Raw genomic sequence first — 1,109,744 nt, 5'->3', positions numbered from 1 at the left:
CTCCTGCAAGGGTTCTCCCATCAAATGGTCCCTGGGAAGATTCCCCAAAGTCCATCCTTTGGCTTACTTTGTGTCCTTGCCTTTGCTCTCTTTCATATTCTATTCCTATGGATTGGGCCTCTCACAGAGATGTTCTAGAATGATCACATATGGGAACTCTTCTTTAAACTTCTTCTCCCCATACATCAGGAAAGATGGCGGCCCACAAACCGTGCAGTGGGAAGCTCCCTTGGTATTCAGCTGGCCATATTTGGCTCACAAGACCAAGAGCTTTCAGGAACAGGAGCCAAACTCCATGTGCATGGGACGTGGACAGGCCTGTCTTATGCCCCATCTCTGCTACTTCCTAGCTATGTGATTTTGACCACATTACTTATCCTCTCTGTATCTCATTTTCCTCAAATATAAAATGTGAAGTATGATAATTATTGTCTTCATACAGGTATCACAAGCTACAAATCAGATGACCAAATTTATCTAAATTGGGTTAGTATGTAGCATGTAGTAAATGCACAATACCTAGCATATAATAAATACTTAGTAAAGAACTCTGGGTTCTACATTACAGGTTTAGAGAAAATCTAAGTAATCCAACTGATAATTCAGCAAATATTTCTTGAGCACCTATTATTTCTGGATACTTCTCCAGGCATTTGGGATAGAGAGATGAAGTTTCTGCTCTGGCAGTTACTTTGTGTGTGTGGTGGGGGGCGGTGGGGGGGGGGGAGTAGGGGGATTGAGGAGGGAGACAAAATAAACAAGTAGACAAAAATATATACGCTGTTTCAAGTTGTGACAAAAATAAGGAAATGCGAAAGAGCTGAGTGATGAGGGTTAAGTGAGGGCTATTCAAAGAAATGACATTTAAATTAAGGCCTGAATGAAGATTCAGGGGCACATACCATGGTGTCTGAGACACTGCAGGAAGTCATCAAACACGCAGTGGAGATTTACCAGTGGTCCTGTCTGGGGCCAGATTTGTTCCTTTGAGCATACACTTAGGAGGACCTGCTGTGTGATAGGTACTAGGGGAGACAGAGAAATTGCTTCTGGGTTAAAATCAGCTTGAGGTCATGATGGTGATGCTGATTAAAAGTTGGCATAGCGGCCTTTCCTTTTTTTTTTTTTTTAATTTTATAGATGTATAGTGGATTTGCAATGTTCTGTTAATTTCTGCTGTATGCCAAAGTGATTCAGTTTTACACACACACACATATATATATATATATTCTTTTCCATTATGGTTTATCACATGATATTGAATATAATTCCCTGTGCTATACAGTAGGGCCTGTTGTTTATCCATTCTATATATAATAGTTTGCATCTACTAATCCCAAACTCCCAACCCATCCCTCCCCCATCCCTCTCCCCCCTGGCAACCACAAGTCTGTTCTCTGTATCTGTGAGTTTGTATCTCTTCCATAGGTAGGTTCATTTGTGTTGTATTTTAGATTCCACATACAAGTGATATCCCATGATATTTGTCTTTCTCTTTCTGACTTGCTTCACTTAGTATGATAATCTCTAGTTGCAGCCATGTGGCTGTAAATGGCATTATTTTATTCTTTTTTATGGCTGAGTAATATTCCATTGTGTATATGTACCTCATCTTCTTTATGCATCCATCTGTCGATGGACATTTGGCTTGTTTCAATGCCTTGGCTATTGCGAATAGTGCTGCCGTGAACATAGGGGTGCACGTATCTTTTTGAATTGTAGTTTTGTCTGGGCAGATGGCCAGGAGTAGGATTGCTGGATCATATGGCAACTCTATTTCTGGTTTTGTGAGGAACATCCATACTATTTTCCATAATGGCTGCACCGATTTACATTTGGTGGTCTTTTCTAAATTCCAGAACATTCCAGGACCCATATTTCTCTTCTGAGAAGATGAGTGTGGAGTATGAGAGGGGAAAGGAAGTCAGGCTTGGAGCCAGGTGGCAGATGTGGCAAAAGGACCACTGGCCGGGGTAGAATCTGTGTTTGCTTCTTCATCAAGAGGCAGTGTTGCATATGGAGAGTGCACAGTCAGGAGTTGAAGAAACCTGGGTTCAAGTCCCCCTTATGCAACTTATAGTGACGTGAACTTTTTTTTTTTTGGCTGAGTCTCTGTTTCCCCACATGTAAAATGGGAATAATAGTCTCTAACACAGAACGGATTACTGCTATGATTAAAAATGACGTGTATAACACACACAAGGTTAAACACCACCACTCTTACCAGTTATTTATCTTAGGCAGTGAGTATATGTTAATCACTATACTGTGTTTTCAACATTCCCACACATCTGAAAATTTCCCTAAATAAAATATTAGAAATAATATTACAAAAAATGATATATGCAAAATACCTAGGATGGAGGAGGCTTTTGACAGATGGTAGTTATTTTAATTTTTTCACTTAGAAATAAATTCTCGATTTCCACAGGACACCAGGCTCTGCCTAGGAATTAAGTTGAAAGGATCTCTTTCTTGTCCTTGATGAGTTCAGTCTCCTATACACTTAACCATCATCGTTTGTCTCTTCAGATTGTTCCTGGACCTGATTCCCTATTTTTGCTTTTATTTTATAATTACTTCCTTATATGTGTTTATGTTTTAAGCTACAAATAATTTAAAGGATCAACCAGGATATAATTGGATGGATGGGTGGACAGATGGAAGGATAGACTAGTCATCCAAGAGAAATCTAAAACTCTGCTCAGAAATCTAAGTCACTGATCCATTAAAAGCAAAGTGGGATAGCTCAGCATTTCAGTGCCTGGGCTAGGCTTCTCTTTCTTGAAAGCTCCACCAGTGGCTATCACTTCAGTCTGCCCAGTGCCTCTTCCTTTGGGACCAGAACCTACCTCCTTGGCCACAGAGATGGGGGTCATGACCCAGGCTGAGCCAATCATATTACACCATCATTCCAAGTGCAATGTTTGGCTTTTCAGTTGTCGTATGACCCAAGTCAGGCTAGAGGTATTTCCCAGGATTTTCTCCCGGTTCATAGAGCTGTTAGGATGTTAACACAGGAAAACAAGGACCGTATCTTTCCATCCCTCCTTCCTCCAAATTGCCTGAAGGAGGAAGTCAACATGCAGAGTGAAGAAAAAAAGATCAGACAGTTCTAAGTCATCTGAGTCCTTGGCACCAATAGTCTCTGAGGCCAGCCTGCTGCATTCCTGTTCCTGGCACAGTATAGACACCTAAACTAATACCTTGTTTGTTTAAAAAGTTGTATGCAAGTCCCATCACCTACAGCTGACAGAGTCTGGGTTAATATACTCTAGTTTCACTCTGTTTATAGATATGTCTCTCTCTCTCTCTCTCTCTCTCATATTCTCTCAGTATAATTCTTTCCAATCATTAGCCATGGGGGCCTCCAGAGGGCCTAGACTTGTGTTAGAATCCGTAGAGTTTGAGAAAAGTATCTTTCATTCTGGTTGTGATGACTATGGAAGGCAGCAAGACAGAAAACTATGAAAGATTAAATTGTTAGAGTAGACAAAGATTTCTTAAACTGGTCACAAAAAGTAATAATCATAACGTAAAGACATTGATACACTGGATTTCACTGAAATGAAGAATGTTCATCAAAAATACTGTCAATAAAGTGAAAAAACTGGGAAATAAATATGAAATATAGGAGTCTAATAGAGGACTTATATTTAGCGTGTAGACTAACTTCTACAAATCAATAAGAAAAAGTCAGAGAACACAGTAAGGAAAAATGAGCAAGAATTGAACATGGACTTCACAGAAAATGACATCCAATGGCCAATAAAGCATCTGAAAAGAAGCCCAACATCATTTCTCTTCAAGAAAATGCAAAATAAAACTCCTGTGAGATATTACCAACCTACCAGAATGGCTAAAAATAAAAGCCTGACAATAACAAGTGTTGCTGATGATATGGAACAAGTAAAGCCATACAATACTGATGAAAGCATAAATTGATAAACTATTTTAGAAAAAAATATTTAGCAATTGCTGCTAAATCTAAATCTAACCTATGACGCAACAATTCTATTCCTAAGTATATTATCCAAGAGAAATAAAAATATATGTCCACTAAAAACATGTACAAGAATATTCAGAGCTGCTTTATTCAGAATTGCCCCAAACTGGAAACAGCTTAAATGATCACCAGCAGGAGGATAGATATATCTTATCATATGTTCACACAATATAATACTACACAGCAATAAAAAAAAGAACAAATTACTATGACAACATGGGTTATGTTGAGCAAAAGCCAGACACAAGAGAGTACGTATTGTATTACTCCATTTGTAAGAAGTTCAAGTTCAAGCAAAATTGATCAATGGTGATAAAAACTAGAAGAGTGGTTACAAGGAAGAGTGCTGATTGGGAAATGGGCCCAATGAAACCATCCAGGGTGCTGGAAATATTCTGTATCTATTACACATCTTTTGAGTCTTGATGAGAGGTGCAGATGCTGAAAAAATAACAAGGTTAGTATCACTGATCTTTGTACTGTTATGAACGATATCAATAGTTGGTTGCTCAATATATGCCCATCACTTTCATAAGTACTTTACAAGCACTCTCTCACTTGTTCTTCAAAGCCACTCCAGCAGTGGTACCATCGTTACATTCAATTTACAAATGAAGAAAATGGGGATCAGAGGTAAAGAGAGCTTTCCCAAGAAAGAAAATGTGAGAAAATGTAAGTCAGGATTCAAAGCCAGGTCCTCTGGCCATAGAGCCTGTGGGGCCCATGCTGTTAATCACTGAACCATAGGAGTAGCAGTTGGTGACTGTCTCAACGTCCTGGAAAGCCAAATACCACAGCAATGTGGATCCCTGGGAAGCTTCATCAGTGTTTTCTTAACAATCCTAACTGCACCTGAAAACAAGTAAACATTGAAAACAGAGTTCTTTACACACCAGGAAGTGTAGACACCTGCTTTTGTATATTTTCTGGATGAGGGGGAAGTAGACTCATTGTATGAAATTTATTTCAACCATTTGGAGAGGTTTTAGTAAAGATGGGTAACGTTTGTGATTCAGTGGTGAGACATAAATGTTTAACACAAGGTCTTCCTCCTCCCCCGCCCTTCCCCTACGGATGCTTTGAATAATGCGAAGTCTGTTTTAAGCTCTGCTGATTTACTCAAGAAAAGGATCAGCATATTTTGAAATATTGGTCATATGGTCTGGCGGACGGGAGCATTAAAACGCAACAAAACTCAACAAGCTACTTCCTGTCAGCTGCTTCTCAAGACTTCACAGGCTCAAAACACTTAATAAAAAAACATGAGCTGTAAATAATAACCTGATTGCACCTGCATTTTTCATCGAATGAACTAGACATTGGGAAAACTGTTTTGCTCTCACTGAGGAGTACATAACCCCTGTGGGCATGAGATGCCCATTTCCTGCCCCTTCACTGAGGACCCACTATGTGCCAGGCACTTCGCTGTTGGCTTTACTCCTAGAAAATGGTTGCTACTCAAACAGCTTTGACCTACAAAAAAGGCAATTTCATATGGCTCAGCCTAACAGATATTTTACACTTACTATCTGTGAGGTAGGTTCTCTTATACTGTAAGTTCATTAGGATGTTAGTTCCATGAAGACAGAAACTCATCAGTTTAACCCTCTTCAAGTCCTCAGTGCCTAAAACCAGACCCATCGTAGGTGCTTATTAATTATTGGATGGATGAGTGGATGGATGGATGGATGAGTGGTTGGATGGATGGGAACCTAAGGCTTAGGGAGGCCATCCAGTAAGGAAGCGAAGCTAGGCTTTGAGCCTGAGTCTGCTGCAGAGCCTCCCATTCACCAAGCTACAGCTGGTTAAAGGGAGAATGTGCCGATTGCAATCTTTATTTCTACTCCCTGGAGTCATCACCAATGGCCTTTCTCTAAAAGTCACACTCTGTATCTGTGGGCAGACGGGGAACCTGGAACACCCTGTGGCCACAGCCAGCTACCTTCTCAGGCCCTCCCAGGCCCTATGTGTCTGGGACAAAGGGACAAAGCAAGGGGCAACCTTGCTTAAAAGCATCTCAAATGCCCTTGAAGAACAGGAGGCAAGGGATGAGCCAGAGGTTGCGCGGAAGGACAGAAGTCACATGGGAGGAGACGAGAGAGAGGGCGGAGGTGGAGAGCAGGCCCGAGCGCCGACGTGAAGGCGTGTGGAGCTGTGTCCACACTACGCACGTCAGGCCACACGGCATCATTGATTAACCAGGAAGGTGGAGGGGTGCAACAGGCGGGGGGAAAATAAACCTCGAAGAGGAGGAAGACGGGGCAGCAACTCGGGCTGGAGTCGTTTTTGTTTTATGAATAGTTTATGAGGCGTATCAGGAGCCACACTACCGGGCAAGGGCTGGAATGTTTTCTAACTTTAAAGTGAAAGTCGCCCGCCAGGCTGCAGCGAGTGTGGGAGAGGCGAGATAGGAAAACCCCGAGGCCCCTCTCCGCGCTGCTCGATCTTGTAAAACGTGCGTCTCAGGCCGTGTGCACCAGCAAAGGCGGCTCCCTTCGCAGGCTGACACCACCTTGGAATCTTCACAACCACCCTGTTCAGCGCCGTGTGTTCAGGCCGCTTATCTCAGCATCCGGGAAAGTGTCTCGGGTGGACCTGGGGCCGAGGACGAACGTGGGGAGAGGGAGCATGGAGCCTGCGGGGTGCCTAGCTCCACACCAAGCGCTTTCTGTGCTCAAACCTCTGCATTGGTCGCAGCGGGGCGAAGAGGAGGCTCACCCAGGGGAGGTGGTCCTGCTGGGGGTGAAACACACACAAGGAGCCTCAGAAAGAAATCTTTCTCTGTCCAAATCAGCTCGTGCTTTTAATGGCTCCCTCTCCACGCACAAGTGAAGCCACAGGCGCCCCATAAACTGACCCCTGCATCCCAGGCCCTGGGGAAGCCTCCTCCCTGCTCCCCCCACCCCTGGGCGCAATCTCTTAGAACGGAGCCCACGCCTCCATGGTTGGCCCTTCTGTGTCCAGGTAGTCCCTAGCTTGCACCCACCCCTGGAAGGTATCCCAGCACCATCCCTCGGGTTCTCCAGGCCAGTGTCCAAGATTCCCCTTTGCCCCATTTCCCACAGTCACAGCCTGTGCCCAAATGGCTTTCTGGATCCAAGCCAGGGGCTGATTCTGGGCCTCCTGCTTGCCTGGAATGGAAATTCAGACTTCCGTCAGCAAGCTCACGTAAGGGACGTTTCTGTCACACAGGCTACACGTGAAGTGCGGGGAGACCTCCCCGCACTGGGGGCACTTTTCCAGCCTCTGCCTTGTAGCAGGCTGTCCTCTCCTTTTCCATTTGTGAGCTCTGAAAATCTGGCTCTCCGGGATATCCCAGGGTCAAACCTGCTCTCCGTCTCCTGTCTCTCGGTGGAAACTCAAGCCTGTAAAGTTTCTTCCTGATAAGGTTTCCTCCCAGTCTGAATTGAAAGGATCTCCCCTTTCTAGAAAGGTTGGGAAGTTATTCTGAGGATCAGATATATTTTTTGGTGTTCCTCCCATTACACCCGCTCCACTCCTGGACACACAGTTCTTTCTGCTAGGGGGAAGTTGGTGTATCTACCTGGGAGGACTCTGGTATCCTTGCAGCTCATTCTGGGATGTTGTTTGCATAAAATCCCTGCAGGAAAGGGATATGAGGATATTAGTGAAGATATTAAACATGGCATCTGGCCAGGGGATTCATAGATGTCTAATCCTGCTCTCTTGCTTCATCCATTTACTTATTCAAAATTAAGTAAATGAACAAATAAGTGCCTGTCATGAGTCCTGTCCAGTTCTGTGTAGTAAAACAGCAGCAAAAAAAAAAGACGAGGTAAAAGTTCTCATGGAGCTCACAGCTTCGTGAGGAGAGAGAAGCATTAAACAAGTATACAAATAAAAGGGCACGATGTTTCAGATAGTAACAGGCTAGGATGGAAAGTGGAGGTTTACTTATAACCACAGAGAGCGAGGCAAGGAGAATCAGCCCTACTTTTTGGAATCTTTGGTCCCCAAATTCAATATAGAGTCCCAGAGGGTTAGTCTGAGCTCTGATAAAAACACCTTTCCATAAAGTGGATCGGTCTGAATGGGCAAACAACATTCTACGGGAAAGGCTAAACCCTGGGACTGGTGTTGGCTTCTCAGTGAAAGAAAGAGCGTGAGTGCCAGTAGCAAAGGACAGAGGAACTCAGTGAGGGAGGGTATGTGGGCGTGAATGTCCCCATCAACTGGGCACCCACATGTGGAAGCTGAGGAGGGTGACAGAGTGCCCTTCACAATCAGCTGTAGGTCTGGATAGTGGGACCACCGACAGCAGCTGTCAGGCACCTCCCTTAGATGGAGAAACCAGTAACTCCCCCCAGAAGCCAATAGACAGATTGAGGCAGGAGGTGCTGTCATATACGCAGCTTTGGAATCTTGGGGGATGTCATCAAGTCTCTTAAGCTATGCCCGTTTGCATCCTAATTTAGGTAGCCATGGACACAGTCATACATTGCAGGCAGTGGGTATTTGAGCAAAGCAGTAGGTGCCTGGGAAACGTGAAAATCAGTCTTTGGCTTGAGTCAAGGGCATAGCCCTGGCCTCAGCTGAGGGAGGCTGAGAAGCTGTTTGGCTCATAGTTCTGTGTGTGTTACACAAGCCCGTGCCCCTAATGAAAATTTCACTGGAGAGCCAACCAATGTTCTCAAAAGCGCCCAGTGAAGGTACAGCTGTGATAAACGTTTTGGAGATGGAGCAGAGAACCCAGGGAACCCAGTCAAAAATAACAGGTAGCAAGACTATTTTAGGAAGCGGGCGATACTAAGGGAGCCTCCAGAAGCAGAAGAAGATAAAGGAATGCTATGAACAAGAGGGAGTGGGTTTTCAAATTAGGGTGATCTAGGACTGAGAGGAAGTCATCAAAGGATCTCCTCATCGATAGAATTATAGTAATGTTACTGATGCCGCCTCTGACATGGCTTTAGCATTTACTAGCTACTAGGTGCTAGTTACCATGCTAAGGGTTTAATACCATTACATCATTTAATGCTCATGCCAGTCCTTGAAGGGAGGTATTATGATTTTCATGATGTCATGGTTTTCATGACCCACCCAGCGGGATCTGGTGACCACTTACACAGGAATCCCTGCAGGACCTAAGGGATTCAAGATTCCCAGACCCTGCCAGACATGCAGAATCAAAATCTGTGTGTGGAGCCTGGAGATCTGCATTTCAAACACTCCTTGGCTGGCTGATTTGTAAATGCACGCTGGGTTGTTTTGGGTTTGTTGGAATAGAAGTTTAGTGACTCATAAGAATCCAAGAGTATAGAGACATAGATGGACCTAGAGACTGTCACACACAGAGTGAAGTAAATCAGAAAGAGGAAAACAAATATCGTATATTAGCACATATATGCAGACTATAGAAGGATGGTGCGGATCAACCAGTGTGCATGGCAGAAATAGAGACACAGATGTAGAGAACAAACATATGGGCACCAATGGGGGAAAGCTGGCGGGGGGCGAGGGAGGGTTGGGGTGGGATGAATAGGGAGATTGGGATTGACATATATACATTACTAATAAGAAAAAAAAATCAACCTGTACTTTTTAAATATATGCAGTTTATTGTATGTCAATTATATCTCAATAAAAGTCCTTAAAAAAACAGAATCCAGGAGATTGGGTCCAGCAGTATCTTGCTTTTTTCCTTTGTTTTGGTGGAACATTTTATTTATTTTTTAAATTTTTAATTGAAATATTGTTGATTTATAGTGTGTTAGTTTTAGGTGTACAGCAAAGTGACTCAGTTATACATGTATATAAAAATATATTCTTTTTTTTACATTCTCTATTATAGGTTATATAAAATATTGAGTATAGTTCCCTGTGCTATACAGTAGGTCCTTGTTGGTTATCTATTTTATATATGGCAGTGTGTACATGTTAATCCCAAACTCCTAATTTATCCCTCCCGCACCTTCAGTAACCGTAAGTTTGCTGGTTTGTTTGTTTTTAATGTTTATTTATTTATTTGGCTGGGCTGGGTCTTAGTTGCGGCATGCGGGATCTTCATTACCCCATGTGGGATCTTTCAGTCATGGCATGCAGGACCTTTAGTTGTGGCATATGAACTCTTAGTTGTGGCATGTGGGATCTAGTTCCCTGACCAGGGATCAAACCTAGGCCCCCTGCTTTGGGAGCTTGGAGTCCCAGCCACTGGACCACCAGGAAACTCCTGATAAGTTTGTTTTCTATGTCTGTGAGTCTACTTCTGTTTTGTAAATAAGTTCATTTGTATCCTTTTTTTAGATTCCAAATATAAGTGATATCCCATGATATTTGTCTTTCTCTGTCTGGCTTATTTCACTTAGTATGATAATCTCTAGGTCTATCCATGTAACTGCAAGTATTGTTTCATTCTTTTTTATGGCTGAGTAATATTCCATTGTGTATATGTGCCACATCTTCTTTATCCATTCATCTGTCGATGGACATTTAGGTTGCTTCCATGTCTTGGCTATTGTGAATAGTGCTGTTATGAATATTGGGGTTCATGTATCTTTTTGAAGTATATTTTCTCCAGATATATGCACAAGGGTGGGATTGCAGGATCATGTGGTAGTTCTATTTTTAGTTTTTGAAGTAATCTCCATACTGTTCTCCATAATGGCTGCACCAATTTACATTCCCACCAACTGTTTAGAAGGGTTCCTTTCTTTCCACATTCTCTTCAGCATTTATTATTTGTAGACTTTTTATGATAGGCATTCTGACTGGTGTGAGGCGATACCTCAGTGTAGTTTTGATTTGCATTTCTCTAATAATTAGCAATGTTGAGCATCTTTTCACGTGCCTGTTGGCCATCTGTATGTCTTCTTTGGAGAAATGTCTTTTTAGATCTTCTGCCCATTTTTTGGTTTAGTTGTTTGTTTTTTAGATATTGAGCTGTATGAGCTGTTTGTATATTCTGAAAAAAGCCTTTGATAAAATTCAACATACATTTATGGTTTAAAAAAAGAACTCTGCAGAAAGTGGGCACAGGGGAAACTACCTCAGCAGTATCATTTAAAAAAAAAAATAGCACTTTCAGCAGAGATGAGGCATGAGACCTGCCTTTGGAGATGCTGAAAGGACCCCCTTTACAAAAGGATGCTAGTAGTGTTTATCTGGACAGGATTAAGGTAGACAAAGGCTGTCTCCTCCCACCTTCCCCAGAGACCTGGCTTTGTACTCTGGACTCAGGGTGGGGGGGTGGGGTGGGGGTGGGTGGGAAGGAAGTATGTCCAGATGAAAGCAGAAGACACAGACTTCTCAGAACTAAGGTCCTGAACTCAACAGAGTTTAGCCTCAGGGAACAGAAGACAGAGGGATGGAGACGGGACTGGGGCCCCAAGGAGGCCAACTCTGAAGGTTAGTCCTCCTCCTCTTGTATCCCCTACGAGGACTGAGGGCTAAATCCATTATTGTGTGGATAAAGCAAGACAGCTTTCTTTCTCAGGAAGAGATGCCCAAGTGTTTTCTGTGGTCCTGAGGACTTTCTCTGAGAAAGCAAGCTACCGAAAAGGCCTTCCCAGTTTTCGGCATTTTCCTCTTCCCAGGCTGTCATGTTAGCGGGGTCTCGGCCCTCCGTCTGCCTCTGTGAGTGCTACACAATGTCCTTTGTGCCACTGGCTTCATCAAAGAACCGAGCCCCCCGGTGTGACTTTCGTGTGAAGGCAGGAGGTGCAGTCGGGGTGACAGGGGAGGGGCTTTCATCTTCCCACAGAGGGGCTCCCTCTGCTCTGCCCTCACTCGCCTTCCTCGGGGCTTTGGAGGGAATAGTGGGCTATTGTGGGGGGAGGTCCCCCATCACGCAGCCCCCAGAGGCTAAGGCTGTTAGGCTCTGGCACGTGGACACTTTGGGACAAGGGGAACGACTCTTTGAAGGCCCCGGTACCCCCACAAGAGGTTGGAGGACTGAAGGCGGCGGGGCAAGTCCCTTTCTGGAGGAGGAGGAAGCAGGACCCATAGATCCTCACCCCTGCCCCAGGCACGCTGGGGCTCTTTCCCAGTCTCGCCAAGTTCGGAGGGCATATCCCAGTTTAAAGCAGAGACAGTTTGGCCAAGGGCAGATCTTTACGCCTGGCTAGGGTGAGACCTGCCACGTTGCAGAGCTGTTTAGGCCGGCGCACTTCTGTTACACACGGGCGCACAGACACGCACACACCCAGGCATACTCGCTTATGCTCCAAGCTCTCCGGGCGCAGAGCACGTGCCCCAGACAGCTGCTCGCAGGGCACGCAGACACAAGGAGCACAGACTCAGAAATGAGACTGGATCCTCAGTGTTGGAATGAGCACATGCAGGGTCGCTTGGCAGGGACCGAGCCTTGGCGTGGACGTTTGGGGGAACAGCCTATGTGAGGAGTGAGCAGGTTTGCCCAGAGGTGGCCCCGGCTCCCGGATGACCACACTGCAGCCGTCACGCGCCAGCAGAGGAGCATCTCGTGCACTCCACAAGCGACTCTGCCAAAATGCCTTTTGAGTCACTTGCCCATAATCGAGCTCAAATATTTGTCTACTTGCACTCAATTAATTCTCTAGTGCAGCACAGAGTGCCCAGCAGGCTCTTTTCAAATGTGACTTCCTTGTTGTATAGCGTGCTTTGTGTCTACCCTAAGAGGCTGAAACTGTCCTTAAAAATAAGTGTGTGAGAGAGAGAGAGAGAGAGAGAGACAGAGTGAGATGGGGCAGGGTGGGGGCATCAGGAAGGGGAGAGAGACGGGGTGGGGGGGAGAGAAGCAGAGAGAGAAACGGAGGCCAAAGACAGACAAAGGGATGGACACTGACCACACTGGCCTTTCCAGAAGAGGCTCGCACTCTGACAAACCCAGCACAGCAAGTCAGACCAAACCCAGGCATTTCCAAGGAGAGCAGCACATGTGGTCGCCACAGAAACAAGGCTGCACACAGCAGAGTGCATCCTCTTCCCGCAGCACACCTGCCACTTTTCCACAGCGTGTGCTGTTTGGTTTTGCACCCCCACCCCCAGCAAGCATTTGAATTAATGTAAACATTTCTTAGCTGGTCCTTATGGCAACAGCAGCAATATGGTGGAGGGACGTACGCAGACAAAGATTGGCTCAGTGCCTTCTTTGTGTCACCCTACCCGAGGGAATAGGGATGGCGGCAAGACCGCGCAAGAGGCTTCTGCGGTGGTCCCTCAGGCCATCAGTGGCCTGGACTTGTGAAAGACTGGGCCAGGGGACAGGGGTGTGTTTGAGGACTCTGTGTGTCTGTAACATACACAAGGCGAGCTTCGGAGGGATGGAAATCTGAGGACGGCCAGAAGGAGCATTGCTTTTGGCAAAAAACGATGACAGCAGGAGTTCAAATGACAACAGGAAAGGCAGCCACGAGGGAGGCTGTTGGGGATGTGGGAGCTGAGTAGACTGGGTGTAGGAGCAGAGAGAAAACCCAGGAGAAAAGCACAAGTTTCCATCAGCAGGAGCGGGGAGGAAAACTCAGCACTGGAAAATACAAGCCTAGTGATAACCAACTTAGGAGTGTTTGCCGTGGCTGGTAGGGGCAGAAGCATTCCCTGCAGAGGAGGGAATTATCATAGATAAGCCCACAGAACTGAAACATTCGCCCGAGGTGCTGAAGATGGCTGAGCTCCCCATACAGCTGAACTCATCCTGCTGCACATGCTGTCACTGTTGGTCACTGAAGGTGCTGTGGACACACAGTGAATAGCAGAGGCGTGGAATCTGTAATCTCTCTCTGTCGCTCTTGGTTTTGTTTTGTTTTGACAAGTGAGAAAGCTTTTTCGAAATACGCGTACAGTTCAGGGGGTGGGAAACAAACAAACAAAAAGCGAGTTATATCCCAGGAACCCAAGTTATGCCCTGCCCTTTATTTGAAAATATTCTTCTATTCAGTTTGCACATACAATAGAAACCACTGCAGTTTGCCCTCAATTGCGGGGCCTTATAGGAAAGGCCAGATAGTCAACTCATCAGCAGTGTTATAGGAAAGACTTCCTCGCAAGTAGAGGCTCTTTTCACAAACAAATCTTTATAGATACAGTTGTAAGAATAAAAAGGTCAGGGAGCATCAGAAAAGGATCAAATAGTCAAACAGTGTGGTAAGCCCTACAGTTTTAATAAAAAGTGCAGAGGAATTGGGATGATGAGATGGGACTGCATTTACTCCAGGCAAGGGCATTTGAGAAGGTGGTAGCCAGTCCAGGGTTCTTGAAGGAAGTGCGCTATACCTCAGTTCTAAAGGATGACTTCCTTTTACCCAGTAAAGGAGTGAGGTGGCGGTACAGTTTTGACATGGGAAGAAACCGGTCCAGTGGGGAAATGATACAGTCAGAGGCTGGGGAGAATATAGTGTGTTAATGGAACTGAAAGAAATCCTAGAGAGAGAATAGTTACAATGTGGTCACAATGGTGAGAGCTGTGCACAGCCCAGGTTATATAAAGGGCCCTGTCAGCCATGCGAAGCTCTCTGGGCCTGGTTCTAAGAGAAGGAAACTACTTCTCCGACTTCACTGGTAAGATGGAGACTAGGGTGCTCCGTTTGGGCTGCAGGAGTGGCCTCATAGTGAAGATTGCAAAGCTAGAAAGAAGATGGAATTATCTAAAATCATGGTCTCCTCTGCTCTTTCCACACAGGCTCTTGAGAGAGAGAAACTTCAGGCCAAAGAGAAACAGACCAATTGTGTGCAGGGCTGTTACCTTACTGGCATTTTCCCCTCTTTCTCTCTTTTTTTTTTTTTTTTAAAGAAAACATCTTTAATCTTACAGTACAGAACCTTGAAAAGTACAGTAGTCCAGTACAACAGCTGGGATATAGGGGCTGGCATGGACTGAAAAGGCAAGAAGAGCTACTGACTGGAGGCGGGAGAGGAGGTGAGAGGGGGCAGAGCTGAAGGATTGTCAGCAATAGGAGATGGAGGGCAAGTTGCAAATTCACTCACGCCTGAAGTTGATGGAACGCATGTTCACATCTTTGAAAGTTCACAGCTTGAAGGTTCATATGTAGGGGACTCGCTGTATAGTTTCCTGTGCTATAGAGTAGGACCTTGTTGTTTATCTCTTTTATATATAGTAGTTTGTATCTGCTAATCTCAAATTCTTTGTTTATCTCTCCCCACTCCCTTTTCCTTTGGTAACCATAAGTTTGTTTTCCATGTCTGTGAGTCTGTTTCTGTTCCATAAATAAGTTCGTTTGTGTCATAGCTTAGATTCCACATATAAATGGTATCATATGGTATTTGTCTTTCTCTTTCTGATTTACTTCACTTAGTATGAGAATCTCTAGGTCCATCCATGTTGCTGCAAATGGCATTATTTCATTCTTTTCTATGGCTGAGTAGTAGTCTGTTGTGTATATATACTATATCTTCTTTATCTATTCTTCTGTCAGTGGACATTCAAGTTGCTTCAGTGTCTTGGCTATTGTAAATAGTGCTGCTATGAGCATTGGGGTGCATGTATATTTTTGAATTATAGTTTTGTTTGGATATATACCCAGGAGTGGGATTGCTGGATCATATGGCAGTGACAGGGCAAGAATAAGGATGCAGATGCAGAGAATGGACTGGAGGACATGGTGTCTGGGGGCGGAGGGGGGGTGGGGTGGTGCGAAGGGGAAGCTGGAACGAAGTGAGAGAGTAGTATAGACATATTTACACTACCAACTGTAAAATAGATAGCTAGTGGGAAGTTGCTGTATAACGAAGGGAGATCAACTTGATGATGGGTGATGCCTTAGAGGGCCAGGACAGGGAGGGTGGGAGGGAGTTGTGGGAGGGAGGGGATATGGGGATATATGTATAAGTATAGCTGATTCACTTTGGTGCACCCCAAAAACTGGTACAAGAGTGAAAAGCAATTATATTCCAATAAAGAGCTTTAAAAAAAATATTTTCTTAGGTCAGTCTCCCAAGGCAATAGAAATAAAAGCAAAAATAAACAAATGGGACCTAGTGAAACATAAAAGCTTTTGCACAGCAAAGGAAACCCTCTTTCATTTTTGATAGCACTGTGGTAGAAGGAAAGGACTAATGCTGGAGGGGAAGCATTAGTCCTTTGCATTCCATTTGGAAACCACCTCGTGTAATAACGTGGAATACCAGGTAGGTGTGGGAGCAAGATGTGTTTGATCAACTGATTGATTGGAGAGGCAGCTCATGGACAGCCAGGCAGTAGCGACTTTGGGAGGTTCTGAGGGGGAGCCATGCTGAGGTTGGATGCCTTGATGTTTGATTTCTTAATTCCATCTCTCCCATTCCCTCTATTGACTCAGATCCAGTGGGAGCTCATGGTGGGGGTGAGGGCTGCCTCAAAGCCTGTGCCTCACCATTAATGAGCCATGGACCAAGAGTGATAAGTTATAGGTCAAAATCTGGAGTCCAAGATACCTGGATCGCACTCTCGGCATTATCCCTTCCAAACTAAGTGCCCTTGGCTCACTTACTTCACCTCCTAACATTCAGCACCCTCCCCTGCAAAGTGAAGGTTATCATCATGTTCCTTCAGAGAGACACAGTGAGGGCTGAATTAGATGATGACAAGAAGTGTGTAGCATGGGTCCCAGTGCAGTCAACATTCAATAGAAATAGCTCAATGATTACTGTGATTAGTAGTAGCAGTTTTAGTATTAAATTAATATTATTCTAAGTCTTTCTAAGGCCAAGGAGAACATGTGTATTAATAAATAGATGCTTGGCTGCACAAGGAAACGCTGAGATGAACCATCACACATTTTGCCTATAAGACGCTAAGAGAGCTGGGAAAGTCAGTGCAAAACCACACGCCAGTCACATCACAATCAATACCATTGGGAAGGGGTGAGAGGGCCAAAGATTGAGGTAAGGTTTCACTTTCTAAGTGGCAGTAGTGGTATTCAGGGACAACATAAGATAGGAAGGGTTGTGTGAAGGGGTAAAACACGCGATACGTCGTCTCACAAATCCTGGGCAACCACGTGCTGTGGGGAGTGGCAGAATAAAAGAAGCCATGCAGGGAGTTGGGGAGCTGTCTTCCCAAATACATGAAGCACTTTCCACACCTCTCAGCGCCCAGTGAGATGGTGATGGTGCTGGGAGCTCCACACGTGATGTATGTCTTGAGGTAAAGAGTAAAGGTAGGACGTTTAGAGGCTTTGGCTTCCTGAGTGTTTATGGTGTTGTGTGGATGATAGCTGCTGAGAAACTAAAATTATGAAGCAGTCCACTTAAGAATCAGGTCCTGAGAACAGCACTGAGACAAGATGCCAAGGGAGGGGAGGGGAGTTGTGCGGTCCGTGTTTAAATGCAGGAGGCACCTACAGTCCACTCGTCTAGATTTACCAAAGGAGGGCCATACCCTGCATGCTATTTGGTGTCGTGGATTTTTCTACTTGAAAATATATTTTGGAGAAACTTACACACCAATAAATATGCAACTATCTCCTAATTTTAGAGTCACATAGGGTTCTTTTGTAGGGTGCAAATACCTTCTGCCTAAATGTCAATCATTATCTACTGTTTCAGTCAGGATGGGGCTAAATGACACTGCAATAACAAACGACTCCAAAACCCTAGTGGTTTATGAGAGTCAACAGTAGAACAGTAGATACTCATCAAAGATTGTGACATTTTACCCATCTGCCCTCCAGAGAGATTATACCAGTTTATAATCCCAGGGGTGATGCAGGAAAACTGCCCATCTCTGCACCCATCCCCCCCCCCCCGCCCCCGCCATGCTTTAGGAAAGAACAGAACCAGAGCAAGTCAATAAAAAGCAGGGCCTTGGCAAAATCGTTTGGTTGATGCCTCTTCCTCTTTACCCTCAGCCTGCTGTCCTGTTTTCTTCCCACCCAAAGAATCTCAGACGTTCTGTAAAGAAAGCCTGAATGCAGACACTGATCTGCTTGTTAATTATCCTGTGTCTTCTTGTTTCCAAACCCTTGGACTTGAGAAGGATGATTCCCAGGAGGGCTGTCTTCCTGGCAGAAGGCAGATTCTCCAACTCAATCCTCCCCACCGTGCAAATATGTGCCTCTTCTAGCCAAGGAGACTTTTATTTTCATCCGTTTGTCATTAGCTCTGTGCAAAACTATGAGTTGGGAAGATGAAGAAGAGTGAGGAGGAAAAAATGACACAGAGAACATTCTTCAGAAGGCACTTCCTTTTTATTTTTGAAGTCTTAATCACTACTGATGACTTTTATCTCTGAGGAAACTGCCTTAGTTCCAAGAAGAGATGCTCCAAGCTTCCTTTGACTTGTACGTGGCCATGAAATAAGACAAAATGCAGGACCTAAGCTCCTGAAGAGCCATAAGAAAATCATTTCACCAGCAGTTGGCACCTGTCCACACAAGTGCTGGGGATGCCCCAGCCTCAGTGACATTTTCCTGGAACCAGACAGACACAGGCTCACGTTTTCCAGTGCTAGTGGCACCTGGTATCCTCCACTGTGTTTCTCCCAGTCATCGCTGAAGGTCCCCTCACTGGGATTGGCAGGAAGCCCACTCCCTGCGATGTGCCTCCACCCTCCCTCAGGGTGGCTTTGACCTTCCCCTTTAGTCACGTTGCATAGGTTTGAATCCCAATTTGTCAGAAGCCAGGGAGCGCAGAATCAGGGAAACTAGAGTTCCAGCTTCTGCTGTTGTACTTCCTAATGGTGAACTCAATGAGTTATTCTCTCTGAATCACACACTATAAAGCATGGGTGACAACATTTCTCCTGTTGAGTTGTTACACAGATTAAATGAAGTGATGATGCAAAGCTCACACAGTACTTGATACATAGCTAAGCAATGAATCATTACCACAGCGTCTCACTTTCTGTTTTCACCATCTTTACTCCAAGCCTCATCACCTCACCCCCAAATTAGTATAATTAACCCCTAATGGATTCCCCTGCATTGACTCTCACGTTTTGAATCCCACAGTGAACACCCAGGGGGAGATCTGTCATTCACTCATTCATTCATTCATTCATTCATCCAGTTATTCAGTCTTGCTATATGGGAGCCCATCGAGCCTACTGGTTCGTTTTGACATCCAGCAGACCTTGCTTGGTGTCTTGGACCAGTTATCTAATGTACAACCTTGGGGAAGTTACTGAAACTCACCAACCTCAGTTGCCTCATCTATAAAATAGGAGTAATAAGATCTGCCCCTCCAGAAAGTGGTTCTAAAATTTGAGTTTATATAAAATCCATCTGGGAAGCCTGTTTCAATGAAGACCTGGGGTACAGCCTAGGTATATGTACCTTATATGTAATCAGCTTTCCATGTGATGTACCTATCATAATTTGAGAAGCCTGCTATGAACATGGATAAATACTTCCTGTCAAGGACTTAGTCCAGGGCCTTGCACATAGTGGGTACTCTTACTGTTAATTATAGCGTTCATCAGACCCTTGAATGAATCAAGGTACTCTTACTATTAATTATAGCATTCATCAGACCTTTGGATGAATCAAAAAATGTTTTGAGCCCCTCTCATGTGCTAGGCATAGAATATATCAATAACCCAGAGAGATGCAGTCCAGCCATTGAGTCTAAAAGAGCAGGCAGACATTGCACAAACATTCTAAGTATTATAAAAAAAAGAAACATGGGCACACTAAATCACTGGGGAAATGGTTCAGACATTAGCCTTCCCCTTTGCCTCCCACCCCAACCTTTTGAGATCCACTTCCTGCACGACACGCACGCACACGTTGCTATGCTGGAGCCAGCTCATACCAACTAGGGAGAGCTGATTGTTACATTTTCAAGAATTTTGTAAGCCAAGTGACTTCCCATTGATAACTTGAAATTGCTCTTGCTGGATGTACTTACTCCATGGAAATCCAGAAACGTCATAAATCAGGGCTCTCCCCCCCACCCCAAGAGCCGGTTGTTAAACATTTACTAGCACACCACACCACACGGGTCATCTTACCAGCTCTCCCCCACCCCCACACCTCTGTTCTTTGCCTTCTTCCCACAGTCCTTGCACTGGTTTGACCCCTACCCCCACCTCCAGATCCAACTGACTGTCTCAGAACCACCCAGATGAAATCTCATGCCATGTTTAGATGTTTTCCCTGGGAGAGTGGTTGAATGCCAGGTCACCAATCCCGCTGGCAAGGACGCTAGTCTTCATAATGAATTCCACCTGCTGGGCACACCCTATGCTTCTTGGTGGATAAAAGAAGGAAATTTCCCTCGAGTAACAATGACATCTGGTGGAATTTTTCTTGTCATCCCTACCCACCTCCACCACCACGTTCCTCTCTGCAGCCACGTTGGCAGAACACGATGTTTGGGAGAGTCCCTTCCATGGGGTGGGGGCATTCAGGTGCTATCACCAGCCAGGTATCTCCCGGTGCCCTGTGACGGAGGAGAGCCAACCCTGGCAAGCCCCTGCTGGAGGTCCCCTCATCAGATCATTGGTTGGCCCCACAACAGGAAATTCTTTTCTCTCGTACAGAACATTCTCTCCACCCCAGATTCCCTCAGATAGAAACTCAAAGGGAGACATGCCAGGCCATAGAATTTAAACAGAAGGGCCTTAGACAATTTATCTCACACTTCAGCAACTTTGCAGTTTATATTTGTAAACCTCACTTATTTACTTGTCCTGTTTCTGTTAAAGTAAACTCATTTGGAGCCACCACATAAAAGGGTTTTGTTTACATGGCCTCTGCTTTCAGTTTAGATTCCTGGTTTAGTCTATTAACATGAGCCCCATTTTTTTCCCTCCCAAAGAATAAAAGAAAACTTTAAAGTTCTGAGCCTCCCCGACAGGAATAACAGGCCCATGATTTTGTACAAAAGGCTCAAAGCATGGCAAGAAAAAGGGGGGAACAGGCAGAAAAGGAATTTGAGTCTCCTCAAATCAGGCTTCCCGGGTACCGGAGTTTGGGGCTTGGGGCTCGCCAAAGCTTTCTGGCCTGGAAACCACGATCAGGTTCCGTCAGGATGGAGCTGAGAGCTTGTAACTCGTGTGGGCTCAGTTGGGCTCACAGGAGGATTCCCAGAGTCTCCCTGCCACCCTGTTACACCTGAGGCCTTTCAGCAGGTGCCTGTGGGACACCTTTCCACCCACTCCCCAGACAGAGAAATGGTCTTCCTACCTGAAAAGAAGGCAGAGGAAGGCCGTTTGGCATTCTGTCACCTGCTCCTATATCTCTTGGAGGGGGGGGGGTGGTGTGTGTGTATGTGTGTTTAGGGGATCTTTCTGGAGCACTGGGGGCAGAAACCACCGCCACGGAATTTACCCACCAACAACAGTGGGCAACTGGAAAAAACATTTGTTTTTCTCCTCCCACACCCCAGCTTCATTCATGTTTCTAGGTGGTGGGAAGACAGGTTACCTCCTAGCAAGGGAGTTACGCAGAAGAGACTCAAGGACCATAAGAACTTGTGCATGGGACATGCTTAACAATTTGAGACTCCCCTGTAGACTCTTTGGGGTGTCCTCTCCCCAGTATCTACTTTCCGAGCTCTGAGTACAACTCACAGATTTGGGCCACTGTGCAGAGGAGCCTGGAAAGCTGTCGCCCTCTAAGCAGCCTCTTGAAGGGAGAGAAAAGAACTCATAGGCAACACTTAAGAGGGGAATTAGGCAAGTATGATGAAACTGCTCTATGGAATATCATATGACAGTTAGAATGGATTAGCTATATTGGAAGATCCTGAAAGGGAAAGGTCTGGGACACATCGTCCAGTTAAAAAGCATATGCGCAACACAATGTCATTTATGTGTAAAAAAAAGAAAGAAAGCTTTGATTTCAAAGGCACTGTGTTGAGTGAAAAAACAATCTCAGAGGGTCAAATACTGTATGGTTCCATTTATATAATCTATGACTCCATTTGTATATTTCTGTCTCAAAATGACAGAATCATAGACATGGAGAAAAGATGAGTAGTTGGCAGGGGTCAAGAGGGGAGAGGAGGTATGACTATAAAGGAGTAGCTGATGGAATAATTAGAATAATTTATTGAAGAAGTAATTCTGTATCTTGATGGTGGTTGTGGACACACAAACCTACATGTGAAAAAATGGCATAGGACTATACCCCTGCCTTGTAGCAATGTCATTTCCTGGTTTTGATATTGCAGTATCACTATATGAGATGTAACTGCTGCAGGAAACTGGGTGGAACTGGTACAAGTCTCAGAACAGTACCATGCATTTCCATAAATCTATGTGTAAGTAAGCCTCACTTACAAACAGGAACCTAAAAGGATGTATGCCATTGTGGTTGTTGTTGTCACTTTGCCAGAGGGGGAGGATTTGAGATTAGGGATTGATCAGAGGATGCTTAGCCTTTTCTGTAATGTTAGAATATTTTTCCAACTGTTACACATTTGTGTATTATTTGTGTAGTTTAAAAAAGCACTGTTAACTTTGTAGAGTCAGCCAAAAGCAACAAGTATTGATTGAACACTTACTGTGTTCCAGATATGATGGTTGTAACAGTGAAAAGCCAGATACAATCTCTGTCCTTGGTGGGGGGCGGCGTGGTCCAGCCCTACAAAGCGCCATTAAACAGATGGTCACACACATGGTGGTTGCCAGAACCAAGAGGTACCATGAGTGGTGCACACGTGGAACAGAGAACCTCAGATTCACCTCTGTAGCCTCCACAACCACCCTGTACCCAGTATATTCACTCACTCGCTCACACACTTACTTATTCACTCATCACACATTCACTCTACCTTTCTGGACTACTCGGAGGAGATGGAGAAGAACAACTGGGCTTCCTGCTTCAGTTACAGAAAGCACAGCCCAGAGACTGACCAATAACACATCTAGGTAATGGATGTGATCAGGACAGATTTTCTCTAGTTGAAATGGGGCTTGGACAAGTGGGCTGTTCACACAGACTCTACACATGAAGAGTGCCCCCCACGGGAAGTTGTATGAGCCAGTGGTCCTTCACTTGGGGGTCTGGGTCCCACTGAGTCTTCTCCATCCTGCTCCAACACCCCCAGCCCCACCTCTCAGAGCCCTCCAGGGAATGCCTCAGAACCCCGTATGGGCGCATCTTTCTGTTCCGACCACTCAGCAGCCCTTTCCCCATCTCCTTGGCGCAGCAGTTTGAATGTTCTTGGGGAAACCATCTCGCTTTCTCTTTCAATTTCACGTGATTTCCTGTAGACAGACTTCCGACCAAGGCTCTGGGAGTGGGATCATCAGAGGCAGTGAGAGATTCAACTCCAAAATCTTTGTGAGAATTATTGAAAAGAGGCCTTGTTTCCACAGGAGCTGATGTAAGCCTGAAGCCACCGGCAGCCATCTTGCCTGAAAATGGAATCAACCGGGAGCGGAACAGAGGTGAGAGAAAGTCTGAGTCCTGGAGATATCATTTGAGCACTTGGATCCAGCTGTGCCTGAGGCTTGAAGCTAGAAATGCCTGTACTTTTCAGGTATATGAGCCAGTGAATCCTCCTTTTTGGCCCAGAGCAGTTTGAGTTGGGTTTCGACACAGTTTGAATACTGCTAGGGAGTGGAAGGACCTTGAATTGCAAAATGTTATGCTAAAGACATTCTATGTGTGCATCACCTCTTCAAGGAACCACTTCACTTTTTACTACCAGTGGATCCTTTTTATTAATCCTTCTCTACTGCTACCTTGTTTTGATAGATTATGTGAACCAAAAAAAAAAAAGGAAAAATACCGTACGTTGTTAATCAGTAAGGGCATTGTCTCTCAATTTTATTGGACACAATGATAACAGCCATCATCTGCATGGCTCTGTTGTGAATACTGCAGACTTGGGTGTGACTCTTGCCTGCCTTCCCCACTGTATACTGGGTCACTTTGGGCAAATGACCTCACCTCTCTAAATCTCCTTTCCTCAGCGGTAAGATGAGACATGAACATCGCCCTCTTCATAGGGCCATTGTGTGGAATGCTTAAGAGAATGCACGTGAAGTACATAGCAAGGTGTGAGAACTAGGAGCTGTTGATTAGTGTTAAAATTGCCATCCTCATAGTGTCTAATCTTCGCAGTAATTCTGCATGTGGTGTTATTATTCTGACCTTATGGAGGAGAAAGGTGAGCCTCAGGGAGGTCGCAGGACTTGCTTAGCTTATGGTAGAGTCAAGAATGGAACCCAGGTATCCTTATATTGTAAGTCCACACTTTCTCACTGTACTCACTGCCTCTGTCTGTCTGTCTGTCTCTCTCTCTCTCTCTCTCACGCACACACACACACACACATATTATTAGAGCGATTAAAGAGCAGCATCAAGTTTCTATAATATGTATTCTCCAAGTGTTAATGGAGTACTTGTTAGGTTCCAGGCATTATTCTAGACACTGGATGATGCTAATTAGCCTATTATTTCCAGGTAGCCTATTTGGTATCAGGTTGGACAGGCAACAATTTTTTTTTCATTCTTTGTAAGATTCTTTTCCCATGTAGGTTATTATAGCATGTTGAGTAGGGTCCCCTGTGCTGTGAAGTGAGTCCTTGTTGCTTATCTATTTTATATATACTGGTGCATATATGTTAATCCCAAACTCCTAATTTATCCCTCCCCACCGCATTTCCTTTTTGGTAACTGTAAGTTTGTTTTCGATTTCTATGTGTCTGTTTCTGTTTTGTAAGTAAGTTAATTTGCATCATTTTCTAGATGCCACATATGAGTGATATCATATGATATTTGTCTTTTTCTGTCTGACTTACTTCATTTAGTATGATAATCTCTATATCTGTCCACGTTGCTGCAAATGGCATTATTTCATTCTTTTTTACGGCTGAGTAATATTCCATCGTATATATGTACCACATCTTCTTAACCCTTTCCTCTGTCAGTGGACATTTAGGTTGCTTCCATGTCCTGGCTATTGTAAATAGTGCCGCAGTGAACATCGGGGTGCATGTTTCTTTTTGAATTATGGTTTTCTCTGGGTATATGCCCAGGAGTGGGATTGCTGGGTCATATGGCAACTCTATTTTTAGTTTTTTAAGGAACCTCTACACTGTTGCCCATAGTGGCTGCACCAATTTACATTCCCAACAACTGTGTAGGAGGGTTCCCTTTTCTCCACACCCTCCCCAGCATTTGTTGTTTGTGGACTTTTTGATGATGGCCATTCTGACTGGTGTGACGTGATGCCTCATTGCAGTTTTGATTTGCATTTCTCTAATAATTAGTGATGTTGAGCATTAATTTCTGATGGAGTTTTATAAAAATACTTACAGCAGCTCAAAATACTTAAATACTTAACCTAGCTCTTGTTAAACAGGAGGACGTAAGCACACACTCATTTATTTCCATGCCCTCCTTCCCAACCAAACCCTTTCAAAATGGCAGTCAAAGATACAAAGTCATAAACCTGCAGGACCATGAGAACAACATAGCTGATGCAGGCAAACAAGCGATGTGATCAGAATAGAATGATGTGAGTTTCCAGCTGAAAGGATCCACCAGGTATCCAAATCAGTGAATGAAAAGGGACTCACACTAAGACAAAGAGAAGGTCCTAATAGCTGTCAGAGAGAGAAGAATGGCTCACATTGCAAAGAGACACAAACTGAATGGCAAGTACTAATAGGTTAGAATACAAATGGATTTATTTTTATCTGAATTTGGAAGTAAAACAAAATAAAAGCAGTTTCAGAAACTTTGATAAGCCTGTTTCATCCTCAGCAAGCTGGTGATAAAATGTTAGAGTGTGGATGAAAGGAATTTATGTTTATCAAGCGGCAAGCAAGGAAAGAAGTATTCAGCAATGCAGTGAATGAGGAACTTCTCTAATAACTGATCAAAACCCACCTTGGGCAGGACATAGCCCTCAAAGCAGTCTGTTCCCCTTTGCGCGGGGCCCACGACTCCAAGTATGAATCAGAACAGCTCAGAAATCTCCTCCTTGATGCAGTTAGAAACTAGATCTCCAAAGTTTTCAGTGCCACCCTCCCACAGAAGGTACCAGACCTCGGGTTGGGCCCAGGTAAAAAATCCAATTGTGCAATCTTGCCTCATTCCTCAGATGTCTCAGCCGCCCACAACCTCCAGGGGGAGGTTACCGGGAAGGCCCTCAGGAACCGTTCCTCACAAATCATGGCTTGAGGTGGACAAATTGAGGCTCTCGACCATGGCATGGACGTCAGCAACTTATTCCTCACCTCAACCATAACCTCCTGCCCCACAATGACCCCACATCAGCTTGTGCAATCCCTTCGTGCCCCCAGTGCAGTCAAGATAATTTTGCCTAGAGTAATACAGGCTCTCCAAATGGCTGGCCCATTGCCTGCCTCTCTTTCTCTCAGGTCACATTCCATACTTTGGTTTTCATTCCCAAAACACAGGTCTGACCTTATCATTCACAGGCTCAGGGACCTTCTAAGGCTCCCCATTGCAGAGTCAATAAAATGCCAACTTCCCAACCTGCCATGTTTGCCCCATTGCACGCCTCCTGACATCCTTCAGCCCAACCACCCTGGTCTCCCCTGCCCTCACCAAGCACCTCCTGCCCATGCCCACCTCCACACCTGTGCTTGAGCTGTTACTTCTGCCTCCAGGGCCTTTTCCTCCTATCCGGTAGTCCAAGTCCTACCATCTTCCTGCACTTCATGTGTGCATCCCCCATGCTTCCTCAGAGTCCAGACTTTATGCGAGTTAATTGTGAATGTCTCTCTGCAAGGAGACCAACAAAAGAGAGTGACCACAGTGTACTGAAGTCAGAATTCCTTGGAACAGTAAGCTCAGAGGTGAGCATTTAATACCAGTCCAGGGATGAGGGATAAATCCAGTAAAGTCTAAGTTGTGATGATACAATCTTGAGCCCCTCCTGTGGCCTGCAGGGCTTGGCGTGTTCTTCATTAGTAAAGGTCACTGTGGGAAAAATGCTCTATTAATCAAATATGCATTAATCTGCTCCTGGTCACATTGTCCCACTTGTCATTAAAACGTTGTCCTATTTCTTATTAGCAGTAAATGAACACAGTCATCCCTCATTCCGTGTGTCAGGAGCACCGGTCCGTAAGCGAGAAGGAGATCTAGGAAATCAAAAGGTCCTTGAATGCAGTTCAGGGACCCTTATTCCTTTTGGACCAGCAGTGACTCTGTTAACGAACTGCGTTTGGAGCACATTTCTCCACCACCATTGCCGTCACCACCGCCTTGCTCACCCCATAGAGCAGGTGGCTGGCACTGAGCACCCTCACGGAAGAAGCGTGGGGCTCACATTACTTGGATTCAATGTTTTAAAACTGCACACGCTTCTGTCTCCTGAATCGCCAAGGTGAAATGGACACTGCTTGAGCCGAGACACAAGCAAACCAATACTTGCTTTGTGAGCTTTCTTTTAAGGGTAACCATCATTATTTATTCCTCCCACAACAAAATTAGCAACAGTAATACACAGGAAACAAGTAAAATGGAATCCCAATACAGAGAGACGGCTGGAAGACCCATCAGAGAGCCCTGGGTGACCAAAGCTTAAAAAACAATACAAAGAGAAACGAGCAAGGACCTGGGTCTTATCGGCAAGTACCATGTGCCTGTGTGTTTCTATCTGCCACCTCCCTCAGCAGGTTAGCGCTTCTAACAGGAAAACGGTTCAAATGTCAGTGTCCAAACAGCCCTTTTTCTTTCCTTTGCTCTTTGGATCTTGATAGGGTCAGGGGAAGTTTCTCAGAGGGTGTGCATTTTCTTTTTCGGAACGTGACGTGTTTGGATGAGGCCGAAGATGACTCCAGTGGAAGGGCTCCGCCTCTCTCGACTAGTTTTTGATCTGATCCCTAGATCTGGAGCAGAGACGTGGGGTTTCCTGCAGGCAGGTCGGGAAGCTGCCTCTAATCACAGCCTGGGCTGGACTCGCAGAGGATCTGGAAGGCTGACATTCTGCCTTGTCTCCATCACCTGATGTATTCATACCTCTGAGCTCTCACAGTTTACCTGGCAGACCGCGGATTCCGCGGCCGCCTGGGAGGCCCTGGTCCAGCTCCTTCAAGGCAGAGCTCCATTCATTTCAGCAGACGTTTCCAGGCTCCCCTGCGCTCCCGGGGACATGCTCTGCAAAGAAGCCAAATGCCTGTGCTCGGGGTGACTGGAGGGGTCACCCTGCTGTCAGAGAGGGCTGTGGTCATGCAGAAACTATGTGCGCGGGGCCGGAGTGGTCCTGCACGGCAGAGGAGGAAACGCTTGACACCCCTGGAGAGTCGGGCCAACTGGAGAATTCTCCCCATACCCTTCTCCTAATGAGAAGACCCTGCCAATACCACCACCAAACCAAGTTCAGAGAGATTTGAGAACAAAGAAAGCAAGATAGTTCCCCCAGATGTCAGCAAGATGAGCAGCATGTGAGGGGCCGGAAGCCTTCAGCCTACTGCATACGACGTCACGGTTATTTTAAGACCTGAATGGGACTTGCAGGTTTGCTGCGGTGCCTGCCCGTGTCCCTCAGGCTCCGCCTCACCAAGCACCTTCCGCGCTCACTGAGCACCCTTGCACTGGCTGCCTTTCCCCATCAGAGCTGCCGCAGGACCAGAGAGACTATTTCCAGCCACTTATACAGGTGTCAGTGCAGCAACGATACAAAGATGTGGATAAGCCACCCTTCCCTTTCATGTGCTCACCCACTGACACACGTTGCTAACATCTTCTGTGCACTGGGGCAGAGGTGTCGGCGCAGAGCACTGACAAGCACAGCTTGTCCCCTCGTTAAGTCATAAACTCCAACCAAATCAAGGCAAGACCATCACTCCACTCTGCAGAGCAGGGGGGAGGTCTTGAACTTTGGCCGAATTTGACTCACCCAGAGGGGTTGTTCCGGCACGCTGGCCCCACCTCCGGAGTTTTTGATTCAGTTGAGCTGGGGGTAGGGTGCTGAAAAAGGGCATTTCTAACAGATTCTCCAGTGAGGTCAGAGCTGCTGCTCCAGGCCTCACCCTGAGAGCCACTGTGTAGGTAAAACGCTGAAGCCCATCAGCAGCCAGTCATTAATCATCCTGGCCAAGGTCCTACTTACAGAAAGTAGTTAATCCAAAATTCAGACTCGGGTCTGATGTCAAAGCTTTGTTCATAATGACAGCAGTTTTCTGAGAGTCCTATGACACCCCACTCACCAATCCATCAATTAAATAACATGGCTAATCAGTGAAGGGGAAGTCAAGTTTAGAGTTTTAAAAAATAAACTGGGCGTATGGATGAGGTGAATGAATTGAGCCAAAGGGTGACCTGGGTGGGTCACTAGAGCTAGGGTGACCCCTGTTCTCATTTTCTCCCAGAGAGTCCCGGGTGATACGTTGATTTTATGATGACCCTAACTTTGGACACTACATTTCCTCTACTGATTAGAATCTTAACTTGAATTTTAAAAGGCAAGAAAAGAAGCTAACAATCAACAAATTTCCCCTGAATCCTCCCAGTGTGCGTTTTACAGCCTCCCTCTTGTAAAGAACCATGTGGCGTTAGTTGTTTAATGAGGAATTTCCCACTCTGAGCTACAAAGTGATGATTCCAAATCCTGCGAGAAGCCCAGGGGTGGCTTCCAGCTTTAAATGCCAAATGAAATGACACCAGAGGGCCTCATGTGAATCTGTGGGACTCCCGAGCTGCCCAAGAGGTATTCATTGTACCTTATAAAGGAATGCCATGGACCTATCCCAAAGGCATCAGGCACCAATGCCAAAAGGCAGTGAACTTGAACTAAGTAAGCCTCCTCATTGGCTGTCGCTGTTGATGTTGTGAAAGACTCTGCCCAATGGCATTGGGCCTGAGTAAACGCTGGCTTGGCTGACCCAGTCCACTAAAATGAATAGGGCATGACTAAGGTGTAGGGATGCCAGGCCTTCCATTAACAGGGAAGGCACGCAGGGGCAGCAGCGAGGGGCAGCATACCAAGGATGCAAACCAAGATTCCTTTCCAAAGGGTGAGTTACAGGGAGGAAGGGAGGAAAGAAGAGAAGACAAACCTTGATGTCCTTGGGGAACAGGCTGCTTAATAATTCCATCCTTATGACTTCAGAGCAGCCTGAGGCAAGAGCCCTGGATGCCACAAGCAGATGTGAGCATGTGGACACATCTGTAACATCCATGTTACAAGCCTTCCCCTTGGTAAGATGGAGTTCACACTCCTCTCTGCTCCTAGCAACTGCAAGGAGTTGCCATAAGGATCAAATGACAGGAGATAGGAGAAAAGAAAGAAGACGACTTTACATCATTAAATGTTTTATAGGAAGATAAGGTATCCTCTCAGTGTACGGGTGGGGGTGGTGAAGGTGGAGGTGAAAGTCAAAGAGGGCTGTGGCTTTAAGAACAATGTTTAATGTTGTTTGGGGGCGGCACATTCACATATAATTTCTGTAATTTTTAAAGGCAGGTAGATATGTACTATATCTACATGTCAGAATATTCACAGACTCGCAGCTCAGTCAGGTGGCCACATACAACTCCATTTTTTTCATCATTTGCCCATTCAAACCCACATTGTGGGGCCAGTTTTTTCCCACCTATTGGTAAACGTCTAGAGATGGTCCCATAAAATTTCCGGTCTGAGACTGCAAAATGTCCTCTTGTTAAAGTCTCAGAAACTGTGTCATTTTGATCAATAATGTACAGTTTCGTACAACAACCAAAATTCCACTTCAAGTTAAAGCTTCGCCTCTCCCCAGCTCAGGCTACCCCAGGTTGAGACCTCTAATGCGGGAAGAGGCAGGCGGATCTTTCTTTGTTTTCCTGTCTTTCTCATACCTTCCTGGCCCCAGTCGCTCGATTTCTGATTCCTCCAGGCACGGGGGAGTTAAAAGGCAGGAAAGGTCCTTCTGGATCAACACTAGTGTAACCTGACGTTGGTTTTCTCTGGCCATGACTCATGTTTAAGGCCAGACATTTTGCTGGGGGGTCTGGTTCGTTTGACGTTTCCTCCATCACTGGAGATCTCTCCTGTCCAGCTCCTTTATACAGACCGAGGTCTCCCCGCGGACAGTGCCACACTTTCCCCTTAGCCCCTGGTGAGGTTCCCCACGCAGAGTCTCCCCGACATCCCTCAGATAGGGATGCTCCCTGTGTGGTCTGCATCTGGTCCAAAGGAAACATTCTGGGAGTGTGGGCTGTGCTCAGAGTCGTCACCCTTCCCCACGCCTACCGGGCAGTGGCCCACCACGGGCCACATGGCCGCAGGGTCTCCAGGAAGTCTAAGCAACTTCCTGAAACCTCACTCGTGTGCCTTGGGGCTTCGAGAAGGCAACCCGCACACGCAGTGGGTGGGGGCTGGGGGTAAGGTGAGACTCACAGCATGCTCACAACTCTTTCCAAAGGATTTTCCTCCTGATTTCCACCTCTCAGCTTCTTCAGTTTTCAATGCAGCTTTTTGACGTTCTAACCCTTTTATCCCCTCCAGTGAGGGGTTAAAAGGTTGCCAAACATCCTCAGTTACCTAGTGGGCATGTGCTGCAAAGATGATCTAGTACATTTTTTCTAAGTATTCTAGGATATTAAAATGCAACTCTTTCTGCTCATTGTCCACAGTGGCCCCCAGACAACAGGCGTTAAGTACTGCTGGGCTCTTTGCTAAAGGAAGAAGGATTCTCTCCTAACATCCCATTGTAGAAAAAAGACTGGAAGCAGATATGCTACATGTTAATAGTAGTTAATTCCAAGGGCTGAAACTATGGTTACGTTTTTTCATTGTACTTCTTCTCTATATCAAAAAAATTTTAGAAGGAAAATATCATTCTTAGTAAAAGATGGAAAATTCTAGAAAAGAGGAGAATATGTTTAAAAGAAAGGAGGGAGGAGAGAGGCAAGAAGAAAGGGCAAGAAAGGAGGGTAAAAAGAATTGAAAGAACAAAGCCATGGCACGAACCAGACGACAGAAACAGAGATCATTGTTTTCTTTAAAAGTGTGTGTTTCAAGTGATGTCTGCTTTTGCATAGTAAATGCACTCATTAATTTAGAGCTAGTATTGCGAACATCTACCTTTTTGTGAAGGCTAAGAAACTATGCTAAACCAAACTACTACCCATGTTTGCTTTGTGTGAACAGACTTGATTCATCTTTGCATGAATCCCACAGACAGGCCAGCTCTGTTGATTGAAAGGAACTCAGAATTGGGAATATTCCGATGGGACTGGTGTGACATTTGCATTTTGCACAGAGCTTAATGGAAGAAATGTGGGGAAGTTACGAGAAAGTAGCTACATAAACAAGACTGAAGAGACCACCTACAAGCTCTTTAAATAACATTAATTTAACAGCATCCATTTGAACAATGTGCTAATCTCAGAAAATCTTCTCATAAAACAGGTCTTGGCATCAGCTTCTTACTATAGCTAGGAAATGTAAGAAAACTACAATTCTTCTTGCTTTAATTCTAACACTTCAACTTCTCACTGTTTGAGATAGGATAGCAGGCACGGAGCCTGAGCACAGTGGGGTGCCATTGGAAGGATTTTAAGCCAAGGAGCTGTGTGTGGGATAATTTCTGTGTGCCTCTATCCAGATTCACTCTCTGCCCTTCTCCATCCTTCTCTATACCCCAGGACGGTTGACCTCTACAAAGTTCATCCCTTGGGCCTTCCTACTGTCTACATTTGAGCTGGGTTCAATCAATGGAAGGTGCCAGAGGATATGGAAACAGGAGAGGAAAGAGAGACTGGGATATTTATTCATTATTCATTCATTCTTCTGAAGGCTGCAGTTCCTGGCAGGTAGCCCTTTTCTCCAGCTATATGTCTTACTGAGGTCTGATTATAGAAGAAAAGGTTCAAACCAAGGAGGGCAAGAATGGATTTCAGGAGATTAGTTGATTATTCTGTGTCCAGTGGTGATGGTTTGCTCTATGGTGTGTAGTGTAGAGAAGTAAATAGATTCTGAAAGGAGATAAACTCAGTGCAGCTCATGGTCATGGATTGGACATAAGGGTGAAGGAGAAGACTTCTAGGTTGCAGGTCTGAGAAATCTGACGGATGATGGCGCGTTTGCAGTGGTAAGGAACACTAGAATTCAATAATCTTTCTCGTGGAGACTTACTGTGTGAGTTACTCTGTTGGAGATGGAGGTTGGGAAAGGTCCTTTCTTTCTGCCATTCACTGAGAGTCTGCAGAGGAAGCAGCACGCAGTCCCTTAGCAGGGGAGAGTGTTTTAGGGGATGTGGCTCTGTGTGGTTGAAAGGCCATTTCCATATCATGCATTTGGAGAGTGAGTTCTTTTCTCAAATTCTAATTTGCATCTGCAGAAACTCATACTGTTTCTCTTACAACACCTAATGAAGACAGATTAGGCAAAGCAACTTTAAAACTTTACTTCTTCTCACTCTCTAGGTACCAGAAAAATTGCATGTTAGATTTATAATTACTGTGCGTTTTGTTGGAGAAAGAAAAAAACTCATACGCAAAGAACATTTTCATAAATCATGTCTATGATTAAAAAAATATGGTTCAAACAGACACAACTGTGCTTTACCCTGCATCTGTTTCACATACACAAATGTGTCAGGTTTACATAAACCACACTGATACAGATGAAAAATAAGGGAAGAACAAGATAAAAATAGCTCTTACGGTATCAGGGTATCAGTAACACATCTTTTATTATTATTATATATGATACCATTGCAATCAATCACGCTCTTATATTACATTGGCTAGTGACCTCAAGTCCCATGAAGGAAGAGCTAGCCAACATCCAGGAATCGATTCTTGCAGCTTTTTAAAAAAAGAAATCTTCAATATCATATGTTTGGATTTCTGGTGATAATGTCATAGACAGTAAAATGAAGCAATTTCATCCCCCAAGTGGTGTCCAGGTCCTGATTTCGGATGTGTTCTTTTACATAACACTCTCTCAAGGCAGGAGTGGCTAAGGGGCAATGCCCCATTTCAGATGCTACTATAGGTGGATCAGCTATGAATGGAACCACCCAACCAGCCACTAGTAGCTTCCCAGTCCTGAGAGATAACATTGTTGATGTGAGCTTTTATCAACCCTCTCCTACTGTCCCTGACTAGCTGAGCAGACATGCAGCTGGAAAACTCAACTCGTTTTTCTCCCCTCAACTAAAACATTTAGCTTTTATACTACAGTTATAAAAATTGCTGAAGTTTTAAGGGAGGATTTTTTTTTAATGCATGTAAATTTGACCCTAGTAAGTAAAACTCTCTCATTCATTGACTAAAGCACAATTTTTTTCTCACAAACTTGCATAATTTCAACATCTCTTAATGCCTTAGCTGTTCTTTTTGCACCCTCATCAGCCCTAACCTTGAAGTCTACAGATCTATAAGCAGACTCTATTGTTCTGCGGAGGCAGTTCTATTTAAGAGTAAGGAATTATTCTGTCATGCCAACATTTACCCCAGATATAATATTTTACCAATTTTAATCTTCAGATCTTGAAGTTGCTTAAAATTCTGTCACACTGGTATCCCATTTTAAAGCATTTGTGAATATGTATAAAAAGATTTTTTTCCTTCCCCTTTTTTTCTGGATACAACACCCAAATTTCCATTTATGAAATTGCACTTCCCCTCCTCTCTCAGGCCATGTGGATTAAATAAGGCTGACTCCATCCCTCACTTCCATGAGTGGAAAGAAGACCCAAGTCAAGTTAATGAGAGTGCACCTTGAGATGTTTGCTGGGATTATTGGGAAAGGGGATGTATCTTTCTGTTAGGGTTGCTGAGTTGGTAGAATGAGGCCCAGAGTGGTTGATATCCATCTTGCTTCCACGTGGGAAAAGCCTACCAGAAACTACAGACAACACAAACGAAGGCAGAGCCAAGAGTTGGAGAGATATAGATTCATCACAACTCCGTATGAGCATGTTGATTTGGGTTTATCTAAAGCAATTCTACCCTTGATCGTGAACTTTTCAGTTTCTTTCATAACTTTCGGTTATAAAACCCTGTTTAGTGTGGTTTGACTTGGATTTTTATCACTTAGAATAGCCTCTCATGTCTCTTTATTCCATTTTATGCAGTACGTGTTGGGGGGTGGAGGAGTCAAGGACAGGACGTCAGTCAAGGGATCCTAACTAGACTACCCTCCAGCTGTTGCTACTTCCTTATAAAGGCAAATGGGAATTGACCATGTGGCATCTAGACCTATGATGGCCCACTCCCTAGGAAATTTCACCATCACATGGCCTCTCCCTTCATGACACCAAGACCTCAGAAGTATGGAAAATATGGGCTCACCCAGAAGAAAGGGGTTATCCTCTCTCAGAACTCATGACTGTGTATCAGGATAATGATCTTCAACTCTTGCTATGAAGAAACGTTCACAGGCAGCCCCTTCAAAATCTTCTTTGCCAGACATTCCTGGTCAGGGAGGGAACCAGAGAATCTCTTTGCTACAGGGCTTTTACATTCTTTCACTTCTGAAATTTTATGCTTACAAAATTTTAATTTCATCCCTAAATTCCTAATTCTCTGTGATGCAGACCCCCTGGGCTGACTCCTCGTGACTGATGCTGGCCCATCCGTAATAGCTTAGGCACCTCTAGGTAAGGTTGCTGCCTCCATGAAAAGCATGGATGTTGTACTTGGATGGGAAGCTCTGGGAAGAGATTATAAAACTCAGTAAGGAAATAACCACACCCCTAATTCCATAGACCCACAACAATCCATTTGGCAGAAAGATACCTACGTGAGGAATTAGAAAAGGAAAAATTTCCAATAGTTCCAGTAAACCTATGAAAACCTAATTCAATCCAAAAGGGTCCCATAAATATAGTGACATACTTTTACACACACACACACACACACACACACACAGAATCTGTCAAGCGAGGAGCAGAAAATGGCAAAATGAAGTTTTCTGGTCCGGTTCTTTTTACAGAAGTTCTTACAAAGATATAAATTTAAATCCCATTCACTTAAAATCAGGAGTTACCTTTACTAAAAAGAAGGAAATTATATGAAATTAGGACTGTGTCAGAAGTCCATGGGATACACAATGATTATTATTTCTGGGCATCCAACATGAGAAGACAGAAAGGCATAAAAATCGACCCAGGGCTTGGGCCCTATCCACTTAAATACAAACATCATTAGATTATTAACTACTGTAATTCATTAATGGCTAATTTATGCTGTAAAATGCTTTGATGTTCTTTAAGGTTATTAGCAAAGTTAATGCCCCACACTGGAGACACCCAGTATACATAATTATCTTCTCTTAATAACCAATAAGACACCTTTGGAATGTCACGGACTGAATATTTATGTCCCCCCAAATTCATATGTTGAAGCCTTAACCCCTAAGTGCCCATATTTTGTGATGGGACCTCTAAGAAAATGATTACGGTTAAATGGGGTCATAAGGGTAGGACCTTTATCTGATAGGATGTGTTCTTATAAGAAGAGACACCAGGGCATTCTCTCTCTCCCTCCCCACCACCCCATCTCTCTGCATGCATGGATGCATAAAGGAAAGGCCATGTGACAACTCAACAAGAAGACAGCACTCTACAAACCAGGAAGAGTGCTTTCACCATAAACCAACTTTCCTAGCGCCTTGATCCTGGACTTCCCGTCTCTAGAACTGTGAGAAAACAAATTTTTGTTGTTTAAGCCATCCAATCTGGTATTTTGTTATAGCAGCCCAAGGTGACTAATACAAGGAGAAGACACATAAATGCAGTCATTAATTACTCCACACCTAAGTTCCTCCTCCTCCTCCTTCCCTGGGGCTACTGGGGTTATATGTGTAATCAAACCATATTACCTCTACTCCCAGGAGCTCATGGCCTGGCAGTTCTGCCTAGTGGTTAGGAGCCTAGTCCTTGGAATGAGCAAACATAGATTTGAATCCAGCTCCATCATTTTGCTACTTGTGTGGTGTTTAGAACGTCACTTAACTTCCCTGAGCCTCAGCTTTCTTATTGGCAAGACAGTGGTGTTAATAAGAGCGCCTGCCCATTGGGATTGATGGCAGTGTTGAGTGAGATCATATCTACGACATTATTGCTCAGCTTCCACGTGGTGGCTTTGCTGAGAAGCATCTTCTTGGAACTGATGGCCCTGCGGACACTGGGGGAACAGGTGTGCCTTAGCCACCTGATGTTCTCTGCCAAGTGTAGGGGTGGTGACATTTCTAGGCAGAAGTTCTGGTGATAGGTTCATTGGGCTGGAATGGAATATATCTGAACATGATTTTTTTTTTTTTTTGAAGATGACAAATCAGGAGTAAAAAGAGACATTGTAAGGAGCTGTAAGCCATCAGGGCCGCTGTCAATGAAGCCTAAACTCAGTGAGGACAAGGGCTCTCTTTCATCACCACTGTTTATGTGGTACCTAGCGTCATGCCTATCACAGATAGGGGCTTGATCAAGATTTGTTGCGCAAGGGGCGGGGGAAAGAACAAGCAAATGCTTGCTGACCAAATGCCACTTGGCAAGTCCTGATCAGGGTCACATCATGGATAGTCTTGGTGATGCCACCAGTGAAAAAGGTAAGGGTAAATGTTACCTTCTTTCAGCATCACAGGTTGACTTCAGTGCTGGTGAGTGGCCTTGTTCATTGGAGTCCCACTCATTGTCCTGCGTATGTGAAAAATAAAGCAACAAGGACTTTAATAAACTCATCACAAGTCTCAAAACTGACATGACCTACCATAATTTTCATTCTCTGCATGTTTTAACTTGTAATTGGTTTCATTGGGTAATGCTTAAATAAATGAGAACACATATCTGGCACCCAACTGTTTTCTGAGCACGTAGCAGACATTTGTAATCAGTCATGACACTCTTTTGTTTCCTTGGCTCAGTCTCAGACTGTCTCTTAACATGGCATTCCAGAGAACCACTGATAGTCCATTGGAGCTGGCTTTTGAGGTGGAACCATTCTGCCCGTCTGCTCTGCATGGGTTTCATTTTACACTATTGGAATAGCCGTCTGTTGTTTTTCCTCCCAGGCATCCACTCAGCCTTCCTATGATAACATTCTTGTTTTGATTTGAGGATCCACGTCTCTTTTCCTCCTAATTTATTGGCATCCAGGGACACTGACTACATCCCTGGATCTTGGATAGAGCACATGACCAGTTGTCTCCCTCCATTCCCCTGGCCACAGAGATTGGTTCAGGGATGGTATAAGTCAAGCCACTCAGATCCAATGATCTTAGGCTTTCGTTGAGCTGGGGGGGAAGCCAACTCTCATGCTGCACTTGTTATAATCATGGGAGCTTATAGTAGCCAGGCAAACATTAAGGGGACTGAGAATTAAACCAAAATGGCAGTAGCAGAGCAGAGAGACGGGAAGAAGCTAATTCCAAGTAATATCATTTAAACCCCTGGATTCAATCAGATACTCCTAGAGTATCTGTTACAAGTAACTTCTCACTCTGTGCATCCATTCTTTTCCTGAGTTCTTGGATCATCTTTACAATCATTACTCTGAACTCTTTCTCGTAGACTGCTTATATCCATGTCACTTAGTTGTTGTTCTGGGGTTTTATCTTGTTCCTTCATCTGAAACATATTCCTCTGCCATCTCATTTTGCCTAAACGTCTTTTTGTATTTTTATGTATATAGAAATTTAGCTATGTTTCTCGACCTTGGAGAAGTGGCCCTCTGTAGGAGATGTCCTTTGTGTCCCATCAGGACACGTCCCTCTCATCACTCAAGAGTCAGGGACCAGCTGGTCCCAGGGGAGGTTCTGATCTGCATCTGCAGACTCAATTCTGCAGGCTGCTGGATGGTGGTTTTCTTCTGGTGTCTGCCCTTTGGTGGGTAGAGCTGGGTCCCAGCCCTCTGGTGGGCAGGGCCATGTCAAGGGCATGTCTAGAGGTGGCTGTGGGCCCAGGAAGTCTTTAGGCAGCCTGTCTGCTGATGAGTGAGGCTGTGTTCCCACCATATGGGTTATTTGGCCTGAGGTATCCCAGCGCTGGAGCCTGCAGGCTACTCGATGGGGCCAGGTCTTGGTGCCAAAATGGTGGCCTTCAGGAGAGCTCACAGCGATGATTACTTCCTGGTTCCTCTGCCACCAGTGTCCTTTTCCCCACAGTGAGCCACAGCTGCCCCCCACCCCACCTCCCCAGAGACCCTCCAAGACCAGCAGGTAGGTGTGGCCCAGGCTCCTATGGAGTCACTGCTGTTTTCCTGGGTCCCACAGCACATGAGACCTTGTGTGCACCCTCCTGGAGTGGAGTCTGTCTTCCCCAGTCCTGTGGAGCTGCTGTAATCAAGCCCCACTGGCCTTCAAAGCCAAATGCTCTGGGGGCTCCTCCTCCAGATGCCAGACCCCCAGGCTGGGGAGCTGGTGTGGGGCTCAGAGCTCTCACTCCTGTGGGAGAACTTCTGCAGTGTAATTGTCCTCCAGTTTGTGGGTGGCCCACCCAGGTGGCATGGGATTTGATTATATCACAAGCGCACCTTTCTTACTGTCTCATCGTGGTTTCTTTTTTATGTCTTTGGGTGTAGAATATCTTTTTTAGAAGGCTCCAGTCTCTTTTATTGATGGTTATTCAGAGGGAGTTGTGATTTTGGTGTGCTCGTGAGAGGAGGTGAGCTCAAGGTCCTGCTGCTCCACTGTCCCACTCTGTTACAAGTGAAAATTCCTTTTTTGCTTATACTGGTCTGAATTGGATGTTCTGCTACTTGCAACCAAGAAAATAAGACTTAAAGCAACACCTGTTCTGGTGCATTCCTCCAAGTCTTCAAGGTCATGGGCCTCAGGAAAAGACCTTCCAGCCCCACCATTTTCCAACCTTGTCTTGGCTTTGTTTTGGAAACTTACAGAGCTGCCATCTCTGGCACTGGAGAAAGCACCAGCTAATGCAACAAAAGTCCTGCCACCCCGAGTTGGATGGGATTTTAAAGGGCTTAGAAACCAACTGGGCACCTGGAGCTTGGACTTTTTCTCCTTCTTGCTCACCATGTGAATGTCCCCTGTGCTGGGATGCTTGCCACCTTCCAGGAATATCATTTCCAAATCTGCCAGCTCTGATTATTCAAAAATTCTTCAGTAACTCTACCTTTTGAGGAGAAAGGGGCGAGCTAAGCCTGAACCCTACATTCTAAACTACTCCCTTCAGCAAGCATCATTTGCCTACTTATCTGTTCATGCATTCATTTCTTCACACATTCAGTAAATATTTGTTAGTGGTTTCCATGTGTCAGGCAGTGGTCCAGGTATTTGGGAGACATGAGTGAACAAAATAGATTAAACCCCTGACTCATGGAGCTTACATTCTAGAGACAGAAGACAGGCCATCCACAATCAGCATGATGATAGTAAGTTATGTGGACCATTAGAAGGTGAGAAGTGCTGTGGGAAAAAACAGAGCAGTCTAAGAGCTACTGAGGGCTCCGTTTTACGATTATAAACAGGTGGTCCACGTGGCTCTACCTGGCGATGGGAGAGCGGACTCTAACTTGAAGAAGGGGAGGAGTGATCCATGCAGAAAGCTGGGGTCATGGGACCAGTTTATTAAAATTGTTTCCCAAGTTCTCAAACTTCTGAGATCCTTACTCTGTTTCCAACCACTGGTAATTGTTGGTAGTTCAGGGGTGTATCTCTACACAGACCACTTGAAATGAATTTCTTTCTTTTTCGTGTAAGTGTTTAGGTTGGTAAAGGGTGGAGAGCTGTCAGATTTTGGCAGCAAAAAGTTGAGGAGCAATGCTGGTGGGAGGCGTGCCGACCTCACAGTTTGCCTGAACACCGCCCTGCTGAGGCATCAATTCCAGAAATATCTAGGAAACTGAGTCAGTACCGGAGGACTCGGACAGATGAGCCGCAGCAACACCTGACAGGGCTTCTTCTGGTTTTTGAGCAGCAGCTGGAGGTGCTGCCTCTGTCAGGGCCAGTGACCTACTGACCCTGGAGACCAGGGCCTGGGGAGTGGCCAAGGGGAGGCGACCCCCTTGGCCTTGGGCTGCCCCAAGAGGGGGTTACGTGTACCGGCCACCCTTCCCATGTGTGTTTGGGCTTTCTCGCTCCTGACCTGTCCTCCCACGGGCCCTCCTGCTTGAGTGAGATTTATGTGCTGGCGTCACGCTCATCCTGGATCCTTTGAGGAAAACATAAAACAAATCCCTAGGATTTGGGAGGGAGGGGCCAGTCATCGGTTACTTTGAGGAAAGTCAGAGGCAGCTGCACACGGCCTCCACCAGTTCAAGGTGCATCTTGAGGCTGGAGCCCAGATCCCTTCCCCGCCAGTGCTGGCCGGGCGCCTGCCTGAGCCCGGTCCCAGGGGCGGCTGTTCTGTGCTTCCTGATGAGACGCTAACTAAAGCCCTACATACATCCCTCCCTCCCAAGTCTTTTATTTCTCGTCTTCAGATATCACCAAGGATTGCCTTGTTACTGTAACAAACATTTTCTAATGCGTTAATCTTACCTCCCTAATGAGATTATAAATGATGAGGGATAAAAAGCATGTTTAATACTCTTCTGTATTTCTGCACCTTTCCCACCCTCTCCAACACACTAAACCCCCCTGACCACTCCCACACCTTCTCCCAGACACTGGGCACAGTGAGCAGATTAACATACCTACCACTTACTGGGTGCTTACTATGAGCCACCTCGGATACCTACGGCATTTTAAGTGCTTAACAACTAACAAATCTAAATACTTGACATCTGAACACGTAACAACTCTCACCTCAATCCAAACCACCATTTTGATGAGGGAATTATTCCCGTTTTACAGATGAGGAAACTGTAACTCAGTAAAATTAAATAAACATACAACGTGCCCCAGCTGGGAATACCTTAGGATTTGAACTCACCTCTGCCCATTTCTCAAGCCCACGTTCTTTCTGATGCATAACACAGTCGCTCTATAAATGTTTAGCACAGATTGTGCCTGGCTCCCTATTGGGAGCCACTAGTCATTTCCAGTACAGGCCTGGTTTCTGTCTCACTTCAGATGGAGGGCAAAGGCAGGAGAATGTTGGGTGCAACAGTGGTTCTCAGTGGGGGTGATTTTGCCCTCCGGGGGACACTTGATCTCTGGAGACATTTTTGCTTGTCATAACTAAGGCAGGGGATGCTACTGGCATCTTGTGAGTAGAAGCCAGGGAAGGTGTTAAACATCCTTAGATGCACAGGGCAGAGAATTATTCCAGCTCAGTGTCATTAATGCTGAGGTTGAGAACCAGAGAATTAGAGAGAGATCCCGTCTTATCTCCAAGTTAGGTCCAGAGTTCTCCTTGCAAAAGCATAGCTGGAATCAGCTTTCAGTCATCCTCCTGTCGGCAATTAAATCTTTACTTTGTTCCCAGAACTCTGGCATTCTCCACCAATAATGAGACCCATATAGTTTCCATAGTATTTGTTAAGAACAGTCTTCCAAGTGATTACTTTCTCTTTCTCTTACTTAGGGTAAGATTAGTCTTTGCTGGGATTGAGTGGATCCATAGGGCTATCACAGTTTATATTCACCCCAAAGCCTTCTGACTTTCTGCCAGAAAGAGTATTTTAATACCGACCAAGAATAATAGCACTTAGGGAATGTAAACCACCTCTTGCTACTCAAAATGTACCGTTCATTTTTTATTTGTTGGAATCATTTTCTCCAATTAATTTACAAGCATATGATACAACTCAAAATAGGCCTGGGGATCATCTTCCAACCAGGACAATGTTTGAGTAGCCCTACCAAGTCTGTAGATCATCTAAGGCTAATACTATTATTAGATAAAAATTAAGCAATTGTGTTTTCAGAGCTCTCCAGAGAAACAGAACCAATAGGATATATAGATATAGTTATAGGTATAGATGTAGATGTAGAGATAGAGGTAGATAAGAGGAGATTTATGTGAGGAATTGGCTCACATGATTAGGAGGCTGAGAAAGCCCAGGATCTGCTGTCTGCCAGCTGGAGAACCAGGAAAGCTGGTAGAATAATTCAGTTCAAATCAAAAGGCTTGAGAATCAGGGGGCTGATAATACAAGTCCTAGTCTGAGTTCAAAGGCTTGAGAATCAGGAACACAGATGTCCAAGGGCAGGAGAAAACAGATATTTCAGTGCAAGCAAAGAGAACACGTTTGCTTTTCTTCTGCCTTTTTATTCCAGTCAGGCCTTTAACAGATTGAATGATGCCTACCTGCATTGGTGAGGCTCATCTTCTTTATTCAGTCCACTGATTCAAATGCTAATCTCTCCCAGAAACAATGTTTACCAGCTATCTGAGCATCCCCAAGTCCAGTCAAGTTGATATATAAAGGGAACCATTACAGCAATTAATCCCTGACAAAGTTCCTAAGAACTGGGGTCATGTGGTCCCTGGATTAGAATCTAGAGTTGACTTGATCAAAACATATCAGGACTTTCTAAGGCATGGTTTGATTGAGTTATGAAACTGAAAAGACCAGAGGAGAGATGGCTTCAGACATGGCTGAATACAGGTACGCAGAAAGCATCACCAGGATCTGTTGTCACTATTTATCTGCCCTACTCCCTGTGTGTTGGCTCAATTCTCACAAGGATTTTACCCTGATGGTAGCAAGATGGCCACTTCAGCTTCTGCCTTTATCCTTGTAGGTTCTAGTCCAATGGAAAAGAGGATGTGTCTTTTCTCTGCCATTCCCCAGAAAAGTCACAGTGTGAATCTGATTGGATCATATGTCATTCCTTGGCCAATCACTGAGGCCACAGGAACATGACACTCCACTTGGCTGGGCCTGCATGATTGCTGTTAGGGGAGTGATGGGGAAAGGAAAGGGGATCATGCCAGCCAAAGCCAGAGTGACCATTTGAGAACAAAATCAGTCCTGTCCAGAATCAGTACTGCTCAAGAAAGCTTGAGCCTGAAGAATTAAGCACATTACAGGAGTCCTCACTGGGAGTGATAAGCCGAGTGGCCCTGAGCAGAGCACCTGTCCTCACTAAAGGCCTCCAAAGTCCCAACCACTTCAGAATGTTTTCCTCTATGACACCTTCACCAGTTGCTTCAGAATGTCTACCCCAAGTCATCCGTTCTGTGAGAAACCGAATGCTCCACCAAACATAGCAAAAGAAGAAAAGTAGGACAGTGGTCAGCAAAACTTTACTGCTGCTTTGCGTCTTTTCTGGCAGTTGCAAAACAAACCAGCAAATCACTTAGGATAATCTACTTGGTTTAGAAATTTCATGGTAGCATAAACCACTCAGTAGGTTCTGATTAATACCCTTTAGCACCAAAAGGGTACTGTGCCAAGGACAGCAGTTTGAAGAAGACCTCCATCGTCTGACAAGGATGGACAGGAAGAAGGAACAGAGACCAACATGCCTTCTGGGCCAGACAGCTTGCCCCTTCCCCTGGGGTGAAAATCATTTTCTAGTGGTCAAATCGGGTGGAGTGTGGAACTGTTATCAATATTATGATAAAATTACATTCTTTGCTGCAAGCATGAAGCCTGTAATTGTTGATTTCATCCTCTGATATGGCCAGTTACGGATATAGATATTGGTAGTGACTCAGCTGGGATCTTGGCATCACCTACCAAAGAGTTGGCTAGAAATACTCGGGTGTCTATTAGGAAAGCAGCATAAGCACGAAGTGGTGTGGCAACTGATCCGTTGAGGCTGTCACTGTATTACCAAGCAGAGTCTATATTTCTCTTAGTAAATCTATTGTCTCTAGGTCTAAAATGGAAAGATCTGCTCTTTCTCTAGAGAATGGTTAAAAGGCCTATGATTTCTCCTAATGGAGGCACATTACTCAACAATTAAAGGTAGCAACATGTGTTCACATTGGAGCCAGAGCCTCGGAGCTGTAGAGGGAATTAATAAAATGGAAGGCAGAGTGTATTCCAAATGTACTGAGAAGATAAAAAGATGGATGATAAGCCCAAGAGGTTAAGACATATAGAAGATGGAAGGAGAAGGTTTAACACAAGTCTAATCTAAGCTCTGGAAGGTGATAAAGGACAAAATAAGGGAGAAGTACTATCAAAGAGATAATGTTACCAATTTTCAGATTTAGGATTTAACATAGAGGCATCATAGTGAAACTGACGAAAAGCAAAGAAAATGAAATGCTCTTTAAAGCAGGCAGTGATAAAACACAGATTGCCTACCAAGAAACAGCCTTTAGAACGGCTGCTGGCTTCTTAACTACAAGGGCGCCCTGAGGAGTGGAATCTGAGAGAAGTGGACTGAGAAAAGTTACTGTCAACCTAGAGATCAATACCCAGTGAGACTCTTGCGATAATAATGATCAAATAAAAACATGAACAGAAGCTGAGTATTTATCCACAAATTAGTAACCTATAAAATATCCTTAAAACTTAAATTCTAAAGGGTATATATTAGTTAGAAGAAAAATTAGTCCAAACGAAAATCTGATGTAAGAAGAAAGAGTAAGCAAATACATTGGTAAGTAAGTGGACTGATCAAATGATTGTATAAAGTAATAATAAAAATAAAACCTAATGGGATGTGACAAAGCAAAATTAATAGCTGAAATAAAAATGCTGGCCTATAACAGTAAAAGAACTCCAGCTGAGACAATAATAATGGGCAATAAGTAGGAAGGAGGGTGATCTGGGAGTGAAATTATCGTAAGCTTTGTGGATTGTTCAGGAGGTTGGGAAATATGTGAATACCATTTGGACTTTGCTTAACTAAGTATGCTTCTTAAAACTGCCAGTGTAACTACTAAAAGAGTGTGCATGGAACATACGTCCACCAAAGAAGAAAACAGGGAAAAATGAAATAGGAAAACAAAATCCAAAAGAAGGAAAAACGGATAAGAATCAGAAGTAGGATAATCTCAAAGTACATAACAAGATAGAAGAAATAAATTTAAATATATCAGCATTCACAATGAATATAAATGGATTAATGTCTACAGATAAAAGAGGAAAACTGCCAGGCAGAGCTGGAATTTTAAAAGTTCAATTATATACGGCATATAAAAGCAAAAAGTAACAGACCTGTAAGAACTACGTAAATCTATCAATATAACAGAAATTGCTTTAACACACCTCTCTCAATAATTGACAGATCAAGCAGACAAAAAAAAGTTAAAAATTGTAAAAGACAATTAACAATCCCGATTTAATGTGTTACATAGAACACTGAGCCCAGAAATTGGAAAATACACACTCTTTTCAGGCACAAAATGGGGCCATGGGTTATGCCACAAAGCTAGCCTGAGGAAGTTCAGAAACTTGATGTCCTCTGTGCTACATTCTCTGACCTATGTGCACTGAGGTGAGAAAATGTGGGGCAGAAAAGATAAATAGAAAAACTGTACATATTTGGAAATTTTTTTTAACAGAAACTAACGTGTCAAAGAAAAATAATAATGAAAATCAGAAAATACTTATGTGGGAAAGTCTAAAACAGTATTACAAGGGAATTATACTGTCATTACTCCATTAGAAAATAAAGTCTCCAAATTAATGAACTAAGCGTTCAACAGACAGATTTAGGGAGGAAAATACAAGAACAAAGAAAACAGAAGGAAAGCAATAAAAAGGTTAAAAGCAAAAATTAATAAAACAGAAAATGAATACAGGAGAGTGAAGATCAACAAACCCAGACATTGATTCTTTGAAAAGACTGGTAAATATCAATAGAAAATTATCATCTCCATTAACAGAGATTAAAACAATCAAATCAGAGATAATATGCACAAAAACAATATTAGGAGTGAAAGAAAAGACATAAATGCATATACTACAGAGATTAATAGCTAATAACAGGTTATTATGGACAACCTTATGCTAATAAATTTATAAATCTTGATCGAATGGATAAATTCCTAGAAAAACAAACTATTAAGATTGACTCTCAAGAAAAAAGAGAATGTAAGGAATCATCCTGTAACTTTGAAAAATAATATCAAAAGCTTAAAATGTTACAAAAACACTGGTCTCAGATGGCTTTGTAGGCATGTTCCACCAAACAGATAGGAACAGAGAATTCCAAATTTACACAAACTCTTCTAGAGAATTATTTTATTAGGCCAACCTAACCTCGATTCCAAACAAGACAGGGACAGTATAACAGTCCAATTTCACTCATGAGCATAAATGAAAAAAATGTAAACAAAATATTGGCAAGTCAAATTCAGAAACACATAAAAACAATAAAACACCATTACCAATTTGGGTTTGGTCCAGAAATATAATCTTGATTTCATATAGAAAATAGATAAATGCAATTCTTCATATTAACAGATTAGAAAAAATCCCACATGATTCTCCTAGTAAATGCAAAAGAGGCTTTCCATAAAATTCAATCCACTCAAGTGAACCTGTCACAAAACTACCACAAATAAGATTTTTAGTGACAAAAGTTGAAAGTCTTCCACCTCTAAATATTTTTAGAAATCAATATAGAAGAATAACCTTATTACTTCTGTAAAGAAAGCATTTTTACGTAAGACATAATAATCAAATACAATAAAGGAAATGATTGGAAGTTTTGACAATTTTAAAATAGATAGCTTTTTCATAAAAAACAGCAAACTGGGAGAAGACTTTTGCAACCCATAAGCAACAGAGGATTAATATCAAGGATAAGGTTTTCCTATAAAAAGTCATAACACCAGAGAAAAAAATTTCACAAATAGGCATTTAATAGGGAGGAAATAAACAGACCATATGCCTCTTCAAAGCTGATCTCAATTGGTAATTAGATAAATGTGAATTAAAACTACAAGGAGATATAATTTTGATCTGGAAATAATAAAAAAATCTGACAGTACTAGATGTAGGCAAGGGTGTGGAGCTATGCAGATTCTCAGTACATTGTTAATGGAATATGGATTAGAGCAGAAACTTCGAAAAATATTTTGGCATTACTCCAGTAAAGTGACAATGCACCAGCACCTAGACCCAAGCAATTCCAATCTCGGGTTGGAAAATCCTTTCAAGAAACTCTCTTACAGAAAAATGTTACAAATGTGTGCCAGGGATCATATACAAAATGATATGGCAAGATCATTCATTACAGTGAAAAACTGGAAACAGTTCAAATGTCCATCCACACTAGAATGGACAGTGAAGTTGTGGTACACTTTTACAATGAGTAGTATATAACAGTCCAAACGAATAAACTAGAGGAAGCTACAAAAGCATGCAAACAATACAGTCCATTTACATCAAGTTCAAATTCAGGCAGATGAATGGATTCATTTTTTAAGGATTTGTAAATAGTGACACAAAGGAAAGCAAAGAAATGAGAAAATGTTTGAATATTGATTATCCTAGGTAGAGGGAGGGAGTGAGATGAAATTAGGGAAGTATCAAAAGAGAGGTTGGAAGATAGTGGAAGAGTGTGTGTGTGTGTGTGTGTGTGTGTGTGTGTGTGTGTGTTTAATGTGGGTAGTCAGTACTTGGGGCTTATGTGATTATTTTTCCTTAAACTGTAAATACATTTTTACAAACTTTTGTGTGTATGACATATTTTACAATTAAAAGATCATTTAATAAGATTATGGAGGCTTTTTCTCAACTCTAGACTCTAAAAAGAAGCCAGATACTTTTTAATGTATGTGTTTTAAATTTCTTAAAGCAACCAGCAGTTCTGTGCTCTTTGACAAAATACTGTAATTCCCAATGAAATTTAAAAAAGGGTAGTAATATCATTACTACTATTTAACATTTTTTTACAATATAGCCATGAAATTGGATATTACATAAAAAGTAAAAGTATTAGAAAGGAAGAACATAGCTATTATTTCTTGTGGGTTATTTTTTTAACCCAGAAAATCCAAGAGAATCAGTTAAAAATAAAAAAACTAATAGAATCAGAAAGAGAATTAAATATATGGATTTATATATGGATCAAAATACATATACAAGAATAAATAAAATTTTATATAATATCCTATTTTAAGAACATCAGATTTGAAAAATAACTTAAAAACTTAAGATACCTAGAAATAAACAAGACATATTCAGGACCTACCCAAATAAAACAACAAAATTATGCTGGGGTACAAATTAAAGGCAAATAAATTGAGATATATCATAGATGCCCTTAGATAGGAAGACATAATATCATATCAATTTTCTTGAAAACTAGTCTATAAGATAAATACCATCTCATTACTTTGGGATTTGACAAAATTGTTCTATAATTAGTTTGAAGAATAATCAGTTAAAATTGAAAGAAAAATATTTTTAAAAGGAGAGCAATGCTATAGCAGAGATTTATCAAACTCCTGGATATTAAAATGCATCGTAAAGCTTTGGTGACTAAAACAATATGACATTTACTCAAGTACAAGGACACCATACCAGAACGTTTCCTGGAGCACTGATATAATAAAAGGAGAGAAGCATCTAAATGTCTATTGACGTGAACCCCTTTAATAAATTATGAGACAGTAGACATTGAAAAACCTAAATAAAAGTTAATCCGCATTGAGATACTTCACATGAAATCTACAGGAGATCAAAGACAATGTGAAAAATCTTAGAAGCAGGTAGGCAGAAGGCTATATTATGAACCAAAAGATGGCACTTACAGGGCAGGAAACTTCTCAAAAACAACAGTCTAGATCAGAAGAAAATTGAAGAATATACCAAAAATAGCAAGAATAAACAGTAAGCCTAGAATTTTCTGCTCAGCTAAATTACCATTCCAGAGTGAGAGCATAGAATGAAATAAATATAGTTTCACACAAAGTCTGCAGGAATTTACCACTTGAAGTCCCTTCTGAAAGAACCATCAAAGAATGGATGACAAGAGAGAAGGAATCTGAACCTCTCTAGGAGAGGATGGGATGAGAGAAGCAATGTGAACAAATTGGGAAAATCTAAAGCAAGGACTGGGTGTATGAATAATAATTACTAATTTTGCAGGGTGAGACAAAAACATATCACAATAATCTATCCATAAAGAGGGGATGATGAGAATTAAAACATTACATATACTATGATTTTAAGTTAAGCAACCATGTTAAAAATATTGTGTTGACTCTTAAAAATATATGTGCAAAAGAAACACATAACTTGCAAACCAGTGAAGAAATAAAAGAAGAGTTGGAAAGAAAAGAAATCATGCAGTTCAACAAAAGAAGGAAAGGAGGGGGAAGAAATGTAAGGAATAAACAAGGTAAAGAAAATACCCAAACATAGATAACTTTTGTTTCTTAGGATGTAGAAGAATCTGATGGACAATTTCTCTTGTGTTAACAAGACACCAGACAAAATAAAAATCATAAGGAGCTAGTAAAGAGCAGTTAGAGCCTTGAATAACTGAATTACAGAGAGAAAAGAAACCGTTATAAAGTGAGTAGAACTTCAGCTTCAGTTTGAATACAGATGGACAGGAGTGGGCTTCAACCATAAACAGAGATAATTTGTACAGATAAGAATAGGCAAACCTCAGATGAAAGCCTGGACTAGCAGGACTAAATCCAAATGCAAAAACAAATGACTCATCCCAACAACACTCACCCCTCTTCCATACCCTCAAGTTCTGCCAAGAAAGCATCAATACAGGAGGGGAAAAAAATAGGGTTCAAGGGTCCTGCTGGAGTTGAATTCAAAGATAAAACAAAACGACAGCGCAACCTCCTCCCAGTTCAGAAACTAACAAAATCCAAAGGGGAGTGGTTGATGGAATGAGGACACGTTACCTCTGTGCTTTTCTCCCCCAATTCAAATCCAGTCGTGAGCATAGCATCAAAGAAATCCTGAATGAAGGACGAAGGACGTGCTACAAAATACCTGACCAAACCCCTCCAAGCTGTCAGGGTCACAAAAACAAGGGAAGTCTGAGAAACTGCCATAGACCAGAGGATTGTAAGGAGACATGATGACTAAATGTAATGTGGTCTCTTAGATGGGATCCTGGAACTGAAAAAGGACATTAGTGGGAAAACTGGTGACATCTGAAAAAAAGTTGGAGTTTAGTTAATAGTAGTGTACCAATGATGGTTTCCGAGTTGTGACAAACACGTAGCAGTCACGTAAGATGTTAATAAATGGGAAAACTAGGTGAGGGAGGTACACGGCATCTTTGTACTATCCTTCCAACTTTCCTATAAATCCAAAACTATTCTAAAAAAAAAAAAAGTTTACTTTTTAAAGGAGAAAAACCCCACACATTTACAAAGTGCAAAACATTGGTGAATAAATTTAATAAAAGATGAGGAAAACTGGCATGCTGAAAACTAAAAAAATACAGCTCACAACAATGTTAAAAGCACCTAAGTGTAGCAGTGTCATGTTCATGGACTGAAAGCCTTAATACTTTTAAGATGTCATTTCTCTCCCAAATACACTGATTGATTCAACATAATCCCAATCTAAATTCCAGTATGCTTTTTTTTGTGGAAGTTGACAGGCTGATTCTAAAATTTAAATGAGTAGTCAAAACAACTTTGATAAAGAGAAAAAAAGTTGGAGAGTTGATACTGCCTGATTTTAAGACTTACTAGTAAGTGGAAGGACAGTGCAATGCAATGAGGACACAGCTAGCGACGTGGAACTAGTACAGAAATAGACACGTGTATGGTTGATTGATTTACAACAGAGGAGTCAGCGTGAATGACTGGGTAAAGGATGGTCTTTTCAACAAATAGTGCTGACATAACTGGATATCTTTATTTTCAAACAATGAACATCTACTTCTACATCATACCATAAACAGAGATTAATTCAAAATGGCTCACAGACCTACATGTAAGAGCTAAAACTATAAAACTTAATTTAGGAAACAATTTTCGTAAGTTTGGGCTAGGTAAAGGTTTTTTGATTGGATAAAAGGAGTATGAATTATGGGAAAAACTGATAAAATGGAGTTCATAAAAATTAAAAACATGTGTTCTTTAAAAGTTATCAGTAAGAAAAATAAAAAATAGACTACATACTGGGGGAAATATTCTATATATATATAAAATATATATTTGCTTCCAAAATATATAGGGAACACATATAATTCAATAATAAAAATATTAATAATCCAATAAAAATGAGTAAAAATTATGAATACATAATTCACAAAAGTAGATATACAAATGGCCAGTTAGGATATAAATCTATACTTTCATCATTAAAGAAATTCAAATTAAAACCACAGTGAGCTAGCAGAGCCTACTCCAGAATGGCTGTTTTAAATTGACAATATCACTCTTGGCAACAGTGTGGAGCAGCTGGCACTGCTGATGGCAACGTAAGAGGGTGAGACAACTTTGGAAAACAGTTTGGGAGTTGCCTGTAAAGATAAACACCCATTCATCATCTGACCCAGAAATTCTACTCCGGAATAGTTACCTGAGAGAAATGAAAACATGTCCACAAAAGGTTGTGCACATAAATTCACAAAGAGGCTTCATTCAAAGAAGTCAAAACCTAGAAGCAACTCTACCCTGCATCAGTCAACAGAATGAAGAAACTGTTGCATAGTCATGCAATGAAACACTGTTCATCAAGAAAAGCTATAACTCTGATTCACGTAACAATAGTACAGATTTCAAAAATAGGATTTTTTGCAAAAGAAGGAGGCACACAAGAGTACATATTGTAGGATTCTGTTTACGCAAATCTTGAGAACAGGTCAAACTTACCTATGGCATAGAAATCGGAACAGTGGACACCTCTAGATGGAGGACTGACTACACAGAAGGACGAGGAAACTTTCTGGAGTTATAGAATTGTTCATATCTTGATTGGAGTGTAAATTACATGGGTGTATATATTTGTTAAAGTTCATCTGTCTCCACACGTAGTACGCTGTCATTTGTGGTCCATGGGCATTTATTAAGCCCCTGCAGAGTGCAGACATTAACTTATGCACTATGGGGAGGTAGAAGCTCTACAGACTACCCTTAGGTGTCCTCTCATCTTGCTGAAAAGCTGGACTATCCACTTAAACAGGAAAACAAGCACTTAAGGCACGGTGAGCCCCAAATGGGAAGAGGCAGGCAGAGAGAAAGAACAGAAACAGGAATACCAGAGCTTTCCCCTGGGTGCCTGCGTGCAGCCTTATTTTCAGAGACCCTCCCAATCGCCATGTGTAGCAGGGGCCTCTCCCAAGCTGCTTCCCAGCCGTCCCTGTACATCTTAATGTCCCTGCACATCTTAATGTCCCTGCAGCATACTCACAGGCTCACAGCTGATCAACACACCTTCCTTTCATCTCTAAGTGCAGCGTTCAAGTGCAAAGAATTCATACGCCAAAGCCCTCTATTAGCAGCAAGATGCCGCAAAGGGGAGGCTGAGTGAGCACCAAATGCTTGAGATATAATTCATCTTTCAGGGCCTCAGTTCCCTAAATCTTGTAGCTGCCAAATGGTTTGTTAGATTTATTTCTTCCTACCCCTATTCCTACACCTTCCTGGTGAGAGTTTGTGAGGGCAAAGCTTGGTCTTAGGGTACTAAGCATGTACAATGGGTTATAGGCATAAAAATTAAGTGCTGGTCCAGAGGAGCAATCAGTCTGGTTCAGAAATCAACAACAAAGACCTCAAATGATGCTCAGCCACCCCCAGCTGACCCTCTAGTTCGCCATCTGTAGAACTGGAACTTAGAGAGTGTCTTAGTCCATTCTGGCTGCTGTAACAAAATACTACAGACCAAGTGGCTTATAAACAATAGAAAATTATTTCTCACAGTTCTGGAGGCTGGAAGTCTGAGGTCTGCATTCCCTTATCCCACAGCTATTTATGGAGGGCCGGGCACTCAGGTACGATGGATACAACGGTGAACAAACTAGTTCAAAACCCCTGCTCTCGTGGAGCGCATACGCCGGTGAGGGGACAAATGAACACAGCATCTTCAGACTGTGAGAAAGGCAGAGGTGGAAACATGGTAAGGGAAGGACTTTAGTGGGAATTGGCAGAGACACTTCCTTCGCTAGGGAAGCCGGGGGATTGGAAGATCCTCTTGGTTCAAGCATATTAAGACCCTTCACTTCTCCTCCTCTTTTGTCACCTAGTTTCTTAAATGCACAGCCAGTACCACAGCCTCACAAGCTTTATATTCTTGTTATCTCAGTTCTTTACTTACAAAGAGCAGCCATTTAGCATGTTTAGAAATGTGAAACTTCTATCTCTCTCTTTTTAAAAATTTTTTAAATTATTATTATTGACTGCATTGGGTCTTCGTTGCTGCATGTGGGCTTTCTCTAGTTGGGGCGAACAGAGGCTACTCTTTGTTGAGTGTGTGGGCTTCTCTTGTTGCGGAGCACAGGCTCTAGGTGTGCAGGCTTCAGTAGTTGCAGCACGTTGGCTCAGTAGTTATGGCTCATGGGTTCTAGAGCACAGGCTCAGTCGTTGTGGTGCACGGGCTTAGTTGCTCCGAGGCATGTGGGATCTTCCCGGACCAGGGATCGAACCCATGTCCCCTGCATTGGCAGGTGGATTCTTAATCACTGTGCCACCAGGGAACATCCCCTTCTATCTCTCTTAAATGCTTATTCACTCACCAAATTATAGAGTTCCCATTTGGTGCCAGGCATGAGGGAGTATGAGAGCCCTCCTGCTGTTTCACCTGAGGGAAACATTAAACGAAACACTAAGAGATCAACCCACTAGTACTCCACTCGTGAATATTAGAAGAAGGCAACCCCTCCCTCAAAACTCTTTACTTCCGCTTGTCTAAAAGTTGTCATACTCACACAATCACTACATTTTTTGGAACACAGCATTCTATTGCTATTGTGTTTCAGAAAATGCATGTAATAAATATTCTAATACCCAATATTTGTGACATAAAGGGTATTCCTTGGAGATAGAACCCTTGTGCAGTTCATCACCTGTAGAAACATGCATGGTTGCCCTGTGAGAAAAAAAAAGCATACAATTCTAGGGAGAGAGCACTGACACGAGTGGTTGTTCCAGACTTGACCTAATTTTCTCTGTAACTTTGGAGCTCTGAACAGACCTAAACTAATCATGCTAAAATATTCGTTGTTGTTTTTTTTTAACATAACTGTTATTGATTAAATGTGAGTGAGGGTTAGCTCTACCCCACAACCTTCCTACTGGAAACAAGTTTCAGCCTAAATCTGCCCCACTGGAAGGCCTTTTATAAACAGGCATTAATTGGCAGGGATGTACCAAACAGTTCACACAGCGTGCACTGGAAAATTGGTGAGACCCCAGCTCTATGACTTCTCAGGAACACTGACCATAGCCTGCATGAAGGGTTAACTCAAAGCAGATGTTCCAATAGTCTGGAGTCCAAGTTTGTAACACCTGTATGGTCTGCCTCAGACAAACAGAAACATGTGCCCAGTGGCTGAGCACAGGCTTATTTAAGGTGGTACCTCAGGGTCCAGCCCCCAAAGAACAGGCCACAGGTGAGTTTTTAATGTGAGGATGCAAAGTTGTCCATCGTACATTTTGATCAATCGAGCTTCACCGGTGAGAGCCCATTTCTAACACTCACCATGCTAATAGACAAGCCACTCATTTCACCAAAGAAAACCCATTTCTAGCATTCTTTCTGCAAATCCCCAGAGCCCATGGTATGGAGAGGAGAGCTAAAGAGAGCCAAACAGGCTTTCTGATCAGAGTATTGGCTCACTGACCCTAGATCTGACTTCCTTATTAGGGAATTGGCTGCCTGAGGGTGTTACAGCTAACAGTGCATTCTTTTTTTTTTTTAATTGAAGTATAGTTGATGTATAATGTTACATAAATTATAAGTGTACAACATAGTGATTCTCAATTTTTAAAAGTAATATTCCGTTTATAATTACTACAAAATACTGGCTATATCCCCTGTGTTATACAGTACACCCTTGTAGCTTTCGTATTTTATACATAATAGTTTGCACCTCTTAAACCCTACCCCTATCTAGCCCCTCCCCACTTCCCTCTCCCCACTGGTAACCACTAGTTTGTTCTCCATGTCTGAGGCTGTTTCTTTTTTAACAGCACATTCTTAATATCCCATTGCCTAACATGCATTGTACAATATAGGCAGCCCCACACGAGAACATCACCTAACCTGCCTTGCCTGTTTCTTTAGTCACTCAGCCCACTCCATTAAACATTTGTTCATGCACACTGTGATGGAGATTAGACATACATTCTGCCCTAAGGAGCTCAAAAGTCTAGACCTTAGAAGGCAAAAAAATATCATTTCCTATTGCCAACCCATTGGTAGGAGCTCTGTGGAGTACTGGTTCAAGAAGAATTCAAGCTCAGCAAGAAAAGAACTTTAGGATTGACTAATAATATCCACCATGGCATGAAATGGAAGATGACCATACATATTTATGTGCTATTCCCACACTTTCCATAATGAAAGTCTTACCAACCTCCCCAGATATTTAAAATTGCAAAAGAGACCAATTAATGGTAAAAGTACATTTTAAAAAAATCCTAAAGCACTATGCCAATGTGAGGCATTGTTACTACCAGAAGTAGCTGCCAATTCAGGCAGAAAGATGGTATCACATGCCCATCTTCAGGGATTCAAGCACACAAGAGATGAAAAGATGAAAAGAGAGAAGTGAAAGTGCTGGCAAGTTTTACTTCTGCAATTTCCTGTGAAGAAAGGTCAGTACATTCCAGGCTATGCCAACCATGGCTTTCATTTAGCTTCTCTAAGAAACCAAGGAAGGACCCAGTGGGCAAGGGTCTGGCCGTGCTCCCACAGCACACCTGTAATGAAGCTAAGCCATGAGCATTTGGGGCTTGGACGCCAATGATCTGAATCAAACCTTAATGGCACAAGACCCCCTACTTAACGGCAACCCCCCTTTGAGAAGCAGGGCCAGCGTTCTACGGATGAATGGCCAGTACCATCAGCTCTGCTGTAACACAGCACATTCATTCCTCAAAATCACCTTGCTATGTAAAATCATGCAATAAAACCACAGGACTTATGTGGGGAGGGGAAGGTGTGGAAGCCCAACTCTCAAAATCTTCATCAGGGATGCATTTTTTAAAAAGATATGAGCCTCATAAAAATGGCTGCACATTTGTACACGTGTTAAATGTTGAGAAGTGCATGGTACTGTAATCAATATGGCAGTGTACCTGGAAAAAGGCCTGGCGTTTCCTCGTGGAAGCGGGCAAGGTGTGGGCCAGGTTGCAGCCTGTGAGGTCTTCTTGTGCAGTGGCGGAAGGAGATTATCTGAAATCTGACGGAAAGTTGAAGCACCAGCTGTGGGTGGTGTGGCTCGTAACATCCGTGGCAACCTGAGGTGGATGGTGGGTGTTCGAGGCGTGTGCGTTTTGTGTATTCCTATATGTCTCTGTTCAGCTGGATGCAGTCTCTGGAGTTCACCAAGTGTTTCTTCTGGATGAAATTCAGCATACCTAAATGTAACATTCGTGTTATACTCAGATTGTTCCCTAATACATCCATCTCATTGAAGTAAATGTGAGTGTGTAAAACAAGCATCATAGCAGAGCTCACTGTATAAAAGTCTAGTCTGGAGCACAAAGGGACTAAATAATACTTACCATTTATTGAGAACTTGGTAAATCCTTATGCAAACTTTCTTAGTCAAGCATCACAACCAACTTCTAATAAAGCTAATATTTACAACTGAGGAAACTTGGGAATCAGAATTGAAATTTTTGCCCCCATTTACTCATGCTATAAATGGTAAAGACAAGTTTTGGACCAAGTTGGCAGGAATGCAACACACATGCTCTTCACCACCATGTCTGCTGCCTCCCCAAGAGATTATTACGTGTGAGGAATAATTTATCCCTGCATTGACTCATTACCTGAGATACCAGGGTGAACCTAACAGGGTTATTGTGATGATTAAATTAAATAATAAATATAAAACTCTTAACATAGCAAGTGCAGAAGAGATAATAGTTCTTGCCTCAACCATATTCATCACTGTTCTCATTATCACATCTTCGGCCAAAAAAAGGGCCGGATACAGTGAAAGAGGACTCCCAAAGCCATCTTGTATGGAGTGACTGTAAGAACTTCCCATGAAATAACAAACTAGATAAACCCTTTAGAAGGAGAAGGCAGAAGAAACCGGATAAGCTTTCCAAGGAGGAGGCAATAAGGAGAATTTTCATTGGTATAAAAACACTGGTTTTAAAATGCAGTTCAATCCTTCTCACTAATGCTTGCCTTCTGAAACCCTGACTCGACTTCCTCAACTTTGAGGAAGCCAAGTGCTACCAAAACACAGAGAGCCAATTCCAAAATGACTCAAAGAACCAAGGAAATCAGAGAAAATAATCTATCTGCAGTCCTGAAAAAACTTTAAAGCAGCAATTATGGCCTGTTCAGTCATATCCTGTCCCTCGTATTATAAAAAACAAAGTACTCTTAGGGGACAAAGGGGGCCATGGTTTGCCATGAAGTAAATCCAGTATTACTCATTTTGACCAAGACAAATGTTCCCAATTGTACATTTTTTAACGTGAAAGGGTACAAAGAAACTCAGTATCTCCAAGATATGTCATTGATTTCCCGATTTTCAGGTTGTTGTAAATCAGGTATCAAATTCAAGAGAACAGACCTAGACATAATAAAACATCCTCTGGTGAAAAACATTGCTCTCCCCAGGAACCCTGTGCTGTTTTGCTACCGTCAGCAGCGGGTCCATTTTGCATTAGGGGATCCAACCTTCCCCAAATTAGGTCAACCAGCTGTTACCTGAGACAATCATATCTCATCCCCTGGCCAGAGTGGTGGCTCAGAGATAGATAGGCACGAGATCCAATCAAACTCAGTGAGACCCGGTCAGGCCTTGGTCTGCATTGTTGGGATAAAGACCGACGTCTTCCCCCCACTCCACTGGAACCAGAAAGAATGAAGGCAATGCTTCTGCGGCTATTGATATTTTGCCACCAGGAAAGGCAATTCCTTGTGAGAAGTAACCTCTAACAGAGAGCCAGGGATACAATGAAAAGGGGGCAGAAACTGGAGCCTGGTGGCCTCTTTAGCACATGTAGATCTATCCATGCCTGAAGCTGTACATTCTCGTGGAACACATTTACATATGCCACTAAATTTACTTCTTACTTACACCCAAACCTTGCCCATGCCCACCTGTATCTCGTAATTTCCTATCTGGAATGCCTTCGTTATTCCTTTCCGCCTGTCTGAAGCCTAAAAATCTTTCAAGATCAAGATTCTTGTATCAGCAAACTCTCCCCTGACCACACCAGCCCTGGCCACTGCTCCCTCCTCTGGGCTGCCAAACACTGGCTATTGGAGCCATTGCCCTACAACGTGACATATGAGAAAGCATGCTGGGTGCTCACCATCTGTCCCCAGTTACTCTGGAAGCATGTTAGAGTCCCATGAAGCTCCTCACAGAGCCTAGCTCAGTTCCTGATGGTGGTTTCAGGAAGTGTTTAATTGACTGATGAAGTTGATAAAAATGAATTTCTGAAATCCAGAGAATGATAGTTAGTAAAAGAAATATTTTCTTATCAAACAAATTAAAGAGACCAGAGCAATTTTGTTTCTATTACAGATTCCACATCCTTTATATTTTTTAACATGTACCACCACCACCACAGCGATGCCAACTGTAATAAACAGGTACTAATTTTTGAGTGTTTATAGTAGCTAAGTCCTTTGCATAATATTTTATTTCATTTTCACCACAAACTCATGAGCTTATGCCATTATTAACCCCACTTTATTTTTTTTAATTTTTTTATATATTTAAAAAATTTTATACATCTTTATTGGAGTATAATTGCTTTACAATGTTGTGTTAGTTTTTGCTGTACAACAATGTGAATCATCTGTATTTATACATATATCCCCATATCCCCTCCCTCTTGAGCCTCCCTCCCACCCTCCCTATCCCACCCCTCTAGGTCATCACAAAAGACTGAGCTGATCTCCCTATGCTATGCAGCAGCTTCTAGAAAAATGGTACTGATGAACCTAGTGGAAGGGCAGGAATAAAGATGCAGCCGTAGAGAATGGACTTGAGGACGTGGCGGGGGAGGGAAAGCTGGGACATAGTGAGAGAGTAGCATTGACATATATACTACCAAATGTAAAACAGATAGCTAGTGGGAAGCCCGCTTTATAAATGAGAAAAATGAGGCTCAGAGACACACAGTGACTTGTGTGAGGCCACAAGGTTAGCAAAGAGCAGAGCCAGGATCTGAACTCTGGCATTCCAGCTCCAAGGTCCTTCAATCACTGCATGGCACCAGCTTTCAGAATCACAGCCTCTCCGCTAACACGTGCTGTGATTGCACCCCTAGAAGTCACGGTCGATGTATCTTGCTAAATGCTTTTCATGTAAATAGTTTACAATTGCTAAGAACGATACCCCAATAATTTTTATCAGTTTGATGAAATTCTCTTTTAAAACACTTCAAAATGATAGAGATTTAGGCTAATTTAAAAATAATTTCCATTAAAGGGCTGCTTCAGTAGTGCAATGATGACTCTAATGTAAATGGTCACTTGACTAATGTATATCCATCACTGTCACAAGCGCTGCAAGGACGTCTATTAAATCCATGGTCCAAGTGATAAAGGTGAGAAGCCTCCTTTACGACACTATTTTCTTTTTAAATATAACTAAATAGATGTCTGATTAAACAGGGTTTGATGCTCTCTGGAAAGGAGTGCCCTAAGATTTATACAAGAACTGAAAAACCCCCTACATGGAGGGATGGGATGCAATCAGTACCGGTTGAAGCCAGTTCTGCAAGCCGACGCACCCCTACTGGTGGGGACCACTTAACACACTTGTCTTATTATGGTGACAGCCTCTGAGGCTGGCGGCTCTGAGTCTGCAGTTTAGATCTAAAATTCCACGTCTCCAAGTATAGCCCAGGGGAGTTGCTCATATAAACACTCAGCTTCAGAGACTTCAAGTACGATTGCTCAGCAGAACATGGGTGTTTTTTTCTTTTTTGCTTTATTTTTACCATTCCTTTTAAAACTGAAAAAAAAAAAAAAAAAAAACTCATCATTTCTGCTGGCATGCCAGTGTGTATACGCCCTGGAGTAAGTACAAGATGAAAGGCGTGATGTTGCTGGATGCATGTCTGGTCTCGGCTTTATACAAGAGCAGGAGAGGGGAGGAAGAAGGGAGGCAGGGAATCATCGAAGTGAGGATGATTCTAGCATTGGACCTATAGTTCATAAAGACCAGTCTCTAAAGGCAAGCTAATACTTCATTCAGTGTTCTACCGAAGAAACAGATGACTATCTGTCCAGCATGGAGGGTAACAACTACTTTTGATTTTTCCTTACTCACTTCTTTTAGGACATAACTCCTGTGTCCAATATGACCCGCTTGTGTAGAAAACGCGTCCAGTATTCAGCAAAGAGGAGGTGGCTCTTGGGACAGCCCACTACCTTCTGGCCCTCAGTGTGTTCAGCTCCTCACCCTTTGACCCTCCATCCCCTAAGCTATCACTTATCCATCTGGTAGGCAGAGTTCCCCAAAACCAGAGATGGCCAACCAGATAACCACTTAGACTGAAGAAGTGGAACTCTTGGGCATGAACCTGGGTGACCATCAGAGCCATACTCAACAGTCTAAGATTCAGTTCCTACATAAATGTCTACTCTGAGAATTCTGTCACTGGGTCACCCAAAAGTTCCACAGATAACTCCTTACCTTGACCCTAAACACTTCCCCACACATTGTTCTCTCTGACATCATCTTCAAAGGTTTATGGGTGTTCATAAAAAACAATAATCTCAAGGAAATATACAAAAACATACAGACTTCACATATGTGAAGACAAGTACATTTATAAACATGTTAAGAGAGGGCATCTCCAGGTTAAAGGCTTATGGATAATTTTGGTTTCCTTTTATGGTGTTCTCTCTTTTTTTTCCCTTAAACTATGTTTCAGATTTGTAACTTTATTTTTTGTGTGTGTTACCTGCTATGAATCTTTTTTTTTATTGAAGTATAGTTGATTTACAATGTTGTGCTAGTTTCAGGTGTACAGCAAAGATACATATTTTTTTTTCAGATTCTTCTCCCTTATAGGTTATTACAAAATATAGAGTACAGTTCCCTGTGCTATACAGTAGGTCCTTGTTGGTTATCTATTTTATATACACTAGTGTGTATATGTTAATCTCAAACTCCTAATTTATCCCTTATCCCTCGCCCTTTTCCCCTTGGTAACCACAGGTTTGTTTTCGATGTTTGTGGGTCTATTTCTGTTTTGTATATAAGTTCATTTGTATCATTTTTTTTTTTTAGAGTTCACATATAAGCAGTATCACATGATATTGGGCTGGCCAAAAAGTTCATTTGGGTTTTTCCATAACATCTTATGGAACATTTTGGCCAGCCCAATATTTGTCTTTCTCTGTCTGACTTACTTCACTTAGTATGAGAATCTCTAGATCCACCCATGTTACTGCAAATGGCATTATTTCATTCTCTTTTATGGCTGAGTAATATTCCATTGTATGTATGTACCACATCTTCTTTATCCATTCATCTGTCGATGGACGTTTAGGTTGCTTCCATGTCTTGGCTATCGTGAATAGTGCTGCTATGAACATAGAGATGCATGTATCTTTTTGAATTATGGTTTTCTCCAGGTATATGCCCAGGAGTAGGAATGTTGGATCATGTGGTAACTCTATTTTTAGTTTTTTAAGGAAGCTCCATACTGCTACAGGTAGCAGGAACCATTTAAAACTTCAGCCACTTTCAGTCCTTGAGTCTCTTGGCTCCAGCATCAAATCCCAGGAAAGACAACTTATTGGTCTATTTTAGGCCATCTGTCCACTCCCGTTTCTGTTGAGGAAAGGTCACCTGCACTGACAATCCCAGCGTGACTCCATGTGTAAGGGAAGAGAAGCTCCCCAAAGGAAAATCAGGTGCTATTGGTAAAGAAAGGGCTATGGGGGCAAAGGAGTAAAGAAGTAATGAAGACACTGAGTATCAGGTCCCTACTCTGTGCTATGCACCTAGCTAAATACACACTTGACATAGATCACCCCACTTAATAATCACAGATAGGCTCTATGATTACTTCCATTTTGCAGCTGAGGAAACTATGATTGAAAAAGATTACCTAGCTTACTTATTATGTAACAGGGTGAGTGGGAGGGTTGGGATTAACACCAGTGCATTTGACTCTCAATCCCACACTCTTAGCCCCTGTATTACAACCCACCAAAACCTCCCCATCACTGCCCTGTTATTGATGTTACATGTGCATCCCTTAGGTTGGAATAGCAAAGGTATTGGACACAGCCAAGTCACACACCATCACCCCCACCCACCCGTGCCTGATTAAAGGGCTACCCAATGAAGGCAGGGATAACACCATTCAATACAGTAAGGGTTAAACCTAGCCCCATTCAGAGATGCATACTGGAAAGGCACAAAGAAATAGACTCAAGAACAAGACCAGATTCCATCTCTTTTCCTTGATCAGAAAGAGAAGTGAGGCCAAGAAGTGTGCTTGCCAGAGTCCACGGAAACCCTAAACACATTTCTCTGAGTGCTTCTCCTTCTGGGTCCACCCTGGGTGTCTTTCATGAAAAGACAATCTGTCTGTTTCTAATCCACTTACATTTAATTTATGAAAACGTTTTGGGCGAGAGTTATTTGAATCCCAAAAAGCATCATGGGTCTATTTTACAAGACTTTAAAAAATCTGTTTCCTTTGAACAAAGAAGTTCTATTTTGCCTCAAGTGGTTTGACCAAAACCTCAAAAAAAGTACAATTGTTTCTAAATTCAGGACCAAAATGCTTAAGTCTGTTCTAAACTCCATAAACACTCTATTCTCAGGCACCTTAAATACACTCAGGCTATCTAATGATAATGGGGGGTCATTGGGTCCCCTCAGATGTTGACCATCAAACCAAAAGAGGAGATGCCATGATCCAGAATGGGGGGGGGGGGGGTTTAAAGCTAGAAGGCAGAGGAACTGGCCACTTCAGCTGCGTGGCCTCTACTGATCCGTTTTCCCTCTCTGGGTCTTGGCATTCCCTTCTTTTAAATAGAAGGGGTATTTACGTTCTTAGTCTACAGGGCATCCAGGGATCCAAAGAGCATATATGTAAGGGCTTGACCACATGTAAAGGAGAACCTTCATTATTACCATCGCTGCTAGCTCTACAATAAGTAAGTAGAAATAATCAAATTGGTATGGCCAGCAGCTTAACCAAAGCTACGAGATGAATTTTCACAGCTCATAGCAAAGACTGGCCATACCAAAAAGATTTGCTCAACGATCTCAGCTTACAAACCAACTCTCAGAGGGTAGTCGATGTGCCCATCACTATGGCAATGGTTGACATGAGTGTGTGCTTGTGTGTTCAAGAGTCTAAAATAGTCGCAGCATAAGTTGTGAACAAATTATCCAAATCAATCTGACTCCTGAGCCTCTAGCCCAGTAATAAATATCTATGTTAGGCCTGGCTTACATAAAACCTTTCCTTGAATTTGACCGTGATGTAATTTTTCCTGCAGGCTCAGAAAAGAGAAGTTAATGATAGAGCAAATGTAAAGGGAAAGAAGCTCATTTGGGTGAAAAATTAACTTGCTCGACTTTCAGACCGCAGCAGAAAATATGATGGTTAATTTCATGTCTTTGTAGGGAGTAATACACAGAACTGTAATGATTTCAAAATTAACTAACAAATGAAGAATTAAGTCTTCCAAATACTCAGAAACAATTTGTTCATTTTATTAAAAATATATATAGCAACATATATTATTCTTTGACTCAAGTGACATATGTTCCTGTTGGGAGAACCAAGCTATAGGAATTACATTTGTTTCCCAGTGTATTCCATGGGACAATGCCAAAATACAAGCTTACGGGCAGGAAACTTCATATCCACAGTAGATTTTCCACATGTCACTGCTAGTCAAAAAGAGCTCCCCAAAGAGGCAACGTCTGCTCCTGGGAATCGCTAAGGGCAAGGGTCATGCTGAAGGGGGTTTTCATTTGGAAGATTCTCCCTCATCGACTTTTCTGAACTTTTTTCCTTTTCAGCCAACCCAGAACTGGGATCAGCTGGTGAGGGCAGAGCAGTTGATGTTTTATTTTAAAGGGTTGGAATGTGGATAAGCAAAAGTAACCCAGGAATCCCTTCCCCCTGTAGCCTCAGAGAACTGACAGAAGACATCCCCCCTTCCACCCAGGGCTCTAAACCAGGGTCCGTAAGCTTTTCTTAAAAAGTTGGGTAATTACTATTTTATAAATTTATTTATTTACTTCTTGGCTACGTTAGGTCTTTTTTGCTGCACGCGGGCTTTTTCTAGTTGCGGCAAGCAGGGGTTACTCTTTGTTGTGGTGTGCGCGCTTCTCATTGCCTTGGCTTCTCTTGTTGCGGAGCATGGGCTCTAGGCACATGGGCTTCAGTGGTTGCAGCACATGGGCTCAATAGTTGTGGCTCACGGGCTTAGTTGCTCCACAGCATGTGGTATCTTCCTGGGGCAAGGATCAAACCTGTGTCCCCTGCACTGGCAGGAGGATTCTCAACCACTGCGCCACCGAGGAAGCCCAAGTAATTACTATTTTAGAATTTATGGGCCAAGAAGCAAACGGGATATTCTATAGTTACCTCATGACAATTTTCAGTGTAACTTTAAAATATAAAAGCCATTCTTAGTTTGCAGGCTATCCAAAAATAGACAGCAGCCCAGACTTGGCCCACTGGCTGTAGTTTACTAACCTGAAAGTAAAAGTCAGTAGGCAAGTTTTGAAATCTAGACTTGTGAGGCAACTCAGTGTGATAAGATAATGCTTTGAAATAGTGCAATGTTCCTTTTCTTTCCTTCCCGCTGTCCCCTTCGACTTTTCTCCATTCAGGTAAGGCCTCCTGAGTTCATTGCCTCAGGACAAGAGAAGGCAACAGAGAAGAAGTAAGAATCTCTTCCGGGCTTTGGAAGTCTGAAAACCTATGTCTGTAGTTCTTCCCAGTTTGGGGAAATGAGCTCAGAGAGGACTCCTGGATAACAATAGATGTGGGAGAAGAGAGATGAGTCTGGTTAGCAGGACAAAAGGCCTCAGGAGGTGGCTGGCAAGCCTGAACGCGGACACGTGGTTACTTGGCTATCTGTGCACTGTTAGAAAGGGGACCCAAGGCCATCCTAGGCTGTGTGCCAGCAGTGGGAGAAAAGACCTCAGGTCCCCCGGGATGATGTATAGGGTCTGAGCATAGGTGAATCTTGGGCCACAAATGCTGAGTGGAAGCCCTCCCAAAACAACTGTATGCCAGAGAAAACATGTCTTCATGATGGACTGGGCAAATCAAGCCTAAGACAACCTCACAGAATACCCTCCATCCCAGAAGGACACACAAACAGAAATACCCCACATCCTTGGAGAGTAACAAGGACACAGGGCCAGTGGCTGAAGGAGAGAGAGCCGGAAGTGAAGGGACCTTGCCTAAGGCAATCCTGAATGACCTAGCAGCAGCTCTGAGATCCAGGCTAATGATCAGACGAGATGAGGGACACGTAGGTGGGCACCAGCGTGCCGGCAGAAGTGTGATGACTGAAGACCAGAGGATGGGGCAGCACCAGTAGATGCCAGCACAGAGAGCTGGGACCAAAGTGGGACCATACAGAGGCCTTGGGCCTCTGCTATCTCCCAGAATTCGATACAGTTCCAAAGGGAGAATCGGATGCTATGGTCCTGCCACCAGGCAGAAATGGCTTGATTCAGAAGCTGAGCATGGATGATGGTTGTTTATAGCTATATATCTTACATACCTGAGTTTAAAGGATGAGATTCCCAAACCACTGAAGTGGCTAGTTAAAAAAAAAAAAAAGCAATGGTCTGGTATGAGATCCAGCTCTGCTACTGGCTTACTGTGTGTCTTTGATAAACTGAGCCCTGGTTTTCTGATGTATTAAGAAGGAATGGTGCATAATAGATGGCAAATAGATTTCTTCTCTGGGCCACACTAGATGAATCAGGAGCTATTAACTAGCTCATTGAGTTAAGAGGGCTCTGAGGTTTCATCTAGGTTTTTTAAGAAAGGATGCTGCCATCCATTGCTGATGGTTTGCGTGGGTACAGAGGGAAGGGGGGAAGGATGGTGGCAGACACAGCACATTTTTCCTGCTCCTATGCAGCTACATGATATCTGAGATCCCTTTTAATTCAGGAAGTCAGCAGTTGTTCAAATGCCTAACACCCAGGAATTGTTCCAGAAACTTTGCTTGGGAAAATTTTTCACCAAGAATCTAACTAGCCTTGACAAAGACTGGGTTCAGAGAGGTGAAGGTGCTAGCCCTGGTGTAGGAGGGAGATGGAGCAGATGCGCCCACTTTCTTTTCCACACCCAAAACTCTGAGTCAAGTGGGCTGAGCATTAAACGTGGAGTCGACGCCTTTGAAGCAGTGAGCTGCGGCCTCTCTGCTTACTTGACACTTAGCCTCAGACAATGTCAGGAAGATCAGATAAGATGGTAAATGGGGAATGTGCCCAGCACACAGCAGGCGCTCAGTAATTGCCTGTTTCCCTCTTTCTTGCATTGGGGATTGCATTTGCCAACAAGATGGCAGTCTACAGGAAAATCCTTTCTGGAATGTGAAAACCACTTGTCCTCAGAATAATTCCTTTTTAGTCTTTCAAACTACAGCAAGTTCAAAGTAAAATATATTTTAAAAAATTCATTTACATAAAAATTGCATCTGAATTGCATAGGGGCTTTCTGGAAAGCAGATTGCCAGGCCCTGCCTTAGACCTAATGAGTCAGAATCTTGGGGGTTGAAGCCTGGGAGACTTTTACCACAATTCTGACACTCACTAGCATTCAAGACCATCAGTTTAGCAGCCACTCCTAACCTCTCCCTACAGCCCAAACCACAAGGGTCATCCCCTTCACCTCTTCTGGGAGGTCTTCCCTGACCACCCTATTTAACACAGCAGCCCTACCCCCACCCAGCCCTCCTTATTTCAATTTCATTTTTTTCCATAACACTTCCCATTCATAATGCCATCCATATATTTCATTTGTTTTTTCTTATCCCACCTGACCCTGAGTGTCTACTCTACAATAGCAGGCCTCATTCTTTCGTTCATTGCCACTGCCCCAGAGCCTACACCAGTGCCTGGCACACCATGCACACTCAGTAAATATTAGTAGAGTGGTCTTTGCTGCATCTCTTGCTCTCATTTGACCTCAGAGGGCCCCAAGAGGGAAGGTCAAAAAGATGAGAAAGGTAGTCTGTGAAGGGCTGTATCATGACATGACTGAAAAAACACTAATATAGGAACATTAAGTACTGAGTCCCAGTGACCTTTTAAGATAAAAAGGAAGCAGAGATCGCCTCAAACCTTGTCTGACCTTGACAATTTTCTCAGCTAAATGGCTAACCAATGGCTTTGGTTTTCAGCTGCTTGGCTGGGCAGGGGTGAGACCTGGCCTAAATCCAGGAGCAGAGGGAAGGCTGATGATCCCACATCTCTAGTCACTCGGTGTCCTTGGTGTCCACTTGCTCCCCAGCTCTGAGCTCCACTTCCCGTGGCACTGGTCTGCCCACTCCCTGGCCAATGCCCTTGACAGCCAAGACCAAGCCTGGCACCACCCTCTCTTGCCTCCAAAAAATGAGGGTGTGGTTCCAAGCATCTGGAGATGAGGGGGGAGACTGTTATTTAGTGAAAAAGACACATCATTATTTTCTTGCTCCAGGATCATGTTTCATTTAGCTGACTTGGCTCGGCATTTAAACAGCATCCCCCAGGCAAATAATACAATTAAGCAAATGGAGAGGAGATTTAGTAACAATAAATTCCACAGAACTGGTCATTCTTTTGCATGCAGTTTTAAAAGGAGCAGAACATTTAGAAGGATCAATCACCCTGAATCTCATGGGCTCAAACATTATATAGAAACTGCTAGTAAAAACGATGGGGATTTGAAACATACCTACACACACACACACACACACACACACACACACACACACACCCTCCACAGAAACACACTCATGGGTTAGGCCTAGACATACTTTCTTTTTTTTTTATAATCCAATAACTAAAAGACAATTATAAAAATAGCCTTAGGATACACATGGAAGAATTCAGGCCAAAATGGAAAATAAACTACAGAAATAAAATCTCTGAGAGCAAGTCAGGGAGGGAGAAGTGCCCCCTAGGAACTGTGTTAGAGCAGATAAAGGATTACATTGGGCTCCAAGAGACATGAATCATCACATCAGCTCTACCATGCGTATTCTGTGTAATATTAGGCAAGACAATGACTTTTGTGAGTTTCCATTTCTCTCGATATGACTCAGTTTTTTGAACCCCATCACCACCATTTTTACCATCCCCAAGCACCATCAGTACTGCTATTTATGTACTACTTTCATTGACGTCAACTCTTCTTTATTTGAATATGGTTACACACTGGGGAGGTACGTAAGTATTTATTATACTATTTGTTGCATTTTGCTACAACTTGTATATTTCTCATAATAAATACATTTACTTAGAAAGGAAATTATTTCACTAATATAAAAGGAAAGCCAGAATCACTGGTCTTAAAATAGAAGGTAATGACAAAAATAAGTACAATGAACTCCTGCTTTTAGTCATGACAGACTAGTTTGCTTCAGACCAATCCCTCTGCCAAGAACAACTTTAAAATCTGGATAAAATATATAAAATGTAAAAATAAAAACAAAGAACTTCTGTTTGAAGACATTGGGGAGATACTAAGGCAGCTAGGACCTGAAGAGCCAAGAGCCAAGAGCCAAGGAAAGAACACTGAAATAAGTCCAATATTTAAAGCATTATTTTCCTCCAGGCATTTGCTGAATTGTAAACTTCATAGGACCCAGAGGCTCAAAAGTCTATAGTCAGTCTCATGATAAAAATTGATATTTGGGATCCACCAAAGAGAAAGGCCCTGATAAACACTTTAAACTTCCAGCTGGAACCATGAAAGGGCTACACATTAGAAGAGAGAGTAAAGTAGAAATAGCTCAACCCTCACAAAGACGAAAACCCAATTTCAAGTCCTTTTGAACCCAGATGAAAAAAAGATGATCTACCAGTACTCAAAAGGCCTGACAGAAGCAAAAGAAGATGTAGTTTCCTCTGGAAGAAGACAACATAATCCAGAATTTCAAATTGTCTCTTCAGTTTGTCATAGAGTATGCCTAGCATTTACCAAAAGTTATCAGGCATGCCAGGAGATATAAACAGATTACTGAAAATAAATTAAAAAAATCAGATCCATATGTGAGTCAGATATTGGAGTTATCAGGTACAGACTTCAAAATATCCACAATTGGTAAGTTCAAGAAAGCAGATGACAAGGTGGAGAATTTCAAGAGAACTAAAATCTTTGTAAAATGAAAAATGCAACTCTGGAATTGAAATATACAATAACCAAAAATAAGAATTCACCAGATGGGGTTTATTGGCAGATTACACAATGCAGAAAGGAGAATCTGTAAACTGGAATATATGACAGCAGAAAATACTCAGATTGAGAATGGATAGCAAATATATATATATAGTTAATGTACAAAAGATATGGGACTTAGTGAAAACTCCTAACATGTATATATTTGGAGATACTGAAGGAGAAATAAGACAATATTGAGCAGATGTGACACTTGAATAGATAATAGTTGAAAATTTCCCCAAATTTATCAAAGACATCAAGCTAAAGATTTTTGAATCTTTACAATTTCAGATAGGATAAAGAAAACCACAACTAGTCATATCATAGTAAAAATACTTAAAGACAAACACAAAAAATCTTGAAATCAGCCATAGAAAAGAAACACATTACCTCCAAAAGAAAAACAGTAATGATGGAAGCTGACTTTTAAACAAAAATGATGGAAGCCAAGGAACAATGAAATGACATAATCAATGTGCTAAAAGCAAAGAATTGTCAACTTGGAACTCATTGCTTACTGAAAACATTCTTCAAAATGTACATGAAATAAAGACATTTCCAAACAAACAAAACCTGAGAGAATTCATGTTCAACAGATATGCATTAAAAGAAATACTGCATAAAATTCTTTGAGGCAAAAGAAAATGATATCAAATGGAAGTATGGAAACGTAGAAAAGGATGAAGACAATAGAAAGTACAAATATGTAGGTAAAACCAAATAAATATTAACTGCACAAAATAATAATATTAATTTATTGTGCCATGTAAAATATATGTAGAACTAAAATAAGTACAATAATGACACAAGAATGTGGAGAGTAATAGGCAAGGTATGGAAACAACCTGAGTGTCTAACACTTATATGATTGCATATATATATACATACATATATATACAGTTGACCCTTGAACAACATGGAGGTTGAGGCACAGACCCCCCCTCCCCAGCACAGTTGAAAATCCACATATAACTTTAAAATAAACCCTCTGAATTGAAGTTTCTGCATCTGCAGATTCAACTAACTGTGGATGTGTAGTACTGTAGTCCATATTTACTGAAAAAATCCATACATAAGTGGACCCACGCAGTCCCAACTCATGTTGATCAAGTCTCAACAATTATAGAATACATTTTTTTTTCAAATACACATGGAACATTTACTAAAATTGACCTTTTGTTGCACCATAAACCACATCAAAACAAGTATCAAAGAATTGGAGTAATACAGAGTGTGTTAGTTTTCTCCTGTTGCTATAACAAATTGCCACAAACTTCATGGCTTAAAACAACACAAATTTATGACCTTACAATTCTGTCAGTTAACAGTCAGACATGGAGAAAACAAAATTAAGAAAACAATTCCATTTATAATAACATCAACAAGAATTAAATGCTTAGGAGTAAATTTTACCAAGGAATAGAAAACCTGTACACTGAACACTGCAAAATAGTTTTGAAAGAAATTAAAGATCTAAATAAAGGGAAAGACACCTGTGTTCATGGATTACAATATTTAATATGTTAATATTTCAGTACTCTCCAAATTGATCTACAGATTCAATGCAATTCTTATCAAAATTTTGTCTCTTTTGCAGAAATGGATAAGTTGATCTTAAAATCCATATGAAAGTTCAAGGGACCCCAAATAGCCAAAACAAGCTTGGAAAAGTTGAAGGCTTCACACTTCCCAAATTCACAACTTATTACAAAGCTACACTAATCAAAACAGTGTGCTACTGGCATGAGGATAGACATATGGGCCAATAGAATGGAATTGAAAGTCCATAAATAAACCCATACATCTCTAATCAATTGATTTGCTGCAGGGGTGTCAAGACCATTCAGTGGGGAAAAAATAGTCTTTCGGCTATGGGCTCTGGGACAACTGAATATCCACAAGCAAAAGAATGAATTTGGACCCATACCTCATACAACATACAGAAATTAACTCAAAATGGATCAAAGATCAAAATGTAAAAGCTAAACTATAACATTCTTAGAAGGAAACATGTAAATCTTCATGACCACATGTCAGGCAAATTTCTTAAATATGACACTAAAAGGATAAGCAATAAAAGAAAAAATAGATATATTGGATTTCATCAAAAACAAAATGTTTTTAGGCATCAAAGGATATTATTAGAAAAGTGAAAAGACAAACTACAGAATGGAAGAAAATACTTGAAATCAAACGTCATGTAAGAACCTGGCATCCAGAATATTATAAAGGATTCTTACAACTAAACAATAAAAAGAAATATAACCTAATTAAAAATGGGCAAAGGATTTGAATAGAAATTTCTCCAAAGAAGATATACAAATGGCAAATGATGTACATGAAAAGATATTCAACATCAGTACTTACTGAAATAATGCAATATTGGCTCAAGGTTAGTAGATCAAAGGGACAAAAATAGCCCAGAAACAAACCTGGAAACATACAGGCATTTGATTCACAACAATGATGATTGAAAAATAGTAGGGAAAAATGATGGTTTTTTTTTTAAGTATTATGCTGAGTCAATTATGCATCCAGTGGGGAAACACAAATTCTGACCCCCTACTTTACACCATATGATAAAATACATTCCACAGATTATAGACATGAACTTGAAAGGTAAAACAATAAAGCTTCTTCTACAAGATAACATAAGAGAATATCTTTATAACCTTAGGTCAGGCAAAGATTTCTTAAATAAGACCCAAAACAAAATACCAACCAAAAAGAAAAATATTGATTAATTGGACCACAGCATCAAAAAGAAAGCTGCAGACTGAAAGAAAGCATTTACAATGCCATTACCTAAAAATACCTTGTATACAGAATATATAAAGAACTCTTACAAGCCAATTTTTAAAAAGACTGGCACCTCAACAGAAAAAATGGGCAAAAGTCTTGACTAGAGAATATCCAAATGACCAATGAACAGAAAAAATGAATATTCCATTAACTACACACCTACAAGAATGACTGAAAACTGTGTACCTAATAGAAATGCATAGATATGCAAAAGAACGTTCATAGCCACGTAGAACTACTAACCAAAAACTGGAAACAGAGGCCATTCGTAATAGAATGGCCAAATAAACTGTGATATGTTAATACATGGAATAACACACAGCAATGAAAAAAGAGTAAATTAGTGTTATGTAAACAACACAGATGAAACTCTGATATGCAATAGACACAAAAGAAGCCAAACACGAAAGAATTTCTACTGAATGATTTCAGTTACATAAATTTCAAAACTGGCAAAGCTTATCTAAGGTATTAGAAGTCAAGATAGCGGTCTCCTTGTTGAGGTTGTGTTGGGGAGACAGTTACAGAGAAGGGGACCACTGATATTCTTCTACTACTGTGTATCTTAATCTGAGCAATGGTTACATGTGTGTGCTCACTTTTCAAAAAATCATCAAGCTATATGCTTATGAGTGCTTTGCTGTATGAATATACATTTCAATAAATATGGCTTTTTAAAAATTAAACACACAAGAGAATACCTGCAATCACCGTAACGCTTTTAGAATTATTTGAATCAAGTGTTAGAGCCATTTGCTGTCCTATACTAATATGAGTCCAAAAAAGAAAGAAATGTGAGTCCACAAGTAAATATACTTCTGGAAAAAAAATAAATACACTGAGTGTATTCAAAACCATGTTATTAAATTCCAGTGAGATTCTACTGCCTGCTATAGCTCTGAGCCCAAGGTCTGGTCTCCCTTAGCTAAAAAGAGGTGTTCAAGAAGCACTTAAGATTTACCACCAAGCTGAGATTGCTTCTTGATATATGATGGAAATAGGACTGAAAAGGAAATTGCTTTCTCCAAACGTGTTGCAGTAACATCCATTACAGTGTATCATCTGAAATCTCTTGGCTAAACATCAGGGAACTCCAGATACCATAAGTCACACTGGCTTTTTTGCCTCCCAGCTGACCATCTGTGACTTTCTGATTGAAGGCTGCACCCCAATGAGAGCTACAAATAGTACTAAACTTGAAAATGGTTTCAGAAAGGAAGATTGAGTCAAGTCCATTGGTCACAGGATTTGTGAAAATGCTTAGGCATCTATCTCTTACTCCCAGGATATCATGCCACCCCCGCCACATATCACAGGCCTAACCTTGAGAGGATGGAGCTCCATTCCAAGGGGCTTCCCTATCCTGCCCCACATCTGAGCTACCAGCAAAGCCATCAGCTCTACTTTCAAAGCTCATCTGGAACCCTACCACTTCTCACCATCTTCCAAGTCACCATTATCCCTCACCTGGTGGCCTCTCTATAGGTCTCTTCACTTTCACTTTTGTCCTCCCTTAATTTGTTGTCAACAGAGCAGCCAAAGTGATTCTGTGAAACCCCAAGTGAGACTGTATTAATCTCCTCCGCTCAAAATCCTCCCATCTCATGCAGAGCAAATGCCAATAGACTTGCCATGGCCCGCCAGGTCCCCCATGACCTGACAGCCCATCACCTCCCCGCAATCATCATCTCCTATCGGGCTTGCCTGGCTCACTCTGACCCAGCCTCAGAGGTCTCATTCCTGGTTTTCAGCTGCACTAAACATGCTCCCACCTCAGGGCCTTGGCCCCAACTGTTCCCTGTGCCTGGGTCGCTCTGCACTAGATGTCCCCTGGCTCACCGCCTCACCTGTTCCTTTATTAATGAATTGGCCTCTTCTACAAAGTCCCACTCCCCTCACTGCCAAGCCCTGTTCCCTGCTTTCATTTTGCTTAATATTCACCACCATCTAATATTCTATGTATTTATCTACTTACCTTATTTAGAGCTTGTTGCTCTCCTCTTTAACCAGGAGATTTTTCAATAAGGAAAGCAGACTCCAGGACTTCACATTCAAGAGAAAGTTAGACAGGAACTTGAAAAGACGCTAACTCCCCTTTTAGCTTTAGAATGGGAACTTCGCCTTTGGTAGTTGTCCATTTGGGTAACAAAGCTCCTTTCTTTCACTCTTACTGGGCTGATAAAGCCAAAGAGATAGTCAAGCTGCTGACAGGAAGCTGCTGTTTATCCTTTAAGTCATGACATTCTGTCCAATTCCTCCCTTCTAATTGTGGAGGGCTCACTGATTTACTGGGGGATGGGGTGGGGGGGAAGCTTTGCTCCATCACTCCCTTGGGGTGGGAGAGTACAGTTGTTCACTCAGCAAATACTTATCAATGACTACTTATGCGCCAGACAGTGAGCTGTGTGCCAAGAACACATAGGAGCCTGCATTGCCTTTGCCCGAGTGATGCGCAGAGTCTAGAGAGTGTGGGGCGGGGCGGGGCGGGGCGGGTATCTGAGCGCTCCGATTAAAGCTGCAGATGCATGAGACACAACTTCTGCTTGGTCCTGACAAATGTCAGGTTATTGCCAGTAATTTGTAGGTAATAAGCTGTTCAAATTTGCAATCATTCACTCAATTTATAGTTGAGAGTGATTTAAAGGTTATGTCTATGATGTCACTTTCACTCTCTGATATATTCCTTAACGGAGAGAAAAATGAAGTACAAGAAATTAAATATAATCCGGGGAGTGCCCATGGAGTGAGTGCGTCATGCCCCAGGTCATGAGGGTGCAGACTGAAACAGGGTGAGAACCTCCGCTATAAAATATTCTTTCCTTTTTCAAATGCACAGGTGGCAATGGTAAGGCAGCTGTCACTGCTGGGCACCAATACATGCAGGCGCTGTGACCGGCACCTGGATTAAGAACTCATTTAATCCTCATGCAGTAAGAGGGGTAAGTATTAATTTTTTTTCTTTCCATGTTATTGAGATATAATTACCATGCAGCACTGTGTAAATTTAAGGTGTACAGCACATATTGACTTGACTGACGTATGTTGTGAAAATGATTACTACAGTAAGGTTAGTTAACATTCATCTCATACAAATACCAAAAAAAAAAGGTTTTTTGCTTGTGTTGAGAACTTTCAGGGTCTACTCTCTTAGCATTTTTAAAATATGCCATACCGCACTGTTAACTGTAGTCCTCATGGTGTACCTTATATTCTCAGTTGTATATATTCCAGTTAGCTTAAAACTGGAATTTTGTACCTTTTGACCACTTTTATCCAATTCCTCCACCCTCCCTCATTTCTTTTTTGTGCCTGAATAGTATTCCAATGTATCAGTATGAGTTAATCCCACTTTTAGATGTAGAAATTGACACTGGAGTTTGTGTTAAATACATTACCTAAGGTTATACAGAGGGCAAGAGGTGAACTTGGAATTCAAACCCAGATTTGTCTGATTGCAAAACCTTTGAAAAAAATCTTCCCAGCATGCAGCTTGGCAAATCAAGATGGCAGTCTTTGGAATCAGACTTTCCTTTGAAGAAAGATTTGATGCATTTATGAACAAATGTGATAGAACCAAGAACTAATTAAGTGAAATAAGGTATGTAAGCCAGGACCTACCCCATAGTAAGAGCTAGATGTTAGGCAACTCATCATCACCCTTTTCTGTCACAATTTGCTCCCCCTTCCTCCCTCCCTCCTTCTCCCTCTCTTCCTTCCCCCTCCCTCCTGTCCTCTCTCCCTTCCTTCCTTCCTTCCTTCCTTCCTTTTTACCTTAAAACAACTACCATCCATTTCCACTCCTGAGTCTTCTGGCTGCCTGGACAGTTCTGCTGAATGAGGCTGGACTCCACTAAGCTTGTTTACGTGCAGCTGGTGAGCTGGCTGGGGGCTGGCTGGGCTAGGATGGCCTCAGCCGTGTGTCTAGAGCTGGGCTGGGTTTCAGTTTGGGGTGACAACCACCAAGCTGGCCCAGCTTGTTCACATGGTGGCAGCAGTGTGACAAGAGAGTGAATGGAAACAAGCAAGGTCTCTGGAGGCCTGGGCTGCCTCCTGTTTCAATACAATTTATAAAGTCAGCCCAGATTCAAGGAATGGAGAAATAGACTCCTACCTAAAAAAAAAAAAATCACATTTCCGAGGATGCCTTACGTTTACTTGTACTCTCAGTTCTAGTAGACTCACAGACCTTCACAGGCAAAGAATTTCCTGCATCCAAACAGGTTCCTATACTCAGGTTCAATCTGACTACCTGTTGTTTAATGTCAATAATCCTTATTGATCCTCTGATTGAGCTCGTTAATATCTTTTTTCCCCTGAAAATGGGAGCCCATCCACAATATCTTTTCCTAGTGGAGTTTTCACTGTTACCCTTCATTTGTTAAGCAGTCACATTACATTATTTTGGGTCCAATAACTGTGAACAAGTAAGGCATCCAGAGCTGCGGGTTCTCCCCATTGAAAGAACACTGCGGAGTCACACTTCACCCAAACTCCATGCCTTTGGACCCACCATGAACCTGGACAAAATTTACCTTTTATAACCTTGTTTTCTGCTGCTACCCCACATGCACCCTCCTTCTGGGGCCAAGCTTCCAAGGCCTTCCTCAACCCACCGTAAATTGTATGGGCTCCTTACTTTTGTACACCCTGTTCCTGCTGCCTGAAATACGTGTCCTTCCCCCTCCTCTCCATCTGGTGAACCTTCTTGAATCTTTTACAACCCAGATTGTCTCATTTTCATTCATGCCATCATTCAACAAATACATACTAATCTGGCTGACTCAGACTCAGCCCCTTCTCCTCATGTGTTCACCCTTGTGTGAAACACTCGATCTCTAAGTCCCTTTCTCCAGTCTCCATTCTGTTCCCACAGGCGTGCGTGCATGTGTGTGTGCACGCGTGTACGTCTGTGTGCACATTTGTGTGTGCACGTGTGCATGCGTGTGTGTGCATGTGTGTGGGTGTGTGGGGTTGTGTGTGCATATGTAAATGTATGGTTATGTGTGTTTATGTATGTATGTGCACACACACGTGCACACATACCTTTTACAGCACAAACTACATTGGATTCTGATGATTTGTTGGTGAATTTTTCTCTTTCATTAAACTGAGTTCTTTACACTTAGGGATCACACCTCATTGTTCCATTACTATGATTAGATCACCCAGTCTTTCCTTATGGTAGAAATCCAATAAACATTAGCAGAACAGACAAATGACTGAATGTCAGAAGGAAAAGTTGCTTTTGGAGAGTGTTTAGCTCAATTTCTTAATTTTGCCAATGAAAAAACTAAAATCCAGGCGATTAAACTAGTTATTGTGACTACAATACATTTACCTAGGGAGCAATGTTGCCCCCCAACATTAGGTCAAAAGGGGTGATGATTTTATATTTTAAACATAGTTTCTGGTTTTAAGAAATTTTATTTTGCATTTTATAAAAATTTCAAGTAGGCAAAATACAGTACATCAAAAGTGATTAAGAAATTGGACTTTTGAGCCAGACAGATTTGGAATAAAATTCTGGCACTGTTTGACCTCAGGCAAGTTAATTTTACTTCTAAGTCTCACTTTCCTCACCTATAAAATGGAGCTGCCCATCAGTACCTGCCCCAGACATGTTGGGAAGATTTAAAAAGCACAGGGCTTAATCCATAAAAAATTCATGATATAATAAGCTATTATTTTATCATTATTATTTTGCTATTAATTTAAATACCTGGAAAATAGCATTAGCTAAGTGTGTAAAAGTTCAAGTCTAACCACAATCATATTCAAGAGGTCTGCACAATGGTTGCTATCTTAAATCAGCTACAACAAATCTAAGTTATTTAAAAAAAAAAAAACTTGCATGTATTTTTGTCAGAAATTTCAGACACAGTATTACTTTTTCCCACAGGATTTACCTACAGGAATTAAAGCATTAGCAGGGTCCTGAGCACAAGGAAATGAACGCATTCCAGTGTATGATGGCAAGCCTAGGATCGCAAAGAGAGTGATTCAGATGCCATTACCGAACTAGTAGAACCTGCTTTTAATGGCCAGAAGATGTTCATTTCCTCAGGCTCGGTTAGTACAAATACTGAACAGTCCTTTTTTCCATGCATAAAAATGGAAATGTAAAGGTTAGAACGCTATGGTTAAGAATGGTTTTAAACAATATTTTATGGCATCTGAAAGCAACCCTTTTATCTTTTACATCTTCACTTTTTATTGTCTGGACTTTTATGAGCTGTGTACTTGAACTAGACCCAAATCCTTGGTGCCACACTCAAAATCATATGGTACATCTGTTTCTCTGACTGAGGACATGGTGGGATTCCGCATATCAAAATCTTCCTCCCACCACACACTCACATTTGGTGGAAAAAATGGAAAATGTTGCATCCATGCCCTCTCTCAGCAAGGGCAGTTCTGTTCACATCCCGTGGGGGCACGGGGCACGGCAAAGCCAGAGTTACCAGGAGGACATCAAATTTACTGTCTAGAGCCTCCTATATGGGCATTCATTTCCCCTGGGAATCTTCAGAACTGGCAAAGTTCTGCACCTTGTGTGGACCTTGAACTTGGCTGGTACTCTCTGGGCAAAGGGAAATGCCCCATCATTATTTCAGAAATCAAGCAAATGCCTTTTAGCCTTTTTCCAAATATGGGATGGATTTTTAAAATAAAAACATTATTTAATTATTTTAAATTAGTCGAAAGTCAAAGGGCACTTGTGCATTATAACAAGAACTACAGCTATAGGAGTCCTACTGTTGTTTGTAAAACTAAGTAAACTTTGTCCAGCAGAAACAGTATTCTCTTCCAAAAAGAATTTGTATTTATAAAAATTTTGTGCCAGAAGTTAACTGAGAGCCACCAAGTGTGTCCTCAGCCTGCACATTTCAGTGATGTTATCCAGAATTCACCAGAGCCATACCACGATGGCTGAGTGAAATGCGAGACACAAGGAGCTGGAGAAGGCAAATGGAACCCCTGAGAACAGAGCAGTTGGCATAGAGAGCAAATTGAAAGATGTGGTTGGAAATTATGCTGGAAAGGCATGTTAGGGTGAAAGTATGAAGGAGTTTGAATATCAAGCAAAAAAAAAAAAAAGTCTAGGATTAACACTCTAAACACTAAGGGGCCATTGATGCTTTTGAGTGGATCCGTTTCTGGAGTTCACAGGGGCTAGGCTGCTCCTGCCCCTCTTGACCTTACTGAGGGCCCCCACCCTCACCTGTGGTTAGTGAGCACAAGACCCTCCCCCAGGCTCAACTGCCATTCCTGAATTGGCCAGGTGTGTCGCCAGTGGGCTGTTTTCAGGTTCTCCTACTCTCAGGCCCATGAGATGCCCTGTGGCTCCCTCTGCTTCTGCTACATAGACACAGACCCATGGAGTCTCGTGGTGCGTGGTAGTTTATCCTCACTCCTTCCATTTGGGAGTTTATAGGGATACCTTGGCTTGAGGGAGGCGGTTGAGATGTTTGGTAAACATTGACCATTGGTTTATAGCTTTGCTATCCAGCTGTCCTTTTTGTATGTATGAATTTGGAAAGATTGAAAAAGATGCATCCACGGCCACTTTCCCAGAACCTAGAATTGGGTTCGTCTTTTGTTGGAAATCAAGGAAACCGATGAACTCCACACCTAGTCTGACCTAGAACAGAATGGGGTAAGGAAAAAATGCAGGATAGTGAGACAATACATTTTACAAAATAACTTCAAAGAACAAGGAGCTCAGATCTAGAGGTGACCTGGAGGAGGGTAGCCCTGGAGAAAGAACAGACGTGTCTGTGAGGGCTTGGAGTTTCTCAAAAGGTACACGGGGAGCTGCTGTCTGGTTTAGTGCAGTCAGGAGCTCTTGGGTCATAATGACTGTCTCTTTGGTGATGAGTGGCAGGGTGGTCTTTTCTTGCCATTATATCTCCTTGGGACATCCCCAAATCTCCAGGTGAGAGTTCAGGCTCAGCTCTGATGACCACTTCATAGGGAGGAGGCCAAGACGTGAAGACCAATGATATGTGAATAGACATGAAAAAATGGGAGTTGAGAAGCGTCAGCCTTACTACTTGTGGAATGAATTCTACCAGGTGAACATAGTTCTATTGGTCACACTTACTTGGGATGGGGCCCTAGCATGGAAATGTAAGGAGGTGGGTACTTACATGTCATGGGAGGAAGTGTGTTCCCTTCTCAGGGAAATGCCTTTCCTAATGTATAAGGTAAATGCTAAGCACTCTTATTCCTCCCCTGGAATCCCAGGCTGTGGAATGAAGCATGGGTGCCTCAAACCCTCTTTGGCTGTCTGTGACAAGAGCCTTTCCAGGACATGAAATAAGGTCCTCTCTTTCCCTCGTTCATAAGGCAAAGTCCAGGGAAATTTTCAAAACCTGACAATGTGAGGGAAACCCTCAACTCTTATGCAAGCTGCGTGAGAGACCCTCCCACTTGTACCCTTGACCTGAGAGACAGAAAAGCAATGACATGGAGGGAAAATAACACAAAGAGCAGAGCTCTGGCCTCCTGGCAGGCCACACACACAACGCAAGAGTGGGGTACACAGTTTCTGGAGAGGTGGCCTGACACCTGGTGTTGAGGCACCTTTGAGGCAGAACAGCAAAGGGTCAGGGGACTTTTTCAGCCATGAATCTTACCAGACACCTTCCAGACTGCATCCAGAGCTGGTCGTGGCAAAATCACAAAGTTAACAAAGTACCAGTGGATTGTTCCTCGCTTTACCCTGTTCAAGCCCTCTCCCACTCTTCTGTAGTGATGTCACATCCCTTTCCTATTGACTTCAGGAGCTTTGAGCCTTAAGGAGATAAAAGAGCACAGACTTTGAAACCAGGGACATTGGACATGTTTCTTGACTTCTCTGAGCCTTAGTTCCCTCTTCTAAATGGGCTGGATACTTTATCATTGCTATAAACATAACAAGATATAACCATACATGAGAAGACCATGCAAACCTATTAATGCAAGACCCTCCCAATTTTTGCCTGTTGCCTAGCACCCCATCCATCCAATTAGCACCTCATTTCACTCTCAGAATCATCCCAGTTTGGAGGATAAATTCTACAGTTACTCTATAAAGCTCCTAACACAAAACCTGATAAAGGAGAGGTAATAGGACATCCCCGATCCTTTCCTACCCAATGTGCTTTCAGAACCGTCAGTCACATTGAAGTGTAAATGTTTGCCAATATTTAAATATTAGCCCTGCCAGAAACCTTAAACTAAAAAAATGTATATCTTATGGCAGAATCTCAGTGACCAATTTGTGCGCTGGGAAGATACTGGGGGAGGAGGGGTGCTGGGGACCATCGCACCTCCCATCAAAAGACTGACCCCCAGTGGCCATTCTCAGCTTTGTGACTATTCTTACGCCTTAACTGTCACCCCCAACCCCACCACCAAAAAATTCCAGCAGAGATGGCTTAACGCCATCGGACAGTAGGGGTCTGAGCCTAACAGTGAGTGTCCCAGGCAAGTGCTTCATCCTCCAAGTGGTTCAAAGGCTCCTCTCTCTGAACAGGGACTGCTGATGCACCCAACCCCCTTGGTGCATGAAGAGGACATAATGCACAACAACCTGAAATCCACCAAGAAGTAGATATCCCACCCTGGAGACAAGGGATTATTAGAGGTGAGTGACACAGTAAGAAAACCGCACCTTACAAAGCAAACAGAACACGTTTTTAAATATTAAATTAACAGTTTACTCCACAGCTATTTAGTTTAGTCATTAAACAAGCGTGTGAACATCTACTAGGTACGAGGACCCTGGAGGCATGGTGGTACCCAACTGGTCAGCAAGATGGCCAGGATCATGTGGACTGGACGGGAGTGTGGGCAGGAAAGGCAAATGTCATATGTGGAGACCAGAATGAAACTTCCTAACTAGTGGCAGATGCTGCAGCCAACTTTAAAACTACCCCCCCCCCCAGACTCTACTTTTTCCATTAGAAAAATAAATGTTATATTGTTTAAATAATATATGTTCATTATTATATAGTTGGAAACATATATCAATTAGAAGAAGTGAAATGCTAATCTTAATCCCACCAGCTAAATACAACCACTATTAACGTTTTGGCATTTTTCCTATTAACACTTTTTTCCTAACTTTAGTTATCTTTGTTCCTTCCTTTTGATCCCCTGGAAGGAAAAATTTTAAACATATATTTCTTCTGATTACAAAAGTACACGTATTTATTGTAGACAAGGTGAGACACATTCCAAATCCAAAGGATGGAATAAAAGCCATTCACAACTTGCCAAGCAGATAATTACTAGTGATGTTTTGAAATGAAATGAACAGATTAAAACTATAAATACACATTAAAAAAATAAAATGTAAAATGTGACTAAATTTAAACATACCTCTTACAGTGAGTAAATGATTCATTAATTGTGAAAAATCTATAAATACACCATTTTGCTGCTAAGACTGGTTGTGGTACCGTAGGAACCCAAGAAAATAACGTCTCTAATCTTTGGTGCTTGATTTATTCACTTAATAGATTGTGTAAAAGCTACTATTAATGAAATTCCTTCTACAAACATGATTTCTAATGTCCGTATAGAATACCATCATAGATATAAAATTATTTCATCCTCTGGGTGGAGGTTTTGTTTGTATCTTTGTTTTTCAGTTCCTGTAATTTGCAGTTTGTTCACTGAATAATTCTTTGCCAAATGCCCACTATGTGCCAAAAACTGTTCTAGGTTCTAATGATACTAGAAACAAGTGTCTGTTCACTTTGAATAGATTTCTCTCTATACATCTTAGATTATTTCCTTAGATCCATTTCTAGAAGTAGAAACACTGGGCTAAAGCGTCAAATAGATTAATTTAAACTCCCTCAAGTGCGTATAAAAGTGCCTTTTCCTCTCGCAAATAATGACTTTCTAAAAGCTTTTAAGTTTGGGACAAAGACAATAATTTGTAGGAAGCCAGCAAGTGAGGTTCTAGGAGGCATGCACTACTTAAAATCTACCAGGAATAAAGAAAGAAACTCCTTATTAATCATAAAGTAATAAAATGGAAGACATGGATCTGTGCCCAACTCCAGAGCCAGACTGACTATGTTGGAATCCTGGATCTCCCACCAGGGAGTGGCTTTGGGAAAGTTATTTATCCTTTCTGCATCTCAGTTTCCTCATCTATAAAATGGGAATAATAATACTACCACCTCAAAGGGCTGTCGTGGTGACTAGGTGAGTGGAAAACACATAAAGCACTGAGAATAGTGCCTGTCATTTATTAAGAACTGCTGTGTTTTTTTAAAAAATGAGGCTAATCTATATAACTTCATAGATTGCATAATTATTAGGTAAAGCAAAGTAAATAAAGTTCTCCAATTTCTAAAAAACTTGTTGATCCAGAAAAATTATAAAGGAATACCAAAAATTAGATTTGAACCCTAATGGAGCTCGAGTTATCTCCCTTCCATCACTTTCTATATAGCTCAGTTCTTCACATAAATCCCGAGGCAGCATCAAGCCCTTCTTGGTCCCAGGACCACCGAACATTCTCTACTCCTCAGTCCAAACATGACCATGTCTCCACGGATGCCAAGAACCACAGAGCTCCCTGGGAGAAATATCCTGCCTGGGGCTCTTATTCTGAAGAAAAGCTCAAAATTCAATTGTCTAAAGCTCTCAGTGCCATTGGCTTGCAGGAAAGTGCCAAAATCTGGAGACACATGGCATTTTGAGTTATGGGACCAACTACCCAAAGAAGGCAGATTTCGACGGGAGCTATAGCTGTGAATTCTGACATCCGCTCACTGGTGATTAATGACATCAGGGGAAACAAGCCAGCAGGCACCGATGTTCAGAGAGAAAGCTATTTTAAACATCCCCCATTCTAATTAAATATTTCTCCTTATAACACTTGGAACCTAAAAATAGGTTTGATCTGTCCATTGGGGGCCACTTCAAGTTGACAGGAGAGGTTTAATTAGATTGCCTCAAGCAGGAATGTTATTCTCCAAGGTTTTTGATACTGGCGTTAACTCCAGGACTGAAGTCTAGCTTACGTGTTTGCGCGGTGGGTAACTCCAGGACTGAAGTCTAGCTTACGTGTTTGCGCGGTGGGTTCCTGCTAAAGTAGAAGATAGTGTTTTCTACAAAGTCCTGACACCAGAGGAGGCTGGAAGAAAGGCACATTTACACTTGTTGTATGAGGGCTTTAACAATCCAACAGGGGTGATTATAAATGTATTTAACCCTTTAAGATAGGAAGTGTTTCATATGCTTTGGCTCCAATTCAACACAGAAACAACGTGGTGTCCGTGGCACGGATGCCTGATGGAGTAGAAACAAGGCATACGTCCCTCCCCCAAGGCATCAGTTTGACTGAATTCACGTCAGTGTAGTCAACTGGCTAGTAGGTAGTGTGTTAAACTCCCGGGCATTTGGCATCCGAGTCTGTTGATAGGTTTAACAACACCACTGAGGAACACAGAGGTCTCCAATGTTTTGCTACTCTAAACACTCTCTCATCCTTGATACGTCTCTTTGTGTTTACTCAGTTATCCATTTTTCAACCAGTTCTTACTAAGCGCCTATTAGGAGCTCACAAAGGGTGACTAAGTCAGACAGGGTCCCCCTCCTAATGGTAATGAAAATGGAGGAAACTCTCCAAATACTGTGTGAATCTTAATTTCTAGAAGTAGAACTGTTGAGTTTGGAACTTTGGATAAACGTAGTCATGCTGCCTCACCAATGTTGACCACACACTTACCATCATTCTTTTTTATCTTTGCCAATTTGACAGGCAGAACTTGGTATCTCAGGGTTGTTATGTGGGGTTTTTTTCATTACCAATAAGATGGAACATTTTTTCAAATATTTGCTGACTAGTTGAATTTATTTTGTGAGTTATCTGCTTAGTCCTTTATTCATTTTTGTACTAACATCCTTCTATATACAACTCAATATGGGTTCTACACATTTTTCAATTGTGTTATTTTTTCCCTCAATGATTAGATCATTTTACATATTAAAGAAATTAAACCTGCTTAACATCACTAATCATCTAGGAAATGCAAATTGAAACCACAATGAGCTATCACCTTACACCTGTTAGAATGGCTGTTTACAAAAGGACAGGATAACCAATGCTGAGGATGTGGAGAAAAGGGAACCCCTGTGCACTGCCGGTCGGAAAGCAAACTGGTGCAGCCACTATGGAGAATAGCATAGAGATTCCTAATGACATTAAGATAGAACTACCATATGATCCAGCAATCCCACTTCTGAGTATATATCCCAAAGAAACAAAATCAGTATCTTGAAAATATAGCTGTATACCCCCACCCATGTTCACTGTGGCATTGTTCACAATTGCTAAGGTATGGAAACAACCAAAGTGTCCATCAACAGATGAATGGATCAAGAAAATGTTTTATTTATTTATTTATATGTATATAAATAAATCTATATTTATATATAAATAAATTATTTATATTTATAATATATTATATATATAACATTTTATATATATATATAACTTAGCCTTAAAAAAATAAAGAAATCTTGTCATTTGCAGCAGTGAGGATGAAACTGGAGGGCATTATGCTAGGTGATATAAACGAGACAGACAGAGAAAGACTAATTTTGCATGTTATCACTTACATGTGAGATCTTAGAAAAAAAAAAAAAGTCAAACTCATGGAAACAGAGAGTAGAAAAGTGGTTGCCAGGGGCTGGGGCTGGGAGAAATAAGGAGAGATTGGTAAAAGGGTACAAAATTTCAGTTATAAGATGAATAAGTTCCAAGGATCTAATGTCTAATGGTGACTATAGTTGATAACACTGTATTGTGAAATTGAAATGTGCTAAGAAAGTAGAATTTAAATGTTCTCTCCCCTAAACAGGTAAACAAAAATTTTTTTTTAATGAATTAACCCTTTGTCAGCAAATAACTGTGAGGTTGTGGTTTTGAAGATTTTCTTTAAGAGTTTAGGGGAGGGGGGTCTGTGCTGAAGATTTTTTAACTCATATAATTGTCTTTATATTTACGTTTCTGCCTTCAGTAACATGTTTAGAGATGTTCGTATCCCCAAACTTATGTTCTAAATGTTTATTCATATTTTCTCCTTGTTTAAATCTTTAATTCATCTGGGATTTTGATATGAGGTGAGAGGTAGAATCTAGTTGCATTCTTCCCCAAATGCAACCAATTGTCTGAGTTTTCTTTAAACTTTCCAAATGTTTCTACTGGTGTCCAGAGACACAGCCCAAATGGGGCCTCGTTCGTCAGTCCAAAGCATCAAATGACCGCCAATGGAATGACCACAAGGCAATAAACAGGTTCCGTCAAAAATTATGGAGGAGAGAGCCAAATATTTTCCCTCTTAGAGTATTATTAAGAAAAGTATTTTGTCTCAAAGCAACAAATGCTATTGGAAAAAAAATCAGAGAAATATTTATTCTGAGCCAGTGGGCAAGGTGAAAACTAAAAGAGATACAAAGATACAAAGGCCAGGTAGGATTGAAAGGTTGATTCTCCTTTTTAAAGATCAAGAATAGCTTTCCTCATAAAAGCATGTGCATATTAATTTATTCAGATAGTAACTCCCAGTGCCAGGACAACATGTCCATGGCCTTTCCGTGGGTTAGAATTCTGACAGCCTGGCCGAGTTGCCAGTTCAGAGGATTGTTGGCTTCTTGCTTGACTTGGAAGAATCTCTGGGCCTAGAAAATGCAGCTCCTGGGTGGTCGATGGTTGTCCTGGCTAGAAGGATGGATGTGATGTCCAGAGAGTCGTGTTGACAGGTCCTCAGATGCCTATTCCATGATTGTTCTTCCTTCTTATCCTTGTTCCTTTATACCTTGTTTTCAGAAACACGATGGCCACATGTTTGAGATATGCCCAGTGAGCTCCAGATATAGCCTCCTGTGCCTTCTTTTATTCACCAAATATTTAGTGAACATCTTTTACATGCCAAGAACTGTTGTATAGTTGGCACACTGTGATGGGCAAGACAGACAGGACCCTGGCCTCATGGAGCTTACTTTCTAAATCTGGGGTTGGCAAACTACAGCCTGTAGGCCAAATCTGTCCCACTGAATATTTCTGTAAGGCCCGGGAGCTAAGAATGGTTTTTACAAGTTTTGAAGATTCTTTTTAACCAAAAGGAGAGTATTTTGTGACACGTGAAAATTATATGAATTTCAAATTTGTGTCCATAAATAAAGTGTTGGAACACAGCCACATCCATTCACTTACATATTGTCTAATTGTGCTCTTTCACACTAAAAATGGCAGAGTTGAATCTTTGTGACAGAAGCTGTAGGGCCACAGAGCTTAAAATATTTTTTATCTGGCCTTTACTGAAAAGGTTTGCTGTTCCAGAGACAGACTAAACAGGAAAATAAGATGATTACAGACTAAGCAAGACACTCAGGAGCACATCACGGGGGTGAGATGTGGAGGCACTGATGGCTGGGGTCAGGGAGAGCATTGCTGGAGAAATGTGATTTGCATTGAGACCCCAAGGAGGACAAAAACATAGCTTGTAAAGGGCCATGAGGGAAAAAATTCCAGGCAGTAGAAATAGCAAATACAAAGTGCCGGGTGCATGAATATTCAGAAAACCAGCCTGTGCTGAGGCAAGTGGGATTGGGAGGCGGGAAGCTGAGGAGATGAGACTTGGGCAGGACCTGATCACTGGGACCACACAGGAGCAGGGCTGGAGGCAGAAGGTAGCTGATTCTTCCAGGAGCTCAGGAGAGAGACGGAGGTGGCTGAGACCAAGGTGGTGGTGGAGAACTGCCGCTCCTGCGTGGAGTCAATGTGTATTTTGCAGGTGGAGCCCACAAAACTTAGTGCGGGATTGGATGTGGGGAAAGGAAAGACTTAAGGGTGAGGACTGGATGTCCAGCTTAAACTAGACAGTTGGTGACACCATTGCTGAGATGCAGAGGACCAGGAGTTACAGTTTGTGTAGGAGCCGGGGGTGGGGGTGAGGGGAGGTAAATAGAGACCTTGTCTTTAAGATGCTCAAGGAAAAATGTCCAACAGGAGGTTGGAGCTAAGAGTCTGGAATTCAGGAGAGAGGTTGAGGATGGAGCTAGGAAACCTGACAAGCCCACTCCCTGAGCCTGTGTGCTTAAAAACACACCCTGAAAATCCTACTGGTGAATCTGTGGCTTCTCTGCCCACAGGCCACGGGGCTTCCATGACTTCCGGCAACCAGATGCTCTAAGTCTGTCCCACCTCTCCCGACCAGAGGGGTGCTCCCTGCACATCCATTTGGTCATCTGACAAACACTTTGAGCATCTTTTTACTCCCAGTATCTCCCGAAGTCACACACATCCATCACTGCCTACTGTCCGTAGGCACAAAGCAGGGTTCCTAGAGGGAGGATGAGTTTTCATTACAAGAGGTCGCCACGCCTCATTACATGGGGCTCATGAAAAATGTTTCCTTGCTCAACATGAAGCAGCTCTGGACCTGTGAAAACCCACCTCCTGCTTTCAGCAAGAAAGCTCAGCTTGGAAATGCTGGGGCGGTTAGGTAGACAGGAGGGCTCTACAGACTTCTACAAGACTTTAGACTTGCTTGGGTCACTGAAAGACTATTAGCAAGGTCACCTCTCAGGCAACACTGGCACTAGCCCCTCATCTCCTTGGCAAGCCCCAACCTATAACTATGCAAGCAGAAAATTACCCAATTTGTACCCCAGAGATCCCTTCTGCATTCTTTCAGGCTATGATGACCTCCCAAAATCAGTTTGTTTTTTTATTTTTGGTTTATTTTATTGAAGTATAGTTGATTTGCAATATTGTGCTAGTTTCTGCTGTACAGCAAAGTGATTCAGTTATGCATATATATACATTCTTTTTCATATTCTTTTCCATTATGGTTTATCCCAGGATATTGAATAGAGTTCCCTGTGCTATACAGTAGGACCTTGTTTATCCATCCTATGTATAACAGTTTGTATCTGCTAATCCCAAACTCTCAATCCATCCCTCCCGCACCTTCCCACCCTTGGCAACCAGAAGTCTGTTCTCTATATCTATGAGTCTGTTTCTGTTTCATAGATAAGTTCATTTGTGCCATATTTTAGATTCTACATATAAGTGATCAAAATCAGTTTTATAGAAGTGTTTACCAGCTCCCAAGGTCCAGTACAGACCCAAAGGCATTAAATCCCCACCCCCTACTCCGTGGCACTAAGTGAAGACATTTCAAGTCACCTTCAGGTGTTGTCTTGACAAAATTTAAGGTTTCATGCACTGCCATGATGCACCATTGGCTCAAATCTAGAAACCGGGGTTCCTGTACTGCTTTTTCCACCAGCTGGCTGTTTGGGCACAGATTGTTCCCTCTCTGGGTCTCAGACTCCTCATCTGTAACAGGAAGGAGTTTATTTCCCTATTTCACAGGCATTTGATGAGCAAGGGCAAGGGGCTCTGCTAGGCACTGAGGATACAGATCTTGGTAGACAGGTGTCTGCCCTCAAGGAGACTACATTGTAAGTTGCATCAGGCACAAGGCTCGTGGCCACAGTCATCACTTTACACGCTAGACTCGGTGTGGTCAGTGCTGAGCACATTACGCACATGACCTCATCTCCCTTAGCAATCCTACGAAGGCGGCATTGCTACCCCATTTTACCGATGGGGAAACTGACGTTTTAGAAGAATAAGCGGCTCATCCAACAAGGTCACTTACACAGCAAGTAAGAGGCAAAGCCAGGACTCAATGCCAGGCAGGCTGAATTCCAGTGCCCCTGGTCTCCAACACTTGAAGCGCGTCTCAGTCAGATACTGCTTCCTAGAGAGAGTCATCCTGTGAGTCCTGTGCCGCCTTTCAGCAAGCCCGAGAGTGGAGCCCCCTGGCTGCTGTGTAAGGTCTGATACTTAGGTGCTCTGCCCTTTTCTTAGCCTCTCTGGCCCTCAGGTTCCCCAGAAGCAGCTCAGAATGTCCAGTATAGGAGGAGTCTCGGAAGCCATTAAGACAAATTACTTCATTCTTACAGATGGGGCAAACCGAGGCAGGGAACAGTGGCCTGACTTGGTCAAATTCTCCCCCAGAATGAGCAGGGGAGTCATGCCTGGATCTCAGTGGGGGTCCAACCTTATGGTCATTCTTCTCCACTACACATCTCAGGCTTCATATTATCTTTTTTTTAAAATAAATTTATTTTATTTATTTATTGGCTGCATTGGGTCTTCGTTGCTGCACACGGGCTTTCCCTAGTTGCTGCGAGTGGGAGCTACTCTTCATTGTGGTGCGCGGGCTCCTCATTGTTGTGGCTTCTCTTGTTGCAGAGCACAGGCCCTAGGTGTGTGGGCTTCAATAGTTGCGGCACGTGGGCTCAATAGTTGTGGCTCATGGGCTCTAGAGCACAGGCTCAATAGTTGTGGCGCACGGGCTTAGTTGCTCCATGGCATGTGGAATCTTCCCAGAGCACGGCTCGAACCCGTGTCCCCAGCACTGGCAGGCAGATTCTTAACCACTGCACCACCCAGGAAGTCCCCATATTATCTTTTAATGCTGGAGGAAACTGGGGCTCAGATGAAGGAACCAGCTTAACCGAAGTCTCCCAACCAGAAAGTAGCAAAGGGAAGACTGAAAACCATTTATTGTTGGCAGCAACATGAACACCAGGTGAGACCGTGGCCTTTGGAATCAGTTGAAGTTGGGGTGTGGACCTTCCTAGCTCTGGGACCTTAGGCAATTGACCTTACACCGGTGAATGGGAACAATTACAGTGGCGCCCTCATCAGGCCAAGTGGCACATGCGATGGGTTGAGTACACTGCCTGACAAACAGCACCCCTGGCAAATATCTATTGAACATCTTCTATTCCAAGTGCTTTTATCCTTCTTAACAACCTACTGGGTAGGTCTTATTATCCTACTTTTCAGATGAGCGTGTTGTTGTCAGTTACTTGCCCCAGTTGCTCAGCTGTTAACTGGTGAAGGCAGGATTCAGACCTGTGCAGTCCAGTTCCAGACGTCCAACACTCTTCTTTGCTAAGCTATTGTGTCTGCAACCCCTTTGAGTGTTGTAGTCAAAACAAGCCTCAGGAAGGCACACTAGGCATTCTTTCCATCATATAGCAAGTTTGTTCTTCAAAACGAAGCCATGGGGGTGAGCCGGGAAAGAAGCCACGGTGGGTGGGTCATGCTGTGCACAGAGAGCAGAAGCAGCATCCCGGGGCTGGCAGAGGACTGAATGTAACTGAGCAGCATGCTGTGGGGCCTTCCTGGCCCAGAACCCTCCCCCACAGCCTCTGCTTTAGCTCCTCTCTGCAGCACCTAGATAATAATATCTGATGCACATTTCCTGAGTTGTTTTACAGATGCTAAAACCCCCACCAAATGGAAGGAATTAGCTCCTTGATGACCACAAGCATGTAGCCCCCAGACCTACTGGAGCCTGAGTCCTTAGGTTAACCTGATAATGTTAACCCGTTACCTCACCATCAACCAATCAGAGAAGTGTGTACACACAGACCCTGGGATGCCCCTCCCTCACCTGGCCTTTAAAAAGGCCTTGCTGAAACCCTTTGGGGAGTTTGGGGCTTTTGACCACGGGCCACCAGTTCTTCTTGTATTGGTGCCTTACTGTAAAGCTGTACTTTATTGAAAGACCAGTTGGGTGTGAGGGAAGTTTTAACCCAGGCACAAGGTTAGTCTCAAAGACTAGTTAATCTATTTTTCTTTATTTTCGCTCTTTTGGGCAGAAGGTGATAATCTAGGACCTACATGTGAACAACTTTATAGATGAATGTTTTTGGTACTTGATTTACTTGGGCTGGCATGTTACATTATATTTAAGTTCCTTGAACACTGTGGATTCCCCTAATGTGTATGAATGACTGAGGCTTTGTAAATTAATGGACATTTGTGTGAATAAAGTTGTTTGATAGGGTCAAAGAAGCCGTATGTGATTTGAACAAATAATTCTTTTTGGGGCTTTATTGGCGTTACTGCACGTGGGCGAGCGGACCTGAGTTTGATTCAATAACATGAGTGCATCCCTGCCCAGGGGCCTCAGCAGCCCAGAAGGCCAGTGAGATAAGGCCTGGATCCTCATTCCACAATCCACCGTTGGCTGAACCTGCTCAGAAAAGAGCATGTTGGGTGACCAACGTGGCCAGCGCCTGGGGAAGGCCCCGCTTTTACAGATGCCATGGAAGCAAGGGTTACTGGGTTAGAAGGGCTGTGTCGAGCAGGCAGGGTTAGGAGGGGTGTGTGCCCTTCCCTGTAAGTGACAGCTGTGTGCTCTGAAGCTGCAGGACCAGCGTCAACTTAGGGCAACAGAGCTTGTCCATCACATCTGCATCATTTGTCTTCATTCCAGTGGCTTTTCCCTTCTTCGGAGCTGGGTTATGTTATATGAGCTGAACTTCCAGTTCATTCCATTCTCGTTACTGATTTGCTTGGCTCTCGCTCCCCAGTGCGCTGTAGAAAACTAATCGAGTCATGATCCAGAGGAAGGTTTTGTCTTTTTTGGTCAAAACCCACTTGTATCACTTTCCTTAAGGTGGAAGAAAGGGGTATAGATGTTAGGTTTGCACTTCTCTGACTTCATTTCTCCCTCTGGTTTCCTTCCCAGGAGTGAAGGGCATCTACTTGGGTATCTTTCTCCCAACTCCATCACAGGGCATGCATGAGCACAGCCCAAACAGCCACTTGTCCAGGATGGACAGGGGGACAGGGACACTGGAGATCTTCTAAGTCACATGGGACTTTGAACCAGATAAATCCCCAGGGCTGCTGCCAATGCTGAGATGCTATGCTTCCCACAGCATCACCTGAAGTGGGTAAGGTGGGATGAGCATCCCCCTTGGGGGTGAGGTCTTTGTCAAGAATGATACTTAAGTCCTATAACTGTACATGTATCTCATTGATTCCCTACAGTAATGGTATGTGGTAGGTACTAGCATTATTCCTATTATAGGGAGGAGGAGCTAAGTCACAGAGAGTTTGAGTGACTGATTCAAGGTCATACGTAGTTTATAGCAGACCCGGGATCTGAGCCCAGGCAGACAGATTCCAGAATCTGTGTTCCTAAACTCTAGCCAGTATACCCTCTATAAGGTGGTCCAAAGAGATGAAGTGACCTGCCCACAAATACGGAGTCAGGGCTTAGAATTCAGCCTGTGATCTTAACAACAAGCCACAATGTGTTTAGAGCTCAGAGTCAACTAGTGTGGTCTGCACACTGCACTGAATGACCATCACCCTTCCCAGTCTCCCCACTCCTCCATGGTGCATCCGTCCCACTCCCACCAAAGCCCATGCTGTCTCTTCCTTCCAGATCTTTGAGCCCTGCTGTCCTTCAGCTTGGTACAGACACACCATCCCCTGTGCCTGGATCACCCCTACTCACCCTTCAAGACTGAACTTAAACCTCTCTGCCACCCTGACTTTCCAGATCTGACATTTGTGCCTCTCCTGCACACACACCTAACAAACCTGGCTCGCCCGTCTCTGCACATATCACAGTAATGCTGGAGGGGAATGAGCATATCCTGTCCCTCTCCCAGACTCTCAGCTCCAAGAGGGAAGAGATGAGCACTGTACTTGCCATGTCACAGCATCTTGATAAAAGTTTAGCGACACAAATTTAAGGGGTGGAGGGACTTGCCACTGCCCCAGTTTACCCCAGGCAGAGGATTCATAAGTATTTCTTTCAGTCCCTCTAGGGCACCATGCTCTTCCTCACCACTGGGCCTTTGCACATGCTTTACCCTTGTCCTTTTTCATCTAGTCTCTTGTTTCTTAGCTTGGGTCAGGTTGCTTTGTTTTAAAATCTCATCAACCCATGTACTTTTATTTTAAAGACATCGTCCCCAAGGTGTGACCCCTGGAACCCCAGGAGTTCCTTCAGATCCTTTCGTGAGTTTGTGAGATCAAAACTCTTTTTATAAATCATTAATCATTAAGAAAATAGAGTACATCTCAAACTAATACAATGTTATATGTCAATTTTATTTCAGTTTTTTAAAGTGTACAAAGCAAATCATAGTAGGGGCTCAGTAAATATTCAGAAAATGAGTGACCCCAAGCCCTGCGGATGGGTCTGAGGGTCAACGTGCAGGCCCGAGACAAACCCCACCTCACGGAGGGCAGCTCTAAATGCAGCCACTGGGAAGGGGCTGTGGAAGACTCCTCCTGGGGAGACGCAGGTGGAGGAGGAACAGAGGCAATTCATCCCCTGAGGCTGGGCACCCACTGGGCAACATCTTCGGGCCCAGTGTGGTGCTGTAAACGTGCAACGTCCCACTTGGCTCTGCATTTTTCCAGTGTCTTGCAAGTGCATCTGGAATACATTAGAAAGGGGTCAGACTGGCTTGGAAAATGTTTGGGTAACTCTGGATGTGGAAGGTGGAGCTGGAAACCTGTGGGGAAGCACATGACCCCCAGACAGAGTTCACAGTTATGGCTGGAGAGCTGCTCTCCTGCCAGCCCAGGATAAGCCCCTGGGCCTTCCCCACTCGTGCCCTACCCATCCGGAGGCTTCCGGCTCCACCTTCATCTCTCAGAGACCCCCTTTCAGGCTGGCTTTGGTAAGGAGACGTCCTCCTGGCGCCCCTCCTCATCCCCCCTTGTCCCTCTCCTATAGCTTCTTCAGACTCAAACCGCAAACTCAGCCCAGGCCCTGGTGCATGAACAGCAGTGGTCATGAAGCAATGGGGACCTTAAATCACTTCCCATCTGTGGAACCCTCTTGTTGCATGTGAAGAGCTCACACCACGTTCTCCCATTTTATCCTTTGAATAAACCCTCCAATCATAGGTACTCCGGTTCCCACGTTACAGATAAGGAGAGTGAGGGGCAGGAAGATGACCCAGCTCTCTCGGGGTCATAAAGCTGAAGCTCTAACCCAGAGTTCCCCAGCACCGAAGTTTGTTTCATGCCCTCCACAGCACATCCATATCCCAGGAATGTAAAAGAATCGTCTAGAAGCCAATTCCTTTTCTCCCAAGTCAACGAGATGAAAAAGCAGCTAAGAGAAGGAGCTTGCAAGCAGAGGAAGACATCTTATCTGTGGCACCTGGTTACCTGGAACAACCAGCTCCTGTTTTAAATGAGCCTCCCCTGCCCTCAGCTGTAGCTCCTAAGTCAAATCTCCAAGGCCGTCTCCACGCGTTAACCTGGCGTGAGCAGCTACCACGGACTCAAAACCCACTTCCTCAGCCCACCCCAGCCCTCAGAAGATGGAAGCACTTCAGGATAGAGTGAAGTGAATTTTCTAAAAACAACTCCTTTCTCTTGGACTATCCCTGAGAAGTCCAGGGCTAATGTTTAACTCGGGGCGTGCAGTGGAGACCAGCCCGGCCCAGGGCTCCACAGAGCAGGGAGGAGGCTGACCAGGGGTGCTGCCCTGCTCACGGCTCACGGTCAAAAGACAGCAGAGCCCTCCAGCTTGTGGCAGTGCTGTAAAGGGGACAGGATGGAAACCTGGGAAGGACCACATCTGCAGCCCACATCACCCCAGCTTCTCCTCGGTCTAGATCTGCGCTGTCCGATGCTGCAGTCACAAATCACCTGTGACTCCAGGAACACAGCTAGTCTGAATCTGGTGTCCTGAGATACACTCCTGACCTCGAAGACTTAGCACCAGAGAAATGTGAGTTATCTCAGTAACGATGTTTGCATTGATTTCATGTTGAAATGATAAATATTTCAGATATATTGGGTTAAATATCTTATCAGAATTAATTTCACCTCTTTTGCTGTTTCTAATGGGCCATCAGGCAATTTAAATTACACGGGGGGTTGGCATTATATTTCTACTTGACAGCACCGCCCTGGATAGAGTACACAGCCACCCCGGGGGTTTCCTTCCTTCCCGCTCAAGCCCCGCCGGTTCCATCACCAGCAGTACCTTCCTCCCTTTGAAGCCTACCCCTCTCTTGCTCCAGAGCTTGCCAGGGCTCCCCATTACAGGTAATACCAAGCCTAAGACACTCTCCCCAGCCTTCCAAGCCACCTGGTTGATTGACCCTGTCCTGACCTAAAAGCCAGTGACCCCGGAAGCTGCCTCCATCTTCCTTTCAACCCCTCTGCTTTCTGGCACACTGCCGGGGCCCCAGGTGGAGAACCACCCTCCACCTGCCTCCACTCCTTCTGGTCTTTTACCTTCTGAAGTTTGCAGGTAATTGCTCGTTCCCTCCTCTTTAATGAGCTCCTGGCTCCCGGGGTACAGGGAACACGGGCCCCGGCTTGCCCTCTGTCTAGAGCCAGTTGCTACCCGACTTCACCCACATCACCCTAGGGCAGATGCCCAACAGGTGTGGGCCCACTGAGCCCAAGCTCTCCCCCTAGCTGCAGCCCAGTGCGGCACTGACACGGGGCAGAGCCACAGCGACTGCATGCTCCCCTCCCCAGGAGCTCTGCTGCTAGAGTATCTCCCTGACTTCCTTTCCTGCAAGAATTCAGGCTCTGCCTCCTGCAGAAGCCAGCTCCCACCACCTCGGGCTTCCCTTCCATCAGCTCAACCAAGCATGTACTTCTGCTGTTAGAACTCCCAAAGCACTTTCCTCTGGGGCAGGAAGAAGCCCCCGTGGTCTGCAGTCCTTTGATACTCACCAAGCACATTCACCTGTGGCGTTTAATCCCTGCAACGATTCCATGTGGTAGCGATCATGCCCATTTAACGACGAAGAAGCCGAGGCTCAGAGTGACAGAGGAACGTGCTCAGCATCCCACGGAGCCAGGCTCTGAAACCAATAAGTCGATCTCTAAACTTCCACGCTCTTCAGTGTTGTAACAAGAGCGCAGATAGACCAAGGTTTGAATCCCAGCTTTATCATTTTCAAAGTCTGTGACTGTGCGAGCTTTTTTTTTTTTTTTAAGTTAATCCTAGACTCCTAATTTATCCCTTCCCGTGCCCTTTCCCTGTTGGTAACCATAAGTTTGTTCTCTATGTCTCTGAGTCCTTCTGTTTTGTAAATGGGTTCATTTGCATCATATTTTAGATTCCATATGTAAGTGATATCATATGCTATTTGTCTTTCTCTGACTTATTTTCATTTAGTATGATAATCTTTAGGTCCATCCATGTTGCTGCAAATGGCATGATTTCATTCTTTTTTATGGCTGAGTAGTATTCCATTGTATTTATGTACCACATCTTTTGAGGTACACCAAAGTGAATCAGCTGTATTTATACATATATCCTCTCCCTCCCACAACTCCCTGCCACCCTCCCTGTCCCGGCCCTCTAAGGCATCCCCCATCATGGAGCGGATCTCCCTTTGTTAAACAGCAATTTTGCACTAGCTATCTACTTAACATTTGGCAGTGTATCTATGTCCATGCTGCTCTCTCACTTCCTCCCAGCTTCCCCTTCGCCCCCTGCCCCTCAGCCCCATGTCCTCAAGTCCATTCTCTACATCTACATCTTTATTCTTGCCCTGTCACCAGGTTTATCAGTACCATTTTTTTAGATTCCATATATATGAGTTAGCATATGGTATCTGTTTTTCTCTTTCTGGCTTACTTCACTCTGTATGACAGTCTCTAGGTCTATCCACCTCATTACATATAGTTCCATTTCATTCCTTTTTATGGCTGAGTAATATTCCATTGTATATATGTACCACATCTTCTTTATCCATTCATCTGTTGATGGGCATTTAGGTTGCTTCCATGTCCTGGCTATTGTAAATAGTGCGGCAATGAACATTATGTGTACCACATCTTTATTTACTCCTCTGTCAATTGACAGGTTGCTTTCCTGTCTTGGCAAATGTAAATTGTGCTGCTATGAACATTGGGCTGTATGTATCTTTTTGAATTAGAGTTTTCTCCAGATATACACCCGAGAGTGGGATTACTGGTTCATATGGTAGCTCTATTTTTAGTTTTTAAGGAACCTCCACACTGTTGTCTATACTGGCTGTACCAACTTACATTCCCACCAGCAGTGTAGGAGGGTTCCCTTTTCTCCAGACCCTCTCCAGCATTTATTATTTGTAGAATTTTTGATGATGGCCATTCTGACTGGTGTGAGGTGATACCTCATTGTAGATTTCGTTTACATTTCTCTAATAATTAGCAATGAGGAGCATCTTTCCATATGCTTATTGGCCATTTGTATATCTTTGGAGAAATGTCTGTTTAGGTTTTCTGCCCATTTTTTGATTGGGACTTTTTGTGTGTAATTGAGTTTTATGAGCTGTTTATATATTTTGGAAATTAAGCCCTTGTCAGTTGGATTGTTTACAAATATTTTCTCCTAGCCCTTAGGTTGTCTTTTCGTTTTACCTATGGTTTCCTTTGCTGTGCAAAAGCTTAGAAGTTTGATTAGGTCTGAGCAAGCTTCTTAATCCCTCGGTGCCTCAGTTTCCTCATTTATAAAATGTCAGTGGTCATCTCAGAGTTGTCGTGGGATTAAGTGAGTTGGTACAGGGTTTGCATTTAAAGCAGTGCCTACAGGTGCCATTTAGTTAGTGCTCAATGAATGGTAGCTGTTGATATGAATAAGTATTTAATAAGCACCCAATCTTCTCTCCACTAGGCTACGAGCTCCTGGAGTATGAGAGATCTGCCTTGGGTCCTTCCTGGCTTCCTGATCCTAGTCTCCAGTGAGGATCTTGAAGGTGCTGTGTTGATGACAGCAAGACAGAGCGATCCAGGTAAGTACAGATTTTGTGAACTAAAGGTTTGTGGCCCCCTCAAAATTCATACTGAAGTCCCCACCCCCAGTGTGTTGGTATTTGGGAGCTACAGGTAGGGGCAGAGGAGGCTGAATTTGAAACAGGAGCTAGTTGTTAGCGGTAACCAGGTGCCATGGATAAGATGTTTTCCTCTGCTTTCAAGCTCCTTCTCAGCTGCTTTTGCACCTTCTTGGTTTGGGAGAAAAGGAATTGGCTTCTAGATTGATTTGTTTACGTTCCTGGGATATCAGTGTGCTGTGGAGGGTATGAAACAAACTTTGGTGCTGGGGAAAAGGTAGGAGAAATGTTCTACTGAATTTGACACCGGCTGGACTTAGACATTTGTTTTTAAGCAATGCAATAGTAGTATGTTTAACTGCAGTTTGTGATTCTAACTTGTGGCTAGAAGAATAAATAATGTGGAGGTCTGAACAGCCCAGATTCATGGAACAGATAAGCAAAAGGGGAAGCAAATGCTAGTATTTATTGAGTGGTTCCAAGTAACCTGTTGCTCACGTGCAATACCATATTAAATCTTAAATCCGACAAAATGATGTTATCCTTGGTTCTATAGACAAAGAGACTTAAGACTCCAAGGCTTTGCAAGTGACGCGGATCACTCAGGAGGAGTCAGGATTCAAACCCAAGTCTGTAGACCCTGGCATCTATGTTCCTTCCCCTGTCCCAGGGTGCAGTGTGACTAATGGGGGACTTAGTCTGAAGGTCAGCTCTTTTATATGGGATAAAGTAGCCCATACAATCTGCTCATGTTACTAGGTTCTTCAGCAAACTTTTCCCCATAGAATAGGAGGAAAAAACCTCATCTAGCATCACCTCAATCACCATCTACTGGGAACAGCAGTAAATCACAATTAATCTTATATATTTGCACGTCCTGTACTCCTAAAAATGTACACGGAAGTTAAATGTGTAAAAAAAAAAAGTCCAAAAGGATGACTATGTTAATAAGGAATTCCATTCATAGAAAGCTAAAAACAAAACAAACAGAAAAAAACCCTGCATATTTTAAGGTTGTAAGTGGTTTATGAAATCTCTGGTTGCTTAGGACCTGAACATGATTATTTACATGAACATGATGATATACTAAAACATGTACAACACTGGTTTTCAGAAAAGGAAAATTAATTTCTCTAAAATGATTTGGTGGTGTCGCAAGTCTGAGTTGTTGTGTTGTTTGAAGTTGAGTTGGAAAACACTGACTCTAGTGTTGGGAAGAGGCACTTGTTGGTAGTTATTTGGTTTCTGCTTTTTGATTTTAATTGAAGTATAGTTTGATTTACAATGTTGTGTTAGTGTCTGGTGTATAGCAAAGTGATTCAGTTATGCATATATATCTATTTTCTTTTTCATATTCTTTTCCATTATGGATTATTACAATATATTGAATATGGTTCCCTGTGCTATCCAGTAGGACTTTGTTATTCCTTTTATATATAGTAGTTTGTGTCTGCTAATCCCAAACTCCTAATTTATCCCTCCCCCACCCCTTTCCCCTTTGGTAACCATAAATTAGTTTCCTATGTCTATGGTTCTTTCTATTTTATGAATAAGCTCATTTGTATCATGTTTTAGACTCCACATGTAAGTGATATCATATGGTGTTTGCTTTCTCTGTCTGACATACTTCATTTAGTATGATAACAATAGGTCCATCCATGTTGCCGTAAATGGCATTATTTCATTCTTTGCTATGGCTGAGTAATATTCCATTGTATATGTGTACCACATCTTATTCATTCCTCTGTCATAGACATTTGGGTTGCTTCCATGTCTTGGCTATTGCAAATAGTGTTGCTATGAACATTGGGGTGCATGTATCTTTTTGAATGTGTTTTCTCCAGATATATTCAAGGACTAGAACGCTGGATCATATGGCAACTGTATTTTTAATTTTCTAAGGAATCTTCACACTGTCGTCCATAGTGGCTGCACCAATTTACATTCCCACCAACAGTGTAGGAGGCTTCCCTTTTCTCCACAACCCCTCCAGCATTTATTATTTGTAGACTTGTTGGTGATAGCCATTCTGACTGGTCTGAAGTGATACCTCATTGTTGTTTTGATTTGCATTTCTCTGATAATTAGCAATGCTGAGCATCTTTTCATGTGGCTATTGGAAATCTCTGTCTTCTTCAATGAAATGTCTATTTAGTTCTTCTGCCCATGTTTTGGTTGGGTTGTTTGTTTTTGTTTTTGCTTTTTGTTATTGAACTGTGGGAGTTGTTTGTATGTTTGGGAAATTAAGCCCTTATAGGTTGCATTGTTTATAAGTATTTTCTATGTGTTCGTAGGTTGTCTCTCTTTTGTTTACAGTTTTCTTTGCTATGCAAAAGCTCATAAGTTGGACTAGGTCCTATTTATTTATTTTTGCTTTTATTTCTATTGCCTTGGGAGACTGACCTAAAAAAAGTCAGAGAAGGTTTTGCCTCTGTTCTCTTCTAGGAGTTTCATGGTGTCATGTCTTATGTTTAAGTCTTTAAGCCATTTTAAGTTTATTTTTGTGTATGGTGTGAGAGTGTGTTCTACCTTCATTAATTTATATGCGGCTATCCAGCTTTCCCAACATCACTGAAGAGACTGTCTTTTTCCCCATTGTGTATTCTTGCCTCCTTTGTAAAGATTAATTGACTGTAGGTGTGTGGGTTTACTTCCGGGCTCTCTATTCTGTTCCATTGATTCATATGTCTGTTTCTGTGCCAATATCATGCTGTTTTGATTACTGTAGCTTTGTAGTATTGTCTGAAGTCTGGCAGAGTTATGTCTCCAGTGTTGTTCTTTTTTCTCAGGGTTGCTATGACAATTCTGGGTCTTGTATGGTTCCATATAAATATAGGATTATTTTTCTAGTTCTTTAAAAAATGTCATGGATAATTTGATAGGGATCACATTAAATCTGTAGATTGCTTTGGGTAGTATGGCCATTTTAACAATAATAATTCTTCGAATCCAAGATCATGGGATATTTTTCCATTTCTTTAAACCATCTTCTATTGTCTTTATCAATGTTTTATAGTTCTTAGTATATAAATCCTTCACCTCTTTGGTCAAGTTTTTACCTAAGTATTTTATTCTCTTTGAAGATGTGATTTTTAAATGATTGTTTTTCACTTTCCCTTCCCTTTTATTGTTAGTGTAATAAAATACAACCAGTTTCTGTATGTTAATCTTGTATCCTGTTATGTTGCTGAATTTTTCAGTTCTAGTAGTTTTTGTGTGGAGTCTTTAGGGTTTTCTACATATAGAATCATGTCATCTACATATAATGACAGTTTTACCTCTTCTCTTCCAATTTGGATACATTTTATTTCTTTTTCTTCTCTGATTGCTGTGGCTGGGACTTCCAATACTATGTTGAATAGAAGTGCTGAGAGTGGGCTTCCTTGTTCCAGATTATATCGGAAGGCTTTAAACATTTCACTGTTGAGTATTATTTTGGCTGTAAGGTTGTCATAAATAGCTTTTATTATGTTGAGATGTGTTCCCCAAAACCCACTTTGGTAAGAGTTTTTAATAATAAATGGATGTTGAATTTTATCAAATGCTTTTTCTGCATCTATTGCAAACCATGTGGTTTTTGTCATTTCTTTTGTTGATGTGGTGTATCACATTGATTTGCATGTGTTGAAGAATCCTTTTGACCCTGGGATGAATCTAACTTGATTGTAGTGTTTGATTTTTTTTAAATCTGTTGTTGGATTCAGTTTGGTAATGTTTTATTGATAATTTTTTCATCTATATTCATCAAAGATAGAGTCTGTGATTTTCTTTTTTGGTAGTGTCTTTGTCTGGTTTTGGTATCAGGGTGATGGTGGCTTCATAGAATGACTTTGGGAGTGTTCCCTCCTCTTCATTCTTTCTGAAGAGTTTGGGAAGGATTGGTACAAGTTCTTCTTTGTATGTTTTGTAGAATTTCCTAGTGAAGCCATCCAGTTCTGGATTTTGTTTGCAGGGAGTTTTTTAAATTATAGATTATATTTAACTTCTAGTGATCAATCTGTTCAGATTACCTATTTCTTCTTAATTCAGTTTTGTTGGGCTTCATGTTTCCATAAACTTGTCCATTTCTTATAGGTTGTCCAATTTGGCGTATAGTTGTTAATAGTATTATCTTATGTTTGTTTTGTATTGGTTGTTATTTCTCCTATTTCATTTCTTATTTTATTTGGGTCCTCTGTCTTTTCTTGTAAGTGAGTCTGGCCAGAGGTTTGTTGATATTGTTGACCCTTTAGAAAAAAACAGCTATTGGTTTCATTTTTTCTATTTTTAATCTCTATTTATTTCCTCTGATTTTTATTATTTCCTTCCTCCTGCTGACTTTAGGTTGTGTATGATCGTTTTCTAATTCTTTTAGGTGGTTGATTAGGTTGTTTATTCAAGGTTTGTCTTGTTTTTTGAGGAAGGTATATATCAATCACTCTGAACTTCCATTTTAGGACTGTTTTTGCTGTATCCCATAGATTTTGTATGGTTGTGTTTTCATTGTCATTGTCAAAAGGTATTTTTTAATTTCCTCTTTGATTTCATGGTTGACCAATTTTTTTTAGTAGCATGTTGTTTAGTCTCCATGTAATTTTTTTCCTCATTTCTCTTTCTCTGGTTAATTTCTAGTTTCATGCCATGGTGGTAGAAAAAGTCTTGAAATAATTTCTATCCTCTTAAATTTGTTGGGACTTCTATTCTGTCCTACTATGTAGTCTATCCTAGAGAATGTTCCATGTGCACTTGTAAAGACTATATATTCTGATTTTTTGGGATGTAATGTTCTGAAAATATCAATTAAGTCTAACTGTTCTGTTTGTCATTCAGGATCTCTGTTGCCTTATTGATTTTCTGTCCTGAAAATAATTCCATCAAGGTCAGTGGGGTGTTAAAATCTCCTACCATTATGGAATTCCTATCAATTTATCCCTTTGTGTCTGTGAGTTTTATGTATTTAGGTGCTCTTATATTGGGTGCATATGTATTAATGAGTGTAATATCCTCTTCCTGTATTGATGCTTTTATCATTATACAGTGTCCTTCTTTATCTTCCCTTATGGCCTTTGTTTTAAAGTCTATTTTGTTGGATATGAGTAGTGTTACCAACATTTTCTTGTCATTTCTGTTCACATGAAATATCTTTTCCATCCCCACACTTTAAATCTATTTCTGTGCTTCACCTTCAAGTGGGTCTCTTGTAGGCAGCATATTGTAGGCTCTTGTTTTATTATTCAGTCTGTTTCTCTGTGTCTTTTGATTGGAGCATTTAGTCCCTTGAGTCCATTGACATTTAAAGTAATTATTGGCATGTATTTATTGCCATTTTGAATCTTGTTTTCCAGTTAATTTTGTATTCTTCCTTTCTATTTCTTTTTGTTTTGCCTTTTGTGGTTTGATTTTCTTCTGTATTATGCTTGTGTACTCTTCTTTTTGTTTTTTGTGAATCTATTGCATGTTTTTGATTTGTGCTTACCCTGTTTCTCAAGTATGTTAACATATTGCTGTATCTACTTGCTTTAGACTGGTAGTCATATTGGCTCAAACATACTCTTAAAAAAGAAAATCTATGTTTTCTTACTCCCCTCCCTCACATTTATGATTCTGATGTCTTCTTTTACATCTTAATATTTATCCTTTTGGTGTTCATTTAGTTATCACTTTCATAAAATTTGTTGTTGTATTTTTAATCTACATACTGGATTATTTAAGGGATTTACTTCCCAATTGTGATTTTCTCTTTCCTATAGATTTTTGTGCTTTTCTATTTAGAGAAGACCCTTTGATATTTATTTTAGGATAGGTTTAGTATTACTGTATTCATTTAGTTTTTGCTTGTCTGGGAAATTCTTTTTCTCTCCTATTCTAAATGATGATTTTGCTGGGTAAAGTATCCAAGGGTGTAAGGTTTTTCCCTTTCAGGACTTTGAATACATCTTGCCACTCCCTACTGCCCTGTGATGTTTCTTTAGAGAAATCAGCTGATAGCCTTATGGGGTTTTTCTTGTAACTATTTGTTTTTCTATTGCAGCCATTAGATTCTCTTTAACTTTTGCCATTTTAATTATATGTCTTTGTGTTGGTCTGTCTGGGTTTATCTTTTTGGGGACCATCTTTGCTTTCTATACCTGGATATCTGTTTCCTTCTTTAGGTTTGGGAAGTTTTCAGCCATAATTTCTTTATTTTTTCCATAGGTTCAAATGATTTTTTAAACATTCATTTTTATTTTTCATTGAAATTAGTTATTTTACAATGTTGTGATTGTGTATGTGTGTTTATAATATATGTATATATTCTTTTCAGGTTCTATTCCCTTATAGGTTATTACAAAATATCGAGCATAGTTCCCTGTGCTATACAGATCCTTGCTGGTTATCTGTTATACATTTTACATATGTGTGTATATGTATATTTATATATGTATGTACATATATATATATGTATATATAGTAGTGTGTACATGTTAATTCCAAACTCCTAATTTATCCCTCCCCCTCCCTTTTCTACTTCAGTAACTATAGCTTTGTTTTCTATGTCTATGGGTCTATTTCTGTTTTGTATATAAGCTCATTTGTATCATTTTTTTAGGTTCCACATATAAGTGATATCACATGATATTTTTCTTTTTCTATCTGACTTGCTTTGATTTAGTATGATAATCTCTAGGTCCATCCATGTGGCTGCAAATGACATTATTTCATTGTATTTTTCTGGCTTAGAAATATTCCAGTGTGTGTGTGTGTGTGTGTGTGTGTGTGTGTGTGTGTGTGTGTATCTCTCACAACTTCTTTATCCATTCATCTCTCAATGGACATTTACATTGCTTTCATGTCTTGGCTATTGTAAATAGTGCTACTATGAACATTGGGGTGTATGTCTCTTTTTGAATTAGTTTTCTCTGGATGTATGCCCAGGAGGGGGATCCCTAACTCATATGGTAACTCTATGTTAATTTTTTTAAGGAACCTCCATATTGTTCTCAGTGGCTGCAACAATTTAAGTTCCCATTAAGAGTGTAGGAGGGTTCCGTTTTCTCCACACCCTCTCCAGCATTTATTATTTGTAGACTTTTCAATGATAACCATTCTGACTGGTGTGGGATAATATCTCATTGTAGTTTTGATTTGCATTCCTCTAATTATTAGTGATGTTGAGCATCTTTTCATGTGCCTCTTGGCCATTTGTATGTCTTCTTTGCAGAAATTTCTGTTTAGGTCTTCAACCTATTTTTTGATTGGGTTGTTTGCTTGTTTTTATAATGACCTGTATGTGCTGTTTGTATATTTTGGAAATTAATCCCCTGTAGGTCACATGGTTTGCAAATATTTTTCTCCCATTTTGTGGGTTTTCGTTTTGTTTATGGTTTGCTTTGCTGTGCAAAAGCTTAAAGTTTCATTACATCCCATTTGTTTATTTTTGTTTTTATTTTTGTCACTCTTGGAGACTGATCCAAAAAGATATTGCTGTGATTCATGTCATAGAGTGTTCTGCCTATGTTTTCTTCTAGGAGTTTCATAGTATCCAGTCTAACATTTAGTTCTTTAATCCATTTTGAGTTTATTTTTGTATATGGTGTTGGAGAATGTTCTGATTTCTTTACTTTACATGTAGCTGTGCAGTTTTCCCACTGTGTATATATATTGAAGACACTCTTTAGTTCCACTGTGTATTCTTCCCTCCCTCATCATAGATTGACCATAGGGATTATTTCTGGGCTTTACATCCTGTTCCTTGATCTATATTTCTGTTTTTGTGCCAGTATCATACTGTTTTGATGACTCTAGCTTTGTAGTATAGTCTGTAGTTAGGAAGTCTGATTCTTCAGGCTCCGTTTTTCCATTTCAAGATAGCTTTGATTATTGGGGGTCTTTTATGTTACCACACAAATTTTTAAAAGTTTTGGTTCTGGTTCTGTGGAAAATGCCATTGGTAATTTGATAGGGATTACACTGAATCTGTAGATTGCCTCAGGTAGTATTTGAATCAATATCATTTAAACAACATTGAGTCTTCCAATCCAAGAAAACAGCGTGTCCTTCCAAATGTTTGTGTAGAATCTGTAGATTCCCTTGGGTAGTAGTTGACCAAGTATCACTGGAACGTGTTGAATCTGCCAATCCAAGAACACAGTATGGCTTCCCAAATGTTTTTGTCATCTTCATTTTCTTTCTTGGGTGTCTTAGAGTTTTCTGAATACAGGTCTTTTGCCATCTTAGGTAGGTTTATTTCTAGGTATTTAATTCTTTTTGCAATGATGGTAAATGGGATTGTTTCCTTAATTTCCCTTCTGATCTTTTGTTGTTAGTGTATAGAAATGCAACAAATGTCTATGTATTAATTTTGTACCCTGCAACTTTAATGAAATCATTGATGCATTCTAGTAGTTTCCTGTAGTTTAGAATTTTCTTTGTGTAGTATCATGTCATCTGCAAATAGTGACAGTTTTACTTCTTTTCCAATTTGGATTCCTTTTATTTCTTTTTCTTCTCTGATTGCTGTGGCTAGGACTTCGAAAATTATATTGAATAAAAGTGGTAACAGTTGGCATCCTTGACTTGTTCCTGATCTTAGAGGAAATGCTTTCAGCTTTTCACTGTTGAGTATGATGTTACCTGTGTATTTGTCATGTAAGGCCTTTATTATGTTCAGGTATGTTCCCTCTATGCATACATGCTGGCATAGTGATATGTGATGGTAATTTTATTTTATGTGGTATCTTTGTCTGGTTTTGGTATCAGCGTGATGGTGATCTCATAATATGAGTTGTAACATGTTCCTTTCCAATTTTTTGGAATAGTTTCAGAAGGATAGGTGTTAACTTTTCTCTAAATCTTCAGTAGAATTTGCCTGTGAGGCCATCTGGTCTTGGACTTTGTGTATTTGAAGTTTTTAAATCACAGATTCAGTTTTAGTACTTGTGATTTGTCTGTTCATATTTTCTATTTCTTCATGGTTCAGACTTGGGAGATTGTGCCATTCTAAGAATTTGTCCATTTCTTCTAGTCTGTCCATTTTATTGGCATATAATTGCTTGTCCTTGTCTCTTGTGGTCCTTTGTATTTCTGTGGTGTTGGTTGTAACTTCTTTTTCATTTCTGATTTTATTGATTTGGTCCCTCTTTTTTTTTTTTTTCCTTGATAAGTCTGGCTAAAGGATTATCAATTTGTTTATCTTTACAAAGAACCAGGTTTTAGTTTCATTGATTTTTTTCTATTGTTTTTTTTAGTCTCCATTTTCACTTATTTCTGCTCTGATCTTTATGATTTCTTCACTTCTACTAAGTTTGGGTTTTGTTTGTTCTTTCTCTTGTTGATTTAGGTGTAAGGTTAGATTGTTTATTTGAGGTATTTCTGGTTTCCTTAGGTATGATTATATTGCTGTAAACTGCCCTCTTAGAACTGCTTTTACTGTGTGCCATAGATTTTGGATTGTCATGCTTTTGTTTTTAATTGTCTCTAGGTATTTTTTGATTTCCTCTGATTTCTTTAGTGATCCATTGGTTGTTAGTAGCATATTGTTTACTTCCACATGTTTGTGTTGTTGTTTTGATATTTTCTTGTGTTTGATTTCTGATCTCATAGTGTTGTGGTTGGAAAAGATGCTTAATATGATTTCAGTTTTCTTAAATTTGCTAAGGCTTCCTTTATGGTGTGGCACATGATCTATCCTGGAGAATGTTTCATATATATTTGAAAAGAATGTGCATTCTGCTGTTTTCAGATGGAATGCTCTATAAATATTAAGTCCATCTGGTCTAATGTGTCATTTAAGGCCTGTGTTTCCTTATTGATTTTCTCTCTGGATGATCTGTCTATTGGTGTAAGTGGGGTGACATAATCCCCCACTATTCTGTTACTGTCAGTTTCTCCTTTTATATCTGTTAACATCTTATATATTGAGGTGCTTCTATGTTGGGTACATATATTTACAACTGTTATCTTTTTCTTGGATTGATTCCTTGATTATTATGCAGTGTTGTTCTTTGTTTCCTGTAACAGTCTTTATATTAAATCTATTTTTTTTCTGATATAAGTATTACTATATCTTTTGCTTGGAGCATTTAATCTGCTTACATTTAAGGTAGTTATCAATATATATGTTCTTATCGCCATTTTGTTAATTGTTTTGGATTTGTTTTTGTAGGTCTTTTTTTCCTTTTCTCCTTTGTTATTATCTCTTATGATTTAATGATGGTCTTTAGTGTTGTGTTTGGATTCATTTGTGTGTGTGTGTGTGTGTGTGTGTGTGTATCTATTATAAATTATTGTTTTGCAATTACCATGAGGTTTTGATACAGTACTCTATATATGATTGTTTTAAGTTACTGATCTCTTAATTTCAAATACACTTTAAATATCCTGCATTTGTACTCTCTTCCTCTCACAATAATCATATTTGATATCATATCTTACATCTGAATGTTTTGTGTATCCCTTAACTTGTTATTGATTATACAGATGATTTTATTACTTGTGTCTTTTAACCTCCCTACTAGTTTAAGTGTAGATGATTTCCTACCTTTACTGTTTGCCTTTACCAGTGAGCCTTCCCATTTTGTAATTTCCTTGTTACTAGTAGTGGGCTTTTCTTTTCCACTTAGAGAAGTTCCTTTAAACTTTGTTGTAAAGTTGGTTTGCTTGTGCTGAACTCTTTTAGCTTTTGCTTGTCTGTAAAGCTTTTGATTTCTCTGTCAAATCTGAATAAGAGCCTTTCTGCATAGTCTTCTTTGTTGTAGGTTTTTCCCTTTCATCACTTTAAATATATCATGCCACTCCCTTCTGGCCTGCAGAGTTTGTGCTGAAAAATCACCTGATAGCCTTAAGGGAGTTCACTTTTATCTTATTTGTTGCTTTTCCCTCATTGCTTCTGATATTTTCTCTTTATCTTGAATTTTTGTCAATTTGATTACTATGTGTCTCGGCATGTTTCTCCTTGGATTAATCCTATATGGGACTCTGCACGTCCTGGACTTGGGTGACTGTTTCCCATGTTAAGGAAGTTTTCAGCTATCCTCACTTCACATATTTTCATGGGTCCTTTCTTTTTCTCTTCTCCTTTTGGGACCCCTATAATGTCAATGTTAGTGTGTTTGATATTGTTTCACAGGACTCTTAGCCTATCCTCATTTCTTTTAATTCTTTTTTCTTTATTCTGTTCCATGACAGTGATTTCCACTGCTGTCTTCCAGCTCACTAATGCATTCTTCTACCTCATTTATTCTGCTATTGATACTTCTAGAGTGTTTTTCATTTCATTTACTGAACTCTTAAGCTGTGCTTGGTTCTTTATATTTTCTAACTCTTTGTTAAAAATTTCTTGTATCTTCTTGCTCTATGCATTTATTCTTTTCCTGAGCTCTTGGATCATCTTTATGATCATTACTCTGAACTTTTTCTCATGTAGATTGCTTTTCCCAGGTAGATTGCCTATCTTCATGTCATTTAATTGTTCTGGGATTTTATCCTGCTTCTTCATCCAGAACATATTCCTCTGCCATCTAATTTTGTCTAAATGTCTGTTTGTATTTTGGGGTATATGATGTTAGTTGCATTTCTCGACCTTGAAGAAATGGCCCTCTTTAGGGAATGTCCTGTGTGTCCCAGAAGTACACTCCCCTCTCATCACCCAAGGACCAGGGACCAGGTGGCCCCAGGGTAGGATCTGACTCAGTTTCACAGGCTACAGGATTGTAGTTTCCTTGCCTCTGGTGTCTGCCCCCTGCTGGCTGAGGCTGGTCTAGAGGCTTGTGGAGGCTTCCTGGTGGGAGGGGCTCAAGCTGCCCACTGGTGGGTAGAGCTGGATCTGGGCCCTCTGGTGGGCAAGGCTGTGTCAAGGGGCATGCCTAGAGGTGGCTGTGGGCTCAGGAAGTCTTTAGACAGCCTGTCTGCTGATGAGTGTGGCCATGTTCCCATCCTGTTGGTTGTTTGGCCTGAGGCATCCTTACACTGGAGCCTGTAGTTGGTGGGGGCCAGGTCTCAGTGCTAATGACGCAAGTAAGATGTTAGCCTATAGCAAAAATTTACTCAGATGGATACTCCTTGATATCTCCATCACCAGTGTCTATGCACTGAGGGTGAGCCACAGCCCACCAACCCCCATGTGACTCCCCAGAGGATCCTCCAAGAAGAGCAGGTAGATCTAGCCCAGACTCCTATGAAGTCACTGCTTTTGCTCTGGTTCCTGGTATGCACAAGACCTTGTGTGCACACCAAGAGTGGAGTCTCTGTCTCCCCCAGTCCTGTGGAGTGCCTACAATCAAGCCCTGCTGGACTTCAAAATCAAATGCTCTGGGAGCTCCTCCTTCTGATGCCAGACCCCCAGGCTGGGGAGCCTAATGTGGGGCACAGAACTCTCACTCCTGTGGGAGAACTTCTGTGATATCATTGTTCTCCAGTTTGTGGGTGGCCCACCCATGGGGTATGGGATTTGCTTATTTTGTGACTATGCCCCTCCTACCACCTCATTGTGGTTTCTTCTTTATGTCTTTGAATGTAGAATATTGTTTTTGATAGGTTCTAGTCCTTCTTTATTGATGGTTGTTCAGCAATTAGTTGTGATTTTGGTGTGCTTGCGAGAGGAAGCGAGCTCAAGGTCCTTCTCCTTCGCCATCTTGTCTCCCATCCCTCAAAGGAAGCCATACTTTCTTCACATATATTTTCGATCCCCTTTTTTCTTCCTTTTCCTTCTCAGATCCCCATTTTGTGTAGATTGGCTGGCTTTGTATTATCCCATAGTTCTCATATATTACTTTAATTTTTTTTTTTTCATTTATCTGTCTGCTGTTCTCATTGGGTAATTTCCATTATTCTACGTTCCAGATCACTTATTCATTCTTCTGCATTTTAGTTTGTTGTTTATTGCCTTTAGCTCAGTGTTCATCTCGGCAAATGAGTTTTCTGATTTTAATTGGCTCCTCTTTATAGTTTCTAGTGCCTTATTAGAGTGATCTGCATTTCTATCAATAGGCTTTCTTAATTCCTTCAGTATTTTCATTACCTCCTTTTTGAACTTGGGATCTGGTATACTGGAGAGGTCTGTTTCATTGTTTGTTCTTTCAGGGGATTTCTCTTGTTCTTTTAATTGGGAGTGATTCCTTTGCTTCTTCATTTTACTTATATTTCTCTGACTCTATGAATTTAGGAAAAACAGTTATCTCTGTGGTTTTGGAAGGCTGTTTTTATGTGGGAGTGCCCCTGTGTAGCCTGCATGAGCCTAATATTTTTGCTGAGAGGGCTGTTTTGGGTATGGATTCCTACTACCATGTCCTTCCTCAGTGTGTTCTGGCCATTATCCCCTTGATAGGGGGGTGTGATTGGTGTTGTGACCAGAGCCTGCACTAGATGTTGAGTGGGTTCTCTTCTTTACTCTGTGGCTGAAACATCCCTGTCCAGGGCAGGGTCTGCTCCTGAGTTGTTGTATTAAAAGTCCCCAGATCTCTTTCTGATCTGTAGTGTGAAGTAGGTGGGATTGGAGCTCTTTTGCTGGGAGAGGAGCCACTGTGGATTAATCCACAGGAGGTGTCCACCGGGAAGTGCCTTCTGTAGTGTCACTGATCACCCATTGTGCACACTCACAAAGTACACTGTTGTTGGCACTGCCCTTGGCCCTGCCTCAACCGTGGGAATACAGGCAGCCCACCCATATGTCCCTCAGGCACTGTGCTCACAAAGCCACCAGTGCAGATCCATTGAAGTCAGGCACTGGGGCCAGCTATAGTCACATACCTGGACCTGCTGTGGAAGCTATAGGATCAGCCAAGACCCTATCCCCACATCTACATGCTTGCACCTTCAAAGCCTGGTTCAGAAGTCACAGGGAACCTGGGGATTGACTCAAATTTGAGCCCCCCATACATGTGTGGGCAATCTATTGGCTTGCATGACCCCAAACCTTATAGAGGTGGAGCCCCCTCCCCGCCCCCGCACTGTGAGCAGATGAGAATGAGGCTGTGATGACAGCCCTGCCCATCCGTTTGAACATGCATTAACAATGGGGCTTCAGTGGTGGACCAGGGCTTCTGTCCTGCGTACACCCCCAGCTGCAGCCTGAGCCACAGTGCAGCCCACTGGGGCTGTCTCCATACAGCCACAGTCCTCTCCCAGGTCTTTCTGCTGAAGCCCAAGTTTCAGCACGCAGCCACGGCACACACCAGCAGGTGGGCATCTCAGGCTGTGGATTACAGTGAGATGGCCAAGAGTCTGTGCTGACTTACCTCTGTTCTGCCTGCCACAGGCTGGTTGTTGCACTCTCCTCTGAGCCTCTGAAGCTCCCTTTCTGTCTTGGCTGATTTCCCAGCCACTGAAGGGGATTGGTGGGGTGAGGGAACCTTTCCTCTTTCATAACTGCCTCCCAGGGGTGCAGGTCCCATCCTGAATCCTTTTATCTTTTTTTTTCTTTCATTCTACTTACTCAGTTACATGGTGACCTTTCTTGCAGTTTCGGTTGTATGAGATCTTCTGCCAGCATTAAGTAGGTATTCTGAGAGAACTTTTTCACATGCAGATTTTTTATTGATGTATTTGTGGGAGGAGGTGAACCCATGTCCTTCTATTCTGCCATCTTGATCTCTCCCTACAAGATATTGAATATACTTCCCTGTGCTATGCAGTAACGCCTTGTTGATTATCTGTTTTAAACATAGTAGTTTGTATCTGCTAACCCCAAACTTCTAATGCATCCTTCCCTCACCCCATTTCCCTTAGGATAACCATAAGTTTGATTTCTATGTCTGTGAGTTTATTCTGTTTTGTAAATAAGTTCATTTGTATCATATTTTAGGTTCCACATGTAAGTGATATCATATGGTATTTGTCTTTCTATGTCTGACTTATCTCACTTAGTATGATCATCTCTAGGTCCACCCATGTTGCTGCAAATGACATGACTTCACTCTTTTATGGCTGAATAGTAGTCCATTGTGTGTAGATATCACATCTTCTTTATCCATTCATCTGTTGATGGACATTTAGGTTGCATCCATGTCTTGGCTATTGTAAATAGTGCTGCTATGAACATCTGGGTGCACGTATCTTTTCGAATTAGTTTTCTATGGATATACACCCAGGAAGAGGATCTGTAAGTCATAGTTAATTCTATTTTCAGTTTTTAAAGGAACTTCCATGCTGCTGTCCATAGTGGCTACACCAAATTACATTCTCACCAACCCATAGGAGGATTCCTTTTTCACCACACCCTCTCCAGCATTTGTTATTTGCGGACTTTTTGATGATGGCCATTCTGACTGGTGTGAGGTGACACCTCATTGTAGATTTCATTTACAGTTCTCTAATTAGCAATGTTGAACATCTTTTCATGTGCTTATTGGCCATCTGTATGTCTTCTTTAGAGAAATATCTATTGAGGTTTTCTGCCCATTTTTTGATTGGGTTGTTTTCTTGTGTGGTTGAGTTGTACGAATTGTTTGTATATCTTGGAAATTAAGCCCTTGTCAGTTGGATTGTTTACAAATATTTTCTCCTAGCCCTTAGGTTGTCTTTTCGTTTTACCTATGGTTTCCTTTGCTGTGCAAAAGCTTAGAAGTTTGATTAGGTCTGAGCAAGCTTCTTAATCCCTCGGTGCCTCAGTTTCCTCATTTATAAAATGTCAGTGGTCATCTCAGAGTTGTCATGGGATTAAGTGAGTTGGTACAGGGTTTGCATTTAAAGCAGTGCCTACAGGTGCCATTTAGTTAGTGCTCAATGAATGGTAGCTGTTGATATGAATAAGTATTTAATAAGCACCCAATCTACTCTCCACTAGGCTACGAGCTCCTGGAGTATGAGAGATCTGCCTTGGGTCCTTCCTGGCTTCCTGATCCTAGTCTCCAGTGAGGATCTTGAAGGTGCTGTGTTGATGACAGCAAGACAGAGCGATCCAGGTAAGTACAGATTTTGTGAACTAAAGGTTTGCGGCCCCCTCAAAATTCATACTGAAGTCCCCACCCCCAGTGTGTTGGTATTTGGGAGCTACAGGTAGGGGCAGAGGAGGCTGAATTTGAAACAGGAGCTGGTTGTTAGCGGTAACCAGGTGCCATGGATAAGATGTTTTCCTCTGCTTTCAAGCTCCTTCTCAGCTGCTTTTGCACCTTCTTGGTTTGGGAGAAAAGGAATTGGCTTCTAGATTGATTTGTTTACGTTCCTGGGATATCAGTGTGCTGTGGAGGGTATGAAACAAACTTTGGTGCTGGGGAAAAGGTAGGAGAAATGTTCTACTGAATTTGACACCGGCTGGACTTAGACATTTGTTTTTAAGCAATGCAATAGTAGTATGTTTAACTGCAGTTTGTGATTCTAACTTGTGGCTAGAAGAATAAATAATGTGGAGGTCTGAACAGCCCAGATTCATGGAACAGATAAGCAAAAGGGGAAGCAAATGCTAGTATTTATTGAGTGGTTCCAAGTAACCTGTTGCTCACGTGCAATACCATATTAAATCTTAAATCCGACAAAATGATGTTATCCTTGGTTCTATAGACAAAGAGACTTAAGACTCCAAGGCTTTGCAAGTGACGCGGATCACTCAGGAGGAGTCAGGATTCAAACCCAAGTCTGTAGACCCTGGCATCTATGTTCCTTCCCCTGTCCCAGGGTGCAGTGTGACTAATGGGGGACTTAGTCTGAAGGTCAGCTCTTTTATATGGGATAAAGTAGCCCATACAATCTGCTCATGTTACTAGGTTCTTCAGCAAACTTTTCCCCATAGAATAGGAGGAAAAAACCTCATCTAGCATCACCTCAATTACCATCTACTGAGAACAACAGTAAGTCACAATTAATCTCATGTATTTGCATGTACTGTATTCCTAAAAAGGTATATGAAAGTTAAATGTAAAAAAATTTCCAAAAAGGATGATTATGTTAATAAGGAATTCCATTCATAGAAAGCTAAAAACAAAACAAACAGAAAAAAACCCTGCATATTTTAAGGTTGTAAGTGGTTTATGAAATCTCTGGTTGCTTAGGACCTGAACATGATTATTTACATGAACATGATGATATACTAAAACATGTACAACACTGGTTTTCAGAAAAGGAAAATTAATTTCTCTAAAATGATTTGGTGGTGTCGCAAGTCTGAGTTGTCGTGTAGTTTGAAGTTGAGTTGGAAAACACTGACTCTAGTGTTGGGAAGAGGCACTTGTTGGTAGTTATTTGGTTTCTGCTTTTTGATTTTAATTGAAGTATAGTTTGATTTACAATGTTGTGTTAGTGTCTGGTGTATAGCAAAGTGATTCAGTTATGCATATATATCTATTTTCTTTTTCATATTCTTTTCCATTATAGATTATTACAATATATTGAATATGGTTCCCTGTGCTATCCAGTAGGACTTTGTTATTCCTTTTATATATAGTAGTTTGTGTCTGCTAATCCCAAACTCCTAATTTATCACTCCCCCTCCACCTCCCCCTTTCCTTTTTGGTAACCATAAATTAGTTTTCTACGTGCATGAGTCTGTTTCTGTTTTGTAAATAAGTTCACTTGTATTATATTTGGGATTCCACATATAAGTGGTATCATATGGTATTTGTCTTTGTCTGACTTACTTCACTTAGTATGATAATCTCTAGGTCCATCCACGTTGCTGCAGATGGCATCATTTCATTCTTTGTTATGGCTGAGTATTATTCCATTGTATATATGTACTGCATCTTATTTATCCATTCATCTGTCAGTGGACATTTAGGTTGCTACCATGTCTTTGGCTATTATAAGTAGTGCTGCTATGAATGTTGGCCTGCATGTATCTTTTCGAATTACAGTTTTCTCTGGATATACGCCAGGAGTGGCATTGCTGGATCATATGGCAACTCTATTTTTAGTATTTTAAGGAACCTGTACACTGTTGTCCATAATGGGTGCACCAATTTACATTCCTACCAACATTGTAGGAGGGATCCCTTTTCTCCACACCCCCTCCAGCATTTATTTGTAGACTTGTTGATGATAGCCATTCTGATCATTGTGAGGTGATACCTCACTGTAGTTTTGATTTACATTTTTCTGGTAATTAGCAATGTTGAGCATCTTTTCATGTGGCTATTGGAAATCTTTGGAGAAAGGTCTTCTGCCCATTTTTTGATTGGGTGCTTTTTTGTTTTTGAACTTTATGAGCTGTTTTTGTATTTTGGAAATTAACTCTTATCTTTTGCTTTGTTTGCACAGATTTTCTTCCATTTCATAGATTATCTTTTCATTTGTTAATGGTTTCCTTTGCTGTGTAAAAGCTTTAAGTTTGATTAGGTCCTATTTGTTTATTATTGCTTTTATTTCTATTTCTATTTTGCTTTTATTTATTGCCTTGGAAGACTGATCTAAGAAAACATTGTTATGATTCATGTCAGAAAATGTTTTGCCTATGTTCTCTTCTAGGTGTTTCAGGGTGACATGTCTTATGGTTAAGTGTTTAAGCCATTTTGAGTTTATTTTTGTGTATGGTGTGAGAGTGTGTTCTATCTTCACTGATTTACAGGTGGCTGTCCAGCTTTCCCAACACCACTCTCTGAAGAGACCTCCCCCCCTGCATTGTATACTCTTGCCTCCTTTGTGAAGATTAATTGACCATGTGGGTTTATTTCTGGGCTCTCTACTCTGTTCCATTGATCCATACATCTGTTTCTGTGCCAGCATCATGCTGTTTTGATTACTGTAGCTTTGTAGTAATGTCTGAAGTCTGGGAGGATTATGCCTCCAGCATTGTTCTTTTTCCTCAGATTTGCTTTGGCAATTCTGGGTCTTTCATGATTCCATATAAATGTTAGGATTATTTGTTCTAGTTCAGTAGAAAATGTCATGGGTAATTTGATAGGGATCACATTTACTCTGTAGATTGCCTTGTATAGTGTGGCCATTGAAAAAATATTAATTCTTCAAATCCAAGAGCATTGGATATTTTTCTTTTTCTTTAAATCATCTTCTATTGTCTTTATGAACATTTTATAGTTCTCAGCATATAAGTCTTTCACCTCCTTGGTCAGGCTTATTCCTAAGTATTTTATTCCTTTTTGATGTGATTTTAAAAGTGATTGTTTTTTTCCTTTCCCTTCCCATACATATTTAGTGTAATGAAATGCAACCAATTTCTGTATGTTAATCTTGTATCCTGCTATGTTGCTGGATTTTTCAGTTCTAGTAGTCTTTGTGTGGAGTCTTTAGGGTTTTCTATATATAGAACCATGTCATCTACGTATAATGACAATTTTACCTCTTCCCTTCCAATTTGAATACCTTTTATTTATTTTTCTTCTCTGATTATTGTGTCTAGGACTTCCAATACTATGTTGAATAGAAGTGGTGAGAGTGGGCTTCCTTGCCTTGTTCCATATTTTATCAGGAAGGCTTTAAACATCTCACTGTTGAGTATTATTTTGGCTGTAAGGTTGTCATAACTAGTTTTTATTTTGTTGAGATATGTTCTCTCTAAACCCACTTTGGTAAGAGTTTTTAATCATAAATGGATATTGAATTTTATCAAATGCTTTTTCTGCATCCATTGCACTGACCATGTGGTTTTTGTCATTTCTGTTGTTGATGTGGTGTATCACATTGATTTATTAGGGTATGTTGAATATTTCTTTTGACCCTGGGATGAATCCAGCTTGATTGTAGTGTATAATTTTTTTTATCTGTTGTTGGATTCAGTTTGGTAATGTTTTACTGAGAATTTTTGCATCTATATTCATCAAAGATAGAGTCTGTGATTTTCTTTTTTGGTAGTGTCTTTGTCTGGTTTTGGTATCAGGGTGATGGTGGCTTCATAGAATGACTTTGGGAGTGTTCCCTCCTCTTCAATCTTTTGTAAGAGTTTGAGAAGGATTGGTACAAGTTCTTTTTTATGTTTCATAGAATTCCCCAGTGAAGCCATCCAGTCCTGGATTTTGTTTTCAGGAAGTTTTTTTAAATTATAGATTATATTTAACTTCTAGTGATCAATCTGTTCAAATAATCTATTTCTTTTTGATTCAGTTTTTGTGGGCTGTATGTTTCTGTAAACTTGTCCATTTCTTATAGGTTGTCTGATTTGTCATGTAATTGGTTTTTTATTCCTTGTTTTAATTTTTTTAATTTTTATTTTATATTGGAGTGTATTTGATTAACAATGTGTTAGTTTCAGATGTACAGCAAAGTGATTCCGTTATACATATACAGGTATCTTTTTCAAATTCTTTTCCCATTTAGGTTATTACAGAGTATTGAGTAAAGTTTTCTGTGCTATACTTTAGGTCCTTGTTGGTTATCTATTTTAAATATAGCAGTGTGTACATGTCAATTCCAAACTCCCAATCTATCCCTCCCCACCCCACCCTTTCCCCCAGTAACAATAAGTTCATCTTTAAGTCTATGAGTCTGTTTCTGTTTGGTAAATAAGTTCATTTGTATCATATTTCAGATTCCACATGTAAGAGACATCATATGGTATTTGTCTTTTTTTATCTGATTTACTTCACTCAGTATGACAATCTGTAGGTCCATCCATGTTGCTGCAAATGGCATTATTTCATTCTTTTTAGTGGCTGAATAATAGTCCATTGTAAATATGTACCACAACTTCTTTATCCATTCCTCTGTCAATAGACCTTTAGGTTCCTTCTATGTCTTGGCTATTGTAAACAGTGCTGCAATGAACATTGGCATGCATGTTTTTTCTCTGGACATGTGTCCAGGAGTTGGATTGCTGGCTAACATGGTAGTTTCTTAAGGAAACTCCATGCTGTTCTCAACCATAGCTGTATCAATTTACATTCCCACCAACAGTGTAGGAGGGTTCCCATTTTTCCACACCATCTCCAGCATTTATCATTTGTAGACTTTTTGCTCATGGCCATTCTGACTGGTGTGAGGTGATATCTCACTGTAGTTTTGGTTCGCATTTTTCTAATTATTAGCGATGTTGAGCATCTTTTCATGTGCCTCTTGGCCATCAGTGTGTCCTCTTTGGAGAAATGCCTGTTTAGGTCTTCTGCCCATTTAATGAGTGGGTGGCTGGGTTTTTTGTTTTTTGTTTGTTTGTTTGTTTGTTTGTTTTTGATATTCAGTCTCGTAAGCTGTTTGTGAATTTTGGAGATTAATCCCTTGTTAGACACATTGTTTGCAAATATTTTCTCACATTCTGAGGTTGGCATTTTGTTGTGTTTATAGTTTCCTTTGCTGCACAAAAGCTTTTTGATTTTAGTTAGGTCCTGTTTGTTTATTTTTGTTTTTATTTCCATTATTCTAGGAGACAAATCCAAAAACATATTCCTGTGATTTATGTCAAAGTGTGTTCTGCCTATGTTTTCCTCTAAGAGTTTTATAGTATCCAGTCTTACATTTAGGTTTTTAATCCATTTTGAGTTTACTTTTGTGTATGCTGTTAAAGAATGTTCTAATATCATTTTTTTTAACCTGCAGCTGTCCAGTTTTCCCAGCACCATTTATTGAGCAGACTGTCTTTTTTCCATTGTTTAATCTTGCCTCCTCTGTCATAGATTAATTATCCATAGGTGCATGGTATTATTTCTTGGCTTTCTATCCTGTTCCATTGATCTATATTTCTGTTTTTTTTTTTTAACAGTAACATACTGTTTTGATGATGGTAGCTTTGTAGTAGAGTCAGAAGTCAGGGAGCCTGATTCCTCTAGCTCCATTTTTCTTTCTGAAGATTTCTTTGACTATTTGGGGTCTTTTGTATCTCCAAACAAATTTAAAAATTTTTTGTTCTAGGTCTGTGAAAGATTTTATTGATAATTTGATAGGGATTGCATTAAATCTGTAGATTGCCTTGAGTAGTATAGTCATTTGAACAATACTGGTTTTTGCAGTCAGAGAACACAAAAATCTTTCCATCTGTTTGTGTCATCTTCAATTTCTTTCATCAATGTCTGAGAGTTTTCAGAGGTTTTTTTGCTTCCTTGGGTAGGTTTATTCCTAGGTTTTTTATTCTTCTTGATATGAATGTAAATGAGACTGTTTCTTTAATTTCTCTTTCTGTTTTTTCATTGTTAGTGTATATAAATGCAACAGATTTCTGTGTATTTATTTTGTGTCCTGCAACTTTACCAAATTCATTGATGAGTCTAATAGTTTTCTGGTAGCATCTTTACAATTTTCTTTGTGTAGTATCATGTCATCTGTGAACAGTGACAGTTTTACTTCTTCTTTTCCAATTTGGGTTTCTTTTGTTTCTTTTTCTGATTGCTGTGGCTAGGACCTCCAAAATTATGTTGAATCAAAATTGTGAGCATGGTCTTCCTTGACTTTTTCCTGATCTTAGGGAAATGCTTTCAGGTTTTCACTGTTGAGTATGATGTTAGCTATGGGTTTGTCATATATGACCTTTATTATGTTATGTTCCCTCTGTGCCCACTTTCTGGAGAGTTTTTATCATAAATGTCTGCTGAATTTTGTCAAGATTTTTCTCATCTATCGAGATGATCATTTGGTTTTTATTCTTCAATTTGTTGATGTGGTTTATCACATTGATTTGTGGATATAGAGAAATCCTTGCATCCCTGGGATAAATCCCACTTGCCCATGGTGTTTGATCCTTTTAATGTATTCTTGGATTTGGTTTGCTAGTATTTCTTTGAGAATGCTTGCATCTATATTCATCAGTGATATTGGGCTGTAATTTTCTTTTTTGTGGTATCATTTTCTGGTTTTGATATCAGCATGAAGAAGGCCTCATAGAATAAGTTTGGGAGTGTTCCTTCCTCTTCAATTTTTTTGGAATAGTTTCAGAAGGATAAGTGTTAACTCTTCTCTAAATCTTTGGTAGAATTTGCCTATGAAGCCATCTGGCCTTAGAGTCTTGTTTGTTGGGAGTTTTTTAATCACATATTCAATTTCAGTACTTGTGATTGGTCTGTTCATATTTTCTATTTCTTCCTGGTTCAGTCTTGGGAGGTTGTACCTTTCTAAGAGTTTATCCATTTCTTCTAGGTTGTCCATTTTATTGTCACATAATTGCTTGAGGTAGTCTCTCATGACCCTTTGTATTTCTGTGCTGTCTGTTGTTACTAATCCTTTTTCATTTCTAATTTTATTGATTCGATCCCTCATCCCCCTTTTTCTTTGAGTCTGGCAAAAGGTTTATGAATTTTGTTTATCTTTTCAAAAACCAGCTTTTAGTTTCATTGATATTTTCTATTGCTTTCTTAGTTTCCATTTCACTTATTTCTACACTGATTTTTATGATTTCTTTAATTCTACTAACTTTGAATTTTGTTTTTTCTTCTTTCTGTAGTTGCTTTAGCTGTAATACATTTAGATTGTTTATTTGAAATTTTTCTTTGTTTCCTGAGGTTAATTGTATGGCCACAAACTTCCCTCTTGGAATTGTTTTGTCTGTGTCCCATAGGTTTTGGATTGTCATGTTTTTGTTTTTATTTATCTCTGGGTATTTTTTTATTTCCTCTGATTTTTTTTTTCAGTGATCCATTGATTGTTTAGTAGCATATTGTTTACTTCCACATGTTTGTGGGTGGTTTTTTGTAGCTTTTTTTTCTTGTATTTGATTTATAATTTCAGTTTTGTGGTTAGAAAAGATGCTTGATATGGTTTCATTTTTCTTAAATTTACTAAATTTTTAAAATTTACTAATTATTTGCTTTGTGGCCCAGCATGTGATATGTCCTGGAGAATGTTCTATGTGCACTTGAAAAGGATGTGCATTCTGCTGCCTTCAGGTGGAATGTACTTTCAGATTGAATGCTCCATAAATATTAATTAAGTCCATCTGGTCTAATGTGTCATTTGAGGCCTGCATTTCCTTATTGATTTTCTGTCTGGATGATCTGTCTGTTGATGTAAGTAGGGTGATGTAATCCCCCACTATTTTGTTACTGTCAATTTCTCCTTTTATATCTGTTAATGTTTGCCTTATATATTGAGGTGCTTTTGTTATTTGTAGACTTTTTAATGGTGGCCGTTCTGACCAGTGTAAGGTCATATGTCATTGTAGTTTTGATTCGTATTTCTCTAATAATTAGTGATGTTGAGCATATTTTCACGTGTCTATTGGTCATCTCAATGTCTTCTTTGGAGAAATGTCTTCTGCCATTTTTTGGTTGGGTTTGGTTTTGTTGTTGTTGTTGTTTGTTTGTTTGTTTTTCAGTTGTATGAGCTGTCTGTTTGTTTCGTAAATTAAGCCCTTGTCAGTTGCATCATTTGCAAATATTTTCTTCCATTCTGTGGGTTCTTTTTGTTATGGTTTCCTTAGCTATGCACAAGCTTGTACGTTTGATTAGGTTCCATTTGTTTATTTTTGCTTTTATTTCTATTGCCTTGGGAGATTGACCTAAGAAAACATTGGTATAATTTATATCAGAGAATATTTTGCCTATGATCTCTTCTAGGATTTTTAGGGTGTCATGTCTTTAAGCTATTTTAAGTTTATTTTTGTGTTTGGTGAGAGGATGTGTTCCACAACTGGCTGTCCAACTTTACCGACAGCATTTACTGAAGAGACTGTCTTTTATCTGTTATATATTCTTGCCTCCTTTGTCAAAGATCTATTACCTGCAGTTGAATGGGTTTATTTCTGGGCCCTCTATTCTGTTTCATTGAGCAATATGTCTGTTTTTGTGCCAATACCACACTGTTTTGATTACTGTAGTTTTGTCATATTGCCTGAAGTCTGTTAGGGTTATTCCTCCTGTTTTATTATTTTTCTTCAGGATTACTTTGGCAATTCTGGGTCTTTTATGGTTCTGTATGAATTTTACGATTACTTGCTGTAGTTCTGTGAAGAATGTCATGGGTAATTTGATAGGCATTGCATTAAATTTGTAGATTACTTTGGGTATTATAACCATGTTAATGATGCTCTTCCAATTGAAGAGCATGGGATAGGGAATTCCCTGTTTGTCCAGTGGTTAGTTAGCATTCGGCTCTCCCACTGCTGTGGCCCTGAGTTCAACCCCTGCTTGGGGAACTAAGTTCCCACAAGCTGTGCACCAAACAAAACAAACAAAACAAAACAAAACAACCCTTGAAATCAGGGGATATCTTTCCATTTCTGTGAGTCACATTTAGTTTCCTATATTAATGTTTTGTAGTTCTCAGCATGTAAGTCTTTCATCTCCTTAGTCAGGCTTATTCCTAAGTATTTTATTTTTGAGGTGCAACTTAAAAGGTATTTTTAAAATACCTTAACATCCACTTTGTGATATTTCATTGTTGATGTAAAGAATGCAACTGATTTCTGTATGTTAACTCCTTACTGACAGGGGATTTTTGCAGAAACTAACGCCTATGGCCAGCAATTTGTTATGTAAGTGATATTGATATGTCGCCAGTCAATAATGTTTGGGTAACAAAAGATGTATTAATACATCTCTGGTCAATAATGTGTTAATCTTCTATCCTGCCACATTGGTGAATTCGTTGATCAGTTCTAGTAGTTTTTGTGTGGAGTCTTCAGGGTTTTCTATATATAGTATCACACCATCTGCATATAATGACAATTTTACCTCTCCCCTTCCTATTTGGATAACTTTTATTTCTTTTTCTCATCTGATTGCTGTGGCTAGGACTTCCAATACAATGTTGAATAGAAGAGCTGAGAGTGGGCATCCTTGTCTTGTTTCAAATCTTAGGGAGTCTTTTAGCCTTTCACTGTTTATCATTATATTGGCTGTGGGTTTGTCATAAATAGCTTTTATTATGTTCAGATATGTTCCCTCTGTACCCCCTTTGGTAAGAGTTTTTATCATGAATGGATGTTTAATTTTTGCAAATGCTTTTTCTGCATCTATTGAGATGATCATGCAGTTTTTGTCTTTCCTTTTGTTTGTGTAATGTATCACAATGACTGATTTGTGTACATTGAACCATGCTTGTGAACTTGGGATGAATCCCACTTGGTCATGGTATATGATCTTTTTAATGTGTTGTTGGATTCAGTTTGCTAATATTTTGTTGAGAATTTTTGTATCTGTATTCATCAAAGATATTGGCCTGCAATTTGTGTGTGTGTGTGTGTGGTGTCTTTGTCTGGTTTTGGTATCAGGGTGATGGTGGCTTTATAGAATGACTTTGGAAGTTTTCCCTCCTCTTCAATCTTTCTGAAGAGTTTGTGAAGAATCAGTACAAGCTCTTCTTTGTATGTTTGGTAGAATTCCGCAGTGAAGCCATCCAGTCTTTGATTTTGATTGCATGAAGTTTTTTTCAATTACAGATTCTATTTCACTTCTAGTGATCAGTCTGTTCAGATTATCTATTTCTTCTTGATTTGGTTTTGGTGGGCTGTAATTTTCTAGAGATTTGTCCATTTCTTCTAGTTTGTTGAATTTTTTGGCATATAATTTTTCATAGTATTCTTTTATGTATTTCTGTGGTATCAGTTATGTTTCCTTTTTCACTTCTTGCTTTATTTGGGTTCTCTCTCTTTCCTTCTTGATGAGCCTAGCCAGAGGTTTGTCAGTCTTGTTTATCCTTTCAAAGAAGAAGCTCTTGTTTTTATTGATTTTTTTCTATTTCTTTTTAATCTCCATTTTATTTGTTTCCTCTCTGATCTTCATTATTTTTCCTTTCTGCTGACTTTAGGTTTTGTTTGTTCTTTTTCTAATTCTTTTAAGTGGTAGGTTAGATTGTTTGTTTGACTTTTTTCTTGTTTTTTGAGGAAGGCCTGTATTGCTATGAATTTCTGAGTACTTCTATTGCTGCATCCCTTAGATTTTGTATGGTTGTGTTTTCTGTCATTTGTCTCAAGATATTTTTTTTCCTCTTTATTTTTCTCATTGACCCATTGGTTTTTTAGTAACATGTATTTTTAGTAACATGTAGTCTCCATGTATTTTTTTTTTCATTCCTTTCTCTGTGGTTAATTTCTAGTTTCATGCCATTGTGGTCAAAAAAGTTGCTTTAGATCATTTCTATACTCTTAAATTTGTTGAGGCTTGTTTTGTGACCTACTATATGGTCAGTCCTAGAGAATGTTCCATGTGCACTTGAAAAGTATGTGTATTCTGGTTTTTTGAATGTAATGTCCTGAAAATATCAATTAAGTCTAACTGTTCTATTGTATCATTTAAGATCTCTGTTGCCCTATTGATTTTCTGTCTAGAAGATCTGTTGATTGATGTAAGTGGGGTGTTAAAGTCTCCTATTTTTATTGTACTCCTGTCAATTTCTCCCTTGATGTCCATTAGTGTTTGTTTTATATATTTCAGTTCTCCTATATTGGCTGCATATTTGTTGATGAGTATAAAATCCTCATATAGATCCTTTTATCATTATATAGGGTCCTTCTTTATCTTTCTTTGTGGCCTTTGTTTTAAAAGTCTGTTTTGTCTGATATGAGTATTATGACCCCCACTTTCTTGTCATTTCCTTTTGCCTAAAATATCTTTTTCCATCCCCCTCACTTTCAACCTGTGTGTCCTTTGCCCTACAGTGGGTCTTCTGTAGACAGCTTATTGTAGGCTCCTGTTTTATTATTCATTCTGCTGCTCTGTGTCTTTTGATTGGAGCATTTAGTCCTTTGACATTTAAGGTGATTATTGATATGTGTGTATTTATTGCCATTTTAAATCTTGTTTTCCCATTGCTTGTATATTTCATCTTTGTCCTTTCCTTTCTCTTTGTTTTTTCTTTCATGGTTTGATGCTTTTCTTTTGTATCATACTTATGTTCTCTTCTTTTGGTTTTTGTGACTCTATTTTATGTTTTTGATTTGTGGTTACCATTTTTCAAGTATGTTACCCCCTTCCTATATCTACTTACCTTAAACTGGTAGTCATATAGGCTGAAACACATTCTAGGGGGAAAAAATCTACATTTTCTTTCTCTCCTCCCCCACATGTTATGATTTTGATGTTCTCTTTTACATCTTCAAGTTCATCTTCCTGCTGTTCCTGGTGGTTATCACTTTCACAGAAATTTTTTGTTTTTTAAATCTATGTACTGGCTTATTTAAGTGACTTACTTTCTAATTGTGATTTTATCTTTCGTATACAATCTTGGTTCTTTTCTATTTAGAGAGAAGCTTTCAATATTTTCTTTAGGGTAGGTTTAGTATTACTGTATTCCTTTAGTTTTTGCTTGTCTGAGAAATTTTCTCTCTCCTATTCTAAATGATAATCTTGCTGGGTAGATTATCCTAGGTTGCAGGTTTTTCCCTTTCGGGACTCTATATCTTGCCATTACCTTCTGGCTTCAAGATTTCTGTAGAGAAATCAGCTGCTATTTTGGGTAGACCCTTGTAATTAACTCTTTGTTTTTCTCTTGCTGCCTTTAGAATCCTCTTGTTATACTTAACTTTTGCCATTTTTATTATATGTCTTGATGTAGGTCTGTCTGGGTTTATTTTGTTTGGGGCACTCTGTGCTTTCTGTACTTGGATATCTGTTTCCTTCTTAGGTTTGGGAAGTTTTTAGCCATAATTTTTTTAAAATACATTTTTGATCCCCTTTCCTCTTTTTTCCACTTCTGGAATCCCCATTATGCATAGATTGGCCTGCTTTTTATTATCCTGATTGTGTGATTTTCATTATTTTATCTTCCAGGCCACTTATTTGTTCTGCATTATTCATTCTGCTATTTATTGCCTTTGGCTCAGCTTTCATCTCTGCAAATGAGTTTTCTAATTTTTCATCATTCCTTTTTATAGTTTCTAGGTCCTTTTTACAGTACTCTGCATTTCTGTGAATAGCATTTCTTAATTCCTTCAGTATTTTCATTATCTCCTTTTTGAAATTGGTGTCTATTAGACTGAAGAGGTCTATTTCCTTGTTTGTTGTGTCAGGGGATTCTCTTGATCTTTTAACTGGGAGTGGTTCCTCTGCTTCATTTTACTTTATTTCTCTTACTCTCTGAGTTTAGGAGAAACAATTATCTACTGTGGTCTTGGAGGGCTCTTTATATGTTGAGGTGCCACTGTATAGCTTGTCTGGGTTTAATGTATTTATTGTGAGGGTTGTTTTTAGCATAGATGCCTGTTGCATCTTTCCTTAGTGTGTGCTGGCCATTATCCCCTTGACAGGGGGTGTGCAGATATGGCACCTGATGCCCAGTCCTGAGGTTCTCAGTGGCAGTGGCAGCTCAGGCACACCCCCAGAGCATGTGATAAAAGGAAAGGTGGCTTGCAACCACTCATGGTGTCTGGGCGGGTGGCTGTGGCTCACAACGCCTTCATTTATTTTTTTTATTCTGTTCTGCGGCAGTGATTTCCACTACTGTGTCTTCCAGCTCACTGATCCATTCTTATTCCTCATTTATTTTGCTATTGATTCCTTCTAGTATATTTCTTATTTCATTTATTGTAATTCTGCTTCATTGTTCTTGATATTTTCTAACTTTGTTAAAAACTTCTTGTAACTTCTCACTTTATGCATCCATTCTTTTCCTGAGACCTTGGATTGTCTTTACTATCATTACTTTGAACCCTTTCTTGTGTAGATTGCCTTTTTCAGGTAGATTGCTTATCTCCATGTCCCTTAGTTGTTCTTCTGGGGTTTTATCTTGTTCCTTCATCTGCAACATATTCCTCTGCTGTCTCATTTTGTCTAAATGTCTATTTGTATTTTCATGTATGTGGTATATTAGTTATGTTTCTTGACCTTGGAGAAATGGCCCTCTATAGGGGATGTCCTATGTGGCCCAGCAGTACACTCCCCTTTCACCTGACCCAAGGGCCATGAGCCAGGTGGACCCAGAGAAGGTTCTGGCCTATATTTGCAGACTCAGTTCAGCAGGCTGCTGGAATGTAGATTTTTGCCTGTGGTGTCTGCACCCTGGTTGGGGAGGCTGGTCTAGAGGCTTGTGCAGGCTTCCTGGTGGGAGGGGCTCATCCCTGCCCACTAGTGGGTAGAGCTGGGTCTGGGCCACCTAATGGGCAGAGCCACATGACGTAGCATGTCTAGAGGTGGCTGTGGCTCAGGAAGTCTTTAGGCAGCCTGTCTGCTGATGGGTGTGGCCATGTTCCCATCCTGTTGGTTGTTTGGCCTGAGGTGTCCCAGCACTGGAGCCTACAGTCAGTGGGGCCAGGTCTTGGTGCTAATGACCCAAGTAAGATGTCTACCTCCAATGGGATTTTACACAGATGAATACTCCCTGATACCTCCACCGCCAGTGTCTATGTACTCAGAGTGAACCACAGCCTCCCCTGCCTCCAGCTCCCCAGAGAATCCTCCAAGAATAACAGGTAGGTCTGAGCCAGACTGCTATGAAGTCACTACTTTTGCCCTGGTTCCTGGTGTGTGTGAGACCTTGTGTGTGCCCTCCAAAAGTAGTTTCTGTTTCCCCAGTTCTATGGAGCATCTACAATGAAGCCCCATTGGCCTTTAAAGCCAAATGCTCTGGCGGCTTCTCCTCCCAATGCTGGACCCCCAGGCTGGGGAGCCTAATGTGGAGCTCAGAACTTTCACTCCTGTGGGAGAACTTCTGTGATATAATTATGCTCCAGTTTGTGGGTTTCCCACCCAGGGGATATGGGATTTGATTATATTATGTCTGTGGCCCTCCTACCATGTCATTGTGGTTTTTTCTTTACATTTTTGGATGTAGAATATTGTTTTTGGTAGGTTTCAGTCTTTTTTTATTGATGGTCATTCAGCAGTTAGTTGTGATTTTGTGTGCTCATGAGAGGAGGTGAGCTCAAATTTCTTCTCCTTCGTCATCTTGTCCCCCATCCCTCAAAGGAAGCCATACTTTACTCAAATATATTTTGATCCCCTTTTCCCTTTCTTCTCCTTCTCTGATCCCTATTATGCATAGATTGGCTCATTTTGTATTATCCCACAGGTCTTGTATATTGCTTTTTTTTTTTCATTTGTCTTTCTGTCTGCTGTTCTCATTGGGTGATTTCCATTATTCTATCTTCCAGATCACTTATTTGTTATTCTGCATTATTTATTTTACTATTTATTGCCTATATGTTGGCTTTCATCTTGGCAAATGAGTTTTCTAATTTTAATTGTCTCCTCTTTGTCATTTGTATTTCCTTGTTACTGTGATCTGTATTTCTATCAATAGCCTTTGTTAATTTCTTCAGTATTTTTATTATCTCCTTTTTGAACTCAGGATCCGGTATACTGGAGAGGTCTGTTTCACTGTTTGTTCTTTCAGGAAATTTTTCTTGTACTTTTCATTGGGAGTGTCTCCTGTGCTACTTCATTTCTCTGACTCTATGAATTTAGGAGAAATATTTACGTATTGTAGTCAGGAAAGGCTATTTTTATGTGGGAGTGTCTCTTTATAGCCTCTACAAGTTGAATAGTTTTGCTGAGAGGGCTGTTTTGAGTACAGATGCCTACTACCACATCCTTCCTCAGTGTGTTCTGGCCATTATCCCCTTGATAGGGGGTGTGATTGGTGTTGTGACCAGAGCCTGCACTAGATGTTGAGTGGGGTCTCTTCTTTGCTCTGTGGCTGTCACAGCCCTGTCTGGGCAGAGTCTGCTCCCCAGCTGTTGGAGAGGCCCCCAGATCTCTTTCTGATCTGCAGTGTGAGGTAGGTGGGACTGGACACTTATGCTGGGAGAGGAGCCACTGAGTATTCCTCCACAGGAGCTATCCACTGGGATTTGCACTTTGTAGTGTCACCCACCACCCATTGTGCACACTCACAAAGTACACTGTTGTTGGTATTGGCCTTGGCCCTGCCTCAGCCATGGGAATACAGGCAATCAACCCAGATGTCCCTCAGGCACTGTGCTCACAAACCCACCAGTGCAGATCCACTGAAGTCAGGCACTGGGGCCAGCTGTAGTTGCATAGCTGGACCCCCTGGGGAAGCTATGGGGTCAGCCCAGACCTGGGCCCACCTCTACATCCTTGCACCCACAAAACCTGCAGCTGCTAATGCTGATGTGCCCAGATACAGGAGTACCCATAATTAGCTCAGGTGTCACGCATGCGCCGAGCTTACAACTCATCAGCAGCATCAGTCCTCCAAAGCTGCTGGCATGTGGCTTAAATTTCAGTCTCTCTCAGAAGTCATGTGGACTGTGGGGAATGGCTCAGATTTCAGCCCCATCTACATGTGTGGGCAGCCTGCTGGCTTGCACAACACCCCCAGACCTCATAGAGGCAGAGCTGCCCCCACTGTGAGCAGGTGTGAATGAGGCTGCAATGGTGAGCTCCGCCCCTCCCTTTGAGCACATTACCAATGGGGCTTCAGCAGTAGACCTGGGCTTCTGGCCTGCGCACACCCCCAGTTGTGGCCTGGGCCACACTCCCATACCTTGGGGCTATTTCCACACAGCCAGCCACAGTTCTCTCCCAGAATTTTTTGCTGAAGCCTGAGTTTCAGCACCCCAAGACTGCACACACCAGCAGGTGTGCATTTGGCCTGGGGACTGTAGCCAACAGAGATACCAATGGTCTGTGCTGGTCTGTCTCTGTTCTGCCTGCCACAGGCCAGTTGTTGCACTCTCCTCTGAGCCTCTGAAGCTCCCTTTCTGTTCCAGCTGCTCTCCCAACTGTTGAAGGGGGTTGGCAGAGTGTGGGAACATTTTCTCTTTCATAACTGCCTCGTAGGGGTGCAGGTCCCATCCTGGATCCATTTTGCTTTTTTTCCCCCATTTATTCTGCCTGGTTATGTGGTGATCTTTCTTGCAGTTTTGGTGGCACGTGATCTTCTGCCAGCATTGAGTAGGTATTCTGTGAGAACTGTTCCACATGTAGGGGTTATTTTTGGTTTTTTTGATGTATTTGTGGGAGAAGGAGAGCTCCATGTCCTTCTATTCTGCCATCTTGAACTCTCCCTACAAGATACTGAATATAGTTCCTTGTGTTATACAGCAAGACTTTGTTGTTTATCTATTTTATACATAGTAGTGTGTATCTGCTAATCCCAAACTCCTAATTTATCCCTCCCCCACCCCTTCCCCCCTTGGGTAACCATAAGTTTGATTTCTATGTCTGGGAGTCTGTTTTGTAAATAACTTCATTTGTATCATATTTTAGATTCTACATATAAGTGATATCACATATTTGTCTCTCTCTGACTGACTTCACTTAGTATGATAATCTCTGGGTCCGTTCATGTTGCTGCAAATGGCATTATTTCACTCTTTTTTATGGTTCAATAATACTCCATTGTGTATATATACCACAGCTTCTTTATCCATTCATCTGCTGATTGACTTTTGGATTGCTTCCTTTTTTTTTTTTTTTTTTTTTTTTGACTACTGAAAATAGTGCTGCTGTGAACATAGGGGTGCATGTCACTTTTCAAATTAGAGTTTTGTCTGGATATATGCCCAGGAGTGGGATCCCTAAATCATATGGTAACTCTGTTTTTAGTTTTTTAAGAACCTCCAAACTGTCCTCCATAGTGGGTGCACCAACTTACATTCCTACCAACAGTGTGGAAGAGTTCCTGTTTCTCCACACCCTCTTCAGCATTTGTTATTTGCAGACTTTTTGATGATGGTCATTCCGACTGATGTAAAGTGATACCTCATTGTAGTTTTGAGATGCATTTCTCTGATAATTAGCAATGTTGAGAATCTTTTTACGTGCCTAATGGCCATCTCTGTGCTGTCTTTGGAGAAATGCCTGTTTAGGTCTTCTGCCCAATTTTTGATTGGGTTGTTTGTTTTTTCGTTATTGAGCTGCATAAGCTGTTTGTATATTTTGGTAATTAAGCCCTTGTCAGTTGCCTCATTTGCAAATATCTTCTCCCAGTCCATTCATAGGTTGTCTTTTCTTTTGTTTGTGGTTTCCTTTGCTATGCAAAAGCTTATATGTTTGATTAGGTCCCATTTGTTTATTTTTACTTTTATTTTTATTGCCTTGGGAGACTGACCTAAGAAAACATTGCTATGATTTATGTTAGAGAATGTTTTGCCTATGTTCTCTCCTAGGAGTTTCATGGTGTCATGTCTTTTACTTAAGTCTTTAAGCCATTTTGAGTTTATTTTCGTGAGTGGTGTGAGAGTGTTCTAATTTCATTGATTTACATGGGGCTGTCCAGTTTTCCCAACAACACTTGTTGAAGAGACTGTCTTCTCTCCATTGTATATTTGGGAAGGGACAGAGCAGGACCTGAGCAGAGAATGGGACAGGAGATTGCTGACATTAACTTTAATACTTTTTACCAAGTATTCTGAAAAATTAGTCAAGAAAAAGTTGATTATCTACCTTTCTTTTTTTGATGAAATGAGCTTTAGCAAGCTATATCCCTTTCAAGATTACCCAAGACAGGGAGCCTAGATATATGTCTGGCACAAACTGTTAGCAGGAGGACTTTGATAGCAAGTACCTGTACTTTAGCCTGGGTCTTATCTTATCCTTGGGAATCAAGCCTGTCTGGCTGACTGCCTTTCCTCTTTCCTTCTGTCCTTCCTTCAACTTCTCTACTATGAATTATAAATAGAAAGATTATTTTAGTAGAATGCCCAAAATCTTCAACATAATTTGCACGTTCTTTACGACCTCCAGCTGAATTTCCCAGCCCAGTTGGCTACTGTTCCCCTCCCCCCCACCGCCTTTCTTGGTCATCTAGTCTCACTGGCTATCTTTCAGCTTCTCAAAGATGTCATTCTACCAACAGGGCCTTTGTATTTGCTGTTTCTTATGCCTGGAATACTCTCCCCTGACTCTACTCTTTCCAGCCCTGACTTTGCCCAAGATACCTCCTACTTATTCATGAAGCTTCAGTTTAATCCTCAGCTCAATTTACATTTCTTTGAAGGAAGCCTTCCCTGGTTCTCCTGATTGTGTCAAGATGCCTAGTGTAAAGGCTCAGAGCACTGTGAGCCCTTCATGTCAGTTTCCAATTGCACTTTCACATGTATTGGTGTAATCATTTGATTATCTGTTTTTCCAGCTATCTGGTTAGTCCCATAAGAACAGAGACAGAGTTTGCATGGGCTCATATTTGATTCCTCAGTGTCTAGCACACAGTTTGGTTTTCATAATATTTTGTGAGTCAAGGGAATGGATGAATAATTGTCATTTCTTACCCTGGAAAACATCCATTTAAGATTGATGGTTAAATAAAAACATTTTCAGTAAAACAAATACTAAGACAATTTCCACCAACTCACTAAAAGAGCTTCTAAAGGCGTCACTTCTGGCACTAAAGTCGATAGAGATCACAGATGGTCTGAGATATGACTTGGCAAATATGTTGGGAAATCTAAATTAACATTGACTGTATAAAATAATAACTGCAGTGTCTATTTTAGGGCATTAGACAACTAACATGCTGGTCACATAAGAGCATATACTTAAGGAGAAGAAAAACTGGAATTGAAATGATCGAACAACCTCACATTGAGAAGAGGATCAAGGTACTGATTAACATTAGACTTTATTCAATATAAATGTTTAAGCATATAGGGTACCCACATTTTAAAAAAATATGAAATGTAGCTTCCAAAACAAAAAGTAAGAAAATGAAATGAGGAAAAGGAAACACAAATCACCCCAAAGAACAAGAAAGGAAGATAAACAAGAGAAAAAGTAGGACAAATAGAAAGCTCAAAACAGTGATCACAGTTAATATAACGAACTAACTTTTCAGTTAGAAGACAAAGAGTAAAGATTGTCAGAGTAAAGAAAATCCAACTCTGGGTGTTTAAAAGAAACACTCAAAACCTAAAAATACAGAGCAGTTGAGTAAATGGAATGAAAGAGGCAAGCACCCACCAAAAAGAGATGATGGTAGCCACATTGATACCAAACCCAATAGACTTTGAGGTGCGAGACATTATTTGGTATTAATAGGGATGCTATATAATAATAAAAGGTACTACGTGCCAGCAAGATAGCAAGTGAAGAAGATGCCATCAATTCATTTGTATCCTCAAGTCATTGAGAAAACATGTCCATGGAAAGGGAGCAGCTCTGTTGAAACCAAGGGGGAAGCTCACCGCTTAGCTGAGGATGTATCACCTGCTAGGAGCTTGCCAACCCCCTTTACCACTGGCCTCAAACAGAAGGACCACCCCAAGCTTCACTTCCCTTGACTGCTGGCTGAGCGGACTGACTGCTGCTGCTATTTGGCACAGTTCCTTAGGTGTGAAAGCCACAACTGCCCACCCACACCTCAGTGGTCCCCTGCTCTTCCAGCCAGGTCAGAAATCTAAAAGAACCCAAATACTCTGTGTCAAGTAAACATCCTGTGATTGTCTCTCCTCCACAAGTGTCACCATGTGAGTCTGACAAATTCTTTCTTCATTCATTCCTTCAGCACTTTTGCGTAACTATCAGCACTGAGCACAGTCCCAGGTACGAAGAAAAAACTCCTTGAGAGTCCTTAGTGTGCCTCTCAGGAGCTAGCGTAGTAGGTCCTGCTCCTGTCACCTCCTGGGGAGGGAGGAGTATGATACCAATTGCCAAACTCCAGAGTGATTCTCCACCCTTGGAAACTGAAACTTCTCTTAGCTTCAAACATGAAGGTAGCCCTCAGCGATCATTTTCTACACTTTTCACAGGGGTAATCACAGATGTCATATATCCATTTTGGTATTTCAAAATGACCTTTAATTATTGCAAAAAATTTCATTTTAATCATAGAACTATTAGAACATAAAGATTAGTAAAATTAAAAACTGACTTCGCTGCCGTGAACACTTTGGTGCACTGCTATTCAGACACTTTTCCCATACACACAAATACACACGTGCACACACACAATAGTTTCACCCATTCATTTCCATTATGAAATAGAGCCTTTGGCCTAAGAGCAAAACGGGGATGAAGACCCTTGGATATCACCAAGTCAGGTGTGTGAAGCACCCCTTAAAATCACATGTTCTCAGGACTAAGTTTTTCACTGAAAAGTTGAAAAATCAACAACACGTTAAATAGTAAGAGAAATGCTTTCCAGTGGTTCCCCACCCACCCAAAAAAAGAAAAGAAAATACAGTTCTTTGAATCGGCTATCTATGACTGAGTGACAAAATGCCTCACTGCCCCAGACGTCACAAAGTAAAGCCCTGAAATGGCATTGCCCCCGCAGGAGCTGTGTCTGCGCTTTATGAACACCTCATCAAAATTCTCTCCTTTTTTTTTTTTTTTTTTTAAATTTTGGTAAGAACACTTAACATGAGATCTACCCCTTAACAAATTTTTAAGTGTACAATACAGTATTGTTAACGGCAGCCGCAATGGTGCACAGCAGGTCTCTAGAACTTATTCCTCTTGCGTGACTGAAACTTTATACCCATTTGAACAGCAACCCCCTTCTCCCCCCTCCCCCCACCATCCCATGGCAACCACCATTCTAGTCTCCGTTTCTAGGAGTTTGACTCTTGGATGCCTTGTGTACGTGGAATCATGCGGTATCTGTCCTTCTGTGACTGGCTTATTTCACTTAGCATAACGTCTGTCCTCCAGTTTCGTTTGTTGTCACCTTTGGCAGGATTTCCCTTTTTTTTTTCAAAGCTGAATAGTATTTCCTTGTATGTACATACCACATTTTCTTTATTCATTCATCCGTCGTTGGATGTTTAGGCTATCTTCAGATCTGGACTGCTATGAATAATGCCGCAGTGAATATGGGAGCGCACATATCTCTTTGAGATCCTGATTCCAATTCTTTTGGACAAAGACCCAGAAGTGGGATCGCTTGGTTATGTGGTAGTTCTAGGAATTTAGACCCAGGAGTCAGGCTTGAGCCAAGAAACTCCACTCTCCGTCCTCCCCACCCGCACCTGTGCTGACTGAACAATGGCAGACAAGTAGGTGAATCAGAGCCTCAACCTGGCAGCGAGATTTCTAGAAACACAGGAGAGCTGGGAGTGCAGATCTGGAGCGTAGGTTTCCGTCTCACCCAAGGAGCCTAGAAAAAACAGATTCCCAGGACTCCCTCCAAGCATAGAGAATCTGCACGTCCAAGGGAGGGCCCTAGCATCTGTATTTTATGAACATCCTAGCTGATCTGGGAGCTCTGTCAAATCTGGAGAGCACAGCAGAGGGCAAATTCGTGCGTCTCTGATTCTTGGTCCCCAGAGCCACCCCAAAGGCTTGAGACCTCCTTGGCTTCCAAGAGACATGGCGACATCTTCCAAGCAGCTGTTGTTTCCTCCAGCCGGAGCTGGATTCTGGAACTGTGGTCAAAAGAACCTTAACTAATATGGTCCAGAACCGGTGGCACTCTGAACATCTGCCTTGTTACAGCCTCCATTTTGCACTTTGCAGTCTTTGCTGTTCTTGTGTTGCATCTGCCTCTCTGTAGAATATTTTCCCGTGTTTGGACATTATGCGTGGAAGAAATGGTCCTCAGAACAAGACAGCTGATTCGTGAGTTTCAAATTCTCAGTTCTAGAGGAAGCTGCTCTCTGTAAAATGTTTTTCTGATTTAATTCAGCCCCCTGTTGACCGCAGGTGCTGATGTGGTTAAAGGTGGGGGAGGCCACAATGTTTCCTACATTTTGAGCATCTAGTGGGTACAGGACCGATTCTAGGCCAGTGCTTCCAAAAGAACTTTCCTCGATGCGGGAGAGTCCTATAGCCACGCTGTCACTTTGGTGTGTGGCTATTCAGCATGTGGAATGTGGCCAGTGCAACTGAGGAACTGGATATCGTACTTTATTTTAATTAAATTTACATAGCCATACGTGGCTAATGGCTTCTGTGTTGGACAGCACAATTCTAGATGCTTCACCTAATTAACTATGCACAGCGGGAACCGCAGCTGAGCGTTCCAGGTGAGGAAATGGCTACTCGGAGAAGCAAAAAGACGTGCCTGAGGTCCCCAGGTGAGATAGGGTGAGGATTCAAACCCAAATTCAATCTATGGTATGATAACTGCCTCTCCCCCGCCCCCGGCCCCCCCCCCCCAAATGTGTGTGAAACACTGATAGGGGATAAAATAAAACTGAGCAGCCCATCTATGAGGCATCAGCTCTGTTTTAGTTACAAAGCCAAAACAAAACGCGAAGCCACAAAGCAGGACACACACTATCAATTCCTCCTAACCACGTAGCCGGTCAGGCCAGCGGGCTTGGCTTCTGCTCCAGCCGTTCTGGCTCAGCACGGGGCCTGTGGTCGAGTGTGTTTTATTGCATGCCGAAAACTCCAAGATAGCTCGGCCTCCAAGAACAAAAGTGATTGTGGGGTGAAGTGGGAACGGGGCCAAGAGGCGGTCCCTCCCATCCCCTAGGAAGGACACCGCGTCTGACAAGCCGCATCCCAGCCTTTAAAACTACCGCCTGGATGCGGAAGGGCCACGCCGCGCTGGGAAAGGTCCCCGGCTGCCTCCCCGGCTGCCTCCCCGGCTCCCCGCGCCCTGGGAGAACTCCATCGCTCACAGTTACGGTCAGACATTTAAATCACATTACACTGTAAGTGGATATACAAATTGTCAGCCCTAATGAAATTTAGGAGGAAGCAGTGGGAGAGGTGAAAACACTTAGAACTGGTTTCTTGGTTTGCGAGATCCGAATTCAAGTGGTTTAAACTTCTCCTTGAGAACGTGCTCAGAGTGTGGTTTTCCTGCCGGCGCGTGGAGGCTCCCTGGGAATCACCGTGCAGTCTCCTTCCTGGTTCAGCCTGGACTTGCACCTCGCAGTCGACCTTGAGGTCGACATGGAGCAGCTCGAGGCACAAGAGGGGTTTGCTCTTTTCTGCACCTTGCGGAAGGCCTGGCGACCAGCGGCATCTGGGGAGAATGGAGTGATAGAGTAAAAGCAGGCAGCCTGCAGGCACAGCTTGAATCCTGGAAGTCTGAAGGGGCCCTAGGAAGGGAAATCCACCTCAACGATGCCAGAAATCCCTCCAGAAAGACTGTCAGGAGGCTGGGAGGGCTGGGGAGGCTGGGAGGGCTGGGAAGGCTGGGGAAAATTGCCCCCTTTAAGTTTCTTCTCCCAGGAAACACACTCAGGAGACAAGACGCCGAGGGAACGTATTGGAGTAACTCATGAATTATCTGCCACTAAATAGATCAGGCTCCTCTCTCCAGGGCAGGAGGGGTCCTGGCAGACAGGAGGGCTTGCAGATTAAGAAAATAATATAAGCGCCTCTGTTCATTGAGTGGTCACCATGTGCCTATCACTGTGCATGGGTAATCCTTGCGGGACCCCTGCCCCATGGATCGGGTTTGCCCCTTTCACAGACCAGGAAACGAGAGCTCAGAAAGGTCACACCTGACCAGGATTGTGCAGCTGTTTGTGATTCCGAGGCTCACGGTTTTCCTGTGCTGCCCCCTCATGCTGGATGGGGCACTGGGCGGGATGCAGTGGGGTGAGGGTGTGTGTGGGGGAGGAGGACGCGCAAATGAGATGTTTTCCTTGCATCTCTGTAGGCAGCCAAGGCTGGTTTTCATTTGCATCTTTTTATTCCTAAGTATTGGAGTTTGAGGGCCTATTCTCCACCTCCACGTGCCATCCGTTTCCTGGGACAGGATATTGCTGTACAGGAAATCAAATTCAGTCATGTGACCCCATCCAAACCACTGTGCATGGGTCAGGAAATAAGGCCCAGAGAAGGGAAGGGATTTGCTCAAAGTAACCCAGCAAAGTGGTGGCCAGAGTGGGACCACTGTCCGGATGGTGAAAGTTCTGCTGGGCTGGTTGTAAAGCAGGGTCTAGGTCTCTCAGGCCTGGTTCAAGTGCAGAGGGAATCCTGCCCGATGCCCACCGGGGCCTCCCATGCACTAGCGTGTGAACGGTGACAAGGGACTCCGAGGTGGTCTGAGCTCGAAAACTAGGACAAGTGACTCTGGGTCAGGAATGATATGTTAGGTTTCTAGTGTTTCTAGCCTTCCATTTTTCTCTTCCCAGTAACCCTGAGGCACTATCATCTCGTGGATAAAAACAAGGGCTCTGTAATCAGGGAGACCTGGCTTTGCTTCTTACTCGTTCCGTAGTTTCAGGAAAGACACTTAATCTTCTGGGACTTCTCTTTCTTCTGTAAAATGGAAAGAGTAACCCCCCCTTTTTTTTTATCGGATGCCATGAGATCAAACAAAATAATGTAATGAAAAATACCTTAAAAAGAACCCACCCAGGACGTGTGCTCAGTAAATGGGAGCAGTTGCAAATAAACATGTGCTGTGAGTTGCACAGGTCTTATTATTTCCATTTTATAGACAGGAACCTGAGGGCCAAAGGAAGCTCAGTAGCTTACCCATGGGGGCACAGCTTGATAACCTGCAAGAAGCAAACTGGGGTACCGTGCAGGGTGTGCCTAGGGTTCAGGGTTGCTCTTCTCAGCCTCAGAATCTTGCTCCGTAAAGAGGAGGTAGGTACCCACCTTGCTCGTGCCATAGGTCTCTCCTGAGACATGGGAAAACATTCCCCGGAGTTTCCCAGGGATGGGGGAGGACTTGGCATGTCTGAGCTGAGGCTGAGCCCATCCTCTGACTCCCCACCCTCTGCTTCCCCAGCCTAAGCCTGATCAAGAACCTCCAGGAGCCCCCTCCCACTGCCTCAAAGGGAGCGCCCTGCAATTTGCTGAATCAGGGAGGCTCAGGAGTCATCAGAAGCTGTTGATGGGAGCGTGGCTGGTTCCTCCCCATGCCGGTGGGTGACCACTGTCACCACCACCATCATCCCTGCCACTGCGTGAGGTCCTACTCGGTGCCAGGCCCTTTACTTCCATGATTAGCAATCCTCACCAACACCCTATAACATTATCATATCCTCATGTTCCACATGAGAATACTGAATGAAGCTCAGAGAGGTGAAGTAACTGGCCAAAGGACACACAGCTAATAAGAGCAAGCTTGGAACCAGGTTTTCTTGACTCCAAATTCTTTGTCCTACCCTCTGCACCATGCTTACAGTGGGTTTCTAGGGATGAGAGAAGGGAATCCTACTGCAGGTGCCATCACAGGAGAGAGGAGAGGTAGAGCCACGCAAACACTGTGGAATCTTGGCCCATGGGAGAGACTGAAGGAGGCTGCAAGCATCCTCTCCCAATCTGTACAGATCTCCTTTGCAATGTGACTTTGCCACTCCTCTCATTGAGAGGTGGTGTCTGCTTCTCTACCTCTTTGAATCTGGGGTGTCTGTGGGCTTGCTTTGGCCAGTAAATGCAGTGGAACTGATTTATAGTCATCCCTCCATGTCTGCGGGAATTGGTTCCAGGACCCGCCTCAGATATCAAAATGTGAGGATGCTCGAGTCTCATCGTTGGTGCTCTGTATCTTCAGATTCAGAGGGCCAACTCCAGTGTAACTTTGGATTTCAGGCTCAAGAGGCCTTGAAGCTTCCAGTCTCACCTTCATGGGATGTGGTGCCACAGTGTGAAAAAGCCCAGGGCACCCCTTATCCCTAAAGATAAGAGACCATATGGAGAGAAAGTCCCAGCCAACAGCCAGAAGCAGCTATTGACGTGTGCGAGAGGCCGTGTAGAATCAGCCAGCCCCTCACCCATCTGCCGGGCTCCGAGTTGAGAGCAGCAGGACACTGCTCCCCGTAGCTAACCCAGCCCATATCATTTACCCACAGGATCCTGAGCAAGTACAATGGTTATTGTTCCAAGCCATAACTTTTTTTTAAGGTATCTTTTTTTTTAAGCTCTTTATTGGAATATAATTGCTTTACACTCTCGTACCAGCTTTTGAGGTACACCAAAGGGAATCAGCTCTATTTATACATATATCCCCATATCCCCTCCCTCCCGCGACTCCCTCCCACCCTCCCTGGCCCTCTAAGGCATCACCCATCATCGAGTTGATCTCCCTTTGTTATATAGCAACTTCCCACTGGCTATTTTACAGTTGGTAGTGTATATATGTCTATGCTACTCTCTCACTTCATGGCAGCTTCGCCTTCGCCCCCTCCCCCCAACCCTGTGTCCTCCAGTCCATTCTCTGCATCTGCATCCTTATTCTCGCCCTGTCACTGGGTTCATCAGTACCTTTTTTTTTTTTTTTTTTTTTAGATTTCATATATATGAGTTAGCATACAGTATTTTTCTCTTTCTGGCTTCCTTCACTCTATATGACAGACTCTAAGTCTATCCACCTCATTACATATAGCTCCATTTCATTCCTTTTTACAGCTGAGTAATATTCCACGTTATATATGTGCCACATCTTCTTTATCCATTCATCTGTTGATGGTAAGCCACTAACTTCTGAGATGAGTGTGGTGTGTTATTCAGCAGTGGACAACTGATCAAGTGAGTGACTTAATTCCCAGCCTCAGTGTCCTCGTCAGGAAGACGGGCATGGTGCTCACATCCGTGTCGGATAAGTGTGTCAGGCAGAGTGAAGGAGATGAAGCCTGTGCAGCTCGAGGCACTGAGTCTAGCACGGGATTGGCAGCATCCGCGTCAAGCGGTCACCACTAGTGTGAGTGGCTCTGGTCAGGGTCTCTGGGGCAAGAGGCACGTGGTGAGCCCTCTGCGGGTACGATGCACGCAACAGCCCCTCACAACACTTATTTGGCCCAAAATGTCAGTGAGTGGGGTTGAGGAACTCTGACTTAGAGGGAAAACACGTGTGAAAACCATGGCACGTTGCAAGAGTCTGCAGGGGCCAGTTAGGGGACATAAATGGCTGGCTAACTGAACACGTCCAACCCTGTCCGGAAGGGGCAGTGGCTGCGTGGGTCCAGCGGAGTGTCGCCACAGGGGGCCTGTGGTACTGTGTCTCCACGGGGCCAGTTCTTCCCGTTTTAAAGCCAGAAATACGAACTTGAATGTGAAAATATTCATCTTTTAAGTGCTGGCAACTAAAGTGAGTATCTTTTTAAAGCTTCGCCAAACAAAACACATCTGGAAATGTGATACAGAGGGCTATGGTTTATAACGTCCCCCAAACACTAAGGGGGCCTTCCTAGCACTGAGCTAGCCACTGGGGGGTATTCTAAAGGACACCAGCCCACCTTCCTGGGTTTAGTCTTCAGACATACTCTATCCTTCCTAGCTAACCTATAGTGAGCTCTTACTGTGTACTCAAACCTGCTCTAAACACTTTAAACATGGTAACTCCGGTTATGTTCACGAGAACCTACAGTATAATACTCTCTCCCACTTTAAAAATGGGTGCTCAGAGAGGTTATACAACTTTCCCAAGGGGACAGAGCTAATAGCAGTATCAGGATTTGAACCCAGGCAGTCTGTCTCCAGAGCCTGCATGCTTAGTCGCTAAGCCAGCCTGCCCTGTGACAGACGCCACAGCCTCATACTCTACATGGGGAAGCTTGCAAGGGCCTCCTCAGGCTCATCAGTCAACCTAGGCAACCAACGGTCCGTGGTCAGCCTGCGTTCCCCAGGTGCTCAGTACCTCAGTCCCTCCATCTAAAGCCATGCTTCTCAACTAGGGTTGCTTCTGCTCCCTGGGGTGCACCGTGCAGTGTCTGGAAACATCTTTGCTTGTCACAATTGGGAGTGCTACTGGCATCCAGGGAGGAGAGGCTAGCAATTCTGCTAAACGGTGCACAGGACAAACCCCCACAATAAAGAATTATCCGCCCTCAGATGCCAAGAGTGCTGAGGTGGAGAAACCTGATCTAAACACCTCGCTGGCAACCATGGCAACGTCCAAAAGGGAACAAGCAGAATATGTATTCCAGGTGATTCGGTCTGTTTACCTAGGGCATTTTTTTGTTCTCTCCTCAAATCATTCTATCTTTCTTCTCTTGCCCTGGAATTTCTTCGTAATCCCATGTCACTGTGCTAAATGTCTACACTGAATAATAATCTCCTGATACAACTCTCTTATACATTAGAAGCAGCAGAACAAATAAATGGGGAAGAAATAGCTATAGGCAAAAAAGAAAGATAAGCATTAAAATACACAAGAGATCCTTGAGATCTGACTATAATACCATCTACATGCCTGAAATGTGAATTTTTTCTGGATTCCCTAAGCCATAATCATGCTCTACGCCCACATCAAACTTCAATCGCCATGAACACCATCTCTGCCAAACATACACGTGACTGCGCTGATTTCATAAAATGATTTTAATAGAAAAGTAGTACAAGATATGAACAAAAATAAATAATCTTTATCTCATTTCTAGCCCAGCAAATTGTACACTGCATGTAAAACTGGTCTAAAATGCAATTTTTCTTATTCCTTTTTTGCTTTTGAAACACAGAGACAGCATGTTAATCAAATCTTCTAGCTTAAAATTGATACATTTTTGTTTTTTTTGTTTTTTTTAAATCATACTGACCTTTAATCATTCCACATCCATTTTTTAAAGTTGGCTAACAAGATGCTGTTTCACTAACATAAAATACTATCCAGTCATCAGAGTTAGATGTAAGGTCTGTGTGAATAGGTAAACTAGATTTCTTTACTGTTTTAATTCCTAGTTGCTGAATATTTCCTGTATTGAGAATGCATTTCATCATCTTACTTTCAAAGTATGGTATCTGGCTTTCACCATTCCACAGACAAGGGAGACTAACAAATACTTTGTTAAAAAAATAAATATTTTAAAAGTATACTTTACAGTGATAATGCAGTATATTAGACCTATGCCTTAGTGCGTATCTGCATCATATATATCCTTCAAGTTATTAGTACCTTTTCTAGCTGTCTCTATTTAAATTATGCATCAGTCAGTCTTTGGGGACTGTTTCTGCTAATGATCTCTAGGAGTCAGCCAGTGACAGTCTCTTATTTGGAGTACTTCTCCTGCTACAGTGTCATCTTTGATAATTCTGGTGGCTTGAATGATGTCTTGCAAAAACAAATTGAAAATTGTATTGGCAAATCGAATGCGCAAAGGGGTTGCGTGGGCTACGGAAACACAGACAGTGCCGGTCTCAGGAGGTCAGCAGCTCGAAAAACGGAACAGATATACTGGACTAAAGCTGAAAACAGTCTTCCTTTTACTTAAGCCCATAATTACCATTTTGAACATAGCTCTGTTCGCTGCTGCCTGTATATAAATTTTTTTGTTAATTTTCCTGTATTGGGAAGATCTTGAATACACTCCAGGATGAGAAGAAAAAAATATGCTGACGCTCCTAAATTGAGTATATGTTTTTGCAATAAAGAACACTGGTCAATATACAACTGAGGAAAAACTGAAACAGATGTGAGTCCTAGAACCACAAGCGTTTGAATTTGCCCAGAAATGCTATTTTAAACACTCTATATGTTGGTCTACTGTTTTTTTGTGGAATAATGCATTCTTGGTATCCTTAAAAGGTTTCAATATGTTACAAGGTTATCCGGAAAGAAAAAAAGCAAGGGGCTAACATATCAATCTGTGCGTCGCGGGCCAGACTTCGCTGTGCATTTTCGAGAAGCACAAGGGCTCATATTAATTGCACTTAACACAACGGACCTTCAGTTTCCTTCATTCTCTACAGATTGAGGCTTGCTTTTCATAAAACTACTTTCCAAGGGGCAAAGAGACACTCCATCCACAGTAACTTCAAATAGAGTGGCGCACTAGCTGCAGTGGTGAACACAAATACACTTTTTTTTGGACTAAAATTCTGGTCATGGATAAAAGCATGTGCCTTTTCAGTTCTTCTCTGAGATGTTACAAGAGTAACACGCTTTAAAACAATTAAGTTACATGCATAATGCTCAAAGAATGTGAGCAATCCTATAACCAGCTTTAAGCCATCTGCTTGATTTCTTTTTTCGAAGAACACATATAGGAAAAGAGAATTCCCCTTTTGTTCCGTTACATATAGAAATCTTTTGAAGCTCCCAAATAGTTTGGTTTTGGTAAAATTCTCCACTCTTCTATTATTCTGACATGTAGTCACCCCTAAACTATCCCTCATGTTTCCTCCAAAAATCTCCACATGAAGTATCTGAAGGACAATTGAAACCACTTACCAATATACAAGTAACGTTTTATTTTATATTCTATCTTCCATTTGGCATAAGCCTTTCCATGTTTGTTTTTTGAACCAGTGAAATATACAAATCACGCGAGGCAGAAATATGTACATTAAAAGTACAGAATAAAGGCCATAGAAGATATACATAATATCTGAATGACAAGTAGACTATTTTACATTAAATAGTTTCTTTTAAAACCTAGGATTGTTAAACTCAACTCTCTTCATAAACATGAATCACTAAAAAGGAACAAAATCTGGTTTAGCAAATAAAAAAATTACTTCATGGTTTTTGAATAATAAAAACCAAAAAAGTGACATTTTAAACTAATTAGTGCTTTTTTTACTTTCAAGATCTTTGCTTGCAATTCACTGTAACTGGGGCGGGGCAGGGGGCAGGGAGTGAATATCATGGCGCAATAAGTTAAGAGCCACAGGTGGCTGAGGGGAGCTGCGGGCCACCACGCCTGTGAGGGCTGCAGGAGATGTATCTTTCCAAACTGTTAAAACAGCACAAGTCTGAGATAGGCACGCATTTGATGGCACTCTTTGGAAAGAGGTGTCCTGGTTTTTAAAAAATGTTTTAACTAGCTATATATGTCGTGAGCTGGATTTTCCTTAGGGACTCAAATAGGTACTATCAGATCGCACAGGCACCAGCTTCCACTCTGCAAAATGAACGCAGGAAAGAGAAATGCTGACATTGCTTCTGAGTGTTGAATATCTCTTCGTTCCCATGTCCGTGATGAATAAGTAATGCCTCTCCAGAAGGGTACAGAGCAGGAGGCTGGACAACAGGGGACGGGGCAGGGAAGATAAAAGAAATCTGCAAACCAACATGCATATGAGTGAGACGTTCCAGATTCCTTAGAAACAAGGCTGCTTCGTGATGCTCAGGGTGTGATGGCATCAGGGCCACAGCCCAAGCTCAACTCAGAAGCCATTTTGAAAAAATCCCAACTGGATTGCAATGGAGGACAACGAGGCTCTAGCCCAAAAAATAACCCCAGAGTAAACTGTAAATCTAAATCACTTGCTGCACTGAGATATAATTATATTTGTATTTATATATATATGTATATATATATATATGTTATGTACAAGAGACTGAGATATTAGGCACCATTAAACCACATTTCCCCCCTTATAAATGCAACTGTTCAAGTCCACTAGGAACAGTTCTAAGGTATGCCTGCAGGGTACCAGGAAAGCGTGAGTGGAGAGTCTAAACACAGGATCATAACAGGGAAATGGCTGCCACACCTCTGTGAAGTCCATTCGCAAAGTAATGTCATTAAAACATAGGAAACTACTGCTCCTCAAAATAAAAGTTTTAGGGGAAAAAAAAATCCCTAAGTAGCTGTTTCCCAAGCGGAGCTCCTCATGTTTCATTTCCTGTCCTACAATGAGAGGGGACCCAGTACGTGGCCGCATCACAGCGCAGCAAGGCATGGAGGAATGGGAGAGGGCTCGGGGTCAAGTAGGGAGGGCGGATGTCACTTTTTCCCCTCAAATAGGTTTTCTGCTCTGGTGCAGTGCTGAACTGTATGCAATTACCTTGTGGTTCAGGCTAAGGGTCTGTGAGTGGAATTCATTTATTATTTTCATTATCATTTATTAACCAAGTATCCGAAAGAAAATTACAGTATATTTTCCTTTATAGTCAAGCCAACCTCCCTTGCCCTTCTCCAAACAAAATGTCTAGTACCCAGAATCACTGGAGGATCCTTTTCCAAGTGGATAACCTAATTCCCACAACAGCTTCAAATCACTGACTTAACATAAGGAGTTTAAGTTGTTTTTTTTTTTTAATCTCTGGGGCTTCCCTCCCTGCTCCCCAAGTTTCAGTAGCTATTAGAATGGACCATCTGCAGATGGCATGTTTGAGAACGGTGCGATACGTGATAAACCTTTTTTCTTTAAGGGATATGAGTATTTTGCTCTTAGACTTTAAATACCATTTTGGAAATGTTTCAGGCTGGCAGCCCTGGGAAAGCAGGCGGGGGTGGGGGTCTCATTGTTTTGTTTGTTTCTCAAGACCTTTCAGCTTTCACCAGAGCGCTGATTTCCTTTTGGCCACAGGAGCTAAGTCGCACATAGATCTGTACCACCCTCTTGCAGCCGTTCACTACCTGTCCCATATGACCCCATAGTTGAGACAAAGAAAACCTAATATTTCCTTGATCTTCCAGATGTGCACACATCTAAGTTAGGGCATGTGTCATTCCCCCTCATCCTATATACCATCAAAAGAAGTCTTGTCTTACCTTTTCAAAGATCCACAAAATAAATACTTTCTTGGTTCCCACCCCCCATTATTGCCAAATAATAATTATAATATTAATAATAAACCACAGAGTTCTCAGATGGGAACAGAAAAAAAAAATGGTTCCGGCTGCAATTCTTGGGGATGAAAAATAAAACAATATTAAAAAAACAACAACAGAATCACTGTACTTTCTATAAATAAGTAGGTCCTGGGAGTGGGGCTGGGTGACAGGCAGGCGGCGGGGCGCCCGCTATTTGCACACGAACTGGTCCACGATCTCCGTGCACTTCTTGCACTTGACGTAGCAGCACCAGTGGAACTTGCAGTGGCAGCGCTCAGTCTGCACGGTCTTGAACTGGTCGTAGCCGCGGCCGCAGCACATGAGCTCACAGCCGTCCATGCCCTCGGACGTCTTGTTGCACAGGCGGCCCTGCGTGCCTAGCGAGCCAGTGCTCTCGTTGCGCACGCAGTAGTCGGGGCTGGGGTCGATGTAGACCAGGTCCTGTGTGGTGGGTGAGTTGAAGCGGCTGTTGACCTGCACCAGCTTGCCCCGGCTGTTGAGCCGCATGGCCGCCGCGCTGTCGTACTTCTCCTTCAGGGCGTCGCCCACCTTGCGGAAGTCAGCCAGCTGCAGCCAGCACGTCTTGAGGCTGCAGGAGCCCGACACCCCGTGGCACTTGCAGGCCACGTCCGCCAGGTTGTACACCGTCTGCGGGGAGAGGGGGCCAGTCAGCAGGCGAACTCACCAGGGAGCCCAGACTCTGGAGGGGGCTCGGGTGATGGGGTTCCCCGGCTGGGTGGAGCCCTGGTCACCAGCTAAACCTGGGCCTGGGCTACTTTCTCCTCATCCTCTACAACCAGAAGCCTTGTGTTGCCTTCTTTTAAAAGTCTGCTCAATAAATAGGCTCTTAGCCCCTCATTATTACACATCATCATAATAAACAACCACAGTTTTTGAATGGGAACAGGAAAAAAAAATTTGTTCCACTTGCTTCTTTTTTTTTTTTTTCCAGGAAAGAACATTAGCAGCAGCTCACATCCTGAACGCTCAGCCTGGAGGCTGCTGTCAGTTCCTCACCTGCATCACTTGGATTCACCCCCACCACCAGCCTATGAGGGAAGAGCTCTATCGTGTGCATTTCACAGAGAAGGAGAGTGAGGCCCAGCAAGGTGAGTTACTGATCCAACCACTGGGAAGGAGGGGAGCCAGGATCTGAACCCAGGAAGGTAGGCTCCAAGCTCACGCTCATGACTTGGCCACAGGCACCCAGCTGGTAAGTGGCAGGGCTGGGTGAGGGTCCAGCCCGGGCAGGATCAGGGTTCAAATCTTGACTTCTGCTTACTATTACTACTGCTGTGTGCCACGCACTGTCATAAGAGCCTTTACACTCTTCATCTCATTTTATCTTCCCTGCAAGGTTGTAACCTAGGCTGGATTAGATGATGGCCCAGGTGACACAGAGAGGGTAAGTGGCCTGCACAGGTCACGTGGCTGGAATGTGGGAGAACTGAGCCTGGATCTCAGGTACTCTCACTCCTGCTTCCTGCACAGTCCCTACCCTCTACCCGCCCTGCCTAGGCTAAGAGCATCCGCCCTGGACCCAGGCAGACACAGGTTCTGTCCTGAATCTGCCCCTGAACTTAGGCAACGAGCTTTACTGTCCTGAGCCTCCGTTTTCCATCTGTGAAGCGCACTGTGATAGTTGCAAACACACGGGACTGTTACAAGGATAAAATCAGGAGATGCATGAAAGTACTTAGCAGGCAGGATGCAATCAGTAAACCTGGTCTGCAGGGTGGTGAGGGCATGGCGTCTGGACGCGGGTCCTGGGCCCTTGCCCAGTCACCCTGGCCTCGCAGTAGCAGCGCCCACAGGTCTGGCCCCACAGCGCTGTGCCCAGCAGTCTGGGAGGTGGCGGCTGCCTATTTATAGTGCTGACCGTCCACAGTTCCTGTGCCAGTGACCCTCCAGAGCCGACGTGCTGCTGGCATGCTGCAGAGGGCCTGTCAGGAACCTGGAGGCTGGAGTGAGTTAGAAGGCTGCTTCCACCCAGAACCTTCTCCCTCCAGGGATTCATAAGGGGCTTTCTTAAAAGGGGAGCTAAAGTGTACTCCCTTGACATGAAGTGTTTCAGGCCCTCAGATGGTCTGGGGAAGGGTTTTGCAAATGTATTTAACCTTCACTCCCCTTTGAGGAAAATCAAAAGCTCATGTCCTGAGAAGATTTTAATATGACTCCCTGGTACAGTGTCCAACTTTCCTCCTCCCACCCCCACTGTCCTGGAGAAAAACTCTTCCCTGTAATCTCATCCACCAGGATCCAAGCACAGTTCATTGCTTCAATTATAAAATTTCAAAAAAAAAAAAAAAAAAAAACCCCAAAAAACAAAACCCCAAAACCCCACAGTCTATTTAAAAGTGCAAATGTTGAATGAAATTATATTGTGGATACTTTTCCCATGCTCCAAAATCCCCTCTCTCCACTTGGAAATCCCTTGACCTGCTCTTGGTTGCTAAGTCCCTAATGATTTCTCTCCATGAGAGAAGTCTAAGAATCCCCAAAGATGGATGAAAGCACCAAACTGGGGGTACAATGGGGCCCACAAGAGTCAGCCACCCCTCTGTTCTGGAAGCATTTCTGGTCTGAGACACTGGGCACCCTGTATGCAGAGTAAGGTGGGTGATGTGCCCCTGATGAGGACAGGACCAAGGTCCTAGGGTCCCAGAGAGAGCAGGGCTGGCATGCCCACTCCATGGCGTGGGTGGACTGAAGTGGGGAGAGAGTCCGCCCACGCTGCAAGCACCACAGCAGCGGGTGGCCTCAGAAAGCAGAAGCCACACTCCCCTGGAGCAATTATCTGACCCCCTCAAGGCACCACAGATAAAATTCTGCAGAGTGTAGTCTTTCCCTGAGACCCTCAAATAGTTAAGATCAAATTTAAGAAGAAATAGGTTAGCTGCAATGATCTAAATAATCTTTGACTTCCCTATGTCCTCTGCTTCTAGTAACGAAGTTATCATTTAGGAAGCACGTACTGGTTGACACTGAACTCAGCCCTTTGATTGAACCTTATGAAACTGGAGGTCAGAAATGATGAAGTACTGGTAATAAGGTTCAATCTACTACATGATCCCAGTGAGTCCTTGCAACGACCCCAAGTGATAGCTAATGCCCACGTAACAGACATGCAAACGTGGAAGCGGAAGCTCAGAAATAAGAAGGAATAGACAGAATGAGATTTTCACCTAGATTTCTTTAATCCCCAAACCTACAGCCCTTTCCCCTGGAGTTGTGATGCATTCGTTTAATAAAAAAGCGCCTGGGCTTACAGCTTAATCCACGAATTCTCCCCCACCACCCTGAAGTGCTTCTCCAGCCTCAGTTTCTCAATTTTTAAAATGAGGATGTGCAGCTGGAGGGCTCGAAGGCTCCTTCCAGCTCTCTAGTTTACTCTGTGATTATCATCCCTTTTCCTCACCCCAAACTACAGAAGAGTGAAATCTCTGACCAGAAAGTTCCTGGCACCTACCTTGGGTTCTGTGAAAAAATAATGGCCCTGGTTTTCAGTGCTGCCAAAGTTAGGAAACGTTTTCACCCCTTCATTTTAAAGCAGCCATAAAGTGCCATGTGTTTAACCGCAGGAAAAAAAGGGTCTTTTTAACTATTGTGGGGGAGCTTTTCACATCCCCACCAGGGGGAGGAAAGAGTGAAACAGGGAGGCTGGGGCTGCCTTGCAAGGACTCTCTCTCTGGACACCTCTGAGTGGCTCTCTTCTCTCCAGAGCCACCCTCGATGGGCCTGATGGTCAGACCTATAAAATTCCACACTGCTAAAAATGCTCCTCATTTTCCTAGAAAAGCTCTTTTTAAAAAAAACCCTCAATCCATCAGCACTGCTATCTAATGACACAAGGAGGAGCACAGAGAAAGAAAGGAGGGGGGAAGGTAAGTAACCCTGGAAGCTGGGGTGAGGGCTTTCTCAGCTGGGCACCTACTGGGATAAATGACCCCCTCTCCCCAATTTAAACACAACCACAAACTCATTCCAGGGAGGAGGGCGACTAACGTTAGGAACATTTTCATTTCTGAGCTGGGCTGGCCAGTTGCACTGGGGACTAATTAAAAAGGCAGAGAAAGCTCTTTCCTCAGGCCACTGCAGGAGCACCTCGGCTGGAGGGGGCCAAGGTGGGATGCGTCCCTTCCAGGAGGCCTTTCTGGGGTGTGCGCCCCTCTCCGGGGAGCCCTGTGTGCAGCTGGTTGTGGGGCGTGGGGGGACGAGGAGTGGAGAGAAAGAGACAGGGAGAGAGGGAAAGAGACCGGAAACGCTAGGAAAGGAGGCGGAGACAGAGGCAGGAAGAGAGGGCGCCCCAGAGGCAGAGACGCGGGCGCGGCAGCACCTCACCGCCCAGCTTCCCTCCCTGCCCAGGAGGGACGGGGCAGCGGCGGGGACAGGGACGCTCACCCTGCGGCCGGCCTCGTTGTTGTGCAGGTTCATGAGGATGCGCGCGCTCTCGTAGGAGCCCTTGGCGTGGATGCGCTCCCGCTCGCGTGCGTCCACGAACTCCTTGGCGAAGCGGTAGCCGTAGTCGATGTTGTCGCCGCAGCCGCCCCACAGCCAGTCCCGCGGCAGGTCCTTGGGGCGGGCGGCGCGGCTGCAGCCGCAGGTGGACAGCTCGCCCTCGCGGCAGGCGCGGCTCATGGCGTTGACCACCCCCGCGGCGCTCACCGCGTACGTGAAGGCCGTCTCGCGGCTGCCTGCGGGCGAGGACGGGTCAGTGGGCGCCCCCTGCCTCGGCTGGGGCAGGAGGTGGTGCAGCGGAGGGCAGGTGGCCTGGGCCCCCCCTGGAGGGGAAGGCGGGAGACATCCCCCCAAACACGTAGAAGCAACACATGACAAAGGAGCAGCATCCCTGGTACCTCTGCTGTGATATTTCAGAGCCCAAGGCAGGATTCTAAGCAGTGCTGGACTGATTTTTCTCTACCCCTCTTCTAAAAATATTCCAAACTTCTTATTTCCCAAAATGCCCATGAAAGAAATCACTGAGGGAAAGCGCAGAATTAGGGTAGAATTCCTTACACTGTTTTAAATGTTTGGTAGTGTTTTCATTCTGAGTTACCTACAGGGCAGGAGCACAGAGTCTGCAAGGCTTAGAGCCTCTGAAAGTCTCAGCCCCCCCCCCCGCCCCCCCCGTGGAAGCCTGACCTGCAGCAGCCCCTCCCCACTCCCTGTGGCCTCGCTGGTTGTAACCTGGTGTCTCCCACCTGCAGAGTCAAGTCGGTCTCAGAACAAGGCTCCTGACTTTCCCAGAGGACATTTCTAAACGGCATCCTAGGGAGTTATAAATGAAACTCGCCTCTTCTCAAATCCCAAGCTGACCGGCCTGATACTTCTCACTCAAGTAGGTGAGTGTCTAAACAGCTGGCAGTCCTTTAATGGCACTTCTGCAACTGTCCAGCCGCCTCTGACTCCAAGTGTTAGGATAATATCAGAAAAATGGGAAAAAAAGCACAATTTAAGGGGAAATAGAAAAAAAAAGGTTCTCCTTGCTTAAAACTTAAAAAGGATATATGAGCCTAAGGGTAAAAAAGTTTTCTCCTTCCCTAAAACCTGTAAAGAATATCTCCCTGTCAAAGGGTTCTATAGGAGCCCTATTTGTAAGGAGGGGGAAAAAAAAAAAAGAGGTGACCATAGACTAATCTCCACTTGTATGTGGAGACATTTCCACATGTAACAAGATGTCACTTAATGAAGGTACTGTACTATGACAGAGAAAGGGTTAACACCTGGCCAGCTGAAGCTGGGCCTGGGGGGGGGGGGCGGCAGGATGAGGGGGGCCTCATTTCCCTCAACTATAAAATAAGGGTATTGAACTAGATGCCTAGGGAAAAACAGGCCCCTTCTGGCACTAGAATCCCCTGTACCAGAATCGGTTTCCCCTATACTTAAAGAGCCTGCTAACAATCCTTTTTTTGGGGGGGGGGGGGGAGGTGGGGGTGGACAGTGAGGGACAGCACAAGAACAGCTGACAAGGGGACTCAGCCCCAACCAGAAGGAGCATCCTGCAGGAGGATGGCTCTGCCAACGCACGTATCCCACAGGGCACGTATCCCACAGGGCACGTATCCCACAGGGCACGTATCCCACAGGCTGCCCTATGCTTGCACTTCTGCTCCACCCTTCAAGCCGTAGCCATTTGTGATTTTCCTTCCAGGAATGGTGATGGTTCTGATTTACCAGACCTTCCCTCCCACATTTTAAAAAATGAATAACTTGAGGAGTGTGCTGGTGGTTGGCAGGAGGATCCAGAAAGTTCCTGTGGGGGTGTTACATCTATCTAGCTTGAATTAGCAAGACAGAGAACATGAAGGGAGTGGAGAGAAATGAGGAGAGCAGACAGATTCTAGGGAGTGATTTGAGGATTAACACTGATAATATGGAAAATGCTGTGTCCCTGGATGGGAGACTTATGGGAGACTTGTAGAATAAAGAGGTAGCTCGAGGAAGAGAATCCTCTGGAGACGGAGGAAAATAAAACACTGTCCTGTATATAAAGAGCATAACAGGGCTTTTATATGAAACACAATAATGCTGTTGTTTTCATAAGTCTATCTTGAACATTTCCTTTTTTGCCCCAGAATAAAAACCTGGTAGAAATCTCTAAGCTAATTGATCATTGCAGGGAAGATGTTAGCTTGAAAAGTGCTCTTTGGCTAAAGCCTGTGGATACAGTCATCCTGGATGGAACACTGCTGGTCTCGTTACAGCTCCCTCTCTGTGAAATCTACATCTACGCCTATCCTCACCCTCCTTAAAAATGGCGCCTTTCTTATACCTCTTTTCACAGCATGGAAACAAAGACGAGACAGAGACAAAAGCTGGAAGGAAAGGCTAGCGTGGTGAAAAATGAGAAAGTTTCCAAAATGAAGAGTGGGCCCTTCATGAGGTGATTGTGTACAGCGCCTGGACTGGCCTTGAGAAAGGAGGTGAGGAGTTGGGGGTGGCAGCCTGAGTCAGACACTGGCCCCATCACAGGGTCAGATTCTCAGGGACAAGAACCGGCCTCCATGTCCTTGGTGTACTAAGTACTCTGAAGTGGGCACCCACACACCTAGCATCAAAGGTGTTTTAAAAATTTTCCCTTAGCTCATTTTCTTCCAACATACCCTTAAATAGAAAAGTGAAAGCAAAGTAACTTTTCCACTATTGGGGTGGGGTCCATGTTCCTCTTCCATAAAAATCTATTCTGATTTTCCTTCTCTCCATCTCTCTCTCTTTTTTTTTTTTTAAAAAGCTCTGTCCGTGTTCGCCTGAGAGCCACCCAACAGCAGCTTTCTGCTCTGAGACCTTGGACACCTGAGGATCCTTTGGCAAGGTCCTCCCAGGGCCTCAGTGACTTGATGATAGGATCTAGGAGGGCTCCCTCCTCTAAGGCTGTCACGAGGTTCCACTCCCGCCCACTTCCCATCAACCCAGACGGTGCCACACAGCTGAGGACCAGAGAGTCTACTTACAGGGGACAATTAAATACAGGCCTTTGTACCAAGGGTTCTGCTTATTCCCTGAGGAAGCAGGGCCTTTGAATCTTGGACCACATTTTAAATAAATCTTCAGCAGAACTCAAATCCACTTAGCAAATGATAGCTTATTCTGAGCATTTTGGCCCAAAACAGGCTACGTATGAAGAGATCTTAAATCAAAGCTGTGTTCCAGTGACTACACAGAAAAACAGTTCCAATTGCTGTTTTCCTTCCTCATTACCATCAGAGGTGTATGATTTTTCACTAACTCATATACATGTGAAAAACTGCTCCCATAGTTTCAGAGGAAGGCAGATGGGGGAACATATAAGGTGAAGGTGACAGGTCACCATTCTGATATAGCTTAAAAAAAAAGGTTTTGGTTCACTCACAATATCAAAATTAAATCTTCGCTACGCCCCCAGTTACCTACATAAGGCAGCCCATATTCAGGGGAAAACTCCTGCGTTCCTGAAGCTTAACTCCCAGATTCAGATCCCAGTATATACATTAGCACATTTTAATCATTAACAGGAAGGACAAAGCCCTATGAAACTCTGCAGGCTGAGGCTGCAGACCATTTTCCCATTCAATTAGAGGAACGGCTTCCAGTCCTGTATTATTTTAGTTTATGAAGCTGCTTGGCTCAAACATCCACTGACAACTCTTTTGTTCTCAATGAATGCACTTTTCAGGGTTTTTAAAAAAGCATTTTATCCATCCATGACGGACATTAAGCCAACTTTTTATCTTCAGTCAGTATAAACAGTTAATTGCTTTGATAAATTGCTTCTTATTTGAGGAGTCACTGCAGTCATATTAAGTATATGGGCTTGTTTGCATAAAAGTAGAGACCGAAAATATTCACTAGAAAACACACACAGGACCACATCTGTCAGACTGTAGCCTATGCTATTCAACCAAACCAGAGGCAAACTGATTTTTCAAGTTCTTTGCCTTTAGCCCAGTTTTAATGCCACTTCCTCCCTCAATGGAATAACAGGTTCAACAACACGTTTAAAAATAAAGAATTGGACTGTGAGTGATACATTAAAATGTCTTAGTTTCTAGGTTGAGATCCGAAGCACATGCTTTGATATCAATGGCCACGATCACAAATGTAAATTGGATCACTCCTAATTAAAATTCTTTCTGGGACTAAAAGCTTTTAGCATGTATATCTCGGTAGCCTTAGGAAATATCTACATTAGGAATATTAAAACCTTATTTACTTCCAATGCATCCAGCATCCTGAAAGATGACATGTAGTTTGATGCTTGGGCCATGTGAATTGTGGCATACGTTAGGAAACTTCTAACAGTTAAAGAGTTTTGAAGTTTTAAAAGGACATAAATGACTCAGCTTTCCTCATCTACTTTGGGAAACCAAGAGTTCTGCTACTATTTTAAACAGAATGGTTTTTAGAAAAATTAAGTGTTCGGAAAAGTCTTTGACGCCCGCCCCCCCCCCCCCCCCCCTCCTGATTTGGGTCAAGAAGCTGAAAACATAATTTGATGTGAGGACAGGCATGAACCCAGCCATAATGACAAAATTCCCAAGCCACCACCCTGCTGGAAGATTCCCTCCATATATCAAGCTTGTAACACCAAAGACTCTTCCTAGGAGAAAAGTTTCCATGTATTTAAAAATACACTAAATTTTTCCTACCTATCTGCATGACCCTGCCGAAGACTGAGGTGTTATCCACGGTGCTGCAGTTCCACCTCCGGTGCCGGAACTGATACTGGCATTCTTTGATGCCCGTCTTCGCGCCCTCTCCGATGTACTGCATGTGGTCCTGATACAAGTGGCATAGTTTCTTCTGTCCTTGAGAAAGTCCTGCCAGTTGGCTGCAGAGAGGCTGCGCTCCTATGATATATACTTCTGACATCTGAACAGGGTTATTCATACCTAGCGACCTGAAAAGGGGGGGAGATGTGCATTCAAGATTTACGTGAACTCTCAAGGTGGGGCCCCTGAAAACATGTCAGCAATACATAGTTTTAAGCACACAGATGCTTTTTCTCTTCTGCTTGTCCTCATGACAAAGTATGAGAAGTGCTTCATAAAACTCCTCTGTTCAAACTCCACTCGGAAAACAGAGGTATTGTGTAGTCCCCATCCCGCCATCTGGCTCCTCGGAGTTTTCACTCCCTTCCTTGCCCCTCACTGCTATATACCTGAACCGAAATTTCTGAAATCCACACCAGAAAAGGGGGATATGGCAGTCTAGGGGACAGGCCTCTGACATTAGAGAAAATGACTCACTTTGCACCACAGATTGGACTGATCTGCCTTGAAAATGTATGAATGCCGAAAGCAGACACAATTAGACACGGATAGGAGATAGCAGTTCCTTTTGACTGATGGAAGAACAGTAGGACAAGTATACAGACTGAAGAAAATTCACCCCGTTCTGGACACTTTAAAAGGGCTCCTTATGTGATTGTGAGGGACCCAAGACAGGGTATCCAGTGAACAGAAGTCATGTCTGACATTCAGAAAAATGCTGTTCATTTACAGTGAAAAAATATCCAGAACGCCGTCAGAAATAATCCTCTGGATATACTGCAGTCTATCCTCAAGGGCCCTACCAGCAAGAAACCCTCATTTAGGGACATTTGACTACTTCAGGTTAACCTCCTTTTGATCAAATTTCAAGCCCCAATACTTAGCCACTTGGAGTTTAGCTGTCTTCCTAGAACTCTGCCTACCTCAGACCCTGAAGGTTAATAACCTCAAATGACAGAAAACAAACGTTGGAACTCACTTTTACTACCTAGAGGTGGCAAAAAGTAAATTTTATAGATAGGCTTACAATTAGAAAAGTGAATTTCGGTTCCCCTTTATTAACATGATGTACTACACGCATACATCTGAACAAGGACCTCATGGAAAAAGGTCTAAATTTATAGGTTCTGATTCTCTATGGAGCTAAAGATAAGCTTTACAGTATTAGCATAGTAAAAGAAAATTTTGATTTAAAGATGCATATATAGGTGTATATATACATATATAAGATACATATCTGTATTAGATAAATGCACCCTAACTCACGACTCAGCTTTAAATATTGCAGCATTATACAAACGAATCTTTAAATAAAAGAGTATGCACATAGAATAAACTTACCACCAAGAATTGGCTTCTATTACAACCTGGGCGAAGGAGATAAATATGGCCAAAGCCATTAGGAAGAACTTGGAAGACATTGCCCTTCCAGCCGTCCCCAAAGCAACTCCTGGGCTTAATATTCCAATCGACTTCTGGAGAGGGAAGAAAGGAGCAAATGTTTATTGCCTCTCAGATAATTTTCAAGCATACGAGTTTAAACAACGGAAGCATCCGGGGTCTCTTAAGTTTACTGTTGATTGACTGCGCTTCTCCTCCGAGAGTTTTTTGATGGCAAGATATAGGCAGTTTCTTTTTCCAAATTAATCCACCCACGCAACCTCACCAGGAAATCTGATTTCGCTGGGATCCTGCGCGCGGGGCACGCCAGCGATTACAAACATGTCTCAATGCTGTTGAGTCAAAGCCCCGGTGCCAGGCGCTGCCTCCTTCCTGCTTGCTCGCGTCCCGCACCCCCTCGCTCCCCTCTAGTTCGCGCTGCGCTGAGTCCCTCCTCGGGAATTCACTCGGGAACCCGCTGCCACCCTCGTCCTCTCCCCGACCTGGGCCGAGCAACAAGTGGAGCCGGAATTAATTCCATGGGCGAGAGGAGCGCGAAGGCGAGTGGAGCGAGTGGCGCGCGTGGAGCGCCGCCGGCTGCTGCGGAGGAGGCGGGGTGGCCGGCGCGGGGGTGGGGGGTGGGGGCAGGACGCGGGAGGGAAGGGCAAGGGGTGGGGGCCGAGGCCCCCGGGAGCGGCGCGCGCGAGCGTGCCCAGCTGGGAAATGCGGCTCTGAATTCACATCGTCTGTTTCATAATCAGTTTACGGCCCGCTTTGGGGCCAGCCACTTCCAGAGGGGGAAGGGCAGCCTGGGCTTCCTTAGAACGCTCCTCAGCCAGATTGGAGTGGGGAGGAGGAGATGGGGGGCGCAGGGGATAAGGGGGAGAGCGAGCTGCTCTCCCAACCAAGGACACCGGAAAACAGTGCCCTCTCCCCTGCCTTCGGCCTCCTCCTTGGACTCCGTGTACTCCAGAGAAGTATATACCCCAGAGGAAAGAAGGAGGTCTGGGTCCCGATGTCCTGAGAGAGGGGATCCCTTCCCGGCCCTCCCCACAAGCCTCCCCCAAATTCTGATTTTCTCACTCCCCCTACCGCCCCCTCCGGCCCCCATTCCTGGCAGCTGCCACGGAGAAAGGGGAAAGGAAGCCAAGGGGGACTCCGGTTTCCTTTGGTCGTGGTCTAGAGTCGACCATCTCGCCACCGCGGCACCTTAAGCCTGGTCTTGGAACATGTTACCCCACCCTCCAGCCCAATTCAGACTTGGTTGGGTCAGTCCCGAAAGGTAAGGGTGCAGAGCGAGGCCCGAGCCAGTGCGAGTGAGCCGCCGGCCCGAGCCAGAGATGCGCTGGCTCCCGCGCCGCGCCTGAGCCCCTGGATTCCAGGGCGCAGAGGGCCTCGGCAACAAAAGTTAACGTCGTGAAGAATTTCGGGGGCAGGGGGCAGCCTTGGAAGCTTCTGCTGCCGTCCTCCCCACTGGTGACTTCTCCACCTGTAGGCCGTGGCGGAGCAAGGCGGTGGCGGGTGCGGGTGGGAGGAGCGGGTTTCCAAAATCCCCCTTTACATCTCTGATAAGAGTAACCCGGTCGCGCTGCGCCACCCGCAGCCCCCGAGGGAGCCCATTCCTCGGAAAAGGAAAGGTAAGCCTCCTCCAAGCGGCTGAAGGGCCTGGCCTGGAACCTGCGCCGGAAAAGAGACTGAGGGGATCTAGGCAGCCGTGGAAATGCGAAGGGGCTCAGGAGCGCGCCACAGCTTTTCCCTGCCAGGCGCCCTTTTGGCCCGGGCTCCTGGGGGCTTCTCGAGAGGAAATGCTTATGGGGTCCCCAGTGCTCACTACGCAGGGCTCCGCGCCCGTGGCCCACTCGTCCCTAAAACGCCGCAAAGTTGGGGGCGCACCCCAGAGAGTAGAAACCTGGGATTTCCCCAGCCCAGGAGAGAGAAGGCTCGGTCTTCCTCCCCACCCCCGCCTGAAGTGTCAAGTTTCCTCCAGGGGAGGGGGTGGGTTGCGAGAACTGCCTTCGTGCGCGGCCCAGGCTGCGAAGTCGACTCTCCCCATCGGCGGCCAAGGCCGCGCGCGCACAAACACTCATACACACTCACACTCACGCACATTCACACACTAAGTCGTGCACGGACACACACGCTTCGACGTGCTTCCGAGACGGCGGCAGAGATCTCTGCGAGGCGCGCGCACTTTCCAAGCTTCCTGACGGGCGGGGCGCGGGCGGGGCGGGGAGCAGGCAGCGGAGAAATTGATAACAGATTCGGCGGATTACTGCGGATCTCTTTGTTAGAGGCGAAGCCACACAAACCGAACCCACTTTCGGCCCGACGACCCCGGGGAGAGTCCACTCGTTCACAAAACGGGGGCCATCTGGGAGCGGGCCATTTGTTTTCGGGTCTCTAAGCTCCCGGCTGGGGGTAGGCCGGAGGTGTCCCAAAGGGGATCCGACAGGAGAGCCCCTCGAGTCGCGTCTCCACTTAACCCCGCGGACTTGCCCGGAAACACCTTGGCCCTCTTCCCGCTCCAATCCCCGCGCAACCCAGAAAAGGCCCCACAAGTTTGAAAGACTGAAGAAACCCACAGCAAACTCACTAACACATCGACTCTGTAGGGTGAACGTCCCTGCCTGTTTACCAAGAGATCTGATCCGAAAAGAGTACGAAATAAGACCTCTCCGGAGACTGTAACACCGAGCATAAAACAAAAGTTCTGGACAGAAGCTGAGTTTACCAAAGAACGGGCTAAAAGTTCTTGAACAATTTCTGGGCCCGAGGAAACCGACTTCGTAAGGATCCTTGGAATCTGTTCCTAGTGTGGGACTGATAGGAGGGTTTCGGGCATATGAGAGGTTCAAGCGCAGGGGAGGGGTGAGGTAGGGGTAGGGCGTTCGCGAGCCCTTGTTTCCAGCCCCAGAAATGATCCACGTAGAGTCTACTTATTCTATCTTTCCTCTTAAAGCCTCCGCACTGGATTAAAAGTGTCCCTAACCCTTCTTTATCAATTGGCGTGCGGGCCGGGAGTGATGAGGGGCGAGAGAGAGGAATCCGTCACGTCAGTTTAGAAGACGTTTGGGGCGGCAGAAATCTTCGGAAAACGCACAAACTCGCGTGGCACCCAAGTCCGAGACCCGAGGCCCCTAAAAAGAAATTCCTCTGAGGCAGGGCGAAGATTCTCAGCCCTCAGCCACTGGCGCTACCTCATTTGGTCTGGGTATTCCCGCTAACACATCCACCCCCAACCCCCACCCCCAATCTCTGGGAGCGGAAATGATGAGGGAGAAACTGGGAGGAAGAAATTAGATTGACCTGGGCTTGCGGTGGCAAAATGCACAGGAAACTCCAAGAATCCCAGCTCTTGGTGGGAGATAAATTTTGTTTTCTCCACTGCGATCTCTCCCGAAAGCAAGAAAAGAGACGGAGAAAACTGCAGGAGAAAAACTCGGGGGCAGCCGCAAAGTTGGGGCGTCCTGCCCCTGGGAACTTCTGAGAAGCAGGAGGGTATGATGGGCTGAAAGGAGGTCCGCTTTGGGGGAGCAATGAGCCAGAGCTCCCCCACGCCTCTGTCCTGGGCGCAAGGGAGCACCCGGTGCGGCCAGAAAGTGCCCAAGGCGCTGAGTGTTGGGGTGGGGGGAGCAAAGAGAGAAGGTGGAGGAGGGAATTCCCTGAGCCCAGATCAGTGCAAGGAAGGTGTGCAGCTTCTGACTGCCCTAACTCAGAACTGATACCAGGTCCAGTAACAGGGAGTCTCCAAGGGAAGAACAGCGGCCAGGTCTAATGCTATTCTCTGCCTCACCTCATCCATCCCCAGACAAGGCTCTCCAGACTGCAAGACATCTCTGTCTCTTTCTGTCTCTTTCTTCCTCTCTCTCTCTCCCATACACACACACAGAAATGCCACTTCCACCTTCCCACACAAGATATCTAGCTCTCTGTAGGCACAGGCTCTCAACTCTGTTCAGAAGAGCTGTTTGTCCGCAGGACAAGAAAGAAAATTAAAGAACACTTCAACACCCACTCTTCAAAGGCAGTCTCAACTCTATTTTTAATAGACAGAAAACTGAGGACAAGAGAAAGAGAAAACACCAGTTGTCCTCGACCACAAGGAAAACTGGTGAGTTCGCCAAGGCCAGACCTGAGACCTCTTAGGGTGATGCTCCTGTTCCTTGCTATGCCCTGGAGAAGGGGTACCAACCCTTCTTCCACTCTCCTGACCCCATTTGCTGGGTCGGATCCATGGCCCCTTCCTAATTAACGCAGTCTCGCAGTGCAGCTTGTCCTCTGGGGGCCTTCGAGGGGCCCTCCTGGGAGAGTGGGACCTGGTGTTCTGAAGGGATGTGCTTGCAGAGCCAGAGGTGGAAAGAAGAGGCGAGCAGCTGCCCGCCCGCCCAAGGAACAGACTCCAAGACGTCCTACCTCAAGGCAGCCAACAGGGGGCAGCCGGCACCGCACATAGAGGAAGAAAAAAGGCAGCAGGACTAGCTGAGCTCTGGCGCACGGTGCTAACCCCTTGTGCACCGGAGCGCTCCGTTGAGCGGAGGGAAAAGAAAAGGACGCTTTGGCTGGGCCTCCTGAGAAGGGTCTTCCTTTGTGGCGACGGGCCTGGCTAAGGCTAGTATATCCAAGACCCAAGAACAACTGACCTTTTACTCCGCCTCCCCCCATCCCCCCAACATGCAGGGCACAGATCAACACACTCGGACACACAAGTTCCACTGCATCCCATCATTTGCGCGCATTCAGCTTTGGCCCCTCGGAACTCCCCTGGCAGAGGCTGTCTAGAAACATCTCCGCATCTGGCTGGAGCAGCCTTGAACATTGGCGGGAGGTGCGATCCCACCGCTGGCTGCAAGTGACTTCCAAACAGTGAGCTGTCCATTTAAAGAAAGACGAGAGAGAAGGGGCCCCGATGCCAGACTGCGACTGGAAAGTAAAACAAGGCCATGGGGTCTCCAAGTTTGGAGTTTTTTAAAACCGTTTTTTTTGGGGGGGAGGGGGGGCGTTTGCTTTAGGAAACATTAGTTCCAATTCCAAGCTTATTGTCTAGAAAACTGAAAAGGAGATCAAGAAAAATGAAAATAAGGATAGAAGCTTGGAGGACAGAGAGGAAAAGCTGCTTGGAAAATAGCAAGTTATACCGCAGGAAGAAATGTTAACTTTTCGTAAAAGTGAACTCTCAGTGACCCTCGGAGTGTGTGACTCGGCTTTAACATACAACTGACAATTAAAACAAACAAGAGTTCACAAACTGCCCCCACCCCGCCCGATCTCCCAACGCGGAGGCCCAAATGTTTCTAAAGGACAAGGCAGATTTCCGCGCAGGGGGCCGGGGCGCGCTCTCCCGGCGGACAGGATTAGAGCCACCACTGCCAGCCCTCCCCACCCCCATCGCAGGCTGCAAAGTGCGGAGCTCACCCAGTGGCGGCTAATAATGCTAATAACGCGACCCCGCTCCCCGAGCCAGGGTGCGCGCTGGCTCCCTGCCAGGCACTCTTAAAGGCACAGGGCCTGCAGCGCTTGGGTTCCCCGGCTGCGATGAGCCTGCAACCTGGCCTCTGGCTGCAGAGGGTGAGGGGTGCGCTGCTCCGGCACAGTCGGCTCCTAGTCCGGCTTCGTGATCTCTCAACCAAGGAGTCCCCTTCCCCTTTCTGAGCCCCGGCCACACACCATCTCGGTGCCGGCGCTTGGTAAATATTTGTTGAATTGAATCATTATCCTGTTACTGAAATATACATAGTAAGTTACACTCGCATTTCTCAGGGCAAAAGGAAACTCCTCCGTGAACCGCTCAGTTTTTGTCCAGTCTCTTCCCTACTTTTTCTCCAAACTCTAAAAATTTTAGTTTGCAGAACGTTTGGTGGGAGAAGAAGAGGTCTCCTGGGAGACCGAGGCAGTGCGCGAGGGGTGGGGGTGGGGGGGAGGGTAGGGGTCCCTGCCAGCTACGCGGGAGTTCTAGCCTCTCAGGCGGTAGGAGAAATGGAGGGAGGGATAGGAAGAGGTGTGTGTTGGGGGTGGGGGGAATATTTAGTTAACTTCCAAAAGAAAAAAAGTAAAGGAAAAAAGTGGTGAGCATCGGTGGCGCACAGAACACCTACCTTCATTTCGAGGGGGAGGGGGCGCGGGGAGGAAGTCGCCACCAGAGCGAGGGCAGCCGAAGAATCCGAGCGGAGCAGCCGGGTTAAGGCTGGGGGTACGATCCGGCACAGAGCTGAGGGCTCCTCCTGGGCGCGTCGGGCAGGCTCAGGAAATTGGAGCCCAAGCGGTCACTGGCGTCCGAGTCTGGGTGCCTGAGCAGGAGCAGCGCTGGGAAGCGCCCGTGAACCGAGGGGGCGCCGAAGTCCGCCTGCCGGCAGCAGGAACAGGGCCGGGCCGGCGCGCAACAAGGGAGCCGCGGGTCCGGCGAGGGCGCGCAGGCGACTGCTCCGCAGCGAGGCGCTCCCTCTCCAACGTCCATCAGCGACGGCGGTAATTAGGGCTTTCCAACCCCAAATGTGGGCGTGATTGTGCAAAAGACTTTACAACAAATAAAAAAAAAAAAATTCTTCACAAGAGGGTGAAAAAAAAAATGCCCCACAACTCAACTCTGGCCCGGAGCGGGGGGTGGGGGAGGAGATCCGTGCGCCCAGGTGCCCCCAGTTCATTCACACCACGGATTCTGCAGACTCTTGGCGGCTCACGCCTCCTGATCTCCAGCTCCTCCTCTCCAAGTCTGTGGGCGAAACGTCTGCTTCCAGACGCTGATCCTGCGGCCGCGAGTGTGTGGACGTCTGGGTACACACACAGACACACACCCAAACACACACACACCCACACGCACTGCAGCTTGGGGGCCACAGAACAATCAGGCGCGCATGGGTTTTTCTCCGGGAGATGCCGCTGAAAACGCACAAGTCGCCATCCGAGCTGAAAGAGTCAGCGCCAACTTTTGTCCTTTCATTTTAGGGTTTGGCAAAAAGGGGGAGCAAACTGGGTAAAAGTTGTCCCCGAAAGTTCTGCCTCCGGTGGGTCTGGGGACGACGCACGACTGCCCAAGGGCAGACACGGGCTCCCCCCTCCGCACCCCCTTCTTTCTCCTTTCTAGTTAATCCCCCTCTTTTCCCCGCCTTTCCAGGGCGAAGGGCGAAGAGGCGCGCGGGCACCGAGGCCGTAGGGCTGGAGAGGGGCGAGGTCGAGGAGCTCCGCGGCGGCTGTTCAGCTCCTGCGGTCCATGGCCGGCGTGGATGCCCACCTCCTCGTTTGGCGCCGGGGCCGGAGGGGCGGGAGAGCGAACAGGCGGTCGGGGCACGGCGGTGGTGGCGGCGGCGGTGGCGGGAGGAGCTCGCTCGGCAGCGGCCGCAGGGAACCGGACTCCGGGCGGCGGAGGTGGCGCCTCGGAACTTGCAGCAGCCTTCCACGCGATCCTGCGCCCCGCAGACAGACTGACCGACCGCAGGGACCGCGTCCCCCCCACCCACCCCCCGGCCCTCCTGGCCAACTGCCTCCCTGTCTCCCTCCCTCTCTCCGGACTCCTCTTTCCCCTCGTGTTCCCAGAGAAGAAAAAAAAAATTTTTTTTTTTAAGTTGCAGAACCAAAGGCGGCTGGAAAGAGCAGGGGCGGGGGTGGGAGGGGGCGGTGGAGGGGAGAAAGAAAAAAACTCAACTTTGCCTTTGCGCATGCGTGGTGAGGCCAACCTATGACAAACTCTGCAGGATTTTAAAGCCGTAGCACGAGCTGGGGTGCCGGAGGGGCGGGATATACTCCCGGCTCGATACCCCTTCTCTTGGCTCCCCATCCCCCAGGCATCTGTTGAAAGAGTTGAGGTCCACTCCGCAGCGGCTGCCTGACCGCCGCCTGCCGCTCAGCTCTCCTTCTAAAGCCGCCTACCCGATGGAAGCTGAACCCCAACTTCAGCCTGGACCCCTTGGCTCGCCTGTGCAAGGCCGCTCGCACTGCGGCTGCACGGAGGCTGCCGCCATGCCACGGAATCTCTAGGAGGACCACCTCCCCATTCTTACCCCTGGGGTAGGGTCCCTAAGCCCGGGGGCTGGAGAAGAGGGTAGGCGCACACATCCTGCACCGCCCCCAGTGTAGTAGATTTGGGTACTGAGGTGCGCGATTGAACATCTGGCTGCGACCCAACACATCCAGAAGCGACCCACGGTCCTGCCAGGTTGAATCTTAGCTGGTCGCCTCAGGTGAGAAGTCTGCGAAGTTCGGCAAAACCTCACTGCAACTTCCAGGCACTTCCACACACTTGTGGTTTTGGGGACCCCGACTGAGCGGGGTTGGTGGATGTGTGTCCCCTACCTCCCGAAGGCCAGGGGCGCCACCCACGAACAGTGCCTCACATTGGAGCGCAGTTCTTGTTCTCAGCCCTCCCCATCCTCAGCCCAAGGTGGAAAACATACACACACACACACACACACACACACACACACACACACACACACACACACACACGATTCAATTTCCGCTATACATCTGGCATGCACTTGAACTTAAGGCACAAATCCGTACCCTGGGCACTTGGGTGGTGGCCGTTTTTTTTTGTTCCTTCCATCTCCCACTCCCATCTCTGGCTGACCACCCCAGGGCCACGCTGCCCCACCCTTCACAAGTCCCTTCCTGATCCCTACTTGCCCCAGCTAACTGTACCCCTCCAAGGTCCTGGCCTCCTTTGCTGGGAGCAGGAAAACGGCAGTGTGGGCTTCCCACAAACTGCAAGAGAAGCCCTTGCTCCCTCCAGGTTCGCTTTCTTCCACCAGGGGTGCACCCAGACTTAAGAAGGGGGAATCCAAGTTTATAACGGATCTCCCATTCGCCTGATTCCCCTTTCCCTTCATGTTCTCTAGGCCTTGACCACTTAGTGGCTATTTCCCAATTTCTAATCTAGTCTTAGATCTGCCCATGGGAGGGAGGGTCTAAACAAAGAGGGGTCTCTGCCTGGCGAACCTCCCCTGGGCAGCATCTCGCCACAGTTCCCTCTCTCCAGCTCTTTCTGCCCAGTGGCTGCAGCCTGGATTCTCTGGGCTGTGGGGAGCACACCCTCCTCCTGGGAGAACACCCCAGTGACTCCCTGTGGTGGGGGTTCCGCAGACCCAGTTCACCCACAGAGGCTCTGACCAGTGGCAGGAAGTAAGTTGACTAAGAATAGAGTTCCCCAAGGGTGCTGAGCTGAACCTGGGGGGGGGGGGGCGCGGGGGGCCCGAGTGCTGGAGGTGGTTGCCCGTAAGCTCCTACTCTGAGAATCTGCTCTACCAGTACAGCCAGTCCAGAAACACCAGCTACCTAACCACAAACCTTTTTTAAAAAAATTGTTATATTCTGAATTATCTGAATAATTGCCTGCTTCTCTCCGATTGCCTTTGTTAGTGTGTGTAGACATAGCCCCAGCAGTTTTATTTCCTGCGTTGTTGTCTTTCCTCTAGTGGAAACTATTGCTCGTTGAGTGTAAACTCTGAAGTCTGAAGTTCCAGTCCTAAATCTGCCACTCTCTAGCTGTGAAAACTTAGACAAGTCATTTAGCCTCTCAGAATCCTCTAAAACACACACATAGGAAAACAATAAGAAAAATATTGATTTTGTTACAATACAAACAAACAAAAACCAGATAAATATAATGACCTTACTACACAAGAAACAAAAACAGAAATATGACGACCTACCTGGTAGGAGAGCAGTGAAAATGAAACAGATGACCTTGAGAATCAGAGATGCAATGAGAATGAACAGTGATGCTCATGGAGAACTTGGCAGCAGTCAGGCACGCACTGGGCACTCAATACCTGCTCCTCTACAACGAGCAGCTCTGAAAACAGGTTTTCAAGCTCCTTTAGTGGCAAAATGTACTTTCCATGACAAGATCAGTTATAGTCTTAATTTATCCCAGTTGGAGTGAATGTTCATACTTTTCACAAAAGAAATATGAATGGTATTGGGTTACTGGGTACTTCCCCAGACCTCACTGGGGCTATTTGCAAACTAAATAATCATATGCCCCACTTTATCTTTCAAAAAAATTCCAAAATTTCCAACAAACCATTCTATCCCCAAGGAGTTCAGATAAAGGATTGTGAATTTTATCGGATGATATTAATAATGGGTGTCCTGAGATTATACCCCACGAGGATGCAGTAAGTTCTGTGACAGTGTTTTTCATGGCTGTAACTCCAGTGCTCAGAACAGTGCCTGGCACTTAGTAAGTGCTCAACAGTATTTGTTGAATGACCAAATGAACGCATGAATGGATGAAGAAATTCTTTCCAGGGAAAAATGTCAAGGGAAACCAACTGTGAAATCCACTGTGAACCTTCAGTCAGGTTCTGCTCTGAAAGTCGGGCTTGGTTGTAAGAACCGGTCCCAACCATGGGTGTTAGTTAATTTGGCTGGGAGAGGAACAGACAGTTGGAAGGAGGGAAATGGATGCCTCTTCACCTCCATCTTCAAATATTCTTGTTTAACCTACCTCCAGTTTGTGGAACTCCATGGTTTCCCTTTGCAACCGTGGGTGCATTTGGGTGTGTGCACACAGATTGAGTCATCTGCAGACACACTGGCAAGGCATCACCATACTCCACTCATTAAAAATGCTTTTGAGTCTGTGGGACAAATAAATCAATATTTTTGGCTGCTCTCCCAACAGGGTTATTTCACAAAACAGAGCGCAAGATAAGGAATTTATGAACGATCGCATCCCTGTGCCGCCTCTCTCAGTGGGAGAAAGCAAGGCCTGGGTTGTCATTCTGGGAAAATCTACCCCTCTTTTATGCCCAGCAAATAATATTTTATGGCCCTGGGTTTATGGTGGTGTTTTAATGATCCGCTGTAGAAAGCGGTTTTCTCTCCAGTCACTAGAATTTGTCAAGAAGGACTGGAGGCCATAAAAGAGGGACGGGCCCCAGGGACAAACAGGCTCCATCTTCTGAAATAAACTAATAAAGATTCCCAAGATGTTTACTCCTCCACCTCAGAGTCAAGACCAGCCGGGCTGCCGGCGAGGGGCCCGCAGATGGAGCACTAAACAGGACAAAGAGGCCGGAAGGGGGTCAGGGCTTCCTCATCACCACATGGCCACAGTCAAAGTAATACCATCACATTGTGTTGCCACCGGCCACCGGCCTGGGGAGGGGTGGGGTGGGGACAGAGGCGCCTTTGAGGTTAGAGGATACTTTTGGACACTGGACAGACTCAAGGAGTCTCTTTGAGAACCTCAGGCTCTCCTAGCACTGGGCCTAATCACAGTGCTCTCCTAACTTAGAGCCCTCTTTATTTTTATAGTCAATGGTGCTTTTTTTGTGTGTGTGTGGAGAGGGGGGTGGGGTTGAATGGATGCTTTGTTGTTTTTTTTTTTTTTTAGTTTTAAGGGACATCAAGGTCAAATGGACCTGAGTCTGAATCTCAGCTCTGCTTCTTGCTGACCGAGTGACCCTACAGGGGTCACTTTCCCTTCTGAGCCCCGATTTCCTCACCTGTAAAATGGAACATGTTAGGGATGTTCTAACAGTTGAGACAATGTACAAAAGGCCTCGGTCCAGCCTCTGCCTGTGGAGAAGAGGGTAATGATTTTAACACGAGAAATTTCTGTTCCTGGGTCTCTGGGTAAAATCCTGAGACAAATGAGTTGCCCAAGGAGGGTAGGGGCGGAGGTGTGGGAAGAGGAGAGAAATATGGGAGGCAATTATACATGATCCGCCGGGTCTGCATGATAGAATTCAGTAAGGATGAAGCTGATAAGTGCTGAGATAATAGTGAGTAATGAATAACAGTAATACTTGCTGGTAACATTTATTGAGCTCTTATTATGTGCCAGATACCAGCCCCTGTCTGAACTCTTTAAATTCATTGCTTTGTCTCATCCTTACTACTTCATGGGGTAGATCCGGTTATTATCCACATGACATGGAGAAAAGGAAAGGTTCAGAGAGGTCACAATTTCTATAAACCCAAGGTGTTCTAGTGTTCAAACCCAAGAGTTTGAACCCTGGTAATCTGACCCTAAATAACAGAGGCTTAACCACCATACTTTACCTATAAATAAATAGAAAAGGTACCTTTTTTTTTTTTTAAAGGTATCTCCCTGGTTCCCCAAATGGGCGCACACTTTTCCCCTTGGCCTCTCTCACACAAGGCTTATTTTGGTAGAAAGAGTCTTTTCCTGAAAGCTTCTGATTCACTCCACTAAGCCCCAAACACGAAAACCACCAGAATAAGCCAAACCAGGAAAGCCTGATTCAAGTCCAGTTCCGTTTGATGAATCTGTCAAAGTTCTTTCCTTTCATTCACTGGCTATGAAGCATGACTCCCCTGCCCTCTTTCCACCAGTACCACCAGCAACTGCAGCATCCGTACGAAGCAACTCACCTTGAATCCTGACCTTGTCTGGACAGTGTCCTTTGCATTCCCTATTCTCTGAAAAGGCCTTGGTCTGGTGCTCCTCCTGTGTTATCCCTGAAGCAAGAGATGAGGACATGAGGGCTCGCTCTCCCCCGTGCAGCTCAGATCATATCACTCCCCAGCTCAAAGTCCTGCACGGACTCCCCCGTTTATCAGATAAGTCTATAAACAAGTTGACCTGCCTGCCAGCCGCATTGTAATGCATCCTTTGTGCTTGCAGTTCCCACTGCCTAGAAAGCTGTTCCTCCCACCTGGGCACCCTCACTGCATTCAGGTCACCACCTTGATGTATATATCCTAACTTTAGGGAGCTCCTGCTTCCCCTGCCAGTGGTTCTCTGTATGATTTTCTTCTCCCATCCTGGTCTGAAATTACCTCATTTCATCGGCATGCATATTTCTTTATTTTCTGTTTCCCCTTACTAGAATGTAAGCTCCAGGAGGGCAGAGGTCTCATCTGTCTTGTTCACAGCTGTAACCTCCAGTGACCGACCCAGAGAAAACACTCAGGATGAATGAATGAATGAATGAATGAATGGTCATGCCCACAGCCACATAACTGCTAAGCAAGAGTTTGAACCTTGGTAATCTGACTCTAAATATCAGGAGCTTAGCCACTATATATATACTTTACCTATAAACAAAGGCAAAACTATTTTTTAATGTCTCCCTGTTCCCCAAATGTGCCCCCACTTTTCCCCCTGGTCTCTCCCACACAAGGCTTACCTTAAGTGGAAAGAGTCTGATAAGAGAAATAGTTTTCTTCTGAAGAAAGACAGTATTCTGTTACTCCCCCTTTACCATACTACTTCTTCAGAAAGGCAATTTTTTCTTTAAGTGGCATTTTCTTATAAAAGGCAGCTGGCATGGTCAGCCTTGTTGCCTCTTCCACGTTCTGTGTGGGCCACTGGGCCTCTAGATGCTGGGTTTAAGGGAACATACGTTAACTATTTGCAGGGGAATCCAAGTCCCTTTATTAGTCTCTCCTGGGAGATGGGAGAAAATGCTGCAATTTCATTTTGTTTTACTTGTTTATTGGTCACAAATTTCAATATCCTGTACCTGAATCTGTGTATTAGGGTTTGTAAATCTGATTTGGTTACACTCGGTGATTACTTTTTTTCGCAAACAACCCATTAGCCAGCCAAACTTCTGGGTATGTAAGAGAAGGTTTTCAAATTCTTCAGCTAAATTCCTTTCTCTGGGAGGAAAATCTAGAAAAATGTAACATTTTTCAAAATTTTCGGACTTAGGCATGCGGTGAAACTGGTTAGCAGGAGAACACAATCTCATTAGAAAGAGGCTGGATACTGTGCGGATTCGGTTCTAAGAAGATTCCAATATAGATCAAATCTATCCTTTCCAGATAAGAAGCAACGAACAATTTTCCTTTCATGACCACCTGGAAAGCCTAAAAGGATGAGTGTTAAAAATGGGCTTTGCCTGAAGAAGAAAAGTGCATCCTGGCATCTCAAGACTACTTAAGAATATGAACAGCTCTTCTTGTTATTTTCACTATGTGACACTTAATTTTTAGCTTCAAACCAATGACGGAGAACATTTTTCAGCAAGAGAGATACATAATAGCAACGCATCTAAATGAAAAAGACAGAATTTCACCATTTAGTCTGTTATTTGGTCTTCCTGATACCAACCTGTGCACAGAATATCTAGGAAGCTGAAGCATTTTTTAAACTTTTTAAGAACGTTGTGACTTATAGCAATTGCCTATCTTATTGAATTTTAACTGGAGTGACTCTAACAAGATTTTTTTCTTCTGTGCAAATATTCTCGACCTCCTTAAAAGGGACCACAGTTAATTCTAAATAGCAGAATTAAATCTCAAGTCCTTTTAATTTTGTATACATTGCCACTATAATCATCAATGCTCAATAAAGTGACACTGTTATGACTTCCCAAATCTGTCTCAATAAATCAGTGAATTTTGGATAAAAGCTTCTTTTCTCCACTTAGTTTAATCCTTAATTCAGTGATCTATAAGTGTCCATTAAGGTCAAGTGACAATTCATTGACTTTGAAAAACATGAGAAACACTCCTAGGGCAAAAGATCCTGATGTCTCTGAATGTATTTAAAGTAAGTGGTTTTGACTTAAGCAAAGATTTCTACTTAACCCAGAAGAAAAGCAGTCACTCCTTGGAAATACCACAGAATTAAGGAAAGTGAAATGAATAATGGCAAAGGATTAAATTTACCTATTCCAGCCCATACATATATCTACCGAGTATATACAGGAACACGATGGCTCCACTCACGTGTCATTCGTGGACAACCCTCCTTCTCTCAGCCCAGAAGCGTGATCCTCTCAGTCATGTAGACATGTCATAACAGAGATTAGTGAGTGCATAAGCACCAGGCCTCCCTCACTCTGCATGCTCAGTTCAAGGATGTTTGAAAACATCTCTTTCTATTTGAAAACGGAATTCAATCCATAGGATGGCATCATCTATTTCAAAATTCAACAACAGAAAATAAAAACAAGGCATAAAGTTAGAGTCAGTTTGCTGGGACTGAATTACAGCTACAGAAAATAAATCAAAGATCAGCCTAACACATATGGAAAGTAGTAGCCGTAGGCATTACGGATAGGCCATTCATTCATTCTTTGCTCATTCAGCCAATACTTCTGGCTCACCTACTGTGGATCATCAGCTGTTCACTTAACAAGCATTACAGCGCACTCATTCATTCATACATTCATCACATGAGTATTGTATGTGCCAGGCCACGTTATCATGTTGGTTTGTTCATTTTAGTCAACGGGTAATTATTGAACACTTATACTAAGCACTAGACCCAAACAGGCTCTAGAAGAAAATCTCAAATGTGTGGGTGGGAGGGAAGCCCCACCAATGTGTTTGTAAACATATCCTGGTTGTTACTGCTGCTTGGGTGAGGGCATTGGGCCTGTGCCCTCTTAAGGACCAAGTTCAACACGGCGGATCCTTCCTCGTGCTGGCTGGCCACCCGACAAGTCCAAAGGGGGTCTAGCAAGAGAGAGGGGTTTGCTCTGGCCCAATGGGTCACCATCAGAAGACAAATCCTCTACAGTCATGTCATTGCCAGGGCTCCCAAGCACTGTGGTCTTATAGGAGGCTCAGAGAACAGACACACACTGGCCTCTGTCAAATGAGACTGGTTTGAGGTTGGGAGAATTTGTAAACAGTCTCTCTTCTACAATCTTGACTACCTATCCCTTAGAAAATAGAACTTCCCCCCACTTCTGTCATAAAACACTCACTCCAGTCTGTGCTAAGCATTTTACGTACATAATATGGAGCCTGACCTGAAGGCTGTTATTATCCTGATGTTACAGAAAGGGAACTTAAGCTTGGAGCAGTGAAGCAACTTGCCCCAGGACACACAGCTGGGATAAAGATGAATCCTGCAGATCAAGAGCCCTGGTTGGCTACAAATGTGGTTTCTGGGTAAGGGGTTGGAAAGCATCCCATGACATAAGCAGTGTTGAAAGTGAAGGCACTACAGAAGGAAGCAGAACCCAGAAATGGAGAACGGCAGGGAGACATGGGCCTTCTGATCTTGTGAACCCCTTGGATGCAGCGGTGCCTGCGGACCACCGTAGCCTCCTCACCTTTCTTTTGTGACATCAGGGTGAGCTGGGTTTTAGCGCTTGCAATTCAAAGAGTTCTGACACTACAACAATGTTTGGTTGTTTTAGGGAAATTAATATTTAAGTTAAAAAGGCACATTCAGGTTTAGGGTTAAATGGCTGCTGGGGTGTGGACCAGCCCCCTTGAAATTAAAGGAGATTTGATCTGAGACCATTCTCAGGTGCTCTTGAGACAGCACATCGCGCCAGACCAGGAAGAAACCATGGCGGGGGTGGGGGGGGGGGGTGACCGCTAACGCATGAACGGTGTGGAGTGGGAGGAGAATTCACATGTGAGTCAGGCGAAGATCCTGGGAACACTCTGAGGGTAAGCAGTGAGGTCTGGGCCAGGAAAAGAGTATGTGAGGGTTTTTTGGGGGGGATGAAACACTCTGAGACTGAGAAACAGATGGTGCAGCCTGTGACCTATGCCAACATCTACAGGAAATCTGCCTTTGACATATTATCAATGAGGAAGTCAACAACTGTCTTTTAAAAGAGGACTCTTGGGACTTCCCTGGTGGTCCAGTGGTTAGGACTCCGTGCTTTCACTGCCGAGGGCAAGGGTTTAACCCCTGGTCGGGGAACGATGATCCCACAAGCCACGAGGTACGGCCAAAACAAAACAAAACAAACAACAACAGAAAAGTAGACTCTTGATTTCTGTGGTCTCTCATGCTATTTCATTTGGAAATATAAATGGTTCAAATAAAGTCCTAATTTGAGCCTTAAAATCCAAACATTCAGAGGAGAGAAAGAAGGCACTTAGATTCCCTATGTCCATTAGGAATAAAATTTGGAATAATAATTTTTCTATGTGGATTCATCGATTTGTTCCACAAAAAATATTTCTTGCAAGCCTCCTGCATGCCTGGCGCTTTCCGACAGGTAGGGCTACAGAGATGCGCAAAAATTAGAAAAGTTCTTGCCCATATGGTGCTTACATATCTTCCCTGCCATCTTAAAAGATCTTCCTTTTCCATGGTAATGAATATATTCATTCATTCATTCATTTAATGATTTTTTATTTATACCAACTTGTATAAATATACATATTATTTATACAAAGTAAAAGCTCAGCTACCATGATGTTCTAGGAAAGAGCTATTCTTTGAGGATAAATTAATTGTTTAGCAAACTGAGAATGTAAGAATTAATGTGTTAAACTCCTGCTACACCACTAAACTTCCTCTTTTTTGTTACCTTTGTTAAAAATGGAAAATTTACTGAGCTTCTTCCTCAGTAAATGCAGTCTGGTAAACCTGGATGACACAGTCTTCAATGACTCAGGCATAATGGTACAGGGGTGAGAGCTACACACACCCAGTGCAGTGGTCATGGACCACATGTGGCTGCTGAGCACTTGAAATGTGGCTGGTCCAAATCAAGATGGGTTGTAAGTGCAAAATATAAACTGAATGTCAAAGCCTCAGTATGAAAAAGAAAAAGATTATAAAATATTTCATTAAGAACTTCTATATTGACTATGTTGAAATGATAATATTTTGGATATACTGGATTAAAGAAAATATATAATTGAAATTAATTTCTCCTGCTTCTTTTTAACTTTAAAAAATATATAGCTGCTAGCAAATTTAAAATTGCATACATGGCTCACTTTATTTTCTATTAAATAGTATTGGGTTAGAACAGAACCCTGGAGTCAGAGTAAGGACTGAAATCTGGCTTCTCTATTTAATAACTGTATGGACAGATAACTTAGCCTCACTAAACCTTGGTTTCTCCCTCTGTAAAACAGGTTACTAACAGTACCTACCTCATTGGGCTGTTGTGACTATTAAATGAGAAATACATTTGCAGTGTTTAGCACATTGCTTGGCACGCAGTTCCTTCTCAGTGAATGTCGGCTGTTCAGAGCTACTCTGCAGTTATTGCCTCTGGAAAGTCAGGAGATTGGGCTAGATCAGCACTGACAAAAAAAAATATGATAGGAATTTGCATAAATCCCTGATATCTTTTAATTTGCCATTTTCCTAAATCTAAAGTGCTCACAAAATGAGGGTATTGTTAACGGACAGCCATGACAAGCCAGGTTCTGGTTAAGCACGAGCTCTGATGAGTTAGGTTTTGCTTAATCGAGGACTAGTACTCATTATAATTCTTCGTGGCATTGGAGAATACATGGAGTTAGGTCACACACACTATTAACATAGGTAATAGTTCCTGGGAGCCTACCATGTGCTGGACATTGTGTTAAGCATTTTACCTAAAGGTCATGCTCCCAACAGCCTTGAAGCACAGGGAAGCTGAGAGATTTGCTTAGGATCACCCAGCCAGGAAGTGGTAGAGGGAAGGACTCAACCTGTCTGACCTCAAAAGTCAATCTAAGTATTACTGAAGCAGAAATAGTCTGGGTAATTCCTTGTGGCCATGAAACCATGGTGCTTTCCTCAGAGCTCCACGGACTGTTTGGCTAGAGGAGAAAGCTTGGTTTACCACAGGAGTTCCAGATTGTTGCACCAGCAAAACAGAATCAGAGATTTCATGACAATGAAAAGTTCTGCTTTCAAAAGGTATCCATTCTTTAGTTATAAGGAAGCAGAGGACATCCGTCTGTAATAATGACCCCATTAAATGCAGCCTTCTCATCTATTGCTCTAAAATATTACCAGGCAGAGATGGAAAAGTGGTAGAACATTCTCTCTTGAGAATTTTCCAGGACCTTACAAACATGACCCCATTAATCCACTCAATACCCGGATGAGATAGGTAGTTGGATGTTATTATTCTTCTCACTTTCAAGATAGAAAACCTGAAGCCAAGAGAGATTAAGCAATTAGTCCAAGGTCAAATGGTGAGCTAGAGACAGACCTGGAAATGAAACAATTATCTTCTGAAATTCCAGTCAAATGCACAAACTAATTGGCTAGTTACCACCATGTGCTAATATCCAATTAGATGCCTTCAGCACAAAATGACCAGCTTTTAAAGGGGATTTCTGCAGCTGTATTTGCCTGAATTTGTATGGATTGGTTTAATACCAGTGTCCAAACTGACATCAGATTTTTCCAAAATATTGGCTGAAGGAAAATACAGCTCCTTGCTCCAAATGTGGTATCCATTTTACCTAGCTCTGTTACATTTAATCATACCTACAAGCACTGTCTTTGGAGGATAAAGGGAGAATTGTTTTACAAAGCTGTCCCACTTGTGTTTTCTTTTCTTCAGAGATAAGTTGTAGCACATAAATGGTTTAGAGGGCATCTTGCAATTTACTCTTAGGTTGAGACTGAGAAAAGATGAACATAAACTATCTTGGAGTTGTACAAAATCTGGAATCCAATTTGCCTTTATTATCACTCTTCAGTCAAATGCCTTTTATGCTTTTCAGCTGGATACTTTTGACAGTAGGTGATACTGTATGAACCAAAGTCATAGGTTAGGAAAAGAGAAGACTTCCAGGTGAGCCAGGAGGAATCCACGCTTTTATGAACAATTGCAAGGACATATGCACAGAAAATTGGTCTCCTGGAGAAAGTGCTGCTAATGACCCCTCTTGTCCAGTTTTGCAAAAGGCCCTGCCCCTCCAAATACCTGGAGCAAATTTTTATTTCTTTCTGCCTACTTGAGTCTTAGGTAATTTAAAATCAACTGCTCTGTTATCAACTTTGACTAGCTTGGGGCAACATGAGATATCAATGAAACCGTTGTTGTCAGAAGGAAAACAGGGCCATTTCATTAGCTTGGTAGAAGAGCACCTACACTTTTAAAAATGGCCATGTGCCATGCTCTGAGCTTGTTCTTTAAGAATTCACTGTGATCACTTCTGGATTGGTTGAATTTCAGTTTCTTCGGCCAGCCAAAAAGACTCTTGGAGAAATTCTTCGTCCATGACTTTATAATTTCTGTAAGTTCAGGAGATTTGGGACTGGTGATCTTAAGAAATTCCATTTCTGTCCCCTATTACTGCTCAACTTGCTCGACTTTTTCTCACCCCCTCCTGCTTGGTCCTGTGCTGATGTGGACAGCTCCTTTCAGAAACACAAACTCGACCTAAGCCTACTGTAGGAATGCCAGCCTGCTAATGCACAGACACTGCAGGCAAATAAATAAATAAATAAAGCTTTTCCAATTTCTTCTTTCTGACAAAAATCAAACACTTTGTGGGAATCCAAGGGCAAGATATTTTTTCCCCCTGAAACCCATTTTAACTTCCTTTCTCATAAACTGAAAACATGATGCTCGGAAACCAAAGAAGCTTCAACTAGAGTTTGGGGTCTAAGTCCAACATCTTGCAAAGGACTATCTTCACCGTTTCTCATTGGAGCTATGGTGTCTCAATACTTCTAAAAGTTGTAGTATGTTGCTGTTTGGGGATATTTCCATGGGACCCATTAAGCTACCTTGTTTTAAGGATGTTGAACAGCCTGGCATTTCCAAATGACCATGCTAAACTAAGAAAGGCAACTACATGACCAAAGGAACACTGAAAACCAAGGCCATGGATTGTGGCCAGAGGTGAAGGTATTGATTCCTAACCAACCCATGGCTAATCCTAAAGCCTTAAATCTTCTTCCAGATATATGCAGCATTTGGGAAGGAAAAAGAAAATGGTTCTGCCAGCACAAAGGTTTCCAATGGTGTTTTGCCACACTGGTATCAGTCCTTTTTCTGTTTTCTAACTAGGCACCCATTTCTTATCATATAGGTTGGGCAGCTCTTTCCTGCAGTTTAAAACCCTGGTGTTTTATTGTCTAAAACCCTTGATTTTGACTTGAGTTCTTGTGTTTTGTGGAAATACAAGTGGTAATTACACAAGTCTTTCCTTCCCGGCCATTGGCAACAGTCACCAGGGAAATTTACAGCCCCAATATCCAGATCTGGTAACTGGTTATTAAACGTGGTTGATGAAAACACTGACATGGCAAATGGGATCTGAGCAAGGACCAGCTCAGCAGCAATTCTTGTGAGACAATGGCTAGGGGTCCATAAGTGACCATCAATTTATTTCATTAAACATTTCTATTATTTATGATAATATTACCTCTAATAACAGTTATTTCCATTTTTTGAGAATCTGTTGCATGGCTGGCATTGTGTTACGTGCCCATTTGATCCTTGTTAAAACAAAACAAAACAAAACAACAAACCCTTCTGGGAATGTATTATAATTTTAGGATTAGAAGACAGACATAGAGAGGCAAAGTAGCCAGCCTGGGGTAACTTTTTGGGCTGTGATGGAGTCGGGATTTTAACCTTTCCAGAACCTGCAAACTCAAATATGTTCAGGGAGTCAGACAGGTAACACTCTGGGGTAAAGTTGGCCAGGTGTAGCTGTATAGAGAGAAAGAGGACACTGGAGAAATGACAAGTACATGTAACATTTCCCCAAGCTCCCAGACTCCAAGCCTATCACTACTACCCTGGGGAAAAAAAATCTAAGACACAATGCTGGCCAGACAGGAAATATCCAAAGCCTAAATGAATTCCACAGACCCTGTTTCCAGTCTCTGTGGATTCATGGTTAATGACATTAAACCTTTTTAGGATCAACTTTTTCAATGAGATATATAGACAGAAAAGTACACAAATTATGTCACTTGATGAATTTTCATAAACTGAACATAACCATGTAACCAACTTCCAGGTCAAGAATCAGAGTATCACCAGCATCCCAGTAACATCTTCTCATGCCCCTACTGGTTACAAACCCTTTGAAGGTTAACTACTGTCCTGAATTCTAACCCCATAGATGAAATCTGTTTCTGAGCTTTATATAAATGGAATCACACAGTGTGTTCTCTTGTGTCCATCTGCTTTCACCTAATGCTATGTGACTTTCATCCATGTTGTGGCAAACAGCAATAATTTCTTCTCAACAGCTTTTATCCTAAAATCTATTGCTTTATATATTTACCTGAATACATTATAGCTGAGCCACTAAGGAGGAAGACTTCCTCCTCTGAAAACAGGTTCTAAAAATTGAAACAAGTCACTCTAGGACTTTGTTAGAATTATGGAGAGAATTCTGTTGTTAAAATATCTTTTTCTAAACATTTTCTCATTTATAGTCTCGTTTTATCCTCTCATATACCATGTCAGGTAGTGAAGAGACATATTATTCCCACTGGTTACATTCAGAAATGAAGGGTACGTATGATTACATGCTACCATACAGCAAATGTGGCAAAATAGTTATAAAATAGAGATTTTAGTTATGTCCTCATTGCCAATCTCATGTTGTTTCCATCTGAACACACATCCTGTTGCTCCTTTCTGGGTCAAGGCTCTATTCACAGGTAAAAAAAACCCATCTCCAATGATGCTCTGCTGTATGTCAAACTGCTGTGTGCCTTTGATGTTTCCCTCCTCAGCAACCATTTCCCTTTCTTATTTGAGAGTCCATTCTTTCCCCTTTCTTGATCCACAAGATTGAGGTGGGCTCCACCCCTAGTGGGGAAGAGCACATGACTCCTCCCTTAGGGAGAGGGATGTGGGGTCTAGGGTCTCACCTGAAACCTTGAGAATGCTCAAGAATGGATCATCATAAAGGAAGCAAAACCAAGAAAAGGACAGAGAGAAGTCATTTGAACCCCTGGGACAAGCCACTCCTGAAACCCACTACCCTGGAACTGTTCACTGCATGAAGCCATATAAGTGTATGGGTATGTGTACGTACATATTTATTTTTGCTCAAGTTGTCTTGTGTTATGTTTTTGTTCTTTCCTTCTTTGGTGGGGAGGGGATTACTTGCAAAAGAAAAAAATTCTAACAGTTATACTTATTCAAATAAATACTCATATTTCACCTCTCAAATTCAAAGAGCCATAACGTCCTTATCCAGTGAGTTGTAGTTATGCAGACATGGAGATTTTGTCTTGAATTTACGCACAGTTTCTCTCCTGAGTCCCCGCTAAGTGAAGTCACAGTTTTGGCACAGACAACATCTGTTTTTAACCCATAGAAATGCTGGCTTTGCCCTGCACTTGGGAAAGGGTCTATTCCACCCACAATGATCACTTCTGCCATAGATGCTGAAGTAATCCAACAGGTGGAGGCAAGGATAGAGGTGGCAAAGCTATTTTCAAATAGAAAAGAAAACTGGCTGGTCCAAACAATGGACCAAATCAATGAACTGTTGATTTAGACAATTTTGATCCAGAAGACTTTGGGATTTTTTTTTCTTCTCTAGCCAGTGTGGTATCCTCTACAGTTCCAGCAGAATGCTCTGAGACAGAGATCTGATCATGTATCTCTGTGCTTTAAAAATCTGTCATAAAGTGGGAGAAACGAGTAACTACAGTGGAGCAACATGACAAACACTACCTCAGCCAGGTGATCAATCCAGGTCAACATCAAACAGCCAAAAACCATGTTGATAGGATGCACCCTTGATATGATGTGGTGAAACTGGCATTTTACCTCTGTGGTCTTCTGCCCAGAACCCATATCGCCAGTCTAATCATGAGAAAAAGACAAGGCTCATCCTCGTGGAGCAGCAACATGCAATACACCTGACCCGCACTCCTCAAAACCATCAAGATCGTCAAAAACAAGGAGAGTACGAGAGACTCACAGTCAAGTGGAGCCGAAGGGGACATGACAACCAAACGTAACGTGGATTCTGGATGAGCTCCTGGAACAGAGAAAAGACATTAGGTTAAAACTAAAGAAATCTAAATGAAGGAGAGGCTTTAGTTAATAACAGTGTATTCATGTTTGTTCCATTAGTGACAATATCCCATATGAATGCACGATCTTAATGACAGAGGAAACTGTATCTGTGTGGGAAGGAAGGTTATATGGGAACTCTCTGTACTATCTGCTCAATTTTTCTGTAAAGCTAAGAATGTTCTAAAAATAAAACCTTTTAAAAATAAAGTTTATTTAAAAATCCATCTCTGGATTTTTGTTGCTGCAGGAGGGTTTCCTAAAATTCAGAGATCAAAGTGGGCCCCTGAAATGATCACAGGGGGTCCAGAGGCACAGTCTGCAATGTCGCTGAGCCACAGAGTTAAATATTCCTTCACTGACCATTTTCAATCCTTCTGATTCAGTAACAAAGAAAAACTCTCTGTTCAGCCCCACAAACACATCTCTAACCTTTGTCAGTTTCCCTTTTCAACAAAGAAAGAGAAAGCTTCAGGCTCAGAACTTTGTTTTCAATACTTATTTTTATTGTTCTTGTTTTCATTATTTCTTTGTTCTTATATTTGGTGATGGTTATGTATGGAAGATTGTCCTACTTTCTCATTTATGATGGTGGCATTTTTTTCTTAAATTTATTTAAATAAAACAGTACACTTACTAAATTTTAAAAAGTACTTAACTCAGACTATACACTATCTTCAGACATAGTAAGAATCAGGCTAGCAGTATGCAAATTACTGGAGTTGAGAACCAATGGCCAACAGGATTAGGTCTATACCCCTTCACATGACACTCAGGGTCCTCTCCCACCTGAGGACACCTGTCCAGTCTCCTGTCACCACATGCTCCACCTTGCAAACCCAAGGATACCTAGAGATCAGATGCTGATGCCCGGACACCAAGGGCTTAGAAGAAACAAGAGAGGCCCACGGCTAGCAGGTTAAAATCCAATGCACTAAGCTTTGTCTCAGCTATCCTTTCACACATCGCTTGACTTCCCTAGGGACCCACTACCATTCACTCATCACACGGGCCAGCAGCGGCTCTGATGAAGCAACCAATTCCTTCAGGCCCCTGTGAGCTGAACAGTCATGCTGGAGACCAAACTTGTGACATGGAAACACTGCTGGGTGGGTACCAGTAGGATCTAAATGCCAGCCCCATACACACCCCTCTCCCAACCTGGGGCCCGAAGCAGAGGGCTTGATGAACACTGGGTGCAAAGCCTGGCTCCTACGTGTACCATCCGGGGGATGCTGGGTGAGGTATGTAAGGTCTCTGGGCCTCCTTCTCCTTGTCTATAGAGTGAGGATAATAATAATACCGTGATACATGAGGATAATACCTACCTTGTGGGATTACCGTCAGAATAAATGAATTCATGGAGGCAGCACAAAGCACAACACTGGCAGCAAGTAAGTGTGCTCCATAAATACGCACTGGTTCTGGTCAATTCTGCCGGCCTCCATTCCCCTCACTGTGACACTGGACCCTGACAGTACCTACCTCACGGGACTGTGGTCAGGAATCAAGGAGTGGGTGCACTTGAGTCCTTGGTGCCACAGTCTGGCTCCCAGCAAACACTCAATAATGTTTGACTATTTTTATCTGCGTTTACTTATTATTAGTGTAATTATTCTTATGAATTAGTGATCCCAAGAATTAGAATGTCTCTCCAATTTTTTGTAACAGCAGTTCACAGACACAAGAAGCAGTCAAGGTAGATTTTTAAGGTCAAACCTTATGCTTGTCTATATGCTTCAATGGAACTAAAGTTATGGGTGGACCTGCAGTTGAGTGTAACAGTGTGTGAGCTGGTACTTTTCCTACTGAAAGGACTGGTTTTGTGCATAAGAGCAGAGGCTCCATCTATCCAGCTGGGCTCATATACTCAGGACTGAATGCAAGCCGGCTGCTTCAGGAAGTTCTATGAGGTAAGAAATTCATACTTTTGTCCAACAAAAGTTCTTTTTCCATAAAAAGGCAACATAATGAAATGGGCAAATGACTTTGCAGGTTGCCCCCAAATGTGCTTGACTGTGAGAGGATTTCACACCCAGCGGCTTTGAGTCTATACAGTATACAAACAAAATATTTCCCCTGTGTTGTCAACGGCCAACTGGGAGGAGATTCTGTCTCATCCTCTCCTCCACAGAGAGTCTTCAGGGACACATATTCCTGTTTCAGAAGCTCTAGGGACAGCTTTGGATTGCAAAGAACTTACCATGTACCTGGATCAGTTATTTCTGAGTGGGCCTCAGTTTCCCCATCTGTAAAATGAAGATATTTGGTTACATGACATATATTATACTTTCTAGCACTAATAATCAATTACTGTTTAATTGCAATAATGGTAAGAATTGATAATTTGTTTCCTGGAATATAATTCAAACTTTTAAAGAAACCAGGAGCTGGTTCTCCACTGTGATCCACAGGTGAGCCTCAAAGGCTGGTGAGCCCTTGCATGGACAATTCCATGTATTTTTCTGGATGATTTTGTGCGTGTATCCAAGTGATGGCAGGGCTATTGTTTCTTGCCTCCCTCTTCTAGACTAGAGCCCAATTTATTTTTTCCCTTTGGAAACCACATCACGCACATCTAGTAAGGCTAGATGTATGATCCAAAAAGGACCAGTAAGAGTCCCTCTAGAGGGCTGATATGGATGCTTGAAGAGAGGGCTGTCTCTCCTCTAAAATCCAAGAATACTCAAAGTTCTTGGGAGTCATCTTTACCATGAAGTGGAGAGAACCCAGCAGGACTGATGTCAACCTCATGGAAAAGTATAGAAGAAACAAGGAGGAAAAGAGGAAGGGAGAGAGAGGGGGAAAAAGGGAAGTGAGAAAAGGTGGGAAGGAGGAAGACAGGGAGGGATAAAGAGAGATTGAGAAAAAGGGAGGAATTGAGAGAGAGAGACAAAAACAGAAGGGAAAGAGGGAGGGAAGGAGGAAGGGAGATGCCACCAATGATTTAATTTCTTAATACAGTATGAGCCCCTAGATCCAGCTATGCATAGAGGGAAATTTACACCTTGTCTCTTCCAGTAAAGTGAGTCCATAACTTCCCTTTTTCTTTCTTTTGTCTTCGAGTCCATAGCTTCTTCAAATGGGGATGCATGACCCAAACAAGATTAGAAACCACCACAGTTGGAGTATTTATTCGAGATGGAATGAACTCGCTTCAGAAAGAAACAAAGTTTATTTGATGAATATAAATAAGGCGATCAGCACAAAGTACTTCTCACACACGTGATAACAAATTTATGAACTGTACATACCTTGTATGTTGTAGGTCTACTAGACACGCGATTACAATGACTGGCTACTACATGCCCACTGGTAGTTTTCTGAGGGTTCCTTAGTTTTATTTATTTATTTTTTCATATCAAAGTCCATAATCACATGGTCAATATCACAACCCACATGCCACTCACTTGGAGAAATATTACAAGAAGCACTATCAAACGAGGGTCTCTGGGAATTAGATACACTGACCCCTGGCAGCATTCAAACGCCACTCGACACGAAAACATCTCAGATAGAGCTTATGTCAACACATTTGAGGTCTCGTCATAAACACTGTTTAAAAAGTAAATGGAAACCCACTTTCAAATGAAAGTTGACACGCTGTTAACGTGCATACTGGATACACAAAAAGCATTAAATACAAAATCGAGACTGTACATTGAAATCAAACGGGGTATAAAGTACAAGCCTGCTTTTGCACAAAGCAATAAGACCAACTTCTAAATGTTAGCCTCAACTTTTTCTTTTTCAAACTTCTTTATGATTAAGGGAGAAACCTGCTAAAGTCTGCGCAAAGGAAATGTCTTACCGACAACACAGTGTTTGTTGTAAACACAAACTATTTTTAATATGTAAAAAGGGAATTTTTTTTTGGTAACCCCCTAGCATCAGAGAATATTACATGATATATAATAAAAAGATGCTATGTTAGACAGAATTCAAATTTTAAGGGACTAAACGATAATGCCCCTGTAAAAGTAAAATTGGTAACACTTTAAACCAACAAGACTGGGGCAAAAATGAGCTTCCCAAACAATAGCTGTAACAAAATTGGCACATACTTGGAAATAGCTAACTATACACGGTTGGTTGCTTTTTCTGTTTCTAGGACCCTAAATTCCCTAGTGGATTTCCTATTTCCTACTTCAAGTATTCAGCAGCAGAGTTCAGATCAGGACCTGGCTTAGGAGGCAGTGAGGCCGCCTATTTGAGGACACCCACAAGGTTCATGGGGAGGAGATGCAGGCCTGGGTTTTCAGAGTGACATTGTGTCAAAATGTGCTAAATACGTTTGCAAAGGACACTGCTCATTTCTCCAGTCAAGACTTAGATCCCTTTGATAGTTAAAGGACAAACTTTTTAAACATGAATGTATTTGGATTGCTTATGCAACACAAAAGCTTTACACAGTTCGCAATACTTATGACAAGAACAAAGCCAGAAGCAAGAAACCTGCTCGAATATACTACTCCTAACGCACCAAGGATGAACAGTGCAACCCAGACACAATTTTGTCTTCTCCGATAGATACATAAGGTGTCTGACTTGTCAATATCTCTATGGCTCACGCTAGAGGTCCAGAGTTAATTGCACCAACATTTTAAAAAGTAATAATGACTAAATTCAATGCAAGACTTCAGGAACATCTGCATAGAATCCTTCCCACAGCAGCAAAGAAAGAGAACTATATTTATTAAGGCCACTCATGCTTAAATTCACTGTTTGTCCTTTAAAAATGCAGATTTCCATCCCCCACTTGCATACACGTGGAAGTGTTTCTTCCAATGACAAGAAAATGGATCAATACAAGGGTTGCACATGTTTGCCAGACTTGGTCATGAGTTTTATGAAGTTGTAACAACTTTAATTTCTTTTTCATCTTCAGAGGAAGCAGGAGGAGTTTAATTCTCCTTAGTACCATGTCACTGTATGTAAAAAGACCTCAAAATTTGGTCTCTTTCCCTGGCATGTGCTTTAAATAATGACTCTGTACCACAAACATGTTGTGTAGAGCTATATATACAGATACACAGCTTTTGTGATTATTCCTCATTCATCAATGTTTTCACGTTTGATGCTGAAAATGTTTTGATATCTATGTTGGAGACATTTTTTAAAAAATGAGAAATGACCCTCTGTTTACAGAAGATCTAAGCTTACACTGTTTGCACAGCATTTGGATCTTGGATGCGAATGAGTCCCAGCTTCTTCATGGAGACCTGCACGTACGGGAATGGTAAGAGTCTGAGGCTCAGCCACATCCCAGCTGTGGGGGGTGTGTGAAACACATGGAATAGAAATACGCAGGTGCCTCAGGCTCTGGCCACTCCCCAGTACAAAAACAGGGTAGATAAAACTATGAATGATCAATTTAGATGTGCCATGCACTGTCAGAGACACACACCATGTTCTCATAAGGCGATTTCTTGGCAAGTATTAGTGGTTTAAAAAGTTGATTTCATTTCCAACCTGGCCCAGAAGTTAACTACTGGTTCCACCATCAAAATGTGGTTCTTCAAACAGCACATTAAAGAAATAGAGGAGGGTAAAGGCTCACCATTTTTGGTGTTTTGGTTTCTTTGTCAAACACTCCATGCATCTTGGTATACAAACACTGCCAACACCACTCACTCACAGAATGTACACTTTTTTGATAACCTAATGCATTAGGGAGGACCACTTAGACTCAACCAGCAGAAAAACGGAGATGAAGCTAGTTGTCCAACAGAAGCTGAATCCACAGTTAAAATCCCATGGAATTCACATTCATCCAGTGATGTTTAAGTAACATAAGTAAAATGTTATCAAATAATGACCTTCAGAAGAGATGAACACATTTTAAATGCCTGAATCCCGACCAAAAAATGGAGGACCTGCCATTTTCCCCTCCTCTGCGTTCTCCTCTCCAACATGTCTGAGTCCATGAGAAAGGACATGAGATGATGAAGAAAACACCAAGTCGAACAGAATCGTGCTCAGTAATGAAAGTGAAAACTCCTCTTCAGTCCTGATGGGCGTTCCCAGGTGGTGATGGACAGTGACGTGAGCTGCACTGCAATAGATTATCAGAATATTGCTGCAGAGCTGCATTTCCCCTTTAGTCAGCCCTTCTGACAGCTGCAACAAGAAAGCACATAGTTTAGCACGGAGAGGAACTGGCAGTGATATCGGAGATAATCCTGGCAGACACTCCCCACCCCCCACCCCTGCACCCACCCTCCACCACTGTCTTTGATCCAGGTTGATTGGGATTGGGGAGGGCGGTGATATGCAGGAAGCGTAGAGCGATGAAGTGAACAGAAAGTTAAATTATGTCCTGCGAACACACCTGAGAAGAGGCCTCTTTCAAAATATTTCACATACAGGTACAGATGTCTCTTGATATGCAAAAAGAAATTGAAAGGAAATAAACCAAAATGTTGCAGTGATTATTTCTATGTGATCAGATTGTGTCAATTTTTCCCTCTCCACAGTTTTCTACAATGAATATGGTTTTTAAATTATTTTTAAGCTTGACTTATTAGAGAGTTAAAGATGGTCAAGACACCAGAAAACTTAACATTCACTTACAAACCATCTAAGAGCAACAATTTAAAAGAATACTGGAAATCTCACTCCTCGATATATACCTGGAAGAGTGGAAAACAGGGATGCAAACAGACTACTTGTACACAAATGCTCACAGCGGCATTACTGACGATAACCAAAAGGTAGAAACAACTCCCAAGTGACCGGCAACAGACAAATGGAGAAACAAAAGGTGGTATATACACACAACAGAATATTATTCAGCCCTAAAAAGAAATGAATTTCTGATGCATGCTATAACATGGATGACCCTTGAAGACATCACGTTAAGTGAAATAAACCAGTCCCCAAAGAACAAACACTGTATGATTCCACTTACATGAAACTTTTAGAATAGACAAATTCAAAGATGCAGAAAACAAATTTGAGGTTACAGGGGCTCAAGGGGAGGGGGGGTGATGAAGAGTTATCTTTTAATAGGTACAGAGTTTCTGTGTGCAGTAATGAATAAGTTCTGGAAATGGATAGCAGTGTTGGTTGTACAATGCCATGTATGTATTTAATACCACTGAATTGTACACTTAAGTTGGTTAAAATGGTAAATTTTTAATGTATATTTTACCACAATAAAAGCATAACTTAAAAAAGAATATTGATATCTCCTTAAGCAGAGCAGAATGAAATAAAGTTGGCTGGCATCCCCACATTCCATGGCGTGTGTGTATGTGTTTAGCCCTAAAGATAAATGCAACAGTCATCCATTTGCATATTTCACGCCCTGGGGAAAAGGTATCCAGAAGCATCACAAGTTTTGTCACTGTCCCCATAAGGGTCCCTGGGTGTGGAATACAATCGCAGCCTGGGAAGAAACAGTAAAATGGGTGAGAAGAGAGGACCATCCCACAGTGAGCCTTCAAGTGATGATTTTCTTCCCTACGGATGGTGGATGTTGTGTGCCTGCGCCATTATCATTCACATGTGGCCTCTGCACACTTTGGGAGTTTCCGGGCACACAGCAATAGTGCAGCTATCTGGGGAATACGGCGGGGAGGGGAAAGATCAAACACACACACTCACACACATGTGAGCCATTTTTTATACATAGCCTGGCTGTCTGATTTGGTGGTTGATACACAGCATTTCTCGAGTCACACTGACTAATGAGCCAACCAAAGATCCCGATGTCTGCACAGGTAGGCAGTTATTTCGAGCCCTCATTAAGCAGTGCAAATGAAATATGTGGCTTGGATGAACTCTGCTAATTCATACTCTGAGGAGTTTGGTGTAACCCTTCTGGTTAAGAAACTTGAATCGAGGCAAAAAAATGACTTTTGCAGAGCCAGAATGCTAGGGAGTTCCTAGAGCAGATCATATTACTCATTCTGGCACATAAAATCTCTGCAAACTTTGTATGAAAATTGTAAGTCAGAGCACGCTTTCTGCTTCATGAGCTGTGCATAGCTCTAATTCTTTTGTGCATTAAGCATTTCTTAATCATCCTTTTAAGGGGCTGACCAATATATTAAAAGGCCACATGATTAAAAGGTAAAGAGAAACCCAAAGTAGTACTAAAATGCACCGGTCGTATTTTACAGATAGGGAAATGAGTGAAAAATAATTACAGTGAATGTCCGATGTCCTTGATGTTTTTCCAAGATAAAGTAGCAAAGAACAATCATTTATTCAGTTGAGAGAAAGATTTCCAGCTGGGTAACAGGTCACAAGGCAGAATATAGTGCCTCACGACCACAACGCACTGCTTTGGGGTAAGGTTTATCCTGTGGAAAAGAGAACTCTCAAAAAGTGTCGCCACTCCTTCCATCAGACAGTCCATTCACCAGGGGGCCTAAATGGATTTGAGGGAATAAAACTCAGATGACACTGCCAGCAGTTGCAAATGCAAATAATCCCTTGTTGAGGGGCAAATAAGCATATACTTAAAAAAAATTTTTTTTTAAAGGAACCCTGGCTTCCATCAAGGAGGCAATCTGGGCAGCCACCCACCGTGAGATAATCTCTGGCAGGTCCTCTCTCCCCTGGATGGTCACAGCAGCCCCAGCCCATCCCCATGCGTCCTCTCTTCCAGCACCCACTCTGCATTCTCACCAGTGCAGCCAACAGTGCTATTTCAACAACAACACCCACTTCATCTTGCACTCCCTGTTTACAGCTTTCATTTACAAGCCCATCGCCATCAGGGTGGAGGACAGACTCCTGGCCATGCTGGCCCCTCTCTCTCTCCAGCTCCCCGCTTCATATTCCCCCTACGCTGAACTTGCTTCTGCAGCCCTGAAGCTTGCTATCCTCCTTATTGCACAGACTTGTTTTTCTGTCTGACATGCATTCACACTATCCCTTAACCTGACCAACTCCTACTTATTCTTCAGTCTCAGTTTAGATCTCACTTTTTCCCTGGAGGTCTTTGCTGACTCTCCTGAATGTGGGATGTGGCACAGGAAGTCTCACACATACTGCACTGTCCCCTTTCATGACTTGCCTAGATGTTTACTGTACAATATGGTAGCCACTGAACACGTGTCTAATCAGCACTTGAAATGTAGCTAGTCCAACTTAGATGTGCTGTAAGTGTAAAATGTGCAATGGATTTTAAAGATTTAGTATGAATTTAGGTTTTTTCCTATTGATTTCATGTTAAAAATGATATTTTAGATAAATTGGATAAAATTAAATATATTATTATAATTAATTTCAGCTGTTTCTTACCATTCTTTTCAATGTGGCTACTAGAAAACTCAAATCTACAGATGTGGCCTGCAATATATTTCTACTGAACAACATCTGTCTAGGCTACAAGCTCTATGAGGGCAGGAGTTAGGCCAATCTTGCTCACCTATCATCCCCAGTGCCATGCACAGTTCATGGAACACGTTGATTCACCCTACTTAGAGTAGGCAGAACCCTCCTCAAAGACTTCCTGCTGTAGTCCCTGGCACAGGGACTGTGGACATCTCACACCATGATTATGTTACTTTATAGATATAATTAAGGTTACTAATCAGTTGGCTTTAAATTAATCAAAAGAGAGAATGAGTGGGCCTAGTTTAATCATGGGAGCCCTTTAATAGCAGACTCTTGTTGGTAGCAGAATAGAAAGTCAGCGAAATTTGAGACACAAGGGGGATTTGCTGTGCTGAGATGGAGGGAACCACAGGGCAAGGACCTGCCAGTATCCTGTAGGATCCAAGAGTAGCCTGCGACTAACAGCCAATAAGGAAATAGGGACCTCAGTCCTACAACCACAAGAATCTAAATCCTGCCACAACCTGAATGAGCCCAGAGATGGGTGCTCCCCCAGAGCCTCTAGGTTAAATCCAGCGTGGCCCACACCTTGACTTTGGCCTTATAAGACTAAGAAGAGAACCCAGTGGAGCCTGACTGGTCTTCTGACCTACAGAACTGTGAGATAATAAATGGATGATGTTTTAAGCCACTAAGTTTGTAGTAATTTGTTATGTAGCAAAGAAAACTAATATAGCTCCTTTCTTTTTTAATTAATTAATTAATTAATTAATTAATTAACTTGGCTGTGTTGGGTCTTAGTTGCAGTGCACAGGCTCAGTAGTTGTGGTGCAGGGGTTTAGTTGCCCCGTGGCATGTGGGATCTTAGTTCTCTGACCAGGGATCGAACTTGCATCCCTGAATTAGAAGGCAGATTCTTAACCACTGGACCACCAAGGAAGTCCCTAACAGGCAGTGTGCTTGGTACTGGGGATATAATAGTAAAATTCACAGACAAAATCTATGCCCTCTTGGAGCCAGTATTTTCAAGAGTAAAACAGACAACAAATAGATAAATAAATAAGAGAATGAGGATTTTAAAAATTTGTGCCTGGAAGGAAATTAATAGGGAACTGTGACAGGCATGCTTAAGACTGATTGAGTACATGACAATTTTGATGTATTTTTTAATATGGAAAGATGTCCATACTTTTTCAGTGAAAAAAGCAGATGACAATTCCATACAAACAGTTCAATCCCATTTTTGCATCAACATGAACACAAACACTTGCCAATGCATATGCCAGAATATTGTTAATAATTATCTCTGGGCGGTGTTTTAAAATTTTCTTCTTTTGAATTTTTTTTTTTTTGGCTGCACTTTTTGGATTTTTTTTTAAACCAGAGAATGTGTAACTAGTATCATAGCAGAATAGAAAGCTATTTTCATTGTGAAAAAATCAGTACTAGATGGGATCAATGCTCTTGACTTGGTTTTTTTGAAGGGAATCTGGCAGTTGGTGTGCAGGGCTTGGGGGATGGGGGTGGTGCAGGCGAGCTGAGTGTAGCAGTAAGATTCTGCCCCAGGACAAGCACCCCCAGGAGAGCAGGCTATAAACGTGTGGTGTCTCACAAATATTCCATCAGACTGTTTTTCTTTGGAATAAAGACACCTGCCGGATTATGGCTTTCTTCTCCTGCCCTTTCAGTAGTGATTTGCAGAAACAGGCTGGGAGAAAGGGGTCTTTGGTAAACACGGAGGGGTTAAAGGGGAAACTGTTTAATAACAGTAGTAAAACGCAGGCTATTTTTGACATCTGGGTTAATATCCATTACGCTCCATGTGCTTTCCAAATGTGTGCAGTGTGCCCCCAGGTACAAAAACAGACACCCATTCACAGCAGATTTGGATGCCTCTGACATTGCACATGGTGCCCACATAAAAGTGAGCCCCTGATAAGCTAATTAACAACAGTCTGAAGAGAAGAGCTCTTCATTCTGGGGGCAGCGGGCATCCTGCAGAACAACTCCACGAAGCGACTCCGCTCACAGGAAAACCCAATAGAGTGGTTTCTTCTCACAAAAAAAAAAAAAATCTATAACTACATCTGCATTATTACTTAACATCTTTTAAAATGGGGTGGAATGGGTTTCTCATTTTCCTCATGAAGATTTATTTATTATTGTTGTGATCAAAGTGGCAACAAATTATGTTAAATCATTTAATTTTCTTGATAGGAGCAACCACCTTGAAGCCGTAATTCAAAAATATGAGTGGAGAGCAGCATGTTACCTTGCAGAGTGGCCTCCTACAGCTCCACAGGGCAATAAAATGTAACACTTCAGAGCCCAAAGGGCTAAGGCTGGGGTTGGGGGTGGGCCCAGCAAGGCCTCAGCTCGGAATTGCAAACTGCTGCTGGGATGGTAGAGCCTACTAGGTGGGAGGCGCCCTGAGAGTCTCCGGATTTCATCTTCACCTTTGGTTTCTGTGCCCTGGGGTGCAACTCACCCACAAGGTTTTAGATGAAGGGATTTTGATGGATTCAGATGTGTACAGCAAAATGGCAACATATACTGCTGTGCTTCCTGAGGATTTATTTTTGCCATTATTATTGTGGTCAGAATTATTCGTAGCTAACATTTTGTGCATGCTGTCTGCCACTCTGTCTGCCACTGTGGGTGCTCTGGGCTTTTGAGTGAATTATCTCCAAGCTTGACAGCCCTACTATACTGACCTGGTTGATAGCGTCTTAGCAGATGAGGCAACTGAAGCTTAAGGGAAATGAATGCTCTAGGTCAAATTCCCACCTTCCTGGGGCTTGATTTGAAACTACATCTTGATTCCAGAGCACATTTTCTTTACATATCATAAGGTCAGGACTTCCTAAATCTTGGCCTTTTGTGTTCTTTTGTCCCAATTTTTGTAACCTATGACACCTGCCACAGTGAATTCATATTTTTCTTTAAAAATCTTTTCTGAAAACAAATTTCCTTTTAAAGAAAGATTTATTGGGACTTCCCTGCTGGTCCAATGGTAAAGGATCTGCCTTCCCATGCAGGGGATGCGGGTTCAATCCCTGGTCCCTGATCAGGGAACTAAGATCCCACACGCGGTGGGGCAACTAAGCCCAAGCACCACGACTACTGAGCTTACGTGCCTCAACTAGAGAGCCTGCATGCCTCAAACTACAGAGCCCATGTGCCCTGGAGCCTGCACACCACAACTAGAGAGAAGGCTGCATGCTGCAACAAAGAGCCTGCGTGCTGCAACAAAAGAGCCCACATGCCTCAACAGAGATCCTGCATACAGCAACTAAGACCTGACACAGCCAAAAAATAAATAAGTAATAAATAAATCTTTTTTTTTTAAAAAGAAAGATTTATTGTAATACCATAGTGGAGTCAGTATTTGTCCAATATACCTCATAATAACTGCATGGCTATTAAAATGAAAGTGCTTGCCCATAAAACACCTAAAACTATCTTCTGCACATGCAACACCCTGCCTGCCCCTAGCCCTGTCTTGGAGACCATTCCCACTGCCCTGGGAGGCTTTCTCCAGAGCAGGTCCTGGCTTGTGTCGGCCAGCTTGAGCATGTGCCACACTCGGGCCACCAGCTACCCCCAACACCGCCTCAGATGACACTTTAGGCTCAGCTACCATGACCCTCTGTTTTCTTCTAAATGGGTTGATGGCAGCAGAAGTAAAAGTCAGAAATCGGCCACTCTACATTAGCGTTATGTACTCTACATAATTTTTAAACAATTGGTTGGGCAGAAATTGCTTTTAGTTGCATTTTTTTCCCCTTAAAATAATGCCTTCTTTAACCCGAGAGACTGCCTACAAGCTAAAGGCCTCTGTCACTCTACAATTCCTAGACCTTGGTTCTATGAACATTTGGGGCTGGATAATTCTTTGTTGTAAGGACTGCCCTGTGCATTGTAGGATGCTTAGCAGCATCCCTGGCTGCTGTTCATTAGAAGCCAGTAGCATCCCTCCCTCTCCCAATCATGACAATAAAAATGTTTCCAAATATTGCCAAATTCCCCTGCAGTGGGGGGCAAAATTGCCTCCATTTACAACCACTGGTCTAATCAACTGTTCTCGTATTTAACTGGTTGACTGTATAAGATAAGCATTGTAAAATATGTAAGATAATTACACATTATATTTTGGTAAGATATATATATGCATACATGCATCTACCAACCCATAAAAGATACGAACAATTTTGCGAAATAAAGATCTATTTCTAAGCTGCCATCACATTATTTCAGACATGGCTGCATAGATTTAAAAGTCTTGTGGAAATAGGTACAAGCTAAGTCATAAAAATAATGAAAATGTACAACTTATCTGACATAAAATAGAAATGCCACAATCCTGAGATAGCAAGGACACTTGCTGAGCTAAGTGAAAAGGTAAAATCTAGTTTAAATTTATAGCATTCCTTCAGTGTCCCTCTAGGAGTTTGGCATTTTGCCAGGGTTCCTTGTTAAAAATTTGTTAAACGTGTTTGGCATTAATGCAAACACAAAGTGGTCATTTGTTACAAATTCTATTGGAATGCATTCATTTAAGGCAATGAAGTAGTTACTAGAAAAGAAAAAAAAAGTTCATTAAGTACATTTTAAAAATACAATGATGTATGCAGTGTGTAGCTGCGGCGCCCTGGTGGCTGTATAAATCGCTGACAGAATAACCACACATTGTGTTTAGTTTGAAATTGGAATCTTTTAAACATAACTGATAGAACAAAAACTGGTTTTGTTTGTTGTCAAAACCCATGTTAGTCTTTCTTTTCTGAACTAGTTAAAATAACCAAAAGTTTGGCATACAATTTCTAACATCTCACATCAGTGAAACATATAGGTTCAAACCACGCTTTGGGAATCTTTTCGGGGTGCTGGCTGTGACATCGGAGACGAAGACTGACTCAACAAACAGAATGCCCGCCTCTGGAGAGGGGAGAAAACGCCCCTGTCATCTTGAGAACCCCACTCGGGGAGGGTCAGTACCTCTGTGTCCTCACAGTTGTCTGAGGTTATTAGGTTACCTGTACAGGGAAAACCATCAGCTTTCATCATGGAGACAATGGAATCCTATGAGCAAATATCCTAAGCCTTGTGTATAGAACGTCTACCTTCCTGTCCCACCCTGCACTGGTCACACAAAGGAATTATTGCTGAGTAATGGTGACTCCTTATCTCCTTCGAGAAACGGTTCTGAAGCTCAGCTTTTGAGGAAAGAGGCTATTTGACATTATATGACATTTGGCCCTGCCGCACAGCTTGCTGTGGATGTGTGCATGGAATATGCCATCTCTTCAGTGAGCCCCTAGATGCTCACCAAAAGCCGATCCTAAAAGTGAATAGAAAACTCATGTTTCACAAGAATATTCAGAAAGTATTCACTGATTTCTTCCTCCCTCCCTCCCTCTCTCACTCTCATGTACTTACTGCCATGAGAATGTCTGGATGGTACAATCCCAGTAGTCCAGGGAGCCTCAATCCCAAATCCCCATGGTCCCCAAACCTCTCTCTAGGTTGGCCTCTTTTGCTGACTAAGTTTGGTAAAAGTTGCCCCTGAAGGGGATAGATCCAGGGTCTTGAAATATTCCGTAAACTTAGCCAAAACCTGGCAGCCCGCGTGTGGGGAAGTTTGTCCTTCGCTTCACAAATACCAAAAAGAACCAAGAAGCAAAACGTCTAAGAACAGGGAGAAAATACTTATCTCAGGAGCGACCAGAATGCATGACACAAAAGGTAAGAAGCACAGCGAGTATTACAGAGCACATCTTGGTTTTATACCATTTGGTGGGCCCTCATTTAGAAAACGATTGGCAGATAGTTGACTGTTTCAAACTTGACAAAACTATATGGCCACGAGAACACATTGTTAAGGCTCTCCTGGAGCCTGGGAAAAGGGCTGTGTACTTGAGGGGCCAGAAGCTTACGCCCCGTTAGCTTCATGATAAATCTCTTCTGCTTGCAATCAAAGTTTCTTTTTGAGATTGCATTTTCAAATTCTAATGAGAATAAAGTAAAACATGTTTTCAAATCCCTTACTGACAAGGATTCAGCTTTAGGATGGTCTTGGGAAAGCTCATCAGAGCAAGAGGGAGGTTCAGGAATGAGACAGCCCTCCCAGAGAAAGGAGCCGACAAGGCATTTTGGAGAATTTGAAACACGAAGGAACCATTTGATATCTCAAGTTTGCCGACCAGAAGTGGCTCGGATGACAAGTGTTTACAACAGGATCTTCATAGAGCCAATAATGGCAATTAGTCCCCAGGATTTGAAGGCGCCCTTCCCGCCTCGCCTGGCTGAGGTGGAATGCCATTTACTCTCGGGGCTGGCGACTAATTAGGGGTCTCTTTTGAAGATCAAGGTTTTGCGATCCCTGTTTCTTAATAACAAGGTTGGCCTGTCGGCCACCTGGGTCCAGGCGAGACCTCCCTTTCCCCCCTCCCCAAACAGCAGGCACCGCCTGAGGCCAGGAGCAAGTGTGGGCAGGAAAACAGAGATCCAGCCGGGGCGAGCAATTTAACCTCTTCACCACCGTGGTTCTGCAACCCAGTGCTCCGTCCAGCTGCCAGGAAACAGAGACAATTGACCTCCTTTCTCAGGAAGGGCTGAAGGCCTGAGTGTGTTGCAAAGTAACCATGATTAAGGTGTAAACACTGTGCAGCCAGCTTTCATATGGGAAGGGGGCAGGAAGACTCCACTTATCCAGAGGAGTGGTGAATCAAGAGGCTCTTGGCATCTGCTTCAGCTTGGGCTAGTTCCAGAAGGAATTTTCGAAGTGACCGCTAAAGAAGGCTGGAGGCAGAGGGAGAGGACAGTCAAGTGCACCTTCTGGAGCCCTAATCTAATGTCATCTGACCTGAGAGAAAGGTGCCTCCATCTGCTGACCTCTTATTGGGGCTCCCATGGCCTTGCTGGATGAGGCTGGGCGAGCTGCTGTGCTCTTTAAGACAAGGCAGTGGGGAGAGAAGCCGAAACATCAGGAAAAGTAAGCTGCAAAGAATTAAGCTTGTAACAAGTTGGGAAAAGCACACATAGCAGAAGAGCTTGGTCCTTTGGCCGTTGCCCCACTCTGGCCTGGGCTGGTTATGGTCACTAAGCCTATGAGCCATCCAACGTGGCAACAGCCAATGCAGCAAGGTCAGTGTGGTTTTGTTTAATTTCTGAATGCCGGTTGCATGCCGGCAATGATGGCCGCTGAAGGCCAGCAACCCCACTGCCATAAACACAGTCAGCACCGTCAGTGATTCTGAAAATCATTTTAAAAGCTATTTATTTTTGGCAGATAGGGCCTGAGTGGAGTTTGCATTTGATTAACTGTACTTTAATTTCAACTTGCCTCAAACTTTTTTGTGTTTTCTAAGCAACACCAAATCAGAATTTCCTGCAACAAAAGGAACTAGCCACCTTGGGGGAGGGGGAGACTTCTTTGGTAGGTGGAGAGGGAAACATGTAAACACAAGCCAGCAACCAGCTTACTGAAGTCAGGCCTCTCAGAGATATTCAGGGTCTCTGAGCCCCTGCAAATCAAAGAATAGGTAAAAAGCTAACTCCTTTTGGTCCGTGGAGTTGAAAGCAAAATGGGTCATTAAATGAGTCACAAAGGCAAATTCAGTTTGGATTTTATATTGTCTTTAAGCTATGTTTATGAAAAGCACGAGAATCCTTCCTTCCTTCCTTTCCTCCTCCCCTCCCTCCCTGCTCTCCTTCCCTCTCTCCCTCACAATTGTGAATGCATCTACGAAGAACCTCGCTAAGTACTGGGGACATATGGCTGAATGAGACAGACACTAGCTCTGATTTCATGGAATGCACATCTACTGAGCCTGTCATACATTACATTCAACAAATAATTAAACTGAACATGTGATTAATTAATTAAAATTGTAGTAAATACCAAGGAGGAAGAATGACCTGTCAACAGTGACTGAGCACAGCACTTTTGATCTAGGGTGTCCAATCCTTACCCTCTGAAGAAGTTGCTATGAGTAACTCATACTGCTCCAGAAAGAGGCACAGAGAGGTAAAGACACACACTCAAAGTCACATAGCTAGGAAGCGGTGGGGCCATGTGGCAATGATACACACTAGAACATCAAATCCCCAATTTATAGGAAAAAACTGGGCCCCTGACTTGATCTGCCAAGAGAATTGCAAAGACTTTCCAAGGAAGTAATGTCTATGTTGGAGCACATATGCCAACTGGAAGAGAATGGCTTCTTCCAAGGCAACTTCTTCCTGTTCCTCTTCTTCCTCTTCCTCTCTCCTGTTCCTCTCTTCCCCCTTCTCCTCCTTCTTCCCCGTCCCTCTTTTGCTCTGTGCTAATTGAAAAGTAAGGCTGTGGATTTCTATGTATTCCTAGGGTTTTTGTCCAGACTCTCGGTCCTTTTAAATGGATTTCTAGTCAGTGCTTTTTGTCTGTCAACACAAGCTCACCTACAGCCTCCTTCAAAAGCCTCCACTTCAGAGTATCAAGGCATGTGCAGCTTCCTTCCCCTCCAAGAGTGTGCATTATGGCCTTCCAGCTTCATGGTATTTGGGATGATTAATCACTTTTAAATATGAAAAAAATTAACATGTCTGAAGCATTCTTCTCCACTGTCAAATGTTTTGCTTTAACATAGATCCAGAATGTCTCCCTTTCCCAGCAATTCCAAAGCAATACATTTTCTGTTGGAAATTCAACTGTAGAAATCCCATGCAGAAGCCCAAGCAATATATCTTAACATCTTAATTTCATTTAGGAGGAATGCAGTGATTGATCATTTATCATTGTGAGATTGAGTGAACTATCTGGAGGATTCCAATCTATTGCTTCTATGCAACTGATGGGATATTCACATGTCTTCTGGCTGCATGAGGGCTTTGGGGTCCAAGTTGTCTCTGAAGAAGTGGGATGCTAAAAAGATTACTGAGGGAGGGTCTGCCTTTACCAGCAAAGTATGACTCCAACGCTTGAATTGTTCCAAATCAGAGCCTCCCCCAGTGATAGCCAGGATGTCTGCTGTCTAGTTACTCCCCCTTCTCTGTCCCCACACATGGAATCTTGCCTTGCTGCCCTTATCCTCTCATAGGTAACCTTAAGAGGCCTGGGGAAACCTTGACATGAAATCCATTGACACTGGTGGACTTGACTTCTCATCCATGAGATTTCTATTTAACCTAAAGTTGCTTTGTCAAAAAGGAATTTTTGCCACAGTATAAACAAAATGGCACCTTCCTAGGCCATCTGGACCAAGCCATTGGCCTCACAGCTACCATTTTGGTTTCCATGCAAGACATCATTAAAATCTCTTCATGTTAGTACTGTTGCTTGGTCAGCAGGAGAGCAGGAGAACTGCCCAGAATGCTAGAGAACAAGATTCTTGGGAGTGTCTACAGTACCACTGATCTTCTGGTAGATGTGTGGGTGAAAGCAGGCAACAAAAATATGGTCCTCAAGTCCAAGTACATGTCTATAATGACAGATCCAAACTGAGTACCTACTATGTGTTTTACACAGCGTAGGTTTTAAGAAATACTCACAGAACAAGATGCCTCCAAAAACATAATCCTTCTCTGCAAACATGCACATGTGTAGTTTGCTCAGGAAACTCATTGCCCAGTGGAGCACCTTACAAAGAAACAATGACACTCCTGGGCTTCCTGGTGGTGCAGTGGTTAAGAATCTGCCTGCCAATGCAGGGGACATGGGTTTGATCCCTGCTCTGGGAAGATCCCACATGCCTTGGAGCAACTAAGCCAGTGTGCTCTACAGCCCATGAGCCATAATTACTGAGACCACGCACTGCAACTACTGAAGCCCGAGTGCCTAGAGCCCATGCTCCACAACAAGAGAAGCCATCATAATGAGAAGCTAGCACACCATAACGAAGATTAGTCCCCGCTCACCACAACTAGAGAAAGCCTGCATGCAGCAATGAAGACCCAACGCAGTCAATAAATAATAAATAAAAGGAAGGAAGGAAGGAAGGAAGGAAGGGAGGGAGGGAGGGAGGGAGGGAGGGAGGGAGGGAGGGAGGGAGGGAGGGAGAGAGGGAGAGAGAGAGAGAGAGAGAGAGAGAGAGAGAGAGAGAGAGAGAGAGAGAGAGAGAGAGAGAGAAAGAGAGAAAGAAAGAAAGAAAGAAAGAAAGAAAGAAAGAAAGAAAGAAAGAAAGAAAGAAAGAAAGAAAGAAAGAAAGAAAGAAAGAAAGAAAAGAAAGGATGACATTCCTTCCAAAGAATGAAAAGCTTGGGACAAGCAGAGGTTACTTCGGAGGCAATCTAAGGCCAGTCACATATGCACAGTGTTAAAAAGCAGACGTGCTCTCTAGTTTGAATTTACATTTAAATTCTATGTCAAAGTCTAGGTCTGCACAGAGCACAAGGACAGCGGCTGCAGCCCTAGGTCTTCCATCTCCAGCTCCTGCTCAGGGATATAAGTGAACTCTGTCATGGGCACTGGGACTGACGGGTTCCCAGTGTAACTGAAAGACAGTTAACAATGAGCCCCTCAAGCGGGCCCATTCTCCCATCTCTTATGAGGCTTCTGGCTATCGCAAATATTTCCAGCTTAGATGTGGAGGTTCCCTGAGAGGGAATTCCTGCACTGCTTTTGTCACTGGTCACTTTGAATATTAAAGAGGGGAAAATGCATTTTCATAATACATGAACTTGCTGGAAGTTTCCCTATTAAATCCCAAGGTTCTGGCAGGTGGGGGCTGGGTTTAACTCTTCCAAGACAAACCAGGCATCCAGGATCGAGGGCCAGGAAATGCCTTAGGGATGAACTGGGTCAGAGATCAAGGAGCTAGGACAGGACAATGTGGACACCTGAGGCATGACACCAGTTAGTTCTGGGTCCCTTGGAGTCACTTCCAAAGCCCAATATGGCGGGACTCCAGGTCTTCCAGCAGTCCCCAGGGGACCCAAGGATACACCAGAGGCCTCGACTTTGCTACAGAAAAACTTCCTTAGGCTCCAACTCCATACAATGTTGCAAAACCCTTGCAAGAGCAGGGGGGAATTCCTGATAGGCAGTGCCTATCTATGAATACAGATTCCAACTGCAGGAGGTGGCCCATTCAGGACTTTTTCAGGGCATTTCCTTCTGCCTGGAGTACTTTCCCCATTGCCGTTTACCTGGCTGCCTTCTGTTTAGGTGTCAGCTTAAATGCCACTTCTTCAGGGGGGCCTTCCCTGACTGTTGTTGGTGGTCAGATCTCCCTGCCCAGCTCTCCCTTAGCTCTCCCTCCTCTCAACATGCCCCTGCTTCAGAACAATTTGGAGTCATGCATTTGTGTCAGCATTTGATTAATGTCTGATTGCAGCCTCAGCTACCTTCAGGAGGACAGACTGCAGATGTCTTTCTCATTGCAGTATTTCATACATGCCTACCACATAGTGGGTGCCCAATAAATATTTCAGTGGATTAAAGGGAGAAGCGAATCCACTGGTGATAACAAACATTTATCAAATGCTTAGTACATGCCAGGAAGTGTCCTAAATGCTTTACAGCCGCGATTTTCTACTTTGGCACTATTGACATTTTGATCGGATAATTCTTTGCTGTGGGGTTGTCCTGTGCTCTGCACGATGTTCAGCAACATCCCTGTCCTGTACCCACTAGATGCTAGTAGCACGCCTCCCCTTCCCAAGTCATGACAATCAAAATGTCTCCAGACACTGCCAAAGCCTCCTGGGAGGGATACCCTACCCTCTATCCGCTGTTGAGAACCACTGATGTACACATATCAACCCACTTAATCTCTACAATCACCCCATGAACTGGGCACTATTAGTCTCCTCCTGTTAGAGTTAAGAAAACAGAGGCCCAGAGAGGTTACGTAACTTTCCTAAAGTCACACCACCAGCAGGAAGCGGAAATAGGACATGGGAAATTCAGTTGCTCAACCTGAAGAGGTGTTGGAATGAGAAAGGGCTGGCCTCAGGTCATACAGTAAGAGGTAGCTACTTGGGGACTGGGACCTGGCCTTTCCTACTTTTGCCCAGTGATCTTCCTGGCTGTGGCCCTGGGCTGCCTTTTCAGACTGTCCCAAAACAGGACCCTTCATTGGGGCTGGGCTTCTTGAAGGACTCCTCATATGTTGGAAGTAGCTGCATATCTTCTGTTCACTGACTGCTTCTCTTTTCCGAGTCAGTGGCCAGTGATGCCCAGACCCTCTGGAGAAAGGGTGTCAGGAACCAGCAAGGTGTGGTCAAGGGCACCTCACTCCTAGGCATGTGGGATGTGATAGGGAAATGCGGACTCAGATCCAGGTCTGCCTGCATTTCAGCATGATGGGGGTGCAAGCCCTAGTCTGTGGTGCAGCCATGCCGAATAGCAGTCCAAGCTCGGGCACTATCTACCTTTCTGCCTGCTCAAGCGACTCCATTCCTGGACCCTCAGCCTCTCATCGAAGGGTGCGTGGGAAGGATGAGACTGTCCACCTCAGAGGGTTACCTTGAGACAGGACCTAATAGAAGCTCTGCACACATGAACTGTCTATCACTTTTCCCTCTTTCTACTTTGACTGATCTCTGGTAAATCACTTAACCTCTCTGAGCCTCAGTTTTTTCATCTACAAAGCAAAGATAATAATTCTATCCTCTCCAGGTAGCTGCGAAGATAAAACAAAATGAGTTTGCTGCTAAAGCCCCTAGATCAGCGCCTGACATGTCATAGGTGTTAATTACCAGCAGCTCTTGTCACCTTCCCCCCGTACAGTACAGAGAGGTGGGTATGAGGACCAGCTTGATCCAGAGTGTGGAAAGTACTAGCCAGGGGTGTTTGTGCCTGGGTTATTCATAGGCTGGACTAGGGCCTGGTCACTTCATGAAAGGAAGTATGCAGAGCAAAGAGGCAGCACATCGGAGGGGCCTGGAAGGAACAGTGGCAGAGGGAACCCAAAGCTTCCCTGGAACTGCAAATTCCATGCCTCCAACCTGGAGCACCTCCGGCAGCCAGCCACACTGGCAGCCTCCCCCTTTCTCCTTGGGCTCTTCCTGTTGGCACAGCCCACCCACTTTATAAAGCTTCAGTAGAGTTTTTTCATGGCTCCAGCTGTTAGATAAACTTTCAGGGATATTTCTGTGGCAGGTACAAACCTGGACAGGAAGCCTCGGGAAGAAATCCTAAATTAATTATATGTCAACATTTAAGCCACAAGAAGGAGCAGTTGTCATAAATTTTGGGGAGGTTAGAATCCAATTTTAGTGGTAAATGTGAGTGAGCTCACTGACTCACTTGTGAACTAGTGCCAACAAAATGATATATTTTACATTCTTTCACAGCTTGTTTTGGCTAAACACAATAAAAAAAGGGGGGGGGGATTATAGTTTTTATTCTTCAGCGGGCTGATATGTTCAATCATGCAAAAGAGCTATGCCACACGTATGCCAAAGCAGAAGAAAGTAGCTCAGTTTAGCCACTTTTTCAGTTGTCTTCCACATCTGTTGAGAAAGGAAATGGGGCTGAAAACTCAAAAGAAGGCCACAGGCGCTACGGTCACCTTCGGCGTGGCCCGACGCTGGACATTCCCAACAAGAGATCAAGACTCCCCCAGGAAATGCCCTCACGGTTTATCATCAGTTCTGACCAAACCCTGGTATAATAATGATCTCCAAAACATCAGTTCCCTGAGTGCTTGGCACAGGTTAAATTTGGTGTCAGGTAGTCACTGGTAGAAGGGTGAAAAAGTCTCCTTTAATTTACACAAAATTAGGAATGTGGCTGGGCTACTATTATTATTTTTGCTTTCTGCTTTCCTTCTTACTCATTCCTTCAATTTGGTTATTCAATTCAGGAAGCATTTATTTTTCCTGGCCATGAGCTAGGACTAGGGGTTCAATGGAGAGTAAGACACAGACCCTGGTATTAAAGTGTGGCAGCTAAGTCGGAGGCATAGCTGGGTATAGAGACAATTGCAATACAGTCTGATGTGTGAACATATGGAGATGGGTGGGGAGGGAGCCCAGGAGGCACATGATACAGGGTCAGGGAAGGTCAGCAAAGACCCCACATAGGAGATGACTTCCAGGTTGAGACATGAGAAGTAAGAAGTGGGAGTTACCAGAGGAAGAGGGCAGACCTTTCTGACTAGCGGCTCAGTGTATGTAAGGGCAGGGCCTGAAATAGAGCCAGACCAAGGCCTGCTCAGAGGACTGCAAGCACCAAGGACAGTCAAACACAGAATGTAAAGGAGGAAGCAGTGGTTACAGACATTGAGGAAAGCCAGGCCAGGCCACACAGGAGATTGGATGCTTCCCTGGGGGCAGTGGGACACCATGGAAAGGGAGTGATCTGGCCAGATGTGTGATTTAGGAGGATCCCTTCAGGCAACATGGAGGCTGGATGGAGGCAGCTGGGGAGGCTGTGGGGAGGTACGTATCCCTTCTTAAGGGAAAAACAACCCCATGACTGGATGTGTGGGTTGAACTGTGTCCCCTAAAAGATGTTTAAGTCCTAATCCCTGGTACCTGTGAATGTGAGTCTATTGGGAAATAGGGTCTTTGCAGGTGTAATCAAATTAAGATGAGGGTATACTGGATGAGGGTGGGCCAATGACTGGTTTCCTTAGAAGAAGAGGGAGCTTTGGACACAGAGACACAGAGAATACACACGAGGAGAACAGCATGTGACATGGAGGCGGAGGCTGGAGTGATGTAGCTGTAAGTCAGGGAGCATGAGGGTTACCAGCAACCACCAGAAACTAGGAAGAGCCTCCAAAGAGAGCGTGGCCCTGCCGACACCATGATTTTGGACTTCTAGACTCTAGAACCTTGAGAGAATAAATTTGTTGTTTTAAACCACCAAGTCGATGGCACTTTGTCAGAGCAGCTCTAGCAAACTAACACAGGAGTCATGGTGGAGTCTTGCTGTTCTGCTCCCGACAACATCAAAACTCCAAGCTGCCTGTGGGCTGAGACAGCAGGGGCCCATATGAGAGAGGGTCATCTGAAATCCAAGAAGCGTCTACCCTTGACTCTGGCTCCCTCTGACCTGCTCGGTGGCCTGCGATGGGCCTCTCCCAAGGGTGGCCATCCGTGAGAGAGTTAGCACCAAAAGTCAATATTTGTCCACAGGCAACAGTTGTGTTTGCGCTACGAAAGCCCCAACAGGTTTTTACAGAGATTTCAATCCGTGTGGTCTTCAGGCCATGAAGTAACGCTGTCCTGAAGAAACCCCTGAAGATGAGCCAGGAGGGGTGAAAGTCCCGAACAGTACGCTCTGGCAGGAAGGAAGCGTGAGGGGACCGGTCCCAGGGCCAGGGTCTTCGGGGGGCTCAGCAGACAACTGCTGTGCTTGTGCTGCTGGCAGGCTGCACTTCCTCATGTGGCTTCTCGGAGCCTCCCGAGCCCTCCCGCTGCGCTGATCAGCTGTTCCCAGCTGGAAGCGCTAATGTCATCCGCTTCCCAGCGTCGCCAGCTGACACAGCTGATGGGACTGCTGGCCATCAGGAGCGCACATGTCCCCACACCTCGTGTGGGAGGAGACGCCTTGCCACCCTGGTTTTGGCTGGGCGGGGGTCGGGGCTCAGGAAGCACCTGCAGGGCCGCTCCGTGCCAAGTGCTGTGCCTGGCACTAGGGGGTTCTTAATAAATGAGTAAGTAAGTAAATGAAGACCATGGGCTTTTTAATCCAATGGACTGTAAATTCAGTCCTGGCCTTGCCTATGGTTAGCTGTGCAACCCTGGGCTTCAACTGCCTCATCTGTGAGATGGAGATCCTGAAAATATAGAAGTGTTGAGAGGATTAAATGAAATTATAAGTGCTTAGCAGAGTAGCTGACAGTAATAAGGGCTCAATAAATATTAACCATCACCATTATCATTATTTTTCTCCATGCAGTCATGGGCCAGTATAGCAGAAGTGTTAATATTGGCCGGTTCCAGACTTGGAGGGGGGAGTGGAGGAAGGGAAGAGAGAGTAGAGAAACCCTCATAAGAACGCAGTTTGCAAACTCCTTCTATTGCCTTGCTCATTACTGGCTGTCATGACAACCCTGTGACATAGGTTAAGGGTTGTCATCTCTACTCCTGATAAGAGAGTCTGAAGTTCACAGCAGTTAACTAACTAGGGCAAATGCTTTCTAGTGATAAGTGGCAGAACAAAACCCAAACCCAGTTTTCCCTTCACATTAGGTCAGAGCCCAGAGGCACTGGATGACACCTCCCTGAATAAATGAATGAATGAGGGATCCAATTGCAAAACAACCTTCAGGAGTAGGAGGGGGAAATAAGAGCTGACAAAGATAACATGGGAACATTAGGAGACCTGCCTGGACACCACTTGCTGTGTGTGTTTGGGCAAGTCACTTCCCCTTCTCTGACCTCTGTCCCTAAATCTCTTGTGGTTCTCAAATCCTAGGAAAGGGGTAGTAAGGAGGAATGAGAAGCCACTGATTAGCAATCATTTAATGTCCTGAGCCTCAGTTTCCCCATCTGTCCAGTGGAGATGATGACACCCCTACAGTCTTGCTCTGAAGCTTAGATGTAACATATATATATATATATATATATATATATATATACACATGAAAGGGCTCTGCAAGCAGCACTGATATTAAAAAGGATGAAGCAAAATATGATGGCAGACTGGAAAAGAGAACAGGAAGGAAATGGCCCAAGATAAAAATGCATTAATATTAACCAACAGGTTCCTTCAGAACAACAAAGCAATGAAACAAGAATTTTAGAGAAACAAAACCCAGCCGAGGAAAAGTCTGCCAGAGGGAACGGAAATGAAGGCACAACCAAGTGGCCCTTGGCTTACCTATCTGGAAAACACAAGATGAAAAAGATTCTTTGTAAACCAATATTTGTAAAAGCCCCACTGGGCTTTCTGCCTTCACAGACTGCCTATTATCTTGGCAAAGGATGAAAACAAGTGAATTCTTACTTTAAATGAGTATGAAGCAAATTCAGGTAAATGTTACCAGCATCACCGTGAACCACCATTTACTGAATACCTACTACGTGCTGGACCGTGTGCCAGGAACACTGCATAGATACCATATTTGGTAAACATTTTTAGCACTTTTGTAAGGCAAGCATAATATTCAATCATTCACATGTTCATATATTTTCATGTGCTCATTTGTTCAGCAGATATTTCTTAAGTGTCCACTACAAACAATAAATGCTGGAGAGGGTGTAGAGAAAAGGGAAGCTTCCTACACTGTTGGGTGGAATGTGAATAGGTACAACTACTATGCAGAACAGTATGGAGGTTCTTTAAAAACTAAAAATAGAACTACCATATGACCCGGTGATCCCTCTCCTGGGCGTATATCTGGAGAAAACCATAATTCGAAAAGATATGCGCACCCCAATGTTCATCGCAGCACTATTTACAATAGCCAAGACATGGAAACAACCTAAATGTCTATTGACCGAGGAATAAAGAAGATGTGGTACATATATACAATGGAATATAACTCAGCCATAAAAAAGAACACAATAATGCCATTTGCAGCAACATGGATGGATGTTGCCTAGAGATGTACACCTAGAGATTATATCATACTAAGTGAAGTCAGTCAGACAGAGAAAGACAAATATCATATGATATCACTCATATGTGGAATCTAATTTTAAAAAATGGTACAAATGAACTTATTCCCAAAACAGAAACAGACTCACAGAAATCAAAAGCACACTAATGGTTACCAAGGGGAAATGAGGTGGGGAAGGATAAATCAGGAGCTTGAGATAAACACACACACACTACCGTAAATGAAATAAATAACCAACAAGGACCTACTGCATAGCACAGGGAACTCTACTCAGTATCCGGAAATAATCTACATGGGAAAACAATCTGAAAAGGAATGAATATATGTATATGTATAACTCAATCGCTTTGCTGTACACCTGAAACTAATTAAACATTGTAAATCAACTATAGTCCAAAACATTTTTAAAAAAGAAAAAGAAGGTAACTAACAACAAAAAGTGTCCATTATATGCTATATATGGTACTATGTGGTACATGTACATGATGGACAAGGTCTAGTCCCTTCCTATAAGTCAAGGTTTCTCAATGTCAGCACTTCTGACTTTTTGGGCCAATCCTTCTTTGTATGATACTTCTTTATTGGGGGCAGGAGGGGACATTATCCTGTGAACTGTAAGGTGTTTAGCAGCATCCCTGGCCTCTACTCACATAGATGTCAGGAGCAACCTAGTTTGACAACCAAAAATGTCTCCAGACCCTGCCAAATCTCCCCTGGAGGGTGGGGGTGAGATTGCTCCCAGGTGAGGACCACTGCCTTAAGTAAAAAGATGAGGAAAGTAAATCTCAGAGTCCAAGGCTGCACAGCTAGCCAGGGCACTGGATGAAGCAGAAGCCAGATCTGATCTTTGATGTTAACGTGACTTTGTTTCTACGTGTTGAGATCCCAGGGGTGGGAAATCCCAGACCTGAGCCACTGTGATCTTGTCTTTGCTATCACGCATGTCTACCCTTCAACTCTACCTTTGAATTCTATGGCTTTTTTCTCTCCCTATCTGCCAAATCACATAAGTCACAAAAAAATTCTTGAAACGTGGAGAAAACTCTAGGTGACCCACATTCTGACCCCAAGACATCCTCACATATTACTATGAATTTAAGTCAATTCTTCAATGAGCCCCTGGATGGCCCTTTGGAATCCAGTTCATATTTCGACCCCTTCAGCAGTAACTCAGTAGGGGGTGTACAGAAAGTCTTAGAGGAAAGAGGATTGGGATTATTTTATTCCCAAAATATCTTGGAATTTTTAAACTTCAAAGTTGTATTTCACTTCCAAGAGTAGCCTAACTTTTGCAAAGGTTACTCTGCAAATATACGCAAGATAAAGAATTCCCTGGGAGCGTGTCTGCCAGGATTCTAAGCCTACATTCATATCTAATTTATAATCACCCTGAAAAAAAAAGTGGGTTCCTCTTACAAGGAGCTCACATTACTCCTTGTCTGGCATTGTGCAGAGGAGTGATAGGTGCAATTTATGTGAATAATCGCCACGATCAGCCTCACTTAAGAAGGGACCAGGGATGCACTCTTCAGAGGGAGAAACTGCTGAGTCACATAGTTAACTTTTGCTCCCCAAAAGGTGCCAAGGGCACTGGTCGCTATTGACCAAATTCAGAGGATGTGAATTCGGCCATCTATCGGGATCTAAGTTCCCTGGCTTGGAAGACTTAGGTTCCGGTTCCAACTGTGCTATTAACGCATCATGTGATCTGGAACAAGAACTTTCTCTTCACTGAGCCTCAGTTTCCTCATCTGTAAAATTAGATCACTGGACTAGATGGGAATAAAGGATTTGTCTTGCTTAAACAGTCAATGATTTTCCAGAAGCATCCTTTTCTGCACAGTAGTTGTGGCCTATAGCCTGGGAGTTCCTCAGGGGAAGGGACTATGAAGATGATGACATTGATGATAATATCTCAGAGCAAGCAGTCCTTGAATGAATGACTCAAGAGATGAGTATGGGCATGGCTGTCTTGCACTTGGAGCATGGAGCTGCTTCAGCCATCTCACTTGATCCCAAACCAAGGATAACTTACAATGGGACATAAGGGATTTACAGGTTTATGAAAACCATCATGTGGATCAAGGATTGGAGAGATAGTAAAGGGTCAGAGAGTAAAAACTTCAGACTTTGCAGATCTTATGGACTCTGTCACAACTACTCAATTCTGCAATTGTGGCACAAAGGCAGCCGTAGACAATAAGAAAATGAATGGATGTGGCTATGATCCAATAAAACAAAAGTAGGTGGGAGGCTGGATTTGGCCCTGAGCTGTAGTCAGCAGTCCTGGGTGTGGCCAAAGTATCTGATATGTGTCCTCTCCATCTTGCTCAGTCCCTGGTGTCTGGGCCTGGAGAACAGCACAGCCACTTCCTGAAATAACTATAATAATAACAGCCCCATCTCTCCCTTGGCTCACCTTTCTGCAGTCACTGGAGTCTAAAAACATCTCCTTCCAAGAACCCAGTTTTTAGCAGAGAGGCAAAGATCTCCAAGATTATTGACATCAAAAGCCACACTGTCTCCCTGCATTAGACTAGGACTGCAAAAGCAGGGAAATCAGATGGAAGGGATGGACAGAAATGGAGCACCCATGCACGGGAACTTGGCTTGTCTTCCCTGGAAAATCAAATCCAAGTGTTAAGAGTTACGATGCCCAATTACTGCAGGCAGCAGTTGGCGGTGGGGGTGGGCTTTGCTTCCACCAGAACACCTTTCCGGCTCACACGTGAGCACAATTTGGATTCTAACAGGACTACGAAGGAATAGTTTGATCGTGAGGTCATCACATGGGGCTCCAGAGCCCAACTGACCTTTTGAAGTCTGCTCAGGGAACCTCATTATGTTGCATTTCTGCGTCGATCCCTCCTCGGATTTTTTTCAAGTCCCTTTGCCCCTGCATTCCTTTGATTAGATTTTTGCCTTGATAGAGAGGCACAGGCTGAGGGGAGGGGGGCCATGGAGGGAACCAGGAGGAAAGATCTGATTATTAAGTGAATAATCCACCCTGGGGGCCTTGGCTTGCTACTCCTTGGGCTGGGCTTGCTGGAGAGGATGTCTTTAAGGAGTAGTAACTCTCCAGAAGGCAAGACTCCCATCACTTACCAACACCATTTGGAATGAATGGATGCAACCCTCGAGTTGCAAGCAGGAACCCCTGCCAAAGCAAGCACAAAATTTCCCATCTTGTAAAGCAGTCACTGGGAGTAGCTCCTCGAAAAAGGAAGCCAGTCCTTCCACATGACAAGCCACTCCTCCCTTGCCCCTTGAACATAAATGTGTTTGCTCAGCCCACTGTCTGCCCCTGATGTGCATTTGCGTCCTTGCTGCCATTTTTCACAGTAATGACTCTCGACTTCCTGCTAGCAGAATGTCAGAGCACAGAGAGGTCCCCAAAGATTCTTGGTTCCCTTTAAAAAGATGATAAAGGGTGGCCTGGCGTATAACTGCATGCACAAATCACCAATATTCATGATCTAGTCAGGAGAGGAGGTAACTCTCCCCCTGATTTCAACCTGCTGACAGGAACTCTCAGTCAGACTCAGGCTTCCAGCTCAGTGATAAAAACTGCTTCCCCTGCCTGGTTGCCATTCTTAGAAAGCTAGGCTTTCCCTGGGCTACCACTGGCAATGACAGGATGCCTCTTCTCTCTTTCCAGATTCAACATACTAGAAGAGCTTTAAGGCACAAAGCAAACCTGGGGGGCTCCTCTCACTTGTTTGAATGAGAGGCTTGTAAATTTCAGAGTCATTAATCATGGTTGTAAAAAGATGCGCAAATAAAGCCCAAGGAGCCTGTCCTCCAGGTTTCAGCCTTTCCGTGCTGATATTCCACATCCAAGGCTGCTTCATACCAAGACTCCAGGGCTAGACAAGACCTCTGCTTGAGCCACAACATCTCCTGCATCGGTGTTCAGATCTCTTTTGTGGTATAAACACAGTGAGGGCCGTTAAAAGTAACTGTGACTTGGAGAATTCCCTACACGAGTGGAAAGACAACAGGGCTAACTTCTAGTCCTGCCTGGATCTGCGTCCTTTTTCCAGATTCGACATTAACACATAGGGTGACCAGGGTCAAATTGCTCAACTTTTCAGTGCTTTGATCAGGGCCCCTCCGGCTGCACAGGTCTCTCCCTCTGACCTAACGACCAACCCAGTACGATTACTTTCTCTTTATCATTACAAACATCACCAGCAATAGGGGCTCCTATTATGTGTTAGGCATGAGCTAGCACTGGGGCACGAAATTCAGCAAGATACATCCCTGCCCTCCAACAAAAAGCAAACAAATCTCTCTAATATCTCAAGTGTGCAATAATGATGACAATACTTAGCACAGACCAGGTGTCAAGTATGGTTCCCAAGGCTGTTTCTGTACATTAACTCATCAAATCCCCCCAAGTCCCTTTTAAGTACATATTCTTTTCATCCTTATTTGAGAGATAAGAACACCAAGGACCTAACAGGTCAGACCATTGCTCGGGCTCACACGAGCATTAAGTGATGAAGCTGGGATCAAACCCAGCCGGACTGCAGGGCCATCTCAAGCTGTACTCCTACCTCAAGGACATAATGGTGGTATGTGCTCCTTCCTCACTTGTGTGGTGCTCTCACTTAATCAATTCACCTTCCCCTTTATTTCAAAACATTTTAATGACCCCCTCATAGGAACATGACCCAATGCTGGGACTATGGCAGTGCCAGGAAAGACAGGGTCCCTGCTCTCACGGGGCTCATATGGAGCAGGAAAGACCCCTACCCCCACCAAAATTGCTTTAAACCGTTCTTCAAGTGGTGAAGACCCTTTGTCCCTAGAAACCTGGGGCATGAGTCAGAAAATGTCTTCGCAGGGGACAGGACAGTCTAAACTGCAAAGACTGAGTCACGGCCGGGAGCAGCTCAGGGTAAGACTGTTTTCCTAAAGTACATTTTCTTACCTAACAGGGGTATTTTCTTAGTCAGCAAAAGATGCATCCATCAGGGGACACAGGGAGGTCTGGTGGGGGCGTCACAGGCAGGAGTGGCCAGGCTGAGGCCTCCTGGGTACAAGGGCTGAGTGCAAGAAGGGCTCTCAGTGCTTCTGTGACTCTGGAGGTGGGGGTGGGGCAGAGGGAAAAGCTCAGGAATGGAGATTCTAACCAGGGATCGTGATTCTTCAAATGTTCCTGCACCTCCAGCTCCCCTCTACGTCCTTATGATGATATTCAAATGAGTCACAGCAGGATCCACCATTCCTTCAGTGCCCTGTGCAGCCATTGGGCTGAGTGCCTGACATGATCCTGGCGTTTAATCCTCACCACACCCTGCGTGGTGGGTGTTAATATTCCCATCCCATCCCAATCCCAATCCTACTCTCTGTATAACTGTTATCTCAGACAACAGGAAGCAAAAGGACCAAAGAGCAGAAGATTGCGAAGAAGGCAGGAGAAAAGGAGAGGTGGTAAGACAAGGAGTTGGGGGCGAGGGGAGCAGACAGGAGACACAGAGGCCATTTCTTTCATTTGGGCTGGTGTGTGGAGGTCAGGATCACAGCTAACAAGAGATGCATGTGCCGCTCACGGAGGCAGGTGACTCACTGAGCATCTCCGGGCCTCTCTCTGCTTACTCCCTGAGCCTCGCATACTCACCCTTCATCCGGGACAACTCTGCATCTTCTCTCTTCTATATTTTGTGGGTTTTATACAGTTTCTTCTGAACTAAAGGCTCCATATCATTTTGATGATGTAGAGAAAGTGAAGCCCAGAGAGGGGAAGGTCACCCAGCGGGTGAGTGATGGCACAATTAGGCGGTTAAGAATGTGGCCTTTACAATCAGAGGTGCAGGGTTTGAACCCCAGCTCTGCGGCTTACCATCCAGGTGTCTTGGGCAAGTTAAATCATCTCTTCAAGCCTAGTTTCTTCAGTTGTAAAAGGACAAAAGGAACTCCTCACTGGCAGAATGGAAGGATTTGCTGAGAACATGGGCTAAAGAACCTATCGCAGAGCCCAGCACAAACTAATAGCTCAATAAACAACAGAAAGTATTATTTTCAGTCTGATTTGAATCCTGACTCTTATTCTTGGAGTCAGGGTAGAATGTGAATTCAGCACCAAGCAATAAGACGAGGTTTCCCAGTCATTTCAAAACCAGGTCCCCAGAGAACAGTGGGGGTTCCTGTGGCTTTGAAGAAAGAGCAGTTAAGCATCACAGTCACTGGAAGACATAAAGGTGGAGAAGTGAGGGGTCCCCAAAGCATCAGTGACTGGAGTCTTGCATCTGAAACAGCCTGGGGCACGTGTGGCCGTAACTCACCCCCGGTGCATCCAACATACGGTATTTCACTATGTGTGGCTTCCCAGGGTTATTTCAGTGGCTCGGAGCTTCATTTCCTACCTGAGTTTCCGAGCGGGGCTGACACGCATTCTCCTTCATGCCTAACTTGTTATTTCATCAGGCCCCTCTTCTAAATGACAGGGGAAATATCCCCTGGAATACTGGAAAGCAGGAAACTACTTTTCAAAAATAAATGGGTACCTTAAGCCAAGCTTCCGGAATTCTACTACATGACTGCCTTCCAAATTCAACGGTGGCCAAAAGCGTGTGTGAGCGTGTGCAGGCCCGGGGATATTATTTTAGAAAGAGAGGCTGGGAGCAGGGGGAGGAGAAAGTGAAAGTCTATCCTAAGCCACAGTTGAGGGGTGACACTGGAGCAAAAGATTTACACCCGGGACACAAGCATTTGGGGAAACTGAGGGTCTGGTGACTAGGTGAGCAGCAGGCAGCAAATGACAGTGAGAGGGAGAGGCTAAAACAGACGTGCGGCTCAGGCACAGGAATGGGGCCGTCTAGGCCCTCTCCCTGCCCCCTGAGCTGGGAAAGAGGGTGGGAACATCTCCACCAGCCCAAAGGGACCTGCTTCCATTTCTTACTATTAAACAAAACAATAGTTTTAAGTCCCAAATTCCAAACCATTGTTGCCAGTGCAGCCAGAGTGAATTTACTAAAGCAGAAAGAGATTAAACCCCTCCCCTGTGTAAGAGCCTTTCGAAGCTCCCCTTATTCTCAGGAGAAAGGCCAATTCACCTCTTCCAGCTTCTTTCATTGTCCAGCTGCCTCCCTCTGATCTAGCTCTCTCCTTTCCTTGTCACCTAATGAACTCAAATTCACTCTTCCATCTCAGGCTAGACAGCAGTTCTCCCTCCAAGTAGTCGTCCCTGAGCCCCTGTCTAAGTCTGATGACCTTCACCCTTGCTCCCAAGGCCCCCCCGACCCACCCACCCACTCCTGGCACTTCTCCCATACGTCTGCCTGGTCTTCCCAGTTACACCCACGTCCACAGGGACAGGGATCCTTTCTATAGTCCATCGCTGTGCCTTAGCACAGTGCCCAAAGCATAGTATGTGCCCAATAAATATTTGTTGATCCACTTGAGCTGACTTGATGTAGGGCCTAGAGTAAAGTCTTACAGAATCCAAATTTATTAGTCTCTGTCTACGGAGTTGAAGTCATAAATTGACAGATTGTGAAATACAAAGATTGCAACTTAAAGATGTTGGTAGCAATGCATCCAAACTTCCCGCTTCCCATGGAACAAAACACAGGGGCGTGGGCCACGGCCGAAGTGGGGGGGATACCCCTACCGTCCGACTCAGTTATCTAGCGACCCTGGGAACAGTGGGGGCGGGCCCCGGATTGCTCTCAGCAGCACGCTGATGGCCCCCCAGCCCCCTCTGCCCAGTGCCTCAACCCTGCCCGACAGGAAGGGACTGGGAAACCTCAAGCTTATGCCTTGAAATTACAGGCATCTAAACCTGTAGCTTAAGAACTTTTGCCACAGGTAATTATTGGCCTGAGACATCAGTCACCTTCAAAAATTCTGCGCTGACAGAGGGCAGAAGAAAAGCGTCTAGAATATCAAAAGGGAAAGGGTCCAGATTAAAAAGGGAGATGCAAGGAGGGCTTTCCCGAAGTTGTAGCCTTTAATTGACTCCAGTCTCTGCTGAGCACCTTGGCCTCCTTTGTCTGCATGCTGGGAGGTGGGCCAGGCTCCACGGACATGGTCAGTCGCTGCAGACCAGGCGGCCAGCAGCCACATCTCCTGAGACATCTCCCCTCACTGCCATGCTGGCTGCCATGAGCCATCAACATCTAGAAATGACCAGTCTGCTGGAAGAACAGTCTTAGAAGCTGGGATGGGTCTGGAGCGTAGAGGCAGAGGATAGTCCCATCCTCCCTCCCACCCCTTGAAGTGACAGACTCCAGAAAAACCACAAGAATATCAAAGGGTGAGATGCCAGGCCTGGCACTTGACAAACTCTGGGCCAGAAGGAGGCTGACTGGCCGGCGTTTCTAATTCAAAGGTCAGTTGAGCAAATTTCATAGTCAGCTCATTCCTTTTCGTCCTAGTTTACCAATCTGTGAAGTGGTTCTAGAAAATTATCCACGTCTCTGCCCTTTACTCCCACTTTAGAACACAGGCATGTTTTTAAATAAAAGAAGGCCCCCTTTCCTCAGAAAGATTGCACGTGTAGCTTCAGTCAGCCTCCAGTTCAGTGCAAATGCAGCTTCTCTTTGCACTATTTCAGATATAAAGAAATCGCAGGCTGCCTTGGAAGGAAATTAAAAAGACAAACCAGAGCAATTCCTCCAGAAAGCCTTAGAAACCAAAGTCCTGCTTATTCTGCATGGAGAACACAGGCAACGAGGACACATATTTCAACATCTTTTTTTTTTTAATGTTAACATTGGCACTGTACTTTCCTGCAAAGAAGTCCAAAAATGAGCCAAAGGGCTTTAGAATCACAAATGAAGGTGCTGCCTATTAGTCTATCAGAACCCTGCAAACCCGCCCCCCATCCCCAAATTGTGGACAAGCCCACCACCTTTGATTTGTCTCTCTGGTCAGCATGTGGGAGGCAGCACAGAGGAGACGCTCTGTATTATCAGCCTGTCAAATCCTTTGAGTTCATTTAGGATAAAAACCGGTATCCAAAGGAATGTCAAGCAAAGAAATCTAAATAATTAAAATCTGTTTAGTGGCCATAGACATCATCTCTTTCTCTTTGCATTTCCGTCCCCAGCTTTCTCTTTTTCTCTGAATTCCCCACCAACCCGTGGGACTTTGCTGGGCAAAACCCAGTTCTCCTCCGGTTGCCGGGTTGTGCTTATTAAATGTGGATGAATGTCAATGTCACCCAGCTCATTAATAATTGATTTCCAGCCCTGTCTCTATTTGCAGAGCAGAAGCCACTTACAGAGTCTATTATTCCAACTCTGTGTGTGGGTCACGGGGCCAAAGAGGTTCCACCAGGGGTAACCTTTGTTGACAGCCATCACCATGGCAACTCCACACATCTCCAGCCTCAACTCAGATGCCCACGAAGGTGTCGAGTCCTGTCCTGCACAGAGGACGGGGCTAGAGTTTGCTGAGCTAAATGGCTAAACGAGCAACACTGCTGGCAAAATGGGATTTTTCCGTTTTAATTTTGGTCTTTGTCGAATAGCACTGCGTTCTTCAACGAACACATTTGGAAACCGTCATGGAAGAGGGCATTTTCAGATTTTAAAAAATAAAACCCTGTTTTTCTTTCTGTCTCCTCAGGCAAAAAATAAAGACAAAGTAAATCTCCCTCTGGCTGCTTTTAGGTCATTTTAAGTCAATGAAACCTATATAATCCCGGAATAACCGATTGTTTCTTTTCCACACGACCAAAGGCTGCAAGCTTAGACGGGAAGAATTACTGTTTTGCTTTTAACCAACCTATTAATATTTTGTCCTACCCGCCACGCTTCCTCTATCCCTCTACCCCTTCTTTGAAGATTCCCCCCCACTAAATTAATGTTTAACAATTAAATGCAGCCAACGGAGAGTTTTGAAAGATCCACACAATTACGGATTGGGTGGGCGTGCAGAGCCTTTAATTTAAGTGGGAAATGTCTCCTAAATTATGGCCTGAGACCTCACAGCTAATTACATAATTTTCAGCATCTGAAAAAACATAAGCTGAGAAAACACAAACAGAATCACACTGATAATGAGAGAGAAAAACCTGGAAGTGGGTCCATTATTTTAGAAAATAAAGCTACTAGATACATCAAGAAAGAATGCGTAGCAGAAGCACAGTGCTAGAACTCCACGTGGTTTGCGAGATCATCTGTGCTTTTTTTGTCAAGTTGAGGCAGGGCGCTTGATTAAATAAGACTATTCATTTGCGAAATAGTGTATATTTCACCCCTGCTCGCCAATTTTCTAAGGCGTGTTTTTCATATTGAAGGCTCTGCTAAGTTGTGCAATGAAACAACATATTTAATTTTATTTAGTCCAAAATGGGCCAAATTTATGTGATTTTATAAAAAGAATACTTATTTAAGTAATGTTTATTGAAACAAATTGAAGATATTTTAAAGTACTTATTTTTAAATAAATAACACTGATTTAATACATCTTGGGGAGAATTTTTTTTTTTTAAGTAGACTTTTTATGCTCCTGTGCAACCTGAATTTCTCTAAATACACTTTAAGAAATGCTGGATGAACTCTACGCCTTATAAACAAAGATACTGTGTCCCAGAAAGAGCATCTTAAGGGGTTCTTGGAGGAGGAGAATGGTGGATCACAATGTTCCAGGCCAATGCTCTTTGGATCAGACCTCACTGATGCCCTACCTGACAGATGAGAATACACCCGAGACACAAACTGGATGGTCTTCAAGGCCATGATTGGGATAAGTCAATGTGCCTTTCTGTGACATCCTCAAAAGAATGTGCTTTTTAAGTGAGAAGACAGAAGGCACTTGGGGAACTGGGGTGATGTGCACTTGGGAGACTGGGCTGCCAGCTCATCAGAAGAGGTGCCTCCTTCTCACATGGGAATTATTTCATACCGTGCTCTTCTACTGTGGCAATGTTAACTTGGAGTGGTAGGAATGTTCCAGACTGAGAGCTAGGAGACTAGGCTGGTGCTATTTCAGGCTGATCTTTGCTACAAAATATGGATGTTGAGGTGGCTGGGGGCAGGGGTAAGAGGTAGCCTATCCTCACTCGGGAGAAGAAAATATAGGATTTAAGGAAAGATTTGCCACTGACTTGTTTTTGCTTAGAACATGCCTTTCAATCTGAGGTCTTAGATTCTCTATCTATAAAATCAGGGAGGTGAACCCCAGTATCTCGAAGGCCCCTCCCAGCTTTAACATTCTTTATCCTACTCTCCTGGGAGTGACACTCAAAGCCACATTCACACAATGACTATACCATGAATAGCTGCTTTTAAAGTCAAAATCCTCTTCTCTGAGAAAGAATCGTCTTTGTTCCTTTAAAAAGCAAGGTCAGTTCAGACCAGCACCCCACAGACCAAATGCTTATGCAAAGCTTATGCCTTTTCTGGGAGGCACCTAGGGCAGTCCTGTAAGGGCTGGCTGTTCTTTACTCTGCAGAGACTTTCAGATAACAGATTCTCTTGTTATAGTCTGGCTCCCACTCCCTGAGAAGAAAGCAAGAGGTGCAGATGTGCAGAAGCCAACAAACACATATATATATATAAAGTTTTCTTTGGAAGAAAATTTCAGAAACTCAGAAAAGTTAGGTCCCAAGTCCGGGTTCAGCTCAGGTCTTCCTCCTGATCAAAAGTCTCCATTCCTGAAATGCTATCTGAGAGAAAACAACTTCATTCAGGACATCAAGCCGTGAAGTCACCAAGTTTTGAAGAATATCAACCTCCCAGACCGCCATCTGTTATGCAAGCTACATGTGATGTATAAGTTTGCTGATTTTTTTTGGCAAGAACTTCAAATTCCATGCTTTTACAAATTAAGATGACAAACAACTTATTTTACAAACACTCTGGGCCAGCCAAAAACAGTCTGCTCCCCCTTAGGTCCCAGAAAAACCACAGCTTTGATGAGAGGTCTGAGCCTGTCAAGTCATGCCATTGGTGCTTGCTGGGGTTTGGACCCTGCATCCAGGCCAAGAGCCCTGGTGGTGGGGATCCTACAGGAAAAGTTATCGACTTTCTATTTTAAACAAAAGCCAGGAATGATCATTCCTACTTTTTGTTCTCATCTAGATTGTGCATCTGATCATCTCTGGTATGGAAAGTTCATGGGACAGTTTAATGATTCACCAAGAGCAACTTTCACAATCTTTATGTTGCCTTCTCCAGCATAAGAATTGGTCATTTCTCAGCACATACCATCACAGAATTCAAAAATTATACAGCTCAGTATCTACAAAAAATGGGTTGTTTAGAAAGCCAGACAAGGACTGTAATTAGATTCCAGATAACAATACAAGCAGGAATGTTTTTGCCCTGGTTAGTTTCATAAACATTGAAAATAGACAAGTCAATGTGCTAGATGACAAGTCAGTTTTGTTTGAATCAATTCAGCCCAAACAAACTAAGTTGAGTGGATGGACTTAAAAGAGTTTTAAGACTTTCCTAAATCTTCCCACACCAAGCTACCCTTTATTGAGCACCTGTTGTTTTCTAGGCACTATGAAAAGCAGTAGCATGCACCATCTTTAATTCCTGAAAAGTCCATATTTTAAAATTCATTTTATAGTTGGGGAAATTGAGACTCAAAAAGCATAAAAATTTATCCAAGAGCACAAGACTTGTTATATGAAGCCAGGATTTGAATCCAAGTCTGCTGGGTTCTTTCTCCTGCATTCTGCAGGAGAAGCCAGTTCTGGTTCCTTTTTGTACAGCTAGACCAGTGCTCATGATTCCCTTTGCATTTTCATGCCAAAATTCTAAGACCATGGAAGGTTGTATCAGAAAGAGAACATTGCCCAAGATGGTCAGTACAGCTCATTAGAGTGCTAATGACTGCCTGGAGAGCTGTATTCACTGCGGCTCAGTGAAAAGACTGCTGGCTGGTTTTGGTGATACCAGCCTTGGGCAAGGAGCGTATTGGCATCTGTATCATTTATTTTCTGATTCTGAACTATAGGATACCGTCAGGACCAAAATTCACCTCCTTCTCTCAATCTCGTTCTTTCTCGCATGCCTTGAAAAAGCAACAGTCAGGAACTCCATGGCATATTCCATCAAACTTTACTTCCCCCAGGGAATTACTCTAGCAGTAAAATAGTGAAGAACAAGGGAAAAAAAGAAAAGAAAAAAAGAAGATGGCACAGATCTCCTTTCATAGAAAAATGAAGAGCGCTGAGTATCCCCCAAATCATTTCCCCTTTTGCCTCTTCTCATTGACAGCTGCTCTAGGTCACCTTTTTCACTCAGATTTTTGTCTATGTCAAGGTCAGTGCTTGCCTACCAGCAGACCAGATCTCTCTTGCCTGATACCAAAAGGAATGTTCAAAGACTTCTCTGAGTCTTCTAATGGATTCCACTGTGGCCCATACTTGCCTTCTTTTTGTATCCTATTTCTGTGCAGAAAGGCATCTGGTCTTCCTACCCAATCATATGTAGTCACTCTTGTCTTCTGCCCCTTAGGGGAGGGCACCTTCTCTAGAGATCTGTCCAGGGCTCTGGCTGCAGGCGTGGTTTCCTAGTTCCCACATCTGTTCGAAGCTTCTGAACTGATGGTATTCCTTCGCAAGCCCGAGACGATCCCTTCTCCTGGCCTGCCTTCTTGACCTCCTGTGCCCTTTGTGTTTAATCTGTCCTTCCATCTGTCCCTGAACTCCATCAGACCTCATCTCTGGGGGAGATGGAGGAGCAAGGCTGGAAAAACAAGAGGGGCTGCTGGGGAGCCGTTTGGGAGGAGAGCAGCAGCAGCAGAGGGCTGTCCACGCGTACGCAGTCACATATCTGAACTTGGAGGGAGAGCTTTAGGGAGACAGGGTTTATATCAGCCAGTAATATCGAGGGCCAGAGCTTAGGCTAATAGGAAGAAATAAAAAATGGGAATGTTTCGGCTGGACATCAAGAAAAACATCCTGATGAAAAGGGAAGGCTCCCATGTGGGGGATGTTCTCATAAAGATGAGTGAGTGGCCAGGTCACTGCTGCACTCCCCGCCGGCTCAGCTCTGATGGGTTATAAACAAGGCCATGCTGCCTCGGGCGAGTTGGAGCCTGGCTTCCCTCCAGTTTCCCTTCCCTTGGAGAAGACCACGGAGGTGGGGCATGCATGTAGATCATGCAGTGTGTGGCCAACCTTGGTTGTAAGAATCAGAAGGAACTTAAGCTAAATCAGGAAAATAGGAGTTTGGGGAAGCATTCTGCCAGTCTTGGTGAGAATGTCATATGTCATATTTGGGACTGAAGGAGGATCTGACAAGTGTTGGGAACTGGGACAGCACAAAACCCCTCTCTCCTGCGTGTGCTGTCCCTGCGTGCCATTTGATCCTCTCTGTGGACCCTCTTTTCCTAGTTCTTCATGCTTTCTGCATCACCACCTCAGCTTGTGCATGGTGGCTGCCCTGGCCTCTCTGGCCTTGCCAGCCTTGCACCCTTACCCTCATGGCTAAGCAACTCTACCTTGCCTCTATTCAGAGTCCTAAGAACAAGAACCTGATGGGCCCATCTCACTGGTTCCTGGAAGGCCAGCTCACAGGTCAGAAACCAGGTGCCCACGCATCTAGTTAGTGATGGCTGGGGTGGGGCTGGGCAGTGGGGTCTACACATGGTTGCCTAGGTGGTAAGAGCCATGGATGGGGAACTGGGGGTGAGGGGGTGGTTTAGAAAGTGATGTGGGTCTTAGAAACCACCAGATCTGTCTGGGACGCCCTCTCCTCTATTTCAAGCACATAGCTCAGTCCTCCAAGCTCCAGGTTTCCGTTTCCCTATTAGAGCTAGACTCCCCCTCCTGAGCGACAAGGCCCTCCTGCTTGGGTTGGGCAGCTGCTCGGCAGATGGGAAAAAGGTGACCTTCCCACTTACACATATGGCGCAGTGACTGGCTACTGGGTTTATTGGGTCTCAACAGCAGCCTTCTATCAGTGAAGGATGTGCCATTTGTTCCCCTCCCCTTCCCCCCGTCCTACCCCATCCACCCTTTGTTTCTGGCTGTGACGAGGCCAATCCTGCCCCACCTATGATGGCCCCCACCTCCCCATATCAATGGAGCGGGTAGTGAGGGGCATCCTTCTGTGAACTGTCTCCTAGGGGTTGGTTTTCTCTCACTTATCAGAGTCACGTAAGACAAATCTGAATTCCAAAATGTTTGCCAAATAGGGGCTCCTTGATTGATACTCCTTGGATTTATGAAAGAATTCAGCCTAAAGTCAAGGAACCGCTTCTGAGAGCCTAACCAGGGCCGAGGGGTGGGGGAGGGGAACGGGGGAGACAAGAATCGCCATCACTCACCACCACAATGTACAGATCACCACAGCGTGCCAGACACCGTGCTGGGGCCACCACCTCGTCAGACCCTGGCACAGCCCCACGAGAAAGGACTCACTGGCCTCACCATTCAGCAGATGCAGAAGCAGGTCTCAGAAAGTATAACTGCTCTGTCCAAGGTCTCATGATGAGTGCCAGATGGGAGATTCGACATCCACTTTAGTCTTTACTAACGGTATATCACTTTTGTAGGTCAAGATGTTTTTTTTAGTATACCATGGTTTATTATTTTATTGTACATTTAATAAAAAGTCAAGGGACTTCCTTGGTGGCTCAGTGGTTAAGAATCTGCCTGCCAATGCAGGGGACACGGGTTCGATTCATGGTCTGGGAAGATCCCACAGGACGTGCCGCAACTAAGCCCGTGCACCACAACGACTGAGCCTGTGCTCTAGAGCCCGCGAGCCACAACTCCTGAAGCCCACGTGCCTAGAGCCCGTGCTCTGCAACAAGAGAAGCCACTGCAATGAGAAGCCCGAGCACTGCAATGAAGAGTAGCCCCCACTAGTGGAAACTAGAGGAAGCCCGTGCGCATCAACAAAGACCCCATGCAGCCAAAAATAAATAAATTAAAAAAAAAAAGTCAAAACACATACATTACCCCCCCCCCAATACCATTAGGGAGGGGGTTCACATCTTTCTTAATGCAGATCTGGCCAGCTCTTGTGGCTGTCATTGTTATGTGACTGTTAGATAGTACAGAATAGCTCCTGCTTTTCTCCACTGTAGTACTGCACCTTCAGTTGTACCATTATCATTTTTATCTCTGTGTGAGTGCTTTCTCCAAAGGACTTCTCCTCTCCCATCTAATCAGTCACCAAGTCCTGCTGCTTTTATCTTCAGAATGTCTCTGGGATGCGGTGCCTATTTCCCATCCTTACCACCACAGCTGCCACATCTCTTTCCTAGACTCCCTCATGGATTCTAACAGGGTTCCCTGCCTCCAGTCTCGGCACCCTCCCCAGCCACGCAGCAAATTCCAAATGGCAACCAGAGGGCTCCCTGTATAAGGCAGATCCGATGATATGACTCCAGAGGGAGGGATGGAAGGATGGAGTGATGAGAAGCAGAGAGCCCTGAGGATGCACAGTGAACACTGACGTCCTACTGAATTTCCACAGAGCTGCAGAAGGACTGGGGCTGCTATGCGTGGGACCAGGTGGATGGCGACAGAGTGTGTCAGGCCTGAGCACCTGAGGAGCAGCTCATCATCCTTTTGGTGGGACTGCCAAGGACAATCTGCTCCCGCTGGCAACTCTCTTCCCCAAGGAGCACTCAGTATCAGTAAATCTCTGCCCTCCAGGGAAGAGCTTCCGTATGTGTCACATGGAGCAAAAACAGTACAAAGCATGGGATGAAGAGAACGTAGTGAAAGGTAGGGGCAAGCAGAGGATGGCAAGCTGTGCTCACACAGGCTGTGCTGCGGTACGGCCCACTGGGCCTGGGTCCTCCCAGCAAGACTGACAGAGGATGGCAAGCTGTGCTCACACAGGCTGTGCCGAGGTACGGCCCACTGGGCCAGGGTCCTCCCACGAAGGCTGACAGAAGCATAGCCCAGAGTTCTGGGGTGTGGTTCAGAGCATGGGGGCACAGCTAGGAGTCCCCCTGTTCCTGGCGGAATCCAAGGGCAGGGGAGTTAATGAAGCCTGTTAGGGGGCCCTGTGTCCCCTCATCCTATCTTCAGGGCCCTCCTGAGGGGACCTGAGCGTGTACTGGCTCAGCACACACAGGGGCCCTCAGTAACTGTTCCAGAAGTAAACTGGCAGAAGGAGGGTAGAGCAGGAAAGGAGGACCTGGTGGCTCGAAGCAAGGCAGCAGCATCAGCTCTGTATGTAAGAGGCAGCCCAGGCAAAGCTTCAGATGGGTGTGGGGGATCCAGACGCCTATTATTAATTTATATGATGAAAACAAGAATAACAAAGGCAGCGGCTACTTAGGAGCCAGGTGCTGTGCAAGGCACTTTACGGCTATCTCATTCCAGACACCCTGGCCTCATGGCTATTCCTTCATAAACCAGGCTTGCTCCCACCTCAGGGCCTTTGCCCTCCCTGTGCCCTCTGCCAGGAGCACTCTTCCCTCACCTCTGTCAAATCTTTAAATCACATTCCAATGAGACCCTTCTTGACCACCTCATTAATCCTATTCCTCACCCCCACCCTCCCACTCCTTCTTCTGGGCTACATTTTTCTCCAAGGCACTTACATCATCCTCTGACACACGACATCATTTCCTTATTTATCATATTTATTGTCTGTCTCGTCTCTTGCACCAGAATCCAGGCCCCATGAAGCCTGGGATTTAAGTTTTTTTGTTCACTGCTGTATTTCTTGGGTCAAACACAGTGCCTGGCACATAGAGTTTGCTCAAACATTTGCTGAATGAGTCTTACTTAACCATCACTATGACACTAATAAAACCAGGTGTTGTAGCTCTTCCCATTTCACAGATAAGAAAACTGAGGCTCAGTGAGGGCAGAGAACTTCTTAAGCAAAAACAGCCAGTAACTCCCTGGCTACCAGGAAGTCGCCCAGCTGCTCTGGCAGTGTCCATTCTCTTTAATAAATTCTATCTTCCCGAGGGGGGGGGGCGTCAAGGAAGGGAGGGAATATGGGGATATGTGTATAAAAACAGTTGATTGAACCTGGTGTACCCCCCAAAAAAATAAAATAATAAAAAAAAAAAAAAAAAAAAAAGCCCTAAAAAAAATAAATAAATAAATAAAAAAAATAAATTCTATCTTCCTTAAAAAAATGAACAAACAAACAAAAAAACCCAGCCAGTAAGTGGTGAGGAAAGATGTGTGTATGTGCCTAGGTCTCTCTGATACTGGAGAGCAGTTTCCTCCCTACCCCCAACTCTGTCACTTCCAGTTTATGTGGAAAAAGAGGAGTTTGGGTTTTGTGATTTTCAAGGCTCTATCTCCTGAAGTCTGAAAGTCAGTTTAAGTCTATAATCATTTCGTCATAGGAGGTGGTGTCTGGAGTCACAGTGGTTTGGGGAATGGGAGTTTGAGTCCTGTTTTTCCTACTCAGCCCTGGGACCTTGGGACCCTTCTCGGCATCTCTGTTCCTCTGCTGCAAAATGGGAATGACAACAGTGCATCTCTCCAGGGGAGTCAGCAAGAAGCCAGGATGCATGGAAAGGGCTCTCGCAGTGCCTTGCACAAAGTGAATGTCATGGTCGGCCCGCTGATGCCTAGAACCCTCTCCACACTCACCCCTGCCCTGTTTCTTTCTGTCCAGCTCCCCATCACTGAATCTCCTGGGGTGGGGAAGTACCCCTGGCTCCTGTTATCCTCTGAAGCAGCCAGGTTCTAACGGTTCAGGCTCCGAGAGGTGGGGTAGGGCCCAGTGGGCCGTGTTTGCAGCCCAGCAAATGTTCCTGGAGCCTTGTTTTTTGTTCTGTTGCTGGGCCATTTGTTTTTATAGCTTATCGTTTCTGCAGGGGGGCTTTGAAAGGCTGCCATTGCTCCAATGGATGTTTCCGGTTCGCCTCCATCAAGCCACATTTAATGAAAACCAGTTTAAGGTCTTCTTTCTCATAAAATGTCTCAGGGTTGCTCCAGCAGCTCCTCTTTGGAAATAATGAAGATGAGTGCTCCCTCCTTGGGGCAGCAAACCCTCAGCTGCAGGAGATGTTCCGTCCCCAGGAAGTTTCAAAGACTGGAGGAGAAAAAAACAAGCCAGTGCAGCCTCTGCTTGGTGGGGGGGGTGGGGGAGAGGCGAAGCCTGGGATCCTGAATGCTGCAGACGCACTCAATGGAGCTGGGTTCCTCGCCCCTCTCAAGGAATTGTCAAACCACAGAATTTTTGCTGTGGAAAGGGGTAGTCTCTAAGCCCCTCAATAAACACTTGCAGTGCAGGGGAGTGAAAGACCTAAGATCACACAGCAGAGTTGGGTTAGTTGGAGCAGTGCTGAGAACAGAAGCCAGTTCTCCTGGGTCCCCATCCAGAACTGTCGCTATGGAGGACTCCATGCGTTAGGGCCAGGGGACCTCCCTCAGGCTGTCAGGCCTAGGCTAGGGTCAGGGATGCCTGATGAGGATCTGACAGGTCTGCAATAGGGTCCGGAAGTAGCTCGAGTCCAGTTTCACAGACAGCAGGAGGCCTCCCCTGAATATAAACCACAAGGATTTCAGATGCACGTGCCTGAACGCACTGGGGCCCAGGCACTGGCGGTTACCAGCTGATGCGAACAGCCACAGGCGAGATCTGGACCTCCCCAAACATGCTACGTGGGAAAGGACCTACACAGCATGGCAGTGCTCTTCCCCTGGAGATACAGCTATCTTCTCCTTTCAGATTACCTTTGTGGTAATAAATCATTTTGGAACTACCCTACCAATTGATTGTTTTGTCAACTGTTGCCGGAGATAAAAGGGTTAAATATAGTTGATTGATTTGGGCTCACTGCAAAAGTGACATGGACTTTTCTCCCCTAAATGTGTCTCCACACTGACTTCTAATTTGCCCATTACTTCATCTGCCACACTTGCTCTCACTTGAGCCCTCTCTTCTGGGCAGGAAAAATAAGAGCAGAAAAGAAATGGCTGTGCTGAAGCCTCTCCTGTGGACGTACCGTCAGCAAAGATACTGACCTGGGGTGGGGCTGAGCTGGGAATGGAGGCAGCCCAATGCTCTCTCTGTTCCAATACTAGCATCCCAAAGCTGTGTGTCCTCTGATAGGTCATTGGGCCTCTCTGGAGCACAGTTTTCCTATTTCTAAAAGAGGAGGCTGGTTCAGATTAGGGGTCACAAATGTACAGTGTTTGCTTGGGTACTAGGTGGGCAACAGTCCCATTGTGGGAATGGAAGGGACCGTGGCAAACTGGGAGCCGTTCCTGCACCAACAGAAGGGGCGGCCAGCTCTCTGTTCCAGCCTATGTTGTTTTTCAGACATGGGGAATCTTAGTGGACAGACTCCCCATTTTTCAAGAGGAACTAAAAATCTAGATTTTTATGGGAACCACCAAATTCTTAAATCTTGGCAATAAAATCAGATGTTTCAGATACCATGCGTGCAGGTAAACAAAAAATCCAACTGTTGATCTGTAAAGTAACCCTGGGTTTAAAACTCTATAGTCCATACACATTTATTACAGAAAAACAGAGAGTGTGTAAAACAGACAGCTGAATTTGGCTGCACAAGACAGAAGCTGGAGTCCTGGATTCACCACTTACTCAAAGCACCTATCACCTCCAGTGTTTGAGCTCTTTGTCTATGAAAAGGAATGAGATTGCCTGTCCTTTGTTCCCACAGTGTGGCGTGAGGATTAAATAGGGTCTCCTGTGCAGAAGGACTTTATGAAGGGTAGGGTGCCATGCCCTGGCTATTCTCATTAAAAATTCTTCTCACCACTGGGGACCCCGAGGCCTAAACCTGGAACTAAGCAGTCATCTCCGAGGCGAGGCTGCTCTCCCGAAGCAAAATGCCTGAGACAATATGGAAACCAGATGCGGAGCAAACACTGCCTTACCTCTTTTTTTTTCCCCCAGTGCTTTTGTAACTTTTCAAAGTCGTTCCACATTCATGAGCTCTGATATCACTAAACTCACAGCTGCTCTGCAAGGCTGTTAGATCAGGTATTATTACTTTCCAGATGGGGAAACTGAGGCTCAGAGATAAGAATGACTGGGCCAAGGTCCCAGAGGAAGTAAGTGGCACCAAATGGAGACCCTGTGGCCTAGACTGCTTCCGGCTGGCAGTCCTTTCTGGGTGGCTGGCTGCTTGCAAAAGACACCTTTCTAAATACAGGCTTAACGCATAGGATCCTGCCCGTGGCGAGTGCTAAGGCAGCTAAAGCATCTTGGTAAATTTCATTTTCAGTGGCAGGAGTGACGACGGTAAAAAACGGCAGCTGCTGCCTCCACTATCATTCTTGCAGCCTGTGGCCTGGAGAACTGCAGGCACCCACTCAGCGCCCTCTGCAGCTTTACCAACCCACTAAACCTCAGTCCAGGGTCATCTTTCCTAAAGGCAAGACACCCCTCTGTCTCTCTCTCTTTTACAAACACACGTTACTAGAAAACTCTTCTGTGGCTTCTTACTGCCCATTATAGTCTGAACCATACTCTCCACCTTCTCCACAACACAGATATGATGCAATTGTGGAGGCTTGGCGAGTTTAAAATCTTTTAGGAGAGACTGGCAGGCTGGAAATTCAGGGGAACATTGAAGACGGGTCCAAAGGTCATCTGTGGGCAAAATTCCTTCTTGCTTAGAGGAAGTCAGTCTTTGTTCTATTAAGGCCTTCAACTGATTGGATGAAACCCACCCACATTATGGAGGGTAATCTGCTTTATTCAAAGACCACTGATTGGGCTTCCTAGGTGGCGTGGTGGTTAAGAATCCATCTGCCAATGCAGAGGTCACGGGTTTGATCCCAGCTCCAGGAAGATCCCACATGCCGCGGAGCAACTAAGCCCGTGTGCCAAAAAAAAAAAAAAAAAAAAAGACCACTGATTTAAATGTTAATCTTATTTAAAAAAAATCTCCATAGAAACATGTAGAATAATGTTTGAAAGTACGTGGGCACTACAGCTCAGACAAGTTGACATGTAAAATTAAGCATCACAACCTCCATTCACCCATCATTCAGATTCAACAATGATCAAGAAGTTGCTACATTTGCTCTAGCTAGCACTCTTTTGCCCTTTCGTTTTTTTTTTTTTTTTTCTTTTCTCTTCTCTTTTTTTCCTGTTGGTGAGTGTTTTGAAACATGTCCCCGACCCTCTATCTTTATACCCCAAACTACTTTGTAACTCAAGCCTACCCAAACGACAATGCCTGCCCGTGGTCCCCTATACTTCCAAGAGCGGGGTCCTGTCCTCAACTCAGAGCAACCTGGCCTCTCAAAATGCAGAGGAGGCTTCCCAGGGCTCAGGGCCCAATCTCCACTGCCTGGAAAGTGAGGTCTGATTTGTGGGACAATTTCCACTGTCTTAGTGAGAACTTTCCTCTATGCTCCAGCAAGTCTGCATATAAATTGACCTTGGCAGGGATGGTGGGGGGGGGGGGGGGGGGTGCAGGTAGCAAAGCTGGCACCTTTTACTCCGGAAAAATCACTCTCCCTTTTTCCACAGCTGTACATTATTTTCATTTTCATGTTGTGCCCACCCACTCCCCATCCATTTATTGCTTGCTCCTTCCTTCTCCTCCCTCTCCTCCTTGCCCTCATACTCCTCCTCTGGCTTTGAGAGGTCTGGACTTCTGCACACTACAGAAAGGGACGCATTTAATCTACTGTATTTACAAGCTTCATAAACAAGGTACAGTGAGCAAATCATGGAAAAAATGTACTTTATGTGAAAAAGTTCATTATGTGGCTTTGTCCCATTAAAATTGCCTGGTGTAACTAACCCTACCCCGCAAATCTGAAAAAAAGCAAAAGAGAAAGAGAGAGAGAGAAAACAATGGGACCCCTGGAAATGCCCCATTGCTATCTATGCCACACAATTCCACACCAACATTCATATCATTGCTGTTGGTTTAAACACACATGAATGGAGTATTTCTCCAGGCAGGAAATACAGGGGCTCATTTTATCTTGCTTTCTAATAATCTCTTTCTTAAAGAAAGTTTTTTAATTGTCCAGATAGATTTAAGAACTAGGGTTAAAAACCCACTAACTGAATAAATTCTTTTCTTGAGTGGCTGAATAATTTGTAATCATTCTTCTACTTTAGCATCATTTTGTTTGGCTTTTGTAACAATAATTTTGTGTTGTTATGATTGTGGGGCTTCCAGATTTTTCTATTTTTCTTATGATGATAACAATGTGTTATTAAAATGCACTGAGCACTGTGCTGAATGCCCTACATTAATAATTTTGTTTCATCCTCATAACAGCCCCACGAGGACATGGAGGCTCTGTGGGGTTAAGTAACCGGCCAGAGGTCACAGCTAGGAAATGACAGCACTGAGACCCAAAACGTACAGCCAAACCTCTGCATCATTTAAAGTCTGATTTTCTAAGTTAAAAAAAAGAGGGTTGGAGATCAAGACATAATAATGGTAATGGAACTGTCTGAAAAAGGGTGGCATATCGGGTGACATTCAGTTTCTTCTTTAAACTTTATCAAAATTTTTAGAGTTTCTAAAATGAATCACGAAATAGTGCTTTTAAAAATGTTTTGTGGGGAAATAATGTAATACTGCCCAGGCATGCAAAGGGAAGACTGAATGTCTTCTATAAAGCGTCTCAATGCATCTTAGAGGAAATAATACAAAATATGCCTGATTCTTTGTATACTGAGATAAAATGCAGTTTCAGGACCCAGAGGACCCAGACTGTGCAGGCTGCCCAACACTTCACTGTGATTGTATGGCTAAGCTTCTCCCCTTCCCTGAGCCTCAGCTGTTTCATGTGTAAAACGGGACTGAGAGGTTGAATGCTTTCAAGGGCCCTTCTGGCTATAAACTTCTGCAACCTCTTTAATCGCTTATGAATAACGTAGATGACTCTTTGTCACCAAATATTTAAAGACAATGCTTTATGGGAGCTTATGATATCCTAAACAGGTAGAAGGAACTTTCAGGCATTTTCCATCCTTTTGTTAAGGTTTTCAAGACAGAGATGCAGCGAGGGCCCCAAGGGATTAACAGCCAGGCTGTAGTTGGCCTCTTAGGGACTGTGACAGGAGACACTAAATAGATGACATCCTCTCCCGGGGTATGAAGGGTCTCAGACTGCTGTGACTGGCTCTTCCTTCTCCTGCAGGGACAGCCTTGGACTCTCCATCAGTGACAAAACAAAGCCACTTCCAAATTTCATGGTTGTGAATTTTCATTGCTACTTCTCAGGAAGCTGGGTTTCCACGCCTGTGCCCCATGCTGCCCCTGTTTTACATCGAGAGTGAGGACGGAGCCCAGGTGCATGGCCAGCCTCATCTTGGAGCGCCTGGGTTCTCAAGGCCGGGAAACCTCTTTCCGCCCAAGCCCCAAGAGAGGCTGCAGCTGCTCTGCCCGCTAAGCCTTCAGCTCACCCACCCCTGGAAAGGAAGGAAGGGAGCCTTGGGCTGCCTGTGAGGTGGGGCCCGAAGCCAGCCCAGAGCCCTGGCTCCCAGACAGAAACTTCACCAGTGATTCTGCGGATCCTATTTCCCACCACCACACCTAGCTGCCTTGGGGAAATCAGCGCTGGATGCGTGGAAAAAAAAAAAATGCAGGCACAAATAATAGTAATAATCCTAATAATCTGAGACCTGCCATCCTTGCTAACAGGCCCATAAAGGGCATTTGTTTCTAATTAAACACCAAAACCCTAAACCTTTCAACTCTGCATCCACAACTACTGTAAATGTTTATGAAAAACGGGAAATTCTCGTTTAATTCAAACCATGCCAGAAATGCGTTTTCATTGTCTTGACTGGTGGAGAAACCCTATCAGCCCCAGCTTGAGCACATCTGGGCTTTAAATTAAGAAGGGCAACCTGCCTGCGAGCAAAGCTGAGTCCTGGGCAAGACCTGTGAGAGGAATCAGCCCTGAGCAAAAGCCAAACTGTCTTCCAGAAAGAGAAATGGGTACCGGAGGTGCTAACATTTTGGGGGAGGATCACACACACCTTGGAAATGGATTAGACTGCCTAGCAAAATGGTTACAAGCACAAGTTCTAAAATCAGATAACTGGGGTCAACTTGTTATCACCTGGGTGATCCTAGGCAAGATTGTTAAACTTTGAGAGTCTTAGGTTCTTCAAAGATCATTATGATAATTAAGTGAGATCAAGCCCTAGCCACTGGCAGTGAGCAAAGCTGGCACGGTCCCTGCCCTCAGGAAGCTGACTGGCCAGGCAGAGAAGTGGCATTAGTCAGATACTCGTCCCCGGCTCTGGGGTATCTCCTGGCAGCCCTTCTGAACCCTCATCCGTAAAGACCCCTAGGGTTGCTGAAATTGCCCCCACTTACTGAGCAAGCAGGTCAGAAAGGTGTCAGCAGGAAGAGCGCCCTTTCAGCAACTCTACCATGACTGTGCCCCAGGACCTGTGCCTTTCCCCCAAACCCCGCTCTAGAATTCATAGCACCCAGAATCCATCAGCACACTGATGACCACATCGGGCTGTGGAAACTCCTAGGACAGGAGGAATCTCTGCCGTCTAAAGCAGAGGATGGAAGTCCTCCCTTGGAGACAAACATTTCATTTTGGCTGAGAAAGAACAAGGAAGAAGCCTCAGGGACTCACGTAACTGCATTTCCTCACTCTTCATCCAACCTTAAAAATTGGGGGATTTCCTTTGCAGGTCTCTGGGGAGAAGCATTAGGACCTAAAATCAGGGGCTGAATCATCCTTCCTTTCACTCTCTGATATTCCCACTCTAACAATGTCAGCATTGACCTTTCAAAAGCAGGAGGTCCACCCTCCTACCTACCCAAATGGAGATGTAGAGGGGGCAAGGGATTTTGCCTTTTGACATCCAGTTACCTTACCTCCAGGAAGGTAGCCCAAATTCCCACCTCCTCCAATTCTGTCCACCTGCTCCACCCTCAGCTCTAGCGGTAGAGCCTATGACTCAGCTTGACCAATCATAGTATAGCACACTCCCCAGCCTGCAATGACTCAATCAGATCCAATGAGGTGAACCCGAGAGTTTTACTGGACTATTGGAAGAGGGGTGCCTTCTCTTTGCCAATAGAACTGAACCTGGTGTCCATCTTGCTATCAGGTAGAGCCTGAGGAGGTAACCAACACACAGGAAAGTACAGGCACAGGGTGGAGAGCAATCAGGTCCCATCCATATCATTTGAGTCCCTGGTTCCCACCATGCCTGAGGGTGGGATCTCAATCTTCTAATTTCACAGGACAATACATTCTCTTATTTGCTTATGAGATTTCAAGTTGGTTTTTCTTTCATTCACAACTGAAAGAGTTGAAAAAGAGAAGAGTTAAGTATGTGATGAACAAGAGGCAAAGCCTATTAACACCCAACAAATATTTACTGAAAGTCTACTATGTGCCTGGGTACTGTGTGAGGTGCACTGTGGAACACCAGGGCCCAAACACACAGACCTAGAGTTTACAATCTTTTAGGAGAGATGAGATATGAGCCTGAGTGACAGAAATATAAGGAAAAATGTGACAAATGCTGCAAGAGAGGGATAAAAAAATTCTGCTGACACACAAGGAATGAGAGCCTTCCTCTGCCTAAGGGCCAGAAGCAGGATTCATGGAGCCCACATTTTAGTACCACTTTGAAGAGAGGTAGAATTTCATGAGCAGAATTTGGAGTGGTAAGTGGCAGATGGCACCCCTGGTGGAAAGGACAGTGTGAGCAAAGGTGAGGGACACATGTTCTGGAATGGCAGATGCCACTGCCCCCACTGACAGGCCAGTACCAGGGAGAACAAGGAGCAGACGATGGGATTCTGTGGGGGCATGGCCAGGGCCCTCCCTCCCTCTCAGCCCACCTCTGGTGTCTTTGTCTCCATCATGCAGCCATTCTGGCTTGAAGTTCTGCCATCTTGGGCTGCTGAGGGCAAAGGTTTCTACAACAGATCTCAGCCTGCAAAGGACTCTAACTTTTGCTATTCTGGCTACCTCTGGAGGGAATCCTTTATGTGTAGACTAGTTGCCTTGTGAGCTCTGCTCTCCCTGAATGTTAAACAGTTCACTTGGCACTCTCCAAAGGCTGCTTTTAACATAAAGCTATGCAATGTGGGCAGAAAATCCACTTGGAAGAAGACTGCAAGGAGCACACCAGTCAATGCCTTGTATGGTTTGGCCCTACTAACCTCTTCTCACTCCATCTGCCACTTGACTTTCTGCATTCTGATACAGCCTCCAGCCACAGGGCCTTTGCACATGCTGTTTCCTCTGCCTAGAACTCCATCTCTTTACCTATTCTACTCCAACTTATCCTGCAGATCATGACTTAATTGCCACTCTATCACAAAAGCCCTCTTAAACCTCCAGAGCTCAACTCCTCCTAGTGTATGAATAAAGGCCAGGATTCCAGAGTCAGAATGCCTGGGTTTGAATTCCAGCTCTAGTGCTTACTAGGTGTGTGACCTTTCTGTGCCTCTGTTTACTCATCTGTAATATATGCATAGTAATGGAAAGGCTCAATAGCAGCAATAGTGTTAGCACATAAAGACATGAAATAAACAAAAGCCATCGTGTGACTGCAAAGCATCACACCCTTCTGCCTCTTTGCCTCTCCACAGGTGTAATTTAATGTATTCATATGATCCTTTGATTGACATCCGTCTTTGCCAACTGACTGACAGCCCTGTGATGCAGGGGTAATGTCTGCTTTTGCTCACCATTATATCCCTACCACTTAGTACACTGCTTGGCATACAGTAGGTGCTCATTAAATATCTCAGGAATCTGGTTATGAATAAAAGAATCCAGGTGGAAAAAAAGAGAGATCCCAAATATTCTTATTATTTGTAGAATCCCTGATCTCAACATGTCCCTCAAGTAACTCAAGAGCAAGATCTTGAAGTTGCAAACATCTGTTGTTTAAAAAGATGAAGAAAGAGACGGTTCAAGATGGCGGAGTAGGAGGACATGCGCTCACTCCCTCTTGCAAGAGCACTGGAATTACAACTAACTGCTGAATAATCATTGACAAAAAGACACTGGAACTCACCAAAAAAAGACACCCCACATCCAGAGACAAAGAAGCTGCAATGAGACAGTAGAAGGGGTGCAATCATGTTAAAATCAAATCCCATAAATGCTGGGTGGGTGACTCACAAACTGGAGAACAGTTATACCACAGAAGTCCACCCACTAAAGTGAGGGTTCTGAGTCCCACATCAGGCTTCCAAACCTGGGGGTCTGGCAACAGGAGGAGGAATCCCCAGAGAATCAGACTTTGAAAGCCAGTGGGATTTGATTGCAGGACCTCCACAGGACTAGGGGAAACAAAGACTCCACTCTTGGAGGGCACTCAAAAATTAGTGTGCTCACCAGGACCCAGGGGGAAGGAGCAGTGACCCCATAGGAGACTGAACCAGACCTACCTGCTTGTGTTGGAGGGCTGCCTGCAGAGGTGGGGGGCAGCTGTGGCTCACCGAGGAGACAGGGGCACTGGTGGCAGGGGTTCTGGGCAGTGCTCATTGGTGTGAGCCTTCCCAGAGTCTGCCATCAGCCCCACCAAAAAGCCTGTAAGCTCCAGTGCTGGGTAGCCTCAGGCCAAACAACCAACAAGGTGGGAACATAGCCCCACCCATTGGCAGACAAGCAGATTAAAGTGTCACTGAGCTCCACCCACCAAATCAGATTAAAGTTTTACTGAGCTCCACCTACCCAGCCCAACCCACCATCAGCTCCTCCCATCAGGAAGCACCCACGAGTCTCCTAGACAGCTTCCTCCACAAGAGGGCAGACAGCAGTATCAAGCAATATCAGCAGCATTTCATTCTGCGGAACTGAAAACCACAGCCACAGAAAGACAGAAGAGAAGGCAGAAGACTTCATACCAGATGAAGGGACAGGATAAAATGCCAGAAAAGCAACTCAATGAAGAGGAGATAGGCACCCTTCCAGAAAAAGAATTCAGAATAATGATAGTGAAGATGATCCAGGACTTTGAAAAAAGACTGGATGCAAAGATCGAAAAGTTGCAAGAAGAGTTTACCAAAGACCTAGAAGAATTAAAGAACAAACAGAGATATACAACATAATAACAGAAATGAAAAATACACTAGAAGGAACCAATAGCAGATTAACTGAGGCAGAAGGGTGAATAAGTGACCTGGAAGACAGAATGGTAAAAATCATTGATGCGGAAAAGAAGAAAAAAGACTGAAAAGAACTGAAGACAGCCTAAGAGACCTCTGGGACAACATTAAACACACCAACATTCGCATTATAGGGCCCCCAGAAGGAGGAGAGAGAGAGAAAGGACCTGAGAAAATACTGGAAGAGATTATAGTTGAAAACCTCCCTAACATGGGAAAGGAAATAGCTACCCAAGTCTAGGAAGCACAGAGAGTCCCAGGCAGGATAAACCCAAGGAGAAATACACCAAGACACATAGTAGTCATATTGACAAAAATTAAAGACAGAGAAAAGTTATTAAAAGCAACAAGGGAAAAATGACAAATAATATACAAGGGTACTCCCATAAGGGTAACAGCTGATTTCTCAGCAGAAACTCTGCAAGCCAGAAGGGAGTGGCATGATATATTTCAAGTGATGAAAGGGAAGAACCTACAACCAAGAATACTCTACCCAGCAAGGATCTCATTCAGATTCAACGGAGAAATCCAAAGCTTTACAGACAAGCAACAGCTAAGAGAATTCAGCACCACCAAACCAGCCCTACAACAAATGCTAAAAGAACTTCTCTAAGCAGGAAACAAGAGAAGAAAAGGACCTACAGAAACAACAAAAAAACAATTAAGAAAATGGTAATAGGAACATCCATATCAATAATTACCTTGAATGTAAATGGACTGAATGCACCAACCAAAAGACACAGACTGACTGAATGGATACAAAAACAAGACCCATATATATGCTGTCTACAAGAGACCCACCTCAGACCTAGGGACACATACAGACTGAAAGTGAGGGGATGAAAAAAGATATTCCATGCAAATGGAAATAAAAAAAGATGAAGAAAACAGGTTCCGGAAGATGCTCCAGCCACCGAATTCCCCTTAGAGCAATTCATTTCCTCCTGAAAAATGGATACAAGGCTCAGAGTAAACGTAGCCAGGAAACCAGATGCAACACTCTGAATTCAGCAGAAATCTGTCCGATGTGCATCAAATGACTATCATTCCTCCTTGAGAATTCCTAACAGTTGCCGAGAAATTTCCGTGTTTGTGTCCTCTGGCCCAGATTTTAAATGATATTATGCTTTGCTCTGTAATGCTACTGTCTGAGAGTTTACATGTCCAGGGTATGTTTTTAATATGCTCCTCATATCATATAATGGGCCAAATTCTCCTCTGAGAACCACATTGGATCTCCAAAGTATGGAATATGTTATACATCCATGGGTAAATAGTAGTTTCCATGCCAAATTTTGATCTATTCTGTTCTGTGGTCTTCCAGAAAGGGTAGCTCAGATGGGAATGACCAAAAGAGAGCATGATTTGCAGTGGAGACATTAACATGTCCCCCTGCAAAACTCATTGATTTAGTCCTACAGCAAGGTCTGGGGAAGCAGATGCCAAGTGAGCACTGGCAGAAATGGAGGCAAGAGAGCCCATTGCTAGAGCTTCACCTTTGGATGGACTTTGGTGTGCAGCTCCATCTGGGCACCGGTTTCCCTGGTGCAGGGCTCCTTATTCTGTTTTCCCTTGTCCTGAGTGCCTGAGCCAAGCCCAGCAATGTTCACTTCATGCATCTCTCTGTAGGTCTGAACCATAGAGATGTTGTTTTCCTTCCTGGATTGTTCAGCCTTCTGAACATTTTTCTGCATCTTTCTTACTTCCCTCCAAAGAAATGGTTCCCCAACTCTGAGGTTCTGATTCACACAGCATCCACGGAGCGCAGTTCTGAGCCACAACCCTCCCCTTACAATGGCTTCTTACAAAGAAGAAAGTGCTAGAGAGACAAAAAGTGCGTGCATACACCCAATGCCCACACACCCCTCCCCTGGGACTGAAGCCATAGCCCCTCAGACCTTACCAACCTGAACTCCCACCTCTCTGGGGATCCCACTTCGTTACCTTGTTTTAGGTTTCCCTATCTACCTGTTTAGCAACTAAATTGTTGGGAAATCAATGCTAGAACTCAGATCAGCTGCATCAGACAACATGTGTGTTCCAGAGAGACTTGGCCGGTGAAATGAGGCTGGAAAGGAGGCCCCAGCGGATGGGGCCCGAGCACTGAGGTGGGTTAGGTTTTCAGGGGTGAACCTAGATCCCTGCAAAACTCCACCCAGAGGGGCCTCAGAGGACAACGCCTTCCATCTATCCATCAACGTCTTCCTTGCCTTTGGCTTCTTGCCATTGGAGATGGGGAACAAAGAGAGAACAAAAGAGATTAATTTCTTTTTAATCCTTCCCTTGGAGCAAGGGCCTGACCTCTTGGTTTGGCCTGTTTCAGTTCTGTCCCAGGCAAGGCCATATTTCACGGCAAATCATCAGTTTCTAGGGGAACAAGGTACCACTCTGTGGGGTAGGGATGGCTGTCCTATCTCACAAGTGCCCACAGGGGCTGCTCAGACATGATGTCATTCATCCTCACCCTCTGGAGGAAGGTGGGGGAAAGGAGCTTTATCTTGGCTGTGCTGGGAAGGAGATTTAGCCCAGAGTGAGGTGCCTCTCTCGAATCATGCAGCACTAGAAGCGATGCCCAGGCCAGCCCTCCTTAGCTTCTCAGTAGCCCAGCTCTTCTTTCTGGCCTAGGCAGCATGGTGGTAACAAACTCATGTGTAAATGAGTGGGCATGGCTGTGTTCCAATAAAACTTTATTTACAAAAGCAGTGTTTGGCTCATGGGACAGTTTGTTAACCCTGTCTTAGTATAAGGCCTGCCAGAGATAGAGTTCCTGCTCAAAAAATTGTCAGATAGAAGCAGGAAATTGAGAAGTTGTCAGTTTCTCAGCCTCGGCACTATTGACATTTGGGGCCCAGTCACTGCGGTGGGGGCTGTCCTGTGCACTGTTCAATAGCATCCCTGGCCTCTGCCCAAGATGCTGGTAGCACTTCCCTTTAAGTCATGACAATCAAAAATGTCTACAAATATTGCCAAATATCCCTCAAGGAGCAGAATCACCAGAAGTTGAGAACGACTAGGTTGGAGGGAACTTAAAGAGACCCTGATGTTTGAGTCCTTTCAATCATTGTCCCTGCCAGGGTAGCTCATGCTCAGCTGGCGTACCTGCAGGCAGAGGGATACTGGACACTCTCACTTAGAACAGTCTACTTGAAATCAGATGACGTAAAGGGTGCCGTAGCTCCTACTTACTGAGTACGTCCTACAAGCCGGGATCGGTGCTGTGTGCTTTCTAGGTAACAGCACAGCAGTCCTGTGAAGTGGGTACTGCTTGATCCCACGTTACAGCAAAGCTAGATGGACCTGAGATGACACAGCCAACAAGAGCAAAGCTGGGATTCAAGGCCCCAGCCCATCTGCTCAGGGACCAAAAGGCCATGTCCTTAGCCCCCAAGTGATTCCGATGCTAATAACAGCCTTCTCCATCTGCCTCCCTCACCCAGACTTTTTCTAACACTGGCTGGGACTGGGGCCAGTTGGTTGTATCTGAAGTCCTGCCCATCTGCTCAGAATGGAGACTTGCCCACTCTCTGCCTGTGCAGGGCAGGGGAGAGACAAGAGCTAGGCTCCTCCAGGTCCACACTCAGCTGTCTGACCCTGAGCCAGTACCCCATCCTCCTACAGCCTCACATGTCAGTGAAGTGGGAATGATAATAATACTGCTCTTGAAAGGCTGCTGGAAGTCCAGAAAGATAATGTAAGTTAAAGGCTTGGCAAACCTTAAAGTTCTATACACATATCAGATTCATTACCGTTACTGGGGCTGACAGTCTCTTTCTACAGGGTGGCTGCTATTTCTGGACTGGCTGTCTCTCTAGCTTCTTTCTATATTTGCATTTTTCATTTTGGGTTCTGGGATCCCTAAGCCCTTCTCAGAGTTTCTTTTGGGACTCTTTGAAGGGTGGCAATTAGCCATGTCCTCTTGTGCCATGCCCTTTACCCAGAGCACCTCTGCTTGAGACTCTACTTGAGATTCCTTTTGCAAAATAGGCTCCCCTGCTAAATAGAGCTAAATACCATCGCGCTAGGGCTTTGATCTCCAAGGGTGGAGAACCAGCACAATGGCATCAAGCAGGCTTGCAGGATGTCAGTCCTTATCTGCATTGTCATGAGACCCGCCCCCAAGAGAAGCATATGCCAGGGAAGTCTGAGCAGCTCTGCTCTAGGGGTCCTCTGATGCAGGAATGCACATTATTGTACCCTCCTAGGAGCTCGTGCACTGCAAATGGGACACTGCTTGCCTAAGTCAATTCAAAGTACCGTTGGGAGATCTTTGGGCTATGCAGAAATTTCTGTAGACTGCAACAGCAGTCTAAGGGGATTGGATCTATAACATATTACTGTGTGGATTAAAGATGGTCATAAAAAGCAGAGTCCCTTTTTCCATCCATTGAATCTGCTCTGGCCTGGGACTGCTTTGCCTCATGGAGTATGGCAGAAGTGATGCTATGTCCCAGCTTCTATAAGAACTAGTAGCTTCTGCAACATTGCTCATTACCAGAGAAATGCAAATCAAAACTACAATGAGGTACCACCTCATACCCCATCAGAATGGCCATCATTAGAAAGCCTACAAATAACAAACCCTGGAGAGGGTATGGAGAAGACGGAGCCCTCCTACACTGTTAGTGGGAATGTAAACTGGTGCAGCCACTATGGAAAACAGTATGGCGTTTCCTTAAAAAACTAAAAATAGAGCTGCCATATGATCCAGCAATGCCACTCCTGGGTATATATCCAAACAAAACTATAATTCGAAAAGATACATGCACTCCTATGTTCATAGCAGCACTATTTACAATAGCCAAGACATGGAAGCAACCTAAATATCCATCAACAGATGATGAAAGGATAAAGAAGATGTGGTACATATACACAGTGGAATACTACTCAGCCATCAACGAGAATGAAATACTGCCATTTGCAACAACATGGATGGACTTAGAGATTATCATACTAAGCAAAGTAAGTCAGACAGAGAAAGGCAAATATCATATGATATCACTTATATGTGGAATCTAAAATAACATATAAATCAGCATATCTAAGAAACAAAAACAGACTCGCAGATATAGAGACTTGTGGTTGCCAAGGGGGAGGGGGTTCTAGGGGAGGGAAGGAATGGGAGTTTGGCATTAGCAGAGGCAAGCTATTATATATAGAATGGATAAACAACAAGGTCATACTGTAGAGCACAGGAAACTATATTCAATATTCTGTGACAAACCACAGTGGAAAAGAATATGGAAAAATTATATCTATATGTATAACTGAGTCACTGCTGTACAGAAGGAATTAACACAAAATTGTAAATCAACTATACTTCAATAAAAGTTAAAAAAAAAAAAAAAAGAACTAGTAGTTTCTGCATGGGTCTCCTGGAGACCTAAACTACCATGTAAGGAACCAGACTACCCGGATGGAAAGTCCACAGGGAAGGCTCTAAGAGTACATAGAGAAGAGGACCCCAGCTGAACCCAGCCTGCAGCCATTGGCACCAAGGGACCAGGCATGTGACTGAAGCCTTCTGGGACTCTCCAGCCCAGACCAGCCACCAACTGAATATCACTGAGTGACCTCAGTCCACACCACATGGAGCTGAACTGCCCAGTGAAGCCCTGATAGGATTCCTGACCCCCAAAGTTGTGAGATACAGGAAAATGGTTATTTAAGACACTAAGTTTTGGGGTAATTTGTTATGCAACAAGAGGTAACTATTAGAATAATTTCAGAGAAGAATGAGGAAAATCTATCCTTTGGTCAAAAGTCTTAGGAACTCAGGTTAGAAATATCAAGGAGGAACCAAATGATCAGAAACCCACTGTTGTGGCAGAGTATTTAGGTCACCATCTTGGCAGGCTGTTGGCCTATTAAGCCCCTCTCATCTCTTTTCTGAGTACATTGAACCTTGTCTCCCAGCAAGACTCAGGGCACCAAGTGGGGGGTGGGGCACTCCAGACCCCCCCCCCCCCCCCCGCCCCAACCATGGCTTGGGATGCAAACTTGAAAGATTGGCTTATCAATGGCTAAAGGCAAATATTATTTCATCAGTTCAGGCAGAAGGTTTAGATGATGATGGCATGTTCCCAGCAAGCTATTGCTTTTTCACTTAAAAAAAATGAGGAGAAAAACTTGGGCTAGAAATCAGACATTCTGGGATTGAGAACCAGCTCTGTCACCTTGGACAGTGACAAGCTTTGTGACCTCGGGAAAGTTTCTTGACATCAATGGTTTTTAAGTTTTCCATGTGTCCACTCTGGGTTTGTACAAGCTCACAGGTTTTCATATACAGTTCTTGGGAGTGCATGGAAGATCCTCAGAGACTGGGTGTGTCTATGTGGGTTAGAAGCAGGTAAGAGCAGGAACTCAGCAAACTGAATTCTGGGTCCTCCAGCTTTATTTCAACTGAAGGAATTTATTGGCATTAGGTGGAATATTTAATTAAAAAATGGAAGCTAAAAACATTCCTGAACATCACTAGTCTTCATGATTTGTAAGGTCCCTTCTAAAATCCTCATCCCTAAATTCTCTGCTTCTTAATTTTGAGGGGAGTGGGTGCGGCAGTCTGTGCACCTATTTTACCCACTGTACCTTTCAGAAAGGTAGGTACTGTGGGCCACTCTTTTTTTTTTTTTCCTACACAGTGTCCACCCTCTTCTGCCCAAATTTCTTTTGGGAAACCACCCCTCCTCCATTCTCAGTCTAAGTAGGATGTGACCACACACAGTCAATCACAATGCAGCATCCTCTTGGCCACAACATATTTTTTCAGTAATGGGTGGGCACAGGTCCCAAACTAGTCCAATGAGAGTCTGCCCTGAATTTTTTTTACTAGAACTGTTAGAAAAATGACCATCTCTTCATGGGGTTGTACCATGCCAGCCTGGAGCTAACAGCAGCTATCTTGCCTCCTCAGTGTGAGAGCCAGCCTAAGAAGGAAACCAGCTCAGAGGAAAGAAGAGCCAAGAGCTAGAGAGAGACAGTATCTTGATGGGATTATGTGAGGTTCTGGACCCAGTTATATGTGAAGTCAACAGATCCTTGGACTGTCTAGTTATTTAAGCTGAAAAATCCTCCCTCTCCCCTTTCTTTTCTTTCTTTTCTTTCTTTTCTTTTTTTAAGGAGTCTGTCTCTTTATTTATTTATATTTATTTATTTTTGGCTGTGTTGGGTCTTCATTGCTGCACGCAAGCTTTCTCTAGTTGCGGTGAGCGGTGGCTACTCTGTTGTGGTGCTCGGGCTTCTCTTCTCTTATTGTGGAGCACGGGCTCTAGGAGCACGGGCTTCAGTAGTTGTGGCACGTGGGCTCAACAGTTGTGGGTCACAGGCTCTAGAGCACAGGCTCAGCAGTTGTGGCACACGGGCTTAGTTGCTCTGTGGCATGTGGGATCTTCCCGGACCAGGGAACGAACCTGTGTCCCCTGCACGGGCAGATGGATTCTTAACCACTGCGCCACCAGGGAAGCCCTCCCCCTTCTTTTTCAATTAAGCCATTTTGAGTTGGGTATTACAGCTTAACTGAATCTGGGGATGTCATGTGAGAAAAGCCCACGTGTTCCGATAGCCTGCCTGCAGAGAAAGCAGCCGCTCAGGTTGGTGGCCTGAGAGTTTGTGCAACACCAAAGAATACCACACTCACCCAGCCCAGTTGCCCTCAAGTCTTTTTTCCCCCATTTCTTTCCAGCTGTAGCTTCTTTTATGGAGCTCATCTTTCTCCAGCCAAGACATCCAAAATGACATGCTATTGGAAGACATTTCTGTCCATGCTAATACCTGCGTTTAAATTTTTTTGTTGTATTTAAAAAAATGATCGTGATGTGATAGCAAGTGAATGTTGGCAAATTACCAACTGACAGGCGTAAAATTTTATGAACATGCACATTCCAAAGGAATGTGGAAATAAGCCATCCACTGTAGTCCAGTTTGGCAGAAATATTACAAAAATATAAGTTTGGCATATATTGTAATTCATTTAAAGATGCTTAAAAACCCATCCATCAACCTTGCATGGAAGGTCAAAGAAACATATGAATCCCAAATAAACAGTAACTGATGTACAAGAAAAAGGCCTGAGTGTCAGCCCCGGATACCAGCAAGAATGCACACATGTGAAGAAGATGGTGGTGAGGTTTGTTTGGAAGGCTGAGCTTCTAAAACCTTCACCAGTGTTTAAAAAGAAATAATAACCACTTCTTAGCAATAAGTAGGGTGGACGCTTGTCTGCTGAATGGCCATTTGATTTCTGCTCCTCAGAGAGAATTTTGCTTATGGGCTGATGAGTATGCATCCTTAGAGTCTATGTTTTTTACTTCAAGGACCATGACTGTAAAAGGAGCAAAAAGAGTCCAACAGATTGCTCTTGCATATCTGGCATCCAGACCCTCTCCACCTCAACATGAATTGGAGGGGCTGACTCACTCCTTCAGTCCCGAAAGGGCTCCTGACTAGGACCTAACCAATCAGATTATTCAAACCTTAGTCACAGTGATTGGTTCAAGGGTAGTGAGTGCTCCATCCAAGTCTTCCATATAATCTGATACGTGAATTGTGAAGGGAGGCAGGGAAGGAGACCAATCCTTTTCCTCTAGGATCCTCAGCAGAAAAGACCATGGGCTGGGGAGAAATTGCTAGCCTTTTGTAGAAAAAGGGAATGAGGTCAGCATGCTGAGAGAAGAGGGATAAATGCAACAGGAGTGGGAGAGATAGAGATGGAGACAGACAGAGAGAGACAGAGGGAGAAAGATCTGAGATCCACTTGTGCCTTCAAACAGAACCACCCCTGCCTGGACTTCTCTGTAACATTAGCCAATAAATACTCTTTTCAGCTTCAGCCAGTTTGAGCTGGGTTTCTGCCATTTGGAACTGAACGAATTTTGACTGATACAGTTACCCACAATATTTGCAGCATGATCAGGACCATAGAAGAAGTTGGACAAAGGAGAAGGATGACACGGTTCTTACTTCAGAGAAACTCACAATCTCATTGTGCTCAGTTCGATAATGGTATGCTAAGCATCATTTCTGTAGCAAGGCCTCTGCGAGGTGCTGGGTGATCCTAAAATGAAGACGACACAGGTCTCATCCTAAAGAATCTCCCTCTCAAGCCAAGAGGTGGCTTTCTTCTTGGTGTTTTGAAGGTGGGGAGATTTGTGACTATTTGGAACCGGGAAAGCACCACTCTGCTCCGGAAGGTCAGCAAAGTCTAGGGGAAGAAGGAAAGCTTGGGGGATGTGGACTTGGAAGCTCAGTTGTAGTGTTTTAGTACAGTGGCAAATTAGTAAAGAAAGATTGGAAAATTATTAAAGAGAGATGCTTCCTTGATGTCTCCTAATCCCCTAATTCTAAGTGGTCTTGCTCTTTTTCACATTTTAATCATTTGTGAAACTGCAGTGTGGCTTCTAAGTTGCTTAAATGCTTGAGATTCAGCTTCCCCAGGTGTAATGTGGGATGATAACGTTCATGTTGCGGGATGCTTGTGACAGCAACACTGCTAGCTGTCCCCCCTGCTTTTTGATTGCCACTCTTCTTCGTTACAGGATCTCTGACTTTTAGATAGACACATGGCTACTAGAATAATGACCATATTTTCCAGCCTTTCCTGCAGCTGTGTGTGACCATTTGCTTAAATTCTGACTGGTGAAATGCAAGACGATTGGTCCTATGCAGTTTCTAGGACATGTCCATAGAGGGAGAAGGAGGCTGTGTTCCTGTTGCTTAGAATACAGCCATGATGGCTGGCGCTTGAGCAGCCATTTTGAATCAGAAGACAGAAACCATGTCCTATCCTAGGACAGGGATCAGCAAATGTATTCCTTTCAGGGTCAGACAGTAAGTACTTTTGGCTTGTGGGACATATGTTCTCTGTAGCAGCTACTCAACTCTGTTGTAGTGCAAAAGCAGGCCTAGACACTATGTAAATGAGCATGGCTGTGTTCCAGTAAAACTATACTCACAAGAGCAGGTAGTGGGCTGCAGGCCACAGTTTGCTAATATGGAAGAGCAGCAAGTTAAAGAGACCAGGGTCCCTAATGACATCATGACAGCCATTACCTGGATGTGGACGGCCTCCTACCAGACTTATTTTATATGAGAAAAAAAAAATAAATTTCACGCTTGTTTTAGAATTTCTGTCATTAAAAGACAAACCTAATTCTAACTGAAATAGTTGTTTAAGGAATGAGCAAATGATACATGTAAAATATCCAGAATAAACTTTAAAGAAACTTTTCTTGAATAAGTTGAATAAAGTGGGTATTTCATAATACTAAGCGGATAGCCATATTTTAAAAAAGCCTTTAACCTCCCTCCAAGTTGAGGGCCTAGTGACCAACAGATATGAAGTCTTCCTAGAAGAGAGAGGAAGAATCTGGGCCACAGACAGAGTGTACAGATTAACCCTTCCGCCCTCCGCATGCACCTCTTAACTCTGCACGGGGTCAGGGAACCCGCTCTCCTCTACTTTATTGGGCTGGTATTCCTTGCCAGCCTGCTGAGATGCTACCATCAGGATGACAATAAACCACTCAGAAAAGAAAAAGTGCTGAACTTTATTAAATGTAATAAAAAAGATGTGACTGCCTAGGCCCACGTAAGCTCACTTGGGTTAGAGCGCCCAGGCTTGGCCATAAGTCACCCTCTGGCAACTGAAACCACATGAAGCACAGTGTTGAAAACTTGCTAAATCATTTGTCACTCAAAGGCTTTTTAAAATAAAATACTTTCAGAAATAATCATTTGATTTCAGACTCTAAACTGTGGGTTGCACTGAGCTGAATGTAAATACCCTGTCTTCACAGGCACATTCAATAGCAACTGAAATCGGGGCCAGTCAAAAGACTTCTGCTGTCAAGTTTCAAATCCCAAAATACACTTCTCTCAAATTCCAAATTTCTTCTCCTTCATGCTTCATACGAAATTGTTGCATCTGGGTGGAGGCGGAGGTCTCTAAACCTGGGGGGAAATGTCCTGGCTACTGAGTTTTCTGGCTCTGGATTTAAGTATACTTGACGTTCATTCTATTTATGTTATTCCTTCATTAAACCTCCTACTGTGTGTCAAGAGCATCTGCTCTATTCTGACTGTGTGGGTTCAAATCCTGGCTTCACCACTTACCAAGTCTGGGACTTTGGGCAAACATGTAACCTCTCATCTGCAAAATGGGTTACATGCAGAATTCATTCATTCATAGATGATGAAAAAAAATTTTTGAGCACCTCCTATGCACCAGGTACTATTCACTGTGCAGGGAATAAAGTAGATGAATACCATGCACATATTATGCCTGGTGCAAAATAATTACTCAATTAAAGCTTGCCGTTATTATGCTGATCACATACATATACACGTTCACATTCTAGGTGCGGGAAATCCAGAGGGAAACAATAATCTTTCTTCCCACAGCACTTGCACATGAGTGGAGAAGGCAGGCACTATATAAATACAAAAACAAGATCCTTTCCTATGGTTATAAATGCCATGAAAGCAACTAGCTGGAGTTACATGATAAAGAGTAATCAGTAATAAGACAATATGGGGCAGAGCGACCAGGGGAAGGCTGCTTGAACTACCATGGGCAGATCTGGGAGAGGGCACTCCAGGCAGTGGGATGGGCCTGTGCAAAGACCCTGAGGCCAGAAAGGCCTTGATGTGCTTGAGGAACAAACAGAAGATCAATGAAGCAAAGGGAAGAGTGGCATAAAGCACAGCTGGAGAGGTGGGCAAGCAAGTCCCTCACTATATGGAACTAGAAGGCTTGATAAGTCTTTTGGATTTTATCCCAATAAAATGAGATCTCATTGGAAGATTTTAAGGAAGAGCTTAATCTGATTTTCAGTTTAAAATCTGATCCTTATGAATGTATAGACACTAGGGTAGAAGCAGGATGACCAGCTAGGAGGTTGCTGTGGTCCAGCTGGGAGATGATGGGCTGGGTGGTAAACGGTAAGATGGTAAGAAATGGACAGTGGTAGAGTGAACGTATTGCGTAGAGGAGGTGAGAGAGAAGGAAGAGGTGATGATGATTGCAAGGTTCTTCGGGAGAAGGACCAGATCTGGAAAGAGAGTGAGAAGACATGAGAAGATGATTTCCCAGCGGGGATAGAAACAGGGGTCTGGAGCCCTGCTCCAGGCTTTAGAGTCATCACCCATGGATGGAAGATGAAGCCAGGGGGATGGATGAGGTCACTCTGGTGATTAGTGGAGCAACAGACAGCAGCCTGGAAAACTTCCTTCCGGCCTTTCCCCTCACAACTGTTTTATCGCTATCTGGTGAGTTTCACTCCTGGTGATGGTTTCCCTCTTTGGGCCCTTCTAGTCTGTTTCCTTTTAGAAGGTGGCTATTTTCAGTGGTTTTTCATTTCTTTCTCTGGACTAATTTTATTGCTCATAGCCTTCTCTTCAGCTGCCTTGGCAGGGAGATGCTATATATTAAAATAGTTATTATTTATTTTATAGCTCAGTTGAATCTATATTCAGCTCATTACAAGTGTATGGGCCCCACTAGCCAAGTACATTTCATAAAAGTGAGCTCTTATTGAGAGAGAAATCTTATGTTCTCTTGGTATCTCCCAGAAGGCTGCCCCTTGAATTGTGATGACTCACGTGTGGGCACAAGAGGCCCACAGTTTGGGTCAGCACTAGTTAAACCATTGTCCTGGTTCAGCTTGGAAGTGCTTATAAAGCTGGTACCCATGAGGTCTAAGCTCAGTGTGGCAAAGAAATGAGAGGAGAATCACCCAGCAACCCATGGTTAGTAGCCATCTCAAAATTAACATCTCCCAAACCAAGCTCCTGATCATCACCAAATCATTCCCTTCTGTAACCTCTATTCCAGATGGTGGCAACTCTGCTTGCTCCTCCAGCTGCTCAGGTCAAAATGTGGAGTCTTCCTTGACTTCTGTCTTTCACACCCCACATCCAATCTTTCAGCAAATACTGTCATTTCTCCCTTCAAAACCCATCAAAAAGCCAGCCACTTTCCTTTGCCTCCACTGTTACCACCTTGGTTCAAATCCCTCAACATCACTTTTCTGTGTTGTTTTAACAGCTGTCCTGCCCTTGTCCACGTTCTGTCTATCCTCAAGTCAGCCAGAGAATTCCCATGAAAATGAAGTCAGATCATGACAAACACCTGACTAAAACTTTCCAAAAACTTTCCTTCTCACTCACAGCAATAGTCAAAGTCCTTTCTGTGGCTTATGAGGCCCTACATGGTCCAGCCTGTTTCCTCTCTGACTTATCTCCTGCTGCTCCTCCAATGCTCACCACACTCATGTTGAATGTCATGAACACATGAGACACATTCCCACCTTAGGGCCTTTGCATGTACTCCTCCCACCACCAGGAATGTTCTTCCCCAAGATATAAGCAAGGCTTACTCTCTCAGCTCCTTCAGGTCTCAAATATGACATATGACATTCTCACTAAGGCCTTCCCAAGCATACGGGTTTAAAACTGCAACTGTCCTACACCTTTCATCACCTCTTCTTTTCTGACTCTGTTCTTCTTAACAATAGGAAGCAGAAGCACTTATCATCAGCAAGTATTTCACATATTTATCTTTTTCAAATCACCTGTATCCCTGAACTGAGAGGAGGAGATACTGTTTTGTTCACTGGTGTATCTCCAGTGCTTCATCCAGTACCTGGCACAGAGTAGGTGCTCAATAAACATTTGTTGAATGAAAGAATGAATAAAAAGACACTCTTTAAAAATTCAAGTTTTTTTTACTGCATTGACCTTACCATTATGAGGGGCTTTGGTCACATGTAAGTGAGGACATGCCAAGTTGTGCTGCAGTAACAAACTGAAATCTCAGTTGTTTTTACACAGCATAGTTTTTTCCTTGCTCATGCTCTGTGACTACAATGGGTCAGCAGGGGATTCTGCTTGTCATAGTTACTTGGAATCAATCCCAGCAAAAGCTCCACAGTCAGAGAGGCAAGGAGGAGAGAGCAAGATGAGCCACACATGGCTCTAAAAGCTTCTGCACAGAAGAGACACACATTACCTCTGTTCATAGTTCATTAGCCAGAGCAAGACACCAGCTCAAGTCTGAGTTCAGGAGGAAGGGAGGTGAAATTCCCTCCTGTGCCCAGAGTGATGTTGGTCAAGTGTCCAAATAAATACCCTAGTCTAGCAGAAGACAGTAAAATTCTCTTCATCTATATCCCTGCAGTATTCCCTGCAGCCTCCCTAGTTCCTCCCACCTCTTGTCTCCTTCATCCCTAAACCTTCTCCAACACAATTCTCCTTCTTTTCTTCAAGGCATGTCCCTCTCCAGCTCTAACTCTTACCCTGGACATACATACATATCATCCCTCAGATTCTGCATCAAAGAAGCCAAGGACTTGGTTCTGTAGGGACGGTCCCCGCAGGGATGAAGTTGGTGGGCTTAACTCAGCTGGAAAAGCCAGAACATTTTCAGCAGGCTGTCTGAAGGGCAAGGCTGGTAAAGCTCACAAGTTATAAAGCTTTGTCCAGTAGCACGGGCACAGGGCATCCTGCCCACTAGCCAGAGCATAGTGTTGGCTGATTTTCACATCCCTGACACAAACATCTTAAAGTCATCAAGGGAAGATGCAGCCCTTTGGCATCCTGTGCCTTCAAAAAAAAAAAATCTATTTAGATTATCCTATTAAATGTATGGAATCTATGATGTCTAACCAGACTATTAGGCTGGCAGAATTATACCTATTTCCCTCACTATTCATTTTAATAGAAGTGTTACTATGTCAATAATTCTATGAATACTTAAATTTTCATTCATCATTTCAAGAAATTTTTACTGAGTATATACTATGTGTCAGGTACATAGTGAACAAGATGAAGATCCTTGCCCTCCAGGAGATTAAGTTCTATCATGGATGACAGACAGTGAACAAGATAAAATGCTATTATGTTGGAAGATGCCAAGCGGCATGGTAAAAATAGACGTGGAACAGAAGAAGGGGGCCTTGGGATGTGGCTGGAGGTGAAGCTGTTGTTCCAGGCCATGGCAAATACAACCACTGTGCAGGAAGGTGATGCAGAAGATTGTGGGAAGCTGTCCTGTCACCTGTGGCCCAGGTAAGCCAAATAGAAAGTTAGTGTCCTAGGGATGCTGTGAGTGGCTCTCATCACCCCCTCAGCCAGGGACCACTGCTCCTTTTTATCCTCTTCCTTTTAGAGTGATGACAATGGAATGGGTTCTCCATTTTCCTCATCTTTCATTTATCTCTCTGGGACCATTCCAGGAACTTCTGGGTAATATGAGGGGCTAAAAGTTGCCTCTGGACCCACTTCAAGGAAATGCCACTGAAACCCCAGAATTCATCACACTTCAGTGAGCAGGTACCCTTGTCTCCAAGGAATCAAGGGGGCAGCAACTTTCCAACCTATCTGATTAAACAAATACATGAGAAGACCACATTTGGCGGCAACAAAGGATTAGAAATCCCTCCATGATTATCTTGGGCCGAATCTGAAGAAAGAAGCTGCACTCATTCCAATAACACATTAAAGTTCAGTGGCTCACAACTCTGCAGAACAAGTTGGGTCCCGGTGTGGAAGGGGCAAGGAAGGAGCATGCACTCACTCTGCCAATGGGGAGGAAAGAAAATTTAACGAGGGCAAGATAAGAGCCAGACGTGTGGAAATATTTCTCTTTGAGGATATTCTTCGTACCAATTACTTTTCAAAGATATCATGTTAGCGTTTTTGGCACAACTTGACAATTAAATTAGATGAATGGTTTTCAGTGTTTTTGTATCTGATGTGCCTGAAACTCTTCTTATGCTAACATTTTCAGCCCATCACACACATTTTTAAAACTTTGGCAAGTCATATAAACACTGATTTCAATTAAGCCAAGAATTTAAAAACATTTCACTCCTCATATTTTTAATGACACGACATATAATTAATTGGGCTCGATTATCATTTTGTGGTGCCTGAAGTCTCAGGATAGAAGGAAACGCAGCCAATAAATTTCCACTTTTAGATGATGCCTTTCAAGATGGCTTCATCTCTTATATTCATTGACTTTCTTCTCCTCCCCCAAATTAATGATGCCTTAAATCACCTCCCTTTCAATTTCATGCTCCAAAATGGTTCTTGTTCTGGTGCGATTGGTCCCAACTCCATCACAGAAAGGAGGAAACTGTGCTGGACAATGGAAAGGAGCATAATAACTGTGTGGTTATCACATGAACCTCGGCCAGGGGAGAAGCAAATCTCAGGTCTTATCTCTAGGGTCAGAGTTTCCCACTTGCGATGTGACAATGTAACAAGATAATGATTTCCAGGTTAGTTCCAAATGGTCTGGGATTGGAAGGTGAGTGTAGATGGAAGGCCAGGAGGAGCTGCAGAAGCCATAGGATACGTGGATTGGAAGAGGTGGCTGTTCTGCAGGACCCCTTTCCCAGGAGTTCAAAGAGTTCTGACAATATTCTCTAATGCACTGCCGACAGTGATAGAACAGATGGTCTATCTTCAGATAAGCCATAAGGACTGGGATGTGATAAGGAAGTTCAAGGAAAATGCTAAACCCTGGAGCTTCCCTTTTCTTTTCTGCCCTTCCCCTTACTTCTTGCCTTTCCCCTGCACCAGTCTTTCTGTTTTCTTCTCACTTTTGACATGTGCCAATTCTTAATCAGGTTGGCCAATTTTGACCAACATCCTTTCTTCATAACCATTCTCTATGTAGAGGGTTCTTTCAGGTCATCAGTGATGTTTAGTTAAGAAGAATCCCACAGAAGCATGCTCTTTCTCTATTTCATCTCTCAATGCATTTTATAATGATCAGTAACTGACATCTCTGTCCTTGCTGGATGGAAAGCACCATGGGGACAGGGATCAGGCCTGTTTTCTTTACTGTGAACTCCCCAGAGCCTAGCTGCATTAAACTTCTTTTTTTTCATTCTGATGTTTTGACATCTGGGGCCTTACTGACCCCAGGAAGACCACTCATCCCAGGATTAGCTGATTTCTAGAGACAGGAAATGACTTACCTTTGAATGTACCTTTCATAAGCAAACCACCTAACAGAAGCCAATACCCACAACCACCTCCTTTATTGGGCCCTCACAGGGCTCATATACTTGCTCTGGGCTAATACTGCCCTGCCCTAATCACCCCAGGGTCAGGTACCAGACAACTCAGGACAGCCTGTACCTGCCAGAGACCAATGAAATTATACAGAATAACAAATCCTGAGCCCGTCTACCCTGCCTTCCCCTTCCTTTCCTGTGGAAACCACAATAAAGACTCTTGACCACTTCTCCCCCTTGCTCCTTCTGCCTCCTGACTGACCCTGGTGCTTCCCGACGTGGTCCTGCATGGCATGCCTCCTCCATGGGAACCGTGGGTAACAAATTAGCCTTTCAATGGCAATCGACTTCTTATTTGTTGGCCTCACCACCCCTAAATAATAATAAAACCTACATTTTAAAACACTTGGATGGTGTCTGGCATACAGTAGGTGCTCAGTGCTCAATAACTGACCAAGTGGATGGTTCTTCCAGCCATTCCTCCAAACTTAAAAATCCCCCCAAATTCCCTGCCTATTGTGTTTTCAGGCTTCTTCCTTCCTTATAAGATAATGTCAATACCAGGCCATCCACCTTGGCCAAAATTCAGGTGGTCCCTCTCAACCCAGGTAGTGCTATTCTTCCACCCCTGGCAGGATTTATGTGGCCCAAGAAGGCAAGCCTGATGGTGTTGCTGAAGGGAGATGGTGTTGGGACACTGAAGGGGCTTTTCCTGGCCACCTGTCACTGTGAGACATTCCAGCTAGCAAGGAGAACAAAGACAACAGCCAGGGAACCTCGCCTTTTACGGTTCTGTCCTGGCAGCACTTCAGGAACAGCCCAGCATGTAGGTGGGAGGCCAGGAAGGCTCTGTCACCCACTTATGTGCTCCTCGGCCACTGGTTCCCCAGCTAGAGAAACACTCATCACCGCAAGGGGTGCAGGGATCTGCAAGTGAGAATGCAGTTGCGAAGGGGGACACCATCCCTGGAAATTAGCTTTCCTCATGCCCATCCCCAGTCATTTCCCACACATGCCTGCCTGGGCATCAGAAAGAAAGGACTGAAGCAATTCCACACGTAAATAATAGCAGTGACATTTCTTTGACCCCTTGGGGATATCTGGAATCTTCTACAATATGATAGGTAAAATTTATTGAGCAGTTCCTACATACCAGCACCATTCTGAGCACTTCGTATGTGTGACAGTGAAGTCTCACAATAACCCTGCCAAGGGGTATCATCATCCCCATTCTCAGATAGGAACATGGAGTTTGGGTAGAGCGACTTGCCCAAGGTCACAAAGTTGGGGGAGGGGGGACAGGTTTAAACTTTCAATATCTAGCTTTAAAGTCTTTCTACTACTCCACACAGCCTCCTTCAAACAGCCAAATTCTAAGTGTTCAAAAGCCTTAGCTGGGTGCCTCTCAGGGCCTCAGTTTCCCCCTCTTTACTTTGAAGCAGCTTCCCCAGATGATGCCACTAAGGGGCTTTTTCTGCTCTATTAATTTGACTCAACACGCAACATTCCAAGCATCACAGATTTCTCTGTTGCTGAGGAAACTGCAGGGTGTTTGAAGCCCCTTTACAGGCTGTGATCGCAAACAAGTTGCTGAACTTCTCTGAGATACACGAAAGGAAACAAAATAGTCCCCAAGCAGGTCTGACCCCCAAATCCCAAGTTCTTTCCAAGTATTCTCCACCTGTAACACCTGCATCCTCACCAGTATTCCTTTGCCAAGGCAAATCTTTCTGTAATGTTGTAGAATTATAGAACATGACACACAGAGGAGTGGGAAAGGGATAGGCTTTAATGGTGCTGAATCTTATCTCTACTACTTACTAGGAAATATTTAGCTTTCTCTGTGCCTCAATTCTCTCATCTGTAAAATGGGCAACGACAGTAGTCATTGTTCCATAGAGTTATGTGAGAATTGCCTGAGATGTTGCATTCTGCATGAAGCTGGCCGACAGCAAGTACTCAATAAATGTCAGCCATTAATATGATCGTTGAACTTTATGATTTACTCTATTCTCTGCATGCCTCCTACATCTGGAATGATGATGTGAAGAGCAACAGATGTGAGGGCAGTCAGGATGGTGGGGACCACGCAGCCATCTGGTTGTGAGTAGAAATGCAGCACCAAGAGTCAATGTCACGGCTAGTTGGAGACAGGCTATAAAACGGAAGCCTGGGGTAGCTGGACGACCCATTGGGCTACCTTCAGGTGGTCCCTCATAATTGTCATTACTTTTTCCTCTACTTGCACAGCCAAGGTCTGGCTGTCCCTCAGTCCTCTGCTTGCCCGAAACAACTACCTGGACCTTCCTGAGCCCACGTATCCTTGCCTTGTCTTCACGCTACGTGCACACAGTTCAGACATCCAGCAGCCTAGGGAGAAACGATTCTGTCTACAAACTGTTTTGGAGTGAGGAGGAACCATGAATTTTCAGTCCTAAAATGCATTTTTCCAAACTTTAAGCTTTTTCGAAATGAGAATAGAGTTTACATTTGATGAGCACACTTGATGTAGTGTTTCTCCTCATCACCAAAGAGCTGTAAATAAATGGGAGGGGCATTTTAGAAGTGAGGGAATATACTCACTTATCCTTGCATTTTATGCAGAAATGAAATACTGTCCTGCTAGGGATGCCAGTAATAATAATACCAACACCAACAGTTATTATTATTATTGCTGCTGCTGTTGTTATTATTAACAGCCATTTTGTGTTGAGTTCTTAAAAAATGTCCAGGATTTTGCATGTAATATTTTTAATCCCTATAAACAGAGTTCTAAAGAGTAGGTTCTGTTAATCTTGTTTGACCAATGAGGAAACTGTGGTTCACAGAGGTGAAGTGACTCACCCAAAGGTGTATAGCCAAAGGGCTTGGATCTGAACTGAGGCCCACTTGGCTCTCAAATTCCTCCTGTTTCATCTACACCATTCGGTAGTTTCTGTTTCTCTCTCAAATCCCTGATGAAATCTTTGATAGGACCTTTCTTTGCCAAAGCCCCTTGAGGAAATGTTGCAATAAAACAAACTTTTATCTCCCAAGTCATCTGGCCGATGCATGAACCTAAATAAAAGAATGCAGAGAACAGACCGCCCCATGAGTGATGAGCTCCCTGACACTAGATATGTCTGAGAGGAGGAAGATGCCAAGGTAGATTCCTGTGGCCTTGGGTTTGTCATCTTCCAGTTGTGTGAGCTGGGGTGCATCACTGTGCCCCCCGAGCCTCCACTGGCTCAGTACTCTGCATGTGGGCAATGAGGGCAAGAGTCTCATAGCATCATTTGAGGATTCAGGATGTTCACAGGGTGACCCTCGTAGGAGACCTCAAATGACGGTGGCTTTATTGCTATGACTGTGAAGGCCTGAGTTGATCACCAAGGCTGTCCCCTTAAGCTCCAAAATCTCTCCAGAGAGTGACAACCCAGATCAGCTATCACCAGTCCCCACCAGACACAGGTCAGAATGGGCCCTCTCTGTCCGCAGGGCCAATACTAAGGTGTTAGCTGGTCCCTATTGCCACATGAGCACCCACCTGTCCATGACAGAGAACCACACACCAAAGGAGTGGTGGCCTTGGGGTCCCTCTTCTGACCTACTGGCTCACAGAAGATCTATTTCCCTACCCCTCTCCTGGTTTGGCCAACCCAGGGTTCTTCTGACTGAGTACAGTGGTGCACTGCGGTTCTGTAGTCAGGCCGCCTGGGTTCAAATCTCCACTGTCTCATTCCTACTAGCCCACGTGACCTCTTGAAAATTATGTAACCTCTCAGTTATCTGCAGAAGTGGGATGATGGAAACAAAACCACCCATCAGGGCTGTTATAAGAATTCTTTGGGGAAGATGGACACAGAAGTCAATTATTATTATTCTGAACTCACCAAATAGGATGCCAGGCCTGATTTCTGGCCCCAGTAGCTTCCCACACCAGCCAGCCATGAGCCCCCCAGGCTGCTTCGGCTCAAGAGTATCTCTAGCCCCACCAGGGGCTCAGTGCAAGGCAAGGAGAAGGAGCGTGGCACTATCAGGATGTTACCAGACCAAATTCTACCCTTCCGATGCCTTCTGGTTGAAAAGAGTCTAGCTTTAGAGGCAAGTCAGAATAGCAAGAGCAGCCAAACACTGCTCGAACTGTGCGCTAAGCCCCAGGCTGTGCGTGAGTCACATCTGATTGCACGGAATCCTCTCCATAAACCATCATGTAGGTACTTTCACTATGCCCATCTGACAGAAGAACAAGTGGAGATTCAGAAAGCCTGCGAAGTGATCTGTGAAGTAGTCACACAGCTAGTTAACAACTAAGCTGGAATTCCAACCCAGGTCTGTGGGAACCTAAAGGCCCATCTCTATAGATCCTACTCCAAAATAAAAACATCTATGGAGTTCCTATCGTGCACCAGGAACTCCTGTTGGTGTATTAGCATATTTAATGTCCCAAATGAGTGCACTTGATGTAGTGTTTCTCCTTATTACCAAAGAGCTGTTACTAAGTGAAAGGGGCATTTTAGATTTGAGGGAATTCACTCACTTATCCCTCAAAAATTAGTATACTTAAAACGTTTCAAGGAATATATATGTCTAATATATATATATAATTTTATAGATGAGTAAACGGAGGCTCAGAGAGATGAAGGGACATGCCCAAGGGCAATGATGTGGCAGGAGCTGAATCCAGGTCTGCTAGGCTCCTAGCCCTTAGGCACGTTCTGTGCCAACACCCTGGGGCTTCTCCCAATCTCCAGAGCAGGAGCAGGTGCTGGGCATGCCTTCTCCAACGCTGAGCCAAAACAAGAGGTAGAGAACCAGACTCCAAGTAAGTCTACCGCCCTGCGGGCCTTTCCACTGGCTAAGAGCCCTCCTGGTCTCTTTACAGCCTTGGCTGATGGCCACCTCCCGGTTCTCGGCCCTCAGCTTCTGACCCACTGCGCCATACTGGAAAACTGCAGCTCCAGAGTGGTGACAAATGGTAGTCACACAGCATCACAAGAGCCTCAGGGGAGACTCTTCTTGGGAGGGGATGATGTCACACCCTCAGGGCCTCGTGGTCTTTCCTGAACTTCATTCGAAGTCCTTGGGCAATGGCTCTGGTCTCTCTGTTCAGGGTGGGGACCTGCCACACTTGGTCAGGTGATAAAAGATCAAAAGACAAGCTGAGGCTTCTGGCTTGCCAATAGGCTATTGTCTGCCCTGTCCCCAGAGCCACTTTCCAGGCCTTGGAAGCCTGCGAGCAGCCCCTCTCCACCCGGCCACCTTCTCTTTCACAACTGATTTAAAAAAAAAAAAAAAAACTCCTCCTGCTCTTAATTGCATGCTGTGTGTTCAGATTTCCTGAAGTTCATGAACTGCTGTGAAATTTAAGACAAGTCTGCATTCCCGCTGCATTGCTACTTTTTAATTCTAAATTCCACCCACCCTTCCTAGGGAAAAAAAGGAGGGGGAAAAAAAAAAAAAAGCCAAGCTGAGTCAAAGAAAATTTATGCCAGTTGAAAGGAGAAGGCCAGCCTCAAATAATTCTACTAATAAAAGGGCAGTGAGGGACAGGGTAAAAATAATAAGGTTATATCCTCATAAAGTTCCTTTATTTGTGATTCCCAAGGCACTTGGGGAACGTTAGCTCATCAGGGCAGGGTCCCAAATGCAGCATCTGCTCCCAGTGGTTGCCTCCATCACTCCGGGTGCTCCATAAACACTGGATCCTAGCAGTCTAAGGCCTTCAACGTGGGCTGGTGGGAAGCGTGAACCAGAGAAATTTTATAGCAGGAGAAAGAGGTGCCAAAAAGCCTAAAAGACTTCCCCACGGTCACCTGATGAGTCAGGCTGAGCCCCAAACAGAGCCCAGGCACGCACTCCAGACTTCGGAGAGGAACCCACTGGGCGGTGGCCACAGGCCATTAAGAGATGCTTTATAATAACAAAGACCACGTCCTGGAGCGGTTCTTGGGGCCTCCACAGTCCCGTGAAAGAGGAAGAGCACCCCTCCCAAGCCAATGGAGTTGGGAAAGGGAAGGGAAGAGATTGGAAAGGACTTCATTGTACCAGTTAGGGATCAAAAATTCAGAGAAGTGCTTTCCTAAGGCAAGTCTTTACTAAGGCCCTACTGTGTGTGTGTGGCACCAGAGGTGGGGAGAGAAAGGAGACAGTTGCCCCCCTCAGGAAGCCCACAATCACCTGGGTAAACAGCAGGCTCTGAACAAGGAAGAATGGGGTACGTGCTATGGCAGGCACAGAGGGAGTCTGCTCACTTAGGGCATGCTTGCCTATGTCACCAGCATCTCTCATCTGACCTCTGCAGTGGTCTATCGACTGCTTTCCTGCAGCCACCACACAAGAGCCAGAGAGTGAAAAAAATACAATGTCACTCCCCTGTGTCAATGTCCTCCATGGCTTCTCCCAGCCCGTGTACCAAAATCCAAACTCCTTACTGCAGCCTACAGGACTCCACAGTCTGGCTCCTGCCTCTCTTCCAGACCTCTGCTCCCACATTCCCTTCCTACTTCATTATTCCCCAAACCCTGTCTTGGGACCTTGACACATGCTTTTCTTTGCTCCAGGAAAACTATTGCCACAACCCTCCCCAAAGTCAGAATCCTCTAATCATTCAGATCTTGGCTTACCTGTCTCCTCCTCAGAAAGGCCTTCCCTTGGCTTCTTATATAAAATAGCCTGTACAGGTTCCTCTCCATCATGTGACCCTGTCTTATTTCCTTCACGGCAGTTGTCCCTATCTGAACTGCTTACTCTCTCTTATGTATTTCTTTACTTACATATTGCCAGTCTTCCTGTATTAGTTAGCTATTGCTGTATAACAAACCACCCCAAAACTCAGTGACTTAAAATAACAATGATTGATTGTTCATGAGTCTGTAAGTCCACTGGATGATTCATCTGGTCTTGGCTGGGCTCACTCATGTGTCTATAGGGATTAGTCAGGTGGCCCTGCTGATCCTAGCTGCATACTCTCACATGTTTAGGGGTTGATTGGTTGTGATCTGGTCAAGGATGGTCTGCTGTACATGGCCCCTTATCTACTAGCAGGCTAGTGTGGGCTTGTTTTAATGTGGTTCACAGAGTTCTGTGTGTGTGTGAGAGAGGGAGAGAACACATTTCCACCACATTTTGCTGGCCAAAGAAAGTCTCAAGACTAGTCCAGATTCAAGGGGAGGTGAGACAGAATCCCACCTTTTTATGGGAAACTCTGCAACACCACATTGCAAAGCGTGAGGATAAATGGATCCTGGAGAACTGGGGGCATTTTTGCTGTTAATCTAGCACATTCTCCATGTAAGTTCCATGAGAGGAAGGACCTCAGTGAGAACCTGCCGTGCACCATACACAGCTTTAACGATTCACATAGTATACATAATTCACGATCTATGTTTGGTGTGTTTGTCAATTTTTTTAAAAATGGCACAAACCCCTTTGTAACACTGGATTCTGGGACAAGGTTGTGATCTGGGTTAGACAAGTTACAACAGGCATCTGCTGTATGGAGCTGTTCTACGCTGGGAGACGTATTTGCCCCCTGAGATATCAAAATCCACGTAATAACAGGTCATGTTATAATGAGGTTTCGCTGCACATGCTTGCTCTCAATTTAGACAGCAGGCCCTGCCAGGTCTTCCTCCAGCTGCTGGCTTCAGACCTCTCTTTCCAGAAGGATAAGAACTACCTGTCAAAATGCAAAGCTCTAACAATGAAATATACAGCGCATGCTGTGGGAAAGCCCTCGGTTTACTTCCACGGGCTGCAGCTGGTGTGCACGGCTGAAATGATTCATTCCTCCACCCAGCAAAACAAGTCCGTTTACAGGGTCTCCTAAACAGAACACATCCTCAACCTTTCACATGCTCTGCATTCGGCTCGTGATTTAACCTCCTTTGCGCTGAGGAGCCGCAGACCCTGTGCTGGAAAAGGCGGCTCCTTCCTGCATTGCTGTCTGCTCCGAGGCAATATACTGTTACATTTCTAGGAAATCAGAACATCTTTGAAATCCTGCTTCAAGTATCTACACATTCCACGCTAAGCTACAATGCTTAATTTAATATCTCCACAGCAGTGGTAAGAGTTTCAAACAATAGGGCCCACAGCCTCAGGGACACAGGAGGAGAATTCGAAAGATGAAATAATCATTTGGGGATGACTGCATATTTGAGACGAGGCAGAAAGACGAAAAAGCAAGCAGAGTTTTGGCCACAGGTGTCAAAAGTGAATATAAATGCCACTTGCTAACAACTTCAGGGACATCTTTCCTCTTGGGAAGCATGAACTTTACAGCGTTCCATTTTGGGAGGTGCTAGAGGCTAAAGACTAAAGGCTAACCCCGTGGCTAAAAACCTGAGGGCAAGGGACCTATTTCAGCCAGCAAAAGAGCCATGGCTTTTCAACGTCAGGAACATCTAAGGATAGAGACCAAGGGAAGCCGAATTCATTTCCTTTGGAAATCACTGCCTGGATCAGGGTCCTCAGATTGTTACCTACTCCCATGAGAACCTTGAAATCATTTCTCCAAATCAAAGGTGCTAATTGCTTTCATGAGGGTGCTGGCTAGAATGGAACCCAAGAGCATGGCAAATGTGATGTGCTCATTTCTCTGGGCCTGAGTGATGCCGGAGTTTGGAAGGTAAATCTCTAGTTTGACAACATATACATTCTGAACCCTGAGATGCTTGTCTTCCTCAGACCCACACAGGAACATTATTGGTCCATTAATTCATTAAATATAGATTGAATACCCCTATTATGTTCCATGGACCGTTCTAGGCACAGTGAGCTTACATGCTTGCCTGCATGGGGCTTATAAACAAAATCAGTAATGAAACACTCTTGTATTTAGATAATGATAAGTGCCAGATAAACCAGGGAAGGAGGTGGGGTTTATTTTTAAATAGAGTGGTTAGATGAGGCCTCACTGAGTAGGTGACATTTGAACAAGGGTTTGAATGAGGTGAGTGAATAAGCCCTGTAGTCATCTGGGGCACGTGAACTACAGGCAGAGAGAACAGGCAGCGCAAAGACCCTGTGGCAGTAGGTGTCTAGCTTACTTGAGGAGCCTCTAGGAGGCCAGTAGTGGAGAAGATGATGGGAGTGGGGTAAAGGGGACACACTGTATTGGGACCTGTGTGACACCAATTTTAAGGGTGTGTTCCTCTAACTAAGGCAGTTATCAGTGACTTCCATCAGCCCTCAAAGAAGTCAACGTTAGGATGAGCAACTCAAGAGGGAAACAAAGGAACTGTCAATCTTTTCCTTTTCAAATACTTAAGCCCTGGTTCTCCTATTGCCACTTCTTTTAAGGAGGAAAGTTAAGTGAGAAAGAAAACAGCATGTCTGAAAATAGACATGCAATCATATTATTCAGTCCTGCCATGGGGAAAAAAGGGGAGATGTCTAGGATCATCCATCAGGGTGAGTTTATAGACTGTAACATCTTTAAGACAGTAATTACACTGATAGCCAATTAAGCCAGGGAACTTACCTGGGGGTAGGGACTTTAGGTGTGTAAGGAGAAGTCTACCTGTGCAGGAAAGTGTGGCCAGCACCATTTCTAAGTGGGAGTCAAGGTGAGAGTGAAAACAACAGGGTTCATGACCAGTGGTGTTTTCAGCCCCACTTCATGCATGGGCTTCAGAAGGTACCTGTGAACCTCCTAAAATGACATATAACATCTCATAGGTGCTGTGTGATTTTTCCTGGGAAAGGGGTCCAGAACCTCCCAGAAATTTTCATGACCTCCTCCAAAACAAAGAACCATTGACTTCCCATAATATAACTGGTCTGAGCACTATCAAGTCCTCCAATTACGCACAGGCTCTCATTCACTTCTTGGACGCCACATATGCTGTTCCCTCTGTTTAGAACATTCCCTGCTTTTCACATAGCTAACTCTCACACATCATTCAGGTCTCAGTAAAATGACGTCTTCTATAGGAGATGATTCCTGGTGGATAGACTAGGCTATGAACACCTGTAGCATCCTACATGTTTCCTATTTCATCCCATTACACCTTATTGTGAGTTCTGGCTTCACAGAAGCTTTGCCTGCTAGAATGTAAGCCCTGGGATGGCAGGAAGTGGGACTCTCTCCCTTGCCATAGGGCCTTGGATCTAGTAAGTACCCAGTAGGTACTTCTAGATGGATAGACAGATAGTGTACTGATCAATTACTCTTAGCAGAGAGGTAAGTTCTTCTAGACACCGACCTGCTCTGCTCCCCAACCAGTGGCCAGGATCCATGAAATGGCCTATTATAACCTACAACTTCCGATTCTCATGGATTGAGTTGTTACACCCAGAAGTTGGCTATCAATCTTTTGAGGGAGAATCTTCTTTTTAAAATTTTTTTTGCTCTACCTCAAGGACTGAATTTTGCACAGTGGATTGCTTCCCACCTTGAGTGAGTTTTTAAGCAAGCCCAAACTACCTTTTGCCTCTGTATCACATTACACTTCAAACTTCTTTAGGGCTTCCCACTGAGCCTTGCCTTGCCTGAAGGAGTAAATGTTGACCCTGACCTTGAGAGCCTTTGTTAAAACAGACAGTATGGCATAAGTAGCCTGAGTTCAAATTTAGACTTTATTACAAACCAGCTGAGGGACCTTGACAAGCCATGTAGTGTCTCTGAGCTTCAGTATCCCTGAACTTGATCAACTCATAGTGGTTAAGAGTATGGGGCTTCAAATGCAAAGCTCTGAGTTTGAATGATGACAACATTTGCCAACTGAGTGGTAATATGAGGGTTACTTAAACTTTGTGGGCTTCAGTTTTCTCATCTGACAAAATGAGACTAAAAAAGGTTTACTGCAAAAATATCGACTGCTTAGCACAGAGACTGAACTTAGTAAGTCCTAATTATTGTGCCAGTATTGTAATTATAGGATCTCATAGTTGTTGATATGCTATGTAGACCAGACACAATGAGACAACTATTCCTACAGCTAAGTCAAAGAGAGAGGACTTGGGTGGTTTACTCAATGCTACCCAGAGTCTCTAGAGTCAAAACAAACTGTCAGATTCTTACCCCTCAAAAGGTGGCCTATAGTCTCTTTGCATCAGCGAATAAGAATCTAGAAAAAAATCACATGTGAAGTCAGGCATCTGTTAGCTATTGTCTAGTTTCCAATGCAAAAGCACTCATTCCATTCATCCAGGAAAGAAGGCAAGGATGCACTGGGCTATATCAGCTTCCCTAATAATTTACTGTGTACAATTCTATGTCAGCAACTATGCTCTGAGCGAGAGCGGTATCAGAAAATATGGGCTAGTGGAAGCTGGGGGATGATGCACAGGTGATGGAACCAGCCAAGCATGTGATGGGAAAGTCCTGGCTCTTCTAGGTATCCAAGGGTTCACTGAGTTGCTCCTGCCATTGTGGATTTCAAAGGGCAGCAGAGGGCCTAGGAGGAGTCCTTGCCAGCAAGTCCAACTACACCCCGACTCTCTTGCTCCCCATCCTAACACAGGCACAGGGGTTAGCAGTCCAACTTCTCAGGACTTCCTGGGCTAGAACCTTGACTCCGCCACATATTAGTCACGTGACTGAGTAAGTCACTGGACCTCCCAAGTCTTAGTTTTCTTATGTATAAGAGTAATAAGCAACATCTGAGAGTGACTGCAAGGATCAAAGGAGATAATGCAGGCAAGGTGCTTCTCTAATAGTGCGTGGCACAGGGAAAGTGCTCAGTAGACAGCTATTATTATTATTATTAGCAGTAATAATACTGTACACTCAGAGACCCTACAGTATAGCCTATTGGTTAAGAGCTCACTCTGGAGCCAGATGAGCTGGGTTTGAAGACTGGGCCTGCCACTTCCTAGTTGTACATCACCTGGGATAAGGCACTTAATCTCTTGTAGACTCAGCTTCCCCATCTGCAAAATGGGATCAAGAACAGCACCCACTTCCTGGATCTTTGATGAGGACTCAATGAATCAATAGGCCTGAAGCCCTCAGAGTCATGCCTGTGTTATATCAATGTGCACTGAAGATGGCCACTATTACTATTTACTATTCGTGCCAGGTGTTCTGGGCTCAATTCCAGGCTCTGCTCCTGTCTTGCTGAGACTCAGAGAAAAGGCAATTCCCCTCAGTTAGATGAGGTTTTAAAACCACACGTTCTCTTACCTTCTCACTCACTCCATACAATGTGGAGACCCTGAGGTGTGGGGTGGACTTTGTAGAGGCCCAAAACTCTCTCACTTGACTTGTCCTTTGAATAGGCTATTTACAACTTTCCTCTTTACAGCTCTGCCATCCTGCCCTGGTGAGTGGAAGCAGCCGTGGCCCACATCTTCCTGCTGAGGCCGTCTTTTTTCACAAGACCCCCAAATGGGGTGGGGATAGAAGGATGCGTGTGGGAAGAATAACGTAAGACAGAGAGCAGCAATTCCTCACTGAGCTGGGAAGATTGACAGGGCAGCCCCACCAGCAAATTAGAATCACACATGTAGCACTCGGGCATTCCTGTCCAAAGAGGGAGGTGTCCAAACGAATGGCTTGTCTCAAGCTGAGCAGAGGCCCTGATTTTATCACAGAGTCAATGGACAACGAGAACCAGACTTGCCTGCAAATGCCCGGGGAGTTACAAATCCAAATACGGTCTTGTCTTTGCTGTTTCGGGAGCCTGATGTATGTCAGTCCATTTGGTGGGGAGGAGCTCAGGCAGAAACTGGGCTCTTTTGAGCTGGCTTCTGCTGCCACTGTGGTCCCTGAGATTTGGTTCTTTGAGTTCCTCTGTTTACCGTAAAACTCAAGTGGCACCATCTATTCAGTTCAGATTCCCCAGCTTGTTCTAAGATAAATAGCACCCAGAATGGTCTCCACAGCTGACTGTGCTGTCAACTGGGCAGCACTTAGCAGGGTGGGGCTAACAGCTATAGGACTAAATTTCTAAAAGGGGCCTCCTTCCAGTTTCTCATTTCTCCTGTGTCAGGGCTCAGTGCTTTTGTACCAGTAATTGTCCTTGGGCATCAAGTGCCCGGCTAAGTGGCTAGGCTTCCCACCACTGACCTGGGTTCCATTCAGCCAGATGTTCCTCCAACAACCAACTCAACAGCTGTGACCTCAGGTGGCTGCTGAGCCCATAATAATCCAACTAAGAGTCCAGTTATTAAGATATGAAGGAAATTCCCTACTTACCCCCTCTCTCTTTCTGTAACTACTATGGTTCCAGGCTTTTAAAAATGCGATCTTTGTCACAGGGTGCTACTGAAAAATACTAAGCAAGATTTCTACCTGAATTTCCTTGTCAGAGAGAGCTCTCTGGGGGACCTCACCCTGGAAGATAATAAAACTCCAAACTGTATCAGTATGTTTAATTATTACTCCCAGTCATCCAGGCCAAGGGTATGGCTACTGAGGGGCGTCTGTGGGTTTGAGGTTTTTTTGACCCCAGTCCTTCCTTTGTGGCCATATGAATCACCTTCTTGATTATTAAGACCACAGAGTGACCTAGAAAAGTCTGCAGGTTTCGTGGAAATGAAAGACCCACAAACAAACACAGCTGGTTTCAACTTTGATGCCGATAAGCTAAGTGAGGCAGAGCAGAACCGCAAAATGAAAATCAAAAACCAGACTGAAAACAAGAAAAGAAAACCTTCTTCCTCTTAGCCTGTAGATGTGGGAGGGAGGCTAAAGGGAGCTTTGGAAAGGGCAGTGTTTGAGAGCAGGGCTTCCAGGAAGGGAGTCTGGGAGCCCTGGGCTGTGTCCTGGGTCACATAGAGGCCCCAGCTGCAGGCCTGTTGTCCAGAGCACTGGCACACCCAAGGGGACCCCAGGCCGGAGGCGGAACAGTAATTATGGGGGGTAGGGGAAGGACCAGGATGAAACCGAGTGGGAGGTTGATATTTCCCCAAAGAGAGGGGGTTGGGTAGATGGGCCCATATCCCAAAAGAGAATATCCTCCTTGTAGAAGGGTAAAACAGATGTCCACAAGCCCTCTTCAGAAGGAAGAGGGGAACCCTGGCACTTAAATGTCCCAAAGAAGCCCTGGGAAGACATGTGGAGCGGCCCTTGGGCTGTGGGTCTTTTTTTGCATTTTCAATGTTAATTTCAAACCTTCCTTGGCTAGCACAAAGGTGGATTCTGGTCATGATGCTTAGAGATATGCTAATCATACATCGCATGTTACTCTGGGAAAAGATTTTATGACGAAAGCGTAACTTTATATTACTGCATTTGACCATCACAGCAAAAAACCCCGCAGCTATTACTAAAAGCATCTCACTGGGAGATTTCCCCATTCTTCATTTACAAACACAGAAACACAGTCTGAGCTGGTGATCAAGCTGATGACTCATTTATCCATCATTAATTTAAAGAAAAGTGCATATAAAACAACTGTAGTTTCTAATTGTCCTTAGAAAAGATTGTATATTTTTTAGCCAAAGTTTTAAACTCTTTTTAAATCTCTTAATGTTCTAACCTTTAGAGGAAACATTTGTGACATAACACGAAATTCCTTAACCCCTCAGCCTTGTACTATAGGAAAAAGAGATACAAACTCTGTGAAAGGAGTATTTTTATTCTTTTATCCTTTTATTCCTCTCTTCTGCAGGAAACAATTTATTAAAAATTCTATTGTGAAATATTTCAAACATGCGGAATAAAACTGAAAAAATTTTAAGCACTTTTATACCCACCATCTGGTGGAATAAATAAATCTTAACATTTTGCCATATTCTCTTTAACTATATTTTTCTAGGAACAAAAAAATACAGACATAATTGAAGTTCCCCATCCTTGATTTTCTTCCCCTCCCTTCTCTAATCTCGAAGTAAACACTAAACTGAAGTTGGTGAGTATTATTTCTATGTATGTTTGTTATACATTTAATACTGTTGTGCTCTATGTATCAATTCATTAACAGATGTAGTATAAATCTGCAAGTTTTAAAATTTTAAACAAATGTTTTCATATTCCATTTATCATTATTAAACTTGCTCCTTTCATTCTATGTGCTGTTTTTGCAATTTACCCATTTTAATGTAGTTGGCTCAATTGCATTTTATCCAACTGCATAAATATACCAGAATTTCTATTGATAAATATTTGTATTGCAACCAATTTTTTGCTATTATAAAGCTTCAATGATGCTAAATTACACATCTTCACATACACAGATTCAAGCATTTCCCTAGGGTATATACCTAGAGGTCGAATAGCTATGTCAAATTGTTAGTGACTGTATAACTTAAACTTGACTTAGATGTTGCTGAGTTGCACTCCAAAGTGGTTATAAAATCCATACTACCAGAGTCAGGCAATCCACTTTTGCTGTAAAGTATTATTTACCTTGTCTGCTGGACTGGTGATAATATTATTCAGTGATTTCTACGTGCCAGGCCTTGGGCTATATTATTCAAACATATTATCCCATTAATTATCCCATGTAATCCTAACAATGACTTTGTAAAACAGGAATCAGATTTGTAAATCAATCCCATTTCACAGACAGGAATCAGAGGACTGGACAGGCCACTTACACATGATCAAGCAAACAGTGAGTAGTGGGTTGGTCATAGCAACCAGCTGTGTCTGGCTCCAGAGCTCTTAAAAAGTAAGTATCACTGCCTTCAAAACTGCAAAAACATCCTTTTTCATTGACCAGACCCATGATTTCAAACCACAGAGACAATAAAGTTACCCAAGTGACTAAAAAATTGCTACGCATCCCTAGGCTGAACCCAGTCTCCTGACTCCTTACTCCCAATTTGAGGCTGGTGCAAATGTCAAGGTTGTTTCTTAATGGTTTTCCCAAAGGGACCACAGAAGGCTCCAAGCTGGGTGGCATCAAGGGCAAACATCTCCGTTTCCTGAGCCTGCCTATAATACTGTTCACAGACCCCAGCCCCTCCTTCCAGGAACAGTCCTCCAGCCTGGGCCTCCCCACCATCAATCAGGGCGCCATGGAGTGCATCAGTCACACGAACCATTTGGAGCATTTTTCCAAGGAAGGGAACAACATCATAAAGTCTCAGCAATTGAATCAGAACAAATGGATCTTAAAGACAACGTTCAAATTAGGCCCCAGTAAGCTGATGGAATGTTAAAAAGACACATGAACCTCAGAAGTGAAAGCAGAGAGCAAGAGGGAAGTCCCTTTGGCCTGATGAATCAATTCCAGAAAAACCTTTTCACCCGGTCCCCATCCATCAACACCAGAGTCAGAAGATGGGAAATGTTGGCTCTTGCTCTTAGCACCTCTGCATTAATGTTACCCACACTCTGAGTGTGGTCAAAGGAAACTGATTCTGGGACAGAGACCAGGAAATCCTGACTTGGGAAGAGTGTACATCAAAAAAGTGGCTCCTTCCCCAGTGAGATCCAGAGATGCTGATCTCCAGATGAGATCTCTGTGGGGCAGGAACTGTGCTCTAATGCTTTAGTTTTTGTTCACAGAAAAGTGCTGTTGGGTAATGAGGGTTGTCTCAAGTTCATCCTGGCTGCAGCAGTACTGCCCACTGGCCACACAGCCCTTTCAGAGTCGTGGACAGGCCAAGTGAACTCAGTGCTTGTGCCCTAACCATGGCTTGGGGTATTGTGGAGGACTCTGGGGGATAACTAGATCTCCATATGGAGGAAGAGCAGGGCAAGAGTTAAGCACAGGCTTTGGGGTCCGCTGGACCTGAGTCTAAATTCACTTATTAGCTGTGTGATTTGAGCAAGCAACTTAACCTCTCTGAGACTCAGTTTCCTCAGCTTTAGAGAGGGAAGTAGTATCACCAACCTCAGCAGGCTATTGGAATGGTTAAAAAATGATGTGTTTAGAGCACAAAGCACAGTGCCTGGTACATGGTTAACTCTGCTGCTCTCAATTACGGTGGTTCTGTCTGAATTAGAAAAAAGGCCCTCTTCTTCAAGACACTTGATGGTCATCTGGCAGAAATAATCCTGCAAATCTACAATGACTATGCAATGAATGGTGCCCCCTGGAGTTGTGCAGTAGACAACTTGTGCAACCATAAGCACTGGACTTGCAAATGGTAAGCGCTCAGTAAATAGTAACTAACACTCTATTAGTAAGAATAAAAATCACCATCACCCACGAGATCTATGGGGAGTCTTTCAGATGGCACTGCATTCCTAAAGAAAGTTGTAAACGAGTTCCCAGGACTCCAGGACGCATGCAGAACTCATGGTTGAGGGATTTGGGAGGGGCGGTGTGGGGAGGGCGATGGAAGGTTGTCAGGCAACAGTCCCAGCAGGAGACAAGCAAGCAGAGGATTCAGAATCCTCAGGTCAAGCTCAGGAGGCGAGCCTCATCAGTCACGGGCAAGTTGAAGGTCTGACAACCAGGAGGTCGTCCAGAGCTCAGCCTACCTCCCAGGACTGCACTGAGGAGCATGTGGGGGCAACAATACATGTGAAAGAAAATGCCATGAACTGCACGACTTGCTGAAGGATTACTACCTTTTGCTCACCCTTCTCCAGTCTGTGAAACCCTTGTCCTTCCAATAGCTTTGGGAGGTCCTGCATTTTCATAGTACCTTCTAAAAAAATCACTTAATTGGGGTTTGTTTGTTAGTAATTATAAAAATAGGACAATTTTTAAAAAAGACAATTTCACTCAAAAAATGGGCCACAGATAAAATGAGCAATTCTTAGGACCAAAAAATGGCTACTGAAAAAATGAAAATAAGCTAAATCTAAGAGAAATAAAAATTAAAACAGTGAGGCAATTTTCCACTCTTCCGACTGGGGAAAGAAATTGACTGATGTTGTCCAAAGCTATTAAGAGTATGGGAAAACGGGCACCCTCCCATCCTATTGGTGGGCGTATAATGTGCTTTGCAAACATCGTGGAAACCGATTTGGAAGTCTTTATTAAATTTTAAAGTGAGCACATCCTCTAACTCAGAAGTTATACTTCTAGGAATTGATTCCACAGAAGTAAAAGCACCAAAATATAGAGCAAAACATAAAGATGTGTTTGCTGCAGGCTTCTTGATACCACACACACACATACAAAAAAGACAGGAAACAACCTATTGCCCATCCAAAGGGTATAACGGGTATAACTGAATAAGTATATTTTTCCTATGGTCTGGAACAATATGTTGCATTAAACTTAGGAGGTAAGTCTATACATGCAGATCTGAAGGAATGAACTTGATATGGTATCAAGTGAACCACAATGACCCCAAAATGCAAATTGCAGGTCACATTCTGTAAAAATTACATATATATGTATGCATACAGCAAATAGGGATAAGTGTTATAAACTCAGGGAAAAAAAATGGGAAGGACAAACACCAAGCTGTCAACTGAGGTAGCATCTGGGGGTGTGATCCAAGTGCCAAAATGAGGGGGTGCAAAACACTGACTTCCTGCTTTATATCTTTATTTAAGGGGTAGAGTTGTAGGTGATTTTCACTTGTGATTTTAGCTTTTTTTTTTTCAAACAAGATTTTAAAAGCACATGATCTATATTATTGAGCAGTGAGGAAACACTGAGAAGTATTTTTTCATTTTTGTTCCTGTCTCTTCTTTTACTTGTGCATTATGCCATGCGTGACCTCACATGTCCACCTCAGTAGGACCCAGCACTGCGACAGGGATGGGAGGTCTCTGGTGCAGACAGTCTAGTGGAGAGTCCTCAAACCTGAACCTCAAAGCTGGCTCATATGAATCAAAATCGAGTTTGCACCCCTGGTTTTCCAGATGCAGACACTGGGCCTGGAACATGTTGTTACTCATGCAGGCCAGGAGCTATTTACAAAGAGAATGAGAATTCAAAACATAAGCATGTGTGGTTCTGATGGAAGAAGCAGCTGACTGAGGCCCAAACCAAACATCTACAACAAGGATAAACAAGCACAAGTCTTGAGTGGGTCATGGGGGTTCTCTCCCTCCAGGTTCACTGCCCATCACTGCCCTCCTTCTCTTTGCCAGACCCTCTGTCAAGCACCTAATCTCCGTTATCCTCATCCTTACCACACCCTCTGAGGCAGGCTGGATGTATCCCATTTACTAGCAAGGAAACTGAGGCTCAGAAAAAATAACCTGGTTGCATGAAGTCAGCATATAAAGGGCTGAGGCAGATTTTAAATCCAGTTATGTCTGTCTAATGCCCTGACACATAGCTTCTAAAGAAAACATGACTGCCCTGTCTCAACTCTTTCTTGGAAGAAGCATTCGTGAAAAAGAGCAGTGCCCGAAAAGATGCCAGCCAAAAGTGGGCTTTGTGAGGGACAGCTCTCCAATCATGCCAGGCTGTCTGCCAAGGAAGGGCTGGTGAGGCTTCCTTGGGCTGTGCCAACGTGTGGGCAAGGCAGGAAGTTGGGATTCTAAGTGACCCAGCAAAATCGGAAGGGCGGCCAGGCCAGACGCAGGCTTCCTGGAGCTCATGGGTAGCTCGCTGATGAGTCCTGCTCACTCGAACGCTGCTGTCAGAGCCAGGAGAACAAAAGCCGCCCCTGCTGACTCAGTAGCTTGGGCCACTGTGGGCATGTTCCTAAGCCCAGGCACAAGCCTTCCTCAATCCATTTTTCTCATCTGTTAAAAAGCACCTGATCGGTAAGCTTTTGTTTTGAAAATAAACACTCTCTTGGATTCCACACTCTCTAGGCCAGTCCTTTCAGCCTTTATTGATGCTCCTATCTCTCCCCTCTGCCCTCTCCTTCTGGAGAGATATTTTTCTTTTATTCTTTTGGGATTTGCCTCACAATCCATTTCTCCATGCTGGTGGAGTCATGGGGAAAGGTAGAGAAAGACCTATTTCAGGAGGGGTGGGGGGTGGGGGAGAGGACAGAATGAGTGAGAAGGGGGCTCTGCTTCTTTATTTGAAACCCATTTTTATCTCTGCCTTGTTGGGACCTCAGCTTCCTGTCTATATTCACAAAATGTGTGTGTGTATGTGTGTGTGTGTATGGCAACAATGAAAAATGAGTAAACCACCTTGGATCAGATCACTGGAGACGGGAGCTAATTTATCAATAAGCCACACAAATAGATGCAGACGTCTAGGTAGTTAAATTTGAGCAATTCTGGAAAGCCCCCACCAAGCTCTGCTGACAGTATTTCCTTTCACCTGCCTACCGGTGGTAGCTGACATTCTACTGTTAGAGACTCATTCTTTGGACTGATATTGTGCTTGTTAAAACTCACATCAGAACAACAGTCCCTCATATTTACAAAGGATGAGGTGCTTGAAGATCTCTCATATTATTGCATTAACCTAGTCAAATAAATTCTCTGAGCACCTACTATATGCTAGGTACTTGATAACATGCTGGTATTGGAATGGCAAGTAAGAAAGACATGATACCTTGTGCTACAGCAGGACACAACAACAGGTTAACCAACTAGACCTGGGACCACACTCCATGCCCTTGACTCCTGATCCTGTGCTCCTTCTATCTGACTACCTGCTACACTAACGTCTACGTGGCATGAGACATCACACCTTTGCAACCTTCCTCACCTTAGTGAAAATCAGTCCATTGGTTCATTTGTGTGTAACAGCCATCTAAGAACAGGGCTGGGCGTGGGGAGATGGAAAGGGAGGGTCCCATGCTGGGGGAGTGACAGGGCCACCCATGGGATTCCACATGGGTGCTTATGGTGCACAGGATACCCCAGGGATAGAAACCAGGGTGAGGGCACTACGGGAAGGTCCAGAAGCACACACCTCCTACCCTTCACAGGGCTCCTTAGCAAGTCTTTCGATCACTGGCTAACTTCCTCTCCCGTTTCAGACAGTAGTTCTTGTCAGACTCTCCTTATGCCTCCAAACATCTCTCATGCTCATCAGAGATCTCACCTTCTTTTAAGAGACAGTCAAAGTTATTCAACATGAGCTTCATAGATCATACTTTTCCTCACCTGGTGATATTCCCTGTCTGCTCACTGGGGATGTGGCAGGTGCTTTCATGAGCTAATGAACTCATCCTCCTACCTCTCCCATTTCCTCCATGACCAAATAATTTGAATACTCCTGCTTTTGTATCTTCCTACTTAGCTTCCTCTGGCTCCCTCCTCTTGGTCTACAAATAGTCCTGATTCTCTCCTTTCTAAAAAAAAAGTCTTCCCGTGCTACAACCTCCTTTGTCTCTCTCTCTCTTCAATGTCTGCGGCCTCCACTTCCTCATCTCCTAGACATTCCTCAGCTCTGCTTCTTTCACCATCCCAGTGATTTCGTGTCAGAGGCCAACACTGAACTTTCAGTGCCCAAAGTAATGGTCTTGCCCGGCCTTCCTTACCCTCATCATTTATCTTGTAATAAGAAACACCATCCTTCCTCCACTACCTGGAATTGACCCCTTCTCCACTTCGGTGACACTACACAGATTCTGTCCCAACCTTGCTGATGGCTCTTTTTTCTCTCCTGCATTGTCTTCCCTGCGTTCCACACTCATGTATCCAAATGACCACAGAAAGAAAAGGTGGCAAAAAGATGACGGAGGAGTGTTTGAGGAGATAGAAGAACTCCAAAATGCCCAAAGTCACAGAAGTCAAGAAATGAGCAAGTTTTAGGAAGGAAATAGACGTCGACAAAATCAAATGACTCAGAGTAACACTTCTAGCTTTTTCTAAGACAAATCCAGGCCTGAAAACACAATTGCATGAATGAACTAGGCTTCTGTGGTTTGTGGTCTATAATAGAATTTTGTTAAGAAAGTTTCCCCTAGTGACTCAAAGTGCCTAACTAGAAACTGGAGGACTCCAGGTCAGGTAGGAGTAGAAAATTCTCCCCTTTTTTCAGTTCTTTGATTATATGATATCCTTTCTCAGACTTTAAAGAATTGCTAGCATCTGGTTATCACCACCACCAGTATCATCACCTTCATCACCACTGTCACCACCACCATCAGTGTTCTCACCCCAGCGCTGCTGCCACCACCATCACCACACTTACTCCCATTCTCTCCATCGCAACCACACTCATTATCATCATCATCACATTTCACTGAATAACCCCCTAGTATGTTCCAGGTTTTGTGCTGAGCACTTCATGTATATTATCTCACTTAATGTTTATATCAGCTCTAAAAAGTCAGTTTATTATTTCAATGTTAGAGATGATAAAATTAAACTCAGAAAGGTACATTAACTCACCTATGACTACAAAGTTAGTATGTCCTAGAAGCAGAGTTCAAGTGCTGGTCTCCCTGAGAGACTTTGCCTCCCTATGGCTGGCTGCCTCTCTTGAAATGTGAAAGGAGACAAACCTGCCAATGACATACTCAACAAGCTAATACAGAAGAGGAAGTTCTTTTAAAAAATAAGCAAGAAATCTAGCCATAAATTGCAAACATGTTGATTCCCGAAAAGTTAACATTCCCAGTTCTGGTCATATTAAGACAAGCCTGTCTTTCAGCACACACATCTCCCAGCTTGTTAAACTGGGATGACTCTACACTTGTTCATGAAGAGTTTGGCATCTTCTGCTAAAAATCTAATGTACTGATCAGAAGATAAAAGTCCCCTCTTTTCTTATTTGCTTAGAAGGACCCAGCAGTTTAAAATGTTTTCTCTACTGATATACACAAAAGAGTTTATTAATCCAAAATCAAGATATCTGTTTAAATGTAGACCAAAGGATTGAGGTCAAAAAGACATAGATATGACTTGCTTATCTTTAACAGGATACACTGAAACTAAATAGTGGTTTAATAGCATCATTCCAACATTTTGTCTCCTAATGGACTTTACAGGATTATTTTACGTTAAAAATTCTCCTGTCCAATACTAAGGTTCTTCAAAGACTTTATTCCCATCCCTTACCCTTTTGGGAGATGGCAGCAGGGAAGACAGGGGGAGGTGAAAAAGCCCTCTTGCAAATCCTTTTCCAAAAATCTTTGGCTGAACAAAGTCTTTCCCATTTAAGAGCAGGTGACAGTAAGATCTCTCCCATAGGCAGCACATTAAGACTCTCTGCAGAAGTAAACAAATCCATTATGATGAAAGCCGGACATTCCTCAGGGCCAGGATCTAATGAAAATGTCAGTGTTTTATGCAGTTTAAAAACTGACAATTCAACAGTTTTACTGGAGCTATTTAACGTTTATCATCACTTACGAGAGCTCAAATGCAGACAAGGAGAAGGGCAACAGAAGAAACCAAGTGACTCCTTGCTTAGAAGCTGCTGTGTTACCCACAACCCATGGGCATTTTAGTTTGTCAATTACCAGAACACTTAGGCAACAGGGCACAGTTCTTGGCAAAGGCAAGTTGGAAGTCTGTACCCCAAGGTATAACCATCACGTGACCATAATCTGCACTTATATTTACACCTCACCCCATTAAAGATCCAACCACTTGGGAGCTAGAATACAAGAGAAAGCTGTTAAACCAACTGAAGGCAATGTATTAAAGGCTTCTGAGTGTTTGCCAAATTCTGCTTTAGAAACTATCCAAACCACTATGAGAAGAGAAATAGAATATATAACTTCCAAATCAGTAGAGAGGAAAATAAAAAGAAATAAAGGAAGCATAGTCAATTCAAACAAAGCAGTAAAGAAGAGAAAATAAAAAGATAAAAATACCCATAGAACATGTAAAATAAGAAGACAAAATTAAGTCTAAATAGATTAGTTACAATAAATATAATTAGCTTAAATTCATCCATCAAAAGACAGAGATAACTAATATAAAAAATAAAAAAGCAAAAAACTCCAGCTTTATGTTGCTTATAAAATGGACCAGTAACATACAAAGGCTGAACATGAAAGGATGGAAAAAAACAAACACACACAGTAACCAAAAGGATGTTGTTACAGCAATGTTATTAGACAAAATAAAATGTATAGATAAAAGCATTAGTAGGGATAAAGGGAGATATTAATTAATAACAAGAATAACCCACCAGGAGCTATAACATTAGATAATGAAATGTAATACAGTTAAGATCATAGGCTGGAAATACATAAAACAAAAATTGATAGAATTATTGAGAAATGAACAAATGCATAATCATCATGAGTATATGAATGCTTATCTCTAAGCAACTGAGAAGTTAACTGAAATATTAAGAGAGATACAGAAGATTTTATTTATATAATTTATAAGCTGCATCTAAAAAACAAAGAATAGGCACTTGAAGAGAGAATACACATGCTCTTCAAGTACACGTGGAATGTTCACAAAAAACTGAACATGAGCTTGACGTTTAAAAAAACTCAGTAAATCCCAAGAAGTGATATCACGTGCTTGACATCTGAACTTCCCTGTTGAAAGAATAATGAAATTGTAGAACCTTATACATCAAGGCTATTCCACCCAATTCTTTGCCTAGAAAGTTGTCCTCATTTTTCAAGCCTTTTCGTACTGCCTCCTCTCAGAGAAGCCTTCTATGATCACCTCAGGTGGAGTAGGTCCTTCCAAGCTCAGTCATTATTTATATCGCTCTACGTATTTTCTTCGTGTATTTAACTGGTTTCTGAAATCACCTTATTTGTTTATTTACTGGTTTATTGTCTCTCCTTGTGGCCCCCAACCCCAACTATAATGGAATGCATTTTTGACCTCTTGCTCCTAGAATGGAACCTGGACATATTAGGCACTCAATGAACATTTGCTGACGTCAGCCTGACTTGGCAGCCTGCAGTGCTCTAGCCCCTCACAGAGGTACAGAGCTGTCCCCTAGAATAGATCCTATCGCATCAGGTTACTTGTGTGACAGTCTCAGTAAGAAGGTGAGCTTGTCATCATATCTGCATATGTAATAGATGCCAAATAAATGGCTGTTAAATAAACTGTGATCACCCCATGTACCAGAAGAAGTCTGAAACCTTGAGGAGTCACATGAGCTGCTTAAAACCACATCTTATTAATGAAAGCACCTGACTTCTCACTGTGAGTATCACTCTGATCCCCTTCAGGCAACCTCTGAAGCACATCCTGTCATGTGTGGAGGCTGCAAATGAAGACAATTTGGACATATCTTTTTCACCAAACTCAGTATTTCTGTTACTGTTATATAGATACCAGCCTTTGCCGAGTCTATTAAAATTGACTCAAATGATCATTTCTTGTAATAACTGCATGTCTATTTGTACAAGGACTGTATTTTACAATTAAAGAAATGAGGAAGGGATAAAACTTAAAATCATAGCTTGTTGACTTAAAATCAGCAATGTGGCCATATTATCAGCCCAATGGTTAAAGTAGGAGGAATCACTATGTGACTTTGGACAAGTCACTCTTGTAGGCAAAAGCCTCAGTTTCCCTGTCTATGAAATGGTCATAATATCAGTGCTTACTTCATAGGTTGCTATGAAGACTAATTAATCTACCAAAGCACTGAATATAGTATGTGTCCCAATGAACTTGATAAATGTCGCTAAGATTTCAGACCCTTGCACAGTCAGCTCAATCACTTTGGTATTAGTTGCTTGCAAGCTTTGCTTAAGAAACTGGTGTTTGATAATCTGGTTTCTGGAGCTCTTCTGGAGAGGTAACACTGTTATAGAATGAGTCTTAAGGTATCCTTGAATCTTATTAAATCCATTCCCTGTTAGAGCTGAGCTAGAAAACTCTTGGCCAATGCTAGATGTATTTGTTGAATGGCCTTTTTACTGAAGATTTCAGGAAGATGAGGCTGCTAGAGGGGCAGCCAAGATGACAGCATTGATTAATAAAGGGGCACATTGTCTGGCACGTTCTTCTCTGACCTAACCCACCCCCTGCCTCAGAAGGAACTATTCTAGAATGGAAAATTTCCACCATAAACATCTGCTTGCCAGACCTATCCCAACACTGCAGCCACTGGTGAGAGCCATCAGCCACTAAGAATTTTTCCTTGGAGTGGGAGCTGCTTGAAGAAGGGCACAACCAAACTTCAAATGTATCATGGCATACAGGAGCAGCAAAATTTTCACAGGGACTCCTTATAAAATCAAAAAAAGTTTGCATACCCCTTCACCTAAGTAATTTTATTTCTCTTATCTTTTGATTCAGAAAAACACCTAGTGACCAAAAGCTACTGGGAATTCAGTAATGGTTGTAAATGAAACCTCGCTGCTCCAAGTGACTATCTTTATTAATTCATTAATTTTTTAAAAAGCCACTCAGACCTCCCTGAAGTTTAACCACTCCCTGTCATTTTGGGTTCACCCAGGCTTTGTGCAGGCAACCAGTGAGCTGTCCTTCGGCACTCTAAAATGTCAGAGCACATGCCATGAGTTTCCTCTTATGGCCGAGTTCTGCCTCTCTGAGGAGAAGCAGATGCCCTCAGAGCCTGGGACCCTGGACTGTCACTCCTAAATGACAGGAGAAGGATGAACAGCTGGGGCTTCCGTAAAACTCAGTGGGAGAAGAGCACAAAGGGATTCAGAAGGCAGAGTTAGTTTTGCATTTCCTCTATAATAACCTGCATCAATTATAAACATACCACGTGTTGGGCATTGTGTTTCACCTGCACAGTTACACAGGAAGTCCTCAATAACTGCTTTTGGATGGGTGGATGGAGAAATAAATTAATCAGATATCAGTTTTACTTCACACTCCTGAAATCGAGCCTCAGCATTGCAAGGGCATTTGGATTTGCACAATTTCTTCTTTCACTTGTCTACTATTTCTGAGTGCCAGATCTGTGCAAAGTTAGCTTGGCAGGGACCAAACAAAACCAGGCAGAGAACCTGCCCTCCGAGTGTGTGCTGGCTTGGACAGACGGGACATGTAGAATGACTCTGGGTCAAAGAAGGCAGTGGGTGAAGACAGTTCCTTACTCCTAGGAGCTGCTGGCCACATCCAGTAAGATTCTCTGGAGATGCTTAAAATGCCTCCCTAAAAGTCACATATGAGGGACTTTCTGGTGGCACAGTGGTTAAGAATCCACCTGCCAAATCAGGGGACATGGGTTCAATCCCTGCTCCAGAAAGATTCCCACATGCCTTGGAGCAACTAAGCCCGTGCGCCACAACTACTGAGCCTAAGCTCTAGAGACAATGAACCACAACTACTGAGCCCACGTGCCACAACTACTGAAGCCTGTGCACCTAAAGCCCATGCTCCACAACAAGAGAAGCCACCGCAATGAGAAGCCCATGCACCACAACTAAGAGTAGCCCCAGCTTGCCACAACTAGAGAAAGTCCATGTGCAGCAACGAATACCCAACACAGCCAATAAATAAATAAATAATAAATAAATGAATAAATTTATATAAAAAAAAAGTTATGTAACAATCTTCAAGGGTATGGTAAATGTCCCCCTACAGGCAGCTTTGCTCTCAAAGAGGAGACCAGCAGAGGCTGTCCCCCAAAGGAATGATCTCAGAGAGAGTCAGTGAAAGAGTTGGAGGAAGCAACAAAAGGAAGAGAAATAAACGCCAAGGTGCCAGCCTTACACTTGGGCACAGTGATACTGGTGCTGTTAGTGGACACTGGGAAATCTCAGTCTCTCCTGGGGGAAGAGACCCTCCCCTGGGTTTCACTCTGCAGTGAGTCTGTGGGTGTTTTCACCCATGTGGTTGCTCAGAAGATTCCCTGCTGTGGCAGCCTCTATAGGCAGAGTCCCAGCTAATACGGGAGGTGGTACCAGCTCCCCAGGGACACTCTTCCTCACCCCCCACCATGCCACCAACCTCATCACACAGCCAAATAAACAACTTCAATTCTCAGCTTCAACCACGTGTCCAAAGGGAATTAGGAGCCTGCTTCTCTGTTCTCTGCTCTCATAGCTCTCTCATCCTTCAGACTACCTTTCAAAGTGCGAAAGTGCATCTTTTTTCATGTAGATATTTGCTGAAGTCTCCCGGCCTCTGGGCTGTGGGCTCCCTGAGGGCAGGGTCAGAGCGATCACCGTGTATCCCCAGGCCCATGAGGACGACTAGCTTCGGCTTCCAATAGGAAGGGCTTCCTGGCCAGTCAGGGAGCTTGCTCACACAGTAAAGAGACTTGTCGCCGTTTTCTGGGAGAATTTTAAACTTTACACGGCAAGCGAAGCTGAGAGGCCGCCAGGATGGAGCACACCTCCACCACCCACTCTCCTTGATGGCTCCTCCAATCCACCTTTCCCTCCTCTGCTGAAGATCTCAAATGAGAGGCTCCCCAAAGAGCAAATAACAGCCCAAACCGGAGATGCTACACTTACAAAATGAGACAGTCTGTTTCTGTGAAAGAGCTGTGGAGGGTGAAAACAAAATCAAGACAAATAAACAAAACCAAAAAACCACTGCCCCATTCTAAAATCTCTAAGAACCCCTTTGCCTCACATTTAAGTTTTGGGTTTTTTTTTAACAAATTATATTTAAAACATGTGTTTCCCCTTTCTTGTTATAGAGAGAATCCTGAGAGACTATTTTTCACATTCAATAAAAATCCAGCTACTTTGTTCCCTAATCACATGGTGCATTTAATATCCCAAAGATCAAAACTGGCATTCACAGATAATTTTTTACAAAGACAAAACCTAACAAACATGGTCACCATCTTTCCTAAAACTAAGTGAAGACAGCACGATGCAGGCACTGGCTCCACCGATGTTCTGGTGCCGCACAGATGATTTCACGCTCCGCATCTGGTGTCTCCAGCCATGTTTATTTAGTTCCCGTGTGCGGTGTGTGGCTGAGCACTGTGCCTGCCGGGCCAACTCTCCGAAAGAGAAATAGATACAAATACATGCTACGACAGTTAAACTAAACCACAGTGAATATTTCCTTAATGATTCAGAGAGTCCTTTCAGACTCTGCTCCACTACAACATGGCGCCACTAATATTATCACATTAATATATTATTCAGTCAATATATATATAAGAATCAACATAATAATATATTAACCAATGGGGATATTGGTTAAAAAATGCTTTAGTGACCAAGCCTATTTTTTAACCTTTTCAATTCCCTCTCTTCCTTCCCCTTCCTCTATATCCTTGCTGACACCACACTCTGGGGGCATGTTTGAGAACCAGAAAGAAGGCCAGTGTGGTGCGGCAGAGCACTGGGAGGGTGGGGTGGGGAATAGCACCAGATGGGTTGGGCAGGTAGGCAGAGGAGGGAGCATGCCAGGCCTTGTAGGCTTCAGCAAGCATTTGCATTTATTTCAAGTACAAAGGGAACTGCCTGGAGGGACTTAGGAAGTGGACGTATGATGTAATTTACATTTTATAAAGATCACGCTGCCTAACTGTCTGATGAACTTATCTTTGTGCCCATGACTGGATTTCAAGCTCCTGGGTGACAGGGCTAAGAGGTAAACTCCTATCAATGCCCTCACCTCATGCACTCACAGGAGTTTTAAACCAATAGTTCTGAAATTTTTGCGTGCAGTAGAATCACCAGGAAGTTCATTCAAACCCAGTGTGCTGCACCCCACCTGCAGAGTTTCTAATTCAGTAGGTCTGGGTGGGGCCTGAGACTCTGGATTTCTAACACGTTCCCAGGTGCTGCTGGAAAGAAGGTTGCTGGTCCAGGCAGGGCACTTAGAAAGCCAGTGTTTAAATCTGTTTGCTGAATAAATCAGTCAATGAAGGGACATATTTAAAAATGTTTTTTAAAGGACACAAATAGAAACAATCAGTGGCTTGAGCTTGACCTAAAATGGTAATCATTTATTCTAATTTTTCTTTTTTCTTTTCTGAAATCATTCCCTTCCCCATATTATGTGATGATAACAAGAGGACTAACCCCTACATGAAGCAGTACTCTGAAAGGAAATAGATCATTGTGATTAGACAAGATGAGACACTTCAGAGATTGCATCGCCAAGTTTAATTATAAATCAAATGTCATTCAAAGATTTTTTTTGTTGCAAAAGTATGTGATTTATTTGTGTAGGCAGTAATTACCTGCCTCAATCCAGAAAGGATATGAGGTGGTGTGGCATCCGTTGGTGATATTCCAAAACTGAAAATTAAACTAAACTTTCCTTGGATTCAGAAATAAAGCTCACCAAGGCCCATTCCTGCTTGGTTCAAAGCACACAGCACTGGTGAATACACATACTATAAGAAGAGGTTGTTTAAACTCTCTTTCTTGAAGGAACCCCCAAAGTTTCCAATTTAGGTGCTTATTATGCCAAAACAGATATGCAACTGAAGAATGCAAAGTAAATAGAGACTCAGAACTAATAGAGGGAGCAAATATTTGCAAACAATGTGACCTACAAGGGATTAATTTCCAAAATATACAAACAGCTCATGCAGCTCAATATCAAAAAAACAAACAACCCAATCAAAAAATGGGTGGAAGATCCAAATAGACATTTCCCCAAAGAAGACATACAGATGGCCAAAAAGCACGTGAAAAGATGCTCAACGTCACTAATTATTAGAGAAATGCAAACCAAAACTACAATGAGGTATCACCTCACACCAGTCAGAGTGGCCATCATCAAAAAGTCTACAAACAATAAATGCTAGAGAGGGTGTGGAGACAAGGAAACCCTCCTACATTGTTGGTGGGAATGTAAATTGGTACAACCATTATGGAGAACAGTATGGAGAGTCCTTAAAATACTAAACATAGAAATACCACATGATCCAGCAATCCCACTCCTGGGTATACACCTGGAGAAAACTGTAACTTGAAAAGATAGATGCACCCCAATGTTCACTGCAGCACTATTTACAATAGCCAAGACATGGAAGTGACCTAAATGTCCATCAACAGAGGAATGGATAAAGAAGATGTGGTACATATATACAATGGAATATTATTCAGCCACAAAAAGAACAAAATAATGCCATTTGCAGCAACATGGATGGACCTAGAGACTGTCATGCTGAGTGAAGTAAGTTGGACAGAGAAAGAAAAATATCATATGATATCGCTTATATGTGGAATCTAAAAAAACGGTACAAATGAACTTATTTAGGAAACATAAACAGAGTCACAGATGTAGAAAATAGACTTATGGTTACCGGGGGGTAAGGTGAGGGGGAGGGATAAATTGGGAGATTGGAATTGACATATACACACTACTATATATAAAATAGACAACTAATAAGGACCTACTGTATAGCACAGGGAACTCTACTCAGTACTCTATAATGACCTATATGGGAAAAAAAATCTAAAACAGAGTAGATATGTGGATATGTATAACTGATTCACTTTGCTCTGCACCTGAAACTAACACAACACTGTAAATCAACTATATTCCAATAAAAATTAAAAAATAAAGAACCCACAGAGGGAGAATATACTTTAGACCTAGGAGAATCGGCACAGACCACGACACAAGAAGCACCCAGGGTCTCTGAGGGTTTGCCCTGCCCCTGAACACGTGAGGCTGCAGTTTCCATGTACACACATCCACCCAGACACGATTATCATCGTCCAACCAACAACAGGCAGTCCAAACTTAGGGATGGCTGGGGGCCTGGGGGGTTCAAGAGGAAGCCCTTTTGCCTGAGGTCTACAAGGTCACAAATTCACGTTCTGCTGAGGAAAAAAGCTGGTTAGCCATACCCCAGGATTGTTTATGGCTAGACTTAAACACAGAGGGGCGATTCCTAAATGAAATCTCATCTGTTCAGTAGTTATTCAGGATCTCATGGTCTCAGAGATTGACCAAGGAGGGAGGGACTCAAAGCATCAAAAGCCAGAGTTTCAGAACAAGAAAGTCTGTTGAAAATCATAGGCCTTGAAAAGCAAATGATAAATATTCATAAAAGAGGAACCAACGAATGAACCGTACTCTCCATCTACACAGCAAGACAAACAACTCAAGGCCAATGGACACTTTACATCATGTGGATGATGAACGTGGATTCCTGTTCTATGCTAGTGGGAATTCATAGGACAGTCTCACTATAATTTAAACACAACAATAACAACACCGACACTCTAGCAAAACATAAACTACATGTGAGCTCCCGAATCCAAGATCAATACGCAGAGTCTCTGAAACCCAACTCCCCATGGCATTTGCAGTTACCCACCTCCAAAAGGGTAAAAGGAAACATTGGACCTGCTCTGGTGTTACACTGCCACCGGCTCCTCCCCGCTGTCTCCCTCCTCCTCTTCTTCTTTACAGACAGGTAAAGTTGGATCTCTTGAAGGAACTGGGGGCTCCCACTCTAGGCAAAGGTTGGACAGGTGATCAATGTACAGCATGAGATTTGACTGTGCCTCCGTGCCTCCGACAGAGCTGGATCATCTGGGGCAATGAAAATTATAAGCAACAAGAAAGTGGTATTAACAGCAAGGGTAGGGAAGCCCAGGCAGCACACACCACGACTCCCTAGGACACCCAGCAACCATTCCTTTCCTCATTCAGTCCCTCCGAACACACTCATCAAGCACTGTGCTGGGCCCTGGGGAGATAGTAGTGCAGATCTAAACACAAGCGCTGCCCTCACGGAGTTTATGGGCTATTCCAGACAGTGAGACAAGCAATGAAAGGGCAGTGGGTAAAGGAGCCTAGAGGGTGCAATGGAGCACAAAGCAGTCAGCCAACCCAGACTGGAGGTTGGGGGTCCGGGAAGGCTTCCCAGAAGAAGTGACATTTAACGCTGAGCCTAGAGGACCCATGGAGTTAGCCAGACCAGACTGAGATGCGTCAGCATATGTCAGATTCTGAGATGAGAAAGCATGACTGGTCTGAGGGGCTGAATGTCCTTTGTTCTCAGCCATTCCCCAGCCCATAATCCTATACCCAACAAAGGCACCAGATCTGGAGTCTGCAGCTCTCATCACAAGGTGCTCCTCCAATCCCCACAATCCAGTTGTGTTTCAAACTCTTCCAGGAGGATCCCAGGAAAGGAAAGAGCATAGAAAATAGTTTGTTCTATAAGAAAAAAGTGAAACAATAATGTGGAGTTGAACTGCTGAAGAATAGACCCATCTGCAGCAATCTGTGTTTAGCTCACCAGCATCACGGCTAGAGTGCGATGCCAAGCTCACTCAGGACAGCAGAAACGACCAGATGCCCAACTGCGACTTGGCATGCCCAGAGTGGGAGCCCCAAGGCTTCTTCCCTTTGGCTCTCTCACTTTACCCTTCCGTTTCCTCCAAGTCCCCAGAAAATCACAGAGGGAGCTCTCTGCTTTGTTGCTCTTATCTTTGGTGCTTCTGATGTCTAAAAGGCGACCACAGACATGATACCTCCCACTTGCCTTATGCAGCTAAGGAAAACCAGATAGTTTAGGAAGCCAATCTCGCATGGGCTTCCATGCACGAAAACAAAACAAAATAAACAGAAAAATCCATGAAAGTCCCAGTAGCTTGAGTATTGCCCAAGGTTCTAGCTGCCTTTGCATTATGAAAGAGACCATTGTAGGGGATGGTGTAAGACGTGGCAATAAGCACATGGTCATTTTACCAAAATGCACAGTCCAAAGTAGCTTTCCTTTACATTTTCATATTATCATACAATTCAAAGCCTGCAAACAACATCACTGATTGAAGACAGAACTAAACAAAACCCTTACTTCTGAAAAGCAGAGCAGGCAGCTATTTTAGAGACAAAGAAAGGATGTCTTTTTTAACCTATGACAACACATATTTGTTTAGGTTTTCCCTCCACTAAGTAAGTAAGCAATTAAGTTTTGTCCAATAAAAATATCCCCGTGCATGTGCAAACACCAGAGGCAATCATATAATTACCCTGCCCAATCAGATTCAATTGCTGACAGTTGAGTTCCCACTGCTCATTAACTTCAGATCACAATGAGGTCTTTACGGAAGCCCTTTCCCGTGTCTTTACAAAGCTTCCTATGATGCCATGAGCAGCCCCAGTGCTACCTCATTCAAGATAATCTTCCAAAATGGCCAGGGCCAAGGCCAGACTACTCTGAAAAAATAAAAAGAGAAATTCGAAGAAATACTGGCTTACACGCCCTTGCTTCATTTGGGGATCTCACTTCTAAATATAATAGTAACCTTTCACCCCCACACTTTAAGTGCCATAATTATATAATTAAAATCAATTATGTCATTTAATAGAGAGACTTTTTCAAGATCCATGGCAAGTCAATTACCTCAATCATTGACCTCAGAAGATTTCAAACTGACCTGCAACAATGATGATTGGGATAAATTTAGACACTGGCTTCTGAAGGCCTCCATGGACCGGCTGGGTAGATTGTAGTGGTCTAGATTCTTCTAGACTCTAGAAGCTGAACTAAATTTACTAACTAAATGCATCTAACACTACCACCACCACTTGTTTGCACAACCCTTCCAATATCCCAAGACACTCGCTTGATTTTTTATAACCATCCTAACAGTACTGTTATTTCCATGTTTCCGAGAAGAAAAAGAAGGCTGGGAGAGTTATGACGTTATCTCAAGTTATGCAGGTAATGGTCAAGCCAGGACAAGAACTTGAGTCTTCCAAAGCTGTTAATAGCAAGTTGTGTGTGTGTGTGTGTGTGTGTGTGTGTGCACGCACACACACACACACACGTCTTTATTCTCCTGGACATCCATTCCTCCTATTCTGATTATCTTACCCAGTTTCCCTTTGGCGTAACACATCCACCCCACTTGCAGCCCATGTGCATGACACCAGGCTCCACTCCAGCTCAGGGGTGTACAGTAACCTAGGCCTCAGCCAATCAGCTCCTAGCATTCCCCTAGCCACAGCACTGGTTCAGGAGTGAGCACATGACCCAACCAAAGCCAATAAGACACACTCAGGATCTTGGGAAAGAGTCTTACTCTTGGGCTTTCACGTGAGAGGAGGTACAACCTGGCAACTGAGCAGCCATCTTGCTACCACCAAAGGAGTGAGGGATAATGGAGCCAAGAGATGTGGAGAGAGAAACTGGTTCCAGGAAACTCCCTGAATCCCTCCGTGTTGACAGTAGGGGCATTTAGAACACGAAGTAATTCACTAGCACACTGGAGAACATATGAAGAGCGCTACCACCCTCAGCTTGGATAGGCTTGATTACAAGGATGGAATTAATTGGCTGTGGATCTGAGCAGCAGTCCTGCCTCTTGCTCACATCACAGTTAAATGTCTCCCATTTTTGAGTTATTTAAAAAACATACCATTTTATGGGCAGAAGGAAACACTTTAATCTGCAAAATGATTTTTATCACAAACTAAACATCCTTATAACTTTCTGGTCCTCTGCTTTGGTCAAAGTTGTCTCTTCTTGGAGTTGAGACAGCTGTTGGAGCTGAGAAGACCTGCCTTGACCTTGCACTTTGTCCTGCTCAGGGGTACCCTTGTGCTCTCCAATTCCTGGATCCGCGTGGGATGTAAGAACTGAGGACACACACACTCATCAAAATGGAGCATTTTCTTTCTTTTTTTCCTCTCATCCCGGGCCTTGAGGAAAAAGAAAAAAGAGCAAGAATTCTTCTCTCACAGGATTTTCAACCTTGGTGCTCTTCAAGTTTGGGGTCACGTGATTGTTGTTGGAACTGCCTATGCACTAAAGGATGTGTAGCAGAGTCCTCTGGCCTCTACCTACTAGATGTCAGCCACACTCCTCTTCCATACTGGACATCTAGAAATGTCTCTAGGGGACGTTGCCAAATGTCCAGGGGTTGGGCTTAATATCAGCTCTGGTTGAGAACCACTGTTTTAATAGAACATCTGAGGTATTTATTGGATTTTCCCTGCAGCATCTTTGAGTATTATGAAGTCTTCTCCTTAAAGTGTGAGGAGTGAAGGAACCACCATGCTCCTTAGAATTGGCTAAATGAAAAGACGCAGGATCTCAATACTGCCATCTATCAGGGCCAGGAAGCCTCATAAGACTAACTGACCCATTAAGGACCAAAATGGGGGAAAGATATATCAAATAGAAATAATTTGACCTGAAGATCAGGGAGAGGAAAAGTATGTGGAGCAGAAAATTACAAGTGAAGAACAAGTATCTATACAGTGAGTTCCAAACTGGGTATGTGGCTTCTCACTTCCACAGGAAAGAAAATGACACCTTAAGGTTGTTGCTGGGTTTCCTGAATTCAGGTTCAGCCAAAAAGGTTGGTTTGTGTGTAAAGCCTGGCCTTTGTTGGGACTTCATTGGGTGAGAATGTTTGGATTCTGGCAGTTTCTCTCACTAGAAGTTCTAACGCCACCGTGCATGGAGTGGTGTGTTAGGGGAGTTCAGATGATCAGAGCCGGGACCCCACTGCTTCCTCAGTTCCCAGGCAGCCTCCCTCTGCAGCTATCACCATGGTCCAGCTGTCCCATCTTATTGCCCCTCACTTCTCTCCTGCAGCCAGTGAGATCTGACTGCTAGGGTGTGACGGTGTCTCAAATGGAGAAAGAGTAAGAATAAAGGCATCTCTGAAGGGCCTGGGCCCTCCTCCCATTGTTCTTTGAGGCTTGTTGTTTTTTGTTTTGGTAGAGGTAACATTTAGAACAAACAATAATAGAAAAATAGAAGTAGTTGTCTGGAGGGCCTAGCAGAGGTCCACAGGGACTTTTGTGAGCTGTATAAAGAACTGTCCTTTGTAGAATTTATCAATTAAATCTGGAGGAGCAGGTCTTTAACTCTTGATACATAAAGAACGGATGTCTCAGGGCACACTCTTCCTATGGAGAAGCATCCCCACCCAACCCTTTCCACTGAAATCATTCACCCTGGCCTATCCACGTTTCTCAGAATACCTGGCTACATCAACAGAGATAAAACAGAAGAGCAGCCCGTTTCCCAGTTCCAGCTGGTGTGAAAATCACACAGTGAATCTTCCGGGTTTTGACGGAGGTGCCCCGTGAATATGAGCATTTTGTTTGCACCAAAGAAGTTAGTCAAGGTGAGGGACATGGGTCTGCTTGAGCGGGCATGTGCCGCTGTTTCCTCAAAGAACAAAATCCAAAATTCTACCTATACCCTAAGACAAGTACTGCCCTCCCCATGTCCTTCTCAGCATGAAGGAGGGGAGATACAGCTTCACTGGGGTGGCGGTGTCACAGGTCACCCTCACAGTCAATGCCTGGAAAAAACTTCTAAAAGTAGCAACTCCTTGCTTTTGCCAGGGAGAAGCCTTACTGCCAAGTTCCAGAAAAGGATATTAACAATGTGCGGAATCCGGGTTAAGGTAGGAGTTGGCATCTAGAGATGAGCTTCAGTAGATCTAGAAGTTTTATGCAAGATGTGGCGTAAGCACTTTCACGCTTTACTGCGAGGAGTGCATCTGTGGTTTTCATCATGTCCTCAAGTTAGTATGAAACTAAGAATAAAAAATTAAGTAACAGTTTTTATAAAGCTATCCTGTAATTTTTTTCAACAGTTTTCTGAGCTATAATTTGCATGCCATCAAGTTCATTCATCCTCAGTGTAAAGTTCAATGATTTTGAGTCAGTTTATTTGTGGTGCAGCCATCACCATAAACCAGTTTTAGAACATTTCCATCGCCTCAAAAAGATCCTGTGCTAGTTTATAATAAATTTCCTTTAATTTTTGCAACAAAAGATCTAGCATCAAAAGAAGGCTCTTTGCATATCGGCAGAGCTGATCCATGTTTCTTCCCCTTCTCAAAAGCTTTGCTAAAAAATTATTTATTGTTTATCTTAAATTCAAATATAGCTAGGTATACTGTATTTTTACTTGTGAAATCTGACAACCCTATCCAGGGTCAAAGCAGAACTGAGCAAGGACTTCCCTGGTGGTGCAGTGGTTAAGAATCTGCCTGGTTCCATCCCTGGTGCAGGAAGATCCCACATGCTGTGGAGCAACGAAGCCCTTGCACCATGACTACTGAGCCTGCGCTCTAGAGCCTGTGAGCCACAACTACTGAAGCCGCATGCCTAGAGCTGGTGCTCTGCAACAATACAAGCCACTGCAATGAGAAGCCCACACATCACAATGAAGAGTAGCCTCCTCTTGCCAACTAGAGAAGGCTCGTGCAGAGCAAGGAAGACCCAATGCAGCCATAAATAAATAAATAAATCTTTTAAAGTAAAGCAGAATTGAGAAAGTAAATCAAAGTTCATGTCTAGAAATAAGTGTATTTTCCTGGAGCACTGAAAAAAGACACACATTATATTAGCAAATTTGAACCATCTAGGTTCAAAGATTGTTAGAATCTAGTTCCATCTAGGATTCAGGCTGATAACTAAGGCTGCAGAAACAACCTCAAGAACTCAGGACCCAACTGCTATTTTATAAGCAAGCCTGGTACTCAAAGGGTTATATGCTACATTTGCTTTGAAAGGTTAAGAAATTGGATATAATTGTTAACCTTGCAACTCACAATCAGAACTAGAATTGTGACTCTTACAGGCACAAATTATAAGGAAATCATTCTTAACCCTTTTGAGATCATAAACCCCTTTGAGAGAATCTGATAAAAACTATGGACCTTCACAGAAAAATGCATGGATACACATTTACAATATTTTGCATAGAATTTCTAGGGGGAAGGGAGGTTTCTGGATTCTATAACAATGATCATGGACCTTTCAAGGGTCCAAGCATGCTGGAAGGGCCTGGACAAGTTGACGAAAGCTATCCTGAAGTCCTATGCCTTGCTTTTCTTTTCCTCCCGCTGATGTGGGAAGGGAAGTCAGGGTAATGGCATAGAAACTGGGGAAGGCAAGAAGGCATAGCCAGGCTGCTCTCAGCCAGCAATGGTGAATTTTGGAGCAACTCGCCTGAACTCCATGGACCCAAGGGTCTTCGTCTGTAAAATGAAAAGATTGGCCCAACACTGTTTTCACAGCTTATGTCCCAGGGATCTAGCTGAAGGGTATCTGGGAAAGGTCATTTTAGATCCTGGAGCACTGCACAAGATCTAGTGTTAAAATAAACAAATCTTTTAAAAGCACTGGACTATGGGTCACCAGAGTCATCAAGGTTCTAAGTCATCTGGTTATGTGATTCTGACTTTATAGAGTAGAGGTCAGGAGACAATGGGGAAGATCTGGGCATTCTGGGAAAATAGGTGTTTGGCAGGGAGAGGGGAGAAAGACACCCTGGCCCTCACCATGCTTCAGTTCTGCAACATGTCTTTCCTCCTTTGTGCTGCTCTCCTTTTCTTCATATGGAAAATTCAAACACTGCTCAGTTTCCCTTTGGTAAAATAAATACTTTTCCCAAGTACATGAACTTAATTTAATCAAATTTCCTTTGGGTAACAAGGATACCCCATGATCTATTATATCATTAGATAATGTTATACTAACTATAACTGTAGCCCAAACAGGTAAAGGACATGTGTGCCCAGCCCTGTGCCTTAGAGACAGTATCACTTTTATGCCCTCAAGGTTCCTAAAGTACTTCTCAGTATTATCAGTCTTATTTTTTAGAAGAGAAAACTGAGGGGGGAAAAAGTTAAGTGACTTATACCAATTCACCCAGCTAGCCAATGACAAAAAAGGGATTTCAAATCCCAGAGCCTACACCCACAGCCACTCTACTATATTGAAAAGATTATACAATTTATGACCAAAAAAAAATACAGGTTTTACTCATTTATCTTCTCTTGAAAACGAAGAATCTATCACTTTAAGGAAGCTTATTATCATGCCCAATGATAAGAACCATAAAACCATTTTTTGAGCGTTATGTAACACATCGACACCTACTAAGCAGATCTACCATGTTCATGTTTATCATCTCAAAGGAAAATAAATGATTTAGTTTGGGGCTTTATCTTATCCATCCTTGGTCCTTGAAACAGCACAAGAGATGCGTACACTCTGTTCGTACTTGTTGTTACAAGATATGAGAGGCAAACTGAAGAAAACGTGCTGGGAAGTAACGTTCCACACTTTGTGTTCAGACTTTTCTTTTTTAAACAGGGCTTGTGTAAATCACAGACAAAGTTGACAAATTTCACGGCTTAGTCATGGCTAACGTATCAGATTTCATGGTTTGACAGAGATTAACAAGAAAATCACATTAGAGTTACAACTATTAGTAGATTCTTAGATATTTGGTAGAGAAACTCCAAGGTCTCCAAACTCCATTTCTCACTGCATACCACTTTCGTTCCCCCCCCCACCCGCCCCCACCACAATGGATTCAGAACGGCCATGAATCCAGGGAGAGCAAAATGGTATCTTCCAGAGTTCCTCAGAGTCAGCCCCCGGCTATCACAGGGGTGAGCTGGTGCCTAATGGGCTCTAGGGAAAGGTCTAGCATCATCGTGGAATAAAGCGAGCTTTAGCATTTATGACCCAAATCATAAAAATTGTAGAGAGGAAAAAACATACTATGTTTGTACATAACACAGGCATTTAGCCCTAACATCACACTGCGCTGAACAGAGCAATGAATTATTATAGGTGTTGAAACTCAGATATTTTAGGTAAAAATTAAGTTTTCACATCTCAGATATTTTAGGTAAAATTTAAGATTTCACATGTTTATGAGGAGGCAATTCAGCAGAGGTCTTGTTAAAAGTAGTGGCATGCAAGTAGAGACTTCAAAAAGCCTGCTGACTGCTGAGCCATTTGGCCCGAGGGCTCTGCATATCCTCTTTCGGTAAGAGCCCAGCTTGCTTGTCAGTTTTGCATAAAAGACAGCCAATTTGTCAGCCATTTGCTTTAATTCTCTTTCTGAGTCTTCCTAAAGATAAATTCCATCTACCTTCTGGTCTTCAATATCATATATCTGACTGGAGGATGGAAATTCACTCGCATCTCAGACCAGTTTCCTTCCCAGGCGACCCTCCTGGGTCTTATAGGATGTCCTTAATCAGAACCACATTACTCAGGGAGAGGAAGTCCTTGCACAGACGCTGGCAAGACACTACGGCAAATTAGTTTCAGAACATGGAAGGTCAGATTGGAAATAAAAGCTACAGTTATCTATTGTGTTTTCTTTAGTTGAGAGAATTAAGGCAGGGTGCCTGACTCTTAAGAAACCAAGATTTGGATAAAGAGCAGCCACTTAGGAAAGGAGTTCCATTGACTGCTGAGCACAATAGTCAGTTGTGGAAACTGAAGTCTTCACATTCCAGGTATCCTGGACAGGAGTGAGGATTTTCTCATTTTATCCAGATAGGTTTTTATATTTCAGCAGCGCCCTAGATTGGTAAAATGAAAGTAGCTAAGGTATTACAGGTTTTGTCCAAAAGTATAATGGTCATTTAACTTAGTGTGTCTGTGTGTATATAATACATATGTCTATATACATATTACACACATGTATGTGTGTGTTAAATAAACAAAGCATATTTTAATAATAATAATAATAATAATAGCTACCATTTATTGCACTCTTATGTGACAGGCACTATACTTAACACTTTTCATGTGTTATTTTATTTACTCTTTTTATTTACTTACTAGCATGGTAGAGATAGCCTTAGTTCCTCTTTTACAGATGAAAAAAAACAAAAAACAAAAAAACCCTGAGATTAAAAGGGATTTGAGCCACAAAATTAGTCATACAGCCATAAGTTGAACTCAGGGGAGCCTGACTCCTGAGCCTGTGTTTTTAACCACTGTGGTATACTGAACCTTGGAAATTCTCATCAGTTCCATTGAGAGGAGTGCCCAAGCTGACTCTCAAAAAAATACAGATTTCCTGAGGGTGGGGATGAGGAGCCATATTACTTCACTAACACATGAGTGTGAAAGAATTTGGGCAGATGAGGGCAGGGTGTGAAAAAAGGGAGAAATTGTTGCACAAACCAAAGACCTACGTCCTTCACAATTTTGCCCAGGATTAGCCTGCCAGGGGAGACGCAGAGAACCAGAAGGGAGGGCTTAGTGGGAACCTGTCGCTGATCCAACTTCAAACTGATAGCTTTCTCTTCTCATGAATGGGCTGGCCTGAGAGATTTGGAGCAAGAAACATTTCCAGTGTGCCTCTACCTTAACTAACACCATGGGGGCAGCTAACAATTACGAAAGGAATGAACTTTTTCATCAAACGCCCTTCCATAAAACCATTTCCCAGGAAATGTAACACAGCATGGAGCTAGCTGACTGCAATTTTCCACCAACAATGAGCATCGTGGGGCACAGGTACTATATTTAAACGATTTTCCTCCAGCTTTTTGGCAAGGCTGTCTCTCAAGGAGACTTAGAGTTTGGGCTGAGGTCTCATTCCCCTCCAGCCAGCAGGATCGGAATGTTTAATACGGCCCTGTCTCTTCAACACCCATGTGTAAAACACCAATAAACAAGCCAGCAAAGACCTGCAGGCCTAATTGCCTTTTAACTCCGCCAAGATGATAAACTCCCTGAGTAAGGAAGGAAAGACTCCCAGGGATTTAACAAGTTTATCTGCCCGCCACTTGAACATTTTCTGTCTGCCTACACTTCAGTGAATTCACCAATAAAAGGATAAAAGGGCCCCGAACCTCAGACCTCTCAATGGCCAAGAAGCCACAGATTCAAAACGGATGCCCAGCAAAAATCAACCCGTTAAATGAACTTTGTTTCACGTGTTTGTAAGGTCCAGAGTCTAGTGCAAGAAAAGTGGGGCCACTTGGCTGTTTCTAGCCTCAGCCATTTCCCTTTTATTGACTAAGGCCTACAAATCTTCACCTACAATAAAGAAAACTGTTCTCACAAGGAAACGGGAAAGGCAGCTCATCCAGAAACCTCTAAAATTCAAGTCAGGGGATTGTCCTGACAGGAGAGAAGCCACATGGGCCCCAGCGATCAGGGAATGGAGGGCGCTCATCCTCATACTGGTCAGTTCTGCAAGGACATTTTTCATCTCTCCCTCCTTGAACTGACTTTGGAGTTTAGCATTTTAGTTTTCTTGTGGGTTTGTACCCTACCACCCAGAAGAAAAATTCTGAGAACTCTCTACAAATTGGAGTTAAATTGGAAAAGCAAAGTAAAACAAAACCAAAAGACTTGGAGGTAGTACAGGGAGGTGGTGCCATCTAAGACACAGGAGTAAAGTGAACGGGCAGAGAAGCAAACCTCTGGGAGTTCACTTCGTCATATTTACCAATATAAATGTGCAACTCTCCTTTCAGGAATTTATTCTAAAGAAATTATTGGACAAGTGCATAAAGGTGAAGCACAAGGAGCTACAGCATTCTAATAGGAAATATTTAAAAGAACTACATTCTCATCAGTAAGGACTGGTTAAATAATGTAAAATTTCTATATTCTGCAGCTATAAAAAGGATGCTGTATATACGTGTGTGTGTGTGTGTGTGTAGGGATATATATGTTAGTATGAAAAAGGTGTCCAACCTATAACGTTAAGTTCAAAAAGCAAGTTATAAAAACATTTATTGTATGATCTCATCCTTTTTTCCCCCAGAAACTAGACATAGAAAAAGAACTAGGAAGACACATACTTCATCAAAATGTTAGTATTTCAGAATGGTGGAATTCTTTTGCAAAGACTTTTGAATTATTTGAAACTTTTAATAATGAAAATGCATCACGTTTAAAATCAGTTAAAGTACTAAAGCTAAAAAATAAAACATTCTGCCACCACCACCACTCTCCTGATCAACAGGAAGAGAATCCTATCTGAAAGAACTTCATGCAAAGATCCCCTTTTTTCCTTTCTCAAGGAGACACAAGTAAAGAACATTAAAGGACTTGGTCTTGATTTACCAGCACATATAGTTGTTGTTCCAGTGTATTTTCCAATGAGATGAGAATGAACAGATGAGAATGAAACAAACTACAAGTAGGCTCAAAATCCCGGGGGTGGGGTGTATTTCCTAGGTGGCCCACGCATCTCTCCTCCTTTAAATCGGGGTAAAATGCTGAGAGCTCCTCTATTAAGCTGACCTGTTCCACTTAATAAAACAGGAGTATCCCTAGAGTAGGGTGCTTGCCAAATGAAAAATCTGAAACACTATTTTTCTATTAAAATCTTGTCCATGTTTTTCCTACTGGAACCTGGAAACTGGGCAAATTCTGAAGGAATCTAAAGGAATCTCTTTCGAAAAGAATTCTGTTAACACTAAAAGCTCCCCAAGCACTACACAAAGTAAATGCTAGAATACACAATGCTGAAATGTAAAAGCAGAAGTGCAAACCCACAATGATGTGTCCTTCGCACCAGGCTTTGTGTTTATCAGGGCTTATTCACTTGTGCACTTATCCCTGTACATTTCTTCATCTCCCTGCTTCACAATCTCATAATCAGTTCCAGATTTCCTATTTCTTTCACATTGTAAGGCATGGAATCCTAGATTTGGGATATGCAAGATTTAAAGGTTTGGAAGAGTGGAAAGTATGATAAAAATAAAATCAAAATTAAAGTTTTGTTTCATACCCACTGAGAAGTAACAAACTGAGTGCATGCCTCAGTACCCATTTGACCCTCAGCAACTGTTAGAACATGGACACGTCTATAAGAATTTTATGTGTAAAAGATCCTTTGGCTGGGAAATCTCTTTACCAATGGACGGAGCTATGGGAAACTAAAAGACTTCCTACATCAATGATGAGTACGTCTGCCAAAGCACTATTGTGCTACTCAGAATTCAGAACACTGTCCGTAGATTATAACACAATAAACTGAAAGGTCAGGTTAATCTAGGATGAACTTCATCTCCAGAGTTAAAGACAACTAACCTCTCAACAGGTTTCAATTGGAGGTTTCTTTGAAGGAATGTCCTCAAATTCATTAAAGAAATTTCACTGACTTCACAGACTTCGGCATTAAATAGATAACCTGAGCTCTTCATTGCCCTGCAAAATGACTGTTCACCTTTGAAGCTCTGCAAATTGGGATTAAGTTGGCTGTTTGCCTTTTACCATGAAGATGACTCCCCTCCACTGATCACTGAGTCCTGGGGCAATCACCTGGTTGATCAATATCAAATTTATCTCTATAATGTGTCCCTTTTAAAAATGCACATTCTTTCACGGGTTGGCCTTGTTAGGGTTTTGCTTTAGATGTAGTAGTACTGCTTGATATTAGTGTTTTCCCTCAATTAAAACAACAACAAGAACTTGAGGACACTTCATACTTTAAAAACCCAAGTTTAACGTTTCAACTGACTTGAAAGATAGGTGGCATTTTCAGATGCATAAAGTCATTTTAAAATTCTGCCTTAAATTTCACCTACTGAAATGCTGAGAGGCTGAGGCATCTCATTAGACTCTGGTGTGCTCTTTGGAGCAACATCTACTTGCTTTTCACAATGACTCTGCACATTCCAAGGAAAGTGCGGCATAAACACATATACCAGCCTTCAGCTTTCACCCTCTAACCCCACCGTCTGCTTCCTGTGCACCCCATAATCTAAAACATCTCCTCTTCACAGGTATATGGTCTTGGATTTGTCATGGTGAACGCGAGACTTTACAAGGCCAATAAAATGACAGCTGCACAGAGGGGATGGGGTGGCTTTTACCGACTGACTCTGAAACACCAGTGCCTTTAACTCCCAGGGATCAGGAACTTGAAAGCACTCCGATTCACTTAGCTTTGTGTTTGTCATAAAGTTAAGGCTAATCAGATTTCCCCCAACTTGCAGCCCTATCTTAAATCCCCAAGCTTCTCCTATGCAAACTTAACTGATGGAAGATGTGATTATGCCTTCTCAGGTCATAAATTCTAGATATTTATAACATAACTGTTGTCATTTAGGTCAATTAAGATGCTTTTACTGGCTCAGATCAACTACCTATGGGGCTTGTCCAATACTCTGGCAGTGGTTTATGACCCTGAGGGTGATTTTATCTTATAGAGGATATGAAAGATGACTGCATGCGAAAATGCTCAGGAGGCTCTTGAAGCATTTTCCCCGCATTATGAATATCCACACCCATTTCCACTCTGTCTCTGGAAGCTCAGACCCCTTCCTAGCCCATTAAAACCACTGTTTGACTCTATAATTTCCCCTAGAGTTGGTTTCTTTAATCACCTTTTCTCCTCCAAAGACCTGAGAGGGGAGATAACACCTGAGACGCTCTGATAAAACTCCCAAGTGGTGGGTTGGCCAAACATCCAGCTGGGAAATGCCAGACTTTTTCACATGTATAACATGGACCTGAAGACACGTGTGTTTTACTTTTCACATGGGGCAAACTGCTCCTTCATGAAAGGCAGAATAGGGTGACAACAAAGAAAGAATGGAATATATTTGGGCATTTCACATAGACAGGTTACAACTTCGCCTTTTCCCTTGTGAAGTATCACTTATCTACCACCGTCTCCCTCCTGCAGCTTCTCCTTTCAACAGAACCCTAGGCACCCACTATATTCCAGGCCCTGTGCTGGGTGGGGGCAGGGGAGGGGGGTAGGGATACAGAGATCCAGAAACTCCTAGGTTGGCTGGAGACACAGGTACATTAGTAATCATAATGCAAAGTGTTAACAGGCAATAAGAGAGTCCTGCACAGCAAGTTCTGGAAGCCCTGAGAAGTGGCATTTCCACTTTTGGAGGGGAGGGAGTTCATTAGGGAAGGTTCCTTGGGAAAAAAGAATTCTAGTCTGAGGCTTAGGAGATGCAGTGGGACAGCTAGACCAAGCTGGGGAGAAGAGCACTACCAGCAGGGAGAGCACGAGCAAGGCTCACGAGGAGGGCAGAGGACCCGTGGGGAACACAAAGCAGGTCGGGGTCCTGGAGCACCGCATACCTGATGGGCAGTGGTCAGAGCTGAGGCTGGAAAAGAAAGTCAGGACAAGATCCTGGAGGGCTTTGTATTTTTTTTTTTTTTTAGAATTTTATTTTATTTTTATGTTTTTTTTTTGGCTGTGTTGGGTCTTCTGCAACTATCTCTAGTTGCAGCAAGCAGGGGCTACTCTTCATTGCAGTGCATGGGCTTCTCATTGCAGTGGCTTCTCTTGTTGCAGAGCATGGGCTCTAGGTGCATGGGCTTCAGTAGTTGTGGCACATGGGCTCAGCAGTTGTGGTGCACGGGTTTAGTTGCTCCGTGGCATGTGGGATCCTCCCAGCAGGGATCGAACCTGTGTCCCCTGCACTGGCAGGCAGATTCTTAGCTACTGTGCCACCAGGGAAGTCCCAGGCTTTGTATTCACGTAACATAAGCTATTACGTTTCTTGTTCAAAGGAGACCTGGTATAATGTCACCCTTTTCACAAAACCAACTAGATGGAGTTGAGTAAGAACTTTCTTTTTTTTCTCTCCCAAATCCATTTTGCTACATGCTTCAATCAACAGCTGGCACTGTAAAATTCCCCAGCCTAACGTGACAAACAGAACTGTTTGAAACCCCAGTCATACCTCCCTTGGCAGAGAATACTTTGCTTTTTGATTCGCAGACCAATAGTATTTGTAGAAGCCAGACAAAACATCCAAAGTTCTACCTGGTAAACATGTAAAAAGTACTGACCCCATGCGAGGCACTGTCCTGGGGATGAGTCAGAAACGTGGTGGAGGAGGTGTGATCCCAGCGTGCAGTGTGATTTTGATGTACACAGTGACACATCTTGGGTTTTAGAATTTAAAGGTCTTTTATCATTTGAATTTTTCTTGCAATTCTGATGATAATTTGCTTGAATTTGGCCAAAAAATGAAACAAAAAAACCAACACAACATCTATTAGGCAAAAGGAGGGCACTCGTGTGGAACACACGCTACAGCAACAGCATTTGAAAGCGTGCAGTGTGGGAAAACGCAAGCTTCTGGCAATTTTCCCCAAATTAGCTGCTTAAATGTACTACAGAGATCCAGGCTCAGAAGGTGACAGTGTTGATCCAGGCAGTCACAGGTTTTTCAAAATGATCAAATTGTAGTTCATTTTCAAGAGTCTTATGGAAATTTTTGCTGCTATTAAAATTTTAAAATACTTGACTTTGTTTGTTTATAGCCTACCTTGTTCCAAAAAGGATTAAAGCACCCAAGACCAAACAGAAGAGGCTCATATTACTGGAGAAGGGAGGAGTGGGGGCTTGAGTTACATCTGCCAAGCAAAGGTCAAGTTGGTTCCAAGGGGGACTTGGACAGTGCTGATGAAACTCAAAGCTTTTCTAAAACAGACTATTTCAATTGAATACACAATTCTCCAGCTGCTGGGTGACAGGCAGGAGCTGCAAGCCCATTTCTAGAGGAAGTCTGGGAACCATGAGCTTCATCAGCTACATGGAAATCCCAGATAAAGAATTCATATTCTCTCATTGGTCTTTATGCCCAAATGTGTATTTATGCATTTACACATATTTGACCCCTAGGACAGTGCACTGCCTGGTTTGCATTTCAGTTTCACCACTTGCAGCAAGTATATCACCTAAGCTTTCAATCCTTCAGTTTCTTCATCTGGAAATGTAGCTAATAGGAGTCTTCATCTCAGAGGATTATTGTGAAGATTACAAGAATTAATACATGTAAACAGTGCCTGACACTTATTAAGTGCTCAATAAATGGTAGCTATAATTATTATTTTCTAGTCCTCTGTTAAGCACAGAGAGAACAGCAGAAATAGACCACTGCTTTGTCATAAGGACCTTGTTGTCTAGCTGGAGATAAGATCACCATAGTGGAAACCATGGCGAACAGGAAGAGGGAATTCTGGGGACAATTGAGATAGAATTCTTAAAAGTCTCAGGAATTCAGAAGAGAGTGAGATAATGACACTTCCAAAATTTTAGAGGAGGCTTCCTAAAGGAACATATCTAGGCTGAATCCAATAGGCAGGGTTTAGACAGAAAATAGGGCATTTCATACAATGGCAAATTATATGAAGACATGGAAAGAAGAATGAACACTATATATTTTTAGAAGAGGAAAAAATATTTCATTATCTTGGAGTGGTGGAAAATTTATAAGAACTGCCCAGGGGACCCATTTGGGAGGAATATGAGGATCAGGCAGAGGTAATTGAACCTACTGTGGTTGGAAACAGGAGGAGCTGGCAACCTGTCATCGGGGAGGAACGCAGAGAAAGTGGTGTTTCAGGAAGGTGAGCCTGGCTGAGGCACGCAGGTTGGATAGGCTGAGAAACTTCTGAGTCAGGGAAACCACCAAGATGCTGCCAGAGGGGTGAGGTGATGTGGCCCACACCAGACTTGTGCTGAGAGGACAGATAGGAAGTGGTGGATGGGAGAGGTGCTCTGTGGGTAGAGCTGACTGGCTTAGGTCAGTGACTAGACATCCAGACATGAGGTTGAAATGCACAGAATCCAGAGTCCCATATTTTGGGTTTAAGGCCCATCTCTGCCACTCAGCAGCCCTGGACCCAGGGCACTGACTCAGTGTAAGCTCAGCTTCTTCCTTAGCACAATGGAAGCAAGCATGACTATTTCACATGGACGAAAAGGACTTAGCACAACATCTGGCTCACCCCAAAGTGGTCAAAAAAGGTTAATCATTTGTTTGGTGCTGATATAAGAAAAAAAAAGAAAGAAAAAATGAGGGACAAGAAAATAGAGGCTCTATACTTGGTCCCTAAGTCACTGAGAGAGAGACAGTCCTGGCCCCTCCCTGGTTCCCTCTTAAAGTTACCTAATTAACATTTAATACGAGCCATTTAATGTCTTGTAGACAAATAAAGGTGTCAGTATGAATGGAGACTCATTTGTTGTATCCCCTTTATTACATACCTAATTCACTTCTGTCTCACCATGGAAACCTAGTCTTTCCAAAAATATTGGATCAAAGGAAAATGGTGATAACTGTGCTTCATTTAAAAGAAATAGCCAAAGATAAAGAGGTAAGAACTTTGCACTTTATTTCATAAGAAGCAGGAGGAAAAAAGATGACACATTGTACCAGTGATTACCTGCCCATCTTAAGCCCTGTCAGCAACACAAAGACTTAAACTGAAGCTAAATCCAGGGCACATTATCCCTTTAAGCCCCTCTGTTAACTCAAGGGGACTGAAAGGCATGTCTGCATTTCTACAGAGGTTTGTGGTAGGTTCAGAAAACTTTTAAAGAAGTGCCTTATTATCTCAGGTAGGTGTGTTCCAAAGAATCTAAACTGAATGTACTTTTAGTTCCTGAAAATGTTTCTCATCTACCTGTTTCCCAAAGTCCATCTTGCACAATGCAAATTACAGCGTTAAGTCATGCTGACCTAGTATGTCTGGAATGAAAAGCTAAGGAAGTGGGCAACATTGGGAAACTTTTCATCAGCATTCCTTTTTGACCCTCGAAGAACTGTCCTTGATGGCCCTGAGTGTGTGAGCCTTTGCTCACTGTTAAGCTGCAAGGTATTTGGAAACAAAGTTTTGAGAAAAGCCACAGAATCAAAGGAGATCAGGCAAAATGACTTGCTGCTACTTAGCGCTGATAATCAGCTCTGGTGGTCACCAAAGGAAGGACTTTCGACCCTTCAAGAAACTAGCAGGAGACAAATGATGGAGTCACTCCCCCACATCTGCTAATGTATATTTGCTGAGGAATGGATGCTCCAGGCCACAGACCATCCTAGACCATGGATGAGCAGCGATCACTTTTTCCAGCCTTTACACATGCAACTGGCTAATATTATGCCATGAATGAGCTTTTACTAGCCACCCCTGCTTCTTTACTGAATAGAGCCCAAGCCAGTGATTACTTTCATTACAGAAGGAAATAAATGCCTTCTCAAGGTCCTTCAGAAAAGGTGGCATTTGAAAAGTGACCTCTAACAGATGCTTGGCACAAAGGAATTGCTACTACCCACCAAAGACATAAAACCTAAATAAAAGCACCTTTAGCTACCATAGAAGCTCCACCACACATTAAACTTGTTATTGGTGCCTAAGAACATAGGTTGCAGGGGTCTCTCAGACGTGGAGTTCTGTTTAACACATAAGAATCACATAACCTTGGCCAAGTAACATCTCTGAGTACCAGTTTCTAGCCTTTAAAATGGAGCCAATATCTACCTACCTCACAGGACTCACACAGGTCAAATGGACTAATGCATATAAAGCATTTAGATTATGCCTGGCATGAGACTCATTCTATAAACATTAGCTATTGCTATTAATGTAAAATCAAGAAAAGCACTACCTCTACCCTACTTCCCAGTGTTGTTATTCAGGGCTATGGGTAAATTCTGTTCAGTGGAGAAATCCTTCCTGAATGAGTTAGAAACACATTGAAATTTGGCTTCAGCTTCATAATACTGTTGGGTCAACTGTTTTCTTTAGAAATTTCTCTTTTCTCTGGGTCCATTTTAACAAGCATCTTCAGCACAATAAATCAGATTAGTGATGTGGGTGATCCAGTATTGTCACTTTAATACTTGGAAGCTATAAATGTATAAACAAGATTAGTGGAAGGACAAGTGCCTTAAAGTCATGGAACCATGGGACTTTGGAATCATGGGACTTTGGAGCTGCCTTTGGAACCATGAAAACCTTTTAGTTTAACTGCTTCATGATATAGACACCTAGAGGGAAAGTATCTTGCCTCAGGGCCACAAGAGACAGAGAAAGAACTAAAATCCTCAGTCCAAGAATTTTTGGCCACTGCCACTTTTAACTCAAGAGATTTAGCTGTTCTTTGGAGTTTCATTAGAACTTGACTGTAAAATCATCTTGACTTGATGCCATTTTTTGATGAGGAGGAAGGGGCTGAGGTTATATTGTAGCTACTGATTCTGTTCTTTCAATGGTTACTGATATATTTAAGCTTGCTTTCTATTTTATTTTGAGTCAGTTTTGGAACTGATTTTTTTTTTTTTTTTCAGAAAATTGTTCATTGTATCTGGTTTTTAAAATATATTGGCACAAAGTTAGTCATAGCACCTTGTATAATAAAAACAAGTCCTTATTGTATCTGTCGTGATGTCCCTATCTTACTTCCTAATGAAGCATGTTGTAGCTTCTCTACTTTCTTTCTCCTGTCTGGCCTGGACAAAGGTTAGACTATAGAAGAGGTGTCCAAGAGAACTTTCTGCCATCATGGAAATCGTCCACTATCTGCTTGTACAATATGGACAGACCTGCAATGTACAGCACTGCAGCAGAAGCCACTGGCTCAATGTGGCTATTGAGCCCTTGAAATATGACTGAGGAACTGAATTAAAATTTTTATTTAATTTTAATTAATTTAAATTTAAATAGTCACATGTGGCTAGTGGTTACCATATTGGACAACACAGGTAGATATAAAATCTTTTCAAAGATTTAGCTTTTCCTGGATCATTTCTTATTACTGTTGATGTTTTGTATTTTATTCATATATGCCTTTGACTTAAAAATAGTTTTCTTTGTTTCACTTCTTTATGTTTACTCTGACTGTTTTGATGAAGACTAGTCATCAGCCGGGACACAGACCTATGCAGCTTTCTATTGAGACCTGAATTCCTTCTTCCTTGGATTCAAGTCCCAAAGGCTTAGTAGGAAAACTCTATGAAAAAGATGACTGAAGAGAGAAGATGAAAAGCGGAAGGCCTCTCACATGAAAGCCAAGCCAGAAAACTGGCTGTTAAGAATATTTTCTCTCCTCTGAAAAATGAATTAGTTGAATCCAATGTGACACTGAAAGGAAAATCAAAATGCTTGAAGAGCAGGTTGTGGACTTGAACTCCCATGTAACTGGATTCTTCCCTGGGACTGAAGGCTCCGACACATGATACTTTGTAGAGAGGGTCCTGCTAGCCTTGCTGAAATCTGGACACCATGGGCCTTTCTTATATGGGGAATTTTTAATATAAATAGAGCTGAGAACCAGGAGCTTAGCTATCCAGGGATTTCTGCCATTTGGGACTAAGTAAGTATGGAAGCAACAGGGAAAAGAAGTAGATGAACCACTGTAAAGGGATGAGAAGAAATCTCCTTCTATCTAGGGAGGGAAGTCAGTCTCCAGGCTTGAAGATGAGCGCCACCCTCCATAAAATAAGAATTCATTACACTTCCATTCCAAGCTCCTCCAGGCCTTGCTGCACTTTGTGTCATCATGTGATATATATTATAAACTTGACATCAGAAGGGATGGCTGGGCAGGGTGATGGGGAGGTCGCAGCTCCCAGAGACAACCAGAAGCTGCTGAGCAATGAATTCTGGAGGCTTAGGCTTTTTTCTGCTTTGATGGTTGGGGTTGGGGGGAAGGGGCAAGGCTTATCCCAAAGGGACTCTAAGACACCAGAAATAAAGAGAATGACCCCAAAACACAATGACACTTCTGGTGATTTGGAGAGCACTTCAGGTAAAGTTAGCCTATGATTTCAAATTTTCCTGGTGATTTTACTAGAGTACTTCAAGGTGTCGTAATATTCCTTGCCTCTTGCTACTTTTGAATTGTACTCTAAATGACCAGAGAATCCTAACCACTTACATTATATAATTATACCCAGAAGGTTACAGACTCGGGCATTAGCTGTTCCCTGATAATTTCTCTCATTAAACAACCAATTCCAGTGCCAGGCACAATGCCAGGCGCTGGGCTCACAACGGTAAATCACACAGACGAAGGTCCTGCTCATGGACGGACATTCCATTGAAGACTGGCGGACGTGCTCTCACGCAGACAACACAGCATGGTGATGAGTGCTGTCACGAGTACAAAATAGGCGAATGTGATGGGGAGGGCCTGGAGGACGGTGGGGCACTTCGCAGCAGCGGGCTAAGCTGATGACTACGCAAAGAGAAGTCTTGCAAAGATGCAGGGGAATGGGTTCCAGGCCCAGGAGACAGCAGGCTCAGAGGCCCTGAGGTGGGAATAAGTTTGAGGTATGTTGAAGGGCAGAAGAAAGCCGGGGTTCCAGGACTGCAGTGAACCAGGGTATGGTGGTAGGAGAGGTGGTGGGCAAGGGATACAGGGGCCAGACCAGAGGGGCTCTTGTGAGTGAGAGTAAGGGCTTTGGATTATAGGTTCATGAAATATTTGAGATCTCTCTCCTAAAGTATAGTGTCAGCTAAGACAGGTTTTATACTTCCTTACTGATTCTCAAAGCATAGTAGACCCTGATCTGAGCAAGTTTTCCTCAAAGAAAGGGCAGATTGCATTGGTGCTTTTTGCTCAATGAGCTGGGCAAGAAACCAGGTTCTTCCAAGAACTCCCCATGTGTCTCTGACCATCAAAGACACTACTGTAGGGGCTTCACAGAGCTCAGGGGCCTCCCTGGTGGGCACACAGTCAACTCGGGTAGGCCCAAACCCCTTGGCAATCATCCCTGCTTCTGCCTCTGGGTTTCGTACAAAGATTTTTTTTCCTCTGTCACTGGGAAAAGTACATAAAAATAGGTGTGCCACTTGAAAATCAAACAGTAAATACCCAGGGCAGCTGGGCTGTGATCTAGATAACACTGGAGAATCTAAGAGTGGGAAGTCATGTAACATAAAAATAAGAAAGGAAGAAAGAATCATGGCAGTAATGATTGGTTTGGAGAAAAAAAAAATAAATGGAAAGAATTTGGAAGGTAACAACTTCCAGATGGTCCTGGTGGTGAAGATAGCTATATATAGAGAAAGAGGGGCTAATTAGTTCCTGGGCCGAGGCCCCAGTTTCTGTTAAGTGAGTGATTGTCTCATGGTGGTTTAGTTCAATACTAAGGGACATACACCACATCGCAAGTAAATTAAGTATTTGGGTTTTTTTCCAAGCAATGGGAATTGTCCAACCTTAATACAATTAATTAAGACTCAATGAATGTTTAATTTAGTTCTGGTGCTTGTACCAGGGACACAATGGGCTCTTTGTTTTGGCCAAGGCTCCTAAATATTGGAAAAAGGGAGCCAGGCTGAAAGAGAGCAAGGGTTAGTCAACAGCCTTCCCCCAAATGCTCAGATGCACAAGCTGGTTTCCAAACGTAGCAGCCAATTCAGTGAAACCCAAGAGATTGCCCTAGGAGGAGGCTGTGGACCTTCCAGGAGGAAAGGAAAATTACTGCCTCACGCCTCTGGGTTGGCACCAAAAGTTACAAGCTAGTCTTTCAAACACCCTCTCCAAAACTCCAGCTCTGCCAACTAAATGGACCATCTTTACAGTGCATGCTCAACTAAACTCTCACTTGATTTCTTCCTAAATTTGAGTTAGAAACTCTCAGAAGGGAAAAGAAAGTTTGAGAAAATTTAGGAGGTAGGAAGAGTGGTTGGAATGCTCCTTCCAGAAATACTGTGACCAAATGGTCTGCTTTTGGCTGGCCACCAACCATCACCTGACAGGCGCTGGACAAACACATGGGGATTTTTATCACTACAGAATCCACACTATTGGCTCCTGAGTGAATCCCACAAAGAACAACAACAAAAAGTGTTCCCATTTACTGTGTATCTACTGTGCGTCAGCTGCGTGTGGTGTTTCTCACAGACTATCTCATTCAACTTTCGCAACAACATTGAGCGGTCAGCGTCCTTATCATCCCCCGTGGAACACATGCAGAAGCTGAGGCTTTGAGATACTAAGTCCTTTGCCCAAGATCTCATAGCTAGTAAACAGAGGAATTGGGATTGCAACCAAGGATGCTTGACCCTGGAGCCTGCACTAACTCCTGCTCACTCCTGATACTGTGCTGAGTTACTCTCTAGGTGAACTCCCATTGGGTGGATGAGCTAGAGGGATTGCCAAACAGTTGGCTCTATGCACACCAGCAGAGGAAGGCTCAACATTTTAGCCAGAGAGCAAATGTGTCCTGTGTGCCCATCTACATGCCAACTCGCAGAACTGGCAAGTGGTAAGAACTACAGGTGGATCCACAGAATAATGGCTTCCCATCCTGGTCAAGCTGGACCAGAGAACTACCTGGTTGGAGAAGAGAAGCAAGGAGGCCCAGGGCATGAATGACTGTGAGACTCAAGTCATTTTTTTTTTCTGGAATCTGGTCCTTCTCACTCTTAATCCACTGCTGGAAGGCTGTCAAGCTCTGGGAGACAGGGTGAGATGGAGGTAAGGAGGCAAGGATTATTGGCTCAAATTCCCATGTCTCCATTCTCTTGTTTGGTTACAGTGAAAGCCCAAGGAGTGGCCCAAAGACACCTGGCCTGATCATGGGTTAATTATCCCCCACCTTCATCTTATCCTATAGGACCTTTAGCAGCCGGAGGCTATTTCAATCCTAACCTACAACTTTAAGACTACTCAGAAGATGTAACTCACCTAAACTATCTTATATTACAAAATTTAGAGCAGAGTAAGTTGGTTAGTTAGCTAAGTTTCTAACAGGATAAATGACTTATGAGAGGTCACTTGGTTAATGGCAAACCTAGAACAAAAAAGGCAAGCATCCAAATTCCTAGTATGTGGTCTTCCCATTATATCATCCTGTCACTATTTTCTCCTGAGTATCCACTAGTTGTCCAGTTGTCCATCTATGCATTCAATCAAGAGAATCCCTATTGCCTACTATCTGCTAGGCACTGGAAAGTGCAAATATGATTAACTCTACTCTTTTGTGGGCTTTTGTGGATTCTAAGACAAGTAACAGATGACTAGTACTATACCTGGTCTACAGAAGCACTCAGCAAAAGTTTGCTAAAGAGATGTATGAAAGCATCCAGATAACATATTTCAGGGAAGACTATAAGGAGCTAGACATACCTCTGGATTTCAATACAACTGGAAGAGTACCTGGTGCAGAGAAGGTACTTCAAACTATTTACTGAATGAATGAATGAGTGAATGAACAAACAGAAGTGAGTCCACCATAACCTGCACTGCTGGGCTTTAGGAACATTAGGCAATAGGGTCTGTGGAGGAATTACTCCCTCACATGACCTTTGTGAGGGGATCTTGTGTTCGTTCAAGAGCTAAGATCTCAAGACTCTGGTATCGGAAAGACCTAAACTGGAATCCTCCTCTGCCACCTACTCACCATATGTCCTTGGCAAGTCAGTACTTTGTCTTCTCCAATTCTTGCCCGGTAAAAGGGCAAAATATTAGAACCTCCCTAATTAGGCTGTTGGGAACATTAGAACTTGGTAAAGTAAAATGCTCAAGAAATATAAGCAATTCCTATGGGAATTCCTCCAAACTTAACTAAAAGCTTCACTATTTTATCCATCTACCCATCAATCTATTTACCTATTTGTACTTCCTATTCACCAGGCATTATCTTCGCATTCTAGAAGTACTAACGCATTCAGTCCTCATAACAACCCAATGTGTCAGGTACTATTATCTTCCATTGTACAATCAAGGAAAACAAGAAGCAAAGAAGTTATGTGACTTTCCAAAGTAACATAGCTAGAAAGTGACCGAGGCATGCAAGCAGCCTGGCCTCCAAGTCTGGTACTTGGTCACTGTGCTATGCTGCTTGCCAACAGTGAGAAGAGGCTTACTTCCTGTCCCCTGAAAACAATAAAGGATCTTTTCACCACTATTCCCATATGGTTCAAATGACTAATTTCCACAAGACTAATACCTAATACTTAAAAAAAAATGTGATCATCAAAATGGTCGTGTCAGCCTGGCAAGGCATAGCTATAGCTCTGAACCCATTTGTTAGAGGAGTGACATGGTTCACTGAAGCAAATAGCACCAGGACACTGGTGATCAGACGCTTACCACCCACAGCTCCTATAGCACCATCAGGCTGATGAGGTGGTTTCTCCATCCGTGGCACAGTGGGGTTGGTCTGGAACCTCAATTTGATGCCAGGGAAAACACAAGATGTCCAGACAACTCTGGTGGCATTTCTTGCCTTGGAAGATTCAGCCACTGCTTCATGTGTCATCTTCTGAACTCTGCCCTATATCTCTGCCCTATATATCGTCATCATCATAATCATATTTATAATAATACAAATAATAGGTTTTAATCTTTAGCACTATGAGTCAGAAATTTCATATATGTTATCTCAGATAACCTTGTAATAACCACATGAGTTAGGTGTGGCTGTCCACATTTTAAAACCCGAGTGCACAGTTTCCTTTATTTCTTTATCTATTTCTCTGCCAGCCCTATGCCCATGGTTAACCAGTTAGTCTTGCTGGGAGTGGGCACACACCCAGGTCACTCTTTCCACTACTCCATTCTGCCTGCCCTTTGTATGGCACAAAGCTCCATGACCCTCTCATGGTGATAATTTTACTACCTATGGATGAAAAATCACACAATGACAAAAATGTATTAGGGATACATCAACCCTTTTAAATTATTTTGTATTTTATCAACCACACCAAATCTGCATGTATTTGAAAAACAGTCACCTGTACTATATCATCTATCAATCCAGCTGACAGACTGGCACATTTGGGCATTTTATAAAATAACTCTATGTCTCTTGCCCACAAAGTTTCTGAAAATGCAGGAACCATCGGCAAGCATGTGTGTCTCCCTCTACTGGGCTATGAGTTCCTTAGGGACTGCTTCTTAACTTCAGTGCTTAGCATATAAAAGGTGTTTAATTTAACATGTGTTGACAGAGCAGATATACATTCATGAACACTCAATGGCTTTTCATTCATTCAAGAAATATTTATTGAGTACCTTCTATGTGCCAGGCACTGATCTAGAACCTGGGGCCATAGCAGTGAAAAAATGGAAATAGATGAAATAGATGAACTCAAACACAGTAAATTAATATATACAACCTAACTGGGAGGAAGATATGCATTGTTCTCATTTAAAAGGTAAATGAAGGAAATAAGTGACTTGCCTCTTGTGCCCAGCAAGTCAGGGGCAACAAGCCAGGAGATGAGCTCTCATAAAGTTGTCACTGAGACACATTACTTTTATTATACTGCATAGGCTTCCAGGTGGTTAATATCCAAACTGAAACAACCAGACTATCAACATTACATTGTCAATATGAGTAGAAACAATAATCTCTAACATTCAGATAGCACCTTTTCTTTTTTTTTTTTTCCTTTTTTTATAAGTTTATTTATTGGCTGTGTTGGGTCCTTGTTACTGCACACGGGCTTTCTCTAGTTGCGGTGAGCGGGGGCTACTCTTCGTTGTGGTGCACGGCTCCTCAATGCCATGGCTTCTCTCGTTGTGGAGCATGGGCTCTAGGCGTGTGGGCTTCAGTAGCTGCGGCACATGGGCTCAGTAGTTGTGGCTCATGGGCTCTAAAGCACAGGCTCAATAGTTGTGGCGCACGGGCTTAGTTGCTCCGTGGCATGTGGGATCTTCCTGGAGCAGGGATTGAACCTGTGTCCCCTGCATTGGCAGGCGGATTCTTAACCACTGCACCACCTAAGAACTCTCCACCTTTTCTATCTAATCTCTTTCATTCTATCATTATTTCATTTTAAAGATAAGGGAGGTGAGGCCTAAAGAATATGTTATCTAAATTTACAAAGTTAGTAATTTGGGATACTTCTTAGTTATGGATATTTTCTTGGTTATATTTTCTTAAATATGGAATATGGATTTTGTTTTGTAAAATACATATTTGACCATTGAATCTTTTACTTCTAGGTTATCTATATGACTTATTTATTGAACAAACATTATTGAGGCCCTAATATACCCAGGGTACTGTGCTGGATTCTGAGGATACTTCAGTGAATAATTTAGACACAGATCATTTCCTACAGGATTTACAACTTGCTGGGGAAACAAACTTGTTATGGAACAAGTTTGATTCTTATAAAACCCTTTCAAGGAGTTTTCTTCACATTTGCACCCTGGTTAGTCACAGATATCACACGTATCTTCCCACTTGCCTTCTGTGTTCTACAATATACTGGTAGACCCTGATACACTGGCCATTAGTTGGGTGGGAGAACCAAGACCCATCAACTACACTTAAAGAAGGCCGGCTGTGTTCAGGGTACAGGGATTGAAATTAAGTATTCTAGAGGTTCACTGAAATGGGTGGGCTCCAAAGTTGAATTCTAAAGCAGACGCCTAGAGAGGTGAACATAAGCAAGAATACAAAGGTGGAATTTCCTAAGGCAGGAAAGGGAGGAGGAGCGTGTTGTTGGGACCAAATTCAGCATATGCAAGGAGAGTCCATAAATGACATATTCAGTAGAAGAGGGTGAGGGGTGACCAAGACAGGGTCAGAAGCAAAGGCCACAGTGAATCTCAAAAGGACAGCTGTGGCATAGATGGTGGACGGGCTGACAGATGCTGCCTGTAACGGGGTAACTAAAGGCTTCCCTTGAGAGCCTTCTCTGGGACTGTCTATCCTAGTTTGAGAAAGAAGAATATTTCCTAATAGAGTCTACCTCCTGAATGCAACTAGGAGTCCCATGAGAAACCCCTTTATAATTCTAACGAAATTGGGAGGGGGAAGAGTGGATCTTATTTTTCTTAGCAGAAAAATCCCCTTCTAGGTAAAGACTCACTTTTGTTGGGTGAATATCTTAATATGACTGAAGCTGCCAAAAGGCAAATTGAATAACGATGGATTGTTGGTAAACTGCCTTTTAACGAGGATGGGTCCGGTCAACCCAAGTAGTTCTTTAAATAAGGCCATTTAAGTTTTGAGTAGAATCTGAACTTTTTAGGACATTAGAAAATAATTTAGACATTTATGGGGAAAACATCAAAAAAGAAAGGCTATTGGTTGGTACACCGATTAGCTGGTTGCTAAAGAATCACTCTTGGTGAAAAAAACCTAACAGAGATTATCATTAAGCTCTTTGCTATGAGGTGTGCAATGTAAATTTGCTTCTTTATTTCCTCAACTAAAATCTGCATTGCTCCTTAATGCTTCTGTGAAGTACACTTGACTTTGGAGCACATGACCAAGTACTGAGTCCTTATTAAAGTTGGTAGAGGAAAAAGTAGAAGCTATTCATATGAGGAGTCTCGTAGATTACAATATTAATAATAATTGATGCTACTTAGCACTACTATGTCTTAATGCTTTCCTTACGTTACCGCACTGAATTTAATCTTTACCCCAATGATATGCTTTAGTGTATAGTTACAGTGTTAATTACCTTGGCCTTGAATTGACACATATTACTACTTCTCATTTTCCACTGGCAACTTAGTTCTATGGTAACATTAGATAGAAAGGAAGCTGGAAAATGTATTCTCTTCCCAGAAATAATTCTGTACTTTGAAAGCGAGAGCACACACTTGATAGACAACCAGTCATATTGGCCATATCAGCCAGGTAGATAGTATCCCCATTATGTAGATGAGAAAACTGAGGCTTAGAGCAATTAACATCCTCAATGTCACACAAATAGAAGTTGAAGAGCCTGCTCCATGCCAGATATTTTTCTAGATGCTTAATGTATATGATTTAAGTTTAAGGCAAAGATTCTTTAAGTGAAATTAGATGAAATAGAGTTAGATGAAATAAAGTTAAGACGATAGCCCCAATGGACAGAATTAAAGATGAAATAAAGTTAAGTTAGATGAAACCAAGTTAAGCCGATAGCCACAACGGATAAAATAGAAAGACAGCAGAAGCCATTAAATAGAATAAATTACTTCTTTATGTACTGATAAGGAATGAACTCCAAGATATGTTGTTAAATGAAAAAGAAAGAGCAAACCAGGTTGATACAATTTGTGTATCTTAAAATCATCTTTATACACATGTACTTGTCCTCATGCATACAGAGACTATCTCTGGAAGGAGGATACACAAACTGTTGCCACAGTTATTTCTTCTGGGGAAGGGAACTGAAGGCTTGGAGAGGTACTGACCTTTCATTATAAACCCATTTATACCTTTTGAGTATTTTATTTTGCACATGTAATTACCTATGAAAATTTTAAGATTTAAATAAAAGTATAAAACGTGATCGGAAGATACCATTAGCATTTGAGAAGTGCTGCTCTTTCTCCAGGCTGGAGAGAACTCCTTTGAGCTGACCTTCCACCTACACTCTTGACTGCTGCACAGTGTGCAAGAACACTATCCCTGACTCCCTTTGACGTGACATCGTAGTGACTCCTGACCACCTTTGGGGACACTGTCCCTGCTGCCAAGGCCAATAAACAACTCTTAGACATGGTTCTGCTTCCCCATTTCCTGGCAATCAAATGATCCAGGTTGACTAATCACCAAACCAATGCCCCCTCAAATTTACCACTTGTGTCTACATCTCCTCTCCTGGTGACTGACCAGCCAGTCATCCTGGATAACTGGCCCAGGGCAGCTCACTCGTAGAAAATCTGCAGAAATAAACCGAGATGTACAGTTTGGTAAACAAATGACTTTGAGAACGTTATCCTTTGAGGACAAAGGATAATGAAGTTTCAAGTGTGAATTTTTATGATTAAGGATTTTAAAAGAAAACAAGTATCTCTTTCCATTCATGTTTATCAGATCAAATCATTAGTGATTTTTATGCCAGCTATCTCATTAGGTCAAGCTTTACCTCAGCCAGAACTAATTTTCACAGACATGAAAGTAGGTGCAAACAACAACAACAAAAAACAAAAAGAAAAAAAAAAAGAAAAGAAAAAGGAGAGGGAGTAAAGTGTCTGCCCTTGTGGAGCTTACATTCTACTGAGTCCAGAAAGAATTAATACATTTCTCCTTTGACCCTTCATGCAAAATCAAATTTAAACTTTAAGGATTTTGTCCTTGATTCTTTTTAATCAATACAAAGATGATTCATCTCTCCAGGCCCCTTTCCTTTCTGGCTGTAGATCTCCACATAAAACATACCATGCCTGGCAATCAAGGATCTCGGATGGGAAAGGCCTCGTGTTCTGCCTACCTCCCACGTGGCCTGCTGGTGGCTCCATTTTTGTTCCAAGAGCAGGAGACCTGTCACTCCAAAGGGGCCTCTTCAGATGTGGTGAGTTTGTCACACTTATCAAATGCTGCAGAGACCTCTGCATTAGGCCAGCTTAGTACAAAAGGGTCTGGTTCCCTTCTCTTCTCAAGTCTGTGGTTTTTACAGGGGATCTGAAGGGGTGGTTAGGAATTCAGGTCATGGAATGCCCCAGACATGAATGCCGTTTATAAGAATCTGCTCATGCCATAAGTTAACAGACAAAAGTTGAAGTAATTTATTTCCTTTGAATATTACATTTTATGCATTCATGCATCCTCCCAGGATATCCAATCCACAGACTGCCTTGAAGCTACTTGGGATGTATGTACACCATACATCCATGCTCCTACTATTTATTGGGACCAGCTTGCTCCATTTCTACCATCCTGCCTGATTCTACCTATTAAATATTGTCAGTCTTGGCTGTAACATAATCCTGGCTGAGATTCACATGCAAGATGTAATCTTGACAAGCCGTTTGGAATCTCTTCTAAAAAAATGTAAAAGCCAGCTTTCTTCCAGTGGAATGAATCAGTCTGATAAAAATGTCTACAGGGGAAGCCTAATCAGTTCATATGAGAACTTGTCAGTAGAACCTCTACTTGGTAAGATTAAACCATCTTCATAAATTGTCATTAGAAGGAGGCATGGTCCATTCAGCTCTTCTCCTATTTCTAGTTAGAAACTCTGGTTTGCATTTCTCGGATGGAGAAGTTGGCAAAAGCCATGTCAAGAATGAGCCTCAGAAGGATAATGAAATCTCACTTTTGCTCAGTAACAGTGGCTCATTTTTAACCTGTTAAAGCAGGATGGTAGCTCTTCCTTTTCCCACAGCGGTTTGGAGAGTTCTGACGGGGAAAATCTGCCTCGCTTTATTATTTCTTTTTTCTAAACATCCTTTTTTTGACCTCTTATCCAGATAATCACCCACTGATTATTTTAAAGGTATGCTAATATTTAGACAAATCCTCCAAGATCTCTCTCAGGTTGGAACAGGAAATGCTTTCTGTCATTTCAATGTTTATCAACATTAGTGGTGAAATCATATCATTATGAGGGAAAACATTTTCAGATGATTTTTTGATATTGTCCAAAGCAATTTGTGTGTGAGCTCAGGACGACGCACAATGAAGAGCCATCTCAAACACAGGCTTTGCCAAATGAGTTAGCAACTTCACTCACCCATCATTTCAAATAGCAAGAGTTTCCATCAGAGAGTTACAAAAATATATTTTCAACCTTTTTATCTTTCTTTCCTTCTCACAGTAATCCACACTAACAGAGGGAGATTAAGGACAAACGTGAACCACGTTGTCAGAGAGCAAAGTTGACAGCACAGGATTTGGAGACTAACAGGCCTTGTTCCAGCCCTGGTTTTGTGGCTTTCTAGCTGAACGACCTTGGGAAAGTTACTTGGCCTCCCTCAGCCTCCATTTCACCATCTGCAAAATGGGACGATAACATCATTGATTCACAAAGTTGTTACAAGGATTGAGCACAGTGCCTGGGATACTCTGTGGGCCTAGCATAGTGCATAGAGCACCTTGATGATGGGTGGTTATTTGTTCTATAAATGAATGAATGAATGAGTGAATGAATGGATCAGTGAATGAATCTATTCCCACCAAAACTGTAATGTTCTAAATCAGGGGTAAGTTGGCAAACTTTTCCTGCAAAGGGCCAGAGAATAAATGTTTTAGGCTTTGTAGGCCACATGGTCCCTGTGACAACTTTAACTCTGCTTTGTAGTGGAAACCAGCCACAGACAATAAAGGAATGGGTACGGCTGTGCTCCAATAAAACTTTATTTGCAAGGACAGTCAGGGGGCTGGGTTTGGCCTGCAGGCCATAGTTGGCAGACCCATGTTTTAATGATAAACCAGACTGACTCTCAAAATAAGTGCTCAGTTGGAAGCCCAGTGTCAGATCAAAGCATTCAAAGGGAAACTTGGAGGTGATTCAAGGTCAGACTCTCCCAGTTCTACTCCAACCATTCCCTGTGCCCTGTCACACTCTCCTCCACCATCTTCAGGACTTGTCATGGGCTCACAGTTATGCTGGGGTCCTCCTTGTCTCTCAGTCCCTCTCCTTGGGACTCACCCATCCTGCAAACCAGCCTGTATCTAACTGTTCCTTGGGACCAGTCCTGTGGTGCAGCTCTGATAGGCCAAAGGCCCTCCTGGAATGCATCCCTTCTTTTTCTACTCAAACCACTGACAACCCTCTCCTGCCCCAAATCCTCAGAGATGGAAATGGAATCTTCTTGTCCATATCCAGGCAAAGAAATGGAAATGCTATTCCTTATCACACTCCTTTTAATCTCAGGAAGATGGAAATGCTGCTGAAGATGGAAAGGCATGGGCCAGAACTGCTAAAAGAATGGGTTAGAGCTTTGCTGAGGTAACATTTCTACATGCTGAGTGTCTATCATGTTCCAGGCACTGCCAAGAGCCCACCCCCGATACCTCACCCCCAAAGCCCTCTGTATAGAGGGAGGAGCAGAGCTCAGAAGGCCTGGAGGACTTGCCCGATGACACAGCCTGGGAGCAAGGACTGGCACCAAAGCTACTCTGACCCAGATCTGACTAATTTGAAAGCCAAAGTTATGAAAAACCATTCTGTGCCCCTGGGCAAACATGGCAGCTCTAACCCACTGAGTATTCCCTGAGTCAGGCTTTCACATTTAGTACAATTTGCAAGCATTTTTCTTATTGACATGTTCACTTGTCTTTTGCCCTCTTCCCTGCTAGACTATAAACTCAAAAGAGATTGATCTATATACCCAACATAGTCCCTGGCATACTGTAGGTGTTTATTACATTGTAGAATTAGTTAAGAAAGAATAATAATGAGGATATTAGACAGTAGTACGATTTATGGGCCAGGCACCAGACTGAGAACTTGACATACATCAGCTCAATGATGTCTCCAACGCCACAAGTTAGTTACTGTTTTTTCCCATTTTATTGATGATAAAACTAAGGTTCTGAAAGGTTAACCCTGTAGCTCAAGGTCAGAAAGCTAACAAATGGCAGAAGCAATAACTGAACCCAATTCTGTTGGTCTCTTAACCCAGATTCCTCTTATTCCGTTCAGTGCCTACCACACAATGATCGCCCTTGTCCCAACCCAGACAGTGAGCCCATTGGCCCAGGGCCCTGTTCCTTCCACAACAAAAAGTCATCTTTTCTCTTTCTGCCTGACCATGTTTGTTCCTAGTGTCTGGAATTGCCCTCACCTATAAAATCAGGATAATTTTCCATTGTCAACACACATCCCTACCTCCTCCATTGGGTTTTTAACTCCACTTGCAGCCATTAATTAAGTTGTTAAAAGTACAAGTAGCTTTTTCTCCATTTTTACATGGCTTCCCAAATGGTTAATGCTGATTTCTTTCTTGGTGCAAACACAAGGAGCTCATAACTTTTCAACGGATTATGAAAGTGATTCCCCCAGGGGCTCGGCAGACATCGCTGAGCATAGCTTTGACATGATGTCAGTGAATTCAATCCTTCCCGCCCTAATAGTGGTTCTTAATAATATTATTGGAATTATTATTACCTTCAGTTAAAAGGTTGGCCATGAATGACTTGCTACTTCAGAGAGATTCCCCAAAGAATCTCGTTAGAGTTTGCTGTTTTTGCCAAAGGGCACCATAAGGACAGGAACCAGAGTCCTTGCCCAACCCCCAAGCAAATACATTAATTAATAAATACACCGCATTCAAATATTTTATGTTTTTGGCTGGTTACCAGGTTTGAAATTGACTTCCTTAAAGGTGGATAGGGCTGGCTAATCACTACCACTTTGTTTTTAAAAACAAAAAGGAAATCAGGAAAACTTTAAATTTTTTTCTCCATTTTTTACTCACCAAACTATATTAGAATAGTATTAACAGTGCAGTTGCAGTCTTCACAAAATGGTCCACCTCTTATCTTGCTAGAGACTAGGCAGCACAGGAGTTGGTTTCAAAGACAATATGATGAATGGTCCCTGGTAAAACATGACCTATTACATCTCTCTTGACTGTACTTGATGCCCTCAAAGCCAGGCAAATGGCTCATTGGATTCAGCATCAGTGAGCTATCTGACTGTGCAAATGAGCCTACAGCTGGAGGTAGTTCTCAACAGAAAAATAGAAACATGTAGGTAAGATCAAAAGGGCGCTTAGACTATGCCCAGAATTTGATGCTCTGACATCAAGGAAATATGTCACCCACCTCTGGGGAGACTGAGCCCAAGTGCTAGGACAGGAACACTACCTACATCTTCAGAAGTAGTATCAGAATGGCCCCAGACCTAATAGACAGAGAAGAAAACTCTCTCAAGGGTATGAGAATGAACCTTGGGTACTTAGCTACAGAGCTTCAGGGGAGAGCTTTTTAGGCCAGGACAGACAGTGAATTCATACCCAGGAGATCAGGGAAGTTGAGGTGCCCAAAGGAGGGAGAGAAAGCACAAGCTGGGGCCAAAAAGGAAGAAGATGCTGGAACACAGTATCTAGTCCATAATGGACACAGTCATATTTGTTAGATGAATGAACAAATGGATGGATGATTGGGAGAGGTCTAATATCCTGTTTGGCCTGAAAGCTCCGTCAACTTAAGTCTGCATCACCCAAGAAAGATTATGTGTGTCCTACACCTAGGCTCATTTTGACACATATTCCAGAAAACTCCCCCCTGCTTTTAACCCAACCAAACCCAAGCCGATCCACCTGCATGAATTTATAGTACTTTTGTTCCTGTGGGGTATGTGTGTGTTTAATCTTTGTTTCTAAAAAAAATTACTTACTTAACCCCCCGGTTGCTTATGAGTTTATCAAGGGCAGGAAGCAGATGTTTTCACACTTGGACCCAGGCTGTGAGAGAAGAGGTGCTGCATCTCTGTGAGGAGGAGGCAGACCAATGGAAGGCTGGAGCCCCAAGGAGAGCCATGTCAAAGTGGGAGGAAATGACTTTAGGAGCCCTGCCTGGGAAATCCTGCACTGCCTGATATTAAAGAATGTCACAATTCACAGGTCCTGTGGCTGCATTTTACCTCCCTGGGAGAAGTCGTCTGTGGCTGTTTTGGATCAGCCAAGCCTTGGCTTTGATTCTTTGTCTGCCTCTTTGGTGGCTAACACGGCCTTCCTGCCTCCTTGACACCCCATTCTTTATTCATCCATCTTTGTCAAGGAATGACATTCCAGGTCTTTCAACAAGGCTCCCATTCCAGAAATAGTCTGCAGCCTGATTCTGCCCAAATTTCTTTCTGTTCTTGACATATACTATTGCTTTCTCTGTCATATCTTTCTAGAGATCCTACCTTATCTACAGACCTGGAAGGAGAAACCCTACAAACAGCTTGATGTGCCCTAACTTGCTGGAGTTGACTGTACCAAGAGAGGACTCATGCTTCAGGCAAATATATCTGTAAGTCTGGCCAGTGACCTGTAGCTTGTGACCTGGTTCTGAGATTGACCAATGAGTTTCCTCCCCTAGACACTGAGAAAGCGGGATTTCAAGAGACTGAGTCAGTCCATGAAAAGGTTGTGGGGATACGCAGGCTATGGCAAGAGTATAATGAAGGTAGAGTAAGTTGGATGAGAGGAGACAAAAGAACAGATGAGAGAACAGAAGACAAACATCTTGATTTTCCACTCTCCAGATCCACTCCTGTACAGCTCGGCTATGCTTCCTGCCCTTCAACTCTGTGACAGTCCCCTGCAGATTTTCAACAAATCCCTTGTAGCAGACGTTCTTTTTGCCTGCACATCATTAAGTATAGTTTCTTTTTATAGCAGGATTTTTCCTTTGGGGAATTACAGTTCCCCCATTGTCAGACCCTGGGGAGGGAACATGACACAAGCCTAACTAATCAAAATATCCTATTTCTTAGCTACACAGTGATTGGTTCATGGATGGGAATGTGATAAAAGTTGGTGTGATGAGATTCCATATAGGGATTTTTGCTGGAACTATTAGGAGAGCAAGATTTTCAATATTTTGTGGGTATCTATGCAGTTATATAACCATCTGGGGGTGTCAGCAGCTGTTTTTCTATCTTATGGTAAATCTTTTGATGGAATTCTGCTAAGGAATGAGATTTCTTTATGGGAAAGCAAAGCCAAGAGATGGTGAGAGACAGAGTCCTAATAATATTTTTTAGCCCCTGGATCTAGCCATACCTGAAGGCATGACATCTTGATTTTTAAGATATAAGAGCCAATATATTCCTCTTCCCTTTCTGAAAAAATAGTTTGAACTGACACAAGAGTACTGACTACCATATATTTCTTTTGAATTCTGATAGCCTGGATAGGTCACCATACCTTTCAGCACAGAAACCTTCTCTCCCAATCCTGTCCCCCTTTCCTGTCCACCACTTACTTTGTCATGAGAAAGCTATTAAAAGAAGAGCAGAAATTTTGACTTCCGCTACCTTGGTGCTTTTGTAAACTGCTTCACTCACTATCTGGCCATTTTTTCCACCCATCCTGCTATCTCCCATTAAGTTTCTCAGTTTGATTCAAGTAGTCTTAAATGTGTTCTGAGAGCATAAAAGAGTCATGAGGGATATTTTATCGTGAAGAATAGAAGTGTGTTGCCCATCATTTCCACCCAAACCCCATTAGTCATTCATTCAAGCTCCAGTACCTCCATTTTACTATCTGTAAAATGAAAGTAGTAATAATACCTCCCCTTCCTTCAATTTAAAATTAAAAAAAGAGAATGAGGAGTGCTTCAAAAGTAAAGAGTTACAATGTGTAACTGTTCTACAACAAACATGCATTTCTTACTAATAAAGACTTTTAAAAGTTACTCATTCAGAAAAAATGTCAGTGTAATATGTGAACACACAGAGAAATGGGGAAAACGTCTGTCAGGCTAATTTGTTAAGTGGTCAATTAATTCATGACTCTTTTAATGTTATGACAATGTTGGCTTTCCTGCAACCTTTGAACCATCAGCCTCAGATAGTGAATTTCCAGATAAGGGGACCCCTGTAGAGTTAGTGCAAACTAGTACCAGGTTGGTACAGGGACAAGAGAGCCTTTCAGTGCATCTTCCTGTAAAAGTCATGTTGTGCACAGTGACTAGAGAGGGGGAAAGAATACATTTCAGACAAGTGCATGTTAAGTAAGCCCTTGAGGATCAGTCCATGAACTCTAGACTAGTGGAAAATGAGGCCCACATTCCAAAACAAATTTCATAAACCCCCCTCTTTTTTTTTTTTAATAACAACTCATTTTTATGTAGGGATTTGCCTATTCTGCAATTCTATAATAGTGAATTTTTGCTTATGTGTTTCTGGATAACAAGGTGTGCCTGTGTTTCTTTCTTGCTTGCATATCAGTTTGCAGAAAGTAATTGCCCTGCAAGTCTTAATTCAACCCCTTCATGCATTCCTTTCTGCATTGCTCCAGTTTGTCATGTCTGAGCTGTCACCTGAGAGCTGATCTTCCTTTGCTCAAGTCCATTCAAGAAGCATCTTTATCCTTCAAGATGTCTGGTGCACAGATGGACTGTTTTGACTGAGCTAGCAAAACATATACAGAGCATCTTTTCCCAAAGTGTGCCTGGGTTACTTACCAAAGAAAAATAAGTTTGTAAAATAAAATGGAATTTAGAATCGACTGTTTTTTTAGGGTGGGGTGTTACTTTGTAAATGCAACTTAAAGAACAATAATATTAATATTTGCTTCTTTTAACCAAAATCTTATTACATGCCAGACCCTGTGCTAGCCATTTTATATGCACAATCTATTTTTTTTTGAAAGGTGCAAGCCTTTTTTTTATTTGTTTGTTTGTTTGTTTGTTTGTTTTATTGGCTGTGTTGGGTCATCTTTGCTGTGCACGGGCTTTCTTTAGTTGCGGTAAGTGGAGGCTACTCTTTGTTGTGGTGTGCGGGCTCCTCATTGCTGTGGCTTCTCTTATTGTGGAGCATGGGCTCTAGGCGCATGGGCTTCAGTAGTTGCAGCACATGGGCTCAATAGTTGTGGCTCACGGGTTCTAAAGCGCAGGCTCAATAGTTGTGGTGTATGGGCTTAGTTGCTCCATGGCATGTGGGATCTTCCTGGAGCAGGGATTGAACCCGTGTCCCCTGCATTGGCAGGCGGATTCTTAACCACTGTGCCACCTAGGAAGCCCATGCACAATCTATTTTGATCCTTATACTAAACTTCCCTGAAAGTTTCTTTTTTCCCCTGTAAAATGGAAGTCCCTTAAGGGCAGGGATTTTTGTCTTTTTGTTTATTGCTGCATCCCTGGTGCCTAGAAAAGGGTCTGGAACAGAGTGTTCAACAAATACTTGTTGAATAATGAATGAATCCCTATTTGCACAGAGATAAACTGAAGCACAGAGATGCCAATTCTAAGCAACTTACCTAAGATCACAGGGGTAATGTGATAAATGATATTTCACACAAAAATCTAATAACCAAACTTACCGTCTTAAAAGTTATGCCCTCCCTCCCATCCAATACACACACATACCCCACACATTCACACACACAAACACACACTGGCACGCGCACACACACACAGAGGCTAGCCAGCTCATCCGCTTCCTCAGCTCACCACTGGTCAATTGCTGAAAGACAAAAACCCAACTCTTGCCTCTACAACCTGTCCTCCTTCATCAAAAGGCCTTCTTGGGCTCTTTCATTGGCAGTTTTCACTAGTATTTGGTGACCTCCTGGCCCAGTTCTCATTCCCCATGCTACAACCCCACCCCTTGAAAACTTGTTAATTATAACCACCACACAGTCTATACCCGTCCAGGAGACAGGCTGTTTGGCAGCAGCTGTGAAAGCTGAACTAAGTTATTTGGGGATTAATCCACCGCTGAATGTAGTCTTACAAGTATGGCTTTGGGGGGAAAAAAAGATAAAAGGAGCTAATGCTGTTCGTATAAATGTGAACTTATATACAACACAGACACAGGCACACCCACAAGTACGTTGACTAAAAGTTAAAATATGATTATCAAAGGATAAGAAGGACTTACAACTGTAATGTAAAACATGAAGAAATATGTCCCGGCTTTTCTGTGTTCTATAGGGATACAAGCGTGCTCTGAGCCAAGGAGGGGGGGAGAAAAAGAGAGAGAGCAAATTGAAATATCTTTAGGTAGACTTAAATATAGCTTCGGAGATTATAATTCAGATCAAGCCTAGAGCTCCATTTCAACATTCCTTAACTGCTAGTAATATAACAAAGGCCTGCAAATTGGGAGGTACGTCTGCTTGGGAAGGGATGCTTATCTGATCTCAGCCCATCTTTCTTCATGTTTCAATCCCAGAGCAGCTGCCCTTCTCTTGGTGAGAAACTCAGCAGTGGCACCATAAACCCCAACAGGCTGAAACCCAGGCTGAGATCCAGCAGAGGATGCCTCGCCCTGGGTGTGTGTGCGCCCACCGGTGGGTGGAGTAGATGTGGGCTGCTGGTGGGACAAGAAGGTGGTGCCCACTTGTATCCTGGTGGGAGGGGATGGCAAGACAGAGAGAGAGAATGTGGCCTTCGGAGACTGATGGCTCAAAAACGTCATGGTTGCTTTCCCCCATGGCCAGCAGGTTTCCTAAAACTGGGGGTGAAATGGTGGGGGGTATTCTTCCCTCACATGTTTATTCATTCATTCACTCACTCATTCATTCATTCATTCACCTTCTACTCATCCAAACATTAATAGAGCAATGCAGTACAACCATCCAAGGCAAAGACTTGGGAGGCAGCCTTGGCTGGGACTCCAGCCCCCACACGCACTGGCTGGGAGACTTTTGAGGAGTGACCTGACCAAGCTTCAGTGTCCTCACCATTCAGTAGAATAAAAACAGTGCCCATACCTCATAGGGCTGCTGCCAGGAGACTATGATTTCGTGCAAATAAAGCTCTTTACACACTGCCTGGAGCATTGTAAGTGCTCAAAACACAGCAGACGTTAGGATGAGTCTAACAGTCACATGGGAGCTGTCAGAGATGCATCATGCGAGCTGTCACCTCCTAAGGCATCTCGCCTGGTTGCCAATGAGCAGAAGAGGCTGATATAAAAGCAATAAGATAAAACGTAAAAACTGAATGTTCCTAGGGAACATTCCAGAGAAAACACCAAGGAGAAAGAGATACCACTGGACCTAGAGTGTCTACCAAAGGAGGTTATCACTATCCTCCTGCCCAGGGTCAGAGATGTGTCCACTGTGGTCATCGGGCAGGAGAAGCAGCCTTCTTAGAGACTAGAGCACACAAGGGGCCTGAGGGAGAAAAGCTGTTTCTGCAGTCATGCTCCTTCGGAAGACAGCCTTGTGGGTCACTGGAGGGGGGCAGCAGAGAGAGGGTGAAAGTGCAGTGGGGGAGGGGACACACACCACTGAGACACAGGACAACATGGCGCTCTGTGCCATTGTTGACCAAGGCCGGGCAAGGACATAAATGGAGGCTCCCTTTCATCTCCCTTGTCTCATCTCACAGACCAGTTCCCTGAGTGTCCTGAGGAGCAGAAGATCTATGAGGTGTCCTCTTCCAAAGTAATCCAGGACCAAGTGCATAAATATGCCTGTGACATGCATTGGACTGTATTTCCCTCTTGGAGTTTGACAGTTCTCATTAGTATAGTAAAGGCTCTGAGAAGTCCTGCAACAAACAATCTGTTTGGCTTAGTTTAATTCAAAATTACTCAAAATAGTTTTTCTCATAATGCTTATGTCCCAATCCTCTCATTTCATACATAATAAAGTACAGGTTCACAGTGAAGAAGGAAATGTCTCTAGGCCACACAGTCAGTCAGGGCAGCGCTGAACCTGAATTCTAGCTCTTGTGAACAGCTCTTTGCCTTTATCCTCATTTCCCCATGGAGTCAGGGTTCCCTTGGCATGTGCCACTGCTCCGTGGAGTAGGTGGTGACAGTGCTGACACTTCTGTCAAGCAGAAGTCATTCAAGGTGACTGCCTTGTAACACAACACTAAAAACAAACCATAAAAGAATTCTCTGAAATGTCTGATGGAAAAGAGATTTTAAACCTCAGTCCCTGGAAGACAGGCAGGTGGGTAAGGAGGCAGAGAAAGTAGGCAGGGGAGAAGCACAGGATTCGGCATCCCAAGGCCTGAGTCTGGACCCAGCCCTTCCCCTGCCCAACTTGGTCACATGTGTTGACTCTCCACACCTCAGTTTCCTCATTGTGAAGCAAAAGGATTGCATTGATTATAGTTCTGCCTGTTCGTGATCCCAAAGAAGAGAGGCTTGGTAGAATACAGCTTGACTGCCTGGCATTGTGGGAGCCTGGAATCTACCACTAAAACCCCCATTCCCTCATTTGGTGATTTTTATGCTCCTTTGCCTCCTCACTCATCTAGCACCCCATTCCCCTGCTCAAAATCCTCCCAACACTCCCTAGTTCTCCTGGAAGAACATTCAGCCTACTTATTCTAGCCTGGGTATTGTGAAAATTGGCTACTGCCCATCTCTCCAACTTCCCCTCCCACCACCTTCCCCTTTCCCATTTCACTTGGTCACCACCGCCCTGGCCTTCTTTGTGCTGGCTTCTCCTCAGTCCAGGTGTCACAGTACCACATCAGCCTCCCAGGCTATTTTACCTGAGGCAGAGCCTCACCCTTGGGCTTTTCCACCACGTCACCTTGTTTCCTTCTCTGTACTCATAACCATCTAAAATCATCTTCTTTATCCTTTCATTTACTGCTGAATTTCTGATTCTCCCCAAGAGAATGTAAAAATCCCTAAGAACAGAGGATTGTTTACTGTTCTGTATTTACTGCTTGTTTACCTGGCATAAACACTGGCAAAACGTAGGTGCTCATTAAATTTCCATTAAATGAATGAATGAACAAACGAATGAATGAATTTTCTGCCAAGAAAAAGTCTGCTTACCCCTTCAAGATCCAGGTCAAGTAAAGCTGCCCTTGAATCATCTAGGCAGAACTGAAAAGCCACTCTCTTTGTGTCCCCATAGCCCTTTCTGCTTGTCTCTCAGAGGACACTGAATGTGACTCTGTCCTCACTGCAATGAGGGCACACATCGGCATTGACAGCAGGACTGGTGTGTGCCACACTGTAAGCCCTAGGCCTTTGCTGGACGCTGGCCCTCTGCAGGTCCTCCACAGTACTTAGAGAATCGATGAATCGCTCTTCTAGCACCCAAACGTTTCTCTATATTCAATCACAGATTTGCTTCCTCTCCAGAAAAGACCAACCATCGGAATTTTAAAGCTTATATTTAAGATATTTACATCTTCATGTCTCTGAGCATCCCCCAAGAGATAGACCATCTAGAAGCTCTAGTGGGAAGAGCATTTAGTGGAAGCCTTGTATCTTGTGCCAGTTCTAGTCTCAACCCTCACTGAGGCTCTTGAGCCAGCCCTGAGCCTTCATTATCTCTTTATTATATGGAAGAGGTTGAAAAACCGGAATTTGAAATACCCTCCTAGCCCTTACTTGTTTTGACTTTGTTGTTCAGTCCTCCGTGCTCTCCCTCTAACAGCCCATATATACAGTTTGATAAAGGGGTATGTCTGAGTGTAGCCAAACAAGTATTTTCCCAAGAAAATCTTATCCACAGAGAAACAGGAGATCATCCATTGCACTCTATTTGGTGTTTTAATTCAGACTCAATCTGCCACGCACAAGCCTGTACCAAATGAGAGGATTTTCATTATCTGTGGAAGGGTCAGAACTTTTCACAAATTGCCAAAAAAGTCAAAATCACAGAAGCTCCAAACCCTATTGCATTTTATTTTACCCAGCCTTGCAGATGCGCTTCAAAGCCTGCTTGGTCAGCAAACGTTTCTACTGGCCTGGAAAAGCTCCTCAGTTCTCCCCAGTCATTCCTACCAGGGCTGTGGCACTACAGCTAGGAGGAGCAGGATAAGCCATTTTCCATTCCTGTGAACACTTCAGGGCACGAAGCCTGCCTTCTTTCAGACTCTGTGGGCCTTTGCTAATTTGTATGACAGCTTCAATGTAAATAGGACACATCTGCATGGGTTAAAAAAATAGCCACTCACTGCAAAGGGCAGTGTACTGTGTTTATTTATCATCAACAACTGGAAATCAGGTTCTGTTTCTGGTCTAGAATAGCTGATGGTTTGCGACAACCTCCAAGGCATTTTGAAATAGTTTTAGTTGACTATTGACTTTAAAAATTATTTTATACTCTTTTTATTTTCCATGATTCTTTCTCAACAACCCAGCTGGGAGAAGACAATGAGCACCTATCAAGCTCGATATTTATAGTGTGTGTATTGCATATATCTCATGAGGCGTACACACCTGACAGAGGCCTGCTGGTGACCACACTCTCTTTCTACCATAATAATCCCTATTTGCAGGGCAGGCACTTAGCACCAGGTAAGGGCTTCACAGGCCTTCTCTCCTTTAGTCCTCTCAACCACCCTAGGAAGAGCATATCTTCATTGTGCTTTGAGAAATGAGGAAACCAAGGCACAGAGCGAGTTAAGCACACTAAGACTGTATACTGGAGAGCATCAAAATTGGTATCAGAACTCACAGCCTATGTTTTTAATAATCTATAGTATCAAGCAGTAGCCTCACACTTTGCTGCTGAGCTTGGCTGCCAGTCAAATACATACAAACCTAAAATTAATTCTTGGCTGGTGGGTGAAGGAATTCATTTGAGAAAAGTAACTCTGGTACAGGAGTAACATCTTTAGTTTTACTCAATCAATTACCTCTCTTGAATTTTATTATACTTTATACACCCCCCCACACACATACACATATATTTCACATATGTATATACATGTTCCAAATTGCTATTTCTAGAGTCATTTTTCTTCTGAATTCCTCCATTGTTCACTTTCATTCTATCAAATTCCATACGTAAGATAAAAGATTACTCCTACTGGCAATAATCATAGTAGCATCAGCTGCTAACATTTTTGGTTGTTTACCACAGGTTGGCAATTTGGGAAGCAATCTGAGAATTCATTTTTAAAACTGTAACAAATTATTATAATCTGTCAAAAGAGCACCACAAAGCAACGGCAAAGATTATATGATATGGAAAGATGATCAAAGTATACGAAGTGCAAAAGAGGGTTTTACAGAATAATTTACATAATACGAGCTCATTTCTTATAAAAATGTGTGTGTGGGGGTGTATGCACAGGTCTAGAAGAGGCTCTGGAAGAACACAGTGGGGATGGCACTGAGGATGTTAAAGAGGGAACTGTCACTTCTCTCCTCATGCATTTCTAGTCTAGCTAATCTTTTATGAGCATTTAATTTCAATTTAAATAGCAATAAAGATGAATGCTTAAAAGCATTCCCTGCCAGCTGACACAGGCAACCCAAGTCCCCACTGGTGAGCTCCCAATGGTAATTCTTGCCACCAAGGCCATGTCTGCTCTCCTGGGTCATGTATCTACCCAGCCCCAGCTCTGTCCATCACAGGGTCTCAGGGCTGGCTAAACCAACTAAAACACATTGAACATCTTTCTGTGTGCTTTTCACCATCCAGGTCTTCCCCTACCCCCTTTCCCATCTTCCTGGCTACATATCCCCATGGCCTCACCCTCTGCATGCAGCAAAGACAAAGTAGCTGAGAACTGTTTGCACCCCATACAAGAGTGCTGAATGTAGCCCTCTTGATGAGGAAGGCTTGCTTCAACCCAGCTGGTCAAGAGGAGGTCAAAAGGAAGACACAGGTCTCAGCTCCTCCAGCTAAGCAACCTTCCAGTCCCCCTTCACCCCTGGCCTGCCCAGCTGGCCCACCCATGCTAAGCTCAAAAAGTGGTGTGAAAAACTCGAACACTCAGTTTTTCAGAAGTCACGCTGCCTCGCCTATCTGCAGGATACACCTCGGGTGCTGAGTGGCAGTACCTGCCAATCAAACAGCTCTTCCTTGTGAGCCTTCTTCCCTTGAGCTTTGAGAATGTGGTTTCCAATCTGACTTTCACGTTTCAGGGCTGAAGTTTCAAGGATGCATCTGGACAAAATATGCTTTCCATATAGGCCAACAATTTATTTATTTATTGCTTATGACATTGTACTTGGCAGCTAAGGAGATATAAAACAATTTGAACCACTCTGCAGAAAACGGTTGCAGAGTTGCCACTGGAGACCCCTGTGGAAGATAATAGAGGAGAATGGAATCTCGCAGATCTTTCTGTAATTGACAGGCAGAGCCTCAAGAGGCAACCGCGGCGAGTGGGCATTTCTGTTAGGAGCTCACATCTCTTTCCAACCTCAACTCCTGCTTTGGCACAAGCAGGAGACCAGAGGCATGTCCTGGAAGCCTCATCTGATGGGACAAATGAAGCCAGTGTGAGGGACTTCCCCATCCACCCTTAGTTGCTGGACTAGATGGAATGTTTGGAAGGGTCTCTTGAAGACTTGCTAATGTGGTGGTTAATGATGACTGCTTCCTTCTGCCCCTTTCCCACAGACACTGTTGGTGTCCCACCCACCTCCAACGGCTGACCCTGGCCTGCCTTTGCCTGAGGGCTTCTCTGGCCCTGAAGGCCCACCCTGAACTGGCTTACAGCAGGGAAGGTGTGAAGATATTGATGCCCCCAGGGAGCAGCCCTCAGCCAATGACTGATGGGAGGGAGTGTATGTATACCCCAGCTTCCTCACCCCTCCTGGGGGGGGGGGGGCACTCTGAGGCATGTGTCCTACACCAGCTCCCAGAGGTCCCTGCAGGATTAGACTGCAGTTACCAGTCAACCACCACGATGGCTTGATAACAGCTCCTCTATTGGCTGCTTTCCCATCCCTGTCCTACTCCCCCACTGCCCTACTGATGTTTCCTGGGATCCCATCCCAAGTAAACTACTTGTACTGTATCTTTGTTGTAGAATCTGCTCCTGGGGGAACCCAAGTTCAGACTCCCTTACCCCAATCCTGCGCCAGCCTTTAAGGTAGAGATCATAAGGCCCCAAGACAGTTTCTGTCACATGGGATGATTGTTTGGCTTGCAGTCTTCAAAAGAATTCAAATTAGTTGCTGTAAAGGAAAAAAATTGGATATTTCACAAAGAAATTTAGATTCTTGGCTTTGCTTTAAAAAATGCACAGATATGATCGATCATACTAGGTCTGTGCTCCCTTATGGCATGTGAGGCTAGAGCTGACATGTGATTCCTCCTTAAGCCAGGCCTGACCATCCAGTCCAACCCATTTCTCAACCGGTCTAGTTCCCCTATTGACATTTCCTGTCTGAACCCTGTGCACCGTTGAGTTAACCAGCCTACCCGTAAGGCCAGGTTCACTCTTTCTCTGAGTCTCCCTGCCTTGCTGAGGGCCTGTAGTGTCATTGTACTGCTCACTCAGGCCTGACCCATACCTAGAAAAGTATGTGAGCAGAGGTGTGTATGCTGCCAGAGGATGCAATGATGGAGGCAACCAGATAGCAGCTAACAGCTAATGAGTACAACCATATCAGATGCCTGCTAAACCTTTGCATCTTTTTTTTTCTTTTTCATTTTAGTCCTCATAGCCACTCTACGAGGTAGATCCTGTCATTATCCTCATGTTTTACGGGAGGAAACTGAGCCTTGTCCAAATAGCTAGTAACACTGAAGCTGGGATACAAGTTCAAGTTCACTTAACTCCAATATGCAGGCTGTTCTTTCTTCCTGCTCAGCCCCCCTTGTCCGGGATATAGGTGTGTGCATAGGACAATTGGCTATAAATAGTCACTATTCCATCGTACAGGCCTGGCCTCAAGTCTGAGAAGTTGTAAAACCCACTGTCAGTGCAAGGAAGAAATCCACCTCCAAAAGGGAAGTTTCCAAAGTTGCCAGCTCCAGAATGCCTGGTGATTATTTTACACAGAGAACTCTAATAGATGCATGGCCCCCAATGCTTGCCAGCTTCTGACCAACCCAGTCTCTCATAGGCAGACTCATGCGGAAGCCAAATTAGACTTCGAAAGCCAATGTGTTCATTTACAATGACATTAAGCCATCACTGCAGAACCTGGAATGTCTATGTATGGCAAGTGCAGTCCTTTCCCTGTAGATACACCCTTCAGGGAAGTAGTGTTTTAAAAAAATGGTTTAAAAAGAGAATAGGAGGGGTCATGATGAAAGGAGCACGGTGTTTCTAGTACTAGGGGTGTTGGTTGAAGCAGGCACTTAAGGACATCACGTGAAGAGGCCCCATGTGCTAACCCACAATGAAGATAGTAGCTTTCATAGGAAGAGTGACTGCTGGATTCTGTGGTCACAGCCTCCTCATTCATCTCCCCATAGGGGATAGACCAGCCCTCAGGAAGCCCCCTGGGTATGGCGCCCATCCCCTGGATAGCACTAGGATAGGCGACCCCAAGATTCTCCTCTCCAACCCCATTGCTCTTTGCTTTCGTGGTTGAGTGACCCCTCTCCTGACATACTCATTCCTTCTTTGCTGTCAAAACATTTTAAGCAGCTTGATCCAGCCTGGTGGGCCAGAAGCCATTTTGGGCAAATTGACAAATCTCTGCTCTGATCCATTCCATGTTGTTTTCATGGGTGTGCAATCTATTTTCTTTATTTCCAAGTTCTTGGGGTGGGAGGGAATAACCTCACCTGCCCTGCAGCACACAGTGTATTTCCTTTATGTCTCCCTGACCAGAGTAAGAGTACACAAGGGTAGGAGGCAAGAAAGCAGAGTGGTGAGAACACAGACCGTGTAGTCGCAGTAGGTCTCAACTCATATCCTACGTCTTCACTGACTATTTTTTACTACTGTTATTATGATTATTATATTGGATATATTTGTTAGTCTCTCTGAATCCAGGTTTCCTCCTCTGTAATATTCAAGTAATTATTTCTAATTCAAAGATTTACTCAAAGGATCAAGTAAGTAATGCGTGTAAAGTGCAAAGAAGTGTATAATTATGGATGTGACTACACCATGCTTCCCTGGCGCTCTGAGGTACAACTTCCACCAGAGATCTCAACAAATACTTGCTAAATTGACTTGAACCAAGACTCAATATTCAGGACTAGGCTGGCTTTGGGCACAGCTGAATTCAAGGGCTCAAACAATGTTCTTAGAGATCTGTCTCTGCCTCTCTCTCTCCATCACTCATATCTGCTTTCTTTTCTTTTTACTACCTTCTCAGGCAGCCTGCAGCCCCCAGTACCCCAAATGTCATCATCCCAGCTTGCAATTCTTCAGAACAAGCACTTCTTTTTCCAAATAGTCCTAAACTCAGAATGAGACTCATTGGTCTAGCTGGGTCCTGAACCAATCACTGTGGCCCATAGGACAGCTCCCTCTGAGTGATCAGGTCTGGGGGTAGAGGATTCAGACTGGCTGGCTTGAGTCAAGTGCCCAAACCTGACGCAGAGCTGGGCAAAGGCTTACTGCCCCAGAACTGTGGAAACAGAAAGGAATTTCCCAAAGAAAATTCGGCTGCTGGTGTCAGAAGAGAAGGAGATAGACTATGGGCAAATCAAAGCAGTAAACAGCAGCTGTACACCACTGCTAGGCACTGAATGTATTTCACATACTTGCTCATGAAAAATCTCCCTTCTTGGATGCAGAGTTATAGTAATAAGAAGACTGAAGGGCCGTCATCGGTAAGTGGATCTGAGTAGCCCTGACCTATCAGCCTGTGACAGGGCTTAGCCACGGGGTCACAGCAGCCACAGATGTTTAACCAGGCAAGTGCTATTGAGTCTCAGGCCTACAGGCTCTTCCCAGGATCCAGTCCCAATTGACTGGCAGCCCTGTCATGACATGTCAAAGCCAAGAGTCAGGACACCTGTCAAGACATCATAGCACCTCAAGACACATGGAGTAGGCAGGTTAGAGGTGCACTGACCCTTCCCCAAACCCACAGGGCAGCCTGCACCTACCACCTTCAATAGCAAAGGCATTCTTCTCTGCAGAAAGCAAGGGCACAGAAAAGAAAGCAAAAATTTGAAACTGTTTATCATTTCCTGTTTCACTAAGGAGCTGGGACATTGTTTTCTTGAAAGCTTTTGTTCTTGTCAGCATATTCCAAACAACCAAGAGGAGTCACCTGCTCTGAAAGCCCCAAGACACCCATCCAGAGAGGCACTCTTGGCTGCTCCACGCAGCAGAAGGAAGATGTGCTTCCTGGCTGATCCCCTATTCCTCAGGCCTTCCACAAATTACAAATTATAACCCCATCTTACCTCTGTGGATCACAACTCGGGCCTGTCAGCCTAGAAGGATATCTGGAATAAGATTTAGCCAAGTCAGGCCTGGCTGTCATCCTAGACTCCCTTTTCTCCATCCATTCCACAACCAAATTCCCTGACTCTCCTTCCCAGATAGCGCTGGAATCCAGCTGCCTTTCTCTATCCCTAATCCCAGCCTTCCTCTATACATAGCACACTTCTCTAGCCTCTCAGCAGTCCCCCTGCATCCACTCACTCTCCTCCATCCATTCTTGACAGTTCCACCAGAGGGATCCTTCTAAAGCACCCTCATCTGATCCTGTCCCTGCTCAGTTCTTTCTTTCAATGGTTTCCAAGTTCCCTTATAAAAGAGTTCAAACTCCCTAAAATAGTAGAAAGCCTTTCTGACCTCAATCCTTACCTATATCTTCAGCCTCATCCTTTGCTATTCTGCCTCTTTGCCTTCCATACTCCAGATATATTTATGGACTTATGTATGTTTCCAGATCAGACCTCTATTATGATATTCCTTTGTCTGGAACATTCTCTTCCACCCCATATTTGCCAGATAACTCCTATGTTTCCTTTAGGCCCCAGTTTAGGGACCCTAATCTTTGGTTTCTGAAGCTGGGTTTGGTATCTCTTTCACATGTTCTCATGGCATCCAGTACCTCCTCCGTCACAGCTGGACTATACCAGCCTACAGCTGCTTGCTTATCCCTTCTTCCTTCTCTAGCCTGGAAGAGTCATGAACATGGAACTTGTCTTATTCATCACTGTATCCTTCGCTTTTAATGCAAACTCTGGCACACGATGGAAGCTTGGTTCATATTTGTTAAATGTTTGAATACGTGAATGAATAAATACAAGGAGGAGTTTGTTGCAGGCTCTGACTTTCCATTGGCTGAATTTGAGGTCACACTTTTTCTACAGACAACTGAGGTCAAATCAGCACATTAGCCCGCCCTAGATAAACTGTCAGTTATGCACCACATTTGCTCCACTTGATACTCCTTTTGGTTCCTGATGTTCATGCTCAAGGTATAAAAATGTCTCCATCACAGATTTCACCTCTAGAATTGAGTGTCTGGTGTAGGGAAGAGTGTACAATCTTTGACACAATCTAGAGCACGTGGGACCTCCAAGGATTTGAAGAGAGAGATAAGAGTGTGTACCGGGCTCTGGCTTGAAGAGCCTGGGGCAGGGGGAGCAGGAGTCTCCTGTTCCCCTGACCATCCAACTTTGATTTCTTTTCCTCCTTGCTCCGCAGCTGATGGTGTAGTATTCCAATGGTATTAAAACAAGGTCAGTGGGCTTTATGTGACAAATGGCATTCTTAAATATGAATATTTACCTGGAGTTTAAATATCAGTGATTTTACATATGGAAACATATTAGCCTCATATTTAATTGCAGTTGTGGTTTTGGTGCACTGTGAAATATAGTGTTCACGTGTACAGGCTTGAGTGTGAGGTCCCACAGATATGGGTTTGAGTCCCAGCTCTGCTATTTATAAGCCATGTCATGCCTGCCCAAGTACCTAACCTCTCTGAGGCTTAGTTCTCTCATTTATAATATGGAGATGATAATAAAAGCACGAATCCTTGTAGAGCTATTGGAAAGTACAAGATAGGATAGGTAGAATGCACATAAAGCACCTAGCACAGCACCTATCACATGGTAAGCATTTAGAAGAGCAGGTCACATTTTCTTCACATTAAAACATTGGACTCTACCCTTCTTTAGATGCAAGGCAGTAAGAAACATAGAAGCCTGCTACAGGTATCCATTTCTGCTATGTTCAACCACAGACATTGGTTCAACCTCTGTATTAGTTTTCTATTGGTGTCATGACAAAGTACCACATATTTAGCAGATTTTTAAAAATTCACTTATTATCTCCCTGCTCTGGGTCTCCCAAGACCAAAATTAAGGTATTGGCAGGGCTGCTGCCTCTTCTGTAGCTCTGGGTCATTCAAGTCATTCGCAGTATTCAGTTCCATGTGGTTGCAGGACTTTCCTTGGTAGCTGTCAGCTAAGACTCATTTGCAGCTTCTAGAGGCCTCCAGCACTCTCTGCCTCATGGCCCCCTTTCTCCATCTTCAAAGCCTCTCCTCATACTTATAATCTCTCTGACCTCTCCTTCTGCCTCCCCTCTCATTCCTCTTTCCTCTTCCACTGCGTCTCTCTGACTCTTCTGCTTTCCTCTTCCACTTTTAAGGGCCCATGTCATTATATTGGGTTCACTTGGATATAATCCTGGACCCTCCCTATTTCAAGATCAGCTGATTCATAACCTTAATTTCATCTGCAAAATCCCTTCACCCAGTGCCTGGATAAGTGTTTAAATAACCAGAGACAGGAGTCTTGGGGCAACACCTTTGGAATTCTGCCTACTACACCCTGTTACTTTTACTTTAAAATCTGCAACAAAATCCATGTCAACACAGCACACTCATCAGGTGTTTAGCTTTGGCTATTTTGTGGAGTTGGCTTAGCTGGGAAGAAAAACAAGAAAAAGTTATTTTCTAAAAGAATGGCCCACCTCCTTTCCTGAGAGAGTAATGCTCTTTTCAATATGGAGTTTTTCATACATTTATTAAGGAAACTCCCTTTATTTATCTCCTTTTCCAGTTTCTGCTCAATAAAGTCCATACTATCAGCTATAAAAAGGAATGAAATGGAGCTATATGTAATGAGGTGGATAGACCTAGAGTCTGTCATACAGAGTGAAGTAAGCCACAAAGAGAAAAACAAATATTGTATGCTAACTCATATATACGGAATCAACAACAACAACAAAAAAAGGTACTGATGAACCCAGTGACAAGACAAGAATAAGGATGCAGATGCAAAGAATGGACTGGAGGACACAAGGTTGGGGGGCCGGGGGCTGAAGGGGAAGCTGGGACGAAATGAGAGAGTAGCATAGACATACATATGCTACCAACTGTAAAATAGATAGCCAGTGGGAAGTTGCTGTATAACAAAGGGAGATCAACTCCATGATGGGTGATGCCTTAGAGGGCCGGGATGGGGAGGGTGGGGGGGGAGTCGTGGGAGGGAGGGAATATGGAGATATGTGTATAAATACAGCGGATTGACTTTGGTGTACCTCAAAAACTGGTACAAGAGTGTAAAGCAATTATATTCCAATAAAGAGCTTAAAAAAATAAAGTCCATACTATTTTAAGGAATTTAAAAATGTACCTCTAAGGTTTTTATCTATGAAGCTTAACTCCAACTCTCAGAACGTCAGCCAGCAGTGTCCAAACATGGAAGACTTTAGGCAAAACAGTGTAGGCTGAGAAACTTGAGATTCAGGTTGAAATGTATCTGCCAGTTGGTATCCAATCCTGTTCTCATCGGCTTATCAGATTCATTTGATATAGATACTCAAAATTCTGGGTCTCTATTCTACACAAATACTTGCCTATATGTTCGAAGACAAATACACAAAATTGTTTACTGCAGTCTTGTTTGTCATTACAACAAAAGGCAATCTCAATATTCATCAACTTTGAGTAGCTAAATAAAACTTGGCAGGGAGTTCCATGGACTATTGCTACAGCTATCAGAAAAGAATAAGGCAGATTCACATGTACAAAAATGGAAGGCTTACCAAGACATATTGTTAAATGAAAAATGCAAATCACAGAAGAATCTGTATAATAGGATTCAATGTGTGTTATCAATGAAATGTGTAAATGTATATAGATTTCGTACATGCACATGAAGTGCATATCTACAAATAACTGGCATATGCTGCTTCTGCGGAGAAGTGTGAAGTTGGGGAGCAGAGGAACAGGGGCATCTGGGTTTCAAGCTGTTTACTTCAGTATAGCTTAAATCTTTTACAATGAGAACTTATTGAATAATGCATTAACTGTAGACTAAAATAAAAATTGGGTGAAATATACCAGGTTGGACATACTACTGAGGAGTAGGGGGCATGTATTACTTCTACAAGTGAGGCTTGGAAAATGATTTTATTTTTAAATTTTTTTTCCAGAAATTAAAGCCTGTCAAAGTGCTAAAACAAATAATCTCGAGTATTTCAGCCCCAAATCCCATGCTTATTAATTGCTGCAGTAAAGCCAAGCATAAAACAGGCTGGACAAGAAAAGGCTATTTGTTCTCTAGTTTCTGGATGACTGTGACCTTCCATAGACCTAGTGCATAGTAGGTGATCAATAAATATATAAAGAATAAAACGAAATGATTCAATTTGGGAAAATACGAGGGCTGCCTCTGATTAATTAAATGAAGCATACCAATGTCATGGTACTGTATACAGATATATAAGATTCAACCCAATTTCAAGAATAAATGGACCAAAGGGAAATGATTCCATTATGAAATATAGGCAAGGAAGATTTGGAATGTAGGCAATCCTGAGTATAGTACTTTAAAAAAGAACAAAACAAAGAAACCCCTAAACAACATAACCTAAAAACCAGATTCTAATCATATATAGCACCCTGGGATAAAGATCTTACAGGCTGTATGCCAGACTGGCCAGCAAGGGGGAAAGTGGCTCCAAGGAGGAGGAAATCTCCGAAGTTCTGCTCCTCCATCTGTGGAATTCAGGGGCTGGAGTAAGTGATTGTTAAGCTCCCTTCCAGGGCCAACCTCTAGTAATCTGTAAGTGGCTGCTCCAGTGGGCCCAGCAGCCTCAAATGAGCTGGAATCAGTTCTCTCAGCTTCAAAGGAACAGAGCTTTGGGTTTGCATGTCAAATGTCAGAGCAAACCTAAGCCCAGCCCCCACCTCTTCCACAGATCACCTGTCAGGGTCTGAGTTGCAAGAGTCAAGGTGGCCCCTTCATTTCAAAGGGGAGGTTGGAAAGGGAGGCAGAATGTGGCGAAATGCCACCCAAAAGCCCTCAGCATAAAACGTTGCATAATTTTTAGTTCTTAAAAAGCCTTATTTACTCTTTTTTTATTCTGTTATAGCAGTAACTTTACTTTGGCTTCACCAATATTAAATAAGTGACTAAGTGAATAAATACATAAAGCAAACATGAGTACCACACTGGCCCCTGGATTCTAAGCCAGGAATGCAGGGAACCCCATTTCTAGAGATACATGCACACGTTTTGCTGCTGTTGGTTTGTTTCTGCCAATAACTGAGCCACATTTTCTAGTGTGACTATTCTGTGAGCCACAAGCTACTTTCTAAGTTGTACCAGATGCTCTTCCACTGTCTCGTGTTTTTATCAAAATTTGATGTTTTGATGATGTACACCCTTGCTACTCAAAGTGTGGTCCACACACCAGTAGCATTAACATCGCCTGCGAGTAAGGTTGGCAGATAGAATATAGGAAGTTCAAATTTAGCTGGGCATCCAGGCTTTTTTTTCCTCTAAATCTGGCAACCCCACCTGGGAGCCTGTTATAAATGCAGACTCTCAGGCTCCATCCAGACCTGCGAATTAAGAACCCGCGTTTCATAAAATTCTGGATGGCTGTCAAATCCAAGAGGCATTGGTCTACTTTGTTCCCGAGAATTAAATCTTTTACTCTTAGGTCTTGTTGGCAAATTCTGATCTCACATCTGTACCAAACCCAGATGAAAAGAGTAATCCGTTACCAAGGGTGGTTTGTATGTCTCCCTCACTGGAGAGTTTTGTAGTGTATTCTATCTGCAAATGCGGCATTTTCCAACCTGGGTATACAGGGCTCCTCACTTTCAATCACTGATCAGCCAGAGCTGGTCCTGCAGGCTGAATCCCCCATCACTCGGAGGAGACGCCAGGCTGTGTTAATTGCTTGCTGGGTGGTGGGGAGGAGGGGCGGGGTTACCATCTCGCCTTTGATCAGGAGGGAGAAGTAATGGTTTTACTTACATCCTGCTTTGTCTCTGAACAGGCGGAGAGCCTGGGGATCCATTTCAAGCTCTCTCTTTATTCCTAGTATTCTGTTACTGCCTACATACCGTGGCCCAGGGCTTGGGGGGTGGGGGGAAAACCAACGCTCTTTGTGGTACACCCACATGACAGGCTTCAAAATGGAAACAATATTTAAGTTAAACCTGGAAGATCAAGTTTGCTCAAATCTCGCAACACAGGGAGCTTTTGAAAACTTCAGCAGCAGGTCTGGGTTTTTGATGGGGAGTGGAGAGCTGGGATGGAGAAGCGAGACCCTGTTAACAGACGCCAAATCCCATATGGGAATCAACATTTCCCTTCATTTCCTATAAATAATAAGGATAGTGGTAATGCACCCAGATAGAGCCTTGAGAGGGTCAAGGTGTCTTTAATTTTTTTTAAAACTTATATTTCATTTTATTTATTTATTTATTTATTTATTTATTTATTTATTGTATTTATTTATTGGCTGCGTTGGGTCTTCATTGCTGCACACAGGCTTTCTCTAGTTGATGCAAGTGGGGGCTACTCTTCATTGTGGTGCACAGGCTCCTCATTGTAGTGGCTTCTCTTGTTGCGGAGCACAGGCTCTAGGCGCATGGGCTTCAATAGTTGCAGCACATGGGCTCAATAGTTGTGGCTCATAGGCTCTAGAGCACAGGCTCAATAATTGTGGTGCACGGGCTTAGTTGCTCTGCGGCATGTGGAATCTTCCCAGAGCAGCGCTTGAACCCGTGTCCCCTGCATTGGCAGGTGGATTCTTAACCACTGTGCCACCTAGGAAGTCCTCAAGGTGTCTTTAGAGACACACTCTTCTTCAGTCCACAGAATAATTTTGGGGGAAGTGAAAGTGTAGAAAGTGACCATCATTAGTCTCATATGACAGAGAAGGCACAACCAAGTAAACACATTTTAAAAGTCAAACAAGTCAAGACACTTCCCTCAAGTGGCACATTTCCTGACTCCGAAAACAATGTTCTTTCCCCGCTTATAGAGGTTCATTTATTTAGTTGCCCCAAACTACTCAGACCTTATTAATCCCTCAGGGGATTGGAAGAAATCTTAAAAAGATTCACAGAATCCTGTTATGGGCTGTACTGTGTCCTCCCTCCAAAATTCATATTTTGAAGTCCAAACACCCAGTACCTCAGAATTTGACCTGATTTAAAAATAGGGTCATTGAAAATGTAATTAGTTAAGAGGAGGTCACACTGGAACATTAATTCAACATGACTGGCATCCTTATAAAAAGGAGAAAGTTAGACACAGACACACCCAATGTGGGAGAAAGCCATGTAAAGACGAAGACAGAGATCAGGCTGATGTACCTACAAGCCAAGGAATGTCGTAGGTTTCCAGCAAACCAACAGAAATTGCGGGACAGGCATGGAACAGATTATGTGTCACAGCCCTCAAAAGGGACTAACCCTGCTGACACCTTGACTTCTAGCCTCCAAAACTGTGGAATAATCAATTTCTGATGTTTAAGCCACCCAGTTTGGACACTTTGTTACAGGAACCTAAAAAACTAATACAAATCCTAAGGTGGGAAGTACCATCTTGGTGCTAATGCTGATGCCAGCACTGGGCAGAGGGCTTCACATGCAACATCTCACAGCTTCCTCGCATCAAATTTCGGAGGTAGGGTGATTAGAAAGGAGGAATCTGAGGCTCACAGAAGCTGAGTTACTGCATGAAGATGACACAGCCAGCACATGGCCAAGCTGGACTGACACTCAGGCAGTGAGTCGAGATTCTGTTCTCATAGCCAGTTGACATGACAACTTCAGGTGGCTTGGCCAGGACAACTAACTAGCATCATTAAGCCCGTTCCCTAAGTATGCCAGGTGCTTTTTGGAACTGTTACCACCACCGTGAGGTAGAAATCAACATTGTCTGTATTTGATAGAAGAGGAAGTGGAGGCAATGAGGTTCAATGACTGGCCCAAGGTCACACGGCTCATCAATGGTGGAGTTGAGGTTTGAACCAGGTCTGTAAACTCTAGCAGGAGCCTAGAGAGCTCAGGTTTGCTGAGTGTGTGGTGGGTCTCAGTGGCGGGTGTGTTTCCCTTCCCAGACCAGCACTGCCCCTGTCTCATGTCAGCATGCAGGTGTCATCTTTTCTGTATTTCCACCCACCACGCACACGCTGACTGCCACTCCCTCTTTCCAATCTTAATGCTCACAGGACATTTTCAAAAAATTCATTTCCCTTCCCTCCCTCTACAAGAAAGCTCTGCTTCCTCCAAGTACTGCAGAAGATGGCTTCATGGCTATAAAGTCTGTGAAGCTGCTTCAGTCTGGGGTCAAACTCTGATACTGCTCTAAGTCAGTTCCAGGAATTTTCATCAGCCACACATTTAGAGCACATCTGAATGTAGGGCACTGGTTCTCGACCAAGGGCAATTTTGCCCCTTGGGGCCACTTGCAATTCTGGAGTCATTTTTGATTCTTACAAATGGGATGCTGAGATGCTACTGACATCTAGAAGCTAAATGCTAAACATCCTACAATGCACAGCTGTATAACAAAGAATTCAGCCCTCAATGTCAATGCTGTTGAGGCTGAGAAATCCTGGCATAATGTGTGTCCTCCAGAGGCGAAATGCCCACATATAATCTCTAGCTCTATTGCTCACCAATTCTGTAACCTGGGGCAATATAATTCTCAAACAGTCTAGTGTCCAGTGTTCTGATCTTCAAAAGGAGACTAATAATAGTACCCACCTCGTGGGTTTGCGGGGGCATGCAATGAGTTAGCATATAGCACGCGAATAAGTAAAGTGCTTGAGAGAGTCACCCTTACTACTTCCGAAGCTGGAAGTTAGATGCCTGACTGTGGGGCTCCAGCAGCTGCGGCTCAGTTGTACTACTCTGCAATTTTAGCTAAGGTGGGCAGTCTCAGATTTATGAATGCCTGATATAGGCACTTGTCATTGTACAAACCCTAAGTTGCAATATAGATGGAAACTCTGTTTCAAAGTAAAATCAGGCAGGATAAATAATTCAGGCCATCCCTCTCTAAAACCTTTAGAAGTATTCAGAACTTCCCTTTTCAATCTTTTCAAGGTCTTCATTTACCTACGCAACTAACATTTATATCGCTTTTACAACATGCCCAGATACCACGTGGTTTAATTGATTCAATCTGCAAAACAACCTCAAGAGATGGGCACTGCCTTCTCTTGTTCTTTCTAAACAAAACCACTTCTCCTGAAGTATCGGGACCTAAGATTAATCAATGCCTTATTAAGTTTTCATTCAACATTATTGTTTTTCCTATTACATTAAGGCTATTATCTTTTTGTAAGTTCCCCAACCCTCTCCATAAGCATAGGGATTTTATCAACAAGATACAGGCTTTGTGGGTTAGCCTGGACACCTAACATGCTGTTTAACATACAATATATATTATATAATAATACACAGAATATATACAATTTACAAAATAAATTATATACATATATGTGTGAAAGATACATAGATAAACAAACAGACAGACAGATAGGTAATATTGACTTATAAACTCTTAGAACTCATCCTGCTTTCAACCCACTTGGCGACAGACTTTAGTATGTGGTTTAAGGAGCTGGGCCTGAAGAACCCCTTGCTATACAGTGGCTAGTGGTGGGCACATACTGTTGAAGAAATGCAGTGAATGACAGAACTGAGTTCCAGCCTGGTCTCTCCACCTCCTAGTTACTGACCTTGGCAGTGTGATTTAACCTCTTCTGTGTAAAATGGTACAAGCTAAGACCTACACGTTAGGGCAGAAGACGAAGCGGAGTTTCATGCGGACAAAGCAAATGTTTGGTGACGGCTGCTTTCCACCTCTGAATAAAGCCTGCTCGTCATTGTGACTTGGATTCACGGTATGAGGCTTACGAGACTGTACCAGTGTCAGTTAACTGACTACAACCCCACACCGCAATGGTGTTGTGTCACTTTCCTATCTTTCCTTTAGTTACTATGTGTTCACCCTCTCTGCCTCCAGCCCTGATACTCAGGCCACGTGAAACAGCCCTCTATGCCAGCCGAGTGAATTGCCTGTGCTACTCCATTCCTATACAGAATCGATGGCAAAATAGATCATACAATGTGAAGTTGCCCTGGGCTAAATGGCAGAGTCCTTGAATTCTTCGTGTAATCTTAAACTGACAGATAATTAAGAATATAACTTACTTGGGTAAAAGACTCAAGGAGATCAGGGACCTTATTTGTGTAGTTTCTGTTGAATTGCACATAGTAGGTACTAAGTAAATATTTGTTGAACTAATCACGGTGAGCATTAGTTAAGTCCAACATAATATGGTCTGCGGCATTTTTTTCCCAGTGTCTTCTTTCATTTCTTTTCAAATAATCTGAATAATTTGTAGGCAGGAGCACGAGAGCTTAGTTTTTAATCTCATCAACAAAGAACCTTCCAAAGAGGAGACATTCCTTTGGCCTTGCTTGTTGGTATTTCAGATGTAATTACATTTTTCACCCTAAAATTTCCCGAGATTAAGAGTCACACACAAAGTCTCCTTAACCCTCTGCTCAAAAGTTTGCACAAGGAGCTCTCCTCACTTTTCATGGGATTTCAGAAAGATGCCAGCTGCTGGCAACCATGAAACATGAAACACAAAGGACTCATAATCTCCTGGAACATACCCTGCTTGCACGATTCCTTAGAAGCCTCTCTAAGAATACACCAGAGTCTGCAAGCATGTACTTGCTTTTCTGCAGGCAAAGAAAATGTAATATTGCCTTTTTCAACAAGTTATATCCAATATTTCCTTTATCTATTCTGGATCAGTCAAGATAAGAGAGTACACATGTCTAGGGGAAAAAAGCAACTTTAGCATTTTCTTTGTAATTTCACTTGCTTTCTGGTCTCTGAGTTTCCCCCCATTTCACATTATGGTGCTATTTCTGGTAATGACTGAAAAGTTTCAAGCTTCTTCATGCATCAAATTCCAACTGGCTATTAACTACGCTAGTTTATTGGAATTGTGTATTGAGGGCTTTTGAATGTGCAGGTCTATATGTTTTTGTTGCTTAGATCATTTGCTTGACCCTGCGAAAGTTATATCCAATTTATTCCAGGCAGGGGGCTCAAGCATGAAGACCCCTAGGGAGACTGATTCCACGTGTTCCTTTGGTCATGTGTGTGGATGCCAAGTAGTTTCAATGGTCACACTGGTGCTCGGTGCCCAACCCAATTCAGGACATATTCATTAAGTGAACTTTTAGGTCCTTATAACACATAGTAGATACTTGATAATTACAGAAAAACTGATGCTGCAAACTGTAAGGGGTGACAAGGAAGAAGGTATCAGAGGAGGTGGTAGTGGGGAAGAAAATAAAGACAACAAGGGCTAGTGTTTATTGAGCGCTTACTATGCACTGGCATAGGGCTAACATTTCACATCATTATCTCACTTGATCTTCATAAGAACTCAATGAGGAAGGACAATGAGACATCATTTTTCCCATTTTCTAGATGATGACACTAAATAATGTGCCCAAGGCCACACAGCTATTAAGGGGCAAACCTGGGATACAGAGCCTTCACTCTCATCTCATGGCCTCCTCCTACAAGCAGGCTGGACATTTTATTCATGAAAAAGGAAAGAACAAGAGGAGGAAGGTGAGGTGAAATAAGGTATGAGGAGAAGGAAGAGGTGATCAACCAAGTTCTGAGGTGGGGAAGAGGAAAATGATGCAGTCCTTGTTGGCTATCATCATGATTCTCAGAAAAACAGGCCCATTTTCCCATTCCCATGAGAGGGGGGCTGGGTGGGGAGTATGAAAGCTAAAACAGAGATGAAAGGGTCACCTTGGGGAATGCAATGTAAGTCAATACAGAGATTCAGCAGTCCTGGTGAGCAGCTCTGGAGTAAGACACTCCTGGATTCAAATCTCAGCTCTGACCTTCCTGACCTGTGTGACTTTGGGCAAGGAACTTCCCTGCTCGGTGCCTAAGGTTCCTCACCTGGAAAACAGGATAACAGTAGTACCTACCACATAGGGAGAGGTGAGGACTGAACAGGATTACCAACGTGAAAGCACTTAGGATTGCGGGCGGTGGAGGTGGCAAAGTATAGCTCACAGAGTCACATGCAGCTTGCCACTGGTTTTTGCATGGCCTACAAGCTAAAAATGGTGTTTACCTTTTTAAACAGTTGGGAAAATATCAAAAGAAGGATATTCTGTGATATGTGAAAATTATATGAAATTCAAAGTTTATTGTCCATAACTATGGTTTCTATTGGAATATGACCACACCCATTCATTTCCTTGCTGTCTTTTACTGCTTTTGCATTGAATGGCAATTGAGTAGCTGCCACTGAGATGCTCTGTGGCACTTTTGTGGCTTTGAACTGCTGCTCAGCCCACTACAAATGACAGTGAGGCAGTGAGAACATGATAGCCTTTGGAGTGACATGTGTATCATCTATCTGTGTGGATAGACATTTTCAAAGATGAAATACATAAAATACCATTATGGAGCATTGTTTACAAATGAACACCTGCAATATATTTTGATGACAGAGTATACTAACGATGAACACTAATCAAGCGAAATGTAATTTCACTCCAAAGAATCTAATCTTCTCATTAGTAGACATGTATTACAAAAATTACACTCAATACGTTTTGAATTTCATTAATGAAAAATTTGTGAAAGTTTGCTTTCTTTCTTGTTATATAAATACTTACACAATATTTTTGATTTTGCCTTTTGGCCCACAAAATCTAAAATGTTTACTATCTGGCCATTACAGAAATAGTCTGCTGAGCCTTGACTTAGGAAAATGGCTGGCATGGGGTAAACAGCGCAGGAGAGGAACTGCTGGCTCTCACCTCTGCTGACATCATGGCTCTGCACCATTTCCATCATGAAGACAACTTGGCTAAAGGCCCCAATTTCTCCTTTATAGGTCTTATTCAACCCTGATATATACCCATCAAGTTTCAGGTAAATACTGGATAAAACATAGCTGTTCAACCATAGTAAGGAAAATAAAAGCTTAATGGTGGGGCTTGGCTACATGCCTTCTCCTTTTCAGGCCCATTCATTCGTTCTTTTTGGCATAGGATTCTGCCAGCTTCCAGTTAAGGATCTCAAACAATGGTTGTAGCTCCACCTGCTAGGGCAAATCGCCGATCCAGAAGCCCAAAGAGACACCAAGTTGCAGCAAAGCTTTCCCTGAAAATATTCCCAAAATATATTTTCCCCCAATAGACTCTATATAATTTTGGATGAGGGTCTGGAAAGAAAAAGGCCCATAAGTAATAAGCATGGTAGACCCAGCCAAACCTCTCTTTCTTTCAGAACGTGACAGCTGGCCTGAGGACACTAGCCCATCAAAGGCTCTGAGAATGCCTGCAATGAAGAAACCTATTTAATTCTGTTTAGCTTTACTCAGACTTATTTAACATAGAATGCTTTTATTATAATTTAGAAATAGTATTTCTTAACATCCAGTACCATCAGTTCTCTGATGAGCATCCCTAGGGAATTATTACGACAGGGGAAAGAGCAGCTGACCAAGAGTCAACTTTCTTACTTTGTAAAATAGGCATGGTGCTACCTGCCTGTCACCCTTATAGAGCTGTTGGGGAATCAGATGAAAATTAGAGACAGACATGGTCTGTTTTCTCTAACTGGTGAGGGAACTGTGTGAGTGAGACAGAAGTGGGAGAAGTAGCAACATCAGCCCTCAGAACTTTGAAAATGTTTCTGATGATGAGTGGACTAGCCATGGTGCAGTAGGACTGAAGTTCTCCTTTTAGCCTCCCCTGCCCTCAGTATGTTTTAGGGGAAAGCAGTGATCATCCCAGGGGGAGATGGAGAGAGCCCATCCTTCCCTGTTCCAGCCAAAGGCAGACACCCAGTTACGTAAATCTCCTGGAAGGCCTCCATGGGTGGGTGTCTCAAGCCTCAAACCAGGTGCTTGCACTCTCCCACAAAGTGTGGAAACAGTTTCACAGTCTGGCCTCTGAAAACATGTTAGTGCATTCATAATTTAAAAAAATAATAATAGCATGGAGAAAATTCATCTGGCGTGTCTTGGCTTGCACCCTCACATGCAGTCACCACCTCATCTGACATATCAGATTTCGCCAAGTCCCAAGCCTGTTGTATAAGGAGGGACAAAGATTGCTCTTTGGTTCCAGACACTTCCTCATTCCCCCTCTCCCGTCTCCACATTCTCTGGGAGGGAAGGACGATTCTTTTCTCCCTCCAATTGTACTGAACAACTCTGAGGCTAAATCGAGTTTCTGATTGGCTGGTGGACATGCTATCAGCTGTCCTGAAATATATTTTCCCCAAATAGATTCTATATAATTCTAGATGAGGGTCTGGGAAGAAAAAGGTCCACGAGCAATAAGCATGGTAGATCCAGCCAAACCTTCCCTTTTTTCAGAATGTGACAACTGGTCTGAGAACACTAGCCCATCAAAGGCTCTGAGAATGCCTGCAATGAAGAAACCTATTTGATCCTGTTTTGTTGCCTATTTTCAGAAGGAAAATATATTTTCCTTATTCTGCTCTCAGAAGGAAACAGGTGTTCTTTCATTTCCTAGTGTCACTTGCCTTCGGAAAGATGAGCACGGAAGATTTCCCCTAACATGGTTTCATTGTGCTCCCCAGCTAGTGCCACGGTGCCAGGAGATACAAGTATAAAATATAAATAAAACCATAAAGGCAACCAATAAGGGTGGCAAAAAGCCCTACAAGCGGAACCTAATCGCAACCCAATGCCACAGGACAATGGGGAGACTCCCTTTTTAATCATGGAGGGGTTTTTTGTTTTTGTTTTTTTTTGTAGAGGGATTTGTAGAGAAACTCCCCTCAAATAATGCAGTTACATCAGAGATCAAGGTGTGTTGAAAGAAGAATGGATGTTGGGGGATAAGCAGGGCTGCTAATTCCACCACATGCTGACTCAGGGCAGCCACAGGCATTGGGGCTGACACCTGAGTGCAGAACAATGAAGCCTCATTCCGCTGCCAAGAACCAAGGCACTGGGCAGTAAAACCTCCCCCGCTCCCCAGGGGGCTGTAGTATGCCCACCCCAGCCTGCAGAGGCTCTCTCCACTGCCTGATGCAGAGCAGAAATCAAAATGATAAACCAATTTCAATTTGTCAACGTGGAAAAATCAATCCTGTGGCACTGAGTAAAAAAACAACCACCATAATAGTCTTCGCTACCTTTAAAGGCTTAAAGCAGCATTTGAGAGCGGTGGAACCAGTATTTGAACTGGGTCTGTGTGACTCCAAAGCCTGGGTGCTACCAATCACTTAGCACCAAAGACCAGGCAAAGTTGGATTTGTCCCCAACAATTATATATTTATATGACCATATCTGATAGGGAAAATGTGCTTTAAAATGGTACTTTCTCTGAATGAGGACTTTAAGAACTTTTTTTCCTGATTCCTCATTAAACTTTCTGTTTTCTGCAATGAACATAAAAGTAATATATGGAGAAAATAAAGCAGTGGCTGTAATGAGCTCAGGGTTTTCCAGAGAAAGTGATCTTTGTAGTTTTTGTTTCAGAGCCTCATCCTGCGTTTTCCTCTGAAGGACAAAGTTACAGTGTGTGCCAGAGGGGTCTTCAGCCACATATGGCTATTGATTTTTTATTCTGAGTCTGATAGGTTTCATGGAGAAATGGTCTTTTCTCAAAAAGATAACAAACTCTTCTACATCCTTCTGGGAACTCTGTTTCCATCATTCTGCACATATATTCAGTGATGGAGGCATGAAGGAAATGCCTGGGGACAGGCAGAATCCTCAGTTGCCCATGCCCTGTGAGCACTGACATGGACATAACAGGAGGGGCCAGACTTATTAGGACACACAGTGGGGTCGCAAATGAGCCAGGCTGATCTCAGCTTGTGGAAAGCTCCCTAAAGCTGAAAGAAACAGCAGGCCTCCACCTTATGCAGATTCAACATCTCAGTGATTTTGTTACCATGGGAACGGCTCTGTGACAGGGAAGGCAAGCGTGGCCTAGTGTTTATGAGGGCAGGATCTGCATGGGGGGGCGGGGGGGGGGCAGCTTAGACCAGGGCCTGGCAGGAGAGAAGTTTTGGTTGCTATACACTATTATGCTTAGCATTTGCATTATATTTTCTGGAAAGCAAAGCAAGAGGGAATGCCCATTGCCATTCCAATGTCTCTGATAGACACGTTCATGGGGAGGGCGCCTTGTGGCCACTCAGGCAAAATGGAACCGTAGTATCTATTTCATGAGATCACCTGATAGCCTAGTGGGCCAGCACTCTTCCTTCAGGGATCATGCTCCTCTGGGGAAGGCACATATGGGGAAGGCCTGAGGACAGAGTTAAGACCCGTGTGGGCGTGGTCAATGGCTTCTAGTCAATTGACGCCTCAAGGGCAGAAAGGAATATAGCCATTCTAGTTGATACACCCGGTGGTGACCACAAATATATACTCTTGTTTTGGATGCTGTCTGGTTTTTCCATTTTGTGGGGGATGTGGAGATGTTTGGAAAGAGACAGGACTGGGGTTCTCTCCCTAAATCACCAAGAAAATTATGGTCCAGCATACTGGATGGCTCCCCAAAGTGGTGTCTATTCTCGGTCTACCAGTCTAGGAATGAGACCTATGTGTGATATTCTGGAAGAGAAGGTGTGTAACATTTTGATGTCCCAAGTGTAGGACAGTTTATGGACAGGATTGTTACAAATGGTGATGTACATTTCTCTGGCACCTGCTAGCATCCAGACTTAAATGCCATTGGCTCCTCTCTCCCTGTTCTCACCCATGGCTGGATTTCCCAATGTCCACTCAGTTTATTATTTTTCTTTTAGAGTTCAGTTTCCATACCCCTCCCACCCACTGATATCTGTGTCTCAGATTAATTTTCGCCAGATGTGAGTATTTGAACTTCTCCAAGATTTGTTACTTTCCCTTCAGGATCTTAACCTTCTCTGGGCCATTTGTGTGATTTCTCTGACCTCCCTAGAGTTTCCAACACGTCCCAAATTAGTGTCATCTGCAACTTTCCTCCGCATGCTCTTTTCTCCCCTTTACGGATCATTAATAAAAAGGTTAAACAAGACCAGACCAGCACCACACTCTGAGCAAATGACAAAGGGGTGGGAGAGGCTGAAGAGCTCCCTGTGCGCCAGCCCTGGCACAGGAAGGATGTAATGTAACGCAGCAACATTCCACTAGACGCCTCCCGCCTCTGGCCCACGGTCATTTATCACCACTGTTTGTTTATGATTTCTCAGCCAGATTTCAGGTCCTGAGAGTGTGGTCATATCCAAGCCAACATGCATTGCTTTGCCAGGTAACCCTTACAAGCTCCAGAAAAACCCACAAGAACTTATATACTGCACTCATTTCTGCTTAAAAGCTTCTACCCCTGCACCCAACCTAGTCTATCATACTTCAGAGCAGAAAATGGTGGATTGTGACATCATTACCCTTTTCTCTCTTTCAATTCATTAGCTCACAATTGTTCATCAAATATTTGTTGGCTTTTCATGTTATTCAGTCGATTTTTCTTTGAGCTGACAGAAACACTCTGCTAGAGACATGGACGAATCCATAGTTTCCAGCAATCAAGTCTTCCTTTGCTAGACCTAGGTGCCATTAAAATCAAAAGTAACTAAGGAGGGTGTGTTTTTAGGGTAAAAATGCTTTAAGACCTGCTAGAAAATGTGTAGCTGGCTCATACAGCTTTGGTCATAAAAACAGATTTCCCCTTTTGATTTTCCTTCTTTCTGTCTCTTCTCTTACCCCGCCCCCCCACAAAGTTACCCTTCCCCCAGTATCAACCACTTTCTTCAGTTGGCACAGAGTCCACTCTTCTGAGCACAGTGGCAACAATAACAGTGATATTCTCATGAGGACTGGCCTCACCATGCGCCAGACTTGGCTAGGCATCTCATTCACCTCATCTCTTCTGAGCCTCACCACAGCCCTGGAAGGTGTGCACAACCTTCTCCAAATGAGGAAATGGAAGAGCGGAGATGGAAGAACACTTGCCCAAGGCCACTCAGCCAAATAGTCTCTGGATTCAGATCAGTCCAAACCCACACTATGAGCCACACTCTCACCCAGTTTCTCATAGATTAGTGGTTCTTCACCTTTTCTGAGTCACTGGCCCCTTTGAGTATCTGTTGAGGATCATAGATACTCTCTCTCCTAGGGGGACGTGCACATACCCACATCAAAGTCTGTTAACCACATCCAGGGGTTTGCAGACACTTTGGGATTCATGAACACCAGCTTAAGAATCTGGGTACCTCTCTAAATTCCTCCAGAGTAGGAAGTGTACTTTCTTCACTGCCTCAACTCCACTACTGAAATGAAGAAATATTTTTGGAATGAATTATTGATTGAAAGGACTTGGGGTGGGACATTTAAGCTGGAGCTCTGAAGAACAGCTTTACAAGCCTGAATAGAAGAGAGATATATATATGTATATATATTTGTATATGTATATATATAGACAGGGGGTGGAGAGAGAGAGGAGAGTGAGTGAGAGGGGGTAGGGAGAGAGAGAGAGGAGAAAAGGAGAGAGAGAGAGGAGAGAGGAGAGAGATCTTCCAGAGGAGCAGAGAAGCCAAAACAAAGAAGGTAATGGGGGAAGAAATAAAGCAAAAACCTCTCATTTTGCCCAGGAATTAATTCTACAACTGGAAGTAGGCAGAGCCCTTGTCAATGGTGGTCCTGAAACATCTAGTAGCTACTTCCAGTTACTTCTCATCCTAACTCCTGAAAACTGATTACTGAAAGCTTCTTCTGTAGGAAATAATGTACTTGGAATTTCAAAATAGAAGCCAAAATCTCATGAGGTGTGCCTTAACTGACACAATTCTCCATGCCTGAGGATCTCAGGAAAAACTGCAAGGACCAATGGCATCTTTCTCCTATTTCTAAGTCCTTTTCATCCTTCTGCAACTTCGGGAGGTCGGTTTTTTTGGAGACCACTGTGTGCACATGTCTCCCTATTCTACGACTGCTGATTTTCCTTTGCAGTCTTTGATATTCAATTCTCTCCTTTTCTTTGAGACTCAGAGGAGATACACACTCCGGAAGCTGGACTCCAGCTCTGCTTTAAACTTGACAGCCTACACGTCACTGCAATGAGAAGCCAAAGATTCCTCTGCTGATATACAGGCAAACAGAAAACAGGGGATCAAAAGTCTGCCTTTCCTTGGCCAGTCCCACTGGACACCTGGGGAAAACAGAAGAGAACAGGACTCCTAGTCAGCCCTCACCCTCCAATAATGGCGTGCCCCAGTTCTGACACCCAAGGTAGAAATCTGGAGGCATTCTTGATTTAGTCCTTTCTCTTAGCTGTTCATCACAGTCTTGCTGACTTCACTTCCTAGTCTCATCTCCAATTTTTCCACTTGTCTGCGTCTCCCCTACTGCCCCCCCGGGTCAGCACCACTAGTTCTTTTCAAATGATGGAATGGCCCCTACTTCTGCTCTTCCTGCCATGACAATTCATCCTCCACAAAGCAGCCTGGATTGTTCTACAACACAAATCGAATCATGTCATGCCCCTGTTTAAGATCCTCTAATTTTCTTCTCATTTTTTCACTTTTCTTAGGCTAAAACGCAAACTCCCTACCGTGGCCTAAAAGGCCCTACACGATCTGGCCCCTTTCCACTTTTTCATCTTCATCTTACTATCTTATTTTCTACCAAAAGTTATGGTTTTGAGCTCCTTCAGCTCATAAAGCTCTTTCCCACCTTCGGCCCTTTGCTAAAGTAGGTTCCTCTCGTTAATCTCAGTATCTTCCCAGTTTCCATCAAAGCCATGATCAAAATGTATAAAGTCCCCATTCATATGTTTAAACTCTGATGGTCTGTTTCCCTAAACCAGATTGTAAGAGCAACAGGGTAGCAACCGTGTCTATCTTACACATCACTGTTTCCTCAGCAGCTAACCAAGAATTTAAATGTTTGATGAAAGAACAGATAAATAAATGAAAAAATGACTGAATGAACAGATAAGTCAATGAATGAAGGAAAATTCTTAGGAGCTAATGGCACAACGAGGAGATGTATCGGATCTTCAGTCATAGGAGATATGGGTTGAATTAAAAACACAAGTTGGTATCTTTGTACAGTTGATGTAAAAGAAAGCCTTCCTTTCGCAGAGAAACCAAGACTTCAGCTGAGGAGGCTGAGCACAGCAAGAGCAGGATGAGCACAGGCCTTGTGCCCAGACCTTTTCTGCTAAGAGAAGGCATGGAACGTATAAATTTTCCAGCCACAATAAAGTATCTCCTTCCTCATTCTTCCTGAGAGGAGGCATGCCAGGGAGTTTCACTGGCCTTTGAGAGCTGCTTCTATGTGTGAAAACCCCTTCCTCAAGTCTACGTGCTCTGCGATTCATATGGGCACTCACTGTAACACTGTTCATGTGTTGGTGGCATAGAGCTACAATTCTTCATTTCGACAGGATGCATCTACTAGCATCACGGCCCTGTGCCAAAACTTGTTAATGCCCACATCTGTATTTTTACGAATCAGGTCCTAAACATTTGCATATGTTTTCAATCTAAAAAGACTTATTCCTTTCTAGTGGTTTAAGAAATAAAAATGATCTTGTATTCTATGTCTGCTCAATTACCAGAGTTCACAGTGAAAGCTCAAGTGTTCAAATGCGAAGGCAGATGTGTCACTGATCTCACAAGGTCCCACACTGTCCCACCTCATTGAATATTCACAAACCAAAGTGCCTCTTGGGGGTGCAAGGAAAGCACCTCCATTCAATGGAAATGAAGAATTATTTGCTGACACAAATGACTGCCACATTAAGTAGATTTTTCTGAAGGAAAATGGAGAATTAAGCAGCTTCTTTTGCTGTATTTTCAAAGCAAGACAGAAAACGTGGAAGGGCTCCAAGAGCACATTTTCACAATCAAAGTGGGGGGTGGGATAGGCAAGGGGACAGTGGTTGAATACACATTTCAGTGATGCTCATGAGGGCAACAAAGTGCTGAAAGTGTGATCCCATGGGATCTCTGCAAGAAAACCAGAAAAATAAGGCAGACCAAAGGTAAATTCCAGCCATAAGAAAATAGGAGTGGGGATGAGCCAACACGGAGGGGGCCTGGAGAGGAATTGGAGGCAGAGTATAGGAATATATGGTGGGTCCAAGCTGCACAGACTACATAATTTGTGGGGCCCAATGCAAAATGAATTGTAGCGTGCCTCATTGAAAAATTATTAACAATTTAAAGACAGTGACAGCAAAGCATTAAAGCAAGCTCAGGGTTCTGTAGACTACACAGGTCACATGCTGATAATGCAGGGCTGGGGTGTGAGGTTTATGGGGGGAACGACTAGCTCTAGGGTCTGTCGAAACTCTTTAGAAAAGCAAACTTTACCCAGTCCACTTTGCTCTCAGAAAACACCACCCTTGAATGATCACAGTGAGACAAATAAATCATGCCTGGGCTAGTGTCTAGAGGTGCCAAAAAAGGGAGGAGTTGTCGGGGTTGTTATGTTAATCTGTTGTAATTTTTGGAGTGACTTTTCCTAAATTATGATTCATTTCAGCACCAAAACACCAGATTCAAGTCAGGGCCTTCTGATGCTATTATAAGCATATTACTGATGCCTAGTAAAATAACTTCTTGTAATGTTTCTTTTATAAGGGCTATAAATCAAAATATTCAAAACAGTTAATTTTTAATGTGCCACTATTATCCATCTTTAGTTATAAATTTAACATCTCCTTAGGCCCCCACAGATTGTAATGTGACTCAAAACATGCAACGGCTGTTCAGAAATAGAAGGTTTCCCCAGTATCTCATTATTTAAATCCTTAAGATACGGTTTTAAAAGCCTGAGGATATCTAAGCAAACTTGTTTAAAGGAGTCATAAAGAAAGATAAGTAGTTTTCCTCAGAAGCCTATAAAATTTATTACAACATATTAAAGCAGGATTATATATTGACTAATTTTCAGAAGACATTTGTTTTCTGGGGTACATGGTGTTTGGGAAAATTTCGTGAAGGAATAAGGAGGATGAGGATTTAACACCATTGTCTCCACTTGCCTTAAGCAAAGCAAGGCTGTCTATGGGCCTTGACACCACTTCCATCCTGAGGCCAACAAGGTTCCTGTCTCAGGGGATGGCAGGGTGGGTGTCAAGAATCTTGGGAAAGAGCAATAAAAATCTTTATTATTCAGGAGGAGAGGCAAATGCAGCCCAGCGTCCTAACACTTACGATAGCAGAAGCAGCTCCACAGAAGAGCCCTAAGAAGGACTTACACTTCTCTAGGCAACCCCCAAACTTGTAGAACCTTCCTTTGCCTACCTATTCCATGCACACTGCGGGCAGGTTTCACGTGTTCACTCTTTAACGTTATAAAATCTTTACCTCTCATTTATAGTTGTTTTAGGTCAACTTACATATTTATTTGCTTTTCTGTATGAGTAAATGTCATGTTTCTCTTAAAGATTTCCCTAGATAGGGAGTCTCTCAGACAGATTCTTAGGAATTTCTCTGGTTTCTCTATCTCCCCATATTGACAAGCGTCCCTTTGGAACCACTTTGCATCGGGAAGCGTTAATTCCAGTGTTGTTTTCCCCTTTACCCAGGAAAAGGAGAAGAGAGGCGATAGTCTGATGGGACCAGGAAGCAGGTTCTATTGGCAGCAAATGGATCCAGGAAGTGTTACATCTTTACTACGCGGAAAGATGTTGTAAATGAAAATCAAACCCCTGTGTGTTCCCTGAACGACCAGATAAAGCAGTCTGACTCACTGGTGAGACAAGTTCAACTGAGCAGTGAAACACATCAATGAAACTGTCACCCACAAGCAAAGCACACCAGTTACTGTTTTAAAATTCATCTGAAGCACCACTGTTATGTAATATGAAGGCAAGACCTGGGGAAGGGCACATCCCAAAGAACTGCCTCTCTAAGCACAGAGCTGGGACATTTCACATTTGTCCCAGAAAAAGAACTACACATAGAATACTTTTTGACTGTGGCACACAATCTATCACGTCTTGTTCTGAACACAATGGCATATACAATGTCACCAACTTCAACACCGTATTCTACATCTCCATAGGTATATTCAACTTCAGAGCGTTTGCGACTTGGTGTTAAACGGCCTGCAGTATCCTGAAGAGGTGTGATTCCCAGCAGCAAAAGTCGCTAGAGTTCAATGTTCCATTTTATAACACACAGCAGTTACATGCACCACTATTCGATTATAATACAGAAGAGCCCAGAAATAAAGTGGGTTCTTAATAGCTAAAAATCAGCCTTTAAAAGAGCAAAACCCTCTGAAAAATTCAATGCATGAAACACATAATGCAAAACTCCACAGAAGTGGCAATTGTCAAAAAGCAGCAGATATGATACCACTCGTGAGATCTGCCAATATTAATATTTCTAATTCATTTAAAGAGATACAGTTACCCATTCACCATTACTATGCCTTGATCCTTGTGTTTTCTTCAGAACTGCCATAGAAGAGAGTACAATCCATTAAATGGGCTTCTTTGAGATGATACTTTCAGCTCCATGAAGATAAATAGTTTTATTTTCCTTATTCCTTGCCAAACATTTGACACAACCAGAAGGACGTGAGAGTCACACCACACTGGCATATCTGGTAAAAGCAAGCAGTCGGCTGAAAACCACAACTAGACAATTGTGACAATTTCTGAGTCCACAATCATGCCTTAAAAAGTGTGGATAAATCCTAACGAGGCCATAGTTTACATCTTAAATAACATAGAAGCATTTGAATCGTGCTGAACCCAGCCCCAACAAGGCAGAACAATAATGTGGTTGCGGGGAGGGGAAGTAGGAAGGAGAGAGCTCTTGGGGGTGGTCACAGCACACAGAAGCAACACAGGGCACAGTCACAAACATCAGCAAACACAATTGAGGACGCACACAATACAACACTAGAATGCAATTTTTAAAAGAAAAAAATGATATAAAAGATGGTTTCTCACCCCTCAAAACAAAACTGGAACTTTGGTTTACAGGCCCGGCTATGCCCATATGCCCTCCTCGTCATCCTGCGGCCGGCCCGGGGTAAGGAGGTACACGGAGAGGAGGGGAGCACCGAAATGAAAGAAGAGAAGGTTAGTTACACTGTGATGCGCTGCAAAGGCACACTGATCTTCACTTTGTTTTTAATCTTAAGGAGCAAGGAAAAAAAAATTCATAGTAACTTAAGTTCCACATCACTGACTTGTCAAATACATAACTGAGTTTTGTATCTATGGCAACCCCCACACAAAAACATTCCACCCTCCCGGCTCCCGACTCTGTGTCAAGATTGGATTAGAAGATTAAAATTAGTCTACATTAGCAGATGATTATTTTTTTGGAAAGCATGCAATCTGAATTGCAAATGCCCAAGGAGCAGATTAAACCTTTTAAGTAAGCAGAGAAGTAATTATAGTAACCAAATACCCTTAATTTCTCTTAAGCTTAAAGTATCAATAAAGGCTGAAGAAGAATTAAAAAAAAAAAAACTCCATTGACTTGGGTGGAACAAACTTCTGTAGCATGCGATAATTCACACTGGTTATTTCACAAAGGCTCAAACATGCTGTGATCTTCTGGATTTGTCAGGTTCTATTTTGCTCTCAGCATAAAAGAGGATGTGCCCGCCATGGAACGATTATGCATTTGCATGGAATGATTACACAATTGCAATCAAATAAGTTTCAAAGCAGAGAGAGTAAACTTTCAATTCAGTAAAATGCTTGTAGAAAGGAAGTTCTGTTTAACTTAAAATTGTGCTCAACTGTGGATAAACGGAAACTTATTTGGTCTGAATTCTTGTTGAAAACGTTTCCAGGATGGTTCAGGCCATTTTCCTCACTTAGTGAGGAAGCTGATAGGCAGGGAAATTGAACCTTTAAAGACAGAAGTGTATCTACCATCACAAGGTCCTGTTTTGGACAGGAACTCTCACTGTTTGCTGCAAGGACAGAAACAAATGTAGAAAACTGAGTGGTTCATACCCTGGTCTCACACACAATTTCGGAGCTGTGTCTTTTAACAAATCCCTGATGAAACCAGGTTTTCCCACGATTTGCTTCTTTGTTTTGAAAACCAGGAACAAGAAAAACAGTAACTTAGAACATTTTCTCATAATATGTATTCTTGTTGCTTCAGTTGTTGTAATATTAGGTTGAGTCATATGAAAATGTCTATATTTGACCGTTTTTGATGTAGAAAAACAGCAGTTTCGTTTAACCTAATCTTGCCAACAGGCCAAGGTAATTTTCATCTACTCAAGAACTTAGATCTGTGGTCTGTGAAATGAGTTTTCATATAATTTCTTTCCTTTGTATTTCTGTGATTTTTATTTTGTGCATTTAAAAATATTATTCTGATAAAAGAGTTCACCAGACTGCCAAAAGGGTCTGGCCCACAAAGAATTAACAATGCCCCCCTGATTTGAGTAAATCAAGTGACTTGCACAGACTCTGAATTGGACAACTCAGTATGAACTTACACCAACAGTTTGGATAGTAATATTCTGGCAAAGAATAAGATACAATTGATCATCTTAGCTGGGTCTTCTCATGTGAAATTTACCTGCATTTATTTATCACTACACAGTCTAGTAATTGCTCCTGGAAATAAACTTCCCTTTTCCCTACACAACTTGAAAAATATTGAAAAATATAGATTTTTACATTCATTAAGCTTCCTCTCAGTTCCTGGAGGAAAGTAAAGTTGATGTCCTTTTTTTATGCTAATTAAGAAGGAAAGTCTACAGCATGGGACCCTCGGGCATCCACAAAAGGATTTCAAAGGGTCTAGCAACCCCTTGTAATTCAATGCAGAATGTTGTGGGTATGTGTGTAAGTGTATTTCTCTGGATGGAGGTCCTAGCTTTCATTATAAGGTTCCTGACCCCCAAAATCACTGCTCCAGGAAAACTCCAGGCTCAGAGAGATGCTATGATTTGGCCAAAGTCACAAAACAAAATAGGAGGTTTTCCCTAAAATGCAGCCCACAGCTTCTGCTAACTGCTCCTAAGTGGCTGTAAAATCACTCCCCTTGCAGAGCAGTTTATTTCACTTTGCATTTAAAACCCAACAGCATCTACAGACTCAGTTTGCTTCAAATCCATTCATAGACGTTTTAAATTTTTAAAAAGAAGAAAGAGGAAAGAAAGCCACTGCCACAACAATCTACCGCTATTTTCTTAACAGTGAAATGTGGTCTAATGCAAATCACTTTTAGCAAATTAAATATATTAAAAAGTGGTAATTAATTATGATTGAAGCAGACAGGAGTTGTAGCTCAAAAATATACACTGCCAATATCACTACTGTGCCTCATCCACCATAGGAATAAAAAGGAGCTCCCAGATGTCGAGGGTTATTAAAAGCCAGATGTTGAGATCGACGTCTTGTACGCTGGTGAATAAAGTAAAGAAATATGACAGTCCAATATAAACTTTGCTAACATTTAACATGGCAGAAATGTGGATAAATTCCTTCAGTGAACTCAGAATATTATGCATTTCTTTCAAGGTTTTAGTTTCTAAAGTTTAAAGTTTTTAAAAGAAAATAGAAAGGGAAGTGGTGGCCATCTCTGGTCTCTCTAATCTTCAAAGCTTAAACATGAATTGACCCTAATCACCAAGTGATCTGGGTCAGAGTGAGTGTCCGCTTGGGGAATAAAAAACAAAAATGCAGGAGCTAATCAGAGATGGAGCTCCAAGTATTTCCAAACGTTCGCAGCTGTTTGACTCCTGCACTGCCTGCGTCTTTGTATGCAAATATTAATTTGTTCAGCAACCTTACCACACAGAAATGTAAATCTGGGGACCAAAAAATAAGAAACAGATAAATGTCACTTGATCCCTAACTTCATGCCAAGTTATTTAGAAATTCTTGGAGTTTTAAAATGCATCTATCAGGCCTGGGAGAGTCTGTTTCCTTCTCTTGTTTTTCTGTTTTCAAATTGACTTTGCAGTGGGGTTTCTGGATGTTGCCTGGTGTTTACTCCCTTGTGTGTTCTCTGTGAGTGATTGCTATGCCAGGAGTTGCCAAAATATCTGGATGGGAAGAAAGCCTCTCTAGTCCATCAGTCATCTGCCTGCTCTTGTCCACAGCATCTGGGGATGGAACATCCAAGGTGGGCTGAAGCCCAGAGCACAGTGACCACAAAACACAGCAGATTTTGAAGGGGGGGAGGTTTAACTGTCAAATAAACTCAGGATCTATCTATGGCTCCAGAGATGATATGAAGCCTCAATGGAAATCTTGCAGTCCCAGATGCTGGGCTCTAATGGGGTTCTCTAAATACTGAGATAAAACAAAATCCCTCACCGGATGGGCTGCTCACAGGGCTATGCTGATGACAAGATCTAAGGGCAAAGTGACTGAGTCATCACTGACAAGACAGGAGACTGGCTGTTGTAGGGGGCATTTATTAGCCCCAGCAAAGAAGATCTGGGAAGGAACTCCATAATATGACATGATAAACAGCCCAGAGTAAACCTTTAATTGGTCTCTATTTTGAAGTATTAGGTATAGCCAGCAGGCAAGCCCTAGCCCATCACAGGATTTTTTTTTTTTTAAACACCTGCAATTTTCTTGGAGTTGATAGCTGCCTTTTTTCTTGAAATCGAAGGACTAGGTTCCTAAAAGGGACATTACTGTCACACTTGTCCTAGCTGGAAATGAGAATGAAATTATGGAAGCATCACTTTCAAATCAGCCTACTGCCTCTGTAAGAACTCAGCCAGCTGTCTCTGCCAGGAAGTTCAACCTGGCCTCCTTGTGGGAAATGCAGGGAGACTGTTCCGGTTACTTGCAGGGTGTGGCGTGGACAGTCACCAGACCCACCCATACTCCCACCACAGTTCAGGGCTTCTCTGACGCTTTCTGCAAACTTCAAGCCTCAGGACACTGCAAACTTTGGCCACAAAAGTCACAAAAGCAGCACCACAGTGTGGGATTTATGATGTGTCCTGTGCCTAGGTTTGAGCAAAGCAGCTTCTCTTGGCATTTCCAAAGTGCAGGCTTGGCCAGAACTGGGAAAAGAAAGAGTGTGTAAAGGAAAGCAGTGGGCATGAGCCTGGAAACAAGGACATCGAGCCTCGAGCCTCATCAGGGCACTAATGTGTTTTCTCTCAGGGTCAAGTCCAAACCTTCCCTCTGCAAACCTCCCATTCGTGTCTTTCACTTCTCCTGCCTCCTGGAATGCCTAGCACATAAATGGATGAGGTCAGGAATGGCTGTGTACTCTTACATGATTTGTATTTGTTACAGCCTGTGGGACCCATTTGCAGACAAGTTCTCCCAAAAAATAGACCAGTCCTATTTAGGTTCCAATATCTGATTTGTGCACTGTTTAAATGTAAATGTTAATTTATTTTTGACCTGGGCTAGAAATGAGCCTGTGGGCATTAGCATGAGCTCCAGGTTAGAGACAGTGTGGTGGCTTTCCACATTTCTTCACTAAGTCAGCAAGACAAGGTGTGGGGAGACTCTTTGTGCAGATAGGGAAAGGCAGACTCAGGGAGAAAGATGAGGTGGTTCGCCAAAGGACACTTGGCCAGGAGCTGTGGAGCAGGGGTCAAATTCCAGTCTGTCTGGCCACAAAGGTACGTATTCCTGACACGTTGAAGCCACAGAAAAGCCTCATTTTGGCCCCAGAAAACATCTGATGGTTCTGCTTAGCTCAGCTCTGAAGGCCTTAGGACTTTGCACTGCCCCTTTCCAAGCTGTTGAAGGTTTTGGTTGGAGCTGGAAGGTACGACTAGGTGGGGTCTCGTTGGCTCTTGGAAGGAAGAGAAGCTCACGTGCATACAGCAGCTGTGCCTTACATGACATACCAGCAGCACTCCAGCAAATTTCGAGGTCCCTGAGGGAAAAGACAGTACCTCCATTCCCTTCACACTGCTTCACAGCATATGTGGGAAATGAACATATATTTTCAAATGAGTAAGTATATAAGAATTGGTCCTGGCTTTTCTGAATGACTCCACTCCTCTGAGAGAGGAGGCTGCCTGGATTCGAGAGTTCTTTAGGGCTGCCAAGATTGTGTTTACTTGTTTCTCCCCAAAATGGTTCTGCCCCCCTTCTCACGGCACTCCTGATTTATTCTTCTACACCTGAGCTTGTAAAAGCTGAACAGCACTGGCTAAGGGGGAACATGATGGGTGATATCCATATTTTAAAAGACACACGGGGGAGTTTCTCAAGGGAAAGGCAGAGACTGCACGCCTGTGAGCTTGGTTGGTTCTCAACGAATCCACCTCACAGGGACCCCCTGAGGCGGGCAGCCATCTGAGTCCTCTTTGCCAAGACATGGAGAACACTGGAGAAGCTTGTGGGGCATTCTCCTTCACTTCTAATGCAGCATCTTTAGGCACTTTCTCACTTTTTTGGACTATCATTCTAGGGTGACTTGAAGAAACTAGTTTTCCATTTCCTACAAGCAAAAGTAATTCCGACAAACCAATCTCTAGAGCACTGGTGCCAGCTCTCTCAGCTGAAAAATACAAGATACCCAGCTGAAGATGGAAATGCTAGAAGGTTGTACGTTGGCCAACAACATTTTTTTGGAGCCCAAAGTCAACATCTGCTAAAAGCTGAGCCACTGCCAGCTAGCCATAAAAAAAGGGGTGGGGTGGAGACAGGCTTTATTTTCACTCCCTCACCCATCAGTCATTAACGCTTGGCTTTGTTAAACAGAGTGAAAGTTGTGTTTTTTTACACGATTCTGGTTCTGCTGTGTTCCTGGCGAGTGAGCAACCAAATCCTCCAGCCTCTGGACTCTTCACTTCCTCAGTTGCCTCAAAAAGAAAACGCGATGAGAAGACCCTGACACTTCATAAGGTTGCTGTGTGAATTAAACTGGAGAATGTAAATTAAACTACCTTGTAGACGTTACAAACACAGACAAATATAACTGGGTACACCATCCCTGTCAGTAGCATTTGATAGTTTGTCACTATTATAACAAATTATTTGATGTTGTGCTAAGACCAAAAGCAAGAGGGTATGTAAAAAGGATGTGATAGTGTATTAAACCATCCTTGGTTATTTTAACATCTCTGGGCAGTTCAAAGCTAGGGTTTATTTAGATCATTAATATACAGATGCTGAAACAATTTTTTTAAATGCTATGGTTCCATTAATAAGGTAGTTTTCAGAATCTGTGTGTGCAAAGTACATTTAAAAAATGTTTCCAGTTCTCTTTTCTGTGGTTCCTTATCTCCTGAGTGCCACAAGTGCCTGGGGTGTGGAAGACCAACATGATCCTTATTAACATCGGCTCAAGAAAGAGAGAGGCAATGGTATTTAGCAATAGAAAATGGATTTCCTTGCTCCAGACCTTTCAAGGTTGGCCAGCCCCTTTCAATGGGGGAGCTGAAGAGCTGCCTCTTAGACAAATGTGACTGGATTAAAGCAGCAAGTTGAAAAGGAATCACCCTTTCCATGTTGCCAAGATGAGTTACATCTACAAGCTGGGGAGGGTAGACTGTGTCTGAAAACCCCTGTTTACTCAAAAGATGGTGCAACATATCTTTTAATGAAACCCTAATGCTGCAAACAAGGTTTAAAACTACAAGGAATCAGTGAAAGGGGAGAAAAACAACTTTACCCAAAAGAGAGTAAGACGGAGATCTTCAATAGGCTCAAATCTCCTTGAGGGAGAAATCCTTTTCTAAGAGGAGGATCCTGACGCATTAAGCAGCTCTGCCTTTTTCCCAGACGTGAAGACCCTACCTGGCAGCGTTTATCAAATCGTGCCCTCATGTGCTTACATGTAAGGAATTAACATCACACCCAGATTAAAGAGCTTTGGTAATAACCTGCTCATCTGCAAAGCTAGCTTCCTAAGGGCTGCATCACCCCCACCTCCCTTCCTCTCCTGTGGCTGTCTGTAATGGTTGGGTGAGCACCTAACTGCTAGGAGAAGAGGGAGCCGTTAAATACCTCCCACAGCAGTTCAGACATCTGTCCTCATTTCCTTCCTTACCTGCAGCCTCACAGAGAGCCATGACAGGGTCATTCCAGAACCTCTGCTCTTAAAAATAAGCAAACAAATAAACTGCCACCTTTATTTCCCAATGGTGAGAAATCACATATTCCTTCTGGCTCGTATTTTAGTAGCTTTGGGGATTTTTGGTACTTTTTGAGGAATACAGAAGAAAACAACATCTGAGCTATCTTTCCACTTCATATACTTAAAAAAAAAAAACTGTTGCGTTTTAAACACAGCGTTTTCCAATCTACTTGTGAAAAAAGGAGCGTCAGAAAAAGGTCAAGTAAGCACAAGAAAAAAATTTGCAACTATGTGTGGTAAATGATGTTAACTAAACTTATTCTGGTAATCATTTTACAATATATCCATATATCAAATCATTATGTTGTATACTTAAAATTAATACAATGGTAAAGGTCAATTATATTTCGATTTTTGAAAATTAATTGTTTACAAAAAGAAAAGAGGCATGAGGCTCACAAGATTCAGTTCAAAATGCATCCCAGGAAGTTGTTGTATAACAAAGGGAGTCCAACTCGAGGATGGAAGATGCCTTAGAGGACAGGGGCAGGGAGGGTGGGGGGGACTCGAGGGGGGGGCGTCAAGGAAGGGAGGGAATATGGGGATATGTGTATAAAAACAGTTGATTGAACCTGGTGTACCCCCCCAAAAAAAAAAATTAAAAAAAAAAAATGCATCCCAGGACATCTTTAACTCCAATGCTTAGAAGACTGGCCCAAGAGTGGGAACAGTTGAAATCGCTGAACCTTTCTCCCATCCAATAAACATCAGCTCAACAAGAGGTTTCTTCATGGGTTTGTGAATTTGAAGGCTTCATCCCTACTTGAAGCCAGAACCCAAGGGCTTCTTCCAAGAAGTGGGCCGTGAAATTAGATTTGCAATGCAAAAAACCTCTATCGTCTCTTCTTCGGTCAAGCTTCAGACATACTAGCTTGGATGGGAAACTGATATTAAAAGCCTAAGACATGCAACTTTCTTACTAGGTTACTGTCATGGGGAACAAAATTTTTTTGTTATTCTGAAACTATACTTTAGTAAGTTCTGATATGTGGTAATTTTTCTTCTATGTAGGAAACATGAAAATGTATTTACACATATACACATATGTATATATAATGTATATTCAAACATGCACTCAGGGGAAGTTAGGGAGAGAAATTTCTAGTTAAACATGATCTTGAGAAATTCTTCCATATGTGGAAAAGTCCTCAGTTCATCTGACATATAGCTATACATACATATATACACACAGGACACTATGTATACATTTATCCCACATTCATTTAACCTCAAAACATAAAATAAATTCTTTTTTTTTCCCCTCCCTAAGCAAAAGCTAGGAATAACAACTCTATATACAGAATCCATCTTCTGGGGGCAATGGAGCAAGTTAAACCCCTTGTCTGTTTGTTAGAATTCAAAGGGCTGCACTTTGGCTAATCTGTTGGTGAAAGTGCAAGGAAAGCAGGGCATCAATCACAGAACCCCGTCCAGCATTTCACAAAGAGGGCAAGTGGGGAATCCAAGGGCCTTGAGTTGGCTTTCTGAGAAGTAACAGGGCCCAGGGAGGGGCTGCTGTGACTGCTTCCTTCTCTGGGTGGACAATGAGACTCCACCAACTCCTATTAACCAAACATAAAATGTGAAGTCCTGGGAGGAGGAGGAAGGGGAGAAAAGCAGGGGGACAGGCACGGTTACAAGACAGATCTGGGACCAAGAAACACATGGGGCTTGGAAATGTTGTCACCAGCCTCCAGCCATGCCTCAATGAGGACCTGATGGCTGGAAGTTCCCCTCCTAGGGGAATGCTCTGCAGGACACTGACTAATTCTATCTCGGCGCTCAGGAGTATGCAGCATGGACAGAGGTAGGAGGGCGAGAGAGCAAGAACCTTGTTTTCATTTTTCAGCTCTAACTCTACCTTATGGCTCTTTTGCCTGTAAGAAGAGGGTAGAGGGGACATGTTTCGAGACCAGAAATCTCAAAACCAAGGTAGTGAGCGTTGCAGCCTCTTTGAAGCAGAACAGTCATCATGGGTGGGATCCCTGGGATAATTTCCTTATATCTTCAAATACGATCTGTATACCTGTCCCATGACCACTAGTTTGAAAAGAAAGCCAAATCTAGGTCTGGGTTCTCTAGTGAACAAGTTATTTGATGGCTTAAGGGAAAATAACGTGTCTTCAAGCAGAATTCTATGGGAATTTTCAGCAAAAAATACAAGTGGACATTCAGTGCCCTGAAACGTGTCCAGTGTACAAACTCATGTTTCAGCTGAGAGCCAACATATGTTGGGACCACACAGCAAACAGGAGCAACAGAGAATGGACCACAAGTCATTATTTACATCTGCAGACAGATTCTGGAAATTGCCACATGGAATGGGTAATACTTAAGATTAGGTCAATCAATTTTCTAGGAATAGATTAGCAGAGTGGACATCCTAAAGTTTAGGCTGCAAAACAGAAAACCCAGCTTCTATCACAATAAGGTCAGTATCTGAAAAATATTCCAAGAGCCCTGGCTGATCTGATGGCAGCCCTGGGCCAAGTGAAGCATCCCCTACTCTGCTCTGGGGGCCTGACTTGTCCCAGGCCTTGTGTGTACAGAGGCTCATGAGTGAGCGAGCAACAGAATGTGGGTCCTGGCACTCCACTGCCAAGGGCCTGCTGTAACCCAGAGCAATTCCCCTCCTTCTCTGTGCCAGGCTCTCTACTCCTCAAGGATCTCAATCTGGTGACTCCAGGGCAGTGGGACAGTTGTAAGAAGCCACATTTTCACTGGCACAGTGACAGCAGGAATAGAGAAGGGTAAAGGACAAGGGGAAATGAGGGAGAATGAAACGAATGGTCACAAATAGAAGAATGGAAATAATGTCAATGAAAGCTGGGGCAAATGGGGAGAGAACTGATGGGATGACATTTTAATTCAAATTTGGAAAATAAATCAAAATAAGATAAAACTTACTACAATTGGACAGGAAAGGGAAACCACACATTTGCATTCTAGAGGAAGTTGACATTGTAGCCATGCAACCATATTTAATACATGTGGTTGCATAAATATATCCACACTGACATCCAAGGAGGTTTGCCCCCAGGGTACAGCACTCAGAGACTCAGGCCCTTCTCTTCTGCCTGCTGATTTTCAGGTGTGTGACTCTGAATAACTAACAACTTCTCTGAGCTCTGGTGTCTTTATCTGTACAATGAGGATATTCCCTCTGCCCTTTCTATTTCCCAAAGGCACTACGAGAACAACTCATTCAACAGACATTTACTGAGTGCCTACAGTGGGCCAGACAGGTGTGACTGTGCTTTGCAATATGTAACAAAGAATATGAATATGACATAAATGTCAACCCAAATTTCCATTATCAATTTAATAAGTGTTATGCCTCCATGCTCCTGGACTTCACAGCCCCTCTTTAGAAGTAAGGTTTCTATAAGTAAAATGTGAAATTTAAATCTTAATTGGGATCTGAAAGTCTTTAAGGTAGTCAAAATTCCTTGATCTTTCTAACTTCTGTGACTGAGCATTTTCATTCAAAGAAGGAAGGAGAGAGAGTGGAGGGACGTTCTGGGCTTGGAAAGTGGCCATATGTTCTGGGGTTTCCAATCCAAAAAAACATGTTTAGGTTTTTCCCAGTTAGGCACCCACAAATTGGAATCAGAGTGGCAGATGCTTTAACAAATGGAGGTGCATTTTGCACAGAAAAGCAGTAAGATCCAGGTCCTTACAGACCCAACATCCAACCCAAGACCCAAGCACAGAAGTGTGAGTCCTGGAAGCCCAAGGGCAGCCTGAACAAGCCTAGCATTCTGAGCTGGCTGAAGTGTGGTTCTCACTCTGATGCCACACTTTTCTCATCCATGGGGTTAGGCCATACCTGGGAGCCACTGGAAGGAGATTAATGAAATCTGAGTATAAAAAGCATACGATGCCTGGAAAAATAAATAAAAAAAAAACTTGGCACCATGGATAGGGCAAGGAAAGATGCTACTTAAAGAAAATAACAGATAGTGACAATGACAGGTACAGAGGGCACTTAGGAGAAGTTGTGTTTCCACTGAGCTTTTCTAAAATCAGTCTTGGTAACTTCACTGAAAATAAAATCACTAATGTGTCTCCACCACGTAGTATTTATTCTTTGCCCTTAATCATTTCTCAAAGCACACCAGCAGCCTGTGTCATGGGAACTATTTGTTGTCTGCCCACTTGGTTTCAATGACTATGGCCATCCTGGGGGTCATGGGCCACCAAGTATTAACTGCTTCTTTCTCGGGAGCCACAGCCCTCTGGCTTCTCTTACATGCGCTCCACATTCCCTTCCCCTTATCACATGCATTTTCAGCCCCTGGAGAGCCGTGAATCTGTGACTATCCTCGCTTTCCTGGTCGTCATTCTTCTGACGACTCCCTTCATTCCAATCTATTGATTGTTTGGTGGAGTGACTCATTCTTTCATGTTATAGTCTTTAAAAAAGTTATCCTAAGAAATGAACACTCTCATTTTCTGCTATGCAAAGCATAAGGAAAATTTGCCTCAAAGCTTCACCTTCTGATGAAAAACACTGCTGGAAACTGAGTCAGTCATGTTTTACACTGGGTAGTCTCTTTCTTCACCTGATACTCTGAGAACAGTATTTCTCAGAGCACAGATGTTACTAGAAAAGAAGAAAAAGAAAAAAGAGTCCGTGATCAAATAAGTCTGGGAAATGCTGGATTAAATAAAACTGGAGAGCTTTCTTTCTTACATGACTTTATAGATCCTTTGATCTGTTAATTGCACCAAGGCTCTCCAAGATCCTTATAATATGCAGCACTTCCCCAAATTCTTTGCCCACCGAATCTTTGTTTCAAGACTTTCCTCGTGGGACTAATGTGCCAAAAGTTACTTTGGGAAATGCTAGTCTAGACTTATAACCCTTGGATTCAGTTTCTCCCGAGGAGAAAGCAAAATCATAGTAAAGGAGAGAGGGACCTGGAAGAAATGGAAAAAGAATCTAATTCTGCAAGTACCTGGCAATACTTAAATTGAATTTCCTAAGGAAAAATGAGTTTCTCTGGAAAAGTGGCAAAGTGGCGTATTTTTTATATTTCTTCATTTTCATGTGTTCTGACCTCTTAATAAAGCTCAAAAGTCAATGTCAACATTTTATAGCCCCTCTTCTAGAAGACACAGTTGGTCAATCCTCATGGCAACCATAAAGTCAGGACTGGAAGATCCATGGGAAGGAAGTCAGGGATCCTTGGAAGAGACCTTTCCCCTTTAAGTCAGTTCAATTAACATGGGTACATCGTCAGCATTTAGTTTAAATCTCATCCAAATCAATTCATTATTCAGATTCTAATGTTGTCACATACTGATATATGAAGCTGTCACTTTCTCCTAAGAAGTAGCTCCACGCCATATATATTAGCGTATATGCTTACACAATTATGTGCAGCTTTTGTAATCAATTGGGAAAGACTTCCCAGCCTTTCAATAACTGTTACAATCTGGCACTTAGATTTATAACAGTGCACATATTGAAATATGAGTTGGTGAATATGAATCTCAAAATCCTGTGCAGGGGGAGGTATCATTGTCCTAGACCTGGGATACCTAGTCAGAAAGGGCAACCAGCCCAGGGGATCTTGGCATCTCCATCACTGGAGTCAACTTACTCCTACCAGGGCTCCTAACTTAAGTCTCCTTCTCTGATTGAAAAAGTGCACCAAGGGAGCTTCACAGCCTTGCTGACTCCAATTTAAAATCACAAAGCTGTCCTTCTGATTAAGGGTGTCTCACTTTCACAGTGAACCCCACTGCAGTGCCCAAGTCTTGGGCCCCCTAATTAATTTACAGCTACTTTTTATCTGTCTTGTTCTGATTGACATGATCCTGAACAGGACTGAATGAGACATCAGACTTCTGTCCTAAACCAGACAGCAAACTCCTTGAATACAGGGGTATTATCCACAGCTCTCTTCCCCAAGCCTGGTAAAGTGGCAGGCAAGGAATATGTGCTCCAAGCATTGGTTAAATGAGCAAAGAACCAGCAGCAGGACTCTAGTCAGTTGAGGATCCCCTCCTCTCAAGGGCCTGGATTTTTCATCTGTAGAAGACGATGAGGCTCTCTGCCACTATATTCATGGGTTGCTTAGAGTAGTTACTGAGATGGAGAATGTGAAAGTGGAGGGTCATCACCACCTTCCTAATAGTGCCAATGAGAAATGTGTACCAGAGGTCCTGACCACATATGTTAGACATTCCTCAAGAAATGCTAACTTTTTGGAGGACACCACCCCTGAGCAATGATTTCTGCCCTATGACAACCTCTAGTGTCTGTAGACAAGAATAAGAAGGTCAACCAAGCAGGCAAGTACCCTAGTTTAATAATTAAAGATCTTTGGAAAAGTATCCAGAGACTAGCTTTTATAAAAAACATCATTCATGAGGCAGATAAATTTGAACTGGTGCTGTGTTTCTAGCAGGACATATTAGTGTATGTGTCTCAGTGATGAAAGAAGACGGTTATCTCAGCAGGTCCTTTTGCAACCCACTTCCCCAATTTGGCTCCAAATCCTCCCTTCTGTCTCTATAGTGTTCTCTGTTCCTGTTTCTCTGGGGGAAATTCCAGGGTGGTCTTCTAGCACCAATAAAACTTTACACTTACTCCTCATGGCAAAAGTTCAAGGAGCAAAGGGCAGGGGTCAAGAGTGAGAATGAATTAGTTAGCAGGATGCCAGGTATACTGGGACAGGTGAGTGTTGGGAGGTAGTGCTGGTTGTGAGGGATGAGAACTGAATAAATAAAACCAAATCAAACCCAAACCACAGACATATAAGATAATGACATAAAATTAATCTCTGTATCCATTTTGCTGATCACCAAACTGAGAACCATTTTTGAGAGCTAATGACATAAACTGGTGCCTTTCTGCACTTTACTTCAGAAACTAAGATGTCCTGTGTGAATATCTTCTCCAGGTTTGAGGGCTCCGAGGGCAAACGTTTCCCAGTACAAGGATAGGGCCAATCTGGGGGCAAGGAGCCCTCTGACTAGAGCTATCTCACTGCACGACTCCAGGAGGTATGTCTTAGGTTGTATACTATGTAAAAGGCGTCCCCTGGAGTTGTACTACTGGTAAAACACCTTGGAGACTTGGAATCTTAACTTCTCCTATGGGATGCTAGTGATATGAGATAAAAAGGAAACAGAGCCATCTGAAAAAAAAATTTAGGGGTATAATAAGCACCCCTTCCTCCAACAAACAGTTAAACCCCTCTTCACACAGGTAATTCAAATAAACCCTCCCCTCACATATTTAGAAATATATAACAAAGGCATTCACACTTGTCCAGATGATTCCATTCCATTACTTATGACTCCATCCCTCTTGAAATTTATTATACAAGTTAAACTACTGTAAAAAAAAAAGGTCATAGTACAAAAAAGGAGGAAATACTGTTAATATTGACTACATTATCTTGATTTACTTTTATAATTTCCACGAAATTTACCTTCAAGATTTTTAATGCTAAACATAAATAGTTTTTGCATTTGGTGGGTGAATGTGAATATTGTTGAAAACCACAGGAGGGCTGTGTTTTTGTCAGTCTATCTTTTCACTTCTTTACTTAGCTAAGGGAGAAGATAGGGTCCAAATCAAATAAACTGGACCCCTTGACTTCACTGGCTAAAATACAAGCAAAACTGATTTCTTTTCATATTGTTTTACCCCACTTTTAATTTGCATCACTAAGGAATTTTCTAGGACAGTGCTCAGCAAACTCAAGGCTTCTCTGATTGCCGAGTTCATGGAAACAAAGTGCTTTCTCTTAAAACTCTGAAAGAAACATTCCAAAGTAACCCACCATTAGATACTGAGCCAGCAACAGACTACATATCTATGAAAGAAGAAAGGAGAGGAGGAAAGAAAATGCATAACATAAACAAGAACAGACAAAACCTTAAAGAGGAAGGAGAAAGGAAAACATTTAGATTCCTTGAGTGATGGAAATAAATACCAAAGCTATTAGTTTCAGTTCAAAGAACATATCACTTTATGCTGTTTATTATTTCTTGAGGATTATTTATTTTATCTTAAAATATCCAAGGGGTAAAAGGGGTCTTGGAGGTAAGCGGTGATGAAACTGACCTGGTCAGGAGAGGGCCTGTGATTGGAATGCTGCGACCTCCCAGGAGATCGGTGGTGGTGGTGGTGGTGGTGGTGGTGGTAGTGGTGGTGGTCCTCATCGTAGTTGTCCGCCATCAGCTTCATTCTGTTCTGGGTCTGCACAGAACAAACACCAGGCAAGATTCCATCAGGAGCTAGAAGACCAGTCAAAGACACTCAGGGCATAATTACAACACCTACAGGGTTCCCTTTGTTCCTTTTTAAGGAACAGCTTTCATTGAGTTAAATGAAACAGTTAAAGGACCAGTTAAATTGAAACTTAATAAAGAATATACCGTGCCATTAGCTTTGGTAAAAGAGGTTTTGTCACATCCTTGAAGCCACAATGTTGCTGGATCTCCATTCATAGACAGAAGTGTCCTTGCCCCATGAGATTTAAAAGGCAATAAATGGACACATACTAAAGTGCTTTGTTTTATGTTATCAAGCAATCACAGAGATCCAGAGTAAGCTTGCAGTCACATACTGCCAATGATCACATCCTACACCCTAGAGCAAGCAAGAGAAGGAAGCCCTGGATGAAAAGATGGGAAAAGCCTGGAGGGAAACAGAGAACTACAGACAAACAGCGGTCCTGCAAGACAAGGCAGAGAAGTCCACTTAAAGGCTGCCAAATGCAAAAACACTGATGAAGATGGTTGTTACTATGATGCCATCTAGGGAAAGGGCTCCCTATGGACATTTTAACTGATATGATTCTTTGAAGAAATTAAGCAAAAAAAGCAAAGTTGATGGAGAAGAGCTTACCTCTCCTGCTATGTTTGTCCCTGCTATGTTGGTCACATGAGGCAACTAGGCATCATAGTTCAACCCCAAGGCCCGTAAATTGTATTGTTCTATTATGCGGGGCAAGAAAGAGACCAACAACAAATAGACCTAACAGGGTCACAAATCTAGAAAACTGCCTAAAGACCACAGAAAAAGGCAGATAAAAATATGAAGCTCAGAAAGCCAGGAAATGTAGAGACTACAAGCGTGGGTTTGGAGATAAGGCTGTCTGGGTTCAAGTGCTGCTCCACCTCTTTGCTGGTTACGGGGTTCTTTGAGAGTTAACTATTTCTATGCCCCAATATCCTCAACTTTAAAATGGGAGTAATAGTACCCCCTTCCCTTGAGTTGTTGTGAGGAGAAAATGATATGAGAGACTTCAAGTCAGTCCAGGGTCTGGTGCATAATGGGCTTGAAATAAAAGTCATGCTGTTATTACTATTATTGTTGTTGTTGTTTACTGGAACTGGAAGGCACTTCTCCGTCTTCATACATGTTGTTTCCTTTGCCTGTGATACCTCCCCCAGCCACCTTCCCTCGCCTCTAACTTCTGTGCCTGGCCTTTTCCTGACCCACCCTTGAGACCAGGTGACGTGTGCCTCCTGCTTACCACATCTCTCTGATCACGGATTTATCTGTCCATTTGTCAGTAAACTTGAGGCTTGTTTCTTTCATCTGCCTCTCTCCAGAATCTAACACAGGGCCAAGTAGATGCAGATAACATTAAGCATGTTGTTGCAATGAGTGACTGAAAAAAAGAAGGGGCCATAATTTTGAGGGACGCAGCCATTCTAGAGGCGAGCTGCATGATTGTCTTTAGCCAGGGAAGGTCAGTAAGAGTTGAGGACATCTCGTGAGTTGCCGTAACAATCCCACTGGTGGCTCGTGATAATAAGCCGCCAGCACATTAAGAGAGCAAGAAGCCAGAGGCTGGCAGAGCCTCCAGCTGGTCAGAATTTTAGTACGTAATATAAATAATACTCTGATAATAATTCTGGACCTAGCAGTCTATTCTTGTGGTATTTTTCACGTATGATCTAACTTATCTTCAAAACTTTCCTGGGAGGAATTATTACTATCCTCACTTACAGCTAGAAAATCAAGGCCTAGATTTCAGACCCCAGAGTCTCTCTTGACATAGAACATGGAGATTTTCTGGACCTTCCAATTCTCAATCTCTAGGCTTTTCTCTTCATCACGTTGCTAGCAAAAAAAAAGGCAAACAGCCGAACAGGTAGAAATAGCTTTCTCATAAATGCTTCGGTTCTGTTAAGTTTTGGAAACACCTCACATCCCAGTCCTGTATGACAGAGGATGTCTCATGATTTACTCACTCTGTTTTTTCAAATGTGTACGGTATTTGAAAGGCCCCAGAGTGGATGTAAAAAAGGCCCCAGAGTGGAATATATATGGATAAAAACAATAAAAATAGAGGGAAAGAGCCATCTAAATATATACAAAAAAAAAAAAAAAAAAAAAAAAACCAACAACTCAGGCAACCTTTGGCAGCTGATAGCATTTCCATCCTTCACTTGTTCACTTAAAGTGTCAGAAGACCCAATGGACAAGTTACATCTTGTGAAAAAGAGCAGGTCAGTGGAGCTGTTGCCGACCAAACACTGAGATTCCCCTTTCCGGCCTGTCCTTGCACATGTGATCGTGAAATTCAGCGTTCACACCTAAAATTCCAATATTGTCAGGAGCCTGTACTTTTGAACTCGTGAACTAATAGATCTGGAATTGTTCCTTCTAATAGAATTCTGAAGTCTGAAGGGAGCGGTAAGATTTGCTATGGTCAAGAAGGAAGGGATTCACCCAAGAATGAATGAAGAAGCCTAAATGAACAAATAATAACTCTGCTATTGTAAACATCATAATGTCCTTATCCTTTGGGGAAGCTTCTGTGATTTTATGAGATTATTTTCTTACCAGCGACAAGCTTAAAGTTCCCTACCTTTGAACTGTATCCCATAAAAGAATGTACAAGCTAAACAAGATGCTATATGCAGTCCTAAATGTGTCTGCTGAAATGAGGTGTTGGAGAATAGGCATGTCATGGGATAAAGACTGTAAATGAATGATGTCATCTTTCCAATTTGGTGCTGAAATATAAATAAACCACGTTGTTCATGTGAATACCAGATCTGGGGGAAATGTACACAGAGCAATTGTGAGCGGAAGAGGCTTCCTTTGATTAGTCTGGGCTGGAAGAGAAGAGTGTGAAATGGAGATGAAAAATGAGAGTTTAGCCTGATATTTTAGACCATTTTTATTTATCTTGCTTGTAGCATATCCCCTAAACTGTGACCGATTTCTTACAGGCTGGTTGCTCGTTTTCCCTTCTGTAAAAAAGTTTGATCAATCCTGTTCATTTAAATTGTCAATTTGGAAATGGATATCTTAAAAAAAATTTTCTCAATCTATACTACCTACCCTCATTTCCACTCAATTATATTGGTTTCCTAACACACCAAAAATGGTCTAGAAGGAAAGGAAGCCACAAATAACACTCCCTAAAGGCAGATGGAAGAAAAACTGCAGAAAATTTGAAGAAGGATTGGAACAGGACACCGTTTGTTCAAATAATTCAAGACACGTTTACCCGGGGATTCCATGTGTGATGGTTCACATCCCTATAGCCATCAGATACAAAAGGTGCCCACCACAAAGCCTTAGACAGCAAATCTTCTGGGCAGTCATAACTGAAATCCCAGGGAAGTTAATACAGAGTTGGAGCGACATAGCTTTCCACAGCACTGCACTGGGGAACTCATGGCCTCATTTAGTAATTCACTGAAGCCCATTTTTATTTCCTTTTCAGAGTTTACCAAACTGCTGACCTGACACACTTGCCTTTGGCTGTGTTATATTCATTTTACTGTATTATGTCATGACTGCTGAGACAAATCTAATCAGATTTCATTTTCTACTTCCTCTTTCTTCCAGGCACCACCTTATTTCTCTGGGGCAATAGGTTCCTAACAGCTCTCCTGCTGCACTCTCACCTCCCATTGAACACAATCTGTAGTCAGAGTGACATCAGACCTCTGTTACTACCTGGCTTCAGATTCCTCAGAGGCTCCCCACTGCTCTCAGGAAAGAGCCCCATCTCCTCTGCAGCTTATGAAGCTCTTGTGAGGTAACTGCTGTTCACCTCCAGGCCTCCTATCCACCCCCCGTTGCCCTGGGACAGGGTGATCTCTGGTCCTGTCATGTCTTTGATCTCTCCACCTTTACCTGGGTTCTACCCATTAGTTCCTCTGGTCTTAGCTTCAACACCATCACCTCCAGAACCACCCTCCATAAGGATTAAGTGCTCCTCTGCTGCCTTCCCCAGAATTCTGTACCTACCCCCCACCCACTTCCAACACAGCACTTATCTCAATGAATGGCAAACAATCACATGCTTTCTTGGCTTTCTCTACCACAAGTTGAAATTCTCTTGAGGGAAGCACTAGGTGTGAATTACCCTTGGACTCACCACCTAGCGCAGAGTCTGGTATATAAGTAGTAAGTAAATGTGTGTTGAATAAATGTGTAAATGTATGAAAGAATGAACAGGCCACTTTGGAACAGATGAAAGGGAAGAATACACAATCAGCATCTATAATGATCCAGTTGAGTATGTAACTCTTCGTGTGATAGTTTAACTTTTCCTATTGTGCATTTGTTTTTGGTTGTTGTTGTTCTTGGGAATGAGAGAGCAGGATAAATGTATGGTTTTAGAGCTGTTACAAAAGTCAAATTGTTCTTGTTTGATAAATATTCCATTCTTGAATACAATGGACCTACTGAAATACTCTCTGGCTTTGGGTACTGACATCATTAAGAATAAAGAGTTTGAAGGTGTTATAGGGTTCATTTCCTTACTATCCTCTAGCTTTTGGAAGAACAGAAATCTTTAGAATACTGTCATTAGCACCAAAAGTCAACTGTGGAAACTGAAACTGCATCCATTAACTAAACTCCCTGATGAACACCATCTGTGAGAAGGTGCCATATACTCCATCTCTCATGACACTTCTGAAGAGTTTATCCAAGGAGCTCTTGAAACAAAATGAAAATCCTTGATTGACTAGTAATAGACTCAATAGCTTAATAGCAATATGTAGCTATAAAAGTGTAATATTAAAATTGCCTTTAAAAATATTTTAGCAAGGTGGCAATAGTGAACTATGCTTTGATCAGTCATCTGGATCAAGTTAACAATAAAACCTTCATGAATATGGTTTAAATAAGAAAAAATATATAATAAGATTTGTTGCTATGGGATATGGAGATAATTCCATACAATAGCAATTACATTTTCTTCTCTCAGGTTTTCTTTTCTTCCTCCTTCCTGCCAGGGAAATCCGAAATAGTCCAGAACTCTTCTACTGGTCTTGTTTCTGTGAAATCAGAGCAAGGTCAACAGTTCTTGTCTCTGAGTTAAAGATGAAGAAGCCAGACAACAAGTGAACAGTGAGAAGAGAAGGGATTTCCTGAACATCCACCAGGCCCACACGGCAATGAAATATAATTGAGCGGGGTCTGGGTTCCAATGCTCAGGTCACTCTTGCAGGACAAAATGAAGCAGAAGGATAAAGAAGCTATTAGGGGAATACACTGCATTAGGGAACCTTATGGGAGTAAGTAAGAATCACTGATGGAACACCTTCTACTGTGGACACTGCACAGAAATTCATTCAACACTTACCAAACTCTTGCAACCATAAAGACTAGAACAATTATGTGCCAGGCTAAGTGTCTGAGCGGAATGCATTCGTTGAATCCTTTGAGATAGCTATTCTTATAGATGAGGAAACCAAGCCCATGATTGCTCAGCTAGTGAGTAGAGGAACAGGACTTAAACACAGGTTTCTGACTCCAGTGTCCTACAGTGGTATATGAAGGGTAAGGTCCCAGGCCAGAGGCACACAACAAAGTGAAGATAAATACATGAGGAATCAGAGAATGGACTATAACACAATATGAGAAGAAAAACAAGGAGAAAGGCTTGAGTTTAAATGAGTGTCTGGAGGTAGGGGAAATCCCCTCTAGCTAAGGGCTATGACATCAGTAAGGCTCCATGGGTCAGATGACCCCTGAGGTAAGATTTGAAAGGTGGTGTGGACATGGGTATAAGGAAGAGTGGACTGGGGAGATTCCACGGTAAACTCACCCTCTAATCACCACGACAGGAAAAATAGGTCAGTGAGGGGAACTGGAACCCAAAACATGGTGTGTGTCTGTGTGTGTGTGTTTTGCTTTCTTCATTCCTTTATTAGATGTGGGGAGAGCAGAAAAAATATTTGAAATGATAATTCACCACCTTATTTCTCAGAAGAACCTATCAACCTGGGGCATTTCGAAAGGAATTTAAGAAGAGCCATAGCCATAAGCTCATACACGCCAAACTATGACATCTCTGAGAAAGTGGGCCAGGCTCTGGACAACTCTGTATTTACGTATATCTACACAATCTACTGCTTCAGCATCAGTCCTGCCTTGAAAACGGGTCTGATCTCCTCCAACTCATTCAGCTCAGTCAGTCCTTCCTGCCATCCATCTACAGCCAAACAGGACATTGATGAGACTCTCCCTCCCAACTTTGCTGAAGCCGCTTCCCTCAGTCCTTATTTATAGACAGAAAATTAGTAGTCACCATGGATGGTGTGGCTGCTATTTTTGTACCTACTCATTAAGTACCCTTATTTTATTTTATTTTTAATTGTAATAGGGCAGTCAGTGCCCTTCCCATATCCTCTTGTTCCACCCTGGAGGTCACTTGTCGACTGAATGGGCAGTCCCGGACATGTTGCTGTCTTCCCACCTCAAGCTCCTGCACCTCTCTCTGCCTGAGGTCTTCCTCTGGTCACAGGTGTAGGTTTGGCCAGGGAACAGGGCGGACAGAAGAATTACGCAGTTCATGCCTTTAGAAAAACTCTCAGTCTGTGAGGGAGGGAGATGATGGATAAATAACCAGTATCCCAGTCCCTTAGTGGGACCACACTATGGTGTGTTCCAGAATCTCTCAGTAGGTCCCCAGCAGGGTACAGCCCTGGTTGACTACATCAGGAAACCACCCATTAATGCAACTTTATCTGTCTTTTACTTCCCTATCTCACATCTCAGTCTTCTCATCATGCTTCTTGCGATCACCTCCCAAATAAACTACCTGCACCAAATCCCTGTCTCTGTGTCTGCTTTTGTGGGAATCCCATCAAAACTCTAAGTTCTGTACAGGACTAACATTGTAACTACCAGGCCTTTTCATGGACAGCTCTGAGATTTCTCATTACCTAAGGAGATAGATCTCTCACTTTTCTTAGGGAAGAAACAGAGGCCTAGCACTAACTCTGTTTCTGCCAAATATTCACTCTGAGACTCAAACTGAACCACTTTTCTGTGAGCCTCAGTTCCTATATCTATAAAATTGGCAAGAGAGGAAAGAAAGTCTTTAGCTCATGAACCAAACTCCACATGAATAGATGCTGATCTAGTGTTCTTATTCCTTCCTGTACTTTTAAAATAGTTTTTCTTTTCTTTTCCTTTTCTTTCTTCTAAAAGCAAGGGTGGGAGATATTCTGACAAAGTGCTTCCTGCTGTCACTTTAGGAACCTGAGGAATTCCCCAAAGGGTTATGGACAGCAATTATAGCTGAGAGCATCATCACCTCTGTTCTGCTATCAGCCAATGCAGCCCATGGGGGCAGAATTATTTATAAAGAGTTCTATGTACTTTGCTAATGAAGTAGAGATTAGGATCCCTAATAGTAGCAGAAAGAAGATAGGCACTGCGAGGCCGCCTCTCATGAATATCAGTGATAATAACTAGGCTTTCCTGGCCCTTGCTGTGTGCCAAGCACAGGACTTTGTTATTGTCATCTCTCATAGTCACACCAACGGTCTAATGTAGGCTGCAGGGGAGGGGCATATTCAAAATCTTTAATGGCTGCTATCACAGGGACAGAAGCCCATAAGAACCAAGAGCAACTCCTCACTATCAGCCCTGGTAGAGGCTGTTATTATCCCCACTTTACAGATGAAGAAACAGGCTTACCAGTATGACAGCTCTACCTGCCTTATTTGCAACAACACTGTGAGCTGAAATCGTGGGTAAGTTGGAGAAAAATGCCTTTGTAATGCATGGGTAAAGAGGGGAAGTAAAAGTAAAGTAAGTAATAGCAGTGGTAGTATTTAGAAAGAAAGAAAGAGAGAGAGAGAGAGAGGGAGGGAGGGAGGGGGAGAGAGAGAGAGAGAGGGAGGGAGGGAGGAAGGAACTGAGAAAGACTAAGAAACTTACCCAAGATCATACATCTGATAGATTTGGGACTATGATTCCAGAGCTTCCTAAGTAACCACTCTACCCTACTGCTCAGATTCATAAAAACTGACCCCTTTATTATAAAAATTAAGATTGAGCTGGAAATGAGCTCTGACTCTCTGGACACTGACCCCAATCAGAGCTGATAAGAGAAGCAGCTCATTTTTTATTTTAAAGTTCTCTGTGAAAAGGATGAAACACGGAAACATTATAAAATCTTGATCGAGCTCCAAGGGAGTCCATGGTGACCAAGTCCTGATATAAATTCAAAAGTCATTATCCACAATCCACACTAATTTTTAATGCTTTAACCAACAGGATGGTTTCAGACCTAGGCTAACACATTAGCAACTGCAGACAACCAAGAAATTTCTAACATCTTGAGCACTGTTGGAGGTGGTGGGGGTCTGGGAGAAGGGGAAGGCCCTAGAAATTTCCATCACAAAGTTACTTCGTTAAGCGCAGGTCTGTTTAATTAAGTAGTGGACAGCACATGCTATACTTAGCTTTTAAACACTTGTAAAGTCCTCTTCATTCATTTATCTTACTTGTCACTGACAAGCTCTTCAAGGACTGTAACAGTATGCAGAGCATGAAGAGCCTGGGTAAACAACGCATATTTTATGTGGAGTCTAAACTGTTTCAACTCAGAGAGTCAATAGACGGTCTCTGAAAAAGCCCCAGACTCTTCCACTAACTAAGGACATGTTCTGTACATGGTCTGTTATGAGTGTCTTTAGAAAGTGAACTTCAAAATCAAATCCCAATTTTTTTAACTACAAAGAAAAAAAAAAAGGGAGGCTGGGAAAAAAGAAAGGAAGGAAGGAAGGGTAGGAGGGAGGGAAAGAGGAAGGGAGGGAGGAAAGAAGGAAGGAAGATAAAAAAAGAAAGGAGGAAAGAAAAAATGAGAAGGCTGTTTGCAGGCATTAGAATTCAGACTCGAAAACTGTACTGACAAGGGAAGTAAAGATCTTCATTCAGTTCATACATCCAACAAATACTTATTATCACTGGCCTAGGCAGAACTGGCATCACTAAAATCATCTCCTCAATTAATGAATTTTAGAATTTTATCTCAGGCTATGGCCAAACAAAACTGGCCAATAGACTGGAAACTGATAGCTCGAATGACTACCCTGTGGGGAACTTGAAGGTTGAGTAACCCAGCAGCACCTCAGAAAGGAACAGAGTCTTACACAGGAATGGCAAAGAAGAGCCATGTCCACATACCTGGAGACATGCAAGATGATTCACAGGGAGTAAGTGGAGTTTTTCATAGTTATGGGTTTGCTATAAAATGTATTTGAATAAATTATAACAACCACATCCAACAGAGAATTCACAGAAATTATGTCACAGGACATGGAAAACCTTGTGAAGGTGGTTTTCAAAATGACAGAAGCTTGAGACACCCTCTTCAGAAGGAAAGAGCAAATCAAATGAGAATGAGTTGGGTTACAGAGAGCAGACACAAGAAATCTGGAGCAGCCCAGAGAGAGCAAATGCATCCTAAAGAACTGTCAGAGGACAGAGGGACATTCTCTGACAGGGGCTTTTGAGCTCAGCGCAGAAATGGGAGCAAATGCAATCCAGGCCGGCTCCCAGTTCTGAAGCTGAGTGGAAGGGCACAAACCCAAGACCTCCTCTGCACCTCATCCCCTTCAAAACAAAACAAATGACAACAAGGCAGAGAGAGAAGGGAGGGTGTGAGCAATGCAAAACATGTGGTGGGGCTGCTGGCCGGTGCTGAACACAGAGAGAACCCCAGGGAGAGGGGTGGTGAGACAGCGAGGAGAGGTTTGGCAGGGCGGAGGGGGTCTGGCAGTGGGAGAGTGAGAGGAAGACAGAGGGAGAGACGACTAGGGCTTTGGACAGAGAACAAACCTCTCTCCCCAGCTGGTCTCACACTTGGGTAAAACAACTGGAGAAAATGTAAACATGCTCATTAGTAGTTTTCCAATCAGTTGAAAAACAAATGGGAAGAGAGAAATGGCAGTGGAGTGTCCCAAATACCAAATCTATGAAACATTCCCTCCGGCGTTTTTCTTCTCATTGGGTTGCTTGCTGTGCTGTCCTCCCTCTGTTTGGATTTCAGTACCCTTACTAGCTTTATATGGGATACTCTGAACTTACCCTCACTAGGATCAATTTAGTTCTACATGGAAAAAGAGTGTGAATCACATGTCCCACTCTGGATAGAAGGTCTCCTGAGACACACAAACAGCACAGGCATGTCATTCGCAGGTCCCCTCACATGCTCCTCCAGGCTGACACTCTCCCAGCACACAGGAATGAAAATTCATCTACAACCACCACCTCTTCTCCTGTGAAAACTTACCCCCAAAGAAGAGGCAAAGTGGAACTTCTGGGTTTGGGGATCTCAAAGAAAGCCAATTTCCAGAAAGGATGAAATTACATTCTAATTTCATCTGGAAATGCCTAGAGTGTTGGCTCATATTGTTTTTTGTTATGTGTGTTTTTTATTTTTCCCAACACATCAAATTAATTCATCAAAAGAACACATTTTGAAAATCAATTTATCTTAGTCATCTGCTTAAGGTTGACTCCAAAACCCCTGATCTTCTATGACCCTAGAGTTGAAATAGTTTAAGTACAAAATATTCAAATATATTTAAAGCTGAATCTAAACAAAAACAGATACCAAAGTACTATATAACTAATGTTTCTTCAAAGTACTAGGTGGACATGGGTAACTGGAAAGTTGAGATTTCAGCAGCTATCTCAAATCTCTCTCCTACACATGAGGACCTCCCAGAACACTCCAGATTCATGTAATGCTAGCGACGGACCACACCTTACATCACTGACTCCAACGTTCACTACTCTACAGAAGGGGAGAATGAGGCTCCAGGAGGTTGAACATTAGTCAGTCACAAACCCAGGAGAAAGCCCCAGAATACCTGACTGCTGGCCCCAGGCCCTTCCCCTGCCCCTGGCTGCCTTCCCATTTGATTTGCAAGTGTAGACAAGTCCACCATGCCCACGACCAGGAATATAGGCCCATCTCATGTCTTTCGTTTTGCATTCCAAAGTACTATGGTATTAATTTCCATTCTTGCAGTCTGAACAGCACCAAATACCTAATCATTTTGGTCTCAATGCCTACAGATACGATAAGGCATTTTCCATCTTCTTTGAGATATGAGCCTTAGTTTTCTAGCAGAACTACTGATTTAGCTTTCCCATTCCATCTTTTTATATAACATCTATAAGTTTTCTATTATAGAAATCGAACAAGCTAGATACGAAAAATTAAATAGTATAAAACAGTTTATTTTAAAAAAATTCCCCCTTCTCCTACCCCAATATCCACTCCTACTTTTAAGGATTTTTGCCAGTCTCTCCAGAAAAATTTTGTGCACAAAGCAAGCAAGGAAATATGCACACACTTTATAAACAAAATGTGCAAGATGTCTTGGCCATCCTTCCTTATCAAGATCATGTAGAAATACCTAATTTTTAATGGTTACGTAGGATTCCATTCTATGCATGTATATACTTTCATTTACTAGTCCTCTACTGATGCACTAAAACAGTGGGCAGAAATCTTTGTTTTGTTCAAAGATTTTACCAAGCACCTAAAACACTGCCGGCACACAGTGAGCACCAGTAAATATTAGTTGAATGACTGATGAACATGTGGGTCATTTCCAGTTTTTCATTATTCCAACAATGCTTCAAAGGATACTCTTACAAAGGAACAGTTTTGTCTGTCCTCATGTGCTTGTTCTCAATAAGAATGGATGCTAAAACATGTAATAGTTGTTTCTATAATGTACTAGGAAAACAGAGATTCAGTAGAGATCCCTAAAATAAAGTATACACATTTTAAACTTTGAAAGATATTACAAAATTTCCCTTCAAAAATGTTGATCAGGGACTTCCCTGGTGGCACACTGGTTAAGAATCTGTCTGCCAATGCAGGGGACAGGGGTTCGAGCCCTGGTCTGGGAAGATCCCACATGCTGCGGAGCAACTAAGACCGTGAGCCCACGTGCCGCAACTACTGAATCCTGCACGCCTAGAGCCCGTGTTCTGCAACAAGAGAAGTCACTGCAATGAGAAGCCCATGCACTGCAATGGAGAGTAGCCCCGCTCACCACAACCAGAGAAAGCCCGTGCGCAGCAATGAAGACCCAATGCAGCCAAATAAATTAATTTTTTAAAAAAGTTTAAAAAAGAAAATGTCAGTCAATTTCCAGTTTGCACCTCTTTGCCTACACTGTGCCAATGGAATCTCTTCAAACCCTTTAATCTTCAAAAATCTAATACATGAAAAACTCTCTCTTTCATATTTCCCTAATTATAATTAGAGGCTGAGCATCTTTTTATTAATTTATTGGCCATTTCTATTTCACTATAGAGGAGCCTCCTTTTCACATCCTTTTGTCCACTTTTTGGGGGGTTTGTTGGGGACATTTTCTTATTGGTTGTGAGAATAATCATATATATAAAGAAAATTGGTGGGAACTGCTTTCAGGAAAGAAAGAACCTAATTACAAAAGAGGAAAGAGTGCATATGAACAGGCTAAGGGAGGAAAAGGAAATATGCACAGACAGACTAGACCTGAGGATTCCCTGGAATCCCATCATTTGAACACATTAGCATCTGACATGTTCACTTAAGCTGGAGAGAAAAGGGGGAAATATTAGCTAGTTGGTGTTTGGGGATGCAGAAAAAGCCAGCCCCCTTGCCTTTGCACCACAGTCCGAGCAGCTAGCGGTTACTGGTGGACCATTCGCAGGAGTGCTAGCGTCAGCAGTTAACATGGTGGTGCCCTTTACTCCTCTGCAAAAGACTTCAGGCGTTTTCAAAGTCTAGGCCATCCACAGGAGAGTGTTGGGTATGTAAATGCCACTCATTGTGCATGTACTGGTGGAAGGAATTAATACAACCCTCTTTCCTCAAACAGGAATTCCCTGCATAGCAGCCCTGGTGAATGTGTTACCATTCGAGATGGGAAACTCCTTACCTTAGCACACAATTTATTAAATGGCTTAAACGGGATGTTCCTCCTCCTCCGTATATATTTTGAGCTTTCTGGTTGCAGTTTCCTAATTCTGCCTTTTTGGAGGGGACCCAGGTCTTTAGACATTTAAATACAGTTATGCCCTTTATATCTCGCTTATGTAGCCTAACCATTCTTTGCCCTCTGGACTAGTCATCCTCCATTTCTTTTAGTCCCCTCTCTGTACCCTAGCATACATGGGATTATTACAATGCAACAGGGCTCTGCTTAGAGAATAATTCTCTGAACAGAGTCTGAATCCAAGTCTTCACATGTGTCCTTAACTGTGCTAAACACTATTTTAAAACAACCAATATATTCTTACATTTCATTGATTTCTTAGCATCTGCTGTACAATGATGACTAATATTTGAATCTGCAATTGATTAAACTCATATCCTAGTGGCAGTTGCCCTGCCATTCACACACACACACCCCTGAATTTTAATTCTATATATAAACTTCATTCTTTTCATTACTGAACATTTGCTTTATGTTTATCTTAACTAAATTTGCTAAGATAGTTCTCAATTCTAATCATGTCTTCCATTGTTTTAGCTAACTTTCCCAGCTTTGAAGCATCACACTTTCAAAAAATATATTATCAAAGACTGTATACAATGGTGACGGTTGGGTACCTCTGGCAACCTCCCTGCTGAGGCAACAGGATTCCCTAATGAAACTGCCTAGGGTTGAGTTGTTTAATCATCTGGTAAAAAATACACACACACACACACACACACACACGTTTGCTGTGCTGAATGTTTAGCTGAAATCCTGCCTTTATATTAACCTTCCAAAAAACAATGTGAGTTTAGCAATACCTAATCTTAGTGAACAGATAAAGATTCAAGATTATTGATTTTATTCCAAGTTTCATAAACCACTGACTGAATAACTTGTTCTGGAATCTGGGTGTGGATCAATAGTAAACCTACAGTAGTTCATAAACACATTTTTCTTTTCGGTGTTTAGTGGTAATGTTCGGGAGGTGGGTAAAATTCAGAAAAGCTGAAAAAAAGGGCAAGTTAATTTCCCTATCCTTTCGGCACTTTCATACACTGTTGGCAGGATTGTAAATTGGTATAAACTTTCTCGAGGGCAACTTGGCACTATGTATTAAAATTCAAAATATGCACACCCTGGGGCCCAAAAGTCTCTTGAAAAGAAAGTTGGACAGATACACAGGAATGAAAAGGATAAAAGGATATTCACTGAATGTTGATCACAGGTGCAATTAATGAGAAGTAAACAAAATGCCCACACTTTAGGATTCTGTTTAACAAACTACTGAATATTCATTATTCATATAATAGAATCTTTAGAAGTCATTCAAGAGTGACATATATTTACATTCCTCAGAAGAAAAGAGTATCACAACATATAGCTGAACGGACGGTGAAACAGGTGGTAAAAGAACATGTTCATACATGTATGTGTGTATATGTATCCACACACACACATGCATACATGTATATGTGAGAAGAGTCCAGAAAGATGAGCACAAAATACTGATGGTTATTGCTAGGTGCTTGAATTTCAGGGAGTTGACTTCCTCCTTTATTTCTTTCTATATTATTTGAATGTTTAATAAGTAACAGGAAATGAAAGAATAAAAAAATGTTCTGTGCTCCATACACAAAAATGCTGATATATAAGTTGTTTCTAAGATTAGGGGGGGGAATGGTATCAAAATAATTTTAGTTTAGGGGAAGAGATTCCTGAGACTGACACTGGGGAACTTAGACTCCTGCTGTCTTCTATTTTGGTGAACTTCAAAAAACAGAATAGGCCACAGCTCCCCTCCTTTCAGCCTGATCCTTTAAAATTCTGATTAGTCTTAACCGGTCTCTTTCTAGCCTAGCAAACTAGCACAGTAAACTTCCTCCAGGAGAGAGAGGGAACAAACCTGGCCCCTATCAAATACCAGAGAATGCATGTCCTTCACAACTGCAATGAATGTCCCGGCTGTAGCTACACAATACAGCTGGATGGAAAAGGAAGGGTTCCCAAGTCCCCGTCAGGCTCAGGACCAGTGCACTAGTGCCAAATTCAAATCTTCCCCCAAGAGCCCGAGGGCCCTCAGCTGGATCAAGTCAGTGTCAATCTGAGTTTCGCATCATGGGCCAAAGATTGGGAGTAACTCTTTGCTGGGTCTTTTCAAGTTGAGAGAGTTAATAGTAGAGCTCCGAGTTCAGGAAATATCTTGTAATAACACAGCACTGTAGTAATGTATAGGCTAAAGTCATGCAAAAAATATTTCTCTCATTCCCACACACTGAACTTGATAATTATATAGGAGCTTAGATATTAAGGACCCAGACATAAAGGGGTGGATTAAAAAGCATAATTACGGCTCAGAAATAGCATGTGCCTGAGGACATTTCAGGCCAGGTCCTACTCAATCAACAACAACAAAAACAGCACCCAAAATCAAATGGTAGGTTGCCTCTATCTCTCTCTCTCTCCTCCTCTCCCCCCACCCCTCTCTTTCCCCCCTGTTTTGGGAAACAAACCATGAAAAGAATCATGCACCATAATGATCATTTAGGAACAAACTTGAGATGGAAACTGGTAGCAAAATAAGGTCCTTAATTCTGGAATTTTAAGGTTAATGGCCCAAGGATCTCCTCTCAGGTCCTGAAACTTTATAGGACACTATTTATGTTTCAGAGAAAAGACCGAATGTCCATTTCTCATGGGCTGTATAATTGAAGGAAGCTATTATTTTATCCTTAATACAGTGGGGATGAGGATGCATTAATGAAAGACTCAAATCATTACTGACCAACTACTCTTAAGCATGCAGAAAACAAGACCATGGCCTGGGAAGTGCCCAAGCTTCATCAAATGTAGCGCAAGATCTCATGGGCAGAAATGACCCAGCAATCTAATCTCAGAAGCCATTTTATCATTAATCAAAAAAGCTGCTTTCAAACTTGCTTCACGTTGACAGTTTTCATATCTTACTCTCCCTGGAGAATACACAGTAGTTCCCTATCGTCTTGTTTATGAGATAGAAACAGTTCAGTTGCCAGGCAAGGCCAACCTCTCCCTTTCCTTCTGTACAAGTGACCTCTTCCCAGCTTCCTCCACAGAAACCCTCCCCAAGGATGCTCTATCTCTAATCCCATGTCCACATCCATTCATCTCTACCCTGGTGCTTCCCTTGTCAGGAGCAACTCCTCCCTACAAAACCAGGCCCTACATCCTCCATCACAGCCAGGCTCATATGTACCCCATTAAGACAATTTCCACAACTGGAAGTATCCTGGAGAGTAAAGAAAACTAGAAGCAGAGTCAGAGGGCCTGGGTTAAATGGTCAAAGTTAAGTCACTTAATAGCTGTTTAGCTTCTAGCAAGTTATTCAACCTCTCCGATTCTGTGCAAACAACATCAGACTAGGCTGCTGGATATCAGGATAGGTACCTGATCTCAGTCCATGGCTTCTGATCTTTTTATAGCCCTGGAATGTCTGGAACAAGGCTCAGATTCTCTTGATGCTGAATTATCATGGCATGCCCTGTGCTGACAGGCTTATTTCCACTCCTACCCTCACTCCTGTCACATGGTCCTGTATCAGCCCCCAGTTCCACCTCTTCTGGTCACTACTGTAGCCAAAAGCCATCCCAAACCTTGCCATTCATTTTACATTTACAGTACCTGAATTTGCAAGGACATCTATAAATACAGAGTAAGCATCTGGTGACCCAAGGATTCCCACCTTCAGTGGGGTAAGGGTTGCTGTTCTCCTTTAGCAGCTCGATGCCTCCCAAATGCTGGTCTGTTAGATTCATCAGCTTTTGGTGTCCTTCCTCTGAGATTCTGAGGGTGCAGGTCATTGGGCTGGCCCTCCAGCTGGTATTTGGTGAAGGTGAGGAAGAATCTCAAAAGTCCATGTCAAAAGACAGCCAGGTTTAGGAAGTGCTGCTGCAATTAATATAACTATTTTAAACTTTAAGACACACACAAATTGTTTTTGAGAAGTATGCCTGATACAGCCAGAAACATTACAGAGAACCAGAAATTCCTTTTTTTTTCCACTCTAATTTGTGACCTTCCTTCTTTATCTATGAGACTATGGGGCACAGCATTAAGACTTGTAGAAGTTCGATGCTGGGAATAACTTAGAAAAGGTCCAGTATTTTTCACTATCTGTTCTTGGTATGCTACTACTGAAGAATAATCAGGAAAGAACCCTTTCTTCCTCTTTTTTAAGTTTTCTCACTTCCTTAGGGATGCCTCTGTGAAGTCTTAGGATGCGTACATGCCATAAAGATCTTAGCATTGTTGAGTATAAAAACCAGTATGACCATATTCTGACTTTGTCCCTGAATAAGTGTGTGGTTTTTGTTTGGTTTGTTCCAGAAGCTCTTTCTTTGATTTACATTTCAGCAGTGTAAAAGATCTGAGAAACGTCTTAGCATCCTGGCAAATTATTAGGAGAATACTGCTTTAAATGGAGAATGAGCCCTCTGCTTTCTCGGGACTTTTCTTCGCATTCTCTGAGTTTGGGAACAAAATATAAATACTTAAAAAGCAAATAAAGGAATCAACGAAAAACAATAGGAGTTAGACCCAAAACTTTACTTCAGAGGGTTCAAGGTAAGGAGAATAATTGCCTACAAATCAATCAACAGATTGAGCAAAGGAGGGGAAAAGATGTTGTGCTATTTCCTTGATCCCTATCTGAATTCCCAGAGTTCCACAGAACATTCCAAAAGTAATTTGGCTTTTGTGCACAGTGCACAGGGACTAACATTTTTCAACAGAATTTCATAATGAGATAGGATAATTTTGGATCCTGCTCTCAGCAGAAGCTGAAAATTGGGTGTTGCTAAGATGACAGAAATGGGCTTTTTTACACGACTATTATTCTGAAAAACCACCCCAGAGGTGGAAAATTGCCTACCCTAACCTCACTGAGAATCATGGTGGATTTGCCCAGGAGAATGCCTGCTCATAAAAATCTGCAAAACAGATCTGTTAAAACAAACCTGTAATTATGAACAGAATAAGAATCTCACTTAAATAATTTCGCAGCTATAATATCAACTGATTCAATAACACCCCAAACTTGATCAAACTCGTCAAAATTGACAAGATTTGAGTCCCCTAAAGGTGATTAATGAGCATGCTTGACTGACAATCAAACTATATGAGATGCTAAAAAAAAGAATAAAGAACAGGACAATAGATTCAACTCAAGCAATTTAAAATATTCAACAATGAGTTTCAATATAAAACTGGCAGCAAAAAGGGAGAACTTTTATCAAGTATATTTTTGACCAAATTCCAGAAATGAAAATAAAGTGACAGGATGTGCCCAAAGTCATGTATATGTGGGTGACTTGGTAAAGGAATGTGAAATGCCTGACATGTAGCCAACATCTAGCTCCTTCCACTTTGGAGAAAGTAAGAACCAAGGGTGAAAAGGATGCTCTGTGAATTCTCGTCACTGTACCTGCATCCTTATAGACTATTTCCATGCTCAGTGGAGTTATTATTAAACTAAAGCATCACACATCACTCTAAAATTTTCCTCAGAGGGAAATTGTAGCTTTCTACTTCCTCAATTCTCTTGGTCTGGGTCAGAACATTAATATTTGTTGGACAGCATGTTTTTAAAGTGGGGAGATATTTCAAAAATCAAATATTCTGGTTTGTTTCAAAGAATATGTTCTCAGCTAAAGTCTGATGCTTTCTTCCTGTGGGGGTGAGCCACAGTTGGCCACAATTCACCAAAGTTTCCACCAGCTAACAATAAAAAATTATGTCCCATTCTAAAGAAACAAAAGAAAAATTACACTGAAGTTGTGCATTTCCTTTCCAGTCCCCAAAGACAATCTGAACAACTGGCTCAACATGCCAAATTAAGCCATGAGAATTTATCCGTATCTAATAAGGATTAGTAAATGTTACAACATTGAACACGGCCTTAACATAATTTATACTCTAACATCTAAGGCGCTGGGTTCAGCGTGGTCTCATTCCAGCCCTGATAGAGGAGGATATGCAGACTAGTCCTGCAATGTCCTCTGAGAATCCCAGTTATGTGTACAACGAGCAGGAGGGCTCTTCACATGATAAAAGAAGGTTTCTTTATACACAAATAGTACCTTTAGAACCAGAACATGGTAACTGAGCTTAAAGAACTACCTAGGGAAGATGCAGGCATCTCTCCCCTCAAGCCCAAGATAAATTTTTTAGAAGCAGAAAACCGGTGATGGAACCCACTTTGCCTCTTGCCAAAGCTGGGTGTCCACCTGCAACTTGGAAAACTTTGCAAACATTTCTAAGCTACATATTTGGAGGGAGGAAGATTAAGACTTCTGTACTTTGGGCTAGCCAGCTCTGACCGAGTCTGCTCCATTCCATTTCTCATCCATACGTGCCAAAAGCACAAAGAGGCAACTGGGACATTTGCTCATAGTCTCTGCTATTAAGATAAATCAGCAACACTTAAGTGTCTTTGGTTCATAAAAAATAATCCCCCAGAGATAGCTCTTCCCCCTCCAAAATATCAGCTTTTTGTCTCCCTGCCTCACCAAGGATTGCATCACTAGAAAGCTCGGGAACACAGAGGCTCTGCCTGGAAGCCCGACCTCATCTCAAGAAACCTCAGAAGACCCTGGCCCCAGCAGACCTCCCAGGAGCCTGGACAAGCAATACCGGGGCTGGGAGGTCTGGATACTCTTTCCTGGAAGGAAGATGTCTGAACCCACACTGAACTGGGTTCTTTCAAGGCAATGTTTGCACCTTCTGCACTATTTATTTTTCTTCAAGGATAAATCACAGTCTGGCTCCCAGAAAAGCAGAAGACGGGGGCCTATTTATGAACATTGTCACTCAAGTTCCTTCTTCTTTGGTCAAGCTAACAAGTCACGCGGAGCAGGTTTGCGTCAATGGACTGTCACCAGAGACTGTTTGGGACCATCATTCCTCAAAGCACAGTGCTACCCTGTGGGGAAAAAAACATAGCCCTGTCTTTGCACCTAAGAACTGAGATCAACATCCTGCACATTTGTGCAGCTCTCAGGGTTTTTAAAGATCTTGCCCCAGAGAAGATGCTTCGTGATAATGCTTCTCCATGAGTTAGACAGCAAACAACATACCCCTTTCACAGGAAGGTAAGTTGACCTGCTCACCATCATACAGCTAATAACTGAAGATGAGTCAGGATCACACAAGTCAAATGAGCAAAATTTAGAGTCTTCCCTTTTCTCTCTCACCTTTGAAATCTAGAATTCTCAAACATTCACTGGTAAGAAAGATGGCAACTGCACTGTAATGGAAAACAAAGGGGTTAAAAGTGTTACCCCTAAGGCAGATTCACTCACTAGCTCTGTGACTTGGTTTCCCCATTTGCAAAGTGGGGACAGTGATGGTATTACTTCATTGAGTTTTTGTGAGGATAGTAATAAAATAACAAAAGTACAATGCTGTGCCTAGAATATCATTTCTTCAAGAAATAATAGCTGTGTTAATATCTTCCCTACTCAACTGCAGGCTCCATCAAAGCAAATACTGCCACTTGCCTGTGAACCTCAAAGTCCTTGCTATAGACCAAGTACTCAATGTACCATATGTATGAATGTGCTGGAATCGTTTCTGACTATCAAAACTGCAAAGAGCTAAGAGGTCTGCTAGTTTAATCCCTTCACCTTACAGCTGGGGAAGCTGAGCCTGTGAGAGAGAAGCAAAACGAGCTACCCAAGGTTTCTTAGTGTGTTGGGGGTCACGGCTGGGCTAAAACTCTGACCCCCAGGTTCATTCCCAGAACCTGCACCTTCTATTACTGCCAGGGCTTTCCTGGTGAGGTGGGCTCCCTTGTTTTGTTTACAGATTAAAGATTTAACATCATATTTTCTAGTTGGCTGCTGGAGTCAGACATCTTAAAGGGTATCAGGCCTCTAAACCCAAGAAGACTGACAATAGAAATGCTGCCTGACCTTGTGACCCACACACCAGCTTCCCACCCTAGCACCTAAAGGGGCTTTGGCACACCCAAGGTAGCCCAAAGCAGTAGGGTTTCTGGTTGGCTTGTGAATTGTGTTTGTAATTCTAGGATTGCTGGGCCATGAGAGAGAGGAAATAAACCAGCCTCGAGATGACTGGTTAATCGGAGGTTTCTGGGGCGTAAGAACCACCTTGGACTGGGACCTTCCAAGTTGCCACTGTTGTTCAGTCATTTGTCACTGTTTTCTGAAATGGACCGCCTCTCTGTCCAATCTGAACTTCTCCTTGCACAATTCCATTCTCAGACTGTTGCAAAGATCATCGGAATAAAGATTTGCTGGCTGTGTCCAACGGGCATTTCCCAATGGCCATTATCAGGGCAGAGATAAGAGCACAGGGTTTTGGTTGTTGTGTGCTTATTTTTTAAAAAATTAATCTCATCTAAACACTGGTGTTGTGGGGTTCTGGCTCCCCCACCTTGTCAACTCAGCAACTGCACTTGGGATCTGACCTGAGAAGAAGAGATTCCAGCTCTCCTGGCTGCAGTTTGTCCCCACTGACCACTGCCTCCCTGTGCAGTGCTCCACATGGCTCACCCCCTCCTTTCTGCAAGTCTTTGCTCACCTGTCCCTTTCTCAAGGAGGCACCCTGGGAGTGCCCTATTCAAAATCACCCCCAGACACCTCACAGAACAGCATCTTCATTTTTCTTCACAGCATTTATTATCATTTAACCTGCTACCTATTTGATGTCTTTGTTTCTTATTTGTGTCCTCCACTAGAATACAAGTTCCCTCGGGGCAGGGATTTTTGTGTTTTGTTCCCTGCGGTATCCTCAGTGTCCAGAACAGTATCTGGCATATAGTAGATGCTCAATAAAGATTTGCTGAATGAACTGACCATTTTTTCCTATGACTACTCCCCTTAGAAGCTATAAAAACCTGCCTCTGCCTCTTGCTCGCTAAGTTTACCTACTACTTACACTAGAATAGTGATATTCTTTCCCAAATCTATGACTGGTATGTTATTAGAAAGAAACTTAACACAAACAGTTGACATTTATGTAAAAATTTTAAAATGCGAACTACTCTGTAGAAGAGAGCTATTGCTTAATTCTCTAAAATCCTTAAAATGCCCATAACTCCAATATTTCAACTTTAGGGCATTAATCTTAAGGAAAATAACAGAAAAAAAAATGTATGTTTTGAAATGTCCACCAAGTGTGATTATAACAGTGAAAAACTAGAAACGATTGAAATCCCAACAATAGGAGAATGATAAAATTAAATATGGCAATGATGGAAATCATAGAACCAAGATATATGTGTTTGAAGGCTTTTAAGGACATGGGAAAATGCACACAATATTAAACATTTATAAAGCTAAAAAAAACTTTATTATGTAGTGTGTCATGTCTTTGTTCAAATATGTATGTACACAATGGAATGTAGGAAACTATAAATCTTAATGACAGTTATTTCTGCATGGTGGGATTATGGGTGATTTTAGTTTTAATTTACATTTTTCTAAGTTTCTATAATGAGAATTATTATTTTTACAATAAAACATTTATTTATAAACTTTTAACTATGAAAAGTATCATTTACATAAGGATGGTTACAAAATTGTCCTTATTACTTTTCTTTTTTAATTTTTTTATTGGAGTAGAGTTGCTTTACAATATTTTGTTAGTTTCTACTGTACAGCAAAGTGAATCAGCTATACATATACATATATCCCCTCTTTTTTGGATTTCTTTCCCATTTAGGTCATCACAAAGCATTGAGTTCCCTGTGCTATACAGTAGGTTCTCATTAGTTATCTATTTTATACATAGTATCAATAGTGTATATAGTCCTTATTACTTTTTAATATAGTATACCACATTGAAAAAAAAAAACAGTAAACATGGGGGATTCTGGAACTTTTACCTCTGCATGTTGCAGAGGATAAAAAAAGAAAGCGGCATTTCCCAAAAAGAATATGGAGTTGAGTAAGAGTAAAGAGAAACTACTGGAAATGTTAAATTCTGAGTTTGATAATTGTCTCTCTGTAATCAGGAGAGAGGAGGGTGAAAAATCCTTTTCCTGTTAAATTATTACTTGAAAAAGCCAAAAAAGAAAAAATTCTTAAGCCAGGAAAGGGTAAACTCAGTCCATGCAACCATGCTGATCAATGACAAAATCAGCACGATTTAAACACAGTTATTCAAAAGGTATTATGAAAGCAAAAATGGGGCAGGGGAAGGACTTTTCTTTCATTTTGAAATTCAGCATCAGGAAGACACAAGGGCAGGAAGTCGGATCTTTTTTCAATTCATATGAAATGATAAGGTGAAGACAACCTGAAAGGACTTTAATTATACGGAGGAGAGGGAGGAAAAGGAGGGAGAGAGAAAAAAAGAGACGAGGAGAAATCTATTTTTGTATGTTAAATGATGAAGAAGAAACTGGAAAACTAAAGGGGTAAAAGGCTTTCAAGCAGATATCATGAGAATGAAACACAAAGGCTCCAAGAGGCAAATGTCAATATTTCATGTGGGAAAGCAGAAAATGCAACACACTTGATCAAGCCAGCAGCCCCTTCTCCCCTTGGCAGCGGGTGACGCCTGGTGATGCAGGAAGAGATAAGTCACCCTCCCCAGCGTGCGCATGTGACCCCGGGGTCATGACGGGAGCCGGCTGAGGCGGCAGGAAGGGCTGGGAGTGGTGCTCACGGTCACAGAATAAAGCCTGCTTTTTTATGCTCCTTTTTAGCCCCAGGTCAGGGGGGCTACAACCTAAGAGGTACCACACTAACTTGGGGACATCTGTTGGGAAGACCATGAAAGAGTTTCCGAATGAGATCTCTCACTAGCTGTGGCATCTTTGCCTAGTTTCTGGACTACAGTTTCCACATCTCCAAAATGGGATTAATAACACCTGGTTTTCAGACTTGTGAGAATTAAGTGAGATAATATATTTAGAATTCCTAGCCTAGAGCCAGGAATACAGGAAGAGCGCAAAAACTGTTAGCTCCTTCTACTCTAAAATGTGAGTAGAAAAACTATCATGAAGAGCAAGAATGCTGCACACATTACACCCACATTTGATTGCCCATAAAGCAATGTCAGTCTAAGATCCCCCCCAAGTCTACACAGCACAATCGCTGGATCCCTCCCTCCCCAAAATACAATGGCTCCTTGGTGACTGACATCTTGGAAACTTACCCCCATGTACGCTCTCTGCTTCGGTGGTAGATCTGAGTGCTCTTGGAGGCAGTGATGAACAGGTTAAAGTTGAGGGGATTTCAAACATATCTAATCCAGTAAGAGGCTTGGTAAAACATGCGTTATCACTTAAAGAATAAATGTTTAAAAATAGAGCACAGATGGGAAATTTGAATTAAAAAAAAAAGAGAAAGACAGCACGTGAGAGATCTTCTTGGCATTTGTACGCTATTCTCTTTTTTGGTCACCTTCAGCTAAGCCTGTTATTCTGATGTCCTCTGCCAGCTGCTAGATACTGCAAGGGGTGCTTCAAATGACTGAAACAAAGCTGGCAAATCCCTCTAAAACTTACAAGTCAGATTCATCTCCCCCTGTATGTATTTCTAAAAGTGGGGGAATGAAGTGGTAAAGTTGGTCTTTTCAAGTTTTTCTACTTAAAGGTATACTCCAAAAGTAACGAGTAAGTTTTCCTAAGACTAGCAATACTTACACTAGGATCCTTGAAAACTTAAGAAAGTATCATAGTTGGATAGGCATTTGTCACAAAAGATAGGCTAAGGATTGCCAATCATAAAATCTATAGGAATGCCTACTTCTGCAGGAAGCATTTCCTGCCCCCTCTAGCAAGCAAAGATTTTAGAACATGGGTAACACTTCTGGCACCAAAAAATAGCAATTTGTTCTGTCATTTGTTTCATGAGCTAATATCTGCCTTACAGGTGGTAGAAATGATAAAAACCCAAGGCTCAAGGACAAAGTATCAACATTTCCTTCTATAGCCCAAGAGTGCCCCACACAGCACCACCAAAGGTGCTCCATGAATAGTTAGGGAAGGGAACTGAAACGGTTTTTAAAACCATTCAAATGAGACTCAGAAAAGTGAGAAAGACTCAGAAAAGTGGTCCATCAGAGTCAGCCTGATGCTTTGGAAAGGTGCATTTCTAACAGGGATTTGGGAAACACAGAGAAAACACTTTTCCTCCACAATCTTTGAGGGCTAGTTTGTGTTGCCACTGGCAAACCAAATGGATTCCCTGAGTATTGGGATTGAGGCATCAGCTGCCTAGAGCAAGAAATGTCTCCAGGCTAAGAAAGCAGACTAGTATCCTGACCAATCATTTGGACACTAAGTGTAAACTATTTTCAGTAACACCAAAAAGTTCAGGTTTTACCTCCATGGGAATGCCTTGCCTTTGGCCTGCCAAGGAGAGATCTGAGTATTTCTTTTTTAAAAGGGGGTTCTCTAGAACAAACTGTAAAGACATTTGGCATTGAAGTCGATGATAAATAGAGATGTGGCTAGATTCTACGAGTGGGTCATGAACAGCTTAACCCAAAGTGAGTCTACAGTGAAAACCGATGCATTTGCATTTCAGCAATTTGATCTGGGGCGAGCCTGTGATGCATTACAATACTGGGATCAAATCAAGCTTTTCTGGCACTCATCCAACCACAACATGAGGCTGTGGGAACTCTATTGCATGGAGCTCCTTCACTGCTGTTCAACTGTGCTCACCTCCTAAACCATAAAGGATAATTAAAAGTCATCTGCATACCATGTAATGGAAGTGTAAATGGGGAGCACAACAAGGTGTGGTCCCAAGTAGAGGGGGAAGAAATGCCTGGTCAGCCATCCCACTCAGGTGCTTCCTGCTTTCCTTGACGGGATGGTCTGCCTCTGCCAAGGTCCAACTTTGGCTAGAATCTCATCCTTATATCCAGCTTTCCTGACTACTTCCCAGGGCAGCATCTGCCTTCTCTCACTCTTGGCCATACCTGTTTGGCTAATTCTTAGAGACAATCCTATGATAGTTTGGACCTGATAGGGGAGGAACAGACCCTACCCAAATCAATTATACTGTGCAGACCTGGCATAGCCTCCAGAATGTTAACCTGGACATAGGACTTCTCTGCAAGCTCTGGGGGAAAACATAGAGGATCAGTGTGCTAGTCTCCTGGTCTCAACACCTTTCTGTTTCCAACTGACCAGCGGGTAACAAAAAGCAATGCCTAGAACTGGTAAGAAGGGGAAAAGAAAACCAAGCACAGTTTATCTCTGATCACAAAAGTATTCTAACCAGTTCTGAGAAATAAGCTGGTTCTAATTTTAACTAAACAATAGTGTCTGGCCCTCATTTTAAACAGGCATTTTCATCAAGGATGTGCATTTCACTACTTCAGCACACAAGGCAGCATTTGGGAATAAGGCTTAGGGGGTAAGATTTAGTTTTAAGCTTTCTTCAAAAACCCTTTAGTAGGAGGAAAATCCAATGATTTCAGAATTAATTATTTTGATGTCAGTCTTTTCTTCAACGGTGGAGGAAAGAAGTTGGGGGGATTGGATCCAAGACACAAAAGAAGGAAAGGTGGTAAATTTTAATAACATTGTTTATAGCATCCTTAGAGAAGCATGAATGAATGAATGAATGAATAAATAAATAAATAAATAAATACCTTAACTAATTCCCAATTGACTCCCTCTCCCAAAATTGCAAAAATCTGGAAGGCAGATTTTTTTAAACAGAGGTGGAGTAAAAGTGTCAGAGGTGTGTGCTTGTGAAGAAATGGAATTGGGAAGAATACAAAAATTGGATAGACTTATACGTCTACTACCAAGCTACAACTAATCCTTTATCTTTTTGTAAGCAACAAGTAACAGAAAGTTAATTTGTACTGCTCTCTTACCTTTATACAGTGCTCAGCCTAGAAGCAACTCAAATGTCAACACCTGAAGAGTGTCATAAAGATTCTTTTGTTGTTAAGCATAGTTGGAATTTCTGAACTTGTTTCATATCACCTTCGCTGGCTCTCTTGACTGGTGTTTAATAGGAGTTTTAGGTATGTCTAGGCAAATTATTTTATAAGATGCTCAGATGTTTTCAGAGAAGAAATGGCCTGACTCCCTTTATAACAGCAAGTAATCTGTGCCATAGCTGGAAACTCAGTGGCATTCAATTCAAGAAGAACCTCCAGAACTGGAAGGGATCTGAACTAGAATACAGTGAAGAGACCGGAAGGAAAGGTTCAATATGAAGACCACTGCAAATGATTTCAGTATGGTAAAAGTCATCTCTGCAAAGTGTGTTGCAACGTGGTAAGAAAGAACACGGCACCAATTTTGTGGTCATCATTCGGCAAGCAAGTCTCCATGTCTTCTACCAACTCCTATAAGTTGGTGGTGGCTGCCTGGAATATTAGGGTCAGAAGAATTATGAAGCCAAGTTTTGTCTAAAAGTAAGGATAGATCAAAGAAGTCTCTTCTTTTAATAAGCTGCCCTGGCAATTCACTCACTCATTCATTTATACAGTCAGCAAGTATTTGCTGAATGCCTACCATGTGCTCGCAATTGTGTTAGGCCTGGAGATAAATGGTCAACAACAACAAAAAAAGTCATGAGGCCACATTCTCAGTCCTCATGGAGTTCATTAACTAGCAGGGCAGATAGTTTCTATTCAAGTAATCACCAAAGCAAATGCAAATTTGCATCTGTTCCAGTGCAATTAAATGATGTACATGTGCTACAAGAGTGCCAAACTGGGGATTTGACCCAATTGAAAGAAAGTCCCAGAAGGCCTCCCTGAAAAAGCGATGTTGGACTGAGATTGAATTGAGCCAGTAGGTGTTAACTAGGTGAGGAAAAGACGGAAATGTGTTCCAGGCAAAGGGAATTGCATGTACAAGGCAGAGAGCACGTTGGTTTAAATTTGTCTTTATTCCACCAGCAAGGGAAGCCAGGGAAGACTTTTCAGCAGTGAGAGCTAGAGAGTGATGAGCATTTCACGAGATTTACCTTTAGAAAAGATTATGCTTCAGTCCACTGAGGTTTGAGAACCGCTCGCCTGGCCTAGACTCTGGCTGCAGTTCTCCAAGGTATAGCCACCACTCTGAGCAGGCCAGTGGCATGGAGGTGGTCACTACTGTCCACCTGCCTACCTCCTCATAGCAAGGAGAAGGCAGGATTTGGACTCCCATGATACGTTATTGAGACTGCCAGAAAGTCAGGGAGGACCCTGTTTCTATTCTATTTGAAAATCTCAATAGCCATAACAAGCAAATTCTGGTTTTAGTTCTTTGTGGCTCCAATGGCGTGCCAATGCTTTTTAAACAATGCAAGCTAAGCACTGGGACTCCTTTGAGGCTGGAGCCAGGGGATTTGGAGAGTGGGCTCAACAGAGCAACCTTAAACATGGCACTCTGAGTGGTACTGGAAGGAGTCCTCCCTGTTCTGACGCTGCATGGTTGGTGCATGCTTCCTTCTGCTTCCTAACTTCAGATAACTTCTGCTCCAGAATATACCACTCTCAGTAGATCCTGCACAGCCTACCCCAACCCATTACATCTCTGACGGCTAGCCTCTTCACGCTTATTCACTCCAGCCTCACTGCCCTCCCTGCTATTCCCAAACACACCAGCACTCTCTTGCCTTAAGGGTTTTGCATGGACTGCTCCCTCTGCCAGAACATCCTTCCCCTAGATATCCACAGGGCTCACTCTCACCTCCTTCACGTTTCTGCTCACATGTCTTCTTCCCAATGAGGCCCACCCTGTCTACCCTATTTTACAGTGTCATCAGCCCCTCAGTCCTACCCTGGCACTCCTGGTGCCTTTATGCTGGGTCTATATTTTCCTTTTTTTCTACCATATAACCTTATTATATTATGGTTTATGACCTTTCTCTCTACCTCCTCTAATTTAACAAGTAAGTTCCATGAGGAAGGGATTGTGGATACTGAGTGTAAATTATCTGTTGTGGTTGAATTCCCAGCACCTGTCAGAGAGCCTGGCACATGGTAGGTATGCAATACGCTGGATAGTTGGTTGATTATGAGGAAAAAATGAGACAATGTTTATAAACTTATGTATATACAAAACACTTGGTATAGACCTGGCTTATGGAAGTCATGCAATCATTCATGCAACAAATACTTATTGAGTGCCTACTACGTACTTGGCAAAATGCAATAGTTATGGGGATTGTTGAATGAGCTACTAATGTTCAGTCCCTGGGAATGGTGTGTGCAGAGAGACCTGCATGGGATGAGCTCAGAAGGCAGCCTGAAGAGGGTAACATCTCTCCTGAGCCCATCTGCCTCAAAATCCTTGCAGAACATTGGGCAGGTGAACACCCAGACCCATGACCTTCCCCTCCCATTGGCCTGGGTGCCTAAAAGAGCTCTCTCTCCCAAGTCAGTCATGCAGGTGATGACAACTTCGGGGGACCTACCCTCCTGGGGATGTCCTCTTTGACTGATGTCCATGTGGGCCACCTACACAGACCAAACAAACTTAATAAGTTCTGGGGGCCTGTTCAGTGCACACTGGGAACTGGGGTCTAGAACTCCTAATATGTCTGCTCACCACTCCCCAAGCGCTTGGACTTTAGGGGTGGGGGGACAGAGAAGGATTTAGTGCCAACCACTGTCTGCTCTCCCACAGTTCAACAGTATGTTCTCAACAAGCTGTGACTCCAAGGCATGTGAAAAGCAGCAAAGATGAAATCAAAATCAAAATCAAACTATCTCTAAGAGCTGGTGATGATAAAATCAATTAGTAGTAGCAGTAGCTCACACATACATAGCACATTTGTGTGGCAGGCATGTGCAGATCACTTTGTATATATTATACCTCATAAACAATACTTGAAATTAGGTTATTAGCCCAAATTACAGATGAGGAAACTGAGGCTCAGGGAAGTTCAGTATTTTGCTCATGATTACACAGCTAACAAGTGTTAGAAACAAAATTCAACCTAAGTAGTGCAACTCCAGATGGCATCTGAAAAATCCACTTAAAGTTGTGTGGCAAAAAGCCTCTTTAAGCATGGTGTGTGCAGCTGTGAAGCCTGATCAGGGCACCCAATCCCTCTGGAGCTCTGGTTCCTTCTCTGTAAGAGCATCAGCCCTTCCACTTTGGTGGGAGTCGATGAGTTAATGTATGTAAAGCCCTTTGACCCATGCCTGGCACATGATGAGAGCTCAGAAGTATTAGTAGTTGTTGATGTGATCAAACACCCTAAGTCTAAGAGCTCTAGGCAGAACCAACTCTCTGTGAATCGCTGGAGAACATTCTTAAGTGGGTTTTGGCATTTACCTCAGGTGTACAAAGATAAGCAGTCCTCACAATTCCTGGAATACCCATCTGCTTGCAACTGTGAATTACTTCCTGAACATGGTGGGGTATGTGTGAACTCAGGTGGACTATACAAAACCTGAGCGCTCTCACTTACAAGCTGTGTGTCTTGGGCTGGTTACTGCATACTCTGAGTCTCAGCTATGGCCTCTAGAAGTGGAGGTAATCTTGACATTCACATCACAGGGCTGCTGTGAGGACTGTGGGACAAAATTGCTCAGGGACACTACATTCATATCTTGGCACGAAGTAAACTCTTAATAGAAAGGGCATGCTTGCATAAGCAAAGTACTCATTATTTTTAGAATCATTTTCATTTGCAATAAGGATGCATAAATTCACATTCTTTCTTGCTCTGTGGCAGTAGGGTGTGGGGAAGAATTTCAAACCTAAGTCACAGAGAGAAGCCCATCCTCCTCCTCTGCTGCCTCCTTTTCCACAACAGCCCTTCAGACCCTGCTTTAGCCCAGGCGGGAGCCTAACTGTGCATGGCTGGGGTTTCCCAAATGTGCCCCATGATACCCAAAACCAAGCCTGTCGTGAATAATGAAGGCTTTGTACAGTTTCCCAGGAGCAAACTGAAGGGCTACACTCAATCCTTCCTGGAATCCAGGAGTGCATTTCCATGATGTTGAGAAAGAAAAAAAGCAGCCTTAAAAAAAATTCCTTATTGGGAAGAGTAAAGGGAGATTTGGGGAGGAACGTATCTAAGAGACAAAAAGAAAAATTTAATCCAATGTGCCTGACAGCAAGGCCTCTGGCAATCTTGTCTTTACAGCAGTGCCAGGCTGTTTCAGAAGAGCTGGCCCTGGAGGGTGGCCATCAAAACTAGAACCACTGGCAAATACATAATAAATGAAATTGCATTACAAATCAAGATATAGTGCTATCATCTATGATTCTAGACTTCATGGCCACTGGATACTAGAAATCATCAAAAGAGGTGAAGGTCAAGATGTGACGTAGCTCTTATGTACTCCCACCTTCAGTGGTGGGGGTGAGTATCTTCTTAGCAGCTGACTGACCTGAGACCTTTGGATCATGTATGCATCGTAGCTGGACCCGTGGTACTTGGCCGTAATATCTGAGCTGTAGCCAGCATCACAAGTGCATGGTATATTCGAGCTCGGGGGCTGTTTCCTAGGACTATAAACCTGTGGGAGAAAGCTACAATGGTTAGGTGCAGGAGGGGAGGGTGCAGGGTACATAGGAAAGGAATTAAGAGAAAGCAAAGAAGGAGCCCCGACTTGACTTTCTGTGGCCAAGTGGGTGGAAAAACCAGTGTTGAAGATGCACAGCCCCAAACAAAGAGGTCAGATGTAAGTGGCCCCCGACCCCCGGAGCCAGCACTAGCAAGGCATGCTGCTCTGTGGAATGACCCCAATGTCTGGCAGTGACTGAACCCTTCCTCTGCAGGACAGGGCACCCAGGCGTGGTGGTGTTTGCTTGTGCTCTCTCGCTTTCTCTCTCTCTCTCTCTCTCTCACACTGCAAGGCAGCCCCATGAGAATTAGACTCTGGTTTAGGGCCAAAGGACGGCTTTTCCTTCCTGAAGTGGGAAAAAGTCCCAACTGTGAGGGAAGACAGCTTATGTTTTCGGGCTTCCTTTCCATTTACCTTGCACACTGTGCTAAGCCCAGATCACCCTAGCAGGCAGAGAGCCAGTCCTGGGGGCTGAAATTAACATGGATGCACACCACATGGTACCATGTGGCATTCGGAGAGCTTCAGAGCCATAGGTGGCCTTAGCTAAGCTGTGGCAGCCACCTTGTGAGACCGCAGACCATTGAGCCATTACCTGCTGAGTGGGTTTCATAATGAAGCTAGAATCTAACCAAATGTCTTTAAGTATTGATTCCAAAAGCCCTCAAGTTGGATACAGAGGAGAAATAATGTCTGAAGATTTCAGGGATGACTTTGCAATATACTTCAAGTATAAATATTTCCATTTAAGCCACTTCTAGAAAACCCTCCAGAAAGCAAAGAACTTTCTGCACAAGTTAGGATTTTGACCCTCCTTCCTTTTCCCTCAGAAGAAATACATTGGCCTAGAAAGGAGGAAAAAACAGGATAATGGGGCAAACAGGTGATAAAAAAAAATATTTGACTAAATAATGGCTGGGGAGGTCTCCAAGCACAGGGGCTGGGAGATGGTCCTTGGCCAGAAAGTCCTGGGGGAAACAGCTGAAGAACCAAAGTTGGAAGAATGGAGAGAAAGAAATCGAAAGAACTGGATGATGGGAGTTATTACTGGGCCCAGAAAGGGAGTAAGACAGAAGGTAACAAGTCCAATGGGAAAGAAGGTGCCCAGAATTTAATTAGTACTTTGTAGGATTTAGTCAGAAGTCATACAAAGTTCACTGGAAGGAAGAGAGCTGAGAGCTATTTCTGGGGAGATGATGCTAATACAAAAGAAAGGAAAACAGTGCTGGTTGCAAACCACACAAGCAGGCACATGCACAAAAACACAGAAAAGCAATAAAATGTTGTTCCAGTGACAACTTGGGCCATTTCACTCCTACCTGTTTTAGCTGCTTGAGCCCGCAGGATGGACATGGCAAAATGAAGTGTCGCTAAACCCAGAGAAAGCACCCAAAACCCCAAACCCAGCAAAACATACCGTTCGTGCAAAAAGGCCCCACCTGCTGCTTTAACTGATGCACTAGTCGATCTTTTTCCCGCTTGAGGGCCATGACTTCTTCCTGTGTCTTTTTCTTTTTGGAGGCAGACAATTCCAGCAAGGCAATGTTTGCATCTTTCTCACTGATTGCCGCAAGCAGCGCTTCCTGTCTGGTAAAATAAAAATCATTGTGATGATTTTTATAAAGTGAAAAAAAAAATCAGCATTTATAGTTGAAATGAGCCATGAAGTGTTGTCTCGTGGGGAGGAACTATGGATAGTGTTTAAGAAAAACTACCTCCTTGACTCTCAGAATGGATAAAGTAGTTTGGGTCAGAATCCCTAGGACCCACATCTTTTGATGGCTTCACAGACACAGCTGCATATGAGAAAAGGAGGGAGTCAATCTGCACATTCCTTTCTAAAACATCTACCCATCTATTCATCCAGTTGTTCTTCCATTCATCCATCTGTCAATCCTTCCATCCATCCCTTTGCCAGGTAAGGCTCTAGGTACCGCAAGATGACTCAACAAAATTGGGTGGCAACTTCAATATCAAGTATTGTTTTTATCATGCAAGGTTTTCTTTTGAAAAAAAGCATGCAGAGATATTTACTAGGGTCTCCTTTCAATTTTCAGCAAAATTAGTAATGCTCCCATGCCATTCCACCAAAACCCACTCATTCCTCACTCTTCCTTATCTCAGTAATTACTGCACCATCCACTAAGTAGCCCAAGCCCCACAATGAGAAGTCATCCTTCATTCCCTTCCTACCTTCTTCACTCAGAGCCAATCCATCAACAACTTCAGTAGGTTTTACTCCAAAATAAACCCCTATCTAAACTGACCTACTGCTACAAACTTTTCCCAACCACCAGCAACTACATGCAAAGCTCAATCACCTGCCGCCCAGGTACAGAGACCAAAGTAATCTTTAAAAACAATATAAATGTGGATTCCACAATTCTGTTGCATGAAAAATCCATTCATCACCCATGAAACTTCACAACTTCAGATCCTTTACTGATGCCTGCAGCTCATTCATTACACCAACTGTCCTTGAACACCTCTCTGAGGTCCTCTTGTTCCTTTTCTCCCTCCCCAGTCACTAGCCTCGAGCACATTTTGTTCCCGATCTCTTTTCTAGTCTCTGAAAATGTTACACTTGTTCTCACCTAATAAGCTTTGCCTCAGCCATTCCCTGTGACTGGAATGCCTTTGCCACAAACAGCACCCTTCATGTCTCAGCTCAGAAAAGCCCTCTCTAGCTGCTCTCCCCAGCAATGTCTTCCCAGCTTCCACCTTGCACCCAAGCCACTGGCCTATCACATTATACTGTTTTTCCATGGAACTCTTCACTATTTGAAAGGATCTTAAGATACTTATTATTTGTTTGTTTTCTAGACTTGACACTCCATGAATTAGAACCTCATTTGTCTTGTGTGCCATCGATTCTCCAGCTTCTAGAAGAACATTAAGCATAGCAGGTGTCAAAAATGTTTGTTCAAAAAATAAATAAGTTCACTTTATACTTTCTAAAAACTTTTGAAGACCCCACTGGACAACTCCTCCTCTCACTTAAAAAAATTACAATGCTTTGACTGCTGTTTAATCACTGATCATTGCTCACTCAGAAAAGTATTACAGTTTCTTCCTCCCATTTTATAGTCCAATTTTCTGTCAACATCTGTCACAAATTTTAACCTGGAATTTTTTGAGACCATTATTGACTAGGAAATGGCTCTCCTGGTATGTTTCATTTAGTTCTCCTTTCCTCTGAGGAGGCCCTGTCTCAACCATTTGTGTCACTTCAGCAATATTCTAGATAATTTAGAAGACCCTATAGCCCCAGGAAAGCCTCCATATTGGGTACTTTCTTGCACACAACTCCTAGGACTAAACATGGTCATGATACTGTTTTGCCTTTCTTTAATCCCCATCACCAGACCAGGCCCTCTCCAGATGTTTGGACACGATGATCATTATTAGGACCTGAGATTTTTTTCCCTTTCCGCTATAGGGATTTGTATGGACTTCTCTGGGCCCTGCTCATGCTAGGCAGTAGGAGCCTCTGTCTGAGGCTCAGACATGCGAGCAGCACAAATGTCAGGAAATATCTCCATTTTCCAGAAGAAAACCAGTCCAGGCTAGACTGCAAATAACAGCATTAATATTCAGCGTCACAGAGCCTGTCTTCTTCTGGATAACATCTTTAGACGATAGACATGTTGGCCATTCATGGCCACTGCATATTTATACATAAGGCCAAGATGCATGGATTTCAAATCAGGGAGACCCCAATGGCTATCTACTCCAACTTAGATACAACACACCCAAAGTGATTGCATTATTTTTTGCCACTCTGCCCCAAATAGAAATCTCCAAGTGAAGCTTTTAAAGTGGAAACAACCTAAAAGATCATTACTTAGGAAATCGGGAGTTGATAGTACATTATGCTATATCCCAACGATTCACCCTTTATAGCTATATGCAGCCATTTAAAGTGCTGATGGAAAACAAAAGTAATGATATATGAAAAGATTTGTTTGCTCAGAGATCCCATGGGTCTCACATTTCTGCACATTTTATGAACAAAGGTACTATCTTACGTTCTCACAGTTTTCCAAGGATGTTTGTAGAGCGAAAAGCCTTGGGAGATGGACGTAGTGTCTCCCTTTAGGATCAAAGGGAAACATGCTTACTGCCATGTATAATAGTATCTCCTATAGGCCAAAAGGCAGACGTGTTACTGCCCATTATAAAAGATTCAAGTTCCCTAAGCTCAGGGTTGCTCTCTTTTAATGCCACGCATTGCACATACAGCTATTCATCTGGCCCACCTGCCTTGCCTCCATGGGATGTGGGGAGAGGAGTACGGACATAAGCATGCTAATGCTGTTCTCTGCACCTTGAGCAATAAAGCCATTGCCTCTGACCCAAAAGTCTCTGATCCTCTGCCTGCATCCACGAACCTGAGGCAGGCTAGCCTGTTAGCAATGCCGATAGGAAAAATCTCAGACCCTTCACAGTTCTTGACGTGCAAATGTATACATATTAATATCCCCCAAACATAAAATCATACACGTAGAAAAAAATGAGAGGGAAATACACTAAAATGCTAATAGTCACTGTGTAACAGTGGTGGAATGGATAGGCTACTTTTTACTTTATTTCTGCTTATACCTTTATATGTTATCCTTCCCTCCCTCCAAATATCGTAAGAGTAAACATTAAAAAAAATTATACATTAAGCTTTTCAGTCCCCAAACTGCAGGTGTGTGCTTCAAATTCTTGGCATACCTGAAATTTGCGCATTTTCTCATCAAGGGATATATATTCCCTCTGTCCTTCTCATTCTTTACATACAGGCAGGTGCATACACACATTTTCACATACATACACATCTGGTACAATCTACATCATCTCCCACTTGGACAATTACCATAATCTCCTCACTAGGCTCCCTATGTCCACTTTTATATTCCTATGTTCCATGACCCTTTCTAACCCACTTTCCTCTTCCAGGTCAAAATTCAGAATGACATAGCTTTAGTAACTGTTAAAAGTCATCATCAACCTAAAGAACGACCGTTCTAAACTCCATTTCTCCTACAATTGTATAACTTGGGCTTTTCGTGTATTTAGCACGCACTGCTCCTCTTATAATACCATCAAAAGTCCCAATAAATTAATTTATAATTCCCAGTTTTATCTTGATCAAAGAAAAACATTAATTCCTAATTCTCTATAGTCACTAAATATAGCCCCAAATCTAATTATTCTTATTAAACCTCAAAATACATTTGAAATCATTTTTATAAAAGTGTATTTAAAACCACTGATCAATAATAATATCTATACAAAGTAACAATTTTGTTCTTCATAACCTTTCCTTACTGTATTGCTTTTCTTTCTTCATTTTTTTTTAAGTACTGGTATGATACAATGATAGAACTCTGAATAAAATTAGTGTAACAAGGATTTACATATTTGGAAACTCTCATTTAAATACTGGCCTTAAACTAATGATAATTTCTCCTAAAACACCTTGACTGAAATCTACATTCAGTAATTCCAGTCTATTTAAATCAAAGAGTAATTGGCAGATTTTTTTAAGTTTATAAAACTAGAAAAACATGAACATTTCACACTTTAGGATATTTGGAGAGATGTTCTGAATATGTTAAGGTTATGTCCAGCCACTACCTATTCGTACAGGGATGCCAGGCAAAGCAAATTCTTAATTCTAGGCTGAAAGAGCCATTATATTTGTTTTTATTTTTTAAGCCAAAATCTTCATAAAATGAGTTTAAAACAATTTTTTTTAATCTGACACATTTTAATAGTTTAAATCATTATGAGCTAATTCTGCACGGTTATGGATTTTCATTAACCTTACTTTGAAAGTCAGGGTTTTTGTTTTTTGTTTTTTGAGGGTGAGGAGTACTAATATAAGCTTTTTCAAAGAATAACTTCATCTGCTAGCCCTATTAGATTCTAAACTTTTACAATTTCCATAAGCCAATGCACTGATATATCTAACTTAAAGCACTTAAGGACAAATACTTCACTGTTTTTAGAAAATAGCAGGCATTGAAATAAACTAGGAAGATTAAATTACATGTTCCTGTTTTTTGTTTTTGACTCAGCCTTTCAAAAACTGAGAAAATTGAAGTATCTGCAGTTCTGATGCCTCTTTTACATCTACATCTTTTTTTAAAAGGCTCAAAGTATACACTTGGTTATAAACTGGAAACACAAAGAAAAATCCTGATTAATGTCCTCATCAAGTGAGCCACCTTCTAGATTCAAGGCGAGATTTACATTGTTTCAGAAATTGTCACTGTCACATCAGCCTGAAGAAAGTTTCTACAAGCCTGAAGTCACTTTCAGCACTTAATCCGTCCTTTTTGCTTATTCACAGACAACATGAAAATGAACATATATACTCATCTTTAGATAGTTAGTGGGGTTAAGTATATGCCAAAGGCTTGCAGAATTATCTTCAGAACACTGCAATGCTGCAGTATACAATTACTAAGGTGATCTGTCTATGCCCCAAAATGTAACTTAAAATATGAAAAGGAAGCCCAAATATGCTAGAAAGGAAGATAAGATAATGCAAAGAGAAATAAATCTATAAGAGTCTGCTGAATGCCAAGCTAAGAAAGTGGACCATAGACAGCATTTTATCAAAGTGCAGCCTAAACAAACGTCAAGGGGAATAATTTCTTTAACAAATATGGGCAACAATGGAGGAAAAAAGGGGGGAATTCTGTGCCCCTGCATGCATTTCGTCAGGGTTAACAATGGATAAAAATATGTGCAAGAACACATTTAATAACCCTAAGCTGTCATTCAGTTTGTAGGAGGTAGTCAAGATACAGCTAATAAAACAGCAAAAAAATGGTTTTAGCCACTCTGAAAAAAAATCCTCAACGGAATAAAACAAAAGAGGACTGAAGGGCATCTACTGCCAAGATAAATGCCTTCTTTCGAGAGTTGCCTGTGGCTAGCCTTCACAAAGAGTTCCAGAATCCTCTGATGGTAATACATCCCTACGTCACTTATCACAGTCAATTTAAAAGGGAGCTTTATAAACATTTCTATTTCACTCCCTGTTGCTGTCGTTCTATTAATGATGACTTGAGCTCTGAGAGAGGGTCTAAAATTAATTTTAGTAGTTGTAAATGAGGCAGGCAATTAGGAACTGTTATAAATTAGATTGGGGGAGAAGCATTAACACAGTTTTTCCTGTGGGCTCTTGTTTTAGTTAGCTGACCCATCTTTAGGAACACATTCAATTACAAAAGCAGATGCTTAAAAAATGCATTCCATTAAGAAATGTTTGGATAATTTCAAGGAAAAACCTATATTATGTATGGTGCTCAGCCCACAGTCATGTTCTAATCATACTGTGGGAGAAAAAAATACCGCTCAATCAACTTTTCCCAGTTAATTACTGTTTTCTTTCCCTCATGACCCTGAATCTTCAACCATAAGTTCAGTAGGAGGTGACTTAAGACAGACGGTGACGAAAGATCCTGTTCAAAACAGCCTCTCTCTTACCCCTGGTGTGAGGGTGGGCAAGACTTGCTATGATCAACCCTGGAGAGAGATGCTCACTTGCCTAAATTTTAAAAGCTGTATTTTCAGACGGCATCGTGAGAAAGAAAAGGCTTTTGATATCAATTAATATCAACACTACCCACAGCAGAATGATGTATTATGTATACAGAAGGCCCACGCAGAAAGTGAAGCAGCTTGCATGAGGTGGGCCCACAGGGTGAGAGATATTTAACAATGTGAGTTTCAGCAAGGACAAAGAACAGACCAGATTTGTAAGGGTCAGGTTTTGGCAGCCCAGACTCCTTAATGCGGTTTGCTCTCTGTTGCCCACCTAAAACTGACCTCAAGAAATCGTTTACTCCAATTACAGAGAATTTTGTCTTTGAAACTTAATAGCACATGACTGGAATTTCCTAACACAGGGACCATGAGTCTTGTGGAAGTTCTTTGCTCCGTGCACCAGCATCTACCCCAGGGAGGCAGCTGGCTCATCCTTGAGCTCCTCCAAGTGCAAACAGTCCAGGAAGCTCTAAAGAGCTAACATCATGTGCTTCAGGATACAAAGATGCTGGCACCTCTTGGCATCCTGCTGCAAAGGGGTATGGGTGAGTCTGAGGCCAACTGATTTTCCCATGTGGAAAAGGCCTGAGGCCAAAGGAGGATGAGTGCCAGGAAGAGGTACTGCCCCCAACCTAAATTGCCTTTTCTATTCCCAGCTCTTGAGAAATTGATTAAAAGGCAATAAGGGATGGGAAGGGCCACTGTCCAGGTCCTGGCAATGACATGTGTAAAGTATTATTGATTACTGTGTGTCTGATCCAGAGAGTGAAAAAGAGAGAGAGGGAGGGAGGGAGGGAAACAGAGAGACAGAGAGGGAGGGAGGGAAAAAATAAGAAAATACTTCTTTTGATTATCTTAGTCTATTATGATTTTTTAAAACTTACTCATATGAATAAAATATCACTTAAGTCCTTTAGAGGAGAAGATACTTAGTGCCTGAGTTTTGGAATTGAATATACCTGGGTTTGAATCTCAGCAATATCTTTTGTTTCTGTGTCCCTGGACAAGTTACTTTATGCCTCTGAAACTTCAATTTCCTCATAATGAACTAAGAAGAATAATAGTAACTCTCTCAGATTGTTGTAAGAGTTAAACATGATAGTGCAAGTAGAGATTCTGTCCAGTGTCTGACAGGACCACACAAATGGTAGCAATTACTTATTATTACATAATCGGACCCCACCAAATGTAAAGGCTCAAAAGTTTTACATTACTTTCTACCGGGCTCCTCTTTGCAGAAAACATATCTAAATATGCCAATGGGTCTCTTATTTTCAAGACAGATTCTCACAGAAGCCTCTGAAATTGGTTTCTGTTAAGCTGCCCATTTGACTTTCATGAGCTGATATTAGTTTTTCAAAGAAACTTATAGGAGAAAACAGAGCTTGAATGTGGAGAAGAATATGTCCATCATAGAATAGTTGCATCCCAGACCAGCCCGGTCTGACTGTTCAATATCATCCTGCCTGAACTGATAGGAAAGGCCAACACAAAGGTGGGCAAGATGTGATTCATGCAGTGTGAGAAATGGAAAACGTGTTCTGAAAAGTGACCTTTTAAAAGGCAAGGTCAAGTGCAAAACTAACCAAAGTCAAACAACTTCAAAACAAAAAAATTCTTTCATTAAAAAAAACTTTTAAAAATTGGTAAATTTGGAAGGCAAGTGAGGGCAAGCGAAGTGAAAGGACCTGTGTCAGTGTAACGTTCTATGATGCTCATTCATTCTTGTTATTCCCATTCAGTGATGAGAAGCCTTCTCTGTTGAGCACTTAACTCTGTCAAAGTAGATTTCTATATAAAATACACCCAACCAGACTCCCTGGAAGGGTTATTGATGATTGATAAGAAAGCTGAATACATCTGGACTTCACTGTGGGCCAGAGCTTTGCCAGCATCCACCTAAACTAAACCTGTTGTCCATGGGTGATCAGTTACTGTCAAGAGACTTACCTCACCACATTAGCTTTCTGGTTGACTTCTAGGCTTGGCCCCAGGCCATCCAATCAATTATTTTTTTTCTTATTGGTAAGCTGTATATGTGTGTATGTGTGTGTATTATGTAAGTTTCCCAAAAGATAGTGTATTTTAATTTTCCTTCATTTGTTAGTAAGTCTTTGCACTGAGCAGCAAATTGCCCTCCTATACCTTGAACTAAATATTTCCCTTCTTAATTTGAAGTTTTTGTGTTAAATCAAACCTCCCTTTGTTTATGTTTACATGGAATAGAATATTCCCATAGGCTATTTTATAATGAAAAACAAAGCAGATCATCATGTCATTGCTCTAAGAGGGATATGAACAGAAGGGGGCACATTCCAGAATTTCTTTAATGCAACATTTGAAGAAAATCGAATTAAGGTTCTGTGGAACAGATCTTTGTAGAGAGAAATACAAAAAAAATTGAGTTTGTTGGAAGCAGCTCCTTTGAGAGAGTTCCTATTCATGGGAAGGAAAAAGGCAGTTGTGCTCTAGCATTGGGGGAAGGAAACACGGAGTGATATGTTTGTGTGTGCTGTCGATGATAGCAGCAGCCAGGCAAAAAGCAGGTTTCTAGGAGGGGCAGGAAGGTGATATGTGACAAAGAGGAGAGGTAAACAGATTCCCATCTACTTGAACCTGTCCTCCCTTGCTGTGTCTGCCACAGAACTGAACAACAATTCGGGATAATCAACAGGAGACTTCCTTCAGAAAGCTGATGACTTTTAAAGCATCCTCAAAGATGAAATTCGGCATGTAAATCTCTGAGAAATCTGGATTTTAGGTCTGCCATCTCGTGGCCATTGCAATAAATTCTGCCCTTTTCCACTTTTTCTGCAAAGTCGTTACACCTTTATATTCAACATTTTAAAGAGATATCACAAAGGGTGCTTATTTTTTTAAAAAATGAACTTTAGCCACAGGAGAGCTCCACAATGCAGAGGGAGCTAAGGCATTTCACATTCGAATCCCCTTTCTGCTCACATTTTTTCATTCCTTGATGAAAGCCTAGAATCAAATGATCAGTTATCAAATTATCAAAAAATCATTCCATATGGGACTGGGCCCTCTGAGAAGCCAATTAAGAGGTGACAGGTATGTTTTAGGGGCCTATTTTTTTAAAGAGGTAACTTAACTGACACATAGTTGCCTACAAATGAATGAAAGTCTCAGTATTTCTGTTCTTGCCATACATTTGCTAAGAGAACATATAGAATAAAATAGATTGTAAATCCAATGGGGCTTTGTACCTAAAAACTAGGCAGATATGTGTTGCTGGAAATAACTTAAAAGCCCAAATGACAGAGATTTAAAATACACACTTCAACACTGTGAGGGAAAGAAGTGAGACCAAATTGATCACAGTTTTATGTTGGCAAGAAACTGCTAAAATGCCACCATGAAAACACACTGAACCTGTCTAGAGAACACTCACTAACCACTTATTGAATGTGTCAATGGGAGAGAAAGCAAATGCACAGGACCGTTTTCTTGGCAAGGCTGCACCAATGTACTGTAACCTATAGACTAAAAAGAGATGCAAGAACATATTCAAAGACCATAAATTCACTTCAGAGCCCAAATTAAAGAAGTGTAGAACTACACACACCCCACCCCACCCCCCACAAATTACTGCATTGCTAAGCAACTGATTTAAAAGACGTGCAGAAAAAAAGAGCCGTAAAAATCAGCTAGTGAGTCCAAAAATAATGAGAGGTTGTATCTGTTAGTTTCCTGAAATTTCTGGATTCATGAATACAATATGTGGGACACTACTAGAGGGCTCCCTCTCAGAGGGTGAGGGAACATGAAACCAGACAGCGGATACAGAATGAAAGAGTCTGGTAAACTACCTGAAAGCACTCCACATCTGGAAAGAATCGTGGGGGAGCCAGCCCAAGACACAATGGTATAGAAAGCAGTCTCAGATTTACAGTATGGGTGGCCCTGTGGCTCATGGAAGTGAAATTTCCACTCTGGGAGGAGTGATCACTAGAGGCAGGAACATTTCTGATATGAAATTATGACGTCCAACCAGAAGCAACTGAAATGAATATGTTCCTCTGGGGTGGCTGTTTACTGGTCACACAAGGGAGAGTAAGCTAATCAGATGATCAGAGCCCAGTTCTTCCATCCCCTCTACATGAGTGCACACCAAGTTCCAGAGATGAAAGGACAAACAAAACAGGCATAACCCCTGCTTCCTTGGAGCTTGCCACGCAGCAGACCCCAGAGACTCTCTATCCACATAGTCATGAGATGAGCTGACCCTGCAATGATGCCACAAAACACAAGGAAATACCCCTCTATCTCCATCAGGAACAAATACCAGCTCACCAGCAATACCATGCAAAGAAGATATCCATGAATCCTGTTTACCAACCCAAAGGCTGGGAATAAGAATTCACATGGCATCTCCACCCATGTGTATCAAATCCTGGGATAACCGATTCAAAAGCTCCTTCCCATCCTGTCATCTTCATCCTCAGTGTCCAGTGCAATCCAGCTACAGTCCTCGAAAACAAATGGAAACACAAAATCTTACATTTATAGCTATTAGACTGAATGATATGAAGTGTTTTTTGTAGGTCAGAAACAGTCAAATATCAGCAATTTCATGCAGTTCAACCTCATAGTTTTTTCCATAATAAAAGCAGCTTTACTGGTTTCTTTGTTTCCTTGTTTATAATAGGTGCCCATTTTCATTCTTTATCACTTTCTACTCTCAAAGATTTAAAAGGTTGAGGCATTTCCCTCTCCACAATATTCAGCTCTTAGCCTCACATGTACCCAAAACTAACCACTAGAGGCAATTAATCCAGTCCATAGGAGAGAGACTGCTATTCAAATCAGAGGGAGAGGAGGGAGATTAGAAGCCTAGAAAGGTGACAGAGTTCTCAGTCCCTTTCAGACCTGGAAAACCACTTAGTGAGAAACATCCTGGTGACCAGACCCCAACCTGACACTGATTACCACTCGCCAAGATACTGATCTGTTGACTGATTGCTTTGAGATCAGATCATCTATCTCCCAAGACAGCCTTGAGCCTGCCCAGCCCTACTGAGCAGCAATGGAGCACCTTCTTTTAGATTTGAACTTCAAGTCACAGGACATAAGGCAGAAGTCCAAAGAAGAATGGGACTGCAGAACTGTTAATAGGCTCTCCAAAGTTTCATTGATGAGAAGCCCAATTAAAAAAAAAAAAAAGCTCCTTTGAGAATGGCAACACACTTATTGTTAGTGGCATAAGAGAGCAGCCTACTGTTGTCGACCACTGTCTTAATCTCCATCTATATCAGAAAAGAATTTATTATAGACAAAAAAGCTGTGCTAAGAGGGATCAGCAAGGGATAAGGCTTGCAAATTCTTCTGGTAAAGAAAGCAAATGCATATGAAAACTTAAGTCACAAAAGATAAATAATAATTAATGACTACTGTTAGGATGAATGATTATTAATAGTACCACTGTGTTTGCTGTATGATATACAAGGCATGAGTAAAGCACATTATTTCATTTCATCCCCTCAAATTATCCTCCAAGGAAAAAGTTATTATTATTATTCCTATTGTAAAGTTGAGTAAACTGAGTCTGTAAGTTTTAAGTAGATTGTTCAAAGTCACATTTGCTTTTAAATGGTGGAACTGGAATTTGAATCCAAGTCTGCGTGACTTGGTCATTTTGCTAAAATGCTTGATTGTAGGAAGGAAGGAAGGTCTCTTTGCTCTGGGATGATGGCGGTAAACTTCACAGGGGGCAGGGGTGACAGCTGGGTGTGAAGGAGTGTTGGACTGCAAGGGCTATGGAAGGAAAAGAGAGGCTTCCAGATGGCAACAAGCCTTTGAGGAAACCCTAAGAGGATTTGGCCATTTAAAATTATTTCTCTCTTGTTTATTTATGCTTATTTCCAGCTGCACAACATCCAGGAATGTTAGAGTACCACCAAGGAAAAGTGTGGCCAAACTAAGTAATTCCTAAGTGCCAATCCAAAGACTGGTACTGGCTCATACTGAAGTTTTCATACATGCACGCACACGTACACACACGCACTCACACACACACACTCACACATGCACATACAAGTCCCTGCACACTCATTCACATACACACATGTGAAGACACAGGCAAATATTGCAGGAGTAACATTGCCAACACTTTCTAAGTAATGGCAGCCTTTTATTTTGAAAACAGGTCCTTCCCACTTTCTGATGTTAAAATACTCTTTTATCCAATGATAATGATAGTAGTTAACATTTGAAGAGTTATTTAATAGCTTAATTAGGTAATCAAGCTTTATGTTTTCAAAAATATTTTTTCATATCATTGGTCCCTGACACCCAAAGCCCAGAAAGCATTCATTTGGTTGCCGAATATTATTATAATAAGGGCATGTACGAGGAATATCTGGGGCATTCCCTTTGCCTACCCCCAGCCCCTGCTTTGTTCTACATAGATGGGGGCTTGTCTTTCCTTCTGAAAAGTGCTTGACATTTCCCTAAAAATTGCTGACGCTTCCAAGCAGGCTGCCTTATAAACTTGTAAATGTCCTGTTGAACTTGAATTGTTATTACTAAGCGACCATCCCTTTGACAACTGGAAAGTCTGTTTCAGGTATCGTATCCATAAGGATATGAGGAGAATAATCTTTTATTTCACAAATAAGCCTTGTCAGGCATAAAGTCCAGGCCCTTCTAGGGGCCCTCAGTGATCACAGAAGGAAAGAGAAATTGAGTTGGTCAACATCAGTCTTTAGGAAAACCACATCTAAAGGTGGCCAGAGGGTCTAGTGGAAACCTGCTTCTCCTCCCATTGTCCATTTTGTTGGATATTTAATGCAATATGTATATGTATATAGACTATGAATGTGGGAATAATCAACATCTCAGAAGACTTAGGAACATGGTAGTTATTCCTTCAACTATCTCCTAAAGTGACTACAGATAAGGCTTGTTCCAGGTGGGGGGTCCTAAGATTTGAATTAGGACCTAAGGATGGAAGTCACAGGTAGGTAAGGCTGATACCAATTCAATAGCAGGAAGAGCTCTGGCTAAGTCACAGATGTCAAACAGTAGCACAGGCTGCCTCATTCTCACCTCTGAAATTACTGGTAGGACAGCAGGGGACCATCTTGAGCAATTCCCAGAGAAAAAATTCTAACAAAGGATAAGTGATGTGACCAAACCCATGTTTTAGTTAGGTTTCTATGCATTATAAGCAGCAGAAACTGATTCTGGCTAACTTAGCAAAGAGCGGATGTATTAGAGGGATGCTTGGATGGAACAAAGAAAGAGCTAAACTAACAAGGGAGTTTTATGAAGGTCAGTGAGAAAGTCACTCTAGGACTCTCATAGCAAGAAATCCCAAAACTTTCTTAGGAAGTTTATAAAATAACTCTGCTACCACCCTTAGGCTTAATAGAAAAAGAGTGATGTTTGACCTTCCTGGAAAGGAAATAGATTAGCCCAAATCAGATCAATAAGCTACAACCTGGGGTCGCTATCACTGGAAACCCACCCTAAATAACTGGGTCACATAAACAAACAGGGATAGCTATGATTTGGGAGCAATTACTAATTGGCAATTATTTTAATGATCTTTTATAGCCTAAAGGGTCTATTTCAGTGGTGTGGCTGGAACTGGCTGTTACTGGCTAGCAAGAGTCAATTATGTGCATCTCTTTCCAACTCCATGGTCAGTCTCTATCTTGGCTGTGGTAGGAGTACTTACACCGTGGAAATTGGCAAATATTACCAATCAGAGCTTTTTGCTCCCATTTACATTGTTTAGCAGCACACCATTGCCCTATTTCAAGATCATTGAACCATCTTGCCAAGATTGCTACACACCCAAGAGGACATGCTACAGATTCCACAACTAGGAATATTTTCAAATATTTGCTAACACTTACCAACACTTCTGTGCTGAACACTACACTATTCTAAAGCGCTATACTACTGTGACACTATACTATACACTATACTATTCTAACTTCTTTATCTGTATTAACTCATTCAATCTGCACAACCATTTAAAGAGGTGGGTCCTATCTTTTCCTCATTTGACAAATAAGGAAATACAGACAGAGAGGGGTGAATTAGCTTGTGTGAGTTCACATGGCGAATAAATGGCAAAGTGGAGATTTGAACCCAGGCAGTCTATAATTTGATAAGTCCTCAAAATAAAACAGACAACGTGCAACTATTGTTCTGAGTTGTGATATCCTTGACACAGAGAAACTAGACAACCCAATTACTCTGAATCTTGTGAGGACCTGGCTGAATCTCAATAAGAGCATCATCCATCACTCACAATGCTGCTATCAGTGAGACCAGCCCAGGACAACTCCCAACTAATGCCTGATTGTTCATTACTTTCATTACCCAGGATGCCCAATGGATCAAAGCCAAATCCAAAAGCTGCTACAGAGAAGAGATTCACTGTGTACAGTGCTAGAACTCCTCAAGTAAGTGAAAAAAGCACTTCAGGACTCAGTGGGCAGTGCATCTCACATGGATGTTCCTGAATGGACCCTGATGCCACAATCCCAATAAGAAAGGGGAGAGAAGCCTGAACCTTCAACCAACCTCCACCACTAGTACTACTGGGAGGTAGGCATAGAAAACAGAAAGTAGGGGCCTAATAGAAAGAGTCACCTGATTTTAGATGTGTACCTTGGACAACTCACTTAACATTATGCATCTTAGCTGTGGAGCCTGTAAAATGAAAAAGATATTACCTACTTTCAAGGTTACCGAGAGGTTCAAATGAGATAACCCACAGGAAAGTATCTGATAAACTGCAAAATCTCATAAAAATGGTGGGCAATATTCCTACTCACATAGCTCTGGCCCCTAAAGCCCAGACACCAATGATGTAGATTGATTCATTTCAAGCAGTATCTGTCATGGACTCACTGTGAGCTAGGCACTGCTTCTGCCAATTAAGCCAAGCCATTAAGCTGGTGTAAAGTCATCAGTCCAAATGGCTGATGGGAGTTTCAGCTGGGATAAACCTAAGTCCATGAAAGGAAAATGACTATCTGAAGGAAACACCAGACAGCTTTCCTTCTCTAATGATTTATTTAGAGAAGTGACCATAACCCACTGGCAGGAAAGACAATGCTGTCTCTAAATAATCTTTAAAAATTATCAATTACTTAAATCCACTGAAGAGTCAATGAATATTTGTTGAATGAATGAATGGGATTCCATAGATCTGGATTCAAATCCTAGTTCTGCACCACTATCATCTGTGTGATTTTGTGGAAGTTAATTAATGGGGTGAATTTCGGTTTATCCGTAAGATGAGAATAATAATACTCTCATGGGGTATTATATGAGATAAAATATGTAAACCACTTAGCACATTTACTTGGATACAAACAGTTATTATTATTATGAATGCAAGCTGTAGTTATTATTGCTATAATTATTAGGTTAGCTCGTTAGTTTACTATTAATATCAGCTACAAGATAAATATGCTCAAGTCACCAATTGCCAAGGGAGTAATATGAGTATTCCCAGCTGTGAGAGTCCAGAAGAGAAAGCTATTTAAAAAAATATGAAAGAGGAATGTTGAGTAACAATATTCTCAGTTTTCTGTATTTGTATCTAGAGATTTAATACATTCCTAGTATTTATCATGGTATCACAATTCCACTTCCACTCGCTTAAGCAAATGTAAATTGGAGAGTGGAAAGGAATTTTCTGAGAAGTGCGAGAAGAACTGCATTATAAAATTGAGTGTAGCTAAGACAACATTTCCACTCTAGACTTTGGCTCCCTTTTTTCAATCACTTAGCAGGACTCTTTTGAATATCCAAACTCAGTATTTCAATGGATCTTCAGAGCCAAGAAGCTTTCTGCAGTGGATTAAAGAAGTAGCAAAGTGTTATTAAGAATACAAATTTAATTCACTCGAAGAAAAAAAAAAACAGTGAAGCTGTGACAGTTGCCCATTCTTGTGTAAAGAATAAAAAAAAACACCACAAAATTTTAATAGGGAAAATATCAATGGACTGCTACGGTCAAATAAACAAAGTCCCATCAATTTATTTGTAGTTTCACTTTGAACTGCAAATAGACACAGGTGCTAAATTTCTTTCCTTGTCCCGTTAAAGAAGTCTGAAATTCTCAGGCTTTTCTATACTAAACAACTCAACATGAGCAGTGACAATTCTTTGCTCAAATTGGATTAATTTAACTTCTAGCAGCTTAAAAAAATAACAAAGTATCTATAACCCAGAAGTTGTAATAATATAGCACTCTAACTGCATTACATTCTTAAGTGATAGCTGCATTCTTTGAATTATTTTTTAGTTTAAAAAAGAGAGGATGAAAGAGACACAGCAATTGTCCTGATATGAAGACAAAAATCTATCTCCATTTTAAAGCTTTTAAAAAACTAATTACGAATAAAATGCTCAGAGTTCTAGCGATTGGCTATTAATCTTTCTTTTTTTCCTCAACCATTTCCTTGAAGATCCATCTGCACTTCATTTATTTATTTCCACATAAAGACGGCTTATAATTTGCTTATCCAAAATTTGAAATACTGGTTTGTCTGTAAATATGGAAGCCTAGCAGAAGCCCCAGTAATTGGTGCTTTTAGCTGCCCACTTAATCTTACTTAAATTACCAGTGTTCACAATGAGGAATGACCGAGAGGCTCAGGTTGAGTAACCACCAGGATGGCAAATGCAGGAGATGAGGTTAATAAAGATTATTGTCAGGAATCTGAACATTATTCCGAATCACGGTAGCCAACGAGTCACAAATTAAGAGTTTTGCTAAGCAGAAGTAAGGTGACGGCCAACAGCAGTAGTTAAGACATTATTGCTTCTGTAAACGCTAAACCCAAGTATCAAGTAGACGTGTAATCTTCAACTCCCCGAACACCCCAATTTGGCCACTAAAGATGCTGTTTTACATTTCCAAACATTTTCCCCTGTCACTACTTTTTATACTTCAGTTCTCAGGTTGTAAGTATTTGTTACTTGCAAAGCAGCCCCCTTTGAACACTGAATCATGGGAGGCATCTGTAACTAACTGCCAATGCCGCCTGCCAAACAAAAACTCCCTGCTGGTGACATGACCACCTAGTGACCTCTAAAAATGTTGTAACAATGTGAAAAATAGCTCCCTCTTGTAGGAAACAGCAATTTTTTAAATTAAACGTACATCGAACGTTCGCTTATATACAGATAAATGGTGTTCAGAGTCACCTTCTCTGTTTCCAATTTCAATCTTTTGAAACCCGGCCCAAACCTAAATAAATAAACGTTGATACTAAGAAGAAACTAAGAGCTCAAGAGCCTTGTGATTTTGCAAACAGCTTTTTTCCATTTTCGAAAATCTAAACTCTGGGCCAGACACAGAACAGGTAATGAAAAGGAACAGGCTTGGCAGTCCCTCTGTGGTTCTAAGCTGAAAAATACGTCAGGCAGAAATAAGTGGCTATAATTTGGCAGGCTTAATGTCTTTAAAAGTTTGCAGCTTGCTAGAGAAAAAAAATTTTTTAACCAGTTATAACATTTACAAATTGAAACACAATCACTAAGCTAAAATGCCACCTTGACATAATTTTCATTACCCTTATACTTTTAAACATACTTTTATCATCTTCAAGTGTTTCTGTACCTACATAATAGTAGGCACTGGTGGTTATTAAAAATGAGGGCACCAGGAGGCTTTTTGATGCTAACGTGATGTTAGGTGACTGTAATATTGGTGAATTTGGTTTATGTCGTTTGACATCAAAATATTCAAGGCTAGTCTCACTTTAAAAGGTGCAATGGAGCTTCCCATACGTGCCCAATGGGACACAAGAAATGGGAAATTGGCCTTGACAGTAAGTATTTTTGAGGCTGTGGATCACTGTTTTTCCGGTTAGCTTATCTTCCTAAAATTTCAAAATTAAAAGTCTCAAAGCACCAGAGCTATGACATGTCAAAGGCTGTTTGACTTTAATGTGTCTATTGTTTATCCTGACAACTTCTTCCGATGAATTATTTCCAAACACTGGCCCGAGCCATGAAAAATCAAATCTGCTTGAAAACAAAGTGGCACCAGCAACTGTTTGTTTGCAAGCCTTTAAAATGCCTAGAAGATCACCTGCTTTAGAAAGAAAGGATAGTCAGTCCTTTTGCCTCCGAATCTTTCTCACCTATTACCACACTTCACCCTCCCCCACCATGGCAAAGAAAACCATCTGAGTTCTCTCTCTCAAAGCAAATGTACCTACATTTAACTCTGATTTTTAAAAATAGTAAGATACAAAAAAGAAAGAAAATGCATGCCCACATCCGTGTTAAAATATGCTTCTACGTTTTCAAATTTTAGCTTAAAATCCACTTTGTTAACATGGGGACGTACCAAATTCAACATTCTTTTGGTGAAAGTGCTGTACACTGAACTAAAAACTATTTCCCTTAAAACTAAAGCTAATCCTGGCAATCAGAAAAAAAAGTCAAATGATATTAGTGTTACAGCATGGTGAATTCCCCTTTCCAACTGAGGATGGCTTCTCCTTAATTTTTAACACTTTCCCCAACTTTAATTAACAATTCTATAATGTGTAAATTGTTGTGGAAGACTTACTGTCTACAAAAGAGCACTCTGATACTACTGAGCATAAAGTAAATTTGAATTTTTAAAGAAATCTGAGAGGTAGCAGGGGACCTGCTTTCCACCCTGACCTCTCTATCTCAGGCTTTGTGGAAAGGCAGTTTATACCGGCAATATGGTTTGACCAGTGTTACGTCCAAATTCATGCAAATTACAATTACACGTATAAAATCAGTACAATAAAATTATATTGGGGGATCTATATGAAGTTTCTAGTGTCCAGGTATGCTCAATCCACAAAAATGACAATATCATTTTCAACCTAGTAATAAAGAGCCTTACTTTCTGCATCTCTGAAATGAGTCTAATAATTATCTCACAGGGCTGATATGGGAAGTCAATGAATACTGTATATAAAGGAGTTGACACAAGTGCCTGGCATGTGGTAAGCATTCAGTAAATGAAAGTAGTAGTAGGAAGAGAAATTACAAATTTATAAATATTGTTCATTTTGAACATTCTAACACTTTAGGCTACTACTGCTTATGTAAACACGAGCTGTTTACCAGATAGCTCACAATTTAATAAATGTAAGTACTTACAATTTAAGAAATGTAATCAATTCTTAGTTAATATCAACTAAGTGTTCTCAGTAAGTATGAACTCTTTAGAAGTCAATTTTATTTTAGGTTCAGGTAATATTTCTCTTTTGTAAAAGACAATTATATCAAATCAAGATAAGTATTTTATATACATACACACATTTATGTCTTTGAGTCCTTATTTTCTGTATTCAAATAACAATAGAGACCATTTTCTCATCAGGAGAGAATTATATTTGATCACTACAAGACTGGCTGAAATATTAACACTTTTCCAATTTCTTGTCTATCAAATATTTCCCAGAAATTCCCTGTACTGTGCTAGGAGACTCTAGTAATCTGCTATTCTCTCTCCGAAAAAAACATGGATTGTTCTAAGTTCATGAAGAAGAGATAGAGTTCCATATTTTAAGTTTCATCATGCCAAAAAAAAAAAATATCATGCGAAATTATCCACTTCTAAAAGATGAAGGGTCTGGAATCTATGTCTGAGATAGTCCAGCACTCCAAAATGAATTAAGCCAAATCAAGTGAATTGGTTTCCTCAACTCCAAACTATGCACACCACAGGCCCTCCACTTACACCCAGGGAGATCACAGAAATCCCTCCCTTCATCTTCCCATCTTGTGCTTTTCCTAGAAATCTGTCATTCTCAGAACCACTTCTTTGATTGGTATCATGAAAGTTAAGAGGTTGACTAATAAGGAGGGCTTCCTGCTGTCCTTCAGAGTCCCCCAGGGCCCCTATATGCAGTTTAGGAATCTTTGGACTTTAAGATCCTTGCCCCCATTATACAATTTTCTGAGTTAGATTTCCTTGTCTCCTAGGGCATTACTAGCCTGCACACTGAGGGTTGGCATTCAGACAAGGTGGGTCATGTCTGTAGCCAAAAGAAATTCAGCTATTTAATGTAAGAAATTGTGGATATTGGATCCTTCCACTCTTCTTATTGTATATTAAAAACCAAACCAACTCCCTTGCAAAAAAGTTCAAACTATGTAATATTTTCCAAGGAGGTTACAGTGGGTTTATGTCAATGAAGGTGAATAGATCAAATGTATTCTTCAGTAAGGTCTCCACCAACAAATAAGGCTTAAGCATATTAAAAGAGAGCCCATTTTGGAAACTCAAAACACTTGGCTTGCCAAGGTGAGACTAACCACCAAATTCCACCAGATAAGATGGTTTTTCCTTTTTCTTTTTAGATTATACACTCTGACTAATTCTTGACATTTTTAGTTCTTTACAGTGGAATTTCAATTTGGAATAAAATTTTACTCCCTAATAATTAAGCCAAACCTCAAAAGGAACTCTGTTTTATAACATCAGTCTCCCCCAGTTTACCTATCTGTGGAATTCCTCCTTTTGTACCAACCCAACAGAGTGTAAATTAAAGCAAATTGTGAGCACTATCCTAAAGGAAATAAACCATCCCTGAGTTGCTGTATTGTTGTGCCATGTCTTCCTGTCATTTTGCAAATCACAATCATATTATAACCTATTTCTTAATAGCTTTCAGAATTTTTCACGCATACAAGGAGATGACTACTCCATAGTTCACTTACAACACGCAGGTCTTACTCCATCTTCTCGACATTTGCAAAGGAAGAAGCCTTCGCCTTTGACTCCTCCCCCTCACTGGGAGTCTGACCAGCTGGGACATTTTAAGTCTCTTTCATTAAAAAAAGAAGGTTAAGGTCAAAATAAGTATGATAAACATGGTAGTTTCTATTCTCAATACTCAAGGACGAAAGACTAAACAACAAAAAAATGTAACATTAAAATTCACTAAATGCATGATGAAGATTGTTTTTTCTTCCCTTGCAACATAATCATGGAGTTTTGGAAAACAGAAGATTTTACCTTTAGTAAATCTAGTCTTCTAAATGAATCCAGTAGTTAATTTTACAGCTGCACATTCCTCAAATTTATATGTTTCCAATTATCTGAATGACTGACACTTTCAAGTTTTACAGTTGATTTTGAAGAGCAGTGCACTTAAACTCACATGAAGAATATTTTTACACAAAAGAAAAAGAGTAATGAAATCGTGCTTTAATGAGTTCATCTTTGTACTTCTGAAGGTTTAGCATTTTGGTTGAAGTTTCTTTAAAAGTTAGTCAATTCCAACACTGTGACTTTTCATAATACAAACTTTGTTATTGGGCTTAACCTTTTTACCAACAGTGTCAGCACCCCTCCCTGACATAAACCCCCTACCAAACAGTAGTCCAGTGTCAAGGTTATCACATGAAAACAGACTGTAGGTTTCAGTCTCTCATCCTTTCCCAATGGCTGAAAAAGGCAGATTCACAGCACTGACAGAGTAACAGGTTGACATCAGAGAGCCTGTGATATCAGAGGTAAATTAATGTGCTTCCCACTGCCCAAAGTCAAGGAGCAGACTGGATTCTTCAGAAACACATTCTGAAGCCGTTTTATCTCCCAATCACCTTCTTCCTTAAAGGTAATAGTCTACCGTCTGTAGTGTAAGCAAATATCTCAGTTAGACTGTAAAAAATAGATTAGGGGCACGTTGGAGACCCTGACCCAGTGTTTTCAATAAAAGATACATGGATCAGGTCTTTGATATTTGCTGCATATAGGAGCAGAAACATTTTCTTTCTTTACTTTTTTTCCCCTTAACTTTCTTTTTGACTTTTACTTTTTTGCTTAGCTCAGAAACACTTGAAACAGACTGAATAGCTAGACTTAGTTACCAAACCTAGTTGCTCTCCAATACAGTATTATTAAAGTATTTTCACAAATATGTTGGCGAGGAAAAATGAGTTAACAATGATGCACAATTACTACATGGCTTCACCACCAGAGGACTGGATCACAACTGTAGATAAAGTTGGGAAGACTGCCCTGAGGACATCCCTATTCAATGCTTGTTCATATCAAATCTGGCTTCCCACAGCCTGTCTCTGCTGGTCTGCATGGAGGTGATTCAGTGCATGAAAATGTGCCATGAAAAAACAATTCTCAGATAAAATAATCCAGAAATAATACTACAATTATTTGACATGTATAATAAGCACACAGAGTCAGTTAACCAAAGAATGAAATACAGCAAACAGTAGTGGTTCAGGAGGTGCCTTGATTTGTTTTTGGAATAGGAGAGCCTAAAGAGTGTGATATAAACCTGTGGGAAAGAACAATGATAAGCCACAAACCCTCCTCCCCAAAAAGCAGGTAGGCCCAGGCTGGATCAGAACATGGCAAATGAGGAGACAGGTGTCTACCAACATTAAATAGATGCTTTGAGTATCAATCAAGATAACACAGTGACACTGAGAATGCAAATAAAAGAGGTGTTGCTGCTACTGTTATTGGTGTTCTTATTCCTGCTCTTCCTATCATCATCATTGTTTTTATTAATATAGCTCAGGTGTTAGCAAACTTTTTCTGTAAAAGGCCAGAGAGTAAATATTTTAGGCTTTACAGGTAGAGTTGCCAGATTCAGCAAATACAAATACGAGTCCAGCTAAATTTGAATTTCAGATAAACAGTGAACACTTTTATTTTTAGTATAAGTATGTCTCATGCAATATTTTGGGACATGCTTATACTAAAAATTTATTCATTGTTTATCTGAGTTTTGAATTTAACTTAGCCTTTTTATATTTCCTCTGGGAACCCTATTTACTGGCCATGGGTACTCTGTTGCAGCTTCTTGACTCTGCTGTTGTGGTGTGAAAGCAGGCATGACAATACATACATAATGTCATCTGGCTGTGTTCTAATAAAGTTTCACTTACAAGAGCAGATGACAGATGATGGTAGAAGTTGGCCCATGGGAAATAGTTTGCTGACTCACACCACAGCTCAAAATTAAGCCTACAATGAGTAAAATCACCAGATTTAATAAAAGGATGGACTATTCTAAACATTGAGCATGGGACTTTTTTTTTCCATTTGTATAGACAGTATAAAACATTTGCCACTGCTTGGGTTCAATTCCCAGGTCTTTCCATCTGCTACTTTGCCCAGGAAATGCTTCTTACATTACAGTGCACCTGAGAATGCAGCCATTGAAAACCAACATTGGACACACATACATGTTCCAACACTGGATCAACTACAACAGATAAACGAATGAGACCCTGTCCTCACCTTCAAGGATCTCCCACCCAGGTCATGAGAAACCATTTTTTTGAACAGTAGTATTAAAGGTAATCAATGTTGCAAGCTAAGGAGTCAAGCAATTCTTGGCCAAGGTTGGTAGAAAAAAACTGAGCAAGGGACCTGAAAAAGCAGTGTAGTTGGGCTGAAAAGGTAGTGTAGATGACATGCACTCAGGTAGTTCACCTAAATGATAAATGAGGCAGAAAAATACAATCAAACTGGGATATTTATTCAAAGAAGAGGCTACAAAACAGAAACAGTGAAGAGTGGTTGAGTATTTAAAGGGATATTGTGTGAAGGAGAGACCCAATTTATTCCATACAGATTCCAAGGGACCTGAATTTTCTCATGTAGGTTGAGACAGCAGAACGAGTGTCCAATTCAGTTCAATGTAACAACGCCCTACTGAACACATACCAAGTAGATCAGCAAGAACCTGGCCACATGTAGGTTACAGTCTAGCTGGGAAGATAGAGGCAAATACATAATTAAATAGGACACCACGGAAGGGACTGTTGCAGAAATGGCATCATCAAGGACTTCATGAATCACCAGAATTTAGCCAGAAGAAAGAGGTGGGAGGCAGTCTGCAGGCAGATGGGAAATCACTGGCAAATGTCAAAAGCATAGAGACAACTTTATATGTAGAAGGAACAATTAAAAAGTTTAATGTGGCTAGAAAGTGGGAGTTAGTAGAATTAACCCTCTCCCAGGAATGCTAATGAGGCCAGAAAGGGTTTAAACTAATTAGTAGGTAGGTATTAATTTTACAGAAGTGGAATGTGACCCAACTTAAGCATTGATGGACTGCTCTCCATCCAATGAATTCTGCAAGAAGGGGAAGAATGGCTATCTTTTTTTTTTTTTTTTTTTTTAAGAATGGCTATCTTGACAGAGACTGTGGAGAGAATTCTGCTCTAGGCAGGACACTGTATTCATGATGAAGATATGTGGGGTGTGTCTGGCATTAAACACACCAGATTCAGGTATGGACTCCAACTATTCCTAACTGGGTGACCCTGGGCTTCAGGTATGCCATCTTTAAGGGAGGATAATTTTGTTGTCCTTACGGGGTTATTGTGAAATTTTAAAACAATGGCTATCCAGTACCAAGCATAACTGTCTGGCACATAGAAGTATTCAGCAAGTAGTATAGGTATAGACTTCCTGACTTTAAATTATAGAAATTTTCAAACATCCAGAAATGGAGAGGAAAATAGTATAATAAACACCCACAAGCCCATCACCAAGACTTGTCAGATGTGCCATATTTTCCCATCTTTTATTTCTGAAATATTTTAAAGTGAGTTGGACACCATGACATTTCACCCCTAAATACGTTGGTATATGTTTCTAAAAACTAAGAACCTTTTCCTATATAACAACATCTAATAAAATAAAGAATAATATTATAGATATTTTAAGCCTTTTTAAAAAAAAATTGGATTTTCATGATACAGTTTTATGAACATTATTTTAGTGCATTCACTTTTAAGGTCCCGAAAACAAGTTCTGAAATACTAACGTTCTTGAAATTACTTTCATTCAGTTTCCCTTATCATGTTTAGTTCATAAAAAAACTTTGCAATTCTTACTTTGGAGCCTGCAATGTTTTTCAAAAAGTGTTTACCTCTCTAAAGACAAACAGTTTTAACTGAAATTATGTCTCTGTAACAGTCATGACAGATTATTAAGCACATTTGTAATTACTGGCCCCGTTTATAGCAATTTCTTTTCCTTCTCAGGTTATTTTAACTTCCAGGTGAACACAGGCCACTCCTTCCCTCTTATCTCCACTACTGCCTGTAAGAGAATTGACTTCTGCTGCATCTGCTGTGACATTTGCATCGTGTTTACTTTTTAATGGCTTCTTTTCACCTGGACCGTATACACAGGGCCTGTGTTCATCAATCTCCAGTACCTCACCCAGAGCCTGGCAGATGCTAAATCCACAGTAAGTGTTGGCTAAATGACTACATGAATGAATAAGATGCCTTACAGCCCTGGTCATGCTGTTATTTTCTTTGTCAAACATTCTTTTCCTAGACAAGGCAAATGCAAAGTTCTGCTTAGGTCATATGATCTTAAAGTCTGAATTAACATATTCTAAACTAAGATTTTCTGATAGTTTCCTACGCATCCCTAAGACATTTTGGCAATCATTGAATAAGTCCTCATTGTATTTATCCACATATCTCCCAAGGATTCATCTGCAGACCAACTAACACCCAATAAAATCTAGAGGTCTAAGAATAAAGATGCGGGGCCTCCTTTTCCCTGTCTCTTAAATGGGGAAAGCACTTCTCCACTGTGTGTAGCTGAATGTAACTATGAACAATGAAACACAAGCCAGCCAGGCCCATTTTTGTTGGGTCTTTTCTTCTTTTTGGCAACATGTAAGGTTAGAATACGGCTGCCAAATTCAAGAGCCCTTCAACTCTGTGCCAAACTGTCAATTTCAAGAATCACCTATTAGAACAATTTCTAGGAGATGGGTTTTAATCCAACTCAAGATAGCTTCTTAGAAGTTGTCAACGTACTACTGATTCTTCCAATGGTCATAAAAGAAAGTCATAATCAAGTCTCCCCACCCGTCTACATGATCTCTTTTCTTTTCTTTTTTTTTTTTTTTTTTTGACTGAATGAAGCTGAAATTCCTAAGATAGAGAATTCAAACCAGGGCACATAAGTGACTGTAGTATCCTCATAAATCAAATTATGCAAAATACACGCAATTACCAGCATTACCTGCTTGAATAAAGGAGACTTTTTCTTTCTCCCAAGACACAAGAACAATCTGAAATCTACTTTTCTTGGCAGATTAAGTTCCCCATCCATCTCCAGCCATTGGTTGTTGTTCAAACTGGTGTAATGGTTCTGCAAAGGCTGATCCTAAAGGGTCCCCAAATTCATATTTAATCTAGAGATAAATGCAGCAATCAATCTTTCCTAGGGTCTAAGAGAACTATTGTATTCCATTCGATGACGTAGCATGTGCAACTATTGTTATGGCTTTCTGCCCTAATGGCTCAAAATGAACATTTTTAGACAATCTAAACTGGCAGAGGCATCCTCAACAGAGGGAACGCGCATCAGGGAGTGGGTTGTTACTTGAGATTGTTTTCCCGAGGTTTAGGAAGTAGCTGTCAGTGGAGCTATTACATCATGCAGACAGTATATTAATGCAAAACACTGCAAAGCCTGCTTTAAAAGGGGATGGCAGACTAGACGGAAAGCCTGAGTAAATCTTGCCTGCATTGCATCTGTAAAGCTGCTATTCCTTGCCTGCTTAGGTGAGTTTGGTTTTAGTTCATTTTGCTGAAAAAAATTATTAATTGACCCCTCTGTCTCTGTTTTACTTTTCATTAATCTCAGAAAAAAACCAGTTTTGGATAGAATGAGTGTGAGAGGGCAGTAGAGTTGGCTAGACTCCAAATTGGGGAAGGAATCTGTTAAGGGACTTGAAGCCCACACAGGGCGTGTCCAGGTCCTGCATCCCAGAACACCAAGGGAACTGTGAGAATCTACCTCCAAGGCCTGCTGGAAGGTGAGGCTGATTTCAAAGTCCAGACCAGGCACAGCAGCACTAACTCCCGGCAGATCATCAAGTTCACTGCTGGCTCTCAGGGCTGGTAACAGGAAACTATAGATTTGGAGAAGGGGCATCTGCTCTATTGGAAGGTTAGAACATGCCTCCTGGCTCTCTCCACAAGGAAAAGGAACAAAGACCCCCCAAAAAATAAAAAAGAGGAATGGACGTAATAGTGTTTGGGTGGATGATTTTAACAGAATCAAACAACAGTACGAGAGCTTTCCTGCTCAGCCTTGGAAATGACCTAAACAGGCCAAACAGGGTTGGCATTTCAAGTGGATGTGGAGGGAAGCAGACTGGGCTCATTTCAGGAACAATGAGAAGGGAGGGGCATGAGCCGAGCTTGGGCGATAGGCTGAGAACCCACAGGTGAGCGTGCCTTCCAAGGCAGTGCTCACCCTGTAGTCCCACCTCTATGTCTGGCATAGCTTGGGAATAGTTGATGATCCTCTTGGAGACCCCAGGCACGCTGGGAAGTGGTTATGTACAGAACTCTGGGACTATAACCCACAACTCATCCTCTCAGAAAGCCCAGCACTGGGGGAGAGAGAGCTGCCAAAGAGCACACTATATTCCTTCTCTGCCTTCCCACCTCCACTTCCTGGAACAAGAGTCATGAGGGTGGGCCATCTGCCTGGTCCCCCACGTTGAAGTCTCCTCCTCCTATCACGTTCTTTCTGTCACCTGTGTCCTCCAGGTCATATCATCTTGGGTTTAGAAAGCCTTCATTTGTTCCCTCCTTCATTCAGGCAGCACATATTTATTGAGCACCTACTGTGTGCCAGGACCTGTGCTGGCAATCAGGGATAAAATGGTGAGCAAAATTAGGCAAGAGTCCTGCTGCATTCATGGAGTTTTTATGACTTAATGGATTCGGGGGCGGGGGGAAGCATGGAGATAACAAGTGGGGAAATGTTAATTAGTCACAGATAAAATGTAAACTTTGAAGCTCCAGTGGCATAATCAATTAGCACACAGTACTTATAAAATGTAAATTGCTCAGAGGGTTTTGGTTTTTTGCCAGGGGTGCCAGATTCCAAGTCATTGGCACCTTCCCCCATTGCTAACATATCTGCCAACTCCAAAGTGGCTGGTTCCAGGGGCTTTCAAAGACCCCAAAGGCTTCAGCAAGGCAGCCTATTCAATTTTCACTGGCTATCCTAACTGCAGGCTTCTTGCCTTCAGGACAAGTGTGAGGGAAGTAAAACAGAAAACTTCCTGTTTGACAGATGTCCAGCTCCACTCAAAGTCACTTCTCCTCTCTTAGCCCAGCTTTCCTTACAATGCTTAAATTCCCAGGACTCTAATGCAGGAGTCCTTCATGCATTAGACCTCTAAGGAACCTGCCTAAACAGATATGCCCAAGTACATGAAGACTCAGCCTAAAGCAGGGATGGCAAATAGACCTGTTCTGATCTATGGGTGATGTCCTCCAGGAGTACTAAGGTCGAAAAGGTTTTGAGGCTGAACAAGAAACTATTGCTTTGAGTGATCAGTGATGTCTACTATAGACATGAAAATGCAACATCCTCTATGACATGCAAGCTATGAACACCCTCAATACTCCTTCAACAAATATTTGAGTACCTACTATGTACCAGATATAGCAGGATGTAAAGAAGGCTGATTTGTAAATCAGAACACAAATTCTGGAATAAAGCACTATCTGAGTATCCATAGCCAGCCTCTTCACACATTCCTTCATGCATTCAACAACTAGCTGATGATCACCAACTCTGTAACGGACACTGTACTTGGTGCTGGGGATACAGTGGCGAACACAAAGGACTAGATTCTACCTTCCTGAAATCCAAAGTCTGTAAAAGAGATGAACAATAAACAAGTAAACAAATAAATATAACTTCAGATAAAGAAAAGAGATAAAGAGTTAGAGAAGGTAGACTTTAGTTAGGCTCACCTCTGTGAAGGAGACTTTTGAACTAAGCCCCAGAAGATGAAGGAAATGGGGTCAACCCATGGACAGATTAGAGGGAAGAGCATACCCGGCAGGGGGAACTATAAGTGTAAAAGTTCTGAGGCAAGAACGAGCTTTAAAAACCAAGCCAATGGAGCTGGAGCTTAGATGTGAGAGGGGGATGATACCAGATGGATTCGGGGAGGTAGGCAGTGGGCAGAAACAGGCTGCATATCCTAATAATGGGTTGGATTTAACTGCATTTTTATGTTTTAATTTTATTTAATTATGTAAATACAGTGATATGCATCTGAAGATGTAGTGCAGGAAACAGACATGATCTAACTTGTGCATTAAGATCACTCCTGTGAGAAGATGCAAATCAACAGGATTAGAAATGAAAAACAAGTAATAACTGACATCTCAGAAGTACAAAACATCATGAGAGATTACTACAAGCAACCATATGCCAATAATGTGGATAACCTGGAAGAAATGGAGAAGTTCTCAGAAAAGTACAATCTTCCAAGACTGAACCAGGAAGAAATAGAACATATGAACAGACCAATCACAAGTACGGAAACTGAGACTGTGATTAAAAATCTCCCAACAAACAAAAGCCCAGGGCCAGATGGATTCACAGGCGAATTCTATCAAACATTTAGAGAAGAGATAACACCTATCCTTCTCAAACTCTTCCAAATTATAGCAGAAGGAAGAGCACTCCCAAACTCATTCTACGAGGCCACCATCACCCTGATACCAAAACCAGGCAAAGGTGTCACAAAAAAAGAAAATTACAGGCCAATATCCCTGATGAATACAGATGCAAAAATCCTCAACAAAATGCTAGCAAACAGAATCCAACAGCACATTTAAAAGATCATACACCATGGTCAAGTGGGGTTTATCCCTGGGATGCAAGGATTCTTCAATATACGCAAATCAATCAACGTGATACATCATATCAACAAATTGAAGGATAAAAACCATATGATCATTTCAACAGATGCAGAAAAAGCTTTAGACAAAGTTCAACATCCATTTATGATAAAAAAAAAAAAAACTCTCCAGAAAGTGGGCATAGAAGGAAGTTATCTCAACAAAATAAAAGCCATATATGACAAACCAACAGCCAACATCATTCTCAATGGTGAAAAACTGAAAGAATTCCCTCTAGGAACAGGAACAAGGCAAGGGTGTCCACTCTCACCACTTTTATTCAACAGAGTTTTGGAAGTGTTAGCCACAGCAATCAGGGAAGAAAATGAAATAAAAGGAATCCAAATTGGAAAAGAAGTAAAATTGTCATTCTTTGCAGATGACATGATATTATACATAGAAAACCCTAAAGATGCTACCATAAAATTGCTAGCACTAATCGATGAATTTAGTAAACTAGCAGGATACAAAATTAATGCACAGAAATCTCTTGCATTCCTATACACTAACAACAAAAGATCAGAAAGAGAAATTAAGGAAACAATCCCATTTACCATTGCAACAAAAAGAATAAAATACCTAGGAATAAACCTGCCTAAGGAGGCAAAAGACCTGCATGCAGAAAACTATAAGACACTGATGAAAGAAATCAAAGATGATACAAACAGATGGAGGGACATACCATGTTCTTGGATTGGAAGAATCAACATTGTGAAAATGACTGTACTACCCAAAGCAATTTACAGATTCAATGCAATCCCTATCAAATTACCAACGGCATTTTTCACAGAACTGTAACAAGAAACCTTATGATCTGTATGGAAATGCAAAAGACCCCGAATAGCCAAAGCAATCTTGAGAAGGAAAGATGGAGCTGGTGGAATCAGGCTCCCTGACTTCAAACTACACTACAAGGCCACAGTGATCAAGACATTATGGTACTGACACAAAAACGGAAATATAGGTCAATGGAACAGAATAGAGAGCCCAGAGATAAACCCACGCACATATGGGCAGCTTATCTTTGACAAAGGAGGCAAGAATATACAATAGAAAAAAGACAGCCTCTTCAATAAGTGGTGCTGGGAAAACTGGACAGCTACATGTAAAAGACTGAAATTAGAACACTTCCTAACACCACACACAAAAATAAACTCAAAATGGATTAAAGACCTAAATGTAAGGCCAGACACTATAAAACTCTTAGAAGAAAACATAGTCAGCACACTCTGACATAAATCAAAGCAAGATCCTTTTTGACCCACCTCCTAGAATAATGGAAATAAAATCAAGAATAAACAAACGGGACCTAATGAAACAAAAGCTTTTGCACAGTGAAAGAAACCATAAGCAAAACAAGAAGACAGCCCTCAGAATGGGAGAAAATATTTGCCAATGAAACAATGGACAAAGGATTAATCTCCAAAATATACAAGCAGCTCATGCAGCTTAATACCAAAAAAGGAAATAACCCAATCCAAAAATGGACGGAAGACCTAAATAGACAGTTCCCCAAAGAAGATATGCAGATGGCTAACAAACACAGGAAAAGATGCTCAACATCACTAATCATTAGAGAAATGCAGGTCAAAGCCACAATGAGGTATCGCCTCACACTGGTCAGAATGGCCATCAACAAAAAATCTAGAAACAATAAATGCTGGAGAGGGTGAGGAGAAAAGGGAATCCTCCTGCACTGTTGGTGGGAATGTAAATTGGTACAGCCACTATGGAAAACAGTATGGAGGTTCCTTAAAAAACTACAAATAGAACTACCATATGATCCAGCAATCCCACTACTGGGCATATACCCTGAGGAAACCATAATCCAAAAAGAAACAAGTAGCATAATGTTCATTGCAGCACTATTTACAATAGCCAGGACATGGAAGCAACCTAAATGCCCATCATAGATGAATGGATAAAGAAGATGTGGCACATATATACAATGGAATATTACTCGGCCCTAAAAAGGAATGAAATTGAGTTATTTGTAGTGAGGTGGATGGACTTAGAGTCTGTCATACAGAGCAAAGTAAGCCAGAAAGAGAAAAACAAATACTGTATGCTAACTCATATATATGGAATCTAAAAAAATGGTACCGATAAACCCAGTGACAGGGCAAGAATAAAGATGCAGATGTAGAGAATGAACTTGAGGACATGGTGTGGGGGGCGAAGGGGAAGCTGGGATGAAGTGAGAGAGCAGCATGGACATATATACACTACCAAATGTAAAGTAGATAGCTAATGGGAAGCTGCTGCATAGCACAGGGAGATCAACTCAATCATGGGTGATGACTTAGAGGGCTGAGATAGGGAAGGTGGGAAGGAGTTGCGGGATGGAAGGGATATGGGGATATATGTATAAATACAGCTGATTCACTTTGCTGTACAGCAAAAACTGGCAGAACGGTGTAAAGCAATTATATTCCAATTAGGGGCTTAAAAAAAAAATCACTCCTGTGCCTGTTGTGAGGATGGACTGTAGAACTGGGGTAAAAGCAGGACCATGGTTTCCTGGTCTATAAAATGGGGGTGTCGGACTACATGGGCTGTAAAGTCCATTTAGCTCTGAAACTCTAACATCCATGATGCACCAGACTGAGCTCTAGGGCCACAGTGAGCCTGTCTGCCTTGTTCACTGTTACCCTCCTCGGAGCCCTGTCCAGGATCAGGCACACAGTAAATATTATACTGAATTAACATCTGCTCTCTATATACATAAAACCTGTCCTCCTGCCATTTAAAAAGTCTGCCCTTCTGCACCTAAGAGTTCACCATCACTGTTGATGAAGTGAAGTCATCCAACATTTAGTCAGAGGTGTGCTGGGGGCTAAGAGTCAGCCAGCCTGGGCTAGGAGCTCTGGGGCACACCAGGCTATCTTCTAGTAGTTTATACCCCTTCCTGCTGATCCTATTCCTGAGCACATTTTAGAGGTAAAACCACAGAGTCTCTGCCTGGGGTGGGTGGGAGGTGGAGATGGCACAGAGGATAAAAAATTACAACTGTTTATTATAAAATTGTCATTTTTCAGATTAAAAAATAGCTGTATATCAGCAATTTCATTCAGTTTAACCTAATACATAGGGGCCAAATTGTGGAAGGCCTGAGTGCCATGTTAAAGGATTGGGTATTCATCCCCCAAGCCACAGAGAGTCATACCTGGTTGTAAGGAAATCTGTATACATTCCGATCTGGATTTTAGAAGATAACTGGCAACACTTGAACAAAACTCTGGAAAGGAGAGTGAATGGAAGGAAGAGGATCAGGCAGAATTTTTTGTGGTAGATGATTTTACCATTCCCAATTATTTGCTTCCAACTTCGTTGTAAGAGCAGCCAATATCTCCTCCCACTGCCAGGTGATTTGCAGGGCCTTCCTGTAGGAAGAGTATGCTCCCCCCTCCCACTATCCAGCTCGGCCTTATGATCTCTTTTGGCCAATAAGATGCTAGGTAACAGATACATGCCAGCTCCAAGAAGAAACTCGAAGAGCCATTTTGTGCTTCTTCCAACTCTTTTCTCTCTGTCATGAGAATGCTCTGTCCCAGACAGAGGCTGCTACTTCATCCTGGATCCTCAAGTGAAGATGACAGTAGAGCACAGCCCCCACTGACTGATGACTGGCATGTAATCTCTGAGGTGTGGGGGTCAGTTGTTATACTGCAAAGCTGACTGCTATAGCTCACAAACAGGCAGCCTTCAGGCTACACCTGACTCATAGGAACAGTTTGTTTGACTTGCATGGAATTTTAAAAGTTTTTTTTTAATTAGTTGCCATTACATAAAAATCCCAGAGTGGTACTTTCTTTAACAATTGGAAGAATTAGTAATACCAAGGCTGTGTTCCTGCATGGCAGAAATCACTTAGAACTGAGTAGGAACTGCCCCCTCCACTGTGGAAGATGCTCTCCAGTCCTCACTATTCCTTAGTGTCTCTTCAACTGTTTATCACATTTATCACAACTATTAAACTGTTGTTTTTGTTATACCCAGCCCCAAATGGATTACTCAAATTATAAACTGTCTTAATTATTTGCCTTAAGGATAAAATGAAGAATGACATGAGCAACACCCATCCTGCTGGGTACTTTCCCTGCATTATTATCTCCCTGACTCTTCATGTTGACCCTATTGTACAGATGGAGGAGATGAAGCTTGGAAAAGCTAACAACTGCTCAGAGTTAGACGATCAGTAAAAAGTGAAGCTAGGACTTGAACCCAGATCTGTCAGCCTCCAAATTCCATGCTCTTAGCTTCCCTTATTACTTGTTCAGGATAGAAAAATTAGAAGATGAAAATAAGTGGAAATAATGACAGAAAAAACACTCACCGTCAACCAGAACACGATGATGTCCTTTCTAAAATCTGCTATGTGTGTGCCTTCTTTTCACTTAACAACCTTTCATATAATCTAAATATGCCTCTGTTTTCCTCAATAATTTCACTTGCTGTGGCATCCTTATCCTGAGCTTTTCTATTATATAGGATGGCTACAAGAATGGCTTCCCTCAGGAGTAATTAGGAGTAAATTTCAGGAAAAGCAATAGATTAGTTGAGATGATTTAATTATCAACTCCTGCCACAGAGTTGCATTCAGGACCTGTCTGCTGGTGTCCCTGAATACAAGACCTTTGTCCCCAGGCCTCCATCTTCACCCCCACCTGGGTGTTGAGGCCCAGACCCTTCCAGGCTGGCTGACTGCGTAGGCACAAAGCCTGGGCCACCTAATCGATTGGGCTTCCAGTTAACCACCACCCTCTCCTGGGACCCTGTGAGGACAACAATATCTCTCAATCCCACTGAGCTGAGATGACATTGTTAACCCTGCACATCTGATATGACTGTACCTTCTGCAATTCCCACCTTGCTCCACGACATGCCTGATGAGGCAGGTTCTCCACCTGCTGTGGGAATTCACCTTTGAGCGGAGCACCTAATGTGTTGGTAGTTACCATTTTATCAGAAGTCCCAACTGAGTCTGTCTTTTACGCTTACCTTGTGGTGAGCCTCAAAAATAGCCACTCACTCTGGAGGGGTGAAATAAGCCATCAGCAATCTAGGAGCTACTCAGAAAGGCTCTGGCCTTCAAAGCCTCACATCTGTGGGCTTCTCCACCCATCAGAGAGGTTGTTGTCCATATTAAAGAAGAAAATCCATGCCCCAAGTTTAACATGGTGCTCCTGGTATGCCATCAAAAGTCAATACCTATTCTTAGAATTGCCATTTATTTTTTATTATTGAAAAGACTTCTTAAGGTTATTTCCCTTCCTTTCTCTCCTGTCTGCATTTTCACTCATCAAAACTGAGCCCACCATATTGGAATGATAATATCTGCCAAGAGGAGGGGGTCCCTTAACCCATAACCAGTTCCTGCTATAGTCATGCTCATTTCAGCTCAGGGCAACTCTGTTTTCCGATTGCTCTGACCCAAAACACGGCCCCCTCCAACTCTCTCATATCCCACATCTGATCCTTCAGCATTTTCAATTGGCTCTACCTTCAGAATAGATCCAGAAGTAGACCACCACAGCCACCTAATCTGGCTCACCATTGTCTACTGCCTGGATTTTTGTGATGGCCTCCTAGCTGGTTCCCCTGCTTCTGCCCTTACCCCTGCAGCCTTGGCTCAACACAGTAGCCAGGGATCATGTTGAAATGTTACACTGGAGCAAGTCATTCCTCTGCTCAGAAACTTCCCACAGGGCTCCCCATTTTATTCAGAGTCAAGCCAAAGGCAACCTAATGGCACCAGCTCTACATGATCTGGCTCCTAATTACTTTTCTAACATCATTTCTACTACCCTTTACCCACTTACTCTATTCCTACCACACAGGCCTCTTTGCTGATTCCACCTCAGGGCCTTTGCATTTGCTGTTCCTTCTGCCTGGAAAGTTCTTCCTCCTAGATATGCATTTGGCTGGCTCCCCTACTCTCTTCAACATTTGTTCAAACCTCACCTTCTCTGTGAGGACTTTCCTTAACTGAAAGTCCCTACCTCAACATGTCATATATCCCTTTTTTAAGTTTTTTCTCCTTAGTGCTTATCACCATCAAAATATCATATGCTAAGCTAAAACATGAAATTACCAACTTCTAAACTTTTTGACCTATGAAATCAACAATGTCACATGGGTCAACCTAATATTTATCTTATCTTGTTGAGTGTTTTTCTCCCTCTAGAACATCAGCTCCATGAGAGTGGGGATGTTGGTTTTGTTCACTGCATTTCTAGCACCTATAACAGTGCTTGGCACAAAGTATGTCCCAGTCAATAGTCATTCATTGAACAAAGATGGTGGCTTGGTGCTTCAGTTTCAGGTAAAAATGAAAAAAAAAAAAAAAATCAAACTGCTGACAGGTGTTCCTGCAAAAGGCACTTTTGGTTAAAAGTATCCTGGGCTTCTTGAAAGTGCAGAGGGAAAAGCTTCAAGTGTATTTTTTGGTTCACTAAACACCCAGAATATACTGAAAGGAATAGAGATTACAGAGGGAAAGGAGGCTGCCTTTGTATATATATTTATCCAATTTGAGATTCTTGTCATTTTATTCTCCTCTCCCCCAAATTTGGGCTGCTACTCCTGCTTGATGCCCAAAGGATTCTAACCAGAAGCCCCATAATCATAATCTTTTTTAAAAAAAAACATCCTTCTGCCTGCCCTGCTTAAATTCAAAGCAGTAATTAACCCCACAGCCTTTGAGACATGGCCCACCCTCATTTAACACACAATTTTAACATGATACGTTCAGTCCTGAACCAGGCTGGATGAAACACGGTCCTTACTTTAGGGAAAGGGGAGACAATGGGACGTAACCGCAACGTTCCCAGTAGTCCAAGAACCACCTAGCTGGCTGGGAAGAACGCCCGGGGAATCTCATGCAGGGAGGCATTATGTCAACATCGGTTCTTCTAGCAAGTAAGATGAATTCCACAGCCCAAGTTCAGAGTCGAGCATGCATTTAGACACTGGGAAAATGAAATTCCCTAAGCTGTGGCCTGGAGCAGGATGACAAAGCGCTCAGGGACTCCCAGACTCAACGGTCTTTCGTCAATTTTATGACGCTGCGGTACACCCCATTCCTGGGCTCTCCTGTTGGGGGGTTTGGTTCTCCCGGTCCTGCTTCAGTGGTTTCCCGCAGACTTGGTTCACATGTGGTGACACTGGTCCTCACTCTGCAGATTTGGTTTTACAAGGCCAGCCCTTTGGAGGCGCTCATCCACCCCACATACTCTGCTTTGAGCCTGGGTGGCTGCCACCAGGTAAACAGCATGGTCTGGCCCAGCCAGGGGGGAACATAATATTCTTTTCCAGTCAATTTGCTTTATTTTCCATTTAGAAAGAAAGATCTTCATTAAAATATCCATTAATATTAACTAATTACTAATATTTATTTTAACATGGTTAAGAGAATGGCATGTTTTACAAGTTGTAGAGACATAAAACACAAGCCCAATTTGGTTCTTGCCTCATTAAATTTTAAATTGTTATAGGTCACTGCTTATACCAACACCAATTCTAACTCCCTGGTCTAACTAGAGAAAAATTTTAATTCAGTGGACATTTGAGGAGAGTCAGAGCCCTTGTGGGGGCCAATACAGCTAAAACAGGAGCCTGGCATGCCTCAGAAGTCCCCACACATGTTGGGGGGCTTCTGCCTTTAATCTTGTCACTCAGTTTTCAACCTACCAAATTTCAGGGGAAAAGACTTGTCTTTAATTTACCATTTTGTTCCTTCCCTCATGTTTCCTTCCTTCCTTCTCCCTGATGAATAAAAGTGTTGTGTGTGTGTGTGTGTGTGTGTGTGTGTGTGTGTGTGTGTGTGTGTGTGTGTGAGAGAGAGAGAGAGAGAGAGAAGGAGAGAGGGAGAGGAAGAGGGAGAGAGAAAGTTAGCATGAATATGTGAGAGGATGAGTCAGAGAGAAAAGACAGTAAGAATGCCCTTCCCAAGCCTGACTAGAAAAATCTGATGAGAAAAATACTTTCCCTTCCCAACCTTCTGATATTCACAGTAGCAGACAAATTATGAGCTCAAACCTGTTCTTCTCTGCCAACCTCTGCCAGTTTCCAAATAACACGGTTTGTTCTATGTGAGGTTTGTTCAGGGGAAGTCTGTGTGTCAGTATAATTTGCATAATCCATTTTCCTTTTGATTTTAAAGGAAAGAATGACAATGAGCCTTTGTGCAGAAGAGAAAAAGGATGGGAAAGGCAGCCTAGTGGTGGTCCACCAGCGCGGTTTCACTGAGCTAGGACTAAGCCTCCTTCCACCCTGAGACTGGGCGAGACTGTCCCCTGGGCTAGGCTCCTGTTCTGAGGGCCTGCATATCAAAACACCCACAAGCAATTTCTTTTTCTTTTCTGGCTCTTAAGAAAGTCGTTGCTGTTACTGTTGTTGTTGTTGAAAGTTTAGTAACTGACCAAGTGAGCTAGGATTACAAAAAAAAACACATGAGCCAAACTGAGCCTCAGTTTGCCCTCCTGTCTTGGGCCCAGGAAAAGTCAGAAGCAGGCCTGACTGCGCCTCATAGAGAGAGGATATGCATGGAAGTTGAAGGAAAGGTTCTCATGGAGAAGACTAACGAATAAGAACATACTGATGATTTAATTCTTCAGGCACAAAATGTGACTCAGGGTGGAACAGACGTAAGTGAGAAAGCGATGGAGTTAGAGAAGTCACTGAGTGGATACAGCGGGTCTACCAAGGAGATGGTCCAGAGATTCACTAGGACCATCAACTGGGGACCCTTGAAACCAGATGAACCTAGGAGCAGAGGGAAAATCTCTACACAAAGAAATGGCATGAGTCTCTGATGTGCATCATAGAAAGACACAGTTAAGGGGCAAGCTGTGGGCTAGCCAGACATGGCTTTGAATACCGGCTCCAGAACATTCTAGAGACTATAAGCTGAAGCTGGTAACTGCAGAGGTTTGACCCAGACTTCCCTAATCCTTGGGTTCCTTATAACTGGTACCATCCCAAAGAGTTGGTGGGAGAAGAAAAGAGAAAGTATATACAGAGTAATAGCACAGTACCTGACACATAGCAAACACATACAAATATTAGGCATTTGCACTATGGTTAAAATTAACATCAGTATTAGTTTTAGTATTAGTATTAATAGTAGTTGTTCTGTTTAACGTGATTCCATTTGCTGGTGGGTTCTGAAGGAACACTGTGGATAACTGTAACTCCTCAGCCCCATCTTTTCTATGACTCTTGCTTACAAGACCCAAGTGTTTCCCTCCTCGTCCCCCTCTCACCCCAAGAACATTTGAAAACACATTTAAAAAAAAAAAAAACAGCAATATACAGCATCTCAAAAAGGAACATGTCATTTCTCCCCAAGGACAAATGGCTCCACCAGGCACACGCACTTGGCACGCTGTGCTTCACACTTTGTGTTGATGTTCCACTGCCAGGGCCATGGGGCTTCAGGGTGGCATCTGAAGACCCACACATCACCAGATTCTGGGGCAACACCCTACTGGAAGGCAGAACTGTAGCCAGCTAGAGCAGGAAACAGATGCGGCTTTGTTACAGTAAAAATGAGGTTTCCCGTGGTGAGCTATAGGTAGGGCTAAAGATGGGTATCCTTACCCATACCCAAGGACACCCTCCAGGCCATCTCTGGATGGAAGCCCATACCCAAGGACACCCTCCAGGCCATCTCTGGATGGAAGCCCATACCCAAGGACACCCTCCAGGCCATCTCTGGATGGAAGTCTGGCCACACAAGCAAGCATGCAGATACCCTACCAGGACAGCAGAAGAGGAAGTGAGGTTCTAATCTGAACTTATTTATGGAAGGCCTCCAGTTCCACTGGAAATGTTGCTTATTACCCAGAAAGCCAAATTTGTGCAAGTTAATTTACAACTTGAAAACATAATGTTATGGAGTAATCCAGACTTTGATTTATAGTAAATTTCCTATTGGCATGAATTTTTATACACTGGGCTTTAGCTGATCCCCCTAACCGACAAATAATGCTCAGCAATTATACACTATCAGGCAAACATGTTGTAACATACACTTTTACCCTTAATCCTGTATATAAATTTTACTTTTTATACTTGTGTGGTTCTCTTCCACATGTGAATTTTAGAATACTGTGCCCATTTACTGCACTGCTTATCATGGTGAAATGTGACATAACTGTCTATTTCCTATATGAGGCAATTATTTTAAAAATCATGTTTATGGGGTTTCTTCATGTTTCTTAAAAGAAACAAAACTTTCAGGGCATAGGAAATATCCTTCATAATGTTTCACATCCGATTAAGTAAGTTTATTACTGTTCACTGATGGTCAACATAATCCTTTTTCAGTGGAATAAATCCAAATACCCGTGTGGAAAAAATATCTTAAATTTTTCAGAAAAAAAAAAGATTTGTTACACCAGAACCCATGTGCGTACATGCATATGGTTATGCATAACTAAATGAATACATGCGTATTTACACGGGCATGAACATATGCACATGAATATGTGTGCAGGTGTTCCTCAAACCCCTGGAGGGCTCCTGATAGTGACAACTGTGGAGAAAACCAGGTCCTCGAGAAATATGGTTTGAGTAAGCATGGCTGTTTCTAAGATTCTATTTTTGGCACTTTTCCTCCCCATTCAAAGTGGTATGGTGAAGAGGAGGAGGAAAAAAGAAAGATGAAGAGGAGGCTGAGGAGGAATATTTGTGGGGAGGACTATGTTTCATGTCCCTTGCTAGTCATAATGCCCAGTTATTTCATTTCTCAATTTTTATTTTCAAAATCTTAGCATTGGGAGGACTTTTCAGAAGACATGAAATACAGGCATTGTAAAAGAAGACTGAGATTCATATACAGTAAGTCCCCTACATACGAACCTTCAAGTTGTGAACTTTCAAAGTTGCGAATGCGTGTTCACATGTCCAATCACATAAGTTACTTCACGTGTCTGGCGTACATTGTCACACGCATGCATCCTCTACATGTGGTTGTGCTTTTGTGTACTTCACTGTACAATACTGTATAGAGTACAGTAGTACAGTATCTTCATTTCAAGCCTGGGACGTCTGGAAGCTAGTGTAAAGCAGCAGTGATGTAGCTGGTACTGTTAAGAAGCACCAAGTGATAACGATGGAAACAAAAGTGCAAATAATTGAGAGAGTAGAGCGAGAAGAAAAGATGGTGGACGTTGCTCATCCTTACAGCATGAATTGTTCAACCATCGGCACAATTCTAAAGAACAAGGACAAGATCATGGAACATGTGAAGTCTGCTGTGCTGTGCTGATGATGTCGACAATAACATGGAAGAAGCGTGGAAAAGTGATGGAGGAGATGGAGACACTGCTCAGTGGTGTGGATGCAGGGTCAGCATCAGCATCGAGTCCTGCTCAGGTTAACGTTGACTCAAAAGAAAGCTAAAAGCCTTTATGAAGACTTGAAGAAGAAACTTGGCAAAGAACCAGAGGACGCATCTTTTAACACCAGCCAAGGCTGGTTTCATTGGTTCAAGGCTAGAGCTAACCTTCACACCATGAAAGTAAGTGGTGTGGCAGCGAGTGCAGATACAGTAGCTGCCTGGGCATTTCCTGAAATGCTTCAAGAAATTATTGATGAAGATGCATATTTACACAAGAAGGTTTTTAATGTGGATGAGACAGGAATGTACTGGAAGGGGATGCCAGACTGAAGTTACAGCAGTAAGGAGGAAAAGTTGATGCCAGGCTATAAAGCAGCAAAGGATAGGCTAACTCTGTTGTTTGGTGGCAATACTTCCAGTGAATGAAGCTGAAGCCTCTCTTAGTTTATCATTCAGAGAACCCAAGAGCCCTTAAAAACACTGATGTGTGGAAGAGTTCCTGTTGTGTGGAAGAGTAACTCTAAAGCCTGGGTTACACAAGCCGTTTTCCAAGACTGGTTTTTCCACCACTTAATCCTGGAGGCAGAGAAATATTGCTTGGAGAAGGACTTCCCATTCAACGGTCTTCTGCTGCTCAACAGTGCTCCAGGCCACACCCCACTCATGGACAACTTTCATCCCAACGTCAAAATGGTGTATCTGCCACCGAATACTACGTCACTCATCCCACCTATGGATCAGGGAGTTATAGCGACTTTCAAGAAATATTATTTACATCACACTTTTCATCAGGCAGTAAAGGTGAGTGACAAATCAGGAACAACCTTGTGACAATTTTGGAAAAACTATAACATCTACATGGCTATAAAAACCACTCACTTTGCTTGGTGTGAGGTCACAGCCATCACCACAAATGGGGTTTGGAAGAACCTTTGTCTGCAGTTTGTTCACGATTTTCATGGATTAGAGAAGGTGGATGAGGAGTCCAAAGAGGTTTTCAGCAATTTAGTGACCCTTAGAGAGAAGCTGGACCTGGATCTGCAAGAGGACAACTTCCTCGAACTCCTTGCTGTGCAACATAAGGAGCTTACTAATGAAGACCTGATGGAACTGGAGGCCCAGAGAAAGGACGAAGAGAGAGAAGAGGAAGAAGTAAATGAAGAACCGAAGAACCGAAGAGATTCACAACACAGGAAATGGCAAGGGGATTTTCTTTATTTGAGGAGGCGCTGTTAGTTTTTGAGGCCCAGGACCCAAATGTAAAAGGGTACACAAAGGCTGCAGCAGCCGTTCAGAATGCAATCCAGTGTACCGTGTCATCTATGACAAGAAAACAAAAGCTACTACCCAGACATCACTGAATTGTTTTTTCAAGAGGGTAGATAGACTTGAATCCATCAAGGAACCAGAACCTGTGCCATCAACATCAGGTGTGAGTGAAACTGCAGCTTGCCCTCTGTTTCCCATTGCTGACGATCCTTCAGCTCTACCATCTCCCTCCCCCTTTCCCTCCTCCAGTCAGTAACTTTTCTTGCCTGTTCACTAGATGCCAGCGCCTGTAGCCAGCTGTTGCACTGTACTACTTACTGTACCATAAGATTAAAAATGTTTTATTTTTTGTGTTTTTAAAAATTTATTTATTTATTTATTTATTTAGGCTGCACTGAGCCTTTGTTGAGGTGTGCAGGCTCTAGAGTGCACGGGTTCAGTAGTTGTGCGGGGCTTAGTTGCGACATGTGGGATCTTAGTTCCCTGACTAGGGATCGAACCTGGGCCCCTTGCATTGGGAGCGAAGAGTCTTAACCACTGGACCACCAGGGAAGTTCCCTGTTTTTTTTTAATGTATCATTTGTGTCAAAAGTATCATAAATCTATTACAGGACAGTACTATATAGCCTGCTGTGTTAGTTGGGTATCTAGGCTAACTTTGTTGGACTTACCAACAAATTGGACTTATGAATATGCTCTCAGAACGGAACTCATTTGTATGTAGGGGACTCACTGTAATTACAGAAGTTCTATGGGGCAAAAAACAATCAACTACCACAACAACCCAAAACAAATAATAGCAAACGATCTCACATAAGCAAAGGTATAAGATAAATGACAATTAGATGAGCACATTTCAGATAAAGAATCTCTGCAAATTCTTTGACACATTAATAAGAAAAAGATTCATTAGCCCAGCAGAAATACGGACAAATGACATGAATAGGCAAATCACGAGAGAGACACGCAAATGACCAATCAATGAAAAAATGTTCACACACAAAAATATTAGGAAAACAAAAAGTAAAACAACAAAAACCCTCTTTCTTGGGATGTATAATCAAGAAAAAAAAGGATGGTAGGAGAATTCAAACAAAAAATTACAAAATGATTGAAAGACGAGAATATAATAGACAAAGAAGAGATCAGAATAAGGACAATAGATCTCTAAGTGGATGAAATGGATAATACTTTAGGAAAATAAGAATAATAAAATTCGCTGGGAAAAGGAAGATAATACCCCAATGATTACAAAATAAATGGGATATGTTGCAAAATAATTATCCCCAAAAATGGCCTTGGGTTTGAGTCCTGTAACAGAGTACTTTCATACTTTCAAGAATAGATCAATTTTTTTTGTCTGCTTAAAGAGTTCTGGAAATATAGACTGCTTCACAATTTAATCTTCAAAGCTGCCATGGCTTAGATACATAAAAGAAGAAACTATGGGCTAATTCTACTTATGACTATGATATAAAAACCATAAGTCATAACACTTGCAAAGAAAACCCAGCAACATGTTAGAAGAATAAAAACATGGCCAAGTAAGATTTATTCAGGGAAAGTACGATTTCTATAATATAACTCATCACATCAGTAAGTCAAGAGAGACAAATATATTCAATATATGTGATCATCTCATCCAAGTCAATGCTTCTTAATCAGTGGTACACATCAGCATCACAGGCCTGATTTTTAACATGCCAAATTATCCTGCAGCATAACTGGAGAAAGTCCTGGTTTTCTTCTTTTCTTTAAATGCTCTTTGGGAATTCTTATGTATACCTTTGAGATCCACTGACTTGGAAAAATGCTGAAGGGGCATTTGGTAAAAATTGAAAAATTCCTGATATAAAATCAGGAAACTAAAAAAACTAGGAAACTAAAAATAAGAGTGCATCTCTTTAATAAGGATGATCTCATCTGAATAATGAACATAATAATGGTGAACTACTGGCAGCATGCCCATGAAAACCAGATACAAGACAAGGATAACCCACTCTAGTCACTAGTATTTAGTATCGTTCCAGATATTCTAAGTAAGCAATAAAGAGAGGATATTAAAATATAGTTGTTGTAAAAGAGAAGCCAAATCATGATTACTTACAGATTAGATGATTATCTACTCAGAAAGCCTAAGAATTAGCTAAAAAACTACTTTAACGGAATAAAATAATTCAGGAAGGTGACATGTTAAAAAAATTCACAAAGCTCTCCTATAACGTGCACTGACAGTTCAGAGAGATGATGGGAAAATTTTCATAACTGCCAATAGGTATATAAAACAGAATAAACATAAAAAATCAATTACAAGTTCCAATTTGAAAAATACCAAAATGGAAAAAATTTGCGACTTAGAATTAAAGTCATACAATAAGTGAATACAAATAACATAAAATATAAAAGAATATCTCAATCATAATAGCTACTATTTATTGAATGTGTAACATGTGCCAGTAATTGTATGGAGATAAGTGTTTTACATACATTATTTCATTTCCTACTCACAACGATTTACTTTTAGCTGAGACGTGCTAAAATTATATCCATTTTACAGACACACCTTTCGCCCCAGGGCACAAATGTAGTAGGTGGTAAATCCTGGATTCAAATCCAGCCAAATCTTCCATGTTCCTGATCACAAGTTTTATGGCAAATATCTCCCCCTACTGGGTTGGGAGTATCTTGTTCTTTAGTTCTGTGTTATGTGTCAGTAAACAATATGCCAGAAAGAGTTCATGAAAATCAAAATCTTTCCACATCACAATTTACTAAAACTTCTTAAGTGGCAATAAAAGGCTTTGTAGGAAACTATCAGTGAATTCCAGGGCCTCAGCTTGCAGTATGTCACCCAAACATATTTGGGCACTCAGTCATGGCTATTGTTCTGGGCTCCTGCCAAAGACTTTGTGTAAGGCCTTGGACAAGGAAATTTAGCTTTGCTGAGCTGAGTACTCTGTTAATATTCAAAATAATGCTGAGGTAGCCACAGCAAAGCTCAGGAAGGGATGTCCAGGGCTGTGACATTTTGCAGAGGACACCCATATTCATCACCTTGTTTAAAGTTCAGACGTGCCCTTGAGACCTCTTTCAGAATCCTTTACGTGAGACTGAAAGTAACACTTGAACTCTTAGAAGGCGAAGCACTGGGAAGAAAATAAGACTCTACATCCCCAACACCACAGCCATTCCCACCAGCACTACTCTCCAGAGTAGGTACTTAAATATTCCCTGACTTTTCCAAATGATCGTAATGAAGGCCTGGAGGAAGAACCATTTGTTACATGTGAACTTTCAAGTTCATATGATGCATTAATTTAATTTTCAAAACACATTTTTGTCATGCCTTGGTTGCTTGGTCCCTTTCCTTTTCGCAGAAAGTCTAAGGAGAGAAATGGCTATTATACTTTAAAAAAAAAAAAGGCAGAGGCATACAAAGGATGAAGGACCATATTGGAAAAGCAGCTTGTAGGTAGGTGCTCCTTCATTCCACGGTGCTTCCCTGTAAAATGGGAATGGTCAAGCTGTCAAAAGAAGGGACCTGAGAAGACATCTCACTGCTCCCCTCCCCTCAGGACCCCATACAGATGTCCCTGGACTATCAGGGAAGGGCATCTCATACTGGTTCCCACTGTGTACTCTGAGATATTCTTGTATTTTAAGGCTTTCTCACACATCAAGTGGAATTCCTTTCATTCCCACCTCTCCAGGAGAGAGAGCCCACTGAGGAAGGTCTACCTGTGTCAGGCAGACACTCTTGCTGCCATAAAAGACCACAGGTGACTTACCTAAGGGGTAATTCCAGCATTTTCTTGGGTTCCTTGGGTTGCTCAGTCCCATTGGTTATTCTGCTTATCCCTAGCTCCCCACACCTTTCCCTTTTCCCTCTTCATCTTTTTGCATTTCAGCAACAGGCACCACCATCTGGCCATTTGATCATACTATCAGACCAGATTATCCTTGACATCTCTCTCTTACCCACCAGGTTCACTCCATTTATCCACCTCAAATCAGTATTCTTCTCTCCATTTCCACTGGGAAGACTGCTACCATGTCACAACCCCAATAAGCTCCTTACTGACTGTACCACTTTTATCCATTTATTCAACAAATACTGAGTCCCTCCTATGTTCCAGCAACTATTCTAGGTTCTGAGAACATAGCAGCAATAAATAAATAAAATTAAAAAATAAAAACAGACAAGCAAACAAAAACTATCACGGGAAATGGAATGGGGAAAGAGAAGTACTACATTACTATCATGAGTAGGGTGCATCAGAAAAGGCCCCCTGACGGCACAGAGGCTCTTTCGCTCCTACTATTTCCAAGTTCAATCCCAACCTCCACATAGCAGCCTGAACCATCTTTTCAAGATACAAATCAGATCAAATTACCTGTCTACTTGGAAAGATCCACAGACATTTTAAATAACGTTACCCTATTATTATTTTTTGTCACTGTGAGAGGTAGCAAATAAGTATTTGACAAATAAATAGTACTGTATACTTGGTACTCTGCCTGTTATTGCCATTGGAAATACTGAAGGAATCTATAAAGTATACTTCTCACCTTCTGGGCTTACAGTCCAATCACTGAAGCAATTATTTATTAAGCATGTACTGTGCACCAGGAGCATTTAATGGCAAAAATACAAGCAAGGCCCATTTCATTGTTGGATTCTGTCCCCCCAGCTAGTCCACAAACTCTCTTCCAGGCTTCTAATCTATGCTGTTTTCCACTGTAAATTCTTATGCTGTTTTGTATACAGAGAGTACTCAATAAACATAATGAATAGAATAACATTGTGTATGTTAATTTGATAGTATGTCTGCTGTCACAACAGGTAAAATATCACATATTCATGTCATTATGACAGCAATAGCAACCACAGTAAGTACTACCATTTATTGAACAAGAGAGTAACTGCTTTCTTCAAGTTTTCTCATTTAATTGGCACTCTACTCCTATGCGGTGGGACTGTTACTATCCCCACTTTACAAAAAAGTAAAGTGAGGTTCAGCAGATAGTAAAGGCCAGAGTCATAATTCACACCTTGGACTTCAAAGCCAGAAGCAGCTGGTGTGGCCAGCCACAGCAGAGGCCACAAAATGTGGCCCTTTCTTATAGTTGGACCCTGAGGTGTCCCACACAGAGTGGCACACTTTTTACTCACGCCATTAAATAATTCTTACCCAGTAACACCTAGAATGATGCAGTGAATACTCACCAAAGCATGAAATGAAGGGTTACGTGCATTTTTACAAATATCTGCTCTTCACATGAGGACATACGCTCAGTAGTAAGGAGTTTGGGCTTGGCGGGCCAATTGCATGGGCTCAAATGGCTGAGTACTCAACCCTGTTTGAGTAACCAGTCTGGGCCTCAGTTTCCCATGGATAAAAAGGAACAAATATTTATACTACCAATAAATATTTACCTCAGCATTGATTAATTGCTATTTTTAAAACTACTTTATAAACAAATGTCGATTTTCTTATACCAACAGTCCACTTATCACGATTTGTGCTAAACTGACTCAATCTTAAGTAATGAGAAATATGGGATTTACTTCTCAAAATATTTCACCCTTTCCCCTAGAATGACAGCCCTAAAGAAAAACTTTTCTGGTGATGCCATTTAAAAATATGATGATTATCTGCAAGTTAACTTCCAAGGCGGATTGTTAGCATCTCTCAATGTGCCTATCACTTAGGATTACTGAGGTTGGAGAATGCCCATCCTTGAGAACACACGAAAAATAGTCATCTCCCTTGGGTGACAAAGCATCATAGCTTTGTCCCTACAGGTGATAACATGAAGATCACCAAACACACATTCCCACAGTGGGGTCCCACACTGAAAGCTACAGGTAGCCATTAAAAAGACTGGACAGTAACTAAAAGCTAAGATTAGCAGTCAAATATTCCAAATGGGCCGGGACAGGGAGGGTGGGGGGGAGTCAAGGGAGGGAGGGAATATGGGGATATGTGTATGGATACAGCTGATTGACTTTGGTGTACCTCAAAAACTGGTACAAGAGTGTAAAGCAATTATGTCCCAATAAAAAAAAAAATCCCAAATGATATAGGTTTCCACATCTCTATATCTTTCACCCCCAACCACTATAGGTTACCACACTTCATGTCTTTAAATTCAAAAAAAAATTTTTAATTAATTACATGTGATTAAGATATTATCTTAAACTAGGATACTTTTGTTCTAGCAGGGAAAAGTTCTTGTTATAGTAGATAAAATTCATTTTGAATAGGCTGAAATAGACCACTGTCTTTTAGAAGTAATTTTTTCCTAGGTTATATAAAATCCTCTGTTTCTGGGCTCATGTGTACTTTCTGTTTCTGTTCAGAGAACTCTGATTTGACTCCCCCAACTTTGTGATTTTCCCTTTATCTCCACAGAGGAATGGAATCAAGGCTGAGAGGCAACTGTGATTTGAGATCTGCCACAGAGTTTCATCATCTTACATCTTTTCAGAAAAACAGAGTTTCAAGAGAGTTTCTATAGAGCTTGTCAAGTTTCTCCATGTTGGTCACTTATGTAACTGTGTAAAAAATGCTGCCTTGATGAGGTCATAGGACCCAAACCAGTCATATCAACAACAGGGCTCTGTGAGACTTTGAAATACTTCATAGGAACTCATAAATTATGTCTATAGGTAAAAAAGCCTTCCCTGGTCTATTCATTGTTTGGAGTCCCTCTTCTAACATGACGCCTTGGAGAGCTTTCTTCACGCTTTATGTTGTAACATCTACTATTCCCTTTCCCTCCCACATTTTTCTACATTTTGTGGGTTCTACTCAAATAAAGTAAGTCTGCACAAACCACAATCACACTGGTGAAGTCTTCCTTGACTTTTCAAATTGTGCATCAATCACCACGCACATGAAGCCAACAGGGAAACATCCCTTAGCCTTTTGGTATTTGTCAGGATGTAGTCCTTTGCATGTGGCAGGGAGGAAGTTGCTACCAAAGCTAGTTTCTACAAGTGCCAACAAACGAAAGAGCTACTCATTTAGGCTTTCATCATATATTACTTAACACTTAATATATGTGGATAATTCTGGATAACAAGGACATTTAAAGGAATAACCAAAGATTTTATGACAGAAAGCATAACAGGGGAGGGAAAAGTAGTACAATGCTATGGGGGTTCAGAAAGGGTAAAGGTTACTTTCAGCTTCAGGAAAGACTTCTTAGAAGAGGTGTCATTTAAGCTAGGCCTTGAAAGAATGGTAGGTTTGCTATACAGGAATAGAAAAAAGAACATTTGACTCAAACAGAATGACTAAAAGAATTACCTGGAAGTGAGATCGTTCAGGGTACACATGGAGAACCTTAAAATAAGTCCAGATCAGAAGACTTTCTTAATATTTCTGCTTAGCTTTTGAGTGTTTGGATGATAGAAAGGGGCTTCGCAAATTAACCAGAACCATCCTTTGCCATCTCACCATATCTCACTTCAAATTATCATAAAAAAGAGATGCTATTAAACTTATAAAGTTTCAAGGTTACTTCCTCCACTTTTTCTCAGTTTCTTCTTTTAGCTAACCTCAATCTCCGTGCTATAATATTGAGCCGATTTCTCCGTCCTGTTTCCATGGGCAATAGCTGCTTTCCAAGGTCTTTACATCAACTCTTTCCTCTCTTCCCGACCCCCTAATGCCCTGCATTCCTCAACCTCAACTCTCTCCTACCATGTGAATCTCTCATAGCATTGACAGGTGCTCTGCCTTGTGCCAATGGAGAGGTAGTAAGAGATGCCTCCTGAGACCTGTACAGTCCACAGCCTCTCGTTAATGTTGCCTAGAAGTGCCCATGACTTTCAGCAATGCCTATACTTGTGGTGGGTTATCTTGACTGAGTCTACACAAAGCTAGCTCTCTACCACCTTCTGCTCACAGAGTTTGCTTTTCTCCTACTCCACTGAACTGAATTCAGTCTGATTGTTTCTGATCACTTCTTTAACATATCAAGGACACAAGGAATTCTAATCCTTTCCTCCAAGGTGCCAGCTACTTCTGAGTGGTTTGCTTTCTAACTCAGCAGTTAAAGGGACTTTGAAATCAACCATGTGTTTAAAATACTGAACAAAGACTTAGATCTTGAAATGTGCATTTATCCTTTCACTTATTTTCTTAAATCGTGAATTGACTACCATGTATGGATCCTGCCTGTACATCTGTTTTAGATGTGGGAATTTCTTTTAATTCCTTCATCATTTGAGTTAAACTCTCCATACTATGTCACATTTAGCTTGCAATATGCCAACATACGGTGGAATAATTTTCTTTTGCAAATCTGATAAAAAGTGAGCCAAGTCCTGTCCTTCCGTGGAATGTGTGTGAATGGTGGTATGGTGGAAGGTAGGGGGATTCTTTAGAGAAAGCCAAAGCCTGGCTTAACCATGAATTTTGTAAGGAATTACAGAGCCCTCTATACATTGAACCCAATGTCATGGAAATTATTCAAATGCCTTCTTGGTGCCAAGGTCCATGCCCACTGAGTTCATTCCAGAGGGGCTAGACAGTCTGGTTTCTGTTCTTCATGCTAGAGTCCGGCCTTGTAATTAATTCCACGTGTGTGACTGCGAAGTGTAGGTGTGGGCATAAGGCTCTCCTGCTGCTGTTGCTGATTGTAAATAACCATATCTATAATTCTGTCATACTTACTACAAGCCAGGCAATGTGCCAAGTGTTTCACATAAATGTTCCATTAAGCCTTCCCATTTTATGGACGAATAAACTGAGGCTTAGAAAGATAAAAGTCATCTGAACCAAAATTTGTCCACTCCAAAGTCTTGACCAATACCTGCCTATCCCTCTGAATGTCTGTTGCTAAGCCAGAGTCCTAGGGAATGTTGCTCCAGGTTTGGGTTGTGGCTGGATTTGAGGGTGAGCTGAATGAGCACTACTCAAGGACAACAAAGGCAGCATCTCCCTTGTGATGGTGAATAATGAAAAGTGCCCCTGGCCTGTGTCCAAAAGGAAAGATCTACTCAGCTCTTACAAAGGTCACTCTCAGGAGAAAACTATAATGCTTTGAGTTCTTGTTCTAGAATACATATGGATGCAACACGACCTGTGGGGTCAGACAGAACTTGGCTTTCATACTAGCTCCCTTAATTACAATCTTGACCTTAGGCAAGGTATTCAGTGTCCTTTAGCATCAGTTTCCTCATCTGTAAAATGGAGATAAGAATAGTACATGTCTATTAATACCTAGCAGCGTTGTTATGAGACATATGTTAGATAAAGTCCGGTGCTTGATTGCTAAACAAAAAAAACAACTTCTATTTTTATTGCTGTTAGCCAAGCTCAGCCATCTCTCCATTCCGATATAGGGCTTGACTTGGCATCTTATTTCTTATATGACTATTTCACTATTAACTTTTTATGCATTTTCGCTCATATAAGATCTTTTACTCACTAATATTTCATTTTATTTTAAATGAGAAATAGGAACAAGAAAGATAAGAAACATTCCTCTCTCCAGTAAATCTACAAAGACCCCGAACAGATTTCTATTAATAGAACTCACTGAATCATAAGAATTCACTGGAGAAGATTTACCAGTCCACATCTGACAATACTACACTTAGAGGCTCAAACGAGTCTCAACATCAAATATTCAAGAAGAGAGCATAGCTCAAGCCTGAAGAAGTCTCATGGCAGTTTCTGAAACACAGAGGTTTTCTGATTCCTAGGACCTTTCAGTACCTATGATAAGAAAGGTATGTCTGAAAAAGACCTCTCCAACCCTGGGAGATTCTTGATGTGAACCCAGCCCCGCGTCACCAGTATTACTGACTATGACGCCAGGAGCACATTCATTCTTGCAATCCTTTCATTATGTGAACCACACAAAATAACCCAGCACTTCCAGGACCTTCTGTATTAAACTTCTTGGAAGAAGAGAGAAGACAGGGTTCTTAACTAATCCCTCACAGACCCAGTTAAATCCATTTACTTCAAATATTGTTTAGGTCAGGTCTTACTACCTCCTGTCTCTTATCTGAAAGTCAAGGAGAATGTGGCAGGGGTTGGGCCCGTTCCAACTGGGATGAAGAGCCATGTGTCTGCCTTAAAAGATGGTCCAGAATATCCACTGATAATCTCACAGTTCCTTAAACACTGGGCAGCAGGAGCCACTCCTTAAAAAGTATCTTGAGACTGGTCCATGTGCTGGGAAAGGGCCCATGAAATCTCCTCTGTTTCTCCCCCGCATGATCGTTAGCTACAGTGGAATGACAGGAGACAATTCAAAACAAACAAAAAGCAATACAAAAGATTTTGATCCTTTTGTCCTGTGCATTTTTGTCTTAGAGATTATTTTCCTTAAGAATTCAGTCTCCTTCCTCAATTCTCATCTGGATATACCAAGTCTATTGTGCAGTTAGAATGATATAGAGACAGAAGCAATGGCTAGGCCCCTTTGGGCACCATATCAATTCCACAGCTGAGTAGTTGGCCAAAGGCCTTGAACATACCCTTTCTCTTCCCTGGGCCTTGGTTTCCCAGATACAAACACATAAAGGCTGGAGTAAATGGCCATGAGAGTTAGCTCTGTTCAGTTCTCAGGCCTAAAGTTTCCATTTTCATTTTTGTTTTGTTTTGAAATAAATTTATTACAGAATAACATGCATACAGAAAACTTAACACATCATAAATGTACAACTCCATGCATTTCACAAAGTGATCATATGTGTGTAACCAGTGCCCATCCCAAGAAACAGAACATAACCAGCACTCAAAAGCCTTCCTGTGCACTCTCTCAGTCACTTCCTAACAGGGGTAATCACTGTCATGAATTTTAACACCATAGATTTGTTGTGCTTATTTGGACTTTACGGGATCATATGTTATTTTCTCCTTTGTGGCTGGCACTCCACAGGCTGGTAAGATTTATCTTTGCTGCAGAGGTTACAATAGTTCATTGTCATTGCTCTAGAATATAGCATTAGCCTTAGGTTTAATATTTGTGGTTACTACTAGATGTCCCCAATTTTGTCCTATAATTATGACCTACCATGATTGTTCTGCAAACAGAAGCACAAAAGCAGAAGAATCCACCTGAATTGCCTAAGAGAGCCTTTGTTAATTGCACCTTGGGGCCATGGATGCTGTGTTCTTTCTAAGTCCTCAGGACCCTTATGCTCAGAGAAGCTGAAAACAAAGTGTCAACAGCACCAAACTTATTTGAGAAGTACTACCATTCTGCAAGATTAATACAGATTAGATCTGAAACCCCTTAGGAGTTTCTAAGCAAAAAAGACAACGCTGATGCATAAAGAAATGATAGAGACACTGAAAATAAACCTAATACACAACCTAGTTTAAGGGAAAATCATTCAGTATAAATGCAAGAAAATAATTTACGTGCAAGAAGAAAGAAAAAGGCAGTGTGCAGGGTTATGTCAGGTAAAATTGCTATCATTTTTTCAAACAATTAGTCTGAGAAGAACTCACAAGGAACACCGGAAAAGAAAGGCACAGGGTTGTGATCTGGGGATAATAAACTGGATAGAGTTAAACAAAAATTTTAGCCATGTTTTGAAAAAGGAAATAAAAACTTTCCTATTTAAGCGAATGATCAAACATAGAGGGTCATGAGCTTAGTGGTGATGCAAAAAGGCAAGAAAAGTTCCAGAGCCATCATCCACATCCCTTGACAAGGCCAAGCGACCTTTTGGCATCGATATGATTTGATTTGGCAGCCAACGTTGACACTGTTGGGACTCGTCAGCCTGAAGAGAGGCTGTTCTGTCGACCAGATTTAAGGCAATGACTTAGCCTCACAAGCCTGGATTGTTGCAAAATACTTTTAACTAGGCTTCTCGTCTCCTACTGTGACTTCTTCCCTCCATTCTCTGAACTAAAACCAGAAGGATCTTCCCCAAATGCAAACTTACTCATGATACGCCTCCACTGAAAAGCCCTCCATGATTCTCTATTACCCACTGGATAAAGTCCAAATTCTCTAATGTGGCTTTCAGGACTCCTGGAATCAACCTCTGTTTATCTTGCCTTGCTGATATCTCACCATATTCCAGCCACACAGAACTTCTTACGGTTCCCTCCACCTAGAATGTGTTCCCCCCAGCGTTTGCTGACCTAATTCTGCTTATTTTACAGGTCTCAGGAAACTGTTGATTCCTCTGGAAAGGTTTCCTTGATGACCCTTCAATGCCCCTGTAGCCTTCCACAAGACACTAATCACAAACTGCTGTCTGGTTCCCCGTTGCAGACGTCCTGGCCAGTGCCTCACTCTCATCCCTTCAGCACTCACAACCACAGAATTTGCCAACAGAGTCCTACTGTGGAAACGTGCAACTCCAGCTGAGGGCTTCTTAGCTTGCCCTGCACATACAGGCCAAGTGCACCAGAAGCCCATGCTCCTGGGAGCATCCCTCAGCTAATGGTGGAATAAAGATGGACAGGGAATACCTCAACTTTCTCCCCCTCCAGATAAGTTACTTGTTCTCAAATCCTAGCCTGAAAGCCTATTTCTGGGGAAACCCAACCTGAGTCATTGGCCCATCTCCCAGCCAGACTGTGAGCTCAGCGAAGCTAAGGACTGAGGTGCTCTCATTTGTCAGTGGGCATCCACAGTGCCTGCCACATTTCTGGCACAGAGTAGACAAATTTTTTTTGACTAAATGGGGTACAACACTCAATGAACACTTATTTCATTGTTGGTTTTCTATTTAAAGGAGAGACTGAGCCTAGCAAAGAGCACAGACTCTGGAGTCAAAAGACCTGGGTTCAATTAAACAAATGAAATCCTCTACTTCTGATGAGTGTGACCCTGGGCATGGGGGCATGGTGGGGGTAGGGGGTAAGATTCCGGAGCTTTGCTCCTCTTCTGTCCTACAGGAGTCTTTACAGAACTCAAAGAGAGCTTTTTAAAACTGTGGAGAGTTACACATGTGTAAATTGTCCTTATTCTCAGTGTTTATGAAATTCTTTGTGACTAAATGGGGGAAAGAGATTTTATCCTAGATACCACAAACACTTGTGGTGGGAAGAAGAAGCTGATGAAAACAGAGGCTGGGTAAACAGTTAATTTCATCTGGAGAGTCTTTAGAGGTTGAAATCTCTGTTTTAATAAAGAACATTTAAATTCCAAAAAAACCAAGATGGAAATAAGGAAGTAAAATACGCTTTGAAAAGTCTAGAAATAATTGCTAAATATATATAGACATAAAAAGATACGCCTATATTCCTCTCTCTCAGACTTGTAACGAACTATATTAAATAGGAACATTCTCAGTATGGTTCTGACTTTGTTTTTCTCCTTTAACAGCTTCAAAATTCCTAAACACAAACTGAGAAATGTCTGAGCTTTTTTTCAGATTAAGCTAAAATCAAGTGTCATCTGTGCCTTCACATTGCTGCTTTTATTTTTTGGGACATGCCAAACCTTATATTAGCCCACCAGACCACAATTTTGAATATAGGACTTAATAAAAGAGTAAGAATCAACAACTAGAATATGACCTAAAACAGTGAAATTCTTAGTTGTGGTCAATACTGAACATCAATATGGAATGAACTGAACATCTTTTAACATCTTTTAAATTTAAGGACCAGCTTTTAAAAAAAGAATCAAAATTGAGAAATAAGAGAAACCTAAACTCATTTTCCTTCCCTTCCTTTAACTGTTTTATTTTCTGAAGTGCAGCAAAAGAGGGAATAGTTCACAGGGAAAACTCTGATTCATCATCATATTGATCAGCACTCTGTAAGAGTAAAAACTATGTGAAAATCTTTCCCCCAGAGTTCTCAAAGTTAGTGCTTCCAGGGCTGGGCTTTCTCTCCAGACCCTCACCCACGACTGTGTATCTTATGTATCCATGCACATGGAGGACATAAAATACATGTCAAACAAAATAAAGCAAGTTATTAAATACAACAAAACCCTAAATCTTGGTGGAAGTCAACAGATAAACAGACTATAACAGTAGAATAGTCTAAATACACAATGCATAATTCATGGCTAACCCAAGGCTGGGCTTGGGCAATATTTCACCGACTCCCCTTGCAGTCTTTGAGGTTAAGACTGGGCAAACTGCACTGCCTTTGCTAACTCAGCAAAACTCTGGACAATCAAACAAGAAAACTCCATCTCTTCCAATAAGGGGAGCGGGCAAGAAGGCAGAGGGTGGAGAGTGTGTTGTTTAGTTTCTGAAGCTAGACATTAAAAAGTCACTGTGTACTAGGCTATCCACTTATCTTTTTAATAGATAATTTTATTGTGGGCAAATGTTTATGTCTTCTTTAGGCTATTGTGCTGCTAAAATGAAGAGAGCTGACCAGCCTCCTTCCCCACACCCCACTGCCTGCCCCTGTGCTCATGTCACAGTAGGCATCCAATAAACATTTGTTGAAGAAACTTGCTTTTGATTTCCATTAGTTGTCCACTGGATGCAGCAATGAAGTGCACCCATGAATATACAATGCCCATAACAACAGTAAGGGAAACCTGAGTACAATTCAACATCTTTGTGCAAATTGGAGTCTTAGACAATTTCTCACATTTATCATTCCCCAAAATACAGGATGACCTAACAAATGAGCATATATGATTTCCCCCAAAGCTGACAAGGCAAAACCAAGTCCTTGGCAGCTCACCAATGGCCACAAATGAGGCTCTGTACTGCTAAGGACCACCAAGTCTTCCAGAGGCTAGAAAGCTGAATGGGTTGTGGGATACCATGTAGAGTGCAGTGTCATTTTTGGCAATTAAGAAATAAGAGAGGAAAGACAAATGTCAAGTCATCACAAGCAAGAGTTTATGTCTTACTGGTACAAGGGCAAACTGTGCCTGGTGGTCCTACAAGTCTGAGCCTTGGGCAGTAAATGGATCTGTCCACATAATAATAGAATTTAAAAGAATGCTATGAACACAAAAAAAGTGAGAACTACCTGATTAGCCTTTCTAAGTGAATAGATTTAACCACTCTTTAACATCTTCTTTTGAGTACATTTCAGTTTGATGGTTTGCTAATCAAAAACCCAGGTGAACAGTCCAATTACAGAATATTTGTGTCTTAGAGTGTCCATAGGACTGTTTTTGCCTAGGAGTGAGCAGAAAAGGTATTACGCCTGCTAAATTTTTTCCAGTGCCATGGACAAGGTTTCCTTCACTGTTTACATGTACGAAGGGATAGTAGGAGACAAAAAATAAGTGTTTTGATTGTTATACAAGTCATGTTAGTTTGACATATTGACTGTATAAATATAAAGGTAACAAAATAATATTGTTAATAAAAAATTAAAATTAAAAAAAAGTAGAAAAGCCTAGATAAAGCAGAAATAGTTTACACTGAATCTGATGACAGGGCTAACACTATTCTCCCTATGAATAACCACGTAATTTTGGGCCTCGGCCTGCACTTAGCCAAATGACTGAAAACTTACAGCATCATTAATGAAGAGAGAGAAAGCAGACTAACAGAAAAACTTGAGAGCCAGTTCAGAACTTTCAAAACATTTAGAAGATGGTGGTGACTGGAAATTTTTTAATATGCGATATGCCCAAGTAAAAATCCATGGGGAATTGCCTAGCTATAGGAATAGTGCCAAATCTCTGCAACACAGGCAAACAAATTAGAATTTCTCTCTGGACCTTTAAAATATGTATTGAAAGCAAAACCACACACCTTCACAATATGGAAATAGAAAACAGCACTCTCACAAAATGTGCCTTCTCTAAGTTGCACTTAATGTTATGGTACCAGCTTTTATTGGGAGGTGTTGCAGGAGACAGCTCTATGAAAATCACATCTGCATTTGCTGGAAAGGGCTGTTGAGGGCATTATCCATTACACAGTTCAATATTCCTATAGAAAATCACACACAAGAAACTTTTTTTAATATCTGGTGCCAGGAAAATCTCTATCTCCAGGAACTGGTCCGTTTCCTCCTTTCTAATAACAAAAATGGTACAATTTATCCTGTTTCCCTTTTTGCCCTGCCTGCCAGGGAGTTCAGGGTCAAACTTGATGACCAATCATAGTAATTATAATGGACTTTGTGGTTAGCAGAGTTATTTCCAGGTTTCCAAGGCTTTTATTTTAAATTTTTATTTTTTTATTAATCTTGGTGTGTGTGTGTGTGTGTGTGTGTGTGTGTGTGTGTGTGTGTATGCACACACTTGCAGACATGGGCTTTATTGTAACTTCAATTCCTATTTGGAAAATGATGGATTATGTTTACTTCATAAAAGTAAAAGATCCAGGAAGATGTAAAAATAAGCTTTTTCTTAGTACAGGTAGTTTTCATACACATGTATGAGCATAAGTATCTTGCCTTTCTCTTTAGGGACAACCACTTCTACATAGGTTAAGTGCTAGTGGGTGTCATACCCAGACAAATTTTATTCTGTTTATGGATTATTTCTTTGACAAAGTAATATATTCTTATTTACAGTTGATGCCTTTCAGAGAATTAACACATAATTCTGCAAAACTTTTTTAAACTCACAGTTATCATGAAGTCCTTACAGTTGGCTCTGATGGTTTGGCTGAACTCACAGAATCACTGCACAGAATTCATTTACGTTACGTTTACCAAATGTTTGAAATGGACCATCATGTCATTTTCACTTTGCTTCAATGTTTTCTTTTTTCTTAAGTAATACATGTGAAATTAATGGTTGATTTGTTTCAAATGGTCTATTTTCCTGCTCTGAGTCTGTTCTATTAGCCAGCTTACATTTAAACATATTTTAGTCATATAGGTTTTCCACTGACTAATAAGCAAAATACAGCTTTCCAAAATCCTAAGAAAAGTACATTAAGTTTCTTTCAAATTGTTGTTTTAAAAAGTGTTCCACATTTAATTCCCAAGCTTGGGACAGACCGGAAAGATCCCATGAGTTTTTAAACCATATTCATTTCCCTGAGCATGGGGGCTCTGCCTCCTGGATGGTACAATGCATCCAGTCCTCCTGTCAGTTAGAATTTAGGAAGTCATTTCTCTTTAATGGTTGCCAGACCTCCTGGATAAGCTGGGGCACTTTGCTTTGCCCCGGATCTCCATTGAGAATGGAACCTGCCTACTTACTTTCCCTTTCACCACGGTAAGAACACTGGGATCCCGCTGGCATAAAACTGTTTTGACCCCTGAATCATAAAGCTGTACCTTAACAGTGGGATTGTTTGCAATTAAGTAACTGATCCTTTTCCTATTTAACTTGAGTCAGTTCATTTGATACTAACACCAGGCTTCTGTAAGCCCACCTCTCCACCCCCACCTCTCACTCCCTTGACAGGTCTCCAAGAATATCTGGGCGACTTTGTTCTTCAACTCCACACATAACAAGAAACCAAGAGGCCACAGAGGGACTGGAGATCAGCACAGGGCCTGGAATCAGACAGACCCACCTCAGATTGAATCTGGGGTCTGACATTTACTAACTAGATGACTTTGGGTAAGTTACTTAATTTGGTGGAACCAAAGTCTCTTCATCTGTAAAAGGTGGATACTAGTAACAGCACCTGCCTCATAGGATTGCTTCATTCATTTAGCAAATAATTACCTAGAGTACCTACTATTTGCCAGGAACTGTGCCAGGCTCTAGGTACACAGTCAGAATATACATGGATCCTGTTCCCATGGAACCTTCTTTCAGTCTTGTCTGGAGTTAGATACTAAACAAACAAATGAAAAATACAGTTACAAATTTCCATCAGTGCTCTAAAACAAAGTGACAGAACTCTTTGACAAGTATCAATGAGAAATGCAGGAGAAATGGCTTTACAGAGAAAAATCAAGGAAATCCTCTTGAGCTGGAAGCATTTAGGTTATCTGAAGCTATAATGGAAGAAGCAGACACTGAGCATGTGGAAGGGCATTCCAGGAAAGGGATCTGCATGTATAAGGCCGTAAGTAGGCAAAGCCTGGCTTTTTCTGAGAAAGAAAGTGGACCACTGTGTCTTTGGTGGACAGTTTAAGAGGGAAGAATCTTCGAAACAAGGTTGGTGAATATCAGTGAAGATTCAATATGCAAAAACAAAACAAAACATGATACAGCATTTAGAGTAGATCAGGTATCAACAAACTATAGCTCATGGGCCCACTGCCTATTTCTGTAATCGAAGTTTCATTGGAACATAGCCACATTCATTTGTTTATGTATTTCCACGGCTGCTTTCACAGTACAACAGCAGAACTGAGTAGCTGCAACAGACCTGAAAGTCTAAAATACTTACTATTTGGCCCTTTAAGAAAAAGGTTACTCTGAAACAGAGTAACCCTCAATAAATGTTTAAATATAACAACAACAACAAAGTAAGCCCATATTATATGATTCCACTATATGACATTCTGGAAAAAGGAAAAACTATGGAGACAGTAAAGGGTTAGGGAGAGTTAGGAATGATAGGCTGAGCACAGAGGATTTTATGACAGTGAAACCACTCTGTATGATACTCCAGTGGTAGATAGATGTCATTATAAATTTGTCCAAACTCAAAGTGTGCACAACACCAAGAATGGACCCTAATGTAAAGTATGGACTCTGGGTGATCATGATGTGTCAGCGTAAGTTCATCAGTTTTAACCAATGCTCAGCTCTGGTGGGAGGTGCTGGTAATGGAGGAGGCTATGCATGTGTGAGGGCAGGGAGGACATGGAAATTTTCTGTACTTTTCACTCAATTTTGCTGTAAACCTAAAACCGCTCTAAAAAGTAAAGTCTATTTTTTCAAAGTAATATGATCTTCAGAAGCAGTACTTAATTGCTACAAAAAAAGTGGGGGGTGGGGGGAGTGGGTAGGGTGAGGTAATTTTCTCTGTAATTCAGGCCCCAAACCTACTTTTTCTTGGATTCCACATAAAATACAGCAACTCATATAAAGTCTCCTCTGAATTTCAAGATGTGAATAAATGTAATTTTTAAGTAAAAAAAAAAAAAAGAAAGAAAGAAAGAAAGAAAAAGGCTAAACCATCTTGCATATCCATGGTAATCAGTAATGGGTTTTAGCTTGAAAATCTTTAAGAGATGGGTTAAACCGAAAATCCGGGAAAATCTGCAATGCAGTGATATTGTAAAATTAAGACTGACAGACAAAATATTTAAAGTTTTAGAAATTATTTCTATTAATAGTGTGTGCACATTGGGCATATGAAATAAGAAACTTCTACTTCCAGCATCATGGCTGACTAGATGCTATGAAGGGCGCTTTCAAAACATAATTTTTATTGCATTGTTGGGCTCATGGGAAGTAAGGAAAACCTCTAAAGGATTAAAGTAAACAAACAAAACTCCAAAACTGAGCTGAAACCAGAATAGTGTGCTGAAAGCCCACATAAATAGCAGGGGTTGCTCTGAGAGCAAATAGCAAGGTCACTTGTACAATTGAGAGACTAATCCAGTGGCAAGTTGGAGGAGCTTAACCTGAAAGCCCCGATTAAACCAGGATTATTAAAAGAACTAAGTGGTCCTAGATTGGTAGCAGCCCTCGCTGCCAGAAGAGGCAAAAATAAATTTTCTCTGGAGAAAAGAATCTCTATTTTAGTGACTTATGGCTCCCACTATTTGCCATTTACAAATTCCCCAAAATTACCAAGCATATAAGGAAACTAGTCACCAATGAGGGAAAGACAGTGGAATTGACTGGGAATAAGTGTGAATTTAGATATACATATGCAATGGCTTCAGATACTGTAATTATTAACTATACACTATAATATAGCTGTTTATAAAATGCTTAAAGAAATAAATAAATGAATTAAATAAAAAGGAGCATGCAAAAACAGACTAAGAAGATTTGAAAAATCCAAATTAAACTTTGGACTTTGGAGGACAAAAAAAATATAATTGTTAATCCAAAAAACTCAATGAATGGGTGTAGTCACAGATTAGAGAATAGTGAAGAGAGAATGGGTAAACTGGAAGGTGTATATGGAGAAATTACCCAGAATGCAGCTGAGAGAGATGAGAAGAGGAAAAATGAGTGTGGGACATTAAGCAACATGGAGGACAGGCACACATGTGACTGGAGTCCCATAAAGGGAGAAACAGATGGTAGGTGATATTTGAAGAGAGAACAGCTGAGAACTATACAGAATTGCTTAAAGATATGAATTCATATAGGAAGCAAAATAAATAAAATAAAATTTACATCCATACATTACAGTAAGAGTAAAAACGATCACAGAGGAAAGCTAGTCACTTACAATTAGCCAGACAGCACACTTTTCCACAGCAACAGCAGAAGCTTGAAGTTAGTGGAATAATATGTTGCTGAGAGAAAACAACTTTCTACCTGAAACTGGTTGATTCAAGAATGAGGGTGAAATTAAAACATTTTCAGAGAAATGAAAATTGAAGAGTTTATCACCAATAGATCTACACTGAAAGAACTTGTAAAAATATAAAGAATTATAAGCCAAGAAGGAAAGTTTGTGATGTAAGAAGAAATGAACAAAGAACATTATTTTTTAAAATAATTTTATATACAGGTTTGTTTATAATTGCCTATATGTTTTTAAAAAAAATAATGTCTAGTCTGTCAATCAAAAAAAAAAAAAGCATAATTAAAGTACCAGAAAAGAACATGTAAATAGGAGGGTGATGAACAGAGTTAACATGTTTTATCATCTTTATGTTGCTTAGAAGAGGGAATTCACTGACCACCCTGGCAGGGATAGAGACCATGCACAACTCAGTCACACAGTCTTCTTACCAGGGCTTACCCAACTACAACCAAGCCAAGTATCAAATCTGCCTACACAGCAAAGGCCAATACTGAGCCCTGGATAGACTAACAAGCTACCTAGGGAAATATTTTTTTTAAAGTTCTTTATTGGAATATAATTGCTTTACACTGTTGTGCCAGGTTTCAAGGTAGACCAAAGTGAATTAGCTGTATTTACACACACATCCCCATATCGCCTCCCTCCCAGGACTCCCTCCCACCCTCCCTATCCCAGCCCTCTAAGTCACCTAGTGAAATATTGATGACATTAGACTTCTCTGACTTTGAAGAGGTCAGTGCTTTGACTTAAATAGGATAGAATTTTCCATTTATGGATTTAACTTCTCTTCTTCTGCACTTCTTCCAGGACCACAATTCTTAGACATACAGCATGCCTTATCTATTACATGATAACCTGCACAATATCACCTCCAACCATGAAACACATTTTACCATTAATGGGACCATAACCTAGAAATGCTGATTTTGTACCAGAGCTTGGGGACAACACCCAAAGAGGCTGGGTTACTGTCCTAAAGGAATGTATTATATGTCTTAAATCACAGGTCAATACATGGTGCCATCTCCCCCAAAGTAAGGCTACATGGAACAGGAAACTGAGAAGAGGAGGTGGGAATGGCTTCTCTCACTAAAACACCCAAGAACTCACTAGAAGAAGGTTGCCTCCACCAAAAAACTTTATAATGTGTGATGAATTAGAAGTTTAGATTGTCCCTTCTCCATTTTGAGCTTCTCATTCCATTGAACCAATGAAAGAGGGTCACCACTTCTGCTCTGCAATGGGTAAAAGATGTATAGAACCCACGTATTCATGGGGATACCCTTAAATGAAAGTGTAAAACTGTGGCAACACAATAAAGTCCAGGCCATGAAGGACTTAGATCTTGTAGGAAAGAAGGTATGGATCACCCTACGAAGTCATGAACCCTATCCAGCTGCCCATCCAGCTGAAGTGCCAGCAGAAGGTAAGAGAATCACACAAGAGGTGATGGAAGAAGGAAACCATGGTTACCAACAAGGCTTCGTGCACAGCTATAGAGATGGGGACTATAGCAGTTGTTTGTTTCACTAAATCATTTCTCTTCTCCCTTTTTACCCTCTGCTACCTTACAAGACTGGTGGTAGCTCAAGTTTTAGACAGGAATATGACCTAATTGACATTGCCTCACAATGACACAGGAACTGAGGTGACGTCACACATCTCCTGTTTTGGGGACACTAACTTTTCACATGAAGGAAGGCTGAGAGTAGATGCCAGGAGGTGAATGGAATTAACTATGGAAAATATTTTCCATTTGTCCCTCTGGATTCATCTCCACTCTTCTCTCCTTGCTTTCTTCCCCACAGGTTGATGTACTCAGGTCGCATCGCTGTGTTCTCTGCCCTTGGGTTTCCAGCAGAATTAAGCTAATTGGATGCAGGGAGGAGACTGAGGTCAGCACGTTTATTTCTCTGGTTCCCTCCCTATGAGTTCATTTCAGACTGTGTCCCTTGACAGAAGGTTACTATGCCTCTCAAAGTAGCCCCACGTGACTCTCTTTTTCCAGGTACTGGGAGCCTCTCCTTCCCCTGTCTCTCTGGGCCTAGAAATGGTGACATTTCTGCTGCTACAGCCCAGAGTTCCTGCATGAACCCTAATGATTCCCCTACACCATACCATACCTTTGGAATTAATTCCTTTGTAAATAAATGCTTCTTGTATTACCTTAATTTGAAATATCTGTTTCTATTGAGGCCCTCATTGACCTACTTACTGTGATTCCATGTTATGTAACACGTCTGTGAACCAACCCCTATATGGAGTGATTTTCTTAAAATACCCATAAACCCAGAGACCTGAGTAATTTGTTATGGAAATAAAACCGGTTAATTGTTTGGCAGTACCTGACAGGCTCAGAAAAAGTTTCTGTAAGAACACTTTCTGGGTAACCAGGAAAAAGAAGGCCCAAGATGGATAAGAAAAGTAAGGAACTCTCTATTTCTGGCCACTATAGGGCAGTTGCTATGGAAAGCCCGAAGTCCAAAAGTTTGTTAAACCCAGATTACTAAGTTAAGAGAAATATTAACACAACTTAGTAGTAACTTGTCTGAGGATAAACTTGCTTAGAGAAATTTGGATAGACTGTAATTTATAATAAAATGGGCAAGTGATCAGATACTCAGAGGGAACCTGAATATTTCTCAAAGATGGAGGTTCTCAAACTCTGAATGTACATGGGTATCACCTGGCGTCAGGACAGGGTATATTATGGCAGGGTTCAGGGCAAAATGAAAATGTGGGCCTGTTGCTAAGAAATTATTAAGAATTCCAAGATGATGACAGCAGAACCATTAAACCAAGCACAAGGCTCTTTTAAAAGCAGAGTCCTGTGTGACCGCACAAATCACATGGCTATGAAGCCAGCCCTGCTTGGAGAGCTTGTTACCACACAGATGGCTGCGCCCCACTCCCAAAGCTTCTGATTCAGTAAGCCTGGGATGAAGCCCAAGAATTTGCATTCCTAACAAATTCCTGGGTGATGCTGATCCTGCTGGCCCAGGGACCACACTCTGAGAACCACTACCCTAGAGAACATAAAAGTGGGGAAAAAAAGTCAGGAGGAAATGAACACATAACCAATATATTTAGAGCCTAAGCTGATTGTATGAACAGATTTTGTATTGGATATCACAGCATATATGTTGAAAATTTATAAAAAGTTAAATTTACTCATTTATAAATTTATAGATACAAATTTAATATCCCAAATATTATTAACTGTCTATACCACATTTAAATATTCCTTTTTTTCAACAAATGCTTGTTAAATGTTTACTATGTGCCAGGGTACTGTGCATGCTCATTCATTATCTATGAACAGGTCATAAATAACTGAGGATATTATTTAGAATAGTGATCTCAAGGGTCAGAGAGAAGGAGATCAGAGCTGGGATGAGTGAGACACCCACCCCCCCACCTCCAACCCAAGTAGGGAAACAGAATAGGGAAAACTGTATGATTTTTTATAAGCATATGTCTATTGTATGCTTATCAAGAAAATATAGTTTAACAAAACCATCTTGGTTTTAACCAGTTGATACATGATATAGAAAATGCATCATGGCTGAGTGATTTTTAAAAGGTTGAGAATGCCTTATTTCAAATCAGGATGAGCTATTAGGCTTTCATGGGTGACCTGTGAAAAGTTTATTAAGAATTAAAAACTTCTATCCTATGTTGAACTACCCACTGTATAAACACACAAACAAAACCTTTAGAAGTTTTCAAATACTCTACTTGGAATATCTAAGTTATTAGTTAAGAAAATCAGTGACTCCAGGGTGATTTTCTTCTGAAGGATTAACAGAAAGTCAGACACCTTTTACAAAGAAGATTAAATCACCCCATTGTTACTTACAAAGTCTCACAAAGCTAATGACAATCTATTTTCACAAATACCTCCTGCTTCACAGCCTGTAAGAGCCCATACCAGTTTCAGTGTTCTGGTTTCTCCTCCTGGATATACAGTGTGGCTGGCTGTTGACTATTCATCATTATGATTTCAAAGGATGAAAAGTTTGCTCATGTGGAATGTAGGTATTCTTGACCTCTGAACTCCATTGTTCTGAAGCTAGAGAAAAATATGAGAACTCTGGCAATACTAAACAAATCTGATAAGGTCATGTCTGGCTTCAAAGAAAGATTAGCAACTGACTGCACAATAGTCTGCAATTTCTAATATATTCTTCTCTCTAGGCCTCGAGTGTTGATAAATAACCGCCTACTATTCTAAGCTGAATTTATTCCCTTTCTATTGTAATTTTGGTACAATTAAATAATTGCTATTGTAAAAATTTTTAATCACATTGAGAAAATAAAGTGATTTTTTCCCCACAACCTTCCTATTCCCCATTATACATGAATAAGATGAAAATATATGTACATTACAAGAGTTTACTGGGAAGAATGTTACTGAAGAATGCTAAGAAAACTTTATGCTATACTTTCAAAACATTATAATAAATAAGGGAAACTCCAGTTTCCAATGAAAATCTTCAAATCAAAAGTATTTTCAACAGATGAATATTTACTATGGGATTCTGGTAATGTTTTTTGCAAGGGCATTGCTTTTTTTTTTTTTTTCAAGCAAAGATCAAATATATTTTGTATCTGGTCCCCTGTTGATTTATATCAGTTTAACTGCCAATATTTTTTAATTCACAATGAAATTGCACAGAGCTCAATTTATAAATATTTATCTATAAAGTTAACAACTGTGAACTGTAGTGGTCAAACTATAGTGTCAAACTATAAACATAGTCATGGAATATTGGTTCATTTTGAGAACAGATGTTGGGCCATCTCCATGATGGGGTTGATTGCAGTAGACACTGTAACAATTTAGTTTATTTCTTTCTAGCAACTTTTAAAACACACAGGTAATCTAGGGAGAGCAAAGCCTATACATGAGTCCCAATTCTACATTTCTGTCACAGTTGCAGACATCACTAAATGATCCTAGAACTTCTTCAGTGCTCAGCCCAGCCTTGGTACAGGTCTCATCACACCACTCTGGCAGTCACTATCAATTGATTGGAAGAAGTACAAGCTCAAACTATTTTCTCTGTGTTTAAATCTTGTATCCTGTAGTGGTTCTCAAATATTTTCATGTGTAGCATATTTTCAAATATTAGAAAGCTTGATAACACTCTCAAAGGAATTAAAAGATTGAAAACAATTACAAGTAATTTTCAATAACAAGAATAATCTAATTGGTCACTGCCTCACAATGTCTACCAAAGCAGCCACTGTTGACCAGTTACTCACTTTGTATCCAGGTTACCTTTGAAGGGTAATTACTTATAGCTTTGGTTTAATGGGTATTGTACCCATTAAGCATGCCATGTTCCTTTAGGCCCTGCTGGTACTCTGCTTTGGAGAACAGGCTCTGCTATCAAAACAATGGGGTATGATGCTATCATTTTGCCTTGAGAAAAAACACTCTGGACAATCAATGGTCACCCAATCCCAGAGGCAGAGAGAATGATTATGAATCTGCTGGGTTTGCTAGGTGATTACAATTGCCAGGTAAACACTGTGTTTTATTTGCCTTATTTCCTTCAGTCCTCTCAGTGTCCCATAAGAAAACTGAGGCTCAGAGAGGTTAGCTCCTTGCCCCATGACCCACTGTGAAGAAGTGACAGAGACACGACTCCAACCAGGAGACAGAGCTGACTTCAAGGCCAGCGTGCTTAGCCTCTCTGCCCTCTGATGACTAACAGAATCTAGTCCCCTTTTGCAGTGGGAGTGGATCTTAAAAACCACAGTAACAACTGGCAAAATGAAGTAGCGTCCATCACTCTTTCCACTGCTTCAGTCAGAGTCTTCTTTTCTTTTCTTTTTTTTTTTTTGAGGGCAGGTAATCCACTTTGCCTTGGACCAGTTGTCTGAAAGCATCAGTTCCTTCTGCTTCTTCAAAAAGTCTTCCATTTGAAATGTGATAACTTATTGGAAATAAAGTAGATGATAGAGCTTTACAAATGTTATCAGCCACAGGCAGCACAATGTGCATTAGTATCAAGATAACTTATGTTTAGGCCCCCCCATCTCCACAGGTGCAGTGAAAAATACAGGAGCAGTATTTTTACTCTCATTTTACAAGTGAAACAATTGAGGAAAGAAGAGAGAGACCTAAGTTTAATTAAGCACCTACATGTCAACGCTCATGTGACATACATGAACTCCTTTAATCTTCACAATAGGTACCAGGTGTATATTTTTAATATCTTCTGGTTAATTTCTATTACCACGTCATCTACTATATGTTTTATGTGTTTAATTTGTTTGTTATTTGTGTCATGCTCACCCCCATTGGAACCTCTATTCCATAAGGGATTCTGATTTTGGTCTGTTTCATCTACTGCTATACCCTAATAGCACATGGCACATGGTAGATGCCCAATAAATATTGGTTGAATAATTGAATGGACACTCAGTGAGATTCAATAATTTGCCTGAGGTCACACAATTTGAACTGAGTCCTCTGTCATGTGTGGCCAATTGCCACATGAACACCCCAACTCTGGACTCAGGGCTATCTGAATGATCAAAGAGTCCCACCAGGAGGCAGGTGGCTGGGGCACTATATAATAAGGATATCACTTGGCAGTGCATTTCACAGGAATAATGGTACCCTTTGACCACAGTGTACTGAAAATATTGCTTCTTCACAATATAAAAAGTAAAAAAGAAGAAGAAAGAAGTTTAGCAAGGATCTAGCAGCTATATCCTCAGATTTAGGAAACCCTAAAACACACAGCCCTGATGGGATTACAGTGGAGGAGACTGCCCACAATTCCTCCTTGCTACTTCCCTCCTAGTCTTCAGCCCTTGTCTGGTTCAGATGGACGCAACTTGACTCAACAAACTCTGACTCAGGGCCACCTGTGTCACTGGCAGGTGGTAACTGGGTTCTTAAGGTCTTAAGTAACTCACAGTCTACTATGAGGAGAAAGGCAGAGAAACACCTAGGTTTAATATGAAGCATCATGAAAATGATAAAAACAACATACAGCAGGAGTACAGAGGAAAGAAAGTCTGGCTATGTGAAGGCTGCATCAAGGAAGATATCAGGGAGGGTAGGAGGAGGCATGTGACCTGGGCTAAAGAAGAGGGTCGCTACCCTAAGGAAGACAAAATCCCAAAGTTACCACCAAGCTGAAGCAGGATAATTATGGATTCCTGGATTCAAAGCAAAACTGAGAGGCAGTAGAATTTAGCCCAGTTATTCTCACCTGGCATAAATAAGGGGTGACTGCCCCACAGGGGACATTTGACAGTGTCTAGAGACATGTCACAACTAGGGGGTGCTACTGACATCTAGTGGGTAGCAGTCAGGAATGCTACTAAGCATCCTACAAAGCACAATATAACCCCCCCCCCCCCAATCCTCCAACAAAGAATTATCCAGGCCAAAATGCCACAGTTGAGGAAGCCTGGCTTAAAGAACAGGAGCTTTGAAGGCAAACAGACCTGGATTGGAGTCCCAGCTCTGCCCCTAAGTACCCAAAATGGCTACTTAGTAGCCAAGAGGAAAATGACATATCCTAACTGAGCTTCAGTGTGTTCATTTGTTAAATGGGAAATGCCACTAGTGCCTGCCTCACAGTGGCCACTCCTTCATTCAGCAAATATGACTAAAGGATCTCTTATCTGCCAGATACTAAGCTAGGTCCCAGGATACTAGAATGGGTAAAATGAATGTAATCCCCATTCTCATGGAACTAATCATGGAAATCAGGCATAGAAGTGAGCAATAATATCAATAATAAAGAGGTAGAGATGCTACTGGAGAGATGTGTTAAAGGTGAAAGAAGTTCCAAGAAGGAAAAAATACCCTAGACAAGAGGGATCAAAGAAGTTTCCTTGGTAATAACAGCATTTAATTAGACATGTGGAGGCTGGTGAGGGGTTACTCAAGCAAAGAGGAGCAGATTAAGTGAGATAACAAATGTGAAACCCTTATTATAGTACCTAGTGCAATGTATGCATTCCATAATGGGAATTATTCTGAATGTCCTGAAGAGCCCCGCTATGTATACAATGGATTCTGTTTTTCAGTAGGGATCATTTTTAAATGGTGGAGACTACTAACTGTTTGCCAAACTGTATTTTCTCCTTCTTAGGTACTTGGCTCCCTGGCTAGACATTCTATGAGACCTTACAGTTTGATATGCCATGGACCAAGTTCTTGACAATAAGATGTGAGAAGAAGTGATATGTTGATTTCTGAGTGTGGGCTTTAGGTCAAAGGATGTGATTTCTCAATGACATTTTTGCTTTTTTTTCTGACTGCTAAATAGGGATGTGGCCCACCCCGACTTCGGTAATGCTAGGTCTGGGTAGGCAAATTTTTTCTGTAAACGTTCAGACAGTAAATATGTTCAGCTTTGTGGGTCATATGATCTCTGTCACAATTACTCAATTCTTCTGTTGTAGCACAAAGGTGGCTACCAGGGGCGGAGTCAAGATGGCAGCGTGGGAAGACGCGGAGGTCTCGTCTCTCCACAAACAGAACAGTTACCGGAGGCCAGCGGGGGACCTGAGGCCCAAGCGGACTGCAGGAACCCGGCAGCAACCAGGAAGGACCTGGGAGAAGTCGGGAGGGTGGGGAAGGGGAAGCCTGACCTGACCAGCACCCCGGGGGATAGCTGGGGGAGGGGAGAGTTTCCTACCTGGAGGGACTGTTGGGGGCTGGGAGATCCAATACCGCAACTGGGTTTCTCCTGCCCAGGAGGCCAGGAGGCCTGCTGAGCTCCCTAGCTTGGGGGCCTGCTGGGCTCCCCAGCCGGTTCCTCCACCCTCCAAGGCCCCCTCCGGGCTGCCTGGGTCCTGGGGGTGTGGGAAGGAGGGAGGAGGGGCGAGCAGGTGGAGGGGTGAGGAGGTGGAGAGACAGGCAGGAGGGGGTGGGAGCTTTGAGAGTAGGGGCCAGGGGAGGCTAGAGGGCGTTTTGCCTGCTCTCTTGGCCAGGGAGGCCAGCTGGGCTCCCGGACCTGGTCCTTCATTCTCTGGGTCCCCTCCAGCTGCTTAGAACCTAGGAGAGTGGGGGCGGGGGAGAGGAAGAGAGGCAGACAGGGACCTACCAGACTGGGAGATCTGGGGAAGTGCAGCAGGTGTTACCCTAGCCCAGTTGGCCCTGGGAAGCCTGTTGGGCATCAGAGTCTGGTCTCCTGCCTTTCAGTGCCCCCTGCAGCTGTAAGGGTTCTAGGGGAATAGGAGAAAGGGGGTGGGGAAAAAAGAGAACACAAGGGGGAGGGACCCTCTGAGACTGGAGGACTAGGGGAGGTGCTTGCATCTCTCCCACCAACTTGGGCCCAGGGAGCCCACTGGGTACCTTGACCTGCTCCTTTGCTCCCAGGACCAGAGGCATTTCTGGGCCCTTCTACCTGATTGGACCTAAGCCCCATTCCCTACCACCCCAGGGCCTTCTCTAAGGGTAGGCTCTGCCCATTGCCTAACCAACCCCCCCCCCCCCCCACCCCATCTAAGCCTCATCCCCAAGCCAAGGCCTTTTCTGGCTTCTTTCTTTTTTTTTTTTTTCTCTCTTTATTTTTCCTTTTTTTTTTTTTTATTCCCACCCCCTCACTTAGGATATTGCAGTTGTTTTATGATCCAGTTGTTGCTCCATCATTTTTTTAAAAATTTTTTCTAACACATCTGTTAGTTTCCTACTATCGTATTTTTTATCTTGCTATTGTTCTCCTGTTCTCCTACTTTTTCTTTTTTTGTTTTGTTTTGTTTTGTTTTCCCTGCTCCACACAGCTTGTGGGATCTTGATACACAAGCCCAGTGTCAGGCCTGCGTTCCTGAGGTGAGAGCTCTGAGGCCAAAACATTGGACTAACAGGGAAACCCAGTTCCCAGGAAATATCCTTTACTGTGAGGTCTCCCAGAGGTTCTCAGCTTAACACCAAGACCCAGCAGGAACACAATCCTGCCCATCCAAAGTGGGGGGAAAATGAGACAACAAAAAAATATGCCACAGATGAAGGAACAAGATAAAAATACACAAGACCAAATAAATGAAGAGGAAATAGGAAAATTACCTGAAAAAGAACTCAGAGTTATGATAGTAAAGATGATCCAAAACCTACAAGAAACAGTTAAAAAGGAATCAGAAGAACTAAAGAGCAAACAAACAGTACTAAATAACAAAATAACCGAAATTAAAAATACTCTAGATGGTATAAACTGCAGAATAACTGAGGCAGAAGAACTAATAGCTGAGTTAGAAGATAGAATGGGGGAAATAACTGCCACAGAACATGAAAAAGAAAAAAGAATAAAAAGAATGCAAGACAGTCTCAGAGACCTTGGTGATAATATAAAGCACACCAACATTCGAATCATAGGCATCCCAGAAGAAGAAAAAAAGAAAGGGTCTGAGAAAATATTTGAAGAGGTTATAGTGGAAAACTTCCCCATCATGGGAAAGGAAATAATTAATCAAGCCCAAGAAGCACAGAGAGTCCCATACAGAATAAACCCAAGGAGAAATACAACAAGGCACATATTAATCAAACTAATGACAATTAAACACAAAGAAAAAATATTAAAAGCAGCAAGAGAAAAGCAGCAAATAACATATAAGGGGAAACCCATAAGGATAACAGCTGATCTTTCTACAGAAACTCTGCAGGCCAGAAGGGAGTGGCAGGATATACTGAAAGTCCTGATAGAGAAAAACATACACCCAACAATACTCTATCTAGCAAGAATCTCATTCAGATTCGATGGAGAAATCAAAAGCTTTACAGACAAGCAAAAGTTAAGAGAATTCAGCACCACCAAACCAGCCTTACAACAATTGCTACAAGAACTTTTCTAAGCAGGAAACACAAGAGAAAGAAAAGACCTACAAAAACAAACCCAAAACAATTAAGAAAATGGTAATAGGAACATACATGTCAATAATCACCTTAAATGTAAATGGATTAAATGCTCCAACCAAAAGACACAGACTTGTTGAATGGATACAAAAACAAGACCCTTCTATATGCTGTCTACAAGAAACCCACTTCAGACCAAGGGACACATATAGACTGAAAGTAAAGGGATGGAAAAAGGTATTCCATGCAAATGGAAGCCAAAAGAAAGCTGGAGTAGCAATACTCATATCAGACAAATTAGACTTTAAAATAAAGACTATTAAAAGAGACAAGGAAGGACGCTACATAATGATCAAGGGATCCATCCAAGAACAAGATATAACAATTGTAAATATCTATGCACCCAACATAGGAGCACCTCAACACATAAGGCAAATGCTAACAGCCATAAAAGGAGACATCGACAGTAACACAATAATAGTAGGAGATTTTAGCACCCCTCTTACATCAATGGACAGATCATCCAAACAGAAAATAAATAAGGACACACAAACTTTAAATGACACATTAGACCATCTCGACTTAATTGATATTTATAGGACATTCCATCCAAAAACTACAGAATACACTTTCTTCTCAAGTGTACACGGAACATTCTCCAGGACAGATCACATCCTGGGTCACAAATCAAGCCTCGGTAAATTCAAAAAAATGGAAATCGTATCAAGCATTTTCTCTGACCACAATGTCATGAGACTAGATATCAATTACAGGAAAAAATCAGTAAAAAATACAACCACATGGGACTGTAAGTTGGTACAGCCACTATGGAAAACAATTTGGAGGTTCCTTAAAAAACTACAAATAGAACTACCATATGATCCAGTCATCCCACTCCTGGGCATATACCCAAAGAAAACCATAATCCCAAAAGAAACTTGTACCATAATGTTTATTGCAGCACTCTTTACAATAGCCAGGACATGGAAGCAACCTAAATGCCCATCAACAAATGAATGGATACAGAAGATGTGGCATATATATACAATGGAATATTACTCAGCTATAAAAAGGGATGAGATGGAGCTATATGTAATGAGGTGGATAGAACTACAATCTGTCATACAGAGTGAAGTAAGTCAGAAAGAGAAAGACAAATATTGTATGCTAACTCACATATACGGAATCTAAAAATGGTACTGATGAACTCAGTGACAAGAACAGGGAAGCAGATACAGGGAATGGACTGGAGAACTCGAGGTATGGGAGGGGGCGGGGGGTGAAGGGGAAACTGAGAAGAAGCGGGTGAGTAGTACAGACATATATATACTACCAACTGTAAAATAGTCAGTGGGAAGTTGTTGTATAACAAAGGGAGTCCAACTCGAGGATGGAAGATGCCTTAGAGGACTGGGGCAGGGAGGGTGGGGGGGAATCGAGGGGGGGGGGCGTCAAGGAAGGGAGGGAATATGGGGATATGTGTATAAAAACAGTTGATTGAACCTGGTGTACCCCCCAAAAAAAAAAAAAAAATACAACCACATGGAGTCTAAACAATACGCTATTAAACAACCAAGAAATCACTAAAGAAATCAAAGAGGAAATCAAAAAATACCTAGAAACAAATGACAATGAAAACATAATGACCCAAAACTTATGGGATGCAGCAAAAGCAGTCCTAAGAGGGAAGTTTATAGCAATACAGTCCTACCTCAAGAAACAAGAAAAATATCAAATAAACAACCTAAACTTACACCTAAAACAACTAGAGAAAGAAGAACAAAAAAACCCCAAAGTGAGCAGAAGGAAAGAAATCATAAAGATCAGATCAGAAATAAATGAAAAAGAAAGGAAGGAAACAATAGCAAAGATCAATAAAACTAAAAGCTGGTTCTTTGAGAAGATAAACACAGTTGATAAACCATTAGTCAAACTTATCAGGAAAAAAAGGGAGAAGATGCAAATCAACCGAATTAGAAATGAAAAAGGAGAAGTAACAATGGACACCTCAGAAATACAAAAGATCATGAGAGACTACTACAAGCAACTATATGCCAATAAACTGGAGAACCTGGAAGAAATGGATAAATTCTTAGAAAAGTACAATCTTCCAAGACTGAACCAGGAAGAAATAGAACATATGAACAGACCAATCACAAGTACAGAAATTGAAACTGTGATTAAAAATCTCCCAACAAACAAAAGCCCAGGGCCAGATGGATTCACAGGCGAATTCTATCAAACATTTAGAGAAGAGATAACACCTATCCTTCTCAAACTCTTCCAAATTATAGCAGAAGGAGGAACACTCCCAAACTCATTCTACGAGGCCACCATCCCCCTGATACCAAAACCAGGCAAAGATGTCACAAGAAAAGAAAATTACAGGCCAATATCCCTGATGAATATAGATGCAAAAATCCTCAACAAAATACTAGCTAACAGATTCCAACAGCACATTAAAAAGATCATACACCATGATCAAGTGGGGTTTATCCCTGGAATGCAAGGATTCTTCAATATACGCAAATTAATCAATGTGATACACCATATTAACAAATTGAAAGATAAAAACCATATGATAATCTCAATAGACACAGAAAAAGCTTTTGACAAAATTCAACATCCATTTATGATAAAAACTCTCCAGAAAATGGGCATAGAAGGAAATTACCTCAACATAATAAAAGCCATATATGAAAAACCAAGAGCCAACATTGTCCTAAATGGTGAAAAACTGAAAGCATTCCCTCTAAGGACAGGAACAAGACAGGGGTGTCCACTTTCACCATTATTATTCAACATAGTTTTGGAAGTGTTAGCCACAGCAATCAGGGAAGAAAATGAAATAAAAGGAATCCAAATTGGAAAAGAAGAAGTAAAATTATCACTCTTCGCAAATGACATGATATTATACATAGAAAACCCTAAAGACTCTACTAGAAAACTGCTAGCACTAATCGATGAATTTAGTAAAGTAGCAGGATACACAATTAATGCACAGAAATCTCTTGCATTCCTATATACTAACAACGCAAGAGCAGAAGGAGAAATTAAGGAAACTCTCCCATTTACCATTACAACAAAAAGAATAAAATACCTAGGAATAAACCTGCCTAAGGAGGCAAAAGACCTGCATGCAGAAAACTATAAGACACGGAAGAAAGAAATCAAAGATGATACAAACAGATGGAGGGACATACCATATTCTTGGATTGGAAGAATCAACATCGTGAAAATGACTATCTTACCCAAAGCAATTTACAGATTCAACGCAATCCCTATCAAATTACCAATGGCATTTCTCACAGAACTAGAACAAGAAATCTTATGATTTGTATGGAAACGCAAAAGACCCCAAATAGCCAAAGCAATCTTGAGAAGGGAAGATGGAGGTGGTGGAATTAGGCTTCCTGACTTCAAACTATACTACAAGGCCATAGTGATCAAGACAGTATGGTACTGGCACAAAAATGGAAAGGAAGATCAATGGAACAGAATAGAGAACTCAGAGATAAACCCAAGCACATATGGGCACCTTATCTTTGACAAAGGAGGCACGAATATACAATGGAAAAAAGACAGCCTCTTCAATAAGTGGTGCTGGGAAAATTGGACAGCTACATGTAAAAGAATGAAATTAGAACACTTCCTAACACCATACACAAAAATCAACTCCAAATGGATTAAAGACCTACATGGAAGGCCAGACACTATCAAACTCCTAGAGGAAAACATAGGCAGAACACTCTATGACATCCATCAAAGCAAGATCCTTTTTGACCCACCTCCTAGAATCATGGAAATAAAATCAAGAATAAACAAATGGGACCTCATGAAACTTAAAAGCTTTCGCACAGCAAAAGATACCATAAACAAGACTAGAAGGCAACCCTCAGAATGGGAAATAATAGTTGCCTACAAAACAACGGACAAAGGATTAACCTCCAAAATATACAAGCAGCTCATGCAGCTTAATACCAAAAAAGCAAATAACCCAATCCACAAATGGGTGGAAGATGTAAATAGACATTTCTCCAAAAAAGACATACAGAAGGCCAACAAACACATGAAAAGATGTTCAACATCACTAATTATTAGAGAAATGCAGGTCAAAGCCACAACGAGGTATCACCTCATACCAGTCAGAATGGCTATCATCAAAAAATCTAGAGACAATAAATGTTGGAGAGGGTGTGGAAAAAAGGGAACTCTCCTGCACTATTGGTGGGATTGTAAGCTGGTACAGCCACTATGGAAAACAGTTTGGAGGGTCCTTAAAAAACTAAAAATAGAACTACCATATGACCCAGTAATCCCACTACTGCTCATATACCCAGAGAATACCATGATCCAAAAAGAAACAAGTAGCATAATGTTCATTGCACCACTATTTACAGCAGCCAGGACATGGAAACAACCTAGATGCCCATCAACAGATGAACAGATAAAGAAGATGTGGCACATATATACAATGGACTATTACTCAGCCATAAAAAGGAATGAAATTGAACTATATGTCATGAGGTGGATAGACCTAGAGTCCGTCATACAGAGTGAAGTAAGCCAGAAAGAGAAAAAGAAATACTGTATGCTAACACATATATATGGAATATGAAGAAATGGTACTGATGAAACCAGTGACAGGCAAGAGTGGAGATACAGAAGTAGAGAATGGACTTGAGGACACGGGGCTGGGGTAAGGGGCAAAGGGGAAGTTGGGATGAGGTGAGAGAGTAGCATAGACATATTTACACTACCAGCTATAAAACAGATAGCTAGTGGGAAGTTGCTGCATAACAAAAGGAGATCAGCTTCATGGGAGATGCTTTGGAGGGCCAGGACGGGGAGGGTGGGGGGAGTCGCGGGAGGGAGGGGATAAGGGGATATGTGTGTAGATGCAGCTGATTTACTTTGGTGTACCTCAGAGACAGGTACAAGAGTGTAAGGCAAATATATTCCAATAAAGAGTTAAAAAAAAAAAGTGGCTACAATATACAACAAATGACCATGGCTGAGTTCAATCAAACTTTATTTACAGAAACAAGCAGAAGGCTGAATCTGGCATGCAGGCCACAGCTTGCTATGCTAAGGGATGTTGGAACAACAAGATGGAAGGAACCTGTATTCATGACAGATGGCACTGAAGAGAACTGCCTTGTCAGCCTGGACCCCCCCTCACCTTAGAACTGTTTTGAGAGAGAGAGATAAACATATATATTCTTTGAGCTCTACAGCTTAGATTTGCCTTAACTAACACATGGGGTTCTCAGGACTCTTTGGGTTTATTTAGACGCTCTTGGGAACCCAATAACTATGCACATATATTAGGGTCTTCTGCTGAGATGAAACCTGTACATCAGGCATTTGAAAAAGTAAGGCTGACTTTAGGCTGGAGGTAACCCACGCTTTAGTAGTAAGGGGTTCAGAGTTAAACTCTTAGCACTCACTCCCCATCCAGCTGAGGGAAGCACACTGGAGACATCACCATCATTTAAAAATGGAAGGTTTACAGCAAACCTAACAAATTATCTAATTCAGACTGCTGAATGCCTGTTGGTGTCCTCCTGGAAAACCCTAAGTAAACAGCTGGTCTCCTCAATCATTGTGAAGAGCACACAAAGGAAGCAATGAAAATAGCAAATGAACCGCGGATGCTTCCAGTGGCGGGTCATGCTGGCTGGAAGATGGCTTCAGGAATTTTACATAAGATGAAGGGTGAATTCTTGTGAGCCTCTGAACCAAGCACATTGGTGATATGCATTATTTCTGACTTGCTCTACAGCTGTTTTTGTTGGGGAAGTTTGAAGGTGAAAGTGTCTTAGGAAGATCTCATTCCAAGAGTTTGAAATAAAATTATCGTAATCCTTTTTATATTCATAATCCATTTATATCTGCAACTATATTTTAGGCAACCTGACCTTCATTAGAAATTAACCATAGCCAACTCTAAGTAATCCCCAGACCGTGACAAAATAGAGGTAAACCAGCCAGAGGCATGGGGAGAGGTGGGTGTGGTAGCACTGCCAAGATGTCTGAGCAGGAAGGAATTTACCAAGCATCCCGTTTAGTCTGATTTTCCCATTTCACATGTGAAAAAGCTGACGTCCAAAGAGGTTAACCTTTCAAGGTTACAAAACTTAAGTTAGAAATAACATACTTGCATGGTTTGGGATGGGAAAACTATGAAATTTGCTATTTGTTTGTTTGAAATTGGGGAGGAAAATACAATTCTACTGTCTAATTTCCCTTTTGTTTTCTATATTGAAAATATCCAGAGGCACATATGGATACCTCAATTTTTAAATAAATAAATCACAAACTCTTATGAAACCTGGAGTTAATAAAAACTCCAGAATTTTGACTGATTTCTTATCATCATTCAGTTTTCTAGAGAAAAAAAATGTTTTAAATAAGGTATTTACACGTGTTCCTGTCAAATAATGACAGTTGCACCCCTCAATACAGCCTCTTTTTTTTTTTTCCCTACTGAATTCTCTGGCCTTTGGAAATAAGATGTGGGAAGGAGGTACTGACTGCTAGTTATGTCTGAATTGAGATGCTAAAGGATCTTCATGAGGAAAATTCACCTTTCTGTTCGCAATTTCCCTGTATCTTCACATAGATTCTTCTCTATTTTCCAAAGCATCTTATGCCACACCCTAAATGTAGAGAAAGAAATATTCCAACACAGCTCCCCATGGCAAGTCCCTGGAGCAGGCTGCCACTCATCATGGAGCTGTAAGTCTTAGAAGCGGTTACTCCCTGCCTTCCTCAGAATGACACTGACACTCAAGGAGTCAGGAGAACCTTGGCTCCCAAATTCAATAAACATCACTTCTTTGAAAAGACAGAACTAGGGCATGAAAATGTTTAGAACATGGGTAACATGCTGTTGACTTTCACTTAAACCATATATTTTACAGTACTTAGAGCAAATATACACAAAAGTTAAATTTGATAGCATGGCATTTTAAAAGATATGGTTGGCTGTGAGTTCTGGGATCACAATCCAATTATCTGGGAGCTGACACCATGACCATTTGTCTATCCACACAACAAAAGTATAAAAGTCCTATATGTCGGTTGGCATCCATGCCTCAAATCACAGAGGTTTTGTGGTAAGGCAGTAGCTAAAACAATGTCTGGTCACATTTTTGATCCCCCCAAACTACAGGGGAAATGTACATACAAACCTTTTCTACACATTTTCAGATACACCAAATATGTTACAATCAAGGGCATCTCAGGTAGAGGAGAACAGTTCTGCTAATTCTTGAGCCTAGAATTAGCTCAAAGGGACTGGGAAGGTTTCCACAGAAAGACCAAAGATGTGTTTCACATTGAATAATCCACAATGACAAGAATTTATAGAGATAAATCCTTCCCCTCATAGACACAGGCAGGTCTGCAAATCATTGGGCAACTACTGTACTTTAAAAAACCTATCTTGATGGTCTTCTGTTCATGCATGTATTCATATTCTGACATTTCTGTCATGTACAAACATTTTGGTTCTTTGTTTTTGTTTGTTACACACAATTGATATGCTAGAAGAAAACTCAGAAGATATAGATATGGAAAAATAAAAACAGCAATCTATGATCTCATCAACTAAAAACAAAAAATTTTCAGACACTGGTAAATAATGCTCCAAATATTTCTCTTTCTCTCATGCACTCTGTTTTTGCCTCCCCTGTCCTCTATATACACAACCCACACATATACACATCCTAAAATGAATGCACATTATATACATTAACTTGATTTTTTTCACTCAGTGATATGTGTATCTTTTAATGAAAGTAAACGCCTATGTGTGTTATCTATTTTAACAGTTATATTGTAGCCACTGAGTACATACAAGCATCTGTATGTGCACAAATACACCATTATTTACTTAATCAGCCCCCGCTGTTGGACAAATGGAATATCTCCTTTCCCTCTCTCACTATCATAAGTAATTCTTTAACAGATGTGGATATCCATGTACCTAGATCCCTACATATCTGTCCAGCTGTTTCAAAGGTTAAATTCCTAAGAGAATTGTCACAAAGAATATAAATATTTTAAGGCTTCAGAAGCTTACATTTCCTGTATTAGGATGGGTATTATTCAATAAAACCGCTCAATAAAACTCTGTGATATGGAAATGTTCCATAGCTGCACTACCTGATATAGTAGCCACTAACCACGTGTAGCTACTGAGTATTTGAAATGTGACAAGGGCAACTGAGGAAGTGACTTTTAATTTTCTTTAATTTTAACTTAAACAACCACATGTGGCTATCGACTACCAAACTGACAGTACAGATGCTAGATCAACTTAGTATTAATTGAATTTTCTAGAGTGAAATTGCCATATCGATCATGTCTCTTCTTAGTGAATACCATACACAATCGTGACATTAAAGAACACTGTCTTTCCTACCAGAGAGCTTTTATGTGTAAGCCCTCCAGTGATCTTTACAACATCTTCTAAGAAAAGAAGGGTAGGCATTATTTTTTCCCACTTCATACATCAAGAAAACTGGCATAGCCAGCATATGGGTAAACAGATGAGGAGATTTTCAACCTTGAATCAGGAAAATGCAATTCAAGACCATAAGAAGACACTACTTCACATTACTCCAACTGGCAAGATTAAGAAGCTGTATCGGGACTTCCCTGGTGCAATGGTTAAGAATCTGCCTACCAATGCAGGGGACACAGGTTTGAGCCCTGGCCTGGGAAGATCCCACATACCATGGAGCAACTAAGGCTGTGTGCCACAACTACTGAGCCTGCGCTCCAGAGCCCACAAGTCACAACTACTGAGCCCACGTGCCGCAACTACTGAAGACTGTGCACCTAGAAGCCTGTGCTCCACAACAAGAGAAGGCACTGCAATGAGAAGCCCATGCACTGCAATGAAGAGTAGCCCCTGCTCTCTGCAACTAGAGAAAGGCTGCGTGCAATCAATAAATTAAGGCCCAATACAGCCAATAAATTAATTAATTTTTTAAAATAGCTCTTTAGGAAAAAAAAGAAGAAGCTGTACCAAATGTTGGCAACTCTGAGGATCTCCACGGGATCTCACACATGGCTGGGGGAGAATAAATTAGTGCAATGACTTCTGCTTTTTTTTTTTTTTATTTTTGGGGGGGTACACCAAGTTCAATCATCTGTTTTTATACACATATCCCCGTAATGACTTCTGAAAACAACTGAGAATTTATAACCTGCCCTATAATCCAACCATTGCACACCTAAGCACATAACCAAGAGAAATTCTTGCACAAGTATGTGAGAAGACAAATATAAGAGTTTATTTCTGGCCCTGTTTGTGGGAGAAAAAAATGCCATTGATAGGATAATAGAAAAATAAATTGCAGTCTGTTCATGTAATGGGATATTACGCAGCAGTAAAATTAATAAGCCAAAGCTAAATATAATAATATGAATGGTTTTGAGTAATATCATATTGAGTGGGAAAAATCAAGTCCCAGAAGACTGCACACAGTATGCTACACTTTTTGTAATGTTAAACAAAACCAAATTACAAACAGTTTAAATATTCATGTATATGTGATCGACCATTTTCCAAAAAGGTAAGAGTAAACACAAAATCCAGGGTCACAGGTATATGTTAAAGCAAGGCCAGTGTTAGGAGGGGTGAAAATCCACAGACAGAAAGTTATAATTTATGATCCGTTTCTTGGTGTAAGCAGTAAGTATGTGTGTGTGCATGCACATGTGTGTATGTGTCTTTCATACTGCACGGACCAATGATGACAGTATGTCGTGAATCAAATATCATGGTTAAACCAATTTTATAACCCAAAGTCCATTTTAAAAAGTGAATACCAGGCACTGTGTTATGCATCTAATACTTTCTCATTTAAATTCTCACAACAGTCCAGCGAGGTAAGTACTTTCTTTATCCCCATTTTACAGACTAGGAAACCAAGGCACAGACAAAACAAGTACCTAGCCAAGGTTCTATGGCGAGTCAGTGTCAGGATTTGCACCAAGACAGTTTGACTCCAGAGCCACAATCTTCTAAACCACTATGCTGCAACTTTCTCAGGCTATTCTTTGGTTACTGTGCTGTTCCATATGGATCTTACTAGCCACATGTGGCTATTTAAATTGAAATTAAGTAAAGTTTAATACTCAGTTTCACAGCCACATTTCAAGTGCTCAATAGCATATAGAACTAGTGGCTTCATCCTGGAGGGTGGACACGAAGAATTCATCATCACAGAAAATTCTATTGGACAGCCCTGGCTCAGATGGTTGTGGAACCAGGAACATAGCTCAGGTGGACGCATCCCCTGGTTCGATCTTCTTTCCACTACTCCACAGTGCTTCCCAAACACAGCTTTCTGATGCTAATGCCCGGTATAGAACCTCAACAGCTCTGGAAGGTTCCTTGATATCTACCCTACACTGAGCTCAAAGAACACCAGGGGACCTGAAACTGTCTGGCAAGGTGGCCAGTCTGCCACACTACCCTGTGCTTTACACGGACCATTTTTCCTAACAAATGAGAAGCTAAAACTTATGGAACACAGATATGTTCAGCATGTGTAAGTAGTTACATACGAGAAAACACAAACTTGCTACAACACCTTCAAAGAGCTGGCCTTATTATAAATGTCGAGTTTTTATCATTCCTTCAAAATTATTTCTCCTGTTAAATGCAAGCTCCTCCATCAAAGCCACATTTGCCTGTTTAGTCAACCGCTCTGCTAGCCTTGGGCAACACACGCTTTCCCATTTCTTCTCATGTAACCCTCTTGGCTACTGTGAATGCTACAAAACCCACTTCAAAGCATGTGAGAGGCGGGAACAGGATCTACAAGGCCAAGAAGAAAAGATTCCAGGGATAGGATAAGATATGAAATTTCTTAGAGGAAGATGAAAGCATTTTGGACATCTTTGCAAATGCATCAGCATGAGAAAACTGCAGATGAAAAAGAATGAAAAACAAAAATAAAAGTGTATCTTTGGCATCCCAATCAAATGCCCTGGAACCTGATTATTCAAGTGTCCTAAAATTCAGGAAGATGTAAGTTAGAAAAACGTCCTTCAGTTGTTAGACATGCATAATCAAATCTTCAAGATCACTTTATGACCATTTTTCCTTTTCATTTTCTTGACAAGCCTGCAAGGTACACAAAGTTAATAACAGTACGCTCACCTTGCAGGTAAGAAAACCAGGACAATTCAAGCAAAATCACTGGAGATACAGGATCAAAGATTTCCTGCTGTCTACTCTGAAGAGTTTTTACTATACTATACTATACTGCGCTTTTCTTTATTTTTGCATGTGGAAGCATGAATCAGATCCTCTACTCCTCCCTTTCAGTTTAAACTTACAGTGGCCAGGGTTATGTAAAGAAGGCCTTTGAAATTAGCTAGGGCATGAAATAACTAAGAAAACAGAAAAACTGGCTGATGTGGTCAATCTTTCTATAAAGTAGTTACATAGCATATGACAACTTGCAAGATATATGTGGGCTGGTAAATGTGGGCTACTTATTTACAAGCCTACATGAAAGCTGGATGAAAATATGGTTTTACTCACCTTTCTCCACGTCCCACATGAGAGCATTTTTCCTGGCCCTTTCCTCTTGTTCAAATACACAAACATACAGTATATGCTGAAACTCAGCAGACCCCATGCAATGAGAGCAGGTCATCTAAAATAGCCATGATGTTTGTTAAGAAGTCTGCTCTGCCATTTGACCATTTGTCTGGTTAAATCCTTCTCATCCTTTAGGTCGATGTTTGGAGGTGCTACTCTATCCAGAAGCCTCCCTTAACTCCTCAGCACTCCTGACCCTTTCCATAGCAGCTGCCACCCCATCTCATTGGGAAGATCTACTCTCCTCTAATCCCCTGTTTAATCTGCCTTTGCCACTAGACTACTAGCTCCTGGCAGGTAGATTCTTCACATACTGGAAATGGGTCTAACATAGAGTGGTCACCAGTAATGTTTGTTGAACAACAATTTGTTGAAGTAATGTTTGTTGGTTCATGTCATGGATAAATGAACAAACAAATGATGTAACAAGTGTTTCCAGCTCCAATCAGGGTTTGAATAAGGTGGAGATGTCCACTTAGATATTTACTTAGACACCCGCTCTCTTAGTGGGGTGTGGTAAGCAGAATTTTGGCTCCTATAACCTTTGTTCCCTGGTATTATACTATGAATATGTCACATTACTTGGCAAAAGGATTTTGCATACGTAATTAAGGTTACTGATGAGCTGACCATAAAATAGGAGATTATACTGGATTATTATAGTGGACCCAATTTTGGCATCTGGGCTCTTAAAAGCAAAAAACGAAATCAGAAGTGGAAGTCAGAGAGATGTGGCAGAGGGGGGATATCAGAGAGATTGAAAACATCAGAACTCTACCTGCCATTGCTGGCTTGAAGATGGAGGGGGCTGCATGAAAAGCGTGAGAAGGAAGTTAATTTTGCCAAAACCCAATGAGCTTGGAGGAGCTGAGTAGATAAGAACTGCAGCCCCAACTGAAGTCACCAGGATTTCAACCTGGTGAGACCCTGAGTAGGAGAGTCCAGCTATGCTGAGCCAGAATTCTAACCAATAGAAACTGTGAGGTAGTAAATGTGTAATGTTTCTATGCTGTTATGTTTGTGGTGATTTGTTATGGTAACAATAGAAAACTGATACAGGGGCTTTCTCTAGAAGCAACAGACCCTGAGGCAGAGTTTGACTCAAAGTTTTAGCAAGGGAGATGATCACCAAAAACTGGTAAGGGAATGAGGAAGTGAGTTCTCAAAAGGAAGAAAGCCAATACAAAATGCATTACTGAGCAGGTCATCACTATGGGAGTGGGGGCTCGTCCTGCTGGGAACCTCTGGGAAAGCTACAGAAAGGGCCTTGGTTTTCCTCTCTGAGGGTAGGAAGCCAGGGCACTGATCCTCCTGCTCTCACCTGCTCCCAGGGGCATTAAATCTCCAGCACATCTGGCCTTTCTCTATTTTCTTCTTCCTTGCAGTCTCTCCTCTAGGAGAAAAAAGCAATCTGATACGTGGATTCCTCGGAAAGTACTAGAGACTAAAATATGACCCCTGGGGTTGCTATGCACCTGAAAGATAACTTACACTAAGAGAATGGGCACTATTTAACTTTCTCGACAGTAAACCTCAAATGGAGGAATTTTAGGATTGTACCAATGGGAGAGACTTTTCTAGTCTCCCTACTACATATACAACCTCATCTCCCTCCCTACTCCCTACTACATCAGCTGGCATGGCTTGTCTACCCTGAGCATTTACCAGCGACATGCTTTGTGAATACAGGCGTGAGCCCTATCAAAACAAGTGGCCTTTCCCCACACCATCGTGCACAACTTTAACCACTTTGGCTTCTCAAATGAAAGCCACATTATTAATATAAAGTATTATTCTTATGCACTAGTAATGATGGTAATAAATCCAAAGAGCAAGAGTGAAACCTAGTGCTTGGGGACATTCTGAGGATGTGGGAGATCCATGGAAGAACCGGTTTCTTAGCAGAAGCATTACTGCACCTCTGTCAGATGCAGTCTCACTCCCATGTAATTCCCATTGTTTCAAGACAATTCAAATCCCACCTTTCCTCAGATGAAAGGCTGTGACTGCAAAACAAGGAGCTTTCTACAACAAGAATACATTGAGTTATTCTACAGAAAATATTGTACCGCAAGCAAGCAGAACAGCCCTGGGGTAAATGCCTGTAGGTTGTCACAGGCAAGCAGAGATGGCCAGGTGGAAATTCCTTATACCAACCATGAAAGGGACTTGAAAACATTTTCTGGTGGCTAGTGTGTGTGGCAGTACAGAGGAAGTACTGGATGAGACACCTGCCTCTCAAATGTGGCAGGATTCCTCAGAATATTTATACTGGGGCTAAAGTCACTTACTCAAAATGCTCCAGGTCCCACTTCTCAAGGATAAGGTTTATAAGATATGAGGGGTTTCCACCTATGGCCACAACATGTGTGTCATTTTCTATTTTCCAGGGCCTGGACATCATTTAGGTACCACTCATAACCATCTTCAGCTATTACTATTATCTCCATTTAACAGATGAGAAAAGTGAGGCTTCAAGAAGCTAGGTCACTTGCCTAACAAAGGTATGATTTAAACCCAAGTATGACTTGCTACTCTGATCCCTGCTTCAAACATTTTTCTGCTTTTAGTGTTTCACACTCAGACATGCACATTGCCAGGTACCAAAGAGCTCAGCCTTTCTGGAAGTATGTGTGAGAATCCCTCTGTCTCCTTCCAGCCCTGGCTTGTGCCACAGCATCCACAAATGGACACTTCTGGGAGCCCATCCAAGGAATGGGCAGTCCTCAGCTTGTCAAATCCAACCACACCCCTTTTATTCAAGACAGCACTTCAGTTTGCAAATAAGTGAGACCGACTGTGTTATAAGAATAACCTTGAATCTAATCTCATGTATTCAGAAAAAAGTCAACCATTTGCAAACCTTGGTTGAGGCACTATTCTGTAGTGTTTAAGTCCTTGGGCTCTGAAGCCAAAAGAATTTTTGAGTCCACCTATTTGATTCCATCAATCACTAGCCAAGTGGCCTGTGAAGCAAAGCAATTAAGCTCTGAGTCTCAGTTTCCCCATCTGTCAAGTGGCCCATTGTACAAGATGGGCTGTTGTATGGGGCTGTTGTAAAGATCAAATGAAATCATCCACACAAGGAGCTCTGCACTATGCTTGGAACATAACAAGTCCTCGATAAATGTTAGTCTCATCTTCATCGTTACCATCTTATTATTTTCCAGTTTGTTATTAGTGGCAAATGTCCAGCTGATGAAGACAGCAACTATGGCGAAGTCTTAAGAACTGCCTTCCAGTTCTCTTGCTGGATAAAACCCCAGACTTGGCCTCTCCTTGTCGACCTTTTGAGTCAGTCATCTGATTGCTTGTCACCGCCTCCTTCACGGGGCACCACACTTCTGGGGAATCACAAGTAAGATTTAAGATCTGCATGATGGGACTGTCGAGTGGAATTCCTCTTTTCTTTTGGCAAAATTGCCAAGGCCTTCCAGAGCTGCCCTGGAAGGAGACCATACCCTGAATGTTTCAATTCATTACACTGACATTCATGAAACATCCTCTGCGTGCCAAGCTCCACACTCAGAGCTGGAGCCTCGCAGCAGAATCAGTGTGGCCCTTGCCCTGGAGGAAAGCATGGGGAAGTGCCTTACGTCTTACCAGCATGGAGCAGGACCTTGAAAGAGCAAATAAATCCTAAAAGCCAGAATTATAAAACAGTTCTACCATCTTTTATGTCTAGATGACACTGAATGCTGTCAATACAAATTTTCTTTCTGGATCAAACATGGAACAATTGTCAAATGTTACTATACTGATAAAGTTTCTATAAAATGCACATTACATTAATACAATAATCTTTCTTCTTCCAAAGAAAAGGACAGGAACACAAAAACTGGTCTTTGGCTCAGATGGATCCAGGTTTAAACTCTGTCTGGCTACTTTCTAGCCAGGATACTTAGCAGGTGAACTAACCATGTAGGCCTTGTTCTTCTCATCTCCAACATGGCAATACCAAGACCATCAACCTCAGAGGGCTGCTGCGTATGTTAAGTATAACAAAGCACAGCACCTGATGTGCAAAAACTATTAGAAGTGCTTGTTATTAAAATGCTTCAAAACTCCCTACATAGATTTTCTGGCGAATATTCAGCAAAGAAACTACTAATGGATTTAGAAAAGGAATAATAGGTTTATATTTTCTAATAGAAAGCATTTAACACATATAATTTATCTCTGCAAGTCCACAGTGTCCCTGTTTCTACTGGGGCACAAAGGAAGGGAACAGTTTTTGCAAAGGCCAGCGTATACTTCAAGTTGGCACTGGTGCCAGATAATGGTGGGTCACCCCATGAAAATTCAGTTTTCTGCATTAGTTTTTAATGGTCCTCCTCTGCTGGGCATTTGGGGCTATGGTTTGAAGTAAATGTACTCAAATAAACATCTTTTGGTGCCAGAACTGCCATGGGCACATACTTTTCTTTCGATAGTCCTGGGAAGTGGTTTGTTAAACTATTGTTCTCGATTAAAAACTCATGTGTTTGTTCAGTCCAATATGGGTCGCTGCTTTGAGTGAAAGATCCCCTTGACATGGCAAAACCTCTACTTGTGACAAGCCAGTGCCAAGTATGTCTTAACCAGATGCAGACCCGGGTTTGATTAGCAGCCACTGAATTCCTTGTAAAATCAGATAATGATGGTTTTTCCCCCTCTCTGCTGAGCAAATATCCTCAGCTTTTAATCAAGTCTATATAAGAAAACCTCTATATAAGTAACTCCACATAGTACAATGGTTTTAAATCTATGGTTCATCTCAACTTTCCTGACCTCTGCTTAATCTGAGAAGGACCTGTGCAGTACCAACTAAAAATAAAGGGACTACAATATTTATTTTGGCAGATACCATATAGATATAATAGAGGGACATGTGGTGAGTGGAAATTCTCTACCACACACAGAGAGAAGAGAAAGGAAAGGCTCTGGAGCCCATTTTTGTTTTCCCACTTGTGGGACAGCATCTATTGGATAATGATGATAGTAGGACTGCAAAGACACGTGCCGCTTTGGAACGCTGCACAGACTCCGTGGCTGTGCACAGAAACCTCCTTCTCTGCCCCTCTGGATGTTCAAAGGGTCCAACTGCAAACCTGGGAAACATGAGCCTTTTCGGAGGGGCTGGGGTCTCAGCTTGGGCTTCCTTTCCTTTCTTGTGGGCACAATTTTGGTGTCTGCAGTTAATTATTTGCAGGTGCATTTCTGCTGCATGCAATGGAATGAGTTCCCAATTAGGCTCTTGCAGGTGTAATTAGCAATTTCCACCTCACTTTGTGGGGGCAAGTGGATAATTGTGCCCACAAGGTGGTAACACTTGCTGACATTGTTGCACAGAATGCTCCACTGCAGATCGCTATCTGGGTATCAAGCTCCATGAGATGCAATGCTAAGCACTCAGGAGTAAGTGTCGGGTGTGCTTCTGGGGTTTAGAAGTGGAACCTCACATGGAGGGTGGGGCTAGGGATTCTCTGGTTCTTCACATCCATAAAAGAGCATGGTGCTATAAAACCGCATCAAGGAGCAAGGACTATGGGTGTGTTCTCTGAGGTGTAAGGGAGCAAAAGCTCTTGGCTGATGACATTGAGCAACTCAAGAAAAACTAGCTGCAAGAGAGAAGTGGACCAGAACTATAGAATTAACCTTTTGTAGGACAAGAAAAACAACTCAGTGAGAAGACTAAGTGCTATTAACTTTGCAATAAACTTTAAAGTGTTTTCACATAAATCATCTCCTGTGAGCTCACATAAAGTTACAATATTCAAATTTTTATTAACACTTCCTGAGTACTTACTGTGTTGGATACTATCCTAAGAGTGTGTTTGTGTGTGTGTGTGTGTGTGTGTGTGTGTGTGTGTGTGTGTGTGTGTGTGTACTCAGTTAATGCTCTTAAGAGACCACTTTAAAGAATTATTATACCCATTTTAAAGAAGATACATTGAGGCACAGGGAGATGAAGTAACATGCCCAAGGTGACAAGGTTAGTAAATAGTGGAACCAGATCTCAAAGTTAGGCAGGCTAGCTCCAGGGCACTAGCTAGTTTGCCACTAAAGATGAGAAAATTTTCAAATGAGAAGACAGAATCAGGTAGTCAAGGATTTGCTCTGCAGGATAGAAGACCATTCATTTGTTGACTCTTTTGGTCATCCATTTATTCATCCGTTCAACAACTCAAGGAACATTTGGTGAGTACTGTGGTCTAACCACTCTGCTAGGCACCTACTTAAGGGAGAGGGAGAGAGCCTTCCTGGCACTAACGTCAGATAAATGTTTTGTAAGTTTCCCTGGCTGCTTGTTGAATGTGGCGAGGAAAAAAGAGCAGAGAGCAAGAAAGAAGGAAAGAAATACAAAACAAGCAGAGGAGAAAGGTAGGAAGGGAGTGAGAGAAAGAAGGAGGGCAAGAGCTAGAGAGAGTGAGGAAAGGGGGAAATGGAATCCTCGGAAATTAGTTTCTCTTCTGAAAATGAATTTCTTATAAGGGAGGGAGAGAAGTCACATCAACCAATCTGTGGGATTATACTAAGTAATGTTGAAGAGAGACCCTGTTGTATCTCCAGATGCTTATTTCTTACTTTAACAGTAAGAGCAGGTTTCTATGGTACTGCCAAAGTTAGTTCTCACACTGAAATCTAAAAGCCAAGATGGACCCAGGCTCCCTGTGTAGCCCTTAGTGTCCTACAAAGGGGCTAATTCTGACTGCTTGAGTTCTGGACAGTCCATCAACGAGCTTGAAGAATCTCTAGATGTGACCGTGCCAAGTGCTGATAAGTCAAATTCCACTGACCTGTTCTCTTTCTGACCACCCAACTGTATGCTATCATTTCTACTGAAGCACATTTTAAAAGCATAATTAACCTATTGTTGGGGATAAGTGTCTCAGACTGAAACAGAAGATGAGCAGTAATGCTTCCTAAAGATGAACAAAACTTGAGAGAGCTCACAAACTAAAAGAAACATAACCATTGTTACGTCTGATGGTCATGATAGCCAGAGCTGACCTGGTGTGCACGCTAACTTTTTCTCAGGGACCATTATCTAAACCTCATGAAAAACTTACGAATCTATGAACCTAATAACACCTAATACACATTGAGAGCTTCCATATGCCCCGCACTGTGCAAAGCTCTTTAAGGAGACTATCCGATGATAGAGAATATCTCACAATAATCCTTTGAAGTAAATACCATGGGCTAGGCCTTAGAGAAGTCTAGCATCTCTTGCCCGAGATCACACAGCTGGCAAGTGGCAGGACAGAGACAGAATTTGTGCACTTAGATGCTTTCACACTTTGCTGCTAGTGTACACATGGAGGTGGTTTAAAAATGATCTTTCCTTTGATGTTTCTTAGGACCTCACTTAAAACTTCAAACATATTTTCTTTTTCTGAGAGGACATTTCCACTGCAAAAGTCCACTTTGCTTTACTGGTTTCATTAAATAGCTGGGTGTTTATTCTATTGGCTTACTCTAAAGCAATGCAAGAGTACATTTTAGCTGTCCTTTCTAAAATACCCTGAGATTTGAACTTGGCATAGTGCAGTCACTCAGGAGATTCTGAATTTCGCATAGTGATAGTCGTCCAAAATAATTTCCTTTTAAGATCCTCACTTATTCCACAAAGAACTTAAAGTCAACTAACACATGGGGCCTGTTCCTGAAATTTATGCTGTTACAACATAATCTTCAAGTCACTCCATTAGGGCCACGACCTGTTACATCCCTTCAGTTAGATTATTCTGCCTTACTATGAATTTCATGGCAGTGAAAGTAGGGGCTGAGTGCCCCTCTCAGTGAGCCTCTTTGTTTTTCTCATCCTCATCACTGGCTCTTATCACCAGCCAGAATGTTCTTGACTTGCAGGAATTGTTAATAGCCATTGTGCTGCCCAGAAATCTCCATGGCAAGTTCCTCCCTCCCCCTCTTCATTCACCAATCAGCCATGGCTTTGCCAGTACCATCCTGGCTAAACTGATGAGGTCAGGTACTGTGCAGTTCCTTTCATTTCCATTTTAAAAGATGTGAAGGAGTCACTTGGTCTCTTTGTGCTGAGTTAGCAGACCAAAACTGGGTCCATTTTAATGAGACATTTTATGCCCATTGTAATTGAGCTGGCCTCATGAGAAACTTGGTCATGGACAGTCACCCATTTGAGTGATTTGAAGTGACCCCAAAGAGTTCACCTGACCCAGGGCCTTAAATTCCCATCGTTCAAACTGGACCACATGTGATGCTCTTTGAAAATACCAATATCCTCCCAGAGAAAGCACAGGCTGCCTTTGTAGTAGATAGCTCTGGTTTTACTGGCCCAGTACCCTTCACACTTTGGCAAGGGGTCTTCTTATCATCCCCTGTTGTCCTCACGAATATCTCATGGATAGGTCCTACTCCTCCCTGCCTCAAGCTGGGCATATTACCCAGCCTGTGTCATTCATAGCACGTGCCCCTTCTTCTCCTCACCCCTACAATGAATAATTGGTTCAGAGGTGTGTCTGCGCCCAAGTGTTACCCAGTAAGAGGCAAAGGGGATTTAGGGATGTTATTACCCACTGCATGGAGAACTCCCATCCCTAATAGGAGAGAAGAAGTCCTCTCTATCAAGAGAAGATGGCTGAGGGGCAGCAGGAGGGACACGGCCCTGATGACTGAGCACTTCATCACCCCAGCTTCTCTCAGTTACGAGGATCAACTAATACCCTTTCTGGCTCATGCTATTTTGCAGTTTCTGTCAACTGCAGTGTACTAACTAATAGGCTGCTTCATAAGTGCTCTGGGATCAATTTTATTTAAAGTTAAAAAGGACCTAAGTGAAAGAGACAAGTAACAGGCAAATGTTGACAAGGGGGGAGCACATGGCAGGTCTAAATAAGGCCTCCCACATGTAAGTCTAACGACTCAGGTCCCAAGGATCAGCAGTAAGTCCACAGGCAAGTAGCAGGAAGGATATTCTGAGTGGGACAGAAAGGGAAGAGTAGTACATGGAGTCAAAAATAAACCCTTTTGATACAATCACTTTGAAAAATTGTTTTGCAATATCTACCAAAGCCGAAAACACATACATCTATGACCAAGCAGTTCTATTCCCAAGACTAACATACACACATGTGCACAAAAGAAATATATTATAAATAGCAGTTCTGTTTATAATTGGCTCAAACTGGAAAAACCTTAAACGCCCATCAAGAAAAGAATGGATAAATGAACTATGAGATAGTGATGCAATAAAATACTACACAGCAATAAAAATGAGTAAACAAACTGGATATACATAACATGGACGAATCTCATAAACATAATATTGAGTCAAAGAAACAGACACAAAGCAGTACATACTGTATGATCCCATTTATATAAAGTTCAATAGAAAAAACTAATCCATGGTGTCAAAAGTCTGGATAGGGGTTACCCTTAGGAGTGTAGTGATTGGAAGGGTGTTAAGAGGCTGCTGCCACTACAGCACAAGTCTTGTTCTATTTCATGATCTGGATGTGAGTTGCATGGGTAAGTTGAGCTTGTATAAAATTCCTCAAGCTGTACACTTAAGATTTGTGTTATTTCTGTATGCATGCTAGCCTTAAATTAAACATGAGAAAAGCTTCCCTTCTTTCACATTGTTGTAGCTAATGGACTTGCTATGGAAATAATCCTTCTATTTTGAGTTTTGGTCAGGGTAAATGGTTATTACTCTTGGCATTCTCGGATCTATTTGTCTCACTTTCTTCTTTCTGCCTTTTCTCACTCCCAACAGCCATGTATTGAATGCTAGGCATGCTAGGCTCAGGGCTATCCCTCATTCTGCAGGTACTTCTTCCCTTTGCCTTTGCTGGTACACATCCACTCACCTCCCTCCAAAAGAAGAGCTTTGATAGAAATGCAGAAGGGAGCTGATGATCTGGTCTACTGGAATTAAGAACCTTTCTCTAGACTCATAGTTAATTAGGCCAAATTCAAAAGACTAAGCAAAAGTGGTGGCAGACACTATTTACTAAACTTATTTTATCTTCTTCCTGGCATGCAGCTAGGTTGCATTTTCCAGACCCCACCGCACTTAGGGAGCCATGTGACTGACTTCTAATTAGTGAAGTGTGAGTGAAAATAATGTGCACCATTTCCAAGACAACCCTCAAACCTCCATCTGTATTTGCTAGGGCTGCTATAACAGACAGGGTGGCTTAAACAATAGAAATTGATTCTCTCACAGATCTGAAGGCTAGAAGATCAAGATCAAGATGTTGGCAGGTTTGGTTTCTTCTAAGGCCTCTCTCCTTGGCAAATTCTTGCTGTGTCTTCATATGGTCTTTTCTCTGTGCACATGCATCTCTAATGTCTGTGTCTAAATTTCCTCTTCTTATAAAGGCACCAGTCATACTGCATTAGGTCCCACCCTAAGGGCCTCATTTTAACGTCATAACCTCTTTAAAGGCCCTACCTCCAAATACAGGCACATTCTGAGGTACTTCAACATATGAATTTTTGGTAGAGGGGACACAATTCAGACCATAACACTATTCATGATTCTCCAGGCTCTCTCCTCATCCACCAGCTAGCTGTTAATATACAAGTGATGTTATAAGCCACAAGTTGAAGATGGCCAAGCCTCCATGATCCAAGCCTCCATGATCCTGGGGCCCAGAACAATTACGTGGGAGCTTAGACCCTGTTAACTTGGACTCTCCATGGATTGTTTACATGAGGAAAAAATTAACTCCTGTATGAGCAAGAAACAAACTCCTGTATGTTTGAGCATTTACACATTTTGGGGGTCTATGTGTTAAAGCATTAGTTGGCTCAAAGTAAGATGAAGGGCAATGCATTGTTTGACATTTTGCCAAAAATCAGCCTGGGTGGAATGATTATTTATGTTGAGGATTCTGAGGCCTCTCAAAATACTTTATTGTTTCTAGTATTATCACATGGTTTACATCAGTGTCTCTCAAAATGTTGTAAAAGTATGGAATTTGGGGCCTCAACCCACACCTGCTAATCAAAATCTCAGTGCATTTGGGAGCCCTGCATTTTTAATAAGGCTATATGTCACTCAAACACAAACCAAAATTTAAGAAGCATTGGCTTATCCAGTGGGTTTCTTTCTAATTTTAAAATGAATATTGAGTGGGTATAGCAAAGCTGCTCTTGACTAAATGTGATTAGCTATTGAGAAAAGTTTTTAGATTTTCTCCATGGAATTATCAAACGTTCATTTTTATTTCCTCTCTGTTCTAGGTTAAACAAATAATTCTTTCTTCCCTGTAATCATCACTATTTTATGATGACTTACCACTGGATTGAGGTTGCAGCTAAAACTACTGTTTGTTTTTTATTATGATTATTCTTAGTAACTTTCATTGAAATTACATTTATGGCTGACAAAGAATTTTACCCAGAGAGTTCTTCCTTATGTACTCATTTCAGGCTATGAGCAGGGTTGCTTAGTTCTTAATGTCACAATTTCAGATTCATGCTGAGTCAAAGAAGAAATGAGTCACTGTGAAAAATACTCCTACTCCATTTAATATATGTGAGTCTTAGGTTGGCATTTCTCAAAGTGTGACAATGGTTCCTTAGGATTTCAATAGTTGTTAACAAATAAAATGGTTCCATAGTCAAAGTTATTTGGAAATACGATGAAAAATATATCAGATTTCTTTACCTAATGATTATATTCTGAATCTCTAAACCTCCGAGAGTAGGATATAATCTATGAACTTTCCCAGATTTAACTCACCACAAAGTGTGTGTGTATCTATGTAACAATTTAAAATATCACTGTTCTTCAGAACACAAACATCCATCTCAAAAATCCCTAATGATTATTATTTAAGGTCATATCATGCTGATTTTTTGACTAACATAGTTACTTCTGAATTTTTTTTATATTAGGACCATTATGTATAGACAATGGTTCTTTCAGTCCTGTGATAATTTAGGACATCCCCCAAAAGATACTTTAAAGAGAAGAGCTCTCCTCTGGAAAACTAATATTGTGTCTGTGGTGACATAAATTCCTAAAGTTAACGTAAAATAACAGAAACTGAAAAATTGCTGTATTTGCTGGTATTCGCATCAGTAACTACCGTTTGGTGTTTTTGTTGGAAGGGCCCTTGGTAACCACCTAATATGAATGGCAAACACGGAGTATGTGTGCCTTCATTTTGCCCTCCTGTGCCATGGTAGGCATCAATAATCAATCAGGGACTATTCTAATGCACTCAGCCAGAATGGGCCTCAAAATGACTATGAACACAGTGCCGCAAGAAACCACTACAAAACAATCAGAATCAGGGCTCCAGTTGACCTCTACTACTGAGTAGTTATAATTGTCAAGAGTTTACCAGGGTCTAGAGTCAGAATACATTACTTTGAAGCCTAAATATTCAACTTTGGCAAGTCAGATAACTTCTCTAAGCCTCACTTACCTGGAAAAAGGGAACTTAAAAGAGTGTATATTACAGTTGTTGTGAGGTTAAGTGAGATAAGCCATGTAAAGCACATAGCACAATACCTGACAATTATCACTGTTTAATGATTTTCATTTGTTGTTTACTCTATTAGAACCATCCCCCCATTATACAAAAGGCTAAAACTGAGGCCGAGAGAGTGTCTTAAACAGTGTCAAGTTAACAAGTCCAAGATTCCTGATTTCCATTTTGGTTTTCTCTCTCTCCTATGTTCATTCTGTAGAAAGGTTTTATTAAACTTGTATGTATGTATTCTCTTATTTTATCTCTAACTACTTAGATAGTTCTAAAAAGATTTAAAATAGCTCTCAAATAGAAGGGCTGGTAATGCATATTCTGGACTGGGAAGGGTTCCAACTCTTCTGCCCAATTTTTTCTTGGCGCCAATGGCTATCATGGAAGAGCTGGTTGTAGTAAGAGGTCACAGAGCAAAGCACAGCCTGTTTCATTTTAACAACAGCCTCACTTTACTTGTTACTGACAATGCCCTCCTTTACATTAGCTATGACCCCAGATGACTGCCTTAACAAAAGGAAGTAACACCGTCTAATTGTTCTGGATTCCTCTGCAACAACTCCCTCTCGGGTAAGGAGTATTCTTGGCCTTATTCCAGTAGATGTATTCATTCCCTCCGGGTGCAAAAAAAAAAAAAAGAAAAGAAAGAAAGAAATTATAGTCACATGGTCATAATTAACCCTACCTTGCTTCTACAAATGCTATATCTGATTTTTCATAAAAGCCATTGCACATGTGGGTAATGACAGTGACTGAATAATCACTACCCAAATTTAATCAATTTGTCATGGAAAAATCTTGGGCATAATGTAAATCAAATTGTTGTTTTAATATGACCATAGTCATATAATGAGCAGAAACCCTCTTTGAAAACATGATCCTACCTCTTTCATAGTACATGGGTCCCTATGAATTCTACATCTCTTCATCTCCCACACTAACAAAGCCTGGGTTTAAGCCTGTAAGAAATGTCAGGAATCAATGGGAACTGTATGACTCATGGACCAAGCTTAAAAACCCTCACCAGCTGAAAGTTCCAGAATCCATGATAAATGCAGAGCTCCTCATGAAAGAATGCCATTTGTGACATTTACAAACCTGTTCCACTCAGAGGCAATGGTGGAAGCCATACAACATTGCCTGTGTTCAGCATATGCATTGCTGTGGACAAACCGATTAAAACCAGCTGGAAAGTTGTCAGCCATTTTAAACACTCAGCTTAGATCACAGTTGTGCTACCAACTGTGACTGTTTAGAAAAATCACTTAAGCACTAAGTGGCATAAAAGAATAAATTTTGAACTTAACTTTTAAAGAACATGGGGGAAAAGTACATAATGGCAGGCAACATTTAACCCTTTAACTAATGCCCTGAGGAATTCCACTGCTGGCCAAATGTGAGTAGTCCACTACAGCCCCTCTCTCACTGATTATAACTAAACCCTGTATAAAAGCAACTTCCTGAGGACCCTGAACGTGACGTGTCTGTAGCAGCCCACACAACTGGAACGCCAAGAGAAATGTCATCTTTCTGGCTATAGAATTGGGGGAAGAGGCCTCTGTGATCCAAGAAGCATAAGAGACACCCCCAATTCTCCCCTCTTTTTTTCTCTTCCACTTTTGCTCCAAGGTGGATCCTAGTCACAGAGCTGTACCACAACAGCTGAGGCAGTGGGCAGTTAAGCCCCCAAGAGAGATCCCATCTTTCTATCAGAAGACTGGGAAGGAGGGCCCTGCGAGCTGGAGCATGTGGAGAGTAAAAAGCTGAGGAAGAAAATTCCATAATTCTGTGTATGAGCCTGCAAACTACTGGCGTAATCCTTACACTGTGCATGTGTGGGATAGACCCAAAATCTTTGAAAACTGAACGGACATTGGAACCACCACTCACAGAAGATGAAACAAATTGCAATGAATATAACTACACTGACTGCCTGTTAAGCCAAAATATTCAATATTATCCAGAGGATTTTAGCAGGACCCAGAGTCTAAACTACATGATACTCAAAATGTTCAGGATACTTGCCATACAAAAACCTGGAATATGTGGTCAATTTGCAAAGAAAAAGACAGTCAACAGATACCAAGCCCAACATGACCCAGATTATCAGACAAAAACTTTAAAGCAATCATTATAACTATGCTGCATGAGACAAAGATTAATACACTTAAAATGAATGCAAAAATAAAAATTCTCAGCAGAGGTAGAGATAAAAATAAAATATCTAAAACTAAAAATCACCAGATATCTCAATGGCAGAATGGAAATGACCATGGAAAGAGACATGAAACTTGAAGATAAATCAATGGAAAATATCTGATTTAAAAAAAAGAGAGGAAATAATTTAACAAAATATAAGCAGAGCATCAGGGACCTGTGAGACAGTATCAAAATATCGAACATTTGTGCCATTGGAATCCCAGAAAGAGAGGGAAAAGAGTCTAGTGCTAAAAAAAGTTTTGAAAAAAAATGGCTGAAACTTGTGAGATTTAGTAAAACACATAAATTTACAATTTCAAGAAGCAGAACAAACTTTATAAAGGATAAACTCAAAGAAAACTACCCACAGCTATATCAAAATCACACCGGTAAGAGCCAAAGATTAAAAAAAAAAGTCTAGAGAAAAATGACACGTTACACAGAGGGGAACAATAAGTGGAATGACTATGTATCTCTCATCAGAAATCATGGAGGCCAGAAGTAAAACTGGATATCTATAACAGAAAGATATCTGGGCAAATCACCAAATATTTGGAAATTAAATAACACATTTCTATATAACCCATGGGTTAATAAAGAGGAGGTCACAAAGGAAATTTGAAAATATTTTTAATTAAATGAAAATAAGAATACAACAAATAAAAATATCTAAGAAGCAGAGAAAACTTGCATTATCAGAAAACAAGGTGACAAAATTTCAAATCAATGAGATTGAAACCAGAAAATTGAAACCAGAAAAAAATACAAAAAGAAATCAACGAAACAAAAAGTTTGTTCCTTAAAAGATCACTAAAGTAGACAAACCTTTAGGCATACCAACCAAGAAAAAAAGAAAAGACAGAAATTATCTATATCAGGAAAGAAAAGAGACCATCATTAGAACCCCTAAAACATTAATAAGGGAATACTACCTATGATTTTATGATCATAAACCTGACAATATTGATTAAAATGGACCAATTTCTTGAAAGAAACAAACTACCAAAGCTCACTCAAAAAGAAATAACCTGTGTGATCTATTAAATTTATAATGCCAGTCATGAAGGTAGCTTAAAACAACAACAGCAAAAAGTATAAACCTATAAATCTAAGAAGTGCAATGAATACCAAGCACAAGGAACATGAAGAAAACTAAAGCAAGGCACATAATAATCAAACTACTTAAAATCAATGGAAAAAAAAAGAATGTTAAAAACAGTCAGAAGAAAACAAAGACATAAACAGAAACAAAATAAATGTGATAGCAGATTTCTTATGAGAACAATACAAGTTGGAACACAGTGGAGCAACATCTTTAAAGAATTAATGGGTATCCTGGAGGACATGGGGTTGGGGGGGTGGGGGGCGAAGGGGAAGCTGGGACAAAGTGAGAGAGTAGCACAGACATATATACACTACCAACTGTAAAATAGATACCTAGCGGGAAGTTGCTGTATAACAAAGGGAGATCAACTGGATGATGGGTGATGCCTTAGAGGGCCAGGACAGGGAGGGTGGGAGGGAGTTGCGGGAGGGAAGGGATATGGGGATATATGTATAAATACAGCTGATTCACTTTGGTGTACCTCAAAAGCTGGTACAAGAGTGTAAAGCAATTATATTCCAATAAAGAGCTTAAAAATAAAAAAGTCTAGGAAAAATGTAAAAAAAAAAAAAAAAAAAGAATTAATGGGTAAAAAAAATCAGTCAACCTAGAATTCTATATCCAGAAAAAATATCTTCAAAAACAAAGGAGAAATAAAGAATTCTCTAGATAAACAAAAGCTTAAAGAATTAAGCAGCAGCAGACTTGCTCTACCTAAAAGTGTAAAAATCTTCAAGGACAAGAAATATTATATCAGATGGATAGCTCAATCTACAAAAGGAATAAAGAGCACCAGAAATGTTAACTACATGAGTAAACATAAAAAGATTTTTCTTATTATTTAAATCTCCCTAAAAGATAATATACCATTTGAAGCAATCATGATAAAATATGTCTTGTGGGGTTTATAACAAAAATAGAAAATGTATTACAGCAAAACACAAAACCAGGAGTAAAAAATGGAAATATAATGTTGTAATGTTGTAAAGTTCATATACTATACATGAAATTGAATAATAGCATTTGAAGGTGGATTGTAATGTTAAAGATACATCAATATATTATAAATTCTAAAGCAACCACCAAAGTAACAAAAGAAAGAGCTACAGTGAATATGCTGACAAAGAAGACAGAAGTGAATTGATTAAAAGTCTTCAATTAATCAAGGCAACAAAAAGAGATTAAAGAAAATATGGGACAAATAGAAAACAAAAAGCAAGATGATATATTTAAACCTGACCATAATAAAGAATCATACGAAATATATGTGGTCCCAATTAAAAGGCAGCAACTTCATATTGTACAAAAAAAGATCCAAATATATGCTGCCTATAAGTAATCCACAATAAGTATAAAGACACAAATAGATAAAAAGTTGGAAAAAGACATATTTATGCCAATGATAAGCAAAAGAAAAGTTGAGTGGCTATGTTAGTACCAAAATAAAGAATACTTGGAGGGATGGAGTGGGTCATTCCATAATAATAAAGGGGTTATTTAACAAAGAGAACATAACAATCCTAAATGTTTCTGCTCCTATTAACAGAGCTTCAAAATAAATGAAGGAAAAATGATGGACATACCAAAAGAAACAAAGCCACAATTGGGGTTGGAGATTTCAACACTCTTCACTCAATAATTGACAGAACAAGTATACAGAAAATTAATAAGGACATAGAAGACTTGAACAACACTAATCACCAACTTAACCTAATAGACATTTTTAGAATACTCCACCCAACATTAACTGAATACATATTATTTTCAAGTGCACATGAAACATTTCCTAAGATAGAACATATTTTGGGGCCATAAAACAAGTCTCAATAAATCCAAAGGACTGAATTAGGACAAATTATGTTCTCTGATTATAATGGGATTAAATTAGACATCAATAGTATAAAGATATCTTTTAAAATCCCCAAATATATGGAAACAAAAAAGGCACTATTAAATAATCCAGGGGTAAAAGAAGAAATCTAAAGGAAAATTAGAAAGCATTTTGAACTGAATAAAAATGAAAATACAAAAAAATCAAATATAGGATTCAGCTAAAGTAGTCATTAGAGGGAAATTAATAGCAGTAAAATGCCTACATTAGAAAATAAGAAAGGTCTCAAATCAATGACTACAGCTTCCACCTTAAGAAACTACAAAAAGAGCTAATTAAATCCAAAGTAATCAGAAGAAAAGAAATAAAGATCAGAGTGAATATCAATAAATACAAACAGAAATACACTAGAGAAAAGTTAATCCTTTGAGAAGATCTACAAAATTAATAAATCTCTTACCAGACTGATCAGGAAAAGAATACACAGAGAAAAAAAACCCCCAAATTATCAATATTAGCAATGGTAGAAGTGATACCACTGCAGACTGCACTGACATCAAAAAGGTAGGACAATATTATGAACATGCCAAAAATGTTGACAACATAGATAAAGGTGGATGAATGCCTTGAAAGACTCAAATAACCAATGCTTATTCATGAAAAATAGACAACCTTACAAATACTAAAAGAACTGAATGTGTAGTTAAACATCTTTCCACAATAAACACCAGTAGTACATAACTCTTCAAGAAAATTGAATATTAGTAAATACTTCCCAGCTCATCCTTTGAGGCCAGAATTATCCTATAATTAAAACCAGACAAAAAAATTCCAAAAAAACTATAAACCAATATACCTCAAGAACATACATGCAAAAATTATTTTTGGAATTTTCATATACTAATGATGGGAAAGTAAAGGTAAAACCACTTTTAAAAACAGTCAATAATTCCTTCGAAAGTCAAAAACATCCTACCATATATATTCCACTAGGTATTTGCCTAAGACGAGAGGAACTATTTCTGCATACAAAGGCTTGTACAGGAATAAACACAGTAACTTTATTTACAATAGCCCCAAACTGGAAACAACCCAAATGTTCTGCATTAGGTAAATGGATAAATACTATGCCAAGATTACTGGCGTACTAGTCAGCAATAAGAAGGAATGACTTATTGATTCATGTAACAGAGATAAGTGAAAAAAAGCAAGTCAAAAAGAGTACATACTGTATGATACTATTTAGATAAAATTATAGAAATGAATCTATGGCAACATAAAGCAGATCAGTGTTTGCCTGGGGAGTGGGGTGGAGAGACTGTGGAGAGGAAGGAAGGATGGATTCATGAGGAAATCTGGATACATAATGGATATGTCCATTATCTCGACTGTTTTACATGTGCATTCATATGTAAAAATTTATCAAGTTTTACACATTAAATAGTTGCAGTTTATTGTATGTCAATCATACCCAAGTAAAGCTGTTAACTTTTAACTAATAAATTCTTTTTTTTCTTCAGATCTTTATTGGAGTATAATTGCTTTACAATGTTGTACCAGTTTCCACTGTACAACCAATTGAATCAGCTGTACTTATACATATATCCCCATATTCCCTCCCTCTTGAGCCTTCCTCCCACCCTCCCCATCCCACCCCTCTAGGTCATCACCAAGCATCAAGTTGACCTCCCTGTGCTATGCAGCAGCTTCCTACTAGCCTTCTATTTTACATTTGGTAGTGTATACATTCTTAAAAAATCTACTGGCAACAACCAAAATGATATAGCAGCTGCCTTTTACTGAACATTTACTGTGTTCAAGGTGCTATGCTAAATGCTTTTAATGTGTTATATCACCTTTTGAAAAACCTAAGGCAGGGACTATCAAATGGGTCTGAAATACAGAAAGGTTACATAATCTGCCTAATATCACATAATTAGAAAGGGGTAGAGCTGGGATTTGTTGCAGAATCAATGATCTTAGTGACAATACCATGGAAAAACTGAGACTCAGAGAAGCCCACACGAAGCTGGGGATTCATCCTACATCTGTCTTGCTTCAGAGCCCAAGCTCTTCATTATATTGCATCCCTTGTTGGAAACATCATGCCAGAGGCATAACAGTCACCCTAAACTGACCAAACCTATGCTAATTAAATGTGTACTTTCTGGCCTCCACAGCACAGATGGGACCCACGTCCATTCTCTCTCAGTGTTCACATAACCATAACTGTTGCAAGAATTAATAAAATGAATTAACTTATGGTTACTAGCAAAATTTCTTCATGTTAAAAAGTGAGAAAATTGAAGTTCACAAGGAGATTAAGAAACTCACCTAAAGCCATGCAACAAATGAGTAGTGGTGAAAGTAGACGTCAAACGCAGGTTGGCTAACTCCTGGATGACTTCTGACTCTCTGAAAGAGATGCTCAAAATCTGCTTGCCAGAAAATTACACCCTCTAAGACAACCGCAAGTGGCTCGGAGGTGTTGAATGGCTGCAGATGAGCTGAGACAAGTTTACAAAGGAATGTGGGTGTCCTATTCCAGGGACACACAATGAATGCTCAGCTTTTCTTGTCTCTGAAGACAATGCATTCCAAGCTCCCAGCCCTCTTGAAGAGTGGAGGGGCTCTGCTATTCAGCTGTCCAGCACCCCTACTATCTCAAGGTTAACTAATTATTTTCCTTTATAATTCACTGGAGACTGATAACTATTATTTCCCTGTCTAACACATACTTACAAGTGCTCTGGTTAAATATAGGTTGCTAGGAATCAGGTTGGACATTTTTTTAACTCAACTTTACGAAGCGCATTTAGACTAAGGATTCTAGAACCATCACAACTACCTCAGAGAAATTAACAGGTAGACTGAGTAAAACAGGTAGGATCACAGGGTTTGCTGTCCTCCTATTTCCTGGTTAACAGTGAAATTCCAAGGGATCAAAAGTGCATTGAGGCACTTTAAGAGATGAGTTCTATGCAAGAAGGAAAACAAGAAAGACAAGGAGTGAGAGAATATAAATGAGAGATCAGAGTCCATGAATAAAGATATCTGACATATTTATAAAGGCTCCAAACCCTCAAAGGACAGCTGGTTTTTCTCCAATATCCATTCTCTCCTTCTATAGTTATGGAATTTTAGCTGGCCTGTAGCCCTCGGCTAAGGACTACATTTTTCAGTTGCCCACAACTGGAGGTGGCTGTGTGACTAAGTTCTGACCAAGGGGATGAGTGCAGTAGTGATGGACACAGCATCCAGATTGCGCCCTTAAAGGAACGGAATATGTTCTTCTCCCGTCTCTGGTTCCTCTTCTGGTAGTTAGAGCACAGTCTGCATAGAGGGAGCTGAAGCAGACATCCTGAACCATGAGATGAAAACTGTTATGTGCTGAGGATGGCAGAATAATAAGGTGGAGCCTGGGTTTCTTTCACTGTCAAACTACCAAGATAGTCCTAGGAGATCTACACAGACTTTGACATAAGGAAGACATAAACTTTCATCTTGTGTAAGCCACTGGATTTGGGGATCCCTTTGTTACAGAAGCCTAATCTGAATCCTAACTAGTTTATCAGATTATATGAGATTGAAAATTGGGATAAGGATATTAAATTGTATTGATGGAAATAAGAATTTTATTTCATTGCAACAAACTCTTCTGGAATCACCTCCTCCAACCACCAGACAGTACAAATTCAAGAAGAAAGCAAAAGTATGATTTATTGTCACAGATTTAGAATCTAGAAAATATAGTCAAGTTGTTGAGCCAGCTCGATTTTCCCTTGCAGCTTCTTTGTGAAGGCTTGGAATATTACACTTTCAGTGCAGAATGTTTGGGGAGAGGACTCTCTGATGCTGAAAAGCACAAGTTCTTCCATTTCCTTAATCCCACTGCAAAAATGTGTGGCCCCAATGCATCATGTCAGATCTGTTGGCTCCTTCTTCTGCAAAGACTCTAGTTGTTATCTTAAAATCACACTGGATTATATTAGTTCTCTTCTCCCAATTTCCTTTTCTTAAAGCCTGGAGCCTTATCATATCACAATGAAGTATTGTAAAAATATAGGGTAACAAATGTTTTCCTCCGGGCTTGGTAAATTGGAATGGGGTAAGGATTGTGCATTTACACCCAATTTACTTCAGACCATATTACCTACAGAATAACTTGTAAATTCTCAGATAAAAGCAAATAATGGAAACCATGCCAAATTAAATGAAAATTTCTCAATTCCTTTCAAATATTAAATACTAATATATTCCCTCAGAAATATCAAAACGCATAGCAACACAATCTACCTTCATGCAAAATGCCAGACATACTCTATACCACCACTTTGGAAAGACTGAACATACATGTTTTGCATATGCCTCCTACCAGCACTTTTACTCCTGAGTATATATGCAACAGAAATATGTGCAAATGTTCACCAAAAAACAATTAGTAGAATGTCACAGCAATGTTATTCTTAATAGTCCCCAAATGAAAACAGCCCAAATGACCGAGAAGAATACAATGGATAAAAGCAAATGCGGTATTCTTGAGCAAGGCAATACTCAACGGGAATGAGAACGAACTGACTGCAAGTGCACACAACCATATGGGTGAATCTCACAAATAAAACGCTGTGCAAAAGAATCCAGGAAGAAAAGAGTGCATATTTTATGATTCCATTAACCTACAATTTAAAGCCGGGTAAAATTAAGCTACAGTGTTAGAAATCAGAAAAGTTACCTTTGGGAGAAATAATGACTGAGAGGGATATGGAAGACCTCTAGAGTATACAAGATGCTCTGATTTTTGATTTGGGTGCTGGTTACATGGGTGTGTTCACTTTGTAAAAACTTACAAAGGTAAAATCCTGTCGTTTGTGCACTTCCATGCATGCATGCTATATATAATTTTTTTAAAGATTTTAAAGGAATATATGAAACCAAACTATTAGATTTATTTGAATACAAAAAGCAAAGCAAAGTGTGAAAAAATTGTTGCTACCATCCATCTAAAACATTGATACTAAAAAGTACTATGGCCATTTCTAGGAAAATGGATAAGTTACATCAAGGGATAAAAAGAAACGCTATAGAGAATAGGCCAAAATGGAAAAGCAGAAAGTGACTGCCTTTTAGGAAAATCTGCTAATAACCTTTGAGTCAAATGCCAACAATGTAAAACTTCAACACCAATTGTTTCATGTACAAGTAGAAATTTTCACTTTTACACCTCACCATTTGACTTATTTAAAATTCAGTTTTGCAATGGGGATCAAAAGAAGATCACATCATAATTTTTGTAATCCAGGTTATCCACTGAAAACCAGAATCCACTGGGTTTATAATGCCCAGCACACTGCATGCAGGAAGTTCACTGTATGTAGTGGGATAAAGGTAACTCAGTTTAAAAGAGCCCAATTTACTTTTTTCAATACAGCAGCCACCTGCACTAAAGGTTGTACAAATAGAGCAAGCAGCTGATGAAGTTCAGGCTGCCTCTTGGGTGTCAAACGCAAATTTGGAATAGAAATGTCAACTAACACAAACCACCAATGTGGATAGAAAGGAAGGAGGGAAACTGTCAGGGAGAAGGGCAGCCTCTGCATTGGAAATGACTTCTTGTAAGGATTTAAGTTCCTCTCTCTCTCTTTCTCTCAGCATTGATTTGATTTCAGGTTATGTTTGCATGACGTGTTCTGTCAGGAGAAGCGATTTCAGAGAGAAGGCAATCTTCGATCTCCAAGACAGTCAAAGCTCATAATGACATCCTCGCCTGCCCTGCTGCTAGGAAACTCAGGAGAAAACTTGTGTCGGCAGTGAGGTAAATGGCATAGCAACTAAGCCAGTGCCAGAGCCACCAATTCATACATCTACCTGGTCTTGGTAGAGGTAATAGAGGGTCTTTTTAGGCATCACCTGAAAACCAGAAACCATGAAGAAATAATTGGCATATGTGAAATTATGAATGTTTAAATGGCAAACACACACACACAAGCATACACACACACACACACACACACACACGAGGAAAATATTTTCAATGTTTCAACAAAGGGTATATATCTTTATTGCACAAATAAATTTATCAACTGCCACAACAAACAAAAAGGGCAAAGTGAAGGAAGAGGCAATTCACAAAGGAAGAAGGATAAATGGACAATAAGCCTACAAAGCCTCTTCTCTACTATAAATTTTAAAATAAATAAAATGAGGTATCTCCCCCTGCTTTTTATTGGGAAGGAAGAAGGGGATTCCAAATTGAAAAGACATAAAAAATGTCTAAAGCCACTGTTGGCAAGTATCTAGAAATGGACTACTTCATGTGAGGGGTGTTATATGCAAGGGCTCAAAGACCTGAGACAAGCTCAACATTCATTTACAGGGAGTAGTTAAATAAATCACAATACCACTGATAAAGTAGATTTACAATGAGGTAAATCTGTACTCACTCACAAGCACTGAGATTAATGAGATGTTGTTAGGGAACCAAGCAGACTATATAGTAACAAGTAGTGTATTACCACTTTCATATGAAAGAGTATGTACATATACAGAGTGAGAGTGTGTGTGTGGTGTGTGTATAAAATAGAGAGTGAGAGAGAGAGGAGGAGGAGGATGGATAAATGAAAAAAGAAGGAAGAAAGGAAGAAGGGGGAAGGAGAAAGGAAGAATCGATTATTAAATGTGGACTATCTGCATGGTCATAATTTGGGTGATTCTGACTTCAATTATTACACATTTCTGAATTATTTAATGTTATTACAATGAAGATGCTTTATATTTACCATTAAAAAGGATATTTTCACTTTAAAAAAAGCAAAAGCATAACCAAAAATAACAAAACTAAGTAAATGAAAACATTTGAGGCACACTTGGAGCTCATGTTTATCACATCATACTTAAACACCTCGGGCCACCTTGTCTTCTACTCTTTCTGCCTTTTCCCCCAAAGCCATTCTGTTTCCATATCCTATTAACTTTCCTTTCACTAAACACTCATAAGCATTTTATGAGGCTCACATTTTTTCTCTGTGTCTCTCTCTTTCCCCCCTTTCCCAATTCTTCTTCTCCACAAGGTTATTCACCCCTCACTTGGATCATTGCTGTAGCCTCCTAACTTGTACCAATGTTTCTGACTTCTGCTCCTATTCATCCTTCATACCACAGAGCTGCCCTCCTCTTGTACTTTCAAAAAGTATTTATTCCATGTTTTCCTCTGGCCCCAAATTTGTGGCATTCAAATCTGCTAGCCCACATTTGCACTTCCAGCCTCATCTCTCCTAAACTCAACCCTCTCCATTCTGAACCCCAAGTAATTGCTTGCCCCTGGGATGACCTGTCATTCTCTACGCTCACCGAGTATTATTTATATTTCTGTGCCATTGGTCCAGTAAGAAGCAAATGCACCCGCCTTTTCCCAATTATGGTGACTCTGCCTATTTTTCAAGATTCAGATCAAGTTAAATCCCCTCTATGAGGCCTTATCCCTCAGCAAAACAAAATCAAAAACGATTTCTATTCTTCACCGATATTTCATTATTCTAAGTGTACCCTGGTCTTCTTCACTACAATGTGGAGCTTCTGTTATATTGTTTGTGGAGATTCTGTTATATTGTTTGTGGGTGGAGACAATTTTTTGTTTATTTTTTATCCCCTAATTTCCTGAGGTCCCTAGCACAGGCACTTAAAACATTAAAAAAAAAATGCTATGAGCACCTGCTATCTGCCAGGATCTGTTCTAGATGAATTCACATTAAGCTGTTTTTGCAACATGGTCTGTTTGCAAAATTTTGTGTGGGCAAGACTGAGGTAAAGAGGTTAAGTAACTTGCCAGCGACCAGGCAGTAATGGCAGATCTGAGATGATAGCCCTGGACTATCGTCTGCCTCCAAGTTCATGCCTTTCCTCTCCTGACCAGTGTTCCTACACAAATGCACATGGAATTGGACTAGTCTGCACATGCAGAAAGTGATGACTCCTAAAATCCAGTTTCTCAACTGAGAAAGTAATCAATGTATTATCAGGTTATCAAAATTTCAGTTTGCTTTAGGCTAGCTCAAGTATCATCTACCCCCTGGATCTGTGGTCTCTCAGACCCTGTTCCCCTAAGAATATATCCTCTTGGCACATTTTTGTTTTGGTTTTGTCCCAGAGCTCACTTTGCCTAGAATTCAACTCCCTGACGTCTCTCAAATTCTGATGTAATAGCTGGTATCCATACCAGGAAGATACCTTATCCAGGTTGCTGTCAATCATTATATTTCTATCTCAGTGATGGTCCATCCCTCTTTTTTTCATTTTGCACATTCTGATTATTTCAAACTAAGTCCCTCTGAGAGCCAATGACTGAGAGGGAAAAGGAGCCCACTGACCAAGTCACTCACCATCATCAGAGGACACAGGCCTCTGGGCAACTGAGATTCTGGCTGACTTCATTAATATCAACAAATTCCAAGCCTGCCCAAATCACGAAATAACAAAGGACTTGATCCTCACCTTGAAGATAACAGCAATAACAATACCAATAGTCAAAGACATTTGTTTCCTAGGGCTCCCGTAGCAAATTACCACTGTGGTGGCTTAAAACAACAGAAATTTATTCCCTCACAGTCCAGGAGGTCAGAAGTCTGAAATCAAGGTGTCAGCAGGGATGGTTCCCCATGAAGACTCTGAGAAAAAAATCTGTTCTACTTCTCTCTCCCATTTTCTGGTGATGGCCTGCAGTCCTTGAGTTCCTTTCCTTACAGATAACTTACTCCAATCTCTGCCTCCATTTTCACATGACCTTCATTTTTTGCTATATCTCTTTTCTATCTCTTACAAGGACACCAGTCATCAGATTTAGGGTGCACCCTAATCCAAAGTGGTCTCACCTTGAAATCTTTACCTTAATTACATCTGCAAAGATTCTTATTCCAAATAAAGTCACATTCTGAGGTTCTAGGTGGATATATCTTTTGGGGGCCACTATTCAACCCATACATCAATGCTGGTTGAAAGTCTACCACGTGACAGGCACTATTCTAAACAATGTGTATTAATTCATTTTATCTTCACAATAACTAAAAGATGTAAGCACTTCCCCTTTTTATTTATGAGAAAGATAGACATATAGAGACCTATTAATTTTCACAAGAGCCCATGGGTGGGAAAAGACAGAGCTAGTATTCCAACCCAGGTAATCCAACTCAAGAGTTCATGTTCTTCATACCAGGGTCAACTGCCTCAGAAGCATGTGCCAGAATCAAAGTGTACTAATTAACAGCCAAGACCACTCCTAGAGAGTCACATTGTTAATCTAAGAGCCCCAAACTAGACAATGTTGGAGAACACATAACATATATGCCATTGCAACTTATGCTCAACCATGGCAAACAACTAATTGATCACAGAATTCTTTCCTATTGAGTCTGAAGCTAGCCTCTAGTGTTCCAAACACTTATTGGTAATCAAAAAGTTGAAGGTGACACTCAGGATGACAATTCTTTGCCATCCTGGTTCTAGGAGTTTCTATTTACAAAAAATAAGTAAGCAAGTAAATAAATAAATAATAAAAATGGAGAGAAGAGAAAGATGAGGCTTGGTTTCTCCTGGTATCTTCTGATCTCTTGCTAGAAGGTGAGCCCCTGTCCTGTCTTCCAGCCTGCCTCCCCCCTGGGACTTGTAACTACCTTCCACGTCTGACAGAGCAAAACTGGATCACATTAAACAGCATGGAAAATCAGACCAAAACCCATGCTCAAAATCAGACCAAAGCCCAGATACCATCAAACTTTGTTTGAAATTCAGAGACTGCAGGGGCTGCTGGGACATTCTTGGAAAAGCTCTTGCCTTAGGAAGAAACTTTGTTTCAATCACTAAGAAAAAAAATACTAGATAATGATTTTCTTCAAAGCCAACAATGGGGGCAGATGGTGGGATGGGAATTCATGTGGTGACAGGACAGTAGGTAGTACTGGACCAGAGCAGCCTCATATGTCGCTTCCTCAGGACCCGGGTTCATTCTCAGTGTTCCCTACAATCAAGCTGCTCTTCACATAAACCTCACTGCAGATAATGGCATTTGCTACAACTCTTTATAGTCAATTCTTTTTTAGTTGTCTTTATTTAAATACACACACACACAACTATAAAGAGTGCACTGGAAAAAGACATAAAACACATTCCAAGGAAATAAAATTTTTCTGGGTTATCTGTACAACTCACAAACTTGGGGATCACCAGAGTTTTGTTTAGTTTGGTTCATGCTGTCATTGTGCAAGGCATATTAATAAGTGAACTCCAGAGGTTTGGTTTGGATACTTGCCTCTCACCTCTCTGTGTAGATGTTTAAAAAAAAATAGGTTTTATTATCTTTTGCTTTTCCTATCCACCTAACTTTTAAACATTCTAGACAAACCTTCTGCTCTCATTGAAGTGGACCATAACAAAAGAGCATTTTCTAAAAAGTTAGTCCATTGCATCACACAGGCGTCACACCACTGTTGGTCATGGGAGTCTGTCCTAATAAAGAGAGGATATGACAGCAGAAAGAGCCCAGATTCTCAGCTCCTTTGCAAAGAACATAGTACATTTACTGGCAGTCAGCTTCAGGCTTAACTAACTCATTTATTACTAAGGCAATGTTTAGTCTTCACTGATGTAGCAGAATGTACTTTATAGTAATTCAACCATAAGGAAAAGTCGCTTTTTTAGAATTTTCTATCTTACTCATGTCAAAGACACAGTAAGAGACAACTTACATAATGAGACAACTCTCTCATTTTACAGGTGACAAAAATATATTCAGAACTGCTGAATGTCATGCAGCCACTCTGTAACAGAACAGAGTCCAGAACAAGGTCTCTTAGCTCCAACTCCATGATTCACAATCTCTGTGCAGCCATTCAACCTCATTTCCAGGTGATCTACACAGAAATGTATACATTCCCAAAAAAACCCATAGCAAATTAATGAAAGCACAAGTATATAGATGCTTTTGAATCCTCCAATTTTTTATGACTTAAGTCGCTCCATGACGATAGGAACTCAGTCTGCATTCGGTTGTATTGAACCTCCAATATTTAATGCTTTACTGAATTAGTCATAAATTGATGGCAGCATAGAAATTTATTTCAAAACTACTCAATAAAAATACGTCCTACATTTTTCTCTAGATTTTTTTTCCCCATAAATGACTTGCAATTCATTAACCTTTGACAGGATTTCTCAAAATCAGCATTACTGACATTTGGGCTAGATAATTCTTTGTTGTGGGGGCCATCCTGGCCATTGTAGGATGTTCAGTAACACCTCTGGCCTCTGCCTTCTAGACACCAGTACCATACCATCCTGCCCTACCCCTTCTCAGCTGTGACAACCAAATTTAATGTCTCCAGTTATTGTTAAGTATTTCTGGGGGCCCAGTAGCCCCAGTTGAGAACAACTGGTCTATGGCAACAGCATGCCCCCATGCCACTCACAGGACACAAAACTTGATTAAATCAACTACTGTACATTAAAAGATACACTCAGAAAGAACTTAAGCAATAAAACTGAATCATTATACCCTAATCTGCTTATATCAAACACCATCACACCTGAAGACATACTAAGTGAAATAAGCCCATCACAACAAGACAAATACTGTATGATTCCACTTATATGAGGTACCTAGAGTAGTCAAATGCATAGAGACAGAAAGCAGCATGGTGGTTGCCAGGAGCTACAGGCAGGAGGAAATGGTGAGTTATTGGTTAATGGTTACAGAGTTTCAGCTTGGGAAGGTGAAAAGGTTCTGAAGAGGGATGGTGGTGACTGTTGCACAGCAGTATGAATGTATTTAATGCCACTGACTTAAAAATGGTAAATTGTACATCATGTATCTTTTACTACAATTTTTTAAAATAAGTAAATTTTTTTTTTTATGTTATCACAAGGTTTAAAGCTAAAGTACCCAGATATGCTTTAAAACTCCCATACAAAAAAACCACACACACACACACAAAACTGTTTTTTGGTTGTTGCTTTGTTTTGTTTTGAAAATAAACTCCATAGTTAAGGAATCCAAAGACTAAGAAAATCTCTCTTAATTCATGGCCAAGATTTCATGGCCAGAAGCAACAGCAGCAAGCCGGGCTCTAGTGCCTGCTTCAGAACAGTGCACATGAATGTACCAGGGATGGAGGCCCTCAGGGAGGCCCCCTGATTTAAGAGCCTTCTCTGTGTGAAACACAGCAAATCCAGATCCCCTAAGGACCCGGCCTGCGGGCCACGTCAGCGCAGAGGCCTTCCAATTGCCAGGATGCTCTCGACGAAAGACGGTCTGGCACCGAGCGGCAAGGCCATTATTTTCATTTAAACCATACATGTCATGTCCTGTTTGTGAGAAACACGTTAAACAACTCAGAAACACATTCACAATGGGCTCCAAAGCAGATTCACATTCCTATGGGCTGGCGTACTGTAAACTGCAGGGGGAGGCTGGAGGGGTGGTGGGATAACTCACCCACCCTTGTTTCAATGGATGGTCCCTCCCCAAGCTCAGCTAACGATGGGGGCCTTCTCGTCATTGTTTGATGTGAGTCTTAAAATTTTCTTCAAGTGCTCAAAGCATAATAAGCTATGTTATCTATGGGATCCCAGAACCTTGAATTTCTTTAAGATTCTGTCTCACCAATTTTTACTTCCATTAAAAACATAAGAATTCAGCCAAGGAAATATCCAAGAGGAAGATAACTGCCCCATTTCCACCAAGATGCAACAATAGATGATTTGTCTACCATGACTGAAAGGCACCGTGGAGATATAAACCATCCCAATAAACCTAAAATCTCTTGTCCTGAGTCACGTGATCACAAGAGCATCTTGGATGGAAATGTACACACCTATAACACACTAAATGAGAAATTTTTTATTCACTGATAAAAGAAAAAACTAATAAACATGGAGATTCAGTCAAATGCAATTTCAATTTACCCTGCTGCTCACTTACTCACCAAACATATAGTATTTACGTGCAAACTTCCAAGAAAAGTATATTCTAATATATTAAAATTAGAACCCAAATCTAGGACTTCAGCCAAGTCAAATAATAAACAGTGTGATAACTATGTCTGCTTTTGTGCCCTGACATTTCTTTAGGGGGGAAAGATTTATCATTTAAACTGTACATATCACATCCTGTGGAAGTTTTAAAAAATTGAACCATTGCCTCAAAATGTCTAAAGGCAGATTAACTACGAAGAAAAATTAATCAAACAGAATCAAAGTCCTATAGAATCCATGAAGAATATTTTAAAAGGAACCATATAGTTCATTAAAACAAAGGTGGAGCTAGTAGAATTCCTAAAAGCTAAAATAATACCTGCTAGAATTCACTGAAGATGAAAAGACAAATGTAAAATGCCTTATTTCCCTTCCCCTGGGACTGATACTTTTCTTGTTGAAGAATACAAAAGTTCTGCAGGAATAGAAATTTTACTTTGGCTTTATGTGAAAATATGTCTCTGGCTTCTTAAAAGCAGCTGGTGAATACAAATATACTTGGCCCTCACCCCCAGGCCGCAACATCCCGTTCTTTCCTCTCTGGCATATCAGTCAAAGGAGAGATGGACATCACGCCTCTGAGAAAGATGAAGATCATGCTCTTCTTGGCACTACTGAAAAAGAACTGTATCTCTGCCTTTGTTATAAATACAAGAGGATGTCTGTCCCAGGAAGAACTGATTCTCCTGATAGCAGTAATTGGCATCAAAAATAACTTGGGCCTGTGGTTGGTTAAGACATCCCAGTTTTGTGTCTTTGATGTCAGTCTGGCAGCAGGCTTGGTTGAGTCTACCAACGCTCCTGTGACACCGAGTAACAGCTCTCTTGTTAGAGTGTTCCTCCCTGCCCTATTCAACCCAAAGAATGGCTTAAAAGAGAGAAAGACCAAAGGACACACTCTGTGGCTCAGGAAGAACTTTGTGGCTCATCTAATACAGAACTCCATTCATTTTTCATTAGCTAACTCATTCAACTGGCGCTGTTCGAAGCAATGGAGACTAAGATAAAGTCGAGGCTCTCCCAGAACTTACCTTCTAAAATGGGGACTATGGACCAATGGACGATGAACACACACCTCCCCCCACATATGTATATAGTGGTGGTGTTATGAAGAAAAATACCTATACCCTAGGGAAATGAGAACATGTAACCACATAAAAACCTGAGACAAATATTCATAGCTGTATTATTCATAACAACCAAAAAGTAGAAATGACTCAAATGTCCATTAACTGGTTAATGGATAAAATGTGGTATATCTACTCAATGGAATATTATTTGCCAATAAAAAGAAATGAAGCAGTGATACATACTACAACATGGATGAGACTTAAAAGCACTATGTTACATGAAAGAAGCCCAACACAAAAGGCCACATACTGATTTTTTGGAATATCCAGAAAAGGCAAATTCATAGAGACAGAAAGCAGATTAGTGGCTGCCAGGGAGGGGCAGGAGAAAAGAGATAAAATAGAGGGTAAATGCTTAATGAGTTTGGGGTTTTGGGGAATGGGGAAAATGTTCTGGAATTAGATAGTGGTGACAACTGCACGACATTTTAAATATACAAAAAATCATTGAATTGTACACTTCACTTAAAATGATGAATTTTATATTCTGTGAATTTTATTTAAATTTTTTAAATACTTTGAAAAATAAGATTAGAACAAAGTAAGAGGACAGAAAATAACAAGAAAGGAGCTATTTTAGCTAATGTGATCAGAAAAGCCTTCTCAGATAAGTTGCCACTGAAACAGAAGCCTGAATATAATGAGGTTAAAAACCAAACAGATACCTGGGGCTTTGTTGCCTACTATTCTTTTATCATTCCCTTTCTAATTACTTTTTTATTGTGGTAAAATATATATAACACAAAATTTATCATTTTAGCCATCTCTATTTACAATATTGTGTAACATCACCACCATCTATTTCCAAAACTTTTCATTGCGCAAACTGAAAATCGCTACTCCTATTTGTTTGGTCATTAATACAGAAAACAAAACAAAACAAGAAAAATTGAGAAATAATTTACAAAAGTAAAGGTAAATAGGGAGAGTATTTATATAACTGTCTTGTTTCTCTCCTATTCAATGAAGGGTTAATGATGACAACGGTAATATCTGCATTACAGGGGTACTCGGCCTCTGTGTTGAAAGGGATAAAGTGGTGGGGCGGGGTGGGGGAGAAAGAGATGTTTGGTAAATTAGCCTTTTGATAGGAAAACTCCTTCCCTCATCACGAAACATTTGATTTCTAAATATTTATTGACTCACAGAGAGTGTAGACTCGTGTCTCTGAAATGGCCAGGAACCTCGCACAACCATGTGCTCTACAAAATGGACAGTCCTCCAATCAAATCCGGGTCTAAAAAAATCCCAATTTCTGCTCCCCAAATAGTACATAACTTCAAAAAACTTAACAGATCTATTTTTCCCATATCTTGGCATTAAACCTTAATAATTCACAGAAACAGCAGTGCTTTTTTTCACTTCAACTTGTAATATATGTATGTATGTATAAACACACAATAAGTAAAACCTCTAAAAACAAAACATACACTACTTAAAGAAATGTAAAAATGGTTAAAATTTTATTAGCTTGAACTAATAAGAGTTGGCTCCTATTAAACATAGCATTCTCAGTTTTATTTTCTCATTATGTCATTCTTATTCTGGGCTATAACCCGGTTCATACATTACATATCTTTAGTACATGTAAGAAGGAATTTAAATTTACAATGCTGGCAAGAGAAATGGATTTATACACTCTAAAATATAAGCTCTCATTCAACACTCTTAAACATACTTAAAACACTACTGATAGTAAGCTGCCACGAGGCAAATGTGTGATCCAAATAACTCCTTGAGCAAAAGAATCCTGAAAGGAGGTTCCAGTGCATATCGTAAAAGCACATCAGCGCCCACAATGAAACTTTAGATAGGTATCTCTGCTCTGATGGAAAGCATCCCAGCTCCAGCTGTAGGTGTCTCCTACCTTAAAGCACTCTAATTCACAAGGGGAGAAGGAACTTTTTGATTCAAAACACAAGTCTCCGTATTATGCAGCAAGACAAAAATATTCTGCAACACAACTAGGTGAAAATAATGCAAATGCAATTCCTGGGTGTTTTCCCTTAAGCCAGTCACATACATCATCGAGCTGACAGGGTAGGCAGAGTTTAGGCCAGACTCAGTACCACTCTGTGGTTCAGAGCCCAGGGATTAGATCCTGTTTTCCTGGCATGCAGGACCTACATTCTCAATCAGTCCACTTGCTGAGGTCCCAAACTGCCAGCCTTCCACCTCCCTTCCATTCCCTCTGCCCAGCTCCAGCTCCCCTCCAGCTACAGTCCTGCATCTCTCAAAGAACTGGCCTGCCCTTCCAGCAGCCCAGCATATCCTCAGTGCCTCACCACGCTGCACCCAGCAACTCTATTAGTTCCGCATGGTCACACATCTCTCCCAACAAGCCCTCAAACACGGACCACTCTCCAATAGCCTCGGGCTCCTCACACACCCGCTCTTCTGACTGCCCCTACTTCAGATGGAGGGACTCGCAGCTCTCTGGGTATACACTTCCTGGGCTGCTGGAGGGAAGCTGCAGGACTTCTCAGCCGTGGGCTCACTCTGCTCAGCTCCATGAAGTCACTTTGCCCACAAAATCATTTCTTTTTATTTTTTCCCCTCTTCTTCTTCCCTTCCTCCCGCCCCCTCCCCCACCCTTTTGGGGTAACTCTAAACTATTTTAGAACACCTTCGTTCCTGCAGAGCTTCAAACAGCAGATCAGCAAAGTCTAGGAGTACAGGGGCTGCTAAAGCTGTCTTCGCTGTTGTCCATGCCACTGGGGCAGGGGTGTAGAATGACCTTAAGTCTCCAGGCTCCCTACCACGCCAGCCCAGCCAGGCTGCTTCTAATGAATAACAAATGGGCCTCCCCGGTGCATTCACTCAGGACAAGCTGCCATTACAAGCCGTTTTGTTTTTTTAGCGTTGTGGTAATGTATCATCTTGCTTGGCTGGATGTCATCCTTGAGAAGGTCACCAAAGGTATGTGCGCCTTTCTCCTAGACTCCCCTCCAACCCACCCACACCCCCATCACCACCCCTCCTTTAAAGGAAGCCATGGCAAATGTGGACAAAGTACTCGACACCTTTGGACCCATGAAACCAGAAAATCTAGCCCCCCCCCCCGCCCCGCTATGGGTCCCATTCATTAGCTATAAACGTTCCCCGTTTTGTAAGAGAAGTTCCTCAAAAGATGGCAGGTAGCTCTTTAGCACAGATAGAAGACAAGCCACAGGAGCCACAGGGGACGGCACTGAGCTTTCAAAATTTGGGCGGGAGGGGGGTTGCGGAAATGAATGCCTTTTATCCTAAACTAAAAACTCAGATCTCGATTCAGAGTAGAAAAGGATTTTTTCCAAGCCTCCTACTATTCATCTTCATTTCACAGATATTTAAAGCATGTATTATGTTGCTATGGACAATTAGCCTTTTATCCAATTTTACTTGAGAGTTTAACTCTCCCACCCGAAGGTTTTAATTATACCCTCAGCCCCATACTTAGGCCTCGGTTCCTGCAGCTGGAAATCTGCCCCAGTGATGTTATAACCTTGTTAATGTAACAAAAGAGGAGTTTACTTAAAACTGGACTGACTATGGACTTAAGCCAAATTTACTTGAAAGAGGAAAGAGTCTGTCAAAAATCCTATAGTAAACACGGCAAAGCAGTTCTTTCATAGCCTTCCCTTAATTCATAGCGACAAGCAATTTACATGTAAGTGGATTCATATGCTCTACCAAGAGGCCTCCTCTCCAAGCTGGGGTGGTGCGTGCTGCTCCCCCCCCAACCCAACCCACCTCCCCTTTTTCTTTTCTTTCCTCCCTTTTAGTTTTTTCTTTTTTTTTCCCTTTCTTGGTATGTGGAGTAGGCCTTTCTCCTTAGTGAAACAGCATAAATCCACAATGTTTTAATCGCCCCAAAGCATAATTAGGGCTCTCTAAACATTTACCAAACCAGTCGCTCCGAATAAAGGCAGCCCAAATTTCCAAAAGCCACTCTTAGATGTGACTGTTGTCCTGTCAAATACACACTTTATATTCTGTTGAAGCCTGCTTACGAAGAGCGAAAAAGTCCCCTGCTAACGAGGCAAGAGTTGTGAGCCTTAAGTGGGAGCTGTTGATCAAATACCAGAGCCCACGTTTTTCTCTGTTGCCAAAATCCTGCAGGGCTTCTTGCCTTCTACTGTTAATTAGATTACCTTTTTTAGTCCACACACTAACAAAAAACATACATTAGACTAAACAAGATATGACAACAAGGAAGGGTTGAAGGGAGAGTCTTCTGAGAAAACATTAAAGAAAAACATCACTTTTAATATCACTGTATAGAGGAAAAAAGAGACTGCAGGTAATTTCAGCCTGCAAAGACCAAAAATTTAACTGCCCCCAAGTAGGACACCAGGCAGGGGTTTGCTTTAGTTTCATTATTTTCAACTATGCTCTTTGACAAAATCCATCCACAGCAAACAACTGGCCAGCACTCAAGTTTCTTTCATGCACATTGAAAGTTTAATTAGTTCTAACTAGATCAAAAGTTGTTTTTCCCCTTTTGGCATGTATCTGTATCATTTCTGTGCTATTTGGAAGCTGCCAGACATCAAAGGCAGATCCATCATTCTTGGGGAACCTCTGTTCCTTGGAGGCGATTCCAGTCTACCTCTCCTTCCACGCTACTGGATCTCATGGCAGCCAGGGGCCACTGTGGTGGGACTAGTTATACCTCAAGACACCCACACAGCTCCTTCTCACTCCCCCGGAATAGCACCCAGCACAAAATGGCCTAACTGTTCTTGAGAATGCCCTCAGACAACCTCAAACAAACCATTACCATATGGACATGGCAAATCCCCCTAAATAGAGAACTGATGGGAAATAGTCTAAGATTGAGAGAGTCCAGAATTTGGCATCATTTAGGCCTTTAACACCTCATAATATGAGGACCTATTTCAAATACTCCAAAGTTATCCTAACTTTTTCTTCCATGTTTTTTCCAGTCCTTTTTACTATTCACTCCAAGGTGTTCGGTTCTAGGCTTTGAACTGGGTTAGTAAGTTACTAGGCATACCAACTACCTACCAAGAGCCTTCTACTGATAGGAGAGCTTCGAGGTTATAAAGGCACAGGGTGAAAGCAAAGGTTAGTGTCCCACTCTTCTCCACATTAGCTGTGTACCTTAGGCAAGTTTACTTAGCTTTCTCGAGCCTCAGATTCCTTCTCTGTAATCTGGGAAGAATATCCCCTTCATCAGGTTGTTACAAGGAGCAAGAAAGATGTAAAGCGCTGAGCCCTGTGTTCTATAGGTCAAACATGCCTAAAGGGCATGCTCAGTTCATGTTAGACACTAATCAAAGTAACCACTACTTTAGTGTATATAGTTGTAGTGTTGCTTGATCTGGTCTTTTAACCACAAAGGTGAGGTTATTTTAAGATTCTCTCTTTTTTTTTTTTTTGGATTATATACTGTATGCCAAGAACTAAACTAGGAGCTATTAAGTAGACTACATCTTTCTTTGTCAGAGTGGCAAACTCTATGGGCTCCACCTTTTAGCTGCTTCTTCATCAATTCAGAGGCCCTGGCATCTGGGAAGGGGATATACCTTCCCACAGGTGAAGTTGTTTAGCACATACCCTTCCTGCTGATGGAATACAGATGTGATGACTGGAGCTGCAGCAGCAATTTTGCAACATGAAGACAAAAGCTGGCCATGACAGGGGATAAAATAGAATAGCAATGGTAAAACACCCTACACTTTTTGGACTGCCTACCTGTAGATTTGCTGTTATGTGAGAAAACATATTATTCAATTCAGGAGTTTTCTGTTAGGGCAGGCAAGTATATCCTTAGCTGATACCTACCCTGATTTCTCTTTGGCCTAGAAGTTGTGACTACAGAGAAAAGAGGATTTCTGGACATCCTGCAGATCTGCCTGGACCTATTTAAGGAAGGATTAGATGGCAACTTGAGATGTAGAATGTCTGCTGCCCAAACTCATCACACTTCCCCTTCTAGCAGCCCCACCACATGCTGCAGGATCACACAACACAATTACTAAATTGTGGTTTTATCACTGTCTGCAATATTTTGGCTTCCCTTGGGTTCCAAAATATTATGTTTAAAAATCTCCATACTTGCCCTTGGTTATGTTCCAAAAAGAAAAGGCATTACTGGCGAGCATGTGCCTTCCTAAGAAGCACTGATGAGCGTACATCTTGAAGTGAGCACATTAATGGGTGTCCTTTAAATCCTCCACTTCCCATTTTCCCATTAGAGCCTCCTTAATTTAGCACCCCAGGATTCTACTTAAATTACCTTCTTAGTCAGGATTAGGGGAGCAAAAGGAGACCACAGGGCCCTGACCCTGACAGTTCAAATTGTCAGCGCCAGGAGACTGACACACTTTTCTCCCCACTAATCCCTCACTGCGTGGCATGGTCTCAATTTTAAAGAAATCTGAATGCTTATACACTTAGCCAATCCCCAAGTGATTCAGATAAACTTAGCACTGCATGAGTGAGGCATTTATGTATCTTGAATATCTCTACTTGCTCAATGCCAGGGACTCAATATTTTGATAAAGTGATGACAGGAAGAACACAGAGAACAAAAAGTTAAAGCAAAGAAAATACTATAAGTACATGGAAAAACTATGAGCTGCTAGAATTTATTTTGTATATTCGAGAGGGAATACACGTCCATAATGCCATTTTCAAAATGTATATTTTAGAGGCCAGATTGGTTTTCCTTCCTTTTTTGAGGAAACTGAAGCAGATTTGGGCTCAGAATATCCAAGGGTAATTTCTAAAAGCCACTTTGAATTGTCTTCCTCCTGAATCTGCCAAAAAAGTACACTGAAAAGGACTTTAAAAATCCTTTCTGTCTGTACCAGCACTGTCAAATAAAAATATAATACAAGCCAAGTTTTCTAGTAGCCACATTAAAAAAATGTAAAAAGAAACAACTGAAATTAATATTAATATTTTTATTTAACCAAATATATTCAAAATATTGCTTGATGTATAATCAATATAAAATTATTACTGAAATAATTTATATTCTTTTTTTCATACTAAGTTTTTGAAATCAGGAGTGCATTTACATTCATAGCACATCTCAGTTTGAACTAGCCACATTTCAAATGCTCAATAGCCACAGAAAGTTCATGGCTAATGTACTGAATAGCACTGATCTATATATCTATTCTGTACACACACACACACACACACACACACACACACAAACACAGAATCAACAGCACAATGAAGCTCTCAGTAGAATAACATGTATCAGTTTTTGACTCCTCCTACTCATTCCACACATTTAGTGAAGAGGGGTGAGATATAAATCAGCACAAGGCATATTATAGCCTAATCCAGGTGAAATTGCTGATATTTAACCATTTTTTTACTTAAAAAATGGCAATTTCATGTAGTTCAACCTAATATTTTTAACCCAAAGTCTTCATGAAAGGGGTCATGGTGCGATCCAGAGCTTAGGTCCACAGTAGGCAAATCGTTGTCATGAGTAGTTTCTGATTACAATGGTATGAACCACTGTGTTTCAGGTCCAAGTACAGCAATTCATCAACTACTAAAGTGTCTGGCTCCTCTTTTATAGATGAATAAACAGCTTCTACAAGTCTGGCTGAAACATAATATTTGATCAAAAAGCAAGGCACTGGCCGATGATACCTATTCCTGGCTCCCTACCATGTGTGGCTCAAGGCCTATGGCTGCAGATGCCTAGAAGCACATCACTTAGACACCTCAGAAGTTCCTCAAATTCAGTCTTTGCAAAACCATCATCTCCACAACCGCCATTACCACCATCATCACTGTGGTTATGACCACCATCAGCACCATCATTATCTTCAACATCACCATCACCACAGCCATGACTATCATTATTGGGTCATCATCACCACCACCACCATCACCACCATGTCTCCTATTTAATAACTCCTTACTTAGTTCTTTTTACCCATGTCCCTAAGATACTTTCACTCCTTTATCCACTGAACTCCTATCAATCTTTAACACTTAATTTAAATGTCACTCCTCAAAGTTCTCCCCACCTCACAGGCTAAATGAATTGCTCTCTCACCTCTGTGGAACCACTGAAAAAGTCCTTCGTACATGTCCAGGTTATAACACAATGGCCTAATTATGCAGTCTTCTCGCCCTACTTTCAGCTTCTAGCACTGAGTCAGGTAGATTTCACAACACTGTGCAAAGTCCCCCTTTTGATTAATAGCTTTATTGAGATATAGTTCATGTATTACACAATTCACCCATTTAAAGTGTACAAGTAAATGAGTTTCAGTATATTCAGCTATGAACCCATCACCACAATTAAATTTTAGAAAATCTGCATTACCCCAATTCATACCATTAGCAGTCACCCTCCACTTCCTCACCCCAGCCCTATGCAACCACTAATCTATTCTCAGTCTCTCTATACTTGCCTATTTGCATATAAACTGGATCATACAATATGTGGTCTTTTGTGACTGGCTCTTTTTACTTAGTATGGTGTTTTCAAGGTTCTTACATGTTGAAGAATCTATCAGTACTTCATTTCTTTTTATTGTCAAATAAAAGTTCATATATGGATATACCTCATTTTGTATATCCATTTATTATCAATTCATCTGTTTGGGTTGTTTCTACCTTTTGGCTATCATTCATAATCCAGCTGGAACATTTGTGTACAAGTTTTTCTGTGGATATATGTTTTCATTTCCTCTGGGTATGTACCGAGGAGTGGAATTGCTATTTAATATGAGAACTTTGTGTTTAACATTCTGAAGAACTACCATGCTGTGTTTCCAAAGTGGCTACATCACTTTACAATCTCATCAGCAATTTATGAGCGTTCCAGTTTCTCCACATCCTTAACAACACTTGTTATTGTCGGTCTTTTTTATTATAGCCATCCTAGTGGGTGTGAAGTGGTGCTCTGCGGTTTTGATTTCTATTTATTTATAGTTCCCTAAAGACTAAAGATATTGAGCATCTTTTCATGTACTTACTGGCCATTTGTATATCTTCTCCGGAGAAATGTCTATTCAAATCCTTTGCCTTTGAAAAATTGAGTTATTTGAATTTTTATTGTTGGGTTGTAAGAGTCCTTCATGTATTCTAGATGCAAGTCCCTTATCAGATATGATCACAAATATTTTCTCCCATTTTGTGGACTGTCTTTTCTTGATAGTGTCATTTGAAGCACAAAAGTTTTTAATTTTGATGAAGTCCAATTTACTTTTTTCTTTAGTTGTCTATGCTTTTGGTGTCATATCTAAAAAGGCTCTGTCTAACCCAAGGTCACAAAGATTTATACCTTTGTTTTATTGTAGGAGTTTTATAATTCTAATGCTTACTTTTAGGTCTGTGATCCATTTTAAGTTAATTCTTGCATATGGTGCAAGAGAGCTCTTTACCTAGCTTAGAGTTTTCAGAAATAGATAGTCCACACATTTTTTTGTATATCTTATACACACATTATTAATAGTTTCTTCTTCAATTGCAACAATACTCAAGTATGCTTTATCATGAGCATTTCAGAGAGAAACCTGGCATTCAAGATGTCCTGAGAATTTTATACAGGAAGAATCTAGAGAATTTAAAAAGACTGTTCATCATCAAGCTACTGTTAATCTTGATAAATTTTCTGAAAATTTGATTTTATATTGTCCTGTGATATTTTTCACTGCCTTAAATGATTTCTATATTCTGAATATTGAAATTCAATAGATGTTTATGGTTTCTTGGGTTTTAGTGTCATTTCTTCTTCTTCCCTCTCTCCTTCCCACGGTTCCTCCCTCCTTCCCTTCTTTCCTTTTCCTTTCTTCCTTCTTTTCTTCTTTTGTCCCTGTCCCCTGGTCAATTCCTTTCCTCCCTTCTTTTCTAAGTTCCTTCCTAACTACTATTCTCCCTTATTTACCTATTAATTTTCTTTCTTAATCCTCCTCTTAACTGCAGTGTAAGCTCACTGAAAGCATCTGCTACAGGTCTTATCTTCACAGCCCTTTACCAGCCACCACCATCCCACTGCCCACACACAGTGCCAAGAATCGCTCCTGACATGTGGTAGGTAGGTACTCAATAAGCATTTAAGGATTTAATTTGAATAGTTAAACCCTGTTCATAGTTCCAAACCAAACTATAAGGATTCCCTTCTCCCACAGTGACTATACATGCACTATTCCTACCATATTCAATTTTGAAAAAAAAAAAATTATACTAACTGGAGAATAAGAAGCATTATTCCATGTAAATGAAAAAAAAATGAGAGAAAACAGTATCAGTACAATCATGACTATGCAAAATGTATGCAAGGGAAAAGAGACTAGAAAAAAAATCAAAATGTCAACTCTTTTTCTTGGGTAAATGCTTTCTTCTTGCTGCTAGTTAGTATTCTTATAATATGCACATTTAATTTCTGTTTTTAAAAAGAGAAGTCTTTCAAAATTATTTACACGATTTTTCAGATATGAAAAGAGATGTAACTTCACTGCTATTAGTCACTTGAAAATTTATATGAGAAAACATTTTTAAAATTACAAAGCCCTACACATATAATTTACTGTTTTTATCTTGAGTGATAATAACACAATGAATCTACATCATCCAATCCATTACACTGTTAAAATATGGAGCAATCATAGAATTTCTGACTTAGCACAGATAATTTTCTATATTCATTTGATCCTTCCATGATGACAACATACATCCTCCTCTTCTCTCCTGCCTTACTGAAACTGTGTACATTTCAACATATTAAAGATGAATTTGTTGGTTCCTTAATCTATAAATGAAGTAGCCTCTACACCTCTGGGTCTTATCAGGAAGCCTGAGTAATGTGTGTGTGGTCTGTACACAAATATACACGCACAGTCAAGCCCTGCATCTCCAACAGGCAGGCAGGCTTTGCCCTTGCCGGAGCAGTAAGCTGGAGATAATATAACCTGTGTCTATGATGCAGGAACATCTGCTTCATTCCTGTAATTGGTTTGTTGGTTGGATTTAAGAACCCTGGAGCCTATAGTGATCAGTTCTGCACTGAGTGCTACTGAGGCCCCAGGAAATGATGCTAAGACAGTTCATGAGACAAGGGCATAATCCAGTCAGTTTACAAAAAAAGGAAAAAAAAAAAAAATAAAGCAATCCCTGGCAACAGAAGCCAGCTCTCCTTCTCTCCCAGCTGACTTTGGAGAGCCCTTGCTCTGTGGACTTTGACATGAGAAGCTGAGGCTCTCCTGGTCCTCCACTGGCTGCTGCTCAATAAAAACACCATTCCATTTTGATCATTATTATTTCCTCAGTTAATAAAGCTTAAAGAAGAAAGCATGTTTCCAGAGATCCTAAGGGGTAGAGGCCCATTTTGGCTGAGGTCCACCTTGGCAGGAATCAACTCTTTCTTCCTAAGGTTTTATATCTTTTGGTCAATTTTTTGTATTATTTCAAAAATTAAAATAACAATACATTTGGTTATGTGACGGAAAGTGGTTCAAGTTTGCTGCCACAGAGTTTCATGTGTACACTTTTAGGTGCGTTAAAAATCAAACTCCAAGCTGGAGTTTGAAATATTTTCCATGCTCAATATCTCCCTAAAAAAATTTCAGACTGGTTCTGGGAACCCCTTTCATTGTGTATCTTATTTTTTAAAAAATCCTTTATTATTATAAGCATATAAGTTATTTCCAATACCATCATGAAGGAAAGGTAATGCTGAAAATTACATATCCAATTACAGTTGACCAATGTGAATGTAAAGAATGTTACTATACATCGTAGAGATAGCATCTCTAATGGCAGCTCGGGAAAAATGACTTGGGTTAGTAGCCAACTTTCAAGGGCCACATGTCAAGAAGAATGTGAAAATGGAGGGAAAAGAGGGTTCTAACCTGCTCGGAGGGGAAACTATTTGTTTTAAGGCAAAGATAAGGTTAGGAATCAAGGATGATGTGGTAGAAGTTTAGCTATTGGGTTGGCCAAAAAGTTCATTCGAGTTTTTCCATAATACGTTACAGGAAAACCCAAATGAACTTTTTGGCCAACCCAATATTACTGCATACTTATGGGGGTGACATTTTTGATCCCCTTCCCCATGTAAGTGGCCGTTTTTCAGCAGATTCTTTCAGAGCTGTTTTGGGCTTTTATCAGGACCCAATATGTTTAATCACTGAATTCTTTCAGTTGGTCATTTAAATATTATATTTGATTGTAAATCCCATATGAAACACTCCTCCTATCCCCCTTCATTACCTGGTTCACGTCTCTCACCCGTTAGGTCTCACATCAGTCATTTATTCCTCCTGGAAGCTTCCTTAAACCCCCACGCTTCTTTCAAATTTGGATCAGATGTCCCAATAACCCCCAGGACCTTCCTTATCAGAGTACTTACTCCATCTTCCTCATTAGTGCACGAGCTTCACTAGGTAGGGACCATGTATGCACCAGGGCCAGACTCAGTGCCCTGTCCATAGAAAGTGCCTGTGACTAACTGTGGAATACAGAGAAAAAGAATCCACAGAATACCTAACGGAGATGGGTAAGAATACTGAGGGCCTTCTAAACCTGTTACAAGAAGAAAAAGAAGAACTGGATAGTTTGGAGATAAGAAGATTCTACAGCAGGGTGGGTACGGGGGACAGGACAAGACAGGAGAACAGCCTTAAATACTCAATAATTATGAAGAAGGACAAAAGTGCTTTTTGAGGCTTAAGTGGCCTCAGAAAGTAAAAGGATAAAAAAAGCAAGAGGGTGAAATGACAAAGAAAGTTATCATAGTACAACAAAAGGTAAACATTTAAGGGAGAGTACTCTGAAGAGAGAACACTGATGAGCAGATTTATTAAGAGTTACTAAGTATCAGATCTGTGTTAAGTGTTTATAGGTATTAACTCATTTAATCATCAGAGAAACTCCACAGGCAAAGTAATATCATTTATACACTTGTCAAATCACAATGCAAGTACAGTAAGTGGCAAGGCAGAGATTTAAATCCAAGTCATCTCTCCCCTCAAAGCCAGGCTCTTGACCCTTGTGCTAATGTATTTCTCATCAATCCTAGTGCCAGGCAGAGGTTAAAGGACCCCTTCCCAGAGATGCTGTTTAGGAGTTAGGGAGCATCACCAGATGAGAAGACAGGCTAGGTGATATGAAACACTAAGTTTCCATGATGACACAATTGTCACCACGCAGTCTTGCTTGGCTCAAGGCTGTCAACAAAAATGTGATGGATATAAAGTCTGTTTTGGTGTGAGACCCTAGCCTTCACATTTCCCTATCCTTTTGGGATACCTTCTCTCTCCACCTTCTATTGCAGCCAGGGCGAGACTGCTGCCCAAGTTCCTGGCCCACATGTTATGCCTTCTTGAATCATTCCCCTCTAGAGCAACCAGATTTGAATACCTAGCCCAAGACAAAAATCTGGCTCAACCCAAAGATATCCAATAGTAACCTAGTTGAGGAAGAGAAGGGCAAAGATGATATTTGGATATGGAAACTATTCTACTGCTCCCTCAACTCACCAAGGATGGATGTACAAGAAACATGTAAATAATTAAGACATCAAGATTAGAGTCAAGCTCTGGGGAAATGGGGACCATGTCTGAGCCATGGCTAGATCCACATCTAGTGCAGTGGGAGGACCCTAGTTATTGCTCAGTGAATTATGATTGAATTAATTAATGAACAAATGCTCTGCAGAAAAAAAAAATTCCCAATGAAATGGTGGCTTGTGGGGGCAGGCAGATGTCATCATTGACAAAAATAGTGCACGAAGCAGAACAGTTATGTTCAGGCTTCAGCAGAGATTCAGGAGTTTAATCTTATTACAAAGAAAGCTTAATCTCAGTTACATTCTCTTCAGAAAAGCCACCGTTAATCAATACCCAAGAACCCTTAGGCATAGAAGATGTGAACAATCATCAATTCATGGTCACACTTCGAAAGCTGTTTATTTTCTTTCTTCAAAATCCTGAAGAGTTCTAATTTCCCTATATAATACCACTGAATGGTCCATTTTGATGTTTTATAGCAATATTAAATAAAAAATTAGAATCTAAGCCTCTCACATCTGGGTCCCAGTGGATTTCAACTTTACGGGGGAAGGTCTTCATTAGAATCCTCCTCCACCTTAAAGTGTTTGTAATTTGGTGTCACAAATGTTTATCTGAAAAAAAAAAGAATGTTTATGTTGAAATATTTATGAATGAAATGATATAATGTCTGGAATTTGCTTCAAAATAACCCAGGGATAGGAGTGGGGAAATGTGGGATAGGAAGGAAACAGTATTGGCAATGAGTTGAATAATTGCTGAAGTTGGGTGAAAGGTATGTGGGGTTTCTTTTTACTTTTGTATATAATTGACTTTTTTTTTAAAAAAAAGGTTTAACAGTAATTTACCCAAGCCCATTGAGCCATCAATTAGAAAAGAGATGATTCTCACAGGAATGTGCCTCTTTGTTCCATGGAAGCACCCCTGCTTTAAAGACAGACAAAACCAGCACTCATCAATACTAGACCTACGGTCATATTTCATTTGGGTGTTTCTCCCCAGATACCTTCAGGCTTCTCAAGGTACTTTTTAAAAAAATATTATTTAGTAGGAAATTTTCAATTGACCAAAATTCTTTAAAATTCTCTTCTCTAAATATAGGTATTTGATAAATTTGTCATTCCAAATGAGAAGCTTCTCTAACTTCAACATATTCTTCATAGAAAAACCTTCTCCATGGAAATCTTTAGTAAAAGGTGAAAGATTTATTCAGTCTGAAAAGAAACCAGAGTATGAAAGGCCTTCTAAGGAAATGAAAGTCTCCACAGGAAAGTTTTGAAGTTATTTAGGAAACAGTTATTCCAGAAACATAAGATGCAGGCAATGCCCAAACATGAGAGTAGATTACAGAAACTTCATATTGAAATCAGTTGCATAGAAGTAAAGAGCCTATGTTCCCAAAGAAAATGGCCTTGAATTATAGACAAGTGTCTAGGCTACCCCACTAAAGACTAAAGACGGATGACACTGTTAAATAGTGGGAAAGGCTCCTTTCTAAGATTTCTGAATCTACCTGGCCTAGGGCTGCCTGCCTCCAGATGGCAGAAGGCCAATGTGCTGGGCATAGGCCAGTTTAAAACTTTACTAGTGCCACTAACACACTGGCTCAAGGCTCACAGTATTCCAGGAAGGAGGTGGGCTGCTGCTCCAAGGTGAAAAAACTAGAAACAAATGCAGGCTAGGAGTAGACCAGCACTTCACAATCAAGAGTAATTTTGCCTTCAAAGAGGACTTCTGGAACTATCTGGAGACATTTCTGGTTATCACAACCGGAGGAGGGGGACTGCTCCCAGCATCTAGCAGATAAAGGTCATGGATGCTACCAAACATAGGACAGCTCCCACAACAAAGAACTAACCAGCCCAGTGTCAGCAGGGTTGCTGTTGAGAACCCCTGGACTACAGCAATAATGGCCACAACAATTCCCTCACACACCACCCCCTGCATGGAGGCATGGAAGAGCTCAGGGGAGCAGAACACAGAGCTGGCACGAAGAAGGGAAAGAGAGCGGCACCCATATCTACCACTCCTTCAGCCAATCTAAACCCAGTCCTGGAAATTCAGCTTCCTACATGTCTCTTGAAATCTTCCACTCCTCTCCATCTCCACTGCCACCATCCTAGGACAAGCTCTCTCCACCTAAAAGACTGCAGCAGCTTCCTAAGTAGTATGCCCACATCCAACTCTACCCTCCGCACAAAAGCCTCTATGGTGTGGTATTCAAGCATGTGGCCAGACTACATGCCAACCTGAGAGGTTCAAATCCTACCTTTACTGTGTGACATCGAGCTAGTTATTTAACCTCTTTGTGCCTCTGTTTTCTCAAAAGTAAAATGAGGATGGCAACAGTACTCAGAGGGTGCTGTGAAGATATTAAATTTATATTTACAAAGCTCTTTAAAAGTTTCTGGCACATGGTAAGTACACTGTGATTGCTTTTTATTATTTTCAAATCATAATCTGATCATGTCGCTTCACCCTAATGGGTTCCTGTTCTTAGGATAAGTATCAACAATCTGACCATGGCCCCCAAGGTCCTGGGTAGTCTGGCCTCTGCCATCCCTCTAGCCTCAATCAATCCTGCTTTCCCCCTTGGTCTCTGTGCTTTAGCCACACAGGCCTCCTGTGAGTTAACGGAAGGCATGTTGCTCCCATCTGCCACAGGGCCTTTGCACAGGCAATCTCCACCTCTAGAATGTGTTCTCCAATCTGACTCCACTCACCAACCCTGCCTCTTCATTTAATGAACTCTAACCCAACACATCGTGGCTTATCCTCAGGGAGCCCTTCTACTACCTTTAAGATGGATGCTCTCATGGCTCCACGGACCTTTCCTTTTTTGCACACTTATCCCAGCTGCAATTCTACATTCGGATTTCTAATCCTGTAATTGGACATCAGATTGTTCATTCATTCTCTCAATAAATATCTTTGATTTCCTGGATGATCTGTTTTATGAATGAGTGAGTCAATGACTGAACAGGTGACTGGATCAATGAGTAGGTGTAATGAGCTTGCACCTCAGTCTGGGTTGCTGTATTAGTGCAATTGCTGATCAAAGCTGCAATGCCTTTAGCTTTTAGGAACCCCAAATGTCCTGAGTTTGGCTGTAAGGATGTTATCCATGGCCTGGAGGCAGCTGACCTATGCTCTAGCCCAGGACCTCTAGAATGCTCTCTTTCCTTTCATCTCAAGAGTGTTCCTTGTTCAGTCAAACCAACTTCACTAAGCCTAAAGAATAAGGGAGGAATATTTTTCCCTTGTATATGGTGGGAGCAGAGGTTATTTTCACTAGTCCTAAGACTGAGGCTGACTCTGGGAACATCAACTTCATACCTTTCTGGGATTGGGGCAGCAGCAGTCATTCATGTTCAAGGGTCATTTGAAAACCAACTATTTTTTGAAAAAATCACGGAATGACAGTTTTGTTTTAGTGTTTTGACTGTAGCATCAAGCAATCTACTTCTTTTTCCAAAATTACTTACTATGGGAAATATAAACTTTTTTTTAATAATGCTTTCTCAAATCATCCTAACAAATCTCACATATGTGACCGTAGCACCATGGCCTTCCCCACTGTACTGGTCTAGGTTTGGTCAGAAACAGAATTCACCACAGATGAGTTCAATGAGGAGAGTTCAATGGAAGGACCAAAGAGGAGAGGTGGGCAGGGTTAATAAAACAAACGTGTTGAGGCACCGTGAAACTGGCAACAAGGGGTGGCTATTACTGTACCTCAGGCTGAAGGGGAAAGAGCAAACATAAGTTAATCCCAGTGCCAGCAGAAACCATGGATGGGGCACTGCTAAGAGGAGCTACAGTCATAGAGACAAGTCCCTACTGCCAGAGATGTGGCCATAATGCAAGAAGGGAACAGGGAGCAAATTACCTAGCCTTTTTCTCTTCCCACCCTCCTGAGGCAGGTTAATAACAAAAAACAGGGAATGACAAGGCAAACATAGGAAAATGCAAGCCCCAGGGAATAAATAACTTATGGCCTCTTTCACAAGACTCTGCCAGGGGCAGCGCAAACATCTGGGTCAACGAGATAAGGAAAAACTAACCTATGCACTCTGGCTCCTGTACATTGCTTCTGCATAGATAAACATAGCTATAGGCTTCCAAAAGCTCGGGAACTGGTCTAGAAAAGGAGAAGCTCTCCTTTGGTTCGGGGCTCAGTTTTTGGATGTGAATCCACTGGGCCTGTACCGGTACAATAACCATTGCTTCCTGCATTATAAGCCTCGGTGTCCTGCCTATCTCTACCAATTCCTCCAACACTCCCATCTCCTGCAGTACCTGTTGCAGGCCCTGGACCCCACCAGAAGCTAGCCAGCAAAGGAACCCCAGCAATGCATCCTACGGGGGGCAGCTTCCCAGGGCACAGTCTCCCCTCCCAAAGAATGGCAGGAGTAGGGGAGAGCAGAGAATAAGCACTCCGCCTACCCAATCCCACATTGCCTTAGAATAAAGCCTTAGAATTGCATTGAAAGGAAAATTTTCCAAGAAAACATCCAGAGATAGAGCCAGGAAGAGAAAGAAGCACCAAGCTCAGGGCTCATAAAGTGAACACACAAACACCATTTTCAAAACAGAACAGAAAGATAATTTAACTTTTATCATAACTGCGTGCTGGCACTAGCTGCAGTGTATTCTGCACATCTCTTCAAGTAAGCAAAGTGTTGGGTGTGAGTAATAACAGATTCTCAAAGAAGTTGGCCAAAGCCTCCTGCAGGTTCAAATTAAGATCCCAGGGATATTGGCTTAACCCAAAGATCAAGTCAAACACTGCATTTCAATTTTCACAATCCGTTGGTTCCCAAATTCCTTGACGGGAAAACAAAGGAGTTTGGCCGTTCTTGACGGGCGGCTTGGCTTCGGGCTATAGTTCTCATTGGTTTTGCTCCTGAGGAACTGAGTGGCCTCCCCTCAACATCTCATCCTCCAGGTAAGATTGCCAGAGCCAGCCCCTTCTCTGCCCCAAAACATGCATGTGTGTGCATGTCTCTCTGTCTCTCTCTCACACACATACAAACACACACTCCTTCCCAGGTGCTCGGTCTGCTTCCTGCCCAATAGTCAAAATGAGAATCTAGCCAAACCACCACTATGTTGAGAAAATACAGAGAATATTTTGATCCCTCTCACTTTATAGGGCACCAGAACAGGGGTAGGAAAGGGGGAAGAAAGGAAGAAGAGGAGAGACAAACATGTGGAAAAGGAAAGGAAAGAAGGAAGAGAGAAAGAAGAAGAAAGAGGAGATTGGGTGGAAGAGAAGGCAGGAGTGGCTAAGGCAGGGGAAAGGGGGAAGAGGCAGCTGGCAGGAGGCAGAGTATCATTTTCATCAGCATTCATTCATCCCTTCATCAAAATTTTATTAAGTGCTTTCCAGGGACCAAGAACATCCAGAGTCTTCCCCACCCCCATGCTATGCCTTGTTCTATAAGTCTTCAGTGACTTGGAGCCTTTCATGATGATGTCCTCTGTCACTGAGGCTGCAGGTCTTGATGTTTCCTCTCTACATTCTCAGGGTTGAGGCTTCCCCTGATAATAGCTACAACATATTTTATCTTTGCAAAGAAGATACTACAGGGAGGCAGAGAAATCCTACAAGTTGGGATTTTCCCTGAGTCCTGCCCTTCACAGTTCTGGCAGACAGCTGGCATCTGGGCCACAGTCTATTTCCTATTGATGTCCCTGCTCTGGAATACATTCTCCTACCTTTGTAATGTCCTCATTTTTCTTCTATCCTTTTTGCTCTAAATGACCATTGCAAGAAATGGTTCCTAGGAAAAGACTTAACTATCTAGTGGGTTGTGGTGGAAGAAAGAACAAATGGAAAGGAGGGACAAAGGGAGAGAGAGTAAAAGGGGCATCAATTTATAGGGCTGGCTGGAAGACTAGCCAATTTCATACCCTTAATTTATAGTTGGACAAACTGAGGACCAGAGAGATCCAAAGGTTAAAGAATGATGGAATACTGGAGCTGGAGAAGATTGCATGGTCTACTAAGCAGTGGGCATTGATTGATTAGGTCTTTTGCATCTTAGCCAGAATTTAAAACTCATAGGGAGCACAGTCTCCTGGGAATTTGTATCTGAGACTTGTGCCAATTCCACCTGGGTCTATAGTCCCAAGAAAACAAGCCAGGGTCAAGAGGTCAAAGTTGCACAAAATGGGAAGGCCCCAGGCCACAAGGGCCAAAATCATGATCCTGAATGGGGAAAACACATTTTCCCTTTGAAAATAAGTCAAGCTAAATCAGAGATGAGAACCTACTAAGCTTTTCTCTCTTCCCTCATTTAATAAACACCAGTTTTAAAAAAGGGAGGGTAGTAATGAGTTGCTTAACCATGGCACTCTTGGCATTTGGGGTTGGATCATTCTTTGTCGTCGGACAGGCTGTCCTGGGCATTGTTGGATGCTTAGCAGCATCCCTGGCCTTTACCCACTACATGCCAGTAGCGTCTCCCCTCCAGCTGTGAAAACCAAAAATATCTCCAGACCCTTGCCAAATGTCCCTGAGGGGGCAAAATTACCCCCAGGGAGAGAACCACTGCTTTAGAGAACCAGAACCTAACAACCTGGTCATCTGAGTCCGGAGCCCTGTTCACAGTTGGAGGGTAAGGCTGGCCTCGGTTCACTTAGCTATACCTGGCAGATTCAGGATGTGAACTTAAGTCCTGAGAGCCCTGCTCACGGCACCAGAGAATTCTTGTTTCAGGACCTGATCTATGACCCTAGCTGTACTGCCTGCCCCTTGACCTCTCTTTGTATGATACAGCTGCCCCATCCTTTGCCTCCTGGGACTAAACCAGGCAATACCACCCCCCTTCCCCGCCCCACAGCCTTAGATCAAGTACTTAACAAAATTCCTTCAAAAGGAAGTTGCTCTTGGATTGAAAGAAGGACCACAACTGCCCCCTTTAGCTTGCCACACTTTAGGAGGTTGGAAGGCCTGCACATTTCTCTTTCCCTTTTTTAATGGTTGGTCTTCCCTAGTGCCCATGGAGCTGCTGCTGTGAGGACGGAGATAACATGAAGTATGGTGCTTGGAATAATTTAAACTCTACAATTCATAAGCAGTTAGATTATTTAACTGCTGATTATGATTATTTAAGCTGAAAGACTATACGCTCTAGCTCAGAAAATGTTTGTATTTCCATTAAAAACCACCAGGCCAAGGGACCCATTTGACTGACATTTCTCACTATTAAAACTATATATACAGTGCATGTTTTTGGCCAGATGACAGTGTCTCCCTCGCTTTGTTTTAAGATGAGGAAGCTGAGCTCACAGACCTTCTCCAAAGAGCTCTCTTCCTGCCCCGCCCCCACCATCACCCCAGCCTGCTGCCCTGCTTCCCCAGTGCAAGTTGGAAGAAGTACCTATTTGCCCACTGCCTTCTACTATTTAATCAAAACTGGTCCCACCATTACAAGACTTAAAATTCTTACAACAATATCCTGAGTTCTTCACTAGCAGACAGTGTGATGCAATCTGTGAGCAGTTAAAATCACAGAATGTAGTGCCCAAAAGACTTGTATCTGAGTTCCAGGCATCTGAGCCTCAGTTTCTGCATTACACAGTTGGGGTAATAATACTCCTCATCTCAAGGAGGTGGCAGCAATATGCAAGTGAAGTACTCAGCCCCTGCCTGATATGTAATAAGCACTTAAAGAGTTGTTCACTGGTAATATTAATCCCATTGCCCAAAGTCTGCATGCACTAAATAGTACATATGCCTGGGCTAGTTTAATTCTGTGAAGGCATTTTAATCAAAGATAGTACATTCCTTAGGGCAGGGAGAGTGAAGGGTTCTTGATTTTACCTGACATTCAATTTAACCACTGGTTATTTCTCTGTAACGATCTGTGAAACACATCCCTGCTTGGTTCATATATTTCACATCTAAAGAGTTTTATGAAAAATAAATGCAATGTACAAAAATACAGGGAAATTCTGTTGTGGTCTTATTAGAGAGGACAGTGTCTTAAACCAAACAGTCATTTTTGGCTTTTGTTAAAAGTTTTTGCATTCAAATAGAGTTCCTTAAGAGAAGAAACGAAGAAGATTCCAGCATCTCGTAAATATTATTCATGTTCCAGATCACTTATTTAGCAGAATTCCTAGTAGAATTCCACACTGAAAGGCATTGTGGAGATCACCCCTCTGCCCCCTCCCTGGGGATGGGAATTCTTTCTATAGCACCCAGAGCAGGTGATATCCCCCTCCCCCCAGGATTTGCTGACATACCTCACGAGCAACCTCAAAAGGCTACAGAGTTCTGACTGCTACAAAGCATTGAAGGAGGGCCTTCCTCCTCTTAAGGGATGATTGTGCTCTAGCACCATCACCTGAGGTAGCATAAATCAAGTCCATTTCTTTTCTCTCATATCACCCCTTTAATAGTTGAAGGGAGAATCTGCCTCTTGGTCTTCTGTAGACTAACACCCCTCACCCATCAGCTATTCTAACCAATATGAGATTTTTCAGGTATCTCCCAACCTGTTCACTCACCACATGACACTCCCATAATTTACCAATGCTGGTACCCAGAAATGAACTTGGATATATACCGGACATGCATGCATACAAGTAAATATCTGTTAGGAATACTACCTCTAAAAGTGTAGTTGCAAAGCTATTTTTAAACGCTCAGTGAGATAACATACCAGTTGACACCCTTTTTTTTCATACTTTGTTTATTTCACAAAAGACTGCTAGTTGCCCCCAATACCCCTCTACTTGGTACTGGGTTCCCTAAGTGTCAGCTGGACATAGAGCCACCCCTCTAAAGTCTGCATTTTACTGCCTTCTTGCAGCAAAGTGTGACCACGTGACAAACACTGATCAGTGGGCCCCTTCCTCACACTGGTTCTTGCACCTACTTAGTATAGAGGGATTTTTGTCCTTTCTGTTCACTTAGAACAGTGTTTATTTCAGTGCCTAATGCACAGAACAGTCCTTGCAAGCAATGGATGCTCAACAACTATTTATTGAATAACCTGTTAAATGATTCAGCTGTCGCTGGATGGTATATACAACTTAAAGGGCAAGGAGGTCCCCTTCTCCTTTCTCCTGTCTGCTAGCTGGAATGTGGATGGAATGGTTGGAGCTAAGGCAAAAACCTTGCATCGTGAGGTGGACATCTCTCCTGTGCAGAGAACAGCAAAATATCAAGGCAAAAGGAGTGTTGGTCCCTGGTGACTATGCAGCTACTTGTATGAGCTTTTGGAATGTGGAGTTTTCTGTTCCTTGCATTGAAGCTAATTAGACCATTCCATTATTCTAAAGTTACTTTCTTTGCAGTTAAGTTCTGTGTACCCACTTTATGTATAGCAAGGCTTTCTCTTCCACTAAAGGCCCTAAGCCACCAACTTCAGGGTTACAAGAGAGAAACAGAAATCATGAGTGGTGAGCAACTGTCCAACATGTGACTGCCTGAGGCTCAAACCACAATCACTGTTGAATGAGCAGTTCTCTCTGCTACCTGTCCTCAGACATTGCAGGTAACGTAGAAAGCGGAGATAAGCTTCACTAATGTTTTAGCTGACTCAATTTACTTTTAGAACTGAGCAGGAGTTTAATAAGAACAGACAGACTGGGACATTCTAGGACACATTAACATAGTATTTAACATACATTTTAAATTGAACATGCCAAGGTTTTTCTAAACAAATCGTTGTTTAGAGAAAGAATTGCACTGTAGCCCTCTCCCCACAAAACATTGTTGAAAGAATGAGGCCAATTGGAATTTGAAGATGAAATCAGTGTATGCGACTTAAAGTGGGTTTATGTAATATATTAATATGTCACACATTATACATATATGGCCTTTTACGGCTTATAAATCACTTTCTCATAAATGCATAATTTCATTCAATCCCCGTAACATCTCTTGCAACTGAGTTTATCAATTTTAAGTAACAGTTGCCTACAAAACTCCTCTCCCAGGCTCCATTTATCCTGTCCAAATTGCCCGGCACTTAGGATTCCTTCCTAAAGAAATGTGATTTGTCTTTTCTCATGTTGGCATGAAGTAAAGAATAAATTGATTTTATCATTTTCTGCACCATGCCTCTCCTTTGAAGGGTACTTACCTAATGAGTGGCTCTCTCAAAAGGAATCCTAGATCAAAGAGGCCAACAGGATAATGCCTTAGAATAAGCCGCTGTCTTACCTCACTGTAAACTTCCTAAAATAGCCCAGTGTATACAAAGACTTTTGAGGCTATCTAGAGACAATGTCCAAAATGCAACAATACCCAGTAAATTAAGATGGATCTCACAACGTCATCAGATGAGTTAAGTACAGAGTTCCCTTAAAATCTTTACATAAGTATGAGAAATCACCACAAAAACTCTAAAATACACTTCAAATTATGTAACTTTTAACCAGCTCTCAAAACCCTTATTCATTCTGAAAAAAAAAAAAAAAAAAACCCTTATTCATTCTGTACTTAATACTAAATGGAACAGATCAGTTAGCCTGCCTGTCTGCCTATTAAATTACTATGCTAGTTTAAATCGTCTGAGCAAATGCACACAGATAGATTTTAAGTATGGCATGGCCTTCAATTCCTTTTGCTACAGATATCAGATTCACCTGCTGCAAATTAAATAATTGAGCTTTGGTTACTGGAATGTAAGCTCATTAACCAGCATTAATAAAACCAAACATATAGAATGATGTTCTTAATATTATTTTAATAAAATCCCTTTTAAATAGAAGTAAGTGTAACAAAGACAATCCATTATGAAATGTTTTACTAAGAGGTTTTAGATATTTTTTTAAGTAAAAGAATAATCTTATACACAAGGGAAGGAGAATATTATGTTCTCCTATGAAAATGTACGGTTGGGAACTGTTAGTTCCTTCCAGTGTGGGAATAATGACTGGCAGTTAGAATACAAAGCAATGAAGATCAAAGTGGAAAAGGGGGTATTGGGGGGAGGAATCCTACATGAAGAGTTAAAGGCTATCCTTTGGGCTCAGCTCCTAAAATGGTTCTCAGACTATAGGGAGTGACATGGCATGTCCCTCTTTACCCCAAATAACCATGAGGGTCCTTACATATGGAAACAGCTTTCTAACTGGGATTCCAAACTTCTTTGGTTCCACAAGAAGCTACTTTATTCATCTACCTATTCATTTATTTGCTTATTTATTTGTTTGTTCACTTCCTTCACTCATTTTATTAAAATGCAAGCTTGATAAGGGGAGTCACTTTTGTTTGTCCACCTAGAATAGTATCCACCACATAGTAGGTGCTCAAGGAATATTTATAAAGTTTTGAATCAATTCATCCTTTCATTCCTCAAATGCAGGATTTATAAAATATGGAAGTACAATCTGATTTTGTTAAAAAATAAAGAGCGTTCGTCAAGGTATATACCAAAATGTCACCAGCAGCTATCTCTGCATGGTAGGATTATAGGCGATTTTGTTTTTTAATTTTGCTTCTCTGTGTTTTTTTTTTTTCCCCTAAAATGCACACTATTACCCGAACAAATACCTAAAAGGATGTCTGTCCTGTGGACGGGGCTCAGGTGAAATCTGTGTAGCACCAAGACAAGTGGGAAGATTACATGGAAAGCCATTTGGGTTCCATCTAAGGACAAACAGGCTACCTGCAAAAGCCATGGAGCATGAACCACCCCCTTATGAGCCCATGACTTCCAATGGAAGTGCTCTTCACCAGGGCCTGGTGAATTCCTTATTAGTCATTATATGGATAGGAGTCTGGCTTATGCAGACTGGAAGGTTGGACCCAGCTGCTTTCCAATACTGAAACTCTGTGCCATTTGATTTTGCAATGAATATAACAGACACCACCTCTTATTTCAAAATCCCCTTTTATGTTTCAAAGCACTTTTACATATGCTGGTTTACATTAATTTCAGTTCACTACTTAAAAAGAAAATCCTGTCGCTATAACAATTCTATACAGTAGGCAGAGCAGGTATTTCACCTCCACGTTACCAAAGAAAAAACAGGCAACCAGAGGGTGATCTCCTTTAACGTTATGGATGAGTTATGAGACCACATCTTCTTCCTCCTGACTCAAGTCCCTATACCTCGTTCCTCTAACACCACAAAGCCTCTCCCTTGCTACCAGCGATAGGAAACTGGGTAGACTTGCCTAAAGTTGCCTGCACAATGCCTGTCAGTTGAATGAAAACCAACAACGCTTGGCACAGAGTGATAGTGAATACAGTGATACATTCAGCTGACTGTTCCCACTAACTTACGTTGACTTGGTTAATATCGAGTAACCAATATGTCAACCCAGCTTAAAAATCAAGACTGACCAAACCATTTGGTTCTCTTGAACAGCTGAAGAGGCTGATAAATCTAATTGGGGGTCTCAGTCAATGTAATTGCCCTGCACCTGTGTCTCTGCAGTCCTGGGAAGAAGCCCATAAGTGGGGCTTCTGGGCCAGTTAAATAGTAAAGGAGGTCCCTATTGGGCTTAATGAAGCAGGGCTTTGTTACTTTTACCAAAGGAATTAACAGGAATTTGGTATTTATTTTGCAGTGGCGGCAGATTAAGCACTTTGGCAATAATGTAGCAATTCACCAAAAGAGGTCTTAGTTAGGTGCTATCTGAAATCATGAAATTAAGTAGGAAAACATACACATGGGAAAAGTTTATGTTTTAGAAAAATAAACCCAAATTTTAGATAAATGATACTCCACAAACTATACTAAACAAATGACATATTTTCATTGGCTGATAGCACCATTTATACACATATATCATTTTCTGTGTGCCAAGCCCTCCTCTGAGTACCTCTGCTCACAACCACCCCCACAAAAGTCATTACAGGAGGAAACCGGAGGGTCAGCGATGTTAAGGTCATTTTCCCCCAAGTCACACAGTCACACAGTGGAAGCAACAGGATTTCAACCCAGCTCTGACGACTCCCAAACCAGCATGCTTCACCATTACTTGTTCTCTCAAAATGTTGAACGTATGTGCTCTTTTTATAAACAGGAAATAATGAAAGTTTCCTTATAATGGCATAATAAATCACTCCAGGAAATGTAGAGTTAACTTGGGAACAGCTGCAGAACAATGAGAGAAACTAGGCTGAACTTGACACATAACAACACACAAGGAGGCAGAAGCTGGATAAGTGAAAGAGAGCAAATGAAGGCTGACAGAATCAATGTACTGGTATTATTAATAAATTATTGATCACATCAATAACGTCACAAATGCTTGAAATGCTTTCCTTCCTAAGTACATAAAATCCAATCTCTAGCATTCAATCTACTCATTTCTTCAACAATTACTGAGCACCTACCATATGCAGGCACTGTTCTAGGTAGTATGATTACTGCAGTAACTCAAACAGACAAAAGTTCTGGGCTTGGTGGAGTTGACATAAGCTCCATGAGAAAATGAGGTAGTAGAAAGGGAGCCTGAGTAGATTTTGGTTTTAATCCTGGCCAGATGTTCTTAAGCAAATTACTTGAAATCTCGCTGAGTCTCAGTTCCCTCACCTCTAAACTGAGGATAATAATATCTGTTTTTATTATATCATCTTTTATTAGGAAAAATGAGAGTTTATATGTGGGACGAAAACTACTTATTCTTTGGTCTTGGAGAAACTGAGGTAGTTGACAAGGAATAAAAGTTTTGTCCTCATTATTAAATCCTGCAAAATATTTCATTCCATATTTTCCATGATCTAAGCTCTGGATTTAATGTTAACCATGTGTAAGACTTGCAAGGTCACGATAAGGTTATTCTTCCATACCTAGCCACCAATTTCAAAGTCTACGCTCACAGGCTTAAGATGCCATAATTCTGTACATTTCCCCTTATTGTGGAAGGAGGCTGGATTTAAGTTATACTTTAGTGATTATTTCATTTTAAAACTTATAGAGGGAAATGCTGCTTCTTGCCTACTTTTTCAGTAACAGATCCATAGCAACAGATCCATCACCTCTAAAATCTTTGAGTAATTATCTTTACTGTGTTCTTCCATAGTGATATTATTTCCTTGTGAGAATGAAATAAATGCTAGATGGAGACGGGTGTGTCATAGGCCCACAGGAACGACCACTGCCCGACAAACAGCCACACCTTGTTGATTAAATCAAAGAAAGACATTTGTTCCAGTCTCCCTCCAGCCCTTACCTGCCCAACAAGGCAGGGGGGCAGGGGGATTTCCAAGCCTGTCTTTATCAGCCCAGCAAACCAGAGTCCTGCTTTCTAAACAAAGAGGTGCCAACCTTGAAACTCTATGAAAGCCAACACAAGCCAGGCATTGTACACAAGTGAAAAGAATATAATTAGCAAAGTTATAGTCACAATTAGGAAATACCTCCTCAGAACAGTTTCTACTTAACTCTGAGCAGGACTTAAATTACCATTGTGCTTAACGAGGCCTCTGTCTCTTGGCCAATTCAGACCTTTTTGACAGATCTGAGAGCATTACTGCTGCTCACAAAACACAGAGGCACAAAACCTACTCTTGGATTTTTTTTAAAAACAGATGAAAAAAATGTGCAAATTGGGACATGGAAGCAATAATTCAAAAAAATAAGCATAGTCATGAAAATAATAGTCAAGTGTTAGCTAAATTATTCTTTCTTCAAGCTCTTTATTCCTTTTCTCTAGCCTTTCCTTTCCCATCCCTAAGCAGAAGTTGGAAAAGAGAGTAGGAAAGCAAAAAAGGGTACTCACTTCATCTCCAGGATCTCCTCCAGCTGTTTCCTCCTCTCTATCCGGAGGTTGGCCAAGTGTGCTTCTTTTTCAGCCAGGGACTGCTGCGTGGAGGCAAGGCGAGCCTTGGTGGCGTCCAGTTCCTGTCTGGTCTTCTCCAGTGCATTCATCAGTTCCTCTATCTGGAAAGCACATGGAACGCGGTGTATTATTATTCCTCCATTCAAGCACAAGGCCGTCCTCGCTAGCCTGTGTTCTGACAATAGATACAAAGGAATCAAAGCCATCCTTGAACTGGGCATTGTATCTTGGCATCCATTCTTTCTCTGTCACTAGTTTAAAATAAATATTTCAAACACAAGAAATGTCCAGATTTCTCCAAGGTCCTCATTCAATTGGATTATCCAATAAGTTTTATAGAAACTATTTAATATATTTATTAGAAGTGGAGGGTGAACGGCTTGACCCAATTTCAACCTGTATTTGGCAAAAACCTCAGATACTGCCTCACAGTTGGCTGAAGGCAACACTCAAAATGCATTTTGCCCGGCATAATATACTTTTGTGTGTAGGCCCCAGAGTATTCTGACAGGAAGTTACTCTACGTGTTTCAAATTCATTCATGTTTTAACCTATTGAAGCCTTGTTTGGCAAAAGCGATTTGATGTCCAAGGGGCCCCCCCTCACCTCGCCTCCAGGAAGCAAGGTTTGGCCAAAGGTAAACAGAATTCCAGCCACAAAAGGTTCAAGTTTGGTTTGCCCCTGAAGTTTGAGAGGGTTCTAAACTTGAAATAAATGACATGTAACTTTTATAGGGTGCTAATACACCATAGAAATAAGCCAGACTATCAAATATCCAGGGTTTTCAGCCAGGTCCCAAAAAATTGAACCAGGGAGCCCCAAGGCAAGGCCTTATCCTCCCCAAACCATTGGAGGCTTTTAAAAGCCAACACACAACAAAGAGGGCTGGTGTTTATGGTTCTGTTCCAGAGACTTCCGTGGAGCAAGCTGGTGAAATGCCATCTCTTGCACAGATGCAGGCTGCATCCACCCTGCTGATTTAAAACCATAGTTTTAGGAAGTTTCTAGATTCCAGAGTTGATGTTTGGGTTTCTAAGTCACCCCTTCCAGCTGAACTTGGCAGAATGGGATCATCTATCACTAAAGCCAACACAGCGCCCTTCAAAACGTGTCAATGACATGTTAAGTTCCAATTCATAAAGACTCTCTACGCAATTTGTGCAGTTTTACATGGAATTTATTCAGAATAAGCATTATAGTTCACATCCAAGGTAAATTACAGGCTTTTAGATTCAGAAAACCCTCCATTTTGCCCTGATAAAAAGAGGAAACTTGATGACCATGTAATATAAATAAAAGCCAAAATCAAAAACAGTTTAAAAAGCAAGGAATATAAAGGATAACCTATGAAAGTCACAGAACTACACATGTTTAATTGTAGGATAAATAGCATCATTCTTTAACTTTAGAAATATACAAAATTAAAAAATTAAGAAGCAATTAAACTTTTTAGTTCCTCATATAAGTTCATAGAATATCATAAATATAACTAGAAGCCCTTCTACAAAGTAATACTTGATGAGGCTGAAGCAGAGGTGGTTTTTCTATTTCTTTTCTTTTTTTTTGGTCTTCTTTTTTCCCTTACTGTTGATATACTCAATAGCCGTGTTTTAAAAAAAAGATCCGTATTATGGTCATTCCAAGTGCCAATTCAGATACAGCCTGCCTGACCCTCCATATGGGATGGCCTGTGTCCACACGATTCCATTCCCTTTCATCAACTGTTCTTTATCCCAAATGTCCTAATGATCTCAGAGAAGAGGGAGAGTGTCCAGGATTCTCACCTGCTGAATCTCTCTCATTAATTGAGCTGACCTGCTTACAATCCACAGACACAGTATGCTACTCAGCTGGGTTTCTAAGTTCTTAGTTCACCTGCCACCTGACTGCTTAGGGCAGGCACAAACTAGTTTTATATTAACCCAACTTTAACAATTACACCTTAGAGTAATGACTTGCAAGCTACCCTGGTCATTTAAGCAATAACCACTGGAGAAAACCTGGGTACCTGAGAGATGTAATCCAGAGTTTTTACTGATGGAGATGCTTTTGGCTTCCAACATCAACAATTCCTAGTTTGAGGTGAGACTGCTGTTCTCAACACCTTGGAAGCAGAGACTCAGAACAGCTTTCCAAGCCAAGGCCTTTCACTCCTCTTAATTCACCTGACCACTGAGGACTGCACACTGGACCACCTGGGGCACTGGCCTCAGCTACACTGTTCTGGTCTTCACACAGCCACTGTGTCTATCTGTAACTTTGAGTAATAATCACTTGATTCTTGGAGTTTTAGTTTCCCAGATGATGCCCATAATACCTCCTGCATTAAATGTTCTAGAGTTCTGCAAACTGTTTCCTCTGCTACCAAAAAAGCAAGAAATGTTTTCCCTGCTGTGGTGGTCATTAAGGTGGTTCACAATATTCTAGTTCACCTCCTTGTGGGCACATGGTAGGACCACAGTGCCCCTCTCCCTTTAAGTTGGGTGAGAGTTCGGCCAAGGAAATCATTGTCATTTCCATGTAGAAGCATTTAAGTTCTAGCAGTCAACCACAACCTTCCCTTTTCCCTGCCATGATGAGCACAGAAGTATGATTCAGATGATGTCTCCTTCAGCCCGAGTCCATGAGTGACCACAATGAAGCCAAAGGCCAACCCACGTCACATAAACAAGGTATGCACATTTGTTGTGCTACACCATAAGATGAGGGGCCGTTACCCCCAGCCTGACTTGGACTGTCTTGACTGATGAATTGTTGCACTTTTCATTAAGTGGTCTACTACATCTGCCTTCATCTCCCCACCACCAGTCCCCTCTCATCAAGAGGAAGTGCTTTTTATTCTTGCTGTCCTATGGAAACTCTGCCCTTGCAGGCTACCGATACCTTCCTTCTTGCCATATGTCTTTTCTTAATGTGTAGTTTGCACAGCTAAACAGTTCCCCAACTTCTTCCCCTCATTTGAAGTAACATTTCAGCTGGCTATGTATATGAAACTTGTGCCTTAAAAACTACCAGATTTGAATTATGTCTCCATCACTCACTATAGGACTGACACAAGTTCCTTCATCTCTTTCAGCTTCAGTTTATTTAGAAATAGGAAATTATGTTGCCCATTCTATTAGACATGTGTGGGTATTAAGTGAGATGATGTAGCCTATGCATCATTTATTCTAATTGATATCAATAAAATAACACTTTTTCTTATAATAAGGTACACTCGTACAGAATCTAAAAGAAACAGATATGAAAATTTTAAATGTTTCTTTTTATTTAAGATTAAATAATGACATGCTTTTTAGCTAAGATTACCCAAAATCCTACCACATGGAAATAAACACTCTAAACAGTTTCTTTTAATTTCCACACCTCTCTTTCTCTATTTGTGTGTATGTAAAACTGAGATGCTATACATAATTTTCCAAATAGTTGTCAGTAAATGATTCATTAGAAAGTTCCCCTTCTTATTAAATAGTCTCTCTGAAACACAGTTTAATGGGTGAGTGGAGCTGTATCCATTCCCCATTTTCCTAAAAGCCAACCACCCTTCCCTTGGATTCTCAGAAGCTCTCCTTAGATTGGGAATCTATTTCCCCTGTTTCTTTTGTAAATTCTTCACCCTCTGCGGTCCATAACTAGACCCTTCCCCTTATGACTCTGTCCCAGAGACATTTTCCTCATCCATGTGGCTCCTCAGGAGGAGGACTGAAGTTTGTCTCCGCAGCTCTCACCTTTATTCTGATACTTTTCCAACCTCTGTCTCCTTTGTTCACTTAACATCTTTCACATACACCGAACCACCCGTTGATTACTTCTGTTTGGATGTCATAATATCACTTTGAATTCAGGATGATCCATGCACACCTATCTAAACCAAATCCCTACCACCCACCCCAGCCTTCCCAGCCTGCCACTCCCTAACACGTTGGTGGCATTTTGGTCCAATGCCCTGACCTTTTCTCAGTCACTCATGTCTAAGATCTCAGAACCACATTTGTCTCTTTCCTCTCTTCTTTTCATCATCAAGTCTTAAGAGCTCTGTTTTGGAAATACTTCTTGGGCCCATCATCCCTTTCTACCATTACTTTTGATCTTCAAGCTTGGATCTGTTCCCCTCCCACATTTCTGATAGGATTGAAAATAAGTCCGTATATTTGTGTGTATTTCTAGCCTTTGTCTCTACCCCTAGGACATGGCTTTTCCTGATCAGCCTCTCTCAGGCCAGAGTCCTCTCTCAGCCATGTCTGTGCATGGGTTTTAGGAAATGGGTAGCACAGTGAACCTGTAAAACTGAGTGCAAAGGTGCAATACTTTTAAGGGTAGGCTACGATGATTTATATAATAAAAAATAGGAGATAAAAGTGAGAAGGTAAGAGGAATAATGAGCCTGGAGACTGGGGACACAGAGGTTTTGTTTTAAGGGCAGAATAAGATAACTGAGAAGGAAGAAAAAAGGGAAAGGGGAAGAAAAGTTGCTAGGGGTTATTTCTGGGGTCCCTGTAATGTTTTCCAAAGATACAAACTGAAAGTTAGACTTCCCTTTTGATTGTTTTCAGCTGTTTTGACTGTGTCTTTAGATGTGACTTTGAACTGGGCCCTGTGGATCTGGAATTCAAAGATGCCTCACAGGATTTACTGTTACAACTTATCTGCCTAATGCCAGGAAAATATGCTGAAACCATCAATATTTTGTCAAAAATATCACTGGTCTGGTTCCAACATCTCAAGGCACTCCTGATTACCCACAGTAGTCATCTTCAAACTGTGTTCCCTAGTGAACCACAGCTTCCAAAAAGGCATCTGGGGACTGATAAACAGATCAGTGGCACAGGAGGAGGAGTGTGAATCAGCAGAGATCTTCGTCTACCATCTCACACTCAAAGGGAGCTGTTCTACTTCGTTCTATAGGTAGCATTCTACTTAATATTTAATTTGAATTTTTTTAATTTTAAATATTTTGAAATACCGAGAATGGTTAAAATCATGGATTATGAGACCAGACTGTACAAATAATACCTGCTTTACCACTTATTATAATAGAGGCGTGAGAAAGTGTCTGAGTTTCCTCAACTATAACAATAGCATGCCTCATAAGAGTTACTGCAAGTATTAAATGAAGCAATGAAAGTGAAGCTCTTTGTGCAGGGACTGGTAAATATGAAAACACTTAGTACATTCTTAACAGAAGAGATAGCAGAGCATAGTGGTTACAAACAGAACTTATGAGCTAGCCTACCACTTACTATCTGTGTCCTTCTGAGTCAGTTATAAAAGTTTTCTGAGTCCAGGTTTCTTACTTGTGATGTGGGAACTTAGCTCAAAGGGGTTTTGTGAAGATTCAGTGGGTTAACATGTTTGATGCCTTAAGAACAATGCCAAGTACTTGGTGTCAGCTCTTGTTAATACAGTGCCAGTAAGTTTTCAACCCATTTCATGTTTGCTTATTACTGAATTCAAGATTTTGTGCCTGCTGTCACCTACGTTCAACCACACACACACACACACACAGACACACACACACCCCCTTGGACTGCCCTATACTGACCCCTCCAATTACTGAAAATGCCTCTCCTTTAAGGCTCTGCCAGAAAGCCCTGGCCTCCTTCACAGGTATCGCGATTAAATCTGGAGCTCTGAAAACAGGCAGACCTGGATCAAATTTTGGCTCCTCCAATAGGATCTCTGTGACCTTAGGACAATCTTAACCCAATGTTTCCTAAACTCTGTTGCACATTTGAATCCTTTAGAAAGATTTTTTTTTTAATCCTGATGCCACGGTCACATTCCTACCAACTAAAACAAAATGTTTGAGGGTAGGAGTCAGGCATCAGCATTTTATTAAAGATGCAGATGATTCCAAAGTGATGCCAAAGTCCAGCCTTGTCTGGGAATCCTGGACATTACTGACCTTTCTCTTAGTCTGCAGGTCCTATTCTATAAAAGAGGGAGGAGAGAGAAACTACCACATAGGACTGGCATGAGAATAAAGGGAGATAATGCACATAAAGCATTCAACCCTCTCTGCTAGACACCCTGGAAGTGTCCAGTGTGGAACAGTTACTACTGTCCCTAGTATGGGTTCTGGCCACATTACTTTCACCCAGTCCAAGTGCCTTCAGTTCTTACTGTCTGCACCCGACTTTCTCCCACCTAATTAACCACCACTTCACATTTCTGCACAACTATTTCATGGGTGTGCTTAGTTGCTACAACTGGATTGTAATCCTCTGAGAGCAAGGACCACGTCTCCGTTCTTTCTGTGGAAGGCCCTTCAGCCCCTGACACAGAACCAGTGTCCACACTCAATAAATACCTGAGGAATGAGAGGAAGGGGAATGCAAAGATGTAATTCTGAAACACCTTCCTCTGACCCACTTAGTGCAGTGATGGATGAAGTGTAAGTCCGAACCCGATACTTTCCTACCCCATAAATCAGTGGTCCCCTTGCCATCCTCACCAAACGCCCTTCAATTCTTGCTCTCTGTTTGCCTCAAGCACCTTCTCTTTGCTGTTAGAGACAAGAGGGCTCAGTTACTCAGCTCCTGAATGGATGGAACCCCTATGCTCACTGCCACCCCAGCAGCCACCAAGAGCACCCAGGAACCTGTGAGTTTCAGGATGGCACAATAAAAATGTCCCAGGCTTTGAGCCGGGGTAGAAGCAAGCAGCTTTTAATCCTGCTCTGCATTCCACCCACTCTGCCCTGAACCTAGGAGATGTGCAGTCCTTCCATCATTCCACCACCTCGTCTCACTGGGTGTCTCCTACGTGCCAGGCATTCTGCTAGACAATAGCAACAGGCTCATCCTCAGAAGCTGTCTGGTTTGGCAGGCAAGCTCGAATCAAATAAATACTTAATTACAATAGTGATTTAAAAAAAGAAAAACTATTAAAGAAAAGTACTGAGTGATGAGCAAGAGGTAAACAAAAGCCAATCCTGCCCTAGGCCTCGTGGCCTGCCTCTCTAAAGCAGGTATGTGAGAGTGGCCTGCTGAAGTAGAGGGAAAAAATGTGCCGGGGGGCCCAGGCTGGGGGCACCCATGGTCCTGTTCATTAGGGAATTGCTACTTGAAAAAGAATCACAATGATTATGAGCCAATAAACACTTTTGAAAAGTCCAGAAGGAAAGCAACCCGTGTATCTCAATTCAGCACTGCATTTGCTTACTTTGGAAGCACCTCTGTTGGTAATTCAGCAAACAGTAACATTTCCGAGGGCGGGGGGGGGGGGATGTTTTAGAAAGGCTGTTTTATTCCTAAAAGTCATTCCTTGATGAAAAGATAATTCACAGCAGCCTTAGAAGTCTTCTATAATACTTAACATGCCCCATTTAAAAGAATTTCCTAAAAGGTCCCCAGATATGGCAAGACTGGAATTCTGATCCTATATCTAGAAAGCTAAGAATACATTTTAAAATATATATTGGTTTGGTGTTACATATCTAGAACATAATAATTAAAGATTTATTCTAGCTAGATGACTACTTGGTCTCACCAATTAAACAAAACAAAAACCCCTAAGTAATCGTGTGTTGTTACTGATTTTATTAGTCATTCTATGTGGCAAATCATAAAAACTCTTTCATAAAATGGTTAAGTTTCCAGGACTATTCAACTATTTGAATAATTCATAACTCTGTATACTTTAAGAATAATGAAGCTATCAAATGAATTTCTAAAAAATCTAATGCTTACACACAGCTCTGGAGAAACTGTCGGAACTTTTAAAGCGAATATAGTGGAGCTTTAAAACAATAAAATAAAAAACCTGTTTAAGACCTTAAATCATTAACATGTGTCGACTTAAACTTACATATACATTTGTGTTGTTTAACTAAATATTTGAAAACCAGCTTCTCTCTCAGTTATCTGCCAAGAGGCCCACTCCCAGTTCTGTGTGTCTCTTCCTGACACGTGGCAACATCCAGTGCTTTTCAAGAGGCTCACTTGGCAAGAGCTGATCTTCAAATATTTTGATAAAACAATTTTTTTTTCTTAAATTATATGTCAGTATTGAGTTAGTGTCTATTTTGTGTTAATGATTTGGAATTTTTAAACAGCTTTTAAAACCATATGTTAAAAATACACAGCCTCTTCTGCCTTTTCCCCTCACCATCCATCCTAGTTTTCTGTCTTCACTATATCCTGAACGCAAGAGGATGGTAATTTTCAGTTTGCACCAGAACACAGAGCCAATGAAATCCCCGTATCCCAGGTTACAGCAAAACTGGAATGCGAATTGATCCTGTGGGAATAGCTGGGACTTGGCCCAGCTCTGCTCTGGGCACAGAGAAGGTCACACTAAGATCAGAAGGTAAAGATAAATGCTGAAACCCTCCCTCCTCAACAGCAACAACTTAGGCTGTGATGCTGTGGGCCGAAGGATCTGTTAAAACAAGGACTACTAATCTTATTTTTCCAATTACCCTTATCTGACATTTCTATCTCCACCTCCCTCCCACCTCCCCACTGCTGCCTTAGAGTGACACCTTTTGGAAAAGGTTGAAACTGAAAATCCCCAGATTGCTTTCTGCCTGGACCTGTCTACCCTCAAGATTGTGTTTGGGATTTGTTTTCTCCTCACTGAAGTTTAAACTTCTAGATTTGCTTAAATGTGTCACCTCTGATCCTTCAGCTGCAAACAAATATCCACATCAAGTGAGGGTGTTTGGGCTTGAGCTCTTCAATTTTGACTGTATTTTAAACTCTCCCTTTTCCCCCTACTCTCCCAAGGCTTATTAGCAAGATTTCACACCATAATAAAGGATAGATGGAGAAGAAATATGTAAAATACATACATTCTGACTGAACAGATTCCATGTTAGAGTACAGATGAATAACAATTTCTCCAGAAGGCCCTTGAGCACTCTACATTCCTGATTGGATTTGGCTCAGTGGAACCTCCCCGAGAAAAAGGCCACGGATGTACTTCTATGTATGTCTGGTGTAGGTTCTTATTGAGTAACTCGGAGGCATTTTTACGTTATGTTTGCACAGTTCTGCAGCTCAGCAAAGAGCTGGTCTTTTTGCTAATAGAGTCTCACATTCTTGAGAAACAGTACAGAGAGTGGCTAACTGTGTGGACTCTGAAGCCAAAGGGCTTAAGTCCCAATCAGGATTCAGGCATATGCTGACCCTGGAAAAGGTACTTGAGCTGTAGGTACAACAGTTTCTTTCTCTGTAAAATGTTGATAATAGCTACACCTTCCAGAGTCCTCGTTAAGAATACCTGACTTACAATAGTTACATGCTTGGCATACAGAAAGCACACAGTAACCTGTAATCATCAACAGTGATGTTAGTTTAAACACTAGCTAGTACTTTTCAGACTATTAGAGGATGAGTAAGCAAGACAAAGTGTTGAATTTCCATTTTCTTACACTTTCAGAAAGACAACATTTTTCATCTTCAATGGAAATGGCAAAATCTTTTACTACAAAATCTATTTATAACAAACCAAATTAATCACCCGCAAAATATGCTAAATTCCAAACACAATTATAAAGGAACTTATGAAGATATTAGAGCAGTATGGTCCCATGAAACTTCCTGCAATGATGACAAGGTCATAATTTGCACTTTCTAATACACACGCCACTTCTACATGTGGCTATAGAGCACTGGAAATATGACTGGTACAACTGAGGAACTGAATTTTTAATGTTATATAATCTTAATTAGTTAAAATTTAAATTTAAATATCCATATGTCTCGTGGCTACCGTGTTGGAAAGAGCCAGAGGATCAAAATTTTACAATTTTATTGTCCAATGGTGATGTATAGAAATTATTTCAGTTTTTATGGAAAGTTTTTCTTTTTTGAACATGTGAGAAAAACTTTTAAAATTCCTTTAAATTCAGTGTAACTCATGAATTAGCATTTGATTCAGTGATTTCACTTTAGGAATTTATTCTAAGGATAAAATAAGGGATGTGTCCAGAGAAATTTATTCCAAGGATATAATAAACATACTCATCACAGTGTTGTTTATAAAAATCAGTATAAAATTATGCATTTATGTATATACATATATACGTATAGGAATATACACAAACATATACATAAATACATGTACATACATATACAAACATACACATATGTGCCCTCACCTTCCAAAGAAATCAGTTAAATAAATTACAGTGTGTGTGTGTGTGTGTGTGTGTGTGTGTGTGTGTGTGTGTGTGTGTGCATAAGTGTTCCAAAGAAATTGGATAATAAATTGCAGGCATCCAGTTGTTGAGATGTTGGTCAGACATTAAATGCTAAGTAGAAAGATTTAATGGAAACAAAAGATGTTCATGAAATCCTAACTGAGAAAAGCAGGTTACTACATGATAAAAACAACCTAATCCCAACTATATGTGGGTTTCTAAATGAATATTCATAGAAAAAAAGATTAAAAGGAAAGGCATCAAAATATTCATGACAGGTTTGTTTCTAAGCTTAGAGATTTCAGGCAATCTATTATATTCTTCTTTGTACTTTTTGATGCAAATGTGAATCATTAATGTAAAAAGAGAGTTAAGTTTAAAAAATTGCAACCATACCTATGAAACAGAAACAGACTTACAGGCACAGAGAACAGACTTGTGGTTTCCAACGGGGAGGGGAGATGGGAGAAGGAAGAACTGCGAGTTTGGGATTAGCAGATGCAAACAATTACATATAGGCTGGATAAACAACAAGGTCGTAGTGTAGAGCACTGGGAACTATATTCAATAACCTGTGATAAACCATAATGGAAAAGAATATGAAAAAAAAATATGTATGTATGTATAACTGTCACTTGCTATACAGCAGAAATTAGCTTAACATTGTAAATCAACTGTACTTCAATAAAATTAAAAAATTTTTTTACAATTGCAACAAAGGAAGGTCTGCATAGAAAGTTTGGTAGATCATGGCGTCAAAAGGATAGTAATAAAGCAGAACTCCAGAGCAGGGCGGGGCCCTCTGGTGGCAGTTATGGTGGCAACTACTGTCAGCCAAAATGACCTTAAGACAGGCCACACTTCCTAGCACGGTTTCTTTGCCCCTGACAGTCACTTGGATTTATGCTGATTATAATCCGGGCTCACCGGGGAGTGCCTGAGTGTTAGTGACTCCACAGCTGTCAACAGCAATTCCTGCCGCCTCCACCCTGCCTCACAATGTGCTTGGATGTTGCTCATTTCAACGTGTTCCCTAACAAAGTTCCTTTGCGTTTTGAAGTCCAGTATGGTGGCTTGCTTGTTTGTTTTCTGCTTGTTTAACATTTTCTAATTTTATTATTGCTACTATTCTTTTGATTCTGCAGCACTCAAAATAAGTTGGCAGGCCTTGCAAAATCAGAACTATTTGTCCATGCCACTTGACTATTTCTACTAGCAAGGTCTATTCATTCCCACTCAACAAATCAGGGCAGTGTTTTCAAATAGATCTTCTTTCTTGTGATGTAAGGATCAGCTGAGGCAACTCCAAGGAGGAAAAATGGGAAGGAAAAAAAAAATAGGGAGGCTTCTTTTACTCTGAATTCTTTTGTTGGCTTAGCTTTGCAGGAGATACCTGTTGATGATGACAAATTTCAATCAGGCCAAATCAGGCCTGACTCCAAACCCTTTCCTGATCCCCTCAAAATCCTTGCATCACAGTTCCATCTACCTTGTGCAATAGGTAGTGGCCTCCCTGTATGTCACCTTGGTCTTTAAACATACGGAATTGAATGCATCCTTAAATGGGTCCACTGGGGCATCTTCGCAAACACACAGTAGATTGTCAACAGATGATTGTGCGTGGGATGCAGGGAGGGAGAAAAGAAAAGAAGCTATACTGTAGGGAGGTAATCATTACCTCTGATTTAAATAATGTGGTTCCCTAAATCCCATTTGATCCTCACTTTCTGCCAAAGAAGCATACCATTTAACTGATGGATAACTCAAACTCAAATTCCAACTCAAAAAGGGTAAGGGATTGACCCAACAATTGCAGATGGCTTACTCTTTACCAGGACTTGAATCTGATTGTTGAGTACAAATATAATGGGACAATTGTTAGAGGGAACTACTTATACAGAGAGGATCTGGGAGGAAACGCTTGGCCATGAGCCTCTCAACAGCAAGGAAAGACCATGGCTCATTTTCCCCAGTATGCCAAGGCCTGAACACAACATCTGACATACAACAACTGTGTGCCCTGTGTTCTTTTTTAAAAGGTATAAAATTGTATCTCAAGATGTCTATGCCAAATATAGTGAAATTTCATTAACTTGATAAAGAGCATTTACTGAAAAATCTATAGCTACCAACTGTGAAAGACTGCCTTCTCTCTAAGATCAGAAGCAAGGCAAGGATATCTGCTTTCACCCCTCTTATTCAGTATAATATGTGAAGTTCTAGATGCTGCAATAAGGCAGGAAAATAAATAAAAGGCACAAAAATTTCAAAGGAAGTAATAAAACTGCCCCTATTTGCAGATGGCATAACTGTCTATGTAGAAAATCCTAAGAAATCTACGAAAAACACCTAGAACTAATAAACATGTTCGGCAAGGCTGCAGGATACAAGATCAACACACGAAAGTCAGCATTTCTATAAATTAACAATGAACATGTGGAAACCAAAATTAAAAACTAAATATCATTTACAATCACTCCAAAAAATGAAACATTTAAATATAAACTTAAAACATAGATGGGATCTGTATGTAGAAATTTACAAAATTCTGATTAAAGAATATTTAAATAAATGGAGAGATAGGATGTGTTCACAGATGAAAAGACTAAATATAGTAAAGATGTCAATATTTCCCAGATTGATCTATAGGTTTAATGTAATTTCTATCTAAAATTCAGCAAGTTTTCTGTAGATATAGACAAGCTTACTCTAAAAGGTGCATGGAAAGGCACAGGTCCTATAACAGCTAAAACAATCCTAACAAAGAAGAACAAAATGGAAGGAATCACTGTACCCAGCGCAAAGGCCCATGGTACAGTTACAGTCGCCAAGGGAATGTGGTATTGGCAGAAGGGTAGCCACAGAGATCAGTGTAACAGAATTGAGTACACAGAAACAGATATACTGTGATAATATTACATCTAATAGATAAATGTTCAAGTGATGTTGACGAAAGAGCAAAAACAATTCAATGGAGCACAGATAGCCTTTTCAACAAATGGTGCTGAGCAACTGGACATTCATAGACAAAAAAAAAAAAAAAACCAGAAAAGAACATTGACCTTATATCTTGTACAAAAACAAACCGAATCACAAAGTTAAATGTAAAACATAAAACTATAAACCTTTTAGAAAAAAACTGGAAAAAAATCTTCTGAATGTAAGGCTAAGCAATAAGTTGTTAGAATTGACACCAAAATCACAAACCATAAAGGTAAAGATTAGTAAACTGGACCTCATCAAAACTGAAAAACATTTGCTCTGTGAAAGACCTTGTTAAGCGGATAATAAGACAAGCTATAGACTGGGAGAAAATATTTGCAGAACACATATCTGACAAATAACCGGAACATTCAAAATTCAACAGTAAAATTTTTAATACAATTAGAGAATAGACATAAAGCATGAGCAGACGTTTTGCTGAGGAGGACATACAGATAGCAAATAAGCACATGGAAAAATGTTACATCTCTTTAGCCATTGGAGAGCTACAAATTAAAACCACAGTGAAACATCCCTACACACCTATCTGAATGCCTAAAATAAAAAGTAGCAACAATACCATATACTGGTGAGGATACAGAAAAACTGGATCCCTCATACATCAATGATAGGAATATAAAATGGTGCAACCATTCTGGAAAACAACTTGGTAGTTTCTTATAAAACTCTGCATGCAACTACCATATGACCCAGTGACTGTACTCTTTCTATCATTTATCTTGAAGAAATGAAAACTTATGTTCACACAAAAACCTGTATATGAATGTTCTTAACAGCTTTATTCACATTAGCCCAAAACTAGAAACAACCTGGATGTCCTTCAACTGATGAATGGTTACACAAACTGAGGGGCATCCACACCACAAAGCACTACTCTGCAATGAAAAGGAACAAAGTATTGATAAGCCCAACAACTTGGAGGAATCACCAGTGAACAATGCTAACTGAAAAAAACCAATCCTTAAAGGTCACATCCTATATGATTTCATTTACATAGTGTTCTTAAAATGATGAAATTATAGAAATGGAGAACAGATCATTGGTGCCAGGGGTAAGAGATGGACATAGGGGAGGAGTTTAGTACAGTTATAAATGGCAACATGAAGGACACTTGGGGTTCTGGGACTCTTCTGTACCTTGACTGTATCATTGTCAATACCCTGATTGTGATATTGTCCTACAGTTTTGCGAGATGCTACTATTGGGGGAAATTGGTGAAGGGTACACAAGATCTCTATTATTTCTTAAAGCTACAGATGAAGCTAAAATTATCTAAAAATAAATGGTTTAAGTTCTTCAAAAATAAAGAACATGCCATGTGTGTTAGGCATTCGCCCCCCACAGGAAAAGGACAGGGCAAAATGTTGGGGAAGAAGAAAGGGGATGCTCACAGAAGGTCAATGAGGCCACGCCCATCCTCGTGAGGAAGAATTCGCCCCAAAATGTTATAGCTTAGGAAGATTTCAGCCGAGAATTTTCGTGCTGTAAATGACTTCCATTTCCAAGGACAACTACATATCCAGGTAAAACTTTCATGAGCATTCAGATCAATGGCTTGACACCTATTGAATCAGGATATAAAATCGACTTCCTCAAGAGTCAAGTGAGAAAAATGTCATAATCATAGTCCCCTTTTTACAAAACAATCACATATACACACAATGAAACATTTTTAAGTGCCATGTTCAACAACAGCTACTAGTGCGTCATAGGCTAATGCATAAAGGCCACCAGCAGGTAGTGGTTTCCCTATAATCCAGGTAAGTAAAAAAATCATAGTAAAGCTTCATTATCCTCAAACTAAATACATCCTCCAGATTGCTGGCTTGGTTAGCTTTCTCAGTGGGAGGAAAGCAAAAACCAGACATGAAGTGCCAGAATGAAATCTTCCGCTTCAATTTCTCCTTTATTTAAAACATTTTATAGGGGCTTTATGTTGACCCTGTGGCTTCAGGAGAAGGAAATCCTCCCAAATGTATCCCTGGGGCACAGCATCCCCCACAGCAATTTGGCTCCCTCCTCTCAGAGCGATTACTGCTACATGGAAAAAACAATTCTTAATTGGTTAACTTTGGGAAAACCGCTGCATAAAAAGAAGACTCAGAACAAAGACGCCCACCCAGTCAGTTCTCCCCACGTACAAAGTGACTGGTAATGCGTATGAGACACCACATAAGCAAGGCTGACAGACCAAACCTCGCTGCACTTTCAAGCTGAATAGAGAGTTTATCTGCTTTCCTTCCATCTCCAAATGGAATAAGTATCCACCCGATCACAACAACAGATCTGCTAAATTCTGCCTCTCTTCCGATTTTAGCAGTCATCAGTGAGCTGCTCAACATCCTCCTTGCACTCTGGGGAATGAGACTGTGCTTTCTGGGCGTCCAGCTGAACTAATGAGAGTGGGGTTATGACACTGAGCTCCCTGGACCAGTTACTCTGCTTCTCACCTGGCTCTGCACCAGAGACTGTCCCTGAACTGCTGCTAAGGGCTGTGTATCAGTCCCTAAGGGAGCTGGGCGGACAGTGGGTGGATGGCAAGGGTCAAATCCAGTCCACTGCTATAAAAACAACCAAAGTACATGTCCTAACAAGCCTAATTTTCATGCTTAAAAACAGTAAATTTTGCTTTTCCCTATTACCCTGATGCATGGCAGCAATGACTGTTGGTCTAAGCAGAGACAAAAACTGCTCAAATCTTAATATGTGACGCTTGGTTCTTCAAAACTCCATAATTGTGATGAAAAGTTCTCTGTTAGATAGTATAATTTATATTCATATATTAAATGTCAGACTTCACAAATACTTGTATCATGCTTTGAAGCAGATGTCTGTGTTCCCCCAAAGGATATTTTCTACAATTGATGCCTTTGATCTCTATTTTCAAAATAAATGGGCTTTTTTTCCCTGGTATTTCTTTCTAGATCAAAAAAAAAAAATTCACCCATTTTTAATACCAATATGAGATTATAGTCTAGTCCCATATAAAGTGATTAAACACAAGCCTGAATCAAACATAACCCTGGTATTAAATAGTCTCAAGACAAACATAAGTGAAAACATTGGATTCCTTGCTTGAATGCCAAATATTCACTCAAGGATCTGATTGCTTCAGCTGGGATTCTTTCTCTATTATGACTTCTCAAATATTTAAATTACTTTGTTTAAAAATATTTCTCATTTCTCCTCTTTTTTCTTCATGAATTAATACCGTTGTAACTCACTATAAGCAGAGCATGGTATCTGGACTTCAAGAGGAAAAACATTTTCAATAACTGGGTATTTAAAATAACCAGCAAGTATACATACATGGAGATGAATACCCCATTTTGATGGGTCACACTCAGTAACCTTAGAGGCGCCTCTATCTGGGCAATAGTTCCTTTTGGATGAAAAACAATTAGGCTGTGTAATGTTGCGCTGAATCCCTTCAGATAAACCGTGCGCACACAGCCAGGCCACTCTCGTGCTGGCTCTGAGGCCGGGGCTGTCAGGCCTACTTCTCTGGTTAATGTCAGTAGCACTATGTATAAAAGGTGACTCCAGTGTGTACAAATGTTGATCTTTAGAGAAGTCATGCCTAGACTCACACACACATCCAGTCTTTCGTCCACTGGGTCAACGGCAGGAATAGAGGGCGACCCCGCAAGGGGCTTGCCAAGAGCAGAGTATCACTTGTCAGGTTACGTTGCCCCCAGGGACTTCCCTGCCTGAGATTAATCCATAATCCTGTTTTGTGTTTAAAAAATTCAGGTTCTAAAAGCCTGGCCTATGAGACAGTTTCTGAGGCGACAGGGAAATGTTCTAATACATGATAACAAATTAAGTGCCAGTGCAAGTAAGCACCAAAAAGAAAGGAACTGTGTGGAGTAGGTGGCACAAAATGTTTGCCCGTGTCCCAAATAATTTCTTTAAGGTTCCAAAATAGATACTAAAAATATATTTTAATGGCTAGAGTACTTATAGGTTTTAAAAAAAACCCAAAGTTGAAGCCATCTATGGTTTTACTACTTGCTGCACAAGCTAAGCAAAATAAAGATGCCCTCTGATGGAAAACACAGTCGAAGTTCTGAAGAAATATAATATTTGCTGATGTACTTCCAAACTAAATTTCATCTGAATACCAAACGGTAAGAAAAGTCTCATCTCAGCTCTAAACAATCTCATTTTTATTACATTGAAATTGTTTCTTCACTTACCAATCTCATTCTACCCCTTTTTGCTACAAACTTAATGTCCAGAAAGCTTCCTTTTACAATTCCCTGACCAAAAAAAGCAGGAACTCCTGATGCTGTGGAAACCATCATGATCATGTTCTCAACTGGATGAATCTAAAAACTGTTAACTCACTGCACCCTACAGTGAAGACAGAGAACATGTCGGGGTACACAGCTCTGAATGAGACGGCCACATGAACTCCTCAGCACTCATGACCACTGAGGTGTGGACAGAGACAGCTGGCCGCCTGGCATCTTCTGCTTTGATGCAGAGAGGAGGAAAAGCATGGCAGCTAATCATACAAATTCCCATTTCAATTTGTGACTCAGTCTGTGTTTACAGTCATTCCCGTTCAGATTTAACTTACAGTGTTTGGCAAGATGGCTGACCTCTTCAAAGGCAAAGGTGAGTAGGTAAAGAGCATTTTCTACCCAGATAAAACCCTTCTAATCTAACAAAAGCAGCTCCGGTTTCCAAACATGAAAAAAAGAGACCAATCATCAAGCTTCTTGCTTCCAGTCTGTTGTTGTGCGTGGTATGTATATATGTGTGTGTGTGTACACACACACATAGCGTCCTCCTGGCCCCTCCCACCAGAATGTGTCTTCAGAAGAACCGTGGCTGAAGTGGCTGTTATATCACCTATATGGCTGGGAAGAAACAAACAAGGGGGCTTTGCTTGCTGGATTTATTAACGAGCTAATAGCTTTTATATGAGAAAAGTAGTTCCAAAACATGAGAGAACTGGTGGTGGGTGGAGAAAAAGTACAGGACTCACAGTCAAGAAAGATCCACGTTCAAATCCTGGCCACTTGCTGTTATATGTCTTTGGCCTCTGACCCAATGTGTGACTTTTCAACTGAACATGAGATTATAGGCCCTGTGGTTATGGGGATTACATGAGGTTGCAGGGTAGATGACCAGTACAGCATCAAGAATGTTGTGAGTGCTCAAGACACTGCCATGACCTGTATTATCATTATTGCTTAAATGTTTAACTGGGGAAAATGGGTCAGAATTCTGTGTCTCTGATACAGCTTTCAATATGATGAAAGAGATCCATCAGTATAAAACAGGATGAAACACAAGTGCTGAAGTTAGGTAGATGGACTGCTCAAATCCCTTCTCTGTCAATTACCAGCTGTGTGACCTTGAGTAAGCAGTTACACTCTCTGGGCTTCTGTATTTGTAGACTGGAGATAATGATACCCTTCACACAGGGTCATAGTGAGGCCTAGAGATTAAAATGTCCATGAAACACTCAGCCCCATGCCCTGTCCTTAGTAAGGCACTTGATAGATGATAAGCATTATTTACTAAAATCAACAATAAGCAGCACAGAATTCCACCTCTGCCACAAGAAGAGGCACTAGCAGAATGTTAGAGGCATAAAAAAGGAGGAAATGATACATTCAGAAAAGCAAGAAAAGGGGAAGGGAAGCTTCTCAGAAGTGACAGCATTGAAATAACATCTTAAAACCAGATCACAAACCCAAATGCTGGAAGAGTGAAGTGGTTATCATCAAGAAGTAATGCTGGCCAGGCAGGGAAAATGCTCCTTAGCAGCCACTAATTCTACCAGGCAAAAATGCAGGTTCCATGAAGCCAGATCCTCTTGTCAAAAGAAGAAAATCGAAGTTTTCTCATTATATCTGACATTTTCAAATGATGCCTCAATTAAAAAGAAAAAACCTACCTGAATTCACAAAATACACTTGTGGTCCACATATGGATTACTGGCTACCAGTTTTGACCTCTTATTTTAAAGGACGGGTAGAATTTTGTTAAGCAGGGATGGTGGGGAGAACATTCTAGCAAGGAAACAGTAAGGGGGAAGGCAGGGGAGGCAGGAAAGCCCCAAGAGTGTTTGGAAAGCAGAATACTGCTCCAGGGGATTGAAAGGGAGAGGATGAGGAACAGAAGGGTCAGGAAAGATGAGCAGTTAGAGAAGGCTTTCAGAGAGAGGCATGGGCTGGGCTGACAGGGTAGGTCTGGGAATACTGACATGGAGAAGCAAGGACTTTGAAATGCCAGAAGAACAGCTAGCCTACCAAGTCACCCTCTTCCCCTCTCTGGGCCTCAGTTTTCCCTTTTTTAAAGTGAGCTCCTGAATTAGATGAGCTCTAAGCCCCCTTCCAGCCCTTTCTGCACCATTCAGGAACAACGCTGCAATTTCCCTTCCTAGGGACACTGTGTGCAGCTTCTGTGCTCTAGGCTGTGGGGGATGTCACTGCAGCTCACCAGCAGGAGGACAAGGAGTCAAGGTCTGTTGCAGGGACCACCTTTACTATCCATAGAAGACAAGCTGACCTGAGCAATGCAGAGAGAACTAGAGGCCTTAAGGGTAGACTTGATCTCTAGATGAAGCAGCAGCTCAAATAATAACACAATAAACTTCACTGCATACCTGTTTTGGGCCAGACTCCAGTCTATTTACTGAACAGAATTATCTCATTAAATGAGGCAAGTCCTACTATTATTTCCATGTTACAGATCAGGCATAGAATGGTTAAATAGGCCCCAGGTCAAATAGCTAGAAATCACAGGTGGAGCAGCTAGGCCAGGTAGTCAGTCTGATGCAGAAGCTCAATCCCAGCTACTCCATCAAACTGCCTCCCTTCCAGTGTCTTTAAAATCTGTATTTTGGTTCTGTGTTCCTTTAACAATTGTGCCAAAATTATGTGACAGGCTAACCCCACTGGGAATGTTCCTTGGCTATAAGTGCATTGAGAAAGGCTAAGGACTAGGGTTCCCTTTCCTGCTTCAGAGGGTGGCCCACGGTTTGAGTCCTAGGGAGTTTTACACTGCTGCTGACATAGAAAAAAGGTTAAAGGACTTTGTTGCCCAAAACTTGGATTCTTGGTGCAAGAAGTCAAATCGTCAGAATGAATTTGGATAAGTGGGGAGTGGCTGGATTAAGAGATTTGGATTCTACTTCAAGCAGCTAAAGGGGTGGTAGATTTCACAGATGGCAGGGGCCTGCCTCCCACCCCAAGCAGCTCCCCAGAGTGGGGAGACCAGGAGCCCAGGACCAAATTCTAAGGGAAAGGATTCAGCAGCCATGTGAAGGAGTATGTTAACAACTACATTTGGCATGGATCCTGAGCATCCCAGAGGCAGCCACCTGGACCAAAGACCAGAGGCTTTGCCTCAAGAACTCTGGTAAATAAACCTCGGGATTCTTAGAAGAACCCAGAGGGAGATGAACTCCATAATGTCTGAGATTTGATCTTCTGCCAATCATGGCTAATTGGAAGGGGAACTGTGATCTAACATTTAACTTGACTTAGAAAAAAAGTTTTTGCACCCAAATATTAGTGGGCTAATTTGGCCAATTACAATTATGTACGTGGGAAAATATTTATATTAAGAAGACTTCATATGTTTGAAGAATTTTGATCATCTGATTATGGAAAGCTTTCTCTCCCTTATGTACTTACACACTATGCATTCTGATTGTTTTCTCTTTAAATACTCTATTTTTAGGTTGAATCAATGGCTAATCTATAAGATAAATACAAAACTATTTTTTAAAATGTTAATGTATATGACTATATGTGGACACACAAATACTCATTTCTATCTCCAACTGAAATGAGAGACAAACCAAATATTCTAAGGGTTTTCCTAAGCTCTAACATTAATACCCAATAACTAATTAATCAGTAAGTAATAAAACTAATTAACAATTATATGGCATTTACCCCATGCTAGGCATTGATTTAAGCTGCATAATTGTGAATAATTGTTTATAACCCCATTTATTTCTTATTACACTCCTTTGAGTTATATTTCCATTTTATACATGGAAAAATTGAGGCACCAGAGGTTAAGTAATTTGCCCTCAGTAGCATGGCTAATAAGTGGCAGAGTGGGGATTTGAACCCAGGCTGTCAGGCTCCAGAGTCTGTGACGACCTCTAGAGTACTTCCTAGCATCTGTTGGAAGGATTGAATGTAGAACATTTAGCATGTTTTAAGCTCTCTAGAAATTTATTCATTAATTCAACAAAATTATGTCTGGCACTATGCCAGATATGAAGGATTCATTCCCTGCACTCATGGTATTCACACTCCAGCACAGAACTTCCTCTGAAATCCCTCCCTTCCTCCTTTCATCCCTCCCTCCTTCTCTCACTCTTTCTGTCCCAAGGAAGTTACCCATATGAGCAGAATACATTTCATGCCTTCATCCAAAAACTCACATGCATATACCCCGGTGATGCAGGTGAATCTAATACACAGTTTAATAGATCTAAAGAAAGCTAAATTTGCAAGTTTAGAAAAGCAAATCACACCTAAATGTAAGGCCAGACACTATAAAACTCTTAGGCAGAACACTCTTTGACATAAATCACAGCAAGATCTTTTTTGATCCACCTCCTAGAGTAATGAAAATAAAAATAAACATAAACAAATGGGACCTAATGAAACTTAAAAGCTTTTGCACAGCAAAGGAAACCATAAACAAGACGAAAAGACAAGCCTCAGGATGGGAGAAAATGTTTGCACGTGAAGCGATGGACAAAGGATTAATCTCCAAAATATACAAACAGCTCATGTAGCTCAATATCAAAAAAAAAAAAACAACCCAAACAAAAAATGGGCAAAAGACCTAAATAGATATTTCTCCAAAGAAGACATACAGATGGCCAAGTGGCACATGAAAAGATGCTCAACATCACTAATTGTTAGAGAAATGCAAATCAAAACTACAAAGAGGTATCATCTCATACCAGTCAGAGTGGCCATCAAGAAAAAAATCTACACACAATAAATGCAGGAGAGGGGGCGGAGAAAAGGGAACCCTCTTGCACTATTGGTGGGAATGTAAATTGATACAACCACTATGGAAAATAGTACAGAGGTTCCTTAAAAAACTAAAATAGAACTACCATATTGTGGGAAGACATTCAGAAGTCTTTCTGAAACCTTGTAAATGTTACTAAAAGTAATTAAAGTATGTGGGCCGAGTGACTGGATGCAGGATGTCCTGCTTGAGCAGTGGAGGAGCTAAGGGTGCTGGGCGTGGAGACCATGGGGGCATAGGCTACCGTGGAAACAGAATATTGACCCTCTCTGGGGGCGCAGCCCCTTTCTCTCTTGCACACCTCATATCACCCTGTCTGGCCCCGGAGGATGGCTGGTTAGCCAGAGATGGGTAAGATTCCTCAGGGGAGGAACAACCTAAGACAGGCACAGTCGCAGAGGGGCCAACAGGGGTGGGGCACAGACCCCTAATCCATCTGAGAGAGGTCTCCTGCCCCCAGGGCTGCTTTGCTCTCCACGCCCAGCTCAAATCCACACCCAGCTCAAATCCACACCCAGCTCAAATCGGACCCAGGAGGCAAACAAAGATCATTGCCCCAGTCATGTGAGGCCTTTGTTTGTTTACTTCAAAGATAACCTTGTTTGTGGAACTAAAGTGGGAGTGTTAGACCCTTAGGCGATGCCAAGAACTCAATAAAAGCAACTTGGGATGAATCAGCGGACGCTCTTGATCCTAGAGGTCTTGAGCCCCCCCACCCCACCCTGGTCCCATCTTTCTCTTCAGTCTGTCTGTGTTTTCTTCAAGCTTGCGGCACCCGTCACTCACCTCGAGTCGCCGAGCTGGTCTCGGCACCATATGACCCAGCAATCTCACTTCTGGGCATATACCCTGAGAAAACCATAATTCGAAAAGACACATGCACCCTAATGTTCATTGAAGCACTATTTACAATAGTCAGGACATGAAAGCAACCTAAATGTCCACTGACAAAGAAATGGATAAAGAAAATGTGGCACATATATACAATGGAATATTATTCAGCCCTAAAAAGGAACAAAATTGGGTTATTTGTAGAGACGTGGATGGACCTAGACAGTCATACAGAGTGAAATAAGTCAGAAAGAGAAAAACAAATATCATATATTAATGCATATATGTAGAATCTGGAGAAATGGTATAGATGATCTTATTTGCAAAGCAGAAATAGAGGCACAGATGTAGAGAAAAAAAAATGTATGGATACCAAGGAGGAAGGGGGAGGGTGGTTGGGAGGAATTGGGAGATTGGGATTGACGCATATACACTATTGATAGTATGTATAAAACAGAAAACTAATGAGGACATACTGTATAGCACAGGGAACGCTACTTAATGCACTGTGGTGACCTAAATGGGAAAGAAATCCAAAAAAAGGGGGATATATATATATATATGTACAGTTGATTCATTTTGCTGTACAGTAGAAACTAACACAACATTGTAAAGCAACTATACTCCAATAAAAAAATTTTAAAAAGAGAAAAGCAAATCACAAATACTGATCTCACAACTCAAAGGCAGCAGGACAAGGTCCTACTAGAAATAAACCCGAATTGCCAAGCCATGTAGTATGGACATCTAGAAGGCTTGAGAAAGAACATTTGCCACTATTAAGAGATTTCTTTTGCATTCGTAGTTCATGAGCTGAATGTGGTTCATAAACATTCTGGGGTTGGAGGCCCATCTAAATGTAATATAAGGGAAAGAGCGCTGACTTCATCGCAAGGCAGGCCCGGCTGATGGCAGACTAAGACTGGAATGTGCTGATAATTATCTTTAAGGCCAGTCAACAGCTATATGTCTCCTATAATATCACCTTTAAGATCAAGCCAAGACATTCCAGTCTGAATCAAGGTTTATTTATGAAAGGATTTAACACTTTTAGATCCCATATTGCTTGGAGGACCACCAATTTCCATTCTCAAATATCCAATTTCTTCAATTTCACAGAGTATGAATGAGATTTCAGGTTCCCATATGTGGAGGGAAAAATTTAAGACACTAAAATTCCTTTTCTTCAATGAGGTGAATTTCTTTGCTAACGCCTCACAAAATACACCACCACTAGGGACTGAAAGAAGAAAATACCATGTCATAATGCTACATTCATGTAGATGTGACCAAATTTTCAGGTAATTCTAGCTCAATGGTTTCCCTTGTTCCCCTCAAACTTGAAAGGTCAAAGGAGCAATGTGATTGGGGGTGCTCTTTATAGACCACAGACAGGAGAAAGAATGGCCCTTCCACAAGCAAGGACACAGGATTTAAAGGGGTACACAAATATCCAAAGAAAGCAACAGAGTCCAAATGGACCTCCATATGTTGGAATGATCTGGAAGGTCCTTAATTGGTGGTTTTAGGGATGGATCAGATATCCTTTTTGAGGAACTGGTGTAAACTGGCTTAAACTAGACCAGGGTTGGCACAGCATATGGTGTGTAGTGAAAAGTTATAGTATCCACTGGTGAGGAGAGAGACAAGCAATCTCAGATGAGATATCCCAGAGCCCTATATTTCAGGCCTGTAAAGTTATTTGGTAATTGCTATGCTAATAAGAAATATAATGATGATGATGAAGGCAACCAACAAATATAGAAATAAATGTTTTTTAAATAAGAAATGTAGTATTAGTCATTTAATGGCATGAAATAATTTTAGTCATTTGGTAACTGAAAATAATTTAGCAATTAAGCAAGAAAAAAATGAAAAACATTTAAGTTGAAGAATGATCAAATGTCTTATCTTTATTACAAAATAAGTATTGATAATTACCTATTGATTAATAATTATATTTTAATTACATGTTAACAAATACCTATTAATGGGTATTAATATGTATGCATGTATGAGTGTATATTTATTTTTACATGAGAACCAACCTGCTTGATGGTCGTATCTATCATTCTAAATTAATAAAGGGACATTCTGGCTTTCTAAAACAAAATTATATACATATATGTATGTGTTTATACACACAGGAGAGAAGGCTGTTTAGAAAGAAATGCACCAGGGAATTAAAAGTGGTTTTTCTTGGTTGCGAATCATGGGGTTTTTTCTATTTCTCATGATCCAAACCCAAAATAGCTTTTTTGATACTTTGATCTCAATTATGAAAATAATACATGCTTACATATTTTTAATTCTGAAAATACAGGAAAGTATTAGGCAGAGAAAGAAAAACAAAATAAAAACACAACTCCAGGACCCACAGAACTGCGGATGGCGATTTTTATAGCCTTCCAAAACTTCTTTCCATCTATGGTCATCATTTTAATAAAAGTCAATCATGCTACATGTACTGCTTTGTAGGCTTCCTTTTAACTTAACAAAACACCATTGATGGTTTCCCTATCAGTAAGTATTAATCTAGTTCATTCTTTAATGGCCACAATACTCCCCCCCAATGGGCCTTGATTTGTTTCCACATTTTCAAATTATATAAATAACTATACAGAAATGATCTCTGAACATTATCTCCCACTCATGATCCAGTTATTGCTTAAGATTAAGTTCCTGGAAAGGAACTTGCTGGGTCAAAGGGCATGCATATTTTTAAGGTTCAGAATACACACCAAAGATTTGCCTCTTGAAAAGACCATACAAATCCAGAATGAGGAGCATATTTCATCTTTTTTTTCTCTGTATTTTCTGCTGATGTTTTCTATAATTTACACTTTGCTTAAAAACTGCTCGTGTAAAGGGAAAAAAAATAGTTTATGGAAAAACAAAAGGAAAAGAAAAGGGATAATTGGAATATGACTTTTTCCAACAGAGAATTCTGATCTATGGGACAGGTCTTGCCAAGAAAGATGAGCACACAGGGCTGGACTCTCTGACTTGATGCTACTGTCCACTAAACTCACCCAACTCACTCCCCTTGCTCATGCCCATCATGCCACCTTCCCATATATGGTCATCTACTCGTAGAGATGGCAGTGATCAGCAAGGTTGAGTAGTTGAGTATCCAGTCCTTTTAATAGTCCTAGTCATCACTCTCTTAATAAAAGGCCATTCTGGGCTTTCAAAAACAAACAAAAAAATGGCTCCCTCCTTTTTCTAAGAATATCTCCCTTCAAGGAAGAGATTCAAACAAATCCTGTTTAAGGTTGAGCCAGGACTTCACAATTCCTTTCCCTTATCCTGAAACCAATAAAACACTCTTACCTTTTTCTGTTAGCACAAAGAGTTATTGGTTTGCTTTTTTTTAAAGAAGACAGAGGTCTGCTAATGGGTGGGGCTGTGTTCACACCTTGTTGGTTGTTTGGCCTGAGGCTACTTAGCGCTGGAGCTTACAGGCTCTTTGGTGTGGCTAATGGTGAACTCTGGGAGGGTTCATGCCCGTGAGCACTTCCCAGAACCCCTGCTGCCAGTGCCCCTGTCTGCTCAGCCTGGGATGAAGAGCCTCTACTTCAGTGAGCAACAATCTGGGAAATGTTAAAATGTCTCTCTTGGCTATAAACACGAAGTAAGGAAGAGAAAGAAGAGAAGAGAGAACCAGTTCCCTGGACCACAGAGATGCTGAGACCACAGCAAGTTTCAACACATCTGACAAATGTGTTAAGGAACAGAGGAAGGCCTCTGGGCAATTGCCAGAGAGGAACTGAGGCCCTCAATTCAATGGCCTGTGAGGAAGTGAATCATACCAGAAATCATGTGAATGCACTTAAGAGAGTTGTTCTGGAAGAAATGATGGAAGAAGAGTTGGAAGAAGTAGCATTCATTTCAACAATTTATGAAGAATGTACTACGTGCCAGGGAAATTCATAAATATTGATGAGTGTCTTTAAAATTTTATGGGTTGTACCCTCAGAATGGGAGCAAATATTTGCAAACGAATCAACAAAGGATCAATCTCCAAAATATATAAACAGTTCATCCTGCTCAATATCAAAAAAACAAGCAACTCAATCAAAAAATGGGCAGAAGACCTAAATAGGTATTTCTCCAAAGATGACATACAGATGGCCAAGAGGCACATGAAAAGCTGCTCATCATCACTAATTATTAGAGAAATGCAAATCACAACTACAGTGAGGTATCACCTCATACCGGTTAGAATGGGCATCATCAGAAAATCTACAAATAGTAAATGCTGGAGAGGGTGTGGAGAAAAGGGAACGCTCTTGCACTGTTGATGGGAATGTAAATTGATACAACTACTATGGAGAACAGTATGGAGGTTCCTTGCAAAACTAAAAAGAGAGTTACCATATGACCCAGCAATCCCACTGCTGGGCATATACCCAGAGAATATCATCATTCAAAAAGACACATGCACTCCAATGTTCATTGCAGCACTGCTTGCGGTGGCCAGGACATGGAGGCAACCTAGGTGTCCGTGGGCAGATGAATGGATAGAGAAGATGTGGTGCATGTATACAGTGGAATATTACTCAGCTGTAAAAAGCAATGAAACTGGGACATTTGTAGAGACCTGGATGGACCTAGAGACTGTCATACAGAGTGAAGTGAGTCAGAAGGAGAAAAATGAATATCGTATATTAACACATATATGTGGACTATAGAAAAATGGTACAAATCAACCAGTTTGCAAGGCATAAATAGAGACCCAGATGTAGAGAACAAACATACGGACACCAAGTGGGGAGGGTTGGGGGAGACTGGGATACCAAATTGTACACTCTAAACATATGCAGTTTATGTATGTTAACTGTATCTCAACAAAAGTTCTTAAAAAAAAAAAGAAGAAGAAGAAGACAGATATTGAGCCTGGGTGGGGGTGGGGTTTGAAGCAAGGAGACTGAATAATCATCTTGAGCAAAGTCTCCAAAATATGTTTAAAAAACATATTCAGTTAATATTTTGTCATGAAGTTTGTAAACAGTAGGATAAAAGATGTAGCCTGAGAAGAAATCTCAAGATACATGAAAAATTAGTCAACGACTCAACTTTTTATGGACTAGCTTCCTACCAACCAAAGCCTTGGGCTTCTAAAACCTCTCCATTCTTATTCACACTCCTTCTAATGTCAAACCTGACTAATCTGGGGTAGAAGGGATGGGAGACTGGCTCTCTTCTCTTTTAATATTAAATTATCCTAACATTCTTTATTGGCTAAGAGCAAAATGAAAGATCAGAGAATTCAGAGGCCATGAATCTGTTTGCTTCAAAGGTCATCTTTAACATCTGAGAATACTGCCAGTTCTTCTCTTTAGACTGGAACTCACCTTTACCAAAATCCTCTTTCTGCGGGTACATACACAAATCTTTCAACACTTCCAGAAAGGCACCAGTCTATAGCTCGTCCTCTCCTTAGACATAAGGAAGGTCTGAGGAGCTCATGAATTCCCCTGATGCAAGTGACTTGCTGCTTAAGTTTTACCTCAGACCAGGAGAAATGATTTGTCCATTTATTGCAGTATACAAACATGTGAATCTAGACTCAGAAAGGAAGCAGTTACTTCTCAGGTTGATTTTGAGGACTCTCTTGAAGTTTATCCCACAATACTAGATACCCACCATTGGAAGATGAAAGGAAAGGAACCAGATACACGCTTTCTTCCTTCTAAGTGCTAACCATACCTGCAGTATGAAATTTAAAAGCTCATATAATTGCACATCCATTTGCTGTACCAACAAAGAGTGTGATGCTGTTGTCGGCTTATGGAAGGCATTCCCGTATAATAGACAGAAAGAATCATTTTAGTTTTTTTAAAAAGAAAAACTCTCAGTGCGGTACACAAAAGGCTGTTGTAGAGGTATCTAGGATATAAAATCTAACACAAAAAACAAGACCACATATTAATTTATAACATGCCTTGGTTTCAGGAAATAAGTTGCTGTGTTTCTAATACTTTGGGGTCTTTTGATAATATTCTGCCATTTGACAACTGTAATTTTGATTGGGAGAAGAGTAAAGTTGAATTGGTTTGGATTAATGAAAGATTCATAATATTTGAGATAAAATGGATGTACAGTAAGATCCCAAGTATTATTGATGTCAATATACCTACTTACAAGTAACATCCTTCCTGTTTTCTGATTGGCCGAGTGGCTGGAAGCAAGATAATCACCCTCATTAGATATATGTGTATGCAGGAAGACAACAGGCTCTAATGAAGTTATTGGGGAGAGTTGATTATTAATTTCTTTGGCCTGTCAGAGGCTTGGTATCCACTTCTCTATTCAATGCTGCTTTGGAGATAGTGAGAATGTTAGATAAGTAAGTTCCTAAAAAGTTAGAAGTTATAGATTATTTCAAAAATTATTTCACTATTTTTGTTCATTTCAATGAACAGCTTTCATATGAAAACACAACAAAACAGAAACAGAGTCACAGATATAGAGAACAAACAGGTAGTTGCCAGAGGGAAGGGAGATGAATGAAATAGGTGAGGGAAATTAAGAGGTACAAGCTTTCAGTTACAAAATAAATGAGTCATAGGGATGAAGTATACAGTTTGGGGAATAAGGTCAACAATAATGTAATATTTTTGCATGGTGACTAATGTGGTCAAAAGGTACAAGTCTCCAGTTATAAGATAAATAAGCACTAGGGATGTGATGTACAATATGGTTAATATAATTAACGCTGCTGTATGTTATACACGAAAGTTTTTAAGAGAGTAAATCCTAAGAGTTCTTCATATTTCTTTTCTTTTTCTTTTATTATATCTATATGACATGATGGATGTTCACTAAATGTACTGTGGTAATAATTTCTTGATGTCTATAAGTCGAATTACACTGCACACCTTAAACTTATATAGTGCGTATGTCGCATATCTCAAAAAAATGAAAGAAAACTTATTTGACATTTTGTCAAACTATGACATTTTTAGATTGCAGGACAAAAATAAAATATAATTAATGTTCTTCCTAGTAGTTCACGTCTTCTAAATAGGACATACACTATAGTATTTGTATAAGGTCATCCCAACCCATACACAGTTGCTGACCCAGAGCTTTAACTCCACCTTGAGGTCAAGCCAGGTGATTCTGAAAGAAGTGCTAAATCCTCCAACCACTGCAAACCCATTCAACTCACTGTGGCAACAACATGGTGAGTACTTCTATTCAGTGGCCTAGAAGAATGAGTGTACTTCTCAAGCACCCAATTTATTCCCATAAAAGGTTTGGCATGCCAGTTGACTTTGGGCTCATTTTACAAAAAAATACAGGATTTTGGAAAGATTTACTCTAGGCTTTCCAAACGTTTATTGCCTCTCTGACAGATTTTTTTAGACTGTTACTTGTAGCAGGTGATTTTCACACCACTAGGAATCCAGAATGTGATTCCAGAACACTGGGCCAAAACTGTCTGTAAGACGTCAGTTGATGTCAAATTAAACAGATTCTAGAATCTGTGTAAGCAAAGAAATAAAAGTACTTCTTAAATTAATAATCATACGTGAGCTAGTACAGCAGCATCAAAGTTACACAAACTACACCTCCCACCCACCCACACTCTACAAGGTCCATGGCCACTGGTGTTTTCTCTGTTTCTCAGACACACTGAGCTTGTTCCCACCTTAGCAACCTTATACTTGCTGTTCCTGACACCTGAAGTTTGCTCATTCCAGTGCTTTGCAAGGTTAGCTCCTGGTCATCATTCTGCTTCAAAAGTAGCCCTCCTGCCTCTCCAAGCCATACTGTACATAATATGGCCCGGTGATTTCCTTTCCAGTACGTATAACAATCTCCAATTGCTTGTTCAACTTTTAAAATGTATTCCTTGTTAATAGGGGCAGGGCCTCATTTTCTTTATTCACAGTCACATCCCTAATACCTTGAACAACACCTAGGGCAGAGTCAGCACTCAAAAAATGTATGCTAAATACATAAGTAAAAAGTTTAATCCAAAGTACTACGATTTTGCACTAAATTATAGTGCAAAGCCATAAGATATGATTTGTACTGTATTCTAAGTACTTCATCATTATAAAAACAAGATCTATTCCATATTAAGATCAAGTTCATGGTGTGCAGAATAAAGAGGATTACATTAATTTACTAGTTCTCAAAGTTCCATTATGAAGATACCCTATTGAATTTTTTTCTTCCACCATGTCAATGCTTTAAAAGAGTTTGCTTTTCAAATAAACTTTCTTCTATTAAATTGATAATATGCCCTTATATACTTCTATCAGAATTTTTGAAGGATAAAAAAAAATGGCATGTGGAAAAAAGTGTACAATGAATGTTTATAGCAACAATATGCATAATAGCCAAAAAGCAGAAACAACCCGAATGTCATCAAATAATAAATGGATAAATAAAATGTGGTATAGCCAAATACCCACACAATAGAATATTATTTATTCTTAAACATAAATAAAGTAATGACACATGCTATAACATGGATGAGGCTTGAAAACATTATCCTAAGTAGAAGCCAACACAAAAGGCCACATATTATATGATTTCATCTATATGAAATGTCCAAAACAGGCAACGCATAGAGACAGAAAGCAGATTAGTGGTTAACAAGACCTGGGGACTGGGGGCCGAAAATGAGGAGTAACTGCTTAACAGATACAGGGTTTCCTTTTGGGGTGATGACAATGTTCTAAAATTGACTGCAGTGATGGTAATACAACTGTAAATATACTGAAAATCATTGAATGGTACACTTTAAATGGCTGATTTGGACAGTATGTGAATTATATCTCAATAAAGCTGTCATATATATACATACACACACACACACACACACACACATACATATAATTGGTAGATACCAATATATATTGGTAGATATATATACATGTATGTATGTATGTATATATATGATTGGTAGATATCAATTATATTTTTGGAGATTAAGCTGGATGATTAATTCTCATCTAGATCTAAAGTCTACAAATAAAGACAATCTCTGCTTATCTAGGGTTACACTGCTTAAGGAAATGTCAGCTGTTCTATTCTAATAGATAAACTCTGAAATCTCAATGGTTTATTGTAAGCTTATACCTAGCTCAAAGAAATCCCAATCAACAGCAGGAATTGGGGTGGGGGAGCGATATTCACTACGCACAGTCATTTGGGTTCTTTCTGTCTGGGCCATCCTTTAGTCTGGGCCTCAGAGTTCCACTGGATCTTCTGTATCTGGCCAGCAGACAGGGACAGAGGGTAGAGTAAATTACAGTTTGGTAATAAATTACCAAAGTAATTTATATGCCAAGTCTGAAAATGGCAAAAATCACCTCCATTGACCAAAATTTAGTCATTTGGCCACCCCTAACTACAACAGAATCTGAGAAATGTAATCTATCTGTGTACCCAGGAGAAAGAGAAATCAGATTTTGTTAAATGTATAGCAGAGACAAAGCAGAGTTTACTACCTAAAGAAAAGACAGATTTGGGAGTGGTCTATGAACATTTATCTTGTCACACACACTGTTGCACTAAAGATATCTCCTCTTAACAAGTAGTTGGTATCAACTGAAGAATAGAGTGATAAAACTACTATAGAAAGAAATTTGGCAACATCTAGTAAAATTGAAGATATGTGAAATTTATGATCCAATGAGATTGATTAGAATAACCTGGCCTCAATATTTTGTACCTTCTCTTATGCCTTGAACCTGGGCTGGCCGTGCAACTTGTTTTGACCAGTAGAATGTGATAGAAGAGATGCTGTGTGCATTCCAGATCCTAGGCCTTAGAAGGCCTTGTGGCTTCTCCCTGGAGTGATGCTCAAGAATGCCATGCTACAAGGAAGCTGACTGGAGAATAATAGTCCTAATGGCCAAACATGTAAATGAGGCCAGTTGCACTATTCAGCCATTCCAGCCATCATCTGATTGTACCCAGATGAGAAGAACTAGCAGAAGAACCACCATGTCTACCCACAGAATTGTGTAAATCATTATTTTAAGCCAGTAAATGTGGGATGTTGTGTGATACAGCAATAGATAACTGATAGAAATGGGAATTTAACCTCTGAGTATATACATATATATTTTTTTCAAACTCTTTATTGGAATATTTTTGTTTTACATTCTTGTACCAGCTTTTGAGGTACACCAAACTGAGTATATATTAAAGATAAACTCTCACACTTTTGCCAAAAGAAAAATGCTTAAGAATGCCCACCATAGCACTGTTTATAAAAGGAAAATTATGGAAAAAATTAATACGTCAACCATTACAAAAGATGGATATTTGACATATGATTTAGATATCTAACAAAACACCATACAACAGTGAAAACAGAGCTGCAGTTATCAACTTGGATAAACTTCAAAAATGTACTACTATTCAGAAAAGACAGTGAATTATCCAATGATACGCATTTGTTCATCATCAAATGTTTATTGAACACGATGTAGGTGTCGGGGTAAAAGTTATGAAAACAGAACAAAAAAAAGAAAAGCAAAAAATCCTGTCTTCACTGAACTTATATTCTAGCGGAGGGAGACAGACAATAAAATAGACAATAAGCTAAATGTTTAATAACCCAGATAGTGAAAAGTACTATAGAATATGAAGAAGGGAAAGGAATGCAGCACTGGAGGGATGTGCAATTTTAGATGAGGTAACCTAGGAGGCCCCTTAGGCAGAGCCATTTAAATAAAGTCTTGAGAGGAGTAGGGAACTAACTATGCATGATCAGGGAATGGCATTCTGGGCAAAGGAACTGCAAGTGCAAAGGCCCTGAAGTGGAAGGACCACTAGTGTTTTCAAGGACGAGGTTAGAAGGTCAATAAGTCATTGGCCCAAGAAGTAAAAAGAAGAAATTATGAAACCATTTATCTTGCACTTTATGAATGCATGAAATAATATTATGTATTAGTTACGAATTCATAAGTATCCAGAAAAATTATAAAAAACAGTCTATATTGGTTAGGAATACAAACATATGTCAAATAAGTATAAAAATAAGCCTAGTGGGACTTCCCTGGTGGTCCGGCGGTTAAGACTTTGTCTTCCAATGCAGGGGGAGCAGGTTTGATCCCTGATCTGGGAGCTAAGATCCTACATAACCCACAGTCAAAAAAACAAAACAAAACAAAAAACACTAAAACGTAAAACAGAAGCAAGATTATAACAAATTCAATAAAGACTTTAAAAATTGTTCATATCATAAAAAAAGAAAAATCTTAAAAAAAAAAAAAAAAAAAGCCTAGAAAAATACACATTACTTTCAGGATAGGATTCCCTCTGGAGAAAATGGAGGTAAATGGAATCAAGATGGGGTATAATAGTCTATCTTTTAAAAACATCAAGTAAATGTGGCAAATTTTACTTTTATGTATTTAAATTATTTGTCAAGTAAAACTTATTTAGTGTGGGTGTTGGGTAAATAGGTTTTAATTACAATAGTCTCTGTATTTTCTAGTATGTTTGAAATATTTCATAATTGGTTTTAAAAGGAAATGAAGCAATAATTCCTTACTGCTAATCAGTTATTATTGCTAATCAATAATTAGCAAATGTTTAAATGAGGAGACATAGTTGGACACACACATACACAAAGTGAGAAGAGTGTTTGCTGCCTAAAAATTCAACAGGCATCTGGGTGTGGGCCTCACTAGGAAGGACACAATCTCTCCCTGCAGGTAATAGCCACTACATTTCACACATAATATTACGTAAGACCTAATCCATATATAGTTAGGGCAATGCTATTTTGATGATGGTAAACACCACCATGGATTCTTCCTTAACCCTTAAGTGCCTCTCTATCTACATCTAACATAAGTTCAAAGTAACATTTATATGTTGAATTACATCAGAATAAAAGAGCAGGTGCCTCTGTAAAACTGGACAGGAAGAGAAGAGGTTAATAATCATGATGATAATGACAATAAGAGCACGGATATTTACTGAGCACTCAGCCCCTTTTCTAAGTTCCAAGTATATTAGTTCCAAGTTTCCAAGTATATTAAGTCATTTAATCTTTCTAACAGTTCTGTGAGGCAGGCATTGTTATTAACCCCAGCTGACCACTGAAGAGCAGAGGTACAGAGGTGACTGACTTGTCCAAGGTCACACAGGTGGGAAGTGATGAAGCCAGGCTTCAAACCTAGCAGCTTATCTGATGGCAGAGGCTGAACTTTAACTACTAAGCTCTGCTGGGAATGCAGAAACCTCTAAGCACACCCTAAAACCGCTCCCACAATTCACAGCTTGTATACTAAAGTTAAAACCAACTGTGAATATGTTTGCATGACTGGCAATAAATTGTTAACTATATGGTTCATATTTGCTTCAACTGATGGGATTACAGGCTTCAAATGAATCAATGTGAACCCTGATGGCCCACCAACATGAATTTGAAATCTTGCTGACTCTTGTAAATAAAAATACATAAATAAAATTGCATCCAAAATAGTTATGACCCTTTAAACGCGTATAAACATTATCATCCTTAAGATGGTGTTTGAAGAAGTTGGGGGTGGGGTCCAATTTAGCTCTGAGAAATGTCTCCTGATTTTCCCTGAAAACCATATTTGTTTCCCTAAAAGCCATATTTCCATACATATTAGTCCTATAGAGTTCTTTAGGCAAAGTTTGGGGATTGCTTCTCAATTGGGAATTCTCAACATGGTAGGCCAAAATTCTCTGTCACCACAAACTGAATGGTCAAACTGAACATGGTTTTTTTAAAAAAGAGAGATGCTAAAACAAAATGAACACAACGCAAAGGCATTTAAAATCAATAAAACCAAAGCTGAAAAATGTTGTTGTGTTTTACCTTTAGCCACAAAAATGAAAAAGAACTAGTATACCATTTTTATACTAGCTTTCATTTAGTAATAGGAGATTAAATACGTATGCAGTTCATATATGGAGAAGACAATTATAACTGGAAACAACTGGAAAAACATGTTTGCTAGAAATTATGTGCAATAGGGAACATCAAAAAGGTTTTGGTGGGACATCTAAAAAACAACTTAACTATTGGTTAATCACTTCTTTCAGATAATCTCTACTGTTAATATACTTAATATTTTCCCTCATTAAAGCTAAGCTTTGTTAAATAAGATCAGACACACATCTCTGTCTCTTGCTAAACTCCAACAATTGTACAGGATCAGCCCAGAGGTAGTCTCACCCTACACATTAGCTCATAAAAAGAACATCTATTCATAAGGCTCTCCAAACATACATCCTGCAGTCATTAAGTCTTCAAATTTGACTAGAATTTTCTGTCAACTCTCCCAGAATGTTTCTGATCCATGTAGTTCAAGTCAGTGACTTTAAAGTACATTAAAGTTTTAATTTAAATTATTTCTATTACTGGAGGCAAAGTAAATTCAATGCTCCCAGAGTGATGTTTCTAACAAAACCAACTCAAACTTTGCTTCTCTAAAATATAGCCAACAGGGAGAAAAACACTATAAACATAGTAATTATGGTGAGATAATCAAAGATCTCCGCGCTGAAAAAAAAATTGTCCTAAAAAAGTCACTTGTGGGTTTTGAGGCTTTGGAGCCTTGAAAGGGACCTATTTTAAACAGAAGTCCAGAGGAAGCAACACACTTTGGATCTTTCTCTGTCTCCCCTCCCCTTTCTCTCACTCCTGGGAAGGAGAGAAGGTAAAAGTTGAAAAACTCAACCAGCTATTCTCCACACCATCCCCCGCCCCACCCCATCCCTTCTCTGTCTTCATTTCTACAGTGGCTTCAAAACATCCCCATTTTATTCAGCCTTCCCCCGCCCCTCCCCCGCCCCCGTCAGATTTCCCTGGCTAGTAATTACAATCATGGGGAGCTCCCTACAGGACTGTCTTCCAGACCTTTCAGACCCTGCACAGGGAAATCCTCAGCTGAAATTGACTCTGTCTCCTGCTCTTTAAAGAAACCAAGAGTGTGAACTAACTAAAAAGTTGACTCAATTTGAATAGACATTTCTCCAAAGAAGATATACAATAAGCACATGAAAAGATGCTCAACATTGGTAGCCATTAGGGAAATGCAAATCAACATCACAATGAGATGCCACTTCCCACTGACTGGGATGAGTATTGCCAAAAGTGGTGGCGAGAATGTACAGAAATTGGAGCCCTTGTGCATTGCTGATGGGGATGTACAATGGTGCAGCCACTGTGAAAAAGTGTGTCAGTTCCTTTAAAAATTGATTGTAAAATTATAATACGATTCAGAAATTTCACTTCTGGGTGGATGTCCAAAAGAACTGAAAGCACAGATTCAAGCACTGTTCATGGCAGTATTATCCACAAAAGCCAAAAGGTAGAAACAACTCAAATGCCCACTGACCACTAAATGGATAAACAGAATGTGGTACATACATGCAACAGAATACTATTCATCCTTAAAAAGGAAGGAAATTCTGACACATACTACAACTGAAGACATATGCTAAGTGAAATAAGACACACAAAAAGACAAATATTATATGATTCCATGCATATGATGTACTTAAAATAGTCAGAATCATAGAGTCAGAAAGTAGAATGGCTGTTGCCAGGGGCGGGCTCGGGGAGGGTGGAAATGAGTTGTTGTTCAATGGGTACAGAGTTTCCGTTAAGAATAAGAAAAACTTCAAGAGATGAATGACAGTGATGGTTGCACATCAATGTGAATGTATTTAATGTCAGAAAGCTGTACACTTAAAAATGGTTAAAATTGTAAACTTTACACCATTTACATTTTACCACGATAAAAAAAAAGTTGACTCAGAGGATAAAAACACAGAATGGTCTTCAGTCAACAGTTCTTTTTTATAAATCAATAATCTGCCAATCTGCCATTTTGAGGCTCCTTGCTAGGCTACAGATGATTCTGGGCTGTAGAGACTCCTTTAGTGGCCAACAGATTAGACAGCCTAGGTTGTGGTAGACTGAACCACTATCATTCATGCCTTTAAAACTTTCTACAGCTTCAAGAAGGAGGCTCTAACTTAAGACAAATGGATCAGTTTTCATTTATGAACAGGACCTGACAGACATCACTAATCAATCACAGTACTGCTTTGTGCTGAGGCCCCTGGGACTTCATAATCTTTCCCAACATTGGGTTCAGGCAGCCACCAATTAATCAGAGCTGTCTGTCAAAATGAAGTCTATTTGCCACAGTCATCTGTTTTTTATCCAAACTAAAATCTTACACATTAAAAACCTGTTACAATGGATTGAGCTGAGCACACCAGGTTACAGATGCAAGGGGACAGGTTTGCCATAATTTCTGCCCATGCCTTTCAACTGCCCTTTAAAACAAGGTGGGACTGAAAGAGATAAAGGTACTTGGTGGGAGAGACAGGAATGCAGAGGAGGAGATAGGGAGAAAAACTGTGATTTGAGCATGGGATTATGGAAGCACAAAGATCAGACCTTTGCCAGTCTGCAGGAACTACATATAGCTTCTTGTTGAAGTTGACACATGAGAATAAGCAGGAGTTAGTTGGGGAAGGCAAGTGGGGGTAGGGGCATTCTAAATATGAAGAACCACAGGAACAAAGGTCAAGGTGAGAGAAACAGCAGAGTAAGTGTGTGTAGGGAGTGGATCTGTTCATTGTTATTAGTAGGCCCTAAAACTGGAGGCAGGTTCTAGCGCAAAGTGAGGCTGAGGGTTAGGCCAGGGCAAACCAATGGAAGGCCTTGGGTGTCCCAATAAAGAGCATAGTTTATTCTGTATGATGGCCAAGATGTTGAATGTATTAGGTAGGGCAGTGGTGAGGAAATGCAGAGAGTGCAAAACAGAATCAGGCTGGAGGCAGAGGGGCCAGACAGGAAGCTGTTGGATAGTGCAAGCAAAAGAAGATCAGAACAGAGGTGGAGGATAGAAGGGATGGAGAGCAGGGTGTGGATTCAAGAAACACCTAGAGGCTAAAATCAGCATGACCTGATGAGCAATTACACTGAAGGCACAGGAAGGACCTGGGTCCTTCCTACATGAGGGACAGGAAGGAACTAAGGGTGACTCTCAGCCACACCCTAACATGATGTTTCCAACTACAGAGAGAATCACTCTACCAGAAAATAGGTAATCTGGAAAAATTTCCCAAGAAGGAAAGATGTAAAGACAAAATGAAGTTTGGAAATATCCTGGTAAAAAGTGCTACAAATTATAATTACATACATATAAATAAAAGGCCAGCAGAGAGGAATGGCTATACGATGCTATTAAAGCCGGTTTCACTGTACACGGTAGTATTTCTACCATGTTTCAATGTTTTGCCTGCAAAATAACAAAGCTATAAAATGTATATCACATCTGTGTCTGGGTATTTTACAACCACACCATGCCTCAGATGAACACTTTCTGTCCTGTAGTATTTCATTAGACAGAGCACTTTTAAACAATTGGAAGAAATTTTGGTAAGTGTGTATTTCAAATTACCCACCCAGAAAAAAGATTTGACTAGGTGGGCACCCATTTACTGTTTAGGTTTATAAATTACTGTTATTCTTATAACTTTTAAAATATTTTCAAGTTGTCTTAAATAGTATACACCATTAAACAAATGTCAAATTATTATGGAAAATGACATAGAATTGCTGGACACTTAAATCACCACAAGTCTTGAATAACTAAATTCAAAAAGGCATGTAGGGTAGAAAAAAATGAAAATGAGCAGTGAAAGGTCCAGAGGCTTAGCAAAATCTGTTCCCTGAGGGTAATTCAAGGACTATAAGCTGTGTCTAAATGCACACCAAGCACCAGGATTCTGGCTTCTACATTCCAACTGCTGTCCTAATGGAACATTTTATAAAAATTGTAAGAGCAAAAGGCCTACAAACAGGAAGTCACACAAGGATTTCATGTAATTTGACAGGGACTGAAATAAATTACTCTCAGAAACAGAGACTCCTGATCTTCCATTTTCACAGTGAAACATAACCTGTGTTCCACTGACTATGGAACTGTTGAGAACAGCTAAGGTTCATGTTTGAATCCTGGTTCTATCACTAGCTAATGACATAACTTGAATAAAGCATCCTCCTTTACTCCCTCACCTTCCATCTCTACAACTGAAAACGAAGAGGCTGAGTAAGATCACCATGGGCCTTTCCAACCAGATCCTCCAGCTAGGCGCCCTTGGTAAGCCCTCTCATATAGCACTAAACCTCTTCTCCACAGCACTTAACAAGCTTATCATTAATTTCCTGTTTAATGCTGGTCTTCATGCCTGGAAGGCAGTTCTATGAGGATGGGGATCTTGTAATCTTGTTGATTTCTATATACCTGATGCTTAATGCAGTACCTAGCACTCAGAAGTTCAAAAATATTTTCAGGGAACTTCCCAACCCCCTTTAATTTTATTTATTTTTTCTGTAATTAGTTACTAGCAATATCAGAGTAAAATCCAGATCCTTTGATACACCCTCAGTTACAAGTTGGATGCCTATCCATCCTTTCTTTGTTGGTAACTTGCCTATCAGAGGCTTTCCCAGCTGCTTTCTCTTCCACCAGGTCCTAAAGGGCCTTGTTCCTAAATTGTTTCCCTGAGCTCCCTGGTTCTTCTAGAAGGAAACAAAAATCCCATTTAGGTTTGTTTCAGATTTTATGTTAATAGCTAGAAAGAGGATGAACTTGGTTTTTTAAAATGGCACATAATAGGGAAGTTAAAAAGGTAAGCATATCCCAAAGTAACTTCTCAGAACTAAGCCTTGTCTCACTCAATTCCTTTCTTTTCTTAAAGATCCATAGTGAATGACCCACCCCAGTGAGTTCACCATCCCTTTGTTCCTGTAGTGAAAAGTCAACCCTCTGGTTTCCTCCCCATTTCCTTGTCCAGTGGCCTTCTTCCTCAGCCAACAGAAGGAGGCTCCCACTCTTAACTTTCTCTCATTTCTTCTATGAACTGGTTGGTGATCTCCCTCCCCAGAGCCTCAGGCCCTGGGGAAATGGCTGTGGATCTGTCAAAGGACTAGCACCAGCCTAGTATAAACAGACATCTCACCCTAAAACTCTCTGTTGGGGGCTGCCTCCTGCTGTGCAGTCTTCAAGGCAAGTCCTCACTTTGCAGAAGGGATTCTCCTAGCAAGGGGTTCTGAGCCAGCCATGCCCCTCCCAGGTACCTCCCCACCCTCCTCAATTTCTCCCAGAATCTTCCTCTTGCTACTAACCCTGAGTGAATTCAAGTTGTGCATATTTTTTTCCTGTTGGCTTTTGGTCTTCCCTACATGGCCACTTTTATTTCATTTCAGTTCCTCCAATGTGGAGGTTTTTAGAGTTTGCTTTCAAATAGAAAAACAAAAAAGTGGACAAAGAATACATAATATGTAGGGCGACACAATTGGGTAAGAAAAAGCATGAAGGAAAGTAAGGCAGTGGTTACCACAGAAGTCAAGAGAGTGGTGATTTTGGGGAGAAGGAAGTAAGTTGGTTTGAGCAGGATCTTGGAAGGCTTCTGGAATAACTTGAAAGTCTGAGGTTCTTTCACAAGTGGTAAATTCAAAGATGTTTGCCTTATAAATTCATTAGCTATACATATGTTTTTAACTGTTTTATGTATTTGTATTATACTAAACAAAAATTTTTTTCTTTTTTTTTAAAGCCCTCATCTGCTTTGACTTTACAACTTAGCTAAGGAATACTGACCAACTAGATCTCTGTAAACAGAAAAATGTACAAATCTCTTCCCATGTTTCTGCAAGTTCTCATCACTGCAATAAATATTTCACAAACTTCCACTTGCTGGTCCCCATTCATGAATCAGAACAGATCAGTTTAAAGACAGAGAGCGTGTCAAAGGAAAGCTAGACCCATGAAAACTTTGAATGATGGACAACTTAAAGAAAAAAAGGCCTGTGTAGTCACTAAAAATATAATACCCATTTCCTTTTATGTCTGTTAGAGCATTGTTAATAATTATTATGTACAGAGAAGAACTTTAAAGCAGATGGAGGCAATAAAGATGCTATTATTATGACATCTATTGTTATTGTGTGCCTGAGACTACTTCATCAAATTTCATCTTTATAACAACTCTAAAAGATAGATATTATTTATCTTAATAATTCCACAGTGTGTGTATTGTTATTCCTCTAACAAGTCAAGCCCATTCTCACCTCTGGAGACCTTTGCAAATGGTTTCCTCTGCTTCCAATGCTCTTCCCGGAACTCAGCATGTCTAGCTCCTGTGCCTCCTTCAGGTCTTAGCTTAAGAGTCATATACTCCTCATTCCACAATTAGCCTTCTTCCCCTTGCTAGTACCCTTTAAAACATATTCCTAACCCATTTAGCACTCAGAAAAGCAACTGTCCAGTTCCTCATTTCTTGCTTACAATTATGGTAAAATCTTCTGAAAGTAACAGACCATCCTGATGACTGAGCCATCCTGGAATTCTTTTCAATAAATCCTCAGCTAGAATAAGACAATCTATCTTGAGATATGCATTCCTTTCGACAAGCGTCCATGAAAAAGCAAGCAATTAATACATGGGGCTGGTCAGCAAAAAGTGCTCTTGTTAATTATCATGAAAAACAAAGAAAACAACGGTGCCTGATCACAAGCACCAACCTTCCGGCTCGGAAAGGAGAAAACCTGCGCTCTATGCAAAGATAAAGCCAAGGAACAGAGTCTTAATTTCGCAGCAATACAGCTGTACATGGGTTTCGTAGGTCAAGTTTTAATTGCAAACTTTAAGTAATAAGAAAGATAGCAAACAAAATCCTTTAGATGTAAGAAGAAAGAATAATCATAGCTGCATGCATTTAGTCCAATGGGGGAGTACACAGCGCATTTCTAAAATTTATTTTATAGCTAAAATTTATGTTTAGCTTGGTTTTGTGGCTGCCTCTGTGGCCTGTATGTGCAGGGCATTATAAATACTCTTCAGGGGTCCTGCCTCCATCCCACGCTCCACAGCATCAATCAAATTAACCAAGTAGCTGTCAAAGTCTTTTCGGAGGGTGCTCTGTGACCCAAACCAACTTCAGGCAAACCTCTTGGCCACAGGAGCCATGCCATTTCCTCCTCAGTCTCCTGGCTCCTGTGGCCTCCAGCCTGGAGATGGTGTCCAGCCTCTCAATTTACGGGAACCCCTTCCCCACCTCCTGTGCGTGGGTACGCAAGGCCATATTTAGCTCAGCCTACCCAGAGTTCACTTCATGGGACCAGGTGAAGCCAAACACCAAGTGAGCACAAGAAAGAAAGGGCTTTCTGTCTCAAGTATCTGTCTGTGTGAAGTCAGTGGCTTTTTAAAGGCTACCACTTTGGTGCCTACGCGTCAAATTCTTTGGGTGTTTAATTTAGAGGTGGAAAATATAGTCATCTATAGCCAGCAAGCAAAATTAAGGAGGCTATGATGTTTCAAGACAAGAAAATAAAACAATCTGGGAATGGATATACATACGTGAATATATATCTTTATACATACATATATACCATATGTGCATGTGTGCTTGAACAATGAGGGTATGGCTTGCTGCCAAACATTAAGAAAAGTTTAAAAAATTTACGATGCTGGGAAAAAGTATACGAAGACATAAATCTTAGATTTTTCTCCTAATCAATGCTAAACTACCAGAACAGACGTACAAATCTTCAAAACAGTATAACCCAAGGAATTGAGAGTTTAACAGAAAATCTAAAATTAACAATGGCTTCCACCAATCCTATCAGAAAATGACGCATTATTTGGTCAATGCTAACTACAACAATGATGATGATGGCAAAAGTAATTGTGCCTGTCATTCCTGAGCACATCCCATGCACAAAGAACTGTGGTAATGTCTTTACACTGAGACGTCACTGATTCACACAAACCTGTGAGGTTGCTGGTCTTCCTAACCCCATTTTAAAGATAACATTGAGGCACAGCAAGAAACCTCAACATCACACAGCTGTAAGGTATCAGAAGAAAGAATGGATTCCAGGTGTATGTATCTCTACATCAAAGAATGAAAAGTTACAACCAATGATATGCAGCCTTCCCATGGGAAAGGACCAAAACCCAGATATAGATAAAGAAAGAAAACTGGGAAGAAATCAGGGAATTTTCTGGATAATTGAGGCCTCCAAAGAGTCAATGTCATCCAAAATGTCGACATAATTTTGGCAACATAAAGTTTTTTGTGTGGTTGTAAATGACTTTGAATCTTATAGTATAGAAGTCATTTGAAAACTTGGAAACCCAATCAGTGTATTATTTATATGCCTAAAAACCAGCTTGCTTCATTTCAAAATAAAATAATGTGGTCTGAAAGAAACAAGACAAGGTTACAAATCATGCCCTAATGTTCCCATTTCCATGCACATCGTCCCTATTCTAAGCAGTTCCCTTGGAGGCTGTTAGCTATTCCAGAGAGGCAGGCTTTTCTCCAAGACATTTTAGGAAACCTGCCTTTGAAACCATCTCCAGAGTCTGGCACATTTTTGTGACAAAACATCAATGCTAGCAGCATAACTTTACAGCCACATGTTTCTTAGAACCAAATCTGGGGAATAAGGCTACTGATCGAAATAGGAAACTCTGGTTTTAGAAAAGAATAAGTTGTGATTACAAAAGAGTAAGGCCTCTTGTGTGGCTTTTAAGGTGGCCAGAGGAGTTCCAGAAAGCTTTTGAGTAACAGCCACCATGCTGAGAAATATACACAAATTCCTCTGGGTGATGGCTGAGCAGAGAAACATTCATTTGAAAATTAGAGTGTCAAAAACTAGACTCTTTAGGATGGTGGTAGTGATGCAGTTACCGTGATTACACAACCTTGACACTCCCTGCACAGTGCCTGGCACACAGCAGGTGCCCACGGCATGGTGGTAAATACTCAATGACGCTAGCCATCTGTCAATTAAACAAAGAACAAACTCTTTGCTAATGAGAAAATTCTTTACTCATACAACAGTTAATGGGTCAAAAACCTAAATATTCACAAAAGTACAGCTCTATTGGAGAACTAAAATACGATGAAAAACCTGCTGTAAGGATCTGCCGCCCATTTTTCCACCTTCTCCAGATGTTTCCAGTCTGAAGACTGTTTCCCTAATGTATTCATACAGGGTGCCTGCCACACAGGCAGTTGCTCTGAGGGCAGGGTGGGAATTATGTTACCTCTGGCCCCCTAATTAAGCTGCTCCTCCCAGCTCTGACGGCCACTCCAAGCAGCTTCCAATGAAGATGATGCCCCAATAAATAAATAAATAAAATTAAAAAAAAAAAAAAAAGATGATGCCCCCTGCAGCTTATATAAGAAAGGAAAAATAACCAGGACAGACCTCTGAAGATGCACATGTTCAAATGTCAACAAGAATGCTTCTTGCAGGAAAATTCTATTCCAACGAACTTCAGGACAAAACCTAAATGGTGCATCCTCTATTTATGGTTAACCTATCTGATTATTCAGCCGTTCATTCACCCACTTATTAATAATTAATACATTACTATGATCTTACTACATATTGGCACTGAAACGATACCGCTGAATAAGACACAGGTCCTCACTCCCAAGGAGGTCACCACTGCATCTCATTCAGAACACACACCCCCTGCTCTCCCCCCAGCCCTCAGCCCCTGCTGCTGAGCAGCCTTAGCACTCTTCTCTTTCCTCCTGGACACAACTCCCCAGTCCTTCTCTACTCTGTGCCAGGCAGCCACTCACAATCCACTGAAATGCCATGGGACCTTTTTTCCATTCTTCTGACTTAAAATAATTCATTTATTCAGTTAGTCAAAAATACGTATTGAATGCCTACCACAGGTCAATACTGTTCTGGAAACGTAGAGAATCCTACATTCTAGTGAGGGAGATGGACGAAGTCCCATGTGGTCATAGGAAAGACAGCTAGGAAACAAGTTCACAAATAACTGTACATTTTTATTTTTAGACTGTGATATGCATGATGAAGAAAGATAAAGTTGGGACATAAAGAATGACAAGAACAATGAATTAAAAAGAGCTTTCAGAGAAAGCCTCTCTGAGGAGATAACATTTGAGCAGAGACCCGCAAGTAGTAAAGGAGTAAGTCACACACGTAATTGAAGAAAGCACGTTCTAGTCAAGGGCCCAGACTTGAGGGCGGGGCAGCCTTGAGACTGATGTGCTGCCGTAGTCAGTGAGGGAGCCAGTGGGAAGAGAGGAGTTCCCAGAGAAAGCCAGGGCCAATTGCACACGGCACCGCAGACTCTGGTAAGGTCTCCAGGGAGCCCTCACAAGTTTAAGCGTTGACCAACAACATGACATCATCCACATCCTCATCAGCATCATCGCGGCACCAGCAAACACTTACTCTGTGCTATGTGCTGTTTTCCAAATGACCACTAGGAGGAGGGTACTGTCATCACCTGAGATCCAGAAACTTAACCCGTCACACATCACACGGCTAGCAAATGGCAACATTGGGAGTCAACCCAGGAGTCCGTGATCTTAACCAGTGTGGTTAAAAACACACCTTAATAAAAGCAAGTACCATTCTGCATGGTAAAGAGATAAAAGTGTCAAACCATTTAGAGGTGAAGGCAACTAGACTGGAAAGACTGTACCAGATGATGGAAAAGTCCCTCCAGGGATGTCATTGACTCTCAGAGGATGCTTGTGGAGAGTGAATGAGTATGCCATTAAATACAAGAGTGGCAAAAAGTAATGAGTGATTTTGGATGTAACTAAATTAACGAAATAAACATCATAAGTAGACATCGTGACGATTTTATCTATACCCCTATAAGTTTATATATTCCAACCTGAAAAATTTTTTTGAAACTTCTCTTTGAGAAACAGTAGGTGGCTTTGTAATCAGGGTGGCTTATATTTGGGTATATATGATGATATTTCCTGACTCATAAGTGTTGGAAGTACTCATCAGAAACAGGGAAGGGGCCCAGCCCTCATCCTGGAAACATTTGCAGGAAAGAGCTGCCTTAGGTGGACAAATTCAGGCTGCTTTTGCTTAGAATGTTCATCTTCTGAACTTGTACTGCTGCCTAGTCTAAACTACAGAAAAATCTCTTTGGGCTGTACTCCCCCATTTCCTAGTACGTCTTACATTATGATTATGTCATCATGGTTAAATCTGTCAGGGTCTCAGAAACCCAAGAGGTTGGTACAGAGCCTGACACAAATGGCTGTGGAATTAATGAATATATGAAAGAAACTTTCATTTCATCAGCATCTAAAATATAGAGACATGACCTAATTTTTATATAATTAAAAAATTTTAAGAATTAAAAACATTATAGAATCTGTTGAAAATGAAAAGAGGATTCTCCCTCCACTTGTAATATATCTCCCAGACACCACAGCCCCTAAAGATGCAATTTTAACCACTAACCTGGTCTCAAATATTGGACTGTGGTGATTCCTGTGAAGTGAAACTTTAACCAGGTGAACGAAGCCACAGTCTTACATGGCCTTAATTCCCCCTTTAGGGTACAAGGGTAAATAATCTTGTAAGATGAGTAAAAGGGTAAAGCCATCATTAAGCCAGGTTAAGAGAGGTGCAGTTCATTCAGAAATTATAGGCCCATTTATGATCAGACTCAGCCATCCAGGAGACATACATTCAAGGTTATATTGTTTAACTGTTAACATGTTCAAATTTGCAGTTTTCTAATTTCTTATAAGGATCCTTTCACAGCCAAAAATAAAAACGAGCCCACTAGTAATGACACAGGGACGCTCTGTGCTTCATTTTCAACCCATATAATTGATTTTGACAGCATAACAGGAACCTAAAGCACTATATTCCACACTGCCAATGAACTGCTTTAGCAGGAAGAGGGCAAAACTGCATCCAAGTGAGAATTAACAATGGATACCTTAAAAATTCAATTTTATATTTTAAGGTTGGAATAATTTTCATATCTCCAATCAAAATATTCCTCATCAAATTTGGGTTTGGGGCATAGCATAATGTGAGCTTATAATCAGAAGTCAATGCAGATCCCAGAGTCAAGGACTGACAGAAGGAAATACTACTATGCCTGTCATAAACATTTTTCAAGTTTACTTCACATCAACTTTTTAAATGAGGTACAATTTTTTAAAGTATATCGAAAGTAGAAGTTTGTTGGCCAATCATTCTAATAGAACTTTTTAATCAGGTAGCAGGTGTAAAGCCATTTTAAGATGCCCAGGTGAATTCTATTTAGCAAAGATAATATAATGCTTAATAAAGCATCATTATAGTTTGTTTAACCTCAAACTGTAATCAAAGAGCTGATGTAAAATTCAGCTATCAGCATTGTAAATTGCCTAGGTCAGCATTTGCCCAAGTTTCCTAAAATAATTCTTTGCAATGCTAACAGATGTTTGGGGGTAGGAGTGGGAAGGAAGACTTCTTTTGTCAAATGATTTGGAGAAATTTTAGATTAAAGAACATTAAACAGTTCTCTTGATCGCAGCACTTCTCAGGGTCTTTAATACGTTAATATTCATGGTGACTGTCCAAGTGAAGGAGGCAGTCCTTATTGTTTTCCAAAGGCATTTGACAAATAGAACGCTTTTTTCTAATAGTATCTTAAAGATCTTCACTTTCATAAATGTGTTTGGGAAATGTGAACCTAGATAATATCAACCAGGTTTTTGTCAAATTAGTCTCTTTCTATTTTCCCACAGCTCACTATGACCCACACAGTTGAGGGGGGAAAATAGCCCCTATTGACATAGTGGCTTATTAAAATAATAGTCTACTTCACAAATAATTACATTTAAGAGCCACATAGCTCCTGCCCTTGAGAAATAAGTCTGTAACCCAAGTAGGTCAATTCTGAGGAGTTCCTGCCTTGTATATCTTGTGTCCAGACTGACTGTCACAGTTCTAATCTTTATCTTATACCAGAAAAGTAATAATTGGTGGATGTATTATTATAACCAACTATTCTAAAGAAAGAAAACAATGTTTTAGTGCACCATACAAAAGTTTTCAAAAAATGGCAGACCTTGTGATTCAGATGGAAAACAGAATGAGTTCTTAGAATAAATTATATTTAAAACCATATATTATATGACAGGGCTGGTACTGAAGGAGACCAGTTTCCCCCATTTTCCTGGATTCCCAACTGGAAGACATCCTTACCACTGACATGAATGCTGTATTTGGGCAGCAGCAGTAGAAACCATGAACTACCCTCGCAGGTGGCATTTTTAATCCATCACACGTATGCATCCTTCAGTTAGTCCCAGGACCTCAGGATTTCAGAGTTGAATGGGCCCTTACCCAATACAAGCCTCCTGTTTTGTAGACAAAACAAGCAGGCTCAAAGAGAAAAATAAATCCCTTGCTCAAAATCACACAGCTAATTAGAGACTGAGCCTAAAACAAAATTCATATCCTCAACTCCCTTGGTACTTTCATCTCTCACCCACTCAGACACTAGAAGCCCCACTGCAGAGCTGTCCTTCATAAGGCCTTCTGGAGCTTTCTGCTCTGGCTCCCCAAGGCTCCAGCTACAGAAACATCATCACTGTTACCTCTTTCAAACCTTGCATCCCAGAACAAGCAACAGCCCAGGAACACACTCTCTAGTTTACCTACAGAAACTGCTGCAAAGACACGTTTAGTCAGAAGAAAAAATCTTGAGATATTCAAGGGTAAAGAATTATCATACTGATTGTTAAATGCCCAGCAGGTAGCACAGCACCTGGCACACAAAAGTCCTCAACAAACATCAGTGGGGCTGCTTGCCAAACTGAGGCAACATGAAGACAGAGCTTTAGATGCTTTAAAGAAGCATTTAAGGCTATCCCATTAATTAAAAGAAGTTTAACCAGTACCCTATAAAATCCATGTGAAGCCTCCTTACCCAAGATATGTCATCTAACTTTTCTACGTGTTTTTGGATTAGCCTGATCATTATTTTCACTGTTGCTATAGTTACTGTAGTTGAGACCCGAGAAAAATGCCAGCTCTTTCTCTTGCTTAACATCATCAAGTCACAATCATCTAATCTGTAAAAACAGCTTCAAAGATGGTAGTAACATGATTTGTTTGTTGGGAAGCTTAAACAAGTCAATGTGTATAGAGGGCAACTTGGCCAACTAGGATTGGTTTTTAACAGCTGCTTGTATTGAAAAATTTATGAAGCTAGGTGGGCAAGAGAGTCCTGAGATTAGATGTGCATGTCTGTTGTGGGTGGCAAAGGGAAGAGTGCAACATACCTACTGGATACTTGCTGTAGATGCAGTGGTGTGCTGCCCAGATTCATCTTCAGGACTAAGGCACTCATTCCCCAGCTTCCAGGGATGTGCCCTCCCTGAGAGCTGCCTTGCCCTCCCCAAGGGTTGTCTGCATTCATTGATTGTTAATGAGGGGTTACAAAGGTGCAGCCCTCTCATCTCAACTGGGCTCAATTCTGTCCAAAAGGCCACCCCAACTCCAGAGCAACTGATAGGAACTGCTGAGGCCTTTGGCTGCAACTACATTGTTTCTTCCCGTGCTCAACCCTGCTTCCCTCCCTTCCTGAGAGCACTCCCAACCAACCTCCCACATAATAATCTCAGACTCTAAATTTCCCAAGGAACTCAACCAAAGACATTATCCTTGGCCTAGTTCATCGCTCAATAAAAAGTAGCAACTCTCGTTGTTATTGTTGAACTCTCTAAGCAAACCACACTTGTTTTCCATGACAAAAGACTTCCTGAGTCTCTTCATGGGTGACCAATCTCTAAGAATGAGAAAAAGTGGCAAAGATAGAAAAACTTAAACCAGTTTTTATTTATCATCTGAAGAGTCCTAAGCTTCATACAGTTCTCATAGCAATTCTCTTCACTGCTGATTTGCCACTTCTTTAATTTTAAAAACATCAGAGAACAGGAGATGATAGAATACCTTGTTTATAAAATATGCATAAAGCTTAGTTTATTGTGAGGGGTAATTTTATGTCATCTTAGACAGTCAATCTAAAATCCAGCACTGACGGAGCACAGGCCTGATCTTTGGACCTTCGGGTTAATGATTCAAATCCTACTAAGGCAGATGTATCTTATGGAACCAGAGGGCTGCACAAACAGCACTGGACAAGAATGCAGAAGGCCTGAGATCTGGTCTCCCTTTGGCCAATAACTCCTTCTGGGATCCTGGGCAGGTCATTTGTCTTTTGCTGGGCCCTACTTCCCTCATCAGCAAAACAAGGGGCTTGTATTAAACAAAGTCTACGGTCCTTTCTAGTAAGAAAAACTTATGATTGCTTAACCTTGCAGGGTTTTTTACAGGCAACATATGTAAAGTGTAGAGGGAAGTGTAATAGCAGAGAAGAAATTAAAAGTGTCATAAATCCAAATTACCAACTTCCCAAACACGTATTACAAGAGTGACTATTAAGTGAATAGGAACAAGATTTTAGAGTTGTATTTTCTTTTTTGCAAGATTTCCATCTAAATCACTGCCCATGTCATTGATTGTCATTTCCATAATCTGGAGTGTTTGAATATACAGCTTAGCAATACTTTGGATAAGCCATAAGTCAAAGTTAACTTTTTTTTTTAAATTAACCATGCCCAGGTCTCCACCTTGGCCAGCAATGTGCTGAAATACCAGCATCTATTAGAAAGAGGTTATTGATGTCAGTGTGACATGCACTGTGATTTGCAGGTGCCCCCATGACTAACCTCTGGTAGCCATATCTCAGGGCAAACCTACCATAACTACCCTGGCCAGGAAGAGCTGGTTTAACTGGACTGGCTCTTTTGATGCATGTTGAACACAACTGCCCCCTAGGGATTACTGAATCCCAGAATCCCATGTGAGTTATTATGTAAATTCTACCTTTGAAAAAATAATGTGTGCTACCAGAACTTTTTTTCCTTCTTTCAGTCCCCTTGCCTTCAAGTGTAGATTCTTCAGTAATGCCTTCATTGTGTACTTTGAAAATTATGCTGCACATGGTATAGATTCAAGCAGAACAGAAGAAAAACATACAGATGCTCCCAAGTACACACCTTAAAGTTCTCATTACTCAGTGGCTTTTAAAGCATGATTTCTGGTTCACAAACTTTCACCAGGGAAAGAAAGATAAAAGCACTCTGAGAAGCACACAGGGCTCTAGCTGAGCTGCATTACTGTTATTATTGGCTAAATTGGTCATCAGCAGTGATTTTAATAAACATACAAAAATGATGTCTCCAGTTTACAGCCCAAACCTCACCTCAAAATAAACCCAGAGGTCAAAGTTAAAGGTAAACAGAGGAAAAGCAGACTCTACAAAGCAAGCCCCCCTCTCTTGCTAGAGCAGAAGCACATCCTTCCCTTTAGCACATCTATGTCTGCTTCTAATTCGCACTGGAGATCATAGAAGGATGCATGTTGCCTTCCCCTTATCAATTTGTATTTCAGGGACCAAAAGGCACAAAAATGGGATATTTTTTAAATAGTCTAATCCTAAGTAACCTCCATTGAAATGAATAAGATTATCCTATCATTCTAGCAAGATTCGTTTTTCCAGCATCATCCCCTCAAGCTTTGTTATTCCAGATCATTCAAGACTCTACCCCCATAATAACAGTGATTTCATTTGACAAATATGTTACATTTTGTTCTGCAGGATCTTCTATCTTTGACAAACAAACATTCACTTTGCTGAGGACTGCGGAAGAGGCACTAATGGAGTGAAACCTGAAAACCCTGCAGCAAAGAATAATGAACCCCACTCTGTTTCCAGGGAGTAATTTAGTAGGTAGATTAGGCAACACTTGATTAAGGGTAAACCTTTCTTTTCCATAGAAATATATTGTGTTTGTACAGAGGGGCTATATGAAGTGGAGGATTAGGTCACAAATCCTCAGGAAAAAGCAGAAGACATTTCTCAGAAGAAATATGCAAGTTACTGCACTTTTGGAAAAACAAGTAATACTTTATTGGGAGGAAAGAAGAAAAACTCTGCATACAACAGTTTTATTTACATGATTTCACTTGGCTTCTTGGAACATTTGTAACAAATGGTTAGCTCCTAAATACATTGCACAGGATGCCTTGTCACCCCTGACAGTCTATGAGTTACTAAAAGAGTAACGACTTGGACTCAAGGCTACTAGAAACTGATTGTCAAATAAGATTTTCTGAGAATGCCTACAGGGACCTGCTGCAACAAAAGTCATTTTTTGACTCGTGGGGGATTATAGTGTGAAAGAAAAACTAATGTCAAAATAAATCCCCAAGAAAAGAAAGCACTTCTGTACTAACCCTCAGTCCCCCTTGCCAATGTTCTGTGTCCTCCGCAGACTTGCAAATACTTGAGTATTTCTCATCGTCTGAAACCATGAACAGAGTCTGGAAATGTTGGATGAAGCTCAGTCCACATTTCAACAATGCGATGGAATTTATCCATAACTTAATGGAACTTCCCAATCTCTACCCATTAAGGTAGAAATATCACAAGACAAAAGAAATAAAACACCTTGTAGTATTAAAAAAATCATATTAAGTTCTAATGAAAATTTGAACAAATGTGGATTTTTCTTTTAAACCTACGTTAGGATGACTTTTCTCATCTTTCCATATGTTGAACAAGATGGCTGAAATGGAGCCTTCCTAAATCACTCTACACTGTGTCTACGAAACAGCCATGAAAAACTAGAAACTAAATAATCATATTTTGACAATGATGAATCTGTTAACTCTGCTGGTCAGGTTTCTTCTAATGGCAGTATTTAGAAGTGTACCATAACACATGAACATAGATCACAGTTAGAGTAACAATTTTAAGCTTAGGGAATTGAACTTAACTCAGTGACTTAGAGAGATGAAGGTACAGATATGAGACTTAAAAACTGCTGCTTAAAACATACGTGTCCCTCTAAGAAGAAAAAACTTAGCAAAGCTTGGGAACTTCATAATGAACTATATGTTTTGCTGAAAGCTACACATTTTTGAGGTTTATGTTGTTTGTTACACTTCCTCTGTTAGCTGATTCCAACTCTAACTGGAGGAGCAAAGTAAAGGAAGTCCTATTGGAAAAAAAGATATGGATGTACAGAGTTGCACAAATTGAAAATGAAAATTATCTATGTTTTTTTAAATTTTTTAGATCTTTACTAAAAGGACAAGAATAAATGGGAACATTCATTTGCTTTTTAAACTGATCACACTTGGGTTTAACCACTGGCAGAAAAGAAACTTTACAGTTCCCTGGGAACCTATAATTTGGAAACGGAAGCATACAAGAACAGACTAGTTTTCAGGCAATAAATTGAAGAGAATTCTGCAGACATACAACAGAAAAGGAGCATAAAATATTGGCGTGTGTATTTCTTAGAATGTTAGTTCATTAACTCGATAAGCTGCACAGGGTAAAATGCAGCCAAAATCTACAAAGATGTCCACTGGGATTTCAAATTGGCATATTTACTCAGCAAGAAATAGCTAGAAGTTGGGGGGGAAATGCATCCTATTCTGGTAATGACGATTTAGTGTGAATCTCCGGCAAAACACCTTGTTGAAAAATGTCCATGTGGGCTCTAGTGGGACACACAGAAGCCCAAAGCCCAAAGGCCAGACATAAATATTATGCTGCATAATCTGTGTCCTGGGGAACAGTTCTAGAGAATTATACAAGAAAATCACGATCTTTCACATCTTACTTTCATACACAATTCAACATAAGTTTGAAAAATGTTTTAATTTTTCCTCCTTATTGCCCAAAATGTTTCTTTAATGCTTTATTGGAAACTTTCATTTACTGGTGTGTGCTGTATATCTGTGTTACTCATCAGTATAAAATAGTTGCAAAGGATTTGTTGAGTAATACTCCCAAAAGTCACTGTCTTCTGTGTTTAAAAGCTCATTATCAGTCTCTGTGGGAGAAAGCTGTAATAACTGAACCCCACATAGATCAGGTACTATGCTAGGCTCTTTCATAAACCTCATCTTATTTAACCCACCCAGGGAGGTAGAGAGTATAATCCCCACTTACAGATGAAAAAAGTGAGGGGCAGAAAGACTCTGCCTTCCTCAAGGTCCTGAGCTAAAAATAATATGGGCCACTATTTGAACTCTGGACAGTTCAACTCCCTGGCTCTTTATCTTTCCCTTCTGCTCTCCTTGCCAATTCTCAAAAAAATTTTTTTAGAAGTTCAATTAGGAACACTCTCTATTCCTATAGATTTGTGGGTATGTCCTCTGAGGAACAATAATTCAAAGTAGTCAAGGTATTTTCCGACAAAAAAAAAAAAGAACTCGCACAAATATGCTACACTGCCATCGCTCCTCAAGCGGGGCTAGCTAGGGTGCATTCTTAGTCTCTTTATTTACACTACATGAAACCAGTAGGATCAGAGCATAAGGCTGTGCAATACAGACTGCAAACCAATGGTCAATTCACCAGCACATGTATTTCACTGGACCCAAAGAGTGCTTTAAAAAAAATGGAACCAACTTTCTAAAATCCATGGATTTCACATAAAAATTCACATTTTATGGCAATCAGAAGGTCCCTCAACGCTAGGCCCACCTTTGTAGCAACATCCAGCCAAAGCTTAGTGGTCCCAACTCCTTTGGATGAAGCATGGGCTCTTGAGTTCCTTACAGTCCCCACCATGCACAAGTACATCCATAGACTAAGGCCACCGAAGCTGTAATTTTTCATTATTTTTATGTTATTGTTTTTCTTATAATAGAGAAATATTTCTCCAAACCTTATCTCTTTTAACAGATTTAATGACTGGTCTCAATTCTTCACCCTTCCTTGTATCTACTTCTTTAAAATGTTCTCCTCATGAACAGAGTGTAGTTCCCCAGTGAATGACAATTAGCTTACTCATGTGCCTTGATGTGGGGTAAAAAAATCACAATGTTAGTTTAAGACTAGGCCTTATGAGGCCTAGCATGTCTTTCCTTACTGTCTTGTGCCTCTGCTGTCACAAAAAGAGCTTCCCTTGGGTTGCTGATGCCCCTCAGCCTGAGTCTCAGAATAAACACATGTGGAACAGAGCTGCCCCAGCCGCCCACAAATCTGAGTGAGCAGCAGATGTGGAGCAGCTTGAGCTACTGTGTCCACCTAAAAATCTGTGAGGATAACTATTAATGCTTCAAAGTCACTGAGTTTGGGGGTGATTTGCTACACGGCATTATTATGGCAATTGCTAACTGATACATCTCTACCAAAAAAAAACAAGCTGAAAGAACCAGACATCATAAATTTTCTTAACTGCCAACCTGCTTCTTATTTATGTAAACAGCCTATACCCTGAAGGCATTTGAGTTTGCAATTCCTGCCATAAAACTATAAACTTAGGAACTAAAGAAGGGTGAGTTTGTAAAATGTTTCTTAGCATGATTGTGTTTCTAGGTTTGAGTGAAAAGGCCCAGTTTTTGCCTGTATCCTGGTTTGGAGAATAAATAACATGGTCACTCTATCTACATTCAAATTTGTCTCCAATTTTCATGCCAGCTGGATGAATCTCTTTGATTTCTCCTTGGAGCCTGATCCAACAGCTATTACTGTTGCAGGCAGTGCTTTACCTGAAATTTTTCTGGATACAATAGCTATTTGGTTGGTTGAAATCATGAAGTCAGGGTGTCCAACCATTACAAAATGCTGGTGTAGAATAAATCACATTTAGTAAGTGCCAATCCCACAGCTACCTACCAACCAATCAACCAACCAACCAAACCAGATCCTGGTTGATTGATACTTAAAGGGATTAACAGGCTAACTTATAAACAGAAAGTACCTAAAACAACAGCAATACTAAAAAACCAAGTGCCCCCAGAAAGGAAAGTTCTGTCTTCAGAAGGCATCTGAATACATCTACTTAACAATCCAGGAAAGTGGGAGTTTCACTCTCTATTAACCTTAACCAGAGACACTTTCATCAAAATTAATCGTGATTACTTTTTATTGCATTTCCAATACTATCCTTTATTTGGGGTGGTCAGGAATGCAACTAAGCAATTCCAGACCATGCTATCTTTTATGAACATGCCTATGAGGTAGTTATCAAGGACCCTCATGAAAATACTGCTTTACAAAAGTTCATGGGCCAAAACAAGACATCAACTTCCATAACTAGATGTGCCCTTAGAAAAGAAAAAATTACTATATATAGAAAAAACAAAAACTTTGATGCTTGGTGCATATCAGAGTAGAACTATATAAATACCCACGCATATAATAGACACCCTAAAAAATGTTTCTTTTATCTTTTCCTTGTTACTATAACAACAGTTCACCATTAACACTTATTTTGAGCATTGCTTATGACAAGTACAGTTTTAAATTCTTTATATGCATTGACTCTTTAATCCTCACAATAACTCTGGAGTAGATGCAATTATTATTCTCATTTTACAGATGAGGAAATTGAGGCTTAGGGAAGTCAAGTAACCTGCTCAAGGACACTCAGCTAGTAAATTCAGAAACTTGAATCCTATGCATTCTAGCTCCAGAGCCAGCTAAGAAAGATAACAACAACACTGAACCTCACTGCAACCATAACCAATTGATCTATTATATTTTGTGCTCTGACTGTACCTTGCTCTCTACAGCCTCTGTACTGTCTCTGATAGTTCTGCTACCTGGTGAGCCTTCCCTACTGCTCTATCCCTTCCATGTCAAACTTATTCAGCTCCAATCCAACCTGTTCCATGACGTCTCTCTGCCACTCCACAGTTTTCTTACCTTCCTCTCTTAATTCTCCAGAACTCTCACCATTTGAAGATAGCCAGACCTGTATTTGAGTCCCACTACTGCCACTTACTAGCTAAATAATTTGGGGCAAGTTATTTAACCTCTAAGGGCCTACTTCTTCTCATATATCAAATGATAGTTAATCTACTCCATATTATGGTTACAGAGGATCTCTGTGATTTTACCTGCCCAGCACCCATTCTGAACAGAACTCCTCTTTTTCTTGTGGGAGATCACCTGTCCTCAATCTCAGCCCAGCAGATTTGGGTGAGATTAACCCTCTCTCCCTAGGTTCCAGGTAATCATATAACTTGATCCTGGCCCAGCCAATTTATTTATTCTATCGGCCTTTGAAGTTTTGCTAGAACTACTCAGAAAGAACTTTTCTTCTCCCCCTGGGGTGACTGCACTTACAGAATGTAGGCTGGCTGCTAGTGGCGATAGTTAGCATCACTGTGGATAGCCTTCCTGAGAATCAAGGCAACAAAAAGCAAAGGACGCCTATGAGTAGAATGAAGACAGATTCCTGATGCCAAAGCTTGAATATCTGCATGTAGTCAGATCTGAAGTCTACTCCTGGCCTTTTCGGTTTATTGATCCAAAAGATTCCATTTTTTTTTTTTTTGCTTAGTTCAGGTTGTCGTGTTCCTGTCACTTATTTGGAAATAAAAGTCCCAACTGATCCAGTTGACATAAGAATTAAATAGCTGCTATAAAGTACATAGCACAGTGCACAGCATACTGAAAATTCAATAAACGGTATCCACTACTGTTATTGTTCCTCTACATTAGTCTCTTGAAGACAGGAAGACCTGAAGTCAGATCTACCTCCACCCCTTACTAGGTTGCCACTTCATAAGTTTTCTGAGACTCTAGTATTGCCATATATAAAATCACCAACATTATTGTGAGGAATAAATAAGAATACATGTCTGACAAGGCAATAAAATTCTGCAAATTTTAGTTATTATCTCAGTTTGTAGGCTCTAATATAATATCTCATATGATTCATGGGAGAACTAACACCCAAAACCTTGGGACTAATTTGGCAAAAACATCGAGGAAGCTATGGATTCAAATAAACAATCAGTCCATTCGAAGATGATCCCAGGAGTGAACAAAGGACCTGATGCTACTATCATGCTATCCACATCAGTCACTGATGTAAAGGGACTTAACTAACAGCACTAAGGCACCTCCAGGACACAGAAAAAAGAAACTAATGTTGACTAAGTAATCACCTTGTGCCATGTTCTGGGCAAGACATTTCCTTGTATTTCCTGATCTAGAATAATTATTTATTTCTCTCTTGGTCAATTAAAAAAAAGAATTATGAGTACATACTGAAATTATCTAACTTCTTCTATCTCCAAGGAGGAGACCTAATATATAACTAGGGAAAGACACTAATTAATAAGCAGAATTTAACATGAACTCCAGCCAACTTGAACTGCTCTGTTTAAAGGCACACTGGAATAAATAAAGGAACTTCAAAGCAAATACCCTCTTTTAGCTCGAATGTTTTATTAAGCACATAGGAAAAGCTCTTTTGCCAAAAATAGGGATGGTTAATGAGGAAAAATTGGTGTTTTCAGTGGGTTGGTCGGTTTCTGAGATAGGGCCATCCATTCAGAGATAACTATATTCCACAGAAAAGACAGAATAATGACCAGAGCCTTGGAGTTTTGAACAAAACAAAACCAGTTCTGTAAACTGTCTGAAATCAGTTTCATGCATCCTCTTCCAAATATTTTCTGTGATAATACCCATACATTTCCCTTCTGACACCAAAACAAGTTCAATATAATTCTAATAGGAAGACATTTCTGTTTTAAGCTTCTTGCCAACTCTATAACCGCAGCCCTTACCTTTTAAGGTGAGGTACGGGAACTAAGAGACTGTGTGCAGCATTAACAGGCTCCGCCATCAGCAGCCTTTCTTGGGCACTGTTTGGAAAATGATGCTCCGCACTCAGAAAGACCTGTGGGTTCCCTGGGAGCACACTGTTAGTGCTGGACTCAGAGCAAAGGCAAGTCCACTGTCTCCATGCATATTTTCCCACAGCAAGGAGCACATTTTGGAGGGAGTCAACCTCCAATTATTTAAGGGTTGAGAGGAGAAGCCTGGGCTTACCTGCAAGTGCTGAGAGTTGTCAGCCATGCTATCCTCTCGCCTGCGGACTTCTTCCAGTAACTGGGCATTCTTCTTTTTTTCCAACTGTTGATTGTGCTTGAGGTTGGCTACCTTCTTATTCTGATCCTTCATATGCCTGAGAAAAGTCAGCACAGTTTGGTTAAATTCAAACACTGGAAGATAATATGTTATCATAATAGAAGTAGGAGTACTAAGTATAGAATATTTTGCTATGGGTTCAGAAAAATTTAGGACCTCAAAATATTCCATTCATTCAACCACAAGTATGTCTTGAGCACCCACTTAATGCTAGGTGCCAGAATGGCAGCGAGGCTGCAGTGGTGAATGACACAAGTATCGTCTTCATCCTCCTCATGGAGCTTGGAGTCCAGTGGGGGAGACATACAAGTGCCAAGGAGACAAAACTTAGGTTTCCTAATGTTGAAGGAAATAAACAGGATGCTGTGAGAGATGATGATGTGCATTATGTGTGGACAGGCAGTGGGGTGAGTGGGGTGGGGGAATGAATGCAGTCACTGTGGCCAGGGAAACCTCCCTAAGGAGACGAGCCTATGGGTAAGACTTGGAGGATCCAGCCAAGGAGACACCAGTGGAGGAGCTCCTCAGGCAGAGAGAACAGCAGGTGTAATTCCCAAGGCAGAAAAGAACATAGTTACTTCTACAAACTGGAGGGCTGCAGTGAGGGTAGCCCACACTAGGTAGGGGGAGTGGGAAGGTGTGGGGTTGGGGGAGAAGTGAGGTAGGAAGTGGGATGGCAAAGGTAGGTGGGACTCAGGGCACAGAGGGCCCTGTGGTCTGTGATGGGGCATTTGCTTTCTTCTAAGTGGTTGCTTTTCTAATTACTATTATTCTTTTGGATCATGTTCCTATTTTGAGATCATAATCTATTACTTTGATTTTAAAATAATAATTACAAGGCTCCAATGAAATACACTGTCATCACTTAGCTCAAACAGAATAACAATTTGGCTAATCATCGTGTTAAATAAAGCCCGGGTGCTTGGAATAAAAGTTCTTAATGAATCTATAGGATGTCAAAGTGCAAAACCATAAAGTGATCAAGTGAGTAAAAGACTAAGGCTAGAGGACAGGTTAAAAAAAGGTGTGTGTGTGTTGGAGGGAGTTACAGACTTAATGTGGACTATTTCGCCAATAGTGTTTAGCAAAACATTCCACAGATTTAGGCAACCATGTCGACAGCAGCCACTATAAATCTACTCCAACACATGAGGAGGCAGGAGGCCAGTACAGAGAGCTCAGAAGCAGTGGTTCCTCAAGAGGAGAGCCACAGAGCAGAATCACTTGGGGTCCTTGCTAATCCCTTTGCCCTCTCTCCCCAGCATTGCTGAGTCAGCAACTGTTACTGAGCCCTGACTCCCGAAAGAAGCATCTTGAGAATCACTGCTCTTGCAAAGTTACGAATGAGATGAGAACTAGATGATAGATAAATAGCAAACATGTCCAGATCAAACAATTAATAACCAGGTGGAAGAAACCCTTATTTCAACAAGAAACCCTTATTTCTAGTCCTCATAAAATTATATATGCCCACACTCCCTCCCACTCCAAGAAAATGAAGCTCAAGAGAATTGTTTATTAAGCTGAAAAATCTATTAGAAGTCTTGCTAATAAAAATATTCTGAACACTTTGGCTCCTTATAAATATTTAGAGAACAAACTGAAGCAGTGATTTAAATACTCCTGGTAACACTTATTAAGGGGATAAAAGGTGAGACAGAATAACCATCTTCTTAGTCATTATTTGGATTGGATAATTACTGTCTGATATTTCTCATTTTTACTGGATATAGTAATACACACATATGAAACTATGAACCAAGTCACACACTAATCTACTTTTAGGAGATTGCCTTTTGGTTACTATAAAGATGTTAAGAATGATGTCTTGCTTCCTAATTGAACAAGGGTATGGTAGTTCCAAACCTCATGCTAACCCAGGGCAAGCACATTTTCTACTTGCTTAGGAAATAAGATCAGTGCTCAGTAACAGAATGCTATATAGAAGTCAGAAATATTAGTAAGACTGTTTAATTAGAGAATGTCTTTATAAAGAAATACTTATTACTTTAAAATACACACTTATGGGGCTTCCTAGGTGGTGCAGTGGTTAAGAATCCGCCTGCCAATGCAGGGGACTCAGGTTCAATCCCTGCTCCAGGAAGATCCCACATGCCATGGAGCAACAAAGCCCATGCGCCACAACTATTGAGCCTGCGCTGTAGAGCCTGTGAGCCACAACTATTGAGCCCATGTGCTGCAACTACTGAAGCCCACGCACCTAGAGCCCGTGCTCCACAACAAGGGAAGCCACGGCAATGAGGAGCCTGCGCACCACAACGAAGAGTAGTCCCCATTTACTGCAACTAAAGAAAGCCCACACACGGCAACTAAAGAAAGCCCAAGCTCAGCAAAAAAGACCCAACACAGCCAATAAAATAAATAAATAAATTTATTAAAAATAATTAAAAAAACAAAATACACACTTATACAGAACTAATTGCTAAATATTTCCCCTACAAGTACCAGTGATAAATGAAATAGGTTATTATTACAAACATCATTTGTACTGTTAAAAAAACTCCCACATATTTCTTGGAGCAGTTTGAACATATTAGACCTTGCCTCCTGGGATACTGCAGTGTTTTTTCAATCCATAAAGGAAAAAACAAACTCAAAATCCATGCATCCCTGAAAGCTTTCCTGAATTAAGAATGAGTAGCTAAGAAAAATGAGAAACTGAAGTTCGGACTCCGTGATGGAGGCTGCTGATGAGCATTCTCCAACCGTTCCTTCAAATACCGTCTTATTTAGGACAACAGTGATTAGAAAAGTTGGGTTTTGAATGGCACTGCTTAGGATTTGAGCCAATTAGATCAGTGCCGAGTAAGGTGATAAAAATGATCACCTTGTCTCTGTACACGTGAACATCAACAGATACATACACAGTGTGCAAAACTCCTTTTCAGGAGTGTTATGGTTTTCAAATGTATTTCTATCAGTGGAAGTCTTTCTTCTAGTAAAAGCTTACTTGAAAGTTAAAAAGGGAAGGAAAACTTGCTCTGCCAGAGGTAGGATAGAGGTAAGGAGTAGGGTGGGGTGGGAACAGACAATCAGCACCTCGTCTGCTAGACAATTTCTCTCTCAGATGCCCCTCAGGGAAGCATAAGTCTACCTGAAGCACAAGTCAGAAACAGCAATTTACAGGGTAGGAGGGGAGACAGGGAGGCAGATAGAGAAGTCATGAAATTTAAAAGTTTGAGATCCCCTGGAGAAGAGGAAATGCACCCACAGAAGCTCACAAGAAGGAATGACCACAGTGATTTTTGCTACTAATAAATTTGACATATCCAAGAATAAAATCTGGAGATGACTTATCAGTCCTCTTACCACTGGCAAGAGTAAACTCACACCGCATAAATCAGGCTAAACTCAGTACATATCTCAACTGGCTCTAAATTTAAGAAGGTAGAACCCCTGGGGGTGCAGACTGCAAAGCCCTCTGGCAATACTGCCTCAGAGAAAGGTGTCATTGACACCAACTTCCCAAACTCCCACCCACTAGGCAACTCAAACATTCCAAGGCTCTGCCAGAGACTGAGGTACACCATATTTGGAAAAAAGTTTTTTTGGAGTGAAATTTTTCTGCAAGGAAACACCGTTAAAAATATATCCAAGACACATTTAAAAAAGAAAAAAAGCAGTTATGGGATCGGGGGAGGGAGTGGATATAGGTTAGTTGGAGAATACAGTGATAGGGTCAGTTTTCAATATTCGCCTTAATTGCCCAGTTTCATAAAGCAAGTCAAGTCACTTTACAAAACTCAGCCATCATTAACAAATTTGGACTAAATTTTAAAATTCCAACAGATATCAAGAGCAGCAGTGGCTAACATACTAAGAATGAATGTCTGACATTTCTCTAAAGAACATATACAGATGGCCAACAGGCACGTGAGAAGTCACTCGACATCACTAATTATTAGAGAAATGCAAACCAAAACTACAATGAGGTACCACCTCACACTAGTCAGAATGGCCATCATTAAAAAGTCTGCAAATAACGAATGCTGGAGGTGGTATAGAGAAAAGGGAACCCTCCTCCACTGCTGCTGGGAATGTAAGCTGCTACAAGCCACTATGGAGAACAATACAGAGGTTCCTAAAAAAAACTAGAGTTGCTATATGATCCTACAATCCCAGTCCTGGGCATATATCTGGAGAAAACTATAATTCCAAAAGATACATGTACCCCAATGTTCAATGCTGCACTACTCACAATAGCTAAGACATGGAAGCCACCAAAATGTCCATTGACAGATGAATGGATAAAGAAGATGTGGTTGGTATATATACATGTGTGTATATGTATATAAATGTGTGTGTGTGTATGTGTGTATAATGGAATACTACTTGGCCATAAACGAGAATGAAATAATGCCATTTGCAGCAAATGGGTGGACCCAGAGATTATCATACTAAATGAAGTCAGAAAGAGAAAGATAAATACCATATGATATCACTTATAAATGGAATCTAAAATATGACACAAATAAACTTATCTATGAAACAGAAACAGACTCACAGACATAGAGAATAGATTTGTGGTTGCCAAGGAGGAGGGAGGGTGGGGAGGGATGGACTGGGAGTTTGGGATTAGCAGATGCAAGCTATTACACAGAGAACAGGTAAACAACAAGGTCCTTCTGTAGAGAACAGGGAACTATATTCAATATCCTGTAAAAAACATATAATGGAAAAGAACACAAAAAAGAATGTATATATATATAACTAAATAACTTTGCTGTACAGCAGAAATTAACATAACATTGTAAATTTACTATACCTCAAATAAAATAAATTTTTAAAAAAGAATGAATGTTTGAGAGGACAGAATTCCGCTATTTTCACTAGAATAGTCCATAAAATTAAAATTGGAAAGTATTCTCTAACTTGCTATTGAGACAGCATCAGGCCCTCAAAAATATTAATTTGAACGAATGAATGCTTTCATCTATGTCAGTGTCATTTCTCTATGTTAATATATATCTAATAGATATTGTAATATTGTTTGAACTTAGAAACCATTCAAATACTTTCAAAAATCCTACACCTTCTCTGAAACTCAGAATAAATACTACTTGCACCAGGTTTGAGATCTCTTTCATTTATGTAAGCCTTTAGATTTTTAGTTCTCCTACCTTTAATAGTTTTTTTTTCTCCTACTTATCATACTGTGTTTCAGGGTTTAGAACCTCTCTTCTTTCTTTTTCTTTCTTCCCAAAGGAAAGAGAAGTGTTCTCTAGAATTACATAGCCCAGAGTAGAGGACAGGAGATGCATATGTTTCTCTAAGGTCACGTGTATATTTGCATTATAAACTAGAAGATCAAAACTTCCCTTCTTTTAAAATCTCAGCAGAAACAAGATGTCATTTTTTTACCCATCTGCTCTCAAAATCTTTAAAGATTGATAACATCCATTGTTGGAAAGGATGCAGGAATCCAGCTCTCTCATATGTGGTTAGGAGTGTCACTAACAAAAACATTTTTGGAAATCAATCTGTAAGTATCCACCACAGTGTACATACCTTTTGCCCAAGCAAACCCACTTCTAGGAAAGTAGCCTACAAAAATGTTTGTACATGTGCACAAATATATGTGTACAACAATTTTCATAGTAGCACTGTAAAAAGAAAAATTTGAAAAATGCCTAATTGTCTAGCAGAAGGAAACTGGCTGAAGAAATCAAGTACATTCATACTATAGAGAATCCTAAGCTAGCTAAGGACATTAAGGCAAAATTGAAGTACAGACGAGAAAAAACCTTGAAGATGTATTGTTAATCAAAAGAGAAAGCAGATAACAGAAAAATACATACAGTCTGATCTTATTTATGTTAAAATGTAAAAGCCTATTGGGATATATATGTGCACATATGGAAATGGGACGTAGATATACTACTGGAAACTCCTGGGAACCCCACACCAGTCTGTAAACAATGGTTGTCACTGAGGATGGTAATGGGATTGGAGAAGGGGGAGATTTCACAGCTTACTGTATGTATTTGTATGTGTTTAAGTGAGGTATAAACACAAACAAGGAAAGACACAGATACTAAGTGCACAAGTCAATGATATCTGAGCAATCAAAATATAGAGCCTTGTCATCACCCAGCCTCATGCCCCTTCCCCTTGCCCCAAAGTAATCTCTATTCTAACTTTTATCTACATGTATTTGTTTGTCTATTCTTGAACTTCGAAGAAGTACATGCTCTTTTGTATCTGACTTCTTTGACTCAGTGCAAGGTGTTGGTATCATGCACATTGTTGTATGTAAGTTCCATCTTATTGCTGCGTAGTATTCCACAGTTGATTAGCTATTTCCTTGTTAAGTGGATATTTGGGCTGCTTCCAATTTTTTACTGTTAAGAATAAGGTTGCAATGAACATTCTTGTACCAGTTTTTCCCCCTGTAGACATATGCTTCCATTTCTCTCAGATAAATAACTAGATGCAGGTTTAACTCAGAGTGTAAAATGGTACAACCACCACGAAAGATAACTTCTGTTATATGAATCTTCCAGGAGCAGCTGCAGTGCAGGGGCTAGTAGCATAAACTCCGGAGCCAGACTGCCTGGGTTTCCATCAGAAATTCACTACTTTATAGCTGTGTGACCATAGGCAAATTTCTTCACCTCTCTGTACCTCACATATAAAATGGAAACAATTGTGTGTAACTCATAGAGTTATTGTGAAGAGTTGATGAATTAGTGCAGGTAAAATGCTTAGAACAGACTATAGTATGTGCTCTCTCTCTCTCACACTTAGTTTACAACATGAATGTAATCATGTTTCGTGCAATACTGTGAACACAAATTTAGTGTCTTTCTCCCCACACCAGAATAGCAGGTATTCCAAATACCTCTGACAATGGACTGTGGAATGCATTATTAAACCTTTTTGTCATACATTTCGTTTCCACTTGTGATTTCCTTTACAACAAGATAAGTTACATTCTTGGAAGGTTATCCTAATGGAAGTGTTGTAGGAAGGTCACGACAAGCAAGGGTAAATGAGCTGGGATCCTGAAGTGACTGCACAAGTATATGGGCCACACACATTCAATGGGCACTGACAATGAGTACTGCACACTGAATTTCCCATAATAAAAGCTTTTACTGTTAACCACTGAGATGATCCCATTTTTTTTAAAGCTTGTAAATACCATTCAGTACCTCAGCATAGCTGTAAATTTTAGAAAGCTATCATAAATATTCTAAAGATATTTTTACAGCACGCACAAATGTGCTGAATATCATAAGCTTGATATTCCTTCCTGAAAGAGAAAGTATCTGGCCAGCTGTAGCCACTTGAATATAGCTCTCCTCCCAACAAAGAGCAACAAGTAGGGCCAAGGTCTTAGGACGTAGTTCCAGAATAAGCCAGATCTCTTGGACTTTGCATTTTGCAGCAGGCCCTCAAGAGCAGCCTACCAGTTTGGCCACTAGCTTTTGATGACTGCCTAGGTCCTTGCCAAAACCCTTCAGCATGATGCCCGCGATCTCCCCATGCTTTCCTTCTCGGCTTCCCTCTTCAGTAGATTCCCCCTCCCCTCCTTATCTATAGTCCTTTCTCCCTTCATTCCCTGAAGGTGAGTACCCTCCCATCTCCCTCACCTCTGTTCCCACCTCCTCTGTGGTGTTTGGGGGCTGCACAAGGATCCAAAGATGAGGCCACTCTCAGTTAAAGCACACTTAAAGTGACATCATTTATCAGGATAGTCGGATATACCCAGAACCTGATAATATAGCTAAAGACAGAAGATGTTAAAGGGCAGGGAGTGTTCAGATTTGAAAAGTTGAGAAGTGGAGCTTCCTAGAAACAAAGAGAGTCCTAGCTTTTTACCTTATAGTATCGGGTCCCACTAGCAATACTCTCCTTGGAGGAGATGATTCCACAAGGCTACCCCTCATTCAGTCTGATGAATAGGTGAATCATTTGAGACAAAGCAGGTCAAGAAACAAGACAGTAAGATGCCCAAGACCAAGGACTTTGCTGCCAAACTGGCTGCACTCTCATCACAGTGGTGTCCCTTACAAAGTGTGTGACTCTGGACAAGTTATCTCACTGGGGGGTGGGGGTATTGAATGATTTAATAAGCCTAACACTCTTAAAACAGTCCCTCACACGCCGTGGATAATTTATAAATGTCATCCTGATCCCCCTGACCCAAATAACCCTCTTCTAAAGTGGATATCTACTCCCCTCACCGCTGATTTCCCCACATGAGCCAGGAAAACCTAGAGAGCAGGTTATACAGCAGAAGATGGTCACAATCAACAAGAGAAGGGTTTGTTTTTCTTAAAGATATTTCACTTTGGGGGAGGTTTCAAAGGGCTGACTTCTTGCAACTGTTCTCCCTTACTCTAGCCCTGAAGAATCTCCTCCCCCCAAATATCAATGGAGCACCACCCTAAGTATGAATGGAACTCAGTGACTGACAGCCTAAGCTGTCTAAGATTAGATGATGGAGGCCTGTTAGAGAAGACCCTGGGGATAGAGAGCAGAGAGAACCAGCCCTCTCTGATGTCCCCTTGCCCTCCTCTAGATGCACTTGGTAGGACTGGCATCCACAGGAGACTCAAACAGAAAAGGCAAGGCCTGTTTTTTCATCTGCCTCAGAACTTAATGTTCAATCCACAGGCATCTAATAATACAGGACTCTTCCAGCAAACAGACCATACACAGTTGTAAAGGTCACAAGATTACCTAACAAGCTTGGCTCCGATTTACTATTTACCTAACAAATTTCTTATCATTTGGTCTCCTACATAGGTCTGGTGACCCAGAGAGTACAGGCTGGTCATGTAGATATAAGAATTCTTCTATGCGGAAGAATTCAATCTCATACAATGAATATCAGTTTATTGTCTATGAAATGGTACCCAAAGTAAAAAGAAATGAAATAAAACTGGACTGACAAATATAACAGGGCATTATTACCTGGTAAAAACACAATACAACCCAGAGTTCTCATTCCTATAAAGTCATTCTTTTTTTTTTTTTTTTTAATACTTTTTTCTTTGCGGACTATTTTATTGAACTTGCTACAACATTGCTTCTGTTCCATGTTTTGCCTTTTTTGCCCCAAGGCATGTGGGATCCCAGTTCCCTGACCAGAGATCGAATCTGCACCCCCCACATTGGAAGGGAAAGTCTCAACCACTGGACCGCCAAGGAACGTCTCTAAAGTCATTCTTAAAAGTAAATTGAAAATCTAAAAGGTTGAGTCCAAAAGAAATGAGCTGCATTTCTCTTTCCTAATTTAATTTATACTCGATAGACAGTTTTTAAAAATCTATACAGGTCACAGCAGGATGATGGCTTGTTCTCATTTATGCTGCTCAGAAAAGCTTTCTAAAGTCTAAAAACAGGTATCAGCAAGCTTTCTCTGTAAAAGGCTATACTGTAAATATCTTAGGCTTTGGTGGCTATACAGTCTTTGTAAACAATATTCAACTTTGCCTCAATTTTGTCATTGTAACATGAAAGCAGCCACAGATAACATGTACACAAGTTGGTGTGGCTGTACTAGAATAAAACTTTATTTATAAGAACAGGTGGCAGGGCCCATTGGCCCATGGACCAGAGTTTGCTGAACCCAGGTAATGATAATCACAGCAGCAAATGCTCACATCACATGATGTGCTCTAAGCGCCTTACATATATTAGCTCACTTAATCCTCACAACCCTATTAAGCAGGTCCTTTGATTATTCTTCTTATGGATGAAAGTTACAGAGTAACTGAGCAGCAGAGGCAGAATTCTTAGTCATTCTGGCTCCAGAGGCCACCCCCAGCCCCTCAATCTCTGTGCTGTGCCAACCAGCTGTGGAGAATGCTGCAGAGTTCCTTCACACCACTGTCCCACTTTCTCTTCTCCCAGGCAGCCCCAGAAAGCTCTAGGGAGCAGAAACAGACATTCTCAGGATACAATCTCTGTTCTGTAGTCCAGCTACTTTAAGGCACACCACTCCAAACTTCACAGGATGCCCTGAGCAGTGACTTGGTTGACTATTAGAGAACTAGATACATATGAGGTAATTACCCAAGAATATTAGCTTTCCGCCAGGGGAGCTTTGGAATGGAAGGTGGGAGCTTAACAGCTTCAAACTTCATGGTGGCAGCAATAGTTACTGAAATGAAGACCCAGCTATGGAGCAGAACACAAAACCAACAAGGACGCCATGCAATTTCCCTATTCATTTCCGGTCTCTGGACCTGTTAACCTCAATGTGACCAGTTTTTGAACAGATTACTAGGTTTTATGGATGAGTCTACCTCCACAATGTTTAGTGCATTTCATATCCTGGGACTTCATTGCCTCATAATGAGCTTGGTTCTTCTTGCTGTAAGAATAGATTTAATCAGAGGCTAAGAGTTTGAAGATGCTGAAGTAAGTGAAGATAAAAGTAGAAGCTCAACAAAAATAGAAAGTAAGAGAAAAACAAAGGGGCAAGGACAATTGCAGATAACAGGTAACAAACAGATCTTAGGACAGAACTTCTGGGACCACAGGGACAAACCCAAGACAGGGCCCAGACCTAACCAGACCTAAAACTCCTGCCCTGTTCCCTCCTCAAATTTACTCTTTGCATATCATTCACTTCTTCACAAATTAAAAAAAAAAAAAATGGAATCTGAACATTTTGAAAACATTTGTATAATTGCCCCAATTCCATGGAGTATTGTATTCTTATAAAAGCCTCCGACTCCACTGTTAGACATAGGCACATTAGGGCCAATTTGGTAGGGTGTCAGTTGTATTTACAGTTTGGGGTAATATAAAAACATATGGAAACTGTGAAAATTGACCCCCGGGGGCTAATGTTGGAGGAAAGCAGCATTCCACAGTCTGGCCAGAGGTTGGGGGCGATTTGCCCAGACAACATACAACCAAAGCGACCTATGAGCACAGGGGCACTTCATATATGCAAGACCTATTTTTATTGCATTCAACCTGGAATTGGGTTGTAGCAGCCCAGACATGAAATAAAGCAAAGGCATAAGAATATAAAAATCTTATATGCTGATTTTCCAAACTAGAGTACAGAAATGTGTCAGAATTTATATTATTTCCTATCAGAAATCAATGCTAAAATATTTCTAAATAATAAAAGCACCCTCTGTTTCTCAATGTCATACTATGTGTCAGGTACTGTGCTAAGCACTGTAAAAATATAATTTTAGTTAAACAAAACAACATCCTTATGTTAAAAGTATTTTTATCCCTCTTTCATAGGTGAAGAAAATGAGGCTTAGAGAGGTTTAGTAATTGGCCCGACATAATACAGTTAATAAGCAAAGGATCTATAATTTGAACAATCATTTCTATGATGCCTAAGCTCATGTTCTTATCTATTATGCTATATAAAAATCATAAAATATATATATGGATTTAAAAAAAAATGGTACTGATGAACCCAGTGACGGCAAGAATAAAGATGCAGATGTAGAGAACGGACTTGAGGACACAGGGTGGGCGGTGGCCAAAGGGGAAGCAGGGAGAAAGTGAGAGAGTAGCATTGACATATATACATTACCAAATGTAAAAAAGATAGCTCGTGGGAAGTTCCTGCATAACATACGGAGATAAACTTGATGATGGGTGATGACTTAGAGGGCCAGGATAGGGAGGGTGGGAGGGAGTTGTGGGAGGGAGGGGATACGGGGATATATGTATAAATACAGCTGGTTCACTCAGAATTTGGCACAACAGTGTAAAGCAATTATATTCCAATAAAGAGCTTTAAAAACTCATAAAATATTACTGTACATTATTATGAGATCTTTGCCACAAAAGTAAATGAGGCATTCTGGCCAGGTAGAGATAGTCCTTTTTTTTGAGAGCTACAATCTTTTTTTTTTTTTCTAAGAGGGAGCAAAGCACTAGCCTCAGTAAATAAGTTATACTCTCTTTAGGATCTGGACCATCTGAGGCGTGGCTTATCAGACCTTCCCAAAGATAATTTAGACTTACACCGAATCAGTTTTCCCTTGATGCCTAGCAAATTACCACAAATTCAGCAGCCTAAAATAACACTTATTTATTATCTCACAGCTTCTGTAAGTCGGAAGTCCAGGCACAGCTTGGCTGGTCTCTCGGTTCCTGATCTTGCCAGGCTGAAATCAAGATGTTAGCCAGACTGCCTTTCTCATCTATAGGTTTAAATGGAGAAGAATGTGCTTCCAGGCTCATTCACGTTGTTGGAAAAATTCCTTTCTTTGCAGCTGTATGAATGAGGTTCCCAGCTCTTTACTGGCTGTTGGCTGGAGCTGGAGGCTGCCCTCAGGTCCTAGAGGCTGCTCATAGTACGTGCCATGTGGCCCTCTCCACAGGCAGTTCACATGGCTGTTCAATTCTCTGAGGCCAGCAAGAGAATCTCTCTCTCTGATCTGCTAAGGTAGAGTCTTATCATGGGAGTGCTATCCCATCACCTTTGTCATATAACATACCCTATGCTAGGGAGTGGCATCCATTACTTTTGCCATACTCTATTAGCTAGATGTAGGTCACAGGTCCTGCCCACACTCAAGTGGAGGGGATTATTCAAGTGTGAAAACCACGGGGCAGAGATCATGAGGGCCATATTAGAATTCTGTCTACCATATGTGCTATCCAACAGAATTTTTCACAATTATGGAAATGTTCTACTTCTATGCTATCCAATACAGTAGCCACTTGCCACGAGGCTACTAAATATCTAAAACACAGCTAGTGCAACTACAGAACTGACTTTTCAATATTATTTAATCTTAGTTAATTTAAATGTAAATAGTCACATGAGGCTAGTGGCTACCATATTGGACAGCACAGATATGGACATTAACCAATGTCCAAATTATATGCTAATTATTTTTTAAAAACTTTTTAAACCTTTTTGTGTGTGTGTGTGTGCTAATCTTTCAAAATATTTTCCAATCTTTTTACTGCCGATTTGAAACATTTCTTGGGGACTATTTACTTCAGTATCTACCTAACAGACTTCATTTTTCCATTTCCCAAACTTCTTCCAAACCATTTTCACCAAAGTAACCTAAGGCATCTGGAAGGCCTAACTTATGGCCAATGAGGGGTTATGGAAATTTATGCATCCTTATACGTTCCCAAGTATTTATCCCCATGACAACACACTGCAAAAATAAATGCCTGTTCTTTCCACTCTTCTTCCCATAACTCAAACCTCCTGTAACTCTTAGTCTAATACCAATGAGTAAAACAGAATCAGTAGTGGGTGGTGGATGAAGTGAAAATCAATGAAGGGTAACCAACTGGCAGAATTATCAGCAAAGAGGGCGTAAGCCACTTCCCCCAAATTGTATGAGAAGACAGAACAAACCACTTCCCCACACAATTGCCTCAACACAATTAACCACTTTCAAAATCCATCACTCTAATGTCACCTATTTCAGTTTCACTTGATGATGTTTTTAACTTGGTGATTTACAAACACTGTTATGTCAGCAGTAACCCTGAAGGATGTTAATAATATTAATAAAAACAGAAAACAAAACAAGAAAAGAAGGGTAAGGCTTAAGTCTTGAGAGAACAGAAATAAATGTGAACTAGTTTCTTATGCTGCAGGACTTTTCAGAGCCTTTACTATTTTCAAGTGCACTGTAAATCTCCAAAAAGGGACATAGTAGGATGTTTATCAGACTTATTTGATCCAAACCCTTCTTCCCCCAGGACCTTCCCACTGAATTATTGCTCTGAGGTACAAAGTCTAAGAAACAATAGTTAATCAGGGTTTCCCAAACTTTAGTTATTAGTGTATCATCTCAATGATTTTTGCTATACCGTGTACTACCTATGCTACTTACTTAATATTTCTCTTTAAATATTTTTAACTTACATACCTTTTAGCCTTATATTCTTGCTAAGCAAGAATTAGTGTAATCATATGTTTGCTTTGCAAGTTATGGATATTCTAGTACAAAGAGGCATAGCTAATAAAATATATAAATTTTCATCTGTACTACTTAAAAGCATCCTAATTTTTAAACATGTAACTAAAAGCAACAAAGATTCCTGGGTACCAATGAAGCCACAGCTAGAAATGATAGATACAGCATTTAAGAACAAGAGGAAGAAGAACCATGTCTCTGCCTTCCCTGTATGGGTAATGAGATTACTGCTTGGAACAGTTCAGTGACTTGCATACACTCACTCATGTCTAAGACGCTCAGCATCACTGGGAATTGCCAGGTGAGTTATGAGGTAAAAGCAGTTATATCTGGTTGCCACTAAGCTTGTCCCCAGGTTTCATCAATTAGAGCTTGTTGAAATGTGTCCTTGTTCACTACTAAGGTAAGACACCCTCTGCTGTAGTTCAGCATCTTCATATTCCCATGGAGGTGGAGATGGTTGACCTTCACTTTCCCCTTAAGAAATTGCCACCCTGACCAACCTGGGGATTCTGCATGAAAGCAGAACAACGCCTTTCCTTTGCTTTTCAAAAGCAGCACCAACAGGTCATCCAGGTTGAATCAGGAGGGCCTTGGGTTAGCTCTAGTAGCTTCAGCTAGGGACAAAGCCAAAGTGACAGTGGAAGAGAGTGAGCTTAAGAGCCATGACTTGGCACCTGATTGCATGGGTTCAAATCTCAGATCAACCATTTCTTCACTGAAGGACCTGGGATAGGTGAATTACTTTTCTTGTATCAGTTTCCTTATTTGCAGAATAGTGTATGAACAGTAAAATAACACTTACTCAAAGGAGAAATAAGAGAGAGATAAGGCATGGAGAATGCCTGGTATACAGTAAAGGATCTATAAATGTCACCTTATAGTAATTTTAATGATAAGGAAAAGAATCACAACAATAGGAGTGGCTTAGGTTCTCCACACATCCAGGCTGGCTTACTGCAGGGGACAGACACCTTTACTCAGTGACACCTGTTAAAGGGTACTGTGTGCTGGACAAAGCTATTGGAAAGAAGGCCCCCATCCCCTCAACCCCATGCCCCAGGACTCACAAAGCACCATGAAGATGGCACCTATCTCAAGTGCTGGGTTATCTCAGCTTCACAATAAAAGTTCAGACCTCAGGAGGCAGCGTGAAGAGGCTATTGAGGGCTTCTGGAGGTGGCATTTGGGTCACACATCTGCCTCTGCCCTTACCAGTTGTATGCCTCAAGACTGGGGTCTGACCTAAGTTGCTTTAAAAGCAATAAAGACATAAAGACATGGCATTTCTTGACCCCCTGAGTTTATGGAGCAGGACTTAGCTCTGCTATATAAGTTGGACAACTCCCAGCCACCTCGCAATCATAGGATATATTTGTGCAGCTTTTATTCCATCTACCCTTCTTGTCAATCAATACACTCCTATTCTCTCAATTGCCCCTGTGAAAAGGTCTGCTTGATGATGATTACTCAAACCAAAACAATCAGAGAATACCAAGATCCAGCCTAGATTTCTGTCCATTTCAGGAAGATTCTGAAAGACAGTGACCTCGCAGACTTCCTCCAGAGCCTACCTGCAGATTCCTGACCACAGGATCATCGACCTTCCCTCTCATGCTTCCCTTTCCCTGACCCAGCCTATTTCCTTAAGGGATATAACCCTCCATACTAGAGCTGTGATAGGTCTTTACTAGGAGGGATGCAGGAAAATCCTGAGCATCCAGTTTTTCATCTCCTTCCTAGTAGCCCAACTTCTAGGAATGTTCTCCCATCTAAAACCCATTGAGCAGCCACCAACACGCAGGGTCATAAGTATGCATGCTGTAGAAGGTAGCATTTTATCAGTATCTCTCTGGACTAGACAATGTACATGTTTAATTCTCAAGACCACTTTGTAGGTATTGTTATCCCCATTATAGACCAGGAAAATAAGGATGAGCAGATAACCAATATGCTTAGAAGACTCTTCCACTTAAAAGGAGGCAGAGTTGAGTTCTGTCCCAAACTATTATAACTCCAAAACTCATGTTATTTTCCTAACTATCATTGCAATTCTTGGATTTACCTCACTTGCTAATTTCTTATTAGAACTAACCAGGATAATCCTTCCACTAAAAACAAACAAACAAAAACACAACCACCCAGCTGTAAGACTGTCTTCCCAAAACCGTGTCACCACCACTCCCCATCAGCAGTTCCAAGCATCTTTTCTTCTCACCACAGAAAACTCAGCAAATACTGTTTCTCACATCAGAAGATACACACACACAAACACACATACATATGTACACACAAATACGTATACATTTAGTTCACATACACATACTACTTATATTTATTTCGCATAAACATACACACCAATATACATTATTTATTTATTTACTTACTTATCTCTCTCACACACACACACACCTGTGAAATGCCTGTGAAGGCATCTCTCCTTTAGGCAAAGGTTCTATCCATTGGGGAATAACAAGTTTTATAAAGTTCCTACAGGATAGTGATGAATGACTCTATTAAATGTAGATATAGCGTAATTCAGAAAGGAGAATTAAAGTTACATTGTATAAACTGATCTTCCTACACCAATAGGAAAAATCAGATTTTTTTTTTACTTTTATGAGAAAAATACCTTCAATATTAGATGAAAATAAAAATACTTAAGATTGAAGATAAAGCAGGAAAAAAAATAAATTCGCTTGCAAAAAATAGGTGTTTTGCTCTTCTAAGTGGTCTCAAGCTCGTATTTTACGCCCCGTGCAGTGATTCTTACTACTAAGTCCATTTGCTGGTATAAATCCTAAATTCTCTCTAGTTGCACCTTATAAAATCAGAATTCTTCTTTATCCAAAGAGGAGATCAGAAGCAAAAAAGATTTTCCTTTTTCCCAACTGAAGAAACTGAAAACCCCTATAAATTCAGCATATCCAAAGGTTACCCAAAGAGGAAAGCAACATTCTATTATAAAATAATGTGTTAAATTCTTACTAAGATTTTGTACCATGGTGAATTCAAGTCCTATGTTGCTTGCATTTTTAATTAATTTTCTTTCCATTTGATCTCTTCTTTTCTTTTCTTTAATACTACATTTTAATTTGGATTTTCTAGAAAACTAGGCTATTTGTTTCTGTCCTGAATGTAGAAGTGAAATAATTAGGAACTATAGCTTTCCTGGCTGTTGGCACTTAATTTCTATATTGTTGTTTGGTAGAAACTGATTAAAGTCCTGGCAACAACTAAACACATGCTGGTTAAAAGAAGAAAAAAGATCACAAGATTCTCACTGACTGAACTGTTGGGAATGGAATATTTTATGATACAGATTTACAAATCTCTATGAACTGGAAGCATTTCCTGGGCAATTAATCAAGCGGAACTTTTATGTAAAAACACATCTCGATTGAGCTATTTACAAAAGATCCCACAAGCTGCAATGACTAATTGTAAGTCTCAGACCTGGGCAGTTTGCTGAAATGCTTTTCTCCAGGTCATTAAAAATACCAATGACAACATACAAATTCAGCAAGAAGAATAAACTAACTACGGGAAGTTACAAGTACAGAAAGGAATTATTCAAAGTATGTGACCTTTGCACAAAAATGATGTACGTTCATTTGATACAACAGACTCTCTTCTATTTTGCCCCTTTGATAGGTCTGTTGTAATTCCCACTAACATTAATGAGAGATATGTGCTAAAAATGAATAGCTGCTAACTCCAGCCATCTGTGCATTCCTGGTACAAATAAAATTGAATGTCATCACTACCCTATTGGATTTCTCAGTAATGCTCTTTGCTGATAAGAACTTTGAAAAAATACCAATGGCTTTTTTTTCTTTTTCCTACTCATACAAAGCATGCCCATTCCCCTTGTTACATAAAGGAGTCCATTCTACTCTGAATCCAGGCAGCCACTGAGAGGTGGGGTGAGATAAATCCCTGCTTATCAAGATAACTGTTTCCCCACTCGGTATAAATGGAGACAAAGTATACCCAGACTCTAATGATTAAAATGGCCAAATTCTTAGCAGGTTAACTCATTACTTTTCATCCTTCTCTTGCCAGCCCTGAAAGCTAAGTAGCTGTCTTAACGGCCTGCAGCAATCACTTCCAAACAAATCTCTTGCCCTACAGCTATGCTAAAACAGAGTTAATTCATTTTTCCTTTATGACTTACTGGCTGTCAAGAATTTGAGAGAAGTCCCAGGCTTAAATGGAGACCTTTGAAAAGAGAGACCATGTGCTGGAGAACCCAAGGAAGGATGCTGGGGAGCCAGAAAAGCAGGAAGATTGGAAAGCTACTGGTCAGGAACTGGAAAAAAAATACACATATATGGTGGAAGAGAGGTTCATGTGACTATCTCCAATCACAGCCAAGTGTTTCCTCAGTGAGAACTGGGAACATACAGCACCCCAGAGCCGTGCAGTCATAACTTCACTTCCCTGAGCAGCCAGCCAGCTGACTCTCAGCAAGCCAAATCTTTTCAAGGGCCCCTTCATATACCTTCTTGGAGTGGGAGGAGGGTGTGTGAAGCCTTGCTTCTGAAATACAATTGTCTATGGATCAGGTGGATCACTTCTTCCTCTCAAGCTGCATAGAAGGCTGTGGTGCTTGGGATCCTCTCTCAGATTTGACCATTAGATCTAGTTTTATATGACATGTGATGACAGAACTGCTAAGAATATTTATTAGCTTGGCTAACAACTAAAGAAAAAATGGTAATCACAGCTCTCTGGAGAAGCTTTTTAAATTTCATTTTATGGCACTATAAAATGAGGCCATACCCTGAGCATTTAAATGGGCAAATTATTTGGTTGGAAGAGGCTCAAATTTTGAAGTTCAGTCATATCAATAGACAAAAGCTAAGTGAATATTCAAGATAAAGTCCATCTCAAATGTAGCTAAGACATCACCAAAAGAGGATAAGCATCTATTTGATATAAGTGACCACATGTGTGTCCGTAGGAGTATATATATCTAGGGTCTAGAACTCTGAGTAAGTTCTAACTATTTGGTAAACTGTTTCTGTTCATGGAACCCTCAAAAAAGCAGTGTCAAGGTAAAACTGCCAAATGGTAGTTTATTTCTAAGCAACATATTTAATTATAATAGTACAAATTGACTTACTTTCCCTGAGAGCATAATTTAAGCTATTATTTTGTTACTTAAATTGTCATTTTATTATTATTTAAAATATCAGTTATTTCAAGATAAGTCAACTATTGAGTACTGGACAAATTTTTTAATAGAGCATAGCAAATATAAATGTAAAATTACCAGTACACAAAAGGATATAAGAAATCATATATCTAATGAGAGTCTAGTATCCAGAATATACAAATAACTCTCACAACTCAACAATAAAAAGACAAATACAATTAAACATGGGCAAAGGATATGAAAAGACATTTCTCCAAAGAATATATACAAATGGCCAATAAACATTTGAGAAGATATTCAATATCTCTAGTCACTAGGGAAATGTAAATCCAAACCATAATGAGATACCACTTCATAATAATAGGATGGCTATGGTAAAAAATGCAGACAGTAACAAGTGTTGGCAAGAATGTGAAGAAATTGGAACAATTATATGTTGCTGGTAGGCATGTAAAAATAGCACAGCTACTGTGAAAAACAATTTGGCAGTTCCTCAGGAAGTTAAGCACAGAGTTACTATATGACACAGCAATTCTACTCCTAGGTGCACACTCAAAAGAAACGAAAACATATATTCAAACAACAATTTGTACATGAATGTTCACAGCAGCATTATTCATAATAGCTAAAAACTACAAACAGCCCAAAAGTTGATCAGCTGATGAACAGATAAACAAAATGTGCTATACCTATAATGGAATATTACTTAGCAATAAAAAGGAATGAAGTTCTGAAACATACTACAACATGAATGAATTCCAAACATATTATGCTAAGTGAAAGAAGCCAATTACAAAAGACCACATATTATATGATCCCATTTCTATGAAATGTTTCAAATATGCAAATCCATAGAAACAGAAAGTAGATTAGGGGCTGAGGGAAGGGAGGAAGTAACTGGGGAAATGAGTGTGACTGCTAATGAATACGGGTTTCTTTCTAGGGTAACAAAAATTTAATTCAGGAATAAGACAGTGGTAATGGTCGCACAACCTTGTAAATATACCAACAACCACTAAATTTATACACTTTACAAGAGTAAATTTTATAGTATATGAATTATATCTTAATTTTAAAATTATACATGATAGCAATAAAAAATTAAATAATACTAAAGATTTTACTAAACAAAAGTTATGTTCCCTCTCCAGCTCCCCTAGTAATCACTCTATCAGGGGGTTTTGCCAATTTTTCCAGAAATTTTTTATGCATAATGCACAAATAGATACGTTTCCCTCTTTGAAAATACAACAGACAATGTTATATATTTTACAGTATGTCTTGGACATCTTTCCATGTAAGGAACATGTAGACTGGGGTGTGGACAAAGGGGCTGGAGAGAGATGGTGGAACTGAAAGAGGGAATGCCAGGCAACAACCTGCAATCCCACCCTCTGGAGGACCAAGAATCTGTCAGTTTCTCAAATTTTCAAATATCTGGATATCCCACACAGAATCGCAATGTATTCAAAACTAAATTCTCAACTGTCCCTCTCCAGAGCCCAAAATCACCCTACTTCTTTTGCAGTTTCTTCTCCATCAAAGTCATCCAAGATTGGGAGTCAAGGAGGAATAAGTCCTCCATCTTCCTAACACTTCATCTGCAATGGATCGCCATCATCAGCCATTTTCATTTAATTTAAAATGTCTATCAAAACGGTTACCTCCTCTCTATTCTTATTGCTGCCATCTTGGCTCACGCCTTTGATTTCTTTATCCAGACACTGAAATAGCTCCTATCTGGCTTCTCTGCTGCCAACCTATCTATCTGTCCTCCCACCCATCCTTCTATCCATTTATCCATCTATTCATCCAACAAATATTTATGGAGCAGTAACCATGTGCCAGGAAAAGAAGACACAAAGATGAAAAGGAAATTCTTTAACATTAGACAGTTCAAAGTTTAGTAGAAGGGAGAAACATGTAGCTGGAAAATAACAAAATGCTTTTTACAACATTAAATAAGTGCTGTCAGAACACAAGGTGGAACTACTGATTTTTAAGAGGAATCAGAGGGTGACGTGATTTGGAACTTCAAAAGGGTAGGAGTTTTGCATGAAATGAGGAGGAAATAGGCATTTAAGCAATGGGAAGAGTATGCGCAAATGTAGAGGGATGGGAAAGGTCTAGCAAGTGTAGGGAATAAGAAAAAATTCAGTAAGGCAAGCAGGTGGAAAATGAGGAGGTGGAGGGGCTTTGTATGTATGTTGGGCTTTAAGATAAGACTTGAAAGCAACCCAGGGCTAGATGTGGAGGACTTCATAAGCCAGGCATAGAGTTTGCTATTTTGCCCAATGTGCAAGGAGGCAGCAAGGGCTTTTAGGTAGAGGGTGCTGCCTCACTGATTTTATCTGGCCTAGAGGATGGGAGCTGACTGTGACTCTGTGGAGGCTACTGCAATTGTCCAAATGACCCATGGGATAACAGCACCTAGACTGGAGAGAGGAAATGAGAGAGATGAAATGTGATGGATTAGACACAATGAGGGATGAGCCAAGGGCCACTTGGAGGTTTCTACCTTAACACAGGCAGACGTTGTACCAGTTCCAAGACTAAATGCCAAGCAGATGGAGTAGTGGGAGGATGGGTGAAGGAAAGGGTGATGAGTCCAATTGTGGTTGTACTGGAAAAACAGGGTAGACATCCTTCTAAAACACAATCCTGTTCCCCATTGCCTTCACAATGAAAACATTTTAATTGTTTTTATTACATCACACAAGGGAGCATCCATGTGGGCCTGTATCCACATGTCCTTTGTTCTTACCTGGATACCTACTATATCCAGATAACCTGGGTTCAAATCCACAGTGACCTTGAGAAGGTTACCAATAACCTCAGTAAACCACAGTTTACTCATCTGCCTATTGTAAATTATAACTATCCTCCTTATAGCATTGTTGTGGAGATTAGAAAAAAATATTTCACATCAGTGTTTTGTACAGAACCTGGCCCATGGAAAGTGCTGAATGAATGGCAGCAAAGTTTTCAAAGAAAGGCACTTAGAATTATCTTCCTCCTAAATTATGGTAAAAATACAGGGTCTTTTAAAGATCTAATGTACTTTTAAAACTTAGTTGATTGTATGATAAAAAACAATCTGCCAATAACACTTGAAATTTAGAGAAGTTGAAGAAAGCTATGTTATTCACTCTACCCCCAAAACTTAATTTTAGAGGACTGGACAAAAGTAAAAAGTCTATGAGAGATGAGAGGGTAAACCAAATAGACTGACAAACGAGAAACAGAAAAGAAATTCCCCTCTCCCCAGCAGCTATAAGAACTGAGAAGGCAACAGATCCTTTCTATCAGGTATACAGATGAAGTCATTGAAACTTAAAAATATAAGGCTTAAAAGATAAAAAAAAAAAAAAAAAAAAAAAAAATCTGAGCTCTGTAGGAGAAAGACCTTGCAGTTTGATGGCATGATATCTACCCTGACCGAACATAATGATGAAGAAGAAATGATTCCACAGTATATTATTGCCTGAACAAGGGAACTAGTACACGAGTTTGAATTCTCAGCCTCTGTTATATGCTGCCAACCCTCCCACTTGTCTGAGACAAGATCAAGGGAGACGCAGATATTGTACTGCAGAGAAGACTATCTCTCTATCAGAGAGTTGTTTTGTTTTCCAAAAGGAACATCATCATATATCACACACGCAAAAAAGGCCTTCATTTCTTTTCAGCTTTTATGCTGCTGGGATTCTCTGATCATACTGTGTGGGGCCATGAAAAACTGTCCCAAGAATGATTCCTGGAAGAAGCAGAAAATCCCTCCTGGAAATACATCTTTTCTCTTGGCTGCTTCCCCAGAATTTCCCACCAGGAACTGTCTTAAGCAGGCAGGAGGATGGATGGCCTGAGGTCTTCCCCATCTCTGCCGTCCATGTTTCTTGAAATCAGTCCAGAGCTGATGACCGTCTCCAACCTACAAAGCTGCTGCTGCCTCTATGGAGGTGAACTCACCAGGCCCCCTCAAATTCACTTCAAAAAGGAATTCCACATTCCTGCTCAAGAGAGGGTGAAGACTCAGACCAGCAGCTCAAAAAAGCTGCTGGAACTGCCAACACAAACAGCTTCTCAACTTCCATTATAAGAGGTTTTCATCAACGCTTGGAATCCTTTGTATTACAGAAATAGCTTTCTATCCCAAAAGAAGCACAGTAAAGAGTGGTCCCTATGGTATGAGGAGTTTTGGGCCAAACCAATTTATCCCAGCACAAAAAGTCTTGCTACAGAAAAGGACACAGTGATTGATTCTGGGTTCTGGAATCAGAACAGCTGAGTTTAAATCCTACCTCCACTAATAGCTGTGTGATAGTAGGCAAGCTACTTAACTTCTCTGAGCCTTGCTGTCCTCACTTCACAAATGAGACTAATAATTTCACGTTACACCTACTGTCTCGGAGTTGCTATAAAGAAAATATGAGATAAACCTTCGAGAATGCATAGCACCATGTCTAGTACCAAATAAGTAGTCAACTAAGTCTTTTCTTATTTCTGCTGCAGTAACAGCAACAGTTACAACTACAGACTGCTTGAGCAAAATATTTGCCACCATATCTTTATTCTCCTCCTGCTATCATAGTAGCTAGGTTTTATCTGCTTGTTTTTCCTGTCTTGAGGGCTCTTGTTAAACTACACAGGCTGCTGATTTTTGTGCTTTGTCTGTTTTCTTCTTTTATTAATTACCCTTGCCTCTCTTAAACCTGTTCCCTCCTCCTAACCTCCAGTGCCACCACCTTATTTCAGTGCTATTGTTCCTTCTAGCTTGGTCTACTGCCTACCCTTCCAGAACAGGAATTAATCATTCTAGAAGATACTCCTAACTATGCTCTTCCCAGGCTCAAAAAATTCAAAATCTTTGCTAAGCACTCAAGGTTTTCCCTGTCCAAGCAAACCCTTATTGTTCACTCTTTCCCCTACTCCCGAGCCTAAGCTATAGAACCCCATTCCTTCTTCTGAGCATGCCTTGTACCTTCCCGCATCCGCTGTCTTTATTCATGTTCCTCACCTAGTTCTAATCTGATAAAATCTTTCCATTTTTCTGTACAAGTACAAATACCATCATGTTCATAAAAACATCCCTGACCCCTCCCTCTTCTGAACGTCCATGCCATTCATATAGAATTTGCCACACTCTTCCATGCGTAATGCCTCAACTGTCCAGTTCCAGATTTTTCATTCCAATCTGCCTACTAGGCAGGCCTACCTAGCTATCCTAAAGCATCTAAAACACAGCCTGAACAAAACCTTTCTGTTCTTAGCTCCTGACATATTTTCCACACCTGTTCCTACATCCTGCAACAGTTAGGCAGGGGTCTCAATCATGTAGGTAAGTCTCACTGAATCCAGGGAAAGCTGAGAAGTTAGGCTCCCCATGAAGGAAAAAAGTGATATCCCGGCTGGGTCTCACAGAGCGGGATATGGGAAAGCCATCCGAGGTCCAAGGTGACTCTTGACACAGAGTTGTTTTATTGTCCTGTATAGCAAGGGTGGGCTAATCTTCCACCACCCTGTTGACTTGATTCCCCTCTATGTGAGCCTCAATGGCCCACATTCCACTCTGCATGCCTTTTCCATAGCTTCTGGTTACTCATAATTTCTACTTCTTCATAACTTCAGATCTTTACAACTCACGTTATTAATTCAGTCTATAAATATTTATTAAGTGTCTACCATTTTACCAGGCACTGGATGAATAAAGACAGGTCCTTTCCAGATGGAAGTTCCACTCTAGACTAAAAGACAAACGTTGAGCAAGAATTAAGATTGTGCTCCATGTTCTAGCGGGAAGTTACATGAATTTGTAAGAGACAAACCCAACATGGGCCGGGCTAGCTCCAGTTAAAGGCAAATGGAGGAAGTGATATTTAAACTTCACTTGACCTTGAAAAAAATAAAGTTATATCCATACATCATACCTTAGAGTAAGATAAATTCCAGATGGTCTAAAGACTAAATATAGAAAATCAAACCATAAAATACCAAAAGAAATCACAGGACAATTGTTCCTCTACTCTTTTGTGTGGAAGAGTTTTTTAACTATGACACAAAATTCAGAAGACATCAAAGAAAAGACTGACTAAATTTGACTACACAGAAATATTTTTAACATTTCTGTGTAACAAAAACCATCATTAGCAAAAAAAAAAAGACAAACTAGCAGGGAGGAGCACTTAAAACTCAAATCAAAGGCAAACAGGTCATATTTATAATATATAAAGAACTCCTACAGATAAATAAGAAAAAAGACCAACAAAAGAATGTGACAAATTATAAACATACTTAAAGATGCACAACTTCATATGTAATAAGATAAAAGCAAATGAAAAATAGACTTAAATGCCATGGTTCACCTTCCACATTGACAAAGATCAAAAAGCTTGCAAATCACACCACACTGACAGAGTTAATGTGAAAAAAAAGGCACTCTTACATACTGCTGCTAGGACTGTAAGTGGTTTAGTCTCTGTAGAATGCAACTAGCAAAATCTAGCAAAACTAGAAATGTGTTGTCCTAGCAATTCCACATCTAGAAATTTATCCTAAAGATATATTCATATATATACATATATGTATGAAATTAAGTCTATTCAGTTATTAATTATAGCAGTTGTATGAGCCAAAAAGACTTGAAACAATCTAGAAGTCCTTTAGGAAGTACAATGGAACAGTCCATAGAGGTAAAAAGCTTTAATGTATGAATATGGCAAGATGTGTAAAGATATTTTGCCTAAAATAAAGAAAACTGAGGTGCAGAACAGTGTTTATTACATTATGGCACATGCATAAATATCACACTACAAATCCTATCATTTTGCTTCCCTCTCTCTAGATGCTACTTCCAGTAATAGTTTTAGTTACACCACAGTACCTGGAACAGAAGAGATGTACAATTACTATTTGATGAAAGTGAATAAGTTAATGAATAAAGAAAATAAATGGATGAAGGAACACACTTGGGTACTTGGCCTGTCCCCTAAACTCAGTATCAGGTGCTTTTATTCATGGATACGAAAAGGTTGTGGCCAAATCCAGAAAAACCTAAAATACATCCTTATGTAAAACATACATGTACTGAATAAATTAATTTATATGTATGTAAATATGTAGATAAATTACTTTTCAATAAGCATGACATGAATTTTCTAGTTCATGTATTCCTATCTCTCAGGAATAAAGCATTCAGCATTCACAAGGATGATACTATTTTCAACCTTTCCCTCAAAATCTCTCAGTGGTTTAGGGGAGGAAAAAAGTCTACAGTCTTTATTCCAGCAACTGAGTTATCTACAACTAGGAAAGCAAAGGAAGCTGCCTTGACAGGATCATCTCCCACTTCGCTCTTGCATGAATTCCGTTACTCTCAGCAGGAAAACCTTCAACACAATCATAAGCATGAAACCCACAACCATCACCACTTAATGAACATCTGCTTTGTGCCAGTCTGCGATCCACACTCAACATGTATCTTAACCACAAGTTCATGAGAGATGAGCTATAATACAATTGTCTGTATTTTACAGACACAGGGATAGGCTTAAAGATGTGGACTTGTGTACAGCAAGCCACAGAAATGCTGACGTTGTTTCTTAGGATTAAGTTTATTTAATTTTCTACATGTAATATTCTGACAGCAAATAGAAGTTTGAATAACCTGGATTACAAGTGAAATGCTAACATAAAGTAATAACACGTCTGGGATAGCTGACACACAAAATTCAAGAGTAGTGCTTTTTTATCTGTTTAGGAATCCCTAAAAGGCCCCTGCTTTGCATGTTTAGGTAGCAAAAGAGCACCCACACTCACCAAAGTGATAGGACACCTATGTGCCAATTGCCCAGTGAGTGTTTCTCACCAAGGCCCACTCATCGCAGGTTATCAGAAGATTCTCCAGCTATTCGTTATTATAACCAACTCATTCTCTCCACGGTAATTATCTGTGAGCAACATATCATGCTGTCCTTGGAACCATCAAACTGACATATGATTAAATAGCAGAGGGCTCCGAAGTTAAATTTAAAACCACTCTCTTACACTTCAAGTCACACATCACATCGAGATCTGTCCAGCCATGGGAATATTCCAGTTGACCAATACCAAAGACCAGAGAGAGACTATTCCCTCATTTCACATTCCCATCTGAGAAAGGTGGTGATTACATTCTCAAAACTTTCTGAAGAGATTTTCCTAGGACATGAAGTAAAATTTTGCAAAACAGTTCTCTATATGAAGTTCTGCCCTCACCCCACATTAAAATGTCTGAAGAGCTGCTTATATTCACTGTGACATCTTCATAGTTATGTGTGGGGTCTTACAAGAAATAGCACAATTATTCAACACACTGTGAGAATCACATATTTTCAGCTTTCCCTGAAAAAATTATTGTAAAGTGTAAGTTATCGTACACTCAGCTGTATATACCAATAATGATAATACTTATATTAACAATGTTACCAATTAGAAAAAAAAACTGGAAGAGAAGATCAATGGGCAAATTGGAGTTAAAACATGTCTTATTGTTCTTGGACTGAAAATGGAACAAAAAGAAGTTCTTCAAGGGGAAATTTGTTTCCATTTCCCAACCCACTCTATAGTTTCTAGAATTAAAGTTTCTCTACAAAAATAGTTCTATACAACTCATTTTACTTTTGCAGGAGCTGTGATTTAGGAAAAACAGCCTTTTTCCATCTCCATTAAATAGCTGCACCCAAAGCAAAATCAGCCAATTTCTGCCTTACGATTCTATTCTATTTTCCATATTTATTTAGTTTAATACTATAAATAATTTTCATGTATATAATATTCTTTAAATTTAGGGTAAAATAAAAAAAGTGGCAAATACTGAAATCATCAGAATTCCCTAAAAAGCAAATTTCCAAAGCCTTTGTTAGATATATCAACAATAAAGAAGTTTCTTCAGAGAAACACATCAGCACCCACTCATTTTTAAACAGGTCCCCCCCAAAATGTAGGCTTTGCAAAAATGTGATATTATGCAGTGTGAAAAGTCCAAGCACCTTTACCCAATATGGAAGAAAGTCCCAGTCACTAGTTGGATAGGTTTCCCTACAACTCAAGCGGGTATTGTGGGTAATGAAGTGACAGAATTCACATTTCATAAGAAAAACCATATAAAGGAAACAAGATATTATTTTTCTAGAAAGTGATTTATAATAATACTGAGAAACTATTTTTTAAAAATTCCTTCTCCCTCTCAACATTTACAGAAAAGGCTAACATATCTTGAGAGATTTACTATTTGCTGATATTCATCCATATGGTAGCACCAACCAAAAGCCAGGAGCAGGGGAGGAAAAGGGAAAAGGAAAGATTTTGAAAAAAATACAAATGAATCGTTACCTCTACCCACTTGACATCTCTTATTCAGGGGCCAGGACTTAAAAGGCCTACCTGGGACTCTCTCTTGATTTTCCTGTTGTTGTTGTTTTATTGTCATTGTTTTAACAGATTTGCAAGTTGAGAATGGTTTTACTCATATCAAGGAACCTCAGAAACACAATGCACTACCAAATATTTCAACTACAATGAAAATTGTCTTCCTTCAATCTTTTTTTAGTATTCTGGAAGGTACAGATAGAGTGCCAGAGCAGCAACTTAAGCAGAAGCTAAAAAGTAAAAATAATACAGAGTTTAAAGCCCTAGTTCTACAAATTGGAGCTGGCTCAGCAAAACATTAGCCATGGCAAGTCCCACCAAGGCCAGGTCTGAAAGGTGCAAGAACCAACCTCTGGCGACATCTCAAAGGTTCAAAACCATTTCTAAATATAGAACCCACTTTATGTTTGCAGGAGCTGTAAATCAGAGAAAACAACTTTTTTCCATCCCCAATAAAATATTTGCACCCAAAGCAAAATCTACTGATTTCTGGCTTTCTACCAGTTCTGCTTGGGCATAAAATTTTCTGACACTTCACCAGAAATGTCAGCATTAGTATAAGGCAGCTTTAAAGAGGGAAATGATTTTCTGACCTGTGGATAACCCCTTCAACGCCAACAGGAAAAGGAATTTTTAAAAACACCTGAACCCAGTTTTTCCAGTTATTAGTATAAATGGCACAAACTATTTTTCTTAGTGGCCAAATCCTTCCTTAAAGGAAGTACTGGTCTTTGAATTCAGTGAGGGGTGGGGTTATGCTATATCCTCAACACCTAGCACAGACTCTTGCATGGAGAAGGATTTTAATGAATAGTCAAGAAAAGAGGAGAAGGGGAGGGAGGAAGAGGAAAGGAAAAAAGGAAAGGGGAAAGGAAGATGGAAGGAGGGAGGAAAGAGGGAACAAAGGAAGGAGAGAGGAAGGGAAGGAGAAAATGAGATAAATTCAGAAAGAGATCTTTCCCCTTCACCTTTTATTTGTGTCTTTATTTTTCTTGCATTTTCAAGCATCCAGCTTGATAGAAACCAATCATATCTTTTATTAGAGCTTCCTGTCTGAAGCTAGATATGATATCCAGGGCAGTCAACTCAACCTCCAGAAAGAGCCCACCAGCAAATCTCTGTGGGGACCACGTAAAAGGTAGAAGGGGTGAGACAAAGCTAATGGAAGATCCTTTATTCAACAGTCATGCATTCAACAACATTCAGGAGTATGACTGCCACCTCCAGTGTGTGGCACAACACCGCATGCAGCTAGAGACCCATGTGGTGCTAGAGGAGGCTGCTGTCTACTGGGAGACACAGTGCAGATTAACTGCCCTAATTCAAGGCAGGATAAGACACAGGCCAAGCAAAAGGGTTAGATAAAGCTCTGAGGAGATCAAGACAGGGAGAAATTGCTTCTGCCTGAGGCACTCAGGAAAGAGATGATAGCTGAGGTGGCCCCACCAGGGCAGGATTTGTGCACATGGAACCAGCTCAGAGTAGAGGAGCTGGGGTGGAGGGGGAGGGAGAGCATGAATCTCAAGATGAAGGAAGAGGCTGGCTGCACAGCAGACAGGAGAGTAGTCCCCCAAAATGCTTCATGAAATATAATCTACGAATACCATATTTGGGAAATCATGGATTTCCCTCCTACAGGCCTCTCAGAGTGTTTACTATGCAATTGGAGCAGAAGTGGCAAAAAAAATTAAGTAGAATTATAAAGGATTGTCTTTGGGGGAAAAAAACCCCAATACTTTGACTTCCTAGCTATATTAACTTGAGCAAAATATTTAGCTTTTATGAACTCCAGTTTCCTCTTCATTGACATGGAAGAAATGACTGTCCTGATCTCACACAGTCATTAAGAGAACTAAATACTACAAAAAAAAAATATTAAATCAGTGTTGGCATTTAGTTAACGTTCAATGTTATTACTGCTGCTACTGCTTCTGTTATACCTATTATTACTAGTATCAATGTGCATCGTGAATATAAAAATGAAGAATGTAATCCGCAGCATTTCTTAAACAGTTTGTTCAGTTTTTCATCAGCTATGTTTTAGAAATGCCAGGCCAGCATGCAGTGCTCAGCCTAGCACACAGGAGGTGCTTATTCTATCTTTGTGGAGGGAATAGGGCCAAGAACTGACCCTAGCAAAGAGTAAACTGCAGGATGCTCTGGGCAAGGTGTTTTTCATTATTTCTTTGGGCAACAGGCCTCAGAGGCCTGGGAGTAGTGACTTCATCTTTTGCTAGAAGAATGAGGGACTGAGAGTGTAGTGTTCAGCTTTGGGGAAAAATCACGAAGAGTTTATTTTGGTAGAAGTGTCTGAGGTGACTCTGTAACGAGCTCACGCCTGCTGCCAGGCGCCAGCCATCAGCTTGAGCCTGCTTGCCAGGGAGATGCACAAGGTCCCTCACCAACAGCTTCCCCATCAGACATGTGCAGGGAGGATCCCAAAAAATCCACTCCAAAGACAGCTACTTTCTCCCCAACAGGGGATACTGAGGCACAAACAAGAAAGCAGCTGACCCAGAATCCAAAGCAAATCAGAGGCTGGGTGAGCCCAGGAAAGGCCTGAGGCCTCTGCTTTTACTTGGTTGATTCTCTGGCATGATTTTGGACTGAATTCCAAAGGATGCTTTTCCTTTTTTTTGGTCAACTGCTGCATATATTTATCTAGATAACCTCATCTCTCATAAGTCACATGCTAATCTCACAAATAGTTCCTAGAAATGAGCAAATTTCACATAAACCCTCCCCCAGAGTGCAATGCATGGATCTTGCTAAACCTCACCAGCTTCCCAGTGGTTTGTGTATAGATTCTTGACAAAAGCGGAGTTTTCTGGAGTGAGACCCTAAACAGCTTTAGAATATGACATTTGTGTTTTACCAAACCCAACACTTAACATCTGTCTACCTGAATTTAAGCAGGAGAGCCTACAGAGAGTTTGAAAAAGAAACAAGGTCACTTTAAAAAGTAGCTGGAGGGGTGACAGGATTAAGATGGTGAAGTGGGAGGATGTGCACTTACTCCCTCTTGCAAGAGCACGGGAATCACAACTAAATGCTGAAAAATCATCATCAGAAAGACACAGGAACTCACCAAAAAAAGACACCCCACATCCAGAGACAAAGGAGAAGCCACAATGAGATGGTAGGAGGGGTACAATCGCATTAGAATCAAATCCCATAAATGTTGGGTGGGTGTCTCACAAGCTGGAGAACAGTTATACTGCAGAAGTCCACCCACTAAAGTGAGGGTTCTGAGCCCCATGTCAGGCTTCCTAACCTGGGAGTCCAACAACAGGAGGAGGAATCCCCAGAGAATCAGACTTTGAAAGCCAGCGGGATTTGACTGCAGGACCTCCACAGGACTTGTGAAAACAGAGACTCCACTCTTGGAGGGCACACAAAAAAGTGTGCTCACCAGGACCCAGGGGGAAGGAGCAGTGACCCCACAGGAGACTGAACCAGACCTACCTGCTGGTGTTGGAGGGTTTCCTGCAGAGGTGGGGGGCACCTGTGGCTCACTGAGGAGACAGGGGCACTGGCAGCAGGGGTTCTGGGAAGTGCTCATTGGCGTGAACCCTCCCAGAGTCCAGCATTAGCCCCACCAAAGAGCCTGTAAGCTCCTAAGTAGCCTCAGGCCAAGCAACCAACAAGGTGTGAACACAGCCCCACCCATTAGCAAACAAGCAGATTAAAGTTTTACTGAGCTCTGCCCACCAAATTGGATTAAAGTTTCATTGAGCTCCGCCCACCCAGCCCTACCCACCATCAGTCCCTCCCATCAGGAAGCACCCACAAGCCTCCTAGATACCTTCCTCCACAAGAAGGCAGACAGCAGTATCAAGCAGTATCAGCAGTATTTCATCTTGTGGAACTGAAAACCACAGTCACAGAAAGATAGAGAAAATGAAAAAGCAGAGGACTTTGTACCAGATGAAGGGACAGGATAAAACCCCAGAAAAACAACTAAATGAAGAGGAGATAGGCACCCTTCCAGAAAAAGAATTCAGAATAATGATGGTGAAGATGATCCAGGACTTTGAAAAAAGACTGGATGCAAAGATCGAAAAGTTTACCAAAGACCTAGAAGAATTAAAGAACAAACAAACAGAGATATGCAACACAATAACTGAAATGAAAAATACACTAGAAGGAACCAACAACAGAGCAGTTGAGGCAGAAAGGCAAATAAGTGACCTGGAAGACAGAATGGTGATAATCACTGATGCGGAAAAGAATAAGGTAAAAAGAATGGAAAGAACTGAAGACAGCCTAAGATACCTCTGGGATAATGTTAAACATGCCAACATTCGCATTATAGGGGTCCCAGAAGGAGAAGAGAGAGAGAAGGGACCTGAGAAAATATTGGAAGAGATTATAGTTGAAAACTTCCCTAACATGGGAAAGGAAATAGCTACCCAAGTCCAGGAAGTCCAGAGAGTCCCAGGCAGGATAAATCCAAGGAGAAACATGCCAAGACATATAGTAGTCAAATTGACAAAAATTAAAGACAGAGAAAAGTTATTAAAAGCAACAAGAGAAAAACGACAAATAACATACAAGGGGACTCCCATAAGGGTAACAGCTGATTTCTCAGCAGAAATTCTGTAAGCCAGAGGGGAGTGGCACAATATATTTAAAATGATGAAAGGGAAGAAACTACAACCAAGAATACTCTACCCAACAAGGATCTCATTCAGATTCGATGGAGAAATCCAAAGCTTTACAGACAAGCAACAGCTAAGAGAATTCAGCACCACCAAACCAACCCTACAACAAATGCTAAAGGAACTTCTCTAAGCGGGAAACATAAGACAAGAAAAGGACCTACAAAAACAACAACAAAACAATTAAGAAAATGATAATAGGAACATCCAAATCAATAATTACCTTGAATGTAAATGGACTAAATGCACCAACCAAAAGACACAGACTGGCTGAATGGATACAAAAACAAGACCCATTTATATGCTGTCTACAAGAGACTCACTTCAGACCTAGGGACACATACAGATGGAAAGTGAGGGGATGGAAAGAGATATTCCATGTGAATGAAAATCAAAAGAAAGCTGGAGTAGCAATAGTCACATCAGATAAAATAGACTTTAAAATAAAAAATGTTACAACAGACAAGAAAGGACATTACATAAAGATCAAGGGATCCATCCAGGAAGAGGAGATAACAATTATAAATATATATGCACCCAGTATAGGAGCGCCTCAGTACATAAGGCAAATGCTAACAACTATGAAAGAGGAAATGCAAGGCAGAAATAGAGACACAGATGTAGAGAACAAACACATGGACACCAAGTGGGGAAAGCAGGGAGGGTTGAGGGGGGATGAATTGGGAGATTGGGATACCAAATTGTACACTCTAAATATATGCTGTTTATTGTCTGTTAACTGTATCTCAATAAAAGTTCTAAAAAAAAAATAAAAGTAGCTGGAGGGGAGAATTTCTCATGGAGTCCACAGCACATAAAAAGGACCCAAGAGTTAGACTTTCCAGCTTCAGACTGGGAGATAAAGAAGAGGTGCTGGGCAGACTACAGACTTTTCCGGTAAGAAAGATCAGACATTTAAAAAATATATATATGTGCTAAATGTATACATATATATATATATGTATGCATACACAAATATATGTATCTCAGTTGTGAGCACATAAACAAGCACAGTGGCCAGAGATCCTGTATTCAGTTCAATTGTTACATTTCATTTTATTTTTTAGCTGGTAAAACTGGAAATGGTTGGACAAAAAGCACAGTTATTTCTGGAAACTTGTCAACGCTCAGAAAGCTCCTAGGACTCCACAGACTTATTTCCAGAAGAGCAAGGCTGTCCAATCCTTCCTACACTAAAAATATAACTAGAGACTGTTTATAATGATTGTACATTTTCTCCACTGTGTTCATTGGGGCAAGAGGTTAAATGATATTGAAATTATGATCTGAGTCTTGTTTTGACCACAATAGTTCTCCCAATTAGACTTGGCCTGCACATTTATCAAACCCAATCAGCACACCCTTGTCCAAAGAAGCCCTTATCACCCACAAACTCTCCAAGCCCTAAGCCTGCATCCTATCTTCTGAGAGTCTAAGTTTACATTCATTTGCTACACAATAGGAAAAAACTAAATACTACAAAATACAGTTCCTGGCACATAAAAGACACAGTAGAATACCTGTGGACAGCATCTGAAGGCTGAGAGCCTGAGGTGTGACAAAGAAAGGGGTACCTGGTCTCAAGGGCTTAAATATTAACAGGTACAGATTAGGGGTAGCAAAGGGAAGGCAAAAGGAGAAAGAAAGCAAAAAAGACAGGCAAGGAGAAAAGCTTAAAGCTTCTTAAATGAGCAAATCCAAAACTTGGAGGAAGGGTTTGGATGCCATGTGGCCATAGTCCTTCTACCCTGCCCTCCTTATGATGTCTGTTTCTGCACATAGGGGCACTAGAAAGTGAATTAACAGTCATTAGGTTTTTGGTGAGAGCAGTTCTGTAGCACCGTACTTTTAATCTCTGTTTAGATCTCTGTTTTGAGAACTACTGAGAGCGGGCTTCCTTCAGTATGATGAAGTTCATGGCAGTTTCTGTGGGACACCCAGTGTGGTATGTGGGAACAGCAGAGAAGTGGTTTCAATTTCAAGGACTAGGAGCCTCACCGCTGGGTTAGGAGCAGGCAGTGGGGGGGCAAAACTTGTGTGTGGGCAAGAGGCCTCGTTTTGAAATTATTCACGACTGGCTTAGGTGATGAACAGTGGACAGAATAAAGAGGTGTAGACCCTGAATAAAGAGAGGAAAATAATATAGCTTGCCTCTCAAAGAGCAACTATATTGGCTACTAATTTAATTTGAATCTTTTTTTTAAGTCTGGGTAGCCCAGATCACACAATGAGCATCTTGTAGTAAACTCTTTAATTGAATGATAACGAAATCACTAGTATTATTATGTATTATTGGAAAAAGAAGTCTTGCTTGACTTAAGGGAGAACCAATTATTGACTTGGGCCCGCTACCTTAGAGGAATCAAACCTGGGATGCATTTTCAAACAAAATGTCCATTTTGCTTCTTAACACTGGGGTGCACACAGTCAACAATGAATCTCGTTTTACATTTGGTTCCATATGCTATGCCCTAGGTAATTAAAGTATGTCTTATGGCTAATAAAAGTGAAGTTAAAAAGTTTAAAACCAAAACAATGACAGGAAATAACATGTGTGTACAATATGTTACTAACACACTGATAATTTTCAAAAGTGACTTTAAAAAAAGTATTATAAATCTTTCAAAACAGTGATTTATTAAGCGAAAAGTCTGAATGGTTTGCACTATTAAATTTAGCTTTCAAGTTGCTGTGTCATGGGCAAGTCTTTTGTTCTCCTAGGTTAAATTTAGCATCCTGCATTTTGTTTTCTCCAATGCTCCACGTTTTATCATCACGCAGCCAATTTTCTGAGCCACTCCGGAGAAATACACTCAGGAGTTTTCACGATAATTTCTCTTGCTGATTTTAAGATCCAGGAAGAGAATGTATCAAATAATTCAACAGTGATTTATTTTCATTTTCTTCTTTGCCTTTTCCTACCTATACAGTATTCTCATAAAATAAACCTTCCCTAGGCATGGGATGAAATGAAAAAAAAAAAAAAAAAAAAATGTGGTGGCCAGCGGAAAACCATTTCAGAAATGTGTTTGTTAAACAAGTGCAAGCAATAAATTGAGCTTAGGAGGGAAAGGCGGTTAGAAGAAAAACTGAAAGTACTGACCTGAGAGTCAAGCTGATTGGAGCAAGGGTGAAAGCAGCAATTTGGAGGATAAGCAGAAAGGAAAAGGGATAGCAAAAGAGAATAAAAGGAAGGAAATGCATTAGTTTTAAACATACAGCCAACAGATGTTATATTAGCAGGTTTTATAACCAAATGAAAGAAAATAAAGCAACTTTTATCTGATATTACCCCCCAAAAGCCTGGGCACACACCATAAGCTGTTATTACAAGTAAGAAACCAGCATCTGCTCTCATTCACATAATCATGAGCACTGATGTGAACCAGAGGTGTGTTCCAGCAATTCAATGGCACAATTTGCCCTTTTCTGGAGGAATATTTATAGAGAAAGCTTCTATCTGTGTGCATGTAACATTTTATTATTTAATAAACTGAAATGGAAATTACTAAGGTATTAGAACTGGTGGTAAGCATTTATATCAGAAAGATTTTATTAGAACCAGTAAGTTGGAAGATGATATCCTAGGAGATATTTTTCCTTCATCCCTAAAAACTAAAAGAACCTGAGCAATTTAGCTTTCTGTTCAGATTTCCATTTTAGATGCTTATAGAGCACTGTACCAAGCAATGATCAAAGACTATGAGGACAGCTTCAGGTGAGGTACCACCTCCCTATCAGCCTCCCAAAAAAAGACAGATTAACTTCCAAAGCTAAGAGTAATTTTTTTCAGTTGTGAAAATGAGGATCAAACTTCATCACTGAAAATACCCAATCGCTTGATAACTAATTAGTAGAAAAATATGTAACATGCCCTTCTAATCTGTCAAAACAATAAAGTCTCTAATGTGAAGCAAAAATTAAAAAAGAAAACATCAAATCCTCTTCAGGCTACCACAGAAGTCCTAGTGGACATTCATCTTGTTAATCTATAAAATGCCCTTTGCAAAAAACCAAGCAGATTAAAAAAATACTTTATCAGCGATCTGCTCAGTGGGACCCCACCATTCCATACTATTAAGAAGCAGTTTTAAGCACTTCACACAGAAAGGAAAAGCAAAACAAATCCTCGGGAGAAAGCTTAAACAAAAAACATTTCAGATGAAAACAGCATTGACTATAATGATAAAAACCAAGTAGAAAATTCAAGATTAAACACTTGGTGAAAGCATTGATCCAATAATCCCTCGTGTCTGAAATTCCCCTGTATTTTGTGATAATGAATGCACAATTGACCAAAAATAAGAGTTAAATCAGGCCGTGGTCTTTGTGGGGACTCTAGTGATGCTGGCCCCCGCCACTGTTTGAAATCCTCTGGAGCAGAGGTATACCAAACTGAGGCCCATGGCCAAGCTTTAGGGAATCCTAAACTGAAACAGCAAGCAAACATTTAAGATTTAGTTGTCTCTTCCAAGGGTCCCTAGTTTCCCTTGCTGCCTCAAAGGCATCTGTGCTATCCATGACCTTCCCCAAAAGGCTACTAGGGATGGTATAAAATCATCTGTCACTTGTTTTAAAGAAATTTCTTCAAATACATTTACAAACATAAATGGAAATTACTTAGCAAGAAGAGTTTATATCAAAACAAACAGAACTGGTATCAACTTTCTTTCATGTACCATGAGATTTCTACATCATATTATCATAATTTTTAAAAAAATAAAGCTTAAGTTTACATTTTGTGAAAAGAGTTCTGAAAGGCAGCAATGAAATTATGTCAGCACGTTACTAAGCAAATTCAGAGGGAAAAAGTCTGTTTCTCAACCTCAGATAAGGTGCTTTTAGGCATCTAAAATGATTTCTCATTGTCCGAATGTCTGGTACTATTGGTCCCGATCCAGACAGTTAAATGCTACCTTGTTTTCTATTCTGATGTTATGCTTTAGGAGTAAAACCCCCTGAGAGACCCACTTTCCTCTCCACAGTGGGGAGGGATGTGATTGAGGGCTCAATTTGGGCATTCCCTGCTCCACATAAATACTGACAAAGCGCCTAACATATTTAAGATAATTACATGAAAGGTCACCTGACTGATTCCTTCCCATGGGTGAGATGCCAGAAATCCAGAGATGGCAAGCCTTATTTGACAGACACTGTTAACCTCTCTCTTTCCCCTAAGGCACTAAAGGATTAATTCTGAAGCTCCAAATAAAACTCAGAGACCTTGATGGGCAATGACACAGAAAGATTACATATTTCATTGTCTCTAATGTTTAATTAGCTACTTGATTGTGCACATACAAGATATCTAGCATTGGTGATCATATAAAAACTTCGGCCTGATTTGGACCAACTCTCAGGGGCTCGCTCAAGGCCCCGCACCCACATTGTATCAAATTCCCCCAGAGCAGCCTGCAGGCCAAAGCAGAGGCTCCCTGCTGAGCCACCAGCATCAAGTGCAAGAGTTTACAGGCAGAACTGCACATGGGGACCACACTGGAGCAATATGCACTTTGAAAAGCAGAATCTTTAATGGCTGATGAAAAACATCATTCATGTGGAATTTAAGAGGTAAATGCATCCAAGTAAGTGCCAGGCATGTGCTATTTACAATGTATATATTGTGGAGAAAATAAAGAATGGGAATATTAACAGAATAGAAAGCAAACACGAATTGCCCTCTGAGAGAGAAGTAGGCCAGTGTCAGTGTCATTTGAGTTATTCCTAACCCCATACCTTTTGTTACACATGACTGAATATTTTAGAACACTAGCTGCTTTTAAAAAAAGGTCTATTCACTCTGGTAGGTCACATTACAGACCAGAGACCACAAATTTATTTCAAGTTCAGTTTTTTGGTTTTCAAAATCACAAACTTAATTGCAAACACTCCTCCATGACTCCAAAATGGAGATACATGTCACATTGCTAAGAAATCTTTAGTTCCCAACATTATGAGGTATGAATTTTGTAGTTTAAAGCCAGCAAATGGAGATACTGCCCTATTTGAAAAGGGTTGCCTGACAACTCAAGGAAGATGCTTTGGTCAGAATACACATGTAGCCCAGCAGATAATGCTTCAGAAAGACAGGCCAAGGCTGAGCTCTCCTTTTCCCAAGAAATTTCCCCTCTTGATCTCCACCCCCACCTCTTTCTGGGTCTGGGCTGGGACTGGAGCTCAGACATTTCCCAGACTATGCTCTGCTGCTGGACGCAAGACACAGGCAGGCAGAGAACTGGGACACAGTCAAGTCCCACCACACATTTTATGAATTACAGTGCCTGGGAGGCATCAGCTTTAAGGAGAGGCAAAGGCAGAGATAAAGAAAATGTGCAGAAAGTACATAAAGATAAATGCCTGTAAAATCACTGTTGTTTTAATGGATTCCATATTGAGGAGATAAAAATGTGAATATTTTTGATGATTTAATGGCAATAGCGTCCAGCTAAGACCTGTTTGTCCAACTAGACAATTATGCTATTTTATGCAAATATTTATAGTAGCTGATCTTGATTTTCAGTGACAGTTCTGAAGGGCTGGTTTAGTGCAGCAAAATGCCTTCTAAACGTGGGGCACATTACTTTCTCTCACGAAAGCTAATAAAGATGAGGCCGATCTCCCGTGGTCCAGCAGCGATGCCTCTCTGCCGGCTACATGACTATTGAGTGCTACTGGACTAGCTTCTTTCTTCTGGCCCATTGTTGGATGGGACGATTCTCAGTTGCTCATCCACCAGACCTGAGTTCAAATCCTGATTTTGATTTTTACAAACTCCACAACCTTGAGGAAGGTACTTAATCTGTATAAGTCATAGTTTTCTCATCTATAAAATGATGATAATGAAACTTTCTGTGCTGTGGGTACGATTGGCAGTGTTTGGCAGAGTACCTTTTACACTATGAATATAATATATATATAATCTATTATGATTACAATTACTATTAATAATATTACCTAGGGCATCCTCTCTATGGCTCCCTTCTTCTCAGAGAAGTGAGAGTCAAGAAACCTACTAAGAGTCAAGAAACCTCCATTACAGTTCTATCTCTTTCTGACCACAGGACCAATCTTCAGAAGGTCGTTTAACCTTTCAGGGTCTCAATTTTCTCATCAATAAGGAAGACACTATCATAACTTCCCTGTGATTTCACACTATCTTTTTAAGAAAAATTCTGCTCCTAAAATATAGTTCCAAAATAGCCATGTAGATACATCTAAATTAACAGTAGTTTTAAGAGCCAGTAGGCTCGCAGAATATTTCCACACATTAAAATTAAAATGAAGCCCTTAAGGATTTTAATTTGTATGCTTATCAGAAAAAAAATGTCACACTGAACAAAAATCAGATTACCATCAAACTAATGCTAAGATTTTTAAATGATTTTCTTTTCTGGTAGTCAAAGCTTCAGTCTCTTACACATTTTGCTGGCACAAAGCTTCAGTCTCTTACACATTTTGCTACATCATGGATGTCACTCGGGAAAGTTGACCATTATTTTCTCAAACACTGAAGAAGTACATAAGCCCTCAAAAGATAAGCCAACTGACTTTTGAGTATTCCACAGAAACACAACATCATCCCTACAGGCCATATTTCTCATGCATAACTTGTTTCCTCCTTGAAATGTGAATGTGCATTCCATATTTACTGCAACCTGAGATCAGGGCAACTAAGCAATCAATGTTCACTCACCATTGACAATTCACAACATGACTGCAAAGTTTACCTCTCAAGCTCTGCAATTTTCTTGTCCTTGTCATTCTTTTCATTCTCCACCTCCTTGAGGATCTCCAGCAACCGGTCGACTTCTGCTTGGGCCTTGCCACACTCATCACGGTAGTAAGATGCCTCTTTATCAAGCTGTTTTATTCGGTCTGCAAATTCTGGGTTCATCCTGGAGTCATCTTCAATATTATGAGCCTTCAACATTATATTTTTAAAGAATGTAGTTAAGATAACAATTGAAAACAACAATAGATAGTGCAGTGACCAATGGTCCAGAAATTAACTTTGGGGGAAAAATCATAACTATCAAGAATTATGGGTATACTGTCAGTTAAAAGGCAAAACAAAAATCACAAATTTCAGCTACCTTAGAAGAACAATCTTGATTTTTAAGGGAGTTTAATTTATTGTTGATATTTTGTTTCATTAAATGATGATACTTTTTGCTTCCCCCCCCACACACACACAAGAAATGGGGGCTCCGTGGAGGTAGAGACAGTGATGTGTTTATTTCTGGCGTGTTGGCAAGCAGAACTAAGATAATTCAGCTCCTCACAGTTAAGTAAGTGATTCATACCAACAGCTTCCTTTTCCATTACAGAGAAACTGAGATAAAACAATATTAACTTATTTCTCTAAGAACCATCAAGGTCACGTGTAAAGCCAAGTAACATATAAGAGACTGGTTGACTGATCATTGAACACTTCATCCCACTGAGAAATTTCAACAGAAGATGCAGAATGAAAGAAAGGCTTGAAAATGCAGAAAGGCTTTCCAGCTAACAGTCATACCCATAAATTCTTGTTCTTTTGACCAAATTAACCTGAATTGGGAGGAGGATGAGCTAGTTCATGAACAAGCACACAGACAAGAATCTGCAAACACATGCATGAGGGGGTGGGGGGGCAGCTTTACACACGAGAACAGACACAGGCAACAACACAGCAACAACACTGCAGAATAATTTGCAGCCAAAGTATTTGTGGTTTTGTGTGTGTGACTGTGTTATGGCTTTTTTTTTTCCCAAAACAAACTTTTGGCTGAAATATTCCCAGACAGATGGAAATAACACTGCACTGCAATGTTTTGCCTACCCCTTGTTTCCCATTATTCCTAATTGACTTCTTCAAAGAGCAGGCAGGGAAAAAACAAGTAGTTTAACAACAGTGCACATTCAACACAGAAAGTTCAGAGAGGTCATATATGTATATATCTCCAAAATCCATGTATGAAATAGTAACATGTTAGCAATTTATTAGGACTTAAACTGTCCTGCTGTCTTCTTTGTAGAGCAGATGTCTGTTGTGTTTTTATACACTTCTTTAAAAAAATTTCAGGGAAAAAAACAAGGCAAGCAAGCTACAACTACTGTGGGGTCAAATGAATCATGCATGGTTAGAAAAATTAATACTAATACTACTGTTATCAGGTTGACAGTCTTTGCAATGATTTAGTAGAAAAAAATTCAAAAATTAGTATAAATAAAAATAAATTTCTTATTTATGACAAAATAATTATTTTTAGGATTTTTTGCGTGTAACATATTATTTAAGCATGAGGATAGGTGGGGAATAATTTGCTTCCACGTTCTTTAATCCAAGATTTCCTTATTCAAAAAATAAGCTCAACTATGCAAAAGAACTTGGAAAGAATATATCAGTTGAATATAGTATCAGGCTGCCTTTCATCCACATTTCTCTGAAAATATTTACTTTTATTATTTAGTATGTACTCTGAGTTTCATTAGAATAGAATGAATGAGCTTTTTCAGTATAACTAAAATAAACTGAAAGAGAATCCTGAGCTAATAAGCCTTTAGGAGTTTATTCATCTAATAATTTTATTTTAATTGAAGTAATGAATATTAAAATTTGTTAACTTCCCATCAAAAAATGTAGAGTAGATATTCTATTTTAAAACAAAATACTCCATGTAATTACTTCCATTTGTGCTAATAAAAACCAACTCATTACTCTTATAACAGAAAAGCATTTAAAATATACAGTTTTTAGATTACTAAGAGAAAGAGAACAAAAATTTCATGTTAATTCTCTTCTACTTTTATACTATATTACCATTATTTTATGGCAGCTAAAAACCTTTTCATAGCAGTTTTCTCAAACTACCCAGTGACATTAAGATCTTAAAAAAAAAAAAAAGGAAAAGAATTAATGAACTAAGTCATGACCAGCTAGAAACACTCAAAATAAATGAACAAATGTTTTGATAGTTTATTTCTGATGAGTGAAAATTCATTTTTTGACTCAGTTTTGAAGATTCACAAAGAGCTAGCAGTTAGCTACGGTGGTTTATTTTGGTTGCTTTTATTCTTAAGATTATTATCATCACAATTTTTAATAAATGGGTATAGGATCATTAGTTCTAAGACCTAGATTCTAAATCTGGCCTTGTGTCTTATGACCACAGGTAAATGAATAAGCCTCTCTAAGGACAGTGAAAACTACAAAATGACAAACATAGGGAAGGTATTATTCTTTTGTGTTTTTATTGTGATTATTCTATAATATGCATCCCATCAGTGGGGCTTGTTATACAGCTAAGCTGATATGTTTATTTAATTTTCATTGACGAGATACTATATACACCTTAGAGAAGCCTCCCTGCTAGGTTTTCAGAGAAAGCAGTCTGCTGGTGATAGGTATGTGAGGACATTCCTTATTTTAGCTCCTTGAAGAGAAGAAGTTAAATCAAGGCAAATTTTCAGCATGGGGTGAAATTAGATGGGTTGGTAGTCTTTTAAACCTAGCAAGTGAGTATGGTTAAGGGACTCGTGGGATGTTTAGAGATACAGAAAGCCTAGGAAAAAACAATCCTGAATCTAGACCACCGCTGACCACTGTATATGACACTACGGTTAGATCATGTTATTAAAATAAAGACCATAGCCAAGTTTACAGCTGACCTGGTGTCTGTTAGATAATTTGTAGGTGTTAATGATTATTCCTTTTAAAAGGAATAGATAACCTGAAAAACACCTTTGAGTTAAATATATCTGTTTATCTCCATGTCAGTATCTACTGATTTCTGGGCAAAAATTTATGTCAAACCACCTTGAATATTGGTGCCAGAATTCTTAGAAAGATCATTAAATAAAGATGTAGACAGATATCATTTAAAAAACTGTTAAGTCAATAGAAAGCTATAAGAAAGAATCATATAGAGATGGAAGAGTAACAGCTGCTTTTGGATCATCACTAGGGTCCATGTGAAAACCCAAGGAAAGAGAGAGTTTCATATGACTGTAGGCTGGTGAGTCCCTGGTCCAGCCTAAGTAGTGGAGGCAAAAGTCTTCCACGGAATTTAACCAGCTCTACTCAGCATGAATTACAACTTTTCAGAGGATGGGGTGATGAGTGTGTTATACTGTGATCTGTAGACAGGGGGGAGATACTATACTAAAGAAAAACAGGAGGAAATTGAGCTTATAAGGCCAAAGCCTCCTCTAAAAACAGAGAGAAGGAAGCATTTTCTCTGCATTCAGACAATGCTCTTGCCTTTTCACATTAAAACATGGGTTCTTTAAACTAGACTGGCAGTTCCTGATGGGGATCAAAAGTAGACCACAGATCTGGGCCTAATATACTTTAGGCACTGCAAAAACATAATAAATACATTTGAATAAATCATTACCTGAACAAATTCCTACCATAGCATTCTGACCTATTCAAGGTTTAGACTGAAAACATACGATAAATACTTCCCCTTATGAATCTGTTGGTTTTAAATTAGTTCCTCCAAAAGGTCAGGAAGCAATTGCCCATTCCATTCATCTAAGATGCATCAACTTCATTCACTAGTCAGTAATCTAGCTCTTCAAAAATGCAGATTGGTGTGGATTTTCTTTTAATGGTTTCAGAAGTTATTTATCATAAATACAGTGAAGCACATTGTCACTTTCAAAGATGTACAGCAGTCATTAAAACCAAAGGAATATCAATGAGCAGTTTTTTCCTAATGTAGAGATTTAATTTTTCTGATTAAATGGGTCAGTTTAAAAGCAAATCCAGGTATCTGGTTCTGCTTCAAAATATTTCTAGTAACTTTTAGAGCAACTTTCAAGCATCTTATAGAAACACAGAAAATTGAGAAAAGAACATTTCAAAAATGTCTGTATTACATATTAGATCAGTAAATTTTGAGGGTCCCCCAATTATGTTTTTTGCATTTCCATATGTAAGGAAATTTCCCCACAAATGGGAACAATCAAAACAAAGTTTTGAGCCTCACAGATGTGGGCAAGCTTGGCATTTTGATGTGAACTGATTTTGAAAGCCTGAATCAAGCACAGAAGAGAAATCTGGTCATGACTTAGGACAAGGAGTACATAACAATACCTAGTGGTTATTTTAATGAAAGAATTTAGAACTATTTCAGGAAATAAGGCAAAATTTCAGATTAATACTATATCTAAATCAAAGAGCAAACATGACTAAAACCATACCAGGACTGATTGTATCAATATGACAAATCACAAGTTTATTTACGCTCCTCTTGTGAAAGTTAGCCACTGATTATTTTCTATAAAATGTTAGTTCATCATTCCAAGTGCCTAGAAAGGAAAGCATTAACTTTGGTCCAGAAATCTGCTGTGAAACTACGCAGGGAATATTCAATTATAATGTTAAATAACATCCTCTCTTTGAAATGGGCCTTAACAATTTTAATAAAAAGTCATTTCTCTCAAAATAAACAAATGATTAGTCATGACCATAAAGTGCAAACAGACCACTGACTAATTAATCTGAGGACTTTTCTTTCATGCTGCTTATGGTTTTAGCAATAATTTGTTAAATTTATGCACTGTAAAAATATGATTCTCCATTGCAGCACTTTGGTGGTTTAGTGTCTGTTAACAACACTTTAATGGTCCTTTCATATCTTAACAGCAGAACAGGGTATATAAACTACTCTAAACATTATTTCAATCTGCTAAAGGAAGTTCCAATCTTCACATAATTCTGAGTTATGAACAAAATATTACTTTTTAAAATAGAGTTTTTAGGGAAATTATAGAACTCTAACATATTATAAAATTTAAATTTTATTTTAAATCCAATTAATACCAAATACAATACCTGAGTCTAAAAAATACATCTGGAAACTAATAATGATGTACCTTTGAGTCTTATATTACTTAGTGCTAAAGGAAATTATTCTTTCACAATTCCAGCTAACTACATCCAGAATATTGACAATTTGCATATTATAAAAACTATTCCAAAAAGAAATCTCTTCTCATAGATGAGACAAATAGGATGTATAATAAACATAAACAAATGTTCAAAATAATTTTTTCTTAAGTTCCACATATACAAAATAAAAAGAATCAACTATATGTTTAACAGCTTTTAAGACCCTTCACACAAAAAAGTAATTACTAATGTAATACCCTTTAACTATGGAATTTCCTAAAATTAGCAATGTAGAGAGCTGAGTAATTATCTAGATGTCTGATACAAAACAAATGACTTCAAATCTTGTTATTTCGAATATAACTTGAATTCTTTAGGTATTGAAAGCCTGGATTAAGTGTGAGGTATGTGTGTTTGGGTGCATATGTATGTTTGTACATGCTACATGTATGCTCTGATTTATCTCTTAAATAGTTGTAATTTTCCATTGTATCAGGGGAGCTAGTCTAAGAATGAATCAAGTAATTTTCAGACACTGGCAAAAAGAAAAAAAAAAGTCATAAAAAGAAACCACAATATTTAGACAAGGACTGTGAAAACATTTATAATTCAGCCTATCATGTCCCTGGGATTGTACAGTCTTATAATGATGTATAAATCAGGAAGACCTCATTAAACACAAAAACTGTTTTTCCCCTTTGGACTGGAAAAATGCTTGGTCTTTTTCTTGTAAACCCTTACATAAAACATAAGCCCCGCAAAAGATGAATTTGCAGAAGAGATGGAATTTCAGAGGATAGTGACCAGGCAGCAGGGACTCATGTTTGGGAAGATCAGAGGGGTCTCAAGTGTGTCTTGGCCAGTAGCAAAGTTGCTTCCAGTACCTCCAAATCAAACATTTGCCCTGCAGTAATGATGGTATTAAATGAAGGACTAAATTTTGGACCCAGAAAGCCTAAAGACTTATTAAAAATTTTTAGGAGGCTTCTGGATACCATCTCTGGGCACAAAGACCATTAGGTTACAGCAAAGAAGGTATTAAAGACTGATCAAAAAATGATATTACTTGTCTAGAATTAAGAACTAAAAGAAGAAAAGAACTCAACTGAAGATAACCTGCACAGTATTTATAATGACAAGACAAAACTCCTTCAGGATAAAGACTAGTAGTTAAGTTACACAAAGGTTATTATTATAAGAGGCAATAAGGATACAAAGGCAAAATTTTAGACTCCTAAGACATGGCATTAGAGTATCACTTAGTAAAACGGAATGACTAAAGTAAAAGGTTTTTAAAAGTAGAAGGTTTATTTCTACTTTAGGAAAAAAATACTCCCAGGAGGACTTCAAAGCTTAATTCTTATTTATCCTGATTCAGTTTAGACTGATGCACACAGGACTGACTGTAAAATTATCTTATTTAACAAAAACAAGTTGTAATTCACCACATTTTATAGGGTGGCCATATTCAAAATAAATAAATGAGAATAAATTTCCTGGTACCAATAACTGTTCAGAAAATAAAAAGAGAGAAAAAAAGCATTCACAACAGTAACCTAAAATTTATATATATAGAAATGCTTAGGGCTATCCTTAAAAAGAAATATCACAGGACTATAATAGGAAAATGTTAAAACTTCACTGTAAAAGATAACTGAAATAGATAGAAGTTGTACCAAGTTCACGAATTGGGAAAAAAAAATATTGGAAAGGTATCAATCATTCTAAAATTATTTCATAGGTTGAATGTAATTCAAATTAAAATAAACTATTGTGCTTTTTGATTGACAAGGTAATGCTAAAGTTTACTTGGAATGACAGAAAATTAAAGGCTAAGAACATTAAAAACAAAGCAAGACAATAAAAGCAGAAAGAAGGTGGAATTTGTTTCACTAGATGTTTAAAAATATTATAAAGCCACAATAAATAAAATTCTGACTCAACAAGCAATGGAAATTGATGAAACTAAACAGAAGCTCAGAAACTAAGATATTCATCCATATGAGAATTTAGTATAAAATAACATAGTAGCAAGATCAGTGGATACAGAAAGAATTACTTGATAAATGGTGCTGGGATAACGAGTTGATCATTTAGAAAAACACAGTTAGAATCCCACCACTCAACATGAATCAAAACAATCTAAAGATAACATGGTTAAATTGATATAAAAAGTAACATTAAAAAATTTAATATAGGTGAGTGCCTATTCTTGAAATCAGAGGATGACTTTTAAGCATAAAGGCAATGAGGAAATCCTAAAGGGAAACACAGGTCAAGAACTTAAAAATAGTTCTCTACAGAAAAAAAATTAAAGCAAATAAAACTTTGCCACAAATCTGACAAACTCTCCATATAAAGCATAAAATAACTCACACAATCCAACACACAAAACAGAAAACCCCAAAACAGATGACTTAAACAATTTACAGAAGAAAAATACGAACACCTAATAAATGAATTAAAAACCTCAACCACACTAGTAATTAATGAAAGGAAAGTTAAAATGAGAAAAAATATTCCACCTGTGCATTTGTCAAAGTTACGTAAAATGACAGTTCTTGGCGTTGGTCTGGATGTGACAGAAAGAATGCCTTTATTCAGTGCTGGAAGAACCATGCCTTAGTAGAACTTCTCTAAAATGCAACATAGCAGGAACTACTGACAGCTTTTAAGTTATTGGCCCAGGATTTTATTCTACTAAAAAAATAGAAATGTTGGAAAATTAATACGGAAAGATGCTCTTCAGCGTATTATTTATACTGGAAATAAAAAAGAGGGAAGAAATGTTTAATGTTTAGGGAACAAGCACACAGAGTGGAATATTATACAACCATTAAGATGGTGTTTTAGAAGAATAGTTAATTATATGAGAAAATTCTGATATGTCATAAAACTAGGATATAAAATCAATAAACACTTTGACAATTTAGTGAAAAGAAACAGAGTCTTAGATAAGAAAAAAGAGAAAGAGAAAAAAGAGAAGAAAGAATAGAGGGAAGGAGACAAGGAAGGAAAAGGGAGGGAAGCAGGAGAAAGGAAACAAGGAAGGAAAAAGGTAGAAAAGGAGACATGAGATGAGAGAACACTAACAATCAATCAAAAGCTGTCTGGGTGTGGAACAACCTGGGTGTTCCTAGGCATTATCTCTGTGCAGTAAGGTGTCTTGTTACTTTTATTTTCTCCTATATCCATCCGTACTTTGGCATACTCTCCACTGTGACCATACCTTATTTTATAACCAGAAAAACACAGTCATTTTTTTAAAACATTGTAAAGGACAGAAAATCATCATGCTGTATCCCTATCAGTCTAAAAAAAGAATTGAACCCTGAGAATATGTGCAGACAGGGGGAGTTAAAATAACGTGCTATATACTATGGAAAACAGTATGGAGGTCCCTCAAAAAACTAGAGTTGCCATATGATCCAACAATTCCACTCCTGGGCATATATCTGGGCAAAACTATAATTCAAAAAGGTACATGAACCCCTAGCATCACTATTCACAAAAGCCAAGACATGGAAACAACCTAAATGTCCATTGACACATGAATGGATAAAGAAAATGTGGTACATACATACAATGGAATACTACTCAGCCATAAAAAAGAAAGAAATAATGTCATTTGCAGCAACATGGGTGATTATCATAGTAAGTGAAGCAAGTCAGAAAGAGAAAGACAAATACCATGTGATATCACTTATATGTGGAATATAAAATATGACACAAGTGAACTTATCTATGAAACAGAAACAGACTCACAGACATAGAGAATAGACTTGTGATTGCCAAGGAGGGAGGGGTGGGGAGGGATGGATTGGGAGTTTGGAATTAGCAGATGCAAACTATTATATATAGAATGGATAAACAACAAGGTCCTACTGTATAGCAGAGGGAACTATCTTCAATATCCTGTAATACATCATAATGGAAAAGAAAATGGAAAAGAATATATGTATGTATAACTGAATTACTTTACTGTTCAGCAAAAATTAACACATTTAAATCAACTATATTTCAATAAAATAAATTAAAAGATAAGCTATATTAATTGGTTATATTAATAGTTGGCTATATTTCCAGGATGCCAAAACAATGGGTTAGCTTAATTAACTCAGGGAGAAACATCAGTCAGTGACTTTTGAATTAGTCACCGAAAGGACTGAAAAGTTTGCTTTTGCATCCTAGAGATCCATCACTGGGTTAAAATGAAGGCAAAATCCAATAAGCGCCATGTCATCGATATTTCTGGAAATGGTCTAAAAGCTAACAGAACTATTTTTTTGGCCCTACCTATTCTGACAGGGATAGTGAACTCCTATTGTGGTCCTGGTAAATCATAGCTGCTGCAGAAACAAAGCCTTCCCCATTTGTCCTGCACACACCTAAAACATGACATACTTAGGGTTTCTTTTCCTGTCCTTAAGTAGTAAGTGTGAGACAATTTCAGTGGGATTATTTTACACCTCTTTAAAATGATCTAAAGAAAACACTTGGAACTTCCCTGGTGGTTCAGTGGCAAGACCCCGTGCTCCCAATGCAGGGGGCCTGGGTTCAATCCCTAGTCAGGGAACTAGATCCCACATGCATACTGCAAATGCACATGCAGCAACTAAAGATCCCACACGCAGCAATGAAGATCCTGCATGCTGCAACTAAGACCTGGCATAGCCAAAATAAATAAATACTAAAAAAACAAAAAAGAAAACACTTATTTTTCCCAGGGCCAAGTTCAAGCTTGAAGATATCCCAATCTTAATGTCTTTCTTCACAACTCCACTGTCTTGAGCCTTCTTGTTAACACTTCCATTCCAATATTGAGGGGAAAGAAATTTGGATTATTTTTGTTGCTTTGCTAAAAATCATATGTGGGGAAAGTGGTTAATACAGACACTCCAACGAGGCTTGAGATGTGCAAAAGTAAAATTTGTTTTAAAGAATGGAGGGTGGAGGCTGAATCTAATTAAATACATCCAAGCATCTTGTGTATCATGCTGTATGTATCCTGGGGCAGCAGCTTAACAAAAAGTTGTTGGCTGAATTGTTTCCTTTATCCCTAATGTTCCTTTTTCCCATGATGGGAATTTATAAATAGGAAGTAATTAGAATGCATGATAGCACAGATCACATCTGCCAAATGACAAAGCCCAGTCACCTTTACATATTATTTCTCCCATTAAATCACCTGAGTTGACAAAACAAAAAAGCCCTTCTTCTTTAACAAGTTAAAGAAACAAACTGCTTCATATAGATACACACCTGTCATTAAGATAAAAAAATTATTGGTGCCATCTGCGATGTTTTACACATATTTTTACTAGTTACCTGTTTTTTTTGTACCGTTAAGCTATAATCAGAACTGTTACTATCTGTTCTTAGGAGACTATATTTTAGTTCTCAAATGGTATGTTTTTAACCCTTACAAAACCCACAGTAATGTTAGGCACTTACCAATCTCAAAGGGCGTAGTTCTACTTTAAAATCTAAACCTATTTTAACTTCTGTTCCTTGAATATAACACACATTGAGTTAATTGCTATTTTACAAATGCTATCCCTTTTGGCATAGATAACTTTATGTTTGAAGCATCTGGGAAAGAATTCTATGAGCCTAGATCTGCAGCTGACCTCTGTTTTTCTATCCCCTTAGCGTTGATGTTAAGACAGAGGTAATATTAGAACTAGCAATATTTCCTTGAGTTCTTAATTTTTAAATTTCACATTCAAAAGAAATGGCAGTGGCCTCTGCACAGGTCATTTCTTTTGAAAGACGGAAATGGGAAGAGACTCATAAATATTTTCAAAACTTCCCCAATATGGCACACTGTGACATGTGATCAATGGATCCTCATGCTTTGATATGTTACAGCGGGAACTTTCAGAAATGACTTACTGGGTTGTACATCTGATTGAACAACTGCTCAGCTTGCTACATTGCAAAGTTGGGGAGGCATTGAAGCACAGACAGGGAAAGAAGGAAAGATCCAGAAAAACAGCATTAGCTCAACAAATCCAGTGCATTTGCACAGACAAACTGGTGGTTAAAAAAGAAGAAATTTCAGTTTCTAAACATTCCACAGTGAAAGTGAGAGGCTCTAGGGAAATAGAAATGTTGACTTTGGCTCCTAAAAAAGAATAGCTGGAATAAGAAATTTAAGGTTTGTGTTACTTTCCCTTTCTCAAGTTAAATAATCCATGAAATAAAGAAAGCTGTCCACTTTTGATGATACATGAAGTGCTGGCCTCCAGTAATGAATCAGAAGAAGTGCTTTTGGCCAAGCCTGCAATTTATTACCTGAACTTCAAAGATGGTAATAATAAAAGATTAATTAAATCTTATCACTGAATTTATAGCTCTTCTTTTATATTAACACAAGCCTGAATTTTCTATTCAGTCTAACTTTAGAAAAATATAGATCAGCAAACAGCAGATTAGCAATAGCAAAATATCAGTAAGCAAGACATTACAGGATTAACAGCAAATGGGAAGAGAAAAAATTTAAGTCAGTAGGAGGATTAAAGGGAACCAAAATATATCATCCATTGTCTACTGCCAGTTTCTACTGGTAGTTCATAACAAAAGGCACAATTTTTAGTGTCTCTCCTATTATGTTTCAAGTCCTTTACAATCTGTAATACTCTTCCATTTTGTGTAGAAAGTTTAAATGTTTGTGGATTTAAATGTACTAAATATTATTTTAAATAGCATCCTCAAGTTATATTTCTTAAGTACTTGCATCATTAATTTGGGGCTCAATGTCAAGGTACAGAAGGTGAAATATTGTAGGATTTTTTCATTTGCTTTAAGCCAAGACATGTCTTTGAAGGGCATGAATTTTTTCTTTCTTCAACTTTGATGAAATAAATGATAATTTTACTGTGGTTTTAAAAAACACCCTCCTCAAAGATGCTATTAATTGGAAAATTACCAAATAACACAAATCAAAACATTTTGAATTGCTGTTTCTTCTCAAATGACTTCTAGTCATATAAAGTAAATTTACTTCTACATATTGAACACTAAATACTCTTTTGAAAGACAAAATGATCCACACATCACTAATAAGGTTCTTCTTAACCCCTAGGTGTCTAATTAAGATTAACAAATGCGCTAAGTTATAAAGCACACTCATAGCTAGTACTTAAGAATTATTTGGTTGATATCATTTTAGCCTCACTAATATCAGTAAGGATTTCCTTTCAAGTGGACCTTGGATTGCGTTGTTTTTAAGAGGTGGGATGGAATATGTAAGGAATAGTTCCTTCTCTGCCTAATAGTAACCATTTTCAACAGAGTATTTGGAAATGTCTTAAATTGACATAGTATAGTAAAGGGTTAAAAGTAACTATGTGTATGAATGTTCTCCACAGACTTTTCTGTTAAAAACTCACCTTACCAATTTCAAGCATTGTTTATAAGACAAAGCAAATTTAAATCACCATTTGGATCCCATTGTCACTAGCAAACAAGGTTTCTGTTCAGCTAAAATGTTGTATAGATTTTACGGCAAAAATACCTGGACGCTCACAAATCTTAGGCAAAATTCCATTGGGAACTCATGGTTTATTTATGACATAATAAAACTATTATGTTTTCAGCTTTCATTTAGTAACCCTTTATATTTTATTCACAAGTCACGTACCCTTTTATTGAAAAGGAGGCCCAGACACCCCTTAAGCTTTTATAGCTGCTTATTTTTCCATGAGTAAAGGATGTGTTTATATGTATATTCACATACTGTTGGCTTATATTTTCAAATATTTCATGTAGATCTCAATTCTTTTTAAGGTGATGGATACTTGAGGTTTTTACAGAACTATTTATTAGCAGAAATTAAAGACTACTAGAAAAAGTATTTTAAACTTTTGAATTTAGTTGATGTAGAGGGCCAAAAATAACAAAATAACATCTGCAGGTTAGGTATAAAAATATTTAAATTATAATTACCTCATTTAATCTCACTGTACTATGCATTTAGGAGATAGTATAAGCAAAGATTATTTATATACTTAGAAATAAATTACCTTTTCATAAATTAAATAGGTCCTTTACAGCAAGACAACCATATTTGTTACTTTAATCCTGCTGATGTTGCAGAATGTTAAAATGTTGTCAGGAATAATGCTAAAATATTTATAGGATTTGATTTATGAATTTCAGAACATAGTGTCTATCTGAGAGTCTACAGAAACCACATGCTCTAATTGACTTTTGGGGGCTAACCATAACTATGTTGAAAGAAAGTAAATTGAATTGCATAGATGTTCATTTATTAAACTAGTTGCCATATACATGGAAACTACAAGCATCAATATATGAACCTCTTTTAATTTTTAGAGGATTTCAAACTCCTAGATGACTTACACTAAAAGGGAAGGTGTCAAGTATGTATCTGCAAAAATAATATATGGGATACCCTCAACTCCATAATGGGTCCTCAGAGTTGATAAAGGGCATCTTTCATGCCCAGGTCTATTTGGGGTCCTCCTTCAGGACTCAGCACATTGCAAGTGAGGTAAGATAACTCAAAGACCACCATGGGCACCTAAACAGTTCTCTCACAGAGTTATCTGAGAGTCTGTCTGCCTTATGATCACAACACTGTTCATTAAATAAAAAGTATTTTTCTTAGGTTCATTTCTTGATATGTATATGTATGTATAACATATTGCAGAACACATTCATGTATGTGTCAAGAATGTATATCATACATCCAATGCATAAATAGCCAAGTCAATCTCCATTTAAACACCTTCAAATGGGCAATTTAAATTCTTCTATTTATTGCTCAAGATTTCTGCTTAACTAGATGTCGCTTGAAAAAAGTGAGATGTTGCGTGGATTAGGAAATTGACTTTGTAATACAGATATTTTCTGGCTGTTTTTTTATAAAGGGATTTGATCTGTATATTTATCTTTTTCTGTATTAGTAAGGAGACTTTATTAGTGTGAAATCTCATGACAATTTCCTAAAATTCTGTGGTAAAGTGAACATAGTATAACCACATTTCAGTTATATATTGCATCATACATACAAGATAGTGTATTAAATTTTAAAATATCCAGAATAATTTCTCCACAGATATATGATGCTTTCACATCCCTATCATCCATATCATATATTTTCATAACTTTAGCAAAATCCCCATTCCAATATGCTATGAATTATACATAGTCAAATTTTATTACATGCTTTGTTTGATTGTTTAGATTCTTATCATCTCTTTTGAATAAGTTTATAAGTTGTCAAAGGGAAACAAAATGCTTAAACTCATAATGTTATGAGTTTTACATGAACAATGAATGCAGACGTACCAAACAACACAGGGAAAAAGTCAAAGGAATGATGCATGACTGAAAATGTATTCTACGAAAATGTCCAGTTCAGAGAAAACATGTTAATGCTGCAATGCAAAGATCCTGCTTTCTTTTCTGAAGCCTTCTACATACAAGCTTGCTTAGACGTTAAGGCCATCTCTGGTCAAGTATAAATAGTCAATCCACAGATCTTCCAAGGATTTGACTATTTTGGTGAACTTGAGAAATTTAACATTGTCGAGTAAACTTTTGCAAGGTTCCAATTAGAAAAACTGACCTACTTCTGAAAGTAGTAAAAGTTTGTCAATGTATAATGGGGATTCTTTGGTTTATTGCAAACATTGCCATTCATTTTTTTTTGATAGTTGAGATCTGCCCAGAGAGTAATGGCTGGTTTTGGGGGTTTATAATATTTTTCACTTCTACTACTATTTTCATCTGTCAAGGTTTTGTTTTGTTTGTTTTTTTTTTTCCCCCGGACAGGAAACCTATAACTTTTCAGGTCCACAGACAGATCTGATGCAGACTTCTTAGGAATAAAGATTGCTTGATTAATCCTTTTATCAGCAGATTATTATTTTATCAGCATTTTGTCAAAGATAAGGAGTTTTTATTTTTTGAAAAATCTCTTCCTTTCCTAATTTATAAATTCATTTAAAAATGAGCATTTTTTTTCTTCAACTTCACTTACCTTTTTTAACTGTGCTTCCAATTTGCTACATTCTTCTTTCTTTTGTTCAATGGCTATTTCTAGAGATTTTAATTTGGAGTCTCTTTTCAGGCCCGCTGAGGCTAATGAAGACGCATGTTCCTTGAGGTCAATTAAACTAGACTGAAAGGAAAAGAACACCAGTAAGTAAAACACTGTAATTTCTACTAGCAATGTCTTCAATTTGAACACATTGATTCTATACATAGCAAAAAAGTGTGCATTAGACAGAGAGGGTAAATATAGTCTTACTAAGGTAACAATAGTTGGCTCTGGCCAGGAAATTAAAGTTGGCCAGTTTACAGAACCAAGGAGGATCTAATTGCAGTAGAACCAAATGTGACCAAATGGTGTGGTCAGTAAATGCATGTTTCATGTCTCAAAGTTATGCTAATGATCTAAGTCCCAAGGTGGTCTTTACACGTCATGGCAAAACAGACACCCTGAACCTTCCATTTTCATTTATTGCTGTCAGGTGGCACAGACTCTAAGAAAAATATGAAAGATAATACCAACTTTAATGCTTTTCTCCCCCAAAAGGGCAAATCAAGTATAAAGAAGAATCCTATTTTTATCAAATTCCATTTCTTTAACAGAAAAATGACCAATTGTTTCTCAAACACCTTCTACAGAATCAAAGATAAAATTATTTAAAAATTCAGAGCAGGCTTTATGTTCTACTCCTTTGTAAATTCAGATTCAACAATATAATGAATCTCCCCAACTCAGACATGGGGGTGTCCAAGTTGTTCTGTTCATTAATCCCGCCCAGAAGCCAAGAGCTTCCCTGTATAGTACGACTCCCAAAAGATAAAGAAATAGATACTTGCATATATCATAGAACACAACTTTGCTAGCTAGGAGGGCAATGTCCACCAGTAAACACGAAATAGTCAGCAATATCAAACTATGCAACTAAAATGTTCAGGTCCCATACAATATTAGACATGGAACTTTCCCTTTTTATCCATTTGCAGCGCCTAGGAAGACACTAAGCACACAGCAGTCTCTAAGTAAATGATGTGGTCTAATACTGCTCCATGGGCACTGGAATAACCTTATTGATGAAGACACTACCACAATCATCCAGCAAACAACACAGGTCCTAGCAACCCTCTGGGGGACAGGTTAGCCATTCTCATTCTCCAGGTCAGGAAACTGAGGCTCACATGAGGCCTTGTCTGGAGCTATTAATGGGAGATACAGATCTCAAACCCAGGTGTCTAGCTCCAATTTCAATGGTCTTTATCGTTTAACTCCCACAGAAATAATAAAGGAATTTATAATCCAGGTACTTTGTCGTGGTGAAGATTATTATCATCCCAACTAAATCATAAGCTCCATACTAAAAACAATTATACAGTGTTTTCCTTTATAAATTTAAAATTGCTGGGTGTGATAGCTTTATGTGTCCACTTGGCTAGGCCATAGTCTCCAGTTATTCAATCAAACACTAACCTAAGTATTGCCGTGGATGTGACTAACATCTACAATCAACTGACTTTAAGTAAAGGATATTATTCTTCATAATCTGGATGGGCCTGATCCTGTAAATTGAAAGGTCTTAGAAACAGAACTAAGGTTTCCCTCAGGAAGAAGAAATTCCTCCTGAAGACCGCAGCATCAGCTCCTGTCTGAGAGTTTCTAGCCTATCCTTCCTGATGGCCTTCCCTGTGAATTTTGGACTTGCTTAGCCAGCCCCCACAACTACGTAAGCCAATTCCTTGCAATAAATTTCTTAATACGGTTAAATTTCTTAATACAGTTCTGTTTTTCTGGTGGAACCTTGACTGACACACGTAGCTCAGTGGCAGGCACATTATTATACAGGAACAATAAATGTTTGCAGAAATGCCTGTCTAAAATTCATACAATGTAAGCATTGTTTACAAAATTATTTTCATTTAAAGCTTATATATCTATTGATATATATAGATATATAAGATATATATATACATAGTCTTTAAGATGCAAACCCATGAATAATGCTTGCAATTTGTGAAGAATGCTGCAAATGAGATAGAAGCTTCTGTGCCTTCTGTTACATACTAACTACAGTAATTATAGATCCCCCAGGATTTATATTCTTTATTTTCATATCAAAGAAATAATCTCTTCTCTAAAAACTACTGAGCTTAAATTTTAAAGAATATAAATTTCCCTTCTAATCGCCTCAAAATTCCTAATACTCATCAATTCTTCCCTCCTTGGGCTCCTAATTTAGACAGTACTTTAATTTGTATAGAATTATCAAAACCCCAGGGCTGAGGTGATACTTCAGAGCAGGGACATATGCAACTATGCTGTGATACAACCCAACAGGACAAAAGGATGGACATGTCATAAAGGAGACAGACATTTTTCGCAGACAAAAAACGTGTGAGGGGACTAAGCGTGGACAATGGCACATATCTCAGAGTTTTGGAGACTGAATAAAAGAATGTGCATTGCTACTTCACAGACTTCCCCACCAAAGTATCCCTAAGTAAACTGAAGGGCTTATAGGCATCCCTCAGAATAGGGATACTCTCCATAACCACCAAACAAGAAATTTCTTTAAAGCATATTGTTTTACATTAAAAATGCAGGTGAGATTTGTATTCTGTATCCACGTTTGCCCTCACATTAAAATACTCTTTCAAATTATTTACCGTAAGGTAAAAATGATGTCCCCGAAGAGCAGCCACAACCTATACCTATGTGTCCAGCATAGTACCGTATCTCCTAACATGGGACTGTCAAGTGATCCATTTGAGAAGCACAGATGAATGTACAGCACCCAAAAGAAGGATTAGTATGTAACAGGCCCTCAGTAAAGTGGAGTTATTGTTATTATTATCAACAAGGGATCATGGGACATTGGAAAAAAAAAATAGAATCCTCCAAGCCTCATGAATATGGTAAGACATCAAGAAAACTTTCAAGGAGTTACACTGCATGTGGTTAGTAGAGTACTGAAGATACGCACAGAGCATCGCCAGATGAAGAGAATTATAGTAAATATTGTTCTTTGAATTCAAATAGCTTCACAAAGAAAAGGTAACTAGGTCCCCCAAACCTTCACACAATCCCTCAAACTAAGTCTCTAGTCTCTCAAAGCTACATGGATATGGGCTTATGAGGACTATCGGGGTGGTTCACTTGTTTTTCCAGACTCACCTCTTTTTCAGTCAGTTCAGCTTGTAAAGCATTGACCTTCTCTTTCAGGTCTTTGTTCTCTTTTCGGAATGATTCTATCTCTTCTAGTCTTTCCCGATCATCTCTCTCCCGTTGTTCTTTCAAACGCTCAATTATTCTTTCCTGTGAGGCAATTGCCCCCAAAAAAGAGGTGAGGATCTATCAGTGTGCATGCCAAGGCTTGCTACAAAAGGAAATAAGAAACAATACACACAAGAAATGCTCTACAGGAATCAACATACACAGGAGATTCAAAATTGTGTTTGTGAAGAGAAGCTGTGCATAACAGTATTTGGGAAAGACAGTCAATACAGCTTTCAGTTTGTTGAAGTTAATATCATAAGGTTGCAAAGGACCTCAATGTTCAAGTTCATGGTGGTACCAGGAAAATTCCAAGAGCAATTCCAGAAGAGGGAGCTTCAGGCACCAAGACCCAAAGTCTTTCATGGGCGAGGGGAAGAGGCAGAACCAACCTCTTGGATCAACCCTCTTTGCCTGGCTTTCCCATTTGATGTCAAAGAACCTTCCTTGGTTTATAAAGACTCTTCTCACTGGAAAGGGGATCAAAGTTGAGCAGGACCTAGACCCTCCAGGACTTAGGGCTGGACTCACAGTAAGAACATGAGACAAAAGAAAGAATAAACTCATTACATTATATAAGTGATTTTCCAATGTGTCTGGAGGTGTTTATTTACTTCCATATTTTTCCAACCGTTTCTTGGCAATCAGTAGAGACTCAAAAACACTGCTAGAATTTGAGCAAAGTTCAAACAGCAGCCTCCTTTGTTGAGAGGTTACTACATGCTAGGCGCTGTGATACATCCCTTTCATCTAGTCCTTATCACATCTGTGAGATCTGAGTAGTGGGGAAGAAAAGCAGGCTCAGAGAGGCTGACTGACTCATCCCAGGTGACCCAGCTCATAAACAAAAGGCCCGCCCTGCCATCCAGGCTGCCTGAGTCTTCGTCATGCCCCAAAGAACACACTGCCACAAACATACACCTGGAGCCATTCAAGGAGATCTGAGGACCTGTCTTCCCTTGACTTTTATATTAAAATAAATACATTACTCTGGCAGACATGTTTTCCAAAATTGTGAAATCTCACTGATATCAAAATAAGAAACTTGTTTTTTTAAGGAAAATTCTACTTGGGTAAAATTTGAGTTACATTTCTGAAACTTGTTTCAAATTTCCCAACACATATATGAATTTCCTTTTGGATGGTCCTTTTGGTGCAATGATGACTCTTAAGAACATTGTCTTTTACATTCTTATAAGTATATAGTACAAGAGGATGCCTGATACATAAGGCAACTGTAAAACAGTGTTTAATGTAGAGGGAAGTTAGGTTGAACACCTAGCCTGTGATTTAAGATCCCCCAGGGAAGCAACTGTTCTAGCCTAATGACAATAATTTATATGTCTAATGCTTTCAAGGGGGAAGAAAGTACCATTGTTGTTTCATAATTATTTAAAAACACTTGAAAATGAAGTATATTATTACAACTGTGGGGGTAGAAATAGAACAAATGAGCCTATTAATTGCCTGTATTTGTTTTTTCTTGATTTCAGTTACCGTCCTATTTTATTCTGTGCCACTGGCAAATGGATGATTATGTGACTAACAGAAGGAGGAAATGGCCTCAGTGCACTGTCAGTCTCTCAAGGACTTTTAACAATTTCAGCAACTGAGCCCATGCTGTCTTTTGCTTGCACTTACTGCAAAAGCCTCACAACTGCTCACCGAGTGAGCAGGCCATCTCCATCCCATCACTTCCACCCCATGGCTAATGGAGTGACATTTTTAAAGCCCCAAACTGACCATGTCACTTCACTATTTAGAAACCTTCCCGGGAATTGCTCTGACCAGAACATGTGGTATTTATTCCCACCACACACCCTTCATTTGGTTTTATTGCATGTCCACTTTTTCAGCCCAGCTTTCCAAAGGGCAACAAGCAAATCTCATGATTTTCTCAACCCAGGGCTGGGCAAACTGTCTGGCATACAGCAGGCAATTAAAAAAGCTGACAGAAGGAACAAGAATTCAAATCAGGGATCATCTTGTCTTCAAAGGAAGGGAAATAAAATTAAGTATGCATGTTAACATCCAGAAGGTGTCAGAGTCACTTGGAAATTAGGTTCATTTGCTCTAAGCACTTGTACTATTGACTGGGCATCGATGACAAAGAAAATCAGCAAGCAGTATAATGTTTTTAAGTGTTATTGATGATTCAATACTACAAACTATTTCTCCGTCAATCACGAAACTAATTTAACTGTCAGCTGAGCAGGGCGAGATGTCAAAAACATGTGTTAAAAGGCCCTAATATGCCATGATCTACTTGATTAACAACTAACTTGCAGAAATTCCAACAATGTGTTCTTGTTTTAGTCTTATTTGCATTGGCAAGTGTTCCTTGTGCACCCATCTGGCTCTGCACAGGTCTAATCTATTTGTGCTTTATCACTGGATGGGAACTGCACTGTAATGGCCTCCAGCTCTGCTATCTGGCCTTCTCAACTGCTTATCTGCTATGTGGCCACAGCAAGGCTCGGTGAGACCAGCTTTATAAATACTGTGGGTTCCTTGAGCTTCTGTGTGTCAATCCTAGAGCTAAGGCATACTCAATCTTAACTCACTAAGCAGCATTTTTTTTTTTTTTTTACACACTGTGGATATTTGAATAAGTTTTGGGAAATTAAAAGGAATAACACACTCACTAGGATGTAATAATCCAGGTGAAATGGTGAATAGTGCCTAGTGGGTTCTATTCAACAGCCAAAAGACAGCAAATAATTAAATGTTCTTATAAGTCTATGATGTTTAATTAATCATTTTCCTTTCTGCACCATGACTTGCTGCAGGGGATCTGTCCATTTATATGTGGATAAAAATGGGACTTGTGAGGGATTAAAAGAGATTGCATTGTCAAACGCACAAAGAACAGAATGTTTGAGTTTTAGTCCCATTCCATCACCCATGAGCTGAGTGGCTTTGTGATAATCTAGGGAAAACAACAAAGTGCCAACCAAGGGCCAACTTAGAGTAGAAGTGGCTTCCCAGAGTGCTGGGTTGAGAAGTTTACTGGTGCCATGGTTGATTAATGATGTGATGTCTGTCCAGGGTCCAGAAATGAGGAATAGTGCTGCACATGTCCCAGATTTTCATTTCTGGGCATGTCATTTTACCTCACTGAGCCCACTTCCCATCTTTAAAATGAAAAAGCAGGAGTTTAGTGTTTCTCAATGTGTGGTCTTCCAAACACTAGCATCAGGATCACTGGGCTTGCTTGTTAAAAATCAAAGATTTCTGGGCCCCACAGCAGAGCACAGAATTAGAATCACTAGGAAATGGGACCCAGGAAACTGTATTTTAAGATCCTCTCTAGATGATAAGGATTATTTTGGTACATATAGAAGTCTGATACCCACTGGAATGAATACTTAAAATAAATCTACTATTCTTTGTCCCATGAGAGAGAACTTTGCCAGTTCCTATCCAACGTTTTTGTCTGTGTTTTTCAAATATACTAATGTTCTGATTTTTTGGCACCTTTTGAAAATTCCTTTGTGTTTGCTTTTACTCTTCATCAAGTGAAAGGCTAACGATCAGCAAATAGGGTTTGGAAACTAATAGCTCATGGGTCAAAGCTGGCCCACAGAGCTATTTGGTTTGGTTGAACCACCATATTTTAAAATCTAAACTTGACTATTTTGCGATAAGTCAAAGCGTCTCCAGCTTGCCAGAGTCACCACCAGTCCCTACTGCTTAACACCAAACCCACTTCCCTCATTAATGCTCCCTGCCTGGCCCTTCATGGCATCTAAATTCTCAACTCCCCATCTACGGTCCAGTACAGATTTCATGTGCCCGAGATTGTGGATCAGCAAAATGAATAATTATTGTCAAGGTAATTCCAAAAGATAATGGAATTTAGACGTCAGTTAGTTTAAACATACATTTTGAAGATAAGGTACTGAGATACCCTGAGAGGAGAAGAGGCTTGCCCCACGTGATGCAATCATCAAGTAGTGGGACAGTTTGATGGGGCCAGACTCCCACAGACCTCAGCTTTCCTTCCTGGACATCCCTTCAGTCTCAAAGGAAGTGCTTAAGTAAAGGGAGTAGTTTCAGATTTGAGAATTGTTTTGGAATTTAAACTAGAATAAATCAAATCTTAGTAGGGAGAAAAAGGATAAAATGCTGCCAAGAATACATGATACGGAAAAGTATATGGTATAAGTTTATTTCTGTACATTCAGAGAAAGAAATCAAGGGTACAAATGGACTGATATCATATCACTCAAAAACTACAAAAGGGATACACAATCATTAATAGTTTTTGAAACAACATTTCTTTACTCAAATTTCACAAACAAAATTACTACAAGAGAGTTTTGATACTAATTTCTTGAAAATTGTGAAAAGAATATTTTTCCCTGAATGATCATCTTATTTATTCTTACGTTTCCAAACACAATCTTGTCTCTTATTTATAATTTAATGTTAAAGTTACAATCTTATAATTTTAAAGGAACATTAAGACTATCTAGCCATAGAATTATGGCTCCTTTTTTTTACCTTCTATATTTTTAGCATACAGCAGTGGTTCTTAGACTAGAGTGGGTATCACAATGATCTAGGGAGTTTGCCAAAGTGCAGACTTCTAGGCACTACTCATGGTTCTGATTCAGTAGGTATACATGAGGTCTAATAATCATATTTCCAACAAACTGCTCCTGGTGATACTGAAGTAGAAGTCAGAGAAGACTTCCTTAAGACTCACTGAGTTATGGAACCAGTGGCTATTTAATCTAACTCTCCCATATTACAAATGGGAAATTTGAGACCCTGGGACAGAGAGTTATTTGTCAAGGTCACCCAGTTAGTTAGTGACAGAGCTAAGACTGGCTCCTAGGCCTCCTTCCACTTGACCTCATTACCTCAGAGTTTATGATAATAGGGAAAATAGGAGACAATGCTGTTAATGTAGTGTGACATCCAAAACAAAAAACAAAACAAAAAAATCATTACCTCCTGCATTTGTGGGCAATCCTGAAAAGTACTGCAGAATCAAAAATGATGAGATAGAGAAAAAGAACATATGGGGTCTACTCATATACTTTAAAATTTAAGATTTCTTTTCTTTGTCTCAAGCTGAGTTTGAAAATAATTATGTCAATAACATGGACCTAAAAATTGCACTGATGCATGAAATATCCAACCAAAAATAAGCTCTCTCTCCTCAGAAGCCTTGCAAACTTTACCTGATCTGCTCTTGGGTCCTGGTTCCTTGACACTTAGGAAGTGATGGGGGATATAACATGCAAATTCAACTCCAAGGCCTAGTGGTGCCCAGCCCAGCACACTACATACACTCTGCAGGGTATGAGTCCTACAAAAGTGCCCAGAGAATGAATGAACTAACTTAGCTAGAATGAAATGAATTAGAAATCATTTTAGGAATCGGTAAACATCACAATGACCTATTTACCTAATAGATCTCGTTCATTCCTTTAATCAAAGTAATCCTTTTAAATGTCAGTCAGGACAAAGCCCTCCAAATGGCTGCCTATCCCTTTGAGAGTGAAAGCCGAACTTTTTCACACTTTCTCACAAGGGCTTCAAGGAATACTCCCTCTCCCTTCCCCCTCCCACTCTGTACTTGCTCTCCCCTCCAGGACATTCTCCCTCCAGAAGTGCTCATGGCTCATCCCTCACTTTCCTCAGGTCTTTCCTTAAATGCCCCCTTCTCAGTAAGACCCTCTACCTGCCCATTCCATCCCAGCACTCCTGGTACCCTCTCCCTGCTTTATTCTATAGAAATTATTACCCTCTTGAAGTCTCATGTGTTTTACTTAATTATTGTCCATGTCTCCTCAGTCCCATTAGAATCTAATCTCCACGAGAGCCAGGATTTTCACCCATTTTCTTCTCTGAGGGACCCCAGCACCCACTGCAGTGCCTGTCATACGGTGGCGGCTCAGTCAACACCCACTGAGCACTCCCCTTGCAGGTGTTGTGCTAGGCACTGGGGGAGGACCAGCTGACACACAAATAACACATAAATACGCGTATGTTGTGCAGGCTTGGAGTCTAGCAGAGATCAATTAATCATATTAAACAGATAATTAAACAATTAAGATTGTGACAAGAGCTCTGGGAAGTTCATGGTGTTCATGAGAACATAATAGAGGATTTTACCTGGGAGGTTTCCCTGAGGAAATGATTGATAATAATAATAACAGCTATAAATTTTTATGCCTATTATTCTAAACACTTTCCATATATTAATGCATTTTTCTCCTCACCATAATCCACTGAAGTAGGTACTATTATTATCCTTTTCTACAAATGATGAAACTGAGAAAGTGAGAGGTTAAGTAATTTGTCCAAAGTAGTAAGTGTCAGACCTAGGATTTGAACCCAATCAGTCTGGCTCCAATGTCCACATTCTTGACTCTGTGCAATACAGCTTCTCAGGAAGCTGAGCTCTCAGAAGAAGACAAATTAAGTCTGCAGAGAGTAAAGAACATTCTAGGCTCGGTAACAGCATATGCAAAGGGTCTGAGGCAGCAGGGAACAATGGTACACTAGAAGGCCAGCATGGCTAAAGCACAAAGAATGAGGGAAGTGAGTGGGGGATAAGGCTGGGAAAGAAGGAAGGGAAGATGGAAGGAAGGCAGGAAAGAAGGAAGGGAGGGAGGGAGGAGGGTAAGGGAGGCAGACAGAGAAGTGGCTGGTCAGATAAGAGCCAGAGCAGATGAAGAAATTAAAGATTTCAGTTTTTATCATCCTAAAAACAATGACAAGGTGAAGGTTTTTAAGCAGGGCCAAGGGTGATGTGACCAAGTATGCATTTCAAAAAGAAGCCCTTGGCTTCAGCGTGCCAAGTCTACTGCACAGAGCTAGCACAGGAATAGAAAACCTAGCTGAGACTAGGGCTAGTGTGAGTGCATGGAGAAAAGCAAGCACACTGAAATGCATTTGGATCATTTTCTCCCAACCATGTTTGCCTAAGTCCTGATTCCCCCACAAATACTTAGTCCAAGCTCACCTTCTCTGACAAAGCCTCCTCAAGCGTCGCCAGCGCAGTATCTGTATTACTGGAATCTGTCTGCAAGGACTTCACTCTGTCTTTCAGATTGGTCAGTTGCTTGTCTTTATCCCTAAGTTGTTCTTGCAAGTTTTCAATCTGAAAGTAAAAATCACCATATTTTAACGCACATTTTGTTACATATCCAATGCGAAGATTCCTAAAGTGGACCTATTAAAAAAAAAAAAAGACCCAAGATGATGGAAATTGTCACTACTACAAGGTTACATACACTTCGACTTAGAATCAAGGTCATTTTGACGAGAACTTCCCTCTTCCATGTAATTCAACTTTGCGCTTAAAGGGCAATACAGATGAGCAGAATATCTCCCTCCATGCACATACAAGCCCTTCAGACATCTAAGCACTATTATTTCTATCTAATTCTACCCCTTTCACAAGCCCTTTAAGTCTCAAGTCCATAAACCTAATCTTGGTGCAGTGAATCAGAGAAACACATATGCAGGATTTATTCATTCAATGAACAGACGCCTATTATGGGGTGCTCACTCTCCACTGAGCACCATATCAGCATATGGCAGAACCTATGTAGTCATTCACTCACTCTTCTATCCAGTATTAGACTTTGTGATATGGCGAATGTTGTCAAGTGGCCGTTTCAAAGTAACCACATGAAAAGCCAAGTAGGTTATCACCAGTAGGCTGTTAATGGGAAGAACTTGTGATATAAATCAAATGTAACAAGTACTAAACACTCCATTTGGCAAGTAAGTCATGTGCTGGCAACCAACCAGCCACTTTTATCCACTGTCTGCAGCCTGAAATAAACACACCCAAATAGGCTTTATAACGCCTGCCCAGGAGCAACAGCAAGGACCTTCTCTTGGGCATTGCATACATTATCATTCATGTTTTTATTCTCTGCTTTCAAACCATGTATTTCTTATCTAAGGATTAAAAAAAAGTCCCACTGTACAAACAATTTATTCGTATTAAGGGTTTTAAAATGACAAGGAAAAAAAGCAGTACAACTCTAAGATAAGTCCATTCAAAATATTTGTATTCTGTACCCAGGCTTTCTCAGGAAACCATTCCAAATGCACGTTTCACAATGTGTGACTCAAACAAATTTTGGGATTACTTGATTCACACAGCATGCATCTGGAATGGCAATACAAATAATGACAAGAGTAGAAACAATAATGAGGAGGAGGGGTGGCAGCAGAGGTGGCAGCAGTAGCAGCATCAAAATAGCTCTGAATGCAAAGATAATGACCCTGCAGACCCTCAATCTGAGGACAGAGGACGCGCCTAATTTTTCCAATGGTTAAAATGGATGTGGCCTAATGGAGATGGACTTTTCCTCCTTCCATTCTTCCCACCCTCCTTTGCTCCTTCCTTCTTTATTTTATTGCTCCCTTTTTCCTACCCCTTCCTCCTTCTCCTTCTTCTTCCTCTTTTTGCCAATGTATTTTTTAATAAGACATGTTTTCTGCCTTGAGACAGACATCCTGGTTTGGTGAAATAATTAACCTTCTCCTTTATCAAAATGCATTGTGTTCCTATTTAGCTACCACTATGAGAATTCACTGTCCTTCCATAGAAAACACAAGAACTCAAAAGGTATAATCACCTGCAGTCAAAACAAAGGCTCCCTCCATTCCAGACAAGTGTTCACGTGGTTACACAACACAATGAGCAAATATACAGTGAGCAAAAATATGGATGGTTACATATCAGAGTGAGAGCCATTATACAGAAGCCAGCAGCTGAGAGGACTGACTCTTGAGAGAGAGTGTGTGTTATTATTTTGATTACACTCATACCCACATCTGTGTATATGTATGTGTGCAAATCCATGGTGGCTCCAAGCAAACTGATTGAGTTCCCCGTGTCCACCCAGGCAGACAGTGCCCTGGACAGAAGAGGAAGAACTTTCTCTCAGGGCATCAGCCCTGGGGCAGTGGCATCACTGATTTCAAGGGACTTTGGGCACTGGAAATAGAGGCTAAAGAAGACTGCTGTGAGCCTGTGTGAGACTCCCTGGGGCTTCCTTAATTACTGGGGAGATTAAGGATGTTGAGGGTCAGTGGTCCAAGGAATATGCAAGTAGGAGATAAGAAATGGAGAAATGTGGGCTGGTAAGACCTGGAGACACAGGAGTGACATAGCTATTTATCTCACATCTAAGACCTCAGCAGAAGAGCCAATTATACAACAGACAAGACTGAAAAACAGACCTGGAGCTGGAGGCATTTATAGAGTTAGGGATACACCACTTTAAAAATGCTGCACAAAGATCACCAAAAATGATTCTTAATAAAGACAAGGTACAGAGTAGGGTAGGGAATATAGCCTCTTGTGTAAACAAAAAATAAACCGATAAATAGATACACATATATGGCTATTAAAATAAAATTTTTTTCTGGAAAAAAGTCACAAGAAATTTTAATTGTTTAATATGGGGGGAAAGGGTCTAGGGTACAAAAGGGTGGAGAGCTTCTGTTTCTCATTTTTGTACACTTCTGTAGTTTTCTGCTTGAATTTTCTAACCATGTGGGTTTTATTCATTTTTAATGCCAACAAAGATTATCTGGTTGGTGAGATTATGGGTCATTTTTATTTTGTATTTGTATATAAAAATTTAAACCATTATGCAAGTATTTAAAATCATGTTTGCATACAATTGATAATTAAGTAGAAATAGAAGAATGAGAAGGAAAAAGAGTAGAATGTAAAAACATGACATTTCTTTGTAAAAAGAAAAAATTCTAGCATAGAACAGCAACAACAACAAAAGTTATATGGAACTCACTAAAATATTATTTGGCAGGGGTATGACTGATGATTTTACTTCTCTTCTTTACACTTTTCTGCATCTTCCAGCTTGTTTTCCTTGAACATAACAGAATAAAATATATTTAAGACCAACTACAAAATATTAGAGGGGTTCTTTAAATGTGTTTTGAACAGTAAGTTTGTGCTTTTTAGAAGGACTCATTTTAGGATGAAATATTCCTCTGTTACTCCAAGGAGGACTAAAATTAAAATTTTAATTTTAGGAGATTGGGGTAAATGTAAAATTCTTTATCTTTTAAAAAAATTATTTTTCAGCTTTCTAATGTTCATAAATTATTAACAACATTTTAAGAAAAAAGTGAAAACTTTTCTTCAAAGGATGAGGTTGTACTAAGTTCAAATAGCAGGCAGTGGAAAATAAACAAATTGAAAACCAGGGTTAAGTTCGGGAGGTTTGGGGGTGGAAAGTGAGGATTTTGTGAGAAATTCCACATGCTGCAAAAAAAATTGAATACACTTAAGCAACACAGTCAACTCACTGGTCACTGTGACTTGATAAAATAAGAGATGGGCCTGAGCAGAAGAGGGCTAGAGATGGAACTGATCCTTTGTTGTTGTCCTTGCCTTTGAACTGAGCTGCCTTTTCATCAGAGCTGGGCAGACTCAGAAGGAGCCAGTTTTGCTGAAGTGGTACCTGAACTTCCCAAAGCAGATCATTGGAGAGGGAGCAGGTGTCAGGGAGAGCTCAGGCCTTGGAGCTCATCAGGCTGCCCTAATCCTAATGGCTTCAAACTGACTTCAGAAGCTCCAGGCCTGAGAAGCCTGAGGAGGGTCAATGCCCAAATGGAGTTTTTTGGTTAGTTTTCACACAAATGCAGCCCTTAGTGGGAGAGTTGTCATTGGCTAAACAGCAGCAGCCTCCTATTTGGTCTCCAAACTGCAGCACAAGTAACCTTCTTATAATGCAGATTTGACTAAATGACTTCCTTTCTTAGAACCCTTCAATTGCTCCCCCATTGCCTCCAGATAAAGCCCAAACTCCCTGACATCATACAAGAAGCCCTTCATGGGAAGGCTCCCCTGATCTTCCACTATCCCCTAGCCTTATCCCAGCTTTACCAAACCACTCCTGCTATCTCCCAGGACCAGGCTTTCTCAGAGCCTCTCCACCTTCTGCCTGGGAGACTCTTCTCATCCCAATTTTTTACCCGAGTCCTACTCAAATATTGAGATATCAACATATTCCTCACCTCCTCCAGGAAGCCTTCTCTGTCCACAATGCCCACTCTGGCCCAGGCTAAGTCTCCTCTTTTCACACACTTTAAAAATTGCCTCTTTACTTTTCTCTTTACAATGTGGCTGTGAGTTCCATTAAGACAAGAATTCTGTCATACTCAACTGTTGTCTTTCTGGCCATAGCAAACAACTGTGTTGGCAATACCATATATCTACTTATTAAATGAATGAAAGAAGGATGAAAGGAACCCTGAAGAGAGTGTCTTGTATGAAAGGAATAGACCAGAGCAGGTGATAGCTGAGTCCCTCCAGCTCTTAGATCCTAGAAAGGAGAAATAAAAGCATGGAGAAGCTCTGTATATAGTCATAGTACCTAAAATATGCTGAAGCATCTTTATGCTTTCAAATATTACCCAAAGGTACCTTTTTGGTTGTCTTCTTTATACTGTTCTGAAATTCAGTTACTAAAAAAAAAAAAAATTTTTTTTCTCTATATCACATATCTCCGCAGTTTGTGTTATCCAAATCTAGCCTATCAGTCAAACCTTTTAGCTGCATCAACAAAAACAACTCAGTCTGGTTTAAGCAGAAAAGGAAGAGGATTCACAAATCACCAGGAATACTAAAGGACCAGGGTTGGGGAAAATAATCCAGAACAATGCCCAAAGTTTTGATGCAATTGGTCTAGGGCAGACACCATTGCCCCAGCTGCAGAATACCAGAAACTGAGGCATACAGCATAAACCCAGCTGTTATGGACCGCTAAACACCACCACTAGCCCTGTAGTTGTGCAGCCCCATGGCCTTGACCTTGCAGTCTCTGCAGCTGAGAGCCCCTCACATTCTCAACATTCCAACAACTCTGGGGCAGATACATCTAATGAGCAGAGCCAAGGTAGGGTGCACAGCCCAGCTGCAAAGGAAGCTGAGAAACCAAGTATTGACATTTTCACATTTCCACACACCTAGGGAGAGCCGTGGTTGTTAGCCCCCGAACCAGGAAACGGAACCATCCTGAAACAATTTTTCTGAACCGCCTCTCTCTCAAGTTCTTGTAAGACACTTGTCCAAATGTGGTCCATGTAACTTTTTGTTGCCAGTCTTTGATAATGACAAAAATCGAGAGTGCCTATGTATGACATCAATATTTGAGAACATGACTGATGGACTGGTCACCATGAGCTGTGTATAGACAAATTGAGATGTTTCTGAATGCATGGGTCACATGTGGCCAGAACCGCACAGTGATCATACACAGTAGGACCACATATTGTTCCACGACAAACTGGATATCAAAAAAAAGAAACAGGTAGCTTGGGAAGCATGAATTTACAGGCCTGTAAATCTCTCATAATGTTTCAGAAACATCTTTTTTTTTACTGTGGTAACATACAAAAAACAAAGAATTTACCATCTAACCCATTTTTAAGTATATACTTCAGTAGCAGTTAAATAGTATTAAATACCTTCATAATGTTGTACAACCAACACAGTCAACCACCTCTAAAACTCCTTCCATCCTATGAAACTGAAACTACCCATTAAATGATAACTTTCCATTCCCCCACCCCCAGCCCTGGCAACCACCACTCTACTTTCAATATCTACAATTTTGAGTACTCTGGATACCTGATGTAAGTAGAATCATACAGCGTTTTTTATGTGATTATTTCACTTAGAATAATGTCCTCAAGGTTCATCCACGTTGTAGCCTACATCAGGATTTCCTTCCTTTTTAATACTTAATAATATTCCATTGTATATATATAACACAGTTTGCTTATCTACTCGTCTGTTCATGGATATATGGGTTGATTACACATTTTAGCTATTGTGAATAATGCTGCTATGAACATGAGTGTACAAATATCTCTTTGAGACCCTATTTTCAATTCTTTTGGTTACATGCCCAGAAGCAGAGTTGCTGGATCATATGGTAGTTCTACTTTTAATTTTTTAAGGAACCACTGTTTTCTACAGTGGCTATTCCACATTACATTCCCACCAACAGTACATAAGGATTTCAATTTTCCCATATCCTGACCAACACTTACTATTTTCTAGTTTGTTTGTTTTTGAGAGTTGCCATCCTAATAGGTGTGAGGTAGTATCTCATAGTTTTGATTTGTATTTCCCCAGTGATTAATGATGTTGTGTGATCTTTTAATGTGCTTATTGACCATCTGTATATCTTCTTTAGAGAAATGTCTATCCAAGTCCTTTGACAATTTTTTAATCAAGTTGCTTGATTTTTGTTGATTTTAGAATTTCTCTCTATATTTTGCATATTATTTCCTTATCAGATATATAATTTGCAAGTATTTTCTCCCATATTGCGGGTTGCCTTTTTACTCTGCTGATAGTCTTTGGATACACCATTTTTTAAGTTTTTCATGTAATCCAATTGGTTTATTTTTTCTTTTATTGCCTGTTATAATCAAGACATCATTGCCTATCCAATGTTGTGATACTTTTGATCCATATTTTCTTCTAAGAGTTTTAGGTCTTACATGTAGGTCTTTGATCCATTTTGAGTTAATTTTTGTACATGGTGTCAGGTAAGAGCCCAACTTCATTCTTTTACATATGGATATCAGTTTTTCCCCAGTCCCATTTGTTGAAAAGACTGTCCTTTCCCCACTGAATGGTCCTGGCACCCTTGTCAAAAATCATTTGACCATATATGTAAGGGTTTATTTCTGAACTCTCTATTCCATTCGTGGTCTTTATTTATGCCAGTACCACACTGTTTTGAATAAAATAGCTTTGTAGTAAGTTTTGGAATCAGGAAGCGTGAGTCTTCCACCTTCATTCTGCATTTTCAAGACTGTTATGGCTATTCAGGATCCTTTGAGATTCCACATGAATTTTATGATGGATTTTTCTATTTCTACAAAAAAAAAGTCATTAGGATTTTGATAGGAATTGCACTGAATCTGTATATCACTTTGGTTAGTATTAATATCATAATATTGTCTTCTAATCCATGAACATGGAATGTCTTTCCAATTATATGTCATCTTTAATTTCTCTCACCAATGTTTTCACTGTACAAGTTTTTCACCACCTTGGTTAATTTCTAAGTATTTTTTTGGATACTATTGTATATGGAATTGTTTTCTTAATTTCATTTTCAGATTGCACATTGTTAGTATATAGAAATACAACTGAATTTTGTGTGTTGACTTTGTATCCTGCTTCTTTGCTGAATTCATTTATTGGTTCCAGAAGCTTTTTCGTATGTGGAATCTTAATGGTTTTCTGTATATAAGATCATACCATCAACAAATAATTTTACTTCTTCCTTTACAATTTGGATGCTTTCTATTTCTTTTTATTGCCTACTTGCTCCAGCTGGCAATTCCAGTGCTATGTTGAATAGAAGTGGTGAAAGAGGGAATCCTTGCCTTGTGCCTGATCTTAGAGGAAAAGCTTTCAGTCTTTTGCCATTGGATATCATGTTCTCTATGGATTTTTCATATATGGCTCTGATTATAGTTTCCTTATACTTCTCGTTAATAAAATATTTTTAACATAAAAGAATCTTGAATTCTGTTAATGTTTTTTCCTACATCAATTGAGATGATTCTGTGTTTTTTCCCCTTTATTCTGTTAATGTAGTATATCACATTGATCAATTTCTCTGTGTTGAACCATCCTTGCATTTCAGAAATAGATCCCACTTGGTCATAGTATATAATCCTTTTAATATTCTCCTGAATTTGATTTGCTAATGTTGAGGATTTTTGCATCAATGTCATTAGGGATATTGGTCTGTAGTTTTCTTTTCTTGTAGTATCTTTGTCTGGCTTTTGTATCAGTGTAATTAGGAAATGTTCCCTCTTCTTTGTTCTCTGGAAAAGGTTTTGGAGGATTGATATTAGTTCTTCTTTAAATGTTTGGTAGGTTTCACCAGCAAGGCCATCAGGTCCATGAGTTTCATTTTGGGGAGATTTTTGATTACTGATTCCATCTCCTTCCTAATGACAGGTCTACTCAGATTTTCTATTTCTTCATGATTTAATCTTAGTAGGCTTGGTGTTTCTGGGAATGGGTTCATTTCATCTAGGTTACCAATTTGTTGGCATACAATTGTTTATAGTACTCACTTATAATGCTTTTTATTTCTACAGAATTGGTAGTAATGTCTCCACTTTCATTTCTGATTTTAATAATTTACATTTTTTCTCTTTTTTCTTAATCCACCTAAAGGTTTGTCAAATTTGTTGAGCTTTTCAAAGAACCAAATTTTTGTTTCATTGATTTTCTCTATTGTTTTTCTAGTCTATTTTATGTATCTCTGTTCTATTCTTTATTGTTCTCTTCCTTATACTAACTTTGAATTTAGTTTTTCTTTTTTAGTTTCTTAAGTTTAAGTTAGGTTGTTTATTTGAGATTTTTCTTGGGTTTTGTTTTGTTTTGTTTTGTTTTTTTGATGTAAGCATTTATAGCTATAAATTTCACCCTCGGTATTGCTCTTTCTGCATCCCACAAGTTTTGGTATGTTGTGTTTTTATTTTCATTCAACTCTAAGCATTTTCTAATTTCCCTCGTGATTTCTGTTTTGATCAATTGGTTAAGAGCGTGTTGCTTAATTTCCATATATTTGTGACTTTTCCAGTTTTTCTTCTGTTGTTGATTTCTAATTTCTCCTGTTGTCAGAGAAGATACTTTGCATATCTATCTTTTTAAATCTACTGAGACTTCATCTGTGGCTCAACAAATGGTCTATCCTGAAATATGTCCCCTGTACACTTGAGAAGAATGTGTGTGCCACTGTTGAGTACAGTATTCTAAACATGTCTGTTAGACCTCATTGCTTTATTGTGTTAAGTCCTCTATTTCCCTATTTATCTTCTCTCTAGTTGTCCTATTATTGAAAGTGGAGTACTGAAATCTCCAACTATTATGGCAGAACTCTTTTTGTCCTTTTAGTTCTGTTTCTGCTTCATGTATAGTGATAGTCTGTCATTAGGTGCATAAATTTTTATAACTGTCGTATCTTCTTGTTGTATTGAAACTTTTATTAATTTATAATGCCTTTCTCTGTCTATTCTAAACAGTTTGAATTTAAAATATATTTTGACTGATATTAGTGTAATTACCCTGGCTCTCTTTCAGTTACTATTTGCATGGAATATATTTTTCCATCCCTATTTGTGTTTCTGGATCTAAAGTAAGTCTCCTGTAGACAGCATATAATTGGATCATTTTTTTTTTTAATCTATTCTGCCAATCTCTGCCTTTCAATTGGAAAGATTAGTCCATTTACATTTGAAGTAATTACTGAAAAGGAAGGACTTATTCTGTCATTTTGCTATTTGTTTCCTTTATACTTAAAACATTTTTGTCCCTCATTTCCTGCATTACTGTCTTCTTTCATGTTTAGTTGCTTTTTGTGGTGAAATGTTTAAATACTTTTATCATTTCCTTTTGTGTATATTCTATAGCTATTTTCTTTGTAGTTGCCATGGGGATTATATTTACTATCCCAAAGTTATAACACTTAATTTGAATTTACACCAGCCTAACTTCAATAATACACAAAATATACTGCTCTTTTACAGCTCTGTCCCTACTCCTTTTAGCTGTTGATGTCACAAAATTACATCTTTATACACTGTGTGCCTCAAAACATAAACTAATAGTTCTTGTAAATGCACTGGTCTCAAATTATATAGAAAACAAAACCTGAAATATGTGAAATTTTAACATGGCATTTCTGATGCAGCTATGTTTACATGGCCAAAAATTTAAATGAAAATAAACTTCCAGCTTATAAAAAAGTTAGTTAGGTATTGTGTGCAACAGAGCTTCTCATTCCAAGAACCTATCATCCAGACCTATCTCTACATCTAAGATCTCTCTCAGAATTAGGGTCTGAGATGGAGGCTAAGAGAATCAGTTTATGAAGTGACTGTTTAGAGAGAGCTACAGAAATCTGTCCTCAGTCTGAAAGCTGCTTTGAAACATCTGACTATGCAGCAATGCCATGATGATGATGATGATGATGACAACGACGATGACAAAGAAGAAGAAGAAGATGTTACTGGCCAAACACTGTCCTAAAAGTCTAAATGCTCTTTTTTTTTGTTTTTGACATTTAATAATAAGATAATTGAGGTTTCCATGAAGTTATTAAAAAACAACATAAATAGAGAAATGCAAATCAAAACTACAATGAGGTATCACCTCACACCGGTTAGAATCAGAAAATCTACAAACAGTAAATGCTGGAGAGGGTGTAGAGAAAAGGGAACACTCTTGCACTGTTGGTGGGAATGTAAATTGATACAGCCACTATGGAGAACAGTATGGAGGTTCCTTGCAAAACTAAAAATAAAGCTACCATATAACCCAGCAATTCCGCTACTGGGCGTATACCCAGAGAAAACCATAATTCAAAAAGACACATGCACTCCAATGGTTATTGCAGCACTATTTACAATAGCCAGGACATGGAAGCAACCTAAATGTCCATAAACAGATGAATGGATAAAGATGTGGTACATATATACAATGGACTATTACTCAGCTGTAAAAAGCAATGAAACTGGGACATTTGTAGAGACATGGACGGACCTAGAGACTGTCATACAGAGTGAAGTGAGTCAGAAAGAGAAAAACAAATATCATATATTAACATGTATATGTGGACTATAGAAAAATGGTACAAATCAACCCATTTGCAATGCAGAAATAGAGACACAGATGTAGAGAACAAACATACGGACACCAAGTGGGGAAAGCGGGGAGGATTGGGGGGGGAGTGAATTGGGAGATTGGGATACCAAATTGTACACGCTAAATATATGCAGTTTATTGTATGTTAACTGTATCTCAATAAAAGTTCTTGAAAAAAAAACAATATAAAGAGATCCCATATACTCTTTGCCCAGTTTCCTCTAGGGGTAATATCTAACATAATAACCATAGTACAATATTACAACCAGGAAATTAATTGATATAATTCATTGACCTTATTCAGATATCGCCAGTTTTATATGTGCTCATTCGTGTGTGTTTGGTTCTATGCAATTGTTATCACGTGTGTAGATTGCTATGCCCACCACTGAAGTCAAGATACAGAACAATTCCAACACCACAAAGATCCCTTGTGTTGCATTTTTATAACTGCAATCACTTATCTTTTGCTTCTGTCCTCATCCCTAATACCTGGCAATCATGAATCTGTTCTCCATTTCTATAATTTTGTCATTTCACAAATGTTACCTAAGTGTAGTCATACAGTACATAACCTTTGACTTTGGCTTTTTTCACTCAGTCTGATTCTTTGGAGATCCAGCCAAGTTGTTATGTTCACCAATAATTTATTACTTTTTATTGCTAAGTAGTATTCCATGGTATGGATATACCAGCTTGTTTAACCATTCACCTATCGAAGGACATTGATTGTTTCCAAGTTTTAGCTATTACAAAGGCAACTATGAACATTCATGGACTAGTTTTTTCTATAAACATGAGTTTTCATTTCACTGGGATAAACGCTGCCCACGTACAATTGCTGAGTCATATGAGAGTTATAATTTAGCTGTATAAGAAACTGCCAAGCTGTTTTCCAGAGTGGCTGCACCATTTCACATTCCCACAAGCAATGTATGAATGATCTGGTTTCTCTACATTCCCTCCAACTTTTGATGCTGTCATTATTTTTTATTAATTCTGATAGGTGTATAGTGACATCTTATTGCAGTTTTATTTTGCATTGCCTAATAGCTAATAATTTTAAACACATTTTCATGTGCTTATTTGCCACCTGTACATCCTCTTCAGTAAATGTCTGTTCATGTCTTTTGTCCATTTTCTAATTGGATTGTTTTTGGTTTTGGTTTTACTGTTGACTTTTGAGAGTTCTTTGTATATTCTAGGTACCAATCCCTTGTCAGATATATGTTTTACAATTATTTTCTCCCACTCCGTAGCTTGTCTTTTCATCCTCTTAATAAGATCTTTCACAGAACAGAAAGCCCAATTTATCACCCTTTCTTTCTATAGTTCATGCCTTCAATGTCAATTCTATGAACTTGTTACCTAGCCCTACATTCTAAAGATTTTATCCTATAGTTTTTCTCACAAATTTATAGTTTTATGTTTTACATTTAAGTCCACAATCTAATTTTGCATAAGGTGTGAGATTTAGGTTTATGTTCATTTTTATTGTCTATGGATGTCCAATTGATCCAGCACCATTTGTTAAAAAAGGCTATCCTTCCTTCACTGAAATGTTTTTGCACCTTTGCAAAATATCAGTTAAGCATATTTGTGTGTGTGTATTTCTGGGTTCTCTGTTCTGTTCCATTGACTTACGTCTCTGTCTCACCAATAATACAACACTGTCTTGATTATTGTACCTATATTGTAAGAGTTAATACCAGTAAAGTGGTATTTCCTACCTTATTCTTTTTTTAAAGAATGTTTTATTTAATCTAGGGCTTGTGCCTTTCCATAGATTTTTTATAACAAGCTTGTCTATGTCAGTAAAAAACCCTTGATGAAAATTTGACAGGAATTTCATTGAACCTACAGCTCAGATTTGGTAAAATTGACAACTTTATTATGTTGTCTTCTAAACCATGAATACAGTGCATATCTCATTTGTTTAAGTCTTCTTTAATTTTTTTCATTAACGTTTTGTTAATTTCAGCATGCAGAACCTGTACATGTTTTGGTAAGTTCATATCTAAGTATTTTATTTTCTTTGGAGTTATAAATGGTATTATGTTTCTAATTTTAGCTTCCACATATTCACGGTTAGCATATAGAAATGTAATTAACTTTCATGTGCTCAGTAAAGTCTCAGGATATAAGACAACAGACATGAGAGATACTGGTCTGCAGTTTTGTTTTGGAAGGTTTTTCTTTTGTTTTTTGGTTTTTTTGTTTTGTTTTGTTTTTTGGGGTTCTTTGGTTTGTTTGTCTTTTATCTTTTCCTGTTTTAGGTATCAAGGCCTCATACTGGCCTCATAAATTAGTTGGGAAGTATTCCCACTTAGCTTTTTAGCAAGAGCTTAAGTAAAATTAGTGTTAATTCTTTAACTATTTGGTAAAAGTCTCCACTGAAAATATCTGGGCCTGGAAATTTCTTTTTCAAGAGCTTTTAAATTACAAATTCAATTTATTTGTTATATATATATATTCATTTCATCTTGGTTGAGTCTGGTAGTTTGTAGTTTTTGAGGAATTGGGCAATTTCCTCTAAGCTATCAAATTTATGAGTATAAAGTTGTAATATTCCTCTCTCAACTTTTTAATGACTACAGGATCTATAATATCTTGTTTCATTTCTGATATTGTTGACTTGTATCTTCTCTCTTTTATTCTTTTACCAATTTTATTTTTACAAAGAAGCAGCTTTTAATTTTATTGATTTTCTCTATTGTTTCTGTGTTTTCAATTTTTTTATTCTCTATACTATTTCGTTATTTATACTTGCTTTGGGTTTATTTTGTTCTTCTTTTACTGATTTATTGAGGTAGGAACTTTGAATATTCATTTGCTACCTTTCCTCTTATCTAATTTAAGTATTTAATGCTATACATTTCCCTCTCAGCACTGCTTTAGCATTCCACAAGTTCTGATATGCTGTATTTTCATTTCCATTTAGTTATATGTATATTGTTTTCTTCGAGACTTTACCTTTGAAGCAAGGATTATCTATTTAGCATCTGTGAACCATGAATTATGTGTAGATTCTCTTCTCTATTATTGAACTCTAGTTTGATTCCAGTATTGTCATAGAGTGCACTCTATGAATTAAATTCTTTTAAATATGTTGAGGTTTGTTTTACAATTCTGTGTATAGTCTATCTTGGTGAATGTTACATGCATACTTAAAAAGAATGCATAGTCTGCAGTTGTTGGTGGAGTACACTATATATGTCAAATAGCTCTTGTTAGTTGATAGAGTTGTTCAGTTCTTCTATATCTTTGCTAAGTTTCTGTATTTAGTTCTATCCATTGTTGACAGTGGGGTGCTGAAGTCCCCAACTATTATTGAACCTTTTTTCATTCTTTTACTTTCAACATACCTATGCCATTGCGTTTGAAATGAATTTCTTATAGACAGTATATAGTTGTGTCACATTTTTGTTGTTGTTGTTTAATCCACTTTGGCAATCTCTGTATTTTAATTGGTATATTTTGGCCATTTATGTAACGTAATTACTGATATGTCAGGGCTTACTTCTGCTATTTTATCATTTGTTTTCTGTTCATTTCCTTGATTTCTCATTCCTCTGTTTCTCTTTCCTGACATTCCTGAGAGCTACTTGAATATTTTTAGGATTTCATCTTCAATTATTTATACTATTTTTGAGTATATAGTTTTGTATATTTTCTTAGAAATGGCCATATGTGGTGCAATTTACATATGAAACATGTCACAACCTACTGATATAAATGTTTTACCACTTCAAATGGAGTACTGAAATTGTACTTTCTTTAAGGTCCTTTTACCTTCCCCATTTTTCATGTACAGTTGTCTCATTATTTTCTCTATATACATTGAGCACAACAGATATTGTTATGATTTTTGCTTCAGCCATCAAATATGATTCTAAAAACTTAAAGGAGAAAGACAGTCTGTTATATTCAGTCCTATTTTCTTCCATTCCACTGTTCTTCCTTCTTTTCTGAAATTCTAGTAGTCCTTCTTCTGTTATTTCCTTCCTTTTTAGAGAGCTTCCTTTAGTCTTTAAGGATATATGTGCTAGTCTGTTGGTTGGAATGTAACTTGGTGCAGCCACTGTGGAAAACAGTGTGGAAGTTCCTCAGAAAACTAAAAATAGAATTACTTTAAGATCCAGCAATCCCACTCCTGGGCATATATCCAGACAAAACTGTAATTCAGGAAGATATATGCACCCCTATGTTCATAGCAGCACTATTCACAATAGCCAAGACATGGAAACGACCTAAATGTCCATGGACAGATGAATGGATAAAGAAGATGTGATAAATATATACAATGGAATACTAGTCAGTCATAAAAAAGAACGAAATATTGCCATTTGCAGCAGCATGGATGCAACTAGAGATTATCATACTAAGTGAAGTCAGTCAGAAAGAGAAAGACAAATACCATATGATCTCACTTCTATGTGGAATCTAAAATATGACACAAATGAACCTATCTATGAAACAGAAACAGAATCACAGACATAGAGAACAGATTGGTGGTTGCCAAGGGTGAAGGGGTTGGGGGAGAAATGGAGTGGGAGGTTGGGGTTAGTAGATGTAAGTTTTTATACATGGAATGGATAAAAAATAAGGTCCTACTGTATAGCACAGAGAACTATATTCAATATCCTATGATAAACCATAATGGAAAAGAATATGTTAAAAAAGAATGTATATATGTATAACTGAATCACTCTGCTTTAGAGCTGTAAATAACACAACATTGTAAATCAACTATACTTCAATTTAAAAAAAAAAAGATATATGTGCTAATGACAAATACTCTTGGTTTCCCTTTATCTGAAATTGTCTTTATTTCCCCATTCATTCCTGAAGGATAGTTTCACCAGACAGAGAATCTGTGGCTCAAAGTTTTTTCTTTCTGCACTTGAAAAATGTGCCAAATCTTTCTGGATTCCATAGTTTCAGATGAGAAATCTACTATCATTTTAATTGGTATTTATTTCCCTATAAATATTGAGTGGTTTCTCTCTGATTGCTTTAAGATATTTTTCTTTATCTTTGGTATTTAGAGGTTTAATTATGATGTGTCTTGGTATAGATTTCTTTGGGTTTATCCTATTTTGGATTCGCTCATCTTTTTGAATCCGTAGGTTTATACCTTCTGCCAAATTTAGGAAATTTCAGCTATTACTTCTTCAAATACTTTTTCAGCTTCATATTCTCTTTCTGGTACTCCAGCAATATGTTAGATATTTGTTATTGCACCACAAGTCCCTGAGCTATGTTCATTTATTTTCCAGTCTACAGTGCCTCTGTTATTCAGACCAAGTTCTACTGATCTGTCCTCAGTTTCACTTGATTCCATCTTCTGTTTTTTCCACTATATTATTGAATCCTTCCAGTGAGGTTTTCAAAAGTAGAAAACCTCACTGGAAGGATTCAGTACTTGTTCAATCAGTTTTTTGATAATTGTTTTAAAATTTTTACCAGATAATCCCAATATTTGATTCATCTTGGTGTTGGCATTAGTTCTCTTTTCTCACTCAAACTGTGGGGTTTTTTTTCTGATTCTTGGTATGATGAGAGATTTTCAATTGTATTCTGCACATTTTGAATATACCTTTAAATGTCTGTTTTGTTTTGTTTTCCTATTTATATATTCAATTTTAGTAGACAGTCTCCCTATTTCAGTTTAGTATGTGGGATCCGGCTGGTCTCCCTGACTTGCTGATATCACTGCTAGGGGCAGAGTAGCTTGCTGCTAGGGGTTTTGGGGCTGGGGGTGGGTTAGCCTGCCTTAGCTCTGCTGATAAAGCTGCTGTGGGCAACTAGGGCCCACCAGTGCTGGCAGATGTGAGATGAGGGATGGACTGGCTCACTGGAGCTATGCTAGCAATGCCATTGTGGGCAGACTGGGCCACTGCTAAGTCCCTGCTGGGCTTCCCCTTCCCCAAAGGAGAAGCAGACATTCCCTTCTTCTCTTCCTCCCACACTCATTCCATTGTCTCTCTCACTGTGTCTCTGTCTCTCTCTCTCTTTTCCTTCCTCCCTTCCTTCATCTACTTCTGTTGGCAGTTCAGAATTGCAGGGCTCTCCAGCCCCAGTCAGGGATATATAAGGAATAACAAGGGAACCCAGGGAACTCACTTCAGTTCCTGAGGCCCATAGCCAGTCCTCCTCCTTCTTTTCCACCTTTCAGGGTCCTTTTATGATTGTCTGCTGAATTATTTCCAGACAATCTAAATTAAGTTGTATTTAGAGAGAAGGAGCAGGGATAAGTGAGTTTATGCCATCTTATCCCAGAACTGGAAGCCACTAAATGCTTTTTCAGGAATGAATTGTTTAATTTGCTCTTCAAAATCCCATCACTGATTTAAAATGAAAAGAAGCAAAGTAACTTGTTTAAGGTAATCCAAACAACTAGTGGTGAAAGGAGGATTCACACACAGACTGATTCCAAAGGCCCCTGCCCTGCTTCAGATTCCCCATGGTTATTCAGGAGCATTTTAGAGCAGGGACTCTCAGCCCCCTTCCTATACCAGCACACCTAGGGACTATTCCCACCAGATGATAGAGGGAAAGGAACCAGAGTCTAACTGGAGGGTTGAGTAGCTTCCAAATCTGATTCCATTTGAGATTCACTCCCAAGTGGCATGAAGTTACAAGGCAAATAAGTTCAAAGAAACTCAAACAAACTCACTGTGTTGGTAAATATTCCCTCAGCAAAAATGCTTAACACAAAGTGAAGAAGAGGATTTGCAAGATACTACTAAGATCTAGGTTTCCTATCCTGGGGCTGGCACACAGTAAGCCCTCAGTAAATATTCCTTGACTATAACAAAAATGGACCAGTCCTTTTAAATACTAGAGAAGTCTTGGCTCAAATTACCTCCCACAACAGTGCTCCTGAGAACAAATAACCACATCATGACACCCTGTGGAATATCTGAGACACTGCACTCAGCAACTTCTACCAAAACCCAAATTCAATTGGACAGGGGGAAAGCAAAAGAGAAAACAGCCCTGCAAAGTGCATAATCAGTATTTAAAGGTCTAGAATGTTCTTTTATCAGCAGTCTGACCCCAATGGATAAGTTCTCTAAAATAAAAGTGCCTGCTTCCCATGCTTGGTGCTTATCTGAATTTCAGAGTATTTATATCATTTCCTTTCTTTTAAAACTAATTTTAAAATGTGATCCAAACCCTAACCAAGACAGCATGTTCCCAAATAGTATGGAATTTTGTATAATTTTCCTTTAGCATAAAATGAATAGGCAGCAAATGTAAAACATCCCTGGATTGTTCTAAGATGCAGCATTCTGAAAATGTTCAATGAGAAAATGACAGGCAAGGTCCAAAGGAGCTCTTAGAAACACTCATGATGTACAAATATTAATAAATGATTGTTGTAAACTAGATCTTCATGGTTTGCTAACCATGGCTAAACTTACTGAGAGAATGGCATGGTGGTTGAGAGGCCTGGAGCCTCCTAAACAGAAAAGTTTCCTAATATCCTGCAAACTCATCTCCGCTGAATGTCATGATAAAAAGATTTTACTTTTGTTTTCCACATAAAAAGCTGAAAATCTATCAAATTTAGAATGTAAAATATTGCATTTTTTCATATTTTGTATCCTCAAAAGAAAAGAAAAATATAGACAATGGAATCACTATATGTGGCAAAAGTACATTTGCACACACGTTGAACAGGAAATAATTTTAAAATTTATGTAACACTGATTTTATCTGAAAGTCATGGCTACACATTATATAGCTTTTGTATCAAGTTTCAACAATGCATACATCTTTAATTTTTATGGACTTCTTTATTCTAATACTATCTGACATCAGAAAAAAATAATTTGCTTATTGGAACACACAAAACACACATGGAAAAGAGGAATTAAAAAAGAAATAGGAGAAATAGACAAGAATCTTGTAAAATCTTTAAAATCTCAGAATCACATAAATGATTCTGAGAAAGATATCAATACAACTGACCCTCTACAGATTTTCATTTATGCATTTGCTTTTAATACTTACATATTCATTTTTCACTTTCTATTCTAAACTTGAAATTTAGTTGGCAAGATACTACTTGCCTTTCAGCTTGCTTTGTTGCTATTTAATTCCTAGGCTGAAATTCAATTGCAATTAACTTTAAATTTTAAGTGCATCATCTAATCTTTGACTATTTAAATAATGAATATTTTAGTAATTAAAAATTGCCATTAAGATCACTCCAAAAAATCATTAAACTCTTCAGGATACAAGTCTTTTCTTGTCCACACATTGTCAATAAACAAAGTGCTAATCTTGTCACTTTTTTGGCCACTGTCTCAGGAATGCTTCTTAAGTACTCAAAGGATTAAATTAAATCTCACCTGCAGACAGGCTTTACAATTCGGCCGAAAACCTCGTTTTCAAAGGAAAATTACTTTCATTATCTTACGTTAAAACCAAAGATTCTGTCCTCTGGAATTTGCAGGAAAATAGCAGCATCAAAGAAAACAATTCACTTCAAGAGAGTTTGTTCTTCAAGAAGACCCTGTCTAAAAGAATTATTTAAGAGAATTCATTTTGGAGAAATATTTTCTCAAGGTCATTCGAAAACAGCTGTAAAACTGTGTCATTTAAATTACTTTAAGTTGATGTCTTTTCACAATTTTGACTATCTTCTTGGGGTTTTAAGAGGCTTTTTATTTTTAAAGAATTATTTTCTTTATAGTCCTTGTTCTGAATGCTCATTTGGCTTAGGGTCTTTTGCTTTTTTAAGAGATTATATAATTTTATGAGCTAAACATTTGAAACTCATGGAGGGAATAAAAATAAAATTTCTTTCTTTCGAGTTCAAAAATGAAATAATAGAAGAAACTGAATTTGAGATTAATATATGTATGCACGGGGGGGGGGGGGTGACAACACTAGTACTCAAGAAACTACTTTCCAACTTAAAGTATTCTATCTGTGCTCTCTAATTTAACTTAAGAAATATTTAATAGGATAAAATACTCACATTGCAGAAATTTCCTCCTAAGAAGAGATAGCATTTCAAAAAGCTCCCCCACCATGTTGTTGTAAAAAGCCACTGGGGGGAGGCTTAGGACGTGGTTCATTTTTGGACTCTTGCATCTACTTCCTCAATAAACACTTTCTCCCCAAATCAAATACAAACCCAAAGTAAGGACAGGGAGATGAACTACTAGAATGAAAAACAGAAACATTATGTCAAAGCACCCTACATCATTACTTGCAGACAATTTATTTTGTTATTGGTTGCTATCCTTCATGCTAAATGTTCTGTCCCCACAGCAAAGGTTCCATTTCAAAAACATAGTAACATGTGCTGGAAATAGCAACCACCAAAGAAATACCTCCGGTGGCTACAGAATGTATTTTGTAGTAGATTAGGAAAATGCTCATTATTACTGAAGTTCAGTATGTATGAATTTCACTATCAATATAATGTGTAAAATAACCAAACAGTATATCAAAATTCTTTGTCAGCTGGAATAAAAGTTTTGCGAACTAGAAATTAAAGTATGTTTTGCTATCACCAGACTATCTCCAAAAGAGTTCTGTTATATACAAGTATTAAAGATTTGTAAATTCACTTTTATTTTCATCTTAGAAACAAGAAGTATATAAAATAACAGTTCTTCAAATAGATACACAAGCAGAATGACCTGTTGAAAGACCATTCTGTAACTTAGTATTTTTTTCCCTTTGATTTTTACATTTGACTCTTTAAACAATGTGTTTTATCTACACTTGGCAAGACTTGCCCCAGCCTAAACCTTCCAGAGCCCAGTTATACATGGCTCTGGCAGGACCTCAAAGATAGAACCTACCTGTGCCCCAGCTTCCCTTCACTTCAGATAGATTTCTTTAGGGACACATAATCTTGCATGCCATTCTTCCTAAAGCCATGGTGTTGTGTCTGAGCTTCACAAATGTTATACAGTAATTCTGAACATCTTTAACATTTATCTCAAATATTTTGGAAACTAAGCATGAAAGAATCTCTGGAAATGAAGAGTTTTCATGAGGTTAAGGCCAAATCCCTTCTCACGAATTTTCTGCGACACAATAAGTTATATTCTTCATTGGAACAAAGGGGTGGGTGGACAAAAAGCCCATAAGAATGTAATTCAGCAACCTCTGAGACACTAGCATCCAAATGATTTACACAACTAAATGCTGTCAGGGGTCCCAAAGGGATAATCTATTCCTATTGCTCACGGTGTTGTGATAAATCACACATCTGCAAAAAGTATAATCAACTATTAAAATATAAAAATTATCCAAAGCAAGTGTGGCTTCTTGATCACATACAAGAATCGTCTAGCTACCTGATAATGCAGATTCTCAGGACCAGAAATGCTCCTCACTGGGTCCAGGGAGAGGTTGGTAATCTGCATATTTAACAAGTGCTACAGTGATTTTGATCTAACAGTCCATAGACCAAAGTTTTAGAAACACTGAAAGGGTAACCTTTTTATATCAAACTGAGTCCAGAAAGAACAGTGACTACCCATTTCTACCTCAATCATCATCTTCTTCAAGGAAAATGGACAATACTGTCCCTTAGCCTCTCATAACTGAAGTTATTTTTCAGAGGTCTGAGCATTCAAAAAGCATCTCTAGAATAGGGATCTAGGCAGAGGCTGGGGGAGAGAGTTCCTTTTCCCTTGCACCTTCATTCTCATGAATAGAATATATATCAGTGGTTTTTGCATTTGATAGGAGGATCTTCTATGAGAAAGCAAGGTCTAGTGAAAATTCAACCTCCCTGAAAGACTCCGTACATGTGAAATCACCAGTTAAGTGGCAAACCTTACCCACAACCTATCTTCACTTAGTGCCCACTGCAGGCCAAAGATATAATGAAGAAGATGAAGATAATAACAAGCACCCACAACAACAACAGGACCTGGCAAATTCTAGCAGACAGAGCTTCAGCGTAAGTGAAACAGATTCTGTATATTGTCTGCCTCTCAAGTTCCTGGTAAAAGAACTTCGTGGGATCTTTAATGTATTGGGAGAAAAGAAGCACAAAAAGATTATGAACAGCAAACCTGCAGGCCTGTGATTTAAACCCTGGGGTTGGATAGACAAGCTGAAATGGTTAAGCAGGTCTTTCATTTTCTTCCCTTCAAAGTTTAACATCATTCCTTCCGTCTGCACTTGAGAGGTCTGATTACAGCACATGCAGAATTTACAAAATAAAATAATGACTCAGGCCCCAGATTTATTCAGTTAATGGAAAGGGGTCTGCCTTCTGCAAAGTGTCAAAAATTCAATCTCATCTGCTAGTCTGACACTAAAGAAAACGTAAACCGTTTCTTTTCCCAATTAGAATCAGGGATTCCTTAAACTTTCCTAGGAGGCTAGTCTTGTTCTGAAATTGGATATTTAAAGAAGCAGTCTGCTTTTGTTTATACACTTTTGTTTCCTATTAAGATCTAGAATGCGTTTTGTTCTTTTATCATCCAAGGCAGCTTCCCCACGTAATTTCTGAATCTCATAGATCAATGTTTCTAGATGGCCAGCAACAATTTTATTCTTTGTTAACAAACTCCTCTGGTCCCCTTATACCACTGGATGTTGTCCTTAATCAGAGGAAACAATAGGGTGCAACACTACAGAACCCTGCAAAATCCTCCACTAAAGTACAATAAAATGCAAGAGGCTGCTATGAAGCAGCAGGGATCTTTCCAAAGGAAAATGGGTCAGAGCTCATAAGCCAAATACTTTATCAATAATTAGTTAATGTGTAGTGTGAACCAACTGTGAAACCAAATATATCAATCACACGGCATATTTAAATAAGCCCTTATAATAAAATTAAGGGAGAGGGAAATGAGCGATATTGGAAACATTTCACCCTGGGAAAGGTACATGGAGTTACTGGTGAGTCCATTCTAAGGTGCCTTTGGCAAATTTACCAGGGCTTTTTTAGAAGAAAAAGATAGCTGTAACTTTAAAAATAAATAAAAGAAATTTGCCCTCATAGTCAAATTTCCACAGGCTCTCTCCCCTAAGGTTTCCTCTTTTCCATGACTCAGCAATTGCTGGCAAGAGGGGCCACTTGCACCTCAAAAGAAGGGGCAAGTGGCTAATTATTTCTGTACGGGCCCATCTGCAAACTCAATAAGTTGCAGATGTAGCACTGCACCCACAAAAAAGAAGTAGCTTCTATATCATAGAGGCCTCGATGCAGCGGAATTCCAAGAGAGACACACAATAGCTCAGCAGTAGAAATGAGGCACATCTCTATTTAGTTCCCCAAATGTGCTACCTTGGTGACTTTCTTTAAAACAAAAAAATTAGAACCACCAAAAAACCAGAATTATACTCAGATAAACGAGTCAAATCTACTCACAATACATATCTTGGTCTAAATATTAAGCCTTAAATTTCTTCACTGTTTGGACTAACTCCACCTCAGTCTTTTTTTTTTTTTTTTTTAATTCAAGAAGGAAGGGAACAAGAAGGAAACCGCATGTCCAGAGGAAGGCCTCCCACACCAGGTGCTGTGTTTGTTGACTGAACCCTCATGATGACCCTATGATTTGGTGAGAATAATCCCTATTCTGCAGACAAGGAAACCATTACAAATCTGCTAGATGGAAAAGTAATACATGAACCCAAGTCTGTCAGATTCTAAACAATGTGCTTTTCTTATTTTTTTTAAACCATAGTCACCTAGCTACCACTTTAATTTTTAATATTTAATGTGAATTGGACATGGCAGGCTCAAAAAAGCTCTTCCATAAGCATTTATTCCAGACTGGTCTGAGTACATACTATTAACACTTTCCTTTGCACACCCTACCTCATATATAGTCTCAGTAAAGATCAGTCAGTAATAAGACAATGCACAGTAAATTGTTCATTAATAAGAAAATCAAGGCATCTTATTTACTGACATGTCTGATTTTACATATATTTTTAATGTATTCAGTATTGAGCTAATATTTGTTTGCCAGGTACCTTTGTAGACCTGGTGAAGAAGCCAGACAAGCTCCCTGCCCCCATGGAGCTTATGCACATTAGAGGACAAAATTAATAAACAAGTCAACAAATGCTCATAAAACATAGCAACTTCAGATAGTAATAAGTACAAAGTCCTATGGGAAAAAAGTAAATCAAACAGGCCACGGAATAGAGAATGATGGGGGTTGGAACACAGTTATGTCAGATGGGGTGCTTAGGAAGACTTCTTGGAGAAGGTGACATCTGAGCAGAGACATGAATATCGTGAAGAACCAGCTGGGGAGAATGGCAACACAGGCTCTGAGGTGAAAAGAAGACAGGGGAATTCAGAAACAGCAAGAAGCCTTCACAAATACAAGCCAACAGATAGCATCATATCACCTGGAAACAAAGCTTTTATTCTCCAAAGACATGTGACTGAAATCTTGGCAAAAACAGAGGCAGGTATCTATTCTTTTGTTATTTATTCAACCATTCACCTAACAGATAATGTTGAGTGTCTACTACATGAGGGCTGTCTATTTAGATGATTTACAGAGTTATGAAAACTACAGTGGGACTCCCAGCCTGTGGGTCAATTCACCAACAGCATACCAGAGGAGAAAGCAAGGAGAGAGAAGCAAAGCAAAGCCTGATGCCTGGAGACCCAAACAGAACCTTCTCCCCAAATTCAGACAGTGTCAAGGTGAACTCAGTATTAGACTGGGCAACACTCTGAGGTCAAGCTGGTCAAGCAGTGTTCAGTCTCAAACATTTTGGGTGGGATACAGGAACATATTCTTGAACTTCAGAGAAACTGGGATTCAATTTATAGGGGCACTAAAAGGTTTCAATCAAAGCTGAAAGGGGGGAAAGAGTACCTGCAGCAACAAGACATTCTGTGATACAGAAAACTGGAGCGGTTTCCTATACTCAGGAATCATATCATATACAACAGCATATGCAGGCCTGTGAGAAGCTGGAAATCTCCCAATCAGCTGAGCAACATAAACTCATCTGGACATTCCAAGCTTCAGGGTTCTGATTTCCCTAACTGGGATGATAATGTTTCTCCAGCTATCCTCATTTATTCAACAGATACTAGATGAGTACTGGACACCTGTGAGGTATTGGGACACAGTAGTGAACAAATGGCTCCTATTTTCAAGGTTCATGTCTAAGGGGAGAAGACCCAGAAATAAATTAGAGAGTATATTGTAATTACAGGGAATTACAATATACTGTGATGTTATGAATAAGTATAGAACTATTGCGGCACCAAGAAAGAGTACCTATTTCATTCTATGGGGTCAATGAAGATGTCCTGTAGAAAGTGGCAACTCAGCTGATACTAAAGAGAAGTGAAAATTTGCAAGCTGGGAAATGAGTGACAGGAGAGAGTGCTCCAGTTTGAGGGAGGAAATCTTGCAAGGAGCAGAGGCAAGAAAGAGCAATGATTTGTTCTGGGACCTGAAAGTAGTTCCAAATGGCTGGAGAAAAGAGTGAAAAGAAGGGTGGTGGGACAGAGGAAGCCCGTATTTTAGAGGGTGCTGTGAGAATTCTAAGGACCTTTATCCCAGGGGCAATGGGAGTATTTAAAGTTTGGAGCACGGGGATGGCATAACTCAACTTGTGTTTGATAAAGATAATGCTGGCAGCTGTGGGCCAATGTATGGGAGGAGCTGAGTGCAAGCAGGAAGGGCAAGTAGCCCCCACAGCCATGCAGGCAAGATTACTGTGAAGGGGTATGCAATGTGGACAACTTCAACAGGTGAATGGACAAACAACTGCAGTTCACCCATGCAATGGAACACTACTGATATTCCATAGACTGATACCCACCAAAGCACAGATGAACCTCAAATGCATTATCTAAGTGACAGAAGCCAAGCCCAAAAAGGCTACATGTGCATGGGTCCACTTATATGATATTCTATGAAAGGCAAAAATCGAAGTAGGAAACAACAAATCAGTGGTTGCCAGCAGCAGAGGCTAATTACAAAGGGGCACAAAGGAATTTTGCAGGATGATAAAATTGTTATATATCCTGATTTTAGTGATGGCCACATGACTATGCATTTTTAAAAGAATTTTTAAAAATTTTTAAGACTATTTTTTAAAGCAATTTTAGATTCACAGCAAAATTGAGAGGAAGATATAGAGATTTCCCATATACCCTTTGCCCTCACACATGCATAGCTTCCCTTGTTATCAAAATCACTCACCAGAGTGGTACATTTGTTACAAGTGATGAACCTACAATGATACATCATAATCACCCAAAGTCCACACTTTACATTATGGTTCACTCTTGGTATTATATATTCTACGGGTTTGGACAAATGTATAATGACAAGTATCTACTACTATAGTATCATACAAAGTATTTTCACTGTCCTAAAAATTCTCTGTGCTCCACATATTCATCCCTCTCCCCACCCCCAATGCTTGGCAACCTGTCTTTTTACTGTCTTCAAAGTTTTGCTGTATGCATTTTTAAAATGCATAGTTATACACCAAAGAGGGTATAACTATACCTTTCCATACTTTACTGTATAGAAATTATATATAATATTTTTTAAGTGACTGGACCCCTAAAAAGTGCTTACAGGTCTAAATGTTGTACCACTAAGACTCAAGGAAAAGGCAGAGTCCATGACCTCCAGGAGCTGTTTCGTACAACTTCCTCAGTCTCAAACACCCCAAAGTTGGGTGTGGGATCTGCAAGGGAATAAGGTAGAAGCCAGCTGGTGGATTGTTAAGACTCCCTTGGCTCAACTTCACTTGCAAAAAGAGGTGGGAAAGTGTTGGTGTCAAGGGTGAAATGTGCGTATTGCCTACATGACACCCCCTACTACATACACCCGCAAACTGGCCCTGCCTAACTTCCAGCTTCCTCTCAACCCTTCCTCTTTATTACAGTCATACTGAATCCTCAAACTGCCCAATCCCCCAGCCCCACCCTCTCTGGCTTGGCAAATACCTTGTCTTCTTTCCCCTTCCCCTGGTCTCCCTGAGACCTTCCTGCCTCTAACAAATGAGTGCCCTCCCTCCCTCCCCATCTCAACTCCTGCTCGTTTATGCTCTCAGCACCTACATTTCTTCATGACACTCTCTGCAACTACATCAGGTCATTAACTCCATATTCATAATTGTAGCCTGACTTTTGTTTATTGACTACCATTTTCCACTGAAGCTCCATGGGGCAGAGAAGCCCTCTCTCTCATCTACTGCTGTATTCCCAGCCCCTAGCACATAGTAGTCCCTCAATGCATATGCGTTAAGTGAATTTCAATAAGCTGCTCATTAGAAATTCTAGGTCTGCTGAAGATGCCCTGGAACATCTTCCTGGCTCTTCTAAATTAGCAGTTAGGGAAAGCAGGTGACAAACACTTGTAAGGCTTTTATAGAGGGAAGAAAGCTCCTTTTCCACTTATTTCCCTGATGCAGCTAAAATACTCAAGACACTTGCAGGCAGGACCTATTTAGTTCAGAATAAGGTGCTTCTCTAGGCTGTATGTTTAACCTGTATGGGAACCTTGCTCTGCTTCTTCCAGAATGAACGCAACTCCTGATTTGTAGATTCAATAAAAGGCCCAGAAATAATTTTCCATGGCCCTCTTGGAACTCAGATAAGTGCTAGAATGAAAATATTTACCAACAGATTAAGGTGGTTTCAACATTTCCATTATAAACCCCTATTTTAAGGGACTTATATGATAAGCCAGCTGTAAAACTTAATTCTAAGCTGAAACTTGCCAAATAATGATAGACTGTCTTCACAGATATTTTTAAAGAAAGAGAGAGAAAAAACTCCAACGTTTGGCTACTAGTAAGTTACTGAATTGCCAAAAAAGAAAAACTGAAAAGTAGTTTTCAGTGTTTCTTTAAGTCATCCTTGTAAGAGAGAAAATACCTTTGTTTTCAACATTCATCTTCAAAACCTGTGATCACAGATAAGACTATTGCATAAATAATGGGAAAAGTTCTCATGGGAAAGTTGACTTAGAAAAATAGGGTGTTGATTCCATCACCATGATATGCTGGGCAGCCATTAAAAAAAAACCCACAAATTTAATCTGATCACATTTATTTGTCAGTTAGTGTCCCAAGATGTAGGAAACAGTAACTCCTGCTGTTCTTTAGATACAACAAATTGAGCATAAACTATGCTCTCTTAGGTCCTTTATGACTTTGGAGAGAAAAACAGACTGTGAGAAATGTGAGCAGTTCACACACTGTCCATTTTGCTTAAAAGAAAGTATAAATAACAGTCATACAACTCCAATACTGTGCCCTTTACCCAGACTTTAAAATCCCAGCCTGTCTCCAACCAGGTTCAGAGGCAGCACCATCATGGTTGTCCTATGGGTAGTTTAATAATTAGTACCGAGTTGTGTGCTCTGTGCAAAGCTACAGAATGCTTTCAGGAAGAAAATGAAAAGGAACTTGAAATGATGTGACCCACGTGGATTCTGTTCTGGACTCTGTTCCCAATCCACTTCAGGCTTTAAATTAGAGACATTAAATAGTAAGCTACTATTATGGAAAAAGGCAGTAAAGTGCAGGGTCGGCAACTCTGGTCCACAGGCCAGTTTCCAGTCCACCACCTGTTTTTGTAAACAAAACTTACTGAAACTCAGCCATGTCCACTTGTGTACATAATGTCTATACTTGCCTTAGTGCTTTGTTTGAAATGGCAGAGTTGTGTAGTTGCAATAGAGACCATCTAGTCCTTTAAGAAAATACTTGATAACCCCCAGTGCTGTAGATGTGAGGATGAGATTAGATCTCTGTGTGACCTTAGGCAGGTTAGCTAATCCCTTTGAGCCTTAGGTGCATCAATTATAAAATGAGATAATAAGAATATCCATCCCATACAATAAATATGGCAGCTATAGGAGTTAACACAACTGTAGAAAGCTGGGGGGAAATGGGATTTTTAAGGGCTGGCACCTGAATTTCATTTGGGGGATAAAACTGCTTTTACTTTGGGAAATAAGAACTATTACATTGTCCTTTTCGTGTAGAAAAGATGAGGAGCTAAAGATGTGGTCTACAGGGAGACAGAGGAGCACAGAGACATGAATTCCACTATACTCAGGTGGGCTAGGGCCAAGGTGTGCAGAAAGGTAGTTAGGTGGGCCAGGGAGAGAAGTGGGCAAGAAGCAGGGCTAAGCAACTTAGCAAGCTGCTGAAATGAGCAAAGGTGACTACTGAGAAACTCCACATAATGAGGAAGCAAAGATTTGGGAAGAATCAGGGAAGCCTGAGGCTCTGTTTACTCAAGTCTGCCCTATTGTGACCTGCTCTCCCACCTCAAAGTTTCAGGAAAGGCTGCTCAGCCCACCACCACATGCCTTATTTGAGTGGTAAGAGTGGAAATTAAGGGAAGGGGGGCTGTGTTCCGTGACTGGGTAAACGGAACAACCAGATCCCAAGGAAGGAGATACAGGCGAGCTCAACAGTGCAACAAAGGTGGAAATTCACAACTGAAGGGCATCCTAAGAACAGGAGACTCTAAGGGATGATGAGGACTCCTGGGAAGGGAGGGGCTTCTTAAAGGATGTGGGATAGGACAAGGAGGCTGTATGACTCATCTCAAAGGACAGGGTGACCTACCTGAATTACACACATCAGGAACTTAGCATAGGAGCTGACACAAAAGATCACTTGCCTGATCTTTCATACATCCTTGCCATTTTGATTATTGTTGTTTACTGGGAGTCAGAAAACTTGACTTCCATTGCTTTTCTATCTCATGATCTCAACCAAACCATTTAACTAATTCTAGACCTCAGCTTCCTCATCTCTAAAAACAGCTGTCCTGATGACCCCTCAGGATTGTGGAGGGGATTGAATGGGACAACATGTACCCTATGAAAATTGTAAAGCCCTATCCCAATGTAATGTGGCAACATTAAGAAGTAGTTGACTTCTTGGTAAAACATTAACAAGTATAACCCCCTTAAAACCAAAACTTCAAAGATTAAGAAGCAGTTTACATTTTCTCCCCATTTAATTCCATGAAATAAAACTGGAATCTCCTCAAAGTTGCAGTAGGAGATAAGAAGAGACAGACAAGCCAACTGCAGTTCATGGTACCCTCTTCCCATAGTCTTAGATCATTTATTCAAAAGGGTGCCTTTAAGCCATCTGTGAACTCTTCCTTCAAGTTCCTACTTAGTTAAACTTTGCAACAGCTATCAACTATAATTCTAAAAGACAAATGGCAATCATTATATCCATTTGTCTTTTAGAATTAAGTCATATTATTTTAGGAAAACAGGTGAGAATAATATAAAGTCAATCTTTAAATAAAGTTTTATACAGTACCTGTACACGACCTAGGGCTAGAGGGCTATTTATTTAGGGGATAGTACTTCAGATAGTGCTTAAAGAGAAATAGCAGGACTATGACCAAACATGGCCCAAAGTGATTAACTGCTTTGAAGTGAAATAGGAAAGCAAACATTGATGAACAGGGAAAAAGGGGTTCAAGGGTTTCAAAATAAAAATTCTAGAGAAACTCCAATTCAAACCGCTAGAGCCAATTTTATTTTGAGATAACATATGAATGAATTCTAGACATGGAACATGGTGGCTGAATAATAATATTGGATAAATGACTAAGTACCATCTGTATATATGATTCTCAGTATATACAAACATGGGCAATTTGTATTGTTTATTATGCCCCATGTACTATGCTGGGTATTTTATACACCCATCATCTCATTTCACTCTCAAAACAATCATATGTGGGGGAAAGTGTTATTTTATCAGTGAGAAAACTGAGGCTTAAAGGAGTAAAATAACTTGACTAAGTCCACCCAGCTAGGTCACTGGCTCAAGACATTGTCTATCAATAAAAACATGGGCGAGATCTTTAAGAATAATGGTTAAAATCAAGTCGTTTTGCCAATACCCAAGCAAGCAAGATGGAAAAATCGATATAGTAACATAAGCAAATGGCTGTTTTCAAGATGCTTCAATTTTTATTCACTCATTCAAAACTGCCCTCATATTCAATATATGCACTTTTCTATTAAAAAGCAGCCATGATCTGACATGCGCCAAATGTTGGTCTTCAGAGGTTACCAGCCCTCATGGCAGTGCAACGTGTGTAATTCAATATTCCAACACAGGGGCTACCAAAGACAATGCTAGTGTTGGGTTGCAGCACTCGTTACCTCGGGTGAGATATGGGCCCTCCGTGTATAAACTATCAAAGCCCCACTACACTTAAAATGCTGAACATGGCAACCTGGGTCCCTTTAATCAACATCTGCTCAACAGTTTGCCTCACTGCAGCAGCCAGCAAAGGGAATGTGATACAGCCTCCCTGTTATAAAGCCAGGATAGGCCAAGCGAACAACCTGAGCTTATGCATTCTAGATGAGATGGCAGTGTTCCCTGATGGGGAGGGCAGACTTAAGGAAAAAAGACAGGCATCATTTGCTGTCAAGTTTCAGAGATTTTTCTCTCCCAGCAGAATAGCAAATGAAGCAAGTTATTCTCCTCCTTTCCAAGGAGTGATATCACTTTTTTTCAGACAATAAAATTCATGGAAAGTGAAACGGTTTGATTATCTTTAGCACCAGTAAATTTTATTGTAATCCATGGCCAAATATATTTATGTCTGGTTCTGATATGCAACCTTAGCTTCTCTTATTCAAAGGAAATTTGACTTAAAAGACATAAGTCATCAAGTTTGCCCCAAAGAGCTCAAGCAGTACTTTTCCTACTAGAATGGCCTGTATAATAGGTGAGACAAACAGACTGCAGAGGTAATGGATGCTGGCTTCCAAATCTGCCACCCCCTGGAGGCCCATTAGCCCCATCACTAGCACAACCCAGCTGTAGAAAATCTTCTTATTTTTGTTGAATTCATTCTATCTCTACCTCTTGGCCCACCCTGCTCTGAGCTCTGTCTACCTGCACTTGTCTCTCTGTGTTGAGGGTTGCCCTCTTGTGGATGGCACTATCTGACCACATTTCAACAACAATAACAACAGGGGTGGGTCAAGATTTTGTGGGGCCTGAATTGAATGGGAGTGGGGAAAGCTCATTAAAGAAATAAGGAATGGAGAAAATACTTGCCAATGAAGCAACTGACAAAGGATTAATCTCCAAAATATACAAGCAGCTCATGCAGCTTAATACCAAAAAAGCAAATAACTCAATCCACAAATGGGCGGAAGACCTAAATAGACATTTCTCCAAAGAAGACATACAGATGGCCAACAAACACAGGAAAAGATGCTCCACATCACTAATCATTAGAGAAATGCAAGTCAAAGCCACAATGAGGTATTACCTCACATGGGTGAGAATGGCCATCGTCAAAACATCTAGAAACAATAAATGTTGGAGAGGGTGTGGAGAAAAGGGAACGCTCCTGCACTGTTGGTAGGAATGTAAGCTGGTACAGCCACTATGGAAAACAGTTTGGAGGTTCCTTAAAAAACTACAAATAGAACTACCATATGATCCAGTAATCCCACTCCTGGGCATATACCCAAAGAAAACCATAATCCCAAAAGAAACTTGTACCATCATGTTTATTGCAGCACTATTTACAATAGCCAGGACATGGAAGCAACCTAAATGCCTATCAACAAATGAATGGATACAGAAGATGTGGCATATATATACAATGGAATATTACTCAGCTATAAAAAGGAATGAGATGGAGCTATATGTAATGAGGTGGATAGACCTAGAGTCTGTCATACAGAGTGAAGTAAGTCAGAAAGAGAAAGACAAATATTGTATGCTAACTCATATATACGGAATCTAAAAATGGTACTGATGAACTCAGTGACAAGAACAAGGACGCAGATGCAGAGAATGGACTGGAGAACTCGAGGTTTGCGGGGGTGGGGGGTGAAGGGGAAGCTGAGACGAAGTGAGAGAGTAGCACAGACATGTATATACTACCAACTGTAAAACAGATAGTCAGTGGGAAGTTGTTGTATAACAAAGGGAGTTCACCTGGAGGATGGACGATGCCTTAGAGGACTGGGAGGGGGAGGATGGGGGGGACTCGAGGGAGGGTGGGGGGGGGACTCGAGGGAGGGAGGGAATACGGGCATATGTGTATAAAAGCAGATGATTGAACTTGGTGTACCCCCCCCCCCCCAAAAAAAAATAAAATAAAAACTAAAAATGGAACTACCATACAATCCAGTAATCTCACTACTGGGCATATACCCAGAGAAAACCATAATCCAGAAAGAAACAGGTACCATAATGTTTATTGCAGCACTATTTACAATAGCCAGGACATGGAAGCAACCTAAATGCCCATCAACAGAAGAATGGATAAAGAAGATGTGGTGTATATATACAATGGAATATTACTCAGCTATAAAAAGGAATGAGATGGAGCTACATGTAAGGAGGTGGATAGACCTAGAGTCTGTCATACAGAGTGAAGTAAGCCAGAAAGAGAAAAACAAATACTGTAGGCTAACTCATATATACAGAATCTAAAAAAAAAAAAAGGTACTGATCAACCCAGTGAGAGGGCAAGAATAAGGATGCAGATGCAGAGAATGGACTGGAGGACATGGGGTTGGGGGTGCAGGGCGCAAAGGGGAAGCTGGGACAAAGTGAGAGAGTAGCACAGACATATATACACTACCAACTGTAAAACAGATAGTGGGAAGTTGCTGTAAAACAAAGGGAGATCAACTCGATGATGGGTGATACTTTAGAGGGCCAGGACAGGGAGGGTGGGAGGGAGTCGCAGGAGGGAGGGGATATAGGAACATATGTGTGAATACAGCTGATTCACTTTGGTGTACCTCAAAAGCTGGTACAAGGGGCTTCCTAGGTGGCGCAGTGGTTGAGAATCTGCCTGTCACTGCAGGGGACACAGGTTCGATCCCTGCTCCAGGAAGATCCCACATGTCACGGAGCATCTAAGCCCATGTGCCACAACTATCGAGCCCATGTGCTACAACTGCTGAAGCCCACGTGCCTAGAGCCCGTGCTCCACAACAAGAGAAGCCACGGCAATGAGGAGCCCATGCACCACAACGAAGAGTAGCCCCCACTCACCGCAACTAAAAACAAAGCCCATGCACAGCAAAAAAGACCCAACACAGCCAATAAAATAAATTAAAAAATTAATTAATTAATTTTAAAAAAAGCTGGTACAAGAGTGTAAGGCAATTATATTCCAATAAAGAGCTTAAAAAAAAAAGAAATACAGGAATGAATATCTTAGTTTTGCAAATTAAAAAACAAAAGCAAACAAAGATAAGAGTACAGTCCCAGGGCTTTGGAAGACTTTTTGGACATACGGAGCAAGCTCCACAAAACTCTCAGATCATCCTGCCTTGCCAGGCAACACCTTAACTATTTGCCATGTGAAAATCTTTCCTTAACCTGAAGGCAAACACATTTGAAAAGCTGTCCTTAGAGGACACAGGTTAACATGTTCCATTCCTAAGAGATAATTTACATTGATTCCCATAAGGGGAGGGAAGGAAGACATGAAACATCATTGGGTCTTTATAGCTTTTTCAAAGTCATAAAGATGTTTGCATGCTTGCTACAACTTTGTGATGTTTCTCTTGAAAAAAACAGGAGAAACCTACTTCTCAATGTCCCAAATAAGAAAGGAAGAGTTACAGCTCAGTGCCCCACTGTCAACCATCTCAGATATAAGAGAAAGATACAAACGAATAATACTGACCAGGTCTCCTAGCACTGCCAAGACACAAAAGAAACTCACACAAAAGGGCATCAACCTTCAAGAGCTGAGAAATAACTGTTGGTAATAACTGGTTATTACTTAATATCATCCAAGTAGAAAATAGAAAGGACCATGTGGAAAGTACTTTCTGGTGTTGGTCTCAAAGAGCTCTCAACCCTGCACTCACTGCCTTATAAAAAGAATTAATCAATACAGTAAGAGTCTGGCAAGAATAAAGGTGTCCATCTTGATCATTTGATTAGAAATGCTCCTTAAAAAAGGGCTCATTAGGACTTCCTAGGTGGCACAGTGGTGAAGAATCCGCCTGCCAATGCAGGGGACACGGGTTCGAGCCCTGCCCTGAGAAGATTCCACATGCCATGGAGCAACTAAGCCCGTGTGCCACAACTATAAAAAAAAAAAAAAGGACTCATTAGAAGCCAGGCACTCGGCCGGGCGCTTTTCACTCATTCTCTCTTGAATCCTTACAACTTCTCTATGAGGTGGATACTACAATTATGTTTATCACAAAGATTAGGGAAACTGAGGCTGAGAGCAGCTAAAGAACTGGTGTAAGCCACAGAGTCAAAATAACAGAAGCCAAAATTTAATCCCAGGTGTTTTCTGCTTCCCATTGTTCCAATGAAATGTTTTGATTTCTCACCTGTTCCTCCTTCCTCCAACACAAACACACATCATAAACAATGGCTATTAAGTCTAAACTTTAAATTTTTTTTAACTTTTTATATTTTGATTTCAATTGTGGTTAAACACACACAACATAAAATTTACCATCTTAACCATTATTAAGTGCACATTTCAATGGCCTTAAGTACATTTGCTTTGTTGTGTGATCATCACCACTATCCCTGCACAGAACTCTTTTCATCTTGCAAAACTAAAACTCCATACCTATTAAACAATAACTCTCATCTTAACACTTTTTGGTTGTTTTTTTTCTTTTAATTTGTCAGCATCAGGCCCCACAGTGCCTAAGCATGTCTTGGCCTTGCTTGAAAACTGCTGGATTCTTCCCGATTGCAAAGCCTATGGCAAGACCTCAGCTGATTGGGCAGGCTTCTGACTTAGCTGTGTGATTCTTCAGCCTCTCCAAGATGTGCCTAAAATACAACACCAAAGTAACTTCCTAGAACCCTGTCTTCTTCTGTTAGACTGGAATAAGCTGAGTATGTACCTAACTGTCATGAGGGTGTCATGAGGATTAAGTGACATACTCATTCAATATAATCCACAAATACTTATTTAGCTCCTATTAACTGGCAAAGGCTGATCTGTGCACTTGGGCTGCATCAGTACACAAGACACACATCAATCCCTGCCAATGTGGAACTTAGATCCAGTAAAGCAAGGGAGATAAAAGATAATAAACATAATTAGTAGCTAAATGATAGAGTGTATTGAAGGTGAAATATTATGAGAAAGAAGAAACAGAGCAAGGTAAGAAGGATAAAGACTGCTGGGGTGGAGGGCAAGCAGGATGCACTATTTGCATAAGGTGGTCAGGGAGGGTTTCATGGAGAAAGTGAAAGTAGAGGAAAGACTTGGAGGTGGTGAGGAAGTTACCCTTATAATGTGTAAAATACCTACAGAGGAAATGTTCAATAAATATTAGGTGCTATTACAAAATAAAATAATTATCACAATGATGCTATCATAAACATCTTCTTGATCTTGCCCCTAGGAGGACTGATAAAGCTATAGAAGTGAACAATAAAATTTAAAATTTCTTACTTTTCTTTGCATTATGTTCACACTAAATTTTTCTCTAAATAATTGATTTCTAATTATCAGGTATATTCATAGTGATGTAATCAATATGATTTTCAGATGAGCTCTTATAAAACAAATCATCAATTCAGATTACAAATTTCTGTATTAAGATATCCTGGACTTTATAATCCTTCAGTTATAATTCCCAGTATCCAAACATACTCTAAAGTAGTGATTATCTGGAAACCCATTCTGAACCCACACTTCTCCTTCACATTTAAAGAGACACATACTCTGACAAGGCAGGTATACAGACCTGTGACTGGTGTCCATAATTGTTGTGACCCATGGGCTTATTTCAAGGACTGGCTCTTAGGAAAGTTGTGAAGCTGAAAAAAATTTTACCTTAAGATTTATGACTTTGCTAATGCTGACCCTACCATGCTCCAGGTACCTGGTATCCAGTATCTCCCCCACCAACTCTGCCATCACTCATAATTACCTCTCTGGACAGGCAAAGACCCTCAGTCCTTTGACCTGATGTGATGTTAAATTTTACACGTCAATTTGGCTGGGCCACAAAGCCCAGATATTTGATCAAACATTATTCTGAATGTTGCTGTGAGGGTGCTTTTGGATGATATTTACATTTAAGTGAGCAATCTTTGGGTAAAGCAGAGTGCCCTCCATAAAGTGGGCTGGACCTCATCCAATCAACTGAAGGCCTGAACTGAACAAATGACTGATCTCCCCCAAGCAAGAGAGAATTCTCCAGCAGACTGCCTTCGAACTTCATCTTCAAAATCAGTTCTTCCTGGTTCAACAGAATACTGCCTTGGACTCAAACTGCAACTTTATCCTCAGTCTCGAGCGTGCCACCTCCTTCATCAGACTTTGGACTCATAGGCCTCCACAATTACATGAAGTAATTCCTTAAAATAAATCTCTCTCTCTATATATATATATATAGTTAGATAGATAGATAGATAGATAGATATAAAGGTAACGGGGTATGTGTGTGTGTGCATAAATGTTTTTACCCATTCAACTGGATCTGTTTCTCTGGAGAATCCTAAGTAATGCACTTGGTCTTTACTTCACAACCACAGACACTTTGGTCTGCAGCCTTCCTACTCTCCTCTGGTCAGAGGCTAGTAAAGGGATCATGAAATAAAGTCACAAAACTTCTTGGGCTAAGGAGGTAAGTGATTTCAGACAATTTCTTTAGCTCTCTATGCCTCAGATTCCCCATCCGAAAAATGAGATTCCTTCCAGCCTAGAGATTCTCATTTTAATTCCCATATTTGCCCAAAAGTCCTTTGTGATCAACTTAGGAGAGCTGGGCTTATTCTCTGTATTTAAGTCTTTTGTCCCACATCATACCCTATTGTGCTGTCTTATAGGTAAAAACTGTGCTTCGATAAAAAAAAAATTGTTTAGATCATACCCTTTCAGGTTATCTGATTTCTAGTCTTTCATTATCTTCAAGCTATTTTGCAACTTGGTAAATTGCAGATAACTCATAGCAAAGAAAATAATTTTTGTCTATAATCATACAAATTCTGACCTGTCCAGTAGAGGTTACATTGACTTCTCTCTCCATTTGGGGAAAAACTAGTTTTGCCTCCATTTGCACATTCATTTCAATATTTCTGATCTATCAAGATTCTCTATACAGTTCTAATATCTGCCTGGTTCCTTTGTCGATTAATGAGTTAAGTAAAATCTTTAACGCATATTCACTTTACATGTATATCAGAGTCATGATATTACCAATTTTTGAAAATTATCTTTGAATGGGTCCTATCTCCTCTGCTACCAGGAACATCTTAAGTATATTTAGAATGTTTGCTGAATGAACGAACAAATGAATGAGTGAACTAACGAACATACTTTTCCCCATGAGCACATAGGGATACTATATGCATAGATAGTGGTTAAGAGTAAAAACCAGACCTCATTTCATAACTTATTGCTACTATGTACCATCTGCATTACCTACAGTAATTCTCTATACCTCACTTTGCCCATCTGCAAAATGAAGAGAAAAAAACCCCTGAGGTATTGCCAATAGGATTAGAAGAAACAATCCATGAAAATGGCTTAACACTATGCATGGCAGCCTTGTAAATATTCAATAAATTGTACCTGTTATCATCATTTTAAAACAGGTTGACCATTTGGATAATTATACACATTCTAGCAGCCCCCAGGGTACCCCATACCCGATTGGTGCTTCATAAAGGCTAATGACAATGGTGGACCACAACAGTACCAAAGCCTCCTGGTCTGCCAAGCTTAATAAAGTGTGTTATCCATTCTTCCAGACCACTGCTGGAGATGTTACAGCCTGACCTTCTATTGATCCCAACATCGTCCCAATGGACCTTGTTCCACTGTAATTTATTATAACAGCCAAATTGAATCCACATGACAGTGCTCTGAGCCAATTCTCATTGAGGTTCTCTCCATCCCCTGCCCCCGCCCTCACTGCCCCCAAAGACTTGTGGAGACACTGAATTAGATGATTTACTCAATTCCAGATATTACAGCTATTGAATTCCTTTCTTTAATCTTGCACGTTCACCTAGAAAACGATAAAGATGGCCTGGCATGATTTGTTCTGTACTCTCGTAAATTTATTATTAATGTGGAGTCAGCAACCTTCTCTTGCCTGCTCAATTCTTCCCAGCCATGGTCTTTATCTTGAGGAATTCAAGTTGCTTGTTGCTACTGACATCTCCCATATTCCTCAAGCCTTTATTCTCAGTTAGAAAGAGGTGAGTCCAGAAAGATAGCTCTTTGGCTGCAGGCATTATTGCACATAAATAACAACAGGACTGAGCAGATTCTACATGCGAGGTTGCCAAAAGATGTCTGAGCAAATTAGCACCTCCCATGTACTGTAAGGCAATTTCAATAGCTAAAATTGACAGTCTTGATTTTTCCTTCAATTCAACACAGGGATGGTGTCTCAGGCCCTTTCTCTGTCACAGCTCATAGCTTTTGTAAGCATTTTGGACATTATTTTCTACTTTTTTCTTCTCTCCATGGACTAGACTAATCTGTGCTGATACTTCAATTGGGAGACTTATCTAACTGAACTAGTTTGTCAACTACCATAACACTTAGCATGGTCTCTGCAAGTTTCCATATTCTTGATGGTAGAGACTGTCCAAAAGGAGGGAAGGGACTTTACGGGAGAAATTATTCAAAGAAAAAAACATTTAGTTTAAGATTCTAAGTGAAGGTCTTGTGGCACTGATGTTAAAAAAGATATGAACCACATAGAAACATACAACGAATGTTTGAACTATAAATGAAAACGAAATACCAAACTAAAGACACAATTACAGTCCCTTAAAAACTGTTTCTGAGTTCAGATTTAAACAAGACAAATAACATATATTTCCTTATGACAATTGCCATGTTTACCAAAGATTTAAAGTTACTGTAAACAGAGCAAATATATAAACCATCTCAGATGCCTAAGTTCTGTATCTGTGACATCCAATCGACTGCTACAAAAATATCAAAAAGAAGGTTTAAAATAAGGTAAAGGAAAATAAGCTGATATGCACATGGGTATAAACATGCATTACTGTGACCAACTTAAATTAGCAAATAAATTTTTAATGTCATTTATAGAAGTTTTTATATTATAAACCATAAGTCTGAATTTTCCTGAAGAGTAAATATTTATTTTGTTCATTGCATTATGTAATAAAAATGAATATTCAATATAGATCCAAGAGCTACCATTTTTAAAAACCTAATTCAAGCTTTAAGAAATAAAAAGCTACTTTTATTTCTTAAAGACAGAGATATAATATGGTACTTTTATGTTATCTACTTATTTTTAAATGTAGTACTATGCCTTTATAAATAACATAAACACAATAAATAATAAACAATAAAAGGACTCATTCTAATTTAGGCTTCAAAGCAAACTACACACCTCTGCACACTTCAGGATTTGGTGTGAGCTTTCTATGGGGATCTAGTGCTGATCAAACCAAGCTTACATGTTTAAAAAACTTAGCCAATACTTGCAGGACATCTGGTCCTATCCAAAACATCCATGAAACATTTGGTCCATGTCAAAATGTCCTTGATATTTGGTGATACTTGGTCCTGTCTAAAATATCCATAAAGACATTTGGTCCATGCCAAGAGGTCCTTGAAATTTGGTCCATGCCAAATTGTTTTGGACAAGACCGAATATCAAGGAACTTTTGGCGTGTAGTAATGTCTAATGGACATTTTGGACAGACCAAATGTCTACTAACCTGCCAATTACCATATATATTACACGCCCCAGGGGTGAAAGCAACAACTATGATACCTGCTGGCCATTCTCCAAACCAGTGCTTACTATGAATGCAAGAAAATTGAGGTAGATTACACAAACTCACCCCTCGCCATTTGCAACAACATGGATGCACTTGGAGAGTATTATGTTAAGTGAAATGTTAGAGAAAGAGCAACTCTGTATGATATCACTTATATATAGAACCTAAAAAATAAAACAAACTAGTGAATATAACGAAAAAGAAACAGACTCAGATAAAAAACAAACTAGTGAGGAGAAAAAAGATGGCGGCGAAGTAGAGGGACGTGGAATGCATTCCTCTCCACAGATGCATTGGGAATGCACCGAAGGACGCAATAATTCCCACAGAGAACCAGCTGAAAACCAGCAGACGGCCTCGGACACCAGAAAGGACTGCAAGGAGCCCAACATAACCGGTAGGGAGGCATCTATGAGGGCTCAAAGAGGGTGAAGCAGCTGAGCTGTGGCAGACGGGAGGGAGTGAGAAACATACGGAGGGACCGCAGCACAGCTTAGCGTTCCCGGACCGAGACATCAATCCACAGCTAAACAGAGGGCCTGGGAGCAGGAGCGTGGGAACCGGACAGCTGGTTCAGGGTGAGAAACATTGTTGTCAGTAAGGTGACGGACCGAGAGGAGAGGAGGGAACAGGTCCGCGGTGAGGAGCGCCTGCCCCTGAGAGCTGCTCGGCCATGATGGCGGCTGGAGGCTGCAGGCTCACAGGCGGCGGGGAGGAGCCTTGTACATAGCCTATCTCTCTCTTTCAGCGCCTCTGCAACAGGCAGTGGAGAGGCGCCCCTGGGCCACCTAAGGCGCTCAGGGATAACTAGCACCCTCAGGCACTCGGGCGGGGCTAGATTAAAACCCCTTGGAATGCCAGCAGCAGGGAGGCTGCCAAGAAAACAACAACAACAACAACAAAAAGAAAACCCGAGAGAGGCCCAACTCTAACACTTTCTGTTTACACCTGAGCCACCAGTGTCCCTCTGCAACAGGCACCTTCAAGCCCCACTGAAACAACAGTGCACCACTGCTCACTCACTCCCCAGGAGAAGGAGCCACTATTGCACCCTCTCCCTCCCCACACACCTACGCTTACAAACGAACAATAAAGGAAGCTCTGCTGGTCACAGAATAATGCAAAAAAACCCAGGGCGGGGAGAAGGACACTTACAGCTGAGACTGTAAGGAAACAGAAATATTAGTATCAATTCCTATTGAACTGGTCCATTCTGGGATCAGTTCTGGATTTTTTTTTTTTTCTTTTTCTCGCTCTTTTTTTTTTAATAAATACGATCTTAGCCCTAAGGGATCTACAAGTTTTATAACATAATTTTTTAATGATATTTTTTATTCTTTTTTTTTTTTTTTTTTGCCTTGTTATATACTTCTATATCTAGCTAAGTTTTTGGTAGTACGGACAATATATCTCTCATACTTTCCTTTCATCCCTATCTTTTATACATTTCTATTCCTTTGTTATTATTTCCATATTTCCAACCACACTACACTCTTCTGTTCCCTTCTTCCAGCTATTTTAGGTTTATTTTATCTTAACATACTTATAAGCAACACTATCGATCTGCTCAGACTCCTTGCTCTATTCTCCAGATGACGCACCACCTTGGTATTTAATATTAGGTTTTTGTCTTTATCTTAGTTCTTAGTACAGTTGTCTAATTGCATTCTGAGAATCTCCATTCTCTCTGCTGGTACTCTGGCTCTTTTCTATATTTGATCCTAGTTTACAAAATCTCCCTGGATTAATGTTTGTATGTGTGAGGTGTTATTTGTTTGTTTGCTTTTGCTTTTGTCTCTGATTTGTTCTGTTTCAGTTGTCAATTTCTGTTGGGTTTCTCTTTGAATATCTGATAGCACACTGGGGTTCTGTCAGGTCTTTCTAGAGCCTTATGTCCTAATGGATTCAGTAATGGTGTGTCTTATACATGTATGTGTTTCCTAGATTTAATATTTGTTTAATCCAATACTTGGACATTAGTCTGAGGCTTGGACAGTCTTCTATAAACACCTCTATTGCCAGGATAAGCAACCCCAAAAGTTTGGACAACCATGAGGAAACAAAGAAACACCATGCAGGCAAAGGAGCAGGAAAAAAACCCACAAGACCAAATAAATGAGAAGGAAATAGGAAAAATGCCTGAAAAAGAATTCAGGGTAATGATAGTAAAAATGATACAACATCTCGATAACAAAATAGAGAAAGTACAAGAAACAGTTCATAAGAACTCAGAAAAACAAACAGCAATGGATAACAAAATAACTGAAATTAAAAATACTCTAGATGCTATAACCAGCAGAATGACTGAGGCAGAAGAACGAATAAGTGAGTTGTAAGATAGAATGGGGGAAATAAATGCCACAGAGCAGGAAAAAGAAAAAAGAATAAAAAGAATAGAAGACAGTCTCAGAGACCTCAGTGATAACATTAAGCGTACCAACATTCGAATTATAGGCATCCCAGAAGAAGAAGAAAACAAGAAAGGGTCTGAGAAAATATTTGAAGAGGTTATAGTGGAAAACTTCCCCAACATGGGAAAGGAAATAATTAACCAAGTCCAAGAAGCACAGAGAGTCCCATACAGAATAAACCCAAGGAGAAATACACCAAGGCACATATTAATCAAACTAAAGACAATTAAACACAAAGAAAAAATATTAAAAGAAGCAAGAGAAAAGCAACAAACAACATATAAGGGAAAACCCATCAGGATAACAGCTGACCTTTCTGCAGAAACCCTGCAGGCCAGAAGGGAATGGCAGGATAAACTGAAAGTCCTGAAAGAGAGAAACCTACAGCCAAGAATACTCTACCCAGCAAGAATCTCATTCAGATTTGAGGGAGAAATCAAAAGCTTTCCAGACAAGCAAAAGTTAAGAGAATTCAGCACCACCAAACCAGCCTTACAACAAGTGCTAAAGGAACTTCTCTAAGTAGGAAACACAAGAAAAGGAAAACACCTACAAATACAAACCCACAACAACTAAGAAAACGGTAATTGGAACACACATGTCAATAATCACCTTAAATGTAAATGGATTAAATGCTCCAACCAAAAGACACAGACTGGCTGAATGCATACAAAAACAAGACCCTTCTATATACTGCCTACAAGAAACCCACTTCAGACCAAGGGATACATATAGACTGAAAATAAAGGGATGGAAAAAGATATTCCATGCAAATGGAAGTCAAAAGAAAGCTGGAGTAGCAATACTCATATCAGACAAATTAGACTTGAAAGTAAAGACTATTACAAGAGACAAGGAAGGACACTACATAATGATCAAGGGATCCATTCAAGAAGAACATGTCACAATGGTAAATATCTATGGCCCCAATATAGGAGCACCTCAATACATAAGGCAAATGCTAACAGCTATAAAAGGGGACATTGACAGCAACACAATAATAGTGGGAGACATGAACACCCCACTTACATCAATGGACAGATCAACCAAGCAGAAAATAAAGACACACAAGCTTTAAATGACACATTAGACCATCTCGACTTAATTGATACTTATAGGACATTCCATCCAAAAATGACAGACTACACTTTCTTCTCAAGTGCACATGGAACATTTTCCAGGATAGATCACATCTTGGGTCACAAATCAAACCTCAGCAAATTCAAGAAAATTGAAATCATATCAAGCATCTTCTCAGACCACAACGTCATGAGACTAGACATCAATTACAGGAAAAAAACTGCAAAAAGTACAAACACATGGAGGCTAAACAATTCACTCTTAAACAACCAAGGAATCACTAAAGAAATCAAAGAGGAAATCAAAAAATATCTAGAAACAAATGACAATGAAAACACAACAACCCAAAACCTATGGGACGCAGCAAAAGCAGTTCTAAGAGGGAAGTTTATAGCAATACAATCCTACCTTAAGAAACAAGAAAATGATCGAATAAACAACCTAACCTTACACCTAAAACAACTAGAGAAAGAAGAACAAAGAAACCCCAAAGGGAGCAGAAGGAAAGAAATCATAAAGATCAGAGCAGAAATAAATGAAAAAGAAAGGAAGGAAACCATAGCAAAAATAAATAAAACTAAAAGCTGGTTCTTTGAGAAGATTAACAAAATTGATAAACCATTAGCCAGACTCATCAAGAAAAAAAGGGAGAAGATGCAAATCAACAGAATTAGAAATGAAAAAGGAGAAGTAACAATGGACACCTCAGAAATACAAAACATCATGAGAGACTACTACAAGCAACTATATGCCAATCAATTGGATAACCTGGAAGAAATGGATACATTCTTAGAAAAATACAATCTTCCAAGACTGAACCAGGAAGAAATAGAAACCATGAACAGACCAATCACAAGTACTGGAATTGAGGCAGTGATTAAAAATCTCCCAACACACAAAAGCCCAGGACCAGATGGGTTCACGGGCGAATTCTATCAAACATTTTGAGAAGAGTTAACACCTATCCTTCTCAAGCTCTTCCAAAATATTGCAGAAGGCGGAGCACTCCCAAACTCATTCTACGAGGCTACCATCACCCTGATACCAAAACCAGGAAAAGATGTCACAAAAAAAAGAAAACTACAGACCAATATCACTGATGAATATAGATGTAAAAATCCTCAACAAAATACTAGCTAACAGACTCCAACAGCACATTAAAAAAATCATACACCATGATCAAGTGGGGTTTATCCCTGGGATGCAAGGATTCTTCAATATATGCAAATCAATCAATGAGATACATCATATCAACAAATTGAAGGATAAAAACCATACGATAATCTCAATAGATGCAGAAAAAGCTTTTGACAAAGTTCAACATCCATTTTTTTTTTTTTTTTTTTTTTTTTTGCACACGGGCTTAGTTGTCCGCGGCATGTGGGATATTCCTGGGGCAGGGATAGAACTCATGTCCTCCGCATTGGCAGGCAGACTCCCAACCACTGCACCACCTAGGAAGCCCTCAACATCCATTTATGATAAAAGCTCTTCAGAAAATGGGCATAGAAGGAAATTACCACAACATAATAAAAGCCATACATGAAAAACCAAAAGCCAACATCGTTCTCAATGGGGAAAAACTGAAAGAATTCCCTCTAAGAACAGGAACAAGACAAGGGTGTCCACTCTCACCATTATTATTCAACATAGTTTTGGAAGTTTTAGCCACAGCAATCAGAGAAGAAAAAGAAAGAAAAGGAATCCAAATTAGAAAAGAAGAAGTAAAATTGTCACTCTTTGCAGATGACATGATATTATATGTAGAAAACCCTAAAGACTCTACCAGAAAACTGCTAGCACTCATTGATGAGTTTAGTAAAGTAGCAGGATACAAAATTAATGCACAGAAATCTCTTGCAGTCCTATACACTAACAACGGAAGAGCAGAAAGAGAAATTAAGGAAACTCTCCCATTCACCATTGCAACAAAAAGAATAAAATACCTAGGAATAAACCTGCCTAAGGAGGCAAAAGATCTGAATGCAGAAAACTTTAAGACATTGATGAAAGAAATCAAAGATGACACAAACAGATGGAGGGACATACCATGTTCCTGGATTGGAAGAATCAACATCGTGAAAATGACTGTACTACCCAAAGCAATTTACAGATTCAATGCAATCCCGATCAAATTACCAATGGCATTTTTCACAGAACTAGAACAAGAAATCTTATGATTTGTATGGAAATGCAAAAGACCCCAAATAGCCAAAGCAATCTTGAGAAGGAAAAATGGAGTTGGTGGAATCAGGCTTCCTGACTTCAAACTATACTACAAGGCCATAGTGATCAAGACAGTATGGTACTGGCACAAAAATAGAAAGGACGATCAATGGAATAGAATAGAGAACTCAGAAGTAATCCCAAACACATACGGGCAGCTTATCTTTGACAAAGGAGGCACGAATATACAATGGAGAAAAGACAGCCTCTTCAATAAGTGGTGCTGGGAAAATTGGACAGCTACATGTAAAAGAATGAAATGAGAACACTTCCTAACACCATACACAAAAATAAACTCCAAATGGATTAAAGACCTACATGTAAGGCCAGACACTATCAAACTCCTAGAGGAAAACATAGGCAGAACACTCTATGACATCCATCAAAGCAAGATCCTTTTCGACCCACCTCCTAGAATCATGGAAATAAAATCAAGAATAAACAAATGGGACCTCATGAAACTTAAAAGCTTTTGCACAGCGAAAGAAACCATAAACAAGACTAGAAGGCAACCCTCAGAATGGGAAAAAATAGTTGCCTATGAAACAACGGACAAAGGATTAACCTCCAAAATACACAAGCAGCTCATGCAGCTTAATACCAAAAAAGCAAATAACCCAATCCACAAATGGGCAGAAGACTTAAATGGACATTTCTCCAAAGAAGACATACAGATGGCCAACAAACACAGGAAAAGATGCTCAACATCACTAATCATTAGAGAAATGCAAGTCAAAGCCACAATGAGGTATCACCTCACACCAGTCAGAATGGCCATCATCACAAAATCTGGAAACAACAAATGTTGGAGAGGGTGTGGAGAAAAGGGAACTCCCCTGCACTGTTGGTGGGACTGTAAGTTGGTACAGCCACTATGGAAAACAATTTGGAGGTTCCTTAAAAAACTAAAAATAGAACTACCATATGATCCAGTAATCCCACTCCTGGGCATATACCCAAAGAAAACCATAATCCCAAAAGAAACTTGTGCCATCATGTTTATTGCAGCACTATTTACAATAGCCAGGACATGGAAGCAACCTAAATGCCTATCAACAAATGAATGGATACAGAAGATGTGGCATATATATACGATGGAATATTACTCAGCTATAAAAAGGAATGATATGGAGCTATATGTCATGAGGTGGATAGACCTAGAGTCTGTCATACAGAGTGAAGTAAGTCAGAAAGAGAAAGACAAATATTGTATGCTAACTCACATATACGGAATCTAAAAATGGTACTGATGAACTCAGTGACAAGAACAAGGACGCAGATGCAGAGAATGGACTGGAGAACCTGAGGTTTGGGAGGGGGCGGGGGGTGAAGGGGAAGCTGAGACGAAGCGAGAGAGTAGCACAGACATATATATACTACCAACTGTAAAATAGATAGTCAGTGGGAAGTTGTAGTATAACAAAGGGAGTCCAACTCGAGGACGGAAGATGCCTTAGAGGACTGGGGCGGGGAGGGTGAGGGGGACTCGAGGCGGGGGGGAGTCAAGGAAGGGAGGGAATACGGGGATATGTGTATAAAAACAGATGATTGAACTTGGTGTATCCCCCCCCCCCCAAAAAAAAAAACTAGTGGTTACCAGTGGGGAGAGGGAAGGGGGAGGGGCAACCTAGGGGTAGGGGAATAAGAGTTATAAACTATTATGTATAAAAGAAAAGATATATTGTACAACACAGGGAATATAGCCAATTTTTTATAATAATTATAAATGGAGTATAACCTTTAAAAATTGTGAATCACTATATTGTACACCTGTAACTTACATAATATTGTACATCAATTATACTTCATTTTTTAAAAAAATGATAGAAAGTCCTTTCTTCTCAACCAAAACACAAAAAAGTGTTGCTTTTTTTTCATTTTAAAAACAATTTAAGGTCATCATTTCAGCCCAATACATCACATCAGACACATGCACATGCAAGTGCGCATGCACACACACACACTCTCACTGCCCTTTCAGGGACCTTTCCATTAGTTCATCACTAGAATGGTTTCCCCTATCTGACCTCCAATATAACTTTTCTAGTTCAGCATCAAGATTGAATTCTGGTCTTAACTCTGACTTGAGCTCACTTGAGGTAATGTATTTGATTTCTGGCTCTCAGAACCCTCACTTCCTCAGCAGGCTGAGTTAGACCAGGCTGCTTCTCAAGTCTTCTTCAGTACTAACATTCTATACTGTCACAACTCTGGCTTCAGGACAACCTCAGGGATAAAAAAACAAAAAACAAAAACAAAAAAACCTGTGTGGTTATGATACAGATGTTTCATAAATAATAGGAATTATCTTTAAAAGTTTTATCTTGAAGATGGCGGTGTGGGAAGATGCAGAGATCGCGTCTCCCCACAAATAGATAGGTTGCTGGAGGCCGGCGGGGGACCTGAGGCCCAAGCAGACTGCAGGAACCCCGGAGCAACCGGTTAGGACCTGGATGAAGTCAGGGGGGTGGGGAAGGGGAAGCCGGGAGGGACTGACACCCCTGGGGGGTGGCTGGGTGAGGGGGGAGGTTCCTGCCTGGGGGGACTGTTGGGGGCTGGGGAGATCCGATACCGCAACTGGGTTTCTCCCGCCCAGGAGGCCAGGAGGCCTGCTGAGCTCCCTGGCTTGGGAGCCTGCTGGACTCCCCAGCGGGGTCCTCCACCCTCCAAGGCCCCCTCCGGGCTGTCTGGGTCCTGCGGGTGTGGGAAGGAGGGAGGAAGGGCGAGGAGGTGGAAGGGCGAGGAGGTGGACAGGTGGACAGGTGGGGGTGGGGGCTTTGAGACTGGGGGACGGGGAGGGGTGCCCTCTTGGCCAGGAAGGCCGAGTGGGCTCCCGGGCCTGGTCCTTCACTCTCCGGGCCCCTCTCCGGCAGGAGGATCCTGGGGGCGTGGGGGGAGGGGAGGGAGAGAGGCAGACAGTGGGGGTGGGAAGGGATCTCTCCAGGTCAGAAGAATAGGGGAGACACCGCTGGGTATTTCCTCTGGGCAGGTCCTCCACCTTCCAAGACTCCTCCGGGCTGTTGGTCCTAGGAGTACAGGAGGAAAGCGATGGGGAGAAAAGAAGAGAGGTGGAAGGGGGGAGGGACCCTCTGGGATCAGAGGATCGGGGGAGAAGTAGAAGGCATTTGGTCTCCAACTCTCCAGGGTCCCCTCCCAGACACGTTGGTCCCAGGGACGTTGGAGCGTGGCAGGGGAAGAGGAAGAGAGGCAGACTGGTGGTGGGACGTTCCAGGATCAGAGGACCAGGGTGGGTGCGGAGGACCTTTCCCCTGCCCACTTGGGCCCAGCGGGCCTGCTGGGCTCCCAAGTCTGGTCCCTCAGTCTCTCTGGCTGAATGGGTCATACAGGTGTGGGAGGAGGGGAGGAGAGGAGAAGAGGAAGAGAGGCAGACAGTGGTGGGGGGGACCTTGCAGGACTGGAGGATGAGGGGAGATGCTGCGGGAAATCTCCCTACTCACCTGGCACCGGGAGGCCTGTTGCGCCCCCAGGCCTGGTCTTTGGTCCTCCAGGGGCCCCTCTAGGTCTCACTGGTCCTAGGGGTGTAGAAGGAAAGCAGGGGACAAGAGGAGAGGTGGGCAGGAGAGGGGGTCTTCTGGGATTGGAGGATCAAGGGAGGCAGAGAAGGCATTTCCCCTGCCCACCAGCTCTGGGAAGACTGTTGGGCTCACAGACCTGGTCTTTCACACTCCAGGGCCCCCTCCAGCTGCTTGGGACCTAGCAGACTGAGGGGCAGGGGAGAGGAAGAGAGACAGACAGGGACCCTATAAGACTGGGAGATCTGGGGAAGTGCCGCAGGCGTTACCCTTGCCCAGTTGGCCCTGGGAAGCCTGTTGGGCGTCAGAGTCTGGTCTCCTGCCTTCCAGTGCCCCCTGCAGCTGTGAGGGTCCTAGGGGAATAGGAGAGAGGGGGTGAAGAAGAAGAGAACCCAAGGGGGGGGGGCGACCCTCTGAGACTGGAGGACTAGGGGAGATGCCTAGCACTTCTCCCACCAACTTGCGCCCAGGGAGCCTGCTGGGTACCTTGACCTGGTCCTTTGCCCCCAGGACCAGAGGCATTACTGGGCCCCTCTGCCTCACTGGGTCCATTCCCCACCACCCCCAGGGCCTTTTCTAAGCGTAGGCCCTGTGCATTGCCTAACCTCCCCACCCCGCCCCCTGTCTAAGTCCAACCCCCACAGCCAAAGCCTTTTTTGGCTTTTTCCTTCTTCCCACCTCCTCACTTAGGCTATTGCAGTTGTTTTAACTTCCAGTTGTTGCTTCATCGTTTTTTTAAAATTTTTTCTAACACATCTGTTAGTTTCCTGTTACTGTATTTTTTATCTTGCTACTGTTCTGCTGTTCTCCTATTTTTTTTTTTTAATTTTTTTTTTTAAATTAATTTTTTTCATTTTCCTGCTCCACACAGCTTGTGGGATCTTGATTCACAAGCCCAAGGTCAGGCTTGAGCTCCTGAGGTGGGAGCTCTGAGTCCAAAACACTGGAATAACAGGGAAACCCAGTTCCCAGGGAATATTTATCAGAGTGAGGTCTCCCAGAGGTTCTTACCTCAACACCAAGACCCAGCTACACTCAACAGCCTACAAACTCCAGTGCTTGAAACCTCAGGCCAAACACCCAGTGGGACAGGAACACAATCCCACCCATCCAAAGTGGGAAAATGAGACGACAAAAAAATATGTCACAGGTGAAGGAACAAGGTAAAAATACACAAGACCAAATAAATGAAGAGGAAATAGGAAAATTGCCTGGAAAAAAAGTTCAGAGTAATGATAGTAAAGATGACCCAAAATCTCAATAACAAAATACAGAAAATACAAGAAACAGTTAATAAGGATTCAGAAGAACTAAAGTGCACACAAACAGTAATAGGTAACAAAATAACCGAAATTAAAAATACTCTAGATGGTATAAACAGCAGAATAACTGAGGCAGTAGAACAAATAAGTGAGTTGGAAGATAGAATGGGGGAAATAATTGCCACAGAGCAGGAAAAAGAAAAAAGAATAAAAAGAATGGAAGACAGTCTCAGAGATCTTGGTGACAACATTAAGCGCACCAGCATTCGAATCATAGGCATTCCAGAAGAAGAAAACAAGAAAGGGTCTGAGAAAATATTTCAAGAGGTTATAGTGGAAAAATTCCCCAACATGGGAAAGGAAATAACCAAGTCCAAGAAGCACAGCGAGTCCCATACAGAATAAACCCAAGGAGAAATACACCAAGGCACATATTAATCAAACTAAAGACAATTAAACAAAGAAAAAATATTAAAAGCATTAAGAGAAAAGCAACAAATAACATATAAGGGAAAACCCATAAGGATAACAGTGAATCTTTCTGCAGAAACTCTGCAGGCCAGAAGGGAATGGCAGGATATACTGAAAGTCCTGAGAGAGAAAAACCTACAGCCAAGAATACTCTACCCAGCAAGAATCTCATTCAGATTCGATGGAGAAATCAAAAGCTTTACAGACAAGCAAAAGTTAAGAGAATTCAGCACCACCAAACCAGCCTTACAACTGCTAAAGGAACTTTTCTAAGCAGGAAACACAAGAGAAGGAAAAGACCTACAAAAACAAATCCAAAACAATTAAGAAAATGGTAATAGGAACATACATGTCAATAATCACCTTAAATGTAAATGGATTAAATGCTTCAACCAAAAGACACAGACGGGCTGAATGGATTCAAAAACAAGACCCTTCTATATGCTGTCTACAAGAAACCCACTTCAGACCAAGGGACACATATAGACTGAAAGTAAAGGGATGGAAAAAGATATTCCATGCAAATGGAAGTCAAAAGAAAGCTGGAGTAGCAATACTCATATCAGACAAATTAGACTTGAAAGTAAAGACTATTACAAGAGACAAGGAAGGACACTACATAATGATCAAGGGATCCATCCAAGAACAAGATATAACAATTATCAATATCTATGCAGCCAACATAGGAGCACCTCAATCCATAAGGTAAATGCTAACAGCCATAAAAGGGGAAATCGACAGTAACACAGTAATAGTAGGAGACTTTAACAGCCCACTTACATCAATGGACAGATCATCCAAACAGAAAATAAATAAGGACACACAAGCTTTAAATGACACATTAAACCATCTCGACTTGATATTTATAGGACACTCCATCCAAAAACTACAGACTACACTTTCTTCTCAAGTGCACATGGAACATTCTCCAGGATAGATCACATCTTGGGTCACAGATCAAGCCTTGGTTAATTGAAAAAAATTGAAATCGTATCAAGCATTTTCTCAGACCGCAATGCCATGAGACTAGATATCAATTACCTGAAAAAAACTGTACAAAATACAAACACATGGAGGCTAAACAATACACCATTAAGCAACCAAGAAATCACTAAAGAAATCAAAGAGGAAATCAAAAAATATCTAGAAACAAATGACAATGAAAACACAACAATCCAAAACTTATGGGACGCAGCAAAAGCAGTTCTAAGAGGGAAGTTTATAGCAATACAGTCCTACCTCAAGAAACAAGAAAAATATCAAATAAACAACCTAACCTTACACCTAAAACATTAGAGAAAGAAGAACAAAGAAACCCCAGAGTTAGTAGACAGAAAGAAATCATAAAGATCAGATCAGAAGTAAATGAAAAAGAAATGAAGGAAACAATAGCAAAGATCAATAAAACTAAGAGCTGGTTCTTTGAGAAGATTAACAAAATTGATAAACCATTAGCCAGACTCATCAAGAAAAAAAAGGGAGAAGATGCAAATCAACAGAATTAGAAATGAAAAAGGAGAAGTAACAACGGACACCACAGAAATACAAAAGATCATGAGAGACTGCTACAAGCAACTAGATGCCAATAAACTGGATAACCTGGAAGAAATGGATAAATTCTTAGAAAAGTACAATCCACCAAGACTGAACCAGGAAGAAATAGAACATATGAACAGACCAATCACAAGTACTGGAATTGAGACTGTGATTAAAAATCTCCCAACACACAAAAGCCCAGGGCCAGATGGATTCACAGGCGAATTCTATCAAACATTTAGAGAAGAGCTAACACCTATCCTTCTCAAACTTTTCCAAAATATAGCAGAAGGAGGAACACTCCCAAACTCATTCTACGAGGCCACCATCCCCCTGATACCAAAACCAGGCAAAGATGTCCCCAAAAAAGTAAATTACAGGCCAATATCACTGATGGATATAGATGCAAAAGTCCTTAACAAAATACTAGCTAACAGAATCCAACAGCACATGAAAAAGATCATACACCATGATCAAGTGGGATTTATCCCTGGAATGCAAGGATTCTTCAATATACGCAAATCAATCAATGTGATACATCATATTAACAAACTGAAGGATAAAAACCATATGATAATCTCAATAGACGTAGAAAAAGCTTTTGACAACATTCAACATCCATTTATGATAAAAACTCTCCAGAAAATGGGCACAGAAGGAAATTACCTCAACATAATAAAAGCCATATATGACAAACCAACAGCCAACATCATTCTCAGTGGTGAAAACCTGAAAGAATTCCCTCTAAGAACAGGAACAAGACAAGGGTGTCCACTCTCACCATTATTATTCAACATAGTTTAGGAAATTTTAGCCACAGCAATCAGAGAAGAAAATGAAATAAAAGGAATCCAAATTGGAAAAGAAGAAGTAAAATTGTCACTCTTTGCAGATGACATGATATTATACATAGAAAACCCTAAAGACTCTACCAGAAAACTGCTAGCACCAATTGATGAATTTAGTAAAGTAGCAGGATACAAAATTAATGCACAGAAATCTCTTGCATTCCTATATACCAACAAAGAAAAAGCAGAAAGAGAAATTAAGGAAACTCTTCCATTTACCATTGCAACAAAAAGAATAAAATACCTAGGAATAAACCTGCCTAAGGAGGCAAAAGACCTGAATGCAGAAAACTATAAGACACGGATGAAAGAAATCAAAGACGATACAAACAGATGGAGAGACATACCATGTTCTTGGATTGGAAGAATCAACATCGTGAAAATGACTGTACTACCCAAAACAATTTACAGATTCAATGCAATCCCGATCAAATTACCAATGGCATTTTTCACAGAACTAGAACAAGAAATCTTATGATTTGTATGGAAACGCAAAAGACCCCGAATAGCCAAAGCAATCTTGAGAAGGAAAAATGGAGTTGGTGGAATCAGGCTTCCTGACTTCAAACTATACTACAAGGCCACAGTGATCAAGACAGTATGATACAGGCACAAAAACAGAAAGGAAGAACAATGGAACAGAATAGAGAACTCAGAAGTAATCCCAAACACATATGGGCAGCTTATCTTTGACAAAGGAGGCACGAATATACAATGGAAAAAAGACAGCCTCTTCAATAAGTGGTGCTGAGAAAATTGGACAGCTACATGTAAAAGAATGAAATGAGAACACTTCCTAACACCATACACAACAATAAACTCCAAATGGATTAGAGACCTACACGTAAGGTCAGACACTATCAAACTCCTAGAGGAAAACATAGGCAGAATACTCTATGACATCCATCAAAGCAAGATCCTTTTCGACCCATCTCCTAGAATAATGGAAATAAAATCAAGAATAAACAAATGGGACCTAATGAAACTTAAAAGCTTTTGCACAGCGAAAGAAACCATAAACAAGACAAGAAGACAACCCTCAGAATGGGAGAAAATACTTGCCAAAGAAGCAACTGACAAAGGATTAATCTCCAAAATATACAAGCAGCTCATGCAGCTTAATACCAAAAAAGCAAATAACCCAATCCACAAATGGGTGGAAGACCTAAAAAGACATTTCTCCAAAGAAGACATACAGAAGGCCAACAAACACAGCAAAAGATGCTCAACATCACTAATCATTAGAGAAATGCAAGTCAAAGCCACAGTGAAGTATCACCTCACACCAGTCAGAATGGCCATCATCAAAACATCAAGAAACAATAAATGTTGAAGGGGCTGTGGAGAAAAGGGAACTCTCCTGTACTGTTGGTGGGAATGTAAGTTGGTACAGCCACTATGGAAAACAATTTGGAGGTTCCTTAAAAAACTACAAATAGAACTACCATATGATCCAGTAATCCCACTACTGGGCATATACCCAGAGAAAACCAGAATCCAAAAAGAAACATGTACCATAATGTTTATTGCAGCACTATTTACAATAGCCAGGGCATGGAAGCAACCTAAATGCCCATCAACAGATGAATGGATAAAGATGTGGCATATATATACAATGGAATATTACTCAGCTATAAAAAGGAATGAGATGGAGCTATATGTAATGAGGTGGATAGACCTAGAGTCTGTCACACAGAGTGAAGTAAGCCAGAAAGAGAAAAACAAATACTGTATGCTAACTCATATATACAAAATCTTAAAAAAAAAAAAAATGGTACTGATGAACCCAGTGACTGGACAAGAATAAGGATGCAGATGCAGAGAATGGACTGGAGGATAAGGGGTTGGAGTGGGGGGTGGGGGGCGAAGGGGAAGCTGGGATGAAGTGAGAGAGTAGCATAGACATATATACACTACCAACCGTAAAATAGATAGCTAGTGGGAAGTTGCTGTATAACAAAGGGAGGTCAACTCGATGATGGGTGATGCTTTAGAGGGCCAGGACAAGGAGCGTGGGAGGGAGTCATGGGAGGGGGCGGATCTGGGGATATATGTATAAATACAGCTGATTCACTTTGGTGTACCTCAAAAACTGGTACAAAAGTGTAAAGCAATTATATTCCAATAAAGAGCTTAAAAAAAGTTTTATCTTTAGAAGGAACTATTGATAAAGGATATAGCATGGATGAATTTCAAATGTGTTATGCCAAGTGAAAGAAGCCAGATGCAAAACACTATATGCTGTATAACATTATGACATTCTGGAAAAGGCAAAACTGTCAGCATGGGGAACAAATTGGTGGTGGCCAGGGATTGGGGGCTGAGGAGAAGGGCTGCCTACAGAGGGGGCAACACAAGGGAGGTTTTGAGGTGATACAAGTGCCCTGTATCATGACTGTGAAGGTAGTTATACAACTCTATGCTTTTGTCAAAACCCACAGAACTGTAACACAAAGAGGAATCTTACTGTATGTAAATTTAAAAATCAATTTTAAATAATCCTTACAAAGTAATTCAATTTTCTTTCCAAGTTCTTTGAAAGAGTTGATGGATCTAACATTTAAATTCTGATTAATTTAAAATAATAATTACCTGTGCATCAGTAGTAATGGGCACCTTGTGTATTCAATAAATATTTCTTTGAACACCTACTATGTTGAGAAGAATTGAGACTGAAAGTCATTTTATCCTCATTCTAAAGATAGGGAAAATGAGGCAGAGAAATTGTAAGTAACTTGCCTAAGGTTAAAATGCCCTTAAGCTGAGATTCAAAGCCAGGCTTGATACAGTCCATGACCTTACAAACTAATTATGCTGATGTGTGCATATATGTATGTATATGTGTGTGTAAATTTTTGAAAACAAAAATAGGGTCATACTATGGTGGTGAGGGTGTGAGAAAACAGGCTTTCTCATTTTCCATACATATATATTGTAGACAGTTTATTTCACTTAGCAAAATGATGTGAATATCTTTCCATGTCATTAAATATTCTTCTATAATGTCACTTCTATTGGCTGAACTTCCAGGTAAAAATTTATGATCATTTATTTATTCACTCCTCCACTTCATAATATTTTCACTCTTCAGGTTAAAAAAATTTTTTTAAAGAACCATGCTATGAACAAGACTGTGACTAAATCTATGCCCTACATCTTTAATTTTTTCTTAGAATGAATTCCTAGGTGAAGAATCATCAGATGAAGCAGCTTTGGTCTACTACTTCCATATTTATCTTTCCCCCAGTTACCTGACAGTTTATCCCTGCCTCTATCTCTTTTCAAAGACCCCTCCACTGCAAGCTCTAATGAAAAGTATTGGTAACGCAGACTGCAGCAGAGACCCTTTGCCTCTACTCCTACCTTCCCATCTGGCCACCCTTGTCTGTGCCTCCGACTGTTCAGAAGTTCACAAACATTCGTAACTTAGAGAAAGCCTCAGTGTATGCATGTGTTGCCCTTTTATAAGTCAAAGTGTCATGTGCAACCTAAAGAATTTAACTTCATATTTCAATACTAAAGAAATATTCAAACCCCAAGTCAATCAGTGCTATTCATTCAAGCACATCCTACTTGCTTAGCTTTGCTTCATTCAGACTTTACTCACACATACAAAAAAAAAAAAAGCTAGAGAATGCAACAGAAACTTGGGAAGACCTCATCTTTCGAAGCAAGTGACTTACTTTCCATTGCACCAACAGGAATGTCTGAGACAAACCGTAAATACAGCCCTCAAAAGGAATACACCTGTTCAACTCTATCAAATATTTGAAGTATATTTTTAAAAATCTCAAACTTGCCATGAAGGTTGTTATATGTTAGAATTGCCTTTAGGCTATAATAACTTGTGATCAACCCCAGAGCTCAGCAAACTATAGTCCATAGGCCAAATCTGATCCACTGCCTGTTTTTGTAAATAAAGTTTTATTGGAACATAGCCATTCCTATTTGTTTATTCATCCTGAATCTCACCAGAACTTTGGAGAGATTTGTTTATTCATGCTATTACATTTCAACTTTCCAACTAACACTTATTAAGCACCTACAAGGTGCCAAGCACTGTGCTTGGTACTAGGGATAAAAAGATGAGTAAGCCTCAGTTACCTCCTTTGCTGAGCTCAGGATTTAATGGGGAAACAGATACAAACACATATCATATTTTAAGAAATCTTAGTTATGCAACCTGACATAATACAACCTGAGAAGTATAAAAAAGGTTCATTCCTATGTATATATTTTGAAATCATGCAAATCCCCCTCAAATTATAAAAATTCATCAAAACTTCCACAGTTTCAAAGCTAGCAGTCAAAGGCACTGGAAACTGCTTTCCTTACAGTTACAAGTGCTACCATTTTAGTGAGCCAACACCCCTTGTAAGCATCCTGTGAACTCTACTAGTCTCCACTTGCCTCTGGATTTCTGTGAGAGGTTTATTACTACTGAACAGTTATATTAATATGCACTTGTATCAGTTTTCTACTGCTGCGCAACAAAATACCACTAATTTAGTGGCTTAAAGTGACATTCATCTATCAGCTCACAATTTTGTAGGTCAGATTTCCAGCACAGTGTGGCTGGGGTCTCTATTCAGGGTATCCTGAGGATGAAATCGGGGTCTTGGCAAGAATGAGTATTTGTCTGGAGGCCCTAGAGAAAAAAGAAAAAAAAAACTTCCAATCTTACTCTTGTTATTGGCAAAATTTAGTTTCTTGTGGTCTCAGGACTGAGGTACTTACTTCCTGGCTGCTGTCACTGGGAGTCACTTTCAGCCCCAGGGGCTGTCCCATTCCATGCCATGTGTCCCTTCCATCTCCAAATCAACAATGGAGAACTTCCCATGCAGTGAATCCCCCTCCTATTTCGAATCCATGACTTCCCTGACTCCGATCTTAGGATCCAGGTTTAAAGGGCTCATATGATTAGGTCAAGCCTACTCAGATAATCTCCCTTTCTTAAAGTCATCTGTGCCATATAACATAATCTATGTTAAATCCATCATACTCACAGTTCTGGGCATTATTCAAGGAATATACACCAGAGAGGTGGGCATTATTCAGGGAATATACACCAGAGAGGTGGGAAATCTTGGGGGCTATCTTAGAATTCTACCTACCATAGCACTTTTGTTAGAATTATAAATTACATTTATGAACTAATTATATTGTCCAAGGGCTGATTACATGTTGGTGCTATTGTTGGTTCTCAAAAACCAGCAATCTTAAAAGGATGTAAGTGTGATAAAATGTTATGATGAAGACCCCAAATCGCCATATACACTGTACCATTAATTTAGACTTCAACTGCGGGAAAATAGTCTGTTTAAAGCAGTATATCTTTTAGTTTCCAAAAGGTATAATAGAATCAAGTAAGGATAAAGGGGGGAAAATGGCAATGAGACTGCAATATCAGAACAATATTAAGGTGCCCATTACCCACAATCACTGTGGAGTTACATGCCCTAAGAATGCATCACTTCTAATGTACATTTATTCTTATGGGAAACTTAAGATACATATTATAAAAGTTTTGAATTATGGACTTCTCTGTACAATAGAACATGATAAATGCTAATATAGATACGTGTAAACTCTTCACAGCAAGGTAGAATCCATTGCCAAACACAGGATAAGTAAAAAAGTCAGAAAATTTTCCTTCCCACATAAATAAGGTTGATTTAAATCAAATGGCTTGGGAGGTATGTGGGAGGAAAAATGGAACCATCTCCAGACTGAACTCTATAAAAGCTCAAATACCTGTAATTCCATATCACAGAACAACAGCTGCCAGCTGAGATTGACAGATGTGTCAAGATGCCTGTACCCATTAGGGTAGCAGCCACAGTCAGGGTACTCTGGGCATTTTTATTTTAAATTTTCAAGGGGTTTTGCAGGTACTTACAAACAAACTTTTCAAAAATCCATCATGCTGAAATTGAGTACAGAATATTAGGTCTTAACCCAGAAGCAAATATTTAAATCTAAAAGAGAATTTGCCTCCCCTGGCTCAGGATCAGTTTTTTCATTGAATAAGAATCAGTTCTCAGCATGATCTGGCCCTGAATTGCATTTTGAAATAAAACAGATAATCATTCACTATTGCCACTAGCAAGTCATAAGGGATTGGAAGAGAACGTTCATAACATGGAAGTCAAAATGACTCTCAAAGCTTAATTATATAAAATATATTTGATTGCTAGAAGACATAAAGAATAGAAAAACTTCTGCAAAATTTGTTTCCTAAATAGGGCAGGGGAGTGTGATCCATCTATTTTAAATTACTTCTTACTCCACCAAATGCACTGTGCTGCCTCTTCCAGCCAAACCTTTGTGAATACTACCCTCGCTGCTTTTACGGGACACCATTTCCTACTCCCTCAGATCCCAGTTTAGTCATCAACTTTTCCAGAAGTCCTCCTTGACCATCCTACTCCCCACAATAGGGGAGGTGGCCCTCCTATGTGCACCACGTACCTGGCTGGCATAGCAGACATCACACTCTGCCCTGCAGTTGCCTGTTCGGTGGTTTTTTTCCCATGAGTATGAGCTCCCAAAGGGCAGAAACTGTACCTTTTCCAATAGCCTCTGTATTCCCCAGTGCCTGCAGAGCATCCAGGCCATTATAGATGCTGAATATGTATTGCTGGATGACTGAATGGTAGGAAGGAAGGGAAGGCAAACTGCCAGAATAGGGCAATGATGCCCCAGGCCTCAGATATCATAGGAGAATGGAGAGAAGAAAAAGGAAAAGTGTAATCAGAGCCGAGGCTCTGTCACTAATTAGTTCTTTGACCCTAAACAAGTCACTTCATCTCTGAGAACCTCTATGTCCTGAGTAGGAAAATAAAAAGCTTGGACTAGGAGGGTTCATCAAGTCTCTTCCAGGTTTATGTTCTCTCATATCTTTCTGTCTTCAGGACTGTCCATGCTTCATCAGCATACCTATTTTAATATGTCTTTTAAAATCAAATAATATTCAGTTGGGTTCAATAGAGTGAAGGGATAGAAATATGCAGCTAATTGAGTAGTGCCTATAGATGCTAACTGAACGCATGAATAAATGAGCAGGCTTCCCTAAATCTCTTTAATTGCTCCATAAGAAGGTGAATATTTTAGCTTTGGTTCTTTTGATAATAAAATATTTTATCACTGTCATCTCTAAGAGAAGGGCAACTTCAAATTCCTTAGAAAAAAGCAATATACACAATGAAGAAGGCTGGTGAATTCACTGCTTCACAAAGAAGCTAAGGTTTACCAAGGAAGCCACAATCTGTACTCAAGAGACACAAAGTGACCTTCAAAAATATGACTTCATTGGGGCAAAACGATCAATAGGATCAACTGGTTAAAATCAAGCTATTTCTTCCCCTAGGCCATTGCTAACATTGGGCAAATAATTCCAGAGAAGAGTAGCAGCTGCGCATGCTTGATTGTCCTGTGGAATTTAGTTTGCCCTAGAACCCTTGACATCAACCTCATGCTATAATGAAAACACAATGTATTAAATGCCAGAGTAAAGATGCTTTTTCTTAGACCCAATGACATACTGCTACCCTACACAGAATAAATACAGATAATTTATTATACTATAATATAGTAAAAGTTAGATTTTTCCTATATTTTCTACTGAATAAGGCAGTTTCAAAAGAATACTGGCAAATCACAAATGCTAACCTAGACAATACTTTTTTAGTTGCAAATACTTAGCAACATATGTTAACCTATGATGAGTCAACATTAAACAAATGATGTTACCTTATCCCAAATGACTAGATAAAATACATAAAAAATACATTAAATGTGAATATAGAAATCCTATTTTCAGTCCAAATGGCTGCCAAAATAAAGTGCATTTTTTGTCAGAAAAAAAAAGAATTAGTCTTAAAGGTCTTTTCCAGATGACTAAAATGCTGGCATTTAGCTAAAGAAATTTAAACTGGGTCATAACTGATAGGTGGCCCATCTCTATTCTGTCTAAACCAGATATTTTATTTCTATCATATATTCCCTATAGTAAGGCTGGTCAGCACCCCTCTCCAAATTAGTTGACTTGATCAGTATGGTCAGATCAGTTGTAATAATTCTAATAATTTTAATACTTCAAGAGTGCTATATATAACTCTTTATAGATTATGTGAAAATTATAAAAGAGAAAGTAATATTAATAGTTCAATCATACACACACACACCCAAGATGTTCATCTCTGTAAACTGCCTATAATCATGCCAGAGAAAAGGTGTAGCTAAAAATGTTACAGAGAAATGTCTGCTATACTAAGTAAACATCATTTTAAGGATACTATCTCAAGGCAGGGAGCAGAGAAATCCAAGATGAGAAGGATGGTCCACACACAGGAAGAAAAGGACCCCGATAAACCAGGGTTGGTCTGGATAGTAATTTGCTTTGGCAGGGGCCAAGGGGATGGGTGTCTCTGGTGCACTGTGGGATGTTTAGCAGCAGCCCTGGACTCCCACCATACACTTTCAGCAATCCTCCAAATGTGGCAACCAAAACTACCTCCAGACATTACCAATTGTTCCTTGGCAAGATTGAGGCTTGTAAAGTATACCCCAGTTGAGAACCACTGCCTTAGACTCATAGCCACCTTGGTTGTGGCTCCAACCCCTGAGTGCCAGCCCAGTTCTTGGCTTCAGAGGCAGAGTGAGCTTCCCTACACCAAGGTCTGACCTTAGGTGACCAGCTCACTGCAAAGTAGAATGGCTTCCCACACCAATTCCTCTCAGGACCAGGTGAGGAATCTACTGAATCGTGAGCTTATCTGAGACTATCCCAGGGAAAGCTGCTTAGATGCCTCAAATCATCTTTTGAGGTCTCAGTAATTTAAGCCAACAACAAAAACAAAGTGAAACCGCTATAAGATCAAAAATGGTGCAATCCTTTGAAAAGGGAGCTGCAAAGCAATCCAATGGCTTAGAATGGTACATGAAGAATCTCATGGAGGAAAAAATAAACATAAACTGAAGGTCACCACAATCTTTACTTTTCCTAAATACAGATTAACATAAAAATTTAAAAATCCAGATCTGATATATTTTTTAATTTAATTGTTTTTCTCTTTTTCATCACATTATTTAGTAGTTGCATCTCTGCCAGTTTGGTATTAAAAACAGGCATCCTTGTGTATCAACCTCAGGTAAATTGCTCAAATTATAAATTTAGCTAATCCCTAAAAGTTAATGATCCCACTTGTCTCATGAGGGAGGCAGGATTATAAGCAGAAAAACGCAAGAATAGTGCAGTGGTTATGAATCTCTCTCACCTCCCTGCCATGTGACTCTGGGCAAGCCACTCTCTAAACCACAGTCTCCCATTTAAAAAATAGTGATTATGATTGTACCTACATGCCATTAGGTTTGTTATAAGGACTCAACCTAAAGAGCCCTTAGCACAGTGTCTGGTATATAGTAAGAATCCAATCAATAATAGGGTTTCCTTCCTATGTACCTATGGTCACCTAATCTATGACAAAGGAGGCAAAAATATACAATGGAGAAAAGACAGCCTTTTCAATAAGTGGTGCTGGGAAAACTGGACAGCTACATTTAAAAGAATGAAATTAGGACACTTCCTAACATTACACACAAAAATAAACTCAAAATGGATTAAAGACCTACATGTAAGACCAGACACTATAAAATTCTTACAGAGGAAAAGACAGGCAGAATACTCTTTGACATAAATCAGAGCAACATCTTTTTTGACCCACCTCCTAGAGTAATGAAAATTAAAACAAAAATAAACCAATGGGACCTAACTAAACTTAAAAGCTTTTGCACAGCAAAGGAAACCATAAACAAAAGAAAAGACAACCCTCAGAATGGGAGAAAATATTTGCTGAAGAAGCAACTGACAAAGGATTAATCTCCAAAATATACAAGCAGCTCATACAGCTCAATATTAAAAAAAAATAAAAAATAAAAAAATGGGCAAAGACCTAAATAGACATTTCTCCAAAGAAGACATACAGATGGCCAACAAACACATGAAAAGATGCTCAACATCACCAATTATTAAAGAAATGCAAATCAAAACCACAATGAGGTCAGAAGGGCCATCATCACACTGGTCAGAATGGCATCAACAAAAAATCTACAAACAATAAATGCTGAAGAGGGTGTGGAGAAAATGGAATCCTCAAACACTGTTGGTGGGAATGTAAATTGATACAGCCACTATGGAAAACAGTATGGAGATACCTTAAAAAACTAAAAACAGAACTACCATGTGACTCAACAATCCCACTACTGGACATATACCCAGAGAAAACCATAATTCAAAAAAACACATGCACCCCAATGTTCATAACAGCACTCTTTAAAATAGCAAAGACATGGAAGCAACTTAAATGTCCATTGACAGAGGAATGGATAAAGATGTGGCACATATATTACCCAGCCATAAAAAGGAACGAAATTGGGTCATTTTGTAGAGACATGGATGGACATAAAGAGTGTCATACAAAGTCAGAAAGAGAAAAGCAAATATTGTATAATAACACATATATGTTGAATCTAGAAAAATGGTATAGATGATCTTATTTGCAAAGCAGAAATAGAGACACAGATGTAGAGAATAAATCTATGGATACCAAGGGGGAAAGGGGTGGGGGAGGTGGGGTGGGAGACTGGGATTGACACATATACATTATTGTACTATGTATAAAATAGACAGCTGATGGGAACATACTGTATAGCACAGGGAACTCTACCTAATGCACTGTGGTAACGTAAATGGGAGGGAAGTCCAACAGGGAGGGGATATAACGTATGTGTATGGCTGATTCATTTTGTTGTGCAGTGGAGGCAAACACAACATTGTAAAGCAACTATACTCCAATAAAAATTAATTTTTAAAAAAATCAATAAAATGTGGAAATGACAAAAAACAGATTATCCTTTTGTTATAAAAATTATCATTTGCATGGTTATAATTGGAAATTACCATAGAAAATCAGCAGTTTCATTGTATCATTCTCATGAAATGCCATGCCTCTAACAATCCAGTAAGTCAGAAGTAAGAACTAGAGGAAGAAGCATTCTCTTTGTGCACAAAACAGTATTTTCTATAAATGTGACATTTTCTTTTTATTAAAGGGAAAATTAAGAAAGAGTGGCTAAGCTCCCTTTCTCAAGCCTTCACCCATTTTCACCTTCCCAGGGTAATGGAATAGAGGCTGGAGCTGTTAGATTCAGGTAGAGCAATAATCATTTCCTTATCTGTGCTTTATTATTCATGGGATGGTTCTATCTTGCAGCCTGCACAGAACATACTATTCTGGGAACAAGTGGAGTTGACATTTCACTGCTGCAGATGACGTCTCACAGCTAACAATATTCTTGGGCCAGAAGTGGATCTCAAGGTGATTTCTCTTCTCCCAAGTTCTCACTCATTCAGAATTTACTGACATGATTTATTCTTTAAATGCATATTGACTGAGGACCATCACTTGTCAAGAATTTTGCGAGGAGCTAGAGGTATCTTGATGATGATGGCTGGGGCACTCAAGAAGCTTAGCCCTGGTAGGAAAGCCGACATTCACTAAAGGGGTGCATAACTTAAAAGTGAGCCAAGAAATGGTTCTCTAAGAGTGTAAAACCTCTCCCAGCCTGCAGTGTCAGCAAAGAATTCCCTAAGTGACACAAAACTGAGTGGAAAGCTCAGGTGTAAAGCTCGGACACATTTCCCAGATTCCTTTTAGGTAGAGTCTGGTTAGATCCTGCTAATGAGAGGCATTTGTGTGAAATTTGGAGCTCCGTCTCAGGACTTTGAATCTTGACCAACAGCATGATGTAAGGGCAGAGGGGGGAGGGTGGGAGGGCAGCCATCAGCAGAGAAGACACTTGACCAGACACTCTGGGTTACAAGGTCAGGACACTGTTTTCTCTTGGTCTCCTAGAGCTGTCCTGGCTCTTGTTCATCCCTAATCTTGTTCTACCAGCCAGATACTGGGGCTCTGGATATTCTTGCAGTAAATTTCCTTTTGCTTAAGGTAGCCAGAATTAGCTTCTGCTCTTTGCATTCATCAAGCAGTTTGCTTCTGGTAACATGTCACATTATACTTCCCCAACCAGACTGTCAGCTTCCTGAAGACTGGAGAATGCCTTATTTCTCTTTAAACCTCTAGGACCTAGAGTAGTAACTGACTGACACACAAGAAGTACTAGTAAATGCAAAATGAATACAATTTTTCACATGTTTAAAAAATTAGGAGATTTGTCAATAATAAATACAAAAGTTCAACTGGAAGTTTAACAAAGAGAAAGAGCTCAGTTGAGGCAAAAAGTCTTCCATACCTTACATTAATTTTACACTCATGTGGAATTCTCTATGTTCCATAGTCATTTTCTCAAATTTAGCTTTTTAATGTAAATTTCACGAAGCAACCCAGTATGCTAATAACCCTACCCCTGTAGCATTCTCTCCTCTATCTTCATTCAGAATTTTCACCATCACACTTCCAAATGGGTAGAATAAAGCTGCTAAAGTGGGCAGGTCCATATACACCACTCCCAGGAGCCAACTACATTCCCCTCTCCCTGTTCTTTCCGACCCACAGGGCAATCTGTGGAGCTCAGTAGGCAGCTAGTGAACTTGGCTTCCAGAGAAATCACCATCTGTTTTTCTACCCCTAATAAATAAAGTACCTCTGCTCTATAAATTCACATTACTTGAGGGACTGAGACCTAGAATGAAAATGGAGATAGAATTTTTGTCCAATTTAATGGCTTTTAAAAAAATTTCTTGGGTAGTAAGTTTATGCCCCCAAAATCTATGAGCTACGTAACAGTCTGAATTTGATCTGGTTCAAATAATGCTACCATGTCCTAAAATCCTAGGCATTATACACTTTCCAAATGTTCAATGTCATCAAGGTTTTATGACATTTCCTACAAAAACTCAATAGTCAGGTAGCACTTCATCAGTGGAAGCTTGAATTCAGGTATGGGAATAGAATGCTATGGCTGCAACAGGAAAACTGTGCCGCTCCTCTGACTTCAGGATCATAGCCACATGGGGATAATCCACTAAACAATTTTCATACATGCACCTTTTTGACCCCTACTAAAAGAATTCCATTTCTTGGAATTATGGAGCAAAAACATGGTGGTAGGACCAAATCCATTCTCAATGACTTCTGTTTTCCTTCAAAAGTTTGATCAGAGATATTATGCTACCTGGGGTTCTCTGTTTACTCAATTTCACTTCCTTCCTCAAGTAACAAAATGCTTACAGCATCATGTCCATGCCTGCTGCCCAGACATGTGACCTGTGCACACGGCTTGTGGAGTACACAAGACTTCTGAGACCCAGGGCTCTGAAGGCAAAGCTGACAGATACGAGGTGCAAGCCTAGCTTCGCCAGGTTAAACATGGCTATGAAAGGAGCATACCCAGCTCTATTGGCATCAAAACACAGTGCTGGTTGCCAAAGAGTCTACAAGAAAGAAATATTAAGTAATACTGCACCTCTGACATTGACATGAGTTTATTATTCTCCCATGCCAACACACCCTAACCCAAAGCTTATGCTGTTCCAATCCGGGCCTGCCCTAAAAGAGCCAATTATGCTGAATGTGGTCAAAACTCTAAGGAGTCTCCAGTCCCAAAGACAGCGTTTCATTAGCCCATCAGCTTCTGTATTATTTCCACATTTTGAAATGGTTTCTGAATTGTGTGCATCACTTCTTTAGGCGTTATTTCACTTTCAAACTGCAGCTATAATAGTACTCCTGCCTCTTCACTATGTTGTCAGTGGTTTTATTTCCTCCCCAAATGTATTGGTAAACACGCAGTGAAAAAAAAACTTGAAGCTAAACAACCTCTCCAAATATACATGAAATATTTCCAAATCCATTATCAGCATGTTTAAATAGGTGGGATTGTGATCCTATTGCCCAAAGGAGCCATAATATACAACTAGCTTTGTTTTAGAACTTCCAAACTGATTCCCAAACCTTTGAATCTGGCTGTGGGATAAAGTTTAAAATTTTGCAAAATAGTCACATCAGCAAAAGTGGCCATTTGTCACTTCTGCAATGAAAGTGTCTTCCCAAAATCTTTACTGAGAAAATTGTCACCATTTATTCCTCAAGAATGAGACAGCTTAGTCTCAACCGCTGGTTAAGCAATTGTGATGTTCTTCCTTGATTTTCTCTCACACCTGGTGTCATCATCATAAACTTGAGAGCCAAAGGAAAATGAGGTTTATTCTCTTAATTCGCAATAACCATTTTATTCTATTTTTCCAAGGACAAAAAACTTGTATCTAGGTTGTATGACCTTGGATAAGCCTACCATAAGCCTCAGCAGCCCTGGGGTTAATAACTGTACTTGCCTCATGGGGTTATATGGTCAAGAGTGAGTAAACAGTGCACATGATGACCATAGCAGAGTATCTAGCATACAGTGTTCAACATAAGTTCAATAAGTGCAAGCTTTTGGTATCGTTTGCTGCTGGGGATTTTAAATGAAGAGTCTTCTTTTGAATCCTTAGTAAATGTTCTAAGAAATGTTCTTAGTGACTGTTCTAAGAACTGTCACTGTAACTATTTCTCTGTTAGTCCCACCACCCTAGATAGTCCTTTGATTCAAAGGGTCCTCAGTCGTCTCTTCCCAGCTCTCTTTTAATCATCTGTATCAATTAGCTGGAGCTGTAAAGGTGACCAGGGCCTTGTCTGTAAAGATCTTAACAGAAATGAATTAATAATATGATCTATCAGATCACCAACATCTTGTGAGGATGGAAGTCACTGGGGATGGGGACACGGCTTCATGGGCGTGCAACTTGTGTAGGGTCAGAGGGCTCCACACTCAAAAGGGCCCTGTGCTTGGTTTAATGCTTCGCTACTACCATCCTGAAATTCTCAATGAAGTCCGAACCAGGGGCCTCACATTTTCATTTTACACTGGGTCCCACAAATTAGGTAGCTGGTTGTGACTGGAGAGGTGTGGTCAGAGCGTGATAAGAATTGTTTTATGTTTTAAAAGAATTATTCCAGTTTCTGTGTTAAGAACAGCCTGTAGGAAAGGTAAGAGTTGAGGCAGGAAAAACAGCTAGGATGCTGTCAGTATAAACAAGATGAGAGGTGATGGTGGCAAATGACACCAAGAGGAGGGCCAGTTAGATCCCATCTGCCTGCAGCTGCAGCATCGGTGCCCAGTGACCATGCCTATCTATGGCAGTGCCCCGGCCAGCCAGCTCCTGCTTCCCCCGCATTGGCTCCTGCCTAGTTTCTATGCTGTCTGCCTGTTAATCTGAGAGCCTTGTGTTTCCCAATAGCTTCTTTTTCTTAAAAGAGCAGGTATTGGTTTCTCTTCTTGCCTACCCTTTTCCTTAGGGAAGGCAGGGGACCCTATGGTCCCACCAAAATTGTACACAGTACCAAATAAGAATTCTTCAAAAGAAAAATCTGGGTTCTGTCCCCAAACCTGCACCCTCCTCAGTGGAGAAAATGAGCTGCTGAAAGAAGGAAAGAAAGAAGAGCCCTAACCAGGTCAAGCATCTTCTCTGTTAAGTCACTGTATTAGAATTTATACATTCTTTCACTGATTCCAATTAAGTAATAGGTGTAAACATTAGCCCTCCCCTACTAAAATCTGCATGGATTTGACAAGATAAGAGCTACTAAAGTTTATGTAAATACAAAATGCATCTAAAATACCTTTAAGACCTACAAAACACATTGTTCAATCCTCAGTAAGGAAAAATTAACTATAAATTTTAAATTTATATCTAAATTTGTACAATTATCTCTATGTTTAAGCAGACAAATGAAAAAAAAATCACTATTTAGTTTCCAGGTAATCAAACAGAAAATTCAACAGGTCATGCTAAAAATGACATAGTACAACCACCAGTAAGTTAAATACCAGTAAATTTAAAGTTTATACTCCCTAATCTAAAATTCTTAAACAATAATTTCTTCTTTCCTACATGCTCAAAAGCTTCTCTGAAATGACAAAATATGCATGATACCAATTCTCAACCTGAAGGGCTTATGTCAGCTACTCACCTTTTTCTGAAGAACATTGATTTTCCTTTCCTTCACTTCTAACATATCCTTCATGTCTCGAATCTCTCCAGCCAGTGTGCCCTTCTCTTCTGTGAGGTCCTGCAGCTGTTTTGTTTTTTTATTGAGAAAAGATTCTTTTTCTTCTAGTCGTAATCTCAGTGCATCTACCTGAAATCAGGAAAAAGAAGAAAGGTTGCAGTTTTACAGAGAGGTCATCAGTAACCATCAGTTCTGCCCTGGGAGGAGGGTGGGGCAGCAGTATACCTTCTGAGTGGTGTGATCAAACACTGCTCATGGGCACCTCCGTGCTATGCGTTTTAAAACCTATATCTACCTTAAAGTCCTGTCGCATGTGTACTTGAACAGTGATACATTTTTAAAAATATAAGGTTTATATGAAATAAGATATTATGAAATAGTAGTATGTCTCACGTTGTGAAACCAAAAGTTGGGAAACAAAGTACACTAATTCTCTGTGTCTGAGAGCCCAGGGAGGGTACAGCACTGTTCATGTCATGCAGTGTCCTCCAGGAATACAGAGAACACAACGATCCATGTCACGGACATCTGGGAGAACAAGACTGACACATAGAGAAACACTCCTAAATTAGAAAAAGACGTGTTGCCAAGAGGAAGTAAATGCTGCTAGAGGAAAAAAATGCTGTGGAAATGACACCCATTCTCCAGCTTTATGAAAGACCACTTTCCAGATATTAAAGAAAGGAAAAGACAAAGCATGCAAAAAAATTCCTATTTCTACCTTAGCTCAAATTTAGATCATTACAATTTCTGCTTTTCAAGTGCCAGTAATAAAATGAGGAAACATAGCTTTATCTTTTAAATGTTAACATTCCAAAGACCATGTGCAAAAGAAGTTTACATGGGTGATGTGGAGCATTGGGGTGAAGGAAGACTTAAATTCCCACCTTTCGTACTAGGAATTGGATAGATAACAGCTATATCAATATGCAGGAAGTAATGATACAAGCATGTTATTCAGAGATATCAAAATAACCAGCCATGAAGAGTTTAAACAGGTGGTTTTGAGGAAAAAGAATGGAACAGAGATAAGTTGGGGGCTTCTGCATCTCATAGCAAATCTTGCTCAACATTTGCTCATTATACTATCAGCAAATAAAATTTGGATGGAAGGGTAAAGAAAAGCTTTTTAAAAAGGATGCAGGAATACTGTAATAAGCCAAAATAAATAAATATATAAACACCATGAAGACACAGAGTCAAAGGCAACTTTGAACAACGGAAAGAGGACACGTAGGTTTTAGGCCAGGTTCTGTTTCTAACTTCTACCTGTGAGAATCAGGACAAATAACTCTCACTTCCCCACAACGAGCCTTCCAGCCTCAGTTTCTTCGTTCATAGAACAAAGAGGTAAGAACAGGTCGTCTCTAAGTGCCTGACATTTTATGATTTTACAGGAATCACAGAATCTCCTTTCCTTACCCCTTTCCAAGAAAGGAGTGCCAAAGTTGTGTTTTTAAAGGTCAAAGGTGATGGGGAGGTGGGTGAGGAGAGAGTTTTTCTAGTTTCTGTCCCAGAGAGGAAGATGAAGCTGGGAGGTCCCAGCAAGAGAAGAGGTGATGACAAGTGTTTGAAGCCCAGTTGGCCGAGTGATCCTGACTGCATTATGAGAGAGGATGGACATTCTGCTTTGGAGAGGGTGTGAACTGCAGATTCTTAAACATCTGATAGCTGTGCCTCTTCTCACATAATGCCCATAGAGCTCTGGGGTGGAGAGGGGGAAGGTGAAGGGGATATTCATATCCTGGGGATCTCCCCTTTTCTAAATGAAAATTCATGCCAGTTGCACCAAAGCTTCAACATCCCAAATTCTCAAGTGGCCTATCTTTGTTTAAAGTTATCTTCATCTACCAACCTCGAGTAATATCAATACTTCTCTTTGGGTTTTCCTCTTATCTGGTGAGAGAAGTATGATTTTTAGTTTATACATAAAGGATGGCATTTAGTGGTGTCCTTGGAAATTGGCGGAACATGCTTATCACTCTAGATTATAGCAGTGGTTAGAAGGGGTTACATTTTCAATTGTAGAGATTTGCACACAGGCTGACCAGGATTCACTGTGAACCTGAGAAGAAACTGTGGCCCCATTAGCCCCACATTCTACCTATCAAAGATGGATGATCTATATCTGGACCAAAGGAAACGCCCAATATCCAAAACCATGATATACATAAATTACAATATGGGAGGTAGTGAGTGGTGCTAAAGAGAGTTTAGAAAAAGATACTCTCTATTGATGAATAATAAGCTCAATATCTGCAGTGCCTTCTGGCCATGTGTGATCTACCAGTGCCCTGCCCCATCTAACTGAGCCCAGAAGAGATAAAAAGCAACCCTAGCTGTAAGACTATTTCTCCAGGAATAAAATGGAGAGCAAAGTTGGTCGTGATCAACACAGTACTCGCAGCACCCAAACTCTACATGGCAGAAGGGAGTCTGTGCCAGCTAAGGTCTTCTGTTTGGGAGTTTATTTTCCATGTGCCTGACAGTATGTACATAGCTACAAAGGAATTTGAGTTTTGCCCTTCAATCACCTTTACTCTATCTTTACAGCCTTTGCACAGATTCCTAGAATCAAGAAATGAAGCTTAAGCGTCGTTTTTTATTTTTATTTTTTAAAGACAAAACTTTGACCTGAACTGCATCCAATTCTCAACCAACATTAGCCCGGTTTGCAGTAAGCAAGCATGACATCATTTCTGAAGTGAAATTTTAACTTCCAGATGGTACAAAACCACAAGCAGGCGTGCACAGACCTTCTGATGTACAGAAGTTTAAATACAGGGAATATCAGGCCAAAAACAACATAGTCAATTAAAAATTAGAATATGTAGTTCCAAACTGAGTATCAATGAGTAGGATTAAAGTTCCTCTCACTAATATTCGAACTTCACTAGACAGTGTACGTGATTTTTAAAAGAATCAGAAAAGCCTTGAAGTTTAGATTATATTCCAACATCAGGTAGAGACATAAAATTTAAAATGTTTGGGAATATGAAATACCTTTCTCTGCCTCTTCACTCAACACCAAATAATTTTAAGGGTCCTTGACTCTCTCTCTCTCAAACTTTGGCAGTTGACTCAATAATAAAACTTGGCAAAGCAAAGAACACCATCATTTCCCCAAAAAACAAAAGAAAATTAGAACTATATGATATAGTCAGCGCACAAAGAGCCATAGGTTGAATTTCCAATTTTTACATATGACTTAGCCACAAGGGAACTAGTCACCTTATGTTAAAACTAAGACAATCTTTTCATTTTAGTAGAATTACTCATTTCCTTCTGATCCAGTTGTGTGTGTGTGTTGGGGGCGGGGGGGGGGGGGGTGCATGTGTGTATGTTTAAAAGCATGTAACATATGAAAATTTAACCTTTTGCCTGGCAGTATAAAACATGAAACATTTGTTATCACTTCAGTTCCAGGTAATAACTTGAAAGAAAAGGACCATGGCAATGAAATTGGCAAAAATTGCCAAAATCAGAGTTAAACATTATTAATCTTCATGTCAGCACCCAGCAATTATAACCAGTTCCAATGGTGAGGTATGTTTCTAGAAGTTCTATACATAAGCCTCCTGACCTTTCTCCCATATTTTACATGGGCCTTCAAAAATGGTTTCAATGCTGTGACAAAACACTAAGTGCCACTTGATGTGCCATAAATAATTTTAAAAAATCAAACGGTTCATTTCAATTTTAAAAGGACTACAGCAACACTTGAGATAGGAAAAAAAAAAGAACACGAGAGAGAAACAGGGGCCACCTGAAAATTTTTACAGATTAAATACTACTTACTTGACAACACTTCAGGCATTGAATAAACATGCTATCACAAAGAACAACTTTAAAAGAAAATGAAACTGGAACATACACAAAACCTCCCAATATAGTTTTATTTCACATTCAAAGTGTCGTTGGTTTGCTTTTCCTAATAGTAGACTTGGGTTAAGGGTATATTTGAATTTGATTCAACTTGCAATCATTCAAATGGGGAAACAGTTTTAAAGTTGGAAGTATGCATAATGTACATAGCTTCCAAAGATACAAATACTAAAAATAACCTAAAATCTACAAGTTGCTGTGGTAGTAACCACTAGTTCTCACTCACATCCAATTCCCCTTTCTTTCCTGAACACAGGAACAATCTCCCTTCCCAGCCCCCTTGTGGGAAGACAGGGTCATGTGTTTTATTCATGAAATGTAAGCAGAGGCGACATCCATCACTTCCTGTCTATGCTGTCCCCACCCTCCTCCCCTTCCTTGGAGATCCTGAAGGCCACACTTTCCAGATGGTGGAGCTACAAGATGGCAGAACTGCCATAAATCTGGATCCTCAAGTGACCAGGAGAAGCAAGATCACCCCTACATGGGTTGGACATACAGTATGATGTGTTAAACCACTCATCAATTATTATAATAACTTCCCCTGGTTTTACTAAAAAGTGGGCACCTGAAAACTAGAAAGGTTTGTTTGTCTTAGAGATTACCATAAACCTAAATGAAATAGGCCATTGTACTTCCCTCTACTCCTTCCATGTGTAAGACCTCAAAATCTACTTTCCCCTATTCTTTCACTCCAATTCCAAAAGGGGGGGGGAGGGGATGGCAGAGAGCCAAGGACAGAGCTGAAAGAAAGAAGTAGGAGAACCCTAGGGAGTGAATGCAGAGGTTAAAGATCAAGACCTTGGACAGAAGGGAAAAATATTGAAGATGAAGAGCCTCCTTAAGCACTTTGGCTTGAACTTCAGTTTGTGTCAGTGGCTCAAGTGGATAACTCTGTTTTGCAAAGTCGCTGCACTGAACTGCAAATATATGTGTTCAAGCAACTCATGGCAATGGCCATCAACTTACCCACAGGTCTTCCAAATGTCAGGAACAAAACTAAGGCATTATAAGCAAAATGAGGATAATAAGAGTACCTCTTTCACCAAGTTATATTAGAAATTAAATAACACATGTAACGCACTAAGCACAGTGCCTGGCACCTAGAAACACTCAATAAATTTTTGCTATTGTTATTATATTTTATTATTCTGCTTTCCACAGCCTCTAACCCAGTGATTTATATACTGTAGGAATGCAATAAAGGTTGCTAATCAACAGCCCTCAGGAAAAGTGGAGAAGCAGTAAGTAAGGTTTTGTGCTCCAACATGTACCAGGGTGTTACTGTCTGTCATTTACTTTAAAATATTTCAGCATATATGGTATGCTATGTGTGTCTATTTGGAGGGGGTGTCTGGGTGGATGGGTATATTTCCCAACTGAGAATAAATTCTCCAGGGGTAGTTAATTAGCCTATGAAAGATTTCAGTTAAAAGCTGACATGCCAGAGTCAACTACCAGAAGTGCCTCAATATTCTTTACATCTGATGAGTATCTGAAATTTGGTCAATTAACATAATTGATATGAAGAGTGATTTTTCCTTGGTGAAATGAGTGGTGTTCAAGATGTGTGGATTAGCTAGAAACGTTGCACAGACATTTCCACCCTTCCAAAAACAAGACTGAAGACAGTGTGTCCAATGAAAATACGATGCAAGCCACATCTATAACTTTTAATTTTTTTAGTAGCCAAGTTAGAAAAGTAAAAAGAAACAGGTAAAATTAATTTTAATAACATATTTAATTTAACCTACTGTATCAAAAATATTACTTTAACATGTAGTCAATATTTAAAAATTAATATATTTTACATTTTTTGTATTGCTTCAAAATTCAGCATTTACTTTACACTTTCAGCACATCTCAATTAGAACTAGCCACATTTCAGGTGCTCAATAGCCCCATATGGTTCATAGCTACCATATTGGACTGTGCAGATCTATAATTCTAGTAAGTCCAAAAGTGTCAACCCTCAGATTTTGATCTCACCTTCACATAGACACTTCAGGGAGGATTCTGGACCAACAGCATACATGGCTGGCTGAACTTTGCCACAGGAAATAGTGTCACACTGACCTCACATGAACCTTTTATGGTCTCGAACAGAGAGGTTGAACTTCAAGGGGCACTCAGAGAGGTTGTATTACTTATATACTACCTGGAGACAAGGTCATAGGCAGGAGTCCTACAGCCTTCCCTTCTTTCACCATCAGAGGCTACTGATCTCTACCAAAGAGAATCACCTAATTGGCTTAGTGAGTCAGTTAGCATGATCTTTCTGGAGTCTTTGTTGAAAAGAAAAATTCAGAATAATCATTGCTTTTTAAAAACTCTTTCATATAAATCTCTATTTATAGCAAAAGTTGCCTTTCAGAAAAAAATTACCTTCAGCAACTGCACCGTCAAAAACTAACTGTATAGATGAGGGTGTGTCCGTCTCTTACCCTATACTTAGGTTATGTCTTTCTACTCTTTGACTTCTGCAGCTATTTTGATTTCAGATTTCTCTTCTCTGTAGGTGCTCTTTTTATCTCCAGTGACTAGAATTATTTATTCATTCATTCAACAAACACGAAGAACTCATTTGTGCCAGGCACTGTCTTAGGTTTGACATACAGCCTTTCAACAAGACCATCAGGTCATGACTTATTGAACCATATATTTGTGAAGCTGAAGGCGAGGTAGAGCAAATAAGTATTACATACATATCATTAGTAAATATGATTTTTAGGGTAAGAGGAAAGTGATACAAAATCTAAGAACTTATGTAAAAGGCTTGTAAAAAACTGGATCACAAATGGCTAATTTGTGGATATCTGTGTTTACTGGTGAAGATGTATATTGTGTGTGTGCGTATATACAAAATAATAAAATTCATGATTTAGCAAATGTCTATCAGCTAGTATAAATCAGACTTGGACTGACACTTTGATATTCATAAAAATGGTTTATTTAACTGCTGGCTACTGTTTACTATTCCATCTTGGAACACTAAATGGTCTTTATTGATCTTTAAATATGTTGTGCTTTATATATCTCTTTTTACAAGATAATTTTGGATTTTAATAAATTTAACTCTTTAAAAAAGGGCATTGTAATACTAAGTATAAACACACGACATGTTTTCTTTTTAAATATTGTTTTCTAGCTTTATCCATTTAAAAGGCTTAGAAAAAAGTGACCATCTCAGTAACAATGATTTCCCACCACAAATACTATCTCTTAAAACTTTCTCTAGGGCTTCCCTGGTGGCGCAATGGTTAAGAATCCACCAGCCAATGCAGGGCACATGGGTTCAAGCCCTTGTCCTGGAAGATCCCGCATGCCGCGGAGCAACTAAGCCCTTGCTCCACAACTACTGAGCCTGCGCTCTAGAGCCCGAAAGCCACAACTACTTTATGAATTGGAAGCGCAGAGACAAGAGAACATGGACTAAAGTCTAACCTGCTTGTGGAGGAGCAGTCCTATGATTATATTAACATTCCTCCAGAAGACTAATTAGGGCAGCCCCTGCAATATTTACATCCACTGAGATCAAGTCAACAAAAACTTGTAAGGAGAGGACATCTATACAGTTGAAAACTCTCTGAGAGAAATCCCTTTCCTAAAAGGGTTCCCGGTTTTCAATCTTAGTTAAAAGTTCTCTCTCCCCATCACAGTCATGAGTAAAGAGAGTTGATCTTATTAATTATGCCCTTAAGCTCTTCAAGGCAACCAGTTAATGTCAGTTGTGTATTTACCCTCCTATTGATCATTGGAGTGATACTGACTGGGGAAAAAAGGACTAGATAATCCCAATTCTGTGTGCTGGCTTTCATCTACCAACCCAAAACATAAATATTTGACCAAGGTAAAAAAACTATATTATATTTTAAGATATTTAAATAGCACAAAGAGAAACAATAATGGCTGTATTACAGATTGCTTCATAATTTACAATATACCTTTCTCTTAAATTATAAGTCTGTTCTCTTATACAATTTCAACTCGAAAAATAAAATTCAGGTATATTTAGTATTGTATAACCACATGCTGTGCTTATAAAAGTTAAGTTACAATCACCAGCTTGTTAATAACACAGTTGAGATTTTCAGGTTGTAAAGATGCATTTTGTCTTACCTACCCGTCAAGAAATTATACCCAGCTCCCACATGCCACCTACTTGAAGAAAACAATGCTGGGTTAAGAGTGCTTCATATCACCTACATGGAAGAATTCATATCATATGTGGGTTAATAATCCAGCCAACTTTATAAAGCCTGTTTTCATACTTAAGTTTTTGGCTACTTCTTACACTAAAATTAGGTGGTTTTAAGTGACTAGTCCAAAGTTCAAAATTTAATGTTCAGTTCAGTTCCAGCAAATTTCTGAAAACACATGGGAATTGTAACTTATGTGTTAATACTTAAAGTTTTTGTTAATAAAACTTCCAACACTAACCTTACCTCACTGAACTTACCTCACTGCTTTTTATGCTTACTATAAAACTATAGCTGTCATAATATTTTTGAATTAATACAAAAGGAAGTAAGCCATTCCAAAGTCAATGTTATTTTGCAACATGATTATAGTTATAAATTCAAAATACTTAAAACCAATCTGCAAAGCTATCAATCTTAGTACCTCTTAACATTTGAAAAGTCCATCTTCAAAACACTTATTATTACCAAAAAAACAAGTTTAAGAAAACACCATGTATCATTCATATTGCACTTTCCCTTCAAGTAAGCACATTAAATTTAAACATGAAAATGCATCCTAACATAAAAATTTTAAAATATTGGTCCTACTTAGATGTGCCATGAACTTTCTAAACTATCACTGAAGCCCAAAGAACATAAATCACTGATAATTTAGTACCAAGATTAAGTAATAATTTTGTGATCTCAAGGTCAGTTATTTTCAATAAATCCAAATAAGTAACCTCCATGCAGGTATGTGTGACATATTTGTAAATGATTAACAAATTAGAAACTATAGTCCTCTTATTTAAAAGAGAATTAGACCCATATTTTAAAGTCCTGTCTCTCAAATCAAGGCCCATACTTCTGGAGGATGGGAACATATGTTCAAGAATCCATCAGTCTGCTACAAGACAAATTTTATGTTGTCTTTTCTTTTTGATGATTATCTCAAAAATTAAAAGTAAACTTATTCTGGATTGTGTAAATAGCTCCTTATAATCAAGGATTGTTTAATGATCTCAATATCTGCCTTTGTATTTGCACTTAAGATTCCTTGGGAATGAAATGGAGAAAGCATAGAAGAAACATATCTTATTTCTCTGATATATTCCCTCCACATCTTGACCATGGGACATCATGGTGAACATGCAAACAAGGGGTTTATCAACACTACAGAAACAGCAATCAGTGAGGAAACTAGGTTAATACACAGCATACCACTATGCAAACTTCTGAGCTAGCATCTGAGCCGTAGCGGTTGGCACCATATTCATATCAAGTATAAATTTACATCCAGCAAATGCAATCCTTCTCCATATAAAGTTTATATCATTCATTTAAATTTTATAGGCTTTGACATTGTATTTTCATTTACTGTGTAATTTGATTTGGTTTCATAGTTCTGTAACAGCTATAAGCATGCCTCGTCTTATCTTTGTACCTAAATAAGTAATGTAAGTAATAATTATTACATAAAACAATACTGGGTGTCTATACTGTTCTTTTTTTCTTTTAAAAGGAATTCTTCCCAAGTGGGAGACATACTGCTCTAAAGTAAACAGTATTTGTTCTTTGAAACCTTCCTGGGTATTGTGCAAAAATTAATTGGGGGAGTGGAGGTTTGTTCTATGATCAAGTCAACTTGGGAAACATAGCTAGCTCCTGTGATTTATGGTAGACATTATCATACTAAAGGTTCCGAAGTCTCATAGCCAAGATATTACTTAACTTGATTTAACTCACCTTTTCCCACATCTATTTAACCACAGAACCCGTGTTTTTCTAAAAACACAACACCCTTCAGAAAATTTTATGAAAGATTATTCTTGAGTATCCCTTAGCAATCAAATTTTTAAGGCATGGCATGGATATGAAATGTTTGAATATGATGAAATGGGGACACACCACTGGATTAGATTCAGGAGGCCTTGGCTCAGAGACAACTAGATACATTTGAGAAGTCCTCCATAGCTAGCAGGGTGTTAGGTGATGCACCAAGGTGTCTCATGCATTCATCAGGGCCACATATAAGGTAGGTATTACTTACAAGTAAAAACATTGAGGCTCGGAGGGCTTCCAAGGCTAATGTGGTAGACTGTGTTAGAGCCCCATCTTCTAGCTCAAGATCCACTCCAGTCTATAACCCAAGTTCATTTCTGGCTCTACCAGCAACTGAGGGTGCAACCTTCAAGAAAGTCACTTGCTTCTTGGAGACTCATCTACCTCCTCTATACAGCAACAAAACTGTTCGATGACCTTTAAGGTCACTACCTACTCCAAACTTTCATGATGTCAGGTGACTAACCCAGACACTAAAACATATTTTAAAGTTTTGATAATTAAAACAGTTTTGTATTGATACAGGAAGAAAAAGACAGGGAAAATCCAAAATGATAATAGTGGCACTAGATTCAGTAGAAAAAAATAGATTATTCAATTAATAATGGCTAAAAACTAACCACCCATTCAGAAAAATAATAGTAAAGGTAAATCCTTACCAAATTCTTCATGACAAAAACAAATTCCTAATAAAGAGTTCTAGAAGAAAATATTGGGGCCCTTCTTTTTATTTTTGAAGTATGGAAGTCTTTTCAAAGCAAGAGAAAAAGCTTAGATACCATAAAAGAAAAGATAGACAAATAAGATTAAATTCAAATTAAAATATTTTCATGAAAAAAGACAAAAGGCAAATTGCAGAAAATTTTTGTGGAAGCCAAAAGTAAAATGCTACGTGTGTCCCAGTATGTATAGTATGTTTCCAACTGGGAATAAGAGAAGGAGCATTTGCTTATGTGTGCATAGGATTTTTCTGGAAAGATACATAAGCAAATTAAGAGTTTATTAAACACCTACTACATGCTCAGACGCATAAGTGATAAAAACAAGGATTAATTTAACACATTAGTAAATTCCACTTGTAAACTAACTGAGGCAAAATACATTGTTGGAAGGCAGGAAAGAGTAATAGCTACAAGTAGGGGCTCTTGAGCTAGACTCCTCAAGTTCGAATCTTAACCTTCCACTTACTCACCATGACCTAGAGAAAGATACAATCTCTCAAAACTTTAGTTTCCCCACCCATAAAATGAGGATAATAGTAGTACCAATGCCACAAGGATTAATTGAAACATGACTTGCAAGGTGCTTTATGAAAATGACTAAGAACTAAAGTAGAAGCAGTCAATGAACAGTGGCTACTGCTTAATACTGAATAGGAACATAAATTATGAATACCATGATAAATAATATATTCCATCATCTATATGTGATTGGTATATTTAGTCATTAGAGCACTATATGTTATATCCTAGCAGCTACCACTGAAAGCTAATTGTACTAAAAACACTGACAGTAACATCAGCTAACACCCATGGGGTAGTTTCATGTGCGCATCTGCACTCTGAGACAGGGACTTGTTGCTCTCCATTTTACAAGGCCCAGAGCCACACAAATTACAGGTGGCAAAGCTGAGACTGGAGCACATACATGTCTACCAAACTCCAAAGGACCTGGTCTGAATCAAGCTCAGGAGACGGAAAGATGGAAATATTTGAACAGCATGAATGACAACCACAGGAGTGAAGAGGAATAGGGCATGAAGGAATAAAATGTAAAACTGCTAAAATTATGATATGCATTTTATCTTCTGATATACTGGTAGCGGTAGGTATTATTTATAGGTGAAAACATAGATGTTCTGAGGGATCTCCAGGCTAACATGGTAGTACTGTGATTTATATATTTATTATATATTTATATACTATATATAATGTATACATATATATTAGGTCTATGTTTACATATTATATGTTAAAATCTATATAATATACAATAATATAATATATATATTTATATAAATAATGTACAATATACAATTAGATGTTGCTTGCTGCCTTATGTATCACACACATATGTAATATATGACACATGGCAGCAAACAATAGCTTGAGTCTCCATCCATGTCTAAAATGCCCTGAACAAAATGTCATCAATGAGAAAATCCGGCAAAACGCCACCTGTAGGTACACACCATTTCATCTACATATTCTTATGCTATGATGTTTCAACTTGAGCCAAATATTTATTACAGAAATAGTTTTCATAGATTTGCTTTTCAAAATAGTGACAACACTTCTCCTATTCTAAGATATTCAGACAGGTCTTTTACACATAAAGAGTCAAAGGAAAAGTTCACCACTGAAATTCCACTGTAACACACCCCACAGGGTGTGTGTTGAATTTAGGAACACACTCACTTTTAAGCCAAGCTGAGGTTTAACATCACTGACTTTTAGGTACAGCATAAGTGATTGTGAAATGGGTGGTAACACCAAACCCTGTGCAAATTTACCTTGGCCAGAGCAAGCAATTGTTTCTCTGTTGGGGCTTGTTATAGACTCTTCCAATGTGGAAGCATTTTGTTACTAAGGAACATGGAGATGGTAATAAACTGAGGTTCCAGGAGTGAAGATGACGATCATTATAAAAACCAGCTGAGCCAGAAGCAGAACCGGCCATGATACTTTAAACATTAGCCACCCTACACACATTCTTTGGTCATTTTTTTCCCTAAAGGGAAACAAACAGCCATCTCTTTCTGGGTTCACTATCATCGCTCCTGAAAAGATCTACTGTGATCACAGCACTATTATGGAAGGGAACATTATGACATGAAAATCTGTGTGTGTGTGTGTGTGTGTGTGAATTTACCACATGCACAATGAGTCGATAATATTCTACTGTCTTATTCTTCCAGCAGTGGTTTCTTTGTTTAGAGTTCTACAATTTTATGAGAGAAATCATAAGTGAGCTGCTCAAAGAGTAACAATTGGTGATTGGGAGTTCCCACCGTTTTCACATCTGTAAAATGAGGAAATTGAACTCACTGTTCCAGTTCCAACTCTGACATTCTGTGATTTTATGATTCCATTTTGTTAGTTCGTATTCTACAAACCACCCACAAACTACGGGACTATTATTTCTGAGCAGCCTGATATCCTATAAGCAAACCTGGTCACCAAGCGTTTACCCATTTAAACAGTATTTTCAGTGCAATATAAGGGGCCGGGGGAGGTGGGATACAGACAGCACTATGCATCACTTTTAGTCTTGCAAACAGAAGTGTCTTAGGTAGAAAATAACCAAAAATCATAGCCCTACCTTTCACAATCACCAGTTACACAGAGAGGGGAGAAATGTGCTGACAGCATCCTATCTAGCTGAAACACAAGAAATGCCCAGAAATGAGAACAGTAATCTAAAAAGAAGTACTGTTTGAGCCAGAGAGGGGAAAATATGTCTAGAAACTACAACCTTCTGATGATGGAGAAACCAAATGCACCAAGTGAGCTTGCCACTCCACTGCATTTCAAATACAAGTAAGTTTACACAACAGACAAGATGAACAAAGATGTTGCCAGGACAAACATATCGCCAGATTCATTTATATCCATGTAGAAAGCAGAATTTGAGTCTTTTAGAAGTTGTCACCATTAACCAGAACTGTCCCAATTTTTTCTATAGAGTTAGAAATGGAGCATGCAGGAGGGCAATTCTTCCCTCTTGAGTTTCTTCTCACCAGGCACTTTGGATGCTGTGGGGAAGCATGTAAAGGACCAGAAACATCCACAAACACCTCCACTCAATCCCCAAAGCATCCCCTAAGAGGACTACATGTTTTGCTGGATAAAATAATATGTTTGTGTCCCATGTCCATTAAGTTTGAATTCCTTAGCCTCTTATGGAACTTTCAATGAGACTGTTTACACCTCTCAGACTGCCTGCTCTGTTTATCATCTCAGGGATTCTCTTTGCCTCACATGTCTACTCCAGTTGATTGGAAGCAGCTTCACAGAGTCCTTTGTTAAGAAGGATCCTGAGGCTATATCCAGAATTGGTGAGAAGATTGGCAGGATAAAGAGGTGATGCCTGCTAGACTCAACAACTGTATGTCAATATTGGATCTCTGCACCTAGAACACTCAATACTGAACCTTCACCCTTATGTGCACAGCTGGCTCCCTGTCCTTGAATTAGGTTTTTCTTAAGTATCCTCCAACCTTGAAAAACCTTCTTAGTATCTAAAGTAGGTTGACTGGTGGCTCCCCAAAATGCATGTCCATGTTCTAGAACCTGTGAATGTGACCTTATTTGGGAAAAGGGTCTTTTCAGATGTAATTATGGATCTTGAGATGACACCAACCTGGATTATCTGAGTGGACCTTAAATCCAACTATAAAGGTCCTTATAAAAGACATACAGATCAGAAGACACAGACAGAAGAAGAGAAGGCCATGTGAAGATAGAAGCAGAGATTGAAGTTATGCAGCCCAAGTCATGGAATGCCTGGAGCACTCGAAAGCTGTAAAAGACAAGGGAGGATTCTCCCCTAGAGCCTTTGGAGGGAGTGCAAGCCTTGCCAACACCTTGATTTTGAATAACTGGCCTCCAGAAGTGTCAGACAATAAATTTTTATTGTTTCAAGCCACCAATTTTGTGGTAATTTATTACTATGTGTAATCCTAGCATTCCCAAAAGTATTTCCAGAGAAAACCAGTTCTACAAGTACTCTTGTTGGGGGAAAAAAAAAAGGACTGGGAGTGGGGTGGGGGAAATGTTCCAAGGTAAAATTAATTTGGGAAATCCTCTTTCTAGAATTTGCAAAATGCTCTGTGAGGTCCACTTTGTTATTCAGCATTTCCCAAGCTTATTTAACTCTGACGCCCTCTTTTTTTATAACAACCTATTAGTATCCCAGGGAATGCACTGTGGAAAATACTGCACTAGAATAATGTTATTTTCAAATGTAAGTTTAATTTTATATTCTATATTCAGCAAACTCTCAATATGTATTTATAGCTAAGCTCATAGTCTGAGTGTTTTCCTCTTTCCTACCCAGAACCCAATACCTTTAGCAGAACACGTGGGCCTGAACAAATGCCCTCTGGACCACTGAGCAAGTACAGACTAAGCACCCAAGTCCAAGGCACAGTGGTAGGTCTTAGAAACATAACATTTAGAATATTCCCTTGGAAGCTTACATGGCCACACATAATGCAATATGAATTAAATCTACACTTCACAAAATGGCCGCATACTAAAAGTGGGTTACAGTAGTCCCACTGGAAGGAGATTTTTTTTCATTTTGATTGCTAACAATTCTAAGTATTGTTTATACAAAGGAGCAAAATAGCTATAAAATTTACATTTTTCAAATGCCAAATTTTGTCTTGACAAATTTTGTTAAGAATCTCCATGAACTTGAAAAAAAGACATTTTCTGAAATATCCTCCCTCGGAAGATCAAGGCTAAAGTGTGCTTTCATGCCATTCCTTTCTATATATTCCCCATCATCATAAGTTTTTACTTTCATTAACATTATTAAATTGCAATATATTTATGCTTGAATCATGGTAAAGTTAAGAGCTGTAAAAATAATCTCTTGGTTATTTCATGACTGCACATGCTATAAAAATTATAAGGAAGATGGAATTACAAGGAATGGAGGCTAAAAACTCATTCTCTTATCTCTGATAATTATCCTCAACACAGAAATTTTGGGGTAAATCAAATTATGGAGGAAAAAAAAAATCCTCCTCTGTTTTTTTCTTCTTGGTACAATTCTGAATGCAAAGTTATTTTCCAGGCAAAGATGAATGAAACTCTGCTCTTTCTAATCTCTGTAAAGACTATGAAAATAAAGATCCATTTCATTGGATAGGATGATGCCTGTTCTGAAAAGCAGCCATCCTCTGCTGTGATTGGGGGTAAGTGGACAGAACCTGCACTCTTGGAGTGGGCATGTACACCTCCAGCCTGTACCTCCATAATTCCTTCCATGCCTCAGGAAAACAAACACAAGAGCTGCTTTCTGTCACCAATGAAGATAAGAGCACTTAAACAATGGGCAATAACAACATTGTAATTTAACAAAAGAGAGCAACTGTTTTCCTCCAAAGAGATCACATTATTTACATACATGCCTTTACTATTCCTGTAAGATTTTTGAGGAGTTCATTCCAGTCCGTCTTTAAAACAACAACATTGTAATAATAACAAACCTACTGCTAATTATTGAATGCCAGCCTAAGGGTATGATGATGAAGCAGACAGTATCATTCCTCCTGTTTTCAGAAAAGAAAAGTGAGCCTCAGGAAAGTGAAGGACTTAGCCCATGACCCCACATCCACTAGAAGTCAGAACTGAGCCTCATCTGTCCATCAGAATAGCCTGGACACTACTAGGGCCCTGAAGGACTTAGGTGACAAACAGAATTCAGCAGCTGAGCTTTTCTGCCTCCCACATCAGAGCAGGGAGAAGCCATTATAGTTTTAGTGTCCCAATAATGTAGCAGAGGAAGTCATTCATTAGAGAAGAAACTGTACTAAGTTGGAAATACTCTACTCAGCAAGAGGAAATTGGGTGGCTCTGAGCCTCAGAGGAGAAAATCAAGATGTTTGTGCTTAGACCTTCTGAGCTGAGGAAAGTAGGTTATATATGTCTCAGCCAAGAAGCATTCTAGCTCTACCTCATCCTCTGCAACTTGTGTTGGTATCGGAAGCATAAAAATATATTTTGATTGGGCTTCCTTTTGGAATTAAACTTCAAATCCAGTAAAACAGGGCAGGCACTTTCAATAACAATTGTTACCAGATCCTTGTCACCTGGATGTTCTTACACTCATATTTTATTCAAACGTTCACTAGCTAACCTTTCCCTCCCTTAATTTCACTTACATAACAAATTGGAGTCACAAATTAAATGCCAAGGAGGTCAAGCCAATGACACTAAACAGTAACTCTGGCTGGGTGGGAACTGGGAGGACAGGGGAAAACACATCTCATCCCAAGGGGAAGCCACTGTCTCAGTCCCTATGCAAGGTTGCCAAGAGGGAACCATGCCAGTGCTGCAGAGTTTCCCCTTACTTAAAGGAAACTAGAAATCTACATTATTGTGTGACACATTCTGATTTTTGCATTTCTAGCACCTTTTTAAAAATTTCTTTAAGAAAAAAAAAAACCCAAACCAAGAACACTGGGTGAGTCCATCAAACTAAATTTGTGGACTGGATTCACCTTGTGGGTTTCCAGCTTGTAAAACTTCTGCTAAACATTATGAAGTTAAAGAATGAGGAGTAAGTTAAGATCATTTCATTTAAAAGAACAGCAGAGACAATTTAATGTTTTCCTAAGAAAAGACTTACTTTGAATTTATAATAAGACAAAGAATAATATGCAATTTTGTGTCCTTTCTGTTGATATGTTGATATTCTGAACTTGTAAAAGGTTGGGGAGAAGGGCAGAAATTTAGTTAAATTTCTTCCAATTAACCCACCAATACTGATAAGTAGTTGGTTTTATTTTTTGGACTCTTAACTGAAAACTTGTCAAAAACATATGCCTTATTCATCAAATTGGTATATTAACACAATTTTCAAAAATGTATTGAATAACTATTTTTTGTCAACATTGACCAAGTTCCAGGCTCTACTTTGAGTTCTGAGGAAACAAACAATGGTGTATGAGACAGTCCTATCTTTTTCACTGGAATGATACCTAGTAAGAAAGACAGACAGTTAAATAAGCAATCCCAATAAAGTCTGACTACATGTCATGATAGGGAAGGTAGAGAGTGCTGCTAACTTAGGCTTAGAGCACCTACTTTAGTCTAGGATGAATTAGGAAGAGCTGCCTGAAGGAGGAGATAGTGAAGCTGAGACTGAAGGGATAGAGGTCAGTGAAAGGGAGAGAATCATTTCAGATAGAAAAGACCTCAAATCTGTAGGCAGGAGACAGAATTACTGCTGTGGAACCTATACAGAAATCTCTTGCATTCCTATACACTAAAAAACAAAAGATCAGAGAAAGAAATCAAGGAAACAATCCCATTTACCACCACATCAAAAAGAATAAAATACCTAGGAATAAACCTACCTAAGGAGGCAAAAGACCTGTACTCAGAAAACTATAAGATACCGATGAAAGAAAGACATCAAACAGATGGAAAAGATATACCATGTTCCTGGATTGGACGAATCAATATTGTGAAAATGACTATACTACCCAAAGCAATCTACAGATTCAATGCAAGCCCTATCAAATTACCAATTGTGGGCAGGATGGGGGTGGAGAGTGAGAGCTGAGAAAGATGAACTGAGCCATGCTATGGATTTTGGATTCTATCCTCACGGCAATGAGAGGTGACATGATCAGATATGCCCTTGAGAAGGAGCACTCAGCAAGTATGTACTAGGACCAAAGTATTACTGTGTGAACAGACACAACCTTCCCTCCTCTTTCTAGGAGGGATGAATTTTTACTTGCTGGTCAGCTCTCAGGCTCCCCTTTGTTGTACAAAATCTAAGCAAAGGACTAAGCTAGCGGTTCTCAAACAGGGAGGGCAATCCTGCCTCCCTTGGGACATTTGACAATGTCTGGAGACATTTTTGATTGTTACAATTGGGGCACAGGGAATGCAACTAACATCTAATAGGTAGCATCCACGGAAGTCCCTCTACAACAATGAATTATCCAGCTGAAAATGTCAACAGTTCCAAGGCTGAGAAACTCTGGAATAAGCTAAGAAAAAACTAAGTCTCTCTCTCTCCGCCCCCCCCACCTCCTCTCTCTCTCGTGTGTGTGTGTGTGTGTGTGTGTGTGTGTGTGTGTGTGTGTGTGTGTGTGTGTGTGTACACACACTTTTTTTTTAAGGGGCAGGAGGGGAGAGAGGGAGAGATTCCAAAATGCCATATGACCTTGATAACAAAAAGAGTTTGCAGAGATTTAAAAGAGAGGAGAAGATGCAGAATAGCTGAGTGTTAAAGAAGGAATCTGAGATAAAAGGAAAGAAAGGTTGATAGGAAGCTCTGCTGTACTACTAGCCTGCTGTCGACTCACTGTATGATATCACGTGTATGTGGAATCTAAAAAAAATACAACAAACTAGTGAATATAATGAAAAAGAAGCAGACTCACAGATATAGAGAACAAACTAGTAGTTACCAGTAGAGGAGAGGAGGGGCTATAGGGGTGGGGGAGTGGAAGACACAAACTACTGGGGGTAAGATAGGCTCAAGGACGTATTGTACAACATGGGGAATATAGCCAATATTTTGTAATAACTACATATGGAAAATAACCTTTAACAATTGTATAAGATTTTTTAAATAATCTTTCAAAGTCTAGAAAAAAAGGAAATAAGTATTTTTCAGATAAATCAATTAGTGAATGAACAAACTGATGAATGAATGAACTACATCTCCTTTAATAAGACACAAGTAAAGTATTGAGACCACCTTTCTCACTGTAACTTTAATATGACTGTAGATCCCCATGTCAACATCTTAGTTGTTTGTTCCAGGAAATCTTTTCTCAGAAAGGACAAGACTGGAAACCAATAAATAAATTCACTATTAGCTTCAGGAAATTCCCAGTGATCAATTTACTGGGGACAAAAATCTATTCACTTAGTCAAAGCATCCTCTTGTCAATCACAGTTACTAATCAATACTCTTGTCAAGACCCTCATTTTGCTGTGTCCATCAACCCTAAATTATTATATCACAAACTTTGGCTAATTCCAATTAGTACTACCTGAAAGACCCATCTTAAACCAATGAAGCCCAAACCTCAAAGCCCTATAAATATTCTACTTCTAATTTCCCCTTCTGAGAAACTGGAAAAGCTTTATCAAGGTGGCGTTCTCCCTCACTCAAATAAGTTGTAATAAACTTAGCTGATGCTATTTCACGGAGTTCAACAGAACAGAATTACTTTTTAATTATTGTAGTCATTGGCTATGTGTCTTTGAATGTGACAGAACTGGGTCATATGAGGTCCTAGATTTTTTTTTTTTTTTTGAGTTATATTTTAGGACCTGTCTGGGATTTTGAACCAAAGCTTAAGTATCCAGCTACACCATATCTTAAAACATCCCTACAGTTTCATTCATTTATTTTAAAATATTCATAGAGTACCTACCATTCTACTGTTTTCTAGATCTTAGGAGTATTAGTGAACAAAATAGCATTCAGTTTAATAGGAGGAAGGAAGAGGATAGGAGAAAGACAATAAATAGTAAACATAGAAAATAATTAAAATTATAGAATGCTAGAAAATTATACAGAGCAGGGCAAGGGGGATCCTGCAGTTGGAGGGGCTACAATTTTAATCAGGGTGGCCCGTGTAGGCCTCATTGAAAAGGTGAGTGAGGTGAAGAGAGTTAGCAATGTGCTGAGCCAGAGGACAAGTGTTCCAGGTAGAGGGGACCAGTACAAAAAAACAAAAGTGGGCACATGTCTGGCATGCTGGAATAACAGCCAGGAGGCCAGTGTGGTTGGAGTGGAGTGAGCAAGGGGATGTGGGCTAGGAGACAAACATGAAGTAATGGGGTGAGGGCAGGAGTGAAGAGAGATCACATCAGCCTAATGTCACTGTGAGGACTTTGGGTGAAATGAGGAGCCCCTGGAAGGTTTTGAGCAGAGGAGAGACAGGACTGGACCAATACGTTAACAGGCTCACTCTGGGGAGGCATTGGGAGCAGAAGGGAGACCAATTAGGACACAACTGCAACAATCCAGACAGTCCTCAGTGACAATGAGAAATAATGGACAAGTTCTAGGAAGATTCAAGAGAATGTCCTCACATCCTTTTGATTGATGGATATACTAGCAGAAAAGCAGTTGAGAACCAAGCTAAGCAGACACTTTAACATGACTGCTGGACTCCTGGACTCAAGGTATAAAGGAATATCAGGGTCAATCAGACACAAGCAGTCCTGGTTCTTACAATGCAACCTCAAAGTCAAAGAGAATTGGGGAAATGATCTAAATCTGCCATGTGATTTTAGAAAAAACATACAATTCAGGACGGGATGTTTCTGGTGCAGAAAGAAACTTAAAAGACATGATTTCAGTTCACTGATTAAAAGAACTTTTCAAAATTCCATTAAAGAATTCCAAATTGTATATTAATTTTACTATAATCTCTATGGGCATCCAGCTTCTAAAGAAAGTAGGGTCCCTTCAGTACTAGGGGTTGGTTGGACCCTTGAGAAGGGCCTGTTCTCTAGGTGGAAGATTCCTTAGGAGGAATCAAAATGAACACAGCCAAGCTCAACCTGGCAGTACCTTCAAATGCATAAGAAAATTACACTGGCCCCTGTGGAAAGAGGAGAAAAGATAGATGTTTACCTGTAACCAAAATGATCCAATTATATATTAGATCTCTCTTTTGTGGAAGTCTACAAGGAAGAAGGAACTAAAATTATTACTGTTTCACTTGGACAAAATAATAAATGTCTTTATTGTTCACTCCCTCTCCCCTTGTCCCAGCATTGAAGAGGGAGCAACCTTTTACTCTGTGTTTCTCTAGGGCTCTCCTGGACTCCAGAGACAATGCAAAATGGAGAGAACATAAAAACAGTCCCAGAGATTAGGTCTATGTTTAAAAAAAAAAATGCTGAAAGGGCAGAGAAAGGGAGAGAGAGAAGTCACTGAGGTCAGAAAGTATCAAGGATAGAATAGCAGCAGCTCTGGTTATTCTCTAAAAATGGGAGGAGTGTTGCTATTGTTTATAAACCAGAGAGCTGGTGATACTCTTTATGATATATAGGAAAAGACTACTTTTCAATTACTTTGGTTGCTGGAGGTATTTCATATCCTGTGACCTAATCAGCACAGTGATTGGATCAGAGACAATCAGGTGATTGATTAAGCCCAGCCAATTATAGTCCTTCTTAGAACCATTCAATGCACCTAACAGGGAAACCTATCTTATTCTGTTGAGGTTGCAAAGATTGAAGGATATGATTCTGGGTTGGCTGATGACCCTAACTGCTTACAGAATATAAATCAAAAAAAAAAAAAAGAACAAAGGCCAAGAAACTGCAGGGAAAAATTGAAAGAAGTGCAATGATAATGTTTGAGTCCCTCAATCCAGCTATCCCTGAAGTCAATGCAATCCTGAAATCCTCAATACAAATCACTAGATTCCATTTTTTGCTTAAATTAATTTGAAATGGATTCCAGTTACTCGTTAGCACAAGAATGCTAACTAATGTAAACCACAGTCCATTAAACTTCCCAACCCTTCTCTTAAATGAACCGTAAATCCTCAAGCTTAACACAATAATCTCGGACTCAGAGGTTAAACTCTCAAGGTTGACATGGGATTCCAGATTCACTCTCCCTACATTTTGGTAGCCTTATATCCAACTCTTTATCCTCTAAGTTCACAAAAGACAATAGGGTATAATAGAAAAAAGCCTAGATAAAGACCAAGGTGCTTTAGGTCCTACTTCCATTATTTCCAGGATGCACACCTACTGATTCGTTCTGGTCAAGCCATATAACCTATCTATCCTTCAATTTCCTCATCTGAAAAATGAGGGGATCTTAAGGATCCTGTGCACCTCTGATACTCTGCTTTCACCCTAAAAATATGCAGGCAGCCACCAGGGCTAAAGTACTGGCTAAAGTTCCGTATCACCAAAGCCACCTTTCTGATTTTTTAACAATACCAAAAAAAATTTAACTTAAATAAAATTAACTGGGAAAAATTAAATACTTACTAAAGAAGTAATTGTCCAAACTTCTCATTCTAACAAAGTAAGAGAGAAACATGAGATGTGATCCCACCCGAAGAGAAATACCTAAATTGATAGTTGTTCCTTCTAAGATGGCACCTGGTGAATTTTTTCAAACTTTCAAGGAACAAATAATTTCCATATTAAATAAACTACTCGAGAACATAGGGGAAAAATGTTAATTTATAGTACAAAGAAAAATATGATTCTGATCTTAAGACCTCTCTAGCTATGTGTATGTATAAAATAGTCCTTATTAATATAGATACAAAAGTCCTAAATGAAACTAGCATATGGAATTTACAATACTTTAAAAATCACACCATGATAAATGGGCTTTCATCTGGATCCTTCAGCATAAGACCTTCTGTTAACAGAAACACCATATCAATAAGCAAAGTAGGAAAAACCACGGAGAATTTAATTGATATTCAAATATCACTTAATAAAATGTAACTTTCATTCCCATAACATTTTTAAAGGGAAATAGATGACCAATAATTTTTCATAATTCTTACAGTAGAAGTGTTCTGAATATATACATATACACACATATATACTTCATATAAATACATATTTCATAATAACATTACAAAAGATAAAGCACATATGAATAAACTTAATAAGGGCCATAAAAGACACTAAAATTGAGAAATACCTGACAGAGTATATGGCTCACTTATTTGTCCCCAGTTAATTTGCAGGTTGGGTGCACCCATAGGTGATTCTTTTTAGAAATAAAGAGAAAAAGGTGCTAGTAATAAAATGGGGGAAAACATCAGGTAAGCATATCAAATATTATTCTGAAAAAAGCAATTTTGGATTTAGGGGAGCAGTAACCCTTCCTAACTCAAACACAAAGTAGGGGAAACTGATGCAAGATATAGTACGAACACTCAGGCTGACAGGAAAGAGAGCTCCCCAAAAGAATCAATTATATATGGAAAATAAGATGAAGATTGAATCCAAATTGAACAATGAAGAAAGACCATTTAAATAAATTGATCTTTGGAGAACCAAAAAAATTATGACAGAAATGGTTGAAAGATTCAACTACATTTATAGCCAAAAACTTGATGAAAACTCACAAAACCAAAATTTAAAAGGCAAACAATAAAATGGAGTAAATATTTGCATCAACTAAGAGTTAATATCTTTAATGTACAATGATACTAAATAAGAATCCATGGACTTCCTAAGTGGCGCAGTGGTAAAGAATCCGCCTGCCAAGGCAGGAGACACGGGTTCGAGCCCTGCTCTGGGAAGATTCCACATGCCACGGAACAACTAAGCCCGTGCACCACAACTATTGAGCCTCTGCTCCAGAGCCCGTGAGCCACAACTATTGAGCCCATGTGCCACAACTATTGAAGCCCACACTCCTAGGGCCCGTGCTCCACAACAAGAGAAGCCACTACAATGAGAAGCCTGCGCACCACAATGAAGAGCAGCCCCCGCTCGCAGCAACTAGAGAAAGCCCGTGTGCAGCAACGAGGACCCAATGCAGCCAATAAATAAATAAAATATATAAATAAATAAATTAAAAAAAAAAAAAAAGAATCCACCATGTGAGATTCATGAGATTCATGGAGAAAATATACTCAGCAAACACTTTTAACCCTGCCTAATAATTAAAGTCATAACAAAGCATAATAATGCTATTCCGAAAATTTTAACATTAAAAGACCCAGTACTAGCAAACCTGTGGGGAATTTTTTTATCAGTCTTTTGCTGAGGCATTATACTTGGTACATTTACAAAAAGCAATTTAGAAGTGTGCATGAAATGCCATAAAAATAGTTATATTCTTTTGATCCAGCAAACCAAATATTCAAAGACATCCACACTGAAATAGTACCTACAACCAGTGAAAATTTTTATAAACAGCTGCAGTGACCAAAAGCAGAAATGTGGCTGGGGAAATCAGAGCACTCAATTTGATTAACAATAAAAATCAGGAGGCTTATAATCACATAGGCACACTTTCAGCAACATTATGTTAAATTTAAAAGCTCAAAACCCTAAACTTTAGGTATATTATAAAAGCAATTATATGATAAATAATGTGAACACAGCATAACAAAGATGAGAAGGGAATTTGGAAACAATTTTTAAAATTCTATCATAATGTTAAAATTGTGAATAATTTAACCAATAGTATCATTAGAGCATATTAATAATATATTAAAAGGGGAGGGGAAGGATTTTTGGAAAGTACCCTGTAGGCAGTATTGAAACAGGTAAGAATTTTTCAAAAATTTCCCCCCAAAATGATGTGACTTATTTGATTCTAGAAATCTAAATGGATAATCAGAGACTTATCCAGAATGAAAAGCTGTAGGAAAAGCCTTTGAACTCGCTAATCTCATATCTGCCAAGGTAACCTCTGGAGTCCAGGATGCACGTTCGCTCTTATTAGGGCCCCCACCTGTTCATGTGCAGTTCCTGTGCTTCTTTTGATTGCTGAACTGATCACTACCCAGCAGTTGCTTTCACAAAGATGGGGGAAGCCCACAGTCTGACAATGGCTCCAAGACTCCAATTCTCTCTCCAATTGAGGGCATATGGCCCAAGAGCATTACAGACTCAAGAACATGACCCTTCACACCCTTTAAAAGGAGAAAAATCAGCCAAGTAATGGTAGGAATGTGCCATTCTCACATACAAGCCTTCTATAATGTCCAACAAAGAAATGTTGGTACTCCATCCAAAAAAACATATTTAAAGGGAAAATCTGTCTTGCATGTGTGAATTGCAACCCAGAGCCCATGCTGAAGGAACATGTCCCTGGTGTGTCCATGAAGCTCTGTTCTATGAACTCGAGTCCTGTCTTCAATCCTAGTGTCTGCAAGAGATTCACTTTCTATCAACCAAGACCAGTAGGTGAATTTTGACAAAAATAAGAAGATAAGCAACCTGCTTGCTCTCCTTTCGCTCTATCCCTTTCTGTCTCCATCTTGCTCTCTCATCAACTCTGAGAGTGCTCCTTCTTCTCATTTTGGTGTTGATAATGTCTAAAAGCACCAAAGAGCAAAAATCTGCCAAATAAGGGGAAATCTGAAAAATGGCAGTTGATTCAGAAAGAGAACCAGAGTGCCTTCCAGAGTGGACCACTCCCAGCAGCACCCACACAAGAAGACATTCAGTAAGTCAGCCATGCCCATCATTAAACTAAGCTAGGGAGAAAACGAAGACGATGGTCTTCAGAAATTCATTCATAGGATTTCAAGACAAAGCTGGTTTTACCTAACTTTACAACAGCCAGTTTCCACTGAACCATGTTACAGCTCCACAAGAAAGGCCAAATGGCTCATTATGTGAAAAGTTCCAACGACTGTTTTTTAATGTTTAGCAGCGGTTTGCTTGGCTCAGCCACTGCAACAAATATTGCTGAACTGTTTAACTTACGAGAGACATTTAAAAGCTAAAAAGCCCAAATTCTAAATATGTAATTCATAAAACAGCATATTTTCTTTAATTCATTTTCTCAAAGTTTACAATATCTGTACTAATTCTCTGTAACTAGATATGTTCTGGATACATTCTCAGAGAATCTGTGCAGAATAAAAATTTGAAACATCTTAAAACTAACTAAAAACATCTTTCTAGTATGCTGCAAGGCAAATGCTTTTTAGATGTTTTGCATTTTTATGCTAAACAGTGCAGCTGCGATTGATAAAAAGCAATCAAGCTAATTTAAGTCAATCAACTCCAGGAGGTTCTCACCACTTGGATAAAAATGCTCTCTCACTCCTTAGAAAATAAATAAAGATTTAACAGAGTGAATGTATTTTCTTGATTCTGCTTTCTTGTCATTCCAAAGGCAGCATGTAACCAAGAAATCATGTTAAGCAATTTCTGTCACTAGTTTAAAGTATAATGCAAACTTTTAAGTCATGATTAATTAAGTAATCTTGGGCAATAGCATATTAGCAAAGAGTAATAAGCTTTGAATGAGAATAACACACACACACACACACACACTTATGAAAGGTACAAAATTGCTGTTAGAGAGGCTATCAATTCCTCTTTAGTCTCTAAGGAGAATATCACGTTAAATGATTTAGTTCTGGATGGTTGTTAATATTAAAAGATGATCCTGGAGTTTTAAAATCACAATTTGAAATACGTAAGTTCAGGGATAAACTGGAAACCAGAGTTCATGCATTTAGCTAACTTCATACATTATGAGAAAACCAGCAGGGATGGTTACAAAATACTTTACCATAATAAAGATAATACATGTTTCAGATTTGGGGCGGGAAGGGAGGAGAGAAACAAAATTTCTCATTTCCACTAGCAGATCAACAATGCCACTCCTCTGACTGCAAAATTCTAAGATTCCTGCAAACCTGACCTAACAAATAAACCTGATAAAGGCCCATCAACAGAGATATTAGCTACCTAGGCAGGAAAAATAGACCAAAACCATTTGTTCTTTTAGGGAAATGGTCCCCAAAGAGGCAATATGAAAAATCAGGAAAAGCTTCTCTGGCTCTTGTGTATAAAACCCTGGACAAGTTATCGAGCAACTCCAAATATACGTCTCTCCATCTTCTAGATGAGGGTGTTAATATCCTTTTTGAGAATTAAATGACTTGACAGGGCCCACCATACAAGCTCCAGTTCACAGGAGACATCAGCTGCTGTACTAGTGTCTTGTGTGAATACAAGTTTTCTTTCCTAAGTTCTCAAATATAGGAAGAAGAGGTGCATTTAGGACAAGGTGATAATAAATGAAGGAATGAAACTGAGACCATTACTCTGAAAAGCTTCTATGAAAGCAGTCATGTAAGTAATGTTGAAAAGATGAATCGGGTGATTTCATGGTGTTTCAGATCATCAGTCCCCTCTAGCTGTAAGAAAGCCTCATCCTTGGTGTTGAGCAAGCAGGTAAAAAGATGCCATCAGGTAGCAGTCCTCTGTGATGTAACATCCACATACTAAAATTCTACACGCTTTGCAGTGGTGTGGTGTGTGGGGGTGTGTGTGTGTATATGCGTATGTATTAGAAATATCAGTTTCTGTAAATTCCTGAAGGACACAATTTTCTTGGATTATAAAGGACATTAACTATATTAATCATGCCTTTTTATTTTCTGTATTATGATGCTTTGACATGTGTGGCCTTGCTCACCCCAAAAAGATTTCCCCTCCCAGGGCTGGCCAATTTCTAGAAACAGTAAAGGGCTCACCTGTAAGTGTGCCTTTCATATGCAAACCAACCAATCCAGAGCCCACACCCTCACCACCACTTACATCAGGATCTCACGTTCACGGCCACTATCTCCTGGCACTAATCACCCAAAGGCCAGCTACCAAACAACTAGGGACAAGCCCACATGCTCCAGAACCTGCTGAAATTATTCAAACTAGCCAATCCTAAACCTGCTTACCCTGCCTCAACTGTTCCTTCCCATGGAAACCACAACAAAGGCTCTTGCCCACGTCTTCCCCTCATTCCCTCGACCTCCTGACTGACTCTAATGCTTCCTTGTGTGGCACCCACATGGCATGGCATGTACCCTCCCCTTGGGAACTGTGAGTACAAATTCAATGGCAGTCTTCTGATCTGTTGGCCTCACCAGACTTGAATAAAATAAAATCTATATTTTAAAATAATAAGAAAGCCATGCTTCACTCTATTTTATCTTTACCTAAGCAACTGTGGCCTAGGACCCTGGCTTTGAGAACATTTATGATAAGGGACCTGTTTTCTGCCATGGAATTACAAGTTGTAAGAGCAGATGTATCTCCTCTAGTACTAAACATGGGAGGAACAAACTTGTCCTGCCAGTAATATAGAGTCAAGGTACTAATGTCTTGAGAGCAGAATAGCAAGCCTTTATATCTTCCTACAGGAGAAGGGGACCACTTTGCAGCCTCCAGGAATGGCAGGCATCCACAGAAGGAACAGTTGTACATTCACTGGGACACCACCACATACTTGCAGTCATGTGTTCCAGAAACATTTTTTTCAATATTCATAAAGTCAGACTCTCCACATCTTTCCATTTGCCCTCCCCTTTCCAGCCACCCAACACCATGAAGAATTCCCTGAACACACCCCGACTCTCTTGTTTCCACATCTTCGCTCACACTGTTTCCTCAGCCTGAAATGCCATTCCCTCTCCCAGCCATTTGGCCCATCAGGATTCTATTATCCCTCAAGTTCCAGTTTGCCTCCATAGTGGAGCCTCCTCAGCATACCCTAGCCCGAGGGAATTCTTCTTCTTCTCTCCAATACCTCGTTCATGTTTCCCTGTTTGGACCTTCTTGGAGACCATGTTTCTCTCTGCTATAGATTACATCTGTTAATAATAAAGACTTTATTGAATGGTCTGTATATGACAGGCACTGTGCTAAATGTTTTACCTGCATCCTATCCGTGAATGCTTATGCTCACCCATTAAGGCAGGTATTCTCATCACCCCTGTTTTACAGTTGAGAAAACTAAGGTTCTGAAAAGTTAGGCAAATTGCCCAAGATCCCAATATTAGTCAAGTGATAGAGCCTGGATTGGAACCTGGGACCCTCAGACACAAAGCCTGAGCTCTTAATAGGTGATGCTGCCTCCTCCAGGGCTACATACTGCCTAGGAGGGTAAGACTGCCTCAGGCATTTGCAAATGACCCCACTAGGCTCAGCTCAGTGCTCACTCACACTGAGTGCTTAAAGTCTGAGAAGCTGAATGAATAATTCTAGTTATGTTTGAAAGTCATAAGTTATAATTAGTCATCCATTGTGCTTTGTCACTTATTTGGTAGTTAGCCATTGCCTGGATTCTACATGTCAATATAAATTTGATATAATCCTCAGAAGGGAACCATTTGACCTTTATTCCATATAAGTAGCTGCTTAGACAAAGACAGTTGGTCCAATGGACATCTTCATCCTTAGTAGATGCTCCCTCCCTAGTTAAGAAACCTGGGCCAGGCTTCGTTTCTGCACCTGTAAGTCAAGATAAGAGCACCCCCTCACAGGGGTGCTATGAAAATGGCATGACGTATGTGGCATGAAGACTGCTATATATAAAGTGCTCAATAAGCTACACACACACAGAGGAGGAAGCGGAAGAGAAATGACAGGTGAAACTCACTAAATCCACAGGAAAAAACACACTAAATGAGTGCCTACTCTGCAAAGGGCTCATCCTAGTCCACCCTGTTTTATCACTTCAGCATCTAATGAGCAATCCAAATGTTCAAACTAGGTTGGAGGAAGGAGAGGTCATGATGGCAATGAGAGTGAGCTTCTCTAAGACACAGGGGTTCAGAGATAAGCAGACTGTACACATTGGGAAGGAAAAGGCAAGACTCCTCTGAGCAGAGGAAATGCAGCAGAGAAGCTGTCCCCAGGACAAGGAATGGGCCAGCCTAGCCATGGGGTGACTGAAGCTGTCGTTTTAATCACTCTACCCTGACTACTCACAGGGCATGGGATCGTACATTGGTGGAAAGTACATTTAAAGCTTTTGTGTTAGAAGGGGCGGAGTTAGAATCTCAGTTCCACCACTTCAAAGCAGAGCCAGAGCAAGTTATTCACCTCTTTAGGTATCAGCTTCATCATCTGTAAAATGGGATGGTTTTATAAGGACCTAATACTTAGGTGACCACCATGTTTGGGCATAAAGTACATGTTCAGTCAATGGTGGTGTTTGTCACTGACAAGAGCAGGGTCTATAAAATGGAGATACTTCTTCACGGGACCATTGTAAAGGCTCAAGATGATGACACACAAAGTTCCCAGCATAACACCTTAAACACCACAGGTGAACAGCAATGTGAAGCATTATTATTAGTAGTGCAGTAATAATATTGATATAACATACACAAGGTTTAGCAATTAGAGCAGGGGTTTCTAAGAAGAGCAAAAAAGAAAGATAGTATTAAGAATAATAACAAATAGCAGCAGCAGTATATTACATGCCAAGCACCAAGCTAGGTCCTTTTCATGACAAATGTGTTCCTTTACACAGCCCCATGCGTAGGTAGTATAATTTCCAGTTTCCCATTGAGGAAGCTCCTACCAATACTTTTAAACAGGGATTGGCTTTTTTTTTTTTCCTTTGGTAAAGAGCCAGGGTGTAAAAATTTTTAGCTTTGCAGGCTATACAGTCTCTTTCACAACTAATCAATTCTGCCATTGTAGTGGGAAAGCAGCCACAGACAATATGTAAATAAATGGGCACAGCTATGTTCCAATTAAAATTGATTTATCAAAGCAGGCATATATGAGATCTGGCCTGTAGGCCAAAATTTGTTCATCTGTGCCTTAAGCCATTGCAATTTTGAGGTTGTTACTGCAGCATAACCTAGACTATACTATCTGAGATAACTACTACTACACCTGACAAAGGAAATTTTGCTAGAGAGCTGCAGAGAATAGTACTTTTGTGTTTCTTTGTGAATATTTGTTAAAATGGGACCATGTAAAACTGACTTGGGTTCAGATCATTATTTAGTCTGGTTGAATAATATCAGTGTGATTTCAATGCCTTGGAAAGGAAGTACACACTGGCCTTTTGAACAGAAACACTATTCCATCCCTTTCTTACCTGGTTTACTCCAACTCATCTTTCAGATCTCAGCATCTTTCAGCATCTCTTCCTCCAGGAAACCCAGCCTAGAATCAGCTTTCACTTAGGCAGAGCATTTAACCTCCTTTTCTCATTATAATTGTATTACTGAGACTACTTGATCAATATCTTTCTCTTGCACTGGACAGTAAGCTGCAGGAATGCCAGACCATTTCTGATTTTGTTCACTGTCACATCTCCAATACCTAATTCAGTATCTGGTACATTCTTGGAACTCAGCAAGTATTTGTTGTACTGTAGAGCAATTAAGACAGATAATTAGTAGTCACCTTTTCCTGGTGACTCACAGAGCTGCAATGACCCATCCAGGGTAACAAAATTATTATGCAACAGAGCTATAATTCAACCCAGATTTGGCTGATACTCAAGTCTTGATCTTAAGCAGAACACTTCACTGCCTCCTAGAGATCTGGGGATGACATCTGTGGGAAATAAACCTACCAAAGAAAAGATCACCTCAGTCAAAAGTATAGAAGGAGTTGCGTGATTACCCTCAAAATAAGAAAGCTCGAAATTTTTCTCTGGTTTACTATGAAATTCCAAGTGATGTCTAACACATGTCTTCTGCTTGACTGCACACTACTGCAAAATAATTCTCAAATTGGTTTCCAGCATTTAAAAAAGAGAGATTCCACCAAAAAGTCTGGATTTCCTGCTTCTCTTGAAGTCAGAAGATCTGGCAACACTGTACCCCTAGTTCCTGAGGGCTAGAATCAGCTTTAAATTGGGCCTCTGCTCTCTAGTTACAACCATCTCCACTCAGCTGGCTTTCCTGAGCTGCAAAACCTGTCTGGATCCTGTCACATAGATATGGGAACCCCTGGGTTATGTAGAGACTCAGTGGAGGTGAAGAGGGCTATAAGCTGAGTAGAAAGACCAGAGAGAGGGATTGTTTAGTTTCCTTTGGAAAGGATATTGAAAGGAAAGGAGGAAGGAATTAAGAGAGGGAGGGAGGCAGAGAAAGAAAAAAGGAAAGAAATTATAGTCTTGAAATTAGAAGCCAAAATAGAAATATTGAGGAGATGGGATGTTTTCATCCTGGTTGTAATTTTGTAAATGTCCAAATAAAGAATGGGAGCAGGAAGAAAAAGCAGTTCCTAGAGTATATGGCAGATGGAGGGAATATCCACAGCAATTCTTATTAGAACAACCTGATTTAGTACCATGCAGTGCAAGGGGTTCTGAATACCAGAGGAGAGTTATCTGTGTGCAAAAATCTTAGCAACTATTTCATCCAGCCCCTCCACATCTGGAGTTTAAGAGCAAACTACCCTGTAAAAGCAAACTATTCCGTAAAAAGATGTCCACCATTTTGCTTGCCAGGCCCTCTGGTAACCTTAGGAGACCTTCAGGACCTTTAGGTCTATTTTAGGGTCAAGGCTGGCCAGTGAATTTAACAATCATAATACTTCATAAGTATCGTGAAGGAAGGTTGTTTCAGTTCCCGGTAGTATAAGTATTGACAAATCCAAAACGGAAAACAAATAAATATAACTCCAGAACCACACAGATGAAAGAGCAGGGAAGTCAGGCCAACCCTAGGTTGAAATCCTATATTACTACTTTTTAGCTGTATATCTTTGGGACATTTACTTCTCTGAGCCACAGTTTTCTCACCTGTAAAATGAGGATAGCACCTCATTTTGCAGGATTGCTATAACAATTTACTAAGACAAAGTCTGTAAAGTCCCCAGGACACAAAAATTACTCTTTCCCAGCCCTCCATTCTCCCTGAAACAAGCATAGAAAAGTTAACCATTTGCATTGTCTTACTGTCTTTACTTTTGAGAGTATTCACAAGATACATGGTTATAGTATGATAACAACAATTAGAACACTCACTGGATTTCAGCAAGTACCAATACGTCTTTCTCTAAAACAAAGGTATATTACTAAAGAGATCCACAGCTTCTATGAACCTATCTACAGAAAGCACACAAATTATGAGTGCCCTATGACTTACATTTTTATATTATAAGACTTCAGGATTTTACATGAATTTTCAAAAACACAAATGGTCCAACTTTCAAAGATCAAACACCTAGGCAGTCAGTGTTGTTAAATATTTTTCCTTCTCAAGAAATAGTTATTACTTCTTAAGGCTGAACTTTGAAGATACTGTTTATCCTTTGCATGTTTAATTAAAACCCTTAAATTTAATTCAGAAATTCCCATTAAACCTGTCTCTTTAGAAGATTATTTTAGCAAAGTTAATATTTTCTTTTACTAGGTGTTAATATAAACAGGGTAGTTTACTTCGAGTTTTTCTTGAGGATACCGCAACATTTGAGGCTCACCCTGCCCAGCAGTTCTAATTCCTCCCTGCAGCAACAGAGGAAAATGAGGAAAATTGCTGCCACATGTGCCTGACTTGCAATCCACACAAGCTCCATGCACTCCGCCTGCAGCTCAGGCCAACCCCAGGGCTGAGATGTACTTCACAGCCACCAAATGACAAAGGACTTCACCAGGACTACTTTCGTTTTGCCCAAATTGGTGAAAAGTTGCATGGCAGCACAGCCCTGCCCTTAAAAATAATTCTGTAATAGCAGAAACTTTGGAAACAACCTAACTGTTCATCTATAGGAGAAAGACTGACTACAGCATGGTAACTGGAGTAACAGACAACCGTTAACAGTGAGGCAGGTGTGTGTATACTGACATAGAAGGACCTCTAACAAACAGTAAGTGAAAAAAGGAAGTTACTGTTTTTCCTTTATGTATTTTTATAGTTATTGTTTTTAATATCCCATATAATCTCATTTATGTTTGGAAAATCCCCACAATAGCATATGTCTATATTTGATAAGTATGTAACGACTTAGAAAATATATGGAAGGGTACACCCCCCAAAATGATAAGGGTGGTTACCCCTGGGCAGAGGACACAACTTCACTGTGTTCAGAAAGACTGAAGAGGAATTTATTCTACATGTCATATTTTTTTATTCTACTTTTTTAAAATGATAATACAAACATTTTTGCATTACCTCAATTTAAAAATAAATAAAAATCCATTCGTAATAAAAAAGATGGGTCCTCCAACATGAAAGAAGTTTAGGCATCTTATTTTGGCTCATTCAGGTTAAATGAGTAGACAGCTTTGGATTTTTCCAGGTAGAGAGGGCTCATGGTGGGGGGCAGGGGCAAAAGGAGGATCAGAAAACTGTAACAGTACAGTCAGGTCTTGGAGAGAATGGAAATTTCCTCTCTGATACCCCAGGAGACCAGGTGGCTCAGAGGCAACACCCATTGGACTTATGATTCACTCTCTTTTGCCACTGCTTCTTCTGCTATTACCATCACCCTCCTTTCTCACCACCTCACAAATTCTGCTTTTCTTGGGTTCAGCTGCCACATGGCTTCTGCAAAGTATCTTTTCTTTAGCCCTCTCTCAACTTCTCTGTTACTCTATGGACTTTGTGTCTTTATACCTCAAATTTGAACATCCCAAAGAGCACAAAGCATATTTAATGAACTCATCTACCATTCCACATACTTCTCTTATCCCATTTAATCCTTAGAATAGCTCTCTGGAATTCAAGAAGTTACATGGCTTGCCTGTCCAACCTAAAACCTCAGAATTAGTCCTCGATTCCTCTCCTTCCTCACAATCTCCCTCCATATCCAATTTCTCCACATATCCTGACAACTATCCCTCCAAAATGATGGCAAAACCATCCTCTTCTCTCCACTTCCACATCCTCTCTAGGTACAGCCCACCATTACTCCTCACCAGGATGTCTGCAATGACCTCTCATCCTCCTCTCTGGCCCCATACAGGCCATTCCCCACACAGCAGCCAGAGTGGTCTATTAGTGCAAATCAAATCACCTGCTGCCTTGCTTAAATCCCTCTAGTGACTTCCCACTGCACTCTGAACACAATCTTATTTCTTTACTGTGGTCAACAAGACCCTCCTTGGCCTGGCCTCGCCTCTGCCCATCTTTCCATGTTCACCTTCTCCTACTCTCCTCTCACTCTGCTTAGGCCTCACTGATTTTCTCTTTTCTCTGTGTACATAAAAATCTCACGCCTGCCTAACGGCCTGGGCACTCACTCCTCTCTCCGCCTGGAATCATTATCTGATCTATTGTACTTGCCATTAAATGGCCCTTTTCATATTTGTTTGGTTTCTCCATACTTTCCCCCCAAAAAAACACGCATTAAAATGTAAGCTCCCTCAGAGCAGGGATTTTTGCCTGCTTTTTTCACTGCTCCATCCCTAGAATTTAGGGGAATGCCATCAATGAACATTGGTTGAATAAGTAAATGAATGAATGAGCAAATTCAGTTGACACAGATCTAGGAAGACACAAACCTAAGACTCTATACCAGGCTTGTTTCTGACACCAAAACTGATGAACTCAACCACTATGCTCTACAGTCCCATCTACCCATCCCTCCCACCCACCTATATCTCTTTCCCTCTTCCTCTCCCTCTCTCACTCATTCACTCCCCACCCTGCCCCCGCTAAATGGCACTCCAACCACAATGAATTATTCACTGTGTCTTCAACAGGTCACACTTTCACCCTCTGTATTATATCTTATGATTCAAATACCCTTTCCCCCCCTACCTATTCCTTTATAGCAAACACTTTTCATCCTCAGGGTCCATCTGAAAGTCCCCTCCTCTTTAATGCTTGTCGGGACTCCCTCCCCAACAGGCACATTAATTCCCAGGGTTTTAGAGTTCTTTGTTTCTGCCTTTATTATTGAATGTATTCCATTATGCTGTTTTTGGTTCTGTGTCTATACATGGGGAGATCCTAATGTCATCTAACTTACTCTAAGGTTTCTCAGTCAATATGTATTACAGATAATTATTAAAAGCCATTCTAACTATGGTCATTTTGCCCACATAAAAGTTCTGTAAAATAAGAAAGCCCATGAGAGTCAGGTAGCATCGACTTCATAGGATTGATATGAGGATTATGTGGCATCACAAATGGGCTTGGTACCTGGTAAGTGTTTAATAAAGATAACACACTACTACTGTTTCAGTTAATGGTATATAAGACTTCCTGTTGGCAAAATGTGTCAAACTGCATTTATGCCATAGTAATTTCATTCTATTGATTTTTACAATTGTAATCACCTAAGGGAAAAGCACTTTAATTTTGTTAATCATCAGGATAAAGCATTAGTTTGCTGATAAATACAAGAACTGTGTCCTTCAGAAATCTTCCTAACATGAATTACAAATTTCAGCTTGCGGATAGTACAATGCCCAGGCTTTGTGTAATAATTTCTCTCTATAAGACTGGCATTATAGCAGAGTAGTATAAAAATGAAAATAAATGCAAAACTGAATTCACTTTCCCACAATGGTCAGTCAATGCAACATCTTCTTGGGCTCTGAAACATTCCTAATACTTGTGAAGATTCTTTGAGATAAACCCACAGTTAGCTAAAGAAAGGAAATTGAGCAAAACTAGACATTACAAAAGGAGAAAAAAATATAAGACAAGATAGTTCCATCCTCAAGAAACTTACAGTCAAATAAGAGAACAATTCTGGTAACTCAACGTTAAGTACTATGCTAAAAGACAGCAGGGAAAGTGATCGAGGCCACATCATCCAGGGATTATGAGCACAAATAGATGTCTGCCAGTACCCAAAGATATGTGGAAAAATGAAGATGAGAAATATGTCCAAAAGAAAAGAAAGAACTGAAAATGAGCTTGCCAGGAACTTTCAAGTTCTATAACTGGACAAAAGACACATTTTCAAATCGCCCATGTCCTAATTTTCTCTCAAATCTTCCACAAATTAATGAGCATCCCTTTCTTTTTTATGTTTGCAAATCTACTCTACAGTACATTAAGATATCTTGGTAATGATCTTAGCTCTACTGTATTTCATCTAACATGTGGTATTACTTTAAAATTCACTTTCTAGAAAAAGACTAGAGAAAACTGGCTTACTTCTAGACTGGGATTTAGATAAACTCAATTAACAAAACACATACTGGCACACTCTAACAAGTTCATATTGAAAGTGCTCCTCCTTTTATAGTATTCAAGAAGATTCAAAAAAATCAGCATGGAGAAAGGATAAAATTAACAAGGTTTTACTACCTGTATTTCATCTTTTATATGACTTTCTCTTTCTAAAATATATAAGATAAATAGTTAGGATTCCTTGAGTCAGACTTATGTTTTATTAATCAGAAAACAGCTAGATTGTAAGATTAATAGAAACATCCATGCAGGCAAAATAAAGTCTTCTAAACTTTTAGAATGAGAGTAAAATAGAAATTAGATCCTCTGATGACTGATACCCACCAATGTGGGTAAAAGAAATGATGTCAAGCAAAAATCATGTGGCCATGGTCTGTGCCTGGCAGCCCAAGCCATTTCCAAGGAAGTTATCAAAGACTGACCCTGCCTAAATGAAGTGAGTCATCAGCAGGACCCTGACATCAGCCAGCTGCAAAGTCTTACATTGACTGGCTAGATTGAAAAAAGATTTCCAAAAGCTTCAACATAAAAAGCCCAACTGATTCAGTTTCCCTATCAGATTTCCCACTGCTTTTTTCTAGGTCTTTTACATCCAAATTACCCTCTCATAAAAACAAAGACTTAGAAAAACTACAAAAAGTTAAAACAAGACTTTTCCCTCTAAAGAGCATACTTTAGTTGATTTGATAAAAGGTCTGAAATCATCTTCAAGGTCACCATCAAATTTAGAATAATTTAGCCACAACAGCACATGTATAAGTGAGAACATCAAGTCCCAAGATAGGTAGGTGGGAGACATCTTGTGGCATCTTCATGTCACTGGTAACGAAATTCAAAGAGCCTATGCAAGCCACTGACTCATTTATTGGGTTGGCCAAAAAGTTCATTTGGGTTTTTTAGGAACATTTTAATATTGACAACCCAATATTTTCATTTTGTTTTTGATGTTTTCTTATGTAAATATCAAACACACAAAACTAAAGAAAATAATATAATGCCTCTCCATGTACTCACTTCCCACTTCAACAAGCATCCACTCACGCTACTCTTGTTTCATCTTTCCCTCCCCAGGCCCCTGGTTATTTTAAATCAAATCCCAGGTATTATACCATTTCATCTGTAAATATTTTAGTATACAGATAAGGAGTCTATATTTTAAAAAATTCTATCATCACACCTAAGAAAAATTTACCAACAATTCGTTACTATCATCAGTGCAACCTTCAAATTTCCCTAGCTGGCTCACAATTTTACCATTTTGCTTATTTGAATGAGGATCCAAATAAAGTTCATACATTTTAATTGGTTCATATGTCTCAAGTTTTTTAATCCATCCCTCTCTACCTCTCTCTCTCTCCTCTTCCTTGAAAACTTTTGTTATGTTAAAAAACAAACAAACAAACAAAAACCATGGATTCATCTATCCTGCAAGACTATCCCATGGTGGGGAGATTGCTCACTGCATCCCTTGGAGTTGTTTGCCAAGTTCCTCTCAGTCCTCTATATTTCCAATAAGATTCAGGTTGGATTCTTCTGGCAAGACTATTTCACTGGCAACAGAGCATACTTCTAGCAGGAGGCATGTAGGATTTGATGCGGCATCAATTAAAGCTCGATCCCCAGATCCATTAAATATTAGAGGCTGCAAACTGGTGAGAGTCTAGCACTCTTTCTTCATTTATTAGCTAGCATATTTCTACAAAGAGAATCTTCTCTGCATCAACTCTTCGCTACCCTGAGGTACAGCTTACATAAAAGAATTATAATGAATGCTCATTTCTTTCCCTTTATTTACTAGTTTCAAAAACTCCCTAGAAACCACTGAAAACAAAACAAAACAAAGAAACAAAAAAACTCCATTCTGAACTCACGGATTGAATGAAGCATATTTTCTGTGCTATTAACGCTCAAATTCTTTGTTCAGTGGGCACTTTAAAAAAAAAAAAATTTGCTCCTGAGTCCTTTTGACATCTCCTATCAATCTCTGATAGCTTCCCTACTTTCTGGAATGACAAGATGTCATCATTTCCTGCCGTAGACACAGACTTACACATTTCTACAAAGGCCTTTAATGAGAAAACAGCAAATGTGACACTAGGAATGGCTATCACTACCAGAGATTGGTCCTTGTTTCTAGGACTTTCCAGGGACACAGCTAGGATATAACATAGATAGATAGATAGATATAGATAGATAGATATATAGATACAGATTTTTTAAAATATACATCACAAGACTACAGTATTTTTACTTAACTTCATCAATCTTGCATCTGTATCTTCTTTCTCCCAAGTTTAGAAAATCCAAGCTCTTACTGACACCAACAGAAACAGTCATTTGTTTTACTCCATTCTTCGCACACACCTGTCTTGGAATAAATAATACCCATACTACAACCAATAACATAATCACTGAAAAAAGTTTAAGATTCTATGCAGATTTTTTTGTCCTGGGCTGTATCCCACTAGAAACGTACGAAGTATGTATTTTATAGTCACTTGGCATAGATCCCCTTTGTGGTTATACCACCACTCAGATACACAGATAGATTCATTTGTTTCATTTTTCTTTAACTTTTTAGAGATTGCCTTTTTGGATTTAATTTTGCTTTATAATTATGTAAAATATTTACACTGTTCCAAGGTCAAATTTATAAAACAAACTATATTCAAAGAAGTCTAGGTTCTCTCCATGTTCACTCATTCTACTACAAAAGAAAAAGAAAAAACCTTGTTTTTTAATATTATGGTTTTTCCATCACTTATTTTAAAATATAAACAAATACATACATTCATACATGTGTATTTGCATTCCCTCAATCTCTTAGGTAAACAGTAACATACCCTAAACACTTTTCACCACCCTCTTTTTATTTTTCACTTAACCAGAAATTCTAGAGGTCACTCCATACCAGTATATAGAGATACTCTTCATCTTTTACATAGCTACATAGTAATCCATTTGTGGATTACAGTGATTTATTCACTAAGTCCCATCCTGGCAGACATGTTTGTTGTTTCTAGTCTTTTACTATTACAGATGGTGTTGTAATGAAAAATCTTGTATACTTTGCATTTCTTTGGAATCCATTCCTAGAATTGGGATTGCTGAGTCAAAGGTAAACTTGTGTAATTTGCTAGATGTTCCCAGATTCCCCTCTGAAAGGGGATACGGTAAGTCCCCTGCATACCTACCAGTTCCCTTCCAAGAGCATGTTCATAAATCCAATCTGTTCATAAGTCCAACACGGTTAGCAGAGGTACCCAACTAACATAATTGGCTATATGGTACTGTATTGTAATAGGTTTGTAATACTTTTCACACAAATAATACATTTAAAAAAAACACAAAAAATGAAAACTTTTTTAATCTTACAGTATAATACCTTGAAAAGCACAGTAGTACAACAGCTGGCATATGGGGGCTGGCATCAAACTTATCTTATAGATTATTGCTACCAGATCTTGATTCATATTTAGGAAAGTTTTCTCCATAACTAAGTTATAGAGGCATTAACCCATGTTTACTCATAATACTAATATTATGAGAAATACTTATCTACCTAAGAATGGATATTTCCATTGCTACCATATGTCATAATCTCATCTAATTCTCCCACTACACCTCCAGTGATACCAAAGATCAACAATAGATTCAACAAATATTTTTGGAATTCCTATATTGTTCCAGGCACTGCTCTCAGAGTTCATATACTCCAGTGGATAAGCCAAAAGATCCTTTTCTTCAAGAAATTTATATTGTGATGAAGTGTTCCTTCTATATAAATATTATGTTAACAAAGGGTTAAAATAAATACTCAAGTGCATGCAGCACATAGTGAAAACCCTAGCTAGGCCACAATGTCCCTGAGGAATAAGGTTCTATCTTTGTGTCCTATACAACCTATATTAGAGATTTTATCCAAGTATGTGACAGTTGAAAATTTAAATATCTGTAAATTAAAAGGGCCCTAAGCATTGAAACAAGTTCTCCTTCTGGCTAGTTACTTGCATGGGCTTACTCAGAGGCCCTGTTATATACCCAAAGTCTTTACGAGGTTGCTCTGATAAGCAACCAACCATCTACTAGATTGAATTTTCCATGCGTCAAGGACAAAAAGAACTATAAGCAATTCTGAAACATTTTTCAATAATCATATTATAAGTGGTAATGTTGGCAACATTTCTCTCATTTATTTCTGTATTCCTGGCACCTAGCACTGTGCCTAATACACAGTAGGTAATTTATTTAGTAGGTTTATTTAACCTACTAAAGATCCAACAAAGAAGGTTACCAAAATGATGTTGTATACCTAGCTTCCATACCTTAGTGCTCTGTCTCTTCTAACACACACACACACACACACAAAGCAAATATGGTCAAATTTTTCCAAATTAAATCTTTAAAACACATGTACATCTTTCCGCAAATGTACTTTTTAACTTTGGATGGAAGTGAGGTTGAATAGTTGACAAATTCTAAGGTCTAGATCTCTGGCAGTCGCAAGCAGTTCTAGACATGCATTTCCCTTTTTCCTCAACTGCTCTCAGAGGAGCTGTCAAAGGTAGTCATCACTATGGAGAGAACCGACCCTCTGACGCCCAGCTTTGCCGGCACTAGGCTAAAGAGTCACACTCAGTAAATGAGGAGCTGGATCTTCTCTTTTCCTTACATTTGACTGGATCTTAATGACAGAACTTACGATCTGTCCAGTTTCAAATTAACAACTGCCAAGTAGTATTTTAGAGGCCAAACATCATTCTGTTATAACAAGGATTTAATAAATCATTTACATTGAAATTTTAAAGATAAAAAATACATGCAAGAAAATAAATTTCACACAGTTCAAGAAAGAAATGCTGGCCACAAAAGCAAACTTCTAGGGTTAAAATGGTCCTCATCTACACAACTTATTACCTCAAGTTGTATTTTCTCTCCCTTTTTTTTTTTTTAATAAAACAAGAAGGGGGAAGTATATGTCTGTATGGAATAAATATCTGTATTTAATTTAAAAGGAATAAAGTTCATATGAAAATGGGTAAAAGATTCTTGCAGAAGCCCTGCAATTTAACTTCACTCTTTACATTTTGGTTTGATATGTAAATATATACATAAAGAAACCCAACCACAGTAAATGTTAGCCTTTTTCCAGAGGAATGGAGGCAAGTGTTAAAAATGTTGGTCCAGTGTCAGGGAGAACATAATCACAATGCACACTGGTTATTTCCAAGTGGTGCCCCCCAAAAGGGAAAAAATGAATGGAAGTACTTAATAAATTCTGTTTTCCATAAGATTCATACAAAAAAAAAAAAAAAAAGAAAGAAAGAATGTAAGCTTGGAGGTCAGTGAGAGTTTTGTTGGATTTCCCTCCTCCTAAATTCTGTCATCTCCTTTTCTAAAGTGGCAAGTCAGCTTCCTACAGACATGACAGAAATATATTCTTTTTTTCCTGCAAACCATTCACCATTAAGAAACACTTACCATGGATGTGTACTCTCTCATAGATGACCAGGTAATTGGATATTGTCACTTTCAGTTGCAACTTAACATGGTATAGATGATGTTTTTTGCAAACAGCAGTAAAACCAAACAAAAGCACTAACGATCTATTTCTTTTCTTTCAAAGAATATAAAGGGCTCTGACTCCATATCTCTATATTCCAAAACAATGGATACAGATTATGAAGGGATTTACTGTAGAAATTAAAATGAACCAGTTATCTTAATTACACGTTTAGCCACACAGGTCAAATAACAATCCCAATGAGTTCACAAAGAAGGGCCAAATTCCTTTGTTTCACTAGAAAAATAAGTTGCTCAAAATAAGTTGACAGTGGGCTAAGGATTGGAAAGTTTTTGATTAAAAAGGGATTTTTGTTGAAACATTTATAATGAGATTTGAGCTGCAGTAACAATATAAAATTGAAAGCAGAATTACATATAAAATGAGTACTGTAAAATATCATTATTTTAGTACAATGGAAAATAAGGTGCTTGTGGTTTTACTCTATAAATTCTGTGTTGTCTGCTCATATGTATTCCTTCTTGGCTGTCCTCTGAACAGCCATTCTGATTTCTGAGTCCTTCTGCACTAGCATTCAGTTGTGGTGGGAGAACCTACACAATCAACATCTCCTAGGCTCTACTTTTTTCCTCCGTTTTATTGACTTTTCAGGACTAATTCTAGTCCACACATCACACTGGTATTCAGTTACACAGCAGACAATGAATTTTCCTAATCCATTTAGTGTGCTGACAGAGCCATGTTCACAATTTATAGAATTTCCTTTTAGACATCTACCTATTTCACAGTTCATTAAGATTCAAGCTGAACACCTGTGTTTATGAAGTCAAAAGCAATTTTATACTAACAAGGTGTTAAATATGGCATTTTCTGAAAGCCTGAACAACACTAACAACAAAAGCACTAGACTCTTGGCCTATGGAATAAAATGTCTGTAGCTACCTGCACCATCCTTAATAGGCCATGGAACTGCAGCCAATAGCCATAACATATTTTAATTCTTCCACCACAAGTCTTTCATGTTCTACCTTAAGAAAGCAAGAGTATAAGGCTGCCTTGCAAAGTTCACCCGGATATCTAAAATCTGCGAAACAGCTAAAAATCTCAGGAAGTAAAACCTGGCCTCTTTAAACAATGTCTTCACTAGCTAGATACCAAGACATTTTCAGCATTCTAGGGACCACAAAGCCAGACCCTAGCTCATTTTTATGTGACCCCAAAGTTTTCACATCATTAATAAAGAGAGAATCAAAACAAAGCCCACAGACATTAGGGGAGGGGAAAGTGTGTAGTTTGGCACTGCCATCACACATACCCTCAAAATGAAAAGGGAAAAAAATAAAATGCATGTAGCAGAGGTGGTGACCCCTATAACGACTGTGGTTCCCAAGATTTTTTTTCTACTGGTAATAAACTATTTTGCAGACCTCCCAATTGTGGCCACCATGATAGTTATAGCTTTGCAGGTTTATGTCTTTTTCTTGCAGTTAAGAGTGTTATCAATAAAAATTTCAAATGATGCCTTTCCTGGTCAAATAAAAACATTTTAAAATGTGAAGCCAACGATGGGATTAAAATGGAAAAATACAAGTGACACCGGGATTTTTTTTTTGGTATATTTTTTCACCAATCCCCTTAATTTATTAATTTTAAAAACATTCCTTGAAAGTCTTAGAAGTGATACAATGCACCCTGATTAGGCACTAGGGTATTTTGACAGTCTTAAAAGTTGGTTCTGTCATACGCTACTAACTTTTTGAAAAAACCACCTCACTTTCAAATGCTATGATTATGAAGGGCATAAAACAAAAGCCTATCTCAAAAAAGGACACTTCAAATATTATCCTTTGAAGGCTGGACTAAAGTGATTAAAAAGGACTTTACTGCTTGCCAGTCAACCATGGCAAGAGGTAAAAAGGAAAACTAAAATTATTGTTTAAAATTAAAGGAGCACTCCTTGTAAATGCCACCTTATGTATTGTGGCAAATATCATTTCCAGTCATTTAAAAACACTCCTTTGTTCAACATGTGTGAGTTCAGAAGGAAGAGTAGTTCCTTAAGTACCTGAATAGTTTGCAAAGCCCTATGTGAATGCATCTAGACCCACAGCCCCTCTAGACCACAAAGCATTTCCCGCTCCTTGTCAGGGTGACCTTTATACCCAAGAGTCCCAGCCTCACCATGAAGTGCAGTGGAGGGCCCATCGCAATAAGAAACAAACCAAGAAACAAGGACTCATAAAACTTGTTCTTTTCTCCATGTAACAACAACATTTTCATTGTCAAAAGCTTGGTTTTATGATTCATCTTGAAAACTGACAGCCCAAGTTTGCTTTCTAGTTGTGTTATCACAGTGAATCATCTATGACTCAGAAGAACAAAAAATGCTGCCACGGGCTCAGAAAACATGTCCTCCTCCACCAGTACCTCACACAACCTCCCTGAAGAAATGATCATCATCACTTCTGTTAAAAATGCACTTAGAGGACCAGGACAGGGAGAGTGGGAGGGAGTCGCGGGAGGGAGGGGATATGGGGATCTATGTATAAATACAGCTGATTCACTTTGGTGTACCTCAAAAGCTCGTACAAGAGTTCAAAGCAATTATATTCCAATAAAGAGCTTAAAAAATGCATTTAATTTTTACATTATACATATACAACATGTGTATCATTACCATTTAAAGATCACCTGAGTCTCTAACACAAAAAGAAAACACAGTAAGATACTGTTGCCCGTTCTTTCATTTTTTTCCTACAAAGGGTACAAGCATGTATGAATATGTATATATCAACATAATCATAAATATCTTTAAAGAAATAAAATTAAATATTATACAATAAATTATTCTTAATACACTAGAATTCTAGTCTTCATGAAAAATGGTACCTTCTCTAAAGTTTAGGCAATATCCTTCATTACTATGGCCACAGTGCTACTGTTATAGCCACAATGTTACTGTAAGAATTTACATCTCAGACTTATTCATTCCTATCCCTCTTCATAGCTAGTACAGGGTTGTACCTAATTAGCATTCTTGAATCCCTAGCAAAGCTCCTTGTTAAGACAGAACTATAAAACCTGCCACAACCTTTGCCATGAAGATTAAATAAGATAATGTACTTCAGCTCCTTGACACAAAGAAAGCCCTTGGTCCACTGGGACTCTTTTGGAAAGTGCTAGACTTCTACTTAAGAGATTAGAACTTGAGAACCCAGGCCCTGTTACTCACTGTTCTTTAACCTTGAGCAAGATACACATCCTTTCTGAACCTCTATTTCCTTGTCTTAAAACTAAAGGGGTCAACAGTACCAAATTCACAAGTTGCAAGTCAAGTTTAAAATAATGTATCGTATGAAAAACGCTTAGCCACAGTTCATGGAAATCAATATAGTAGCCATGTCATGTACCCAAGTAAACATTGGGCAATAAAATTAAATTAATAAGTCCAAGACCAATAGCTTCTGAGATTACAGGTCCCACCTTGTCCAGCACTTTGTGCATCACAGATGCTCAAAAAGATATTATCAAACGATACCTTGCTTGTTTACACAAGTTGAGGAGTCTGTCTAAAATATAGCTGACTGAATCATTTCTAAGTAGGTGCAGTAGCTCCTGAAATAACATGTTAGCCTATAAATACCCTTCCTTTTCTGAAGGAGAGCCAGGTTGCCTGAATGTGGGCTCAAAGAGGATCAGTTTTAATCAAAACATAAAATCTTCACGTTATCAGAGTAATAACCTTAGCAATATTAGCCTTAAATTATAAGAGATATAAATGGACATTTCATACAGCTTGCATACTTTAGTCCTCAAAGGAGCTAAACATTTAGTTCTATTTTTTTTCCTTCCTTTACTTATCTGCCTTTAAACAAGCAAAGATGAAGTCAAGATATTGTGTGGAATTATTACTAACCCGTGATGATGAACTCACTGAGTGTTTATGGTACTGTGATCAGTTCTCTGTCATATATCCATCGTTAGTAATAACAATCACAGCCATGATGATAACACAATTTATAGCTAAAACTCTAACAGAATCAAAGCAGTTTTCATATTGATGCATCAGGCTGGCACAAGACTGCTGTTTTATAGATCGAGACATGGAGGCTCAGAAATTTGTCTTGTTCAAGTCATAGTGATTAAATGGGGAGGCAAAGGCACGTCCACACATCTCCCACTTCTAAATGCTGTGTTTTCCATATCACATTTTACCCCAGATAGTAAAATAATAGCTAGACCTTTCTTCTTTCTAATTTCTGGCTATGTTGGTAATTATTCATTGAAATCCATAAAAGTCAAGGTGCTGAAGTCAATTTATTATTATCTCTACTCACATGAAATTAATGTGTTGGTGGATAAGGGTAAATTGGTATGTGGGAAACATCAAGGGAAGTATCAAAATAAGATACCTGGCCTTAAGGTCCTTTGAAGCTATTCTAAAAAGTAAAATGTTATGTTAAGAGCTATGTGGTGTCTGTCTGTGTGTGTGTGTGTGTGTGTGTGTGTGTGTAATTATTATTCCATTGATTTACTGCACACATGTCAAAGAGCATCTGAGCATCCGTACAAGTTAAAACAAACCTACCCAGGAGCCAAGCCACATAGACACAAACCCAGACAATCTGCCTCCCCCCTCATCCCACCCTTCAACCTGTCACCTCCCAAACACAAATTCTGTGGTGGCAAAAGCCTTCCTTGCAGAGATGAACCACTGAGCTGGTGACATCTGTCATTTTTACCATATTCTAAAAAAGTAGCCAAAGATAGTTGACGGCATAGATTTTTCAGAGAATCCAGTAGGGCTCTTTCCATTCTAGACAGAGTCCTCTTCTGTTTTGGCACGAGTGTTCAGTAATGACTCAGGGATCTAATTGGAAGGAGCTATCACACGTAACCTCTTCCAAGGATGAAACCCAGATCTTTCGCACGAATGTAAACTCAGTTCTTTTGTTGTAGGGAACAATGAAACATATCTCACCTACAGAATACTCATCCACTAACCCCTTTAGGTAGGGAGACTCTTATTTCCGTTTCTTCAAGAAGTAGGAAAATCATTTTAATGTATTTTACCCTGCTGCCAAAGATCCTTTGCCTATGATCCAACAATTAGAACTAATTTCAATCTAAATTGCTTCCTCTAAGAGATGGATATCATTAGATAACTCTCTCCATTTCCATTTACAAAGATTTTAAAATAAGAAAAAAGGCAAAAGAAAATTCCTTGGATATTTCCAGCTGATAAAATTATTAATCTCACACTCCCAACTTCAAAGCAGAAAACCAGAAAATCATCTCACTTTCTCTGCACATGGAGACTACTTTTTTTCTACTTCAAAGCACCATCTCTTTATTGGGTCATTTTAATTATTGAACGTGGGATGGAAGCTATCCACATAACGTCACCACTGTCCTTTTCATGAAATATGTATAGGTCTAATTTGGACTACATTAATTTGAGAGAGGTAAAAAACAGGGGAAAGAAAAAGAAAAGGGAAAGAGGCCATGGAATACAGCACTTATCAGTACAAGGCAGTGAGAGGCAGGTAGTGAGCTTTTCCAAGCTGACTTTTCTCATTCTTTCCTTCTGGAGATAAACTATCAAGATGCCTGACAACCTGTTTGGGCATTACCTCAGCAGATTGCTTGCTTCTCAAATTTCCTTCTACCCAATACACAGCAACACAATTACAGTAACTTTATTAGTAATGCTGGTATTATTGCCAACTTCAGACAACTGTGAGTACAATCTGTTGCAGTGTGAATGACCACTCTGAAGAAAAACTTGTGCTCTAGAATGGAGGTCAGCAAATTTGGCCCTGTTCAGAGAAAGACTATTAGAGAGAGAACAAGCCAGGCATTCCAATTCCCACTCGACCCAAGAAACCACAATGCCATAGGTGGCAAACTTTTTCTGTAAAGGGCCAGAGAATAAATAGTTTCAGCTTTGCAGGCCTTACCATCTCTGTTGCTACTAAATTCAGCCAAAAACAACACACAGATAAAAGGGTATAGCTGTGTTCTAATAAAACTTTATTCACAAAAGCAGGCAGGGAACAGGATTTGTCCCAATAAGCCACAGTTTTCCAGCCCTATTCTAGACAAGTGCTACATACTAGAAATGTTCTGTAGCTGTGCTGTCGCATACACCAGTCTCTAGCTGCATGTGACTATTAAACACATGACATGTGGCTAGGAAGCTACATTTTGAATTTAACTGAATTTTAATTAATCTAAATTTGAATAGCCATATGTCCCTAGTGGCTACAGTATCAGACAGCACAGTTCTAGGTACTTATTCACTGCTGTTTCCTCAAAGGAAATATAAGCCAACCTCCAATTTATGGCATAGTTCACATTTATGCCTTAAAAAATAAAATATCCAAGCTTCTACATTCACAATGGAACTATACACAACTGAAAATGACATTTCTTAAATGTAAAATATCTACATCATTGAGGCCAAAATGACAATTTTGGTTTGAAGCAATCAATTAACTGCCTATAAGTGCACAGACCTACCGAGTCCATGCCAAGACCTACCCAACCTGGAACCTGTTTTCCTTTCTCCTCTAGACATCATCCTGCACCTTAGGGCACAGACCTATTCTATGGCCCCATTCACTCCTACAGAAAATCCAAACCTCCCCACAGACCCAAAAATGTATACATGCAAAGACATGGCTCCAAGAGCATAAGAGAGAACATGCAACTTAGATTGCCTTCTCCTAAAGAAATCGATGTAGCACATTGCCTCAACACAAAAATCAGGGAGATTCACTGCATTCTTTGCTGTTGGCCCCATATAATAATTTACTTTCTGGCAACTGTTTTATTAACATAATAACTAGCTTGTGTTTTGCATTTCTTAGCAGCCACAAAAATATAATCTAATGAAAAGAAGAAAATAGGATAGCAACATGTATTTGTTTTTTTTTTTCTAAGTATGAATAAGAAATAAACCCCATTTCATTTAAGAAACTAACACAATATCAACTTTCTTCAATGGGTAAAAAAATATTGAAAATTGAGGATACTATTTATGAAGTAAGATATCCAAGGGTGCCAGCAAGGGGGGGGGTGGGGTGGGGGGAAGATACACAGTAAAGTAAGGTAGATAACATTCTGTCACTTTTATGATTTTTTGATAAAAATGAAACCACTTCAGATCCAATCATTTATCTGTGGTTCCCAAATCCAAAAAAAAACTCTGAAAGATGAAAAAAAAAAAATCCAAGTATGAAGTAAACTCATTTGGTGGCACAACCTAACACGAACCAACAGGAGGCTCCTTATATATAGTCTTTATTTATTCTACTTTGGGGTAAGAAAAACTTTTTCTGCACAAATATCCATATGTTTGCTTATGGGATGTTGCTGCAACTGGGAGTGTTACACAACACATGCAATGGATCTTACCTTTCCAAAATCCCCAAGATATCTGATATCCAAAATGTATCTGGCCCCAAGAATTTGGATAAGGGATCTTCTAAAGAAAGCTGTTCAGCTGGGCTATTTTCTATCAACTCAATGTCTGCTGCCCAGAATCCTGAAACAGTGCCTTACCTCAGTCTGAAGGATGGCAGCCCTCTGTTCTTTGGCAGTAAGCGACTCTTTAAGCACTTCAATGTGTTGCTTGCAATCTGAATTCTGATTGCTAAGGGTTTCAAGCTTTGTTTGTAAGGCAAGAAGTTCTGACTCCTTCTTTGAAAGCTCCTGCTTCAGCTGATCAATCTGTGAAACAATGAAATTATAAAAAAATTAGAAGCTGCAGCTCCTATTCTTTACATTTGAGAACGACTGAATTCTCTTAATGTTCGAGAGCCAGTGATCATTAATTCAACAAGGCAGACCATGAGTTTGCTGAAAACTATGGCCTTGGGAACCACTCGGTCTTAGGGGCCTGGAAAGGCTCTTTAAAGTTGACCGAGAGTATAAAACAGGAAAGGTAAGGTCAGCAGGCTGCTTTCCACCTTCCACACCATTGAGAAGCAAGGTTCACAGTGAAATGAAGGTTTCCTAGCCAAACCTACAACTCATCCAAGAAACCGCAAAGTCTATTGACCATGGTCCTCAGAAGTGTCAACAGGGAGCTGACAAAGGTAATTATCCAAGAGAGAACCTGGACCTTCTCTGCTACTCCACAATGGAAATGATCACTCAAGTGCATCATTTGACAGAAGAGAATCCTCACCCCCAAAAAAGTAAGCATTGAGGGATCTTTTTTCTTACATTAAATACCAAAAAGACACAAAAGAATATTAAAAAAAAACCACATAAAATAGAAAAATTACACAAGAAACATCCATCATTCAATTCACCAGAAGTATTATTAGAATTACCATATCCCAGCCCATTTCTATCTCCTTCTCTCCCACTTTGGAAATAATTATCACACTAAATTTTGTGTTTGTCATTTTCTTGCTTGTCTTTTAGGCTTACTGTATTTTTTTGCACCTGTAAATAATACGGCATTTAGTTTTGCATGGTTTTTAACTTTATTTGCACTGTGCATTTTTTTTTAGCACTTTTCTTTCTGCTACTCAATCTTATGCCCTGGAGATTAAATCATGCTATTGCATGTGCAATTTGTTCATTTTCATTGAATTACAGTATTCCACTGTAAGGCTTCATCAAAATGTATTTGTCTAGAGACACAGATGTAGAGAACAAACATATGGACACCAAGTGGGGAAAGCGGGGAGGGTTGGGGGGGAATGAATTGGGAGATTGGGGTTGCCATATATACATTACTAATAAGAAAAAAAATACCAAATTGTACACTCTAAATATATGCAGTTTATTGTATGTTAACTGTATCTCAATAAAAGTTCTTAAAAAAATGTATTTGTCTATTCTGCTGTTGATAGATGTGGGTTTGTTTCCAGGGTTTTTTGCTATTACAAAAAGTGCTATTCTGAACATTCTTATACATATTACCTGGTATACACAGTAAAAATAATCTAGGAGTTAAATTGCTGGACCACACAGTATGCGCATCTTCAACTTCACTACATGACACCAAAGTGCTTTCTAAGGCAGTTATATTAATTTTCATGGTCACAAGCAGTGTGTAAATGTGCCAATCACTCCACATCTTTGCCAATATCATGTCACTGGCCTTCTACATTTTTGTCAGTCTAATAGTTGTCGTAGATGATCTCCAAAAATGACTGCCACCAATTTCTTCCTACTGGTACACACATGCCACTCCTCACAACTAGAGGAGGAGGCTATTCACTCTCCTCTTGAAACTGGGCTGGACTCTGACTTGCTTCAACCAGCTAAATGCAGCACAAGTGCCAGTATGCCTGTTCTAGCCCTAGCCTGTAGGATGACTGGCAGCTTCAGCTTCCTTCCACTAGAAGCCTAACACCAAGACAGAAGTCCAACCACCCTGTGACCACCAGGCTGTGAAGAAGCCCATACCAGCCACACAGTCAAGTCATGCAGAAAGACAGAGAGGCCTGGTGGAAATTGTGGCTCCTCTGTCTAGTTCCTGCCTCAAAGTGAAGAATTTCAGTGTTTCATCATTAAGCTTGATGTTTGCTTTAGCTTTTTATAGGCACTCAAGTTTTAGAAAGTTCCCATTTATTACAACTTTGTCAAGAGTTGGTTTTTTTAAATCATTAAGGAATGTTTAATATTATCAAACATTTTTTCTGCATCTGATTTATCACATTTTCACCTTTAATGTTATTATAATAAATTATATTAATGGATTTTAAAAATATTAATCTCTCCTTCATTACTATGCACAATTTCACTTCACCATGATGCATTGTAGTTCTTATATGTTACTGGATTCACCTTGCTAATATTTTGTCCGAATCTTTTCCATGGGTAAAACTGATTTGTAATTTTCCTATCTTGTGCTATCCTTGCCAGATTTTAGTATCAATTTAGCCCTCCAAATAAAGTAGGATGTGTTCCTCTTTTAATGTGTTCTGAAATGGTTTAGGTAAAATTGCAACTTTTTCCCCATTAATGTTCATTAGAAATCACCAGAAAAACCATCCAAAGCTGGTATTTCCTTTTCCCAAAAACCATTACTTACTTCATCCATCTTTAATGATTTTTGGAATACTTATGTTCCTAATTATGTGAATCAATTTTGATAAGTTGTTTTCTTTAAAAAATTTTCATTTGATCTAAATTTTCGCCTTTATTGGCAGGAAGTTTTCATAAAACCCATTTATCTTTTGATATCTATGGCATCTATGATTATCTTTTTTTTCTTTCCTAATATTCTTTATTTTTTACTCTCTTTTTCTTGATAAAACTCAGCAGAAGCATGTCCCATTAAATAATCTCTTCAAAGAGCCAATCTTGTTTCTGTTGATAATCCAACATTTTTATTTTCTATTTCATTAATTTCTGCTCTCATTTTTAAATTTTCTTCTATCAACTGGATTTATCCTAGTTTCTTTACCTTAGTTGGAATCTTATCTCACTATTTTCATACTTTTCTCTTTCCATGTATAAGCCTTAGGACCATAAAATTTCCCCTCAGTATCATTTTGGCTCACTCTCCTTAGTTTGATATGTAGTACTGACATTATTGTTCACAAATATTTTCCAATCTCCATTATTATTCCTTGACCCATGAATAATTTAGAAGTCTGTTTCTTAATCTCCAAAAAAATAGATGTTTCCTAGTTATCTCTGTGCTTTTTATTTCTTCCTTGCTTTGTGAATAAAGAACATGGTCTGTTCTATACTAATCATTTGAAATTTGGTATATCTTGCTTTATGCACAGTATGTGGCCAGTAATCATAAACGTACTCTGTATACTATGTGCTTGAAAAAAACATGGGTCCAACAATTGTTTGGGGTAATATTCTGTATATCTGAATGATATTTGATTATACTTCCAATTGGGTAATTTAAGTCTTCTATATTTTGCTCTTTTAATCTGATTCATCTGTTGATAACTTGAGAGTGGGTTAAAACCCCCCACTCTAATGTTGAAATAATCAATTTTTCCTTGTAGCTCTGCCAATTTTCCAGCTCTCAAATGGTTTCTTTGCCTCAAAGTCTACCAGAGCTTTCTTATATCTATTTGGTTAGTGCATTTTTTTTTTCATTTTCACTCTAACTTTATATTGTAGAAGTTTCTTGTAAATAGCATATACCTAGATTCTTTTATCCTGTCTTACAAAATTAGTGGAGCATTCATTATCATTGTGGATACATGTGATTTTATTTCAACCATCTTGTGTTTTCTATATATGCTACCATTTGTTTCTTTTCTTTTCTTTCTACCTTGTTTTGAATGACTTTTTTTCTCATTGTATGTTTTTGCCTCTTTTTTTTAATTTTATTTATTTGTTTATTTATTTATTTTTGGCTGTGTTGGGTCTTTGTTGCTGCACACGGTGCTTTCTCTAGCTGCAGTGAGCGGGGGCTACTCTTCCCTGCGGTGCTCAAGCTTCTCAGTGCGGTGCTACTCTGGTTGCGGAGCACGGGCTCTAGATGCGTGGACTTCAGTAGCTGTTGCTCGCAGGCTCTAGACGGCAGGCTCATTAGTTATGGCGCATGGGCTTAGTGGATTTTTAACCACTGCACTACCAGGGAAGTCCCGCCTCTACTTTTTTAAAGGTTATACTCCTATATTTATTTTATGCGTGTATTTTATTTATTTGTTAAGTTACTACCCTAGAAATCATAACAGGCTTACATTTATCTAAGTCAATCTATATGTTTATCTTCTTTCCGAATAACGTAAGGACCTTGAGATATTTTAAGTCCAGTCACCATCCTCCTGACATTCACATTATTGTCATCATATATTTTAGCTTTTTCCTGTTTTTTCTCTCATCATTATTTTTTACAGTCCATGTTTGTTTAGATTTACTTCCACATTTGTCACTATCTTTGTTCGTTTTTCATTCTTGCAACTCAAATATTCCTTTAGGAATCTCCTTTTGCCTGAAATGCATCAGTTGCAATTTCCTTTGGTGGCAAACTCAGTTTTGGTCTAACAATATCTCAACTTTATTCTCTTTTATGAATGTTGTTGCTGACGATTAACAATAATTTTCTAGGTTAAGAGATATTTTCTCTCAGCACACAGAGCATATTATTCCACCTTCTGCCTAACAGAAGTTATTAGGAAGTCAAGTTCTCACTCCAAATTCATTCCTTTAAAGGTAATGGGACTTTTTTCCACTAGCTGCCTTTTTTAAACAGCTTTACTGATTTATAATCATATGCCATATAATTCACCTGCTTAAAGATACAATACTTAGTAGCCATTCACCTATCTCCTTTGGACAAATGTTCTGCTTTTTAAGGCATTTTCTTTGCCATAAGATTTTATGGCTTTATTTTGATGCAAATGGATAGATTTCATTTTATTTATCGTATTTGGGGTATTTTGAGATTCCTGAATTTGTGGACTGATACCTGTCATCAGTTTTGGAAAATTCTCAGCTTTCCTCTCTTCAGATATGGCTTCTGAATAGTGACTGTCCCTACTGTATCTCTCTTTCCCTCGAGAATTCGGATTAGACTTGTGCTAGATCTTCTTCTTATATCTTCTATGTATCTTATCTTTCATGTATTCCATCTTTTTATCTTTTATTAAATTTCTTCTTCCCTGTTTTCTAGTTTATTAAATTTCTCTTCTGCTATGACCACTCTACAGTTAAACTTATTTATCAACTTTTACATTTCCATTTTTATGTTTTCCCATTGCTAGACATTTTATTTGGTTTTTTTTGAATTTGGTTGGTATTTTTATAGTCTCCTGCCCTTTGTTCATACTTTCAACCCCTTCTTTTATTTAACATATTAAACATACTTATTTCATAGTGTCTGTCTTAAAATTTCAGTTTCTGAAGTCCTTGCCTTCTGGTTCTGCTGTTTATTCTCTCTACTGGCTTTCACCTATGGTAGCTTGCTTTCTTGCAGGTTTTGTAATTTTTTTAAATTTTTACTCATATGTTTTGGAACTTTAGAGAAAAACACTGAGATCTAAGTTGAACATGTGATCCTTCAGAGTATCTGTCTCTGCCAATACCTGGGGCACTACCAACCAAGGGCCCCTTTAAACTACATTCTATACTTTAAGGTTTTGGATCACCTCACACTGCACATCCGCATAGGAGCCAGCTGTGGTTATGGATTCTCAAAGCTAGTTTTTTCACCTTTCTCTTGACTTGAAGTTTTAAAATAGATAAATAAATAATTTTCCCTGGAGCCCCTTAGTCTAGGTGAGAGGAGAATAGAGTGGGGAGTTTATTTTTACCTCACCCCTGAACTAAGAGTGTAGCTATCTGGGATCCCAGCTTTATGTGGTAGTGGGATTCCTATTCAACTCCTCATCTTGAGTAAGCTCAGGCTTCTGTTACTTTCTTTCAGTGTCTCTGTGACTGTGAAAACTAAAGTTGAAGTTCACCTGTCTAGTAAATGCCAACAAGAAGACAGAACCTTAGCACTGACATATATATACTACCAAATGTAAAATAGAAAGCTAGTGGGAAGCTGCTGCAAAACACAGGAAGATCAACTCAATGATGGGTGATGACTTAGAGGGCTGGGATAGGGAGGGTGGGAAGGAGTCGCGGGAGGGAGGGGATATAGGGATATATGTATAAATACAGCTGATTTACTTTGTTGTACAGCAAAAACTGGCAAACAGTGTAAAGCAATTATATTCCAATAAAGAGCTTTAAAAAAAGGAGGAGGAAGAGGAGGAGAAAAGGAGGAGGAGAAGGAGGAGGAGAAGGAGAAGGAGGAGGAGGAGGAGAAGGAGGAGGAGAAGAAGAAGGAGGAGGAGAAGAAGAAGGAGGAGGAGAAGAAGAAGGAGGAGGAGGAGGAGGAGAAGAAGGAGGAGGAGAAGAAGACGAAGAAGAAGAAGAAGAAAGAAGAAGAAGAAGGGAGAACCAGTGCTCTACTTATCACTCCGGCCTCCTGCTTTGGCTTAATTTTGCCCCTTCAGATTCTTTCTAACTTGAAAGTTCCTAAGTACATTTTACATTGTATGTTTTTAAACTATATTTGATCCAGTACTTTTGTTTTCAGCAACTAAAGCTAGCTAAATAAGAACCAGGAGACTAACAATAACTACTGAGCATGAATAGAGTGGGATGCTTAAAAAGAAGTGAGACCCCCATCTTCAGAAGTTTTAAGGATGAAGTATTTACTAGAAAGGTTGATATGGAATTCCATTTGCAGGGAGAAGTCAGGCTAGATCGGGGGACAAATTGGTTTCATCTTGCTTGCCAAATCTAAAGGTTTGGTAGTGGCTGGCCAGAAGGCAGTCTTGAGAAGGATTCTGAGTATGCTGAAAGCTTCACTGAAAAAGAATTGTGATAGATTATCAACATGCGTTGGGTATGTGTGACCAGGTGGCAGCACTGCTCAGGTCTGTGCAATCCATGAAATGCATTGTTTCTTTATAATTTAACAAATCATGAGTCTATGATTTTTAGCTAAAACAAAATAAGTTCTCTCCTCTACTCCTCTCTTTCTTGCTCTCACACAACAAGAACAGAATATAAATACAATGAGGGAAAATCAGGATTAGGATTACAGACAATTATGAAGTAAATTAGATCTGTTGTGATCAGCAGAATCAGCACTCTTCTCAGGGGTATGGCCCCAAATCACATGCAGTTGTAGTTGACAGCACAGTATATAGTTGATTCCACATATGAAACTGATTCATCCGAAAATAAAGCTAAAAAAACTTTCAACTCTACATGCCTAAACAAAGATGATGTTTATAGTAATAAAAAAAAAAAGCTGATTTGTGCTAACTTCTACAAATATCAGAGTAGAAATCTCATGTGGGAGTGGGGTATTAAGAGAGGAATTTGAATGAAATTAACATCAATGGAACGGTATTGAATAGGAAGGAAGACATGGCAGGTTCTATATACACCTACTTTATTCAATAAAAATTGATAATCATAAAATTATCTCAGTCTATAAATATTAAATAGGCAGTTGCTTTAAATAGCTTTCAGACTATCACTGCCATGAGGTAAATTTTAAGTAAATATTTTATGCAGACAAGAACAGAAAAAGGCTTTTCTAAGGGGAATACAGTTACAGGGTAGAAAAATCATATTCTTCCATAAAAATATGTCTTTGGCTTCTTTTATAGCCATAAACTCAATAAAAATGGAAAGTGATGCAATCGAACACACATGAGAACCGAGGCTGGGGAAGGTCTGTCTCCGTGATGGCAAGAAGAAAAGCCAATGGGAATTACATCACATGCTTTATATGAAGTCCATGTGGACATCAGGCACACTTCATCTTGTCTGAAAGTTCTTCCACCACTTATGTCTGTGACACAACTAACACCCTGAAAAAACTACTCTGCCAAGGAAAACAGCTTCTTTTGCACTGCAGATATGGTCCTCATGTCTAGAAAGTGATATGCTTATTATCATGCAGTTTGGGTTATGAGGTTTGTAACCCATCAGAGGTTAATAAGAAAATGTGTTACAAATTCAGAATAAAGGGGGAGATCTAAGACAGCAAAGGGGCATGTTTGGCAAACTATGAAAATAGAGGGAGTGGCTAGTATACAAGTACTGGGATAAGCAGACGAAAAATGTGTGAGACTAGGAACAAGCCTCGTATAGAACAGAGGATGCCATCATTCTTTCCTTACTAGGAAAACAATTATTTATATGGTATATTCCATTCTTAAAGCCTTAACAGCATTCCTGAAGGTAACTCATGCTTTCCAAGGTCTCTGAGATTCTGTTCTCACAGTCTAATTCCTCTAAGCTTTGGAAGTAGGGGTTAGAAATTGGAGTTTCAAACAGGGGAGAGTTGCACACCTAGGAACATTTCCCAGAGACTCAGTTCTCAGGGACGATGTGCATGTGCCAAAAGGTTTGAGAGATGCATGGATTTCCACCTAGCTGACTATGTCTGGCATCTCTGCCTTTGCACAAGCTGAGATTCTAAACTCTGCTTTTACATTTTTACTATTCACCTTCCACTATTCCAAAAAATGTTATGTCATGGTTATTCTATGATGTTGCATTTATAAAAGCAATTTAGGTCTTCACTGCTACTTAATTTAATCACAAAGCTTTCAAGAGGCCACCAGTCCCAGCCATCTGCTCAGCATCAAAATGGAGGCACATGAATATTTCACACAGCTACTTAAAATACTTCCTTTCCCTCCAACCTACATTCTTTATTCATTTTAATAATTAATGCAAGCAGCACTCCCTTTTCATACCATAACATTGTTTCTATGTCAAATTTTCACCGAAATATTTAAAATTATCTATTTCAACATATTTCTATTTCGGAAAGTGAGTTTGTACATAAGAAGTATTATTAGCTGCCTTTATTATCTATTTGGAGCAAACAGTTGCATATTGAGATTGAGACTGATTGAGATTATGCCCTGTTAATGAAGAGGAATCAAATGCTGAAGTCAATTTCATCACCAGTGGGTCATAAAAATAATTTTCAGCTAAAATTTCAAAAATATAACCAAATGAGAATATAGCTAGATATTACAGGAGATTTTTTTCATGATTAGGTTGAGTTTTTAAATCTTTTTTTAATTAAAATAATAGTAAGCTTCCAAGTAATCATGATAGAAGACATTTAGACCTCTATTAAAGAAATATTCAGATTAAAGAGAACCTCCAGGCCTGGCACCTTTGTAAACAGTGATCATCCAAAAGGTGCCTCTCCAAAGGACCTGGTGAAAGAAAAGTTCTCTGGGGTACTCTGAAAAGCTTTCTACATATTCACTACAAGCAGCAAGAAGAAGTAACAATATTTAGCTACAATTTCAGGTTTGGTTTCCAAAGAGTTCCACTCCCCTCCTTGTGCAGCATTTCCTAAGAATTTCTGTAATGTTCTTCTACTATGACTCTTTGAGTCTCTATACACTATTAAAACAAGAGTTTCTTAAGTCACTTGTCCCTGCCTCACACTTAGCATTTTCTGCTAGTTGGGATCCAAAGTCACCTTACGATTTCCATTTGTACCACTGCTTCAGCAAACTCAATGAGTTTAACAATTACATTTCCATTTCCCAAGCACATTTCAGAGCCTCTAGATTTTTGCAATTTAAATCTAATATTTCTTTTCTTTTTATGGAAAAGCTTGTCTTTTCATATTGACTTGAGTTCTTCCTACTTCCTTATCTGTGTGAAGTTGGGGGTCGAATGGTATTTTCACTTATCCTTCTAGGTTTGCTCAGACATTGATTTGAGTTTGCATTTTTCACCAGTCCTGTCATTGTAGTTTTACCAATCTGATTACTTGGACAAAAAAAACACTAACTCTAAACTTACACAACATGCATTGCTCCAGCCAGAAATGAGTTTTGAGTACTTTTCTTACTGTCCCAACTAAGCGGTCAGTATTGGGAAGTGGGAAATACTTCGAACAAGCACTACTTTTAGTGCCCCTTTGGGGACCACAAGGCTCAAAATCCAACATTGAAAGCTTTATCCATATAACTCTGCATAAACAAAAGAATTCAAGAGACTCCAACTATGACACTAAACAGTTTTCTTGTCAATGTGTGTAACCAACTTTTCAAAAATTAACTCCACAGATATCTGTAATGATGTTGACAAGCAACAAATTCATATAAACTTTGTAGAAAAGTTATCCAAATAGGCTGCAATGGACCATGAACTATGCTAGCAATCCAGTTCTAGAGGTTATCAATCCATGCCTCTAAAATTTAACAAGTTCCATGATAAATTATTCACCCAACTGGAATCAGTTCACACAGCCTAAGGGATCTCACAAAGTACAAAACACAAGCACTCAGGACTAAATGCTTAGCAATAATTATGTCTTAATAGACCTGCTCAACCATACCCAGGCTTAAATAAGAAATCACACTACCCTCTCAAAAGTAGGAAAAGTAAGAAAAATACGCAATTGAAGTAATGATATGAGGTATAAGCAATAAATGTTATAGTTCAATCCAATAAAAACATTCTTTCAATGGAGAAAATATTAAAAACTCTTACCAGTACTTTTTAGGTAATTTTTATCAGTCTATAAGGGATATCTGCATGATATCATAAGAAATCATTTTTACATATATTTCTTAGAGATCCATTTTTCCCTGTTAGTCAAGTTAAATATAACATTTATTATTACTATTACTATAATCATTATATTTCATTATACTTCTTCAATAATAATGGATATAGTTATTAGCTACTTTTTTGAGCCAGGTGCTTTAACTACATTATTTCATTTAACATTTTAAGTCACTCTCTAAGATTTGTAGTGTTGCCCTACTTTATAGAAGAGCAAAGAGTGGCTGAGTGACTTAAGGCCATGCAACTATCAAGGGCAGGCTAGAGATTTGCCAGAGTCTGCTTTGGTCTTGAGTGTGCTTTGGTCTTCAGCCTGCCCTCTTTTCACCTAACTCCATTTCTCTCCTCAAACATCCTTCTGACCTAACCACTTTGGGAACCCTTAAAAGTAATCATTAAAAGTTAAAACTAGCTCAAGGATCGATGGTGTCTTAGAAGACTGCGGGCTAATAAAGGTCATGACTTGCTCGCTGAAGATCATATACATGTTTTATTCACCTGGACACAATCTATGGTGAGGGACAGAGCTTACAAATTTCATGGCATTTTCAGTTGTAGAAGTGGCTTTAATTATCTCCCACTGCTGAATGACAGGACAGGGTGGGGAGGAAAAGTTTCAGCCAAAACAATAATTTCCCCCAAACTTCATGTGTTCACTCATATCTGTGCATCTGGTCTTCATTCCTAGAGTGATCTGGTCATTGTCTGCAGGCCACCCTACTACTGTGCTTGCTGCACGTCAGCTCAACTCTTTAAGAGGGAGGGACTGCAAAAAAGAAACCAGCAGGGAGGACTGAGCAGGGAAACCCATTCTGTATTTTGCAGCCATCCCTGAAAGTAAGGGGTTATATTCAAATACACTGGTCATTCTCATTCTCATATCACCACTCCTTGATCAAAATTTTTAGTCACAATCTCAACATCAACTTACAGGCTGAAGTTGGCAGAAGGAAGCATAGTTTTTGTTTTTGTTTTTGTTTTTTTCCTAGAGAAACACACAAACACACACACATATACACGTGGTGAAGTGGATGCTAGATATTATTTCCCCTCTATAGTTTTGCAAATTCTCTGCAGTGACTATGCATGTATTTCACAACTGATAAAAATCATAACCATCATTTAAGCATTTTTCCTCTCAACTCCTACTGCTTTCTCACAGAAGTTTGCATTACTCTTAACTCTGCTGCACTGTATAAGGCAACAAACAGTAGTAAAACCTAGAACAGGAACAGGGGTATTTAACAGCAAGTGGTAGGAAAAAAAAAAAAAAGAAAAAAAATTTAAATTGGTGTGACTGTTATTTTCAGAAAGAAAATACCTTAAGTAGAGGAATAAATAAAAGCATCTCAAGGTCTCAAAAGGCCTGTTGGGCTATTCATAAATTTACTTATTATGCATATATGAAAACAACAGATTTTCAGGCGATTGGTCTATTTGCAACCCAAGGTTTCATTTTGAAAACTATAAGCCAAATTCTTTAAAACTGGCAATATCGATATAAAATAATGGAACTGATTACTATAATAACATTTCATAAATATTCCACAGCAACAGATAACAATAATAATAATAACACTTTCAACAACACTGAATGCTTTCTAGAGAGCACTCAAAGGACTAGGTGCTTTAAATGCACAATCTCCTGGAATGTCAAAGCAACCCAACAATGAAGGTATTTTTCTTTTTCTTATCCATGCTTCATGAATGAAGAAACTGAGGCTTACAGAGGTTGAATAATTTCAGCATTAGAACTCAAAATCATTTGTCTTAAATACCACATTAAAACCAAAATGTCTTCACACCATTGAAATCAGTTAAACTGGCTTCCAAGATCAACACCTTTTAAGACAATCACCTTCCAGGGATGGGCCAACAATTTGGCAATGACAGAAATTTTTAAAAATAGTGAACTTATGAAAACTTGGAAAATGTGGAAGAGAAAGGACTATTAAAAATAAATGTTAATTTCCAAGTCAGGGGGACACCAAAGGAACTCATTAGAAAATCCTGAACCCCTTAGTAAGTAGATATTCTACCAAAAGGTTTCCCTGATTTCTTTCTGGAATCTATGCTTCTGAACTAAAATTCTTCTTCATTCTTCTTTACTGTCCATATATTTCATATATTACATAAAGCAGATTATGTGGGTATTTGGGGGAAGTATGTATTTTAAACCATAACTTTCCAGTCACACTAAGAGTATAAAAGTTTATAACTTTGGACCTTACCTTGGTTTTCATGAACTTGGAGTGACTTTTGTAAACCTCAATTTGTTTTATCTCTTCTTCGCGGTCCTCAGTGTTCAGCACACCATTGGCTTTTAACATCTGGATCTCATCCTCAAGATCCCTTATGTTTCGCTCCAATGAAGCGATTTTTGTGTCCTGTTGTTAACAAAAAAGAAAGAAAAAAGAAAAAGAAAGAGAAGGAAAACTGTTTTTTCAATATTACCAAAACAGAATTTCAGAAAGCAATTTCAGTAGTAATACATTAACTATGGTGTAGATGTAGCCTTGAATTCAAAATACTTTATTTTTTTCACTTCTGAAGATCACTTGTGAGATTATTTTTTAAGTTCCCAATAAAGAGCATATGTCAATACAATACAGAGAGTTATCAAGATATGTTTGTCTCATAACTGGGAATCAAATTACCAAAGCAATAGAGAAAAAAGTGACCTAAAGTGTTAAAAAACAGAAATGCCATTTAAATATACAAATTTGTAATTCCAGATATAGTTTACCAGTGCATATTTTTGGGTCTATTTGTAAACACAAAAATGGTTTATTCATGTGTGTATTCCGCAGTTTTATAAGGCATGCTTGGAATTTGACTGTGAAAGAGAAGGAAATTAAAATCTACTAATGGGGAAAAGCATTCTCATCTAAAATACAGACATAAGTGAAATTAAGTAACTGAATCATGACTTAGTATGACTGATACACTAAATATTGAAAATTTATAGCAACTGGAAATAATTTATCACATCATGATTTATTTGGCAAGCAATCAGCAACCTGTGTGACAGAAAACATTACTACCTTGAAGGACATTTCTAACCTGCTGATTTACAGAGTTAAAAAACTAGAAATATTACGCTCAAATGTGGGATTAATTGAGGAAAAATCATAGAGAATTCTTTTTAAAAAGGAAAGGATAGACTCTACATACAAGATAGAGCATGATAAGAAATGATGCATTAGAAAGCAGAGAAGAGAGAGCTCTCATAGAGGAAAAAGCATTTCCTCAGCCTCAGGTATTAGATTCAAATCAGTGCTTGGAATGAAACACGTTGAAAGTTTGACTTCAAGTTTTCTCACTGTCACCATCTACCTGCCATTTTATTGTGTAGGTTAAAGGAGCCTATATTACATTTGTAAGTGAAAATTAATGAAAAACGAGCCACCAACTCATTTTTTATTTACCAATTCATATTTTAGAATCTAAAAGACTATAGAGTTCCAAAAGTAAAGACAATGAATGGGCTATTCAATTTGCAACTTAACTCATAGAAAAAACTTTGACAATTACGTCTGTCCTAATTTTGTGGCTATTTTCTATTTTACTTTCCTACATCATATGCCCAATGGCATGTTTAAGGCGGCTATGTGGTAATCATTATTATTAGCATTAATATCACCATCATTGTTAAAAGGAGAAAAATGAGGAGCAGCAACAGCTGCTTACTGAGCTCCACTGTGTGCCCATATCTGGGTGCTCTAAGTGCTGAAGACATTTTTATTAATTCTCAGAAAAATCCCAAAAAGATGAAAAAAAAATGATTCTGAAATTTGCAACATTATTATGGAATGTTACATTCTGTAGTATTTTATTTTCCTTTAAAAATAATATTTATTGTATTTCTTCATTTATAAAAGTAATATACTTTAAATTCACAGAAAATAGAGAAAATCCCCTCTATTTCTATCATCCAGCAATAACTATCATGTTTTTATGTATAGCCTGCCAGTCTTTTCCTATTTTAGATGCTTATCTGGAAATCCTGTATGCTGCCAATTTGAGTGAGGGGAATGTTATGGACTGAATGTCTGCGTGCCTCCAAAATTTATGTTGAAGCCCTAACCCCTAATGTGATTATATTTGGAAATGAGGCCTTTGGGAGGTAATCAGGATTAGATTGGGGTCATGAGGATGGAGCTCTCGTGATGGGGTTAGCACCCCCATCATAAGAGACACCAGAGAACTTGTTTTCTCTCCCTGTCATGTGAGAACCCAGCAAGAAGGTGGCATCTACAAGCCAGGAAGAGAGCTCTCACAGGAATTCAACCGTGCTGCCACCCTGATTTCAGACTTCCAGCCTCCAGAACTGTGAGAAAATAAATTTTTGTTTTTTAAGCCACCCAGTTTGTGGTATTTTGTTATAGCAGGCCAAGCTGATGAATGTAGGGAGTCTTCCTTCGTGACGTATTTGAGTTCTAACCTATAATTCTGTAGATAAAAAGAGCAGAAATAACGAAAAGCCTTTGAAAAAAGAACTTCTAAAGGTACATAAGCACCTTCATAAGTAAATGAGTCATTTTAAATCAACATTTTTTCTGATTATCAAATTCAGACATGCTCATTTTAGAAAACTTGAAAAGCCACATAGATCATTATGATGTCCACCCCAATCCCGTCACCCAAATATACCCACTGTTAATTTTATTTACTGCCATGAAAGCCTTATGACTATATTATTTCTTTAAAACATACAAAACAATAGATCTCTATTAAAACTAATCAGTATGATGTAATTTCCTCTCTATTGAGATACAATCTTTCAGCATTTACAAATATCTAAGGACAATCTTTACAAAGTTTAACTATAAGTGTGAAAGGAAGGGCCAACATTCCTGTTTTCTGGCATAAAATCTCCTGAGATTTCAGATTCAAGTCTAAAGTGACCATATTTACATGTATATACATATGTACACACATACATGTGTGTGTATTGCAATACACTTTGTAGTCCCATATTTTACACCTTAATTTCTTGATAACATTTATTAAAATTTCAGGTCTCAATCATGCAGGCAAGGGGAAAAGAAATCTTCAGCTTCCCTCTCAGTCAATTCCTAGGGCTTTAGTTAGCAATGACCACAACAGCCAACTTCTAAATGGGTTAGAAGGAGCTTTTCACTGGACTTTTAAAAAGTACACACTATTAAAGAAAGATCAGAATGGAATTAGATATAAACACAGAAACACAGAAAAACCTCTTGACCTATACAAACCTGAGTTACAATTTCAACCAAATGGTGAAACACATTTTAAAAATAATACTTTTTTACTAATTTTCTTAAATTAACTAGCTTTTCTTTTTCCTCCCAAACTTTTTTTACTTTAGCCATGGATATCCCAAAAATACCAAAAAAATAAAATAAAATAAAATAAAAGGGCGGGGGGGAAGAAGATGAAAGAAAAGAGAAATGGGTATTGTCCAAGGATCTATTTTTAATAAGGATCTGTTTTTTCTTATTTACATTTCTGTTCCTACAATAAGAAGTCAATTTCAAGAATTCATACCTAAAATCATAAGCATAGAGAAAAGGATATGAGAGAATATCAGTAAGATCTAGATCTAGGGAGGAGAAGAGATGCAAAACACACAGACATATTAGATGATGTATTGATTGTGCCCAAGAAGATGGGCTTGAAAAATGATTATTGGGGATTCCCAATGCATATTAGCATTAATCACTCTGGGAAGTCCTACAGCAAGGTATTCTATTTTCTTTGATTTTTTCCAGTATTATTCCTTTAGAAGTCAATTCTTGAAAAAAAATAGGACTTTAATGATCATGTTAATAAGCCCAGGGTTATATACTAAAGTGAAGAGTCAAAACAATGATTTGGATTCTTCAAGAGAAAACTTGTCATGATTACCCCCAATTTAAAGTAATTGAGAGGAAAAGATGGCGGCGAAGTAGAGAGACGTGGAGTGCATCCCTCCCCACAGATGCATTGGGAATGCACGGAAGGACGCAGTAATTCTCACAGAGAACCAGCTGAACACCAGCAGACGGCCTCGGACACCGGATGGGACTGCGGGGAGCCCGACATAGCCGGTAGGGAGGCATCTACGAGGGCTCAAAGAGGGTGAAGCGGCGGAGCTGTGGCAGACAGGAGGGAGTGAGAAACATTCGGAGGGTCCGCAGCGCACCTCAGCGTTCCCGGACCAAGACATCGATCCGCGGCTGAACGGAGGGTCCAGGAGCGGGAGCGTGGGAGCAGGAGAGCTGGTTCAGTGTGGGAAACATTGTTGCCGGTAGGGTGACGGACCGAGAGGACAGGAGGGAGGAGGCCCGCGGAGAGGAGTGCCCGTTCCTGAGAGCTGCCCGGCCATGATGGCGGCTGGAGGCTGCAGGCTCACTGGCGGCTGGGAGGAGCCACGCGCATAGCTTCTCTCTCTCTTTCCGCGCCTCTGCAACAGGCAGTGGAGAGACGCCCTGCGGGCCACCTAAGGCGCTCAGGGATAACAAGTACCGTCAGGCACTCGGGTGGGGCTAGATTAAAACCCCTTGCAACGCCAGCAGCAGGGAGGCTGCCGAGAGAAAAAAAAAAAAAAAAAGAAAAGAAAAAAACCCCTGAGAGAGGCCCAACTCTAAGACTTTCTGTGTACGCCTGAGCCACCGGCGCCCTCTGCAACAGGCACCTCCAAGCCTGACTGAGACATCAGTGCGCCACTGCTCACTCCCTCCCAGGAGAAGGAGCCACTGTTGTACCCTCTCCCTCCCCACACACCGACGCTTACAGACGAACAATAAAGGAACCTCTGCTGGTCACAGAATAATGCAAAAAAACCCAAGGACAAGCAACCCCAAAAGTTTGGACAACCATGAGGAAACAAAGAAACACCATGCAGGCAAAGGAGCAAGAAAAAAACCCACAAGACCAAATAAATGAGGAGGAAATAGGAAAAATGCCTGAAAAGGAATTTAGAGTAATGATAGTAAAAATGATACAAAATCTCGATAACAAAATAAAGTACAAGAAACAGTTCATAAGAACTCAGAAAAACAAACAGCAATGGATAACAAAATAACTGAAATTAAAAATACTCTAGATGCTATAACCAGCAGAATGACTGAGGCAGAAGAACGAATAAGTGAGTTGGAAGATAGAATGGGGGAAATAACTGCCACAGAGCAGGAAAAAGAAAAAATAATAAAAAGATTAGAAGACAGTCTCAGAGACCTCAGTGATAACATTAAGCGTACCAACATTCGAATTATAGGCATCCCAGAAGAAGAAAAAAACAAGAAAGGGTCTGAGAAAATATTTGAAGAGGTTATAGTGGAAAACTTCCCCAACATGGGAAAGGAAATAATTAACCAAGTCCAAGAAGCACAGAGAGTCCCATACAGAATAAACCCAAGGAGAAATACACCGAGACACATATTAATCAAACTAATGACAACTAAACACAAAGAAAAAATATTAAAAGCAGCAAGAGAAAAGCAACAAACAACATATAAGGGAAAACCCATCAGGATAACAGCTGACCTTTCCACAGAAACTCTGCAGGCCAGAAGGGAATGGCAGGATATCATGAAAGTCCTGAAAGAGAGAAACCTACAGCCAAGAATACTCTACCCAGCAAGAATCTCATTCAGATTTGAGGGAGAAATCAAAAGCTTTCCAGACAAGCAAAAGTTAAGAGAATTCAGCACCACCAAACCAGCCTTACAACAAGTGCTAAAGGAACTTCTCTAAGTAGGAAACACAAGAAAAGGAAAACACCTACAAATACAAACTCAAAACAATTAAGAAAATGGTAATTGGAACACACATGTCAATAATCACCTTAAATGTAAATGGATTAAATGCTCCAACCAAAAGACAGAGACTGGCTGAATGGATACAAAAACAAGACCCTTCTATATGCTGCCTACAAGAAACCCACTTCAGACCAAGGGATACATATAGACTGAAAGTCAAGGGATGGAAAAAGATATTCCATGCAAATGGAAGTCAAAAGAAAGCTGGAGTAGCAATACTCATATCAGACAAATTAGACTTGAAAGTAAAGACTATTAAAAGAGACAAGGAAGGACACTACATAATGATCAAGGGATCCATCCAAGAAGAACATATCACAATGGTAAATATCTATGCCCCCAATATAGGAGCACCTCAATACATAAGGCAAATGCTAACAGCTATAAAAGGGGACATCGACAGGAACACAATAATAGTGGGAGACTTGAACACCCCACTTACATCAATGGACAGATCATCCAAACAGAAAATAAATAAAGACACACAAGCTTTAAATGACACATTAGACCATCTCGACTTAATTGATATTTATAGGACATTCCATCCAAAAACAACAGAATACACGTTCTTCTCAAGTGCACACGGAACATTTTCCAGGATAGATCACATCTTGGGTCACAAATCAAACCTCAGCAAATTCAAGAAAATTGAAATCATATCAAGCATCTTCTCAGACCACAACGCCATGAGACTAGATATCAATTACAGGAAAAAAACTGCAAAAAATACAAACACATGGAGGCTAAACAATTCACTCTTAAACAACCAAGGAATCACTAAAGAAATCAAAGAGGAAATCAAAAAATATCTAGAAACAAATGACAACGAAAACACAACAACCCAAAACCTATGGGATGCAGCAAAAGCAGTTCTAAGGGGGAAGTTTATAGCAATACAGTCCTACCTTAAGAAACAAGAAAATGATCGAATAAACAACCTAACCTTACACCTAAAACAACTAGAGAAAGAAGAACAAAGAAACCCCAAAGTGAGCAGAAGGAAAGAAATCATAAAGATCAGAGCAGAAATAAATGAAAAAGAAAGGAAAGAAACCATAAGAAAAATAAATAAAACTAAAAGCTGGTTCTTTGAGAAGATTAACAAAATTGATAAACCATTAGCCAGACTCATCAAGAAAAAAAGGGAGAAGATGCAAATCAACAGAATTAGAAATGAAAAAGGAGAAGTCACAACGGACACCTCAGAAATACAAAACATCATGAGAGACTACTACAAGCAACTATATGCCAATCAATTGGATAACCTGGAAGAAATGGATACATTCTTAGAAAAATACAATCTTCCAAGACTGAACCAGGAAGAAATAGAAACCATGAACAGACCAATCACAAGTACAGAAATTGAGACAGTGATTAAAAATCTCCCAACACACAAAAGCCCAGGACCAGATGGGTTCACGGGCGAATTCTATCAAACATTTCGAGAAGAGTTAACACCTATCCTTCTCAAGCTCTTCCAAAATATTGCAGAAGGCGGAGCACTCCCAAACTCATTCTACGAGGCTACCATCACCCTGATACCAAAACCAGGCAAAGATGTCACAAAAAAAGAAAACTATAGACCAATATCACTGATGAATATAGATGCAAAAATCCTCAACAAAATACTAGCTAACAGACTGCAACAGCGCATTAAAAAAATCATACACCATGATCAAGTGGGGTTTATCCCTGGGATGCAAGGATTCTTCAATATACGCAAATCAATCAATGTGATACATCATATCAACAAATTGAAGGATAAAAACCATATGATCATTTCAATAGATGCAGAAAAAGCTTTTGACAAAGTTCAACATCCATTTATGATAAAAGCTCTCCAGAAAATGGGCATAGAAGGAAATTACCACAACATAATAAAAGCCATATATGCAAAACCAAAAGCCAACATTGTTCTCAATGGAGAAAAACTGGAAGAATTCCCCCTAAAAACAGGAACAAGACAAGGGTGTCCACTCTCACCACTATTATTCAACATAGTTTTGGAAGTTTTAGCCACAGCAATCAGAGAAGAAAAAGAAAGAAAAGGAATCCAAATTGGAAAAGAAGAAGTAAAATTGTCACTCTTTGCAGATGACATGATAGTATATATAGAAAACCCTAAAGACTCTACCAGAAAACTGCTAGCACTAATTGATGAGTTTAGTAAAGTAGCAGGATACAAAATTAATGCACAGAAATCTCTTGCATTCCTATACACTAACAACGGAAGAGCAGAAAGAGAAATTAAGGAAACAATCCCATTCACCATTGCAACAAAAAGAATAAAATACCTAGGAATAAACCTGCCTAAGGAGGCAAAAGATCTGTATGCAGAAAACTTTAAGACATTGATGAAAGAAATCAAAGATGACACAAACAGATGGAGGGACATACCATGTTCCTGGATTGGAAGAATTAACATCGTGAAAATGTCTGTACTACCCAAAGCAATTTACAGATTCAATGCAATCCCGATCAAATTACCAATGGCATTTTTCACAGAACTAGAGCAAGAAATCTTACGATTTGTATGGAAACACACAAGACCCCGAATAGCCAAAGCAATCTTGAGAAGGAAAAATGGAGTTGGTGGAATCAGGCTTCCTGACTTCAAACTATACTACAAGGCCATAGTGATCAAGACAGTATGGTACTGGCACAAAAATAGAAAGGAAGATCAATGGAATAGAATAGAGAACTCAGAAGTAAGCCCAAACACATATGGGCACCTTATCTTTGACAAAGGAGGCAAGAATATACAATGGAAAAAAGACAGCCTCTTCCATAAGTGGTGCTGGGAGAACTGGGCAGCAACATGCAAAAGAATGAAATTAGAACACTTCCTAACACCATACACAAAAGTAAACTCCAAATGGATTAAAGACCTACATGTAAGGCCAGACACTATCAAACTCCTAGAGGAAAACATAGGCAGAACACTATATGACATCCATCAAAGCGCCATCCTTTTTGACCCACCTCCTAGAATCATGGAAATAAAATCAAGAATAAATGAATGGGACCTCATGAAACTTAAAAGCTTTTGCACAGCAAAAGAAACCATAAACAAGACTAAAAGGCAACCCTCAGAGTGGGAAAAAATAATTGCCTATGAAACAACGGACAAAGGATTAACCTCCAAAATATACAAGCAGCTCATGAAGCTTAATACCAAAAAAGCAAATAACCCAATCCACAAATGGGCAGAAGACCTAAATAGACATTTCTCCAAAGAAGACATACAGATGGCCAACAAACACATGAAAAGATGCTCCACATCACTAATCATCAGAGAAATGCAAGTCAAAGCCACAATGAGGTATCACCTCACACCAGTCAGAATGGCCATCATCACAAAGTCTGGAAACAACAAATGTTGGAGAGGGTGTGGAGAAAAAGGAACTCTCCTGCACTGCTGGTGGGACTGTAAATTGGTACAGCCACTATGGAAAACAATTTGGAGGTTCCTTCAAAAACTACAAATAGAACTACCATATGATCCAGTAATCCCACTACTGGGCATATACCCAAAGAAAACCATAATCCCAAAAGAAACTTGTACCATAATGTTTATTGCAGCACTATTTACAATAGCCAGGACATGGAAGCAACCTAAATGCCCATCAACAAATGAATGGATACAGAAGATGTGGCATATATATACCATGGAATATTACTCAGCTATAAAAAGGGATGAGATGGAGCTATATGTAATCAGGTGGATAGAACTACAGTCTGTCATACAGAGTGAAGTAAGTCAGAAAGAGAAGGACAAATATTGTATGCTAACTCACATATACGGAATCTAAAAATGGTACTGTTGGACTCAGTGACCAGAACAAGGATGCAGATACAGAGAATGTACTGGAGAACTCGAGGTATGGGAGGGGGCGGGGGGTGAAGGGGAAACTGAGACGAAGCGAGAGAGTAACACAGACATATATATACTACCAACTGTAAAATAGTCAGTGGGAAGTTGTTGTATAACAAAGGGAGTCCAACTCGAGGATGGAAGATGCCTTTGAGGACTGGGGCGGGGAGGGGGGGGGGCTTGGGGGGGGGGCGTCAAGGAAGGGAGGGAAGATGGGGATATGTGTATAAAAACGGATGATTGAACCTGGTGTACCCCCCCAAAAAATAAATAAATAAATAAATAAATAAATAAATAAAAAATAAAGTAATTGAGGGCTTAAATATCTAGATCACCTTGTCAGCTTCTGTCACTCAAGTCATTTACTAAGAACCTGCTCTGAGCTCAGAGCAGTGATAGAACAGGCATAGACCCCCATGCTTCCTGAACTCAGCTACTCTGTGTCTCAGGTGACATTTTTAAAATAGTCTTGAGATAAGAAAAACTTGAAATTGTTTTGCTTTTATAATATATTTTGGTTAAATATTGCAAGGACGTGGGGAAAACAGTTTCAAGGAGAAAAAAAACCCACTGAAGTGTATTTGCTTCATTCCCCATGAGTTAGAAAAAAATATCTGAATTGAATATTTCTTACATCATTCCTTTCCACATATTCATAAAATAAACTTGTAATAATACTTTATTTTATACATACAGATCATAACTTAAAGATTCATACCCAAGACTATTTTATACCCATCATCCAAAAGATACAAAATAGGTATCTGATGGGCAAACAATAAATAAATCTCTGGAATTGAATCCCTAGCAGCCATCTAGCCAATGGGCCTAGCCTGCTAATTCTGGAATCAGCCATGATAAGCAGCAAGCCCACCTGTGCAGGGCCTACAGCAATGAGGATGAATGTCAGGTGGAAAGACTAAAGTTTACTCTATCTCTGCCTCATCTTTTTTTTTTTTTTAAACAATCTCTGGATTTTTCTAGGACATGTCTGCTCTAGTTGATAGTAAATTTAGATACAGGAAGTTCTCTCATTCACTCAACAAATATATATTGAACATCTATTGGGTACTGGTCATCTTGCCAGGTATGTGAGATACCAGGTAGATATGAACAAGATGCATGGGCATACTTCTCTCTCTACCACGGAGCACAGTCTAGTTCCTTGTTATACAAAGTGTGGTCCACAGACAACAGAACTGACATCACCTGAGAGCTTTTTAGAACTGCAGGATCTCATGCCACAACTCAGAACTACTGAATCTGAATCCGCCCTTTCATACGATCCTCAGGTGACTTGGGTGTTCCGAATAACTTCAGGTGTCCAGCATATGCAAGGGACAAGGCTGATCAATCAAAAGAAATGAGGACAACTTTACTGGCCAAGTGCATTTAGAAAAACATGAAGCTACTCTTAAGAGCTATGCAACTTGGCATAAGTGTACAGCAACCCTAGGAGTAAACTTTTCTGGAGCAACTTTGCTAGTAAGGATGCATTTATTACCCTTTTCTGTTTTTGTCAAACATAATGTTCCCCTTAAACAGCAAGAAACAGATTTCAACTCCTCTCTAAGAACTGTGAACACCGAAATGATGAGTGGGTGGAACATCAAAAAAGCAATATCATTTAGTCACAAAAAGTAACAATTATGTTATTGCTGAGTGTCACAATGTGCTTTCCTTTCAAATACAGGAAGAATTACTGGTTTCATTTTAATATCAGGCCAAGAAAGAAAATACAAGCATTTTTTAACAGAGCATGGAACTCACTGTGATCACATATCGGTCTATGGACATTAATCAACAAACTTTGGGCCAACTGGTTGAAAGAGAAGACGTGATCTAATGTTCAGGAAACATCCCTACATAATTATATTACACTTTATTTAGAATAAAATTCTAGACTATTATTACTGGATACCACAGAGGCTCTTGAAGGCTTAACTTTTAAAAATCATCTAGTTGTAGTTGCAAACTTAACTGAACAGTCCTTAGTCTAACTATCTGAGTAATGCCTGCCTTTGGAAGGATTTACTGTGTGGGATTCACCGTGGTTATATGAGCCCAAGTTAAGCACTCCAGAAAGAAGTCAACTGGGGCCTAAGGCATGTTAGGAGGAAAAACAAAAAATCAAAAACTCTTCTTCTTGGGCCTTATCAAACTATAAAAAGATGATAACCTAGATTAGAAAATGAGAGGGGACATGCTGTTTTTTCGTGTTGTTGTTTTTATGTTTCTCTGTTTATTCAGATAGTATCTAATTCTTTAGGGCAAAATGTACAAGCACAGAATCAGGTTGGGCTAGTTCTAATTAAAAGCAATTAGGGTGCTTTGATGTTTCTTTTCATGGTCTCATTGCCCTACCCCTGACTCATTCTTCATGAAGTCCATGCCCCCAGGAATGCATCCTTCCTGCTGTCCAGTCTCTGTGCACATTACAAATGACCCACAGGGAGAAGATACATCTTTGGTGGTTCTTGCTGGACTCTATGTGGCCTCTGAGGTTTTGGTCTCCGTGTATTAATTTGTTGTTGTTGTCGTTAACAGACTCATGTCTAACAGAAAGAGCTGAAGATAAAACAATCCAACTGACGCTCAGAGAGTCACAAACCTGGATGCAAATCCTGCTTCAAGTTTTTATGTCTTTGGGCAAGATACTGAGTTTCCCTGAAACAAGACCATGCTCAAGAGCATGTTATGAAAATTATAAGTGATCTGTAATGCATGAAAAGTACCTATCATGGAACTCCCTCAATAGAGTAAGCCAACAACAGTATAGTAAGTCCCCATCCATCCCCCAGTTCTGTGATGTACACATGTAGAAGACCAGATTTTTAGTCCATCCTGTTTACCTTTGTGTGTTCCTAACCTTACTAATCCTACAATCTAAGGTTGTTATGAGAATTAAATGAGTGACAACATATACACCTTCCAGAATAATATCTAACACACAGCAAGTGCTCTATCAAGGTTACCTTCCTTCCTGTTTCTAAGCTGTATCATGTATCTATTTCTTTTTTGTCTATTTGCTCAGCTTCTTTTCCTTTTGAGAACTACATCTCCCCAACAACCTGTGGTTTTAGTGGGGTTTTCTAGTCTGACCCTCAGTGGCAAGCACCATGGATCCTCTGGACACTGATTGATCCTGGGGTGAACTCATTAAGCCATCAAGGCCAATCAGAGTTCTTCTAGGGGACTGACACAAAATCAAGGACCTCTCCTTTTCTGAGATTATGGATAAGAAAAATACGGGCCTGTGGCTGGCTGTGGCCTTCTTTGATACCATGTATTAAGAACCTGCATAAATGATGTGGCCCTTGTAACATCATCTGAATAACTAGATACAGCTACATCTGAATCATCCATTCTCCAGAATATCAAAATACAATAGCAGGGTTTCAGTCACTTGTAACCAGAAGAGTATAATCCACAAGAAACTGTGAAAGATAACACCAAACTATACTTAGATATGGTATGGGTATTTTATAAAAACACAGAGAAGTCAGAAATGGGTAAGACCACCATAGAAGAGTTAAAAAATCTCCAGAAAGCACAGGACTCTAATATGGGATATGGAGACAGATAAGAATAAGATTATCCTAAAGAAGATTAAATGTTTTCCAGTCAAAAGTAATAATACAGTATATGCAAAGTCAAGAGCACTCAACATGTCCAGCACATAACAATGAATATAATTTGAATGAATAAGAGAACAAGTATGGACTATGTATCAAGGAAAAGTAAGACAGGACTGATTAAAAAGTATAGATCACTTTTAGTTGCAGTGGAGCAGGAAATGAAAGGAAGATGGGGCTGCATGATAAGCAGTCTTCAGAATCAAGCTAGGAGTCTGTACTTGAATCTGACTGGGAATCATTTATAAGCTGGTAAAAAGAAGGCAGTAAGATGACTTTGGGGAAGTTAATAATAAAAACCAAAGCTAAAATCAAAGTTGAGACAGTAGAGATGATGCATTATCAGCCTAGTGGTGAAAGAATTCTCAGATATAGCTGAAAATTAATTATAGAAAAAACAGAAGAGGAATCACCAAAAGATAGAAAAAATTGATGGAAATTATGAAAAAGTTGCAGAAAATAAGACAGTGAAGTTTCAAGTAAGAAACGGAGTCAAAGAAAGGTCTGAAGATACTAAAGACAAGGAAAAAAAAGGGTATCACTGGTGACATGAGGGCGGTTTCAGTGGAGTTGTGTTATCATAATTGGAAAATGAATCCCAGTGTTTTAAATCCCATAGAGTCAGGGGTCATTGCTGAGTCATTTAACAATGGTACTGCACAGTGCAAGAACCAACCAGAACAGATGCCACCTGGAACACTGAAACCACGTCTGGGAAGTCCCTGCGTGGATAAGAAATAACTCTTTAGTTACTGGATTTGGGGGCCCAAGGGCAAAAGCTAGAGTGGGAGGGGTACTCTGAGGGTCTGGGGTAACTATAGAAGTATTTCAATATTTTAACAATCAGTACAGCTATACTTATGCCTCTCAACTAAGTATCAGCCCTACATAAAAGCTGCTTCAATTAATATTGAGAACTTCCTACATTTCCAGTGCATGGAAGGGAGCACTGTGGCTGTGACACAGACTAATACAGAGCCTCTCCAGTACCAAGCTGTGGTCTACATGCATCAGAAACTAGTTTTTTTGTTGTTGTTTGTATGTGTGTTTGTTTTAACTAACAACAACTTGATCTGCAAGGACATTCCCTTTCAGGATAGGGTGACACAAAAGTCTGTATTTATTTGTAAGTTCCTCAGGCTGGGGAAAAAACATATCAAAAGATACCTCTGTTTTCTTCCCCCTTTATGTTAAAATATAAATATATTTGCATTATCTGAATATACAGGAAAGACTATCACAGCACAGAAGCAAACAATAGGCATAGGTTTCTCCATTCTGGTACTAAAAATGCAGTTAATAACAAGATCAACTATACTAAGTCAAGCACTGATTACTAAGTCAAGATTACTAACTCAATCTCATTTAATCTTGTCCATAACCCTATGAATTAAGTATTTATTTTACCCATTTAATAGGTCAGGATACCTACAAAAGGTAAACAACTTGCCTAAGATTTTCTCTTTTGTTGAAATAACTTTCTGGGCTCAAGAGGGTACCACATCCACAAACCAAAACATATAACTTTCATGTCCCTGTAAATGTTCTACTAGACCAGAAACACAGTATATCCAGTCAGCCAGTTCCCAAACACTAAGCCAACTCTGGGCTCTGTACTTATTTCCTTATTCCTTTTTATCTCAAACAAGGTTCACTATGCAGCCCTAGCCAAGCAGATACTTTCTATTTTTCTCTTCCTTGTTCTTTATGCCTTAACCTATAAATGTTTCCCACCTTCCATCCCATTTTGCAATTCTCCAAATGGAGACGGCCTGCTTCATGATAACACTTCATGAAGTGTTGGTTTGTATTAGCTGAATTGTCTTCTCTAATCATTTTCTTAAAATACCTTTCATAAACTGGAATGGTTCCCGCCGCATAGCCTTCCCTTGAATAGGAGTGAGGAGGCCACACACTGGGACCTTGCTGTCCCCAGGACAACCTCAGGACAGACTGACTTCAGAGACAGTCAGCAACCTAGAAGCTGGGCTATTTTGGTCTTTTATTCCACACAGTACTTTTAGCCTTTAAAGATCACAGAGCAAGGTCAAAAGAAAATAGTGAAGATGTTGGGAAGAGAGGAAAAGGAGGAAGAAATTTCAGAAACTGCTTCCAGATGACAGGGTAGCCCCTCAGTGTATGCAGCCTGCCCTCCCAAGGCTGGATCCACGTCATCTTTCACAAACATCTGAATACAAAGAGTGCTTGAATTCCCCAAAATTCAGTGAAATACTACTTCGCAAAAATGCATTTCAGGGAGTAATTAAAAAGATGAATATCTGACACCTCTATTCTCTTCCAACGCTCTTTGGGAAAAAATCAGGTGAAGAAATTCTCCTTACTGGCCTTCTAGCAACCTGAACTTGCTCTCACCATTCCTTTTAACACTCCCCCAAAACCCCCAGCAGCCCTGGTTTGGGGCCTCATTCTCAGGATCTCTAAAACATACCGCAAATCCTTCTATGTTCAACAAGCTTGTCTCATGGAAAAAGCAATAGGCGGCAGAGGAATTCAGGCCACCCCAAGTCACCAGTGCGGCCTCACGGATGTGGAAAGTGGACCATGCCTCAGGGATGAGGCATGTGATGGCCGGTACACTGTCATTACTGAAACTTGAAGGGGGAGTTCACTTGAGGCCTGTGGTTGACTTCTCAACTCTGCTGGAGGGGGGCGCACGCCAATAAGGAAATTGCAATCCCTAAGTAAACAATAAGCTGGGAACCTGAGCACCAACAAGGGAAAGGGCAGGGGCTGCTAGCCTGGGCAGAGCTGGCCAAGATGGAGCAAACAAAGCAAAGATTTACACTTTGCAAGAATGCCAGTCAACTCAGATTCCCCAGGCAGGCCCTTTGAGAGTCCAAATTGCCAGTCACCAAGCCTCTAGACTTGGTAGAATTTTTAAAGCAGGACACTTTGTTCAATCCCTTCATTTGCCAAATGAGAATAGTGAGAGCCAGAGGGGACAAGTGACTTGCCAAGGGCCCAACAAATTCCCTGGGTCATTTTTTATACCACAGGCCTACTGGGAGTTGCTATTTTTTTCTCCACTGGCTTCTCATTTCAAAGACACTTTTAAAGTCTTTCCACATGCAAACCGTGTGTGTATTCAGAGCTAAGACTCTGCCTGAAGTAAGCTTAAGTTCTTTCTCTCTGGTGGTCCTTACTCCACGGTACCACCTCTTTTTCACAGGTAATATTCAATTTCCAGACTGAAAAGGAAGGGATGGAGAAGCAGAGTTCCTTGAGCATCTGTTGTTTGGCAGGTTTTCCCATGCCTTAATCCATTTTAATTCCCACCACAACTCTATGCAGCTTGGTATCATGGTCCCATTTCACAGAAGGGAAAGCTGGACTTCAGAGAAGCAGTAAGTGGCAGAACCAGATTCTCAATTTCCATGAGTAGTATAACCTTCTCCACTTTAGAGCCTTTTCAGTTCAGCAAAAGAAACTAGAAAAGAAGAAACTGTGTATCTTTAAGCTCTCTGATAGATGGTTTTTCTTTCAACAAACTTATTGTTTTTCCTAAATAATAATCCTTGATCATCCCTATATAATGAATGCACATTACTGAAAACATAAAAACATAAGGGGAAAAGAGAGGAAAAAATCCTTTATAATCTCCCCTTCTAGAATTAGTGTTAACATTTTGGTATATTTTTTCCCCAACATTTTATTCCACACTGATAAATATAAACTCTTCATTTAATATTAAGACTCTAACTACTATAAACCTTAGAAATGCATCTCCCAGTTGGTTATTCTATAGCTCATTTTATTTTTTTAATCTTTGAATAATCAAAATTATTGATCCTTTCCTTTGTAATATCTTCATTTTTAATAACAGCTTTATTGATATACAATATATGTACCATAAAAACCACTCTTTTAAATTGTACAATTTTGTGCTACTCACGGACTTATGCAACCATCATCACCATTTAACTCCAGAATACTTTCATTCCAAATCACTGTACCTATTAGCAGTCACTCCTTTTTCTCCTCTCCCCTTAGCTCATAGCAACCACTAATCTACTTTCTATTTCTATGGATGGGCCTATTTTGGACATTTCATATAAATAGAATCATATAAGATGCGGCCTTTTGCAATTGGCTTCTTTCATTTAGCATAATTTTTTCAAGGTTCATCAATGTTATAGCATGTATCAGTCCTTCATTTCTTTTCATTGCTGAATAATATTCCACTATATGGATACATCATATTTTGTTTATTTATACAAGATAATGAACATTTGGGTTGTTTCAGATCTTTGGCTATTATTAATAATTGTAATATAAACATGTGTACAGGTTTTTGTATGTACACATGTTTTCAATTTGGTTGGGTGTATATGGTAACTCTACGTTTAACATTTTGAAGAACGGCCAAATAGTTTTCTAAAATGGACTGAACCATCTTACATTCTTATATCAATATATGAGCGTCTAGCTTTTCCACATCTTCCCAACACTTGTTATCGTCTTTTTATCCTAGCCATCCTAGTGGGGGATGTGTTGTATCTCACTGTGGTTCAGGTTTGCATTTCCCTTATGACAAATTGCATTGGACATCTTTTCATGTCCTTACTGCCCATTTGTATGTTTTCATTGGAGAAATGCCTATTCAAATACTTTGCACAGTTTTTAATAGCATTATTTATCTCTTTATTGTTGAGTTTTTCTTCCTTTATTTTTAAATGAACTTTTTAATTAAAGTATAATATACATAGGAAAGTAGCCAAATCATAGGTTTTCAGCATGATGAATTATGATAAAGTGAACACACCTGGTTATACATAAACCGTATCATAAAATAGAATATTACCTCTACTCCAGAAGCTTTGTTCACGCCCCCTCCCAACCTCCACACCCTCCCTCTTCCTCCAGGTTAACCACTACCCAGACACCTAACACCATTGATTATTTTTGCCTATTTTTAGAACACATATAAACAGAATCATATTGTGTGTGCTCTTTTGTGTCTGGCTTCTTTTCACACTGTTTTGGGGGTATTCAATTACTGTATGTTTTTACTTGAAACAACAGCTGCTTGGTCCTTCTCATTGCCATATAGCATTTCACTGTATGATATTCCACTATTTATCCATTCCACTGTTGAAAGCTATTTCATTTGTTTCAAGTTTTTGGTTATTCCACATGTAATTACATTTTGTACCTTCCATTTAAATTAGGTCTTGTTCACCATTGTTAGATTTGCTACTAGATATTTTGGGTCTTTTAATACTATCCTAAATTATATTGTTTTCTCAATTTCATTTCATAACTGTTTGTTACTAGTACGTAGATGATTCATTTTTATATACTGACCAGCTGTTTAAATTCATTTACTAATCTAGTAGGTTATGTATGGATTCATCAAGAATTTTTTACACACAAAATGGTGGTTCCTGTGAATAAAAGCGTTTTATTTCTTACTTTATAATTCTTATACCTAGGATATCCAGAATATTATTGAGTAGAAGTGATAGTAATAGGCATTCTTGTCTTGTTCCTTGTATCATAAGGATTGAAAGATTTATATATTTTATCATTAAATATACTTGCTGTAGCTTTCTTGTAGCTACCTCTTATCAGATTAAGAAAATCCTTTCTAATCTAAGTTTTATAAAAGCTTTTTTTCTTAGCATGAATGAATGCTGCATTTATCAAATGCTTTCTCCGCATTCATTGAAATTATATTAATTTTTCTCCTTTATCCTGTTAATGTGGTAAATAATATTGATATCCAAATATTAGTTCAACCTTGCCTTGCTGGAACAAGCACAACTTGGTCACTGTCATTGGATTCAGTTCACTAGGATATTTTGCACTGATGTTTATGAGGGAGATTGCTTATAATTTTCCTTTCTTGTAATGGCTTTGTTGTGTATTGATATCAAGGTTATACTGGCCTCATAAAATAAAATGGGAAGTGTTCCCTCTTATTCTATTCTCTGGTATAGATTCTGTATGATTGATACAGTTTTTTCTTCAAATATCTAGTAAAATTCATTGAGAAGCCATCTCGGACTGCAGGGTTTTTTGTTTGGCTTGTTTTTTAGATATATCTTGGTGGTAAGATTTCAAATCATTGAAACATTTTCTTTAACATATAGGACTACTCAGATATTCTACTTCTTCTCATCCAGTTTTAATAAGTTGAGTTTTTAAAAGAATTGATCTAAAATTTCAACTTTATTATCAAAATGTTGTTAATAAAATCCACTCATATTTTTAAAGTCAACAAGATTGATAGTGATGCCCCCTTTCAATCCTGATATTGTTTATTTGTCTGTCTCTGTTTTTCTCAATGATTCTGACCAGGAGATCTGTTCACCTCTTCAACGAATGAGTGTTTAGCTTTTATGTTCCCCTTTTGTATATGTTTGGTTTCTATTTCACTAATTTCAGTTTTTATCTCTATTATTTCTTTTCTCCCACTTTCTTATAGTTTCATTTGATCTTCCATTGCTTTTTAAATTTAAAAAGTCTTCTCTCAACCAGTGAATGACTTGCTCTTCCCCAGACATGTCTCATAATTTCCAACCTCCTTCCCTTTGCTGATATGATTCCCACTATTTATAAACAATCCCTCTACGCTCTATCAAAATCATGCCATTTTTTCCAAGGCCCTCCTCAAATGCTAAATCCTCCAAGAAGCATTCCCTGTTCCTCTCTTACTTGTTATCATCTGAGTCTCTGCAGCCCATTCTGCTGTTCTTAGGTCACTAATTAGATCCTGGCTTATATACTGCCTTCCACTAGCCCCTTAAAGACTGAGCGCTCACTCTTTCTGAAAGACCCACCATGGTGCTGTGCACAAAATAGCTGCTTGGTAAGCACTGGTATGTATTTGTAATTCAACTTCAGGAGTTATATTCACAAAAAATAAACCTGTTTATATCAGGAATTATTAATTAGCAACTCAAACATTTAAAGTCAAACACATATAAGAAGAGTTTGGGCAAAAAAAAAAGTCTTACTTTTTAAAAATCTTCCTTGCTTCTAAATGGCAACCATATATCATCCAGAGCTAACATTTAACTTGACATTTTGCTTTTTCTGGCTATCACTTAAAACCCACATTTTTTCCCCTTATTTAAGGAAAATAGTTAAATGGGACAAGGTTTTTTTTCTTTTTAAGTTGAAAGATGAGATGATGAAGAAATTTCTCAAAAAAAAATAAGCTAAAGGATAATTTCTGGTATGGTAAGTGGATAGTGCACATCAAAAACACAGGGCTTTGCAAGTTTAAATGAGTTATGCTCCACACTACTATAAAGGCTTCAGGGCAAGACTTAAAACACAGGGAAAAAAAAAAAAACAGGGCATATGTTGGCTGTAGGGTACATATTTGGAGCCCCATTTGTAGGACTGATAACATATACATGTAAAAAGGATGAATCTTGCCTTATAGCACAAAGTACAATATTGTGCCTTTCCAAAAATATGAAATAGACCTCTCCAGCTCTCATGAGCTGCCTCAACCTGTTCTAAGATGCATAACTTCCAAAGAGTGGAAAGAAAAACAAATTGAACTTACGGGTCGTTTTTAGTAAAAGCAGACTGGAAGAGTAGAGAGTCTAAGAACTTCGGTGAAGAAACCTTTGTTCAAATCTCAGCTGCCACCCTACCAGCTACAGGATCTTGGGCAGGTTGCTCATCTTCTCTAAACCATGGCTTTCTCATCTGTGAAATGGGGCTAATTATGCCTACTCGTGGGCTACTATACGTGAGGTGCCTTGCACCTGGCTCCCCGTGTGTGGTTAGTGGTGTTCGGGCTCCAGTTGTCACTGGTGACGCAGGTGGTATTTTTGTTGTTATTGCTCTTATTATTCTTTTTAGTAGCCACAACGGGAGCCATGGCCTAATTTTAAGGCCTAAAAGTCATCACAATGGCTTGACTAGGACAATGAGGCTTGACACAGATTTGCTATGAACACATCATCTTGGGAGAAGGAACAATTCTGAGTGCACTGTTTAAACTCAGATAAGTAACAGTTCAAAAGATGGATGAAATAAACCTAGGTAGGCCCTAGAGCCAAAGAAAACATTTCAGCCACTTCATGGTATTCCTGACTAGATTCCGGAACTCAAATTAAATTCACACTGGGAAGTGGGATGCATTCAATGGCCAAGGTTTGGATTCAAAATCTCTCCCTTCCTAGCTATGTGACATTGGGAAAAGTTACCAGGTAGTTCCTGCCTTCTCTATGTTTCAGTGTATCGCTTCCATGCCTGGTAAAACTGAAATGGCTGAATTTGATCAAACACCAAGTTATCTCTTAAGGGACAATTAACTCAACCACAGGTCAGTCAACTCCATGCAGAAGAAAAGCAGACATCTGCTTGAACATAAAGACAAGGCTTGGTTTTTAGTTTTAAAAACAAAAGATCAACCTCACAATTAGAGTTAGTACCTGGGTGCAAAGTCATATTCTTTTATCAATAGCACATGTACAAGGCAGCAACTTGGTAAAGTTCAGTCTTGAACTGCTTACTACTCAGTTTCCATAGAAAAGCTTAGTGGGGATAAATGTTACACAAGAAGAACCACTCTTGACACACAAGTGCTGTAGCTGGTCATGTGACAAGAAACCTAAATAACCACAATCTGCACTTCAGTTGCCACAGAAATATTGTCACATAATCACATGACACCCCTAGCTTCTTAATCCATTTTAGTTAACAAGTTCACCAAATCAAGTATATTTTTTGCGACTCTTACTAAAACACTTATGTCACTTATATATGTCCCATTTGATAAATTCTACTGAATTTAGTGCTAGCATAAAGTTTGTTTTTCTTGATGAATGTCATTTAATTTATTAAGCAAATGAGAATTAGGAAATTCCATGCTTTTTCTTAGAGCCCGAGCTGTTAAATTTGGAGTGCAGTTTTATGCTCCATCTCAGTAATTATTATTATTATTCTAGGGTTGGCTTGGTTCTTTTTGCATTTTTTAAAAACACAACTTTCTCCCTGTCTCTTCCTTCTGTGATTGTTGGAGATGCTGCAGCCATCTTGCTCAGACAGGCAGAAAGGTGCCTTGTCTGAAAACAGAGTTCATGTGAAGAAAGCTAAAATAAGAGATGGAATGAGAAAAAAATGGGATCTGTTAACATCTTCTGATCCCCATACATTTCCTTTAGTCTTTAGCCATTTTGAATTAGATTTTCGCTCACTTAGAAGTTCTAACAAAGAAAAAAAAATTTGAGTTTATCTAGCAAGTACTATCACTACTGTAATTCATTTTCATTAAAAAAAAAAGGATACAGCTTTATGAATGAATCAAAGTGAAACTTTTGAACATGTGTATGTCATGTCAAATTTATAATAAAAGTAGGTTAAAAACACATTCTTTCAAAGGAATTAACATTAATGAAAGAAAAAAGAGGATGAAAACTTTTATCTACCTTTTTTATTGATGGTTCTCCATAAGAGCAGAAAAGGGAAGCTTAGTAAAGAATCCTTCGACACAAAAGCAAGAAAAGGAGGAGCACTGCAACATCCACAAGAAAACTAATCTTTCTGAAAAACACACACAATGTTCTAAGTGCAAACCTGGGACATACCTGCCAGACCAAATCAGGATCAAAATTAAAACTTGGAGCTTCCTGCAAGAAGATAAATTACAAATAACTTTATTCACTTTGCTTCCTTTTATTTTCATTCAGGTGACTTTAGTGCCCCTGGCTCAGCTGGCTGGCAGCAGTTGTGATGGCTGCAAGAAAACTGCCCCCACTTTGGTGTGTGCAGATGGCCCTCCCCCACAGAGACATTTTCACAACTCTGAAAGCCCTGAGGGATACATAGAGATCTACTAGAACTACCAGACTGTGGTTCTAAAAGTGCTTTAATTCGGGCAAGATTTCACAGATTTTCACAACAAACACCTTTCTTGAGTTGGTGCAGAGTATATTTTTGGAGAAGATGAAGAGTCAGAATTTCACCCTCAGTTTTTCTAAGAAGCAAGGGAAAAGTAGGAGTAACTTCTGAGCCCTTAATTCATATCATCTCCCTGAAACTAAACGTCCAACTCTCTAGGAAAGCTCCTTTTAACTTTAGGTTTTGCCAAGGCACTAGATGACACTGATGTTTACCCAAATGCATTTAAATTAAAATACAACCATGTCTCAAGTTCCACCCACCAGGTTTAAGGGTCAGTTTTATTTGATAGTCAACCCTAGGGCTTGTAAAATATTGGTTTCTGATATTTGCTCCAATTTCACAGGACTATAATATATAAAATCAGAAGAGATCACAGGCTCTGTCACAACCTACACACATGGCTGAGGAGATGACCCTCTACCAGCTGCCTCCATAACTCAATTTATGCATGTTGACTATAAATGTTAATGGGACCCAGACTTCTCCACTGACAAAACAGAAGGCAGTGCTTTGTAAATTAACAGGCACTCAAAACACAATAGAAAAAGTCCAGGCTCAGTTCCCTGACAAGTATATTGATTATCAATTGCCCTAAAAATGTGTTCTTCTACAAACCAGCATCATTGGCATTCATTAAAAAAAAAAAAAAATTCCAATTTACTGATAACATATGGATGAGAATTTGCCCCCAAAATTATATTTTATGCCTTCTCATATAGATAGCCTGAGTGTTTTTATTTACTATTTTTTGTTTTCTAATAAAACATGATGCTAAAAAGAGTAAGCTATTATCAAACAGATTTTCTACTTATAAAAGTCATAAAAAAGTACTAATTGTCTTTGTACAGAGACCTTTATTAGGAAAAGTCCCACTGCTCTGGGAGAGATGTCACTCCTGGTTTCTCCAAAGGTTTTTGAAACTCAATCTTTCCTTTTTTTTTTTTTCTTAAAGAACAATTTGGAAATAGTTTTATATACATCCTCTTCTATTACTAATTGCACTAGGAACTGGGGAGGTAAGTATGGAGTTGGGTGGAAGAGGGGCTGAATGACTCTTTGCAAAAAAATAAAATCTTTTGTCCTGTCTTTTTTCTTTTAAGTCTTAGTCAAGTTTCAAGTTGGTTCCAATGTAAAGTGAGGATGAAACCTCAGTTATGAGATTCTACTCCCCCACAAGTGTAGAATGGTAAGTTTATTTTCAAAATAAGTTAAAATTACACAAATTCAAAATGAATTGATGAGCCAAGATTAGCAATTATTTTTTAATCTTATTGGCATTTGATCCCTTTAATAATATTTTTCATATCAACTTGTGAAAATGTATCATAAGTGCCTTGAATCATGTAACCTCATTTAGGGGTCAAAGTTTTAAAGCAAATGTTCTACATTATTTCTACAAAAATCCACTTGGATGAAGACACTGTCACTGACAAGAAAGAAAAAAAATCCCAAGTCAGAACTGAACACTACAGGAACTCAGTAGCTCGTATTAGTTTCTTCTTCCCTAGACTTGGGATATTTTTTGGCAGACAATTCAAAATCACGTGCTCTAAGACAGAAAAATCATTACCCTATCAGCAAGCTTAAGAATTCTGCAGGATGATGGTAGCCAGCAAACTTTCAAATATTAAACTTATGCATGGAATAACCAGATTGCAAATATCATCATTAAACATTTTTTTTTCATAGAACAACTTAAATCAAGAATTATTTATTCTTAAGATAAATACTATTTGCTTCCTTCTAGCAAAAACTGAAAAGACTTCAAATTTCTATAAACTGACAAAGCAACCAGGTTTCATTTAGATCTGTTTCTTAATGGCTTCGTCATCACTATTTACTTCATTATTCTTTAAATGCCCTAAATCCATCCAGGAGGATCTTTGCTTCCTTTAAATATCTCTATGCCTCCACAGCTAAATATAATACCTTGTGAGTATTTAATAAATTATTATTAGTTCCAGACTAATACTGGAGAAAATACTGGAGTCATAAGAAAGCATTATTTTTTGAAAAGTAAATTTTGCTGATAGCATAATTTTAATTATTAAGCGCTTCCATTGCATATACAACAACTTCTCTTTGTCAAATCTTAGTTTCTCAAGGTGGCTTTTCACTGTAACGTGAATGGGAGGGAAAAAAAAAGAATTATCCTAGCTTTAGAAATTTACTTTTAAAGCACACACAAAACCTCCCTTAGGGTTGAAAGCATTGGCTATGCTCTGGAAATGAACCCAGCTCCTTTCAGCCAAGGGATACTTGAGCCCTTTATTCTTTTGCCCAGAAAAGGCATCCTAATTAAAGGGCCAATAAATTAAATGCATCCGAGAAGGTTAAAAAAAAAAAAAAAATCCAGAAGAAAAGCACCCATTAGGGTGCCTAGAGAAAAACACAAGGTTCATTTTATGTGTTTATGTTAGGCACCATCAAGTTTAGAACAAACTCCGGGGGAACAGCTGTTTCTGAGAAATGTGAACAGCTCCTACCTTCATTTCAATGACAGTCTGGAGAGCCTTCGTCTTGGCTGGCTCTGGCTGAAGTTGGCTTCTTCGGTGTAATTCCTGGGGAGGAACACGATAGAAATAAGCCTGACGGTTCATCCTTCCGTTACACCATGACCTTTACACAGGTACCACTCAGCCCACCAGGTCCAAGCTCGCTGTATATAGACATAAACAAGCCACAGGTGCCTCTTCCCCCACCCTCTTTAGCATCCCTCCTGCCTGGAGCCTGCGTTCCGGTGAAAAGCTCCTGGCACATGCGCTATTTCTGAAACTTCCATCAATAATTAATGTCAACTGTGACAAAGCCAGTAAGTAATCATAGTCCAAATACTGTTCAACACTGGGGCTGTTGCCCAGCCATCAAATCATAATTTACTAAATTACATTACTCTGTGCTCCCAATGCAAACACAGCAAGGAAACGGAGGAAAGAAAATGACTAACGTGGTTGCAAATTCGCTGCACGCATGGCATTTTGCTACTGAAGTAGGTTTGAAATGAGCAATTTAAAACATTTTCAGTACAACTGTGTCACTTTTTGGAGTGAATTGGTCTGATGAAACCCTGTGAATCTCTTGCTTCCTAATTTACAGTTTCGGTCCTTGTTCAAGATCACATCTGTGTGTGATATGTTTATGCATTCATGATGCCAAGAAATTAAAACCGGCATTAATATCAACAGTGTTAGAGGCAAGGAAAAAAATGGTTAAAGCCAGATGTAGACCCAAGAACTTCTTTAGGTAAAAAGCAAAAAACATAATTACAATTTAGCTTCAAGGCTTACGTTTTGCATGCCTCCCCACCACCGCCCCACCGCCTGCAAAAAGTCTGTCAACTGGAAGATTGCCTTGGGAGAAGAGATCAAGTTTGCTCAGTTCATGCTTTGATTTTCTTAATGATAATTATCAACAGTTTTATGAAAGTAGCCAATGACAGGAGCAAACAAAAATTCTCACACATGTCCACATGCTGATACAATTACTCACCTATGGAGTAATTCCATTAAGACTAATTTGACTTATGTCACCTATGGATAATTCCATAAGATTTATTTGCTTCCAGAAAAGTGACTTGAAGTCAACATGGAGTATCTCTAGGTCTTAACATTCCATTGGACCACAAACATTTAAGAAAAGAAAAACCTTGGTTGTTAAAGAAGAGGACCAACATGATCTCTGGCTTTATCCAAGTAAAGACATTAAAATTAACCCTACCTCCACCACTACCATCTACTCTCATCACCATTTCATTAAGATAGAACAGGTTTATGTAAAAATTGTCAGAAAAGCAGAATCACACACAAAAAAGATAGTACTTCCCTGGATCCCAGGATAAGAAAACAGGCAACCTTTCACCCATATCCTATTACATTGTTCTTATTTTCCAACAGCCCAAGAAGACTTGGTCATGGACCATGGTACATAAGTCTAGGAACTGGTACTGAGGAATTACTGCTACCACTTTGGACTGACTGTAGCATATTTTTTTCTCAAAGTCATCAATGGCACAAATCAGCAGACCTGTGCAAAACTACTTCTCAGACTTCAAACTGAGAAGAATTACAAGGGTGAGTCAAAAATTATCTGCACTCTCACTGGAGAATTTAATTAACTTTTAGAAAAGACAACTACATCATTTGTCAACATAATCCTCCTTGCTTTTCAATACACTTTGTCCATCTGTCAACAAGCTTTCGTATGCCCTCATTAAAAATTGTTTTAGGCTGAGCTGCGAGCCACAAATGCACCGCTATCTTCATTTCTTCATCAGAAGTGAATCTTCATCCTCGTAGGGCTGTTTTCAGGGGACCAAACAGGTGAAAGTCTGATGGAACAAGATCAGGACTATAGGGCGGATGCTTTAACACCTCAAAACGAAGTTTTTGAAGAGTGTGAACAGTGTGAGCAGAAGTGTGCAGATGTGCACACCCTCAGACCACAAAAAACAAATCATTGCACGCTGCTCTTCTTCATGCAAATCACAAGTGGGACATCCATTTCTGCTTGCACCACAGTTACAAATGAACTGATGTAACACATTCACACCTGCACAGCAGTGACTAGGGAGACAGCAGCCCTGAACAGAAAGCGCTAAGACAGTGCACCCAACAGAAGTTTTAATATAACTGGAGTACGGATAATTTTTGACTCACCCTTGTAGAATTAGTGCTTCTTCATTATTCAAAATAGTCTCAACTTCAGTTAGGACATTTTTCCCCCTAACATATTTCTGGAAGGGATGAGGTCAAGTATTACCTAATCTAGTTTCTGCACACCATTCGGTACATCACATAAGGACTTCAGCCTAAAAAAAAAAGCTATTTAGCCCTCAACATTACTTCCAAGATTGTTGGAGTTCACTAGATCAATAAAATCTTATAGATGAGAAAACAGAAAGTAAGTCACTTATTAGAGTTGTTCCATAATAAGTGGTAGAAGAAACACATTTCATACATCACCAATTTTGATACCATGTGGCATCAAAAGCATCTTAATTAAAAAAGCTGAGAATGAAATTCATGATAATTTCATACCATAGCCAGTCAAGTTCCAGAATAAAAATCATAAGATAATTTGAGGAGAGAGGTTAAGCTTGTATAAAACAAACAAAAATAATCATGAAGCAACTAAGCAATACAACAAAAATAAAAACCACAGAGTAAAGACATGTGCCATTATAATTTCTGCCAAGCATGAAAACAATTTTAAGGGCAAACATGCAATAACAAAGCTAAACTTGTAGCAATAGTTTTGCAAAAATGAAAACAGTTCTCTTTGCTATAATTATACAAGGTCTATTATAATATAAACCATCTCAAAAATCCAGATAGGGCCCTCAGCCTCTCTGTCACTCCTTTAAAAAAAAATTAAGTAAAATTTCCAGTTACCCAAGAATTGTACTTTTCCTATTCTAAATACATTATATTTCAATCACTTCTGACTTCGTAGTTTCTGAGGATCACCTTAATGCTTAAGGTGTCAGGTAAGTGAAGATGATAAGCCACATGCACACTTTATGGACTGCCTGAAAGTCCCGCCTCAGACATTTTATCCATCTCTGAGATTCAGGATCCTTAAAATGCACACTCAGACTGTGGCAGAGAGGACTAGTTGCCCAACAAAGATTTGTGTTCCTCTTCATTAGTGTAGAGCTATTGCTAGGAAGTACCACTGCCACCACCCTTGTATCCAGGTGAGACCATGTGACTTATTTCTAGCCAGAGGGATGTGGGTAAAAGTCCATAAAAACTTCCTACCCTGTCCTCAACTCTCCCTCTTTTCCTGTCTGCTGACTAGAAATAAAGGTCCAAGACCCAAGAAGATGGCAGATCCTGAGATAAAAGGAACCTGGATTCCTGAAATGCCACGTGAAAAGTCTACTGAACACCTACAATGGATGATGGTGCACATGAAACATAAACTTCTATTAAGTTAGCCCTGGGTTTTCAGGCTTTATCTGTAGAGATCCCACTTTTAATTACTGTAATGGCTGGCAGGAAAAATAATACCCACTGTATTGTTTGTTGTTTTTGAATTACAAAAGTGATTTTAACGTGTGAGTGCTTGACAAATTTTTCTAAACTGAGAATAAGATGAGTTGTTTGCTGGTGCTCCAACTATCCTTAACCATCTGAAAGATGCACCCATTAGGCACTTATCTTAAATAACTAACGAATTTCCCCAGGAACATCTGGTGTAGGGATGAGAGAAGACAAGATTTAACCTACTCTAGAAGCTTTTAAATGACAGTATTAAACCATCAAGTACAGCGGTTCTTATGCTTTTCTGGGTCACTGATCTCTGTAAGAATCAGACAGAAGCTGTGGATCATCTCCAGAAATGGACACAAAAGCACACACAAACAAAATGTTGTACCATTTCAGCTGGTTCACAGGGCCTAGTCCAGCACCCAAGAAGTTCATCTTTGAACCAGACTATGGGCTAAAAAACACCTATTGAGATGAAAGAAGCACTCCAAGGGGACAGGGAGTCAGTCACTGTCCAGTCCCAGCCTGACACGTTGGTCATGCCCCTTCTCCTCTCTGATCAGTAAAATAAGAAGCTTTATGAGTGAGTTTCTAATGGCCTTTCCAGCTCTGAGAACATCCAGATTTTTAACAGCAGCTGATTCTGAAAAGCTGATCTCTGGCTGATATTTCTAATCATACCCATTCTCCATTTCAAAACCAGAATAAAAATAAAAGAAGAAAATTGGGTATCTCACTGTGACACGATACTGAGGTTATTTTTCTATAATCTAATGACTAGGTTGGCCCTAGCAGGTCTAAAACTGCCAGCCCTTCCAGGTGATCAACATGGAAATATACCAAGAACCCAGAATTTTGAGCATGAAATCTCAAGTGGTTCATCAGGATGACATTTCTTGGCAGTTAATGAGAATCTAAAGTCTAGTAAGTTAATGTGGATGGACACTAGCATCCAAGATGAGCCTGACAGAATAATGTTTGCATATACCATATATTTTCTTCAGCAGACAGAAAAAAAAAATTCAAAACTTAACTTTCTTTCCAAAGGTAATTTACTATTTTTAGCTGGCCTTTCTGCCTTACCATTCTGGTAACCTACTGCTGTGCAACAAATAACCCCAAATTTAGTGGTGTCCAACCACCATTTTATTATGCTCATGAATTCATAAAGGATGGAGTAAGGAAGGCTTGTTTCTAAAGCATGGTGTCAGAGGGCGGGGGACAGCTAGGGGCTGGTGGATCCACTTCCAAGATGGCTTCTCCACCCATATGTCTGGTGCCTCAACTGGAAAATGACTTGAAGACTAGGTTTAGCTGGAATTCTCCATCTGAGCAACTATATATGGCCTCTCCATGTGACCTGGGCTTTCGCACAGCATGGCAGCCTCAGGGTGCTCCAACTTCCTACACTGAGGTGTAAAGATTCCAAGAGCAAATGTTCCAGCAAATAAGCCAGAGACTGCAAGACCTATTACTTAACCTCAGAAGTCCCATAACATCACTTCTGCAAGCCTGCTCAGATTCCAAGGAAGAGTGCCAAAGATTCTGAAGCCATACTTTTAAATTGTCACTTTTAAGCAACAAAACCAATTGGAGAAAGTAACACTATAATCTCAACATCAATTCAAATTAGTCTTAAGATACGGCAGAAACATATATTCAAAAATATAATTTGATGCCAGGGATATAGGAAATACAGCAGTAAACCAAAGAGACAACTATCTCAGCCCTCATGTGTTTTTTAATTTCGAATTCCAATGGGAGAGAGGCACAATTTTAAAAGGTGACCAAACCAGTTTGTCATTTAGTGCTGTGTGAAGGAAAATGTCATGAAGCTGGAGCAGGACATTGGCCGGCGGGGGGCAGGGATTGATAGCCATTTTAAATAGGGTGATTTGGAAAAGCCTCAGGAAAAGGTGCCATTTGAACAAAGATCTAAAGGAAATGAGGGAACCAGTTGGGCAGATAGTCCCAACAGAGGGAATAGCAAATGTTTACATACTTGGCTAGAGCTACATAAGAGATGGGGAAGGTAGTAGTTCAGAGAAATCCAGGGGTGGAGGATGATGGGAAGATAGGTATACATTTGGAGTCCACTGTATGGATACTGGTTTTACTCTGAGAAAAATGGGGAGCCACTGGAAGGTTCTGAGCAAAGACAAACTATGATATGGATATGATGCACTTTGGTAAAGGATTACTCCAGCTGCTGGACTGAAGTATGGTTTCGTATTGAGGAGGGAGGTAAGAGAAGAACCATAGGACCTATTAAGAAGAAACTGGAATAACGCCAGCAAGGGATGACAGAACCTTGGACCACAATGACAGAGTGGAGACAATGGGAAGGAATTGAGTTTGGATATGCTTTGAAGGTAAGACTCACTTGACTTCTTGATAGATTGCCTGGGACTAGAGAAAGAGACAAGTAAAGGATGGCTTCAAGGCTTTTAGCCTGAATAAGAAGAAGAATGGAGGTGGAATGCCAAGATAGGGAAGACTGGGGAGGAGAAGTGGGAGTTATGGGAATCGAAAGTATGGTTTTGCATGCGTTAAGTTTGTGATGCTATTAGATATTCAAGTGGTGACGCTAAGTAGGCAGTTGAATAGATGAGCTGGATTTGAGGGGAGAAGTAAAAGCTACAATTACAAATTAGAAATCAGTGAATAGATAGCAATGAAAGCTATGAGGCTAGATAAAATCAACTAGGGACTAAGCTTAGAGAGGAGAGGAGAAATCAGAGGACTGAGCCCAGGGGCAATCCAAAATTAAAGGGCCTGAGAAGTGAGGAGGGAGCAGCAAAGGAGACTGATAAGAAATAGCCAGAGAGGTAGGAAGAGAACTAGGAGAGTAGTATCCTGGAAATCAAGCAAAGAAAATAAGCCCAGGATGCAGGAATGACTACCTTATCAATTGCTGCTGAGCAGTTAATAGGATAAGGCCAGAGGAATGACCACAGGACTTAGCAACATGCACGGCATTAATAACCTTGACTAGAGCAGTTTTCGTGGCTAGTGTGAGTGAAAGTTTGACTAGAATGTGTTGTGGGAGAATGGAAGGAAAAAAGACCCTCAGGCTACTATATTGCACAATGATTTACTGATCATTTCTTTCAACAAAACTCTGTTTTAGATTTGTACACCCATGTTCATAGCAGCATTATGAGAACAGCCAAAAGGTGGAAGCAACTGGAATGTCCATCAACAGATGGATGAATAATCAAATGTGGTATATACATACAATATATTACTCAGCTTTAAAAGGAAGGAATTCTAACACCTGCTACAACATGGATGATGCTTGAGGACATTATGCTTAGTGAAATAAAGCAGTCACAAAACAACAAATACTGTATCATCTCATTTATATGAGGCATCTAGAGTAGTCCAACTCATAGAAACAGAAAGTAGAATGATTATTGCCAGGGACTAAGGGCAGGGGGAAATGGGGAGTTGTTTAATGGGTACAGAGTTTCGATTTTGCAAAATGAAAAAGTTCTCAAGGTTGGTTGCATAACAATGTTAATATACTTAACACTACTAAACTGTGCACTTAATGGTTAAGCTGATAAATTTTATGTTGTGTGTACTTCACCACAATTTAAAAAAAATTTTAGACAATAAACATAACAGAAACTGTTTAAGTCCCACAACCTTCACCATTTCCATTCTTCTAGAGAGAAACCATCATCTAAACTTGGTGTCTTTCCATATGGTCTCCTTATCTTCGACAAAGGAGGCAAGAATATACAACAGAGAAGAGACAGCCTCTTCAATAAGTCGTGCTGGGAAAACTGGACAGCTACATGTAAAAGAATGAAATTAGAACACTTCCTAACACCATACACAAAAATAAACTCAAAATGGATTAAAGACTTAAACATAAGGCCAGACACCATAAAACCCTAAGAGGAAAACATAGACAGAACACTCTATGACATAAATTACAGCAAGATCCTTTTTGACCCACCTCCTAGAGTAATGGAAATAAAAACAAAAATAAATAAATGGGACCTAATGAAACTTAAAAGCTTTTGCACAGCAAAGGAAGCCATAAACAAGACGAAAAGACAACCTTCAGAATGGGAGAAAATATTTGCAAATGAAGCAATGGACAAAGGATTAATCTCCAAAATATACAAGCAGTTCATGCAGCTCAATATAAAAAAAAAAAAAAAGAAACATCCAAAAATGGGCGAAAGACCTAAATAGACATTTTTCCAAAGAAGACATACAGATGGCCAACAAACACATGAAAAGATGCTCAACATCATTAGAGAAATGCAAATCAAAACCACAATGAGGTATCACCTCACCCGGTCACAATGGCCATCATCAAAAACAAATATTGTATGCTAACTCATATATACGGAATCTAAAAAAAAAAAAAAAAAATGGTACTGATGAACCCAGTGACAGGACAAGAATAAGGATGCAGATGTAGAGAATGGACTGGAAGACACAGGGTTGGGGGGCGGGGGGGCAAATGGGAAGCTGGGATGAAGTGAAAGAGTAGCATAGACATATATATACTACCAACTATAAAACAGATAGCTAGTGGGAAGTTGCTGTATAACAAAGGGAGATCGACTCGATGATGGGTGATGCCTTAGAGGGCCGGGACAGGGAGAGTGGGGGGGAGTCATGGGAGGGAGGGGATGTGGGGATATGTGTATGGGTACAGCTGATTCACTTTGGTGTACCTCAAACTGGTATAAGAGTGTAGAGCAATTATATTCCAATAAAGGACTTAAATATATATAGAGAGAAATAATAAATGCTGGAGAGGGTGTGGAGAAAAGGGAACCTTCCTGCACTGTTGGTGGGAATGTAGATTGATACAACCACTATGGAGAACAGTATGGAGGTTCCTTAAAAAACTAAAAATAGAAATACCATGTGACCCAGCAGTTCCACTACTGGGCATATACCTGGAGAAAACCATAATTCAAAAACACACATGCACCCCAATGGTCATTGCAGCACTATTTACTATAGCCAAGTCATGGAAGCAACCTAAATGTCCATCAGCAGATAAATGGATAAAGAAGATTGATACATATATACAATGGAATATTTACTAAGCCATAAAAAGGAACGAAACTGAGTTATCTGTAGTGAGGTGGATGGACCTAGAGTCTGTCATACAGAGTGAAGTAAGTCACAAAAAGAAAAACAAATACTGTATGCTAACACATATACATGGAATTTAGGTACCGATGAATCTAGTGGCAGAGCAGGAATAAAGAGGCAGATGTAGAGAACAGACTTGAGGACATGGGGGTGGGGAGGGGTGGGGGAGGGGATGCTAGGACATAGTGAGAGAGTAGCATTGGCATATATATACTACCAAATGTAAAATAGATAGCTAGTGGGAAGCTGCTGCATAGCACAGGGAGATGAGCTCGGTGCTTTGATGACCTAGAGGAGTGGGATAAGGAGGGTGGGAGGGAGCCTCAAGAGAGAGGGGATATGGGGATATATGCATAAATACAGCTGATTCACTTTGTTGTACAGCATAAACTAACACAACACTGTAAAGCAATTATACTCCAATAAATATGTAAAAAATTAGTCAGTGTCTATCTTTCTCATGCATATTCTGTGCTTTTACTACATATGCATATCCTTAAATAGTGAACTCTAACAATAGAGCACATTGTTTTCTCATTTACATAAATGCCAGCTGTCCATATTGCACAAAGCTTTTGAATATTGGTTTTTACCTCAACAATATTTATGTTTTTGGAATTTATACATGTAAATAAGTGTTTTTTATTCTTTTTTTCTATTACAAACAATTTTCAGTAAACCTTCTAGTATATGAAAAAAAACTTTTTTGGTATCTTTATACTCTTAAATGCACAATAATTCTGTTCTGAAACATTCTGTTTCTTCTGCTTGGAGTAATCCTCTACCCTTCTCATCTCTTTTATCTGTAGGGATCAGCAAACTATAGTCCACCATCTATTTTGGTAAATAAAGTTTTATTGAAACACTACTATATCCATTCACTTACATATTGTCTGGTTGCTTCCATATGGTTCATGGCAGAGTTGAGTAGTTATAACAGAGACAATATGGCCTCAAAAAGCAAGAAATATTTATTATCTGGCCTTTTACAGGAAGTTTGTCAACCCCTGGTCTAGAATATCTTCAATAATCAACCTAGCCATCTCAGTAAAAAAACACCAATTATGTTCACAAATTTTTTTATGTTCCCTGTATAATGTGAAGCCTAATTATCTTCCCCTTGACTGTGGACTGGACCTAGTAACTCAGTTCTAACAAAGGGAATATAATAGAAGTGACATATGTGATTTCTGAGGCTTGGTCATAAAAGACATTAAGCCATCCTTCTTACTCACGTTCTTGGACCACTTGTTCTGGGAGAAGCCAGCTGCCACATCATGAGGACGTGCAAGCCCTACAGAGAGGCCTATATGACATGAAACTGAGGCTTCCTGCCAACAGTCATGTGAATAAGTCATCATAGAAGTGGACCATCCAGCCTCAGTGAAGCCTTCAGATGCCTGTGGCCCTATCCAATAGCTTGACTGCAACCTCTTGAAGTACTCTGGGCCACAATCACTGAGCTAAGTGACTTCCACATGTCTGATCCACAGAATCTGAGAGATAATAAGCATTTGTTGTTTTAAGACACTAAGTGTTTGGGGTAATTTATTTTCAGCCATTGATTACAAATATGTCACAGAAAGGCCAATACCTGACCCTCCAGACTAGTCTATACCCTTTACCCTCATTTACACTCTCATAGCACTGTGTACCTTCTCTTCATATCATTGGATAAGGCTGCAATTAATAGCTTTATGTTTGTATTCACCACTGAGTGGTAAACTCCATGAGCATAGGGACCCTGTGTGTCCATTATACTCCCAGTAACTAGCATAATGCCTGCCAAGAGTAAGTGCTCAATTAATATTGACAGACATTGAATGAAACAGTACAAATGACATGATACTTACAAGCCTGGTGGTTCCAGAATACTTTATGACCAAAAGGAGTCTGATGTGAAAGATGATAATAGCTAATAGCTACTTATATACTGCTATGTGCTAAGCACTCTTCTAAGCACTTTATAAATATTAACTTGTTTAACCATCACAATAACCTCCTTAGGTAGGTACTATTACTATTATCACTTTTCACTCCAAGGAATGGAAGCACAGAGAAGTTAACAACTTGCCCAATTTACTGAACTGCACCGCTGGGCTTTATGCCAGGAAGTCTGGTTCCAGGGTCTCTGCTTCTAACCACCACATTTACTACCCATGTTTTACCACTTGGCTTTGATTTTATATTTAAAGGTGACACTGGCTTCTTTCATTGTAGCCACCTCCTTAATTTTCGTTTGATTCAGTCTTTCATTTATCAATCTTTTCTTGAGTACTTGAAAATATAAAGAAATTTACTCTCAGTAACAGTTGTCTGGTACTGATATCCATATTAGATATTAAAACAAATGGCAAACATCGTTAGGCACACAGAAGTGGATAGAAAACAACTGCTTTCAAATACGAACATCATTCTCAGTGTTTGACAGATTAAGTACTAAAAAATAATTACATAAAAGCTTTAAATGATATAGTTAGTAAAAATGAATTAATAGACAATTCTATCTTGGATCCTATAGATTTCCATTTCAAGATCCCATGGAATATTTACACAAATTAATCACATATCAGACTACCAAGAAAAATCTCAAATGGATTCCCAAAGGCAGAAGTGATATAGGACACATTCTTTGCCCATATATAATAAAACAACTTAATAACAAAACTTAAAAATGAAACCTCACTCTTTGGAAAGCTCTTAAAAGTTTTAAAATTCATCTGCTACAGTTAAACAGATTCTGTCCACTCCATCTACTAGGTGTGTGACCTTAGGCAAGTTCCTGAATATTTTCTGATCCTCAGGATGGTGAGGTAAGCATGTGTAGTGCTTGGCTGGGCTGGCACTCAGCACACTCTCAATCACTGAAACTCATTTCTGTTGTTGACACTGAATGGTTATTAGTATTCCTGATGGTATATTAGAGAATGCAGCCTGGCAGAATGCCTTCCCTGCCCACTTATTCTGTGATCTGATACTGGGTATCACCACCACTGGGTCTGCCTGAATAATTCAAGAAATTCTGAAGGACCACTATGTGCCAGGTAAACACAAAGAATACCTGCCTTACACTCTAGCACAAGCATTCTCAATGGAAGTGATATCATGCCTAGAGGTTTCGGGAGACAGCAGGTTGCACAGTGCTGTTGGAGTGGAGATAGTGATGAAGAGGGTGCTGGGAAATGCGGCCGAAGAGGTAAGGGATATGAAGAGGACAGGTTGTATAGGGCCATTTAGGTCCTCATGAAGATCTTGGTCTTACACAGAAGATTTCAAATTCCAGAGAGATGGGAAAACTGCTTCCATGGAAATACATAATTATGATACAAACTCATCGTTAAATTATTTTTTTAGTTTTCGCAAAAATGGATATTTGGGAACCTAAAACCATACTATCTGAATCTCTCCACACACACAATTCCCTTAGTTTGTTTTACTATATAACTGACTTTTTGCTAAATCTGCATTAAAGATTATTTGACAGATTTATCTTGGTCCTTTGCATGCTATGATCCTAGGAATCACAGAAATTAATAGAATGAGATGCCAGCTTCTAAATATTTGGCCAGTGGTGTTAGCAATGTCCTAGGACAAATAATAAAGTTCAGTTATTTAATTCAATACTTATTGAGCACCTAATACATGCTAAACAATGTGGAGATAGCAAAGATAAATGTAACAGAGAGGGGCGAGATAGGGGTGGGAGTTAAGAAGTACAAACTACAAAGAATAAAATAAACTGCAAGGATATATTGTATAGTACAGGGAATATAACCAATTTTTATAATAACTATAAGCGGAGTACGACCTTTAAAAATTGTGAATCCCTATATTATATACCTGCAACTTATATAATATTGTAAATCAACCCACTTCAATAAAAAATAAAAATCATAAAATTTTAAAAGATTTTTTTAATTAAAAAAATAAAAAATATGTTTAAAAAAGATAGATATAACACAGTGAGTATGTTAAATGTCAGGTCTCAAGGAACTTGACTGTCTAGCGGAAGAGGGAGTACAAAACTAGATTACCAGAGCACAATAATAGCAGCCACCATTTACAGAATCCTTACCATATGCCAAGCTCCATACTTCCCATCTAGCCCCTGGTTGAATCTGCATAACATCCCTAAAGGTAGGAGTTACCACCCCCATGAGAAAGCTGCAAACACTCAAACTCAGAGTTAAATAACACACTCAGGATCACAGAGCTAGTAAACTTAAGAGTGTGACCAAGGTATCTGACTCCTAAACTAATACCCTTAATTACTAACATAACACTTGGTTTAGACTGCCCTTTGTGTTTCCTTCATGCTCTGCAAATGTCTAGGGTTTTAATGGGTAACTAAACCTGACTTCTGGTTTGTTTCTCAATCCCCTGTTAGGCTCCCACCAGTTTTGAACAATATGCTATGGGAGAGAATGAGAGGTAAGCATCCAGCCCTGATGAGGGAAGGACTATGGAAAGCTTCATGGAAAAGTACAGGTGGATGGTTAGTCTTTAACGATTTTTGGACTCCTCTGTTAGATTTCTCTGTTGGACTCTTTCTGAGCTGAAACACTTCTCCTTGAACCTTATATACAATGGCCTTTGTTCTACTCATTTGGGAACGTGAAGAAAATACGATCCATCTCTCTCATGATGAGAGCTTCTTGGTCCAAAGTCTTTCTTACTAAGCAGTCATTATTCTATCCACCATGTCTTATGTGGCACAATGTTGCCCTCTGCAACATTCTGGTCATTCACCTCTACCCATGCACCTGATCTCACATGATCTTAGAAGTTAAGCAAGCTTGGATCTGGTTAGTACTTGGATGGGCGAGCACCTGAGAAAAACAGATGCAATAGGTTTTTAGCACAGAACCAAGAACCACGGAGGATTATTTCCAGGCCTTGAAATCTAGTGAGGTTTGCCCAGATGGATTTTGAAACTGCATTGGACCTAGTAGCTCTGTTTTACCTTCCATTTCTCCCTTGTTTAAATTGGAATGTCTGTAACTGTTATCCTATGCCTGACCTATCATTTTCTATTGGAAGCAGATAAATTGTTTCTTCAGTTTCATAGGTCCGCTGATGGAGAGGAATTGTGCCTCAGGAGTTATACATCATAGATTATACTAAGAACTCATCCATACGTAATTTTAGGTGATTTAGATGATAGGAATTTTGAACTGCTGAGATTTAGATGAGATTTGGCAGTTTTGAGTTGATGTTGTGATGGGATGACACCTTTGAGTCTTCGGGATGGGGCAAATGTATTTTTTATTTGGGGGGGATGCGAATCTATGGGGGACAGAGGGCAGACTATAGTTAGCACAATAATCCACTACCAAAGATGTCCACCCATTTCCAAAACCTGTGAATATGTTATATTACGTGGCAAAAGGGGCTTTCCAGATGTAATTAAGATTATAGGTATTAAGATAGGAAGATTATCCTGGATAATCTGGGTGGGCCCAATCTAATCACAAGAGCCCTTTGAAGCTCAGAACTTACTCTGAAGGCAAAAGAGAGAAATAGCAGATAGGGAAGTCAGAGAGATAGCTAAGCATGAGAAAGATTCGATGAGCCATTGTTGGTTCTGAGATTTAGGGGCCATGTGAACGGACCAGAAGGGGCCTCCAGGGAATAAAGATGGTCCGCAGTTGACAGCCAACAAGGAAATGGGGACCTCGGTTCTACAAACACAAGGAACTAGATTTGACGAACAACCTAAACAAACTTGGAAACAGATTGATCTCAAGAACCTCTAGAAAGGAGCACCGTTCTAACAACACTTTGATTCTGGTCTCACAAGAATCAAAGCAAAAAAAATCCAGTTGAGCCATAATGTATCATAACTGCGGATCTATGAGCTAATAAATTTGTGTTGTGCTAAATGTGTGTTAATTTGTTATGGCAGCAATAGAAACTAATATAGTGTGGATAATCTTTTATTAACCTTTGGACTCCCCTATTAGACAGTTCTTTCCACACTGAGGTGGCATACATGGCTCTGAAGCGTCTATATACAGATGTTTGCTCTACTCTTTCAAGGAGAAAAGAATAAATCAGGTTCTTCTTCCATGATGACAGGTACCTATCCCATGATGACAGCTGCCCAGTCCAAAGTCTTTCTTCTTAAAGAGTCCTATTCTATCCACTGTTTCTTATATGACACAGTGTCAGGTGATCTCAGCAGTACCCAGGTCACTTATCTTAGTCCATTTCTATTTCTTAGGTCAGATTCCTAAGAGGCATAGTCTGAGACAAGGACTTTTATGTAAGTGATTTCTTAAGGGAGAGTTCACAGGGGAACCCATATGAGAGGGAGGAAAACCATATGAAGTAGAGAAGAAAGTTAAGCAAGGATGCTGTTATATAGGAAATCTAGCCTGATCCAGGCCAAGATGGTGGAGCAGGAAAACCCTGAACTCACCTGTTCCCATGAACATACCAAAATTACAACTATTTACAGAGCAAGTGTCTATGAGAACCACCTGAAGACTAGAAGAAATGATTTCCACAACTAAATACACATGTATAAAGAGGGAAGCACAATGAAACAAGTGGGAGGGGCAAAGACGAGGCATAGTCAGGACCAACAATCCCAGGGAGGCAGCCCACAAATGGGAGGAACATCACCATGGTAGTGGACTTCCTGAAGCAGCGAGGTGCCCCAGCCCCACACTGGGAAGACAAACCCTCAGAATGTCTGGGGTTGTAAACCAGTGGGGCTTATGTTTAAGAGAGGTGGAGGATTATGGAAAACTGAGACTCCACTCTCAGAGGGCACAGGTAAAATCTCACACACTCCAAGTCCCAGCACAGTGGCAGTAGTCTGAAAGAAGCCTGGGTCAGACCCACTTGCTGATATTGGAGAGCCTCCCAGAGATGCAGGAGGAAACTGGAACTACCCTTTACCCCTCCACTCCCCATGGATGGAGATATTGGTGGCAGCCACTTAGAGAATCTCATTCTACTGTGATGACACCAGTGCCAAAAGTGCCAATTTGGAATCCTCCCTCTAGCCTACAAGCACTGGGGTCTTACCCAGCCACCAGTGAGCTGGCACCAGCCCTATGACCCATGGGCTATGCACCCAAACACGCCAGGACCTGGCCTCACCCACTAGCAGGCCAGCATCAGCACTAGGCCCCCCAGGTCACACACCCAACCATGTGGGGGCCCAGCTCCACCCACCACAAGTCTGGCACCAACACCTGGCCCCACAGGCCATGCACCCAATGGCACAGAAAGCCTACCCTGCCAACCAGCAGAGCCATAGCCACCACACAAGGCAAGGCCTTGTAGCCAACTGGGCCGGGGCCCACCCCATCTACCAGCACTCTGAGTACTTGGCTCTACCAAAACAGAAGGTTACATGCAGGCCACCTAAGGGGCGACTGACAGCATATAGCTCTGATGACTAGTGGGGAGCATGCTGCTGGATCTCATAGGATGTCTCCTACATAAATCTATGCCTCCAAGATCAAGAAATGTAACAAACCTATCTCATACATAGAAATAAACACAGAGATTTAGGCAAATTGAGGAGATAATGAAATATGTTCCAAATGAAGGATTAAGACAAAGCCAGAAAAAATAAACTAAACAAAGTGGAGATAAGCAACCTACCCAATAAAGAGTTCAAGGAAATTCTTTAAAAAAGGGGAGAACAGGGACTTCCTAGGTGGTACAGTGGTTAAGAATCTGCCTGCCAATGCAGGGGACATGGGTTTGATCCCCACCCCAGCAAGATACCACATGCTGTGGAGCATCTAAGCCTGTGCACCACAACTATTGAGGCTGCACTCTACAGCCCATGAGCCACAACTATTGAGCCCATGTGCTGCAACTACTGAAGCCCATGCACCTAGAGCCTGTGCTCTGCAACGAGAGGCCACCACAATGAGGAGTCCACGCACCACAATGAAGAGTAGTCCCCACTTGCCTCAACTAGAGAAAGCCCAAGTGTAGCAATGAAGACCAAACACAGCCAATAAAATAAATAAATAAATAAATAAATTTATTTAAAAGGGGGGGAGAATAATGGATGAACACAGTGAGAATTTCAAGAGTTTAAAAATATAAAGAAGAACCAAATGGAGCTGATGAATACAATAAATGAAATTTTAAAATATACTAGAAGAAATCAACAGTAGATTGAATGATACAGAGGAATGGATCAGCAATCTGTAAGACAAATCACCCAAGCTGAACAGAAAAAAGAAGTCAAAGAAATGAGGATAGTTTAAGAGACAACATCAGGCATACTAACATTAGCATTGAAGGGGTCCCAGAAGGAGAACAGTAAGAGGAAGGGGTAAAGAAACTATTTGAAGAAATAATAGCTGAAAACTTCCCCAACCTGGGAAAGGAAACACTTCCAAGTCCAGGAAGCACAGACAGTCCCAAACAAGATAGCCCTAAGAGGGCCACAGCAAGACACATTGCATGTAAAATGGTGAAAATTAAAGTGAGAATCTTAATAGCAGCAAGAGAAAAAGCAATTAGTTACATATAAGGGAACTCCCATAAGACTATCACCTGAGGGGACTTTTCTGGCAGTGCAGTGGTTAAGACTCCACATTCCCAATGCAGAAGGCCTAGGTTCGATCCCTGGCCAGGAAACTAGATCCCACGTGCATGCCACAACTAAGAGTTCACATGCCACAACTAAGAAGCCCGTATGCCACAATGAAGGCACCCTCAAGCCTCAACTAAGGAGCCTGCCTGCTGCAACTAAGACCCAGTACAACCAAATAAATAAATATAGAAAAAAAAAACAGACTATCACCTGACTTTTCAACAGAAATTTTGCAGATCCAAAGGGAGTGGCACAATATATTCAAAGTGATGAAAGGAAAAACCCTACAACCAAGAATACACTACTGGCAAGGTTATCATTCATATTTGTAGAATAGATAAAAAGTTTTACAGATAAGCAAAACCTGAGAGTTTAGCACCACTAAACCAACTTTACAAGAAATTTTAAATGGACTTCTCTAAGTAGAAAAGACTACAATTAGAAATATAAAAATTATGAAAGAAAAAAAAATCTCACTGGTAAAAGCAAACATACAGTAACGGTAGTAGATCAACCACTTATAAAGCCAGTAGGAAGGCTAAAGACAACAGTAGTAAAATCATCTATATCCATGGTAAGTAGTTAAGTGATACACAAAATAAAAAGATATAAAATATGTTAAAAACATTAAATGTGGTTGGGGGGAACACAGGGTTGCTGGAATGCATTCAGACTAAAGAGACCATCAACTTAATAACCCCATACATATAAGTTGTTTTATATGAACCTCATGGTGACCACAAACCAAAAAACTATAATAGAAACACACACAAAAAGAGACAGGAATCTAAACACTTATCTTGTCATCAAAGCACAGGGGAAGAAAACAAAATAAGTGGAAGAAAACTAAAAAGAATACAAAAACAGCTAGAAAACAATAAACAAAATGGCAATAAGTACATACCTATCAAGAATTACTTTAAAGTGTAAATGGACTAAATTTGCCAATCAAAAGATATAGAGTGGCTGAATGGATAAAAACAAGACCCATCTATATGCTGCCTACAAGAGACTCACTTCAGAGCTAAATAAACACAGAGACTGAAAGTGAAGGGATGGAGAAAAGTATTCTATGCAAATGTAAACAAAAGGAAAGCTGGGGTAGCTATACTTATAATCAGACAAAACAGAATTTAAAGCAAATATTGTAACAAGAGACAAGAGGGGCATTATGTAATGATAAAAGGATCAATCCAACAAGAAGATATACCAATTGTAAATATATATGCACTGAACATAGGAGCACCTAAATATATGAAGCAAATATTGACAGAGATAAAAAGAGAAACTGACAGTAATATGATAATTAGTAGGGAACCTTAACACCCTACTTACATCAATGGATAGATCATCCAGACAATCAATAAGGAAACACTAACTGTAAATGACACATTACATCAGATGGAATTAAAAGACATATAAAGAACATTTCATACAAATACAGCAGAAAAGCATTCTTTTCAAGTGCACATGGGACATTCTCCAGGATATATCACGTTAGGCCACAAAACAAGTCTCAGTAAATTTTAAAAGTTTGAAATCATATCAAGCATCTTTTCTGACCACAATGGTATAAGATTAGAAATCAACTACAAGGAAAAAACTGCAAAAAACACAAACACAAAACACTATGCTACTAAACAACCAATGGATCCTGAAGAAATCAAAGAGGAAATCAAAACACCTGTAGATAAATGGAAATCAAAACACAATTATCCAAAAATCAATGGATTGCAAAAGCAATTCTAAGAGGGAAATTTATAGGTAGGTACAGACCTACCTCAGGAAACATGAAAAATTTCATATAAACAATCTAACCTTACACCTAAAGAAATTAGAAAAAGAACACACAACACCCAAAGTTAGTAGAAGGAAGGAAATAATAAAGATCAGAGCAGAAACAAATGAAACAGAGACTTAAAAAATAGAAAAAAAGTCAATAAAACTAAGAATTAGTTCTTAGAAAACAAAAAATTGATAAAAATTGATAAACCTTTAGCCAGACTCATCAAGAAAAAATGAAAGAGGCCCAAATAAATAAAATCAGAAATGAAAGAGAGAGTGAGAGGCTTCAGCAGCCACAACCCCAACATGCCTGTGGCCAAACTGGCCCAAGAGTGTCCTAAAGGCAACCGGGTTGTGCTGCTGGGGCTCTCCAGAGCCAGCAAGGGTACCCAGGCACCCAACTTGGCTGAAAACTCCTGTGTCTACCATTTGGCTACTGGGGACATACTGAGGGCCATAGTTGCTTCTGACTCAGAGCTGTGAAAAAAGTTGAAGGCAACCATGGATGCCAGGAAACTGGTGAGAGATGAAATAGTCATGGAGCTCATTGAAAATAATTTGGAGACCCCTCCATGCAAAAATGGTTTTCTTCTAGATGGCATCCCTCGGACTGTGAGGCACGCAGAAATGCTTGATGACTTCATGGACAAGAAGAAAGAGAAGCTTGATTCCATGATTAAATTCAGCATCCCAGACTCTCTGCTGATCTGAAGAATCACAGGAAGACTGATTCACCCCCAGAGTGGCTGTTTCTACCACAAGGAGTTCAACCCCCTCAAAGGAGCCCATGAAAGATGATATTACCAGGGAGCCCTTTATCCACTGATCAGATAATAAGAAGGCCTTGAAAATCCGCCTGCAGGCTTGCCACACTCAGACTACCCTGCTGGTGGAGTACTACAGTAAATGGGCGATCCACTCTGCCAATGATACATCCCAGACCCCTGACATCGTGTTTGCAAGCATCTTAGCAGCCTTCTCCAAAGCCACATCCTATTAACAGAAGGCCAGGCAAGACTGCACCACTGCTCATCACCCTGTGGCATGATCCCTGCTCTTAGGTGCTGGGCAGCAGGGAGGGGTGGTGAGGGTAAGGATGGAGAGGGAGGAGTTTTGAGGGCTCAAGAGTAGAATGGGAAGAGCACTAGTGTAGGAGTTTTAAAAAGAATAAGAAAAGGGAAAAATTAATTTTTTAAAACACTGATTGGAGGGTATAAATAGAAACAGGGAGATGCAGTATTATTTCTAAGGAATCATGTTTTCATTCACTCCAGACTGGTGACAATATTTTTAAAGTCAGTGCCCTAAAGACCTCAGCTTTTATCAGAACCTCATGCCAACCCAGGAATGCAGGAAATCACACTGTTGTCCTGTCTGTACTGTAGCTTGGAACAGGATGGGAGTTGACTACTAACCCTGGTTCCCCATACCATGAGATCAAAAAGTCATCTCCCAATTTGAAAGAGATATGGAGTGTGTTCATGGGGGCAGTGGCTCAGCAACTCAGGTTTCCTGGAGTCATGGGGCAGGTGGGGCAGACTGATTTCACTCCCTTCCTGAGTTACCGCTGATTTACCAGTCCACTTGCTCTTGTGGGTAAGCTCTCAGCAGCCACCCAGCATATGTCATAGTCCCACACTCTTGCCTTCCTCCATTCACGTAGTATGAAAGGACCCTTTTTAATAAATAAGCAAGTGTCCTAGGCAACATTATCCAAAGACTGTTCTTTCCATCCTCAAATCCTGCAACTGGGATCACTCAACAGCACTGTGATATATTATTTTCAATAAGGTGCCTTTCTTAACTGTCCAAATGATACCTTGTTTGGCCCCTAAATCAATAAAGTGTGTTAAAAGTTTGTGTTAAAAAAAAAAAGAAAGGAAAAAAAGAAAGAAAGAAAGAAAGAAAGAAAGAAAGAAAGAAAGAAAGAAAAGTTATAACCAACACCACAGAAATACAAAGGGTTATAAGAGACTACTATGAACAATCACATGCCAATAAAATGGATAACACAGAAAAAGTAGATAAATTCCTAGAAACAAATAATCTCCCAAGATGGCATCAGGAAGAAATAGAAATAATGAACAGACTGATTACTAGTAATGAAATTGAATCAGTTTTTTTTTTTTGAAAATTGCCAAGAAACAAAAGTCAGGACAAGACAGCTTCACAGGTGAATGCTACCAAGCATTTAAAGAGAAGTTGACACCTAACCTAGTCAAACTATTCCAAAAAATTAAAGGGGAAGGAATGCTTCTGAACTCATTCTATACAGCCAGCATCACCCTGATACCAAAGACAAAGATTATTACAAAAAAAAGAAAATTTTAGGCCAATATCACTGATGAACATAGATGCAAAATCCTCAAAAAAAATATCAGCAAACAGAATTCAACAGTACATTAAAAGGATCATACACCATGATCAAGTGGGATTTATCCCAGGGATGCAAAGATCGTTTAATATCCTCAAATTAATCAATGTGATACATGACATTAACAAACTGAAGACTGAAAATCATATGATCATCTCAATAGAAAAAACTTATGACAAAATTCAACATCTATTTATGGTAACAGCTCTCAACAAAGTGGGTATAGAAAGAATGTACCTCAACATAATAGAGTCTATATAAGACAAACCCACAGCCAACATCATACTCAACAGAGAAATGCTAAAAGTATTCCCTTTAAGTGAGGAACAAGACAAGAATGCCCACCTCTTGCCACTTTTATTCAACATAGCATCAAAAGTCTTATTTAGGCAAGACACATAGTACTGAAAATCCTGCCACAGGAATCAGACAAGGAAAATAAAGAAACCCAAATTACAAAGAAAGAGGTAAAACTGTCACTGTTTACAGATGACATGATCACTGTTTTCTATAGACAGAAAACTTTAATCCAAAAAACACAATGAGAACTAATAAATGAATTTAGTAAAATTTCAGGATACAAAATATATAGAAATCTGTTGCATTTCTATATATCAACAAACTATCAGAAAGAGAAATTAATAAAACAATCTCATTTACAATTGCATCAAAAAGAATAAAATACCCAGGAATAAATGCAAAAAAGGAGGTAGATTTGTCCTTAGAAGACTGTAAGACAGTGATGAAAGAAATTGATTATGACACAAGCAGATGGAAAGATATGCCACACTCATGGATTGATCAAATATTGTTAAAATGACCATACTACTTAAGGCAATCTATAGATTTAATGCAATCCCTATCAAAATTCCAATGCAGTTTTCACAGAACTAGAACAAATAATTCTAAAAAACTACAAATAGAACTACCATATGATCCAGTCATCCCACTCCTGGGCATATACCCAGAGAAAACCATAATCCCAAAAGAAACTTGTACCATCATGTTTATTGCAGCACTATTTACAATAGCCAGGACATGGAAGCAACCTAAATGCCCATCAACAAATGAATGGATACAGAAGATGTGGCATATATATACAATGGAATATTACTCAGCTATAAAAAGGGATGAGATGGAGCTATATGTAATCAGGTGGATAGAACTACAATCTGTCATACAGAGTGAAGTAAGTCAGAAAGAGAAGGACAAATATTGTATGCTAACTCACATATACGGAATCTAAAAATGGTACTGATGAACTCAGTGACAAGAACAAGGAAGCAGATACAGAGAATGGACTGGATAACTTGAGGTATGGGAGGGGGCGGGGGGTGAAGGGGAAACTGAGAAGAAGCGAGAGAGTAGCACAGACATATATATACTACCAACTGTAAAATAGTCAGTGGGAAGTTGTTGTATAACAAAGGGAGTCCAACTCGAGGATGGAAGATGCCTTAGAGGACTGGGGCAGGGAGGGTGGGGGGGACTCGAGGGGGGGCGTCAAGGAAGGGAGGGAATATGGGGATATGTGTATAAAAACAGTTGATTGAACCTGGTGTACCCCCAAAAAAATAAAAAAAAAATAAAAAATAAAAAAAGTATATGGAAAGACAAAGACCCTGAAGAGCCAAAGCAATCTCAACAAAAAAGGACATAATTAGAGGTATCATGTGCCTTAACTGAAAACTATACTACAAAGCTACAGTAATCAAAACAGTATTATACTGACACAAGAACAGACATGTAAATCAATGAAACACAATAGAGAGTGCAGAAATAAACCCATGCCTATATGGTCAATTATGACAAAGGAAGCAAGAATGTACAATGGGGAAAAGACAGCCTTGTAAATGATGTTGGAAAAACTAGACAGCTACATGCAAAAGAATCAAACTGGACTGCTTTTTCACACCATATGCAAAAATGAACTCAAGATGGATTGAAGACTTAAATGTAAGACCTTAAATCATAAAACTTCAAGAAGAAAATATAGGCAGTACACTATTTGACATCGATCTTAGCAACGTTTTCTTTTTTTTTTTGCTTTGTCTCAGACAAGGAAAACAAAAGCAAAAATAAGCAAATGGTACTGCATTAAACTAAAATGCTTTTGCACAGCAAAGGACACTACCAAGAAAACATAAAGGGGACTTCTCTGGTGGCCCAGTGGGTAACACTCCACACTTCCAATGCATGGGGCCTGGGTTTGATCCCTGGTTGGGGAAGTAGGTCCCACATGCATGCTGCAACTAAGAGTTCACATGCTGCAACTAAGAAGCCTACATGCTGCAGCAAAGATCCTGTATGCCCCAATTAAGACCCAGCACAGCCAAAATAATAAATAAATAAATATTAAAAAAAAGAAAACATAAAGGCTGCCTACTGAATGCGAGAAGATATTTGCACATAACATATCTGACAAGAGATTAATATCCAAAATATACAAAGAACTCATACAAGTCAACATCCAAAAACAACTTGATTTGAAAATGGGCAGAGAACCTGAATAGACATTTTTCCAAAGAAGACATGCAGATGGCCAACAGGCACATGAAAAGATATTCAACATTACTAATCATCACAGAAATGCAAATCAAAACCACACAGAGGTCACCTCAATCCTGTCACAAGGGTTATCAACAAAAAGAAAACAAATCACAAGTGTTGGTGAGAATGTGAAGAAAAGGAAACCGTTGTGCACTGCTGGTGGAATTGTAAATTGATGCAGCTACTATGGAAAATGGTATGGAGGTCCCTCAAAAAACTAAAAATAGAACTGCTATATTATCCAGTAATTTTACTTTTGGATATTTACCCATCCCCCCCACCCCCCCCCCCAAAAAAGCAAAAACATTATTTCAAAAAGATACATGCACCCCAATGTTCATTGCAACTTTATTTACAATAGTCAGGATACGAAAGCAACCTGTGTCCATCAAGAGATGAATGGATAAAGAAGATGCAGTATAAATATACAATGGAACATGAGCCCCAAAAAGGTAAAATTTTGCTATTTGCAACAGCATGGATGGACCTGGAAGGTACTGTGCTAAGTGAAATAAGTCAGACAGAGATGATCTCATATGATCTCACTTATATGTGGAATCTAAAAAACAAATCAAATGAAAAGAGACATACATACAGAGAATAAAGGGTGGATGACAAAGGGGGAGGTGGGTAGGAGTAGAAGCAAAATAGGTGAAGGGAATTAAAAGGTACAAACCTCCAGTTATAAAATAAGCCACAGGAACATGGTATACAGTGAAAGGAGTATGATCAATAATAATATGATCAGTAATAACTTTGGGGACAGATGGTTACTAGAGTTATTATGGTGATCATTTCATAGTGTACACAAATATCAAATTACTATGTAGTACACCTGAAACCAAACATCATATTATACTATATCTCATCCTTTGATAAAGAAAGAAAATTGAGCCTGAGCCTGCAGGGAGCTCTGGGGTGTCAACTGTGCCGCAGAATCCACCCCACTTGACTCCAGAGGCTGAGCTTCTGTAACTCTGCTCTAGTTAGTCACTGCTTGGGGGCTGCCTGGACACTTCTGGACAGGAGGAAGTTTGGCCACTCTAGCCATATGAAGGCACACCTCTAGGAAAGATCACAGGTGTGAGTCTTGGCAGCAGCACCCACAGATTCTGGAAGATGGGCACACCTGCCCAGTAAATGGAATGCCAGAGCATCTGAGCCAGGCAAAATTAACATCTGCTATAGTTCATGATTCAGAGGTCGTGCAAAGAACTCCAGCTTCGGTGTGAACCAGCATGGAGTGAATAGGGTTGGATTCCATTTCTTTTATTCTAGATAATTGGCTTTAAAACTCTCACTTTAGCAGTATGAGTTTGCTTTGTTCCCAAGCAAAATCCTACATCACACACACAGATGATAAAATTAATTGAGCATCTACTATGTTTCAGACAGTGTGACAGATCCTAGAGATGGGGAGTAAGTAAAACAGATTGGTCCCTGCCATCATGAGGCTTATGGTGTGGTAGAAGAGGCAGAAGAAATATGAAAAGAAACAAATTAAAAACTGCAAATATATACAGAAGATAAAGTGCTGTACAAACAACAGCAATAAATGGATGCTGAGATGGAGATAATGGGGGAGGGAATTTTATGATCCATATCCATGCTGAACATGTGGTCAAATTTCTAATTCTTTAGCTCTGAACTGTAGTATCAGTTAAGGTACTTTATTTTTTCCTGTTATCATTCCCCTTAACTTTAATCTAGTGATCAGGGAAGGCCCCCCAGAGTGGAAAACATTCAAGCTAAGACCTGGAAGATGAGCAGAAGCCAGTCATGCAAACACCTGTTGGGAGAGTGATTCAGTAGAGAACAAAGAAGTGGAAAAAGTGTATCTATTCTGATTGATGGGTGGGAGGAGAGGAAAGGCCTGGAGCCTACCCACTCCTTTGCAGGGATCCCTAAAGCACCTTCTGGGAACTTCAGACCTCCTAAAAATATCATTTGAGAGCCATAATTCTGGGTATCATACTTTTGGTCACAGATTCTAAAACTGGATTGAAGAAAGTCACTGGCTTTCTGTCCAATTACTAGGAACTACTCAACCATCATTCCACATTCCTGAATCTTTAAACACTTTTCGTCATGTCCCTTTATTCTCAAGTACTTGGAGAAGGCGTGGGAGAGGGAGGGCCTCGCTGCTTCACAGCTTCAACCAGAAGGCCCATTTTAGAGATGCCAGCAGGGGATGGCATATGAATCAACAGCGTGTTCCCTGCACACCCCCACGGTCCAGATGGCTGCACCTCCCAGGAGCAGAGGGTGGCTCCTACGCAGAAGACTTCTCTGGCTGGAGACACATGCCATACTTTAGACCATGGGAGAACACACTGTGGTAATGGTGGTGACATTTTTACAAAAAAGGACACAGTCTTTCTTTTGCTGCAGATTTTCACTTCAAGCACCCATCTGTAGTAAAACCTTATAGTGTAACATACTGAGGGCTCAGAGAATTGGAAAGCACCATAGGAACTAGCTGGTACAGCTTCTTACAGTGTGAATCTCTTCATATCCCTGATGCGGGTCACTCAGGTGAAGTTTGAAAAAGTTTAGATCTGGGCAGTCACAGCTCCACAGAGCAACTCTGATAGCTGAAAAGTTTTCTTTACATATGTTAACTCAAAATGTGCTCTCTCTAACTCTCCTCCATCTGGTCTGCTTCATTATGTAGAATTTAATAGACCATTCATTGAGGTCTCAACATGTCCCAAGCATTGTGCTAAGTACATGACATAAAAAAATATCTCATCTAATCTTCAACCCAAACTTGGGAGATAAGCACAAATCTTATCCCCACTTGTCAGGAGGAAACCCAAGCCTCAGAGAGGATAAGGGAGCAACCCAAGATCAGACCACTGAGAAGCAAAACTGAGATTCTGACCCACAGGTATCATTCTCCAAAAGCTCAGCCAACTCTTGACATGCAACCTCCACAGAACAAACCTAGCTCTTTTTCATAAGAAAGCACGCCAAGTATGGGAAGCCAGGCCACATCTCCCTCTTATGGAATGTTCCTCTCTACCTGAAATATCTCCAGATCCTTTGGAAACTCTTGGTAGAACATAAGAGCCCAAATAAGAACCATGCTGATGACCCTCCTCTGGAAAAGTTCCACCTTCTAAGCTCATTCCTAAAACATGGTGCCAAAAACTGGCCATTCCACACGCAACCTGACAATGGCAGAGTCCATCCATCCTTACACATCTTCTAAAGTAGCCAAAAATTAGCCATTTAAGCCACTGTGAGCTATTTTGCACCAAGCAAAGATGCTCCTGAATCAGAAATGGTGTGACCATAACCATGTGGGACAAGGTAGGGGGTCTCACATGAAAAAGCCCAGGGCCAACCCCCCCAACCAGAGAAGTGTCCTATACACAGGTGCTCCTTGGCTTCCGCTGTGGGACCTGCAAGCATTTGGCTTTCAGGCATCACAGATGGAGCCTTTTGAACCAATATCCATGCATTCAATCCGAATTTTACGGTTTCAGATGGTGAACAAAACCTGTTGGTGCTGCCTGCAAGTCAAGCCTAAATCTGCTACAGATCCTCACCATTTAGTCTTTCTCTGCAGCAGATTCTGTGCAACTCTGGAATGTTTTACTGCATTTGCCTTTGTTATTGTGTTAAAACTAGTGGAAAACTGAAGCAAAAGGACTGACATGTGACCACAAGCACAAGCCAGAGAACTGAGACAGGTGGCACTAGTGCACATCTCTAGCATGAATCTGACACTTTAGCCAGGCAATCCCTTTCAAGTATGAGGCTGAGTAACAAAATTATTAATACTGCCAGAGATCCCTAATGACTGTATCTAAAAAACTAAAATTTATTTTGAGATTTTAGAAATTTTTTCCATACCTCTAAGAACGGTAGTCTCTTCCTCCTGTAAAACATATAAGTAGAATAACTGATTTTTGAACATCTGATTTGCAAACCACTTCAGGCTTTACCACCAACCAGCAGTAAAATCTCAGATAGGGTGGAGACCTCTCTGTGGCTCATGGCCTCATCTGTAAATGGGAACAAGAGCTTCACCTGCCCCTTTGTTACAAGGATGAAATAAGTTAACAAGTATAAATCCAGTAGGCAGTGGTCCCTAGAAGAGTACCTGGAACATAGTTCAATAAACGTTGGCTATTTAACTTTTACTTAATAGTGTGACCCACTCCTCATGACCACCTGGAGTTCAGAGGGCATTAAGACAAACTAATGCAGGGGGCATGAAGCTGGAAAAGGGGAGAGGAATGGTCACAAGAAGAGGATGCCCCCAAGCTGGCAGATAGTCCTTTTGGAAAAGCATAATAGGTGAGAGGCAGCCTAGGCAGAAGGGCAGTAATGGGTCATGTGTGGAGTTCATTCACGGGCAGAGCTGGTAAATGGGAGGCCCTGGCAGAGGCCTTGTTGAGCAAGTTGGCAGCAAGGGGAAACCAAGAGGCAAGCTGTAGTCCTCAGGATGTCCAGAGGAAAAAACCCCGGCCCCAGTCTAAGAGTTACACAGCAAACTGTCTGAGGGCAGACTCTGAGTAGTTACCTAACCCCCGGCACACAGCACATCCTCTAGCACACAGCCAAAACAAGAGCACCTAACATTCATTACCAAGCACCTCTCTCACACAACCCTCACCCTCAACTCCCCAAAGTCCAGGGATTATCCTCACTTTTCAGATGAGGGGTCTAAGGCCCAGAGAGATAAAATGACTAGCCTAAGTGCTCAGATAAGGGAAGAATGGATGGATGGATGGATGGATGGATGGATGGACGGATGGAAAGATGAAATAAATTGGCAACGTGGTCTCAAACCTAAGGCAGAAGACATTTCCCAGAAAAAAAGCTACACATCACCCACTGGTCTCATGACCCACCATAACCACCCCAATATCTTGCCATTACAGTCACATTCATCCATTCATGCACCGCCCAACACAGTCCCCAGGTTGTCCCTTCTATCATATACCGTTCATTCATTGCAATCTCTCAAAGGCACAGTTCAAATCCCATGTACTGCAGGAGGCTTCACACACAGATATTAATTCTTCCTTCTTGTCCTGGGCTTTGCTTTCATTTCCATTAGAACGCGGATAACAATAGCTAACATTTTAGAGTAGTTTCCATGTACTAGGTACTGTGCTAAACTGTACATGTTCTATGTCCTTCAATCTTCAGAATTCTTTCCATTTCACAGGCAAGGAAACTGAGGAACTGAGTGGCCTATGATAATATAGTTCAGATTCAATTCCTTGCCTGTGCTCTTAGCCATTATTACCTAGCTCTTTCCAATATTCTTTCTGCATGTACATGTGTATGTCTTCCATGGGGCCCTGGGAAAGTGGAGCAGAAGGTGGCCTCCCAATCCCCAATGTAACTCCACAGTGCCTGCCCAGTGTTGATACTCACCACTGTTTGCTAAAGCTAGTTGACTTCCTTAAATCCCATCCATGTTTAAAATGAGGTTACTATTTGTAACAGGATGGTATATGGTAAGCATGAAATAATAAACTCCAAGAGAGATATTGTACATAATCTCACATTCTACCCATTTATTTCTATTCAATGTTGTTTTAGGAGAGATTTAAGACAATGTTTAACCCTTAAACTAAAGCTCTAAAGGCATATTATCATCCCCATTTAACAACTGAGAAAACTGAGGATCAGAGAACTCATGAACCTTTACTCAAGTCATGGGGCAGGTGAGCAGCTGAGACAATTTGAACCCAGGCCTCCCTGAATGCAGAGATCATGCTTTTCTGATACATGGGGCTCAGGCTTGGGGGCATGGAGAAGTGGGAATCAATTCAAGGTGCACTTGATACTGTGTCAACTGAATCAGGTGAATTCCCTTCAATGAAAGGGCCATGGAGTCTTAACTTGGGATGGAGCTGAGCCTGAAGGTAACCAATTGGCCTCAGTAATGGCTCACTAGGGAGACAGAGAGCTCTGGAGACTGGGATACAGGCAGACCCTAAACTTAGACTCCGAGAAATACAGTTATTTGACACCAGGTATCAGACAAGTTTTCCATAAGATCTTCCCACTAAGCAGTACAGCCAAGGCCAGCAACCATCTCCCAATAGAAGGGGCCCCAAAGGCAGAGGCATCCTTTGAACTGCCTCTGCTTGTAAAACTATCCACACCATTTTGATTCATCTCTGCATATAATTGTTCAATTAACTTACAAAAATGATGATATGATGGACTTGCAGCCTGTATTAATCAATGTTGGGGAAGAAAATTCACTAATGTAGGAAAATGCTCATAATAAATTAAATGAAAAGAGTTGTTTACAAAACCGTGCAGAGTTTAGTTTTAATAAAAATTTATAAATTATATTGAAAAAAATTACTTAAAGAATATATGAAAATGCTACCAGAGATTAGTTACAGGTACAAAAATGATGAGTAATTTTCACGTTCCTTTCTTGTTACCTACACTGTTTAAATTGACCAAAGGAAACACGCATTAATCTTTTAAGAATTTACACATATTTGTTTTTTCTTTAAATTGCCAATGCAAGAGTTTTATTGATAGTAAGAACCCAATGAGGTGCTATTATTAACCCCATTTTTTCACTGAGGAAATTGAGGTTCAGAGAGGTTAAGTCATTTGCCCAAGGTCTCAGAACCTTGTGATGGTGCAGTGAGAACCCAGAGCCCAAACTCTGGGACTCAGAGGGACAACATGAGCAAAGTCACAGCAATAAAACTGCCAGGTCAAGGACAATTCCACACCTATGGTCTTATTTCATCTTCATAATCATCTTGTGAATTAAGCAGGGCTACCACCTTTATCCCTATTATGCAGACCAATAAGCTGGTACTCAGCGAGCTTAATTAGTTTGGGAAGATTACCCAACAGGGTAGCCGTCAGGTCTGGTCAAATTATTCATTGTCTAGTATCTCCACCTTCTACCAGGCCCGTAATGTCCCTAAAGGCAAGTGAAGTATCTATGTTGGTCACTGCTGTATTCTAGCACATAGCAAGGACCTAACAGACAACAGGTATTCAATAAAGATTTTTTTTGAAAAGTGGAAGAATGACGTTCAGAAAATAGCATGTAGTAGGTTAAATGGTGCTTATCCCCCACCCCCTTGCCCAAAGGGATGTCTCCAAGTAACCTGCAAATGTTACCTTATGTGAAAAAAAGATACTTGTGGATATAACTAAGTTAAGAATCTTGGGATGAAATCATCCTGGATTACCGAACTAGGCCCTAAATCTGATGAAAAATGTCCTTATAAGAGAAAGAGGGAGATTTGAGACTGACAGGAGGGGGAAGACACACACAGAGGAGAAGGTGATATTGAGATGCAGTCAGAGAATGGAGGGAGTTCGGCCACAAGCCAAGGCATGCGTAGAGCCACCAGAAGTTGGAAGAAGCAAGAAATAAATTCTCCCCTAAGGTCTCCAGAGGGAGTATGGCCCTGCTGACTCCTTGGTTTCAGACTCCTGAGAAAGCAAATTTATGTTGTTTTAAGCCACCAGGTTTGTGATAATTTGTTACAGCAGCCCTAGGAAAGAAATATACCTCACTACTAACAGCCCTGCAGATGTGTACTGCACTTTATAGTTGATAGCACTTGCACAGACATTACTTTACTGACCTTCACAAAAGTCCCAGGGGAATGCAAGGTTGCTTGACCCATTTTTCAGATCAGCACATGAACAACAAGTAGTTGGATTTACCCTGGCACAGCAGAACATGCAGGGGTGCAATGGAAATAAACAGGTGGCCAATTGTCATGAGCTGCTTGAGCTTAGTTTGTGGGTGTCAGGAATTATAAGATCAGAAACACTCCCAGTGAAGATGAAACAGGCAGCAACTCAGGGAGTTCAAGGAAGGTAGATCATCGGAAGCTACTTCAATAACTGAGGAAGTGGGGGCCGGCAGAGAAGGGAGGCCATGAGCATGGAGAGGAGAGAGACAATGTGAAGGATGAGCAAGCCACACTGATGCATCCTGAAACATAACAACAGCTGCTGTTTACTGAACCCCTACTCAGGCCAGGCCCCACGCCAACTGCTGACAGGCATTATTGTATTTCTAATCTTCACAGGGTAACTGGCATTATTCCCATTTTAAATGCAGATCTGGCGATTGAGGGGCTCACCTGAAGTACCCAGCTTGGAGCAAAGGAGACAGGCCTTAAACTGACACCTAACTCTGATATCCACATGTCCCACTACAGCTGGTAAGCAGCTTTGGGTGTAGGGGGCATATGTTTAAAAAAAATGCTGATCTTAAGAGCCACCACTAAAAGTTGTGAGTGGTTTCTAGGGGGATTGGGGGTGGTTCACATAATGCTTGAGGGAAAAAGTGAAATTTACCTGTAATCCCAGTATCAGAGATAACTTCTATCAACAGTCTGGCATAAACTTGATTTCCAGAACTTTTCTCCATGAATGTACATAAATGTGATATGTGGGGGGGGGGGGGGGGGGTGTATGTGTGTGTGTTCTCTTAACAGTACAATACTATACATTGTGGAAATATTAGAAAAGGTAAATTTAAAGTATATTAAAAATACAGCCCATCCTCAATGGAGTCCAGACAACCACACTCAGTCAGGCAGTTCCCATCTAAATTCACTGCTGAGTAACAAGACAGATGACTTCCTTCCTTCCTTTCTTCCTTTTTTAACATATCAAAGACTAAAACTTCTTGAGATGAGTTATTGAGAAGATATAATGGAAGTTGAATAAACTGCTCTAAAACAATCAAGCTGTCCACAAAGACACAATTGGAGTTTAGCTTCTAAAAACTGTAATGGTATAATTTTCCTGTTGGCCATTCCCTTGAAATAATAATTGAACTAGTAAGTCCGTTCCTCATAAACACTTTCATCATCTTTGGCTTGACGAGGCCTAGCTACTGAGCCACAGATAAAAGTTTCTTCAAGATAGTAAATCATGAGCCATATGTTAGAAATTGCCCTTACTCCCCTATAAATAGGACTGTACCCCCACCCTTTGTCCTTTCCAACACAGTGGGAGGCATTTTTGGCAGCCAGACTCACATTAGAATCCCTGGGAATAACACTGCTAATCCCCAACACCACACTTGGAAGCCTTCAGAGTCATATTTCACAATAGTATTTTCACAGTGTCTGTAGAGATCATGTTTATGAAAACAGATTCAAAACAATGAAAAAAGATAACTGGAAACTGAGCTTCTGTCACCTCAGATGTGAGGAAAGCTCTTGGTGTTGGCTATGCCTGTGCCTGAGACAGGCAGTGTCATGAGAGAGAGCACAATGTCATGATGGAAATCCCAGCCCCATAGATCAATGGCCTGGATTCAGATCCTGGCTCCACTAATCTCTAGCTCTGTAACCTTGACCGAGTAACTTAACCTCTCTGTGTCTCAGCTTCAGTATCTGTAAAATGAGAATGGTAATAGTGCTAGCTTCACATGGTCATTAGAATTAAATGCAATAATACAAAAGCTTCTAAACTTTTTGACTGCAATTTTCTGAAATACACTTTAGAATAGGCCTCCTACAGGAAACAACTTGACTGATGAGTTGAGTCAAGGTTTCTCGAGGCCATGCCTCTAGAAGTGGTATATTCACTTTTGCTCCTGTTCCACTGGCCAAAACTTAGTCACATGCCAAACATGTAAGGGCATCTGGGAAATGCAGTCCAGCTGTGTACCCATGAAGAACTTGGAGATGGGGTACTGGTGGCAACAGCAGTCTATAACAACATGGATTTAATAGAAATGAAAGCTTGATGAAATGATTCCTCTACTTACTTAACATGAGAAACTGATTCTATTCCACTCACTCCATTCTAATCTTTTTTACTTAAAACATGTTGGTCATGACCTAATTAGCTGATTTTCAAAATCCACTAATATTTTGCAATTCACCATTTGCTCAGCAAGTATTGTTACTGACAATGGTGGTGACAGCGACAGTGGACAAAAGGACAAACTACATACTTTCGAATTTTTCAGAAAATTCTTGGCATTAGGGTTCACAAGACTTTACAATGAAGACATGCTTGGGTTCTGACTTCAGGTATTAGGAATCTGAAACATGCATCTAGAGACACTCATCAATTCCTAGAGCCCAGGCTGCATAAGGAACACATAACTAATTACAATCATACGTTGTAGAAACTAATAGAAATAAACGTGTGTATGTGCATGTGTGTACATTCAAATGAAAAATGACCACTAAAAGGGATCAGAGAAGACATAAAGAAGGGGCCATGACAAGAGATCTGTCCTCTCTGAATACACAACAGCAAGCACAGAGTCCAGACTAAGCACAGACACTACTTCATCAAAAAGTGCATGAGTGAGGCATCAGGTCTTGCTCTTCATAGTCTTGCCCTATATATTCCCCACAACTTGTGTGTAAGTTAGTACAATGTTACTTCCCTGGCCTTCTAATGTGCTAAGGGATTTGAAACTTTCTCTCGACACTCATGGGGAGATTATATAAGGGTTCAAGAAGGGTGTGACTTGATCAAATGTGCTTGATTAGGCTTGATCAGATGGATACCTTAGGATATACTGGAGCTGACCTGACCTGAAGCAGGGAGACCCATGAGGAGGCTGCTGTAGTAATAGTTCAGAGAAGACAGTGATCTGAGCTAAGGCAGAAATGGTAGGTAGAGGAAGAAGGACCCTGAGTCAGAGGATACAGAGGTTCAAAGTGGTAGGTTTTACAGACTGACTTGCAGATAATAAAAATCCCCCAAAGAATATGCACAGGTTTCTAACTTGGACAACTGAGCAAATGAAAGTGCCATTTGTTTAAGATGAGGAACAGAGAAAGAGAAACAGATAATTTGATGAATTCAGTTTTATACAAGTTATGTTTGAGACACCTGGGGATCAATCAAAAGGTGCCCAGGTGGCTTTGGAAACGTGGTCTAGAGGTGAGGCAAGAGTGCTGTGAAGACCCAGATTTGGGAACTATCAGCAAATGAATGATGGTTAAAGTCAGGGGGTAACCCTGGGGCTGTATCTAGGCTATAAAGACACCAGAGGCCAAACCCCAATCCCCAGCACCATCAGCCCACTGTACAACAGAAGGGGGGTGGGGGGTGAGAGAGAAAATGGGAATGACCTTAGGTGCTCACTAGAGAGAACAGGCAACAGCATCAAACCCGAGTGATCTTGGACTATGACACAGTTTCTTTAGTCATTCAACAGGTGTTTATCAAGCATGTACTATATGACAAGCACAGTGCCAGAGGCTGAAGAAACCATCATACAAGAGAGACATAGTACCCATCCATGGTCTAGTGGGCAAGAAAGCTAAAAATAAGGAATCAAATTTTAAAAATTAAATAGGGAATGCTATGAAGGAAACAGGGTGCTGAAAGAGAGAATATCATAGAAGGGGATGGACCTACTGAGATTACAAGGTCAAAGAAGACTTCCCTTAATAGATGGCATTTAAATAGAGACCTCAAGGATGAGAAAGAACCCAGTGGGTGAGGGGAGAAGGAAGCAGATAGAATTGGGTTTTAGACAAAGGCAAAAGAAAGATATTGGATGTTTGAAAAACTGAAAGATCAGTGTTCTGGAGCTTGGAAAGCAAGGGGCATCATTTATGAGTTAGATCATGGGAAGGAGTTTAGACTTCACTGTAAAGGTCATAGAGAGCTATTGGAGGTTTTTAAGCAGGAAAATAACATGATATGACATATACTTTTAAGAGTATCATTCTTGCTGCCATGTAGAAAAAGGATGAAGGAGGAGCTATGGACTCAGGGATGTGAGATAAGAAGTGAACAATGATAATATTCTAGACCAGGGGGTTAGACGGGGACATGGAGAGGAGTCAAATGGCTATGAAATATAAGTGGAGGTATAATCATCAGTACTTGGTTATAAATAGGATGTAGTGGGTGAGAGGAACAATCAAGAATAATTCCTAAATTTCCAACTTGAGCAACTGAGTGGACTGGGTATCTACTTCTCAAGGTTGTTGTAAGGGATGAACAATATATCGTGTATATCACTCAGCACCAAGGCCAGCACGTTAGGTGAGCGGCTGTAAATAAGTATCTTCCTCATGGTTATTACTCTTGCTCCATGACACCTTGACTGAAAACAGGTTTAAGGACTGCTCCATCCTCATTTTCTACTTTCCTCTATCACACGGAATTCTGGACTCTTAACTTCTTTCCCACACATCTTGCCTACTCAAACCCTCATCACGAAAAAAAGCCTGAAAAAGACTTAGTATATTTTTGCTAACAAAAATATCTTTCCCCCCAAGCTCTAACTTTACTCCCAGCTCTAACAAGTGCCCACATTAGTCAGTTCCTCCCTCACTCAACCAGGAATCAAAAAACCATTCCTATTCTCTAAAACTCCAAGAGGCTCTTGGCCAAAGATGTGAGTCTAGAAATTCCCCGAGCAAAATTCATATCCCAGAGCTTAGCAATTATTCCCAATGATACACATCACGTTAACACCATTTGTCTTTTAGTAACTGAGTTAACTTTCTGCTCCTTAGGCCAGAGTGACTTGAGGAAAATAACCTTCAGATACAAAAGAATAACTGCAAAGACCTCAAGCATTACATAGAAGAGGAAAAGAGTCAGAGGTGTGCTGGAATCAGCTTGCTCCAGCTTGGGAGAGCTGATGGCGTATTTCTTCCCAACTTTGAGTTCAAAGATATTACGTCAGACATAGTGAGAGTAATTACACCACAGAAATCTGCAAAGGCGGCAAATCAGGGGTTTCCCTTCCTTCTAAGAGCCTGTTGTTAAACCCTTACCAGCACACCACTGGAGGCAGCTTTTAAGGTACCATTTAGTAGGGATTTACTGCATACCAGGAACTTTGCTTAATGCCTTACTCGTGTAATCTCACTCTGCTCAGCAGCCCTATATAGGACACTGAATTTGTCACTCATCTTGCTGCCTCATTCCTCTTCACCTAAACTCTCCTCTGTCCTTCTGTCTAGTTTTCCCTTCTCACCTCACCTCATCTTCACTAGCATCTCACTAACATTCAGTTCAGCTCTCCTTAAGAAACCTTGACTGGATCCCTCAAGAATTAAATTCAGCAAGCCATTTAGCATGTATCAAGCAAACAGAATTACCACTTCCTCTGTGTCCCTTCTATTCCATGTACATACTTCTCCCATGGAAGTTTATTATTTGGAAGTTTATCATTACTTATTATTTGAACTATATGAAAATGCTCACATTCATTTTTTTTTTTTACTTAGAAAACATGGGATGGAGTCATTTTGGGGTCAGTCTTCTCTTCTTAAGAGAATTATATGTAAATCAAAACTGTATTCCATGAGTACGAGAAATTAGCATGGCCCAAGCCCTTTTTCCTTAATTTTCTTTTCCGTTTTAAGGAACTAGGAATAGAATTAGTAAAAGAGAACTTAAAGCAATTCTAAGCATCTCTTAAAACACAAGCCTAGCTAAGTATCCCTTCCCAACACTCCATAATCCTCTATCTATATATACACAGCCCAGCCACCAGGGGAGGATTGATCAAAGCCATTTGCTTCAGTGGGTACAACAGCCTACACCCTAAGTAGAAACCCAGATTGTTAAGTGACTTCTTTAAAAAAAAACACTAAGACAATATCTAACCACGAGCTGACTATATTTTGCCATCAGCAAAGAATAAAGAGTTAAAAATATGCTCTTACGCATAATAAATTAGTTCTCATGGAACAACTTCTTTACAACACTAGGAGCATTAAGTCTTAATATGTTTCTAGAGAATTCCTCTTTGCTTCTGGAAGCCGGTTCTCTGGACCACTTTCAGAAAGGGTGCTTTATTAACATGCTTGGCTATACAAGAAGCAAATGTTGCCATTAACTCAGAATCAAATTGCAAAAACAGAACTTCTTCCAACGCCTGGATCAAAACAGCCATCAGAACATTGGTTTGGCCATCTTTGTATTCCACCATTAGGCAGAATACCGCAGGACATCTGAGTGGAGCAGGAGGATTTAGCCTGCTGGCAATATCCGAAGTCGGCAATCACTTTCCCTAATAACCGATTGTAACCAAGAATGTCCTCAGGTGAAAACTCCATTTTCCATTTTGAAAGCCTCAAGTTACCTTATCCATGAACTGCAGTGCATTTTAGGGGGATATAAAAATGTCTCACATAGAGGATGAAAATTGGTTTCTCTTAATTATCCAAAACACATTATACACTCTTATAAATAGCTGTAACAGTAAAATTAAATTACAAAATCTGATTATAATGACTTTGTGTCCCTATAAAGCCTCCCAAAATTGTCTGATTGAGGAACTTATATACCATTGTACTGCAATGTAGAATAAAAGACAGTTGGCAACCACAATAGAGAATTCTGAGCATCTCTAAATTCAAGCTCTTAAAAGGCAGCCAAGCCTATGCTACTAATTGCTTTGGAAAAATAAAATGCATTCCCACAACCTACTGACATTAAAATAACACATGTCTTAGGTCCAAAGATTCTTGGGCCTTCCAGCTAAGACAGCCCTTGGGCAGAAGACAAGTTTGTACTGCACCTGGGCTCACATTTCCTGAAAGACAGTTTCTTTGTGCAACTGAAACCTAAACCCCTTTGGGAAAACATTTCTGCCCATTACAAGCTTATCAAAATCTATCAAGAATGGAGTCACCCAGAATGTCCTTCTTGACTCGATTAAACTATCATTAAGTTCCTGAGAGAAGGACAGTGGCCTGACAGCCTCTGACCTTAAAGTAACTCTAAGATCTATTTGTGGAAGATGGAGGAGGCCAGATTTTTCTGATCACTTTTGTAGTTCTTGACCTCTGGCTTAAAAGGGCTACAATTAAATCCTACTCATCCTAATTAGGACAAAAGGAAGGATTATTTCTTACTTGAGAAAAGCCCAATTATCAAATTACAGTATACTCTCTAAATATAATTTTACAGCAATTTCTTCAAAATCTGCATAAAATATTTTCTTAAATGCCTTAATAAGTAAAATACCAACTGAAAACATTCCAGATATGATGAAAAGGCACATTCCCCATCCATGTTGTGTTTACGACAGATCAGGGATTCAGCATCCCGATTCATTCCAATTACTTTGTGACTATTCTTCCAAAAATAAAGCATATTAAAAACAGAAAACACAAAGGACAAAGTGAAACCCCAGAAACAGGAATTATAATAACTATTTACAATGAGCTTGGTAAGTGCTAAGTAAATGCCGTCTCATAATAAGCTCAAAGACTAACCCAAAGAACAACCTTGTGTAGGGGACCTGATGGGAGGTATTTTTTTATTGCCTTGGGGAAACTCACATGACAGCCTGAGTGTATTAATCAGACCGCTCTAAGTTCCATGAGAGCAGCAGTTATTTGCCTTGCTCACACCAGTGTACTCCATCTCCCAACATGAGGCCTGGCACAGAGCAGGCATTCAAAACATATTTGTGGACTGGATGCATAATTTAATTTTACTTTTTCTCTGCTAACGCTATTTAAGGTCTCATTGTCATTAAGAGACACACAAACATTTGTAATTAATTCGAAGTTTTTAATTTGGCATATACATTTAATTGGATGCATATTTAGAAAGCACTGGAAAATCTTCCATCACATCAACATGACATAACATTACCCCCAACAGAGTGACTTATACTCAGCAAGGAAAGATTTTTTGAAGAATGGTGTGTATGTGTGTGTGTATCTCATTATGAAGCCACAAAGTTGGATTCAGGCTGTCTTTGAATTGTTTCTTCAAAAGTATTTTCACATAAACTCTTTCAACACTTCATAAAAAAATAACTGTTTGTCTTAACATAACTGCTTGTCTTGTATAGAATATCCATGTCTTAGAACAAAATAAAACAAATAGCCCCAATCCTTACTATCTGCCATTCAGACGTCAACATTTTCTTCACTGAAGAAATTAGCAGGGAATATGGTAACCAGGTCATATACTCTCGGATTTTATTTTTCAGTCCACAGACAACTAAATACTTGATTAGAGCAAGAAAGAGCCTGTGTTCCATCATTGTGTATGACAATACTTAACGATTACTATAGAAATTTTCCTCATTAAGCCCATCTCCAAATTGTTGTCCCCAAGTCCAGGGCACTCTCTTAGAAAAGGGCAGTATCTTTTCACAATGTGACTCACTGGAGAACATTGCATTCTGAGCAGGATCCCAATTACTCCAGCATCTGATTAATGTCTGTCCAAACACTGGCTCAATAACAAGACCCTCCGTAACTCAACTAACCAACTAACAACCCACATCATTAGAGCCCATTATCTTTTACAATGTTGATTCTTGGTATCCAAGGACTGTGGTTCAGACAGACTATTTAAAGGCATTAAAATAACAACAATCTTGCCAGCTGTGGGCATGGCCACCAAAACTACCATCAGGTCATAAGGCCAGATGCAAGAGATGCCAAGAACAAGACTAAGGCAGAGGGACACTCACTTAAGAAAACAAATCCATTTGTGTTCCCAAAGGAGAACACTGGGCAGCAAATCCAGAGGGTATGGAGAATCAATAGCTGGTAATACAGACGGTGGTACCTCAAGCTATTTGCCTAATTCTACACAGTTGTCCCTTAAATTTTATCGCCTTTCTTGTCAAATTTTACCTTGGTCGAGGTTTAAAACTTTTAAAAATTGTTTGTTTGTTTAATAAATTTATTTATTTATGGCTGTGTTGGGTCTTCCTTGCTGTGAGCGGGCTTTCTCTAGTTGCAGCAAGCAGGGGCTACTCTTTGTTGCAGTGCACGGGCTTCTCATTGCAGTGGCTTCTCTTGTTGTGGAGCACAGGCTCTAAGTACACGGGCTTCAGTAGTTGCAGCACATGGGCTCAGTAGTTGTGGCCTGTGGGCTCTAGAGAGTAGGCTCAGTAGTTGTGGCTCTTGGGCTTAGTTGCTCCACTGCATGTGGAATCTTCCCGGACGAGGGATCGAACCCGTGTCTGCTACATTGGCAGGCGGATTCTTAACCACTGGGCCACCAGGGAAGTCCCTGGGCAAATTTTTATCTCCTTTTTTCTGGCCTTAAGCCTTGACTCTACAAAAAAATCGCATATGTGCTTCTTACAGCAACTGCCATTCACTGATCTTTTTTCAAGTTAACCTGTGACTATAAGCTCAATATGAAACAGGCATCATCATTGAGCCCTCTCTACTTGTCAGGCACTGCTAAGGACTTTGCCTGTAAGAATAATTTCTGTTTTACACATGGGGAAAGGGATCAAGGAATGCTATATAACTTTCCCAAAGTCACACAGCCAGAAAAGGGCAGAGCCAGAGTTTGAACCCAGGTCTCACTGACACCAGGATTCAGGTTCTAACCCATGAAACTACACTACCCTCAAAGCTTTTGGGTCTTAAAATTTACTCCGACATTCTCAACCAATAGTTTCCAGTTTTTCCAAAGATAAAGACATCTTTCCAATGACAAAACATTTCATAAGTTAATATATAATGAAGACCTTAGCAGAGAATCTGACATATACTAAGCACCCAAGAAATGTTAGGTGTGTTATCATCAATAGCATTATTATGAAGGACCTCAGGATAGTAACTGTACTTTTAGGATATATTGATGATGATGATAAGTGAATTAATTTTATATGCATTATAACAGCATCTACATTCATTTGAGAAAAAATACTATATACACACTATTGTATATATAATTTGATCCCCAAATACATATATATAATTTTCTGAGTGCAAAAGAATACTCGTAGCACATATGTATAGGCAGACCTTGTAACACACACACACAACACCAGATTCGTAACTCCACTTAAGGTCCCAACTTTTCACTAAGTGGCATTCCAGAATCCTCTAGCAGTCCTCTTCCTCCCTGTCATGAACAGTGTATCAAAAGCACACTACGCCTCCAAATGGATTTTCACATCATGCATATCTTTATTTAATTTCACCATTTTTAATATATTTAAGTTAAATCCTAACTTAAATAGATGTAACACAGCTCGAAAAGTCAGCCTATACCTGAATTATAATAATTTCTCCCATACACCAATAATAATTTAGCTAAATAAGCAGAAGAACTGGATGGAGATAAGTAAAATGAAGCATGGCTTCAAGGAGGGACGTAAAGCATTTAGAATACGGAAAACGGAGAATTATCATCAGTTGCTATTCTCTCTGTTATAAAAATCCTCAAGATGTTTGGTGCAGGAATCTCTATAGCAATAAAATGTCTATTTCATAGAGATTCAAGACTGTGATTATTTTCAATAACATTTTCCCGATTATAAAATTTAATACATATTATTTTTGAAAATAGGAAAAACAGAATAGTTTAAGAAAAAAAGTAACCACAAGGCCCCTACCCATACATAATAACTATTAACACTTTTCTGTACTTCCACCCAGCCTCTTATCTATGTGTTTTTTTTATTTTTCAAACTATTTACAAATCTGCTTATATCTCTGTAGTTATTTACAAAATAAAAATGGCATCGTATGATATATTAAGCTTACATTCTGCCTTTTTCATTTAGCATTATGACCTAAGGTATTTTCCTCTATTTTTCAAAAATATATGTAATGACGTTAGAATATTCCATTTCATAGGCTTAAAGTATCTTAAAGACCACAATTACCTTTAATTTACATTTAGAAATTTGAACATTGGGTTGGGAGAAGGTAAATTTTCTCAAGGAAAAAAGCTTTTAAAAATGATTTTTATGGTGTTCAGTTACTTAGTAAACAGCAAACAAAAGGACACATCCCAATCTAGGCACCAAGAGGCTAAGGACATACCTTGTCCACACCACATCTTCAGGGTCAAGAAGAGTCCCAGACACAATAAATACTTATTTAAAGGGAGGAAACAGAATGGGTGGCTAGGCATTAGAATTTGGAGGACATACTTAGAGAGTTGTACACTCGGGGTTTCTAGAAAACTCAGTTCCTCAATGACTGTGAGCTTCCTCTAGATTAAATGGAGATCAAGAAGTAAAAGGCTGGCATACATAGTAATGTTTTATTGTTTCATAGATGGCATTTTTACTAAGTGTAAACTGCTTCCATTCTGCAGCATGCAAACTAGCTGGCAACACAGCAAAGTTAACTGTGGTAATTTGATCCCCAAAATGCATAAGGGTTTATCAGATCCAGACAATGTGGGAATTGATGCATCTTCAAGCAGATTTTCCAATCAATTTCTTCTGGAACATCAGCTTGGGCAGGGCAGAATTTCCATGATTCAGCCTATCAAATCATAAAGATATCAGAGGGACTACCACAAATAGATCACTAATTGTTGCCAGGAATAGTAAGTTTGTTCTTTCTGACTGAAAAGATGGTGATTCTAAAATTCATGAGGAAATTCTGAACAAATATTTTAAAATAAAATTGTTGCCCACGGGTTAAATCTAGCAAGTTCTGCCTGAGCCAACAGGTCAGGAATTCAAGACACCTGCTCATTTTACCTATACTTTCTTAAATTATAGTTTTAAAGCAGTGCTTTACTATATGTTATCATTTTGCAGACGTAATGGCAAACAGTGCTAAGATATTATAAATCCCCAATGTTCAAGTAGCTAACAAGAAAGAGCAACAGCTGAGGAAGGTGGATATTTGTGCTGTTCTTCACACTTAAAATCTTTCTTATCCTTAGGCTGTGGTCAGGAGCTGATAACTTTTGACAGGTTGACTCAGTGACAAAGAATACATTGGTGCCTCATTAGAAACGGGCAAATGGTAGCTTCTAAGCTCTCCATCAGGAAAGAAAGTACAGGGTGTAAGAAAGTATATAGCCCAGCTAGTGGTATGGGGTGGGAGACTACTCTATAGTTAAGGGGCACATCCATTAGATAAAACTTGGACACTGAAGAGAACATCGGGGCCCCTCTTTAAAAACTGAAGTTACAACAACTTCAACTGACATTGCCAGAGGAAACAGGGGCTAGAATAGGCAGGCTAGGAAATTATGGAGGGCCACAGCCACCAACCCCTTTAGGAACTCAGGCTCAGAAAATGAGGTGCTTGGTGATGAAGCAGGGGCCCAGAGTCCACTTAGCCCTTCATCCAGCTTCCGCAGAGCAGCTAGGGGGACAAATTTGAATTCTCCCCCTGCTTAAATCCTTCAAAGGCTCCCCGCTACCCAATGGATCAAGTCCACACATTCAAGGCTTTTTGCCATCCTTCTCAACCTTCTTTCACACCACTCCATTCCCTCTCTCACTAGCTTCAGAGCTCAACTGATTTCAACTTCTAGAGAGTATCATTTGAGACATCTCCACCCCTGATCTGTCTCCCTCCTATGCACTTCTCCCCTCTCTACCTGGCCTGCTTCCAGTTTCTAATCAGGTCTCCATGATGCCCTGCTTGACCTCCCAGACTGAGTTGTGGTCTCCTAGTATCAGTGCACTTCTCCTTGATTTAACTCCTCATTCTGGAAATTTCCTTTGAGATGCCTTTAGACTATAAGTTCCATGAGGATGTAGAACACTTTTGTCGATTCACTGTTCTAATTCCTAGCAGAGCATGCAGCACATATCCAGTGCTCAGTAAATATTTATTTAAAAGTGGACAGATAAACTATGTTGTTCCTCTTTCAAAGGGTCTCAGAAGGAAGACCAGGGTCTTGCCTGGTGAAGGTAGCCCCAAAGTCCTCTCAAAAGTAGACGCGAAATGAGGGTCTATCTGGGGGCCCAGCCCAACTTGGCTGCTCACTCTTACCATAGTCAAGAGTTTCAACAAGCCCTAGTATCATCCTCCTCATTTTTAACCTATAAACAAGCACCAGTTCCAAGGTTGAGAATTCTCAAACAGTTGACTGTAAAAGATACACTTGAAATTTCCGTGAAGTCATGGCATTAAGTTCATTTAGACAAAAGAGTGCTTCTCTGTGGAACTGAGGGGCAGCATACTTCCCTTCTTACTTCATTCTTGACAACACAATACAGTATAAAAATATATACTTTAGACACAAACAAATTCCAAGCACAAACTTTAAGAGTACTTTTATGATCAACAGACATTTTCCTAATATCATTAATGGTACATTTATAAACACATACTCTAGTAAATTAAATTGCAAGTAAAGTTCCTGATCTTATTTCTTTCTCCTAATTAACTGACAATAGTTTTCTTTTGTGCAGAAGTGAACTACCTGGGGGCTGCTGAGTCAGACACTTAAGAAGAGAACCTGGCAAGGGATTCTAGTCAGTTGCCATGGAGATGTGCATTTCTGATGTTTCCTTTAATAAAAGTTATTATCTATGGGAAAAATAATTTGTTGAGCCTATCTAATTGAAAAGAAGGAAACATGACCCAAATGGCACATTTTAATATTTGGTTTATGACTCAAAATCTGTTTTTAAGCCTGGAGAACGTGTATATAATACAGCTAACCTGTTTCTACATAATTTAATTACTGTCCTGATAGCATATTCCTGAGGAAATCCATATAGGTGTGCTTTGTACTAAATGCTATGTTTTATGCTCTAAAATGAATGATGCATCCACACTGTAGGTGTAGGCTTTTACTTTGTGCTTAAGTTACACTATCAGGCATTCCTTAGGAAATTCCGCAACAGAAGACTCAAAATTGAATTAAGCTAAGTAAACTGTCAAGGACAGAAATCTCCATTAAATGAAGAAATCTTGGATAAACGTCTGTGTCTTTTTAGTAAATGCTATTTTGTTCATGTCTCATCTTTCAGAGTTGCATGTTATAAAAACTATAACATCAACATGCAAATTATTGAACCAACTGAAATCATTCTTGCTATTCAACTAACATTAAATGGAGGACACCCTGTACCTGTATTTGAACATCTACAATAATAACTGACACATATTGATGCTTTAATCTTCATAGCAACCCTACAAATTAGATGTTCCTAGCTCCATTTTACAGAATTTGAAACTGAGAAACCAAAAACTGGGCCTGTGCATTCTTAACAGGGGTGATATTGCCACTAAGAGACAAAATTTGGTTCTTAGGTGATGAGAAAACCTTAGAATTACCATGGTTGGTGGCCATCCAAAGGCCAACCTACCCTCATAAAATTTTATTCCTTAGTATTTAATTTCTCTCAGGGAGAATTTAAATTTAATTTTTCTTCCTAGGTGGGCAATAATGGAAAAAAATTTTTTTGAGAAATGCTGACCTAACCTCTAGTAAGTGATGGACCCATTCATTTATTAAGTGATATCTGGGGAATGTCTATGGGCTAGGCACTGTGCAGGGGCTAAGTATACACTGGTGAACAAAACAGACATGGACCCTGGGGTTCCCAAAGCTTACAGCCCTAAGGGGGATACAAATGTAAACCAAATAGCCACACAATATATTGTTCCAGACCACAAAGAGTGCTCGGACAGAAAAACATGTGAACATGACTGAAAGGTCAGAAACTGTCTCCTTACAGAAGTGACTTTAGGCAGAAACCTGAAGGCCAAGAAAGCTCAACTGAGGAAAAGAACAGTGAAAAACAGCACTGAGCCTAGAGAACCAGCCAGAAAGACCGCCCTTGAAAACAAGGGGGTAAAAGAATTTCTACTCTCCAATTTGAGAGACACTTTAATATCTTAGTTTCAATTAGCCCAAAGAACATGAGTACCAGGTTCAAATCAGAGTTTTATGCTAATAATCTTGGGCTGTTTATTTCATCTTGTTGTACCTCCACTCTGGCAATTGAAAAATAAAGATAACATTGTCCACACATGGCTGTTATGTGGATTTAAATGGAAATTATGGAAAGTGCCTGGCACATGGTAAGAGCACAAAAGAATTGGTTGTGTATTATGATTATAATTATTATAAACAGAGTAATATAACAAACAAAAGTAGACTCTTCTGGATGACACAAAGAACAAAACAGAGTCTAGCCTTAATCTGGAGGTACTAGTAATTTCGTACCCATTTATCCCCTACAATATCTTAAACTGTAATTATGAAACTTTCTGCAGACAGGATTAGTTGTAGACACATACAGGGACTTTCTGGACATGGTCATTGTCACAATTCAGCACCATCCCCATCATGCTATTCTGCATTTCCCATCACGTTTTCTAACACAGTAATCCCATGAAATGCTCTGTGGAAAACAGGTTGTATGGGCAAATACAATGTAGATCAACTGGGTTTTGGGTTACAAGCCATAAATTGGATGACTGAAGTGGAAATGTATTGAAAGGTTGTGGGGCAGCTCACAGGATCACTGGGAGGGATGCAGAACCAAGCTGAGATGCCTTGCAGCTACAATCACAACCCAAAGCACCACCATTGCATCTGGCATGGCTGTCCCAACCATCACCACACACTGACAGCAGCATAGTTCCCGTGCAACTGCCCATAGAGCCTGGGTGCTTCAGATTTTATCACTGCCACAAAAAAGCGTCACTAGTTTCTATTCAAATTCCAGAACAAATGCATGTGACTGGCTGAGTCAAAGTCACTTGCTTGAGGGACAGGTGCATGGAAACTTGGAAAGTAAACATTTGGTGTTTTCCACTTCTTTGGGGGAGTTAACTTCTGCTTCTTATCAAGACCCCCAAGGTAGAGAATAGTCTCCACCAAATATAGAAACAATATTATGAAACTGAGAGAAAAAAATGACTGTCTACTTTATCAATGTGCTCTAAATGTTTTGATCAGGTACTCTTATGAATAAAAATAATTGACCATCCATTCTTAATATATGTACATGCATTTATAAATTAAGTATATGTAATAGTTTAATATTACATTAGTTGCAGCAACCTGTTGGAAGTCATACACATAAGCATCTGTCAGAGATACCCACTGAGGTAAGGAACTTCAATAGTCCATAATTTACTTTGGCCATTTGGCATCTGTTACTAAGATTCTCTTTTTCTCTGCTTTGCCTCAAGCTAACATTAGGTACTGACTAAGCATTAGCAAGTAAGTGTCAATAATACAGAAGCCACCCACTTCTGCAAAACTAGAGAGTGAATTTTAACAATGTTATTCTACTTGCTTTGGTTACAGAAGTCAAGGAATGTCACTTCAGAGCCCAACAAAAGTTATCAGCTCATTGAAAAAACAACCGTAACTTGTTTTTTGAGTACCTACTATGCAGCACACAATGGAGACGAGTAAGTGCTTTACATGGAGTTCTGGTTCAGCTGCTTTGCAACTTCCTACCGAAGAGAAAACCAAAAACTATACATACAGGTTACGGACTTACCCAAAGCCACACTCAATTCCAAGGCATGCTGCCTACCTCCATGGAAATATGCTATCATTTCTGCACAAAGCTTAAGAAGCATTTCAAAATTCCTGAAACAATCTGCACAACAGTACAATGAGAAGCTCTGGCATCTTCTGAGTAAAAAGTAAAAACTGAGGACACAGGAAGTTATGATGAATCATGGAAGAAGTCTAGATAATTCACTCACTGGTGCAAGGAGAGATAACAATCTTACTGTCATTCACTGACCTGAGCATATTGCTTTTTTAAATTGGAGTATAATTGCTTTACAATGTTGTGTTAGTTTCTGCTGTACAATGAAATGAATCAGCTATATATATACCTATATCCCCCTCCCTCTTGGACCACCCTCCCACCCACCCACCCCCATCCCAACCATCTAGGTCATCACAGAGCACTGAGTTGAGCTTCCCGTGCTTTATAAAGCACGTTCTCGCTAGCTGTCTATTCTACACGTGGCAGTCCGAATCTCCCAATGCATCCCACCCTCCCCTTCTCCCCACCTCCATGTCCACATGACCATTCTCTACACCTATATCTCTATTCCTGCCCTGCAAATAGGTTCATCTGTACCATATTCCTAGATTCCACATATATGTGTTAATATACGATATTTGTTTTTCTCTTTCTAGCTTACTTCACCCTGTATGACAGACTCTAAGTCCATCCACATCTCTAAAAATGACCCAATTTCGTTCCTTTTTATACAGAGTAATATTCCACTGTATATATGTACCATAACTTCTTTATCCATTCATCTGTCATTGGACATTTAGGTTGTTTCTGTGTCCTGGCTATTGTAAACAGTGCTGCAATGAACATTGGAGGTACATGTGTCCTGTTGAATTATGGTTTCCTCAGGGTATATGCCCAGTAGTGGGATTGCTAGGTCATATGGTAGCTTTATTTTTAGTTTTTTAAGGAAACTCCATAGTATTCTCCATGGTGGCTGTATCAATTTACATTCCCACCAAAAGTGCAAAAGGCTTCCCTTTTAGTGAAGAAGAAAGTTAGAAACTTACACTCAGCTACAAATAACTCCATGCTTGTTTTGCTTTTGTGAAATATGCTTGCTGTGTGGAGGAAAATAGAAAAACAGGATGACCTAACAATCGAATGTAACTTTAAGATGTTTTGCTAAAAGATGGAATGTTCTGCACCTGCTCTTGTAAGTTTCTGTTTGGAAACTTCCATGCTCTGTAAACATGTGCACTATAAAAGTAAAGCTCACCCTGAGTTCGGGGCCCAGAACTTTGAAGCCTTTGCTAGTCTGGGGTTGCCAGCTTAATAAACCTGAGTTCTCCAGCCCTCCGAGTGTGGTGCTTGGTTTCTCCATGGACCGACTTCTCCAACATTAGTAGTCAAAGACAATGTTACTAACAACTCATCATGGGACTTGAAAGGTTAAAAATTATTGAGGGTGGTGAGCCCAAGTGAAAATTCTCTGTGTTGAGAATGGCAGATAATACAAAAGGTATCCTAGTTTATTGGAAGGATATATCAGTTTATGGTCATAGATTATACCCTCTGTTTTCATTATTTGTGAAAAATGTCCACAATGTATATATAGTCTGAACCCAGGGTCTTGAGTTCTCTTAGCTGTAACCATACTACTTTCCTCTTAGTTTCCTATACAAATGATTTCTCTTTTTCCCTTTTTGTGGATGATGTCACCCTGCATGGAACACCAGGGGCACAAACACACCACCACCACCATCAAAACCTGCTTCTTCCACCTGACTCCATTGGCCAACTGCAATTCCTCCCTCAATTCTCAGCTGCAACATCACTTCCTTGGGAAGCCTTTACCGGACCATTTAAAATAAACTTAAGTGCCCTTGCATAACCCTCCCCATATGCTCTGTCCTTCCCCTTGCTGAACCATCACCACACTTTTAAATACGAGTCCAGTTTTGGGCTCCCTCCTAGAATGGAAGGTCAGAAGTCAGGCACCATGCTGCTCTTCTTCAGCAACAAATTCTCTAACAATAAATTGCTCAACAAATGTTAAATAGATGAATGAATGAATGAATAGCTGCTATAGCTAGAGGCAAAATATATCGCAGTCATATTGTTTCTATGGCTTAAATAACCATACAAAAGCCCCCTGGTTGTGACATGTCAAATGGAAAAAAAAAGAGACCTACAGACAGACTCATTCATGCCTGACCAAGCTTCAGGTTATGCCCAAACCTTTCCTCGGTCTTGGGAACAACCAGTTCCCAGGATAAGCTGACTTCTGGTTGAAGCCATCGTACTTCTCCTCTCCCTCATCTTCCCAATGAACAGCCATATCCCAGCTGGGTGCCTTCTGCCATGCCAGGAATAAAGACACACACTGCACCACCACAGACCAAGCTCCGAATTTAACCGGTTCCCTCCCAGATGCAAGGCAGCCATCCATGTCTGTCAACAAATGGAGCTCTGTGGAATCTGAACTGTCCTCACCTCCTCACATTTCATTTTTCAAAGGAATCTTTGTGCCTAAAATGAACATTTTAGAAACCAGAAATAGAGAATCCGAGTAGGTCAGTATGAATGATGCCATTTGAGGAGATTCCTTTGCTGGGAGGGCAAGGCGTGTTAGCACTGTGGTAGGACCCCTGTTAACCACTGTCCCCATTTCACATCACACCAACTGAATTATGCCTCTTAGATGGAAAAACATTTTCCCCAAAGCCAAGATGGCACAAAAACTGAAGGTAACATTTGCTAGGAAATGGCAACCGTGTTTGTCAAACAGAGAGGGGACAAATTAATAGAGAACAACAAACTCAGGGGCTACCAAAGAAAAATAGCAGAAAAGTGACAACCAATAGTTGACTTGGCAGGGTAACCCACTGTTTCTGCTGACACTTTAGCCCTGCAATTTTTGTAAATCTACACTTTTTTTCAATCCACTGCTTCTTGGCACCTGCACTTTAGCTACTGAAGCACTCTTTGGCATCCCTCTGTAGTAACTAATCATGTCCTAGCCCTGGTGGTCAACCAGAGGGTGAATTTTTTTTTTTTTTAATCTAACGGTCCTCACTCCTTGAGAGACCATTTCTATGTTCAAATTTACTTGCAGTGTTCCCTATTCACCAAACACATTTTTTAAAACATTCTACAAAACATCATCTTGGAAAGTTGAAGGCTGCCAAAATACATGTTAATTCACCCACATCTTTCTGCATTATATTTTTAGATAACTTTACATCAATATGAAAGAGATATGTATAGCAACATAGAATATGATGAAAAGTGATACACAGCTTTAAAGTTTTTTTATGTTCACTATGTCAATTAGATTTACCAAGCAAAATATACATATGTATACAAAAAGTTGCAAACAGTATTTTTAGACTTAGATCAGCAAAAATGCTCAGGTTTAGCACAACCAAGGCTGACCAGAGTATGAAAAAAGAAGCCCTCTAAATCCTATTGGTGTCTAAATGAGCACAATTCATTTATAAGGTAATGTGGCAAAATTTTAATTGACTGGCCCACCAATCCTACTGCTAGGAATTTATCCAATTAATATATTTACACAAGGACCTTAGTGTTTATGTAAAAGGATATCTAAGGCAGCACTATTCATGATCAAAAAAAGTCCAAATCCAGAATAAGGAAGAAACAAAATAGATTAAAAAAAAAAGAATCAAATTCTTAGAGCTACAGTTTGGGTGATGGGCAAGAGGTTTTTGTAGTGATAGGAACAGGGATGGTAAGAGAAACAGAGCAGGAGAGGGCTGTCCTTGTTTATTATTATAAGGAAGTATTGCCACAGTCTATTTATTCTTCTTCCTGGTGTTTGAGAAATTTAACTACAGAAAACTTTGAACTACTTTGAAATTATTGTTGTAGCTGCAAGACAGAGACACTATGTAAAGACTGGAGTAAGTGGGTCCAGGCTTTCTTAAAAATTACACACACACACACACACACACACACACACACACACACAGAGGTTTTTTTTTTTTAATTGAGGTGTAGTTTATTTACAATATTATATAAGTTTCAGGTGTACAACATAGTGATTCACAATTTTTAAAGGTTATGCTCCATTTAAAGTTATTATAAAATATTGGCTATACTCCCTGTGCTGTACAATATATCCTCGTAACTTTATTTTATACATAGTAATTTGTACCTCTTAATCCCCTACCCTCTTGCCCCTCCCCAGTTCTTTCTCCCCACTGCTAACCACTAGTTTGTTCTCTATATCTGTGAATCTGTTTCTTTTTTGTTATACTCAGTAGTTTGTTTCATTTTTTAGATTCCACATTCAAGTGATAATATACAGTATTTGTCTTTCTCTGTTTGACTTATTTCACTAAGCATAATACCCTTCAAGTCCATCCATGTTGTTGCAGATGGCAAAATTTCTTTAAGGCTGAGTAGTATTCCATTTGTGTGTGCGTGTGTATGTGTGAACATATGAATATTGAACATATGAACATTGGGGTGCACGTATCTTTTCTAATTAGTGTTTTCCTTTTCTTCAGCTATATACCCAGGATTGGAATTGGTGGATCATATGGTAGTTCTACTTTTAGTTTTTTGAGGAATCTCCATACTGTTTTTCCATTCTTCCACCTTCACTGCAGCCTTCCATCCCCTACCTAGGTTCTTCAGTAAAATCTCCCTCTTAAGATTTGGTCCCCTCTTTCCGCATGCCCTCTCTTTTTTTCCCATTTAACTGCTCCAAGAAGAAGCCTGAAACTGTCAGCATACTTAGGTGGGGAAAAAAGTGTTATCTGACATCCAGAAGCTGGCCTGGCGCTCACAGCAAGGCCATGTTAACCTCCTGTTGGACATAAATGACCTCACAGAATACCGACTTCAGACAAAGTTACTCTGAGACCCTGATAAAGTGAGACAAAACACCACCACGTCATAATTTTTCCTAAGTACAGACAGTAATAAGGACACTGTGCCACCAACATAATTCCAAACACCCCCTTCTCATGGTTAAAATGAGCGACTGCTGCTTATTTACCAATGATGATTTTATCTTCGATCTAGTCTGCCCTTCCTATAGATAACATTTATTGAGCTACTCAGTCATAGAATTGTGCCCACTTTCTCACAGCCTCCAATCTAGAGCAAAACCTCCTTCCCTGAATCACTCAACCCAAGTTCACACCCTATTATTGAGGCTCCTCATTTCCCCATAGTGCATGTTCTTTCTCACTGCAACAAGCAACAAATCCAAAAGTTCAACAAGTGTGTCCTTGGTGGTGACTGGCTAGAGGGCATTGATGCTAACATGAAATGAAACAAAGCCTAGGTTCTGAAGGAAAAGGGATGTCACCTCATTGATGCTTCCAGCCCATCAACAGCCACTCACCCCCAACTCACAGGGTTGTGAGGTTGCCCAGAACTTCAGCTCCTCAGATCCAGCATTCTGCCACCCCAAGCAACAGCATTTATGAAAAAAGAGAACTATGCTCAAGCAATTGTATCATTTTTCTATTTATTTAACTACTATTGCAACTGAGATGCTATTATTCTGCTCCAAGATACACATTATCAACCTACAAAAGATTTCGTCCTCTGCATTTTACTTACACAATTGTCAAGTTAGAGAAAATACCTCCAGCCAATGTGCAAGAAGACTTTTTCAGTTTTGTTTGTTTTAAAATTAATTCTCTACAATTTCCCTGGGATAGGAATTCTGTTTTGTCTACCATCATCTCCCCAGCACTTAGCACCATGCATAGAACATAATAGAGGCTCAAAATATTTGCTAACATTTTGTAGTTGCATAAAATTTAAAGTACATGGAAAATGGTTATTTAAAAGAAAAAAAGACAGGAAAGAGATGTGAAAAGATGAAAGTATGCAGGGATGAGAAGATAGCTGGAGGCACTATGGGTATGTGAGAAGGGTCTCCAGCCCACTCCCAAGCTGCTTTCCCAGCTGGTGGTCAGGGAGGAAGAGCATACAGACAATCGCATCTAGAAGTCCTAGATTTACAGGCTCTCTTATCCATCTCAACTCCTAACATCTTTTTGGTAACCTCCACATACTAGTGGAGGACTCATCCAAACTCACTGGGCTCTTGTTTTTGACCTCCTCACCTCCAATTTTCTTTTTGTTTACCCTGTTGCAACATGCTCACAATTACTCTCAAAACCTTGTCAACACCAAAAACTAACTCCTATTTATGCTAACATCCTACCCTTTAACTTCACCTTCCATCCTGCATCTTCCTTGCTTGACTACTTCCACCTCATCCTGATCTCCAACTCATAGATCCCACCACATCATCATCAGCCCTCCCTGGTCATTTCCTCACTAGCCCTGCTTAGATTCCAAGTCGCTCATCATAACTACTCCTTTGTGAAAACCCTCACATCCTTTGCTCCTCTCATCCCATAGTATTCACCCCATTCTTAATTCTATATACATACACATTGTGTTCTGCTACAAGATGTGTTTTCATAAAACCAGTTAGCTCAGGTGTGACTGGTGAACAGGTGAATGGATTCAGTATAATGTGGAAGTTGTGTTGGTTCATAACTAATTTTTCTGAGGCAATGGGGAGTAAGAATAAAGGAGTAGATTTACAACCTCCTATAGGAAAGAAAGGAAATAGGTATCAGCTTGACTAAAGCCTTTTCAGCTCCATTTTTTAAAAGTTAAAAAAAAAAAAAAGGCCTCCTGCATGTCCTCCTCCCTCCCAAGAGTCAAACCCCAGCTTTACCTGGCTCTCAGCTTGTAGCAAGTTGAACTTCTTTCTATGTCCTTAACATAAGACTCACCAACTCAGTTCTATTTCTATCTGTACTGTCTCAGCACCCAAAAACAAGTCTCTCCATTTGACTCTTTTTTTGTGTGCTTTTCTTTATTATTTCCTGAGACACCAACAGTACCAGGAGTTGTTTATAAAGAGGTGGCTCAGTTGGAATATTCATACTATATTGGTAGCTGTGAAATCAATACAACCACTTTGGAAAACTTTTTGGTAATATCTACTAAACTACCTTGTGACCCAGCAATTCCACCCAAAAGAAATGAGTGAAAATATCCGCCAACCAACATACATAAGACTGTTCATAGCAGCTTTACTTATAATAAAAAGTTGATGTAATGTACAGCACAGGGAATACAGCCAATATTTTATAATAACTTTAAATGGAGTATAATCTGTAAACATATCAAATCACTATGTTGTACACCCAAAACTAATATTGTAAGTCAACTCTACTTCAATAAAAAATAAAAGTAAACAAAAGATGAAAACAACCTAAATATCATCGACAGCAGATGGGAAAAACAAGTAAATTCATACAATATAATATTACACAATAATAAAATATAAAAAACTACTAATATGCACAGCAACATGGAATAATTTCATGGACCTGACGATGAGAGAAGAAGCCAAACACGAGAGTATATACAATATACATCCATTTATGTCAGTTTCAAGGGCTGGCAGGATTGTGGTCAACTTGAAGGGACATAACTAATAGGGAGGGGCACGAGGGGTCTCTTGGAGACAGGAAATATCCTATATCTTGATTTGAGTGGTGATTATACGAGTGTAAACATTTTTTCCTGTGTGTGTGTCTTTTAACTTGTAAAATATACATAGCATAAAATCTACCTTCTTGACCATTTTAAGTATACAGTTCAGTGGCATTAAGTACATTCACACTGTCACCACCATCCATCTCCTGAACGTTTTTCATTTTCCCAAATTGAAATTCCATACTCAGTAAGCAATAACTCCCCATACCCCACACCCCCCAGCCCACGACAACATCATTCTACTCTGTCTCTGTGAATTGGACCACTCTAGGTGCCTCAGATAGGCAGAATCATATGGTATTTGTCCTTTTGTGACTGCCTTATTTCACTTAGCATAACACTTCATGGTCCACCCACATTGTAGGTTGTGTTAGATCTTCCTTACTTTTTAAGGTTGAATAATATTCCATTATATGCATATACCATATTTGCTTATTCATTCATCTGCCTATAGACGCTTGCATTGTTTTTATCTTTCGGCTACTGTGACTAATGCTGCTATGGACATGATATACAAATATGTTTGCATCCCTGCTTTCAACTCTTTTGGGTATTACCCAAAGGATACAAACTTTTTAAAATGCATGAAACTGTATGTTTAAAATATGTACACTTTACTGGTTTGTGCACTATACATTAATAAGAGTGCAAAAAAACAGTACAATTAAGAAAACATCTCCTGAAACAGCCTCTAGCTAGACTCAGATGCCTGTTTAAGCTGTCTATGTTTTCCTGTTCGGGGGCAGGGAAGGAATACCAATTATTGTTTTTGTTAGTGCTTTGGTTACAAATGTGCCTAGATACTGAACAGTCTGTACCAATCCTATTTTCCCCATAAGTTCCAATACTTTTATGCATGATTTTACAGAATGTAATTTTCAAGTCTGCACATATTTTGTTATAATACTCAAAAATATATGTAACATATTTATTTAGAATACATTTACCAAATGCCTACCATGCTCCAGGCATCGTTTCTGTTTATTAAGAATACAGTAGTGAAGGGAAGGAATACGGGGATATGTGTATAAAAACAGATGAATGAACTTGGTGTACTCCCCAAAAAAATAAAAATAAAATTAAAAAAATTAAAAAAAAAAAAAAAAAAAAAGACTACAGTAGTGAACAAAACAGACCCAAAAAAGTCCCTGCCTTTCTAGAGCCTACATACTAATAAGACAGATATTTTTTAATGGGACAACTGGTAGAGATATTCATGTGTTTACTTTTCACCAGTTCTCCCACTGCATTATAAATTCCATGAAAGGCAAGGCCTGTCCTCTGTCCAGCCTCAAGCTCAGTGTTATACACACGAAAGGCGCTTCTACTATTCTTTAGAAATTTGGAAGGCACTTTCAGACAAGCTTCAAATTTTACAAATAAGAAGGGTGGTTTCAAAGAAATGACAACAGCCTCCCAAGTCACACTGTTAGTGAGTATCAAGCTGAATAGAATTGGGGTCACCAGGTTCCTCTCTAGGACTTTTCAAGTACAAAGCAAACTGTAAGAACTAAGGGTACTTGAGTACAGTATTAAGTACAAAGTCTGAAGGGTTTGTCTTTGCTCAGAGAATAATCTAAAAAAAACCAAAAACAGTAACAACAAGCTAAAATAATCAAGGAAGATGTGACAGTCCTTGCCAATTTTTCCAGAGGTTCCTAGTCTTACTAGAATGCTTTTTAATAACTTAAGCAGGACACATGACATTGACTGAGACATCTCTGATGATAAACAGAAAATGAGAATAAGCTCCACTGCTTTAAAATAGCGCTCATCACACTACTGACCCTACATTTGTAAAATAATTTTAAAATCTACCCTTTGAAAGGATGATGAAGACAACCTCAAATCCAGTACTGTTGGATAAGGCAGGTCAGCATCCATGTATCCTTACAGTGAAGTGCTTTTAAAATCATCTAAATTATTATAGAGTAGTAGGATATTCCCTTGGGATTCTTGAATTCAAAGTCATTAGGCAGGAAAAAGAACCTTATAAATTATGTATGCCAGAATTATATATGTCAGAAAATAGTCTTCTTTACAAATCTAACCACAGTTAATATTTGTGTTTTTTAAGCATTTTATTGTTAAAGTAGGAACAAAAAGGTAAACTAAAGATTGTGTCATAAAATTAAAATAATACTAATGGCATTCAAATGTTCTTGGCCACTTCACCCAGCATTTCCAGGATATGTACTACCTCTTACATAGATTATTGTAATAGTTTTTAGGCATATTTCACCTAACTGATATTAAAAAAATTAAAATTAAGATAAAAACAACATGTGCCAGGTGCTAAGGAAAGCACCATGACATATGCTTTGTTTATCTTCTCTTAACCCTCACAAGAACTCTAAGAAGTAGGAACCATTACTACTCTTGTTTTAAAGATGTAGAAACTGAGCATATTTAAGTTACCTGGAATTCAAAACAGGAAAGTATGATTCCAGGGTTCATATCTTTAACATTGTACTATATACATATTCTCAGCTTCTACTCTAAATTCAAATTTAGCTCTCTAAAGCATGGTGCTTCAATACCTTGTATTAGCAGTCCCCAGCCTTTTTCACACCAGGGACCAGTTTCATGGAAGACAATTTTTCCACGGGCAGGAGGGGATGGTTCAGGCAGTAATGCAAGTGATGGTGAGCGGCAGATGAAGCTTCTCTTGCTCACCCACCACTCACCTGCATATCGGTCCGTGGCCCAGGGGTTGGGACCCCTGCCTTGAATGACTCCTTCCACATGAAGAAAAAATTTTACTGAACATTCAAGCCCTTCCTGCCCTGATCCCAAATCTATCTTTCAAGGCCTGTCTCTCAAACTTCAATCACTGAACTGAGCATGTTTTTCCTTAATATATAGATTTCCCAAACCCTTCACCTGTGTGCACACTCTTCTCTTAGGAATGTCCCACCAATTCACCTCTTCCCATCAAAAACCAACACATTACCCAAGACCTTGCTCAAAAGCCAGCACCTTTGTGGCATTCCTTCAAGCAACCATGCACATGGTATAGCATCTCTGATTGGCTGCCTTGTATTTGAACATTCCAATCAGAACTCCATGAGAATCCATGACATAATTGTACATAATGCATTATAAAGTGAAGCGGTTGAACTTGAGACAATTATGCAGGGGTTACGACACATTTATCTACATTAGCATACTCCTTTATCTTTTTTTTGAGTCACAGAAAAATAGGTCAGGTCTGACAGGTTGACGTTTAGCAGTCAATCACCACCATTAGCTGTTCTCTTCAAGAACAATATTATTCAAATTGTCAACAGTGACTTAATAACAGACACATGGCCCAGTTACAATGCATCAGACCATTTCCTTCATAGAATGCTTAAATAAGAAAGGAAAATCATTCTAAATAAATCCTCTCTTCAGTTGCCTCTAAAAATACACTTTGGCCACACAAAATAAGCACTACACAATTCACACTAGAAAAAATTCTTTATAGAATATAAGATCTAGACATATTTCTTAATTGTAAGCTAAAACTATCCAAAATAAGAAACAAAAATCCCCTCTGAACTAGATACATGAGATTTAAAAGACTAGTTTTGGCATAGTCTCCCAAATCAAGCAGGGTCTCTCTCAGAGGACTTTCTCTTAACAATCTAGCATTTCCCTCTTCTCATCTTTCAGAAAACATCCTCCTATGCTCCAATGGCCTCCATTCCAGAGGAGCTATGTGCAATTATCAGCTCCATTGATGCCTGGGACTTCAGCCATATGCACAATTCCATTGGGGCACAAGCAGAAATAACATACTCAACTAGCAACCCAAAGAGAAAAGTCAAAGTGAAATGGCCAGGGCCATGATAATGGTTCTGCCATCATTTACCACATCAAAAAGGAGAACTCCTACCCATCAGCAGTGAGCAGTGCTTGCAACCCATATTCACACTGGGGAACTTGAAAGCATGTGGGATAGATACTTGTAAAATCACAATGGTGAGGGGACATTAAGGGATAAAATTTATCCTTCAGAATAAAGTTGGAGTTTATCAGTGAAATTGTAAAGATGGATAAGGAACAAATATATCCTGACAACCCTGCTGACTGTCAATGAGAGATAGTTATCCAAAGACACACCATGGCTGTAAGTGTTGCTTCTCTGAAATGCAGTGTTCATAGGCCTTACTTTGGCAGCAGTCTTGGGCTTGAAACCTGGCTTACCAGGTGTGTGGCCTTGGGAAACTTACTCTCCTTGACCTTCAATTCCCTCATCTATAAAATAAAAATAGTATCTCTCCCAGCGATCTGTGGATTGAGACAACACTTAGAAAGCAGACAGCACAGTGCATACCACAGACTAAATGCCAGTAAGTTATGATTGTTACTATTATCATTCGATTTCTATTATCTGAAAGTATTAAAACAAAGACTTATCTGTCTAAAACTGTATTGCCAATACATTTGTTGACGATGGAAATGGCCTAGAGCTATGCAGTCCACTACAGTAGTTACTAGCCACATGTGGTTTTTGAGCATTAGAAAGATGGGCAGTCCAATGGAGAAGCTGAATTTTTAATTTTAATTAACTTTAATTAATTTAAATATAAACAGTCCCATGTGGATAGTGTCTACTATATGGAATAGAATGCGTTTAGAACAATTAAAATACTGTTGCAGAAATGGGTCCATCAAGAAACCAAGCACCACACTCAGAGGGTTGGAGAACTCAGGTTTATTAAGCTGGCAACCCCAGACTAGCTAATGCTCCAAAGTTCTGGGTCCCGAACTCAGGGTGAGCTTTACTTTTACAGTACATGTTTACAGAGCATGGAAGTTTCCAAACTGAAACTTACAAGAGCAGGTGCAGAACATTCCATCTTTTAGCAAAACATCTTAAAGTTACATTCGATTGTTAGGTCATCCTGTTTTTCTGTTTTTCTGGGTGCAGCAAGCATATTTCACAAAAGCAAAACAAGCATGGAGTTATTTTTAGTTGAGTGTAAATTTCTAACTTTCCTCTTCAATCCCCCCTCTTGATGCCCCTTAAATCTTATAAGGCATCAACTTCTTGATCTTCTAAGCCCAGGGGATGATAAGCTCCTAGGGCTAGGAGACATGCGGTGGCCCTCCTATCCGCGGTGGCCTCAGCTAGGCTGGAAACTACTCTCGTGAATAAGGGCAAGAGGCAAGGTAAAAGGAGACAGGTCCTAAGGAGGAGTAGGACTATTCCCACAAGCGCTTTGAATCCCCCTAAGTAAGAAAACCAACCACCAAATAGTTCTCCGGGATTCCATTACCTTTGGGTACATTATAGCCAACATGACTCCTTGTGTTTAACCTATAGAAAACATCAAGGCCAGTGGTGCAACCAATCCTTACAAAGCAGGGTGTCATCGTAACCCTGACCCTCAGATGTCCCTCACTGAATTCCTCAAGCTTCCGCCATGCGTAGACCAGTCAGCCCTGGAGTGACTGGAGCAGGGCTGAAGATCTCAGACAGGATTCGGTTGTCTCCGCAGCAAGACCCGAAGCAGTGGGTTAGGATGAGCTTTGGCAGTCCAGGTCCCTCGCCCTCTAGAGGTGCTGCTCTCTTCACCTGGCTGTGGTGGATCCACGGGGTGACTCCTGTAGCTTTAACAGTAGTCGGGGTTGCCAGGACAACCATATGCAGGCCAGTCCAAACTGGCTGAAGTGGTTCCTTCCTCCGATCTTTTACCCATACCTCATCTCCTGGCTGATAGGGATGAACCCAATTGCCCAAGGGAATGGGAGTCCCTTCTAAGGTTTCTCGAGTAATACAGCGGAAGACCTTTCCCAGGGCCTGGAGGTGTCGTGACATCTCCAGGTCTGCTAGTTGTTGGGGGTCTCCCTTGAGCTTCCCTATCACTGGAGGAGGTCTCCCATATAAGATCTCAAAGGGAGAACAGCCTGAGGACCTCGTGGTGCATCGGGCTCGAAGTAAGGCTAGGCGTAGCATGTCAACCCAAGGTAATTGGGTCTCCTGACAGAGCTTAGCTAATGTAGTCTTGAGGGTCCGATTTATGCACTCAACTTTCCCTGGGCTTTGTGGTCTGTAATCGGTGTGGAGCTTCCATTTGCCTCCCAGTGTCTTGGACAAAATCTGAACTATCTCAGACACAAAGGCTGGCCCATTGTCAGACCCTATGGAGAGAGGTAGGCCATATCTGAGGATTATGTCTTTTAGTAGGATCTTGGCCACCTCTCGTGCCCGTTCAGTGTGCGTGGGGTATGCCTCAGCCCATCCCAAGTAGGTGCAGACTATCACAAGCAAATACTTATAGCCTCGGTAAGGCTTGACTTCAGTAAAGTCCACTTCTAAATCTTCAAAGGGCAATGTCCCAACTGTCTGCACCCCTGGGCTGGGTCTTGGTCTTTGGCTGGCATTGTTTCGTGCACAAGTCACACACCTAGCACTGATCTGGGCACACAGGGCTGGAAGCTTAGGAACGAAATAGTAGCGGCTCAGTAGACTTTCTAGTGCAGTTTTCCCTAAGTGAGTTGTCTCATGGTGTTGCTTCACCAGCTGGACTGCTATAGCACTGGGGACGAAGAGACTTTGGTCTGGAAGCTTCCACCAGCCCTCTTTTCCTTTCGTTCCTCCCTCACCTAAAGCCCACTGATCTTCTTCTTTGGTATACCTCGGGGACAGGGGCAATTCTGATGCCAAGAGGACCTTAGAAATCGGCTCTGGACCCAATGTGGGACTTGGTTGGGTCACCACCTCCTTGGCTGCCTGGTCAGTCAACTGATCTCCTTTGCTGACTGGATCAGTTCCTTTCTGGTGGCCTTTGCCATGGATGACTGCCACCTGGGAAGGCCTCCAAATTACCTCTAACAGCTGAAGGATTTCTTCTGTTTTTGATCCCTTTCCCCCCTGTGTTAGCAGTCCCCTTTCTTTATAGATGCCTCCATGAACATGCAAAGTAGCAAAGGCATACCTTGAGTCTGTGTAGATGTTGATTCACTTCCCTTCGGCATGCCTCAGCACCTGGATGAGTCCCCACAGCTCAGCCCGTTGTGCTGACCACCCCTGTGGCAAGGCCTCAGCCTTTATCATCTCATCTGTTGTTGTTATTGCATAGCCTGCTTTGCGTTGTCCTTTTTGGACGAAACTGCTTCCGTCAGCGAACAGTTCCAGTTCTGGGTTCTGGAGGGGAGTGTCTGTCAGGTCTGGCCTGCTCGAGTAGATTTCATCCAGGACCTCTTCACCATTGTGATCGGGGGTGCCCGCCTCCATAGGTAAGAAGGTGGCAGGATTCAGCGTCCGCACAGTCTCAAGGCGGACCTGTAGTTTTTCGCAGAGCAGTCCTTGATAGTGAGTCATTCTGGTGTTGGTCAGCCATTTATGTCCCTGGCTGTTCATCAGTGTGGTAACAGCATGGGGGACTTTCACATTTATATTCTGTCCTAGTGTAAGCTTGTCTGCCTCTCTGACAAGGACCACTGTAGCAGCTAATGCCCGGAGACATGGTGGCCATCCCTAGGCCACAGGATCCAGTCATTTGGACAGATATGCGACCAGGCGCTGCCATGGCCCAACTGTTTGTGTGAGGACCCCCCGTGCAGTATGATTTTTCTCACGCACAAAGAAGTTAAAGTCCCGTGTCACATCTGGCAGCCCTAATGCTGGAGCACTGGTGAAGAGTCTCTTTATCTCCTTGAAGGATTTTTCTGGTTTAGGCCCCCACTCTAGGGGGTCCTTACCAGACACTGCCGTGGCCTCGTACAACGGCGTGGCAGTTTCAGAGAAATCTGGTATCCAGGTCCAGCAGAATCCAGCAGCCCTGAGGAACTCACGGACCTCTTTCTTGGTGCTTGGCTGAGGTATTGAACACATGGTTTGCTTCCTTTCATGTCCGAACGCCCGATGCCCTCTCAATATGACAAACCCAAGGTACTTGACCTCCTGTCTGCAGATCTGCGCCTTTTTCCATGACACCTTGTGCCCTGTCGTGGAGAGTAGGACCAATAGGGCTTTGGTGCCTTTCCAGCAGTCCCCTTGGGTGGGACTGGCTAGCAACAGGTCATCTATGTACTAGAGTAGGGTGCCGGTTCAAGGCTTCTCCAGGGAAGGCAGCAAGATCCGCAGTCAGTGCTTCACCAAACAAGGTAGGCAAGTTTTTGAAGCCTTGTGGCAGTTGGGTCCAAGTCAGCTGTGTCTTTCTCCTGGTGTGTGAGTCTTCCCATTCAAAGGCAAACAAGGGCTGGCTGGCTGGTGATAGCTGGAGGCAAAAGAAGGCGTCCTTGAGATCTAGGCAGGTGAACCAGCTTGCTTGGGTAGGTAAGAGGCTCAGGAGGGTGCAAGGGTTCGGAACCACTGGATGGATGGTGATCACTGCGTTGTTGATGGTGTGGAGGTCCTGGACGGGGCAATAGTCGTTCCCTCTAGGCTTCTTGATTGGTAGGAGCGGAGTGTTCCAGGGAGACTGACACTCAATCAGAATTCCGGCATCACGCAGGCGTTCGATGTGGTCCCAAATTCCCAGACATGCCTCTCACGGTACTGGATATTGCCTCTGCCTGACAGGAGTGGCCCCGGCCTCAGGTCCACCACGATGGGCACATGGGTTTTGGCCAAACCTGGGGGCCCCTTTCCTGCCCAGACAGCAGAGAACTCTTCTAGCAGGCTAGTTGAATTTGTTTGTTCTCTTTCTGAAGAATAGATACGCCATTCATCTTCCCTGGGCACAGTCACAGCCATTATCAGAGCTGGTTGGCTCCCTAGGGTGTGGCTTATGGGCTTCCCGGGGACAAAGGTGATCTGTGCCCCGAGCTTTGTCAGCAAGTCTCTGCCCAGCAAAGGAATGGGGCACTCTGGTAAGTACAGGAATTCATGAGTCACTAGGTGGCCCCCTAGCTGACATGAGTGGGCCTTGCAGAATGAGCAGGCAGTCCTGTCCCCTGTGTTCCCAGTGATAGTTGCTGTTCGACCTGTGAGGGGAGCTACAGGTGTGGTTACCACAGAGTGTTCAGCTCGTGTCCACCATAAAAGTCATTGATTGGCCTCCTACTTTCACTGCAACCACAGGCTCCCGGGGGCCCAGGATCAGGAAGCCCGGTCCTCCCTAACCTGATTCTACTCCGGCCAGGCCAGTAAGGTCTTGGACAGCTGGCTCAGGCTGGTACCTTCCTCTGCTGGGTTGACTGAACTTCTTTGACCCTTCAGCTGTCCCTCTATGATGGGGACATTCATTCTTCCAGTGTCCTGTCTCTTTGCAATAAGCACACTGGTCGCGAAGTTGTGGCGGTCTCCTCTTAACTTCCCCTTTCCACGGGGGCGCAGTCTGCTTCACCAGACCTGGGTTCCCCAATGCGGCGGCCAGCAAGGACACCTTCTGTTTCATGCGCTTGTCAGCCACCTCTTGGGCTTCTTGGTCGCAGTTCACAAACACCTTGTTTGCCACTTCCAGCAGCTGGGTGGCATTCATTCCAGCAAAGCCCTCAAGCTTCTGAAGCTTACGGTGGATGTCAGCATGAGACTGGGCCACAAACACTGCATTGACCATGCGTTGGTTTTCCCACGCTTCAGGGTCAAAAGGGGCATACACCCGGAACGCCTCACAGAGCCTCTCATAGAACTCCATGGGTGATTCATCTGGCTTTTGGTGCACTTCTGTTGTCTTGGACATGTTGGTTGGTTTTCTGGCTCCTGCCCTCAGTCCTTGCCACAGGGCTGTCGGTATTTATCAAGGGAGTCCTGCCCGTCCCGGCCGTTGATGTCCCAGTTGTGTCGATCATCCAGTGCAGCCCCCGGGGCCCAGGCTGCAGGATCTACTGTACCAGCTGGTGCCTGCCCTTGGAGCCATTTCCGTGCCTGTGACAGGATCTGGCAGCATTCCTCAGTGTTGAAGAGAGTCAGGAGGAGATGGTGACAATCGTCCCAGATAGGTTGGTGGGTGTTAAAAAATGGACTCAAGGAGGTCAATCATTGCTTGTGGCTTCTCCCAATAGGATGGGATGTGGTGTTTCCAGTTGAGAAGGTCGGTGGTGCTGAAGGGCTGATAATAAAGAACTGGGCGTCCTGGCTGGATGGAGCCGTCCTCATTGACCTGGGGTGGGCCTTGGACCTTTCGCAAGGGCATCTGCAGGGCTGCAGGCTTTTGAACTGGTTGGTTGGCCAAGTGAAGTCACTGTGGGCTTGGAGGGTGCTCTGGATTTAGAGGTGGTGGCGACACAGATGGTGGAAGGCTGTCTGGTAAAGGGTGAGGAGGCTGAAGAGGAGCTGGCAAAGCAGCTGGCATATAGGGTGGAGGCACAGGGGGCTCTTCTTTGGGGTCTTCTTGGTGGATAACCTTTGCTGGCTTTTCTTTGCTTGTCCTCGGAGCTAGTTCGGCCACAAGGATCCTACACTGTCCCTGCCTATTTGCACAGAACTGAACCCAAGGTGGCAGCGGAACAGCGATTTGCAACCAGAAATCTATGTATGGAAACTGGTCTGGGTGCCCCGGGGGTCCCTGTCACCACTCGGTACACAGCTCTAACCGTGGGGACGTCTAGAGTACCCTCCACGGGCCATCCAACCCTGAAGGTGGGCCATTCTAACTTGCACAGGATGCGGAGCTTTCCCGAGGTCATCTTAACCCCATAGTCTCCGGAAAAACCTCTCTTAAAGTTTTTCATCATACAATGCAAAACAGTCAGCTTAGAGGAACTTCCCCCCATGTTGACAAGTGTCATCTACCTCTTTGACCAGGGAGGAGAGGGGCATGCATGGGAAGGGCCTTGTCTTAGGGCCTGATAACCCAGGTAGTGCTGATGTCGCTACTCCTGGAAAGCCCAGTATTCCCAGACAGCACAAGTATGTGCCTCTTTGAAGGTGGCCCTGATGGTTAAATGTCTCAGGGAGACAGGGCTGTAAGGAAGCAGTCTCTTGTAATGGGGTTTGCAGAGGAATAACTTCAGGTGGGGCTCCGGAGAGCATCTACGGTGATTGACCCTCTTGTGGGCACTGAGCAGGGGGAGGGAGCAAGTATGTGTACTCTTTGCCTAAGTGAAGAGCCTGAAATCCTCGGGGAATCGGGATTATGAAGGAAAGGTGACAGAAGAAGGCAGCCTCGTAATGAGAATCCGAAAGTATATAAGAATACATCAGAGTGTGCCGCTCTGCATGGACTGGTCCAGGGGACCAAGAGGGAGGGAGGTACAGATCTGTCTGGCAAACAGGGCAAGTCTTTCTGGGAAAACCTAATTTCTCAATAAGTTGGCTCAAAGAGTCAGGTGACGGCAGGGGAGAGTGAGCCTTAAAATTTTAAGAAAATAGTCTTGGCAGAGGGACCTAGGGCAAAAGGGCCGTTTGGACATACACAAGTTCTAAATCAAATCAGTAATCAATCATCTCCCCCCTCTCTGTCCATCCCGCCCTGTGTTGGTGTCACAAAAACAAACAAGGGTGGATGCCCCCTCAAAAGAGGAGACCATTCAGGTGCCTGCCTGCACACATCCCTGTGGGGAACTTAGGTGCCTGTTAGCTTTGGCGGGCCAGTGCAAACTCCTGGCCTGGATCTGACTTGCAGGGAGGGACTGGGTCTCCCAGAGACAGACAGGCTCCCATCCTGAGCCATAGAGGTCACCACGGAACTGCAGGTTAGGGCCCACTCGGCTTCCGTAGCCACGAAGGCCATGGAGCCACACAATCACCCTGGAACAAGGATGAACCAGCGCGCTCACTCACACACACATTCACAACAGAGTTTATGACAGTGTCTCCCCACTCTGGGAAGGTCCCTAACTGGTGGGTGCCTCCCCTCTCTGGGAAGGTCCCTAAGTGATGGTCTTCTTACTGAAGACCATAGGAGGTGATCAAGCTCCTCTTCTGTCTGGAGACAGGACCTGACTGGGTTTAGTGCCCTGGGGCCTTACCTGATCCTGTGGCCATTCCTTGTGAGTTGATCCGTCCCTCCAATGAGTCCGGTCGGGGCCCAGCTGTTCAGAGAGTCAGAGCACCGGTCCAAGAGAGAACCCAGAATACCGTCAGGTGGTGCACCTCCTCATTTGTTTCAAAGCTTCTTCGCTCTGACTCCGCCGAGCCACTGGTCCGGCAGCTCAAGGGAACGGCATGGCTGGAATCTTGCTGGGGCCTCCAGAAATGTTGCAGAAATCGGTCCGTCAAGAAACCAAGCACCACACTCAGAGGGTTGGAGAACTCAGGTTTATTAAGCTGGAGGCCCCACACAAGCTAATGCTCCAAAGTTCTGGGCCCTGAACTCAGGGTGAGCTTTACTTTTACAGTACACGTTTACAGAGCATAGAAGTTTCCAAACTGAAACTTACAAGAGCAGGTGCAGAACATTCTACTTTTTAGCAAAACATCTTAAAGTTACATTGGATTGTTAGGTCATCCTGTTTTTCTGTTTTTCTGGGTGCAGCAAGCATATTTCACAAAAGCAAAACAAGCATGGAGTTATTTGTAGCTGAGTGTAAGTTTCTAACTTTCCTCTTCAATACCACTTTCATTTGAAGGGAGAACGACCTAGCCCAATGGCTCTAAAATATCAACTGGTAGACCAGTACCATCAGCAATCAAGTTCCCAAGAGTCCACAGCAAAACAAAATAGTTTTATGAATTTTTCATAAAGCCAAATTCATTCCATTTAAAGGACTATTGCTCCTTCTGAGATTGGATGCTCACTCTAAATTTTTATGAAATTTAGTCATTCATTCAACAATTATAAGTCCTTTCTACATGTCAGGTATTATTCTGTGAATACAGAGTAAATAAAACATTTTCCTGCTTCAGGAAGTTTACATTCTAGTGGAGGAAGAAAGACAATAAACACACACACACACACACACACGCATACACACAGAAGTCTGCAAAGAAAAAGCATGAATAGAAAGTAGAACGGGGGAAGGAAAGGGTCAGGGAAGTGCTTTCTCATACTGTGGCACTTGAGGAACTATCTAAAGGAGGTGAAGGAGCTAGCCATGCACTGAAGAAAAAGCATTCCAGGCAAAAAGACACAGTAAGTACAAAGGCCCAGAAGCAAAAACAAATTTGTCATATCCAAGAGAGTTCAGTATGGCTTAAGGGGGTGATTTATAGAAAATACGGTTAGGGCATTTATCAGAACCAGATTACATAGGACATAGTCAGACACTGTAAGGAATTTTTAAATTTTTTTAGAAAATTTTAATTTTGGAATAATTTTAGATTTGTAGACTAATTAAAGATAGTTCAGAGAGTAGATCTCTCAGCCAGTTTCCCCAAATGTCACACATCTCACACAACTGTGGTACACTTGTCAAAACAGAAAATAGCATTAATACAATAGAATTAATTAAACTTCAGATTTTATTTAGATTTCATCACTTCTCCCACTAATGTCTTTTTCCATCCCAGGATCCAATCCAGGACACCGCACTGCATTTAGACATGTCTCCTTAGTCCTTTCTGCTCTATGACAGTTTCTCAGTCCTTCCTTGTTTGTCATGCCCTTGCAGTGTAAAGAATACTGATCAGGTATTTTGTAGATTATCCCTCAATATGGGTTTCTTTGATGTTTTCCTTCTGTTTAGTCTAAGGTTATGGGTTTGGGGAAGAATACCACAGAGATGAAGTGCCCTTGTTATCACATCCTATCAGGTGATGATATGATAGCCACATGATTTATTACTGGTGAAGGACTCTTGGCTTTTATTCTGAATGAGATGGGAGCCACAGGAGAGTTTTGAGCAGAGAAGGGACACAGCTTCGCTTTTAAAAGGATCATTCTTGAGCTGTGTTGAGAACAGTTTGTAAGAGACAAGAAGCATGGAAAACAATTAGGAGGTTATTGAATGATTCGGGTGAACGATGGTCACAGTGGTTTAGGCTAGGATTGTGGCAGCTGAGGTGGTTAAAAGGGGTTCAATTCTAGATATACACTGAAAGGAAAACAAACAAAATTTCCTCATGAATTGGATGTAAGATGTGAGAGAGAGGCCAAAAGATAATGGAAAGATTTCTGTCCTGAACATCAGATGGGAAATACTGAAAGAAGACCAAGGGAATGGGGAGCATTAAGAATCTAGGTTGGACTCATTGCATTTGCAGTGCCTAGGAGACATACAAGCAGAGAGGTGGAGTAGTGATTCAACAGATGATTCTAGAATTCAAAGGTGATGTTGAGGTCAAAGATATAAATTTGAGAATCATCAATAAACAGATGGTATCTAAAGCCATAAACTGGACGAGCTCACCCAGGGACTGAATGTTGAGAAAGAGAAAAAGGCTGACACTGAAAATGACAAAGGTAGTCAGTGATAGCTGTGTCTTTTTTTTTTTTTTTTTTTTTCAATTTCCTAAGCTGGAAAAATTAAAAGCTGGCAACCGTATAGCCATCTTCAAAGGTTTGGTGGTATACATATAAATAATTGTACATATATTTACTTATTTTACTCTATCTCTTTTTTTCATTTCAAAGTCCTAAGAGAGAATCATAAGTCTAAGTAGTATCTCCAGCTCCCTTTGCTATCTTTAGTAGTTTTTCAAAGGTTTTCCCGAAGGCATTATTTTTCTTGGACTGGAACTTTACACTTTACAGAGGAGAGCAGGAAATATGATTTTAAGGGCTTCAAGAGCACGGATCCTCTGATGGCAGAGAGGCCCAGAGAACAGCAATTACTTGGTGCTGTCTCAAGGACCAGTGACACTGATGAGGCAGTGTGTGTGGTGGTTTACTGTAGAGACTTTGATAGGGGACGTGCGTGTGCCCCAGCTCAGCCATAGGACTTTGAATGAGTGGCTCCCCTCCCTGAGTCTCTGCTTGCTTCTCAGCACAGCAACATTCTTCTTCTAATGCACTGAGGCCCTAAGCATGGTGCCATACCCAAGATTTTTGGCCAGCTGCCATTTTGGTGCAATGCAGTCCAAGACAGAACAAAGATAAATCCTCCTATAAGCAAATCTCTTTAAATTAGGAAAGGAGGTGTAAGAGAAATAATGTCACAAACAACCATTTATAACATTTTTTAAATGCCTGAATCTACCAGCTGCCTTCCTAATGAAGAATAAATCTTTCAGATATAGCACTGAGGTTTGCAATTCCCAGATTCTAGATGAACACATGAATGAACGAACAAAATCTCAGGATGATGGCCTTCTCACAGGAAGCTCAGAAAAGGAGCTAAAGAGAAAACCAAGGTTTATTCCAGGTCTTAACACATCAAGTACATGCATGAGGCAGGGCAATTTCTAAGATTGTTTTCCCCATCTTCTTAAGGAGTGGTTATCAAGCTTTAGTGTTAATCAGAATCACCCTGAAGACTTGTTAAAATGTGGATTGCTAGGTCTGACCTCAGAGTTTCTGATTCAGTAGGTCTGGGGTGGGCCCTGAAACTCCGAATTCCTAACAAGTTCTTAACTGATGCCAATGCTGCTTGTCTGAAGACCACACTTTGATAACCACTGCTCTAAAGAATGTCCGTTATGTCAAAGCCATAGCTGAGAAGATCTGCATGGACACTAATCTCTTTTATTTACTTCCAGCAGGGCAGTGATTGATGGCCAACAGGGCCTGCAAGATTTTACCATATGATTTGCAAATCCAGCCCCAGATATTTACTGTGTGAATCATTTTCCAACCATCCAGAACTTCCAGGAATTCATGGACACCAAACCACACACTTCTGCAAGCCTTCCCCAAAAGGAAAGCTTAAGAAAAGCCCAGAGGATATTAAGTAAAGACACTCAAAAATAAATTCAACAATTACTTCATAGCAACACTGTCAAACTTTGACATAACCAAAGGCCATATGAAATATCCTAGAAATTGACTACAGCAAAACCTAAGTAATTCAGAAAAAGTAAGACAGCTAGCCAAACTGTGGGAAAAAAAAATTTTAATAAATCTTTCTACTTCTTTTAAAAACTATACCACGATTGGGGACTAATAAGAGTTCAGTTAAAATTGCTCTACATTATTAAATACAAATAATTCAGAATTATGCCATCTACTCAACAAGATTTGCATTCATAATTTAATGAAGTAAATATTTAGTGAAACCATATTCTGGACAAGGCACTGGCTGGAATGAAATATACCCCTCCACTTGTCCTCTGACTCAAGGATATTCATGGCACGAGCTGATGAGTGTCATAACACACAGAGGTAAAACAGACCATTACACTGGGGAAATCAGTCCTGAGATGGACCTGAAAGTATGAAGGGCATCCCAGGTGAGAACACAGAAAACTCCAAGTTCTAGAAATAGAAACAGCTCGGGGAATACTGGGGGGAGGCTCTAAAATGTGCCAAAAGTGGAAGATGGCCTTGGGAGTATAGAGAGGGATGAGGCTAGTCAAGTGGGAGGGAGATCCCCAAAGGCAACCCTTAAGAATGTGGCCTTTGCAGCATATTTAACAAGCAGTAAATGAAAATTTAAGTTTTACCCTATACAGGAAACAGAGCATCCCTGTCAGAATGCAGAATTTAGGCATAAATATAGTAACAGTAATACCAGATGTCAAGTATAGAAACTTTCTTGAAGTTCACACACCATGAAGGAAGAGGTAACAACAGAAATCAAATGTTCGATTGCAAATATCCTTACTCTTTCCTCATAATCAGGCACTAGGCAGGATTGGGGGAATTATCCCTAGTTGAGGCTCTATTCACTACCTTACAAAGGATTCAAATACAGCACATCCTATTGAAAATCACTGCCAGAAACCAGCAAACTGCTTAATATTCTCTAATACCAGTAGGAATGGCAATGAAAACTTAAACAGAGGTTGAAGAAATTGCAGTTCAAGTCCAGGCAAACCTGGGTGTCAAGTTCCATGGTATCTGCTTTTGTTTCCATTTGTGTCATCTGTTTGCACATGGTATGTCTTCAGAGGTAAAATCCATGCATTCCATGACAGCAGGACAAAGGAGACAGGTATGGGAGAAAACATCAAGCCTGTTTACAGAGGCCAACATACAAAGCAACCAGACTGGTTTGAAATTATTTATCCACAAAATTTTATTCTAGTAAGAAATTAACATAAAGGGCCAAGGGAAAAAGTACATTCTAATGTGGTTCTCAAGGGGCCATCTTAACAGCTATGACGTGGTGCATGCTACTCTTGCTCTTGTTACTTTGGGACTATGACAGTTTCCTAGTGTCCAGTGTACTTGGGACAGTCTGAATTAATATTGCCCCAGTAAGTATTAAAGCACCTCCTCTCACCCTCAGAAATGTCCCAGTTTGGATGATGTATGGTCACTCTACTTCTCATTTATTCTTACCTAACTTCAATCCTTTCTCCACATCATAGGCAAAGTGATACTTGCTACACTACTACAGTCCTTGACTCCTGTCCAGCTTAAAACCTTCCCTTTGCTTTCACTCTGTTGGCATCCAAGCCTACCCTGCTAGGCTCATTCCTGCACCTTTCCTACTTTCTTCCCCAGAATTCTTCAGTTCCTCAAGGACGCTGAAGATTTCTGACTTGGGCTTTCACACATGCTGTTCCTGCCACCAGGGATGCTCTTCCCCATCATCTCCCTTCCCCTGCTAATTCCCAGTCAGAATGTGGAGCTCAACCCCAAAATCACTTCCTCAGGAAAGCCCTCCCTGACCACTTTTTCAAACTATGCATTTTCCCTTCTACTTATAATATCACATGTGCAACTAAATACTTACGTGTGTAGTTGTTTAATGTCTGTCTCCATGGAACACAGCTCTCTGAGGGCAGGAACTATGATGGGGTTTGCTCACCACTGAATCCCCAGTGGCTAGAACAGGGTCCTCTCATAGTAGGTGCTCAATTAATATTATTAAATAAATGAATTCACTTCTCAGATCACATCATAATTTTTGATGTGGAAAATAATTTGTAAACAGACTTCAGTGGTGTAGTAATTTCCCATTGCTGCTCTTACAAATTATTAAAAACTTAATGGCTTAAAACAATACAAATCTTCTATCTTATAGTTCTAGAGGAAAGAAGTCCAAAATGGATCTCACAGGTAATAAGCAAGGTGTCAGCACGACTGCATTCCTTCCAAATGCTCTAGGGGAGAATCCCTACCTTTATGTTTTCAAGCTTTTAGAGGCTGCGGGCATTCCTTGGCTCCTGGGCACATTCCATCTCCAAAGCCAGTAATCACATTACTACATCATGTTCCTCTAACATCATATCTCCTTCCTTGACTCTCTTGCCTCTCTCACTTACAAGGATCTTTGTGATTATCTTAGGCTCACCTGGATAATCCAGGATAATCATCCCATCTCAAGATCCTTAATTTAATCACATCTGCAAGATCCTTTTGCCATATAAAGCAACATAGTCACAGGTTTCAGGGATTAGGATGTCCACATCTTTGGAGGGGGAGGATGCACCATTCTGCCTACAACTCGTTTTAAATGTACTTATTTCCCTGTAAGAATACTAATAACAACAGAAATGAGAATCTATTACAGTTCTGTATCTTAGAGAATCACTATGAAAACTCATTTATACAAGGCAAAGAGTAGCAGCATGAAAATCAACATAATTCATTCTTTTCTTGGAATAACTTCTCATGTACTGAACATCTCAGATGATTTACTCAATTCAAAGCAACTGTCTTAATGGCCAAATGTGAAATACAGTAAAATGGCATGGCTTCCTTCGAGCAGGCTTTTTTATAAACTCAACCGGGTAATTAGAGGGCAGAGAATTTAATTCAGTTAAACTTCATAAGTTTTATACCAACACTCCAAAAATGTAATTCCATGAGATAGACTATTACTAACATCAAAGGTCTCGATACACAGTTCTTAACGATTTTTGGACCATAAACCTTGGAATTTCTAGGATATTCAGGCGATTTAGTGTATTAAGACAGAATGGTTTCAGTTGGGATATAGACACCATGGCAAGTAGCAGCAGCAGCATTTTCCCCTATTGTCTTGAAACAATTGGTTTTTCCTGATCTCCTTGAGGGTTTATAAGAAAATAACTGCTTTCACAAAGAGCTTCTCTTATCCAAAATCCTTTGGTCTATGCTACCTCTCCCCCTTCTCAGGGAACCATGCATTTTCAAGGCCACATACTACGTTCTTCTAAGATCTGTTCTCTTTCCTTAAACCCACCGTGTGCTGAGTTATATCCAGAAGAGTTCCTCCCACCTAGTCATTTGCTTATCCATGGAGAAAAGCAAGCTGGATCTCATCCAAGGGCCAAATTCCCTCACTCTTATTACTTACGTTTGGCTTTCCCCCCACCTCTTTTAACTTATTTTTACCTTATGCATACACCAATCATTCAACAAATATCACCAAGTCCTACTCAATACCAAACTGAGTATTAAGTTATAATAGTGAACAAGACAGGCACGGCTCCTGTCCACATGAAGCTTACATTCTACCGGAGAGAGGAAATTAAACTAATTATACTAATGATTGTAATAGTGATACTTGCTATGGAAAAATCACAGAAGTCACAAAAGGGCTACACATGGGCAAAATCTGACCAAGAGTTTCAGGTGGTGGCTAACTTAAAAAAAATGATAATAAAAAGAAAATTTCACAGTAAAATAAGGATTTTCTGCTACTCTTAAAAACTGGCTAGAACTGAGCAACAGCTGTCCTTTTTTGATATGGCACATGGTTTGTGGTTTTCCACAGTCCTCAGCACTCCCTTATGTCTCCCTGACACTGAGTCCAAGTTCTATCACCATTTGGCATCACGTTTATGCTATTTTTTCTAGACTTGTGCTACTAGCCACATGATTACCTAAATTTGTTTTAATTAATTAAAAGTTTAATAGTAACTAACCATTTAGATCCATAGTCACGCTAGTCACATTAAGCGCTCAATAGCCACATGTTGCTAGTAGCTACCATCAAAAACCAGGCAGCTATAGAACACTTCCATCATCACAGGAGGTTCTGCTATCAACAGTCCATTTCACTCTCCACATCACATACTTGGCTCCTATAGGCATACCAATTTGCAAGTCGTGCCATAAGATGATATGAAATGATTTGAAAAGGAGAACCAAAGTGAATCTGAGAATTCAAGGAAGACTCCCTTGTGGGAGTGACCACAAAGCTGGGATCTGAAAGACAACTGAGGTTGCCAACTCATGTGCCAACATTAGTTGATTAAAGATAGTTGGAGGAAAAGTAATCTAGGCAGAAAGAACAATGAATAAGGGAACATAAGGTGGGAATTTATCCTTATGGAAATCTTTCCCCATGATCTTAGCTCACTAAACTTCTCCTTACTAAAAAAAACAAAAAACTTCCTTGGTTAGCACACATCCAAGCAGTAGCGGGCTACATGTGAATTCAGAGCTTCAGATAATATTGCCATACTTTTTTTTTTTCAAGTATCACTTGAGAAACCATCTACATTTGAAATCAACTTTTCTTCCTCTCCATTTCAGGATGATAATTTCCAATCCTGAAACTATCAAGGCCCTAAATGTGAAGGCCATCTGCTGAGCAGACCGTTTCCCTAGGAACAGCAAATGCTCTTCTTGTGTGGATTCCACTGTAATATTTTTCCTTTCTAAAGGACAATGACTTCTCTGTGGAAGAAAGCATCCTTAATTTTTTTTAGAACCTGCATCTTCTGTGAAAATGGTGTGCTTTGGGAGTTGTTTCAGAGCCCATGCTGCTAAAAGCCAGGTTTTTGCTAACAGCTTCTCAAGTCCTAGGGTCTATTTATTACTTGAGGCATTTTTGGACCCTTGGTGGTAAGAATATGGAAGCAGGTCTGATTCTTCCATGAAAGGAGACCTTATTTTCTGGTTCCACACAAACAACCTCTACTAAGTGACAACTTTTCCTAAGCTTAATTAGTTCTGTTTAAGAATAGAGAGAAAAATTATAGATCACTAAGCGCTGCCCTAAAAAGCTCACAGCCCAGGAATACAACCAGACATGTAAACAAACTTAATCTTTCCAATCAATGCAAAAACAGACATATGTTACAGGTGCTAAATAAACAACCAACACAAATGTTGGTAAAAATATCAAGGCAAGTCAACATATAAAACCTACAGGAGAACCATCTCTCATACAGTCCTTCCACTGACCTCTCGCAGGACATTCAGGTGCAGTTTTGGGGGCAAAAACAAACCCAACTTGTTACTTCCCAGCCTAAACCATTCTGCCCACTCCCAGATCCTTGAGACCAACAAGATTTAAGATTTTATTCCCATCAACAGACTCCCAAACCCACAAAATACCTACTTGTACCTTACGCTACATTTTATACTTCATTAACCTGGTATTTTTCCAGCGTCAGTGGGGATCTCCATCACGCCACCAGATGACGGCATCACCCTTCCTGGACTCCACATGTGTTTATTGCAAGAAGAAATAAAAATCCTCCATATTCGAGCCCTTCCAGTTGGCCTGTCTAATACTTGCTTGTACTTTCATCTTTACTGTGAAGCAACCTTGTTAAAAAATTTATTTTTCAGGTGCCACCATGGATAAATCAGTCTTTTGATCAGGGAGAAAGCATACATGAAACTGGGAAAGGACACGTTTTCCTTTTTCTGGGAAGGTTTTGAGGATGTCAGTCACTGTAAAAATCTTTTCTTGGGAATGCCGTCCACATCTGCAAACTGTTCCTATAAGGTCTATGTAGAAATCCATTTAAGAATAGCTTTGCTCCATAAGTAATCTTCCCTGGAAAACGCCAACCTTGGCCCCCTCAGCTGAACTATAAAGTCACCCTGCTTTCTTTTTCTCTATGACAGGACAGAAGGAAGTGATTCACACACCTGAATTCCTTAAGAAATGGAAAATTTCTCACAGCAGAGTGTTTTGATAGCTTTTCTTTCTTTCGAAGTCACGATGTACATGTGAGTTTCAAGGGTTCCTTATTCAGCACAGAAAAAACTTATGATGGGATAATGATAATGTGAATAATACATCATATAAATGATTTCTGCCTTTTCATTTTTTTCCCCTTTTATTTGCACTATCAGAAACAAGCATGTTTGTAAGGTATAAAGTAGATGGAAGAAATGTATAGTTTCTGAGGAAGATATCATCATGCTTGCACCACTGATTAGCTGTGTAATGTTTTCCCAACCCTCCCCTTCTCTTAGACCTAGGCCAGAGGGGTCCTTCTCCTGGGCCACACACTAGAGAGGGCCCCACACAGGACAACTCTCAAAATTCAACTTTTTTTCTTTTAAGTCTCATAAGAAAGTTTTCTTTATTTTTTTATTTGGTGACTGCCCAAACCAACAAGAGGGACTTGTTAGCTGAACCTGGCCTGCAGACCAGAGGATGCAGAGCTGAGAGCCCATGGCAGGATGAACCACAGCCTCTGCCACTGGGAACCCAGAACAAAATGGATGTCTAGATATACTGAATCCCCCAGATAACTCTGTCCCCTTCCTTTCCCCTGCTCAGAGGATGTGGTCTGAGAGGTACTTAGAACCCCCCGGAAATCCTGAATCAGACAAGTGGGGCCCAGAGGTAGAGAACCAGCCCAATCTACCTTCCACCCTGTCCTGCTCCAGCAGATCCATGCTGCCACACAGGCTCACAGGCCACAGAGCTGGCCCTGGAGAAACGGAGGCTCCTGCAGTCTGCAGGCACTGGGCTGAAGCCTCCAGGAGGAAAGGCAGGCATAGCTTAATTAGACCATTAGCATATTTAGATATTTGGTGTGTGGGGCTCCATTAGCATTTTCCCTGGTTCCACTAATGGTAGGTAAGGCAGCCTGCCTCTGGTTCCTTGTCTAAAAATAAGAGAATTCAATTAAATTGCTGTACAGTTTAGACCTGCTCTAAAAAGTCATCATATTTTTCACTTAAGTACTTTAAGGTAAAGCCAGGTAAAAATCGCAACTCAGGGAGTCAGAAGTAAATAAGATGAGATTTACTTTTCCAGAGTTATTCCAAGAAGAAATCTTTGAATGAATTGCAACTTCTGGCTTGCCCTTTCCTACCTCTCATGCTCTATAAAAAGAATGTCATTAAGTAAAACTACCGTTTGAAATGCTTTGGGATACACACACACAAAAGTACCACAAATACCACACTGTAAAATTCTCCATGTGGTATAAGAATCAGTTTCTCTCTCTCTAATGATCAATTGCCAATTAACATTTAACCACCTTTTAGCACCGAAGACTTTTTCTAAAATACACAAGAGTTTAACAGGGAGAGATTATTTCAAGACTCAGCATTCAAATAATAACTTTTAAGAGAACAAATAATTGAAAGCCATGTCAAAAGGAACCAAAGACTACAAACACTGAGGAATGTTTATTATTTTTATTTAGGTGCATTGACTCAATATTTAGAGATGTCAGTTGTGAAACACTAATTTGAATTTTAATTTTTCTGATTTTTTTATACTAATCACAAAGACAGATGTGCTTACTATGCATGCTGCTTAGCCCATAAGGACAGTAAAAGAAGTAGCTTTCTCCTTCTGATCAGAGGCATAAATAATGTTTCTATATTACATTTTGTTCCCATATATCATGGAATTGGTTGAAATGTATCTCTGGCTACTGTAAATCATAAATACAGTTAAGCGGAACCTCCTCCTTGAATGTAGAAAACAAGTGCATAGCAATGAAATCTAGAATTACACACGATTTGAGTGTGAATTCCTTCCTAGTCCATTTTAATTGATTTATACAGACAGGAAAGAGGGGGAACATTAAGCCTTTTCCAAACCTTCCCAAGCTCTCCTAATTAGGCCAGTCCTGCATAAAGAACTTCATAGTTTTAGAAAATCTGAAAGCAATGAAATAAAAATGAGATAAATTAGGGAAAACACACATATTCCAACACCTGTTCTCAAATTCTGTGCTTCTAACAAAGGGAAAGTTATAGGTAATAGACACAGTTCTGTGACCAGGTTCCTCACTGGGCCAAAGAATGGTATTTCTGAAATTTTGGTCCATATTTTACCTTTATGAAGGAAATCTGTGAAATAAGCCAAAATCATCAAAGAGCACAGAAAAGGCCATGCTTGACATGAGAGTTTACTTAACAGAACATTAACTGAGCCATGTAAAGTAACCAATCTCTGTCAGGACTTAAGCTATCAGTATAAAAATAAAAAAGCATTTCTAATCCTTATTTTAAATGTTTTCAGAATCTTTGTACCTAGTAGCTTCCTGAGTAAATGTTAAAGTGAAAACTAAAATATCTAAAGTAAGTGACCCTGTTCTAGATTCTAGGCCATCATCAATTATAAGACACAATTTATATCTGCAAAGAAAGGAATATTTTGTAATAACACCATCAATTGGGGATGCATCCCAATTTCAGAGGTACTAAAGCGTAAAAAAAAGTCATTAAAACACAGAAAATACAACCAATCATTAAACTTGTAAAACCTATAATGAATTTGTCTCTAATGATCACTTAGCAAATATGTGTAAAATATATGAAAACACAAATGACTGTACAAACAACTTTCTTGATAGAAAAGTTGAATGAAGAAAATTTGTGTACATGTGTTCCTATAGAAAAACAGTCTCCCTTTATCAAGCCTTTCCCCTACTACTCTGGCCCAGCCTTCTCTCCCACCTCAGAGTTCCTACAGTGTTGGCAATAAAAAGCTCACAAGCCTTATACGCATACGCATATCCACCCTCACCTACACTCTAGAGCAAGGGTCAACAAACTGGCATACAGGCTAAACCAGACCGCCAGTTTTGTAAACAAAGTTTTATTTGAACACAGTCATGCTCATTTGTTTATGTACTGTCTATGGCTGCTGTGACCACACTACAATGTCAAAATGGGATAATTGCAAGAAAGTGAATGGCCCACAAAGCCTGAAATATTTATCATCTGATCCTTTCAATAAGAAAAAGTTTGCTGAGCCCTGTGCTAGAGCATAAGGCCCTAGAGGGCAAGGGCCATATTTTGAACTGGTCTTATTCTCCCGGTAGACTCTGGCACCAATTAAAAAGCAGTTAATGAATGCTTATTGGCAGATGTTAGAAATATAAGAGTAGCAAGTCTCTAAATCAAGCTGAAAGGTCTTCTGAAGACTAATATCCATTTCTATAAAAGCTCTTTGCCCTGCTTTTTATCTGGCCTTATACAAGTTAAGATTCAGTATATAAATCAGTCCCACACTAGCTGTATGATTAATACAGAGAGAAACTCCACCTACATCCCTGATTAGGTTGATTAAACAGGCACTTAGAGGATCATCGATTGTCTTTCACACCACAAACAATATATAAAGAAGCATTAACTACCTAACAGTAATACAAGGCATTAATCATTTCCCAGACATCTGTTAGTCATGCTCTCTGTGCTACTCTAGATAAGGAGCTACCAAATAGAATTAGACACAGCACCTACCCTCAAGAGGCCAAGCATCTTCTTAGACTTACTTCAAAGTAAGCATGTTGTAAATAGCATGATAGCAAACAGAACCTCAAGTTGATGACAAAGGGATAACCCACTGAGTTATCTGATGAGGCCATGGGTGCTTACTGTGTGCAAAGGCCCTGTGACAGAAAGAATGATGTGTAGTCATGGCTCCTTACCTTGACTAGTTTTTACCACTAGTAATTCTTACCACTAGTAAGTGGTAGAACCAGTTATTGAACTTGAGTTCACTGATGCCAGACACTTAGCTTCTAACTACTGCACCATTTTGCCTTTCTATAAATGCGTAAAATTGACAGCAGCAGACCAGGGACAGTCTCTCTCTGCCTTACCTATTTTGTGACCCAGCGCACAGGGATACAAGGATATCATTGGACTAGATCTAACAAAAGGCAAATGGAAGAAAAACACAGTCCTTCAGGCCCCTGAAGAGGGAAGAATTGATAGAGCTGGAGGCTGAAGCAAAAATAAGAAATAAGTGAAAGAGTCTTTCAGGTAGATTTTTACAGAGAGGATGAAGTTGAATAAGAAAACCTTCCAGAGTGAGGAAGGAATGAAGGCACGAAGATAGGGAGACACAGTGTCTAGTACATCTGTACATGCTCTACAAGGAAACCTATTATGCATTCTCCAAATGTTTACTGAGTGCCTATTCTGTGCCAGGTAATATATCTAGGAGTAAGACAAGTTCTCTTTAGAGGCACAAAAACTGTCTCTAACGTTGACTTCATATTCTCATCAGTCTAGCATAAAGAGAACACAGTGTAGGGGAGGAATAAGATGGGAAACAAGGCTCAACATGTAGATTGGGGACCTAACTGACATGCCTGGGAGGCCAGGCAAAAGAGGCTGGAGTCTATTCTCAAGAATATTTATAATATTTTAAATATTTATATAATAAATTAAATATACATACATATTTAATACATTATAATACAAGTTCTACTCACATTTTAGGGCACTGGAGATCATTCTTAACACTAGTCTTTAAAACCAATTATAAGATAAAAAATAAATAAATAAATAAAACCAATTATATTTATAGCAAAGAATAGAGCAAAATGTGAACTGACACACTAAAAAAAAGTACCACTATTCTTTCTCAAATGTTTGAACTTGATCATTTTGAGATAAACAGAAGGGACCCAGTATATATTAGCACAGCAGCCAATGTACTGCTGGCTATGGATTAGAGGTTATTTCCAAATGACCCTACGTTAATACTATACATAATTTGCCATCCCTGTACTCATATGTGTGTTTCTGAACCTTGACACCACTGACAACTGAGGCCAAATAATTCTTCGCTGTGGAGGGCTGACCTGTGCACTACAGGATGTTTAGCAGCATCCCTATCCTCCACTCACCAATTGCCAGTCACACACACACACACACACACACACCCCTCATTGCGATAAACAAAACTGTCTCCAGTCATTGCCAAACGTCCCCTCGGAGGCAGAATTATCCCTCGTTAATTATCACTGCTCTAAACTTAATAGTCCATTTTATATTAAGGTAATATATATTGAGGTTTACAACCGGCCGTTCACTCTTTCAATCATGTTTATAAATTAACTCAATCCTCATAATATCCCATTTTAAAGATGAACAAATAATCAGAGAAAGTACGTGTCCTCTCTATGGCCACATTGCTAGTAAGCGGTAGAACCATTTATTGAACGTGAGTTCACTGATGTCAGACCCTCAGTTCCTAACTACTGCACCATTTTGCCTTTCTATAAATGCACAAAATTGACAGCAGTAGACCGGGGACAGTCTCTCTCTGTCTTCCCTATTTTGTGACCCAGGGCCATCCAGGAGATCCAGTGCACATTTAAGGATATATCTGCATAGCAGAAGCTCTTGCATCTTCCCAGGACTAAAATTCAGCTACTGAACAACTGGTAGGACCCAGGCATGGATCAATCCCATGGACATAGGGCATAAACAATTCATATGAGTATGACCACCTGATGCCTACACCCTGAATATGAACTCTACATTTTCCTCAATTGAAGTTTTGTTTTGCCCAAGCAAGCACTGCCTTAGTCAAAAGCACGAATTCATACAGCCCCTGCAAGGTGCAGAGCACCAAAAATGGGCTAAAAATAAGTAAGAGATGAGAGCCTTGCTTTTAAGAAATTTGAAATCTCATGGATGAAGCAAAGCACCCAGCTACAAAATGGCATTAAGAAGACTTACAGCACATCAGACAGTAATAACTAATTTCAACTAAAAGTGAGGAGCAGCCAGGTTGACTACATCAAAAATTAGAATTATAGAATATTTTTCTTAGAAACAATTTTTTGAAAGCAAGTAATCAATCTGGTTAATTAAATGTTGTTAACTAACAGTACTTAAGAAGTTTATTAACAGATGTTAAAGAGACCTGAAATTCACCTATCAATTTGTGTGTAATGAATATAGTTTTCTTTATTCTTGAAAGCTGTTTGTGCTCTTTAATAGGATAAATGTTTCCCTTATGCTCCAGTTTAATCTATTAATTTGCTTAGAAAATCATTTGCAAAGGCAAACTTTTGCCCAGCCCATACAAACGGATGCAAATTTTAATTGAATTAATTAAGCTTTTACTTGAGAAATAATTGACCTCACAACTATTAAAACTGACTAGGAATAAAGGGCAGAGGGGAGAGTTCTCAGCCAGCCTTCTCTGAATGGCAGAATCACCTGGGCCTCCTTTCTAGTGATTCTGATTTAATTAATCAGATCTGGGAGGGGAACTTGCATGCATTTTTAAGCTTCTTGGATTGTTCTCATGAGCCCCAGGGGTGAGAACAACTGAGTTAAAGGAATGTCAGTGCAAAGTGGGAATCAGAAAACACTGGGCACACCCGTGCAAACTGTAGGTTCTTGCGCCCCAGAGTCAATCAGCTCTTCTACCAGCTCCTACTTTATGACCTTGAGCAGCTTATACTTCCTCTCTCTGAACTTTGGATTCTTCATCAACAGTGAAGATGTTCAGGGGAATAAACAAGAAAAGAGCTTAGCACTCTCCCTGAAAGTGCTCAATATATTTTAGTAATTATTGCAGGCTTTCCAGAAGAGGTGACTTTTGAATTGAGTCTTGGTCTCAATTGGTCTTGATGGTAAAAATAAATCTATGTGCCTCTAATAATGTTTTAATTCCTACCAATTAATTTCTAAAAAAAAAAGAGATTCTCAGAATTCAATGACTGCTATATGGACTTCCTGTTTATAATTAACATACAAGTTAAATATCAGACTTTGTATCTGTCCCTTTAGGTATCCAGTATCCAACAGATGTATTATTCTTTGCCACTTGAATCTTTGAGGTCCCTTATCTAGGTCTGAGAGCCCTCCCATCCTTTCCAACAGTTACACAAACATTTGCACCACCTGCAATTGCTAAGACAAAGATTTGTTCTCATTTATATTCTTCCTTGCAGTAACTAACCCTGCAAACACGATAAAGTAAGTTCCAGGTGGGGCTGAATTCTTTAGAGTATTAGTTATAAGCCCCTAAAATAATTTATAATGGAAATTCTGAGATGTCCTTCACTATGGAGGATATTGGTCCTAGGCACTATGACAGAACATGTGTTCACAGGCACACACAACTGTATGTATGCAATATGCATACACAGAAAAGGGTTCTGTTCACTTAAATTTATTCAGAACAGTTTTATGTTATTTATTTTCATGAGTTTTAGACAAGATCTTTTTTAGCACATTACAGAGGCCTGGAGGGGCTTTCTGCATAAAAGACAAAGCCAAGCACTGTTAATGCAAAGTATAGTAACTCAGTGTTTTGAGAAACACAGCCAACATATTTGAATATGAAGCCATCAGGCCAAGAAATCTTGGTGTCTAAAGCAGAGAAAAAAATTGACAGTTGAGTTCTCGTTATCAGGAAATTTCTTCCTACCTCGTGGCAACTTAGCCCAGCCTGCCTCAAGCTTACAAAGATTTATACACACATTCCACAAAACATTTAGGACGTGAATATTTCATATCACTCACATGGTGGCAAAACGTAAGGCATGAGAGACCAAATCTGCAATCTTTGCTGGGCCACTTACAAACTGTGTAACATTAAGTCGCTTTACCTTTCTAACCCTCAATGGCTTCATCTGAAAATGCAATAAAAATAGCATCTATCCCATTCAGGTTGCTGTGAAAATCGAATGAGCTAATATTTGTAAAATGTTTGGCACAGTGCCTAGAACAATAAACAATACATATTAACAATGATTATTATTATTATCTGCTTTATCATCTGACATTTCAAGTATAAATCACATTCACAAAATCTGCATCAAGTTTCCCAAATAGTCTAACCAAATACGAGTACGACACACAAACTATGCTAAAAATCTAAGTTCCGAAGATAAGCTAAAAACTAGTGGCCATGCCATGCTGAACATTATGAAGGAAAGAGCTAGGAGAAAATGCAAGACGTGAAGCAAAAGACAGCAGCAGATCTGACAGTCATGCTAGGAAAATCACATTTCAGACAACTTACCTTAAGGCAGTATGAGAATTTTAACGTCCTTGGGGTGCTATCTGGGGTTCAGAAAGAATCTTTTACTAGAATAATATCTAAGAGGCCTTACCAAGATTTCACTTTCCAAAGATAGCACTGAAAGAGCAAGATGAGACTCCACTCAGAGTGTGGCTTCTCACTGCCCCCTGCAAATATACACATATTTCAGGTAATTCAGGAAGCTGTTCAGGAAGCCTCCTCATTATATTTTTAAAAGCTCCCTTTCCATCATTAAAAAGGCACACTTTTCTAATAGGTAAACATCCTTCAGTTGAACAAACTCCAAGCATGACTATTCCTAAGTAAAGTTGCCTTCATTTTCCAAAACTCTTGGGCACATTTAAACCAACGTGTGAAATTCCATGAACTCCAGGGAGGGGGTTGGGGGGGAGGGGGTGCTAAAGCGCTTAAGCTTACAACAGTGAGACCCAGTGAAAGACAGACTGACAAACCCACAGACCAGCAAAATCTTAATGCCTAATAGCAAATTATTTTTAATAAAGAGCCAATCACAAATTTACTAGATCATGAAGGAAACGTTAAGAGACCACTTAACATAGTCTGCCTGGAAAGGGAGACATTCTGAAGGTGTGCTGCCATCTAAATACAATAATATTTCAGTGATCCCTAACAAAATTTTATATATATATATATGTAATGGCTGAAGACATTTCTTACCCATCACAGAAACTAAAGAACTTTCTCAACTGCCTCCTGATACCCTGACAACCTCACAGTTCAATGTTTCAAGTAGATCAATAGAACAACCCAAATGTCCAATTAAATTTTGCCTGGCTAAAGTCTGATTTAAAATGTGAAAAAAATAAGACACACTGGTATTGTTCAAACAGTATTATTTTTTTTGAAGTTAGCTCTCATGAGAAAAATTCGTATACTATTTCAATGTAGGCTGATATTTATCCTTACAGTTGACACAACTGCTTTATTTTAAATGGCTTGTAAAATGTTACAAGAATGGCCTCAAAATCAATTTAATAACTTATCTTCCCTCTCCCCGTGCATGGTAAAAGCAACATCCAAAAAGAAACCAGTCAAAAAATAAAAAGTAAATCTCATTCAAGGCTGCCATCTAGTGGGAAAATCAGGTGGCTGTAATGCTGCTAAGCAACATTTGGATGGCATGTTTAAAACCCCAGAATGTTGGAGCTCAGAAAAAACTTAGTTCAGTGTTTTCCAAAATATTTTCCTTGCTAACAGGATTCTGTCATCAAATATATTTAAGACATGTGGGGTGAAACACTGGGAAATACATTTTTACTACAGAATATCTCACAGCCTAGAATATGCTCACGTACACTGGGAATCTCCAAAGGGGGATGTGGCCATTTCTCACATCTGTTTGACCAAGGAAACTCTTTACTTGTGGATGCCTTTGAACGCCTCACAGAGCACTGGAGTTTCACAAAATAATGTTTAGGAAATGCTGATCTAACCCAACTCCTGCCTCCACATTTTACACATGAGGTCTCCAGCAATTTAAGTAACTTGACTTGGTACCTAGTACTGCCTATAGCCTCTCAAGCCCCAGAGCAGGTCTGTCCTTGTAAGGGGTGAATGGAAGTGACCTGAGGGTGGCAGACTATAGGACATTCCCCTGTGCCCTCTTCTCTGCTGTTAAAATTTTATTGTGGAAGGTCTGGAGGCTTCATTTAAAGCTCCTATTAGGCTGGAAGTACATTCTATCACACTTAGAGTAAATAATGATTTTGAAACAATATTCACCTTTCAAGTTCTAATGGTTATTATTTTTAAATCCTGGCTACAGACTGATCTCAATGTTACATATCAAGATGAAAGGTAGTTCACCTCTATAAATTATGTTATTTTTAAAGTTAGATTTTTGCAGAAACACAATTTGAGTGTGTAAAATTTATTTCTGATGTCTCCCACACATGTCCCATTTAAGTGTATGCCTGAAGGACAACCACAATACCTAGCAGTGATTATGTGGATCAAATATCAAAGAATTATAGCCTAAAATAATAAGATAGAAGAAAAACAGGCCTTACATACCTCTCCCATCCCAACTACAGCAAATATTATGTAGAATAATAACGGTGGAATTACAAAAGCAGCTTCTAGGCTATTGCTACATGTTACCCTGAAAAACTAAAACATATTTTCATTTGGAAATAAATTCATAATTTCAACAACAAAAAACCACTGTGGGTGTTGTTCATTTGTATCCCAAGGAAGCTACAAAGCACCAACCAATACAGCTGCTTTGAGAGTACTTGGTTCAGGTATTGCTGGCTAAGGGGCCCCAGATCCACATCTTCTATGGACAACCTGGGCCACAGCCAAGTCTCCTGACACCTGATTCAGTGTTTGTCTCTGCTGTACCTTATGAGCTGGTTATTCTAAGAAGGAATTACATGTTCACAAACTCTGGCTCCACAGTCTACTCTCTTCTCTTCAGACTGAAAAATGGAATAGTAACAACTTGAATGAAAATTAAAGAATAAAAAACAAGTAATAAAGTACCTGGTTTGGTACTTTTAAAATCATTTTGATGGTGATATAATATTCCATCCCTGTTACTTTCATATTTGGAAATGTTTAAGTTTTACCTTATTTAAAACAGTTTTCTCTTATTTAAAAAATTACATTTTCTCTTATTTTAAAAAAAGGGAGAAATTGCTCTATCTTTGGGCACAAAACATTTTCTGCACTAAGAATTATCTCAAAGGATAGATTCCAGAAGTAGAACTACACAATTCAAAGCCTAAGCCTCATTTATATTGACAAGCTTTTTTCCCCAATATGATTGTCCCAATTTACATGAAATATGAGACTTCTTATCTCTCAGTTATGAACAGGAAGCTTGAGAGATAACTGTAGGTGCAGGCCACTCTCAGTGTAGTCCAGGTCGAACATGCACAGCAACTGGGAAACTCTGGAAATACTCATCTGTTTGCACACAGAGACTTTAACATAAAGAATCCTCTCCCATGTGCGATGCAAATTCTAAAGATTCCCAAAACCTGAAAACCATAAATTTTCAAAAGGACTTGTGCTTCCAGTAGGTAAAAAAAGCTCTTAATTAGGACCCCAACCTCAAGGTGCTCATGGGAGATTTAATACCTACATATAGGATTGGTGTTTTAATCAGATTAAGAGAGAGACCCAAGTGCAAAGTGGAAACCAGATGAAAGTATTGTCAGTTAGGCTGGACTGATTGGAAGCAGGCTGGTACCTAAGTTTGAAACTGATACTGCTTTGCACCAGAGACCTGCCTGTAATTTTGTTACACCTGTCCTGGAAGGCTATCCACTTTTATTCTACTCATGAATTACAGCAACATGATAGGATGTTGCAGAGACTCTAAGTGGCATGACTGATCTGAAATATTTTCTTGGCCCCTCACATATTTATCCTCACACTATACTCAGCCCAAGAGTTAACTTTCTTCTGGAGACCCTAAACCACAAAACATTTTTTTTCACTTCTAAAACTCTTTTGCTTTCTCTGTATTTTCTGACAGGACTCACAAGTATTTCCAAAGCCTTGACTATGAGTTAGAATGCACAGCACATTAGGGATAGCTGATTTATCAAGAGGAGGATCCAGTTCTGATTAATTTTCTTCCCTTACCTTGCTTAGAAAAGGATTCCCAACATACTACTGGCCAGCCGATGCTGCCACATAATTGAGAAATCATTCATATATTCAAATATTTATTGTACTCTTATTTTCTGTCAGGTCCCATGACAGGCTCTGAGAATCTAAAATGGATGTTGAATCAATAACTCCAGCCTCACTCATTTATCAGTTGTGTGACCTTGGCCAAGTAAACCAATTTCTCTGAGCCTCAGTTTCCTCAACTGTAGAATGTGGGATAATAATGGTATGTGCCTCACAATAGTAAATAATTGTAAGTATCTCCCAAATTAAGTGAGATAATATATATAATGAACATGGTTTCCAACACCTGTTAAATACTCAAAAATTTTAGTCACTACTGTGGAAAAAAAATAGACGCATAATTAACTTAGTTGATTCTGGTTAAAAATTATTGAGACAATGTGCAAAATATAACTTTATATTTGATGTACAATAGAATTGTTATATCTCACTGAATTTCAATGTAGCCTATAAATTCCTAATTCCAATACCCTAGTGCAAAATAAAGGTACAGGTGACTTAACCCTGGCTGTTAGAAGTAACTTGGTAACCACTGGTTTAACATCAGTCTTTTGAGATTCTCTTCTTTCCTCTTCTCATCTGCCCCTAACTTCCTGACACTGGGAAAGTAGCCTCTGGGGCATATAGGTAGTCAGAGTAGCATGTGCCACTTGACCGCTGGCATCAACTAATGATAACTGTAGCCCCCACCATGGACTCCAACAAGGCCCACACACTCTGAGTCCTCCTCCTCCTCCTTGCCCAGGTCTCCCCAGTCTTCCCTCTCAAGATCTGCCACAGCTTCCCTTGAGGGCTCAGGTCCTCACGGCTGCTTTTCGCATACCACCTTGGAGCTTGGGTCCTACATGGCTGTCCTCAGCCACCGCCATTTCATTCAAGATGTGCATCATCTAGTCTCCCCCAGGCTGCCCTGGGAAGCAAGTTCAGTTCCCCCACTGCTCTAAATTCCTCCTGAATTGTTCTGGAAATTTTCTGGATCTGAGGAGACCATATCTAATTCTCTTTTCCTTCACGTGAAATGGGTCAGGGTTCAGAGGTTCTCTTCCCAGGCACCCACTTGCTTTCCAACTTCAACTACATGCTCTTTGAAAACACTAGGCCAATATGCTTTAAGAACTTACTGGTTGCATGACCTTCAGAAGTGCTTAATTAACCAGTTTCCATATCTGTAAAATAGGGATAATAATATCCATCTCACAGGGATACTTTGAGAATTGAGACTGTGTATGTGTGTGTGTATATATATATATACACACACACACATATATATACACACACACACACACACACACATATATATATATATATATAAACTTCTAAAATGAAACAAGCGCTACCCATTCCCAACCCCTTCTGGATTTTCCCTTCTAGATGACTTTCTAGTCGTTGCATCCCTATGTATAAATTGTGCTTGTTCTAACAATAGAATCCACCCTCCCTGATCTAACACCCTAAATATTCATTTGCAAACATGTGCCCCAAGTTCCTGCCCACTTAAATCAGCAAAACCTTGAGATTCTTTTGCTATATAACATAAATTAACACATCATGGTTTAAAATCTTTATCAGGCATGGCAAGCCTTAATAACCACCTGAAGTTTAGGTGACTTAAACTGCACCGAATAGCCTCATCCTTACTGCTCCAATCCCAAGGGGTTCCATTTCCTACCCTAAGTAACTCTTGCAACTCACATTTAGATTTTTCACTTACAAAAGTTGAAATACTTCAAGAAATTAGCTAAGAGGTCATTTTCCATAACATCAGGTTCAAGGTCAAATTAACATATTGATGCCTTAAAAATTAGAACAAAAATCAAGGATTTGGCACATTTTACTTATCATTGCCTTGTGAGTATGAACTTTACCCCTTCATCAGCTCTAGTCATACCTTCTTTTTAAACTCTGATTGCAGCACAGAAAGAAGTTTAGTATCTTTGCCTACAAAAATAGAAATTGGGCCACCAGAGATTTAAAAGCAATTTCCAGCAAGTCAGTAATTACAGAGGTCCACCTCGGCAGCCATCAAGGATTTTTCCCATCAAGGAATTTTTTTTTTTAGTTAGAGACATCATATCAAGGTAATCACTTCTGCTCATAATGAAGATGATTAGACATTCTCAGAGAATGCAACTCCCCTCCTCCCAAAAAACGTTATCTCATAAGGATCACATAAAATTAGTTTTTGCCCTTCCTTTCTCCTGTGTAAACAGCTGATATTATGAAAAACAGGGCAGAGTCAAAACGAGTCAAAAGAAGCTTTCCTTATAACAAGCATTATACCAGATGGCTGAGGTTGCAACAGGTACAGGGGGAAAATACTTGGGTTTGGAGTAATTTTTGATATAATATCCTAGACACTGCTTAGGATATTATATTTGTAATTTTCTATTTATGATATGATATGATATGACACCATACTGAACACCATTATGACAACTAAGCATAACTCCACAATCCTAAGAGGGTGTGGAAAGGGGGCCCAAAACCTTCATTTGTTCCATGTGGTCATTCCCAGCAAATCAGACCTAACTGGAGCACACATGAAAACTGACCCAAGCTGGGCCCTCTCACAGGTTCCAACTGGATCTATAAAAGGTAAATTCAAGAGATTTGGGTTGGCTGATTTGACCACATGGACCAAGACACACCACAGGTGAAGGCCTGTGCTCAGAGGAGCTGGAATATCCTGGCAGCCCTCAGGTTTCTACCTCCAGCCCTTCCTCAGGGCCAGCAACATCCAGCACTTGAATTCTACACGCTGCCCTTTCAGTAAAGACTCCTTTTCTAATTGTGCTAGCTATGATTTCTTGCAACCAGAGTCTTAACTTCCACATACACTGCCTGCTCAGATTCTCATTGCACCTTTCTAGCCACCCCTATCAGTCTTCTCCAGAGAGAAAGAAAATTTGCTCCATCAGTCTGTTTGGTCTGCAACCAGGGAAAGTAAGCTCTATCAGAATGTTGTGGGGGACCCTCAGGAAACCACTCCTCTCCCATAAGTCCTGGGACTCTCTGCCACTGCCAAACACTTTCTTATGGGAAACAGATGAGAATAACAGACTTTCCATAAAAGTTTAGTGAAAAGCTTACCAAATAAGGTAAAAGAAGATTGAATGAGATGTCATAAAGGGTCCTTAATTTCAGCACCAATTAAAAAACAGGAGAACATCACCCCCATGCCAGATCCCCAGAATGACAACCCACAGTGAGTCTCAGAGACTTGGCTGCAAACTTAGGCAGCCCCTCTGTCATGTGCACTGTAGCTCTGTCAGCCAGGCCAGCTCTGGGGCCAAAAACTGCTCACACAATTGAAGCACCCTTCTTCCAAGCAAACTGAAGATAGCAGACCCATAATTTGGCTCTGGCAATCAGGCTCCAGAGCCTGTGTTATTAACTATGCTCTACCTCTTCCCTCTCCGATCTTTTCACATCCCTCTATCCCTGTCCAGTCCATCCCACACCCCACTCCATATCAATCTTCCTTAGGGACAGCTTTATTACTATCAATTCCTTGCTCAAATACAGCATTAGCATCCTGTTCCCAGGCCAACAGAAGAATGCCAACTGTTGATTATGTCCCACTCTTTCATAAAACCCTTTCATGGTTTCCTAAAGCTCTTTAAAGTCTTGACTGCTCACCATTGTCTACCATATCTCACAAAACCTCTCTTCAGGCCTCTTCAGCCTGATGAAAACCTCTTTCCCTCTTATTCACACTCCATCACAGGTATTCTAAACCTGTGCTGTCCAGTATGGTAGCCACCAGCCAGGAGTGACCAATTAATTCAGTCCTTTGGTTGCACGAGCCACATTTCAAGTGTTTAAAGTCACATGTGACTATGGCTGCCACACTGGACAGCACAGCTCTAGACTTTCCTTGGTTCCTACTATGGACCCAGCTCTCTGCTGCCTCCAGCCATTATAAAGACAATCCTTTTGCCTCCAGTGCATCTGTACCTTCTCCTTCCCAAACCTCTCCTTGAATTTTTTTTGATCCTTCAAGTCTCAGCTTACATACCACGGATCCAGAGAAGCCTTCTTTGCCCCCATGACTAGGTTAAGTAACTTTGTTAAACACTCCCAGGCATATTTAATAATGGAAACGATTTAACTATATACAATCTGTTTTTTCCCATAAGGATCAGCACTGTCTATCCTATGAAGCTTTGTCTACAGTGCCTTGTGGGCAGTTAAATACAGACTCTTCCACCTACTAACTTCATTCGCTTGTGTAACGCTTTGCAAGAAGGGTAAACATTACCTACCCTTTCTCCCAGATTTCCTCTGATCCTCCCTACCTCTCCTATTCCCTAGCCAAACTGCACAACCCACTGTCATCTGGACTAGTCCTGTGTGTTCCTACCTTTGATATTCTGCGTGACTGTGCCCTGTCTCACTATTCCATCCCAATTCATCTCCTGAAATCTTCCCATTTTCAAATGCTACTTCCCATAGGGGTTCCCAACATTAATGGAAATCTTCATTCTTTGCACCTTTTGAAGACCATGTGTGGCATTACTTCTCTTCAAGTGTGTATCTCCTCCTGCTACCCTCACTGTATGACTGGAAAGGCAGGAGCCACATCATCCCTGTACCCAGCACCACGTCTGGCACACATTTTGCACTCAGTGAAGATGAGGTGGTAGGCAACCACTGGCTATCAGACACAGCCATCAACAAGAGATGATCAGTGGAGCTGGGATGATTAGCAGGATAGAAACTCCAAAAGAGAATTATCTGAATAACAACAGATTAATGAGCCTTCCGGGAAATGTGAAGAAGTTCTTCAATATATTTTTGGCAAAATGACTCTTAAAAAATGGTAGTGTTAAAGTCAAGTACTGAATGACAAATATTGCATCATGGTAGCTATCAATTTTTTCCAGAAACATTTTGTCTGAATGAAAATTGATATTTGTGTTTAATTCTTTGTTCTTTCTAAAAATTAGCACATAGTTATACCTGACACTTATATTTTGTTACGTGTAAGATTTCAAAACTCATTCCATGCCATTAATTCCATTTGCAAGATGAAGGTCTAATCTAAACTTACTAACTTTATTCTCATTATTTATACAAATTTTGGTCCCAAAATGAATATCTTCAGGTAAGAAGGACCTCCTTCATGGGGGTACAGTCTTAACTAATTCCCTGTAACAAGTTAACATTCCAAAGATTGTCACTTCTCTGTCTCATATCTGTGCTATAGAAGTTATAACCTTAGATGTCTTCACAGCCACAAACTAATTCCCCTAAAACAGAATTATCCTCTTGCCACCTACATGAAGACTGACTAGACGGGGCATTTTCAGAATTAGAATAGCCATAGTAGCAACAAGAGAAATACAACAACACTAGCCCATTTTCCATTCATTTTATGACCTTATAATAGAAGAGCCTTTAACCTTCTACTTTCAGGTTTATGTAATTTACAAGAGAGTAACAAGTTCAAAGTGATTTTTGTTTTTAGTCTATTAATTCAGTCAGCTTTTAATTTCCCTTTTTTTAAGATATATATTTTATTTTTTTAACATACAATAAACCGCATATAGAGTGTACAATTTTGTACCCCAATCTTCTAATTTTCCCAATATTTCTAACTTTCTAATTGACTCATAAATACAAGAGATTTCTAATACGTACACATATTTGTTCTAGCCCACTACATACTCACAGAAAGTAAAAACTTGAGAAATTTTTGATAGGTTAGAATAATGCAGAATTTTTAGTTTGTAATGCACAAACTAAAAGAGCTTTTAATGTGTTATATTACATTAAGCCTAACTAGTATAAGTGGCTTAACTTTCTCACATAATCCAAAGCAAGTTTAATTGCTTTTAAATTTCAAGTAAATATTAAAAGACCAAAACAGGCTGGCAGTTGGGTAAAATTTACTCTCACAGTCTAACAAAACAGGCTGAGGAAAACAAATGGCTATAAAAGTTCTAATTTTCACCTGCCTTCTCCCAGACCTTTCAACACTATAGTCAGCTGACTTCCACAAGGTATTAAGGAACATGAATTTGAACTTGCTTTAGGGCTTCTCCAAATTTGGCTACGTAATGTGATGTCATTCCTATTTTCTAGTTAAAGGCAGCTTGGTTGAGGATAAACATGTAAATAGGAGGCTAAAATATTTATTTTTTTTTACCTATTTATTTTTATTTATTTTATTGGCCGTGTTGGGTCTTTTTTTGCTGTGTGTGGACTTTCTTTAGTTGTGGTGAGTGGGGGCTGCTCTTCGTTGTGGTGTGCGGGCTCCTCATTGCAGTGGCTTCTCTTGTTGCACAGCATGCACTCTAGGCACATGGGCTTCAGTAGTTGCAGCACATGGGCTCAATAGTTGTGGCTCACAGGCTCTAAAGCACAGGCTCAATAGTTGTGACGCACAGGCTTAGTTGCTCCGTGGCATGTGCGATCTTCCTGTAGCAGGGATCAAACCCATGTTCGCTGCATTGGCAGGCGGATTCTTTTTTTTTTTTTTTTTTTTTTTTTTTTTTGAGGTACACCAAGTTCAATCATCTGTCTTTATGCACATATCCCCGTATTCCCTTCCTCCCTCAAATCCCCCCCACCCTCCCCATCCCAGTCCTCTATGGCATCATCCATCCTCGAGTTGAACTCCCTTTGTTATACAGCAACTTCCCACTGGCTATCTATTTTACAGTTGGTAGTATATATATGTCTATGCTACTCTCTCACTTCATCTCAGCTTCCCCTTCACCCCCCATCCCCCCAAACCTCGAGTTCTCCAGTCCATTCTCTGCATCTGCGTCCTTGTTCTTGTCTTGTCACTGAGTTCATCAGTACCATTTTTAAATTCCGTATATATGAGTTAGCATACAATATTTGTCTTTCTCTTTCTTACTTCACTCTGTATGACAGACTCTAGGTCTCTCCACCTCATTACATATAGCTCCATCTCATTCCTTTTTATAGCTGAGTAATATTCCATTGTATATATATGCCACATCTTCTTTATCCATTCGTTTGCTGATGGGTATTTAGGTTGCTTCCATTTCCTGGCTATTGTAAATAGTGCTGGCAAGTGGATTCTTAACCACTGCGCCACCTAGGAAGCCCAAGGAGGCTAAAATATTAAAGATTTTTTAAAAATTCCTTATCCATCATTAAAAAGAAAACAAAGGAAATTTCATAAATACAAGTACTTTAGCTAACATTATAAACAAGTAATATCCAAAGAGCATGAATAAAATTCTGTTACACATCCAGATGTAAGAAAGGGCATCTGAAAAGAATTGAGAACTCTCAACTAAAAAGAAGTCTAGTTAACATTCTGAGACCTGAAATCCTGATCCTGATCTCAAATCCTTCACAAGTTTTATTTCATCAGTGTCAAAACCCACAAGGAGATACCTAAAACACACCAGCATCACAATTATCTAGAAATCCTATCTTAGATGATCCAAGTTCACCTTACTAACACACACTCAATTTACTCTTGGTGAGTCTGTTCAAACCCTAGTTACTCTACACAATTCTAAAAAGCTTGGCAATCTAATTCCCAGTCTAAACAGAATTAATGTGAAAGAAGTGCTAAAGACACCAATACTGTCAACAAGAACAGGTGATTTCTAGCAGCATAGGAAGTACAAGAAGAAAAAAAGAAAAAACACACACCAAAAGTGGACATTAAAGGAGATCATCTGAGACCACTTAGCAGAGAGGCAGATAACTCTATATTCCCAAGACCATCCAAAGGTACCCACCCCTTCACGGGAAAGAATAATAATAAATACTGCTCATCTCAACCCTGAGCTATGGAAAAAAAAAGGGGGGGCTCCAATACACACACTGTGTGTAAGAAAGCCAGGAAGTATCCAAATAGCTGTAATTTATAAAGATTTTCCTCAAAGTGGTTAATCATTTTTTGAAGTGTTGACATGTAAAGGGCGAGGCTCTGGTCACTTGGGGAATAGCCTTATAAGAAAACCTTCTTTCTCCCACACCATCAGTTAATGAAGCACTGCATATGGATACTCCACTTCGGAAGCTGTTCCAAGGACAGCATTCCAAAGTCAGCTATAACAACAAACAGCAGATGTCCTGAAGAGACACAGATATCTCCTCCCCACACCCAAACTGTTTCATAAAGGGGAAAAAACAGACGAAAACTTCTGTGACCAGATAGGCAAGCTATCAATTGCTGCAAAACAAATTTCTAAGTTTCCAAAGAAGGCACGAGAACACCAAAAAAAAAAAAAAAAAAAATCTTTCTCGTTTTTACAAAAAAAGAACCAAATAAATTCCCCTGTACAACTGCCAGGCCCAAAGGCAGATCTTCCAGTATGAGATGATCAAAGCTGAATAATTTCCTCAAGGGAATAGACACTTCCAAGTAGCAAATTTATATCTTAGAATAAGCATATTTATTGTTCTTTTCTCCAGGACAACAACGTGAATGAGAATGGTAGTTAAACATTAAATTTTAGTTTCTAAACTAAAACTAATAGAAGAAAAACAGCCCAGATTCAGGGCAGGGTTGTGTGAGGGTATGAACCTCCACCCCAACCCCCAGCACCAAATTAGTAAGACCCATCAACTTGGTACAAAACAGGACTTAGACATCTGGCTGAAACATGACCATCGTGGCCAAATCTGAGGTACAGTAAGTGTGTTTCCCACCATCAAGACAGGCTATTTATTTATGTATTTATTTACAACTACTTCTTCACCTGCTTCTAGAAAGATCCAAAGGATCCTGGCTGATGAGCTGCTTAAAAGACCAGCCCTGCATTTTCTTCACACATTTTCTTTACATCCTGAAAAAGTTTAACGGAAAACCACACCCTCAACCAAACCGTCCAGAATACACACAACAATTCCAAGCAGGATGAAGCAATCCAGTGGTTTCCATCTTATCCTTACCTCATCCTTACCAAAGCATGAAGGAATAGGGTGACCAGCTCTTCCTGATTTGCCCTGCACTATTCCAGTTTTTAAACTTAAAGTCCCATGTCCTGGGATCCCCCTTACTCCCAGGCAACAGGGATAGCTGGTCATCCTACACAGAAACTGTGATATTCACACATTCCCGTGGCAGGGTGCAGAGATGTGGTTATGCACAACCCCTTATCTTTTTAGCTCAGGGAAATATAACTCTGAGTGGGAGTCTGTTGGTCAGGCTTGGGTTCAAATCCCACTTTCTGCAGTGTTAATCTCTCTGAGCCTCAGTTTCTGCAACTATAAAGATAACAGAACCTTCCTCAGAGAATTATATGAGAATTAAGCGAGATTATGGACCCAAACTAAGCTTTCTATTATATAAGCTATCTAATATTCTGTTATTTCTATCATTATCATAATTATATTTTAGTTTTAACACATTGTTTGCAAATTTCATGACCTTAACTACTATTAAGAACAAATTGTTTCCCCTGTACCTCATAATTTATGCTCAGAGTTGAGATCTCAGTCACAACCATTAACATGACATCACCACCAAAAAATACAGGTGAGATCCCTCTTTGCATTTCAGTCAAAATGACCAGTTTGGGCACATCCAGACCCAAGAAAAACAACTCCATAAGTTTACCACTTGAACAAAAAAGATTTTCCTCCTCCTGATTCCTTGTCAGTAACTGCATCCTCTCTTTCCTGCTCAGCCCACCTAGAGGAGCCCTCTGCCATCTGTACCACCAACACTGTTGCATCTAAAAAGGCCAAGTTGTGACATTTTCCTCTCCTCAGTGGCTGTTCCAATGCAATTCTATGTAAAACTGCAGACTATCTCTAGAACGAAATGGAAGCAAAAGTGGGTAGCTACAGGAACATGTATAAAAATGTATCAACTCAAGGTATGACACTGGGCAAACCAAAAATGCTCACGTGACCAATACGAAGTTCTATGAATAGCCCGAGTCCAAGAGGCAGAGTCCTGAGGAAGAATGTACACTAGGTGTAGTCTCATGTATAAAAAGAATATTGCCACCCTCATCTCTCCAGCTTAACCACCTGTCACCTACCTTCCTTCAAGATGTCAGCTGATCTTCAACTAATCTGACCTGGTAAGATTCTTTGGTATAACCTGACTTGTCTGCTGGACTTACGTGGGCAAACTTCTTCTACTTCTTAATTTTTTTTCTCCTTCACTTGAAGAAGATGGCAACATACAGACTTTAGCAATAGCTTCAAGATGAAAGTAATATTCAAGGACCTCTTTTACAGAGGATTCTTTTTTCATATTCATGAAATAGGGACATTAAACAAATTATACTTTTCCTGTGGCTCTCAGCCATATTATGACTTCTGGGATGATAATCTGTATTGCTTTTCATACCATCATAGAAGCTTCCAAACAAAAGTGAGATTGCAGGGTTGCCACTAGCCCATATAGCTCCTTTGTGCAAATTAGAAAAGAAAGCATCTTCCTCAGGACATTTTGCTTTCATTTGCCAGAAAACTGTTGCAATATAAAGATTTTGTTGGAACAAGGGACTGTTACCATCTTCTGACAAACTGTCATAATATTTATGCAAATCTATGATGTCCATGATATACACAGCACATCCAGAGTTGTGCAGTGTCCAATCTACACGTGTACATTGGTTCTGGACAATGTCCCTTCATCTTCATAGCATCACAGCTATAATAAACTAGCTACCTGTGATCTGCCTAAAAATTATCTCAACAAGTCAAATTCTTATATTGTTTGTGTGGGTGTGTGACTGCACATGTGCATGTACATACCTGTATTATGTGTTATTTTTAATGCATTTTGCAAAAAAAAAATGTATTATCTATGTCAATTAGATTACTGGCTCAAAGCCATGAAAACAGCCATTCTTATATATAAGGATGAGAAATTTTTAAATATATACTTTTGTACCAAGGCAATGTCATGGTGGGAGAAAGAGGAAAAGGGGGAAATTAGGCGTCTCAGAGCAATCAGTTTATTTCCAAGGCAAAAATGTGTATATAAGAATAAGATAAGACTTGCATAACCAAAAATTTTACTAATGGTAATAAAAATAATTGCCCCATTCCAAAATCCACTTACATAGCACAGGAATCAAGTTTACCATGTGAGCTTCTTCTTCCTTTAAACAGTTTCACATTTAGCTGCCATCAGCTTCACCTTACCCACCTTTAGATTCTGGCCTCTAAATGAGACCATTAAGAGTTCACAAGGCCCAAGGTAATGGGTTTTCCAGAAATAGGATCGCAATTTCCCAAGCAATGAGAAGGACAGACCACAAGAGCCACAGCTTAAAGAAAGTAGATAATTCAAAAATAAAAATCGGTAAACAAGCAGATTTTTTACGGCCTGCTCTACTTGCAGAGCACTTAGACATAACTGCTTTTCTTCCCCCTCTTATATCATCGCTACAAGTAACAGTGAGTGCAGCAGCAGCAGGGCCAAATAAAACAGCTTTATAAAGAGAGGAAAGGAAACCAGCCCAATTAGGATCCTAATAAGGGCCAGCTGCCTTTTTTGCTGCTTCAGCTGGATTCCCCCATTTTATTCTCAGAGCACAGAAGGTTTTCTTAGTCCCATTTTACAGAGGAGGAAGCTGAGTCACAGGGAGGCTGAACAACTTGCCTGAGGTCACACAGCTATTAATGATAAGCCATGGCTGGCTCCGAAGCTCTTGCCTTTCTGCTACACCACACTGCCCCGGGCAGATCTCTAGGTCAGCAGTTTCTCAAACCTTCATGTGTCCACAGGTTTCCTGCAGATCTTGTTACCTGCAGAGGCCTGAGGGAAGCCTGAGATGCTGCATTTCTAACAAACTCCCAGAAGATGCCCATGATCTGATGGTTGCTGGACCACATTTTGAGTAGTGATGTTTGACCAGTGGTTCTTATCTGGGGACAATTTTGGCCCCCACCCATCCAAGGGACATCTGACAATGTCTGGAGACATTTTTGACTGTCACAACTAGGGGTGGTGGTACTACTGGATCTTGCAGGTGGAGGTCAGGGAAGTTGCTGAACATACTACAACACACAAGACAGCCCTCCACCCCCAACAATATATTATCTAGCTCAGAATGTCACAGCGATGCAGCTGAGGAATCCTGCTTTCGAGGCCCCAAGTTCATTTAAACTTCTTCCAAAACTGCTGTGGTTTTGCAAACTTGCACTGGGGTCAAAGGTAGCTCTAGTATTTCAAAACTTCTCCTGAAAGCCCAATAGAAAAGCAACCAATGTCTGGAGTGTGATGAAGTTTAATTTCCTCACAAATATTCTGCCATAATACCGAAGAAAATCAAATCAGCTGATTACAAAGAAGGGTTTCACACACTGCTCAGGGTTTCTGTGAGGTCCTTGTTTCTTCGCACTGGAGGTCACAATTGAAAAGGCAAAGGATAAGATTATTTTTTAGATGCAAATTTTATAATTTCCTGTTCTGGCAGCGAAAACATTTACTGTTGACAAGGATCACATGAAACCATCTTTTATTATTCAGCCTTAGCTATTGCTACCTACCATCAATAATGTGCTGGAATACTGCAGTGCTTTGCACCCAGCATCCACTCAATTCCCCAAACTCAGTAAAGAAACCAGTCATTCATCTGAATCTTTAACGTTCATAGTACCAAAAAACTAGTTGAATTTTAATTTTTTTTAACTGAAGTAACTATGCCTTATTGTGGTGTTAAGAGAATCTTCAAATGTCATTTGTTTGATTATAGCATATACTTTAGGAAGATTGTACACTTGAATACAATTTGGGGGTAAGTTAAGGTTCAGTTAAATTCATATAGCTTTTTTGGGAGGGAGTGGGCATGTAACATAGAACACATGTGCTAATATATCAAGCCCCCTGGCTATAAACATCTTCCTGTCTTTCCTACCTTATCTATCAATGAACTTTTCCTCATCCCTAGGACCTAGCCCAAAGGTCCACCCTAACACGCTGCCATGACAGGGTCTTTGTCACCTCAGTGTCCCCCTCAAAACAGTTTAGAGTTGAAGACTTGATAAAATGACTGACTGAATGAATGAACTCTCTGTCCTTGAACACTCAGCTTTATGGGTTCTCCCTCCTTTCTAAATAATCCCATCTCTTCTTCCCTTCCTTTGTTTTCACTGCTTCCCTTCCTTCTTCTTGGTCCTGAACACAGATATGGCCCAATTCTATCTTTGGTCACCCCTTCCTTTATGAAGGCTCTTCCCTTCCTCTTACAAATGGTCCCAAATCTACATCTATAGCCCAGTCTTCTGCCTTGAAATGCAACCATATTTTCAAAGGTCAAATTAATCGTCCCCTCCCAAAACCCTGCCTCCATCATGACTGTCAAACAATATTAGTGACCCTGTCACCCGAGCTGAAAACTCCAGCTTTCTCTGGTATCTCCACCCTCTTCATCTTCACATTCTTAGCTACCATACAATGTGGTTCCTGTTTCAAGGCATTCTCTTCTATTCCCAGTCTGTTCCCACTGTCATCACTTCAATTCCACTTCACCAGCAGCCTCCTGGACTTTCAAAGCGAAATTCCTAATTGGTGGGTGCTGGACTAAGGGGACCAGCATGGGGGCCAGCTGTAGAAAGAACTGCCTCATAAGAAGCCTTCATGACCCTGAGTGCCACACTAACCCCATGCCCTGGTTCTCCCACACACATGAAGGAGGCAGTGTCACCTGATGTTTAAGAACATAGGCCCTGAGTCCACCCTGACTACGACTCCCTGTAAGGCTCTGGACAGGGTAATCCACTTCCCTGTGACTCCATTTCTTCATCTACAACAAGGGGAGAGTAACAGGCTCTTTTCGATTAGTTGTGAGGATTAAGTGAATTTCTACATCTAAAGTGCACAGCTGATTGACTTTGGTGTACCTCAAAAACTTGTACAACACTGTAAAGCAATTATATTCCGATAAAGAGCTTAAAACAACAACAAAAAATAAAGTGCTCAGAACAGTGTCTGGCACATACCATAGGTGACTAACAAAGGTCAGCCACGATGATGACAATGACCACAACCCACTTCATAGGCCAGTACCACAAAGCAGAGTTCAGACTGGCATAATCAGCAGTTACAAGGCACAGCAACACCATGAGCACCAAGATCCAATGCACTGAGCAGGACGTGGCACCGTTTCTGCAGTGTTATTGCCAGGAACATATAAAACCTTAGTCTCACCACGAGAAAATATCAGAAGGACCTGAATTGAGTGAAACTCAGCAAAATAACTGATCAATACTCTTCAAGGGTACCAAGACCACGAAAGACAAAAAACTAAGGAAATACTACATATTGCAGGAGACCAAGGGGAAATAACAACTATATGCAACATGGGATCCAGAAAAGGACATTGGTAAAAAGTGTGAAGTTTAAATAGTGTCCTTAGATTGGTTAATAGTATTGTACCAAACCAGGCAGAAACATTAATTTCATGGTTCTAACACTTACACTCAAGTTATGTAAGATATTAACATTGTGGGAGGCTGGGTGAGGGACGTATGAAAACTGCAGTATTTTTGCAAGTTTTAAGTCCAGAAGTAGTTCAAAATAAAAAGTTGGTCCTCCACAAAAGAATACCAATACAGCCTTGCTCTAAAATCAATCCACAAATATTTATAGCGTTCTTAGCATGTACCAAAGACAGTACTCGGTCCCATGGATACACCAGTGAAGTTGAGAGGATTCTTTCCTTGGATATTCACAGGGAAGTAAACTGATATTTAATAATTTCTATAAGAAATACATGCACAGGCAGGGACCCTAATTCAGTCTAGAGTGAAAGGGAGTGAAAATGAGGACTTCTGGAGAAGGTAACACATAGGCTGAATAATGTAAGACAAATGAAAATTGGTCAAGTGAAGATGGAGGAGTAAGGGTGTCCCCAGTGTACCCAGACAGTAGGGGAGCCACACAAACATAGGCACAGAGCCCAGAGCCTGGTTGTGGAGCAAAGCCTGAGTGTGAGGTGATTAGGAGGTTAAGGAGGAAGAAAGAGTAGGACATAAGACTGGAAAATCAGGGCCTTGTAAGTCTGGCTCAGGAGTTTGTACTTTGTCCTCCCAGCAACAGAGGGTTCTGAAAGGACAGATAAGCATTTTTCAAAGATGATCCTAACAACAGTGTGAAGAATTATAAGAGGTACAAAGCTGGGAAACTAGTTAAGAAGACCAGGCCAGAGGTAAGACCAATGAAAATGAAAAAACACAGGCAGATCCAAGAGTTTGTAGAGAGATTAAACAGGACATAGTGATACATTGGATACAGGGGGTATGGTAGGCTGAATACTGCCATCCCCCCTCCCCCCACCAAAGAAGGCCAAGCCCTAATCTCCAAAACATGTGCATATTTCACCTCATATAGCAAGACAGACTTTGAAGATGGGATTAAGAATCTTGAGATGAGAAGATCATCCTGGAGTATCTGGGTGAGTCCACTATAATCACAATGGTCCTTATAAGAGGGGGATCAGAGTCAGAGGGAAGGAAATGTGACAAGAGAAGCAGAAGTCATAGCAAGAGAGATATGAAGATGGAGGAAGAATGCTTGAAGATGGAGGAAGGGGCCACAAGCCAAGGATTGCAACTGGCCTCTAGAAGCTTCAAAAGACAAAGAAATCAATTCTTCCACAGAGCCTCCAGAAGGAACACAGGCCTTCCAACACCTTGATTTTAACCCAATGAAAATGATTTCAGACTTCTGACCTCCAGAACTGCATGAGAATAAATTTACCTTGTAAACCACTGTTTGTAGTAATTTATTATAGCAGTAATAGGACACTAATACAGGAGAGATGGAGAAAGAGAAACTGATGATGACTCCATTATCTGGCTTGGGTTGCAAGCCACACCATGATGGCAGTCAGCAAGACAGGGACACAGGAGGAAGAACAGTTGGGAGGAAGACAAGAATTTCCAATCTAGACAAGCTAAGCTTAAGATATCTCTGCAACACACAAAATGTTCACTTGAAAGTTACATATATGGTGCTGGTACTCAGGAGACAGGTCCAGATTGGGGATAGAGTTTCTCACAAAGTTGGTGCTCAGTATATTTTAATTAGGCCTACTGAATTTTCATCTTTTTTAAAATAAAAAGGTTAGCTGCATGAGTATTATTATTACTATTATAAAGGTTGTAAAATACACTATGTGGAGTAATTATTTCTACAGGCAAGAATGGGATAGTGGAAAGAATTATATTCAAATTCTGACTCTAACATGGTAGCTATATTACCCTGAGAAAGTCACAACTGCTCTGTGCCTCAGTTTCCTCATCTGTAAAAGAGGGATAAATCCTAACTGGGATTAAATGTATAATGACTGGCTGGCACTTAGCTGAGTGCCCAGCACAAAGTAAGCGTTCAAAAACAGATAGCTATTGTAAGTACTGCTTACATATAACTCATTAAAAATATTTTGATGAGGCATAAGAATTTTTATGTCATCCCAAAAGATGTAACAATTTCTAATTGTTTCATGCTTTCTTTCCCGAGTCACTTTCTATTTACATCAAACACTTGGTCACCTACTACATTACATTAAAGATGTGTAAGACATGATCTCTGTTCACAAGGAGTGCATAGTCCTAGCAAGAGGCAGATGTGTATCAATAATAATAAACCAACATTCAGGACCTACTGTGTGCTAGCTGCTAGTGATATTAAAAATGAGTAAGATGTGATTCTTGATCTCAGGGAATGCCCAGTCTTGAGGAGAGAGATAGACATGAAGAATAATAGAGAATTAGAACACATTAATAAAGGAAATAAAAGAAGATTCAAAGAAATGGAAAGATAGTCCATGCTCTTGGATTGGAAGAATTAATATTGTTAAAATGGCACTACTACCCAAGCAACCTACAGATTTAATGCTATCCCTATCAAATTACCCATGACATTTTTCACAGAACTAGAACAAATATTCCAAAAATTTATACGGAACCATAAAAGACCCAGAATTGCTAGAGCAATCCTGAGGAAAATAAAGCAGGAGGCATAACTCTCCCAGACTTCAGACAATACTACAAAGCTACAATAATCAAAACAGTGTGGTATTGGTACAAAAATAGGCATACAGATCAATAGAACAGACTAGAGAGCCCAGAAATAAACCCACACAATTAATCTTTGACAAGGAGGCAACAATATAAAATGGGGAAAAGACAGTCTCTTTAGCAAGTGGTGCTGGGAAAGGTGGACGGCCACAAGTAAATCAATGAAGTTAGAACACACTCTCACACCATGCACAAAACTAAACTCAAATGGCTTAAAGACTTAAACATAAGACATGACACCATAAAACTCCTAGAAGAGAGCACAGGCAAAACATTCCCTGACATAAATTGTACCAATGTTTCCTTAGGTCAGTCTCCCAAGGCAATAGAAATAAAAGCAAAAATAAACAAATGGGACTTAATCAAACATACAAGTCTCTGCAAAGCAAAGGAAATAAAAAAAAAAAAAAACAGAAAAACAAAAAGACAACCTTCAGAATGGGAGAAAATATTTGCAAATGATGCAACAGACAAGAGCTTAGTCTCCAAAATATACGAACAGCTCATACAGCTCAATAACAAAAAACCAAACAACCCAAATGAAAAATGGGCAGAAGACCTTAATAGACATTTCTCCAAAGAAGACATGCAGGTGACCCACAAACACATGAAACGATGCTCAACATCACTAATTATTAGAGAAATGCAAATCTAAACTACAATGAGGTACCACCTTACACCGGTCAGAATGGCCATCATTAAAAAGTCTACAAATGAAAAATGCTCGAGAGGGTGTGGAGAAAAGGGAACGCTCCTACACTGCTGTGGGGAATGTAAGTTGGTACAGCCACAATGGAAAACAGTATGGAGGTTCCGCAGAAAACTAAAAATGGAATTACCACATGATCCAGCAATCCCACTCCTGGACAAAACTGTAATTCCAAAAGATACATGCATCCCTATGTTCATAAGCAGCACTGTTCACAATAGCCAAAAATGTCCATTGACAGATGAATGGATAAAGATGTGGTACATATATACAATGGAATACTACTCAGCCATAAAAAAAGAACAAATGTCATTTGCAGCAACATAGATGCAACTAGAGATTATCATATTAAGTGAAGTAAGTCATAAAGAGAAAGACAAATACCATATCACTTACATGTGGAATTCAAAATATGGCACAAATGAACCCATCTACAAGATAGAAACACACTCATAAACATAGAGAATAGACTTGTGGTTGCCAAGGGGGAGGTGGGGAGGGAGAGGGATGGACTGGGAGTTTGGGGTTGGTAGATGCAAACTGTTACATTTAGAATGGATAAATAACAAGGTCCTAATGTATAGCATAGGGAACTATATTCAATATCCTGTGATAAACCATAATAGAAAAGAATATAAAAAAGAATGTATATATGTGTATAACTGAGTCACTTTGCTGTACAGCAGAGATTGGCACAACATTGTAAATCAACTATAAATCAATAAAAAAATTAAAAATAAAAAGAATGGCAAATATTCACTGAGCACCTAGCATGTGCCACTCACATGTAATTCACATATCACACGCATTACATACAAGTTAATTTATTCAAGGTCTTCAAAGCAGGTATTTACCATACAATATAATTCACTCTATAACATTCTGAAGCAATTACAAAGTGAAACCAGGATGGTGAAGCAAAGGTCACTCTTGAGTCTGCCCAGCTCAGTTCAAACACCAGTGCCCAAGCAAGTGACCTATAAAATGCCACCAGGCAAGGTTTGCTTCTTAAGAAAGAAATCAATATTTTGTAAAGGGAGCATAGACCTGCTTTATAAGGAAACCAACTAATGTGAAGGTAGCTCTTACTTATCCTCTCCTCACCTTTCCTCAAGGAAACATAAATGGCATTTGTTGAGTCAAGCCCTGTGGAAAGTGCTTTGCATAGGTCATTTCATCGGAAACCAAAGAATAAACTCACAGGTGGATGAAAAGATTTTGTAGGAGGCATAGAAAACTTCTGATTAAAATTGTATGAGGCCTGCCAGAAGCCTCTTGTAAGTTTCACTAGCATTCTTAGGTCTCTTGCAAAAGCCCAGAACTGCTACTTGGGAGAAGACAACAAAGACAACCCCATAAAACAACGCAGATGAAAACAGAAAGGGAAGAAAAGGAATGAGGTTAAAATAAGAGGGAAAGAAATCAACATATGAAGAGACACGATAAGATTTTAAATGAAGTCATGATAGAAACCAGATGAGAAACCTAAATGAAAATGTAAAGTTTCAAAGAAAACAAATCAGAGAGGAGAGGAACTGGGTGGGAAGAAACAACTAGAAGCTACGTTGACTTCCTACAGAGCAGTAGATGATACAGTGATTCTCATTTTTGAGGTCAAGTCCCCTGTGAGGTCTTAGGGAAATTACATACTTAGATACCCAGCACCCACACTTCATAGTGTTGCACTAAGCAGCAACTTAGTACAGCACTGCGCTCTGGGCTAGCACCTAGTGACCCTTCCATTTGACAGGGGTGTGATGACCATGATTAATGCTATTAACACCCTGCCAGGACCTCCCATGATGAGATTCCTTGAACCTTTCTCCTTCCACATGACAACCCTCAGACAGTCAGTGCCAAACAGATTTCTTGGAAGGCTGCTATGATTTCAGGAAATGTGGTCATTTTGGACCATTCTGCTTGCGTTCTCTGTGCAAGAAGTAGCACATTTGTTCCTTGTGTTCTCTGTGCAAGAAGTAGCATATTTGTGTCTGTAAAGCGACAAAGCAAGGAGCCAGCATGCAAAGATAACCACAGCCTAGAAAAGAGGGAATAGGGAATATATTTTCCAAAAAGGTTTCGTGTCCTCTGGAGAATCCTATGTCACAGCCCCCACTCAGCACAAACATCCTCAAGTCTCCACTAAACTCCCATGATCACTCTATCTGTAACAGATGCTCAAAAAGCATCCTGAGAATACCTACTGAAGTTAGCACCTGGCAGGTTTTTAAGGTGTCTCTAATTTCCAGTGTGGAATTGGCAAGGATCTAGTCATTATGCAACATTCTTTTAAAGCAACTAATACTTGAGTCCTTAAAAATCATCTAACCCTTGAAACACATCATGAAAGTATTGCAAAAAAAACTGTTGGCAGGAACACTGCTGAGTATCATGAAGGTATGGTGGAATACCCACACTAAGTGGGTATTATTTCTACTGTCTAAGGCCCTCTTCCTTGCTGTATGGACCCTGCCAGAATGACAAAGATCTCCACTATCCTTTTTTTTTAAATAAATTTATTTATTTATTTATTTATTGGCTGCATTGGGTCTTCGTTGCTGCACACGGGCTTTCTCTAGTTGCGGTGAGCAGGGGCTACTCTTCATTGTGGTGTTCGGGCTCCTCATTGCAGTGGCTTCTCTTGTTCAGAGCACAGGCTCTAGGTGCGTGGGCTTCAGCAGTTGCAGCACATGGGCTCAATAGTTGTGGCTCACGGGCTCTAGAGCACAGGCTCAATAGTTGTAGCACACAGGCTTAGTTGCTCCGTGGCATGTGGAATCTTCCTGGAGCAGGGATCGAACCCGTGTCCCCTGCACTGGCAGGCGGATTCTATTTTTTTTTTTTTAATTTATTACTTTTTGAGGGGTACACCAAGTTCAATCATGTTTTTTTTTGTTTTTTTTTTTTTCCAGGAAGAAGAATTTTAATAATCTCAATAGTGATAACATCTCACTGAGGTTTTCTTTTCTTTTTTTTTTTTTTTTAATTTTTTTGGGGGTACACCAGGTTCAATCATCTGTTTTTATACACATATTCCCGTATTCCCTCCCTCCCTCGACTCCCCCCCACCCTTCCCATCCCAGTCCTCTAAGGCATCTTCCATCCTCGAGTTGGACTCCCTTTGTTATACAACAACTTCCCACTGGCAATCTATTTTACAGTTGGTAGTACATATATGTCTGTGCTATTCTCTCACTTCGTCTCAGCTTCCCCTTCACCCCCTGCCCCCCTAAACCTCGAGTTCTCCAGTCCATTCTCTGCATCTGCGTCCCTGTTCTTGTCTTGTCACTGAGTTCATCAGTACCATTTTTAGATTCCGTATATGTGAGTTAGCATACAATATTTGTCTTTCTCTTTCTGACTTACTTCACTCTGTATGACAGACTCTAGGTCTATCCACCTCATTACATAGAGCTCCATCTCATCCCTTTTTATAGCTGAGTAATATTCCATTGTATATATATGCCACATCTCCTTTGTCCATTCATTTGTTGATGGGCATTTAGGTTGTTTCCATGTCCTGGCTATTGTAAATAGTGCTGCAATAAACATTATGGTACATGTTTCTTTTTGGATTCTGGTTTTCTTTGGGTATATGCCCAGGAGTGGGATTACTGGATCATATGGTAGTTCTATTTGTAGTTTTTGAAGGAACCTCCAAATTGCTTTCCATAGTGGCTGTACCAGCTTACATTCCCACCAACAGTGCAGGAGAGTTCCCTTTTCTCCACACCCTCTCCAACATTTGTTGTTTCCAGATTTTGTGATGATGGCCATTCTGATCGGTGTGAGGTGATACCTCATTGTGGCTTTGACTTGCATTTCTCTAATGATTAGTGATGTTGAGCATCTTTTCATATGTGTGTTGGCCATCTGTATGTCTTCTTTGGAGAAATGTCTATTTAGGTCTTCCGCACATTTGTGGATTGGGTTATTTGCTTTTTTGGTATTAAGCTGCATGAGTTGCTTGTATATTTTGGAGGTTAATCCTTTGTCCGTTGTTTCGTAGGCAATTATTTTTTCCCATTCTGAGGGTTGCCTTCTAGTCTTGTTTATGGTTTCTTTCACTGTGCAAAAGCTTCTAAGTTTCATGAGGTCCCATTTGTTTATTCTTGATTTTATTTCCATGATTCTAGGAGGTGGGTCGAAAAGGATCTTGCTTTGATGGATGTCATAGAGTGTTCTGCCTATGTTTTCCTCTAGGAGTTTGATAGTGTCTGGCCTTACATGTAGGTCTTTAATCCATCTGGAGTTTATTTTTGTGTATGGTGTTAGGAAGTGTTCTAATTTCATTCTTTTACAGGTTGCTGTCCAATTTTCCCAGCACCACTTATTGAAGAGACTGTCTTTTTTCCATTGTATATTCGTGCCTCCTTTGTCAAAGATAAGGTGCCCGTATGTGTTTGGGTTTACTTCTGAGTTCTCTATTCTATTCCATTGGTCTTCCTTTCTATTTTTGTGCCAGTACCATACTGTCTTGATCACTGTGGCCTTGTAGTATAGTTTGAAGTCAGGAAGCCTGATTCCTCCAACTCCATTTTTCCTTCTCAAGATTGCTTTGGCTATTCAGGGTCTTTTGCGTTTCCATACAAATCATAAGATTTCTTGTTCTAGTTCTGTGAAAAATGCCATTGGTAATTTGATAGGGATTGCATTGAATCTGTAAATTGCTTTGGGTAGTAGAATCATTTTCACTATGTTGATTCTTCCAATCCAGGAACATGGTATATCCTTCTATCTGTTTGTGTCGTCTTTGATTTCTTTCATCAGTGTCTTAAAGTTTTCTGCATACAGATCTTTTGCCTCCTTAGGCAGGTTTATTCCTAGGTATTTTATTCTTTTTGTTGCAATGGTGAATGGGAGAGTTTCCTTAATTTCTCTTTCTGCTCTTCTGTTGTTAGTGTATAGGAATGCAAGAGATTTCTGTGCATTAATTTTGTATCCTGCTACTTTACTAAACTCATCAATGAGTGCTAGCAGTTTTCTGGTAGAGTCTTTAGGGTTTTCTACATATAATATCATGTCATCTGCAAAGAGTGACTGGCAGGCAGATTCTTAACCACTGCAACACCTAGGAAGTCCTCCACTGTCCTTTAAGAGAAAATCACCTTGCAATACATTTCTATTCAGATGGGCAAGGAAAAAGCAATGCTTTAAAGAAGATTATCTGTCTAAGCCAGGAATAATTTCCAGCACACTAAAAAGTGTACATAGTGGCAAGGTTCAAGTGATTAAATTGAAAGGATTTCTTTTTAGCAACTATTTGGAGGAATACATTTAAGTCTGGCCAAGAAATATAAAAAAGAAGGTGGCACTAATAAACCCAAAAGAAGTTAAGGTTGGAGTGGCAGCTAATCTCCATTGATAGGTTTCTGAGTGGGGGATGTGCTGGGTGTTGATCAGCATCTCCTCTGCACGTGACCACTGGTCCCCACATGCAGCTCTTCAACAGCGCAGGGACTGGGCCATGAATCTGTGGAATTGTCTGTGAGAAGAAAACTCCCCTCTGTTAATACGTTTTAAAAACATGCACTAACTAATTCATGCTGGCAGTCCAAATCCTCCCATCAAACTTCATTAGGTGATCAGGCTGAATTCAAAGATACATGCAGGATAAAGAGAAAAACTCAAGTCTAGAGAAAACTGGGGGAAGGGAGAAGGATGGTGAACAAAATGCTGCAGTCTGAACTTAAAGTTTTAGAGTCAAGGAAAGAGGGTAAATCTATAGGACCTGGTTAAGTGGGTCAAAAAATAAAGGTTTCAGTTGCATAAAAAGCCAAATTTGAGTTCAGATTTTTAGTGTGATATGCATAAATACTTACTGCTATCTTAATATTTGCCTTTACTTGAGATTTACTGGGACTCTGCCTGAGGCAAGATTTTTTTAATAGTAATAATAAAAATGCTAAATAGTACTTAGAGCAAAGCATGTGTGGTCATGATGTTTTAAAGAGGAGAAAGAAAAGGTAATTCTGAACATCTGTACTACATTTCCACATGATAAAACCACCACACTCCAAAATTGTTCTGAAGTTAGGCAGAGTTGGGGTGGCAGGGGGAAGGGGAATAGTGGTTCATATAGAGAAATGTTTATTTAAAAAACAGGAAGGGAGAATCAAAGGCCATTTGGGGGAAAGCAAGGACAACAACATTTATTGTAAAATGAAATTGTCAATTAATAGTGAGAGTCCAGTAGCCAAAAAGTGAGGTCATAACACTAATGTAAACTATGGGCTTTTGTTAATACTGATGTATAAATATTGAGTCATTATAACAAATGTACCATGCCAATGCAATACTTTAGAAATAGGGGAAACTGGGGATGGGGAGGGTGTGTATGGGAACTCTTTGTACTTCCACTCAATTTTTCTATAAACCTAAAAATGCTCTAAAAAAAATAATAAAGTCTGTTAATCAAAAAACAAAAAAGTGAGGTCATGTGTCTTCTTGGATCCATTATTATTACCTCCTGAGAATGAAATGTCTCTTATTTTCACAAAATCCCAACCTTCCCATGTGGTATCTCAGATCAAAACACCACTCCTAACCCCGCCTCCTTTAGATTTCTTTGCTACCTTTCCTGAGAGGGAAGGAAGAAGGGAGGGAGAAGTCAGAAAAGCTTCTCTCTCTCCCCCCGCTTACACATACACACACACAAATACGCACATCGCGCTTCTGTTTTTTTCAGGCTTAAACCTCCACCTCCCCTCAGCACATCTGCTTCCTAGTTCTATCCCCTGCAGTCACTCTTTGGGTCAAGAAGTATCATGATCTGGGTTGCCCTTCCTCAGCAAAACAAAGCTTCAAGCAGGTGGGACTGGGAAGTACTGTATTTGCCATGTCCACAGGCCAACCACCAGAAGGATGTGTCAATCATTCTATACCAGAGTTCACAACCTGAGTGATTTTGGTCCCCGGAGGATATTTTGCAATGTCTGGGGATGTTTTTAATTGTCACAACTCGGGGAAGGGCAAAGGTACTACTTGTATCTAGTGGGTGGAGGCCCAGAATACTGTTAAATATCCTGCAATGCACAGGACAGTGCCCACAACAAAGAATTATCCCAACCCCATGTCAATAGTGCTAAGATTGAGAAACCCTGGCCTAACCCAACAAAGCAAAATTCCATTAATAGGCAGGGTCTTCCCCCAACACTAAAAATGTTTAAATGACTGTCAACCCAACTCACACAACCACACATCACCAAAAGAGATCTGACTGCCCTGGGGGCTGAAGGAAGGACAGACGGTGGTAAGAGGATTTCTCAGTTGTCATTCTGACCAGGTCCTAGCTTTACCTAAATAAGAATACTTCCCATAGGAAGACCTAGCAATTCTATGGCACACCAATAATAACAATAAGTAAATGCTTTTTAACACAACTTGTATACGCATGAGCACTTTCTTTTTCATGCTAGTTCCTTCAAAGCATCCATAGATTTTTAAAGCACTAATTGCATAAGCCTAAAAAGGATCAATAAACAATATTTTTAAAAACATAGGAGATTGGTTCAAGATGGCAGAGTAGAAGGACGTGCGCTCACTCCCTCCTGCAAGAGCACCAGAATCACAACTAACTGCTGAGCAATCAACAGGAAGACTCTGGAACTCACCAAAAAAGTTACCCCACATCCAAAGACAAAGGAGAAGCTGCAATGAGATGGTAGGAGGGGTGCAATCGCGATAAAATCAAATCCTATAACCGCTGGGTGGGTGACTCACAAACTGGAGAACACATACCACAGACGTCTACCCACTGGAGTGAGGGTTCTGAGCCCCATGTCAGGCTTCCCAACCTGGGAGTCCAGCAATGGGAGGAGGAATCCCCAGAGATTCAGACTTTGAAGACCAGCAAGATTTGACTGAAGGACTTCCACAGGACTGGGAGAAACAGAGACTCCACTTTTGGAGGGGACACACAAAGTAGTGTGTACACCAGGACCCAGGGGGAAGCAGCAGCAACTTCATAGGTGACTGAACCAGACCCACCTGCTAGTATTGGAGGGTCTCCTGCAGCGGCAGGGGATGGCTGTGGTCACTGCAGGGACAAGGACACTGGTAGCAGAAATTCTGGGAAGTAATCATTGTCATGAGCCCCCCCAGAGTCCACCATTAGCCCCACCAAAGCGCCTATAAGCTCCAGTGCTGAGCTGCCTCAGGCCAAACAACCAACAGGGAGGGAACTCAGCCCCATCCATCAGCAGACAAGTGGATTAAAGTTTTACTGAGCTCTGCCCACCACAGCAACACCCAGCTCTACCCACCACCAGTCCCTCCTATCAGGAAGTGTGCACAAGTCTCTTAGATAGCCTCACCCACCACAAGGCAGACAGCAGTAGCAAGAAGAACTACAATCCTGCAGCATGTGGAACAAAAACCACAGTCACAGAAAGATATAGAAAATGAAAAGGCAGAAGACTTTGTATCAGATGAAGGAACAAGATAAAACCCCAGAAAAACAACTAAATGAAGTGGAGATAAGCAACCTTCCAGAAAAAGAATTCAGAATAATGATAGTGAAGATGATCCAGGTCCCAGGAGAAGAGAGAGAGAAAGGACCTGAGAAAATATTGGAAGAGATTATAGTCAAAAACTTTCCTAACATGGGAAAGGAAACAGCCATCCAAGTCCAGGAAGTGCAGACAGTCCCAGGCAGGATAAACCCAAGGAGAAATATGCCAAGACACATAGTAATCAAATTAGCAAAAATTAAAGACAAAGAAAAATTATTAGAAGCAACAAGGAAAAAACAACAAATAACATACAAAGGAACTCCCATATGATTAACAGATGATTTCTCAGCATAAACTCTGCAAGCCAGAAGGAAGTGGCAGCATATATTTAGAGGGATGAAAAGGAAGAACCTACAACCGAGAACACTCTACCCAGCAAGGATCTCATTCAGATTCGAGGGAGAAATCAAAAGCTTTACAGACAAGCAACAGCTAAGAGAATTCAGCACTACCAAACCAGCCCTACAACAAATGCTAAAGGCACTTCTCTAAGTGGGAAACACAAGAGAAGAAAAGGATCTACAAAAAAGAAACCCAAAACAATTAAGAAAATGGTAATAGGAACATACGTATTGATTATTACCTTGAATGTAAAAGGATTAAATGCTCCAACCAAAATGGCTGAATGGATACAAAAACAAGATCCATATATATGCTATCTACAAGAGACCCACTTCAGACCTAGGGACACATACAGACTGAAAGTGAGGGGATGGAAAAAAGGTATTCCATGCAAATGGAAATCAAAAGAAAGCTGGAGTAGCAATACTCATATCAGATAAAATAGACTTTAAAGAATGTTGCAAGAGACAAGAAAGGACACTACATAATGATCAAGGGATCAATCCAAGAAGAAGATATAACAATTATAAATATATATGCACCCAATATAGGAGCACCTCAATACATAAGGCAAATGCTAATAACTATAAAAGAGGAAATCAACAGTAAACACAATAATAGTAGGGGACTTTAACACCCCACTTACACCAATGGACAGATCATCCACACAGAAAATTAATAAGGAAACACAAGCTTTAAATGACCCAATAGACCATATAGATTTAATTGATATTTATAGGACATTTCATCCAAAAACAGCAGATTACACTTTCTTCTCAAGTGCACATGGAACATTCTCCAGGCTAGATCACATCTTGGGTCACAAATCAAGCCTCGGTAAATTTAAGAAAATTGAAATCATACCAAACATCTTTTCCAACCACAATGCTATGAGATTAGAAATCAATTATGGGAAAAAAAAAAAGTAAAAAACACAAACACATGGAGGCTAAACAATACACTACTAAGTAACCAAGAAATCACTGAAGAAATCAAAGAAGAAATTAAAAAATACTTAGAGACAAATGACAATGAAAACACAACAATCCAAAACCTGTGGGATGCAGCAAAAGCAGTTCTAAGAGGGAAGTTTATAGCAATACAATCCTACCTCAAGAAACAAGAAAAATCCCAAATAAACAATCTAACCTTACACCTAAAGAGACTAAAGAAAGAAGAGCAAACAAAACCCAAAGTTAGCAGACGGAAAGAAATCACAAAGATCAGAGCAGAAATAAATGAAATAAAAACAAAGAAAACAATAGCAAAGATCAATAAAACTAAAAGCTGGTTCTTTGAGAAGATAAACAAAATTGATAAACCTTTAGCCAGACTGATCAAGAAAAAGAGGGAGAGGACTCAAATCAATAAAATTAGAAATGAAACAGAAGTTATGACACTGCTGATTAAAGGGATGGTGCATATATGGCACAAATTATGAACTAAATAAATATTAACTATACTTAAAAAAAAAAAAAAACCACCATAAAAGGACTAGTAGGAAGCCTGTGCTTTAATTAGGTCAGGAATTCCTAATTCTATTGGAGCTTTAATGGCAATCTCCATTTCTCTGGTACTTTCTAGGGTAGTGAATACTTCACACAGACTCCTTTTTTAATCCACACAGGTTACCTTCCTAACACCCACCACTCCTGAAAAAGCTACAGACTTTTGTGATAACTGACAATACCCAATGTGCTGTAATTCTGGAGATTAAAGTCACCAGTCTAATAACTATAAAAGAAAAATGTGCAGAAATGATGAAAGAAAATTGTCTCCCCATTTAAAAAAAAACTCTAAAGTTATACATAAAAGTAATATGATTTTTATACTCTACATATAATTAATTGCACATATGTTGGTGTGGTTTTTTTACCAAATATCTTGATTCAAAATCTATTTACCTGTCATCAAAATTAGGAATCTCCATATTTTTTCTTAAAGGGTCAAGTAGTTAATATTTCAGACTTTGAGGGCCACAGGCAAAATAGAGGATATTACACGGGTACTTACATAATCATTTCAAATGTAACCATTCAAAAAGGTAAAAACCACTCTTGGCTCCCAGGTCATAAAAAAACAGGTGGTGGCCCACATTTGTCCCATAGGCTATGTAGTTTGCCAATTCTTGATCTAAGTGAGTAGTGACTCTTCATAATTTTTACTCTAAAATCTCATTTATCTTTCTTTTTCCTTTTTCTACAAACTACTCATATATAATTATATTTTTCCTTTAGTAAGGAGAGTTTATTTCATTCTTTACAACTGCTATAACTATAAGCCACTCAAGGTAATCAACCAGCAACCATTCTCATTGCCTTATTTAACACTCTACCTGAAACATTTAAGGCATCCTTCAACCTATATGCCAAACTGGAAACACAAAGCTATCCCTTTCAACCAAGCCAGGTGGGTAGGAAAGCTGATTTCACTTTACCAAGTTTTAGCCAATTAGAAGAGCAATGAAACGGAGCACTTATTAGGAGGTTATAAATATAATTTTCATATCTCACATTTGATAAAGAAAGAAACCCACAATACCCAACAAAAACTAGACAAAAGTCAGTTTGAGGAGGCTAAGTGTTTCTTTTCAGCAATGAGGTAATGATGAAGTAAAAAAGTTGAAAAAGAAGGCTAACTGAACAGACGAAATGGGGACGGTCTGACTCTAAGCACCTCCCATTTTTCCTTATTCTCTGCTATAAAAATTCACCTATTTCCTAAGGAATTCATGGAGCACCTACATGTACAGTTCCATGCTTCACATTTTAAGCAAGTACCTTCATTTTCGTGAGCCACACGTGGACCAAGCAGGCCTAGCCCTGGTGCTGCCTTCTATGTGGCACTGTTTAACCTTCCAATGCTCAGTGACCTCATGGATTGACAGTCCCCAATTCAACAGGCCCTGATAAGACACGGCAAGGAAAAAAAAAAAAAGCCTTTTGCATTTTTTCCTTTGTTTCCTTTTTTTTGCACTTAACAGAGAAAATATCTCTGAGCAAGAAGTCAGAAGACCAGAATTCTAGTCTTTGGTCTGTTCAGAGATTTCAGGTTGAAATTCCGGGCAGTATCAACGAGTGGTTAGGGACAGATGTCTGGAACTAGCAGGCCCAATTTTGAATTTTAGATCCATCATTACTTGCTCTGAGAACCTGGACCAGACCCTCTGGGCCTCAGCCTCCTCATCTGAGAGGCAGGAAACCACCACCTACGTTCGAGCATTGTTGGGAGGATTAATGGCACTCCGCAAAAAGTGATTAGCTCGTGAGTACACGGTAAATGTCACCTGTCATCACTGCTTAATCTCTCTGAGCCTCAGTTTCCTCACAGGGTTGCAAGGAGCATCAGAGGAAATCATTAAAATGGAATGTGTTCTATAAACTACAAAGCCTTCTCCACATCTAAGGAATTAGCTAATATTCCCATCCAAGACATGCAGGACCCTGTTACAGCTGAGCAACTTTCCATTGCTGCAGCTTGTGAAACACACTCAAGTATCTGCTGTACTGGCGTTTGGAGTACTTTCTTACTACTGAGGTTTTATTTGTGGTGCACTGTTTCATCAAATGATGACAATGATAAATTAGGCCAGCTGCCAAAAGAATACTTTTCAAAAAGTAGTCACACCCAAGGTAGAGCAGGAGGACAGGGCAATGAGGACAGTCATAAGAGTCTCTCCCAGCAAAACCTCCTGATTTCTCCCTGCTCCTTGGCACCTCCCCATATGCTCTCTACTCTGCCACTTTCTCTTCTCAGCAGGTTGCAATATGCCTTGTGCCTAACGGCTCCCTGGGGCTCCACCAGTCTCTGTTACTGTAAAAAGCAACCAATTACACTCATTAAAATCAATATGGGGTAAAACCTCGACCATTTCAAATTAGCATGCAGTGTTCAAACTTTAAAGAATGTATGTAAATTGAAAGATAAAGCAAATGCTGGTAAACAGAAATGAATACATTCCCTATGTCATCAGAAATGTGAGGGTAAAAGTTATGAAACCCTGCTTTTGGATGTGTTGTTAGCAGGGTCCAGAAAGAGTGCTTTTCTGCAAAGATTCTTCACTGGGATCTATCCTGCATTAAATGTTTGGAGAAAATGGAACTCAGTGAGAACAAAGGAAATCTGTATCAAGTAGGCATCGGTCAATGAAAAGTCCATGTAGCTCCATCTTAAAAGACATCATATTCAAAATTAAGTGCTTATTCAGAAAAGAAGCATGAAGAAGTATTCAGTTCCTAGGGTCTCATCCTAAATAATAGAGTAAGTGACAAGGCAGCCTTCAGAACAATCGTACAAACTGAGAGCTTAGAAGTCACATAATGAAGTATGTGTGAAAACAACTACAACAAAACATGACCAATAGTCAGAAATGCCTTGTGCATCTGGACAGAACTTCACAGTCATTTCCTCAGCCATATTCTTAACCTTGGTTGAACAGCTCCACTAGGATTTCACCAAACTCCACACATTCAGTTTTTCCTCAACCCCAGATCCTCCTACTGAGGAATCTCTCCTGCCCTCTGTCCCACAACCTGCCTACACCAGGGCCCACAGTGGTTGTCTGCTCCTCACAGCTCCTAGCACTCAGTAACCAAGTTGTCAAAGTCCTGCCTGCAGGTGGGGATGACCTTGCCCTTCAACTTCTTGGCCACCACCCAGAGTCAGATTCTTAGTCACCTGAACAACGAGGATATCCTTCTGACTCATCTCTTCGCCTTCAGTCTCTTTCTATCTAATCTACCTATTTTTAGCACCTAACAATCATTTCTGATCATGCCATTCTCCAGGGCAAATTCCTTCAAAGGCTGCCAAAAGCCTACCAAGTAAAGACCAACCGACTGTGTCACATGCTCAGAGCCTTCAGTGACCTGATCTCAAACCACCAGTTCAGCTTTATTTCCTTTCCCTCCTGATAGGTAGAGGTTCAGCTGCTCCAAGCTCACTAAACCCCAAACCCACCACAGTTCCCACATCTAACACTTGGCTCAGCTATCTCTTCTCCAACCATCCTTCTCCACCACACCTGTGTGTTGAAATTCTTCCTGCCTTTGAAGACCAGCTCTATCATGGATGAAGCCAGTTGTCAGCTCTCCTACCTCTAAGCTGCACAGCATTTAAGTGCCATTTGAGGTTCTCTCAGTGCACCACCCCAAGAAGAAGTAGTGTGAGGTGTTAACAAGTGTAGACTCTGAAGCCAGACTTCCCAGGTTCTGATCTTGACTCCAGCACTTGATCTGTGATGAGGTACAATTACTTACCTCTTTGTGCCTCAGTTTCCTTACCTGTATAATGGGGACAATGACAACAGTTTTCACTTAGTACAGCACCTGACACAGAATAAGCCTCAATAAATGTGAGCTGTTTCCCTTATTGCCCACCTGAATCCCTGAACAAGACCACAAACTTGCCATGGATTCTCCCACAACACCTTTGCATATGGATGTTCAACATGTGCCCAACGATGTGCAACACATTTTGAAAAAAATAAAACTTCCAGTCAAGGTTACCCTCAAAGCTACTGCTCCATTCCAAACACAGAGCAATGAGAGAAAACAAAAGCATATGGTGCTTGTACAATCATTATAAACTTGTCCAATACTGACAAAATAAACCACAGAACAACTCTCAAGGTATTTTTAAAATATTTTTTCACTCTTTCAGATATTTATTGAGTATTTTGCAGGCAATATTTGAAGCCTGGGAATATTAACGGAATGTACTGATTATGTTAAAACTTGCTTTATTAAAATAGGGAGCAGTTGTTAGGTTCTATTTTATATATATATATGGAAAACTCTTGCAAAAAAAAAGGATATAAAATGTTATGTTTATGTGGTCACTTGTGTTTGGGAATATTTTCTGTGATAAGCTTTCCTGGTAGAAATAGAATGTATAATCTGTATAGTCAGAATTAGAAATGCCTGCAACAGCAAAATCATGGCTCAGCCAGCTGAACTGGAGACAAGTGTAAAGGGAACGAGGCCATTTGGTGTTGGGGAGCGGGGGGACTAGGGTGGAGATTGATTATATAGGGGAAGTTTGAACTGTCAGTAAAAGGCTTATGATCTCAAGAACTTCTAGGTCATAGACTTTGCCTTGGTGGATTTCCTTTGGCCTAGGGACAACTTCGATAAATAAATGAGGAGACCAAGAATTCATGGTACCTAGCCCTCCGCCTCCCTGGCTGACAACAGTGTGGAGGGAAGCCCAGGCCCAGTATCCTGGGGGCTTTACTTGTCCTGGGTTAGTAGCAATTGTGGCTCCCAATGACTTAAGTGTTCTTCTGCCCTTGCTTTCAAAGAAAGGCAACCTGCCCAAGGGTATTAGCATAGGAGATCAACAAGCATGGCAGCAGAACATATATCCTCTCCCTTCAAATATCTTACAACAGTGCAACGAATCCAAAGATTCCTGACTCTCTTCTAAGGATCAGCCAAGAAAACCTTACGGAGAGTGAATATAGGAGGATCCTAGTATATAAACCTGCTTTTTCTTTAATGAGATCTGTAGTACCTAGGGTACTTGATTACTAAAACCTTTATAAGGAACAATATGTTCTCTGCAGAAAAGGCTAGGGAACAAGGTAAACTATTACCACATCAAACAATGTCTTATCAAATCAACCTGTATCTAAAAGCATCAGAGGACACTAGTGAGTAATGCTTGCATTTGAGCCAACACTTCAGCTCACATTAGCCTGTCAGTTGTAGTTCTTGGGCAATAGTTCTGGTCTTCCAAATAAGTTGAGATCATAATCTTTTTGTTGTTGTTTCCTGCCAGGCAAAGAAGTGGTTTCACCCTCAGCCTTTTCCAGACCACCGAAAGACAAGACGCTAAAGCAACCTGACCCTCCCCATGTGCAACTCCTGCCAATTCTAAATCTCCTCAAACAATAGGCTAAACAAGGCCAGTATATGAGGTCCAACACCTCTGCCTCAGAATGAATCATAAAACCACTAACACTCCATTCCCCAACATTACACCATTCAGCCCCAACTGGGTTGAGTCGTGCAAAATGAAAAAGGAATCGGGAACACACTGAACTTAAAACCTCAAGTACATTTTAAATCCTGTTTTAGATTAATTTAAATTAACAGAGGTCAGGTGACTTCTTTATTCAAGCTGGGTTATTCTTACTGGTTTAATGCCAAAAGCAGTCAGCCACATTTTTCCACTAAAAAATTAAAATAAAATAAAATAAAAAAATAAAATAAAAAATAAAATAAAATAAAATAAAAAATACCCTGTCAGAAGAACAAACATTCTAAAACTCAGTAGAGAATATGGAAACAGCTTACAATAAACTTTGCCTCCTAGAGTAACTAATGGAGGAAATTACCCAGTTATTTGGCCATGGGAAACAACTATTTGTGTACTATTACATATTTTGTAGGTCACAAATTAGAAGCACAATTTTTGTTTTCTAGCATAGCATTTTTCTAAGTGTTTTTACGAAGAACATCAATGCAACAAGAGAAGAGCAAATCAAGTAAGTTTGAGAGGCTCTGCCTTCCCCAGTCCTCTTCTTGGAAATGACTGGTGCATATTTGCATATTAGAGAGTCTGAGAGTCCTGCAGTAAGCTCTACAGAATTCAACATTTTCCCAAGTTCATTTAGCCCTGCAGCCCTTTTTGTCTCATGACACACAACAATATCGTACAAAACGGCTGCTCTGTGGAGCACACTTTGGGAAAGATTCTCCTAGAACAGGAATATAAGAAATGCTTTAAGAGCGGAGACTGTGGAAGCAGCCTAATTCAAATACCAGCTTGTTAGCTGTGGGACACTGGACAAGATTTTTGATGTCACTTGTCCCTCAGTTTCCCCAGACAACATGGGCAAAATAATAGCACCTACCTCCTAGGCATGGGCCTTTCCATCTGATTAGAACAGTTTTTTGAGAGCGTTACAAGGCTCTCTTCCTTTTTGTCATTCAAGTTCACAATGTCACCCCCTCCAAAAAGTCCTCCATGACTATCCAGTATGAAGTTGACCCCACCCAGGTCACTAGTACTTCATCTTCTTCTTTTCCTCATAATACTTCTCTGTTTAACTATTACACTACTATCTGTTTCACCACAGTAAAATATAAGCACCATGAAGTCAAATTTTATCAGTTATCATTACTCTATCCCCAAACAGATCCCCAATAAGTATTCACAGAATGGATGGGTGGATGGATAAATGAATGAACGAATGAAGTGGTTGTGACAATTAAATGTGAATCAATGTAAAGCACTCTTCATAGTGCCCGAAATATAAAACACCTATCCAGATGCTCTTATGAAAGCATTTGATGAACCATGAGTGGCTAATGGATTCACAGTCATAATTCTTACACTATTTTTAACTTGTCTGTTCCTACTGTATCATGGGTAAACATTTCATGGCACTTATTCAGAGATGTGTTGGTAAATGGGCTTTCAGGGATGGGGCGAAGAGGGCAGTAGACCCTAAGAGTAGAATTTGCTGATTTCCACAGTGTAAATACTCCCACCATGACCAATTTCAAGCTACCAAAATTCCTGTAAATGTAACAAATGGCTCTCAAAAAATAGTACATTCTTTTTCTTGGGAAGGGTCCTCTCAGACCTCCAAATCTTGTTTGTTGAGTTCAAGTTTAAAATGAGATTTGTTTTTATAGACACCTTTTTCACATTCTCCCATCTTGATAAGCCAAGATAATGGCTATCCACTGACTTTGGTCGGGTGCTCAAGGAAATTAGTTGGATGTGTTGGGCTGTATTTTCTGTACCATTCTCTGTGCACTCTTTGACGTTTAAGGCTCTAAACGTGACGTATATTCATGCCAGACCATTTTGAAGACCAACTAACCTCATAAAACACAAACTGAATCGTGTTTAGATTCATTTAAATGGAGATATCCCAAAATTGAATCAAGGCACCATCTATTAAGTGCTACCACTGAGCAGAATCTATTAAGAGAAGACTGACTACCTGACCCCAAGATCCCAACATGGAGTGAGGGCCAATGCTGCAGATGGAGGTTTCTCTGGTGTCATAGCCTTATTATACATGCAACATGATCCCCTGGCACTCAAAATAAAGCAGCAGCTTTTTTAAACTACAGCAATCTACCAACCACGGTTTTGAAATAACCAAAATTTCAAAATCCACAGATACTCTACATGCAATGATAACATGCCAGTAATCATTGCTTCTCTTCTGTAAACTAAATGGGAAATCTATGGAGTAAGACTGGAAGAGATTAGTTTCTGCTCCACTGTATTAGCTATCTATCACTGTGTAACAAATTAACCCAAAATTCAGCAGCTTAAAACAACACACATTTATTATCTCACAGTTTCTATGAAGCAGGGATCTGGGCACAGCTCAGCGAGGCCTCTGCTTCACCATCTCTCAGAAAGTTGCAATCAAGTTGTCAGCCTAGGAACCGTCATCTCATTTTAAGATTCAGCTGGGGAAAGATCCACTCCCAAGCTTACTAAGTGATTGTTGGCAGTTTTCAGTTCTTTGTGGCTATTCAAGAAAGGGTCCCAGTTCCTCACTGGGTGTCAGCTCGAAGTTACCCTCAGTTCCTTACCACATGGGACTCTGCCACATAGCAGCTTGCATCATCAAAGCATGCAAGTTGAGAAGGTAACAGAGTGTACTAACAAGATGGAAGGAACAATCTTATGTAACCTAATCATGGAAGTGACATTGGCATCCCATTACCTTTGTCAGTCTGTTGTTTAGGAGCAAGTCACTAGGTTCAGCTTAAACTCAAAAGCAGGGATTACATAAGGATGCGAATTCCAAAAGGTAGGGGTCATTGGGGCCATCTTAGAAGTCTTCCTGCCACAATCACACTCTTGGAATATGGATGGGAAGACCAGGCCCAACAAAATATATCTTTAAGTATCTCAATGTGAAACCAGGCCATTTGATTTCCCAAACATGCAGCTAAAATCTCATGAAAACAAAACAAAGGAGAATAAGCATGGAGAATATGAAGTTGAAGACACAAAAGTCTACTCAAATGTTGTAAGCAAATACAATCTGTGTCAGAGAAAACTTCTGGGAGCACCTGTATTACCAAGTTCCAACATGAAAGCCATGTTTTCTGAACAACCAAACAAATGACTCACTGGAAGGTCTGCCCATCCAAAAAGGTATATAATGCTAAGAAATCTAGTTTGGTCTAAAAGCCAATTTTATTTATGGCTGCAGAATATGTTGAAAATATTCTTAACATCATTTTATTGCTTCTTATTCTCTGTGAGATCTGTGTCTGCCACAGCATTTTGCCTACATAGTACTTTTGAGATTCACACCCACCATAGTAACAAAGAACTGCTGTAAAAAATTTCAGACCTTGGCTGTGACCCACATTCTTTCTAAGATCTATCCAACTACACATTCTCAGATATCTGAGCATCCCAACATTCAATGATGGTGGCAAGCCAGAGAGGTTGCCTCTGAGAAACTTCAAATGATTTAATTCACTAAGTGCAAAACATATTCTCAGAAAACCTGGAATACTATGTCCTACATGAATGTAAATGCAGGCAAAGATTATCTAAAGGTTAAAAATTGGTCTGCACATTTTTCCATTCTTTCCAGAAATATCCTTAGGCTTTACTTTCTGAAAATCCCGCCCCCAATTCAGCTATAAAAGTATTCACGTTCATTGTTTTGCTAATCAACTTATTCATTTTGCGCCTTTAAAAAGAGAATACCTAATAAACATCTAAAACTTAAACAGTACTGTATTTAAAACCCCCTGAAACAATGGCCATCTGTAGGAAAGCAACTGTAAACCACCTTAAAGTTGACATGTGCTGCATATACTTGGATTCTGAATATGTGTTGAATAATAATGGAACATACGTGTGGTGGGCAGAGGAAAAAAAGACTAATGCAAAATCCCAGTTTAAAGGTGATAAGCAGACAGGAAGGTTATAAAACAGATGACAACAGGAATTTTGTTAAGGCTGTAGATAACTTCCAACCTGTGATAGTAACCTGATAACACATTTAACATATTTTAACTTGTAAATTACGGCTTTAGGGAAATAAAGTGAATGTCCTTACCTCTCTAAGATGTATGTTTTCCTTCTCTTTCTGGTCTAAAATCACTTCCAAGTGGCTGACTTGAGACTCAGCCTCTGCCATCCGACGCGTCCGTTCACTGTCATCCTCAAGACTTTTGGATGGCAAACCTTTACTTTGCAACATCTCAAGAAGCTTTTTAATCGACTCGTCTCGGGCATTGAGGGTCTGTTTCTGTGTTTCGATTCTCAGCTCCATTTCCTCCAAGGTCTTCCTCAACAGGAACAGCTCCTTAGCCTGTCTGTCATGCTCGGCTTGGAGCCGCCGGAAGTTCTCCTCTGTCAGTTCAATGGTAAAGTGCTCTGCTCCTCTGTTGCCACTCTCTTGCTGCAGGAGGTGGTTGAGGTCCCTCTGGGTTCGCAGCTCATCCTGAAGGGCCTGGATTGTCAACTGAAGGTGCTATGATGAGAAAGACGGAGCAGGAGAAGAGAAAAAAAGGGAAAAAAGTCAATGGACATGCCAAATGCTATTTGCTGTTACTACACAATGAAGATGGAATGTTAATCATGAGGTCCAGAGGGCCAGCCGTGAAGTCCTCCAGGGTGACTTCAGAAGCATGGGACAGTACACGGAAAGGGAGAATTAATTCAATGATGCTTTCTGAATGTCTTAAGAGAAATGTACACATACACAGCAACTGTATATTAGTGTCAGTCACAAGGTAAATTATACATCTACAGAGCTTTAGTTTAGGAGTGGAAAGGGTTAGAGGGAAACTTTCACAAACACACCTTCTTTACACCCACAGTGCTCCAGACTCAGTATTCCTTGTTTCCTAAGGTGTTCTTTATTCTACTATCCATCATTTTCTGTCATAAGTGCATGTCCATTTAAAAATAAAAATAATAGCATCCACTACAAGTAGACACAAACGAGGACTTTATTTTTACAAATAAAGCTGTGAATAGGTTTAGTAAACAGGATTACTGCATCTGCAAGCAAAAGGGAACAAATGCAGACAGAGACAGACACACTAAAACACACAAGGAGGTGAGGCTGTGCAGAGCAAAACAAACGAGCTGCAAAGAGTGGACAAACCTTGGTTCTTCTGGCATCCAGTAACTGAACAGCATGGGAAATGAAAGAAAAATGAAGCAAAAATCAACACAAAGAAAAGTCCAGTGCAAGCAAAGGATATTTAACAGAAAGAACTTAACATAAAGTACCTTCACAAAGAAAAAAAGAAAAAAGAAAAACTGTTTCTAATTACAGCAAAGACCCATAAGCTACACACAATTTATAGCATTGATGCCTGTTAAACACGATTTTAAAAAAGAAAAAAAAATGAGGTTTATTCCACCTTTTGTTTTCCTAAATCTCACTGACTCAGGAACTCAACATCTTGGTTATATTACCAGGCAGGAAAGCACAATGCTCCAGAAGTATCCATATATCATTCCAGGTCACCATTTTAACCAAAATCAGAATGGAAAGTGCCAGAGAAACAAAAGAGTTACCAGTTGTGAGAAAAGAAACCCTTGCATTAAGACAGGTGGTGAATTCAGCAATACTTTCCCCACAGGGGCAATCCCCAGGCTGATAAGAACAGGCAGCCATAAGCTGAAGGCATTTTTGTCCTAGGAAGAAACTAAGGGGCTTCCAAAACATAGTTATTCATCCATTCACCAAACACATTCTCCTGGTGCAGCCCAGACACAATGCTAAGCATGGGAGTCAAGATGAACATAAGGCATAAGTTCTGCTTGAAGGGAAGTTACAGTATTTTAAGGCATGGATAATACCATGTCTAAGTTACATACATACTGGAGCAGTCCACATTGGGAAATCCTTCTGAATTCCCACAGTTGACATGCAGAGGGGTTGAGATTTTTCTGAGTGTGGCCTGTACCCAGAAACTAGCACCGAGTGATGCACTTAATAAACTCCTGTTGGTATCCACTTCAACTTTCCATTTAGGAACATCAGTGAGAAATTCCTAGAGCACAGGGAACAACTGCTGTCTTTCTCATTCATGTGCCACAGCGTCTCTCAGGGTACTATATGCAGAGTAAGCTGGTATGTATTTAATGATGGTGATTATGAATTTTTTAAAGTATAACTCACCCCTGTAAAGTAAAATTACTATAAAGTAAAATTAAAATTCAGTGCTTTTTAGTATATTTACAAAGTTGTATAACCATAAACACAAATTTTAAAACATTTTCATCATCCCCAAAAGAAACCCTGTACCCTTTAGAAGTCACCCCCCATCTTCCTCCCTATCCTCAGGTCCTAGTAACCACTAATTTACTTTCTGTCTCTAGGGATTTGCCTATTCTGGACATTCCACACCAATGGAACCATGCATCTTTCACTTAGCATGTTTTCAAGGTTCATCCATGTTATATAGCATGTATCAGTATTTCACTCATTTTATAGATGAATATTATTCCATTATAAGGACATACCACACTGTATTTATCCGTGCAGCAGTTGATTCATACACAGATATTCACAGTGCCATTATTCATAGTAGCCAAGAAGTGGAAACAACCTATATGTCAGTCGACTGATAAATGAGTAAATAAAATTTGGTATATGCACACAATGGAATATCATTTAGCCATAAAAGCAATTAAGGACTGATGCACGCTGCACTATGGATGAATCTTAAAAACAACATGCCATGTGAAAGGAGCCAGTTACAGAAGTCCACACCTGATCTGATTATACTGACAGGAGAATATCCAGAATAAAAGCAAACCCACTGACAGAAAATAAACTGGTGATTGTCAGTTGGGGCGGGTGGGGGGTGGGGGGAGGGGGGATGAAGGATGGCTGCTAAAGGGTATGATGTTTCTTTTGGGGGTGTGATGAAACTGTTCTGGAATTAGATAGTCATGTTGGCTGCACAACTTTGTGAATATACCAAAAACCAATGAATTTTACATGTTAGATGGGTGAATTGCATGGTACATAAATTATATCTCATTAACATTGTCACAAAGAACATGAGGTGGGATTATAAGGTAATGTGACCTTCCTCCACCAGCCCCCATCCCTAAACCACACCAAAACAAAGTCCACAGGAGTATCGACAGTCTTCAGCCCACTGATATGGCTGCTGCCAAGCCTCTTGGGAGCGTTCAACTGTCTTCAAGTCATTTAAACACTCTTGACAATGGCAGATCTTTGTCCTTTGAAAGTGGCTTGGATTTCTGAGATGATCCAAGTTTATTTGGAGACAAACATGATGAATCAGGATGATCAGACTGGAAATCATCTTTTCTGAGAGTGACCAAAAATAAGACTGGTTTTCTTATGTAGTTCATAAACTAGCCAGAAGGGAATTCCAAAAAATATCGCCAAAATGCTTTGAGCAAAGACAGCAACATTGGAAGATAACTCCGTTAAGGCAGCTGCCCCTCTAGATGGGCAAGTTGCCTACTGCCCTGATCCTCTGTTACCAAACATGTAAAATGGGACTAATCACAATGCCTACCTCACAGAGTTCCTATGAGGAATAACTAAGATAATGCATCAAGTGCCAGCTTTGAGAGTGAAGGGAGGGAGGAAGTTTGGTAGAAAGGAAGGAAGGAAGAGAAGTAGAAAAGAAGAATCAGAAGGAGAAAGGAATAGAAGGGGAAAAAAATCAGTCTATTTATCCATTCAATATGCATTTACCCAGTGTCTTCCTCATACGCATGAAATATCAAAAAAGAAAGGAAAAGAAGTGGTCCATGCTCCCAATCCATGGAGACAAGTAAACCAATAGTAGCAATATGACAGAAGTCATAGCCAGGTGGCTAGAAATGCAAAGAGGATGTAACCCAGGCTGGAGATATGTAAGAAAATACCCCAAACCAAGAGCTACCACTGAGCTATGTCTTGAAGAATAAATGAGAGTCAATCCTGTGAAGAATGATGGAAAGAGCAGAGAAAGTATAAAAGCCCAGAGGCAAAGACAGACTAGACCTATTAAGGAAGAGTAATAGCAAAAATCTGTATAGCGCCTACCACACTCCAGGCACAGCTCTAACAATTTTTTATCTTCAGAACCACCCAGTGAAATAGCCACTATTATGATCTTCATTTAATGAAGGAGAACATAAAGACACCAAGTGGTAAAGTAACCTGCACTGTTACCAAGCTAGGTAAGTGGCACAGCCAGGTGTTCATTCAGGAAGTCTGACCCCAACACCCCTGCAGGAACCACTATACCACCTGACCTCTGAATTGGTATTATGACAGTTATAGCAATTCTCAAAATTAAAAATTAGCCATCCTAACCAAGGTATTCCTCACTCAAGAGGTTGTCATGATGGATACTTCCAGGTTGCACATTAAGAAAATGTATTTGCCAGGTATAATCATTTTATTAGTCACTGAATAACTTCCACATGACCAAACACAATCTGATAATCAACCCAAAATTTAGCGTTCAAAAACTTCTCAAATCCACATGGCATTCAGTTTTCACTCTCTTTTAAGATATTTAAATTAAGCAGGAATCTCCTTGTTTCTAAGAAGGGATTCTTGAGCAAAATGAATGTACCTTATAGAACACTGATCATCTTTCTGCTTCAGAGGGTGGGGAAAGATTTTAAAACCATCTCTCCCTTTCTCTCCCCTTCGCTCTCTCTTCCTCCCCCTCCCTCCCTCTCCCTCCCCACTTCATTGTTTTACTTTTAAGAGAGTCAACTCAAACAAGTTTCAAAAAATACTTAACAGATATTCATCCCTATTTGAATACTTAACATAGACAATTTCAATTTTAAAATATAACTACTTTTAATAAATAACCCACTGAAAATAATATTCTCTCTGTCTCAGTTTCCTTATTTATAAAAGTGAGAGTGATAGTTCCTACCACATAAGGTTACTGTAAGGATTAAGCAAGTTAATACATATAAAGCTCTAGAAAGTACTAGGTAGACAGTAATCAGTTATATCACTCAGGATAGGCTAGGGTATGCTGCTGTGACAATAGCACAAAAACCTACATTCTGAAAGATGAAACCCACCTGACCTGCTGATGGCATGGAATCAGAATTCTTAGAGCTCACAGAGGCCTTAAAGATTAGCTTGTTAAGAATTGTGCTATGTTTATAGGAAAAACTACAAAACTTTATAGACAACCTCAATGAATGAAAAGATATATCATGTTCACCAATAGATGATATTGTAAAGATGCGTATGATATTGTAGAGATGTATGTTTAGACATACATAAGGACATAATCATTTCAGTGTTTCCCAACTGATAGTCAATGCAATCCCAATTAAAATTCTAAAAGATGTTAAAAAAAAAAAAAAAGATTAGCTTGTTAACTTCATTTTACAAGTAAGAGAAATCAGATCCACACAGGTTAAATGACAGGCCCAAGAGCACACAAACACATTGCTAAAGCCAGAATCTTGGTTTCTGGGATCCTGGACTCCATCCTGGTATGTATTCTAATAACCCTAAGAGTAGACCAAAAGGGGGTGGCTCTCCACTTTGACAACTTAGGAAATACCAGTGGTGTCTCTTATAGGGAGGATGAGAGAGAACCTAAATCATTTCACCTCTGTACCACCGACCCCATCCAATAGTTAAATACCATGGGACACCCAAAGGATAATTTACTGAGACCTCCTTTCTAAGCCCTTGCAATTACTAATAGCTACTGTGTAGCTATTAGAAGACAAGCTCTAAATAACTAAATAAATAAATACTATCTCTAAAAGATCAAGATACAATAGTACAAGTGAAAACTCTGGCAAAGCCAAAGCACCGCACTTTCTCTAAGGATAAAAAGATTAAAAAAAAAAAAAAACTTTCAGCTGAATCATCTCCCACTTCTCAACCATGAAAGCACATTTATTTTAAGGCAGCTGCTTAAATCTCACTGTATCAATAATCATGAGCATTCATTTCAGTTTGTTACCTACATCAGGTAACTACCAACCAGCAACTTGTAAGGATGTGTCCAAGAGCCATCTCTACGGAACCACCCAGTCATCACTGTGGTCTCAACTTTCCAAAGCCTCAACCACTCCTGTTGCTTCCATTCCACTACATATTAGGAGAGAGAAGCCCTTCCAATGTCCACCTGCATTGGAATGGAACATCACCAGGTGATCCAGCCTCATGCCTGGGTCCCAATCAAACTTCTATCAACTTGGCACTTACAGCACAGGTATAACAGGTGGCAAAACAGCTAATTCCCTTTAAGCACAAAAGTGAGTCTATGGTTGGATTAATATTCAGAAAGCTTTTTACTCCCCACCCTGATTGGGCGATCATTCTCCAGTTGTCCTCAAAGAATCAAAGCTAAAAAGGCAAACTCCCTTATTCACAGCTGACCACTGAGGACGCCACAGAAGAAAGCAAAGCAGCTGTGACAACAGGCATCCAGGGTTCTCTCTGCAGTCATTCTGTCAGGAGTAAAAACATCATATTTAACCTGATACCTGACCTTTAACCCAGTATTTTTTTAATCATCCCCCCCACTCCACACACACACACATACACAATTACATACATTGAACTCTGCCCTGGATAGTAAAGGCTACTCCCATCTCCAGTCCACAGAAGGAAAAAAGTTTAAAATCATTGGTCTGTCCATTAAACACAGGTAAACAGAATGGGAGCTAAAAAGATGAGTGTGTCCAATTGATTTCAAGTCTCAGACAATAAAAGGAGGTCATAAGGACTTCTGTTTCTGGTGTTATGGCAGGCTAATTTTCTGATAGGACCTCCTAGTACTCAACAGTCATATAAAGGCAAATGTATCTTTCAAAGCATTGCTGTGCTAACAAAAAAACAAGGGAAATCTCCAAGAGAGAGAGAAAGTGACCTCCTCAAGGGCAGGTTCTGGACCAAATTTGTATTATACCCCCAATTCCAGCACATAATAGGTACCCAATAAATAATGAGTAAAATATGGACAGGAAGATGAGAGGACCAGAAAGGAAATTGCTCACCTGATGGTCAACACAGGGGAACAAAGGAAGGGAGAACAGTTTCCATTTTACTTTGCTTTGCCGTAGTTAGGCTGGCAGTTGGGGGTGGGGGGAAGAGTTGTGGAGGGAGGGAATAGCGGGAAGAGTATCCTTGACCTCAGATTACTCTGTCCTGTTCTCTCCCCCAAAACTCAAAATTCCTCACGTCCACCAGCTCACTTGTCTGACAATACAGCTCCAAAGCTGCCAGAACTATGTCCACTTCACAAGAGAATAAATTGAGCTGGCTTAAGGGATTCTACGGCAATCACATTGTTAGCAAACACGGGCCAGGGTCTAAAATTGAGGATTCCTCCAGCCAATTTTAAAGTCTCCCCTGCTCTAAAAATACTATAGAACTTCATTTTACACAACTCTTATAGGTTTCCATAGTCACTTAATTTTGAAAAAAAGAGAACAATGAAAATATAAGAAACTAAGCCGTACTTGAGTTTATATGGAAAAGGGGGGAAATATACTTTGCTTCAGCCAACATTTAGAAGAGTGACTTCCAATAGCTACTGGAGTCAGAATCTAATCCAGATTTCAGAATGTCTAAAACACAAAAAAGGTAAATAGAATGAAAATATAATTATATATGTATGATGTTCATGGAACACACAATTATTTAAATAGGGACTAGCCAGATGTTTAGAATCTACTGTGTCTTATCCCTAAACATGGAAAATATGAGTTCCTGGCAGATTTGAAAAAATTTGTGACCTTAAGCTCTTTTCCACACTATGGGGAAAAAACAAAAAATGATAAAGTTTCGTACTATAAAGCAGTTTAGGGTTTCATTGCTATGAAAACTGTCTCTGAGCTTTATAAAAATATGAATTGGCTTATACCCAGAAGTCTTGAACTTTTTTTTAATAAATCCATACTCCTTCTCAAGCAAGGGCTTAACATAACTCTTTCAAAGAAAACAGAATCTCTTTGCAGACAACTTGGCCTGCTCTACTTCTCCTGTGACTTTATTTTCCTATTTATCATTTTCCAGTTTGCCTCTAATCAAATATTAAGGGCAGGTTCTCTGATCCCTTTTTCCATAATCCTGTGTGCAGGATGTACAGTGCTCTTTGCGGCTTCAAATCTTCCATGGGCTGTGTCATGTGTGTGAAAAGACAAACAGCAGGCATTGGCTAAAAACATGTGGCCCCAGTGTGCTGTGGAAGAGTTGCTCTGCTGAGAAAGGTATAAAAAAATAATATTTAGACATATAGTCTAGGCTTTCTTCTTTAGGGTAGAATAGGCACATAGCTAATCGAGAATACTGATAGGTGATTTTTTTTTTTAAGTACCAACGCACCAGTATGCTGGGATCCTCACACAGATGCACTGTCAGTGATAACAGCAAAACCCACTTTGGTTGATAGTATGTGACATTTTGCCAAAATTCATAATGCTAAGAACAGTATACATGTGAAAGCTCTTTTGGCAGTTGCTTTTGTAAGCAAGAAGGAGTTCTGGTTTTCATTACAGACCAATACTATAAGGTGGCACAGTGCTGGAATATTGTACTAAGCTGAGAGTTAAGGACTTAAGTTCTAATTCCAGCTTTGCTACTAACCAATTATATGATCTGGAGAAAATCACCAAACTTGTCTGGGCTTCCAAGAGCAGTGGTGATGAGCGGGGTTTTGAATCCTGTAGCTTTCTATGACAGCCTATGTCACCTTGGATAAATTAAAGTACTGTAAACGTCAAATTATTCATCCATAAACAGGAAATAATCATCATAACTAACTTATATGATTCACACAAAGAGAACATGAGATGCTCATCAAGTGAACAAGTTCCCATAAAGCATGAAGCACAGGGCCTGGCACATAATAAGTGCTCAATAAATGTTCACTGCTATCACTGCTGTTGAGACAGTGGTGGTGGCTAGAGGCCCAGAATTAAAATGTCTCCCCTTCCTCCTCCAATTTGGATAGGGAAAAGAAATGAATAAACATAAAATTTTGACCATCAAATACATGCAACAGTGGGAAATGAACTGCTAAGTAATTTGGCATCTTTTAAATAAGGGAAAACAGGAAACAGTTGTTTTAAGACCAACTCAAAGATGGATAGAATTGATTTCCCATTAACTTGTCTGTAAATAACTCTTTAAGCAGCTCTAGGGAATACCAACCATTTCTGTTTTGAAGGGCAGGGTTCTTTCCCTACTATTATCCAGTAATATATAAGCAACAAAATGACAGTGGCATCCCCTGATGTTGACACTGCTCAACCTGTTACAGGTGAAAAAAAAAAAAGTTTAAGAAATATTGATATTTTTAAAATGTGTTTAGAGAAGCAACCCCAAACATGCAATCACAAAAATGATGGTTAAAATTGGAACTTTTCCAATTATTAACAGTCACAGCCACAGGCAGTTAGCGGATAATTCTTTCACTTTAATTGCTTAGCAAATCTTTAGCGTAAATGACATTTTAAAATCTTTACCGCAATTTCCTTCCCTGTCACCTCCTCTTCACCCCCAACACGTTCATTTAACAAAACTGCTTACCATGTGAGTATTTCTAAGAAAAGTAAGAGGACCTAAATTAGTATGATGGCAAATAGCTGGGTAGCAGACTGAACTAATTTTTCCCTACTCTGACCACATAGTTTGCTCAAACTCTAGTCCTTGCTATTCAAGTTTTCTTAAGGAGAGACTCTAAGTAGTCTCCTGCTTCTCTCTGCTTCTTGGGTCACTCCACCCCTGGGAAGGGGGGATAACTGACCTCCATGATACTGAGAATGTGACCCTTGGACCAGCAACATCAGCATCACCTGGGATCTTGTAAGAAGGGTGGAATCTCAGGTCTCACTCAGACCTGCAGGATCAGAATCTGCATTTTTAACATGACTACCAGGTAATCTGTAGGCACATAAAGGTTTGAGAAGCATTTCTCTGGACTTCATTAAAAAAAAAAAAGTTTCAGCATTATTATTGCTTTAAGAATGATTTTTGGTAACTGAAAGGTGGAGAAGGAAAACATCAAGAAAATAGTACTGTAGTCCTAAGGAGCACACTGAAAAGTCAATTTGTGTGATTAATAAAATCTGAGTAAGCTGAGTAGTGCCCCTTAATACAAGACAATACTAGATAAAGTAGACAAAGAGGGTCATTCATTCATTCATTCAACCCTAATTGAACTATGTACTATCTGACAGGCATATATACTAAGTTTCCTAGTCAAAAAAGAAAGCCTGCCAGGTTAAATACAAATAGATATTATTACTATATATATTTTATTATATATAAAATATATATTACAAATATTATATATTATATATAATTATATATTGTTATATATGTTGTTTATTTTTAAGTGATATATAATATCTGAAATTTAATCCTGTATTATTTTTGTTATTGTTATTTAAAAGACAATCCGAGGGAACCTTTAAAGATTCATCTGAAATGTCAAGTACTAGGCTTTACATTCAACTATTTTATTCATTTTTACTTTTAAATAGCATAGCCATATGCATTTCTGTGCTCTCAGTGGAATTTTAAGTGACTGGGAAAACCATGAGGAGTCTGAGATGAACCTTATTTTACAAACTATAACTTGAACAGTATATAGGGTAAATGTGAATATACTGGGTCCTAAGTAGCCTAGTCACTTAAACTCCCTAAGTTTTTCCATTTTATTAACGAACTAGAATCAAAGGCCTACATCTTCATTTCTTTTGCTGGTGTATTACTACTGTATTCACACACTGTCTATGATCTTTAATACTTTATATACATATATACATTTTATATTATAACAGAGAAAAAGAATATGAATGAATATACCATATTCCATGAACAAAAATATGGCAAACATATCATAGGAAAGTAAAATGAATAGACAAGAAAAATAACTAGAAAAAAGTACATCAAAATGATCATTGCTGGGGGAAAGAGGAACAAAGAATAACTACTAAAGGGTATGAGATTTTGGGGGGAGGTGATGAAAATGTTTTAAGTGAATATAGTAAAAATCACCAAACTGTATACTTTTAAAGGGTGAATTTTATGATACATGAGTTATATCTCAATAAAGCTGTTAAAAATGATGGTGGGTGGGAGCATTATGGATGCCTTCTGCAAATATCTTTTCCTATTCAGTCTACTGAAATAGACTGAATGTTTAGGTACTCCCCAAATTCTTATGTTGAAACTTAATCCCCAGTGTGATGGTACTTGGAGGTGGGACCTTTAGGAGGTGATTAGGTCCTCAGGGTAGAGACCTCATGAATGGGAATGCTGTCCTTATAAAAGAGGTCCCAGGGAGCTCCCTTGCCTCTTTTACCCTGTAAGGACACAGTGAGAAAACAGCTGCCTATGAACTAGGAAGTAGGCCCTCACTAGACACCAAATCTGCCAGCACCTTGATCTTGGACATCCAGAACTGTGAGAAATTTTTGTTGTTTATAAGCCACCCAGTCTATGGCATTTCTTTTTATAGCAGCATAAATGGACTAAGACACCTGCCATGTGCTCATCACTGCTAGATTAGTTAATATTCTTTGAGTTCCAAGCAACAGAAATTGACTTGGCCTACCTTAAGCTGAAGAAGAGAATGTATGAGAAAGATATCAGGTATCTCCCTGAATCAAAACAGCAACTGAGAAAACAAAACCCAGGAAAAGAAGCAAGCAGGACACAACAGGAATCTCTGCAAGAGGTTGTGACTGGTTTCAACAACTCTTTGCTCCAAATTGTAAGTACCCAGGATAGAAGAATGGTCCTGGCATGGGCCAGGTGTTCACCATGAATCAATGAGTTGTGGCAGGTGACCCTGCCCATCAGGAGCTACTCGAAAAAGGATATTTGTTTAAAGGTGGGCAGAGACCTCAAGAAGAATCTACAATTGCTGTTATAATTAAAGATTTTAAAAAGAAGCAAAATATGAATAACATAATAATGCTATGGTTATGTTTATTCAGGGCAAAGAATTCCTAAATGGCAGTATATACAAGACTTAGGTGATCTTCGTGGAACAAACATAACCGTGCCAATTCAAGCTTCTGACATCCAACAACAGACATGAGTTAAGAGACTGGAAAACTTAAAGAGAATTACAGACTTCCATGAGGAAATAAAGCAATAATTAATTTGACAGTGAAAGTCCTAAATATTTGCTTGAGAATAATATACCCAATTAAGAACCCTGTCTTTGATGCCAAACAGTTTTGGGTCATTCTCCAGCTTGGACACTAGGTGTGGGATCAATCGGATCAGTCACTAGCCACAGGGTCCCACAGCCTTGGTTGGGCTGTGTGACACAGGTTACTTCTGTTCTCTAGATTTCACTTTCTAGCTCTTTTAAAAGCTCCTAATAATACAAACATCTCACAAACCCATGATAAAGTTAAACAGATAATGCATATCACATACTTAACAAGTCCCTCTCCAGTCCACAGGAAGTCATCATTCTTAAAAGCTGCTGTTGTTATGAACGTACAAAACCAAAATGTAATGGAAAGAAACAATGGGGGTGGGGGGGGAGCGAGATGTGAAATTATGTTTGGCTGTGTCATACACAAATAAAACCTTTAACCCAGAGGAAATTTTTGGCTTGGCCACTTCAGATGCTAACCTTTCAACATCAAATAAAATACTTTGAAAGAATAACCCTAGATTTTTCTACAAGCTGGTATATGCATTTTAAAAAGACAGCAAATATTTAACAACAGAATCAATGAACATTAGTGACGAAAGGGATCAGAAGAATAATCATTTTTGCTTCATTTTATAGGAGGATAAACTAAGGCCCAAAGAGGAACCAATCCTCACCCAAAGTCACAGCAGATGTGGCAGCACTGCTGGTTATAAAGCCCAGGCACCAAACTCACAGCACATTGTTTTGCCCTGGTCTTTTCCTTCTAGCCCCATGCACCAGTCTTATTTGCTCACCAAATAGCAGAAGGATCCCATTACCACATAATTAGTGTCAGGGCATGTGCAACAGCTGCCACGAGCCAGATTTCCACACTGGAGTCAAACATCTTTGGCCCAGACACATCCCTTCCACCACATACCACCGATGGTGCAGCTGCTGTAACCACACTCCATACCCCAGTGGCTCCAGGACTTCAGGAGTTGGAACAGATGATTAATTCCAACCACGATGAAGTAACTCTTCTCTCTGAAAGGACTTCTTAAAGAATACCTTTAGAGAATTTTAAAAGATTTAGCATTCTTCCACCTGAGAGCTTCAGGTCTTTGAAAAGGGTTTAGAGGAATCCCTCCTCCCTAAATGTGAGATGTCAGGAATGAAGGGGCCACTTAGGAACCTGGAAAATATAATGATGTCACAGGAGATCCATGTTATCACTGGGAAAGCCAAAGCAAAAACCAGAAAGAAGGAATGGTTCTTTTACAGATACCATCACTGGAAGAATATGTAATATGGCTGAGAAATAAGATCCCTCGATACCAATCCTGAATAATATCAATTTGAGGTTACTTTTATTTTATCTGGATAATTTTATACATATTATTAATAACAAAAGTTTTCCTTAGCAAAGACTCAAACCCATGTAAGCATTCATGAGCATATGGTTATATTTCACATGCTTTAAGTCTTTCTCAAATCTTTAAACCAGTGAAAGTGAAGTTTCTCCAAAAGGATAGTAAAAATTATTTTTAAACAAGGACTTGCAAAGTACTTTTTTCATCCCTGGATATTTGTTTTGTTTTATAATTCATTTGAGACTTTTAATGTTGGGAAAGGAGAAAAAAATGGCTTTCAAATTTGAGTCTGGAACAGAGCTAACCTATCAAGTCCAACAGAGATATAAAGAAAGTGTCTAACAGTGCAGACACTGCTGGTGCCTGGAACAAAAGCATTATTAAATGGAAGAAGAATTTAAATTGAAGCAAGTCCTAATGTAAAACCTTAGTAACTCTAAGTCCTACTGCCATTTTTCCTAATAAGATAAACTATTAGTTCTGGGTTACACAAATGTCAATACACAAGAGCCCTCAGCAAGTTACAGGGAGGCCAATGGCTCTCTTGAATCTATGCATCTGTACATTACTTAAAATGCATGACTGTCCCTCTCACCATCATTTGAGTCCTTAGCTGTGGATTAGGAAAAGGTTGCTGTACAAAACCAGGTGAAGATAGGGGCCTATGAAATGAGTGAATTTTTTGCTGTACCTTTAAAGGTTTTATTTCTTTAGTTTAAAAATCCAAAGGGAAATAAGAGTGGAAAGAATTGCAGGCTTTACGGTTTTACAAAGGAGGAAAAAATAAACACAGGATGAGTTTACAGTTTACAGTGTCTGTGAAGAACCTCCTCACTTATTCCTTTAAATAAGCTTTTAAGTCACCTTTTAAAGAGACAAAGAAAATTCTGTTATTAGAGGAGTTACTGGATTTCAGTTAAGTGCCCAAGTCCTGGACTCAAGCAAGAACTGCACTGCCACTGTTTATGTCTATACCTTTTAATCTCTGGCAAATTATTTGCGTTCAGTTTCTTCCACTGTAAAATGAGGATGATACACTTGTAGTTGTGAATAAATTTATATTTATGTATATATGTAAATGTATACATACATATATACCTATATTTATATATGGCTATATACATAGCTTGGTACAGTTTATGAATTCAATAAGCAACCTCTCAATGTTAATGTTACAATTAGCATTAATAGTGAAAACCACCATTTTGCTAGAAAATATCTTTAAAGGTTATTAAGCAATTTATTCAATAAACTCTAGGCAGGTAACATTTCCTCAAAAAGAAGTGTTTTGTTTTTTTTTTTTTTGAAAGAAGCTTTCTTAAGGATGTTAACACAATCTCCCATCAAGTCCACTATCTGTTGTTCCTTCATTTGAGTTCAGTTAGAAAGTCTGAGAGTATAAGCTGGTCATTAATTTCTGCCACAACCACTCCCAGGCAGCATTCACTCAGCTCACTTTTATTGAGCGTTTATTCAGTGTGATAAGCACTGTGCTAAGGCATCGAGGATACAAGCACAGATAAAGCATGAGACGCTGTCCTTGGCCTTAAGAAGCTCTTAGTCAAGAGAAAGTGACAAATGTGGAGACCAATAATCAAGAGAGAAAGGGATGTGAGCATAAGGGATTATGTACAAAGTGCTGAGGCAGCACAGTGGAGGGAGGCATCGATCCAGTCTCAGCACAAGAAACTCCACAGAAGACATGAACTTTCAGTGAGGCCTAAGAACAAAGGAGAATTTTCCAGAGGCAAAAAGAGAAGGTATTCCAGGCAGGGTAAAGGATATGACTCAAGTCTAGAAGTGTGGAAAAATCATGGCATATTGGGTGAGAAAAGAATACAGAATCAAGAGTGGCAGGAGGTGGCTACAAAGGTGGCAGTGCTCATCAATAAGACTCACTTGTCATAAAAAGGATGTGAACTTCACAAAGAGTGATGTAAGTAGTGTTTAATACTGCATGTTACAAACTGGGCTTATGAATGCATTCTCAGACGTCTGTGAGCTTCATAAAATTTTGAAATTTCTTTAATTTTCATGATAATAAAAATAAAATTATCTAAAATTAAGGCATAACTTTTATTTGTACTGACAATTTATATTTCATTCATTCATCCAAAAAATGTCTACTGAACATCTACTATGTGCCAGGCGCAATACTAGGCATGAGAGATATAACAATGAGCAAAAGAGACAGAGTACCTGACCTCATGGAACTTGGAATCTAAAAACCGGAGACAATCAGTAAACAAATAAAAGTACTGCGTATCAGGAAACAGTGCTTCACAGAGAAAAAAACATGAAAATGGTAAGAGGGTATGAATTTCATGCAGGATAGACAGGTAGTCAGTCATCCTTCCTCACCAATGTGAATTATAAGCAAAGCTATTTGAAAGATATCTTCAGAAATTAAGATGTAGTTTCCCCAGAGTTGTCACAAACATTCTTAAGGGTCTACAAGAACGTTTTTTATTTTTACTTTAAAAGGGATACACATACTAAAGTTTGAGAGAAACATAGTGGTGGGTATTTTACAACTGGAAGATAGCCTGAAAGGAAGGAAGATTAGAGGCAGAGAAAACAATGAGGAAGGTATTGGAATAATCCAAGCAGAACAGGATGGTGAAGGATTAGAATATAACCTACACAATTTCTAGCAATATGGCAGGACAGGTAACTATAAACACCAGGAAAAGCAAGAGAAAATAAAAAATCAAAAGAAAATACAAAAATACCTCTGTGCTTGCACAGATGAGCATGCATAAAAGTAAGAGAAATCCTTGGGAGCCAAAAACAAAAACTAAAAATCAGAGTAGTGAAAGGAGCTGAGGGTTTGTCTGTCAAGGGCTCACGGCAGGGGCATAGAGAGTTAGCTTGGGTTAATAGCCTTGGAAGCATGCCAGAACAGGCTCTGGGCAAGTTAAAGCTGAGACCCCTCTGTAAAGCTGGATCCATGAAACAGTAGACAACAGCACAGAAAGATGATAGCCTTAACTCTGGACTCAGGACAAGATAAAACTAGTTTCTCCGAGGGTCTACCTTCATGTGACTATGAGGTTCACTTTACAGTGCCTAAAGGTCTGGGAACACCCAAATGGAGAAATAAATATAAAAATGATCCCAAGGTGATACCTGCAAAAATAAATGCTCTGAAGGTATAGTCTCTCAACCCAGATTATGCAGAATCTCAAAGATAAAATAATGTTCAAAGAAAGAATGACTAAAAAATTTCTAAAACTCATTAAAGTTTGAGGGAAGCAAAATGTATCCAAGCAAGCATTAAACTCACACCCAAGCATAGCAAAGCAAAACAACAGAATATCAAACATAAAGGTTTTAAAAACAACCAGAGAGAGGGAATAGATTAACTACAAAGGAACAATGCAAGATGACAATAGACTTCAAGGAAGTAACATTATTATTTCAATAACAAAAGATTGAAACTGCTAAGAGAAAACTTTCAACCTTAGAATTTTACTCCCAGCTAATCTGTCATTCAAGAATGAAGAGAAAATAAAGGTATCTTGAGACAAAAACAGAGTTTACCACTAACATAATCCACCTGAAATAGCAGTGTTTTATACTAGCTCATAAGAGCCAAATTTTCAGCACTCTTCAGAGTCAGTTGACAATATGTTGCTTACTTGAAATCAGCCATGGTGGGAGTATTTACACCATGAAAAACAGCAAACACTAAAAATAAGGCTTTTTTGCCCGCCCCCCCTCCCCCACCCTCCCCAGGAACCAGCTGTTAAACATTTATCAGCACACCACTAACATTAAGGAACTTCTGAATATGCACTTCAAGATAAAAGAAAAATTTAGAAGGGAGAATTGATACGAATGAAGGACAGGTGATCAAATAAATATGGTAAATGTTGTAATTCCAAGCATTGATTGTATAAAACAATAATAATGATGACAACTAATTTGGAAGGAATCAGGAGTTTATCAATTAGGTGATCAATTTATGCTATGGTAACAATCCCAAAATCTCTATGGCTTAACACAACAAATGTCTATTTCTCACTCATGCTAAATATTCTTCAGGGGTTATAACACAGGAGGACTCTGTCCATTGTAGCCCCTCAAGGACCTCATCTCCAAACCTTCAACAATTGCTACAGGTCATACGGTGAGCTACACACTAGCTCTTGAAGCTTTCTGTTTCTCATACTTTATTGACCAAAGCAAGTCACATGGCCATGCCTAATTTCAAAAGGGACAGGCAAGTATTCAATACAACTCTACCATATCCCCAGGGGGATATATAAAGAAAAACATGTAATACAATAGCCAGGACATGGAAGCAACCTAAATGCCCATCAACAGATGAATGGATAAAGATGTGGCACATATATACAATGGAATATTACTCAGCCATAAGAAGGAATGAAACTGAGTTATTTGTAGTGAGGTGGATGGACCTCGAGTCTGTCATACAGAGTGAAGTAAGCCAGAAAGAGAAAAACAAATACCGTATGCTAATGCATATATATGGAATCTAAAAATATGGTACTGATGAACCCAGTGGCAGGGCAAGAATAAAGATGCAGATGTAGAGAACAAACTTGATGACATGGAGGGGTGGGGGAGGGGAAGCTGGGACAAAGGGAGAGAGTAGCATTGACACATATACACTACCAAAAGTAAAATAGCTAGCTAGTGGGAAGATGCTGCATAACACAGGGAGATCAACTTGATGCTTGGTAATGACCTAGAGTGGTGGGATAGGAAGGGTGGGAGGGAGGCTCAAAAAGGAGGGGATATGGGGATATATGTATGAATACAGCTGATTCACTGTTGTACAGCAGAAATTGGCACAAGAGTGTAAAGCAATTATACTCCAGTAAAGATCTGGGGCCGGGGGAGGGGAACATGTAACACTGAAGGCAAATGGTTGGTATTAAAATGTTTCAAATTCTTCATGGATTTTTTTTTTTTTGAGAAAACCAAGATAAACAAGTTAACTTTAGACTTTAATTCAAGTGCACATGTCAAAATTCAAATGTAATAGTTAAAAGAATAGAGAACAGAATTATCACTTCCAAATCTGCAGACAAGGAGAACAAAGAAAATGCAAACAATCAAAAAAAGAAGAAATAGACCTAGAAAAGGCAGGGCAAATAGAAGCACAAAACAAAGCAGTGGAAATAAATCCAAACATATCAGTAATTACAATAAAGGTAAATGGAATAAACTTTCCACCTAGAAGGACAGAAATCATCTTTTGGCATTTTTTAATGCTGTTATATCTGTGTACAAGAAATATACCTAAAACTTAAAGATTCAGAAAGCTGAAAGTAAAAGGATGGATTCAGAACACAGACATGGAAACCACATAACCTCAGGCAAATCACTTAACCTTGGAGAGTGGCAGTTCCTCATCTCTAGGATGAGCTTTACAATGTTACACTAGTTCTACATGTGAACAATGTTATACAAAGTTCACAACTCTTCACAAAGTTATTAGGATAAGCTGTGTGTAAAGTGCTTCAAGCAGGGCCTGGTTCACAGCAGCATCGGGCAAATGACAGCTGTCATCTTATTAACCCTATCCTGCCCATACATAGTGGCATAGTGTTTGCAAACAGGGCTTCAATCACTCCTCTCATCCCTATCCTCATGTCCTTTTACAATGTATCTTTGCTACTGCTCCCATCAAGAAGTCTAATCTATTTCTCCACCCCCTGGGTTTCTTTTCATTAACAGAATCCAGAGATGATGTTTGTGAGTTTCAAGCCAAGGCCTCAAGACACCTTGCCACTTCCATTTTTATCCTCTCGAGACTTCTGCTCCCAGCCAAGGAGTCACAGAGACAGAATAATCTTCTTGCGTGAAACAACTAATAAACTAGACAACATACAAAACAATGGTTTCAAGAATAGTGATTCCTGAGAGATGGGAATCAAATGAGGTGAGCATTAAAAAACCCCCAGCCTATTGCCTGAAAACAAGGTCCAGACTGCAGCACAAGGAGGAGAATCCTAGGCAATGACTTATAGTCTCCCTAATTAGGAGGAGTCTGGAAAGATCAAGGCAACTAGAGTTCACAGGGTAGAGAACTACAGAGGGTCCCCCCTTGAGTATGCAGCTATTAACCATCAAGTGTGTGAAGAAACTGCCTGAGGCCAGGGAAAGAACCATCCAAAAGGATAGAGGAAACCGTTCTTGGAGCTCAGACTTTTGCCCTCTTGATAAGAAGCCCAAGATACCCTCTTAATACTACAAGACCATGAGAAGACTCAACCAAAAGGCAGCACCAACCACCAGACATGTGACAGAGGCCATCTTAAACCAAACAGCCCTGTCAAATCACCAGATGACTGCAGCCTCATGAATGACCCTAGAAGAGATCAGCAGAAGAACCACCCAGCTGAGCCCAGCCAAATCAGGCCAAAACTAATAATCCTCAGAACCATAAGCAAATAGAAGTGTTATTTTAAGTCCCTAAGTTTGGGGCTGATTCATTACACTGCAATAGATACCTGAAATAAAAGATGCCTAAAACAATGTTGATTATACAGAAAATGAGCAATAAGTGTCCAGCAAATGGCCCATCCCTGCCACCCACTGGCATAACCAATACCCAAGGGCAGCCAGCCCCTACTACAGCAAGAGTCATAGCCTTCTTGCAGAAAATTAAAACCATTCTTGAAATACATTTTGAATCAGAGAATCTGGAAATATCACAGCTCAAATGTCAAACCTACTGTAAAACACTCCCAAGATTGTGCTGATGGATTCCACTTCCTCCTGTTTCCATGGAACACTGAAGGTAGCCCTGCTCTTACACCTGTGTTAGGGTATTCTCAAGGCCTCCTAGTCTCAGTAGCAGCTGGTCCCAGGCACAGCTAAACAGTTCACCTTCCTACTTGTGGTGAGTCACTTTGCATAGTTCCTGCCCTTCAGCAATAACTACACTGGATGCAGCATTCTGGGCTATTTTAACCCTTGAGAAAGGAGTCAGAACACAAAGATTAAAGGATGACTAAGGAAGCAGCTCTGTGGTAGTGATAACAGAGGGAGCTAGCTTTACATTTATTAAGACCCCACCCCCACCCGACTCCCTCCCCCGGTGGGGAGAAATACTGGGCACAGTCTCAAGAGCCAGTAGTCCACGATATAGTTCAAAACTCTAATGAACCTTTGTGCATCTCCAAAAGTCAGGCTGCTTCAAGATGAACATCTGTCTGTTGCCCTTGGTCACAGAGGAAAATGAAAAACCAGGAGTTCATGCCAATCTGAAAAGCCCAGATGAGCCACAGACAACAAGACATAACTGAGCCTGTTGGAAAGTTAAAAATTAAAATCACCCCTGGCCTCTGGCTACCTCTGAGACCTAATTTCCCACCACACTAACCTTCACTCACTAGGATGCAGCTACCCCAGCCTCCTTGCTGTTCCTCAAGCATGCCAAGCACACTCCTTCCTCAAAGCTGTTACCTTCACCCCTCCCTCTGCCTAGAATGCTCTTCCACCAGGTGGTTGAATGGGTCCCTCCCTCACTTTATTTCTTCACTCAAGCATCATGTCCTCAAGGAGGTCATCGTGAACTACTCCATCTAAATTAGGCCCCTCACATAAACCCTGGCATTCTCTAGTCCCTTACCCTGCTTTTTTCCCTCATACCACATAGCATCACCAGACATTACCACTATCTATCTTTATTTAGTGTGTCTATCTTCTAATTAGATGTGAGCTCCATGGGGGTAGAGATTTGACTTTGTTAAAACTGTACACTCAGTGCCAAAAACAGTGCCACACATCTAGTAGACAGTCAATACCTATTTGTTCCACGAATTAATTCACTAAACATACAATATCTTCTATACATTGTAAATGTATTATCAATAGTGCTGAGTGGCTCATGAAAATTGGATTACAAGTGCTATAAAGACAGGTGCTATACTTGTGTTTCTCATTTATGGATTGTATGTAAAAAGAGTAACACTTATAAAGTGCTTACTCTGCATTGAGCCTTATGCTAAGCTCTTTATATGCATTTTCTCACATCTTCAAAATAACTTTATGAAGTGAGTGTGATTACCATCCCCTTTTTGCAGATGAGGAAAGTAAGGATCAGACAGAGGGAGTCACAGCTGAGACTTCTGTTTGACTCTCGAACCCAAGTTCTTAACCCCATAGCTACACTGCCAGGTGGGAAACAGAATGAATGAATGACTGGATTACTAACTGGAGATGTCCATCATGACTTGCTCTGGTCACAACCTACTCCAAGCAACTCTATCCATCCACAGTCAAGCTCCATGTCAGTTGGCCCTGCTCCTGCCTCCTGCCAATCCAGTGGCTAAATGGACCAAGGAATGGGTCTCTCACCCATGGCTTGACTGAGCCATCATGTCTTTCAGAAAACTGGAATTGGAAACTGAGAGCCTGAGGCAGGCAACAGAGGAAGAAAAGTTGGAAAGAATTCCTCAGGAGGATATGGAGCCTTGGAAAACCAAAGTCCCAGGAAAACCCAAGTTCTGAGGAAGCAAAATGAACACAAAGAAGGCTGTAGAAGTTAGATAGGAAAGAGGGACGAATTGGGCAGAAAAGCCATAGAAATGCCCAAAGGAACACCCGACTTAGGTACCAACAGTGCTTCAGTTTTAGCTCCAATGAACCTCTGGCTTCTTTCTCTTGAGGCAGCTTGAACAATCTCACCCAATCAACCACAGTGCAATAAATTGGTCAGACTAAAAGTACAGGATGAGAAACGGCATTCTTATCCAACAGGACCCTCTCTGGAACTACCTTGAATTGCTTACTAATCCTGGACATTTAAGAATGAGAGCTAAGAGAGTTCCAGACTTCAGATTTTTCTCCCTCCACCACTGCTGACCTTCTCAAGGTCACCAGCTTCTGCTGTTCTTGGCTATTTCTGGCCAGAAGGAAAGCTCCTGCAGCTGCGCATAGCCAGGTTGTACAGTAGGTTCCCTCAGCAGATCTTGTGGGCCTCTAGTGACTCATTTCTCTTTCTTTATGCCACAGCCCTGTGGTGCTCAGGAAGCAGCAGGATAGAGGCTGCATCAGGCCATGGTGAGGCACCTGCTCCACCTCTCCTCGACTCCTTTGTCCTCACTCATGATTTCTTTTCTCAAGGCTCCCATGATCCCTTTCTGCAGCCTGGCTTTCTTTTGGTGAGCCTCAGTCCACCAAACTTGGGCTGCATAGGTCTAGATTCCACTTATGTTAAGAGCTCAAGATCTTTCCCCACAAATGTTCCATGACACCTAGGCAGCCTGGGAGCATACAAAGGGAGTGCTGCTGCCTAACTCACTCCACCTGCTGACCAATTTCAACTCGGTCCCAGTCAAAATACCCCCTTAGAAGATCACTAAAAGATAATGGACCCCTATTTACATTTCACTACTCTAAGCACACATTCACGCTGCTGTCTAAAGCAACACCAAATTCTCTAAAGAGTCAAAGAAACACTAACCAGAAGGAGCCTAATTCGTTCCTTCCAGTCTGCATATGGTGAAACTGAGTTATAACAAGGCAAGGAGGAATACCTCAGGCCCAAATAAGCCAAACATGAGTAACACAAATTCCTTTGTAGGATCTACCCTCCTCAAAGCACAATGTGGTTTAGTTCAGAAAACACTAACTGATGGCCAATTTCAACAGCATTATACAGGAAGCTATGACCATACGAAGATGAGTAAGGTCCTCTTCAAGGTAACAGTGAGAGTGAGATTGACCCACATATTTATGTGATAAAATAGGAATTTGTACATGCTGTACCTGAGGCAGAAATAAAGTGCTATAGTAAACCTCAATCAGGGGTGTACAAAATAAATGTGACCAGAAACGGCTCCAAGGAGAACCTCCTCATGCTTCCAGTCTCAGCTTGACTGCTCCCTCCTCGCAGAGGTTACCATGACCCTCACAGGCTGGGGTTGTGCCCTGGCTGTACAATCCCACAGCACCTTGCTCTTTCTTTCACTTCTATAACTGACTCCTTTTCCATATTTTTGTCACTAGATGCAAACTCCACAAAATCAGGAATCTCATCCTCAGTATCTACAGAGTGCTTTACACACTACAGGTACACAGTAAAGAAATATATGTGTATGTGCACATATGTATGTATATGTGTGTGTGTTTGTGTGTATAATGAAACTGAGCTGGAAATGAGTAGGATATACCACATCCATATTAGAGAAAGAGAAGGTGCAAATGGGAATTTTCAGAATAGCCTTTGCAACAGCATAGAAGTAAGAAAGGAACAAAAGAAGAAAGAGGCAAAGCAAGAGGGTAAATAATAATAGCATCAAGTAATATTTACCAACCCCTTACAATAGCCCCATGCATGAATTCTCTCCTTTAAGCCTTCCAACTACTCTAAGAGGGAGGCAGTATTATTAGCCCTTTTTTTTTTTTTACAGACAAGGAGACTGGAGTAGAGAGGAGTCAAGTAATCACCCACGGTTATACACATCCAAGGTCACACACTGAAGAGTAAGAGGCAGACTGGAACCCAGTGAGTCTGATCTTTGAAGCTGAACTCTTCCATCACCATCTGACAGTGATTTTGAAAAAGAACAGTAGACTTTGTGAGAAGAGAAAGAAGCCTAGATTTGGTGTTTGGAAAAGTACAGGAATATCTCCTCTGAGAGCTAGCTTCTTGAAGGATGCAGCCCCAGCCACTGGCATCCTAAAAGTAATCAAAGTAAAAATGGAGGAAGAGCAGAGTAATAGACAAGTCCGTCAACAGCAAAGCTCAGATATTTCCCTGTATCTTCCCAATGTGCCTCCCCCCACCTGTCCCTTGATCACCTTCTTTTATTTTCCAATAAAAAGACATTAAAAGCAAATAATTAAAATAATTAATAAGCAAAATAATTAAAAGCAAAAAAAATTTTTTTTACAAATTATAACATGGGAAATAGATTTCTGGTTTTTAAAATATTTTGTTATAAACAGACTAAAGCATAAATTCTATTTTAGAAGAAGGCTAAGAATTTATCTTTTACCCTAACTTCATTTAGAACATAAATCAAAAAAAATCCAGTTATACAAAATGTCCAACAATGAAAATCATTTGGCACAGTAGGACTTTTAAAAAATAGTTTAAAGGACCTTGCAAAGCAATGACTGGTTAAATAATTGTCTGATATTTAATGTAAGCCAATGACTTCTATGACTTTCTAGTTTTTGATAGATTTTGAAGTTCCACCATAACCTGAAGTGGATACAACTCACAGTTTTCTGTTTTGTAAAATATCCACTTTACTACCTGGTTTCCTCCAAAAGAGCCAAAGACAGGTAGCATATTCTTTTCATCCACTCCCTTTTCCTTTCGACCACACATTTGTGTTAGAAGCATCTGGTTGTAACCACAAGACAGTTATACTTTTGCTGCCAGCTATTATCATTATTCTAAATAAACTCCTTAAATGGTTGCTAACCACCTTCCTATCTCCAATCTACAGGCTGATAGGAACAAAGTAAGAAAAACATCACTGTTTCTTTAAAAATTAATAAATAAAAATGTTATAAAAACTCCAGCAGGGGCCCACTCTTGGCCTGTCCCCACACTTTTGTGAGTTTTACCTCGAGGAGCCCTATCAGGCTTTCACAATAAAGACTGGATAAAAATCCTCTGGTTCTTCCTGCAAGGAGGTTGGAGAAAGTAGTCATTTTGTATTCCCAGAGCATTCTGTTCTTCTTAACATGGTCTGCCCTCAAAGTAAACTAAATATTTTACCAGAAACTAACTGAGGGAAGGAAAATACCCAACTCCAGCTTTCTTTAGCCTTCCTGTCTCTCTTAAGAGGGAAAAACAAAAAGACCTAGTGAAGGTCACAGCCCAGGGGCACAGGCTCACTAGCAGACAGAGACTTAATCATAGGATCATTAAGGAACAACTTTAGACACATTTCTAGTTTTCCAAGTACTTTCATATGTATTTTCTCATTTATTCCCAATCTGTGGGACAGGTAAGGAAAAGGATATCGTCCCATTTTTCAGATAAGAAACTTAAGCTCTGGGAGGGTGCTAAACATTGGTGTGGCCAGACTTTAAATCCAGCTATTTAAACCCTTTCAGTCCAGAGCAGTTTTCACTAAACCACATATTTTCCTATATAATTTATAGATTAGAAAGTGTTCAAAACTTAATTACAGCCTCCAACTTATAATACTAATACTATTTATCGAGCCCTTATTTTAGGACGGACACTATGACAAGTTCTTCCCATGCATTATCTTATTTGACGCTCACTGTATTCCTTATGAGGGAGATATTACTGTCTGGTCCATTTTCCAGTAAGAGACTCAGGATCATAAAGGCCCAAGGTCACACATCAAGCAAGGGTAATAACAAAGGTGAGCCCTTAACCACGTGTGCTTCATTCTAATCATGCCAGGTGGCAAAGACTCTCTTATTTATCAAACTTTAATTAGGCTCCTCTGAGCCCTCTCATCAACCAGACCTCAACCTGACCTCTGTTCTGTCCTTACCAGGCCTGCAAAACCTAGTCTTACCAAGAACCTGTTAAGTCAGTTTAAAGAGAATCCCCATCCTAGATATCTGATGCTGTTTCTCCTCCTCCTCCTTTGATGTCTAAGTCGGTGGCCTGCCTTTAGCAAGAATTCTCCTACCCTTGATGTCTCCCTTTAGTAATTTTCCACCCTCTGACCCTCTCACTCTGCTCATTGGCTATAATCTCCAGCTGTCTTTGCTGTATTCCAAGTTAAGCCCAATTTCTCTCCTCTACTGTAATACCCCTATTGCAGCAGTCTTGAATAAAGTCTTCCTTACCATTTTAACAAGTGTCAGAATAATTTTTTTGTGAACACAGGAATGATACTCCAACAAAATAAAAGTTCTGGAACTCCCAGGAGCCTCTGGAACCAAGTTTCTACCATCCAGAAGACTGAAGCTTTGTTGAGCTGCACCCCACAGGCCTACAAAGACTGTATTTGCCCAGCTTCAAGACTGAAGAATGAGCGTGGAGTCAGCAACAGACACATCAATGGTTTAATGGATGGGGGAGCTTACCGTGTGAAGCAAAGTCCTGAAGCGGCAACCCACCTTGCGCGGCAGAGGGCAGGCAGAACATGGTGACAGTCTCCTCTCCCGAGGAGAGGGGAGGTTACTAGGGGGACTGACGTCAGCTTGGTTCATTGGTTGCCAGCAGAGGAGCACGCCCCTCATGGGCCCCTTTGAGAAGCTATCACGGCACAGGTGTTTTGATTTAAAGGTTAGAACAAGCACCAGCTGGGGTGGGGGCAAGTATGTAGGAAGGTCCGTCCTGTGAGTAGGGTGTAGGTGAAACAGGCACTGGTCAAGCAGGGGATATACAGAGAGCAGGAGAACAGCCACCTTGGGTGGTCTGATCATACAGACTTGTACATACTAAGATGTTCAAGCACTGTTTTAACTATCTGATCTGATAGGGGGAGAAAATACAAGAGCACCAAGCACCTAAACGTGGGAAATGAAGGCTGGTAGGCCCATGTGGAATCAATCACACTTCAGGAGCTGTTCCACTGCTTCCCCCAGCCCAGCCAATGATTTGTGGACATGTGGCTTTGAGGCACATCCCTTTCTCACTCTCCCCATCACCAACATTTGCCTTCTGGACCCCCAAAGCTAAGAAAATAGAGATGACAAAACCTCACATCTAGATTTTCAGGGCCAAGCACCCCACTGGGGAGACCACTCCTATGTTCCTGCATCCTGACCTTTCAGGGTTCAGAAAGCTGAGCAGGGAGGATGGAAATCTAATAGCTGCTTCCAAGAACCCCTGTGAAACAGGCTCTGGGGACCGACTCCAGGGGAGGGACTTCCTATATTACACACACCCACAAGATTTCACATACACACACACACACACACACACACACATATACACATGCACACATATAAATGCACAAAGTTGCTTTTGCTCTGAGAGGAAAGGTGCTTAGGAAGGCATTGGGAACTACTGTCAAAGTATGCAAGCTCACCTAACCCCTGAGTCACCACCTGAATGATAATAACCATAACAAAAATAATAGCAGCTACCAGTGACTGAACACCTACCTGTGCCAACAATGTACTAATGACTTACATCACTGTGTTTACTCCTAACAGCACTATGAGTTGGACAGATCTTCCAATGAGGAAACTAAGCCTTAGAGAGGTGAAATAACATGTCCAACAGCACCCAGCAAAGCCAGGGTTTCTACCCAGATCTGTCGAAATCCAAGGCCAGCATTCCTTCCACCTCATCCATAAATTCACATCAGGAATCACTCTATCAAACACATGAGTGTGACACAATATTCACTGTCTCAGTGTCAAAGCCCTTCCTAAGCCAATTAGTTTCACAAAGTAACACATGACAGCCACAGAGTAGGTGCTCAGTAAACATTTACTGAATGAAAGAATCTGTATAGGTTCTCAAACCGTATTTCCAGTTTATTGAGGACCATATCTTTTGCTTCAGGGCTCCTCTCACCACATTTTCCTACTTTTTTTGGTAACAACACTGGAAACTGTTATATCCCTTTGTTATGGACTAAATGGTTTGTGTCTCCCCCAAATTCATAAGTTGAAATCTAATCTTCAAAATGATTAGGACATGAGGGTGGAGCACACATGATTGGGATTAATACCCTTATAAAAGAGACCCCAGAGAGCGCTCTTGCTCTCTCTCTCTGCCATGTGAGGATGCAACAAGAAAATGGCCAGCTACAACCTAGAGGAGGGCCCTCACTAGAACTTGTCTGTACTGGCACTCTGACCTCAGACTTCCAGCCTCCAGAACTGTGAGAAAGAAATTTCTGTTGTTTATAAGCCACCAAGTCTACGGTATTGTTACAGCAGCCTGAGCTAAGATACCCTTTGATCTCATAGTTGCACTGCTAGGAATCATATTCAAGAGGATAATCAGAGAGTCTCTTTTATTTTGAGAGACGGGGTAGATAGAGAAAGAGAGAAAGAAGAAAAAGAAAGAGGAGGAAACAGTTTTTTTAATTCCCAGTGTGGACACTGCATTTTCCATTTACTTGGCCTCAACAGTAAGGATATGGCATTTTTGAAACAAGAGATGAATCCTTTGGAGGAAGTCATGTGTTCATTTCTCACTGAAAAGTTAAAATTTTCAGTTCATGCTGCCAGAGCTTTTTCCAGCATCCAACACGTGGTCACATTTGGTTCACACATAGTAGCCCTTCACAGATAGGATAAAATCAGTTGACTGGATCCATGAGCTAATTGTCAGAGACGGTCCATTAAATTCTTATGCTCTCTCTCCTCCTCAGCTGGTAAGAATGTAAACTGAAACACCCTCTCAGGGCAGATCCAGGGCAGAGTGGCCATCTGGATCCAGAGACTCAAATGTGTGCCTTCCCTTTGATCTCCTGAGTCCATTCCTAGGAATGCAACCCAAGGAAATCATCTGAAAAGCAGACAAGGATTTCAGTTGCAGAATGTTCTTTGAGTTTCTCATGTCGACAAAATTTAGCAAACAACTTCAATATAGGATACTGGAGAAATGGTTAAATAAGTTGTGGTTCAGCCATTTGGTGGATTATGAAGCAGAGATAATAAAAGTCCCATCTCTCACATATATCTTATGGCATGGATAAATGCTCACAATAAAACATTAAATAAAAAGCAAGACTCAAAACTGTAACACTATTAAACCAATTTTTCTAAAAAATAAAAATTAGTCAAGTTATTTTATCTTTACATATATGCACGTTCAAGACTATAAGGACATACTCCAAAATGCTAACTGATGAACAAAAATGCCATCTTTAGCTACTAGAATTATTTTTTATTTTCTTTATACTTTATATTTTCCAAATGAACATAGATTTTTTTCATCAGAAGAAGAAAAGGTAATTTTTTCAGTGAATGAATTTTAAAAATCTATGTTCACCTTCCAGGAAATTGATTTGTGATATCTATAATAGTCAAACCATCCCAGAGAAGTGACAATTCATTAAAGCACAACAAAACAGAAAATTTTAAAGAATAAGATGAAACACGTTCCAAAGTATAATTCCAGTCACTCCCAGGAGGTTCTTCCTTACACTTAACCTTCCACTGTAATTTAGAACCATTTAACTTGCTTAGTAATCTCATCATTAGTCTTTGAATCCCTAGAGTGTCGCATAGTGCCTGACACACAGGAGGCACTTACTCTCAACAGCAGCCATCCAGTGCACTATGGAACCCATGGTTTCATTATTCCCTCAAATGTTCTTATGCCCCTTCTAGCAACAAGTCCCCCTTTGCTTTGACCAACTCATGCTCCCTCCTCATGGCTCAGGTGAAGCTGTCTGTCATTCACAGCCCCCAACCAGACACAGGGACAGTTCAAGAAATGGGGATATGGACCAAGCATAGGCAAAGTCCTTCCCTAAAATCAACATAGCGATATTGAGGGAAAGAAGCATTTTCCCCCACCACACCACAGAGGTCAAGGTGCAAGAAGGTGCCTAGACATTTGGGGGCCACCTTCTTCACATGAAAAGCCACATTATAAAGCCATGTTTGCAGGAGGACAAAAGGAGGCTGGCAAGAAGAGAGAAGGAGAGTTCTGAGATGAACAGAGACAAGGCAAGGGCTGCAGAATGATGCCCAAGTCAAGAGGAGCAGAGACCAATGACAGCAGAGAGAAAGAGGGATCTGGAAGCCTTGAAACCCCAGTTTCAGCCCTGATGACCCCATTCCTGCAATTTAGCCTCAATTCTGTCCTTTCAAGAAATGGTAAGGAAATTACCATTTTTCTTAGGTTGACTTGGTTTATGTGCAACCAAAACTGTCCTGATGTCTTTGTGTCTCCAATAACTATAAATATGAAATATTGTTAGAATCCCTAAGAAATATTGCATAGGAAAAAAACACTGCTTTGTTTCTGAGAGACCAGGGAAAGACCATGCCTGATAAACTTACTTATTAAAATACCTGAAAACACTTGAAAAGTTGCCAAGCTGATTGATACTGATGATAAAGTTGACAATAAAACTCTCACATAAAAATTTGAATGTGAGGAAATCTTGTAGGATTGGAATATAAAAATATATATACTAGTTGAAGGTTGGCATTAACACTAGTACATTAGGTTAAAATGTGACTTCTAAAAGGTAGATTCTCTATTCAATTAGTAAGACTATTCAACATGCTCACAATTAAAGAATGAACTGAAAAGTCATTTCATTTTAAGGTCCCACCTTTTCTCAAGTTAGCACATAAAGGGCCCATATGCGACACACACATCAGTCAAAATTTTTTCATGATTAATTTGCCTAAAACAGACCTTGATTTCCACAGATACATGACTAGAGGATGGCTTTAAGTCAACTGAGAAAGCTGGAATTAAAAAAAAAAAAAGTGAGGGGATATTCTGATAGGCAGCAGCTCCAGTGCACAATGTATACAGATTGGAACATTTTGCCTAAGTTTTATTAATGACCTATAAACCATAAGATGAAATGCAACACCATGGGCAAAACACCTTAAGCTAATGGAGCCTTGCAAATTAGAAGGCAGTGCCTGAAGGAAAGTAGACTGAGAACAAAAATACATACTAAAAATCCAGATCAATCAGGCACCAGATCAAAAAAGCCATCTAAACAACAATTAGAAGCTGAGTTCACTTAAGTTAGGGCTTACTTGGAAACTATATCTGAGGACAGAGAAACAATTTTGCCTCTATACACTGCTGTGAGCCATCCTTCCATTCGCTGATTCATTTGCTGAATGAACAAACACACAAAGTTTGCAGCTATGCACTAAGCATGGGATACTTGGGGATAAACAGGATGGGTGGACCTCAGCCCTCAGGGAGCTTACAGTTTTAAAGTAATTTAAATGCACTGAGTATTTCGAAAATGATAAGATTATGCAGTTCAAGCAAGTTCATTGAAACTGGGCTCTGAAGGGGAAGAGATGGTAGTTAGATGAGGAAGAGCGAGGGGAGAGAATCTCAGACAAAGGTACAAACACCAACTGCAAAATCTCTGAGGAGAGGAATAGGGTGTATTAAAGGTACTTAGAGATGACTAGGAAAGAGAGACAGCACAGTCCTGTGGATAAGAGCATGGACTCTAGTGCCAATGGACCTGGGTTTGAATCCTTACCTCCAGCTGACATTAACTGGGTGACCCTGAGTAAGTTACTTAATTTCTCTGTGCTTCCTATTTAAAATAGGAATAATAATTTCTATACAATGGAATTATTAGAATTGTGTCTGGCACACAGAAAGGTGTTTATTGAGTATTGCGGTTGGAACACAGAGAAAAGGGGACAGTAGTGTGAGGCTGGGGCCAAATCACACAGGGCCTTGATGAGAAGAAACATAAGCAGACTAGATCTTTTTAAAAGATCCCATTGGCAGCTATCAGGACAACTGATGGGGGTGTGGTGATAAATGTAGATGTACCAGCCAGCCAGTAAGAAAGTTTCTGTGATATGTGGCTGAAAAAGAAGAAAAGATCAAAGGGGATAGTGTTGAGGCCTTGGAAAATGTTTATATGACATTATTATTCTATATGTTTAAGATTTCAATTTTATCACTAATAAAAAGAAAAACTTAATAGAAAAGCCAGATACTAACCCATCGATCTTTATTACTCAAACTCCTACTAGAAAAACACATGACCATTTTATAACCTCAGAATTTTATTAGGGGCATGGGAGGCATGGTCAAGGCATAGTCTTGTGACAATTTGAGAAGAACAAATTTGAATAGACAAATACTTGAGGCAAAGTCTCAGCACTAGGACCAGCTGAGCCTGGCCTTAATGTTGCATAAGCCAAAGGGGACTTAAGAAGTACTTCAAGCTCCCAGATACCTGCATTTTCTTCAGTGTGTTTTCCTTCTGGAAAATAGGCTCTTTCTTTAAAGGAAAAACTGCCAACAGGCATGACCCACATCTGTAGGCAGGAAGGCACATGTCCACTGTGCCAAACCACAGTTCCCACACTCTGGCTACCAGGTAAACCCCAGCTTTTCAGCATAGAGGTAAGAGCGCAGGTTATGCAATCAAGGAGCTCAGACCCAGATTTGGGCCCTAGCTCTACCACATACTGGTTATGTGACCCCTAAGTAAGTTACTTAATCTCTCTCTAATCCTCAGGACCCTCATCTGCAAAATGCAGAAAGCAATTTCATTTATCCCTAAGGGTTGTTGTGAGGATGACCTGATATACTATTTATAAAGCACTTCTCATATGGAGTAGGCACTTAATAAATGGCAGTTCTGATTATTATCTCTGTGTGGTTCCTGCAATGCCACCAAAATTGAGGATTAGAAGAGGCAGAGAAGGAAAACATTGCTGGTAAATTGGTCACCTGTTTTGAAAAACTGGCATATTGACTAATGGTGAAGATACACCTACCCCACGCTCCACTACTTCCACTCCTAAGTGTACACCCAACTGAAGCATATCCCATGTGCACCAAGAGACAAGCACAATAAAGTTCACAGGAGTATCATTCATAATAGTCCAAAACTGGAAACAACCCAAATGTCCAACAACCATCAACAATAGAATGGAAAAATAAGTGATAAAATGATGGTATCTTTAAATAATAAAATACCACATGGTGCCAAAAAAATGAAAAATATGGCTCTACTCAAAAAAAAGGGATGAATTTCTCAAACCCAATGCTGAATGAAAGAAGCCAGACACCAAAGAGTAAGACTAGATGATTCCATTTGTATAAACTTCAAAAACAATCAAATTAGCTCCACTGTTTAAAGATGCATACTTAGGGGGTATAAGCATAAAGGAAAGATTGCCATGAAGTCAGGGTAATAGTTGGATTTAGCGGGAAGTCAGGGGTTGTGATTAAGAAGGAGAACACAGAGGCTTCTGAGGTTCTGTTTCTTGACCTGGATGATGGTTACATGTATATTATACTGATTCATTAAGCTGTCTATGTAGGTTTTGTACACTTTCTACATATTTGTGATATTTCACAATAATTGAAAAACTAAATATTCTGCCTGCCCCATCTAATCCAAGCCCGCTTTTCAGAAGTGTCAGAGGATTGAGGAATGTGGCCTATGTAGTTAGCGCTGCCTTTCCAAACCCCTTGTCTCTTTGAGCCAAAATCCTAGTGGGGGCTGGCAGGGAGGATGCAGGAGAGATGAGGAGGCGGACTCACCACCTATGACTATCTAAACAGAACGGCCTAACCTTTGCATTCTAGTTAAGGGATACTTTTGGAATCAGCCCCTGTCTTGCATCCTATCACTTCTGAGACATAAAAATGAAGAAAAGTGAATGAAGAAGCTTATAATTAGCACAGGCAAGAAATGAGGGACACAAAGGGAAATGTCACATGAACTATTCATCTAACATGTACAAAGTGCCAGGACACAGTGATCATTCCCGGCATGACCCATGCAGAACAAAAGTCCTTCCTCAAAATCCCACAGGGATATTAGGGGAGAGAGCACTTTTCTTCCTGAGGCTGCCAAGCTATAAGGATGAGTCTGGAGCTTCTGGAGGCCACTTTCTCCAGTAAGGTTAAGGAAGCTGTGTCTGCAGGGAGGACAAAACATGGCTGTCAGAAGAGCAAAGGAATGCTAAGAGTTGGAGAGAGCAAAGGCAAGGGCCTGAGAATAGTGCCTCAGGGCAAGAGGAGCAAAAGGCCAGCAAAGGCAGAAAGAGGCTTTGGAAGCCTCGAGTCCCCAGTTCCATCTCTGGTGCCCCGATTTCTGCAACTTAGCCTCAATTCTGTCCTTCCCAGGTATGATGAGACAATATGGGTCATATCTTGTGCTCAATTCTAATAGCAGAAAGGTAAATAATATGCAGGACTTTCTCTTAAGGATGTCACAGTTTAATTAGGAAAACAGACATTACAACAGATAGTTGCACAGCATTATAGGAGTATACGGAGGTAGAGCACCTTAACCAGACTAGAGAAGGAGAGGAAAAGGTCAGGGAAGGCCACCTGTGAACTGAGCCCTATGGAATAATTTGGATTCATTAGAAAAAACAGAGGAGAAAGGGTGGTCACGGCAACAGGGGTGAAGGGCAGTTAAAACAAAGGGAGGAAGGTAAGAAAAGGAATTGGTGGAGGGGCAATAAGAGCACTCTGGTGTTGCTGGAGTGATGTGTGGCTGGCAGGAGAACTCAGGGAGCTGGGTCATAAAGGAGCTGAGAGCCACTTAAAGAAAGGAGTCTGGACTTTGTCATGTAGGCAGAGAGAGCCTTTGAAAAGCTTTAATCATGGGAAAAATGGGGTCCAATTTCCCTTTTAGAGAGAACAAGGAGATGTTTTCTAAGTCCATTGTCTGGCAGCAGGAATCCTTCTCTTACTACCTCTCTCTCTCCCCCTCTGCACCGCTCCCCGCACCCCATCCCCTCTGCTCCCACCCCAGCCGAACACCCAGATTCTCTGAAACTCCCATCAGCACAGATATGTTCATTTCTTGCACGTGATGTAAATAATAGGGACAGCAGCAGCTAATGACAAGAGCAGCAGATTAGCTGTCCTGAGAGCTGAGTTCTAATCCTGCTCCACCACTGGTTGGGCCTTGTGACCCAGGGTGAGCCTCCCATGCCTTCCACCCCTTCTTCTCCACAGGCAAAATAAGGATTAGGAGATCAGTTCTAGATACCTCAGAGGGCTGTTGTGAGAAGTGTGATAAAGTGGGTTAAAAATCACATCCCCACCATTGCTGAACATGCTAAAGGACTTTAGTAAAAGTAGCATCCTTATGCAAAATAGCATCACACAGCATACTTTATTTGTTCTCTTATTAATTAAAAGTATATAAATTCTATGATGTGGCAAATCTATATAAACAAGGCATCCAAATTTTATTTAAAGTAAATTAACAAGAATTTCTCATGTACATGTCTGATATTATATTTGAGGTAATCTGTTTTGATTTTATTGTTTTTTTCTCTAAGGTCAACATTAAATACTACTACTGAGAAGATATATCTTGTTAGATACCTAATATATAGCTCAAAATGAAAGAAAGAAAACCATGTTAAAATATAGTGAAAATACAAGGCCTAGAAAAAGAACACAGATACCCCAACAATGTTTTTTATAGGTAATAAGACACTGGTACCTCAGCAGGGTATCAAAATCCCTGAGGAAAAATAAAATGTTTCCCGAAATTAAGTAGCAACATTGCCTCTAAGATGAAGCTGCATGAATCTAGAGAGAGATCACTGAAGTTTGGGGGGGGGGGGTTAATCCAACTAATTTACAGAGCATATTTTGGGGGCATTATTAATTGCCTTGGGGCAAGCTTTCTTTTAATGGCACACATAATAGTCTGACAATTGCCCACAAGGTGGCACCAAACTCATGCCTAGAAGAGAACCAAGGGAATTTTTTTTTTAATCGTAAAGCATACGTTTCAAATACTCAACAGCTTCCTTTATAGCTTATCCTCAGCAATAAGCCAGATTTATAGATATTAGCTTCCTCTTCTCCCTATATGATACAAAAGTTAAAACCTATTGCTGCCTACAAGAAAACTTTAAAAGTAGACAGCCCTCCTCTCAAGATAGACCTGTTCTACTTCTGTGCAGAGTTTTCAACAGGAAAAAAAAAAAGTATGTAAATCCTAAAAATAAATGTCCCACTTCTTGGGGGGTGGGGGGAATTCTGAAACTAACTTAACACACTGAATGGAACCCAGAAGTAGATTATTCTTTCCTTTGTTTTAAATTTTATTTGATTGAGCTTATTAGATGAGCACATATAAATCTTTAAAGAACTGAATGCTATTTAAAAATTGAAACAGAGTTGCAATTAATACTTAATGTAACAGGTCATGGTTATTTTTAAAGAATAAGGTCTATTCTTGGAGGCCTTCTCCTCCCTACCCGCCTCTACCCTCTTCCATCTTACAAAGGCTGTTCTACGGTGAACTGGTCCAGGCCAGCATAGAGCTCTTGGAACCTATAATGAAAGTCATTTTGGGAACAGACACAATGCATCACTGTTGGGTTAGGGGCTATTTCTGCCAATTAAAAACAATGTACTGGTTCCGAGCCCCTGGGAGCTGAGCCTTCCATTTTGAAAAAGCGGAGGTTGTACAGAGCTTTAGATTATCCTCAAAGAGCCAGCTTCCTGTTAGCATGAAAAGAGGAAGCTACCTGTTAGGAACAGAACACCCACCACAGATAAGAGTGACCATCTGTGAATGGCTTGTGTTATGAGCTCATCAACCTTTCACCAAAAAAAAGCTAAAAGAACAAGGTAGATACATCCCATTCTAAGATCACCAAGCTACCTTTCATCAAGCAGCATCCCAGTGGGCATGCCTGAGAAGCTTCTCTAACTAACCCTGTTAGCAATCCTGAGTCATTTGTTCAGCCTCCAGAACAGTACTCCACCACCAAGGAAACACTCTTGATTGCAATCCCTTGGTTTCTATACATTTGTGATTCTTGAAAACACAAGGTAAACCTCATGTTCACTTATTTATGTTTCCTAAGCAAGGCATTGCACATGTTTCCTAAGCAAGGCATTGCACACCCCTAGACCACATGCAAGTGGTTTGAGATCTCAGGGACAAGGCATTATCAGAGGTTTGTGATGGTGCTATCTGTAGCCAGTGCTGTCCAGCAAGGCAGACACTCCTGCAGGCTGGCTGGAGAGGCAGGGTGGCAAAGGGAAGCAAGGGTGTGATTGTGTTAAGGATCTTAGAGCCTGCTCATTTGACAATTTGCATTCTGCAAACCTGCAGTGCTGACCCTGTGGCTCTGCCTTTTTCCACATAAGAGGCATAGCACTCTAGCATCTCAGAACACAACTCTTCCAAGTAGTCTAAGTGCCGGGCAATCTGGCTGACATTTTACCTCAAACGTCCCAGACTATTTTTAAAAATACTGCAACAAGTCCTTTCTTACCCTGATTTTTAAAACAACAATACTACGTATTGGCATCACAGAATGGAAAACAAATTCATACAATAAAATACTATAATAACAAAGCATGTATTCACCAAGCAATGCAAGAACTATAAGACTTTAACAGGGGAATAGCATGATGGAGCGATGAAGTTTTCACTAAAATAGGTCGAAAACTACCAGTCATTAGGCATTTTCCACATTCCAGCTACTGTGCTAAGCATGTGTCAGTTTCCTTTTAAAAATGTACTTCGCCTTTCGGCCGGAACCGCCATCTTCCAGTAATTTGTCAAAATGACCAACACCAAAGGGAAGAGGAGGGGCACCCGCTACATGTTCTCTAGGCCTTTTAGAAAACATGGAGTTGTCCCTTTGGCCACATACATGTGAATCTACAAGAAAGGTGATATTGTAGATATCAAGGGAATGGGAACTGTACAAAAAGGAACGCCCCACAGATGTTAGCATGGCAAAACTGGAAGAGTCTACAATGTTACCCAGCATGCTGTTGGCATCATTGTAAACAAACAAGTTAAGGGCAAGATTCTTGCCAAGAGAATTAATGTGCGTACTGAGCATATTAAGCACTCTAAGAGCTGAGATAGCTTCCTGAAACGGGTGAAGGAAAATGATCAGAAAAAGAAGGAAGCCAAACAGAAGGGTACTTCAGTTCAGCTGAAGCGCCAGCCTGCTCCACCCAGAGAAGCACACTCCGTGAGAACCAATGGAAAGGAGCCTGAGCTGCTGGAGCCCATTCCCTACGAGTTCGTGGCATGATGGGTGTAAAGAAAATAAAAGGCCTGGACTCTGAAAAAAAAAAAAAAATGTACTTCGTAACTGCACACTCCCAAAGGACCCATGACAAACCCTTGAATGTCCCCTTCTGTAGCATTCAACACACACTTACCACCAGGCTGTGTCAAGCACCATGATGGACACAGAGTTTAAGTGGCCCTGGTCCCTGCTCTCAAAAGACTTACACCCTAGTAGGGGAGGAGAACCAATACAAGGCTTCTATGAGGTATGTATCAGATACTGCCAAGGAGAGGGTGATTACTCACCCATGTATTCTAGATCCCACCTTTATTAGAACAATCCTTAATAGAAGAAAGAGGAATAAAATGAAATACACAACTGAATAGACTGGAATAGAGAAAAATCATTAAGAATCTGAGAAACAATTTTCTGTGCAATGACAAAATTATCTCTCATATGAGGATTCTCTTTTAGTTCATCAAAGAAAAATAAATTCTGTAAGAAAGGGGGCATTTACTTTGATGAATTTCAACCCCCTCAGCCTGTCTTTGCCTGATCTTCCCTCTGCCCCCATGCAGGCCTTGGGCTGAACACACCCCTTCCTTTAGAAGCACTACCAGGCCACACAACGCTTTCTTCTTCCCCTCATACCACATGCTCTCTCTGGCTCTAACAGGCTTATTCTGATTTGTTCTAAAGGAACCATCTCCTTTACACAGCCTTCCAAGACACACACACACACACACACACACACACACACACACATACACACAAACACAGCAGGTTGTGTTGGTTAGAAGTTCCATGGCCAAAATTGCCCCACTAGGCTGTAAACTCCTGGAGAGCCAGGACTTTGTCCTGCTAGTTATTACATCCCCAATGCCTGCAATGTGATAAGCACTTGATAGATAATTATCAAACTGTAGAATTTTAATTTTTAGATAACTTGATTTTCTCCCCCAAAAGACTGTAAGCTCTTAGAGAACCAAAAGTGTCCAGCTTCCAGAAAGTGCACCAGAAATGTTCACTAAATAAACAAACAGCAAATCTTAGGCCACAAAACAGAGTTGTCTAAATTAAATTACTGTTTCTTATTGTAAACTGGGATTTTTTAATAATAAATTTTCTTCCTTCACAAAGTCTTGTCCTCATTAGCTTTGCAGATTCTGTTGTTTGCATTCAAATGCCAGAGTGAAGAATTCAATAACAACAAAGAAAGGATTACTTATCTTCTCTGTCAAAATATAACATTCTTTTTTCCCCAAAGAATACAATGCATGATCCCTGACTCCTAACTCAGCTACACCTGTGTTACTAGGACTTAGAGTAAATAGGCAGAGAGAGGGAGATGGATATTTCAAATATCAGGTAAAACAAAATATCCTTTTACATTTGTAAAATAAATACCATTTCATTGCTCATATCTCCTGGATAAAGTGGCAAGAAGAAAAAACAAAGAAAACTAACATAAGGAAAGGACCCAGGGTCTTACAGAATGTTTAATAACCTAAGTTAAGCAGGCTATTTGAACCTTTGAACACAATCAGGCCTCCACTGCCCAGGCCAATGGCCCTCCCCCTCCTCCTCCCCCTCCCCCTCCCCACCCTCCCTGATTAGCACACTGAGGGAGCCTGACAGCAACACACCTTCATATGGTCTGTTGAGCACAAAATTCACAATTACTATAACCCAAATGCCCTAATAACTGCTTCCAGTAAATGCTTGCACCATTGCTCAGAATGAGGAACCAGGAGCTTCTCCCAGTTCCACTCCTCCACTTCACCCCCTCCACACCAAAACCTCAAGAAGTGGCAAGGAAAAAATACCATCCTTCAATAAAAGGTGAGCCCTGACACCAATATACAATGCGTTTACTATGAAAATGGAGTTGTTATTCTCTCAGTCGCTTTTTTTCTGTTATCAAGCCATCCCCTCATACCATTAACCCCAAGCAAATAAGAAATTGGAATTAAAGCATTTTCATCAATGGAACATCAGTTGATCCCATGGTGCCCTTGTAATGGTGGGTCATTCATTCAGCAATGACTGAGTGCCTACTGTGTGCCAAAGGTTATTACGCTTTACCTTCTACTCATCTGTTAGGTGTTTCAAGGACAGGGACACGAATTTCCACTTCTAAGCACCGTGACTGTTACAGATGTGAAGAGATGTACAACAAACCTTCACTGAATGTGTCAACAAAATCCTCATGGGATGTGTCTATGAAACGCACTCACATCAGCCAAAGTGCAGGCACATTCTCCTTAAGGCCACTAACAGCACCAAGCTGCACTGCAAGGATACAGCTTACCGTCTCTGAAAACAATGAAGTCTGAATACAGGTTTGCCTTTAATGTGTTTTGTTCAATTATTCATTCATCAGCTTTTACTGAACATCTATTTATGCCACCCCCTAGAGACACAACACTGAGACAGAGAGGCGCAGCCGAACCCTCATTGAGCTTACAGTCTAGCTAGAAGGGCAAGCATCTAGCCATACATTGCCCAGAAAAAGTTGTAGGGACTAGCAACTATTGAAAAAACTACTGTGTTTTATCAAAGTAAAATATAGAGCTCTGGTTCAACTGAGGCAGGAAAATGGAAACAATTGGTTTGTGAAAATAATCATTTGTGTGGTAAAAGAGAAAATGGCATTAGGGAACTGCAGCGGTGAGGGAAGGCTGTCTAGTTCAAAAATAATGTGGCATTTATACAAAACAGAAGATGCAGGCTTGGGGAGAGAAAGCAAACAATAAAGAAAATTGTCCAGAAAGTACCAGAGGGCTCAGAAGGAAGGTTCTGCAGTGAACTTTTGTGTGAGAATGTGTGAGAGTGGTAAAAGGACATCAGAGCAATACTAAGAATTCCACTGTCTTAGATAACCTGTTCCACACACACACACACACACACACACACACACACACACACACACCTGGGGATATTATCAGATGGTAGAGCAAATACAGGTATGTAGTTGGTAAGCATAAGTCATGGAGTATGGAGGCTCTGAGTAGCCTCTGGGAAGCTGGGAACCCTGAATCACTCCCCACTCTGCCTGTTGCCTGTGCCAGGCCAAGAGGAGAAAGAAAGTGACCTCGCACAGCTTTCAAAGTCTTTCTTTATTATTTGGAGATCTACCCCTCACCCCATACAGGGAGGCCAAAACCACCCAAAGGGACATCACACCAGAGGAGGAATCACTGGGCCACCTGATACCAATATTTCTGAGGTTTCTGAAACATTTTGTCCATTTCATTTTGGCTTCTTATGTTACTAAAAATCTCTATGGAATAGAATTCAGTATAACAACACTTGGAATAAAAAAGATATACTATGCACATTAAAAGAGCTGCCCTTTCTGAAATTGCTAACAATATTTTAGAGGCTAAAATGTGATCTCCATGGCTGTGTCAGTGTTTTTTAAACTTCCACTTGCTAACTAGAACATTTTAAAAATTTATATTTGCCAATATTAACATTCCTCGTCCTTTCATAAGACCATGACAATAAAAAAATGGCAATAACTTTTCACTGATACTGATTAAAAAGTATTCTAGTCACCTAAGCCTGTGTTGAAAAATAAGGTCTTTGATTCTTAAAGTGCATGACATCCTCCCCTCAAAAAGAATAACAATGGTAGCTTAGTAATGTTTGTTACTGAACTTAAATTATTTTGCCCTATATTTATTTCATAAAAATAATAATTCTTTATTTTAAAGTAAATCATTCATCAACAATTACAATTATCCAAGTGCTAGATACTCTGCTAATTACTTGGGCCAAAGAGGAAACAAAATTCAGAAGCTGCCCTCAAGAAGATGACCATCTAGTAAAGAGAACCAGGCATGCAAGCAGTTGTATTTAATATGTTTACATACAGAAGTATGTACAAAGAACAAAGGGAATATTAAGAAAGAAATATCTAAGTGCATCTGGGAAATTCAGAACGGGCTTACAGAGGAAACTCTTAAGCTAACACTTAAAGACTTAAAAGAGAGATGGACAGGCAAACAGAAAGGTCTTTCCAGGTGGAGGACATTAAAGGGGGTTCAGTAAGGACAGCACACACAGAGGTTGCATTGGGAGAGTGGGAAGACTATGGAGAAGCTTGCCCACCATGCTGAGGAGTTTGCTTTCTCTCGGGGCCAGCACAGAACCCATGAAAATTTTTGAGAATCAAAGGGATATGACCCAATTTAGGTTTGCTATATGAAATGGGGTAGATTGGAATAAGATTATAAAACAAGTGAGTAGTTAGAAAAAGAGTGAGTAGTCCAGGTGAGAGGTTATACACCCTGAAATAATAGCAGTGGGAATCAATAGATAGGTATAATACAAATGGTGTTAAGGAAATAGAAGCTAAGGGACCTGATAATTGACTAGATATTGACAGCAAGAGAAGACAGAAAATAAAAACATGATTTCCAGGTTCCTGGCAAGTAAATTTATAGCTATGCCATCCTATGACCTAAGGAACAGAGAGGCAGCAGACATGAATAGAAATATAGTAAGTTTTGGTTACAACTGTATTAGTCAGGTTAGATTAAAATAAACTAGAGTAACTGACAATCCCCAAATCTCAGTGATTTAAACAACAAAAATTCTCATTCATGCTTCATGTCTATCGTGCTTCAACAGACCTCCCTCTGCGGTACAGACTGATGGATACTCTGCCATCTGGAACACTGCTTGATGCAAAAGCAGGATAAAGGAGTGCTAAAGAGTCATACCATACCTTGACAATTAAATACTTTGGCCCAGAAGTGGGACACATCACTTCCACTCACAAGCTTTTGGCCAGAAATAGACATATGACTGTGCCTAACTTCAAGAGGGCAGAGAAGTTGCAGTCCTCCTAGATGTAGTTCAAAATAGCCCAGAAGTAGAGGAGAACTAGATATTTGTGGTCATCAGTAATGTCCATCAAAGACATGTTAGGTCTGAAGCACCCGTAGGACAACTTAAACATGCCATCTAGGAGGCCATCAAATGTACAGGCCAGAGCTCAGGAAAAGTATCAGAGTGGGAGACACAAAACAAGGAGCTACAAGGATAAATGTGAAAATTGTAGTCCTCAGGGCATCTATGTGAAAATGAACTTCCAAGGTTAACTGGTTTGTCCACACTCACAGAGCAGCATGAATGTGATGGTACCAGGCCTCTAGGAGTCTGACTCCAAACTCTGCATTCTTTCTGAAGATGCCTCTAGTGGAATGTCTTATTTGGATGGACTCTGTTCAAGCAGCAATTACCTGTTCAAGAAAGATGGCGTTATCTTAATTTTATCAGCAAGTCCAAAAAGTTACCCATATTTGTCCATTCTCTCAGAAAGCCAAGGTAAATTTTGGTGGCACTCACTCACACTTGGACAATGCCTTCATTTTTTTTTTTCCACATAAAAACCTATCCTGTGTATGTGACTTTTACAGTGTGAGAGTGACTTTTCTAAACTTACATGTCACAGTCCTCTGTTTTAAGTCAGAACTAAAGAAAGACTGAAATTTACACTAGAGAAGGAGTATGCAAACATTTTCTGCTAAACAAATGGGCATGGCTGTATTCCAACAAAATGTGACTTATAAAAACAGCCAGCTAATTATATTCGGCCCACAAGCCAACTCCTTCACTAAAGGACAAACAATTAATAACAATACTACTTTGGTGTATAGTATAAAGAAATCAGTAATTAGGGAATTTCCTGGCATTCCAATGGTTAGGACTCTGCGCTTCCATTGCAGGGGGCACAGGTTCAGTTCCTGGCCACGGAACTAGGATTCTGCACACCTTGCAGCTGGCAAAAACAAACAAACAAAAAAAGAAATCAGTAATTTGGAAACTAGTATTGCACAAGATGGAAATCTGGAGATCACAATAACTCTAGATTACAAACTCACTTAAATTACATTTCTAAAATTGGAACCATGGATTTTTGTGTAGTGTTTGTGAATCCCTCCACAGTTCAGTCTCAAAGTGCTATACTGGCTGAAGAGACACTGAGCCTGTTATTAAGCTACTACCTCTCAGCACCAGACCTATCCTTCCACACCATCTCTATGACGTTAGGGCTGGGGTTCTGTGAACCATACTCCCACCTTGTTAGCTGCTGCCTGTTAGGCTATGCCCACAGAGGGCACTAAATGGAAGCTATGAGGCTAGAAGGGGGTGGTGTGGCTTGTTCCTTCCTATTACCTACTGGCTACCTGCTCCTGTGGGTGGCCTAGACCTGCTTCTTCACTCCAGCAGCAGCACTTCCTTCCTGTGGCAGCTGCTGGCCGAATCCAGTTAGCAGTCTTTCTGGAACCACTGTGTCCCTCAGGGACCACAGTTCCAGCCTGCCTCCTCCTCAGGCCCATGTCCCAGCCCCTGCCCCTCACCTGAGCTCACAGACTCCATGACACCAACCAGGCAGTACCATCTCTCAAAGGTCTGGGTACCAGGCCCTCAGCTTCCCTCCTCTGAGCTCAGAGGCCTCAGCACCAGCCATCATCTTGGAGATGGGAGTTCAGCCTCACAGGGCCCCTCCACCAAGCTTCTAAATTTTAGTAATTCCAACCCTAGGAGTGGCAAATGCCTCCTGCACTTGCTGCTTCCATGATGCCTTAGTGTTCTCTTGTTGCCTTTTCAGTTCTTCAACATCTGGTTGATATTTTTTTATATTAAATTCTCTCTGTTAAAATATTTAGTGTAGTTTCTGTCTCCCGACTCAACCCTGATATAAACACAGTCCAGCAATTTCAAAATAACTCTAATCCTCAATTTTTTTCTTAAGCAATATGAAATAGACACATAATTCTGAACTTTACTAAAATCCCATCTGCTCTTCTCAAATACTACAGCTGCTCCCATGCCTGACTCCTCAAGAGTCTCCTCTCCCCTTGAAATTGTTCCACCCTTAGCTTCTCAATCTAGTCTCTTTTGTCTTCCTCCCCAACTCCTTTCCTCCTAATTCTCCATCACAAAATCCTAAGAACCAGTCTGACAAAAAGGATGAACCTCAGAAACTACAGAGCTGAGGCAGTTGGGCTCCTTTCCTTATGCCAGAGGTTACAAACTGAAATGTCCACCATGGGAAGGTGGGACATAGAAGGAGAAGGTGGCCATGCATAAGAACTCTAGGACTCCAATGTCATCACTGTGTAAGTGCAGTTTTGCACCTACATTCAGCCTCAAAGTCAGGGAAAAATTGGGAGCTGAGGGGCCAGTGGGGACTGCAAACTGTATGCCTATCTAGATATCAGAGCTTCAATTTTTCAAGAGAGGCCAAAAAATCAAGAATTTTTATGTGAAATCTCCAAGTTTTTATACATTGGCTCTTTACCATTCTGTGCAGGCTAAATGAAACTTGCCTAATCCTGCCTGCATGCCCTGTTTGCTACCACTGCACTATGCTAGCCTCAAATGCATTAGATATATTTCATTTTTTGTCAAAGATCTGATAATTAAAACTATTTTTAATAGTTACCTACAGAGCTCTGAATTATAACAGGAAACCAAACAGAGGATTCTTTTCCCTGTCACTTTTCAAAGTTACCACCAAAATGAAAGAAAGAAAGCAAGAAAGAGTTGAGTAACAGAAGACACTACTTGATTTAAACTCTCAGAAAATCTGGAATTCAACTTTACAAAAAAATTAAAAGAAGAAAATAGCTCTCTAAAGAAATGCTTTTAAAGTTTATTTTAGAAGGTGGTAGTGCTACATTATTTTTTAAGTAATATTTACAGAACAGTTTGTTCTGGAGTTCTAAATGACACAAATAGAGTAGGCCTGGTATACACACCCCAAAATGGTGACAATGAAATTAGGGCTTGATCCAGTGGTAAATTACCCTCTGCTCATCTCACCAACACCTAAGGCTCTGAAATGGAGAAGGCATCATTTGAACAAGTCGGCCACTTGGGTACGTGTAAGCACACATACCCACTTACCTCCCAAACCCCCCATGTACAATTACCCAGTCTGCAAGAGAAAGACACACTGGCTCTATAATTATCAGATGTGAACTAAAAAATCATGCCCTTTTAAAAGCTTAGCTACATTTCCCAGCCACACTTTACCAGCCTCAGAGCAAACTCCAAAGCAGTACGATGCCTGCTGCCTGGAATGTCTAACAGCACAGAGCAACGTGAAATTCACCTGCTGGGGGACAAAGCAATGTCTGTAATGCTAGAGTGGGGACAGGGGGCAGAAGGGGTTAACGGCTCATTCCTTATTCCAACATGTCTCTGTGTGCTATTCCTACGGAAGGAAAACATTACAATTTCCCACAGCCAACTTATTTTGTTTCACCTCCACAAGTGCTTATTGCCAACTACAATAAGAACTAGCCCATCTAAAACCCACGACCTCACTCTCCAAAAGCCAGAGAGGAGCCATAAGACCTCTACAGAGTTCATATGTTTGGCACAAAGGTCATGCCCTAAAGACTCCTTGGAGACCTACTGTATCTTCAGTCCATTCACTCTTTCTTGACAGAAAATTCTATCTAGCTTGTTTGATTTTCAAAGTTTATAGATCAGACTCAGGAAATTTCAGTATGGAGACAAATCAAAGACACTTGGGGATAACAAAAAAAGGCCATATATACTGTGAAATGCCAGAGCACATGGTGAAGATACCAAATGTTGAAGAGAAAGCAAGATGTGTTAAAGAAATGAAGAGGAGTGCATGAGCCCGTCACTAACAGTGGGCCTTAAAAAAACAGTGTTATTGGTTGAAAGGCCAGAAAAGACTGGAGCCAAGTCAAAGAGGAGAAGACAGAAACAGACAATATGCTCAGATCAATAGCAAAAGAACCAATATAAAATAGCCCAGAGGGGCAAAATAACATGATTCTCACAGCTGTTAGAGCAGCATCTGATGTTTATTGTGGACTTAGGCATACAGGCTCACTGTCTAGTGCTTCACCTGCTTTATCTTACTCAACTCTTTCAACAACCCTGTGAGCTGGGTATTATGTCCATTTTATAGATGAAGCCACAGGCTTGGAGAGTTTAAGTCCGAGATCACTTGGCAAGGGCATACCCAGAATTGAATTTCAGGTCTGCCTAGTTCCAGAGCCTGTCATGGGGAGGAGAAGAAGGAGAGGGGAAGAGAGAAAAGAAAAAGGATGATACTATTTAGTATGCAAGGTACCCACCATGCCCCTGACTCTCTGCACTTGGCATCTAACACTGCTCTATGAGGGAACATGTCTCTCTAGCACAGCATCTGGCCCAGGTCTGTACTTTCTGTATCTAATGAATGAGTACATGAGTCTTTCCACAGTACAATTCTATAATGTAGGTATTGTTATTCTCATTGAACAGTTGAAGAAACCACTATTCTTTAAAGCATTTGGTCTAAAAGAGAAGAAAGAAAACTTTCCCAGTAAAAGATAAAACCAAGGGTTATTTTGACAGGCCAAATGACTGCCCTTGTCAAAACAACTGATGGAATACTGGGAAGGAAAATAAAGCAGAACTACTAGGGGATGTAAAATAACAGACATTTTGTACTATTTCTTTTTCTTTCCTTTAATATTTGAGATAACATAAGTTGCAGTAAGATCAGCAAAGGAAACAACTCTTTTTGCAGCAAAATTTCATTTACAGACCAAATTTCTGAAAAGTTTACCCATGACAATGATGCAGGGCATCGTCACTTGAAAGAAAGGAAAGAAAGAGAGAAAGAGAGATTCAGAGACAGAGACAGAAAGAAAATAAAACTAACAACCCAGAAAACCAGGCAGCTCATTACGTGTTCTCTTCCAAATTCTGCAGAATCACACTTAAAGTGACAGATGTGAAGAGGAAGGAGGTTCACACTCAGAAAGGCAGGAGAACTATTTTGGGGAGGTTTATTAGAAGAGGTGGCAAAGTGCCTGGAGAACTAGTGCACAGACGTAGCTTTCGCATATTCACTCATTCATTCATTCATTCATTCATGTATACATGTATGCATGCAACAAGCACTTACCACATCCTGACTATAAGCCTGACTCATCAACAGTAGCTGGAGATACGGTGGGGAATCAGACATAGTCCCTGCTCTTAAAAAGCTTATAATCTGCTAGAAAATTTCAGGCAGTAACAAGTCAATTAATTCTACCCATAATGAGGTATATCCTAGGGATTCTAGGAACTCAGCCTAGGGGAGTAAGGGTTGAGGAAGGCTGCTCAGAAGTGGCATGTGATTCTTGAAGGGAAGGATAACCAAGGAAAGAAGCAGAAGGAGGGTTGGAGAGGTTATCAGGGGTAGGACTTTGCATGCCATGGTGAGATCTTTATATTTCACCCTGAAGAAAATTGAAAGCCATTCAATGCTCATTATTAGGGGAATTACATGTCCAGCTTGGCATTAAAAAATAAAAATCTGGAGAAAATATAGATAACAGATTGGAAAGAGGTTTAGATTGGAGGAGAGGAGGTAAGTCAAGAGACTACTATAGTTGTTCAGGCTGGAAATATCGAAACCTAAACTAAGGTAGAGATGCAGGAAGGAAGGAGAAGGAAAAGGAGGGAACTGAGTCGAGTCACTTGGGGGAAAGAATCAATAGGAATTGGGAACCAATTTGGACAGGGGTTATGAAGAGTCAAGGATGACCTCAAAGTGTGTGATTTGGCTGTGGTGGGATTGGGATGTTGGAAATGTTCCCTAAGAAAGAGACACAGGATAAAACTGGTGGAAGGTAACAAGCTCAGACTTGGACATACTGAGTTTAAAGTATCTTTGTCTGGTGAGAGCTCCTAGTTATCTGTGCCTCTATATCATACTCACTGAGTTATCTACTGCTACAGAACAATATTAGCACAAATTCAGTAGCTTCAAGAAACATATTTATCTCAGAGCTTCTGTGGGTCAGGGGTCCAGGTATATCTAAGCTGGTTCCTCTGAAAGGCTACAATCAATATGTTAGCCAGGGCTGGGTTCTCCTCTGAAACTCAGTTGGGGAAGACTCCATTTCTTAGCTTATATGACTGTTGGGAGCATTCAGTTCATCGTTGATTGGTGTCCACCCTAGGCTCCTTGCCACAAAGCCCTTTCCATAGGCAGCTAACAACATGACAGCTTTCTTCTTTAAATCTAGCAAGAATAAGTATCTCCTTGAAACACAGGCATTACAATCTTATGTAACATAATCACATACATACCATCACCTTTGCTATATTTTATTGGTTAGAATAAAGTCACAGGTCTTCCCCTCCCCCACCTCATTCAAGGGCAGAGGATCACAGGAAGGCACAAATCCAGGAGGTAAGGGTCATGGAGGCCACCTTAGAATTTATCCACCACAGTCATTTTCGTTTGGTCTCCAAAAATTGGAAACCCTTGGACCTTCTTTCTTATCTCCTACAGCCCATGGCCAAAGCACTAGATACTGAGTGGTATGCAACTACAGATTCATGACCCATCCAACCCTCTCAATTCAATCTCTTCCATGAAATCTTTCCAAGGAAGCTCCCACCTCTGCTCCTGCCCCACACCCCATTCTGTTCTGATAGCATTTAAAATCTAAACTAATAATTTCCAAAATTTGAGGGTCAAAAAATTTCATAACCCCCAGGAAAGCGGGGGTGGGGGAGTGGAGGGGCTGGGATGAATTGGGATTGCCATATATACATTACTAAGAAAACAAATATCAAATTGTACACTTTATTTAATTTTTTTAACATACTGATTCAATTTATACGACACTCTAGAAAAAACTAATCTTATAATGACAGACAAGACATCAGTATTTTGCTGGGGCCATGGTTGGGGGTAAGGATTAACTGGGAAGGGACAAAAGGGAATTTTTCAGACTGATAGAAATGTTTTATATCTTGATTGTGGTAGTGGTTATAGATGAATACTTTATTAAAGTTCATGGAACTGTGCACTTAAAATTGTGTTACAGTGTGCAAATTATATCTCCAAAAAGTAGATTTAAAAAATTCTTGCCACACATGTTCCATGTTAGAAAAAGATCAAGACAAGCAAAGAAAACAACTAAAAGTCATCTTTAATCAACCATACACAAAACAATTTGTATTTTATTCCTATATATCCCATTAAATAATTAAATTGTACACTTTAAATATATGCAGTTTATTGTATGTCAATTATATCTCAATAAAAGCTTTAAAAGAACTTAAAATTAAAAAAACAAAAACAAAAATTTCAAACCCCCCAAAAGAAATAATAATAGCTACCATTTATTAAATGCTTGCCATAATATATATCACTCATAATATATATATACTAGAAACCATACATGCAATATCTCATTTAATCCTCAAAATGATACTAAGTAAAGTGTAAATATTATTCCTATTTTACAGATGGGAAAATGGAGACACAGAAAGGACAAGACATTTACCCAAAGTCATATAGCTAATTAAGTGGTGGTTACTGGGCATTCTCACTCCAGAGCCCACACTCAAAGCCAGACCTGGCACTTAAACATAACCACTTGCATTTCTGGGATTCTCTGAGTGAGAAAATAAAAATAACCTAAAGCTACTTTGAGTTCAATAAATATATTTATAGTTTCTTCCTACAATAGAATCTATAAATATTTGCAAAACACAGTACATACATGTGCAAATGTTTATTCCCTCTACAGACAGTGAGGATTAGCGACATTTGCAGAGCCTCACAGCTTTCCCTACAAGGCTCCTCAGCTGGGCACCAGTGGCCCCTGTCACATTCTTTTGGTACTGGGATTATAGTCTGTATCAGCAGTTCTCAACCAGCAGTGGTTCTGCCTTCCTGGGGACATTTGGCAATGTCTGGAGACATTTTTGATTGTCATGACTAGGGAGGTGGTGCTATTGGTATCTGGTGTATAAAGGCCAAGGATGCTGCTAAACTTCTTACAAAGCACTGGGGAGCCCCCACAACAAGAAATTATCCAGCTCAAAATGTTAATAATGTCAAGCTTGAGAAACCCTGATGCATATCAATACAAAATTCTCTCATCATTTTATATATATTTTTCCTAACTTTCCAGCTATCTGAGTTCCTCATCACCCCACCTTTTCCAACCTACACCTAAATTCCAAACATGGTGAGTGTCCAAGAAATAGGAATTGAAATTTATTTTATAGAGTAGGCTTTATTTCTACAAGAGTAATTTATTCAATAGTTAACACATTCCCTTCAAATTAAAAGCTTCTACTTTGAATTTACTAAAGGCTAATTCACTTCTGGAATTAATATATCCTTACCCAGAGCAACCTCTGGCACCTGTATATTTGAATTAGCAAACAATCCCCTGGTTTAGAAAAATCAGATAAATGAACAATATGCAAGATGGAGACAAACAAAGAGACCCAGAAGCATCATCAAATGCCAAGGACTGGAAGGTGTTTATTTCCTCAAGCAACTATTCACCCCTTAAACATATGAAAGGCAAGGACATGCAAATAAACTAGCTTCCCAAAATGATTCTTTTTATTTTTTAATCACAAAGCATTGTGAAGGAAGAGAACACTGTTCTAAAGCATGTCAGATATCTTTGCTGAATGATGAAAAGAGTCCCCTTTTTTTGTTAACACAAGTAGGAGTTGTGTGTATACTAAGTAGAAAATACATTATAATTCTAAGAAGGAGAAGAAGCCTTTATTCTATTTTCAACATAAAGAAATCTAAACCTGTATTCCAGACAATGAGTCAAATGACCATCCCAACAAATTTTTTACCAAGTAGGAAATCACCATGTTGTATATTTCCACGCCTCTGTGAGCCAATCTCAGGGCACAGACTGGCTCCTCTTTTGCTCTCAGATAAACAAAAAACAAGTCCATTGAATCCCCAAATAACTTAAAACCTTTGGGACCACGCCCACACTGCTGAGAAGACTCCAAATCTGTTCTGTCTGCTCCAGCATTGTACTTACCACAGGGGAGCTGATGAATCAGGCTGGACAGGACCACACGGTCTCTGAAATTCTGTCTTGATTACACCCAATTAGTGAAGCCATAGACAGAAGCCCAGTGAATCAGACAGCCTGGAAACCCAGCACAGTCAGCAGGACTAGAAAATCAAGGCCATTAGCTCCCGCTGTTTCCGACCTCTTAAAGAATCAAATCCAAGCTAGTTGTGAAAGACAATGGCCACTTTGTACAATCGACCACAGATTATTTTTAATGGGGGCAGGAGAGATTCAAAGCAGTGGGGGAAACTCCAAAATCACTATACATCACATTTGGAATTCTCTGAAGGTTATTCTTTGAAACAACAGATCTAACTTCTCAAATATAATTTTCCTAGGCACATGCCTGAGCACATGCCAAACAGCATCAGAAAACAGCAATATAAGTATGTACCAAGGCCTGGGGTAAAGTGGCCTGGGGTTAAAGTTCATCTGAGCATTTGCCTGGTTCTACAGGAGTCAGTGAACACAAGTGGGTGGACTGAGTCCTTGGCTAAGATCTGAGTAGGCGTCTAGTTGGTGTATGCCTACACCCTTCACTCATTCCACCTACATTGGCTGAGCATTTACTCACACATGGGGCCTTTATTCTGACTTTTCCTTGCTTTTCTGGTGTCTTCTCACTCAGATTCTATACTTTCTCCACTTGATTTAGTGGCCTAAATCAAGCTCTACCTCCACGAAGAAGCCAACCCTGACCAACTGCAGCCAACATGACCTCACATTATTCTCTGAATACGGGATGTCAAGGCAGCTGTTTGTGGAGCTCTTATGATGTTCCAGGCACCATGCTCAACCCTTTAAATATAACTGACCTCATTTAATTTTCCTATGCCAGGTATATATCACTTCCCCCACCTTACTGATGAGAAAATTGAGGCTAACAGAGGAAAAGTAACTTGCCCCAGATCACACATAAGCAATGGAGCCCCTGTCTGTCTTGGGCACTACATCAGGGCTCAGTAAGTTTTTCTGTAAATGGCCAGATATTGAATATTTTAGCTTTGCAAGCCACATATTCTCTGTTGTAACCTCTCAACTCTGTCTGCCATTGTAGTGTGAAAGCAGTCATTTAAAAATGAACAAAAACATTCTTAGCTCACCAGCAGCATGAAAACAGGTGGTCTGGAGGCCTGTTTGAAACCTTACCCCTATGTAAAGTCAGTGGACTACAAGCACCTGGCAATACTCTCCCCACTCCAACACACACAGCTCTAGACTTACACATAGTAACAGAAACCTGTATTAGGCACTTGTTAGGAGCCAGACTCTAGCCCTATTTCCCAAAGACCTAACAAAACCCTCCCACCAGGCAGGAGCCATCACTATTCCCACGTGAGCAGACGTGCTTCAATAAGTGAAAGAATTCACAAGGTTGCCCTGCTGGTTAGGCGTGTGGGCTGGGATTTGAACCCAGACAGTGTGACCCCAGAGCTGCATTTTCTACCTCCAAGGCCTATATATGCCCAAGTTGAAGCTGGAACCCACACCTCTTCAGTGTGACCATCCAGAACTGAGTCCTGGTGTCCTGGCTACTCTGCGTCCCATGTATGTCCACAAGAAATATGGGGCTACTGCAGCCCCTGGCCTCCCGAGGCAGGTCTCACATGAAATGCCACTTCTCACCACTTTGAAGGCACAGAAAACATTCCAGATAACTAAAGATCAAAGGTCATTTCAGAGGGCCTGATTGCATATTCCATTGTTAAACTTCAATGAGCCATTACATTCAGTGGAATGAATGATCTAAGCGATCAAATACATCATGTCCCACAATGCCATTTTTTAAAAATTATAAATAAATATTGCAAGCACCAAGGAAATCACTTCCCAGAGCCGTTTTCATTTATAGTCCCCACTCCATGCATGCTTGATTCTGAGGCACCAACCTGCCCTATTAAAGCAGGTCGTCCATATAAAGTTTCCTCCTCCATAAGACTTCTTCTGCCCCAATTCTGCAAATAATGGATAAAGACAAGCCCTGATGCTGGCTGAGGAGAGAAAAATGGAAAACAGGTCCTGATTACAAAGAATAAATCTTTGCTCATATGTCATCTAGTGGAACAAACATGAGTTTAAAGCTAAAAAAGTAGTTTACTGTTGGAGTGACCTTGAACCTCACTAATCCTCAAGTTCCTCATCTAGAACATGAGAAAAAAAATGGCTGTGGCACAGGTTCCTAATAAATGAAACAATATTTCTAATGTGACTGGCCCAAACACCAGCCCCAACCTCTTCTCTTTTCTCTTATGTAAGGATTTTATTTTAAAACACATGAAACAGAATAAATGTCACAGTGGCTGTTGTTTCACTTTTCATACACATTCTTTTAAACTCCAAATTAGCATAAGGTAAAAGAGGCACCGTGACACATTTAAATTAGAATTATCTAAAGTGGTGGTCTTCCCAGATTTTTTTTTTAGGTCCACAGTCAAGTGTATGAAATGGTTAACAGATTAAAAGCATATTTCAAGCTAGCTTACATAGTCAGTGTGGGTAACATTATACAACAAACACCTAGTGTTAGTTATGGCCAGACATAGCTTGGTTTTCAAAAGGTAACTACACCCTTAAATGTGTAGTAGATGTCCAGTCAGGCTAGTAACAGGCTATGGAAACTAAGCCTTGGTTCACATCTCAACTCTTAATACTTAGTAACTATGGATGTGGGCAAACCCCTAGCCTCTTCAAGCTCTGTTATCCTCATCTATTATATGGAATGATGGTGCCTGCCTCCTGAGCTTGTTATGAGGGTGAAATGAGATAATCCAGGACTTCCTAGGTGGCACAGTGGTTAAGAATCCGCCTGCCAATGCAAGGGACATGGGTTCGATCCTTATCCCAGGAAGATACCACGTGCCATGGAGCAACTAAGCTCATGAGCCATGACTACTGAGCCCATGTGCCGCAACTACTGAAGCCCACATGCCTAGAGCCCGTGCTCTGCAACAAAAGAAGCCACCGCAATGAGGAGCCCGCGCACCACAACAAAGAGTAGCCCTGCTCGCCACAACTAGAGAAAGCCTGTGTGCAGCAACAAAGACCCAATGCAGCCAATAAATGAATACACACATATATACATACATAAATTTAAAAAGAAAAAGAAATGAGATAATCCATGTAAATGCATATAAAATCCATATTAAATATAAAGCATTTAATATACTGCCTGGCTCCTTATAAGGATTCAATACTTGTAAGTTATGATTATTAGTGTTTTATTAATGTTGGCTTATGATCATTGAGGAAATTCTAAAGAACATGCAGCTCAAAAGAAGAGCTGAAAGAGAATTCTGAGCAATAAAACTACTGGGAAGGGTGGATGGTCTAAGGTGACATCTTGACAAGGGTTAACTCACTTGATAGAAGTTTATTTCAACATGTGTGCACATGTGCATGCATCTGCAAAGATGTGTATGTGTGCCTATTCTGGCATATTTGCTAAAAACCCCACCACATTATCATCATGCCTTGTGAACCTAACCAGACTGGGGAGTCTATCACAGAACAACTGTCAAGTTAAAATTGGATCCTTGCTGTCCAAATGAAGGCAGTTTTTCAATTTCCTTTTCCTTTCTCCACTTCTCATCAACCTCCCACAAATGAACACGCTTACCCAAGCCAAGAATATACAGCTCAGAAATGAGATGAGGAAAAAATTAAAATGAAAAAGAAAAGCCTAGGAAAATAAGGATATCAGAGAAAGTAATCAAAGAGCATCACCACTTGATTATTCACACAATTAACACTATGACCTTCCCTGCACCAGATACCCTATGAACTGCTGCGTTGTTGTCTCTAATCTTTATAACCAATATGAAAAGCATATATTCTTATTTCACAGATCAGGAAATCAGGGATTTTATATATGAAGTGACTTGCCCAAGGCCATCTAGTTCATGGTCAGGATTTGAATCCTACACTCTTTGGTAAGAAAACTCTTCCAAATAGCCCCTGCCACTTCTCCAAGCTCTGTGACAGGCATGGGGTCCTGTATAAAGAAACTAAGCTTGGCTCTTGCCCTCAAGGAGCATAGAGTCAAATGAGAAGGACAGAGGCAAATAATGATGATACAACGTAAAGCATGATCTCCAGGGCTAAAAACAATATGCCATGGGAGCTCCAAGGAGAAAGGGATTCAATCTAAGAATAAAAGGGCAAATTTTCCCTCAGAAAAGAGGGAAATAGGCATCCAGGCTTGGGGTAATCATGCAAACAGAAGCACAGAGATAGGAAAGATCCTTGCATGTTAGAGGTAGTAAGATGGGAGGTACATAACTAAGCTGTGAGGGAAAGGGAAACAGACTGGAGAGGAAAGTAGGGGCTGACAATGAAAAGTCTTGTCAGCCATGCTAGAGAGTATAGAGTGGATTCTGTAGACAAATTACAGGCAGAAAAAGACCAGCAAAGCAGCTGCTGCCCCAGGACAGAGCAGAGAAGGTGAAGCAAGAGGACAATGGGGTGAAGTAAAGGCACATTCATGGGTTAGAGATGTTGTGAGAGGCAAGGACATCAAAGGCTGACATGAAACACATAAAAGAAAAGATGATGCCTTCTCAAAGAAGGTCCAACCAGACAAAAACAGCCCATAAGAGAAATAACAACAGTACAGGATCCTTGATACTTAGGAAACAGAACTGAAAACAGAACAAGCCAATAGCATATTTGATTTAGACCAGTAAGAAAAAGGGAGAGAAAGTTTCAAAAGTGAAAATGATGGAGATTAGCACAAGGTCTCCAACAGAGATCAACAGAACCCAAAACGTAAAAAAGTAAAACACAATCTTTTGCGTTTCAAGAGGAACTTAACTAAAACAAATAAGAAATTGAAAGCAACAACAACAACAACAACAAAAACGTAATAAGTTTGGTTTGGAGATGAAGCCTCTGGACCATTGGAAACTCTCAAGGACATCCAGACGTGAAGCAGCACCATCAGTTAGAGCAGACGATGGTCTGGCAAGCCAACCCAAGCAGTAAAGATGGCACCTATTGCTAAAGGGACAGAGGTCATGCCCACAGGGATGGCTTTCTGTATTTTCCCCTAAGGAATGCATCATAAATCATAGATAGATGAGGGGTATGGGTGCAGGGTACAACGCAGGAAACACTAAGACCTGAAATGACAGCACAACCTCCTTGTTATCCTCAATATTGCTCCCATGATGCTGGCTGCAAATCATGACTCACACTCAGGAATTAAAGGTTCTCCAAAAAAAAATCTGTTTCAATTACACACACCACTTCTACAGAAAGGAAAGTGATATCTTTCTATTGACGCAGACAGAACTTTAAAGCCCAGTCAATCCTCTGTCTGGATATTCAAGACAAAATAAAGACTAAACACTGTATCTCCTGTGAAACAGAAGGAAGGACATTGGTCGACCAAAACCAGGGTAAACATACGAAGAAAGATCCATGGACCAAACTACCAGAAAATCAAGGACGGATTTTAAGTGTTAGAATTCCAGGTTCCTTGGAAACCATTCTGTACAACTCCCTGCTTTATAGACTGGGAAAATAAAGACCCAAACAAGAAAGATACCCCCAGACTCTTATAGCACATTGGGAGGGGAGGCAGGGGGGGATAGACAGAGAGTGGGGGAGTGGCCAGGCTTATCACAACTTCCATTGCAAAATGCTGTTTTCCCAGGGTCCAGAATCTAAGTCCTCAGGTAAAGCAGCCCTCCTCCCCCAAGGGTGAGCTCAAATCCCTCTTTGGGAATGAAAGAGAGACCAGAGATAAATCAGCCACATCCTGGTTCTGCAACACATTGAATTAATGATTTTGGTGATGGGTGGTTCCACTCTCAGAGCATCTCCTGTTTTGTGTCTCCAGTGTGCCTCGAATTATATTTTTCTCCTATGAAAATGCAGGAACAATGACATGTGAGCCTATACAGAAGGGACAAATTAGCTATTTGTATCTGCAAGGAGGTTGACAGTGGGCTCTTCCTGACAGATGCCATCCTCTTCCTAGGAGAACATCTGTCCCACTGGAGTAGAGGAACCCTGGTCTGAAAGCTCTGTTTAACAGCTGGGAGGAAGTTCCTCCTTATTTACAGTGCAGCCTTTCTTGGGGTTTTCAAGCCTGAGCTTTCTAGATGTCTTGAAGATCTGTCCAGAAACTGGCAGACCCACCTAACAGAGGATGTAGTCTTTTCATAGCCTGGTCTCCTTTGGAAGAGGTAAACAGAATAGCTGCAATTTGTTTTTAGGACAGCTACATAGAGAAATAAAGAGTGGTCATTCTATATGGCAGTATAATAAGCATCATTTCTTCATGATACTTTTATGATACAGAGGGAAATAAAGAATTGAATCTGTGGATGGCAATATATTAAAGGGTAGAGTAACAATAGAGCATAATAAAAAGGACTATAATGAGAAGTAGATTAAAAGTGTAATCAAACCTTAGGAATAAACTCCTGATGAATAAAAATGGCCATAATTTTAAAACAAAAATAGATTTGCTGAATTTCAAGTTGAACAAGCCATCCACAGTATGAAAAATAAACATATTTCAACCTTAGAAGTTAAGCCCTTGTTTTGAAATCAATTAATCAAGTACTCATGACTGCCGACTGACACCAAACACTGTGGGACAAAAGAGGGGAAGGTAGAGAAGGATTCTTATCCAAAGCAACTTGAAACTCAAGTTGGTACAAGCAAGTACCACACAACTGAATTAATGAAAACAGAATTTATACAGTGTGAGGCAGAAGTCATTAGGCGATGACACTGCAACATTATGTGTTTCTTCCTGTCAAAATAAGTCCCAGAGTGTCAGTTTTCTTTGTATTGAAAAAAGGTGCAACTACACAATGACTTTTGCTTCACTTTAAATAGAAAAGCATTTCTCTATCATTGCAATTTTAAAAGTAAAATTAGGCAAAACTACAAAGTAGTCTGCCAACCTTTAGCCCAGTATTTCTCAAAGTCCAGGAACAATCTGCCTAGGAATCAACTGGGACACAGGTTTAAAATGCAGATTTCTTGGCTTCGTCCAAGACCCACTGAGGAAGGACTTCTGAGGTGGGGCCAGGGAATGTGCATTTTTATAAACACTGTGGGGAACTCTAATGTTTACTCAAGTTTAAGGACCGGGGCTTCCAAAATCACCCTGTCCCAGGCCTCTTCCCAACCTGTGTCAGGGCACTCTTTCTGAAACAGAAACGTCATCATGTCATTCTCCCACTTAAAAAAAAATGGAAGAAACTATTGCTATTCCTTCTTTGCCTACAGAACTAATTCCAAACTCCTCAGTGTGGTTTATAAAAATCAGCCCATCTCCAATGTCTAGCCCCTGCCCAACCAGGAACATTTTCACAATATACTGTTAAACAATATACTAAAAGTAGGCTCCAGAGCAATATGAACATCTGACACATGCTACACCATGGATGAAACCTGAAAATACTGTCAGTGAATAAGCAAAGTACAAAACAACAAATATTGTATGATTCCACTTATACAAAATATTTAAAACATGCAAATGCAGAGAGACATAAAGTAGATTGGAGGTTACTAGGGGCTTGGAGGGGAAGGGGAGTGAGTATTTACTGCTTAGTTTCTATTTAGGGTAACAAAAATGTTTCGGAAATAATGGTAATGGTTGCCCAACATTGTGGATATAATTAATGCCATTGAATTATACACTTAAAAGTGGTTAAATAGAAAGGAAGCTCAATGGAATAGAATAGAGAACTCAGAAGTAAGCCCAAACACATACGGGCACCTTATCTTTGACAAAGGAGGCACGAATATACAATGGAAAAAAGACAGTCTCTTCAATAAGTGGTGCTGGGAAAATTGGACAGCAACATGTAAAAGAATGAAATTAGAACACTTCCTAACACCATACACAAAAATAAACTCCAAATGGATTAAAGACCTGCATGTAAGGCCAGACACTATCAAACTCCTAGAGGAAAACACAGGCAGAACACTCTATGACATCCATCAAAGCAAGATCCTTTTCGACCCACCTCCTAGAATCATGGAAATAAAATCAAGAATAAACAAATGGGATCTCATGAAACTTAAAAGCTTTTGCACAGCGAAAGAAACCATAAACAAGACTAGAAGGCAACCCTCAGAATGGGAAAAAATAGTTGCCTATGAAACAACGGACAAAGGATTAACCTCCAAAATACACAAGCAGCTCATGCAGCTTAATACCAAAAAAAGCAAATAACCCAATCCACAAATGGGCAGAAGACTTAAATGGACATTTCTCCAAAGAAGACATACAGATGGCCAACAAACACAGGAAAAGATGCTCAACATCACTAATCATTAGAGAAGTGCAAGTCAAAGCCACAATGAGGTATCACCTCACACCAGTCAGAATGGCCATCATCACAAAATCTGGAAACAACAAATGTTGGAGAGGGTGTGGAGAAAAGGGAACTCTCCTGCACTGTTGGTGGGACTGTAAGTTGGTACAGCCACTATGGAAAACAATTTGGAGGTTCCTTAAAAAACTACAAATAGAACTACCATATGAGCCATAATCCCACTACTGGGCATATAACCCAAAGAAAACCATAATCCCAAAAGAAACTTGTACCATCATGTTTATTGCAGCACTCTTTACAATAGCCAGGACATGGAAGCAACCTAAATGCCCATCAACAAATGAATGGATACAGAAGATGTGGCATATATATACAATGGAATATTACTCAGCTATAAAAAGGGATGAGATGGAGCTATATGTCATGAGGTGGATAGAACTACAGTCCTGTCATACAGAGTGAAGTAAGTCAGAAAGAGAAAGACAAATATTGTATGCTAACTCACATATACGGAATCTAAAAATGGTACTGATGAACTCAGTGACGAGAACAAGGACGCAGATACAGAGAATGGACTGGAGAACTCGAGGTTTGGGAGGGGGTGGGGGGTGAAGGGGAAGCTGAGACGAAGCGAGAGAGTAGCACAGACATATATATACTACCAACTGTAAAATAGATAGTCAGTGGGAAGTTGTATAACAAAGGGAGTCCAACTCGAGGATGGAAGATGCCTTAGAGGACTGGGGCGGGGAGGGTAGGGGGGACTCGAGGCGGGGGAGTCAAGGAAGGGAGGGAATACGGGGATATGTGCATAAAAACAGATGATCGAACTTGGTGTACCCCCCCCAAAAAAAAAAACAAACAGATGATTGAACTTGGTGTACCCCCCCCAAAATAAATAAATAAATAAATAAAAAAAAAAAAAAAAAAAGACTTCACCTCCCAAGGCAGCAGGTGTGGGTTCAATCCCTGTTCGGGGAGCTAAGAATCCACATGCCTAGTGGCCAAAAACCCAAAACATAAAACAGAAGCAATATTGTAACAAATTCAATAAATGGTTCACATCAAAAATAAATTAATTTTTAAAAAGAAAAAAAAAAGAAAAAAGTGGTTAAAATGACAAATTTTATACGGGGATATGTGTATAAAAAACAGATGATTGAACATGGTGTACCCCCAAAAAATAAAAATAAAAAAAAATAAAAAAAAATTAAACAAGTTAAAACATGGGAAAAATACGTAGTAAGAACCCAATACATCAGTGAATAAAAGCAAGCTATCATGAAAAAAAAAAAAATGACAAATTTTATGTGATGTATATTTACCATGATTTTGAAAAAGTAATAATGTAATATATCAAACACCATTGAGTTGTACACTTTAAATGGTGTATTGTATGTAAATTATATCTCAATAAAGCTATTAAAAAACATGCATAAAATACTAGTGCGTGAGAAAGACAAGGAAGAATATACTCCTAATTACTAACAGGGATTAATTCTGGATGGCAAGATACAGAAGAGGTTTTATTTTTCTGAGCTTCTCTACATTTTCCCAGATTTTCATAATGAGCTTGTCTTGTGTTGCCTTTGTATCCAAAAGAGGAAGAATAATTATCATTTTAATGCTAAAAGTTTAACAAGATAAAAATAAGATATTAGCCATGATCTTCTTGGGTGTCAGGGGACATGGTGGTGGAGTGTCAGAGAGGACCCCATGCCTATATTCTTCAGTGAGTGAGCCACTGGCCACTTCCGTGTGTCTGTTTATGATGCTGTGTCTTGGCGGCCTTAAAGAGCTTAATAATGCACCCAGGGACTCTGGAGGAAGACTGCCAGGATTTCACCACTCATTAAGTCCCTCTCAGAACCTCTATTTCCTCATCTGAGCAATGGGAATAATAATGGTACCTATTTCATAATGCTATCAAGAGAGTAAATGAGCTAATTTACATGAAGTACATGAACCAATGTCTGACATCCAGTACTTTGATCTAAGTGTTTAGTCCACTATCAGCTGCAATCTTTCTTATTGCTACTGTTGCTCTGTTACACTCATGTGAATATTTGTTAACCATCCCCTACTAGGGCAGGGATTGGCAAACTATGGCCTGAGGGCCAAATCTGACTCATCACTCATTTCTGTATGGCCCATAAGCTAAGTACAGTTCTTACATTTTTTTAATGTTCAGAAAAAAATCAAGAAAAATGACACTTCATGACATAAAAATTATTTAACAATTCAAATTCCAGTGTCCATAAATAAAGTTGTATTGGAACACAGCCACTCCTACACATTACATATTATCTACGTCTGCTTTCGTGCAGTTGCATGACTCTCCGGCCTGCAAAGCCTAAGATACCTAACCCCTTACAGAAAATGTTCGCTGACTCCCAGGTATGGAACCCAAAAAAGGTCCCTCGTGCCTTGCTACTCTCAGTCAAATATGTATCAACATGGTAAGTCAGCACTGGGTCTGAACATCACTCTCTTTGCATTGAGTTCCTTGGCTATTCATTCTCTCTTTGATAGCACCTAGGCTTTGGTATCAGTTCCCATTTGTTTAGAGGAATCAGATCATTCCTTTTCATCCCTTTTGCTGTCTTCTGTCTTTCTATTTTGTGTTGTACTATCTAAAATGTGTTTGTCATAAAAAGAATCACAGGGTATTAAAACACAGACAATTTATTTACCCATCATAAAACAGGTTCTGATAAGCCTGCTGTTTGAGCCAGTCTCACAGACTGGTGATTTTGTGGTTCACATTGGACCAGTGTCCATTCGGACAAGCTTTTCTATGAGTCACCATTAAAACCAGATTAAGTTCTTCTGTCTCTAATTTTTCTTCTGAGAGCTTGGTTTTAATCCAGAAAAAGCATTCTCCCTAGTTTTCCTGCTAGGTGGGCACAGATTGTCAGGTCTGCCGGGGGGGGTGGGGGGGGGTTGTTATTGGTTTGTTTTTGGTTTGGGGGGGGTTTTCCCACAGGGTGGAGAAATTGAATTTTTTGTTTTTAATTGAAATATAATTGACATATAACATTATGTTAGTTTCAGGTGTACAACTTAATGATTCAATATTTGTTTGTGTGTGTATTGCAAAATGATTACCACAAAAGTCTAGTTAACATCTATCACCACACATAGCTACAAATATTTTTTCTTATGATGAGAAATTTTAAGATTTACTCTCTTAAAACATTCAAATATACAATACAGTATAATTAACTATAGTCACCATGCTATACATTACATACCAAGACTGACTTATTTTATAATTGGAAGTTTGTACCTTTGACCCCCTTCACCATCTCGCCCAAACCCTACCCCCCATTCTGCCAACCACCAATCTATTTTCAGGTTTGATTTTTAAAACAGCCAGCCATTAGGTAGAGGGTCCAAGATGCTAAGTGCTCAAGTATCACTTTCAATCAACTGTTGCAAGCTCTCATGGGGTCATCTAAGTCATCTCTCACGGGGTCATCTAAATCATCTCCTCCTCCAGGAAAAACTCCTGATTCTTATATGTTTACTCTCATTATAATCCTAATTTTTGCACCTATCTCACCTAATTTCACTAAAGATACCTTCAATGGACAATCTAGAGAATATCTGACTTAAACAAAATTGTTTTTGGAGAGGTGCCTCAGGGGGAAAAGGGACGAATAAGATTTCTCAGACTCAATAAGCACCATTTTTTATTGACAGGCAGAGGCCACCAAACAAAATATTGATTCAAAAACTGCTTCACAAACCTCAATGCCCATCAACAGATGAATGGATAAAGAAGATGCGGCACATATATATAATGGCATATTACTCAGCCATAAAAAGGAATGAAATTGAGTTATTTGTAGTGAGGTAGATGGACCTACAGTCTGTCATACAGAGTGAAGTAAGCCAGAAAGAGAAAAACAAATACCGTATGCTAACTCATATATATGGAATCTAAAAAACTGGTACTGATGAACCCAGTGACAAGGCAAGAATAAAGATGCAGATGTAGAGAATGGACTTGAGGACACTTTGGGGGGTGGGGATGGGGCTAAGGGGAAGCCGCGACGAAGTGAGAGAGTAGCACTGACATATATACACTACCAAATGTAAAACAGATAGCTAGTTGGAAGCTGCTGCATAACACAGGGAGATCAACGCGATGATGGGTGATGACTTACAGGGATTGGATAGGGAGGGTGGAAAGGAGTCGCGGGAGGGAGGGGATATGGGGATATACGTATAAATACAGCTGATTCACTTTGTTGTACAGCAAAAACTGGCACAACAGTGTAAAGCAATTATATTCCAATAAAGAGCTGAAAAAAAAAATTGCTTCACTAAAAGCTTCTTTGGCCAAAGCTAATGAACAATTTAACAATCTTGAGCAACCACAAACTAGACTCATTTCCCTAGTAAATCCTCCTCTTCCTGGTCCTCCAGGTGCCTCCCCCTATGTCTAGTACCCCCTCATCCCCCTAAACTTCTGATCTCTCTCCTTCTGCACCTTTTTCAATTTCTCTTCCCCTTATCCAGACCTTCCACATTTTCTCAATGACTCTCCTAAGACCCCAAGATGCCAACTGTGTCTAAAGATCCATCATGCCCATGAGCCTGGTATTCAAGCAATTACAGAATTTAAACCTTGAACCTGAGCTAAATGAATAACTATAATTAAGGGTTTTCCTAAATCCAGACAAGACCAGCAACCATCCATAGAAGAATTTAGAATTCTTTTGAGTGCATATGACTCAGGGTTACCAGACTTTTATCAACTTGTACCCATGTTTGCCGGAATCTAAGTCTCAAATAGCAAAGGCTAATTGGACTATTCCAGAAAATGACCTATAGGATCTCTTTTTCCACAATAAAACTGAGAGTGAAAAAATAAAAGGCCTGAATGCTAAGGCAAAATCTCCTAAAAGTGATAACCAAATCATTTCCAATAAAAATAGATTGCACCATAATTCAATCATGCCAAGAAAAGATGAAAAGAAACTATAAGAGAGTTTTAGAATAAAATAAAAAATAATTTCCAACAATATTCAGGAGTTAAAGAAGATGCTGATACAACAGTGGCTCTTTTGCCTTGACCAAAGGTACTCCCTCTAGCCCTTATGGCCATGTGGTTCACTCCCTTGGGTTTACATTAGTTATTCTCCTATGAATCTATATGTTTCGGTATTACATTTCATATGCTAGATTCTGTCTTGCTGCACACAGACATGGTAAAATATTGCAGTATACCCAGCCCTATCACCAACAGGTTAAGGCCCCTTCTTACAACATCTTCCTATACAGCCTTTTCATGATGTTGAGGAAATTTGTCAACTGGAAGAAACATGAGAGAAAAACTGCCCTTTAACCTTGTTGGAAGGGACATTATCAGGTACTGTTAACAACAAATCCAGCAGTGGAACTCCAAGGAGTCAAGGCCTGGGTTCATGCTTCACAACTAGAGAAGGAGAATTCCAAAGAACTATTCCAACATGGGGACCTCAAATTGAAAATTGTCAGATATCTTCTGAAAGTAGCCAATTTTCAGAATAGACAGCTGACCCAAGACTTTTGGAACAAGCTGATGACCTCAGGGGACAATTTCCACTTAAGGCACTGCACCAATTCCTGTTTTGTTTTTTATCTGCCTCCTTATAATCATTCTTCTTGTTATCTATAGATTTCTGATTGTTTCCACCCACAATAGCACATTTTCTCTTTTCTTGTCTCTTCATAATAATTGTTAGGTCAGAAAACATTCATTCTTAAATTAACCCAAACAGTAGTCACTACCTCAATCTTAATGGACTGCTGGATGCCCCCATCCAAAACTGGATACCAATGATATAGTCCTTTGGGCAATTTCATTCTCATCAAATGAGACCATAGGGAATTACAGTCAATGGCATTTCCACTTACATCTATGTAGTCAAAATGATCTTAAATCAATCTATGACTTTGCTAATAACCCTGTCTCCCATAAAAAAGAACAAATTATTACAATCTGTTGGTCAGATCCTAGGTACTTTGACATTTGAATTCAATAGATTTCCTAGAGTAATGGTCCAAATGTCACCTGAAGGAGACTCTTAGAGATTCAAAAATATGTAACCCAGCTAATGAGATATTTTGGCTCTGATCTCACGTTATGAACAATTCCTATTGTCCTATATATCCACGAGCACCTACTGGATACTACCCCTTTTGCAGCCAAAATGCCTGATGCTATTTGCCTCAAACAAATACTTCATGTACTTCCAGAATAACAGTCCAAGACCTGTCCATGCACAGAGACTCTACTTTTGTAAGTCACCAAGGCTAGACATGAGCTCCAAAATGAGGCCACCCTTGATTATTCAGACACTCTACCAGGGGAAATGACTGACTCACTGTTCATGCAACCAATCAGAGCAACGTTGCCAATGATGGGACTCTTACAAACAGAAATATCTGCAAGAAATTAATGACTAACTCTGGCAGAAGTTACTGATCCTACCACTTACTTCTGCCCTAGATGAATATGGATTAGTCTCAATTCATTGGCACAAAAGTGATGGACAATTGCATTGCTCTACATTTCTTGTTGGCTAATCACGGGGTATCTGTGCAATTGCTAATGCTGCTTGCTGTACATGAATCAATGAAAAGAAAAGGTAGGACAGGCTAAACACAGCCTTAAGGAAAGTTACTTGGCTCTCCAAGGTTAATCCTCCTGTCCCGTGGAATTTGTTCTTTTGGCCAGGGATGAGCAATTGGTGTACCTGATTCTGAGCTCCTTACAGGCACTGTTAATTAATCTTATTTTTGTCAAATGATCTGATGACTGCTGTGATAATACAACAAAAAGGTCAAGAAGAGGGAGTTCCTAGGTGGCGCAGTGGTTAAGAACTGCCTGCCAATGCAGGGGACACGGGTTCAAGCCCTGCTCCAGGAACATCCCACATGCTGTGGAGCAACCAAGCCCATGCGCCACAACTATTGAACCCGTATGCCACAACTACTGAAGCTCATGCATCTAGAGCCCATGCTCCACAACAAGAGAAGCCATGGCAGTGAGGAGGCTGTGCACCACAACAAAGAGAAGCCCCTGATCACTGCAGCTAGAGAAAGCCCGTGTGCAGTAACAGACCCAACACAGCCGATTAATTGATTAATTAATTAATTATTTTTTTAAAAGGTCAAGAAGATATTGCAACACTACAGGTGACTGTGGAGGCAACTGGATAATCTCTGATAAGTGAAGGCCTAGATCTCTAATCTGTCCTGAAATGGTCAACCACTCAAAAGCAAAAGAATGATGAAAAGAAAGGACTGTAAGACTGAATATATAAACGAATATGGCCATGACAATAGAACTGTGACCCAAAAATCTGCTGCAACCAGCCTGCAACAGTCAGGATTTGGTCAATGACTGCAAGCTTCCCTATCTTTTGGTTGTGCTTCCAACTCAGGATCAATGAGAGGAAAACAAATATTCTCCTCAAAATCAATCACATAGGATGCCTTGCTTCTAGTTAGCCTGCTTGCCCATGCCAACAACCTACAATCAAACTGTATATACCTGAAGGTTCCCCTATTTTCACTAGAGAGCTTTCCCACTCTACCAACTGCCTCCAAGAGCTCCCACCAAATGCAAGTGATGATGGCTGCCTTCCTTGTTATAGCAGGCTCTGAATAAATAGTCTCTGTTTCATAGCACAGGGAGATCAGCTCGGTGCTTTGTACAACCTAGAGGGGTAGGATAGGGAAGGTGGGAGGGAGGCTCAAGAGGGAGGAGACATGGGGATATATGTATACATATAGCTGATTCACTCTGTTGTACAGTAGAAACTAACACAACATTGTAAAGCAATTATACTCCAATAAAGCTATATAAAAAATAGTCTCTGTTTGTTCTCTTTTGGGTGATCCTCATTTATTTCTATACTACATATAACCACACGTGCACGTGCTCACGCGCACACACACACAGAGGATGGCCACAGGCAACACTTTAGAAATCTTGGTAGCCATATAAGGAGGGTCACTCTTCAGTGAGGTAGCACATTCTCACCTCTCCAGTCCCCCTGCCAAGGGCTCAGGTGCAATTGCTACCCCCTATCAAATATCCCCTTCCCAGGTAGACAAACTTGCCTGACATCCTACCACTGCACCCAGACTCTGCTCAGAAATGGAGCTTCCTAACCATATGCCATGGCACAGCCACAAATGGGTTACCAGTGTGGTAGTAAGTCATTTATTCCCACACCACCATCCCAGCCATGGGCAACTTCAGCTGCTCACTCTAGAGTGACACAGGAACATTACCATTTTCTGTATTTGCCATGGCTTGAGAAAACTGGGAAGGTACTAAGGAGTTTCCATGCCACCCAGTCCTTGGATCTCTCATGCTGTATGCCAGCCTTTGCCCTGGGAAGGAATTTGTGTGGGCCTATGGAGACTTGGCAAGATGGCTAAAATGAGAGGAGCGTGAATGTGATGCTTCTGATGGGTAAGAGAGTTACCACCCAAGGAAATGCGCTGAAGACTTCTCTGTGTAGGAGGTGTGCCTTGCTTTCAAATTCTGAGGACTATACAAGCTACAAGCTGCAGCATGACTCCAAACAGGTGAGACCCGTAATATTCCCACATTTCCACTGATGGCAGGACATCTAAATTATATTGATTTAACATTAGCAACATTAAATAATATTGCTAAGGTTAATTATATCCTAACAATACACCTATCTCTCAATAAGCTTTCACTATATCCAGGCACTATTATCAAGTAATTGACATGTGTTTTCTCATTTAATCATCACATCAGCTTGATGACACAGGTTCTACTAATGAAATCATTGTACAGATGAGGAAACTGTAGCTAACAACACTGGAGCAAGGTCACATAGCAGAACAGGAGCAAGGACCCAGCTATAATCTGTTAAACTTCATACCCTGAGCTACCAATCTCTAATTTACAAGGCTACGTATAACCCATATTTGACTGACCACATGTTAGCAATGCAGGCATGACAGCTTAATATAAAGAAAAACAAATGTGACAAGGGAGAGAAAATTCAAAATTACTCAGCAACTGAAAATTAAATTCTAATTTATATGAAGTCAGCTATTAATACTATGTCAATTCTAATTAGATGCTTGTGTTGCACTTTGACAAATGTGGAATATAAATTCCTTTTAGTGTTTCAATTTACTGTAGTTTTAAAACTGACTTGCATCAGCAACTGCCTTCCAAATTATTTCAGATGATAACCACTAAAGTAATTTCATATATTGTAAGTCTATTTTATACACCAAGCCAGCATTTCATCAGCATTTTTCAGCCTAATATTAATGGAAATTTAACTAATATATTTTAATCATAATGATTCCATAAAATTACATGGAACTCACACTGAAATACTAACAACCAAAAAAACTATATATCATACCAATAATTGTGTGTTATTTCAGAAGAAGTAGATTCAATAACTTGCTATTTTGATACAGAGTCAATTTCTATAACTAAATTTGAGTATAGGATATGAATAATTGGGAGACATCACCTATCATGAAAGCATATTTAAGACTCAACAGCAGATTAACTGCAGAGCTTTTCACCTTCCCCATCTCACTGCCCCCACCCCTCCCAACTTCGTGCTTCATACTGACTAGCATATTGATCTAAGGCAAGGGTTGGCAAAGTTTTTCTGTAAAGGGCCAAACAGTAAATATTTACTCTCTGTCAACCAGATAGTCTGTTGCAACTACTCAACTCTACCATTGTAGCATGAAGCAGCCAGAGACAATGCTTAAATGAATGTGTCTACTGTATACACTTTATTTTTCATTAATTTTTGTTAAATTTCATTTATTTTATAAACTTTGCAGACATTTGTATTTCAGGCAGATTTCATATGCTCTGAAATACTATTCTTTGGCTCTTTTCCAACCATTTAAAAATGAAAAATCTATTCTTACTCATGGGCTCTGTGAAAACAGGAGGTGGGACTGACTAGGCCCTTGGGTCCTAGTTTCCTGACTCCTGGTCAAAAGCAGAGTTGCCCAGTTTCGGGTTTTTTAAATAATCACATCCTCAGTCAAGTTTACACCTCACATCTGCACCTCTGTGCAGAGGTCAGCCAGTATTTGTTTTCAAAAAATAAACACAGCCAAAACTTAAGTGCTTGCTGTATGCCAGGTCATGTGTAAAGTGCTTTGAGTGGATCATTTCATTAAATCCTCTCCTTAAGTTTAAAGGTAGCTTCCAACATTATCTCCACTTTATAGGTGAGAAAACTGAGAGAAAGGTTAAGGAACTTCCCCAAAGTCATGTAACTGGAAAGAGCTAAGCAGTCTAACTCCACACTCCACTACTAAATGCCTTCCTAAAACGGCTTCTATGAGGCAGGCGGAAAAAAAACAATCAGGAAGCTTAATATGAAGAGCAACAAATAGGTGTCTTCAGCAGAACAAAGGTCACAACCACCAATACAATAAAACAGTTCCTATTTCTACATTTCTTTTGAAAATGACTAGTCTCAGTTATCTCTTTTATTTAATGGTGAACTCTGTCAGTTTCAATGTAACAATAGTTATCACTGAGTGGGATGAACTGGATTCTCCCAAAATATAACTGTGCATTTATTTAGTGTCCAAGAAGGTCACCTTCATATTTTACCTTTTTCAGAATGGATGAAACCAGCCATTCCTATGTGTTCTTCCTCAGTACTTGCATTAAGGGAGGAGACCTAGGATGCTCCCAAGGTTAACAGGTCATATCTGCCCATAACAAAGAAGATTTAAGTAGTAATCTCTCACCAAAACCTTTTCCTCTGGGAAAGAGACTCCAAACACTCTTCCTGAAAAGAGTAGGCCACGACTCTGAAGGCAGAGCTAGGTGTGGGAAAGGGGCAAGAAAGGGAGAAAGGAGGCAAGAGGAAATGAGCTCTGAGGCCAAAGGTATTCCCTAAACACTGGATCTGAAGGAGTGGGAAGAGAGGCAAGAATCAGGTCTAAGATCAAGTGTACTCGGTTGGGGTCAGGCAAACAGAGTAGGTCCAGGAGACTCAGCAAGAGGAAGAACTTGGCAACACGTGTACTGAACATCATTTTGTGCCACAACCTAAGCCTTAGGGACATAGCCATAGATAAGACAAAGTTCCCATCCTCTGGATTTACAGGCTATTGATGAAAGGCAGTCCATTAATGACAATAATGGTAGAGGAACATAAAATGAAGAAATACTGAGTTCAATGGGAATATCAGTTTTGAGAGAACTGTTAAGGAAGCTGTATTAAGCAGCTTTTTAAAATGGTTCCCAATGAGTCCTACCTCCTAATATGCATGCCCTGTGTAATTCCCTCCCCTTGAGTATGGGCTGCACCTATCAACTTGCTTCTATTGAACAGCATATAGCACAAGAGATGGAATGTCATATCTGAGATTAGGTTATTAAAGACTGCAACTGCTGCCTTGTTTGCACCCTCTCTTTCTCTTTCTTGCTCTCTCTTACATATTCACTCTGAGGGAAGCCAGCTGCCATGTGTGAGCTGCCCAATGGAAAGGCCCAAGTGGCAAGGAACTGAGGACAGCCTCCTACAACAGCCCATAAGGAACTGAGGCCCCTCAGTCTAACAGCCTGCAGGAGTTGAATCCTGCCAAAAACCTCATCGGTGAGCTTGGAAGCAGATCCTCCCCTAGTCAAGCCTTCAAATGAGATTGCAGCCCCAGCTGGCACATTGATTGTAACTGATTAGAGACTCTGAGCCAGAGGACTCAGCTAAGTTGCTCCCAAATTTCTGACCCACAGAAAATGTAAGAAAATAATTATCACTGTCTAAAGCCACTAAGTTTGGGGGAAATTTGTTATGTAGCAAAGGGAAACTATTACAGATACCAAACCAGGTTTCCCAGAAAATACCCACCTCACTTTTTCTTTCAAACTTCTCCTGTTCCCCACACAAAAAAATACAGTTTATAGGGTTTTTACGACCAAGGTCCAAAAGCTCTGATATGGTAACACTGATATAATCAATGGAAACTATCCCTCCCAATGGGTGAAGCTGAGTTGATTTCAACTATTCAGTAGAGAATCTCATTTGCTCTCAGAAAAGAAAGGAAGTAAAAGAATAAAGTCCTTCTTTTGCCAGTGGGCTGGGTGTAAGAGTGGGGCAGAGTAGAGGGATTCTAGGAGAACCAGAATGGCAGAAAAATGCAGAAAATAAAGAAGTCACAATAAACAGGAGGCTGTTTCTAAAATATCATTCAGGAGGCAACAGATCAACTGCCTTCCCCTCGATTTACTTTTTCAAGCATTCTTCAATGTTCCCACAGCACCCTGCATTTCTCCCATCAAATCCCTTAATATGCTAAACTGTAAATGAATTATTTACTGTCTAGGCCAGGCGAATCAAGGTCAGTCTCAAAGGTCAGTCTCAGGCACCACTGCATCCTCAGTGTCTAGTACAGTGCCTGCTGCCCAGTAAGAATTCAATATATTTTTGCCCAATGAATAAAACATGTTCCCACATCTGTTATAGGACATACATACAGAAAAAGACCAGAAAGGAATGCATCAAAACATAATGATGGCCACTAAATGGAAGAGTATAATGTTTTTTAGTTTTCTTTGATAAATTTGTCTGTATTTTCCAAAATGTCTTTAATGCAGAAATACCAGAGACCACCATAAAACAAACCTTTTGGACCTTCGCAGATTTTTACAATTTTATAATCTTGAGATTGCTGCCCTAACTTTCCAAATTCAGACTTATTTATAATAGATTATCATCTCACTTGTCAATTTTTCAACCTGACAACTGAATTCTTAAGCACCATGTAGAAGCTTTCAAACATAAATTAAGATCAACACCTGCAGAGCAATATTATGCACACAGTCACCATTGATTTTCATCTTTAAATAGAATTAATCACTTCACACCTTAGGCCTCAAAAAAGATACCAAATGGGAGAACATATTGTATTAAAAATAACCACATGAAAACCTTTGGATTGCACAGTACATTGGCTCCAACCAGTCTTTAAAATGCATTGGAGCATCTGACCTACAAAACAAGATTACCCCCAAATGCTATCAATTAAGTAGAAAGCAATTTTGCGTGTGTGTGTATAAACTACACATTTTTATTCTAAATCATGTGACTCAATCACAAAAGCAGCAGAGAACAGTAACTCCCCCAGAAGCTCAATACCTTCTATTCTGGAAACAAAGGCAGTCACCTGAAATTACTCTCCAGATATACTCGAGATTTATATAGATGGAAATATTTCTTTCACACAATTCCAGATTTCAAAGAGAGCTCCAAATCATCCACATGTCCCCAGTTCAGAACTTCACCAAACAAGCCAGTTGAATGGGGCTCAGAGACAGGCTCCCATTCTCTCCTAGTCATGACTAGACTCACAGTGTGCCAGTAACAGTTATGGGACATCTTTGCTGCAACAGGGCACTCTGATTCTGGCAGACACACCTCCATTAAAGAAGCCTTGGATTAACAGATACAAACTACTATGTATGAAAAAGATAAGCAACAAGCACGTATAGCACAGGGAATTACAGCCATTATCTTGTAATGGCCTAAACATAGTATAATCTGCAAAAATACTGAATCAGTATGCTATACACACTGAAAGTAACATAATATTGCAAATCAACTATGCTTCATTTTAAAAAGAAAGAAGCTTTGCCTCTTAGGTTAGCTCTGCACAGTCCAATAGAAATATAACATAAGCTACATACTAATTTTACATTTTCCAGTAGCCACAATTTAAAAATGTAAAAACAAACAGGTGAAATTAATTTCAATAATATATCTCATTTAACCCAGTATATCAAAAACAACATAATTTCAACATGTAATCTATTTAAAACTGCTGACATACTTTACAATCTTTTTTTTTGGTACTCAGCATGTCATACTTAAAGCCCATCCCAATTCAGACAGCCCACATTTCAATGTAGCATCTGTATTGGACAGTGCAGGATTCATGCACTTCTCCTATCTGATTTCTCAGTAGACACCTTTTTGTGTTGTTTATTACTTATCAAGATAGTGCACCTCTCATGAATTTAAACAAAAGTCCAACCACATAAAGATGAAAAAGCAAAATAACCTGGTGCAGTTTCTATTCGCTCATGGAATAATATATACCAAGCACCTTCTTTGTATTGAGCCAAGAGCTCTACATAGCTCATTTCACTTAACGCTCACAACATACCCATGAGAAGGTACAACATAATCCCTGTTTTACAAATGACAAAACTGAGACACAGAAAATTATTCTGCCTAAGGTACACTTCTAGTAGGTGGTGGTGCTTGGATTTCAACCTAAGGAAGCAGACTCTAGAACATACACTCTTACCCACCACACTTACTCAACAATAAGAAGCAAAGAAGGACAGGAGATAAAAAATTAAGAAATCTTAGTCTGATTTGAGTGTGTATATCAGAAGACATCTGAGGAAGTATTTGAAAAGACTGGGACAGAAATCTAAGCTTGAGGTACAGAGATAAATTCACCTACCAAGGTAAGGAAGAGAACAAAGAAACATGTTCAAGGGGACAACCAACTGAAAATTTTGTGTCAACAAACTGATGATGATGATGATAAGAACTAACATTTCTGGAGCCTTTTCTCTGAGCCAGGCACTGTGTTCTAGTCAGGGTTTCCCAACCCCAGCACTATTGACATTGGGGCCAAATAACAGCTGGGGGTGAGGGGGCACTGTCTTGCATATCAGAGGATGTTTAACAGCATCCCTGGCCTCTACTCACTAGAGATTAATAACAGTCCTCCACCCCTAACAGTCATGTCAATCAAAAATGTCTTAAGACATTGCCAAATGTCCCGCTGGGAGGCAAAACTGCCCCCTCAAGTTGATGAACCCCTGTACTAAGTGCTACACATTCATTATCTCATTTATTCTTCACAGTAATACTACAGGAAGCAATATTATTGCCCTCATTTACAGATGAGAAAACTGAAGATCTGGTTGGGCAGCTGACCAGATGTCCCACCAGTAATAAAAGAAAGAACTAGTATTGGAATCCAGGTTTGTCTGATTCTAAAGCGTATTTTTACTGCTGGTCAATATAAATTCCCCTTCCACCTCTGATCCATGCACAGATTTGCATGTTTTCCCACTCCCTCATCTGATTCCAGAGAGGAATATAAATAAAGACTGCTGCAGGGCTCACTGCTGAGAAGTTCTCCTCCTGCCACAACCACATTTAAGCATCCCCTTTCATCTTGTGCTCTTTTAACTCTATTTACACTCATGTTTTCATAGTAAATCACCTTTTAGGAAATAGGTATAGTATGAATGAACAAATAAATGTTTAAAGCATGAATACATGCTCATGGAGAATGTCTCCTCATGTTAATACAAACATCTAACCAACTGCAATTAAAAGCCACAAATATGTTTTTATAAGGAAATTAAACTATCAGCATTTCACCTTTGATATAAAGTGAGATGTGACTAAAAATGTAAACTTCACAAATGGAGCTAAAGTTCAAATTGCTCTGAGTTGTAAATCTGTTCTTGAAATATTAAACACACGGGAAACAGAAGCTAATTATTTTGCCCTATTTTGGTATGTGAAAATTACTTATAATCTGCCTGTTAAACCATTCAAAAATTATTTTAAATGATAATTGACTATCAAACTAGGCCAATTTACACCTACAAATCCCTCTGAAACCACCTAGAAATTGGGACAACAGCAGAAGAAAAGAAAAACACTTCCATGTGTGTCAATTTCTTTCTGTTTCTTAACCATCAGTTCCCAAGGCTAAAAACAGAGAAAATCAGAAAAGTTTAACTAAACACAACCAATTAAAAAGGAAGCACTTTTCAAGCACTGAAAGTTTTGCATGATTTGGTTCGAGTATGCCAAGGAAAATCCCACAACTCTTACACATAAAGCAGGCCATTATTCCAAGCTGCTCACAGGGAATTTTTTTAAAGGAAAAAAACGAAATTTCTTCTAACCACCTCATCGTCAATATTTTTAAGGAATTGTATGATTTGTTTAATGCCTTTTACCCCATTCCAATGAAGAAAAGAAGATCTGTATTCATACTAATTTTTTAAAATGTGTTGGCTAGTTGCAGAAAATAGATTCAATAGAAGATTTTTCTTAGTGTCTCAAAGCTGAGCAGGGGAGACAAGAGGGGGAGAGGGAGAAAAAAGGAAGGCAGGGGAGGGGAGGAAAAAATGAAAAGGTAAAAAAAAATTTTAAGGAAAAGAAAAGGAGGGGAAAAAAGAAAAAACTACCAAAGTGATCTCTTCTGATGGCTTATGTGGAATTCTAATCTCCCCATAGCTCTTTATCCCCTCATCTAAATGCATCTCTTTCCCCCTTCACACACTCAAAATTCCTTCACTGTGCATTCTGGAATCCATGGTCTTCAAGAGCAAAGAATCCCCAATACCCTCAGCCTCTTCTAGAGTGATAACATCTGTCCCGATTTAATCTATTCATCTTCCTACGCTCCTTAGCAAATACTTCACACCTTCTCCTCCTTCAAAGTTCCAGCAACTCCTTCCCCCATCCTCACTTTCAGCTGATGGCCTTCCTACCCATCTCACCCAGGAAACAGAAGCTGCAGAATAGAACTTCCTTGACCTGCTCCACCTCAATAACCCATGAACTTGCAACTGTCTCTACCATCTCTCCTATAACGCTGGATACCCTGTCCACATGCCTATCTATGACAGCTCCTTCTTTTGTGTACCAGATCCCAGCCCCTCTCCCCTACTTGAGGATATCGCTCCAGTAGTGCCCTCTGCACCAAGTCACATCCATCAGCAAATATACTGTCATGTCTTTCATCTCAGAAATACCCTCTCTCAATCCCTACTTCCTCCTCCACCTGCTGTCCCATTTCTCTCCATTCTTCCTTTCAGAAGAACTTCTTTAAAAAGTTGTCGCAAGGCAGAAATAGAGACCCAGATGTAGAGAACAAACAAATGGACACCAAGTGGGGAAAGCGGGGAGGGTTGGGGGGGAATGAATTGGGAGATTGGGATATCAAATTGTACACTCTAAATATATGCAGTTTATTGTATGTTAACTGTATCTCAATAAAAGTTCTTAAAAAAAAAGTTGTCTAAGGCTATGGCCTCCAATTAGAATCAAGCTCTCATCCCACCACCATTTCTCCGACAAAGTTCTTAACCATATTGAGGTCATCAGTGACCTTGATAAAACCAGTGGTCAATTCTCAGTTTTCATATTACCCGACCTACCTGAAGCATTTGAAACAACTGATAATGCCCTGCATGTGAATACTTTTCTTCACTTGACTTCAAGGATACCACATTCTCTTGCTTCATTCTACCCCATCTACTTGACCTCTTACTGCTGCACTATCCCTAGGCTCAGTCTTTGGCCATCCTCTCTTCTCTGTTTATACTATGTACTTTATATTATACTCACTCTCTTGGTGATCTGATCCATACTTCTGCTGATTAGTCCTAAATTTATATATTTTGCCCTGGATAGCTCTCCCCTGAATTCTAAACTTACAGAGCCAACTGACCAATCACTTTCACTTGGATGTCTAACAGATATTCCAAGTTTCAGATAGCCAAAACCAAATCCCTGGTTTTACCTTCCAAACCTGCTTCCCTAAAACTTTCCCCTCAGTAAATAGAAACTCCATCCTGCCAATTGCCCAGGCCCCAAACCTTAGAATCATTCTCGATTCTTCTTTCTCTCCCATTCTACATTTAATCTATTGGTAAATCCACTCAGTTTTATCATCAAATGCATCCAGAATCTGACTACTTCCCACCATATCATTACTACCATTCTGATCCAAGTCACCAACCTCTTTCACCCAGACTAAAGTATCTGTCTCTAGTCCTCCTGCTTCTTCCATTGTCCTCCTATGGTTTGTTCTCAAAACAGCAGCTCGAGGAATTCTCTTAGAACATCCCATCACTCTTCTATTCAAGAAACCCTCCAGTGGAATTTCACAGAGAGCAAAATTCAAGTCCCTAAAATGGACAACAAAGCCCTCCACAATCTGGCATCTTTCTAACTCTGTTTTATTCTCATACCAATAATCTCTATCTCCACATCCCATATATTCTACATTTTTGTTGTTGTTTATTGTCTGCTCCACTTGCATGTAAGCTCCAAGATGGCAAGAGTTGTTTGTTTTTGTTCACTTCTATATTCCTAACATCTAGAACAATTCCTGGCACACAGTGGATAGTCAACAAAATATGCTGAATAAATGGAAATATGAGAGCAAGAAAAGCAACAAATCACATCAGAGGACTAGAAAGTTCATTTCATCTCTGTCATGTCCCTAGTTTCTTTATTATTATTATTATTATTATTATTATTATTATTATTATTAAATACATATAACATAAAATTTACCACTTTAAGTGCACAGTTCAAAGACACTAAGTCCTGGGTTGGCCAAAAGTTTCATTCGGGTTTTTCTGTAACATGGCTCCAGTAGCACTTAGTTGTCTTTAACTTCATTAGAAATAGTTTTGTTAGATTGTATGTGACAGCTGTCATATCAGTGTGCATTCAGAAAAAGACTCATCAAAATTGGTGAATTTTTGTGTTGCCATTTTAAGATGGAAGAAAAAAAGCAACATTTTCCGCATATTATGCTTTATTATTTCAAGAAGGTAAAAACACAACTGAAACGCAAAAAAAAAAAAAAAAAAAAAAGATTTGCAGTGTACAGAGAAGGTGCTGTGACTGATTGAACATGTCAAAAATGGTTTGAGAATTTTCATACTGGAGATTTCTTGCTGGACAATGCTCCACGGTCGGATAGACCAGTTGAAGTTGATAGCGATCAAATCAAGACATTAACTGAGAACAGTCAGCTTTATACCACATGGGAGATAGCCAACACACTCAAAACATCCAAATCAAGCACTGAAAATCATTTGCACCAGCTTGGTTATTATGTGAATCGCTTTGATGTTTGGGTTCCACATAAGTTAAGTGAAAAAACCTTCTTGACTGTATTTCTGCATGCAATTCTCTACTTAAATGTAAAGAAAACATTCCATTTTTAATAAAATTGTAATGGGCAATGAAAAGTGGATACTGTACAATAATGTGGAATGGAACAGATCATGGAGCAAGCGAAATAAACCACCACCAACCACACCAAAGGCCGGTCTTCATCCAAAGAAGGTGATGTTGTGTATATGGTGGGATTGGAAGGGAGTCCTCTAATATGAGCTCCTTCCAAAAAACCAAACAATTAATTCCAACAAGTATTGCTTCCAATTAGACCAACTGAAAGCAGCACTCGATGAAAAGCATCCAGAATTAGTCAACAGAAAACATATAATCTTCCATCAGGATAATGCAAGACCACATGTTTCTTTGATGACCAAGCAAAAACTGTTACAGCTTCTCTGGGAAGTTTTGATTCATCTACCGTATTCACCAGACATTGCACATTTGGATTTCCATTTATTTAAGTCTTTACAAAATTCTCTTAATCGAAAAAATTTCAATTTCCTGGAAGACTGTAAAAAGCACCTGGAACAGTTCTTTGCTCAAACAGATAAAAAGTGTTGGGAAGGTGGAATTATGAAGTTGCCTGAAAAATGGCAGAAGGTAGTAAAACAAAAGTGTGGCTACGTTGTTCAATAAAGTTCTTAGTGAAAAGGAAAAACGTGTCTTTTATTTTTATTTAAAAACCAAAGGCACTTTTTGGCCAACCCAACACATTCACATTATTGTGTAACCATCACCACCACCCATCTCCAGAATTTTTTTCATCTTCCCAAACTGAAACTCCATACTCACTAAACAATAATTCCCTACTCCTCCCTCATCCCCAGCCCATGGCAACCACCATTCTACTCTGTTTCCACGCTTTTCACTACTCTAGATATCTCATGTACATGGAATCATAGAGTATTAGTTGTTTAGTGACTGGCTTATTTCACATAGCATGTCTTCAATGTTCATACATGTTACATATAGCATGTGTCAGAATCTACTTCCTTTTTAAGACTGAATAATATTCCACTGTATGTATACACCACATTTTGTTTATCCACATTTTGGCTATTACACTAATGCTTCCATGAACATAAATATCTGAGTCTCTGCTTTCAATTCTTCCAAAAATAGTAATTCTATTTTTAATTTTTTGAGGAACCACCATTCTGTTTTCCATAGCAGCTATATCATTTTACATTCCTTCCAGCAATGCACAAGGGTTCCAATTTCTCCACATACTTATGAACACATTATCTTCTGGGGTTTTTTGTTTTTTTTTTTTAATAATGGCCATCCAAATGGGTCTGAGGTGATAGCTAATTGTGATTTTGATTTGCATTTCCCCAATGAATACTGATGTTCAGCATCTTTTCATATGCTTATTGGCCATCTGTATATCTTCTTTAGAGAAATGTCTATTCAAGTCATTTGCCCATTCTTTTAATCAGGTTGCTTGAGGTTTTTTTGTTGTTGAGTTGTAGGACTTTTTTATATGTTCTAGATATTACCTCTTATCAAATATATGATTTGCAAATATTTTCTCCTATTCCGTGGTTGCCTTTTCACTCTGTTGATAGCATCCTATAATGCACAAAAGTTTTTAATTTTGATGTAATCCAACTTATCTATTTTTTCCTTTGTTGCCTATGCTTTTGGTGTTCTGACCAGGAAATCAATGCCAAGTCCAACATCATTAAGATTTTCCCCTATGTTTTAAGTGGTTTTTTTTAGTTTTAGCTCTTAAGTCTTGGATCCATTTTGAGTTAATCTTATTATATAGGGTAAGGTAAGGGTCCAATTTCATTCTTTTGCATGTGGATATACTGTTTTCCCAGTACCATTTGTTGCAAAGACTGTCCTTTCCCCCAACATATGGTCTTAGCACTCTTGCAGAAAATTATCTGACTATACGTGAGGGTTTATTTCTAGGCTGTCACTTCTATCTTTGAGCAAGCCTCCTGACCTCTCCAACTTCAATTCCCCCAAATGTAAAACTAACAGATACCACCAGTAGGGATGGTATAATAGATACGTACCACACATACCATATCTCTGCAACCAAAGCCCAAGACAGACATTACTAACCAATCACGGCACTCTTTCCCCATAAGTTCAGTTATATTATCAGACTGCTTCTTAAAAAGGAAGTTTAGGTAGCCCCTAAAACACAGTCAAAGTTGGCACACAAGTTGAAATGTGAGGCCATCCTGGCTAGAGAATATCTAAGGTCCTTATCAATCATATAGTTATCTGTGACTGCAAAACACAGCCAAACTCCTTCTACACAACACCCTAAGTTCACCCAGCATTAGCAAAGAATAATTTCCCCAACCATCACATGTACCTAAATGCACCACATCTGAGCAATCAGTGGGGGAAAAAATCAACATAATGAGTAGTTTATAAAGGCTTTATAGGTCACATGAGAAATCTTTTCTGTAAAATTGAAATCTCTACATAAAAATCTCCACGTGGTTATTTCATCTATGTTTGGATACCTCCTCTATTAATGGGAAACTCGCTACTTTCAGAAGAATCCCATTCCATCCTTTTTTAAGCATTGGCTACTAGGAAAATCCACATATATACATGTTCTTTAAAAATGCTTTGCTTTTTTCAGCTTATTTATTACATTCACTTGGGTCCCTTCAAGAAGACTCTCTGAAGAGACTTCAGGAACTACCTACCAAGACTAAGGAACTACCTACCAAGAATGAGACCACTGTAAAAGGAATAAGAACTTTATTTGCAGCTAAATGGCCTGAGTTGCATATTAGATAGAGTATGAGATATAACTTGGTTCCTGGGGCATCCATTGTAAACTTGGATCTTTCCAGAAGGGAAACTATCTTCAATTAATGATAGATACATGACCTCAAAGTCATCTCAGTTTTGGACAAAGCAAAGAGAGAATGGAAGGTGTTGTTATTATGAATAAAGAGAAGATTTCAAACTGCCTCCCTAAAGTGAACATAGCTCTATAAAAATTAGAGATCCAGTGGAAATGATTATGAAAACATTTAAACAAAGGTTTGTATCTATATCTTGAAACCCCAGATCACTTGGTAGGGGAGTGACTAAAGGTGGAAAGTCAAGAGAGACTCAAAACTCAGTAATAGCAAAAAACAAGATGTCAACTTCAGAGTAATCTAAATTAAATTAAATATTAATGATAGTTAAGTCAGAGTGAAATACCTCAGCATCCCAGATTTCTTTGACTCTTGTTCTTGATAACGATGCTTAGAGAGACTGGCTCTGATTACACTTTTCTTAGTTTATTTTGAAAGAAAGAACTGGATTATGGAATTATCCCCAGGACTTCCCAATCCTGACAGTCATCAAAACCTTCTGGAAAGTGTTTAAAAATATAGGCTCCACCCTAGACACTATAAATCAGAATCTCTACAGTTGGTTTTTGTTATCTGGGCTTCTATGTTGTTGTTGTTTTTTAAGTTCCCCCCAAGGTGATTCTGATAATAGGTGGATCTTGGTACTTGCTGGTCAAGACCCCACACCTCTACTGGTTTTCTATGCTGAAGATAGCATTAATAATTGGCTCTGCCAATGAACAAAGCACCATAGTCACTGGGAGACAGCTACTATTACCAAAGATGATGAATTGCCAGACCACACAGAAACTTGGAGAAGTGCATAAAATAAGATGCTAGCTATAAAACAAACACCAAATATAGCATTAGATGTAACTTAATATTTGGCTAGGAAAATAACAGATACAACAGAAGCTCTCTCATCTAACATGAATAGCATATAAAGATGATCACAACTGAGCCTGAAGCCTTTTGTCAATAGCAAGGAGTTGCCTGGAACCACCTATAAGAGGGATTCAGGTAGTTTTTCAAGTGTTCTGTCACAGATATCCCTTAGATGAAAGAGAAGAACTGCCATAGATAGTCTCCCCTCACTATAGCTTTTCTACTTCAATTTAAGAGCAACAGAAACTCAAGTGCAATGATCACAACCAATAAGGCTTTGTTTTTCTTCACGAAATAAGAAGCCTGGAGGCAGGTGGTTGCTGGCATTAACTGTACCACTTAATGATGCCACCTAAGACCCATATTCTTTCAGTCTTTCTTTATTCTTATCTTCATACTTGCATCACCATAGCAAAACAGCCACTTCAGCTCCAGGCATCACACCCACTTTCAAAGCAAAAGGAAGGAGAAAGGAAGGAGTCACCAGCTTTCCCAAAGCCCTTCTCCAGCCAAGAGGGGCTGACTCCACGTCTGAATAGTCCATGGGTTACATAACCACACTTAAGTATAAGGGGTCCTGGAAAATTAAAAATCTATCAAAGGAAGGAGAATTGTCTTGATCAGTTTATATTAAATCATGGTTCATCTTCTGGGTCTGGATAATACTGCTGATCCAAACAAAACCAGACTCTATTATCAAGAAAGAATGTAACAATTGTTAGGTACAAAATAATAATATCTACCACAACTTTCCTGACTCAATTTTGTAAATAATTGTCACAACAACCAAAGAAATGACATGCTTTGCTTTAATATAATCCCATAAATTTTGAAGAACTATGATGGGCCAACCATTATGCTAGTCACATCACGGGCTGGAGTTGGATCAGACAATGACTCTATCTGGAACTTACCAATTGAGACAGTCAAGCCAGAAGATAAGGCAACCAGAACTGAAGCCATTAGGATATATGAATATATACTATTAAAAATGTACCAAAAATGTGCTATAGTGAAATAGCATCTATAGAAAAGTCACCAATCTATAAGAATTTAATAGTTAAAGTTTGTTAAAAATTTAGCTACATTATAAATAGAATATAGACAAAGAATGTCAATAACTGAAAATGCAAAAAAGCTATGAATTGTAATCATTTACAATTACTGTTAAAGTATTTAGCAATGTGTTATTATTATTATACAGCTCCATAAAAACATAGAAGATTTCTGTTACAAAATTCAACAGTTTGGTTTTTGTCTAATTTTGCCTAAGCCTTAAGCATTCTCATCACATTATGGGTGTTCTTGGTTTCTCTTTAACCTGCGCAATGTAAAGTGATTTTTTAAATCCTCTAAAATGAATATGCAAATAAAATGGGCAATGGACCATACTAAAGATTACCTTCCTGCTGTTCCCCCCATTTTTATTTGACTATTCAGAGTCTCTGCCATTTTGTGTCTGTGAAACCTAGGATTAGGTCAGGCATGTGCAGGATAATATTCTTTCACCATGACAACACCATTGCCTCTGCTAATGCATCCAAGCCTTCAAATATGATGAGGAGATTTTATAACCTCTCTAGTTGGGCTCTTCTCACCACCTGAACAGAGGACAAGCTAATCAAATTCTATTTTAAAGAAGAATATCATTGCCCTTCTGTCATCTCTTTCTTTCCCAGGAGTGTCCTCGCAAGAAGTGTATGACCTGGCTATCAATACTAAAGAGACACGAGTGGATAAGGGGACAGAGCAAGTTCCATGTTCCTGTCTCAGACTCTCATTTTCAACAAAGGCTCTCAGCCTGTGGCTAGAATAATTTGGTGTGCAGCAAAAGCTGGAATTAATGGGTGAATATCTTCCTGTACATTTGTAGACAGATATGATTCTTACAGCTGATTCCTCTTTTCATCTTCCATTCTATTCCATCCATGATCATGCCTCGCTTTTGAGTAAGGCTTTTTTAATGTCATATTTACATGTCCAAATTCCAAATCATTATTTTCACAATAAATATTTATGAAGCATCTCTTATGGGCTAAGGACTATGCTCAGCACTGAGCATAGTCCAAGATAATCCACAGACCCTGCCCTCATGGAGTTTAAAGTCTAGACTTCCCAGGCTATTTCAAATGCCACCTCCTCTAGGAGGCCTTCCATGATTCTGTTTCTTATTCTATGTGCTCATGGTACTCTACTCACACTATACTTTTGCCCATATCATTTTCTACTTTGTATGGCAATCGTGTATATATCTCTTTCCTCCTGTCCATTCACAATAAGCTGAAGCCCACATTCATTTTTGAACCTCAAGAGCACTTCACCCAATACCTCGCTCATAGGTGCCCCCCCCCAAAATTATGAACTGAATAAAAAACACACAGGAGAATAAATACATCAACCTTTAAAATCAGCACTAATTACACTTTCAGAGCCTAAAGAGAAATTACAGATAGAAAGAGAATTTGTGAAAATTATGGGGCAGTAGAACACTCATAGTACTAAGAGACAGAGTACAAAAAATTATAATAAACATTTTATAGAATTCTCCTGGTAAGGATGAACAAGGAATATCTCACTTCTGGTCTGATCACATTCTAAATGGGGAAAAGCAAAAAATATAAGCCAGCTAAGCAATAGCTGTTACATGGAAAACACTGATCACAGGGGGAATCTATTACATGGGAGGAGGGAAATATATCAAGTTCAGTTAACAAATGCAGGAGAAACTGTGCCAGTCAGCCAGACCTTGAGGTGAGAGTCATACTTCACAGAGAAAGAGAGAAAAATGCAGACAAAAACCAAGTCTCACATGGAATGATCTGTAATTTTAACTGCAAGAGTAAGGGGCACAGAAGGAACTTGACCAAGCAGGGCTCATGATCTCCAGAGCTACATGCATAAAATTCAGCTACCCAATGGCAGTACCCCAGTTCAGCACGAAAATGAGAAAAGCCACCTCCAAATGAAATGAAACCATCCCACCTATGATGACAGGTGAGGTTCACACCTGCTCTTGCTAGTGCCACCTGAGGTGTTGTGCCACAGAAAGAACGATGCCCTAGGAAGGAAGACCACACATTAGGTCGAGCCTGTGCTCTCTAGGGATCTGACCTGTTGCTTCTGTAGCTGACTTTGATTGGAATCAGTGGAGGTAATAAATCATTGTCTGGTCCCATTACCTCACTCTGTCTACTTTGATTCTGCTGCTTGGAACGAAATCCCAGAAATAGGAAGTCCAAGTTGAGAACCCATACATGTCATTCTCCAGGTAAAGAAAGGTTCAGAGCATTCAAGAAAACTGTAGGAATCTGCCATGCTTTGACCTAGGACAGCGAGACCCATCCAGGTGGAGGCCAAGAACAGGAAGTTAACAACAGCTCTATAAATCCAACTTCACAAAAGTTGCTTAATTTTGGTGGCTAAATCTACAGCTGACTCTGAAAGGAAGCCTAAAATAGAGCTGAAATTTTAACAATGAAAAATCATCTCGGTTAATAATTCCTTTTCCCATTCTAAACCAGTGACAGTCAATAAAGTATATGATTATGTCGAACTCAGGAATGGAATAATGTGTTCTTACAATGAAAAAAAATAATCCCTTTCTTAAAACCTCTCTCAACATGATAAAATGCCCTGATTAATTTAACTATCTCTTAATTAGCTTTTCCATCAGTTTTTCCATCAAATATATTTTACTCTCCACAAAAGATCTATCACTCAACTTCTTGGAAATCCTCCCACTGAGTTTCAGGAAAAAATTACAACCAACTCGACACTGGTGTTCTAATAATGTTCTTATTCCTACGCCAAAAATAGAATTTCACAACTTTCTTCTCATAGCTTGCTTTTCAAATCAACTAACTCTAGGTCATTTTCCTCTGCCCCAACCGCACCTAAGTGATTAAGTATGAGAATGTTACAAGCTACATTAACAGTGAAAAGCAACAAAGGACAGCATATAGTAATGACTGGTTGCCTGGTACATTGGGTTTAGAAGGGTTCTAAAGCCAAAACTAGGTTCAGTGGGAAAGTTTCATGATTGATTAGTGATTTCTGCCACTGCAACCAAAATGGATAGTGAAAGTATGATACCTGTCATTGGGGCAACCTATATACATACTAGTTGGAAATAAGAGGAAAGAACTGAGAAACATTTTCAGTAATAGCAAGAAGATTCTTAAGTTGGTTTTTTTTTTGGGGGGGGGGGGAGGTACACCAGGTTCAATCATCTGTTTTTATACACATATCCCCGTATTCCCTCCCTTCCTTGACTCCCCCCCTCCTCGAGTCCCCCCCACCCTCCCCACCCCAGTCCTCTAAGGCATCTTCCATCCTCGAGTTGGACTCCCTTTGTTATACAACAACTTCCCACTGACTATTTTACAGTTGGTAGTATATATATGTCTGTGCTACTCTCTCGCTTCGTCTCAGCTTCCCCTTCACCCCCCGCCCCCTCCCATACCCCGAGTTCTCCAGTCCATTCTCTGTATCTGCATCCTTGTTCTTGTCACTGAGTTCATCAGTACCATCTTTAGATTCTGTATATGTGAGTTAGCATACAATATTTGTCCTTCTCTTTCTGACTTACTTCACTCTGTATGACAGATTGTAGTTCTATCCACCTCATGACATATAGCTCCATCTCATCCCTTTTTATAGCTGAGTAATATTCCATTGTATATATATGCCACATCTTCTGTATCCATTCATTTGTTGATGGGCATTTAGGTTGCTTCCATGTCCTGGCTATTGTAAATAGTGCTGCAATAAACATGATGGTACAAGTTTCTTTTGGGATTATGGTTTTCTTTGGGTATATGCCCAGGAGTGGGATTACTGGATCATATGGTAGTTCTATTTGTAGTTTTTGAAGGAACCTCCAAATTGTTTTCCATAGTGGCTGTACCAACAGTCCCACCAACAGTGCAGGAGAGTTCCCTTTTCTCCACACCCTCTCCAACATTTGTTGTTTCCAGATTTTGTGATGATGGCCATTCTGATTGGTGTGAGGTGATACCTCATTGTGGCTTTGACTTGCATTTCTCTGATGATTAGTGATGTTGAGCATCTTTTCATGTGTTTGTTGGCCATCTGTATGTCTTCTTTGGAGAAATGTCTATGTAGGTCTTCTGCCCATTTGTGGATTGGGTTATTTGCTTTTTTGGTATGAAGCTTCATGAGCTGCTTGTATATTTTGGAGGTTAATCCTTTGTCCGTTGTTTCATAGGCAACTATTTTTTCCCATTCTGAGGGTTGCCTTCTAGTCTTGTTTATGGTTTCTTTCGCTGTGCAAAAGCTTTTAAGTTTCATGAGATCCCATTTGTTTATTCTTGATTTTATTTCCATGATTCTAGGAGGTGGATCAAAAAGGATCTTGCTTTGATGGATGTCATAGAGTGTTCTGCCTATGTTTTCCTCTAGGAGTTTTATAGTGTCTGGCCTTACATGTAGGTCTTTAATCCATTTGGAGTTTATTTTTGTGTATGGTGTTAGGAAGTGTTCTAATTTCATTCTTTTACATGTTGCTGTCCAATTTTCCCAGCACCACTTATAGTTGTTTTGTTTTTTAAGATTCAGCTAGTTCACATGTAACATAATCAAGAGTTCGCTGACTTGGCTTGATGAAGAAATGGAATTATCATGCCAAAGGATGTAATCTAATGCTTTGGGCCTACCTCACGTCCAAGATTAGTAGAAAGTACTACTTATTGATATGAGGACCCCTCCTGGGTTAGAGAAGACCACCCATTTAAGGTTGGACTCTTGACAGTCTAATAGAGCTGTGGGAAAAGTGCTGTGGAGAAAAAGCACTGAACTCAGAGCACCTGCTTCAATTTCTAAATATGACTCATACTAGGTCAGAATGACCCCATCAATTACATGGGAATAATGGCTCTTGCACTCATCTCAAAAGATGCTGTGGGGATTAAAATGAGAACCTAAGGGAAGCACTGAGACCTCAACAAACCTTGAACTCCTTCAATCTCACACCTAAGAGACATTCCAAATATAAACGCTAAATTAGGCTCCCAAATACCAACATTACAAATTATTCTCCATCGGAGGATTACCATAAGGAGCAGAAGGCTGAGTTCCCCTCTGTCCCCTGGAATGAGCCACCAGTGTCACTCCATCTAAGTTGCCTGGTCACAGATTTCAGTGGGCACCCTTGACCACACCTCCTTCACCAGTGAGGGGATAAAAACAAAATAATGTCAGTGATTAACTTCTGTCTAGACCCTCACATCAATTAGAGGTACTGCCCTCATTCCCATTTTAGGAATAATGAGACTGAGAAAAAGAAAGATTAAAGGAAGAGGAAGTGGGGGACAGGGAAAGGCTGCAGCCTTTATTGTAACTACCATGCTGTGTCTTCTGCTTAAGGTGAGTCTTATCAACTTAAGTAAGTAGGTGAGTTGTGACAGCTGAATAAGCACCCTATATTCTCTGTTATCACTTAAAAGCAGATCAAAGAAAATGAGCTATAATTATAGAGGTAGAAATTAAGTTTTCATATAAGGGAGAGTGTATTGATAAGGCAACCATGCACAGGAATGGGTTACTAATGAGATTATGGAGAACATCTCTCCAGGGGAGAGAAGAATGTGCCTGTAATCAGATACATTTTTTATTTGTCAAATTAAAATAGGCCTCTGGGCTTTAGGATAAATGTTAAAAATAATCTTCTCTGTCCCCTGGGCATCATAATAGTCCAAATCATATCTGATGGAAGATTAATTATTCCATTTCATGGATGCTATTCAATTGTAAGTTAAAACAAACATTTACCATGCACCTATCATGTACAAAGCACAGTACAGCAGATGACATGTTGTGCAAAGCATTCAAGTAGACACATTAGAATCCTGTAGTGAAAATAATAGCAAAGATGCTATCATCTGCCAGATAAAGGTGAAGAGGACTTCAAAGAGACAAACTATTTTAAAGAAATGTTTCAAATGTCAAAATTATCAAGATGCAAGTAGATTCATCCAAGCAAAGATGTGTATGTGTGTATATAGGAATGCCCATTTAATGCCACCACAAGAATTTTCTTTTCTTTTCAATGTTTCCTGGCCCCTGGAAGTGGAAATATCTCACCTATATCTTTGGTTCCTGATCCTGAACCAAGCTAACTTCATGGAATGATTATTTCACCATGATATTGACTACCAACAAAAGCATCCTCTATCTTGTTGGGGCTTATTATAGGACAATTTAAAAAGGAAGTGGTAGCTATGTGCACAGTGACTCAAAAATTCCTGCTTCTCTCGAGAGATGAAAATGATTCATGGGGACTCTCTTACTGAGGTGCATTTTGCCCAAAGATACTGGTACTCATTAACTTCTGTCTACCCTCTTTCCTTGACTGTTATACTAGAATTCACCATGACATAAAGTCCTTTTTCAGGCAAACTATCAGAATAGGGAATAGTTAACTAGCTTTCTATAAGGGTAAAAATGAAGGGGGAAAGTCCTTGAATGTGTATTTTAAAGTGTCATTTGGACATAAGATTTTGCAGGCGGGTGGTTGGGGTGTTGTTGTTTGACGTGGACCATTTTTACATTATTGCTTCTGTTTTACGTTTTGGTTTTTGGCCACAAGGCATATGGGATCTTAGCTCCCCGACCAAGGATCGAACCCACACCCCCTGCATTGGAGGGCAAAGTCTTAACCACTGGACTGGCAGGGAAGTCCCAAGACACAAGACTTTTATGCAAAGTTCAATAGCAAATGGCTTCCAATAAAGACCACGATGATTATGATCAAAGGATGTCACTGAACAAGGGCCTCATATTTCTAACCTTCTTCTCCATTCTCACTGGCCACTCACCATGGCAGGCAAAGTCCAAACAAGCTGCCATGGTCTAGGAAGTCCCACCTAATGTGACAACCACCAACCTCCATAATCTTGCCTGAAACTGCCCTTCCTTCAGCTCTTTCTTGCCCCAAATTCCCTTCCAGTTCCTCCCACTCACCATTTCTCCCCATGGGTTGTCACAGCGATTATTCCCTTTGCCTGTAATGTCCTGTATTTCTACCTTTCCCCAGTCATCCTTTATACTATAGCTAAAATGTCACTCCCTCAGGGAAGCTTTCTCTGTGTCCTAAACAAGTGAGGCTTCCAGGACTTCCTAGGTGGTGCAGTGGGTAAGAATCTGCCTGCCAACGCAGGGGACACGGGTTCGATCCCTGCCCCAGGAAGATACCACATGCTGCGGACCAACTAAGCCCATGCGCCACAACTATTGAGCCTGCGCTCTAGAGCCCATGAGCCACAACTATTGAGCCCATTTGCCACAACTGGTGAAGTCCACGTGCCTGGAACCCATGCTCTGCAACAAGAGGGGCCACCTCAATGAGAAGCCCGTGCATCACAAGAAGACTAGCCCCCACTCGCCACAACTAGAGAAAGCCCGTGTGCAGCAACGAAGACCCAACACAGCCAATAAAATAAATAAATAAATAAATAAATTTAAAAAAAAAAAAAAAAAAAGTGAGGCTTCCAGTTATGGCCCCCAGTTATGTGCTCTTTCCATGCCATTTAGCACAACTGTAATTCATTATTTGTGCAACTGTCTAGGAACTATCACACTAGACTACTAGTTCTTGAAACCAAGGATTATGTCTTTCTTTTTCACCCCTCTTCCCCAATAGTTAGGACAGTTTCCAGCACACAGCAGGCACTTAATAAATTTATGGGTTAAATGAATGAAATAACTAGAATCAAATAACTAAAAAGTTCTCTAAGAATCTCTCTCCTTTAATTATTTCCTCAAATCAAACAGGGGCCATTTGACAGAAGCCAGAATCAGCGAACCATCATCTACACTACTATAAACCTCAGCGAAGACCACAAAAGCAACATAGCACAAAGTTTAGTGAGCCATCAGAGTTTCTTTTTTGGGTGATGAATTAAAATTTACTGTGGTAATGTTTGCTCAACTATTTGAATATGCTAAAATATCACTGAATGTACGCTTTAAATGGGTGAATTATACGGTATGTGAATTACATCTCATTAAAGTTGTTATTAAAAAATTTTCAGACTCTAAGCTATAAAACCAAAGTACTTTATTCCAAACCTAAATTTTTTTAGGTTGTCTTTGGATTCAGTCTTAAATTGTTAAAAGGGGAACTGGAGTTTTTTGTGGCTTAAGAAATACTCCAATTGGAGACTGCTGTATTTTGAATGAGACATTCAAGAAAGAATTAGAATCTCTCCTTTCATATAAATGGACAGTTTACTAAAAAGGGATTCCAAATGGATGCTAAACTATGACATCTATAAGGAATTAGAGAAATGCAAATTAAAATAAGATTTAATTTTTTTATTATAATTCAGATAAAAAGCTGAGGATTGAAAACTTTGTGGTTAAAGAGGAATTCATGCTCACTGTGGGTGGGAGTAGAAATTTGCACAACCATTTGGAGGGCAATTTGGCACAGCTATTAAAATTGTACATATTCATATCATTTTACCTAGACATTCTCTCCTAGTACTTCATTTTTCAGAAACACTTGCTCAATTAGAAAAGTATTTGTAACAGTGAAAAACCAGAAACAAACCAGATGTCCCACGGTAAGGGACTGGCCAAATAATCTGTCCACTCAATAGAATATTTAACAGTTGTTAAAACATGGAAAGGTGTCCAAGAGGTATTGTTAAACAAAAAAGGTAAGTTAGAATATAATATTCATTTATAATTTTAATACACACATAGGAAAAATATGAAGGAAAATGCTCTAAATTTAACGAGAGTTATCTTAGAGTGATGGGATTTCCAGTTTGTTAACTATTTCTTTCAAATTTAAATTTTTACAATTCAAATTTGAATTGCATTACTTTTCAAGCAGAGAAAGGAAAAATTTTTTTAAATTTTCCTTTCCTTTGCTTGGTACGCTGGAGAATTTCAAGGTGAGGGAGTGGAGGGAAGGGAGAGAGAGACCTTGAGGAAGGCAGAAATTGCAACTGTCTCCAGTAACTAGGGAAAGTAGCAACTTCCTACCTTCCACTGTAAAAAGTCAACCCACCTCTCCTTTTTTTTTTTTTTTTTTTTTAATCTCCCACAGCCCTTCCTTTCTCTACTCTCAAATTTAACCACTTTCTACTTCAAACCACTGAATGCCAATCAATCCTCATCTCTTTACTCTCTTGTTGGAGCACAAGCTCCTAGAAGACAAAGGACTCAATTCAATCTATCTCTAGGTCCTCCATAACACAAAGGACATTGCCTGTACAGAGTGTTCTGGAGAGCTTCAGAAAGCATATCAGAACTTTTAAAACACAGTTTTTATTTTTTAAGTTTTTTTTAATGGGTTTGATTTTAAAATTCAAAGAGCAAAAAAAGATAAAAATGTCTTCCTCTCACCCTGGATTCTCACCTGGCAATGACTGTTACCTGTGTCTTATCTCTTCTTTCAGAGACAGTCTACATATATACATGCATTCCTATAGTTCCGTTGCTTTAAACAAATTATAGCATACATTCTGTTCTATAGCTTGTTTTTTTTTCACTTATATAATCATGCAAATGGTTCATATTGGTACTTGCAAATCTAATTAATAAAACCGTATTAACTTTGTTAAAGGCTTCCCAATGTTGCATTTTATGGCTGCATGTACTATAATTTAGCCAGTCTCTCTCTGACATGTTTCGTTTGCATATTATTTAGGATAAGGCCTAGCTGTACTCAAGATAACAGTATCTTAAGATAAAATTGTCTTTATTACAAAAAGATGTGAAGGTGGGTAGCATATGGCTGCTCTGGTACTCTGCAATGTCAGACACCCACGTCTCTGCCCTTTTATTATTCTGCTAGGTATGGACTCATTCCAGCTTCACCTTAGGGTCCAAGATGGTGGCTCCAACTCCAACTACAATATCAATACACTAGCCAACAAGAAGAAGGGAAAAAAAAACAGCAAGAGAAAAGCATGTCGTCCTTGTACGTACACTTTCCAGAAGCTGTGCATGCTACTTACACTTACAACTTAGTGACATGGTCCTACTTTGTTACAAAGAAGGCTAAGAAATGTAGTCTTTACCCAGGCAGCCATGTGCCCATCATAAATTAAGAATTCTTTTTCTTTTGTATATGAGAGGAAACAGAGAGTTGGACATAATACATTCTCTACCACAAGTTTCTTCTAAACTTTCGTAAGGCAAACAAAGCAGCAAAGAGCTCCTTATGTATCTGCCTTCATATGCTTGTGTCAGAGTATCCTTGGACTAATTATTATAAGAGGAGCATGAGAGACTTTAGAGATCCTATTCCAATTCCCTCATTTTACAGAGGAGGATAGAGAAGCAAAGAGGTGAAGTAGCTTGCCCAAATTCATATAACTGCCTCCCAGCAGAACAGGTTTGCCAGTTAAAATACAAGACACACAATAAACTTGAATTTCAGGTAAATAAACAATTTTTTAGTAAAATTGTGTCACATGTAGTATTTGGGACATACTTTTACTGAAAAATTATCCCTTATTTATCTGAAATTCAAATTTAACCGGACATCCTGTATTTTTATTTGCTAATCCTAGCAACTCTACAGTAGAGCTAGGTGTAGAATTTAAATCTCTTGATTTTCTATCCCACAGTTTTTCCTATGTACAACATGGCCATGTCAAGTGGACACTCAGTTAATAAATGAGGTAGAGTCAACACAGCACACCAATAATCCACAAAGAAAATTCCTGCCACCAAAGATTAGCTTTTATATAGACAGACATCATGCTATTCATGCCATATGCTTAAATTAATTGAATCTTTCTATGTCACAGATATACACGTAACAAACCAACCATTCCACAGAGGTTGCAGTAAATGTTTCTATCCAAAAGCCATTAGAGCCCCTGTGCTCCTATTCAAAACAAAATTAGCCTTAAATCAACACAGACTTCCAGAGGCTGAAAGTAGGCAAATCTTGCCAGAGTTCTGGTTTATTACACGTGCAGAGAAGGACACAAGGACCGGGCACAGCATTCAGAACTCTTCTGAAATGCAGTCACTTCAGAGCAGTGATAATGTCTGGGGATGAGGAATCAAGCTGAAAATCTCAATTATGCCAGTAAATATATTTCATTACATTTCATTAATTCATGGCTTAGAAAATTAAAACCTAACAAATTAGGACCTCTTCATATCCCCTCTTCCTGATTACAAACTAACAGCTCTGCAGAATTTTTCTTATCACAAGATTTTACAGGTACACACACATTTTATAACAAACAAATCAAGAACCATAGCTCTAAGAACATTTTTCATACTAGGTACATTATTTCCCTAAAAGAAAACTACCTGAAAACTTAACTTTCCAAAATTTAGCACACTGGGGGAAAAAAAAGAAAAAGAAAAAAAAAGACCCTGATTGCTATCCAGTCTCCAGATTCAACCAATTTCCAGGAAACACAAAGAGCAGAGCAACACTTTAAACTCTGCAGGGATGCAATCAACAAAATCTAGGCTACAGGAAACTCTACAGGACAAACTACCTGGTCTCTTCAATAACTAAATAACGAATGAAAAAAAAGTAAATGAGACTTAAAAACATCAACCAATTACAAGGTGTCGTCCTTATTTAAATCTTGATCCAAACAGTTTAAAAAAAATTATGGCACCTATGAGACAACTGGAAATGTGAACACTATTTGGTGGTATTAAAGAAATATTGATAATTTTTCAGTGCATGTGATAACAGTATTATATTTAACACTTTTTTTAAACTCCTTATCTTTTAGATAATAGAGGAGGAGGAGGTGGGTGGAGTATGGATGAGACAGGTGTGGCCACAGGTTGATGGACTGGGGGAAGTTGATAGGTACACAGGAGGTCACTATGCTATTTTCTGTTTATATTTCTGCACGTTTGAAATTCTCCATAATTTTTTTAAAATTTCTAGTATTACATGCCAAAAAATTAGTATATGCCAACAACTCAAAATAAAACCTGAGTAGTATAGTTATAAATGTCTGAACTATGATAATACTTGAAAAAATAACTCAACCCCACTATTTCAGATCCCACTGTGAATACTGTATTAATTTAGATAAAACCCTTTGTCTTCAATATTTTTCAGAAGGAAGGGTTTGACTTACTTTTTGTGAATTAAAATGAGGAAAAATACTACATATTAATACTAAGGTTATTTCAAACATATTTATTTTTCCTACAAGCCAGCAATATCAAGACCTCTCTCCTGAAAACCAATTACTATTTTCTACTAACAAATTGTAAATAGAACCCTAATGAATGATTTTGCTAATACCTGTTTTTACTATGTTCGTTATCCTGTGGCCAGTTTTCAGCCTGATATATAATTGGAACATCAATCAAATATCAAAAGAGAAGGATAATTTAGTCCGATTTTAATAGAAGCTAAGAAATCTACACTCTGAACATTTTTTTTTAAGTTGCTAGTGGGAACTCTCAACAGCCCTACTGTGAAATAATTTTTATCATCCTTAGCCATAATCTAGGGGGAGAAAGCTGCCCTTCTCTTGCATCCTCTTTCAGTTTGTTTTCTCCCTCCAGCAATTACCTGATAAGAGGGAAGCAGGCAAGTCCCAAGGTTGTAAAATCTCAACAATGCCTGGGGAGGCAGCCTGTGAACTCTTCTAGCTCTGCTTAAACCTATCACAAAAGCCCAATAATTTTAAATTAGGCCAGTGCCAACCTGGAAGCATTAAAACACATAATACCTTTTAGTAAACAAAGCATAGTTCAGCACAGGCATTTCATGAGTAGATTGCTCAGGAGTTACCCCCACTTTACAAATGGAGAAACTGAGACTCTGAGTTAACAGATTTGTAAAATGAGAAGAGTCAAGGAGTAGTTGACTTGAATTTAAATCCTTCAATAACTAGTCCCAATATTCACCCATTCCCCCAGATGTAAACATATGGTCATATGTACAAATCTTTTTCAACATAAATTACTATATCTGTAACCTGATCAATATTTACTTATATCATCAACATCCTTCCATTCATCAGGGCCCACCTTATTATGCAAAGTGCAGAACATTCCATGGCAGAAATGTACCATAATTTATTTAGCCAATCCTATAAGCTGGATATTTAGGTTCTTTCTGATCTTTGCCATAATAAAAATATTATAATGAATGTCCAGATACACACACCTATGTGAATCTGTCCCATTATTTCTCCAGGATAAATTCTTAGAAGTAGAATAGCTGGTGGGCAGAGGGTATACACATTTAAAATATGGATTATAACAACAAACCACCCCACCCAGGAGGGCTGGAGCAATTTAGACCCGCAGTAACAGTGATTAGAGTCCATTTCACCACTCTGCCCGCTACTGTGCATTAGCTTTCCTTTTAAACTTTGGCAATATCATAGCTGAAAGTAATCTCATTATCTTAACCTGCACATATTTATTAGTAGTAAGGTTAAATGTCTATCTCTAAATTCCTTTTTCCTGCCCTGGGAATTGCCTGTCTGTGTTTTTCACTAATTTTTCTACTCCATTGTTATTCTTGTTTCTGATTTACAGAATCTCTGTATACATTACAGCAAGGTTTCTCCACCTCAGCACTATTGACATTCTGGGCTGGATACTTCTTTGTTGAGGTGGGTGGGGGCACTGCCCTGCGCCTCATAGGATGTTTAGCTGCATCTCTGGCCCATACCTACTAAATGCCAGTTGAGTTCCTTTCAATTGTGAACACCAAAAATGTCTCCAGGGATTGCCACATGTCCTCTGGAGAGCAAAACTGCCCCTAGCTGAGAACCACTCTGCTTAGTGGATTAACCCTCTGTTCCAATTACATGCTACTGCCCCTTGGATGTTAGTAGCCCCTCCCCACTCAAAGGGAGTGTCCCTTCTTCAATATTTTTTGCAGATGGTCAAACTGAATACTAATTTTGTAGGCAGACTTCTTAATGCTAAACAGCTATAGTTTTGTTCCAAAACTCAGATTAATAAAATGCAGTCTAAATACCCTTAAGTTCTAATCATTAATTTAGTTATACCCTCTAGAACTGTACTGTTCAATACAGTAGCTACCAGTGACATTTAAATTTAAATTACATGAAGTTAAATAAAATTAAAAATTCACGTTAGCCACATTTCAAGTGCTCAACAGCCACATACAGCAGGTGGCTACCATATTGGACAACACAGATACAGAACATTTTCATCATCCCAGAGTGTCACCTTGGACAGAGCTGCTTTGGAACCTTGCCATTCAAAGTGTGATACAGCAGCACTGGCATTGCCTAACAGCTTGTTAGAAATAGAGAATCTCAGGCCCCACCCCGGACCTACTAAATCAGGATCTTCATTTCAACAAGATTCCCCAGGTAATTTACATGCACTCTGAAGTTTGACAAGCATTGCACTGGGAGACTCAAACATCTAAGGTTGGTTATCAAATGTGCACTCATTCCACAAGTCCATACTTCTACAGACCAAATGTCCTCAGCTTTTTATCACATGATCTAGTTTACAAATCTCCACTGATCCAATTCTTCACTTCCCTCTATCATCTTCCAGTCTATAAAGGACAGAAAGGGAAGCCATGTTTCAGGAGAGGTCTGAAATTGAGACCATTACCTTCTTTGAACTAGATACCAGCTTCCTTTTAAAGGGTGTAGCCTTAATGTGCATTAGTTTTGTCATTTAATAATTTCCCATCACCCAGATTACACCAGAGGCACATAAATATACTTGTGGTCAACAGGTTCCTTGGGCCTTCTTCATGGAACTGCAGTGAAGTCACATGTACCGTAGACTATTACAGGTGACTGAACCAATGTTCTGAAATGTACAATTATCTATATTAAATTTAACCTTGTTAGTTTCTGCCTTTTGGTTTAATCTATCAAGCTCTTAATGCATCCTAATTCTTTGATCTTACTTTGTCTGAAAACTTGATGAGTATGCCTATGTCTATGTCAATGCCTATGTCTACTTGAAAATGTTAAACAGGAGGAAATTCAGAATAGTGACCAAAAGTCCCGCAGTGTCTTCTTCCTCCTGCCTGTATGAATCCACTCAGACTCTTGGGTATGCTTCTGACCCAGCTATTAATCCACCTAACTGTACTGATACTTGCAATCACTTCCTAACTCCAAAATGTATTGTTCCAGAAACCAATAGAATTGTTTTAGCAAAAAAAAAAAAAAAAAAGCAAGATTAGATTTATATTGTCTTAAAGATTGAAGACCCTCTAATTTTTCCCACCAATACTTTATGACAAAAGCATGACACGCTCTCATTTATATCCAGCCACCAAATTAATTCAACCAAAATGACTGCCTTTTCACTGAAATACATACATTCATCTACACTGAAACAAACAAAAGTATTTTAAGTTGTGTGTACCAACACTTAACCCGTATCTGTGATGGGACCAGTTCCCCAATGCACAAAGGTGGTCCACTCACGGGATATCTCATTAATTACATCCATTGACTCAGATTCAAGTCTTATAATGTTCTCCTTTTTCTTACAAATATATTTCACATAAATGAATGAATGATGGACCTGGTAAAGAAAAATATTAGACATATGACGACACCTAAGAGATGGCCTCTTATTTTGAAAATGAGTTAAAATTACTTTTATACTCCCACTGAATTAATTTTGGAGATTTTAATTTTTCATAGTCCCTCTTATCCCTTTCTCATTTTGTTTAGCCTTTCTGTCTCATCCTGAGAAAGCCCCTATTTGTGTCACCACCACCATGCGTATTAATTGAACGTATGCACTAGAAAAATATATATCGGATGACTCTTACAAGGGAGGCAACCTGGGTGACTCAAAGAAATGCAAGATCTCCTTCTTGAGGGGTTAATAAGCCAGTGGAAAAGAGAAGAACTGCACACAAACAATTATGTTAGAAAGCAATATACATTAAAAAAAAAAGCAGTATACAGAGCATGCTATATAAGTAATACAATCAACAAGCTATAAAATAGTCAAACTTGATTTCTGGCTGGGATCATTGGAAAGGAAGGGAAAAACAAAACTTCTCAGAGGGAATAGCATTTGTACTTGTTTAAAAGATGGATAGGATTTCAACAAGTGTGTGGGGAGAAGATTTGGAGACTAGTCCTGGCCAACCAAGCAAAGGAGCAGAGCGAGAGAGGTGCAAATACAAATGGATCCATTTTGGCCAAAGTAAAAGATGCATGATGGGAAACTAGACAGAAAAGGCCAGAGTACAAGGGGTAGACATGTTTGATGAGGAGGAGGAAAAAAATGGATGGACCCAGACTAGGACAGTGGCCCTCAGTAAAGTTAATACTGACACAATATCTAAGCCTGTCTAACATCAGGGTTGACTGAAGGGAAAGTATCAATGATTGTTTATTCATGATATACGACATAAGTGATTCCCATATCATTAAATAGTCTTGTTTTTAAATATCTGGATGGTATTTAATAATATGATAATATGCATATATTCCACTATTGGATATTTAGGTTAGTCCCTATGCTTTATTACTTAAAATATGGTGAACAATTATGGTGAACATCTTTTTACTTTGTGTGCATATAATTCTTAGAAGAGGAAACAAGGTCCTACTGTATAGCACAGGGAACTATATTCAATACCTTAGAATACACCATAATAGAAAAGAATATAAAAAAGAATGTATATATGTATATAAGTGAGTCACTTTGCTGTACAGCAGAAATGAACACAACATTGTAAGTCAATGTATACTTCAATTTTTTTTAATTTTAAAAAATTCTTAGAAGAGGATTTACTGGTCAGAGGATAAGAATATTTTTAAGACTCTTAATACACATTTACCAATTTCGTATCAGAAAACAGGTATTCATTTAAACCTCCAACAGTAGGACGTGGGTTTGTTCATTGTAGTGTATGTGACTGTATCCATCTCACCAGAAGAAGTGGGTTTCTAGACACTCTGCCTCCTCCCCTAATTGTGTGAGAAGCCAGACCAGAGAGGAAAGGGTCTACTGCCCCACGGAGATACAGAAAAAGGGTCAAGGTAGAGTCGGTTTCACCTATTGGTGTGAATGTCACTCCTCACTGGGCAGCCCAGGATCTCACACACAGGCTGGCTCATGGTTGGACCTGTAGAGCCTCACAAGGCCCCAGGCTTAAAAGAGCTCTGCGCTTGGTTTAAGGTCTGCTGTCCAATAATTTCTGAACAAAGTCCCTGCATTTTTTGTAATGAGTCCCCCAAAATTATGTAGCCAGTCTGGCTCACAACCCACATCTAGGAGAGTGTGATGCACATAAGACATATCCAAACCACCACCCGCCCCCCAGCACAATATTATTGTGTTTATAGAAAAGGAGGAGAAAAATCAAAGTGAATCCACATTAAAAGCATTTTTAAAGAACATACATTTTTCAAAAAAGCCATTATCAAATTACCTCTTAATTTCATTTGTTACACAGATCAAGGGGACAATTAAGTTAAACTGAAATCACAGCGATTCAGAGAAGTCATAAAATGAAAAAAGTAAATACGTTTTAAAAACCCAGAGAGACAATAATTCAGAAAAACACTAAGTTCAAAGTCAATGAGAATTTGGCTTTTTCTATGACTATATCATCTTCCCAGTGGGTTCTTGAACTGAATAAATGTGATTCTGCTTGGAAATTTTCCTGGAGGCCATCTGGAAAATTAAGACAGACAGGATAAGTGTCTTTTTATTATTCTGAGCCACATAAAACAATTGGTCTCGGGAGCTGATAAAAACTATTCCAGAGGAGCTCAGACCACTAATCTTGCTGCCCTCAACAACTTTCTCCAACCCCCAAATTTAACAGACTATTAGTATTCTTAGTGTGAACACTGCCCTTTTTCCAAGTTTTATTTAAAGCTTAGAAGATCAAAAAGTATTAGAATTCTGCAGACGGATTCACAGGAGGGAGGCTCCAGATATCATCAGGCCAGAAGCATTTTCAGGTTTAAATCCGAGTCCACATCCTTGTCATATCCTAACTCCCATTGTGACATTCTTGAGAGTGTGTTCTTAAATCTGGTCTCAGATTTTGCTCCTGAACTACATAGGGACTTTCTTAAGAATTCTGATTTCTGGGCCCCACACTGGACCTTCTGAATCAACATATCTGGGGACAGGACTCAGATGTCTATTCTTTGACCAACAGTGGCTGAGCCTATGCACAAAACAGAGCTTCTCACACTTTATTGTGCATTACGCATCACCTAGGGATCTTGTTAAAATGCAGGTTCTGATTCATTAGGTCTGGGTATGTGTTTAAGAGTCTGCATTTCTAACAAGCCGAGAGCAGCAGTTCCTTCCCTGACTACACATGGGCAAGTTTTTTAAATCCCAATGCCCAGGCCATATCCCAATTGAATCACAATCCCTGTGATATGACCCAAGCACCACCCTGGAATATGACTGTGAGTAGATACCCCCTGAGCCTCAGTTTTCGTCTCTATAAAATGAGAATGGTACCCACATCTCACAGATGCCACTCATCACTAATTATCTCCCAAACTCCCTGCACTCCCACCATGCTGCCCTTCCCCTTGGAACCTCTGAATACACTACTCCTCAATCATCAGCTACCCCCTCACCTTTGGCCTATTCTCTGTCTTCACACTGTAGCTCACAGGGAAGACTTCCTGACCAGAACCCAGTGCAAAATCAAATGAGGTTCCTGCATTTACACGGCTCATAGCACCCTGAACATCCTTCAGAGTGTCACATATTCTACTGATGTATTTTTGTGCAGGTAAAGAAATAATGCCCGCCTCACCCCACTTACTAGTCTTGGTGAGGTAGATCCCCTCAGTCAGAGGGTAGTCCTCGGCTCACCACCACAACCCCAGTTGCTCCCCAGAGCTTCATAATAACAAATGCTAACATGCTGAGCTACCTTACTCTGTGCTAGGCTCTGCTCTCAGCATTTTATAGGGTTTCATTAATTTAATCCTCACACAATCCTATGAGGTTGGTGTGACTATTATCCTGTTTTATGGGTAAGAAACTGAAGCATAGAGAGGCTAAGTTAATTGCCCAAGGACTCACAGCTGACGGTCATTAATGGACCAAATAGAATTTGAACCCAAGCAATCTGGGTTAAGAAAAGGAAACAGATGAAACAACAGACAAAGGATTAACCTCCAAAATATACAAGCAGCTCATGAAGCTTAATACCAAAAAAGCAAATAACCCAATCCACAAATGTGCGGAAGACCTAAATAGACATTTCTCCAAAGAAGACATACAGATGGCCAACACACACATGAAAAGATGCTCAACCTCACTAATCATCAGAGAAATGCAAGTCAAAGCCACAATGAGGTATCACCTCACACTGATCAGAATGGCCATCATCACAAAATCTGAAAACAACAAATGTTGGAGAGGGTGTGGAGAAAAGGGAACTCTCCTGCACTGTTGGTGGGACTGTAAGTTGGTACAGCCACTATGGAAAGCAATTTGGAGGTTCCTTAAAAAACTACAAATAGAACTACCCTATGATCCAATAATCCCACTACTGGGCATATACCCAAAGAAAACCATAATCCCAAAAGAAACTTGTACCATCATGTTTATTGCAGCACTCTTTACAATAGCCAGGACATGGAAGCAACCTAAATGCCCATCAACAAATGAATGGATACAGAAGATGTGGCATATATATACAATGGAATATTACTCAGCTATAAAAAGGGATGAGATGGAGCTCTATGTCATGAGGTGGATAGAACTACAGTCTGTCATACAGAGTGAAGTAAGTCAGAAAGAGAAAGACAAATATTGTATGCTAACTCACATATACGGAATCTAAAAATGGTACTGATGAACTCAGTGACAAGAACAAGGATGCAGATACAGAGAATGGACTGGAGAACTCGAGGTTTGGGAGGGGGCGGGGGGTGAAGGGGAAACTGAGATGAAGCGAGAGAGTAACACGGACATATATATACTACCAACTGTAAAATAGTCAGTGGGAAGTTGTTGTATAACAAAGGGAGTCCAACTCGAGGATGGAAGATGCCTTTGAGGACTGGGGCGGGGAGGGTGGGGGGGGCTTGGGGGGTCGTCAAGGAAGGGAGGGAAGATGGGGATGTGTGTATAAAAACGGATGATTGAACCTGGTGTACCCCCCCAAAAAATAAATAAATAAATAAATAAATAAATAAATAAATAAAAAAAGGGAGTCCAACTCGAGGATGGAAGATGCCTTAGAGGACTGGGGCAGGGAGGGTGGGGGGGACCCAAGGGGGGGGGAGTCAAGGAAGGGAGGGAATACGGGGATATGTGTATAAAAACAGATGATTGAACTTGGTGTACCCCCAAAAAAATAATTAAAAAAAAAGAAAAGGAAACAGGCAGAAGGGGCTACAGAGGTTCCCTGTGGATTCACCCCGTTCCCCCCCCACCCCCCACACGCTTTGTAAGGGTCACAATGCCGGGAGAGCCACATTTCAATGCATGGTAGACACCCTAGCTCATTAGTCCAAAACAAACGCACTGAACAGTCCCTGCTCTAACGCGGAGACTCTACATGATTAGTAAATACGTATCTATTGTCAGACAGAATATAGAGGAATAAGCAAACACAGAAACTGTGCTAAGTGCACGGAAGGAACCAAGTGGGGTGCTGAGGTAGGGGCTGGCAGCCTCCCTCAGGCGGCGTCAGGAGGGAAGTCTCTGAGGAGGTGACATTTGGCTGAAACGTAAAGGACTGGAAGCCAACTATTCCACCAGGAGGCGGGGGGCGGGGGGAGAAGGGCCAAGGCGGGGAGGGGGACGCAATACAGGCAGAGGCCCCACAGCACAAACCAGAAAGGACATGTGGATGTTGCTGAGGGAAGGCGGGGAAGAGGTAGGAGATAAAGCCGGAGAGCCCGCTAGGGCCCAAACCACACCTCCAGATTCAGGAACTTTTCCATCCATGTTTTCACCAAGTCAGTTACTAAAATACTTACTAGCAGCGTCACACACTCCCCTCAGGGTTCCAGGACAATGCTTCTGAGCAGAGCAAGAGCTGCGAGACGCCGAGCTCTGAAGCGAGGCCCCACCCCCTTAAGCTCATTGGTCCAGAGGTTGGCACGTGACCCCAGAGCATTCCTTGGTTTCCTACCCAGCAACCTATGACAACGCCTTGTACCAAAACTCTGCTCGCAAAAGGGAGGTGATGATAAGATGAGCCAGTCAGATTCTATCAGGAATTTAACCGGGAATTTGAAAAGAATAAACCAGTTGGATATAGGGAGAAAAGTGAACAGGGAGAGAAGTAATTGTGGCTATCTTAATAACAGAATTCTAGAGTAAAGATTGAAAACTCCTACTCTCTGGCACCTAGCAGCACCACGCCCCAGCTATACCTCGGTTCTTATTATCAGATTTCTGGAAGATTTCAGGCATCTTAATACCATTTGAACACTTTTTTTAAACGCTTACTCTGTGCTCTGCGTTAAGGGCTTTCCATGTTACCTCACATAGTCTTCGCTAGCGAGTATTGAAGCAGGAATCATTATTCCCAATTTTACAGTTAAAGAAGAAATCTCCAAGAAGTTGAGTTATGTGCCCCAAATCATAAAGCTGTGATGGGAATACCTAGGACGCCAAAGGTTTGTGCTATTAACCATTATAATTAACTGATTCTCGTTTTCTTAAAACTGAGCCTCATTACGGGAGTTGGCCTGAATGAGGTGGAACGAATATACTTTTCAGTGTATCCACGCAGGTAATTATAGAGTGATGGCTTTTTTTAAATTATGCAAAGCTCTATCCAAAATGTCAAATTTCAGGATATATATAGAACAAACTGATTTTAATTTAGGTCCTTGTGATACAGAATATAAATTTAGTAAATGAACTTTGGTGAAAGATTTAAAAACAGGTAATAAAGCATACTCATTAAATATACCACACATTGATACATAAATATCAAGTCACATGAATAAGTTAGCAAAATTTAACAGCTCTTCTCACGGAACTTCACTTCTATAGTAATAATGACTAACATTTACTGAACACTTATTGTATGCCAGGCATCACGCTAAGTGCTCTGTGTATATTATCTCATTTAAATCTCACTAGGGGGAAAATGGTAAAATAACTCGTTTGCAGATGTGAAAATGGAAACTCAAAGTAGCTAGTCTTGTTTTTCGAAGTTTTAAATTCTGGTATATCTAACTCATTTCAAGCACCTCAATTAGAGCAATAATATATTATTATGTGATTATAATATAACAATAATCATGTGATGGTTTATTTGAAGGTCTCTCCACTATGAAGCCACCTTGGAAGAGTTTATGGACTCTCCTATTTACCTCTATCTCCTCCTTGCCTGAGATAGAGTAGAAATATAATATTAATACAAATAAGTTAGCTGGTCTATTTCTAATATAAGACCTAGGCCAGTAATCACTCCTGCTGAATCTAGGCTATTGGGTGAATTTTGAAAGGTGATGAATTGTCACAGAAAAAAATCAGCATCCTGAAAATGAAGCCTTTTAGTTACAAAACTCGAACTGCCATCAGTCCCCAAACAGCTAAATTCTTCAGCTTCTTACTAACAGATTGATTTGTAACAACTGTGTGCCACTCAGAGGAAAGAGAAAAAACTGAGCATCTCCGAAAATCTCTCATAAAAATTATCTGTAAATAACAAGAAAGATGTTGAAATATTAACGCCTCCTCCATGAGCACATCAAAATGCTCCCTCAGCCACCTTCCATCTGCTTGCCCGCCTCTTCCAACGTGAGCACAGCTTCACTCTGTTTTCAGCTTATTTGACGTCTAAAAAGATTATGCCAAAAATTGTTTCAGCACACTGGAAAGTATCAGCCTCACATTTCAGACACATTTGGACATCCTAATTTAAAATTTGGTGGAAAAATAGCATACTTGTGGGCTGCTCCTTACCATATTTCAAATGCATCCCTCACAAAATTCATTTCTCTGTCAAAATCATAGGCATGAACTTAACTTCTAAATGGAAATAACAACAGCAATAACAACAATAATAGCAGCTAACACTATTAGGAATTTCATTGTTCTAAGCACTTTACATACAGTCATTCATTTAATAATCCTGCAATGTTACTATTATTAGCTCCATTTTACAGAAGAGAAAGCTGAGGCCCAGAGGCATTCAATGACTTTTTCCAGGTCACAGGGCTGATGGTAGCAGAGCCAATGAATGTGAAACTAAGGCTCTGAACTCCAGATTCTGTGTGCTTATCCACTGCACCAAACTGCCAGGAAGCTTTAGCCACTACTTAACTTTAATCCTTTCTTTTTCAATATCTGTGGTCACTGTCATATTTCATCAGGAAAAAAAAAAAGCTGGAGGGTGAGTGTAGCTGGTTGAGCAGTGGCCTCAAATAAGATATGTCTAAGTCCCAACCCCCTGAACCTGTAAACGTGACCTTATTTGGAAAAAGAGTCTTTGCAGATATAATCAAAGATTTCAAGATGAGATCTTCCTCGATTTAGAGGAGGCTTAAGTCCAATGACAAGTATCCTCATAAGAGAAAGGCAGAGGGAGATTTGAGAAGCAAAGACACACGGAGAAGGTGATGTGAAGACAGAGGCAGAGATTGGATTGATGTGTCTACAAGTCAAGAAACGCCAAGAGTTGCTGGCAGTCACCAGAAACTAGGAGAAAGGAATGGAATGTATTCTCCCTCAGATCCTCCAGAATGAACCAACCCTGCAGACACCTTGATTTCAGATCTCTGGCTTCCACAGCTCTGAGAGAATAAATGTCTGCTGTTTAAACAACTAAGTTAGTGGTAATTTGTTATGGTATCCCCAGAAAGCTAATATAGTGAGTTATGGACCCAAAAACCTTGAACGGAAATCAGATCCTCACTTTACAGAACGAATAGAAACTGAGGTTCAGAGTAAAGAATTAATTAGCATGCTGTCAATCACACAATGGGTTCATGGCTGACTGAGCCAAGACGGACCCTAGGCTACACTCTGGTCCCCCAATTCCTGGGCCAGCGTCTTCTTCAGTATCTCTTACCCACTTCTTCGAGAGACAGAATCGTACATGCACTTTAGAACCTGACCAGCTACATCAGTGTCCTTGTTCTACCATTTGTTAGCTGTGCACCTCTGTTCTCCCATCTATAAAATAGGGACAGAAATGACAACTACCTCACAGTGTTATTCTGGAGAACAAATGAGTCAATACATATGCCTGGTATGTAGAAGCTCTCAATAAATGTTAGCTATTACTATTATTTTATTCCAATACCTATTGAGTTATTGACAAGGGGCAAATTAAAAATCAGGAATATGGCAGTGCCTAGAAAAAAAAGTGACAGACACATTAGTCAGGTTTATCTTTATGTGTGGAAATTTGTGAAAAATCTTATTTCCCATTTTCTTATGAGGGGGGTGGGACACCAAGAGGTCACATCCATCATCGTCGATTTGCATCTCTCTGACAGTATTCACTGTCCCCACCCCCAAAAAGGAGTGCCTAATATGGTTGGCCAGTGACCAGGACATCAACTGGAATGAGTCGTGCTAGTCGACAGAGTCGCTGTAGAGCAACAGGAACACAGCCGTGCCCCACATCCTCTCTCCCACCTGTGCAGCCCCAATAGGGCAAGCTGGCCCCAAGCTTCCCATCTGCTTCCTGCTCTCCCATTCCTGACCACTCCTGGAAACACTGCTTCCTCAGGCATCTGCCATCCACACAGCTCTCCAGCCACGGGACCAGAATGGCAGGCAGTGCCTTTCCCTGCCTTGCAGAACAGGGCCCTGCCACCCTCCTTTGCCCTTTCACTTCCAGGTATGCATGTGGTAAGCACACCAGAGCCTCCTTTTCTTGCTAACCCTGATGTCCCCCTGAGTATGGGGTCAGCATGCAGCAGGTGTGGCTATCTTGGGTCTGGTGCAGAGGGAACAGCAAGCTCACTCACCTAATCAAAAAATACCTGCATGGAGACATACTGAGCCCATCCTCAGGGGTTAATAAAGCCATACTCTGTTTCCCTTTTGACTGCTAGTCTTTAAGTGATCAGACTCTGGAGAGAGGCAGAAAGAGCAGTAGCATTCAGACACCAAAACCCTACCCAAACTCCTAACAAAGTCATATTACTTCCTGATGGAAAATGTGTATAATAAGCTATGTTTTTTTCAAAGAATAATGTTCATTATAAAGTGTCCTCTGATGTACTGAACATCCTATTAGTCATCTGAATGATAATGTAGACTTGAAAAATACAAGGAAAATGAAACACTTGGGGAAATTAAAGTCATATCTCCCCCAAACCAAATAACCATCAATCTGTTGTAATGGTTATCCTACTCTAATTATAGAGTAGGATCTACACTGGATCTACACACACATACACACACACATATGCATACACACCACACGCCTTGTCATATATATCCCAATATAAAATCCAAGCCAGCTGCTGGAATTAAGCTAAATACTATTGGAATTAACAATGTCTTAGGAAATGTAGCACTGGGATGCTGATTTCATCACAATTCTATCTGCCTGTACTTTTTCCAGGAAGTTCAAGAACCATGAGCAGCTGCAGAAATCCAAGCTAATGAAAGCAGCTCCTCTCCTGCAAAGCAAATTCCCTAAAAGAGCCTCAGCATCTGCCTTCTTAGCATAAGGGGGAAGCACCTTAATCTACAGTGAATTTTTAATAGTTCTCTCTTCCCTTTTATTCCACTCATTTGGGAAACATGATCCCTTTTACTCCAGGCCAGACACCAGACTCCTACCATCACTCTTAATCATGTCAATTGTCTTTGACTTTCAAGAATTAATCAGTGCCTGATATACCTTACCTACTTCTCTTCCCCCAAATATCCAAAGGAGATCTTTTCCCATTTCCAATCCTGTGTGGGTAGCTCTTAAACTCCTTGAGCCCAAGAAAATCATTAAGATGACGCCATCACCCTCTTCCACTGTAGAGTCAGGATTGTCACCTATGACTCAAGCCAAAAGAGGCACATATTTGACGAACATCTTGAATGTGAAAATGTTCTTTATTTCATCTTGAAACTAAGAATGTACATCTGTCAACCAAGGGGTAGACTAGAGCAACGTGGAGAGATACGTCCCACCTAAGACAAGCAAAAACCCAAGTGAAGCAGCACACTGGGTTCAGAGCTACTGGATCTGCTCAGTGTCCAAGAAAATTCAGAAATCCAGTTTTTCATGAAGTCTCCCAATTTATCAAGGTTGGCAACTAATTCTCAAGGTCATACGGCCAACTTGTGGCAGAATGAGAATTATATCCAGCCCTCCTAGCCTCATAAAACCCAAAAGACCTTAGCTCTCTGTGTGTGTGTGTGTGTGTGTATGTATGTGTATATAAAACTGTGTATTTTATTTAACAGCTATTTACTAAACAACTGCCATATTCAGGGATATCATTTCAATAAGCAGATGGGTAGATGAACAGCCAGATATTTATTTAAAAACCAAGTGAAAAAGCAAAACATAATTCCTGAATTTACAAAATACCTTTAAAAAACTGAGATACAACATTCAATCCACAACTATCATTTTTTCCTAAAATACTTTTGTCTCCAATTGATATTCTATAGGGAATAGATTGCATAGTCTTAAAGCAAAATGTAAGGCAAAGAAAAATTCTATTTAAACCAGAGCACTGTAGCTTTGTAATCCACAGGTAAAAGCTCTTCTTGGATTATTTAAGAACCACTCTGCACTCTTGGGAGCATGGGGTATATTTCTGCAGCATTTCTATCAGGATAGTAATTAGTATAGCTGAGAAATGCCATCAACAGCAAAAGTAAAATTAGCCTTTACTTGTAAAATTTCTCCTGGGAAGTGCTGGTGGCTTCTGTCTCGAACAAGCAGAATAATGGGCTTGCGGGGTCATCCTACAGCAAGCAAATCGCCCCGTCAGCAGCACCTGAATAAAACCACCAACACATCAATCTGGACCACCAGAACATCTACTTTTGCCTGCTTCAATCACACCTGCCTCATCCTAGCCCCATCCCCTCATCAAATCTCACTTATGAGTCATAAAACAGCACTTTCTTTTTCTTTTGCCACCAGAGAACTCTTAACTTCCCTGAAAATTTTTGAGTAGCCTTAGAGTTATGGAATGTTTCAACCATCATAGACATTTGAGACTTTTTTTTTCAATACAGTGATACCTCAGGGGAAATGAAGGTCCAGGGAGAGGAGGTGATCTGGCCAACATCACATCCTGTTTGGCATCAAAGTCAAGTCTAAGTTAATCCCTAGTCTGGAGCTTTCTCTTTTTGTTAAACAAAGTAGTCTCCCTAGGATGAAAGTTACTGCTTTTACTTCATATCTACTAATGTATCTGGACCTTTCCTGACCACCTTCTCCCTAGGTTTGAGGAAGAGAAACACCACCTGCCCAAGACTGACCTCATCTTCTCCCTCCATTTTCAGACTTTGTTCCACCAACAACCCCTGTTTTTAGTGGCCCATTCCCTAAAGGTTAAAAATATGGCCAAATGTGTCACACATTGGTGGGGGGAGATTCCCCAAACTCTGCATCCCCTCCAGTTACCACTCTTCAAAGCCAAGCTCCTTGCAGGAAAAGTATAAAAATCAATATTACCACTTGCAACTCACTGAAGTTTAACATCCATTCTCACCATCACCATGATGTTAAAAAAATAAAAAGCCAATTCCACTAAACCCACATCCCTATTCAGCATCACCACTTGGATGAGTGAGATTTTACAACAAAACGTGATCAAAAAACAAACTCCTCATCTCCCAGCATCCTGATCTTATTTTGCCCTCAGTCTTCCCAAGTGGATCAAGCCCAAAACCTTTGACTCTTTTTGTTTCCTCCACTAGAATGGAACCTCCATAGAGGTAGGAATTTTTTTACTATTACTATACCCTCAGCACCTAGCCCAGCAACTGATGGAAATTCCATATTTGTTGACTTGATCCATTTCAGACATTCACTTATCATTTTGTTTGATCCCCTTGGGGGACAGCAGTGATATTTCCAGGGGAAAGTAGGCAGACACATCTAAAGACCAGTGGAGAGATTGGGGTTAGAGAACCTGATATGAGAGACCATTCTTTCGGTACAAGCTATTAAAGTGTCATTATAAGAGTTTCAGCTGGACAGAGATTATGCAGCAGATGGATTCAGTAGACAGAGATTAACAAAACAGGCCAAAGTTTACAAAAATCAATCAATCAAACACCTCTTCTGAGTCGTCAGGAATCTAACTTGGTTGGATTAATGTGTGGAGCTATCTAGACCTGGAAGCCACGTGATCTTCTTTGGACAACTTGAGAGTTTGCCTTTCCCAAGAGTTTAGAGAATGCATTTATTGGGAAGTCATCCTCATCTTTTTTCTCTATTACTCCCTATAGTGATACAAAAATTTATAGTTTCCATTCACGCTGAAGAAAATATTTCAATGCAACCTACCAGAAAAAATGTAATATGAGTCTCCCTTTCTTTTAGCAATAGAAAAGTCTGGCTATGGTCCAAAAGTCTCCAGAGTAGCCATCTGTAAAACAACATGAACTGGCTTAGATTCAGCTAAGGGGGTCAATACCTCAGTCAAGAATACTTTTCTAGCCATCCCTAAGAAGCTCAACTGAACTGTTTCAAGAGCAGGATATTCTAATTCCACTGAATTTATATAGGAGAAAGAATAACAGGACAATAAGGAAAAAACATTCCCGTGATTGTGACATGGCATCTCCTTGGCATATAACAATACCTATGCATCCAGTGATGATGTTTTAGAGATGGCATCTCCCCCTCCATCTCTCTCCCTCCCTCCTTTCCTCTGTGTGTGTGTCTGTCTGTCTGTCTGTCTGTCTGTGTCTCTGTCTCTCTCTTTCCCTCTCTCTCTCTCTCTCACACACACACACACACGCATTAATAACAGAAAAGGCAAGTCAAAGAACTGAGCCAAGGAAAACTGGGCTGTTCTCAACTCAAAAGACGCAGAGCTTCTGCTGGATCTGTAAGCACCTTTCCCTTTTGGCCATCAGCATATTGACAGAGAAGGTCTTAAACTCATCCTTCTGCTGTACCGTGGCCGAAGCATTCACAGAGCCAGGAACACATAGAAAAAATCATGGAAGCAAAGTGCCTCCATGTAACAAGTACCATACTTCTCTTGAATGAGGAAAAAAGTTTTAAGGTGATCTCCATGGTCCAATTTCTCTTTCTCCTCTTTAAACATAAATGCAATAATTGGACAACTACTTTTGCCCTACATTCATCCCAAAGCTTTATGAAATAAATCTCTAATCATCTAGTATCTCTTGGCCATTCCCTCCATTGAAAGTCTGGACTCCCCACCGCCCACCTTCTACGTTCCACCACTTTGAATATTAGTCCATTCTCAAGGACTGACCCCAATGCCACCTTCCCTATATGAAGTCTTCCCTTTTCTCTTCCTTCTTTGGGCCCCTAAAGCATTTTAATTGTACCTTTTAGTGGCAGGTACAACTTTCTTCCCTTTTTTTAATGGGTCTTTTTTAATAGCTTTTTATGAGTACAGCATTTTCCCTGCTAGACTAGATTCTCATGGCAGGAGCCCTGAGAAATGAGGGGGAAAAGACTCATTTTTGTAACCACAAAGCTTCTAAACAGAGGGCCCTGAATATTCATGGCTCTATCAATCAGGATGCACTGGGCTATTAGTAAACCTCAACTCAAATTGGCTTACATAAATTGCCGGAAATCCAGAGGTGGGGCAGTCTTCAGATATGGCTCTGGTTCCATTTCTCTGCTATTCTCTCAACTCTCTAACTCCTGTATGTGATGCCTTTGTTCCCAGATTGGTTCCCCTCATGGCTATCATCATCATCTATTATTTGAATGTTTACTCATGCTAGAGTGGTGCTAGATTTTTTTTTTACATGAACTCCCTCATTTAGTCAAATTAAATTTAAATCCTATTAAATTTACCCTCATAGTAGCAAATTTGTACCTAAAGCAGGTACTATTATTACACCTACATTACAGGTGAGGAAACAGGTTCAGGCAGATAAAATAAAGTGCCCAAAGTCCCACAGCTGGGAATGAAACCCAGGAAATTAATCTCCAAAGCTGGTGCTCTCAATCACTGTCAAAGGCAACCCAACAAGAACTGAGAAGGCAGGCCCCACGAATGCCACATTCCCAGTCTGCTCACAGAAACTCTGAACAGGCACCATATCAGATGCAAAGGGTAAAAGTGTGGCTGCCAGAATTACAATATAAGCATCATGTATGAATGAAGCTACATATCCTATGCCAAGGGTAGGAAACACCTAATAGGTGTTAAGAAGGCATTCAAGACTGGCAGCAAGTTGAGACTTTCTCATAGAAGCTAATCAGAAATGCTGAATGAGATTTGGAAAGGCAATAACTTTTTCAACATTGGCTTCCAAGTTGCTTAATGCAGAATCCATCCCTGTCCTAAGATCACCTTGTGTACACAGGGCTGACCACTCAATACTTCAGCCAACCCTGACTTTAGCGACCAACTTTGGAGTTAGTCTGTCTGCGCTCAGCCTCAGCTCTGCCATTTGCTAACTGTAACCTTGGACAAGTAACCTCCCCTCTGAGCCTTGCCTTACTCGCATATAAAATGGGAATAATGCGAATATTACCTACTTCACAGGGTCATCATGGGGATTAAATGAGATACCATATGGGATCCCTTTGGCACAGGGTTTGAAATAAAATTATTCCATTTAGAATACATGTAGGAAGTGCTTTATGAGCTACACTGATCATTTTTATTCTTATCAAGGGAACATATTGTAGTCAGGTGGGTGTGCTAAATGGGAAAGTGATTCATAGACCTCACATGCCTGCCTGAGAAAGGCAGGAGCCCAGATCTTCCCCCTAACTTCCCCTCCCCAACCCCTCCCAGAGGCCCTACACTGGCTGAGTGTTGGGAGGATGCTGTGCCCATTCTCCTGGACTCTGGCTAGGCTTCTACAGAAGAGAAAGAACAATTATATCAAAGACTCTTCTGAGAAAGGTTAAAAAAAAAAATAGGCAAGAGGGCTTCCCTGGTGGTGCAGTGGTTAAGAATCTGCCTGCCAATGCAAGGGACACAGTTTCAAACCCTGGGCTGAGAAGATCCCACATGCTGCATAGCAACCAAGCCCATGTGCCTCAACTACTGAGCCTGTGCTCTAGAGCCCGCGAGCCACAACTATTGAGCCCACATGCCACAACTACTGAAGCCTGCATGCCTTGAGCCTGTGCTCTGCAACAAGAGAAGCCACCGCAATGAGAAGCCCGTGAACTGCAACGAAGAGTAGCCCCCACTCACAGCAACTAGAAAAAGCCTGTGCACAGCAACGAAGACCCAACACAGCCAATCAATAAATAAGTACATACATACATAAATTTATATTTTAAAAAATGAGCAAGAAATTTCTTTCCCTAGCTAAAACTTCATGCTCAAGTTCCAAGATAGAGTCAACTGTGCATCAAAAACAAAGTATATCACTGCTATGTTCCTTATTCACATTCTACATAGAAAAAAAGAAATGGGTCTCAAATAACTTTCATGAGATCATAAAGGGACAGAAAGCGTGTCTCACACTACTTTAGAGTCTTCTTCAGCCCTGAGCATGTAACTGGTAACACAGTAGTTACCCAATTCATCTTTACTTGCTAACTCACCAAAATCTTTTGTTTCTTCCTCTATCACAAATGCCTACAGCATAATTTAATTTGCAGTCTCAGATTTATTTGCAATTACAAAGAAATGAAATAGAATTCTCTCAGGTGAACTGGGAATTTTGGTACCCCGAGACAAACATAATGTCCTAAAAGTCCTCAATGAAATATTTAAATGTGTACTTTACTATGACACCCAACACTATGCAAACCCTTTCAAGGTAACATTCCTGAGGGTGGACTAAAATCTACCACCTCTAGTGCGTTGTACCTGAATATGTTTAGTGAATGTGGTACAATCTATCTACAAGTTTCCCTCCTACCAATATACACACTCTCTAACTATCACCAAAATCCTGGCACATGTCCCCACTTCTCAGCACAAACTGAATAGCAGTGAGCCAAAGACATGTCTCATGTTACCAAGAGCTCATCCATTTCATTAACTACTAGGAACTACTTACTCCTAATACATGTGCAGTACTTAATATTAAATGGCAATATCTAGACAGAGTTTTACCTAAATGCCCTTGGGGTTCAGAGCAGCGGTATGGAGGAGAAATGCTGTTCACAATTCAGATTACGCACATTTTTCTAGGGAAAATTACAAAGTTTAATGAAATCTTCTCAGCAAGTACCTGGTTCCCAAAGTTAAAAATCACAGACAGAAGTTTTAAAAATTTGAGAAAGCAGGGACTTCCCTGGTGGTGCTGTGGTTAAGAATTCACCTGCTGAAGATAGGATTAAGATGGCGGAGTGGCATGCAGCTTAATACCAAAAAAGCAAATAACCCAATCCACAAATGGGCAGAAGACCTAAATAGACATTTCTCCAAAGAAGACATACAGATGGCCAAAAAACACATGAAAAGATGCTCAACATCACTAATCATCAGAGAAATGCAAGTCAAAGCCACAATGAGGTATCACCTCACACCAATCAGAATGGCCATCATCACAAAATCTGGAAACAACAAATGTTGGAGAGGGTGTGGAGAAAAGGGAACTCTCCTGCACTGTTGGTGGGACTGTAAGTTGGTACAGCCACTATGGAAAACAATTTGGAGGTTCCTTAAAAAACTACAAATAGAACTACCATATGATCCAGTAATCCCACTCCTGGGCATATACCCAAAGAAAACCATAATCCCAAAAGAAACTTGTGCCATCATGTTTATTGCAGCACTCTTTACAATAGCCAGGACATGGAAGCAACCTAAATGCCCATCAACAAATGAATGGATAAAGAAGATGTGGCATATATATACAATGGAATATTACTCAGCTATAAAAAGGGATGAGATGGAGCTATATGTCATGAGGTAGATAGACCTAGAGTCTGTCATACAGAGTGAAGTAAGTCAGAAAGAGAATGACAAATATTGTATGCTAACTCACATATACGGAATCTAAAAATGGTACTGATGAACTCAGTGACAAGAACAAGGATGCAGATACAGAGAATGGACTGGAGAACTCGAGGTATGGGAGGGGGCGGGGGGTGAAGGGGAAACTGAGACGAAGCGAGAGAGTAGCACAGACATATATATACTACCAACGGTAAAATAGATAGTCAGTGGGAAGTTGTTGTATAACAAAGGGAGCCCAACTCGAGGATGGAAGATGCCTTAGAGGACTGGGGCGGGGAAGGTGGGGGGGACTCGAGGCGGGGGAGTCAAGGAAGGGAGGGAATATGGGGATATGTGTATAAAAACAGATGATTGAACCTGGTGTACCCCAAAAAAAATTAAAAAAAAAAAAAAAGATGGCAGAGTGGGAGGACGTGCGCTCACTTCCTCTTGCAAGAGCACCGGAATTACAACTAACTGCTGAACAATCATCGACAGAAAGACATTGGAACTCACCAAAAAAGACACCCCACATCCAGAGACAAAGGAGAAGCCACAATGAGACAGTAGGAGGGGCGCAATCGTGTTAAAATCAAATCCCATAAGTGCTGGGTGGGTGTCTCACAAACTGGAGAACAGTTATATTGCAGAAGTCCACCCACTAAAGTGAGGGTTCTGAGCCCCATGTTAGGCTTCCCAACCTGGGGGTCCAGCAACGGGAGGAGGAATACCCAGAAAATCAGACTTTGAAAGCCAGTGGGATTTGATTGCAGGACCTCCACAGGACTGGGGGAAACAGAGATGCCACTCTTGGAGGGCACACAAAAAAGTGTGCTCAGCAGGACCCAGGGGGAAGGAGCAGTGACCCCATAAGAGACTGAACCAGACCTACCTGCTGGTGTTGGAGCATTGCCTGCAGAGGTGGGGGGCAGCTGTGGCTCACTGAGGAGACAGGGGCACTGGCAGCAGGGGTTCTGGAAAGTGCTCATTGGCATGAACCCTCCTAGAGTCCATCATTAGCCCCACCAAAGAGCCTGTAAGCTCCAGTGCTAAGTAGCCTCAGGCCAAACAACCAACAAGGTGTGAACACAGCCCCACCCATTAGCAGACAAGCAGATTAAAGTCTTACTGAGCTCTGCCCACCCAGCCCTACCCACCATCAGTCCCTCCCATCAGGAAGCACCCATGAGCCTCCTAGATAGCTTCCTCCACAAGAGGGCAGATGGCAGTATCAAGCAGTATCAGCAGTATTTCGTCTTGTGGAACTGAAAACCACAGCCACAGAAAGATAGAGAAAATGAAAAAGCAGAGGACTTTGTACCAGATGAAGGGACAGGATAAAACCCCAGAAAAACAACTAAATGAAGAGGAGATAGGCACCCTTACAGAAAAAGAATTCAGAATAATGATGGTGAAGATGATCCAGGACTTTGAAAAAAGACTGGATGCAAAGATCAAAAAGTTTACCAAAGACCTAGAAGAATTAAAGAACAAACAAACAGAGATATGCAACACAATAACTGAAATGAAAAATACACTAGAAGGAACCAACAGCAGATTAACTGAGGCAGAAGGGCAAATAAGTGACCTGGAAGACAGAATGGTGAAAATCACTGAGGTGGAAAAGAATAAGGAAAAAAGAATGAAAAGAACTGAAGACAGCCTAAGAGACTTCTGGGACAATGTTAAACGCACCAACATTCTCATTATAGGGGTCCCAGAAGGAGAAGAGAGAGAGAAATGATCCGAGAAAATATTGGAAGAGATTATAGTTGAAAACTTCCCTAACATGGGAAAGGAAATAGCTACCCAAGTGCAGGAAGTGCAGAGAGTCCCAGGCAGGATAAACCCAAGGAGAAACCAGCCAAGACACAGAGTAGTCAAATTGACAAAAATTAAAGACAGAGAAAAGTTATTAAAAGCAACAAGAGAAAAACGACAAATAACATACAAGGGGACTCCCATAAGGGTAACAGCTGATTTCTCAGCAGAAATTCTGCAAGCCAAAAGGGAGTGGCACAATATACTTAAAGTGATGAAAGGGAAGAACCTACAACCAAGAATACTCTACCCAGGAAGGATCTCATTCAGATTCGATGGAGAAATCAAAAGCTTTACAGACAAGCATGAGCTAAGAGAATTCAGCACCACCAAACAAGCCCTACAACAAATGCTAAAGGAACTTCTCTAAGCAGGAAACATAAGAGAAGAAAAGGGCCTACAAAAACAAAAACAAAACAATTAAGAAAATAGTAATAGGAACATACGTATCAATAATTACCTTTAATGTAAATGGACTAAATGCACCAACCAAAAGACACAGACTGGCTGAATGGATACAAAAACAAGACCCATTTATATGCTGTCTACAAGAGACCCACTTCAGACCTAGGGACATATACAGACGGAAAGTGAGGGAATGGAAAAAGATATTCCATGCAAATGGAAATCAAAAGAAAGCTGGAGTAGCAATAGTCACATCAGATAAAATAGACTTTAAAATAAAAAATGTTACAAGAGACAAGAAAGGATATTACATAAAGATCAAGGGATCCATCCAAGAAGAGGGGATAACAATTATAAATATATATGCACCCAATATAGGAGCACCTCAATACATAAGGCAAATGCTAACAACTATGAAAGAGGAAATGCAAGTCAGAAATAGAGACACAGATGTAGAGAACAAACACATGGACACCAAGTGGGGAAAGCTGGGAGGGTTGGGGGGGGATGAATTGGGAGATTGGGATACCAAATTGTACACTCTAAATATATGCTGTTTATTGTCTAACTGTATCTCAATAAAAGTTCTTAAAAAAAAAAAGAATCCACCTGCCAATATTTTCCCATCCCATAATAGTTATTAGTTGTCCTGTCTGCCATATTTGAGTCCTCACTACATAAATGCCTCCTCACCACCAACACAGATGCTGTTTGCAAGTTGTTATCACACCCTACCTCCAGATGCCAAATTCAGTATTCGGTAGAATCCAGTTTGGCTGTGCATAAACAAAAAAAATTTTAAACACATTACCATATATAAAATAGATAACTAATCAGAAACCTACTGTATAACACAGGGAACTCAATACCCTGTAATGACCTATCTGGGAAAAGAACATGAAAAAAGAATAGATACATGTATATGTATAATTGAATCACTTTGCTGTACACCTGAAAATAACACATTGTAAATCAACTATACGCCAATAAAAATTAAAAAAAAAAAAAAAAGACGACACAGGTTCGAGCTCTGGTCTGGAAAGATCCCACGTGCCATGGAGCAACTAAGCCCATGCACCACAACTACCGAGCCTGTGTGCTGCAACTACTGAAGCTTGCAGGTCTAGAGCCAGTGCTCCGCAACAAGAGGAGCCACCACAATGAGCAGCCTGCACACTGCAAAGATTAGCCCCCTCTCGCAGCAACTAAAGAAAGCCCGTGAGCAGCAACAAAGACCCAATGCAGTCAAAATTTTAAAATTAATTTAAAAAATTTGAGAAGGCAAATTTTATTTATTATTTACTACATTTCTAAATTTGAGCAGTTTCTAAATTTGGTCATCATGTGCACTATCCAACTTTCCACATCATATATTTACTTATTTCTACTGGTTTCAGGATTCATTGGGAACTTTTACATTACTTCACATGGATATTTCAGAAAGCTCTTCCAAGAGACAAATCAGTGAATTTTAATTTTTTTCAACCTTTTTAGATAATATGTGCTCAGGAGTCAATATTTTTTAGAACTCAAGCCAAGTGTTATACCTTAGAATAGAAGATATCAGCTTACAACATGCTAGTTCTAAAAGTCTACAGATACTATCACCAAAATTTCAACCAGTTTAGAGACCCAAGTGTCCAGAGAGACTAAGGAAGTTTATGAACAGTGAAGAATTTTCTAAAGTTCCATACAGGATGCAATCTGACATTATATAAAGGAGCCATATGGGTCCACTAAGATAAGACAGTATGAACCTGGTGTCAGTCAATACTACTTCTGGAATTTCTTCACTGGGCACAATTAGAGCCGGGGATTGACAAGGTGGGTGTGACGGTCAAGCGATTCCAGACAGCTATTGAAATAGCTAGTTATAGACAGAGGTAACAGTAGTTAACTTTCTTTGCTTGGTCTTGGTCTTCCTATTAACTGAAAAAAGGCAATATCTCAATTATATGTTGGACAAACATATTTCCCAGGAATAACTATCCTTTCCTTCTTACCACCTTACCCGCAGGCTCCCTTGATACAGAATCTACCCATCACACCCTTTCTCAAAGAGACTCTCCATAGTTCTTCCGGGGGGTGGCGTGCAAGAACGGGGGCACTGATCTCATGACTTCTTTGGCCACAGCTGTTTGGATCTAGAACAGACTCTGGCTTCAAATTGGGCCAATCAGATTCTTGTTTCTCTGAATTTGAAACTGAAATAGAGAAACTAAGCAGTGTCTAATGAGCACTTAAATGGAGAAGACATATATTTTCCTTTAGTGGCCACTTTTTCACAAGCAACATATAAAACCAGATATCGAGAGAGAAAATAGGAGCGAAATGAGAGAGTGAGATACTGACTGTGTCCTTATTTCTGATCCTTTTCCAACTAACTCAATTCCAGCCCCCCAAGACACCTGGCTATGCTACTTACCCTCAGAGTCTGGGAGGAACTCTTACCTGTTCCCAGTTAATCCCCTGTTTTTTCCCCTTTGACATGCTTGAATGGGTGTCTGCTACTTGCAACTACATTCTCCCTTAAACAAGAGGTGACTGAGTGAATCAGTAAATAAGTGAGCTGGATTCTTAAAGAAGACAAAGAACAGGTTTCACAGGGCAAAGGTGCTGGGAGAGGCAGAAATGAGGAATGCTGGGACCCAAGAGGGGAAGATCCGACTTTGAGAGACAAGATTTGGGACAAGATTTGGGACAATATGAAACACAATTCCTGAATAGGTGTGAGCATCCCAGTGAGGTCAGAAATTACCTGAAAAGGAAAAGGCAGGCAGGCAGGCAGGAAGGAAGGAAGAAAGGAAGAAAGGAAGGAAGGAAGAAATTACCTGAAAAGGAAGCTGAGGGGCCAGTTGAGGGGTTCCTGGGTCAGGAAGCTGTCTATATACCCCAAAGTTCCTAAAGACGGAGACAAGGTCAGGAAAATTCTAACTGGGTTAATGAGACCATCCTCACTGGGGTCCAATAATCCATAAAAAAGAGCCTCCACATACCTGACACTCTGCTCTTGTGGACCAAGCGAATTTGTCAAAATCATAACCACCTTAAAGGATCTGCTGGGCCTTTAATGAGCATCCTGAAAGATAATCCCTCTCATTCCCCTGCCACCTGTGGTTTTAATTTTCCAGCCAGTCCTGGAGTTGCTTCCTCTCATCCTTCTGGATGGGTTTCCGAGATAGAAATGTTCCTTTGGCATTCTCCTCTGCTCATTCACTTGACAAGAATGCATTTGCTCCTTCCCACTTGCCCTCATCCTCTGTTGCTCCCAGCAACACACTCCCTTCCTCATTCTTGCTTTCCATCCTTTGTGTATACCTCCTTGACAACATCCTTAAGATACTCTCAGGCAACACACTACTACTTACACTCTATTTTAGGTCTTCCACATCAGCACCAAACTCAACACTAAAGCAAATCTGTTGTTTTCCCTTTCAAGACAGTGGAAAGAATACAATTTTGGAGCTAGGCATACCTGAGATTCCCAGCTCTCTTTAATGGTGAGACCTTGGGCAGACCACTTAATCTCTCTGTGCCTTGTTTCTCATCTATAAAATGGGGATGCTACATGTCTTGCAGGGCTCATACACACAGAAAGCAAGTAGTAAGTTCCTGGTACACAGCAGGAGCTCACAAATGCTTATTCCCCCTCCCTTTCCAGATCAATGTGAGACAGAAACAAAAAGTACCATAAAAAGTCAGTTTAAAAAGTAAGTTTCATTTCCTTTAAGGTCTTGTCCATTTCCTTATAAGATTGATCTCCATTTACCAAATGTCTGCTTCTAAAAGAATTCAAGGTATTTGAAGATTCATGGTTACTAGTCTAGGTCAAGATTTTTTTAAGACATCATTCACAATTAATTCTTTCCCGCACAATGATGAATCAAGTTTTACCTTTTAAATCATTATTTTCACGTAAACATTGTGATCATCATTTCACCAAGTGAATGAATTGAGTACAGGCAAAGTATCAAAAAAAAATGAAGATATAGTAATCATCCAATTAACTCAGGGTTTCTCAACCTTGCATCTATTGATATTGTTGGACAGATACTATGGCAGGGGTGGGGGGAGTCTAAACATGCACTGTAGGATGTTTAGCAGCATGCCTGGCACCTACCCACTAGGTGCCAGTAGCATATCCCTCCCAGTTGCAACAACCAAATGTCCCAGACATTGCCAACTGTGCCCTGGGGGGCAAAATTGCCCCCAGTTGAGAACCACTAAGTTAATTTGATCAATGTATATTGCCAAGTCAGACAGTACAGGCCCAGCTATGGGTTCATAAGACAGGAAGTAGCTGCCCAGTCATTACTTCTTCTCTCCAGAATATTCCTACTGAAAAAAACAAAATGGCTGCACGTCACTTCCAACATACAATCAAATGCTGGCTTCACAGAGAAACAGAGAAGAGACTGCACGTGCCAGAATTCTGTTTGTCAGGCTGCTCTAGCTCTTGGCTGCATGCCCACATTCTGCCTAAAACCTACTTCCCAAACTTTTTAAAGTGCTTTCCACAGCTTTCAGGACCTGATCTTTAGAGCAGCTTTATGTGTGTGTGTGTGTGGGGGGGGGGGGGGGGGGGGGTGGCGGGGGAGGAGGGAAACAGATTTACAATTTTCTCTACTCCTGCAAAGCCAAACCACTTATTGACTCCAAATGCCAACTGGGGATGGTGGGAATTTTCACACAGATGTCAGTGGACTCCAAAACAACAACATAAGAGCTCCACCTGCAACTAATTAAAGAAACTGAAATTGCACCCTGGCCAGAAGAGGCCAGGTTCAGAACCCACCCCATCTGCTTTGGCTGATAGAATCACTCTGTTAACATTTTCTCCTGTCAACATAGACTTGCTTCTTAAAATCATCTGAGGATGTTGTCTGTAGGGAATTTTATTAGGCAGTGAATGCTTTGGGGATGACCACTCCCTCTGCCTTCCCCTCCCAGAGCTTGGTTTCAATAAGTGCCTTTGGCATGAGTGAGACTAAAATAATCTATTCATTGAAATACTCCAAAATGTTTTCTTTGGTTGATTGTGTGCTGTTGCTATCCCATCACCAAAAGAAAGTGATCCAGAGAGAAAATGGAAGATGGAAGTCATTTAGTTCTCCCAAGGTCCAGCATACAAGAATGTTTATTTTCCTCCCATTAGCCAAGTCTTTCAAAAGAAAACCTGGGAATAAAAATCTGTAAGGCTACTAATGCAGTGCACATGGCTGATCCCAGGGCTGACTGCGAGAGATCATTGAGGCAAAAATCAGCTGACATCTGTGACAAAGATGTACAGTTCACTTCAAATCATTCTCCTACATTCCGGCAAACAAAGAAATCAACTGTAGGACCCCTGCCATCTCATCTATCTTCAGAACCGAAGGAAGTTTTCACCTATCCACGAAAGGCATTTAAAATTGTGGTTTCAGTCTAAGTAGGTCATTGCCTAAGTCTGGACCAAAGTTTTTCCACCTTTCTGGAGGGGTGGACAAAAGCTACTATTCTCTAAAGAGCTGAGGAAGACTATTTCAAGATGAAGAAGATGAACATTGTTTTTTCTTCGAGGATTCAGCATTCCAAGTTATGTTGTGGTGTCAAAGTAGTTCATAATGCCTAGTTCTAAATCCATGTGGCTATGTAACACTGGGCAAAACACGCATAGACACTCACATTTCAAATCAGAGTTAAAGTGAAAAAACTTGCACACAGATATGACATATGATTGACTTCTTAATTTCTCAGATCTCTTGATATGACTTGCCCTTAAAACATTTGGAGAAAGAGGGTAACTAAGGTCAGCTCAAGTCAGCGCAGTGGACACCTGCTTTTGTCCTAGAGCATCCTTTCGCCCTTCATCTCAGTTCCTTTAGAGCATTGCTCCTCTCCCAATGCCTGTAGTTCTAACAGGTCACCAGTCATGGTAACCCCCTCTCACATACCTATCCCCTGCCGCCACACACACTCACTAAGTCCTGGAGGAAGATATAACCAAGGCAGGACTAAAGTCCTTTCATAAATTTTCTAAATGATAAGTGAAGATACAGGGATCTCTTACCCCTTCAATTGTAACTCCCCTCATGAAGGAGAAAATGAGGCTCACAAGTAGAGGCAGATATTGAGAACTAGAAATGAAGCAATGGGGAGAGACAAAGTCCTGCTACAGTTTGAGGCCCTGGATCCAGTCAACCCCAAGCTCCAAACTTGAGCTTTTCTGCAATTTCATTGCAGGAACTAATAAACTTCCATTTTTTTTGTTTATACAGGCTAGGAGTAGCATTTGTGTCACTACTTGGAGTATTGCCCAATACCATTAGTAAGTAGGTTTCTTCATTCTCATGGGTAAGGTCCTTTAAGGTCTCATTTCTCCTCACTGAAAAGCACCTATGTTTATGGTTATCATGACCGGTGATAATTAGAATAATAGTTATCAATTCATGATTTTCTATGTTTTATCAGTTAGGAAGCTACTGAGCTGCAAGTAATACGATACCCAACCAACAGTGACTTAAACAACTAGGGGTTTATTTTCTCACATGACTAGAAGTCTGGAGGCAGGCCATTGCTGGTGCTGGTGCAACTGCTCAGAGATGGCAGGACATATGTCTCTGTGCTTTTCTTGTCCTTCCTTCCATGGTTACTAACAGGCAACATATTGACTCTCAAGAAGGAGGAAGGAGCATTGCTGGTGACATTTATTCCTTTATCAGGAAAATAAAAGTGCCCAGAATCTCCTAGATTTCCACTTGAGTTTCATTGGCCAGTTACCTGAGGAGGAAGAGAAGCAGGAGCCTGAAGGTGAGACATTAATCAGGCATCATTAGGATAGTAGAAGGCCCAGCCACTGAAGGAAACTTTGACCACACTGAAAGGGTTCATCCACTTTAGAGAATTCAAACTTTAAAGTCACGATTCCAGAGCTGCTCTTGAAGTAGGCTTTCCCAAAGTGTGGCCTTTATACCCTTAGTTCTAGGAGTACTTATAGTTTGTGACAGATAGGATTTGTATATATACAGTAAAACCTTGGATTGCAAGTAAGTTGTTCTACAAGTGTTCTGCAAACATTTCTTATAAGCAAACATTTCTTATAAATTTTAACTCGATAAACGAGCAATGTCTTGCAATATGAGTAGTACGTGACGCTGAACGTCACATGATCACAACTGAGCCAATGGAGCTGACCACTGACGACCTGATGGATCTGCATCGCGAGCAACAGCAAGAGGTTATGGAGGGGATCTCGTCTGCAGAGGAGGAGGAGAAGAAGGCGGAGGAATCCCTCACTTCAAATGAGATTAGGGAGATGTGTAAAATGTGGGAAACAGTGCAAAATTTGATAGAAAAGCACCACTCGAATAAGGCTGTAGCAGTGCAAGTGATGAATCTGTTTAACGACAATGCAATGTCACATTTCCGTGAAATCCTCAAAAGGAGGCAAAAGCAAGTGTCATTGGATAGGTTTCTTGTTAAAGTTGCATGAAAAGAAAAAGATTCCACTGAACCAATAGATAGCAGTGATTCCATTAGTGATAATGAAAGTGGTCCTACCCAATAACCCTCCCCTCTCTTGTCTCCCTCACACCAGCCATGCAGATTTTAAAAGGTAAGTGCAGGTTAATTTGCTTATTTTTCTTCATATTTTATATTTTCTTTATTATTTTGTATTATATTACTGTATTGTAATCATTTTTATATGAATATTTTTGGGTTGCAGAACAAATCATCTGAGTTTCCATTATTTCTTATGGGAAAATTCACCTTGATATACAAGTGCTTTGGATTACAAGCATGTTTCCAGAATGAATTATGCTCACAAACCAAGGTTTTACTGTATATATATTCACTTCACTCCTTTTCTGCTTTGTTAGATTTCCCTGATCACACTGACTTTGGGCTTGGCCATATAACATGCTTTAGGAAACAGGATGTTAGTGGACATGATGCAAGCAGAGGCTTTAAATGTGTGTATGTGGTTTGGTTGGATCACTTAGCATCTGTGATCCACCATGAGATGATAAAGCCCTGAATAGCTGCTGTTCCAAAGAGAATGTGGAAACACATGGAACATACCTAAATCCCACTTCCAGCCTACAGACTGGTGCTCAGAGTCCAGATCTGCCCAACTAAGTTGCAGTCAACCTGTAGATATGTAAGGGAGAGGTAAATGCTTATCTTTTTAAGCTAGTAAGTTTTGGGAAGGCTTGTTAGACAGCATTACTGCAGCAATAGCTGCCTAACACATAAGTGCTCAGTTTAAAATAAAGTTTCATGGTCAAGAAAGTTTGGGGAATTGCTGGGTTAAGCAAATTTAATAAATATTTTTAACTGCAAGAGTTAGAGCATTTCACATGCTGATATATTGTATTGGTCTGCTAGGACTGCCCAAATAAAGTACCACAAACTGGGTGCTTTAAACAATAGAAATTTATTGTCTCACACTTCTGGAGGCTAGAAGTTTGAGATCAAGGTGTCAGCAGGGTTATTCCTTCTGAGGACTGTGATGGAAGGATCTGTTCCAGGCTTATAGATGGCCATCTTCACCCTGTCTCTTCCTTCCTGTGGTCTTCTCTCTGTGCATGTCTACTTCTGTGTCCAAATTTCTCCTTTTAATAAGGACACCAGTCATATTGGATTAGACCCACCCTAATGACCTCATTTTAACTTGATTACCTCTGTAAAGACCTTATCTCCAACTAACGTCACATTCTGAAGTACCAGGGGTTAAGACCCCAACATATCTTTTTTAGCGGGGACACAATTCAACAATATATATAGCATTTGAATTTCTAGGAGAGGAGTTTCTAGTATGTTGTGTCTGGCATTTATTTGACCAGAAAATCCCTTTGGAAACTGTCATTTTCCTGTGCACACTTTGGAAACCTGGTTTTGAGGGATCCGTGGATCTCAGAGTAGTAGAAGGAATGGTGCCTAAAAGAAGACATAGGGATAAGACAGGTCTGAGTAGTGAATATATTTAAGTCCCACCCGCAAACCTGATGTGACCCAACTCTCCAGGGATAAGCCCTTGATCTCACAAACACTCAGTACTCAAGGTGACTGCAGCTGCATGTAACTGTCAATGGACACCCCTTCACCACCTTCTCAGCAGGAGATAGAATTAATTCTATCACCCACTTCCAACGGGTACAACTCTTCATATCTGGACACACAATGAAATGAATATTTTAGAACAGAGTTGAATGACCTTTGTTGAAATGGCCCTGCAGTTATATAAATAAAAGAAAAAATAATAAAGGAAACAGAGAAATGTGATCCATCTCGACCTTTTCAAGTTACAGGCTCAAAATGAGAATCAACAAATCACATGTGAAACTAGCTCAAAAAATCATCAAAAACCCATATTAATATTGATTTAGAATAGATTACTTTCTATTGTGTTAAGCCAGAAATAGAAATTATCACATAACCATTGCTTAAAAGCCATAACATTCCCCAGACAGGTTTACTTACACTTCTTAGGTTACATTTCCCAATGACCTTGTCCCACTTCTGCACACATGAGATGGGTAAATATTAGATCCAGTACAATCTCCCAGAGTATGATGCTATTTATATTCGTGCAGATCCTTGACTAGCCATGCACAAATTAGGTAAATGTATAAAAACTGCTTTATGTACACCTAATTTGGAAAAAATAATCCATTAAAAACACAAAGTTAATAACTGCATAAAAATCCAGGAATATGAAAAGACTAACCTATATGCACAAAACTGCAAGATATAGGTCACTATGAACTTTCTGAAAATGTATTTTCTACCACGTTTTCCCTCTCTGATCTCTATCACACGGATAAATAGAATGGAGTTGTAAAAAAAAGACAATCATAAAATCTTTTAGAGAAAAATGTGTCACTTAACTTCCCCATACATAGTTGCATTTTCTTGTCCCCAACATCCACCCTAACCCCACAGGCCATTAAAAATAAAAAGGGGACTATCTCAAGTGTCAGCCTAACATCCGTTCTAAATCTTTGCTCCTCACCTCTCCCCAAATCAGTCTACAGGTGTGACATTGAGAGCATGAGACTCCACCCTACACTTCCTCCATCAAGAAAATACATTATGAAGCAAAAAGCACAAGTGATAGCCTAAGGATAACTCTGCATCCATGCACTCTGGTTTCTACAAACAAACTAAAAATTCCAAACATCAGTACTGCAACTCTTAGTATCCCAAATGTGTTTCTATGCATGCAGATCTGTGTGGCTGAGAAGTAGGGCCGTGGAGAGAACCTAGGAAGTGTGAATGGGAAGGGAGTCTGGGATGGAATATCCATCCAGGAACCTCAGTGTCTACCCTTCACACATAAGAAATTTGGTCACAGCCACCTACCCATTGGTTCCAAAGTCTGTACTTCCTATAACACAGGGAGGGTGTTCAACATCCTCCCTTAGATCTGGAGTTGGGTTCAGCTTCCTCTCACAGAACCATAAGGACTTCAAAATATACTGCAAAGGAACTGACAAATGGGAGCCCTCTGTAACCTGCACATGAGGGTGAAAGGTCTGTGCTAGTGATCATTAAATTCACAGAACTATGAATTTCATATACAAGAGCATTCAAGTTTCCTCACCTCCACCCTATAAAGGACCTACTTCCCATTTCTATTCACATAGCACAATTCAAATCATTTTAGATCACCTGAATTTAGGTTAGTGAAATTCTAATTATCGAAATACCCCCTGGTAGGACGACATTTGTAGATGCAGTCTCTGGTTGTTGTGGAGAAGAAACTACAATCAAGTGTTATCTCTTTTACATTCTTTTCTTCCATATAGAAAAAGTATTTATGACTTTTCCTCTAAAAGGAAAGTATAGTAAATTATGGTAAATGGTAGAGACCCTAAACAGCCATTTCTGGAAAGAAATAAATTCCCAATTAAGAATAAAAATCCTAATTAAACTAAATTACATTCTTAATCATTGTATCAAAATTAGTCATTTTTTCATGTAACATATGAAGTATGATCTTCCTATTATACTAAGATTCTATTCACAGCTCAGTGATCCTATAAGGAGGTTGTAAGCATAAAGTTAAGATCTTAGATGTTTGCATAAAATAGACCAAAGCCTTAAAGCCCAGCTCTGTCACTTACCAACTGTGTGAACTTGGGCAAGCTGCTTATTCTCTCTACATTTATTTTTAATCTCTAAAATGAGAGATGCAAACACTAAATAAGATGATGTACACAAAGCTCTAAGCACAATGCCTGGTACATAGTAAACCCCCAGCAGATGTCTACTGGTTACAGTAGCAGTAATAATAGAAACAACAGCAATGGCAGAACTCTGGATTGTTCCCCTAACTTTATTTCATCTAGCTCCATTTTTTGACAGAGATAAAAACTCCACTGGTAGAAATTTCTAGTTCCCCTTCACATCTAACCCTCCTCTCCTTCCAGGAAAGAGGAGAGGACCACACCTCACATCTCCTTGCATTCGTGTCACTTCCAGTCCAAGGAACTGAGGAGTCAATGTGCCACTCCAGGCACTCTCTTCCTCTGCTGTAGCAACTCTTGAAGCCACGTGCCAAGATGCAGAAAGCCTGGATCCTGAGTCACTGCCTGGAGGAGAGCTGCCCTGGAGAGTCACTTGACCTGCTTCATATTTCAGGAGAATAAGAAATAAGTCTCTGATGTGTTAAGCCACTGTTGATTACTGCAGCAGAATCTACCCTATTCTGACCAACAGGTATTCATATACCCATAAAAAAGAGATCCTGATATAATTCCAGGAGTGGGGGGGGGGTGCTTCCATTTTTTTAAGTAATTTGCTTTTTTTGGTCAATTTTTATATTCTTTACTTTGTAATACTACCGTGTATTGCAAGTAAATTGACTTTTCAAAATCTCCATGCTTCTTCTTCCTTTTATATTTTAACCTAAAAAAGAAAATAATTATAGTTTACTTACATTTAATGTACAGATTAAGACTAGAGCTTTTACTGGGTCATATATTGCACAGTCATATGTCACCCACAGTAACCAAGGTAGCCTGTGATCATAGTAGTTTCCAGATTCTTGCTTAAGGCAACATGGGACAGTTAAGTGGAATTGTGGATATTACCTGCTTTAAATTGAACTATGGCTTACAAAATAGACAAGGGACTTAAAATGTTTTTAGTAAAAGCAAAAAGGTTTTGTGTGTCATTAAAATTTACCTCAATAAATTATTTTATTTTGTCTTTTCCATATTTATTCTTTGTGAATATCATAGGAGAAACAAAATACACAGTAGCGCACTGTGTAATAAATAAATAAACAAACATGTATACGTAGGGATCTGTGCTCAAAAATTTTTTAATGATAAAACCATAAGAAACAAGTAATTTTGGAGCCGATGGTTTTAAAAATGGTTTCCAAACTTTTTGTCACTACTTGCATCATTTCTAAATGCTATAACCATTTTCCAAAACAACTGAAAAAGGAAGAAAACCAGTACAGAACTGGGGACATGCACATAGCAAGAGCAGGACTGCATAAGTCAGCAAAGTCAGAAAAAAGCAAAAATGATAGTGAAGAGCACTGATTTGATTTAGGAATGAAGAACAAAGCTTTCTGTCTCAACTGAAAATCACATTTCCACATGTGAAAAGCAGCAAAGGCTCCGTCAGATAATCAAAAGGATAAGGCGACTGCTTTCCACACGTAGAAGCAGAATGAAGAGCAGATTCTCATATAGATCAGAAATGCTTCTACAAATGCTTGGACTCCAAAGGGGTGGCAGATGACTCCAAGAAAGGCAGAGAGCTTCCTTAGGACAGCATCAAGAGCAACGATCAGAGAATCACTAGTTCAGCCAAGTTAGAATGATCTCCAGCTTCTACAGAAAGTTAAATGACATATGGAAATTTTTTCTAGCCAAATAGCACAACATCCTCTACTCCCCATCTCTTAGGATTTATCTCACTGCTAATAAGAGGTGAAGCTGGGATTTAAAACCAGGCACGTCTTACACAAAAGCCCTTATGAACACCAGCATATAAATGAGCCTCACAGTATAGGTAGGATTTGAAAACGGAGACTAGCTGGGACAGAACAGAAAATGGTAGCGAGAGGGGACACTGAGAAGGCCACTAATGGAAAGGAACAGAAGGGAATGGAGGTGGGAAACCTTGAGGATGTGCAGGAATTACCAAGTGGTAGTGCAGGTAGCACAGAAGATGTGGAAGGAGGTGGTATGAGATAAGACTGGAAACGCTGGCTCAGGCATTCCAGTAGAAGGCTCAGCCAGAGGTACACTTCATTCTGGGGGCAATGAGTCATTATTGAGGGATTAAAGTCAGGGGAATGGCATAACTGCAAGTAGATAACGGGAAGACTAATCTTGCTATGACATGGAAGATGGATCAAAAAAGAATAAGCACATAGCAGATGTTTAATATTGAATGAATAAAGGTAGAAAGACCAGCTTAAAATTTATTGTTTTTATCTAACATGATATCAAACCCATCCCATCCAATCCCATTTAATATTGTTCAGTTTGCTATTTAGTGAACCAACTTTCCTCATTCTAGAAGGAAATAATGTTGCTAATGCATCAAAAAAAAATTAATTCACCAGTGAAATGCGGCCCTCTAAATGTTGCTTTTAAAGTGTCTACTCTTGCAAAAATCAACGTTTTCCTCTTCTATTCAGAGGGAAGTACATCTGAGCTGCTCTTGTGACTACTGAAAAAGAAAACAAAAATAACTAAGTATAAAGTTAGCCAATGAGGAGTGATTCTCCCCTCTTCTGCAACAATGCGGAAAGGTTATTGGAAAATAAGGACATCACAAGCTGTAACCTTATATTTCTTATGCCCTCTTGTAGTCTCCAAGTCAAACACATACTAAGCCATAGCTTTCTTGATGATGCCAAACTTTCTTCTGCACAGGCCGTGTTACCATCTGCAAAGCATCAACTACTTACTGAGAAGCCAAGGCTGAAAAACACTGAGATGAGTCATCACCTACCTGATTTTCTTCATGAGAAACCCTCATCTGCTCCTTGAGGACGGACATCCGGGCTGCCTCTTCTTTCCTCAAGACTCTCTCCTTCTTGAGCTCAGGACTCCAGAAGGTCTTGATACTGTTCATGGAAGATCCCAACTTGCTGTCCTTGATGTCTAGCTCTTTCCGGAGGAGGTCATTCTCTCTCTGAAGTTCCTTGAGCTGGGCTTGAAGGTCTAACATTGTGCTATCCCTTACCTGCCTCAACATGGAGGGGACCTGGTGGTGGTGATGATGGGATGAGCTGGCCAGACCACCATGTTGATCCGTGTATGAAAGCACATCTGTGTGGGAAAGTCCAGCAGAAGCAATATTGGGACTACTCCCCATAGCTGTGACTCGGCCTCCATATACAGCTCGATTTGTGGCCCTTCCCAGAGTCATGGTGCCCTTTGGGTAAGTTGTTGAAGCCACCCCTTCATGATCACTCAGATACATGGGTCCAGACGTAGCATAGGCTGCATTAAGGGACTGGATATTCTCCATGGACAGGGTCTTGCCTGTTCCTCCACCTCCCCCACTACTTGTTCTTCGGTGGCCCAAACGAGGAGACCTTGGCAAACGGGGAGATCTGGAAGGGCTACCTTCCAGATTGGTGATTGTTCTTGCACTTCCATACATTTTTCTTCTATTATGAGGTGCTACAGAAGAGAATGAATGCTATACTAAGTTGGAGATTAAGCCAATATTTCCACTGTTGGCCAGAATTTTCACTGCATTCTTTTCATAGTCTGTACAAAAAATGCATCCAATCAGAGATCTGAAAAATGAGAAAAAAAGAAAACCAAAAACAATTTTCTTTAGAACTGTGACCATTAACCACATTATATTTTTTAAATATATATATAGATGATAGATTGATGATGATAGATAATAGAGTCACACCCATGCTTATTTAAAAATAAAAGTGACCCCAAGCTTTACTTACTACATGTAAACATTTTGTAAATTCCCCCTACCCTGCTCCCAAGCAAGCTCAAAAGTTCTCAGAGCAAAAATGAAGCTCATTTTTCCTTAGGAAAATAAAGCTCTGCATTTCAGTCTGTGCTAAATAACAGTTGGGACCTCCAGAAAAATTCGCCACAGGAATCCTTATCCTAGAAACCTTAGCTATAAAATACTCCATCCTAGGGACATGACCCCCATACACAAGTGGCTTGAAAGTGACTCTGAGAAGTTGTTGCTTCCTAGAATGTCAAATAATAGTCAAGCAGGCTGTTACCTCCTCCTCCTATAATCATTACAGACAACCCTAATCCATCACAGTTGTCCTTTTCACAAAATCCAGAACTCTTCTCAACACAACACTCTAGATGGTTTACCAATCAACTGGTATTGACACATGAGCTGGAACCTATTGCCCATATTGGAGCTAGAAGAAAAGAGGTGACTCAACCAACAAGTCTCCTATACATCTAGCCAGATCCTAAATGCTATCACCAGAGAAAATGGCAGTCCTATCTCTCTCCCCCTCCACACACATCTTTCAGGCTACTGTTTTGAGAATTTTTTCCAGTTTGGTTGACCTAAATATGCATATTAACCACTGTACAACTGTACAGAAATGGCACAGGGGAAAAAGTACACCATGTTAGAGTTCCTGGCCCAAGATCCTTAGAGAAAAGTTCCTTGTTATGGTTACTCAAGTACTTTGGTGCAAATTTACATAGCCAGGGCTACAGGATTATGATTCTTGCTTCAGTGTTAGGATCCAAATGGCCTTAATGGGGTGCATCATGGCCTCCTGCTCTTCCTCCTAGGGTATGTTTAGTATACTTTCTTTTTCTTCAGCTTTTAAACACTAAGACCACAGATTTTGGAGAGGGGCCAACTGAGGTTCAAATATGCACTCTAACACTGACAAGCTGAGCAACCTTAGGCAAATTATTTAACTGTTATGTGCTTCCTTTCTCTAATCAATAAAATGTGGGTAAAATCACCTAACTCAGTGTTGTGAGAAATAGGTAAGATGATGCTTTTAAAACACCCAGTTTGGTACATAGCAAGAATAGTCAATAAATAGTTTTTGTTGGTAGTGTCAATAAGTGCATTAATAACATTATACAAAACTTCTTTTATTTTTACCTGCCTGTCATTCATTCTCCCTCAGCAGCCCCCTCCTTTCTAGTAATACTCTATTTTTCTTAGAGAAATTGTTCCCAACTCTCTACCCATAGTTCATTAAGTTTAGGTGAGGCTGACTCCCTTCACTCTATCCTGGAGGGTGCCAGAGGTGAGAACATGACCCAGGCCTGGCCAATCATCATATTCCACCCCCCAGACATGACAGCTGGTTTAGGGATGGGCATGTGACCCACACAGGTCCAAAAACATTCCATATCATGACTTTAGCTGGTGTAACTGGGAAAGATAAGCTCTTTTTCAGCTAGAATTACTTGCTTTCAAGATAGAGGGTCTGAGTATTACCATGTGGAAAGTGCTTCCCTGAAAATGAAACTAATGCAAAGGAAAGCAGAGCCAAACTTTGAATAGTGTGAAATCAAACTGGGTGACATCACTTGAAACCCTGTATCCACCAGCCACTGAAGCTACATCTATTCCCTTGGCCATTTTAGCTACACATGCCAGCTAGACTGACTACATTAATGGTCTCAATTCTTTACCCCTTCCCGTTTCTGAGTCCTTGGCTGTGCCCTCCCAATCTAACTCTGGGTTCAGTCACATGACTTGCTTTGGCCAATAAGGTGATAGCAAATGTGAAGCAAGCAGAGGCCTGAAATAGTACTTGTGTGTTTACCTTCTTGCTCGTTTTCCTCTGCCATGGCAATTAGAACATGCCTGGTCTAGCATGCTGAAAGATGAGAAACATAAAATAGAGTCAAGGTGTCCGAGCCAATAGCCAACCAACCATAAGACATTTGAGCAAGCCCAGCCAAGATCAGCAGAGCTGCCTAGCAAACCAGCAGCTGACCACAGATGCATGAGAAAGTTCAGCTGAGATCCAGTGAGCCCCATACACTCATAGGCTAAAAAAGTACTTCTTAGTATGTCACTGATATTTTGTGGCTGGTTGTTTTGCAGCATTACTGAAGCAACAGATAACTGATACCTCCACCCAAAAATTTTCTTTTTTGCTACATTCAGTTCTAACTATGGTATTTGTCATTTTATGCCCTAGAGAGTCCTCACATATAGTATAAAGAAATACTTTGCATACAGGCTTCTCCTTTCCCTAAAAAGTCCCTCCAAAGAATTACACATCTATTTCTAACTAAGGAACTTAATTTCAAATGTTTATGTTGCTCAAAGCTTAACTTTGTTTTCCTTGAAAATATACAAAAATCATTTCGTATCTAAAATTTTTCCATGAATAATCTGTTCTCTAAAAAAAGGTAAGTCAACAATTCCAACAATAGGAATTCAGTTACATAAATGAGACAGACAGACAGAAAGTGGAATAATGTGACCTTTACATGAATATTTAATAAGATGCTCATGACATATCAGTAGTGGCAGGGGGGAGTAGACTGAAAAACATTTTTATGATCAATTTACATTGTAAAACACATATACGTACACACTAACTTTCAGAGGAGACTGGAACAACACACATCAAAATGTTAACAGTGATGGAGTTCAAACTGGTTTTCATTTTCTTCCTTTTATTTGCACGTTCTAAATTTTCTATAATAAAGATCCTTTCCATTGTCTTTTTACTCTCTATTTATTTCTACTCTGATCTTTGTTATTTTCTTCCTCCTACTAATTTGGGGATTCCTTTGTTCTTTTTCTAGTTCCTTGAGGTATAAAGTTTGGTTATCTATTTGAGACCTTTTCTTTTCTCTTAATGTAGGTGTTCATTACTATCAACTTAAGAATATAATTTTTGGACTTCCCTGGTGGCGCAGTGGTTTAGAATCCGCCTGCCAATGCAGGGGACACGGGTTCGAGCCCTGGTCCAGGAGGATCCCACATGCCATGGAGCAACTAAGCCTGTGTCCACAACTACTGAGTCTGCACTCTAGAGCCCATGAGCCACAACTATTGAGCCCGTGCACCACAATTACTGAAGCCCACGGGCCTAGAGCCTGTGCTCGGCCATAAGAGGAGCCACCGCAATGAGAAGCCTGTGCACCACAACAAAGAGTAGCCCCCGCTCACCACAACTAGAGAAAGCCCGTGCACGGCAACAAAGACCTGATGCAGCTAAAAATAAATTAAAAATATATATATATATATAATTTTTTCCTTCTATAATTCCAATAGTTAAATTAATTGTTATTTTTGCTATGTTTATGATCTAGGAATCTAGGTCCTAGCTAAGCCACCACTTACAGATGTATCTTCAAAGAAGAAGTGATGAAATCTAACTTGTCCTTCTCTCTCTTCTCTTGTGTCTAGAGGCAGACATTTCTGAGGTCTCTAAATAGGTTTGAAGTCTCAATCCAAATTTGGTAGAATTTACACCCACACAGATTTAATCTTCAGTGATATAATCAGCCCACCTGGCCAAGGCTTTGGAGAATTGCAACAACCAACAAACAAAAGTGGATTTGCTCCTTCTTGAAACACACACACAACACACACGTAACATATGACATGCACAGATATATTAACTAGTTTTAAATAATGTTTCTCTATTTAAATATTTGAATTCTCTTTTTCTAGGCTTAGTATCAGTAGTTTAGTGTCACAGAATGGATTGAGAAGCTTTCCATTTTTCATATGTTCTGGAACAGTTAGCATAATATGAGACTTCTCTATTCCCGAAATGTTTGGTAGAACATACCTATAAAATTAAGTGGGCTTAGTTGCTAATTATCTTTTCACTTTTTACTGTGTTTACTGATCTGTCTATTTTGTGTCAATGATTATTAAAATGTTTCTTCAGAAATGGCCTGTTCCATTGAGATTTTTCAGTCTTCCTGGTATTGCTCTGTATAACTTTTCCTTCAAATTTTTAAAATCTCTTCAAGTTACATCTCCATCTCATTCTTAACATTGTTTGTATTTTTCTGTTTCTCTTGATGACAATATGACAAACACTTGTCTATGTTTTAGTGTTTTCAAGATACATTTTTTTGTTTTCCTGATACATTTTACTATAGTTTGTCTTCCATTTCATCAATATCTCTTTATCCCTAATAACAATTTCTATTTCCTTTGTGTTTAGTTATGTTTGCTGTTTTGCAATAAACGTTCATTTATCTTCAATTATATTTTCTGATGAATGCATGTAAGATTACACACATTGGCTGCATATGTTTTATGCATAGAACTCTTGTAAAAAGCTTGCTATTTTTCTTTTGAAATTTTTTCTATCCCAGGGAATATTCAGGATATATTTAAATGTCAAAGCAGTTAGAAGTTTTTGGCTAAAACCTTGTGGTCCCAATTTTATGGCATTGGGATCATAGAATATAATACATATATCTTCGAATCTTTTGAAATTTGTCAAGACTTTTTAAATGGCCCAATAAATGATTAGTTTTCTTAATTTTTAAAACAACTAATAGATGATTATAGAAAAATTTTAAATTCATATATGTATACAGAAGAACATGAAAACACTCTCAATTTTGTCCCTCATATACCACCTCTGTTAACAAGTTGATGTTGTTGCTGCCAATTCCTTTTAACTGTACATTTGTCTCTGTGTGTGTGTATACTTTTAGACAAAATTTGTATTATATTCCATATAAAATCTTGCACTATCTTTTTCCTCAATGTTTATTCTTAACATCTTTTTTCCACTTAACATTAATGCTATAAGATGTTTTTATAAAACATGATTTTTAGTGGCCATCATAAGTCTCCAAAGGTGGCCACCAAAATTCCCCCTTCCTATACACATTTGTCTCTCCTTCCATTAAGAAATGGATTTTATTTCCCTTCTACTTGAATCTGGGCTGGCTTCATGACAGCTTCGACCAAAGATGCTGCAGAAGTGACATGGTGCCAGCTCTGGGCCTGGCCTTGAAGAGGTCTAGCAGCTTCTGTTTTTGCTCTCTTAAAAACTAGAAATGTAAGATTTAAGCATCTTAGTGGAAAGAGAAACCAACAGACAGGCCGTGGAAGATGAGATACCACATGGAGAGAGAGATTATAAGAAGGAGAACCGAAGTATCCCAGCCAACAGCCAGCAACTAAGATGCCAGACTGGTAAGACAAGCCATCTTGGAGCTTCCAGCCCAGCCCAGCTGCCATCCGAAATGAGCTGCGTGAGTGACAGCCAACACTATGTGTAATATGAAGGACTACCCAGTCAACCCATGTAGTGATGAGAAATAAAAAATTGCTGGTTAAAACCTCCCAAGTTTGGAAGATTTGGGTTGTTGTTGTTACAAAGCAAAAGAACTGAAACAGTCACTTAATGTTTCATTGAATGGCTATCTAATCATTTCCTCAACCAATCACCTATTATGGGACACTTAGGTAATTTCTTTTTAGAATGAAATTATCATGATTAATATTCTGATTAATGAAGATTTGTATACATCACTTATTACTTCCCTATGATAAAGTTCTAGAAGTAAAATTACAAAATAGAAATTTAAAGGCTCTTGATACCACTATCAAAACTCCCCTTAGAAACGTTGAAACAATTTACACTCACACCCTCACCCTTGGTTATTTTTCCTCCACAGCCTCTAGTCTTTACTCTCAACATAGCCTAGAATCCACCATCTTCTCCTGAAGCTACTAAAAATCTCTGAATTACCCAGCTCAGGATCACAGCATATTCAGTAAATATACCTTAAGAAGTATTTATTAAGTACCAATAGTGTGCTACACCAGCTCTTTTTTAGGTCAGTGCTTCCTCAAAAGTTCGTAAATGTTCAGATAAGCAAGGCTTAACAGGGTTTTGATTTTACACCAAGATGTCTCAGAGGCCTTAGGACACCAAGGTGTATTGTGGCTGTTCCAAAATTGAGTATATAAGGTAGCTTTTCCCAAATTTATTTGACAAGAGAACCCCTTTTCCCTTCAGAATACCTGGAAATGTTTCACTGAATTTTCAACTTTATTCATGTAATAATTATATTTTAAGCAGCTTAATTCCCAGTCTTGAAAGCTGGGGATAAAGCAGTGATTAACAAAGACACAGCTTCTGTCTATGGGAAGTTTTCCCACTAGAATACACTTTCCCAGAGTTTTCTTCATCTCAGATCTAACATAGTTTGAGGGGAAAATGATTATGGGATCTATAACTTGCTTTAAGGGCAACGACATGAAACTGACCCAAAAGACTCAGAAATGACTTTTCGAGAAATACAGATCAAACTAATGACTGTTTGGAGTTTTGACCATGAAATAAATACGATTCTGTGTTAATTTTTTCAAGCACTCAATAAAGAACCTAGAATGTCAAAAGGAACACAAGTCAATCATCAGCAGGCTGTATATCTAAGAAGTGAGGAAACAGGTTGATATCTCATACTCCAAGGTCAAAACAGACAAGAGGTATTATGTACAATTCCACATAACTTATCAAACTAAATAGCAACTCCAGAGAACATCAAAACGGTAACAGAATAATTTCTTTACCCCTATATATTTGCTTCTTAACAGTAAAATTTAATTAGCAACCTAGGCCCAACCCTTTATTTTGGAAATAGTCTCTTCCACCAAATTTACAAAGAACAGGGCTCGTTTCCTGGAACAATTTCACCCCTAAAGCTAAAGCACATAGAGTGATGTCAATTTCACAAATGAGGAAAAGGCCCAGTTGACAAGGTAAAGCAAAGGCAAGTTCCCATGGTCGCCAAGTCCTCCTAAGTCTCATGACTCCTTCCTGTTCTACTGAGTCACTCCCAAATCCCCCACCCCAGATGTGTTTAAGTCTCCTGATATATTTTTAGGTACTCGTTTTGACACGCAGGCTTTTTTTGGTTGTCATCTCCTAATTCTCATCTATCCTGATTTGGTTTTTTTTTTTTCTTAGTTCTATGAAATAAATCTCTCTGAGAAAGAGCAAGATCAACTTTATTCAGCAATCAATAATGCAATGCCTCCTATTTCCCATTACTGACTTCAAGAAAACCATTTCTATGTTTTTCCACTCACCTATAAATACATTATAGGAAATGATGTAGTAGTTAAGATCTTATTGTTTTAAATACTATTATGAAGCCAAGATAGACTCAATCATTGAGCTTTCTCGTGAACCCTTAAAAACACCTGCTTTCTTATATATTTGTGATGTACAATCACAAGGATAAATTCTTAATTAGGTCCAACTGTGCACAGAAAAAAATATCGCTAAATATAACACCAAAGAAATTAATTGCACATCTTTCACTTTAAAAGTACTTCATAAATAAAATTTGAAGTCCAGGGCTAGGTTCCATTTAAGGTTCAAACAAAAAGTAAAATAAAAATCTTATAGGTTTTATGAATGCATACGAATACTTTAATTATGTATGGATTCATAAATAAAATAAACACTCATCACTTACTCTCTTAAAAGTTTTAAGGACTCTTGAACTGTAAACTCAGGGGTTAAAAAGATAGACTTGATTCCTGTCTACCTCAAGTATCTCAGACTACCGTGGTCTGGAATGGTCTATTTTAAGAAAAAAGCACTTCCTGCTATCTGCTGTAAATTAGGTTAAGTTTATTTCCACAGATCTCAGCCTCAGCCCATCCCCTGAGCCCTGCTGACAGACTGTGTGAGCTGAGATCATCAGTATCTCCCAAGATTTAGCCCAACTTAAAATATCCTTTTTTTTTTCTTGTTGGCATCCCTAACTTTTAAAATATTTTGTGTCAGGGAGTTCAGTTAATTCTAAAACTTTCCAGAGGAAGGCATGGTGTAGAAGAGATCTCAAGCAAGAAGGGATGGCCCAGGAGCCAGATGCCACCTACAGATGTGTGGTATATGGCTAGTGCAGTATTCTTTAGAATTTTGATCTAGCTGCCAACAGAAAGAGAAACAGCCATTTTACATTAAAATCCAGACTCAGGCTTCTCCTAAAACATCTGAAAATCTGACAACGTCAAGCCCACTTCCCTATGTGGCAACAACTGATTAGAACCAACCCACAGCTGCCCCTTCAAGAAAGGGCATAACCGTAATCCAAAAAGAAACATGTATCACAATGATCATTGCAGCACTATTTACAATAGCCAGGACATGGAAGCAACCTAAATGCCCATCAATAGATGAATGGATAAAGAAGATGTGGCATATATATACAATGGAATATTAGCCATAAAAAGGAATGAAATTGAGCTATATGTAATGAGGTGGATAGACCTAGAGACTGTCATACAGAGCAAAGTAAGCCAGAAAGAGAAAAACAAATACCGTATGCTAACTCATATATATGGAATCTAAAAAAATGGTACTGGTGAACCCAGTGACACGTTAAGAATAAAGATAAAGATGCAGATGCAGAGAATGGACTGGAGGACACAGGGTTGGCAGGGGTGGGGGGAGGTGTGAAAAGGGGAAGCTGATTGAAATTACTTTCATGGCATTTAATGCAATAATTTTGTAATTGTTGAGAGGTGAGACATAGTGTTTTAAAAAAGGAAAAAGGGGACCCAAACCTGCTTGGAGTCATATCTCCAATTTCTTCATGACTAGCCTTAAGGAAATTACTTCACTTCTCTGATTCTCACTTTTCTCATCTGTAAAATGAGTATAATAGCAGTACTTTCCATAGCGATTTGGGAAAGATTAAATAAGATGATAGAAGAAAATTAGTACAATGTGCAGCACACAGCTAATGCTCAGGAAAAGCTGACTTTAAAAAGCCCAAGGCTATGCGCATGGCTCCTCCCCCCCCCCCCCCCCGCCCACTACTGGGCATACACCCAAAGAAAACCATAATCCCAAAAGAAACTTGTACCATCATGTTTATTGCAGCACTATTTACAATAGCCAGGACATGGAAGCAACCTAAATGCCCATCAACAAATGAATGGATAAAGAAGATGTGGCATATATACACAATGGAATACTACTCAGCTATAAAAAGGGATGAGATGGAGCTATATGTAATGAGGTGGATAGAACTACAGTCTGTCATACAGAGTGAAGTAAGTCAGAAAGAGAAGGACAAATATTGTATGCTAACTCACATATACGGAATCTAAAAATGGTACTGATGAACTCAGTGACAAGAACAAGGACGCAGATACAGAGAATGGACTGGAGAACTCGAGGTATGGGAGGGGGTGGGGGGTGAAGGGGAAGCTGAGACGAAGCGAGAGAGTAGCACAGACATATATATACTACCAACTGTAAAATAGATAGTCAGTGGGAAGTTGTATAACAAAGGGAGTCCAACTCGAGGATGGAAGATGCCTTAGAGGACTGGGACGGGGAGGGTGGGGGGGAGTCGAGGGAGGGAGGGAATACGGGGATATGTGTATAAAAACAGATTATTGAACTTGGTGTACCCCCAAAAAAATAATAAAAAAAAAAGAAAAAAAAAAAAAGCCCAAGGCTACCAGAACAGGACACAGTGGTTTTAAACCTGAATATTGTCTTAGAATCCTCTCAGTCCACTAAGCTTGTTTTGTCTGACTCCTGAGTCAAGCTCAGCCCTCTATTCAAAAATGCTCAAGACATCAATCATTTTCTAAAACTGGAAAGAAAAATAGATATTTTCACATTGTCTGCAGGCTACAATATCACATATATGTAGGTATTGAAAGTCCTAATAATAAGCCATTTCCTCTTTAAATACCACAATGATATAAATCAGGGGGAGAAAAAGTCCAGTTTGATGTAGCAGAGATTTTCAAAAATGCTTTTCCATCATTCTCCAAGAAGCTCTCTGCAACTCAAACACACTCATCCACATATCACCACTCTCTCCTTTAGTTCCCCCAAACTCATTTTATAATTACTGTTTTCCATGTGCAGATGTAGCATGATTACATGTTCAGCTGTCTTGGCTATATTTTATGGTAAGGTGCTTAAGTGAAGAGGCTGACTATATTCCATACTACAAGGTAAGGACTCTGTACACCAAGTATTCGTTAATTGTCCTTTCCATTGACCACTTTTTTTTAATTTCAAACACTATCAGTTTATTCTAAGGGATTAAATTTAAAATCTGAAGCACCTAAAAACTTTTGTTAAAGGAATAGACCACTAGCTGCTACACAGCTAAATCCACACGTTTCAAAATACAGCAAAACGCCAAATGACTAGTAAAAGTAAAAAATAATTTGAGATCCTTAATCAAATTAAAAAAACAGTTATAGTTAATATAATATGCTGATTATAACATTATTCACTGCCTCATAAAGTTTTATAAATGTAACAAATTAAGCCGGTTGCACTGAAGAGATAAATAAGGTGTTTAGATTCGTTTTTAAAACATCTGTGCATTTCCTTTAATCTGCAAACGTAAAATGCCAATTGCCAAAGCTCTAGCTATAGT

At 40.6% G+C, this 1,109,744-nt stretch overlaps 2 protein-coding genes, 1 non-coding gene and 2 pseudogenes across 10 annotated transcripts; 2 read left to right on the top strand and 3 right to left on the bottom strand.

Moving 5' to 3' along the window:
- Window positions 1-144,321: 144,321 nt before the first annotated feature.
- On the bottom strand, window positions 144,322-360,819 carry WNT5A (Wnt family member 5A). 8 transcript variants are annotated; one of them, XM_057705266.1, is made up of 12 exons: window positions 185,745-185,840; window positions 184,941-184,986; window positions 182,643-182,702; window positions 173,751-173,941; window positions 171,444-171,530; window positions 169,549-169,681; window positions 168,749-168,891; window positions 165,200-168,622; window positions 159,069-159,202; window positions 157,605-157,855; window positions 152,881-153,173; window positions 144,322-149,127 (listed from the first exon to the last, which is right to left on the bottom strand). In XM_057705266.1, exons 8-12 carry the CDS (start codon window positions 165,203-165,205, stop codon window positions 148,669-148,671), a joined length of 1,143 nt encoding a protein of 380 aa, XP_057561249.1. In that variant the 5' UTR covers window positions 165,206-168,622; window positions 168,749-168,891; window positions 169,549-169,681; window positions 171,444-171,530; window positions 173,751-173,941; window positions 182,643-182,702; window positions 184,941-184,986; window positions 185,745-185,840; the 3' UTR covers window positions 144,322-148,668. The 8 variants fall into 8 exon arrangements, with proteins under 8 accessions (XP_057561249.1, XP_057561250.1, XP_057561246.1 ...); XM_057705267.1 differs by lacking the exon at window positions 165,200-168,622 and having other exon boundaries at window positions 185,745-185,841; XM_057705263.1 differs by lacking the exons at window positions 165,200-168,622; window positions 168,749-168,891; window positions 185,745-185,840 and adding an exon at window positions 360,652-360,819.
- Window positions 185,939-1,099,002, bottom strand: ERC2 (ELKS/RAB6-interacting/CAST family member 2). Its single transcript, XM_057705261.1, has 18 exons — window positions 1,098,346-1,099,002; window positions 966,345-966,368; window positions 965,289-965,705; window positions 838,607-838,681; window positions 813,171-813,326; window positions 800,449-800,616; window positions 750,105-750,272; window positions 680,240-680,377; window positions 673,159-673,299; window positions 669,982-670,122; window positions 665,865-665,900; window positions 654,817-655,010; window positions 613,857-613,992; window positions 554,052-554,212; window positions 408,919-409,066; window positions 407,303-407,431; window positions 375,840-375,974; window positions 185,939-188,857 (listed from the first exon to the last, which is right to left on the bottom strand). The coding sequence occupies exons 1-18, from the start codon at window positions 1,099,000-1,099,002 to the stop codon at window positions 188,579-188,581; spliced, it is 3,303 nt and encodes a 1,100-aa protein (XP_057561244.1). The 3' UTR covers window positions 185,939-188,578.
- LOC130835418 (U5 spliceosomal RNA) lies at window positions 540,467-540,584 on the bottom strand. The gene has a single exon (XR_009048902.1). It is a non-coding gene; the product is annotated as a U5 spliceosomal RNA (small nuclear RNA).
- On the top strand, window positions 857,862-858,597 carry LOC130835037 (adenylate kinase 2, mitochondrial-like; annotated as a pseudogene).
- On the top strand, window positions 1,002,831-1,003,316 carry LOC130834703 (60S ribosomal protein L21-like; annotated as a pseudogene).
- Window positions 1,099,003-1,109,744: the final 10,742 nt, after the last annotated feature.

The sequence above is a fragment of the Hippopotamus amphibius genome, chromosome 13, assembly GCF_030028045.1.
Source record: "Hippopotamus amphibius kiboko isolate mHipAmp2 chromosome 13, mHipAmp2.hap2, whole genome shotgun sequence".
NCBI lineage: Eukaryota > Metazoa > Chordata > Mammalia > Artiodactyla > Hippopotamidae > Hippopotamus > Hippopotamus amphibius.
This window is presented reverse-complemented; position numbering and strand designations above follow the sequence as displayed.

Bases quoted from the DNA above. Each gene is read 5' to 3' on its own strand.
- WNT5A (XM_057705263.1), bottom strand. From the start codon at position 169,596: ATGCACCCACGGTTGCAAAGGGAAACCATGGAGTTCCACAAACTGGAG. The intron at 159,203-169,548 runs GTAGGTTAAACA...TTCCCTCTCCAG, and splicing joins TGGAGTTCCACAAACTGGAG to AAGTCGATTGGAATATTAAG. The intron at 153,174-157,604 runs GTAGGAAAAATT...CCTCGCCCGCAG, and splicing joins CGGCAGGGTCATGCAGATAG to GCAGCCGCGAGACGGCCTTC.
- ERC2 (XM_057705261.1), bottom strand. From the start codon at position 1,099,002: ATGTATGGAAGTGCAAGAACAATCACCAATCTGGAAGGTAGCCCTTCC. The intron at 670,123-673,158 runs GTGAGTCTGGAA...TTTTCCTTTCAG, and splicing joins CTGAACTGACTGAAAAAGAG to TCTAGTTTAATTGACCTCAA. The intron at 188,858-375,839 runs GTCAGTTTCATC...TTCTTGTTGCAG, and splicing joins ACAGGCCCTCTCCTGACCAG to CTGTCAGAAGGGCTGACTAA.